Source organism: Capra hircus, chromosome 5 (genome assembly GCF_001704415.2).
Source record: "Capra hircus breed San Clemente chromosome 5, ASM170441v1, whole genome shotgun sequence".
Lineage (NCBI taxonomy): Eukaryota > Metazoa > Chordata > Mammalia > Artiodactyla > Bovidae > Capra > Capra hircus.
Genome location: NC_030812.1, coordinates 81,374,808 through 82,448,681, shown reverse-complemented (window position 1 = coordinate 82,448,681; position 1,073,874 = coordinate 81,374,808). Strand labels below are relative to the sequence as shown.

At 40.1% G+C, this 1,073,874-nt stretch overlaps 6 protein-coding genes, 1 long non-coding RNA gene and 3 pseudogenes across 10 annotated transcripts; 3 read left to right on the top strand and 7 right to left on the bottom strand.

Moving 5' to 3' along the window:
* On the bottom strand, window positions 9,825-23,148 carry LOC102171494. Its single transcript, XR_310031.3, has 6 exons — window positions 22,917-23,148; window positions 21,397-21,493; window positions 20,032-20,126; window positions 17,562-17,683; window positions 16,457-16,534; window positions 9,825-9,896 (listed from the first exon to the last, which is right to left on the bottom strand). It is a non-coding gene; the product is annotated as an uncharacterized LOC102171494 (long non-coding RNA).
* Window positions 33,744-38,538, bottom strand: BHLHE41 (basic helix-loop-helix family member e41). The gene is made up of 5 exons (XM_018048383.1): window positions 38,082-38,538; window positions 37,879-37,942; window positions 37,453-37,560; window positions 37,014-37,125; window positions 33,744-36,543 (listed from the first exon to the last, which is right to left on the bottom strand). Exons 1-5 carry the CDS (start codon window positions 38,468-38,470, stop codon window positions 35,426-35,428), a joined length of 1,791 nt encoding a protein of 596 aa, XP_017903872.1. The 5' UTR covers window positions 38,471-38,538; the 3' UTR covers window positions 33,744-35,425.
* Window positions 126,027-170,384, top strand: SSPN (sarcospan). The gene is made up of 3 exons (XM_018048382.1): window positions 126,027-126,359; window positions 159,707-159,793; window positions 166,081-170,384. Exons 1-3 carry the CDS (start codon window positions 126,084-126,086, stop codon window positions 166,444-166,446), a joined length of 729 nt encoding a protein of 242 aa, XP_017903871.1. The 5' UTR covers window positions 126,027-126,083; the 3' UTR covers window positions 166,447-170,384.
* ITPR2 (inositol 1,4,5-trisphosphate receptor type 2) lies at window positions 273,060-869,621 on the bottom strand. 2 transcript variants are annotated; one of them, XR_001918100.1, is made up of 58 exons: window positions 869,503-869,621; window positions 810,973-811,043; window positions 746,224-746,339; window positions 745,354-745,440; window positions 743,116-743,274; window positions 736,942-737,040; window positions 736,576-736,659; window positions 735,961-736,107; window positions 730,333-730,428; window positions 714,904-714,948; window positions 695,559-695,710; window positions 691,124-691,223; window positions 690,458-690,618; window positions 682,486-682,627; window positions 679,997-680,158; window positions 675,804-675,976; window positions 674,780-674,899; window positions 674,477-674,662; window positions 672,985-673,236; window positions 672,122-672,266; window positions 670,186-670,336; window positions 638,143-638,336; window positions 633,951-634,080; window positions 631,921-631,978; window positions 630,052-630,217; window positions 628,622-628,795; window positions 601,158-601,247; window positions 600,919-601,044; window positions 595,540-595,662; window positions 594,453-594,653; window positions 591,644-591,895; window positions 588,949-589,074; window positions 575,567-575,695; window positions 573,747-573,867; window positions 550,406-550,596; window positions 544,748-544,890; window positions 538,929-539,037; window positions 470,974-471,082; window positions 469,798-469,985; window positions 463,926-464,109; window positions 462,972-463,228; window positions 454,997-455,197; window positions 452,522-452,632; window positions 448,788-448,883; window positions 447,207-447,329; window positions 403,745-403,852; window positions 398,777-398,969; window positions 396,100-396,225; window positions 386,258-386,433; window positions 377,193-377,357; window positions 373,765-373,960; window positions 369,223-369,315; window positions 353,457-353,587; window positions 352,164-352,329; window positions 338,936-339,096; window positions 276,449-276,610; window positions 274,597-275,753; window positions 273,060-273,538 (listed from the first exon to the last, which is right to left on the bottom strand). XR_001918100.1 is itself a non-coding variant. In XM_005680737.3 (57 exons), the coding sequence occupies exons 1-57, from the start codon at window positions 869,592-869,594 to the stop codon at window positions 275,667-275,669; spliced, it is 8,106 nt and encodes a 2,701-aa protein (XP_005680794.2). In that variant the 5' UTR covers window positions 869,595-869,621; the 3' UTR covers window positions 273,060-275,666. The 2 variants fall into 2 exon arrangements, 1 of the variants encoding a protein (XP_005680794.2); XM_005680737.3 differs by having other exon boundaries at window positions 273,060-275,753.
* On the top strand, window positions 903,440-904,720 carry LOC102184127 (annotated as a pseudogene).
* Window positions 910,300-910,819, bottom strand: LOC102183855 (annotated as a pseudogene).
* ASUN (asunder, spermatogenesis regulator) lies at window positions 952,719-985,584 on the bottom strand. Its single transcript, XM_005680736.3, has 17 exons — window positions 985,033-985,584; window positions 983,807-984,042; window positions 981,691-981,765; window positions 975,413-975,615; window positions 974,951-975,031; window positions 971,014-971,104; window positions 969,321-969,449; window positions 967,517-967,601; window positions 963,020-963,109; window positions 962,722-962,811; window positions 961,234-961,412; window positions 960,104-960,274; window positions 959,705-959,859; window positions 959,160-959,390; window positions 957,450-957,589; window positions 953,795-953,930; window positions 952,719-953,070 (listed from the first exon to the last, which is right to left on the bottom strand). Exons 2-17 carry the CDS (start codon window positions 984,029-984,031, stop codon window positions 953,031-953,033), a joined length of 2,121 nt encoding a protein of 706 aa, XP_005680793.1. The 5' UTR covers window positions 984,032-984,042; window positions 985,033-985,584; the 3' UTR covers window positions 952,719-953,030.
* FGFR1OP2 (FGFR1 oncogene partner 2) lies at window positions 985,733-1,008,452 on the top strand. 2 transcript variants are annotated; one of them, XM_005680734.3, is made up of 7 exons: window positions 985,733-985,997; window positions 995,457-995,593; window positions 998,166-998,283; window positions 999,353-999,495; window positions 1,001,791-1,001,904; window positions 1,003,844-1,003,957; window positions 1,006,316-1,008,452. In XM_005680734.3, the coding sequence occupies exons 2-7, from the start codon at window positions 995,459-995,461 to the stop codon at window positions 1,006,451-1,006,453; spliced, it is 762 nt and encodes a 253-aa protein (XP_005680791.1). In that variant the 5' UTR covers window positions 985,733-985,997; window positions 995,457-995,458; the 3' UTR covers window positions 1,006,454-1,008,452. The 2 variants fall into 2 exon arrangements, with proteins under 2 accessions (XP_005680791.1, XP_005680792.1); XM_005680735.3 differs by lacking the exon at window positions 1,001,791-1,001,904 and having other exon boundaries at window positions 985,735-985,997.
* Window positions 1,018,273-1,019,503, bottom strand: LOC106502130 (annotated as a pseudogene). The gene has a single exon (XR_001918099.1). The product of XR_001918099.1 is annotated as a phosphatidylethanolamine-binding protein 1 pseudogene (transcript).
* Window positions 1,022,988-1,068,154, bottom strand: TM7SF3 (transmembrane 7 superfamily member 3). Its single transcript, XM_018048381.1, has 12 exons — window positions 1,067,864-1,068,154; window positions 1,056,166-1,056,320; window positions 1,052,043-1,052,193; window positions 1,048,288-1,048,408; window positions 1,047,182-1,047,353; window positions 1,037,498-1,037,675; window positions 1,032,997-1,033,083; window positions 1,031,061-1,031,141; window positions 1,030,288-1,030,440; window positions 1,027,098-1,027,195; window positions 1,025,981-1,026,143; window positions 1,022,988-1,024,727 (listed from the first exon to the last, which is right to left on the bottom strand). The coding sequence occupies exons 1-12, from the start codon at window positions 1,067,952-1,067,954 to the stop codon at window positions 1,024,465-1,024,467; spliced, it is 1,713 nt and encodes a 570-aa protein (XP_017903870.1). The 5' UTR covers window positions 1,067,955-1,068,154; the 3' UTR covers window positions 1,022,988-1,024,464.

Sequence of the window (1,073,874 nt, the reverse complement as noted above, 5' to 3'; positions counted from 1 at the left end):
GGTGGCTCAGCAGTAAAGAATCTGCCTGCAAGGCAGGAGACGCAAAAGACTAGGGTTTGATCCCTGGGTCAGGAAGATCCCCTGGAAAAGGAAATGGCAACCCTCTCCATTATTCTTGCTTGGGACATCCCATGGACAGAGGAACCTGATGGGCTAGAGTCCATGGGGTCATAAAGAATCTGACACAACTAAGCACACAGACATAGATCATTTAATGTCTATCTTACTATCCTGTAAGCACCAAAAGGTCAGGGACCATGTCCAGCACCAATCCCAGTCACTGCCATTTGATATGCAGTCAATATTAAAGAAATAGAGGAAAACAATAGAATGGGGAAGACCAGAGATGTCTTCAAGAAAATTAGAGATATCAAGGGAACATTTCATGCAAAGATGGGCATGATAAAGGACAGAAAGGTGTGGACCTAACAGAAGCAGAAGCTATTAAGAAGAGGTGGCAACAATACACAGAAGAACTATATAAAAAAGATCTTAATGACCCAGATAACCATGATGTGTGATCACTTACCTAGAGCCAGACATCCTGGAGTGCAAAATTAAGTGGGCCTTAGGAAGCATCACTATGAACAAAGCTAGTGGAGGTGATGGAATTCCAGTTGAGCTATTTCAAATCCTAAAAGATGATGCTGTTAAAGTGCTGCACTCAATATGCCAGCAACTTTGGAAAACTCAGCAGTGGCCACAGGACTGGAAAAGGTGTTTTCATTCCAATCCTAAAGAAAGGCAATGCCAAATAATGTTCAAATTACCGCACCATTGCACTCATTTCACAAGCTAGCAAAATAATGCTGAAAATTCTCCAAGCTAGGTTTCAATAGTATGTGAACTGTAAACTTCCAGATGTTCAAGCTGGATTTAGAAAAGGCAGAGGAACAAGAAGTCAAATTGCCAACATCCTTTGGATCATAGAAAAAGTGAGAGAAATCCAGAAGAACATCTACTTCTGCTTCATTGACTGCGCTAAAGCCTTTTACTGTGTTGATCACAACAAACTGTGGAAAACTATTAAAGAGATGGGACTACTAGATCACCTTTTCTTATCTCCTGAGAAATCTGTATGCAGGTCAAGAAGCAGCAGTTAGAACTGAACGTAGAACAACAGACTGGTTCCAAATTGGGAAAGGAGTACGTCAAGGCTGTATATTGTCACCCTGCTTATTTAACTTATATGCAGAATACATCATGAGAAATGATGGCTGGATGAAGTACAAGCTGGAATCAAGATTGCCGGGAGAAATATCAAGAACCTCAGATATGCAGATGACACCACTCACGGCAGAAAGTAAAGAGGAACTAAAGAGCCTCATGATGAAAGTGAAAGAGAAGAGTGAAAAGCTGACTTAAAACTCAACATTCAAAAAATTAAGATCGCAGCATCTGGTCCCATCACTCCAAGGCAAATAGATGGGGAAACAATGGAAACAGTGACAGACTTTATTTATTGGACTCCAAAATCACTGCAGATGGTGACTGCAGCCATGAAATTAAAAGATGCTTGCTCCTTGGAAAAAAGTTATGACCAACTTAGACAGCATATTAAAAAGCAGAGACATTACTTTGCCAACAAAGGTCCATCTAGCCAAATGATTTTTTCAGTAGTCATATATGGATGTGAGAGTTGGACCATAAAGAAGGCTGAGAGCCAAAGAGCTGATGCTTTTGAAGTGTGGTGTTGGAGAAGACTCTTGAGAGTCCCTTGGACTGCAAGGAGATCCAACGAGTCAGTCCTAAAGGAAATTAAGTACTGAATATCCATTTGAAGAACTGATGCTGAAGCTGCAGCTCCAATACTCTGGTCACCTGATACGAAGAGCCAACTCATTATAAAAGACCCTGATGCTGGGAAAGATTGAAGGCAGGAGAAGGAGACAACAGAGGACAAGATGGTTGGATGGCATCACCGACTCAACAGACGGGAGTTTGAGCGACCTCCGGGAGATGGTGAAGGACAGGGAAGCCTGGCGTGCTGCAGTCCCTGGGGTTGCAAGGGATGGACATGACTGAGTGACTGAGCAACAACAACAATTTAATGGAATGAAAAGAATGAATTTCACCTTGCATATGAGAAGATGAAGACTGATTAGCCATGTCATATCACTAACGAGTGAGATACAGAAATATGGATCTGTTCTCACTGTCTCCACCACCCACCTGCCCTCCATACCAGGAGCCTCCTCACCTTCCTGTAGATTTCAGTCTCCTGGTGGTTGCGCTGGTGCTGGACCAAGTAGTGAGGGGGATGCAGGTACAGAGGTGGCTCCGGACTGGTCTTTTCTCAGTTGCCCTTCTCTGCTTGTTCACTCATGGTCCGTATATACTTTATGAATACTAACTTGGCATCTACCCTAAGAAGTCTGTCCATTTGCAGAAGGTCTTAGCATCTGGCCCAGCAGCCTTAACCCTCATGTAGAAGATCGTATTGAGGAATCTAAAACCGTGACCTCTCACCTCTCCTGCACCTTCATCCATATCATGAACTTGTCGACTCGGGGGGCAGAAGGAGCACAAGGTGAAAGTTGAAAATTGTGTTTTATTCAGTGGACTTTCTGAGGACTAAACCCGGAGAGGCGGCCTCAGATAGTTCTGAGGGATGGCTCCGAAGAGGTAAGGGAGGAGCCAGGATATATAGTTTTTGCAACAAAAGCTCAGGCAGTTAGAACATCAAAAGATTACTGTTAATTAAAGAAAACCAGATACCTCAAGTTAATGAATTTAGTACTTTTCTCTGTATGGGAAGCTGCAAGAGTTTGAGCTCACTGAAACCACTTCTTCGATACGCACCTTAACTACCTGGGGCCAAACTCCTGGTTTTTTCCATTCTGAATCCCCTGGGGTACACAAGTGTGGATGGCTGCAGTGGCTGATGACTTGACTTTCTGATATGGCAGGCAACATTATTCAACCACAGACTCCAGTACACAAACACTCGGGTTAACATATGGTACTTGTATTTTTTCCAATGGGCAGGATCACGTCTCATTCCTAATGCAGCAATTCTGTCTGTGTCCCAGATACCTGGGTTATGTAACCTGAGGCTAGTCCTTGATGCATGAAGCCAAGCTCGAGGTCCATTCCCAAAGCCCAGGTGTCCTTTGCCGCAATTTTCTTTCTCTTGCCCAGAGCTACATTCCTCAAAATGTCCACTCTATCTGCTACATCTGCTTACCTCCCTCTTTCTGTCTTCCATGCCCACAGCTCCCTCTTATTAAAATATTTCTTGGGAGTTTGAGATTAGCAGATACAAATTATTACATATAGAATGGATAAACAACAAAGTCCTACTGCAGAGCACAGAGAAAAACCATAGCAGAAAAAAATATAGAAAAAAATGTATATAGCTATATAACTTGATCACTTTGTTGTACAGCAGAAATGAACATTGTAAATCCTCTGTATTTCAATAAATAAAATATTTCTTCAAAACTCCATTAGGCTTAATATCCCTAAGAAAATAGGATAAACACATTCTTGCCTAAATGGAAATTAGTTTAACTACCTTTTCTCATTGTATAATGTCATTGAAGCAAATTCTCAAAGTTTCAATGACTCGAAGTACTTTTCAATGATCCTTTTACTTGTTTGTTCTATTTATCACAACTCAGAGAAAAAGCATTCTCTACAGACTTTCCTCTACCTCTGTTGACCATTTATTGGATTTTTTAAAAAGCCTGTCTTTCTCCAAACCAGCCTGTAGCACCGAGAACATGTGAAGAAAGAGCGAGGACGTTTGCACGCATGGAGTACAAGGTCAAGCCGAAAGTGATTCGATTGCCCCTGGAGCGTGATTATGAATCAAAGCCTGATTTAAGGCTCCCACCTTCCCAGGGGATGCAGTGAGCTACAGCCACGCTCTCCCTGCCTGGTCGCCGGCGCCCTCTGCCGGAGGACTCTGTCTTGGCTTCATCCCTCTTAAGTTCCTGCAGTCTTTACAAAGCCGGAAGCCTGACCCTGTGACACTGTTACCTGCTAATTGCCAGCCCACCCCTCCGCCCCCCTCCCCCCGCCAATTCCCATCTGTTTAAAACTGGGGATTTGTTTCCACGCTACTAAATTTCACTAAAAAATTTCTGTCTACACAGAAATTCTGGTGTGTGGCCGACTTTCAAATCTGGGTGGAAATTCTGACATGGATATCCATGTTCTGCTTTTATTTTTTAAATCCCTTGGCATATAAAAATAATTACCCTCTTGTTTTCCCTTTGTTCTAGATCTTTAACCTAAGTCTATATTTCATTTGATCTTCCATATTGAAGAGAAAGTATTTGGAGCAGCCTGAGCTGAAGAGTAGAAAGGGTTATGGTGAGAGAGAAATTAGGCTCTAAGCCTCATCTTCTGCAATTTACTGCCATGCCTTGAAAAGCCATCTCACTCCTGTGGGCTTTGGTGTTATCTTCTGTAAAATTAAAGGACATACCAGCATGATTCCCCAAGATTTCTTCCAGCTCTGAGAATTAGTCACCCAATGCCAAAGAATGCTCAAACTACCGCACAATTGCACTCATCTCACGTGCTAGTAAAGTAATGCTCAAAATTCTCCAAGCCAGGCTTCAGCAATATGTGAAGCGTGAACTTCCTGATGTTCAAGCTGGTTTTAGAAAAGGCAGAGGAACCTGAGATCAAATTGCCAACATCTGCTGGATCATGGAAAAACCAAGAGAGTTCCGGAAAAACCAAGAGAGTTCCAGAAAAAACATCTATTTCTGCTTTATTGACTATGCCAAAACCTTTGACTGTGTGGATCACAATAAACTGTGGAAAATTCTGAGAGAGATGGGAATATCAGACCACCTGACCTGCCTCTTGAGAAATCTGTATGCAGGTCAGGAAGCAACAGTTAGAACTGGACATGGAACAACAGACTGGTTCCAAATTGGGAAAGGAGTACATCAAAGCTGTATATTGTCACCCTGCTTATTTAACTTCTATGCAGAGCACATCATGAGAAACACTGGACTGGAAGAAGCACAAGCTGGAATCAAGATTGCCAGGAGAAATATCAATAACCTCAGATATGCAGATGACACCACCCTTATGGCAGAAAGTGAAGAGGAACTAAAAAGCCTCTTGATGAAAGTGAAAGAGGAGAGTGAAAAAGTTAGCTTAAAGCTCAACATTCAGAAAACAAAGATCATGGCATCTGGTCCCATCACTTCATGGGAAATAGATGGGGAAACAGTAGAAGCAGTGTCAGACTTTATTTTTTTGGGCTCCAAAATCACCGCAGATGGTGACTGCAGCCATGAAATTAAAAGACGCTTACTCCTTGGAAGAAAATTTATGACCAACCTAGATAGCATATTCAAAAGCAGAGACAGTACTTAGCCAACAAAGGTCCGTCTAGTCAAGACTATGGTTTTTCCAGTGGTCGTGTATGGATGTGAGAGTTGTACTGTGAAGAAAGCTGAGTGCCAAAGAATTGATGCTTTTGAACTGTGGTGTTGGAGAAGACTCTTGAGAGTCCCTTGGACTGCAAGGAGATCCAACCAGTCCATTCTGAAGGAGATCAGCCCTGGGATTTCTTTGGAAGGAATGATGCTGAAGCTGAAACTCCAGTACTTTGGCCACCTCGTGCGAAGAGTTGACTCACTGGAAAAGACTTTGATGTTGGGAGGGATTGGGGGCAGAAGGAGAAGGGGACAACAGAGGATGAGATGGCTGCATGGCATCACTGACTCGATGGACGTGAGTCTGAGTGAACTCCGGGAGTTGGTGATGGACAGGGAGGCCTGGCGTGCTGCAATTCATGGGGTCGCAAAGAGTTGGACACGACTGAGCGACTGAACTGAATTGATGCTTACTCCTGGGTCATCCTTCTCTGTCAGTGTTTATCACTTTTTAAGAGATCCTGTAAAACCATTTTTACCCCCTACCCTGTGTTTCGTGCCATTTAATGGTCATATGTATGAGTCTGCTGCATTCGCTGTACTCTCTAGAACAGAGGTCAATGATCAAACGTGAATTTCTCAAGAAAAAGCGATGACATAGTCATTTTGATCATGTTTTTAAATTTTTAAAACCTTTTTCTTTCTTTCTCCATCCTCTTTCCAATTATGTATTACATAGATATTTCTTTACTCTGTAGGTTCTTTAGTATCCAGCATCAGACTCTGAAGGGATAATAGTTAATGATCTTTTATCAACCAACAATAAAAACACTTACTGAGCACCTACTATGAGTCAGATATTCTGCCAGGTCCTATGAATACAAAGACAGACCTGGACCCGGTAAACTAAAGCTAAGAAGAAATGTTCTGTACTGTTTAGAAGTTAATGTGTTGCTGCCTGCTCCTCATTATTCTTGCTTTATCCCCAAACTGATTTCAAAGATATGACACTGGATCTCCAGTCCCTAATGTGGACAGATAATCTGAGGCAGAGGAATATGATCTTCATACATAAAATATGGCTTCTCTTATATACATGTGGCAAATGAAAATTCTTACATGATTATCTCAGCTTCTTGATCTGTAAAATGTAGTTTTGTGTGTGGACTTTTGGCAGGCGGTAAGACTGCACGATTCTAAGGTTCATTCTCATTCTTAGAGATCTGTGGTTTGGACATATAGGTCAGTATGCTGCTGCTGCTGCTTCTGCTGCTAAGTCGCTTCAGTCGTGTCCGACTCTGTGTGACCCCATAGATGGCAGCCCACCAGGCTCCCCCATCCCCGGGATTCTCCAGGCAAGAACACTGGAGTGGGTTGCATTTCCTTCTCCAATGCCTGAAAGTGAAAAATGAAAGGGAAGTCACTCAGTCGTGTCCGACTCTTCGCAACCCCATGGACTGCAGCCTACCAGGCTCCTCCGTCCATGGGATTTTCCAGGCAAGTGTACTGGAGTGGGGTGCCATTGCCTTCTCCAGAGGTCAGTATACAATGCTTTTAATAATTGATAAGAGACAAGACTTTAGTTCTTCATAAAGTAGCAGAATGCTTTATAAACTAGAAGAAATGAAGCCCAATCCATAGACTCTTTTCTTGTAGAAAAATCAAATACATATCTACAGCGGTGGACTAAGTGGTCAAGATCACAATATCAGTGGAATAAAAACTTCATTAAAACAGAGGCACGTGCATTCAAAAACAAATCTCATATCTGGCTGATTGTGAAGATCATTATCATCTTTTTTTTAAAAAAAGTAGAGATGAACAAAGTTGAAAAACTCCATGGCCAAAATACCTGAAGTACAAGCGATGTTCAAGCAAGTCCTTCAGGCAGAAGGAAAACGATACCAGTTGGAAATATGGATCTACCCAAAGACGTAAAGAGACCTGCATTGAACAGATTTCATTTGCTCATATTCCAGCCTCTACCAGATGAAAGGCAGCAAATGAAGAAATGGTAGAAACAGATCAAAGGTCTGGTAAACACATAAGCTGATCATTTGCAGAAGGAACAGCTGATGACTCTACATCCAGGGAAGAAGAGAGGAATAAAATTTCTTGGAGGAGGAAAAGACAGAAGAGAAGAAATAGTTTTAAAATCCTAATGGGCTAATGCCAATTAGGATTGGCCATCAAGAAAAAAATCAAACTGCATTCAAGATATGCTTGAAGAGGGTAGGAAACCAAGCTATGCCTTTAAGAGATTTTTTGTTTAAACTGAGTAAGCTAAAATTTCATTACGAGACTAGCAAAAAATTTAAAACTGGCCTTACACTGTTTCTTTATAATTTTGTGGCTGCTGTTCTGATTTCCAAACCAGATGGGTATTGGAAGGCAAGAATTCTGCCTTCTCCCTCCAGACTCCCTCACTCTCAGCACAGGCTCTAAGCCTGGGACTCACAGAACAAGTGCACTGTGACTGAATCCTTGATAAATTAACTGCATAAATTTTCAACTAAAATTTGGTCCGGATACCAGGCCTATTTAGTCAAACCTTGAAAGTTTAAGCTGAAGGAACACTACTACTAGTCTCTTCTTAAATATTACGAATTTGAAAACTTTAACTTAAGTTTGCCTCTTGTCACATAATTATGTTGAAGAGTCAGAAAATCTTTTCTGGTTTCTTTACAGCAAATATCTTTCTAGTCTTTTAAACAGAGATTCCCCAGCCTCCAGGATCTAATGCCTGATGGTCTGAAGTGGAGCTGGTGTAATAGTGATACAAATAAAGTGCACAATAAATGCAATGCTCTTGAATCATCCTGAAACCATCCCCCACCCCCATTTCGAGGAAAAATTATCTTCCATGAAACCAGTCCCTGGTGTAAAAATGTTGTGTGTGTGTTAGGCAGTCGTGTCCAACTCTTTGCGACCCCATAGACTATAGCCTGCCAGGCTCCTCTGTCCATGGGATTCTCCAGGCAAGAATACTGGAGTGGGTTGCGTTTCCTTCTCCAGGGGATCTTCCTGACCCAGGTCTCCTGCATTTCAGGCAGACTGTTTACTGTCTAAAGGTTGGGAACTGCTGTTTTAGAATATGCCCCATTAGATGTAGTAAACATGCCCTCACAATTCCTACAATAATGATCTTTATTCTCACCTCAAAATGATGGCGCTGAATGAAACCCTCCCTCCCCCTGGTAGGACCCAAGCGTGAGGCTTCAGTCACAGAACGTCACTTCAGCTGCCCCTGCCTGCAAGTAACTGTTGACTGGTGATTTTACACGAAGAAAAGTGCCTCCATATTCTCCCAAAGACCCTGAATTACACATTCCCATTCAGGACTGATGAAGTACGAACATGCAAAATAGATTTGGAATCTACATCTGCGGAACTGATGAAATTGACAGAAAGCCAGATCCATGGGCCTTCAGTCTGTACAGGGCCCTGAAACTGAGGGCCCTCCCTGTGCTTGGATTAATGCTCTGCTGTAACTGTCATGAAATTCTTGATAATTTTATTTTTGACTTTGTGATTTGTAAGCGAAGTCAAATGGGAGAGTGGAGTGAGCACGTGAGCAGAAGAGATACACAAGACATGCGTGTCCATTGTTCCTTCGCCCCTCATCTGCAAACGGCATTCTCCATGTCCCATGAGCACAGAAACCCAGTGGGCCCACAATGCCAAGGAGTTCAGCCACATGCAAGGCTAGTGCAACCTAAGTGTCCACACTGATGACTGAGCCAGTGGGAGCACGGAGAAACATTTTTTTCTTTGGAACCATAACTCGCTTTCAATGCAAATAGAAGACCGTGGTGTTTTAAGAAACACAAAATGACTAAGAAACCCTATCATATTCTTTCCCCTTCCTGTTATCTATCCAAGCATTTATGCTGTATGCTTTGACATAGAAGAAAAGGGGGAAACATTGGGCAACTCACAGTCCCTTTTCCTTTCCATCCTTGCTTACTCATCAGTGAGCCAAAGGTAGAGAATGTTGGTTGGATGTTCGTGAAGCAGGAAGTGAAATTAAAAAAAAAAATAGTTGAAGTACTTTTGTTTAGCATTTCCATTGTTCTGGGAAGAACAAAATACATAAGTGTGTATGAGCTACAAAATACGAATTGTGTAGTTTCAATAATTTCACATTGTGAGTTACATTTGTGCTTAATAGAATTATATTTATTCTTATATTTGCACTCTGTTCTTAAGGATTTGCACAGAGCGAAGTAGGCAAAACTTGTCCAGGGCTTGTAACACTTTAAATGTTGTCAGAGCTCATGTGGGGCACAAGATAAGGGGCATAATATATTGCACAATATAAGAATGAAAGACAAAATTCTTTCAAGTAATAAAATTTTGTTTTTAATTTTTACATTATTTACATAAAATAGCAAATAAAACCACCATAACAAGTTTAGGGAGAGGGTGAAGTAGAAAAGAAAAAAGATTTTAATATATATTTTAGTACTTTTAATGGTACTCTTGTCCTGTTTTTTAAACAAATGATCCCACATTTTCATTTAGCGGTGGGCTTTCATTAGGTGTGCAGCCCTGAAATGGAAAAAGCAGAAAATGATGATAAGAACATCAAATTTGAAGCAATGACAGGAAAACATTTATAGGACTTTTTCTTCAAACAATTACAAATAAATGTTATAGCTACTCATTCTAAGAGAATGATATACGCTTTTAAAAGTTCTCATTTATCTGCATCAGTTAAACACAGCACCTTTGTTTATTTCCCACGCATCTGGCAGTGGGCTACTGGAGATGCCTGCAGTAACAAGACGTTCTACACTAGGGGGCAGCAACTACCCTTCATCAATCTTCTGGGGCCCCAAAGCGGCAGGATTAGGAGGAGTCCTTGAAGAGACCGGCAGAAAGTCTACCTAAGAAGTTTGCTGTTTATTTTAATTTGCCTTGCTGTATCGTTTTTGAAAGTATATGGACCTCTTACCCCAAGGACTTAAAGTGTTTCTTTGCCAGAAAAGAAATAAGTAGTAAACATATTTTATTTGCTCACACTCTATGACTCATTTCTAAAGTGACAAAGTAATATAGTCTGAAAGATGGATTTAAACTGTTTCTCTGTAAAACATGGTAGCCATTGGTCATTTTTATCTCTCATGCATTTGATCAAAGGGAACAAATCATTTCACTGAGGCCACTTAGCAGCTGTCAGGTGATAATTTTGTAACTCACGAAGGGTGTGCAGATTTCAGAGAGTACTGCCAAGACTGCCAAGGATTAGTAACCATTACAAAGTCCACACTCAGTCACTCAATGTGGCTTGAATCACTGAAGAATCAGAGTGTCCTAAACAGAAACAAGAATCTACAAGTCCATATTTTTAAAGGAAATAATTTACAAAACTATTTGTCCAGCTATGGAAAGCTATCCAGTTACCATAAAGTGGGCATAGCATTGCCCTACAGATGAGTTGGCTCAAACATAGCAATATCATATTCAATTACTCCAATAAGATTTCCCAAATAAAAATTTTGTAAAAACTAGATTGAAAGTTCAGTGAAACAATATAATAAGAATCATTGCTGGTTATTCCGGACTCTGAAAGATTTTGTAAAAAAAAAAAAAAAAGTATATGTATATGTATATATGTAGATATCTCAGGTTATCACCAACATTCAGGGAGGTGCTTCTCAACAAAGGCAGTTCTACCCACGAGGGGCATTTGGAGATCTGCAGGGTATTCCTGGTGGCATCAGTGATTAGAGGCACTACCGCCACATTACACAGTGAAAAGCAGGGATGGTAAACCTAGTTCAATGTACAGGGGAACCGCAAACACTGAAAAAGTATCCTCATGTGTGCCTCACAGCTTTTAATGCCCTGCCTTAAATTACCAGGCCATCCCTGGTGGCTCAGATGGTAAAGACTCTACCTGCAAGGAGACCCAACTTCAACCCCTGGGTTGGGAAGATCCCTGGAGAAGGAAATGGCAACCCACTCCAGTCCTCTTGCCCAGAGAATTCCAAGGACAGAGGAACTTGGTGGGCTATGGTCCATGGGATCGCAAAGAGCTGGACATGACTGAAGTGACTAACACTTAAACTGACCAGTGGAAAACTTGTGAATAATCTTTTGATCCCGGAAATGAAGTCTATTACATGTATAAGCACGAACCATTTCTAGTGTTTTTTTAATAAAAATTGAGCGTTCCAAGAATATAACTACCAGGTTCATCAAAGGAAACTTGTGCTTAATTTTTTTCAAACTTTACCAGCTGTGAACTAGCTCTGAAGATCAAGTCACCAGCAGCATCTCTGCCTGTGGTACTGAGTTATCAGTAGAACATACTGGCAACAGTTTGTGTCAGTAACTTTTGCTTTATGGTAATTCTGTGCGTACATTTAAATACAGTGAGTTCCCTATGTATGAACCTTCAAGTTGTAAACTTTCAAAGATGTGAACATATTATAAACCTATTTTCCTAGGCTATATTTGTTGGACTTATGAACAAATTGGACCTATGAATATGTTCTTGGCGTGGAACCTGTTAGTATATAGGAGACTTACTGCCTCTCGGTCGTCATTCATGATGTCAAACACAAGAGAATCAACTTGAAGATTTTTCTGCATCCTTAAATTCCACATATTATCAGTGTAAGCATCTGACTACATTGTGTTTTATAGTAGAGTTATATCTATGCATTTCATATATATTAATATATTTTTTCCAGTTATTTCTTCTTTATATTATAAGGAAAATAATACATATTTTTAGATTTTGTGTATTATAAATTATATTTTCTATGGATTTTGTTTCAGGGTGGTAAGGGAAGATACCAAAATATTTGTTATATAAAGGGGGCTTTGAGTCTTATAGGTTTGAGATCCAAGGTTCTAAGTGTGTAGCTACCTTACCATCCCTCCCCCCTGCCCCACCATACTCTTGTTGTTTGCACAGAAGGGAATAGTAAGTAATAAGAAATAAGTAAGTAATAAGAAATGGTTAGTAGCTAGTCCATGAACAAATTTTTCTTCTGACTAATAGTTTTTTTAAACAGTTATAAATTGAGCATTCTCATACTATATGGGTATAAATACAGAATTGTGAAAAGTACATATTAATTAATGTAATTCATTAAGTACTATTAAGTGCCTATAGGTGTAAGACATTTTGCAGTTAAACAGATAAGTGTCTAAATAGCAACAAAATCGTTGTTACCATAAAGAAAATCTCATTCTGGAAAAATGAAACAAAAAATATGGATTTAATATAAAGCTATTTACTATACATGACAAAATAATTGACTGGGTGAAATTTTCATCTGGATATTTTGGAAGCATTTAATTTGTGGAAAAAGTGAAAGCATTAGTTGCTCAGTTGTGTCTGATTCTTTGCGATGCTGTGGACTGTAGCCTGCTAGGCTCCTCTGTCCATGGAATTCTCCAGGCAAGAATACTGGAGTGGTTTGCCATCCCCTTCTCCAGAGGATCTTCCTGACCCAGGGACTGAACCCAGGTCTCCTGCACTGCTGGCAGACGCTTTCCATCTGAGCCACCAGGGAAGCCCCATTGACCACATGAAATTCTCGTCTAGATGTTTTGGAAGCATTTAATTAGAATCCTATTCATATCAGGCAGGTTAGGTCACAATAAACCAAAAGCAGAGTAGATATGCAAGAAAAATAAGATGAAAGTAAGATTTCACATTAGGGGAATAAAGCAATTTTTAAGAAAACAACTCAGTAATAAAATGATACAGTAGTTTTGACACAAATACAAATTTCTTAGAGTCAGAATTACATGACTGTAAAATTAGTCTAGTTTTTGAAGTTTTTTTATATGACTATTTGGAATCAAATTCTTTATAGTAAATTTAGTGATAGAAAGAAGTAGTCTTCAGCAATTATTAGGGACAAATAATGTTACTATAGAAATGTTACTATGTTAAATGTTACTATAGAAATTTGTTTTTCTTTCCTCTGACTGGTTGCTAAAATCAGGTATGGACTAGCAAAGGGCAAAACAAGCCTGGCGAGGGTGGCTGTGTGACTAGAGCAAGTTGCTTAATCTCTCAGTGCCTGGGTTTCCTTATCTCTTAGCACCTACCTCATAAATTTCATAAATCAGTACATGCTATGTGCTTAGCACAGTACCCAGCAGTATATATAGTAAGAGGCACACAGCAAATAGCCACTGTCATATCCCTTTTCCACACCAGAAATACGAAGACTGTTCATGGGAACAATCACCTAACTCAGGAAGGGCCATCTTTTTTTTTCTTTTTTTTTTAAAGCATTAACTATCCTACAGGGATTCAGGGCATTACACATTCTATTTTTTAATTTTTTTAAGCTTTTTACTTTATATTAGAAAAGAGCAGATTAACAACATTGTGATAGTTTCACCTGGACAGCAAAGGGACTTAACCATACATAAACATGCATCCATTCTCCCCCAAACTCTCCTCCATCCAGACTGAGAAAAGACCATCTTGACCTGACTAGACTCACGTGACTTCCTTAGCAGTTCAGGGTTCCAGACATGAGATCTGTCTGGATGCAATTAAGGGTAGTTGACAGCCTGGGACTCCTGGGATGTTCTGACTAAGCATATATTCAGTTTTGTGCTGGTTAGAAACATGGAAGGTCTGTGTGGATTTTAGATACAGGAGTTTGTTACCCAGCAACAGACAGAAGTTCTTGAAGAAATTCTGAGTTATCTTGTATCTCATTTGTGAAGCAGCTTCCTGTTCAGTGGCTATTGTCTCTGACCACAGTGAACCCAAGAGCTCATGGTCCTCTGACCCAGAAAAACCCTCACATGAGAACTGATTAGATGGTGAGACACAAAGAAAACTAGTTTTACCACCTACGGAGTGGCTGAAGGTCGGTCTCATTGTCTGGGGAGCAGGAAGGGCAGGGCCCCTGCCCCTCACTGCCCCCAACAGGGGCAAGCGTGGGAATGAGCTACAGAGCCTCTGCTGCTCTGTGGCCCCAGAAACGGCCGACCTAGCTGGGGCAGGCTGATCCCTCATCCCAAGCAGAGACCACACCTGTCTCCCTTCCTTCCCAGCTTTCCAGAAAGCAATGAAAATACAGCAAGTCTAAGATGATGTCATTTAACCCTTCTAGCTATTTTTAGCTCATTAAAATTATCCTTTTTACAGGCAAGGAAACATAGATTTAAAGAAGTAACAGCTAAGGTCATAAAGCAGATAAGTGAGACTGAAACTAGGCTGTCTCACTTCAGAGTCCATGCTCTTGACCTCTGTGCTAGACTGCCTCCTAAGAACCAACTACAGCTAACATTTGTTTGGCATCTGAACATTCATGAAGCTCCAAACCCTCAAGGATCTTATACCATCACCGTTTCTTTACATCAGTAAGGAAATGGACAGAAGGATGTGTAAGTGATTCTCCCAAGTTTATGCAATTAGATAGTGGAGCCAGGATCTGCACCCCAGGCGTTTTGAACCTCAGCAGAATTTACAATTGGAATGCTCAAATGGAACAGGGTGAGCTATGCTGAGAGCCCAGCTTAAGGTGAGAGAGTGCTGAGGCCAAGACCTTCGCCTATTTTTGCCTTTGCTTTGCCTGTCCAGACAACACTTTTACACAGATAGAATTACCCGATGATAACCTGTATCCTGGTTACTGCATTTGTAGTCTAGATATATTACAGTGATATATAGGATTTGTATAATCTGGGAATGTCTTGTCCATTGAAGATGAGTATTGCAGAGCACACCTTGAGATTTAAGCAATATCCTTAAAGTAATAGGTCAGGAGTATTCCACTCCACGTGGAAATCCTTCTGGCTTTAGTTAACAAGTACTGTCTGTCTATGCCAAAGCCTTTGACTGTGTGGCTCACAATAAACTGTGGAAAATTCTGAAAGAGAGGGGAATACCAGACCACCTGACCTGCCTCTTGAGAAACCTGTATGTAGCTCAGGAAGTAACAGTTAGAACTGGACATGGAACAACAGACTGGTTCCAAATAGGAAAAGGAATACATCAAGGCTATATATTGTCACCCTGCTTATTTAACTTCTATGCAGAGTACATCATGAGAAATGCTGGGCTGGATGAAGCACAAGCTGGAATCAAGATTACCAGGAGAAATATCAATAACCTCAGATATGCAGATGACACCACTCTTATGGCAGAAAGTGAAGAAGAACTAAAGAGCCTCTTGATGAAAGTGAAAGAGGAGAGTGAAAAAGTTGGCTTAAAGCTCAACATTCAGAAAACTAAGATCACAGCATCTGGTCCCATCACTTCATGGTAAATAGATGGGAAAACAGTGGAAATAGTGGCTGACTTTATTTTGGGGGGCTCCAAAATCACTGCAGATGGTGACTGCAGCAATAATATTAAAAGATGCTTACTCCTTGGAAAGTTATGACCAACCTAGACAGCATATTCAAAAGCAAAGACATTACTTTGCCAACAAAGGTCCATCTAGTCAAGGCTATGGTTTTTCCAGTAGTCATGTGTGGATAGGAGAGTTGGACTATAAAGACAGCTGAGTGCCAAAGAATTGATGCTTTTAAACTGTGGTGTTGGAGAAGACTCTTGAGAGTCCCTTGGACAGCAAGGAGATCCAACCAGTCCATCCTAAAGAAATCAGTCCTGAATATTCTTTGGAAGGACTGATGTTGAAGCTGAAACTCCAATCCTTTGGCCACCTGATGCTGGGAAAGATTGAAGGTGGGAGGAGACGGGGACGACAAAGGATGAGATGGCTGGATGGCATCACTGACTCAATGGACATGAGTTTGAGTAAAGTCTGGGAGTTGGTGATGGACAGGGAGGCTTGGTATGCTGCAGTCCACGGGGTCACAAAGAGTTGGACACTACTGAGCAACTGAACTGAACTGAACTGAACTCTCTAAGATGCTAAGACTCAGAAAGAGATCACAAAATGAGAATCTTCCATCACCCTTGAGGACAAAAGCTCTCTAAATTTTCAAGCTCATTCCACTACAGTGATCTAATAACCTACTGCTTATTGTGGATTTCAGAAAATCTGACAGGGAAGAGTAGTTAAATCTATAGGGGATTGCTGAGCATGAGAAAGGAAATAGAAATAACAATCTTGGTTACAGCTGAAGCCCCCAAGCTTGAGCCTCTGTGGTACCTGTCTCATAACACTGCCAGGCATCACCAAGAGGTTTTGTGAGCTCAGCGATGTCTGCAATCACAAGGACCTTAGCATCTAAATGTAAAAGAGAGTTATGGAGATCAGTAACCTCATACCCGTTTCACCATATTTCCCCTCCCTCCCCAGGAAAACTTCGTTTTTCAGCTATGAAACATATCAAGTGTTTCACCAGTTTATCTCTTTAGGCTCAGTTGTAAAGTTTATTTCATGTTATCTCAAGTAACATGGGTGCTCAGGTGTGTCTGTCTCTTTTACAACCCCATGGACTGCAGCCCACCAGGCTCCTCTGTCCATGGGGTTTTCCAGGCAAGCATACTGGTGTGGGTTACCATGTCCTCCTTCAGGGGATCTTCCCGACCCAGGGATCAAACTCATGTCTCCTGTGGCTCCTGCATTGTCAGGCAGATTCTTTACCACTGAGTCACCTAGGAAACCCTAGTTAATTTACCAATTATCAATTTATAATAAATGTAGAATATACTATTCTCACAAGATAAAACTTTCTCAAAAATATTTTCAGCCCATGAAGTAAAAAGTAATGCAATGCTTTTCTCAACTACATAATAAATTATCAATACTGCCAAATTTTACCTATTTTCCACTATTAGAGATATTAAAAGAGATTTTAGAAGGTCCATTCATTTTATGGGTGAATGGATTAACTAATTAACTAATTTTTAAAATATTTACTTAATGCCAGGCATGGTGTTAGGTACTGGGGCTATCCAGATTAATAATTAACCAAAACCCAATAGCCTACCTGGTCAATACAATCAGTATAACTTCATGAGCAGCAACAAGAAAAGTAAGTCCATTGAAAGTATTCTAAGTGAGGACATTTGAGGAAAATTCCAAAATAGAATTTAGGAGACATTGTTTTTGTCCTATTCTGGCTCAATTACTTTGTTGTCTGTGTGAGCCAGAGAGCACACATTCTCCCACTGTGACAGGAAAGGGGTGACAAGCACTTCAAACCCACTACGTGTTTTTTGGGCAGAACCCATCAATGGCAAGACAAAACATTTACAGTTTATTGTGAACCTAGATCCAAACTGAAGGAAAAAGTTTCCTGAAATATAACCTTGAATTCTTGATAGCAGTGCTTTGGAGCTTGACAGATGTAAAGATGAGCAATTCAGGAGTTTCTTGGCAGTCCATTGGTTAGGATTCCACACTTTCATTGCCAAGGGAAGGGTTCAATCTCTGATTGAGGAAGTAAGATCCCACAAGCCACGTGACACCATCAAAAAAAAAAAAATAGTTCCCAGGATTAAGAATTACTCACTACTATATATAAAATAAATAACCAACAAAGACCTACTGTAAAACACAGAGAACTACGCTCAACATTCTGTAATGACCTATATGGGAAAAGAATCTGAAAAATAATGAATTTATGTATAACTGAATCATTTTGTTGTATACCTAAAACTAACACATATTGTAAATTAACTACGCCTGCGTGCTAAGTCACTTCAATTGTGTCTGACTCTTCACGATCCTATGGACTGTAGCCCACCAGGCTCCCCTTTCCACGGGATTCTCCAGGCAAGAATACTGGAGCGGTTTGCCATGCCTTCCTCCAGGGGATCTTCCCAACCCAGAGACTGAACCCGTGTCTATGGCACTGCAGTCAGATTCTTTACCACTGAGCCACCAGAGAAGCCCAAGTGTATGTGTGTGTGTGTGTGTGTGTGTGTGCATGCGTGCACATGTGTCGGTTGCTCAGTTGTGTCCAGCTCTTTCCAACCCATGGACTGTAGCCCGCCAGGCTCTTCTGTCCATGGGATTTCCCAGGCAAGAATACTGGAGTGGGTTGCCATTTCCTTCTCCAGGAGATCTTCCTGACCCAGGGATTGAACCTGGGTTTCCTGCATTGCAGACAGACGCTTTACTATAAATCAACTGTTTTCCAATAAAATTGAAAAAATAATAAAGATGGGCAGTTCACCTTTACCTCTGCCAAAACATCTATTCCCAACAACCAGAAAGAAAAATGACTAAAACCACAAATGTGGGGAGGGGAGCTGGGTATTAAACTTCCAGATGTCTTGCAGGCTGATGCTTAATCCTGTGAGGAGAGCCAGCGCATTTCGGCCCTTACCACAGCCAACTGTCCAGGAAAGGAGTCCTAGTCCCCACAGGCAGGTGGAGAGTTTACTGACATGACAAACCAACTCAACAGCTTGACATCCAGTCCTTTGAAACTGGACAATCTGGGTTCAAGCCAGGTCAGCTGTAGGAAGGTAGGCCTTCATCTGCAGGTAACACAGAGGCCACACAGTGAAGGAGATCCAATCACCATTCGATGAGTCGGGCTGGATAGGAGGACAGTGGCCAGAGCACCTAATTTCTCACTGTCATGAATTTCCCAAGACTAGAACTAGAATGGAGTTGATAAATACAGATATATCATCCTTATTTCTCTAGAGACAGATGCTATTTAAGTTAGGTAGACATAAATGAAATGGCTAATATTTATCTATTTGAAAATGTATATAAGGGAACATGTATTTAAGGATCCCCTTTAGTTCTTAATTTGGGTTGTGAATTTCGAGTTAAGAAAATCTGCTCATCACATAGTGTCAGTGGGTACTTGATGTCCACATGACTTATAAGTGGTGATGTCGACCTTGATCTCCAAGTGAAGGTGGTACTTTCCAGGGTTCTTCACTATAAATTACTACTTTTTCTTTCCATACTAACTTTGGATGTAATCCCAGTCTACACTCAAGTGGGATGTTTTGTTTACTATTTATTTTGAAAACACTTCAAACTTCCAGAAAAGTTAACAAAAACAGCGTGATGATTTCCCATATGTGCTTCATCTAGTTTCTCCCCAAGAAACATGCTTTATCAGTCTCTCTCACTCCCTTTACACATCTACATATTAATACTATTTGTATTGTTATTGTTTTGACTAAACCATTTCAGAGTAAGTTGTAGACAGCTTTGTCCCAAATACTTCCACATGTATATTCCAAGAATAAGGAGTTCTTTCATAGCCACACTACAGTGATCAATTCCTGGAAATTTTACATAAATACAATACTATCATCAAATACTATATAGTTCAGCATTTCTGCTTTTGTCTGTGATGGAGGATCTGGTACTAACCTTCTCACCTTAACTATAAAATTAGACAAAATGTCTAAGGCAAGTGTTTTCAGACATTGGAGAAGCAACAACACAGGGTAGAGCAGGCAGAGAATCAATCCCTGGAGGCAGGGAAACCTAAGAGGGGAGCCTTATGACTCCCGGCTGTCTGCCTGGGGAAATTCGCCTGCTTGCAGTGTAGCGATCTGGAATCCAAGCCGAGAGCAGCGGTCCCTCTGAGCTGAGGAGGAGGAGATGGGGCCTTGGGCAGCTGAAGCACTGGAATCTGCAAGGCAGGGCCTCAGGCAGGAGCTGTGCAGTTTATATAAATACCATCATGAGTTCACACTGATCCTTCTAACTCTAATCTAGTATCACAAGGCTTTCCCTAGTCTTCTAGTCCATACTTCTGGCACTCTTTTAGAAACCCAGAGCAGACTGATAAGGTAAGTCACCATTCTCATTGCCAAGTCTCTCAGCTGAAGAAGAGCTTGCCAGGGGTGACGTGACAAAAGGAGGGACCAGGAGCAGCCATCACTTGTGTGAACCCCTGAGGACAAATGATAGAAAACACAAAAAGTAATGGATCTGGGGACAGAGGGGGCCCCAAACACAAGTAGAAATTTAGAGGGTACACAGTAGCATGTCTACCTTCTAGAGTGTCAGTTAGATGTTACTTAACTGAAATTTCGAGTTATTTAGGGGTAATGTATTTTTTATTTACCTCAATAATTATTTCACTGCAGCATCTTCATTTCTGAACTCTTTCTTTTGATTCATTTCTCTGTTCTCTAAGTGTCAATCTTTCAGTAATTTTTTTTGCTGAAAAAAGGGTTCATGGATTTGGTTTCCCTTGATTCAGTGATTTGTCTGAGTTGCGTTTTGTAATGACCTTGGCTGCTGCTGCTGTCACGTCAGTTGTGTCCGACTCTGTGCGACCCCATAGACGGCAGGCCACCAGGCTCCACCGTCCCTGGGATTCTCCAGGCAAGAACACTGGAGTGGGTTGCCATTTCCTTCTCCAATGCATGAAAGTGAAAAGTGAAAGTGAAGTCACTCAGTCATTTCCGACTCTGTGCGACCCCATGGACTGCAGCCCACCAGGCTCCTCCATCCATGGGATTTTCCAGGCAAGAGTATTGGAGTGGGTTGCCATTTCCTTCTCCAGTGACCTTGGCAGCTTCTGAAAAACTGTCATCCTCTGGTCATCCTCTCGGACCAATTCAATCAAATTCTCTGAGCATATGATCCATGCAACAGAGGTTTTTAAGAAATTCCTCAAGTGGTTCTAATTTGCAAACAAATACTTCCAATTTCAAAAAAATTACATAAATAGGCTTTCTTAGGAAAAAGAAAAACAAAGGACCAAAGAAAATTGCAAGCAAAGTTCAAAGCAGCAGCCTAGGAGTCACCCGAAGATCTGGTCAAGCACAGATTCTGATTCAACAGATATGAAATGGCAACTGAAATCCTGCATCTCTAATAAGCTTCCCCCAGATGCCAAGGCTGCTGGTTCATGGACCACACTTCTGGGTAACAACGCTACTCCTCTGTCCTCTGCAGTGAATATTGCTGTGGAGGAATCTGGAGCTACCTGCACTTTTCCTCATTTTCCCCTTTTGGGTAGCTTGATTCTTATTCCTGGATATTGATAAGATTCTCTTCTTTGAAATTCAGATTTAGGTTATGGGTATTAACAAAGAACAGAATGAAGATTCTCACTTTGATATGACATTTGCTTCTAAATTTTTTTTTCTGGTGCCCAAATGCGTAACAGTTTCAGCTTTTGCTGAAGACGATCCATAGAATAGGCATGATACCTGGCCTGCAGAGTGGCTGAGACTCCTGTCTCCTCTTTTGCACATTCATTCTTAAAACAAAATGCCATCACTTGAGGGAACTGGAGTGAGTCTGTTCCTTGCAACCAAAAGAAATCAATTAAAACATTAGAAACCACAGATTAAAAAATACACAATATGAAAATCAAGATTGCACAGAAAGCTGTGTCAAAAAAACATGAATGTAAAAAAAGAAAATGTACTTACAGTGATGGCTGGCAGTGGGGGACAGATATTTTCTTAATTTCAATGTGCTTCTTACAAATAATTATTTGAACTAGACTGATTGACAGATAATAAATAAGAGAAAATGTAGAAAATTACAGAGCCAAAAAGGAAGGGAAGAGAAAATACAGATTAAAATGTGATCCTAAAAGATTCTGGAAGACTTAAAACAAATTAAAAGCTGAAAACTGAGAAATAAGAAACTCTTCAAGGAATAACAAGGTGAAATCTTACACCAGGAGAATTATAAAAACTTACAAAACAGAAGTACAACATGGACTATAAAATAAGCTGAATAAAGATAAAAACAAGAAAGTAAAATTTGTAAGGATACCAGAAGGTTAAACTAACTATTCAAATTAAAATAAGAATGAAAGTTAGTTATGAAATAATTTTAAACAGATGAAAGTCAAAATTAAAAAAGGTTGAAGGTGAACAGGGGAATAAGGAAGTTATAAAATAGAATATGAGAGGATTAAAGAGAAATATAATTAATTTATACAGACTTTAAAATACCATCAAAATATATTTTTTAAAAGTTTAAAAGTTGGAGGAAAAGAGAATAGAAAAATGTCTCAAAACATACAAGAAGAAAGCAAGCTTAATGCTTTTATAGTCTTTCTCCAGGGGACAATCTGGTAACTCAGCAGTGGTGTCCTTAGGTGGAACCCAAGGGGACAGAGAGCAATGTGACACCTTGGACATGGAGGCTTCCCCATTGCTCTCCTCAGCAAGTGCCAGAAGCCAGCCTCACCAGCAGTAATCAGAGAAGACAAATAGGAGGTATTAATACAGCAGACTCACCGCTGGACGGCACCGCCCTGACCCAGGAGGAACTCCCTAGCCTGCCAGCCACATTCGCGCCTGGATTATCTCCTCCAAATTTAGCCCACACTCAAGAGTCAGGGGAAACTACTGTCTCTACATCAATACCCACGAAGCATCAAGTGTCAACAGTTGTCTTTCATATCTAGACAATTTTTTAGGAACTGGGCTATAGCCCCCAGATTTTAAAAAGAAAGTGGGGGGAGGGGGGCGCGTTCTACTCTCCGTTATTCTTGCCTGGAGAATTCCATGGACAGAGGAGCCTGGCGGGCTGTGGTCCATGGGGTTGTAAAGAGGCGGACTCGACCGAGACTAACACTTTCACACTTCTGATATACATTTATTTGATAAATGTTTATTAGGCATCTTGCCTGTCCCTGACAGTGTACTAGACTCCAGGAATACAATGATGAATGAATAACAGAACTCCTTTAACAGAAATCTGGACTCACCTTGTGGAAAGGAGAGTGGTGGTTTAACAGTCATCAGTGACACAGATCGAAGGGCTGGCTCTGAACAGAAGGGTGACTTTTTCCTCTGTAGTGGCAGGAAGGAAAACGAGGGTGTGGGAGGAGGTAGGTAGGAAGGGTGAGAGCTAGGGAGATGATGCCTTATGATTTGAAGTAGGAGTTTCCCGAGACTGGGAAGATTCACAGAGGACTTGAGGTAAGTGGGACAAAGGTCCGAGACAGAGGGTCATTAAGGAAATATGAGAAGGAGCTAAGGACAAGTCAACAGTCACAGCATCGAGGGCCAAGAGAGGCTGGAGATGGCGCCAATCTGAGCAGGAGCAATGTTTGGTGCCAGGGTGTGGAAGACACACCCAGTTAATTACAACACAATGTGAACAATCCCAGGGTGAGAGGGTAATTTACTGAGACATTATCAATGTCTGTTCTCATTGCATTTTTCCCTTCACCCATTTTCAAGAATAACTTCAGGGCTACTTGTATCAGGGAAGTTTGGGGTTAAATGCTTGAAGAAAACCTTTCATCATGCCTTCCTTCCATCCCACTCCCACCCTCCTTTAAAGCAGAGGTCTCAGAGTGACTTCCCCAGGCTAATACTTTTGACAGACATGCTTCATTTATAAGGAATAGTGTTTTGAGGTTTTTAAAAATAGTCGCCAACATTCTGGGTGTAGATTTCACATTAAGATCTAGACTTCAGATTCTCCTGGAAAAGTCCAGTGACCTGGAAGTTCTGGGCAACCTTTTCACCTGGCTACAATTAGCTGGAGTAATGTCTGCCTCTCTTACGGGGGTACAACCTCCAGTTCACTGTGACCCCTGTTATTCTCTATGGTCTTATTCTCAGCCAACATCACTCATTTAAGTTAACTGCCTGGCTCCTATAACCCTCTCCAAAGTTGGAGATTACCTTAGGAGTAGAGGCAGAAGCAATAAGGCATTGCCGTCACAGGTCTACAGTTCTTTTGATGTGGCAAAGGCCCAAGTGGGAATGGGGACTCAGTGCTCCTAAGGTCTGGATCCCCAGCCTCAGCAAAGACTGTACCTAGACAGTGGCAGTCTTAGACACTGACAAGCATCTCAGACAGTACGAGTATGAAGAGAACCTTTCTTTTTTATCCTGGAGTCCCAAGTCCTTGTGAAATCCTAAGGAGGGTGGAAGTAGGACGGCCCACAGTGACTGAGATTTCTTCCCACCAGCCCTTGGGGAGGCGGCTTGAAATTAGACTTAACGAGAGAAATAAGGACATCATTTCTTGCACACGCATGCAAGAGTTTAAAAAACCAAGTGGAGATTTAAAGAAAGGGCTAAGAGAACACAAAGCAAAGGAATGGGTGAGGTTCCCTTTTGATTCAGACAGTTCTGGAAGTTTTGACAGAGGAGATGTAATTTGGGCTGAGTTTTGACGCATAGGTAGGAGACTTCCAAATAAGGTTATTTCACCCAAAGACAAACATTTGAGAGTACAAAGCATATTAAGGAGCTTGTGGTAGTTCAGTGCAACTAGGGCAATTGACGCCCATCGTCTGGTTGGGGGCAATAGGAGAAGGGGCAGAGTCAAGGGAAGTGAAACTAGAAGGGAAATTGAAGTTTTCATGACTTCTTCATGTAATGGGTTGTCTCTAACTATTCTTTAGTGTGCTGTTGATATTGAAAGAGTTAACTGAACTGGCAGCGTGGTCAATGCATGGGAAATAAAGACTGGAAAAAGGCCACTGAGCAGGTTCTTGCAATAATCCAGGTGTGAGATGATAATACCTGGAACTAGGACAATGATTGTGGAAATGGAGAGGAGAGTTTGGATTTCATCAGCCATTTATTGAGTGCTTACTGTTTGCCAGGCATTGTGCTAGATGCTGAGCACACACTGACACATGCTGACTGGCTCTCCCCATGAAGAAGCTCATTGCCTAAGGGACAGAGGTTATCACACCTGGCAAAGCCAATGAGGAATAGAAGCATTGGGGACCTTCAAGCCCTATGTACTGTAAATTCCATCATGCGTTGAAGTCAGGATCCCACTCACTTCCACGCAGGCTCAGTAGCCATCTGACAGCTGAGATAGAATCTTTGATAGGTAATTCTTCTACAGGTTGCCTCGGGATGGGGAAATGCTCAGTCTAATTTTTAATTTCAAAGCAGGTATTTCAGTTTAGTGAACAATTTCTTTTAACCATAACTTGTAATCATTTGGACTAAGATGGAAATGATATTAATTCTATTGTTAGGGGAAATCTATTAATGCTTAAATACCGTATCTATAATGTTATTGCGACAATAAAATTCAATCAGCCTCCAAATCGTTCCCAAGTTGTTTCCCATTTGCAGGTATCGGGCGTTAACTGCCTTTGACTCCTTATCACTTGCTGGTGGCTCTGCGTCACCCAGGTGCCCAATAAGTGTTGAGGAAATGAACTTTAACAGGCAAGGGTTGCTTTGAAAGGCCGTGTTCTGTTGTCTTTAGTGAGGTAATCAAGCTGAAATGCTTGCCAGAGATGTTCATTCATTCATCCAGCAAATGTCTAGCTAAGACCAATACATGTTTAGTAAAAAAATAAATAAAAAAAAAAAGGCAAATAGGACTTTCCTGGCGGCACAGTGGACAAGATCCCTGGTCTGGGCGGATTCCACGCTGCGGAAGGACAAAGCCCCTGTTCTCTTCACTACTGAAGCCTGCGTGTCCTGGGGCGAGCAATCCGCAACTACTGAGCCTATGTGCTGCAACACTGAAGCCTGTGCACCGAGAGCCCAGTGATCTAGGAGAAGCCGTCGCAATAAGGAGGCCATGCAGCACAGTGACGAGTAGCACTGATCACTGCAACTAAAGAAAGCCTGCTCACAGCATCAACCAACCAGCGCAGATTAAAGAAAAATGAGCAAATAAATATTTATTTATTGCCAGGTACCATTCTTGGCATTAAACAAAGGGCTGCGAACAAAATAAAGTCCGTGTTCATCCCAATGAGACAAGCAATAAACAAATTATATGTCTGTGTATTCATACAAATCTGTACATACATGATGTCTGGGTGATTCCTGCTATGAAGAAAAAAGAGCAAAAATAAAATGATAAGTGGCATTTTATATATTGTCTACAGGCTGCTCAGGGGGAACCTCTCTGAAGAAGCTAGCATTTGAGCAGACCTAAAAAAAAGGTGGGGGTGCGGTTGGAGTCAACTATAACCCTTCTGGGGATTGAGTGTTGCAGGCAGATGGATGAGCAAGTGCACACATTCTGGGAAAAGATCAAGCTTGTCCTGTTGGAACAGCAGCAGGGAGGCTAGTAGGCTCCAAGAGGTAAGGGAAGGGAGAGGGGAGGGGAATTGATGCCTTTTGCCTGGTATCTTCCTAAGTACCAACTGAAAAAAAAATCCAGTGCACTGAGAGATATGATCTCTAGAGGCCATAAATAATAATTGGTTGGCAAACGCCTGGGAACTTGCAAGGCTTCATTGCAAGTTTTGAGCACCACGATGGGTGATGAATACGTCTATATGAGTCACTGCTATATAGCCAATGCTTGGCATATAGTAAGAGCTTGATAGATATTTGTTGACTGAATAAACCTACCTTTGCTTTTTCAACTTTCAGAGTATTACTGATAACTAGGCTGTCTCCTACAAACACTTTGGGTGGTACAGAAGTGTTATTCAAACTCAATCTGCAAGACATTGCGCGTACATATCAGTAGGAGGCAAACGACCATGAATTCGTTTTGTGTTTTGTGAATGTCTGTTTGCTCACAGCAGTCTGCCTCCAGGGTGGCACTCAGTGTGCCCTTTACTCTGGAGAGTTTACAACCACTCTAGCACGTCTTAGCAAATACTGGCACCTGACTTGTCCAAATATTATTGGCAACCCCAGAGCTCACTTTCCATCACATGACCCGAAACAAATCTGCAAAGGGGTAGTGAGGCTTCTCTATCTTTGTAACACTGCCGTGTGCACTCGCTTGGCCAAAGGGCCTCACGAACTCCACATTCCTTCAGAGGAATTACTCAGTTTAGATCCTTTATAAACATGCACGTTTCCAGACGTGTTACAAAATCAAGTTACTGAGATCACTTCAAAAAGCCGAAGTATGAGACTTGCTCATTTTTCCTAACAGCGTTTCTAAGTAATTTTTGAAAATATAAAACCCATCCCCCAGCCCCTGAATAATTTCCTCCACTTTAGTGCACCCTGCAGAATCCTTTAGGGCCATAGAATCACTCCTTTTACTTTATACCTTGCCTGGAAAGTTCCAATATATTAATCACAAATAAATCTCCTACTGATTAATCAATGAGAATTCAATTTGCAAAACTGAGACCAATGAAAGATGCTCCCCCCAAACCCCACCCCCTCAACCTTGCCCCTGCTACTGCCAGAGGTTTCTCCAACAAGACATGCCCAGGTCAGGCCAGGGTCTGGCCCGCGTCCCGGCGCCGCCGGGTGTGTCACAGGGTGTTACCCCCACCCCTTAGCTTGTCACTTCCCCTGGCTGCGGCCAGCCCAGGCATGAAGTTCCCGCCCCCAGGCCCTCCGGGGCGGCTGTCGACCTTCCTCTAACCCGCGCCCGGCAGGGCTGCTCGGAAACTGCTGTGTCAGAATGGTTCGAGGAGCGCGGAGTCACAGCCAGCTTTAATTCGGGAGGAATGACTACCGCGGGCCGGCCCGCTAGGACTCGGAGAAGCAGGGTGCGGCGCAGCTGTCGGGAGGGCGCGTCCGCGTCCCCGCCCGAGCGCCTCGCCCAACCCTCTGCTCGGCCCTCCGCCGGACCGCCCTCCAGTCCACCCCAGCCACCCGCCGGCTCCCTCGAGTCCGTTTCTTGTGGGGGAGCTGGGGAGCGGGAACCGGGCCCAGCGCGCACGCGCAGAAGGCAGCGCGCCGGAGTCTCCAGGTCCCCGCCCCGCCCCCTCTCACGTGCCGCGCAGCGTGCGCCGCGGCATGTGCGGCTGCACGTGACAGCGCCGCGTCCGGCCCAGGCTCCCTCACCCGGCTCGGCTGTACTTTGAACCCGGGCGTGGGAGGGGGGAGTGGGGGAAGGGGAGGGGGCCCGGAGGAAGGAAAGCCGGGCGGGGACGGGAGGGGGAGGCCGGCCTCCGGGAGAATGATATCATCGGCCGATTTATCGCTAGGCAACCTAAGAATGCGTCTCTCTTTCCAATCCTAGAGCTCCTTGAAGATCTGCCGGTTGATGACATTATTCCCCTCTTGCTTTAACTCCCCCACCACGCCGCGCTCTAACGGCGATTTCAGAACTAGAGTTGGTTTTCCAGTTTTTAAACGAGTACTTTTCAAACACAGAGCTCAGAAATAGGTCCTTTATCGCGCCCACTTGTGTCTGCAGAGCTCGCCAGGGTTGCGGGTGTTTCTTCACCAGTTTGGTCTCGTGCGGACCACACAGCTACGTTATAGCTGTGCAGATAAGCCCCGTTAACACACGTATATACTCGAAAACAAAACTCCGCGTAAACCACCGAAAGAGAAGCCAGTGTCTTTAAAATCCCCTGTCAGAGGGAATTTTATAATTACTCGAAGTAACTCAGGTCCTCAGAAATTTAATCCAAACTGCAGTCCCCCTGTCAAAACTAGCTTTTGAAACACTGCTTGAACCTGTAAAGCCGCATGTGAAAGGGAAGTTTTACAGAGTTACGTGGTGGATACTCAGCATTTGATAGTGTATATACACGTGCATACCCATATGTAAGAGACTTCAAATTGTAACCGTAAAGTTGTGAAGTGAAGTGAAAGTCGCTCAGTCGTGTCTGACTCTTTGTGACCCCATGGAATTCTCCAGGCCAGAATAGTGGAGTGGGTAGCCTTTTCCTTCTCCAGGGGATTTTCCCAACGCAGGGATCGATCCGAGGTCTCCCGGCATTGCAGGCGGATTCTTTACCAGCTGAGCCACAAGGGAAGCCTTGTAAAGTTGACAACACCCCCAAAATGCCCCATATAAAAACTGTAGCCGAGCACCCCCTTTTCTACTTCCTCAATTCTAACGATTCTCTCTGTCCAGATGCTTGGCTTAACTTGATCCCTCCTTTCATGGAGAAACTTTAGAATCACTAGGTACAGAAGGGTAAAGACAGAAGTGGTAAACTCACTAGATTATGTGGGGACTTCCAAACCAAGGAGGAAACCTTTCTGGAGGTCTCCAAAGTGAGTAGACAGCAAAATTGTATGGTTCTTTGTAGAGTATGTTGAAAATTGTTTTTCTAGAATTTCGCCATCATAATTATCACATGCGTTTATGACATAATTTGAAAAGGTTATCACCGTGCTAATCTTCCCTTGTTCACCAAAAACATACAGTCTGCTTCTTATGACCGCAAATGGACTGGCTTACCTCATTTAAAGAGAAAACCACAGCCTATCGCCTCCTAATTACTATACTATAGGATAATGGTATAAAGAACAGTGGACTTAAAACCAAAAAATCTGGTTCTAGTCTTGGTTCTGCTACTTACTGAGCTACCTGACCTCGGATTAGTTGGCTGCTTCAGCTTTGTCCCAGAGGTTTGGAAAAACAGGCTTTAGGATTCTTGTTTCCCTCTAGGGCTCCTTTCTCTCATTTCCCCTTTGGGTACTGAGTGGAGAACATGGATCGTCATGCCCCTACCTGTAGGGGAAGAAGTCACCCTTAGTTTCTTTTTAAGATGGATGGGTGAGGTGAGACAGAGCTGCTTGCCGGGTACTATTTTTTCCCCCTCTACTTCATTAGATATTATCAAGTTATGAATACTATTCTTTGCAGTAGGAAATATCATGACCCTGCCTCAATCCCACCGAATGGCCCAGATCCTCAGGAGGAGATGATGGTGAGTCAGTATGGCAGTCAAGTTAGAAAGGGACTTGAGAAGTTAGGAAGTCCTTACTCAGACCTCAAGTCAAATATAACCAATTAAACGGTCCTGGCCCTTAGCACAGGACCAGACTGTGCCAGAGCCTTCTCTTTGGAGGTGGACTTACTCTCCTGTTCCTTCTGTAAAACCCAGCTACTTCTTAAGGTCTTTTCTGGTCCACCCAGGTGAAGTTAGCAACCTTCACCCCAAGTACTATAATCACGGCTCCATAGCACTTACTATGTTGCACTGTAATTTATTTTAGTGTAGATCTGTCACCCCAGTAGACTTTGAGATCCTGAGATCATTAATCTTTAATTTTCCAGCTCTTACCACAGCATCTCACACACAGTAGGAGAAAAACAAATACCTGGAACATCATGTCCACTATTTCTTGAATATGTAGGCTCAAGGAAAAAAAGAGTCTGTTGCAGTCCACACACAAGGAGTCTAGAACCTCTCAAGGCTCTCCAATGGGCATGTCTAAATTCACAGACAGCATCAGGGCCTACATGTCTTCCCTGTCAGTTCCCAGAATGCATTAGCTGGACCTGCCAACCAAGATATCCAAAACCCAGAGGCAGAGGAGATGGTACACCAGAATCAAGGTCCAGAGTCATCCATGAATCAAAATGCAGGATCAGTTTTCACTGAAGGCCATTGGCCCTCTATTCCTATCAACCTGAGAGAAAGAGTATTTATCAAATCAAATAATTGGCTTCTGGCATTGGAATTTATTTTGTAGTAACTGTAAAATAAAACCATTTTTATGTAATAAAATGATTAAATATATGAAGTGCTTGAAGGCTTTTGCATAAGTGTTTCTGATATAGAATATTGCTGAGAATGTGAAAGTTAAAGGAAGAAAATAGAATTGGCAAGATCACCATGTCATTGATTCTACAAGTTCACAGAATTTAGAGAAGTGCCCCTCAGGTACTCTGTTAGAACGTATTTATTCTTATTTTATATGCGTTTCAAAGGGTGTGGTTTTGGTTAAATGGTTTCCCAGGCTATAGTAATTCAGAAGTAGCAAATTAGTTAAGACTTGGAGGCAGAGGCTCTGACACATCAAGTGAAGCTGGTAGCCTGACCCTGAGTAAAGAGACTGAAAAACCTATAAAAAAGCAGATATCAGGACTCAAAAAGGAATTTAGTGCAGGTACCAGTCTTCCCAGATGATATTCAAAGTGCAAAAGTTATATTTATAATGAATGATGACCCTGAATTATTGAGAAAGGTTAACTACAGATAAGGTATTTCTTTCTAAGATACGTGTAACATATTTTACTAAGCTTTTCACTGAAATACTAAAGAAAAAATAAAGAAAAGATAGACAATGTTGGCACCTGAACCTATATAGAAGCTTCTGTTTTCTCAATCATTGTTTCATGGGGCACATATCATTCCCTGAAGTAACATAAATTGGACATTATTTGGTTCAAGATTTAAAAACATCAACTTTTATAAAGGTTTAGTTTTACATTTGTTCAGAGTTTTCAATATGGAATCACTGAACAAGTGCAAGAAACCTAATTTTAAGACAAATGTCCAATTCCTTTCCTGGAGCATTTTTTTTTTAAGTACATGCTGCATGTTTTTTTAGTATGAATCCCATCCTAATCATAGAAAATATGTGATAATTTTCCATGTCAATCCCCTGTTAGATTCTATGAAAAACTGGAACTTACACTGGGCTTAAGCATGCACTGTATGGGGAGTTACGCATCCTCATGGGGGTTTCCCAGGTGACCCTAGTGGTAAAGAATCCACCTCCCAATACAGGCAATGCAAGCGATGTGGGTTCAATCCCTGGGTCAAGAAGATCCTCTGGAAAAGGAAATGGCAACCCACTACAGTATTCTTGCCGGGAGAATCCCATGGACAGAGGAGCCTGGTGGGCTACAGTCCATGGGGTCACAAAGAATCAGACATGACTGAAGTGACTTCACACACATATACACTGTATACCCATTTGGACTTATTTAAAACAGCACAGTTAGTACAATGGGTGGGCCTAAATACTGATCTGAGGGTCTAATAGATTAAGAATTTTTCTTGAATGAAAAACATCAGATTGCTCTCTGAAGTAAAACACTATTATCACAATAATATAGCCAACTTTTGGCATTATAATGGGCTTAATTTGCTCATGAGGGCTCTGTTCATTTCTGTCTAAAGTAAAAAGTCCTGCCTAGTCTGTACAGCCTTGTCTTCTCAGAACCTCTACTGGAGTTCATCTCCCATGAAGAGGTTCAGAATTGACCTGTGACATGGGCAGGAACAGCCTGAGGCTTGACATGCTTTTGAACAAACCTCAGGTAATGGGCAATAACAAAAGTTGTGGACTGTATGGTTAGTAACAGAGAAGAAAATGAGAAATAGTTTTCACAATGATAGAAACTAAAATTCCAGCCATACTTTCAAGAGCTATTAAAATATAGTTCCTAGTGCCTTATAAACATGCTTAGTCCTTTGGGGTAGGAAAGGATTTTTATCAGTTCAGTATGAACTTTGCTAAGAGCTCTGTGTATGCAAAATTAATTGATATAATACTATACGTGTAAAAACATTATTGACCCAAGATTCATATTTGTCAAATATTGAAAAATCACATATACTACAAAGGATCTAGGCTAAACTTCACAGCAATAGGTATAGAATCCTCTTCAGCAAATTATGACGACTTGTCTTTTGGTTCATTAAAATAAATCAATGACTAACATTTTTCAGATGCAGTATAGATATTATTTTGCAACTCTATCCTCAGCAGCTTTATCTTATTACCATGCTAGTATAAAGGCATTTGAACTAAAAATCTAATCTTTAAAATCTAATCCAACCCTAAGGTTTTTTCTTTTATTATACCAAAACTATACAAATGGTAAAACATTTTATTATCCTGACTTACTTTGCATCTCTTTTGGCTATGAAACAGATTATTACACCATGTCATTAACATGTAGCTCAAAGTATTCAAAATGCTATTTTTTCCTTTATTTTGGTTTAGACAGAATATTTTTTTAAAGTTCAATAAGTTAAAATGCTCAAAAATCCTACATAGTTTTGTAATGTTAATATTTGTTTCCTTTGTTCCTGTGGCTTATTTGAATGCTGCCCAATCAAATTTGATTTGGTTCAAAATGCTGCAGTGGGAAGTACTTCACTGACTGGGGAATACAACAGATCTGGCCTCTAGTGCTCGCTCTAGGTAGCTGTGTGACCTTGGGCAGATATCTGATCTCTCTGGGCTTCATTTCTATTTAAAATGCAGGGGGCTGGACAGCTGTTCTCTGAGCTTCCTTCCGGCTCCACTTTCTATGACTTGCAGTTTGGTTGCCATAAAGTCAGCAGAGGGAGCACTTTTTCTACATCTCATAAATTTTGACTATTATTTCAATACCTCTAAGAAATCAAGGGGTTTGTGAACATTATTGAAACTAAATATTGACAATCCTTCGCACAGTTGGTATCAAATCCAAATCTGATTATAAACTTGAGAAAAGTCTAGAAATAATTATTTCTCTTACTTGAATTCCATAATAAAGTCCCACAAGGGACTTACTTTATAAAGCTTAAGAAGCTAAAATATACCGAGAAATTAGCCACTCCTAAGTGGTACAGTATTTATATGGGACCCAGTGAAAGAGAAACACCAGGCCATATATCAGAGGCTATCTGGTGTCAAAGATGAAAAGGGAAACACACCTCAATCATGAAAGTATTAGAAAACTGGGTGTGACATAAACTAGGTGAGTGATTGATAGGTTTTTCTTTTGCAATTTTCATGCAGATACATTGGGAACAAGCAAGTAGATACAGCTAGAACCTGGAGGCTTGCAAGACATTTGAAATGTGTAATATCAAGCCACAGACAAAGTTGGGTATCTGAGAACCTAAATGACCTTCATCCCTGTATTCTTAGATATCTTACAACTAATCGAGCATCCCTTATGCCTTTTTAATTATTAGACCATCTCATAGCATACATATATTAAAGTTTTTATTCCTTAGTAAGAATTTTAAAATCACAAAATAGCATGGCAATATTTATTTTCGGTAATAGAACTTATGGAGTGCTGAAAATACTAGAATATAAAGATGATTTCTAGTTTATCTTCACATACTCAACTTTTCTAAACCAGCTGGTTTCTTGCAGACAGTATTTATTTTTTTTAATAATTTAAGACAGCATAAGCTTGTACCAAGCATAAGCATTGTAACAAAAGTGCAACTTTTCAGCAAGTCCTCCCCCAAAGATATTTTAACTCAAAATATCATTAGCACTTATTTTCTCCCTACAAAAATAGCATGTCAGACATCATTAATTGGATGTATTAACAACTATGTACATAAGAGCCACCTTATAGGCTAAGAGTTTAACGTTGTTTAAACACAGCGTTTGAGGCAAACAGTAGCAACAGCAGCAGCAAATGCACCAAACGGACTGAACGACCCAGATATTTTCTTCACTCATAGTCAGACTGTTGTGTCTCACCCCTTACATAACATTCAAGTGAGATTTCTCACAGTGCTACCTTGGCAACACACTAAAAATATCTAGACAAGGTCTTGGTTTAAGCCTTATTAAAAAAGCTTTCTTTGTGATTATCTAGTATCTGGTTTGGTCTCCAGAAAATACATAGACTTGGAGATAGGAAGGCCTCACAGGGCTCCATTCCACATGTTTACAGCATTTCCAAAGGAAACTGTCCATGCCTTCCTCCTCCACTTTTGTGAATTAACAGAATATAGGATAAATCAGTTTGGACTTTTTAAAGTTCAGTGCACATTCTGTATTTTAACAGGAAGATGATACAAACTTAGAAACATGATGGATTAAATAATGACAGGGTAAGAACAGAGGCACTCAATTTCACATATATATGTATATATATGAAATTAAGGTGAGTTAATTGATTCACGGTCAGTTTCTCAATAAAGTGCTAGCAAATGCACTGAGAATGACTCTGGCCTTCTTCATCCCTTTCCCTGACTTAGTTCAGACCATGGCCCAACTCCGCTCTTTTAAACGAGTGCAAGTACTAAGTAAGAGATACCACTCAAACCACTTCAGAATGGATTGCAACGCGAGCGCCTGCACTCTCACCTCTTCCTCTTTGACAAATGCACGCCTTTAAAAAAGCTAAACATTATAAAATACTGGGGTAAGTCGAACTCGAAAAGGTCCTCCTTGTGCCTGTGGAAAGCCTCCTAAAGCAGGGAGGACAGCTCTGAGACGCAGGCAGACACCAGCTATCTGGGGTTCCACGTTACCTTCTCTTACCCTGGTTCAGAGAGCAGACCGTTCTCACTTCCTCGAGAATTCGGTTCTGTATTTTAAAAGAGAATGGAACGTGGCCTAAAAGAAGGCCAAACTTATTATGGGGAGTTCTTCAAAGAAAGAAAAGAATATCTAGGAGGTTCTTTGACAGCTGGTGGGGGGCAAAAGGGATGTAGGTGTGTGAAGGATAGTGGGCGGTGAGGGGTGAGCAAAACAGGAACTCCACATGTACACAAGACACCTGTGTTGTGTTTTTTTTTTTTTTAAAGCCTGTCGTGCGTCTCTTACACTTCCTCCCTTAAAAACGTTAAGGGTGTTTTAACTTATTAATATTATTATTCCGCGTGAACCCTGGTCCCCTCTCAAGTGGAGCACGGATTCAGAGGGTTTCCTTTGCTGGCTGCGAGGGATCTTCCTGAGCAGAGCTCTCCGGGTTCCCGGGCTCGCGAGCGCCGGCGAAGGGCAGGTGGGTGCGGCCGTGCGGGTGCGCGGGGTGCAGAGCCCCAGGGGGCGCCACCTCGTGCGGCAGGAGGGTCGCGGCTGCAGCGGCGGCCGCCGCCTTCTCGGGAGGGGGCGACAACACGGAGGACAGGCAGGGGAAGGCGGCGGCCGCAGCGGCGGCCGCGGCGGCGGCGGCGGCGGCCGCCGGAGCGGGGATGCCAGGGTACAGCAACGGGAACGGGGCGGCGGCCGCCGCCGGGTACAGATACTTCTCCAGGCCGCTCTTGTCCAGGAAGGGCTGCACGTAGGCGGCGGCCGCCGAAGGCGAGAGGAAGTAGAAGGGCAGGCAGAAGGGGGCCGCGGCGGCCGCGGGCTGCGCGAAGGGCGCGCCCCCGCCTCCGCCGAACGCCACCAGCGAGCTGAGCAGGGCGGCGTCGGGTCTCAGCAGCGCGGCCGCGGCGGCCGGGTCGGGCCCCAGGAGCGCGGCCGCCGCAGCCGCCGCGCCGCCCCCCGGGCCGCCGCCGCCGCCGCCACCGCGGGTATCCAGCCTCATCCTCTTGGGCGCCGGCAAGTCCTCCCCGGGGGGCTCCTGCTTGATGGTGACGCGGCTCGTCCCCGCGCCTTTGCCCTTTTCGCGGTCCGGCCGGGCCTCGGCCTCGCCACCGTAGCCGCTATCGGTGTCCGTGTCGTTCTCGGCGGCGGCGAGCTCGGCGCTGGGCTGAGTCCGCTGGATGACCGGCACGCAGTGGGCGAGGGGTTCCAGCTTCTGCCCCGCGCGCTCCAGGCAGGGGGCGGCCCCGGAGCCGGCGGGGGCGGCGGCCGTGGGCGCGCCGGTGCCTTTGCTCAGAGGAACCTGTTGAGTCAACAGCTGCGGGGTGGGCAAGAACTGGGTGGCCACGGCGTGCAAGTGGTTGATCAGCTGGACACACCGCGGCTCCCTGGGCGTCCAGCTCTCAAACCGGGCGAGGTATTGCAAGACTTCTTTGGCGCATGTTTGAAATCCCGAGTGGAACGCATCCAAGTCGGACTGAATGGGCGATTTCAGAGATCGCTCCCCTAGGATGAGGAAGGGGTGGGGGGCGGGGGAAGGGAACAGAGGAATGAAGGCAAGAAGAAAAATATCTACGTTGAAACATCTGCTTATCACGTGGGCCCTGCACTGACTAAAGTGATCTCGGTTTTTCCTCTGTATTCGCATGATATTATCCACCGGTTGCCGAGGGGTGGGAGGAGTAGGGGGTGGCGGGGGTGGGGAAGTAGGGGGGCGCTCTAGTCCCAGCTGAGAAACTAAAGTGGAGAGGGCGCAACCACCACTTTAAATAAAAATTTGATTCCTCCGAATTCTGTTGGAAGCCTCTAGGATGCGTCGGAAGTGGGCACTTTCCAATGAAGGGAAAGTGTAAGCAATTTAACAAATGAAAGTGAGCCCTGGGAAGGAGGTGGAGGTGGGGTAAGAATCCTAACACTGCTCCTCTGTGGGTTGCCCTCCTTCATCGGGGTGGGTTGGCCTCCCTGAATTGACTTACCATTCTGTAAAGCAATTATCTTCTGATGTTGCTGCTCCGTTAAGGCTGTCAAAGCTTTTAAGTGTTTCAAAGTTAATTCCAGGACTACCGCTTTCTCCAGATGCCCCAGAGTCTGCAATGATGCAAAAAAGAAGGGAGCACTTGGTTACTTAAAAACATACATTTGGCTTGACTGGCTCTCCATTTGGCACAGCAACTTAAGCAAATACTTGAAAGAAGTACTATTCCTATACTTCTCTGAGTTTTCCACCATACAGGTTATAAATGATTTCTTGTCTTCAGTTGTGAACACCTACTCTTGAGTTTGCAGGAAACTCTACACTATAGCACAAGTTGTAAGGCATGTGATATTTACATTTATTCTTATTTCTCTTGGGAGTGGTACCAGGCTATTAACACAACCCCGGAGAACAGCAAAGAATAAAAATGTGCATCTTACTGTCAACTTTAGATGTTCAGGCAGTAAGTCTTTCAGCTGAGCAATGCATTCATTAATTCGGTCTCTTCTTTTCTTTTCTATTAATCTGTGTGGTAATTTGTAGGTATCCTACAAATATAAGAGTCATGGAAGAGAAAAAACGATAAGCTAAATATTCACTTACTGCATATAACAATACTGCCCCCTCCCCAATACTACGTGAGAAACTATGCCCAAGACACCTCTTTCCTCTGGGCTGTTCTGAAATACAATTTAAATTCAGGTATGATGTTTAATCCCCCGAGAGTATCCAGCAAACCACTTAAAATTCACAGTTGGGGAAGCTCAAAGGCTGGAATATATTTGCGGGCAGAGCTTCCCTGTGAAATCAATGGCCCTAATTAACTACCCAGGCAGGTTATGGGGAACATAGGAAACTACACTTACCTTGCTATCGTCTCGCTTCATGCTCCTTTTGGGCTTACACATATACAAAGAGGGATAATCCAGTCTGCAAAACAGAAATCAGCATCAGGCACCCATTCGGGGAGGGGCTCTGCCCTCGCCCGCTCCATACCACTTTCTGGAGAAAAAAAAAAAAATTCAAACTGAAGCCTAGACAGATTTTCGCAAGGGTGCGTGCACCTTACCCTATAAAATCTCTATGTTCCAGTAACTGTCTCTCTTGCAAATGAGGAATTCCTTCGTCCATGTTCAACCGCTGTCCGTTTCCTCTGTTTCGATTTTTGGGGTTTATAATCTGTGGGACGGTAGCTTTGGGAGATCTTGGGGGATCTGTAGGTCTCCAGTCTCTCTCTTTCTCTCTCTCCCTCTTCAGTGCAGTGTTGAAAGTGTGAAGCAGTTGGTCCCCCCCCTCCCGCTGCGCTTGCTCTCTCGCACACACACGCACACACACGCACGCACACTCGCGCCGGCCCCACTGCGCTGGTAGTTTGCTCTCACTCCGGGCAGTGTTTGGCCACAGGGCACGCGCGTCGCCGGCCAGACCAGCACCCAGCTCACGTGCGGAACGTACCATCCGCGGTCCAGCCCGGAGGGGGGCGGGGGAGGAGGGGCCGGGCCGGGAGGGGGCGCAGGGAGCAGGCTGCGAGGGGAGGCGAAAGGCGGGAGGGGGCGGGGACACCTGATCAGGGCCACCGGAAAGGAAAAACAACTTCAGCCAAGCTATTCATCTTCCCGAGGGCGGTGCAGTCAGCTGGGGAGTGGGAGGGGGGCGCCGGGGGTGCGGGGCCGCCGGGGCTTCCTCGCCTCGGAAGTGCGACTCCCTCCAGCCGTCCGTCATGACGGTTCAGGAACGTGAACGTGGCTTTTTGCCTTTCCACCGACTGTGCTGTTGGTTTGGACCAGAGAAAGGAAAGAGAAAGAGAATTCGCGGTGGGTCAACTTCAGTCCCAGAGGACAATTTGGAAACTTGTTTGCTCACCGCTGGGCGGCCTGGGTAGGGGGGAACCCCTTATAGCCCTGATTGGAGGTTGTCCCGAAAAGGGACAATTTGAAATCCGCTCCTTGAAGGATTTAAGATAAATGCAACTGTAGCCACTAGGACAGAATGTCGCAACCCGAGTGTCTTTCGGCCACACGGTGTCCCTGGGCCACCCAAACTTCCCGCAGCCGCCGGAATTGCGGTGCCACTAGTCACAGCCGCAGATGACGTTCGGGGCCTCAGGCGCTCCCGGAGGGACGCAGCGAGGAGGGAGGGGAGAGGATGGGGTGGCAAGAGAGGGGCGACGGCGGAGAAGCAATGCAGCAGTATCGTTCGCGGGCTCAACTCTGCCGCCCCTCCGCGTCTCGGGTGGTGCTGCGTGCTTTCCCCGACCCCTCCCCCCGCGTGTGATAAGCGTCGCCGGGAGTGTGCAGAGCCCACGTTTACTACCGCTGGCACCTCCAAAGCCTCCCTCCTTAATCCTGTCTCCAACGGGTACCAGCACAGGGCCAGCAACGTGATCCGACCTGCCGCGGCTGCCACATCACTGCGCGGGGAACCCGTGCGCGCGCGCGCTCGCCCTGCAGCCGCGGCGCTCGGCGCGGGGAAAGCACAGGCCGGCGGAGCAGGGCTACCTTTCCCCAGAGCCATCCCGGGAGCATGACTCACTGCTAGTGAGAGTTACCCGGAGGTGCCCGCATTTGCGCAGCGGAGGGCCAGGGACCTTGGAGACCAAGCGTGGTGAAGCGCCTTCTGCGGGACCCCCAGGTCTCTGGCCCCGCTGCCGCCACTTGCGTCTGCCAGGGCAAGGATGGAGAGACTATATGTTAATCTGTCTGTACACAAGTAAATCGATTTCAAACCCAACGTCTTTCCTTCCTGCATTCTCCCGGGTGATCCCCGAAACATTCGTTATTGCCAGTGGCACGTGAACCAAGGGGCGATGTACGCTGAAATGCACGCGCACCCGGTCGCAGTAGGGACCGGGGCCGTCGCTACGTGTCCCCCGGCCCGCCCCGCCGAGCGCGGGTTCCGGGGACGGGTTTGGGTCGCGGGAAGCGGCGGCCGGGAGGAGGTCACGTGTCTGCGGGAGTCGCGTCTCCTCCCCGCCTCCGGGAACCGCCGGGGCTGCGGCCGCGTTGCTGCAGTCTCCCGGGTCCTGGGCGGAGACGCGCCGCGTCTGGCTTCGTGACTCCGGCGGCGGCGGCGGCGGCCCAGGCTCACCCCGGCGTGAGCAGACTCTCGCGGCCCGTCCGCTCCGTTTGCCCAGAGGGCCCTCTAAGGTCTCTCGACTTCCTCCAAGAGGGAGGCTATTTTGCACCAAACAGGCAATTTAATCATGATAATACTTTAAAAGTATTTGCTATAAGAAATACTGATCGTATTTTTAAGATCTAGAGCCAGTCTCTCGTTTCCAAGTGATTGGGTGATTAATTTCCTTTGGTGGGAAGGACAAATGGTACGTCTAAAAGCGGCATACCCCTGCGGCACTGTATCGTTTTGTCCTCTTGTTCTAAATAACAACCCCCCCCCCCACACACACACCAAAAAATGGGAGGGGCGGGGAATGTTTCAAAGTGAATAATTTTAAAAAATGAAATACCAGCACCCCTTATAGGTTTCTAACGGTTTGGAGAAGAAAGAGGGTGTAAATATTTGATCTAGAGCTAATTTTTCACTTGAAAAGGATGGTTGGAATATTTAGGGAAAACGTAGTGAAGATTGCGTCTTGGCCTTGAGGGTAGAGCGGACCAGACCCAAGGCAGACAGCTTACCAGGACACACCTTAGGGAGCTAGTCCCGGGCAGACTCTAAGGCAATAGGAAGAATTGGGAAGGAAGTCTGGCAGATCAGAAGTGTGTCAATTTTGGATGTAAACTTCCCCTGATTCAAAGACAGAGAGGCCTTGCTGCAAATGAAGCCTTCCTGTCGCCACTTTCATCTCTCTCTTCCCTGTCTCTTCTGTTCCAACGCTTCTGTTTTCTCTTTCACTCCTTTCTTTTTCTGATAGCTCAGGCTCTAAGTGGAGTGTTTGCTCGTGTTTGGTCTCTTTTGTTGCTCTCATTCCTCCATTTCTTCCTTTTTCATGCCCACCTTTTTACTCTTTTTTTTTTCCCCCCTCGCCTTTTATTTTTCGCTTCCTACCTTTACCCTCATTAAATGTCTGCTTTACTCTTTCCCTGTAGCTTTTGCTGTCTTATTTCCTTTTTGTCTTCGTAAATTTCTCACCTGACTCTTCTTGCTTTTTCACTCCCCTTAAACTTAAATCCTACTCCTTTTCTTTCACAGACTTTTGCCTACTGGAACATCAGGCATCATTTAATGCCTCTGAATGTCACTTTGCTGCAAGGACGGTGTAACAATAGCTACAAATATATAGCACTTACAATTAGAGTATTGGGCACCATTCTAAAGGGCTTTTAATGTAGTAACTCATGTAAGGTAGATACTATTATTGTCTCCACTTCTCAGATGAGAAAATAGACACATAGGGAGATAAAATATGTTCATGCCGCGGAGCTAGGATTTAAGGACAGACGTTGGACAGTGTCTGCGTTCTTCACTGTTACCCCTGGATGTGAACAGTGAGGACAAGATCTAAATGTTAACTAGCTGTTTCAGGGATATTTCTTAATTTAAATTAAGAGGGAGTGTGCACATTTGTTATTGTTGTGTGTGTGTGTAGAAGAGAGATGGGAAAGGGAGAGACGTTAGTATTGGAGCCCATGGTAGAGAAAGTAAAAGGTATGGGAAAAAAAAGGAAGGGTGGCAATCTTTAATCAGTAAGCGATTTCATTGGCATCTAGCCCCAAATGTATTGATTTAAACTGAAATATCTTAATTAATTGTCATAATTTGTTATAATTTCATACAGATGGACAGAGGAAAGTACAGTTGAGAAAAAGGCTAATTATGACCAGCTGTTTACATCCGCTGAGCAAACTAAGCTGAAATCTAATGTGATGTCTCAGGTTAGTGATAGGGAAGTTCACCTGTGGTAAGTTAAGAAAAGGAAAAAAACTCACCTAACAAAGGAACAGAAGACCAGAATGCCCTCTTTGGGTATGTTTAAAAATAGGTTGAGTCTTATCTTTTTAGGAAGGTTTAATACTGTCCTGCTGAAAGCCAAGAAGCTACAAGATGAGCTCAAAGCCCCTTTGAGCCTATAATTAAAGAGTTTTGTGCTGCTTTGCTTTCAATTAAAGATACCCATCTTTCTCCTTTTAATGGTGGAGGGAGGGGGTGCTGCTGCTATTGCTTTTCTTGGGTAAGTAGGGAAATCACTTAAAATCATTTGGGACTCTAATTAAAGAGAACACTTATTGCAGGTCCCACCCCTCTCCCATCACCCTGGCCTAATTATTCTAAGCCCAACACTCATTATAGTCACCTTGTGACTTTAGAAGTTCTTATGATGTTTGCAAAGTCTTGAATTTCCAACAGAAAATGAACTCTCCAGAGAGGATTAGAGTTTCCATGGAGAAGAGGTGTCCTATCTTTTTAGGATTCTACAAGGTTTGCCAGTCTCCTGGAGTGGTGACTACGGTGTTTGGGACAAACTACCCCTGCATCTCTAATGGCCTTTAGGCCCCAGATCTGCCCAGGGGTGTGGAGCCTCCTGCCTGCCAGAGAGGTGCACCATCAGGTGTGCACAGGCCTTTCTTAATCACCTCTGTTTAGGGTAGTGGACAAGAATTTGGTCATTCTATATCATTTTACATCAAAAAAACCTTCATGAATCAGTTTAAGAAAATAGAAAATGCTTAGGGCTGATGCTAAAATCAAAGTGGAGGCCACGGGCCGTGAACTAGAGGGAGATGATAGATCAGGGATGTGTGAAGCCCCTGGGAACTCCTCTGGGCATGCACACTGCTCTCAGGGGAGAAAGGTTAGTGTTGTCAGGTACATCACAGGAAGAAGACATACCACCTCCTAGGAGCGTCTAAGGAGGGAAAACCCCACTGCTATTCACCAGAAGCCAGATAGGAATTGATAATGCTCTTTGCTGAAGGCACCAGGTTTAAGATCCCAGAATAGGAGGCTGGGGTTTCTAGTTGCATCTTCAGCAAATTAGCACAAGTGTCTCTATTTAATTTGTAAAAGAACTTCAGTCTTTCTGTAGGCTACCAATTAATGTGTCTTTATGTTGTAAACATACACATGAATCACATTTTATATATGCAGCACCACTCAAGAAGTTTATATACTTACTAGACTTTGCTTAGCACCATGGAGCAGGTAATATTAAATATAGGAAATGAATTTTATTGTACTGATATTATCTGTAGAATTATTGAAATTGTTGAAATAATTATAGGAAATTATTTTGTGCTTATCACAAACACATGCATGTGGGCCTGAATTTAGTATATGCTCAATGTTCCTGGAGTTCTTACATACAAAAGACAACTAGAGGAGAGCCAAGCCTAAGACCACTGCGGGCGGGGATCCCCCTGGCTCTTCTCTCCTTAAGTATCTGCCTGGTTCCTCCCACACCCAGGGGCTTCGCATACTAATAGAGACCAGAAAAGTAGAGTGAGAAGCAGATGACACATCCATAAGAATTTTCACAAAGTGATCACTGCCTGTCTCTGGGTTCTCAGACCAGCTGGATGGTGCAAATAAGAGAAGCTTAAGAGAAGCTGCATGAAGAGGGGACTTTTTAACTCCTGTGTTTCTTTTGTCACTGTTGGTGAAAATCCTTAGAAATTCTTCAAGAGATATATGTTTGTGCTATTGTGTAAAACACAATAGGAATAAGATATACAAATAGCCACTTATTTCACCTGCCCATTAAGGGCGTGGTTCTTGACTCGGTCTTCAGAGGGTGTCCACCCAATGCGGAGAGCTATCTATAATAGAATCTGGCACTTTTATAAAGGCAACAAAAGACTAGATTTAACCTACACTTTGAATTATTGGTATAAATTTTATTCAATAGTTAAAGCAAGAATTCATATATAATTATGAAAAAAATCATATGTTTCTGATATTATAGTTCTCATGCACAAGGAAACTAATGGCAACCTAAGCTAGGTGTGAGTATCAGTTAAGAACTGCATTTAAGCCAAAATAATAGCAGTTTAAACAAATGAACTTCTTTCCTAATCCCTTAAAAGAAGTGTGGGGGAAAGGAGTCCAGGGGTAATGTGAAGTAGTAATAGTGTCATCACTGTCCCAGACTTATGTTCCATTCTACACCATCTTCAGGATTGCCTCATTGTCATAAGATGGATGCTGGAGCTCCTGCAGGGAAGGATAAAAGGGTGTTTACCAGCTGAGTCTCCTTTAAAGAGGTTTTCTTATAAACTCCACCCATTGATTTCTGCTTTGTGCAATCCTATCCCTAGGGACTAGAAATACAGTTTTCTATTTAAGGCTCCCTCCAAAATGTAGGGAGTTCTTTAGTAAAGAGGGAGTAGAGAAGATATTCAGTTGGCACTAGCTATCTCTGTGGTGGTAACAACGAAAGGAAATGGCTTGTTTGGGTCCTTTTCATTTTTTCATCAGTGGGCCTTTTTTTCTCCTCCACCATGCCATCTGTGTTGGCAATGTCCCTTTATTGTATAAGGTATTTTAAACCAATTTCAGAAAAATTTCAGTCTTTCCATAAGCAATTGCACATACTTAACTAATTCCTTAAGCACATGGTCTTTAACATCTGTATTTGTAAGTTCTATTAATTGCAGAACTCTGCTTTTCTAGGGAGTGAATTTAAAGTGTTTGCTTTACTTCCTTTAGAATGCAAATTGCAGCTGCAGTGTTTTCTGGAAAACAATTGGCTTCTTCTTAAAGTAGTTGCATCTGTCCTCTTGCTCTGCCTTCTGCCCCAGGCATTTGAACTGAAGAGACTGAGAGGGACTGAACAAAAACTTCCAGCAGAAATTTACCTTCTGATAGTTCCCACCTGAAGGGAGCTAGGACTTTGCTCTTCCATCTACTTGGAGCCAAGTTGATATAGGATACTTTATATCAGGAGATTAGGAGAAGAGCTTTGTGACTGCAGTTTTGGAGCAGATGAGGGAGGAGAGAAGAAAGAGGTGGGAGAATGTAATAAGATGCGAGCAAGCAGGGCTAGTCTCTGAGACTGGAATCGGGAGGTGAATTCTGGAAGAGAATGCAGCTTTGGAACATTTTGCTGCTGCTACGTCGCTTCAGTCGTGTCCGACTCTGTGCGACCCCATAGGTGGCAGCCCACCAGGCTGCCTCATCCCTGAGATTCTCCAGGCAAGAACACTGGAGTGGGTTGCCATTTCCTTCTCCAGTGCATGAAAGTGAAAGGTGAGAGTGAAGTCGCTCAGTCGTGTCTGACTCTTAGCGACCCCATGTACTGCAGCCTACCAGGCTCCTACATCCATGAGATTTTTCAGGCAAGAGTACTGGAGTGGATTGCCATTTCCTTCTCCATTGGAACATTTTAGTGGACAGGTATTAAGACAGGTGTCTTAGAAACATTATTTAGATCTCTCCATTTTTGAATGAGGCACCACTAACTCTACTGTATAGCTGAACAAACTCAGATTTAGAGACTTTAGGTAACTTGCAAAGCCAGACAGCAGGGAACCTGGGTCCTGAGGTGCTCCTGGTGTAGTCACCAGCAGGAGTCTAGTGCTGTTACGGAAACCTCTCTTCAGCCCTCAGGGGAATCCCCAGTCAAGATTTTCACCTCCCTTGGTAAAGCCGATACTCCAGGCTTTGGGAGCCATCCCCAGAGGCTGTTTCGAGGAGTTATTGAGAAATGAAGAAGGTGGTGAGAGGGGCCATTCTTGACCCCATTCTAATTGTGGAGTGGTATTCCTGATATGGGTGTTCCTACGTGGGAATTTTGAGTGTTTCCTCACAGATGGACACATGGATAAACATTGTGGTTAGCCCACTGGATGAAGCTGCCCAGCATCTTGAAATCTGCCAGTCTGTCTTCATCTGCTAAACTGATATTTATTGTGCATTGTGAGGAGCATTAGGGATTCAGTAAGGAACCTTGTCTCAACAGCCTTGCAATTTAATGGATCATAGTTTCTCAAAGAGGAGCTGTCACTAAGGAAGCTGAGTAGTTATCCTAAAGCCTTTTCATGTTCCAAGGTCTATATATACTCAGACACCTCCTTTTCAGGTATTTGAGATACCCTTACAGCTATGCTTCTCTAGAAAGCACTTTAGAAGTCATTCCAGAAGGTGTAGTCAGTGACCTTTGTCTATGCTTAAGCATTGTCCTCCTGTAAACGGAATATCCCTCAATGGGAAGATGGACAAGGAAAATAATATCTGCCCTGCTCCCACAAGCTGCCGAGACCATCATTACCCTCCCCTGATGTACCCTGCCTTCTTGATATTGGTGGGAATGCCCCCTTCAACACCCACCTTCTCCAAGCATCTACAACTTTACTTTATATGCTCTTCATCTGCTCTGTCTCTGATTCCGCCATCCCCTGTGACCTGATCTTCCCGTAGCTTAGTGTTTGAGCTTTCTCTCTTTGATATTTGAATCTAAACTTTGCCCTCTGGCTTATGAATCGGTCTGCCTCGTCGGTGTTCCGTATTCTTTGTAGTCTCCAGAACGAAGCTCCTGCTCATCCTTGCCACTCAGCCCTCACCCTGGCCCCAGCTGCTTGGTTGTTGCCCCTTTTTTAGGGGGAGATTGGGACAGATCTTGGCTTAACTGACTTTTTCTGCTCCGCAACAAGTTGGAGCAGTTTTGAAAAAGGTGATAAGCCATTACAATGGCCCTTAGTATCCAGGGTGTAGATTTTCCCATCCTGTAAAATGGCACGTCTTCCTCACCACTAGTCTGTTGACTTCCTCTTCTTTGGCTTCAGTCTGGAAAGGAACCTGGGTAGGGCTGCCACTTGGGGCAGCCTGGTGTCCATACCCCTGTGGCTACATGGACTGGCTGGCAAATTTAACAAGATTGCTTGAACATAAAGCCAAAAACTTGGTGGTGATTTTTGACCCCTTCTCCTCCCCTATTCCCCTTATCCAATTATAACAGTGTCCTACAAATGCCACTTGTTAAATCCACATTAAATCCATCCTAATTTTTTTTTCTATCCTCACTGCCTATACCCGAGATCAAGCCCTCATAATTTTTTACTCCCAATCCTGCAAAAACTTCTTAACTGACTTTAACAGTTGAGGTTGAGTGAGGAAAACGGAAACTCTACATATCTCAAGTAGGAAGGATTTAACCTAGGAGACTGGAAGCATACATAATTTTGGATATATAAGCTGGGGCAATCGAGGTTAGGAATAATAGCTACCAACCTTAGGGGAATCTCGACCATTTGAAATTTCAGGAAAGCCTGAATGCCTTTGGGCTCAGCAGTCTGCCTTGCTGAAGAGGCTAACTTGCAGGGGCTTGCCTGGAAGTGAATATGAACCTCCTCTCTGCTGACGTGGCTGCAGAAACATAGTGTATCTCTTCCACTTTCCTCCTCTTGCACAAGGACCTCTCATCAGTATCATCTAAGCTGAAACCCTGTGGGCCCGGGAGAGTGTAAAACATCATTCCCAAACCACCTGTCATGAGAGCCTGGGGAGAAGGCAGTGGATCTGGGGTAGAGTTGACGGCAGACAGCTCACGCCCATATCCACCATGTAGGACTGCCTTCTGCCTCCACCACACCTAATTCAGTTCTACACGATGACCAGAGCAAGCTTTCTGTTCATGTCAGTTCCTTGATCAAAACCTTTTGCTTCCCATTTCCATCAGGTTAAAATAAAAATAAATTCTTCAGTGGCCTGAGAAACACTGTCTATGACTTGGCCTCTGCCAGCGTCCTCCTTGCATCTCTCATTTCTCTGTCTCTCTTTCCAGCATGCTGGCTTCCCTGTAATCTTTCTTTTTTAAATGTACCCTGACCTTTCAGGTCCTTCACTGATATTGTCCCAACTTCCCTACAGATTCAAATGCCTTTTCCCCACATCCCGAACTCCCTTCAACTCTTGGCCTCCTAGTCATCTTTCAGGGGTCATGTGAACTGAAGCCTTGTTCCAGGAAAAGTCATAACCCAGCCACCTAGCATTTGAAGGAGCCTCATAGGTGCAGGAGGTAGGAAATGTAGCATTGGCTCCTACCCTTCCGTCCTCCACCTGGCACCTCACCATATGATCTGGCTCTCATGAGCAGAAGCACTGGGCACTTCTACATGTTTCTTTCTTGGCCTCGCCTGGTATATGAAGATCAGAATCGTAAATGCTTCTAAGATGGCAGGAATCCCAGGAGGCTGGCAGGGTCTCTACTGGAGGTGTAGGCAGTTCTGTTGGGAGCTGGGGTCTGGGCCTCTGGAATGGCCATTGGTCACCGTACCAGGGTGGACGTGTTCTGTGCCCAGAAGGCAGTCAACTCTGCCAGCATGCTTCCTACCACTCTTGGTGAGTTGGTGTTCTCACTCACAGAATTGTACTTCCTTTTGCAGTGTGCATAGGCAAGGCAGAGCCTTCAGGGGCTGAAACTAGCCCAGCTGAATTCCACAGGTCCTCTAGAGACTGCGGGCTGGAGATGTGACATCCAGGGCCTGGCTCTCTGAGGCCAGCAGTGGGGTGGGGGAGCAGTGTTTGGCATGGCAGTCTATGTTTACAGGTCTGCTGGGCAGAGTGGATCACAGGAGGGGGTCATGGGGCAGTGCCAGCGAGCTCGGTTACCAGGAGTGCAGCGAGAAACAAGCACTGTGCCAGGATGTAGGAGTCAATCCTCAGACTGTGGAACAAAGTGGGAGGGTTGGGAGCCAGTGAAGCCAGCCCATCAGAATGCCAAACTGGTAAGCACAGAGGAGACAAGGAGTGAGGCAACAGCACACACAAAAGAGAACTGGAGTGAGATGCAGGAGGCAGGAACCAGGGTGGCATGAGATGCTGCTAATGTGGGGCGTTTTGCAGCGGGGAGAACCACTTCCACCCTCACCCCCAAACCAACTTTGCATTTACTCCTGGCACTCACATTTGCAGAAACACAGAGGTACTATTTCCTAATATATTCAGACAGACAGCATTGATTTTCCTGATCATGAGGTTGCAAAATAAAGGCTACCCATATCAAACCTAGGTCCTTGGAGATCCGGTCCATACAATTCTGAGCCTATTGTGATTTTAGATAGTAATGCTAATGATTTTTCTAGAACCTATGGGTTTTTTTTTTTTTTTAATGTTTTAGAAATTCTGCCTCAGACATAGGTAATGAAATTGACACATCGTATATTTCTCTCCTGTTTCATATTATTTCACATTCCTGTTTATGGTGACAGAACGTTGTGGGCTCTGGCTTTAAGACCAAGAGACTTGCATTCAAGTGTTGTTTTCCCCTGTCCAGCTGACCTTGGGAAAGTTATTCATGTGTCAGTTTTCTCAAATGAAACCCAGAGGTATTGGTGCCTACCTCTACCTGGTTTTTGTGCAGGTTGGTGACAATGCACGGAGAACCCCTGCCGCCTACTGGGAGAGCAGCTGTGCAGTTGCTCAGTCGTGTCCGATTCTTTGAGACCCCATGGACTGCAGCACACCAGGCTTCCCTGTCCTTCACTATCTCCCAGAGTTTGCTGAAACTCATGCCCATTGAGTCAGTGATGCCACCCAACCATCTCATCCTCCATCGTTTCCTTCTCATCCTGCCTTCAATCTTTCCCAGCATCAGGGTCTTTTCCAGTGAGTTGGCTGTTCGAATCAGGTGACCAAAGAGGTGAGCAGTAATGACAGCTATTATTGTCCTCCTTTAGCTTCCAGGTTAAAATTATGGGTATCATAGAGTATGGTTTGAAAATAATTGATAGATTAAGTAACACATTTTAAGTTCAAGAGGTAAACCTATTGCTTTCAGTTATTCTTTCCTTTAGTAATAGGTGAATAACAAGTAAAATAGAAGGCCAGACCTGTCTCTGTGATTTTCCACTAATGAGGTGTAATTCTATTTCATGTCCTGGTTGAAAATGAGCACCAGTCACCACAACCATATGATTTTGAATCATACTCTTCATCAGAAAGCTCTTCTGAGAGGTCACACAGTTCCACAGTTTTGCATGAGTGTGGGGAGACACTGTCAGCCCATGCTTTGTCTTAATTAAAGTCTTCTTCAGGTCTTCAACGAATGACATGACTGAATTCAGTTTCAAGGTTTTTTTTTTTAATTATTATTTATTTTGGCTGCACCCAGGCTTTCTCTAGTTGTGGCGAGCTGGGGCTACTCTCTAGTTGGTGCTCAGGCTTCTTGTTATGGTGGCTTGCTTGTGGCGGAGCACTGCCTCTAGGCACACAGGCTCAGTAGTTGTGGTGCAAGGGCTTGGTTACCCCGGGGCATGTGCGATTTTCCTGGATCAGGGACCAAACTGCAAAGTAGATTCTTAACCACTGGACCACCAGGGAAGCCCCTCAGTTTCAAGGTCTGTTACCTGGCTGTAGAATATACATGGACTTATTTCTGCTTTATACCATCTACCCTAATAATAACCGCAAGCACTTTTGTAGCAGTTATTTGGTGTCATGCTCTCTTTCAGTGTTTTAATTTATTTAACTGCTAAGTGGTCCTTTGAGATGGAAACTGTGAGGAAGCCATTCAGAAAAGAGGAAAACTGAGGCACAGGAAGCACTGATTTACCCACGTCACACATCTCGTAAGTGGCAGAGCCAGGGTTCCATGGTCAGTGCCCACAATCCCCTGTTTTATTTCCTCTCGCATAATGGCCTCTCCAATATCCAGAGGAAAATGAAACATTTCTATTCACTATCCGTGACTTTTTGTTTAGAGAAGAGAGGTTCATGGTGCCAGAAGGAACTTGGGCTTTGGAACCTGAAACAGCACAAAGTTAAACTTTGCCCTGTTTGTCTGAAGGCAAGGTATTGAGCTTCTGCAAACCCCAGCATCCTCACTATTTATATAGTGAAGATATTCTATACCTGTTGTGAGGGTGACAAATACTTTGTGTGATACATAGAAGGATGCATGCCCAAGAAAGATGTCCCGACGTTGTTTACTAAATATCTAAATATATCCAAATGCCCAATTACTGGTGGTTTCTTTCCTCCTGAATATTAAATTCTTGACTTCTTTTTAACTTTTCAGCTTAGAAAAATAGGGGAAAACTTGATCACTCAGTTAATAATGAAGCACGTCTCTGTGGAAAGCATTTTCTTCATCGGTGCTGTTCCGCAGAACTTTCTGTGATGATGGAAAGGTTCTGTAATCTGTGCTGCCCAGAACGGTGGCCACTAGCCTTGTGTGGTTATTGAGCTTTTGAAATGTGATTAGTTTAACTAAGACACTGATTTTCAAATTTTATTTAATTTTAATGAATTAAAATTTGAGTTTAAATAGCCACGTGCGCTTAGTGGATAATTGTATTGCTCAATGAAAGCGTAGATGGTTTAATCAGGTCCAGATGGCTCACAAGCAGATAATTCTTTCAAAAAAAGTCAAGTCAGTTTCTCAGTCTGTTCTTTTTCTAAGATATCTAAGACTTCTGTGTGGGAAAGAAAAAGTATCAGTTATCAAGCACAAATTCAGGCAAATAAAGAGAAGCTATAGCCCTCAACCTCTGGGTTTTATGATATTTGACAGATCCATTTTAATTTTACTGGAATCCAGATGACATAGCTCATCAATATTTTGATCATGAATTTGCTGTGAATATTTTATTTGCTTCTCATAAATAGATAGTAATGTAATAATTTTAATACTGCATGTAATACCATATGCCTATTGGATTTGTATGTAAGAATTAGGATGCTGGTAAACCATTAACTAGTTCTCTGGGGAAAATATGTGCATGTATGTTTGGGTGTATGTATATAGTTCAGTATGCTTTTTACTGTTTTAAAGGATATGTAGCAAAGCACACATTTACACACAACAATAAAATTACAGTATTTTCTAAACTCCATGTAGTCAATTGATTCTCACTGAATGCTTTTATTGGTTTTTTGCCAAACTCTTTATCCCTTGCCAACCTATGGTTGCAATTAATTTACAAGTGTAATTACTACATGAATGTTAGTTTATTTTTTTATTTGCTGTGTTATGAGTTGCTCTGTTAATGTTCTGTATATTACGTTCATAACTAAAAGTGAAGCAATGAAGACCTCAGTTGGAACCTTACTCACTCATCAACGATATGAGCAACTTCTTTATTAAACCAGATAATTTCCACATTCTAGAAAAATATTTCCTGAATTTTTTGTGCTATACACAATACGATGACTATAGACATGACACGTTTAATCTGCATGATTAACGTTTTCCCTATTACTTTCTTGAGTCTAAGCGTTGACGAAATAGTAAACCAAGCCCTAATCTGTAATGCGTGCCAGTTTCCGCAGCATACACACTCCCACCACCACCAATTTTAAGCTACTGATGCAACATCACTGAACATGGAGTTGGGAAGCTACAACAGACATAATTAATCTCAAGAGCACAGAGAATAGAAAAATATAGTAAAACAATTAGGAACTGTTGGGTTTTGAGTATTTATTACTCTTGTTGTTAATATGATTTATTTAGTTTCTGTTTATATAATTTAATTTCTAATAATGTCTAGCTCAGAATTAGTCTTGTATTCATCAGCATTTTATTGAGGGGCTGCTCTTTGCCAAGACTAAGTGCTAGGGCTATAAATATGAACAGAGCCTGCCCAAAACACGTGCTTGCCCTCTCTCTACCTACTTTTTCCTCCCTTGATGATCTCATCTAGGCTTATGGCTTTAATATCGTCTTTATGTTGATGACTTTCAAATTTATGTTTCCACCTTCGTTCTCATGGCAAGCTCCAGACTCATAAATCCAGCTACCTAATTGATGACTCCCCTTGGATATCTTAAACTAGTTGTCTTAAACTTGATTGTTTCAGTCTGATACATCTTAATGTCCACCTTCTGCCCCAAAGCTGCTCTTGTCAATGACACTACAGTACACCAGTTGATTGAAACCCAAATTTAAGACATATCCTTGGTCCTCCACTCTCATTGCTCTCTGCATCCAGTCCAATAGCAAGTTCTGTTCTAAAATATTTCCTGAATGTGGACAATCATCACCATCTGCAGTGCTATCAGCCTGGTCTCATCCCTCGGGACTAGGAGGAGACTCATTTGAACCTCCCTCTTGAACCTCCCTCCAACTCCCACCTCATCCCACCCCTCTAGGTTGTCACAGAGTACCAGCTTGAGCTCCCTGTGTTAAATAACAACTTCCGATTAGCTGTTTGTTATACATATGGTAATGTATATGTTTCGGGGCTACTCTCTCAATTTGTCCCACCCTCTCCTTTCTCAAGTGCATCCACGTTTGTTCTCTGTGTCTGCATCTGCATTTTATTTTCTTCATAGCCTTAATCAGGGTTCAAAATTGTCTTAATAATATGTTTATTGTCTTCGTAACCCCTTACCAGACACATCATTAAAATAGAAACTTCATGAAATCAGAAATCTAATGTACCACGTTCACCCAGTAAGCACTCAGTGAGTATTTGTTGAGAAAAATGAATGAAAACAGGCATTTTGCCCCGGGATGCAAATAGTAGATGGACAAGAAGATAAATGAAGCTGCATAATAAGTGCTATGAAAGGGGTTCATGGAACAGTGTAATGATTGCTATGAAAGGGGTTCATATGGGGTATTCTAGTCATCTATAGGAAAAGTACCTTGGCAGTCTTTCCAGAGGAATGACTACTGGGAAGAATCTTGACATAAAAATAGGAAAGTAAAGCCAGGTTAAAGAGAAAAAGAGCAGGTGGATTTTCAGGCAGAGGAGGTTGGTGGGGCAAGGGCACAGTGGTGTGAATTAGAAAGGTATTAAGGGCATTGCAGGTGGTTTGGCTACCTGGGAGCCTAAAGTGAAAAGAAAATGCCTCATCACGGATGACTTTGCATGACCTACGAGAGATTTTTAATTAGTCCAGGTGGCAGTTAGGGGTCCTTGAAGTGTTATAATCTGTGTCACTTTTGCATTGTAAAAAATTCATTTTGATGATATTCTGGAGAACAGATTGAAAGGGAGGGATGCTGAAGTAGAATATTAGTTGGGCGGATATGGCCATTGTCGAGATAAAAGACCCTAGGGAAGTAGCAATGAAGATAGAGAATGACAGGGAGAAGCAGTTTAGAAGTGTATTTTATGGGATTGAAGACCAATTCATTGCATTAAATACGGGAGAAGAAGGACTAGGAATGACTCTCAGGTCTTTGGCTTGGGTGACTGGGCAGAGAGTGATACCACCAACAAGAACAGAGAATACAGGAGGAGAACGTGAGACAGATTTCACTATGACATGTTTGAGGTGCCAGGAGGGTGGAGGAGACACCCAAGACACTCTTGGATAACTGGATCTGAAGCTTGGGGGAAGGATAGGATGTGAGGTTTACATTTGAGAGTCAATGGCATACATGATGTGAGTGTCTGAGAGAATTCCACAGACATAGAGACTAGAAGAGAAGTGGGTCAAGAGTGGAATGCTGTCAAATAGCAATTTTTATGCATTGGAAGGAAGAAGATTAATCCAAGAATGGGGCCAAGGTGGAATAGTCAGAGAGGAAGGAAAAGAATCAGGAATAAACTCTCTTGCCCAGAGGTGCCTGGCTTCTTCATCTGCACCTGTGATTTAGCACCTGTTTCAAATGTTGCCTCCTTCAGGTCATCTCAGATGAATGCCATCACTTTTCTTGAATTACTACCACTCCTTACCTGTGCCAATTTTATGGTGATTGTTATATTGTATTTTTTTTTTTTTGTACTTTGGTCTAATTATCTCCCTCCTAGCTTGTAAATTTCTTGAAAGCAGAGACAATAATTTACTTAGTTTTCATGGCTTGCAGTTTTCAGTAGAATATCTCACACGTGTCATGCTTATGACGAATATGACCACTGAATGTACCAAATGTTTTGGAGACCAACATTTACTCACATTTTAAAGAAAACAGTAATCATTTGAATAAATATAGGTGATACCAAAGAGCTAAGCCAAGTATCTCTTCAAGATGACTGGAGTGTATCATGTTGAGACACTTGATCATTATGAGTTCCCATGTAGTCATAATAGAGAATTATTTACTGAATGCTTACTGTCACAGACATTCTACAAGAACTTTATGCATATGGTTTCTTTTAATCTTCATGATAACCTATTGGGTTGGTGTTATTATTATTCCAATTTCACAGGTGGAGGATAGGAATCTCAGAGACGTTGAGTAACTTGCTCAGGACCACACAGTCAATGAAAGGCTAAGATTTAAAGCTGGCACCCTGTCTCCAGAGCTCCTATTTCTCTAGTGCCTTTCAGGTGACTTTGTAGGCAATCTTGAGCCAAGGCAAGTAGAATACAAGAGGGGGTATTCAGAGACCTACAAAAGGATTTTGTAATTAATTGCCCATAAGCAGGTATGCATTTTGAATAGTTAGAAATAAAAATAAGATATATTTGCGTGTGAAACAAATAGTTGCATTTCTTTGGGGAAACAAAAGACTTGCTGATTGAAACAAATACTAGAATAAGATCAGTTCGTTTAGTTAGAGACGTAGGATGCAGAATTTTGCCATAGTATACAAAGCACGAAAATCAAATCTTGGCCAAATACTCTAACGTAGGAACAAGTGAATCTAATGGAGTGAAAAACCTAAAGAGAGTTTAGTACCCGAAGTAGATGAGCGTTAAGAGAGATTGTTACTTCAGCCTCAGTAGTAGTAGCCAGTCCTCCTGGTTCTTTACTGTTTTACAGTAAGTTGGAGAATGGTCTTTGTTTCCACTGGCCTGTTGAAATTGTAACCTATAATATATAAATTGTGCTTTCTCAGACTTTGAGCCTCTCAAGCAGAGCTCAGTTTCCCCTAATTCTGTAACAAATACAAAACAAGATCTGTCAATGGGTAGAATACAACCTGTAGCAATTTTGCAATATGAGGCAGGTACAAACTATGGGAGGTAGGGGCTCTGCCATTTTTGTTTGCCACTGACCTTCAAGACAGATCCTGAAGGAAGCTAAAATTTGTTGAAAGAATGGGTTTATAGAATGGGACAACTGTCTGACAGGTGAAATCGATTATATACGAAATCTTTCCATTTCAAAGTCTGTGATTATATTATTCACAGTCTAAAATCCTATTGAAAAATTAGGAGTCGGTCACCTTTTTTCTCTGCCAAAGCCATACAAACTATTATTTTCAGTTTACTTTTCCAGATTCTTCAACATAATGATAAATTTGCTAGTATGCAAGTACTTCTATAGCCCCATATAGTATGTTTTCAACTACTATTTCAATTAATTCAATAACAGCAAATTTAAATGATTGACTCTTTTATTATATGTTGGAGCAAGAAAGAATTTTAATACTGTCAAACCCACCCACTCAAATCCATGGTCTATGAATTGTATACAGTCTGTGTTTTTGCCAGTTATTAAAAACTAGAATTGACGTGTCTGTCAAACTCCTGTCACATCTCTATTTGTGGAATCAGAATATCTCAGACTTCACTGGTCAGATAACACCATTGTGCTCTTTAGGATTCACCCCGTGCAAGTGGCTGAAACCAGATTCAAATTAGCCGAAGCTGCAAAGGAGATAAGTGGTGACTGGAACCAGCTGAGCAGAGGGCAAAGCGACGGAAGTACAGATGAGAACGTGGCTAGGTGTCCTTCTCGCCAGCTCTCATCTGAGTTCTCTCGGCAAATTAGCTTTATCTTCTCAAGCCAGTTTCTTCCCCAGGCTAAACCAGAGGTGAGGGACGGGAGTTGAGGGTGGGGGTAGGGGGGACGGGGCTGCGGCTTAAAGATACGTCTTCACAGATTTGTAATCAGAAGGATTTTCCAGTTTTAGCTCGAGGATTCTGACTGGCTCCTCTTGGGAGTTGATCATCTGTATGTCCTAGAAGGGCTGGGAAGGGGCTCTGATCGATTAGCCTCAGTGACAGGTTTGCCCTTATGGTTGGGAGTGAGGTGGGATCTATATCAAAGGGGTGGGGGCACAGGGCAGGAAAAACAGTGGTGTCCCCCTCCACCTGGGACATCAGCATTGATTCCCTGATGGCTGTGGGCTCCCACACTGGGGACAGCAGGGACTTCTGATGTGTACAGAGCCTCTGTCCACTAATACTTCAGGCACTCCTCGGAATGCTTCTAAGTATCCAAGACTCAATCTCAGCTTTCACTCCCTATTGCTCCCACGGTCCTAGACATGCTCCTGATACTCTTCATACAGAAATGGGGTCGCAGCCTTGGGTTGGATACCAGTGGAGATGACTACTTGCTCCACGAGGACAGAATTGGAATGCTGCCCAGTGGCCTTCCACCAAGAGTCTGCAATTCTTGTGCTTGCCTTGAGATAATTGCCTCTAAATAACATTCCTCTTCCAGAGACATAATCTACTTTGGTGTATGTGCTGGGATGGACAGAGGTATGACTGCATTAGTTACCTCATTGTTAGGGTGAGTTTTGGAGCACCCTCTGTCTCATCCTCATTCTGACCTCTGTTGGGACCATTTCAGGTTAAGAGGTGTAAGGAACCTTTATGCGATTGAATTGTATCCCCCAGGAGTGATTCTCTGATATCAATTGATTTAATTATCTGCATAATTTCTTAAAATGCAAATTCATCTTAACTTTATTTTTTTTTTAATTTTTTATTTTTTTTAAATTTTAAAATCTTTAATTCTTACATGCGTTCCCGAGATGTTGTGGGGAGGGAGGTGGGAGGGGGGTTCATCTTAACTTTAGTAGTAATAGGAACCCGACCCCCCCCCCCCCGACACACACAACTATGAACCTTTTAAACCAGGCAGAGAGCAAGTTAAGGAAAACCTACCCTTTGTAAATTTTTTAAATAACAGTTTTATTGAGGTATAATTCACATACTACAAAATCCACCTATTTAAAGTGTATAATGGGGCTCCCCAGTTAGCGCCAGTGGTAAAGAACCTGCCTGCCAATGCAGGAGACATAAAAGATGCGGGTTTGATCCCTTGATAGGGAAGATCCCCTGGAGGAGGGCATGGCAACCCACTCCAGTGTTCTTGCCTGGAGAATCCAATGGACATAGGAACCTGGCAAGCTCCAGCCCATGGGGTTGCAAAGATATACCACACTTTATCAGTTGATGGACATTTAGGCTATTTCCACTTTTACCTATTATGATGTACAAGTAGACACATGCTTTCGGTTCTCTTGGGTATAGGACTAGGAGTTGAATTGCTCGATCATATGGTAACTGAACTGCCAGACGGGTTTCCAAAGTGGCTGCATCATTCACGCCCACCAGAAGTATAAGAGGATATGAATTTCTCCACATTGTAAGTAATAGATGGCATGACAAATGCGAAAGTGAGGCATGTGAAGTCATGATCTCCCTTATTTACTGGCAATAAGCGCAAATAGCTTAAAATGTTTAAGATTTGTTTTATTCAACCTAAGAAGTAGTGTTTAAAATACATATCTACATTGTATCTAAGAGAACTTTTCGGAGTTTAGAATACATCTTAATATTTATATAATGAAGTAAAAGCTTCATAAATAGAAATGGCCATGAGATTATAAAATAATTAGTACATTTATTTTGTGATTTGTAATTATGTGAATTTCTGTTAAGGGAGGGACTTAGAGATCTTGCCTGGGGATGAAGACCTGTACATTAACACAGTGCACTTTTCAAGGACCTGTGTGATCCAGCCCTGGCTCCTTTTCCATCCTTCTACCACGCTTCCTTTTACGCACCGAGAGTCAGGTTATCTCCATGGCTTTGTGTAACTCAACCTTACTTTGAGGAGTTACCTAGCTTCTTCCTCAGATTCTAATAGGTGGCATGGCCCAAGTTAATGCTATTGTGGAGGAAATAAAGTAGGATACTGCCCAGTTTGTATTTTTATTTTGGGTGCTGCTGGTAGGAAACCCTAACTGATCTAAATAAAACCCAGGCAGTTGAATGCTCTAGTTTTGATTTTGTAAGATAAATAAGTGAATACTGTAGGCTTGTGTGATGATAAAATATAGACCAACTTGATGTGCAGCTTTATAGAGTGGATGTAAGTAAAAATTTGAGGGGTTGGAACAAGTCAGAATTCCTCTGCTTCAGGTTTTATGATTTTTGCATCTTGTATTCTATAATATTTTCATTCAATTCCATCTTGTTTCATCATGGCTTTCTAAAACTATGTCTACATAAAGTGAACACCATGAGCTCAAAGGATTGTAACATGGTGATTTTTCCTTCTTAAAAAAGCTTTTTTTATCTTATGAGATTCTCTCAGTGGTGCTCTTAGGCGACATTTTCCATTCAGAAATGTCTTAAAAATAAATGAAGACTTTCCAGAATCACAGTGGACAAAATGCTCTGTCTGCCCTATCATTACTGGCTAATCTTAGTGCAGTTACCATTCTCATCTGTATTGTTACATACTCAGACCTACTGGGTGACCCATGCAAATTCCTGGATTTTTTTTTAAATCAGAAATTCTCTTTGTCCCCCATCAAGCATTATTCCTGTTTAAGGTTTGCAATTAGAAAAGCATCAAACGATCTTGTATTTTAAAGTAACAGTAGATTTTCCTTCTGAAACATTTCTCTATTGTGAAGAAGCACTTAGTATAAATGGATGAATGTGGGGCTTACTCCCTTTACTTGGTGTATAAAAACTATTTTAAAATTGGCTTAGATGTGATGCAGTTTATAAATTCCACCTCAAAAGTACTGTGTCTATTTGCTTGTGTTGCTGCATTTGTAAGCATCCATGAAAGTTTACTCATTTGTAACTCTCAGGATTGGAAATATTAACACTTTCTACTTTTTATACATTTACCATATGTGGTAATTAATGACCAAATTGGTGATTGAGAGGCAGTGGGACAATGGGGATTTTTAAAAAATTATCAAAGAACAAATTTTGTCTCTAATGATTTCAGTATTTAATTCACTTTATTTTAGCATAAAAAATTGGCCTCAGAGAAGCCAAACATCAGACTTGAAGCCCAGCTTCATCTTTGCCTAGCTCTGATCATGGGCAAGTTATCTCACCTCTCTTAGCCCCCTTTTCCTCATCTCTCTCTCATTGATAATCACATATAGCTCATAAGTTTCTTGTGAGAATTAAGCAAGCCAATGCATATACTTATCTGGCACATAATTTGTCTTCAGTACGTGTTGCCTCTTGCTATTGTCAACAACAGCAATGGCAACAATACTACTACTTTGGAAATATGTGTTATTCTATGTGGGACCTGTGTTGTAATCTTTATTAATCAAATAATGTGATACCCTATGACTCAATTACTACACCTCTTATTATGTAGGTAATATATGTAGCTATGCACACATGTATAAACACGTATGCTCACACACACACAAGTCCATACACACTGCACTTGAAGTTTTTTTTAATTTATTTTTAATTGGGGGAAATTGCTTCATGATGTTGTGTTGTTTTCTGCCATACGACAATACAAATCAACCATAACTATACATATGTGACCTCCCTCTTGAGCTTCCCTCTCCTCCCCTCATCCCACCCCTCTGTGTCATCACAGAGCACCAGGCTCGGCTCCCTGTGTTACACAGCAACTTCTCACCAGCCATCTATTTGACGTCTATTTGACACGATCGTGTATATATATTGACGCTACTTTCTCTACTCGTCTCACTCTCTCTTCCTCCATTGTGTCCACAAGTCTGCACCTGAAGTTTTGAAGGAGAGGTCCTAGAATTTAAACCCTCCTATGTTGGGATACATATATTCTCAAGGTCAATACTATCTCAAGTCTTCTCAAATGCAGGAAGAAACATGGGCACATAACTATGCTATACGGTGCACTGTCTCAAATTTGAAGATAATTCCGGCTGACTGAACACCATCTTAACCTAGGGCACCCATGGTTTATAGCTCCCTCTTGATTGTGTCAGGAGGGCTCAAGGCCAAGCTTGCATTAGCCCGAAGAAAGAAAGCACTCTGCAGAGATCAAAAAGTGGATTTGACTCTGGGGCAGCACCAGGGTGCTGTGATTGTCCTACCCGTAGTCTCACACTTTCCACTTCATACAAAGCTCTGTGGCAACATCTCACAGATAAATATTCTAACCTTGAACAGTGCATTTTAGCGAAAGGTTTTTTTTTATGTCTGTGTGACAGTCACCCCCAAAAGGCACCCTCACAGTTGAGTCTATTAACCAGTTATAGTTTCACATATTGATGCTATAAAACTGATTTTAAGCTAATGATTTTATCTTCCCAGTAATGACTAAGTTGTTTCTTTGTCCTATGCATAGAGTTTAAATATGCTTCATAAAGAATTGTTTATAAATGTCCTAGTTAAAAAAAAGTCAAGAGAAAAGCTACATATTTTCTTTTTGTGCAAATCCCTGTACATTTTTAATTTGGGGAGTCATCACAATTACTATAACCTACTTACCTCTGGAAAAAAAGTCTTAAGGGAGATTCTTGAGACCCTGAGCCGAGGACATTTTATAATGAATGAGCCTAAGGCCCAGAGCTGTGAATGCAAGTGGATTTTGGAAGGAAGCATGCGCTTTGTTTCCTCAGACCCTTCTTAAAACCTGGAAAGAGAGGCATCACTGGGATATGTGCTGTGCTCTGCATGAGGATAGTTTTGCCTCTGGGAAAGTCAGAGCCAGGCCAAAATCACCCCTGGGATTTGAAGTCTGAAGTCACTTGTTTGGCTCTGTTACTAGCAGGACTCAAGAATGCTATCATTGGCCATTGTGAACAGTGGTTAAGAAATGATTTGCTGTAGCAATCATTTCCACAATTTGTGAAGATACAGAAATTCATCTTCATTGCGTTTCAGGCTCCAGAAAGACAAATCTTGGTGGGGTTTTCAGGTGGGACTTAGAAATAAAGGGGCTGTTATGTATTTAAAAATCTCCAGGACTGTTCTCTCAGAGAACTTTTAAGTGCCTGTTTGCTTTTGAACAGGTCTGTTGAATAAAACAATTGTACTGTAATGCCAGCATGAGATCAGCTTTTGTTAGAATACCCAAGTAAAACTGTGAAACATTACCAAATCCTTTTGGAGGTGTTAGAAGAGAGCCCAGAGAGAAAGTGAAGGGAAAAAAGTTCAATCTGGGATATTTAGATTTGTATTTACATTATTTTCCTATTTAGATCTTTTCTCGACCATGAAAAATAGTCACGTACATTATGTTAATTTTTCCCTTGCTGTTACCCAGCACAACTGTTTCCTAAAATATATATGTGTATATATATATATATATATATAGTATAAAATATAAACTTCTCCAAACAGAAGTTTAGAGACTCAATTGAGGATTTTAATCTCCTGGAGAAGGAAATGGCAACCCACTCCGGTATTCTTGCCTGGAGAATCCCATGGACAGAGGAGCCTGCGGGGCTACAGTCCATGGGGTCGCAAAGAGTCGGACACGACTGAGTGACTTCACTATCACTATCTATATATATAATAAAGTTTATACTTTTCATATAAACTTTCACTGTCACATTTAGAAACTTCAACACATATTTATTTAATGCCTAGTGTGTATTGGGAGTTGTTCAAAGTTCTCAGACTACATTGGTGAACAGACAAATCTCCCTGCTCTCATGGACCTTGCAATTTAGCTCACACAGAACATATAACATATCTATGAATGACAAGATCCAGACTTTAGCTTGCTTAAAGGGTCCACGTGGCCTAAAGGGGTCTATTACAAATTGCTTATAGTGTGACTGCAAATTCACTAACATATTATACTCAGACATGAAGAAAATACATATTTTTAAAAATTTTGTCCATATCTGACTTAATCTTCCTTATGTACCCCGCCTGGAAGAAAATAAAAACAAAACAGCTAGATGTTTTCTCTTCCAGTGCAACAATGTATTGCTTTTGGGTAACACTTAGTCTCTGAATTGAAAAAAGCAGTGCGGCATCAGGTACTTCTGTATGCTGCAAGACCATTTTCTCAATATTTTGTGTTATTCATAATTCAGTGACTATAGACACAACACACTTGTCTAATTGGCATGGTTTACATTTCCCCCATCATTTTTGTAAGTCTAGACAATCAACAGAACAATAAGTCAAGCCCTAGTTATAGCATTTACAGTTTCCATGGTATAAATACTTTGATCTTGATATGCAGATGACACCACCCTTTATGGCAGAAAGTGAAGAGGAACTAAAAAGCCTCTTGATGAAGGTGAAAGAGGAGAGTGGAAAAGTTAGCTTAAAGCTCAACATTCAGAAAATGAAGATCATGGCATCTTGTCCCATCACTTCATGGGAAATAGATGGGGAAACAGTAGAAATAGTGTCAGACTTTATTTTTGGGGGCTCCAAAATCACTGCAGATGGTGACTGCCGCCATGAAATTAAAAGACGCTTATTCCTTGGAAGAAAAGTTATGACCAACCTAGATAGCATATTCAAAAGCAGAGACATTACTTTGCCAACAAACGTCCATCTAGTCAAGGCTATGGTTTTTCCAGTAGTCATGTATGGATGTGAGAGTTGGACTGTGAAGAAGGCTGAGCACTGAAGAATTGGTGCTTTTGAAGTGTGGTGTTGGAGAAGACTCTTGAGAGTCCCTTGGACTGCAAGGAGATCCAACCAGTCCATTCTGAAGGAGATCAACCCTGGGATTTCTTTGGAAGGAATGATGCTAAAGCTGAAGCTCCAGTACTTTGGTCACCTCATGTGAAGAGTTGACTCATTGGAAAAGACTCTGATGCTGGGAGGGATTGGGGGCAGGAGGAGAAGGGGACGACCGAGGATGAGATGGCTGGATGGCATCACGGACTCAATGGACATGAGTCTGAGTTAACTCCGGGAGTTGGTGATGGACAGTGAGGCCTGGTGTGCTGCAATTCATGGGGTCACAAAGAGTCGGACATGACTGAGCAACTGAACTGAACTGAACTGATTTCAAGCTACCGATGTGACGTCAGTGAATGTAGACAAGAACTGCCACAGCTCATCATTGTGTACTGTTTCCACCAAACAGATATGTAGCCACAGAGGACTTCAAGATCCCAGGTATAGTAAACACGTAGTGCAAGTAAGATATTTAGGAAGTGGTGAATTTTTGAGAGTTCAAAACATTAAAATTTTAATACAATTATAAATTTATACAATAAAATTTTTAGTAGTGACTATGTTTAACAGCTGGCTTATAGAATTCCTAAAAATTTAAGAATTGACTCTCACAAGTCACTGTGTCAGGTCAAAATCAGAGTAAATCATAAATGATTCCTCTAATTCTTTCATCATTCTCTTTTAGTCCAATAGCAAATCATATTGACTCTCCTTCTGAAACACACCTTGAATCACTTCCTTCCCTTTTCCCGTCATACTTCTCATCACCAGCATGTCCTGCCTGTGTTCCTGCAATGTCCTCCTCTCTGCTCTCTCGGCCTCCACTTTTATCTGCAGTTCATTCTTCCTACAGTAGCCAGAGGCATACTATTAAAATGTATCGCATCATAGCAGTATCACTTCCCATCTTCAACACTGTCATTGTCCTTAGAAGAAAACCCAAGCTGTTATTATGCCGAATAACACCCTACGTCATCTGGCTACAGCCTCCCTTACAACTTCATCTTGCCCATTGGCCTACTCAAGCACTACATGCCAGCCACACTGGCCTTTCTTTTTCTAAAACATAGTTGATCTTGGGGCCTTGGCATTTGTTCCCTCTGCTGGAAATGCTATTTCTTCCTTCACAGAATTCCAGGCCTGATTCCTTCTCATTAGGTTTCTGTGAAATCACTCAGTTCACTTCTGTTCAGTCACTCAGTCGTGTCCGACTCTTTGAGACCTCATGAACCACAGCATGCTAGGCCTTCCTGTCCATCACCAACTCCCAGAGTCCACCCAAACCTATGTCCATTGAGTCAGTGATACTATCCAACCATCTCATCCTCTGTCGTCCCCACGTCCTCCTGCCCTCAATCTTTCCTAGCATCAGGGTCTTTTTAAATGAGTCAGCTCTTCACATCAGGTGGCCAAAGTATTGGAGTTTCAGCTTCAACATCAGTCCTTCCAATGAACACCCAGGACTGATCTCCTTTAGGATGGACTGGTTGGATCTCCTTGCAGTCCAAGGGACTCTCAAGAGTCTTCTCCAACATCACAGTTCAAAAGCATCAAATCTTCAGTGCTCAGCTTTCCTTATAGTCCAACTCTCACATCCATACATGACTACTGGAAAAACCATAGCCTTGACTAGATGGACGTTTGTTGGCAAAGTAATGTCTCTGCTTTTGAATATGCTATCTAGGTTGGTCATAACTTTTCTTCCAAGGAGTAAGCGTCTTTTAATTTCATGGCTTCAGTCACCATCTGCAGTGATTTTGGAACCCCAAAAAATAAAGTCAGCTACTGTTTCCACTGTTTCCCCATCTATTTGCCATGAAGTGATGGGACCGGATGCCATGATCTTAGTTTTCTGAATTTTGAGCTTTAAGCCAACTTTTTCACCCTCCTCTTTCACTTTCATCAAGAGGCTCTTTAGTTCTTCTTCATTTTCTGCCATAAGGGTGGTGTCATCTTTGTACCTGAGGTTATTGATATTTCTCCCAGCAATCTTGATTCCAGCTTGTGCTTCATCCAGCCCAGAGTTTCTCATGATGTACTCTGCATAGAAGTTAAGTAACTAGGGTGACAGCCTTGATTTACTCCTTTTCCTATTTGGAACCGGTTTGTTATTCCATGTCCAGTTCTAACTGTTGCTTCCTGACGTACATACAGGTTTCTCAAGAGGCAGGTCAGGTGGTCTGGTGTTCCCATCTCTTTCAGAATTTTCCACAGTTTATTGTGATCCACATAGTCAAAGACTTTGACATAGTCAATAAACAGAAATAGGTGTTTTTCTGGAACTCTCTTGCTTTTTCCATGATCCAGCGGATGTTGGCAATTTGATATCTGGTTCCTCTGCCTTTTCTAAAACCAGCTTGAGTATTTGGAAGTTCACGGTTCACGTATGTTGGAGCCTAATTTCTATTGTAATGGTATTTTGAAATGGGGCCTTTGGGAAATAATTAGCCCCCATGAATGGGGATTAGTGTCCTTATAAGATGAGATACAAGACAGTTTATGTGGATCTGCGTCTTCTTTTTCTCCCGCAAGTTATCACATTGATCCATTAAATTGAGGACTTTATGTTAGTTGAACCTAGTGAGAAAGAAGTAGCAACTACTCTAGACTTATCAGTAATGATGTTTGCATGCCAGAGCATGGGAAATCTGACAACATTTCAGACAAAAATAAATCTGACAAAAATTCAGACATCTTCTACCTCGGTGAGATTTCCAGGGGTCTGGTGGGGTGGGCATGTAGGGAGATTTTTTTCTAAGGTGAAGGATAAATTGTTACACCCAGGCCCTCCTACCACCAAGAAAGAGGCATGGCACCTACTGAGTCTCTTTGGATTTGGGGGGCAACATAGTCCTCATTTGGGGTGTGTTGCTATGGCCCATTTACTGAGTGATCTGAAAGAAAGTGAAAGCCACTCAGTCGTATCCAACTCTTGGCAATCCCATGGATTGTTCAGTCCCTGGAACTCTCCAGGTCAGAATACTGGAGTGGGTAGCGTTTCCCTTCTCCAGGGGATCCTCCCAATTCAGGGATTGAATAGCTGCGAGTTTTGATGGGACCCAGAACAAGAGAAGACTCTGCCACAGGTCCAGGCTGTTGTGCAAGCTGCTCTGCCACTTGGGCCATGTGACCCAGGAGATCTAGTTGGTCCTTCAGGTGTCAGAGGCAGAGAGGGTTGCTGTTGGAGCATTTGGCAGCCGCTGTTGGAGTGGCTCAGATGGTAAAGAATCTGCCCGCAATGTGGGAGACCCAGGTTCAATCCCTGGGTTGGGAAGATCCCCTGGAGAAGGGCATGGCAGCCCACTCCAGTATTCTTGCCTGGAGAATTCCGTGGATAGGAAAGCCTGGCAGCTATAGTCCATGGGATCACAAAGAGTCATATGTAACTTTCGCTTTTGCATAGGAGAATCATAGTGTGGGCCCTTGCGACTTTAGAACAAAGCCTTTCCACTCTCTGTAGATAATTACTCTCCTTCTGAGAAACAGTTTTTGACCTGCTACTGGATCTTAGTAGAGAATGAACAGTTAACCATGGGCCACCAAGTTACCACATGCTAGTAAAGTAATGCTCAAAATTCTCCAAGCCAGGCTTCAGCAATACGTGAACCATGAACTCCCTGATGTTCAAGCTGTTTTTAGAAAAGGCAGAGGAACCAGAGATCAAATTGCCAACATGTGCTGGATCATGGAAAAACCGAGAGAGTTCCAGAAAAACATCTGTTTCTGCTTTATTGACTATGCCAAAGCCTTTGACTGTGTGGATCACAATAAACTGTGGAAAATTCTGAAAGAGAGGGGAATACCAGACCACCTAACCTGCCTCTTGAGAAATCTGTATGCAGGTCAGGAAGCAACAGTTAGAACTGGAGATGGAACAACAGACTGATTCCAAATAGGTAAAGGAGTACGTCAAGGCTGTATATTGTCACCCTGCTTATTTAACTTCTATGCAGAGTACATCATGAGAAACGCTGGACTGGAAGAAGCACAAGCTGGAATCAAGATTGCCAGGAGAAATATCAATAACCTCAGATATGCAGATGACACCACTCTTATGGCAGAAAGTGAAGAGGAACTAAAAAGCCTCTTGATGAAAGTGAAAGAGGAGAGTGAAAAAGTTAGCTTAAAGCTCAACATTCAGAAAACGAAGATCATGGCATCCGGTCCCATCACTTCATGGGAAATAGATGGGGAAACAGTAGAAACAGTGTCAGACTTTATTTTTTTGGGCTCCAAAATCACTGCAGATGGTGACTGCAGCCATGAAATAAAAAGACGCTTATTCCTTGGAAGAAAAGTTATGACCAACCTAGACAGCATATTCAAAAGCAGAGACATTATTTTGCCAACAAAGGTCCATTTAGTCAAGGCTATGGTTTTTCCAGTAGTCATGTATGGATGTGAGAGTTGGACTGTGAAGAAGGCTGAGCACCGAAGAATTGGTTCTTTTGAACTGTGGTGTTGGAGAAGACTCTTGAGAGTCCCTTGGACTGCAAGGAGATCCAATCAGTCCATTCTGAAGGAGATCAACCCTGGGATTTCTTTGGAAGGAATGATGCTAAAGCTGAAGCTCCAGTACTTTGGCCACCTCATGGGAAGAGTTGACTCATTGGAAAAGACTCTGATGCTGGGCGTGATTGGGGGCAGGAGGAGAAAGGGATGACTGAGGATGGGATGGCTGGATGGCATCAGGGACTTGATGGACATGAGTCTGAGTGAACCCCAGGAGATGGCGATGGACGGGGAGGCCTGGCGAACTGCGATTCATGGGGTCGCAAAGAGTTGGACACGACTGAGCGACTGAACTGAACTGAACTGAACCAAGTTACCAGGGAAACTGCGTTGCCCATTGTGAACAGGGTGTTGTCTGATCCACCAAGTCATAAAATCAGACATGCACAGCAACACTGCCTCCTCAGTTGGAAGATTAGTATCTTATCAAAGTCTTAAGCAGGCTCTAGAGACATCAGTAAGTTGCATGAAGAAGCGGCCCCGCTGCCCACGCTCCCCACTCCTGCTGCACTGGCTTCTCTTTCCTAGACTGTACGTGAGACCTGATGGGGCCTTCCTGAAAGTCAATTCATAGAGGAGGAGAGAAGACTCAGGCCTGGTGCATAGACGGTTTTGCATGTTATGCAGCCAGAACCCAAAGGTGGGTAGCTGGGGCTCTACAGTTCCTTTCTGGGCCATCCCTGAAGGGGAATCGTGATGGGAAATCTTCTCAAGGAGCAGAACTTTGAGCAGTGCTCCTAGCTGTTCACTTTGCTTGGTGCTTACTGAAGGCAAGGGGACTACGGAGTGGGTAATGGAAGAAGGCAGTAGTTACGAATACCCTGTGACCAGTCACAGAAATGAGGACTATTTCCTCCTTAATTAGTTATGAATAGGTGTGTGCATCAAATATCTTTGTTTCCCTCTCATTTCCTTATCATGTAACATAAGATATATTGGTTTTATATCATAGTCTTTTTAAGTGTTGTTAATTTATATCTCAGTATTTCAGTTATGAGAAATCAAAGAGAAGAGTCAACGAGACTCAGAACTTTACCTCTTCTTCGGAGGAAGAGATTAGGATGTTATAGGTTGCATGCAGGATAGGTAGATCATGTTAGGTGGAGTTATGACTTCATTGTCTATATTTGGAGATTGCTGCTGCTAAGTCGCTTCAGTTGTGTCCAACTCTGGGCGAACCCATAGACGGCAGCCCACCAGGCTCGCCCATCCCTGGGATTCTCCAGGCAAGAACACTGGAGTGGGTTGCCATTTCCTTCTCCAATGCATGAAAGTGAAAAGTGAAAATGAAGTCACTCAGTCGTGTCTGACTCTTAGTGACCCCATGGACTGCAGCCTACCAGGTTCCTCCATCCATGGGATTTTCCAGGCAAGAGTACTGGAGTGGGGTGCCATTGCCTTCTCCATGGAAGAGATTAAGTATGGCTTAATGTGTATGTGTGTCCTTAGTCACACAGTTGTGTCCAACTCTTTGTGATCCCATGGACTCTAGCCTGCCTGGTTCCTCTGTCCATGGGCATTCTCCAGGCAAGAATACTGGAGTGGATTGCCATGCCCTCCTCCAGGGGATCTACCCAACCCAGGGATCGAACCCAGATTTCCCTCATTACAGGTGGATTCTTTACCATCTGAGCCACCAGGGAAGCCCATACATGAGTCAGTACCTTATAATAAATCTCTTTTCATCTATTTGTCCATCTATCTATCTCCTGTATTGTTTTTGTTTCTTTGGAGAACTCTAACTAATATAATGTCCTAGGAGAGTCTTCCCTGATAATTTTATCTAAAGTAGCCCCCACTCTCCACGTTACCACTGTCTGTCTTGTTACCTTATTCCCATGAACTCATGCAAATTACTTAGCCTTTTTTATGTCTCAACTTTGCAATATGTTAAATGGGAGGAACTGTAATGTTTTCCTCAGTGGGTGTTAAACTCTGAGTTTTCTAATCTGTAAAATAAGAATAAAAATGGTACCTATGAGAATTAATTGAGATAGAGTAAGGAAACATTTTAGCTCAGAATGTGGTACCTAGTATGAGTTCAATGACTAGAAGCTATAGAGAGCTGTTTGTTTGCATATTATCAGCAAGCAGATTAAAGAGCAGGAGAGTGTCTAGAGCACAGTAGAACTGGAACCAGTAACACAGAATCATAGCAGATCCTGGGCCTTAGGAAGAAGTGGAGTTTGGGCCTGGAGGTTGGGCACCATGGTGGCAAGTGTGTAATGAGATGGTTGCTCATGACAGTAGAATGACAGAGGAATAAATCAGTTTTCATAGATGGAAAATTTTATTAGGAATGATATCTGGATATTTATCAAAATGTTGGAGAATCTCTATTCTTCACTTCTGAATATCTATTTTTTAGAGAAAAAAAGAAAAACCATGTTCTAAGACCACTGAAGCAGAACAACTTGGCTGTGGGCTCATTTTAAATGAATGAAAGTTCATCATATGAGGCCAGGTCACTGGGTAACCTCTGTTCATTCTTATATTGGGTAGGTCAAATAATAGAGAGAGAATCGTGAATTAAAGTTACTAGTTCAGATTGACCAGGGAGAGGTGAATCACCAGATAAGTGGAGAAAAAGAAGAAGTAATTGTGAACAGGGAAGAGAGGGCCACAGATGTAGGGAATAGGAGCAGGTGTCTGAAATAGAAGGGGATGGTTTGAGGTAGAGAAAAAAGTGAGAGATAAACAAGCCTTAACAATGTAAAAATGACCCAGACTTTATCCCTAAATGGCTATAGCATACAGCTTGAAGACCTCAAAGGAAAAATACCTTAACATTTAAGAAAGTATCTCCTGGCCCACCAGTAATAGACTGATGCCCCTTAAATGGCTTTGAAATAGGTGTGTAGGCGAGGGAGTGATTTGGCAGAAAGGGGAAGAGTTAATCTATAAGGGGAAATCTGAGGTTAGGAGAACATGAAAGCAGATCATTCATGATGAATGTAAAGGAAAGAGTAAGATTTAATAATGAATCAGGGGGACAAAGTTCTTCCCAAGCTAGGGATCGAACCCAGGTCTCCCTCATTGCAGGCAGATTCTCTACCAGCAGAGCCACCAGGGAAGTTGGACAAAGATTAGCGCTAACAATAGGAACCGTGTACTTATGACTCATGAAGCCCACCATGGCGAGCTTTTTACATGTACCACCACATTGAATGACAGCCACCCATAAGATGAGTCCGTGGTTAACCCCTCTGAATGGGGTAACTTCATAACTTTGTGGAGATGGGTCTTAGAGGCAGGAGATCTGAGTTTCACATCTAGGCTCTCTGAGACAATGACTCGGGTGCTTAACTGTTCTGCCCAGCTGAGAGAAGATGATGAAGCTCCGGAAAGGACTGGGAAGGGGGAATACAAAGAACTTTGATGTTAAAGAATTTTAAAATGAAAGTAAGACACAGCAAAGAGGAAAATGTTTCTAAAGGAGTAAAGGAATTCATATTTATTGATCATCTTGCAAACTCAGGAGCACATATATAATGTCTCTTCATCACCCAAGAACTCTTGAAATAGACGTGATTTCCGTTCACACAGATGAGGAGATCGAAGTGCAGAAGTCACCGTTAATCACCAAGTTCGTAAATACCAGAGCCAGGATTAGAACCACTGTCGACTGCGTTCGAAAGCCCACAGTATTTCCATTTGAACAGCTGCCTTGGGAAAGGAAGTACTGAGGCTGGGTGTGAGAGAGCAGAAATGGCATCTCCTTCGAATGGTGGGGCAAACATGCAAATAAAGCATGACTAGAAAGACAAAAAAAGGAAATGAGAAAGGGAGGACCACAAGGTGATAATTAGGCTCACACCACCTGTTTTTTCCTTTGGCCAAAAAGGTCTCTCTTCAAGGCTTTGAGTGACAAACAAAGCAACGGAGTGGCTCAGAAAGGCCAACATGGGTCATCACATGAGATGTTCAGAGATGCTAAACATGTGATTTCAAGAAACCCCAAACTGTGACAAGAAAGAGATCCCAGACAATTGACATACTGCTGCTGACTGCAACAGATATGTCACAGAAAACAATCATTTAAACAAGGGATAAACAGAGAGGAGCTCAGGAAGATGCATTCTCTAGAGGTGCTTGACAGGAAGTGTGGTTACTGTATAGATAGGATCAGGAGCCACATAGCTGTGGAGGAAAAACAACCCTGCAAAGCTGGTGGGTTAGGTTTAATTATCACCACTTTGCATAGAAGGAAACTGTGGCCCATAGAGTTTGAGGACTTGCTCGTGGTGCCTAAGTTTTAGACTCTAGGTGTCAGACCCTAAGTCAAGTGTGATTAGTACATGAACCAGTTGTCATGTAAAGCAACATGTTTCTAATGGTGAATTTAGAGATTGAGATTATGCGGGAAATATTTTTGAGCTGAGCTCTTTACTTTGTGCCATACAGGTAGCACTTTTAAAACATTTATCTAGTTTTTAATAAAAGCAACCTTGGTTTCTAGATGAAAATGACATTCAGTTCAGTCTTGTTTGTGCTGTGTTTGGTTGCGGTAGTATTTTCCAGGTGCGGATGCATGTAGAACCTTAACCCTGTATGGGCTAATAATTAACAAAGGTGGACGCTGACTTCACAAAGTGATTGGGGATCTGACAGCAGATCCTTTTGTTTGCAGCCATCCAGGATACAGTTATCCTCTGGAAAGCAATTCTTTGATGGCCAGCTAAAGGTCATTCACAGATGTAAACTGACAGCTGGGAAATGCACACCACAGCCACCCCCAAACCCCACCCCTCACCCTGACCCTGAAGTCTTTGTTTCACTCTTAAACTTGTCTGAGTAAATGGACTGAATTAACTCTGAACCATTCAGAATAAAAGCAACTCATTTCAACCCACAAAACTTTATGTTAGATATATTCACAATTACCAATTCATGCTGACACTCTTGGACTGTTCAGATAACCAATTTTGTTCTTCTTTAAGGAAGTCAAAATGCCCAGCTCTCTTTTCCCAATTTCTGACCTAGGATGAGTAGAAGACACTAAAAATTATGGTCTAAGTGATTTTAAAGTTTCCCGTTGAATGTCTGTAGACACTCTGTGGTTATATTCTGCATCCCTGTTTCATTCCATTTGGATAAAATAAATATTCCCTGGTATCAGTAAGACTAAGTGGCTCATTAACAGCATGGCAGCCCCAAAGTAGAGGACAAAAATCAATGCCTTGACCACTATCCAGGCTCTTCATGAAGAATCAGCTATTTCCTGAGTCCAGATGGGTGATGTGCTTGATCATTTCTCCTTTTGACATGGCTTGTTCAGGATTCAAAATATTTTTACAAGAAAAAGCACACAAATCTCATTATCCACCTTCTGAGCTGTGATAAAGGGGTACTTAATCTTTTTTCTTTGCTCAAAATCTCAAATCCAAGGCAATTAGAATTAGAGAAGAAGTTTTGTTTTAGATGGTAGAAAACTTGTTTGTTTTAACATAACAGAAGACAGAAGTGGGATATTAATCAGTGTAGCTTGATGAGAGAGAAGATCTCCAGAATCTTAACAGCTAACCCCTGTTCACCATCCAGTCTCTTCCCCACCTTGCTGTATTTCCTCCTTCGCTCCCTCACTTTTGTCATTTCTTTTCTTCTTTCTTTTTGCTCTTTCTCTCCTTTCCTTCCTGTCTCTCTCCTCCCCACCTCTTCTCTTCCTTTCCTTCCTCTCACTCTGTCTGTCTTCCTTCCTTTTGTTTTTAATTTATTATTTGTGGGGCTTCCCAGCTGGTGCTAGTAGTAAAGAATCTGTCTGCCAGGGCAGGAGATGCAGGAGATGTGAGTTTGATCCCTGGGTCAGGAAGATCCCCTGGAGGAAGAAACGACAACCCACTCCAGTATTCTTGCCTGGAGAATCCCATGGACAGAGAAGCCTGGTGGGCTATGGTCTATGGGGTCTCAGAGTTGGACACAACTGAGTGACTGAGCTTCTGTATTTGAACATCCTTACCTACTTCCTGTTCTAGACCTCCTCTTCCCCATATAGGAGCCTACCCTGCCTGGGTTGTCTAAACAGACACATAACCTTTCTGGCCACGTCTAACATCCCTGGGCAACAAACTGGCCAGGATGGAGACCGCTTAATGGCTTAGTTGTAGCACCTTTAAGCTCTGAATGACAGCTTCTTACACCTGCACCACAGACTGGCAGGAAGTTCCTCTGACGATGCTCACTGACTCTAACAGGCGCTAGCAATTCTTTCTGTAACCAGAAGAGGCAGATAAGGTCCTCGCTGAGAGAAGTTGGACGGGAGGTTGCTAAACACATAGAGCTGAGGAGCCCAGAAGGAAGGGCTGCTCCCAAAGAAGACCACTAGGATCTCATTTAGTTTTTATGTCCAGGACACTCTGATTTGCCCACTGTCACAAAGTGGCCCTTGAAAGCCAGGTGCTGTGAGTCCTAGTTGAATGCTGTTGAAAGATTGTTCTCATACCACGGACATGACATTGATTGCCCTGTCCTCCCCATATAGTGTAAACATGGACACTCATTTTATATTTCTAATTCCCCCCTGCCCCTTCATGTTTTTTTTTTTAATATTTTCAAGTTTATTCTTTATTTTCATTTCCAATTTGAAGTCAATTTACTTTGTCTGCAGATCCAACTACTCACTGCCATCTAAACACGGATGACATCATTGTGTTAGGTGGTATGAGAAATTACTCTGCTATTTTACAGTTACTGTCAGAGCAAGCCCATCTTTACATCAAATGCTGTCAGTCATTTTGAGGATTTATGCAAGCAGCAACATTCAATATAAACATACCGTGGTTTGTCTCCTTGATAAGAGAAAGGGATATGTGATTTTTTCTGCATAAGTCGAGCTTGTCAATGGCACCCCACTCCAGTACTCTTGCCTGGAGAATCCCATGGATGGAGGAGCCTGGAAGGCTGCAGTCCATGGGGTCGCTGAGAGTTGGACACGACTCAGTGACTTCACTTTCACTTTACACTTTCATGCATTGGAGAAGGAAATGGCAACCCACTCCAGTGTCCTTGCCTGGAGAATCCCAGGGATGATGGAGCCTGGCGGGCTGCCGTCTTTGGGATCGCAGAGTCAGACACGACTGAAGCGACTTAGCAGCAGCAGCAGCAGCAGAGCTTGTCAATGGCAGCTCTTTGACCATTCTTCTTCCTTCTTTATAACCTGCTTGGTCCTTCCTCACTTATTGCCTCTGCTGTTGCCACCCTGGTCGGAGCCACTGCCATCTCTAGTCTTTATTCATTTACTGATTATTTTGGGGTGTGCTGGGTCTTCATTGCGTGAAGGCTGTTTAGCTGTGGAGCCGGGGGACTACTCTCTAGTTGTGGTGCATGGGCTTCTCAATCAGTGGCTTCTCTTGTGAGCACAGGCTCTAGGGTGCACAGGCTTCTATAGTTGCCTCACACGGGCTCAGGAGTGGCGGCTCCCAGGCGCAAGAGCACAGGCTCGGTAGTTGTGGCACACAGGCTTAGGTGCTCCGCGGCATGCGGGATCCTCCTGGATCGGGGATTGAACCCCGTGTCTCCTGCACTGGCAGGTGGACTCTCCACCACTGAGCCACCAGGGACGCCCCCTCATCTATTGTCTTATGGCAAGTGCCTCGGGAAGATAGCTCTGCTTCTGCTCTTCCCGTCTTCAGCCTATTCCCAACACAGCAGTCTGAGAGAGCATTTTAAGGAAAGTCATATTCCATCACTCTTCTGCTTAAACCCTTGCTATGGCTCTTGTTTCACTCGCAGGAAAATGCAGACTATTTTAGCAAGGTCTACAGAGCCCTTCATGATCTATTTTCACCCTTCTTAACTTCAATCTCCTCCTTTTTCGCTTCCCTCACTCCCAGCCATGTGGCTTCCATGCTGTTCCTGGAACCTATCAAGTGCTCTGGGCCTTAGAATCCTTGCATTAGCTCTTCCCGGAACAGTCTTCTCCAATGACAGCCATCAGGCTCACTCCTTGCCTTCTGTAAGTCTTTCATCAAATCTTTGTTCTCAGTGAGGCCTGCCCTGACCACTCTCAATTTGCAGCTCACTGTGCATCCCTGTGCTCCTAATCCTGTACCCAAGTGGATATGGGGCCTTCCTGGGACAGACTGCTCCCCCAAATCCTCTGCTTTAGCTCTTCTCTGAAGTACCTAGATAACAGTATCTGATGCACATTTCCTGTGTTTTTCTACAAATGCTAAAACCACCACCAAATGGAAGAAATTAACTACTTGATGCCAATGTGTACATAGCCCCCAGACTGACCGGCACCTAGGGATTAATAATGTTAACCCCTGTGACACTACCTTGTTACCTCACTGTCAGCCAATTAGAGAACTGCGCATGAGCTGATCACATGCCCTGGGACTCCCTCTCCCTCACCTAGCTTTTAAAAATACTTTGATGAAATCCATCAGGGAGTTTGAGAGTTTTGAGCACTAGCTATCTGGACTCCGGGCTTACCTGATGGCTCAGTGGTAAAGAATCTGCCTGCAATGCAGGACACCCGAGTTTGACCCCTGGATTGGGAAGATGCCCTGGAGAAGGGAATGGCTACCCACTCCAGTATTCTTGCCTGGAGAATCCCATGGACAGAGAAGCCTGGTGGGCTACAGTCCATAGAGTCACAAAGAGGCAGACATGACTGAGTAGCTGTCACCTTCACCTTTGTCTGGACTTCTTGCTTGGTGCCCTATAATAAATGCTGCACTTTTTCTTACCACAGCCTGGTGTTCGTACACTGGCTTTATTGTGCACGGGCAAGTGAACCAAAGTTTGGTTCTGCAACAGCTGCCCTTAATCTGCTCTATTTTTTCTTTTCTTTCTTGCCTTAAAATACTTTATGACTTACTTACATTTTATGTTCATTTATGGGATTTCCCAGGTAGCTCAGACAGTAAAGAATCTGCCTACAATGCAGGAGACCCAGGTTCGATCTCTGGGTCAGGAAGATCCCCTGGAGAAGGTAATGGCAACCCACTCCACTATTCTTGCTTGGAGAATTCCATGGACAGAGGAGTCTAGTGGGCTACAGTCCCATGGGGTTGCAAAGAGTCAGACATGACTGAGTGACTAACACTTTCACTTATATTTATTACTTGTTTTTACTGTCCCTCTAATAGCATGTAAACTCCACAAAGACAAGGATTTGTATTTTGTTCAAGTACCTAGAACAATATTTGACATGTAGTGGGCAAATCCCCGGAGAAGGCAATGGCACCCCACTCCAGTACTCTTGCCTGCAAAATCCCATGGACAGAGGAGCCTGGTGGGCTGCAGTCCATGGGGTCACAAAGAGTCCGGACACGACTTCACTTTCACTTTCACTTTTCACTTTCATGCACTGGGGAAGGAAATGGCAATCCATTCCAGTGTTCTTGCCTGGAGAATCACAGGGATGGTGGAGCTTGGTGGGCTGCCGTCTATTGGGTCATACAGAGTCGGACACGACTGAAGTGACTTAGCAGCAGCAGCAGCAGCAGCCCAGTACATACTGTTGAATGAGTGAGTGAATAAGCAAATATTTGTGGTACATGCCAGTTTGTTTGAACTTTTGTCCTTCTTTTGTGTGACGTATCACTGGCCAGTCCTTTTAGTCATCACCTCATTTGCCTTTTGGGTACCTGTTGCTATCTCATTTCATCATCTTGCATGCAATGGTATCAAATCACTTCCACATTTACCCATGTAATTGTGCTTTCTGTCATTCATCTAGGTCTGTAAGACTGCAAGAGAGCCTCTCAGCCAGTCCTACTTTTAGGCAAATGAAAATCCAATGAATCAGTTGGCTGTTGCAGCTGAGTTCCTCCTGCTGTTAAACTTATGGCTCTCTTGCTTTAGCTGAAGCCTTGAATTTCTCCTTTATTCTCTTTAAACCTGGATAACTAATCACCAGACATATCTTCCCATGAAGCCCTCCATGTAGCTGAAGAAAATAAATCTAACCCTCAGCATGCTAGTCTATAGACCAATATCATTAATCTTTTTCCAGGAGATGTATTTTTTTCTGAAAAGATGCCACTTTAAAAAATATATTTCACAGCAATTTACTGACTGCATCAGTTGACTAAAGTTCAGACTTTAGTGGGGAGCAAGAATGGCCTTTATGAGGAAACCACATAAACTTGCCTTAAAAGAGTTTTGCTTGGTTTAAACACTAAAATGTTCATGGTAGGAAAAATCCCATTAAGGTACAACTTCAAAATGACCTGTATGTTTCACTGTATGTGTGTGTGTGTGTGTGGGGGGGGGTGGGTGGGCAGGATAGAGTGACAGAGAGAGTGCCAACCAACAGAACAAAAAGCATGAGGCCTGGGACTTCAGAACGTAGAATACAAATATGGCCATAGCATCACAGCATGAAGAAATTGAAAGCAGTGTTTTCTTTTTCTCTTTCTCTTTCCTTCTTTTTTTTAAAATTGAGGTATAATATTATAAATACAACATTATATTAGTTTCAGGTGTACAACATAACAATTTGTATACATTGTGAAGTGATCATAAGTCTAGTTTCCTCCTGTCACCATCAAAGTTACAAAATATATAATGCAATATTATTGACTATAGTCAGCATACTGTACATCATATCCTGTCTTACTTTTTCTTAATGACTGAAAGTTTATATCTCTTAACACCCTCCCCCAATTTTGCCCACCATCCAAACTTCCTTCTGACAACTACCAGTCTTTTCTCCATGTCTGTGAGTTTTATTTTGATTGTTTTGTGTTTTTAAATTTCATATATAAGTGAAGTCATACAGTATTTGTCTTTCATTGTCTGACAGTATAATGCCCTCAAGGTCCATTCATGTTGTTGGAAATGGCAAGATTTCATTCTTTTTTAGGACTGAGTAATATTTAATTGTATATTTTGTTACTGAGTTGTATGAATTCTTTACATATTTTGGATATTCATCCCTTATCACATATATGATTTGTAATATTCTCTATGTGTGTGTTTATATAAAGTCCATTTGGTCTAATGTATTATTTAAGGCCAATTTTTCCTTATTGATTTTCTGTTTGGATTGGCTATCTATTGATATAAGTGGAGTATTAAAGTCCCCTGCTTTGTCTGGGAAATCCCATAGACAGAGGGGCCTGACAGGCTACAGGCCATGGGGTCACAAAAGAGTCAGATATGGCTTAGTGACTAAACAACAACAACATATACTACTATTATATTTTTGTAAATCTTTTTTTTTTAAGGTCTGTTAATATTTCCTTTACATGTTTAGGTGATTTTATGTTGGGTGCATGAATATTTACAAATGTTATATCCATCTTGTTGGAATGACCTTTTATCATTTATATAGTATTCATCATTGTCTTTTATTACAATTTTTGTTTTAAAGTCTATTTTGTCAGATGTAAGTATACCTACTCCAGCTTTTTTTGGTTTCCTTTTGCATGAAACATGTCTTTCCATCTCTTCACTTTCCACATGTGTGTTTTCTTACATTTGAAGCGAGTCTCTTTAGACAGCATATTTTTCTCCATTTAGCTATCCTATGTCTTTTGAGATGATCCTAAATGATGCCGTGAGAATGCTGCACTCAATATGCCAGCAAATTTGGAAAACTCAGCAGTGGCCACAGGGCTGGAAAAGGTCAGTTTGCATTCCAGTCCCAAAGAAAGGCAATGCCAAAGAATGCTCAAACTACCACACAATTGCACTTATCTCACACACTAACAAAGTAATGCTCAGAATTCTCCAAGCCAGGCTTCAACAGTATGTGAACCGTGAACTTCCAGATGTTCAAGCTGAATTTAGAAAAGGCAGAGAAACCAGAGATCAAATTGCCAACATTCGCTGGATCATCAAAACAGCAAGAGAATTCCAGAAAAACATCTACTTTTGTTTTATTGACTATGCCAGAGCCTTTCAGTGTGTGGATCACAACAAACTGTGGAAAATTCTGAAAGAGGTGGGAATACCAGACCACCTGACTTGCCTCCTGGGAAATCTGTATGCAGGTCAAGAAGCAACAGTGAGAACTGGACATGGAACAACAGACTGGTTCCAAATAGGAAAAGGAGTATGTCAAAGCTGTATATTGTCACCTTGCTTACTTAACTTATGTGCAGAGTACATCATGTGAAATGCTGGTCTGGGTGAAGCACAAGATGGAATCAAGATTTCCAGGAGAAATATCAATAACCTCAGATATGCAGATGACACCACCCTTGTGGCAGAAAGTGAAGAAGAACTAATGAGCCTCTTGATGAGAGTCAAAGAGGAGAGTGAAAAAGTTGGCTTAAAACTCAACATTCAGAAGACTAAGATCATGGCATCTGGTCCCATCACTTCATGGCAAATAGTTGGGGAAACAATGGAAACAGTGAGAGATTTTATTTTGGGGGCTCCAAAATCACTGCAGATGGTGACTGCAGCCATGAGATTAAAAGTGCTTGCTCCTTGGAAGAAAAGCTATGATCAACCTAGACAGCATATTAAAAAGCAGAGATGTTACTTTACCAACAAAGGTCCTTCCAATCAAAGCTATGGTTGTTCCAGTAGTCATGAGTATGGATCCAGTATATCCAGTATGGAAATAAGAGTTGGACCATAAAGAAAGCTGAGTGCTGCAAATCAATCAATGTGATACACCACATTAACAAATTGAAAGATAAAAACCATATGATTATCTCAATAAATGCAAAGAAAGCCTTTGACAAAATTCAACATCCATTTATGATTTAAAAAATCCAGAAATCAGGCATAGAAGGAACATACTTCAACATAATAAAAGCCATATATGATAAACCCACAGCAAAACATTATCCTCAATGGTGAAGAATTGAAAGCATTTCCCCTAAAGTCAGGAACAAGACAAGGATGCCCACTCTCACCACTGCTATTCAACATTGTTTGGAAGTTTTAGCCACAGCAATCAGAGAAGAAAAAGGAATAAAAGGAATCCAGATTGGAAAGAAGTAAAACTCTCACTGTTTGCAGCTGACATGATCCTCTAGAAAACCTTTAGAAAACCCTAAAGACTCCACCAGAAAATTACTAGAGCTAATCAATAATATAGTAAAGTTGCAGGATATAAAATTAACACACAGAAATCCCTTTCATTCCTATACACTAACAATGAGAAAACAGAAAGAGAAATTAAGGAAACAATTCCATTCACCATTACAACGAAAATAATAAAATACTTAGGAATGAAGCTACTTGAAGAAACAAAAGACCTATATATAGAAAACTATAAAACACTGATGAAAGAAATCAAAGATGACACAAAGAGATGGAGAAATATACCATGTTCATAGATCAGAAGAATCAATATAGTGAAAATGAGTATACTACCCAAAGCAATCTATAGAGTCAATGTAATCCCTATCAAGCTACCAACGGTATTTTTCAGAGAACTAGAACAAATAATTTCACAATTTGTATGGAAATACAAGAAACCTTGAATAGCCAAAGCAATCTTGAGAAAGAAGAATGGAACTGGAGGAATCAACCTGCTTGACTTCAGACTATACTACAAAGCAACAGTCATCAAGACAGTATGGTACTGGCACAAAGACAGAAATATAGATCAATGGAACAAAATAGAAAGTCCAGAGATAAATCCACGAACCTATGGACACCTTATCTTTGACAAGGAGGCAAGAATATACAATGGGGAAAAGACCAATCTGTTAATAAGTGGTGGTGGGAAAACTGGCCAACCATTTGTAAAGGAAAGAAACTAGAACACTTTCTAACACCATATGCAAAAATAAACTCAAAATGGATTAAAGATCTAAATGTAAGACCAGAAACTATAAAACTCCTAGAGGAAAACATAGGCAAAACACTCTCTGACGTGACTCATAGCAGGATCCTCTTTGACCCACGTCCCAGAGTAATGGAAATAAAAGCAAAAACAAACAAATGGGACCTAATTAAACTTAAAAGCTTTTGCACAACGAAGGAAACTATAAGCAAGGTGAAAAGACAGCCTTCAGAATGGGAGAAAATAATAGCAAATGAAGCAACTGACAAATAATTAATCTAAAAAATATACAAGCAACTCCTTCAGCTCAACTCCAGAAAAATAAGCAATCCAATAAAAAAAAATGGGCCAAAGAACTAAACAGACATTTCTCCAAAGAAGACATACAGATGGCTAACAAACACATGAAAAGATGCTCAACATCACTCATTATCAGAGAAATGCAAATCAAAACCACAGTGAGGTACCATCTCACACTGGTCAGAATGGCTGCTATCAAAAAGTCTACAAACAATAAATGCTGGAGAGGGTGTGGAGAAAAATGAACACTCTTACACTGTTGGTGGGAATGCAAACTAGTACAGCCACTATGGAGAACAGTGTGGAGATTCCTTAAAAAACTGGAAATAGAACTGTCATATGAGCAGCAATCCCTCTGCTGAGCATACACACCAAGGAAATCAGAATTGAAAGAGACACATGTACCCCAGTGTTCATTGCAGCACTGTTTACAACAGCCAGGGCATGGAAGCAACCTAGATGTCCATCAGCAGATGAATGGATAAGAAAGCTGTGGTACATATACACAATGGAATATTACTCAGCTATTAAAAGAATGCATTTGAATCAGTTCTAATGAGGTGGATGAAACTGAAACCTATTATACAGAGCAAAGTAAGTCAGAAAGAAAAACACTAATACAGTATATTAACACATATATATGGAATTTAGAAAGATGGTAACAATGACTGTATATGTGAGACAGCAAAAGAGACAGAGATGTAAAGAACAGACTTTTGGACTCTGTGGGAGAAGGCAAGGGTGGGATGATTTGAGAGAATAGCATTGAAACATGTATATTATCATATGTGAAATAGATCGCCAGTCCAGGTTCAATGCATGAGACCAGGTGCTCAGGGATGGTGCCCTGGGATGACCCTGAGGGATGGGATGGGGAGGGAGGTGGGAGGGGGTTTGGGAACACATGTACACCCATGGCTGATTCATGTGAATGTATGGCAAAAACCACCACAATATTGTAAAGTAATTAACCTCCAATTAAAATAAATACAGAAAGAAAGAAAAAAAGGAAAGCTGAGCGCTGAAGAATTGATGCTTTTGAACTGTGGTGTTGGAGAAGACTCTTGAGAATCCCTTGGACTGCAAGAAGATCCAACCAGTCCATCCTAAACGAAATCAGTCCAGAATATTCATTGGAAGGACTGATGCTGAAGCTGAAACTCCAATCCTTTGGCCACCTAATGAGAAGAACCAACTCATTGGAAAAGACTCTAATGCTGGGACAGATTGAAGGCAGGAGGAGAAGGGGAGGACAGAAGATATCATTGGATGGCATCACCGATGTGATGGATGTGAGTTTGAGTAGGTTCTGAGAGTTGGTGATGGAGAGGGAAGCCTGGTGTGCTGCAGTACATGGGGTCGCAAAGAGTCGGACATGACTGAGCCACTGAACTGACTGATTCTATGTCTTTTGAGAATTTAGTCTGTTTACATTTAAAATAATTATAGATAGGTGTATACTTATTACTATTTACATAGAGTAACTATAGATAGTTATATATTTGTTACCATTTTGTTAATTGTTTTGGGGTTGTTTTATAGTTCCACTATGTGCCTTTCTTCTTCTCTTATTCTCTTTCCTTGTGATTTGATGATTTTCTTAAGTGTTATGTTTAGATTCCATTATCATTATCTTTTTTTGTATCTTCTATAGGTTTTTGCTCTATGATTACCAAAAGATATATATATATGTATATATATGTATATATAACTTTAATTTTAGTTGAAATTGTTACATGTGAATGCATTCTAAAACTACATTTTTACTCCCTCCGCCATCTATTACGAGTTTTTCATGTCACATTTTGCATCTTTTTTATTTTGTGGATCCTTTAACAATTGTAATTATGGTTGTTATTATTATTATTTTTTGCTACTTTTCTCTTTTCAGTTCAGTTCAGTCACTCAGTCATGTTTGACGCTTTGCAACCCCATGAACTGCAGCACGTCAACCTTCCCTGTCCATCACCAACTCCCAGAGCTTGCTCAGACTCATATACATTGAGTCAGGAATGCCATTCAACTGCCTCATCCTCTGTCATCGCCTTCTCCTCCTGCCCTCAATCTTTCCCAGCATCAGGGTCTTTTCAAATGAGTCAGTTCTTTGCATCAGGTGGCCAAAGGATTGGAGTTTCAGCTTCAGCATCAGTCCTTCCAATGAATATTCTGGACTGATTTCCTTTAGGATGGACTGATTGGATCTCCTTGCTGTCCAAGGGACTCTCAAGAGTCTTCTCCAACACCACAGTTTGAAAGCATCAGTTCTTTGGCGCTCAGCTTTCTTTATGGTCCAACTCTCATATCCATACATGACTACTGGAAAAGCCATAGCTTTTACTAGACAGACCTTTGTCAGCAAAGTAATGTCTCTGCTTTTTAATATTCTGTGTAGGTTGGTCATAGCTTTTCTTCCAAGGAGCAAGCATGTTTTAACTTCATGGCTGCAGTCACCATCTACAGTGATTTTGGAGCCCAAGAAAATAAAGTCTTTCACTGTTTTCATTGTTTCCCCATCTATTTGCCATGTGGTGATGGGACCACATACTACAATCTTAGTTTTTTGAATGTTGAGTTTTAAGCCAGCTTTTTCACTCTCTTCTTTCAGTTTCATCAAGAAGCTCTTTAGTTCCTTTTCACTTTCTGTCCTAAGGTGGTGTCATCTGCATATCTGAGGTTATTGCTATTTCTCCCAACAATCTTGATTCCAGCTTGTGCTTCACCCAACCCTGCATTTCACATGATGTACTCAGCTTTATGAGTCTGATCTGAATATCTGTTTCCTTCTCCAGGTTAAGGAAGTTTATAGCCATTATTTCTTTATATAGATTTTCTGTCCCTTTTCTCTCTCTTCTCTTTCTGAGATCCTGTAATACAAATATTATTCTACTTAATGTTTCATATAAGTTAAATAAGCAAGGTGAAATATACTTTTGTCTTTTAACCTTCATATTCTACAAATGATTAGTTCACTACCTTTACTCTACACTTACTTTCACTAGTGAGGTTTTTTTTCCTTTCATGTGTTTTCTTGCTACTAACTCGTGCCCTTTCTTTTCAGCTTAAGGAAGTTCCCTCATATTTCTTGTAAGACCAGTTTAGTGCTGGTGACTTCCTGTAGTTTTTGCTTAACTGGAGGACTCTTTTATTTCTCCTTCAGTTCTCAGTGATAACCTTGCTAGGTAGAGTATTCTTGGTTGGAAGTTTTCTGCTTTCAGCACCTTGAATATATCATGTCCCTCCCTTCTGGTATGTAAAGTCTCTGCTGAAAAATCTGCCACTGGTCTTATAGGGGTTCCCTTGTATATAACAAGTTGTTTTTTCTTGCTGGTTTTAGTATACTCTTTTTTAACTTTTGGCATTTTAACTGTAATATGTCTTGGTGAGGATCTCTTTGTGTTCAACTTATTTGGTACTCTGTGAGCTTTCTGAATCTGATCTGAATATCTGTTTCCTTCTCCACGTTAAGGAAGTTTATAGCCATTATTTCCTCAAATAGGTTTTCTGTCGCTTTTCTCTCTCTTCTCTTTCTGAGATCCTGTAATGCAAATATGATTGTGCTTGGTGTATATACCTTGAGATCCTTAAGCTATCTTCATTTTAATAAATCCTTTTTCTTCTTGGTGCTCTGTTTGGATGAGTTCCACTGCCCTGTCTTTCAGATCTCTATCCTTTCTCCAATTTCATTGCGTCTTCTGTTGAGCCCTCTCGTGTACTTTTCAGTTCAGTTATTATATTCTTCAACTCTATGACTTCTGTTTGGTACTTTCTTGTATTTTCTGTCTTTTTATTGAAGTTCTGTGATCACCCATTCTTCTTCTGAGATTGGGAAGTTATCTTAGTGACCATTACTTTGAACCCTTCATGAGGTAAATTAGTTATCCCTGTTTCGCTAAGCTTTTGTTTTTTTTTTTCCCCCTGGGATTTTTGTCTTATTCATTCCTTTGGAACACAGTCCCCTGCTACTTCATTTTTTTTTGACTTTCTGTGTTTGTTTCTGTGTATAACATGAAATAACTACCTCTTCCAGTCTTGAAGGAGTAGTCATAGGAACACTGGGGTTGCATTTTAGTCTACTATCTGTGAAGTGCCCTGGGTGAGTCAGCCTGCCAAGACTTGTCTCTCTGTTTCGGTCCCTTGGGGCCCTGAAATGCAAATTCCCTGACCACCAATGCCAAAATGTGTCCCCTATATGCACTGCACTCCTGCTGGGTTTGGCAGGGTGGGGTTGTGAGGGAGTATCAGCCTGGGCCAAGCCTACCTGCTAAGTTTGGTAGGACAAGAAAAGCAGTTTTTCTTGAGTGAGGGCAGATTTAGACTTGAATGTACTGACAGTAAAATGCAGGGAGTCTAGTGAGATACACTAGACTTAAAAAGGCAATCAATACCTTTTCTATGACAAGTTGTAATCAGTTGTTAAGATAATACAAAACAACTCTGAAGTCCTCAGCCAGAGCAAGAGAAATAGGTGAATGTGGAACATAAGAATAAGTGAGAAAATTTTTCTATTCATAGTTCTAAAGCTTGAATATAAGTGGAATGGCTTCCCTGGTGGCTCAGACAATAAAGAATCTGCCTGCAATTCAGGAGACCTGGGTTTGATTCCTGGGTGGGGAAGATCCCCTGGAGAAAGCAACTCAATCCAGTATCCTCCTTGCCTGGAGAATTCTGTGGACAGAGGAGCCTGGAGGGCTACAGTCCATGGGGTCAGAAAGAGTAAAACACAACTGAGTGACTAACACTTACTTACTTATAAGTGGGAACCTCTGTTACTCCAATAAAAATTTATATTTCTTTAGGCACAGATATGTTATATATCATATGGCATATCTTAAAACATTAAATAAACATCAATAGCATTGTGCCTAACATAGAGCAAAAAATATAATGAACTCCAGTGTGCTAAGTACTAAGGTCACCAGGGTGAACAAAAACAGTTCCTGCTTTCAAGCAGCTTAGTTGACAGAGGAAATTCTGTCCATACTGTGTATCTTTTGAGCAATTGTTTTAATGAAGAGTTGTTTTAAAAGAAATAAAAAGCAGCAGTATATTGCCTGCATGAATGTATTATAGCTACTCTTAATTGTCGGGTCTGTATAAAACCCAGTAAGCAGATCACTCAACTGTAAGTTACAGCATCACCACGTACCAAGGGTAAATACCTGAACTACAAACAGTGACTAAAAAAGAATTGATCACCCTCTAGAATAATGTTTCTCAAAGCCTTGTCCAGAGACAAACCTGCATATAAATTATGTTTCAAACTTGTTTAAAATACAGATTCTTGAGATTCCTTCTCAAGAATTTACTATATCATATATGCAGTGTTGGCTGCTGGAGTCTTTGTTTTAAAGAATCTCCAGGTAGTTCTCCAGCACTGTTTCAGAGTCATGCTGTTTGGGTTTAACACAGAATGATTTTTACACATCTGAACCTATGACAGGATGACAAGCATCAAAATATCCTAAATTTATATTAGCTTATCTCCTAATGACACTATATTATTGATTGGTCAATATGAGCTTCATTGTCAAATATGAGCCCAAGTTTTTTTCTATCATATGGAGACCTAACCAGTTCTTTCCCTATATTGCATTTGTATTCTTGGTTCACTTTTATTTCCTAGATGGTATATCTTTTTATATTTGTTCTTATTAGATTTCACACTATTAAATGTCCCTATTAAGTTTCATCATTTTGATCTTTAAAAATCTAATCAAGGCTACCTTTGAATTTGTCTCGTTCTCTATAGTATTTTTTAACAGTTCAATATAAGTTAGAACTAGTGACATATTTACAAGCCCACATTTGATTTCTTCTTTTATTTGTAAAGATGCAGATAGGCAAACCCCCTCCTAACTCTTCTCTTCAAACTGATTTTTGTGGAATATCACTTTACCCATTAGTGGTCCTCAACCATGAGTAACTTTGGCCGTAACTTTCACGTCATTCCCGTAAAGATAAATGACTCTTTTCTTTGTACATAGTTTATTGCCTGGTTTATACAAACATCCCATACAAAAATACTTAGAGGATGGTGGGGGTGGGGTGAGGGTAGCAGTGGTTATAGGAAGAAGAGTTCTTGAATGAGTATATTTATTTGAAAGGTTATTAACTTCTAGTTGGAATAAGAATAAGGGTTTATACCATCTTCATATTTTAAAATTAAGAAATAACTGAGAAAAGCTCTAGATGATAAGTCACCACAAATCTTGAGCCCCAAATAGCATCTATAGAAAGCTGGGAAAAGAAAGGATTTCCTCTTTGTAAAGAGTTCACTGTCTTTCTTGGTCTGACCCAGTCCTTTGGCCTTCAGGACATCTTATAAATCTGCCCCTTCTAGATTTTGAGAATAGTGGCTGTCAAGCTGATATTTTAATGCACCATGTTTTAACTACTGCTGCTTTGTTATATGCATCCTAATTGAATATTTTCAATTTTGTACTTATGGCCTGAAGCAATCTAATCAACCGGGATACAATTTTAATAAATTGAAAAAAATTTTTTTAAGGTGCAGTAATGAATGGGACTAATAGTCATTTTGCCTCACACAGTGTAAAGTAAGCAGGAGATGGTTAATAAATATTAATTTATGACCATGACAGTTAGCGCTAGAGGCAGGGTACATGGTTTTCCTTTTCTCTGAGTCACCATGAAATCAGAGAAAAGGTACTTTTATACTTCAGTTTCACAACCCACAAAAGAAAATAGTTCTTATTCATCATTATCAATCCGGGATAGAAAAAGAAATGCAAAGGGATTAGGTTAATAATTGCCTTTGTGTTTTAAGGTGGCACCTGGCCAGGTGTTCTCAGACTCAACTGAAGAATTAGAAAGAAATGTGTTGGAACTGGGAAGATTAAGGTTAAATGATGAAATTCTGGAATGCTCCTGCTGAACACCTTTTAACTGGGCTTTCTTGCTTCAGATGGCCACTGCAGAAGGTTGGATTGGATGATCTCATACAATCTCATCACTCAAGTCAGTTTCAGGAAACTGTTATGTTTTAGAGGTAACACACTGCAATGGGAGCTCTTACACAGTCTCTTAATAATTATGTACTCTAGGATAAAAACATTGATTATTTAAATACCTAAACCTAGAAAATTAATGACCGAGAAATATGGTTGAAGGAAGCTGTCAAAATTACCAGCAAGGCCCTGGTTGATTGTGTATTCTTTGATTCAGGAATCCTTAGAATCTAGAGCAAACTATAAGCCATCTAGTCATAGGCCTGCCGCCTATTTTTGTACAGCTTGTAAACTAAGAATGGTTTTTACCTGATTGGAGCAAAATTTTAAAAGACTAATATTTAATGACCCGTTAAAAGCTAAATAAATTTAAATTTCATTGCACATGTATAAAATTTTCTCTGAACACAGATATGCTTATTCATTTACATATTATTTGTGACTGCTTTTGCATTACATGAGCAGAGCTGAGTGGCTGAGACAGAGACCATATGGCCTGCAAAGCCAAACAGATTTATATCTGGCCCTTTACAAGAACAGTTTGCCTATTCCTGATCTAGAGAATCTATCCAGAAGAATAGGATACACTTGTCGTCATAGTGTTACATAGAAAAATTGGGAAAAATTGTAAAGGTTCCCCAAGTATATAAAAACTATTGAATAAACTGTGTCATATCCACTCAATGGACTATTTCAAAACCATGAAAAAAAGAAAACAGTGACACTTTAACAATCAATTCAGTTCAGTTCAGTCACTCAGTCATGTCCGACTCTTTGAGACCCCATGGACTGCAGCACACCAGGCCTCCCTGTCCATCACCAACTCCTGGAGTTTACTCAAACTCATGTCCATTGTCAGTGATGCCATCCAGCCATCTCATCCTCTGTTGTCCCCTTCTCCTCCCGCCTTCAATCTTTCCCAGCATCAGGGGTTTTCCAATAAGTCAATTCTTCTCATCAGGTGGCCAAAGTATTGGAGTTTCAGCTTCAACATCATTAACAATATTGAAATATAAAATGGTTATGTTAAGTAAAGTGGAAAAAAATCAGAGCACCAAGTTGTGTAACTATATAATTATAGCCTTTCATTATTCAATTAATTTAGTTATCCAACACCCCAAACTGGTACTCTGTGACAACCTAGAGAGGTGGGATGGGGAGGGAGATAGGAGAGAGGTGGGATGGGGAGGGAGATAGGAGAGAGGTGGGATGGGGAGGGAGATAGGAGAGAGGTGGGATGGGGAGGGAGATAGGAGAAGGGGTTCAAGAGGAACAGGATATAAGTATACCTATGCCGGTTCATGTTGATATATGGCAGAAACTATCACAATATTGTGAAGTAATTATCCTCTAATTAAAAAATTAATTTAGTTACCCAACAAACATTTACTGGAGTCTAGAATATTATTGATATACACATGAGAGGAAAAAAAAACCCTGGAAACATTTATACATAGTAACTGGGAAAAAGTTTTGGATTTTGTTGATTTTTTTTCTCATCTCTTTTTACTTTTTTTGTATGATGTTTATGTTACTTACGTATTAAAAACCTTGTGGAAAAACATTGGAAAAAGCATCAGAATGCATAAAAGGATAATGAACAGCTCTCTATCAGACTGAAACTGCCTGGTGGGGTTTACAGAGGACCCTTGACTTTGGTGTCTGTGGCTTGTTCTGCTCCAGCAACTTCTCAGTCTTTATCTCCTCAGTTAGTGTATTCCTCTCTATAAAAGGAAAAAACAGGTTTTCTTTTTAAAAATCTTCTCTGCTTTCTACCCACATCAACCCAAGGAGCCGATAGGCGTGAAAGACTTTCCCCCCATTCAGAAAAGATTATTTACCAATAGGTGTACCGTGTGAGGAAACTTCGAGTTTTTCTCTGAAGAGATTTAATGGTATTCTGTGTTCCCAGGTGGTGGTAGGTGTAAAGAACCTGCATGCCAGTTTTTGCAAAAGGTGTAAGAGAAGCAGGTTTGATCCCTGGGTCAGCAAGATCCCCTGGAGGAGGGCATGGGTACCCATTCCAGTATTCTCTCTTGAAGAATCCCATGGACAGAGGAGCCTGGTGGGGTACAGTTCATAGGGTCTCAAAAAGTCGGCTGAAGCCATTTAGCCTGCACGTTCTTCACAATGATCTAAGGACTCACACAGGAGCAAGGCGAAGTGGGATTTTTTCTGAAATAGAAGTGGTTCTGGAGCTTAGATACCAAACACTCAGCTCCTTCCTCTCCTTCCCCAGTGAGGAAATGGCCATTAATTGCAGTCCTTAAGGTAATAGTATCATCATTCCTTAATATTGCTGGTTCAATATTTTGAGACAGTAAGAAAGAAAATAAATAGCAAAGAAAACATTCATAGGATTAAATTTGTGACTGACACAAAACACTGAAAGAAGGGGCACTAAGAAATTACTCTGCACATAAGACATCCACAGAAAGATGAAGAAAAGAAGTTCAAAAAATGCCAGAATGATGTAGAGAAGGAAGGATCTATCTGACCCAGTATTCTGAGGCAGTTGTGGACCACTCAGTGGGAGTAGGCGGCAAGCATGGATGGTTCCTCCCCATGAATGAAATCGTACTGACCTTGCAGTCGACCCTCTCTCTTTACCTTTGGATACAGTTCTTACGCTGGTCAGAGTCATCTATGGGGGCTTTGGAAAGTGGAATTAAATCTAATCTAACCTCAGCAACATTGAAGTTAAAAAGTATCAGAAGATGGTGTACTCTGGTTGACAGGAGGAAGGTGGTATGGAGAGGGTGGGCATCAAACTGCCATGGCTGTGATTCAGACATGAGGACATGGTGACAGTAGCAAAGAAGAACACAAGGAAACATGAGACACATTTCAAAGGCAAGATCTGTATGGCTTAGTGATTGATGAGATATAGAGCTCTATATAGAAGTTTCCTTGAGGACAGTGTTTGTGCCCTAGACAAGCCGCAGTGGCTAACATGGTACCTGCCATTCAAATGTGGTTTGAATGAAACGGGCTGAAGATGATTGTCAGGCTGGGAGAAATGTGGTACCATTAACAAGATTAAAAGATAAAGAAAGCTAGATTTACTTAAGGGTTTTTTTAAAATTTATTTTTAAAATTATTTTTAGCTGTACTGGGTCTTTGTTGCTGCTTGGGCTTTTTGGTGCACAGGCTTCTCATTGCGGTGGCTTGTCTTGCACAGCATGGGCTTTAGTAGGTTGTGAGGGCTTCAGTAGTTGTGGCTCCCAGGCTCTAGAGCACAGGCTCAATAGTTGTGGTGAATGGGCTTAGTTGCTTCTCTACGTGTGGGATCTTCCCGGACCAGGGATTGAACCCACGTCTCTTGCATTGGCAGGTGGATTCTTTACAACTGAGCCTCAAAGGAAGCCCTAAATTTTTTTAAAAGAAAGATTCTGAGCATAGTTTTGGAAAAATAATTCAATATAATGGTGGATTATCCAACATCAAATATCTTGCTAGCTGATTGGAATTATGGAATTCTAGGGGAACTTTTGAAAACTATTTCTATAGTCAGCAAGCATTTCTTTAGTTTTGAAACTCCTAAAGAATTGATTCTGCTTTCTAATAACAACTTTGGCTCTTTTTTTTTTCAGCCTTTCGAAAGTAGTTGGGAGGGTTTTAGTTAATGTGCAAATTAATGTTGTCCAGTAATATTGCCTGAGGATGAGATGGTTAGATGGCATCACTGACTCGATGGACATGAGTTTGAGCAAGCTTGGGGAGTTGGTGATGGACAGGGAAGCCTGGTGTGCTGCGGTCCATGGAGTTGCAATGAGTCGGACATGACTGAGCGACTGAATTGAACTGAACTGAATAATATTGCTTGGATTCTGAGTAATGACAATCACTCGTGATGGGGGATGTTTTTGAAATATATTTATAAGGTTTTCCCATACATTTTTCTCTTTTTTTCAGAGCACCCATTTGCCTTGAGAAAATTTAGGAATATTTTAGAAAGAATGAATACAAAGGGCTTTTGTGGGGTTAGTATTTATCCTCAGACTTTAAAATATGATAGTCATTTAGCTAGATTTCTCCCAGAAAGAAAGATTTTTCTAAATTTCTTTAACTATAAAGACTGAGCCATGATAATTTAAATCAGAGATTTTCTTCCATAATTCAGAGAGGAGAGCTCTTACCCCTTAAGAGAGTTAAGCTATGAAGGTGGCTGACTGAGGAGAAAAAAGGCTATGACATAGAGGAAGCAGAAAAATTGAATCCTGTGCCTTCTGGTCCAAGGGAAGGAAGACAAGAATTTTGAGGAGATCAGATAATCAACCCCTCACTCCTACCTCCCATGTGAAACTGAAAGCTCAGTTAGTAAGGCTTTAGAAACACCCAGATAGGTATGTGGAAGCTGAGGACATTTGGACTGATGTCTTACTTTTCTGAGGCTAGTGTTGTAGGAGAAGTTATGGTTCCTAGAAAAAGCTCCAGCCCTTGACTTTATACACATCCAAGATGGCATGAAGAAGATGGCATCAAGAAGATGGCATCAGGGTAGAGGACAACACGGTTCAAGTGGTGAGCAAGTGTTCCTCCTGCTCACATATGTGCCCTTAAAGGGAACCCTCCCGGAAAGGTGCCAGGGGTGCAGAAAGAGGCTGTAGACCAGCAGAGGCTTAGGTATGGAGAGAGGAGACTGAAGACTTGAAGACTTAGAGGCAAGTGACCTGAACCACAGATTCTAGTGATGGAGACGAGGCTTTCAGTTTCAAAAACTAGACAGTAAACAACAAGGTTCTACCATATTGCACAGAGAACTATATTCAACATCCTATAATGGAGAAGAGTGTGTGTATAATAATCATTTTGCTGTACATAAGAAATTAACACATCGTTGAAAGTCAACTATTTGTTGTTGTTGTTCAGTCACCAGGTTGTGTCTGAGTCTTTGCAACTCCATGGACTGCAGCATGCCAGGCTCCTCTATCCTCCACTACCTCCCAGAGTTTGCTCAAATTCATCAGAGTAGGTGACGCTATATAATCATCTCATTCTCTGCCATCCCCTCTCCTCCTGCCCTCAATCTTTCCCAGCACCAGTTCAGTTTAGTTCAGTCGCTCAGTCATGTCCAACTCTTTGTGATCCCATGGACTGCAGCATGCCAGGCCTCCCTGTCCATCACTAACTCCCAGAGTTTACTCAAACTCATGTCCATTGAGTTGGAGATGCCATCCAACGATCTCATCCTCTGTCATTCCCTTCTCCTCCTGCCTTCAATCTTTCCCAGCATCAGGGTCTTTTCCAATGAGTTGGTTCTTCGCATCAGGTAACCAAAGTATTGGTGTTTCAGCTTCAGCATCAGTCCTTCCAATGAATATTCAGGACTGATTTCCTTTAGGATGGACTGGTTGAATCTCCTTGCAGTCCAAGGGATTTTCAAGTCTTCTCCAGCACCGCAGTTCAAAGCATCAGTTCTTCTGTACTCAGCCTTGTTTATGGCCCAACTCTTCTCATCAGTACAGGACTACTGAAAAAATCATAACTTTGACTATACGGACCTTTCTCAGCAAAGTGATGTCTCTGTTTTTAATATGCTGTCTAGGTTTGTAATGGCAATCCACTCCAGCACTCTTGCCTGGAAAATCCCATGGATGGAGCAACCTGATAGGCTACAGTCCATGGGGTCGCAAAGAGTCGGACACGACTGAGCGACTTCACTTTCACTTTCACTGGGTTTGTCATAGCTTTTCCTCCACTTAAATAAGGAAAAAAAAAAAAAGACTGAGTTTTAAAATCTAATCAGAAAAAAGCTAGACAGATTTTTGTTACATCTCAGAGGTCACCAGTCCAAGGAGTGGCACACCCCACATCTCCCCAAGTTTCTCCTATGAGGACGCAGAGCCTGGGCCCCTGTCCTACACCCAGAAGCTTTCAAAGAGAGGAGCAGAGGAGGGAGGCAGCTTCTAAATGGCTAAGCATTTATCTGAAGTCATCTAAACAGAAGCTGTTATCTGAAGAGATCGTGCAAATGACTGGATAGGATTAACATGTGTAAAGTAAAGAAACTATGTACCCTCTGACCACCCTCCCACTTTCCAATCCTCCAACAATGTGCAGACTTAAATCTGAAAAGTTGTAATGTAATAAAGAAATTGTATTTTGGGGTACATCTGAATGCATATCATGTAAGTGAATATTCAGTACTACTCTGTATTGTTAAAATTAGGAATTAAATGAGGACTGACAGCAATAACTGATTTTCATTGTAACTCAGTAAGTATAGGATAAAGCTGAACTAAGAAACTTGTCTTCAAAATGTGCAGAATTATTTCCAATTGCTCTGAGTAAGAACTGTTCTAAGCCATTATCAGACCGTCTTCCTCCAATGACATTAAAGCCAACTTCGAATATAGAGCTAATTTAAGAGTCTTTATGTATTTACTGAGATCCAAACAAGTGGATTGATTATCACTTTTGAAATCCTTTCAAAGTAACAAAGCACTGTGAAAAATCTGTATACCCATTTCTGAATTGTATGCTTCACCTCTTCTTCTCTAATCATCTATTGTCATTACTCTAATTTTTCTCTGTAATCCGTGATTTGCTAATTCCAAGTATGTTAGAGGACAGTTGCTTCGGTTCAGAATCTTATATTTTATATTTTGAAATTCATTGAATAAATAGTTATTGAGCAAGTCCCTCTTCCGAGTGAGATATTACCTCCCGTTTTGGTCTCACTTATTAGTCTAAGGGTGGAGATGGCGAGACACAGCTTTGTCTATTCGGTTACAAAAGTAATAGTAAATGTAACAGTGCTCATCATTTGTCAAGCATTGTCAAAACTACAATGAGGTATCACCTCACATGGGTCCGAATGGCCATAATCACAAAATCTACAAACAATAACTGCTGGAGTAAGTGTGGAGAAAAGGGAACCCTCTTGCACTGTTGAAGGGAATGTAAATTGATACAGCCACTGTGGAGAACAGTATGGAGATTCCTTAAAAAACTAAAAATTGAACCACCACATGACCAGGCAATCCCACTACTGGGCATATATCATGAGAAAAACATAATTCAAAAGATACATGCACCTTAATGTTCATTGCAGCACTGTTCACAATAGCCAGGACAAGGAAACAACATAAATGTCCATCAACAGAGGAATGGATAAAGAAGACATGGAACGTATATGCAGGGGAATATTAACTCAGACATAAAAGAAATGAAATTGGTTCATCTGTAGAGACATGAATGGACCTAGGGATTGTCATGCAGAGTGAAATAAGTCAGAAAGAGAAAAACAAATATTGTATATTAAACATATATGTGGAATCTGAAAAAATTGGTACAAATAATCTTATTTACAAAGCAGAAATAGGGATACAGACATAGAGAACAAGTATATGGATACCAAGGGGGGAAAGCCAGTGGTATGAATTAAGAGATTGGGATTGATATATATACACTATTGATAATATGTCTAAAACAGATAACTAATGAGGTCCTACCATACAGCACAGGGAACTCTATTCAATGCTCTATGAACTAAATGGAAAGGAAATCCAAAAAAGTAGGGATATATGCATAACTGTATAATACATATACATATAACTGATTCACTTTGCTGTACAGTAGAAATTAGCATTGTGAAGCAACTATATTCTAATAGTAATAAAAAATAATTACTTTATATAAATTATCACATTTCACCATCACAGTAACTTTACGAGTCTGGACTACTTTTATCCTTATTTTATAGATGAGGAAACTGAGATGTAGTATCTTGCTCTAGGCCTTTGACTGTGGCAACCACAACAAACTGTGGAAAATACTTAAAGAGATAGGAATACCAGACCACCTTACCTCCCTCTTAAGAAATCTGTATGCAGGTCAAGAAGCAACCATTAGAACTGGACATGGAACAACAGACTGGTTCCAAATTGGGAAAGGAGTATGTCAAGGCTGTATATTGTCACCCCGCTTATTTAACTTGTATGCAGAGTAGTATATCATGTGAAATGCTGGACTGGATGAAGCACAAGCTGGAATCAAGATTGCTGGGAGAAATATCAGTAACCTCAGATACGCAGATGATACCACCCTTATGGCAGAAAGTGAAGAGGAACTAAAGAGCCTCTTGATGAAAGTAAAAGAGGAGAGTGAAAAAGCTGGCTTAAAACTCAACATTCAAAAAGTTAAGATCATGGCATCTGGTCCCATCACTTCATGGCAAATAGTTGGGGAAACAATAGAAACAGTGACAGACTATTTTCTGGGCTCCCAAATCACTGCAGATGGTGATTGCAGCCATGAAATCAAAAGACGCTTGCTCCTTGGAAGAAAAGCTATGATCAACCTGGACAGCTTATTAAAAAGTAGAGACATTACTTTGCTGACAAAGGTCTGTCTAGTCAAAGCTATGGTTTTTCCAGGAGTCATGTATGGATGTGAGAGTTGGATCATAAAGAAAACTGAGCAACAAAGAATTGATGCTTTTGAACTATGGTGTTGTAGAAGACTCCTGAGAGTCCCTTGGACTGCAAGGAGATCCAACCAGCCCATCATAAAGGAAATCAGTCCTGAATATTCATTGGAAGGACTGATGCTGAAGCTGAAGCTCCAATCCTTCGGCCATCTGGTGCAAAGAGCTGACTCATTTGAAAAGACCCTGATGCTGGGAAAGATTGAGGGCAGGAGGAGAAGGGGATGACAGAGGATGAGATGGTTGGATGGCATCCTGGACTCTATGGATGTGAGTTTGAGCAAGCTCTGGGGGTTGGTGATGGACAGGGAGGCCTTAAGTGCTGCAGTTTATGGGGTCAGAAAGAGTCAGACACGACTGAGCAACTGAGCGGAACTGATCTTGCTCAAAAGTCAGACTGCTAGTAAGTGGCAGAGGTGCAAACAAAACCCATTCATTTTTAACTTGCTAGCTTTTCTTAACAATGCCTCTGTACTCTAGCTTGGTTGCTCCATTTCTATACTGGAGCGCTGTGTGTGTGTGTGTGTGTGTGTGTGTGTGTGTGTGTGTGTGTGTGTGTACTCAGTAGTGTCCAACTCTGTGGCCCCCTGGGTTGTAGCCCACCAGGCTTCTCTGCCCATGGAACCTTCTAGGCAAGCATACATAGTGGGTTGCCATTTCCTATTCCAGGAGGTCTTCCTGACCCAGGGATTCAACCCATGACTCTTTCATTGGCAGGTGGATTCTTTACCACTAGCGCCACCTGGGTAGCCCACTGGAGCACTGGAGCTCATTCTGTGGTGGTGTTGTGGTACTCTGTGTTGAGCTTTGTTTATTTTATGTAGCCCACAGTGATTATTTCCTAGTATATATCCCTCTATTAGGCACTAGGTTGGGGCTGAACCATAGATGAGTTCACAGCTTAGTAGAGCACATGGATTTGTCAACAGCTGTTATGGAATGAACTGTGTGGATGACATTGAAGGTTACTGAATTCTTCCTGGGGAGAAAAAGTGGAATCTAAAGTAGAGTCTGGAGTCCCCTGGAGGTCCCTGAAGCCCTTTCAGGGGAGTTATAAGGTCAAAACTATTTTCTTAATTATACTAAGATATTATTTGCCCTTCTTATGTGTACAGTGAAGTCTTCCTAGAGCTTACTTGATGTGTGCTCTCACAATACAACAAGTGCAGAGCAGTTATGAGAATCCAGCTGTCTTCCATCAACCCAGAGATTTACAAATATTTAAAACAATGTCCCTGTTTTCACTCTTTTCTTGCTTTGGGAATTATACTTATTAAAATATTTATGTTAGTACATGAATTTTTATTTTATTTTTAAATGTATTTATGAATAAATATTTTTAAAGATCTCAGTTTGAACTGTTGATATGTAAACATTCATAGGTGTGATCCACTTAAATAAAATGTCTTTGGGCTTCTTAATAATTTTTAAGAGTATAAAAGAATCGGAAGTCAAACTTTTGAGGACCGCTGGTATGGAAGAAAGAATACCGATGTTGGCATCAGAGGGCTCCAGCTCAGGCTTTACCTGTGCCAGCTCTCACCTCTGTGCATAGGGGAACCATCTAAAGGCACCAAATCTTGGTTCTCCCCAATACAAGAAAGCAGCACCTCCTTACCCCCTAGGTGTAGATCACATAAGATACTGCCCCAAGGTGTTGATCAAGTGAAACTGCCCCAAGTCACAAGAGTCATTCATAGTATTCGATGGGCAATAGATCCTGCTTCGGAGAAGGCAATGGCAGCCCACTCCAGTACTCTTGCCTGGAAAATCCCATGGGCAGAGGAGCCTGGAAGGCTGCAGTCCATGGGGTTGCGAAGAGTTGGACATGACTGAGCGACTTCACTTTCACTTTTCACTTTCATGCACTGGAGAAGGAAATGGCAACCCACTCCAGTGCTCTTGCCTGGAGAATCCCAGGAACGGGGGAGCCTGGTGGTCTGCTGTCTATGGGGTCACACAGAGTCGGACATGACTGAAGCGACTTAGCAGCAGCAGTAGCAGATCCTGCTTATTTCAGTGCTTAATTCATAGACACTCACTTTAGAATTTTAAAAATTCTAAAATAATTCAAGAACATGGTAAGAAAATCCAAATATTCCAGAAGGCTTTTGGGTGGGAAAAATATCTCCTGGTCTTTAGTTCATCACTTCCACTCTCCAGAGGTAAATATCTTCTCTTATCCATGGCTATTTTCAGTTCCAGGTGTAATTCCCATCACAGCTCTAAATAACAGGCTTACTCCTTTACTTTGACTGGAAATTTTCACAGTATCTAAAAGGTCCCTGCTGTGAAAGATGGGGATACAGCTCAGTGTATTTATACCTGAATAGATGCTAATATATCTTTTAAAATAAGATAATTAGAACTCTACTTGCTGCCCCACCACCTCTTTTTCCTTTTTTATTTCATTACAGTTTTAGACAATCTCTTTTCTCTACCCAGAAGATTCAAAGCTGATAGCATTTTTATCCTGTATCAAGTTATTTTTCCTATATTGTATCTATGGGTTGATTGAAATATCACTGAACAGCTGAAGATCTGGAGATTTCCAGCCTGAAAGTCAAATGTGTTTTCAGCATATACTCAAAAATATCCTGATTTTTGATTGTTTATTACCTTAATATAATCACTAAATACAAGGAATCTACTTCCTCTACAGAGATCTTTCTCATTTTCTCTCTGAATCATCTGACCTCTTGTTTCCATCCACTGTTTTGATGACTTCAAATTCTTATTTTATGGATGCAATATCTTCACTGATAGCCCAAGAAGACTCATTAAAAATGTTAGCTAGTCCTCTTCTGTATGCCCAGTTCTCCATGTTCCTTTTGAGGGTCATTCATTTTGATCGTTCTGTTTTGGGGAGGCAGGATAGAATGACTGGCAGGCTCCTAGTCTTTCCCAACTTCCAGAATTTGGGAGGTTTAGTCTGGGGCATGACCTGCTAGTTAGAAATCTCAACACTTTCATTTAGAAAGAGTGTGGAGGTAAATGTCAGGGTGGTCTGGAAGGGTGCTGTTCCATTGAGAAGTGAAGGTGGAGATGGGGATGACAGGTGCCACTGTTCTCTAAAGAGCTTTTTAATTAAATCCTAAGTTTTCAGGCCCACCTCTGACCTTTGCCTTCTATTCCTGCAGATCTGGAACCCAGAGCCTCCCTAGGGCTCTCCTCAGGACCCTGTCTCTGCACCCCTTTTTTTAGGGGATAATCAGGGGTGCTTCTCCTGTCGAGGTGCTCCCTTCCTCTTCCCAATGTCCAGATGGTTTTTGATTTCCTGTAAATGCTGATGACTCGTTCCCTTTCCTTTCTCTGTACTCTTGCAAGCTTATGCCTTTCTTCTCCCCTCCCCTCTCCCTTCCTCTTCTGCCTCATCTTTCTCCTCCTCTTCCTCCTTCTTTTCCTTCTTTATGGCCATTTAAATAGGGTCTTGGGAAAGAGGATAAGCAGATGCATATGCTCAATCATTATATCAGAAGCCCATGGTATTTTTCTTAAAAAGCTATTTTAAGGATTGATGGACCAGCCATTATATCTTCAAATTTTATGTTTCAAGAAATTTGAGGGCTAAATCCCAGTACATTAAAATATGTTGCCCTGATCATTTTTCTTATTTCTTTTTGTTATTCTGTTGACTGTGGCCCATGCATGTGGATGATTAAGCTTAAATAATGTCTTTGAGGATGAATGAAGAAATGGAGATTTATTTAATATCATAAAGCTGATAGACAAGGAAAAATACATTTGCAACCATTTCAAAAACTCAGATGAAATATGTGGTACATGTGATTTCCGTATTAAATTCATAAATTTCTTTTAGTGGAATATCCTAAGACATGGAAAGCAGAGCTCTCATGGTTAAAAGTATCCTAGGGAGGAAGTGGCCAGTATTTCATTGGTCACCAACAAAACAAATACATCTTGTTTACAACCTAGTAAAGATGCAGGAGGAGAAGGGGACGAGAGAGGATGAGACGGCTGGATGGCATCACTGACTCGGTGGACGTGAGTTTGAGTGGACTCCTGGAGTTGGTGATGGACAGGGAGGCCTGGCGTGCTGCGATTCATGGGGTCGCAAAGAGCTGGACACGACTGAGCGACTGAACTGAACTGACTGAAAGATGAAGTAAAAATAAATCAGGAAACTTCCTCATCGTGGCCACAAAAAATGTTAGACATTTGAAGGTCAAATACACTTGCAGGGCATCATCACTAACTTATTTACATACTTGATCTTTAAATACTATCTTGGTTAAATATTGATTTTTCTTCAGGCTCAACTTAGACCACTAATACTGATCACATCTGAGTTTTTTTCACTTTTAACAGCTTTATTGAAGTTTAATTGACGTGTAATAAATTGCACATATTTTAAAAGTACAATTTAATAAATTTTGACACATGCACCCGTAAAATCATGACCACAATCAAGATAATGAACAAATCCATCACCCTCCAAAAGTTTTGTAATCTATCCCCTCTTGTCTTCCCCGTCTCCCTTACCATCTCCAGGAAACCACTGATTAGCTTTCTGTCACTGTAGATATGTTTGGATTTTCTAAGCTTTCATAGCACTATATGTACTTTCTCTGTCTTGCTTTCTTCTCTTGGAATAATTATTTTTAATTCTTCAATGTGGTTGTTTCCACTTTAGGGCTACTGCAAATACGGTTGGAATGAACATTTGTGTACACATCTTTGTGTGGACATAAGCTTTCATTTTTCTTAGGCTGGTTCACATGTATACTTAACTTTTAAAGAAACTATCAAACTCTTTTCCATAGTGCTTGTACTATTTTGCATGCCTACCAGTAGTGAATGAAAGTTCCAGTTTCCCCACATTCCTGTCAACACTTGGAACGTGCAGTCTTTTAAATTTAGCCATTCTAATGAGTGTGTAGTGATATCTGCATTTCCATAATTATTAATGATATTATACATCATTTCAGGTACTTATTAGCCATCCATATACTTCTTTTGTGAAGTGTCTATCCAAATCGTTTGCCCATTTTTTAATTGAATTATTTGTTTTTTTTCTTACTGAATTTGAGAGTTCTTTATTTATTCTGGGTATGTCTTTTGTCTGTGTGGTGTGCAAATATTTTCTCCCAGTCTATGGTTTGTCTTTTCTTTCTCTTACCACCTAGAAGTTTTTTTTGTGGTCTTTAAGGAAATTTTCATTTTTTTAAACAATGATGATAATCATACCTAGCAATCACACCCAGTTCAGTTTCTTAGCTATACAGAAAATCCAAGGTGATACTTCATCCTTTCAAACCTACATTTCAGAGACAGTTTACTAAAGCTGATAGTTACTATGGGTAGTATAATTTTATGGAATAAACAGATGTTGTTTCTTAAAATTAAAAAAATCACAAAGCCATATTTTCGTGGTTTTAAAAGGGAATATATTCTGAGTATAGAATTTTGAATTTCTTAAACTACAAAAAATTTCAGATGTAGGAATTCTTTTTGCTTTGTTGGTCTCTTTCTTTCTGTTTTCATTTAGATGTTTTAACCTGAATTGTTCCAATTAAATAATTTAGTCTCTCTGTCTTTCATCCTTTTTATAGATAGAAGACTGATAATCATTAAATTGGCCATAGACTATTGGGCTATGTGAATCACATTCAGTAACAAATGAAAGGGAGACTATGGATGATGACCCTACTCCTTAATAATACAAGGCTTTCTGTATTCTTAAAGTGGTGTAAAGATTTTGATATATTTAATCCTGGAATTCAGACAAATTTTAGATAAGGATGTTAAAGCAGTATATTTTAAATTCAGCCTCCTTAGACTTGGATCTTTCTGTAGGCAATGGGAAGCTGAACATTACTGAACAACTCTCAGAAACTTCTATATTAAAAATCATCTTTATCACTCCTATTGTTATATTCTTGGTGCTTGTTCAGAGTGAAACTACATATTCCTTCAAAAGTAACTGAAGCTGTTGGGCCTTCCCTGGTGGTCCACTGGTTAAAAGTCCAGACATCCTATGTGATGTGGTTAAAAAAAAAAAAAAAAACCAGAGTAATTAAAGTTGCATTATCTGCATATTCTTTGGAAGTAACTTAATCCTCTACTGTAGAAACACCATCCCCACCTTTCTTAAGTCAGATACTTGGGCACCATTTTCTTTCCACCCTTATCCCCAGTTCTCTACCATGTCCAAACCCCCATTGTTTCTCTTCTGGGTCCTTACAGCAGCCTCCCTTTTGATGTCCCTGCCTCTGTTCTTTTCCTCCCTTAGTCCATTATCCACACTGCAGCCCAGTGATGCTTTCAAAATATAAATCTAAACACATTACTACTCTCCTGCTCAAATCTTGGCCAAAGTTTTCTATTATCTTAAGCATAAAGTCCAATTTTCTTACTGTTACTTTGCCAAGCTGTTCATGTTGAACTTTATTCTTAAGGAAATAAGAATAGAAGAACAGAGGGAGATAGAATCAAAAGAAGTTCAAAATATAAAATTAGCAAATTTCAGTGACCGAATAGAGGGTCATTGCAAGAATCCAATGAGGTGATTTAAGTAAATGGGCTTTGTGAAACACCAAACATTATTTTATTGCCGTTATCATATTAGTATTATTCCTTTCTGTCTCTCAGTACATCACTGGCATTACTGAATACAAGAATTTCACTGCTGAGTGGCTTGCTATTCCAGCCTAGACTTGTGAAACCATGGCATAGGGGGTTTGTTGCTATGGCTCTGAACTCAGATAAAAACTGTACCGCTGGGGACCTTTCTTTGCATGCACAGTCCTTAGAGGTGCTCAGCTTTGAGCAGTCAAGCTGCCCCATGGCTACTCAGTCAGGATCATCCCAGGGGAGGGACTGTGGAGGTAACGGAAGCCCCCCAGGGATCAGCACCACCTGTTGCTTCACCTCCCATGAAGAACACCTTTTTACTTCTTAGGCTCACCTGGAAGGACCAACTGGGTTCCTTGGGGACCAGAAATCTTGAAGTAATTGAGTTCTAATCATAAATCCTTTGGTTACTAGCAACAGAAATCCTAGAAACTGGAAACCAGAAAAATCAGGAACTGGAGTTAGTATCTCTCAGTCTTAAGTAATACATGGTCTCTCTCTCATCTGTTTCTGACTATATGTTCACTCTTCTGCGGCAACCAGCTCCTTACTTCAGTAAGCACACAAGACCCAGCATGGCCTCATCTAGTTCCTATCTACCATGTATCAGGACTGGCTGTCTCTGACATCCACTAACAACAGGTCTAGCTGCTCAGTTCCCAATTTAAGACTATCCAGAGAGGATTCTGATTAGTCCATATTGTCATTTGAATAAGGCCCCAAGTCTCAGTTCACCGTTGGCCTATGGATCAAATCTCCTATGTCAGCTATTTAACAGTTACCTAACTACTTGAGGCCATGAAGTGCAAGGCCACATTCTTTAATGTGTGTGGCTCAGACATACAAGACCTTCTAGAACTAACACCCAAGAATGATGTCCCTTTCATTACAGGGGACTGGAATGCAAAAGTAGGAAGTCAAGAAATACCTGGAGTAACAGGCAAATTTGGCCTTGGAGTACAGAATGAAGCGGGGCAAAGTCTAATAGAATTTTGCCAAGAGAGCAAACACAAGAGAAGACACTACACATGGACATCACCAGATGGTCAATACCAAAATTAGATTGATTATATTCTTTGCAGCCAAAGATGGAGAAGTTGTATACAATCAGCAATAACAAGACTGGGAACTGACTATGGTTCCGATTATGAACTCCTCATTGCAAAATTCAGACTTAAATAGAAGAAAGTAGGGAAAACCACTAGACCATTCAGGTATGACCTAACAAAATCCCTTACGATTATACAGTAGAAGTGAGAAATAGATTCAAGGGATTAGCTCTACTAGACAGAATGCCTGAAGAACTATGGACAGAGGTTCATGACACTGTACAGGAGGCAGGGATCAAGATCATCCCTAAGAAAAAGAAAGGCAAAATGGTTGATAAGGCCTTACAAATAGCTGTGAATAGAAGAGAAGCAAAAGGCAAAGGAGAAAAGGAAAGATATACCCATTTGAATGCAGAATTCCAAAGAATAGCAAGGAGAGATTAACAAAAAAAAAACCTTCCTCAGAGATCAATGTGAAGAAATAGAGGAAAATGATAGAATGGGAAAGTCTAGAGATCTCTTTAAGAAAATTAGAGATATCAAGGGAACATTTCATGCAAAGATGGGCACAATAAAGTACAGAAATGGTATGGACTTAAGAGAAGCAGAAGATATTAAGAAGAGGTGGCAAGAATACACAGAAGAACTACACAAAAAAGATCTTTACGACCCAGATAATCACGATGGTCTGATCACCAACCTAGAGTCAGAATCCTGGAATGTGAAGTCAAGTGGGCCTTAGGAAGTATCACTACGAACAAAGCTAGTGGAGGTGATGGAATTCCAGTTGAGCTATTTCAAATCCTGAAAGATGATGCTGTGAAAGTGCTGCACTTCATATGCCAGCAAATTTGGAAAACTCAGCAGTGGCCACAGGACTGGAAAAGGTCAGTTTTCATTCCAATCCCAAAGAAAGGCAATGCCAAAGAATGCTCAAAGCACCACACAGTTGCACTCATCTCACATGCTAGTAGAGTAATGCTTAAAATTCTCCAAGCCAGGCTTCAAAAATACGTGAACTGTGAACTTCCAGATGTTCAAGCTGGTTTTAGAAAAGGCAGAGGAACCAGAGATCAAATTGCCAACATCTGTTGAATCATCGAAAAAGCAAGAGAGTTCCGGAAAACCGTCTACCTCTGCTCTCCTAACTGTGCCAAAGCCTTTGACTGTGTGGACCCAACAAACTCTGGAAAATTCTGAAACAGATGGGAATATCAGACCACCGAACCTGCCTCTTGAGGACCTGCCTCTGTATGCAGGTCAAGAAGCAACAGTTAGAACTGGACATGGAACAACAGATTGGTTCCAAATAGGAGAAGGAGTGCATCAAGGCTGTATATTGTCACTCTGCTTATTTAACTTATATGCAGAGTATATCATGACAAACACTGGGTTGGATGAAGCACCAGATGGAATCAAGATTGCTGGGGGAAATATCAATGACCTCCGATATGCAGATGACATCACCCTTACGGCAGAAAGCGAAGAAGAACTAAAGAGCCTGTTGATGAAAGTGAAAGAGTAGAGTGAAAAAGTTGGCTTAAAACTCAATATTCAGAAAACTAAGATCGTGGCATCTGGCCCCATCACTTCATGGCAAATAGATGGGGAAACAGTGGCTGACTTTATTTTTTTAGGCTCCAAAATCACTGTAGATTGTGACTACAGCCATGAAATTAAAAGACGCTTACTCCTTGGAAGAAAAGTTATGGCCAACCTAGACAACATATTAAAAAGCAGAGACTACTTTGCCAACAAAGGTCCATCTAGTCAAAGCTATGGTTTTTCCAGTAGTCATGTATGAATGTGAGAGTTGGACTATAAAGAAAGCTGATCACAGAAAAATTGATGCTTTTGAACTATGGTGTTGGAGAAGAGTCTGGAAAGTCCCTTGGACTGCAAGGAGATCAACCAGTCCAACCTAAACTAAATCAGTCCTGAATATTCACTGGAAGGACTGATGCTGAAGCTGAAACTCCAATACTTTGGTCACCTGATGGGAAGAACTGACTCATTTGAAAAGACTTTGATGCTGGGAAAGATTGAAGGTGGGAGGAGAAGGGGCTGACAGAGGATAAGATGATTACATGGCATCACCGATGCAATGGACATGAGTTTGAGTAAACTCTGGGAGTTGGTGATGGACAAGGAGGCCTGGTGTACTGCAGTCCATGGGGTCGCAAAGATTTGGACAGAACTGAGTGACTAAACTGAAATGAACTGAACCATTTTCTTCTCCAGGGGATCTTCCCAACCCAGGGATTGAACTGAAGTCCCCTTCATTGTAGGCAGATTCTTGACCATCTGAGCCATTAGGGAAGCCCCCCAATTAAGAGCATGGTAAATATTTATTCGGTACTTGCTATAGGCCAGGCTCTGTGCTGGGACTGCAGCAATAAACATGTAAGTGCTCAGACACTCATAGGCTGACAGCAGAGGAGTAATCACGACAAGACACAAAGGGCTAACCATGACAGGGCGACTTTCACAGGAGAAGCACGGGTGCTCTGCAAAAGGGCTTGAAGGGCAAAGCTGACCAAGGCTGTGAGGTCCAGGCAGGCTTCCTGGGAGATGGCTAGCAGGGGAGGGCAGAGAAGAGTGTTCTGGGCACGGAGAACAGAGTGTTCAAAGGCCCAGCAACAAGAAGGCAGCAGATCTTGGGAGGGAAGGATTCTCATGTGCCTGGAGAAGAGACAGAGAGGAGAAGGTGAGGGCAGAGTGAACAGCAAGGGAGTCTGGCTAAGAGGTTTGCACTTTTCTGCAGAGGGTAATGGGAAAGGGTGGAAGAGATTAAACTCGTCACTTATGGACTGGCTTTAATGCATACTGATGGATTACCTTCTCTTTTGATGGGTGTAGAAGCCAGGCACTAGGACACGGGGTGGGGAAGGGAGGTGGGAACACGGTACCATCAGGACACAGGAGGGTTCAAAAGCAATGCAGGCCCATGTCAAGAGAAATTCCTTCTACCTCACAGTTTCACTTGGGGACTCTGTATTCCTCAATCCATCACTGATAAACCAAAGCTCTACATGGGCGTTGTGTTCAGTTTCTTGTGACCGTACCCATAAAGGCATCAGAAACACTGGCTGTCCTGCTCATGATTTTAGTTCCAAATGCCTTCTAAGAGGTCTTGCAAAATGGCGTTAGCAAACTGTGAAAGTCATCAAGAACAAACAAACTCAAGTTCATGCCCCAGTTTAAGGCTACCTGTTGAAAGCGGCAACAGAACCGATCCGTTTTCAGCTGTGTGCACTCTGTGTGTGTCTCTCTCTATCTCGCGCGCGCACACACACACACACACACACACGAGTGCTGCAGTCTCTTTGCTCAGGGCAGCACTTGGGTAATTGGAACCTTCAGAGAGTTGGATCCTGGGTTCAGCCAGGCTCTTTTATTTTCTGTCTTTCAGGGCCATAGTCAAATATTTACTTCAGACGCTGTCTTTTTGTATGAAGAGACTCAGCTGGTCCTGATGTGCAGAAGTGTGCCCCGTGTGGCATTTTTGTTGGCACAGCAAAGGCTAGCGCCCCCTGACTATTCTGTGCTCTCCCACAAGCCTTCTCGGAACTACAGTACTTTGGCAAGTAGTTGAAGAACTTTGGATGTAGTTGAAAAAACTTAGTGAATTTATATTTCATCTTTTTTCTCTACTTCTTCTCCTGGAGGTGTGAACAAATAATGAAACTGCTAAAAAGGAAAGGCACCTTGCAAGCAGGAGGCTACACAATTGGCCCTTGAAAATTCAGCATCTTGACCGTTAGCCGAGAATCTGAGTTGGAGGTGCTGAATATTCATTCACACGATCAAGCACCGAGCAGTGAACTTTCTTTTCTTGACACAATGAACAGAGTGTCCCGACACCTTCAGACGCAGGATGCTGGTGGAACCTTGTCAGAGGTAACAGGAAGGGAAGGGACTTTTTACTTTGCCTCCCACACCAGCTCAGAAAGCCCCACCATCACACGACCTACCTGACATACATAAGCTCAGGCTACAAAATATAAACTGCACCGCTGAGTTTACAAAATTTGATTTCTCCCATTTAACTGTCCCCTGGGTGTTCTGAGCACAAAAGCATATTTTTCCCAAATCTGAAATTTAACTTTCGAGTACATGGTTTAATAACAAAACAATTTGAGTCCAGAGAGATATTCCAGGGTGAAAGAGCATTACTTTAAGATACAAGAAAACTTGAAAAGTGCTTGAGATCTTTTCAGAGGAATGGGGAGGAAATTATATATATATTTTTTTGTCTTTTCATTTTCTCCTAATCATACAGCATCTCACACAAGTAAGGGACTCAAATGCTGAGTTCAACTCCAAGCTAAACATCTATCAAGGATTGTTTGCACGAATAGAGCATCCGGAGGGCAAGAATAAAAGTGGAAAGATACGCAGCAGAATTTATAGGTCTGGATAGAAGAATTAAAATTATCTAAGGGGGGAAATAGGTTTTCCCCAGTGGCTCAGCGGTAAAGAATCTGCCTGCAATGCAGGGGACCCAGGTTCTATCCCTGGGTCATGAAGATCCCTGGAGAAGGAAATCACAACCCACTCCAGTATTCTTGCCTGGGAAATCCCATGTCAATTCCATGACAAGGGGGCTGGTGAGCTATAGTCCATGTGATCCCAAAAGAGTCAGACATGGCTTAGTGACTAAACAACAACAAGGGAGAAATAAGCCCTATTTTCTGCCAGTTCATTCAGATGTTCACACTGATACACCCTCCATAATCCTTGCTGGTTTGGCTATGCTCCAGAGAAGATACTGTTTGAGAATGAGAAGCAGGCTTAACAAAACCAGAATGATTCTCTTAACTGCACAGAATCTCATACAAGTTTTACTTTTGCTTGAAAGCAATCTATTTTCTTTCTGGGGCTTCCCAGGTGGTGCAGTAATAAAGAATCTACCTACCAGTGCAGGAGATGCAAGAGATGTGGGTTCAATCCCTGGCTTGAGAAGATCCCCTGGAGTAGGAAATGGCAGCCCACTCCAGTACTCTTGCCTGGAAAATCCCATGGACAGAGGAGCCGGGAAGGCTACAGTCCATGGGGTCACAAAAAGTTGGCCATTACTGCGCATATACACTCTTTTTTTTTTTCCTCTCATTTTGGCCATATCAGTACTATCACAGATACTCAAATGCTGTGTATCTGTGAAAATCTTTTTCTTTTCCTAGAGTTTAATACTCATTTCTCCCTTTATATCTCAAGAAGCTGTTCTTGGTATAGTTGAGGCATTTTATCCATTTCTTTGTTTATCCAAATTCTGTGTTATCTTCTATTTGAAGAAATGATCACAGCAAAAATTATGTTGTTAAACAAAAGTTATTATTTAAGACCAAAGTCCTACTCCAACTTTCTTATTGATGGAGATTGGTCAACAATGGTAGCCTTCATGTGATACCTTTTTCTTATAATTTTCTCCCCAAAGGTGGCTTATAAAAGGGGTGTGGTTAGAATGCATTAAAAAAAAAAACAAACTAGTTTCTCTGGATTCAACAGAACAGTTTATACAAGGCAATTAGGTAGGCAATCTGGCAATCATATCTAAAACTGTATAGTTGTGAAAACAGAGATGCCTATTAATCACAGATCAAAGTTTAGCTATCTTTTTTTTGTTATTATTTGTAGGGTGATCTGAGCCAAATTTGTCCAGTGAGATACTGGCCTGATGAAAATTAGTAACTAAACCTTGCACATTGGTGCCCCTCATTGGAACACTTATAAATGAAAGGTACACTGTGCAACTTAGAAATCAAAGACTGAGTTTTAAGAAACCAGAATTTATAGGTAGAGATCAATTTGTTTCCTTCGAAGTAGTCACTTTGGAAGGCGTTCCACTCACATGGTGTTACTGTTGCTATAAGTAGTTTTGTTAATTAAGGTTATAGAATTTCTTTTAAGCTCTGTGTGGCACATTATTTTAAATACTCTCTATGGATGTAACAGTATTTTGGAAGGATGGATTAATCTTTTGGGACAATCAACACTTGTTGGAGATGAGTAAAGCAGGTGGCTGGTTGAGGGGAATGGAGCACTGAGAATGTGCCCTTCTGATTTTGAGACACAACACTGCCATCGACTAGTAGTGAGTCCGTGGGCAAATGGCACAGCTAACCTGAGGCCCTCAGTGAAAATGAGGAAGCAGAATCATTCATCCATTCACTCACTCACTCACTCACTCACTCACTTGTTCATTCAATAGAAGCTAAGCCAGCATTCACTATGTGGAGCAGAAAACATAATAAGGTGATTACCTGACTTTACATTTCTGTCCCAAGTTAGCAATCAATCTTTAATAGAATAAAGTTAGCAGGCTAGGTTAATACAAGCCTTAAGTAATAAGGATGATTATCGGTTGGCTCTTCAATCATCTTTTTACTAAATTTCCCAAAGAAAAGTTCCAAATGTTTGAGCAATTAGAGCTTTACTAAGTAAAAGTTTACCTTCTTTCCATTGACAAAGTTGGAGGACCTGGGTCATTTCAGATGCATTAGTTGGTGCCTGGATTGATTGATGAATTTCATTTGGGATAATGGCCTACAAGCCCAGCTATCCATCAAGATTATCTATGGAATCTCTGAAAAGTGCAGATGCTGTATGTCAACCCACTTCCTGAATTAGAATCTCTAGAGGAAGGTCTTGGTCACAAACATTTAAAAAGAATATTATGAGTGATTCTGATACACAGTCAAGGATAAGACCCACTGGCTTACTATAATCTCTTATACTTTCAGAAATTTTTGCTTTTATCTTAGTATATTATACCTATCTTTTCTTTTAAAAATATAACCTCAGCAGAATCTCATTATTGAAACTAAATTCAATTAATATATGAAGATTCAATCCAGAGAGAATTTCTTTATCTACCAAGTGTAATATCTTTTTAACTGAGCATCTGTTATGTACCTAATTCTCCCTTATTTAGGTGACTCTAAAATAAATCTAAGATCTCAGTCTCTACTGAAGTGAGTTTCTTTTGAAAACTAAGGGTAAAGGGGGGTGTTTGGTTTGGTTTGTGTTTTGTTTTGGTCACGTGATAATATAATGTGCCCATTCATGAACAATAGAAAAATAGGAAGAAGTGGAAAACATCATGCATGTCCCACTGCCCCCAAGCAATCGCTTTGAGCATCTTGATGAATTTTTTTCTAGGTTTAGGTGCTGGTTTCAGTATTAAACCTCAAGCAGCTTCCTTCAATAAGCATGTCACATGCTTTCTCAGCTCTCTCTAAACAAGATGCACAAGAAGATTATTTTGATTTAAAATATGGATTGTTTAGGCTTTTAGGAACAGAAAAAAAAATAATGCATGATATTGGAAACCATGCCCCTTCCCCAAACCTGCATGGTGTATTACCTGTTTAGTATAGATGGCTTAGGGATGAAAAATATGACTAAGTGAAAAACAGATGCTGAAGAAAGTTGCAAATGATTGACAGGCATGGGGTTCATGAACTCCAGCAAGATCTTGGTTCTTCAGTACGCAGGAGAGCTGAGAGAGGGCTGTCCTCCGAGGGCCCAGCCATATGGTTGAGGGGCTTTCCAGGTGGCACTAGTGGTAAATAACCTGTTTGCCAAAGCAGGAGACATAAGAGACCTGGGTTCAATCCCTGGGTCAGGAGGATCCCCGGAGAAGGGAATGGCCACCCACTCCAGTATTCTTGCTTGGAGAATCTCATGGACAGAGGAGCCTGGCACAAAGAGTCAGACACAACTGAAATGACTTAGCATGCATGCACACATTGAATCAATCAGCTCCACCCACTGTGTCCTGGTCTGATTGTATCTTCACTATCCTGAAGTAGAGGACCACCAAACTGAAACTTGGAAGGTTTGTCTTCAAGGACCAGGAATAGGAAGGAGCTATTCACTGGGTGCCATGATGCGGTAAGTTTGAACCAGCAGGTCCAACATCTGACATCCAAGCATCAACCCATGGATACAAATCCACAAGGTTGAATGATCCCGCTGCTCTGCCACACATTTCCCAGATACACAGGCTGTGTGCCTTAGATTGTGATGTGCCCTTATGGCTTGCTATGCCTTACACACACGTCTGTCCATGCACATGTAACACTTTATTGCACTTCTCTGTTGTGTTTGTCTCCCTCCAGTTGAATGTGAGCCCCCTGAGAGCAGGAACCTGCTGCCTTTTTACCTGCTGCCTGATGGCTTACTTGGCCATATTAAGCAGTCAATAAATGTTTACTGAATGAACTCAAGAAAGAACATTGTACATTGCTCACTCTTGAGAAAGAAGTACCAAGAAGAAATAAAATTATAAACTTACAGTTGATCTTTGAAAAAGGAATGTTTCTTATTGCCGTAGGTGATGGCTAGAGTGTTGAGTTAGCTTGGAGTGTGTTCTGGGCAGGTTTTCAGAGTGATACTCAATCACAAGCATGCATACTCAATTGTGTCTGACTCTTTGCGACCCAATGGACTGTTTCTCACCAGGCTCCTCTGTCCATGGGATTTTCCACGCAAGAATATTGGAGTGGTTTGCCATTTCCTTCTCCAGGGGAATCTTCCTGGCCCAGGGATCAGGTGCAACCCAAATGGACTAACTACCTAGACTCCACCTAAAATATAACTAAATCAGACATTCAAATCAAAAACAGGTCTTTAGTATTCTATAGGTGATTCCCACCAACATCTCTGGCTTAAAAGCAGTGCATACAAGTATCTGTTAACCTAGTACTTAATTTTATGATTTAGGCTAATGAAAGAGCAACAAAAATTCCAAGTATAATTAGCTAGTTGAGCATAATACTCATACAAATACACCTAAGATGAAAGTGGTATCGATTATAAAATAGCATTTGGCATTTCCTCATCTGCCCCATTGCAAACATATTGTAAATAGACACTTAATAAAATATCTACCCTGCCCTACAAAGGCTTCATATCTTCTGATATAATTTGTATCTTCTGATATAATTTGACAGAGAAAACCCCACCCCGATATTTTAACATTCCTGTCTTTGGAAATATACTTACTGCTCACTTGTTATTCCTGTATGTTTTTATTAGGTAACTGCAGGTCTGGTGTTGCTGAGGCGAGGATGCTCACAGCAGAACAGATTCACCTGGGTGGGTGCATTATTCATGGTACCTTCAGTTTCGAGGGATAAAAATAATTAAGCAAAAGGAATATTTGTTGTCTTGTTTACTTATTTAACCATTCAGCAAATACTGATTGAGTCCCTTGTGCAGGTCAAGAGTGATGGTGCAGTGTAAGCAAGACCACCTCCTGCCTTGGGATGTCAGAACATCAATGAGCTGTTTTAGGTACAGTTGTTTTTTGAGGCTCAAATGTCAACAAACCTCTCTACTCTTCACCTTCTCCATAAACCCCCCAATCTTTTTGGCTCTTCTAGCCTTTGTTCCTCTTTGCTCATTGGCCTTATTCTCACCTATCATAGGAATAACCCCTCCAGGTTGTGGGAAAGAAACCCTACAATTGGCAGCCTTCCTTCTGAAAGAAGAGAGGACCACACCTCATCCCAGCATCCTTATCTCATGCCAGTGGGAGAATTCTGGTTCATCCTGCACTGAATTAGTCCTTCATGTGCCTAGCCTTTAGATACAGGGCAGGGGGCAGGGGTACTACAATTGGCCAGACCATGTCCAAAGGCCTACTCTTGTGATCATGGGGTGGGCAGCAGTTTGCATGTGTAAGGAGTCATTCCCCAACATAAAGACAGATATTAGGCCAAAATCATTGACAAATACTATACCATGTATGCTCTTTTAGGGAATATAACACTTGAGAAATGTGAACTTTCTTTCTGTCAAGATTTCACTAATCTAGCTTAATGTGAGATGATCAAAACTTTGTTTCTGAAGTATCAGCAATATCAGTAATTCTGTGAAATAATCTGAATTCATTTGGAGAAATCAAGTGAGAATTTCCTATTTATTTTGATGTTACCTTCACAAGGGGCATAGCAAAAGATTATAAATAAAATGGCAATCCTTTTCTGATTGGCTGGGGTGGATGAGACAGTATTTCAGTTTGGTCACTTCCCTGAAAGGCTTCCCAGGTAGCTCAGTGGTAAAGAATCCACCTGCCAATACAGGAGATGAGGGTTCCATCTCTGAGTTGGGAAGATCCGACTGGAGGATGAAATGGCAACCCGCTGCAGTATTCTTGCCTGGAGAATCCCATGGACAGAGGAGCCTGGCGGGCTACAGTCCATGGGGTCACAAAAGAGTTGGATGGGACTTAGCAACCGAGCACGTACACTTCCCTGAAGCAGGGGGTGGGCTCAAAGCTCAGATGAGGGGCACTCTAAAGAAACACAACACTAGAAGAAAGGGGGAGGTCTCATCTTTCTCTAGAGGTCATTCTGGAAAAGGGACTGAGTAGAGAGTGTGGTGGTGAGGAAAAATAAAATTACATTGTGAAGCCAATCTCTAATTCAGAAGTTGAAATTTCAGAGTTATCAGATACTGAGTATAAGAGAACAATGGGGAGAGTTAAACATTCTGTGGGGAGTGTAGCAGGAGAAACAAGGACAGACTTACCAAGGAGCAAAGGAAGGGAATGCAGAGGAAGGAAAAGTGAATTAGAAGAGAGAGCGGGGCTAGGATAATAGCTAACACCTGCTGATTAGTCATCCGTGTCAGGAAACGTCCTCTGTGTTTGCGTGAACTGTTGTATTTACACTACATAGTATAAATGAGGTAAGTACTTTTAATATTCACATTTCATGGACAGGGAATCGAGGCCTAGAGAGGTGAAGGAACGCAGCTGGTAAGAATTAGAGCCTCAGTTGGAACTCAGGCTGTCTGAGTCCAGTGTTTGCACTCATTGCCACATAAATATGAGAGAGAATTCATAGAGGAATGGTAGGGGGAAAAGAACAGACTACAAAGATTTGTCTTAGGGCCAAAAATGTCTTTAGAGAGAGTGATGACTGGATATAGAACCAAACGCAGGGAGTTGTAAAGTCTATGGAACTCTGCATATTATAAAAATGAAAAAGGATGTCAGTCTGGCTTAAAGTCAGACAGTGACTCAGTTACTCTAAAGAGGAAGATTAGCAGTCAAAGTGAAAATCATACAGTTTGTTTATAACACACAGGATATTTAAAATACACTTCACGGTGTTTTTAATGTTATTATTTAGAAAACCTGATTAGAATTCATCCAAACTCTTGGTTGAGTTATTCCTAAAGACAACTCTTAAAAAGAAAAATGGACAAATTTGCAGTTCAAGGATTTTAAAGATATATTTTATATATATAAAATATCTGAATCCAGATGAATCTTGTGTGTAAACTGTATGACTATTTAGGATCTATAAATATTTATTAAAACCATACAGTGTTCTTGGCACCGAGCTGGGTACTATGGAAACAGTAGAGACTAAAACCCAAGATATCTGCCCTCACCGTGTTTATGGTACAGACTCTACACTGCTTCTGTTCTTACTACCCTGGGACTTGGTAGGAATATCTATGCACAAAGCACTTATGCTCTTGTGATTTATAACAAAAGATAGATATTTGGTCTTCATCACTGTTTCTGGTACAGAGCTCCTAAAATCCCTGGAATTTCCCAAGGGAGAAAGCTACAAAGTTGTGTTCTGTTATGTTAATGAGATGACTTTTGGAACACACCTAAAGGTGTAGGCTGGTCACCAGGAGAACCAGTCACGTGATTCAGTTCAGTTCAGTTCAGTCGCTAAGTCCTTGCCCACTCCGCGATCCCATGGACTGCAGCACGCCTGCAGGCTTCCCTGTCCATCACCAACTCCTGGAGCTTACTCAAACTCATGTCCATTGAGTTGGTGATGCCATCTAATCATCTCATTCTCTGTCGTCCCCTTCTCCTCCCACCTTCAATCTTTCCCAGCATCAGGGTCTTTTCAAATGAGTCAGTTCTTTGCATCAGGTGGCCAAAGGATTGGAGTTTCAGTTTCAGCATCAGTCCTTCCAATGAGTATTCAGGACTGATTTCCTTTAGGATGGATTTGTTGGATCTCCTTGCAGTCCAAGGGACTCTCAGGAGTCTTCTCCAACACCACAGTTCAAAAGCATCAATTCTTTGGAGCTCAGCTTTCTTTATAGTCCAACTCTCACATCCATACATGACTATTGGTAAACCCATAGCTTTGACTAGATGGACCTTTGTTGGCAAAGTAATGTCTCTGCTTTTTAATATTCTGTCTAGGTTGGTCATAACTTTCCTTCCAAGGAGCAAACATCTTTTAATTTCATGGCTGCAATCACCATCTGCAGTGATTTTGGAGCCCCCCAAAATAAAGTCTGACACTGTTTCCACTGTTTCCCAATCTATTTGCATGAAGTGATGGGAACAGATGACATGATCTTAGTTTTCTGAATGTAGTTTCAAGAGTTTTTCACTCTCATCTTTCACTTTCATCAAGAGGCTTTTTAGTTCCTCTTCGCTTTCTGCCATGAGTGGTGTCATCTTCATATCTGAGGTTATTGATATTTCTCCCAGCAATCGTGATTCCTGCTTGTGTTTCATCCAACCCAGCATTTCACATGGTGTACTCTGCATATAAGTTAAATAAGCAGAGTGACAATATACAGCTTTGACGTACTCCTTTTCCTATTTGGAACCAGTCTGTTGTTCCATGTCCAGTTCTAACTGTTGCTTCTTGACCTGCCTACAGATTTCTCAAGTGGCAGGTCAGGTGGTCTGGTATTCCCATCTGTTTCAGAATTTTCCACAGTTTGTTGTGATCCTCACAGTCAAAGGCTTTGGCATAGTCAGTAAAACAGAAGTAGATGTTTTTCTGGAACTCTTTTGCTTTTTTGATGATCCAACAGATGTTAGCAATTTGATCTCTGGTTCCTCTGCCTTTTCTAAAACCAGCTTGAACATCTGGAAGTTCACTGTTCACATACGGTTGAAGCCTGGCTTGGAGAATTTTGAGCATTACTTTGCTATCATGTGAGATGAGTGCAGTTTTGCAGTAGTTTGAACATATTTGGCACTGCATTTCTTTGGGATTGGAATGAAAACTGACCTTTTCCAGTCCTGTGGCCACTGCTGAGTTTTCCAAATTTGCTGGCATATTGAGTGCAGCACTTTCACAGCATCATCTTTCATAGCCATGTGATTAGAGGGTTGGAATTCTCAGTCCCAACTCCAAGATCCCCAGGGAAGACAGCCCCGTCCCCTCCACTGCCCCCTCCCACCATGGAGGTTGAACCAATCACCAGTGTGCTTAGTCACTCAGTCTTGTCCGACTCTTTGCATCCCCATGGACTGTAGCCCACCAGGCTCCTCTGTCCATGGGTATTCTTCAGGCAAGAATACTGGAGTGGGTTGCCATGCTCTCCTCCAGGGACTCCCCAACCCAGGGATCAAACCCAGGTCTCCCACATCGCAGGCAGATTCTATGCTGTCTGAGCCACCAGCCACTGATTTAATCAATCAGGCCTATGTCACTGGGGCTTTCCTGGTGGAAGACTCCATAAAAAATCAAACAAAAAAGAAAAGAATTGGGAGAGCTTCCAGGTTAGTGAACCAGAACAGTTCCATGTGCCACACTGAATGGCCCCAAACTCCAGGAGGACAGAAGCTCCTTTGTTAGGAACCTGACTCTGTATCTCTTCATCTGGTTATTGATATATGTCTGTTAATATCCTTTGTAATAAATAGGCAATTTAGTGAGTAAACTCGTTTCCTGAGTTCTAAATTCATGGACCCCAAGGAAGGAGTTGTGGAAACCTCTGATTTATCATCAGTGGGTCAGGAATACAGATTACCATCTGTACTTTCAATTTGCATATGAAGTGGGGGCAGTCTTGTGGGACTGCCCTAACCTGTAGACTCTGATGGTGTACTTGGGTAGACAGTGTCAGAATTGAGTTGAATTGTGGGACAGCCAGCTGGTATTGGAGAATTGCTTGGTGGGAAAACTCACACAGTAGAATTGAGAGCATAGCCCTAAATATGTATGTTTAACATATATGTGAGCATATTTAATACATATGTTAGCACACATTTGCCTTTACCATGCATGACTGCCTGGGTGTGCAATGTATTAATGCCATTTCTCAATATAAACAATAAAAATCCATCAAAATAAATATAGTAATTTTGTTCAATTTTCTTATGTACCAATCAAATCTCAATAAAGCTGAAAAAAATTCCACGTCATTCAGCTAAAATATAAGTGGCAAGAGCAATGGAGTTGGAGCTTAGGACTTGTAGCCTTCAAAGGGGATAGTAAGAGTGGGGGGAGATAAATTAGGAGTTTGGGATTAACATTACACACTGTGCTGTGCTTAGTTGCTCAGTCATGTCCAACTCTTTGTGATCCCATGGACTGCATCCTGCCAGACTCCCCTGTCCATGGGGATTCTCCAGGCAAGAATACTGGAGTGGGTTGCCATGCCCTCCTCCAGGGGATCTTCCTGACCTAGGGATCAAACTCAGGTCACCCTCATTGCAGGCAGATTAGTCTGAGCCACCAGGGACACCCGAGAATACTGGAGTGGGTAGCCTATCCCTTCTCCAGGGGAACTTCCTGTCCCAGGGATCGAACTGAGCTCTCACAAATTGCAGGAGGATTCTTTACCAGCTGGGCTCTCTGGGAAGTGTATATCTATATATACACTACTATATATAAAACAGACAAACAGCAAGGACCTACTCTATAGCACAGGGAACTATATTCAATATCTTGTAATAATCTTTAATGGAAAAGAATCTGCAAAAATATTGTATATGTATGTTATATATATATATATACACGAATCACTTTGATGCACACCTGAAACTAACACAATTTTTAAGAATGGTTTAAAAAATGTAGTCACTTAACTTGAACAAGTCACTTAACCGCTGAAGAAATTTCAACTTCATAGGGTTTGGTTAGATTTAGAGTAATCATTTGAGTACTTCGCAACCTATAAAATATATGTAAGTATGTCTGTGTATATATCTATATATGTATATACGTCCCAGACATCATTATTATTGTACTTTATGTACATGATGGGTTTTGTTCTTTCAAACGAGTATTTCAGAAAATAATGTAGCTTCATTAGAACTTATCCATGAGATACAGCAGTGAAATGTGCTATGGGATAGCTTTGGAAGTAGAATGGCTCCGTATCATTTAGAGGAATATTGAGACTATATTCATTGTCTGAATATTCTAGACAAGGCCAGAAGAGAGAGATTCCAACCGCCTTCCTCCCACACCTGCTCACTAACCTGTGTTTTATCTAATCTTACATTCTTTCCTTCCATCTCAGCCTGTGAAGGGACTTTCCTTTTGACTAATTCTCCCACCTCAAGAAACTTATCTGATCAATTGTCGATAAAAAGAGAGGCAGACTTTTCCTCAACTTTAAGTTATCCCCTTTGCTGCAGCTTTTCCTCTTTCTTCCCCTTCATGTGTATGTGTTAAGTCGCTTCAGTCGTATCTGACACTTTGCGACCCTATGGACCGTACTGTCCATCGGATTCTCCAGGCAAGAATATGGGTTGCCATGCCCTCCTCCAGGAGATCTTTCTGACCCGGGGATTGAACTCACCTCTCTTATGTCCCCTGCATTGGCAGACTGGTTCTTTACCACCGGCACCATCTGGGAAGCCCATATACATATATCCCCTCTTGGATTTCCTTCCCATTTACGTCACCACAGAGCACTGAGCAGAGTTCACTGTGCTAGACAGTAGCTTCTCATTGTGAATATTCTTTGATTCTTTACTGCTCCTTCTTTGAATAGACAGATCTTAATTCTTTTCCCCTCAAATGTGATCTGGATTGAATGAATCCCTTTTAAAGAAAAGAAAGTGGCTCAGTTGTTGCTAAGTGACTTCTGAGGCTGCGTCATAAAAAGGATAGTTTTTGTCTTGTTCTTTCAATCTCCGACTCTCTTGTTCTTGTTGAAGTCAGCCACCATGTTTTGAGGACACTCAACCAACCCTGTGGAATGGCCAATGCAGGGAGAGGCCTCATGGAAGGGAGCCAACCTGCAGCCAGATGAAGGAGCCACCTTGAAGATAAATCTTTCTGCCTCAGTCAATACCTCCAGTGGTTCCAGGCTCCAGTCTTTAAGTCTTTCAGCTGAGACCCCAGAAAATGTGAAAAACAAACGATCCCTGCTATACCCTATTTGAATATTTAGCCCACAAGAACTGTTATTCCAAACTAGTAAGTTTTTAAATTTGGGGTAATTTATTATACAGCAAAAGAAGAATCAGAATGGCATGGGAAAAATGAATTTAGTAAGATAATTCAGATAAAAAACACTTTACGTTTTCTATTGTTAATAACCAATGGATATACAATCACTTCCCATATTTCTCCTTTTATTACATTTCAAAAATTGAGATGTCATTACATATAATAATATGCATAGATCTTAAGTGTTGTTCCATGAGTTTTTCACAGTTGTTAACACCCATGTAACTACTACCCAAACCAGGATATAAAGGACTTCCAGCACCCTAGAGCATCCCCTCCTGTTCCCTTCTGGTCAATTCTCTCATCCCAACTCCACAAACACTTTTTAAAATGCAATTATCATAGATTTTGCCTTTTTAATTTTTATATAAATGGAATTATGCTGTGTATATTCTTCTGTCTAGTTTCTTTCATTCAGCAAACTCTTAGTGAGATTCATTCAAGTCATTGCCTGTATCTGTGGTTCATTCCTCCTTATTAGCACGTAGTATTCATGGTATGATTGCACCACAATTTGTCCATTCTTCTCCATGTATTTCTTAATTATAATAAATAGTTATTTCTGCCTTATATGCAGTGGACACATCAAAATTGTATAGACAAAGATATTTACAAAATTACATGTAGAATAATTTGGTATTTATTATAAATAACATCATATAAAGAGGTGGAATACATCAGAAAAGAATTGATAGTTATCACTATCAATTCTCTACAGAATGAGAAAGTTATAAGACTCCTGTGTACCACAGAGGGTACACTGCATATATGATGTTTAACTTGAGAACACAAATTGCCGTGCAAAGATCATAAATGGGCCGATTCTTTAGAGAAAAATTGAGCCAGAAGACATCATTAGAATTAATGACATATAAATAAAGAAAACACACACAAAAACGATTTTTTCTTTGTTGTGTACACATACATCGACAATATCTCATGTCATTTTAGATGAGACAGAGAAGTCAACGGTGCTTCGAATCATAAATGGGCTCTCAATTGTTCTCTGTAGAATATCTGATACTTCTTTAAATCAAATCAAATTGAATATTTAAAATAGAATTCATTACATACTAAAGAAACTTGACACAGACCTTGAAACTGTAATAATTTCTCCTATGAAACCTTTTTGTTCTCGGTGAATCTAAGATCATGTTGATTTGGATTATTTCTAGTTGTATTAATATTTCCTAAGGACTTCCTGTAATGACATTAATTTTTTCCCCAGTTCTGAAATCCTGAAGCATAAATATGTCTAAATAATATTGAAATACAGAAAACAGAAATACTAAGCTTATTTTTGTTGTTTTCTCCAGAGGATCAAAATAATCTCAAGCCTTATATTACCTACCCTCCTGCAATTTCTAATTTACAATCTCTGTCAATTTTGAATAATAAAAGCACGAATAGAGTATCTGAAGACAATTTCTTTCTACTTGGCCTTTTTTTTCCCCAGTAATATAAATATCTGAAGAGATTATTGCTTAGCCTATAAAACAGAGACATTATAATTTATGAATACTAAAAAAATCCTGTTCATTTCTGTGAAACTATATGATGAACTGGAAATGGTGATTTTTCTCATGGGAAGGACATATTAAAGGAAGAGCTTTCTTGTTGTTGTCTTTAAAGACCCTTTGATCCCATTTTAGCCTTGATTGCTCTCTATAACTTTGTTGTTGTTGTTTAGTCACTGAGTCATGACTAAAGTTGTTTAGTCACTTAGTCACTTTAGCCACCAAGTACCCTGCCAGGCTCCTCTATCCATGGGATTTCCCAGGCAAGAATACTGGAGTGGGTTGCCATTGCCTTCTTCAGGGGATCCTCCTGACCCAGGGATCAAATCTGTGTCTCCTGCACTGGAAGTATTCTTTACTACTGAGCCACCAGGGAAGCTACTAACCTTCTGACAACCTTTCTCACCCTCTTCTTTGTTTCTACTACGTAACATCAATGAAATGAAAATATCATCCTCATCACTACTCCCTTGTGGTATTGCCAAAGCCCAGGCCCCCATTGGACACAGATTCAAGAATTCGGTTGAGAATCTGAGCAAGTGTAAGGCTCCCCACGCTACTGCCACCTTCCTCCACTGGAAGCTGAAAACTGAACTTGGCAGTTGTAATCAGACTAGAAGGATTGCAATTTATCTGGGCTGTTGTTCACTGCTACTTGTAACTTGTCTCAGCTAGGCAATTAAAAGTAAGCCTTCATTATAATAATTTATGTGCCACCAGAAGCCACACTAATTCTGAAACTCAGAAGACCAACCTACAGGAATATCCTATTATTTTGTTTACCTATTCCAATTTAAGATATTGAGGAAAAGGTTAGGAATATTCTTAGCTAACTGATAACCCAGCAGAATGGTCAGCAAATAAAGCTTGTATCTAGCTATAAGTCAGTAATAAAAATAAGGGTCTCAATCAACTCTCATATATATTATGGTGGCAGATCAACATATTTTTTGTAATGTACTGAAATACTCTTAGGTTCAAGGCTAATAGTGAATTCTGTGATAGACAAAATACTACCTGTGATCATTAAGGGACTCGTGAGAGTCCCTTGGACAGCAAGGAGATCAAACAAGTCAATCTTAAGGGAAGTCAACCATGAATACTCAGTGGAAGGACTGATGCTGAAGCTGAAACTCCAGTATTTGGGTTATCTGATACGAACAGCTGACTCATTGGGAAAGTCCCTGATCCTGGGAAAGATTGAGGGCAGAAGGAGAAGAGGGCATCAGAGGACAAGATGGCTGGATGGCATCACCGAAGCAACAGACATGAACTTGGGCAAACTTGGGGAGATGGTGAGGGAAAGACAGGCCTAGTGTGCTGCAGTCCATGGGGTCGAAAAGAGTCAGACACAACTGGGAGACAAACAACAATGATCATTAAATTGTTTCACATCACAAATGATTTAAACAGTTCTCCCACTTGCTTGTTTACAGGGAATAATGAATAAAACAGATAATCCCCTCACTCATCCCTAACTAGATGTGATACTCAATAATCTGGTTAGTGAATAACTCCCATACTCAGTTTTTTCATTGTTAAAAGAAGAAACTATAATTACACGGTGTTTGTAAGGAGTAATAGTCAGGAAATAAAGTAGTTAGCATGTGCTTGTTACAGAATAGATACTCAGTAACTGGTAGCTGGATCATCCCTAAGAACAAATAATTAATTCCAGGTAGTCAGTTAGTTTCCTAAAAAAGTTTTCTAGGTTTATGTAGAAAAACTTGGTCATTTGGGTTGTTCTCAATCAGGCACAAGTCACGTGGGTACCTTGGTGTAGCAAGAGCTTTCATTTGTTCTCACTAAAAATCCTAATGGCATAAGGGCCCCAAAGCTGACAGCGACCTTTCCTCCGTCCCACTGCTGCTCTTGTGAGAGTGAGTGCTGCTTCTTCTGCTTCTAGGTAGACCACTGGGATGTGCAATTTGGTTTCTGCTTTTTAAGTTACTGCGTTTGTTCCATGGACCATATTTTTCTCACTGATCCAGAAGGACTCTCGTGTCCCTAAGTCGAGTCCAACTCTTCACGACTCCAGGGACTGAAGCCCCTCAGGCTCCTCTGTCCATGGGATTTTCCAGGCAAGAATACTGGAGTGGGTTGCCATCTCCTCCTCCAGGGGATCTTCTAGACCTAGGGATTGAACCCACGTCTCCTGCATTGCAGGTGAGTTCTCTTACCACTGAGCCATCTGGGAAGCCTGATCCAGAAAGAAGGTATAAGGAAAACACTGCAGTTCATAAAGTAAGAATATATTTAATACCTTCAAAGGTGCCCAAGGAAAAGCTGATGACAATTAGTTTCTTATTTGGAGACAAAGCAAGGAGTTAGATTTTTCTTTAAATTAGCTGATAGCAAACAATCTAGGAGTAGCCTTTATCCTAGCATCCTGGCAACATCACTTAGTTTTTAATAAAGCTTTCTGAACGCTAAAATGACCATACCAAAGTAGATATAAATACTCCAAAGTGATGGGATCATTTCTTAGTGGTTTTACTGAAGTTTGCTCTAAGTGCTACTGAGGAGAGCTATGTGGGAATAACAATAATTGGTTTTATTGATTTGTTTGGTGACTTAAGGCAGGGACCAAATCTACCTTGAGCATCCTTCTTTTCTAGCACACTGTAGGTGAGTTAAACATATCTCAAATGTGGACAGAGTTATTAAATCCTCTAGCTTTCAAGGTGTATAATAATCCCCCTAGGCACCGTTGTGGAGATTGGCAAAGACTGGCTGGGGACTTTGCATAAACGATTAAAGGGCCTTTTTAAAGCAAATACACGTGAGAGAGTTCCCAATTAGCCGAGAATCTCTATAAACAGTCATTTCAAAAGCAAATACCATTTTCAATGGGAAAAATGCCTTGATTTGTCAGCTGGATCGCAGAACTTTAAAAAATAAGAGCCCAGGCCTTGGATGGAAAATAGGGAACAATTTAACTTCTGGAAACGACTTCACAGCTTGGAGCCTAGTAACGCCTCTTTTGGATTAAATTGTCTACTAATTAAACTCAAGTGATTTAAACACTCATCACCTCGCATTGCACCTCTCAGAAAACAAAAAGAAAAGCGAAAAAATCCTGGGGTTCGAAGTGGGGAAAACAGACACCACACAGAGACGCGCAGATGCACGCACACCCCCCACGTGCGCACACATACAGACGCACGCGCGCGCACACGCAGCCTGTCCAAAGACAGGCCACCCTGCCGGAGTCTGCGGGCGCTGCGTCCTGCCCGGCGCGTTGGCAGTTGGCGACCCCCCTCGACTCCCCCTCCGCCGCGGGCTCCCCGTGGCCTCCGGAGGCTCGGCCAGTCGCTCCAAATGTTTTCCATATTTGTTCAGCCTCCGTAACTCGCCGAGCCGGGCCGGCGCGACCCGCCCCGCGCCGCCCCCGCCGCTGCCGCCCCCGCAGCCGCCATGGGCAGGGAGCGGCCCGGCCGCGGCGCGCGGAGCCAAGGGGGACCGCCAGCCGCCGACGCCGCGGGGCCCGACGACATGGGGCCGAAGAGGGGCGCGGGGGCCCCCAAGGAGAGCGGGGAGGAGGCCCGGACGTGCTGCGGCTGCCGGTTCCCGCTGCTGCTCGCGCTGCTGCAGCTGGCGCTGGGCATCGCCGTGACCGTGGTGGGCTTCCTCATGGCCGGCATCAGCTCCTCCCTGCTAGTCAGAGACACTCCATTTTGGGCTGGGATCATTGTAAGCATCGAGTCTGTTTTGCCTGAGCGCGTTGCCAGACAGGAATGCCACGCCGCATGGTCGAGTTACCACTAACCCACCTGCATGCGCCCTTCCCCGGCAACAAGCCTCTAACTCGCGGCGGCTCAGTGACCGAGTCCCGCCGGACCAGGTCTGCCCTGGCCCGGCGCGGCGGGGCTCGTGCTCTTGTCCTGCTTGCGGCTCCGAACGCCTCCGACACTCCTGAGCCTCGGGCGCTGGAGCTGGGGAGGCGAGGCCCAGGCTGCTTATTCTGGTCACTTTGAACATTCTCAGTAACAACAGCAGATCAGCCCCACGGACCCCACCCTCCTCCCTCCAGGACTAGCAAAAAAGTGAAAAGTTCAGCTTGTGAAAGCAAGTTAGGAAAATTCCTGTGCGTGGAGTGGCCCCATTGGGTAGAATTGATTTTGGTTTTTAAATCGGAGGTTCCATTAGGAAGTTTTAGAAAACCGTGGTGGAAGGCAGGAAATGCGAATACAGCAAGCACAGCCTTAATCCGCTGGAGTCTAAAGTGGGATAAACCCAGGGCGCTGGCCGAGGCGGGAGACTATTTGGGACCCAGCTAATGGATGTACTGTTCCAAGCAGAACCCCGTTCAGCTGTTGTGTTTGCACACAGCATACTTTTAGCTTAATTAAACGTTTTCTCTGATAAGAAACGGGTGCCATTTATTGAGCACCTACTTGGGCCTGTCCTGCTAGAGGCCCTACATATTATTTCTAACCCTCACATCAGTCTTATGGGATAGTTCTTATCCTTCCATTTCTCAACCGAGAGAACCAAGGTCAAGAGTTGGCAAATCAGCCAAGCTGATACCTTTCTGCTCCAGAATACATCTGCGCTTGCCTCACGAAGTCCCGTCACTCCTACCTTTAGTTTGTAATTTTAATATTATATGACATTTCCTTGGAGTCACTAAAATCTCTTCCATCTGCATCGTTTCATTTGGTCTATGGAACAACACTTTGAGGTGGGAACTGTTATTCATCTGTGGACATGAGGAAGCAGGCTAAGAGAAGTTAAATGACGTTCTCAAAGTCCAGAGGTGAGGCATGGGAGAGCCAGGAGGGACAAGGATCCATATTTCCGGCTCCCAGTCTCACGTGGCATCCTCAGCGTAATTACTGACCAGAAGAACCGTAACTCACAAAACAACCCTCAAAATAATTTTGTATCAGGGACAGATGTTAAAAACACCTGATTAAATATGCATTGATGCAGGTATTTTCTAATTAAGAGTATTTGAACTCTCAAATTCTTGCAGAGTAATTTAAAACTTTTAATTTGTGTACTAAGAAGTCCCATGAAATTATCATGATTGGAGTTTTCTAAATCAAGTGATTTTAAAAATAGCTTTTCACGAAGATATACTGGATATTTTAGTCACTTCAGTGACTGTCAACAGACTCAGAGGGAAAATATGTCTGTTCTTTAAGGCTAGGCGAATTCATAGAAGAAAGGAATGAAGCTTCTCATATGGTGGTGGTTTTGAATATTATTTGCAAATGTGTTTTCTATCCATTCTTTACTCCAACTTTAAAAAAGTCCAGTACCAAAAAAGCAGACTAGCTGGGAAAAAATTGTCTTAATGTTCAAGACAGGAGTGTACAAACCTTGCAACTCTGAAATTTCTTGAGCAGCTTGTAGGAGCATCCCATGTTCCTAGTTGCCCAGGAAGCTCCTTGGGTATGTTGCAAAGAGTGTTATCTATAGCCAGTTCTGTTTTTTTTTCTTTCCAAGTTTCTAGGTTATGATCTGGGATCCACGTGGAGTTTTCTGGTAGTGATATTTGTGCTGGTGGTATCTGTAGTCTTCTCTTTCAACGGAGAGCATATGTAGAGCAGAGCAGTTAGTGGAGATGGCCTGAGACAAGTGAGGAGGGACCCTGAGGAGCCTGGTGAGGAAAAATTCAACCCAGCTGGGCCAAGGCTGCAGGCAACTTGTCCCTGTTTCCCACAGACACCATGCTTGTTGTCCTTGTCACGCTGTCTGTGGTTGGTCCCGGGGCGCTCTTCCAAGTTTTCAGGGAAGAGAAAAGGCAGGGAGGCAGGATGGTAAAGTACAGAAGCAGGACTCTGCCTGGAGACGAACCTGCCCCCCACCTCCCACCCCTCACTGTTATTCGCTGAATAGGTCTAAGTGAATAACTCAGTCAAGGCAAGTTCCTTTCACTTCTCCAGGCTTCTGTGTGTTCATTGATGAAATCCAAATGTTAATGATAATTCCTACCTCTTAGGGTTGTCCTGAGGAATAGATAAGTGAATACATGTTCTTGCACTTAGAGTCCTGACTTGGGGTACACGTTCAGTGAGTTTGTGCCTTTTATTAGCAAAGAGTGGAGCAGTCACTGGTAGCAGCACTCTTGGAAGTAGCCATGGCTCTGTTTTATCTCTAATCATGAAGAACAGTCACTTTGGACCTGCTCCATTTCCAAGACCAGTTTGAACCCTAAAGGAGGTATCAGCTCGGCCATCTCACCTTTCTCTGATCTCAGCCAAATTACTGTTAGCAGTCTTAGCGGTATTTGTTGAATCTGGTACTTTCTGAATGACACGACTGAGCGACTGAACTGAAAAACTGAAAAAACTTTCTTAATCTCTCTGGAGGTTTCTAAAAACTAACTTGGGGGGTGCAGTGGGGGGAAAGGGCCTCCTCAGGGTCATTTTTCCCTAGGAACAGGGAATGATTCTGGCCTGGTATATCCGCCAAGAAATACTGAAAGTTTGCCCTGTTTAGCAGACATGCTAGACCAAAGTACAGGTCAACACTCCCTGCGAATAGGGCAGAGTCAAACCTGCTTCTGGAATGTATGCTGAATTCAAGCACGGCACCTAGACTGAGGCCCCGTCCTCATCCACAGCTTGACCTGCTTCACTCTTCTATTTCTGTTTGTATTGGTTGCCTCTGACCATGATACGTCCTTCATTTTAACAAGGCTTGCTATGGATTTGGGTATCACCATTCCCATGATACAATCTAAGTATACGGATAAACTCACTTAAGCAACTTCTTCGTGATCTGGGTGACTTGAGGAATATGCAGTGAAATTCTAGTTATAAAAAAGAGACATTGGTGTTCTCTGATCTGAGATTTATGTCAAGGTTTTAGAAAAACAACTTGTTTCTTACTTACCTCTCACTCTCCATCAGAGAGATGACTGAAGTCTTTTTACTTCAATTACAAAAGATTCTCATAAAGAAAAGAAAAAAAAAAAGAATGGAGCCACTATGGAGGCTATGTAACCTGTAAGAGTGCCATTCTTCTCTTAAATTTTTTTCTGTGTAGCTTGAGGGTTGCAAGTCACTTCACAGGGACAATGCAAAGTCAACCAGGGTCTTTGAGGATGCACTTGGCTAGGGGAAAGGGCTCCTAGGAAACCCAAGTTTGCGCAGCATTTTATTCTATTAATGGTTTGAGTAGCTGGGTTGAATAGGCATTCGTTTGTCGTCATTCCAGAATTATTCTTGATGAAAAGCTGTGTGTGGATTGAAGAAATCTGAGAACTTTGGGGCCTTTACTTCCATTTTACTTAATACAATTTTGGTTTCAGTTCAGTTCAGTCGCTCAGTCGTGTCTGACTCTTTGTGACCTCATGAATCGCAGCACGCCAGGCCTCCCTGTCCATCACCAACTCCTGGAGTTCACTCAGACTCGCGTCCATCGAGTCAGTGATGCCATCCAGCCATCTCATCCTCTGTCATCCCCTTCTCCTCCTGCCCCCAATCCGTCCCAACATCAGAGTCTTTTCCAATCAGTCAACTCTTCACATGAGGTGGCTAAAGTACTGGAGTTTCAGCTTCAGCATCATTCCCTCCAAAGAAATCCCAGGGCTGATCGCCTTCAGAATGGACTGGTTGGATCTCCTTGCAGTCCAAGGGACTCTCAAGAGTCTTCTCCAACACCACAGTTCAAAAGCATCAATTCTTCGGCGCTCAGCCTTCTTCACAGTCCAACTCTCACATCCATACATGACCACTGGAAAAACCATAGCCTTGACTAGATGGACCTTTGTTGGCAAAGTAATGTCTCTGCTTTTCAGTATGCTATCTAGGTTGGTCACAAGCGTAACATGTTTGAATCTTTGCTTATTTTTCTTCACTCAACATTTGTTGGGGATGTCTGCCCAGCTAGGTATTGGTTTAAAAATAATGAATCATATACTAGGAGGAGATCTCCAGATATCCTGATGGACATGTGGCCTTATCATATCTGACAGTAATGAGTACTTCCGATTAAAAAATTTAACCTAGGCAAATATTTTTAAAGTCCATTTACCTTTCAAAGTATTTCACTTACAGTGATTTATTAGCTTTGGCATCTTTACTCTGAAGTCAATTTAGAGCAAACTCTTGCTTCTCATCCCAATGGGGATGTTTAGTATTTGTTAGTCTCTTGGCCCTTGTAGGGAATATTGCCATGAAAAGTGGGAACTTATTTGCCTTATTGTGGTTTTAGTTTTCCTCACTCTTACTCCATTGCTCACATACCCCATCTCCTACCCCTGTCTACCTGGAATAAAATCCCTGAGATATATACTACATGAATCACTTTAGAAAGTTTAAGAAAAGGGCTTTTAGGGAAGTATGTTGTTTTTCTTTAATATCATTCATACAACTTATCTTATGAATTGTAATAAGAGTCTTGCTGCTGCTGCTGCTAAGTTGCTTCAGTCGTGTCTGACTCTGTGCGACCCCATAGGCGGCAGCCCACCAGGCTCCCTCGTCCCTGGGATTCTTTAGGCAAGAACACTGGAATGGGTTGCCATTTCCTACTCCAGGGGATCTTCCTGACCCAGGGATCGAACCCATGTCTCTTGTGTCTCCTACATTGGCAGGTGGATTCTTTACCACTGTGCCACCTGGAAAGCCCTGCATAAACTTTGGGGATGATCAAATAAAAAGTAAAGCAGGTAATTCTCTTTAAGTCTATTAGGTGTCCATCGGGCCATTATGTATTCTGACACATGATGGTATCCAATGTGTGTTGAATTGAACTGTATTTCATACTTACTATTAGAGTTTCTGTTTTAACTTGTATATATCCACTTTAAACTATGGTTTGAAAAAATGACTTACAAATGTATTTTGCAAAATAGAGAATTTTAAGTTTATTGATAATGCTGAAAAACACTGAGAGGTAATAATAAAGAGTGTGTTATTACTCCATTTTGGGCTCCTGAGTTTCAAAAATATTCAGAATATGTTAACTTAGAATTATTGAGATATTTTATTTCAGATTATAAGATGACTGCAGGATTTAAAAAAGAAACAAGAAGTCACATGATTTATTTTGCATTCCCCTAACTTGAATAAATTAGGACAAATTGGGATTTGATGTGGCTGAATGGTAGATGTCAACATTTGCAACCTTACCTTTTTACGAAGAGAGCAGTGGTATAGGTTTTCCTAATATTTGGTCTAATAGTTTCCTAGATTGCCATTATGATGTCTACTTTCAGTTTGGTCTGAGGAAATGGATGTTTTCTAGACTTTTTCTTGCAATCCGCCTTGCCCATGACATTTCTATTAAGGGCGTTCTTTACCTGGGTCCGCTTGCCTGTGCTGCACCCTGAAGGACTGCCCTCGACATTGAAGGATACACACAAAGGCATGTGAAGAGTTCAGGGTGCATGTTTCTGTGTTACTGTAGAATACGGGTGGAATCCACTCATTAAACTTTAATTGGACACCATTTTGCTGCAAAGCATAGTTCACTTTTAGGACTTAGGTCCTGGCAAACCAGAGACACGTTGCTCAAAAGAGCCCATCAAAATCCAGAGTCAGATGAGGCCTTGTGATGACGTAGGTAACCCTCTAGTTACTACTGGCTGTAAACATTCAAGTCTAGGTTTAATACAATGAGTTTATAAGCTGAAGGGGAACTTCTTATGGATGTAGGGAAGAGTATTTGCAACTGTATAAAAGTGTGTCTTAGAGGCATGTCCTCTTTCAAGTGGTTTGGATGCTGCCTCGGTCTCAGTGTATGAGATAAAACTTGGCAGGAGTAACTTAGAAGCCTGAGCAAGGCAACTCACTTGATCACCCTGATAGATTTTAAAATTGCTACATGTGAACTTACATGTACAGCAATGACTAAAATACATTTTCCTTTCTGTCTTAGTCTGCCCCAGCATGGTGGGGTTCTGGTGAGGAGCTGTCTTCCTAGCTTGCAGATGGCCTCTTTCTTGCTATGTGCTCATGTGGTCCTTCCTTGATGCATGTATGAGGAGAGAACAGGGGATCTTTCTCTTCCTTTTCTTCTAAGATCCCCAGTCTTGTAGGATTAGGACCTCACCTTTTAACTTCTTTTACCCTAATTACCTCCTAAAAGCCCTGTCTCCAAATGCAGTCACATTGAGGATGAAGGCTTAAACACAGGAATTGGGTGGAGGGGGGCATAATTCAATCCATAGCCCTTTCAGTGAGGAATATCCACTTGTACAGCCACCTCAGTGATTCATAAATGTGTTTTCTCATCTTTTCAATGAAGATCCCATGGCTTTCATGGAACATCTAGAAGTCTGAATATTGTGAGCCAGTAAGCTGACACTTGGCAGTGCTGTGAGATGGCATGACTGAATTGTTCATGCCAGTAGTGAAACATATGGAGGAAGGTATTTTCAAGGCATTTTACTAATTGTTTTTTGTGTGTGTGTGTGTCAATTTTCACTAAAAATAAAATCAAGTAGATTAAGGTGGTACATACAACTCTAAGGGTAACTTAGGCATTTCATTTGTCCCCTCAGTTTTTTAAAGCTTAGTACTCACGTTTAGTAAATCTCTAACTTTTCATATGGCTCCAGGAGTGAGTCACTGTCAGGATCTAGCTACATGACACCCTGGCTTCTGAGGCAAGGCAATGAGGATGGTAGACTGAGCCCAGCCTTGGGGGTATGCTCAGATTTTCAGCAATTGGATGAGCCCTCTGGCCTCTGGGAGCAGTGATCTCAGGCTTGGTCTTTCTAGAATTCAGGGAAGCCAGCTCTCTTCCCCGAATAATATACAGCTGATGCTTTTTAATATGTAGCTGATGATTTCTTTATAATAATGCAGCTGATGCTTTCATTTTATGATGATGATTTTGAAAATTAGGCAAACAGTCTTTGTTCTGTGGAATGGGTCAAAATAAAGCCTGAGGGGGTGCTCCCACCTGGGGGCTCATGCTGTCACAGCCTCCAGCCCGAAGCCCCTGGTGGACCCCGCTTCGGTCTGCCATCAGGGCTTCTCCCCGGTTCCCCGGTGGCTCAGTGGTGAAGAATCCACCTGTGATCCAGGAAACACAAGAAATGTGAGTTCAATCCCTGGGTAGGGAAGATCCCCCCGGAGGAGGGCATGGCAACTCTCTCCAGTATTCTTACCTGGAGAATCCCATGGACAGAGGAGCCTGGCGGGCTGCAGTCCATAGGGTCTCAAAGAATTGTACAAGACTGGAGCAACTGAGCGCTCACACACAGGGCTTCTCATCTGATCCTGTTTGTCCAGCTTAGAAATCCTGAACTGTGCTGCACAAACCCCAACCATCCCAGAGAGAAAGACTAGAGGAGTGACTAACCATCTGATTCGCCGCCTTTTGGTCCAATCCTAGTCCAAAACGAGTAGTAAACAAAGGCAGGGCCATGGTTCCAGAGACATCCTGGAATGTCGCTGGTTTGATTTTTGAGCTTATTTAAAGTCAATGCTCTCTGATCTAAGGTTGCTAGAGCCGCATCCACAGCCTAACACAGTCATGAATCTGAGTGTTTCAGTGCTGTCTTTCCTGCGCTCTGACATGAGGCCAGTAAGTGGCTGTTAGAAAGCAAATGGTCTGTTCACAGATCGCATTCCCACATTCTGCTGAAGAAGCTCGCTGGGCCTGCTTCTGTTGTTGCAGAAATGAGCAACTTCTCCCCGGCTGGGAGAGGCTGTGGAAACCTCAAGGAGGCTCTTTTAGCGGCATCCCACTCAACTGTTGTTTTGAAAGTGTCTGATTCGGCATTCGCTGTAATGAGCCATTAAAATCCCTTTAAGATAGATTGTTACCAAGGCCTCTCTCTTGTGTAGAAGATAGTGACAGGTGACAAGAAAAAAAAAAGAAGGAATTGCTAATGTGTTAACTAGACCCTGACTAAGGAATGGATTTTTGCTTTATTACTAAGGGAAAAAAAAATAACACCCGCTTCCTTCTAAAGTATCAGGTGTGGCACACATATCAGGCTTTTAGCCGTGCCATTTAGCTGTGCCAGGAAAAGTAAGGAGGCATTTTCTAAGATAAGGGAAATAGCATTTCAGCCTTCATCCTTTCTGGTGGAGGGTGGAGGATGCAGGGAGAACACAGGAAGAACATCCCTCCTGTCTCAGTGGAGGGGTGCAGCTTCGGAGGCAGTGAAAGGGCAAGCTAGGTCTCTGGAAGGTGGACACTTCATAATTGAAGCAAAATAACTTCTCCATGACCACCTACAAATGAAAGGCAGAATTCGACCATTTCAATATACATGTTCCACATTCAGGAAGTTTATGCATATCTGTCATGCGCCTGGCTACTTAGGTGCTGAAATAGACGGATCAAACCACTCGGGCTGGCTTTGTCATGTAACCTTTCATGAATAAGTTGTCTGGGATGCCTACGATGAGAGGGTTTCAGAGTTAAGGGCCCTGAGACCAAGCAAAAAATTTTAAAATGAACATAAGGTAACCGTAACTATTGTGTTGGAGAACTCTCGGTAAACAATTCTCATTCAGTCACTGAATCTAGTGCGTCACGAATTTTTCCACCTGGAGACCTCCCTGAAGGCTCGCTCCCCCTTCTCCCTGTCCTCACACACACATCACAAAAAGCTCAGTGTCTTGCTAACCCATGTTGCCATGGAAGGGAAGAGAGGAAATGCGGGAGAGGCTACAGGCTGCCTGGGGACACTGACCTCTTCATGATGAAGAGGACAAAACACATTTTAAAGAAGTAATGTTACTATATATTACTTGGCATTCCATTATATCCTGTTTTGTTGTTGTTGTTGTTTTGGTAAAAATTACTCTTCATTGGAAAAGCCACCTGATAATGTTTTTTAAAGGCTGTATAGGATGGTTCTCTCATTTACGCTTCAGTTTTGATTGACTTTGTATTGATTTACTGTAAAATTCCTATATCCTGGACCATTTCATCAAATTTCATTTACTGTGCTGTTTCAGAGGGATGGGCCCAGGAGTATTAATGTAGAATTATCTGTGCAATCATTTCTAAAGTGGGACCTAATTTGAGAACCAACTTAATTATTCTTGTATCATAAAATACAGCTGAACTCTATACCTCTGCATGTGTGTGCAAGTCACTTCAGTCATGTCCCATTCTTTGCAACCCTACGGACCATAGCCTGCCAGGCTCCTCTGTCCATGGGATTCTCCAAGCAAGAATACTGCAGTAGATTGCCATGCCCTCCTCCAGGGCATCTTCCCAACCCAGGGATTGAACCCATGTCTCTGATGTCTCCTGCATTGGCAGATGGGTTCTTTACCACTAGTACCACTTGGGAAGCCTCTCTCTACCTCTGGAATAGGCTAAATCCACATTTATAAGATTCCTTTCGCTTCCGAGGACTTGAAAAATCCTGAAATGGAACAAATGAGTGGTACTTTATTTTTTTCCACAAATATGTAACACTTCTAACCCTTGTGTTGATTCATGAGAAATGCTGAAACATTTTAGTTTCAGATTTTAGTTTCTCTTATATTCTTTGAAAATAGATTACTTTGCAAAAGTATGTATTTGTAGAATTTATTGATGATTAGCTTCTGGTAAGTCACCATAAGCGTGAGGTAGGTGGTTGAAAAGCAACAGAACAGAAGCCTATAAAAGGAAGATTGTTGTTTAGTCACTAAGTCATGTCCAACTCCATGGACTATCCTGTCAGGCTCCTCTGTCCATGGGATTCTTCAGGCAAGAATACTGGAATGAGTTTCCATGCCCTCCTCCAGGGGATCTTTCCCACCTAGGAACTGAACCTGCATCTCGTGCATTGCAGTTGGGTTCTTTACCACTGAGGCACCTGGCAAGCCCTAAAGAAAGATTACTGACGTGTAAAACAGAAACCTTTCACATTTAGCCATTCTCCTGGTGTCTTTCCATATGCCATACAGGTTGCCACCAGGTGCTGTGTATGGGGGAATACACACACACACACACACACACACACACACACACACACACAATCAACTGCAATAAGTTTAAAAACCAAGTGTTTGAAGAAAGTGGCACAGAAGAAGGTGTGATTAATCCTGTCTGAGAAGAATCAGAAAAGACAAGGAGAGGGGCCTGAGACTGCAGGAGGTCCTCTAGTTTTGGAGCAAAACAAATGTGGGTACAATCCAAGCTCTACCATTTTCAAATAAATTTAGGTTATTTTTATTTTCGTGCAGGTTGAACAAGTATGGCCAGTTCTATACAATCCTATGATTTTAACTATAAAAAGGTGTAACTGTATAATAGCATGCATGTATGTATGGTAAGCCGCTGCAGTCATGTCAGACTCTTTGCAACCCTATGGTCTGTAGCCCACTAGGCTCCTCTGTCCATGGGATCCTCCAGGCAAGAATACTGGAATGGGTTACCATGCCCTCCTCCAGGGAATATTTCCAACCCAGGGATCAAACCCTCACCACTTTACGTCTCCTGCATTGGCAGGAGGGTTCTTTACCATTAGTGCTATGGGAATCCCATATAATAGCATAGACAGAATAATAAAGCAACTTCCTATCCAGATTCCTCAAGTTTTAATATTTTGTCATAATTGTGTTGTTTCAATACATTGAAATTGCATCTTTTCTTTCTTAATCATACTCTCCTGCTTTACTCTTCTTCTCCAGAGGTATCTGTTGATTATATCTTGAATTTGCTATTTACCATGCCTATGCATGTTTTCATACTTTTTTTGTATAGATCCATAACCAACAATTATTTTCTGTTTTAAATTTTATATAAATGATAGCAAAATATCATTTTTAAATATTGTTTTTGAGTCATTTATAATAATTCATGGATATCATTTATTCATTTTTGCTCTACTATATTTCATTATACAAGTATGCAGCAATTAACTTATTCATTCTCCTGTTAATGAAAATTTAAGTTGCTTTCAAAAGAGAATTTTTTCCTCGCAATTACATATAGTGACATAGTGGATATTCCGTTCCACGGCTCTTTACACATACATTTCAAAGTTTTTAAAGAATATTCCTAGGAATTGAATTACTGGCTCTTCAGATACAGACATTTTCAACTTTCTAGATATTGCCAAATCAGTACTGCAAACCTAAAGTTGTATAGATTTACACTCCCAGTAAGTAAGAAGTCCCACCCACTGTTCTATATACATGCCAACATTTGTTACTTCCAGACAATTTTGACTGAAAAAATACTTATATTTTTTTAATTAACAAATGTTAGTGCAGTTTTAAAAAGTTTCTTTCCATTTGCAGTTATTACAAAATATTGGCTATATTGCCCGGGTTGTGCAACATCCTTGAGCCTATCGTACGTCCAATATTTTGTGCTTCTCATCCCCTCTTTATTTGTTTTTCTCTTTCTGACTTACTTCACTGTGTATAATAGGCTCTAGGTTCATCCAGCTGATTAGAAATGACTCAAATATGTTCCTTTTTATGGCTGAGTAATATTCCATTGTCTGTGTGTACCACAGCTTCTTTCTTTATTCATCTGTCAAGGGATGTTTAAGTTGCTTCCATGTCCTAGCTTTTGTAAATAGTGCTCCAGTGAACATTGCCCCTCATCTCATACTGCTCCTCCCTGAACACTGGTAAACACTAGTTTGTTCTATGAGTCTGCTTCTTTTTTGTTATATTCATTAGTTTGTTGCATTTGTTAGATTCCACATATAAGCAATGCTGCTGCTAAGTCACTTCAGTTGTGTCTGACTCTGTGCGACCCCATAGACGGCAGCCCACCAGGCTCCCCTGTCCCTGGGATTCTCCAGGCAAGAACACTGGAGTGGGTTGCCGTTTCCTTCTCCAATGCATGAAAGTGAAACATGAAAGTGAAGCCACTCAATCGTGTCCGACCCTCAGCGACCCCATGGACTGCAGCATTCCAGGCTCCTCTGTCCATAGGATTTTCCAGGCAAGAGTACTGGAATATCATACAGTATTTTTCCTTTGTCTTTTTCTGTTTGACTTATTTCACTTTGCATAATGCTGTTCAAGTTCATTTATTTGGTTGCAAGTGGCAAAATTTCATTATTTTTTATGGCCAAATAGCAGATAATTATAGTTTTTGCCTATCTTACTTGTGTGCGATGATATCTTATTTTAATTTATATTTTTCTGATTACTGCTGGAGTTGAACATATATGTTTATTGACTGCTCAATTGTGTTTCCTATCCTTTATTTATTCAATGAATATTTTCTGTGAGTTGTTTTTCTCTAATTGTTTTATAACATTTATTATCATTGTGACTTAGTGTTTGTGGTTTTAAGTGCTGCAAATATCTTCTCCTAGTTGGTATCATCTCTTTTACTTTTGTTTATAATGGTTTTGTTGTGGAAAATACTTAATTTTAATGCATTTACATATATTAAGCTTTTTATGGTATATGCTTTGATATATTTAAGGAAATCTCCCCCTACTTCAAGGTCAAAAAGGTATTTTTCTCTAGCGTTTTCTGAAAATATTGAAAATGTGCTTTTGTATTTATATCTTTAAGTGGTCTAACTTTTTGCATAGGGATGTGAGGTAGTGTTCATATTTTATTTTTGGAGTGTTAATTATCTTAGTGCCATCAATAATCAGTCCTTTCACACCGATCTGCAGTTTCCATTTATCATCTACCAAGTTTCCATATTAGATTTGAGGAGTGTATCTATGATTCTCTTCAATCTTGTTGTTTTCTTTGTCTGTCACTGTGTTGATATCACACTATCTAAGTTAAAGTAGCGCTATGATGCATCTTGTTATAAAGATGATGGCAGAAGCAAATCCACCCCTACTCCTCCCTGCGTATTTGCTCAGTCACTCAGACGTGTTCAACTCTGTGTGACTCCATAAACAATAGCCCACCAGGCTCCTCTGTCCATGGGATTTCCCAGGCAGGAATACTGCGGTGGGTTGCCATTTCCTACTCTAGGGGACCTTGTTGACACAGGGATCGAACGTGCATCTCCTGTGCTTCCTGCATTGGCAGGCAAATTCTTTACCACTGCACCACCTGGGAATCCCTACCCCTATCTTATTCTCCTTCAAAATTGTCCTGAGTCTTAGCTACATTTTCTTCTGTATATATTTTAGATTTGGCTTCTCATGTTCCAAGAAAAATACTTTTGTATTTTCATTCAGTTTGTACTTTCTGTGTTGAGCAAAGAATATCTCACCATTTATTTGAATTTTCTCTAATATCCTTTTTGGTTGTCTTTTGATTATTAATTTCAAATTAATTGCTTTGTGCTCAGTTCATGTGTTTTCGTACTATCAATCCTTTGACATATGAGACTTACTTTGTGATCTAGTATGTGACTAATTTTTTTTTTATAAATGTTGCATTTAGCTTGGAAAAAATGTGAATTCTCTCATTTGAAATTAGGGTTCTGTATTTCATTTAACAATCAAGCTTTTTAACCACGTTGTTTAATTGTCTACATCTTTACTAATATTTTTCAGCTTGATATGAATATCATACTGAGAGATGTGTATTCAAATTTCTCAACGTTAGATGAATATGTTTCTCCTCGTTTTCCCATTTTCATTAAACATTTTTAGTCTACTTAATAACCACATACAAGATAGTGATTATAAAATAGTTCACTAGTCTGCGGTTAACAGCTATTTTTTCCCATTAAAAAATATACCATTTCATTGTCTTCTGACTGCAGTTATTGCTGCTAAGCAGTTTGGTATAGAATTGTTTTTCCTTTATAGATAACCTGCCCCATCCCTCTGGTTGCTTTTCTGATTTTCTCTCTTTGGGGTTTTGTAGTTTAACTACAGTATGCCTATCTGTGGGTTCTATTGTATGTTTCCTGAATCTAAGATTTTTGTGTCTTTCATCAGTTAAAAAAATTGAGCCATTATTTATTTCTTCCAAAGATTATCTCCCTCTTCTCTTCAGTTGCTTTGCTGGAAATGCTATTTTAGATGTATTTGGACATTCTTGTTTTCTTTCCCATATTTTTCAACCTCTCTGTTAAGTTTCATCTCCCTGTATCCTCTGTGCCATATTTTGGGTTATTTCTTCATATCTAATCTCTAGCTAAATATTCCCCTTTTCAGTTGAATTTAATCTGCCTCTTACTTTTCCAAGAGCTTTTAATTCCAATGATTTTATTTTTCATTTCTAGAGCTCCTATTTTGCTTTTATTGATTTTTTAATATGTTCCTGGAATTTTCAGAAGTGCCCTGTTGTTTATTTGTATTTTCAGTTCCTTCTTTTACATCTGTTTACTTTGAATGTACTTTGAAAAATGTTTATTTATTCAAATATGTTCACGGTAGATGGTTATGTAAAAAATAGTTACAAATCACATATATAATATAAAATTATCTTGTAAGCCAGTAGTATAGTTCTATATTGAATGTACTTTTTATAAGCTCTATTTGTCAGTTCTGCTGTTTGAAATTCATGTGGCTTTAATTCTGAGAAAGAGGAAAAGAGAGAGGAGAGAAAGAGAATGTGTGTGTGTGCATACATACACATTTATATGCATGTGGTTTCTGGCCTTTACTAATGAATTGGTTCTTCATATGTTTGGTGTAAGTGGTCTATGAGTTCATTTTCTAAGAGGCTTTATATGTGATAATTTGGTGTGGTGTAACCTTTCCAAACAGTTTGCCTTGCCAAGTGTCCCAATGGTATCATGATCCAAGAATTGCCTTTTTAAAAAAATTTACCTATTTATGGTGGAAAATTTTCAAACATACTCAAAAGTAGATAAAATAGTATAATGAATTCCTATGATTCCATTATCTAGTTTCAATAATTATTACAAGATGATCAGTATTGCCTCATTTGACTATTCTGGCACTTTCTCCACAGCGACACATCACACACTGGATAATTTTGAAGTAAATCTTGGATATTATGTAATTTCATCCATAAATATTCCACTAAGTCAAAAGATGAAGACTAAAAAATAATCAAAATAGCAGTCACACCTAACAAGTTAACAAGATGAAATCGGAGTTTGAACATTCATGATTAACTCATGAATATTTCTTCACAGTTTGTTGAAATCAGGATCCCAACAAAATTCATGAACAGCAATTGGTTCATATATTTTTTACATCCACTTTACTCAGAGATTTACCTTTTCCCTCTCCTTTCTCTTCTTTCTTTGCCTTTTTCCTTTCTTTCTTCTCTCCCTCTCTCTCCCTCTTACAATTTATTTGTTGAAAAAAAACCCTCAGGATCACTTTCATGTTGCTGTCTATTTTCTTACCTTCATGGGTTCCAAGACTCTGCAAGTATTAAAATCCCTCAGAATCTCTACCCCACACCATCGACTCAGACAAAACAATTTTCTTGATGAATTTCAGTGCTACTGGGTTAATTATTTTGTAGTCCTATAAGGGTGTAGCCATTTAGGGGCCTACCTTCATGCCATGGTCTTAGATCCATCTCTTAGCCTATATAAGCTCAATGCATTTGAAAGTGTTTTATAGAGAGAAGTTTCTTATCATTTTGTCCTTAATACTGTAAAAGTGAAACCTCTTAATGCTTAAAAAAAAAATGTTCTTTGGATTTTTTTTGCAAGTTTCTTAACCTAAGTTACAATATTCTATAAAATGGGGTATATTTTTTTCTTATTACTTTGTTTGGGGGAATAAATGAGCTAAAAGTGTACAAAGTGGGCAATGAGTATAGAGGATCTTTGAACAGACTTTGAAGAATGAATATACTAGATTCAAAATGATTGAAGGAGGAGTACCAGGATGATAAAGAAGTAACTTTATTGCTCAACAATTTTGTTGTTCATGCTTACTCAATCTTTTTTTTAAAAGGTTTTAATGTCGTTTACAGACTTTTGTTTGTTTATCTTTGGCTGTGTTGGGTCTTGTTGCAGCATGTAGGAGCTTCTCTGTAATTGTGGCATGCGGGCTCTAGAGCACGTGGGCTCAGTAGTTGCAGTGCGTGGGCCTCTCTAGTTGCAGCTTATGGGCTTTGTTGCCCCGCAACATGTGGGATCTAGTTCCTCAACCAAGGATCAAACTCAAATCCTCTGCATGGGAGTGCAGAGTCTTAGACACTAGACCACCAGGGAAGTCCCCTGTGCTTATTCAGTTTTTTGAGGGTGTAATTGCAAAGCTCTCAGCAGTTCCTATAAAATATGTATCTTGGCATAGATGTGCAAATCTGCATTTCAGTATTAAAATAGGACCCAAATGAAATGGACTCTACTTGAATGTCTGTTTGACAAGTCATGCACAGGATAGTTTTCGGATTTTTCTCAGTTTTCTGTAAGTAATTTGATGAAACAGTAGTGAGATTCATTGGTTTTAAAATTATGAGCTAATTTGCAGTCATTTGCAAGCAAGGTTTTTGAAACTTAGAAATTGTAGCAGCTTTGTTCTGACACATCTCTTGCAGATCTCCCTAGCTTTCCAACCTTATTTTGGCAGGAACATCAAGGAAAGCACACTATATCCATAGGATTTGGAGGATTCAGGCTCCCTTCATCCAGCTGCTGGTCACAGGTTCCAACTCATCTTTATCAGTCCCATCAGGATAGCTTTCTAACATCTTCTAAAGCAACATAGCAGATATAACCATCTGCAAAGCACAATGTGTGCTAAGAAACAGGGTAGTCACCCAACAGCACATTGTCCTCCCCACTCTTTCTGTGTTGATTCAACAGATCTGGCTAACCTCCACAGCAGTGCAAAGTATAATGTAACACTGGTTAAAAATTTTTTCTAAACACATGTATAAAATCTACCTATCATGAATTATACATATATATAATCTTTCTGTATATAAGAGATTTATAAAGATATATATCTATATTAATATAAAAATAAACACAGATATAGATATAAAATTCTGGTTATTGGATAGCTTCAAATCATGATAAAACTCATTACTTGGAATTAGAAAGGATATATTTTACCAAACAAAGGACTTCAGTCTGGTATGTGCTTCTTAACACTTCATATTTCTTGGCCAGGCAATCAGATCTTTTATCACAACAAATCAGTTGAATCCACTCTCATTGCTGGCAATGGCAAGAGCAATAATTTCCTGAACAATTGTCTCATAAATTCTTAGAAATTTTACTTCTACAATTTATTTTCCAAAGCGATCTAGATTAAAGAAAGTTCTAGGTGATGATAGACCTGCTTTTTTCAATTTATTAGCACATAAATCATTCATTTTGCTTCGATTGGAATGTCTTTGCAAACTCATAGATGAAAAGTCCTTAGAATTACAGCAATTCAGACATAGATCTGTCAGGTAACAACTCCTCAGGCAAGAAGACAATGATAGTAACAAAGGGAAAGAAAAAGACTGAGATGTTACAGGTGAGCTCAGCTTAGGTATGGTTCAGCAAGTATCTTCTCTCTTTAAACTCTGCAAAAAAAAAATTTTCTATGAGAGAATTCATCATCTAGAATTACCTCTTTGCTGAGAAATTTTGACCTGGATCTTTATCAGCTTCTTGTAAAAATAATCTGACTTGCAAACTAAAGATTACAAATTGTTCCCTCCAAGAAATACATAGAAATGCACTGATGGGGATGTGTTTCATAACCCAAACTCTTCCTGGGGTAGGTGGAACTTAATCCTTAGATGAAGAGAGTATTTCTGTACTACATCTCTTCATTGACAACTTTTTCTGTAATGGAAAAATGAAAATAACAAGAGTAGAGCAACGAAGTTCTGGGGTTGTAGATTCCTAAGGCAAGTGGAAAGGCATTGAGTATCTTCCTAATAATATGTCAGCCAAATAAAACACTCCTTAAAAAAACTTACTAGCTATAAAAAGTTGTTGCTAGCTATAGCTTTATTTGTGGTAGAAAAGAAGCTGCTATTTTGCGTGCTAAGTTGCTTCAATCATGTCTGACTCTGCAACTCTATGGACCACAGCCTGCCAGGCTCCTCTGTCCATGGGATTCCAAGGCAAGAATACTGGTGTGGGCTGCCGTACCCTCCTCCAGGGATCTTCCCGACCCAGAGATTGAACACAGATCTCTTATGTCTCCTGCATTGGTAGGCAGGTTCTTTACCTCTAGAGCCACCAGCTTAGTTTAATAAAAACCAAGACAAATTTTTTCAAAGTTGTAGTGTGCTATGTTTTAATGCTTATACAGTTATATTTGTAGTGTTTAGAGACAGATAGTTACAGTTTGCCCCCTCATCTTTTTTTTTCTTGTTGGAATTTTTAAACTGAAGTATAGGTGATTATATGTTATAGGTGTAAAATATAGTGATTCACAATTTTTAAAGGTTATACTCCGTTTATGGTTATTATAAAGTATTGGCTGTATTTCCTGTGTTGTACAATATATCCTTGTATGTTATTTCATACAAAATAGTGTGTACATTTTAATCTCCTACCCCTATATTGCCCTCTCCCCATCTCATCACTGGTAACCAGTAGTTTGCTCTCTGTATCTGTAGGTTTGCTTCCTTTTTGTTGTATTCACTCGTTTATTGTATTTAGATTCCACATATAAGTGCTTATAGTATTTGTCTTTCTCTGTCTGACTTAATTCACTTAGTATAATACCCTCCAAGTCCATCCATATTACTGCACATGGCAAATTTTTATTCTTTTTTATGGCTGAGTAGTATTCCGTTATATATGTATATATGATATATATATCACATCTTCATATATAGATCATATATTATCACTATCATATGAGTCACGTATATCATATACATATCACATCTGCTTTATCCATTTATCTGTTGATGGACACTTAGGTTGCTTCCACGTCTTACCTGTTTTGAAAATATTGCTGCTATGAACATTAGGGTTCATGTATCTTTTCAAATTATGTTTTTCTTTTTATTATTATTATTTTTTAATTTTACTTTATTTTACTTTACAATACGGTATTGGTTTTGCCATACATCAACATGAATCTGCCATGGGTGTACATGAGTTCCCAATCCTGACCCCCCCCCACCCCCCACCGCCACTGCCTCCCCGTACCATCTCTCTGGGTCTTCCCAGTGCACCAGCCCCAAGCATCCTGTATCCTGCATGTTTTTCTTTTTTTTTTTTTTCATGTGTATATACCTAGGAGTAAAATTGCTTTATCATATGGTAGTTCTATGTTTAGGAACCTACAATCTGTTTTCCATAATGACTGTGTCAATTTACATCCCCACCAACAGTATAGGAGAGTTCCCTTTTCTTCATATCCTTGCTAACATTTGTATCTGTGTTCTCTTTGACGACAACCATTCTGACAGGTGTGAGGTGATACATCACTGTGGTTTTGATTTATATTCCCCTGATGACTAGCCACATTGAGCATCTTTTAATGTGCCTCTTGGCCATCTGCATTTCCTCTTTGGAAAAATGTCTATTTAGGTCTTCTGCCCATTAAAAAAATTTTTTTTTAATGTTAAGTTTTATGAGCTGTTTATACATTTTGGATATTAACCCCTTATTAGTCATATCATTTGCAAGTATTTTCTCCCATTAAGCAGGTTGTCTTTTCATTTTGTCAGTGGTTTCCTTGCTGTGCAAAAGCTTTTAAGTTTAATTAGGCGCCATTTGTTTATTTTTGCTTTTTTTTTTTTTTTGCTTTAGGAGACAGATCCAAAAAAATATTGCTATGATTTATGTCAAAGAGTGTTCTGCCTATGTTTTCCTCTAGGAGTTTTATGGTTTCTGGTCTTACATTTAGGTCTTTAATATTTTCAGTTTATTTATTTTTTCTTTGTCATCTATTCTTTATTGTTTTATTTTATTTTATTTTTTTTTAAATTTTAAAATCTTTAATTCTTACATGCGTTCCCAAACATGAACCCCCCTCCCACCTCCCTCCCCATAACATCTCTCTGGGTCATCCCCGTGTACCAGCTCCAAGCATGCTGTATCCTGCATCAGACATAGACTGGCGATTCAATTCTTACATGATAGTATACATGTTAGAATGTCATTCTCCCAAATCATCCCACCCTCTCCCTCCCTCTGAGTCCAAAAGTCCATTATACACATCTGTGTCTCTTTCCCTGTCTTGCATACAGGGTCGTCATTGCCATCTTCCTAAATTCCATATATATGTGTTAGTATACTGTATTGGTGTTTTTCTTTCTGGCTTACTTCACTCTGTATAATCAGCTCCAGTTTCATCCATCTCATCAGAACTGATTCAGAATTGAAAGAGACACATGTACCCCAATGTTCATCGCAGCACTGTTTATAATAGCTAGGACATGGAAACAACCTAGATGTCCATCAGCAGATGAATGGATAAGAAAGCTGTGGTACATATACACAATGGAGTATTACTCAGCCGTAAAAAAAGAATTCATTTGAATCAGTTTATTTTTGTATGCAGTGTTAGAGGGTATTCTAATTTGATTCTTTATGTGGAACTGTCCAGTTTTCCTGGCACCACTTATTGAAGAGACTGTCTTTTCTCCACTGTATATTCTTGCCTCTGTTGTACATTAATTGACCATAAGTATGTTCTCCTCCCATCCTGATGTTCAGTTCTGCCATAAATTCTGGTTAATTTGGAACCTTTACTTTTACATGCCTATCACTTTTGGAACTTCCTATTAATATCTGCACACTAAGTTTGGCTGAAACAATTTTGCTTTTTTAAAAAAGTAACATTAATTTTGGATCTATTATGGATAGAAAATATTTTTAACGGCATGGCTTTTTTTTTCAGAAATTAAATGCTTATCTTTGTAAAACCATAATAGTGTAATCAGAGAAACATATACAGCTCCACATGGTTACCAGGACTGGCACTTCCTGAGTTGTACATAATAAATATTTAGATTGTAGCACAAAAGAAAAGAAATAGAGAAAGAGGTTTTATAATTCTTAGGTCTTTGCAAGCTATTTAGGTCACATTATTAGAAATCTTTTTGAAAAGTAGATCTTTGCTATGAAAGCAAAAGTAGCCCAAATCTCTCAATGAATGGATTCATTTATTCATTTATGTATTTGACAAACAAGTATTGACTGCTTCATGTGTGCTGGTACTATAATAAACCTTTTACACATGCTGTCTTATATAATCTTCACAGCAATTTATGAAGTAGGTACTGTGGTTATCATCCCAAGATGATGCAGCTGAGGCTCAAAGAGGTTACCTGTCTGAGACTGAAAGCTAAAAAGTGATGGAGGTGGCTTTTGAATCCCGCTCTGTCAGATCCAGAGCTAAGATATACTGACCCAGTTTCTGCCATTTAGATGCAGCTGATTTTGCTCTAAACCTTTATGTAGTTATCCTCTGTTGTCCATTCTCTGGGAGCCTGTGAGGTCTTAGCTAACTTAGAGTGGATACATGTTGTTGAAATAATAATCAATGAGATTCTCATAAGAAACAACCTAGAGTCTACCATCTTGTCTTAAGGAATTGCTGGGTATTACCAATTCATTTTTAGGGAGAACATATCACTTTAAGGATTTATTTATTTTTGCTGATTACTATATGTCATGTTTGTGTGAAAAAGAAGCCATGATGTTAAGTGCTATGCTCTCCATAGCTCTTCTCAATGACTGACACATTACATTTCTTTAAAATATATATATTTATTTATTTGGCTGCACCAGATCTTATTTGCGGCATGTAGGATCCTTAGTTGTGGCATGTGGGATATAATTCCCTGATCAGGGATCGAACCCAGGCCCCCTGCATTGGGAGCCAGAGTCTCAGCCACTGGTCCATCAGGGAAGCCTCAACACGTTATATTTCTGCTTAATTCACTTATTAAGGTCTGCCTCTCCACTTTAAAACACTGGCTCTATCAAAGCAGCAATTTTTGCCTCTTCTCTTAACTCTCCAGAGCCTCTGGAGCCTCTAGTATCTCCAGAGCCTCAAAGACTTTCTAGCACATGGTAGATACACAGTGAACACTTATTAAATGAAGAGAATTAGATTATTTCTAAGATGTGATAGAGGGCTACATCTATTTATATCATTCATTTCAGCTCAAATTTCAGAGTAAGTTGCACTGGCACAGTTTGAGGTCATATGAGATGGAAAAAATAATACCTACTACCCTTCTGGGCACATTATTTATGATCCTTAAATTATAAAGGAAGTTTTATTTTCTGTTTTATACATGATGAGATTGAGTCTCAACAACTGTGTCCTCATCCCCCAGCTTAGACAGAGTCTGGATTTCAAAGACTGATCTTTACACAATGCCTCAGGAGCAGGGCTTCCTGCCCTCCCACAAGGAGAAGAGCAGATGATGGAATGTTTTCTAAATCTCTGCAGCTCTCCTTCTCTTATAGGGCTGTCTAGAGTCCTCCAAAGAGAGGCAGCCAGGATGTATAATGGTTAAGAGTCAGGCTCTGTACTCCTGACCACATACAGCCTTGAGTTCTGTATTTGCTATATGACCTTGAGCATAAAACCATTCTGAACTTTAGTTTCCTCATCTATAAAAATGGGGTAATAACAGCAACTATCTCAAGGATATTTTACGATACCAAAGAAGATAATTTACAAAGAGTTCTTAGTTTAATGCCTGGCACATAAAACTGCTCAATATTAGCATTAAAATGTCAAACAATCTAGACTTGTTAATTAGTTTTTCTTACATAAGGATTGCACCGAGTATCCACTGGCACTAATAAAAAATATTTTCATGTTTGTAACCAAGACAGTACATGTGTTTTCAGTTCTCAACCTGCTTAAGTTGGTAATACATTTCTGATCCCTGAAATATACTCTAAATTTGGCTTACTGTAATAAATGTACGAGTGACTCTGCTTGCAATAATAATTATGGTAGTAACCTCTAGAAGTTATTATCCATTTGTTAAGATATTATCCTAGGCCCCTTACTTACATTATCATTAATTCTTTAATTGACCATCAAAAGAAGGCAGTATTATTTGCATCTCACAGATAACAAATCCAAGGCTAAGAAGCTATAATTTTGTTCAAGATCTTTTAGGTGCAAAGTGGCAAGGTCAAGATTCAGACTCTAGAGTCCACATTTGTTCCACTATGCAGCACTGTCTCCTTGATTATAGTTCTAGACTTGATTTTAACAAAACTAAAGAAGCAGTAATCACTTGTTGAATGAACTGTAACTTGATGTTCATGCTTTTGAGTTATTTTTACCTTTCTCATCTCATCTGATTGGAGTAGTTTTTAGTCCTTTTACCTGGCTTTTACCTTAAAATGCAATTTAAAGTAATAACAAATGTGGAGAGTGGATAACTTCATCATTCTACCATATTTACAGCCTATCTGATTAACAGAAAACACTTTGTTGCCTTCAAAAACTAAGGCACAGCAGGAAAAAAAAAATCACAGTTGATTCAATGTCCCTTATATTATGGAATGCATGAGCGTTTTTAAATCAGTTAGTTAATTGATTAATTTTTGGCTACACTGGGTCTTTGTTGCTGTGCATGGGCTTTAGTTGCAAGAAGCGGGGGCTTACTCTGTAGCTACGGTGCATGGGCTTCTCATTTTGGTGGCTTCTTTTATTGTGGGGCACAGCTGTAGGTACATAGGCTTCAGGAGTTATGGCACATGGGCTCAGTAGTGTGGTTCATGGGGTCTAGAGCTTGCGTTCAGTAGTTGTGGCACACGGGCTTATTTGTCCCGCGGCATGTGGGATCTTCCCAGATCTGGGATGGAACTTGGGTCCTGTGCATTGTCAGGCAGATTCTTAACCACTGGACCACCAGGGAAGTCCCAGCATGAGAGGTTTTGATGAGCAGTCAGGAAACAACAGTTTAAATGAGTTGCTATGGGCTGCTCATTCTTACACTGGGTCTATTCTGGTCAAATGACATTCTCCATGGCAATTAATTTTCCCATGCCTCAATTTCTCCGCAAAGTAGAGATTAAACTGTAAATTTCTAAAAAACAAAGGCCCTATCTTACTCTTCTTCCTAGTGCCTACCGCAGTAAAGCTGCTGCACTCAACTCAGTTGGGGATTGATGCCTACATTGGCATGGTCATGAATAACAAGAGCTCAGAGATTGTGCTGCCACAATTCTTACTCCATTTTCACAAATTAGGAAATGAGTACTGGGATTTCTCCCTGGCTTATTCCCCTGCGCCTTTATACTATTGCACCTTGATACTGATTCTGTAGGCTAGTTTCAGTGATTCCAAACAACTAATAAAATGTAATGTGTCAAACTTTACTCTTTGTTGTTGCTGTTTAGTTGCTCAGTCATGTCTGACTCTGTGACCCCATGGACTGCAGCACGCCAGGCTTCCCTGTCCTTCACCATCTTCTACAGCTTACTCAAACTCATGTCCATTGAGTCGGTGATGCTATCCAAACATCTCATCCTCTGTCGTCCCCTTCTCCTGCTGCCCTCAATCTTTCCCAGCATCAGCGTCTTTTCCAGTGAGTCGGCTTTTTGCATCAGGTGCCAAACTTTGCTCTTTAGTTACAAACTAATCCCACTTGGTAACCAGATGCTTCCAAAGAGGAGGCATACAATGTGGTAGGAAGCGCAGGATGCTCTAGGGCACTTCTGATGGACAGACAGTGCAGTAGGGGTGTGGGGTGTGCTAGGGTACAGCTAATAGGCTAGTGAAAACTGATTGTGTACATCTCTTCCCAACTCTGTGCTCAGTGACTTCACGTTGGTAGCTTTAAATCAGCACTGGTAGCAGTATTTCCACCATGGAAATTAGCAAATGCTGCAAATAGCAGCTTCCACCCCTGCAGCTGGTAATCATTTACCAGCACCCTGCTAAAGAGACGGTCCAGTATTGGATGTTTGCCTTACTCTGGCTTGGAGTGCCATAGGCAGTGCCTGTCAACAGTAGCGGAGTGCCACATCGCACTGTGATGACTTAGAGATGCTCCCCAATCATCGACTACACACACTAAGGCTACAGAGTCTAGAATGAGGTCATATTCAAGTAGTAATGAAGACAAAGCATATTTCCCTCCAATTGTAAGGAATTTTGCTACAATAGCCATGACTAAATTTATTTATGGGGAAACTACCGATACAGCTCATTACTACTGGTAATAAACAACTCTTCTGTAGGAAACTCCACAAGTCAATGTATCACTTCTAACCCCTAATCATCCAGATAAACCCCATAGCATCAGCATTTAGAAGAGTACATTTTTAGCTTAGACTAGCGGTTCTCAGGGCTTCCCTGGTGGTGCAGCAGTAAAGAATCCTCCTGCAACGCAGGAGACGGGGTTTCGATTCCTGGGTTGGAAAGACCCCCTGGAGGAGGGAGTGGCAACCCACTCCAGTATTCTTGCCTGGAGAATCCCATGGACAGAGGAGCCTGGTGGGCTCCAGTCCATAGGATTGCAAAGAGTCAGACACGACTTAAGCGACTTAGCAGGCAGGCAGTGGTTCTCAAAGTGTTGTCTTCTTTGTTAGAAATGCAAATTCTTGGTCTCTGCCCCAGACCTATTGGATCAGAAATCCTGGAAATAAAGGAGTTTTCACCAAGTCCTCCAAGTAACTCTGAACCACTAGCTTAGACTTGTGGTTACCTCTTACCAGAGGCAGTTGCAATGAGAATCTAGTAAAAATGCTTAAGCTGTGCTAAAATATTCTATCCCATTCTTCTGAAATCTTGATCCAATAGATATCTTTTAATAGATTCTCTGAAATGTCCTCTTGAATATTATTTAAGTCTCTGATAAGCTATGTATTCATAAGCAATTCTTTTGAGACTGCTTCATTTGACAGATTACAATATATCTATCATTTGTTGCAAATTATTTCTGATACACTACCTTAAATTCTACTAAATAGGTGAAAATCCATAGAAATTCTCTTAAGAAATATCCAGAGAAACATTTATAGTTCTGCTCCATCTCTTGTTGATCATCTTGGCTGTGCAAACATGAGAAGAGAGTTCATTTTGTTACTCTATTGACTGAATTAAAGTACTTTAAATACAAGGGTGAACGCTGATTAACTTACAGAAATAGAATCACATTTCAGGTACACAAATGAAAGGGAGGATGAAAGGAGGAGAGAAACCTTGAAAGGCATTTGACAGGGGAGGTTATATTCCCCAGATAGCCCTGTCAGGCAGCTCTGTCGACAACAAAAAAGAAGAAAACAAATAAATTGGAGGTTGTGTGAATGTCACAAGACCAGAATATAAATATGACACAGAGCAAAGTAAATACCAATAATTCTCACAAAATGTTTTAGGGTGATACCTTCTTGCTATGTCAGAATGAAAAGGGGAAAAAATGATATGTAGGTAAATCTGCAAGACCCTGGGTGCAACATTCACTCTTTATTCATAATAAACCCACCCTCAAAATGAACCACTGCAGGTACAATAGGCCAAATAACACAAATAAAGACAAGAGTGACGAGACTCAGGACATGGATTTAAGATTCAGATGATGCAGTCTTCACTCTGAGCAGACAAAGAAGCTCTTTAGAATGTGAAATTCAGGACTTAGGTTTTCTCTTCTTGCTAAACAGACTGCAGAAATACGCATCCAAGAATAGGTTTTAAATGATGGCTTTTTTCTTTATTCATTAAAAGCTTCTTTCAAGCTTTTGCTATCAACGTAATTATCCATCTGTATATGAACTAGACCTTGACAAGCTCTTCGAGGCTGACCCCTCAGCACTAGTTTCCTCATTGCCACCCAGGTCCTGTCTGATTTTGTCCAGTGATTCCACCTGTCTGCCCCTGGTCCAATGGACGCCTTCTTGAAAATCTTACATAACTGCCTTTTTCCTGTTCCATGGCTTCACCTCCCCGTATCTAATGGAAGCCCTTGCTCAGAATCCAAGACTGTTGTTCCAGAGAGGCCTGGCGAGTGTCACTGCTCATGATCAAGAACTTTCTCTTTCCCGCCTGGGGAAGCCAGAACACCCTGTCTTCCTGGCATGCCCAGGTCCTGCTGGCTCAGGAAACAAGACTCTTGGTCTGGTATGAGAAATCTGCTTTGCTCCCTGTGGTCATAAAGCCTTCAGCTTTAACTATTCAATAAATCCTAAAGGAAATCAACCCTGAATATTCACTGGAAGGACTGATGCTGAAGCTCCAATACGTTGGCTACCTTGGGAAGAGCCAACTCATTAGGAAAGACCCTGATGCTGGGAAAGATTGAAGCTAAAAGGAGAAGAGGGCGGTGGGGGATAAGATGGTTAGATAGTATCCAACGCAGAGGGGGGTGAAACCGGGCTCCTCTTGAGTTTGGCGGGACACTCGGTGTTCCACTCGAGTGGAGACGGGTATGTCAGGGAACTTCTTGTGTTGCAGCAAGGGTGTGAAGGACCCTTTTGAAGTTCAAGAGGGAAGGTGTGATTTCCCTCGAGACGCCGCAGTGGAAAAGGGCCTCATCTCGCCTGGAGGGGAGAACCTCCTGGTTTTTCTCCAGTTGCGGCAGGTTCCTCTCGAGTTACGATGGGGACCTCAGGGACCCGCTCATGTGGCCTCAGGAAAGGCAAGTCGCCATGCGAGTTGCAAGGGGCCTCTCGGGATTCCTCTCCAGTCGGTGCCAGGTCCTAACTCCAGGAGATAGTGAAGGACAGGGAAGCCTGGAGTACTGCAGTCTACGGGGTCACAAAGAGTCGGACACAACTTGGCGACTGAACAATTCAATAAATACTACTTATCTATAAGGTGCTTGCATTCTAAATTCCAATAAACTCTCTGATAAAGAAGTATTGTTCTCTATGACTGATTCATACTGATGTTTGGTAGAAACCAACATAATACTGTGAAGCAATTATCCTTAAATTAAAAATAAATAAATTTAAAAGCAAGTTACAAAAGCATACTGTAGTATGGTGAGACTTACACAAATTTAAGAAACAATATGATACTATGTTTAGTTATGGAGATGTATGTAATTGAGGGTAATGGGAAAAATTATTAGGGAAGTTGCAGATCAACCTCAGGAGAGTGTTCATCTTTGGGACTGGGAGTGTAATAATGGTTTCAATTGTATCTATAACATTTTGTGTTTTAACATTTATCTAAAACAATTTGGACAAACATTAAAAAAAAGTATTGTTCTAATATGCAGAGCTGTAGGTGAGAAAATGAACTCCCTCACTCTCCTTCCAGAACCAATCAAGCCAAGAAGTTAAAATATGTTGGATCGATCCAGGCTTTATAGTAAATAACCTATACTAGGATATAGAAGCCAGAGAAGGCAATGGCACCCCACTCCAGTACACTTGCCTGGAAAATCCCATGGATGGAGGAGCCTGGTGGGCTGCAGTCCATGGGATCACCAAGAGTCGGACACGACTGAGTGACTTCACTTTCACTTTTCACTTGCATGCATTGGGAAAGGAAATGGCAACCCACTCCAGTGATCTTGCCTGGAGAATCCCAGGGACGGGGGAGCCTGGTGGGCTGCTGTCTATGGGGTTGCACAGAGTCAGACACGACTGAAGCGACTTAGCAGCAGCAGCAGTAGCAGCAGCAAGATATAGGAGCTGAAACTTTTAAAAATCCAAAAGGATGATCATTTTCATAGTATTTAGACATGTCATGGGGTACAACCAAAGTTAAGAAGTGTATTTAGGCGCTTTCTGTTCAAACTATCCAAAGGTTCTTCATAACTGGGTAACTTCTTTGGCTCTTTTTGTTTTCCTTAGACTGTCTCTGGGTGAAACAGCATTTCTGATGGTTTCCATTGCCTCAAGGGCTTATCTTCAGCTCAGACCTCTTTCTGAGTTCTAGGGCCATGTGACTGACCTCTGAGTTCATGTGGGCTTCACTGATTTCAGTTCCCATTCTGCTTTTCCTCTTATTAAATGTGACTTATTAAATGCGAACTCCATCCACCTGGCACCTCATGGCAGTAACTGAGCATCTCACGGATCCCTCCCTCTCCTTCAGCCCTCACATATAATTAGTTCTCAGAGCCCTAAATCCGCTTCCTTCACATCACTCAGACACACCTATTTCTCTCAGTTACCTGCTCAGGCACACTCCATTTCTCTGTAGATAAGAACAACTTTCTAGCTGGTCTTCCTCCCCTAATCCATGCTTCACAGCCAGAAAGACCATTCTAAAAGGCAAAGTCAATCACATAACTCCTTTGCTTCAAATGTCCTAGACTGAAATGAGTCCTTTGTGACCTATTTCCTGTCCATCTCTGCAGGCTCATCTTTTGCTTTTTTTTCTTCCATCCTCTGCGCCGGAACTACGGGAGAGGATGTTTACTGTGCGTTTCTCCATGCTTTTATACCTGCTAGTACTCTCTCTACTCTTCCTCACATCCTTCTGCTTGATTTCTGCTTACCTTTTAAAATCCATCTAAGTTTCTTCAAGTTACCTTCAGATTAATCACCCCTTCCATGTATTACAGCAGACACAGTCTAGTACTTACATGGTATTGTAACTGCACTCTCTTTCCCCACTGGACTGAGAGCTCCTTGAAGGCTGAAACTTTTTCTTATCACTCCGTTCCTGGAGATGTTGAAAAAAGTCTGGCCTCAAAAAAAAATAAAAAACTTCTATCTAATGACTAAATGAAATACTCTAAGAGTATATGTTCCTGTGGTACTTCTTGCTGGAAACAAGCTAAATTAAGGCTTCACAGAAGTAGATATTACTGAAGTCAAAAAAATTGTGCAAGGAAGGCAGAGTTAGATTTTTAAGATACTGGTCAGTTAGGCTTGATTGTTGGAACGTGTCTCTCCTAAAGACAAAGGGGAGAGTCTTGGCAGTTGCCAACTTCCCAGCAGCCCCTAGGGACAAAAGCAGTTACGTGGGAGAGAGCCTGACTCTGTGCACCTGTGGACAGATGTTAACAAAGGACCCCAGACATGTGCTTAGGGTCTGACAGTCCCCACGGAAGCAAGTTTAAAAGTCTCCACTGGGCTTGTGGCCAATAAACAAAAAAAGGTCTTTCTTCCATTGTTTCAGTTCTGTAGATTCTTAATTTGAAAAATACATAGTAAGCCCCTATAAGCCTTATCAAATTTACACTTCAATTAGATATATTTATACATTTAAAAAATATTTATTTTTAATGGAAGGATAATTGCTTTATAATATTGGTTTGATTTCTGCCACACATCAACATGAATTAGCCGTAGATGTACGTATGTTCCCTCTCTCTTGAATCTCCCTCCCTAGATATATTTTTAAAACAAACTTTGAAAAATAATTTCATGCCTCACTTGAAAATACAGCCACATTGTGGACTACACGAATAATTTCTGTATCATTACCTCCACATTTGTCAATGCTCTGCTGAAAAGCTGCCTTTCTGGGTTCTATCTGCTATATTTTCTACCCAAACCTCTCCAACCCACATTCTTGTCTCTCCACCAGACATGTCATCTATGTTCTTTAACCATCAGCCTGTCCTGGTGGCAGAAAACCCTGAAAACAGCTTGCACTCAAAGAAGACTTGGCTTTGGCTTCACAGCCCAGTGGAAACCTGACCAACTCTCAACTTGGGAAGCTGTGAGGGCACAAGATACTTACTGATTTTGTCATCAAAGGGAGAATGGAATAGAGGTTCTACCTTAACATGCTATGTGGGCTTTGTAAATAAATAGATCTACTGCTCTAGCAGAGATGGTCTGAGGTTCAAAGCTGGCCCTGGGGGGTAGGAGTTATGATATCGCCAAACCAGCCATTCGATGACTTGCTGGGCGACTCTCAGCCACACTTCCAACTTTGTCTCTAGGAAAACTGTGCTTATCAGAAAACGCAGTTTGGTTGCTTATGTTTTCCATCCTAAAGTAGAACTTAGCAACATTTTAAGGTTTCCAAAGTTGAGTGTAAATAGGTATGCTCTGATTAGAAACTGTCAATCAGAGTTTAAGAAACTCTAATGCACTAAAAAGGAAATCAGATCAAGCATGTTTCCTGTCGGGAAGCCCAGGTGGCACAGTGGTAAAGAATCTGCTGCCAGTGCAGGAGACACAAGAGATGTGGTTTGGATCCTTGGATCGGGAAGAGCCCCTGGAGTAGGAAATGGCAATCCACTCCAGTCTTCTTGCCTGGAAAATTACATGGACAGTGGAGCCTGGCTGGTCCGCGGAGTCGCAGAGAGTCGGACACAACTGAGCACTGTCCACACGCGTTTAATGTGCCATGTCTTCATCCACTCACCTGCTGATGGACACAAGGTTGCTTCTGTGTCTTGGCCACTGTAAATAATGCTGCAGTGAACTCTGAAGTTCATACCTTTTCAAACTAGTCTCTTCTCCAGAACATTATTCAGCTATAGAAACAAAGAAAATAATGCCATTTGCAACAAATGGATGGACCTAGAGATAAGTGAAGTCAGAAAAAGCAAAATATCGTGTGATATCACTTATATATGGGCTCTTAAGAAATGATATAAATGACCTTATTTACAAATCAGAAATAAATTCACAGATACAGAAAACAAATTTACAGTTACCAGAGGGGATAGTGGGGGTGGAGGGGGAGATAAACTCGGAGTTTGGGATTAGCAGATACAAACTGCTATATATAAAACAGATAAACAATAAAGACCTACTGTATAGCACAGGGAACTATATACAGTATCTTGTAATAACCTATAATGGAAAAGAACCTTAAAAAGGTATATATATGTGTGTGTGTGTATATATATATATATATATATATATATATATATAGTGAAAGTGTTACTTGCTCAGTCATGTCCGACTCTTTGTGACCCCATGAACGGTAGCCTGCCAAGTTTCTTTGCCCATGGGATTTTCCAGGCAAGAATACTGGAGTGGGTTGCCATTTCCTTCTCCAGGGGATCTTCCTGACTCAGGGATTGCACCTGGGTCTCCCGCATTGCAGGCAGATTCTTTACTGTCTGAGGAGGGAGATAAATTAGGAGTTTGGGGTTAGCAGATAAATACTATATATAAAATCGATAAACAACAAGGACCAACTGTATAGCACAAAGAACTATATTCAATGTCTTATAATAACCTATAGTAGAAAAGAACCTAAAAAAGAAATATATATATATATGCGTGTGTGTGTGTATCTGAATCACCTTGCTGTACACCTGAAGCTAACACAACATTATAAATTAACTGTGCTTTGATTTTAAAAATTGTTTTAAACATTGATTATGTTTTATAAGCTGCCATTCCTCTTGAAGCCTTCTTTCTGTCAGGCGCAGCTCCGCTTTTTCGGTCACTAACACTCAAGAGCTTGAAGATAGCTTTCTATTTCTCCCATTCCATTGTCCACCCATCAGTCACACAATAGTCAAGATGTACAGATTTTACTTTTACTTCACCTTTCCTCTCACCTCTTTCTCTGACTTTGTCCACCACCCTCTGAGCTCTGGCCCACTGGATGGATTAATCCTGCTTTTAGATTAGTAAAACAAGATTCTGATGTTTTCACCGCCAAGCCACCCAACACCCACTGCTCATTTTCCTGAACCATGTCTTGAAAAACGTCATTCCCCTGATCAAAAGTGCTCAAGGGAGCCCCACTCTTTGCTAAATCAGGTCTACCTCACCACCTAACTTTCCTGCTCTATACTGTGTTATTTCCACTGTGGATACATGTTCACCCTTCTTTCCACACACACTCCTATATCTGTGCTGTTGCCCATACTGATTCACCCAAGCTACCTGATTTAAGGTCTGGTTCCAGCACTTACTAGCTTTGTGCTTCTGTTCCCTCATTTATAATACAGGGATCATAATAGCACCTACTTCATAGAGTTTTGTCCTGATTACATGAAGAAATCCACACAAAACTCTTAGAAGAGCCCCAGCCACAAAGTAAGTATCCAGTGACAGTTAGTGATCATTCCTATTATCGTCATCCCTTTCAAGAACCATTTCAAATCCACCTCTTTAGCAAAGGCTTTTTTAATTGCCCAACTCAATGTTTTTTTTTTTTTCCTCTTTTTGTACTCCTCTGAATAGCATTTGACACAGAATGCCCTGCCTTAGAATAGTGTGTGCACTTATTGTCGCCTGGCCTGGACTATACAGTTACTGAGGTTGAGGAAGTTTTGTTCATCATCGCATGCACTGAAGGACCTTGCATAGCACCTGGCACATCAAAAGGACTTCATAAATACTGGCTAAATTGAAATAAATGGACTTTCCTACTTTTAAAACTCCGTTCCAAGCTGAGGAAAAATATCCCATAAAGATAAGCAAATGAAATGAACACCTTGATAACAAGGATGTTACTGGTGAAAGACACAGAGATTGATGTCATTAGGAAGCTTGCCCTGATAACATCCTTTCATCCTTGTTCTTGGTTGCAGGTCTGCTTAGTGGCCTATCTCGGTTTGTTTATGCTTTGTGTCTCCTATCAAGTTGACGAACGGACATGTATCCAGTTTGCCATGAAAGTAAGTTGTCATTTTTCTTTCTCTTTTATCGTCACAGAGAAAGAAACATGAGTACAAAATTGGAGGACTTTTTAAGGGGTTGCATATCTGACTATTCTAGAAATTGGATTTTTAGACAGGCCAAAAAATGTTTTAGGAGGGCATTCATCCAGCCCCCAGAGGTAACGCAGATTTTTTTTTTTTTTTGGTAAGTCTTAATTTCCTTGAACTGGATTTGCATGGAGCATATGAAGTCTGTCCTCCAATGCCCTTAAAAGGAATATCGAAAATTTGTCAGTTCAACAAAACACTTGGCTAAGGAAAAGGTGTCTTAGGTCAGTGCCCACTTTCCTATGTTGGGCCTTTTTTTTTAGAATGCTTTAATAACAAAGCAGTCTAAGGGCATTTCCCCTTGTAGGTGGGATCACTGAGACAGAGAAAAATATATTGTGTGCACCCAAATGATCTGTGCCAAGAGTCTGGAGCAAAGGTGGGAGATTGGGATATGCTTGGTGTAGCAAGTGTGTGTGTCTCTCCTGTGTGTGTCTTTTTCCTGTTAGAGACGGTGCATTTGGTTGGAGCCAATTCAAGTACACAGCATTTTCACGGCACAGTAGAATCTGCTCCAAAGGGAAACACAGACACACCCTTTCAGAGTTTAGGGAGATAAACACCCCACTCAGCCATCAGAGTTAGTAGAAATTCAATTCCTACATTCTCTTTCGACTCCTGCAGCAGAGAACAAAAAGCTTTCTGTAATGTTAGTGGTGGTTTTTTTTTTGGGGGGGGGGGATCCACTCACATTGTTTACTTTTCTTCTACAAGAAAACACACAAAAACTGGATACTCTTTAGTTCACTAAAATAAGAAAGCATAAGGCATAAGAGTAAGTTAACTATATCATTTGGAAATTACAAAAATGAAGAAAATAAGATGTCAGTGTATTCTAGTATCTTGACATAAAAAGCAGTGTGCTGATACATACATATATGTATATATTTAAGTCACTGTAAAAGATCAACTAGTGAAGAAATACTCAAATTATTTTGACTAGCAAAAAAACTGGCTACACAAAATATATGGTATGATCATACAAAAATAAAATAGTTCTTATGTACAGAGAAAAAAATAGTTTCTCTGAGTGGTGGGATTATAGATACATTCTGGTAGGTTTTTCTATTCAATTTTGAGGTGTTCTCCAATAGTTAGATGTAACTTATCTAATTTAAAAATTGAATGGATGCTATTTTAAAAATTGATAGAGTTAGAATTTTGGTGGATATGCCTCACTTGGAAATTTTACTTTTTCTGTCTGAGGGTGTTCCTTAAAAAGTCCAGACTAAGCAGACATCATCCCTGTTTACTTTTTGAGTAGAAGTCTGAATAAACTGCAAGGCTTAGTAATGTTTTTTTTCAAAGCCAGAGAGCCTAGTAAGAAATGATATGTTAAACCATGTGAACTTCGTTCATGAGGTTAAAAGGGCTCTAAGCTAGGTTCATCAATTTCTGTGAACCGCCCTCATCTCCCTCTCCCTCTCCCCCAAGATCCCAGGAGGCAGTAGAGGCAACAGCATCATCTTCAAAGAGGCCCCTAAAGCCTAACGTCTTCACTTAAGGTGTAAGGACAAATAAATAAAAAAGGCATTGCTAATGTCAGCCAGGTTGAGAGGTCCCCACTAGGAAGATCTCATTAGCTATCTTTTTTTTTCCCCCACCTGTGATAGACATTGAGAAATACAGAAACACTTTCTCTTCTCCTGAATGTGACCTTTCGTGATGCTAGTTTCCAGCTCTCTAAGGTGCCCGCTATATTATCTTCAGGTCGAAAATGAGCTTCAGTCAATCTCCCGGTTTTCCAAAGTCAAGACAGGTTACAGCCACTCTACCCTTGTGCTTCTTTCTCATCGTTTAAAGGAGAGGGGATGAAACGCACCTTCCTGTGGTGTTTCTTACTAGCAAAACCATTTTATTACTTTGGAGAGAATTTGTTTCCTTGTGTTGAACGCCCAGATGGCCAACACACACACACACACACACACACACACACACACACACATTTATTACTTTGGAGAGAATTTGTTTCCTTGTGTTGAAGGCCCAGATGGCCAAAACACCCACCCACACACACACCCTACCCCCCAACTCCCCGCCGTAAGCATCCTTGCATTCTTCTCCCTGGATTCTGCTCCTGGGCTTGAGGGGCCATCTGGCCGCGGATTGGGCCTCCTGCCTATTCTCGTGGCTCTATCTTCTCGGGGCTCACCTTTATGGTTTTCAGAATCGTGTCTGGTTCATGTGCTTGTGGAAACACTCGGGAGGCACATTCTCCTACGGGGATATTGGAGGCGCAATGGCCCAGTACCCACCGCCCTCCGGGAGGCCCCCTGGCTGCCGCCGCTTCCCCCTGCCCATCGAGGAGCAGAGGGGCCTTACCCTGCCTGCCATCGAGAAGATAATTAAATTGAAGCCGAACCGCCCTCCTCCCGAAGTAACTGAACGCTGAAGCGGCGGCCGGGTACCAATTAGAGGCGGCGAGCGCGGGGCCGTGGTTACGTAAGTGCAGGGGGCGCCCGCCTCCGCCCGCTGTCCTGCGCCGGCCGCCGGCGTGTTACCGGCAAGACAGATGAGGCTGGAGCCGCGTTGCTAGCAAGATATATTCGCTGGCATTCCCAAGGTCATCGTAAACACTTTCATTGATAGTTTATTTGTGCCTTGTAGGTAAAACCAGCCACTTGATTTTAAATTACAGATTCTGACTCAGAAGCTTGTTGCTGTCGGCTGAGTTGAAAGCCGCGAAGGAAAAATGCTATAACGCTGCAGAAGTGGCCCATAGGCTTTGGCCGATCAAGTCTATATTTATGTCTTGAAATGGAGAAGAAACTTGATACTGTGGCTCACTCTTGTTTACTTGGCCCGATGCTTTTCTGCAGTGGGAGAAGCAGACTCACCATGTGTGAGCTAGTGCACCAATGAAAATGTATTCGTATTTAAAGGAGCGGAGCGGCATGGCTTTCATTGGTGCTCTTGAGGCTTTTAGCATATTTAAGATACTCGGTTAAAACTGAGTAATCTCTCTGTATTTGTGTAAATATTTACATCTTTTATACAAGCCAAGTATGTGTTGTTACTCTCACATGACACAGAAGACAAAGTCAGTAGGATTGATATCCTAAAAGTCCTGAGAACAGGCAGCTCTTTCCATGTCTACTAATGTGTTTATTTCACACATACTTGAATAGTGCTACTGCGTACCAGTCACTGTTCTAAGCCCTGTACATATATCAACTCTTTGGATCCTGGGAGTAATGCTGTGAAGCCAGTGTTAGATGAAGAAACTGAGGGACACATGGGATTGATTAATTTGCCCAAGGTTCATAGTTAAGGGGATTCTAACCCAGGCTGTCTGGCTCCCCAGCACATGCCTGTAATCCTCATCCAGCCCTGCTGTGCACTTGGTAAATGTCTTGGCAAATCTTTTGATCTTTAGGCCAAAAAGTTCTCTTTTAAAAAGAGACAAAACTCTCATTTCAGCAAATGGATTTTCATTATGGTTATGAGAAAAAAATGTTTTTGCAACAATTTGACTAATTTACAGATCAAGAATAAGGGATTATTGTCATTGTTTTAAGATAATGCATCAGTGGCTGTTCTAGAAATTCTCTAAGGATATATATGTGAGTGTGTGTGTGGGTGTGTTATGACAAAACGTCCTTAGTACCATCCATTGATGACAATAAAAGGTGTAAAGAATACTCTAGCTGGGGCTTTCTAAAGAAGCGGATGACTCTCGGGTGGGAAATTATCCCTTTAATTTAAGCCTTCTCTGCTGGTAGAGTCTCTGCTGTATCCATGTTCCCAGAGCAATTTGTTCCCAGTCCCCTGTGTCTGCGCTGGAGACGCAGCTTCCAGCGGCAGGCACAGGCCACGTGGCCAGCACAATTTAGTCTGGTCCTTGGCATCAAGGGCTTGAAGTCAGTTGTCAAGCCTGAATATTTCAAAACAACCCAAAATGTTTCATACAGTCTGCCTCAATGACCCCACAAAATAAATCTATACATTTTAGCCTATTTTTCTAGAAAATATGCCCAGTGAAAATTTGGGGGATAGGCAGAACCAAGGCCATCCATTCAATATTACAAATCAAATAGTTCCTCTTAATTTTTATTAAAATAGTGCCACTGTGTGTGTTTGTGGTTCCCTTCCTCCAAGAGAGAATAGACATGTTGTGCATAGGTTATCCTGGTTAGGTCCCTGAGATAGAGGTTTCCATAAACTGTGTCACATGTGAAGAAACGTGGGTTATACGTGACAGTCCTCATATGATTTGAAAATGAAAAAGGGAATGTGTGTTTAAGATGATTTTGTTGAGAAGATCCAAAGAACCCCTGCATTCTTTGCTCCTGCAGCCACGTGACGTCCAAGTGGCTTTAGCCAGGGTCTATTCTCTTCTTGTGTCTGCAGCGAAGCTTCCAAGCAAACCAGATCCATGCACAGAGCCCCAGTACACACACCCACACCCACACCCACACCCACACACACCATACCACATACCTCATTCAAGAAGGAAAAAATAAATTTGGAAGTATTCTATATTTAAGACTTGAAATTGTCCCTGTGTGGAAAATCACTTATCTGTAGGATTTATGTGCATGTATTTTATAATCTTACATGTATGTTTTTATTTTGAGTTGCATTTACTTGGAGGTAGGGGGAGGGCATAATCTTTTCAGAGCAATTTTTTAATTGGAGGATAATTGCTTTACAATGTTGTGTTGGTTTCTGCCATACAATGGAAATCAGTTATAATATATACTATATAATATTATATATATATACACACACACTCTTGCCTGGACAATTCCACGGACAGAGGAACCTGGAGAGCTACAAAGAGTCCAAAGAGTCAGACATGACTGAGAAACTAACACTTTTAAAGATATATATATATATATGTATATAAATCCCCCTCCCTCATGAGATTCCCTCCCCCTCCCTCAGATCAACTTTAATCTGAACCTGGACTGGATGTGCCTGATCTTCCTTTGAGGAGTTCACATTCACCAGAACTGCTCTATGAGCACCTTTTGATTACAGGTGTGCAACTCTTACACTAAGAACTTAGTTCAGAACACCAGTGCCAACAGCTGGGGACTCTGTTCCTTATCTAGATCCTCAGTAGGCTGGACCATTAAGAGGAAGGATTCCAGTAGGGAAGTCCAGTCACAAGATTTCTTGTTCTATAAAATGATTTATATAGCAGTCACATCAACAAGTATTCACAATTTCATGATCAAAATATTTCAGGTTTAGGGTAAATGTCTGAGTTGTTCAGGGATTCCATGGTTCTTTAATAGCAGAGTTAGAACTTTCACCAGACTTTTCCATTCCAAGGCTAACACGCAGGCTAATGGTGTTTAGAACCTTGGTGACCAAGGGGCCAGAGGGACCACAGGTGACCAGATAATGAAGCTAACGTTGAGTAACCTACTTTCTGGAGATATATATATATATATATATTTTTTTTTTTTTTTTTTTTCCCCAGCTACCTCTGACTGGGGATATTGGCATTCCTGGACATAGTTTGGCAACCACTCCATTGAGCATCTTCCCATGTGATGCTAGTGGTAAAGAACCTGCTTGCCAGTGCAGGAGATGTAAAAGACCCAGGTTCGATCCCTGGGTCAGGCAGATCTCCTGGAGAAGGAAATGGCAACCCACTCCAGTATTCTTGCCTGGAGAATCCCATGGACAGAAGAGTCTGGCAGGCTACAGTCCATGGGGTTGCAAAGAGTCAGACATGACTGAAGTAACAGCACATACAAAAGCCACTGAACATAGTTTCTTGTTTTTTTATTAACACATGTTGCTAGTTGACCAATCATTGCCAGTTTTGGCCAACACAGTGTTTACATTGCAGAAACTTGTTCTCCGCTCCTAGGGTTGTTGCAGTCTTTATGTCAGCAATCGTTAAGGTCAAAACAAGCACAGTCTGTCCTTCAGGGATGGCTCTTGTGTTTGGGATTCATCTAAGCTGCCTTGCTACACCCACACACAAACAGCCCCAGATTAAGCTCAAATTGTTGGCTTGATTCATGAAAACACCCTCCATCTGTACTGCAAATGAAAAGACCATCAGAGTTCCAGGAAGGCTCACTAACAGTCCATAAGGAGCCATTGTCACGTCTTGGGCACCACGTTTCTGAGGATAGCAGGGGAGCTTCCTAGGAGAGAAGTCTTCTGTATTAGCTTTGGCGGTAGTCATCCAGCATTCTCTGTAACTGGAAAGCCTTTCTTCTGCTTTCTTGCAGCTCTTGTACTTTGTGCTGAGTGCCCTTGGCCTGACAGTCTGTGTGTTGGCCGTGGCGTTCGCCGCTCACCACTATGCCCAGCTCGCACAGTTTACCTGCGGAACCGCGTTCGACTCCTGCCAGTGCAAACTGCCCTCCTCCGAGCCCCTCAGCAGGACCTTTGTGTACCGGGATGTGACTGACTGTACCAGCATCACTGGCACTTTCAAACTGTTCCTACTCATCCAGATGATTCTGAACTTGGTCTGTGGCTTGGTGTGCTTGTTGGCCTGCTTTGTGATGTGGAAACACAGGTACCAGGTCTTTTATGTGGGTGTCAGGATGTGCTCCGGGACAGCTTCCGAAGGTCAGCAGCAAAAGGTCTAACATTCTTGCTCAAAGGTAGAAGAGCAAACAGCAGCCTGACTAACTGAGATTTTTTTTTTTTTTTTAAAGAAGAGAAAGAGAAGGAAGGAAGAAAAACTTTTGACAATAATCAGTATTCACCATTCTAAATGAATATTTTTCTATTTTTCAGGAAATGAAAGAGCATTTTTTCAGGTTTCCTTAGTATTTTTTTTTTAAAATAAATTCTTAAGATCTAAATTGACTTTGAGATGTTAAAAAAAAAAAAAACCCACAGAACACAGAGAAAGGTATAGATCTACCTTAGAGTCTGGAGTCTATTCTTAATACTCATGTATCTATTGCTTATATAATCTTCTTTCCTGTTAGTCCAGCTTGATTAGGACAGTTTCAGGCCCACTTGCTAAATTTTCTAGACTCTTCCTCCAGCCCCTCACTCTTCCTGCCATGATTGTCACTGCACTTCAGAGGAAGGCAGGAGGCAGAACTGACCAGCCAGGGTGACTCTCTCTGTTCTATTTTCCCTGGTAGAGACGTCTCCAAGGTATACAAACAGCCTAAAAGAGCAGAGTAGAAAAGGAAGAGACTTTGTGAAAACGCTAAATAATTACAAACACCTGGGCTGGGGTGGCCTTTCTCCTCTGCTCCCTCAGTTTGGGTCTGTAAGCCGATCACTTAGTGAATGCTTTGGATGACTGTCTGCTTCTCAATAATTGAAAGCTGGTGGTAGCTATGTTCTTAATGGGACTTCCCTGATGTAGAAGGCTTAAAAATAATTACATTATGCTTCTATTCTGTCATCTAAAACAAATCATTAAAACTAATTTCTAGCTAATTGTTAATTATAATGATGCTCAGAAGTCTATTTAATGAGCTCTGGCTGTACTTACGTAGCACCATCGGTATTAGGAGAAATTACTCACAAGAGAGGAGGCTCAATGATTCTTCCTTGTGAAAGCCAAGCTTTACAAGGGAGAAAAAATTTTTTTATTAATAGCTCAGGTTAAAAATACTCATTTAAATAAAAACAAGAGCATTTGTAATGGGAAATGTTTATACAAATAGCACATTTGTGATGTTTTATAAAGTTTCTCTCTTGGCAGCTAAGCACTTTTGAGGAAGATTGGGTAATGCTGATGTGTTCCATTCACGGAACTCTATTTGATATGTAATCCTAGTGTTGATTTGTATGCACAGTCAACTAGAGCCTTAAACTAATATTTTGAGGTCCTTGTTTGAACACTGGGCCATTGACTTGGAGGGTAGTTTTCGGTTTTGTTTTGTTTTGAAGTGATTGACTTTAAAAGAGTACAAGTACGCTATGGTGGGAGACTTTCCTCCCTAATTATTGTTATCATTAAATTTGGAACAATATCAGTGTTTTAAGGAAGGAGCTCAGATGCAAGTTCATGTAGCATAAATCTTCCCAAGAACTTTCTCTATTAGGCTGCTCTGTTGAAAGCAGAAACTCAAGATAATAATTGAGCTTAAATTTGCTTCCTTCTCCACATTGCCTATAGATATATTTTACTAATAATTAAATCCTACCCTTAAAAATTAATTCCTGTGTTTGCCTTATAAGGCATTTGAATAATTCCATTGATTGTGACAGAAGTGTCAATTATTACATACAATAAATATTTAAAAACAGGAAATATTAAGTTAGTTGGAGGATTATAATAGAGTTTATGCCCTCCAGATAAAACACTTGATTAACAGATGTTAAAACCTTTTTATGTATTGACTTGCTTTAAAAATGACCTTCCTACATACTAGCTAGGCCAAAAATGCACACTTAGGGGCTTAGTGGATGACTCAAGAGCAGAGATTTGATCATGCACAAAAATTACATCAACACAACACCAAGCGTCTTGGTGACAACCTGAAAAATACTTTGTGCCCTGTTTTTAAAAGTTCCAATAACTGTGTCCATTTTTTATTTTGATAGTTTCCTACAAAAGAAAATGATTGATACTCTGTGGGCTCTTTTTCAAAGAATAAGAAACCAGTGCTTTAATGCTAATTACTATGAATAAAGCATCTTTGGAAGCACACTCTGAATACCTTAAAAAACTTTTATGGCAAACACTACAAATTTTTCTATCAGAAAATTAAATCCTACACAACACTAAGGTGCTCCATGCTTTACAAGCAACTCACAGGGTATTTCAAATGGTAGAATAACTCTAGGTTATGTGCTTCCTTTTTTTTTTTTTTAATAATGCAACCAGTAAGAACTGACATAATGATAAATTGATACTAATCAGGAGACATGTATATATATGTATATATGATGTAGGGCTTCCCAGGGGGCTCAGTGGTAAAGAATCTGCATGCCAATTCAGGAGACACAGGAGACATAGGTTCAGTCCCAGGGTTGGGAAGATTCTTTGGAGAAGGAAATGGTAACCCAGTCCAGTATTCTTGCCTGGAGAATTCCATGGATAGAGGAGCCTGGTGGGCTACAGTCCATGGGGTCACAAAGAGTCAGACACGACTGAGTGACTAAGCACACACCACATATATGTTGTATATATAATGAGGATTTTGCTATTGTGTGACTGAATCATTCTGAAATCCCTAAAGAAAGAAAAAAAATTACTTCAGTTCAAGAATTAAAAATAAAATGAAAAAAATTTTAAAGGAAAGAAAGGGAAGATTTCTGTGCTGCAAACTCACTCTGTATTGATACATGTGAGAATTGTGTTGCATGAATAACAAACTGCTTTGGGCTGAACTTGAAGTATTTTGAGGTTGTGTTTTGCAAATATTGAAGTTACAGTAATGGCAACAGAAAAGGAACAGATACAGAGCTTTACACTTAGCAAAATGTTACATTTAAAATCTGACAAGGAGCCAAGATGGTGACTGTCTCTTCTAAACCATGCAACAGTAAAATTTGCGCAATCCTCCTCCTCTCCCACCTCCTTCAGGGGAATTAAATGAATCAAGACTTTGAAAAGAGGGGGAACAGCCAGGACTTGGCAGCACTTGAAATAGGAGGAATACAGCAGCCTAAATGTGCAGACTTTGTAACCAAGCCCACCCGAGATCGGTCTGTGCTTTCACGTGACCACCATCTGTGCCTCCCTTGCTTCATCCAAATTTGTGTAGGCAGCTCCTTGGAGCCATTCCTAAAAATATAGCTACACCAGGCCCTGGAAACTGTAGTCAAGTAACAGGCCTAAGTTTTTTCCCTCCTTGAGTTAAACCTCCATTAGATCTCTTTTGAGGGACCTTTCAGCTGCAGGCATCAGTGTGTTCTGACAGCGAGACACATTATGTGTGTGTTTTCTATTTGGATCCGGGGCATCAGGATACAGTTCATCTTCTTGTACTTCCTCTCTGGCATGCAATATATCTGGACTATGTTTATAAGTCTGTCTTCTAAAGGGTGGGATAGAGGATATCCAAGGGAGTTTCCGAGGGACAGAGATGGATCAGTTAACCATAATCAGAAATGAACTTAAGAGTTGCCTTGAAAAACCAATCACATCCTATCATGACGCATACCTTTACATTTCCTAGCTCCTGTCGCTGAACTGTTGCTGTGTAGCCGTACATTTCTATAAATCTTGCTGACTCAGTTATCACTGTACTCAAAAGAACTCGATCGTGTGTTTAGATGTACGTGTATTGAGGGTAGTGTTACAAAGTGCGGATGGCCACATATATTGACTCACAGTGGAAACATTCATTTGGAGAAAGCGTCAGTGGCTCAGCCCTTGAAATGAGCCTGTGATGGGTTCTTCTAATTGTCTAGTATTTTATTATCTCAAAGAATTAGTCCCTTTGAAAATATTGGTCTGTACTTTGGTGCCGTGGTTTTGTTCTTCTGGCGTTGAGGGTATAGTGAGTAGAAACCAAAGTGTATCTTACATGTTTGAGGTGGTTGTTTTTGAGAGGGTGTGTATAATGTAGATTTTCTTTGTTAATAAAATTTTCATTATCTCTGAAAATGCTGTGTTTGAATGTGTTTTAAAGTGATGGTACGTTGCACATGAACTAGTCTACATAAAATCTTAGTGTTTACATCAAAAATCTGGGTTTAGAGCAGATAAGCATCAATATGAATTTTGACTCCTTTGTTCCAATGTTCTTTCGGTACGCTACAGCCACTGTTGAAGTCGAGGTTGTAAATTCTCTCCAGGCAAAGGGAGTTGAAAAAAAATTATTTTGCAAAAGATACTTGGAATGCTGATCTTCATTTATACATATAAATGTTAAGTAACATGCATGCTCAGTTGTGTCCAACTCTTTCCAACCCCATGAAGTGTAGCCCGCCAGGCTCCTCTGACTATGAGATTCCAGCAAGAATACTGCAATGGGTTACCTTTTCTTCCTCCAGAGGATCTTCCTGACCCAGGGATCGAACCCACATCTCCTGCTGCTTCTGCATTGGCAGGCAGATTCTTTACCACTGAGTCATCTAGGAAGCCCCAAGTTTGGCCTAAAAGAATGGGGTACATATCGAGTATTCTATGCTCAATCATATTCAACACTGAATTATACATAAAAACAGACAGCCTATTCCATTTCAAACCTGAAGACAAGGGCTCCTTCTTACCAACTCAGAGGCAATTTAAATAGTTGATTAAACTGTAAAATGCTAGTTCAGCTTGTAGAATGCCAAAGGAAAGGGGTAATAATTAGGACACACGCTCTGAGCTGGATTTACTATCCTTAGTCCTAAGACTGCAAGTCCTAGGCTTAGAAATCTGTTTGTCACTTTCTGGCTGTGTGACTTTGGACAAAGCATTTAGTTTTGTTTCTTCATCTATAAAGTGGAGAAAAACATAACTGCCTCACAGAGTCATGGGAAAGGTTAAATGAAACAGCACTTTGCAAAGTGGCTCATAGAAGGGGCTTGATGAATATTTGGTTTCCTCCTTCCTCGCATGCATGCATGCTAAGTCATTTCAGTCATATCCAACTCTTTGCAACCCCATCGATTGCATCATCCCAGGTGGCACTAGTGGTAAAGAACCTGCCTGATAATGAGGAGATGTAAGAGACATGGGTTTGATCCCTGGGTTGGGAAGATTGCCTGGAAGAGGAAATAGCAACACACTCCAGTGCTCTTGCCTGGAGAATCCCATGGACAGAGGAGCCTGATGGGCTGCAGTCCATGGGGTATCAAAGAGTCAGACATGACTGAAGCAACTTAGCATGCACGACTGTAGCCTGCCAGGCTTCTTTGTTCATGGAATTTTCCAGGTGTGAATACTGGAGTGGGTTGCCATTTCCTCCGTCAGGGTATCTTCCTAATTCAGGGATCAAGCCTGTATCTCTTACATCTCCTGCATTGGCAGGTGGGTTCTTTTTAATACTTCCTTTTAATAAGCCAGGAATAATATCAAATGGGCACAAACAGAAATTTTGCTGTTAAAATAAGATAGTACCAGTTCTTTCTCATGATGTGCATGGAATCATTTGCTGGTGGGATCCCTATTTGTTGGTTTATACACCTGAATGTGTCATCTTCTCTCAACGCTTCTCTCTGGCAGAAGTAGAAACTGAGACATTTCTCCTGATGTTTATAGCCCTTGGAATTTTATGTAACAGAAGCATGTTTAACCCCAACTCTTAAAGTGTAACTTTATCAAGCATTAGTATTATACATTATCACTCTACTGCTTATTAGGTTGTAACATACAATCCCTCATTTATTTAAAAACCAGCCGTTGAACACCTTTAATATGCTTGATTCTGTGGATCACTGATTCTCATTCAAGGATCATAAAAGGTTTTATTTTTGTGTACGGTCAGAAAATATCAGCGAATCTCCAGGCTGGATAGGAAAACATTTGTATAAATCTTCATACCTGTGGTGAATTTAATTATTAAAACCCTACGGCCAAAAATCTACTTTTCCCTTGATACAGTCTATCTATCTTTGTACTTCAGGGCAAATTATTATAAATTGTTTTTTTACTTGACAAATTCATCTTTTATAAGTTAGCGTTTATGAAGTACAGGACTAATGTCAGCTACTGCACATTGAAAATTCAGATTGTAAGCAAATGAAAATAAAACTAATGTGTGGGGATGCCAGCTTGGAGACAATATTTCATTCTTCTATTTCTTTCCAACAAATATATATATATATATATATATATATATACACACACACACACACATATATGTTTATTCAGGTTTCCCTGGTAGCTCAGCTGGTAAAGAACTTGCCTGCAATGCAGGAAACCCCAGTTCAGTTCCTGGGTAGGGAAGATCCCCTGGAGAAGGGATAGGCTGCCCACTCTAGTATTCTTGGGCTTCCCTGGTGGCTCAGACAGTAAAGAATCTGCCTGCAATGAGAGAGACCTGGGTTCAGAAGATCCCCTGGTAGAGGGCATGGCAACCCACTGCAATATTCTTGCCTGGAGAGTTCCATGGACAAAGGAGCCTGGCAGGCTATAGTCCATGGGGTTGCAAAGAGTCAGGCATGACTGAGCAACTAAGCACACCGCTGAGCATGTTTATTGATTCCTCCCAAAGCCTGGGTTCTTAGAGGAAGTCTTTTCCTGTTTGAAAAGGTCATCAGAAAGATCCTTTAATCAAAGAGATGAGGGATATACCTTCAGCTCTATTTTGGGGGAAAAGCAGATATTAGGGCAATAATTCAAATTATCGAATTATTTCAATTCAATTGAATTGATTTCAACTGATAATGAAGCCTTTTGTTTAACAAAACCTTTTGACTGGGGCAAGGGAGGAAGATGGGATGATTTGTGGGACGTGTGCTGGTCCTTCCTCTTCCACATGAGTCCTGCTGGAGAGGGAGGCAGGGGTCCCTGAAATGCTGCTGCCAGGAATTACAGAGGAGTGAGAGGCCAGGGGCACTTTGGGGTCTCTGAACCAGGACACATTGAAGACACCTCTCTCCGGGTGGGGTGCTCTGTCTACTCTGACTTTCTACTCAGACCCTTCTCCCCAGAAACTTAGTGCATTATCTTCCCAACCGGGTGTGCAGGGAGAGAGCAAAAGGATTACTCTCAAGGACCAAAGAAGCAATGGCTCTTGTGACCAGAGAAGATGACTGTAATCTTACGATTCGTCTCCCAATATCTTCCTAGCTGCTGCTGCTGCTGCTAAGTTGTTTCAGTCATGTCTAACTCTTTGTGACCTTGTGGACCATAGCCTGCCAGGCTCCTCAGTCCATGGGATTCTCCAGGCAAGAATACTGGAGCGGGTTACTATGCTCTCCTCCGAAGGATCTTCCTGACCCAGAGATTGAACCCGCATATCTTATGTCTCTTCCATTGGCAAACGGGTTCTTAACCATTAACGTCACCTGGGAAGCCCACATCTTCCAAGGCCCGTGTTTAATAGACTGTTAGTACCTGTGAAAGTGGTGTGCCAGCAGAGTGAACCGTCGGAAGTAGAGGAACATTATGGAATTAAAGTTCTCACCAGCTTCACTGGATTATTTTTACTTCTCTTTCCCTCAGGATAGAGTTCACATATTCTTACAAAGTAGGCAATGTTCCCTCAGATACTTTTATGGGCAAGAGTGGATTTCCAAATTTTTATTAAATTTTTTTCTTAGGTTGCAACAAAAGTGACCAAAGGATGGTTATACAACTGAAAAGAGAGAGCGCGCTTATGTATTTTACTATAGAGAAGTTTACACTGTGGACACTGAGCTTGGCTATGTATCCAGCAGCTGGGGGAGCATGTCCTTGGACAGATGTAGAGAGGAGAGACATCTTGAGTGTATCTGGGCCCTGGATGAGGGGGCTGTGAGAGAGAAACTGGGTCCCACTTGGCCCCGCTTGGCTTAGAGTAAGAGCAGCCATCCTGGTACAACCCTCACATTGCCAGATTTTGAAGATTTTGAAGTTGACCTGACAACTCTAGGTCAAATGTCCAAGAAGACTGCCTCTACTTCTGAGATGTATATCTCTCTCCTGGGCTCTCTACTCTTCCAGAGAAGAGACAGCTCCCCACCCGCACCCTATCCCATAGCAAAACCTGCCCTCCTTCATGTCCTGGCCCATGCCCATGAAACTCAACTAAGGTGTTATTCACTCTGGTGCAGGGTGCAGGGTTGCAGGGTTGGGTAAAGACCTTGAATACAGTTGTTCAGTGACCTCATGGACTGCAGCTCACCTGGCTTCCCTATCCTTCACCATCTCCCAGAGTTTGCTCAAACTCATGTCCACTGAGTCAGTGATGCCATCCAACCATCTCATCCTCTGTCATCCCCTTCTCTTCCTGCCCTACATCTTTCCTAGCATCAGGGTCTTTCCCAATGAGTCGACTCTTGACATCAGGTGGCCAGAGTATTGGAGCTTCAGCTTCAGCAACAAGCCGTCCAATGAGTATTAAGGGTTGATATTCAGGTTTGATTTCCTTTAAACACAGAGATGCCTGAAAATAAGGTTTTCATTTTCATAGACTATTTCTAAAGATCAGAAAATGTCTCAGATCCAGAGAAAGGAGGCATGATGCCAAAGAGGGGAGACCTGCCCGGTTGTCCTTCCAACCCAACCCTGTGGGCAGCCACCTACTCTGTCTGGGCAGAGGAAGCAGAGCTTCAGAGCTTGCGAGACGTGGAGAACATTTGCCCTGGGCCCTGACTCCAGCTGTGGCTTGGGAACCCGTGTAGGTTTGTGGAGGCTGCGGCTGCCGGTTACAGCTGAGCAAACGCCAGCTCAGACTCATGGAAGGGAAGCATGCAGAGTCTGTGGGAAGGACTCTCTCCTCCCACCATCTCAGAGGGCTCTTTATTGTGGAAGACAGAATGGGGAGGCAAAGGGAAGAATCCATGTGGAACCTCACTGCCCCTAGTGCCAGGCTTCCTGAGCATTGCCTGTGACAGCTCACCAAGGTTGACTGCCTTCTCTCAGACCCCGGGCTCCTCTATTCATCCCACATAGAACACCCTCGGAGCCTGGCTTGGCTTCACCCTGATGCCCAGGGGAGAACGTGTCAGGCAATAAGCAGGAAAAAAATGCTCATGTCTTATTGAAAAAAGCCCAAATTGTAACTTAACAGGATGATCTTCTTTCTAAATTTTTATTTCCAAAATGTGCTTTCCCCCCAGAGTCCTTGAGCACAGACCTGTGGTTTTCTCTCTTGGGTTTTACAGTCTTTCTGCCTCAAGCCAAGAGCCTTGGCTCCACTCCCCCTGAGTCAGAGTCTCGGCTGGTAGCTGAACCCAGGAAGCTCTGGCCCCACGTCTCTCCCTGGAACCACCAGACCACACAGCCTCCTGGGCTCAATCCTTTGGCTGGGTGTCTTGCCTCCTCTTTGTTTGGAAAGAGATGTCTTACGTAACCACACAACCTACTAAATGCTCCATTGTCTTCCACTTGGGAGAGCTCAAAATAACCCATTCGTGACTTATGACTTATCACAAAGATGGAATCTATTACCCACCTAGCCACAGTCCCCAAGCAGTGAGCCTCACCTATCTTACTCAGATCAACTATCCCAATACCAGTGAGACTTAACAACTGTGGTCTTTGGGGAATTATAAGTTCAGGACAAGGTGCAGGAAATACAAAGCCTGGTTCATCTATAGGTCATGGTGTTTTGCTCAAACAGCACAAGAAAGTCATTTGTAATTCAAGATTGAGACAGGCATAAACAACTCTGTCGGATGCTTCTCTTACTAATCTGATTTTGATAAACAACTGATGAAAATGGAAGGTGTATGTGTGTCTGGTCACCGGAGGAGAGATACCTAGGCAGTGAAATCAGTTGCTCTTATCTCACTGAGCCGGATTTATTTCAAGGCTCCTGTTAATAGCCTACAATACCAAGAACTGTGATCACTGCCCCAGACTGGAGAACCCTCTGAGCAGAATGACAGAAACCGATTGGTAAGGTCTTCTGCATCTTTATTGTCTGTGAATCCCTGATTAGCCCTATTGGGAATTAGTTTAAGCTGGTATCTCTAGGAAAAAAACCTCCTTGGATTCAATTAAAAATGAGAAGAACTGCTGCAGGGTGTTGCCAAGGAGTTTTTGCTATGTAAGGCAGGGGTATAGACCAGGATGAATAAAACACTCGGCATTAGGTGACATCTGGTTCTGCTGCCAGAGCCGCCCGGGGAAGGGGTGCTGGAGAGAGAGAGAGAAGGGACAGCCTGCTTCAGCCTGCTTGTTCTTCCCCATGGACCTCTTCTTCTTTCAAGGATCCCTCAAGGCTCTTACTCATTTCTGCAGAAGATGTTTTCTCACCTGAGATGAATATGTGATTAGTTTCAGTTGGAGGTACATTTCTGTCCCTGCTTGGTGACATGGGAGCCCTCAGCAAAGCATTCAGAAGGGACCCCTCCCTAAACTTGGTGACGTGCAGCCAACTCCAACAGCCTCATGAAGTGTCCCCCGGCAGTCTGGAGAGAAGAGGTGAGGGGCTGCCTCCCCCTGTGCCTGCTACCCTCTGCCATTTACTCGAGGTCTTTGTACCAGATACCAGTCCAGCAAGTGCAGTGTGTGTGTGTCTCTGGACAGGAACAACCAAACTAAATGTGTAAGAAACTGTGCTGTGCCGAGTCTTGTGTGCAAATGTGCCTCCATGTGCGTGCTAAGTCATTTCAGTCGTGTCCAACTCTTTGCGACCCTCTGGACTGTGGCTTACTAGGTTTCTCTGTCCATGGGATTCTCCAAGCAAGAACAGTGGAGTGGGTTGCCATGCCCTCCTCCAGGGGATCTTCCCGACACAAGGATCAAACCCACATCTCTTATGTTTCCTGCATTGCCATGCAGGTTCTATACCACCAGTGCCACCTGGGAAGCCCAAATAAGCCTCCATGTCTCATCATATCAGCTCATAGAGTTAGAAAAAGCTGAGAGCAGAACAGGGTTTCCATTCTGGCTTCACAAGAGTGATTTTACAAGGATCGCTGAAAACCTAACCCCCTACAAGAATGAGGAGCTACATGCCTGCATTACAGTGAAAATTTTTAGGGCACATAATTTGAAAATCACAATCAACCTTGAAATAATAAGAAAAAAAGTTTAGCTTCTTATGGTTTCCAATTTCCAGTGGAGTTCATGTCTACCTTAACTGAGAACGTCAGATTGTTTCTGTTTTATTTGAATACAACCTGCAGCCAGAAGTGGCTGAGGGCCACTTGTACTGCAAGAACAAGTCACAAGGCAACTCATCTTAGCTAATGCAAGTGTCATTATAAATCCGTTTTCTTTTCTAATGCTAACTTGCTGCCTGGGAAGGAATGGAAATGCGTATTCGAATGGCATTCCTAACTATCAATGTGCAAGATATGGAAGAGATTACCAAGGGCAATTGTAGAATCCCAATCTTTCCAGAATACTAAATAATCTTATCTGAACTATAAGAAAAAAATTCTTTCAACTGTAAATCATGGGAATTTACCAAACCAACAGACTTCTAATGTTGTCACTGTCCCTTTTTATTTGACTCTTGGTCTCTTCTATCGCTAAAAATACTTCCAGCTTGGGGTATTTTGGAGACACTCAACAGTAGGGAAGTTAAGGAACAGTATATAGGAGTGGATTTGAAATATAAAATTGTTGTTTTAAGGTAACAATAAAAATAAAACTTAATGAAAAAATTCTTAAGCTTGGACTACATATTTTAAGTATATGCATTAAAGTAATATGCAAAAATACAGTCCTGTTTGAGTAGATCTGAGAAATCCCAGAAAGCTATTTTAAGGACCCTTTGAATTCAGTGTTTATATGCATTTGAGATGCCATATGTGTGTGTCAGTTCAGTTCAGTCGCTCAGTCGTGTCCGACCCTCTGCGACCCCATGAATCGCAGCACGCCAGGCCTCCCTGTCCATCACCAACTCCTGGAGTTCACCCAAACTCATGTGCATCAAGTCGGTGATGCCATCCAGCCATCTCATCCTCGGTCATCCCCTTCTCCTCCTGCCCCCAATCCCTCCCAGCATCAGAGTCTTTTCCAATCAGTCAGCTCTTCTCATGAGATGGCCAAAGTACTGGAGTTTCAGCTTTAGCATCAGTCCTTCCAATGAACACCCAGGACTGATCTCCTTTAGGATGGACTGGTTGGCTCTCCTTGCAATCCAAGGGACTCTCAAGAGTCTTCTCCAACACCAAAGTTCCAAAGCATCAATTCTTCGGCGCTCAGCTTTCTTCACAGTCCAACTTTCACATCCATACATGACTACTGGAAAAACCATAGCGTTGACTAAATGGACCTTTGTTGGCAAAGTAATGTCTCTGCTTTTCAATATGCTGTCTAAGTTGGGCATAACTTCTCTTCCAAGGAGTAAGTGTCTTTTAATTTCATGGCTGCAGTCACCATCTGCAGTGATTTTGGAGCCCAGAAAAATAAAGTCTGACACTGCTTCCATTGTTTCCCCATCTACTTCCCATGAAGAGACGGGACCAGGTGCATGATCTTAGTTTTCTGAATGTTGAGCTTTAAGCCAACCTTTTCACTCTCCTCTTTCACTTCCATCAAGAGGCTCTTTAGCTCCTCTTCACTTTCTGCCAAAAGGGTGGTGTCATCTGCATATCAGAGGTTATTGATATTTCTCCCAGCAATCTTGGTTCCAGCTTGTGCCTCTTCCAACCCAGCATTTCTCATGATGTACTTTGCATAGAAGTTAAATAAGCAGGGTGACAATATACAATTTGACGTACTCCTTTCCCTATTTGGAACCAGTCTGTTGTTCCATGTCCAGTTCTAACTGCTGCTTCCTGACCTGCATACAGGTTTCTCAAGAGGCAGGTCAGGTGGTCTGGTATTCCCATCTCTTTCAGAATTTTCCACAGTTTATTGTGATCCACACAGTCAAAGGCTTTGGCATAGTCAATAAAGCAGAAATAGATGTTTTTCTGGAACTTTCTTGCTTTTTCCATGATCCAGCAGATGTTGGCAATTTGATCTCTGGTTCCTCTGCCTTTTCTGAAACCAGCTTGAACATCTGGAAGTTCACAGTTCACATATTGCTGAAGCCTGGCTTGGAGAATTTTGAGCATTACTTTACTAGGGTGTGAGAGTGCAATTGTGTGGTAGTTTGAGCATTCTCTGGCATTGCCTTTCTTTGGAATTGGAATGAAAACTGACCTTTTCCAGTCCTGTGGCCACTGCTGAGTTTTCCAAACTTGCTGGCATATTGAGTGCAGCACTTTCACAGCGCCATCCTTCAAGATTTGAAACAGCTCAACTGGAATTCCATCACCTCCACTAGCTTTGTTAGTAGTGATGCTTTCTAAAGCCCACTTGACTTCACATTCCAGGATGTCTGGCTCTAGGTGAGTGATCACACCATCATGATTATCTGGGTCATGAAGATCTTTTTTGTACAATTTTCCTGTGTATTCTTGCCACCTCTTCTTAATATCTTCTGCTTCTGTTAGGTCCATACCATTTCTGTCCTTTATCAAGCCCATCTTTGCATGAAATGTTCCCTTGGTATCTCTAATTTTCTTGAAGAGATCTCTAGTCTTTCCCGTCCTGTTGTTTTCCTCTATTTCTTTGCTTTGATCTCTGAAGAAGGCTTTCTTATCTCCCCTTACTATTCTTTAGAACTATACATTCAGATGCTTATATCTTTCCTTTTCTCCTTTCCTTTTCACTTCTCTTCTTTTCACAGCTATTTGTAAGGCCTCCTCAGACAGCCATTTTGCTTTTTTGCATTTCTTTTCCATGGGGATGGTCTTGATCCCTGTCTCCTGTACAATGTCATGAACGTCCATCCATAGTTTATCCGGCACTCCATCTATCATATCTTGTCCCTTAAATCTATCTCTCACTTCCACTGTATAATCATAAGGGATTTGATTTAGGTCATACCAGAATGGTCTAGTAGTTTTCCCTACTTTCTTCAATTTAAGTCTGAATTTGGCAATAAGGAGTTCATGATCTGAGCCACAGTCAGCTCCTGGTCTTGTTTTTGCTGACTACACAGAGCTTCTCCATCTTTATATATATATATATAGTCATTTATATATATATATAGTCATTTATATATATATAGTCATTTATATATATATATAGTCATTTATATATATATATATATATATATATATATATATATATATATATATATATATAGTCATTAAGCGCATGGTTCTAAAATTAGGCTGCCTGGGTTTGAATTCCATTGTGTGGCCTTGGGCAAGCCAAATACCCTTGCTGTGCCTCTCTGACTCTGTTTCCTCATCTGAAGGGTAATTATAAGGTTTTTGTGAAGACTAAACCAATGAGTGAATGAACAATTGATTGTCTGTGATAGATTTAGAATGGAGCCTATGGTCAATGCTATGTAACTGATGATGATAAAGTTGGTGAGTGTGTGCATGTGTGCTAAGCTGCTTCAGTCATGTCTGACTCTTTGCAATCCTATGGACTGTAGCCCACCAGGCTCCCCTGTCCATGGTATTCTCTAAGCAAGAATACTGGAGTGGGTTACTATGCCCTCTTCCAGGGGATCTTCCCAGTGCAGGGATCAAAACTGTGTCTCTTATGTCTCCTGCATTGGCAGGAGGGATCTTTATGACTAGTGCCACCTGGGAAACCCGTTGATGAGTATAAACTACAAGAAACTGAAATTTAGGAAAATATCAGGAAACAGGAAAACAGTGGTAGCATGTGTAATTCCTATAACAAATCATGGTGCAGCAACACACGAACTAAGTTTCTGTCCTCTGGAGCCTAAGCACAAAACAGCGATCCCCCTGCCCCTTGCAAACATTGGAAATGCAATTTAGATGATGAGAGTCAGATCATAAAACAGGCTGAGCACCGAAGAATTGATACTTTTGAACTGTGGTGCTGAAGAAGACTCTTGAGAGTCCCTGGTGTTCACCAAGGAGATCAAACCAGTCAATCCTAAAGGAAATCAATGCTGAATATTCATTGGAAGGATGGATGCTAAAGCTGAAGTGCCAATACTCTGGCCACCTGGTACAAAGAGCCTACTCATTGGAAAAGACCCTGATGCTAGGAAAGATGGAGAGCAGGAGGAGAAGGGGACAACAGAGGATGAGATGGTTGGATGACATCATGGACTCAATGGACATGAGTTTGAGCAAACGCTGGGAGATGGTGAAGGACAGGGAAGCCTGGCATGTGGCAGTTCATAGGGTCACAAAGAGTCAGACATGACTTAGCGACTGAACAACAACAATAATGCTCAGTGATCCCTCTGCCCCTTACAAACACTGAAGTGCAATTCAGATGATATTGTTGTGTTTATTTCCCAGCCACGAGCTCTACTCAGGGCTTTGCAGTCCTGGCATCTGGGAAGCCTGAGACTCACTGATCTGGGAAATGATGTACCAGGGCCAGAGGAAGATTTTTAGAGCCCAGAGTGACCCCGTGGGCCACTCTTCTAGTCCCATAGATATAGAGGACTCCAGGTTATTAAAAAAAAAAAAAGCCTCATGTAGGCTTTGAGGGAGTAAAAATGTCACAAATAACTTCCAATCATGGGCAGTACACACTGGGAAGGGAAACCACCATTTCTGCTTTGGAGATGCTGGATGGTTTATGAATTAAGTGTTTGCACAGTTATATGTGACTTCTTTCTTCTTTCAAGCCCAGCTGGAAGAACTGCTTTCTTCCTCCCCATCCATCAGCTCTGAGTCCGTGCCCAGTACCAGGCTCCACAAAGGGACAGGACCTTGGCAAAGCCCTAGGAGGGACCTCTGTATAACAGGAAGATGGCTCAAAGCAAACTGGGATCTTTGAACTTTTTGGATCCATGTCTTGATAGACAAGGTCAGCCCTAGAAGCCAAGAGATAAAATCTGCAGAGGACTTTTTCAAAGCTGTTCTTACCAGGCCATGTTGCTGGCCCCAGAGGCGCCATGGGCAGGTGCCAGAGTGGGCTTAAGATGCAAGCCTCCTCACAGGCTTATAAATGGGTTTATAAATGCAGAGTTCTATAAATTGACATCTTGGGCTCTCTGAAGAGCTGAGATAGATGAGATTTAGATTCACAGCATGCCTGTGCATTAAAAATAGAAATTAAATACAGACAAGAAGAGAACTATTTGATTAGGGGGTGGTTCCTTCTTTTTATTTAAGACAGATGTACTGAGATCTAATCTGACCACCAGCAGACACTCCAAGCCACACCCATGCCTCCAATAATTGTAGAAATAGGGAGTAGCCAGGACTACCCCTTGGAGAAGGAATGGCAACCCACTCCAGTATTCTTGCCTGGAGAATCCCATGGACAGAGGGGCCTGGCAGGCTACAGTCCGTGGGGTCGCAAGAGGCCCATACGACTTAGTGACTAAACCACCACCACCCAGGACTAACCCTGACTCTAAAGTGCTTCCCCTTCTACCCCAAGTTCACTCTTTCCCAGCTTCATTTTCACGTAGAGAAAGACGTACAATGGGGCGGGGCTAAGAGTGGGGACAGGATATGTGCCCGCAGAGTTTTGTACTGTGTATTTTGTATTCTTTCCTCAAAAAGCAGTTCTGGACGAAGAAGACTTGGAAGGTCAGACTGAATACACATGTGAGGGGCTAAAGGGCAGCACCAGGGATTTTTCACACTATGTTCTATGGAAACCTAGGATTTACTGAAGGATCGTGTACCCTTTTGCGAGAGTAGATTTCAGGTGGGTTTTTTGTTGTTGTTGTTGCTGTTGTTTTAATGAAATTATCAGAGTTTAAAATGTTTTTCTTAGAAATAGTATTTCTGTTCTCTGACCCCCGGATTATACTCCCTTCCACACTCTACAACCTTGCATTTTTTTCCAAGTACAGTCAGGACCCTTGACATAAATCCAAAAGGAGAAATGTTTGCTCTCAGGTTTTAACTAATGAATCTTGTTATTTACAGGATCAGTTATTCAGCACACTTGTTTTACTGTAATAAGGAAAAAATATGAAAAGGGAAGAGAAAATGTTTTACAATTTCTGTAGTTCACTCCCAAACCTTTCTCCTTAGCATTTGCTTCTTTATCTTAACATCATTGCCTTTTAGCTGGAAGGAAGCCTCTTGTCCGACTTGTTTCCTTTCACAGAAAAGCAAGCTGAGGCCACATGAGGGTAAGTACCTTGCTCAAGGTTACTAAACTTCTCTGTCACTTCTCTATTTAACTTGTCTTTGGCATAAGTTCTTTCTGTTTTATTTTGTTTCTTTACTCTTTGCCATATTTCTCTGTTTGATTGGAATCTGCAATGACACACTTTCTGACTTCAACAAATTGGAAATCCCCACTCCATATTCTCAAGGAGAGTAAGCGTGGTTTTTTATTTTTCCGGAACAAAGTGAAAACCCCATGTTCATTTTGCTAATACATTCCAGGACATTTCTTCTACACTTTTTTTTTTTTAATAAAATAAAGTAATAAAATAAAAGTTACTCATGTGCTCCCAACCTCAATGACCCTGAGTAAGCAGAGGAAAGGAAAGTGATTCAGGGGAACCCAAGAACCTGCTTGAAGAGGAGCAACTCTAAGTGGCTGGGGAGCACTGAGGGGCAGAATAAACAGCCCCTGGACAATGTGCATTTGGTGCTGATGAAATGATGCTGGAGACTGGAATCCTCCAAGGAGCTGCCGTTGGCCTCACTTAAAGACACAGACTCCAGAACGAGTTGGATTGCTAAGGTTCCAAGTCTAGGTTTTGCTACCATTTATCAGGACATATGGTTTAGCCGCTAAGTCATGTCTGACTCTTTTGCCACCCCTGGACTGTAGTCCACCAGGCTCCTCTATCCATGGAAATTCCTAGGCAAGAATACTGAAGTGGGTTGCCATTTCCTTCTCCAGGGGATCTTCCTTAGTGGCTAAACAACAACAACCAACTACAGACTCTTAGGAAAAAGTCCTTAACTACTCTATACCTACATCCCTTCATCCATAAAATTAATAAAAGCACCTACTGCATAGAGTTGTTGTGAAGATTCTGAGAGTTTGTATCTGTAATGTGCTGGAAACGGTGCCTAGAACATTCGAAAGGATCAATCTGTGTTAATTATTATCATTACCTGTAATTACCCTTTCTCCTAACCCTACACCCAACTTTAACCATCAAGGCATACTTGTTCACAATTAACATTCAAAATAGAGAACAGTTTCCAAAGCATGCTTTCTTAGAGAATTTTCTGGTAGACTTCAAAACTTTTAGATGAAAGTCTGGCCGCTGGTTAATATAACAAGCCTCTGTGTATCTAATATACACCGGGTTTTCTCAGTGTGACATGAGAACTGCAACAGGAATGACAGTCCCACCAACCTCAAGTCTTCCTATTTGGGGTTACTGCTGCAAGTGCTGGGCTTCCTTTGTGGCTCAGATGGTAAAGAATCTGCCTGCAGAGTGGGAGACCTGGGTTTGATCCCTGGGTGGGGAGGATCCCCTGGAGAAGGGAATAGCAACCCACTGTGCCTTTCTTGCATGGGGAATTCCATGGACAGAATTATCCTGGTGGGCTACAGTCCATGGGGTAACAATGAGATGGGCACGACTGAATGACGAACAGCAAGCTCCAAATGCTCCTTGTCAATAAGCAGTAGTTATTTCTTCCCAGTCATCTTCCTGTCCCTTTGGTGATTCCCTTTTCAAACCTGGGCTTATCCTCTGCAGAGCTACGTCCTGATACTTCTAAAGAGAACCAGGATTTCAGAGCCAGCCCTTTTAGATGCATGAAGAGGTTTGGTATGCAAATAATGAGATATTTCCCCCCTTCATCAAGTCATCGCTCTTTCTAGTATTGTGTCAGTTTTTTGCCTTTAGAAGGGTTGTTGTAGATCTCTCAGGAAGTATCACATAGCACAAAAAAGTCAGGAGAGGAGCTAAAGAAAATTTCCAGTGGCAGTTAATGGGCCTGACATCAGCAGATTCTGAAGGCCATGTTATGCTAGGAAGAAAAACAGTGATCTAGGAATCTCTGTGATGCTAATGGAACCATGCTGCTGGAGAAACTTTCACTGCTTCTGCTTTTTCGTCTTTGTCTTGTGTACAACCACCAGTGCAAACAGGCGACACCCACAATGACTGGGTAAGCTGGTGAATTGCATAAACTCTTTCCAAAGCGGTCAGGATTGTCTTTCCCCACTGCATTTGACAGATAAATCAAACATGCAACTTAAAGCTAAAACACATCAGACTTTGGAGTTAGTAGGTAAAACAGAAACAAGCACCGTCATCGGTCAATGCCACCAAAACAGAAACATTCTTCACCTGTTCAACATGAAAAAAGGACCGGGTTCCTCCTTATCTCCTGCTGAGCAAGTGAATAATGTGAAATCAGCCATGGGGAAGCCTGCCACGGTCTCAGAACAGGCTCCTCTGCTGTGTGTGGTGCCCTTGGCAATACAACAGAAGGCTGGGGGGAGCTGGGAGAGGCCTGACCGAGGACAAGGAAAGAATGGCATGAAATACGATGCAGTTGCTGAACTTTCTTTTCATTAACTTTAAATTATATCAATTTCTAGACTTTTGGATACTGAAAGGAGAAAAAAAAAACACTGAAGAGACAAGCTGTCTGCTTTTAACCTAACTCAAATTGAGCGATAATGAAAGTGATTCAGCCTGGTGCAGAAAGACAGGACCACCACTATCCTGGCTACCCACCTTTCAATTTTATTTAGCTAGAAGTTTCCATTTCAGCTCTCCTCCTCCAAGACAAGAAAAACACATCTCCAGAAGGAGGCAGTCCCCACAGCTGGCTCTTCTGCCCAGCCTTGCCCCTACATGGAGTAACTCAGCCAGGCAACCCCTTCACAGTGTGGCATCAGGACAGGGAGCTTGTAATGTGGCTGTGTGAGTGCGCACCAACATTTCAGCTTGCCTATTCACGCTGTCCCAAAGCTCATCTCCCAGACGTGGCCAATAGTGCCTGGATCATTATTTTTGTACTCCATTGTCCAAGCATCTTCTAGGGAAGAGGTGACTAGGAAGCTGTTTCTTGGCTATACTAAGCCAGCCAAGATTGAGGTGGATGGATGGGAATGTGGTAGGTGGAAGGGTGGGTATTATCTCTCCTTGTCAGATCCCCAGGTGTTTAAGGTATTAGCCCTCCAAGCCCTTAACTGATCTTAGCCCCGAGGTGCCTTTATTATAACTGGATCCACAGATCTTTGAATGCTCTGAGCTTTTCCAGAATAATTGTGCCTCTTGTTTGTTGTTTAGTGGCTCCGTCGTGTCCAAGTCTTTGCAACCTCATGAGCTGTTTCCCACCAGGCTCCTCTGTCCATGGGATTTTCCAGGCAAGAATACTGGAGTGGGTTGCCATTTCCTCCTTTAGGGGATCTTCTGGACCTAGGGGTCAAATCTGAATCTCCTGCCACGTCTCCTGCATTACAGGCAGATTCTTTACTGCTGAGCCACTGGGGTGGGGGGTGGGGGAAACAAGAGCAAGAGCAAGAGGAAAAGGAAATGTAGAAGATTTAACACTCTAATACGTGTTTATTGAATACTTACTTTGTGTTAGTCATTATTCTAGGAGCTGATTGTATAAAGAGAAACAAGACTTACATTCATGCAGGAGAAACAGACAATGAAATATAAGCAAATAAAAACATTTTAGATAGCAGTAAGTATTATGAAGAGCAGAGTCTTGGGAGAGAGTGAAGGGGCAAGGCCACATTGAGATAATGAGGGAAGACCTCTTTTGGGACATACCATTTGATCTGAGACCTTAGAAATGAGAAGAAATGAGCCATGCAATGATTTTTTGAGGGAAAGCATTCCAGGCAGGAGGAACAGCAAGAGTTCATACCCAACAGTGAGGTTAGGCAATCAGAGAAAGAAGATGAAGAAATCTTGATCAGAGTGCCGTAGGGGCAGGCTGCTACCAGATAGGAGTGAGGAGGTAAGTTGAGGTCAGCTCCCAAAGGGATCTGACCAGGGAAAAGAGTTTGGGAGATACTGGAGTGCTTGTAAGCAGTGCAGTCATAGGAAGCCTGCCTCTCTGTTTCTCATTCCCACGTATGACATACGTACATACACACACACATAAGGAAGATACATAGAGTAGAAGCTGAGCTTGAGTTAGGACAATACTTTTTATAATTGCATGTTACTTTAGATTTGATATTTAGAAGGTTGAACTCTTTCTCAGAAAAGCAAGAAGGGCTATGTTGCAAAATAAGGCACATGTTTCCTTGAAGCCCTTTTGTAAAATTAATACATGAAATGGAATAGCGCCATCCATACACAAGTCATGGGGGACATTAATCTTTCAAAGCCAACTGTTAAGATATTTTGTTATGGCTAGAGCAGAGACACAACAGGGAAGAGAAAGCTAGATGGCTTTCTCATAAGTCCCCAGGGCTTAGATATCCATTAAGAGAAGGCACGACTTGGTTTAAAAAACCAGTAACCAGTAATTTACAAGTGGCGTGGTTTCTCTATATTTGCAGAGAGTACCAGGTCTCCCTCTGAGATCCAGACGAGAACCTCCAGTTTTACTCACTTGTTTAACCACAATGGTTTCTCTTTGTTCCAGGACATTGGCACCAAGCTGGAAGATCCAGTCAATGAAAGGACTTGAACAAGTAAATGTTTTGGGGTTGTTGACCTATGAAACTCCTTTAAATGCTCCTTTTTCTATGTCACTTTCTTTCTTTTCTTTATTTCCTTCCTCCTTTCTTTCTTTCAAAACTTTTAATGAAAGGAAAATCTGACAGAAAATGATTTTTATTATGAACTGTGATTGTGTCTAATAAAGCTAAAATTGCATAATGCTATTCTTGTAAAAGGATGAAGTTTTAAACACCTAGTGGTTAGAGGCATTTTTCAGACTACAGGTAAACAGAGACTCCATATCCACAGAATTTCTTGTTGTTTAAAGCAAATATGTACAAAAGTCAAACACATACCTTTTTATAAAACAAAGTTAACATTTGAAGAAAGACCGTGATAGACTTGAGCAATGTACTTATTAACAAAGAATAAATGAAAACATGAATTTCTTATAGATATATTTTATTCAGTTTATTATATTAATCCTTTGCCAACTTAAAGACATTAATGAAATACAAAATATTTTAAATGAGTAAAAAGAAGTTGAACATTATATAAGATAGGGAGAGTATAAACAGTAGGAGAAGCTACTCTAATTAAGCAAAATACTTAGCTCTGAAAAATGTGGACACTTTCCGCCATCATACTTCAATTTCACAGTGGTGCGCTGAGTAGCTCAGGCATGTCCAACTCTTCGTAACTTCATGGGCTGTAGCCTGCCAGACTCCTCTGTCCATGGTATTTTCCCAGCAAGAATAGTGAAGTGGGTTGCCATTTCTTCCTCCATTTCACAGTGATTCTGAGCCCTAAATAACTTAGATTTTTAAGTTTCATTTTCACCTCAAAGATAGTTCCTTCATTTAAACAGACATTGGAAGTTAACTCAATGACTAAAAATCTAAAGAACTGAAGTTTGGGAGATGGATCACTGATCCCCAGTAGATATCCATTTTCTAATCCCCAGATCCCATGAATGTTATTTTATATGGCAAAAAAGGATTCTGCAAATGTGATTAAGTGAAGAGCCTTGAGTGATCATCCTGGATTATCTGGATAGGCCCTAAACATAATCACATGCATTCCTATAAGAGACAGAAGGAGGCCACTTGACACAGAAGGGGAGAAGACAGTGTGAGCACTGAGTCAGCAGTTGGTGTGGTGTGGCCAGAAGCTAAGGGGTGCTGGCACGCATTGGAGCTGAAAGAGGCAAGGAGTGGGCTCTTCCTGACAGCCTCTGGAGAGGGGCAGCTCTGTTAATACCTTGGTTTTGGTTTGGTGAAACTGACTCAGCAATCACAGGAAGCCAATGCAAAAAAAGGCATTCTGAATTAATACTCACTGGCGTCTTAAAAGGAGTGAAAATAGCCATGGGGTGCAAGAGAATGCTTTTTAATGAGGCAGCACTGAAAATTATTTGATTTCTATATCAGAGAAGTAAAGTACAGTACCTATTTCATTGTTTAGTACACATGACTTCTTCAAAGAAAAATGGATAAATATCTAGGTTATATTGACTGGTACAATTTTAGTACTAGGCATGTAGAAAGCACTGATTCTTCACTTGTTGAAAAAACTATAAACTCTTAAATATTTTTATATCAACATAATGCATGCACATAATAAAAAATGGTGCAGAGTTTAGGCTGAAAGCTAATTTTCTTCCTTGAGAAATTGAAAGGATTAAAAGGGAATTTTATGAATAACTGTATGCCCATTACTTCAACAACTTAGGGTGAGATGGACAAATTTTGAGAAAGTTTCAAATTACCAAAACTGACTCAGGAAGAGATAGAAAATTGAATTAGATCTATAATAAATAAAGAAACTAAATTAGTAATTAAAAATCTTCCCACAAAGACAAACTCAGGTCCAGAGAGTTTCACTGGTGAATTCTATCTAATATTCTATCTAATATTTACAGAAGTAATACAATCCTTCACAAAATCTTCCAGAAAGTAGAAGTAGGAACACTACCCAACTCATTTTATGAGGCCAGTATTACTCTGATACCAAAGTCAAACAAATACCTCACAAGAAAAGAAAACTACAGACCAATGACCTTTATAATTGTGGACAAAATAATAATTAAGACAATTTTAGTGTAACTGAATCCAGCGACATAAAAAATGAAGACAAGGTAAGATTTTTCACAAGAATGCAAAGTTGGTTCAAGATCTGAAAATCAACTTAAAATATGAAACAAGCACCACATGATCATCTCAATAGAAGCAGTAAAAGCATTTGACAAAACATCACAGCCATTCATAATTAAAAATTTAGCACAAATAATAGAAGGGAATTTCTCTAAACTATGAATGTCGTGATACTTTCTCGATACTCTAAATTTGCTGCAAGTCATTTAATTGTGTAATTACAATAAATAAATTTTATTACACAAAAATTATATCTAATGCTTTTAGAATTTAATTCTCATCAGTAGAAGATGCTATAAGCAAGAAGTGTATCTTTATTATGTTCTCTTTGGAGCACAGCTCATTAAGATTGCTCAATCCTTAGTGGTTTACTCAATTGAGATTTTAAAAACTAACCATATTCCATGGACTATACAACCTAAAGCCTAGCATTTAAGTTATTACATGTCTTCACTATAATTCATTCTATCTTCTCAAAGCAGCTTCTTGTACCCATTTCTCATTTCTGACCCTTATCTGATTCTGAACCCTTCATCCACTAGGTGGTACTTTTGGTACTTGTTGCTTCATTACTAATCAAAAGACTCAGGGTAGTTTGAGAGAGGCAAATGCATTATGTAAACAGGCCATGTGTTAGTGGGATATTCACAAGCTGAAGAGAGCCTTTATCAGATGTACTTAGACAACTTTAACACACACTCATGGAATACATCTTTTTCTTTTCTTTAGCACAAGTGGAATATGAAGGATTTCATGTTTCAGAATGTCTCCAAAATATGGGTTCCTTGGGCTATATGCACATGAAAGCCAATCTTATGAGGGAGCAAGTGAGCAGCTGCCCTAGTAATAAGGCTTCACTTGTTAATTCTTCAGCCAATATGTATTGAACAACTGCTCTGTGCCAAGCACTGTTCTAGGTATTGGAGTCACAGCTGTATTCAAAAGTTCTTGCCCTCATGGGGTCTGCAGTTGCGGGAGAGATAATCACAAAACAAATAATTGTTGACGTTTGGTCTGTTAGGACTTTGGGAAAACTTGCAAAGCAGAAAAAGGAGAAATTGGAATAATAGAAGTGGAATGATAGCAGTCACCATTGTATGTGGAGTGGAGGCCCAGAGCTTTTCTAACAAGATGAGGTTTAGTACAAATGCTATATTAAAATGCAGGCATCATGTCAGGTGGACTTCCCAGGTGGCTCATTGGTAAAGAATCCACCTACCAATGCAGGAGATTCAGGTTCAGTCCCTAGCTCAGAAAGATCCTCTGGAGAAAGAAATTCCAGTTTTCTTGCCTGGAAAATCCCATAAACAGAGGAGCCTGGCGGGCTATAGTCTATGGGGTCGCAAAGAGTCGGACACGACTGAGCGACTAAACAACAGCAACATCTGTAGGAAGCAAGGGAGGGGATCATGCAGCTCCTTTGGGAAAAATCAACCCAGGCAGAAAGAAAACACAATATACAAAGGATTGTAGGCAGGAGCACTCTCAGTATATTCATTTAAGAGGAGAAAGGGCATGTGAGTGGGTGTGGCATGGAGTGGAGAGGGTACATGGTAGAGATTAGTTCAGAGGCGTAGACTTGGTGTGGCTTGTAGAGCATGAAAGGCCTTGCAGGGCATTTTAAGACCTGTGATTTCACTCTGAGTGAAGGGTTTTGAGCAAAGAAGTGATACAACCTGACTTCTGTTTTAACACGATTACTCTGGTTGCTGTGTTGAGGCTGACTGCAGTAGGACAGAGGTGGAAGCTGGGGAACAGAAGCTGGGATTATTGCAATAATCCAGGCAAGAGGTGATGGTGGCTTAGATCAGGGTGTAAGCAATGGGAGAGACAAGAAGAGAACATGCTTTATACATTTTATTTCTAAAGAAGAGCCAACATGATTAGCTAATGATTAGATAATGGGTGTGAGAGAAGGAGAAGAGCCAAAGATGATAATTTATTTAAATTATTTAGCAGAAATTTGAAAGTGTGAAACTTAGTCGCTCAGTCATGTCTGATTCTTTGTGACCCCATGGACTGTAGTCTGCCAGGCTCCTCTGCCCATAGAATTCTCCAGGCAAGAATACTGGAGTGGGTTGCAGTTTCCTTCTCCAGGGGATCTTCCCTACCCAGGGATCGATCCCCAGTCTCCTCTATTGCACATGGAGTCTTTACCATCTGAGCCACTAGGGATAAATAGTGTGAGAAAAAGAGAAGAGCCAAAGATGATGATTTATTTTAATTATTTAAGCAAAGTTTATATAGTGCTAATTATATACAAGGCACTGTTCCAAGTTCTTGACAAATATTGACTCATTTAATCTACGCAATAGGCCCATGAGATAGGTACTATTTTTGTCCTCTTTTTCCTGCCTTCAAGGTTTTGGCTCTGAGAAGCTGGAAGGATAAATCTGACATCTACTGAGAGAGGGAAAGCTATATGAAGAGCAGGTTCAAGGTGATATGTTAAGGTCGAGAAGACTGAAATAACTGTGTGAAGATGCCAAGCAGGTGGTTGGTTATGCAAGACTGGAGTTCAGGAGAGTGATCCGGTTTGGAGATACACATGCAGTGAAAAGATGTGATTTAAAAACAGGAAACTAGATGACATCTCTAGGAGAGCAGAGATTCAGCAGAGGATGAAGCACCAATATTAATGAGGACATGAAGATGAAGATTCGAAGAAGACAGGCAATGGCCAAAGAGCTTGGCATCCTGGCAGCCAGGAGAAGAAAGTGAAGGAGAAGAGGGTGGGCAACTATGTGCAATGCCTCAGCTTCATCCAGGAAGAGAGAGCTCAGAATTTACTGGTTACTTTGAAAAGAGCTATTTCATTGAGTGGTAGGGATGAAACTTGGTGTGCAAATGAGGTCAAGAGAAAAGAAGAGGAGGAAATGATGAATAAAGAGAACTCTTTTGAGGCATTCTCTATAAAGAGGAATATGGCAATAATCAGAGAATAGTATAGGTAAGGTCAACAGAGGGTGTCTTGTTTTTTGTGGTGGTTGTTTTCTTTTGTTTTAAAAATGGGTGAAATTGTAGCAGAGTTGTATGCAGCTGGGAATGGTCCAAACTGATACAGGAGAGAGGAGGTTAAATGATGTTAGTGAGCTGATGAAAGAGGATGATAAAGTCTGGGGCTTGGACTTAGATGGAAGCAGAGACCATTCGTCTCTGATAAATGGAGGGAAGACAGGATATACAGTGATAGACGCAGTCATGTGGGGAGTTGGGGGTTGACATTTGTGGCTGTTCTCATCTGGTTGCTTCTCTTTTTCTCAGTGAAACAGGGAAAAAGTCATAAGCCAAAAGAGATCAGAAGAAGTATTGGAGTTTTGAGGAGACCACAGCTGTGACAAGATCATCTAGGAAAATGAGGACTATTATCCAAAACATTAGCTCAACCACAGGTCAGCCCATGATTACAGTCCCATTATTGGGGTCTAGAAAAGTCTGATTTTCAAGTGGACTCTATTAAAATGCAGATACTTAGAAGCCCAAGCGCTGTTCAGCAGGCTTTCTCTTGTAACACATTCACATCAGAAAATGTCTGAGTTGTCAGACTGCTGGAAGTAAGACCCTCAGGGCATGATGCTTTTGCTCTCTTTTTCCTGGGCAATCTACATTTTAGTTCATTTTTTTTTTTTTTAAGAGAAGTAAGTTGTTAACGTAGAACTGAGTGTAATTCATTTGAAAAGCTTTGCAAGATTTGATTTAATTAAATCCACATATAAGAAAAAAAATTCCTCAACCCATTTGTCCCATTTTCTCTCCTATAGAAATGTAACATAAGTCCAGGCTCTTGGTAGGAATCAGAGTAGAGTAAGGAAAGACTTGATTTGTTTTTCAAATGGAGGAAAGCGGCTTCCTACAGGAATTAAGTATTATTATTCCAGACCAATAATAATTCTTAACAACTGTGGGGACCTTCTCTGTGTCTGTCAAACCTAAGTATATATCATTTAGGTAATGTGTGTGTGTGCGTGCGTGCGTGCTAAACCACTTCAGTTCAGTTCAGTTCTGTCGCTCAGCTAAGCCACATCAATCGTATCCAACTCTGTGACTCTATGCACTGTAGCCTGCCAGGCTCCTCTGTCCATGAGATTCTTCAGGTAAGACTACTGGAGTGGGTTGCCATGCCCCGCTCCAAGGGATCCTCCTAACCCAGGGATAAAACCTGCATCTCGTATCATCCCCTGCACTGCAGGCAGGTTCTTAACCACTAGCTTTACCGCCCGGGAAGCCCCATTTAGTTAATATCCCCTCCCACATTAATAAATACTGAGCAGGAACATACTGAGTTGTCCTTTTCTGTACAACTATGGTCTAATAAATTTCTATAGAATTGTCTTTTTTAAAAATGCACAGATTGGTCCACAGATAAGATGGCAAGAGAATGTTGTTAGTTAAGACACAGAGGCTCTGGCATATCCTTTAAGCTTGAGTTAGCATTCCAGTCCTACTATACCCTGACTTTGTGATGTTGAGGAAGCCTCTGATCCTCACTGAGCCAACCTGTCTTTCCTAAATCATGGGCTACTGATAAAAGTTGCTACAAAATTAAAAGAAGCAACCTGTCCAAGTAAATGTGCAACACAGAGTCTGGCACACAAATGGCTGCTACTATTGTCTGTGTTCCAGAAAAACATTGATTTCTGCTTTATTGACTATGCCAAAGCCTTTGACTGTGCGGATCACAGTAAACTGTGGAAAATTCTGAAAGAGATGGGAATACCAGACCACCTGACCTGCCTCTTGAGAAACCTATATGCAGGTCAGGAAGCAACAGTTAGACCTGGACATGGAACAATAGACTGGTTCCAAACAGGAAAAGGAGTACGTCAAGGCTGTATATTGTCATCTTGCTTATTTAACTGATATGCAGAGTACATCATGAGAAACGCTGGGCTGGAAGAAGCACAAACTGGAATCAAGATTGCTGGGAGAAATATTAATAAACTCAGATATGCAGATGACACCACTGTTATGGCAGAAGATGAAGAGGAACTAAAGAGCCTCTTGATGAAAGTGAAAGAGGAGAGTGAAAAGGTTGGCTTAAAGCTCAACAGTCAGAAAATGAAGATCATGGCATCCAGTCCTATCACTTCATGGCACATAGATGAGGAAGCAGTGGAAACAGTGGCTGACTTTATTTTGGGGGGCCCCAAAATCACTGCAGATGGTGATTGCAGTCATGGAATTAAAAGACACTTACTCCTTGGAAGGAATGTTATGACTAACCTACACAGCATATTGAAAAGCAGAAACATTACTTTGTCAACAAACGTCCATCTGGTCAAGGCTATGAGTTTTCTAATAGTCATGTATGTGTGTGAGAGTTGGACCATAAAGAAAGTTGAGCACTGAAGAATTGATGCTTTTGAACTGTGGTGTTGGAGAGGACTCTTGAGAGTCCCTTGGACTGTAAGGAGATCCAACCAGTCCATCCTAAAGGAGATCAGTCCTGGGTGTTCATTGGAAGGACTGATGTTGAGGCTGAAACTCCAATACTTTGGCCACCTGATGTGAAGAGCTGACCCCTTTGAAAAGACCCTGATGCTGGGAAAAATTGAGAGCAGGAGGAGAAGGGGACAACAGAAGATGATATAGTTGGATGGTATCACCGACTCAATGGACATGGGTTTGGGTGAACTCTGGGAGTTGGTGATGGACAGGGAGGCCTGGCATGCTGCAGTCCATGGGGTCGCAAAGAGTCAGACACGACTGAGCGACTGAACTGACTGACTGATTGTTTGTGTGTTGCTAGACACTTACGGCAGTATTTTCCCTTGTACCTGAAGGAACATCTAGAGCAGCAGTCCCCAACCTTTTCTGCACCAGAGACTGATTTTGTGGAAGACAATTTTTCCACAGACCAGAGAGTAGGAAGTGGTTTGGGGATGATTCAAATGTAATACAATTATTGTATACTTTATTTCTAATTTAATGATGAGGTACCTTCACCACAGTCCAAAGTTTGGGGAGTCTTTTCTAGAGGATTTCTGTTTACACTCAATCCAAAGATGCAGCTATCCCTAAACAGAGGTAAGTAAATGGAGAAGAGTTGGGAAAGTAGGGAATGTACTGGCTGTTTCTTTTTTTCTTTTTCTTTTTCTTAGAAACATCTTCATTATGAGCATTCTTCTTTTAAGGGATAGATCTGGGACTAGACCTTGCTTTTCAAAAAATTGAGATATAATTGACACATTGTATTAGTTTTATATGCATAATGTTTATGTACGTATTGCAAAATGATGATCACTGTAAGTCTAGTTAACATCCATCACCACACAAAGTTAAAAAAAACTTGTTTCTGGTGATGAGAATTTTCAGAATCTACTCTCTTAAGAACTTCCAAACATACCACACAGTATTATTGACCATAGTTACCACACTGTGCATCACATCCCGGAGCTTATTTACTTATTTATCTTATAACTGGAAGTTTGTAGCTTTTAACCACATTCATTTTACCCATTCTCCACCTCTGGCAACCACCAATCTGTTCTTTGAATCCATAAATTTATTATTTGTACTATTTTTTCTAAGATTCCACATAGAAGTGAGATCATTCAGTATTTGTCTTTGTCTGACTTACTTCGCTTAGCGTAATGCCCTCAAGGTCCATCCATGTCATTGCAAATGGCAGGATTTCCTTCTTTCCGTTATGGCTGAATGATGCTCCATTGTGTGTGTGCGCGCGCGTGCGCGCGCGCGCGCGCGGGCACATGTGGGTATCTCACATTACTTTTTCCATTCATCCATCGATGAACACTTAATTCATTTTCCATATCTTGGCCATTGTAAATAAGGCTGCAGTGAACATGGGGGTGCACATATCTTTTTGTGCTGGATTTTTCATTTCCTTTGGATAAGTCGAATTGTTAGATCATATGATAGCTCTTGCCTGGAGAGTCCCCATGGACAGAGGTGCCGGGAGGGCTATAGTCCAGGGGTTGTGAAGAGCCAGACATGATTGAGCAACCAAGCACAGCACACAGTAGTTCTGTGATTCCCAGATGGCTCAGTGGTAAAGAACCCACCGGCCAATGTAGGAGATGCCGGAGACCAGGGTTCAATCCCTGGGTTGAGAAGAGCCCCAAGGGGAAGAAATGACAACCCACTCCAGAATTCTTGCCTGGAGAATCCCATGGCCAGAGGAGCCTGGCAGACTATTGTCCGTGGGGTTGCAAAGAGTTGGACATGACTGAGCAACTGAGGATATACGCATGGTAGCTCTATTTTTAATTTTTTGAGGAAATAGCCTATTCAGGCTATGTTTTTAATTGTCTCCTTGGTAATATAAACATGTCATGGACTGCTGTATATATTTCATCTCTAGCTTGCTTGAGATTCTGAGAATTTTTAGCCAAACTGAAGAGGACATCTTCATTTTACCAGAATATTTGAGAAATTCCAGAGGGTGGTGACCATATGTCTAACTGAACGCAGTGGGGCTACTTAATAACTCGTTAAATAGAGAATAACAATCTAACAAAAATGTGTGAATTTCCTGAGCAGTTGAGTTTCAAAGGACTGTGGCCACAGTCTCCATCTCACACTGGCCTGGCCCTGGGAAGTGAGTGGGTGTGCTGGCTGCTGGCCGTTAACCTGGATTTAATGATATCCTCCAACACTGCATCCTTTGCTGATATAGCTGTTTGAATCTTGCAGCTGTTGTGTGTATTTTCTTGTATATTACAGTTTAAAATGAAGAGAGCAGGATAAAGTCTTTGGGGCCACACATGGAGCCCCGTGGTGCTCAAGCTGGGATGCTTAGGGAATAACAAAGCCAAGGTCCTGTGTTCCGCAAGAGCCTGTCCTTCTGCGACCTCTGTGCATCCATCAGCCCAGATTACAGACAGTCTGGCCTGTGGAAAAGGCTAGGGCCCCAGGACAGTCCTACTAGACAAAATCCTGGTTGAGAGCTCAAACTGTTACCCATTAACCTGCCCAGGTGGGAAAGAGTCAGTCTGTGCCTGACACACTAGTCTACAGGTCACAGCCACATCTTTTACAACCAGCTGGAGTGTGGGGCCACTCCCATGCTTGTCACCTGCCCCCCCCCGCTTTTTTTTTTTTTTTGCTGGAAGATATCTATTTACTCCTTTTCCATTCCATTCCTACAACTAGGCTGTAGTACTCGGTGAAATTTACAAGATTATGCTGTTCAAAGGTTTTTAAAGCATCTTTATTTAGCTGTAGAATGTCATCTCCCAACAAAACATCACACAAAAGTCCAATATTTGAAAGAGTTAATGCAGGAAGTATCTGGCTTGAAGTGGAAGGAGATGGTCTCTACTTATCCCATCACACACACACACACACACACACACACACACACTCTCTCTCTCTCTCTCTCTCTCTCTCTCTCTCTCTCTCTCCCTCTCTCTCTCTCTCCCTCTCTCTCCTTGAGGCACCTCTGAAGAATTCCTAGGACTTGAAGCAGATAAGTTTGAAAATCCCTGATGGTCTTAATTTCTCATTTTTGCAGATGAGATGAGACATCTAGATCTGCCCTGTCCAGTGTGTGCTAGGGTCCACAATGTTCCAGGGTGGTCCACCAGGAATGTGTAGCCTAGTGAAATGGCTAGTCTGAACCGAAGATACTATAAGTGCAACACACACACTCAATGTCAAACATTCGGTACCAAAATCAAAGAATATAAAATATCTCATTAATACAGTTTAAAAACTGACGGTCCATTGGTATTATATTTTAGATAGATTAGGTCCAGTAAAATATATTAAAATCCATCTCACTTGTTTCATTTTACTTTTCTTTTTAACATGACTACTAGAAAATTCAAAATTACATGAGTGGCTCTCCCTCATGGCTTACATTATAACTGTTGGAGAGTGCTGATTCAGATTGTTCTGCCCAGATCACTGGAGGCAGGTCGGGACTTGCTGTCCTAACCACTCTCACCTTACTCATTTGCCTGGAGACACAGTCAATAGACAAGCCCTTAACGTGACATCCCTGGGCAGTTTCATTTAATATGATGGGATAAGAGAGAACTTGCAGTGGTGGGATAGGATTAGGCCTACAGATTGCCTTCCCAGGCACATATATTTATCTGGCATCTAATATACCCAGGGAAGGAGCATTGATTTAGAAACAAGAAGGCCTGAGTCTTAGACCCTTTGATGATGATGCTCCCTTTTTGTGTAGGTCATCAGACTTCTGGATCTCATTTTTCTTATCTATAAAGTGAGAGAGTAAGTTTCCAAGGCTCAAAGTCTTCTTCGTTCCCTGGAATTCTGTGATTTACTGTTTATCTATTTGTTTATATTCTTCACTGCCAGAAAAAGCTTTTTGATGAGGTGTTCCTGCATCTATTTCTCTTCCCTTTCTCTTTTACTCCTCCTAAAAGTGAACTTCAGCCAAGAGAAGTGGGTTGAGAAGGGAAGTGAGCTCTAAATCACTTACTTTTACCCTTAACCCTGAGAGCAATGAAAGAGCTGTCATGCCCTTAACCTCTGTCACAGAAAGGAGGACCTGAAGGAGGAAAGGGCAAGGAATGGATGAAGGGGAAGGGGAGGTGAAAGGATAGGGGAAATAAGAATAGGAAGAAGCAGGTGAAGCAGAAAAAGAAATCTTCACACACCTGTATGTTCATAGCAGCACTATCCACAACAGCCAAAATATGGGAACAACCTAAATGTCCATCAACAGTCGAGTGGATAAGAAGATGCGACGCCTAGATTTAAATAAAAACTACTCAGCCATAGAAAAGAATGAACTAATGCCTCTTGCAGCAACATGGATGGACCTAGAGGTTACCATACTAAGCAAAGCAAGTCAGAAAGAGAAAGACGAATACTATATGATATTACTTATATATAGAATCTAAAATATGACAGAAATGAACTTAACTACAAAACAGACACAAACTCACAGACGTAGAGAATAGATTTGTGTTTGCCAAGGTGAGGGAGAAGGAAGGGGCAGATTGGGAATTTGGGACCAGCAGATGCAAGCTATTATATAGAGAATGGATAAACAAGGTCCTAGGACAGGAACTATATTCAATATCCTGTAATAAACCGTGTGTGTACGTGTGTGTGTGCTGTGCGCATGGGTGCACACTCTCAGTTGTGTCTAGCTCTTTGCGACCCCATGGACTGTAACCCACAAGTCTCCTCTGTCCATGAGGTTTCCCAGGCAAGAATACTGCACTGGGTTGCCATTTCTTCTTCCAAGGGATCTTCCCGATCCAGAGATCAAACCTGGGTCTTCGCAGGACCTGCATTGGCAGGCGGATTCTTAACCACTGTGCCACCTGGGAAGTGTAATAAATCATAATGGAAAAAAAATTTGTTTAAAGAAATACATATCTGAAGTATTAATTAGCCTTCTATCTGGACTCCTTGGTTTATTGACTCCAAGGAAGCAGGGACTGTGTCCAATTTTTTTTTTGACAGGGGAAGTGTTTGTCTTATACAATACCTGAGCACACTGCTCTTTGCTGGACGAGAACCATGAAGTAATCTCCTCATGTGGCTCACTGAGTGTTTTATAGCCGCTTTTTATGGCTGGCACATCTGATGAAGGCAGATGAAGCACATAGGTAGGCAGGGCAGGAGAAGTCAAATTAAGCAACACTTTTATTAAACTTTTTCCCCTCCTTCAAAGCTCCTAGGAAGCAGAAAACACCCAGACATTGTTTTAAGTCAGGGAATTTCCAGCTTTGCAACTGAACTCCCTGGCGGAGGGCCAGGCCTGCCATCAGCGCGTGGGAGAGCACGCGGCATTCTCAGGGCTGGGTTGGAAGTTCCAAGTTTATGGGACATTTATTTCAGGATTTAGCTCTTACCTATGGGTTCAGGACGAAGAAGGCAACGGCACCCCACTCCACTACGACTGCCTGGAAAATCCCATGGACGGCGGAGCCTGGTGGGCTGCACTCCATGGGGTCGCTAGGACTGGGACATGACTGACGTGACTTCACTTTCCCTTTTCACTTTCCTGCATTGGAGAAGGAAATGGCAACCCACTCCAGTGTTCTTGCCTGGAGAATCCCATGGACGGGGCAGCCTGGTGGACTGCCGTCTATGGGGTCGCACAGAGTCGGACACGACTAAAGCGACTTAGCAGCAGCAGCAGCATGGGTCCAGGAAAAAGGATTTTTCCTCAAAAATGTACTTTGTCTCTGAATCACAGCACATGTTATGACACTGGTTTATGCCCTGTTTTCTTCTTAACACTTCTCTAAATTCTGTCTCAAAGAAAATGATGAGGCTGGAAGCTTCTCTCAGGTCCCACCCACACTTGCACGCCCTGAGGGGAGAGCGGTGTTAGGGGAAGTGGCTCTGAGGAGCTGTCCTGGACGCTGGCCTGTGGCGCCCCATTGTCCTTGTTCTCACATAGGCGTGGGCAGTGCGGATGGGGAGGGATAGGGGCAGCCTTGAAAGGCAGCTAGAACTCAACCTTTCCTGCACACTCCAGGGGCACTCACAGTGGAGCTTAGCTTTGCCAGGAGCCAGACAGCATTTAATTCAAACAGACTTTTAAAAAAAGAAATAAAGGAAAAAAGGCAAAACCAGAATATTTCATTAAAATATCAGATTTAGGGAAAGGTTAGAAAAGATTAAAACTGAAGTAATTGAGATGGTGCTGGTGGGAGGGACCCAATCATTAATCCCTCAGCGCTTTTATACTGTTCATGTTGATGTCCAAACCCTGCCTCATAGGAGAGAGAAAACAAAACTAAGCCCTAGCAAAACTAATAGCCTTCCATCTAATGCTGTGCATCATGTAGGCCTCCTTCCTAAAGTTCCCCTAGCCAAAACCTCGGACTAGTTTCCCTTGATATACGTGAGGCACATGTATAATCCATTCCTTTGGCAGGTTCTTAACTGAGAAGGGACTGCTGGAGGGCCTGACTGGGCTCCAGGAAAAGGGATTGTCAAGAGGGGCTGGAGGAGAATGTCCCTGGGTTGAGCACACTGTTGAGAAAGTGCTGGTTAGAACATCCTGGAGAAGAAGGCCCATAGAACTGCATTTCCTTACTGGGTCTCTGCATCCTTCTCTGCACCAGGGCATAGGAGCCTTCAGAATTTTTCTTAAAACACTCAGGAACCCAGTCTCCAAGATCCATTTGTACTCAGGACTGTGATAGGGGGAGGAAGGCCTCTCTTTCTGTGTGCCTTAGCTTTTCTTTCGAGAACCATCCATGGAAGGGACAGGTTTTGAGTTCTAAAGAAAAGCCAAAGTCTGCCTGCAATGCTGGAAACCGGAGTTTGATCCCTGGACTGGGAAGATCCCCTAGAGAAGGGAGTACCCACTCCAGTATTCTTGCCTGGAGAATCCCATGGACAGAGGAGCCTGGTGGGCTACAGCCCATGGACAAAGAGTTGGACACAACTGACCCTTTCACCAGATTTAGGGCAGTTTCAGGGTCACCATGTATATTAGTCTGCTAGGGCTGCCACAAGAAAGTTTTACAGGCTGGGTGGCTTAAACAGTAGAAATGGATGTATCATCTTGCAGTTCTAGAAGCCAAAAGTCTAAGATGAAGGTGCTGGCAGGGTAGATGTCTCTCCTTGGTTTGTGGATGGTTATCTCTTCCTGTGTCTTCACATGGCCTCCCTGCTGCCTGTCTGTGCTCTGATCATCTCTTCTTTCAAGGAGACTGGTGGTATTAGAGGGGCGCCCACCCATGACCTCAATTTAACTGAATTATCTCTTTCAAGCCCCCGTCTCAAGTACAGTCACATCCTGTGATACTGGGTTGGGGTGAGGGTGTAGGTTAGAACTTCAACAGATCAGTTTGGTGCTGGGAAGGAAGACACATAATTCAGCTATGATATCATGTCTATGACTTTCAGAAAGGCTGGGAACTCCAGACAGCCCCCCTACTCATGGCCATACACACATTTAGATAAACCAACAGTGCCTTTCCATTCCTTACAAAGTATTCCAGTTTTACCAGTCTTTCTGAGCTCATCAGGCCAATCTTCTCCAGGATCTCATTTCTTCTAGTGTCGGGGATGTTTCTTGGAACATTCCTCTTGAGGATGGCTGCCTTGCTGAGATGGAGGCCACTGTGTTCCCTCACCTACCACTCCTCCCCTGCAGACCCTTCCCAGTTCTGCTCAAGTAGACCACCAGGCCCAGTTAAGGAGAGCTGTGGTCTTGCCCCCAAAGCCAGGTATATACACCCACTCCCCCAAGCCCCTTGGGGTGGCATTTGAAAAGACAGTGTTCCCTTCATCAGCTGGTACTTCCTGTGGTGTCCATAAGCAGGCCTTCAGTGCATGAAGCAGGTTCCAGAAATGGATGTTCAGGATCTGGTTTGCTTCCCACCACTCCTCAAAAAGTGACGCCCTAGTCATGTATGCTAGTCATGCTGGGAAGGAAGACAGGATTACTGAGCCCAGCAAAGATGCATCTAATGCCTCAGTTTCTTTCCTAGAGCAATTTAAAACCACTTCTCCTCTCCCTGAACCAGAAAAAACAACTGTTTCCTATACTCTGGGCTCTGCAATTCAACTCTATTTTCTATGATCACAGTGCTGAGTTTATTACACAGAAACAGCCCTTACGAATCCTCTCCCTCAGATGGATCATTCCTGGGTGGTCTTTCTTGGGTGGGTTCCCCAAGCGCAGGAATCCCATACCACGCCTCCTCCTCTGCTCAGCGTACTGGGCAGATTGTACCTCAGGAAGCTCAGCTCCAGCTTGTCAAGAGATAAGATCAGAGACGTTGCAGAAGGGCCCTGTTTTAACAAGGCCAAAAATACCGGGTTATTCCAACCCTCAAGCCTACTGTGCAAAAACTACCCCCTCCCCGCCCCCCCCCACCCGCAACACACTCTGGCTTTGGGGACCCTCTCCCGGACAGTTTCCTCCTCTCGTAAAGATGGATATCACCAGGTGAGGAAAGAGTCACGTTGCTCCCAGCCAAGCTTCCAGTCAGAAGGGCTTCACTTTCAATTACCCAAGAGCAGCTGTAGACGGCTGCTTATGTAACCACCCCGTGCCTCCTTCTCAGGAGGAGGACGTGGAACCATTTGGTGTTTGCTGAATAATGAGTCATGGTCAGATTTAGGGAGTAGAAACAGTGGATTTCCCCCCTGCATGCTTCATCCGGAACTTCTAGTAAAGGATGTGAAGCTGTGAGTCAGTGGCTGGTGGGGTCAGCCCTGGGAAGGGAAAGTACCACAGAGGGCCCTGAAATGAGGCCCCCCTGCCCGACCCAGACTTTCATGCCGAGCTGCTGAAGGAACTCCAGGAGCTGGGCACTCTGTGAGGAGAGTCACCGTTTATTTAGACCTGTGGCTGACCCAACAGGGGCTTTCCTATCTTGGAAAGGCTGCAGTTGCATCTTTCTTCCAGGCCCTAGACACGAGGCTCCAAAATGAACAGAGTTTTCTCCAAACCTCTTCTGAACCCCAAGAAATGAAACAAATATGAGAGGTGCGAATCGAGGAACTAAAAGGTTTGTTTTCATCCAGAAAGAAGAAAGAAATTAAGATATGCTATTGTTTATCACATTCTGAGGTAAAACAAACAAACCCCCAAGGAAAAGAAATTAAGCTCTGTAAGAAAATGGACCAAACATTATTTGTCCCTTTGCATATTTCTAAGAAATTCAGTCACGCTTGTAGATTTTCACATTATGAAATTATTTCTCGTGACCCCCACCTCCCATTCCTTGCCCCCAGAGATGCTTTTTCAGCATGCCCAGGAAGAGTTTATTGTGCTTTGTCACAGGCTTTATTGTGCTTTGTTAGCAAGTCATAGGGCTTCCCTGCTGGCTCAGAAGGTAAAGAATATGTCTGCAATGCAGGAGACCAGGGTTCGATCCCTGGGTCGGGAAGATCCCATGGAGAAGGAAATGGCAACCCACTCCAGTATTCTTGACTGGAGAATCCCATGGACAGAGGAGCCTGAAGGGTCTACATTCCATGGGTTCACAAAGAGTCAGACACTACTGAGTGACTAACACTTTCACTTCAGCCAGTCACACCCTAAATCTGTGTCCTTGTACAGGGCTCTCTCTCTTAGAGTCAGTGTGTCTACCTTACTTTGCAGAGGTGTGGCAGAAGTTTCACGGAGTCTGTCTTGATGAATGATGTAGGGAAATTTGCCTCAATGCACAAAGCTTCGAGCTCTGCCCTTGAGAAGTCACACAGGCACAGAGGTTAAGGTCAAAGTGCCTCAGCTTGAATCCCAGCACTGCTACCCACCACCAGCTAAGTGACTTTGATGTGCCATTAGCTTCTCTGCTTGGTTCCCTCATCTGTAAAATGGAGTCAGTGAGAGTCTGCACCTTATAGGTTTATGAGGTCTGAGGCAATACTTCGAAGGCACTGTAAATGGTTTCTGAACATTCAGTAATGATAATGACAGTGATATTAACATTACCATTATTATCATTGTTATTTTGTTCCTCTCTAGTGACTTCTACCCTGAAACATAAATAGAACAGCAGGAGTAGGCCTTATGGTGAAGCAGATCCAGCCTTTGTACAATGAGTACAATCTTTCTCTAGTATTTTTGTCTGTAAAATGGGGGAAATGTTGCAAATTTATAGCAGAGATTCAATAGAATAAAGGATAGAAAGTTTTTTAGTTTGGAAAGTACTCAGTCCATGGTAGCTATTTTGGTTATTATTATCGAGTTCATGAACCTGAATTTCTGCTCAAATAAGTTCCAGATTGCTTTATCCCCTGTAACAAAATGAAGTTCCAAGACCAGATCACAGGCCTCCCTTTAGAGTATTTCTATGTATATTTATGATAAAAATTTTCCAAGGGGAGGCAAACTCGTAGAATTCTAATGTAACACAGAGGTCATAAGGGACCAATCTGATGTCTGGTTGAGGGAAAAAAAGGGATAAGGGACAAGGCAATTTTTTAGATTCTTTAAGAAGGGCTCTTTCAGCTGAGTTATATTGATTGCTTTCTTGGTCTGATTTACTTCATGGTATTTTGACCACAGGAAGCAGATGACACACCTCCTCTGTGGGTATGTCATCCTGTAGCCTCTCTGAGTGCTGTAGCGGGGAGGAGGGAGAGGGCAGCCACATAACCAGCACCGCCACCACCACCATCATCACCCCCCTGCCACACAGCTCCCACATTTGGGGAGCTCTTACTATATGTCAGGCACAGCACAAAGGACTTTTATCTCAACTTTATTCTTAACATGACCCTGCTGTTTTAATATTATTATCTCTATCTAAAGGACAAGAAAACAGTGTTCCTTAGAGACTTGCAACCTGCCCATGACCCCACAGCTGTAGGTGGTGCAGCTGGGGGTGGAATCTAGGATTCTGATTCTGGAGGCATCATCTATTAATACCAGGCTGTATTGCCATTACTACTGGGTGTGTGGTGTGGGGCCAGGGTAGGGTGGGGGGTGGAGTGTGGGTTGCTACCTGAAACACCCTCTGCAGCCGTGGCATATAAATCATCTGTCCTCACATCTCTGTTGAGCAGGAAAGGTGACCTGCTGTCCAGGAAAGCTCATGGCCGGTCTGTGTTTGAGGGGGCACGGCAGCCATTGCCGACAGGCTGCAAGAGGCCATTGCCATCCTTGGTGTAACTGAGACGAACCTGACCAAAAATGATCCAGTTTCACGGGAGAATGAAATTCCCTACAGCACTTCCAAGTCATTCTGCAGAGCCAGCGGTAGAGGGAGGGAGACCAACCCCTGTCGTTTGGGGTGGTGGCCTCACACGAGAATGACTCCCACCCCCCAGTGTCTTCATGCAGCTATCAGAGCCCTTTGAGAAGGGCAGAGCTGATGGCTTGGACATGTTTCTTTTCTTGAAACAAAGCTAATTTGTCCAGTTTTTTGTGGCTTTCTTATGTGGAACAACATTAGCTCATCCAAGCTTGTGGTTTATTTGAAAACGAAATTCCGGTAAATCTTTCGCACCATCTGGCAGTGTGGTGATTGGCCACGAGTTAGGAACAAGCCACGGAGCACACAAGAAAACAAAGCGAAGAAAACCCACCCCAAACAGAGAGGCTTTCTATAATCTCTGCACCAAAACAACCCCACCGGGCTCTCAGGACGGGGCTGCCCTATGAGCAGAGCTGTAACCTGTCACTCTCCGGGTAGGAACGGCTTCCTCTTGATCGCTGAGGCTCAGTGGAATTTCTCAGTCTCAGCTTTAGCCAAGGCCTTGCATTCTTTCTATATAGATTAGAATGGGCCCTCTGAGATCACATACAGAGGATCTAGAAACCAACATGAGTGATAAGGAGAAAAGGGAAATTCAGCCATCAGTGGTTGACCTTTGGAGTACAGAAAAATGGGTAGGCCTAGGTCCCTGAGGGATGTAAAAGATTCTATTCTTATTTATGTGTCTGCCACACCCACTAGTCCCTGTCCCCACCTTCATTATACATACAACAGACATTTCCCCAGCACTGACTATGTGCCTCAAACTGCCTATGTCACAGGGACCACATTGTGAGCTAGACAGACATGATCCTGCCTTTAAAGAGCTTAGCGTCTAGTAGGATAGACGGATTAGAAAACACATCATTTAAAGTAATACTTTCAAATATACTAATTGCTGTGCCAGAGACAAAACAGGGGCTGAGAAGGAGAATCAGTGTGGGAGGCTGAGGGATCAGGACCATTTTTAGCTGGGTCGCTCAGGGAGGGCTCTCAGAAGAGGTGACATTTAAGCTGAGACTCTCATGATGAGATGATGCTGGTCAGGCAAGGTGTGGGAAAGCCGAGAGTGCTAGAGGAACTGAGAGACCTGAGAAGACAGGCAAGAAGAAGGGATTCATAAAACAGAAAAAGAAGCCATTTCCCCCTTTTGCACAAGTGCCAGGCAGGAAGACATGATCTAGCTTACATGGAAGAAGAGCATTTTTGTCATTCAGGAGAATGAATCATGGGAGGACAGGAATGGAAGTAGAAAAACAAGAAGTTATTTCAGTTGTCCAGGTGAGAGGTGATGGTGGCTTGGGCCAAATAGAAGGCAATGGAAAGAGAGACAAGAAAAAGATCAGAGGTAGAATCAATACAATTTTCCAATGGATTTGACACTGGAGGGGAAAGGGGGAGATTCAGTAAGCATGCTCCCAGGTCTTTAGCTTGAACAACTGGGTAGGTAGTGACACCAGTTAGTGAAATGTAAAAGCACAGTGGGAGCACCATTATTGGTGGGAGGGATCAAGAAATCTGTCTTAACTTTGCTAAGTTTGAGACATCTGATATATTTAACTTGGAATACCAAATAGAGATTCTAGAGTTCAGCAAAGCAAAAGTATAAATTAAGATGTCATTAGCACGAAGCTGGTATAACTCATGGGGAATGATGAACTGACTAAGTAGATGCAGAGTAGAAAATTACCCCAGAAAAGAATATTTAGGGATTTCTTCTGTCCTGGCCTGCACAGGCCCCAACACAGACAGAGGCTCTACAACCACATCAGAAGAGGCCTTGTGTACATATGTGTGGAGACCTCAGCGGCTTGTGTACAACTCACAATCCCCACCACTAGTCCACTTACTATCCACAAATCAGGGATGAACTTGGGGAAAAGGCTCTAGGCGGGCCCTGAAAATGGGCCTTGAGTTGTTTGGAAGGAATTCCAGGGTCCTGGAGAAGTGGTCAGAAGGGAAGCATGTGTGGTGGGTGGGACCTGTGGACCCTCATTCATCTGGATAAGGGTCAGAGCAGGGACCACTAAAGCACAGGATACAGGGCAAGGGCCCAGATGCCAGATCTAAGGCTGGTTCTGTGTATGTCATACTCCCAGGGTCATCAGGGCCATTTCTCCAGGCAGCTGATGTAAGAGCCCTGGGAAGGGAAATTGCATAACTCACTCTGCCAACCCCTGGACTACTTCTGTGGCTTTTGCTACACAGTCCCCCACCTTGATCCATACTGACCTTGTCACAGTAGCGGTGAGCAGCCTTCTAAACTTGTCATGACTTCTATTGGTGGGAAGGAGGGAAATGATGAAGATGAAGATTCTAAGATGAAGGCGTGGGTGAAAGGGAAGCAAGGCAGCTACAGAGCCTGACCTCAGCCAGGTGCATCACCGGCCCAATGCACAGGGTCCAGGACATTCAGTGGACACTGGAGCATCAAGCATGGTCCAATGAGATAGCAGGGAGAGACCATCCTTCAGGTTGTGCCCAGTATGGGAGTTCTAAGCCCTGAGTGACATTCAGGAGGTAAAGAGCAGCATGGTTTCTGCTGGACTGGCCACTCCAGTGCCAGATCCAGCAAAGTGTTGACTGGCCAAAGAACAGAATTCATTCAACGCCCTTGGACCCCAAGGGCTGGGAGTTAGCAAGATCCAGCTTTCTAACTGTGAGCCTTGGGACTGTATTCCCTTTTTAGTGGGTTATGAAGGTGCTGGGCAAGATAATTCGTTCTACTCTGTGAACTGGGTCAACGTTTTGGGAGAGGCGGGGTGCCAAGGATGAGACGCATTAGCTCATTTACAGTGTGTTATCCACTCACACCTCCAATATTGGGACCACTGATATCATGAGTTAATTCCCTGCTTCATAATAGAGGGCTAAGCCACCTACCTCTGACCTAGTTGGCTCAAGTCAAGACAGGGTTGCAGGCTCAGCCCATCAGCTTTCAGTTTTCAAACACTCAAGGACTGGCAGCCCTCCCATCAACTTGAGGACTGGTGACCAGGTCTTATTTGATGTCTAAATAATGAAATCCTTAGCGTTCCTCATCTAACTGAGCAAATTCCCAAGGGGCAGATGTCACATACAATAGGGCTATAAAAATAATACAGCAGCCTGACTCTCTGTAACTCTTTTTTTTTTTTTTTTTTGGTCTTCATAGCAACCCTAGTCTCCCTGTAAGGCTGTCAGGGAAAGGCCCTGAGAACCAGTAACGATATGTCTCATTCCAAAGCCCAACAGTGGCACATTTTCTGGCCTTGGGCAAATCATTCAATCTATCTGCTCCTTTCCAAAATGTGAAACAACCCAAAAGGGAGCAGGGAGAATTCAATAGTTGAGTAGAGAGGTTTGAGCAACTTGGTTTCATCGGTGCGATAATGACCTCTTTCTCTTTACAAGACTTTGGCTCCTCTTCTCACTTCACTTTTGATAGTCAAGTGTATTTGCAAGTAAATGCAAGCTCTTATTAGCAATCTGCAGAGATTTCTAAAAGCCTCTGGTTTCCAGCTTCCAGAGAAAATGTCAGGGACCCTTTAGAGTGTTACTTAGAATGGCTTTCAATAAGACTCAAGTCAAGACCATTTTGGAGCAAGATTTATGTGAAAATGAGTTTGTTATATTCCTCCTTTAAATTAAGGCAACTCAAAATTTGTTTCTTTGCATTGTGGCCTTGAACTTGATATGCTCAGTTACCTCCAAAGACTGTCTCATAGTCTAGTGCATGGCTTTGTGTGTGTCACATTTAAATGCTTAACTAATGCTTCTGGCCAGAGAGATGAAGCATGGATGACTAAATCTTGATTAGTCAAAAGTCACCTACCATTAAGTTTCACCCTCACTCTGGAATTCTCGAGATTCGGTGTTTAGGATCCTCAACATCAGGATCCTGATGTTAACTTCCAGCCTCTTATTTCAGCAGAGTTCAAGTTTCACTTGGATTGAGGTGAAACCAAAAACAGATTCACTACGCTTCTTTGCAGCTGTGGGAAAACACTAAAAAGTACAGTTTGTATAGGGAAAAAAAGTGCAGTTTGTGTATGGGCTTGACTTACAGAAATAGAAACTAAGTCTCGGAGACATTGAGCATGTAGTATGGTCTTATTCCTAAGTAACCACTTGTGGTTTAAACGCATTGAAAATCCCCCACCCCAAACTCTTGTCGGCTATCTTGCTCACACTTCTCTAAATGCTCCTAGATTCTCTATACCAGGACAGGAATTATATGCCATTCCCAGTATCTTCACAAGATAAATTTATCAGATTTGCTTCTGAGAGTCTGAACACAATCAGGCCCAGAGAAGAGACTAGTTCAGCCTTAGTGGTCACCAGTCTGTAGAGCAGCCCAGACCACTCACTTCCTAATAGAAGCTAGGGATGATCCAGAAGATTCCATGTGGTTCATGGGCACCATTTTCCCATTCCACCATGAGGTCTAATGAACCTCTGATGGACTAAGTACTTAATGTAAGACAGACTGAAGAGCTTCCTAAAGAGACTGTTGAAATTTAATACCAGACTAAGTTTATTGTGTTCATTGCTTGGTCGTTTCCAACTCTTTGCAACCCCAAGGACTGTAGCCCACCAGGTTCCTCAGTCCAGTGGAATTTTCCAGGCAAGAATACTGGAATGGGTAGCTATGCCCTTCTCCAAGGGATCTTCCTGACCCAGGGATCAGACCTGGGTCTTCTACATTGCAAGCAGATTCTTTACCATCTGAGCCACTAGGGAAGGCCATAAAAACAGGCAGCACATGCTGGGAGCCAGCGTGAGGAACTCTGCCCATGGCAAAGGTCACGAGGAAGGAGGCTTCGGCATAAGCAAAGGCGGGATCGAGCCTCAGGAAACCCCCTGTTCCCGAACATCTACCCCCAAAACCAGAGTCTGCCTACTTTACTGTTTTATGCTCTCACCTACACCTCTGACTTTATGGGGGACTCTCCCCCATCACCTCTCTTGGAGAAGGAGTTAACCTATAGCTCCAGTTAATAAAAATTCCTGGGCGTAACAAGAGTGTGTCAACTTATGAACTCCTCTGAAGGTTATCTAGCCTGCCTATACAGGTTCGTCCAGGCACATGTGATTGTTTACAGCCTCCCAACCGTGAGAGCCATGAGATGTTCTAGACTTACTAAAGGCAGATTCTTTTAGGAATTTAGAAATGATTAGTATAGTGGGTTGATTAGGAATTATATTGGTGAAGGTTTTTTCATTTGTTGAGCCAATATTTGCTGCTAAATCTCCATATTCCCTGCCCTTATAATGAATATGACTAGCACATTGAAGAAATAAGTATTAACCTTTAAGATTAATCATGTTAAACCTTAGGCTAAGTAAATTCCTTTCTTAATTGTAACCCACTACACCCTCACCCTATAAGAATGCAACTTTATCTGGTACCTTCAGAGGGTGGTGCCTGGTTTAAGAAAAATCACCCCTGGAAAATAAGTTTTTTGGTTGACTGACCATTATCAGAAAGAAAGGATCATAAAATGTTAGCGGGCCTCATGGCCAGAAGATGATGTAAAACCCCTAAGACCTTTTTGTATATATTTATATGAAGCACCTGATTTTGATAAAGGTCAGGACTGCTGACCCCCACGTGACTTTAAAATTTCCATTTGTCTCTGCTGCTGCTGATGCTAAGTCACTTCAGTCGTGTCTGACACTGTGCGACCCCATAGACGGCAGCCCACCAGGCTCCCCCATCCCTGGGATTCTCCAGGCAAGAACACTGGAGTGGGTTGCCATCTCCTTCTCCAATGCATGAAAGTGAAAAGTGAAAGGGAAGTCGCTCAGTTGTGTCTGACTCTTCGTGACCCCATGGACCGCAGCCCACCAGGCTCCTCTGTCCATGGGATTTTCCAGGCAAGAGTACTGGAGTGGGGTGCCGTCACCTTCTCCGCCATTTGTCTCTATGTGTAACAAAAGGTATATAAGCAAACCTGAAAATAAAGAAAACGGATCAGTTTCTGGAAAGACTGATTCCCCCGTGTCATTCTTTCTTGTTCTCCGTTTTCCTGGCTGAATTCCCATCTGGAGCGTGGGTGCTCGCCAAGCCTGCTAATTTTGCCCTGGCTTTTAAGTTCCATGTGAGAGGGAGCCCAAGGCGGGGCACCCTCCAACATTCAAGTGGGCGCTGGTGGCCTACGTAGGTGGTGCAAGCTTCTTGTCTTGAAGCTTTATTGGTATCCCATGTAAACCAAGTTATTCAGCCTCTTTTTCTCCACTAATTTTCCTACTACACTATTTCTTTCTAATCTCCCTCCATATCTTTAATTAAGCAATTAATTCCTAGGACGCTGACTCTGTCCCTGCTTCGAATTACCCTGGATCCACTGGGGCTGGACCCTGCCAAGCACGTGTGCTCAGTCACATCCGACTCTTTGCGACCCCATGGACAGAAGAGTCCACAAGCATTTGCAGGCTGATTCAGAGCCATTGGAGAAGTTTACTGTAGTGTCTAAAAGCCTCACTACTTAAAGTGCGGACCCCAAATCAACTATATCTGGCAACCCATTAGAAGTGTAGAACCCAGGACCCTCTCCAGACCTAATGAATTCTGAATTCTTCAGCAGATCCCTAGATGATTCATTTGGATGCACGTAAAAGTTTGAGATGCACTGGTCTAAAGTACAGAATCTTTCTCTGTCCCTTCCTCATTGTCCAGTAAGTTCAACTTAAGCAGCTATAGCACAATATGAAAACACTTTTTTCCCTACACATCTCAGTGCACCCTAAGTAAATTTGTGGCCCTACTGCAATTGAATAGAGGTAAAGAGTAAACTGCAGAGAAAAGTGGGAGCTTCTGCCAATTCCCTGAGTAAAAAGAAGCAGGTAAAGCCAAGCTAGCAATTGTGTGTCAGCTCACAGGTCACTTCTGTCTGTTGACAGCTGCTGTCTTGAGTGCTGTGTTGAAAAGGATTCTGAGTCACCCCAAAGGTCAGTGGGAAGGAGAGCCATGCCAGATTAGCTATGACTGTCCTGGCTGAGGGATGGGAGAGTACCAGACCACCTTCCCAAGTTTGTCACCTCTGAGGTAGGAGATGTGCTGAGAAGGACCAACTGGGACACAGCCTTCGATCTCATCTCGCAACAAAAGCTGCAGGGAAAATTATACGTTCTTTCTGATTTTTTTCTTTCCATGCTTGCGTGGCTTGTGGGATCTTAGCTTCTGACCTGGCCCTTGGAAGTGAAAGCTCAGAGTCCTAACCACTGGACCACCAGGGAACTCACACTTTATGCTTAAAGAAAATGATTCAGTGAATGACATGGGCATAGCAAGTCTACCTCACCATAGAAGAGGCCCTGAGCATTTAGGGATCCCAGTCATTTTGACTTCATTCTCTTTAAGATGCAAGTGGCCAAGAAAAAAGTGTTTTGCTAAGCATAGCATCAGAAGAACAAGTCATCAGGACCAGACTTGGTCCTTGTTTGTGGAAATGTTGCTTTCTTAAGTTTTAGAAGCACTGGTTATATATGATTTAGGTTTCATGAATTTTACCAGAAAAAAATGTTTCTGCAAACATTTTTGTGTGTATGAACTGTATTATTTAAAAGAAATTCCATATTTAAGATGTTAAAGATCAGACATCTTATTTCCTCCCCTTCTTTATGACATTATGGTAAGAGCACTGGACTGGGAGTTGAGAAGATGTGGGTTCCAACTCTGATCCTCTTTCATACTAGTTATGTCTGCTGCTGCTGCTGCTAAGTTGCTTCAGTTGTGTCCACCTCTGTGTGACCCCATGGACAGCAGCCCACCAGGCTCCTCTGACCACGGGATTCTCCAGGCAAGAATACTGGAGTGGATTGCCATTTCCTTCTCCAGCTATGTCTACACTTAATTTAATAAATCTCTCTAAGCCTAGTTTCACTGGTGACTGGTACATACTAAGCAATCAATAACTTTCTTTAAAGAAATCAATCCAAGCTTCCACGATAAATTTTATTTCATTCGAGTACATATTTTTGTTAATACAGAGACTCTTTGATCTCTGAAATTTTCAGGGCATCAGACAGATGCTGAGGGTGGAGGAGTATAAATCTTTGCAGCTAAAACTCATTCCTCTTTTGATTTAATGGCACAGACCTCCCTGGAAGCAAAAGATCAGGACAGAAGACCACCCTTCCTAGAGGTCCCTGATTCCCTAAATAAATGTGGTCAGGTTGAATAATATTAATAGAAGCAAAAGCACAACAAGAATTTGCCATAGCCTGTCCCTCCCAAAGGGCTAAAAATAGACAAAAACAGACTACTTCAGGTGGCCATGGGCTGTGCTACATCCTCCTGGGGCACAGCGCCCATGGCTCTGGGGCTAGTCCCAGAAGTCCCCAGACAGACCATTTACTTCATATTTCCAGGGACCCATTTTAAAGTCATTCACAAGCAGTTGCATTTGCTGGGGATCTTCAGCAGCAACAACGATCCCGCCCAGAACAGCCAGAGAACCGTAAGCTCCTTGTCCAAGCCCACCAATTCCAGTGGGCGGGTGGAGAGCAGGAGCAGGCTGAGGTCCATGACCCTTTCCCAGCTGCCCGCTGGACTTGGAGGCTGAAAGCGGGGATGGCAAATGGGAGAGCCATGATCTCCTGCTGCTGGTGATTCATAGGGAATCCAGGTGCGGGGTCCACCTCTGACACCAGTTGGAGCGTATTTCGTATGGATCCTAGAGCCTCTGCTGGCATGTGAGAACCACATGAGGCTGGGAAGTCACAGAGGTAGCTGGGGGGTGGTGGGGGCGTGTGTGGTGGTGGTGATGTGAGTTCTCACAATCCAGACCATCCTGGTGCCAAACTCACTGTGTCTTCTTGCTTTTCTTGCCATCAGAGGCCTTTGTCCATTTCTCCATTAGTCTGCTTAGGATACCTGGGCTTCCCAGATGGCTCAAGTGGCAAAGAATCCATGTGGGTTCAATCCCTGGGTCAGGAAGATCTCCTGGAGAAGGAAATGGCAACCCACTCCAGTATTGTTGCCTGGAAAATCTCATGGACAGAGGAGCCTGGCAGGCTGTAGTCCATGAAGTCTCAAAGAGTCAGACACAACTGAGCATGCGTGCACAGCTTGCCTGCAACTTGCTCCAGCTGCATTCCCCATTTTCCTTTCACAGGCATCCTGAATCGCTAAGTCTTTGGGGCTTCCCCAGTGGCTCAGCAGTAAATAATCCATCTGTAACGCAGGAGATGCAGGAGATGGGGGATCGATCCCTGGGTGGAGAAGATCCCCTGGAGGAGGCTATGGCAACCCATTCCAGTGTTCTTGCTAGGAGAATCCCATGAACAGTGGAGCCTGGCAGGCTGTGGTTCATGGGGTGGCAAAGAGTGAGACATGACTGAAGTGACTAAGCACTTTTGTACCTTCTCCACAGACATACCAAAAGAATCCCATACCTTCTAGAAGGATGTAGCTGCTTTTACCCCCCACAGAAAATCAACTCAGGCCAGGTCTCCTGGCATCTTATTGCCTATGAAGTTGTGTGAGGCTTGGGCCCCCTGCCTTAAGTATGAGACTCTTATTAGACTACAGGAAAATCGAGCAGCAGCTATTTGGCTTTTCCCCCTGAGACAGTCTCCAGTGGGATTTGATCTGTTTCCTCCTCTCCTTTCTCCTTGCCACAAAATGCTTTGCTCAGGATACTTGGCACCAGAAACTCATCATGTGCCAACCAGAAACTTATGTGTCCCTGTTCCTCGGGGATCAGGATGCTTTCACATCATCTGAGGCAGAGTGGCCTCCGTCTCCACATTGTCCGAGGGGTTTCCTCCCTTTAACACTTGAAAGTGTTAAATCACTGTTGTGCCCTTTCCTCTCCTGCTCCATCCTTCTCCCAGGGAAGGAAACTGCAAGTTCTCTCCTCATGTGATTTCTAGTCGCAGGCAAAATCCTGAAGTCCACACGGGTTTACTAGAGCCCATGTCTGTGCTGCCTGGTGTCTTTTTTTCCCTATCTGCCTGGCTGGACATCACCACAGCAGGAGTCTGGAGGTGCCTCTCAGTTCCCAGCATGGGTGCCACACATGCCCGGAAGCACGAGACACAACATTAACCTTTTAGGGGATTTTCCAGAGCAAATGAGACCGAACATGGCATGCTATTTACGCCTCTTCTTCTTCACCCCTCCTTTTTAAAGCAGCTATTTAGAATGGACAGAAGAGAACAGAAGTCAGAGAACAGTCTATGCATCCTTTCCTGAGCTATGATTAAGGTGGAAGCTCATTTGTCATCCCGACCATTGGTGCAATCAAGCATAGGATAGAGCGAGATTTTGGACGATTTTTATCGGTTCTGGAACTGCAGCTCTTCCGTGGCCAAATTTCCCTTCATGTCTCAGATTTCCCAGCGTAGAATAACATTTCCCGCACAGACAGGCCAGGCCTCTGCTCTTCTGCCTCGGCTGACCACTATTCACTGTAGCTGCATGCAAGGGGGAGGAGTGGATGCCTTCCAGCTTGCTGGGGTTTGGAAAGGCACCTCTCATCCCCAGAAAAGGGATTCTCTGTGGGGGCTGAGTTGGCAGCGCTCAAGCTTGCCTTGTGGTCGGCACGTAGGCCGTCAGAAATCATCGGGGTGTCAACCTGCCAAGCTGAGGCCATCCTGGGGCAGAAGGATTTATTGCTAACAGAAGAAAGAAGAGAAGGTATCTCTCTAACACTGCTCTCCAGACCACTATCATAGCAAGGGACTCCACTGTTCCCCTGTCAGTTCAATATCTAATTCATCATGCCTATGTTTCTCCCCAGCAGTTCAGGCCTGCCTGCCGTCAGGAACAGGTGCCAAATCAGAGTGTGGAATTTTCCCAGCAGGCCCCAGGGTGTGTTGCTGCCAAGGCAACTGTGGTAGGCTTGAGGAATAGCAAGTGAACCACAAATCCAGAAAAGGAAGAGGAGGCCGCCTTTTTGGCGTGGGCTGACTCAGGCACAGGCCGTCCCTTGAGGAAAGATGTGGGCTGTGAAGACCCCTCTAGTGCCAAGGCCGGACAAGGCCAGGGCAGGCCAGGCTGGACCCCACAGAGCAGCTTCCCAGAACTGGGTTAATCGGACCAGGTGAGGACAACAGAGAGCGGCTGCCCTTGAAAGTCACAGCAGGCTCTGCCCAGGAGGAGTAGCAGGAAGCAGTGGGTTGTTGGGAAGTCCTGAGACCTGTGTTCAGTGAGCAAAAGCAGCACTGAGTGAGCATCTGGAGTAAGGTCTGGAGCTAAGCGGATGCCAGGGAAGAAGCAGAGCTGTGTGCCACATAGGGGCAGGCCTGGCCTCCAGACAGGATTGGGCATGTTCAGAGTGGCATGGCCATAGACGTAGGTTTGGCCTTCAGAAGAGAGGAACAAGGGCAGTGATATCCAAGGAAGGGAGGTCAAAAGTCCAAGCCAAGTGGGTAGAAACTGAGTAGCAAGCTCTTTGGGGCCAATCAGGTGCAAATATGGATTGGCATTCTCTGATAGAGCCTGGTTCTCCTCATCCTCGTGATGGCAAATCCACCTGTGACCAACATGGTATGCAGCCTACATAGACAGACAGGAGACTTGTACCCAGTACTGCTCACCAACCTTCATTGTTCTGGCTCTGCAGCCTTGGCTGCAATTCTGAGACCATATCCAAGGTGAGTGGGAGTGACTGATGCGGTGTGATGCCTGCTGCGGAAACAGGAAGAGAGACTGAAGGTGCAGTGGTCATGGACATGGTTTTCCTTCCTGAGTTTTTGCTTCATTAACTTCATGAATGGAAATAATGACAGATTTTATTTTCTTGGGCTCCAAAATCACTGCAGAAGATGACTGCACCCATGAAATTAAAAAGCATTTGCTCCTTGGAAGAAAAGCTATGACAAAGATAAGCTAGACAGCGTATTAAAAAGCAGAGACATCCCTTTACCGACAAAGCCCGCTTACTCCTTGGAAGAAAAGTTATGACCAACCTAGACAGCATATTAAAAAGCAGAGACATTACTTTGCTGGCAAAGGTCCATATGGTCAAAGGTATGGCTTTTCCAGTAGTCATGTATGGATGTGAGAGTTGGACCATAAAGAAGGCTGAGCAACAAAGAACTGATGCTTTCAACCTGTGGTGCTAGAGAAGACTCTTGAGAATCCCTTGGGCAGCAAGGAGATCAAACCAGTCAATCTTAAAGGAAATCAACCCGAATATTCATTGGAAGGACTGATGCTGAAGTTGAAGCTCCAATACTTTGGCCACCTGATGCTTCCCTGGAGTTGGTGAAGGACTGGGAAACCTGGCATGCTGCGGTCCATGGGGTTGCAAAGAGTCAGACACGACAGAGTGACTGACTGGACTGAACTGTGAAGAGCCGACTTCATCGGAAAAGACCCTGATGCTGGGAAGGATTGAGGGCAGGAAGAGAAGGGGGGCAAGAGAGGACGTGATAGTTGGATGGCATCATCGACTCAATGGACGTGAGTTTGAGCAAACACTCCAGGAGACAGTGGAGTCTGATGTGCTGCAGTTCATGGGGTCGCAAAGAGTTGGACACGACTGAGCAACTGAACAACAACTTTATGAAGACAAACAAACGTTTTGTTGAGAATGACTGAGCCTACAATTTGAAATGAGAGCCATAGTTTTACATTATGCTTAACATTAATTTAAACAAAATTGTACATAGCAAATTAAGGATGTGGAATGAGATTTGACATGAAACTCCAGGCCTTCATCACTAAACAAGTAAACAATATCAGTGTATTTGATTATTTGGTTCTTGTCAAGTTTTGATTCATCTAGTTCATTGTTCCTCTTCTATGTACACATTTATTGGATAGGATTAAGATTTTTCTTGTTTGAAGTCTGAATTGAAATTCCCACTGGACTGAATCATTGATTCCCTGACACTCCCTATATTCCAACATTGAATATTACTGGCAGACAAACTTGACATTCTCTTTTCTAAACACTATTGAGTGGGCATAGAAGGATTGTTCTACCCAATGACCTCTTAGGGAGGTAGAACAAAGCTATTTCCTCCTCCTTTTTAGACGAACAGAGCTATGAATGTCTAATATTTCTATAGGGTTTAAAATCTTAAAGTTTGTGCTGGCAGTCTGATAAGGAGAAAAGTAGACAAACATTGAGTAACAAGGTATCAAGCACTATGCTGGAGCTTTTTCCTATAGACTGTGTCATTAAATCTTTAGAATAACCCAGAAAGGAGTCTTTGCTTCCATTGCTATATATAAGTATAGGACAGTTCAGATAGATTGAATGCTACAGAATAATAACTGGTAGACCTGACATTTGAATCTGATTGTAAACCCCATGATGCTGCTGGATTCTATTCTTTTGATGGTGATTATTTTGAACTACTTGTTTCTTCAAACACTTTATGCTATAGCTTTATAGCTTGACACATTAGCTGCATTCACAATTAGATAAATAAACTGACTAGTCAATTTGGAAAAGAGCTTGATGTTCTGTCTTCCCAGTACTGTAGTTATTATATTTTTAATATTGTATCAATAACTTAAATGGTGCAGATATTTCAATGATATTTTGATTCAGAGGCAGATTATTCGGTAAAGTTTATGGTATGTGATAAAAGGCAAAACAGTACAACCTGAGCTGACCTCATTGATTCTTCCATTTTCACTTGTATGTTTTTAAAGTTTTCAGATAATCCAAGGGCATCATAATTCTTGACTAGAAACGGGGCTCATTTTCCTCTATCATTTCTTTTTTGTGTTCACCTGCTCATTCTTTCTCACCTCTCCTACAGATCTCCTGATTCTAGGATTTCAGCTCTATAAGAAACTACATTTTAAAGCATGAATCGTTCTGATACGACTGATGGAAAGATGTCTGAGGTATATAAAAGTATGGGGACAAAGAAATTGTTGGCCTGTGTCAAAACTGATTGTAAAGAGATGCTCAAAGCCCAGACCTGCCCACAGGAAATCTGGCTGCTGCAGCAGAGAAAAACCAGAGAGGCAGCATTTGAGTCTGAAAACAGAGAAAATCAGAGGCTCTCAGGACAGAACCTTTAGAGAGTATAAACTCTTGAATAACAACAAAGAACTACTTGGGATACAGGTGCTGTTTTTATCACTTAATTCTACTGAAAGTATGGATTTGAGATGAAAGAGACAGAGCTAAGAGATCAATGATTCCCTGTCCAGAGAGTGTTGATAACCTGGATTTAGATTTGGGGCCCACTGGCTTAAGATACTGGAATACTGGGTTCTTGGCCACAAGTGGTTCACTTTTCACAGGCACAGAAATAATGTGTCTGCCCAGAGGCTAGACTGACAGACCCAAAAGGCTTTTAACTCAATATAGTGGATGAAGGAGGAAAGCAATCAGATAAACCTGGGAAAACAGTTACCTTGGAGAGGGGCAGGTAGAAACATGGAAAGAAGAAATCGAGAAGGAAAAGGCGTAGTGAGTCATACCTGTGATGGAGAGCAGCCTTCAATATCAGGGCATCAGAGTGGGGAATTCACAAGGGTAGGGACAGGTGATGATGAAGGGATCTGGTCCTCTGTAACAAAGTTCTGAGGAAACTTCAAGGGCACAGCTTACGTGGGGAATAAGGCAAGATGCCAGGAGGCAGAGCGGCAGAAACCGTTTGAGAATTTGATCCCAGAATGGGTCGCAGTGATTAGGTGCAGGAAGTAGGCTGGATCCATGCTTTAGATAAACATGTTTATTAAGGTGTACCTTACCCTTAAATTTTAAGAGATTTAATGTCTTGCTTAGGGAGCTCAACCTAGTGCTCTGCGACAATATAGAAGGGTGAAATGTGGTGGGAGGTGGGAGGGATGTTCAAGAGGGAGGGGACGTATGTATACCTATGGCTGATTCATGTTGATGTATGGCAGAAACCAACACAACATTGTAAAGCAATTATTCTTCAATTAGAAATTTTAAAAAATACCTTGTTCAAAAAAATCAAGAAGAAGAAGGCTGGATCTTTTCCAAGTTGCCAAGGGTTATTCAGACTAATATATGTACTTAGGAGGTGACAAGTGGAAGTTGGGCTTGTTAAGAGGCCTATGGCTAGGCCAAAAGTACATCTTTGGGCTGAATTTCATCCATATTAATAAAACTGGATAGAATTTCTTACTGACATATTTATTTATTCAACAAGTATGGACTGGATGCCTATTTTATTGGGATGCTGAGGATAGAGCACTGTATGAAAGAGGTGAGAGCCATCCAATGATGGAGCCTAACTAAAAAATGAGAGGGAGCAGGACAAAAGATAAACGGGATAGCAATTCAGTGAATGAGTATTGTACACAGTGATTTCTCCTATGAGAAAAAAAGTGATAAGATTGAGAGACTGCCAGTAGAGATGTAGAGAGATGAGCAGTCAACATGAAAAGGGAGATGGTCAGGGTAGCATTTCTGAAGATATACTATTTGAATGAAGTCCTAAATTATGAGTTGGATTCACAATGTGAGGGAATAGAGACTGAATAATCTAAGCCAAGGGAACCGCATTCACAGTTGCCCTGAGGGAGAATCCCACCTGGAAAGTTTCAAAAAATAAGCCAGAGTAGCTGGAGGATTGTAAATGAGGGGAAAATAGGAAGAAATGAGGTTGGAAAAGTAGACAGGGCCTCAGCATGCAGATATTTGAGAGTAATGGTGAGGAATTTGGATTTTTTTTTTAAGTATAATAGGAAGCCGTTGGATCTCTACAAGACTATTAGTGGATTTCTCAGCAGAAATTTTGCAGGTCAGAAGACAATTGGGTGACATACTCAAAATATTGAAAGAAAAAAAATTGTGAACCAAGAATACTATACTTGGTTGGATGGCATCACTGACTCAATGGACGTGAGTTTGAGTAAGCTCTGGGAGTTGGTGATGGACAAGGAAGCCTGGTGGGCTTCAGTCCATGGAGTCTCAAAGAGTCAGACATGCCTGAGCAACTGAACTGAACTGAGCAAATACTATACTTGGCAAAGTTGTCCTACAGAAGTGAAGAAAACACAACAATTTTCCCAAACACACAAAAAGTGAGGGAGTTCATCATCATCAGACCTGCCTTACAAAAAAATGCTAAGGGCATTTTTCAAGCTGAAATTAAAGGATGCTATTTAACATCATAAAAACATATGTGTTCACAACTCACCAGTGAAAGGAAATAGATTTTCAGAAAATTTCTAGTATTGTAATGGTGATAAGCAAATCGCTTCAATTTTAATTTAAAAATTAAAAAGAGACATATTGAAATAAATATAACTATAATAATTTGTTAGTAGATACACAATGTAGAAATGATTTCAACTGTAACATCAGCAACCTAAAATGCGAGGGGAAAAAAAGTAGAAGTATATGGTTTCAATATGCTATCAAAGTCAGGTTGTTTTCAGCTTAAAATAGGATGTTGTAACTCCAAGATATTTTACATAAGTTTCACCATACCAAAAAAGGTAAAGCCTGTAGTACATACACAAAGGATTAAGATAAGGACATCCAAACATGTTGCCACAAACAGTCACCAAATCATAAAGAAAGAGAGCAAAAAAGAAGAAAGTAACAAAGGAACTACGAAACAGTCAGAGAACAACGAACAAAATGGCAATAGCACATGAGTTCCCAACCCTGAACAATGTACGGCAAAACCAATGCAGTATTGTAGAGTAGAAAAATAAAATTTACATTAAAAAAATTTTTAAAAATGGCAGTAGTAAGTCCTTAACTGTAAATAATTACTTTAAATGTAAATCAGTTAAATTACCTGATCATACAGTGGCTGAATGAATAAGAAGGAAGCAGAAAACTCCAAGATACAACAATATGCTGCCTACTCTTTAGCCTTAAAGACACATATGGACTGAAATTTAAGGAATGAGAAAGATATTCCAAGCAAATGATAACCAAAGGAAAACAGAGGTAGCTATACTTGTATCAGTCAAAATAGATTTGAAGCTAAAAATTGTCGTGAAAGACAAAGGTCATTATATTATGATTTAGAGGTCAATTCATCAATAAGATACAACAATTGCAAATCTATATTGAGCACCTTTATATATAAAGCAAATACTAACAGAACTGAAAGGATAAGTAAATGACAATGTAATAATAGTTGGTGATTTTACTACCCTATTCTCAACAATGGACAGCTCATCCTTACTGAGAATAAATAAGGAAGCAGTGGATTTGAATCACACTAGAGACCAAAGGTACCTAATAGGCATAAACAGAATATTCCACAAAATAGCAGTAGAACACACATTCTTCTCAAGCACACATAGAACATTTTGTAGGATAGATCATATTTTGAGCCACGAAACAAGTCTCAAAACTTCAAGATAACGTGGATGGATCTATGGGAGACAGATTTTCACAGGTATAAAAATCTTTGTATCATATATTACGTACATACCAGATAGCATCAGCCACAAACAAAGCATAAAATATCAAACAGAGAGAATAACTTAGCTAGCTGACATTAGCAAACCTCTGTCATCTGTCAGTCCAGTGCTGGCACAATGCACCTATGAACGGGGTACCATCATAGCATAGTTGGAGGTTATTCATGGGCTCAGTAACATGGACTTCCAATCACCAAGGCTGATATAGCTATTCCTACCACCAAATGTCCAGTCTGCTACCAACAGAAACCAATTATAAGGCCCTGATATGATCTCATTCCTCAAGGAATCGACCAGACACTTGATGGCAAGCTGATGATATTGGATCCTTTCCACCTGAAAAGAACAGTGGCATATATTCTGGGTGTGGTTTTATTTTTCCCAGGACTTCAGCCTGCACTGCTATCAAAAAGCTTATAGAGTGTTTGATCCATTGAATTGGGATCTTGTATAACACACACTTGATCTACAAACTCACTTTACATCAGTGGTTCTCAAAGTGTGGTTCCTGGACCAATAGCATCATTGGAAAAGATATTAGAAATGTAAATTTCTGGATCCCACCCAAGAATTTTCATAAGACTGTGGTAGGGCCCAGAAGTCGGTGTTTTAACAAGCCCTTCATATGATTCTAATGCACACTAATGTTTGAGAACTACATTTTTTTATAGCAAAGGATATGTGACATTGGACATTTGACTATAATATCTACTGGTTGTATCACATACTGTGCCACCAAGAAGAAATGGCCTTTTGAATGTGCTTGCTTGCAGAAACCACAGTGTAGATATGTCATCCTCTGGGGTAGAGGATATACCCTCAGTCTTTCTCAATCAAAATTCCGTGAGAGATTTAAGCCACACCCCAAATTATTAGAGGGACTATTTTCTCAATTTTCACAAGGCTGATCCACAGCTAATAAATACTATTCTAGACTCTAAAGAGTAAAGTTAATTCATTGTATATAATGGATATATTATGGCATTAAGGCTTGATTGTCATGGAGAATCCTTGTTAAGAATAGCTGCCATAAATCAATGACCACTATATTGTGCTGTGCCTCCAACAGATAAAATAAATGGGTCTAGAAAATAAGAGGAGAAGTGGTCTAGAAAATAAGATGGTCACTTACCATCATCCGTGACCCATTTGGGAAATGTGTGCTCCTTGTCCCTACAGCTCTGGGTTCTGTGAGTCTAGAGGCCCTAGTTCCCAGAAGATGTGCTTCAATACAAAGAAAGAGTAACCTGTGAAAGGGAAAAAAAATGTTGTCTGGAAAAGAGTGGATTCAGCTTAGGAGAGGGTGAAGATTTAGAATAGTAACTATACAACCTACACTGAAAACAACTTGTAAAGTTTGAAACAGCAGGATTGGGTGCCTAGGAGACAGGTATCCAAATTCAATAATGTAGATACTATAGATGGTAATGTGATGGAGCACCCAAAAGAATTGAGAATATGCAGATGCAAGTCACGAAAGCAAAAATTTTAAAAATTTCAGGTAATAGTAGGAAAAAATATATATATACAGAACAACTCAGGTAGAAATAAGTACCTGAGAAATAAGTATGAAGGGAAAAGAGAGTTGCTGATAGCATGTCCTCCCTAGCTGAGTTATCTAGGGAAGACGCAAATAAAGACATGAATAAAATGAAGGAATAAGTCATGAAGTTAAGAGAGTCAGGGAGAGAAGCATTCAAGGTAACAACAAATACAAGTGAACAGAAAGGGCATTAGTATGGAAAGGAGGAAAGGAGGAGGATTGGATGTCGGAGGTGGAAAGGAGGAGGAGTGGATGTTGAGTATTTGGGGAGTAAAGAGATGTGTGGAAAAAAAGTCAATTAGGAGAGTGTCAAATCTACTGCTATAAAAATGATGTGGTGTGCTAGGTAGTGTGGTGTGCCCATCTGAGGTCTGTGGTCACGAATTTAAGCAAGATTACTGGCAACCCACTCCAGTATTCCTGCCAGGAAAATCCCATGGATGGAGGAGGCTGGTAGGCTACAGTCCATGGGGTCACAAAGAGTCAGACACGACTGAAAGACTTCGCTTCACTCAGTTCAGCATGATCCTGTGATTTTTTTCCAGCAATGTTAAGATGTAGGCACAATACAGGATGTAATCAGAATCAGAGTTTAATTAGGTGAGTATGATACACAAAAAAGAGGAAGATATCTGAGATGTTTGTTCAGTTATTTTAATGATGGAATTTAAGCTCACTAAGGAGTGCAATGGCCCTTTCCTGGCAGCTCAGTGGTAAAGAACCCACCTCCTAAAGCAGGAGATGCAGGTTTAATCCCTGGGTCGGGAAGATCCCCTGGAGAAGGAAATGGCAACCTACTCCAGTATTCTTGCCTGGGAAATCCCATGGACAGAGGAACCTGGTGGGCTACAGTCCATGAGGTTGCAAAGAGTTAGACATGATTTGATGACTAAAAATCAACAATAACAAAGGAGGGATATGGGGACATGAAGGGGAGATGATGGATAGTGAAACTTTTCCAAGTTCAATAGACTTAAAAAAAAAAGGTGTAACCCAGTAGGAGGGGATGCAGTTTAGCTGCCTGTCAAGAAGTGTACATCTCCATAAAAGTGTAGAAACATATAAATTTGAGGGTGAGAACATTAGACAGGAATATGGGTGGTTTCAGGAAGGAGAACACACATGGGGCCAGCTGGCAGAGGGGATAAATTCCTGACCCAGATCTCAACATGGCTTAGAAGCCTACTCTAACCAAGAGGGCACCCGCAGGGAGTCTCACTTAGCTAAAAGTAGAGCATCTGACAAATTCCCTTTTTACTCTACTGACAGAGGCATCAATCAGTAAGTGGAGGGAGAGACAGGAAAAGCTCCTACTTTAACAAGGAAGAATGTCTTGGCAAAAGTGCAAGTGATGGGAATATAGAGAGAAAGTGGTCTGATTCCCTTAACTGCTCTAGATGAGCCCAGTTCTCCTGGTTCATGAGATCACTGAATTCAATATTGGTGACTTTTTGTGGAATTGTGAAAAAATAAAATAATGTTGGCAATAGGTAAACGGTTCTGCTTAGTTTCTCTGCAAAATAGCTGAAGGATTATTGGAGAAAAGGATAATTAGATGTAAAAATAAGCAGTTTCTGACCTTATCCAAAGGATGAAGATTAATCAGAAGATATTTTTGACGACACCTGACAGAAAGCAGGGGGAAAGAGTTAATATAAAGAAGCTTCCCAGGTGGCGCTAGTGGTAAAGAACCTGCCTGCCAGTGCAAGAGACACAAGAGATGTGGGTTCGATCCCTGGGTCTGGGAGATCCTCTGGAGTAGAAAATGGTAACCCACTCCAGTATTCTTGCCTGGGAAAGTCCATGGACAGAAAAGCCTGGCGGGCTATAGTTCGTGGGGTCGCACAGGATCGGACATGACTTAAGCGATGCAAGCAAGCAAAAGCCCAACCGTAAATGGCCCCCAAATGTTGTTATAGTGAGCTAAATCTACTAATGCTAATAAATTGGTTTTTAAAAAACTGTCTTTTAATTCTGTACTTTTATGGACTAGCTTCACTACGGTGGAGGTGGTGGTTTAGTAGTGTGTCCCACTCTGTCTATGGAATTCTCCAGGCAAGAATACTGGAGTGGGTTGCCATTCTCTTCTCCAGGGGATCTTCCCCATCCAGGGATCAAACCCGAGTCTACTGCATTGCAAGCAGGTTCTTTACCACTGAGCCACCAGGGAAGCGCCAGCTTCAAGCTATTTCTAATCCTAAAGCAACTTTGTAGTGGAATTCTTACTGTTGTGGTAACTGAAATTGAATAAAATAATTGACTTTCCTGAAGTCTCTTAGGATATGATAGAGCCAAGATTCAAATCAGGTCAGTCTCTCTACAAAGATCCTCCCTTGATGTCACTTGCATCTGAAAGACAACTCCATATGAAGTGTATGCGAGAGAGCTTTGTAATGATGAAGACAGTGCTTTTAGTTGACAATGGCCCATTTAGAGTGATTCCTGGTGGCTAAGCTGTAAAGAATCCACCTGCAATGCAGGAGTCTTGGGTTTGATTCCTGAGTTGAGAAGATCCCTGGGAGGAGGAAATAGCAACACACTCCAGTATTCTTGCCTGGGAAATCCCATGGACAGAGGAGCCTGGTGGGCTACAGTCCATGGGGTCACAAAGACTGGGATACGACTCAAGGACTAAACAGCAACAGCCCACTTAGAACCAACAGCGTGGTTCAGTGATCACAAAAACTAAAATGGTTTTAGTTCACAACAACAGAGTGTGAGACTATAGACTAGTAACTATGTGTCTCAGCTATAACCATACTGTTGTGTCCAACTGTGAGTATCATCCTTGAAAAAGAGATATAGACAAATGAGATTATATTTGTAAAGGAATGATCAATTTAATGGAAACTCAAAACCATGTTGACGGCTCAGTGAAGAAACTCAGCCTTTGGGAAAGAGAATACCTAGAGGCGATACGATGTTTCCTGAAACACTTGTCGTGCTCCTTTGCGGAAGAGAAAACAGGCTTATTCTATATGACATCCAAGTGATAGAACAAGAGCTAATTGATACTAAGACTCAGAGATTCAAATAGAATAAGGGAGGGCTTCCCTGTTGGTCCAGTGGTTACCTTGCAATGCAGGGAACATGGGCTCATCCCTGATCTGGAAAGATCCCACATGCCACGGAGCAACTAAGCTCATGCAACCACAACTACTGAGCCTGCACTTTAGAGCCCGTGCTCTGCAACAAGAGAAGCCGCTGCAGTGAGAAGACTCTGCAGGACAACTAGAGAGTGGCCCCCCCACCTCACTCACTGCAACTAGAGAAAGCCAGCATGCAGCAATGAAGACCCAGTGCAGACAAAAATAATTAAGAATAAATAAAAATATACTTAAAAATAGGGACTATCTGAAAAATACATTAAGTTTCTCATCCTGGTACGTTTGTCAACTACTAAGCACAGATATTGGAGAAGGCGATGGCACCCTACTCCAGTACTCTTGCCTGGAAAATCCCATGGACAGAGAATCCTGGTAGGCTGCAGTCCATGGGGTCACTAAGAGTTGGATAAGACTGAGCGACTTCACTTTCACTTTTCACTTTCATGCATTGGAGAAGGAAATGGCAACCCACTCCAGTGTTCTTGCCTGGAAAATCCCAGGGATGGGGGAGCCTGGTAGTTTTCCGTCTGTGGGGTCACACAGAGTCGGACACAACAGAAGTGACTTAGCAGCAGCAGCAGCAGCAGCAGCAAGCACAGATATTATGGAAGTACTTCAAGCTTCGAATGGGTGATTGGGTTACATGATTTCTATATTCCTCTCAAACTGTAAGGTTTTATGATTCCATGAATTCTCTTTTTTTAAGTCAATTTTCTTTATACACACAACTATATGGTACTATAATACATAAATGCTATTATGTCATACCTGCTGTTTTTTATCAAAGTAAAGTCCAACATGCTTCTTTTTCCTTTTTCAAACTTAGATTTTCCCCTCTTATTCTCCCTATTCCACTCAGTTCAGCAGCTTTGCACCCCTGAGGGTTCAAACCTCAGCTCTGCCATGTACTGTGCATCCTTGGACAAGTTACTCAATTTCTCTGTAGTAATACCTGGCTCATAGCTTTATTATGAGGATTGATAAGTCAATACATGTGAAGCAGTGGAACAATGCCTAGCATTTAGGAAGCACCAGATAAACCAGGGCCACCAGATAAAGCACCAGATAAACCAGAGCCATTGTTATTCCTCATGTCATTCCATCCAGGTCAACTGGCAGAGCACTATTTGACTGTAATGGTTGCATAATAGTCTACAATTTACTCAGTTCCTCTTCTTTTGGTGAGTATTCTCTTTTTTTCCAGTTTTCCCTCATACAAATAGCATTGCAATATGTATGTATGTGTACTTAAGTCTTTTGCATTGCTGCTTTTACTTCTATGAGTTTAAAACAGGAACAGATGGCTGGATTGAAGGATATGTGCATTTTTAATTGCAAGAGATGCTGCCATTTTTCCCTCATGAATAAAACTTTAAGTCATATTTCTTCCAGTAATGTATGAGTGCATTTGCCCCTACAATCCCAATGACAATAGGTAGTAGAGTTCTTTTTTGCTTTTGCCAAATTAATAGGTATTAGTAAAGTGATATTTCACAGTTTTGTTTAATTTGAACTCCCATGATCTTAAGGAATTCAAACACCCTTTCATGTTGGTTAGCCATCTACTCATTTTTCTATTGAGTTTCTTGTATCTTTTGTGTCAATTTCTAAGAGCTCTTTGTATAGCAAAGATATTAACTCCTGTGTGATTTCCCTTAAAACAACCTTGGTTCTAACCGTGGACACAACCCTATTTGCCTCACTTATGCACTGTCCTTTCTACCTGAATCTTCTTCATTTCCTTCTCTCTTGAGTACCTGGGATGGAGATTGGTCTGTGAGGAAGTAAAGCATCCCAGAAGAACACAGTGGGGCTCCATGGGAAAAGACACACTACCCCAGAGCTCATGAGAGAAGAAACAAGGATTAAGTGATGGGACAAGCAGAATGAGAGATTAATCTGAAGAAGCTGAAGACACAGGATCAAAGCCAGAATCTCAGAGCCAAGAGTGTGAAGCCAAAGAGATGAGACCAAAGTGTGGGAAGGTCAGGGTGAGGGGGCAGTGGGGTGGGGTGAGCCATTTGCTTAAAACACCCATTAAAGTTTGAAACTGTCTTTATGGACCAGCAGGACTATAATGTGGTGGTGGGTGGACCCAGCTTCAAATGCTCAGGCAGGCACAGACAATTTGCTTGTTCAGAAATCTTTATTGTAGCCTCGGTGCCTAAATATCAGAGTCCCTGGTACTTTAATTTGATCTTCAAGGTCTTCTAAAGTCTGATCTGACCTTTCTCTTCTCACTTTGCACCCTCTGTTCCTTTATTGCTCCTCAAATTCCTTTCATCTGCTGGTTTTTGCCTGGAATGTCATTCTCTGGCCTCTCCTGTACAAATTCTATTCATTTTTAAAGGCTCTGTTTCTCTGAATGCTGTCCTGACCACTCTGGCCTGATGTGAACTCTCCCCATGCTGAACTCTCACAGTAATTATTATCTGCCCACGCATCTGGCAATTGATCATTGTCTCCTTGAGATCCTTTTGGAAGCAAATTCCCCACCAAGCCAGCTTAAGCAATAAGGAAATTTATTATCTCACGTAGCAGGAAGCCTTGAGTTAGGAGAGGCTCCAAGGTTGATTCAGGGACTCAGATGCATCATTGGAGATGCAAATTTTCTCCGCAGTGCCATCCCATGTCTGGTTTCTTCTTCGTGGTCACAAGAGGGCTGTTAAATGCGACTAGGGCTATGCTCTATTTTGTTCACTTCTAGTGACAGAGAGTAGGAACCCTCTCCTCAAGTGGTAACTGTTTTCCTCCAATCAGCTTGAGCCAGCCTTAGTCACATGTCCACTGCTGGACCAATAACAGTAGCACAGGGAATGTCATGTGTTAATTGTCTTTGCTAATCAGAATCTAAGGGCTTCCCCGCGTGGCTCAGCTGTAAGGAAGCCACCTGCAATGGAGGATGTAGGTTTGATCTCTAAGTCAGGAAGATCCCCTGGAGAAGGAAATGGCAACCCACTCCAGTATTCTTGCCTGGAAAATCCCATGGACAGAGGAGCCTGGAGGGCTACAGTCCATGGGGGTCACAAAGAGTCAGACACAAGTTAGCAACTAAGCAACAACAACAACAATTAGGATCTAAACCTGCTCTGGGAGAGAGTCATCTTCCCCTCTGGCACCAGGAGGGGTGAATACTTGAATACAGTTGAGCTGCAGATAGAAATCCAGAAATGGGGAGATGAATGCTACATAGTTATAGGCTGTCCTGTGACCATGCTCAAGATCTTAAATTGACTATTTATCCTTTTTATTGTCACTTTTTCATAGTTTTGATGTCTTCTCTCCCCAAGTAGATGGCAAACACTTTGAGAGAAAGCCTCTATCTTTCACCCTGTAACCCTCAAATGATATTTTTGTAGATGTCAGTAAGTATTGTTCAGATCTGGCTTCTCAGAATCACCCACGTTCTCTAACCCATGAGCACAGAAGCTTCTAAGGTTCAAATGACAAACATAAAAATAAAAAGCTTTGGCAACTCCAAACTCAGAAAGCTGGAGATCTGTTTGGGCTCCTTCTCCACCTCTGCCTCAGGACTATATGTGTATTAGCATCAAAGTCTGATCCAAAAAGTAAACCAAGGAGAGAGAAAATTCTGTAATGCAATAGATCTTTTTATCTTTGATACTTGCATCTGAGTACAATCCACTGCTGAGAATTATGGAGTTTCTCTAAGTGACAAAACATTCATTTTATGGTATTCCTTTTTTAAATATAATTTTTTTATCTATTTTTGACTGTGCTGGGTCTTTGTTGCTGCTTGGGCTTTTCTCTAGCTGCGGAGAGCAGGGGCTACTCTCTAGCTGTGATGCCAAGGCTTCCCATCGCAGTTGTTTCTCTTGTTGTGGAGCATGGGCTGTAGGGTGAGTGGGCTTCAGTAGTTACGGTGCGTGGGCTCCCAGGCTCTAGAGCACAGGCTCAGTAGTTGTGGCGCATGGGCTTGGTTGTGCTGAGGCAAGTGGGATCCTCCTGGATCCGGGATAGAAACCATGTCTCCTGCATTGGCACGTGGATTCTTTACCACTGAACCATCAGGGAAGATCCGATTGTATTTCTTTTAGGAAAGACAGTTATCACAAGATTGATACTTAAGATATTTCATTCATTCATTTAACTTATTTTTTGAATATTTATTACCAAGCTTTGGGCTAGGCCCAGGAAATAGAAAGTTAGATAAGAAATCATTGCTGCCTTTGACTTGCTTATTCATAGATATGCTATCACTTCTTCAAATGTGGTATTCTGTGCAGACACTGGGTTTAGACTTCACACCAACACCTGGAGCATCTACTCTAGAAGTCAGTGTTTCACTGTGGACATTTTGCTAATTTTGGTGGTAAGAAGAAGTACATTTTCAGCCTCTGTTCAATGTCTAAGGTAATTCACTTAGCTCAGCATCTGTATCACTAAAACAGGAATTAATACTACTAGCTTACTTCTGGTACAAGCTATAAAACCCATTACCGATGTGTGAGGCATAAATCTGACAGCCTGAGCTGGAGAATATCATTAGCTAAAGTGTAATGAGATGGGGTGAGGTGGTTGTTACGAGATTTCTGAATGAGTCAGGCCTCTGGTGCTAAACATATTAATGAGTCACTTTCTTGCCTAGCAGACACTGTGGCAGAAAGTGAAAGAAGAAGCCATTCAATGTCTCTTTTTTTAAAAAAGTATGTTCTGATCCTCTCTCCACCAAAGGAGTTTTTGACATATTTTCACATTTTAGACCTAATACTTGTCACCAAAACATCCTCCGGTTTCCTCTCAGTTTGGAAACAGCAACTGAGTACTTGCCTCCAGGAATGGGGAAACTGGCTTTCATCTCCTTTCAAGGGTTTTGGATGATAAATCTTAGTGGCCAGACATATCATCCATTATTGTGCCTTGTGCAGCACCTAAGATTCAAATCTCATCAGATTCCAGCCCTTACTGAAACCTTCTTCGTGACAAGGATGATGACAACTTGTTGACTACACATTCACCTACCTTCTAGGACTTTATGGGCATTCATTTCCAGCGCATGCCCGTTTCTACCTGTAGCTATATCCTGAGTCTCTTCATGAGAAATTTCCCAACCAAGATCTCAAATTAGTCCTTGATTGCCCTCCTCATCTAGTCTCTCTTCCACTCACTAACAAGAAATGAAAGTCCTCTTTTACCGTCACGCTGCCTTCAAGTACTTATTATTCTTTCTACAACACCAGCACCTTCCAACTCCTCCTGATACTTCATTCAGCTTGGGCTCATAGTCAACTATTATACTATTATACCATACTAGACTCCTTGCCAAGTCTATCATGAGAACCCCAAACTCTGGTCTGCACTCACTATGTACTCAGGAGCTGCCCTTGTCCACCAGAGACTGTGGAATAAAGATTCAACATCTTATGGGATTTGTCTTCAAATTTACACTAGAAATTTCACCTGACCTGCAGAGCAAAACTAATACAATATTGTAAAGTAATTAACCTCCAATTAAAATAAATAAATTTATATTTAAAAATAAATAAATAAAAATAATTCTATCAGAAGACTTCAAACATTCCTCCCAGTCAGTATTTCCAAATGCCCCATCTTCTTTAATCTTCAGCCATGCTGTCCTTGACCTTCACAAATTAATTTGCCTTCTTAATTTATAGAAAATACTGATGCCGTTTCATAATTTTTCACCTTCTTCCTTCTTCTCTCTCTCTCCATCTGTGTGTATATCTGAATAAACATATCTATCTACCTCTCATTCTCTCTCTCCATCTATCTAAAACTCCTTACAGTATCCATCTTGGCTCAAGCTTTGTGGTAGCCTTGGAGATACATTGTCCAGATTCCCCTTGAAGGAATGACTTGCTGCCCAGCTGTGGGAAATGTGATCTGTAACAATTCTGTGTCAGCATCTTAAGGGTCTACTTCAGCTGCCAGAGTTGCCTTGCCTGATCTCACATTCTTATAAGAGTGGTCCACATCTATGATTGAGGAAGGCAAAAACAAAGTCCAAGCTATTTCACTCCCCCGCCCCCACCCCGCTCCATTGCAGGATGCTGCTGCTGCTGCTGGTGCTGCTAAATCACTTCAGTCATGTCCGACTCTGTGCAACCCTACAGACAGCAGCCCACCAGGCTCCCTGTCCCTGGGATTCTCCAGGAAAGAACACTGGAGTGGGTTGCCATTTCTTTCTCTGATGCATGAAAGTGAAAAATGAAAAGTGAAGTCACCCAGTCGTGTCTGACTATTAGCGACCCCATGGACCGCAGCCTACCAGGCTCCTCCGTCCATGGGATTTTCCAGGCAAGAGTACTGGAGTGGGTTGCCATTGCCCTCTCCACACTGTAGGATGACTGATGAGCAATCTTAGCTCTTGGGCTTTCCATCACATTCAAATTTCTCTACCTAATCTTGCTTCTTCATCCATCCTTTATAGGTCTTCATCTCTAGTAAATACATTGGCTCCAAACTCTGTCTCAGTGTCTCCTTCTGGAGAAGCCCATCTAGGAGTGGTTCTATAAAGTAGGCAGAAATTAGATTTTGACTCCTGGCTGATAGCGAGGAGACCATTGCTGGTGGAAGGTGAATCATAGAGAGCCCCTGGCACAAAGTGGTGATGATACAAGCCTATGTTCTAATCCCTCTGATGACTCCACTACAACATCTACCTTGATATCACTAGATGGATATTTAAGGAGTTGATGACTGTGGGTTCCTTGCTACTAACCAGCTATCCCTGCAAGATGGCAGGGGTTGGGGGTCCAGGTTCTTTGTCTAAGTCATGTTAAACTTAATAATTTTTAATGCATTTAGTAGACTGGTGGTCAAGAAGCTATCAACAATTGGTTGGTTTGAAAGATGGATGAGTCTCTTAAAAAATAAATCAGTCTTGGCAAGACAAGCTTATGAAATGTTGTCTAGAGGACTGGGTCAACATTATAGGAGAGAGGCAATTTTGAATTCACCAAGTCTCTGCTACAGAAATCATGTCATACCTATTTGTCCCTCCTCTGTCTTATCTTCAGCCCTCCCCAAACCATTTGTGATTATATCATGGCCATGGGGAAAGGCCATGGTATAAATAAATAATATTTATCTTGTAATGGTGTAATATTATACTATATTTTTAGTTTAAGAATCTACATGATGTCTAGAGAGATTAGAGTGGAAGACAACAACAGATACCAAGTTTATTCATTTCCTTTTAGAGAAAGTAACTCATTAGAGCAGAGAAGGTCTTTTTGTCTGCCGTGGGGTACTAGTCGAGGGGTAACACTAGAACTGAGACTTATTCAAGGCCTAAAGACCCAAGGAAACACTGTGCCCTTTGTATTCTTCAGATGTAACTCCTTCTGCTTTATCAGCCCACACTTCTGAGACTTGAGAGGTGTTCTGTGTGGACTACCCTATCTCACTATCATATTTTAACACCTGTTTCTTAGGCCTTCATTGGCAACTCTACCCTGAAATCTCATCTCCTCTTTTAGAACTCCAAACATATTCAGTCTGTCTTTGGTTCAGGTTCTCCAAAGAAACAGAACTATTAGGATGAATATATAATAGATTATATAGATTATAAGAAACTGGCTCAGACAGTTATGGAGGCTGGCAAGTTCAAAGACACGTAGTTAGCAAGCTGAAGATCCAGGAGAGTATTTGGTTTCGTTCCAGTCTGGAAGCCAGTAGATTACAGACCCAGCAAGAACCCATGTTTCAGTCAGAGTCAGAAAAAAGTTGATGTTATGGTTTGAAGGCCCATAGATAGGAAGAATTCTTTCTTGTTCAGGGGAAGGTCAATCTTTTTGTTCTATTCAGGCTTTCAATGAATTGAACAAGGCCTATCTACATCAGAAAGGGCAATCTACTTTATACAAACTAAAGTAGATTTTTGATTGTTAAATGTTAATGACAACCAAAACACCCCCATGAATATATCCAGAATAATGTTTGATGAAATATATTATCATTCCATGGACTAGTGAAGTTGATACATTAAAATTTACCATCACTGGCTGTGCCAATAATTTTGGCCCTGAATCACCATTTTATATATATATATATATATGGCTTAGTTACTGGAGAATATGGGCACTAGGTTTGAACCATCTATATAGTATTCAGCAGAATGCTAGGTCCATTGTGATCTGAAAAAAAAAAATCTGTTGAAACAATAAATGATTTAAGACAAGGGTTAAATGTAAAATGAGAAAACACTGACTTGGTGATCTTACATTCTGCTTCTTTCTACTTTCTTGCTTTTCTCCCTCCCAGGGCAACCAATCAACATAACATAACCCACTCTGGTTGCCCTAGTGTGAAACCTCAGTCAAAAGGTGAAACCCCACCCGAGAGATGAAAACCACTTTGGGAAATACCTTACCTCTTTGATATTTTTTTCTTTATTCTTTGATATGACTTTCTTCCCCTGTTCAAAAGTGACTGACTGTCTAGTGATGCATTCCTATAAGGTCCTTGCTAGGAAACAGGAAAATCTGAAAAGCTACCTTGCAATAAGTTGCTAATGGCCCTTGGTAGCTTAATAGAACCCTTTGGTTTCAATAGCAACCTTGAACATGCAACTCATTTAGATAAAATTTACTCTATTGAGTATTTTTCCTGTTAGATAATACAGGGCCTTGTCTTAGATGTTCCCATTAAACTATATCATTTAACAGTTATAACAGCTATGAAAGTTAGCATCCCTACTTTAAAAAGGAAAGAAGCAGAGCCTCAGAAAAAGTAATTTATTTGCTGAAACTCGAAGAAAGCTGAATTGAAACCCTAGGGAAGTGTCCTGTCCACTCACTCACTGAGGGCTTTCAGCATCTGGGTAAGCGCGACTTTTCTAAGCAGTGGAACTTGTGGCAATCCTTACACTGTTTGTCCTTAGGCTGTCTGTGTAATAGCAACACCTAGGTGAACACCATGTTTTTGTCTAACACAAAAGAGGTAGAAAATCGCTTTTCTATGTGTTTCTATGTTATTTGTGAAATTGCCATTCACATGTATTTTCAAATAAATGCAAACAAAACCTGTAGTTACTTTATTTTTCTATAGCTTCAGTCACAAGGGAATAGACGCTGGAAGCAGCATGGGTTCCAAATTCCCTCCTTTGAGGGAATCAGTGGGCATAAGAAAAAGAAAACTAAACAAAGCGAGTCTTTTTCACAACTGTACATGAATCACAACATGTATCCATCAGGTGGATACTATTGTGCTATCTTCTGCTTTGAAAAATGATTAATCAGCAATTGCACTCGTCTTACACACTAGAAAAGTCATGCTCAAAATTCTCCAAGCCAGGCTTCAGCAGTATGTGAACCGTGAACTTCCAGATGTTCAAGCTGGTTTTAGAACAGGCAGAGGAACCAGAGATTGCCAACATCCGCTGGATCATCGAAACAGCAAGAGAGTTCCAGAAAAACATCTATTTCTGCTTTATTGACTATGCCAAAGCCTTCGACTGTGTGGATCACAATAAACTGTGGAAAATTCTGAAAGAGATGGGAATACCAGACCACCTGACCTGCCTCTTGAGAAACCTGTGTGCAGGTCAGGAAGCAACAGTTAGAACTGGACATGGAACAAAAGACTGGTTCCAAACTGGGAAAGGAGTACATCAAGGCTGTATATTGTCACCCTGCTTATTTAACTTATATGCAAAGGACATCATGAGAAACACTGGGCTGGAAGAAACACAAGCTGGAATCAAGATTGCCAGAAGAAATATCAATAACCTCAGGTATGCAGATGATACCACCCTTATGGCAGAAAGTGAAGAGGAACTAAAAAGCCTCTTGATGAAAGTGAAAGAGGAGAGTGAAAAAGTTGGATTAAAGGTCAACATTCAGAAAACGAAGATCATGGCATCTGGTCCCATCACTTCATGGGAAATAGATGGGGAAACAGTGGAAACAGTGTCAGACTTTCTTTTCTTGGGCTCCAAAATCACTGCAGATGGTGACTGCAGCCATGAAATTAAAAGATGCTTACTCCTTGGAAGGAAACTTATGACCAACCTAGACAGCATATTCAAAAGTAGAGACATTACTTTGCCAACAAATGTCTGTATAGTTTATAGGCTATAGTTTTTCCATTGGTCATGTATGGATGTGAGAATTGGGCTGTGAAGAAGGCTGAGTGCCGAAGAATTGATGATTTTGAACTGTGGTGTTGGAGAAGACTCTTGAGAGTCCCTTGGACTGCAAGGAGATCCAACAAGTCCATTCTGAAGGAGATCAGCTCTGGGACTTCTTTGGAAGGAATGATGCTAAAGCTGAAACTCCAGTACTTTGGCCACCTCATGCGAAGAGTTGACTCATTGGAAAAGACTCTGATGCTGGGAGGGATTGGGGGCAGGGGGAGAAGGGGACGACAGAGGATGAGATGGCTGGATGGCATCACGGACTCGATGGACGTGAGTCTGAGTGAACTCTGGAAGTTGGTGATGGAAGGGAGGACTGGCGTGCTGCAATTCATGGGGTCACAAAGAGTCGGACACAACTGAACGACTGAACTGAATTGAACTGATTCTTTTACTAAAACTCAGACTTCTTGGATTAAGATAAGTTGCTTTGTAGTTAAGTTTTTGAAAGACAGTTTGTTTGCTGGTTTAGTTGCTTTGTCTATTCCTCATTAGCATATAGAACCTGATCAACTGTAAACCTTAGCCTATTTACAGTGTTAAAAATAAGTGGATACTTTTCCCCAATTTCATACAAAATATCACTTTTATTAGCCATTAAAAATTGATAAAGTTAAAAGGTGCTTTCCAGAGAAAGAAAATAAAAAGTAATCTGGGAAAAATATTATCAATACATGTATCTGGAAAATAACTTGAATCCAGAATAGCAAAATTTATAACTCAAGAGTAAGAAGTGACACAAATAAATATGGGTAAGATGGGAGCAGAAAGTTCACAGAAACACAATCTATAAGAGAGAGTTACAGATAGTGGCGTAAGAAGTTCCTGAAGTCCCTCCTCCCATGGACACAACAAATCTACATATGGAATGACATATAGAATAATTCCCTCTGAAAACTGAAAAATCGTCACAACAAAGGGTAAAGGGACAGTGCTGAGACAGAGAGGAGAAACAGAGATACAGAGATGTGGTCATGCCAAGGAAAAAGACCACACCGCAGCTGCAGTGATCCACAGTCAGAAGGATTATAAAGGTATAGATCTTTCCTCGAAGAATGAGGGATGAGATTTCCACATCCGGTGCCCCAACCCTTAAATCCTGCACAGGGATGATGAGACCCCAAGACACCTGGTTTTGAGAACCAGTGAGGAATACATCTAAGAAACACTGTAGACCTAGAGAGTACAGAAAAATCCACTGGCAAAGTGTGCAGGCTCAGCTGACCTGAAAACAAGCACAAAAATGCCAGATTGAAAATCTCATGGACAATAGGTGAAGGAGATGCATGTGCTTATCCTGAAGCATCTGCTTTAGAGGCAGGGACCAGTTTGGATGCTCTTTGAGGACTGAGACACTAGACAGAGTCATTTTTGTGTCCTTGCTAATACTGGTGCTGGTGGGCACCATTTTGAAATTTTCCATCTAATCTGTTAGTTTCAGTGGGCATACACTAATCCTGCACGTGAGCTGGGTCTCACAGCAGGCTGGGCAATAACCCAGCCCTCCAGCACCTAGCAACCACTATGGCCAGGTCCTATAGCCATCTGAAGGTCAGCCTGACACACCAGCCTAGAGCTGCTGCCACATCTAGTCTCTGTCGGCATTCTGAGGGCCAGCTCTGCCCACCAGCATGCTTTAGTAGTGGCCATGCCCCTGCCACAACTAGACAATGCATGCAGTATACACAGGGGAGATCTTGTGAGCACCTGGCTCTGGTAGTCAGAGGGGATTGTGCTTCTGAGCACCCCAAGACATCTCCTAAATAAGATCACACCATCCAGAGTGGGAGAGGTAGATGATTTACCTAATACATAGAAACAGATATAGAGAATTAGGCAAAATGAAGAGTCAGAGGAAAATATTCTAATTAAAAGAAATAGTCCAAACCTCAGAAAAAGAACTAAAGAAAATGAGATACATGGTCTACTTGATAGAGTTAAAAATAACGGTCATAAAGATGTTCATTGAACTTGGGAGAAAAGTGTATGAAAACAGTGAGAACTTCCAAAAAATGATAGAAAATATAAGAAAATACCAAACAGAAGTTAGAACTGAAAAGTACACTAGAGGGGTTCAAGAGCTGATTAGATGACACAGAAGAAAGAATGAGTGAGCTGAAAGAAAAAGCAATGAAACTTAGAATGGCAAAATAAAAAAGAAAAAGTGAAGATACCTTAAGAGACATTTGGGGCAACATTAAATGAAATAACACTCATAGTAAAAGAGTCCCAGAAGAAGATGAGGGTGAGAAAGGTCCAGAAAACTTTTTGAATACTGGCCAAATACTAGAGATGAGAGTAGAAAGGACCAGAAATTTTTGAATACTAGCTGAAAATTCCTCTTAATCTGGGGAGGCAGAAATCCAGGTCCAGGAAGTTCAAAGATTTATAAAAAGATGAAGTCAAAGAGACACATGTCAAGACATGGTGTAATTAAAATGGCAAAAGTTAAGGATAAAGAAAGAATCGTAAAAGTAGCAAGAAAAATAACAGCAACTCATTATATACAAGAGAAACTGCAAAAGTCTATCAGATTTTCCAGCAGGAACCTCATAGGCCAGAATGGAGTAGAAAAACGTATTCAAAGCAATGAAAGAAATAAAACTTCCAAAGAATTCTCTACCCAACAAAGTTATCATTTAGAATGGAAGGAAAGAATGAGAGTTTCCCAGATAAGCAAAAGTTAAAGGAGTTCACCAACACTAAACCAGTCCTGTAAAAATGTTAAAAGGACTTCTTTAAAATATAAAGAAATGACATTAATTAATATTAAGAAAATGTGCAAAAGTAAAAATCTCACAGCAAATGGTAAACGTATTTTAAAAGGTAGTGAAACAATTACTCATAAAGGAAACATGAAGGTTAAAAGACGAAACTAGTAAAAGTAACTAATCTTGCAGTAATTAGTTAAGGGATTGAAAATAAAAAGATGGAGCATTTCATCAGAAGTTAAATCGTGGGGTGGGGTGTAAAAAGGTAAGAATTGTGGATGTATTCAATTTAAGTTGCTACCAACTTAAAACTAACTTATTTACATAGAATGTTGCACGTGAACCTAACAGTTCAGTTCAGTCGCTCAGTTGTGTCCAACTCTTTGCAACCCCATGGACTGCAGCACGCCAGGCTTCCCTGTCCATACCAACTCCCGGAGCTTGCTCAAACTCATGTCCATTGAGTCCATGATGCCATCCAACTACCTCATCTTCTGTTGTCCCCTTCTTCTCCTGCCTTCAATCTTTCTCAGCATCAGGGTCTTTTCCAATGAGTCAGTTCTTCACATCAGGTGGCCAAAGGAGTGGAGTTTCAGCTTCATCATCAGTCCTTCCAATTAATATCCAGAACTGATTTCCTTTAGGATGCACTGGTTGGATCTCCTTGCAGTCCAAGGGACTCTCAAGAGTCTTCTCCAACACCACAGTTCAAAAGCATCAATTCTTCAGTGCTCAACTTTCTTTATGATCCAATTCTCACACCCATACATGACAACTGGAAAAATCATAGCTTTTGACTAGATGGACCTTTGTCGGCAAAGTAATGTCTCTGCTTTTTAATGTGCTGTCTAGGTTAGTCATAGCTTTTCTTCCAAGGAGAATGTGTCTTTTAACTTCATGGCTGCAATCACCATCTGCAGTGATTTTGGAGCCCAAGAAAAGAAAGTCTGTCACTGTTCCATTGTTTCTCCATCTATTTGCCGTGAAGTGATGGGACCGGATGCCATGATCTTCGTTTTCTGAATTTTGAGTTTTAAGCCAGCTTTTCACTCCCCTCTTTCACTTTCATCAAAAGACTCTTTTAGTTCCTCTTCACTTTCTGCCATAATAGTGGTGTCATCTGCTTATCTGAGGTTATTGATATTTCTCCTGGAAATTTTGATTCCAGCTTGTGCTTCATTCAGCCCAGCATTTCGCATGAAATCTCTGCACATAAGTTAAATAAACAGGGTAAACAGGGTTTCAATATACAGCCTTGGCGTACTCCTTTCCCAGTTTGGAACCAGTCTGTTGTTCCATGTCCAGTTCTAAATGTTGCTTCTTGACCTCCATACGGTTTCTTAGTACGCAGGTAAGGTGGTCTGGTATTCCCATCTCTTGAAGAATTTTCCAGTTTGTTGTGATCTACACAGTCAAAGGCTTTGGTGTAATCAACAAAGCAGAAGTAGATGTTTTTCTGGAACTCTTGTTTTTTTGATGATCCTACGGATGTTGCCAATTCAACCAGCTTGACTGTCTGGAAGCTCATGGTTCATGTACTGTTGGAGCCTGGCTTGGAGAATTTTGAGATTACTTTGCTAATGTGTGAGATGAGTGCAATTATGCAGTCGTTTGAGCATTCTTAGGCATTGCCTTTCTTTGGGACTGGAATGAAAATTGACCTTTTCCGGGCCTGTGACCACTGATGAGTTTTCCAAATTTGCTGGCATATTGAGTGCAGCACTTTCACAGCATCATCTTTTAGGATTTGAAATAGCTCAACTGGAATTCTATCACCTCCACTAACTTTGTAGTGATGCTTCCCAAGGCCCACTTGACTTTGTATTCCAGGATGTCTGGCTCTAGGTGAGTGATCGCACCATCATGGTTATCTGGGTCATGATCTTTTTTGTATAGTTCTTCTGTGTATTCTTGCCACTTCTTCTTAATATCTTCTGCTTCTGTTAGGTTCATACTGTTTCTGTCCTGTATTGAGCCCATCTTTGCATGAAATATTCCTTTGGTATCTCTAATTTCCTTGAAGAGATCTCTAGACTTTCCCATCGTACTGTTTTCCTCTATTTCTTTGCACTGATCACTGAGGAAGTCTTTCTTATCTCTCCTTGCTATTCTTTGGAACTCTGCATTCAAATGGGTATATCTTTCCTTTTCTCCTTTGCCTTTCACTTCTCTTCTTTCTCAGCTATTTGTAAGGCCTCCTCAGACAACCATTTTGCCATTTTGCATTTCTTTTTCTTGGGGATGGTCTTGATCCCTGCCTCCTGTACAATGTCATGAACCACCATCCATAGTTCTTAAGGCACTCTGTCTATCAGATTTAATCCCTTGAATCTATTTGTCACTTCCACTGTATAATTGTAAGGGATTTGTTTTAGGCCTACCTGAATGATCTACCGGTTTTCCTTACTTTCTTCATTTCTTCAATTTTCCTGTGGCTACTTCAACCTAACAATAGCCACAGGAAAAAATTTAATAAATACACAAAAGGAATGAGAAAAAAATCTAAGCATAACACTGCCAAACATCACCAAAACACGAGGTAAAAGGTAAGAAAATAAAGGAGCAGAGGGGAACCACAAAAGCTGCCAGAAAATAATTAATATAATGGCAACTGGTGATGGAACTGATTGGTTCAAGATGGAGAAAGAAGGACAGGGCTGTCTGCTGTAACCCTGTTTGTTTAACCTATACACAGAGCACATCATGAGAAATGCTGGACTGGATGAGTTATAAGCCAGAATCAAGATAGGTGGGAGAAACATCAAAAACCTCAGATATGTGCATGATACCACTCTAAGGGCAGAAAGCAAAGAGGACCTAAAGAATCTCTTGATGAAGGTGAAAAAGGAGAGTGAAAGAACCAGCTTAAGACTAAATATTAAAAAAAGCTAAGATCATGGCATTTGGCTCCATTCAGTTCAGTTCAATTCAGTTCAGTCGCTCAGTCGTGTCTGACTTTTTGTGACCCCATGAATCGCAGCATGCCAGGCCTCCCTGTCCATTACCAACTCCCGGAATTTACCCAAACTCATATCAGTAGAGTCAGTGATGCCATCCAGCCATCTCATCCTCTGTCGTCCCCTCCTCCTCCTGCCCCCAATCCCTCCCAGCATCAGGGTCTTTTCCAATTACTGCATGGCAAATAGAAGGGGGAAACGTGGAAGTGGTGACTGATTTCCTCTTCTTGGGCTCCAAAATTACTGCAGGTGGTGAGTGCAGCCATTAAATCAGAAGACATTTGCTTCTTGGCAGGAAAGCGATGACAAACCCAGACTTTATTGAAAAGCAGACACATTACTCTGGTGACAAAGGTTCATATAGTCAAGGCTATGGTCTTTCCAGTGGTCACGTACGGTTGTGAGAGCTGGACCAATAAGAAGGCAGAATGCCAAAGAATTGATGCCTTCAAACTGTGGTGCTGGAAAAGACTCCTGAAAGTCCCTTGAACAACAAGGAGATCAAACGAGTCAATCTTAAGGGAGATAAACCCTGAATACTCACTGGAAGGACTGATGCTGAAGCCGAAACTTCAGTATTTTGGTCATCTGAGGCAAGCAGACGACTCATTGAAATAGTCCCTGATACTGAGAAAGACTGAGGGCAGAAGGAGAAGAGGGTGTCAGAGGATGAGATGGCTAGATGGAATCACTGATGCAATGAACATGAACTTGGGCAAACTCTGGGAGATGGTGAGGGACAGGGAGGCCTGGCGTGCTACAGTTCATGGGGTTGCAAAGTGTCGGACATGACAGGTGACTCAACACCATGGTGGTGCTAGAGGTAAAGAATTCACCCGTCAATGCAGGAGATGCAAGAGACATAGTTTTGATCCCTGAATTGGGAAGATCTCCTGGAGGAGGAAATGGCAACCCTCTCCAACATTCTTACCTAGAAAATCCCACGGACAGAGGAACCTGGCAAGCTATAGTCCATAGGGTCACAGAGTCAGACACAGTTGAAATGATTTAGCATGCACGCACGCACATGTACTTTTATGTCCATTGCAGCATTATTTACAATAGCTAAAATTTGTAGACACCCTCAGTGACAGATGAAAGGATATATAAGATGTAATATATCTATACATGGTGAAATGTGAGCAGCCATAAAAATAGAATGAAATTCTGTCATTTGGGACAACACGAAAGGACCTTGAGTGTAGCGCACTAAATGAAATAAATCAGATGGAGAAAGACAAATACTGTATGATTTCGCTTGTATGTGGAATTAAAAAAAATAAACAAAACCAATCAACACATGAAAGCAAATTCATAGATACAGAGAACAAATTAGTGGTTACCAAAAGGGAAGAGGCTTGAGGTACAGACAAAATGGGTGATGGATGGTAACTAGACTTGCATGCTGATCACACTGCAGTGTATACAGATGTTGAACTATAATGTCATACATCTGAAAGTTATAAAAAAATTTTAAAGCTCTATAAATGGCCAAAAAGCACATGAAAAAGTACTTACCAGTAGTTATTGGGATATGAAAATTAACACTGCAATAACATCTCAAGCCATTAGAATGGCTAAAATTTAAAGAACTAAAAATTCTAAATGTTAGTGAAAATGTAGAACAACAGGAACTCTTGGTAGCTGGAGTGAAAGAAATGGTACGGCAACTTGGAAAAAAGCTTGACAGTTTCTTATTTAAACATAAAATTAGGAAACCATCCAGAAATTTCACTCCTAGGTATCTATTCAAAACAAAGTGCATGTCTATAAAAAGATTTGTGTGGAAATAATCACAGCAGCTTCATTTGTAAAAGCTTGGAGAACCACCCAAATTTTCATCTACAATTTAATGAGTAAATCTATTTGAGCATATTCACAAAGTAGAATCTTAGCAATAGAAAGGAACAGACTGATACAGACAAGCTGAGTAAATCTCAAATACGTTAAGTGACATCATCCAGGTACAAAAGATTACATACTGTCTGATTCCTTTTCTATGAAGTTGTAGGACTGGCAAGATTGATATATGGTGGTGGAAATCACATCAGTGATTGTCAGAGAGTCATGAGGAGGGGAGAGGAGATTGTAAAGTAGCACAAGTGAATTTTCGGACTGGGCAGGTTGTTACACGTATATATTTATGAGAAGTGATCAAAGTGTATACTTATATATGACTGCTAATATACAACTTATGATACATTTGTTTTTAAGTGGATAGGCACAATAGTAAGTATTGAGCAAGCCCTGGAAGTTGGTGATTGACAGGGAAGCCTGTCATGCTTCAGTCCAAGGGGTCACAGAGAGTCAGGCACGACTGAGCTACTGAGCTGAGCTGAACTGTAGACTACTTCATCCAGTGACAGCAGAATACACCTTCTTCTCAAGTTCACATGCAACACTGACTAAGACGACATTCTGGGCCATTAACCACACCTTAGTTTTATAGGATTAGAAATCATACAAGTCTGTTCTCAGACCGCAACAGAATTAAAACTAGAAATCAGTAACTGAAAAATAACTGAAAACCCCAAAATACTCCCAAATGATTAAACAACGCATTTCTAAATAACACATGGGTCAAAGAAGAATTCTCAAGGGGATTTTTAAAATATGTTTAACTAAATGAAAGTGAAACGTCAATTTATCAAAATTGGTGGGAGGTAGTGAAAGTGGTACTTAGAGTGAAATTTATAGCATTGAATGAAAAATATAGCAAAAAGAAATATTTAATTATATAATATGTAAAATAATAATATAATATAAATATTTCTTTATGGTAAAGAAGAAATATCTAAAATCAACCATCGAGGATTCTGTCTTAAGAAGCTATGAAAAGAGCAAATTAAATCCAAAGAAATAGAAGAAAAGAAATGGTCAAGAGTGAAGCAAAAACCAATGAAATTGAAAAAAGGGAATCAATAAAGAAAAACAATGAAATCAAAAGCTGGTTCTTTGGAAAGATCACTAAAATCAATAATCTTGTAGCTAGACTAACTGAGAAAAAAGAGAGAAGACACAAATTACTCATAACAGAAATGAAAAAAAGGATGTCATCATGATCTCATGGACCTTAAAGGGATTCATTAAGCAATACCATGGGGGGAAAAACAAAGAATACCATGAACAATTCTATGACCACAAGTTTGATAACCTAGGTGAAATGGAACAATTCCTTGAACTTTACAATATGTCAAACACACAAGAAGAAACACACAATCTGAATAGGCTTATATCTACCATAAATACTAAATCGGAATTTTTTCACTTTCTCTTGCCCCGTGTGCAGTTGGTGTCCACAACTATGGGAGCGTCTGGGCTTTGACACCCCCTGTCTATGGCTAAGTGTCAGAACAAAGTACAATGACCATGGAGAACCCTGAATTCATAGGCATCATTTCAGGGAGTAATCCGGGGATGGCAAACCAATGAAAGCAAAGAACCGTCTTGCGTCAGATGCAGTCATTTCCCATACTGGTCTAATCACCTGTGAATTCTTAGTCTTACTGGGTTTGCTGACGACGGGTCACCTGAATTGAATTCACCTTGATGGGTGAAGGATCATGTAGACAATTGGCCTTCATCTTAGGGCCAATCTGTGTCACCAGAGTTTTTCTTTTCTTTTTAATTCTATAATGAATAAATTTATTGTCTTACAAAAATCATTGTCTAGAAATATGGGAATACAAGAAAAGATATTTGCAGTCAGGTGTCTGGTGGTCAACAGCCTGTTCTGGTGCCTCACCAGGCAGCTTGGGTTTTATGTATGAGTCATAATGAATCAGAATTTTTGTTTTGATCCAGTTCAGCAGTTACGTCTCTGAGAGGCTCAGGTGGACACTTGGAGCCACCCAGACACCGTTAGATTGCAAATTTTGTCACAGAGGGAGAACTCTACAAATCATCCTCTGACTGGTTCCCAAAAGGACGAGGAAAACAGGATGGTGCAGCGATTAGTGTCACCAATTAGCAAAGTCATGGGGCTGAACCAGTCATTCCAAAACTGAATATCCACCAACTCAAAGGCAAGCGGCCTTTTAATTATTTGGGAATAATGGGCCTCAGGGAAGCGAGTGCTCTCAACCTTGTGATCTGAGCAAGGTTCAGGAGCTGGAACGGTTTTGGCTGAGTCACCGCTGGCTGCATGACCCCACACGCATCACCTGACCTCCACATGCTTCGGCTGGCCCTGCTGCAGAGATGAGTCAATGCAGCCCAGAAGGCCCTGACGCGAGAGACGGCCTTTCGCACACAGCTGCCCTGGGGCAGCTTCTAGGGGTGCAGGCTATATCTGTTAGGAGGATCCTAAGAGGGACTCCCAGAGGAGCCTCATTCTAAAAGCCATCTCTGGAACGGCGACCCTTGCCTACTCTGGGGGAGGGAGTATATGCTGGCCAAAACCACATATTTTGAACATATGATTTTCCTCCAATGATATTTATTCTTAGAAAATCATCAGTATTGTATAAAAACATTAATGTTCAACAGTGTTCATCACAGCATTGTCTTTAATGATGGAGAACTGGAAATTATCTAAATGTTAAACTGCAAAGCATTAATAAATAAAATATAGGACCCCTGTATTTTGGAGTAGTGGATAACTATTCAAAAAATCACTATAGCAGAACAATTAATAATTTCCTAGCAGATGTGGGAAAATGTCCACAATAGTAGAAAAGGATTATAAAACAAGGTGAGAATAATCCAACTTATTTATAACTATATATACTCCCATGCATATAATAAACAGCTGGAAGGATATACACTAAACTGTTAAGTGTTTAGTTTCCGGGCCTTAGAATTGTGAACCCTTTTTTTATTCATGATGTTTCCTGAAGCTCCAAATTTTCACAATGAACATGTGTTCTTTTTGCCATAAACATCAAGTTTCTGTTAACTGGGACTCTCGCGTATGAGGCCAACCTGCACACATACCTATGGAGCAAATGAATACAGTGACATGTCTGTGAACTAAGGCTTGAGCAATACCAGCCCTGGAGGCTCTCTGGCCGGGGAACAGAGTGGGATTTTTATTTGAGAAGCCTGAGCCTGGAAGAATGATGACTGTGTGGGTGGTTTCATAGATCCTCCATGCACGTGGCTTCCAGACCTGACTCTGCCCTAAAATTCTGGTTTGCTGACCAAAACTGAACAGTGAGTTTGCCTAGGCTGTTAATTACCCTGCATAAGCCTGGGGTTTACTCTGTATATATTTAATATCTATTAAGCAACACTTGATCCTGCTCACTAGGAAGTATGTTCCAAAGGAAAGCTTTCTTTTAAAGTTAAGCAAACATCCTTGGTCAGGGGCCCTAAGAGCTGGGAATCATGCAGTTAACTTCTTAAGCATGAAGTCTACATGACCATCCTGAGTCACAATTCCATAGTTGACTGGATGGTAATCTCACTGTGATGCACCCTGTGTGGGAACAAAACTTTTCAAACGGCACATCTTCCTTTGAGGAGAAAGCTGTATCCATCATAATTCATACTGGGAAGAAAATAGGCAATTTATGGGAAAATAAAATTCCATCATGCATAGAGCTTTCAAGATAATATTCTGAAGCAACACAGTCATTCTTAAATCCCTTTATCAAAGCTGAGAGGCTGGGGCAGTGGATCTCAGAATTCCTGATATCTAGCTTGGGATGGCTTGCTTAGGGCCACAGCGAACATGTATCTTTCCTAAGCAAATTTTTTTTAATTTATATTTTATTTTTAATTGTAGAATAATTCAATAACCTCAGATATGCAGATGACACCACCCTTATGGCAGAAAGTGAAGAGGAACTAAAAAGCCTCTTGATGAAAGTGAAAGAGGAGAGTGAAAAAGTTGGCTTAAAGCTCAACATTCAGAAAACAAAGATCATGGCATCCGGTCCCATCACTTCATGGGAAATAGATGAGGAAACAGTGGAAACAGTGTCAGACTTTATTTTTGGGGGCTCCAAAATCACTGCAGATGGTGATTGCAGCCATGAAATTAAAAGACGCTTACTCCTTGGAAGAAAAGTTATGACCAACCTAGATAGTATATTCAAAACCAGAGACATTACTTTGCTGACTAAGGTCCATCTAGTCAAGGCTATGGTTTTTCCTGTGGTCATGTATGGATGTGAGAGTTGGACTGCGAAGAAGGCTGAGCGCCAAAGAATTGATGCGTTTGGACTGTGGCGTTAGAGAAGACTCTTGAGAGTTCCTTGGACTGCAAGGAGATCCAACCAGTCCATTCTGAAGGAGATCAGCCCTGGAATTTCTTCGGAAGGAATGATGCTAAAGCTGAAACTCCAATACTTTGGCCACCTCATGCGAAGAGTTGACTCATTGGAAAAGACTCTGATGCTGGAAGGATTGGGGGCAGGAGGAGAAGGGGACGTCCCAGAATGAGATGGCTGGATGGCATCACGGACTCGAAGGACGTGAGTCTGAGTGAACTCCGGGAGATGGTGATGGACAGGGAGGCCTGGGGTGCTGCGATTCAGGGGTTGCAAAGAGTCGGACACGACTGAGCGACTGAACTGAACTGAACTGAATTGCTTTATACTATTGTGATGATTTTTGCCATACATTGACATGAATCGGCCATAGGTATACATATGTCCTCTTCCTCTTGTAGGCCCCTTCCACTTGTCCTTCCCACTCATCTAGGTTGTCCGCAGAGCACTGGCTTTGGGTTTCCTGTGTCACACAGTAAACTCCCACTGGCTAGCTATTTTACGTCTGGTGATGTGTGTGTTTCAATGCTATTCTCTCAAATCACCGCACTCTCTCCTTCCCCCATTGTGTCTAAAAGTCTGTTCTTTATGTCTGTGTTTGCTTTACTGCCTTGCACATAGGATCATTTGTATTACTTTCTAGATTCCATATATATGCATTAACATATGATATTTGTCTTTATCTTTCTGACTTACTTTGCTCTGTATATTAGGCTCTAGGTTCATCTACCTCATTAGAATTGACTCAAACACGTTCCCTTTTTTAGCTGAGCAATATTCCATTGTATATGTGTACCACAGCTTCTCTATCCATTCATCTGCTGATGGACATCTAGGTTGCTTCAGTGTCCTAGCTATCATAAATAGTGTTGCAAGGAATATTGGGGTACATGTGTCTTTTTCAATTATGGTTTCCTCAGTAGTGGGATTGCTGGGTCATATGGCAGTTTTATTCCTAGTTTTTTAGGAATCTCCATACTGTTCTCTGTAGTGGCTGTATAAATTTTCATTCCTACCAGCAATGTAAGAGGGTTCTCTTTTCTCCACACCCTCTCTAGCATTTATTGTTTGTAGACTTTTTGATGATGGCCCTTCTGACCTGTGTGAAATGATATCTCATTGCAGTTTTGATTTGCATATCTCTAATAATGAGTGATGTTGAGCATATTTTTATGTTTTTATTAGCCAGCTGCAAGTCTTCCTTGGCAAAATGTCTGTTTAGGTTTTCTGCCCAAGTTTTGATTGGGTTGCTTGTTTTTCTGGTGTTGAGCTGCTTGTATATTTTGGAGATTTATCCTTTGTCAGTTGCTTCATTTGCTATTGTTTTCTCCCATCCTAAGGATTGTCTTTTCACCTTGCATATAGTTTCCTTTGTTGTGAAAAAGCTTTTAAGTTCAATTAGATTCCACAAACCAAGCCTTGGTAAATTTTAAAAACTTGAAATCATTTCAAACATCTTTTCTGATCACAATGCTGTAAGATATCAACAGCAGGAAAAAAATTATGAAAAACATCAACACATGGAGGCTAAATACTACACTTCTGAATAACCAGTAGATCACTGAAGAAATCAAAAAGAAAATAAAAATATGCATAGAAACAATTGACAATGAAAATACAACTCAAAGCCTAAAGGGATGCAGTAAAAACAGTGCTTAGGAGGGAAGTTTGTAGCAATACAGTCTACCTTAAGAAACAAGGGAAACATCAAATAAACAACCTAACCTTACATCTAAAGCAACTAGAAAGAGAACAACACAACAACAACAAAACACACCAAAGTTAGTAGAAGGAAAGAAATCATAAAGATCAGAGCAGAAATAAATGAAAAATGAATGAAAGCAACTATAGCAAAGATCAATAAAACTAAAAGCTGGTTCTTTGAGAAGATAAAATTGACAAACCATTAGCCAGACTCATCAAGGAAAAAAGAGAGAAGATGAAAATCAGTAAAATTAGAAATTAAAAAGGAGAAATTACAATAGATAATACAGAAATACCAAGGATCATAAGACACTACTATGAGCAACTATATGCCAATAAAATGAACAACTTGGAAGAAATGGACAAATTCTTAGAAAATATAACCTTTCTAAATGGGCTATGGTTTTTTCATTGGTCATTTATGGATGTGAGAGTTGGACTGTGAAGAAAGCTGAGCGCCGAAGAATTGATGATTTTGAACTGTGGTGATGGAGAAGACTTTTGAGAGCCCTTTGGAGTGCAAGGAGATCCAACCAGTCCATTCTAAAGGAGATCAGTCCTGGGTGTTCATTGGAAGGACTGATGCTGAGGCTGAAACTCCAATACTTTGGCCACCTCATGAGAAGAGTCAACTCATTGGAAAAGACCCTGATGCTAGGAGGGATTGGGGGCAGAAGGAAAAGGGGACGACAGAGGATGAGATGGCTGGATGACATCACCGACTTGATGCACATGAGTTTGGGTGAACTCCGGGAGTTGGTAGTGGACAGGGAGGCCTGGCGTGCTGTGATTCATGGGGTTGCAAAGAGTCAGACATGACTGAGCGACTGAACTGAACTGAACTGAAACTGAATTAGGAAGAAATAGAAAATAAGAACAGACCAATCACAAGCATGGAGATTGAAACTGTAATAAAAAATCTTCCAACAAAAGCCCAGGGCCAGATAGCTACATAGATGAATTCTGCTTGTTTTTTTTTTTTTTTTTTTTTCAGATTTTTTTGATGTGGGCTACTTTAGAAGGCTTCATTGAGTTTGTTAGGGCTTCCCCAGTGGCTCAGCAGCTAAAGAATCTGCCTGCAATGCACGAGACACAGGAGATGTGGGTTCAATCCCTGGGTTGGGAAGATTCCCTGGAGAAGGAAATGGCAACCTACTCCAGTGTTCTTGCCTGGGAAATCCCCTGGAGCCGGGCAGCCTACAGTCTATGGCGTCACAAAGAGTCAGACAAGACTGAAATGACTGAACACATTGAATTTATGACCGTATTGTTTCTATCTTATGTTTTGGCTTTTTCGCCTTGAGGCATGTGGTGTCTTAGCCACATGCACCCCTGCATTGGAAGCACACAGTCTTAACCCCTGGTCTGCCAGGGAAGTCCCTGCTCAACAAACTTGTTGAAGATGGCCCAGGGGCATGCCCAGCAGAAAGGGGAGCAGTCAGAAGTATATTTTAATATCGTTCTGGATAAATCGGGTCTTCCCTGGTGGCTCAGTCAGTAGAGAATCAGCCTGCAATGCAGACTTGGGTTCGATTCTCGGGTCTGAAAGATCCCCTGGAGGAGGACATGGTAACCCAGTTCCGTATTCTTGCCTGGAAAATCTCTTGGACAGAGGAGCCTGGTGAGCTACAGTCCATGGGGGTCACAAAGAGTTGGACATGACTGAAGCAACTGAGCATGCAAGCACACAAGGATAAATCACAGTATGAAATAAGAATAACATTATCTCCGTTTCACATAAAAGAAATCAAAGAATCACCCAGAATCCTAATTTATTTAGTATCTACTTTGTGTCAGGTACTGTTTTAGGCACTGGGGAAACAGCAGTGAACATACAAGGTAAAGTTCTTGCCCTCAAAACACTTACATTCTATTGAGAGGAAACATTAAACAGATGGATAATATATTGAATGAAAACTGATATGAAGAAAAATAAAGCAGGGGACTTCCCTGGTGTTCCAATGGTTAAGACGGTGTCTGCCGACGCAGGGGACACAGATTCCATCCCCCGTCTGGGAAGATTCCACATGTCGCAGGGGGACTAAGCCAGTGCACCATAACTACTAAGCCTGTGCTCTAAAGCCCAACAGCCAAAACTACTGAAGTCTGTGCACCCTAGAGCCTGTGCCCCTCAACAAGGGAAGCCACTGCGATGAGAAGCCTGCGCACCACAACTGGAGAAAGTCCGTGCCCAGCAACAAAGCCCTAGTGCAGCCATAAATAAATAAAGAAAATTAAAAAAAAAAAAAAGGCCAGGGAAAGGGAGAGAGGTTGGGGGAGCTGCAATTCTACATAGAGTACTACCAAGGGGGGCTTTCTCTGATAAGCTGACATTTGAGGAGAGACACAAAGGCGAGAGACACATGAACCCTTGCAGGATGAATGTTTGAAGAAAAGAAAGTGAAAAGTCAAGGGGTGAGCAGTTCATGATGTTTTAGAAGATCAGCAGGGAGGACAGCGTAGCTGAAAGCCATGGTAAGACTCTGGCCTTTGCTCTGAATACTATGAGAAGTCACTGGAGAAGGTTCCCAGGGGAGGAGTGTCACACTGTCACTTACCTGAATGCGAAGGGTGGGCACGGTCATGGATAAGAGCAGGGTAACCAATTAGGATGTTATTACCATCATCATGGTGATCACGATTTGGACCAGGCTTGAAAGAATGAAGGTGTAAAAAGTGGAGCAATTTCAAAGGAATCTATAAAAGGACCGGTTGATTGCAGGTGGGAGGTGAGAGGAAAAGATGAACAAAGATTGGGCTGAGCAACTAGAGCAATAAAGTTATTTTCTGAGATTAAGAATGAGGTGGAAGGAATTCACAGTTAAGGTTTGGATATACAGTCAATTCTGCTTATTCACAATAGTTATATTCTACAAAGTCACCATGAACCCTGAATTAATGAATACTGAACCTTTGCACCTAGGGGAAATATAGGGATAACTTCCAGGGGTCCCCTGATACCAATGCTTTTGTCAGCTGCAATATAGGACTTTCTTTTATGTATGCTTCTGTTTAAAGACATATTACTTAGTATGTGTTGTTTACTCACTGTCATTGAACTCATTGCATGAACCAACAGCATGATAACTTATTCCTGAGTGAAGCTTATGTAACACATGTATTTTCTCCATAAGGCACATCACAGCCTTTTTGCACTGAGGAATGCTAGACAGAGCTTCAGCACAATGCTTAGGAATCATTTTAAACAGGGAAATCACAAGGAAAGGACACAAATTTTTTTAGTGTTGTATTACAGAGATTACTAGAGGATGCTTATTTACATTATGGGAGTTGATGCAAGAAGGCAAAGTGTTGCCATGTTTGAACTTAGTTGGAACGTGCATGTTGAATGACTCAAATTTTTGCAGCTTTGCACATGTGTGCAAATGATTGAGAAGGCACCACGGGTATTGATTTGGGGGGTCGCAGATAAATGTTAGCAAATAGACAAATTCTCAAATAATGAAGACTTGACTGCATTCAGATTAAGAGGCCAAGTGAAGATATGAAAAAAGAGTCAGATTCTGGGGGATTCCAGGGGAAACATTGGGGCAGGAGGTACTGACTTGAGAGCCATTGTCATGTATTTATATCTGTAGCTTTCATGAGACTGAATGAAATCATCAAGGGAGCACAGAAAAAAAGGACAGAAAAGTTCCAGAGACTAACCCCTGGGACAGTCCAGTGAGGAAGTGTCTGTAAAGGGGACGAAGGAAGAGTGGCCAGTGGAGAAAGAAAAGAAACAAGAAAGAATTGTGTTTCAGAACAAGGGAATCCAGGATGAGTCAAATGCTGCTGAAATGTTGTGTCCCACACGAGGACCTTCAAAACTGACCTTCAGACTAGGCAAGATGGAGTTCACTCATGATTCTGATGAAAAATTTCATTGGAATAGTAGAGAAAAGAAATAAGGTTTAAACTGGAGCAGGAGGTAAGATCAAGGATTCTTTTTCAAGGGAGATATTACAATAGAATGTGTACACTGAGGGGAATCAACCAATGGAGAGGGAATGGTCGATCAGAAAATAAGAGAAGGGACAATCCCATGTGGTCCTCTCTGTAACTGTAGTAACTCATTTCAGTTCAGTTCAGTTCAGTCGCTCAGTCGTGTCCGACTCTTTGCGACCCCGTGAATCGCAGCACACGAGGCCTCCCTGTCCATCACCAACTCCCGGAGTTCACTCAAACCCACGTCCATCGAGTTAGTGATGCCGTCCAGCCATCTCATCCTCTGTCGTCCCCTTCTCCCCCTGCCCCCAATCCCTCCCAGCATCAGAGTCTTTTCCAATGAGTCAACTCTTCGCATGAGGTGGCCAAAGTATTGGAGTTTCAGCTTTAGCATCATTCCTTCCAAAGAACACCCAGGACTAATCTCCTTTAGAATGGACTGGTTGGATCTTCTTGCAGTCCAAGGGACTCTCAAGAGTCTTCTCCAACACCGCAGTTCAAAAGCATCAATTCTTCAGCGCTCAGCTTTCTTCATAGTCCAACTCTCACATCCATACATGACTACTGGAAAAACCATAGCCTTGACTAGACGGACCTTAGTCGGCAAAGTAATATCTCTGCTTTTGAATATGCTATCTAGGTTGCTCATAACTTTCCTTCCAAGGAGTAAGCGTCTTTTAATTTCCTGGCTGCCATCACCATCTGCAGTGATTTTGAAGCCCCCCAAAAGAAAGTCTGACACTGTTTCCCCTGTTTCCCCATCTATTTTCCATGAAGTGATGGGGCCAGATGCCATGATCTTCGTTTTCTGAATGTTGAGCTTTAAGCCAACCTTTTCACTCTCCTCTTTCACTTTCATCAAGAGGCTTTTTGGTTCCTCTTCACTTTCTGCCATAAGGGTGGTGTCATCTGCATATCTAAGGTTATTGATATTTCTCCCGGCAATCTTGATTCCAGCTTGTGCTTCTTCCAGCCCGGCATTTCTCATGATGTACTCTGCATATAAGTTAAATAAGCAGGGTGATAATATACAGCCTTGACGTACTCCTTTTCCTATTTGGAACCAGTCTGTAACTCATTTAACGTCACATTAATTGTATGCAGTCCATACTATTACTATCTTCAGCTACAGATGAGAAAAATGAGGTACAGGAAGGCCAGTTACTTGTGCATGGTCACACAGTGAGTAAGAGGCAGAAGGAGGATGCTAACCAGGGCCTTCTAGAATGGTGCATGTGTATCATCAGTCATGCCCAACTCTTGGTGATGCCTGCCAGGATCCTCTGTCCATGGGGTTTCCCAGGCAAGAACATTGGAGTGCGTTGCCATGCCCTCCTCTAGGGGATCTTCCCAACTCAGGGACTGAAACTGCGTCTCCTATGGTTCTTGCATTGGCAGGTGGACCCTTCTAGAATGGGGGCCCATGCTTTTAGCCTCTGTGCAACTTTAGACTTCCATCAGTTCACATACACTGATTACGCATTTCAAGCAGCCACCAAACAAAGCTTAGTGCAGAGAGGAACAAGGAGTGAAATCCAAGACATGAGCTTCTCTGCTCAGCACTCTTTTGGAAACATCACACTTTGTCCTCACAGGTGAGCAAGGAAAATGCTGCTGTGGCAGTTTGGGGGAAACCCATGAAGTCTGGGTCACTGCTCATAGTTGATGCTTCTGGAATGTGTCTCACCTTGCAGCACATGGGAAATAAAATTCATTCCTTGGGGTCATTCCCAAGTCAAGAATTTAATTAATCTTCTCATAAACTCCTCCAACTCTTACCTTGGTCCCATATGAGAGATTTCTGAGAAAATTGTTCAGCTTTCCCCAAATGTATGCAGCTTGGCATCCCTTGGACCCTGTCTACTGCCGTTAAATAAATCACTTGTTGCTAAACAGAGCAATTTATTCCCCTGACAGCTACATGGCCCTCCTGGTTTATTTTAAAATATATCAACTAACTTGCCACAACTGCCATTGCTTTTAATGTGTCTGACACATCCAATTTCGATAGCTCAATGAAAATGTTCTATAATAAAACAGAGAGAGAAGGCAAGGAGTTGGTGTATAGACACAACCTTGAAAAGTGAGCAATGAAAAGGCTTGTTCAGGTGGGATTCAGGAAAGGGTCTTCCTGCCAACAGCATGAGAAATTAATCTGATTACACAGAAATACCTCTTTTTATAGGCTTCCTTGATGTCTCAGATGGTAAAGAATCTGCCTGTAATTTGGGAGACCCGGGTTCAATCCCTGGGTTGCAAAAATCCTCTGGAGATGGGAACAGCAACCTACTCTGGTATTCTTGCCTGGAGAATTCCATGGACTGAGGAGCCAGGCAGGCTACAGTTCATGGGGTAGCCAAGGGTCAAGCCTGACTGAGCCAGGAACGCACATACACACTTCTTATTATATATTCTCTTTACAACATGAATTCCCCCACATGTGTTTTTTCGGCTAATGGAATCTACCCTCTCTCCCAAGCTTTTTCACAAGAAGTAACACCTTTCTGACTAATATAATTTTTCTTTTAAAATAAATTTATTTACTGGCTGCACTGGGTCTTCATTGTTCTGCTCAGACATTCTCTAGCTGCGGCGAGCGGGGCCTACTCTCTAGCTGGGATGCGAGGGCTTCTCATTGGGATGGCTTCTTTTGTTCCTGAGCACAGGCTTAAGGGCACACTGGCTCAGTAGTTGTGGTGCACAAGCTTAATTGATCCTGGGCATGTGGAATCTTCCCAGACCAGGAATGGAACCCGTGTCTCCTGAATTGGCAGGTGGATTTTCAACCACTGGATCACCAGGGATGTCCCTTTAGTTTTTCATTTCCATGAAAATAGTTACTCAGAAATGTAATCATGTTATTTAACAAAGTAAAGACTTTAAAAATGTTATCCATACAAATGAATAAACCCAGTGATTTGATGCTGCCATACACCAGGCATTGTGATGAACATCAGAATCACAAGAATTAATAAGATTGGGTATGATCTCCATGGCTTTGCAGTCTTGTGAGGATTGTCTCTCTCTAGGCAAAGGTAAAAGGATGTGGTTCAGTTGTAGCTCCACTAATAACTGTGTGATAACTAACACAACAGACTTTGAGTCCTCAAAATTGGAAGGATATTAAATATTATCTTGGAAGAATATGAAGTACCTACCCTTAGGATTATTGGGGGGATTAAAAGTAATGCCATATGTTAAAGTATTATAAAATGATGTAACTTGATTTTTCTTAACTGAATGCAAAATACACTCAATTAATTCCTCTCTATCTATTTATTGTTTGGTCTCTCAGTCGTATCCAACTCTTTATGACCCTATGGACTGCAGCACTCCAAGCTTCCCTGTCCTTCACTGTCTCCTGGAGTTTGCTCAGACTCATGTCCATTGAGTCAATGATGCCATCCACACACCTCATCCTCTGTTGCCCTCAATCTTTCTCAGCATCAGGGTCTTTTCCAATGAGTCATCTCTTTGAATCAGGTGGCCAAAGTATTGGGGCTTCAGCATCAGTCCTTCCAATGAATATTCAGGGTTGATTTCCCTTAGGATTGATTGGTTTGATTTCCTTGCTGTCCAAGGGACTCTCAAGAGTCTTCTCTACCACCATAGTTTGAAAGCATCAATTCTTCAGTGCTCAGCCTTCTTTATGGTCCAGCTCTCATATCTGTACATGACTACTGGCAAAACCATAGCTTTGACTATCTGGACCTTTGTCATCAAAGTGATGTCTCTGCTTTTAAATATGCTATCTAGGTTTATCTATAGCATTAAGGACAGTGATTCAGTTTCCATCTATAACCTGTTACTAATGTTTTTATAGGGAAACTATCTGGCATTGAAAATAAGGTGTTAGGTCACAATGATGGTATTACTTTGCCTCAACAATGATAGAGTCTACTATAATATTTATCTGGATGTCTGGTAGATTCCTCAAATTCCATAGATCACAAACATGCCCACTGTGAAGAATTTTCTCTCTCTACTGATGGATGTCTACCCTCGCTCCCAAACTAGAATCTTAAGATAATCCTCAACAACTAGCCTGCTATTGATCTAAGATCCTCCACCTCTACCTTGCTGGTGTCTCTGGGATCTGTCCATGCTTCTTTGTAGAACACCAGTGCCCTGGCACAGGCCTTTCCTTGGGTGATCTTCACAACAATCCAGCTGAACTGGCCTTCCTGTTGATATCTTCTTCCTCTCCAATCCAGCCCTCACTCTAATTACTTTTCTAAAACTAAGCACAATCACATTCTGCTTCCTATTTAAAAGCTTCCACCAGCCCTTCTCCCCTTGCTCCTTAGGATAATAACATGGACAATTTCATGGCCTGGCTCTTAGTACTCCTCCACGACACAAAAGCCATTGTGACTTTGGCCATTCTGTAAATATGGCTCCTTTTTCTTGTCTCTCTTTGTTTGCCTTCATTCTTCTTGACACTTCAAATGCCTCTTCTTCCCAAGCCTTTCTTTGGCCACTTTTAACTTCCCATTCAATTCTTCAATGTCATTTCCTCTGGGCAACCTCTCTCCCCACATTGGATGTGGCACCTTCCATACGTCAATGACAGTATTTACTACTGTGTGTTGAAGTATACATTGGCCCTTCTCACTCTGGAAATGCAAGCTCCTGAAGTGTAGTGGTTATATTTTATTTGTCTCTGTATTTTCAGTGCCCAGATCAGTGCCTGGAACAGTGTGTGACTTTGACAGATGTTTGATGGATAGATAAATGTAGGAGAAGGCAGAGCTTGTCTTCATTTTCTCCCATCCCTCAGGCATTTGTCCTGCATCTCCATCTTTTGAGAGCTGCCAGGCTTTCCTCCCACCTCTGTCTCTTCTACTTTTCTTTAATTATTTAACAACACTGCCATATTCCCATCTCTTCTCCAGCATGACTTGTCCTACACCTTTTGTTCTTCAGTGCGTGGGATAGCACATGGGTTGAGAGGATGGATTTTAGAGTCAGACTGTGTTGGTTCAGGCTGTACAAGTTGTAAGACTTTGGGCAAATTGCTTAATTTCCCCATGCTTCGGTTTTCTCATTTTTAAGCTAGAGGTAATTGTAATACATCACAGGGTTACAGAAGAATTAAATGAATCAAAACATACGTGCAGCATGTATTGTTTCTTGGTGCACAGTCAGGGAATGCTGGTTGGTACTAGTGGTAGTCAGGTGTGAGTGCTCCAAACACGGACTCCTCTTTTTTCTCCTCCAAGCTCCTTCTTCTGGGCTCCACAGTCTACCCCTCTCCACCACTCCTTTTCCTCCCATGAGTTCTTTTTTACAGAGCATGTTCCACTTTATCCCTCATCTTCTATACATAGAACAATTGTTTTTTTAAATTAAAATTATTTTTACAATTTTCATTTTGCTTTTATTTTTATTTTTTAACAATTATTTTTAAAGATGTGAGTATTGAGTAATAGTCCATATCAGATAGACAGTGACTCTGGACAAGTAGGGATGGGCCTGCATTTCACAAAATTAGCTACTGCTCTGTGCTGCATTGGCTGCCCTTATAGCTCATTCACTGAGCCAGCTCAGGGTCTTTAAAGGTGACCCTAAAGGGCTTCCCAGGTGGCTGAGATGGTAAAGAATCTGCCTGTGATGTGGGAGACCCAGGTTTGATCCCTGGGTCAGGAATATCCCCTGGAGAAGGGAATGGCAACTCACTCTAGCATTCTTGCCTGGAGAATTCCATGGCCAGAGGAGGCTGGTGGATTACATACGGTCCCTGGGATGGCAAAGTCTATGGGACATGACTGAGCGACTAACACTAGGGGAAGAAGATTGTGGGGGCACAGACAAAGTCAGTCTCAACCTTGTTGTATAGTACATCCAATATTTGTACGCTTGTCTATACACATGTCCATGCACAGTCCTGCTAAATTATTTTAAATGAAGAGAAGGCATATACTACAAGGTACAGGTCAAACCAATAAAACAATGTTGAAACTACTGAAAAGCAGGTAAATTGTCATGTGCTGTGATTCTTCAAGCCAGAAAATTGGGCTCTGCAATTATGAAGTGAGTTTGAACTGGTGATAGTAATATGCTTATCATTTAAAATTTCCTGAGTTTATACTTGTCTGTAATGCTTTACATAACCAAACAAAGGAAGGATTTTGGCGAATGATGGGAGTGGGAGGTTGGGGTTGGCAGAGGTAAGCTTTTATATACAGGATGGAAAAACAACAAGGTCCTACTGTACAGCACAGAGAAGCGTATTAAATGTCCTATGATAAATCATAATGAAAAAGAATATTACGAAAAGGGTATATATATATATATATACATACATACATATATATATAACTGAATCACCCTGCTGTACAGCAGAAATTAACACATTATAAATCAGCTACCATTCAATTAAAAAATTCAGTTGTAGAGAAGGCTCTTCTGCCACTTCCTTTTTAGTTCAGCATTGTTACATCTCCACCATGTGAAGTGAAGTGAAGTCGCTCAGTCGTGTCTGACTCTTTGTGACCCCATGGACTGTAGCCTACCAGGCTCCTCCATCCATGGGATTTTCCAGGCAAGAGTATTGGAGTGGGTTGCCATTTCCTTCTCCAGGGGTCTTCCCGACCCAGGGATCGAACCCAGGTCTCCTGCATTGTAGACAGGCGCTTTCTTGTCTGAGCCACCAGGGAAGTCCCTACCATGTGAAAGGTGACTTGAAGTGAAGGCTAGGAGTTGGTTCCTCAGGATGTCCTGTGCTATACTGAGCCTACTTTATGCTGCCTTCCTTGCTGCTCAGCCGCTCAGTCATGCTTGACTCTTTGAGACCCCATGGACTGCAGCACACCAGGCTCCCCCATCCTTCACCATTTCCTGGAGCTTGCTCAAACTCATGTCCATTGAGTCAGTGAGTCATTCAACCATCTTGTCTTCTGTGACAAGAGGAGAACCCGCTTCTCCTCCTGCCTTCAGTCTTTTCCAGCTTCAAGGTCTTTTCCAATGAAGGCTCATCACATCAGATGGCCAAAGTATTGCTACCTTCCTAGGATCCTTCAATCAGCAATGCTGGAGGAAGGAGAGCATGGACTTCCCTGTGGTAGAAGACCATTTTCTTCATTCCCACTTTACTTCTCTTGCTTGAGCAGGTTGCTATGCATGCTGGCAGCCCAAACTGTGGTACCTAGCTAGCACTTCTCACAGAAAACATGCTTCCCTTCTACACTGATTCTTGATTCTGGATTCTCTAGATGCGGCACATTTATTATTCATTCAATATATGTAAGCACTATTCCCAGCAACCTTCCTGTCCCAGGGTCACAAAAGTTTTCCTCCACTGTGCTGTTTTTCAGTAGCTCAGTTGTGTCCAACTCTTTGCAACTCCTTGGACTCCATCGTGTAGGTATGCCAAGATGAACCTTGCTTCTCATCTGCCTCATTCTACTTTCTGTAGAGGTATACACAGGAAATTTATCTCTAGAGGTTGAATGAGATTTAGTGGGAACAGAAGGGAGAAGGGGCAGTGCGACGTGGGGACTGATGGACTCAGAGCATAGTTCCCATGTAAAAGGAGATGGCCACCTTTTTTTTTTTTTTTTTTTTTGAAGAGAGGAGCCCATATCTTGGGTAAGGGATAAATTGTGAGAGTGATTCAAAGTTTTCTCCTAGTTTCTTTTTTTTTTTTAATTGGTTCTTTAAGGCTATGCTGGGTCTTCATTGCTGCATTCAGGCTTTCTGTGGCTGTGGTGATTAGGGGCTGTTCTTCCTTGTGGTGTGCAGCCTTCTCATTGTGGTAGCTTCTCTTTTTGTGGAGCACTGGCTCTAGGCCTGGGGCTCAGTAGTTGTGGTGCTTGGGCTTAGTTGCTCCATGCATGTAGGATCTTCCCAGACTAGGGATCAAATCCATGTCCCCTGCATTGGCAGATTGATTCTTAATCACTGGACCACGAAGGAAATCCTCCCTTAGCTTCCTACCTTAGACTGTCCACAAATTAATTCTGAGAATGGAATGTCAAGGGAATGGCCCCAGTGTAGTTAGAAAAATTCCTTTAACTCTTAAATAGACTTTGCTTTAATAATTATGTTACCTAGTTTGTGTGTGATGATGGAATTTTGCTTCTATAACATATTATTAGGTATGGTATTACCTAATATGCTTAGAATAGAAACTTAGGAGAAAGTTGAGTCTCTGACACTCTACTTGTATATTTGATAGGAAATCTCATGTCTTTTTGAAACTCCTCCCTTGACTTCTGAAACATTATTCTTTTTTGTTCTCACATTAGCTCTGTGACTTTTCTTTTTCTTTTTTTTTAACTTCTCTTGCTAGTTGTTCTTTGGGGCTCTGTCCTTGATCTTCTCTTCTCAAGGTAATCTCTGTCTTTCAGCATTTATTTACTTCTTTAGTCTCACTGTCATGTATGTCTCAATGACTCTTACAACTTTTATCTCTAGACCTGACTTCTTTCATAGACTTCAGACCCTTATAACCTCTATCAAACAGATATTCCTTCCCGGATATGTCTTGAAGAACTAAAACTGAGTATGTCCAAGAATAAATTCATCTTTTATTTCCCCCTTGAGCCCACTTCTCCAGTATGCCCTAGCTCAATAAACAGCATCACTCTTTGCCTATTCAGCAAACTCAAAGCCCAAGAATCATCCTGGAATCCTTCTTGAGCACCCAATTGAGCACCAAGTTCTGTAGATTCTCCCTTCAGAATATTTCTTGTAACCAACCCTTCTTTCTATCCCCAGTGCTTACTCTTTAAGATAAAACCCTTATCATATCTTGCCTGAACTTCTTTAATATTTCTTAAATAAAATAAACACTAAATATACACATGTTGAGGGGCTCCCCCAATTGCTCAAGCGGTAAAAGATCCTCCTGCAATGCAAGAGACACGAGAGACTCAGGTTCGATCCTTGGGTCAGGAAGATCTCCTGGAGGAGGAAATGGCAACTCACTCTGGTATTCTTGTCTGGAAAATTCCATGGACAGAGGAGCCTGGTGGGCTACAGTCCATGGGGTTGCAAAGAGTCAGATGCGACTGAGCATGCATAAGATGAGAAACATGTTGAAGTAAATGAATATATCAATATAGAGCTAGAGGTTACTGAAAATCTCAAGGTTTGTTTGCTTTTTACATGAGTCATTGTCTTCTATATCCTATATTTATGCAACTGAGCTCTTTGGAGCTAAGCTTTACATTTGTCCCAGTTAAAGTCCATCACGATAGCTTTGTTCATCATTCTAGTTTTCTGACCATATTGTTAATTTTGTCATTCATCTTGTTAACTTCCCAACTTTATATCACCTCCACATTAAAAAAAATTGCTATTTCTTTATTTCAGACATTGAAATAAATGTTGATCAGGAAAAGGCAAAGGACAGAGATTTAACAATAAAGTGAAAGTGAAAGTGAAGTCGCTCAGTCATGTCCAACTCTTTGCAACCCCGCGGACTGTAGCCCACCAGGCTCCTCCGCCCATGGGATTGTCCAGGCAAGAATACTGGAGTGGGTTGCCATTTCCTTCTCCAGGGGACCTTCCCGACCCAGGGATTGAACCCAGGTCTCCCACATTGCAGGCAGACGCTTTAACCTCTGAGCCACAGGGAAGCCCTAATTAATTAACAATAGGCCAAGGATATTTGGGGCCTCCCACATGGTGCCCGTGGTAAAGAATCTGCCTGCCAGTGCAAGAAATTCAAGACCAGCTTTGGTCACTGGGTTGGGAAGATCCCCTGGAGGAGGAAATGGAAACCCTCTCCAGTACTCTTGTCTGGAAAATTTCATGGACAGAGGAGCTTGGCAGGCTATAGTCTATATGAGTTCACAAAGAGCTGGACATGACTGAGTGACTGAGCACACACACATACACAAGGATATTTTACTCAAATCTCATGTCAAGTAATATTCCCTCATGTTAAGTTTACTTGCATACCTATTTGTAGAACTCTATTCTCATCAAGGACACATTTTGTATCATCTGTAAAAAATCATTCAACTTTTCTTTAACATCTTGTTGAAACCAATATAAATTGTGGCTACAGTATTTACTTAATCCACAATTTCAATGATCGTATAAAATGTAAATGAATTTGGGAAAACTTATTCTTAGAAAACACTTGTTGGATTTAATACAACTTTTATTTCCTTTTAAAGATGCTTAAACCATAAAAAACTTAGAAAATGAAAAAGGAAACTAATATATAATCCCATAGTTATTTTAAAATAAATACCATTATAGTGGATTTTGTTCAAGTCCTTTTGAGAAACATGCTCTTCTATAGTTAATAGTGTACATAAAATCTGTAGGCATTTTCAAAGTTTATTCTGCTTGTTTTCCAATGTAGCCTGTTTACATCCTTTTGGTGGCTCAGATGGTAAAGAATCTGCCTGCCATGCAGGAGACCCTGGTTCGATCACTGGGTTGGGAAGATTACCTGGAGAAGGCCATGACAACTCACTCCAGTTTTCCTGCCTGGGGAGTCTCATAGATAGAGGATCCTGGCCATCTACAAGTCCATGGGGTTGCAAAGAGTTGGACATGACTGAGTGACTAACACATGCACACCCACACACACACACATACAACAGTCCATTCCATGATTGAATCATAAATTTTAAAACACACCCAAATTACTGGGTCTTTGTACTGCATTCAATTTTTAAAATTATAAATAGAGTTTGTAAACATAGATTTTTCTTCATCTTTTTCTTGGATACATCTCAGAAGCTGTACATTTGGGTCAGTTTTCTGGTCCCTAATACAAATGTCTGTATTAGTTAGGTAGACTTGTGTTATGCTATAGTAACCATTGCATATACCTTAATCTCATTTATTTAACAGGAAACAAAACTTTTAAATGTCAATGACTTATCACAGTTAAGTTTTTTACTCATATCAATTCTGCTGTGTGTATCAAGGATCTCCAGGGTATTTCTCTTCAAAGAGCCAACTCAGGGTTTCAAGATGGTTCCATCTTGGCCTCCATGATTAAAGTGGTGGGAAAAGAACTTGAGGTTGTGTAGGGACTTTTTCATTGCCTCCACTTGTCAGTTGCACTCACAATTCACTGTTCATAACTAGTTATATCAGCCACATGCACAAAAAATAAATAAATAAAACAGAACCACTGTCTCACATCATACAGAGAAATCAACTCAAAACAGATTAAAGACTTGAATGTAAGGCCTGAAACTATAAAAATCCTAGAAGAAAACATAGGCAGTATGCACTCTGACATTGGTGTTAGCAATGTCTTTCTAGATATGTCTCCTTAGGCAAGAAAAGCAAAAGCAAAAACAAACAAATGTGATTATATCAATCCTGAAATTTTCTGCACAGCAAAGGAAACCATCATCAAAATGAAAAGACAATTTACAGAATGGGAGAAAACATTATATATCCTATGTCTATATCTAGATTCTATATCTGATAAGGGAGTAAGATCCAAAATATATAAAGAACACATATAACTCAACAACAAAACACAAATAACCCAATTAAAAATGTTTCCAAAGAAATACAAAGGGCCAATGGACACATAAAGTTCAGTTCAGTTGCTTAGTCATGTCTGACTCTTTGCAACTTCATGAACCACAGCACGCCAGGCCTCCCTGTCCATCACCAACTCCCAGAGTTCACCCAAACCCATGTCCATTGAGTCGGTGATGCCATCCAGCCATCTCATCCTCTGTTGTCCCCTTCTCCTCCTGCCCTCAATCTTTCCCCAGCATCAGGGTCTTTTCAAATGAGTCAGCTAAAAAGATGTTCAATATCGCTAGTTAGGAAATGCAAATCAAAACCACAATGAGATATCACCTCACACCTGTTCGAATGGCTATTATAAAAACGCAAGAAATAACAAATGTTGCAAACAATGTGGTATACTGTTGGTGGGACTGTAGTCAGTGTAGCTACCATGGAAAACAGTACGGAGATTCCTCAAAAAGTCAAGACTAAAATTACCAAATGATCCAGCCATGATACTTCTGGGCATTTATCCAAAGAGTGTGAATCCACTAATTTGAAAAGATACAGGCACTTTTATGTTCATCATGGCATTATTTATGATAGCCAAGATATGGAAACCACCTACGAACCCATCAGTGGATGAATGGATAAAGAAGATGTGGTATATATAGACGCACAATGGAATATTGATGAATCATAAAAAAGACAAAATCTTGCCATGTGTGACAACATGGATGCACCTTGACAGTTAGTACTAAGTGAAATAAGTCAGATGCAAAAAGACAAATATCATAAGATTTCACTCAGATGTGGAATATAAAAATCGAATAGATAAATGAACAAACTAAACCAAATAAAAACAAACATGTAGATACAGAGAACAGAATAGTGGTTACCAGAGGGGAGACATGGGTAAAAGGGATCAACTATATAGTGATGATGGAACTAAATTTTCGGTGGTGGGCATCGGTGGTGGACAAGCTGTAGGGCCTACAGAAATGGAAATATAATGTTCTACACATGAAACATGTATAACGCTATAAAACAAAGTTACCCCAATGAAAAATAAATCTTGGGACAACCCTCACAGTCCAGGAGTCAAGATTCTGTGTTTCCACTGCAGGGGGCATAGGTTTGATCCCTGGTTGGATCAAGAAAACTGAGATCCCATATGCTGTGCAATGTGGCCAACAAAACAAAACAAAAACTACCCTTAAAAAACTCTGAAAAAAACCCCCCAAAAAACCTAGTAGTGTGTCTCCTCCCAGCTGCAGTGGGTGCTGGGAAATGTGTCCTTTGTGTGTCCAGGACAAGGAGAGCATCACTATTGGGGAGCATCAAGTTCTACTCCAGTGGAGTGGCTTTGCACTACCTCAATTTAGCTTAGCTAGAACTACATTTCCCAGAATCCCCTCTCTCAGAGGATTAGAGGTTACTTTTGACCACAGGAAGTATTTTCCTGAGATATGGAGGGTGGGAATGAAACAAGAGTTATTAAGTTCAGAAGGAGTAGACAACAGCTGCCACTGAAACCTGATCTCCTGCTCATGATACTGGTGTGAACAGTGGCGAGAATGACAGTCTTCCATTTTCCAGCTCCCATCGGACCTCCTTCAGCTTCTCTGAGTCCTGGGTCAGATACATTCCGTTCCATGGTGAAGGCCACCAGCTTTTTATGCCATTGAGTTCGGAGGTTGTGAGAGCCAGATGCAAATCTTAAGTTTGTCCTCCTGGGTTGTAATTTGTTCTTGCCCTTCCATGCCTCACACCCAGGTTTTTTTTCTGACCACCAGTCCTACTGACTTAGTGATTTCAGACTCAACCGCTGATGCTGTTGCAGCAGGCTTCCGCAGAATTCTTCACCAGCTCTTCACTACAACTGTGTGTGCATGCTTGAGTGTGTGGTAAGTCACTTCAGTTGTGTCCGACTCTTTGGAACCCCACGGACTGTAGCCCTCCAGGATCCTGTTTCCATGGGATTGTCCAGGCAGGATTACTGGAGTGCGTTGCCATGCCCTCCTCCAGGGGATCTTCCTGACCAAGGATTGAACCAGTGTTTCTTTAGTCTCTTGCATGGGAGGCAGGTTCTTTACCACTAGCGCCACCTAGGAAGTCCCCTTTCCTATAACTGCATGAGGTCAAATCCTTAAAATAGATCTCTCAGTCCATGTCACCCAACCTGATTTTTCTTTTCCCATAAAACCCTAAAAGATCTAAAATACATTATTATATTTAATACAACCAGGTCTAATTTTAAGGTATTGTGTTCACAAATTTTTCTATTAGAAGATAACTGCTGAAAAGATCAGGATCACACCAAAAAATCTGATCTATGTCAAAAGAGAAGGAACAGGTTATGGCAGACAAAAAGGCAGATAAAACTGTCCACAGTGAAGACAATTATAAAAACAGAACGAAAAAGCACAGTTGTTAGAACAGGCAGCAGCCTTAGTGGCAACTTTTCCCTGTGCAGATTTGAGTGGAGAAGACTTGGGGAGGAAGCACTGCGGTGGATTATAGAGGAAATTCACACCTGTATCCACATTTCTACAGCTGTGAGGACAGTTCTACCCGGAGCTGATTTTACTCCAAGGACCAGAGGGAAAAGGAAACAGGCTAATCAAGTCAGAAATCCACACTGAAGTGCAAAGACCAGGTTCTTCTGTTAGATTGAGCCAAACTATGTTCAACAATTCATTTCTGTTATCAGTCTTCTACCTTCCTCAAGTTTGGTCTCTGTGTTTCTGTGTTCCACGTGGCAGTTTCCCTGAGATATGCCAGTGCTTCTGCTTTCAGGGAGGGACATAGGAGTGGTTCGAGTACACAGATTTCTGGCCTGCAGATTTTTGTGCTCTGAAGACTTGGCTTCCTAAGACTTCCTCAAAGCACCGCGGTTGACAGTCAAATGCAGGGTCACTTTCCAGCGTCCATGACGCTCCCCACCACGTGTATCCTCCGTTTGTGCCAATTTCTCTCACTGGAAGAGGAACTCATTGTTCAGTTTCCCTCCCAAAGCCTTTCCTCCGATCTCAAACAAAACAAAACAATTCTTGTCACCCAGCTTCAAGGACACTGCAAAATGTCCATGTGAGCAGAGAATTCTCTTTGTGGTTTGCACGTGATTCATGCAAGTCATTTTGATTTCAGCTGTGCCATGCTCTGGGGGTTAAGAACTAGGAAATTCTGGATGACCATATGATCTGTGCCCGTGGAGCCCCTGCTGGGTGTCAGCACCATGTTGATATACTAGGAGGTGCTGGCCAATTGGGAGTCGGACCAATTCCCAGTAAGCACTGGGCACAATGGCCCACCTGAACTATCTTACCAGTGCGGTTCAAGCTGCCAAAGTTTTGTCCCCCAAGTCACCATGTAAAATAGCAATAGTAATGATTTTCATACCAATATATTATTTAGAAACATTAAAAAATGACAAAGCACTTGAAGCATCACACACAAAAAGTTTTACAAATTCAACTTTATTAATAATAATTTATAAGTTATCTGGTCTTGACATATATTAGAATCATACTTTTTGAGGCAAATATAGCAATCTTCTACTGCAGGGGGAAAAAAGGCTTCTGGTGAAATGAGAAAAACTGGTATGATACTTTCATCCATTACTCAAGTCTGTGGAAACACTCAGTTCAGAGATGAAATCTGGCTTTGTTTTCAGATTTCTTGAGTTTCACATGCATTTTAGCTCCCCTGCTCCATTTTGGTGTAGCGTACTTTCTTCTACTAAATGGTGTAGATTTACCAACAGTTCTTTCAGAGATAACAAATGAGTGACTGTGCTTAGTTGCTCAGTCGTGTCCAACTCTTTACAACCCCATGGACTACAGCCTGCCAGGCTCCTCTGTCTATGGGGATTCTCTAGGCAAGAATACTGAAGTGGGTTGCCATGCCCTCCTCCAGGGGATCTTCTGGACCCAGGAATTGAACCAGGTCTCCTGCATTGGGATTCTTTACCAGCTGAGCCAGCAATGACTAGAGAGCCTCAACTGGCCTCAGGCATTTTCTTCAGAGTGGAATTAGGTGTCAAATTTGTAAACAGAAAGCTCCCCACATTAGCAGATGCAAATTAGTATATACAGAATGGATAAACAAGGCCTTACTGTATAGCACAGGGACCTATATTTACTATCCTGGGATAAACCATGATGAAAAGAATATGAAAAAATGTACGTACATATATAACTGAAGCACTTTGCTGGACAGCAGAAATTGACATAACACTGTAAATCAACTATACTTCAATAAAATAAACTGAAAAAAAGAAAGCTCCCCATGGGTTTCCCCTTCCTTACGTACAATGCGCCCCTCACAGCTGCACTCATACTAGTCACTTTTCTGGTTCCTATGGGCACCTGTGCTTGTGTTTAAGATGCCTGCTGCACCCCCTTTTTGCATTGCATTGAGTGTCAGGGCTTCCTGGAACAGGTCTGTGGGTCAGAATATGCTGATATGCGATTCTGTAAAGATTTAAGGACTGCTGGAGGGAACACATCTCTTACGGATGCTCTCCACAAAGCCCTGTTCTTTGCATGTTTAAGGGTTATCTCTTGAGATTGTAATCTGTTAAATCATTATACCTGCGCAATATTTACTTACTTATGTCCCAGTCTACTGGGTCCCTGGAGGGTAAGCCCTGTTCATCCTACTATCTACCCTTTACTCTGTCTTTCCCCTAATCATACTACGTTATTACTAGCTCAGTGGTGTCTGACTCTTGGCGATCCCTGGGCTGTAGCCTGCCAGGCTCCTTTGTTCATGGAATTTCCCAGGCAAGAATACTGGAGTGGGTTGCCATTTCCTCCTCCTGGAGATCTTCTATCCCCAGGGATTAAATCCGAGTCTCCTGCTTTGTGAAGGCGGGATTTTCACCACTGAGGCACCATGGAAGTCCTTCCCCTAATCACAGTGAAGTCCCAACGTGCACTTTCCCTCCCCAAGTCTCTAGATCCCCAATTTCTCTACTTTTTCTCAGGCTTGGGGCATGGGGACAGAGGGTGGACCCTTTGGCATTACTGCTTCTAATAAAACAACTATAAACTAAAAAGAACAACCAAAACAATGAGTTGTGAGCTGAGAATATGGAAAAAAGCAAACAGTTCTGACTTGAGCAGAATATCTTCCTGATTTATCAATAATCCACTAGAAAATGCATCCTCATCACCAACAGAAAAGTTTCAGTATGCAAGAAAATAAGCCCTTGTCTAAACAAACTTTTAAAAGGTAAAATATGTTAATTTTACATGTATAAAATTTATTTTTTAGTATTATAGTCTTAAAACATACCTGCATGAAACTCTTGGGCTTCAGAGTGGACTATGTAGGGGAATCAAATCCTTTTGAAATTAAAAATTATGTTCCGCAGAAACTGATACTTTTAAGCCAATATGGGTTTTAATAACTAAACAGTAAAACATTTCTCTCAACATCAAAATCAAAGATGATTGTACTTATTTTAATATCACTATATAAATATGAGAATGTTAATTGACACTTGTTTAGGTCAAATATTCCAGTTGCATTAACACACATATATAAAACAAATATAAATTTATAGTGAATGTCATGATTATCTGTTTCATCATGAATTTAATAGCCTGAAAGCTGCCTCTTTTGTTTGCTTTCGTTTATTTTACTTTAATAACCTCAAAGTATTGAGGAAGGAAAGAAGAGAAACACAACTGAGCAATATTTCAATTTTGATTAAATAAGAGTCTGGTTAGTTGCAATCCCTTCTGAATACTTCTCAGAGGAGAGAACACACTGTGATACGGTGACTTGCCACTCCACAGTGGCTGGAGAGGTTAGGCCATTTCTTGATAGCAGGTACATATCCAATGACTCATTTTCCCTAAAAAAAAAAACGTGTAAGAAAAAAGTAGGTAGTTCATCTGACAGGTTGCTCTCATCTGTACAAACTAATTTTTTTTTCTTGATGCTGGGACATCCATCAGAATCATGTTAGCTTGTGCTAAACAGAGATAGGTTCTGACACTGCAATATAGCCAGTATTTACTACTTTACCCTGCCTGTGAAACTCTCTGCCTGCCTAATTAAAATACTTTAAAAGGGTACTTTTCATCTAATACTGTTAATAACAAGAAGGGCCTTATTTTGTGGTTTTTTTAAAAATGGCTGCTTTGGTCTACTTCAGTTTTGGTGAAGTCATTTAAAAATCAAAATGTGATATGGTTTAAAGTTTTAGTGAAGCATTAGGACTGAATGATGTAGAATTTCTCATATATTCACTGAATGCCCACTGGGTCCTAGGCTGTGTTGCATATAGCTCAGTTTCTGAGTATCACTTGATCGTGATCCTTCAGGGACCAGTCCAGAAAAATACTATCACATCAGAGTGAGGAATTTTTAACTTGGGGAGTTATTTGGAGAGGGGCATGTTATCAGCAGATTCAGTTCAAAAATTCACTGCTCTGGGTTTCCACAGCTTTCCTGCAAGTCTACATTTTAATGGGGTGTGGAAGAAGGATGGTTTTGGGCATCCTTTATCATCTTCCTAGACCGTGATTAGAGAATTTTAGAAGCCAATAGCTTAAAACTACATTCCAATAATCCAAAAGCTTTAAAAAGGGGCATAGCGAATCCTGTCCAGACCTTAAACCTTGGTGGTAATAACACGAGAGTTTAAAAGGCAATATTTCGTTCTTTTGGGGGCAGCAACCAGAAAAGGTCAGCTTGCTGAGCACCTCCCAGAGTCTGGTGTCAGTGCCTTGCTCTCTCACCATATGGCGGTTCTCCTAACACTTTCATGATGTGAATTTTGCTTTAGCATTCTAAAGACATAGTCTCTGAGACTAACACAGGCATGGCAGGTTATTTTCTCCCTCTACAAATTCTGGTTGCATAATTTAACATAAAAACAATTTGAGAAAGAGATTATTATCTTTTTACCTTTTGCAGAGCTCTTACTTATAGAGTTTAAAATATACAATTGAAACGTTGTATTTTCTGGAGTATTCAATACATTTCTTGGATTGTTTTCCTAACTGCAGGAATAGAATAAATAAAACCACTCAGTTCTTAAGCACAGCAAACATGAATCAAATAGCTTTTACTCCATATTTATAAAAGGCAATGCCACCATCATAAGTTTCTCTGTATTTCCTGTCACCTTTAAGCATTTTACATTAATCTCAATGTATTTCAATAGCACACATACGTTCTCAAAAAATTCTTCTCTGGGGCTTACTGTCAGCTTTTTTGTTCCCAAATCTTTGATAGTCTTAGTCTCTACATGATTTGAAACATGATGTTAACAAATTATATGAAAGCCTCCTTTTGTGCTCTGTATTGACGAGAGTCCCTCTGAATCTGGGAGAAAGCAATCATATTCCAGTCGTGTTGTCAGCTGAGGGACATAAGCTCCAAAGCACTAGTTCCTAGGGCCATAAATCCATTGTGTTCCATGTTATAAATAAGGAAATTGCCTGTGATAGCTACGATTTGGAAGCATTAACATTTTTTATTTGCAGCTCTCATTTTTAATCTTTTTAGTTATTTCCCTTAGTAAAACTTAGCCACCAAAATATGACTTCCTGTATCACTGACCCAGATGCCATAATTAAAAGAAAGACATTCCAACCAATCATGACAAAGGTTGCAGTGAGCATTAAAGACAAAACAGACCCTTATCGATTCAGCCAAAGGTAGTTCTCTCTGCCCTGCATCTCCTTCCCCCCTGCCTCCCCCCTCCTCTCACTGTCCACTGGAGCAAGCGGCTTCACTTTGCATTAAGAATGCGTGATGTGTGCTTTCTAGCGGCTGCATTTTAAGTTTGGTCTTCTCAACCATGAAAAACACAGTTAAAAATTGTTCTCCGAGCTAAACCACTCAACATCTTGGCACTTGGTTGTTTTTAACTTTTCAACAATAGGCACTGTTCACTCCCCTCCGTCTCAGTTCTTTATTCAGTGATCAGGCAGCACACTGATGAAAGGCTAGTCACGGCTGCCCCCATGGTATCAGTGTGGTGGCATGTGATGGTTCACATGGGGTGTGTTTGATCCGAGAAAGCCCAGTCTCTGCTTATTCTTCCTTTGTTCTGTCATCTGGGGGCAAAAGAGAGAGTGTATTAAGCTGATTTTTCTCACTCCTTCCCAGCGCTGGTGGAACACACAGTGTTGGGTGAATATTTCCCAGTGAATATTTATTGAAAAAGGGAAAATACTTTTAAAAATGAATTTCCATAGGCAGAGAAACACAGCAAACCCCTCTCTGTGGTTAAGAAAGAGGAACCATGGTTCTTTTAAAGCAGCCCCTGCTTGTCACATATCATCACTGCCATCACCTTAGTCATTTTAAAAGTGACCACAGTTAACTTTTGATACTATTTTTACTAAGGCTAACAATCTTACGTGAGGAAGGGATTGACTGTAGCACTGAAATGATAGATACTAATGACGATCTGCTTTTCTGACGAACTTAATAATTGCTGTGATGGCAGAATATACGATTTTTTATCAGAAAGTCCAAAGTGGTCCCTGTCTTTCAGTATTTGTTCCTTTTTCCCTGTTCCACAGAAGTGTCACACAGATGCGTGTGATAAGCAGAAGCAGCCTCTGCTTGCCGAGAGGTGGTTCTTACAACATAGCATGGGGTTTCTTTACTGTGATTTACAAGCCCGTGGATAACAATCTCACTGCCAGGATTCTCCAGTCTCTCCCACTCACAGTGGTGAAAGATTTCCCATCACCACCCCCACCCCCACCACCACCACCCAGCTCCATCTCCGAAGGGCACCCACCTGCTCCTTGAGCTCCGCCAGCTGGCCGGACAGCTGTTTGACCAGACTCATGGTTGACTCCAGCTTCTCCTGCAGGTTCCGAATCTCGTTTTGCTCACTGTCACCTTCATTGCTAACAAGGGACATGGCTCGCATCCGAGGAAACCAGTCCAAATTCTTCTCCTGAAAGCAAATAAATGTGCAGGAACAAGGGAATAAATATGGAAGGGAGCCTGAAGTTATGTAAAGAATGTTTAGAAGGGTTCATTATTATTAACATTTTGGAGAAGAAAATGGCAAGCATGAACAGAGGAGCCTGGTGGGCTACAGTTCATGGGGTCGCACAAAGTCGGATACAACGGAGCAACTGAACACATTATTAACATTCTAGGCACTTTCAAAGCAAAAGGTACTCTTTCTGGCCAGGGGTGGGGAGAGGTTGAGGGTGGGAATGAAGTGAAGGTTCCACATTAGTCTTCACGAGCTGAGGGAAGATTTTAAATATTGGAATGAATTTCTTATGGTTTACCGCGGAGGTCCCAGGTAAAGCATTTAGGACAGCATCCTGCACCCTGTAGGCAACTAGTGAATCTTGATGAATGATGAGCTATGTATTGGAGGTTGAGAAGAGCAGATCCAAATGTGTGTGGGGACAGTAAAGGCCTGAGCTGTTTATCCTCCCTACCCGATCCATGCCCTGGCGCGGAGGAGAAAGAGGTGGTAGAATAGGAGATGATAAAAGGCACGTTTCAGTTCCAGGTGTCTGCGCCCATTTACCTCCCACTTCCCCAAGACAGGCTGTGGGGAAGAGGGAAGTGGGAGGGCATGGCCCTGGGTTAGCCTGTCTGCTCCTTTTGGAAACATTTTATTACAGTGGGGATGGGGTTTTAGAGTTAGACTTCCCCAGAGGGCAACAGCGGGTGCCACTTCTGTTTTTCCAGGCTGAGAGTATAGGGGTGTGTGTGTGTAAGTGCACGTGTGTGTGTGTTCCCTCCATTGTGGTAAAAACAGATGGTTACCAAGATACTCACATCTCTTGAAAATTCTTCCTGATTGCCCAACATCATAGAATCCCTGTGAATTACTTGTATCCCATCTTTCAATCCTCAAGAAAGTTTCCCATTTTACAGATGAGGAATCGAGCAGTTCCAAGAGTTTAATTACCCTCACCACAAGCTAGGAATTGGCAGAGCTAGGGTTTGAAGGCAGGTTAGCCTTTTGGCTGGGTTTCCCTGGTGGCTCAGCAGTAAAGAATCCACCTGCAATACAAAGGACCCAGGTTTGATCCCTGGGTAGGGATCCAACACAGGAGGGGATGGCAACCCACTCCCATATTTTTTCCTGGAGAATCCCAAGGACAGAGGAGCCTGACAGGCTACAGCCTGTGGGGTTGCAGAGTCAGACGTGACTGAGCATACACACAAGCCTTTTAGCCACTGATCAGGAATCCCAGTCTATATTTACCTATTTCCTTAAATCACCTTCTCCCAGTATCCCTAGCAGTGACCTTCCTGCTTAAGATTCTTTCCACTCCAGAAAAGACCACTGCAGTGGCTACAAAGGCACCTGCCCAGCTGATGCCTAGAACAAGAGCAGGAAGAGTTCTTTCTTCCCCTAAGGGGAAAGGGGAAACGTCCAAACTCCGTACCTTGGCACTTCTGTCTAAATCTCATCTGGCCCTTTGGTTGGTTTCTTTGGTAGTTGTTAGTCAGAGAACAACACATTCTTTATAGTTCCTGATCCCCAATGGCAGTGGAAAGGGCTGATAAAGGATAGGATAAAATATTCAAGAGAGTTAAGCTGCATTTAAACAGCTGTAGCTAATTAGCATTTCAAAGGAGAATGGTAACTTATTCTGAAGTGCAGAGTGACGGCCAGATTTACTTGATTAGTGCTTCAACATCTATTGCCAGGTATTTAAAGATGAAAATCAGGTAAGACAAAATGTCTGCTCTCAAGGAGCTTGTGGCTCAGGACAGCCCTCCATGAAAAGTGGACTGGGTAGTCTGCCTGTCAAAATTCCCTGGGGTTGCTTGTAAAAAGAGCAGATTTCAACCCCACCACCTCTTATGAAATCAGAACCTCCTAGGGAGCCTGCATGATTTGTAGGTGCACTAAAGTTTTAAGAAGTCCGATCTATGGAGACATAGATTAACAAGAACCACTAGGGTAGTGGCAGATTAGGGAGATGGAGTGAAAAGGAAAGATCTGAAGTGGCTGGCATAAGGAACAGGAAAAGTGAGAAATGAAAGTGTTAGTCGCTCAGTTGTGTCCGACTCTTTGCAACCCCATGAACAGGCTCCTCTGTCCATGGGATTCTCCAGGCAAGAATACTGGAGTGGGTTGCCATTTCCTTCAACAGGAGATCTTCCTGACCCAGGGATCGAACCCAGGTATCCTGTCTTGCAGGCTGATTCTTTACTGTCTGAGCCACCGGGGAAGAGAAGCCAAATAGAGACCACTGAATGCTTGCAGGGCGGAGTGGGAAACCCTACTTGGAATGACTCCATCAGAGATCAGAGCTCACCAACAGCCCAGGTGGGTGTGCAGCTGAGGCCAAGAGCTGAACTGATACAAGATGGTGTGTCCCCCAGAAAGGGCATCAGAATGACAAAGGTTATCGGGAAGCTAGGTATGCCAGCAGAGCAGTGGCTGGTGAGAGGAACACTAGTGTGTGGACTGGTAGGAGGGATGGATAATAGACAATCCAGTGAACTCCAGTTCTCTTATCTATTTAGAATCTGTATTATCTACTGTACTATCTCTTATCTGAATTTTACAAATGCAGAAACTGAGGCTAGCAAGCACAAGCTGGAATCAAGATTGCCCGGAGAAATATCAATACTCTCAGATATGCAAATGACACCACCCTTACGGCAGAAAGCAAAGAAGAACTAAAGAGCCTCTAGATGAAAGTGAAAGAGGAGAGTGAAAAAGCTGGCTTAAAACTCAACTTGCAGAAAATAAGATCATGGCACCTGGTCCCATCACTTCATGGGAAATAGATGGGGAAACAGTGGAAGCAGTGAGAGACTTTATTTTTGGGGCTCCAAAATCACTGTAGATGGTGACTGCAGCCATGAAATTAAAAGATGCTTGCTCCTTGGAAGAAGAGTTATAACCAACCTAGACAGCATATTAAAAAGCAGAGACATTACTTTGCCAACAAAGGTCCATATAGTCAAAGCTATGGCTTTTCCAGGAGTTATGTATGGATGGGAGAGTTGGACTATAAAGAAAGCTGAGCGCCGAAGAATTGATGTTTTTGAACTGTGGTGTTGGAGAAGATTCTTATCCAACCAGTCTATCCGAAAGCAAATCAGTCCTGAATATTCACTGGAAGGACTGAAGCTGAAGGTGAAACTCCATTCCTTTGGCCACCTGATACAAAGAACTGACTCACTGGAAAAGACTCTGACGCTGGGAAAGACTGAAGGCGGGAGGAGAAGGGGACGAGAGAGGATGAGATGGTTGGATGGCATCCATGATTCAATGGACATGTGTTTGAGCAGACTCCAGGAGTCGCTGATGGACAGGGAGGCCTGGTGTGCTGCAGTCCATGGGGTTGCAAAGAGTCGGACACAACTGAGCGACTGAACTTAACTGAACTGAGGCTAGCAAATTATTTTGCTGGAAGCCCAACCCAGACCTGTCTGTATCTAGGCCTTCTGGCCAGAAAGGAGACTGTGGACAGAAAGTTGAATGATAATAAGGTAGGATAACTTCAGGAAATAAAAATACTAGAGTAAGAAAGTCTGAAATCTGATAAAGTATCAGTGAATTTGAGGAGTTAGTATATCATGCGTATAGTTGGAGAACTTCAGTTGGAGAAGATGAAAAGTTTCTGGAGATGGACAGTGGGGATGTGTGCATAACAATGTGAATGTACTGAATAGCACAGAACTTTACACATAAAATGGATTAAATGGGGCTTCCCTGGTGGTTAGTGGCTAAGACTCCATGTTTACAACGCAGAGGGCCCGGGTTCGATCCCACATACTGCAGATAAAAGCTCCCAAATGCCTTAACTAAAAAAAGAGTCTGTATGCCACAACGAACACTAAAGATCCTGCATGCCACAAGTAAGACCCAGTGCAGCCAAAAAAAAAAAAAAAAGATATGCATATGTATACTCAGTCACTCAGCCATGTCCTACTCTTTGTGACACCGGGAACTGTAGCCCACCAGACTCCTCTGCCCATGGGATTTCCCAGGCAAGAATACTGGAGTGAGTTGCCATTTCCTTCTCCAGGGGATCTTCCGGACCCAGGGATCAAACCCGAGTCTCTTGTGCCTCCTGCATTGGCAGGTGGATTCTTTACCACTAGTGCCACTTAGGAAGCCCAGGATGGAACAGAACGGTGTGACAGCCTCAGATGGCTGGCTGGATCTGGGCTGAGGAGGTACCAGGAGACATGATGGAGGTGGCAAAAACCTCAGCTTTTAGAACGTTTCCTAGAGAAACAGAGACAAACACTGTTCTAATACTTAGCTCATTGGAAAAGACCCCACTGATGGGAAAGATTGAGTGCAGGAGAAGTCGGCAATGGAGGATGAAATGGATAGATGTCATCAGCAACTCAATGGACATGAGTTTGAGCAAACTCCAGGACATAGTAGAAGACAGGGAAGCCTGGCATGTTGCAGTCCATGGGACTGCAAAGAGCTGGACACGACTGAGCGACTGAACAATGACAACAATGCTTAGCAAAGATAACATGGGTGAGCTGGAAACTGCCTCCAAAGAAACTGCTATCATAGGTATCTCAGGGGCCAGGTCAGCTCAGTCCACAGTCTCTTGCTTTTGAGGAAACAAAAGCAGTTCTCAGGGGACCGCTGCCCCGGCCGGTTGGGCCACGGGACTCTTTTCCTTACACATTCTTTCTTCACTTGTTCCTTTGTTCATGTATTCATGGACTAATTCTTCCTTGTTGACCCTGTCTGTGCTAGGCACCGGGAGAACAATAGGGAGCCAAACCCAGCGCGATTCTTGTGCTGGTGGAATTGATAGCGATAGCCTAGGTGGAGGATAAGACTTCAGTCAAAGACGGTGAAAATAACGACAAATCCGACTTAAGTGCTGGGGAGGAGTCACCTGGCTCCACTGTCCTTTCTTCTAAGCTCCCCAAAATCATTCTCTCTTCTAACCGTCTGGTTTCTCTCATCTGTCTTCCTTTCACTGCCTGTATCTGTCTCTGTGTATGTTTGCTTGGTTCTCAGCCTTTTCTCCACTCATTTTATACTGTTTCAGTCCTCTTTTTCTCTGTATACCAACTGACTATAACCTGAAACTAAAATATAATGTGTCATTAAGATTTTTTTCATAATTGAATGTTTTCCGGTTCCTTTTCTTAATTTTTAGGAACCTGACTTGAATGCCTTGCATCTCACTAAAATAACAAAAAATAAGCACCCTAAATTGATTATCTTTTGTCCTCTTTCTACAAAAAAGCCAGCCTTTTAAAAAGAAATGTTCACAACTGATTTCTCCTAGTACAGAAAGTGTATTCTTTTCACCAAAAAGTAACTAAAATCCAAACAAGTTCTTAGAATAAATGCTGCACGTGGCTTTTCACAGAAAGTGGTTTCCAATGAAATACCCCAAACTTCCTCTCTCTACTCCAATGTCACAAGGAGCAGCTTCCACAGGAGGCTCAGCCTGAGCAGGGTGAGAAAGGAAACCCTGGACTTTATTCTGAGCCAGAACCACAGGACAGACACCCAGAACACTGACTGGTTAACAAGACACCACTCACTCACCGTGTTGACTTGTAACATGGCTGCCATCTAACAAAGCAGTTTGATTTGATTTGTTATTTCTTGGTTACTCACATAGGTTATGTCCAGCCTGTGATCATGCTCATGATTAGTAAATTCCCACGGTGACTTTGGTTAGTCAATATGACATCATTTCTTTGATTCACCAGGAATGAATATGTTTGACCACAGGGTAGTATAAAGTTGGGAAGTTACAGATTAAGTGTTAGTTTCTGAGGTTACAACTTACGATCCTAGAAACTTGGTGAGTGGAAAGCGAAGCTTTGCAAAGGTACCAAAATGCAACTCCGAGAGATGAAGGGACAGAGAGCATGGCAGCCGTGATCCTCTTGCTATCCCTAAATTTTAATAATAATGCATCTTCTTAGAAGACAAGAAGATGGATAGATAGGAGCGTAAAAACCTTTCAAATAGTCCTTTTAACAGTCAGATCAATTTGCTTTATTTAATTTTGTAGTTATTCAGTAAATGATTGGGTTGTCAGAGTCAGTCAGAGCTTATCTGTGCTGTCTTTATAATTTGTCCTTAAATGTGATACCCCATCTTCAGGAAAGAGGCCACACAATATCAAGGAAAAGGCACTGATCTAGGAGTCAGGACACCTGGGTTCTGATTTTAGTTCAACCAAAAATGAACTATGTGACAGAAGGAGGGTGGGGAGCCTTATTCTCCAAATCCAAGTTTCCTCATCTGTAAAACCAGAATGTTAACCCTGGGTGGTCTCTATGTCTCCTCCAACTCATCATTCCATGAGTTATGAATTCAAAACTTTAAAAATCAGATTGCTGAGACAAGCCCTAAGCTTGCCAACTGAGCAAACAGAAACATAGCATTTAGGCTAGAAGCAACCTTGAAACCACATAACCCAAGCTCAGCACATTACAGATGCCCAGTCTGGATCCTAGAAAGTTTAGGTTTCCTTGAGGTCTCACAGCTGTTCCTCTGTACTTGATTTCCACTTCTGGACAAGTCCTTCAATTTAATGTAGTGGAACAGCTCTTACATAATGTAACCTAGCCCTGCTGATGTTTAATCAACGACAGGCTCAAAAAAACATAGAGTGTAATGATTTCTCTCCGTATCACAATGAGATTGAAAAGTAGAATAAGATTGAGTTCAGTGAGCCAAACATTGGAGAAATTGTCTTATGTCTCTTTAATGTGTACTAGGTGCACATTAAACGATGCCTGGGACAAATTGGGAGTTTTGAATTAACAAATATATGCTGCTCTATATAAGACAGATAAACAACAAGGACCTACTATATAGCACAGGGAACTGAAAACAATACATCTATCTCTCTCTATATATATATAACTGAATCACTTTGCTGTATACCTGAAACACTGTAAATCAGTTCAGTTCAGTCTCTCAGTCGTTTCCGACTCTTTGCGACCCCATGAATCGTAGCACGCCAGGCCTCCCTGTCTATCACCAACTCCCGGAGTTCACTCAGACTCATGTCCATTGAGTTGGTGATGCCATCCAGCCATCTCATCAATTATACTTTAATTTCAAAAACGTGGAAAAAAAGTTGCCTGCATGTAAGTTAAAGAGAATGCAAGCACTGTAGTTCTGTATCATAGTAATCTCATTTTTAGCTGCTTGGCAAGTGTCAGCCACTTAAGTCATGCTACAGCCAATACCCACAAAAATTCCATAAGGTTGAGACTGTTGCCAGCCCCATTTTACAGGAGACAACACTGAGACAGGAAGAGGATTAGTTACTGGCCAAGGCCACAGAGTGGTGGTAAATGGCTGGGCCAAGCTTTGGCCTCCACCCTAGGTGACTGGAAATCTTGTACTCTTTTCACTACCCTGGACTATTTCTCCACGTCCAATAGAGATGCCAAATGCTTAGCTTCTCACCTTGCCAGAGAAACTAGAGACTACCCAAGCGCTCAGTGGGTAAAGAATCCACCTACAGTGCAGGTGGCACAGGAAACACGGGTTTGATCCCTGGATTGGGACTATCTCCTGGAGGGAGAAAATGGCAGCCCACTCCAGTATTCTTCCCTGGAGAATCCGATGGACAGAGGAGCCTGGCAGGCTACAGTCCAGAGGGTCACAAAGAGTCGGACACGACTGACCGACTAAGCGTGCAGCACAGTGAGAATATATTTTATAACTTGAATTCCCCTGATATTTCTTCTGGGTAGGCTAAAGATTTATTTATTGAAAATCAGAAATAAATGCTTTAGGCATGGTATCAGAAATGTAGATGCAGATACTGTGGAAATACATTGATTGACCCTTGACATTAGCTGCAATTTTGCAGACTGCTCTGAAATATTGCTAATGAGAGGTACCACACTGAACGTACCATTGTACTGTGCTGTACTGGAATATTGATAAACCACTGTACATGTATCTTCACCTCCACTTCCAGACTCTCTATGCTTAATACATGCTGTCACAAGGCCATTTGCAAAGGTTTTTCTTGGTTACCATCCTCTTCTAAGCCTTAAATTTACACTGCAATTTCTACTCTAAAACTGTATGTGAAGCCTCCTAGGCTGAGGAGCATAACCATCTGCCCAAAGCCTCACTGTGACCCACTACATTCCTCTCTTGGCACTTCTGGTTTCAAGATGTCAGCAGAAATGGCTCTCAAAAGGAACACCAGCAACGCTAATACTATCTACTCACTGGAAGGTCCCTGAGGGAAAGACACTATTCCTGCTTTCCTGGAACTTCACAGGCCAAGGCCAATAATCTGGAAGAAGGATTCTTTCTGATTACTTCTGTAATCATATGATTACTTCTGAAGTCAAAGTAATCATGTGAGTTAATGGGAAATGAGTCATATAGCCCATCCCAGCCTCTGCTCCATTGAAGGAGGGGCATGGTGGGCCTCCCACCCTCCAACCAATATGGCGGCCTTGCTGGCAGGTGAGACGTTGTCTCAAACCCTTAAGGAACACCCACAACACTGGCATTTGGACTTCTAGCTTTGTTCCTAGTGAACACTCCACCTGTATGTGACCAGAGTTGCTTAATCTGGACAACAAAAAGGCTGATTCTCACAGGGCTTTGCACACAGACCCTGGGTTAAAGGGAAGGAAGGATGAGCTGGGAAACACACTCTTGTCTGACAAACACCGGGGACTGTCAGTGAAAGAAAGGGTCCAGCTGTGTCCTTTGAAGCTAAAATGCTATTCTTGGATTGATAAATAAATGAGAAACTTGTCAACTAATTCTAAAAAAAGGGAGGGAATAAGAGTAAAAATTTTGCTGTGTTAGAAAAATAGCACATTCCAGGACTGGAAGATTCATTTGCCACCCTTTATTAACTGCATCTTCCTTCTGTCTCTGTTTATTCTGTTCTGTATCTTCCCTTCTGCAACTGAGTTCCTGAAACTCTGGCAGAGTACCCGACATGGGTGGCTTGAGAAATTTAAAATATGTTAGTTATTCAAGACAAATCTGTATGAAAGTTTTTGTAAAGCAACAAACTCCTTTACGGTGTCATGTTCAAGCTTTGAAATATTTTACAAATCTAAAGGTGTGGACGTCATGTTTGCATTGTGTATGTGAAAGTGGTTTGAATCTTACAAGGTGGAGATATGGATGTGTGTTGTATCAGTCATGTCTGACTCTGCGACCCCATGCACTGTAGCCCGCCAGGCTCCTCTGTCCATGGGATTTTCCCAGCAAGAATACTGGAGTGGGTTGCCACTTCCTTCTCCAGAGGATCTTCCCAACTCAGGGATCGAACTCTTATCTCTTGCATCTCCTGGCATTGGCAGGAGGATTCTTTACCGCTAGCACCACCTGGGAAGCCCTGAACCTTACAAAGCAAGGTACAAACGTCAAAGATCCTTGGACTGCTGAACAGATTGCACAGAGGCAGGAATCTGTCCCTTAGAGGCATTTGACAAAGGCTGAAAAGCAAGAGACCTTGACATCCCTGCAGGGCTCCTGCCTGACCCCTTTTCATGGACCTGCCTCCAGGGGGCTGCTGGCGTGGGAGCCCTCCAGGGACAAGGCCTACTTTACCCAGTCCCTGCTCCCAAGGTCCAGCAGAAGTACCACTGAAAGAGGGATGGTGGAATGAAAATGACTTAACAGGCTACTGATCTCGGCAGGGCCCAAGGCTGGTAGTCCAAGTCTCAGCTGGGAGGGACTGGACAACAGTCCAGTTTCCGAGTCCCCTTGTTTTATATGCAGCATCACCGCGGTGGGAGCGGCTGGCCCGGGCCCAGCACAGGGGGTGCAGGAAGGCACTGCTTATGGCCTGGCAGGCTCAGTTTCTGCGGCAATGAAAGCCTGAATGCCCGCCTTCTGTGGCTTCCTCATCTTCGGAGCCAGAGCAAAGCAAGTGAGTGTGGACCTCATCGGCTGCAAAGAGGGTTAAAACAGTTCAACCAACGTTTACAGAAGAGTGTCAGAAAAAGTGCTGGACTCAAGTTTCAGACTCATGGGTTGAGATTTCTGTTCTTAAACATTTCCAGACTTTTTTTTTTTTTAAAGGTATCTAGGTACTGGTAAAAAAAGAAGAAAATGAAATCAGTTGCTTAGTCATATCCACCAGGCTCCTCTGTCCATGGAATTCTCCAGACAAGAATACTGGAGTGGGCTGCCATTTCCTCCTCCAGGGGATCTTCCGGACCCAAGGACAGAACATGGGTCTCCTGCTTTACAGGCAGATTCTTTACTGTCTGAGCCACCAGGGAAGCCCCAGGTGCTGGTAAAGTCAGCCACTCATGGGGACTTTGGCCTCCTGCAACGGGCAAGAGGCACTGCATGTACTAGGTCAACCCACAGGTCACTGCCTAAGGGTGGTCTACATGCTGGATGGTGGGCTCCAGCTGCTTGGAGGTTGAGAGAACTGTGATTGCCAAGGCCCATCTAACCCAGCAACCTGAAAATGCACTGATTTTGAAAAGCAGGGCTCTCAGTGGTGACCTGGAATAGGTTACCATCTGATGATATCACAAGGCTTGTGCCCCTGGGAGTGAGCAGTAAATGTCATCACTGACAGCAGGAAGGACCATGAGCAGAGCCCACAGCCCCGGGGCACCCACCTTGCTTCCTAGCCCGATCCTACTCCCTCTCTGCTTCCCAGGGCTCCCTCTTAGCCGCATCATGTCTGTCCACAACTGTAGGGCAGTGGCTGCGCTCAAACTGAAAGTGCCTGTGGATTCTCTTTTGGTCTCAGACTTCCCACCTCTGACGCAGCTAACCATGGCCCTTGGGTGTCTACACAACACAACAGCTACATCCACAAATGGAGGAGTTCTGATCTGCTCCCAGACATCAGGGAACCCAAGGAAGCAGCTGCACTGAGAAGAGTCAGTGGTCCATGGCTGGGAGGGCTGAGAGGGCCCCGGACCCAACACAGCTTAGGGCAGCTGGGAGCTACAGTTCTCTTGTCAGTATCTAGCCCTATTGCTAGGTCAGGAACATCGAGGGGCAGAAGGGCTCTGGTTGCGGGAGCAGCTGGGATGTAGGGCTTCTGGAGGTGATGGACCTTACCTTGAGCAGCAACCAGGTGGGCAATCACTCAGAGAGAGAGGAGGGGAGTCCAGCACCCAGAGCTGCTTTAAGCACTGGCCAGCTGATCCCGAGATACACAGCAGCCCCAGAGGCAGGGACTGAAACAGTCAAAGGTCTGAGGATGCAGTGATGGGAGGCTTGTCTGCCAACTGGCTGTGAGTGATCAAGGAATCAAAGGGCCTGCCTTTCTCCTAGATTCCTTTTGCTGGTTTTCCTAGAGAAGTGTTAAGTGGGAAGCATTCTGACCACAAAGGAAAAGTAAACAAATAAGAAAAGCTTGTGTAACAGAGGAAACCGTCCTCGTCAGGGACACTGGGCAGCTCCAAAGTCCTACCTGTGGGCTTCCTCAGAGCAGGTCATTTCCCTTCTTGTTTGTGGTTTTCTTTTCCTGTCAGTTCATAACTCCACTTACTCAATATTTTTGCTCTTGGAACTTTAACCCTTTCTTTGTCTTATTATTTGTTAATTTCCATATTGATTCTCATAAGTTACTCTCTCAGCCTTTTTATCAAAGAATATATTTACTTTCTTCCGCAAATAACCTCAAGTATGAGCATTTGCAAATCTCACTAGGACAGAAGAAAACTGGAGATTTCTTCATGGTGAGATTGTACTCTGAAAGAATTCTGAGAGAAAGTATTCTGAACAGAGTATTGAATACTCCAGTGGTCATCTGTCCACCTTCTGGCTGCCTAACACCTGCTGCCTCCTGTGCCTGAGGAAACCGCTACTGGGGGTCATGATGGGAGGCTGGGTGCAGCGTCCTGCTCTGGAAGCTGAAAAGGCTGACGCCCGTCTGTCCTCTCTGAGGCAGTCAGAGAGCAGTCATATGACTTATGAGTGCCCACTAGTTGCTCCTGCTTGAGATTTGGATGTGAAACAAGTGCTAGCAAGAAGAATTCTTTTTGTTCACAATGGGTGAAAGAGTGACTTCTGGTTGTGAGGACACCATTTGTGCCAAGGCTGACTTCCAGGACACTGCAACATGGCAGGGGCATCTTCCCTCCAGCCAGCCTGGCCCAACCTGGGACTTTCTGGCCAGTTCACTTGGTCTGGATTGTGCCCAGGTGGGCCTGGTTGCCACTTTCCTCTTAATTCTGTGCATCCCTTCCACAAATCAGTTGTTACTGTTTAAAGACTCTTGATGGGTGCAAGTGTCAAGGGACCTACAGGACCAGGTGCTAATTTAACACTGGCAAATTCTGTCCAGAATAAAGATGATAAAATTTTACAGTGACTAAGGTCCTTATCTAAGTCACAGGTGTGTCCTTAGTCGCTCAGTCTTATCTGACTCTTTGCGACCCATGGACCGTAGCCCACCAGGCTCCTCTGTCCATTGGGATTCTCCAGGCAAGAATACTGGGAGCAGGGGAGTGGGGAGTTGCCATGCCCTCCTCCAAGCGGTCTTCCCAACTCAGAATTGAACCCAGGTCTCCTGCATTGCAGGAGGATTATTTACCATTTGAGCTACCAGGGAAGCCCAAGAATACCGGAGTGGGTAGCCTATCCCTTCTCTAGGGGATCTTCTCAACCCAGGAATTGAACTGAGGTCTCCTGCATTAGAGGTGAGTTCTTTACCAGCTGAGCTACCAGGGAAACCCTATCTAAGTCATACAGCTAACTAGTTATTATATAATAATTGTATTTAATAATATCGTAGCTACGGGAGAATTATCATCATCCCATAAATAAAATATCATGATCATATCATAATATCATGTCATACATAATTAATATTACTGATTAATTATGGGATCATCAAACAGAGAAGAAATTCATAAAGTGTTTAGCTCATAAGCCCTTTAGAGGGCAGTATTTCTTTCTGGTGTCTTCTTGCATCCTCCATTTCTATGTCCTTGGCACTAGGTATCTACTGTTGGTAAAACAGATGCATGATAAGGAGTTGCTGTATACAGTGCAAATGAACATACGTAAACACAGTAACCTGAATTTTTTAATAAGACATATTTTATTATGAATGGTTCCCTTTCTTTTTTGTTCTTTATTCATCCAAAGCAAAAAGACCTCCTTCCTCTTTCTTCAAATGTATTTAATGAGCACCTGCCATGTAGTCAATACCGTTCTAAGCTCTGGGTAAAGCAAATAAGCAGCTCAGAAAGGACCCATTTCCATTCTAATGAAAGGTGAATAAGGGGATGAAGACAATAACAAATGAAAATAATTTCAGATAAGGGTAAGTACTATGAATAAAATCGTGGTTTGAAGCGTTATCTTTAGAGAAGAGGAGGCTACTGTGGATTGAACTGGCTGTAAAGGGTGCTCTGAACTAATGGGTCAGAGTTTCAGGCAGAAGGAACACTCATGCAAACGCCCCAAGTTTCGAAATGAGGCTGGCATATCTGGGGAACAAAAAACAAACAAAACTAGAGTGTGCTACCAAGGGAGAGATAGAGAGAAGTAAGAGAGAAGGTGCCAGAGGGGGACAGGGGAGGCCTGGAGATGGTGGGAGCCGAGGAGAATTTTGACTCCCAACAGTGGAATGGCATTTCCTGGTTTGCAGCAAACACATACACACGCATTCAACACACACATACACATTCAACACACACACACACACACACACACACACACACAAGTTAAACAAAACATTCTGGCTGCTGCATGAAGAACAGACATGGGAGACTTACATTTGGAGAGCACCATCTCCAGGTGGGCATTCTTGGGGGCTTCGGCAAGGGGGTGGGCAGGAGTAGGGCACAGGGAAGTGCTTCCACAATACTGTCAGCCCCCGGGGGGCTTTGAAGGCAGCCACTGAGTGTTTGGAAATGCATGCTTGACAGGCAACACCTTTCCTGGAGGATAAGACTGCATTCAAAGAGCTCAAAATATTTGGTTTGCATGATTAATGTGATAGGTAGACTGGACAATTCAGCCCCTAAATGGATTACTGGGTCAGAACTTCACAGCTGCTCTCCCACAGGAGAGAGCTGGGTTGTGCCATTGTGCCCATCTCTGAGTTCAGTGACACCACATTGGCAGCCTGAAATCAGCCATGGCGGGAAATGGGCAGTGCTACCACCACGGCATTCCTGGTACCCCCAAACTGGTCGTTAAACATTAGTGCAGTACTAGAACATCTCTTATTAACAGAGATGGAGGGAGCCTTAAAGACAGTTTAAATTAAACCACTAATTCCAAAGTCACAAACCAGAAGATCATGGCAGAACCAAGGTGACAACTCCTGATACCGAGCTGGCCAAAAATTTTGTTTGGATTTTTCTGTAACATCATACAAAAATCCCCAAAAAACTTTTTGGCCAACCCAATATATCAACTTCAGGAGATGTCACCAACTGAATTCTTAGTTTACAGAGTTCATATAAGTGCCTTTTTTTTTCATTACTGACTTTTCTTTTTTGATTTTAAAGAACCGGATGATCTTAATCTAAACATACTTCTCATTGTCCTAATTGAGGAGAGTAATATTCAAAGTACATATATAAATACAGAACAACAAAGATTCAGGAAGAAAGCTTAATCTATGAATGTTGTAGACTAAAAATTCAGTTGGTGACGTCTCCTTAAGTCGAGACTTTTAAGGTCAGGGATTTCTTTGATGTGTTGGGTTGGTTAAAAAGTCTGGGGTTTTGTACAATGTTACAGAAAAATGCTGAATAACAAGTAGCAACATAAGCAGTAAAATGTAGATCAAAGCACCTTTTTCTGATATTTTGACAGGACTCTCCGGAAACTTTGCTCAAATATCATCATTCATTTCCACTGTACATGATTTCATATGAAGTAAATTAAGAATAATACATTTATTTTAAAAAATAATAGTGAATTTATAAGTAGAGCTCAGGGGAAGTTTTATGGAGACACACATATAAAATGTCTATACAGAAAACCTAGAGAAAAAACATTCCCAGAAATTCTTTTACACCAGTCAAAGGCAACACAATAAAAAAAAAATGGAATTAAAATCTGTTTCAGTAACTCTATGCGTTACTGTTTGAACTTCACTGTCTTTCATACCTCATATACATGTATCACATACATGTATGTGTCTATGTATATATACATATGGGCTTCCCCGGCGGCTCAGCGGTAAAGAATCCGCCTGCAATGTAGAAGATGTGGGTTCGATCCCTGGGTCAGGAAGATCCCCTGAAGGAGGGTACAGCAACCCACTCTAGTATTTCTCCCTGGAGAACCCCTTGGACAGAGGAGCCTGGTGGGCTACAGTCCATAGGGTCAAAAAGAGTCAGACACGACTGAAGTGACTGAGCACCACATGTGTATATACACAGCACATACAGGTTTGTCTGAAACAAACAAAAAAATGACTAAATCTTTGAAAAGACCATTTAAATTCCTCCTCTGGAATTAAAAAAAAAAAAAAGAATGTCCTTTTTTCCCCCCACGAAAGTAAGCTATATAATGAATTGTCACCAAATCTCAAAATCACACAAGCAGTGAAGGGTCCAGCACATGGTTATCACTGCAGGGCTTCACCCGTCATAATCTGATCAGACTGAGTTTGCAGCTGGCCAGCTCACCAGCTGACGTTCTTATACGAGCCTGTAATATGAAGACGTTTTATCAAATTGTGCTTTTAACTTGCTTGGTTTATTGTAAAGTCTTTTTCCTTGTCTTCAAAATACTACCAAAGCAAAGGAAAAGAGTTAGTGGTCCTTAAGTGTGTCTATCTTGGGCTAGCAGCCTTAACATCAAATGGGAAGCAGAGGTGCAGATTCTCAGGCCACAACCCAGACTTGCAGAATCAGGTGCTTTAAGGTTGGGGCCCCGTAATCTATGCTTTAACAAGCCCTCTGGGTGATGCTGATGTGTACTACAGTCTGAGAATAACCACTTTAAATAATTCAAGACCTAACCAGTAATATCATCACTAAGCACTGGATGAACCTTAATGAAAATCCTTAACTGTATTCCCGTACATATTGAGTAATCAAACAATTTGTAGGCTAAATAGGGACACATTTGGGCTTGAAAGGAGCGTTATTAAAAATTCTGCAGAGACAATGGCATAACCAGAATCGTTCCCATCAAAACTATGGTCCCTCATGTTTCCATGAAAACCGAGACTATCATTTATAGTATCTGGACCAATCTGTTAGGAGAATGAAAGAGTTCCATATCTGGGCAGCCTGGAGATAAGAAAACCGCATTTATGAGGCTTCCCTGGCGGCTCAATGGTGAAGGATCTGCCTGCCAACAGGAGACCTGGGTTTGACCCCTGGTCGGGGAAGATTCCACATGCCCCAGAGCAACTAAGCCTGTGCACCACAACTACTGAAGCCCACGCACCTAGAGCCTGTGCTCGGCAACAAGACCACACGAGGAGCCCACACACTGCAACGAAGAGTAGCCCCTGCACGCGGTAACTAGAGAAAGCCTGCGTGTAGCAACGAAGACCCAGCTCAGCTTAAACAAACAGAATTACATAAAAAAAGACAACTGCATCTATGGACATAAATTGCTGAAAGGATATTTGTGAGATATTATCTACTATGAAGTCATATTTAGGTCACTTGTAAATTGCCTATAAAAATGGGTTTCGATACATTCTCATGGGAGTTGTCCATGCCTGCCTTGCTCATTTCATTATTTCTCATTCTTTTTCTTTTTTAAAGTGGATGGATATTAATAAGCCCCTGAAATCTCTCTTTGATGCCAATGAACTTCTGCTAAAAAAATCCAAATTTGTTCCTTTAGTTTTTATCATCACTGGTCTCTCTATCAGTCCCTGAATTGTTTAAAAAATCTATCATGAAGAGCTTCAGCATGGTCCCAATCAAGATCTGGAGTGGCTTTTCATAGGTCAGTCTCTAAGCACAATAGAATTAAAAACACTTTCTAACACCGCACACAAAAATAAACTCAAAATGGATTAAAGATCTAAGTGTAAGACCAGAAACTATAAAACTCCTAGAGGAGAACATAGGCAAAACACTCTCCGACATAAATCACAGCAGGATCCTCTATGACCCACCTCCCAGAATACTGGAAATAAAAGCAAAAATAAACAAATGGGATCTAATTAAAATTAAAAGCTTCTGCACAACAAAGGAAACTGTAAGCAAGGTGAAAAGACAGCCTTTGGAATGGGAGAAAATAATAGCAAATGAAGCAACTGACAAACAACTAATCTCAAAAATATACAAGCAACTCCTGCAGCTCAATTCCAGAAAAATAAACGACCCAATCAAAAAATGGGCCAAAGAACTAAATAGACATTTCTCCAAAGAAGACATACAGATGGCTAACAAACACATGAAAAGATGCTCAACATCATTCATTATCAGAGAAACGCAAATCAAGACCACAATGAGGTACCATTTCACACCAGTCAGAATGGCTGCAATCCAAAAGTCTGCAAGCAATAAATGCTGGAGAGGGTGTGGAGAAAAGGGAACCCTCCTACACTGTTGGTGGGAATGCAAACTAGTACTGCCACTATGGAGAACAGTGTGGAGATTCCTTAAAAACCTGGAAATAGAACTACCTTATGACCCAGCAATCCCACTGCTGGGCATACACACCAAGGAAACCAGAATTGAAAGAGACACGTGTACCCCAATGTTCATCACAGCACTGTTTATAATAGCCAGGACGTGGAAGCAACCTAGATGTCCATCAGCAGATGAATGGATAAGAAAGCTGTGGTACATATACACAATGGAGTATTACTCAGCCATTAAAAAGAATACATTTGAATCAGTTCTAATAAGGTGGATGAAACTGGAGCCGATTATACAGAGTGAAATAAGCCAGAAAGAAAAACACCAATACAGTATACTAACACATATATATGGAATTTAGAAAGATGGTAACGATAACCCTGTATATGAGACAGCAGAAGAGACACAGATGTATAGAACAGACTTTTGGACTCAGAGGGAGAGGGAGAGGGTGGGATGATTTGGGAGAATGGCATTGAAACATGTATAATTACATGTAAGAAATGAATCACCAGTCTAGGTTCGATGCAGGATACAGGATGCTTGGGGCTGGTGCACTGGGATGACCCAGAGAGATGGTATGGGGAGGGAGGTGGGAGGGGGGTTCAGGATTGGGAACTTATGTACACCTGTGGCGGATTCATGTTTATGTATGGCAAAACCAATACAGTATAGTAAAGTAAAATAAAATAAATAAATAATAAAATAAAAAATAAAAACAAACAAATGGGACCTACTCAAACGTACAAGATTTTGCACAGCAAAGGAAACCATAGCAAAATGAAAAGACAACCTATGGAATGGGAGTAAATATTTACCAATGATGCAACAGACAAGGGCTTAGTCTCCAAAATACATAAACAGCTCATACAACTCAACAACAAAAAAGCAAACAACCCAACTGAAAGATGGGCAGAAGACCTTAATAGACATCTTTCCAAGGAAGACATACAGACGTCCAATAGGCACATCACAAGATGGTCAACATCACTAATTATTGGAGAGATTACAGATTAAAACTATAATGAGGTACCACTTTACACCAATCAGAATGACCATCATTAAGAAATCTACAAATAACAAACGTTGAGAAAAGGGAACCCTTCTACACTGTGGTGGGAATGTAAGTTGGTACAGCTACTATGATAAACAGTGTGAAGGTTCCTCAGAAAACTAAAAATAGAAGTAGCAAATGATCCAGCAACTCCACTTATGGGCATGAAGAAAAACCTATAATTCAAAAAGATACATGTACCCCTAATGTTCATAGCAGCACCATTTACAACAGCCAAGATATGGAAACAACTTCAACGTCCATCAACAAATAAATGGATAAAGAAGATGTGGTACCTATATAAAATGGAATCTTGCTCAACCATAAAAATAATATTAATATCATTTACAGCTAGATCCAACTAGAGATTATCATACTGAGTGAAGAAAGTCAAAAAGAGAAAGACAAATTATCATATGATACCACTTTTATATGGAATCTAAAGTATGGCACAAATGAAACTATCTACAAAACAGAAACAGACTCACAGACACAGATCAGACTGTGGTTGCCAAGGAGGAGGGAGAGGGATGGACTGGGAGTTTGGGGTTGGTAGATGCAAACTGGAGAAGGCAATGGCACCCCACTCCAGTACTCTTGCCTGGAAAATCCCACGGATGGAGGAGTGTGGTAGGCTGCAGTCCACGCGGTCTTGAAGAGTCAGACATGACTGAGCAACTTCACTTTCACTTTTCACTTTCATGCATTGGAGAAGGAAATGGCAACCCACTCCTGTGTTCTTGCCTGGAGAATCCCAGGGCCGGGGGAGCCTGGTGGGCTGCCGTCTCTGGGGTCGCACAGAGTCGGACACGACTGAAGTGACTTAGCAGCAGATGCAAACTATTACATTTAGAATGGATAAACAAGGTCCTATTGTAACAGCACAGGGAACTATATTCAATCTCCTGGGACAAACCATAATGGAAAAGAACATGAAAAAGAATGTAGATATGTGTACAGTTGAGTCACTCTGTTGTAATTCAGAAATTAGCACACAATTGTAAATCAACTATACTTCAATAAAAAAACAGAAAATAAAAAAGATCTGGAGTGTCTATTTGGGGATAGTATGATACTGAGACCTAAAAACAAATTCGGAGTTGGGCCAACGTGATGTGCCCGGTTGTACCAAAGAAATCTTACACTCGGATCATTTTCATTAGCATCAACGAGCTAATATATTTTCACTAAAGTTTTTGCAAAGGGCATTATATGGATTGAAGGAGGCTGAATAAAAAACTCTTGAGTCAAAACCAACACGTTTTTCTGGGATAGGGGCAAGCAGGATGTGATGTCAACATGAGACTGAACTCTAAGTCTGATGATAGCTTGCAGGGTATAGCACTGACCACTGTCGAGCTGGCTCAGGGACTTAGGAGAGCTGTAGGATGGTGCATAGGCTTCCAGGTGGCACTAGTGGTCAAGAACCCACCTGCTGAATGCAAGGGATACAAGAGACCTGGGTTGGGAAGATCCCCTGCAGGAGGGCATGGCAACTCACTCTAGCATTCTTGACTGGAGAATCCCATGGACAGAGGAGCCTGGCAGGCTACGGTCCACAGGGTCACAAAGAGTCGGACACGACTGGAGTGACTTAACACACATGCATGTATGCTGGATGGCGCACAGTTTGACTTCAACTGTGAAAGCATCAACAGCTGGCCACTGGGTCCAAGGACCAAGTAGCCCTGAATGTAGGAAGCCTAACGGCTACAGGTGATGACACGTAAGTCTCCCAGACAGCTGCTGTTAAGTGTGAGAAGAAACAAGATAATCTCAAGTGCAATGAACAAGGGAAACTTCAAATGACATAGCCGAGCTATGGGCTGCCCAGGACACAAGTGAGGCTGGCAGAAGAGTAGGGTGTACTGGAATCCCAGGGGATGGCAGCTCTTTTTGAATAATGACTCCCGGCTGACTGTAATGATAAGATGCCCAGCCACAAAAGGCACAGGGTCTTGGTGAACAGGAATTGCAGCCATAAGGCCATGTGGAAAAAATCACTGATCATACAGTAGGTATTGTATTTCTGATTTCTGTACACTTTCACAAATACACTCCCCATTTTTCCAGCTGAGGCTATTCAGGTTTTATTCATCTTCATGCATTTCCCCTGCCTTTCTTTTTTTAAACTCTTGGCTGTACAATGCAGTATGCAGGATCCTAGTTCCCCAACCAGTGATCACACTTGTGACCCCTGCAGTGGAAGTGTGGAGTCTTAACCACTGAGCTGCCAGGAAAGTCCCCATGTTTCCATTTTTGAAACATTTCCCTAAATATTTGTTTTTATGGAACATCAATCTGACATAAGACTTAAACTGAAACAGATGCTGAAGCAATGCCTACATGTAAAAATCATTTCTGTCACACGATGGAGCCTGTCAATGAAGCACTGTGATGCCTGGTGGTGACCGGCTGCTGCACACAGGTGCTCTGTGTTGATGAGAACTCAGATGCTGTCCTGCTTTATACCGAATACTGGCTGACTTTTAGACTGTCGGGCTTCTCTTGTGGCTCAGCTGGTAAAGAATCCACCCGCAATGCGGGAGACCTGGGTTCAATCCCTGGGTTGGGAAGATCCCCTGGAGAAGGGAAAAGCAACCCACTCCAGTATTCTGGCCTGGAGAAGTCCATGGACTGTATAGGCCATGGGGTCTCAAAGAGTTGGACATGACTGAGCAACTTTCACTTTCTTTCACTTTAAACTGTCCCCTCTTTCAGGTGGTGCACATCTTAAGAGTTGAAATCTTGAATATGGCTATATGTATGTGCCTCCCACCCCTGTCCCCAGCAGTACAGGCAATTTCTGATCTCACATTCTCCTCTGACTTGCTTCTACCCCTATTGCCTTCCTCCTCACTGACCACTCTCAGGCCTGTCCCTTTCCTTGGCTAGGGCCAAGTTATACAACAAAGAATAAGACTGTTTCTAGTTGATTCCTAAGGGGAGATTCTATTCTCTTGCATAATCTGTGTGCGTGCTCAGTTGCTCAGTCGTGTTTGACTCTTTGCTTCCCAGGTGGCACAGTGGTGAAGAACCTGCCTGCCAATGCAGGAGTGTAAGAGATGTGGGTTCGATTCCTGGGTTGGGAAGATTCCCTGGAGGAGGAAATGGCAACCTACTCCAGTATTCTTGCCTGGAGAATTCCATGGGCAGAGGAGCCTGGTTGAGCTATAGTCCACAGAGTCGCCAAAGAGTTGGACACGACCGAGCGACTTAGCATGCGCATACTTAGGGTATAACCACACAAGGTAGAAAGATTTATCCAGGGTGTGTTTATGGATAAAGAATAAAACGAAAAGGATGCTTTCGGATTACGACCTTAAGTTCTCTCTTCACTCCCTACGTTCTGCCTGAGTGGTTAGGAGCGGTTTGAATCTACCAGCCTGTGAATGTTCTGTGAATTGAACTCTTAACTCTAGGATGTGCTCCCCATTTCCTTGTCAGCAGTGAATTTGGTGCATGAGATAATTGACAATGTTGAAGCAGAAAGCGAAATCACTGATAATTTTTTTAGAATAAAATTTCCTAGTAAAAATATAAACTCCTTTCCCAGCATGATCCAATCTCTGCCTTCTCCTCTCCTATATCCTTGACAGTCATCTGCTTTCCTCACTAGCTCTGGTCAAGTGGGCCACCCTGCTGTTCCTCCCTCATGCCCAGTCCATAGCTGTCAGGGACTTGCTCTTGCTGATTTCCAGATCTCTCCATGGCTTGCTCACTCACTCTAGTAGAATATACCTCCATCCCTCTACTCCTTCAGCTTTCTTTGCTTTTCCCCATTGGTATAATTAAGTCTCATTTGTTTATTTTTGTATTTATTTCTTTTGCCTTAGGAGACTGGTCCAAGAAAATATTGCTACAAGTTATGTCCAAGAGTGTTCCGCCTATGTTCTCTTCTAGGACGCTTGTGATTTCAGATCCTACATTTAGGTAAACCATTTTGAGTCATTTTTGTATATGGTGTAAGGGAATGTTCTAATCTCATTGTTTTACATGCAGTGGTCCAGTTTTCATGGCACCACGTGTTGAAGAGATTGATTTTTCTCCATTATATACTCTTATCTCCTTTGTCACAGATCAGTTGACCATAGGTACATGATTTTATTTCTGGGCACTTTGTTACATTGGTCTATATGTCTGGTTTTGTACTAATACCATGCTGTTTTAATTACTCTACTTTAATTTTTAATTTTGTAGTATAGTCTGAGGACTGGGAGGGTCATACCTCCAGTTTTGGAGGTATGTGGGTTTTGTGGTCCCATATAAATTTTAGGATTATTTGTTCTAGTTCTGTGAAAAATATCCTGGGTATTTATTTGGATATGGAATGCACTAAATCTGTAGACTGCTTTGGGTAGTATGGCCATTTTAATAATATTAATTCTTCCAATCCAAGAGCACAGGATATCTTTCCATGACTGTGGAATCATCTTCAGTTTCCTTCGTTGGGGTTTTATAGTTTTCAGAGTGTAGGTCTTTCACCTCTTTGGTTAGTTTATTCCTAGGTATGGCAAAATTTTTTTTTTTGGACGCAGTTGTAAACATGTTTTTTAAAACTTTCTTGTTCTGATATATAATTTTTAGTGATAGAAATGTAACATATTTCTGTATACTAATCTTGTACCTTGCAACCTTGCTGAATTCATTTATTAGTTCTAATAGTTTGGGGATGGAGACTTTAGGGTTGTTTACATAGAGGACCATGTCACCTGCAAATAATGACAGTTTTACCTTTCCTTTCCAATCTGGATAGCTTTTATTTCTTTTTCTTGCCTGACCGCTGTGGCTAGGACTTCCATTACTATGTTAAATAGAAGCAGTGAGAGTGGGCATTCTTGTCATGTTCCTGAATTTAGCAGGAAAGCTTTCAGCTTTTCATTATTGGGTATATTGTTGGCTGTGGGTTGCTGTAAGTGGCCTTTATTATGCTGAGATATGTTCCCTCTATACCCACTTTGATGTCAGTTTTTATTATGAATGTTGAATTCTGTCGAATGCTTTTTTCGCCTCTACTAAGACGATCACGTGGTTTTCCTCATCATTCCCTAACATGGCTTTCCCTACATAGTTATTTGTCAGTTTTCAGTGATAAAATGCAAATTCTAGGAGGGCAAGGATTGTCTGACTTGTTCTTAGAGCCTAGAACAGTGTCTGGAACACAGCAGGCTTTCAATAGATGCTAGCTGAATAAATGTAGAGGCTACAATGGAGGATACAGAGGAAGAAAAGGTTTCTGCCATTGCTCCAATTTTTGCAAGGTCAGAGCTAAGGAATATTCAGGTAAAAGGTGAAGTGGCTTCTGCCATCCTAGACTTCATGTTAACACTTAACAAGGTGAAACCACTCAAGACATTTCCCAAGTGAGAGAACACTTAGATGAGCAGCGACCCAGTAAAGCAGGCTGTGACTGAAAAGGCAGGGGTTTTGGAGGCAATCCATTTTCTTTCTGAATTCCAGCTTTTTCTCTCATTAGGTGTGTGATCAGAGAAGATTACTGCTTAAGTTTCATTCTCTGAAAATGGGGATAATAACACCTATCTTTTAGGACTTGTGTCAGGATTTGAAGAAATGATGCAGAAGAACTATTGCAATGGTTTTGTCTTGTGGGGAACAAGACCTAATATGTACAACACGTTTCTGGTGGGAGGAGAGTGGAATGGGAGCCAGGCAGGGCGGTGTAGGTGTAGGATGGGGCAACACATGGTTGGGGCAAAGAGGATGGAGAGAGTGGGAAGACTGGCCTGTGACCAGCCTCATGAGATTATGACATCACTGAAATCAACAGATTTTAAGGGACAAGAACAAGGAGTCCCCCTGACATTGAGTTTTAACATTTCCCCATGTCGAATGCTACTTGGGAGTTTCAGAAGGTTTTCCCTCCATTCTGCCCCACCCCACCATGAGTAACCTTGTGGGAATGAAGAATCTATTCATTTGTTTCCAAATTCCCACTTACAACTTTGCCTATATCTGCCCACTTTTTAAAATGTAAATTCTTCCAGTCACCATGGATTTCAAAATCTACTGCTTGAGACTCACTGACACACAAAGAGAGGAGGAAGGCCAGCTCAGAGTGGAAGAATTCTACTTTTCGCTTCTGTTTCTTTGCAGGGGCAACCTGTGGTCAGGCTTCCAGGGGTGGTGCACACACAGTCAGAGCCCGTAACACTGGTGTATCCAGACTGTTACTCGGAAAGAAAATGCTAAGACTCTGTTCCAGGGTATTTTAGCCCTTCCACATTTTACTAAACACACTATTAATTCTCTTTCACTTTCTCCTTTATTTGTTGCACCCAAGGTACAGAGAAACCCTCCTGATCAAGTTTATCTCTTCCCTTTCCCATTCTGACCTCCTTGTCACCTCTCTTCAAGGCTCACTGTTTTGGAGAAAGAAGTGATGTTGACCTGTGGCTTTGCGTGGTCACAAAGCCCAGGGTCATGCTATGAATTGTGTTGAAGAAGCCTTGCCCTTGGAGCCATATTTGGCTTTGCCTTAACTTTGTGCTTGAAAATAAGATTACGTGAGATGTTGGCACTTTGGCCTGGTTTATGGCATCAATATGCTGCCAGTCAATGCATGCCTTCTTAACTTCTGAGCTGACAAGGCTTTTTAGTGCCCTAACAAACAGGATTTATTTGGATTAAAATTTATCACTAGGAATGGAAAACTGATAGTTTTGCCAGTGTTAATAGGCAAGACTTCCAAGGTCCTGCTGAACTTAAATTTATCCCTAGTTCTCCAACAGATGGTCTGCTATATCCTATACATCCCACCAGGCAGATATAAATATATATATTTTCTTTCTATGACAACTTTAATGTAATTTGATTATACATCTTTGTGTGACAATTAACAAATACTTTTATAAGACATTGTAGTTGTCCAAATAATACATTTTTTGGAACTTAGAGTACTTACTTAGAATATAAAAGAATGTTACCAAATAGCCTCACATTTAATTATGTTGTGTTAGGTTGAAAATTACATTTTCTATTGGAATTATAGCAACACCTATTCAACATTATTTAAGATATTTGGTTATCATTTATATCCTTGGTCATGGTTTATGTATCTTATAAATTTGAGCATAATTCCCCCACATTTCTGTCCCTTAGGGTAATCTTTGTACCCCAAGCCCATTGTCTCTTAACTCTTCTTTTTTAATTTGCTGAAAAAATGTGGGGCATGATTTGGTAATACAACTATATAATGCAGATAGTATTGGTTTAGATTGTATACAATGACCAACTCCTGGAAAGAAGATAATCTGTTCTGACCCATGACAGGTAGGTGTCATTAGATAATATATATAAGACCAGATTTATAAAACCAAACAAAATAGATTATTTGCTATTCGTTTCATAAGTCTTCTTTCCTAAAAGAATAATCCCAGGATTTCTTTAGGTAACAACTTCCCCAGGTACACCGGAAGTATGTTTCCGTTTTCAACACAAAACATTTCACTTGTATGTGACATTCCAATGAAGTGTCTAGGGTCAAAAACAAAGGAGAGATCTTTTTGATGTGCGCCATCAGGTTAAGCAGCTAATTTAGCAAATGATTATTTATATTGACAGCCATTGTCCTGCAAAATGGAATTTTACAGGATGAAAGCAGTCAGCGCAATGTGCAGTAGAAACTTTCTACCAGCCAAATCCCACTTTCTCCTTTTTTTGAAACAAAATGTGTTTTTTCACTAATCCTACTTTTGTCATACACTGGCCACCTCTTTAATATCTAGAGACTAGATACTATAAAATTGGGACCCATTTGTAAAGTACATACATACACCTCTACAGTGAAGTTGAATGAAGCACATTTAACACATGGTAAGCCAGAATGTCCTAGCACGCTAGCAAAACCTCTTTTGCGATCTTCCCTCCCACTTCCCTCAACCCAGTGAAAAAGCACAGAGTACACTGTTCAGAGAGGTTTACCAATTTCATTTCCAACAACAGTATTTCCCATCAGTTTTTGAAGGATATTTACAAGAAACGTTATTCTACCCCTTCTACTTTTACATGCATCAAGCACTTCTAAATACCTAGAAAGACTAGATATTTCATATAAGTTTACTTGTCCACTATGTACATAGGAAACTAAAGAGCCTCTTGATGAAAGTGAAAGAGGAGAGTGAGAAGCTGGCTTAAAATTCAACATTCAAAAAACAAAGATCATGGTATCTGGTCCCATCACTTCATGGCAAATAGATGGAAACAATGGAAACAGTGACAGACTTTATTTTTGGGGGGCTCCAAAATCACCGCAGATGGTGACTGCAGCCATGAAATTAAAAGACACTTGCTCCTTGGAAGAAAAGCTATGACCAACCTAGACAGCCTATTAAAAATCAGAGATATTACTTTGCCAACAAAGGTCCATATAGTCAAGGGTATGGTTTTTCCAGTAGTCATGTATGGATGTGAGAAAGTGAGAGTCGCTCAGGAGTGTCCAACTCTTTGTGACCCCACGGACTTCTCCAGGCCAGAATACTGGAGTGGGTAGCCAGTCCCTTCTCCAGAGCATCTTCTCAACCCAGGGATCAAACCCGGGTCTCCCACATTGTGGGTGGATTCTTTACCAGTTGAGCCACCAGGGAAGTGATGTGAGATCTGAGATGTGAGATGTGAGGATGGATGTGAGGACTGGACCATAAAGAAAGCTGAGCACCAAAATTGATGCTTTTGAATTGTGGTGTTGAGAAGACTCTTGAGAGTCCCTTGGATTGCAAGGAGTTCAAATCAATCAATTCTAAAGGAAATCAATACTGAATATGCATTAGAAGGACTGATGCTGAAGCTGAAACTCCAATACTTTGGCCACCTGATGCGAACAGCGGACTCATTAGAAAAGACCCTGATGCTGGGAAGGATGGAAGGCAGGAGGAGAAGGGGACGGCAGAGGATGAGATGGTTGGATGGCATCACTGACTCGATGGACATGAGTTTGAGCAAACTCTGGGAGATGGTGAGGGACAGGGAAGCTTGGCATGCTGCAGTCCATGAGGTTACAAAGACTTGAACATGACTGAGCGAATGAACAATCACACTGTACACAGCACTGTTAAATAAAATTGTACAGTGTAACAATGGCTATAATCTGAGGCATCTTCTAAATACGACCATTTTGGCCTGAACCATTTCCTCCCTTGCTTCCTTGTAGCCACCACCACTCCACTTTGCTGTGTATAAAGTGTATATAATGGACAAATGAGTCCTAATTTACAACAGCTAGTCTCTCTATATGTTAAAGAGGTTGCCAGAGTATGACAAAAACAGAGTTAGTAAATAATACATCTTGTACATTTTGTGTTAAAAGTTTCTAGGAAAGATTGTCTTCTGAAAATTTGAGCATTATAGCCCTCTGGGTTGGTGGAGAGAGGGACAGAAGAGAGGAGTCTTAGGCTATGAAGATACTTTCAGATTATAATTGGTACATGTGTGCAGTTTATTCAAGATTGCTCTGTATATAGTGGACAAATTAAGTCCTTATTTGAAACATCTAGTCCATCTAGATGTTTAGAAATGTCCGAAGTATGTCAAATGTAGAAGTAGTGAAATATCACTTTGTAAATATCTTTTTGCTCAGTTTTATAGGAAGTACTGTCTTTGGGAATGTTAAACGTTAATAAACTATCTCTGTGAGCAGCACACTGTTGTCTATACTGGTTAGTGGTTTGGAGGAGGTGGGGGGCAGGGGAAGAATTGCAAAAGGTAATATGCTAGTACATTTGCACCTGGACATTTTCAGATGAAACCATTTTTGTATGTTATGTGCATTTTGTTTTGTTGTGTATATAGTGTATATAATGGACAAATGAGTCCTAATTTTGTGACATGTAGCCTCCAGATGTTAAAGAGACTGCCAGTGCATGACAAAGTAGTTAGTAAAATTAGCACATTTTTGCACACTTTGTGTTGAAATTCATAGGAATGCTTGTCTTCTGGAAATGATTTTTGGATATGAATTTGTTCAACCACCTCTAAGTGTTACAAATCCCTTTTTTAATATAGCATCTCCTGTGCTATTTGCTGCCTGAGTCATAGCATCTCCTTATCACACAGAATCCCATTATAATAAATAAGCTTGTGACGGGTGGAACAAGGCAGTGAGATGTTTCTAATATGCTCCACTTCCAAGTGGCCCAGGATCCTGCAGATGAAGGCAGTGCATTTCCAGCAAGGCTCTCGGCTGCGGTGAGAGCGCTGAAGCACCATCACACAGGCTGAGTCCCATGCAGCTGTGCGGGACAGTACACGGAGCGGGGTGCCTGTCACCTGCTCCAGTTCAACAGCGCTGGACAGGCTCTCTCTCAGAGCTGGTCACTGGCTATATATCTCCAGCCTGAGCTGGAGATCAAACCCAGAGCTCACAAGGATGTGGTTTCTCTCAAAAACAAAACAACTTATATAGTGCTTTTGTAGTCTAAACATCAACACAACATTTTAGAGAAGAAGTTTTCTCATTCTTTCCTGATGTCACATGTACCTAATGACCCCTCAGGCATTTCTCTGGTTTGTGTCTGGCACACAAGCCCAACAAGCAGTCAGATATTTGGGGCTAGATACACACACGGAAGAATGTGGGAAGATGTTTCACTATCATCACTCCCTCATCTTCACAGATCACAGTCTTGTTGTGGTGAAGGGGCTTATGTAACTCAATGAAGCTGTGAGCCAGGCTGTGCAGGGCAACCCAAGATAGACGGGTCATGGTGGAGAGTTCTGACAAAACGTGGTCCACAGGAGGAGGAACTGCAAATTACTCCAGTATTCTTGCCACGAGAACCCCATGAACAGTATGAAAATGCAAAAAGATATGACACCAGAAGATGAGCCCCGCAGGTCAGAAGGTGTCCAATATGCTACTGGGGAAGAGCAGAGGGCAATTACTAATAGCTCCAGAAAGAATGAAGCGGTTAGGCCAAAGCGGAAATGATGCTCAATCATGGATGGATGCCTCTGGTGGTGAAAGTAAAACCCGATGCTGTAAGAACAATATGGCATACATGAACCTGAGCAAACTTCGGGAGACAGCGAATGACAGAGGAGCCTGGTGTGCTGCAGTCCATGGGGTTGCAAAGTGTTGTCAGACACGACTTGGCAACTGAACAACAACAACTCTACCTGCTATTTTTACTTAGTCGTTGATTACTTATATTTTTATTTGGTGTCTCATCAGACCCTTTTTCTCTAATACAGTACTGCCAGGACTCCTTTAAACCATCATAATAAATTCTTCTCCTGTTTAAACACCATCATTTTCTAACCTATTGCGAGTGAAACTTTTTGGTTTCTTGATGTAACATTAAAGCTCAACTACTAGAGATGTCCCTGGTGGTCCAGTGGTTAAGAATCTGTCTTCCAATGCAGAGGACATGGCTGATTGGGAACTAAGATCCCACATGCCTCGGAGTAGCTAAGCCCATGTACCAAAACTAGAGCGCTTGTACTCTAGAGCCTATAGAGAAAGCCCTGCCCTGTGATGCAAGTGAAGACCCAGTGCAGCAAAAAATAAAAGAGGCTCAACTACTAGGCAGCTATTCGTCCTAGTCCTAGTCAGTACCATACTATAGTTGAAAGAATGCATAAGTGGGAAACAAAAGGTAGGGAACATACTGGCAGTCAATCTTGGGTAAATACTTTTGTTCTCTGATCCTCTCTTGGAGGAGGAACTCCTGAGTTGGCGTGCAAAGTTGGACTAGTTAATGCAGCGCTTAGATTCTCTAAGCTTATGCTTTATCATCTCAACTCCTACTTAGGATTGTGGGCAAAATATTGGTACAGATCTGAAAGGAAAAGTGAAGGAGAAACTACTAAAAACATCATTAAAATTGGTACTACTTCAATCACATAATACTTTACATAGTTCACTGCTCTAAACAGTTGTTTTAAATGGTTCACATGAACTCTGTGAGGGGCACCCCAAGACAAAACTAAAAGGAAACTAAGGTCCATCGTTGTCATTGCTTAACCAGTGTCACACGAATGATGAAAAAGTCAGAACTAGAATACAGACTTTTGATTCTCAGGGCCCCCAAGACCCTTTCGCTGGGGATCATGAGATATTAGAATCCTTTTCATGATCTTATCCTACAAATTGCTCTACGTATGCAGGTACCTCTCAAATGCTTGAAGTTAAGACTTAAAAACTAACTTGTGATAAATGAAATTTGTACTCTGACAACTTAAGGATAACATGTCCTCCAGAACAAAGCAAGACCCACGGTTAATGAATCAATGAAATTAACTCATCTAAAGGCAACTTTGTCTACTGCCAGGAAGAAAGTTAGCTTGGGACAAAGTGGGCAGAAAGCATCACAATTGGCTTGTGTGCCACTCACTCACCTAGGCTCCATGTGGTCCCTGGAAGTGGACACGAGAGCAGCAGGAATAATAATAACTTAGAATGAAAAATGTAATGGTCTGGGTCCTGTCATATTTACATTCATTATTTCACTGCAGTTAAAAGCAACTCCAGCACTTCCCTGGTGGTCCACTGGTTGAGAAACCCAATGCAGGAGACATGGGTTCGATCCCTGGTCTGGGAAGATTTCACGTGCCTTGGAGCAAGTGAGCCCATGTGGTGTAACTAACTGAAGCCCGGGCACCCTAGAGCCTGAGACGCGAAACAAAAGAAGCCACCTCAGTGAGAAGCCGGTGCCCCACAACTAAGAGGAGCTCTCACTCACTGCAGCTAGAGAAAGTCCACGTGCAGCACGAAGACCCAGAGCAGACATGGACAAACAAATAGATAGAAGGAACGCCACTGCCCTCGTTCTTTCCCCTTCTCTGCTTAATTTTTCCCTGTAGCATCCATCACCACCTAGCATACTGTGATATTTATTGATGTTGTTGATGGCCTGCTGTTAGAGCATACATTTCATGAACATAGGGATTTTCCTCTGTTTTGTTTACTGCTCCTTCCCCAGCACCTAAAATAATGCTCAGTTCATTATAAGTACTAATAAATACTTGGTAATGAATAAACAAATGAATGAGTTTTGATAACCCTAAGGGAGGCACTGGTTCTCTCTCATTTCACAGAGAAGCAGACTCTTATACAGAGTGATTACTTCCCAAGGTCACAGAGCGAGTAGGTGGTAGAGCCAGGACTCACCCACGGGACTCAAGCTCTCATTTACAATCCAGTCTACAGCTGCATGCAGTGATGAGGCAGGATCAGTTTATCTCACTCTGACCCACTAAACATTCAAATCATGCATCCAACTAGCTCCCTTTGCTCGGAACCTCTGCTCATGAAGCAACCTTCAGATTACAATCTGACTTCTCAGGAAAAAAAAAAAAAAACACTGATAGGCTAGTATGTGTACCTGTTCTGTTTGGAAATTATAATTTATCTTGTTAAATCAATGCCTAGGTGTTCTGATTTCTCTACAGCTCTGTCTTTGGACTCTGACTAGTACATTCCCACCCCAATTCATTCCGTGTGTCCTGATGGCATTGAGGATCTGAGGCTGGGAAGTTGAGCACAGGATCTAGAACTTTCATCACATGGGAAAGGACCTGTGTGGAGCTCTGTCCCTGAGACACCATCTGGTGACCTGCTGTAGGTCAGCCTCTCCAGGTGGTGGCCCCACATCACTGCATTCACATTTGATCTGGGATAAAGCATTTTCAGCAAAGCAGTAGTCTAACTACAGTTAACTGATATAATTTGGGAATGACAGTGACGAACAGGAATCATGAAAGAACGCTTACTGATCTCAAGCTAAGAGTACAAAAGCAAGCCATAACTTTATTGCAGTTTCCAAGCAAGGTTAAGGCAATGGCGACCCACTCCAGTACTCTTGCCTGGAAAATCCCATGGACGGAGGAGCCTGGTAGGCTGCAGTCCATGGGGTCGCGAAGAGTCGGACATGACTGAGCGACTTCACTTTCACTTTTCACTTTCATGCACTGCAGAAGGAAATGGCAACTCACTCCAGTGTTCTTGCCTGGAGAATCCCAGGGATGGGGAAGCCTGGTGGGCTGCTGTCTATGGGGTTGCACAGAGTCAGACACGACTGAAGCGACTTAACACTAGTAACAGTTAACAGCAAGGTTAAACTGGAAACTCTAAGGAAGTCTGACAATTTTCATGCTTAAAAACAAAGGACTTCAGGAAAGGAAAATGAACAATGTCACTATATATAGAATGTAAATTAAATTTAAAGCTCAGTAATTCCCGTAGCCTGAGTACCTAACAATATTTTTAATATAAGAGTAAGACATTGTGCATTCCCCAATCATGCAAGGATTCCAGAAACGGCTCCTACAACTTTAATTATAGGAACCATTTTTAAAAATGAAACTGTTTCATTTTTCTTGACACACTGTATCCCCAGACTTAAGATATAGGAATTCAGAGGTAATAGATCAGAATTTTCATTAAGCACATATGACATTCTTGAAACATAAGATTGTTCATGCCCGTTTACCATTATATACATATATGAGCTGTAGCTTTAAATCCTAAAATAAATGAGTTCATCTGTGCATTTATTCTAGAAAGCGAGAAGCAGAAAAGAAGTTCTCTAAGGAAAATTGTGAAAAATATTTATCTACTACTTAAAGGAAAAAAATGTTTTAATTAAAAGGGAAATCTATCACCTAAAGAGTTTAAATAAACTTAAAAAACACTTCGTCTGATTAAGATGATGTTAAGTGATGAGGGCAGATAAAGAAAGCAGAGCACCGACAGATTGATGCTTTTGAATTGTGCTGGAGAAGGCACAAGAGCTCATTGGACAGCAAGATCTGAAACCAGTCAATCTTAAAGAAAATCAACCCTGAATACTCATTGGAAGGATTGATGCTGAAGCTGAACCTTCAATACTTTGGTTACCTGATGCAAATGGCCAACTCACTGGAAAAGACCCTGATGCTGGGAAAGATTGAAGGCAAAAGGAGACGAGGGTGACAGAGTATGAGATGGTTGCATGGCATCACCAATCAACGGACATGAATTTGGGCCAACTCTGCGAGATGGTGAGGGACGGGGAGGCCTGGAGGGATACAGTCCATGGGGTAGCAAATAGTTGGACACGACTTGGCAACTGAACAACAACAAGGAGTACAGGTACAGGAATGAGTGGGCAAGAAGAAATCTTCCACAGACGCTGGCCCCATGCTGTTGCCTGCATAGAAACCATTTCGGAGTATTTTTAGGTAACATTGCATTATTCTTGCACGTTATCCAATGTACCATGGAAACTATACATTATATTAAACTAGAAAATAAAAATAATAGAGGATTTCTTTAAAAAGACATCAGAAGAGAAATCTATTTTAAATTAATTGCCAGTTAAATATCTTCTTTCTGCCCGCTGACAAGTTTTCAGTATTTATGCAACAGTTATTCTTATTTTCCTACATTAGGTGGACTTTTATGAAATGGTTTAGTCTGCTTTCCTTGTTCTCTTTGCAAACTTTAAAGACATTGTCTGTGTGATGCAGAAAATGTAGTTTCTGCTGGTTTAATGGCTAATTACAGCAACAAGCAAGGAAACAGGAAAATCCAACTAAATTGCAAATAAGTCATGAAAGGCTTTGTGAGCTCTAACTACAATTTCACACCCGGTTGCAAATGTTTTACACTCTGTTTTTAAATAAAGCCTTTGTCAACAATTCTTTTTGTTAATTTTAGTTTGATATTTCTATGTTTATTAGGTACCAGGGTTTCACAGAAAGCGGCTTTGGATTGTGCTTATGCTTTTCGTTAGCAAGGATGTCTTTATCAGGATCCACTCAACTACAGTCCTGTCTCTGCTCTACCTCCAAAATAAGATGCATTCTTCTTCTGGTGTTGGACTAACTCAAATACCATCTACCGTGTTCTTCTCCACTATTGTTTCAGAATTTCTTTGGCTAAGAATACTAAAGAAAAATGCAAGCTTCTACAAGACTGTCCCTCCTCCTTTGCACACCCCTATTTACATCCATGGCAGGAGGGAAGCATGCATTTATCTGGGAGGGTGTATTTTACTTGAATGTTTCCTTTTGAGAAACAGCAAAAAAACCAATCTATTGAACAGTCACTGCTGGAAAGGATACCCATATTGACAGTTGTCATAACCATAAGGAAAGAAAAGTCATTTTGTAAGAATGCATTTTCTAGCTCTATAAAGTCAACACTCTATTTTCTCACAGTGAATACAAAAGAGCAATGGAAACTCATCCATATATCATTTTAAACTAGGACTGATTAAAACATTAAAAAATGGATAGTTAACTGTGGGCACTAAAGATTATTAAAAATATAACTTGAAAGACAAGCAGACTGTGTCATGTAGCCAAATTCATCCTCCCCCTCCCCCAAAATAAAAATATCAACTTTAAAATCTCCTCCAAATCCCCAAATTATAATGCAATTCTTGATCTATTCAACTTTGTGGAGTGGCTGTACAGGCATCTATTATACATAGACATGATGGACCTAATTTACAACACTAGATATATACTTTTATATCTGAAGGCCTTTTGAGGCAATTGTGTAAAATACTATAACAAGGATTGTTGGAAATATTGAATAATTTCATACTGTAAAAATGACATTAATGTCACTTTAAATTTAACAAAATGGTTCCTTATTTTTCCATATACATTTTAACCATCTTCTTCACAAACTTCTTCAATAAATACTGCACAAAAACAGCATTTCACACTTTATGCCATAGATGCAATCTGCCAACAGATTGATTTCCTTCTGCGTAGCTCACCTGGCTTCTATATATTATATATTTTCTCCTTTATTAAAGATGATGTAATCTTAGCTTCTATGACATTTACATCCACAAAGCCTACTGAGAGAGATGCAAAGATGAAGATGGGAAAGGAGAGGATTTCACAAAGCAGGTTTGCAACCAAATATAAAAATCTGATAAAAACTCATAAGGAAGATGCAGAAGAGTGATAAAACAATATTATATAAAAAGAAGAAATCTGAACCAAACTAAGACACATACCTGGAAAAAACTACGAATGAGCAGTAGGAAACCAATTATTTATTCTGAAAAGATAATGTACTATGATTTTATCAGATCAAATACTTTATGTATTGCCTGATGGAGAAATTGCATTCACATGTGTTAGCCCATGTTTCTATCACTGTTTATATCTAGACAGTGCCTTGTCTTTCTCTGATGATAGAAATTAATTTCTCTTCCTTCTTAGGCAGTGCTTTATCTGAGAAAGAGTAAGACAGAAAAGAGATGCTGACATGGGCACTGAGCTAAATCTGACTCCACCTTCAGCTACATTTTTGCTGCCATTTCTCTGCACAGACCAGAATTAGCCATGATAATCATAACGATGATTAGAAATAAAGCTTTTCAGTGACTGCTTACATCCTACAAAGAAAATTTAGTTGGGGCTACAGGACCACCTGGTGACTATTTGAATGAGCAGACTCTTATGAGAAAGAGAGCACCACTGCTTTTCTTCCATTTTTGGTGTATGATTCTCTGATGCACCCCTGGATTCCATGTCTCTCAAGACCTGTGGCTTCATTTATAAAACCAAAGCATATCAGGGCTTGAAGCTTTTCTGATAGTCTTAATTCAGTTCAGTTCAGCTCAGTTCAGTTCAGTCGCTCAATCGTGTCCAACTCTTTGCGACCCCACAGACTGCAGCATGCCAGGCCTCCTTGTCCATCACCAACTCCCAGATCCACCCAACTACAAACCCATGTTCATTGTGCCAGTGATGCCATCCAACCATCTCATCCTGTGTAGTCCCCTTCTCCTCCCGCCCTCAAACTTTCCCAGCATCAGGGTCTTTTCCAAGGAGTCAGCTCTTCGCATCAGGTGGCCAAAGTATTGGAGTTTCAGCTTCAACATCAGTCCTGCCAATGAAAACCTAGGACTGATCTCCTTTAGGATGGACTGGTTGGATCTGCTTGGAGTCTAAGGGATGCTCAAGAGTCTTCTCCAACACCACAGTCCAAAAGCATCAATTCTTCAGTGCTCAGCTTTCTTCACAGTCCAACTCTTACATCCATACATGACTACTGGAAAAACCATAGCCTTAACTAGATGGACCTTTGTTGGCAAAGTAATGTCTCTGCTTTTGAATATGCTGGCTAGGTTGGTCATAACCTTCCAAGGAGTAAGCGTCTTTTAATTTCATGGCTGCAATCACCATCTACAGTGATTTTGGAGCCCAGAAAAATAAAGTAAGCCACTATTTCTACTGATTCCCCATCTATTTGCCATGAAGTGATGGGAGCGGATGCCATAATCTTAGTTTTCTGAATGTTGATCTGTAAGCCAACTTTTTCACTCTCCTCTTTCACTTTCATCAACAGGCTCTTTAGTTCTTCTTCACTTTCTGCCATAAGGGTGATGTCATCTGCATATCTGAGGTTATTGATATTTCTCCCAGCAATCTTGATTCCAGCTTGTGTTTCTTCCAGTCCAGTGTTTCTCATGATGTACTCTGCATATCAGTTAAATAAGCAAGGTGACAATATACAGCCTTGACGTACTCCTTTTCCTATTTGGAATCAGTCTGTTTTTCCATGTCCAGTTCTAACTGTTGCTTCCTGACTTGCATATAGGTTTCTTAAGAGGCAGGTCAGGTGGTCTGGTATTCCCATCTCTTTCAGAATTTTCCACAGTTTATTTTGATCTACACAGTCAAAGGCTTTGGCATAGTCAATAAAGCAGAAATAGATGTTTTTCTGGAACTCTCTTGTTTTTTTGATGATCCAGCAGCTGTTGGCAATTTGATCTCTGGTTCCTCTGCCTTTTCTAAATCCAGCTTGAACATCTGGAAGTTCATGTTTCACATATTCCTGAAGCCTGGTTTGGAGAATTTTGAGCATTACTTTACTAGTGTGTGAGATGAGTGCAATTGTGCAGTAGTTTGAGCATTCTTTTGCATTGCCTTTCTTTGGGATTGGAATGAAAACTGACCTTTTCCAGTCCTGTGGCCACTGCTGAGTTTTCCAAATTTGCTGACATATTGAGTGCAGCACTTTCCCAGCATCATCTTTTAGGATCTGAAATAGCTCAACTGGAATTCTATCACTATCACCTCCACTAGCTTTGTTCGTAGTGATGCTTTCTAAGGCCCACTTGACTTCATATTCCAGGATGTCTGGCTCTAGGTGAGTGTGAGTGGTCACACCTTTGTGATTGTCTGGGTCATGAAGATCTTTTTTGTACAGTTCTTCTGTGTATTCTTGCTACCTCTTAATATCTTCTGCTTCTGTTAGGTCCATACCATTTCTGTCCTTTATTGAGCCCATCTTTGCATGAAATGTTCCCTTGGTATCTCTAATTTTCTTTAAGAGATCTCTGCTGCTGCTGAAGCTAAGTTGCTTCAGTCGTGTCCGACGCTGTACGATCCCATAGAGGGCAGCCCATCAGGCTCCCCCGGCCCTGGGATTCTCCAGGCAAGAACACTGGAGTGGGTTGCCATTTCCTTCTCCAATGTATGAAAGTGAAAAGTAAAAGTGATGTTGCTCAGTCGTGTCCGACTCTTAGTGATCCTATGGACTGCAGCCTACCAGGCTCCTCCGTCCACAGGATTTTCCAGGCAAGAATACTGGAGTGGCTTGCCATTGCCTTCTCCATGAGGAGATCTCTAGTCTTTCCCATTCTATTGTTTTCCTCTATTTCTTTGCATTGATTGCTGAGGAAGGCTTTCTTATCTCTCCTTGCTATTCTTTGGAACTCTGCATTCAAATGGGTATATCTTTCCATTTCTCCTTTGCCTTTTGCCTCTCTTCTTTTCACAGCTATTTGTAAGGCCTCCTCAGACAACCATTTTGCTCTTTTGCATTTCTTTTTCTTGGGGATGGTCTTGCTCCCCATCTCCTGTACAATGTCACGAACCTCTGTCTATAGCTCATCAGACACTCTGCCTGTCATCCCCTTGTTTTTCATACAAGGAAGCAAGAGGAGGCCAAGCAACATGGCCAAGCTCTCTCATGTCTCTTAGTCTCTAATTCCGTCTTCTGTGTCTACTCGGTCTATTTTAGACTTGTTGAACCCTCTGATCCAAGGTTCCACTTGAATGTGTGTATACTGGAATGTACTAGGAGAGAGTAGTTTCCTAATTATGAAAGTGAAAGTGCCTAGATGTCCATCAGCAGATGAATGGATAAGAAAGCTGTGGTACATATACACAATGGAGTATTACTCAGCTATTAAAAAGAATACATTTGAATCAGTTCTAATGAGATGGATGAAACTGGAGTCGATTATACAGAGTGAAGTAAGCCAGAAAGAAAAACACCAATACAGTATACTAACACATATATATGGAATTTAGAAAGATGGTAATGATGACCCTGTATGCAAGACAGCAAAAGAGACACAGATGTGTAGAGCGGACTTTTGGACTCTGAGGGAGAGGGAGAGGGTGGGATGATTTGGGAGAATGGCATTGAAACATGTATACTATCATGTAAGAAACGAATCGCCAGTCTATGTTCGATGCAGGATGCAGGATGCTTGGGGCTGGTGCATGGGGATGATCCAGAGGGATGATGTGGGATGGGAGGTTGGAGGGGGGTTCATGTTTGGGAGCTCATGTACACCCATGGTGGATTCATGTCAATGTATGCCAAAACCAATACAGGATTGTAAAGTAAAATAAAGTAAAAATAAAAATTAAAAAAAAAAGAAAGTGAAAGTGAAGTCGCTCAGTCGTGTCTGACTCTTTGCAACCTGTAGACTGTAGCCCACCAAGCTCCTCCATCCATGGGATTCTCCAGGCAAGAATACTGGAGTGGGTTGCCATTTCCTTCTCCTGGGGATCTTCCTGACCCAGGGATCGAACCTAGGTCTCCCACACTGCAGGCAGACGCTTTAACTTCTGCACCACCAAGTCTTCAAACACAGTTTTAAGTGTTAAGGTAGATAATAGTTTTTTTTTTTTTCCCTTTTCTTTTTTAACAGATGAGGACACTGAGGCAGAGGGGCTAAGCAAACTGCCCAAAGTCACACAGCTAGGAAGCAGCCAGACTGGGATATGAACTCAATCTAATCCCTGTACACGTCTTACTAGCCCATTTTGCTCACCAACCATCATCTGCCCTATTAGGACGCTAAGCTAAGCCACTAGAGACATATCATTATTTATTTCTTATTCATTTGTTTGTTCATTCAGTCATCCATTCATTCAGCAAGTACTCACTGAGCAACTACTATGTGCTAGCCATGGCTTTGAGTCCTGTTAATATAGCAATGACCAAAAACATTGTTGCCTTACTGCAGATTATGTTATTTATGTATGTACGAGGAAGACATGCAGTTAAAAAATAAACATACGATATAATGTCAGGTTGCAATAGTGTTTGAGAGGAGTCAGTAAGAAGGGTAGAGGATTAAGAATGATATAGTCAGGAGAAGTGCCTCTTTTTGAAAAGGTGACCAGAGACAGACTCTCTGAGATGCTGACATTTAAGCAGAAACATGCAGGATATGAAAAACAAGTGGCATGCTGTAGGCCAAGGGAAAAAAACGAATACAAAAGTCCTCAGGTAGAAACAGGCTTGGCGTATTGTGGGAAGAGCAAGGTCAGACAGGCTGGAGCCAAGGAATGAGAGAGAGGCAGTGGATGGCAGGTGTCAGGGAGTATGGGCCTGAAAACAAGTTTGCATTGTATTTGTGTACTTTAGAAAGCCAGTGGATGGTTCTGAGCAGGTGAGAGACATACTCTGATTTACAGTTTAAAAATCATCACCTTGTTCTCCAAGGAATAATCAATAAAAGGGCAAATGTGGAAGCAGAAGTTTAGAGGCACCTGCAATAGTCTAAGTGGCAGCTGAGGGTAAGAGTTTTGGCAACAGTAGATTTGTTATCTATTTCACCAGAGAGAGTAGATGAAATATTTTGATGGAGTGTGGAGAAAGGAATGGCAACCCACTCCAGAATTCTTTTTTTTTAGGTGGGAGGAGGTTAACAGGTATATTTTATTTTATTTTTAATTAATTTATTTATTCTAATTGGAGGCTAATTACTTTATAATATTGTGGTGGTATTTGCCATACATTCACATCAATCAGCCACGGGTGTACTTGTGTTCCCAATCCTGAATGCCCCTCCCACCTCCCTCCCCATCCCATCCCTCAGGGTCATCCCAGTGCACCAGCCCGGAGCACCGTCTTATGCATCAATCCTGGACTGGCGATCTATTTCACATATGATAAAATACATGTTTCAGTACTATTTTCTCAAATCATCCCACCCTCGCCTTCTCCCACAGAGTCCAAAAGTCTGTTCTTTACATCTCTGTCTCTTTTGCTGTCTCACATATAGGGTCATCGTTACCATCTTTCTAAATTCCATATATATGCGTTAATATACTGAATTAGTGTTTTTCTTTCTGACTTACTTTGCTCTGTATAACAGGCTCCAGTTTCATCCACCTCATTAGAACTGATTCAAATGCATTCTTTTTAATAGCTGAGTAATATTCCACCATGTATATGTACCACAGCTTTCTTATCTATTCATCTGCCGATGGACATCTAGGTTGCTTCCATGTCCTGGTTATTGTAAACAGTGCTGCGATGAATATTGGGGTACACGTGTCTCTTTCAATTCTGGTTTCCTCGGTGAGTATGCCCAGCAGTGGGATTTCTGGGTCATATGGCAGTTCTATTTCCAGTTTTTTAAGGAATCTCCACACTGTTCTCCATAGTGGGTGTACTAGTTTGCATTCCCACCAACAGTGTAAGAGGGTTCCTTTTTCTCCGCATCCTCTCCAGCATCAATTCTTTGGCGCTCAGCCTTCTTCACAGTCCAACTCTCACATCCATACATGACTACTGGAAAAACCATAGCCTTGACTAGATGGATCTTTGTTGACAAAGTAATGTCTGCTTTTTAATATGCTATCTAGGTTGGTCATAACTTTTCTTCCAAGGAGTAAGCGTCTTTTAATTTCATGGCTGCAGTCACCATCTACAGTGATTTTGGAGCCCCCAAAAATAAAGTCTGACACTGTTTCCACTGTTTCCCCATCTATTTCCCATGCCTATGTAATGAAGTTCTGATAAAAACTCTGGACACCAAAGCTCAGTGAAGCTTTCTGGGCGGTGAACACATCTCTGGGCCAGGAGGAAGGAGAACCCTGGCACACCCACAGAGGGAGGCCAGTGGAGTGCTGTGTTTGAAACCCACTCAGATCTCATTTGGGCTTCCCTGGTGGCTCAGAGGTTAAAGCGTCTGCCTCCAATGCGGGAGACCTGGGTTTGATCCCTGGGTTAGGAAGATCCCCTGAAGAAGGAAATGGCAACCCACTCCAGTATTCTTGTCTGGAGAGTCCCATGGACAGAGGAGCCTGGCGGGCTATAGTCCACCGGGTTGCAAAGAGTCAGACACGACTGAGCGACTTCACTTTCACTTTCAGATCTCATTTGGCTATTCTCAATCTCTATACTTTAAATAAAACTGTAAGGGTAAGTATGGTGTGTCTCTGAGTTTTGTGTGTTACTCTAGCGAACGATCAAACCAAGGGGCTCATGGGAAACTCTGAATTTATAGTCAGTTGGTCAGAAGTGCAGGTGTCCTAAGAACAACCGAAGTGCAGATGACATCTGAAGTCAGGGAGGTCTTGCTGCGGACCATGACCTGTAACCTTTGGGGTCTGGGCTAGCTCTGGTGGATACCATCAAAGATATAGTGCAGTATAACCACTGGTTTGAGAATAGTATCCCAGATCACCACGGCTGTACAGGACAGAATGGACCTGGGGAGAATGACTTATCCACAGCCAGGTCCTAATGACAAGGGAGTCCTTTAGTTCCATCACCACTTTGCCCTAAATAGTGAACAAATTCATTTAACTATTACATGTTAACATTGATTTACCGTGATAAAAGTTCTTAACATTTTCCTTTCAGTTATTTGAATGAAAATATAGGATTTTCACTCAAATATCAATAGCAACACTAATAGTTTTAAATAAATCAACCTTTATTACTACCACCAGTTAGCAAGCATGAATTTCATCTATGAGTTTCATAACATCTTCAGTTTCGTCAATCTACTCTCCTGGACTCCAGTTTTGTTATTGCCTGGAACCATGCAATCATTAGCCTCTGGATTGATGTCCCACTGTCATCATATGTGGAGTGAGCTGGCAACCAAAATTACTGTTTCCCTGCATGTTTTGGGGAGGGGTTAATTGTTAACATTTCAGGCAAAAAGGTATTCTCTAGTCACCCAAACTGAAAACCTTAATCTTCTTTTCTCTAAACCCATGCTCAGCTAAGAGTTTGATTCTCAGGTGGAATTAGGGAGTCAAAAATCAGGTCTGGAAGGACCTCAGAGATGAGTTATTTATACACTTCTTTAATAGATACTTGTTTGAGAGGCTTTTTATTCCAGATGCTATTCTAGGGACTGGGGAAACAGTGAACAGGACATTCAAGAGTTCAGTTTCCAGGGAAACAAAGACTCAAAAGTAAGTTAGCACACTCATTCGCATATCATTTCAGACAGTGCTGAGGATTTTGTAAAATATGACCAGATGCTCTTATCAAGGGCCTGGGGGCTTGGCCAGGAGTGGGATTTTAGTTCTTGAACACTGGCATTCCCAGGGGAGGGGAAGCAGGAGATAAAGTTGGAAGAACATTCCTTTTCTGAGGAAAGAAAAGCCAGGAAAGTCGGGCACAGGGACAAAACTGCCTGGTTCCTAGGTGGGGGAAAAGGACAACAGCCTGTCCTTGCTCTTGGTCCAGTCTTCGTCTCACCACACCCTTCCTTTCCATTCTAGGTTCCTTCCATCACATTTTCCATCAGAGTGATGCTCACCGGATTCCCTTCCTCCAGCCTTCTGCCCTTTCACTACTGCTACCGTTTAGGCCCCGTCTAATCGAGGGGTGGGTCCCCTTATGCTTTGGTATCACTCCTCAGATCTGCTTCTTTCCTTTACACACAGCCAGCTCTCCCCAACCTGTAGGACAGTTCCTTATCTGCACCTCAGCATATGTTGCTACTTGGTGTTATTAACCAATCTTCGTGCCCATGTATTATGCTCTCTGTATTAGGCACAGGCTTCTTGATAGCTGGGAATTCATCTGTCCTTTATCTGCGCTCTCCTACATGATCTAACCCATTGTTACAGTCATGGCAGGCATTCAATATAAAAGTTGTTGAATAAATAATTTCTTGAGCCTTGAAATGCTATTTTGATATATTTGAATTTGTTTTTCATCATATAAAAGTTTATTTTCCTGAGTGTGGTTTGTATAATTTTTTTAATTGGAGGATAATTGCTTTACAGTGTTTGTGTTAGTTTCTGCTGTACAATGTGGATCAGCTCTAAGTATGTGTCTGTGTTTATATATATATATATATATATATATATATCTCCTCTCTTGAGCTTCTCTCCCAGCCCACATCCAACTAGTCTAGGTGATCAGAGAGCACCAAGCTGAGCTCCCTGTGTTATACAGCAGCTTCTGATACATATTTTAAATTTTAATGTAACATTTACTGTGTGTCAGATACTGTAAAAATATTAATTTAATTATCATAAAAATCATAGAGGTAGAGATGGTTACCTACTTCTCAGATGAAGAAACTGAGACACAGGAAGATAAAAGCATCTGCATGAGCCCCCAGTCCGTGTCAACACACCATGCGAGGCTGTGTCATTCTCACATACGGTATCCCTCAGTAGCTCCCTTGCAACACTCCCCGCTCTTACTTCATCCTCAGATACTTGTGCACAAGTGAGTTATCTACTAGGGGACCAAGTGAGAAAAACATGATCCTTTCAAGTAACCATACATTTTATCATTCCCAGTAAAATGAGTTATCTTTGTACATATCTGTTGGCACTAGGTCCTTGTCTCCCGGGTTGAATGCTCCCAAACTATACTAGAACATGAGCTCAGGAAACAGGAAGTCTCTGAGGCCCCGCAGTACAGGGACCCCCACCAAAACCACAGAGGTTTCTCAGAGGTGAGGCTCCAGGTCTTAGAGGGTAATTCATGGTCTGGCACTAACCAATGTGGTCCTCCAGGGGACTTGAGCAGCATGGATGTGTAATCCTGTGGATAGCAGACCATCTACCATCTAAGACCCAGGCTCCAGGAAGGGTTGGGGGAGAGGTCAGTCCTAGAAACAAATCTGGACCACTCCAAACTACTTTCTATCCCAACTGCTTTCAGTTTGTAACAGAAAACAAACATTAACATACTCAAAATCTGATGTAAAGAAAAATTTTAAATATTAGAGTTGTCAGAATTTTAGAACTAGAAACCACTCTAGAAGAGACTTTAGAAACCACTTCCATTCTCACTCTGAGTGAGAAATTGATGTGCGTGGCAGTTGAGTCTCCACGTTACAGGTAGAACCAGGGCCAAGGGCCTTTATACCACAGCATGGTACCCAGCTGGCTAGAGAGAATTCCTGGGTAATTGTCTCTTTGTCAAGTTACAAGTACCTCTGCAAATAAATGAGGCTTCCCTGGTGGCTCAGACGGTAAAGAATCTGATTGCAACGCATGAGACTCGGCTTCAATCCCTGTTTCAGGAAGATTCCCTGGAGAAGGAAATGGAAACCCACTCCAGCATTCTTGCCTGGAGAATTCCATGGCCAGAGGAGCCTGGCGGGCTATCGTCCTTAGGGTTGCAAAGAGTTGGACATGACTGAGTGACTAACACATGAATTTGGCTATTTTTGAATTTCAGATGAACTGGTGAACTGGTGTTTCCTTTTCAAGTCAGTTGTGTTTGAAATTCTAATCAGTAATCTCACAGAATGGCATAACACTAGGAATCCTTTCTTAAGAGTTAATAATGACAGTAGAGCTCCAATGCAGAAGGGAAGTTAAATTCAGGATATTCTTTCTAAAGGGAAATGTGTGCTTTATATTAGAACTTTTATCAAATGCTGGGGAAAATTTTAAAAAGTGATTACATGACTGAAAAATGCTGTAAATTCTTCACTTGAAGAAGCCTAAAAGGTACTCTTTGGAAATGAAACAGACTTTCCTATGCCTCCCACCACAGAGCCAAGATAAAGGGAAAGTTTTCACCCTCCCCACCCTTTCCCCCAGGGGGAACTTGAAGTAAGCCAGACAAAATCTGTTTTCCCAGTGCTTTTGTTCTGACTCAGTGGCAGCTCCCAGTTCTCTTTCCAAACAGCCCAGCCCCCGGGTCCTGCTAGTGGGACCTTTCCTACTAGCATCACACCATCGCTCTTTGGGGAAAGATCTGGCTTCCCCAGTGGCTCAGATAGTAAAGAAACTGCAATGAAGAAGACTCAGGATTGATCCCTGGGTCGGGAAGATCCCCTGGAGTGGGAAATGGCAACCCACTCCAGTATTCTTGCCTGGAGATTTCCATGGACAGAGGAGCCTGGAGAGGAGCCATGGGATCACAAAGAGTTGGACACGGTTGAGCAACTAACACTAAAGTCACTTATTGGACTCAAATGAATTCAATGGTTCAAGCAATATTGAGTGAGTTCCTGACTTTCAGCTTCATAAAAAGGAACAAATGCCAGAAGGACTTGAGTTTGGGTCAGGTCACAAGATAGGAAAGTCCCTCTGCCCGGCCTGTTCTAAAGATAACATTCACTATGTAAAAACCATCCTGATTTGTTTAGGGTCTGCCTTCTGCTTTAAACAGAAAATTCCATGACAGGACACACTTGTCCTGCTCTCCTCTGTCCACCTTTCCAGGAGACATCGTAGTACCTAGGACACGGTTCAGTTCAGTTCAGTCACTCAGTTGTGTCCGACTCTTTGTGACCCCATGGATTGCAGCATGCCAGGCTTCCCTGTCAATCACCAACTCCAGAGCTTGCTTAAACTCATGTCTGTCGAGTCAGTGATGCCATCCAACCATCTCATCCTCTATCGTCTCCTTCTCCTCTTGCCTTCAATCTTCCCCAGTATCTTTTCCAATGAATCAGTTTTTCACATCAGGTAGGCAAAGCATTGGAGTTCAGCTTTCCAAAGAATATTGCAAATTGGAATACTGGAAAATGGAAAATTGGAATACTCAGTCTTTCCAATGAATAGTCAGGACTGATTTCCTTTAGGATTGACTGGTTTGGTCTCCTTGCTGTCCAAAGGACTCTCAAGAGTCGTCTTTAATACCACAGTTCAAAAGCATCAATCAGTGCTCAGCTTTCTTTATGGTCTAACTCTCACATCCATACATGACTACTAGAAAAACCATAGCTTTGACTAGATGGACCTTTGTTGGCAAAGTAATGTCTCTGCTTTTTAATATTCTGTCTAGCTTGGTCATAGCTTTTCTTCCAAGGAGCAAGTGTCTTTTAATTTCATGGTTGCAGTCACCATCTACAGTGATTTTAGAGCCCAAGAAAATAAAGTCTGTTACTATTTCCACTGTTACCCCATTTTTTTGCCATAAAGTGATGGGACTGGAAGTCATGATCTTCATTTTTTGAATGTTGAGTTTTAAGCCAGCTTTTCCACTCTCTTCTTTTACTTTCATCAAGAGGACATGGTAGGTAGTAGTTACTGAACAAATAAATTGACTATTCCCTGATCTCTAAGAGGAACGTGGTGCTGAATGTGAAAAGAGTTTGAACGTTAAAACTCTTAAGAATGCTATGAATCTGTGAAACAGTATTTAAATAGCCACATTATTTGAAAAACATCTATTTCTGCTTCATTGACTACACTAAAGCCTTTGACTGTATGGTCACAATAAATTGTGGAAAATTTTTAAAAGAGATGCGATTACCAGACCATCTTACCTGTTTCCTGAGAAACCTGTATGCAGATTTAGAAGCAACAGTTAGAATTGGACATGGAACAATGAACTGGTTCCAAATTGGGAAAGGAATATGAAAAGGCTGTATATTGTCACCCTACTTATTTAACTTACATGTAGAGTACATCATGTGAAATGCCAGGCTGGCTGAATCATAAGCTAGAATCAAGACTGCTGAGAGAAGTATCAACAACCTCATATATGCAGATATACCACTCTAATAGCAGAGAGCGAAAAGGAACTAAAGAGCCTCTTGATGAGGGTGAAAGAGAAGAATAAAAAAGCTGGTTTAAAACTCAGCATTCAAAAAATTAAGATCATAGCATCTGGTTCCATCACATCATGGCAAATAGAGGGGAACAAGTAGAAACAGTGATAGATTTTCTTTTCTTAGGCTCCAAAATCACTGCAGACAGTGACTGCAGCCATGAAATGAAATGACACTTTCTGCTTAGAAGAAAAGCTATGACAAAGCTAGACAGCATATTAAAAAGCAGAGACATCACTATGCTGACAAAGGTCCCTATAATCAAAGCTATAGTTTTTCTAGTAGTCATGTATGGATGTGAGAGTTGGACCATAAAGAAGGCTGAGTGCCAAAGAATTGATGCTTTCGAATTGTGGTGTTGGAGAAGACTCTTGACCTTGGACTGCAAGGAGGTCAAACCAGTCAATCCTAAAGGAAGTCAACCCTGAATATTCACTGGAAGAACTTATGTTGAAGCTGAAGCTCCAATACTTTGGCCACTTGATGTGAAGAACAGACTCATTGGAAAAGACCCTGATGCTGGGAAAGATTTGAGGGCAAAAGGAGAAAGGGGCAGGAGATGATGAGATGGTTAGAAAGCATCACCGACTCAACGGACATGAATTTGAGCAAACTCCAGGAGAGAGTGAAGGACAGGAAGCCTGGAGTATTGCAGTTCACAGGGTTGCAAAGAGTCAGACATGACTTAGTAACTGAACAACAGTATTATTTTAAGAGGCCAATGTTTTAAGTAGAAGTGGAATGATGAAATATTTGTTGACCAGTGACTAGGAGTCAGACATCATGTTAGGTACAAGGATGGATGTGATTTTGTTGAATACATACAGGAATCATGGTAAAGAGGAGTAGGATCGCCATTTATAGGTGAGGAAACAAGATTCAGAGCTGGGGCAAATTATCTCAGATGCTATTGTTTCAGAACACCTTGATCTCTAAATCCTCATAAAAGTAACTGATTGCATAGACATGACATTAAGTGACTCATCTTTGAAATCAAAGTGCTGAATCATTTTTGTAAAATTCAGCCATTATTTTTCAGGAATTCCCTTAGATAAAACTAGTCCAAAATCCTATGGAAACTAGCTTGCCTGATAACCTTACCTAACATAAATGTAGTGTTTCAGCTTAATTGCTGTCTTGACTAATTACTCATATGGGGCATAGGCTATGCTGGTCTATTAAAAACCATTAGATAGAAGCTGTGTGGCTTTACGGTATATAGTTCTCATTCCCACAACTTACATTTTGATGGCATCTGTTACTCTCTGGAAGAAAGCCAGAATTTCTGAGTAAAATGTATCAGTCCTAACAATGTGGACATTATTATTCCAGAAAGCCAACTGAGAATTGAACAAGATCTTACGGTAATGACCAGAACTGGGAAACAAGAATTTTCTTCAGCACAGCGGGAAGAAGTCTTTTTATTAAGGTTAAGAGAATCAGAGATATGAACATCCCTTTATAAGTTTCAAATAAATACCTGAGGATGGGTCATAATTCAAGTAGGTTTCAAAGAGTCTTAGACTGAATGAAACCCAAATAGCTTTGCTCTAAACATTTGGGTTTGCAGCATAATTCTATCCTGAAACTTACTGATCAATGTTGGGTTATAAGACAGGCACAAACTGACCAAAACTGCTCAGTTTGCTGGCCAATGAAAAATTAAATTTGTTTTTTGGTGCCCTCCTACCAAAATTGTTTTTCTCTTTTCTGGGTTCACTTTTTGATGAGTAGAATCTGGGTGGCAGGTTCTAGACATTATTATTACTGTTAGTTGTTATTATCAGTATTGTGTAGGTTACAGTTCTGTGTCTGTCTAAGAGCACGTTCCTGTCAATTATGCACTCTGTGTAGTCTCCGTTGGAAAACTTTATCCTAATTCAGCTATCGAGTATATTCCATGAGGCATAAGCTTTATGGTCATTTAACAAATCTTTATGGAATACCTACCCTATACCAGGCATTGTTCTGTGCTCTGGAGATCTCCCTTCTGTGGTAGTTGATCTTCCCTAACTCTTTGTGGGAACTGGAGACCTCTCTATTCTGTTTCTTACTGGACAGACACATGCACTTAGAAACCCAAACTGTTCCTGTGCCCTTGGATACCATGAGGCAAACTGAGATGATCACACTTCCTCAGCTGGCTCCTGATGAACCGGTGGGAGTTGGGTTGGGCCCCACTGCTCAACCCACTGCCCACAACTACCCAAGACTGAAAGCTCCTTCCTCTTGCCTTCAGAAAGTCTTCTGCCTGAATCTTTTCATCCTCATCATTTCTTCTCAATCCCCAGTGGCATTTCATACCAACTCCCATCACTGCTGCTAGGTAATTTTTTTCTTGCTCCATGACGGTCCCCTTGAATACATTTCCCACGCTGTCATGGAACATACTTTCTAAAATGCACACCTGACATTGTCTCTTTGGTTTAATAACTCTGAAGGGCTTCCCTTAGCTTTTAGGGTGAGGTAAAGACTTCCCTGGTGGTTCAGAAGGTAAAGCGTCTGCCTACAATGCGGGAGACCCGGGTTCAATCCCTGGGTCGGGTAGATCTTGGAGAAAGGAATGGCAACCCACTCCAGTATTCTTGGAGAAGGAAATGGCAACCCACTCCAGTGTTCTTGCCTGGAGAATCCCAGGGATGGGGAAGCCTGGTGGGCTGTTGTCTCTGGGATCGCAGAGTTGGACACGACTGAAGCGACTTAGCAGTAGTAGCAGCAGCAAAGACTTCCAAGCACACAAGGACCTTGTGATCTGGCTCCTAGTTACGTTTCCTCCTGGACAGCTTCATTCTTTCCCTAGACAGGCTGACTTGCTCCCTCCACCTGCTCTCTCCTAATTTCCTGACTCACTCGAGCATCCAGGCATGACCTCATGAAGCCTCCTTGCCCAGGCCGTCTGCTCCACAGCAGGCTCCGCTGCTGTCTTGCGCCATTATCACTCTTTTATTAGATTCTTCTGTCTGCTGTATTTCACCAGTGCTTCTGGAAGGAAGTTATGGTCTCTGCCTCAACCCTGAATCCCCAGGCAGCCCACTAAGCATTCAGCCTGTGAGCCTGTTTTCATCAGATGAACAAATCTTGAAATGATGAAAAAAGATTTATTGGTTTGCATTTTCAAGACATTTGGGATTATGCCTCAACTATTACAGCTTAAAAACTAAGGATTCTAATTCCTTAAAACAGCGGTCCCCAGCCTTTTTGGCACCAGGGATCAGTTTTGCAGAAGACAATTTTTCCACGGACTGGGGTTGGGGTGGGGGGTGGTTTCAGGATGATTCAAGAGCATTACATTTATTGTGCACTTTATTTCTACTACATCAGCTCCACCTAAGATGATCAAGCATTAGGTTCTGGAGGTTGAGGATCCCTGACTTGACATACATATTGGAGAAGCAGGAAGTGCTTTCTTCCTTCCAAAGGATGCCTTTGGTTGGTGTTTGGGTTTGTTCCCCTACCTTTTCTCCAACACTGAACTTAATATATATTTGATCTTGGTTGTTCTACCTGATTCTTCACTAAGAGATAGCAAAGTTAAAGTAAAATCATATACACAAGTCCCAGAAAAATGAATGTTTGGATTCTGGTTCAAGTCTTACTGACTGAGTACCTTGGGTAATAAGTAATGAGCTTCTCTGAGTCTCAATGTACAGAAAATGAGTATAATTAAATAGCATGCAAAGCTGCTGGCACACAGCATATGTAGAATTCATCTTCTTTTTCTCTGCTTATCCTTTCCCTTTAAAGATACACACTTCACCTGGAATACATCTTCCTCCATCCCTCCTGACCACATCCTCCTCATTTTTAAGGTCCAACTCTCCTCCAAATCTTCTCTGTGCAGTTGTCCCTGAAGCCTTCAGCCAGAAAGGCCTGTCCTGTCACTGGGGCTCCAGTGCCTCGATATCTTATTCCCTTTGTTCAACAGATCTATGCCGAATGCCCACTATGTACTGGGCATTAATTTCGGGGCTGGGAATCAGCAGTGAACAAAACAGATGCGCAAAAGGCTGAGTCGTAGTGGAGAGGAATAAACTTGCTAACAAGTATAAAAACAATATTCGGTCAGATGACTATAAGTGCTCTCACGGGTAACAGGAAAGGAAGTAACTGGAACAGGGATGTCAGAGAGGGTGCCAGGCATGGAAAGAGCTAGGGGACAACAACTGCAAGTGGAAGGCACCCACATGCCAAGGCTCTGACCCAGCAAAAGTGCGGCATTCTCAAGGAAAAGTACAGGGTCAGTGTAATTGAACTGGCCTGGGCTAAGGAAAGTGGGATGGAATAGGACTGGTGAAGTAGGTATAAGGGGGGCCAGGAAGATAGCCTGCATTTTATTCTCAGTACCACTGAACAGCTTTAATAAATCAGGGGTCAGGGACTTCCCTGGTGGTCCAATGGTTAAGACTTTGTGCTTCCAATGCAGGGGACGTGGCTTTGATCCCTAGTCAGGGAACTAAGATCCTATATCCTGTGCATTGTGGCAAAAAGATAAATAAATATGTAAATAAATCAGGGGGGCACTGGTATACTTTGTTCTAAGATTTCCCCAGCTACAGTGTGGCTGAACATCTACTATCTCTCTCACAGGAGTTCTGGTTTGCACTATTGTTTTCTGGTGCTTGGCTTCCCTGGTGGCTCAGATGATAAAATATCTGCCTTCAATGTGGGAGACCTGGGTTCAATCCCTGGGTCGGGAAGATGCCCCGGAGTAGGAAATGGCAACCCACTCTGGTATGCTTGCCTGGAGAATTCTGTGGACAGAGGAGCCTGGCAGGCTACAATCCACGGGATCAAAAAGAGTCAGACACTCCTGAGCAACTAACACTACACTTCCCGGTGAATACAGCTGTTCTATTACCCGGGGGGTCTGTAAAGGCAGTAATGATGTTTCATTCTTGTTCCCATCAGTGCCTCGTGCACAGTCTTCCCAGTAAAACGCCTGTCAAATTAAATGAAAATGTCCCGTAGCTTTTCTTACCTACCACTGAAATAATTGTAGTTGCAGCCGCCCTTCTAATCTTTGCAGGAAGCATGCCATTGCCAGCCAGCTCTGAACAAGGACAGTCCTATTTGTATTTCTCTCAGGCCTTCCTGCCATTGTAGGCTTGTCTGCTGACTTCCTGTCTTCTGGCTCCGTTACTCCTGGGCCCGGCCTACAGGGTACATTTGTGGTCCCTCTTAGGTAGAGCATGAGGTTTGTGCTGGAACCCCGCCCTCAGAGGAAGCACTGCTGGTAGCTTACATAACGAACAGCATCACAGCACAATAGCACGCATGCTGGCCACTGCATGTCACGGACACAGCATCCCTTCCCGCTGGCCGTGCCGTTTGGGAGCTAGTTACCAGTCCTCTCTAAGCCTCAGTTTAATCCTGTGGAGAGTTGGGATAATCATAACAGACTGTCACCTAGGGCTGATCCAAGGCCTTTAAGAGATCATGTGTGTCACTCACTTAGTACAGCACTGAGCACACAGCACTCATCAAATGTCAGTTTCTATGAGTCACAGTAATGCTAGTATGCAGGATTTCATTTAATCCTCATAGCATATTACTTACTATAGACAGGGTTAATATTTAGCTGGTTGGCATAGATGCGGCCTTGCTAGTTGCTAAAACTATTGCAGTATTTCCTAGTTTCCAGATTACCCACTCTCTCAAGCCCTCCAAGTCCTGCTCCCCTCCCCACGACCCTGCAGCCTTCTCTGCCCAGCTTCTTTCCTTGGGGTCTCTGTCCGCTTCTTCGCTTCATGATCCAGCAGCTAATGGAACAGGATCCCACAGAGCAGGAGGCCTCTGGGATCCAGGCACAATTCAGCTCGTTCAACTCTGAGTGTTGACTGGCTGACTATACTTTCTTCACGGATAGGTAACGTGAAGTGCAGAAGCAATCAGGAAAAATCATGGGTCTTGCATAAAGGAATCCTAGCAAATCAGACTTCAGAATCTGAGGCCCAGGTTCCTTCTGTGACATTGAGCTTCTCCTTAGAAACTGATTAGAAAAACTAACAAGAGCCATTTTCGTTTCTTGAACTTTGAGGACTATTACCTGGATGCCAGGGGCTTTCCCGGTGGCTCAGTGGTAAAGAATCTGCCTGTGATGCAAGAGGTGTGGTTTCGATCCCTGGGTCTGGAAGACACCCCTGGAGGAGGGTATGACAACCCACTCCAGTATTCTTGCCTGGAGACTCCCATCAACAGAGAAGCCTGGGGGGCTTACAGTCCATGAGGTTGCAGAAAGTCAGGCATGACTGAAGTGACTAAGCACCTGAATTCTGGCAGGTTCAATTTCTGATTAATTCAGGAAACCAGTCAATGACAACTGAGAGCCCACACCTCATGTGCCTGCCCTGGTCCTTCTTACTCATTCCGCTTCCATCCCTGAATCTCATTTAAAACAATTTGGCCCAATCCTTTCACCCTCACTTCTGGTCTTTAAGATGAAGACTCTATGTACATCCACACTGTGAAATATTTACCTTTTCTATCTCTGTATTTCAAAATAAGATGAGGATTAGAAAGATGTTAAGATGTACACAAAAATGTGGTAACTCATGGATCATATGTATGAATACTAAAGAGGAAATTTTAGAGGATAGATCCCACCACAAGAATGAAATCCAGAGTTGGGAACTGAAAAAAAGATGCCTCTTAAATTGAAGACACATGTCTGGATTTAAAATGTGGACAGTAGAGGTGGCATTCCCTTCTTAATTGTGCATTCTGAAGCTATAACCTCTAGCCTCCTGCATCCCTGGAAATGTAAACATTTTAAAACTGTCTTATTATGTTCCAACGACTTTAAAATAGGTTTTGAAGATTGAGCAGTTTCATAATTGGCTTAATTAGATCCAATTACACAATTAGCATAAATTGGAAATAATAGAATCAGAATGTGTAATTTCATAATTATAACACATGACAATAAAGCAGCAATTAAGTCAGCAAATGCTGCTGATGCAGAAGGGGTGCATATAAATCTTAGAAGACCTGATGTCTTTCATGAGCCCACCTCCCTCCTGAAATAGTTACTGCTCAAAAATACCGTTGAACTAAACGAGATTGATTTTGAGTTCCAGACACAGAAAAACAACATCTGGTAAATTCTGAGTTCTTTTCCTTCCTTCTGGGTGACTAGATTGCTTTTCTATCTCATTAAAGGATAGCCTCTCTCTTTCTGAAGTCTTCATAGATCATGGAAGAATTCATTCTAATGGGTGAATCATGCAGAACAACCCACCATTGTGCATGCCTGCCCTCTGCCAGACCAGCAGCTTCAGGTGCACTCCTGAGTGCTTTGCACGTATGTGAGGAGCTGGTCTTGAGAAATACTTAGACGACAGAGGGATTAAATCACCAGTCTCTCAAATCAGCCATCTGATTTTTAATACTGCATCCATTTACTTGGTTCAGGTGGCATACCCTTCCTGCTTTGTCTTTACCTTTTGACTTTAAAAGAGGGGAAAAGATGATATTTGCCTAATGAGAAATTCATAGTCTAAACCCGTGCAGCTATTTTGGTGTATCTTTCTGTAAATTATGTCCAACTACCAGAGAGCTAAGAAACTGTTCATTTGTTAATTCACTCATTGTTTTTTGTACTCATTCAGTAAACATTTTAAGCTTCTTGAAGGTAGAGATTGTGTGTGCTAAGTTGCTTCAGTTGTGTCCAACTCTTTTGTGACCCCATGGACTGTAGCCCACCAGCTTATTCTGCCCACGGGATTTTCCAGGCAAGAATATTGGAGTGGGTTGCCATGCTCTCCTCCAGAGGATCTTCACGACCCAGGGATCAAACACACGTCTCTTATATCTCCTGCATTGATAGGCGGGTTCTTTACCACTAGTGCCACGTGGGAAGCCCAAGCGAAGAGATTACTTCTTGTTTAGTCTTATGTATCAAAACCACAGAATAGCTGCTAGCATAGAAGAAACACTAAATGTCTACTGAGTTACTTTTAATGTACATTACAGATATCACCTGCTCTGGTCTTACACAGAACAAAAGCTACTCTATTCCTAGTTGTGGCCTTCAAGAAACTTAAAATTGTTTTTGTGTCAAGACAACTATTATATTAACAAAAACATGAGTCAATTGGTACAATTATTATGGAAAACAACATGAAGGTTCCTTAAAAAACTAAAAATACTACCATATGATCAAGCAATCCCACTGCTGGGCATATATCCAGAGAAAACTAATCTGAAAAGATACATGTGCCCCAATGTTCATAGCAGCACTATTCAATAGCTAAGACATGGAAGTGACCTAAATGTCCATTGGCAGATGAATGGATAAAGAAGGTGTGTTATATATACACAGTGGAATATTATTCAGCCATAAAAAATGAAATAAAACCATTTGCAACAAAACGGATGCAACTAGAGATTATCATACTGAGTAAAGTAAGTCAGACAGAGAAAGACAAATACTGTATGATATCACTTAATACATGGAATCTAAAAATAAATGATACAAATGAACTTACCAAACAGAAATAGAGTCACATATGTAGAAAACAAATTTATGGTTACCAGAAGGGGAAAGGGGGACAGGATAAATTGGGAGACTGGGATTAGCAGATACAAACGATATAAAATGGATAACCAACAAGAACCTATGGTATAGCACAGAGAATTCTACTCAATACTCTGCAATGACTTATATAGAAAAAAAAATTTTTAAAGAGTGTATGTGTGTGTGTGTGTGTGTATGTATATAAAACTGATTCACTTTGCTGTACAGCAGAAACTAACATAATATTGTAAATCAACTGTATTCCAATAAAAATTAAGAAAACAAAAAAACCCCATACAACTCCAGCCCCCCGCAAAAGAACAAGTGAAACTGTCCCAGCTGACATCACCACGATGTCCACAAATAATCATTAGTCAAGAGTCAAATAAACATAAGAGCTTAAAAGTGCCATACACTCAAATGAGGAACTGGTCCCCCCCAAAGCCAAGGTCATGGGGCATGGCCAGCCAGGGTCTGGGTTGCCACACAGTACATCAGAACACGTGGGCAGTTCTCTGAACAAGCAGGGCACCTGCCTTTCCGGTACCTCTGATTTCAATCTCACTGTTTGTCAAACTAAGTACTAAATATTCCCAAAGGTCCCTAACATACCTTGGCAAATGAGCAACTGAAAATCTGAAAATGTCTCCAAAATGTTACAGAAACCTCTAAAAGCCTTGGGCATTTTTTCTAATGATCTCTGTTTTGTTTGTTCCCCTTCAATATCGTCCTTCGGGTAATGGCAGAAGCAAAGGGGCGTAGTGATGCTCACAGGCCATTACTAGCACAGGCTACAGGACTTACCCTCCTAGGCCCTTTCCTCCTAGTTTATTGGGTTCTTTTTCATTATTTTTACTTTCCTGCACGGCCCTTCCTTTTCTGTCTCCCAGTTAGTGTCCCCCAATAAACACTAGCTCAAAATGTCAATCCTCTTATAAAAAATGAGAACTTGTTTGCCAGAAGAAAATATATTCCCCAAATACCTTGATCTACTCACATCTCCCATAACAATATCCCAAAAGAGTTTTGTGTTAATTCAAAGACTCAAGACAGTGGATAGTTAAACAGCTTGACGCAGGGTCTGACGGCAGGAGTGAGGAAGGTTTAAGTTCCTATGAATATTTTAGAGGTTTGACCCTGTCACTGGGTGGACGTAGAGGCACAAATGTATTTTCTAAGAATCTAACCCCCAGAAACAATATATCAATTTATTTATAATATATGCTTTAATGCATATAAGTATAAATATTCTTTATGCGTGTTGTGTGTGTACCAAGTTGCCTCAGTCCTATCTGACTCTTTGTGACCTTTTAGACTGAAGGCTTCTCTGTCCATGGGGTTTTCTAGGCATGAATACTGGAGTGGGTTGCCATGCACTCCTCTGGGGGATCTTCCCAATCCAGGGATCGAACCTGTGTCTTTTATGTCTCCTGCATTTGTAGGTGGGTTCTTTACCACTAGTGCCACCTGGGAATGAGTGCCATTCATTTTTACTTGAGCATAAAATGGATGGATTGGAGGTGAAAAAATACACAGAGGGGAGAAACAGCCCCAAACTTGGTATATTCTTATTTTTCTCATTTCACCAGAAGACAGGAAGCATTTGCTAAGGCCCCCTAGGTCCAAATTGGGCTTACTTATAGTGTAGTAGAACTCAGATGAGTTGTTTCATGAGCAAATATGAGGAACTTCCTTATTTTATTTTGCATAAATCCTTGAGGGTAAAACCTATGTCCATCATGAAGAAATGAAAACTTCTTCTAAAGTTCTATTGATAAACAGGCATTTAAATCAAACTGGTAAATGTATCTAATTTCAAAGACCAAAAATGTAGGAAAATGGAAGATTTCCTACCAAGCTGTTAAGAGTGATTACCTTTGACCTGGAGGAAGAGAAAAATACAGTCTTTGAAATGAGCTACAGACACGTGTTGACTTGCCATGAGCTCCAAAATCTCTCTCTTGGTGGATCAAGATTAGGAGGCCATAATCTCCATGGAGCTTGAAGTAACAATTTTCCAAACTGGGTTTGTCAGCTACAGATTTTCAGGTTTTCCAAAAGGGCTATTTCAGTAAATGAACACTCTTAAGAGTCAAATGACTTTTTGTTTCCATCCTTCCTAAGCTTAATATCAGTCTTCCTTCTCCCGACCATTAAAATTCAGGACCAGTGCCTGTTCTCTTGGATGTGGTCTGCTTGGATGAGAATGAGACATTTCATGCTTGAATAAGCTTGTGGTTCTCCTCCCTCTTGTCCTGCTTCTTGAGAGAGGAGAGGATGGACAGACACATGGAAATGTAAGTCTTAAACATTCAAGAACAAGAGCCTGGAAAAATGGTGATTTTAATATGAAGGCTAAAGATGGGTCAACAGTTTCTTGGCAGTTACCGGGGATTTCCTTACGCAAGATCCAAAGGCTTGGACCTGTCTCTTCTTTGCAACAACTGATGCTGTGAACTCTGACACTGAAAATGCTCATCTCTAGGCTTCTGACACACTCCACTTCCTGGTGCTTCTTCTACCCTTTTTATTGTCTCCTTTTCCTCCTTATTTTATTTGTCTTCTTCCTTCTTCCTCAAGATGAGATCCCCCAGGTTTTGCCTCTGGCTTTCTCTTCTTCTCTGTTTATATTTCTCCTTTCTCCTGCCACTCCCTAACCTGATGGTGCCAGCTATCTTTCCATGTGGATGACCCCAGGGAAAACTGTCAATTACTGAGTACCCAACCATAAGCAGGACACTTTTTACACATCATCTCACTGATCTCACACCCATTTTCTACCTCTCAGGTGAGGAGGCAGAGTCTCAGGGAGGTTCAAAGACTCACCCAAGATACCAAGACCACACAGCAGATCCGTGCTAGAGTCAGGGGGTGAGTCCAGATCCTTCTGGCTGTAAGACGCCTACTGTTGTCACTATACCATCTCTCTCAATGACTCAGGCTCCTGTCTTGTTTCAAAATCAACAAGTCTTCTTCTCTGACTCGTTTCTCCGCCTCATAGAGACTTTCTGAAACCCATTCGCTACGTTTCTCCCAATGACCAGGCTCACAGCGTTCAGGTGTCCCTGGCTCAGCTCTCAGCCTTTCACCTGCTCCTCCACGGCCCCCTCCTAATCCTGTCAACTGCCAAGTACCACCTCTCACTTCGTCTTTCCCTTCCCCAAACCAGCCCACGCACCTCTGCCTGAACACTCTACTGGGCCATATTATTCCCTTAGGTAAAAACCTCTGTGGCTTCCCTTTGCTGAAAGAAAATAATGACCAAAACCTACACCTCTTACTCAAAAGTCCAGCTGACTTTTTGGGTCATAACTTGCAGGTCATAACTTGCAGAGCTTCCTTAGAAGTAAACCATGTGCTGGTGAAACCAGGCAAGTAACTATCCCCCGAGTGTTTGAATGTCCCATTTTGAGGCTTTTCTTTAGGCTGCTCCCTCTTATAAGAACTCACTCTTAATCCAGCAGACACTCCTCATCTGCACAAACTCTACCCTGTCTCATGTATTACACATACACATAGACACACACACATGCACACCCCTCAAATGCCTTCCACCACCTTCGAGTTAGTTATCACTCTACATCATTAAGCCTTCAGACTTTTCTCTTTTCTTAGGGAACTTGGTTTGTTGTACTTTAGGTTTATTATTCACTTCGTCTTCTTCAGTTCAGTCAGTTCAGCCGCTCATTTGTGTCTGACTCTTTGTGACCCCATGAATCGCAGCACGCCAGGCCTCCCTATCCATCACCAACTCCCGGAGTTCACTCAGACTCATGTGCATGGAGTCAGTGATGCCATCCAGCCATCTCATCCTCTGTCATCCCCTTCTCCTCCTGCCCCCAATCCCTCCCAGCATCAGAGTCTTTTCCAATGAGTCAACTCTTTGTATGAGGTGGCCAAAGTACTGGAGTTTCAGCTTTAGCATCATTCCTTCCAAAGAACACCCAGGGAAGCTCTAAATTCTTTGGCTTTAAGAAAAGGAATGTTTCAGACTTCAGTGTATTCTCCAAAATCTTTAGTCCAAAGGACATAATAGATGACTGATAAATATATATTAATTAAATGTACCTCAAACTTTTAAAAAATATAGCAGTGTGAGGTCACATTGTATTTACTTACTTTTCTAAATTAAAAAAAAAAAAAACTGGCCACACCTCAAGGCATATGGGATCATAGTTCTCCAACCAGGGATGGAACCCATAAGCCCGGCATTAGGAGCATGCAGTTTTAACCGCTGGAGCAATAGGCAAGTCCCAAAGTCACATGTTAAATGAATGCTTACACGATTTTCCCCTGGTAAGCAGAAACAAAATGTTTCACACAAATAGTCTCTGAGCATCTTGAGATCAAGAATAAATGATGACTGTGAGTGTCTATTCTCAAAATGATAACCTGTTTCCTAATTTAGAAGGAAGAGAGGGCAGATAAGGCTACACAGAAAAAAAAGAAACAATATTAGGTTCTGCCCACTGTCATATAAAAATGGAGAGAAAATAACTTACAGTAGGATGCATGTCCATAATAAAATAGGATGAAAAATGCTGAATTAAAAAAACTCAGTTTACACGGAGCTCTCCTGTGACACATAAATATTGTCAGGTAAGGTAAAACAGTGCAATGTTAAGATGTTGGTAACTTAGTAAGATGTTAGCCTCTGAACATGTTCTTTGGTTGTTCATTATATTGTAGCTTATGCCTTCCTAAGTGGATATAAGCTCCCAGAGGGGAAGATCCAGACCCGTTGTTACCTGGCTCTCCTGACACTCTGGTGTTTAAAATATTATCCTTGGGATGGGGCTTCCCAGGTGGTGCTAGTGGTAAGGAATCCACCTGCCAATGCAGCAGATCCAAGAGATGAGGATTCGATACTTGGCTCAGGAAGATCCTCTGGAAGAGGGCATGGCAGCCCACTCCAGTATTCCTCCCTAGAGAATCCCATGGACAGAGGGGCCTGGCGGGCTACAGTCTATAGGGTCACAAGGAGTCGAACACGATTGAAGTGATTGAGCATACACACACTCTTGGGACTCAGCATTAAAGAGGGTCTTGGCTCTTTGAAGGCCTCATTCTCAAATAATTAACACAACTTTGGAGGATGGTTTTTGAGGCAAAATCCAATACATGGCCACATTTATTATAAGAATACAAGAATTTATATCAGATGCAAAGATTTGTCATTATTCAGTTACTAAGTCATGTCTGACTCTTTGTGACCTCATGGACTTGCAGAAGACCAGGCTTCCCTGTCCTTCACTATCTCCCAGAGTTTGCTCAAATTCATGTCCATCGAGTTGGTGATGCCATCCAACCATCTCATCCTCTGTCATCCCCTTCTCTTCCTGCCTTCAATCTTTCCCAGCATCAGGGGCTTTTCCAATGAGTCAGCTCTTTGCCTTAGGTGGCCAAAGTACTGGAGCTTCAGCTTCAGTATCAGATGCAATGATACTCACTAACTCAATGGACAGTGGGTTTGAGCAAACTCTGGGAGATAGTGAAGGACAGTGAAGCCTGGTGTGCTGCAGTCTATGGTCGCAAAGAGTTGGACATGACAGTGACTGAACAACAAAATGCATATCATGGATACAGGAAAGTTGCAACTCTGACTTCTCTTTAAGCCAGTTCATGTTAATTTTCTATGAAACAGAAGAAACTTTGAATTGTGGACAACCATACTCTCTATGCAATGCTACTGATCGTGAGGAGGAGTCACAAGCAACTGGACACAGCAGGGTCAGGGCAAATCCATCACCAACACTGGTCAATCGATCCAAAATGTACACTGACAAAAAGTCAATGCTGTCCCACTGAGGCTGAACATTTACCTTCCCCAAACAGTCTGTAATTGCTTAAATGCTTAATTTCTGAAATTCAAGGCATTTCTTTAAGTATGAATCATGTGCCAATGTGAAAGTTCCAGATTTGGGGAACTGAGACATTAGTGATGACAGGAAGCATGAGGTCAGACGATGACAGAAAGGACTGAATTCACTGCACAGAGAATTCTCCAGGAAATACCATCTGTACATCTGAAGCTTAGATATGGTTTGTATAACCAAGACGGCCACTAAGATTCAGCCAGGACAGGGGTTCTTCAGTGATTGACAGTCCTATTTAAAAGTTAACAAAATGACTCCTAGAACCTTTGCATTCTGGAAGAAAGGTAGGGTAGGGAATTGGAAGCATACAGAATGCAGTATAGTCATAGATCCAAACCCTCCCCTCACTCACCACAATCATCTGAGCCACGTAACTTTCAGGTCCGGTATATTCAGTTGGGTCTTTCACCTTCACCAGGACTAGGAAGTACAAATAATGCCACATATTGTGTTCTGACTTGATGTGTTCCTCAAAAGAAACCGTTTTATTATCAAACTTGTCCCTCTCGAGTCCTGCAAAAAAACCATGAGACACAATGTGTGTAACGTGTCATTTAATCAGCACTCACTTTTGGCATAAAAACATAATCATTATTGTGAAGAAACATTTTCTGAAAGAGTGTGACAATTTAAAATGTTACGATTAAAAACAACGCAGTACAAGACCTCCAGAAAAAATGCCAGAGTTTTTCATTTCTTCCCAACTAACATTATCCCCTGTGGATCCTGGGAAAAGTGGAGTCCTACTATAGACGCAAAATTTGCAGACAATTTAAAATGTAACCAAATAAAAATTGTCAAATTATAATAAATTGGACCTCAAGTCTAAGAAAAAGAAGTCAAAATGATTGTGCAAGAAAAAGCATGCTTGCTAATAATTGGGGCAGGAAAAAAAATGCCATTTTATCCAGGAACTTGGGTAGAAAGAGAAAAAAGGCAGCTAACAGTCATCTCTCTTCAAAACCACTTGTAATCAGTGAAGGGCAAAAGAATGTCCACAGAGATCTGTGCTCCGAATGCAATAAGGATTCACAGGCTTGTCCCACCCTTAGACTACTGTGTTCCAGGCATTCTGGGGAGGGGAAGGTCTGATCAATTTCCAGGGAATATTTTTTTAGCTTCTGGAAGAACACTGAGGAGAGGATCTGGGTAGCAAGATGCTTTTCTCTCAAAGGCTGAAGGGGAGATGAAACGAAATGAATGGAGATGAAGAAAAACGTCTATGGAAAAATGAATCAGGCTGCCAGGTAAAATGGGATGTTGGGATTCAGTCTGGTTTTGCAGTTCGGATACTGGAGAAGAAATCTGGAAATTGAATTCCAAAACTGGCTACTTTCTTCCTAAACATATTTTTTTTTTAAAAAGTCATCTGGCCCTTTAGGCATGAAGAAGACCCTTTAAACAATAAGATACAAAGTACATAAATCAAAAAAAGTCTGTCCCCAATGAAGGTGTGACCTTTTAAATTATATTATTGGATATTTTTACGGGAAATACCATAAAATTTAGCTGGCTGATGGTCATGCCTCATCTTACTTGACCTATCGTCAGCTTAGCATGCTTCAAATAAAAATCCAATCCTCTCCCCAAAACGAGCTCCACCCACGTCCTCTTTTCATTCCAGTCTTTCAGTTTTCAAGCCAAAAGTCTGGAGTCATCCTTGAATCCTCTGTCTCACATGCCACATCCAATTCATGTTGAAATTCATTTGGTACTTTTACAATTTGCCCCACCTTCACCTTCCTCTGCTGGGTCCACAAATCTGTTCTCTACTAGGCTCATGAATACCATTTTTTCTAGACTCCATATATATGCTGTAACTATACAATACTTGTTTTTCTTTTTCTGGCTTACTTCACCCTATAAGAGGTTCTAGGTTCATCCACCTCACTACAACTGACTCAAATTCATTCCTTTTTATGGCTGAATAATATTCCATTGTATACATGTACCACAACTTCTTTATCCTTTCATCTGTTGATGGACATCTAGGTTGCTCCATGTCCTGGTTACTGTAAATATTGCTGCAATGAACACTGGGGTACAAGCATATTTTAGAATTGTGGTTTTCTCACGGTATATGCCCAGGAGTGGGATTTTTGGGTCATATGTCAGATTTCTTCCTAGCTTTTTAAGGAATCCCCATACTGTTTTCCATAATGGCTGTATCAGTTTACATTCCCACCAAGAGTACAGGAGGGTTCCCTTTTCTCCACATCCTCTCCAACAATTATATATGTTTGTAGATTTTCTGGTGATGGCCATTCTGACTGGTATGAAGTGATACCTCATTGTAGTTCTGATTTGCATTTCTCTAATAATTGAGAAAGTAGCTCTGACATATATACACTGTGCGTGTGTGGGGGGCGGGGCAGGGGGGTGGTTAGTGGCTCAGTCTTGTCTGATTCTTTGCGGCCCCATGGACTGTAGCTCACCATGGAATTTTTAAAGCAAGAATGCTGGAGTGGGCTGCCATTCCGGACCCAGGGATTGAACCCAGGTCTTCTGAATTGTGGGCAGATTCTTCACCATCTGAGCCACCAGGGAAGCCCATATATACACTATCGTATATAAAATAGATAGTGGGAAATTACTAAATAACATAGAGAGCCCAACCTGGAGCCCTGTGATGACCTAGAGGGGTGGGGTGAAGGGAGTGAAAGGTATATATATAATTTATGACTGATTCACATTGCTGAATGGCAGAAACCAACACAAAATTGTAAAGCAATTTTCTACCAATTAAAATACTTTTTAAAAATTAAAAAAAAAGAAATTATTTTGGCTGTATCTTCAACATATACCCAGGATCTGATCACCTCTCACCACCTCCAAGGCTACCACTCTGGTTCGAGCCATTATTGTCACTCATCTGGTTTACCCAAATAACCCCCAGGCCTCCTTGCTTCCATGTTTCCTCTCTAAGGCCTGTTCTCAGCACAGCAGCCAGAGTGGCCCTTTAAAAATCTGAGTAGGATAGTGTCTCTCCTCTGTTTTAAACCCTGCAGTGGTTCCTCATCTCCTCAGGAAAAAGGTCAACTTTCTTACAATGGCCCATGAGTAGGGTTGCCAGGGAAAATATAGGATCCACAGTTAAGCTCAAAAATTAAAAAAATAATGAATAATTGTTGAGTTTAAATATATCCCATGCAATAGCAATTTGCTAAACCCTATGTGATGTGGCCCTCCAGCCTTTCTAATCTTATCTCCCATCTCCTATCCCTGGCTAACTCTCCCCAGCCACCAAGGGCTTCTCTGCTCTTCCTGGGACCCAGATCCCTGCCTCAGGGCCTTTGAACTGTTTCCTCTCCCTACAGCTCTCTTCTCTCTGATATCTCTTGGACTAACTCACTTGCCTGCTAGTTTTTCTCAAACCTCACTTTCTCAATGTGGCTTAATTTGATTGTTTTATGCAGTCTGTCCCTCCCTTTCTACTGATACTTTTGATCATGCTTTCCTTTGTCTTACAGTGTTTTTCATCTCCAAACAGACTGAAAATAGCTGTATCAAAGGTGTTCAATTAAACTGGACCACAAGTCTCAGGTATATAGGTAAAAATTATTGTGCAAGAAAAATCCAGCCTGCTAATTAGCACAAAAGAAAGGCATAATGTTTTATCTGGGAACTTAGATATGAGCTCATTATGTTGGTTATTTACTGCATGTCCACGGGTAGATATATGTGTCTCTTTTCTTCAACAGTGGTCCCTGTAGTTTAGAACATTGCCTGGCACGTAGTCAGCACTGAATAAAATATTAATTGAGTGAATTAAGAGTATATCACTAAGAACAAAACAGAATTGAAGAGATGCAGGAAAGAGTGGAATATAAGCAGAAAGCAATGAAGCAGCAGAAGCTGTAAACTGGCAGAAATCAGGAGGCAGAGCCGCAGGTAGAGAGAGGGAATGAGAATGGCCCTAGAAAAGAGAGAAAGGGGGAAGCCGAGAAAAAAGTCGGGTAGTAGCGTATGGTGGCGCTGCGGGTCTTGCTGAATTAAAGCACCTGGCTCTCCATGATGGCTCTTTTGCTTACTGCATTTGTTATCTTAAATTGCTCATGTAGTCTTTCAATAAATGCTCATTATTTTAAGAAAAAAAAAAGGAATATGTCACTAGGATTCATATAATCCTAGGATGTTCCACTAGGATGCATATAATCAAAAACAAATAATAGCAGTATTGATGACATGGATAAATTGGAACCCTCCTATACTTCAAAAATCGTTTAGCAGTTTCTCAAAACTTGAACACAGAGTTACCATGTTACCAGCAATTCCACTCTTAGAAAAAAATGTATGTCCACACAAAAGCATATACATGAGTGTCTGTAGCAGCATTATTCATAATAGCTAAAAAGTAGAAACCCAAATGTTCATCAACCAATAAAAAGATAAACAAAGTATGGTGTATCCGTACAACGGATATTTTTCTGCAATAAGAAAGTACTGATGCATGCTAATATGAACCTTGAAAACATACTGAGTGAAAGAAGCAAGTCACAGATGACCACATATGATACGATTCCATTTATACGAAATGCTTAGGACAGGCAAATCTAGAGTGACAGAAAGTAGATCAGTGGTGGCCTAGGGCTGAGGAGGATGGTCAGTTTGATGGGAAGGAAGGGAACAGTGATGGCCAAAGGGTAGGAGGTTTCTTTAGAGCGCAATGAAGATGTTCTAAAATTATGATGATACATGTACACCCGTGGCTGATTCATGTCAACGTATGGCAAAAACTACCACAATACTGTGAAGTAATAAATAAATTAAAAATAAAATTATGATGCTAGATACACAACTCTGAACATGAGTCTATCATAAGATTATGTAAATTATATCTCAACAGAGCCATTACAGAAAAATGGAGAAAATTTTAAAGTAGCTTTCTCCTAGAAGCCAATTCAAACAATTACCTACCTACGTACCTGTTGCAAGGTACATAGATCTATAAAGATAAAAAGATAATGTCTACCATCAATCAATCCATAATAGGGTAAAGGAAACAGACAAATTGTATTATATTCTAAGTGGTATAAACTATCAAAGAAATATGAAGGAGGGCAAAACGAGTTCTGACCAGATACATTTTAAAAGGTTTCAACAAGGCATAAAGTTGTAAACGTCTGACCTATGAAACATGACCTTGGCAAGCAGAGAAGAGATGATCAGTAAGAAAGGGTACTTAATTTTTACTGAGCACCTATTTATGCCGAGAACTATAAAGATGTTTAAATATGCTATAATAACAACAATAATCAATCTGACCTTTCAGCATGTGAAAAAAGAGATTCAGAGGGATTTCATTGATTGCCCATGTTAATACCTCTACTTAGTGGAAAAGTCAGCCAATATTTAAATAAAAATATTCCTGACTCCAAATCTATGTTATTTTGCCTCTGGGCAGGGGAAATAGCACAGCAAAAATTGAGATGAAAGCAAATGCCCTGTTTGGGGAACTGTCAATTCTTCTGGTATGGTCAGGAGGGAACGCTCGGACATGAAGATGAAACGGTACATTTGGCACAAACCCTGAAAAGTTTTACACACAAAGCTAAGGAGTCTGCACTTTATTCTGAAGGCTTCTGAGTGGAGCCTAGCATACTGGGTGCTGCGCTTTAAGTAATTTCTGCTGACAGGATTTAGAGGAAGACTGTGAAAAAAAAGGAGAGGGTGGGAGTCCAGGGGGCTAGGGCACGGGAGGAGGCTTGTAACGGAGGGAAACTGGTTGTCTTTCATCATCATTAGATCTTACTCTCTACGCATCACAGTCCACTCGTGTGGTTTCAACCAGCATCACGCTGATGATTTCTCAATCTTTCTTCCCAGTACCGACCTTTCTTCTCAACTTTAGATTTTATTTCCCGCTGCCTCCTGAATAACTTTACAGGCATGTCAAACTCAACTAATCAAAGATTTATGTTTCTAGCCCTTCTTCTCTTCTGCTAATGAAGTCCCTGTCCACCAAGGAACCTGATGCTGCCCTCACACTCATGGACTAACTATCCACTCTGCACACGTCCTGTGGCCGCCCTGACTTTCTCACTATTCTCCAAACACACCAAATCCTTTGAAAACCCTATGCCTCTATCTAGTCTCTTTCCCACTTTATAGGAATTCCTTCTCCAAGAGCCAGCTCAACTCCTGGCACCACTCTGACTCCCTTGGTTGATCCTTTCAGTGTCTTTCTGCAAAAACTTGTCTGTTTCTATTGATTCCTTAGGCTCTACTACTTTATTGTCTGATTTATTTTTTGTATTACTGGCAGCTGGCATAGCAACTGGAAAACAGCTGACATTCAACTAAAGTTGACAGAATAATTGAATATATGAATAAGAGATTGAAGAGGACTCACAAATGAAAACTGAAGAGGGCTTGATGTCCAATTAGAGGTATAGATTTAGTAGGAATGAAGGATGACTGACTTTTCTGACTTGGTGAGCGAGTTTAAGGTAATATCAACAAATCAAGAGGAAAAAAAAAGAAGAAGAAGATTTTAAAGGGAGGATATGTTTGATATGGGATGGGTTCCGCTTAAGATGCCTATAGAAAAATTAATGCTGGGATGCTAGGTAGGAAGCTGGGAACTCCAAAAAAGCATTCAAGATGTAACTCTACTACTTCAAGGATAAATGACATAAAACAACAATGAAAGCCAGAGCACTGGATGAGATGACTAAAAAAGAAAGAAAGGATGGGTAAGCAGAGTTCTGTGTGCCCAATACAAACTTTTCCAGAACAATGAGAAGACTACACTTATGCTGTGTTTCACACCCAGGACGACTAAGGTAAGGGCACATATCCACTCAGCAGCCAGGCATTCCTATTCCTCTCCTCTGCTCTATTTTTTCTCCTAGTCCTTGTCATCATTTGACACTGTATGTGTGTTAGAAAATAAGCTCCATGATGACAGTGCTTTTTGTCTGGTTTTGTTCACTGCAAGATCCTACTACACTGTGGATATAAGTATTGAACAAATAGGTGAATGAATGACTTTCATGCATAAGTTTAGAGAATAAGAGAATAAAACATTGCATACCATATAAGAGAATAAAATCACGCATAAGGTATAGAGGAGGGATTAACATACCAAGAGAAGAACACAGATGCTTTCCTCACCAAATAACCTTTATTTCCTATTCAAGCATCTAGAAAGATCTTTAATTCCAGGAGTCTAACTCTCCTTATGATAGGAATTCTGACCTTTCTCCGTTTTGTTATTCTGTTGCACTTCAGCCTCTAGTAATTCAAAATTAATAGTTAATGTGGACAACAGAGCCAAACTGTTTCCATGCTTACTGCTTCAGCTCTGTCACGTGTTCATCACCACCCTATCATGACTGCCTTCTGGATCCCTAGCAATTGTTTTCTGAATCATAACTGATACACCTGGTCATGTCTTTAAGGCTTAGAAGTCCCATCTGCTCTCATTGCCTGTCACAGTACCTACCTCTTCTGCAAACGCTACTATGAGTATCCTTGGAATACTCCTAGAGCCAATTCCTACTGGGGAGAATCCCTTATTTGATACCATATTCCCCTCTGGATCACAATTTAATACCAGACTGTTCGAAGAACCATTTCTAGATTAAACACAACTATTTTATAGTCTTCTAATACACCTCCCAAGTATCCCACATTTAAATCACTCTTGAAGATATATTATTATAATATATATGGTATATATTTGGGCTTCCCTGATAGCTCAGTTGGTAAAGAATCTGCCTGCAATGCAGGAGACCTCGGTTTGATTCCTGGGTTGGGAAGATCCCCTGGAGAAGGGAACGGCTGTCCACCCCAGTATTCTGGCCTGGAGAATGCCATGGATTGTACAGTTCATGGGGTCACAAAGAGTCAGACATGACTGAGCCACTTTCACTTTCAGTGGTATATATTAGATCTTATATGTAATAAGCGATTCCAGGAATGAATGCATATCTACATATACATGATCATAACACTTTATACATATTTCTGCCTTTTGAGGGCAGAGGATAAAGAACCCTTAAGTTACTGAGGTCACAGGGATTAGCAGCTATAGGAACTTGGAAACACTTTTCAATATTTACGTTTCCAATTTATTTTAAACGTTCATACTAAATTTGTTCTACTTTACAAAACAGTTGTTCCAGTATAAAAAAAAACTATTTAAATTTGCTGTTTGGTTAACTTACCTAAATGGCCTCTCAAATATTTGAATAAATATGAAGTTTCTGAAAAATACACTACATTGATCTAATACTTCTTGATCTGTGTGTGTGTTAGTTGCTCAGTTGTGTTCGACTCTTTGCAACCCCATGGACAGTAGCCGGCCAGGCTCCTCTGTCCATGGAATTCTCTAGGCAAGAATACTGGAGTGGTTGCCAGTTCCTTTCTCCAGGGGATCTTCCCAATCCAAGGACTGAACCTGGGTCTCCCACACTGCAGGCGGATTCTTTACCATTTGAGCCAGGGAAGCCAATACTTTTTGATATCTCACACTATATATCACTGTGGATATGTGTATGCCACAGAAACTATACCCTACATGTAACAAAATTTGGAATAACTTGGAATTAGTGAAATTAAGGTTTTTGTCTACAATATATAGTAATTTAGGATTTACTTGCTTTATTTTCCTTTATAAATAATAAGCCACATAAGTATAGAGACAATGTTAATTTGGAGGTGACTAATTAGATAGTCATTCATTAAGCAAATATTTATGAATAATCTCCAATACATACTGAATTGGCCAAAAAGTTCATTTGGAGTTTTCCATTACATCTTATAGAAAAACTCGAAAGACCTTTTTAGCCAACCCAATAACTGGAAGCATAAAAATGGGTAAGATGTAGATGTTGATCTCCTAAAGAAGAGAAGTTACCATGTATTGAAAGCTTACTTTCAGCTAAGCACTGAGTTAGGGATTTTTATACACAAGATTTCATTTATAGCCACCACAACCCCAAAACATGGCAGCATATTCTTCACTTTCAAGGTGAAAGAAGGCTTGGCTAATATCACAAAGCCAGGATGGGGAACCAGTGTAGACCCACATATATCTGACTGCAAAGTTCATTTACTTTCTATAACATGGCAATGCATAGTATCCAACAGAGGAGATAAGACTACGGAAAATGTGTACAGTACCCTAGAGCTAATCATGATTGACAAATTTAGGAGTGAATGTGTCTGCTTCAGATTAGTAAGACCAGAGAATGGTGAACTCATGCAAAAACGATTTTAGATCTGGGTCTCAGAGAGAGGGTGGTCGTTCAACAGCCTAGGAGTCTGGGCATTCTAAACAGAAACACCATAACTGAGAACAGAAGAAAGAGTTAAAGATGAGTAACACAATTGAACCAGACCTTGAGCTATAAATGGGAGAACAGTGGAAGGAAAGACAGGCAAAAAAAGGAAGAGGCCCAATTGCAGGGCATCCTACATGCCAGGAAAATCAGCGTTTTTGAGTTATAGTCTGTACAATGCTATTGATGGTCTTTTGAATAAGGAAATGATGAGCTCAATGTGGAAAATTTTGTCTGGCAGCACTGAATAGGTCATTTGGGGGTATGAGCCAGGGTAAGCCTGAAAAACCAAGGTGTGGCTGTGGGAATATGTGGAAGGAAGTGAGTGAGATTGTGAAAACAGATTCATTAGCATGTGGTAAGTAGTGCATCTGGAAGAGGAAAAAGGAGATGCTTAGAATGATGGAGAAGCTGCCAGCCCAGTAGGTTGTCATCAATTGCAATATGGAAGTCAGGATAAGCTGCTGGGTTAGAGGAGGGAGATAGAGAGGCATGATGTACGGGTTCGCAGACATGGTAAAATTGGCTGCCAAGAAGTCATACCTTTTAAAATGTCAATCAACTGTGGAAAACAAAGGATGAAAGTTTGGAGAGAGTCTGGAGCCTTGGCTACATATTTGGCAATAAACTGCATAGAGCTGTGTTAAAGAGGTCAGCAGAGGGAAGACACAAGGAGTCAATGATAAAATCATGGGTTCTGAGAAAGTCTGAGCCCTTGTGATGGACCCAGAGAATGTGCAACCTGAGCTAGAAGAAAAGGTCAGCAGGAAATTCATGTTGAGGTTTGAGACAAACACTTCCATTTGGGGAAGAAGCTTAATGTGATATTTTAAGGAATTTATAGGTTACAAGCTTTTTGATAACTTTGAAAAGCCAGAGAAGATTTTGATATTGAAGGGAAAGCTCAGAGGAGCAGGAATGGGGGTGAAGTGATGCACTTATTTGCTGTTCATGCTTCTTCTTGTTAGAATAGGGGAGACAGGATCATGCCTTAGGATGAGGTTCACATTGTACTGACAGGTTTTTCCAAAGAGCCCATGTTTCAGAGGCAGGGTTCTGACACAACAGTCATTGTGATTGTGAAGAAAAAGGCTTTGAGGAAGCAGGGTAAAGGCAAGACCACAAGACACAGGAAACTCTTCAAAGGCAGTTGTCTTTCTTCCTCTGTGAGGCTCACCCTTCTGTTAATATATAATAACTCTCTTCTCAAATCCCCCAATTATTGTACGACATCTTCCTGACGCCATGTCAGTCTTGCGTTCCTCCACCTAATCTAGACATATAAAGAGAAGACTTTTCTGTGTCATGGCCTAGCAAGGCCTTCCCCAGCACTGTGCAATCTGGTCCCTGCCCTTATCCACATGGCAACTCCTAAGACTCCCAAACCTCCTCAACAAGAAATGCAAAGGCTGTGTTTCAATTCATGCTACTGGCCTTCTCTGCTTGGGCACAGTTGATAATCTATTATATTCTTCCCAAGGCTATTTTCTCCTTTTACTTTCACATGCCACCTGTGCCTGGCTGTCCTCACACCATTCATACTGGATAGTTCTTGTGTGTGCGTGATCCCCTTTCTCTTTCAGCTTTTCCATGCTGATGTTTTCCACTGGAATCCCATTGTCTCCTCTTCTTACTTGGAAGCCTTCCTCCACACTCTAGCTTTTGCTATCCCATTCAGGCTGAGGACTCCCCAGTACTGTCTCCTTCTCTGAGCCTCAGACATATATGTTCACCTCTGTGCTGGGTGTATCCCACTGGGGTGTTCAGTTGTTGCTCAGTCGTTCAGTCATGTCCAACTTTTTGCGACCCCATGGACTGCAGCATGCCAGGCTTCCTTGTCCTTCACCATTTCCTGGGGCTTGCTCAAACTCATGTCCCTTGAGTTGGTGACATCATCCAACCATCTCATCCTCTGTCATCCCCTTCTCCTCCTGCCTTCAATCTTTCCCAGCATCAGGGTCTTTCCCAATGAGTCGGCTCTTCCCATCAGGTGGCCAAAGTATTAGAGCTTTAGCATCAGTCCTTCCAATGGATATTCAGGGTTGATTTCCTTTAGGATTGACTGGTTGAATCTCCTTGCAGTCCAAGGGACTCTCAAGAGTCTTCTCCAACACCACAGTTTGAAAGCGTCAATTCTTCAGCGCTTAGCCTTTTTTATGGTCCAACTTAGTACACACCTCATTTTCAGTACTTTCAAAGCCAAATTCAGCCTATGCCTACCTAAAATTGTTTTTTTTCTTCCATTCTCAGACTCAACTTTTGTTACTATCATCCACCTAGGCACTCACATTCTTTCATATCCATTACAAACCACTGAGATTTAAGGATTCTGTGTGTGCTTATGCAAGCTCAATCATGTTCTACTCTTTGCGACCCCATGGACTGTAGCCCAGGCTCCTCTGTCCATGGGATTTTCCAGGCAAGAATACTGGAGTGGGTTGTCATTTCCTCCTCCAGGGCATATTCCGACCCAAGGGCTGAACTTGTATCTCTTGCATCTCCTGCACTGGCAGACAGATTCTACCTCTCCAATATTTAACTCTATCCATTACCCTGAATATTGCCATCACTACCTGTCCTGGATCAAGGTTTCTTTACCTCTTCCGGACAATGGCAATAAACCTCTACCTGGTTGCTCTGCCTCCAGTATTGTTCCCCGATGAACAACTTCCCATAGCTGCCACAGTGATTGAAAATAATAATTACACCCTGTATCTTCTATTTAAATTTCTATAATGATTCACCATCTTCACCATCTATAATAAAACCATAAGGATAAAGTCCAAACTTTTTAACATAAGAGGTCACGCATAGCCTGGCCAGTCTCTTTTGCTGGCATACCCTGCTCTGAAACTTTCACTTTAGCAACATCAAACTGTGAAATGAAGATTCTTTTCATCTGTTTATAGGAAATGAACATTCTTTTCATCTGTTCTCCTCTGCATGCCTTTCCTTATGCTAGCCACTCTGCTTCTGCCCACTTTCATATGGCTCTCTCCTTTGTATCTTTTACCATCAGCTCCATCACCATCTATTCCAGGAAACTTTTCCTAACTTTCTATGCCCTCTACTACAGACCCATGAAATGTTAACAACCTTTAAACTTCTCTATCATTCCCCTAATGCATTAGACAGCAATGGTATTTTTTTTTCTATATTTCACATTAGACTGTGGATACCCTGGAGACGGGCATGTTGAATCTGTGCTTGTTTCCTTGGAAAACAGCTCAATTATTACAGGTTAACATCTGGCACACTTCCACCTGTTGGAGTGACACTGGGAAGGCTTGGATGAGCCATTCAGGGAAAAGAGACAGGTGACAAAAGGTGAACTGAGGAAGGAAGGGGATTATTGAGGGTGCAGTTTAAATTACATAGAATAAGTGTTATCTACTATATAATGAATGTTGAAGCCCTTATGCTTATTTTGTGACTTCAGCTCAATACGGAAAAATAGATGTTGAGTATCACCAGGAGTTGGTGATTATTCAAGGAGGGGAAAGGGGGACTTCTCTGGCAGTCCAGTGGTTAAGACTGTGTTTCCACGGCAGGGGGCCTGGATTCAACCCTTGGTTGGGGAATAATATTCCACATGTCACATGGCGCAGCAGGCAAAAAAAGAAAGAAAGAAAGCAAAACTACACCCATGTTATAGCTTCTATAAAAGAAAAGGAGGGGAAAGGATCCTAGGGTGACTAAGCCAGCTAAAGAGACAACTAAAGCCAGAAAGGGCTAAGGTCTATGAAGCAGAGGGTGGAGCCAAAGGACATAATGAGGACGAAAGGAAAGTTGGGTGGGTCTGAGAGAGGAAGAGGAAAAGGACAGGGTGTGAGAGACGGGGAGAGAAAGACAGAAACTGGGAGAAAGCAGAACTCAGAATGGAAGACAAAGTGCTGCCAGGGAGTAAGGAGGTCAAGCTGCTGGAACACTCGTCTGTGGATTCATAGTCCAACCAAATAAAATAAAAATCACTCTATTGTTTAATCAATATGTTATTGTGATGAAAAATCTGTTTGCCAGTTGGTGGAACCTTCTGGCATTTTGCAACACATGCTATAGTTAGAGAATCATACAAATGGCAGAAATAATGACAAGAGAGCTTTGGGATGTGATTCTTCTATTTCTGGAAGCAGAGTATCCCGGTCCAATGCTCAGTTACATAATCTGAATTTTGTCCAGCTTTCATTTTGAAATAATTTTTCCCAAGGCATGACAAACAAAAAATCCTTCCATCCCCTCCTTTCTAGTGGGTAGTTTCTTTCTCTCTTATTTTAGTATCTTGAGAACACTTACCACAGATGAAGCACGTGGTCTTTAGAATTTCTTCTTTTTTCTGTTTTTCACTTCTGAGATCAGCAAAAGTATCAATGATAACCCCAAAAATCAAGTTCAGAACAATAATGATGACAATGAAATAAAAAAGAAGGTCATATATCACACGGGCAGCAAACAAGGGCTCCTGAAATAAAACATTTTAAAAACATTAAAAAAAAAACCCCTCTATCATGTATGTATACAAACCCACATTTTCAAGGCATGTTGATTTAGCATACTGTCTAGCAGAAAGTACATATTCAATAACTGTTTGCTCAATGACTATAAGCAGTATTCCAAGTTGGAAAAAATAAGACCCATTTTCTATCTTCGTTTACTTTATAAGTTTTGTGAGGAAAACTTTCCAGTCTGTCCCCAGACTCCTTCCATGCACTTGTACTCTTCTTCTCCAAAGGAGGGATTTATCATGTGTTAAAAATCACTTTACATGTAATTATGCTAAATGCATTTTGGTGCAGTGGGCGCCTATCCCAGGAGCTACCCAGAAGGTAAACAAATGCCATTTCCAAAGGTCAGAGAGACTGGAAATTTGAGTATCATCTAACGGTCTGTCCATTTCTGAAGGAGATTTTGCTCTTGGCCTTATAGGGTCAAGTACATTCAACTCGAGCATATTTCTACTTGATAAATGTTATTAAAATACACACTAGAGATCAGATAATCTAGGTGTTTCATAGATGAAGAAACGTGAGATGGATGGACAATGTGATATGGCTGGCCAGTTAGAGGACTGAACTTGTTCAAGCTCCCAGTGGGGGACTTGAGATGCTGCCACCAATGAGAAGTTTTTCAGCCTTGCCACTTTGATATATGAAATCCTGTTAGAATCCGTTCAGATCAGATATGCCTTGTGGACAAATAATGGAGGTTGTCCCTATTCAGAGGCAAAGAGTAAATCTCCACGCCTGCAAAAACCAAGAGACAAGAGACAGCCTGGTTTCTGTTATTTATGTAACAATCAAACTCCTCCATAAAGTCAGAGAAGTCATGATTTTGTTGCTGTCATACAATATACAGTTCAAAGTTGCTAAGATGTCATGACCTACTAACATATATAGATTTTTAGGACATTTGCTATTTCTATGGAATTCTATTATACAATGGGTTGCTTTCAATAGCTACCATTATATTTTTATAGCAAACAACATAAAATGGAGTACCCTATAAACAAAAACTGGGTTGTAAATGCTGTTAAGAAAGGTTAAAAAAAAGACTGTGTGCTCCGTGAAAAACTATTTTTCTGCAGCTTACATCTTTCGATGGTCTTCTCAGCACGTCGCCCACGCCTCCACCATTCCTGAGGCCCTGGTTCAGGACAGTCACAATGCACATTAGAAGAGTGTCACACGTCCTTTCAATCCCATCTTCATATTCCTCATCAGCTATAAAAACACAAAGTCACACTGTATAGCAAACTCACGTTTTTAGAACACTCTTTTCTACATCTAAAGATCTGTTTCTTTATAACTGTGCCAGGACACACTTTTTTGAAGTCATATATTAATAACACATTTTCTGTGTGGCATCCCAAAACTGACACAGACTGATAAAGCCACATGTATAATATCCCCAAATCACTTTTTCTCCCATCAGTGGAAAATGACAGAATGAAAAGGATGAAATATAAGAAAGTTACTATTCATTGTGCGTTGTCGTGGTATGGGGGGAGTTCCATAAAACCTTCTGAAAACAATCAACTCACCCAGGGGAAAGAATGTGTACAAGAAAGCTAGGCGAGCCCAGCTTCAAATTCTACTCTGCTCCAGAACTGGGACTTGGGCAAGTTATTAACCTCAATGTACTCATCTGTAAAATGGGGAAATCTGTTTAAGGATTAAACCTTTTGGAGGGTTGTTTAAGGATTTTATTTAAGGTATGTAAAAGACTTTGCACAGAGATTGGCATACCCATAGTAAATGCTTACAAGTTGAGGGCAGATATTATTTCATTTCTTTGGTAAGTGACTACACTTTCTGAATGACTAGCACAGTGCTACAATGCATTTATGTGAACAATCTGTTTCATGTGAATAATGTATTTTATGTGAATGTGTTTATGCGAACATGTGCATGCTAAGTCACTTCAGACGTGTCTGACTCTTTGTGACTCTATGGAGACCAAAGCCTGCCAGACTCCTCTGTCCATGGTATTCTTCAGGTATGAATATGGGAGTGGGTTGCCAAGTCCACCTCCATATGTGAACATATTTAGGGACAAATAGAGAGAGGAAAAAAATTACTACGCGACAGAAAAATTTCTAGTTTTTTTTTTAAGATAAAATTACTAAAATTGGTAGTAATCTCTCAGTCACTTAAAATAATAAAAAGTTCACACCAAGCTGGAAATTAGAATCAAGATATCCTAAATTGAGAAGTGAGAAGAAATGTATTTTTCTTGTTAGATTAAAAAACCATATGGTGCTGAATTTTGGAATTGTGTAGCCAGTCTGCATGTCATGGTGTGAGTATAAAAATCACCACTACCAAAGGGAAAAGAAGGACTTTCTTATGAAAAGGCTGGTTTTCTTCTTGTAAGCTGACTTTAATATCACATGGATGGGGGGTCTGGTATTTTCCCTTTACTCAGAGTTGTTTCTTTCTAAAACATACACCTCAGGGTATATGCCCAGTAGCAGGATTGCTGGGTCATATGATAGTTTTATTCCTAGTTCTTTAAGGAACCTCCATACTGTTCTCCATAGTGGAATACCAGTTCACTGGCTTTTTAAAATCAGTTACCCAGTGAAATTCAAAATCAGAGAGATGAGGGGAAAAATACACAGTAAAATATTGTGAAGTGGAACTGATGGAAAAATATGACTCCCTTGAAAATCAAATGTTTTCATACCCCACTGCTCACCATTTATTCTAATTCTGACCTATCTAGTGGTTAAGAAAAATCCATAACATACAGAATCCCAGATTTATTAATAGTGTTGATTAGGAACAATAAATTTGCTTTGAACAGCAAAAAAAATAAATAAAAATTTAAAAAGCAGAACATACAACCTTGAGAGAAGGGCGGAAGTCAGAGATGGGCAAGCACCAAATGCGGCTTGAAGATACTGGCAGAGCCTGCACTGGACCGTGGACCTCAGAGGTGAGCATCAAGGCACATTCTGACTTAGAAAGTAGAAGAAATGAAACTGCTTTTGGAGATGTGGAGGAGGGGAAGCTTGTGGTGACAGCCATCAGGGCAGCAGAAGAGACAAGCAAGGCAGAGAAGACAGAGAGCAAGCTCAGTGTGCGAAGTGCTGGGTTAGGTCCCAGTACCTGCTGGTGGTGATGGCAAGAAGCATGTGAAGAAAACAGAAACATGTAAAAGAGGTAAAGGAAATTTTGAAGAGTAATATAGCTTTCCAGCAATGCCATCATGGGCAGTATGTCTTATGCTACTTTGCCATGGTTAGACTTTCAAATAATCTTCTATCTCGTGGCATTTATTTATCTAATCAGTGACTAACTGATCATATGACACCAGTGTTTACTAAAGACTTATTACATGTGGGTTAATCAGTTCAAAGAAGCTACAGGAAAGCGCGCCCATTTCTCCCCAATAATTGAGAAGTGAGGTTGTTTGTTCTTTAGGAGGCGAGCCAGTACAATCCACATGAAACTCACGTGGTTAGCCATTGTGAAGTAAAAGAGATTGGCCGCCAACACATGAGGAGAACTGGCTTCCTGTGTGACATGCAAACAAAGGCAGAGTGCCCAGGTCAGGGTCAATGCCAGCAAAAGCCCAGTCCACTCACTCCATAACTAGTGCTTAAGCATGCTGGAATCACATAGCAGCCTCTGTGAGTGTGGATAATAAGCTTCTACCTTTACGAGATGGATCTAGTCATGATTTGTTAAGCCACGATCCCAGGCATTCAGACTGAGAGCCAGGCCCTCAGTCATGGTGAATCAGTTCAGTTCAGTTCAGTTCAGTCGCTCAGTCGTGTCCGACTCTTTGCGACCCCATGAATTGCAGCACGCCAGGCCTCCCTGTCCATCACCAACTCCCAGCGTCCACTCAGACTCACATCCATTGATTCCGTGATGCCATCCAGCCATCTCATCCTCTGTCGCCCCTTTCTCTCTGGCCCCCAATCTCTCCCAGCATCAGAGTCTTTTCCAATGAGTCAACTCTTCGCATGAGGTGGCCAAAGTACTGGAGCTTCAGCTTTAGCATCATTCCTTCCAAAGAAATCCCAGGGTTGATCTCCTTCAGAATGGACTGGTTGGATCTCCTTGCAGTCCAAGGGACCCTCAAGAGTCTTCTCCAACACTACAGTTCAAAAGCATCAATTCTTTGGCACTCAGCCTTCTTCACAGCCCAACTCTCACATCCATACATGACTACAGGAAAAACCATAGCCTTGACTAGATGGACCTTAGTAGGCAAAGTAATGTCTCTGCTTTTGAATATGCTATCTAGGTTGGTCATAACTTTTCTTCCAAGGAGTAAGCATCTTTTAATTTCATGGCTGCAATCACCATCTGCAGTGATTTTGGAGGCCCAAAAAATAAAGTCTGACACTGTTTCTACTGTTTCCCCATCTATTTGCCATGAAGTGATGGGACCAGATGCCATGATCTTCGTTTTCTGAATGTTGAGCTTTAAGCCAACTTTTTCACTCTCCTCTTTCACTTTCATCAAGAGGCTTTTTAGCTCCTCTTCACTTTTTGCCATAAGGGTGGTGTTATCTGCATATCTGAGGTTATTGATATTTCTCCCAACAATCTTGATTCCAGCTTGTGCTTCTTCCAGTCCAGCATTTCTCATGATGTACTCTGCATAGAAGTTAAATAAGCAGGGTGACAATATACAGCCTTGACGTACTCCTTTTCCTATTTGGAACCACTCTGTTCCATATCCAGTTCTAACTGTTGCTTCCTGACTTGCATACAGATTTCTCAAGAGGCAGGTAAGGTGGTCTGGTATTCCCATCTCTTGAAGAATTTTCCACAGTTTATTGTGATCCACACAGTCAAAGGCTTTGGCGTAGTCAATAAAGCAGAAATAGATGTTTTTCTGGAACTTTCTTGCTTTTTCCATGATCCAGCGGATATTGGCATTTTGATCTCTGGTTCCTCTGCCTTTTCTAAAACCAGCTTGAACATCAGGGAGTTCATGGTTCACATATTGCTGAAGTCTGGCTTGGAGAATTTTGAGCATTACTTTACTAGCCCGTGAGATGAGTGCAATTGTGCGGTAGTTTGAGCATTCTTTTGCATTGCCTTTCTTTGGAATTGGAATGAAAACTGACCTTTTCCAGTCCTGTGGCCACTGCTGAGTTTTCCAAACTTGCTGGCATATTGAGTGTAGCACTTTCACAGCATTATCTTTCAGTATTTGAAACAGCTCAACTGGAATTCCATCACCTCCACTAGCTTTGTTCGTAGTAATGCTTTCTAAGGCCCACTTGACTTCACATTCCAAGATGTCTGGCTCTAGATTAGTGATCACATCATCATGATTATCTGGGTCATGAACATCTTTTTTGTAGTTCTTCCGTGTATTCTTGCCTCGTCTAACTCAATGAAACCAAGCCATGCCTGTGGGGCAACCCAAGACGGGCGGGTCATGGTGGAGAGGCCTGACAGAATGTGGTCCACTGGAGAAGGGAATGGCAAGCCACTTCAGTATTCTTGCCTTGAGAACCCCATGAACAGTAGGAAAAGGCAAAATGATAAGATACCGAAAGAGGAACTCCCCAGGTCAGTAGGCGCTCAATATGCTACTGGAGACCAGTGGAGAAATAACTCCAGAAAGAATTAAGGGATGGAGCCAAAGCAAACACAATACCCAGCTGTGCATATGATTGGTGATGGAAGCAAGATCTGATGCTATAAAGAGCAATATTGCATAGGAACCTGGAATGTCAGGTCCATGAATCAAGGCAAATTGGAAGTAGTCAAACAAGAGATGGCAAGGGTGAACATTGACATTCTAGGAATCAGTGAACTAAAATGGACTGGAATGGGTGAATTTAACTCAGATGACCATTACATCTACTACTGTGGGCAGGAATCCCTCAGAAGAAATGGAGTAGCCATCATGGTCAACAAGAGTCCGAAATGCAGTACTTGGATGCAACCTTAAAAACGACAGAGTGATCTCTGTTCGTCTCCAAGGCAAACCATTCAATATCACAGTTATCCAAGTCTATGCCCCAACCAGTAATGCTGAAGAAGCTGAAGTTGAATGGTTTTATGAAGACCTACAAGATCTTTTAGAACTAACACCCAAAAAGATGTCCTTTTCATTATAGGGGACTGGAATGCAAAAGTAGAAAGTCAAGAAACACCTGGAGTAACAGGCAAATTTGGCCTTGGAATGCGGAATGAAGCAGGGCAAAGACTAATAGAGTTTTGCCAAGAAAATGCACTGGTCATAGCAAACACCCTCTTCCAACAACACAAGAGAAGACTCTACACATGGACATCACCAGATGGTCAACACCGAAGTCAGATTGATTATATTCTTTGCAGCCAAAGATGGAGAAGCTCTATACAGTCAACAAAAACAAGACCGGGAGCTGACTGTGGCTCAGATCATGAACTCCTTATTGCCAAATTCAGACTTAAATGGAAGAAAGTAGGGAAAACTGCTAGACCATTCAGGTATGACCTAAATCAAATTCCTTATGATTATACAGCGGAAGTGAGAAATAGATTTAAGGGTCTAGATCTGATAGATAGAGTGCCTGATGAACTATGGAATGAGGTTCGTGGCATTGTACAGGAGACAGGGATCAAGACCATCCCCACGGAAAAGAAATGCAAAAAAGCAAAATGGGTGTCTGGGGAGGCCTTACAAATAGCTGTGAAAAGAAGAGAGGGGAAAAGCAAAGGAGAAAAGGAAAGATATAAGCATCTGAATGCAGAGTTCCAAAGAACAGCAAGAAGAGACAAGAAAGCCTTCTTCAGCGATCAATGCAAAGAAATAGAGGAAAACAATAGAATGGGAAAGACTAGAGATCTCTTCAAGAAAATTAGAGATACCAAGGGAACATTTCATGCAAAGATGGGCTCGATAAAGGACAGAAGTGGTCTGGACCTAACAGAAGCAGAAGATATTAAGAAGAGGTGGCAAGAGTCATGGTGAATTCACCTAAGTAAATGCCACCTGGTGGAGACTTACCTACATAACCAGCTGGCTTCCCCCATGCCAAGCCTGCCTCATTTCACTTCATCAAGAGCCCCTGGGCTAGGTACTGGAAATATAGGTGAAAAGATGAAAGTGCTGCAACCCCCAGGAAACTCATTGTCCTCTAGGAAACACAGGTCAGCATATGAACAAAGGCAAGGCATGAGTACCAAGGAAGCAGGATAGATATGCATCTCATGGGCTGCGGCGTCAGGGACAGCATCCTAAAGAAGGTGGCACCTGGGTTGACTACTGAAAGAGGGGCATCCTTTGCCAATAAGATGAGTAAAGACATACGAGGCACATAAAATGGGATGAGCAAAGGCAAACAGGCATAAAAGTATCTGGAGTGTTTGCAGAATGACACATGGATGGCTAGGCTTTGGGACTTCCCTAGTGGTTCAGTGGTTAAGACTCCGTACGGTCAATGCAAGGGTGGTGGTTTCTATTCCTGATTGAACATGCTGCTAGTGCAGCCCACCCCCCAAAAAACACAGTAGACCAGGAATGGCTGGGCCTTTGGGATATACAGATGAACATGGGAGCTGTAAGAAGAGAAGGAGATAGGGGCCAGATTATTGCAAGAATCATACACCCAGGTGAAGAGTCTAAACTTTATCCAGGAAGCTATGAGGAGGCACTGGAGAATTTCATACAGAAGGAAGGTGATTTACCATCTAGTTGGCAAAATAGTATGAGATAAAACATGAACTTACTTAACCACACACATTAACACATGATAAAAGCCATAAGAGTGGCTCAAAGAGATCAAAACAGAAAGAGAACTTTTAATAATAAGGATAATGAGAGGGGAGCCCTTCTAATCAAGGCAGATACTGAGTTTGCCTTGACTATTCAACAGAGTCAGACCGCAGGAGATTGGCATTTCACAAGGCATGGACAGAGTTAAAAAAATTGCTTAAAGATGAACAGCAGTATGTAGAGGAGTGTAAGATATGGCTGGTGATAAACTGGGAGCTCTCCAAAAAGCTCTAAGGAGTTTGGATTTTAGCTGGCAGGCAATGGAGGATTGTGGAGATCTTAAGCTGGGGTAGGGGAGAAAATATTCAATGCAGTGATTTCTGACAAGTGGTCTTAGCAGTGATACAGTGGGTGAACTGAAGAGGAGAGAATGACTAGATGTAGGAAGACCACTTAGGAGGCAGCTGCAATAATTCAGGCATGAAGTGCTATGAGTCTGAATTAAGAGTAACGGTTGTGAGAATAAAAAGGATGAAAGAATAGGAACTAGAGGGACTTGATAGGAAGGAGATGGCAACGTTAAGTATCAGACTGAAGCCTCCAGCCAGCGGTCACTTGGGAAAGGTTGGTCTCATTAAACACAGAAACAGAAGCTTTAGAAGGAGGAATTGGATGCTTGTGTTTTAATGAAGACAAGGGAAGAATCTAAGATGCTCTTTGTTTATGGGATACGAAAATTAGAAAACATTTTAAAAGGCTAGAGAGGACAAGAGAGCTAGGAGTGCACTGTGATTCAAAATTAAGGAAGACAATAATTTAAAGATGAAGAGAGTAACAAAAAACGTCAAAATTACACAAGGATCAAAGGCAATGAGAAAGAAGAAAAGGTCACTGGGTTTAAAATTAGGTCATCAGGAAATGATAGGAAGATGGCAAATAGTGGAAGAGAAGACAGCTGATTCAGAAATTGAAGGAGAGAGTATACATCAATTGTTTTTAGAGAAAAAGTTGGTACTGAAAGGAAAGAGTTAATAGGATATTAGTTCTGGGGGGGATAAGCGAATGCTAAAAAAGGTTCAGTTAAGACCCAAAAGTGTTTATAAGAAAAAAGAGAATAGATGGTAACAAGGAAAAGATTTCAGTTATAAGAACAATGATTGAACTAATGATGGCAAAGGGGGAATGATGAAAAACAGAGATGGTTCTAAAAGAAGTGAGAGGACACAGTTGTTTACATGCAAAAAGGAAAACTTAATGGAAATAGACTCTCATGTAGATACGTTTTAAGAACTAAGTATATTCATGTAAGTAACTTAGAATACTGCTTGGCATGTATTTAGGGTGTAATAAATTCTAGGTATCATAATAGCATTCATATTGATAGATGGCTGTCAAATCTCATACAAAGCTATAGTTTTAATATAATCAACAAATTCTGTACTTGAACAATATGAGGTTAAATTATACTCATTTTCAGTTTAGTAGTATTAGGAAGGATTTTTTAAAATTCCTAATAGGAATGTTTCATATGAGAAAAGAAATAAAAACATATCCTATTGACTCTGAAATAATTCCCCTAATCTGAGGTGTTAGTCTGTAAATTTTTTAAATATTGGACATGCATGAATAAGAGTGTTTACTAATATCATTTCTCTGCTGTAACAATTAAGTTATTTCTTTTTTATGGTTTCTTAGAAAGTAACAGATTGTCATTGCGATACATTTGAAACAATGGGTACAATTGAGAACTTCTTGTGTGTTGGCCTTGAACTTTAATCACAATCAACTCAATATGGAATTGCTGATTTAAAAAAACTATTAGGGAAAAAAAATTGAAAACGTTGGACACCCAGTGAAGTGGCTCAGTCGTGTCCGACTCTTTGCGACCCCATGGATTGTAGCCTACCAGGCTTCTCCATCCATGGGATTCTCCAGGCAAGAGTACTGGAGTGGGTTACCATTTCCTTCTCCAGGGGATCTTCCTGACCCAAGAATCAAACCTGGGTCTCCCACATTGGAGGCAGATGCTTTAACCTCTGAGCCACCAGGGACACACAGTAGGAAGACAAAATGTAGAGCAATATAAAGACTGACTGGTTTCTGCTATTCATCAATCTTTTTTATTACAGTAAAATACCAGAATATATTCAATGTGAATAACTCATAGATGTTGGACATCTGTTAACTTCCTCTTTTTCCTGTCTATTCAAGTGATTTGAACTGAGAAAATAATTGCAATATGTATCATATTATAGGGCTTCCTCGGTGGCTCAGGAGTAAGGAATCTGCTTGCAATGTGGGAGCTGCAGGAGACGTGAGTTCGTTTCCTAGGTCATCCTCTCCTCTCCCTGGAGGAGAGGATGGCAGCCCACTACAGTATTCTTGCCTGGAAAATTTCATGGACAGAGTGGACTGGTAGGCTACAGTCCATAGGTTGCACAGAGTTGGACATTACTGAAGAGGCTTTAACACCCACACATGCATATTATATATATAATATGCATATGTACATGTCCAGTCATATCCAGCTCTTGCCTCAAAAAAGTCCTACTTTTTTTTGAAAATCAGTTTGTTTTAAAGAGAATATTTTCTGTCCAGGAAGTCAGGGAGGTCTGCAGCAAATAAAAGGTTTTTTGTTTCTTTATTCAACCACAGTTGGTTGCCAGCTGCCATGAGAATTTGCTGCCTCTGGGACAATGACCCTACCCACATTCGCGGAGCTTCCTCAGGAGTTGGCAGCTCAGCTTCCCACTCCCTGCAATGCTTGTTATCATGCTACTGTGTGTGTCTGGGTCTTTTGTAATGTGGACCTGCTGTCCACTAGGTGACAAACCAAAACCTTCACAAATGCACACTAGGGCTTGCAAATTAAAACTTATCCTGGTCTTACACATAGCAAAGTTATTTTTAAATCTAAGTGATACATGCTGCACAACAAACCCCAGGTTCTAGCTTTCATTCTACTTTCGCAGTTAAACACATGTGGCCAAAATTTCAAGGTGGCCAGGGCTCCAAGATCAAATCCATTTTCAATCAAACGTAAAAAGGGCACAGAACGAAAAGGAGATTAATACAGGCTTTCCGGTAGCTTTTCATACTCATTTAGGAATGATCCCTAATGATGAACAGCTATGGCCACCAACTCTATCTCCCACCAGCCTCTCTATCACACCTCCAGTGCTGAAATCCCTGCAGGATTCTTTCCTCCTTACTCTGGGAGCTTCCCTTGCAAAATCATACCCAGCTTTCCCCACAACTTCTAGCTCAGGTCCAGCCTAAAAAAAATGGAGACTGCCCCTGGGGTGCTATGCCTGGAAGAACTGTCCCCATTTGTCCATAGGGAAAAAGGAAGTTCTGTTCTCTGTATAATGTAGTAGGTAAAAGTGATGGGTTATAGAGGTATTGTGGGAAATCTTTTATTCATGTGCATTCAGGGCTATAATATAAACCAGTATCCAAACAGGCTTTACGACAGAACAGGGTTTCTCAGTCTTAATACTATTGACATTTGTGCTGTGTTCAGGTTGTGCCCAACTCTTTGCAACCCCATGGATTGGAGCCATCAGGCTCCTCTGTCCATGGAATTTTCCAGGCGAGAAAGAATACTGGATTGGGTTGCCATTTCCTCTTCTAGAGGATCTTCCTGACCCAGGGATCGAACCCACTTCTCCTGCATCTTCTGCATTGGCAGATGGCTTGTTTACCACTGTGCATGGGCGTGTGGGGCTGGAAAAGTCTCTGCTGTGGGGACTGTCTTGCGTATTGCAGGATATTTAGTAGCATCCCTGGCCCCTACCCTCTAAATGCCAGTAGGACTCTTCCCAGAGTCACGGCCACCAGAAAAGTCTCCAGACATTGCCAAGCATCCTCAGGCCAGGGGGACAGGCGAGAGCATTAACTCCAGTTGATAAACACATAAGAGAGAAGATTTATTTTTTAAGAAATTGCCTCAGAAGACTATATGCATAAAGAAAATCTATCTAAGCACTCTTGGGGGAAAGGCAATCTGGTAGGCAGAATTATAACAATCTCTAAATTTTGGCTAGGAAATAAACCATTTGTAGAGATTAGTCTGTTACTTAGGAGGCGATAAAATTTAGAAGGTTGGAACATAGGCCTTGAATCAGAGATCTAAATTGATTTACTAGCTGTGATCTTACTGAACGGCTCTGTCCTTCAGCATTTCTACCTATAATATGAGGCTAGTTAGTAGCATTTTTCTATCCCTGAACATGCCTCAAGGCCTTCTTTTATGCAGTTCCCTGCGTCTAGATGGCTTTTTCTTCCTCTTGGCCTGACTGGCCCCCTTTTATTCTCCAAATCTCAGTGTAAATAATCCCTCCTCAGAAGGGCTTCTCTAATTGCCGCAGCCAGGCTCGCTTGTGATTACCTATCACAGCACCATATCATAGTTCCATACTTTGCAACTTTGCTTCCCTCACTATTTTGTAACTTCCATAATGTCCAGGATTATCTTTTATTCAACACTGTCCTGAATAACCAACATGATGGCTGGCCCATAACAGAGGCTCAACAAATATTGTTGTATGAAGAAATGAATGAATATATAAGGTTTTCATAATTATTAATATATCACTGTCATCCCTGAGGATCTGTACTGATTTGGCTTAATTTCTAATTTACAAAAACACTTCATTGTGTTAAATGTTAAGGTCAAAATATCACAACTCGTGAGAATATGTGAAACAATGCCACCGGAATACCTGGCTGAGCATCTACAACAAGGCCTGGGGAACTGTACAAAGCCTAAAATCCGCAGACTTGCATACAGCCAGACAGCCACATCCTGGGATGTGTGCACGCATGTGTGACCTGGAGGACCTCATTCTTGGAAAGTGGGTTCCCACGGCTCTCACACTGCACCTTAGAGCTTCTGGACGCTGAGTGGTGGACAAGCACCACTGACGCTCAGCTGCTGCGCTTGGTCAGCCCCCTTTGCAAACTCTGGCAGGAGGAACACCAGTTTCTTTGTTGGTTTACTGACAAACCAATATTTTCCTCTTAAAATCAAACCACTGTTTCAGTATATTTGTTTTTTAAAAAAGGAAATAATTTTTTTTTCCTTTTCATAAAGGGAATTAACCTTGAATACTCACTGGAGGGACTGATACTGAAGCTGAAGCTCTAATAATTAGGCTATCTGATGCAAACAGCCCAATCGTTGGAAAAGACCCTGATGCTGGGAAAGATTGAAGGCAGAAGGAGAAGAGGGCAACAGAGGATGAGATGGTTGGATGGCATCACTGAGTCTATGGACATGAACTTGGGCAAACTCTGAGAAATGGTGAGGGATGGAGAGACGTGGCGTGCTGCAGTCCATGAGGTCACAAAGAGCTGGACACGACTTGGCAACTGAACAACAACAGTAACGAGGCAGGAATAGGGTTACTCTACTTGAGATCATGTTGTTAATATATTTTTGCTAACAAGAAAGTAAATTTTTTAACATACTTGTTTTCATATTTGGTCTAGGAGAAAGAATGATAAATTGAAGAAGTAACAAGTATTTAAGACAATAAATTGATGTTCAAGGTGGCTGAAAGATCCCAAGAGCGATTTAAATTTAGCCAGCTACTTAAACTGGGTCTGCATCTTTGAAATAGCTGTCTGTGATTTTTTGAATCGTGGATAATGGCAAGAGAAGAGAAACATCTATAGACCTGAACTTGATATTATGATAAACTCTGCAAACTATGACAAATAAGATTAATGCTGATTTCCCCAGATAAGAGAGGTCATTTAAAGGATAGTGTGGGAAGGAGTCAGGATCAAGAGAAGACAGTATGGGTTCTGACTAACCTCAAATTGAGAATACTGGCAGATTTTATGTATCCTGGCTTTGGCAAGGAGGCATTAAGTAGTAGCCTCATGTCATACATTTTTTAAAAAAGATAGAGGAACATGGGCTAAATGGTAGTTTATTTAAGACAGATTTCTTGGTGGGTAAATAATGCACAAAACACGCCTACAGCAATCTGAGAGTATGTTTTCAGTGGCTGCATGCCAAGGACTCTGTTCTTAGCCTTGTCTCCATGTAACATTTCTAGCACCTTTTGTGAAAATCTTCTAGAGGTTGGCAAAATTTACTCTGTTAAGGGCCACAAGACAAATATTTTAGGCCTTGTGGGTTACATATAGTCTCTAATGCATCTTTTTCTTTAAAGGAAGAAAAAAAACTTTAATGTAAATAAGTTTAACAAAAGCTACACATTTAATATATGAAGATCATGGCATCTGGTCCCATCACTCCATGGGAAATAGATGGAGAAACAGTGGAAACAATGTCAGACTTTATTTTTTTGGGCTCCAAAATCACTGCAGATGGTGATTGCAGCCATGAAATTAAAAGACGCTTACTCCTTGGAAGAAAAGTTATGACCAACCTAGATAGTATATTCAAAAGCAGAGACATTACTTTGCTGACTAAGGTTCGTCTAGGCAAGGCTACGGTTTTTCCAGTAGTCATGTATGGATGAGAGTTGGACTGTGAAGAAGGCTGAGCGCTGAAGAATTGATGCTTTTGAATTGTGGTGTTGGAGAAGACTCTTGAGAGTCCGTTGGACTGCAAGAAGATCCAACCAGTCCATTCTGAAGGAGATTAGTCCTGGGATGTCTCTGGAAGGAATGATGCTAAAGCTGAAACTCCAGTACTTTGGCCACCTCATGCGAAGAGTTGACTCATTGGAAAAGACTCTGATGCTGGGAGGCATCAGGGGCAGGAGGAGAAGGGGACAACTGAGGATGAGATGGCTAGATGGCATCACTGACTCGATGAATGCGAGTCTGAGTGAACTCCGGGAGTTGGTGATAGACAGGGAGGCCTGGCGTGCTGCGATTCATGGGGTCACAAAGAGTAGGACACGACTGAGCAACTGAACTGAACTGAACACATTAAATATGAAACTTTAAGACTGTCCTTAAAAAAGCTCATTCTCTTTTTGCTGAGTTGACTTTCCCTCTTATTTTATTTATATGCCATTCTAAAGACACAAAACAATATTTGGGACTATAAATAAAGTCAATGAATTCAGTTGCAAACATTCTTAGCCCGAGAGCTGTACAGAAACAAGTGACATTTGACATGTTTTCTTCTCAGATTTCCCCATGGGCCAAGTTTGCTAACCCCTGTTCTAGAGCTTATCAGACTTCATGATGACACGAGAAAGAAAGAATATACTGCTTAACAGAATCAGGATTCATTAGGACACCATGAGCTCATGGCACATGAGCACTGGAAGCGACCTGAAACCTAGAGACCATCTGGTCAAGACGCCCCTCCTCTATTCACAGGAAAAACTGGGACAGCCTGGGGCTATGGGTTGGCAGAAATATATAAATATAAATGCTTGGTTTTATACTTGAAATCCCAAACTTCCAATTACGTGACTACAGAATAGGCATTTATGGCTTGATAGCTGAACCACTGAAGAATGGCATTTTAACTGAGAGTCAGTCAAATATGGGTCAAGAGTGCGGTGTGACTGCAAATTTCACTATTCTGAAAATGATCACCCCATTCAACCTCATGCCTTGGAGTGTTACATGAAGAGTCATGGCCATAACACATAGGCAAGAATGAAGAAACTGGAGGTGTACAGGCTTGAGGAGGCATGTAATGGGATTTCAGAAACTTCAGAGCACAGTAAAGCTACACAAAGAGAGAACAAACTGGTTTGTGGTTTATAGGCCTGAACTGGGTACCCAGGAGGTCAGGGAGAAAAGAAGTCTGAGTGGTCACTGCTCACAGTGCCTAGAGCTGCTGGCACATGGGAATGGAACATATGCGTGCGTGCTTGCTCAGCCGTGTCTGACTTTATGACACCGTGGACTGTAGCCCACCAGGCTTCTGTGTTCATGGGAGTTTCTAGGCACGAATACTAGAGTGAGTCGCCATGCTTTCCTCCAGGGGATCTTCCCATCCCAGGGATCAAACCTGCATCTCCTGTATCTCCTGCACTGGCAGGCGGATTCTTTACGACTGAGCCACCTTCAAGGCACAGTGGAACATATGAATGTGTTTAACTCGCTCTTTAGGTCATAGAGAATGAAACATTTAGTCGGTAGAAGGGATTGTTCCTTTTTGCTGGGCTTCAAGCAATAGTCTGACATCATATGGCAAGAAGCAACTTGGGGAAAAATCCTCTGTTGTTATGACTAAACAGTGTCCTTCTGGATGGAAGTGAGGAAATCCATCCTTATGCTGTGCTTAACTCTTGCTTCCCTCACTTTCTCTGAGTCCAGTTTTGCCTTTTGTAGATATCACAGATTAAATCCATTCCTTTTTTATATATAGAACTCTTGAAATAGCTAAACACTTCCTAAATCTCTGCTGCTTCTGGAAATAGATCACTAATTCCTTCTACAATTCATTAAATTTCACATATGCCCTAGTTTCCAAATTCCTGCCACATCCTAAGAGGACAATGTAGAGTTTTAAACATTTTTTGTATGTATGGTTACATTTGTTCCTTTGCAGGCAAGAAAATATCATAAGCCCTACCTACCTACGTATCTATCTATCTATCTATCTCCTCCTTATCTCCCTGCCTGCCTCCCTTTCTTCCTTCCTCTCTTTTCGGACAAGCCATCTGAACAAAGTCTAGGAAATTTACATAACATATCCAAGATCTAAATCTAGAAAGCAACAGGTCAAGAATTATAACCAAGCCTTTTGAGTTCTAAACCCATGCTTTTCCATTCTTTGTTAATGGATGGATTCTTTTGTTAAAGGTAAGACACTCAGTGAAAGGCTATACAGTGGAAAGGGTCTTACTTAGTGCAGTATGGTTTTGCAATCTAGTAACAGCATTTTTAGCAGTATGTACCACCGAGTAAATCTGAAAAATTCTCATCATTAGAAATGATATAAAGAACAGGGTGAGAATACAAAATGTTGGATATGAGAATCCTTTCTCTAGTTTGAAACTTTTAGGTTCTTCCACCCTCCATTTTATTTCAACTCACCATGAGATTTTCAGAGCAACTTTCTAACTCCAGGAGATCTTCCCACCCCTGGGATTGAACCCTGGTCTCCTGCATTACAGGTGGATTCTTTACCAACTGAGCCATCAGGGAAGCCTCAAGGTGTAATAACTTTAATCAACTAAACATAACTTCAGAATCATTGAGTTCATGCTGTCCTGGAGCCCCTTTTACAAACCTGTATTTGAAGCTGGTATTGTAGGTGAGCAATTGTCCTTTTCGCACGTGCTCAGGATTGAAGTTAAAGTCATCGTAGGAACTGCATTACTACCTGAGAACACACAACAGAGACACGGTAAAGAGATGAATATACAAGTGATAGGAAGTGAGCAGATAATTACAAAGGCACACACATAAAAGGCACTATTACTCCAATTAGCTGCCTTCCTAAAGTTTTTGGTTAAGTTAGTGTGGAACTCTGAATACAGTTTTGCCTACTGAAGCAATTTTATAAATAGAGAATAGGTTCATGGGCCAATCCACTAAAAGCCTTTTCTATCTTTTTAAAGTGGCTGAGATAAAGTATTAATAATTCTGCAGGTGCTAACCACCCTGTATGACAAGTTTCCCATGGCCAAATGCATTCAGGGCTGTGCCTTGGAAATGCCAGCAACACAGTCCCCCAGGGTTGTTGGCACCCCATGAGCCCTCAGCCACTGATGCCCATGGCTGGAGGTGGCGGCTCTAACAGTAACATGTGGGCTCCTGGGCACAGGGCATAAAGCATCTCAAGGAAGCGAGAATCATCTGCCAGATCCCTTTCAGGATCTTGCTTTTCTTCCTTAGTCCCCAAGGATCCATCTGCTTGCTGGCTTACCACCTAGGTCGCTGGCCCAGATGTAACAGAAAATAGCAACCTTCTTCTCCACATAAAAAAGTTTCACATAGTTTGTTGTTAGTAACAAAGTGAATAGGTTCATTTCTCTCAAACCCATTTATTACATGAAGCCATCAAGGAAAGCCCAGAAGATACAGGGAGAGGATTTGGTTCGCTTCTTCCCCCCCGCCCCCCTTAAGCACATTCCGTTTATCGTCTTCTTGGTTGTTTAACCACTGAGTTGTGTCTGACTCTTTGTGACCCCATGGACTGTAGCCTGCCAGGCTCCTCTGTCCAGGGGATTTCCCAGGCGAGAATACTGGAGTGGGCTGCCATTTCCTCTTCCATCTGTTCATTTTTATACACTGAAAAAACATTCAAGTGCATGTCAGGGCAGCAACCCCCTCAAGGTTAGCCTGGTTGTTTAATGAGGAGAGGGTGCAAAAGGAGAACGGTAGCTGGAGTTCGGACATGTGATGAGGAGAGGGACTAGGCCTGGGTTTGCCGCTGACACAGCCCTGGAGACGAGAGAGTTGGGGTCCATGAGGAAGGAGGTCACCGATTTCACCTCCGTCTCTCCCCGCACCCTGACTGGGGCAGCTTGGCGGGTATATCACGGGTGTAGCGTGAGTCAGGTGGTCAGAGAAAGAGAGGTGAGGTTCCTGAGTGTCCCCTATAGCCATTCCCTTAAATTAGTAAATATTTACTCACTTTGTGCTAGGCTCTGAGGGCTCGGAGTTGGGGCCTTGAAGAACCCACAGTCCATTAGGGACACAGAGGCGTACAGACATAGTTATAGCTGAATAAAGGAAGTGCAGTACAGGTGAAGTGAGGGAGTACCTCAGGAGAGGGAGAAGGGAATTCTAGGAAGGAAAATACAAAGCTTTTCAGAAAAAGATCCATCTCGAGAAGACAGGATTTACCCAGGTAGAGAGAAAAGGCTGCAGTTCCGGGAACAAGCAGTATAAAAAAGGGCACAGCAAAGGCACAGACGAGGCAGAGCTTCCAGGCTAAGGATTTTAAACAAAGCATTCCACAGCCAGCCCAGGATCCAGCAAGGTTCTGAACCATGAGACACAGAACCAGAGCCATGGGTGGAATTAATGACATGGACTGGCAGAAGAGAGGATGCCACCTGAAGCCATCTGGGAAGTTTCTACAGTTTCCTGGGAAGAGGAAAAGAGGGTGAGAAATAGGAGGCCAGCGCTGAGGAGGGGCAAGAGGGACAGCAGGGGAGACTCTGGACCCTCCACTTGGCAACACCACCTTCTCTCCAACTCCTTGGGCTCATCTAACACACGGATTCCCCTGACCACTGTCAGATGGAGCTTCCTGCATCTACTCAGATTCTCCTGGTGCCAAAGGTAGGATCTGCACTGTGCTGAATTCCCAAGGCCACTGGCAAATTATCAGCCCCCTGTTCTCCCACGTGCCTGTGACGCTCCTGTCATTCACTCTAGAATCTCAACCTCCTCTTTGCTCCCTGACTCTTCACATTCGCTGAAGGGTTGGATATTTATACACTCCCAATTTCACTTGCTCTCCAGGTGTGTATCTTTGATAATTTCACTCAACTCTGGGAAGAAATAGTGTTCAATAACTGAAAGGATAAACTTTATGCTATGTATCAATAGCCATAATATATAAAACTAGAAATTAAGCCAAAGCTCCAATACTTTGGCCACCTGATGTGAAGAACTGACTCACTGGAAAAGACCCTGGTGCTGGGAAAGATTGCGGGCAGGAGGAGAAGGGGGAGACAGAGGAGAAGATGGTTGGATGACATCATCAACTCAATGGACATGATTTTGAGCAAACTTTGGGAGTTAGTGAAGGACAGGGAAGCCTGGCGTGCTGCAGTCTATGGGGTCACAGAGTTGGACACGACAGAGCGACTGAACAATGAACAACAACAACGTAAATACGAGTGATTTTCCAAGGAAATGGTATCACATACGTACACTCTCTATGAAGTAAAAAGCTCTCAGTCTTTGAGGAATCAAAAGTTTAACTTTGTTAGCTGGTTTTGAGTGCTAGATTTACAGAGCATTTATTAATGCTTTATTTAACAGTTTTCATATAAACACATAAATATTTTTAGTGATGATCTTGACATTTTAGTTTCAGTGCTACTTATTTTGTAAAAAAAAACTTTTAAAATGAAATATTTCTAAGGAAAATATATCCATAATATAATGACACTAACCTACTTTTAAAACAACACAATTAAAATTATTTACTACAAGATTCATAAGACAATAATGACCACATACATCTGAACTCAGAAATTATGATGCCCAAGGGTCAGGCTTCCTGGACTTCCCTGGTAGCTCAGAGGTTAAAGCATCTGCCTGCAATGCAGAAGACCTGGGTTCGATCCCTGGGTTGGGCAGATCCCTTGGAAAAGGAAATGGCAACCCACTCCAGTATTCTTGCCTGGAAAATCCCATGGACAGAGGAGCCTGGTGGGCTACAGTCCACGGGGTCACAAAGAGTTGGACACGACTGAACGACTTCACTCAAGGGTCAGACTTACTCTGTATTGAATAAATCAATATGATTAAGCCTAGTAAATACTTAGACAAAGATTTTTGAGAATAGGAATTCACAGTTTAGTATAAGCGGAGTTTTGGGTGTATTTGTATAGATGAGCTTTTCCTATAAATATTTATACCTGTAAATCTATGGATAAAGAAACATTTAAGGAAGAACAAGAAAGGTCATAACAGAAAATGTACGATGTGGCTGTGAACAAAGACTACTACCTAGGTCTGAAATTCAGTCTCAAGTTTAATAACTTTCAGCTTATGTATATGATGTTTCTATTCTATGCTTTGATCACTTAGACTCTAATAGATTTAAATGCCATTTAATTATGCTATATTTTAAAAGCACCACTAGTTAAATCCTGCTTTTAAATTTGATGGTTTGAAGAAAGAAAGTGTCATTTTGTGGCTTCCTTTCCCTGAAATCCACAGGCAGTGGAATCACCCAGAGAAACTGTTAGCAAAGTGCAGGAACTATGACATCCATCTAGCAAAACAGGAGAGTGAAATGAGAGTAAGAATAAAATTTAACCAAAACAACAAATGTAGGCAAAAGGGAAAAAAGAAATCATTAGGGAACATAATAAATAAAAAATCCAAAGTAAGATGGAAAGAATCAACCCTCATATCTCAAGAATCACAGTGAGTATAAATGGGGCATGGCTAACCAGTCAGACAACAAAAATAAATATCACACAGAAATTCTGACAGCCACAGACTCATGGACAATCTTAATTCTGACAGTATTAATGACAATACCTTGAGCATTTATACTTTCCAGTTATTCAAGTATAATATAATGTACTGTGAGAAAAATGTATGAAGTAATGGTTGTAAATGATGCTGGATATTCTTGGGAGAGATAGCCCATAATGGGAAAAAGAGGAGGAAAGAAGGAAAAGAATCTCAAAGCAGTTACCCTGAATTGAAATTGTCAACTGTCTCTTGGAGTACGGTCAACAACTGTTGAAACTTCTGTACTGAGACTGAGCTTATGTGATGCTTCTTGTACAAAGATTTTCCTAAATAGTACACACTGTCAGCTAACATACAGCCTATGGGTATTTCACACTCATGAGCTCTTAGTGAATAAGAAAATGTTTTCAAAGCAATGAAAGAAAACATTGCCTCCATTAGTGTTTATCTGTGATCCTCTTAACAAGCTATGTACAAGCTGTGCGTGATCAGTCACTATGTCCAACTCTTTGCCATCCCATGGATTGCAGCCCACCAGGATCCTCTGTCCATGGGGTTTCCTAGGCAAGAAGGCTGGAGTTGGTTGCCATTTCCTTCTCCAGGGATCATCACAACCCAGGGATCAAACCTGCGAGTTTTGTAAGGATATTAACTGCATTACCTGTGATGGGAGTTCTGTTTTTCAGCCTATCCACCTCCATAGTGAAGTCATCCTTCAGAAAAAGGAACCCAATAATGGAAAACAGGTAGACAAGGATGAGGGCAAGAACCGCAGTTAGAATAATGGATCGGCCGTTCCGTGTGACACTTTTTATGACATTGAGCAGAGTCTCTTCTCTATAAACCAAATCAAAAAGCTACAGGAAAAAAGAAAAGAAAAGAAAACAAAGGCAGGGGAAAAAATGCAATGAAGCAACAAGTGAATAAATGCAAGGGTAATCACAAATACAAATGCAGCCATTTAGTGTATCCGTGAGAGAATAACAATATAAATCAGGCCTTAAAAATGAGCCAAGATAGGTATTTCTTCCCTAGTTGGAATGTATTAATAAACTGCTTTTCACTAAAGATAACTCTAATACAATATATAATGTGCATCTATTGATTTCCCAACCAACAAAATATCAACTTTTTTAAGACATGGAAATAGCACAGAAAACTCAAATTTGAATTTAGAATTATAATATTATATGTAATCAACTTAGCTGCTTATTCCCTATTTTTAATCTTTCTAATATTCTGCAGTTGCCTCTGGAATAAGTAAAATAGCTAATGTGAAAATGCTGAATTATGTTCACCTAAGTGATGAATAATTGACAGATTCATTCAATGTATTGTTTAATTAAGGGATTAGAGGTGAGATGATAAGAATTCAGTTTTACGAGCCCACTATAATATTAATAGAAAAAGTATGCAATTTAAAAATATTTGAGAAATGTAAACATCTTTCTTAGTTAAACAGGTAGAATGAGGGCAAAATCTATTACTTTAGTATGTACTTGTGGAAACAAAAGTATAATACACAGTGCTAATTCATTTCTTCTCATAGGTTACTATCAATTTTGTATTTAGTAGTAGAAAATCTATGCTCTAATTAAGAACCTAGGTATGTGTTTGCTATCTGTTGTCAACATTAAGGAAAATTTTATTTATTGTTATATTATAATGTTGAAATTAAACATTAGAAAGTACCTGTTTTATTATCACAAGCTGGTTAAAAGCAATAAAGTAACAGTTACTTTAAAGAAGGCATTAATAGCAGTATGGAAATGAATAGCATTTTTAACACTGGAATAATTGGGTTTGTCTTCTACTATCTGTGGGCAGTGATTAGAATTTCTGAACTGGTTTAAATTATCAGTGTCACTCATCCTTTCAGAAACACGAGGGCTTTGTACACTGTTTTTCTAAGTACTGAGGCTTATATGGTTACTTACCAATTTAATTGCAGCTGTGCAAATAATTGCCCTAAAGATATTAACTTGTTTGCTCACCTTAAGACACGGATATTTTATGATGGTCAAATATAAAAACATATGTTTAACTATTTTGCTATCTGTTTATCTCAGGAGGGAGCTACAACATTTAGAAATAAAGTCCATATTCTTCCATAAAGACAAATATAGCAATGCTGATTCAGCTTCCAAATTATTGACCCGGCTTATTTAACTTATTTAAACATTTAGTTGACAGAAAGGAGATTTTTCCTCGGTTGAACAGTGGCTGGAAGAAAAGGTCTGGCAAAATATCTAGTTCATTTCTGGACAGTTTCTGAAAGTTTTTAGTTTTCAGAAGCCGATGGGATGCTTGCTAAAAAATACATATTTTGGGGCCCCATTCCATATGTATGGAATCAGAAGTTTGAGAAGGCAAAGGTATTGACATTAGACAGATGAATGGTTCCTTCTGTTTATTTCTGTAAGAAAAATCTACAGTGTGGTTTTTATTACTGGTTAAAGGATGCCCGGGCATTTGTGGACATAACTGAGAGTGCATATTCATATATTTTTTAAATATAAAAATATTTTAAAATACATTGAAATACTATTTTAGCACTATATTCAATAAAATGTCCTCCTAGTACTCTAAACATGAAAATGAAATATATCCTTTTATAATCAACCCAATGAGGACAAATTAGCATCAGTGTTGTACAATCTGAAAGATTAAAGATGAGGAAAATGCAAATAGAAAATAAGACTAACACAAATTAACAGTAACATTACTATTAATAACTCATAATAATTCAAATATACCTTTATTTTGTCAAAAACCTTTCCTTCAATTATGCAGAGTTACATACATCATTTCACATGGTTTTCATATTATTTCTTTAATGGGTCTTGATATTATTAGTCTCTCATACTAAACCTATCCATTTTATAAATAGGGAGGTGTTTTTTAATAAAAACACTGTCATAAATTTTATATATTACAGTCAGGGAAAGGGTCTGGGTATAACCTATTATATCATATATAATACATGATATAACTTGTCTATTAAATATCATAGGCAGATTTTTTTTAATGGAAGTTTTATGGTGAATCAGAGCAAAGAAGATATTCATTTGCATCCCTGGATCAGAAAAAAAAAAATCTACTTTTGATTGCTGAATACTAATCTAACTAAACTGCCTAGAATATAATTTTGTATCCTTATGTTGATAAGCGACAAATCCATTCTTCACTGCGGCTCTTTCCATTGCTTTAGGGTAAATGAAAATGCAGCCTCTTATCCAGAATGTGGCTGTTCTGGATAACAGGGCAGCAGAAGACTATGAATTTGCCTCTCATGATCTAAGCAAACCAGTCAAGATAATGTTTTTAGATCTTCAGCTTGTTCTTTAGGAATTATTTTACTGGGTAGTGCTCTCCTCTGCACATCAGTTGTGAGGTAAAGATATAAAGAAATTGTGCTTACGGCATCATGATGCTAACCTGGTAATGCTCTATGGTTCAAAACATTATATACTTGTATCAACTCTTCTCCTGGCTTATGGCTAGAGAGCATACACATAGGAAGGAAAACTGATAATCAACCAAAACCAAAATACAACTTTAGAAGAAATCTGCAAGTCTATCCAATGAATAGATATATGTAAATAAGTTTAACAACAACGCCATGTTAAATCTGAAACTATAAGACTGTCCTTAAAACAACTCATTGTCTTTTTGCTGACTGTTGGCTTTCCCTCTCAGTTTATTTATATGCCATTCTAAAGATATACAAGATACCTGGGATTATAAATAAATACAACGAATTCAGTATCAAGAAAATAAATCCCTTTTCTTGCTCAAGAATCTCTAAGCTAATATGATGTGGCTAAAACCCAAAGCAGCCCACTACACAAAGCCTGGGTCAAGAGCTGGCTCTCAGAGAGTACATAAAGAATTGCACCACCTATGTAGTATCTCAGAGAAAAAGACTAAAAATAATAATAATGCATGATTTTCCCAGGCAAGTCTAAAAATAACATAATTTGTCCTCAATGCCAGACTCTGCTTAAAAAAATCAAAGAGAGAAGCATAAGAAGCAGCAGCATTGTGTATGTTTTTCAGCAGTGACTGTCCACATAGAGATGTACTCACCAGGAAGCTATAGAAGAATTCATGGACAAAGAGGCCCAGCATGCAAACCAGGACATACGCCACATGGTAGAGAAAGGCCATATCCAGGATGACCGCTCGGTAGCCTCGGGTGAACGTACCACGATTTCCAACAAAGCTCACCAGAAACACTATTTTATTACAAAGCTAAAGGGAGGAAAAGATTCAATTTTATTGTCTTATTCACACTGGTGAAGCTCACAAAAACAGCAGGTCATTGACAAAACCTATTATTTGCAAAGTCTGTGGTTTTCTTTGATGATTTCTCATTTTGCAATTTTTCAACACTGCTTACAAATCTACATGTAAACATAAGACAAACCCTGTATTCTCTGAAATTCTAGGAAAAGCGAGCAAGAGGGACTAAGAGACCCAGCTCTGCAATCAAGACAGACCTGAATTTAAATCCTAGCTATCCCACTACTTTTATATGATCCAGGCCATGCAACCGTGGGCCTTGGTTGTTTCTTCTCAAAAATTAGAATAAAGGAGTTCCCACCTCAGAGAACTCTTCAAAGAATTAAGTAATTCATAACGCATATGAAGTCCTTAGTAAAATGACTCTTGAAATATTACTTATTATATCTTCCATATTAAAAGTAATACATGCAATGTTTTAATCACACCGTAAATGAAACAGAAAAATACATTTTCAGAAAGCAACCAGAGATTTGTCCTGGATTTTTTTTATCCTGGATTTTCTCCACTGAATATTATTTTAAACAAGCAAGCAATGAAAAATTATTTTTTAAAATTTACTCTGCATTCATAAAAAAATAGATTTATCTACTTATATTAAAATAAATATAATACTTGCATGTATCTTCTAAGCTGTATGTATGGTAATTATTCAGTAAGCATTTTGGAGTATTTATTATGCTTTGTATCATGTAGAATATTTAATATTTAAGTTAAAACTACATTTAAAATTGCCTTCTGTGGCATAATTTTAGAATACAGAAATTTATACTGAGGTTTGGGGCAATAACAATGACCCATGCAATGATTTCCAAAGAACACGGCTATCATAAACTTAGTGCCATCTCTTTGGTTCTAGAATCACTGCATTATTTATCAATGGAAAGACTTATTTTTCCATTTAGTTATCAAGGAAAGAATTACAGGTTTCAAAATTTCAGTTAGTTCTTTCAGATCATTTCCTGAGTCCTTAAAAATTTTCTAACGGCACCATATTTGTCTTTATGTGTCCAGACCTAACTTTAGGGAAGACAGCTTGCTCTCGGCAACATCATACATTTCTCAATGTATATGAAAGAAATTGTCTTATGGAATGACTTTTTAATAACATAAGAAGGAGAATAAATAACATTTTGGACAGAAGTAAAATTTGAGAAGTTGAGAAACCTTCCCTTCAACTTTCTGAAGTCCAAATCAATACAGATAAAATGAGAAAAGGCTTATCATTGCACCTTGTGAAGTTAACCAAACCAAATCAACAGCATGGCAAGTAAAAGTTTCAAACCTTTTCTAAGTTTGCTCCATGTTAATTAAATATCCTCTCAACAATCACCTTTATAAATTTCATCATCTTGGTAACAGCCTGAATAGTGTCAAATGAAGTTTTACTTTACTGGTGTTACATCATCATATCTTGACATTACTATTAAATATAGCTACAGTATTAATGGATGTCTTTATGCTTACTATCCAAGAGCAAGTTTAATTCATTCACCCAAATCGTTAATATGAAACAGAAATAAGAAGTTCAATAAAAATGAAATTAAAGATTTAAATTATGACTTTTCAGAAGGATAAATGATATGCTGCAGACAAATTATTTATATATTGTGTCTTTAAACTGAGTCATAAAAAGTCAGGCATGAAAACTATGTACACATCCTTTATACTAAGTAAAAGGGATATACTGATTTCAAGTTCTCAAAAAGAGCAATATATTTCACTTCTCAAATGATGCAAAAGCAAGGACACACTTCTGCCTGAAAGGGCCTCTGCCATTATTGCATGAAAAATAAAGATTAGCCTTATTGGTTTCAAGTTAATTCTTCTGAACTTTGACCTAAAGTTTGATGTTGATGGACATGCTCCTGTTCTCTTGATGGAATTGATACTGGTAGTGACAGCCACCTATTTCTGCACAGAATAGAAACAAGGAATTTGAGGTCTTTTTAAGAGTTCATACCATGAAGAAATAAGTGCAAGTATAAATGATTTGGGTAGGAAAGAACTTGAACACTGGTTTTTCTTGCCCATGACCTTGAAATTTGTGAACTGATCTTATTAAGCATTATTCATGAAAGCTGGGAATATTCACAAAAATAAAGAAGTTACGGAAACATTCTCCTTCTTCATGTCATGACTTATTGGACACTGTCTAACCAGTCCTTCATTTGTGAATACCATTATGTAGGCAATCATTGCTTCTATGGCAGGGGTCCATGTGGGCAACAATAAATGGGGAGTGTGGGAACTGGGCAAGGTGGTTAAAAGGCCATCCTCAGAAAAACAAACATGGTATATTCACATATATACGTGGAATCTAGAAGAATGGTATAGATGAGCTTATCTGCAAAACAGAAACACAGATATAGTGAACAAACATATGAACACCAAGGAGGGAAAGGGGGAGTGGGATGAATTGGGAGACTGGGACTGACACGTATACACTATTGACACTATGCATAAAACAGATAACTAATGAGGACCTACTGTAGAGCTCAATCTTCAGTGACCTAAATGGGAAGGAAATACAAAAAAGAGGGGATGTATGTGAACACATAGCTGATTCACTCTGCGTACAGCAGAAACTAATACAACTCTGCAAAGCAACTATACGCCAATAAAAACTAATTTTAAAAAGGTCATCCTCTTCTGAACTTCTGTTGAAAGGACCTTTCAGTCAGCACACAAATACCAATATAAATGATCATAACTATCCCATGTATTTTTTTGTTCTCTATTCTCCAAAGCTGCCCTTGATATATCGGGCTGACTAAAAAGTTTTGTTTGGGTTTTTCTGTAAGGTCTTATGGAAAAACCCAAACAAACTTTTTAGCTAACCCAACATTTTTCATTGGAAGGACTGATGCTGAAGCTGAAGCTCCAGTAATTTGGCCACCTGATGTGAAGAGCTGATTCACTGGAAAAGACCCTGATGCTGGGAAAGATTGAGGGCAGGAGAAGGGGGTGACAGAGGATGAGATGGTTGGATGTCATCATCAACTCAATGGACATGAGTTTGAACAAACTCCAGGAGATAGTGAATGACAGGGAAGCCTAGCGTGCTGCAGTCTATGGGGTCACAAAGAGTCAGACACAACTTAGTGACTGAATAACAACAACAATATTTTTAATTAAGAATATGGTAAATTATGTGAAGATTGGGAGGAAAAAGTGGTGGGTGAGGGAAAGAAAGAGTAGAAAGATAAGTTCTCTGTACAGCCTTTTTAAAAGTGGCACACCATCCAAATGATTTATGAATGTCTTCTACAATAGCAAAATTAATGCTCATTTGTTAATTAATGTACACTAAAATAAGTTCATTAATTTTAACTAAGTAAATTAATTATACAGTATAGCAATAGCTTCACAGATACATTACATTTAATTGATATGTCTTTGCAAAACTTTTAACAGCACAGTATAGTGGAAAGACCCTGGCTTAGAAACTGGGCCATCTGGGTTCTAGCCTCTGTCATTAATTACTTTGGTAAATCCTCCTGGTCTCTATAGGATGTGTATATACTCATTTCTAAAATGAAATGACTAGAAGGGAATAAGCCTGAAGGTGCCTCATAGCTCTAGAATTCAAAGTGGTGTTCTTTAAATTTTGCTATTTCATGTGATCCCAGAAATTTCCAGCTGCCTTTATATTACCCTATTTGTTATTTGACTGTGTATTCCTGATCGGTAATTCCACCCCCATCTTACATTGTTCCTATTTATATCCCAGGAATAAATTATAGCAAAAGAAGATTGGTTTATTGAAAAGCAAAACTAAACTTATTGTCTTGAACTATAGTTTAACTATCTTACCATATATTCATCAACCATCAACTTTCTAACTAAAAATGAGATTATTTGATTCAAAAATTTCCATTTCAGTGATGTTACATGGGCAGGATAAGGTTCCCCAGTTGTCAAAGCCTAAGGCAAAATTGTTATGTAGTCAAAATCACCCAAGAAAACTTTTAAATTGTCAACAAAACAGAACAGTAAAGAAGGGTATAAACAGCAGTGTCTCTCACTAAATTCAACACATGCTATTTTTCAAAGCACTGGAGCAGTTTTCTGTCTCTGCAACTGAATATCAGAAGTAGGTGCTGCAGTGAGTATATTACAAGAAAAACACACAGAGAGTGTGAGTGTGTGTGTGTGTGTGTGAGACAGAGAGAGAAACGAAGAGAATAGGAAAGTTTTGACTCAGAAAACATCTTTCACAGATATATACTGTATCATTATTTATGATAAAATAATCTAAAAAATATGAATAGTAAGAATTAATGGGATGGTTAAATAAATTATATGATATCCATACAACTGGAAATATTATCATTACTAAAATGAGATTTACAAATAGGTTTAATGGTATGAAAAAATATGAAGTGATTCCAGATTGTTAAAAAGTGTTTATATTTGCCAAACTAATGTTAATTTCCAGTACCCATAGCTAAAATTGTAATGCAGAGGGTGGGAAGGAAACTGTATTGGGTTATAAGATAGGCTTTTATAACAGAGAAAAACATTTGAATTTTTTAAGCATCTCAACGATTGAGATAACTAACCCCTGTGACAAGACAAGAGAAGCTATCTGCAAACTAAATAAAACTTCAATTTTTAGAACCTAGTAAAGATGAAGCATCATAATAAGCAGAAACTGATAATATGAAGTACTCAGAACACAGATTGAGGTTTTTCCTCCCACTTGATTCCTTTTCCAAAAAAGGAACTTTCTGTATTTGCTTCAAACTGTGAAAGACACTGAGTCAGAAACAAACAAGTTCCTGCGAACCAAAACACAAACACTTTAAGGATGATGACAGCAACGTTCTACAATTAAATCCTACTTCACATATTAGGTACCTAGTAAACACGAGCCTTCATTGCTGTTTTATCATTATTACTGCTGCTGTTCTTTTTTATTTTATTTTATTTTTTTTTTAGTTTTTTATTTTTTTAATTTTAAAATCTTTAATTCTTACATGCGTTCCCAAACATGAACCCCCCTCCCACCTCCCTCCCCATAACATCTCTCTGGGTCATCCCCATGCACCAGCCCCAAGCATGCTGTATCCTGCGTCAGACATAGACTGGCAATTCAATTCTTACATGATAGTATACATGTTAGAATGCCATTCTCCCAAATCATCCCACCCTCTCCCTCTCCCTCTGAGTCCAAAAGTCCGTTATACACATCTGTGTCTTTTTTCCTGTCTTGCATACAGGGTCGTCATTGCCATCTTTCTAAATTCCATATATATGTGTTGGTATACTGTATTGGTCTTTTTCTTTCTGGCTTACTTCACTCTGTATAATCGGCTCCAGTTTCATCCATCTCATCAGAACTGATTCAAATGAATTCTTTTTAATGGCTGAGTAATACTCCATTGTGTATATGTACCACAGCTTTCTTATCCATTCATCTGCTGATGGACATCTAGGTTGTTTCCATGTCCTGGCTATTATAAACAGTGCTTCGATGAACATTGGGGTACATGTGTCTCTTTCAGTTCTGGTTTCCTTGGTGTGTATGCCCAGCAGTGGGATTGCTGGGTCATAGGGTAGTTCTATTTGCAATTTTTTAAGGAATCTCCACACTGTTCTCCATAGTGGCTGTACTAGTTTGCATTCCCACCAACAGTGTAGGAGGGTTCCCTTTTCTCCACACCCTCTCCAGCATTTATTGCTTGCAGATTTTTGGATCGCAGCCATTCTGATTGGTGTGAAGTGGTACCTCATTGTGGTTTTGATTTGCATTTCTCTAATAATGAGTGATGTTGAGCATCTTTTCATGTGTTTGTTAGCCATCCGTATGTCTTCTTTGGAGAAATGTCTATTTAGTTCTTTGGCCCATTTTTTGATTGGGTCGTTTATTTTTCTGGAATTGAGCTGCAGAAGTTGCTTGTATATTTTTGAGATTAGTTGTTTGTCAGTTGCTTCATTTGCTATTATTTTCTCCCATTCAGAAGGCTGTCTTTTCACCTTGCTTCTATTTTCCTTTGTTGTGCAGAAGCTTTTAATTTTAATTAGATCCCATTTGTTTATTTTTGCTTTTATTTCCAGAATTCTGGGAGGTGGGTCATAGAGGATCCTGCTGTGATTTATGTCTGAGAGTGTTTTGCCTATGTTCTCCTCTAGGAGTTTTATAGTTTCTGGTCTTACATTTAGATCTTTAATCCATTTTGAGTTTATTTTTGTGTGGGGTGTTAGAAAGTGATCTAGTTTCATTCTTTTACAAGTGGTTGACCAGTTTTCCCAGCACCACTTGTTAAAGAGATTGTCTTTACTCCATTGTATATTCTTGCCTCCTTTGTCAAAGATAAGGTGTCCATATGTGTGTGGATTAAATTAAGTTACTAAATATGTTAAAATCTAAGGTACAAACACAACTGATTTGTTTTCTTTTTCCCCCTACCTCCTAGGAAATGGTAAACCATAGACAGTTCTATAACAATCCTGTACATTAAATGTTTAGATAAATGACACTCACTAAAACCTTTCTATTTAACTGTATAATATTAAAACTATAGATAAAAACTCTATCAATATTTATCATATCAGAATTACAATTATTCCATTTCATTTGTCCCAAATGAAAGCTGATTACTTCTTTTTCAGTCAACATGCTCTAGATAGGCAGATAATAATGCATTATTCAGGGGTTGTGCAAATAAGTGTTTTATGCTCTGAACATTTTAGAGTACCAACAGATTGACAAAGTTAATAAGAAAGTTTTATCTCCAGGTAGATTTCTTCTCATGAAGAAATTAAAGCATAAAACTTGTCAGTCAAACAAATACTCATTTCTTATGGTGGAACTATTTTCACCAAACTAGGCGGAAGTTATCTTTTTATCCTGTCTCCCGAGGGGGAAAATACTCAATGTTTTCGGTTTTCCCAATAGACTTTAAAATGTTATTCCTTATTTCTTTATATATTCTTGAAGCTTCTGGATGACAAGAACATAACTCCTCTATTGGAGACCCAATATATGCTGTTATTTTGGGTCTAACTCTGTCTAGCTATTATTTCACTGATCAAATTTGAATTTTCTCACTTGGATTAATGTCTTATTGAGAATCAGCTATTAGCTTATGTATATTATTTGCTCCTTCAAATAATAGGGTTCAATAGTCACTGTATTTTTTAAAGAAAAAATAATAAGCTGGAAGTAGTAATAGGCTTAGAAAAATCAGACAAAGCCATGAAGATTCCTTAACTCACCTGCTGGAAATATTGCAAACTTAGCTTATTTCCAAAGCACAAAAAGTACAAGTTCAGTTCATGTAAACCATTTTTGAATATTTAAGTGCTAGGTATTAAAGTAAAATGGGGCAAGGATTGAGGTGGACAGGATTATATCTATGAATGTGACAAACTCTGCCCTCAAGAAACTTATAGAAAAATATATTTGGTACTTTATAGAATTTTTACTGATAAACTATTTGTATGTATAGTATACTTCACTTTATTCACAATAATTGTGGAATAATTGGTAACATGGTGACCTGAATGTTCTAGTTTAACATATATAAACATATAAAGGTATCTGTCATATCAGTTCAGTTCAGTTCAGTCACTCTGTCCTGTCTGACTCTTTGAGACCCCATGGAATGTAGCATGCCAGGTCAGACAGATAAGTACATCTGTCATATATGTGTATATATATATATGTATCCACCACATACATATGTACATATCTGTCATATATATCATGTTCAATTTTTGAATAAATTATAATAAAGATTGGAAACATCGATTTGGCCATACTAGCTCAGCTTTATAATTCTCAAAACTTCAGTTGATTATTTCATTTATTCATTTTCAATATATATTTGCCACATTTTTATGGTGAGGCACTGTAAATGTGTAAGAATACAAAGATAACCTTTCACTCATTCATCTACTCGCTCATTACTTAAATTACCTAAGAAACATTAGTTGAGTATGAATCATGTTCCAGACTTTGAATGATTACTCATTCTTCTTAAGAACTTATGTAGAAAGGGAGATACCAGATACAGATACACAGATACCAGAATATAGGACATTATGTTAGAAACCCAGTGAAAAGAAAAGAAAGTACTTAGGTATTCAGTGGACATATTAGCAAGATTTATTTGCCTACATGCAACTTGTTCTTTCATCAACTTGGCGATTTATTGTTTCTTAATATCCCTTTTCATCTGTACCATACAGAAAGTTGTTTAGTCCCTTTAAAATTTTATCACTTGGGCAAAATTACTGCTATCTGCAATAGTAGTCTGGCTTACTTATCTTAAACTTACCTAGTTAAGGTTGTGAAATGTGCTCCCTTGTTCTAATATTTTAAAATTCAGTGAAAAAAACCCTTAATCTCATCTATGCCTTTCACAAGTTAATAGGTGTTGTTCACATTTTAAAAAGCCCAATTTCATATTTTCTGTTATAGCAATCCTTTTCCTTTGGTCATTTTATAAAAGATACTCACTTCTAAAATTCTATTGAATATAATTTAATCTTTCTTGGATGATTTAGAAGTTACTTTAGAATGTTAACAGTGGCTCAGAGTCATTTTTGTCTATAGCTGCCCATATAGGATGCCAAAGGCATTAAAGTTGGATTGGGTTAAATTGAGTGCAGAACTGGGTCATGCCCCAGATGCTACCATCCTAAATATATAAAATTTTCACTTGTCATTTTTTCTTTCTCTAAAAAAGTCAATGAAGAAGGTACACATTAAACTCAATTTAATTTGGATTTACAATAAATTAGAATTTATTTACAGAGTTAAAGCATAAAGCTACATTTTTATATTTAGTACACTTTTAATTAATCTAAAACAGTACAAAACTAAATAAAGTACTTACATTTGCTGCACCAAGAAGTATTAACGTAGGCCCAAGACCTATTGTATATATTGATCTCAGCATTATTGACACAAGAAATGGCCGAATACCCACAGGCTTGGAGAAGAAAAACAGCATAGATGTGCAGATTGCCACTGCTATCCAAAGTAGAATTGAGAACAACGGTGAAAGAGTACCTGTAAAATGTGGAAGGAGTTTATTTTTACTAAGAACAAAACTGGAAAATGTTAAATCATTTGCCACTCTATTTTATATATATGAAACTCCAATACTTCGGCCACCTGATGTGAAGAACTGACTCATTGGAAAAGACCCTGATGCTGGGAAAGATTGAAGGCAGGAGGAGAAGGGGACAACAGAGGATAAGATGATTGGATGGCATCACCAACTCAATGGACACGAGTTTGAGCAAGCTCCAAGAGTTGGTGATGGACAGGGAAGCTTGGTGTGCTTCAGTCCACAGGGTCACAAAGAGTCAGACATGACTGAGAGACAGAACTGAACTGATTTCATATAATAGAGCAAGACAAGTTGTAAGATACTGAATTTCAAAGTAACCCACTCTACATTCAGAAAAGTAAGATCATGGCATCCGGTCCCATCACTTCATGGCAAATAGATGGGGAAACAGTGGAAACAGTGACAGACTATATTTTTGGGCTCCAAAATCACTGTAGCTGGTGACTGCAGCCATGAAATTAAAAGACGCTTGTTCCTTGGAAGAAAAGCTATGACCAACCTAGAAAGCATATTAAAGAGAAGAGACATTACTTCACCAACAAACGTCCGTCTAGTCAAAGCTATGGTTTTTCCAGTAGTCATGTATGGGTGTGAGAGTTGGACTATAAAGAAAGCTGAGCACTGAAGAATTGATGCTTTTAAACTGTGGTTTTGAAGAACACTCTTCAGAGTCCCTTGGACTACAAGGAGATTCAACCAGTCCATCCTAAAGGAAATCAGTCCTGAATATTCACTGGAAGGACTGATGCTGAAGCTGAAACTCCAATACTTTGGCTACCTGATGAGAAGAACTGACTCACTGGAAAAGATCCTGATGCTGGGAAGGATTGAAGGAGGGAAGAGAAGGGGACAACAGAGGATGAGATGGTTGGATAGCATCACCAACGTGATAGGCATGAGTTTGAGTAGGCTCCGGGAGTTGGTGATGGACAGGGAAGCCTGGCATGCTGCAGTCCGTGGGTTGCAAAGAGTTGGACACAACTGAGTGACTGAACTGAACACACTGTATATTTAGAGATGTCTTTGTATACATTATTCGTTATTTCTTGTACTCAGACACTCAGTGGTGTCCGACTCTTCATGATCTTATGGAATGTAGCCCCCTCATCCCCAGCTCCTCTGTTCATGGGATTTTCCAGGCAAGAATACTGGAGCAGATTGCCATTTCCTCCTCCAGGGGATCTTCTGGACCTAGGGATCAAACCACCGTCTCTTAAGTTTCCTGAGTTGGCAGCTGGATTCTTTACCACTAGCACCACCTACATTTCCAGAAAGCTTGTGATGAATCCCAGGCTGCTTAAATACTCGCTCGTCTATGCTCCTTACATTAGTTCTGGAACTTGTGTGTCTTTCTTTCCAATGGGAGTCATGCTAGATGCTTTGGATAGGGGTTTCTCATTTAATGACTCTTAATTCAAAATGAATGACTAATGGCCATCAACTATTCAGCTAAACCAAATGGAACCCGGCACTGAACGCATACCTTGCCCTGTTTTATTATAATCATGGTTTTATATTATATTAAAGAATTCAGAATGCACACTCTACTTTTTAATGAGACAGACCTAAGCTTTAACTGTTAAAACACACAAGTGCGTTTATGTGTATGAATACATAGGTATATGTGTGTGTTTCTCAACTTCTAAAAATAATGTTCAGCTATTTACTTCATCAGAAAACAAAAGCTCCAAATGTTGCAAAACTAAACTCCATTGCAACAACAGTTTCTTTAGAAATGGTGCCAGAAGGGGTTTATAAATACATTTCTTTTTTTATAAAGGGCAGTTTATTGATATTTGCACTGACATGTGTATTCAAGGAATCCCCCTCTGAAGGTCAAGTGATGCTATATTTGCAGAAGTAAATTAAGGGGGAACACTCTTGGGCTGATTAGACCTCAAACGTGTATCAGGCTGTTGAAGTCAGAGGGGAGACAACAAAACATGGATTTTCCACTAGTTTTCCACTAGTAAGATTTTCTTACTAGTTCAGGTAAGTCAGGAATCAGGCACTGAACTCATATCTTGTCCTGTTAAATTATTATCAAGTTCTTATGGTGGCTTAGGGGTAAAGAATCTGCCTGCCAATGCAGGAGACATGGGTTCAAGTCCTGATCCAGGAAGATCCCACGTGTCTCTGAGCTACTAAGCCCTTGTGCCACAACTGTTGGGTCTGTGCTCTAGAGTCTGGGGGTCCAAGTGCTGCAACTACTGCAGGCCTCTTTGCAACCTGTGTGCTCTGCAACAACAGGAGCTACCACAACGAGAAGCTCTCTCACTGCAATGAAGAGCAGCCCCTGCTCGCCACAACTGGAGAAAGCCTGCGAGCAGCAATGGAGGCCCAGCACAGCCAAAACTAAAGCTTAAAAATGTTTTTAAGTTATAGATTCAGAATGTAAAATATCCATTCTTTAAGGAAACACACCTAAACTTTCACTGTTAAAACACACAAGTGTATTTATATATATGTGTGTGTGAAAGTAAAAGTGTTAGTTGCTTAGTGGTGTCCGACTCTTTGCAACCCCATGGACCCGCCAGGCTCCTCTGTCCATGCAATTCTCCAGACAAGAATACTGAAGTGGGTAGCCATTCTTTCCTCTGGGGGATCTTCCTGACCCAGGGATCGAACCCAAGTCTCTTACATCTCCTGTGTTGGCAGGCAGGTTCTTTACCACTAGTGCCACCTGGGAAGCACCAATTATTTGTTGACTTTAAGTAGAAACATAACCTGTGAGCTCGCTTTGAGTAAGTCCATCTCTAGTTATAAATTTCCCAAGTTGTGGAGCTTCACTCTTAGGTTTAGTAAAACTGCCAACATCTTTGCACACTTAACTCTCATCCAATCACTAGATTCTCCAGTATAATTCATAAGCAATGTCTTGGTGTGACATTCTTATTTTAAAAGTCTCAACTTTGGCACTGCTAGTCACACTGTACATTGTCACTAATGCCTGATAAGCTAACCACAACTTGACCACCCTTTCTCAGACAGTATCTGGCTTACTGAGATTTCCTCCTGATCCAATGAGAAATTATAACCATGAACTTAAAACTGGACATTTGATCCCTTTGTAGAGAGAACTCAAACAGTGTCTAGCTTAGTACCTTGCACATAGTTTAATGTTAAATATGTATTTGTGAAGAGTAAATAAATTTAAAAGTTACTTAAATGGCTATTTATACTATTGTCAATTGACAACAATTTGTAATTATATTTTGTAAGAATGATCATATTGGTTTTTAGCTGAAGATTTGATCTTCAACTAGAAAAATAAACTGAAATCCTCTGACAAACTTTAGAAGACAGTAGACTGTCAAAGCCATTTTTTAGCCATTAACGGCGGAAAGAGGGGACTGTCTTCTTGATATTTGTATTAATTTTCTATAATGATCATGTATTCTTATATAACGGAAAAAAATTTAGGAATTCACTCTATATATTTTAAAATTTAGAGTATAACACTTGTCCATAATAAAAGAAAATTCAAATAGAAACACTGGAGACTTCAATTCTACTCTCCTATGTACTTCACACTGACTTGTTTTCTTTATTTATTTTATTTTTTTAAGTTTACTTATAGCAGGGGTTCCCAACCCCTGGGCCACAAACCAGTACTGAGCGAGTGAAGCTTCATCTGTATTTACAGCCACTCTCCATAGCTCACATGCCATGGTCTATGGAAAAATTGTCTTCTATGAAACTTGTCCCTGGTGCCAAAAAGGTTGTGTGTGCATGCTAAGTTGCTTCAGTCATGTCCAACTCTTTGCAACCCCAAGGTCTGTAGTCCACTAGGTTCCTCTGTCCATGGGATTCTCCAGGCAGGAATACTGGAGTAGGTTGCCATGCCTTCCTCCAGGGAATCTTCCCAACTTAGGAATCAAGCTATTTCTCCTGAATTACAGGAAGATTCCTTACCCATGAGGCACCAGGGAAGCCAAATGGTCGGGTACCGCTAACTTATAAAACATGCTGCATCTTACTCCCCTCTCTCCACCCCTCTGCCTCCAGCAGACTTGTAAGGACTTCCTGTTTCCCCCTTCTCAATCTGGCTAACGCAAATTAGATAAATCTATGGGTGTTCTTTACTACTGTGTCTCACTCCTTTCTTCATCCTTTAACTAGACTATAAGCTCCTTGAGGACAAGGTCAGTTTTCCCAGTGTTTGTATCTCTAGGGTCGAGCACAGTGTCTGGCATCCAGCCACACTCTATCAGTGGTTGCTATTAAGGTGATTGAATTAAAATCACCTTGAAGATTTATTTCCTTTAACACAAAGCACTTGAGGGAAAAAGAATGACATCCCAAATTTGAACACAGTATTTTAAAAAAATCACATGCTAAATGGATATGCTGCTGCTAAGTCTCTTCAGTCGTTTCCGACTCTGTGTAACCCCATAGACGGCAGCCCACAAGGCTCCCCGTCCCTGGCATTCTCCAGGCAAGAACACAGGAGTGGGTTGCCATTTCCTTCTCCAAGGCATGAAAATGAAAAGTGAAAGTGAAGTCGCTAAGTCATGTCCGACTCCTAGAGCCCCCATGGACTGCAGCCTACCAGGCTCCTCCGTCCATGGGATTTGCCAGGCAAGAGCACTGGAGTGAGTTGCCATTGCCTTCTCCAGCTAAATGGATATAAGAAGGCACAATTCTCTGCTAACCCATCTGCCTTTGCCAAACTGGGCAGGGATCGTTGGCATGGCAATGCTCACCTTCTGAGTGGACATCTCGGAGATTCCCTAGCATCAGTAGCTGTGGCTTCATCCACAACCAGCATGACCTCATTACCTAACTTTGGCACAAGTTTCATTTTTAGAGAATCATATGTTAAGCATATACATTAATCAACCAAACAAGGAAACCCACACCAAAATCTATAGCCACACCAACAGGCCCTGGATTCTTGAAGAAATTCAAAGAAAGCTCTGCAAAGCCTGACTATGGAAAGAGATTATTTGCAGTAGGCATTGGGAGGGTGGACGTCTGACAAGCTGGTACTCTGAGAATCACCTTCCATTAAGTATCTCCCTTTTATTATCGTATGCTACTACCCTGGTTGAAGGCAGACATTGTTCTCTCAGTTAATATTATAACGTAAGCATGAACCAGATATCTGGACACAAGTGATTTCCACAAGCTCACTGTGTGTTCAGGCTAGAAAATACCCTTGGAGACAGCATACACAGCCCATTCCCCCCGCTGCCAGCCTCTCTGTCCTCACCTGACACATTAGCCAAAGTGACTCTGGAGCAGCTTGTATTAGGATCTGGGGTTGGAAAAGGTGGCCCGTTTGGACCACAGGTCTTTTTTTCTGGCTCAAGATTCACCAGGTGACTTTGTGATCAACTTCTGCCCAGAATCTAGGAACCTCAGAGCTGGATGGAATCCTCATATTTACTTATTTTTTCTTTTTTAACTTTTAATTGTAGAACTCTTTCTGACTAATGTTACAGTTGCAAATATAATACAAAATTCTCATTGACTCTTTACTTGGCTTCCCCAAATATTGACACTTTACATAATCACACAACAATGATCAGTGTCCAGAAGCTAATACATTAATAGAGTTGGACCATAAAGAAGGCTGAGCACCACAAAACTGATGCTTTCAAATTGTGGTGCTGGAGAAGACTGTTGAGAGTTCCTGGACTGCAAGGAGAATCAAATCTGTCAATCCGAAGGAAATCAACCCTGAATATTCACTGGAAGGACTGATACTGAAGCTGAAGCTCCAATACTTTGGCTACTTGATGTGAAGAGATGACTCATGGAAAAGACTCTGATGTTGGAAAAGATTGAAAACAACAGGAGAAGGGGACAGCAGAGGATGGGATGGTTAGATACCATCACTGACTCTATAGACATGAATTTGAATAAACTCCAGGAGATAGTGGAGGACAGAGGAGCCTGGCGTGCTGCAGTCCATGGAGTCGCAAAGAGCTGGACACTTAGTGACTGAACAACAATCACTTTAATCTACAGACCTTTATTCAAAGTTCATGAACTGCACACATAACATCTTTTCTGAACCAGGATCACACACCACATTTAGCTGTCTTGTCTCTTAGTCTCTTTTAATTCCTCAGCACTCCTCGGACTTCACAAACTTCAAGAGTACTGGCCAATTATTTTGTAGAGTATTTCTCATTCTGCATTTGTCTGAAATTTCCTCCCTTTATGCATTTTTGTCAAAAGATGCCATATCCTTGTCAGCACATCATGTCAAGAGGCACCTGATGTTGCTGTGTCTCTTCACTGGTGACATTAACATTGATCACATAATTAAAGTGATTTCTGCACTGTAAAGTCACTCTCTTTCATAATAAAGTATATTATGGGGAAATACTTTGACTACATCAATATCCTGTTTCTCATTATACTTTCTCATCTAACAGTTCTCTGTTAATTTTAGCATCCACTGATGATTATTACTATTATATGGTATTTGCCAAACAGCAACATTCTATTTCTATTACTCTTTCTACACTGATTAACAGGAATACTATTGTAAGGAAGAGCTTTCTCCTCTACCAGTATGGATTCCCGGATTCTTATTTTATTCTGTGGGTTATTATGTATTACTGTAACTATTTTTATCTCAAAATTTCCACAGGCTTGGCCACTGGGAGACCTTTCAAGTTGAATCCTGTGCTCTCTGACACATTCCCATCATTTTTTGTAGCACTTTTTGGAAGGAATCTTAATGATCAACTAATTCATCTTTAAATCATCTCAAAGCGTCCCAGTCAAGGAGTCATCCAGTCTACGCTTGACAAAATCCAGCATTAGAAACTTGCATGCCCACCACAGAATTTACCTTCCTCCAGCCAGTTCTGATGGCCAAGTATAGTAATCAGTCTTAACTTTGCTTTTTCAGCCTTCTCAGCTATGCATAGCATGTAACTGAAGGTTAGAGGCTCAGCTAATCCTGATCAAAACTGCAACCTTATTCATGGAGCTATAATAAAATAACTCATCTAGAACTGTAATCAGATTACCCAAATATAACCTTGGGGTTCCATACTGCCAAAATGGCAGCTCATGCTTTCCCTTCCCCCTTAGTGCCATACCCACACCCAGATACTTAAGAGTGAGCCTCCACCTTGATCATTGCTGTTCACCTCTACTCAGCCCTATTCGAAGAGTAAAGCGCACACCTGCACCTGATGAGGATACACCTTGTCTTCCTGCCTGGTCTTTTTTCTTTCTGAGGCTGGGGCCTCATTCCCAGTTTTACCATATATGTGGTTTCAAGTTCTTGTTCAAGGACCAGTTGTATTAGTAACACCTCGGGAAACTCGTTAAAAAGTATGTATTTTCAGACTCCTGAATTACTGGTCAAATCTTCCAAAAACTCAAGTTCTTCATCCAGAAGGATGAAGTACTTACTTTATAGAATTGTCAGGAAGATTACATGGAATTATGTACACGACGTGCTTAGCCCTTTGCCTGATCCAATCTAAACAGTAAACAATAACAGTTGCTATTATCATCATTAGCCATACTACTACAACTGTTATTAGTCAGGCAAATATGAAAAAAATGTATCAGACGCTTTACTTTCTCCTCAATGAATGGGCAAAGAGTAGATGTTCAGAGGGGTACCCGTGCCCGTCACCATCATATTTAATGTATAATAGGTGGCAGCACAGGCTATATACTTTGGCTCTGGTGGTCTTGTAAGGTATATCATGGCATAGAACTTAGGGACGATGATGCCCCTGTATAAAGGGGCACCTGTTATTGACACCCTTCTAACCTAATCATCCTGCAGGAAAGTCTGAGAGCACAAACAAATGCTTTAACCGTCTAGTCTTAGATCTGCCATTCTCTGGGCTTCCATCTCTTTATGTGTCAATGATGATTTGATATTAGATGATTTCCAGAACTGCTTCTATATCTAAGACTTTATGCTCTACTTACCAGGATGCTACAATCTAGTTAGCATTCCGTGTGCAGATGATACTAATTTATCATTTCAGGCTGGACTGCTCTCCTTACGAAAGTTATGTTATTTTGTGCCAAGAGGGCTATCATCATTAAATGAGACTAAACACAGTGAAGAGAGCTGTTTCCACTTCCTGCTGTATTTGTAACTTCCCCACAATGGACGGCCAAATATTTGCTATGTTTTCACTGCTATTTAACTCACACATCTACTCCCTTGTCAAATATCCTTTTATTAGCTCTGGCGTACCTTCTAAAAAAAATAAACCTTTCTATAACTACTCAGATTATACCCAAAGGCTAGAACTTTGCTATCTGCCATCTGCAACAGACCTTAGAAATAGCAAATTACTTCTGCACTCCCATTTCCCTTCTTGCTCACGCCCCTTCCTACTCAGATCTGAAATAGGTTTAAACAGCTCTTGCTCGTCTCGTACCCTCATTTCCACTGAGCTTCCCTTTGTAGTACTAATATTCACCTTGTAACAACAACAGCTAAGCTTTATCAAATGATTAGTAGTAGTAGTGTTAATCGCTCAGTCGTGTCTGACTCTTTGTGACCCCATGGACTACAGGCCACCAGGATCCTCTGTCCGTGAAATTCTCCAGGCAAGAATACCGGAGTAGGGTTGCCATTTCCTTCTCCAGGGGATCTCCCAAACCCAACTGAACCTGTGTTTCCTGCATTACAGGCAGATTCTTTACTGTCTGAGCCACCAGGGAAGCCCAGATAATATATAAGTGCTATGTAAATAGCTGAAGATGAGTGGCAAATTCAAGTTTTTTTTTTTGGTATTATATGATTACTAGTTGCTATTTTTAATTCTTTACCTACAACATCTCATTAAATTCTCACATAATGCTATAAACTGATGAGATACAAAAGCATCTTGTGGTTATTATTTGCTGGTATCTCTCATCCTGTTCTCTGAGCCATTCTTTCAATACCCATTCCAAAGTTATCTACCTGATTGTATCCCAATCAGGATACAGATTGTGACATATTCTCCCACGTTCTTTTTCCAGATTTAAAGAAAACTTAATTTCCACAGGCTTTAGTGTATCTCTCCTACTATTTCCCGTTTCACTTAACATGGGATCATTTTTCTTGTCTTTGCTTTTGCAAAACCTCATGTATCAGCAGTTTGATAATATTAACTTCATGGTCAATATCCTTTGTGCTCTATTATTATAATCTGCCTTATGCTGTACATTTAAAATTATTTTTCAAATTATCTGCATGCTCACTGTAGAATCCTTAGACAATACCGAAAGCAAAGCAAAGAGAGTAAAATAGAGATTCTACTGCTTAAGATAATCACAATCAACATTTTGGCATACATCTCTCACTTTCCCATGTATTTATAAGATTGAGATGAGACATAAAATGCTTTTGCTCACAAAGTAAGATAGAAATATTTTTCTTGCCTTATTTATCAATATAGCTCTTCTGTATATGAATTTCCTGAAAAATATTTATATTGACCATCATTTTCTGCCTATTCTACTTACGATCATTCTGTTTCCAGTGAATAAAGAAAAGCTATTTAACAAGAATGAAATTGTTGTAACTGGGGAGATCTCAATAGTTAAGGCGTGCATCAAAAGTATTGTTTTTAGACTCTAATATACTTATCATTTAAAGACAGACAAGCACTTACCTTCATCTCCATCGTCCCCAAATGGGTAGAAGAGAGCCACAGCTAAGTTGATGAACACAGCCAGGTTGAAGGAGATGCTCCCCCAAAGAGAAATATGCCTTGAGAACCAGAACAGGGCAGGATTACCTGGTGAGAAAGAGGCATGGTGGGACAGAAAAGAAAATGAATTTTGATTTCAATACCAGAGCCCTACTGAAATAACATCTTCCTAAATGCATTTTTGCAAACTACTATAAAAGCATATATAAACAAACATTTAATGCAACTTATTTTAGAATATTTATCATCAATACCATAAAGGAGTTTTCCATTTGATTCCTTCTTTTTTTTAGCCAGTTTACACCTAAGCTATTGTAGAAGGGTGAGTAATTCTGCAACTGCTAATTCTGGTCAGAAAAGATGACTCTGGGTTAATTCTCTTTAATATATCCCTAGAGCAGGTTGGGGGAAGGCAGTTTAGCAGTCACCTGGGGCCCCTTTTAATGGAATGGTATACACTGCTGTGTAATTTAGTAATATCAATTAATTGGTCTCACTCCCCTGTCTTAAAGTAAAATAAAACCCTCACCCTTTGCACAGATGTATCTCTGGTGAGAGTTTCAAATCACAGTCCCAGTTACCTGAAATTCTGAAACTTAATAGCATGGCACAGCACTGCTTACTGGGAACTAATGATTTATAATAAAGTTTTAAACCTTTATGCTTCCCAAGAAGTTGTTGGGTTTGCAACAGCAAAAGTGAAAGATACAACAAAAACTACCAATAAGTGGGAGAGGTTTTGCTGAATATTTTCAGAAGTGGGATTCTGTGTCTGTCACCAGAAATGAACTGATAGATGCATCTACTGAATAAAATTTACATAGGCCAAAACTCAGTTTCTTTCACCTCTCCTAAAAAACCGAACAGACACGTCATGCATACAAGTTTGTCACACAACATATTCAGGTCTTGTCCACTGTCTAACTCTTAATAGTTTAACATTAGATTTAAAACATTAAGAGTCAATTGAGGGGAAAAGCCATCTAAATTTTCAAATAGAAATTTTAAGCTTTTCAAAGTATGTTCTGAGAATTCCAATCTCAAATCTGCTGCTTACTTATAAACTACGCTTCCCTTCAGTACATCTTGTTTTCTTTCTCTTGGAATAGAGCATTCCAGCACTGGAGTAGGCTATGATTAGCTACGGCATTTAGTTGACTAATGTGTCATAAATTGTAAGCATTTGCATTTTCATCATTCCTGAATTAGGAGTCCTCATTTTAAAAAGCAGAGTATTAAGACAAAATTAGAAGATGTTGATACATACATTTGTAACAACAAATCCATCAAATGAATTAGATTCTGTCTAAAACCTCATCATAAACTACTTCCAAATTTTAAAAGTAAACTGTACACTGGAAATTATTTTAAGGTTTTTTTTTGACAAATGACAAAATATTTATCTCAAAAACACAGACCCCACAAGCACTAGCTCATTATCCAATTTACTTTTTGTCAGGAATAAAATGAATGATTTTCAAATTGAGTTTCTGTTATGTACTCTGAATACCTAAGTTTCTCTGAATTCCATAAAGTTCTTCATGGGAAAGTCTATGGGAGAGTAATTTCTTTATTTTTTTCAAATATCCTGCTAAGAAAGTCTGACAATGCATGCTACAATCTTTATTCAAGGATGTTATGTCTCAAGCTCAACCAAATTTATAAACCATAATCACTGATGTTCCCAGGAAACTAAAATGATGCAACACTGTTGAACAGAAGTATTGAGAACATATGCCTGTTGTCTGGAAAATCTCTCCAATAGTCAGAAAAGCCCTAATCAAAAGTTTTATCCCAACGATTTTTATTAAAAACTCATGATATTTCTCATCTGGGAAAGTAAAGTTTATTTTAGAATTGAAAAATTTTCAATCCTTTTGCGGTCTTATTTAAAAACTTTTTAAAACGTATTGGAGTGTAGTTAATTAACAAAGTTGTGTTGATTTCAGGTGTACAGCAAAGTGATTCAGTTATCCATATACACGTATCTATTGTTTTTCAGATTGTTTTCCCATTTTGGTTGTTACATATTTCCAAATAGACTTAAACCTGAGAAATAAGTAAGGGGAACTATAAGATGGTAACTTTTAAGAGTTACATTATAAGCTTGCCTGGTTTGAATACAAGTGTCACACAATTTTTACTTCGACTTGGCAAGATTCAGATATGTTGAAAAAAGGAATGAGTTCCAGAGAAAACACTCAACAGTCTACCTGATCATAAGATCACAGACACAAGAGGACAGGCATGCCTATGCCAGGATCTCTCCACTCCATTCACGGATTGCTAAGGCCGATCAAGGCCTATTCATGGACTTCAAACCTGCAGCTGCTCCACAGCTGAAACCCACAGCTGCAATCTTGGATGTCATAATATTTGTAAAACTATAGGATCAGCACTAAAAGATGATCTAATTAGTCAGAACCTTCTATGTTTCTTAAGCCACAGGTGTCTTGGCTCCAACTGCAGACAGAGCTTACATGCTTAAGCTTATAAGTGATTTCAGTAACATCAGACAGCAAGAATTTAAGAGCCAATTGAAACGAACCCTGTCATGTATCCCAAAGTACTGGTGTATCTATCGTTATGCTCAAAACATTTTCATTATGCTCAGATCATTTTGGTTCAATGAACTTACTCCTGATTTTCTTCTGCCACTTCATCTCATTGTAGAGATCTTCAGTTTGCTGGAAAAAGTCATTCACTTTACTTCCCTGCTCATCCCTCTCTGTGGTGTTGAATACGCGACACTTGGATTCTCGTGTGAGGTATTCACATATATTGGGGACAGGAAACACTATTTGCTCCATTGTCCTGTCATGCCGAACGATCTGAAAAACATTAATTTGCATTTGTTTTAAGCTTTGGAGAATCTTAGACGACTTTCTGCTTTTAGCACGGCTTCAATAACGATACTTTATGAATTCAGCTATGAAAACATATGCCAACTTGAAATATCTGAAATAGTCCTGCATATTATTCTCTTTAAATGAGAGAAATTAATCAGACTAATCTATCATCAGTATTATACTATACTGTAAATAACAAAAACCAAAATCTTTCTCAATTAACATTAAACTCTTGCCACCCATTTTTATCTTCATGAAGTACATCAGACAGCTAAGAGGGTCTTCACTGGGAAGTGTCTGGCTATGTAACCTTAAGCACAGCACTTGTTATATTTTTATCCTGCTCTTAGCCTATTCTTCCTAAAAATGGCTACTGGGGAACAAATGACATATACAACATAATGTGCCCCGCATTCTACAGAGAAAAATGTTTTATGTCATTAAAATGTTTTCCTGATAATGGCAAACATATTTTTATGTGTAACTCATTCAAGCATACACTCAGATGTGAATATTTGTTGTTTTGAACTTCTCTAATTTAGTATTGGTAACAGTTGTTTAGTTGCTGAGTCATATCTGACTCTTTGTGACCCCCTGGACTCTGTCCACGGCGTTCTCAAGCAAGAATTCAGGAGTGGGTTGCCATTTCCTTCTCTAGGGGATCTTCCTAGACCAGGGAGCAGACCTGCATCTCCTGCACCGGCAGGTGCACTAGGCCACCTGGGAAGCGCTGATCACAGCTTAGCTTTAGACAGAAAGACAAGTTAAACGATTTCATACAGAGTCCCTATGTCACAAGGGTTCGTGAAGACTGCCTGTCAAGGTTCACACTGATGTGCTCTGCCTAGCCCTCAAGAATTAATCAGAAATTAGTCTAAGCTAAAAGAGTCATTCTCTCTCCCTGTGCTACTGACTGGCATGGTCATGAGCACTTGGCCTATTTCTGGAAAATGAGGCAGAAGGAGAAATATCCTGGGGCTAGAGGTGCTCTCAAGGGAGATTTTCCTTCTAGAAGACAGAAGCCACATGAGACAAACAAAAGATCAAATATACAACACACCAGCTCTTTTTCATCAGTACCCTCTTTCTCCCTGCTTAGAAAAAAAGGGTGATAATGCTACTTGAAATTCTGGCAGCCATTTTGCAACCATGAGGTGAGACAGCACCCACACAATAAGAAAGACTTAGCTGAAAATATGGAAAAGGTCTGAGTGTTTGAAGACATCACTGCGTCATTGAATCAATTATAGAACTACTGGTACCTCCAGACTTCCCATTATGAGGGAAAATCAAATATTTTTATTGTTTAAAATCTATTAGCCTGGTATTTTGTTACTTGTAATTGAAACTATCCTAAATGATATGTTATATATACAAACCACATACTAGAATACTATCATAAAACAAAGAAGAAATCTGTAGTGGTAGATAAAAATTCTTGGAACATAGGTTAAAAAAATCAGTCATACAAAATAAAAATTGGAAGTATTTGGTATGGTAAGCAACTACATGGGAAAAAATGGTTTACTGGTTCAAATAGTGCCAAACATTAAAAAAAAAATTCTCCAGATGCATTTAAGAAATAATGTCCTGATGACTATAAGCCAAGCTTTTCAGCCCCTTTGTGACATGTTATGTTTGATCCTGGTTGTTACATTTCACAAGGGACACTGACAGACTGGAGGGAGTACTGAAAGAGATGGGGATGTGTTAACAGCAAAAAGCCAAAAAAGGGATGCTTTTTTCAATACACTTATACCACACATGCTTATTCAGGCCTTAGGTGAGGAGTCCTGGGAAATTCAAAGTGAAAAAGCATGAACCCCAATCTATAAAGGCTTGCAATTTTGTAATCACGATGGCACCTCAAATGTCTGAACCAAGCTATCATGGTGACAGGGGAGCAAACAGTCTGAACGGCAGGCAAACATGAAAGTGGGCTGGATTGTGTGTGTTATCAAAAAATAATTTCCTAATTATTAGCTATTCCAAATCAGATGTTTCCTCCTGAAGTAGTGAGATGGCTATCACAGGAAGAATTTAAAGCCGAAACAGGATCTTTGCAAAGCAATTCCTCCTTGGACTGGTGAACAGACTAGGTAACCCGTAAGGTCCTTGCTATTTCCCAGGGTCTTTAAGCCTATAATATACAGACAAACTATTATTTGCAACAATATTTATTATTCTGAGGCTATGCTTCAAGATTTGGACTGTGAAGAAGGCTGAGCGCCAAAGAATTGATGCTTTTGAACTGTGGTGTTGGAGAAGACTCTTGAGAGTCCCTTGGACTGCAAGGAGATCCAACCAGTCCATTCTGAAGGAGATCAGCCCCGGGATTTCTTTGGAGGGAATGATGCTAAAGCTGAAACTCCAGTACTTTGGCCACCTCATGCGAAGAGTTGACTCATTGGAAAAGACTCTGATGCTGGGAGGGATTGGGGGCAGGAGGAGAAGGGGACGACCCAGAATGAGATGGCTGGATGGCATCACGGACTCAATGGACGTGAGTCTGAGTGAACTCCGGGAGATGGTGATGGACAGGGAGGCCTGGTGTGCTGCGATTCATAGGGTCGCAAAGAGTTGGACATGACTGAGTGACTGAACTGAACTGAACTGATGCTTCAAGAACAGTGTTCAGTATTGGAAATAAAAGGGTGATTAAGAGCAGTCCCTGCCTCAAGTAGGGGGCCAGTGACCCAGAAGAACCTAACAGTATTCCAACATGATACCTTAAAAAAACAGAATGATCAAAATGCCTGTGGGAGTATAGTGAGATAAAATAAATGAGTGCAGAGGTGATATAAGCTGGTCTTTGAATAAGCATGAGGTTGGTCAACATGAAGAGTTTAGATCATCAGTCCAGATTATCCCTTTGAACCCCTAACTTCTATATCCAGCTTCATGCATTCCTCAAGTCCCCTCAAATTCAATTTATCCAAGAATCAACAAATGACCTTCCAGAACATTTTAACTGCCAAAGTTAGGATCCTTGTGCATAACACCAATTTCTGTCCATTTATTCAAACCAGAAGCCCAGGGGGCATCCTTTCCCCAGTGTTTCCCTCACCTTACATGCAGAATCCAACACCAAGCATCAAGCCCTGTGTATATGCATATGTGTGTGATGTAACATACAGTGTCTCTATTTCCTCCTATCTGTCATCTTCAATACCACCATCTCTCTCTTTTCTATCTTCCTATCTCATCTACTTGCTTCCCTTGCCTCATTCCCTTTTCCAGTCCTTTCTCCAAACAGCAATTTGAATAATCTTTGAAAAGAATCTTTTCCTTTCCTATGTTCTTTCTCTTTCCCTTCATTCAACTCTACCTGGAATTCCATGCCCAAATTTTAGTAGAAAGAAACCTCTACTCGATCCTTTAATATATATTTTGTGACAACCTTCTTTGTGAAATCTACCCTGAAATACCCCAGGCACAGTTAAATACTATTTTCTCTAAATATCCTTTGTTTATACAATTACTATACAGAATGATATTCTCTATGTATATGTAACTGGTAGAGAGTAAAGGCTCAGTAAACATTTATAAAATGTATGTATTCACAGCTAAATCTCTCCTCACCGCTGAGACCCCACAGAAGTCTAACTCCAACTGCAGTCCCCAGTTCTTACAGAGAGGTATTAATTCAACCCCTACCTCTGGCCCACCTGCTATTCCATCTATTCCTCATATTCTCTTCTAATTACTAACCTTGTTCTTTGGCCTCTGGGACCTTAAATAGAAACTTGGTGGTTTGATGATCTATTTGTATCAATTTATCTGGCTTCTCAGCCCCTAAGCACTTGAGATAGTGAGCAGTGTTTTTGCTGTGGGTGCAAAAACCCCAGCTCGTGGGTTGCACTAGGTCAAGTCTCCCACCAAAGCTATTAATGTTCATAAATGTGAGCAAGGGATCCACTTTGCAACACAAGGTAACAATGATCATTATTGCAAAGGTTTGGCAACAGTCAACAAGAAGGTACAGTGATTATGTACCCTGAGAGTTAACAGCAGTAATGCCATTGTGCACTCTTCTAAAAACTAAAAAATATCTGCCGAAGTGGATGAATGCATGAATGTAAATTACCTTGACAGGCGTCAACTATTCTATTCACTTCTGCCTGATCATCTCTGCCAACCAGTGTCAAAATGATACCATAGCTAGTAAATGACAGCCAGATGGTTCTCACAACACATAATGATTAAGGCCATGTTGATCCACACCTCCAAAACTGCCACCAGCCCTTAAGTAAGGGCTCACTTATGGGGGCGGGGTCAACTGCTGCAGACTGAAATGGAAACTGTTAAGCCATTTCAAGTCCATGTTATCAGTATGAAAACTTTACTAGTGCCTTCCATTTTTCCCCACCCTTCTGTACACTTTCTTACACAGAGAGCTCTTCTTTAATAAGCCTTCCACAGTTTTTTAAAAGAAACAATTTCTTGAATGATAGAATCTATTATAGTAATCCTGTCTCTAAAATATCTTCCAGGACCAAAAGAAAATAAGAACAACTTTATTATTTACAAAAGAGAATTTACATAGAGTTCAGGTCAGAAGAGAAAGCCAATTTTGAAAGATGTGCACATTGATTTCTTATAGACCACCCCTCACATCTCCTCTTTTGGTATATATGTTGATACTTTGACAGTTTACATCACTCAATTCTACGTCATTGTTCTAGGAAACAATTATAAAAATGGTCTGAAAGAGAAAGCAAACATATCTTTTCACAGTTGGACCCGTTGCTGGTTACCTCAATCTGTGCGGTATGGTTGGCATAATACTTCAAGGCTTCGTCGCCATCATCTGGATCGGATCCTGGTTTGAGCATCTGCTGTAAAAGTTTGTTGTGGCGGGCCAACTAAGGGAAAAAGTGAGAAAAATGTTTTAGTTCTTTTTTCCCCTCTTTACTGAGAACAGATTTTGAAAACACTTTATCTACTTTAATACAGAACTTCACAGTTCTGGGACTAATGGCAATTAATTCCATTTCAGGAGAGGATGTCTATCTGAAAGGCATAAACAATGACATCACTATAGCAATCTTGCATTTTTATTTGGTGATATAGGTTCTTAGCAAGGGCTTCCCATGTGGCACAGTGGTAAAGAATCCACCTACGAATGCAGGAGACACAGGTTTCATCCCTGGGTGGGAAAATCTCCTGGAGTAGGAATGGCAACCCACTCCAGTGTTCTTGCCTGGAAAATTCCATGGACAGAGGAGCCTGGTGGGCTACAATCCATGGCGTTGCAAGGAGTCAGACATGACTGACAGTGCATGAATTCATGCATGTTTTTAGCAGATGACCATGTCTTGCTCAGAGTAGGTATTCAGTTACTATTGTTGATTAACTATACATCTTCAATAAATGTATAATCGTGCCAAGAAGAAGAAAAGCCCACAATGATATATAATTGACATTCCTTATAATAAATTTCGGAGAAGGCAATGGCACCCCACTCCAGTACTCTTGCTGGGAAAATCCCGTGGAAGGAGGAGCCTGGTAGGCTGCAGTCCATGGGGTTGCAAAGAGTCAGACACGACTGAGCGACTTCACTTTCACTTTTCACTTTCATGCATTGGAGAAGGAAATGGCAACCCACTCCAGTGTTCTTGCCTGGAGAATCCCAGGGACGGGGGAGCCTGGTGGGCTGCCGTCTATGGGGTCGCACAGAGTTGGACACGACTGAAGTGACTTAGGAGCATAATAAATTTAGACTACGTGTACACATAAAATAACTTGATGAATACTGTGATAGTTCAATGGGTAGTGGTACCAATATAAATGGCAGCTTCTTAATGCACATAAATAGGTATCTATATTTCCTATAGCATCTAATCAAAGCTCTATAATTAGCAGTTTGTACTAAAATCCTATGCTTCTGCATAGTCAGATGTCAAAATTGCAGTTTTATGAGTACAGAGCTCAGTTTTATTAAAACTGAAACCAAAGATTTAAAACACAAAAACTTCATTATAAATTATCTTAAATGCTTGTCAATAGAACTAATGTTTTTCTCTCGTTTGAATGTCAGTGGCATTTGTTAGCCAGTTTTCTCACTTTGTAGATAACTAATACATATTGCCTTCAAATAGCTCTTTTATGGTTGTCTTGAACAATCTCTAAAAACCTCACAATATCTTTAACCTTTCAGATTTTCTATTAAGCCCTGAGTTCCCTGAGGGCTTCTGGTAACAAAAACTCTGACATATAATTATTTTATTCCTAGCACCATTCCTATCTCTTACTCTGTGCCAGACACTATCCTAAACATTTAGGTACATGAATGCATGTGAACCTAGTAAGAAATCCTGGGGTAAGCACTATTACCCCATTTTACAGACAGGAAAACCGAGGCACAGAATATTTAAGGAACTTGTCTATGAGAACATAGCTCTCGAGCTAATGATAGCTCCAGTATTGAACTCAGGCAGCGTGGTTCCAGAATCAATACTCTCATTAACATGAAAAAGCAATAGATAAGTGTTTGTATTATTCATTAAATGTTATTATAAATTATGGGTGTGAAGAATAGTAATAAATTTTAAACAACAATCCTGAATCTATGAAACTAAATAAATATCATCCTTGTTAGTGATAATTTGGTAAGTTATATATTTATTACATTGATGCTCCTCATTTTATTAAACTATTATTTTAGAATTGGCTTTCAGGGATATTTATAAATCACTCAAGAAAGCCATTCCTATTTTATATTTATATTTAATTTTTGACTGAAATGTGAATTATACAGATTTTATTACAAACCATAGTCATAAAACTTGTTGTGACTTGCAGGTGTTTCTAAACTCTAAATGAATTTCAAAGGATAAAATTATGGTAATCATTTAGGCACATTAGCATATGTTCTAGGAAATGGCCAGTTCTTGAAGGCATGAACTGGCATGATTTGTTTATCGATTGGATCTGAGGCATGCGAGAAAGACAGGAGTTAAGGATGGACTCCAAAATTATTGACCTGAGCAAGTGAAAGTCTAGAAATGCCCTTTACTAAGGAAAAATGCAGGAGGAGCATAATTCAGGGGGTCAGTATCTGGACTTTGGTTTTGGACACAGAAAGCTTCAGATATCATTCAAAAGGAAAGAGTGAGCAGGCTCTTTGCTGTTTGTCAGGAATTCTAGGCAGGGGTTGGGGATGGAGCTATATGGTAGGCATCATCAATATATGGCTGATATTTAAAACCATGACCCTTGAAGAGATCAGCTGCCGTAAGCTTAGCCAGAGAAAGGAGACCTAAGGAACTCTGATAGAGGTTAGAAAGATGAGAGGCACCAGCAAAGGAGGCTGGGAAAGTTGGGCCAGTGAAGTAGGAACAAAGCCAGTGAAATCAGGTGTCCTGGCAGCCAAAGGAAGAAAGAACTTCAAAACCAGAGGGCATGATCATCTGTATCACATCAGATGAGGACGGGGAAGGGGTCACTGGGGTTACCAACTTGGAAGTCGTGGTAACCTTCACAGTGGCAGTTCAGGCAGTAGTGGACACCAATGTCTAGTCGTAGTGAGTTTAAATAAGAATGAGAGGAGAGGAAGTACAAACGACAAGTGTAGGCAGATCTTGAAGACTGCAGCTGTTAGGGGAGCCAAGAAATAGGGTGGTAGCTAGAGAAAGGGAATTACATTGAGAGTTGCCATTAATGAGACTGTGGTTTTGCTGGGTTAACAACATGCAAAAAAAAAAGAGAGAGAGAGAGAGAGGTGGAATTTAAGAGTCTGTGCAAGGAATGTATATGGGACCATGGAATCTCAGCTGAATAAGGAAGGAAATGAAGCCAGGAGGAATGATGAAAAAGTGACAGGATCAACAAATTGTAGCTTCTAATGCAGTTTTTAAAATGTGTTGGGAGTTTGGTGCGAGGTAGGAAGCGCTAGTCAGAGTGAGATACTTGAAATGGAGCTGACTGACAGAGAGCAGGGAGCAGTGATCAGTCAGGACCAGGTCTCAGGCGTGTCTATCGTCTAATCTCTATCTCCTACCTCCCACACCTCCACATCACCCTGGTCCCAGTCTCCATCTCCTCTCGCCTGGAATTCTGCAATAGCCTCATAACTGTCTCCTGGCTCCACCTCTGTCTTCTAGATATTACCTTACTCCAAGGCCAGAGTCCTTTCGATCAGATCATGCCTCTTTTCTGTCCCAAATCCTCTGATGGCTGTCGTCTCACCTGGAGTCAGAGCCCAGTCCTCACTGTGGCTGTGAAGGATGACAGAACGTGGCCCTGCTCCCTCTATGGACTCCTCTCTGCCACCCTCCCCAAGTCCCAGCCACACTGGGCTCCTGGCTGTTCCTTCAGCCTGAGAAGCGTGTTCCCGTCTCAGGGTTTTGGCAGATGTGGCTCCCTTCGCCTAGATTCTCCTCCTCTGGATTCCTACATGGCTTGCTCCCTCAGCTACTTCGGGACTCCTTTCAAATACTATCTTATCAATGACTGCTTTCAGAGGCCACCTTATTCACCTCTCCCAACACATCTAACCCCACTTTCTGCTTTGTTTTTCTCCATAGCACGCACTATGACATACCATATTTTATCACTGATCTATTAGCTATCTCCCTCCAGAGAATGTAAGCACATGCTCTCAGAGGAAATGGGTTTACCTCTGTTTTGTTCATCGCTGTATTTTCAAGGCTTAGAACAGTATCTGGTACATAGCAGATGCTCAGTACATACCTTTTAAAAATCAACTGAATGTCAGTCTTTAAATCTTAAATTATGGATAGCTTCCCAAGGTGAGACACTAACGTGAATGATTTCTTTTCAATTTATTTATTAAAACGCTTCATTTTTTTTCTTCTCTAGTCTTTCTATTTTTAAATTGCCATAGAGTTAATTTACAATGTTGTGTTACTTTCAAGTGTACAGGAAAGTGATTCAATTATGTGTATACATATAAATCTATATTCTTTTAAGAGTTTTTTCCATTATAGGTTATTACAAGATACTGAGTTATTTTGACCTGTGCTTTTTTAAAAAAAAAAATCTATCTTTTAAAAAAAAATCTATTTTATATATAGTACTGTGCAGCTCTTAATCCCCAATTCCTCATTTGTCTTTCCCCCCAACCCTTGCTATCCTCTTTGATAACCATAAATTTATTTTCTCTGTCTGAAAGTCTAATTCTTTTTTGTAAATAAGCTCATTTGTAAAAGAAACAAAAAGCTTTTATGTCTTTTTAGGCACTCTATAGTGTCAAAACTGCTATAATTATTTTAAGAAACCACTAATGCTATTTTATATGATATAATCAATAGTACAAATCTATACAAATAATTTTTATTTCATCCAGAGTAACAGAAATATGGTAGGGCCTCTCTCTCCTTCAGTCTTAATGAAATGCTTTGTTTCATTTGTCTTGTTTGATTGCAGATAAGAGGCACCCTAAAAGGCAGGTCAGAGGCTTCCCTGATGGTCTAGTGGTTAAGACGCCAGTGCTTCCAATGCAGGGAGCCTAAGTTTGATCCCTGGTCAGGGAACCAGATCTTGCATGTCGCAACTAAGAGTTTGCATGCTGCAGCTAAAGATCCTCCATACGTCAATGCTGACTGAAAATCCCACGTGCTGCAACTAGGACCCAGCACAGTCAAATAAGTAAAAACATTAAAAAGACACTTTAAGAAAATGCCTAGGCCTCCTTTCACATGTTCAAACATTTATTTTATCTTCATTCACAATATGTAAGTAATCTATATAACTCCTGGAAAATTTGAAATATATATATATATATATGCTGCTAAATCACTTCAGTCATGTCCGACTCTACATATATATATTCAAAGACTGATTTATTTATATCTATGGCTGAGCTGGGTCTTTGTTGCCGCACGTGCTTTTCTCTAGCTGTAGCAAGCGGGTGCTACTCTAGCTGCAGTGCACGGCTTCTCACTGCAGTGGCTTCTCTGCGGAGCGCGGGCTCTGGGGTGCTTGGGCTGCAGCATTCAGGGTTGTAGCACGTGGGCTCAGGAGCTGTGGCCCGACGGCTTAGCTGCTCCACGGGCTTATGCTCCATGGCACGTGGGGTCCTCTCTGACTAGGGACTGAACCTGTGTCTCTAGCATTGGCAGGCAGATTCTTTACCACTGAGCCTACCAGGGAAGCCATGAAATATATAATTCTTTAAAATAAAAACAAATTAGAAGTAATTGCCATTTTTGAAACCTGGACATCTTTTACATTCTTCATAACTGATGGCCTTTCCTGACTAAAGTCACCTAGTTTCTTCCTCGTTGTTCTGTGTTCACATATTGCCCTTTACATTTCTAGAGAGTATAATTTTCCATATTGCCTCTTAGTAACCATCATTTTTCTTCAATGGGCTGCAAACAACCTTGAGAAAAATTGCTTGGGCTTATTCACTCCTACATTCTCAGAGCCAGAAGCAGAACTTGGTACACCAAATAGACGAAAACAAATATTTGTTGGATAAACAAAGAAATGGGTTAATTAGTGACAGTCATTATGCATTTAAATGAGCAAGGACACGTATAAGTTTCAGTAACTTATCTGTTTTCTCCTCAATAAATGAGAAAGGCCAAAGACAAAGAAATATGATTAGATATCAGATGATGACAGAATTCCCAGCGTTGGTAAAAATAAAATATTTTAATATTTTTTCTTATCTCATAGCTGTTCACGTACTTCTATTTCTTCCGCTAGATTGTAAACTATTTGGAGAGGAAGGAACTGGGTACTCAAAAACTGTTGAACTGAATCCTTTACGAAGCAAGGATAGCATTCCTATCACATAGGCAAAATACAAAAAAGTAGACTCTCTCAATGATTCTGAAATGTGTGAAAATGTGTCAGTTTAGAGCTCTCTCTTGGTCCAAATTTATAGTTTACTAAGAGCACAGTACAAATTCTCAGAGACCAATGAACACACATCTAATTTTTAAAAATAAAGATTTAGTCCCCTATTTATGCAATTCTATCAAAAATATGAAATGTTCCCTTGGTATCTCTAATTTTCTTGAAGAGATCTCTAGTCTTTCCCATTCTGTTCTTTTCCTCTATTTCTTTGCACTGATCGCTGAAGAAGGCTTTCTTATCTCTTCTTACTATTCTCCGGAACTCTGCATTCAGATGTTTATATCCTTCCTTTTCTCCTTTGCTTTTCGCCTCTCTTCTTTTCACAGCTATTTGTAAGGCCTCCCCAGACACCCATTTTGCTTTTTTGCATTTCTTCTCCGTGGGGATGGTCTTGATCCCTGTCTCCTGTACAATGTCATGAACCTCATTCCATAGTTCATCAGGCACTCTATCTATCAGATCTAGGCCCTTAAATCTATTTCTCACTTTCACTGTATAATCATAAGGGATTTGATTTAGGTCATACCTGAATGGTCTAGTGGTTTTCCCTACTTTCTTCCATTTAAGTCTGAATTTGGCAATAAGTAATTCAGGATCTGAGCCACAGTCAGCTCCTGGTCTTGTTTTTGTTGACTGTATAGAGCTTCTCCATCTTTGGGTGCAAAGAATATAATCAATCTGATTTTGGTGTTGACCATCTGGTGATGTCCATGTGTAGAGTCTTCTCTTGTGTTGTTGGAAGATGGTGTTTGCTATGACCAGTGTATTATCTTGGCAAAACTCTATTAGTCTTTGCCCCGCTTCATTCTGTATTCCAAGGCCAAATTTGCCTGTTACTCCAGGTGTTTCTTGACTTCCTACTTTTGCATTCCAGTCCCCTATAATGAAAAGGACATCTTTTTTGGGTGTTAGTTCTAAAAGGTCTTGTAGGTCTTCATAAAATGTTCAACTTCAGCTTCTTCAGCGTTACTGGTTGGGGCATAGACTTGGATTACTGTGATACTGAATGGTTTGCCTTGGAGACAAACAGAGATCACTCTGTCGTTTTTGAGTTTGCATCCAAGTACTGCATTTCGGACTCTTCTGTTGACCATGATGGCTACTCCATTTCTTCTGAGGGATTCCTGCCCGCAGTAGTAGATGTAATGGACATCTGAGTTAAATTCACCCATTCCAGTCCATTTTAGTTCGCTGATTCCTAGAATGTCGACTTTCACTCTTGCCGTCTCTTGTTTGACTATTTCCAATTTGCCTTGATTCGTGGACCTGACATTCCAGGTTCCTATGCAATACTGCTCTATACGGCATTGGACCTTGCTTCTATCACCAGCCACATGCACAGCTGGGTATTGTTTTTGCTTTGGCTCCATCCCTTCATTCTTTCTGGAGTTATTTCTCCACTGATCTCCAGTAGCATATTGGGCACCTACTGATCTGGGGAGTTCCTCTTTCAGTATCCTATCATTTTGCCTTTTCATACTGTTCATGGGGTTCTCAAGGCAAGAATACTGAAGTAGTTTGCCGTTCCCTTCTCCAGTGGACCACATTCATTTCATGCAAAGATGGGCTTGATAAAGGACAGAAGTGGTCTGGACCTAACAGAAGCAGAAGATATTAAGAAGAGGTGGCAAGAATACACAGAAGAACTGTACAAAAAAAGATTTTCATGATCCAGATAATCATGATGGTGTGATCATTAATCTACAGCCAGACATCCTGGAATGTGAAGTCAAGTGGGTCTTGGAAAACATCATTATGAACAAAGCTAGTGGAGGTGATGGAATTCCAGTTGAGCTGTTTCAAATCCTGAAAGATAATGCTGTGAAAGTGCTGCACTCAATATGCCAGCAAATTTGGAAAACTCAGCAGTGGCCACAGGACTGGAAAAGGTCAGTTTTCATTCCAATCCCAAAGAAAGGCAATGCCTAAGAATGCTCAAACTACCACACAATTGCACTCATCTCACATGCTAGCAAAGTAATGCTCAAAATTCTCCAAGCCAGGCTTCATCAATACGTGAACTGTGAACTCCCTGATGTTCAAGCTTGTTTTAGAAAAGGCAGAGGAACCAGAGATCAAATTGCCAACATCCGCTGGATCATGGAAAAAGCAAGAGAGTTCCAGAAAGACATCTGTTTCTGCTTTATTGACTATGACAAAGCCTTCGACTGTGTGGATCACAGTAAACTGTGGAAAATTCTGAGAGATGGGAATACAAGACCACCTGACCTGCCTCTCGAGAAATCTGTATGCAGGTCAGGAAGCAACAGTTAGAACTGGACATGGAACAACAGACTGGTTCCAAATAGGAAAAGGAGTACGTCAAGGCTGTATATTGTCACCCTGCTTATTTAATTTCTATGCAGAGTACATCACGAGAAACGCTGGGCTGGAAGAAGCACAAGCTGGAAACAAGATTGCCGAGAGAAATATCAATAACGTCAGTTATGCAGATGACACCACCCTTATGGCAGAAAGTGAAGAGGAACTAAAGAACCTCTTGATGAAAGTCAAAGTGGAGAGTGAAAAAGTTGGCCTAAAGCTCAACATTCAGAAAATGAAGATCATGGCATCCGGTCCCATCACTTCATGGGAAATAGATGGCGAAACAGTGTCAGACTTTATTTTTTTGGGCTCCAAAATCACTGCAGATGGTGACTGCAGCCATGAAATTAAAAGACGCTTACTCCTTGGAAGAAAAGTTATGTCCAACCTAGATAGCATATTGAAAAGCAGAGACATTACTTTGCCGACAAAAGTCCGTCTAGTCAAGGCTATGGTTTTTCCTGTGGTCATGTATGGATGTGAGAGTTGGACTGTGAAGAAGGCTGAGCACTGAAGAATTGATGCTTTTGAACTGTGGTGTTGGAGAAGACTCTTGAGAGTCCCTTGGACTGCAAGGAGATCCAATCCATCCATTCTGAAGGAGATCAGCCCTGGGATTTCTTTGGAAGGAGTGATGCTAAAGCTGAAGCTCCAGTACTTTGGCCACCTCATGCGAAGAGTTGACTCATTGGAAAAGACTCTGATGCTGGGAGGGATTGGGCGCAGAAGGAGAAGGGGACGACAGAGGATGAGATGGCTGGATGGCATCACGGACTCGATGAACCTGAGTCTGAGTGAACTCCGGGAGTTGGTGATGGACAGGGAGGCCTGGTGTGCTGTGATTCATGGGTTCGGAAAGAGTCGGACATAACTGAGCGACTGAACTGAACTGAATTGATCAAAAATATTCTGCAGAATGGCCACATTGACGACCAGAGACATCAGGGTTTCCTCAGAGATGGGCTCTTACTCTGGCCACATCTTGTCCATTCTGCCAGCCATGTACCTTTTCCTATGATACAAATAAAGAAAAACAACCCCAGCATCCAAAGATGCAGTGGCATCATTTAGTATTATGTGCTTTGGAAACCAAAGGTGCAAACACTCGCTAAATTTCTGGACAAGTATGGTATGTCTGTCAAGAGCCATCACAGTAAGAAACATAATTTAAATTCTAATGAAAAACTGGAAAACAGCTAATTTAAATAATCAAGGACAGCCATCTTACAATATCCAACTTGACTTGACGAGACCCTCACCACAGCACTCAAAATCATATGATGTCACGACACCCCACAGTCTGGAAAACCAGCCAACAATCAATAGTTCAGCACTATTGAACATGGGCAACAACATTGAATGCTAAAAGGGATAACGTCATAGGTGGGAAACCTCAGAGAACAGAAACACTTGTAATCCACAGCAATACTTGTAAGGCAAAATAGTAGCAATTGTTTTACATATGATATGGACACGGGATTTACACTTGTCGTATCTGCTTAGTATGTGATGGCCAAATAATTTTTACCAATAAACAACTCCTATTAGCTCATTAATACAAACAGAAAAATTATTCCTGAGATAATCTGTTGTCTATAAAAATAATAAAGCTTTAAAACAAACTGCAATGCAATCATGGGGAGATATATTAGTGAGGAAAGGATCAAAAGCTTTGGTGGATAGTTAGCCTTATAAAAGGACTTCCCAGTGGCTCACAGTAAAGAATTTGCCTGCATGCAGGAGACCTGGGTTTGATCCCTGGGTTGGGAAGATACCCGGAGGAGGGCATGGCAACCCACTCCTGTACTGTTGCCTAGAGAATCCCATTGACAGACAGAGAAGCCTGGCAGGCAGTGGTCCATAGGGTTGCACAGAGTTGGATATGACTGCAGCGACTGAGCCACAGCAGCAGCCTTATAAAAAAATGAAGACATCCCTAATAGCAAAAGACTGCCAAGAAGGGCTAGGGTTCTTTCACTATATATTGAAAAGAAAAAATGAAAGTCATGTACCTTATTATTAATTATGGCATTTTTAATTTAGTTAAATACATATGCAACACTGAATGGAATTTAAAATATGTATATGTATGTACACACACTTTAAATAGAAACCTTATACATCAACCTATAGTAGGGTCTTTGACTAACACTGGGCAGTTTTAAAGTCCAAGATTGGGAAATAAAGATGATGGACCTGGGCTTTTCACTTTTAGCAGCAACTCTCGGGGAAACAGTGGAAACAGTGTCAGACTTTATTTTTGGGGGCTCCAAAATCACTGCAGATGGTGATTGCAGCCATAAAATTAAAAGATGCTTACTCCTTGGAAGAAAAGTTATGACCAGCCCAGACAGGATATTGAAAACCAGAGACATTACTTTGTCAACAAAGGTCCATCTAGTCAAGGCTATGGTTTTTCCAGTGGTCATATATGGATGTGAGAGTTGGACTGTGAAGAAGGCTGAGCACCGAAGAATTGATGCTTTTGAACTGTGGTGTTGGAGAAGACTCTTGAGAGTCCCTTGGACTGCAAGGAGATCCAATCAGTCCATCCTAAATGCCATCAGTCCTGGGTGTTCATTGGAAGGACTGATGCTGAAGCTGAAACTTCAATACTTTGGCCACTTCATGCGAAGAGTTGACTCACTGAAAAAGATTCTGATGCTGGGAGGGATTGGGGGCAGGAGGAGAAGGGGACGACAGAGTGTGAGATGGTTGGATGGCATCACCGACTCAATGAACATGACTTGAGTGAACTCCGGGAGCTGGTGACGGACAGGGAGGCCTGGCGTGCTGTGATACATGGGGCTGCAAAGAGTCGGACACGACTGAGCGACTGAACTGAACTGAACTGCACTTGTTAAACCATTTCACATTTGCATTATTATCATTAAGATTTTAGTGTTTATTTTAGTTTGGAGCCAAGTAAGGATGAGGTAAAAAAAAAAAATCAAGCAATTGCATTTGAATGTTATTCAACAATAATTATTCTTTGGCACCTCTCATCTGTGAACTTTTTCATGTAGTCTCCATTCTTATTAATTGGTAAAACTGACACAGCTATCCAAAGATCACAAAGTGAGCTGGAGCCTGAAGTCAGAATAATTGCCTTATCTGCTCAGGTTTGGTACCCTGCTTTTATAACAAACATTCTTCTTTGAGCTAAAAATCAGCAGAAGAGGGTATAAACTAAAGTTTTACCTATTCTAACATGCTTAAAATATACAAGGCCTATATTTTCAAATTATCTGTTTTCCTCTGATTTTGTGATTATACTATATGTAAAGCACAGAACTAGTGTGGGATTACAGAGATAAGTGAGATAACTTTATTCTTTTAAACAACTTACTTTTTAGTTGGAGGAATTAAAATGATTACAGGAATGTAATTCAACGAGGGAACACAAGGGCAGAAATACAAGGAGTCACATTTGGGTGGTGATCCTAGGAAAGGAATCACACATGAAATGCATCTGATAAAGGTTTTTAAAGAACAGAGAAAATGAAGAAGCGGCTGGAGAGGATAGCACAAAGAAGTTATCCTGTGTAGAGACGGATCCCCATGAACAAAGTCACAAAGAATGGGTAGCAGGAGACAAGACTAGAATTTGGAGCCAGATTAAATGCACACATGAGGAGTGTGACTAGAGAATATGGCTGTGCTGCTGCTGCTGCTAAGTCACTTCAGTCGTGTCCGACCCTGTACGACCCCATAGACGGCAGCCCACCAGGCTCCCCCGTCCCTGGGATTCTCCAGGCAAGAACACTGGAGTGGGTTGCCATTTCCCTCTCCAATGCATGAAAGTGAAAAGTGAAAGTGAAGTCACTCAGTTGTGTCCAACTCTTAGCGCCCCATGGACTATAGCCTACCAGGCTCCGCCGTCCATGGGATTTTTCAGGCAAGAGTACTGGAGCGGGGTGCCATTGCCTTCTCCAGAATATGGCTGTAGATTGAATTATATCCACCAGAATGATACATTCAAGTTCTAACTCCCAGGACCTGTGAAATTGACCTATTTGGAAATACAGCAAGTTCTGTTCAATTTCCAGAGCATGTCCAATTGTTCATAAGCCCAACAAAGTTAGCCTAGGCACCCAACTAACACAATCAGCTATATAGTACCATAGTACAGTAGGTTTATAATATTTTTCACACAAATAATACATAAAAAACAAATACACAAAAATAAAGAAAACATTTTAAATTTTACAGTACAGTACAGTAGTATCAGCTACATCACTGATGCTTTTATGCTTGCTCCTGGACATCTCAGGCTTGAAATAAAGACACTGTACTACCGTACTATAGCACCACACAGTAAAGTACACAAATCCCCTACACACACTTGTAGGGGATACACGCATGTGACAATGTACACCAGACACATGAATTATTAAGAATTTAAGTGACTGGACATGCGAACGCATATTGGCATCTTTGAAAGTTCACAACTTGAAGGTCTGTATGTAGTGGACTTACTATAAGGTCTTTGCAGACATAAAGATATTAAGATAAGTCATACCGGATATTGGTGGGCCCTAATCCACTGAGTAGTGTCCTTATAAGAAGAAGGAAATTTGGACACACACACACACACACACACACACACACACACACACACAGAATGCCATCTGATGACACGAGAGATGGGAGTGAGACAAGCCAAGGAACACCAAGGACTGCCAACAACCACCAGAAACTAATAACAGCAGGAGGGCAGGGTCTTCCGCTAGAGCCTAGAGAAAGAGCCAGGCCTGCCAGCACTTTGATTTAGGACCTCCAGCTTCCAGAACTGTGAGATAGTAAAAACCTGCTGTTTTAAGCCATCAAGTTTGCGGTAACTTCTTACCACAGCCCGAGGAAGCTGTCTTAGTCTGTTCAGGCTGCTATAAAAACAAAAATATCATAGACTGGTGGCTTATGAACAGAAACTGATTTCTTACATTCCTGGCTGCTGGGAAGTCTAAGAACAAGGACCAGCAGGTTCAGTTAAAGTTTCTTATGATCCCGTGCCCAGTCCCCAGATGCACCCTTTGTCTTGCTTTCTAAAGTCTAGTTTGTTTCTGTTCTTTTCGTGTGTATTTATGTACCTTCCCCCCAAATTCTATCTTTATCAATCAAAATAGGAACCATTACAATCAACACATTTTTTCCAATGAGAAATAAGTTTCACACTCATTCAATCTATAGCAGAAGCTAATACAAATACAAACCATAAAGGAATTTTTCTCTTAATGTGGCAAGATAAATTGAGATCCTTATCTATTCTTTTTGCTTCTGTTAGAAAAGGAGTCAGGGATTAGAGAGAAGCCATTTGGGATTGGTGTCATCTGCCCAGAGCCACTCCCAGGACTGTGAGGTCCTTTATAAAGAAAGTAGACCAAAGAAGAAATAACTCTTCTCCCAAGATATGGATGCCAGAATTATTATTCTGTTAGAACAGGGTCAAAGCCATGACAAGAAGAAGAAAAGGTTTTCTCACATGAGGCAGTTCAGCTGTGTGGTCTTGGCAAGAGAACAATCACGTCACCATGGCAGGAGCTGTTTGTACTACGATACGTCAAAGGAGAACTGGCTTTAGGCCCTCCAGGTAGACAGGAGAACACCCCTCCCACCTCAGGCAGTACAGCCCAGGCCACAGGAAATCCCCAGTAATATTCGGCTCATGTCTGAGGTTAAGGAGTGAAGGGCTCCTTTCACGAGGGGAACATGATGGCTTTTTCCCAAAGGAAGGAGTTGACAACATTAGAGACTGGGGAGAAGTCAGGTAAGAATGAGGCAAGGCGGGAAGAGTACTATAGATGGGTCATGGGAAGCAGAGGCAAGTAGGGATTCACCACCAAATAGTATAATGGAATCGATTAGCTGGGAAAAGTAACAAGTCTCAGTCTTAAAAAGTTAATTCACAAGTCCCTTTTTCTCCTTCTCAGGTTTCCCTGTTACTCAAACACAGTTGTCCATATTACCTTGAGCAGTATTTGGACTGTAATCAGAATGAAAGAGGAAAAGGCAATATTTGCTTTTCTGGATTTCCAAATAGGCTCCTGAGAATCCAAAGAGAAAGCCCTTAAGACAGTGTAACCAAGAGGAAAGCTGGCAATGAACAGGAGAAAGAATAGACTGGGCGTTCATTCTGAGAAATACAGTTTGGCACCCCGGGAAAGAGATGGGGCAAATTCCTTAATACCTTGCCAGGCAGCTGTGAAGGATTCACGGACCACCAGCCCAAAGAATCCCAGACCCAGGAAGCATGAGGTCTCACGACTGCTTTCTCTCTTCATTGCCACATATACACAACCACTGGTCCTTTCCCACCAGTGCAAGACTGAAGGAAGGACCCTGCAAAGCCAGTATTACTCTGTTACAGCATTGTTATCTAAGGTGTTAAAGAAACATAGCTGCTACTTATCTAATATCTAAAATAAATCCTTTATATTTCTTAGAGATCAGTTTATTATTTCCATTTTACAATGGTAGCCAATCTAAAGATAATGGGAAATAACAAGAAACTTGCCAAAATTTTTAAAACTCCTAATTTCTAAATGATCTAGACTCCTATTCATGAGGGTCTGTCTAAAATTATAGTAAAACCAATAAAGACCTTTAGTGATCATAGTAAATAAATATTTGACAGCTAAACCCTTGAAGCAAGGCAAAAAAGGAGGGGGGCGAGGAAAAGGGCAAGAAACAATGCATTTTAAAATGACTGAAGGTAGTAAGTTGTCTTTGAACTAAAGTTTTGCCATAAAGCATTACAAATTGTTGTGATGAAGAATCTAGCTCTCCTGCTGATTGCTAATACTTAATGGCAACCCACTCCAGTATCCTTGCCTGGAAAATCTCATGGACAGAGGAGCCTGGAGGGCTGCAGTTCATGGGGTCGCAAAGAGTTGGGCATGACTGAGCGATTAACACTTACTATGCTAATATAAAGGTTCTCAGAATATGGTCCACTACTGGTGACATCAGCATCACCCGAGAACTTCTTAGAAAGGCAAATTCTAGGGGCCCACTTCACCTTCAGAATCAGAAACCCTGCAGTTTGCAGTTGGGGTCCAGCAACCTGGTTTAACCAGCCCTCCAGGTGATTTCAATGCTGTTAAGAGTTGAGAATTCTTGTCCTTTATAAATTTTTATCACCAGTACCAACTTATATTCTTAACAGGAAATCCCCTTTTGTAATCTAAAATTAAACTTAAAATTTGGAAGCAATTCTGTTTTTAAAGGAGGTGACTCAGTGGGTAAATAATTCACCTGCAATGCAGAGATGCAGGTTTGATCCCTGGGTCGGGAAGATCCCATGGAAGAGGGCATGACAACCCACTCCAGTATTCTTGCCAGGAGAATCCCACAGGCAGAGGAGCCTGGAGGGATACAGTCCATAGGGTCACAAAGAGTCAGACAAGACTGAAGTGATTGAGCACGCAACATTCAAAAACTCTTAAAAACAGTAGTTACTGAATCCATTTTTCAAAAAAAAAAAAAAAACAAAAAACTGAAATTGGGATCAGACATATAAAAAGTTTTCCATTTAATTAAAAAAAATTGGTCACTTATCATTCACACATTCCAATTTCTGAGTTCACTTTGCTCTTTTAAAAAGATTTCTGTACTCACTATTTACAATAGCCAGGGCATGGAAGCAACCTCAATGTCTATTGACAGAGGAATGGATTAAGAAGATGTGGTACCTATATACAATAGAATATTACTCAGCCATAAAAAGAACGACATAACGCCATTCGTAGCAACACGGACCTAGAGACTGTCATACTGAGTGAAGCAAGTCAGACACACAAACACAAGTATCAGATGATATCACTTATATGGGCAATCTAAAAAATGGTATCAATGAACTTATTTACAAAATAGAAAGAATTACAGGTGTAGAAAACAGAATGGAGTTACCAGGGATGAAAGAAGGCAGGAATAAATAGGGAGAATGGGATTGACACATATCCACTACTGTATATAAAACAGATAACTGATAAGAACCTACTGTACAGCATGGTGAGCTCTACTCACTACTCTGTAATGACCTATAAGGGACAAGAATCTAAAAAAGAGTGGCTATATGTATATATAAAACTGATTCACTTCTCTGTACACCAGAAAGTAACACAACATTGTAAATCAACCATACTCCAATAAAAATAAAATAAATAAATAGAAGATTTCTGTACCAAAATCCCATTCAAGTAAAAAATGTTTATTAGAAGGTTTACATAATTATATAAGCATATTAGTTTATCAAATTAGTTTACAGATGTATTTTCATGAATAGATGAACAAAATTACCTTCTAAAAGCTAGCTTTTCCCCTAGAATTGCTTGTCATATTTATTCTTTAGTTTCATTTCTTCAATTAAAACAGGTCACACTTTCTCATATTTAATACTGTAGAAGTTATATATGTTAGTATTTTATTAAAATTTTATAATTTTGAAGGAAAATATCTGTCATTTTGTATTTTTCATGGAAAAATTTAAAAAGTACAATATAATGCTGAACTGCTTCTGATATTAATATAAGAATATTTTCTGAGTGACTAAAACTACTGTCCATGAAAATAAATTGTATGTAAGTAGATTCTATTCTCTGAAATCAGCATTTCACAAAAATATTCTATATTAATCATTGTTGGCAGCATTCTACTCAAAACAAATAAAATATTTTCATGGCTAGAAGTACACAAAAAATTAATCTACTTGTTTAGTGGAGTTATTCAAAATACAGATTAACATTAGCAAGTGATCTCCAGGAAACACCCAAATGATATACCCTAGGAGTTTTTTTTTTGCTTTGTAGAATTGATGAAAGACAGACATTTCTTCAGACTCTATTTCTTTCTGATGTAAATAAAGACAAGTCTTGGAAATTTCCAGGTTTTACTAATCCCATAGGGCTTCTCTGGCAGCTCAGTTGGTGAGGAACCTGCCTGCAGTACAAGAGACCCGGGTTCGACCCTCGGGTCAGGAAGATCCCCTGAAGGAGGTAATACCAATCCACTCCAGTATTCTTGCTTGGAGAATCCCATGGACAGAGGAGTCTGGCGAGTTATAGTCCATGGGATCTCAAGAGTTGGACATGACTTAGCGGCTTAACCACCACCACCACGACTATTCCCATAAAGGAAGTAATGCATTTCTTCAGACCCAGAGATAAGAGGATAATAATACTTTAGCTTCTTCAATCATCTAGAAATAAATTAGCTGGAAATTTACAATCATGTCCCCTCCCTAATGATCTTTCAAATGTAGTTTGGGAAACACTAGCAGAACAGAAGGATCTTTCTCAACAGAAAGATTAATTAAAATAATGAAACATGGCTGTGAATTATCATTTATCTGATGTTAGAGTATCTCCCTCACCTAGAGTAAAGTCCTGGGAGGACAGGAATTTTATTTTGTTCATGATTGTGTCCCATGTATCAACAGAGTCCAGCATACAAAGACTCCTTAATAAATATTAATTGGATGGATGGATGGATGGGTGGGTGGATGGCAGGCATAAAGAGTTTTTGTTTGTTCGATTTTTAATGGTAAATGCGTTTAATTTTCCAAAAGAGATTGATTTTTAGAAAATATTGAATCATAATTTGTAAATGTGAAAGATGGTTTAATTCATTTTTATGGAGGAAAGCAATTATTTACTTACAAAATAAAGAATTGATGAATTACAGTATTGCTTATCTGTGCAAAAGTAATCTGATTCTTTCACAGTTTCTAGTGATTCTTTTTTTCCCCCCTAAATGAGAGCATTAAGAGATGAAGACAGTCATCTTTCTGAAGTCTTTGAACATATTAAAATGGGTCTTACGGTTGTCTGAGAAAACTTAGAGAACACTTGCTCTCAAAATAATTGTTGGAGTGAGGGGGTGGTTATTATCCACATTGAGGGATTATCTCTGGTTCTGCCCCTGACCTTTCACAGGAACATATACAATTACTTGACCTTTTTATGTCTAATTTACCTGGCTGTGAAATAATACCTACAATACCCTATCTAAGAGAATTACTGGAGAACCTATGCTTCTAATACTCCTGACATTCCTCAACCAATCAGGCTTAGCGAAGAGCACAGTATTACTGTTCTACTCTCCATTATGATAAACCTCTTCTAGGAATGAGTCAATTGCTTTTCTCTTGCTCATAGCCTTGACAAAGCCACTTCAAAGTGGCCTAATTAAAGGCTTGGAATCTTAATGATGAGTTCCACAACAGTCCTGCCACTGCCAGTGTGCTCAGGAATCTAATCTGAAGTGCACAAATGAGTCAGACGTAAAACTGGGGGAGGAATGTGGGGAATTGAGCAGAAGCACCATGAGATAATTTTCAGGAACTTTAAGATCAATTGCTTGAAAGCATTTCAACCTCAGGTTTCTGCAGCTTTCTATTTCTGAGTTACATCAGACTGAGAAATTTACCGTGGTAGTGCCTCTCTATGTTTAACTGTCTAATCAACAGCTGCTTTAAACAAAAAAAAAGGTCAGCCTTTGTTAGACAGACTGGTTCTCAAAAGTGAGAGAATTATTGCTCAAGTGAACTTCTGCATTCAAAGGCAAACCTAATAAAGGAGGAAATGAGGTGGCAAGGTGAATTTCAACTCTAAGTTAGGATTCAGATAAGTTGAATCAAACTGAAAAGAAACAAAGAGTTTCAAACAGACAGATTTTGTTGCTTGTTCATTCTGTGACACCCAACACCTTTTAAAAGTTATACAGTAATTCAGAAGTTAAATTACCCAGGTTGCAACTGAAGAGACAAAGAGAAGGCGTGCCGTGAAAAGAGAAAAGGAGGAAAGAAAATTCAGAGACATACTCAATTAGAAAGACTTGTTCTCCTTTCTTAAAAAATACATTGCTAACTGGTCGATATCTAAGGATATAGGCATCAAACACAAACATATAGATACTACAGGGAATGCTATATTCTGCAACTTATGCTTCTTTGGTATTACATGATAAGGTCATGAGTTATCCATAAAAGAAACAATACTGTTAGATCCATAAAGCACTGCTGCTGCTGCTGCTAAGTGGCGTCAGTCGTGTCTGACTCTATGCGACCCCACAGATGGCAGCCCACCAGGCTCCTCTGTCCCTGGGATTCTCCAGGCAAGAACACTGGAGTGGGTTGCCATTTCCTTCTCCAATGCATGAAAGTGAAAAGTGAAAGTGAAGTCGCTCAGTAGTAGTAGCAGCAGCAGCAGCATACGCAATTTTAACATAACAAAAATGCCACTTATCCCAATCCAGGACAACAACAACAAAATTCTCTTCATAGTGTAAGCAATCATGAGCTAAATACTATGACTGGTGAATACCTTCTGTGTTCATTCTAAAATGCTTCATGAAATTGTGATGTGTGTCCAGTAATTCTCTAAACATAGGGAACATGCATAATAGTGAATGTAACAAACAAAATTCCTGCCCTTATGGACTTTCTAGTCATGGGAGAAACATACACAAACAAATCTATGGCCAATCAAAAGGGGAAAGTGCTAAGACAAGAAGCAGAGGATCGGAGTAATGAACACTGGGAGGGGCTAGAGGTTGCTATCTCAAATGAAATAGAACATTGTAACAGAAACTTAATAACAAAAGAAACAGTAAATTCAATGATAGAAAGCAGGAGTATGTTTGCTGGTTTCAAAACACAGCCTTAAGACCAGGGTCACTTAAGTAGGGGAGGAAGAGGGTGGCCACAGAGGCAGGTAGAGGGGGTGCAGGGGTCAGGTCATATTGGGGAGCTTTTGAAGCCAATGATTTGATGCTGTTTACAAACTAGAATTATCAGAAGGTTGTGAGCAGAAAGATGACATAATCTGCATTGCATTCTTAAGGGTTCAGGGCAGTGCTGTTAGAGAAGCTGCTAGGCTTCCCAGGTGGCCCTAGCAGGTAAAGAACCCACCTGCCAATGCAGGAGATGAAGAGACGTGAGTTTGATCCCTGGGTTGGGAAGATCCCCTGGAGGAGGAAATGGCAACCCACTCCAGTATTCTTGTTTGGAGAATTCCATGGACAGAGGAGCCTTGGCAGGCTACAGAACATGGGGTTACAAGGAGCTGGACATGACTGACACAACACACCAGCTTCCCTGCTTCCATTCACCCCAGTGTCTTCTCTAACAGTGCGCCGTGTATGTTAAGTCGCTTCAGTCATGTTCAACTCTGTGCAAATCATGGACTGTAGCCTGCCAGGCTCCTCTGTTCATGGGATTCCCCAGGCAAGAATACTGGAGTAAGTTGCCATTTCCTTCTCTAGGGGAATCTTCCTGACCCAGGGACTGAACCCACATCTCCTGTGTCTCTTGCAGGCAGATTCTTTACCACTGAGCCACCAGGGAAGCCCTCCAGTAACAGTACTTTATTCCTATTTATCTCAGAGTGGTAATGATTTCATGAGATACAGCACTCAGTGCTTGATAACTATGAGTCTTTTTTTTTTTTTTTAAAGTAATCAGGCACATGAGCATCAAAGGTCTCCCAAGCCTGTTTGTGACTGCCTGCTCTGTTCTATTGAAAATGACTGAAAAGTTTGGTGAGGAGACAGACACAAGTAGTGGGTATTTTAGAACAATCCCTCTGACCTTCCGGTGGAAAGTGGATTAAAAAGGGACTTCACTGGAGGCAAAGGAAGGAGGCTGTTACAGCTGCCCGGGCAGAAGGAGGAAACAGGCAAGAAGAGGAAGAAGCCTGGGCAGGTCTGAGAGATGTCAGAGGGAGGAAATGGTGAGCTATGCTGTCTGGGTTGGGGGGTGGGGAGGGTGGAGATGAATGCCAGCTTTCCAGCTGGGGAACTGGTTAGAGAACCGTACCATCACTGAGAAAGGGGGCTCAGTGTAGTTCTGGGTAGAGGCTGGTAATGACTTTAAGGTGGCTGCTTCTCTGTGCCACCAACTGCAATGCAGACTGACGCACAAGAAAAGAAAACGTCTGAGCCCCCAGGAGAAGCGGGATAGAGCCTGGCTGACTGTCACCACCTGCGGCCTCAGCACTCATCTTTCCTGGATACGCAGAGTGTTTACTCCTTCGGAAGACTTCTCCCTTCCTCTGCATCAATGCTGAACATGTGGAAGTGGTCAACTTTCCATTCATCTCCCAGAATAATGGAAATAAAAGCAAAAATATACAAATTGGATCAACTTAAAAGTTTTTGCATAGGAAAGGAAACAATAAACAAAATGAAAAGACAACCCACAGACCAGAAAAAATATTTGCAAATGATGTGACCCATAAGGGATTACTCTCCAAAATTTACAAACAGTTCATGACACTTAACAGCATCAAAACAAACAAATCACTCAAAATGGGCAGAAGATCTGAACAGACATTTCTCCAAAGAGGACACAGAGATGGGCAATGGGCACATGAAAAGATGTTTAACATCGCAAGTTAGTACATAAATGCAAATCAAAACTACAATGAGACATCATCTCACCCTGGTCAGAATGGCTATCATTAAAACATGCACAACAATAAATGATGGAGAGGGTGTGAAAAGAAGGGGTCCCTCCTGCACTGTTGGCGAGAATGAACACTGGTACCATCGCTACAGAGAATAGTATGGAGGTTCCTTAAAAACTGAAAGTAGAGCTACCATGTTGTTGTTCAGTCGCTCAGGTGTGTCCAACTTTTTGCGACCCCATGGACTGCAGCACGCCAGGTTTCCATGTCCTTCCCTATCTCCTGGAGTTTGCTCAAACTCATGCCCATTGAGTTGATGATGCTATCCAACCATCTCATCCTCTGTTGCCCTCTTCTCCTGCCCTCAATATAACCCTGCAATCTCACTCCTGGGCATATATCCAGAGAAAAACATGATCCAGAAGGATGCATGCACCCCAGTGTTCATTGCAGCACTGTTTACAATAGCCAAGACATGGGAGCACCTAGATGTCCACTGAGAGAGGACTAGATAAAGAAGATATAGCACATACATACAGTGGAATCTGACTCAGCCATTCACAAGAATGAAGGGCCATTCGCAGCAACATGGACGGACCTTCACTCAGTGTCATACTGAGTGAAGTAACTCAGACAGAAGGAGAAACACATGACATCCCTTTTATATGGAATCTAAAAAGAAATGATATAAATGAACTTACTTACAAAATAGGGACTCACAGAAAACGAACTTATGGTTGTTAGGGGGCTGGGATAGTTAGGGACTTTAGGAAGATCATGTACACTCTGCTATATTTAAAATGGATAACCTAAAAACAAAAATAAAATAAAATGGACAACCAATAACGACCTATCAAATGAAGCATAGCCTTTCACAATAAAAAAATTTTTTTTTTTTAAAGAACAAGCTAAATTCAATTCACAGTCAATCAAATGGGGGTGATGGATGATGTCAAGGAAAACCTGCCAAAGAATGTGTTTTCTGTTAAAACGATGTAGACTAATGTTTGTTTATTCCTTTTGGAGTTCATTTGTGGGCCCTCTTGCAGCGTCCATTTAGGATCTGAATCCAGCTGTCTGAATTCGAGCCCTCCCCAGCTCTAATGAGCCTCAGGAAGGCTGATGCACTTCTCCTTCCTACTTCTGTCTCAGCAATCTGCGCATGAAGGCCTTGCTGCAGCTCCCGAGCTCACTGACATTTAATCAGCACTGTCGCTGCTATCTCATCACGTGAGTTACCATCTGGGAAGCGCAGCGCACCACGCAGGGTGGGTACCAGTTGAAATAAACGCCTTGTCTGGCAGCTAAAGATCTGCTTTTGCAAACAGGAATGCGTATTTCCTCTGAGCCCTTTCCCGGCAGTGCTTCTGGATAATGCCACTGTGCTAAGAGCAGAGACAAACCTATATGAGGAGGCTTCGGAAATCTGGGATGGGCATGTTAAACAAAACACACACACACACACACACACCCATTTCATCTGAAGAGCAACTGCCGTGTGTTGAGGGTATAAAAGCTGCTCAGTGACAAAGAGAAAATTTGATCTGTAATGCCACCAGTGTTTATCTCATCTCCCTCCCCTCAAAGATTTGGAACTGATATTTCACTGTAATTATGCTCAAGACAGGGATCAGAAGAGGATACACTGGCTAAGCAGCTCGGAACCACTGCTTCTCTAATATGCACCCAGAGTGAATCCACTTTTTTAGTATTAACCTTACAGCCCTCTCTGCTCACTGATGTCTGTTGGGGGCCCCCACCACTCAGTATGGATTGCCCCTAGTGATGTTGTTGGTGCTCTAAGTGCCAAACCCTGTTGGGATTTAGGGCTGCACTTTAGGTATTGCCTGATGGTTCAGATGGAAAAGACTCTGCCTGCAATTCGGGAGACCTGGATTTGATCTCTTAGTTGGAAAGATCCCCTGGAGAAGGGAATGCCTACCCAATCCAGTATTCTTGCCTGGAGAATTTCATGGACAGAGAAGCCTGGCGGGCAACAGTCCATGGGGTTGAAGAGTCAGACACGATTAACACTTATATATTAAGTTCGTTGGAGTCCCTGGTCCCCTGCTCCTTTGTGAGTCTGTCTATTTTGCTTTCATGCCCCATTTGCTCAGACCTCTCATTCTTAACCTACATGTTTCTCTTTCTCCTCCTTTCCTGTAAAGTGTTCCATTCTTGGGGCTTCCCTCGTGATCCGGTGGTTAAGAATTCGCCTTCCAGTGCAGAGATGCAGGTTTGATCCCTGGTCCAGGAACTAAGAGCCCACATGCCTTGAGGCAACTAGCCTGCGTGCTGTAACTACTGAGCCTGCACACATCATAGAGAGCTTGCACCCTGCAAAAGAAGATCCATTGTGCCACAACTAAGAGCTGCCACAGCCAAATTAATTCGTAATTTTTTTTTAAATAAAGCATTTCATTCCTGATCTTTTCCTCCTCTCATTCCAACTGTTTGTCCTGAGAAATCTCATCTATGCCCACCAATTCAAATAGCATCTATATACTACTATCTCTGTCCATCCATGTTCCAAGCCCAGGTCTCTTTCCTGAGAATCAGGTACATATAATAAACTGCAGGTTATATACCTGTGACCCAATGTCTCACAAATTCCTCAAATACCAGAGGTCCAGAACCAAGCTTCTTTCCCCCGCATCCTACCCCCTATGAAACGTAAGTTGCTCAGTCGTGTCCGACTCTCTGCGACTCCATGGACTGCAGCCTGCCAGGCTCCTCTGTCCTTGGGATTTTCCAGGCAAGAATATTGGAGTGGGCTGCCATTTCCTTCTCCAGAGGATCTTCCCAACCCAGGGATCGAACCTGGGTCTCCCTCGTTGTAGGCAGATGCTTTTACCGTCTGAGCCACCAGGGAAGTCCTACCCCCTAGTCATCTCTATATCCCATCTTACCCAGCCACCAACTCTACACCTGGCAGTTATCTCCCATCATCCCGTTCTTCTCATGCCATTCCCAGAAACAGAGTGGAGTCTGCATTTAGACGATGCTAAAGGTCAACCCCCTGAGAAAGCTCTCCAAGTGTCCTGGACTGACCCTGCCAATGTCCCCTGCCTCATCCCTGGCCCTCTCCCATGCTGTGCCCCAGCTGTCTGGCCTTCTCTTCTTGTTTGGTCCTTAGGAATTTTACAAGCAAAGCATGGTGAGGCTTAGGATTCTCACACAGCTATGGGGGATCTAAGAATCCATGCCCAGGAGGAGAAAGTTATGGTTTTTGTTTTGATGTAAAGATTTTTAAAAAGATTCTTTCTGTGGATAAATCACCCAGGTTAATTCTTTTAATTTCATGTAAAAGAAAATTAGGTGATAATCAGATTAGTTTGATAGCACAAAGGTAGAAATTTCAAAAGGAGAGGAACAGGAAACAGATTAGAAGAGGCTGGATCTGGGTCAGGTGACCAGGCTCTGGGACAATTAGGGAAGGAAGCCGGCGAGGGCAAACGTCTAGCCTGCGGACAACTTGAATAAAAATACCCAGGATGGATGGTAAGAGGCAGTTGTGGGCTCCACCCCAGACTTAGTCAATCAGAGTTTCTGGGGACAGGGTCCAAGAGCTGATGCACACTACAGAGGGATAACTGCTGCTCTGACCTCAACTTTTTAAATTTAATTAGAATATAATGGCTTCACAGTGTTGTGTGAAGTTTCTGCTGTACAACAAAATGAAGCTGCTATCTGTATGTGTATTGCCCCTCCCTCTTAGACCTCCCTCCAGCCCAGTCCCATCGCACACCTCTAGATCATCACAGAGCACTGAGCTTTACCTCCCTATGCTACACAGCAACTTCCCACTAGCTATCTGTTTTAGACATGTCAATGCTACTCTCTCAATTTGTCCCACCCTGCCCTTCCCCTCCGTGTGTCCACGAGATCATTTTCTCTGTCTGTCTCTATTCCTGCCCTGCAGATAGGTTCATCATAGTGTTTCCCCAGTTTGGAGATGGAAATATTACCTTTCCTCTAGCTAGCAGTTTCTTTAGTTTGCCCTCTCACCTCTACCCCTAGGTCTGTGTCATTCCAAGTATTGTGCCCCCATGCTCCCCCTTCTGCTTCTGTCCTACTTGATTCATCCACACCCCTGTTTCACACTTGATTCATTCCTACTCTCAATCTAATGATTCAGCATACACTGCCCAGTCAATGGGTTAGTTAGCATCAGGCTTCCACTCTTCATAGAAGGCTGAAATCAGGATCTCAGCAATGCAGAGTGACTTCACTTTTATCCAGGCAGATTCTAAGTGTATGTCTCTCTGTGGTATGTGTGTGTCTGTGTGTTATAATCATAAACAAAGTGAATTAAATGTTATAAATATAGAGATGAAAGATAAATGACCTATCACTTCTGACTCACAGAGATTTTTCAAACGTGAGAAACTTCAGACTGTGAAGATTCTACAGATTCTCTAAAGCAGAGTTTGGCAAACTCTGGTTTGTGGGTCAAATCTGGCCCAACATCTGTTTTCATCAGTGAAGTTTCATTTTAACACAGGCTGGTTTGGCACTAGACTGGTAAGTTAATGTTTCCAGCAGAAACTGTATAACTGAAAACTAGCCTAAACTATTTACTAGGTGGCCCTTTGCCAAAAGTTACCTGTAAAAGTAAAAAAACAAAACCAAAAAACTTGCAAATACTTTGCAGGTCTCATAGAGCAGACAGAATCAAAGAGAGAGAGAGATACATAGTGAAGTCAGAGTCGCTCAGTCGTGTCTGACTCTTTGGGACCCCATGGACTATACAGTCCATGGAATTCTCCAGGCCAGAATACTGGAGTGGGTAGCCGTCCCCTCCTTCAGGGGATCTTCCCAACCCGGGGATCGAACCCAGGTCTCCCGCATTGCAGGAGGATTCTTTACCAGCTGAAAAGGTATCTTTTGAACTAAAGAGCTTTATACCTCTAGACTTGATATTACTTCACTGATTACATAAATCCCAACATGGGACTTTCCAGAACTTTCCCCTTATAATTTCAAACAACTACTTGATTGTGATGTAGAACAGGGACTTTTTCAGTCTGGCTGAGGGTATCTACTTTCCTTTCTGAAACTTGACCTTTTAGTTCAACAGTTTATCGTCTAGCATTATTTTGTCACTGTGGTCTTTCACTTTTCTGTGCCTCTGTAAGTAATTCTAAAACTCCAAATGCACCAACAGCCACAAAATACGAAGGCTGGGCCAGCTCATCACGTTACTAGTAAGATTCAACATGCCTACAGAAGACTCTTGGCTACTAAATCAGAAAAGAACTATTCTCATATTCCACCTTAATACTCTACCACTGGATCTATTGATTAAAAGCGTAAAGTAGATCCTTCTGTCCTGACAGCCCATCCCATCTCATACTTCTACAATGTGTCCTTGGAATAAAGTGTCAGCTATCTGTTAAGCTCTCTTCATTTATGTTGGAGCTGGAAAAACAAGTTAACCCATAAACATAGGCAGATACATGAAAGCACATACACACCAACACATACATCCAGGATACTCCTTGTGCCAGGACATTAGTGTTTTTATATTGGCGTATGTGTTTACGAATTACATTTTCTCATGGGTTTGTGTCTAATTGATCTGTCTTTAAATACTTGCTTAATACTGTCAGGGTATAACTTGGCACATGGAATAAAAGTACAGTCATTAAAATATCTTTTGGAGACTTGTAATAATGCTTTTGAGTTGGTGGATATATTTAAAGCCAAGTTCTGTGCCATGTGTCTCTGCGTTAGTATGTTTAGCATTCAACAAAATCCTTAATGTCTCATTAATTTTATGGCAACATAAATAAGAACTAAGTATCCTAAGGAAGAATTTAGTAGAAACTTACACTATATTTTAATAAATATATCAACTGAATTATTTTTTGGCACTTAAAACCCTCCAGAATTTCATAAGGTATGTCCCTTCACTGCTACCTCCACATCTGAACAATGCTGCTCTATCTCCTGATGTCCCAGAGCTCCTCACTTCCATACACATATCATGATGACTACTTCTGGTTCCTCTGCTCATTTTTTCCCTGTGATGAAAATGCCTTCCTCTCTTTTCTCTGCTTATCTAAATCTTATCAGAGCCTCTTGATGACGGTTAAAGATGAGAGTGAAAAGCTGGCTTAAAACTCAACGTTCAAAAACTAAGATCATGGCATCCTGTCCCATCACTTGGCAAACAGATGGGGAAGAAATGGAAACAGTGACAGACTTTATTTTCTTGGGCTCCAAAATCACTGGGGACAGTGACTGAAGCCACGAAATTAAAAGACACTTGCTCCTTGTAAGAAAAGCTATGACAAATCTAGACAGTATTAAAACACAGAGATATCACTTTGCCTATAAAGGTCCGTACAGTCAAAGCTATGGTTTTTCCAGCAGTCATGTATGGATATGAGAGTTGGACCATAAGGGAGGCTGAGCACTGAAGAATTGATGCTTTTGAACTGTGGTTCTGGAGAACACTCTTGAAAGTCCCTTGGAAAACAAGATCAAACCAGACAATCCTAAAGGAAATTAACCCTGAATATTCATTGCAAGGACTGAGGCTGAAGTTGAAGTTCCAATACTTTGGCCATCTGATGTGAAGAGCCAATTCAATAGAAAAGATCCTGATTCTGGGAGAGATTGAAGGCAGGAGGAGAAGGGGGAAACAGAGGAAGAGATGGTTGGATGGCATCATCAACTCAATGGACATGAGTCTGACCAATTCTGGGAAATGGTGAAGGACAGGGAAGACTGGCGTGCTGCAGTCTATGGAGTCTCAAAGAGTCAGACATAACTTAGCAACTGAAGAAAACAAACCTTATCAATATACAAGGTTTATCTAATATGTTATCCTTGGTAATTCCTGATGGTCCATTGGCTAAGACTCTGAGCTCCCAATGGAGGGGCCTTAGGTTCAACCCCTGGTCAGGGAACTAGATTCCACATGCCACATCTAAGAGTTTCCATGACACAATTGAAGATCCCACATGCAGCAAATAAGACCTGATACAGCTAAATAAATAATTATTTTAAAAAGTACAATAAAATGTTAGCCCCTCCACAAAGCCCTCTACAGTAACACCAATGCTAAGCTCTTCCCTTTCTAGTCATCTGTGGCACTTATTAACTGTAATAGTCACTCATTTAATCACTCAATCAAAGTATTTACTGTATCAAACACAGTCCTGTGCACTGGGCAACACATTCATGAATAAAATAAAACTAACGTTTTTACGGTCTGGGTCTGTATCTAAGTTAAAAAGACTATGGCAGAATCAAGAATTTCATTACAAATATGTTAAGTGTGAGATGCCTAAAAAGGCATTCAAATGCAGACTTCCTGGGTGGCACAGTGGTAAAGAACCCACCTGTCAATGCAGGACATGTAAAAGGCAAGGTTTTGATATCTGGGTCAGGAAGATCCCCTGGAGAAGGAAATCGCAACCCACTCCAGTATTCTTAGTGGAAAACTACATGGACAGAGGAGCCTGGTGGGCTACAGTCCATGGGGTGGCTAACAGCTGGAGACAGTTGAGTGACTCAGTACACACGAACAAGATGCCTAAAAAGGCATTCAAGTGAAGATCTTAAGCAGTTGGATGTACATATCTGGTGTTCAGAGGAGAGACTCAGGTTCAAGATATAAACTGGGAGTTGATTATGGTACATCTGCTGTTTAAAGTCACGTGACAGAATGAGACCATCTGAGCATCTGCTGAGAAAATCAGAGCTGTGGAATGGGTCCTGGAACTCTCCTTCTGATAGACATGGGGGAGGAATAGGAACCAGTGCTGGGAAGAAGGCAGAAAGGGTAGAAAACTGTGCAGCAAGAAAGCTAAGTATTTCAAGAAGATAGCATCCCAGTGTGTGAAATGTTAGTGACAGAGAAATATGATGGAGACTGAGGACAAGCCATGCAATTATTCAGGTGGCAGTCACTGGTGACCTCATTAGGAGCTGTCCTGGTGGCATGGTCAGGAGGAAAGCCTGGCAGGGAGGGATTTCAGAGAGAATAGAAAGAGGAAACGGAGGTAGCAATTGTATACAACTTTTGATCGTTTTGCTAAAAAAGGGAGCAGAGCTACGGGTCAGTGGGCTAGGGGTTTTTTTTAGAGAAGCTGATTTGCCTGCTTGAGTGCTGAGCAAATGATCGAGTAGGGGGAAAGCGATGTCTCTGTTCCTCTGACTCTCTCTCTCTCTCTGTCTCAGCCACACACTCACTTTCCTGCGCACACTCCTAACCTGAGATCCCAGAGCATCCCAGGGACACACTGTCCACAGGGTTGCTATGCTGTGATTGTCTTTATGTGGCTGTCGTTTAGTCACTCAGTCACGTCTGACTCTTTTGTGACACCATGGACTATAGCCCGCCAGGATCCTCTGTCTGTGGGATCTCCCAGGCAGGAATATTGTTGTGGATTGCCATTTCCTTCTCTGGAGGATCTTCCCAACCCAGGGATTGAACCAGCATCTCCTACATAGGCAGATGTATTCTTTGCTGCCACCAGGGAAGCCCTTGATTGTCTTTATGTCTCCCAGTAATAAAGGGTAAATTCCATGAGAGAGACTGTATCTCACTGTCATGCCCTCAGATTTCTCCATCTGTGGCACAGTTGGTGTCTCTAGAATGGCTTCCCCAAAAGGAACTGGTGATGTGATCTCAGGGATCAGGCTCATTGAGCATGGAATCTGCATGTTTGCTGAGAATATAACCAGGTGATAATACGTGATCAATAAATTCACATTGACTTAAGAATGAACTGAGAATGAATTTAAAGTCATGAAAATAAATCTGATAAGCCTTAAAGTTGATGGAGCACTTCTGAAGCATCAGAATCTGTCCAGGTGCTGGATGTGTATGTAGGAATAATTGTGGAGACAATTGTCAGTCTTTACATCATGTTAAAGTTGTTACTGAAAATACAATTGCCTTCTATCACTTTGCTGTATTGCAACAGGATACAGCTAAGTACTTTTTAAAATGTAGAATCTGACAGGCCTTTTAAAATTGCAAAGTTGTATTAATCTAAACTTCTATCATATGACCAGTAATTAACACTACTAGTGAAGGTTCCCCCAATCAATTCCTATATTCCTCAGGTACAATGAAGTGTTGTACTTCACTAATCATCAATATGGGTTTGTTTTTTTTGGGGGGGGCTGGGTCTGGGCGGGGTGTTATTTTGCATTATATATTATCATGCAACTTAAATATTTCTTTCTATGCCTTGGTTGCCAAGAAACATAGAAAAATTAATGCTCAAAATAATATTAGTTAGTAATATTTTTTCCTGATACTAGGAAAGATTGAAGGCAAAAGGAAAGGTGGGTAGCAGAGGATGAGATGGTTAGATAGCTTCACCAACTCAACAGGCGTGAATCTGAGCAAACGCAGGGATAAAGTGGAGGACAGAGGAGCCTCAAGGACTATGGTCCATGACGTTGCAAAGAGTCAGACACGACAGCAACTGAACAACAACACACAATGTATTTTCTTATGTCAAACTGCCATATGATAGCAACATAGAAAAATATCTTTCTTGTAGTGAGAAAATAGCTGATCCTGGTTTTCCTATTCCTTTGAGACAAGAAAACTTGCAATTATGTTCAGTTTTCAGGCAAAGTTCTTTTAATTGCTTACATTTCTACATATCTATCTGCCAAGTCTAACAGCAGGTTTTTTACCTAGCTGGGCAATTAGGATACGCGTATTTTCTGTTATTAGACAAAATAATCTCTTGATATTTAAATTATTAGAATTCACATATTAGAAAGTTTCTACAATATGAAAGTCTCTCTATGAAGTGACCTTACATACCTATTTTCAGAATGACTGTTGTACACACTTCACATTTATTTATATTCAACTCTTGATTATAACTCAAAAATACAGATCATTATTTATCCCTGAAGACTAAAAACAGTTATGTTCATTTTTTTTTTTCTGGTGTGTTCTGCAGAACAGTTTAGAAAACGTTGTTTACCATGCTGTCTTCTGCCCTTGTATATGTTTCTTTTAGAATTAAATAACAGTAATAAGTTGGTCATAAATGAATAGTATAGATATGACTTGTATTGCCCATTATTTTTCACTCTTGCTTATTACCAAGAAGCTCAGCACTACCACTGATAAACAAGAAGGATATTGGGTAAGATACTTAGCATACTTCGATTCTTTTCCTTCTCAAGCCTTTTGATCTTGTATTCTAACAGTCTAATTATACAAGTGCATTTCTTATTCAACCTCAAATTCCTTTTAAAAGTAGGTAAGGTAAAAATAAATACATAAATATCTAGTAGCTGGTTAGTTTTGTTGTTCTTGTTCAGACGCTAAGTCACGTCCAACTCTGTGACCCCATGGACTGCAGCACGACTGGTTTCCCTGTCCTTCACCGTCTCCCAGAGTTTCCTCAAACTCATGTCCATTGAGTTGATGATGCCAGGCAATCATCTCATCCTCTGTCATCCCCTTCTCCTGCCCTCAATCTTTCACAGCATTAGGGTCTTTTCTAATGAGTAGGCCCTTTGTATCAGGTGGCCAAAGCACTGGAGCTTCAGCTTCAGCATCAGTCCTTCCAAGGAATGTTAGGGGTTGATTTCCTTTAGGATTGACTGGTTTGATCTCCTTGCTGTCCAGTTAGTTACTTTGTTACATTACTTAAAACATAATCTAACTCAGTAAAAGAATCTTTACCGTCCAACTACTTCTAGTTCAGTTCAGGTCAGTTCAGTCACTCAGTCGTGTCTGACTCTTTGTGACCCCCAAAGATAAAGTCTGACACTATTTCCATTGTTTCCCCATCTATTTTCCATGATGTGATGGGACCAGATGCCAGGATCTTAGTTTTCTGAATGTTGAGCTTTAAGCCAACTTTTTCACTCTCCACTTTCACTTTCACTAAGAGGTTTTTTAGTTCCTCTTCACTTTCTGCCATAAGGGTGGTGTCATCTGCATATCTGACGTTATTGATATTTCTCCCAGCAATCTTGATTCCAGCTTGTGCTTCTTCCAGCCCAGCGCTTCTCATGATGTACTCTGCATAGAAGTTAAATAAGCAGGGTGCCAATATACAGCCTTGACGTACTCCTTTTCCTATTTGTAACCAGTCTATTGTTCCATGTCCAGTTCTAACTGTTGCTTCCTGGCCTGCATACAGGTTTCTCAAGAGGCAGGTCAGGTGGTCTGGTATTCCCATCTCTTTCAGAATTTTCCAGTTTATTGTGATCCACACAGTCAAAGGCTTTGGCACAGTCAATAAAGCAGAAATAGATGTTTTTCTGGAACTCTCTTGCTTTTTCTACTCTCTGCACTACAGGCAATAATAAAGATGAAGTAATTGTTAAGCTAGTTAAAATCCTTCAAAGATATTGAGGATGGAAGTCATGTATCCAATTACAGGCCCATCCTTCTATTTCTAGGAATAAAATGAAACAAGGTTGATGACTACGTATTAGCATAAGAAAATAGAAGTGGCAGAGAGGTGAAGCAGCCTAGGTCTCTAGGGAAAACATTTTAAGTAATCTGAGCAATATATACATTTTATATGATTTTCATATAAAGTAAAAATGAGCTACTTAAGAGTTATGTATATGCATATCCCTTAAAATGAATATAGCTCTAGCTGTGAGGTTAGGATTTTAAGGGGAAAAAACAGATTAATGAGCAATAACAACTCATTAATAACAAATTCCATCAGCATGACAGAAAGTACCCTAGTCCTTGAAATAGGATGGCAGTTCCTACCATCCTCTAACCCCTAAAGGGGAAAAAAAAGAGATACTGGCTTTGGTTTGGGACAAGGTAACAACTCAAAGGTTAAAATATGCTAGTCATGCATTGGAGAAGGAAATGGCAACCCACTCCAGTGTTCTTGCCTGGAGAATCCCAGGGACGGGGGAGCCTGGTGGGCTGCCGTCTCTGGGGTCGCACAGAGTCGGACATGACTGAAGTGACTTGGCAGCAGCAGCAGGGGATGTATGTATTCCGCCTGGTATCTCTAGCTCTACTAATAGACTTTGCATTCAAGAATATAGTTGAAATCAGAGCAGACCTAAAGAGGAGCCAAAGAGGGCCTCCCTGGTGGCTCAAGAGGAAAAGAATCTGCCTACCAGTGCAGGAGATGCAGGTTTGATGCCTGATCCAGGAGGATCCCATGCGCTGCAGAGCAGCTATGCCCGTGTGCCACAGCATTTGAACCTGTGCTCGAGAGCCCGGGAGCCACAAATACTGAGCCCATGTGCCACAACTACTGAAGTCCATGTGCCCGAGAGCCCGTGCTCCAAAATAAGAGAAGCCACTGCAGGGAGAAGGCCACACAGCACAATTAGAGTGGCCCCTGCTGCTACAACTAGAGAAACGCTTGCCACCCCATGCACTGTAGCCCACCGGACTCCTCTGTCCACCTAATTCTCTAGGCAAGGATACTGAAGTGGGTTGCCATTCCCTTCTCCAGGAGATCTTCCTGTCCCGGGGTTGAACCCAGGTCTCCTGCCTTGCAGGCAGACACTTTACTGTCTGAGCCACCAAGGAAGCCCAATGAAAACAGCACAGCCAAAAAACAGGTATATCATAATAATAAAAAAAATTTTAAGAGGGGCCAAAGACACAACAAAGGGCTTCTATATTCCTAGAATTCAGATTGATGCTCAAATAATGTCACTCAGAAATAAATATAAGTCTACCAACCATGAAATGTTAAGCAGAGAAATAATTGCTTCAGCTGAACTTGACCTGATGATCCTCACACCAAACTAACAATTAAAAGTCCAATTACAATCCACTTCCTGGACTACACTTTTTTTTTTACTGTTCCCACTAACCATGACTTGGAGAGGTCATAAGAAAGGCAGTAATCCAAAGATTCTTTGGTGCTTGTTGAAAGATATGCAGGAGCCTATTTGAGGGATTAAATACCTAAGCATTTTTCCCTGAGATAGTTTTCTTCATGAAAAAAAATTTTTTTAAATGAGGCTTCATGGGTGCCCAGATTTTGTGAATCTACTACTAATAATGTAGCCAAGACCTACATACATGAAATAAGGAACAATTCTAGAATTATACACAGCATAAGCTAGTGAGAAAGAATGTAAGCAGTTTGGGGGGGGTATGGACATAACAGAATTCAAAACAAAGACCACTGTTCACTGGAAATGGGGAACTAGGTTTCAATTTGAGCTTTAGAGGAACTAAGGTAATAATAAATGAATTTTAAAAACAAGGAGAGATATTTTGCTAGTTCAAAGGAAAGATGGTATCCTGAATGAAAGTAAGAAAAGTTCCTGATATGAGGGAAGATATTATAGGGTCCTATCTATGTAGAGTTTGCTGATAGGACTGGTAAAGAATAAACTACAAAATTAAAAAGAAAGTCCACAGCAGCTGAGTAATATCCGTGACTGTGAGAATGCTAATGTCAATTTTGCAGGATTCTATAAATCTTAGAGTAACTATTTTATATAAAAACACTATCAGCATGCATGAATTTTTGCAAAACATTATTCTCCCAAACCCTTGTTGAGTATCTACTATAGCTAGGTACGATACTTAGCATAGGAACAGAAACAATAATTGTTTGTGCACAGGATTTATTCTCCAGTGGAGGGAAATGCCATTAATTTTGATTGTGGTAATGAGAACAGGAAAATATCTTTGTTTTTTAATTATAATACTTACATTAAAAATATTAAAGTTTTAGAGTATATCATGTCCTATTCATTCATTCACTCAATCATGCAACATTTGTTAAATGCTTACAATCAGGGTCATTACAGTTATGAAAGATGTTGACTCAATTCAAATTATTTTATTTCATTTCAAATAAAGACATAAGTAGATACCATACCAAATCCTTACCAATATTCCCCAAAGGAGTTCCTTTCTCTAAAATGTCTGTGGTGTATTTTTGCAGAAGTTGTTGCCTCTGCCTGGAATGTTCTCCCCAATTTCCCTATTTGTCAAGATTCAGTTCAAGTGTCACTTCCACGAATTCTCTCCTGACTTAAGAGAAGTGTGTCTTGCACACAACCTCCATTCTAACAAACGTATGTTAGATTATCATAATTTATCTGTCTCCCTCTCTCCACTCCAGGGTTTCCCGGGTGGCGCTAGTGGTAAAGAACCTGCCTGCCAATGTAGACAGACGTAAGAGACACAGGTTTGACCCCTGGGTTGGGAAGATCCCCTGGAGGAGGGCATGGCAACCCACTGCAGTATTCTTGCCTGCAGAATCCCATGGTCAGAGGAGCTTGGCAGTCTGCAATTCATAGGGTCACACAGAGTCGGAGACGACTGAAGCAACTTAGCTCTCCCCGCTCCAACACACACTTAACTGTGAGCTTTTCAATGGCAACTTTATTCATGTTCTACCTTAGCAACTAAAACGATGCCTGATATAAGAGATGTTCAGAAGGAGGGGAAGCAAGGCCAAGGGATGCCCGTGGCGGTCCAGTAGTTAAGAGCCTGCCTGCCAGTGCAGGGGACACAGGTTTGATCTCTGGTCCATGAAGATCCCACATGCCGCAGGGCATCGAAGCCCATGTGCCGCAACTACCGCAGCCCGTGCGACCTAGAGCCTGTGCTCTGCAACGAGAGAAGCCACCGCCATGAGAAGTCCATGCACCACAACCAAGAGTAGCCCCTGCTCACTGCCAATAAAGCAAAGTCCACACAGCGACGAAGATCCAGCAAAGCCAAAAAAAAAAAAGAGGTGCTTAATCAGTAAATGTTCCTGAATGATAATCTTATAATAAATGAGCCTCGGGTGCAGTGTTTGTAATCAGTATAGCGTTTAAGTGCTGGGAGCTGGGTGAGGGTCCAGCTACACAGGTCTTCTTCTCCTGGAAACATGCCAAGCTTACTGTCACTTTCCAGATATCTCTGGGATGCACCCCAACACTGCTCCACTACATACTGCTGACTTCTGCTTTTTTCACCTAGATCTAGCTTCAATTTCACCTCCCTAGAGAGAACTCTCCTCACCAGTCATTCTGCAATAGGCCTCCTGAGTGCCTGTCATCCCACCCTCTTCTCATTCACTGCATAGCTTGTATGACTACCTGCTCTCTCTGGTTTGTCTACTCATCACTGCTACCAGTCAGAATCTAAGTCCCCTGAGAGCTGATTTCTTCCTGCTTTTCCTCACTGCTGTATTCCTAGTATCTAGTTCAGTGCCTGACATGTGGTATAGCACTCAAAAAGCCCATATAATTGAATTAAAAACTGAATGAGAAATTCAGATCCCTTAGTCCACAAGTGGGCTTCTTTGGTGGCTCAGTGGTAAAGAATCCACCTGCTAATGCAGGAGATGTGGCTTTGATCCTTGGGCCAGGAAGATCCCCTGGAGCAGGAAGTGGCAACCCATTCCAGTATTCTCACATGGAAAATCCCATGGACAGAGGAGCCTGGCAGGCTACAGTCCATGGGGTCGAAGAGTTGGACACGACGTAGCGACTAAACAAATCCACAAGTGGCAAACTATGGTTCGTAAGTTGCATTCTGCCTGCTGGTAAATTTTGGTTGGCATGTTTGATGTTTTAAAAATTTTTGAATGAGTTGTCAATTTTTTTAAATTAGATTTCACAATGTTTTAAATTTAAAAATTCAGACATTTTGAAGTAGTGGAGGAATAGGAAATTTAGTGCCTGCAATCCCAATTGGAAAGTCAACAGAAGTAAGTAAGAGCTTACCAGATCACCAGATAGTCCCAGCCTCATCTGCCCCCACATCACCCGTTTTTGCTTGATCCTGAAGGTGGTTTGGGTTTTGGCCCTGGTATCTAATGTCCTACATACATCACGGTCATGTAATTACTAGAAACCCTGCCCTCCTGGACTGCTATTACTACTAAATCTTGGACTATGTCTTTACAGATAAATTAGAACAAGAACATACCTTTATATTATTCTTCCATTATGACATGGAAAAATTAAACAATTAAGAGCAAAAACTGAATTTCCTAGATACCAGAAAAAAATCTAGGTGAATATTTAAAGATATCAAGGTAATGGAAAAAATTATCATTAAAACATTAGAAAGCAAATGAACCAGGATGAAATAGATATAACTACTATGACTAAGAATTGTTGACCTTAATTAAAATTCACAAAGAAAAAAATGAAACCCAACTGAAGAATGGACAGACACATTTTCAAGCAATTCAGAGAATAAGTAGAAATGACCAAATAACATATTAAAAGACAATTCATCTTATTAGGAATCCAAAAGATTTGGATTAAAATGAAATTCCTTTTCATCTACCTCATTAATTTATTCAACAAACATGTGTTGAGTGGTCACTGTGTTCCTGACACTATTCAACTTGGTGAATCTTTATTTAAATGGTAATAATTTTAGGATTCAGTAAGATGATTACCATCACATGGTAAAAAACAATTTTATAATGTGCATCAAGAACCATAAAATAGTTACTACCATGAAACCTAGTAATTAAACTTCTTGGAATTTATCCTAGGGAAATCGTGCAGCAGACAAACATTAATGTATGAGGATGTTAATCATAGCATAATTTATAATATCAAAACCATGAGAAGCCTACATGTCTAAAAAATAAAAAGTGATTAAATAAATTATGGTGCAATAAAATCGTGAACAATTATGCAGACATTAAAACTGAGTTTTCAAAGACTATTTAACGACATGGGGAAATGATGATGAAAAAATTTAAAGCCCATATTTAAAAATAATTTCATGTATACAATTAAAGTGATCCATTCTTTCTTGCCTTAAGAGCCAGGAGTTATTTTTGCTTTCCACAGGCAAGCTATCTAATACTTCTCCGAATACTGCAAGGCACATAATATTTCCCATTTCTCCATATGCTTCTCAACTCTAGTAGGTACTGAAATAAACGGTCTCACATGTTCACTGCAGCGTTATTCACAATAGCCAAGACATGAAAGCAGTGTAGTTGTCTTTCAATCAATGAATGGATAAAGAAGATCCAATATAGCTATACAATGGAATCTTATTCAACCATGAGGAAGAAGGAGATATTCGCAACAACCTGGATGAACCCTGAGAGCACTGTGTTCAATGAAATAAGTAAGACAGAAAAGGACAAATGCTGCATGAGATCACTTATATGTGGAATCTAACATGACAAACTCAGAGAAGCAGAGATAGAGTGGTGTTTACCAAGGAGGTGAGGGAAAAGGGAAGTATGGGAGTCAAACTCCCAGTTGAAAGATTAACAAATTCTGAGGATCTAATGCATAGCCCAGTCATTAGAGTTAGTGATATTGTATCATAAACCTGAAAGTTGCAAAAAGAGTTCATTTTAAATGTTTTCAACACAAAAGAAAAATCACAATCATGTGACTAAACTGGGTATTAACTAATGTATCAAATCAACATACTTAGACCTTAAACTTACACAATATTATGTGTCAATTATATCTTAATAAAACTGGGTAAGAAAATAAAATTAACACAAAATAAAGTCCCATAAAAACAGAACTGCCACATGGAATCAAAGAAATAATGTGTGTGTGTGTTAGTCGCTCAGTCGTGTCTGACTCTGTGTGACCCCATGGACTGTAGCCCTCCAGGCTCCTCTGTCCATGGGATTTTTTTTTAGGCAAGAATACTGGGGTGGGTAGCCATTCCCTTCTCCAGGGGATCTTCCCAACCCAGGAATCGAACCCAGATCTCCTGCACTGCAGGCGGACTCTTTACCATCTGAGCCACCAGGGAAGCCCTAGAAAAACAATAGGGCTGCATATATGTTAAACTTATCTAAAGTACTGAACATTGTTCTAGATTTCATGCAATGCCTGCTTTATAGAAAGACAGGAAGAAAGAGAAGGAATAGGAAGAAAGTAGAATATAAAAGACCAAAGCTAGAGCAGAGAGAGGAGGCAGAGATGCATGAGAAGAGCATGTGAAGGACAGAAAATGTAAAAGGACACATAGCTGAATTTTAAGGAAATTACTCTGCATGACACTATGGCATTAGAACTTAAGAAATTCCCCTTTTCAGGTATTGATAGTTCTATGTAGATCAGACAAGACGCTTACAAGAAGCATTATTTGTTTCTGGTAACACCAACCACAGGAAGGGCCGAAAAGGATGTCATGGTAGAAAAAGCAGAACTACCCAACTACCATGAAAAGAACAACAACAAAAATTGAAAGTCTGAGGGCACCAAAATAGACTGTCTGTGCAAAAGATGATTATAGTAAAACAAGGAGGAAGCTGAACCTCAGTTTTGGAATTACTGAACTGTGCAAAGGCAGAAACCAATCTGCACGGTCATCAGCACGGCAGAGCCAAACAACTCCACATTCACAATGGATACAGCCAAACCTAGACCCCAGAAAACTCTTGGAGCACAGCTACATGGCTACTTCTGAAGCAAGGCTTACAACCACTGTCTTAGGCATTTGTGCCTCAGTGTGGAGGCTATCTGGACAACAGATTCATAAGGAAGGAATTCAGCAACCATCTCTGCTTCCTAAGAAACCAGTACAATATCCTGGCCTAGAGAAAGCCAAGGAATTCACTTCAGGAAAGATCAAAAGAGCATGGGTTGGCTCTCTTCTGAGTGAAAACTGAATTTTTTATTAAAGCTGGTGGGAGGAGCCACTCCATAGAGGATGCATGCATAAAGCGGCGAGGGAGCAACTTCCTGGGTCATTGTAAGAAAGTGAGCAGGCCGTTCATTGCTTAACCACCCTGTAGGTTATATACACTGTTCCACACATCTTGCATTCCTGTCCTAGACTCCTGTGGACTCCCGTTTCACGTTTACACTCTTACAATTTAATCACAAGGCCTTAAGGATTCCAGATCTCCTTCCCTCACTCAGTCTGACATTCTCCTTCTTCCTAAAGTCCAATTTTATTTATGTGCCTATATATTGTACCATCGCGGCTCTGCATACTACTGCTTTTCTAACATTTTGGTTTGGGGGAGATTCAGAAACCTTCATTCAGGCCATTTTCACATCCATTATCTCTTTGTTTCAGTAAGTAGTTTTTAGCTCTTCGTTACTTTTTTTTAACAGGTAGTTCTGAATTCCCACTCGTTGGACAACTCCACCATCATCGTTGAATCTGTTTCTCTCTAAGCACTTTCATAAACTCAAATCCATCAAAATCATTGACATTATGCTGTCTTCATTTTTAACCTCTTTCATAATTTAAATCATTATCTTTCAATCTAAGAGTAGCTTTTGTATGCTTTATTCTTATTCTCCACTCTTTTCAACATTCACCTTAACTTGTCTTAAAAATCTGTATTCTTGGGACTGCCCTGGCTGTCCAGTGGTTAAAACTCTGAGCTCCAACGCAGGGGACACAGGTTTGATTCCTGGGTTAGGGAACTGAGATCCCACACCCCATATATCATGTGGCATGGCCAAAAAAAAAAAAACACACAAAACCCTAATCTCTACTCTTGTATTTAATCTACTTAAAACTGAACTGACCGAATATGGGTCTTTCCTGACTATTTTTATTGTTATTCATAACTGGTAACATGAGATTACATTTTTAAACGTCTTCTCCACGGGTTCGAGGTAATTTGTCTCAAACATCTACTCTTCTATTTGTCTCAGGGGTGACTTGGCTGGTCGGGTTGTTCACTTCCAACTTGCAAGACACATGGTTAGATCTTGTTCATGTAGCTGCTTGCTCAGGCAGTGGAATAACCTTTCCAGGCAGAGCGAGACTAGCTTTCAGCCAAAAGAACACAATGGGTGGCTGTACTCCCTGACTTCCTTCTAAAACTTATTACTGCTCACTCTGCTCTTCTCTTTTTCAGTCGAGTTCCTTCCACAATGCTGCCGCTTCTGAAATAACTTCTTGCTCATGTACACGTGCTGTGTCACTCTATTTCGATCCTTGTTGTAGAAGCCAATATGATTTTAATTCTCAGTTTGTGATTTTTTTCCCTCTCTACTCTCGTTCACTCTCTGGACAGTCCTTTTCTGGCTTGACTCAATTGCTGTAACCCAATTTCTTTCTCCCTAAAAGCATACCTCTTCTGCATCTTAAATCTCTGTGTTATACTTTCTTCAGTGTATCTCTTCATCATAGCTTTCAGTTCCTCAATACTTAAAATTCTCTCGTCTTCCTAGCTATAACCCATTTGCCCTGACCTTTTCTGTTCTATATATGGATTTTTCTATACTGTGAGAAGGTTCCCTGATGGCTCAGCAGGTAAAGAATCCACAAACCATGCAGGAGATGTGCAGGAGATGTGATGCGAGTTTGATTCCTGGGTTGGAAAGATCCCCTGGAGAAGGGAAGCAACCCACTACAGTATTCTTGCTTGAAAAATCCCACCAACAGAGAAGCCTGATGGACTACAGTCCACAGGGTTCCAAGAGCTGGACATGGCTGAGAACATACTGTGACAGACCTAAAAATCTTCTCAATGGTGCAAACTTACTATAAAATTATTGCAGCTTCTTGATTAATATCTTTTAGAATTTGACTCCTTTTTGAATTTTTTATAAAAATTATACTCAAGGTTACATACCTTAGACAGTTATGTATGAGGACAGAGATGGGTAAGAATCGTCTAAAGAGGAAATTTTTAATACCTTAAACTTACACAGTGCTATATGTCTATTACATCTCAATAAAACTGGAAAAATTTTAAAAATAGACAGTTAATCTATTCAGAGTCTTATTTATATCTACCAATGTTTGTTCAACTACCTGATAAGATATACAGGGAAGCAGGAAAAGGTAGAGATTGTCAATGGGGGAAAATGACTAGCAAGACAGTCTAGAAATTTAGACTTTCTTCTATAAAAAAGTGAGAGCTATATAGATAATCACTATATGATGTGAAGAACTGACTCCTTGGAAAAGACCCTGATGCTGGGAAAGATTGAAGGCAGGAGAAGGGGATGACAGAGGATGAGATGGTTGGATGGCATCACCAACTCGATGGACATGAGTTTGAGCAAGCTCCGGCAGCTGGTGATGGACAGGAAAGCCTGGCAAGCTGCAGTCCATGGAGTTGCAAACAGTTGAACATGACTGAACAACTGAACCGAATTGATACAGATAGTCAAATGGACATACGTACATCTCAATTTTTTAACTTCTAAAACAACTCTGCATTAGAAGATGCAAGTTTAAAGTGGATCTTCAGGTTAAAAGAAATAAATGTGTCAAATAACACTAACCAAGCACCTGTTTTCATACAAAATAGAAATGGTTTTCCTTTGAAAGAATGTGAATTTAGCTTCATAGTTTTTAGAAGTCCGGTAAAAACTGTTAGAGGCTGTCACTTTACAGGTTCTGCAGGAAATACGCTAGCCTATAATTCAAAGAGGTCAGAAGTCTGTTTAGACCTGAATGCATCCCTTCCTTTACACTCTCTGTCTTCTCAGGAGCCTCTGTCCTCTCTGCTTCCAGACTTCCATCTGTTGCCATGGATACCTATTCCTCAGGTTCTGACATGGGATTCTCTCCTCCTTGCTGGCCCAGTTTTTGGTACCAAGTACTGTTTTCTTGCGGAACAGCTCTGACCACAGCCCTAGGGGCACTCTGGGAGCTTTTTCTTCTCTTGACTCAGAGCAAGGGACACAAGCACTGAATAAATGGAAGGACCAGATCTTGAAAGTATTGACAGCAAGCCATGATATAAGATGAGACTGATAAGATTAGCAAAACAATACAAAGATTAAAAAAATGTGATACCTGATGGGCCAGGATATAGATATTGTGTCCAACATCCTTTGGGGAAACATCATCATCTCCGCCCTCATCATCCCCATGATCGCATTCCAATCCTTGGTTATAGGCATTCTTCATCACATCCACCTATCAAAAAGCCAATAGGAACATCAAGACTTGAAATGCCACAAACAATGTGCATTTGCCTCATTTATGGGGTATAATAAAAAACTGGAATGCCTCCTAAGACTTGAAAAATATACAAGAATTCTAAATGAAAATGGCGTTGGAAACCTTCTTCATTTAAATGATTATGGAATTATTTTCCTACAAAATTCTTTGTCTTCCTTGGAAATTTTGGCTTTGATTTTTGAAAGTTGACAGTGCTAAAGTTCCCATGAATTAGGAGACTTTGGAACCCTGATAAGCATCCATTATTTATCAAGGGTCCACTAATAACAAGAACACATGGTGCTGGACAGACACCATCCTCTGCCTGAGGACCCAATGGTGGACATGACAGAGTTTCTGCCCACAGGGAGCTTACCATCCAGTGGAAGGGTCAGCAAGAGGCCAGCATATATGAGGATGAGGAAGTGTCTTGCTCTTCCTAGCCCACTGCCTTGCAGATACTATGCTGTCATTAAATATATGTTAAATCAAATTGCACCTTATCTTCCTCTTTATCTACATTCTTCCACTCTGTTCCTTACTATTAAAGAGAGCAAAAGAGGTCCTTCATACGTCATATTTCTCTACCCTCCCTGCCTCTCTGCTCTTCTCCCAACCTTCCATGTTTCCTGTTAACATTACACATTGCTTCCATATCCCTTCCCTGTACCTCCTGGGCCCACAGTTTGTTCTAATATTTAGCAAATGCTCTTTCACATCAATGAACTTATCCTGCTTACACATTAAAAGTGTCTTCATAGAGTTGCCCATAGCACCAACAGGGGTACTCAAACAACCAGGACTTAATTATTAGGGGAATGGCTATACAGTTTGAGAATGTTCTCAATGCTTTTGAAACTCAGTGCTGTTAAAGCATGCTGATATTTCTTCATAATTCCCATGTCACAGTGAGGAGGAAAATATAACCTCTCCAATAGGAAGACAACACTAATGATCTCTGGGGATTTCCCATCAGGTCTCCATGCAATTTTGTCCAGGCTGAACACTGTCCTCAGTTGAACACGAGGACAACTGCAAAAGATATTTATTCTGCTTTTATTTTCAGAAAGAGGTATAAATATAATTTTTGAGGGGTGCAAACATTTTTATTTATCTTCCTCACATGTATCCTAATACACAAACTAAAGCAAATTTTTTTTTGGGCAAAAATCATTTGCAGATAGTTCAGTCAAGTGTAACAAGCCGGTTAAGAAAAGTATTTAGAGTGGACAAACCAATGAAGTCATAAGGACCCAAATCACACAGGCCTTTGCGTTCATAAGCCTTCTGAGGTATCAGTAATGGCAAGTCGTGATGTGCCATCAATGTCTTGGCAGAGCAGGGAAAGCCTTAGACTTTTCCCCTGACATGTATACTACACACTGTCCCTTTTAGGTTACACATTATTGACATGACTTTCAAAAGTGCTCTTACCAGTTCTCTGGGTCTCATGTTGAAAAGAATCCTTTCTGCATTCTCGCTGTCATGCCTGCTTTCCATGATGGCCAGCAAAAGCTTGGAGGCATTGTTCTAAAGATACACATTGAGTTGATGCACATGAAAAGTCTATTTCATGGATTAAGGATCCCCTGCATGTGTTTCAGTTGAGATTATCAGGACTATTTTTAAAATCAAGCACAATTGTAAACTCCTACTTTTCAGTTGGCTTATTAATGTTTTAAAAGAGAATGTTTTATTTTATTGTCAACACAAAGATAAAAGCAATGAATCATTCGAGATATGTTACAAAGGAAATTTTAAATATTGCTATAAAGGCATTTTAAACACAAAATTGACTTTATATATGATACATTAAAATATAATCATATCTTCCTTCACTATTTCCTAAGTAGGCCTTTATATGAAGACAATCTAACAAGACAGTAAGGTGAACCAGTATCAATGACATATTTTACAAAAATGGCATATAGTTCATTAGAATTTAGCATAATTGTTTTTAACATGAAACATCAACTCATAGCAAATCAAAATCTTAAATAAATTTGATCAATAATTAGTGAGAATTAATTTACAAAATTCTAAATTCATGAGTTAGAAACAAAATATAAATTTATTGATAACAGTTTAGACTCCCTACATGGTAATATATGTATGCAACATTTTAACAAGTTGGGTTGTAGAATATTTTCTATTTTTTGTTTAATAGAAAATAAAAACAGTTCATGTTGTCTTTGGTGCTTCCTAATTTGGTTTTAAAAATATATTCTCTCAAACATGTTTACCTATAGAAGAAATCTTAAATGTTTCTGATTTAGCCAATTTATTATACAAAATGGGTACCACACACTTACAGAAAGTCTTATAGCACAAAGCACAATATCCTCAACGTTTGGGATGATGCTCCATTTTTAATTTCTACAGATTTGCACAAATCCTAAAATTCCCTTTTTATAATCCAGCATCCCACACAAACAACATATCTTTTAAAAAGTAAGGTTCTAGAGTTAGTGAAGACCTTACATCTTTAGAGCAACCTGAACTGACCCAATATAATCAAAAGCTAAAACCCGGGCAACACTAACAGTACTCTCTCTAATGAACTTCATTCAGCAGCCCCAATACAAATTAGCTTAAAAATACATCCAATTTCAGAATATTGGCAATATGGTGTTCTTCCTAACCAATCTTTTTCATACTATCTTGGGGGAATAGAAATCTTGTAAATGACCTACTGAACTCTAAATCACTTTGAAAGTTCAAGAGATTATATATGCTAAGAAATCCAATTTTTATGTGTTAATAAAGGATTCTCTTCCAAAAGAAGTTAGAGTCCTTAGACCAAAAAAAAAAAAGCCAACAAAACCCAACAACAACAGTAACAATAACAACAAAAAAACCTACTTATTTTACAAATTCAGCAATTTATAGTCCAGGTCAGTTATGAAATGTAAATTAAAAGGGACAAGATATATATATATATATATATGAAAAAATTCATGAAATTGTATAGTAAATGAGTACAGTTAAATATACTTAAAATTATACTTGTTTAAGTAATTAATTTTAAGAGTAAATGATATATAATAAAACCTTAACATTTTTTTCATATGACATCTCTATAATGTTCCAGGGAATTTAAAATTAAAAGTATCCTACATACACCTTCTAAAATTTGCCAGTATACTATATCATTCTGTCTTACAAACATTGTTCTCATACTGGCCATTATGTACAAAGCCTCATGGATTATTTAGAAACATACACTCATTTCTCTTAGTAAAATATTATAAATATTTCAATTCAAATTCATTCATTTTCTATATTACATATACCTTGACCTAGCCAACTGTCATATTTTGAAAAGGTAACATAAGTGAAATTTTAAATGACCCTTTTTTCAAAACAGATTTTCATTTGAATAGCTAAGAATATCTTCATACAAATAAGTCATACCTTATGATTTAGGGTTCCTCCCCATAGGTTTGAATTTGTAAATAATCTATATGTCTATACTTTGTTTTAGTTTATTTTTTAGATTTTTTTTTGATGTGGGCCATTTTTAAATTCCTTACTGCATTTGTCACAATATGGCTTCTGTTTTATGTTTTATTTTTTTGGCCATGACATGTGCGATCTTAGCTCCCCCAACTAGGGATTCAGCCCACAACCCCTGCATTGGAAGGTGAAGTCTTAACCACTAGAGTGCCAGGGAAGTCCCCTATACTTTGTTTTAAGTTGATGAATCCTTCAGTATTTCTCCCAGTTAAGTTATATCTATTAAACATGAGATTTAAAGGTGTAAGTCTTTAGATAAATGAAAGGTTAAAAAAACCCCAAAATCTAAGGCTTCAAAATGCTGTTTCTTTCTGAAATATGGTTAAAGATGAATTCAAGATGAAATAAGTTTTTCTCTAGTAACTCCAATTAAGCTATCATATAGGCCAGGCTGACTTTGCTAACTGAAGAATGAAGTTAATGAGGAAAAGGACACAAGTGCAGTCTACCTGAGAATCACCTTCTTTCTCATTTATGAAGAGAAAGATCCAAAGCTGATACCTATTGCAAATAAAAATAGTGAAAACATACAAACATAACTCTGTTTGCTTATTAAGAGCCATCAGCATAATCTCCACATAGGTAGGACATATATGCATTCCATTATGAAATCTAAATCTATATTTAGAAACAACTATAAAAATACCATTTCTATCCTTCTCGGCCATCAACTTACCTATAAAAGGTAAACTTTATCCTCTGTGATATTGGATCAACCCTATGTTTACGGAAAAATTTTAAATAAGCAATGTTTTTAGTTCCAACACCTAACACATCCAGTCTTTAATAATTCATCTCAACTGAATATAATGTCTTTTTATTTGGAACTATATAGTTTCTTGTGTATATTCACTTATTTATTTCCATTTGAACAAAAAGTTGAAGAAATTTTTTTCAAAATGCCATTGTGCTCCTGACTTCTGATAAATGCAACTGCTATAAAGTACACACATGATTTAAGCTAAAGCAACTTCTCAAAGGGGGCTTCCCTGGCGGCTCAGTAGTAAAGAATCTGCCTGCAATGCAGGAGATACTGGTTCGGACCCTGGGTCAGGAAGACCCCAGGGAGAAAGAAATGGCAACCCATTCCAGTATTCTTGTCTGGAAAATCCCATGGACAGAGAACATGGGGCTGCAAAAGAGCAGGACACGACTTAGCAACTAAACAAAAACTTCTCAAAGGGAGCTTGAAAATGGCTTACTGTATTAGGGAAAAAATTAAAATTCTAATATAAAAGAAAACAACTTTTAGAAAATAGACATAAAACGAAAACAGAGCCCTCTTCTACCACAGTTTCATTAATTGTGACTTGTGAGATAGAATTCTATAGTCAAGATGAATTAAAAACACATGGCAAGTGAATGTTCAGCATCTTATGTTCCTCTATATAATGAAAAATAGAAAAGAAAAGCAGTGAAACAAAGTGGCTGCTTAAAAACACTTACAGTAAGGTATTCTCAAGTCTTATTAGACACTTTCTCAGGAATTCAGTGCTCATGCTTTTACTTTCCCTTTCTGTCAATTCATTACTTGAAAATATGATAAGACCTTGCTTTTCAGAAGACCTACTTGAACATTTAGAGTCAACTCTGAAAGTGAGTTTTATATAGAGAATGTCACTTTCCCCTTCTCCCCAGTGGGTTTATTTTACCTTTAGCTGGAGCACCAGGTCCATTCGATATTTACCAAGAGGGTTTATGTCATTTAGAATCAAAGCAATGATGATATCAATTCCATTAGATTCATGAGTAGCTATACACGTCTAGAAAACAAAATATTTTAAAAATAAGTCTATTTACAACATAAGAGCACTAGAGGCCATGACATAAAATAACAGAATCACCTTAGCTTTTTAACCTTTAAAATACAATTAAGATTTAACTTTGAGAATAAGTCTAATATAAGTCAAAGATTTAACTTTACATATTCTTTTACATAGAGTCTATTATTTGATTAGTGTTAATTAAATGACTTGTATGAAGAACACGGAGAAAGATATTGTATGAAACAGGTATCTTTTCAGGTGAACCATTTTTGTAGAATTTCAAAAAACAATGGTTAAGTAAAACACTCGGTCTATAAATTTTTATATGTCCTTCGTTAGAGAAATTCTTTAAATGTAGAATTTTAAGATCTGATCAATTTTAAGAGAATATTCCTATTTATAAAAACCTTATGCCCAAGGTTTGTAAGTCAACTTTATCTGTAATGATGTGGCATCTTCATTTCTCTGCTATTTAATGCTAAATGAGTAACAATCTGTGCTGTTGACTGTGCTGGGAATACAGTCACTCCTGATATTTCAGACATCGTGTCAATTATGCTGGTTGAGGGAAAAGGTTAGCAGATTCCTTAAACTTAAGCAATTTATAGAGGAATCTGATTTGGGAAAAGTTTATAAAGTACCCTGAGAGATAAATGTCAGTATTTTGAAGGTTAGGGCCTACCATGCTAGGACTCTGAATTTAATTCATTTTATACAACTTGAAAATTGGAAACTCATGGGTTGGAATTTGTGGAACTACATCTTACCATGCAGCACCCAGAATCAAAGGGATTTGAAAAATTGAAACCCAGGTAAAATAAACGAGAAAGAGTAAAATCAAGGTAATTCTGAAAGGATTGTTATTTTTCAGGATGGGCTTCATTTCTCTCTTCACAAGGAAATTTTTACTACCCTGACACCAAGGAGAGGTATCTTCCATTCATCTACATTTCCTGAGGTTCTTCTGATCATGACAGTGGTTGCTAAACTTAGAGGAAATCAATTTGCAGATCATTTCTGAAATTTGCTAGCAATTTTCCTTCCTTCCACATATTTCCAGAGCACGGGGTTCATAGTAAGCTTATTTTTAGGGTATATGGGATTTATGCTATATTATTATTAATTTCTGTTTTTAGCTAACTTGATTTAGTAACTTTCAAAACTCAGTTTCATTTTCTTAAAAAACCCAGAGTGGAGAATACATGCTTTCTATTATAGATTTACTTGATTTTAACCAACGACAAAATGAAATCTTTGAATCTGCATATATTTCCTTAACTTAAAATCAATAGATTTTCTTATATTATTTCCCTGGAAGAGTGAAATATAATACAGAGCAAAATCCACAAACTCTTTCACCATGTCACATGCACATTACAGGGGATAAAGATCCTCATAACAAATTATTTATGCCAATAACTGTCATGTTTTTGTTCTACATACCTATGTATGTACATGTATGTGTGTGTACTTTGTACATATATGTCATATAATTTGCAATAGAAAAGCAATTACTTTTCAACATTTCTTTCCTGTATCAAGCACTGACATTTGGTCTCAGTGGTTTCTTTAAAATTTATATCCAGAATGTGTGTGATTTGAAAATTCTTCCTTCCACGGTGGATCCATGCTTGTGATGGTAGCTCTATAACATCTGTGCGGATGTGGAGTCAATAAACTCCAGGCTGCCCCCCGCCCTTTACCAACCCAAGTATTTCATCTTCTACTTCCTCTCTGTGTCTGTGATATCCAAGAAAATGGAATCAGAGACAAACACTCTGAAAGAGGGAGTCGAAACTTTGCCCTGGAAAATGTTATACAGTCGAAAGCACACTCTGTTTAGACTCAACCACAAGTCCTGAGTTTTAAGAATGACCCTACAACTTAAAGAGATTCCATTACTCTGGGACCCTGGACATCACTTAATTTCTGAGTCACAATCTAGCTATCAGCAAAATGGGAACAATATAACCTATTTGCTACATTTACTGTCAATATAAAGATGGTAATATACACAACCCACTGCATGGAGCTGAAGAAGCCAAAGGGAGCCGATGCCACAAATCCTGGAGAGAATGACTAAAGGTGAAAACTGATCAATGACGAAAAAATATATTGTACTCTGATTTTTATCTCGGATGTTTTCATGGGAATTTCCTTTTACAGTGAAATTAAATTAAAATATGGCATAGTATTTGCTAGTCTATAATTCAGTCTTTGTATGCATTGTTAGGAAAGTAAAAATATCTGGCAAAGTAAAAGAAAAATCTTTCAAATGCACACAAAGCTTGGCTCTTTCACCAAGTTGATCCTTTGGCTAACTGGTCGGAATAATTTTCGTGAAGGACTGCTTTTAGTTACCTGATTTTCATGGCATGGACCTTGGCAATACTCAGTCAAGCTCTCCAGAGTCTGGTTGACCAGCACTACATTCTTCTCGTTGATGTAGAGACCCAAGAGTCCCAGGCCCCCTGTTGTACTTCCACAAATGCAATCCAAAAACTGAAGGGTCTCACAGACAAGGTTGTAATTTGTTTTGTTGTTTTGATTCCTCAGGAAGTGCTAAACAACAACAAAAAAATATACCCAAGGCATTAAAAAATAATCACTATGCTAAAGGTTTTCAATTTTCTTTCTAAGGGTGTTTTATCAACTCAAGAGGATCCCCATGGCAATGTGGAACAGACCTGCTCTTTTTTTTTTTTTCCAGATTTTATTTTATTTATTTATTTATTTTTTACTTTACAATATTGTATTGGTTTTGCCATACATCAACATGAATCTGCCACGGGTGTACATGTGTTCCCAATCCTGAACCTCCCTCCCACCTCCCTCCCCATACCATCTTTCTGGGTCATCCCACTGCATCAGCCCCAAGCATCCTGTTTCCTGCATCAAACCTAGACTGGAGATTCATTTCTTATATGATATTAGTCCATGGGGTGGCTAAGAGTTGGACACAACTGAGTGACTTCACTTTCACTTTGCACTTTCATGCATTGGAGAAGGAAATGGCAACCCACTCCAGTGCTCTTGCCTGGAGAATCCCAGGGACGAGGGAGCCTGGTGAGCTGCCGTCTATGGGGTCGCACAGAGTCGGACACGACTGACGCGACTTAGTGGTAGCTGCAGCAGCTACGTGTTTCAATGCCATTCTCCCAAATCATCCCTGCTCTTTATAAGGAAGTATTCACATTTATTACATTTCTCTTGGGATTAAGAAAAGAGAGAGATATTTTCCAAGCATCTATATTTATCAATACAGTTCATAAAAAACATTCCTCAATGTCATTATCTTAAAACTATATACAAAGGGCAAAAATAATTAAGTAGCAGGTAAGGAGAAAAGAAAAAGGAAACCAGAAGAAGTTAATCAGGGAAAGAAGCAATTGAACACTCAACTAAGCAATCCCTTATACATAGTGCAGCTTCAAATGATTCAACCAATATGAAGGGCAACTTGGAGGACCTGTCAATATTTGGAGTAACAGACAACTACAAAGAGATCCAGAGCACACTGCTTGTAACAGCCACAACTGAAAATCACACCATACCAATCACAATGTGACTGATTTAATAAACAATTGTATACCCAAACACTGGAATACTCAGAAGCTATAAGCTATAAGAATGAGGTACTTCAGGGGGCTTTCCTGGTGGGTGATTCAATCATTGGGAATCTTCCCTGCAGTGCAAGAGATGCAGGTTTGATCCCCGGTCAGGGAAGTTAGATCCCACATGCAGTGGAGTAATGAAGCCCGCATAGCCTGTATGCTCCAGAGCCTGCCCATCACAACTAAAAGATCTCATATGATAGAGTGAAGATCCTGAGTGTGCAACTAAGACTCAATGCAGCCAAATAAATACATAGCTACTTAAAGAAAAAGAAGGACGTACTTCAATATGTACTGACATAAACACAATTTAGTAATAACTTAGACCTTTTAGAACTAACACCCCCAAAAAGATGTCCTTTTCATTATAGGGGACTGGAATGCAAAAGTAGGAAGTCAAGAAACACCTGGAGTAACAGGCAAATTTGGCCTTGGAATGCACAATGAAGCAGGGCAAAGACTAATAGAGTTTTGCCAAGAAAATGTACTGGTCATAGCAAACACCCTCTTCCAACAACATAAGAGAAGACTCTACACATGGACATCACCAGATGGTCAATACCAAAATCAGACTGATTATATTCCTTGCAGCCAAAGATGGAGAAGCTCTATACAGACAACCAAAACAAGACCAGGAGCTGACTGTGGCTCAGATCATGAACTCCTTATTACCAAATTCAGACTCAAATTGAAGAAAGTAGGGAAAACCGCTAGACCATTCACGTATGACCTAAATCAAATCCCTTATGATTATACAGTGGAAGTGAGAAATAGATTTAAGGGCCTAGATCTGATAGATAGAGTGCCTGATGAACTATGGAATGAGGTTCGTGACATTGTACAGGAGACAGGGATCAAGACCATCCCCATGGAAAAGAAATGTAAAAAAGCAAAATGGCTGTCTGGGGAGGCCTTACAAATAGCTGTGAAAAGAAGAGAGGCAAAAACCAAAGAAGCAAAGGAAAGATATAAGCATCTGAATGCAGAGTTCCAAAGAATAGTAAGAAGAGATAAAAAAGCCTTCTTCAGCGATCAATGCAAAGAAATAGAGGAAAACAACAGAATGGGAAAGACTAGAGATCTCGTCAAGAAAATTAGAGATACCAAGGGAACATTTCATGCAAAGATGGGCTCAATAAAGGACAGAAGTGGTCTGGACCTAACAGAAGCAGAAGATATTAAGGAGAGGTGGCAAGAATACACAGAAGAACTGTACAAAAAAGATCTTCACGACCCAGATAATCACGATGGTGTGATCACTCACCTAGAGCCAGACATCCTGGAATGTGAAGTCAAGTGGGCCTTAGAAAGCATCACTACGAACAAAGCTAGTGGAGGTGATGGAATTCCAGTTGAGCTATTTCAAATCCTGAAAGATGATGCTGTGAAAGTGCTATACTCAATATGCCAGCAAATTTGGAAAACTCAGCAGTGGCCACAGGACTGGAAAAGGTCAGTTTTCATTCCAATTCCAAAGAAAGGCAATGCCAAAGAATGCTCAAACTACCACACAATTGCACTCATCTCACACGCTAGTAAAGTAATACTCAAAATTCTCCAAGCCAGGCTTCAGCAATTCGTGAACCGTGAACTTCCTGATGTTCAAGCTAGTTTGAAAAAAGGCAGAGGAACCAGAGATCAAAATGCCAACATCCGGTGGATCATGGAAAAAGCAAGAGAGTTCCAGAAAAACATCTGTTTCTGCTTTATTGACTATGCCAAAGCCTTTGACTGTGTGGATCACAATCAACTGTGGAAAATTCTGAAAGAGATGGGAATACCAGACCACCTGACCTGCCTCTTGAGAAATCTGTATGCAAGTCAGGAAGCAACAGTTAGAACTGGACATGGAACAACAGACTGGTTCCAAATAGGAAAAGGAGTCCGTCAAGGCTGTATATTGTCATCCTGCTTATTTAACTTCTATGCAGAGTACATCATGAGAAACGCTGGGCTGGAAGAAACACAAGCTGGAATCAAGATTGTTGGGAGAAATATTAATAACCTCAGATATGCAGATGACACCACCCTTATGGCAGAAAGTGAAGAGGAGCTAAAAAGCCTCTTGATGAAAGTGAAAGAGGAGAGCGAAAAGTTGGCTTAAAGCTCAACATTCAGAAAACTAAGATACTGGCATCCGGTCCCATCACTTCATGGAAAATAGATGGGGAAACAGTGGAAACAGTGTCAGACTTTATATTTTTGGGCTCCAAAATCACTGCAGATGGTGATTGCAGCCATGCAACTAAAAGACACTTACTCCTTGGAAGAAAAGTTATGTCCAACCTAGATAGCATATTGAAAAGCAGAGACATTACTTTGCCGACTAAGGTCCATCTAGTCAAGGCTATGGTTTTTCCTGTGGTCACGTATGAATGTGATAATTGGACTGTGAAGAAGGCTGAGCGCCGAAGAATTGATGCTTTTGAACTGTGGTGTTGGAGAAGATTCTTGAGAGTCCCTTGGACTGCAAGGAGATCCACCCAGTCCATTCTGAAGGAGATCAGCCCTGGGATTTCTTTGGAGGGAATGATGCTAAAGCTGAAACTCCAGTACTTTGGCCACCTCATGCAAAGAGTTGACTCACTGGAAAAGACTCTGATGCTGGGAGGGATTGGGGGCAGGAGAGAAGGGGACGGCAGAAGAGGAAATATCTGGATGGCATCACGGACTCGATGGACGTGAGCCTGAGTGAACTCCGGGAGTTGGTGATGGACAGGGAGGCCTGGTGTGCTGTGATTCATGGGGTTGCAAAGAGTCGGACCCGGCTGAGTGACTGAACTAAACAACTTAGTAATTAACTTAGTAATAATTAATCTAGTAACTGTTGTTATTCAGTCACTAGGTCATGTCCAACTTTTTGAGACACCATGGACTACAGCGCAACAGGCTTCACTGCCTTCACCATCTTCCAGAGCTTGCTGAAACTCATGTTTGTTGAGTTGGTGATGCCATCCAACCATCTCATCCTCTGTCATCCCCTTCTCCGGCCTTCAATCTTTACCAGCATTGGGGTCTTTTCCAACGAGTTGGCTCTTCCCATCAGGTGGCCAAAGAACTAGCATTTCAGCACCAGTTCTTCCCATGAATATTCAGGGTTGATTTTCTTTAGGATTGATTGTTTTGATTTCCTTGCTGCCCAAGGGTTCTCAAGAGTGTTCTCCAACACCACAGAGCAAAAGCATTAATTCTTTGGCACTCAGCCTTCTTTATGGTCCGACTCTCACATCCATACATGACTACTGGAAAAACCATAGCTTTGACTAGATCGACTTTTGTTGGCAAAGGGATGTCTCTGCTTTTTAAGATACTTTGTAGGTTTGTCATAGCTTTTCTTCCAAGGAGAAAGCATCTTTTAATTTCATGGCTGCAGTCACTGTTCAGTGATTTTGGAGTCCAAGAAAATAAAGTATGTCACTGTTTCTTTTTTGCCCTCATCTATTTGCCACGAAATGATGAGACCAGATGCCATGATCTTAATTTTTGAATGTTGAGTTTTAAGCCAGCTTTTTCACTCTCTTCTATCACTCTCATCAAGACGCTCTTTAGTTCCTCTTTGCTTTCTGCCATTAGTGTGCATATCATTTGCGTATCTGAGGTAGCTGATATTTCTCTTGGCAATCTTGATTTCAGCTTGTGAGTCATCCAGCCCAGCATATCCCATGATGTTCTCTCATGTAAGTTAAATAACGAGGGTGACAATATACAGCCTTGACATATTCCTTTCCCAATTCTGAACCAATCTGTTGTTCCATGTAAGGTTCTAACTGTTGCTTCTTGATGTGCATGAAGGTTTCTCAGGAGGCAGGTAAAATGGTCTCATATTCCCACCTTTTAAACAATGTTCCACAGTTTGCTGTGATCCATAGAGTCAAAGGCTTTAGTGCAGTCAAGAAGCAGAAGTAGATGTTGTTTTTTTGGGAATTCCCTTGCCTTTTCTATGATCTAATAGATGTTTGCAATTTGATAAGATAAATACTACAGGGCTTCCCAGGTAACGCTAGCAGTAAAGAATCCACCTGCCAATGCAGGAGACGCAAGAGACATGGGTTTAGTCCTTGGGTCAGGAAGATTCCCTGGAGGAGGAAATGTCACCCCACTCCAGTATTCTTGTTTGGAAAATTGTATGGGCAGAGGATACTGCGCTACAGTCCATCAGGCCACAAAGAGTCAGATAGAAGTTGGCAACTGAGCACATACACACACGGGATTAACAAACACACACTACCACATATAAAATAGGTCTTCCCTGGTGGTTCAGATGGTAAAGAATCTGCCTGCAGTGTGGAAGACCCAGGTATGATCCTTGGGTCAGGAAGATGGTCTGGAGAAGGGAGTGGGTACCCTCTCCAGTATTCTTGCCTGGAGAATTTCATGGAAGACGAGCCTGCTGGGCAACAGTCCAAGGAGTCACAAAGTGCCAGGAGCCAGCGTGAGGAATCCCACCCATGGCAAAGGTCATGAGGAAGGAGGCCTGACATACGCAAAGGCGGGATCAGGCCTTAGGGGACCCCTGGACATTCTCGAGCATCTACCCCCAAAACCAGAGTCTGCCTACCTTACTGCATTATGCTTTCACCTACACTTCTGACATTATGGGGGGCTATCCCCCACCACCTCTCTCTGAAAAGGAGTTAACTTAGAACTCCAGTTAATAAATCTCCTGGGTGTAACAAGAGTGTTTCAGTCCAAAAATTCCTCTGATGGCTCTCTAACCTGCCTGACAGGTTTGTCCGGCCACATGTGATTGTTCACAGCCTCCCAACCGTGAGAGGCACGAGATACCATAACCTTTCTAAATACAGATTCTTTTGAGAAGTTAGAAAATTATTAGTATAGTATTAGTGACTGAGTTAGAATTTATACCGGTGGAGGGTTTCATTGTTGAGCCAATATATGCTGCTAAGCCTCCATATCCCTTGCCCCTTATACACACTAATTGATATAACTAGCATATAGGAGAAATAAGTATTAACCTTGATATTAATCACATTAGACTTTAGGCTAAGTAAATTCTTTTCTTGATTATAGCCCACTGCACCTTTGCCCCGCAGGAATGCAACTTTATTTGGTGCCTTCAGAGGGTGGTGCCTGACTTAAGAAATATAAGAGAAAATATATTGGAGAAAATAAGTTTTCTGGTCGACTAATCATCATCAGAAAGGGTCATAAAATGTTAGCAGGCCTCTTGGTCAGAAGATGATGTAAATCACCTGAGAACTTTGTATATCAGAAAGAATGCAGAAAGAAAGCGTGGTTTCAATAAGGGTCAGGACTGCTCACCCCACGTGACTGTATTTTCCATTTATCTCTATGTATGGCTTAAAGTATAAAAGCGGCCCTGGAAAATAAAGAAACAGACCAGTTCCTGGAAAGACTGGTTTCCCTCGTGTCGTCCTTTCTCGTTCTCTTCTTTTCTGGCTGAATTCCCATCTGGAGCGCGGAGGCTTGCTGGGCCTACTACTTTTGCCTGGGCTTCTAATATCTGAACGGGGAGGCACTTTGTGTCTCTGCTCCTCTGGGAGACCGGGAAGACACCTGTGGCCTATGTAGGTGGTGCAAACCCCTTGTCTTGGGGTTTTATTTGTTTTCCACGTAAACCAAGTTATTCAGCCTCTTTTCTCCACTAATTTTCCTACTACACTATTCTTCCCTAATCTCTCTTTATATCTCTAACTAAATAATTCTTTCCTAATTGCCGACTCCGTCCTGGCTTTGAATTACCCTGGACCCACCGGGGTTGGACCCCGGCAAGAAAGAGTTGGACATCACTGGGCAACTAACACTTTCACTTTCACATATAAAATAGATAAACGTTAAGCATTTACTGTATAGCACTGGAAACTATTCAATATCTTGTAATAATCTTTAATAGAAAATAATTTAAAAAGATATGTGTGTGTGTGTATATATATATATAAAACGGAATCATTTTGCTGTAGTCCTGACACTAACACAATACTGTAAATCAACTAAACTTCAAAAGCAAGAAAACCCTCTTCTATATTAATCTGTCTATAATAAAAACATATATTAACTCTGTTTATAATGCTGCTGCTAAGTCGCTTCAATCGTGTCCAACTCTGTGTGACCCCATAGACGGCAGCCCCCTGTCCCTGGGATTCTCCAGGCAAGAACACTGGAGTGGGTTACCACCTCCTTCAATGCATGAAAGTGAAAAGTGAAAGTGAAGTCGCCCAGTCATATCCAACTCTTAGCAACCCCACGGACTGCAGCCCACCAGGCTCCTCCATCCATGGGGTTTTCCAGGCAAGAGTACTGGAGTGGTGTGCCATTGCCTTCTCCACTGTTTCTAATAGACATACATTAACTCTGTTTATAATAAAATATAAAGATACTCTGTATCCTCAGTCAAGAAATATGAACTGAGTTGGCAATGATGAAGGCCCTCCAAGTCTTACAAAACCCAGAAAGGTACAGATGAGGCAAAACTGACCTTATTCAACAAATCTCAGAGTCCTAAGGTTAGAGGATACCCACTGAGACTGGAGAGATGTGAGTTGAGGATGCAAAGAATGATACTGTAGGAATGCATAAAGGAATTTTCTTCTCCTTTTTCTTCACCCAGATACCAAAATTTCTTCCCATTTCAGAAAAGCACTATTGTTCTTATTATCTCTCCAAAACGTTAGTTTTATCTGAATTTAATCACTATCATCATAGGCTGGATGCTCAGCTCTCACACAAAACAGAACAAGTACCTGCAGCTCCCGGTTGTGATTCTCACAGAGTAACTGCAGAAACCTCAAAATTGGCTGCATGATGGCAATGGCAGGGCTCATTGTTACTTCCTCGGTGGACTTGTCCTCGGCATTTCCTGCTTCAGGTCCTGCACACATGATGTCTATTTCTGGATCCATTTCTCTTCTGTATACACAGTATGCTTTGGATGTGGCTGAAGAAGCTTCCGTTAACTGCCCTTTCATTCCCTCTTTTAAATGTAATGATGAATCTCTTACTGAAAATAAAGCAGTATTCATATTTATGAATTAATTTTCATTTGCTAATTTAAAAAAGACAGTTACCCAAATTCTCTAACAGTTGGATTTCAAATCACCTGACAAGAGGAGCAACAACTTTTCCCAAAAGAATCTGAAGGAGCAACCAAAAAATTAAATATGCACTGGGATATTTTTTTTTAAAAGATCTTAACGCTTAGCCCATTTTAGAAGGGCTCCTGTCTTTCTGATAAATATAAAATTAAGAGCTCCTAAACACAAGAAAGTGAGAAAATAGTACAAAGTTCAAAATATTTATACAATTTGTTTTTACTATCCTGATGACTTTGTTATTCCAAATTCCAAGAATCTTTCATAGAGTTTAGTGCTATAATTCTGGTTCTTACAGTTTACATTTCATGAGCATTCAGAAGGGATGGGTAGTTGTTCTTTACCATGAATTTCACGACGAAATAAAATATTTTCATGTCACTAGCTGCTTTGCACTGATAATTCCGTGTTTGAGGCTGACCCCACAAAGCTGTCTGAAGGTCAATACCATGACCACAATAATTCAATGACAGTGTTCCATATACAGAGGCACAAGTGGCATAATTAGACTAAGGTAAGTGAGATGACAAAGAGAAACGAGCTCTAAAAATTGCGTTATCCACTTTTCTCCTACTCATTCTCCCAAATACTCAGCTAGTCCTTCACCTCTCATCCGTGGGCCAGATGTCATCAGCTCTGTGTCTTCATCCCTTTTTTTGTTACCTAAGTCGATGGTGTTAACTGTCACTGTTGATCTTATCTCTTTCTGAGCAGCCTTCATTCGGTCGTAGAGAACTTTGAAGAATTTTTCCGATTTTTTTTGTTCATGTAACTGCTGGTAGAAGGAATACTGCAAGAAAACGTATTTTCAGACATCGACCCTCAAGGATGTTTGAAATAAACACAAGCATTATGGATAAAAGCCCATATTTAATGTGCTGCTCATGATTATTTCATAAACTGACAGCTTTACCAGTCTCCTATACTACTTACTGTGTCCTAATAATAGCTTATATTTGCTTAGTACTTTCCACTAAAATTCAACATAATTTTATGTTATTGAAGTCACCTTTGGTGATTATTTGTTTTAAAATTTCATAAGAACACTGTAAGAGTGGTATGCAAAGAGCTCTTTGATTTTTATATTATTATGAAGTCATGTTTTGTGCAGTACTGTGTATTGAGGTCCTACTGTGTTCCAGGCCCTATGCTGTGAAGTGACAGAACACTCAGGAAAAATAGCTACAATTCCTGCCTTCATGACTCTGTAATCTAGACTGGAAAACAACCATTAATTCTGTGATCATCCTGGTAAATGTGAGCCTACAAAGTTATTTTTCTCTTTCCCTAAATTATTGTATATTTAATTTAGACTGTGTTACCATGGCAGCCTCACTCATAGGAACCCACTGATAAGTAGGCACTAAGTCCCTGGGGTATTTTATTAGCTACATTGTTTGCATAGGATCTAGGAGAAGCCCACCATAAAACGCAAGACGTGAACTCTGCTTCACAATCAATAACGATATGGAAAGGATTCAACAGTCAAAGTATGATAAAAACACATCTCTGGAAATAACGGACCTTGAGATCATCTGCCCTAATCACTGTCTGCTTGGAGAAGTATCCAGAAGAGGTATGAGTTAGGGAATGTGATGTGCTCTGAACAAGAAATTTTAAGTTATTAAGACTAAAACCACGGGACAGATACAACACAAGAGAAATACAGTAAAAATAATTAATAAAGATAGTAATTCCAGTCACTGTACTGATATGAGAAGAGTTATATAAACTTGATGAGAGACAATGGGAAGAAAACATCTGAAGAAATAATGACTTCCAGATCAAGTAGAATTGACTGTAATCCAATAGAGTAGACAATTTTGGGGAGTTTGGTTCCTGCAGATACCCTTTCTGAAAGAGTGCCTGAAACCATGACTCACAGGTCCTGGGACTTGCAGGTGAGAGTCTGTCTAATGACATCAGGCCTGGAAATGGATACCTGTCTTGAAATTTCTGCTGTGGGTGATGCACTTTCTCAAAGCGTTTTGATAAAGTCTTACAAGTCGGTTTCATACCTACAAGCGGGAAGCACTAGGCAGAGGGCTAGCAACAATTCAAGAAAGCAGGCCAAAAAGCCACAGTAACCATAGCAACCACAGTGAAACCATCAAGCTGATTATTAATTCAGAGGATAAAGGCAGATTTCAGAGACCTTTGTGGTCCCATAAATTACACTTATGCTTGAACCCTAATATTTTCAATATAATGGCATTAGAAGGCAGAAAGGGATTCCTATATATTAATGAGGAAGATATAGAACTTTGTGGTTCTATTAACACAAAGTTTTATAATTTTTGTTGTTCCTTGACATGTATTATCTCATTGATTTTTTCAGGACAACTGTATGATGAACACAGCATGCTTATTTCATTTTATATATCAACAAAATAAAGTTTGGTGAATGTAAATGACTTTCCCAATATTATATAATAGTAATAGAGATGGGATTTAAATCTAGATTCTCTGACTCTAAATCACTATATAAAATGACCCTTTAAGCTCAAAATAACAAATGATTTACATGGACTTTTAAAAACTAGAAAGGAAATCAATCCTGAATATTCACTGGAGGGACTGATGGTGAGGCTGAGGCTGCAATACTTTGGCCACCTTATGCAAAGAACTGACTCATTAGAAAAGACCCTGATGCTGGGAAAGATTGAGGGCAGGACGAGAAGCGGGTAACAGAGGATGAGATAGTTGAATGATACCAACTATAGTTACCAATGATAGTTGAAACTTCCCAGGAGTGAGTAGACAGAAGGATATTTTAGAAGGACATTTTAAATATTTATTATTTATTAGCTGCATCATATGGGGTCTTCTGTTGTGGCATCTTTGCAGCATGTAGGATCTTAGTTCAACCACCAGAAATTGAACCCATGACCTCTGCATTGCAAGTTGGATTCTTAACCAGAGGACCACCAAGATAGTCCTGAAAGGAGATGTTTATAGCAGTTAAGAGCACAGACTCACTGACTCATGAGTTTGAGCAAGCTTTGTGAGATGGTGAAGGACAGGGAAGCCTGGCATGCTGCAGTCCCTGGGGTCACAAAGAATTAGACACAACTGAGTAACTGAACAAAAACAACAACAAACCTGAACAGTATGATTTTAATAAAGATAAATAGTATGCTTTTATAATATATATATAATCTCAAGAGGTAGCATAACAATTTAATCCCTCACAAAGGGAAACCACCTCCATAAGCTTCAGAGTATAAGGGAAAACTCCTCATTTTTTTTCAGGAGCCAAGGTGACAGATAAACAGTTCCATGTAATAGAGGAAGGACTTTCCCCCAAGAAGGATGGAGAGCAACTAGAAATGGGAGGGCAGAGAAGAGAAATGAAGTGAGGACTCAGAGAGATGAAGTAATACTAGGGTGTAATGCAGGGTGATCAGTCAGTGAAACGTCCCAGGAGTGAGTAGACAGAAAGATATTTTAGAAGGACATTTTAAATATTTATTATTTATTAGCTGCATCATATGGGGTCTTCTGTTGTGGCATGCAGGCTTAGTTGCTTTGCAGCATATAGGATCTTAGTTCAACCACCAGAAATTGAACCCATGACCTCTGCATTGTAAGTTGGATTCTTAGCCAGAGGACCACCAAGACAGTCCTGAAAGGAGATGTTTATAGCAGTTAAGAGCACAGACACTGGAGCCTGTCTACATGGGCTCCAATCCTAGCCTGATTTCTAACCAGCGAGCTTACGTGTATCTCAGATTCTTCTTTGGTAAGATGAGATAGGATTCAAGTTCCTGCACAGGTTGTTGTGAGGATTAATCAAGCTAATACACAGAAAGCACTAAGAAGAGGGCCTAATATTTAGAAGGCATTATTCACATTGTTGGAGAAGGCAATGGCACCCCACTCCAGTACTCTTGCCTGGAAAATCCCATAGATGGAGGAGCCTGGTAGGCTGCAGTCCATGGGGTCGCTAAGAGTCGGACATGACTGAGCGACTTCACTTTCACTTTTCACTTTCATGCACTGGAGAAGGAAATGGAACCCACTCCAGTGTTCTTGCCTGGAGAATCCCAGGGATGGTGGAGCCTGGTGGGCTGCCATCTATGGGGTCGCACAGAGTCAGACAGGACTGAAGTGACTTAGCAGTAGCATTCTCATTGTTGCTATTATTAGTGTACAATTTGAAATTGTAATTTAACCATCTTCTTCATCCTCCCCTCAACCAATTTTTAATTAAGTACATTTAAACATATAAATTGATTTATGTAGCTAGGAGGGTAAAACTTAAGAAAGGGCATCAGATCCCTAATTCAGGACTACAGAAGCTGGGTGTCAAGACAATCCCTGAACTAAGTAAGCAAGACAACAGTGGTCAATGAGACAATTAGAATATAAATCCCCCTGGATTTTGACAGAAGTCTTGGGGAGGGTAAGCATTCCAGCTGACCTCAATTAGACATCTTAGGGCCAGGAGCACACAGTTGACATCTGGGTTACACAATGATGTAGATAAGTGAGAAATCTGGATAGTGTAAGACTGGTAAACAAGACTGTCATAACCCTTTTAAAAGATTTTCATAAACAAAAATCACTGAATTCTATTTCATCAAGTATTTGTCAAATGGCTATAAAGCTGTAGATATGAAGAACAAGACATGATCCCCCTACTTTAAAGAAGATGACATTTAACTGGAGAAGCAGAATATTATATAGATAACAACGAAGCAAAGCAGCACAGGAAAAATGCCAAGTGAGCATCCAAGAAGCAAATGTTATGGGAGCTCAGATAGAGGAGTGGTCCCAAAGGCCACAGCAAAATAGTGAAGACTTTGTAAATAGAAATGGACCATTCATTCATAGGGATGTTCACTTCCAATTATTTACTGAATCCCTAGGCTGGGCCAGACATGGTGCCAGAAACAAGGGATGTGAAGATGGAAAACATGTGGTCTCAACCTCTAAGGATTCATAATTCACTAGACAGAGCCTGCTGTACTCATGAAGAGGTGCACACACACACATGCAGAAATGCTACTGCAGATATCTGCAGGATATGGCAGAAGCATAGAGTCACTAGTGGACAATTCTGCCCAGTGGGACGTGGGGTAAGAAAAGGCTTCCAAGAGAAGTTCATGAGTTGAGTCCTCAGAGAGGAGAAAGTGACATGAGAAATGGCACAGCACATCTGAGGAGCTATAAAGAGCTTAGTACATCTGGTGCACAAGAGAAAGGATGGAGGCGGGGAGAGATGGAGTAAGGATGGAAAGTTAGAAAACTTGAAGAGACTAGATCATGAAGGAGCATTTGCCTTTATAGGGGAAAGTGACTGACTTTAAGCAGGAGAATAACACGTGTTTTGGAAAAGTGTCTTTAGAGGCAACATGATTTTTTTTTTTCGTGCTTAATAAGATGTGATGTCTACTTGCCATGAATAGGGAAAATAGATTCTGGAATTTCCAATTAGTTGTTTGAAACCTGGAAATACCTTGTTAGTGAGTGGCAGGGCTGGGAGGAGGAAGGCTGTTCCCTGGGAACATGTCCCAGCTCTCAGGATCACACAGTGAGCTCTGCCTTTAGGTATGGGGAAGTTCAGGGGCAACTTGGCAGGAGTTTCTAAGTCACGTGTGTGCCTTCGGGAAATGGTATGATCCTACGTGCAGGTGAGCGCACTGCTCACTGGATTGGAGCACTGAGTAGATGAACGATGACTCTCAAGTCACCCCTCCTGAGCTGAATGAGTAAACAACAAAAAAGAAGGAATGGTTCTTCTCTGCCCACAACAGGGAAAGCTTCAGCTACTCAGAGGCAGCAGGGTAACAAGCACCAGCAGATTTGGGGAACAGGGAACAGAAGAGTTCTCAGTTTCTAAAAAAGTAACTGAGATGCATGGTGAATGTTATCAGAACTTGTTTCAATGTCAAGTACTGTATGAGGAATTTATATATATATATATTACCTCATTTAATAAATGCACTTAATTCCTCTTTTTACATATAATTCTTGGATAAGTCAAAATGTCCTAATCTGCTTAGTCAGCCTAAAATTTCCCTAAGCAAATGAGAATTTCTGGAATGTTCTGCTTCACTGAGTAATTTGCAAAGTTCTGCTTCCCAGGTGGTTCAGTGGTAAAGAACCTGTCTGCCAATGCAAGAGACTTGGGTTCAATCTCTCGATCAGGAAGATCCCCTGGAGAAGAAAAAGGCAACTCATGCCAGTATTCTTGCCTGACAAATCCCATGGACAGAGGAGGCTGGCAGACTACAGTCCACGGTTGCAGAAGAGTCTAACATGACTTTGTGACTAAACAACAACAATGTAGTTACTACAGCAAATCAAAAAATTTATAAGGATAATGTGATACAAAGTTGTTGTGGGTTTTTTTTTCTTTTTGAGATAGTCATGAGAAACTTAAAGAAAAATCATTACTTGGGTTTCCAAGACAAAGAAGTAAGAAATACAAAATAACCAAATGTAACCAACGACAATGATGGTAAGCAGGTACCTGAGTTTGTGTGTTTCCTCCTTCCAGCAAGGCAATGCCAAGTAAGATGCCTTCTGAAAAAATTCTGTCATTTTTGGTATTCACTATGACATCGATGACAAGTTCAGATGCACCTTCTTTATCCAGGAGACACTGAATATCTGACATGGATATCCCCATCTTATCTGAATCTTGCCCAGAAAAGCTTCCTGTGATTAGGAAAAATAAACAAGTAAACCTTTGTTAAAAGGCAAAATTAATTCTAAAGCTCAAATTTGTTTCATGAACCCAAAATCATACAAAGGTTTTTAATGTGCTTTATACTTATTTTTCCAGTTTTATTGAGATATAATTGATATATAACATTGTATAAGTTTAAGGTGTACAACATTAATAATTTGATATATGTATATACTGCAAAATGATGACTACAATAAGATTAAATTCATCATCTCATAAAGTTAATTTATATTCCTTGTGATGAGAACTTTTAGGACCTATTTTCTTAGCAACTTTCAAATATGCAATACAGTATTGTTACCAACGGTCATCATGTTGTATATCCAGTTCAGTTCAGTTCAGTCACTCAGTCATGTCTGACTCTTTGCGACCCCATGAATTGCAGCACACCAGGCCTCCCTGTCCATCACCATCTCCCGGAGTTCACTCATACTCACGTCCATCGAGTCGGTGATGCCATCCAGCCATCTCATCCTTGGTCGTCCCCTTCTCCTCCTGCCCCCAATCCCTCCCAGCATGAGAGTCTTTTAATGAGTCAACTCTTCGCATGAGGTGGCCAAAGTACTGGAGCTTCAGCTTCAGCATCATTCCTTCATGCTGTATATTACAGTCCCCAAATTTCTTTATTTAACTGAAAGTTTGTTCCTTTTGACCACTTTCACTTAATTTCTCTACTCCCCACTCTCTGCATGTGGCAACCACAAATCTGATCTCTGTTTCTCTGAGTTTGGAATTTTTAGATTACATATATAACTGATTATTTCACTTAGCATAATGCCCTTGAGATCCATCCTAGATGACACAAATGGCAGGATTTTCTTTTTGCTATGGCTGATGATGGTGCTTTTTAAATGAATCTTTTCATATTTGTGCTATTTTTAAGTAAAACACTAGAATAACACTGGCACACAGAGATGTCATTAGAATTTGAAAATAAAGGGAAAAATGATATCTTGCCTCCTCCTTGTGCAGTTTTGCAGTAGGTTCCAGAGAGGTGTCCATTTATAGAGACTCCATAATCACCTTTAAAGTATCGATTCAGGAGGATTTTTCTTAATGTATTACCCTAATAATAAAAAGGATAAGAAAAATTTTATTGTTCCTTTTTCTAGTAAAAGAGAAAGTTATTAATACATTAAAATGCCACTTAAATGCATTTTATCAATGATGTTGAACATGGAAAAACTAACATTGTATAATATTTTCTAAAGCAAAAATCTGCCAATATTTCCCATGAAAATAACAAAAATGTTGCCTCTTCCAGAGATAAAGAATAAATATACAGTATTTTCAATAGAACAATACAGTCACAAACTCTATAAATTTAAAATTGCTTCAAAAGCTGAGGGTCCCAGTGTCGGTAAGAATATTCATGGCATCTAAAGAAAACACGGATTAATAAATAACCTAAGAATTGGAAAGGAAAAGCCTTCACTTAGATAGGTCCAGTAAAAAGAGCCAGAAAGAGCTAGGTATACAGAAGGTGCTCAAAAAATTAAGCTTGATAAGACAGAATGAATTATATTTAAATTCCAAGAGCTTTATTCAGAAGACAGTGGGCAAAAGATAGTCTATCAAACACACAGTTCAAAAATTCCTGTTTTCTACTGTTGATTGCTAATAAAGGTTGACAGAGAGTCATATACTAGTTGGTTGTTTGGACTTCCTCTTTTAGAAAGACTTTGTTTACCTGATTTTTTTCAATTAGATTATTTCTTTCGCTATTGACAAAAAGGAGTTCCTCATATAAACTAATTTCTAGTCCTTTGTCAGTTATATATGTTGTAAAGTCTCCTTGTTTATTACTCCTCTTCCACCACTTTTCTTTAATGAAAAGAGCTGTTTAATTTTAATGTAGCCACGTTTATCAGTGTTTTCCACTAGTCTTGTGTTTTTGCATTTTTGTTAGAAATTCTTTCCAACTTTGGTTCAGAAAGACATCTTCAAATATACTCTTTCTAAAGTTGAACATTTTGCCTTTCACATTTAGATCTATACTCCAATTTGAATTGAATTTTGTGCCAGGTGAAAGGTTAAGATCTTAATTTTTTCCATATTGACATCAATTGTTCCCACATAATTTATTGCAAAAATCATTTTCATCACTTACCATCAATAAACTTCTATCATATACCAAAATTTTTTTCTGTCTTCAATTTCATATAGATTACAAGAGATTTTTAAAATAGTATATTTTGCAATATAGTTGCTTGCATGAACAGAAGAAATATAGATAACTCCAAATCTTTTATCTTAGTGGCTATGATTTGAATAGACAAGAGTACTTTTTAAAGTATTATGTAAGGACTGTAGATTTAAACTATTTACATTAACACCACAACTGCAATGGTAAGGACACTGTGGTCCAAAAGCTTATGCACTGGCTGCAGATCATGCAGCTAACAGGTGACAGACAACGACCTGAACTCAGCTCCTGATGGCAAAATACGGCCATCGCCCCAGGCCATGCCGCACACCCCCTTTGCATGCCCCCTTTCCTGCTGTGACACGTGACTCCATTGCACCTTCTCTCTCCCATGCTTTAGGTGTCCCTGTTTCTCCAGCCCTTCAGACTTTGTCCTCAGTTCTCCAACTCTTGGCTCCCCACTCCCATCAGCAACTTCTTCCAGCCCTTGCTTGTACAATCCCTTGGGCAGGTCTCACGGTCAAATGTGTCTCCTCCATCCTTGACCTGGTTCTCCGGAACCTCTCCTTCTCTTTCCATTCACATCTCCTTATCTACATCTGGAGGTTCTACTGGCAACTAAACTCAGCTTTTCACAATGGATTAATTCTTCTCTCTTCAACGTGTTTCTCTCTTAAGCGGAAGAAATTCAACTGGTTTCAAGGCGATCACATCATTCTGGTCTTTTAGGTTCCAATATCCCCCCAACTTGAAAATAATTTGTGAAAACCTACCCATTCTACTTTTTCAACTGTTGGTTCCAATAGTGTCTTCACACATTATACTGTAAAACCCAACTGAACGATGTGATGACTCCTCAACCACAGTTTTCTAGTCTTTCTCTTTGTTCATATCATATTCTCAGTTTGAAAGCTCCTCTTTTGTCTTACTTATGGACATATCCTTGGAGGAGGATATGGCAACCCACTCCAGTATCCTTGCCTGGAGAACCTCGCGGACAGAGGAGCCTGGCGGGCTACAGTCCATGGAATCGCAAAGAGTCGGACACAACTGAAGTGACTTATCACACAGGCACGGACATATCCTATCTTCCCTCTTCACTCTACAAATATTCATTAAGAATCAACTGTATTTTAGGCACTATCTTAACTTTATAAGAGATAACTCTTCTCTCAGACACAGGTGTAAAGAACAGACTTTTAGACTCAGTGGGAGAAGGAGAGTGTGGGATGATTTGAGAGAATAAGATTGAAACATATGTATTACCATATGTAAAACAGATAACTAGTGACAGTTTGATGTATGATGCAGGGCACCCAAAGTTGGTGCTCTCTCTGTGACAACCCTGAGAGATAGAGTGGGGAGGACGGTGGGAGGGGGATTCAGGATGGAGGGACACATGTATACCTACAGCCAATTCATATTGATGTATGGCAAAAACCATCAAAATACTGTAAAGTAATAATCCTCCAATTGAAATAAATGAAAGAATACAAATAATTTAAAAAAATATATAACCGTCCTCTCAAAGAATTTACAATAAGATCAGTTCCATAAGAGAGGTCCATACTAAGACCTACGGAAGTGAGTAAGAGGGAATGGCTGACTCAGAAGTGGTTTCACATGGCAAACCTCCCCTGCTAACCCAGAGGATCATCCCAGCAAAGCTGTCTCATGCAGCCAGTGTGGAGCAAATGACCTAAACGTCACACTGCCAAGAATTCCAACAGACACTCAGAGCCTTACATGGACTTCTATTTACTGACACTTAAAATTTCTAGAACACATCTATTATTCCTCCCTATTTCATGCTTTCTTCGTCTAAGATTTTTTCATATGGGGTGCTATGAGTAAAGGTGATGACTAGTCTTAGAAGAGAAAGTGACTAAGGAAGAGTTTATTCTACCCGTGAAGAGAACTCGACTCTCCCCTGTCAAACCAAAGCGGGGCACTTATAAAAGACACAAGAAACTAAAAGTTCTCTTTTTACTTTGAAAAGAAAGCCTTTTGAGTTGAAATAACTTCATGTGGCCAAAGAATGATGCTTCCAAAAGGGTAGGAAAAACAAAATAGAACATTTCTTTGGAGTCAAATGGACTTTTTATCATGTATCTCATTACAGCAGAAGGAGATGCTGCAAAAGACCTTTTTAGACCCATAAATTATAAGGTTCAAGTTGTGACCTGGGGAGAAAGATGTGAGGACACATTAACTGAAGTAATTTCTTTAAAGGGCAGCTCAGTCTGTCTTACTAATCATCGTTCTCACCTCTACACATGAATGGATTGCTTCTTACTCAAACCCTGTAACATATAGTTGGCCTAGCTGAAATAAATAAAATTGACAAATGTGAAAACACAGGACTGTTTTTCTTTTTTTAAGGTATGCTGCTGCTGCTAAGTCGCTTCAGTCGTGTCCGACTCTGTGCGATCTCATAGATGGCAGCCCACCAGGCTCCCCTGTCCCTGGGATTCTCCAGGCAAGAACACTGGAGTGGGTTGCCATTTCCTTCTCCAATGAAGGTATGGGTATTAATTAATTAATTAATTATTTTGGCCGTGGAAGGCAGGATCTTAGTTCCCCAACCAGGGATCAAAGGTGCTCCCTGGCAGATGAAGTGCAGAGTCTTAACCACTGATTGCCAGGGAAGCCCTAGGACTGTTATTCATGATATGGCACAAGTCACAGTCACCTCCTGGAAGAGAACTTGTTGTGAATGAAGCCCCAGGTCTATGTGAACGAGCTCCCATTTTATTCTCTGTAAGAGCCTTTTAACCCCCTTACTCTAAGAACTCAACCAAGAGATAGAGAAACAGTAGTTTCTTAAAGGGTAACTAGAGTGATCATGATGGTCTGATTACTCACCTAGAGCCAGACATCCTGGAAGTGAAGTCAAGTGGGCCTTAGGAAGCATCACTATGAACAAAGCTAGCGGAGGTGATGGAATTCCAGTTGAGCTATTTCAAATTGTAAAAGATGATGCTGTGAAAGTGCTGCACTCAATATGTCAGCAAATTTGGAAAACTCAGCAGTGGCCATAGGACTAGAAAAGGTCAGGTTTCATTCCAATCCCAAAGATAGGCAATGCCAAAGAATGCTCAAACTAACACACAATTGCACTCATCTCACATGCTAGTAAAGTAATGCTCAAAATACTCCAAGCCAGGCTTCAGCAATAAGTGAACTGTGAAATTCCAGATGTTCAAGCTGGTTTTAGAAAAGGCAGAGGAACCAGAGATCAAATTGCCAACATCTGCTGGATCATGGAAAAAGCAAGAGAGTTCCAGAAAAACATCTATTTCTGCTTTATTGACTACGCCAAAGCCTTTGACTATGTGGATCACAGAAAATTCTGAAAGAGATGGGAATACCAGACCACCTGACCTGCCTCTTAGGAAACCTGTATGCAGGTCAGGAAGCAACAGTTAGAACTGGACATGGAACAACAGACTGGTTCCAAATAGGGAAAGGAATACAGCAAGGCTGTATATTGTCACCCTGCTTATTTAACGCATATGCAGAGTACATCATGAGAAGTGCTGGGCTGGAGAAATCACAAGCTGGAATCAAGATGGCCAGGAGAAATACCAATAACCTCAGATATGTAGATGACACCACCCTTATAGCAGAAAGTGAAGAGGAACTAAAAAGCCTCTGATGAAAGTGAAAGAGGAGAGTGAAAAAGTTGGCTTACAGCTCAACATTCAGAAAACGAAGATCATGGCATCCGGTCTCATCACTTCATGGGAAATAGATGGGGAAACAGTGGAAACAGTGGCTGACTATTTTGGGGGGCTCCAAAATCACTGCAGATGGTGATTGCAGCCATGAAATTAAAAGATGCTTACTCCTTGGAAGGAAAGTTATGACCAACCTAGACAGCATATTAAAAAGCAGAGATATTACTTTGTTAACAAAGGTCCATCTAGTCAAGGCTATGGTTTTTCCAGTGGTCATGTATAATGTGAGAGTTGGACTGTGAAGAAAGCTGAACGCCAAAGAACTGATGCTTTTGAACTGTGGTGTTGGAGAAGACTCTTGAGAGTTCCTTGGACTGCAAGGAGATCCAACCAGTCCATCTTAAGGAAAATGGGTCCTAGGTATTCATTGGAAGGACTGATGTTGAAGCTGAAACTCCATTATTTTGGCCAACTGATGAGAATAGCTGACTCATTTGAAAAGACCCTTATGCTGGGAAAGAGTGAAGGGAGGAGGAGAAGGGGATGACAGAGGATGAGATGGTTAGAGACCATCACCGACTCAATGGACCTGAGTTTGGGTAAACTCCAGGAGTTGGTGAAGGACAGGGAGGCCTGGCGTGCTGCGGTTCATGTGGTTGCAAGAGTCAGACACAACTGAGTGACTTAACTGAACTGAACTGAGAAAGCTACATTTTACCCTCTGTTTTAAAAAATGCCTTTTATGTTGCTAAAGAAGAAAGCTATTCAAAACCAATCAGAGAGCGGAAGTGTTTCATGGCAGATTAAAATATGCACCATATCTGTCATTATTTCTAAATTATTTTCAGGCAGATAAAATGAAATTGCAGGTGCTTACCAGATTCATAAACATCAAAATCAAATGAGCCACATTTTTGTTATCTAATTCCAGCCAAGTTAGAAGCATCTGTTTTCTAACTATATGAATTCAAAATGCCACAGAAAGGGGACAAGGGCTCCCTATATTCTGCTTTCAACTCGAGCCACACTGTCCATGCTTCAGTCCCCTCTATGCCACATACTAACGGTATGTTTTAAGCAAGTTACTTCACTATACTATCCAGCACTCAGTCCTACAACTGTCAAATGAAATGATCATAACACCCTTCAGGGGGCTTCTGTGATGTGGAAAATATGTAAAGTACTTAGAACAATTTCTAGAACATAGTAAGTACTCTGTAAGTTGTGTATAATTGATGCTGTTGCTAGTATTAATACCAGATCACAGAACAGTTTACAACTGACATGGTGATTTTGTACATAGTTTCTCACTGTATACCAAACCGTCCCATATACTAAGAAAATGGAAAAAATAATAAATGGTAAACTAAGTGAAAATTCTCATTCATCCACTATTAGTCAGTCCTTGAAATTACATATGTGTGAGCTAATCTGCACAGACTTTGCCATTTAAAATGGACGTTCCAACTTCAACTAAGTGGAAAAAATTCTATTCTGGTTCCAATTCCACAGTTTTCAAAAAAAAAAAAAAAGCAAACCTTGGAGCTAAACAGGGCTTTCCCGGTGATGCTTGTGGTAAAGAACCCGCCTGCCAATGCAGGTAGATGTAACAGACATGGATTCGACCCCTGAGTGGGGATGATCCCCTGAAAGAGGGAACAGCAACCCACTCCATTATTCTGCCTGGAGAATCACATGGACAGAGGAACCTCACAAGCTAAAGTCTGTAAGGTCGCAGAGAGTCAGACATGACTGAAGTGATTTAGCACCCACGCGTGGGGCTAAACAGGAATGAAGAATAGGCAGAGATGGAATAGGATTCTGTTGTCTTAACTACCCTCATTTAAGACTGGAAAACTTCAGATATTGCTACATCACAAGTTTAGCAGACAAAAGACATTTCTGTTGTCCAGTACTGAGTTCTGACTTAAAGGATGGGAGGCAAGTATTTTGCCTCAACTTGTCTTGGGGCATTCTTGGTGGCCTTACAGTGTTGACAGCTTGGAGGCAAGTCATTTCCACAAATTCCTTTAACTCAAAGTAACTGTAGAACCAAGGTCAGAAATTATGGTGCCAGGATTATAAATAATAGTCTCAGAGCTATAATTGCCACAGCAGAAATTTGGGAAAGAACTAAAAACATATTTTGAAAAGCATCCTAAAACTGAGAAGCTCAACTTCTGTACTTGCTCTTCAGCTTCCAAAATGAATTCCTGACTGGGCTCGCCATGGAAGGTGTCTTTATTGGGTTAGGCCAAGTAGCAAGGAATGTCCTTCCCTGTCTTTTCAATATCAGAGTCAATTCCAGGCCACAAGACACAGTTTTTAGCCAATGCCTTCATGTGAACACATCCCAGATGTGCTAAAGATAATGTAGCCAACATAACTAACAACCACCTTCTGAAATTGCAACAAAACATCTCCATAAAAAGAGAAGCCACAAGTTTGTGAAAATCTGAGAAGATGGGTTTTGCCCGGCCACTTCCTGTTGCATCAACTCTAATGGATCAAAAATTAAGAAGCTTAGAAATGACTGCCTTTCACAGATAGAAATGATACCAAGTATGTATTAGTCTTAAAAAAGGAATAAAGATTTTCTTTGATTTTCAAGGAAGCCCAGGACTGTCTCATTAGAAGTTAGCAACATTCGGAGTGAAGGGTTCAAGGATGTGATATTTGAGGGACCAAATCCACATTTGTTCCCATTTCCTTGGAAAAATAAGACACTAAAGTAACATTTTTCTACTGTGTGCAGTATCCTTAACACACCATCAAAATACGTCCCACAACCAGAATCCTAGAAAACTAAGTCCTCAAGTAGAAATTTAAAATGCAATGAAAATTGCCAACTAAAGATGCTTAATTTATGGTTTCTCCTCCAGGACTAACAATTAGCTGCTAATCAGCTCGGCTAAGATCTACAAGAAAGTGATTGTATGTTTCTGTACCCTCTGCGTAGTTTTATTTTAACATTAAACTTGGTATTAGTCTAACCGGTGCTCTCCTAACCTTTCTGTTTAATGATAGTCTCTCTGATTAGATAGTTTTCCTCATTTGAATTCCAAGAGGTTAAAAGGCATATTTCTAATTTCAAATAAATTATTGCAACAGCTGTATCCTAATAGAATTACATTAAATGTGGCATTATAATCAACTACATCTTCAAGGAACTCCTTTGGGAAAATGTGGCCAAACTCCTATAATCTAGTTGTCTGATGGTTTAAATTTCTGGGTCACTGACTCCAAGGAATGTAAGCCAGTTCTTTCCCCTGATAATCCCCCCCCCCCACTTCTTAAGATAAGAAATACAAACTTCAACAGGAATAGTTATTATATACATTCACAGATACTCTTTATCAACACGATGACACCATCATGATAACCTTGAAAACATACTGATATTTCAATAAATCTAGTAAAGGAGGTTATGAAAAATAAAAGAATGTAGACAATTTTTTTAAAATTTTAAAACCAATTCATACACTAGAATGACTGTCTACTTCCATCTCCTTTCTTCCCTTTTTTTTTTTACTCCTTGTTAAGACATATTATATTTCTACCATGCGTCAGACACTAGGAAAGGGGCAGTGAAGAGCAATTCGGCAGCATATGCTAAAATAATTTTCAAATATGTACAGCTGAAACATATGGCACTGTTTTTCAAAATAAATAATTGTCACCAGACCATTTGATTCCATTTGTGAAATCTGAACATTTACACAGTAAAGGATGATATTTAAACGTTTAATGATGATACTGGAGGTAAGAGTGACAAGTCATCATTCTGGGTTTATCAACTATCAACTACCTGTAGAAAAAGCAAGGTTGCGAACACTGTTTTAGAGGATGAGTTTGTGCCCCATAACTAGTGAGAAGTAAAGGAAACTATTTATCTTCTTTGGGGTTTAATAAAAGCCTCTCAGTATTTGGTTTCCAGGAAGTACACAGACTGACATGAAATTCAACAGCATCGTACACCTCCTCACCCATTTTAATACAGGGTCTGCTTAAATTCTAAGGGTTGAGAACTTATTCAACCCTTCACCCACAGTACTGAAAATGGATCTTTCTGCTTATAATTGCTCACTTTTCTGGGTAAACAGTCTTCCTCTCATCTCTAGAACATAAAGAGCTAAGAGAATAAATAAGCAAGTGATAAGCAGAGGAGCCTTATATACCATTTCCCTATTGAAGCAAAACTCCTAGACCCACACATCATAAATCACTACCTCATAAAATTACACTCAAATGGCAGTGCATACAACCACTGAAGTGAAGCCCACCATCCCCTGGTAAAGAATGCAGAAACTACCTGTTACTGAGAAAATGGAATCAATATGCTGCCGATGCAAGCATGAACACTCACACTGAAGACCAGGAAAAATGGAATTTCTTATGGTTAATTTCAAAGCTCCTGTAAAAGCTTTGTATACCTGAAGGATGACATGCCCGAGTACAGATCAATAAAGATCCAGCCTATGGAGGTCTCAGAGAACACAAGAGAACAAAGCAAGATGGGAGAGGAGATGGAAATAATTGAGAGACCTGAACTTGATCTGAACGTGAAGTACAGGTGAACAGCTTCCCTCTTGGACAATGGGAAGAAGGATATCCGTTTTAGATCCTCCAGTGCTGTGCTTCCTCTCATATTTCCACAATCACTTGGTAAGATTGTTACATAGGTACAACTTTGCAAGACGGAGTACCAAGTGGTAAGGAACAATATATAAGTTATTGAAAATCAACCTCTATCTCACACAATCCACAAAAAATCAATTTCAGGTGGATACGAGATTTAAATGTGAATGAAAAAACTATAACACCTAACACTTTCGGAGGTCTATGTAGGAGAAAGTATATTTACGACAAAGGGGTAGGAGAGGACTTCTTAGACAAGAAACAAAATGTGCCAACTATAAAAGACTACAGTAAACTGAAGAGCTTCCATTTATTAAAAGACATCAATAAAAGCACTCAGAAAAGATAATTTCTATATATCCATATATATAATATTTAAAGAATTCCTGCACACTAGGAAAAAAGCATAAACCATCCAAAAGAAAATAAAAAAACTCAAACAGGCAAGTTATGTAAGAGAGAAGCCAAAGAGCACCCCCCAAAACATACGAAAATAAACAACCAACCTCACAAGGAATTAGAGAAGTAAAAATTTAAACTGCAATAAGAGACTTCTCATTCACAAGGCTGGCAAAATTTTAAAATTCTTTCAACATCAACTTTCTACAAGGATGTGAGCAAAAAGAACATCGGGAGTTGAGCAATTGGTGTAGCTACTTTGAAAAATAATTTGATATTCTCAGTGAAGCTAATGGTGTACAGATGAAAAACAACAACAAAAAACAAAGCAAAACAAAAAGAGAAGAGAGAGAGAGGAAAGACCAGCATGTTCCAGCCCTATACTCACCTTCCTATTTCTATGCATATTATGTTGTCAATGCAGTTGATGAGTTGCAAGCTGTGTTCTACCTGTCTACAACCAAGTGGGTTTGGCTCACTGGGCAGTGAGAGGGATACAGAACTTGGCAGACTTGTTGAGGGAACAAGATGGTAGAAGAACCAACCCCTTCAGAGAAAAAGAGAGAGAGAAATCTCACCCCCTTTCCCCAAAAATATTGGAATGGAATTAGCCTTAAAAGAGAAGGAGAAAACTACCATTTGTATTACTTATCAATCAGTGCAAATATTTTGACAAAAGAAATATGAAGGCAACTTTTAATAAGTTCAGAATATATTTAGAAGTTCTTATATTTAAGGAGCCAATGGAATGAAGAGGAGCTCTACAAAGCCACAACATCAAGGTAAGCTCTTGAAAATTAAATGAGATATCTATCAACACACAGTCTAACACATAATAATGAAATTTAGAAAGCACTCAGCATTGGAAAGCTGTATACTTGGTGAAAATGATAATGTTCTCAAAACCAACCTAATTAGTTAGGATCTGGGTTCTGCCACTGGCTTCGTGATCTCAAGAATTTTATTTACCTGCCCCTGGATTCAGTTTCTCCATCTTTGAATAATAATATCTATGCTGCAGGGCTATTTTAAGAATTAGAGATTGTATATGGAAAGCTTATGTTCTTAGCCCATAATAAGTGCTAAACAGACAGTTGCTATAATACTGTGTTTAACATTAAAAAATAAGCTTCAATTGAGAAAGATTTACACAAATAGCATATACAGGATATGACAATGCCTAGCTCCACAAAGATACCCACAGTTTTAACTGCTGACCTAAGTATCCAGCTCCAACTTGCTATAAATGTTTAAGAGAAGGCAAATGAAAAACAGCATTCATTTTGTAGAAGATCACTTTGAAGCCAACTTGATCAGTGTGTTATGGTTTCATAAAAATAATACATTAATATGCATAAGTTTCAAGTGTCCCTAGTGCCTGTACAAAGCAGAACTCTTCCAAAAGCCAATGGTCTAATTTTCCATTAGGGAAAGAAAAAGAACAGTATTTCATCCTAGTATTTGTTTTTAACATAAGAAATGTAAGAAAAATATTTTAAACATTTATAAAATTATCACACAGTGTCCACTAGGAAAGACTGCTTGCTAACTAGTGTCCCCACACGTACTTGGTGCCCCTGTAATTCATTCTCTGATATTCAGAGGGCTGTGAAACAACAGAGGACTATAATGAATATACAAGAACACATAAAAATGCCTACAAATTGATGAGAAAAGATCTCGTGAAAAGTGGACAAAGAAATGAACTGGCATTTCATATAAGGAAATACATATGGCCAATAAGCATGAAAAAATGCTCACCTTTATTAGTAATTAGGGAATATAAATTAAGTCTGTGTTGAAAAAGAATACATATATAAATATATATGTGTGTATATATATCTGAATCACTGTTGGGTACACCTGAAACTAACACAGCATTTTAAATCAGTTATACTTTATTTAAAAAGAGAAACACCAAAAAGACTATCCTAAGCCACCATTTTACAAGCACTAGATTGGCAAAAATTAGGAAGTCTGACAAAATGAGTGCTGAAGGGGACATGAATCAGTTATGGAAATGAAAACTGGTACAACCAGTTTAGAAAATGTGTTCTCACCTGGCAGTTACATTCCCAAGGAAATGTGCTCCAGAAGATACATAGTACCACATCCTAGCCATTTATATTAGCACTGATAGCAAAACAAAGAGGCAAAAATTAAACAAAAAAGCTGCAATCAATCCAAATATCCACTGACAAGAAAATGGATCAGTAAATCGTGGTACATTCCCAGAATGGAATAAACAGTGGTAAATATGAAAGAACTAGAGCCTCACAGCAACACCCAACAGCCTTGAAGAATTTCAGAAACATGATGTTGAGAGGGAAAAAAATGTCCTGGAAGACATGAAATGCAGTATTAAAAATGAGAGGTACCAGTTTACCAGTTGCCTCTGAAAGATGAAGCCAGAACACATATGTAGATGCATGCTCTTATTCAGTTTGCTGGGGGATTCACACATCTTCATTACATTATTGTGTTTTATAATTTAAAGTGATGGTATACATATTATCTCATACAAAGTCAATATTATATTTAAAGAAGATATTCAATAAATATTAAACATCATGATAGTTTGCATGTCATGTATATTCTGTGGCTTTTGAATACCAACCAAAACCCACAGCATAGCTTACATAAGGACGCATGACCCAACATCTACAAATCTTGTCATTATTTTTCTGTGAATCAGTCTATATCTTCCTCCTACCACACAAGCCTTTCAGTGTCTCATTGTGTCTCTTCTTCCTCAAGGCTTTAGAAAAGATGGTTCCTTTTGCCATCCATGCTGTCTTTGTCCCTCTCCCTCTCCATCCCCCAGCTTTGCTTAATTAACTCTGACTTGAGAGATTAAAAGTGTCTGCTTGCAATGTGGGTAGACCTGGGTTCAATCCCTGGGTCAGGAAGATCCCCTGGAGGAGGAAATGGCAACCCACTCCAATATTCTTGCCTGGAGAATCCCATGGATGGAGGAGCTTGGTGGGCTATAGTCCATGGGTCGCAAAGAGTCGGACACGACTGAGCGACTTCACTTTCACTTTCACTTGACCTTTAGGTCTGAGCTCAACCATAACTCAAAGTCATCCTGTGGAATCTTACCAAACTAGTTTTCTTTCAGTCCCTTCATAATACCATGTGCTTCATTCACCACAGCCTTAGTTTTATAGTTATTTATATTAATCTATGAATGATTTCGATCTCTTTCTACTAGATTATAAAAACCACAAGGACAAGGACTTGCTTTTTTTTTCCCCTTTTGCCATTTTTTTTTTCCTTTTGGCTGATCATCAACTCCAACATCTAGTGCAAAAGCTGGCACATTAAATACTCAATAAAAACTTTTGAATGCATGTATAAACCAATGATTCTGAATGAGAGGGCACTATTTACCAAAAAATAGTCACATTGAGTGGAGTCTTTTTAAGGACTGCAATATTTGACATCTGTCATGCCTTACAACTTTGGAAGATATTTGAATTATACTTAAAGTTACTTACATATTCAACTTAAAGTTGAATACTTACAATATTTTCAATACCCAAACTCATTAACTGTGCTTCCAGGTCAGAAAGAAGTTAGTTATGTTGGAATTCAAGAAGCAAAATATTAGACTACCAAAAAGAAAAGGTAAACAATTCTAACAGTCAGTCTGAAAAATTTGAAGGTAAAATGTTGATCAATGATTGTGATATGGTCTAATGCAAGAAAATACACCAATATGCTAAAAGTCTAGTCCAAGTTATTCCCTTGTCACCATACGTCTAATGAAATAGGATTTTTGTATTTTACTGAAAAACATTCGTATTTACTGAAAAGCCTTGATGCTATATCTAGTCAAGGCTATGGTTTTTCCAGTAGTCATGTATGGATGTAAGAGTTGGACTATAAAGAAAGCTGAGGGCCGAAGAATTGATGCTTTTGAAACACGGTGTTTGAGAAGACTCTTGAGAGCCCCTTGGACTGCCAAGGAGATCCAACCAGTCTAACTTAAAAGGGATCAGTCCTGACTATTCACTGGAAGGACTGATGTTGAAGCTGAAACTCCAATACTTTGGCCACCTGATGCGAAGAGCCGACTCATTTGAAAAGACCCTGATGCTGGGAAAGATTGAGAGCAGGAGGATAAGGGGACGACAGAGGATGAGATGGTTGGATGGCATCACCAACTCAATCAACATGAGTTTGGGTAAACTCCGGGAGCTGGTAATGGACAGGGAGGCCTAAAGTGCTGTGGTCCATGGAGTCACAAAGAGTCAGACATTACTGAGTGACTGAACTGAACTGAATACATCATTGCAAGGATCTGATTGAGTAACATAATTCTTAATATTATGTAAGCATGTCTCTTAAAAAGGTATTATTTTCTCTTAAAAATATTATGTTTGGTGTGCCATAATTTATGAAAGATACAATCAAAAATAATTTTTTTCTAACTCATTTTCCCCTTATCAAATTAAAATAATTTTTTCTTAGTGTTTGCTGTTATGACAATAAAAATTATGTAGGTCTAACTTTGATGGTTTCCTGTATCTAAGTGTCCATGAGACCATATATCTTGCCTATTTTAATATAAGTAAGCATCTGCTTATATGTCCCAACTATGTTCTAGAAGTTAACCATAATTTTCAAAGAATTCCACAATGAAACACTATGAGACAATGATTTAGAACGGGTAGAAACTAGGAATTCCATAAATATTCAACAACATTTTAAAGTACCAATACAATTATTACCAAAAGAAAACAGATTTTAATTCAAACAAACCTAAAGATGCCTGAGCTGATTAAAAGACAAAGTGTCAAATGCCTACTTTAGGAAGATACTTTTTCAGTCTTTGACTCAGCTTATTACAGTCTTTTGAACACTATTTTGAAAGTCATTTATTCCCTCTGGCATATACTATGGCAGAAAATTCACTATCTTATACGTCCTGAACTGTAACTGAAATTCAAGCCACTAAGAAAGTAACACTTAATGTCTGAAGTGAAGTATTAGTCACTCAGTTGTGTCCCCACTCTTTGCAACCCCACGGTCTGTAGGCCACCAGGCTCCTCTGTCCATCCCATGGACTTCAGCCTGCCAGGCTCCTCTGTCCATGGAATTTTCCAGGCAAGAATACTAGAGTATATAGCCATTCTCTTTTCCAGGGGATCTTTCCAACCCAGGGATTGAACCCCGATCTCCTGAATTGAAGGCAGATTATTTACCAGCTGAGCCCCCAGGGTGTCTAGTAACATGCAAAGTACTTCTGCTGCTATGGAAGCTGAGCCGCTTGGCAGGGCTGGGGTGTAAGGGATCTGCATTATAAACACTCACACAGCCTCGTGAATCACCTGTCCAGTTAGCTTTGGAAAGGAACAAAGCAAAATATTTTCATGGTGAAAACACAATCTTCAAAATTTTGACTTGAGGTACATCAGCTACTTTCAATTAGTAACTTAAATAGGACATGGAAAAGAAAAATTTCAGTAAACTATAGGTTGCTAGACAGTATATTGAAAAGCAGAGACATCACTTTGCCAACAAAGGTCCATATAGTCAAAGCTATGGTTTCGCCAGTAGTCATGTATGGATGTGAGAGTTGGACCATAAAGAAGGCTGAGCACCGAAGAATTGATGCTCTCGAGCTGTGGTGTTGGAGAAGACTCTTGAGAGTCCCCTGGACTGCAAGGAGATCAAACCAGTCAATTCTAAAGGAAATCAATCCTGAATATTCACTGGAAGAACTGATGCTAAAGTTGAAGCTCCAGTATTTTGGCAACCTGATGCAAAGATCCAACTCACTGGAAAAGACCCTGATGCTGGGAAAGACTGAAGGTAAGAGGAGAAGGGGATGACAGAAGGAGATGGTTGAATGGCATCACCAACTAATGGATTTGAGTTTGAGAAAGCTCTGGGAGTTGGTGAAGGACAGGGAAGCCTGGCGTGCTGCAGTCCATGGGGTTGCAAAGAGTTGCACATGACTGAGTGACTGATCAACAACAATAGGCTGCTAATCTCATACTCCCAAATTCGGAAACAGTAAGTTGATGACTCACTCTCTCTTCTTAATCTGTGTGTGTGTGCATGAGTGTGTGTAAAATATAATTTTTATACTCATGGATATTAACATGATATTAGCATGATCAGTCACTTCAGTCATGTCCAACTCTTTGAGACTCTATGGACTACAGCCCACCAGGCACTTCTGTCCATGGGATTTTCCAGGCAAGAATACTGGAGTGAGTTGCCATGCCATCCTCCAGAGGATCTTCCCAACCCAAGGACTGAACCCACATCTCCTGCATCACCTACACTGCAGGAGGATTTTTTACCTCTGAGACTGGAGAAGCCCATTATATTATAAAAGGTATTGATCAAGTCTTTGAGGTATTAAAAGTCTTGTTTCTCCTGTGGGTATTGGCAGCATAGATGATTGAGTTGTCTTCAAAAAATAAAAAGGGCACAAACACATCTCCTACTACATTTCTTATACACACACACACACACACACACACACACACACACACACACACATATATATACACGTATATTTACTTGGCTGCACCAGGTCTTAGTTGCAGCATGCGGAATCTAGCTCCCCACCCAGGGATCAAACCCAGGCCCCCTGCATTGGGAGCTCAGTCTTAGCCACTGCATCACCAATGAAGTCCCTCATATTACACTGGAATGATTTTTTTTTCCACAAGGATATATTTATTGGAAAGATATATTTATTTTAATAGGAAGAAATGAAAAACACTTCAATGATTCTAACACACACATTTTCACCCAAACTTTAGGATTCCTGAATTACAGGTCAATCTAAAATTAATGGTATACCATACCTCAATTGGCAACATTTCTTTTCTCCCCAAGAGATACAACTCATAGCACATTAAAATTGACAAGAAAGAAAAAATATCTTTTAATTTAGTTTTGGAATTCAACAAAGCCTCGTGGTATCTGGTATCACTCACTATTACACCTACTTTCCAGTTCATATAAAGCAAGATAAAAATATACCAGAGATTTAGTAAATGGATTTAATCTTATAATCAAGCTAGTTGTCTTTAGCGTTTTCCCTTTTTAACTGCTACCTGTTCCATGCAATACTTCAGTTCACCATCATCTTATGTTTTCATGTCATATGCTCTGAATTGGGCCTACATTAAGATCAGTATACAAAATGAAAATATTGACAGAGATGAGGTATGCTTTACTTACAAACTAAGAGCAACAGAAAAATAAGGGAGATGCATTTAAAATAATATTAAATAATTTATTTAATATATTTATATATAAATATATAATATTTAATATAATATAAAATTAAATTAAATTAAAATAAAGCATGGACAATATTAAATTGCTCTCCTTTAAAATATTCACCCTTAGACACCACTTTACCTCCACTAGGATGGCTAAAATAAAAAAATAGAGGCAATAACAAGTCTGTGAATGCAGAAAAATTGGGACTCTTAACTGAACTGAATACATTGTTGACCATAATAAAATGGTATAACCACTCTGGAAAACTGTTTTTCAGTTCCTAGAAATTAAACATATAGTTTCATATGACCCCAAATTCCACTCCTAGTTATGTGTGAAAGAAAAATAAACACATATGTCCACACAAACAGCTGTACCTGAATGTTGACAGCAGCAGTACGCAGGTCAGGAAGCAACAGTTAGAACTGGACATGGAACAACAGACTGGTTCCAAATAGGAAAAGGAGTATGGCAAGGCTGTATATTGTCACCCTGCTTATTTAACTTCTATGCAGAGTACATCATGAGAAACGCTGGACTGGAAGAAACGCAAGCTGGAATCAAGATTGCCGGGAGAAATATCAAGATTGCCGGGAGAAATATCAATAACCTCAGATATGCAGATGACACGACCCTTATGGCAGAAAGTGAAGAGGAGCTAAAAAGCCTCTTGATGAAAGTGAAAGAGGAGAGCGAAAAAGTTGGCTTAAAGCTCAACATTCAGAAAACTAAGATACTGGCATCCGGTCCCATCACTTCATGGAAAATAGATGGGGAAACAGTGGAGACAGTGTCAGACTTTATTTTTGGGGGCTCCAAAATCACTGCAGATGGTGATTGCAGCCAGGAAATTAAAAGATGCTTACTCCTTGGAAGAAAAATTATGACCAACCTAGATAGTATATTCAAAAGCAGAGACATTACTTTGCCGACTAAGGTCTGTCTAGTCAAGGCTATGGTTTTTCCTGTGGTCATGTATGGATGTGAGAGTTGGACTGTGAAGCAAGCTGAGCGCCAAAGAATTGATGCTTTTGAACTGTGTTGTTGGAGAAGACTCTTGAGAGTCCCTTGGACTGCAAGGAGATCCAACCAGTCCATTCTAAAGGAGATCAACCCTGGTATTTCTTTGGAAGGAATGATGCTAAAGCTGAAACTCCAGCACTTTGGCCACCTCATGCGAAGAGTTGACTCATTGGAAAAGACTCTGATGCTGGGAGGGATTGGGGGCAGGAGGAGAAGGGGACGACAGAGGATGAGATGGCTGGATGGCATCATGGACTCGATGGACATGAGTCTGAGTGAACTCTGGGAGATGGTGATGGACAGGGAGGCCTGGTGTGCTGCGATTCATGGGGTCGCAAAGAGTCGGACACGACTGAGCGACTGAGCTGAACTGAACTGAACTGAAGAAGAAAAACCCAAATGTCCCTCCATGATAAGTGGATAGACAAAATACATGCAATAGAGTATTATTTGGCCATAAAAAGGGAATGAAGTACTGATACAGGTAAACATGGATTAGCCTTGACAACATTATGCTAAGTGAAAGAAAGCATAAGACCACATAGTTTAAGATGCATTGATATGAAAGTCTAGAAGACGCAAATCCACTGAGAGAGAAAGCAGATTAGGGGTTGACAGGGGGTGGGGTGGGGCATGGAGAGAAACTGCTAAGGGTATGCGGTTTCTTTTGGGGGTAATGAAAATGTTCTAAAAGTAGACAGTGAGTGTTATTTGCAAATCTGTGAATATGCTAAAAACCACTGAATTGTATACTTCAGCAGGGTGAATTTTACAATGTATGAAAATTTTAGTAAGGCCGTTAAAACTATAAAATATATACATTATATTAAAGAACTTCACTCTATCAATTATTTTTAAATGCTTATCTTAAAGAAAATAATGTCAATTCTGTCCAAATTTTTGCTAATAAGCAGCTGAGCCATCACTGCTATTTGCCACAAAGTTCTTGCATTTAAGTACATTTGTACAACAGATGTATCAAAAACAGCACATGTTTTGAATGTTACATCTGTTAGTAAAATACAGAGCAGCTCAAACTGCTAATTAAATATAAAATTGCATGTGTCAATTAGGAGCCAATTTCTTGTTAAAACTATCTAATGTTTAAGGCACAGTAAATTGAACTATCATCTAAGACTGCTTGTCTTGACCTGTGTGGGAAGGCGCCCAGCGCACTGAATATAGGCTGGACAGTTTCCATGGATACCTCACACCATTTGAGGTGTAAGAAACCAAAATTTATAAACAACCTCAGGAAAAGCATGCTTCACAAAATATATTAGTTTAAAAATAATGATCTTCTTAAAGATGCTAGAATTAATTTTGTTGATAAGTGGATAAGGTTTTGGGGAGGGCATGAGGGAGGGTTTTAAAAGGACAGCTTTTGAGTTAAAATTCACAGTAGAGGGAAGACATATTCAAAAAGCTTTACATCATAAGGTTTACAGCAAACCTCAAGAGTTTTAAAGATATTTAGCTTTTATAGAAACCAACTCTATTGAATTATTCCAGCTGACTTTAATTAATCTGGCCACTGCATACTAATATGCTGATCTTTCCCAATAACTGTAATTACAACCAGGGTACTCCACCCACCATCCTTTTGCTCCTTCCCATGGAGTAAGACTACACATTTTCCAGATGTAACATGAAAGCCACATGTTATTCAACAATCATTTCAGAATTAAACAAAATAAAGCATGAGAAGAACACATGTGTCTGCGTATGTATGGCTGAGTCCCTTTGGTGTCCACCTGAAACTATCACAACATTGTTAATGGGCTCTACTCCAATACAAAAGAAAAAGCTCAAAAGAGAGAAAAATTAAAAATTAATAATGCTTTTATTTTATTATAATTTATTATTTTAAAATATGTATTATTGGTTATTATCTTAATATGTATCATTATTTTAAAATTATTTTTTTATAATTATTTTTTTAAAAATAATGTATTTTTTAAAAAGAAGAAAAAAACAACACATGCAGCTTTCAAAAGAGCTATTTCCCAGTCCACTTTGCTGAGAAGACCTGACTCTACACCTGTTTGTTCACACCTTTAAAGTTTAGAGAAGAAGAATGATGAAGTCATTGAATCAGTTTTTTCCATGTCCCCAAATCACTTCCTTTATTAAGCAATCAAATCAGGATTCAGTCCCAGAACTCAAGAGAGAACCAGCATGAAAACATGAATGTTTTCTTTGGACCATTTAGTCCTGTTATTACACGAGATACAGCATGAGTGTTTTAATAAAGGAGACAAGTGAATCAGTACATTTTAATCAAAGTACTACAAATATTTAATTTCTATAAAGGACAGTTTCACAAATACCTCATTCAATGCTGATAACAAACTGACACAGCACCTCATTTAGCAGCAAGAATCAACTCAGATGCATAAGCTCTTCCCCAATATTTCTGGAAAGCATGGATCTCACTTATTTTAAAATAAAGACAATGTTGTGAAAAATTAGAAAATATTCAATAAAAGTGTTGGGGCAGAAGCTGATGGTCAAAGAAAACAAAAAAGAACTCTACCCAGAAAAACACTCATATTAAATAGAATTCAGCTCGAATCAAGTTTTCTTGATTGTTGCCAACTCTGTTCCCCTATTTCTTGTTTACTATGGGTCTTCCCTGGTGACTCAGTGGTGAAGAACCCACTTGCCAATGCAGAAGACGTGGGGTTGATCCTTGGGACAGAAAGATCCCCTGGAGAAGGGACTGGCAACCCACTCCAGTATCCTTGCTAGGAAATCTTATGGACAGAGGAGACTGGCCAGGCTACAGTCCATGGGGTCGTAAAGGACTCCCACGCAACTTAGCAAGCAAACAGCAGCAACAATCATCTTGATTCCCCTCAATTCTTCCTGCTTTCTCACTTTGCTTTCACCTCAGCTGTAACCAGTTCCTTCCTTGCAGTCCCCTTTGCTTCTGGATATCTAAGCTTTCATCAGGAGACAAGATCTGTATAGTATTATCACCCCATCTGTGGTGCAGGAGCAGGAGCAGGAGCCTTTGAACCTACTGCTCCTCCCAGCCTGCAGCAATCCACTGCTCTCTGCCTTCACCAGCACCTGTCACCCTTCAAATTTCAGCTTAAATGTCACTTTCTTGGAAAAACCATCTTCTGCATGCTCCTCTCCTCACCTAACCTGCATCCTCCAGTTACACACTCTTAAACAGCATTCAGATCTTCCTCAGAGTCATTAAGTAAAGAAAGTAATTAATCCCCACCCAACCTGATGGTTGGTGTCTGTCTTTCACTAAACTTTAAATTCTATGAGAGTGTAACAGATCGTTCAAGGCACTCTCAGGGCTTAGCAGACATTCAGTAAATTTTTGTAAATATATACTGTGTCATCCATTGTTTTCTATTTCCAAATACCTCTGCATTCTGACATTTTCCTGATTTCCTAATAAAAAATTGTCCTTAGAATCAGATTGTTTTTCAAAATCACCTAAACGGTCATACTGTGAAATAAATATTCTTCATCCTAGGGTGAACAGAAAACAATCACTCTCAAGCACATGGGACCAATGCATAAACACCTGTGTGACCATATCTGGGACATGTGCAGGACTACTGCACACAGCTGGAGAATGGTAAGGCAGCAGGGAATTTCCATACACCCACTTTAGCTGAAAATTAAGACTTGAAACTGAAGCCATTTCTGTCTTCCACTTTCACCCTTCGGCCCGCATTAGTTTCTTTAGCTCTGACCCCTCGACACCTTGCCACACGATCTTACCATTCATGGCACTAAAATCTTGTGCTCTGCAGCTTCTGTCACCTGGAACGACCTCCTGGTGCTTCTCTACCTCATTTACTCTTCACCTCATTTCAAAGTTCAGCTGCAGACGTCCCTCTGCCCATATTTCACCTCTCAATGAACATAGAAGGGCACCAGTTTTTAACTCTAAAGCACTCGAGCACACACTTTACAGGAAGACACTCTGCAGTATCACCATGAAGCAGAGTATACTGCATTTTCACCCAGGGGATCTCTCAGGTCTGTGAAAGGCATTTTCACCCCGCATTTTAAAAGCCCAAGCTTAGGTCAGAATTAAGAGTCACTATGGTATTGTCATGATGTTAATATTTTTGTCCTTTGAAAATAAATTAATATTGTTCCTTCTGGAAAACATAAAACATTTTATAAAAATCCATTGGTAAAGACAGCAGCACCAGAGGGTGGGGCAAATTGAGAGAGTAGCATTGAAATATATACATTATCAAGTGTAAAATAGAGTGGGAAGTTGCTGTATAACACAGGGAGCTCAGTCTGGTGCTCTGTGATGACCTGGGAGGGGCGGATATGTGGAAAGGAGGGTCAAGAGGGAGAGGACATATGTATACCTATGGCTGGTTCATGTTGTTATATGGTGGAAATCACCACAACATTGTTAAGCAATTATCTTCCAATGAAAAATAAAGTAAAGGCCTTCCCTGGTGGCTCAGTGGTAAAGAATCTGCCTGCCAATGCAGGAGACACGGCTTCAATCCCTGATCTGGGAAGATCTCACATGCTCTGGAGCAACTAAGTCCATGTGCCAGAACTACTGAGCCTGTGCTCCAGAGCCCAGAAGCCACAGCTACTGAAGCCAGCATGTCCTAGAGCCCAGGCTCCACAAGAGAAGTCACTGCAATGAGAAGCCTGCGCACAGCAAATGGAAAGCAGCCCCCATTTGCCACAACTAGAGAATAGCTGGCACAGCACAACAAAGACCCAGGACAGGCAAAACAAAAAAAATAATAAAAATAAATAAATAAAAGTTTTTAAAAGATAGCAGCAGCCATCCCTGCCCTGATCAGAAAACTAAGATCATGTCATCCGGTCCCATCACTTCATGGCAAATAGATGGGGAAACAAAAGAAACAGTGAGAAACTTTATTTTGGGGGGCTCCAAAATCACTGCAGATGGAGACTGCAGCCATGAAATTAAAAGATGCTTGCTCCTTGGAAGAAAAACTATGACCAACCTAGATAGCGTATTAAAAAGCAGAGAGAGACATTACTTTGCCAACAAAGGTCCGTCTAGTCAAAGCTATGGTTTTTCCAGTAGTCATGTATGGATATGACAGTTGGACTATAAAGCAAGCTGAGTGCCGAAGAATTGATGCTTTTGAACTGTGGTGTTGGAGAAGACTCTTGAGGGTCCCTTGGACTGCAAGGAGATCCAACAAGTCCATCTTAAAGGAAATCACTCCTGAATATTCACTGGAAGGACTGATGCTGAAGCTGAAACTTCAATCCTTTGGCCACCTGATGCAGAGAACTGACTCACTGGAAAAGTCCTTGATGGTGGGAATGGTTGAAGACAGGAGAAGGGGACAACAGTGGATGAGACGGTTGGATGAAATCATCGACTCAAAGGACATGAGTTTGAGCCAGCTCCAGGAGTTGGTGAAGGACAGGGAAGCCTGGTGTGCTGCAGTCCATGGGGTTGCAAAGAGTTGGAAACAATTGTGCGACTGAACTGAACTGATCCCTGCCCTGTAAGTGTGACCTTACGAGCTCAAGAGGAAAAGAGAGACACTCTGGTTTACTGGTAGGAGAGGCAGAGATTGGCCGGCTTTCACCAATCCTCTTCCTCTTCTTCTCGACTATGTCGCCCAGCCTTCTGTGCAGTCATGTGGGGCCACGTGACTGAGCCTGAGCCGAATGAAAGGGAACAGAAGGAACAGGTGCTGGGCCCACGTTGGAATCTTGCATCTTTCCTCTACAGTGCGCTCAGTTTCTTCAGTCGTGTTGGACTCTTTGCAACACTATGGACTGTAGCCCGCCAGTGTTGTCTGTCCACGGCATTCTCCAGGCAGGAATACTGGACTGGGTTGCCATACCCTCTTCCAGGGAATCTTCCCACCCCAGGGATCGAACCCATATCTGTAGCCTGAAGCAAAAAGTTACAGCAGCCAACGAAGATGCAGAGTCAGGAGAAGGATGGAATCTGAGGCTCCATATTGCTCAGGAGCCGCCCAGCCAGAACATCACACTGGGATTTTACCTTTCATTATGCAAAAGCACAAGCAGTTATGATACTAAGCCAGGGAAGCTTTGGGGCTTATCTGTTTCAACAGCTAGGGCTACCTTAACCAATACAGGCCAGCCTGGAGAATGGGTTATCCTGCATGGAGAATAACTGGTCTTGTCCCCGGCAGCTCCAGTTGTGACTCTTCCTAAGGTACTCTGTCCAGACTCACCTCTGTCTGGAGACACTGACTCCGGGCACAAGCTAGCCGTAAAGCTGCCATGAAAAGTCATCTGGGAATAAAATTTCACCCTCATCAGATGATTCCCGGTTTCCCTTAACTTGTCGCAGCTTCCCCTCTTCCCACCATCTCTGCCTTCTCTCTCTCATCCAACTTTTCCATTGTCTCCAATAACCATTACTACAATTCTCTCCCTCTAACACACACACCCTTTTTTCCCATGTGGTTGATCCTAAAAAAAAGGGAAATACGAAAGGAAAGTCAACTAACTTCAGGCCGCACACACATCAACTATTTCAAACTCTCTAGTATTCAGCTATGTCTCCACCAACTTTGTTACCTGTCTGCTTCCATTTGTCCTGTCTTTGAACCTCTGAAAACATTTCCCCTTTCACAGTGATAACTGAAGGCTTAATAAGACTCGGAAAGTATTAGAAATTCCTCAATTAAATATGTATTCCAAGAACAATATGATACTTCCAAACAACATAAACCAAGATTTGTCTTCATTTTTTCATTATTTTACCAACTATGGGAAAAGTATGAGCTAAATTTCTGAGAACAATCAGTTTTCACGTGAAAAGCTTCCAATTAACTTCACTTTTAAAAAGAGTTAGGAAAAAAGCAAGAGTGAGGGAATGGAAATAGGGACAAATGAATTGAGGAATTGTACCGGCTGGAATTTGTATCAATTTAATTCAATAGCAAAGAATGAAGTGATTATTGCTATGTCTTCTAATGAAGTCCCAAAAAATGATTTACAAGAATATTTACTACAGTTACGATGTTTCTGGTCTTGAAATAAATCCACACAAAAGATATTCTTTCGTACTAGATCAATCAAGTTCCAGCCTGGCTAGAGTTGATGATAATTATTGGAAAGTAAATTGTTATGTTTTCGTCTGACTGCCTGTTACCTTGGCACATGGTATTTCTAATTTCGTCTGGAAATAACAGTACATCAAGCCATCTTGGGTGACTTACATAACCAGCTACTATCATTTGAAAATTGTCAGCTCTAGTATCTTGCTACTGCATGCACAGTTACAGTGTTGGAACACTGATTCAGTTCATTTATTTTCTGTCATGGAGAACTGTTACTTTACAAGGCAAATTAATTCTAAAGCTTAACCTTTCATCTTTTTTTTTTTTTAACTTTAAGCTTTTTTTCACTGGGGTATAGTTGATTAACAATGTTGTGGTAGTTTCAGGTGAACAGCGAAGGGACTCAGCCATATATACATATGTATGTATTCTCCCCCTTACCACCCCCCCCCGCCCCCGATCCAGGCTGACACATAACACTGATTCACCTTTAATCTTAATTCAAGCCATTTAAGTTTGGTAACCAATGATAATCAAAAAGGAATAAGATTCAATGAACAGCTGATCTCAACTCTTCTTATTTTATCAGTTAAAATTTGCACTTAATTTATGACTAACTCTTCACACAAAACATAATTATCTACTGCTGTCTGTATTTATAATCACTGACTAAAACTGTATCCTTAAGTTAGACAATTATCCTTAAGTTAGAAAATTATTCTCCTAAACTCTGGACAGTTTAACAAATACAAAAGGTAATTTCTACCTCAGTACTCACTAACATATTTTGCACTATCAAAAAAAAAAACAAACCAAAAAAAAAGAACAAGAGACCCCAAAAACAGTGGAAAAACAAGGTCCATAAAATCTTACTCAGATTAAGCCAATTTGGTCTGATACCAGCAAGACAAGAAGAGAAATAGAAAAAAGAACCTACAAGTGAAAAAAAGGGAACACTCTAGAGGAAAAAACACACACAAAAAAACAGAAGCTTCATATCATTTATTAAAGAATATAATTTTCCTGGACTATAAAAATACTAGCACCCACCAAGTTCCAATACTAAAACTGATTTTTTAAAGAAGTGAAAGTCAAGAAACTGAAAAGCAACATCTCTCTCATTGTTTACAGTGACTTTTGGGGGGCAATCTGAACATTATTTTACTTTCAAATATGAACAGCACCTGCTATAACTACTATATTACCTGGGTAAACCATCAAAGCCCAATATTAAAATGCCAGTCTTTAAAAGCACATACTGACTTCCAGTATGATGTGAAAGTGTTAGTTGCTCAGTTGTGTCTGACTCTTTGAGACCCTATGGACTGTAGCCCTCCAGGTTCCTCTGTCTATGGGATTTCCCAAGCAAGAATACTTGAGTAGGTAGCCATTCCCTTCTCCAGGGGATCTTCCTGACCCATGGATCAAATCTGGGTCTCCTACATTGCAGGCAGATTCTTTACCATTTGAGCCATCAGAGAAGCCTGTCTTTCAGTATATGTCTGACTAATTAATCTAACATCATTATACTTCTGTGGAAATCAACGAACACAACAATGAAAGAAACAAAACCCTGAAAACTCCATTTTCAGCAGAAGGAGGAGACAGATAACAATCTGAAGGCTACAAAGGACTGCTGTCTGGCATAAGCCGTGCAGGATAAAGTGTCACGAAGAAGCATTAAAAGTGCTAAGGCCAAAAAGGAAAGGCAAAAATATACCCCCTAAAGTGATGGACCAAACCCTCCCTCCAATCTACAAAAGCTACATTCTACATTATATCATAGGATTTCAGGATGAGAGTGAGGAAAAGCAACGTGAGCTGTGCCGAGGAACTAGAGTTGCCATATTTATAAGATGGTTCTGTCTTTGTGATGGCAGGAACGTGCTTTTGGACCTCTAAGACCTCCTGTAAAGTATTTGGTTGTATCAACAGAAAGAACATATAAAAACGGACATGAAAGGATGGAAAAGGTGAAATGAAACAGCAAAACAAATCAATATATGTCACCCATATGAATTATACATACGGAATAAAACTGCTAACAAAATATTTCAACACACATTCTTTTAAGTTATAATGACATCACATCTATAAATGAACACAGCAGAGCAAAAAGAAATAATTCACAACGAGACTGTGGACAATACAATAAGAGATGAAACTAAGAAAATATTTCTTCAGAAATGAGTAAATAATTTGAAGGGACACTACAGAAATCAGACACAGAAGACAGACAAGAAAAAGAAAACAAAATGGACATTAAGGAATTTCTTCAAAATTAAAAGCAAAAGTGAAAAAAACAGAAGATAGGGAATGAAGACAACACACACATAATCTAGAAATATAAGGAAGCAAACCATAGAAACAAAAGAGTAAATACTTAAAGACATAACAGAATTTTCCTAAATGTAAAGAAAACTTTAAGACTATAACAAAAGCAAAAAAGAAACTAGAGATTAGTTTTTAAAACCTGAAAACAAAAGAGCTCCTGCATCTGGTAAATAATATGCTCTCCTTAAACATTTGGGCCAGAGAGAGAATTCAAACAAAACTGAAGAATTTCTAGAAAACAACAAGTAAATTCCTATACTGAGAGAGATGCTATAGGATACAAGTAAAGCAGTGCTAGGAGAAAACTTCATAGTCCTAAACCAGTCAGTCCTAAAGGACTGATGCTGAAGCTGAAACTCCAATACTTTGGCCACCTGATGCAAAGAACCAACTCATTGGACAAGACCCTATTGCTGGGAAAGATTGAAGGCGGGAGGAGAAGGGGACAACAGAAGTAAGATGGTTGGATGGCATCACCAACTCAATGGACATGAGTTTGAGTAAGCTCTGGGAGTTGGTTGGTGGACAGGGAAGCCTGGCGGGCTGCGGTCCATGGGGTCACAAAGAGTCGGACACAACTAAGTGACTGAACTGAACTGAAACCTTTGTACCAATAAAAGTAACTTAAATGTCATATCCCAAAATAAAAACTAACAAAAATTTAAGCCAGATAAAAATTTAAATACAGAAGTATAATGTAATGCATTAGAAATACAAACAGCACTGATAAACTTTTAAAAATTGCTTTGGGAAAAATGAAAAGATAATCATCTGACATAGTAAAGAAATAATATAAAACACTAAGTAATAAATTGCAAAGGGGAAATAATCAAAGAAACAAAAAATTAAATAATCATAAGATTTTCTATGATCAACATAATTTTCCATCTCCAACATTTTTCTTCAAAACCTGAATAAGATAATATTCTAGTAAAATATAATTCAACAGAGTTGAGCCAAAATGAAAGAAAAAAAAATCTTAAAGGTCCATTTCCATAAAAGAAATAGAGAAAAGCATCAAAGGAGCTAAATACCCAAAAAGTACCAACTCAAGAGAGTTTCACAGGAAAATTCTACCAAACTTTTTTTTTGAACTTTTTATTTTGTATACTGAGGTATAGCTGATTAACAATGTTGTGATACTTTCAGGTAAAGAGTGAAGGGACTCTTTAGCCATATGTATACCTGTACCCATTCTCCCCCAAGCCTCTCCCCCGTCCAGGCTGGCACATAATATTGAGCAGAAAACTCTACCAAACTTTAAAGAAGAGATTATTCCAATGCTATCTGTTTCAGGAGAGGAAAACAAGAACAACTTCTAAATTCTTCTTATGAAACAGTAAAACTGATACAAAAACCTGAAGAATAGTGATCAACAATAATAAATGCCTACAATTTTTTAGAAGTATCAATTTTTGTGTGTGTGTATGTGGGTGTGTTATCAATTCTATAACTCAGAGGACTCTGTTCCAGGAATACCAAGATGGCTCAATATTAAGAATACTAAGAAAACTATTAACAACATAGGAAAAAAAGGAAATATATTTACTATATTAAGTTTAAAAAGAAAAGTCGTATGGTTGGTAATGCTCTATAGATGGTAAAAACCCACTTAGTAAAATTTAACCTCGTTTCTGATCTTAAAAAAATAAGCTTAATAAATGGTTAATTCCTTTAACAAAGTAATATACTTATCCCCAAATTCGACATCATGCTAAACAGGAAATATTAGAAACACTGCCGTTAAAGCCAGAAGCAGACGAAGATGCTCACTGCTACCATTAATATTTAACGCTGTGCTGAATGTACAGGCCAAAACAATTATCAGAGAGAAATGATTTTAGAGATAGAGAATCTGGAAACTAGCAGTATTTGCAGATGATGTCATTCTATCCTGAGAACGCCAAAGAGAATAACATTTAAAACTACTGAAAACAGTAAGAGAAGCCATTAAGGTAATGAGGTTCTAAAACATGATGAAGCTTTTTATGTATGAATACAGCAAGATCAACAAGATATACCGTTAAGTAAAAATACCAAGGTGCCAAAAAGCGGTATGAGAAGTAATATGATAACAAAGATAAGCCTAAGTATTTGCACATCATATGATATAACTTATATGGAGAGTGTAAAACATGACAAAATGAACCTATCTCTGGAACAGAATCAGGGACATAGAGATCAGACAGGTGGTTGCCAAGGGGGAGGGGTTGGGGGAGGGATGAAGTGGGAGGGCGGGGTTGGCTGATGTAAGCTTCTACATGTAGGATGGATAAACAACAAGGTTCTACTATACACTGAAGTCGCTCAGTAGTGTCCGACTCTTTGCGACCCCGTGGACTGTAGCCCACCAGGCTCCCCCATCCATGGGATTCTCCAGGCAAAATACTGGAATGGGTTGCTATTTCCTTCTCCAGGGCAGCTTCCTGACCCAGGGATCGAATCCGGGTCTCCCGCACTGCAGACAGACGCTTTAACCTCCAAGCCACCAGGGAAGCCCCACTATATAGCAGAGAGAACTATATGCAATACCCTTCGATTAGCCATAATGGAAAAGAATATTTAAAAAACAATATGTATAGATATACACACACATGTATGCATAACTGAATCACTTTTCTGTACAGCAGTAATTAACACAACAATGTAAATCAATTACACTTCAATAAAAAAGCATGAATATGTATTTGCATTTGCTTGTGAATGAATAAAGACTGACTGTGTATATGCCTGCTCAACTGCTTAGTTGTGTCCCACTCTTTGTGACCCCAATGGACTGCAGTCCACCAGGTTCCTCTGTCCATGGGATTTCCCAGGCACGAATACTGGAGTGGGTTGCCATTTCCTTCTCCAGGGGATCTTCCCGACCCAGGGATCAAACCTGGGTCTCCTGCATTATGGGCAGATTCTTTATCTCTGAGCCACCAAGGAAGCCCTGAATAAGAAACAAATAACAGTGATTATCTGGTTGGAAGTAGATGGGAGGGTTTGAAGGCGAGAGGAATATCATTCTGTTTATATTTTTGTACTACATGGTATATTAACTGTTCAGAAAACTAAACTTCAAATAATTTTTAATTGAGAGAATTTTCTTAAGTTACTTAAAAGTCAAGCATGCCAGTTATTGAGCTTCCCTGGTGGCTCAGTGGTAAAGAACCCACTTGCCAATGAAGGCGACACAAGGGACACAGGTTTCCTCCCTGGGTCGGGAAGATCCCCTGGAGAAGGAAATAGCAACCCACTCCAGTATTCTTGCCTGGAGGATCTCATGGACAGAGAAGCCTGGCGGGCTACAGTCCATGGGGTTGCAAATAGTCAGACACAACTGAGCGACTAAACAACAATAACAATGCCAGTTATTAAGCTACTGATTCTCAGCTCCAGATCAGCTCTTGTGATGCAGGGGCTGGGACTTAATAGACCTCATTTCTACTTTGCTGGCTGAATTCAAAAAAGGCTCTGCCAATAAGAGGCAAGAGAGACTGTACAGGGCTGGAAGAAGAGGCTCCTTCTTTCCTGTCGGCTTCCGGCAGGCTTCCTGCTTTTGCTTCCTGTTCTTGTATGTGGCTTTCCAGTCACACATTAATCTGACAGGGGTGATTCCTGCCCACAGCTATACCTAATCTGGGCTTCCCAGCTAGCACTAGTGGTAAAGAACCCACCTGCCAATGCAAGTAGATGTAAGAGACCTGGGTTTGACCCCTGGGTCAAGAAGATCCCCTGGAGTGGGTATGGCAATCCACAGTATTTTTGCCTGGAGAATCCCATGGATAGAGGAGCCTGGCAGGCGTCAGTCCATAGGGTTGCTAAGAATTGGACATGACTGAAATGACTTAGCACTCACACACACCTAACCCAGTCTGTAGTTTTTTCATCATGCCTTCCCCCCAAAAATCTGCTCCTAGTCTTTTCTACAGGACTCACAAATCTGATTCAGCCACATCAGTCCCCTCTGCTAAGTTTTTAAGTTTTAGTGATTCCCAATTACTTCCTCTTGCTCCTGCCCTACGGGTGATAGCTGCTTCTAGAAGTTACTTTCCATACCATACTTCAAGTCTGTTTTTATTTTAGCCTTTTACTTCTTCAATTCCTAATTAACAATTCTTCATATTAATCTATTAAAAGAACCTGTGCCTTTTTCCTGACTCAAACCCAATTAACACACCAAGCAAATTTTTAAAACAAATTTTAAAGCACATACTACTTATGAACTTGATTAGATATTTGTGGAAATGGATCTTCTATAGGTTGATACAACTTTGGAAAACTATACAAGACAAGTCAGGCACTGGGGAGAATTCATTTAGGTAAGAAGTACAATTTCCTTTTAGAAAACCTGAATAAATTATTTCCTGGACCAAACACCATCACATTAATATAACAATATGAGTCACTGTGAAAGAATGGACATTAGAGACCCAGATTCTGCCCTTAAGTAGTTTCTTGCTGCTGCTGCTGCTGCTGCTAAGTCACTTCTTTCCATGGTATAAATCCTCAAAAAGAAACTCCAGCTAACCAGCTTTCATAATGCTGATTTCATTTCTTACCTGAAGACATTTTTGTGAGATGGTGCATTTTCAACGGCGAAAAACTGACAATATGCGGTTCATTTGCCAAAAAAAGTTTATTTACACACGACTGAAGTTCAGAAAACCACATCATACTTTATTATTATTTACTTCTTAAGTATAACACATGGAAAATTATTTCTATTAATTATGTAATACTAGTATTCTGTAAAATTTAATTAAAAATGCCTAATATATCTGCCAATCATATACTTGGTAAACCCATTGTGACAGCTGAATCATTAAAAATATGTTTCTAGAAAGTACATATTCTGCAAAGTTGTCTGTATGCTGGCTATTAACTTAGAACTGTCAAAATTTTTCAGATTCATTGCAGGCATTCAGAGTCCCATCCTGCATCTATCCAAAGCCCAAACCATGATGTTTGGTTATGAAGCAAGTTAGGTTCACATACTTAATTTGACTTTTGCAAACATCTGCCTTTAAGACAAATATTTGTGGTATAAAACCAGATGATCTTTGCAAAAAGACAAGGTGGGGGATGGAGGTGGGGAATGAGATGAAGAAAGGAAAGATGTTCATGGAGCCCCAGCCCCTGCAATGATGCACATCATCTTTTAAAGATGTCAACAGGGAAAGGAAAAAAAGGACAATTATGGTAGGGCCAGGGGATGTGTTAGCCCCTTTTTATTATTTTGCAAAGATGCAGCAGTAAGTTGTATCCACTGGTGAAAATGAGCCATCCTTCCAACAGCAACTCATTAAACCAACTCTGAATTCACTCATTAACAAAGTTACACCCTAGCATCAATTTAAGACCTGGAGGCTAGCTAGCCTTTTAATAACAGATGCCATTTATTGAATTATATTTCCTACTATTTTCTTTTGATTATTATAAAATACTACTCTGTTACCCACAAAATATTTTGTGTCCATTTTGAAAAGATATATTTTCTATTAAAATTTTACCAACAAACAACAACAACAAAAAAGGACTATGTTTTTACAATTTGGTTTGAATACACACACACACACACACACACACACACACATATATATATATAATGGCAACCCACTCCAGTGTTCTTGCCTGGAGAATCCCAGGGACAGAGGAGCCTGGTAGGCTGCCGTCTATGGGGTCGCACAGAGTTGGACACGACTGAAGAGACATAGCAGCAGCAGCATATTCATATATGTGGGCTTCCCTGGTGGCTCAGTGGTAAGAATCCACCTGCAACTCAGGAGCCTTGGGTTAGGTCCCTGGGTCGGGAAGATCCTCTGGAGTAGGCAATGGCAACCCACTCCAGTATTCCTGCCTGGGAAATCACATGGACAGAGGAGCCTGGTGGACTACAGTCCATTGGGTAGAAAAAGAGTTGGACATGACTTATTGACTAATAAGTACATATATACACAAGTACATATATACACATACACACAAGTACATATATACACATACACACACATATCAGAAAGATAAACAGAGAAAAAAATATATTTGAAGTAGAGCATAGAGACGTTCTAATGCTATCTCTGTAGTTCAGAATATTAAATAAGAAGCAGCTACCAACTCTTATCTTACATCAGAAGCACCTGGGAAGCTATTTTAAAATGAAAAAATCTGAGACCTTAACTCTAGGCATAATAAAATAGGATTTCTTTGAAATATGGCCCAGTCTAGCCCTAGTCCATGGCACGGCATTTGAGGACCATTAATACATAGTGGGATGAGAAGACTTATGATCTGTTTTGGAACCTCTATCCAGTCACCTCCTTGTAGTGTCACCCTGGGCAGCTCATTGTACTCCTCTACTCATCAATTTTCCCTTTGCTTAATAAAAATAACAGTAATAATATCTACTGCCAATGGTTAGAAAAATTAAACCAGTAAAAATACCTATGCTTGTTAAATCTCACAAAATTTAGATAATCTATCAAAAAGAAAAATTGTTAAAATCTGGGTTTTACTATGATATGTTAGAAAACAACTCACTTACAAATATCAACTCACACTAAAAGGCAGGATATTAAGTTGCAGTGAGCAAATTCATGTCCTAAGGATTTCAAAGGTTAGGAGAGAAATAAAAGCTTTTTCCAACAGGGAAAAATCTACAACAATGGTGGTTTTGCTGCCATCAGTTCAAGACCACCTTGCCTAAACCCACAAAGGAATTGTACTCTTTAATCCCTATTGATAGAACAAAATGGAAGCTCTCTGCATAGAATTTTGGCACCTTTTGTTTCAATTCAGTTCCCAAACAATTCTAAAGAACTTTAAGTTCTTACCAAAGCTTTTGGTTGAAACCTTAAATTAAATCTCATTTGGAGGAAAATACGGGTAAAAGAAAGCAAGAAAGTCAAGTTCACATCACTGATTTTGGTGGTTTCCCAGTGGCCCTTTAAGCCTTTAGTATGATGATAATCCTGACCTTCCAAGTTTTAATTTCTCAATATCTACTCCGAACTTCCCTCCTCCATCCCAGACCTTCTTTCGTGAAAAGATATCAAAAGTTTCCAGCCAAACAATATGGGGTTAATTTCAGATAGATCCCAACTCCTTAAATTGATCATCTACAATTCACAAAGAAAGTAAACTCACTCAGTATAAAAAGGCCATTGAACTTATAATTCAAAATTCTTCCTAATCAAAGTTCTTTTGCCCACCCCCACCAAATTATCACTCTATCCATATTTTTATCCTCACTCACAGATCATAGTGTAAGCAAACAAACAAAACATAAAGAAAAAAAAGTAAACACCACACAGGCAGGCTTTAAACTGATTCCTCAAAATAATAGCAAAATATATTTTAAAGAAAATCTATTCCTAAGTGTCTGTAAGAAAATCTGTTTTTTTCAGTCGTGAGGGTTGGGTGTTTTCTCCCCATTATTTATCCAGGTTACATAATGCTTATACTCTGCTCTTCTGTGGCACAATGATATATATATATATAATGCAAATATCCTTGCTGGAATTATGATGGCAATTTCTCAATTTATGTGGGGCTAATCAACCCATTTGCTTTCTAGTGGACAGCAGTAAAAGCTTATCTCATGCAGACTCACGGATCATTCAAAGCAATTTAATTGAATTTCAGGGCCAAGAGCATTGTACAACACGTGATGTGTCTCCAGTGGAGCACGGTGCCAGACACTGCAGGCGTTACATAATCCCATGCCGTCGTTGGCAGAGGACGCCTCCTTAGCTGCCTCGTGGCTTGGCAGTCCATGCGTCCTCCAATCATGCCCTGCAGCTTTAATCTGCACAGGCTGTTCACATGGACGCTCACATGTTTTGAAACTTTCATAGCAGTGAATAATAACACAGGGACTATTTCCCTACTGGTAAGTAAGAATAGTTCATTAAAATCAGTAGCACAGCACACACGATTGTATCAGGACAGAAGATACAACACTGCAGTTTCTCAGCAAGCAACAGAGAAAGCAAATGTGAAATATTCTACTTTTTGTATAATTAAGTGTGAATAGCAAGTGTGAAATGATAATAGTCTCCACCCATGGTTTCTGCTATGTTTGTTCTTTGACCCTGGTTTCCAACCAAAAGCCCCTAAAACCTTTGTAATTTTCCAAGTAATAGGTGGATCTAACACAGAGCATCTAAATCTCTTAGGACTGCCTGGGGAATAGGAGCATCTTTTGTTCCAATGAGGTAACTCCCAGCGGACTCCTGCTTGGGGCCTGGTCACCAGAAAGACCAAGTCATGATTAGAAGTCTGCAATTTTCAGTCCCCACCTCCACTCCCTGGAGAGGGAGAGGGGCTGGAAATGGCACTAGCTATCTATCATGCCTGCACGATGAAGGGTCCATAGAAAACCCTGAAGGGCAGTGCTGGGGCTTCCGGGTTGCTGAATGCATGGAGGCGCTGGGAGAGGGCAAGGAAGCACCATTCCCCCTTCTCACATACTTGCCCTTCACACGCTTCCATCCCACTGCTCCCGAGTTCTATCCTTTTACAACAAATTAATAATTTAGTAAGCAAATTGTCTTTCCTAAATTATGTAAGCCACTCTAGCAAATTATCACACCTGAGGAGGGAATCCTGGGAATCTCAAATTTATAGCTGGTCAGGGCTTCCCAGGTGGCTCAAGTGGTAAAGAATTCACCTGCCAATGCAGGAGAGGCAAGAGACATGGGTTCAATCCCTAGGGTGGTAAGATCCCCTAGAGGAGGAAATGGCAACCCACTCCAGTATTCTTGCCAGGAAAATCCCCTGGACAGAGGAGCCCAGTGGGCTACAGTCCATGGGATCACAAAGAGTCAGACATGACTGAGCACACACATGTACACACGCACACTCAGAAAGTGAAAGTCGCTCAGTCGTGTCTGACTCTTTGCAATCCCATGGACTGTAGCCGGCCACGCTCCTCTGTCCATGGGATTCTCCAGGCAAGAATACTGGAGTTGGTTGCCATTTCCTTCTCCAGGGGATCTTCCCGAGCCAGGGAGCAAAACCAGAACTTCCGCACTGTAGGCAGAGCCACCAGGGAAGTCGTGCACACTCAGAAGCACAGGTCAAAACCTGGACTTGCTTTGGCATGTGAAGGACGGAGCAAGCTTGTGGGACTGAGCCCTGAACCTTCAGAATCTGATGCTGTCTCTAGGCAGACAGTGCCAGGATTGGGTTAAATCATGCCCAGCTGGTGATGGAAAATGAGTCAAGGGCAGGGGGCAGGGAGACTTCTACATTTGGTGGTGGAAATGAAGAATGAGAGTAATAGACAGCCCTTATCTGCAGGTTCTGCATCTGCCAATTCAACCAACCAAAGATTAAAAATATCTGGAAAAAGCTTGAGAAAGTCCCAAAAAGCAAAGCTTAAATCTCCCGCAGGCTGGCAACTGATTACATGGCATTTACATTATATTTACAACTAGCTACATGGAGTACAACCAAGTGTCAGACATGAGACGGTTATTCCTGCAAATGAGCTACAGGGGCTCCAATAAATCCCCACCCTCATATACTCTATACTCATTAGTTGATTTCCAAGGATTGATTAGAATATGCACAAATTAAACATATTAAATATATCTAGTTTTAAAGTAATGTTGTTAGATTTGAAAATACTGAACTATCATATAAGCCTAGACATTTAACCTTTGCCTTCTTTCCATTTTACTAGTATTATGTCCTAATGTTAAAAAATTCTAAAACTGAGAGTGAAATATAATACACACTAAACAAACAAAACCTTCAAACAAAGAATAAAATTCCATACCTAAAACATATCTACATTCAAGATCCTGAAACCAGGCTCCTGGTGATATCTTCAGACTTTTTTCTTTAACAAAAGAAAGCAGTTTAGTTTGTACCAGGGATGTCTAATTGAACTTTCTGTGATGGTGGAAATATTAGATGGAAAAGGTAAAAAAAAGGAAATAGGAAAATGAAAACCAAGTACACAAACCATATTTTTTTCTTGCTCCAAGATGTCTATAGGTCCATCAAACATTAAAATATTATCAAAATAAGTAACATAATACTACAGTAGCTAAAACTAAACGGACTATCAGTTGTTAAAAAGAATCACAAAACAGCAAAACTGTCAACAAAATGTGATCATGGTATTAAATATGTAACTAAATTTAGACAAAATGTGTTGATTTCATGTGATCTGAATAAATATTTATAATTATGAACTGATAACTCAAAAGATATGAGATTAAAAAAACAGTAACTTATTTTATATACAATACACTAGCTTTAAGTTGGGAGAAGGTAATGGCAACCCACTCCAGTACTCTTGCCTGGAGAAACCCATGGACGGAGGAGCCTGGTGGGCTACCGTCCATGGGATGCGAAGAGTCGGACACGATTGAGTGACTTCACTTTCTCTTTTCACTTTCATGCACTGGAGAAGGACACAGCAACCCACTCCAGTGTTCTCGCCTGGAGAATCCCAGGGACAGAGGAGCCTGGTGGGCTGCCGTCTATTGGATCGCACAGAGTCAGACATGACTGACAGGACTTAGCCGCAGCAGCAGCAGCAGCTTTAAGTTAGACTTGACAAATGCTCAAAGTGGAATAAATCACTTGTGAGATGGTGACACCTACTGATGAGTTGTGACACTGCAGCCCAGCTCTATAGGTCCGTTTATCACGGTGAAGAGACAGAAAGGAAATTTCAAAAGATCTCAATGCAAAACGTGAGTATCACTACCATGCGGACAAGGGAGTCAAGGAATGGAAAAGAAGTGATACACATGTCCCTGTCAACCTTTCCAGTTTTAAAGCTTCCCAGGGTCCAAGTTTTGAAGCCCTTGATTGCATGATAACTCCCTTTTAATAGCTTTTAGTTTGGGATTTCTGACAGACATATAAAGTCTACCCTTTTCAACTGAAAGAGCCACAGAAACATATTTCATAAAATCTCAGATGGACAATTACAGTACTCTCCTACATGACTTCTCTGCCTACAGCATTTCTCACCAACAGTACCACAAGATTAATCTTACAGTCATTCCTTGATCAAAAACCTTCATTCAGTAGCTTCAAGTTGATGCACTGCAATGTGAATTCTATTCCTACAGCTTTAAGACCTTCTATAAATTAGTTTTACTTTCCAATTTATATCCAAGTACAATTAAAAGAAAACTTAGCACCCTGCAGCCTGCCAGGGTCCTCCGTCCATGGAATTCTCCAGGCCAGAATACTGGAGTGGGTAGCCATTTCCTTCTCCAGGGGAATCTTGTCAACCCAGGAATTGAACTGGAGTCTCCTGCATTGCAGCTGGATTCTTTACCAGCTTTGATTCCTCGGTCGGGAAGATCCCCTGGAGAAGGAATAGGGTATTCACTCCAGTATTCTCAGCTGGTGGCTCATCTGGTAAAGAATCCACCTGCAATGCGGGAGACCTGGATTCGATCCCTGAATTAGGAAGATCCTCTGGAGAAGGGAAAAGATACCCACTCCAGTATTGCAGCCTGGAGAATTCCACAGACTGTATGGGGTCGCAAAGGTTCGAACATGGCAGAGCGACTTTCACTTTCACTTTTCTTTACCAGCTGAGCTATATAGAAGCTCTAACAGGAACAATGCTCTGGATGATCTGTTCACAAACCACATTCTGAACCATCTGGCACTTTGCTCGCACTCTCACCCAGACTGCAAGACCACTGTCTTTCTGCTCTGCTTGTATAAGCTACATTCTCTATTCATTTTACAAATGTTTACTGGATAATCCAAAATACAGTGATGTGTACTGCAGATACAGTAATAAACACAAAAGACAAGAGTTTTATTCTCATGGAGTTATAGGACTATAGAGGGAGACACAATTAATAGGATAATATAATAGGAGACAATTGAGGGGAATTATTTTAGATGGGGGTCATCAAAAACAAACAAACAAACAAAAAAAAACCAAAGGCATTTGAGCTAAGAATGTGACATCTGAGCTGAGACCTAAAGGATGAAAGGAAACAAGTGTGGTAAGAGCCAGAGGATCAGCATTCCGGGCAGAAGGAATAGCAAATGCAAAACCTCTAAATAGAAAGAGATCCTTTTGTTTGAGGAACATAAAGGACAGTATGTGGCTATCTTTAGGGTAAAGTAAAAGAAAGATGAAAAAGATGGCACAAGCTAGGTCATGTAGAGTCTTATTTATTCTGGTTTTCTTTTAAAGAGCAACAGAAAAACATCAAAGGATTTTAACAGAAGAATGGCATCATCTGATTACAACTATTATTCTATAGAAAAAAAATGCACTGGGGGTTACAAACAAGGGAAGCACAGAGATGAATTAGGTGGTCACCAGGTAGTCCAGGCAGGAGATGATAATGTCGTCAGGAAATGGGTCCAAACCAGGGAACTGCAGGGCAAATAGAGAGCTGGGTGTGTTGAACATTACAGGTAGAATCAACTTGTTGATGCAGGGCTGTGTGGATGAGAGGAAAGAGGATCAAGAATGACACTTAAGGTTTTGGTTGAAGAGCTTGGTAGATGGTGGTACTGCCTACTAATAAGTGGAATGCGGTGGAACGCAGTGTGAGAATGGGGCTTCCCTGGTGGCTCAGATGGTAAAGAGTCCGCCTGCAATGCTGGAGACCTGGGTTCGATCCCTGGGTTTCGAAGATCCCCTGAAGAAGGAAATGGCAACCTACTCCAGTCTTCTTGCCTAGAGAATCCCCACCGACAGAAGAGCCTAGTGGTCTACATTCCACAGGGTTGCAGAGTCAGACACGACTGAGAGACTATGCACAGCACAGTGTGAGAATGACTTGGTCCTTGGGATATCGAAGGACCAGCTAAAATTCTACCTCCCTCCTGAAATTTCCTAAGACCAAAAAAATCACATTATAATCTATTCCTGCAAAGTTTGCAGTAACACTCATTTTTAGTGTCTCGAACTTTATGAATAATTCCTAGGAAATGGCTTGTAGCCATCCCAAACCTGTCAAAAATGACTTTGGTTCATGACTTCACATTCTGCCTCTAACGTCTATATAATTCACTTGGCAGGTAGCACAGACTTAATTCACGTTATTTACTTTTCACGTGGACTTGCCTGGCATGCATTCTACCCTAGGGCACAAACTTCCTGTGAGCAGATAATTGATATTTCCTGGTGCCTCAGAACTTGGTAGTGTTGTACTTTGTAGGGAGCAGGCTTTTGATAAGTGTGTGTCATCAATGATCAGTGGCTAACAGTGGCGTCACATCCTGAAAATTCTATTAAACAGTGTCCAACCAATCAGAATGGTTCTGATATGGCAGAATGCTCAGCATTTTAAGCAATGGTAATGAAACCAGTATCTTTCAATTCAGGTTTATGGGTAAACTTCCATAGAAAATCAGTTCCAAATATTCATTTTAGAGAAATTTTCTTTAGTCAGTCTAGACTAACACAGACCTATACTAGGGGTTCTCAAGCTCACAAAGAAAGGATTTAACATCAAAATTGGCAATTATGTACAGCTTAGCAGTAGCACAGATCAAGGTACCCGTATTGATGGCATGTTATTAATCAATATGTTTCTATGAAAAAGGTTAAAACCTAGTATTCCCAATCTATAAAGCAAGGATACATATACTCTTGGAAAAGGAAATGGCAACCCACTCCAGTATTCTTTTCTGGAGAATCCCATGGACAGAGGAGCCTGGCAGGCTACAGTCCATTGGGTCACAAAGAGCAGGACATGACTGGGTGACTGACCACAGAAGTATACAGTATTTCTTATGAGAACATGAGCTTAGCATGGATAAAGGCAATTAAAATTCACTATGTAATGAAATAAGACTCCCAATGGAGAAACAACAACAAATGGAGAAAGGTCAGTGGAGAAGCTCCTTTTTCCTCACCTCGTGTGCCCGGGGTGGAAGAATTCCTATTAGTGCCACTTTTGACCCATCTTTGCCAGCTCACTTCCCCTGTAAAAATGGGAGCGCCTTATCTGACTGGTGAGTTGTAAAGAAGGACTAGGAAGATGCTTAGCAGAGCTTATCCTGAGTTCTTCTTGACCTCGAGAGCAGGTGAATTCTGGGCTGCTCTCTGCCACATTCTAAGAGGCCTGCCCTTTGGGGGAATCTGGGGTTGTTATTAGGTTGGGGCAAAATATTAGCAAACATATCCACAAATTGGAAGCACATTTTTTAGTTGGATATTCCGGTCAGTGAGCTGGCATTTTGACCTCAATCTGAGTGACTTCTATGTCTCTCAACACTTCCAAATCCTGGGAGAAGGATGCTGTCTAAGTGGTTTATCACAAACCCTTACAGTAACAGACAGTTTGAATTAGAACCTAATTCTAAGATCACTGAAATTTAGAAATACATGGTGCTGAATTTTCCTGTGGGGCTACAGAGCTGAACATGAAATCCAACACACTTATATCATCTGGGAACACTGCATCTATCCCCCAGGAAAATATCATCTATCTTACTATCCTCTCTCATATTCTTCCTTAGTCACTTATAGCAATACCCATCCTTGTGAAAACCTGCAGGGATAAGCCAACTGGAATAGCACTTCTTCTTGGGTCACTGAACTCTATCTAGTCTATCTAGTATCTTTGGTGCTGTGCTGTGCAGTGCTTAGTTGCTCAGTCGTGTCCAACTCTTGGTGACCCCGTGGATTATAGCCTGCCATGCTCCTCTGTCCTTGGGATTCTCCAGGCAGGAATACTAGAGTGGGTTGCCCTTTCCTTCTCCAGGGGACCTTCCCAACCCAGGGATCGAACCCGGGTCTCCTGCATTCCAGGCAGATTCTCTACCAACTGAGCCACCAGGGGAGAAAATCAATCAATTACAGCAAAATTTTTTTTTTTTAATCACAAATATCCTTAAAAGTAAGTGAGAAGATAAATGGCTGGGAGCTGAGCAAGTTCATTTCTGTATGTGGTTCCCTCGGAGCACTAACAATATTCACTGCACTTTCCTGAAGCAGCTGATTGTATTCTGCCAACTGAAATATCTCAGGCAAATGTCAAGTACAGACCAGCATAACACACTTCAGCATTACGTGTGGAAGACACGTCAATAAATGCACTGAAAATATCAGCAGTGAACAACAAATCAGACAAAAAAAAAAAAAAAAGATTTTCACATTAAAGTCTATAACCTACTTCTAATTGTTCATTTACTATACAATGGTCATGTATATTAAATTGGAGTAAAAAGACTAAGCTTAGAGAAATTCTGCAGTGGACAGGTATAAATAGCGGTTTTTAAAAATGCTTCCGGGGTTTGTGTTGCTTTTTTTTTTTTTCCATAAAAAGGATACATCCATTAAAAAATACTCTGATGATGCCTGTTCTTATATAGCTTAGACTGGCTCTCCACTTCCAGGATCCTGTACTTTAGTCTAGTTTTTATTTATAGGTGATATTTTCTCACATACACCTATGATTTTCAAATACCATATTCTATATCTCATGTTTACTGCTTTACATATGTATATAAATGTTTACCTGAATGATCCACAAAAATTCTTTTCTTGTGCAGTTATTGAAGTGACCATTTAGAATTCCACGGGAAAGATTATACCAAAATCAAAACAAAAACTGTATAGCTAATCTTAATTTAGTTATATAGCTACCTTTGTAAGAGCAGAAGGAATTACTGTGTGAATGGATCTTAAAATATTTTTCTGGTACTACTCATTTACATTTGTTAGTAGGAGAGACTTGATTTTAAATACTCAAAAAGTAGAACTTCACTCCTAAGAAAATAAAGTAACATTGCTTTAAAATATCAGAAAAATGTTCTATAAGCCAGGATATTTACAAAAGCAATACAATGACATGAGTCATTTTCTTCCTTAAAATAAGGAAAATTTGCCACTTCATCCCACAGACAGGCACAAGGAACAAGGTACAAAGGCTAGGATAAAAGTAGTATTCCTGGCTGTGTTTTGTTTTTTAAATTTTACGTTATGTGAGTATTAGAAATAACCTTTTTTTTTTTTTAAAGGTACCTAACAAAATTAAAATGTGTATGTGAATTTTACAAATAATAGGAAGCCCTCCTCTAGAAAAAGCATACTTTTCTTAAGACAAACAAACAAACAATTATTTATTTATTTTTGGCTGTACTGTCTTCATTGCTGCCTGGGCTCTTCCCTAGCTGTGGTTTGCCACCCTTCCATCACGGTGGCCTCTTGTGTGATGGAGACTGGCTCTAAGGCGCGAGGGCTTCATCAGTTGTGACATTTGGGCTCAGTAGTTTCAACTCTCAAGCTCTACAGCTCAGGTTCAATAGTGTGGCACACGGCTTAGCTGCCCTCCAGCATGTGAGATCTTCCTGGACCAGGGATTGAACTCGTGTCCCTGCACTGGCAGGCGAGTTCTTAACCACTGTAGGACTAGGGAAGCCCCAAAAGAATACTTTCCAATGAAGGATTTTAAGTGTTTAATTTTTATGAGAAGACTAGACTGATAAACTGCTAAAATGATATTCCAGAATAATTCTTTAATTTGGAATAAATAAACTCCAAAGATCATATCTGAAACTTCCAACTCTTTGAGATTCTGCTGAAACACTGTCAAAGTACCCAAGAAAAAAACTGGACTATGTCAGGCTAAGGCTAAATAATAATATCACAAATATTAAATTCTATCAAATTTTCGAATTTTCCCATTTTCTGTTTTCAGAACCAGTCAGATCTATACAGTGTTCCAATTTTATGCTCAAACATTTATCCATATAATTCCCAGCATCACTGGAATTTTTATGCCAATCAACACTTTTCTTTCAACATTAATCCAAGATACGAAGCAAAAGGAAAGTAAACCCTGTTTTCTGTTTCTTTGTTGGTGTAGATCGACTTTAATAATGATGTTTAGAAATAACTTCCTAAATCTCTCCTTGTAGATAGGAGCAATCTGCTCAGTGCATTTTGGCTGCCCTCAACCAAATGGGCAAATGAGAATCAAACAGAGAAATCATGTGAAAACATCTTATCTATGTGTAGATTAAAGAACTACGTGGTGGTTGTTGTTCATTCGCTAAGTTGAGTCAGACTCTTTGCCACCCCATGAACTACAGCATGCCAGGCTTCCTTGTCCATCACGAACTCCCTGAATTTGCTCAAATTCATGTCCATTGAGTCAGTGATGCCATTCAACAATCTCATCCTCAGGGTCTTTTCCAAGGAGTCGGTTCTTCGCATCAGGTATTGGAGCTCCAGCTTCAGCACCAGTCCTTCCAGTGAATATTGAGTTGACTTCCTTTAGGATTGACTGGTTTGATCTCTTTGCTATCCAAGGGACTCTCAACAGTCTCCTCCAGCACCACAGTTTGAAAACATCGATTCTTTGAAACTCAGCCTTCTTTATGGTCCAACTCTCACATCCATACATGATAACTGGAAAAAACATACTTTAACTATATGGACCTTTGTTGGCAAAATGATGTCTCTGCTTTTTAATACACTGTCTAGGTTTGTCACGGCTTTTCTTCTAAGGAGCTTCTTTTAATTTCATGGCTACAGTCACCATCCACAGTGATTTCTGAGCCCAAGAAAATGAAATGTGACATTCTTTCTACTTTCTCCCCAGCTACTTGCCATGAAGTGATGGAATCCAGTGCCATGTTCTTTGTTTTTTGTATGTTGAGTTTTAAGCTGGCTTTATCACTCTCCTCTTTCATCTTCATTAAGACGCTCTTTAGTTCTTCTTCACTCTCTGCCATTAAAGTGGTATCATCTGCATATCTGAGGTTGTTGATATTTCTCCCAGCAATATTGATTCCAGCTTGTGAGTCATCCAGCCCAGAATTTCAAATTATGTATGAAATACATACATACATACAAAGCATGATGTACTCTGCATATAAGTTAAATAAGCAAAGTGACAATATACAGCCTTGACATACTCCTTTCCCAATTTGGGACCAGTCCATTGTTCCATGTCCAGTTCTAACTGTTGCTTCCTGCCCTGCATACAAGTTTCTCAGGAGTCAGGTAAGTTGGTCTGGTACTCCCATTTCTTCAAGAATATTCCACAATTTGTTGTGATCCACACAGTCAAAGGTTTTAGAATAGTCAATGAAGCAGAGGTAGATTTTTTTTTGGAATTTCCTTGCTTTTTCTGTGATCCAACAGATGCTGGCAATTTGATCTCTGGTGCCTCTGCCTTTTCTAAATCCAGCTTGAACATCTGGAAGTTTTCTGCTTACATACTGCTGAAGCCTAGCCTGAAGGATCTTGAGCATAAGCTTGCTAGCATGTGAAACGAGTGCAATTGTATGGTAATTTGAACATTCTCTGGCATTGTCTTTCTTTGGGATTAGAATGAAAACTGACATTTTCTAGTCCTGTGGCCACTGCTGAGTTTTCCAAATTTGCTGGCATATTGAGTAAAGCCACTTCCATAGCATCATCTTTTAGGATTTGAAATAGCTCAACTGGAATTCCATCACCTCTACTAGCTTTGTTCATAGTGATGTTTCCTAAGGCCCACTTGACTTCACACTCCAGGATATCTGGCTCTAGGTGAGTGATCACATCATCATGGTTATCTGGGTCATTAAGAGCTTCTTAGTACAGTTCTTCTGTGTATTCATGCCACCTCATCTTAATCTCTTCCACTTCTGTTAGGCCTTTGCTATTTTCGTCCTTTATTGCGCCTATCTTTGCAGGATATGTTCCCATGATATCTCAATTTTCTTAAAGAGATCTCTAGTCTTTCTTGTTTCACTGTTTTACTGTTTTCCTCTATTTCTTTGCATTGCTCACTTCACCTTATAACCCCCAAAATTTACAATTAAAGTCCTATTACCTTAGAACAGGGCCATACTTGGATGTATGGGTTTAAAAAAAGTAAGTGAATTGAAACAAGGTCATGGACTTCCCTATTGGTCCAGTGATTGAGAATCTGCTTACTAATGCAGGGGACACAGGTTTGATCCCTGGTCCATAAAGACTCCATATGCCACAGAGCATCTAAATCCATGTGCCAAAACTACTGAGCCCAAGATCTAGAGCCCCTGCTCCACAAGAGAAGCCACTGCAATGAGAAGCCTGCACACACACATTGCAACTAGAGAGTGGGGCCCACTTGCCACAACTAGAGAAACCCTGTGTACAGCAACGAAGACCAAGTGCAGCTGAAAATAAATAAACAGATAGGCGCGGTCCTAAGATGGCGGAGGAATAGGACAGGGAGACCACTTTCTCCCGTACAAATTCATCAAAAGAACATATAAATGCTGAGTAAATTCCACAAAACAACCTCTGAATGCCGGCAGAGGACATCAGGCACCCAGAAAAGCAGCCCATTGTCTTCAAAAGGAGGTAGGAAAAAATATAAAAGACAAAAAAAGAGACAAAAAGTAGGGATGGAGCTCCGTCCGGGGAAGGAGTCTTGAAAACAGAGAAGTTTCCAAAACACCATGAAACACTCTCACTGCCGAGTCTGTGGCGAGCCTTGGAAGCACAGAGGGCAACATGACAGGGAGGAAAAATAAATAAATAATTAAAACCTTCAGATCACGAGCCCAACAGTAACTCCCCGAACAGAGAAGCAGCGCAGACGCCTGCAACCACCACTAGCAAGCGGGGGCTGGGCAGGGAGGCGTGGGCTGCATTGCTTAGAGTGAGGACCTGGCCTGAATTCCCCGAGGGCAATCTGAGAGAACTAACTTGGGCTAGCAGACCAGACTGTGGGATAGCTACCATGTGAAAAGTCCTAACCTAAGACAGCGCCAGGCCCGCGCACAGAACAAAGGACTGAACAGAACTAGCAGGCTGCAGACCACCCCCCCCACCCCCCCCCCCCCGGGTGACAGGCAGCCAGAGCCAGAAGGGGGCAATCACAGCCCCAGATAGACATTATCTACCACTGCAAGCAGGCTTCTTTGCTAACTAAGCCTTCTTGGGGTTCTGGGTGGTCAACATCTGCCTGAGAAGGTGCGCCGGTTGTACATCCAGAAAACCTAGCAGCAGGGACGGTGGAGGCGATAAGTTGCAGCGACTGTGCTCGCCAAACACCTCATCACCTGAGCTGCTCCGACCTGGGAAAGGCATAAAACACAGGCCCAACTGAGTCTGCGCCTCTGAGGACTACCAGAGTGCCTGGACCTGAGCGGCTTAGACCTGGGAGGTACATGCAGCCCCGGGCTGGCCTCGGAGGGTTCCCGGCAGGTTCCCAGCAGAGCAACTTAGAGCCTGAGCAGTGTGGGCAGGAAGGGCACATGCGCCATAAGCAGGGGCAGACCCACTGTGGCTGAGACACTGCGAGCACATGCAAATGTTATTTGTTTGCAGGGTCCCTCCCTCCCCATAGCACAACTGAACAAGTGAGCCTTAAAAAAGTGTCCACCACCGCCCCCGTTGTGTTAGGGCGGAAATCAGACATTGAAGAGACCAGCAAACAGAAGAAGCTAAAACAGAGGGAACCACCTTGGAAGTGACAGATGCAATAGATTAAAACCCTGTAGTTAGTACTGACTATATAGGAAGGGGCATATATATCTTGAGAAATGTAAGCCGGACCAAGGAACTATCCAAAAATGAACTGACCCCACACTGCCCACAACACCACCAAAGAAAGTCCTAGATATATTTTTACTATTTTTATGATCATTCTTTTTTTTTAAATGTTTTTAAATCCTCTATTACTCCTTTAATTTTCATTTTTATAACCCATTACTTTGCAAAAAAAAGACCCTATTTTTTTTAAGCAAACTTCATAAATATATATATTTTAGTAATTTTTGTGACTTTGTCTTTTTTTTCTTTTCTTTAATATTGTATTTTTGAAAACCCAACCTCTACTCTAGATTTTTAATCTTTGCTTTTTGGTATTTGTTATCAATTTTGTACCTTTAAGAACTCAATCTTCAGTACCCATTTTTACTTGGGAGCGAGATTACTGGCTTGACTGCTCTCTCCCCCTTTGGACTCTCCTTTTTGTCCACCAGGTCACCTCTGTCTTCTCCCTCCCCCTTCTCTTCCCTACCCAACTGAGTGAATCACCAGTGTGTTCGAGATGGTGGAGAACACTTAGGGAACTGATTACTGGCTGGATCTCTCTCTCTCCTTTTGATTCCCCCCTTTTTATCCTCCTGGCAACCTCTGTCTCCTTCCTCTCTTCTCTTCTCTGTATAACTCCATGAACATCTCTGAGCGGTCCAGACTGTGGAGCACACATAAGGAAGTGATTACTGGCTAACTTGCTCTCTCCTCTTTTGATTCCACCTTATCTCATTCGGGTCACCCCTAACTCCCTCCTCCCTCTTCTCCATGTAACTCTGTGAACCTCTCTGGGTGTCTCTCACTGTGGAGAAACTTTTCATCTTTAACCTAGATGTTTTATCAATGGTGCTGTATAGAAGGAGAAGTCTTGAGACTACTGTAAAAATAAGACTGAAAACCAGAAGCAGGAGGCTTAAGTCCAAATCCTGAGAACACCAGAGAACTCCTAACTCCAGGGAACATTAATCGACAGGAGCTCATCAAACGCCTCCATACCTACACTGAAACCAAGCCCCACCCAAGGGCCAACAAGTTCCAGAGCAAGACATACCACGCAAATTCTCCAGCAACACAGGAACACAGCCCTCAGCTTCAATATACAGGCTGCCCAAAGTTACTCCAAAACCACTGACATCTCATAACTCATTACTGGACACTTCATTGCACTCCAGAGAGAAGAAATCCAGCTCCACCCACCAGAACACCGACACAAGCTTCCCTGACCAAGAAACCTTGACAAGCCACCCGTACAACCCCACCCACAGTGAGGTAACTCCACAATAAAGAGAACTCCACAAACTGCCAGAATACAGAAAGGCCACCCCAAACTCAGCAATATAACCAAGATGAAGAGACAGAGGAATACCCAGCAGGTAAAGGAACAGGATAAATGCCCACCAAACCAAACAAAAGAGGAAGAGATAGGGAATCTACCTGATAAAGAATTCTGAATAATGATAGTGAAAATGATCCAAAATCTAGAAATCAAAATGGAATCAAAGATAAATAACCTGGAGACAAGGAATGAGAAGATGCAAGAAAGGTTTAACAAGGACCTAGAAAAAATAAGAGTCAATATATAATGAATAATGCAATAAATGAGATCAAAAACACTCTGGAGGCAACAAATAGTAGAATAATGGAGGCAGAAGATGGGATTAGTGAAGTAGAAATAAACAAATAATATTCATTTAAAAAAACAAGGTCACAAGGGCGGGCCTTAATACAACATGACTGGTATCTTTATACAAAGAGGAAATCTGGAGACAGACATGTATACAGAGGGAAGACCATATAAAGACAGGGGAAGACAGCAATCTAAAGCAAAGACACAGACCTGGATAGCTCTTCCCTCATGGTCTCAGAGAGAAACAAATTCCCCAACACCCTGATGTCAGACATTTCATCTCCAAAACTCTGAAAAAATAAATTCCTGCTATTCACCAGTCTGTGGTACTTTGTCCCACGATGGCAGCCCACAGAAACCAATGCTGGTAGTATCACATCAATTCTTAGTTTCTTAAAACCACAGAGAATAATAACTCATGACAAGTTCTCAGGAGGTGTGGTGCTCTGACTCAAACAGTGTAAGTAAGGATAGGCTTTTCTCCAAACTATCTTCTCTCTGGTGCCTAATCCATGACCCAGGGGAATAACGATAAACACAGCCATTCCTCGATAGCATGGAATCACTGGCAGCCACGGCAGAGGCCTCCCTGGGGCAGATCCTTCATCTACTCTTAATTTCTGGCCCAACCCTAGAATGGTTCCCAAGTTTTGTGAGATTCTCTTTTCTCCCTAAAATACAGCAGAGATATTTACTATGCTCTTTCCAGAGATTATCCCTGGCAAGAATCAGCAGGATGGTAGGTGAACATGTGAATCTCTTTTTACTTTCAGGAAATGGGTGATGTTGAGGAGAGCTGACTTGTTTTATTTCTGTTTTTCCTTAGCCCCACCATGAAGCCTTTGAGATCCTAGCCGCTTGACCAGGGATCAAACTCATGCCCTGAACAGTGAAAGCACAGGGTCCTAACCACTGGACCACCAGGGAATTCCCCAGCTGTATGTCTTTAAACACAGCTGAGGACAGTTGACTCTTGCCAACAGACTTTAGAGGGAACCATGCTTGATCTCAACTGTGAAATATATTCCCAGACCCTGACACACCCTTTAGAACAGCAACATCTAAAAATCTCTTCTACTCTAATTTTTACATGACTGTAGATAGAGCTGAAGAAATAACAATTCCATCACACATCAGTAAGTTATGGTATATTCCAATTTATTAACTCTGCTCTAATAATAGAGCATTCTGGCTTAAACAATAAGAAAAAGCAAATCTCGCATGGAAATCTGAGAAAGCAGTATCCCTCTCAAGATCTTGTAATGAGATCTTTGCAAGCCACTTTATAAAACAAATTAAATTCAATGTTACACAGGCAGTTTGCTAAGGAAGAGATGATCCCATGGCATTGCAAACAAATAAGTTCCCTTCCAAATGAGGCTCACGCTGTGTTTGGCATACTGGCTTAACACACAGCTAACTCTTTGCTAACAGACCTTAAGATCAGGTTATCTATATGAAGCAATTTCTATTCTTATGATTAAAAAACATTTTATTCAGTATGGAAGTTCCTCAAAGAACTAAAATAGAGTTGCCATATGATCTAGCAACCCCACTCCTGGGCATATATCTGGAGAAAACTATAATTTGAAAAGATATATGCAGCCCAGTGTGCATAGCAGCACTATTCACAATAGCCAAGACATGGAAACAACCTAAATATCCATTGACAGATAAACAAATAAAGATGCGGTATATATCTACAATGGAATACTACTCAGCCATTAAAAAGGATGAAATAATGCCACTTGCAGCAATGTGGATGGACTCAGAGAAAGTGAAGTAAGTCAGAAAGAGAAAGACAAATACCATATGATATCACTTATATGTGGAATCTAAAATATGACACAAATGAACTTATCTACTAAACAGAAACAAACTCATAGAGAATAGGCTTATGGTTGCCAAGGGGGAGGGGCAGTGGGGAGGGATGAATTGGAGTTTGAGATTAGCAGATACAAACTATTAAATATAGAACAGATAAACAACAAGGTCCTACTGTATAACACAGGGAACTATATTGAGTATCCTGTGATAGGCCATAATGGAAAAGTGTATATATATATATATATATATATATATATATATATATGAAAAAAATATATATATATGTATGAATCATATATACATATGATACATATATGTATTCAAAAGAGAATACATATATATGAGTCACTTTGTATATAGCAGAACATAACATTGTAAATAACTATACTTTAATCCAACTTTTAAAAATGTTTTATTGATTGACTAACAGAATCAACTTAAAGTGGACTAAATTAATGATCTCCAGAGATGTCATGAATATCATGCATAATAAAAATGAGCCAAAAAGCTATGTGGAACCTGTACACTGCTTTCCATATACTAACAGAGCACAGAAGAGACCACCCAAGTCCAGGAAAATTGTACCGACAATCAATAGATAAGACTCTGGGCTGAAACGTGTGCTCATTGTATCCTCCATCACAGCCTTGTCAGTGATCTTCTCATGCAAAGGTGTGAACAGAAATTAAAACTATTAGTGAACATCTTGAATAGGCTATTCAAAGTCCAGTTCAAGAATGTGATCTGGTTCTCAAGTTCATAGTTTCAGACAAAGAGAGTGTAGTTATCAACCTTGGGACTCAGCCAAACACAGTGGGGCGGGAAGGTGGGTGGATCTGAGCTTCAGAGTCTCCCTGAGGGGTGTTCAAGGGCTGACACGAAAGATGGCTTTTCACGAAACTAGAGCAGAAGCATTATTTCAATGGTCATACATTTAGTTAAGTACAGGAAAAGGAGGGAGAGTTCAAATGGAAGAAAAAGCATGTATGTTACTAAATTAGAAATTTTAGCCCTTGATTCGAACATAGGAATTTTTCTTATTCCTGTTCCTGAGAAAAATCCTTATTCCTTATTCCTGAGAAAAATCTTGTTTTTATTATAATGTAACAATTATTTAAAGATGGTGCATATAAAGAAGGAAAGAATCCAAAAAGAACAACTCAGATGTCAGTCAAGATTTCAAAGATTAATATTTACAAAAACAATTGGCAAACAACAGTGTGTGATCCAAGAAAAAAAATGTTGCAGCAGATGTCTTGTCAAAAGGCTACAGATGACGAGACGTAGCATACTCTCGTCCATATGTTTTCTCAGTCTGAGAAAAGAGATCCTCAGCCATTTTTCAATTCTGGAGAACACACAGTGCCTGTGTACACAGTGAAGTAGATGTTTTTCTGTCAGGGAACTTAGAGCCAAGAATTCCCGTTTCATTTGGAAAAACATAGCATACACAGTTCAGTGGAACGTGAATAGAAAATCAGGCAAATAACTTAAATAATCTAAACTACTCAATCTGTCAAGAAACAAATTGCAGAAGAAACTGGAATGCGCTTTGGTTGTTTTGGTTTTCCTGGATATTCTTCTCCCTAACCTTTTAGCAACAATATTTCAATTCTCTAGTGGGGAACCACCCTCTCATCTTCCATGTTAGTGGCCGGTCTTCAACAGCTGCTCAGCAGTTGGGCTTATGACCGTGAAATAATAAGCAGACAAAGAGACCAAGCTGGGCAACTGGGAAATTGGAGGGGTCAGTGGTTTTGATTAGGTCAAAGAACAGTCATAACGGTTGTAGTTAAATAAACAAGCTGAATGGGAAAGAGGACAGGGCAGCCAGCGAGACATCTGAATTTGCTATCATGGGGAAGAAGCAGCTCCTGGTGATGAAAATGTCCAAAATATTGCTAAAGAAGTGGGTGATGGACGTGGACAGGAGAAGGTCAGTGCGGATGCAGGGCTCAAAGGCCTCAGAGGCCGAAGTGCTGAATGTGCTGCCATGTGGACTGGTCACCCCAATTGTTAGGGGAAACACACTGTCTGAAGCTGCCCACCCTTTCAGGCACTAGAGTAACCATGTGTGTGAGTTATTTTATGACAGGAGGTCCTAGTAAGAAACACAGAGCTAACAAACCACCACTAATCAGAAGAGTTCTAGAAAAGTCAAAAGGAGACGTCATGCATCCTATCAAGCTCCCAGAATCCTCGCTGGAATCCATCTTGGCTGAGCAATGTCAATGGACCCTGATTCAGGGTCCTCCACCAGGAAGGACCTTGAATCAGAATGACTGGCCAGAGATAACTGGGAAACCAATCCCATCACCATAAAACCTGAGACTGCAAGTCACATGGCAGAGCAGTACACATGGGTTCCCTTTACCCTCTTGCTCTCTTCTGGGGCACCAATAAAGTCTCTTCCTTTGTTAGCACATGTGTCTTCTCGGACAATTCATTTTCTAGTGTTAGATAAGAGGCCACTTTTGGGCCCAAGAAGGGGTCTCCCTTCCTGCAACACAATGACAGCAGGTCTGGAGCTAGAGACATGGAATGAGAGCTAGGTTCCAAAATATTGGAGAGATGAAAGGCAGGGAAGGTGGGGGGGTTGGGGACTGGAAAGCTGGCAAAGACAGGGTGACTAAGTCAGAGGGTCTGAATCTCAAAGAGCTATAGATTTTAAAAGATGGCAGAAGAATCAGTCTAGAAATAACCAACCACAGAGCCTCTTCACATACTGGGTATGAGAGAAAAGCTCTAATCCACAGAGCTACTGAGAAAGAGAGGTGGCCTCAGGGAAAGAGACTTGATTAAAGCAAGAAGGCAGGGGGCTCCTCTGGTGGTCCAGTGGTTAGGATTCTGGGCTGTCAATGCAGGGTGCCTGGAGTCAATCCTTGGTCAAGAAACAAGATACTGTGTGCTGCCGCAAAGACCCAGTGCAGTCAAGTAAATAAAATGAAAAATGAACAAAGCAAGAAGGTGGGAGATGGATTGGGAATTTGGGGTTATCAGATGAAAACTATTCTATATAGGATGGATAAACAACAAGAGCCTACTGTATTGCACAGGGAACTACATTCAATATCCTGGGATAAACCATGATGGAAAAGAATATGAAAAAAATGTATGTATATGTATAACTTTATCACTGTGCCATATAGAGGAAATTAACATGACATTGTCAATCAACTAAACTTCCATAATAAAGAAATAAGTGAACAAATAAATCAATAAAAATTTTTTTTAAAGGAGGTGGAGGGAACATTTATATGAGAAGATGAGGACACAGGAGCTTGCTGAGGAAGACAAAAGAGAGGAAGAGCCTGGGAGCCCAAGGAGGAGAGGAATAGCAGGTTCGGGGCGAGGAGACAGGCAATACCGCACAGACAGCAGTGGGAACAGGACTGGGAGAAGGGCTTAGTGTTTACACTTTGTGCCCTGAATGGCAAAAGCATGTGGAATTGATATCAAAGATCTCTTTCAAGAGAGTGGGCAATCGGCCAATAGCCAGAAGTCATATCTAACTCTGCCAAGGGGATGGGGAATCTCAGCTGACTCTACATACGGTAAATGAATAAATAAGTGCGCGCTCCGTGGTGGAAGATGGTGAGAAGTCTAAAGAAAGCATGCTTCTCAAAGGTATGCCCAAGTATGAGATTACTTCTGGTTACCACATACCTGCTGGTATGTACATCTCTGGTTACTATATGAATGTACTCTGGCATTTTGAGAGAACGGGAAACAGACTAAATTCCTGGGATGGGAATTTACAAGTACATCAATATTATTCCTTGTATCTGATATTAACTGTAAGCACTCGATTTGACTTTAACTGTCACGTGCCCTCATTCAGATTATTTTTTTTGTGTGTGCCACCAACTCATTAAACCAAGCTGCCAGGTTGAGTTCATTAACACATCACGTCTGTTTTCCCTATTCCATGACTATAGAACTAGTATAGTCTGTAATTTGAGTTTTAATTAAAAACTCAGCCAAAGGCTACGAGCAACTGAGAAAAGATAAACCTGACATCACACTGAGCAATCTGCAAATATTCTAAATGTTGTATGCTGCTCTGTTTTAAGTAACCAAGACGTATCCAAAAATACTTAAGATTTTCAAGCACCAGATGGAATGTGCAGAAATGGAGCCTACCCTGAAGAAATCAGCAAATGGTAGCTGTTCAGAATCATTAAACTTGAGAGGAAATATCTTACGGTAGTTTGTGTTACTTGAAATAAGAAAACAGTTTTCCTCTGACAGCCATGAGTGACATTCTTAGGGCTTTGTAAGTTGATGCCAGACTAGAATGAAAGGGAGCTTCCCACAACGATTGCAAACCTGGGCTCTGGAGCCAGAAGACCTGAGTTTTCATCCTGGCTCCACCATTTTTTCACTTGTGACCTTGGGCAAGCTCTGTAACCTTTCTGGGCTATAGTTTCCTCAATGTGTTGTTATGAGGGTTAAACGAATTAACACTGTGGGGCATTTATACAAGCACCTGACTTTTATTTTACAGTAAACACCAGAGAGGGCTTCCCTGGCAACTGAGTGATAAAAATTCCACCTGCCAATGCAGGAGATGGGGGTTTGATCCCTGGATTGGGAAGATGCCCTAGAGAAGGAAATCGCAATCTGTTTCAGTACTCTTGCCTGGGAAATTCCATGGACAGAGGACCCTGGAAGGCTACTTCTGTCCATGGGGTCACAAAAGAGTAGAACATGACTTAGTGACTAAACAACAATAAAAACAACAGACATCACAGAAGTTATTTATATTGCTATCATTTAGAGCATGTACCTAAAAAAGAATGAAAATACATTTTCCCTTTTTTTTTAAGATTGCTTGAACTCCCCAGGTTTCTAGAGGCAATAAAAGAAGTGAAAGCCTGAAAGAGGATGTCAAAAAGTAAAATCACATTTAAATGGTCATTTATTTTCTCCATCATTTTCTGATTTCTTACCATGCGGAGAAGCATCACATACAGACTAGAATCAGAACTCCTTGATTCATATCCCTAGTTCTGTCACTGACAAAACTATGATTATGACCAGGTCATTTCCCCACCGGGGCCTCAGTCTTATCTATAACAATGGAAATTAAAAAATATTTGCCTACCTCAGAGAGTTACTGTAAGGCTCCAAATGCCCACAGACACATTGTTATTTTGCAAATAGTTTCTCTAGAGATGTACAATCAATGATAGTTAAATAACAGCAACAGCAATAATGTGGTTTTAGTGTCTCATATACTAAGTCAGATATTTCCTCTGTGAATACCTGTCCACAGATGAACGCATCAGACAGAAAAAGTAAAATATCCCAGGCCCAATCTGCTTCAAGCCTTTATATCCCGCTTTTTCGTTACTGTGGTAACAGCAGAACAGCTTCAAACACCAATTTTGTCCCATGGCAGGAGATCCTGATGCTACTTGAGAGCAATTGGTTAGTGGGTTGTAAAGCTAGTGACAAGCTTCCCAGGTGGCTCAGTGGTAAAGAATCCACCTTCCAATGCAGGAGACACAGGTTTGATCCCTAGGTTGGGAAGATGCCCTGGAGAAGGAAGCAGCAACCCACTCCAGTATTCTTGCCTGGGAAATCCCACGGACAGAGGTCCCTGATGGGCTACAGTTCAGGGGGTCACAAAACAGTCAGACACAACTTAGCAACTAAACAACAGCAGCTAGTAACACTAGTTAACTGGACAAGTGAAGTGATCAGTTCAGCTGACTGAGTCTCAGCCTCTCTCCAGAGCCCAAATTGTTCTCAGGTTCTTGGTTCTGCAGTGGGCTCTTCCCACTTCTTGTGTGGCCTGAGTTCCCTACTTGTTCTTGAATTCCTTCTCAGGGGAAGGGGGCCTATCCTGAGAGCAAAGCCCAGGGGCTGGATCCTTCCTCCCACCTGCCTGCCTTCAGATCCCGTCATCCTTCTGCAGCAGCTTCCCTGAGCTGAGCACCCATGTTACCATGTCGGCGGATCCCCCACTTCTTCCCCTTCCAAGGCAGACCACAAGCAAACACCACAGGGCACATCAGACAAAGCCTTTGCTACAAGTTAATCTGCTTCACCAGCCCTCAAGAATGTATGGAGATCTCCTTGCAGCTGGCCCAACTCTGCAGGTGTGTCAAGTACCAAGAAACCTTCCTGGGTGACAGAGATGCAAATTAGAGTGTGAAGTGATACTTCTAGAACCCACTTCTTGGATATGACTAGTGAAGGGCAATGTGTTGTACAAGCAGACAGTCACTAATATTTATTTCTACGGTGTATAAATGTCAGTTCACAAACACTGAGCAATGATTGTGCACCACAGGGAACACTGCAGGGAATAAGATCACCCATCTCTGTACTCAATAGCACAATGCTTAGGACATGTGGAGTGGGACTGGGGATAAATACAGAACTAGACCCTTAGAGAACCTCTGAAAGGTCTTCAGGGCATTTCTTCACATCTATCAGACCTGCCCTCAAGGAGTTCCTAATTTATTTAAAAGTAACAACACACATCCTTCAAATGGCAAGATAATAAAAGGTCTACACTGAAGAACCTGCCTACCAGTGCAGGAGACATAGCAGATGCAGATTCAATCCCTGCGTCGGGAAGATCCCCTGGAGGAGGGCATGGCAACCCGCTCCAGCGTTCTTGCCTGGAGAATCCCAAGGACAGAGGAGCCTGGAGGGCTACAGTCCATAGGGTCACAAAGAGGCAGACACAACTGAAACGATTTAGGAAGGATGTAACAAGACCAAGATGATTTTATAAGTAATTAAATGATTATAAACTAGAATAATATGGAGTTAAAATAAACTAATCATGGAATATATCCTGAAAAAGGGTTTAGGTTAGATGTAATTGGAAATAACACAATAATTTAGTAATACATTAATTTTAGCTTTTTCTTTTGTTCTTTTTGTTTTTTAAAAAACTTTTTATGTAACCCATGTTTATTTCTAATCACAATATCATTTTTCACATACATCCATTAACTACAAATAACTGGAGTACTGATAATATTTTCAACATGATCTTACAGTCATTGATCTCTACAGAATCAAAGCTTAACTCAAAAATCATTGAGGCAGTGACGTTACTATCAGATTTTTAGGTGGGAGAGTAAAGTCAAGATGTATTTCAGAACTTTCTAATTTTTGTAATAAGGGTACGGTGATGAATAAATCTGATAAACATGTCACTTTGATGGCCTGAAACAAGTGGTCAAGCCAGCCCAGTAACTGACGAGTAAATTTCTAAAAGTAACTGCTTCCTTTGTGCCCACCTTAATGCTGAAAGTCTTTCTGCCCCTATAAAAATATAAAACAAAAACTCCAAAGGGTAAGAGTATACTAATTATATTTCTAAAACAGATCTCTTACTGTAAGGAGACATCAACATAGTTTCATATTCCAACCATTTAGTTACCTAGTTAAAACACAATACACACACCTTCACAAAACAGGAATGGTGGTACAAAAGGTTTATAACACCATTTACTGCTTTAAAAAATATTAGAATATAGGGGGGAAACTTCACTCATCTCTAAAATGTATGTTTTTAAAGTTCTACAAAATGCATCTGATGCTAAAACTGAAACTTATTTTTCTTTAGCAAAGCAATTATTAAGCTACGCTGCACTTTATGTAACAATTCTACATAATTTGTTTATCTGCCTCCTAAAAAAAGTGAAATAAGCATATGCATAGAAGGTGAATAATTCTGCAGACTCTTACAATAAGAGGAGTTTGATACAATTTATAAGTTTGCAACAATGTAATTACTGCTGGGACTGACAAGTCTGCATATTTGATGTAGGAGTGAAGTTCCTTGGTATTTTTCTGACATTCTTTTTGCTGCTTTTCAAAATCAGAAACAAAAGATTAATTACAATGAATTTTTTTTCCTGCTGAAGAAAAAAATAAAACCTAGTTAACTCAGTAAATTGTTGAGTTAAAGGTATCTTTAGAAGGTATCTTAAAAATAACTCAAAGCATCCTTTCTTAAAGATCTTTATTCCATATCAAGCCAGATACCAACTTTCAAACCAAGAAGCTCTGTCTGTCATCATTGTACAGTGTGTAAATATCACCTATCCCACCTGGGCATTCATAAAGATCACAGCTCTCAATTAGATGCTATGTTGTTTGTTGAATGCCACATTTCCACAAGAGGCTATCTACCATGTCATCTTAAAAGCATTGCTTGGGACTTTTATATATAATATTCAGGCTACTAGCAACTCACACATGATCACAGGGTGGGACTTGGGAAGCTCTGATATTGATCTGTAGGTCTGTAAAAAATAATCTTAAAAATCTGCACAGCTCTTGCATCACATTGTTCCCAAACAGCTCAATCTAAAATCTTCAAGCCTTTCCTCAGCAGCTCACTGAATCAAGGCTTTATGCTTTCCAGCACACACGCATACAAATTTTTATCGAAAACAAAACTAAAAAGCTTTTCATTTTATTTAGGTGAATATCTGAGAAAACAGAAGAGCTGTGATTGTAAATTGTATCATCTGTTTGGTTCTAACATCTTGTTAAGACCTCAGAAGCCAAAATGTTTGGGCGGAATACAAGCTCTCTTCACCTACTCACACTACATACTTTGGTTTACGCATCAGTAAGAGAGGTGTAATACTACCGATGACAAGGTAAGTGAAAGTATTAGTTGCTCAGTCGTGTCCAGCTCTTTGTGACCCCATCGACTGTAGCTCACCAGGCTCCTCTCTCCACAGAGTTCTCCAGGCAAGAATACTGGAATGAGTTGCCATGCCCTTCTCCAGGGGACCTTCCTGACCCAGGGATCAAACCTGGGTCTCCCACATTACAGGCAGATCTTTAACCAACTGAGCCACCAGGGAAGTCCGATGACAAAGAGTTCAAGATTAAATAAGATAATACATACGAAGGGTCAGGAATAATATCTGATTTTTTAATAAGGTTTCCCTAGTGGCTCAGATGATAAGGAGTCTGCCTGCAAGGCAGGAGACCTGGGTTCGATCCCTGGGTTGGGAAGATCCCCTGGAGAAGGGAATGGCTACCACTCCAGTATTCTTGCCTGGAGAATTCTATGGACAGAGGAACCTGGGGGGTTATAGTCCATGGGTTCACTATTTTTTATTTATTAAAGAGAGATAAAATACTTAATACTATGGATGACAAAGAGTTAAAGATTAAATGAGATGATACACACAAAGGATCAGGAACAGTATCTGATTTTTAGTGAGCTCCCAAATAAATGCTAGCAATCATCACTTTATAAAAACAAGCATATAAAACCACACCAGAGTAGAAGTGGTTTCTAGATCCCTTTGCAAAAATATTCCAAGAATATATAGCATTTCAAACCTAAAAATTTGAAGAATATTGAACTTGACTAAACATCTTTGTTGTCCTGTAGATTTTTTGTACTGTCAGTATAACTTACAAGTGGATATGAATATACTCACAGAGGAAATTATGATTGGCATTCTAAATAGGTCAATTTCTTTGACTACAAGGAAAGAGACTGTAAATCACCAGATCCACAGGCTATCAGGGCTCTTTATCTTTTCCGGTTCTACAGGACAGAAGCTACGAATTTTAGACATTCAGGATCAGATCTTATAAACATCTTTACTATTTTTTATTTATATATTTCTCCCTTTTATGAGAGAAATAATTTCTAATGCTCTATAAATCTTAATGAAAATATATACTGAAGAGCATAAGATGAAGAAAACTGACCAAAAAAAAAAAGTCCTTCAAGCCAAACCAATCCTCTGAACGTAGTTTTTACTATTTCCTGCTCAGCATCCCGACCATCCACCTCCATCCAACCCGTACAGCTCTATCTCCTGACCACCTCAGGTAAACCTTACTCAGACCTGGACCTAAAACACCTTGAAATACACAAAACTCAGGTGCGGTGCTTAAGCTTTGCTGTTCAAAAGCACACACATCCTAACAGGTATTTCTATTTTGTGGTGGAGTCACAGAAATAAAAGGGCTTCTCTGGTGGCTCAGATGGTAAAAAATCTGCCTGCAATGAAAGAGACCCAGGTTTGATCCCTGGGTTGGGAAGATCCCCTAGAGAAGAAAATGGCTACCCACTCCAGTATTCCTGCCTGGACAATTCCACAGACAGAGGAGCCTGGTGGGACACAGTCTACGGGGTCGCAAAGAGCTAAACATGACTCAGTGACTAACACTTCCACTTCCACAGAAATAAGAGTAGAAAAACATGGCACTGAGGATGGAGAATATTAGAAATCACACTGCCTTCAAGACATTTTAAAAAACATTTCTTCTCTTCTCTTTCCCTGCACACATTTTCCAACACACATATTTTTTAAAGTGCAAAGAAACATGCCTGCTGTTGTTACCTAAAAGGATCCTTTCAAATGGAACCCATCACAAAGGAACCCTGAGCTTTCAGGGTACTTATATATATCCTTTGTAACTTTTTGCTTTTCTACCAGAATCGCCTAAACAAATAAAACTTTATAAAATTTTCATAAAACTCAGCTAACTCCCTACTTCAGGGATTTTAATATACAATTTTCATGTTTTAACCTTCAATAAAAATAAGCATTGTCACTTGTAACAAATGGTACACAGATGATCAGTGGGTTTCACAGAGGCTTGCCTAATCGAAAATTAAATTTTCATTTACTTGTATTATTCTATTTGAAATCTTCAGGATATTACCACCCACATCTTCTCTCTCAGCCTTTGGCACAAAGGAACATAAAGCAAGGAAAAATATTAAGTAAAATTAATTTAGGAGCTATGATCAAAGGGATTATAAATTGAATACATTTTAAAAATCAACTAAATACCAGAAAAATGTAGCTACATGAATTTTTCCTTAATATTTCATACAGAGAGGACTAATAAAATCAGAAAACTATGGTCTCAAAGTCCAAAATTGCTTTAAGGACATCTGTTTCAACCATGAAGCAAATTTACTTCACTGCTCTATTTTTAAATTTTCACCCCTATGCACACACACAGACACACACACTTCTAGTACCAGAGACAAAAGAAGCAAAAATGCAAATGGAGATTTCCTTTTACGGTATTAAATTTAAATTAATGAAGTCTCAAATGTAACATTATGATGTTACTGTTGTTTAGTTGTAAAATTGTTTCTGACTCTTTTGCAACCCCACAGACCAGAGCCCACCAGGCTCCTCTGTCCATGGGATTTCCCAGGTAAGCATACTGGAGGGGGTTGCCATTTCCTTCTCCAGGGCATCTTCCCAACCCAGGGATCGAACTCCAGTCTCCTGCATTGGCAGACGGGTTCTTTACTACTGAGCGACCAGGGATGTGGAGCAACATTAGGATGGCTAGTGTGAAAAACCCTGGTGTGAGTTTTCTGTTTTGATTTAATTCTGGGAGATCTCTCGGGAGGGCTTCGATATACAGACAGTAGACACCCAGCTGCCGTCAGGAAGCCGGGTACTAGGTAAACTATGCGACAATGCAAGTCAGTTCTCTGAGTCTCTCCACATTACAAACCTGGACGTACTGCTTCCTGTGCTATACACTACCTAGAACTGCTGCAAGGTAGCAAAATATTTTACAGTACTTTGAAACCAGCAAAATGCTAGAAATTCAAAGCAATTTTTGTCATATTCATCCACACTTAAACTGTCCTACATTTTAATCAGCCATTGGTAAGCTCTCCAGTAAAAAGATCATTGTGATAGATTGGGTAATGGCCCTCCCAAAGATGTTTATGCCCTAGCAACAAAAACCTGGGACTGTCACCTTACTTGGTAAAGGAATTTTGCAGGTGTGATTAAGTTAAGGATCTTGCGATGGGAAGATTATACAAGATTATCTAGCTGGTTCCAATGTAATCACAATGTCCTTATAAGAGGAAGGCAGGAGGGCAAGAATAAGAGTGGGGGGTATAACAATGGAGTCTTTCTCTGTGTGTATGTCTGTGTGTGTGTGTGTGTGTGTGTGTGTGTGTGTGTGTGTGTGACAGAGAGAGAGAGAGAAAGAAAGAGAGAGAGAGAGAAAAATAAGGCCGGGGGTGGGGAGGGAGGGTGTTGAAGACGCTACAGCTGCTGGCTTTGAAGACAGAAGGAGAAGCCATGAGACAAGGAGTGCAGGAGGCCCCTAGAAGCTAAAGAAGGCAAATAAAATGAATTGTCTCCTGGAGCCTCCAAAAAGAATTCAATTGACATTTTGATTTTAAACTTCAACCTCCAAAACTGTAAGATAATAAACATGTGGGTTGTAAACTAATGAGCCACTTGATGAGGATGAAAGAGGAGAGTGAAAAGCTGGCTTAAAACTCAACATTCAAAAAACAAAGATCACGGCATCTGGTCCTATCACTTCATGTCAAATAGAAGGGGAAAAAGTGGAAACAGTGACAGATTTTATTTTCTTGGGCCACAAGCCACTGCGGACAGCAACTGCAGCCATGAAATTAAAAGATGTTTGCTCCTTGGAAAAAAGCTATGACAAACCTAGACAGTATATTAAAAAGCAGAGACATCACCTTGCCAACAAAAGTCCGTATAGTCAAAACTATGGCTTTTGTGGTAGTCATATATGGATGTGAGAGTTGGACCATAAGCAAGATTGAGCACCGAATTGATGCTTTCGAACTGTGGTGATTGAGAAGATTCTCGAGAGTCCCTTGGACAGCAAAAAGATCAAACCAGCCAATGCTAAAGGAAATCAGCTCTGAATATTCATCACAAGGACTGATGCTGAAGCTCCAAAACTTCAGCCATCCAATGTGAAGAGCTGACTCACTGGAAAAGACCCTGATACTGGGAAAGACTGAGGGAAAGAGGAGAAGGGGACAACAGAGGATAAGATGGTTGATGGAATCACTGACTCAGTGAACATGAATTTGAGAAAACTCCAGGAGATAGTGATGGACAGGGAAGCCTGGCATGTTGCAGTTCATGGGGTTGCAGAGTCAGACATAACTTTGACTGAACAGCAATAACAAGTAGGAAACTAACATAGTAACAAAAACACAACCACCTGTTATCCAGGACAGATAATCAGGATTTTTCCTGAAAATACATAGTAAGTTGTAAAATAATGGATTTGACCAACTTCTGAATCTGTTACCCAAGGCCATTTCACCCAGACTGGTGGGTCCTTTAGGTCCCCTCCACTGGCACAGAAAAGGGAGCACCAGCCATGTAACACAGGCCAACTGACAACATGCAGAGATCGTCCACTGCTGTCTCTTTCCCAGCAGAGGTATCTGAATCATTCGAGATCTAATATGCTTTCTAAAAATTTCATATAGGGAGAAAGCATTCTCCTTCCACTAGCAGAAGTGCTTCTCACTCTACAACATTTAGAATTAAAATGTTGACTAAGATCTAGAATTCTTTCAGCTACAGTTTCCTTATTCCGTCTTTAATAGACACAGAAATTAAGAAATGATATTTATGTAAGTCTCTTTTAGGTTTTTCTAAGTTAATGACTACATTTCCATATTCCTTAATGTTTAATTCTAGGTTGCTAAACTTTTATGTATTTTGGATATTACATTCTACTATATTCTGTCTGCTTATGACTTAAAATCCAGCCCCCCCCCCCCCAAACATGTTGGACAAAATATACTAATCTTTCTTACTAGTGATATACATCATTTGTAAAAGTTGTCTGTGATCTGATAAATAAGATTAAGCAGAGAGGAAGGAGCCCTGGTTTTGGCTGTTTCTGGTTCTGGCCCTGCTGTGTGACCTTGGGTAAATTACACTACCCCTCTGGGTCTCAGTGACATCATCTATAAACCAGCTTGGACTACATACCCAGATACAATGTCTTAAAAAGAGAGGCACCATGGAAGCAACCTGGATGTCCATCGACAGATGAATGGATAAAGAAGTTGCGGTACATATACATAACGGAATATTACTCAGCCATAAAAAGGAAAGCATCTGAGTCAGTTCTAATGAGGTGGATGAACCTAGAACCTATTATACAGAGTGAAGTAAGTCAGAAAGAGAAAGACAAATATCATATTCTAACGCATATATACAGAATCTAGAAAATGGCACCGAAGACTTTGTAATTTACAGAGCAACAATGGAGAAACAGACATAGAGAACAGACTTATGGACATGGGGAGAGGGTGAGATGTATGGGAAGAGTAACATGGAAACCTACATTACCATATGTCAAATAGATAGCCAACGGGAATTTGCTATCTGGCTCAGGAAACTCAAACAGGGGCTCTGTATCAACCTGGAGGGGTGAGGTGGGGAGGGAGATTGGAGGGAGTTTCAAAAAGGAGGGGATACATGTGTATCTATGGCTGTTTCATGTTGAGGTTTGACAGAAAACAACAAAGTTCTGTAAAGCAATTATCCTTCAATAAAAAATAAATTAATTAAAAAAACAGAGAGAGGCACATAGTATTTTATTAATTCTATTGAGAAAGTATCACTTTTGGCAAAAACAGTTGATAAGTATTCCTCATTAGCTCCTTCACAAAGATAACACTGGGGGTATTGAGGCTTATTTGTATTTTAACAATCCCAATTCCAGATTGGGAAGGCTCGGTGCTGAAAAAGCCTGAGGGACACTGAAGGCACCTTAAGGACAGGTTTCTAGAGGCTAACGGATTAGGAAGGGTGAGGCGGGGAGGTGAGAGGGGGTCCTGTAATACCCAGGCAGTGCAGAGCCCCTGAAGGTTCCTGAAAGGCTCTCGTGATCTCTGCAGACACTGACAGGACCCCAGAAGCATGTGAAATGCACTCCGTGGTGGACCTGAGTAAGCTGTGCCGTTGGTCTCCATCTCCCCAGTGCCCAGACACTAGGGCCACCATTTAACAGTTGCTCAGGCAGTGTGAGCTGCCCGAGTGAATGAGCCTAAAGAGCCTCAGCTGACCCCTTCCCTGAGGATCGTGTCCTGGGGGTGCCGTTCACATCATACTTGATGGGAATAGCGTCTTTGGAGCTCTGCAAACAGCAGCCCTGCCTCCCTTCAAGGAGGTCTCAGGGAACTGGGCACTGGTGTTTTCTAGACAAGAGAAGAGGAAAGCCTGAACTAGTTAGTGATGACCCTAGGAGTGTAAAGGAGACCCAGATAGCAGCATGAATTATTTTACAGTGGTTTGGGAGATGTGCTGAAATTCTCCTGACTAGTCACAGTAAAATTTTGCCGGATTTCTTTCCTAGTTTCCTTTATAGTAATTCAATAATCATATATTATATAAAATTGAAAGGCTTATCACATATCTTCTGTTAAGCACAAATAACTGTTATCATAAACTTCACTCATCTGTAAAAAATTCATATGACCTCATTTTTTCTACTTTAGGATCTGATATTTCAGCCAATATCAAACAATCTACAGCAATAGTTTGAAGAACCAAAGGAGAAAGAAACAAAAAGTCCCAAGGAACTCTATGTACTGTTTTTAAGAACATACCATATAGACAAACTTATAAGCATATTTCTTGAGTTCTGTGGTACAGCAATATTTATTAAAACTGTATTAACCACCTGTATTTATTAATGTTTCCCAAATATAGTTTTAAGGATGATGAGAACTAATGCAATGCAGAAGTCATTTTGATAACTGAAGCAAACAACTGATTCAAATGCTGTATTTTGAAGCTATCCCCCCTTCTATTAATATCCAAGATTCCACTGCAATTCTTTTCTACCAAAATATGTTAAGAAAAAAAAATCTACCACTACAATCTTTTTGGAATTAGATAGCATATACATAAATAAAAATAAAATCTTTCAAATTTTAAAGATACCAGATAATTAATATTTACAGAAACAGAACAAAAATTATTAAGGAGCATGTTATAAATTATGTTTGATACCTAACATAAAAGTAAACAGTAAAGGTAGCTAGCTAAAAAAAAACCTACATTAGATTTATATTTTATATTTAAGTGTATCACCTTGGGTATTAAACATGCTGCCAGCTATCTCTTAATGAGCATCTGAGCTGTCATTTTTAATAATAGGCTGACAATTATTATCTATAAGTTGATATTCCCTGAAAATCATCTGTGCAATATTTAGTATAGTTAAGAATAGAAACTTACAGTTCCATTTATTTTAAAAAGTACTATTTTATAATACTGGGTATAATATTCTAGAAAATGACATGAACATATATGTACAATGAAAAATCAACATATTCCAAAATGCACAGACCATTTAAATTCACAGCAGAACTTTGTACAAAATCTTAATAATGCTTAAGAAAGATCATTTGGTCCATTGATACTATATGAGAAAAATACATATATTCATGACAAAAGATAATAATAACAAATAAACCAAATACTTGGGCCGTTCTAATCTTAGTTACTTCTCAAATCAAAAGTAAACATTAAGAGATGAATAACATAAAAACTCACATTATCTAATTCACCTAAGTACACACACTATTAATATATAATACAAATAATCATATAATAGCCTATTGTAACTTATTCATTATAGTATTCTAGAAATTCTATTTTAATTTCAAACAGCAAGAAAAAATTTTAAATACCTCTTCCACAAAGCTGTCTTTCTTCTCTAGCATTTCTCGTAAAGTCTGAAGAATTTTAATGCACAATTTTTCTTCTTTTTCCATCAGTTTCTTTGTATGATTAATCAACCTTAAAACAAAACATTAAGCCTTAATAGGATAGTAATTTCTCTTTAAGTCAATATAATAGCATCATATACCAGAGGGAAAGAAATAATCACACCATTATTTTAGAGTATAAAGCAAACTAGATACATATCATCAAAATTTTAAAATTATACTCCAGCTTATAAACTTTGTATTATAAAACTTTTGCTTTATAGTCAGTATACCCCAGGGCTTCTCAAGTTTATTCAGTTAACATACTTCTAGTGGGACACAATACTCTAAAAAGACCAATGAAATGCTGATTATCTTTAAGTCTATCATGTGAACTAAAACAAGTTTATTAGGAAAGAAATATGAATATCTGCAGTATAGTACACTTTATTATATTATGCCATTCTATATTATTTTCCCTGTAGTATATCACATTAACTATATAATAGCAGCATACAACACTGGAGCCTTAGCATTAATGGGATGCTTTCCAGTTTCCACTAATAATAACTGCTATTTTTCACTGCTAGGGCTTGGTAGAAATTGGCAGTTTTCGTGATTAGAAGCAAAAAAAAAAAAAAAAAGTAAATTCAAGGTAGTCTATCCATTTACTATTCTTGCTATAATTTTGGCAAAGATTCTAATTAATTTTACAGTGGTGACCTCTGCAGTGGAGTTCTGTCAAGAGAAATATTTGAGGTCACAGTTATATAACATCTCCAAGAACTCAGAATCAAATAAGATGCTGAGAATCAGAATTTATAGCTTAGCACATACAACTCATGTTGTTAAAAAGCTGGTTCTCAAAACAACCCCGTGAGATATGTCCTCCTAGAAAAAAACAAAACCATGTAAAATATAATGGAATGATTTGATTTCAGTGACATAACGGGAATCCTATGGGACAGTGCCCCGAGGAAAAGTGAGCTTTCACTAGATAGTGGCTAGTCAGTGCTTATCAAGTGTCAGAGTGAAATATGAGCACTTTCCATGCATTTTCTCCACTTATCCTCACAGCAAGCCAAAGTCATATGTTAGGTTCTATTAACAGGCTAATTTTGCTAATGAGAAAACAGAGACCCAAAGAGGTAAAGCAACTTTCCTCTGGTTACACAATTGTTTAGTTGTGGGATCTGGAAATAGACCAGGTCCATCTGACTTCCAGTAGTCATGGATGGATGTGAGACCTGGACTATAAAGAAAGCTGAGCACCAAAGAATTGATGCTTTTGAACTGTGGTATTGGAGAAGACTTTTGAGAGTCCCTTGGATGGCAAGGAGATCAAACCAGTCCATCCTATAGGAAATCAGTCCTGAATACTCACTGGAAGGACTGATGCTGAAGGTGAAACACCAATACTTTGGCCACCATGCAAAGAACTGACTCATTGGATAAGACCCTGATGCTGGGAAAGATCGAAGACAGGAGGAGAAGGGGACAACAGAGGATGAGATGGTTGGATGGCATCACTGACTCGATGGACATGAGTTTGTGCAAGCTCTGGAGCTGGTGATGGACAGGGAAGTCTGACGTGCTGCAGTCCATGGGTTTGCAAAGAGTTGGACATGACTGAGTGACTGAACTGAACTGAACTGAACCTGACTTCAGAGTCAAAATTCTGAAGCACCACTCTGTGGAGACAGGACATCCCTCCACTGATGAAGGGAGCTCCTAGGTTACACACAGCTGTGTCTTATAAGAAATTAGAGCAGAGAGAAAGGCAAAAGTCATAAACTGGACAAAGCCATTACATTTTGTTGGGGAGCTGCCTAGGGCTGACCAGAGAAGGTTTCAGAAACAATGTAACATTTAGCTATGAAGATTTCACCTGGCAGGAAACAGTGGAGAGAAATGATTTCAAAGGGAATGGAAAAAAGAGCAGAGGCAGAAAAGCTGATGTCATGTCCAGGAAATAAGTATACTCTAACTGCCAGCTGACAGCTAAAGACATGGAAAAGAAGAGTGTAAAAAGTGCAGTCTGAAAAGAAAGAACTGGGAATATTATGCTAAAGAGTCTGGAATTTATAGAAAATAGAGCACCACTGTGTTAAAGGAGCTGAATGATCCTGCCTACCTGTTAAAATGACGGCAGTGGGGACAAGGGCATGGAAGCGTGAGAACAAGTAAGAGATGAACAGGGCACACAATGGGGAAAGGGCATAAGAAGCAATACAGAAATAAAATAGCCATGACCTGGCAAACAATGGCATACAGGAAGCAGAAAAACAGAAGGAAGGGAGATCACAGATCCCTAAAATGCATGAGCTGGGTTAGTAGGTGGGCAATGGTGATGGACAGGGAGGCCTGGCGTGCTGCGATTCATGGGGTCGCAAAGAGTCGGACATGACTGAGCGACTGAACTGAACTGAACTAATGACAGTTTTAAATGACACCTATTTCATGTTGGGAAGGAATAGTGATTTCCTCTTAGACTTGTTACATCTGGGCAGGGCGCTATATGTCCATGTGGTCAGGCACATTTATTGGTAGAAAGTTCTCCTGGCAAGAAACAAAAAGCCTCTCTGAAAGAGAGTTATTCAGTTTTTTTCCTACAGACTGTGCTGTCCTTAGCTGCTCAATCTTGTCTGACTCTTTACGACCCCATGGACTGTAGCCCGCCAGGATCCTCTGTCCACGAGAATTCTCCAGGCTAGAATACTGGAGTGGGTTGCCATGTCCTTCTATAGGGGATCTTCCTGACCCAGGGATTGAACCCAGGTATCCTGCATTGTGGGCAAATTCTTTACCATCTGAGCCACCAGGGAAGCCCAAGAATATTGGAGTGGGTAGCCTATCTGTTTTCCAGGGGATCTTCCTGACCCAGGAATCAAACCAGGGTCTCCTGCATTGTAGGCAGATTCTTTACCAGCTGAGCTACCAAGGAAGCTCATGAAAATCATTTGGTAGACACTAAATTTCTTTTGACATTTTTCTCTCTTAGGCTATTTCCATTTTCTTCTTTAGAGAAAATATTTAATTCACTAACCATTTGAAAATATTGGTAGGAATAAATGAATACTTTCTTGGGATTTATACAAAGTATTCATCTATCAAATAATGTTTGGTTGAATTAGATCATTTGGCTTTCAAATTTTCTGTATCTAAGTAAAGAGTAAGCTTCACAAAACAATTCGCCATACAAATACATGAATGTGAATGTATTTATACAATGATCACAAAAAGTTACCTTTACTATATGAGATACATGCTGATATTTTATATTCTTTCCCAATTCTTTTTTACAAATCAGTGGTTTCCTCTTCATAAGTCACATCCCGTAATTTGGGAAACATTAAGCTTCTCCTTCATAAGAGAGGAGTAAGTGTGGATATTAATGAACTACATGCAGCCACCATAAAAGCCAATTCTTACAATGACCTATTCTCTTCTCTCTCACTACATGTGACTAATGTGTAATCTGGTCCTTTCCTGGGGGTTAGCCCTGACATTCTCCAGCAGACTCATCTGACTCAAAAAGTTCCAATAATTAAATTCATCTGAGGAAGTCAGAGGGCCCCTTAAGACCTACAGCAATTAACGATGTTGAATTCTAATTTTATTATAATAGATATCCTTGCAAATAAAACTCTTGGCTCTTCCCAGAATTATGCAAAAGTAAACAGATATCCCTGAGCCTCAAGCCATGCTACAATCACTCACATACAACGGCATAAAAATCCTTTCTCTAACCACTAAACTATGTGTGAGTTTCTCTTCCTCCATCCGAATGAAGGACCTGTGATACATTCTCAGTATCATGTCATTCTGCTTCTCTCCTTTGAATTTACCTAATATTGCAACAGACTTGCTTCATCTTCAGCACAGGTCAATATTTTCTTGACATTTTGAGTTACTTTACATCACCTTCTCACACACCTATATCCTTAAGTTCTAGACCAGAATTTTATTTGAGATCGTTGAAATGTTCTATAACTGTGCTGTCTTAGTTGTTGGCCAGTAGCTACCTAGGGCTACTGAGTATTTAACATGTGGCAAATGTCGACTGAGGGACTAAATATTTTATCTGTGTTGTAATGAATTTAAACTTTCATATTAATAGCCATGTATAGTTATCGTATTGACACTAATTCTTGACACTGCATCAGCAAACTCTTTCTCTCAAAGGCAAAACAGTAAATAGCTTAGGCTCTGGAGGCCATGCAGACTAGGCCACTAGTCAGTTCTGCTGTAATAGTATGAAAGTAGCCACTGATGACAATACGTAAATGAATATGTGTGGCTGTGTTTCAATAAAACTTTGGTTGCAAAAATTATCAATGGCTTGTGGGCCAGAATTGGGCAGACAATCACTTGTCTAGACCATCAAGCCTCTGGGATATAGCTATAGCATCATATGAATATCCTGGAGTTAAAAATCTCACATTTATTGCCTACTTTTTAACCTGTTATATATACGTTGATATATATTCATGGGAGAATAAGTATATTTGTCAAAGACCCTTTTTATACTAGACAACACCTCTACTTTTTTTTTTTTCCAGTGGTTTCCACAGTCAGCAGTTTGCAGACACTCTAGACCTCTTCATTTAAAAATGCTTATTAGAAGGCTGGTTAGTACCCAGACAAGCCCACTCTTCCCAGGCTTCTTAAGATACAGTGATCAAGAGTAAAGAATTCCTGATTTTGGCCATAATGGAGAAATTCCACCTGCTCTTCAACATGATCCCTACAGTCAGTTCTTCTCACCCCATACCTCTTTTTCTCTCCCCAAATCCCAACTTTAACTGGTAAAAGAAAGAAACACACTTCCTGTGTCCACTCATCCTTCAATTTCTGCCTCACTATGTCACAGTCAATAGAGGAGGCTTTGAGACCGTTTTAGCCATATTCTCAACCATACAGAAGAGGCTGTGACAAATAACGGTCAAGGGGGTTGCAGCTTCTTCTGACCCTTCATCCAGATTCTCTCCCCAAGGAGCCCACGTACCTCTGCCTGGCCATCTTGAGTCAACATGCGATTACTTGCACAAATCATTCAGTGAAGGGTCCTCCGCATTAGGATGCATCTTTCTGGAGCTGCCTAAAACTTTCTCTCACAACTGCTTACATTTCCTTGAGAACTGCTCCTTTATCATTAAAATGAAAATATTCTAGGATAACACACCCACTGCAACAGACCTGACAATACCACAAAAATGCTAAGAGAAATACATAAATGAAAGAGCTTTAGATGAGCATCATCAAAGCAGCGTGGCTGAGTGCCGGGTCGAGACTTAACAGCTGGTTACCGAAGCACACCTGGGCCTCAGTTTTCTCATCTCTAAAATGAGGCCCAATCTCTCAGCACATTTGTACCGATTAGATACCATGGGTAAGCATACACAGGACAATAGCCCACATAGTAAGACCTCAATAAATGCTAGTTCCCTTTCCCTCCTCTTTCTCTTAAGGAAAATCAGTGACCTTAAACTAGAATCTTTTAAAAGTTCACACCATATAGCTACAGAAAGGACTCAGAACAAAGATATTCTTTTATGATATTTTGTGCCCAATGATACATTTCATTTTCAGTAAATGTTAATAAATATGATAACCTGAAAATCACCAAAACAAAATTTCCACTGAATCACACGAATGATTTTGGAAATACATTTGCAGGGATTTTAGACGCTTCACATGCTCTGTGGACTGTCATGAGGCACCAGCAGTGTCAGAAAACAGGGATGTCAGAGGCAGGCTCGGTGCGGCAGCACCTGCAGTATCTCGCTGAACCCACTTACTTCGACATGAAAGCGCCACATCTTATTCTCGCGTCGCTTCCCTCAGGAAACAGCAGTTCTGGGCTGTACAAGACATCAACCAACACTGAGAATTCAGCCTGCATCATCGGGCTGAACTGTTGCTCCAAGGAGGCCACTACATCCTAAGGAGTAAAGCACAAGAGAAGACATGTGAAGACCTGACTCAGATTTCATCCTTTAAAAATAGGACAAGCTTATGAATACTAACCAAAAATGAGATGTGGGACTTTCAGAGAAGAGGTACCCTACTTCCCAAAGCACTGGATACGTGTGCTTTAAGCAGAGGCTGGCCTTCTGTCTAAATACTTCCTGGATCTCCTTTTTCATTTATATGATAAAGGAGGAGTGGGTAGCTATAGATTTCTAAGAATATACAGGAAAGATAAAAAGTCAGTAAAGCCACTGCTACAAGTACGGCAGTGTCTGGGACTGTAATACAGATAGTGCAAAAGTGAAAGTGAAAGTCTCTGTCATGTCCAGCTCTTTGCGACCCCATGGAATAAACAGTCCACGGAATTCTCCAGGCCAGAATACTGGAATAGGTAGCTGTTCCCTTCTCCAGCGGATCTTCCAGACCCAGGAATCAAACCTGGGTCCCGTGCATTGCAGGCGGGTTCTTTACCAACTGAGCAACCACAGACAGTACAGGTATTCATCAAACTGGAGTTAGAGTATGCTCAGGGAACAGCTAAGAAAGACTTCATGTGTGTCACTGGTCACCTGAAACTGACCAGTTTTTTCCAGTGGGGGAAATTCCCTGATATATTACCTGAAGCAGTATTAGTACTATACAAGGGTTTGATGACATTTAATAGCATTTTTAAATTATACTTTTTGACAGACACTATTGATCATCTACCAGTAGCCTTTCCTCATCCCTTTCCTTGCTAACAGAATCTCCATGTTTGTTCTCAGTCAGGCAACAACACTGTCAGGGAGAGGAGCCCCTGCCCACCTCCCCTAGAGTCAAGGTTGATTAAGCCAGTCATGGTCATTCCATATCCCCTGCCAACAACTGGTTAGGCGTGATTCTGTGACACAGTCTTGACCAATGAGATATCAAGTGAAGTCTGCTGAGTGTGAGGGTGTGTATGGAGCTGGGGAGTGGGCAGGGCAGATTCTTTAGAAACTATCTATGGCTTCTAAAATAGCCTCAGAGTGTGAAAATTCAAAGTACAAGGCAGCCCTCAAAGGACCTTTGAAGACCAGCCTTACGCTGAAAGTCCACAGACTAATGGTGGTTGAGACCCCAACCAATAAAGCTACTGAATTAAACACCTCAGGAAGAGCCCTAGTTTCAGACTTCTTGCGTGTGAAAATATATATTTTTTATTATTTAAGCCACTTTTCTCTGTTAATTATAGCTGAAAGCAGTCAACTGACATGTTGCTTAAATTAACTATAAGCAATGATAATTTATTGAACATTATTTAATGATGAAAGCCTCCCCTTTTTGTTTTAAAATTAACTAAGAAAACAAACTGAAAAAAAAACCCAACACTCACATAAAGCAATACTTTATTTGCTCATAACTGTGGCTTTATTCTCTTAAGCAGAAAACTGACTGCCAATTGCTTATTGTTACTCTCAACATATATTTCTAAGTTATTTTCTTCCTGGTAGTCTCTTGATTCCTTATGACTAGATTTCAGGAGTTAACTTTTGTTTAACTCTTTCCTTCCCTTTTAGAAAAAGTGATAATTTCTCCTTCAATTACTAAATAAGTTTTCTGAGAAATTCCTCATAATAGTTGAGAGAGACTACCAGGGAGGAAAAAAAAAATCACATACACAGAAACTAGATATTATACAAAGGCGAGAAGAGAATATGGTTATCAAATGTGACCACAGTTATCGTAGTTAAGAAAACATCACTATAACATACCTCTCTTTCAGATTACCTCTCAACTTCATTTCATTCTCTAAATAAACTGTGTCCAGGCATCTATGATGTCAGACTTTATCTCCTATTTCAATCATGGGTCAACTACGTAATCTCTTTAATTCATTTTTTTCCCCAATGTGAAAACCCAGGATAATGATACTAGCAATTACATAGGCTGTACAATAGCCTCTACAATGTTTTGTAATAATCTATAATGGAAAATAATCTGAAAAATGATCACTGATATACACCTGAAGCTAATACAACACTGCAAATTAACTATGTGAAATAGTTGCTTAATCATGTCCAGCTAGCTCTTTGGGACCCCATGGACTGCAGCCCAACAGACCCCTCTGTCCATGGAACTCTCCAGGCAAGAATACCCAGGTGGGTTGCCATTCCCTTCTCCAGGGGATCTTCCGGACCCAGGGATGGAAACCGGTTCTCCTGCATTGCAGGCAGATTCTTTACTGTCTGAGCCACCAGGGAATCTCTCATTACCCCCCAAATTAAGTATGCTTCATTTTAAAAATGGCTTAAAAAGCTAAAAAAGAAAAAACAGCCTCTAACATGTACTGGCCACTCCTTAATGTAGTAATCATTGAATACCAGTTAGCTGCAATCATCACCTGGAGAATCCCAGGGACGGGGGAGCCTGGTGGGCTGTTGTCTCTGGGGTCTCACAGAGTCGGACATGACTGAAGTGACTTAGCAGCAGCAGCAATCATCACCATGTTGCTAAATTCAGTGGTTACTTTTCTGTCCTCATCTTACCTAAGCATTTACACACTGTTTCTGATTCGTCAAACACTTTCTACTCTTGGTTCTGTAACATCACTTTTTTCCTTGTTTTCCATCTATGTCCTGACTAGTCCTTTACCAAATTCCTGGTCCTTTCTCTTCTATATCTACAGTTTCTGTGAGGAACCTCATGAAATTGCATGGTTTTGACATCATATGTATGCTGAAAATTCCCACAATTATATTTCCTGCATTGATATCTTTCCAAACCACCCCAGACCCATACATCCATCTGTCTGTTTGACACATCCATATAGATACTGACATAGGCATCTCACACTTAAGATCTGCCATACAGAATCTTTGGATTCCAACTCTCCCATCCTTCCTTACCTTAGCAAATGATCTAATCATGTTATACCAAGGCTCATCCTTGATTTCTCTTTCCAACAATCCACAACTCTCCCATCCATCCACCAAGCCCCAGTGGCTCTAGGACCAACTATATCCAAAATTTATTATCTTCATCACTATCACTACCCCCTTAAGCCAAGCAACCATTACCTTTTACGTGAATTAATGCAATAACTGGTGAACTAGACTCACTGCTTCTGTCTGGACCCGATAGTCAATTCACCACTCGAAATCCACAGTGTTTTTTTAAAGGTAAACCGAGTCATCCCTATTTTCTGCTAAAAATCCCCAATGATTTTCCATCACATTTAGAATAAAGCCAAACACTTTATCATGCATGGCAGTCTCTACGTGATTTGGCTCCTTATTTCATAATACTCTCTTCCTTTGCTCACATCTGCCCCAATGGGATTCTCTTGGTTTCTCAAATCCCCAACTTCATTCCTGCCAAAGCATCACTGCATTTACTTTTCCTTTCCCATAAAGCTCTCTTTGAATAGACTCTTCCTCCTCATTTGGGTGTCAACGTCTTCTCGATGGAGAAGCACTCCCTCACTACAGGATCACTCTCCCAGTGACGCTCCATCAAACTGTTATCATGATTTACTCACAGAAGTTTTAATTATCTAACATTATATCATTTACTTAATGGGTTACAATGCATTTTCCATGAGGATACAGACCTCATGGTTCTATCTCCAGTACTTAACACAGTGGCTGGTACAGAGTATTCATCAAATATATATTTATTAAATGATTGCCACTGACTATGCTAAAATAAGTTGAAAGCATGCCCTCTCTATGCTGGTTGACATGACAATCTCTCCCCTGAAATGTCTGCTCCCCTGTCTCTCATAAACCTGCTTACCTCCTTTCTGACTGTGCCTTTTTTCCCTCATTTTATTTGGCCATTCTGCAACTTTTAGGCTAATTTATTTAGCCTAAAAAAATGTTCTTTGTTTTTCCTATCACTATACTCTTTCTTTTAGCAACACCAACCAACTATTACCTCCAAATATTGACCTACCTTCCAATACATTCAGTAGCCAATAAATCTATTCACTGTGTGTTCAATGAGCACAGCCAAGATCCTTTTACTGTATTCTCTCCTTCCTTCTGACAGTCTAGGGACTACAATGTCACCTAGTCTCCAATCATCATGCCTCTTCAATGTCCCTCATGCTCCCTATCTCCATCTAAGAACCACCAGGTCTGTCGACCCTGCCTTCAATTTTTTTATAATTTTATTTAGTTAGTTATTTTTGGCTGTGCTGGGTCTTCATTGCTGTGCACGGGCTTTCTCTAGTTGTGTCAAATGGGGGCGACTATATTCATCTATTAAAACTTAATCTTCACCAAGTAATCTACTCATTACCTCTTATAATATTTATTCCAGTTCATGTTGTGACCATTCTCCATGCCAAAAACCTTCCTCAAGCCATACTCCAGTTTATGCCATGAAATCTTTCACTGGTTATGTGAGTGGGAAGGTATCTCCTATGGGCCGAATTGCGTCCCTCTCAAAATTCATACGATAAAGCCCTAATCCTGGTGCTTTGAGGCTTCCCAGATGGTGTTAGCAGTAAAAAAAAAAAAAAAAAAAAAATCCACCTGACAATGCAGGAGATGCAAGAGATGTGGGTTCAATCCCTGCGCCAGGAAGATCCCCTGAAGAAGGGAATGGCAACCCACTCCAGTATTCTTGCCTGGGGAATTCCCGGCAGAGGAGCCTGGCAGGGCTACAGCCCACGGGGCCGCAAAGACGGACACAACTGAGTGGCTGAGCACAGCACATACACAGCGATGCTTCAGGATGTGACTATATTTGGAGTCAGGGCCTTTAAAGAGGTAATTCAAGAAAAATGAATTCATATGGATGGGCTCTACTTCGAAATGACCAGGGGCCTTACAAGAAGCAATTAGGACAAAGAAGTGTATGTGCACAGAGGGAAGACCACATGAGGACACGGAGACAAGCATGCCACCTGTGAGCCAAGGAGAAAGACCTCAGAAGAAAACAAACCTGCCAGCGCCTCGATCTTGAATTTCTAGCTCCAGAGCTGTGAGAAAGACATTTCTGTCGGTTAAACCACCCAGGCTGTGGTATTTCATGATGGCAGTCCGGGTAGATTAATATAATGCCTCTCTTTACTCAGTGTCCCAGAATGTCCAGGCCAAACACAGAAGTGGGATACTATGCAAATAATTTGGGAGTAAAGGTGCTCACACCATTCTCATCAAAGAAATATAAAAGGATATTGAGACATGAACTGAAGCAAGGTTGTAAAATATTTATTACATGGGTCTTTACAGTAAATTATTCTACTAAATGTGTTACAGTTATTATTTTGATATTAAGACCCATTACCTCACTGCCAGAACACATTAAATAATACCTACTCAAAAAGAAAAAAAGAAAGACTCCCAACAACTTCTATCTGGAAGCAATGTTTTAAAAAGGATAGTGTCAGTTGGACACTGGAAAGCAAAGCCTGGTACCCAACTAGAATTTGATAGTTTTAACCATAATTTATGTGGCCACATATATTAAAATACTAATTTACAAAATATTAATGTCATTTCATGCTCTTATTGTACCTGTAACTTTTCAATAATATTTCTGTAATCCCAAGAAGGCCCTCCAAGAGCTTCCTTAAAGCGTGGTCCAGAGCGAGCTGATAGTCTCCAGCCCATGGCTGCTCTCTGCACCATGTTTGAATGACTCTTCATGAAAAGAGTATTTACTTGGCTGTCCAAATCCACTGGAATGGCAATTCCACGATTCTTTGCTGAAAAAGAAAGATTTAAACAGTTTCCTCTTAATTTGACTAAAGTTACTTGCCTGGTATCAAAACAATTCAGATAGAACAAATACAAAAGAAAAAAAATGAGACAAATTCTGATATGTAATGTAAAGCATGGTGATTATAGTTAGCCATACTATAGCGTATATTTGAAAGTTCCTAAGAGAGTAGATCTTAAATGTTCCCATTATAAGAAAAAAAATTATGACTGTGAGATTAACTAAATTCATTGTAGTAATCATTTCACAGTATATACATATATCAATGACAATATTATATGCCAATTATATCTCAATGAAATGGGGAAAAAAAGAAAACTATCAAACCTTCAAGTTCTGCCATTAAATTATTTTACACAACTACAAAAGTGTTTAACTTGAAAGTGTCTCAGTTCTTAAGACCAATGATTAAAATACACTCATTAAACATTCAAGAACTTATTTGATTTCTTGATGGTTAATGTTTAAAATATACTTTATACAGCATCAATATGGGAAAACACTGTGTAACAGTCATATATATTTGTACCTTCCTAGATGCAGAAGACAATTAAAAAGCAGATAGAAAATATATGACGAAATCCTGCCAGTCCATTTTATAAATATAATTCTTGTGTATATGTGTATGCACACACATGTAAAATGCACAAAACTGCATAGGGTGCAGCTTGCTTGGGGCTGGTGCATGGGGATGACCCAGAGAGATGTTGTGGGGAGGGAGGTGGGAGGGGGGTTCATGTTTGGGAACGCATGTAAGAATTAAAGATTTTAAAATTTAAAAAAAATAAAAAATTAAAAAAAAAAATTAAAAAAAAATTGAGAAGTATGAGAAAATATGCATTGGAAAATAGTACACAGTACATATTCTTCTTTCGAAGATCCACTGAAATTTGTATTTTAATAGACATAGTTTTTCCTGGGTGGCTCAGATGGTAAAGAATCTCCCTGCAATGGAGGACACCCAGGTTGAATCCCTGGGTTGGGAAGATCCCCTGGAGAAGGTAATGGCTACCCACTCCAGTATTCTTGCTTGGAGAATTCCATGGACAGAGGAATCTGGTGGGCTACAGTCCATGGGGTCGCAAAGAGTCAGACGTGACTGACACTTTCACTTTCATTTCATATGACAATACTGAAAAACAAGATTGCTTGCCAAAAAAAAAATACAGAAACGTTGAGGTATTTTTGCAAGCAGAATGAAGATGAGATTGGTCCATCAGAGAAAGAAGAGAAGAAATTGCTCTGCAAGAGATTAGAGTTAGAACAGGCCTTCCTAGGTTCCCAGCCAAACAATACATAGAGTGGACATGGGAGGTGGGATAGTCAGCTGGCAACTCCAGAAAGAACAACATCTGAATAGCTGAAGTTCAAGCCCTCCTCTCTCTGACGAGCATAAACAGAGTGACAGGCAGCAGAGGATTTTACCCAGAGGATAAAGTTAGAGAAATGCAGAAATGTTCTCTCAAGAAACAAGAATACGTGCCTGAAAGGATGCCAAATGAAGGCGTTAGGGATTGACAGAGAAGCTGAATAGGGCTGGAAGTAACTCCAAACATCCTGATCAAATAAGAAGAAGAATGCAGGGGAGAGGGAGGTTTTTAACACCAGTAAAAAGAGAAAATATATCAAAGATTTCAACCCATGGGGAAAAACCTTCTGATTTTAACACTTGTTAGTACTTCCAGGTTGTTTTCTTTCTCTCTCTCTCTCTCTCTCTCTCTCTCTCTCTCTCTCTCACACACACACACACACACACACACACACACACACACACACACGTACACTACAAGAAAGCCTGTGTATCATTTTGGGAGGGCTTCCCTGGTGGGTTAGATGGTAAAGAATCTGCCTATAATGCAGGATACCCAGGTTCATTTCCTGAGTGAGGAAGATACCTTGGAGAAGGGAATGGCTACCCACTTCTGTATTCTTCCCTCATCCAGAGTTCAGGGTAAGCCTTGTCATTTACATGAGAAAGCTAGTAGAGAAACAGACTCTCAAAACTGCAGTGGAAGCCCGTGCAGGTCATTTATAGATCTTTGTAAATATGACATACCACCACGAATCACAGGGAAAAGCAAGAACATCAGAATAGCCCTGGGACTTCCCTGACTGTCCACTGGTTAAGGGTCTGCCTTGCAGTGTGGGGGACACCAGTTTGATCCCTGGTCCAGGAAGATTCCACATGGCTTGGAGCAATTAAGCCCATGGCCACAACTACTGAGCCTGCTCGCCTAGAGCCTGTGCACTAGAGAAAACTGGTGAGAAGAGAAAAACAAATATCACATATTAATGTATATATGTGGAATCTAGAAAATGGTACAGATGATCTTGTTTGTAAAGCAGAAATAGAGGCACAGATGTAGAGAACAAACGTACAGACACCAAATGGGAAAGGCAGTAAGATGAATTGGGAGACTGGGATTGACACGTATGCGCTTCTAGGAATAAAACAGACTATCTAATGAGAACCGACTGTACAGCTCAGGGAACTCTACTCAGGGCTCTCTGGTGACCTAAATGGAAAGGAAATTCAAAAAAGAGAGGGCATTTATATACGCACAGCTGATTCACTCTGCTGTACAGTAGAAACTTACACGACACTGTAAAGCAAGAATACTCCAATAAAAACTAATTAAAACAAACACAGGGAAGCACACAGAAAAAATTCAAATAATTCTAATTATTGTCCTCAGAAACTGTGAGCACACATCACCTTCAAAAAAATGGAAAATAAAAATAAGAAAGCAGTCTTGGAACTTAAAATGATTGCACAGATTGTACAAAAGAAATTTCAAAATTGGCTGAAAAAGATAGGAATAAGGACCCCCTGGTGGCTCAGGTGGTAAAGAATCTGCCTGCAGTGCAGGAGACCCAGGTTTGATCCCTGAGTTGGAAAGATCCCCTAGAGAATGAAATGGCTATCCACTGCAATATTCTTGCCTGGAAAATTCCATGGACACAGTAGCCTGGCATGCTACAGTCCACGGGGTTGCAAAAAGTCAGACATGACGGAGCAACTAACTAATACTTTAATAACTGGGAAAGTCAAGGAAACTTCCACAACACAAAGCATAAAAGAGTCAAAGGGACAATATAAAGAAGATGAAAAAGATGGAAACACTTTGTTAAAAAAAAAATAGTACATCTAGAATTACTGTGGTGCTAAATGGAATAAGCATTTGTTACCTAGAAAATTCACTCATGTGAAAAGACTTGAAGACTCATAATAATAGATGAAGTATTATAATAGACCATATTTTAAATAAAATGTGTGAGTGTTAGTCATTCAGTCATGTCCAACTCCCCTGGACTGTGGCCCACCATGCTCCTCGGTCCATGGGATTCTCCAGACAAGAATACTGGAGGGGGTTGCCATTTCCTTCTCCATTAAATAAAATAACTATGCATAAAAATGAGTCCAGGGGAAACCAAAACAGAGAGAAAATGAAATAGGGAGGGTCACCCAGGAAGTCAAATATCTAATAAATGTAAGCTCCGGAAAGAAACATCCGAGACAATGGAAGAGAAGAAATGATTAAGAAAATATAGAAGACAATTAATTACTTTGAGTTGAAAAAAAAATGCAAGTCTTAACTGAAACAGTCTACTGTGTGTGTTAAATAGGATTAAATAACCATATTGTTCATATTCTAACTGGACTTCCTTGGTGGCTCAGACAGTAAAGTGCCAGCTATGTGGGAGACCTGGGTTTGATCCCTGGGTCAGGAAGATCCCGTGGAGAAGGAAATGGCAACCCACTCCAGTACTCTTGCCTGGAAAATTCCATGAACTGAGGAGCATGATAGGCTACAGTCCATGGGGTCCCAAAGAGTCGGACACAACTAAGCGACTTCACTTTCACTTTCACAGTGTCAGACTTCATTTTTGGGGGTTCCAAAATCACTGCAGATGGTGATTGCAGCCATGAAATTAAAGGACACTTACTTCTTGGAAGGGAAGTTATGACCAACCTAGATAGCATATTCAACAGCAGAGACATTACTTTGCCGACTAAGGTCTGTCTAGTCAAGGCTATGGTTTTTCCATTGGTCATGTATGGATGTGAGAGTTGGACTGGGAAGAAGGCTAAGCACCAAAGTTAATGCTTTTGAACTGTGGTGCTGGAGAAGACTCTTGAGAGTCCCTTGGACTACAAGGAGATCCAACCAGTCCATTCCAAAGGAGATCAGTCCTGGGTGTTCTTTGGAAGGAATGAAGCTAAAGCTGAAGCTCCAGTACTTTGGCTACCTCATGCGAAGAGTTGACTCACTGGAAAAGACTCTGATGCTGGGAGGGACTGGGGGCAAGAGGAGAAGGGGACGACAGAGGATGAGATGGCTGGATGGCATCACCAAGTCGATGGACGTGAGTTTGAGTGAACTCCGGGAGTTGGTGATGGACAGGGAGGCCTGGTGTGCTGTAATTCATGGGGTAGGAAAGAGTTGGACACGACTGAGCGACTGAACTGAACTGAACTGAAGATATTTCATTGTATTTCAGAACAGAATACAAACGTCACAAGTCATAATAATGCAGACCAGTAATCTATAAAGCAATCACTGGAACACGAAGTGGGAAAAAAAAAGGTGAAAAATGAAGTGTTAATTTCCTGATTTTCCACATTGTGAAGATAAAACATTATTTAGACCTGTTATTCAAGGGATAGGGATAAAAAGATATTCTTTAAAGTTAAAATAATAATCACTAGAAGATTTCTTTAATGGAAATAGGAGGGAAGGAATAAAAAGAAATGAGAGTGAGTGAGAATGACAGGATCTGGCTTGCTTCATATAATAGAAGGAAAGTAACAGCAGTGGCAATACTATTTCTCTTGGTGAAAATTTTGTGATGCTCAGAGATACTTAAAAACTTCTTTGAACATATATAATTTTAGCTGCCAAGACAAAAAATTCCCAATTTAGACAGGAGCTCGAGCTAAAGTTTTAAGGAAACAATAACAGCTCTAACCCAACCCTAAATGATCAACTGTACTACTGTCCAAATTTCCCAAGTGAATACTTTCCTAATATTCCTTATAAATTTCCCTTTTCCACAGCATACAATGTCTCTGCTTCTGTCCATCACATACAGCAAAGCAAATGCACTCCAGTCCCATCTGAAGGACCAACAGCCTCAAAATGGCCAAGCTGCACATCTGTTTTAAATACTTAATTCTTACTTGACTGATTCACCCATAATGACTGCTTCACACATATGCTGGGTTTGCTCTAAACATTCAAAAGTCTAACAGAAGACAATATTCCTTATATGTTATTTTCTAAGCAACAGAAAATAAGAAAAATTATAGAACTTAAAGTGTTAGTTACTCAGTCGTGTCTTGACTCTTTGCAAGCCCATGGACTGCAGCCTGCCAGGCTCCTCTGTCCATGGTTAATACATGCTTCTGAACTGCTGTGCTGGAGAAGACTCTTGAGAGCCCCTCAGGCAGCAAGGAGATCAAACCAGTTAATCCTAAAGGAAATCAACCCTGAATGAATATTCATTGGAAGGACTGATGCTGAAGCTTTAACACTTTTGCCACCTGATGTGAAGAGTCAACTCATTGGAAAAAGACTCTGATGCTGGAAAAAATTGAGGGCAGGAGGAAAAGCAGGCGACAGAGGATGAGATGGTTGGATGGCATCACTGACTCAATGGGCATTAGTCTGAGCAAACTCTGGGAGATAGTGAAGGACAGGGAAGCCTGGCATGCTACAGTTGGGGACACAAAGAGTCAGACACAACTTAGCAGCTGAACAAAAACAACATAAAACTTAAAACTGCTGAAAACATATTGCAACCCAGTTTTCACAAATATTTAAACAAAGGGGATAGATTTACCTCCCCTTTAGTAACCAGATATGTTAGATACAACTAACCATCAAATGAGTGTGTGCTGCTATGAATACAACTTACACAAAGATGTACCTAAAAAGTATTTTTCTAATGACACCAGCGAAGATGTAATCCAATGGTGTGTGAGTGCATGCTACACTGCTCCAGTCATGTCTGACTCTTTGCAACCTTATGGACTGCAGCCCGCCAGGCTCCTCTGTCCATGGGATTCTCCAGGTAAGAATACTGGAGTGGGTTGCTGTGCCCTCCTTCAGGATATCTTCCTAATCCAGGGATCGAACCCACATCTCTTACATCTCCTGCACTGGCAGGCAGGTTATTTACCACTAGTGCCACCTCAGGATGTGAAGCCCCCCTATCAGTGTGGTCAAGAAAATCTCATCCCCTACCCCCTCCTCATACATCCCATGAGCTGCTACCACTATTACACTATAGCCAGCAGCAAGGAGACACCACTATCCCAAACTTTGTTGAAAGGGTGTTTCTGTCCCCCAAACTGAACCACTCTAGCTGGTTTTTTCTAGCCTTCTGTCTTGGCACAAATTGCAAGATATACATTAACTGGCTAAAATAAACCCTACTTTCTCATGCCCAAAGGTAAACTCTAGTCAAATGATAAATCACAATTTCTAGGCAATAAAAGAAAATCAATTAACCAACTGGAGAAAGGAGAATTTGAGTTAAAATAAGTCAGCTGTGTAGATAATTATAAAACTTTTTCAAGCAACTGTAAAAAGATCATTACCTTTAAGACATGGCCTGAAATAGATTCTCAGCACTGTCAAAATATTATAAAGATAAAGTTGAAAGCAAAGCTGACAATGCTAATTTAGTTTTCTATATATAGTTTAACAATTAAAGCAGAAATTAAAGCAGGAAAAGAAAGGAATTAATTCATGATCTCGCTTTACAAGAACATTAATAACTAGAATAATATTTTTCTAATGTAACCAAAAATATGATCCACATTTAGCTTCCATTTATTGAGGTAGAAAACATTCTGATATAAATATTAGAATGTGAATTGAAATGTGAACTAGGATGTATTTTGGGGGTTAATGGTTTCCACATCTCCTATCTCCAATCAAAAAAAAACTAATGAATTACCAACAGTCAATCATTCTTCCAGCATGTGGCATTAACTCCAACTGTGCTTTAGTGGTCATACAAAAGTTTAAAATATTTTAAAAATAAATATTCCTATTACACCCCTAAGCTAGAATGTAACTAAGATACTATCTCATTAAGGGTATTTTGTCAGAGAATAAGTATATGGATTTCTTTAAAATCAAATAAGAGAGAAGATGGGTTATTATTAACAATTTATCTTTTATAGTGTTCTGCCCAGAGATGGCTAGTTCTCTACAATGCATTATCTTTATTCATAGGTATTGTGATTACTGGGCTAACTGACCAATTAGGCTTACAAATCCTGAAAATTCTCTAGGTATGACAAAATTACTTTAAGATATAATTAAAATCTATTTTTAATTATTATTCATTAAATATTGCATATTCTGTGATATTTTTAAATTAGACCAAATCAGTGGTGGCAAATGGCAAATGAAAATCTCTGAGAACACACAAATTACAGTGGTAAGTGCAACAGGAAAAAAATGTTTAGACAGATAAATTGACAGGTTGGGGAAAAACACAACAGAAAGTGTAAGCATTTATTAATAACACTTGGTTTGTTGTCAAGCACCCCTGTACAGGCTCAGAAGAATAAGAATGGCTAGTGCCCAAGAATAATAAGTGAGCAGAGTGGTACCTTTTCTGAATCAGATAAATATATCCAGGATAAATCACAACTGAAACACTAGCATTCTTAAATATGAAGAACACTAAGTACACAGATTGTATCTTTCCTGTTTGGTACTCAATCTACACTTAAATGACCCCTCAATTAAATAAAGAAAATTTTATTACAAGTATTGGAGAGGATGTGGAGAAAAAGGAACCCTTGCGCACTGTTGCTGCTGCTGCTGCTGCTGCTGCTGCTGCTAAGCTGCTTCAGTCGTGTCCGACTCTGCGACCCCATAGACGGCAGCCCATCAGGCTCCCCTGTCCCTGGGATTCTCCAGGCAAGAACACTGGAGTGAGTTGCCATTTCCTTCTCCAATGCAGGAAAGTGAAAAGGGAAAGTGAAGTTGCTCGGTCATGTCCGACTCTGTGCAACCCCATGGACTGCAGCCCACCAGGCTCCTCCGCCCATGGGATATTCCAGGCAAGAGCACTGGAGTGGGCTGCTGTTGCTGTTGGTGGGCATACAAATTTGATGAAGGGGTAAACAGTGTGGAGGTTCCTCCAAAAATTAAAAAGAGAACTGCCATGATCCACATATTCTACTTCCAGGTATTTATCCACAGAAAATGAAAACACTAACCCCAAAGGTATATACACCCCTATGTTCACCACAGCATTACTTACAACAGCCAAGAAATGGGAGTAACCAAAGTGTCTGTCAATGTATGATGCACGGATAAAGAAGATAGCACACACACACACACACACACTGGAAACTATTCAACCATAAAAAAAGAAGGAACTCTTGCCATTTGGGGCAGCATGGACGCATCTCGAGGTTACTGTGCTAAGTGAAATAAATCAGAGAGAAACACAAATACCACACGATTTCACTTACATGTGGAAGCTAAAATACAAAGCAAATGAACACACAAATCAAAACAAAACTCAAAGATCTAGAGAACAGCTCAGAGGAGAAGGGGTTTAGGAAGTGCACGTAAAGAGTCAAGGCAGTCCAAACACATGGTGAAGGATGGAAACTATACTTATTGTGGTGATCACTTCATAGTGTGTAAAAATATCAAATTATTGTGTTCTAAGCCTGAAACTCGTGGAGTTGTGAAGTTGCTCAGTCATGTCCAACTTTGTGACCCCATGGACCGTGGCCCACCAGGCTCCTCCATCCATGGAATTTTCTAGGCAAGAGTACTGGAGTGGGTTGCCATTTAGTGTACTGTTATATACCAATTTTACCTAAATTAAAAAAGAATATATAATTTTATGGGTTATGTAAGAACTAGTATTGGCACACCTGACTATTCATCTGGAAAAAATTAAGTTGATTTCACATCCTCTATCTTACAACTAAATATATTCCAGATAACTCAAAATTGTAAACAGCTACACCAAAAAACAAACAGACCAGGCAAACTAAAACCATGAAAATTCTCAATGGGAATTTAAAAAACAACATCTTAGGCTTATCAAGGCTATTCTGGAAGATGAAACAAAACCTAAAAAGCCTACAAGTTCAGGATGGGGAAAACGTGTACACCCGTGGCAGATTCATGTTGATATATGTCAAAATCAATACAATATTGTAATTAGCCTCCAATTAAAATAAATAAATTTAAATTAAAAAAAGAAAAATGAATGGAAAAAACATTAATGAAAGAAATCAAAGATAACACAAATAGATGGAGAAATATACCATGTTCATGGCTCAGAAGAATCAATATAGTGAAAATGAGTATACTACCCAAAGCAATCTATAGATTCAGTGCAATCCCTATCAAGCTACCAGCGGTATTTTACACAGAACTAGAATAAATAATTTCACAATTTGCATGGAAATACAAAAAACCTTGAATAGCCAAAGCAATCTTGAGAAAGAAGAATGGAACTGGAGGAATCAACCTGCCTGACTTCAGACTATACTACAAAGATACAGTCAATCAAGACAGTATGGTACTGGCACAAAGACAGAAATATAGATCAGTGGAACAAAACAGAAAGCCCAGAGTTAAATCCATGTACCTATGGACACCTTATCTTTGACAAAGGAGGCAAGAATATACAATGGAGAAAAGACAATCTCCTTAACAAGTGGTGCTGGGAAAACTGGTCAACCACTTGTAAAAGAATGAAACTAGAACACTTTCTAACACCATACACAAAAATAAACTCAAAATGGATTAAAGATCTAAACATAAGACCAGAAACTATGAAAGTCCTAGAGGAACACATAGATAAAACACTCTCATCCTGCACAGCAGGATCCTCTATGACCCATGTCCCAGAGTAACGGAAATAAAAGCAAAAATAAACAAATGGGACCTAATTCAACTTAAAAGCTTTTGCACAACAAAGGAAACTCTAAGCAAGGTGAAAAGACAGCCTTCTGAATGGGAGAAAATAATAGCAAATGAAGCAACTGATAAAGAATTAATCTCAAAAATATACAAGCAGCTCATGAAACTCAATTCCAGAAAAATAAATGACCCAATCAAAAAATGGCCCAAACAACTAAACAGAGATTTCTTCAAAGAAGACATACAGATGGCTAACAAACACATGAAAATATGTTAAACATCACTCATTATCAGAGAAATGCAAATCAAAACCAAAATGAGGTGCCATCTCACGCTGGTCAGGAAGGCTGCTATCAAAAAGTCTATAAACAATAAATGCTGGAGAGGGTATGGAGAAAAGGGAACCCTCTTACACTGTTGGAGAAGGAAAAGGCAACCCACTCCAGTATTCTTGCCTGGAGAATCCCACGGATGGAGGAACTTGGTGGGCTACAGTCCATGGGTCGCAAAGAGTCAGACACGACTGAGCGACTTCACTTTCACTTTCACTTACACTGCTGGTGGGAATGCAAACTAGTACAGCCACTATGGAGAACAGTGTGGAGATTCCTTAAAAAACTGGAAATAGAACTGCCATATGACCCAGCAATCCTACTGCTGGGCATACACACTGAGGAAACTGGAATTGAAAGAGACACGTGTACCCTAACATTCATCGCAGCACTGTTTACAATAGCCGGGACATGGAAGCAGCCTAGATGTACATGAGCAAACAAATGGATAAGAAAGCTGTGGTACCTATATATAATGGAATATTACTCAGCTATTAGAAAGAATGTTTTAGAATCAGTTCTAATGAGGTGGATGAAACTGGAGCCTATTATACAGAGTGAAGTAAGTCAGAAAAAAAACACCAGTACAGTATAGTACCACATATATATGGAATTTAGAAACATGGTAATGATGACCCTATATGCAAGACTGCAAAAGAGACATGGATATAAAGAACAGACTTTTGGACTCTGTGGGAGAAGGCGAGAGGGGGATAATTTGAGAGAATAGCACTGAAACATGTATATTACCATATGTGAAATAGATCACCAGTCCCGATTCGATGCATGAGACAGGGTGCTCAGCGCTGGAGCACTGGGATGACCCTGAGGGATGGGATGGTGAGTGAGGTGGTAGGGGGGTTCAGGATGGGGAACACATGTACACCCATGGCTGATTCATGTGAATGTATGGCAAAAACCACCACAATATTATAAAGTAATTAGCCTCCAATTAAAATTTTTTAAAAAAAGAAAATAATTTATACATGCCAAAAAAAAATTCAAATGACAAATGAAAAACTGAGAAAAAAATATTGGCTACTTACAGGCAAAGAGCTCATTTTATTAATAGATAAAGGGCTATGCAGACTATCAGGGAAAAAAAAAACTTTACAAAAGGTAAATAAAAAAGTGACAGTTCACAGAAAAGGAAATACCAATGACTCAATCATATGGAAAGGTTTTTTTTTTTCCCCCTTATTTGTAAGAAGAGAGACACAAATTAAATCTATATGGATACTTTTACTTAAAAGATTTGCAAAGATCTAAGAATCCAATAACATACCATATTATCAAGGAGATAAATTATCTCCTGCATTGTTTGTGGCATATAAATTGAGTAATCTCGACAGACTACTGTATCTGTCAAAAGTATAATATCCAGAAATTCTACCCCTAGGTATTTCTTTTATTCTTCCTCATGAGCAAAATGATTAGAAACAATATAAATAATAATGGGGTTAAATAAATTAGAATGTAAGCACACAATAGGATATTATGCAGTCAATGACAAGAGTAGAATATTCATTCATTTGTATTCACTCAGGTATTTTATTCATATAATAAATATTCATCGATCTACCATGCTCTAGCCACAGTGTCAGATTCTTGAACGTTGTAACAGATAAAGCACTTAGCTTTGTTTTTTACTGAAGTATGATTGCTTTACAATGTTGCATTAGTTTCTGCTGTACAAGGAAATAAATCAGCTATAGACAGGTGAAAGTGAAAGTGAAAGTGAAGTCACTCAATCGTGTCCAACTCTTTGCGACCCCATGGACTGTAGCCCACCAGGCTCCTCTGTCCATGGGATTCTCCAGGCAAGAATACTGGAGTGGGTTGCCATTTCCTTCTCCAGGGGATCTTCCTGACCCAGGGATCGAACCCAGGTCTCCCACATTGCAGGCAGATGCTTTAACCTCTGAGCCACCAGGGAAGCCCTATGTAGACAGGTATCATCTCCCTTTTGTGCCTCCCTCCTACTCTACCCCATCCCACTTATCTAGTTTTATTCTGCTTTGTGATTTCTGTACATGTTACATTTACCCTCAATGTACTAGATATTCACTGAGGGCAAGAAATATGGTTTCCCAGACTGTATATCCCTAAAACTAGAGTAATGTTTTTCAGATAATGAGGGCTCATTATCAATAGCTGAATTAATAAATACATGAAAAAGTTTATAAAATTTGTCCTAGCTTCTCCTTCAGATTTAATTTTTTAAGTAATAATGGAGTTTTAAAATTTCCATTATTACTTTAAAACCATAATTATAGAGATACAATATGTAAAATGCTTTATACAATCAGTCATAACATCTAGAGAGATGAAAATAGACACACTGATTTAAGAGAGATTGAATTTCTCTTCTCAAAGGGTTAATGTTTTACACACATTCAAATTTGGGGGCACAACTGGCTTGAAGATTGATGTTCATTATTCAAACCATTTGTAACAGATATTTTGCAAAATTTCCATTTGGAAAAATGATTATGTTTTTAACAAAGTACCCAATATTAATCCCCTCAAATCATTTGAAGGTTATGGAACAAAATTCTTTTTTTACATGAAATAAAATGGGAGTAATCCTTGGATGCTTTTTCTCAAAGTACTTCTAACATGTGCTATTGTATTTTATACAAATGAATAAATTGAAGAACAGTAACTGACTAATGAACTTAACATCCTGATCAATATTTTGTACTTTGAAGGTATACTACAATGTTATTTAAACTGATTTCTGATAGCAGAGCATCACAAATGCCTGCTAGTATGTCAGTTTAGAAGGGGTTCACACCTGCCTGTGTGACCAAACTAGCTACCTAACCTTGCAAACCTCATGACCCCATCTTTAAAATGGGCCTACGGATTATGTCCACATCACAGGGTTTACCACACTGTCTAACACTAATAACAAGGCTTCCCAGGTGGCTCAGTGGTAAAGAATCTGCCTGCCAATGCAGGAGCCGCAGGAGACGCAGGTTTGATCCCTGGATCAGGAAGATCCCCTGGGGAAAGAAATGGCAACCCACTCCAGTATTCTTGCTTGGGAAATCTCATAGACAGAGGAACCTGGTGGGTTACAGTTCATGGGGTCACAAAGAGTCAGACACAACTGAGTTACTGATCATATGGTGGCTCAGAGGTTAAAGCGTCTGCCTCCAATGCGAGAGACCCGGGTTCGATCCCTGGGTCAGGAAGTTCCCCTGGAGAAGGAAATGGCAACCTAGTCCAGTATTCTTGCCTGGAGAATCCCATGGACAGAGGAGCCCGGTATGCTACAGTCCATGGGGTCGCAAAGAGTAGGACACGACTGAGCGACTTCACTTCACTTCATACATGCAATAACACTAATCAATGCTCCCCACTCCCAGTAAGGTAAGTTCTGACCTAGTAAATGCTTTTGCTGGTTTTACTACCTTTTGTATCTAATGTATAAATGTGAAAGAGAATGAAATATTTTTGATGATAGATGAGTTCAGCCAATATACTTGAGAGCACTTTACAAATGACAAAATGTTATGTAAATATAACTAGAATAGACAATATAAAAATTATCTGCCTTTATAAGAATGTGTTTACCAGTTTGTAAATGCACTGAAATTTTGCTTTATAAAAATTAAGTATTCTCTTTGACTTTGTAACATTTTTCTTAAATACATATATTCACTGTTTTCTTTAATATAAATTCATACATATTTCAATTGTAATAAATGCCTCTTTGTATTCTTAAAAAGGAGTTGAAACACAAAAATGACTTTGCACCTGAGTTGTAACACGTCAGACAGATCCCTACCTGGTGAGCCAAACTGCCATAGTCCTAGTTTATATGCTGGGGCTTTCTAAGAAAGGGCTCTGGAGCAACCTGGTACAGCATCAACTTCATACTCAGAGAAACCTGGATTTCAAATCCAGCTCGACTTATTAATCGGGTAAGTTATTTAACCTTTCTATGCCTAAAGTTCACCCTCTGCAAAAATACCTAGCTCAGGGATTATTGTCAGTCAACAACATGCAAAAACCAGCTATGTCAGAAAAAGACACTTTAAAGCAGAAGTAATCAGTGAATAAAGCAAAATCTCTGATTTTGTAGTTTATATTCTAAAGGGAGAAGCAGACAACAAAGAGGTAAACAAACAAGGTGCTTTCAAACAGTGGTAAGGGCTAAGACGAAAATAAAACAGACAGGACAACGGGTAGGAAGAAGCTGGAAAACTACATATGGAAAACTATATCTGGGACACTTCACTGAGCATTTAACATTTGAACATGTCATCATATGGGAGAGAAGGATTCAAATAACAGGAATAGTACATGCAAAAGCCCTGGGATGAGAAAAAGGTTTACAGATGAGAAACGGAATGTAGGCCAAGGTGGGTGGATCAGAGATGGGGATAGGGAAATGAGAGAAAGTAGTAGCAGATGAAACTCAGATGATGAAGGTCTTTCTAGGTCATGACAAGGAATAGGAATTTTTAGTGCAATGGAAAGTTTTACATAAATGACTGATATGATTTGATTTACATTTTAAGATCACTATAACTACTATATAGAAAATGGATTGTAGCAAGATTGGGGTAGAGGTAGGGTATTCAGTAATGAGATTCTTCTATAATCCATGTCATATCATAGTGCATTTGAAAAGACTGTCTGACAAGAGAACAAAAAAAATGATGGATTTTGGAAGTGGAACCAGTAGAACTTGCTATTGTATTTAACAGAAGTGAACAAAAGGGAAGAGTCACATGTGACGCCTAAGGTTTTAAAAATGCACTAACTGTAAATAGTTACTCTTTGAAGTGGGACAAAAATCTGCCTCCTAGGGAGTTTCCTGGCAGTCTAATGGTTAGGACTCGATGCTTCCACTGCCAAGGTTCAATCCCTGGTCAGGGAACTGAGATCCCGTAAGTTGTGTGGCATGGTCAAAATAAAAATTTTTTTTTTAATCTGCCTCTTTCAGTTGCCATATATTAATTACAATCCTATTCCTGGGAACCTGTAAAGGAAATCCATTCACACCTTCAAATGTTGGAAGATAAGACTTCTTTTTTATTTGTCTAAATTTTTTCAAATGTTTTCAAACACTGTTAGAGGAAGCACACTGACTGAAACCACCCATCCTGGCCAGGCACCATAGTAACCATTTGCATGAGTTGTTTTATAACAGGAGGTCCTGGTAAGAAACATGGAACTAATAAGCCACTACCAACCGGAAGAGTTTGGGAAAGGTCAAAAAGAGACGCTGCATGTCCAACCACCTTCCAGCATCCTTTTCACTGGCATCCATCTTGGCTGAACAAGGCGTGCACCACCAGCAAGGATTCTGAGTCAGAATAATTGGCTAAAGACAACGTGGAAACTAATCCCATCACCATAAAACTGCAAGCCAGGAGCCACATGGCAGAGCAGGTCTTCTGGTTTCCCTTGCCCTACTGCTCTCCACCTGGGCGCCCTTTCCCAATAAAATCTCTTGCTTTGTCAGCACATGTGTCTCCTTGGACAATTCATTTCCAAGTGTTAGACAAGAGCCCAGTTTCAGGCCCTGGAAGTGGTCCCCCTTCATGCAACATCACTACATAAGTAAGGGAGGTTTAGATCCCTTTACAACCACAGATGCTCACTTCTGAATGCTTTCATTTTGATGATGTGTTTTTCCATGAAGCATATCCACCAATAAACAAACAAAAAAAAGATGTGGTCGATCCATTACTCATTGGAAAAGACCCTGATGCTGGGAAAGAGCATCAGGAAGGCAGGAGGAGAAGAGGATGAAAGAGGATGAGATGGTTGGATGGCATCACCAACTCAATGGATGTGAGTTTGTGGAAACTCCAGGAAACAATGAAGGACAGGGAAGCCTGGCATGCTTCCCTGTAGTCCATGGGGTTGCACTGAGTTGGACATGACTTGGTAACTGAACAACAAAAACCCATCACAAAGCAGAATTTGCTTTTCACTTTTTCATCTTAGACAATACCTTTTATTAACATATTTTTCACAGACATTTCATAGTCGTTGTCCCTCAAAATCTAGTAGATTAATACTTAGCGATGGTGTAAGATAGGATAAAGTTAAGATGTAAGAAAAGTATAAATGGTCAAATGGGGATGAGTTCAGATCTGGACCTGTAAGTCAGAAATGGCTTTAATGGAGAAATTTGAACAATAAAAGTTTTCTAGTAATGGAAAAGATACTGACAAATGGCAATGGTGGAAACTGGAGAGAAAAAGAGACTTATTATGTGAGCAATATCTGGGGCAGAATATCCAGTTCTCTGTGAGGGGGTGAGAAGCAGTGAGCAACTAGTCAAAAGAGGAGGCAGGGCTGTGCTGGCAAGGCCACAAATGTGCAATGAGGAATCCATCCTAGCTTATTGGACAAAGGGATGCTGCTGAAGGCTGAGGACTTTGTTGTTGATGTTTTTAAAACAACAGAATTTCACATCAAGATTATTCTGGTAGCTTTTTTTTTTTTAAGTGAGGAAAGAACACAGCATGCCTATGTGGTCCAGAAAGGAAGTAAAGAGGGGTCAAACTAGGCCATTATGTAGTAGGAGAGGGGGACAAATGCAGACTGTTCAGTTGGAAACAACAAATGAGGAACTGGAAGGAAATATGCTTGCCATTTGCAGCACCATGGATGTATGGACCTAGAGATTATCATACTAAGTGAAGTGAGTCAGACAGGGAAAAACAAATATCATATGATATCACTTATAAGTGAAATTCTAGAAAATGATGTAAATGAACTTCTTAACAAAACAGAAACAGACTCACAGACACAGAAAAAAAATTAATGGTTCTCTCAACAGATCACAGAAGAAATCAAAAAGGAAATCAAAGTATGCATAGAAACAAATGAAAATGAAAACACAACCCAAAACCTATGGGATTCAATTCAGCAAGAGCAGTGGTAAGAGGAAGGATCACAGCAATACAAGCTTACCTCAAGAAACGAGAAAAACATCAAATAAATAACCTAACCTTACACCTAAAGCAATTAGAAAAAGAAGAAATTAAGAATCCCAAAGTTAGTAGAAGGAAAGAAATCATAAAAATCAGAGCATAAATAAATGAAAAAGAAACAAAGGAGACTATAGCAAAATAAACAAAACTAAAAGCTGGTTCTTTGAGATTATAAAATAGGCAAACCATTAGCCAGATTCATCAAGAAAAAAGGGAGAAGAATCAAATCAATAAAATTAGAAATGAAAATGGAGAAATAACGACACAGAAATACAAAGGATTATAAGACACTACTATCAGCAACTATATGCCAATAAAATGGACAACTTGGAAGAAATGGATGAATTCTTAGGAAAGTATAACCTTCCAAAACTGAACCAGGAAGAAATAGAAAATCTTAACAGACCCATCACAAGCATGGAAATCGAAACTGTAATCAAAAATCTTCCAACAAACAAAAATCTAGGACCAGATGGCTTCACAAGTGAATTCTACCAAAAATTTAGAGAAGAGCTAACACCTATCCTGGAGAAGGCAATGGCACCCCACTCCAGTACCCTTGCCTGGAAAATCCCGTGGATGGAGGAGCCTGGTGGGCTGCAGTCCATGGGGTTGCTATGAGTCGGACATGACTAAATGACTTCACTTTCACTTTTCACTTTCATGCATTGGAGAAGGAAATGACAACCCACTCCAATGTTCTTGCCTGGAGAATCCCAGGAACAGAGGAGCCTGGTGGGCTGCCATCTATGGGGTTGCACAGAGTTAGACACGACTGAAACGACGCAGCAGCAGCAGCAACACCTATCCTATTCAAACTCTTCCAAAAAACTGCAAAGGAAAGTAAACTCCCAAACTCATTCTATGAGGCCACCATCACCCTAATACCAAAACCAGACAAACGTGCAACAAAAAAGAAAACTGCAGGCCAATTATCACTGATGAACATAGATGTATGTTCATCCTCAACAAAATTCTAGCAAACAGAATCCAACAACATGTTAAAAAGATTATACATCATGACCAAGTGGGCTTTATCCCAGGGATGCAAGAAGAACAGACTTCTGGACTCTGTGGGAGAAGCTGAGGGTCGGATGATTTGAGAGAATAACCCTGAAACATGTATATTACTATATATGAAACAGATGACCAGTCTAACTTCAAAGCATGAAACAGGGCACTCAAAGCTGGTACACTGGGACAATCCAGAGGATGTGGGGTGGTTGGGGGGAAGGTTTGGGACAAGGGGACACATGTACACTCATGGCTGATTCATGTCAATGTATGGCAAAAGCCACTACAATACTGTAAAGTAATCAGCCTCCAATTAAAACAAATAAATTTTAAAAAATAAATAAAGATAATATATTTAAATATATTTAAAATATATTTCTTTAAAAAAGAAAACAAATTAATGGTTATAAAGGGAAAAAGTGGCAGGGGGCAAGGGGAGTGATAAACTAGGAGTCTGGGATTAACATATACACACTACTGCACATAAAACCTTAATAGATAGCCAACAAGATTCTACTATATAGCACAAGGAACTATATTCAATAAATTGCAATAACCTATAATGGAAAAGAACCTGGAAAAATGTGTCTGTGTGTGCACACGCACGCACAAATGCATGCACAACTGAACCACTTGGCTGGGCACCTGAAACAATGCAAATCACGTATATTTCAATTTAAAAAACATGCTTTCACACAAAGATAAAACTGAGACTTTATACCAAAGCATTCTTCCAAACCTACTTTGATTATTGACTTAAGATATTTTTTGCACTTCCTTTCACATGTGTCTCTATAGCATACAAAAAGAGACTAAAATTTCCTGTTAAATCATAAAGAGTAAAGGAAACGGTAGAAAATGAAGTCCTGTAACATAGAAATAAATTCTATTGTTAGACTGATAGAGTTTCAGTGACTGTTTTAAACTTCCAAAGTTGTGCCACCCTGCTCTGCAAGAACTGGCCTGACTACACGGGGAACAACACTGGAATTGCAGCTCAGATGGAAAATACAGCATGGCATCTCACTTGTGGCTCAGAGCTCTTCATCTCTCAATTTGTAAGTGGTATGAACAGCATACCCTCCATGCCCCATGTTTCCCCCAATTGTATTTGCTGAATACAAACGCTTAGGGAAGAAGAGGAGGAGACAAAAAGGAAGTGAAAAAAAAAGGTGGGGAGGAGAAAGAGGAAAGGGGAGAGAAGAAGCAGCAAGATGAGGAGGAAGAAGGGAGACTGCCTTAAAATGTAAAATACAGAAACATACTTGACAGCAAAGACAATGCAAAAAAAAATTCCTTTGTAAAAGCAAATCATCATATTTTTTTGCTTTTCCTTTAGATTATCTTTTTTTTTTTTTAATTTTAAAATCTTTAATTCTTACATGCGTTCCCAAACATGAACCCCCCTCCCACCTCCCTCCCCACAACATCTCTCTGGGTCATCCCCATGCACCAGCCCCAAGCAAGCTGCACCCTACGTCAGACATGGACTGGCGATTCAATTCCTACATGACAGTATACATGTTAGAATTCCCATTCTCCCAAATCATCCCACCCTCTCCCTCTCCCTCTGAGTCCAAAAGTCTGGTATACACATCTGTGTCTTTTTTCCTGACTTGCATACAGGGTCGTCATTGCCATCTTCCTAAATTCCATATATATGTGTTAGTATACTGTATTGGTGTTTTTCTTTCTGGCTTACTTCACTCTGTATAATTGGCTCCAGTTTCACCCATCTCATCAGAACTGATTATCTTTTGATGGTTAGTATATTTCCCAGCTGACTGGGTCAAAATGAAAATGCTTTTAATATTGCTGTATTACAACTTGAGATCTAGTATTAAAAACTCATAAGTTACAGGAAAGCATGGACAATAGAACCATTCTACCCCCAAGCAATAACCTGTGTTAATACTTTATTTATATCTTTTTTAAAAAATTTATTAATAATTTATTGTCAGTAAGAAAGACTGGTTAATGGTGTCTGTATATTTGTGATGCAAGGTCTTGTAAAGGTTTTTACTTTATTTATATCTTGTTGGACACTTTGCTATATGCATCTTTTCAAAATGAAATTTAAGTTCTCTTTTGTGTTCTTTATTTTTGACAGTAGGTGGGATAGCCTGGGCTTCACTGTGGCTCAGATGGTAAAGGATCACCTACAATGCAAGAGGACTTGGGTTTGATCCCTGAATCAAGAAGATCCCCTGGAGAAGGGAATGACAACCCACTCCAGTATTCTTGCCTGGAGAATTCCAGGGACAGAGAAGCCTGGCAAGTTACAGTCCATGGGGTCACAAAGAGTCGGACATGACTGATAAGACTAACCCTTTCACTTTCATGATGGCCTCTTCCTTCTCTTCTTGAACAATTCTCTCCTAGGGGTTCCCTTGTGGCTCAGCTGGTAAAGAATCTGCCTGCAGTGTGGGAGACCTGGGTTCGATCCCTGGGTTTGGAAGATCCCCTAGAGAGGGGAAAGGCTATCCACTCCAGTATTCAGGCCTGGAAAATTCTTTGGACTGTATAGTCCATGGGGCTGCAAAGAGTCAGACACAACTGAGCTACTTTCACACACATTCTACCTTAAAACCCGGAGGCAGAGCAGAGCAAAGTTAAGTGCCAACACTGGGTAAGGATGCATTAGCGGCTGAGGTGGTCCAGAGTGTTCACACCCAGAAAGGAGTGGAAGGCATGTGCCTAGCAGGCGCCCTGGAATGGAGAATCAGACTTTGGTAAGGAAGCTGTCCACACTGGTGGGCAGCCTGGCATGGTGACAAAGATAATAAGGGTATCCATGCTAACGAGAGACCCAGCACAGAGTCAGAGGCCACCGGGCAAGAGAGCAATAGCCTGATGGGGGCTGTGTGCAACCAGTGGGATGTGAGGAGGAAGCTTCCACAAGAAGGAGGCAGAGGCCAGGCTGTCAGAGGACACAGCCTTGTGGCTGTGGCCCTGCATGGGGTGTCTAGGCCCAAGTGGAGGGGGTAGAGAGTGTATGCAAAGAAGGAGTCCTGTTTGAAGGCAGTAAAATTACTAACTGTGGAGAACTGACATCCTTACAAGTTGAATTTTATAATCCCAAAACAGTATTTATTTATTGGAAAAAAAAAAAAAATGAAGTCGCTCAGTCATGTCCGACTCTTTGTGACCCCATGGACTGTAGCCTACCAGGCTCCTTCATACATGGGATTTTCCAGGCAATAGTACTGGAGTGGGTTGCCATTTCCTTCTCCAATTTATTTATTAAATCTTATAAATTTAACATAATTTAAATAAATCCATTGATTAAATTTAAATAAAATCCATTTGCTAAATTATAAATTAAGTTAAAATCATTTATTAAAAATTCAAACAAATCATTTATTAAAATCTTTTATATCCTTCAAAACAGCAATATAATTTTACTCTTACGTTTCTTATTTTGCCTAAAATATTTTTATTGTTGTGACATAGTTTTTCAAATGTATTCTCTCTTTGGGATATATAGAAGATCTGCCAAGTTTAATACTTATTTACAATTTACAATCACCTAGTTCTCTGCTGCTGCTGCTACTAAGTCGCTTCAGTCGTGTCCAACTCCGTGAGACCCCATAGACGGCAGCCTACCAGGCTCCGCCGTCCCTGGGATTCTCCAGGCAAGAATACTGGAGTGGGTTGCCATTTCCTTCTCCATGCATGAAAGTGAGAAGTGAAAGTGAAGTCGCTCAGTCGTGTCCAACTCTTCACTCACGACCCCATGGACTGCAACCCACCAGGCTCCTCCGCCCATGGGATTTTCCAGGCAAGAGTACTGGAGTAGGATGCCATTGCCTTCTCCATTCATCTCTTATTTCTAATAATTTTCAATTGATCCTTTTAGCTTATAACTCCTTTTGAATGTATTCAAATTAAAATTGGGTGGGCCATCATTATATTTTGTCAATATTAAATTACTTAAACCAAATTGCACAAGAGGAGAAGAGACTAAAATATTTCAAGTGGTCATTAATTAGTTAAACCATTTATTCATTTATCAAATATTTACTAAGCACATACTGAAACCCTGGCCAAGTTAACTGATCTAGATAATTCTGTTTCCCCAGCTGTAAAATGTAAATAAGCGATGAGCCTATCTAAGGATTAAATGAGATACTACATGTAAATTGCTTAGCATGGCAAACGGTATATGCTGACAAATGTCAGCAGTGATGATGATCACAATAATGAAACACACGATAAGCTGCCCTTTCCAATGCCTGCAATGCCTGCAGAACCACCATCAGCTGAGACGAATGATTCAGCTCCTGTTTGTTTTCTGAAGTCCAGTCCAGTCTATATTTCTTTTCCCTCCTCCTTTCTGCCAACTAGAACAGTCCAAATTTACTTCAAAAAAAAAAAAAACAGGAGAGAACTCTGAAAAATACTTTCTAGAATACACTAACCTTCCCTTAAGTGTTATTCTCTGTCATTCCATTTTATCTGTAATTTCTAAAGCCTCCTATGGATAATAGAGGCTCAAATAAATATGAATAGATTTCACACAAAATTAGAAAACTAGAAAACCCTCAAGAAGTCCTCCTGCAGATATTAATATAATAGGCTACTTAACAGGCAATTCCATAATAAAATCTCAGATAACAAAACAGACTCATTTGTGTAATATTCTACTGAGCTATATTAAAGCACAAAATATTAATTGAAGGTTAGAAATATAATAATTTAAAAATAAGTATTTTAAAAATATTTAAAATGAAGAAATTTAATAATTATACTCTCCTCCCTAAAAGGATGCGATGTTCAGAATCGTTTGCTCATCTCTGCTCTTCACCTTTATAGAAGTCACACAAGCTGCTTTATACTGCCTATTAGATAAAAGCCTGATTTCTTTTACATAATGTGAAGTAAGTAAAATCTGACACTCAAACTTACCTACTTCAGCCAAAGTTCTGATACAGGACTCCACTGAGGCTTTCTGGGAGGGATTTGGCCAGGTGCAATTATAAATTCTGAAGGCAGACTGGAGCAACTGAATAAAAACTGGCTGATGTGTCTGAAAACAGAATGAGGCAAACAGGTCATCAAACCATTAACCCTTCTGATGTGATAGCTATCCATTATCAAAACAGGCCCATCAAAATAAAATACAATCTTGTCTTTTAAGTTTCAGTGCTATTTAATGAACATCTCATTCAACAGATATTTATTATATACTCATTTCATGACAAGAACCACATTAGACACTATAGAAAATTCATTATTTTACCTATATTCTTAATCTGGCAAATATGACATTTCTTGAAGCCAATGATATAAATTTAAGTATGCTTTTATAATTCCTGGTTTATTTCTAAGTATAAACAGAACATGGATTAGAAAACGGCACTCCGGGAGTTGGTGATGGATAGAGAGGCCTGGCGTGCTGCAATTCATGGGGTCACAAAGAGTCAGACGTGACTGAGGGACTGAACTGAATTGAAGCCAGTATTCTTGCCTGGAAAATTATATCGACAGAGTAGCCTATTGGGCACAGTTCATGGGGTCACAGAGAGTCAGATGCAACTGAACAATCAAGCACGCATAAATAGAACAGGTGCTTTGGGTTTGTTTGTTTCATTGATTGTATGTTTAGGTTTCATTGATGAGCAAGTAGAGGAGACAGCAATTTTGACCTACAAAAACAATTTTACATGATTTTAACAGTCCAAAAGTTTTCTCTAAAAAGGTAAAACTGAAATACCATTTTTATAAGAGCAATATATAATCACTGTAGAATATTTGGCAACCAAACAAATGAAAATCACCAATAATCCTAACAAATAAAGATAATTAGTATCAACATTTTTTAGGTAATTACTGAGTTTTTCTATGTATATATGCACATATATTCTTTATACACACAAACTTGGAGGACACTATAATGTAATTTTGTGGCCTATTTCACTTTATATTGCTTTGTGATTATTTTCCTTAGTCATCAATTTTTCTTTTAAACCATGACTTTTAATTGAGATATAATAAGCCACCTATAGATAAACCACAATATATTTAGCTAATCTCCTGCCTGAGGACATTTGAGGTTGACATCAAATTTTAAGTATTTATAAATGAAAGTGAAAGTGTTAGTCACTCAGTCGTGTCTGACTCTCTGCGACCCCATGGACTGTACACCACCAGGCTCCTCTGTCTATGAAATTCTCCAGACAAGAATAATGGAGTGGGTTGCTATTTCCTTTTCCAGGGAATTTTCCCAAACCATAGATGGCATCTAGGTCTCCCACACTGCAGGCATTTTCTTTTCCATCTGCGCCACCAAAGTAGTTAATTTCCTGCTTGTGAACATTTAAAGTTGACATCAATTTTTAAGTATTATAAATACTTCACTGAAAATCTTAGTATATAAATCCATGCTAATTCTTTCAGGATTTACTAAATTGGAATTATTGAGTTAAAATGTCTATCCATTTAAGGAATCATACCAGTTTATTTTGACACATGGGAAACAGTCAATCTACAGTTGTGAAAGTTCCTATTTTGCTTAGAGAGAGCAAAAAGAATTCAGCTTGAAGTTTCATTTATTGAAAATAAAGACTGGGAAACTCAGAAAGGGGTATAACAGTGAATACTATGAAAGAAGACTGATCTTTAGAAGGGCGAAAAAGGACTTTCTGGCCATATTACATTTTTTTCCACTCAAATAAGGTGCAGAAATTCTGTGTGACAGGATGCTTTTTACTTTTTGGTAATGTTACCTGGAGGCTGGTACTGTTGTCTGAAAAGGGTGAATTAAAGAAGCCGCTCACAATGTTCATTATTGACTCAGTAACACACTTCTCCAAAAAGGTGTCTGCATGCTTCCTGTCTGTGGTTGTGTTGCAAACCTGGAAAGAGACACCAAACAACTCAGTGTGTTCTTTGTAACTCAGTATCGGAACCTTCAAAAAATTGTCCTGAAATGGTTATTGATAACATTTCTTCTGCTTTTGAAGGTTGCTTTGAATAAAAATATTCCTGCCTAAAATCCACTCCAAGTTTATCATTCAGCAGTAGCTTCGCCTTTAAGTTTGGTTGTCATTTCATCTTTGAGCCAGAATTCTTTCACAGACCACCGCCCCTTCTCCCTGATCTGCTTCTCTTTCCTCCTGCACACAGCCTTCTCCCTCCATCCTCAAGCCTGACTTTGCTGGAAAATACTTTTCCACTTGATGTGAGGAAAATAAAGAGGAAACAGCCATTATAAGTACAAAAAGAGGTGAAGGGGATTACTGATGGCTCACATCTCTATACACTTTCACCTCAAATAACTGGCTCATATGGGAGGATGCGAACATAGAAAATACCTGGAGAGGAAAACAGAAACATAAGAAAAAGCCAAACCCTTGCCAGCAATTTTGACTTGTTCATCCAAAGACTATCTGGTAGGCTCAGAGGATCTATGCTCGTGCCTTCTTCTCCAAGTCGGCTAAGCGAGAAGAGACGACTCTGGAGCAAAGGGAACATCAACAAAGACCGCGGGCTCTGACCTTCATGTGGGGTAAATGAGGCCAAAGTTGGTTATCCTGCTAAACAAACTGCAAATTTCCAAGCATGTTAGAGTAGACAAATTGCAAAAGCTAAGATACACAATTGAAACTAAATGAAAGAGTTGGGTGGTAGGAAAAAAACAAATGGAGTTAAAAAAATAAAAAGAAGTGAGCAAGGGAACATAGGATGTGAGAAAAGACTCAAGGACTGGGCAGAGAGAACATTTAAATAGTCACAAGATTACAATGGGTCAGTATGGTGGCCAGATGTTCCATATGTTCTTGGACAGTTCCCAATTTTTACATAATTTATTCTTTTTAATAAGGTGATTAATCAAAAGAGTAAGGAAATATAATTTAATCAGATATTCCTTTAATACCCTGCACACAAGTAAAATCACCAAAGAGAAAAACTCCCTTCTCAAACTGTGTGTCCCAGTGCTTTGGTTTGGAAAATAAGTCTTCACTAAAAGGAAGAAAGGGTAGAGGGTTTGTTTTGCTAAGTCACTTTCCCTCCAAGCGGGGGATCTCACTTTTTTCCCATCTATTAAATGACACCTGCCTGACAGGGGTGTTATCAGAACTAAAAGGTTTTCAGTGTGTTCCCAGGCAGCTTAGTGGTAAAGAAATCGCTTGCCAATGCAGGAGACACAAGAGACACGGGTTTGATTCCTAGGTTGGGAAGATCCCCTGGAGGAGGAAATGGCAACCTACTCCAGTATTCTTGCCTGAAGAATCCCATAGACAGAGAAGCCTGGTTGGCCACAGTCCATGGGGTCACAGAGTTGAACACAATTGAGCTCACACACACAATCTCATAGCTATGTAGGGATGACGCAATTAATGGCAATAAATTATGCTGTTATATCATCTTTTAGTTATTGTTTTAGCAGATAGTGCAATGCCTGATAAATACAAAATGATCAATAAATGTTTATGAAATGAATGGCCAATTAATTTTTAAATGAAAGAATAATAGAGAATAAGAAAGGATTCATTTATCTTAGGTTAACTAAGGGTTAGATTTTATTTGTGGAACACCTAACCTTGGATTAAAATTTAATGTGATCACTGAACTAATATAAAATTGATTTTCCCATGATGGATATAAAGTAGGATTTATTTCATTTAATATCTTTACAGCACTGGCTCTTCTGGTGATTTTTTCTGATACACAGGATAAAAATACATTAAATTTGGGTAGGTGGTTAAAAATTCCACCATAACCAACCCACAGATGCTTCTTCCTCGTCAAGGAAGAACAGCTGACATTTCACCAATTGAATGGGGGTATTTGGAGCTACCATAGAATCCCATTTGCATTATCTGCAGCTGAACATTTGCTAAAGAACCCCCCAGATTTGCTTTAGTCTGTGGACAAATTAAAGGAATCTACTTCTAGATGAAGGCTTTCCTCAAAATCCTGGTTGTGGAAATTCTAGGTTCACAACTGTGTGAAACCTATTTCTCAATTTATTTGGACAAGAAATTCACATAAATCATTCAAGATATTTTTTCTGCCACAGATGAATGACAACTTTTTCACCTCTAGAGCCTGCATCTTACATTGTGACATTAAGGGCAGGCAGTCTCTTTCCCACAAAGATTAGAAATAGCTAAAAAAATTTAAAAAAACCACATGACATTAAATTAATTTTATATATAATACATGTGTTTTTAAAGTTTCTGTTTGCAGACACTATGATTTCCTATCAAATATTCCTATGTACCATCAATATCTAAACACTTATTTCAAAAGGTTATTCCATAGATTCCACTCTAATGAACCATTATGCTTTAATCTGTCTTTGGAGGGAGCTGAAGTGTGTTAATCGCTCAGTCGTGTCTGACTCTTTGCGACCCCATGTACTACTGCCTGCTAGGTTCCTGTGTCCATAGAATTCTCCAGGCAAGAATACTAGAGTGGGTAGACATTCCCTTCTCCAGGAGATCTTCCCAACCCAAGGATCAAACCCAGGCATCTTGCATTACAGGCATATTCTTTACTGTCTGAGCCACCAGGGAAGCCCAATTGCAGTTTAAATCTCTCCCCAAATCTCTGGTATATATCATTATTTTTTTAATATTTTAATTTAATTCTATAAGATTGATTCTCGATTTGTAATGTGCTTTACACTGGGGAAAAAAAAAATCCACCTTTGTTATCCTTTCCAAGAAAAAAAATCCATCTTTTGAAATATCTGTCCTCATCTACTTTCGGATGAATTTTACCTCATATCAGTCAAATTTCATGGACATGAACTTCAAATTTCACTTAGGGACATGAACTATTAAATTAAAACTAAGTATTAGACTAGGAATTAGAACAGTGAACCAAAAAATAAAAGAAAAGTCTATACTCTATTAGAACTCTAATTCTAATCAAGAGATACACCATAAATAAATTAACAAACATATAAGTGATAAAAATAGAGAAAACAAATAGGCTCCTGAGAAAAACAAAGAGCAAGCAGCACAGGCAATGCAGCAGGAGGAGGAGGTATAGGGAAGGATTACTACTTTATCTATTAATAAATTGCTTGGAGAACTTCTCTGTATAAGGCCACATTTTAACAAAGAACTGAGGAAACAGCCATGGAAGTTTCTGGAGGAAGAGCAAGTAAAAATCTGTCTCCACAGACAGACACACAGTAGGTATTTAAAACTGTTGGCTAAACAAATTAAGTGTAATTTCTAGATATAATTATTTCTGAAACTTCTCCTCTTTTATATATATTGTCCCTTCTCTCTTGTGCTCTAAAAGAGATTGCTATCTTTCAAAGATGACAGACTGAGCTAAATAAGTTATCATATATATGCTGGAGCAGCCCTGTCCATAGGATTGTCTGCAAAGATAGAAAACTATATCTGGCATGTTCAAGACAGTAACTAGGCATGTGCTTGCTGAGCACTTGAAATGGATTTTTCATTCTATTTTTTTAAGTTTTTATTGAATTTGTTACAATATTGCTTCTGTTTTATGTTTTTTGGCTTTTGGGCCACAAGGCATGTGGGATCTTAACTCCCTAACCAGGAATCAAACCTGCACCCCCTGTTCTGGAAGGCTCAGTCCTGACCACTAGACTGCCAGAAAAATTTCTTTTACTCTACTTTATCTAGCTAAAATTAAAATTTAAATGTGGCAAATTATTAACCTATCAGATAGGGCAGCTCACACCAGTAACATACCTTTGATCATACAGACCAAGGAATACAAATCTTAAAGTCATTTTTTATTCCTCATAGGCAGTAAAAATGTTTTTATAAATATCTAAGGTAATTATCTCATATTTATTTTAACTTGCATTCTTTTATTTATGAGGCCAAAATTTTTTCAAACATTTGCTTTTTATACTTCCTTTTTATGTGAGTCATCTGTGCCTACACTCAGTTGGCTTTCTTAGAATTTTTAAGTTCATTTATAAAAAAGACAATATATATTGATGTTAAGATAGCAAATGTGGGAGCCTTGTAACAAAATAGAAAAATACAAAATGGAAAACAAAAACTATCCACAATCCTAAAATCCAGACAAAACCATGGTTAACATCTTGGAATCTTTTCTTCTAATCTTCTTGCTCTGCCTGATATATTTTACATAATTGAAATAATCCTGGATAATCAGCTTTTTATTCTCCTTCTTATACTCATTACTCAATCATTAGCACTCTCATATCATTAAAAATCTTCAAAAAATAGTCAGAGTGACACTATATCTTCAGTCTTGCAGATATATCATAATTTGTTGAACCATTTCTCTATTAATTAAATATGTAAACTATTTCCTACTGTATTTTATTATGAAAGTACGTTGAACTTTCTCGACCATAAATCCTTGATATCATTGTTAATTATTTCCTGAGGACAGATTCTTGGAAGGTAAATTACTTCACACATTAAAAAGATATGAAGGGTTTTTTTAAATGTACTACAAAAATGTGTTTCTAAAAGATGGCATAAATTTACTTTCATCAGCAAGGTATGTGAACCAATATTTAGTATTATCCTTTTATCTTTTTATTTTTATACGTTGATAGTTATAAATTAGATCTTATTTTCCTTTGTATTTTTTTAAAGTTATTAACAGTTGACTATTTTTTCAGGGATTTACTTGTATATAACCCAGGAAATGCCTGGATTTGGCCCATTTTATCATTAGATTATTCATATTTTTCTTATCTATATATATATGTTTTCTGCATAAAGGTTATGAGCCTTTTTTAATGTATGGTAACTTTTTCTATTTTTTATGTTCTTTTATTTTTATTATATATATATATATATATATATATATATATAAGGAAGTGGCAACCCACTCCAGTATTCTTGCCTAGAAAATCCCATGGACAGAGGAGCCTGGTGCAGGCTACTGTCCATGGGGTCGCAGTGTTTTACATTTTCAAATAGGGAAATGCTTTTTTCACAGCTAATTTCGTCTACTGCATTTATGCTTAGAAATAACACTCTCATCCAAAGACAGATAAATATATACCTACACATCCAACCATTTTCATCATTTCACATTTATCTATTGCAATTTATACAATTATATGATGTAAGGACAGAAACTAAGTTCATTTCATCCCAAAGAGCCAGGTCTTCAAATGTCATTTTGATTTAGTTCAAATCAACAATTTTTATTGAATGCCCTTATTCTATGCCAAGGATGTTCTATGTACCTGGGATCTATCAGTGAACAACAAAATATACAAAAATCACTAACCTGATGAAGTTTATTATTACTAATTTAATAATCCAGGGGTAGGCAAACTACCATGGGTCAAATCTAGCCATCTCTATTCATTTATATTTGTCTACAGCTCCTTTCTCTTCCGTAATTGTTGTAAGAGTTGTGATAGGAGCCTGAAAAGCTAAAATATTAACTATCCCTCTCTTGACCTTAAAAAGTTTGCTAATCACTGAAAATTACCCATCACTTCTGAACTAATAGGTGATTAGTTATTATATCATAATATCTTACATAAATACAAATCATTTTCTGGCTATTTATTTCATTCCATTGATATGCCCATTTAATTCTGTGCTAAAACCACATTTTTCAGTTTCACTTTTTAAATATTTTCAACTTCATATGAGATTTATTTATTCATCCCACAAATATTTGGAGGTCCTTGGCAGTCTAGTGGCCAGCACTTGATGCTTTCATTGCCCTGGTCCGGGTTCAGTCCCTGGTTGAGGAACTGGGATTTCAGGAGATATGCAGTGCAGTCTAAATAAATAATAACACAAATACTGAATATCTATTATGTGTAAGACACTGTTCCATGTCAGATATGCAGCAGTGAACCAAACAAAATCTCTATCCTTCTTTTATTGCAGCAGAAAGAAATACAAATACATTAAAAAAAATCAGGTAAGGATAAGTTGTATAAAGAAAAATGAAGCAGTATTTCCCTGGTGGACCAGTGGTTGAGACTGTGCCTGCCAATACAGAGGACATGGCTCTAACCCTGGTCCAGAAAGATCCCACGTGCCACGGAGCAACTAAGCCCGAGAGCGGCAACTACTAAAGCCCCAGCACATAGAGCAAATGCTCGGCAACAAAAGAAGCCACCACAATGAGAAGTCTGTGCACCAAAAGTAAGAGTAACCTGCACTCGCTGCAACTAGAGAAAGGCCACTTGCAGCAACAAAGATCCAGTGTACCCAAAAATGCATAGATAAAATTTTTAAAAAGAAAATTTAAGCTCAAGAAGAGGGTACAGAAGGAAGAGATTGTTCCTTAACATCGGGAAATCAACCAAAGCTTCTCTGAAGACTTTAAGGGGACTTTAAGTAGGGGAGGGACCTCAAAGAAGTCATGAGGATGGAGGGTACCTGGAGATGAGTACATCCCAGGCAGATGCAGAGATGCTGAGAAGGGAGTGAGTTTGCCATATGTGAGGGGCAGCAAGGAGGCCACCAGAAGCAAAAGAGAGCTAGGCAAGGAGACAACAAGAGGACAGTGGGAAGCCAGGGTGGGGTTGGGGTGGTCATTGAACAGAGGAGAGTCCAATCATATACTGATTTGACTCTGTGAGGAGTTTGAGCAGAGGAGGAACCTGAACCAATGTTCTTCCTCTTTTTTAATTATTATGGCTGCTGTATAGAGAAAAGATGAAGGGAGGGGTCAAGAGAAGAAGCCGGAAAAACAGCTAAAGCAATTATCCAGATGAAACTTTATGGTACTTTGGTGCAGGGTGGCAATGATCAAAGTATTCAGAGGTAGTCAGATTTTGAATATTTTAAGGTTAGAGCTTGCAAAGTTTGTTAAAGGATTAAATTTAAGAGCAAGAAAGTAAGATTTACAGATGACATCACGATGTTTATGCCTGAATGTCTAGAATGACTGACGGCATTGCCATTTACTGAGATGCAAAAGACTTGAAAAGGAATTAATTCTTAGTGGGACATGAAAGTGAGTGAAGAATTTGAGGTTCAGTTGCCAACTGGAGATGTCACGTGGGCAGTGAGACATGTGAGACTATAAGAGGAACGACCCAAGCTTCGACCAGCCTGGGATTAACGTTAGGAGAGCAGATGAAAACCGCAAGTGACTGTGGAGAGAGGAGGCAGCTAGTTTAAGGTTTGCGCCTGGCACACTTCAATATTTAGAAGCTAGGAAGATCCAGAGGAAATAGCAAAGGAGACTGAGAAGGAGTGGCCTGGTGAAGTGGAAGGCTGAGAGTAGGACTGATATCCTGCGAGCCAAGTGAGGTCATGTTTCAAGGAGATTATCAACTATGATAAATGCTAATGATGACTTGAAGAGCAGAAAGTGCTATGCAGGACTGGGGCCAACCAGTCATCAGTGAAGAAGAGTCAAACAAGTGTTTGCTCCACACAGGCACCACCATTATAAATTCATCATGAAAGCTGAAAAGAAAAGCAGAATTACAACTGAGGGACTGGTGCTACACACAAAATAACACTTACAGAATACTGACATTCTTCACTTGCCTGCTGAGCTAGCTACTGTTGTTCAGTCACTAATTCATGTTTGACACCCTGTAACCCTATGAACTGTAGCATGCCAGGCTTCCCTGTCCTCACTATCTCTTAGATTTTGCTCAGACTCATATCGGGGATGCTACCCAACAGGCTTTTTAGAAGGGACTTCCCTGGTGGTCCAGTGGTTAAGAATCTGCCTGCTAATAGAGGGCACTTGCATTTGATCCCTGATCCGGGAAGATCCTACATGCCACAGGGTAACTAAGCCCATGTGTCACAACTACTGAGCCCACACACCTAGAGCGTGAGAGTCACAGCTCCTGAAGTCCTCGTGACCTGTGTGCCCACGCCCTGCAACCAGAGAAGCCACAGCGATGAGAGAAGCCCCCACACCACAACTAGAGAGTAGCCCACAGCCAAAACCAAAAATAAATGCATTTTAAAAAGAAGGCCTTAGAATGAGACTTCTCAGTGGCTCGTTCAACTTAAAAACCAATGAAGAAAATTATGGAATCAATTCATCAAGCAAAGAAAACCTATTCAATTCTATCAAATTAGAGAACCTGGAAAGTGTGTTTAAAAGTACATATACATTGCATCTTTTCTGTTATTTCCTACCTGTTTGGTAAGCCAAAGGCGCTCAAGTGATCTACTTGGAAATGAAATACTCTGATTTGTCTTGTTAAGCAGTGTTTGATGAGACAGTGGCACGACACTGCGGCAGGTGTGTCTCTAAGTTATTCCTCAGCCTAATTTCATCGGCCAGTACATCACTTACAGTGTTGTTGACCATTAGAGAACCTTGGAATTGGTAGCAAAATTAGGAACATCTTCAAAAGGAAAAAAAGTCTGAGGCTAACACTGACCACAGCTCACCCCTCTCCATGTGCCTTCTAATAGGACTCAAATCTCCTGACTCTGCAACAACAATCAGTTATGGAACAAAGAAAAGCATTTCTGTCTTACAAACACCGATTTTAGCTGCACTGACACAGAGATCAAAGTGGGCTGTTGCTAAATGCTCTCTCTAAAAGACAGTTAAAACAACTTTTCATAGGCCTAACAGCTTTGCTGTCTGTCTAAATCTGGTGTATTTACAGGACGTGGATGCTGGTTCTGTCAGAAAATCAGAATAGAATAAGTATATGAAACAAGCCAGTGCAAATAAACAAATATTTCAGAATAATAAAAATTAAAACTAAACAAATTTGGTTTAGTAAAAACTGTCTTTAGGAAAACTTTTCTTACATGGGTCTTAACAAGATAAAAGACAAGGGAGTACAAACAGGAACATGAAAGATACTAATTACGGGACCCTTTGGAGGACTTTACCAAGAGCAAACAAAAGGAACTTGGTGGTGCTGACTCCGGAGAAACATGAAGGCAGAGGTGGAAGGTGGTCGAGGGCCACCACACATCAATATTTCATTTGCCTTTCAAACAGGATTGCTCTCCAAAGTTTTAATCATCAGCCTTGTGCTGGCTTGCACTTCCCAGGTGGCACTAATTATAAAGAATCTGCCTGCTAATGCAAGAGACACAGAGACACAGACAGGTTTGATCCCTGGGTTAGGAAGATCCCCTAGAGGAGGAAATGGCAACCCACTCCAATATTGCTGCCTGAAGAAATTTCATGGAGAGAGGAGTCTGGCAGGCTATACAGTCTATGGGGTTGCAAACAGTCAGACACAGCTGAGCAACTGAACCTATGCACACGTGCACACACATACATACTTGCACTAGCTGAACCTTGCCTGAAGCACTGGGTTGCATCCTGAATGCCATGTTTAAAACACTAACAAATTAGAGAGAATTCAAAAGCATACTGAAAACAAGCCAAGAAATCTTAACGGAATAGGAACCACCGAAAGTCATGGAGAAAACAATAGGAGACGTGAGGGCTATCACAACATACTTGAGAAGTTACTGCGTGAAGAACCCTGGATTCAGCACCCGCGGGCCTTCCAGTTCTGTTACCAGCCAGGCAAAATATCCTATGCTAGCAAATTAATCTCTCTGGAACTTGGGAGCAAAATTATCAGGTCAACCTAGATGATCTTAAGTTCCTTTAAGTTGTATACCTTTATCATTTCAAACTAGATCACTAACAAGGAGACTAGCAAACACCCACATCTTTTCTGAAATGAATCATTCTATGTTGCTACAAAAGGAAAAATTGGTAAAAAATTATAACATAAAAATCTGGATCAATATAATACCTTTTAACAAGTTTTCTAGTAATGGAACCAGTTGTCTCCCCAAAAAATGAAGACTGAAGTCACTGTTAATGGAAATATACAGGCAGGTACTGAACACTGAAGGAGATCAGCCCTGGGATTTCTTTGGAAGGAATGATGCTAAAGCTGAAACTCCAGTACTTTGGCCACCTCATGCGAAGAGCTGACTCATTGGAAAAGACTCTGATGCTGGGAGGGATTGGGGGCAGGAGGAGAAGGGGACGACAGAGGATGAGATGGCTGGATGGCATCACTGACTCGATGGACATGAATCTGAGTGAACTCTGGGAGTTGGTGATGGGCTGGGAGGCCTGGCATGCTGCGATTCATGGGGTTGCAAAGAGTTGAACACGACTGAGCGACTGAACTGAACTGAACTGAACACTGAACTGCAGGATTGCCAGTTTCTTTTAACCCTGAGATCCTATGGTTCTTCAGGTCCAATTTACCAAATGCCTTTCCTCCAGATTACCTTCACCTGTCTCAGTGATGGAAATCAGTTGCCCCAGGATTTCATAACTTTGTTATAACATCTGAATTTAGTCCATCTCTATGTCAGGTTGCTGTTGCCTGCGTCCAGCTTCACCAACATGGCTTCTGGGTCTCGCCTGTGTCGGATGGTCCTCATTCAGGTCATCCTCCATATTATTATTGGGTCTTGGGGAAACTACTTGAAATTGCTTTAAAGGCTACATATAACCTTTTAATAATACCAGTGAAGTTACCATGATATGGATAAAATGGATGATAGTACCAACTCTCTTACTAAGTGCCATGCCTGTGTTAAGACCTATATACCCATTATCTCATTGAATCCTCCCAGTAACACTATAAAGAATGCATTGTTATTGTACTGATTTTACAAAAAAGGAAATTCAGCATCAGAGGGGTAGGTGTCTTGCCCAACAAGATAACTGAGCTATTAAGAGGCAGAATCTAAATTAATTAGCCTCCAATTAAAATAAATAAATCAATAAGAAGAAGAAAAAAAAAAGAGGCAGAATCTAAATTTTAACGCTGGTCTGGCTAATGCCTCTAAAATGCCTAGTCTTAACAATCCTGCCCTACTTCAGTGATTATCAAAGTGTGGTCCCTAAACCAGCATCTTCAGGACCATGTGAAAACTTCTTAAAAATGCAAAGACTTTCTTTTACTGAGTCAGAAACTATGGGGGTGGGGTCCAGCAATCTGTGTTCTATCAAACCCTGCACGTAATTCTACTGCTTACTAAAAGTTTGAGAATGACTGCTCTACTGAACTGAAAATTTACCTAAAAGGCCACATTATACTTACTTACCTATATATATACATATATATATATTTTTGTGTGTGTGTGTGTGTATTTGAATTTGAAAGTGTGTGGTAGCTCCTTAAACTTTCTTCAAGGCAGAAAGACAAATCCTAGATATGCAAAGTCAGGTTTCCTGTCCCTTCCCTGACATAAGAAGGGTGATTCCTTCTCTTTCTCAATGAGGGGATAAAAGAGTTCCTGCTTGACATAAACAAGAGGGAGGGAAACAAGAAGGAAAGAAAAAATGCTTTCTGCAGTATAGTTAAGCTATTGTGGTTAGACATAGGACTGAATAGACCAAGAAGACCATGAAATTCCCTTAGAGCCTTTAATACTAATAACACTAAGTCTACTTAATCAAAATAAAATAAAAATCCTGCCTACACACACACTTTAAAACAAAAATGTACCCCTTAGCCTTATGAATAAACACATCAATGGAAAGACCGTTTCCAAGGTAGCATGATCAATGAGTCAATGACAGTTATCATTAGCTTTCTTTCGTTTAAAAATAAAAATCCTGCTAGCTTTGCAGCACATGCTGTCTAGAGTGTGACTCTGATCTTTTCAACCTTATCTTTAGTCCAGAGCACCGTGCAAATCTGCAAATCAGTCTGCAATATTTTTACTATCTTCCCGCACATGCAATTTTAAACCTCAGCCATCAGCATGTAAACCGCTGTTCACTCCAAGGCCTCCAGAGATACTTGTGGCCAGTCATTTAGAAGCGCTTTCACAAGGTCACAAGGGTAAATACAAGTGGTATGTAGTGCTGTATAAGACAGGATGACTCCTCTACAGGTGCAGGTCCACCTGAGGAAGGTAACGAGTGGCTTTGAAGGTCTACAGAAATACAGTAAAACAGGAACTGCTTTACTTCACACACGTGTGAACACAGCGGAGCTCAAGCATACTCCCCCACACCAAAGACGAAATAAATACATTCCACCTGCTAACCCTGACTAAATATAAGTGCCTGGACTAGAATATGTGATTTATTCTCTTATCTAACATTGGTCCTGGATGTCTGGGTCTGCAGTTGTTTCCTTACATCCCCTTTGTCCTTCCTCCTTCCAGAAAGAACTGTAAGGAGGCAGTGAGATAATGGATAAAATCAGCATCCATTCATGTGGACTTCATTAACCCCCTCCTTCATTACATCTTCAGTACATCTTAGTAAGACCCATGTAAACCACGGCACTCAGGAATGCAGGAAGCCAAAGGACTGGGACAGGCCACCATAGTCATAACACGTCCAAGGAGTTAGCTATACATTATCTTCTATTAGTGAAACCCTTAATTGAACAGTATGTCCCATAATTTTAAAGAAGAAGATTCCCAGGCCCCTGTTAAAAAAAAAAAAACACCTAAAATAATAGAGTTTGGACATTTTGATAATTCAGTATGCTTAGAAGGGGCATAAAATATACTAACTAAAATTAAGTGCTATCAAAGGGTCCTTTCTTCCTTCCTTCCTTCATTCATTCAGTCAATATTAACAGACAAAAACATATGCTAGACAATATCCAGAAAATGCCAACCAGTCTACATGTGTCCTTCCCAACCCTCAAATAAAGCCGAACATGAGAAAATGGACTCAAAGTAAAAAGCAGACTGCATTTTGGCTGACATGAGTAAAAACAGCAGATGATTCAATTACTGGAACACACTCTCATAGGCAACAGTGGGCAGTGTTAGGTCCCAACCAGTATGGTCAAGTACCTACCTGACTGAAAGCCATAGTCAAGATATCGTGAGACTTCTTCCACCTACAGTTTGTAACTGACATGAGGCTGAATAAATTGATCTCTGCCAAATAGCTTCTCTAACCAATGTAAGATGGCTACTAAAATTCTGTTTACTAATAGACCAATATAATCAGTGGTAAAAATGAAAATGAATACCTTGTTGCCATATACACTGTACTGGCATTTTGTGTACCTTAACTCATTAAATCTCACTCACAGTCCTGTGAAACACAGTCACAACTTTCTGAATGTAACAGATGACATCCAAACATAGCGGGTTTAAGTTTTCATCTATCAATAGCTGCTTGATGCTATTTAGTCAAAAGCTACATCAACAACCTTAGTAAACATGAAGCAGCATTTGATGGTCAAAGCATAACTTACCCTTGCCATATCCACCAAGAAGTTCTCAAATAATTTCCAAATGTGGTTACTTGTGTAGATTTCTTTCATTTCCACTTCAGTGTCAACGTAACAGTGATTAACAAAATTCACATAAGCAATTTTAACCTGTGCCAAGTTTCAAATATAAAAGAAAGTAAGTTTTTTCTTTTACTTTTTCCTACATTCTTCATTTTCAAATATCTATTAGGAACGGTTAAATAAAACTCTTATTTCCTATAGTAATTTATAGTATGGTTTGTGTCTACCCAGAGAGCATGCCTATCTCCTTTCTTTTACTAAGATATTTCATCCCCTGACCCAGGGTAAACACATGGCCTAGTATTCTGTTCCCCTGGGCCCAGTGATTGGCGTGAGAATGTGAACTCCATGTAGGCCAAGTCCGACATATCTGAGACAAGTGTCCCTTTCTCTCTCTCCCTCCCTCTACTCTCTCGCATCTCCCCACCTCCTTTCCCCTTGTGTCTGTCATTCATTCATTCATATTCATCCTCTGTCTCTCTCTCTCTTTCTCTCTCTCATTGTCAGATGGAACAAGGTAAACCTGAACTCCAAGAAGCCTCTTCTCCGGGTGTTTAGAGGAAAATCATGCTCAGAAAAAAGGGCATGAGGCAAAACCACAAAGGAAAAGGGAACAAGAGAAAGATGGAACTCTGACACTGCTTGAACCTCTTGACTCATCTGAACAACCATCCTTCAAATTTCCAAACCCTGGAGCCAATATATAAAATTCCCTTTTAAAATTTAAATGAGTCTAAATTAGGTTTCTGTCCATTGCAACCAAGAGAGATCTAACACAACGCTTAAATATGTTGAGTAAATAATACTGTATTGCCATTCAAAAACAATTAAATTGCTATTTCTGAGAAGAATCAGGCTCACAGTTTCCAAAAAAAAAATGGTATTATTTTAAGATGTATTAAAGTATTTTTCCAGATTTAGGAAAACTTCTCATAAGAGACTGGGATGAGTCTCACCAGCATATACCATTACTAAAGTGCAGAGGACAATAGTTTTTGTTTTTCTTTTCTTTCCTCTTTTTTTCCTCTCTCCTTGTCTTTCCTCTTTCTCTTTATGAAAATGTGATGAAGGCTATAAATTTCCCCAGTAAAAATCACATATATAAAAAAATCAGGTAAACAGTTTCAAAAGATTCATAGAATCCAAGTTAGAATCAACAGGAATACAAGGCCAGCTTTTATGGCCTTAGACGTTATCACTACTTGACTGAGGTCTAAAACCTTCAACCACAGGGTGCCTGTGTCAAGGCTGCATTACAGGGTTAGGAGGCGTCAGACTCTCCAGCATTCTGGAGATTCTGCAATATCTTAATTTAATTCCCCAGCAATTCTACCAGATATGGACTATAGTTATTATACTCAAAATTGTGTAAACTGACAATGAGAAAGGTTAAGTCACCTGCTGGAGTCAGTCACACAGGTAGGAAGTAACCGATCCAAGATTCTGACTCATTCTTCAACCCATTCACTCATTCACTCAAAACATATTTATTAAATGTAGGTCCAGGCTTAGAGAATATAATGGTAACTATAAATAGACCCAGCTGTTACTCTCACTGAGCTCATAATCTTGGTAAAGAATGAAAAGACTACAGACATTTGTTAATCAATAAAATTCAAATGTCAAATTTCAAACTGTAGACTTTTATAGGCTCTAAAACTAGAAGCCAGGAGGGTCTTCTTTGAAGAAGTAATACTTGAATCAGGGTCTAAAGGATGAAGAGGGGTGAAGCAGGTGAATATAAGAGGTTAGAGTGCTATGTCAGGGAGAACTGACTGGCTAGAATCAGGACTTCAAATAAAGACAGAACCCACAATTTAATCACAACACTATGCTTCCTTTCTTTGCTACCTTACTTCAAAACAATCAAGGCATGAAGTACTCTTGGTTTGAGGTGTGAGCAATCCTAAAAAATTTCATAAAAAATACACTTTCAAGTCCATCACTATGCAGGACTATTTGGAAACAGGAAAATTAACCTAACCTGGTGTCTTTTAAAGTTACTGTGATTTAAAATGTCTGGATTTAGCATATCACATATTTATAAACTTTGCAACAATACACTAGAACAGTATAAAAAAAGAAATTATTGTCATATACATTCCTGGAAGCTTCATTAATGCACCTGGCAGACAACCAGTCTCTAATGAGTTTTTTCCCTGCCTGTCATGCCAAACTAGGATGGAGGGTAGGTGATGTATGAATAAAGGAAAACATGTGTCCATGTTTCCAAGAAAGCTGCTATTCCATAAAGCAAAGATAAACCTAGAGAATCTAATAGTGGTCCTGCAGCACCAATCTAGCCTCTACTGATGACTGCGAATTATTCATGAAGCACCTGTTTTATGCTCAAAACATACTAGAAGTTACAAGTAAATGTTTAAGTCTGATCACAATACCATACCTAGAAATTTCTATAGTGGAATTTCTAGAAAACTAACAGTGGCTATACTCTTAAAAAGGCTTATCAACTTTCACAGTCCCTTGTAGAACAAAAAAGTAAGTTTTAATGATTTTTAAATTTGCCTAATTATATACCTAGGTACTATTCCGTGACTAAGTGTGTTATCTCATTATAAATAACCATAGGAGGACTTCTGGCACTTACTAGAAATTGAAAACAATTCTATAGCTGCTAAGCTTTTGCCAGGCTTACCTCAGGGATGCAGTCATCATGGGTCACCACCCTCACTATGTCGTCCAGGGGCAGAAGGGAATTGCACTTGATTTCAGTGTAGACATTTTTCCCCTCTGTGCATGCTGCCAGCAACTCCACAAGGGTGATGTGGTAGGCTAAGGGGCCACTCTCATCCCCTCGGTCTCTCTCTGAACACATCATATGAAGAAGGATGGGAAATGATGCTCTATCATTGTAAAATATCAGCACATCTTCACCCCCATTTATCAACTGAAATGATAATAAGAGAGTCTATATAGCAGTCCAAATGTTCATCCTTGCAGTTATTTCCAAAGGCTTGGTCTATGTGGAAACACGTGTAAATCTTCGTAAAAACATAGATAACATTGCAAAAGCAGAACTATACCAAAGCAGGATGGCAAAAAGATTGTATTCATGTGTGAAGTGATTAATTATGAAAGTCATCAAAACCAGTTGAGGAGATATGGGAGAGGTACATGGCATTGAGAATAAATGACACAGATGACTAGAAGCTGTTCAATGAGTTAGCCACTGAAATTTAACCTCCAAAATATTCCAATAAAGTTACTTTCTTGAATTTCAAATGGTAGATGCCATCGCCAAGTATGAGAAATCTCATAAGTCTCATTTTACTATGAATTAAAATATCCCCATCCCCTTCAATAGTGATGGAATAAGTAAGCAAGTGCACATAACCAAATGTAACTCTACAAGAATTTGCAGATACCATTTGTTGTAGATATCAGTAGAGGATGGAGGTAAAAGCAGAAAAATAAAAAGAGAAATACAAGCTTAAAAAAAGAGAGAGACAAAGAATGAATAAGTAGGGGCTTCTAGGAAATAAATTTTCCTTCCTGTTTTGTTTGTGTAACTAACTAAAGTGGAGTTTCCAGCAGGATTTAATTTTATTGCTAAATCACCACAATGTCTTATTGTCTATTTGAGGAGAAAACAGTATTATTTTATTAAGGAATCTACTTTGCTGTGAAGCCCTGGCTGAGTTAACAGTGATGAGTTCTGGAGGTAATAACACTCCACTCCAGACTATCACTGCTATCTTCTCTCTCTCCCTCAACTGAAAACCCAGCTTCATGAAGTCTCAATTCTCGCCCTCCTATTCCTGGAAGATGCCCAGGCTAGTTATGTAAGAGGCTTCTGCAGAGAAGACAACTTTTGTCTTCCCAGGAGACAAACCCTCTACTTTGCTTTATGAGGCAGATAGCAACCCCAAACCACAGACAGGTCAGGACCTGCGCTGGCCTCAATTCTTTTTGTCTATTCTAGTACCAATTTTCTACCCTCAGTGGGAAATATTTTGGTAGGTAACACAGATTACATAATTTTTTCTCTATTTTATTTGAATTGATAACATACTTAAATTGATAAGATAATTAACTGGCTTACACAGAAAGTTATGTTGAAAGAGAATGTATTTGTGTCAAAAATGTATATATTAACATAAAATTATAAATATTTCTTTACATATAGAAACACGTCACCTAATAAATGCCCTTGGACTTGCTTAACTATTTGCTGCTTTCCCATTTTAATTCTTTCCATGATGATTTTCCAAAATCGAATTAATTGCCACATTTCTAGGCAAAGGAGAACTATTATGAATGCAAATACAGACAGGTAAATTTCACAAATTTAAAATGCTCCTTAAATGTTTAATAACAATAATTTACATTAAAAATTCAGGACTTTACACTGAATTAACTTTGAAATTTTTATGGGGCAAGAGGGACTCACATTGTAACAATACAGAAATTTCTCCCATCCCAAATTTAAAGTGTATAATTATGAAAATTCCCCCAAATCAATATAATCCACTAAGTAACTGTTTGTAGATGGTTGAAAGCTGCTTTAATCCATCCAGGCCTTTAGAGAACATTAGGTCACAGGGCAATGATCTACCCACCACATAGGCTCAAAGTGTTCTCCAAAGTAGGCTTCCGAGGTGGTGCTAGTGGTAAAGAACCCGCCTGCCAATGCAGGAGACATAAGAGATATGGGTTCAATCCCTGAGTCAGGAAGATGCCCTGAAGGAGGGCATGGCAAGCCACTCCAGCATTCTTGCCTTGAGAATAGCATGGATAGAGGAACCTGGCAGGCTATAGTCCATAGGGTTGCAAAGAGTCGGACACAACTGAAGTGACTTAGAGCACACACACATCCATTCTCCAAAGTATCACGTGGTTCCTAGTAAGTAACTCATTCACTGTATAAATCTGGCTCAGTGAGAAATATCATAATGAAGAGGGCAAAATAAATGGAATACATCATCCATTTGCTTTTCTTAAATTTTTAACTGACTCTGAAGAGCTAAGCTTCCAAATGTAAAAAATGACTGACAGATAATTTCTATTAATTTCATTTCCTTCAAAGCCCTCTGTAAATAGTAGCAAAGAACATCCATTTTAGGATTACAGGAACACAGTAATAAAGGCACTTGAAAAGCAGAGTTTAATCCATTTTTGTTATATTTTGAAACTTAAAAATATAAATTTTAATCACTTTCATTTTAAATCATCTATAACATTTCGTAGGATTTTACCCATTATTTAAAATACACAAATTCATTAAGGCTCAAAAAGAAAAATACACTCCTAGAAAATTATAACATCACGTTATGATATGTCACTTCCCTAGACCTAAGCAAAATACATTTATGCTTAACAGTTGTCCTCAAATTATTTCCCAAACCTATGTTGTTGGGGGATTTTTTTCACTCAAAATTAACAGAAAACACGTGTTTGAGCATATCGTTTATGCGAAGCTGGTAAAATGCAAACTGAGAACATACCTCGGTCATTACCATATCCTGGCATTTCTTCACGTATTTCCCATCTGCTTTGACAATCGTCTGCAGAAACCTTAGGTACTCCACGTGGCGGCCGTGTGTCTCGATGCAGTGCACAAAGTGCTGGACAACCCTCTCGCTAATTTCATTGCACAGATGGTAATTGTTCATGAAGATGTGCCGCACGGTTTCTGCTTCAAGGAGCTACACACAAAAGAATGTGCCCTTGTAATTCTGACAAGATCAGTTTTCTATTTTACAGTAACACTTAGACCATATTACCCGGCTTGTGATCAGTTTTCTATTTTATGCAAAATTGCAGTGTTTTCTCTTCCACAAAATGCAATGAGATTATTCAGCATTTAAAAAATAAAAATAAAAAAACTGAGCTCACAAAGGAATTTAGTTGGAAAAGGGAGCTTATTATAAAGGTCAACAGGTTGGCAACAGTATTCTTGAGATTAATGTAATCATGTACTATTCAAACATGGCTCTTCCTTAGTATTCGCTGACACATGTTTTACAGAGCAGAGGAAACTCCACCTTCGAGTTTTTCATATTTACTTACTCGTGGCATCACACTTAGTCTTTGCTGTACCTTATCTTTTTCCTAACTGTGTACATAAAAATGAAGTTGCCATCTGCAGGTAAGATTTGTGCAATTTTTCAAGTTTCTTTAAATGTTCCCTTAAAGGAAAGATACTCACTTTCAGGGGAAGAAGCCCCTACAAGGAATAAAACGAGGTGATGAAGATGAATATGGGGCCTCCCAGGTGGCACTAGTGGCAACAAACCTGTCCGCCAATGCAGGAAACTTAAGAGATTCGGGTTGAAGCCCTGGATAGGGAAAATCCCCTAGAGGAGGGCATCGCAACCCGCTATAGCATTCTTATCTCAAGAATTCCATGGACAGAGGAGCCTGGTGGACTACAGCCCATGGGGTCACAAAGAGTTGGACACAACTGAAGTGACTTAGCACGCACACATGCACCAAGATGAATAAAATTCTATCCATTAATGTTGCTAAAAGAAATGACATGGACACTTTACTATAAATACTATAAATATTAGAAGTCACTCAAATACTTACACCAGGGGTTAAGAACAAATTCAGATGTTTATGGAGGAGAACTTGATTCTGTGGATTTCCCCGACAGAAATTCTGCAGGAATGTGTGAGCCAGATTCATTACTTCATTCATCTTCTCATCGTTCTGGAAGTTAAAAAGTAGAACATGATACAGAGAAACACACAGAGCAAAAATACTATCAAAGAATATTTTTTTTACACAAACATTTTTTCCTGTTTTCTTCACTGTTTTATGGTCTCCTTTCTGCGTCAACACCTCTTCCCATTTTGCAGATGTCTCTCCCCTCGTCTTCATTCTATTAGCTGTTCTGCTCCCCTTTTTGTTTCACAGTCCATTTCTCGTTCTCCTCAATCTTCCCACTTGTCCACTACAATTTCCCATCGCTGTACAAAGCTGCCCCTTCTCCCCTGCACCTGTCCCCGCACCTCCTCTGTCCCCGGTTCCTCTCTCTCTGGCCTCCTCACTCTCCCCAGTTCTGTTCCCTTCTGCCCTGCATCCTCCAGTCGCTCTCTTTCCTTCCCTCTCTTTGATTTACCTTCTTCCAGTGTTTCAGTGTACCTGGAGCTTCCTGATCCTTCTGCTTTCTGTTTTTCCTCATTCTTGTATCATCTCTATCCCCCGTTTCTCCAGCTCCTCCCTTTCTTCTCCAGGCATTTATCCCTCCTCCTCTGGCTCCTTCTGCTCCTTCTCTCCTGCTCTCATTCCCTCTTCTCTCCACTCACCTGCCCTCTCTTCCCCACTCTGTAAATTATACATATCGAAGTTGGTCAAAAAGTTCATTCAGGTTGTTGCATAGTGGCTTATAATAATCTTGAACAAACTCTAGCCAACCCAGTATTTCTGACCTTCCCTCTATTCTCTGCTCTCCTTTCTCTGTGCCTGCTTCTTTTGCTACTTACTTTGCCTCTTTTTTCCATCTCATTCTTTTCCTTTATCTCTTCACTTTCCGCCTTCCTCTTCCCCTTTGTCCCCTCTTTCTTAGCACACATACTCTTAAGTCGTTTCCTTATTCACTGTCCTTTCCCAAAGTCCTATGATGAAGTACTTTGTTGCTAATAAAAATTTCAATAAGAAACTTGAGTTTCAAAACTCACAAAGAATGCAAAGTTTCCTTCTTAAAAGTTAGCTTTTCAAATATCACTGAAACCAACTAAAATTTTTTTAGGCTAGGTCATGTGGCAGTGTCAGATACACAAAATGGATTTATGTTTTGAGTCACAGTTTATATTAAAATAATTCAACATTTTATTGTTTTCTTTTTTCCTAATCTGAGAGTCTAAATTTTATGCCATATATAACTAAACCAACAGCCTAAGATCATTAATAGACTCATTTCCTCATATTTAAAATAGGGATGAACTAACTAGACTAATAATTATGTCCAAAAACTCCATTCCCATCTTGAAAATAGGAAGTTTTTATTTCAAAATACACTAGTATTTTCTTTTACGTTTGTAGTCCAGGCATAGCGAAAAAACATCAAAGCAACTTCAGCTACAGGAACACTCAATTCACACAGAAAAGCCAGCCAGTACAGAAGAATGGCAGGGGCAATTCTACTAGAATTGGTATTTCTTTGAAGCTGTCATCTCATACTGTTTTTTTTTGCTTGTTTATGAACAATCTAGTTATTAAAGCTGAGAAAACCCCAGTGGCATTTTTCACAGAAATAATTCTAAGATTTATACGGAACCACAAAAGACCCTTAATATCCAAAACAATCTTGAGAAAAAAGAGCAAAGCTGGACATCCATGCTTCCTGATTTTAAACTATATTACAATGCTACAGTGATTCAAACAGTATGATGGTGGCACAAAAACAGACACATAAATCAATGGAACGAAACAGAGAGCCCAGAGATAAACCCAAAAACGTGGTCAATTAACCTAGGAATGAGCTCTGAGACAGATGATACCACATTGTATGTGCTTTTCAGTGATGTGTAGGAAAATTCTTCAACCTTTTATTCAAAATTTAGGTGATGCAAGTTAAAAATCACTTGGTTTAGATATTCTAGGCTGATGAAGAGACTGGAGAAAATGTATCAGGAAAGAATGAAAAAGAAGGCAAGCATACACCTTGGGGAAAACAGAACTTCTTAGTGTTGGTGAAATTGGACAGCTACATGCGAAAGAATCTACTATCTTATACCGTATACAAAACCAGACTCAAAATGGATTCAAGACTTAAATCTAAGACCTGAAATCATAAAAATCCTAGAAGAAAATACAGGCTGTATACTTTTGACATTGGTCTCAGCAACACTTTTTGGATGTCTCCTCAGGCAAGGGAAACAAAAGCAAAAGTAAACAAATGGGACCTGATTTGATTAAATTAAAATTTGATTAAATTTAAAAGTTTTGGCACAGCAAAGGAAACTATCAACAAAACAAAAAAGCAAAATACTGAATGGGACAAGATATTTGCAAATGATGTATCTAATAAGGGGTTAATACACAAAAACTGATACATCTCAACATCAAAAAAAAAAAAAAAAGAAAGAAAGAAATGGGCAAAGGCACTGAACAGACATTTTTTTCCGAAGAAGACACACAGATGGCAATTAAACACATGAAAAGATGCTCAACATCACTATCAAGGAAGTGAAAGTGAAAGTCGCTCAGTTGTGTCTGACTCTCTGCAACTCTGCAAGTCCATGAAATTCTCTAGGCCAGAATACTGGAGTGGGTAGTCATTCCCTTCTCCAGGGAATCTTCCCAACCCAGAGATCAAACCCAGGTCTCCTGCACTGAAGGGGGATTCTTTACCAGCTGAACCACCAGGGAAGCCCAATTATTAAGGAAATGCAAATCAAAACCACAGTGAGATATCAACTCACGCCTGTTAGAAAGACTATTGTCAAAAACAGTAACAAGTGTTGGTGAAAATTTAGAGAAAGGAGAACCCTTGTGCACTGTTGATGGAGACATAAATTGGTATAGCCACTATAGAAACAGTATAAAGTTTCCTCAAAAATTAAAAACAGAACGATCATATGATCCAGGGGTTCCACATTGAGTATTTTTCTGAAGAAAACAAAAACACTAATTCAAAAAGATATATGCACCCACATGTTCACTGGAGCATTGTTTAGTCAAGATACAAAAGCAAACCAAGTCTCCATGAATGGGTCAAGAAGATGTGAGAGAGATATACATGTACACACACACACACACATAGATAGATATACACACAATGGAATAAAACTTAGCCAAAAAGAACAGAATCTTGTCATGTGTGACAACACTGATGAACCTTGAGAGTATTATGTAACTGAAATAAATCAGAAAGAGACAAACACTACATGAGTTCACCTATATGTAGAGTCTAAAAGAAAAAACAAGCAAGCAAACGAAACAGAAACAGATTTATAGATACAGAGAACAAACTGATGGTTACCAGAGTGGAGTGGGATGAGGGGATGAACAGGTGGGGAAGATTAACAGTTACAGACTTTCACTTATAAAGTAAACTAGTTGTAAAATAAACAAAGGATGTAATGTACAGCATAGGGAATATAGCCAGTAATATTGTAATAACTTTGTATGCTGACATCATTTTGTGATTATAAAAATATTTCAAATCACTCTGCTGGACACCTGAAACTAATATCATAAATGAGTAATATTTCAATAAAAATATAATAATAAAATAGAAAACCCACAAACATCAAGTAGTAGTAAAACACTCAACACTATAGTTATATTTTTAGAAAAAGGGACTTCATTACATGTCATATGCCTGTGTTACAATATCAAAGACATAATAATTTGAATTATAAATACTAAGGAGTTAATACGTGTGGCTGCTTTTCAATAATTCTTTTACTGTATTCTCTAACATAGTTTGAATTATACCACCTTATAAATATACATATTAAAATGCAACTAAGTCAGACAGGGGGCAATTCAATAAGAGAAGTGAAAAGTCCAAGTGGGAATGGTATATGGCCTGGCATGGTTGGATTCTAAGAGATAAACAGGGCATCTATTCCCAGATGGAGGTCAGAGCCTAAAGGAGGAAGGGGGAGCAGTGATGGTGGAAGATGAGTTATAAACAGTATATTAATAAGTGAGTAATTATACTCACACACACATATATTCTCTAGATCTTTCTACTTAGAGGACCTAAAGAAACAGAACCCCTACAGAAATAAGTACATTAAGTTCTCAGAATTTTTTTCCCAAATACCATTCCCCCCCAAACAGATCTGGAACTTCCTGAAGAAACAGCTAATTCCAGGTGAAACAAGAAAAATGCAAGGTGAGCTTGGAACATTTTAATGTGCAATTAAGTGATGAATCACTCGAAGACTGATGAGGCCATGTTAGAGGACAGGCAACTAACCCAAAGAGGCTCCACTGGCCCAATTTGGGACAGTCAAAATAAATAATGATAGAAACCTAATGTAACCTATTATGTGAAATGAGCATCCATGAGTCCATACTAAAATAAATAAATAAATAAATGAATGAATAAATCAAAGGTTTAATAAAAATAGCCAGCTAATGGAAGCTGCAATATATGGCACAGAGAGTTCAGTTCAGTGTTCTGTGATGACTTACGGGGTGGGATACATGGGGAAGGAAGCTCAAACAGGAGGGGATATGTGTATACTTATAGCTGATTCACGTTGTTGTACAGCAGAAATCAACACAACATTGTAAAGCCACTGTTTTCCAGTTTAAAAAAATTACTTAAAAGGTTAAAAAAAAGAAATTTTAATCAAAAATGGAATATTTACTTAGTTTCAAAGAATTGTGCCACAAAATATTTATAACAGAGGAAAACTGAGTGGCTCACAGTGAGAATTCTGGCAGACACCATCTTTATCAAGAGACCCAAGTAAATATCACCGGTCATGAGGCAAATCAAAATTGCACGCTGTCTGATAGGAAGCGGTGGGAAAAACTTAAGTGTTACTCCTGTAACGTTCCTGCCAAAGATGCATAACTGAATTCAATCATGAGGCAAAGTCAGATGATCCAAATGAAGAGCCAGTCTTCAGAATAGCTGGTCTGTCTTCAAAAGTGTCCAGGTCATGAGAGGTCCAGCATGAAGAGGTTTAAATGGACATGACACCAAACAGCACCTGTTTCTGAAGTGGATCTTTTTGTCAAACAGTACGTGATCAGTACGTGATGGGAGCACGTGAATGGCTTGTGAGGATGAGATGGCAGCAGAGTGCCATGTTCTTTCTCAATCTGGAAGAGTGTTATGGTGATGTTCACAGGGAAAACACACTAAAGGACCCAGGGGAGGTAGGGCATCAGGTTGGCAACTTACTTGCAAAGGGTTTGGGGAAAATATTAATTGCAACTTTGCTATACTGAAATTGCCTCAAAATTAAAAAAGGAAAACAGAACCTAAAAACTCACCTTTTCATACGGTATCTGCAGCAGATCCAACACCACTGAATGGGCTCCCATATTTTTCAGTAATCGTTGATGTTGATTGCGACACTTTTTGTTCTGGACGCAGAGTTTACTGAGCCTAATCAAAATCTTTCCAAACAAGAAGAAAATCATTAACCATAGAAAGTACAATATTAAATATAATCAACAGGCAAAACTCTTTTGCCATGCAAATATAAACCCACATAAAACTAGCTGCTGACCTCCTTTACAATCCGATAGTTGTTGCTCTTATTGCTGTCAATCTGAGGTTTCTTTGTTCCATCTTGCACTGGACTTAAAATGTTTGAGTCCTAAAATAAACACAAAGATGCATTTTATGTTCTGTATAGCTTCATAATACATTTGGTTCTTCTGCAAAAATAAGAAATACATTTTGAAATTATTTTGTGATAAATTTATTAGTCAACTTAAATGTTTCTTTGGTACCTTTTTACCTCATAAAAAGCTCCTTGGCTTCAAGCAGTCATGCAAATGACCACTTCCCAACAACAACCAAATTACAAGATCTGGGACTTCCCTGGTTGTCCAGTGGAATCTGCCTTCCAATGCAGGGGATGTGGGTTCAATCCCTGGTTGGGGAACTAAGATTTCATATGCCATGGGGCAAGTAAGTCCATGTGCCTCAACTAGCAAAGCCCCCACATGCCTCAGGGGAGTCCCATTGCAGCCAAAAGAGAGAAAAAAAATTACAAGATCTATGGCATTACTCAGTGCATTTCCTTATGCTAAATGTATCAGACCTTATCTGGCCCATAGAAAAAGGAATGGTAAAATTTCAGAGCACAGCAGGCAAAGTTTTATTATCAGGGATAAACTGCTGGAAAAAAAAAAGACTGAAGGAGCATACCATAATGAAGCATAATTTCAGAAATGAGAGGTAAAAACACCTTAACCCAAAAATTCTCTGACAGGTTATCATGACATTCTTAGGAGTCATGACTAGTGGCCGAACAATCACATATAGACCATGAAAATGAAAAAAAAAAAAAGAAAATGTAAATTAAAAATAATATTTTAAATTAACAAAGTATATTAATAGGACCTAGAACAGCAGAAACATTTTATTATAACAACCATTATCTGCAGTAGCACAATAAAAGACAAATATTAAGCAGTGTACATATTTTAAATACCAATTATTGGAGTCATCATATGAAAATAAAACACCAGTTATAATACAATCGCCAAACATTTACTAATCCTTAACACATGCCTGGTACTAGACAATGGTGAGTGGATATAAGAAATAGAAGATATGGTTCTTCCCACAAGAAATTGCAGTCTACCTAAGAAAGCAGGGAAAAATATGAAAATAAAGATCTGAACTGAGCAGAATTTACTATTCACAGAGACAGAGAGAAGGAGACTAGATATAATTTTAGACAGCTTTATGAAGCAGGCAAGTTTAAGCCAAGGTCTTACAGATGAAAACAATTCAGTTAAGTATGAGAGACACGCGAAAGGGCAGGAGACATTGGTTAGGTGAAGGCACCTTACTCAAAGGTGCTGTAGAAAGGAAGGCACAATGGTGAACAGAAAATGACGAGAACTGATAAAGCACGCTGCAAAAGTAGGCAGTTAGGTGGAGTGGGGCCTGACCACCTCCCTGATTTACAACTAGTACAAAATTGAACTTGGGATGAATATCAAGGGTGGTTTAAAAAACACCCTGTATTCCTGACTACATTGAAGGTGCTGAGCTCTCACAGTTAAATGGGACGCCAATCTAAGCTTGCTGCTGCTGCTGCTGCTGCTTCAGTCGTGTCTGACCCTGTGCGACCCCACAGACAGCAGCCCACCAGGCCCTTCTGTCCCTGAGATTCTCCAGGCAAGAACACTGGAATGGGTTGCCATTCCCTTCTCCAGGTAATCTAAGCTTAGGAGAAAGTAAAAAATATATATATATATATGAAGTTAATTGATATAATTTTATTTGTCCCTATTTTTCCTATTGCATTCCATGATAAATCACAAAATAAACTCAAACCAAGAAAGAAAAATCATTGTGTTTTCCTAGCTAGTCAAAGATTTCTGATCCAAGGTTTCAAGCAAGAAAGTGACTTGGTCAGGTTTAGAGTTACCACCACTGCTCAGGAAGCTCCATGTTTCTCTTTGACTTTTCTCCAGGCAAACATCATCCAAGATGGAGGCTCTCAATCTGAACTCCATTTTAGCAAGTACCTCTTCTCTCATTTTACTGAGCGTAAGAAAATTCCCCTACATGATGCTGTCTCTTCTGCATTTGAAAACATCCAGCATCATCCGCAAAACTGTCTGCATCCCCTGCTGTGTCTCAGAGAAAAAGAACTTTTGAAACTCAGATTTTTAAATTCCATCTCCCCCACCTTTTCTCTCTGATTCATCCCTGTTTCTGCAGGTGAAAAGTTTCTATCCTCTACGGATTCTTTCTGAACTCCGAAGCCACAGCCCAAGTTGAGGCTGACTGAGCACTTTCCATGAAGGAAAGGAAGTCATCTTGCACCTTGGATTATTACCCCCACTAAGTTTCTCGAAAGAATAATCTACTGTACTAAAACTGTTTTATGTGTCAATGACTGAATGACTAAAATTGTCTTTAGCATCTGATTCTCTGGTTCACTACCATTGTCTTTAAATTCCACTTTGTTTTATTATGACAGGATATTCTCCAAGACTTTCTGACCACTTTGTCTCTTTCACTGAATGGACCTGGAACCACAAAAAGTCACGAAAAAAAAAAAACACTGAAAGCATTAACACTGTTCCTGTTACCTTCCAGGGTTGTGTCATCTATGCTAATAAATCCTAGGAAGGAAATGAAAGCAATCCAATTTCCACCCTAGGTAAACAAAAAAGAAAAAAAAATGGGAGATAGTATCTACAAGACAATAAACACTAAGTAAATCCAAAAAAGTTACAGAAGAAAATGTAAAAATATATACGTAAGTGAGGCCAATGTATTAATAGAAGAGGGAAAGGGCCCCAGTGCCTCATATGAATGGAAGCTATTTGGATGGAAGAGGTTGGAGGTCACAGCATATGAGAAACAGGGTTTCTACTTGACAGAAAAATAATTTATTGATGAGAAGTAGACATTGCAAAGGCAGAAATATAATTAAATTTCCTTTTTCTGATCACAAAGGTGAAGGCTGAATTAAAAAAGGCCATATTCATTTTTTTCTGGAAAAGAAAAAATATTAAAGAAACCTAAGTTTGTATTCCAATCCAAGATTAAGATGTCACCAAGTCTAAAGACTGACAAAGCTCCTAAGGTGGAAAGGAGATCCTTCTGATATGTTTCAACTTTTTAAAAAATCAGTCAAATATAGAGGCAAAGCTTTGGCAGATATATTTAAGTCTATTTTTCAAGCAACGGCCTGCAGAAAAAGCAACTGTCTTGTTTTAAGAAAAGTAATCTCAGGGAAGATGTACTACATTACAAAAGTTATGCTCTTTAGTTCTGCCCAAGGGAGGATGTAGACAATGCTAAACTTCCTAACTATGGAAATTATAAAGAAAAATTATTTTAATTTAAAATTGCCAGCAGTCAACAAAGGAGGCAATGCTGGAGAATTCAGTGAACGGCCCCTTTTAATTTCAGAAAATAATTCAATGGAATTAAACTGAACAAAAATATTAACTCATAGAACATGTGGATGATCCCAAAGCAGTGATCAGGGGAATTTAAGAAATATGTAAACTATAGAACTACAGTTAGGTTTTATTTTCTTATTTAATGCCAAGCTGCTCCAAGTAAAGTTGCCCTGTCTTCCTCCAGAAAGGAAAGAAATTGATTATATATTTTTTATATCCTATACCTCTTTGTCCCTAGGTTAGTGGCCAAATCTACAAAGTCCTGGCTTTATTCTAATGATAATATATTAGTAAAGTGTAAAATGTAGAAGTGTAATTTATGCAGAATCCCAGAGTTGAGGAGGCTCAGGAAAAAAATGTGTAACACGGAGAGCAGTGCCATGCTTATAGTAAATACCTAAATTATGCTTTTGACAACAGTGATGAAGAAAGGCAATGCAAAAATACTTGTACTTTACTGTAATTGTTTCCTATCATCTGGAAGAATTTGAATTTATTTCCTCTAATGGAATATGGGAACCACTTAGTCAAGTGATTTTACTGAGGCAGCTAGATTTTTAATGGCATAGTATATACTGTAACATACTTTGGCCACCTGATGTGAAGAGTCAACTCATTGGGAAAGACCGTGATGCTAGGAAAGATCAAAGGCAGGAAGAGAAGGGTACGACAGAGGATGAGCTGGTTGGATAGTGTCACCAACTCAATGGACATGAGTTTGAGCAAACTCAGGGAGATAGCGAAGGGCAGGGAAGCCTCGTGTGTGGCAGTCCATGGGACTGCAAAGAATCAGACATGACTTAGTGACTGAACAACAGTAACATAAAGCAGTATATTCTGAAACATCATAGCAAGGATAGTTTAGAAGGGTCTAGAAATTTCTGGAAGAGTCTAGAAATTAGATGGTCAGCATGGATCTAGACATGCTCAGGGTAAATAACTAAGTAAATACTGGCTCTGAACATCACGTTGACCCCACACTTATTTTGCATCAGGCAAGGAAACTCTTTTTAGATAAATAGCAAAAATGATATAAGAAAATAATACTGTATGAATCATATGGTGAACTAAACATGGGCACAAGTTAATGAGGATCTGGCTCCTTAATTTAAACAAGGTCGATCATGCTTTTAAAAAAGAACTTTCCAAATCCTACAATGTAGAAACGCCTACATCTACCACAGCTGTGATTAAAATAGCTCAGTGCATTTCTTTGCTTTGTCCCAACCTCAGTGAAGTGAAAGGATGTCCTTCTTCAGCAATGCTATCAAGTCAGCAAGACTGGAAAGCATTCTACTCACCATCTGGACCCCTAGCCTTCTCTTGTATCTACCTGTCAACCGAATCAGTGGCATCATTTACCAGTCACCCTCCTCTCAAGCTCAGATGTCAAATGCCACCCTTTCTCCTTCTTACCTCCCTCCAAAACACGCTAAAAAAATCTAATAATCAGACTTTGATGCTTGACTGACCAACCAGATTATAATTTAATTGAAGCTCTTCATATTAAATATCACCTCCTTCAGACAACTGAATGATAGCCCTGCCGTGGGAGGATGAGGTATGTTTTTCTCCTATACATCTAAAAGTTACATCACATACCAGACATTTATGATGATATTCAAGGGGTTACAGAAACTCTTACATCATCCTGAATCTAATTATCTGACCTTGGCAGTAAAGCTAACACAGACCATCATGGGGTCATGATTGACAGTTTCGGCTTCCCTGGTTGACGCCTAAGGCTGCTCTAAGACTTGGTGAAGACATTAATACTGACAGGTTACCTTCCTCCAGATTTCCCTCAAGCTGGGCACAAATTTCTACTCTTCTAGAGGGTAAACCATACTCTCAGTCTTACTCCAAACCTGTTTGCTCTCCCTTTGTCCCAAGACAATACAAATATTGAATTTTTTTATTCACTTGATGTCACTGTAATTAGTATTTGATGATGTTTGATCAGATGTCCTAGAAAATACCGCAAATCTCTTTGACTATCAGTATCTCTGATAAAGTAACAAAAAAGTGTGTGCTACTGGAGTGCTTTCTCGTTGCTTAAACTGATACTCCAGAAAAATAGGGAATGTACTGATGATAGGTATGCTCAAAGTATACTAAGAGCTGTTTCCATAGGCGCGCAATAAGAACCCACTATAGCACAGTCATGTACAATACTTTTTACGTAATACCTTCTATGATACTTTGGTGGTTTAGTCGCTCAGTCGTGGCTCCTCTGTCCATGGAATTTTCCAGGCAAGAATACTGGAGTGGGTTGGCATTTCCTTCTCCAGGAGATCTTCCTGACCCAGGGACTGAACCCAGGTCTCCTGCATTGCAGGCAGATTCTTTACCAAATGAGCCAGCAGGGAAGCTATAATACTTTTTACTGTGATCCTCAGCAGTATTATATAAAATGTAGAAAGGAAAGGCAACCCTTTAGTTAGCACGGTGACCAAGAATAACATAGCCCTGTTCAGGAAGTGAAAACAGCAACGCAACAGAACCTGACATATGTGAGGGAAGCAACCCTAGTCGCAGTCATCTCAGAGCAAACCCCACTGCGGCTGGGAGAAGAGGGCTGCAGGGACAGAAGCGGGGGAAGAAAGCAGCACCTTCTCTTCAACTCCCTCTTCAGCAAGCAGTCATTACAGAAACGTTGTTTTCTGGCCCAGTGCCATAGGTGTGCTCTGATCTGAATGAATCAACTTCTATGATTTCCTTGTAAGCCACTTGCTAAGGGAAAAAAACACAAAGGAAGTTAGACTCCTCACTACCAATGAGGCAGGAGCTAGATGGGCCTCAGGGTGAACAGCTGGTTTCTCCCCTATGGACAGATACTCTAAAATAGCAGGAGCAAGAGAGGAGATGAGCCCTGTCCAGGTAAGAGATAGGGACCACATATTACTAATTCTCGAAGTCAAGATCTCCCTGACTACATATGCACAGAAAGGCTCCTTGGAGATCAAAAGAGAGGGGACATCACATTTTAGTAAGTGATATCAACCTACCCACAGGCCCCTTTACTAGAATCCTTCTTGGCTGAGAGCTGTGTGCACACATATGGGAGGACCCTGAGACACATCAAATATGGACTCAGAACCAGGCAAAGCAAGATGACTGGCCAAAGGAAACCCAGAATAAATGCACCATAAAAGGGATTCAAACCTCCACGAGGGCACGACTTTCTCTCTGAGACCACCCGTGTGTCTATCCACACGTATTCTTTCTCTTCCATTAGGAGGGTTGTTTATTAAAACACTTTACTTCTTTCACTACTTTCCATCTCTATGTGGAAATTCATTTCTACACAGCTGACAGGCCAGGGCCTTGTCACCAGCCACTGGTCCCTTGAGGTCTAGTCGCGCGGCTTCAGCGCTCTCGCTGCCGAGGACTGACCTCAATCTCTAGGCAGCAACCGAAACCCTGCTTCGAGCTGTTGCAGGCCAAAGCCACCCAAGATCACCAAATTCAAATGAGATTGAGAACAAATGGCAAAGTGGAAAAAACGAATAAAATAGTAACTTTCGCTACAACATGAAGGGAAATAATAAAACAGCATTAATTTTAAATGCAGGCCAGAAGACAAGACAGAGAAAAAGATTCTTATCCTGGAAATAATTCAAAGAAACCAATTCAGGAGATAAAAGCACACATTTAAGAATCTGCATTACAACCAAATAGAATGAGGATGTGTATAAGTAGCATTTGGCTCAAGCCTAAAAATCAGTTTTCAGCTGAAAGTCTTGTGAAAGGACTTATTAAAGTGATACTCACGTACAGACATCACCTTCAGTAACATCAGCTCAGACATAAAGGACAGAAACATGTAATCTGATATAAACAAGTAAAATAAACATACGAAGAGGTCAAAGGCAAAAACAGAAAATGAAGAAAACAAATTCCATAAAAAGAAAATTCACACAAGCACTCTCCCAAATAAATGGATAAAAGGTCTCTATCCAATTACCGTAGAGTCCCGCATAAGTCAGATCATCTAGGAAGATTCTGCCTGAAACTCATGGACACCTTCTGTACCCAGCCATGAAGGTTAGACATTCAATCAGTTACTTTTGCCAAGAGTCAGTTGGTCAATCGCAAGTTTTGCCAGAGAAACCAAGTTTATATAAAACTATTTCCCTGCTGTGCAGAATCAAAGTCCTAACACTTGGGAAAGCATAGCTTTTCTTTCAAGATATCTTTCTAGAGGGAACAGCCTCCTTGCCTGTTTGCCTCATCAAAGAAAAAAGATCAGAAGTGGTTGGCAAAGAATGTAAACCGGGCTTCACTTTTAAAGAGTACCGAGATGTGGGGGTAAGACAGAAACCGTCAGACAAGGAAGGGCTGTCGACAGAAAAGCAGAGGGAAAGCAAAGGAGGGAAGGAAAGGGGGCGGGAGGGAGGAAAGGAAGGAAAGGGGGCGGGAGGGAGGGAAGGAAGGAACTCAGTTCATTCTCTCAGAAAGGTAAACCTGCAAACTAAAATTTAAATACCTGTGAGGAAAGCGAATGCTAAGGTAGATAACAAAAAAACTCAGTAATGAGACTCTGTCATTCCCATGCAAATGAAACAATTAAGAAACCTTCTGAAAGGACTTTTATGTATGTTTAAAATGGGCTTCCCAGGTGAAGCCAGTGGTAAAGAACCTGCCTTCCAATGCAGGAGACCTAAGAGACTGGGGTTTGATCCCTGGGTCAGGGAGATCCCCTGGAGGAGAAAATGGCAACCCACTCCACTGTTCTTGCCTGGGGAATCCTATGGACAGAGAACCCTGGTGGCTACAGTCCATGGGGTCACAAAGAGTCAGAAACAACTGTAGCAACTTAGCATACACAAGCACATGTTTAAAATAATCATAGAAATAAAGTGAGGAATAACCTCTCTCACCCTAGGTGGACCCCTATGTGGCTGCCGCATGGTCAGGAGGACCCACAGCATTACTTGGGAGGGATTAGGGAGAGTCTTACTGGGAAAGGGAGATGGGGCGGAGGGGAGGGGGGGAGATGCAAGCCAAGGGTCAGCAGAGAAGGGAAGACATGTGTCCCCCAGCCTTCAATCACCCTAGAGAGGTGTGACTGTCCTGCTGGACGCCATCCCGGGTCTACATTTCTGACAAACAACCTCCGCCCCTTCTCAGCACAACTTCTCACAGGGCAAGTTGGAGAGTAAGGGGTCTCTGAAGGTGTACAAAACATCCTCGGCACCAAGCAGTCTGGATTTAGGTGCCTGCTGTTTGCAGAAACTGATCAGGACTACCAGCTATGAGGCCCATACAAATAAGACTACTCCTGCTGAGAGGCAAGAGCCAAGGGTCCACATGAGAAGTCAGATCAGTGCAGGGCCTCTTGGGAGAGAAGCTCCTGCCCCATCCCCCCACCCCTACTCCAGCAAACAGCCAGCCAGCTTGCTGCCTAGGCAACCCAGAGTAAGCCCCCAGGGACACTTTCTAGTTAATTCTGCCCCTTACATCATACACCTATTAAAAGGACAAAAAAATTATGAAGTGAAAACACACAGATAGGAATCTTGAATGCAGAGATATGAAAAAAATCAATTAGAAACTCCCAAAGAAAAAATCGTCCTTGATGGAAAAACTAGACAGTTTAAACATCAGACTTTAGATTGTGAAGACTGTAAGTTTTTTGTTTTTTTAATGTTAGTCACTCAGTTGTATCCAACTCTTTGAGACCCCATGGACTACAGCCCACTAGGATCCTCTATCCATGGAATTTTCCAGGTAAGAATACCGGAGCAGGTTGCCATTTCCTTCTCCAGGTAATCTTCTGGACCCAGGGGTCTCCTGCACTGCAGGCAGATTCTTTACCATCTGAGCCAGGAGAGAAGCTCCCCCCAACACCCTTTTTTTTTTTTTTAAAGGAGCAGGCAACCATTTGTAGAGATACATCTATATACATACACAGACACAGAAGCACAATCATTGTGAAGGAAAATTAACCACCAAAATATTTAACACAAGTGGGAACTTCTGTTAGAAGTCTTGTGATGCCTCCTTGGCTTGCTTTTCAACTCTTTATAAAGAGATCGGTGAGCATAAAGGGCAATCCTGATTTAACCCACTCAGATCTGACTTCCTGAGTTAATCCCTCCTTCTTATATTTAGAAGTCAACATGCATTTGAATGTGATGAACTAGTAATGCTACAGAGACTGTCAACTTGTTATACCCTAGCTTTTAAGTTTTCAGCAACAATGCCCTTTTTAATGCCCTTGAAAGTAAGTTAACAGGGAAACCCTGTAAGATATAATAGGCAATAAAGCTCATATGTACTAGGGATGCAGTGAGCTTAGAAGACCCAATCTACCCCATCCTCCAACATGTTTACACGAGATCAACTACAATACTAGGATAATTTTGGCTACACTGAGATTTGGTAGTGTTAGTAGGTGGATTATCAGAGCGTCCCAGGTGGCTCAATGGTAAAGAATTCACCTACCAGTGCAAGAGATGTGGGTTCCATCCCTGGATCAGGAAGATCCCCTGGAGGAGGAAATGGCAACCCACTCCCGTATTCTTGCCTGGAGAATTCCATGGACAGAGGAGCCTGGCAGGCTGCAGTCCATGGGGTCACAAAGAGTCGGACATGACTGAAGCGACTAAGAAAGGCACAGCAGTTCAGTTCAGTTATTGACCCAAATAAACAAAATTTACCACTGAGGGAAAAAAATATTTTTATGCTATTGGAAATATTTCTTATTACCAAAATGAAGACTCACTGTACTGTTATCTGGCTTTCTGATGTCTAAGCAGGCACAAAGTTAGAACATTATGAGCTGTTTTAAAACAATGGCAATCATCCTGTGTTTAGAGCCTTTGTAAAGATTTACTACACAACAAAGGATTATTATCTGTACTGGCTTGCCAGAGTGCGTGCCGCCTGCTACTGGCTGTTTCCATTGATATTGTGATGTATTTCATCCTGTTTACAATAAATTGTCACTATCTCTGGCAGTTGGTTCATTGCATAACATAGATTATTTGGCTGTGTACAAGTTAGTAACTCTGTAGTCTCTCACTTTTTCTCTGTATATTAATCCATTAGAAATGTAACTTTCTCCTGGCTTCTCAACTCTTCTTATGTCCATTTCTACTTTTGCCTCCCGAGCTCATGCTCCCCTAACCTCACACGTGCGTTTGAACAGGAGGCTCCTAACTGGTCCCCACCTTTAGGCTCTTTTTGCTGAGTCATCCTTCCCCCAAATCTTCAAGGGTTCCCAATCTCCAGCCACTTCAAATACAAACCACTTATTCCTGTTGAATTCTGCTTCTCTTGTGATTATTCCTGAATTACTAGCTAACAAAATCCTCCCAACCTTTTAAAACAGTGAAGCCAGGCTTCCCTGGCACCTCACTGGTAAAGAATTCACCTGCCAATGCAGCAGAGGCGGGTTTGATCCCTGCGTGCGCCATAGCTATCTGAGCCCGTGCTTTAGAGCCTGGGAGCTGCAACTACTGAGCCCTCGAGCCACAACTATGGAATCCCATCTGCCCTAGAGCCCATGCTCAGCAACAGCAGAGGCCATGCAATGAGAAGCCGCTGCACCACACTGGAGAGTGGCCCCTGCTTGCCACAACTATAGAAAAGTCCCCGCAGCAGCAAAGACCCAGCTCAGCCATAAATAAATGAAACAGTGAAGTCTTCTCCACACAGTCACGCCCACACTGATCTCTCCCTTTCCTGTGATGCAACAGTTCAACATTTAATCATACATTCGTCATACTGTTTTCTGGGTGTTATTCTGTGTGTGTTATCTTTGAGAGCAAGCATCATATCTCAAATATTTGTTTTGATTCTATATATCAAATGTTAAGAAAGGAAACAAGAAATTCAGGTGTGTACAAAGGTATGGAAGCATGATGGTGAAGCTATAAAGTTGTACCTTTAGGAGAATGTTCAAAAGAAGAGTGGTGCTCTGGAGAAATATGAAAGCAATCAAGGAGAGCAGGTTCAGATATGGTCTGATCATGCCTCTGTGTTCGGTCACTTAAGTCGTGTCCAGCTTGCTGTGACCCAATGGACTGCAGCCCACCGGGCTCCTCTGTCCATGGGATGCTCCAGGCAAGAATACTGGAGTGGGTTGCCATGCGCTCCTCCAGGGGATCTTCCCAACCCAGGGATTGGATGGAACCTGAGTCTTCTATGTCACCTGCACTGCAGGCAGGTTCTTTACCACCTAGCCACAGGGAAAGCCCCAGATATGGTTCACACTGACTCAAATCTAGCATCAGCAAAAAGATCTTACAAGGATAAATATATGGGTTCAAAATACAGACGAGTTTTCTACTTTTAAGAACTGTCTAAAGTAGAAGCAAAGAGAAATCCCTCTGATTGCACAACATCCAGAAGTGATAGATAAAAACATTTAAACTCTCTCTCTCTGTCTCTTTGTTTGTTTTTGACTGCACTGTGTCCTCACTGCTGTGAGCAATGCAGCGAGTGGTGGCCACTCTTCCTCGCAGTGCGGGGGCGTCTCACTACGGCGGCTTCTCCTGTTGCAGAGCTCGGGCTCTAGAGCACCTGTGCTTTGGTACTTGCAGTGTGTGCGCTCAGTAGCTGTGGCACACAGGCTTAGTTGCCCCACAGCATGTGAAAGCTTTCAAGGCCAAGGATCGAATCCATGTCCCCTGTACTGGCTGGCGAATTCCTAACTACCGGACCACCAGGGAAGTCCTAAACTATCTCCTACTAGTAAAGAGAAAGAAACAAATGGAGGCCAGAAACCAGAAAAAGACAGGACATTTCCAGGTAATAATCAAGCACTGACCCATTTGTTGGCCTCTAAGGGCATCAGCCAGAGTTGATAACCAACAACTGAGTTTTAACTTGTCACACACACACACAGCTCAAAGAGCTGGGCACGACTGAGTGACTTTCAGTTTCACTTTGTGTGTTGTTAGACTCTATGGGTTTTGACAAATGTGTAATGCTATGTATAGTATCATACAGAAGAGTTTCATCACGCTAAAATTCCTCTCTGCTCTACCTGTTTGTTCCTCTCTTTCTAATCTCTACACCCCAGAACCTCTGAGGAACCCATGATCATTTTACTGGGTCATGTATAGTTTTTCCTTCTCCAGAATACAGCTGGAGTCACACAGTATGTAGCTTTTTCAGACTTCGTTGTTGTTCAGTTGTTCACTCGTGTCTGACTCTTTGCAACCCCATGAACTGCAGCACGCCAGCCTTCCCTGTCTTTCACCATCTCCTGGAGCTTGCTCAAACTCAAGTCCATTGAGTCAGTGATGACATCCAACCATCTCATCCTCTGGTGACCCCTTTTCCTTCTGCCTTCAGTCTTTCCTAGCATCAGTATCTTTTCCAATGAGTCAGCTCTTTGCAGCAGGTGGCCAAAGTATTGGAGCTTCAGCATCAGTCCTTATAAATATTCAGGGTTGATTTCTTTCAGGATTGACTGATTTGATCTCCTTGCTGTCCAAAGGACTCTCAAGAGTCTTCTCCAGCACCACAATTCTAAACCATCAGTTCTGTGGCACTCAGCCTTCTTTTTCAGACTGGCTTCTTTCATTTAGCCATATACATTTGAGGCTCCTTCATGTCCTTTTTGTAACCTGTAAGCACTTTCTATCGCTGAATACTACTCCGTTATCTGGATATACTAAAGTTTATTTATCCTAATTCATCTATTAAAAGACCTCTGATTGCTTCCAATTTGGGGCCATTTTGTGTAAAGCTGCTGTAAACATTTGGGTGTATGTTTTGAGTTGGTATCTTGGGGGCTGAAAGATGGCATGTTTTGCTCCTTACAGTATGTGGGATTACCTCAACCTGTGGTCAAAGGGCGCTGTGAGCCTGAGACGTCTGAAGGCAGGCATCTGATTTAGCGCCCCAATCTTGGTATTTGCTTAGCGTTAACTTGTCTTTCTCAGTTGCATAGTTACTGGCATTTGTCTTCAGGGAAACTTACCATGTCACCCAGAAGCTTAGAACTCTCTGATCAGGTTTGAGGTTACTTCTCTTAGTTGGTAGATGGAGGGTGACACAGAGGGAGACCTAGTTGGACGGCATCACTGACTCAATGGACATGAGTTTGAGCAAGCTCTGGGAGATAGTGAAGGACAGGGAAAACTGGCCTGCTGTGGTTCACGGGGTCACAAAGAATCAGACCTGACTGAGCGACGAAACAACAACAGCAATAACAGATGGAGGGTGGGGTCTTTTAGAGTTGTCCTCCGTTTCCAGTGAGCCCAGAAATATACTTAAAATAGGCTTTGTATCTAGGATCTAGTGGTTTTGTAATGGGAGGGCCATTTGAGTTTTAACTTGGCTACTTTTGAAGAAGCCCTTGGGAATGTGTTTATTTAGATATTTCGTAATTTTAAAAGTGTATTATGAACTTAGATTCCTTGGAATATGTGAATTCCTCTGGGGTTTGTTTAACCCAGAGAAGATTTCATTTGCCTTACAGAGCCACTTTGGTATATGACATTTTGTGAATATGTTAATCAGAGTTTTTGACTTGGAAATTTAGGGGCCTTTTACTAGTGGGAATTCTAGTCCCAGATCTTGAGTGCAAGGGTACTTGTCTTCAGCTCAAGAGAGTTTTTCTCCCCATTTGGCTTTGACCAAGCCAAAACAGGTACCCCTTTGTTCTTCTATAGGCCATGCATTTCCCTGGTTTATACCTGTGGGTGTTTCCTTTAGGTACTCCTGGTTCTAACACAGGTTTCTGGTCAGACCTTCCATCTTCCCTGGGATCCAGGCTTTGTTTCCTTTCTGTTCTGTGTGTGTGAAGTGAAAGTGAAAGTTGTTCAGTCATGTCCAGCTCTTTGTGACGCCATGGACTGTATAGTCCATGGAATTCTCCAGGCCAGAATACTGGAGTGGGTGGGTAGCCTTTCCAACAAAAAGCAAAACCTGAAATAAACTATGAACTTCAGTTAATAATAATATATCAGTATTGGCTTATCAATTGCACCAAACGCACCATATTAATTAATTTACTACTGGTGGCACCAGTGGTAAAGAACCTGCCTGCCAACGAAAGAGACATAGGAGACTCAGTGTTGATCCCTGGGTCAGGAAGATCCCCTGGAGGAGGGCATGGCAATACACTCCAGTATTCTTGCCTAGAGAATCCCAAGGACAGAGGAGCCTGGCAGGTTACAGTTCATAGGGTCTCAAAGAGTGGGACACGACTGAAGCAACTGTTCTTGCACGCACGCTAATAATAGAAAAATGAAAGGAAGGAAGGAGGGGATGTATAGGCATTCACTATACTTTCTGTGCAATGTTTCTGTAAACCTAAAACTGCTCTAAAAACAAAGTCTATTAAATGAAGATATGAGCTCATAATCAAAGATGACCAAATAGATAATGAAACAAGTGTAAAAAGCATAAGAAACTCACAAGTACTTCAGATCCTGGAATTAGTACTACATACAAGGCCATAAAGTAGCCACATGGAATCACAAAAATTAGCGACAACAGATAATAAAAATGACCAAAAAGATTTTTTAATTAAATCACAGGTGTGATAAAGTATAATGGCTAAAATTTTTAAAAGTTAAGAAGTGAACTACAAATAAGACATACCTGAAAAGCGACTCAGACAAGTCTAAAGAAATTATTCAAATTCAGCACGAAGTCTCAGGTATGGGAAATATAAAAAAGAAACTAATTGATACGAAAAAAAATAATAAGGTTTAAGTAACATGCAAAGAGTCAGATACGAACGAAAAGACTGAGCAGTTGCAAGATCAGAATCAAAGCACCACTATTCAATACGAGGTTTCCCTCATGTCTAAGTTGGAAAAGAATCTGCCTGCAATGCAGAAGACCTGGGTTCTGTCTCTGGGTTGGGAAGATCCTCTAAAGAACGAAATGGCAACCCATTCCAGTATTCTTGCCTGGAGAATCCCATGGAGCCTGCCTGGCAGGCTATAGTCCATGGGGTCACAAGAGTCAGACACGACTTAGTGACTAAACCACCACGTTCAATACACAATAAACTTCTCAACAGCAGTAATGCTGCCAGAAGACATGGAACAATATCAACACAAGTGGAAGAAAATAACTCGCGAATGATAAAACGTTTTTGTTTCTAGTTAAAAACCGTTTAAAACTTATATGTCTCTAATAAAATAGACTTAAAACATATAAATGTTAATAGAACTACAGGGAAAACTGATGTTTACCACTATAGTGAGAAATGTAAGCAAATCTCTCTCGATTATGGCTACATCAAGAAAACAAAGATATTGTGAACAAATGTACGGATACCTAGTTGGCGGGAATATGGGAGGAACTGGGAGACTGGGATTGACACATATACACCATTGATACTATGCATAAAATAGATAACTAATGTTGTGCAGTTGCCCAGTCTTGTCCGACTCTGTGACCCCGTGGACTGCAGCAGGTCAGGCCTCTCTGTCCTTCATCATCTCCTGAAGTCTGCCCAAGTTCATGTCTATTGCATCGGTGATGCCATCCAGCCATCTCACCCTCTGATGCCCTCTTCTCCTTCTGCCCTCAACCTTCCCCAGCAACAGGGACTTTTCCAATGAGTCAGCCATTCTTATCAGATGACCAAACTACTGGAGTTTCAACTTCAGCATCAGTCCCTCCAATGAGTATTCAGGGTTGATTTCCCTTCAGATTGACTGGTCTTATCTCCTTGCTGTTCAAGGGACCCTCAGGAGTCCCCTCCAGCACCACAGTTCAAAGGCATCAATTCTTCAGTGTGCCATCTTCTCTACGGTACAACTCTCACAACTGCATATGACCACTGGGAAGACCATAGCCTTGACCATACAGACCTTTGTCAGCAGAGCATAATTAATGAGAACAAACTATATAGCAGGGAACTCTACTTAATGTACTCTGGTGACCTGAACGGGAAAGAAGTCCAAAAGGAGGGGATATATGTATATGTAAGGCTGATTCATTTTGTTGCACAGTAGAAACTAACTGAACATTGTAAAGCAACTATACTCCAATAAAAATTAATTTTTTTTTAAATTTTAAAATCTTTAATTCTTACATGTGTTCCCAAACATGAACCCCCCTCCCACCTCCCTCCCCATATCATCTCTCTGGGTCATCCCCATGCACCAGCCCCAAGCATGCTGTATCCTGCGTCAGACATAGACTGGCGATTCAATTCTTACATGATAGTATACATGATAGAATGCCATTCTCCCAAATCATCCCACCCTCTCCCTCTCCCTCTGAGTCCAAAAGTCCGTTATACACATCTGTGTCTTTTTTCCTGTCTTGCATACAGGGTCGTCATTGCGATCTTCCTAAATTCCATATGTATGTGTTAGTATACTGTATTGGTGTTTTTCTTTCTGGCTTACTTCACTCTGTATAATCGGCTCCAGTTTCATCCATCTCATCAGAACTGATTCAAATGAATTCTTTTTAACGGCTGAGTAATACTCCATTGTGTATATGTACCACAGCTTTCTTATCCATTCATCTGCTGATGGACATCTAGGTTGTTTCCATGTCCTGGCTATTATAAACAGTGCTGCGATGAACATTGGGGTACATGTGTCTCTTTCAATTCTGGTTTCCTCGGTGTGTATGCCCAGCAGTGGGATTGCTGGGTCATAAGGTAGTTCTATTTGCAATTTTTTAAGGAATCTCCACACTGTTCTCCATAGTGGCTGTACTAGTTTGCATTCCCACCAACAGTGTAGGAGGGTTCCCTTTTCTCCACACCCTCTCCAGCATTTATTGCTTGCAGATTTTTGGATCGCAGCCATTCTGACTGGTGTGAAGTGGTACCTCATTGTGGTTTTGATTTGCATTTCTCTAATAATGAGTGATGTTGAGCATCTTTTCATGTGTTTGTTAGCCATCCGTATGTCTTCTTTGGAGAAATGTCTATTTAGTTCTTTGGCCCATTTTTTGATTGGGTCGTTTATTTTTCTGGAATTGAGCTGCATAAGTTGCTTGTATATTTTTGAGATTAGTTGTTTGTCAGTTGCTTCATTTGCTATTATTTTCTCCCATTCAGAAGGCTGTCTTTTCACCTTGCTTATATTTTCCTTTGTTGTGCAGAAGCTTTTAATTTTAATTAGATCCCATTTGTTTATTTTTGCTTTTATTTCCAGAATTCTGGGAGGTGGATCATAGAGGATCCTGCTGTGATTTATGTCTGAGAGTGTTTTGCCTATGTTCTCCTCTAGGAGTTTTATAGTTTCTGATCTTACATTTAGATCTTTAATCCATTTTGAGTTTATTTTTGTGTGCGGTGTTAGAAAGTGATCTAGTTTCATTCTTTTACAAGTGGTTGACCAGTTTTCCCAGCACCACTTGTTATAGAGATTGTCTTTACTCCATTGTATATTCTTGCCTCCTTTGTCAAAGATAAGGTGTCCATATGTGTGTGGATTTATCTCTGGGCTTTCTATTTTGTTCCATTGGTCTATATGTCTGTCTTTGTGCCAGTACCATACTGTCTTGATGACTGTGGCTTTGTAGTAGAGCCTGAAGTCAGGCAAGTTGATTCCTCCAGTTCCATTCTTCTTTCTCAAGATTGCTTTGGCTATTCGAGGTTTTTTGTATTTCCATACAAATCTTGAAATTATTAAAACTCTGAAGAGCATGAAGTTCGGAAGCATCAAATCCGATTGGCTGGGCTGCTGAGCTGGCTCTGCCTCCCCCAGGGGCCTGCCCCTCCATCACCTGCTGCACTCCTGGCCCTGAGCACCAGGGAAGGACCTAGCTGGGCGTGGCAGCCCTCAGTTCTGTAATTAATCAGCATTCTCACGCCCACCTGGTAATTTAAGAAACCCTATGGCACCCCACTCCAGTACTCTTGCCTGCAAAATCCCATGGACAGAGGAGCCTGGTCGGCTGCAGTCCATGGGGTCGCGAAGAGTTGGACACAACTGAGCGACTTCCCTTTCACTTTTCACTTTCATGCATTGGAGAAGGAAATGGCAACCCACTCCAGTGTTCTTGCCTGAAGAATCCCAGGGACGGGGGAGCCTGGTGGGCTGCCATCTGTGGGGTCACACAGAGTCGGACACGACTGAAGTGACTTAGCAGCAGCAGCAGCAGCAGAGTGGCTCTGCCCTGTGCTCAAGTAAAGATGCTGATTGTATCCCTCCTGGGTGTCCCTCCCCATCCATATCTCACCGGCCCTCCAGAGCCATCCCCAAGAGATTCCTTGAGATTCTCAATGCAGCCATGCCTTGGCTGCCTTGGTTCTGCCACACTTTAGGCTCTCCTCCTTCCACAACCTTCTGTGGCTTTACAGCACGCTTGGAGCCAACAGAGATTATGTCGAGAGGGCACTGGTGGCCCGACAGCCTGGCCTGGCATGGGGCAGTGGGAGTGGGGCACGGTCGGGTGACCACCCCAGATATTTGGCCTTCTCCCTGCTGGCTGCCTTAGAACCGTCTCTACATTAGCAGTTTGCTTCGTATGCACTTTGTTCTTTGCTTTGGATCTTTTTTTTTTTTTTTTTCCTACTTTTACACTTTGACATTGCATTTCCCAATGGAAGGACTCAGGTTGTCTGAAGTCACTGCACAATGCATCTCAGTCCACGTAGTGATGGTCCCCTTGGTCACTCTCTTTAGTTATGTCCCTTCTCTGTCACTTCCTTCACTGGATGGAGGAAAACCAAGCCATGGTTCCCCCTGCCCAGCCCTCCCCTCCTGTCCCTTCAACAGTTTCCCCGTGGAAAAAATTAGTGAGTATGAATAAAGACACTAATTGAAAAAAATAAAATAAAAAATAAAAAGTTGAACAAATGAACTTCATAAATAAAATTGTGACCATGAAAAAAGAGAGAAAACGAAATTATTAGTGAGTAGATGGATGATTTAAATACAATAAGCTCGATTTGCTAGTCACATATAAGGAATCCTATACCCATCCACATTCTACCTGAGCATGAGAAGATAGTTCTAAAACCTGAAGATATAATAGACCATAAAGCAGTCCCAGCAGATCTTGGGAGAACTGGTATCATCATAACCACATTCTCTTGTTGTGTGTTAATTAAAGGTTCAATAGCCAAAGAAGTGTAAATTTTGCAAGTATATTTGGAAATTTAAAAATTCATTTCCAAGTAACTTTTCTGGGCCAAAGAAGAAATCATAATGAAAAATTTTAATATCTAATATTGAACAATAATAAAAATTGTTGCTGTTCAGTCACTAAGTCGTGTTCACTCTGTGACCCCATGAACTAGAGCAGACCAGGCTCTTCTGTCCTCCACTAACTCCCAGAATTTGCTCAAATTCATGTGCATACTATCTAACCATCTCATCCTCTGTTGTTTCCTTCTCCTGTTGCCTTCAATCTTTCCCAGCATCAGGGTCATTTCCAGTGAGTCAGCTCTTTGCATCAGGCTGCCAAAGTATTAGAACTTCAGCTTCAGCAACAGTCCTTCAAAAGAATATTCAAGGTTGATTTCCTTTAGGACTGACTGGTTTGATCTGCTTGCAGTCCAAGGGACTTTCAAGCGTCTTCTCCAACACCACAGTTCAAAAGCATCAATTTCTTGGAGCTCAGCCTTCTTTATTCGCCAACTCTCACATCTGTACATGACTACTGGAAAAAAACATAGATTTGACTACATAGACCTCTGTTAGCAAAGTGATGTCTCTGCTTTGGAATACACTGTCTAGGTTTCTCACAGCTTTTCTTCCATGAAGCAAGCATCTTTTAATTTCATGGCTGCAGTCACTGTCCATAGGGATTTTGGAGCCCAAGAAAATAAAATCTATCATTGCTTCCACTTTTCCCCCTTCTATTTGCCATGAAGTGATGGGACCAGATGCCATGATCTGAAGTTGTTTTTTTTTTAATGTTGAGCATCAATCCAGTTATTTCACTCTCTTCCTTCACTCTCACCAAGAGGCTCTTTAGTTCCTCTTCACCTTCTGCCATTAGAGTGGTATCATCTGTATATCTGAGGTTGTTGACATTGCTCGCAGTAATCTTGATTTCAGCTTGCGATTCATCCAACACAGCCATTTCTCATGATGTACTCTGCATGTAAGTTAAATAAGCAGGGTGACAATATACAGCCTTGTAGCACTCCTTTCCCTATTTTGAACCAGTCCATTGTTTCACATCCAGTTGTGAACCACAGACAGGTTTCTCAGGAGACAGGTGAAGTGGTTGGGTACTCTCGTCTCTTCAAGAATTTTCTGCAGTTTATTGTGATCCACATAGTCAAAGGCTTGAAAGTACTCAATGAAGCAGAAGTAGATGTTTTTCTGGCACTCCCTTTCTTTCTCCATGATCCAGCAAAATATTGGCAATTTGATCTCTGGTTCCTCTGCCTTTTCTAAACTCAGCTTCTATATCTGGAAGTTCTTGGTTCAGGTACTGCTGAAGCCTAGCTTGAGGAATTTCGAGCATAGTCTTGCCAGCATATGAAATAAGTGCAGTTGTATGGTAATTTGAACATTCTTTAGCATTGGCTCTTCTTTGAGATCAGAATGAAAACTGACCTTTTCCCATCCTGTGGAATAACGTTTGTCAAAATCTGTGGGATGCAGCTCCTTAGGAATTATACCATTTATTTTTTTTTTAAGTCTGCAAAATATGTCGACATAAAAGGCTAGAGTATAATAGGATAAATATAATGAAACAGCAAACAAGCCCAGGAGCTTAACAAGCCAAAAAGAAATTCATTTAAAAAGATGAGTAAAATACGTACGGCTCTGGTGAGATTGTACCTGATATCATACATTTGTCAAAACTCATAGAATTGTACAACCCAAAGAGTGAAATCTAAAGGGAAAAAGAAGAGAATGAAAAAGGGGTATGAAGCTACAGATATAACAGAAATTTTGAAAGATAATGAAAGATGAATAAATTTGAACACTAACGTATACAGCTAGAATAATATACAAGTTGACCCACAAGAGAAAAGTTTAATGAATTTATAATCTCTACGATATTAATTACTAGTTAAAATTTACCCAAACTAAATCCAAGGCCAATGCAGATTTAGACAAGTTCTACCAAACACTGACAGAAGAGACAATTCCAATCTTACCCAAAGAAAGGGTAAGAGTCTGTAACTCACCTTGTGATGGAATTAGTCTAACCTTGATACCAACAACTGACAGGAGCAGTACAAGAAAGGAAGACTGGAGACCAACCTCACTGATAACACAGATGTAAAATGGTAAGCAAAATCCTCAGAAGCTAGATGTAGTATCGTATAAAATATCACCAAGACATATTTACTCTAGACTACAAGGTTACTATAGAAGTTTACTGATGATTCATGTTATTAAAATTAGCAGATGAAAATTAAAGAAAACATCATCTTGATAGATGCATATACTGCATTTAATTAAAATCATAACCATTCATGGCAAAAAGTATCAAATGAAAAACAGGAGAGAATTTCCTCAATTGATAAAAGGTATCTACAAAAAAGTATAATAAACATCATGTTCAACAGTAAAATATTAAAATTATTCCCTTTAAAATCAGAAGCAAAACAAAAATGCCATTATCACCACATCTGCTCAACACTATACCAGAAAATCTTACCAACACACTAAAATAAGTAAAGAAATAACAGATGAAAAGACAGTACTCAATTTTAAACTTAAGAGCATCACTATAACTTGATATAAAAAATATTTTTAAACTCAGTAGTAGGTACATATGAATTGGTAGGCTCTAACTACCTGCCCACACAGAATTGAGCTTAATCTAAGCTGGAAGAGGAAGTGAAATGTCCAATAAAAATATAAAAACATGCTCAACTTCATAAAAATCCAGAAAAATGAAAATCACACAGGGATAATATACCAAACACATCCAATTATCAAAAATGGAAAAGCGAGAAAACCAGTAGTCTTCATGATGGGGAATTACAGAAACTGTTACAAACCCTGGGAATATCATTTGGTGTTTGGAAAGCAACCGACATTATTTGGTAATCATACTAGATGTTTACACCTAAATATATATCCTGAAGGGTCTCAAACATGTGCATCAGGTGACATTTCAAAGTTTTTAAAGCTCCTTCTGGTAGTAAATTTCCTTTCAAGACACTACAACTGTAAAGAATGAAAATGTCTATCAAGAGTTTACTAGATAAACAGCTGCATAAAATGTAATCATGTATATTAGAGAAAATAAAACAAGTCACTGCTACATAACAACGAAGACAGAGAACAAAAACATACCTAAAACAGACTAAATAATTATTTAGGTCTTCTGCTCATTTTTCAATTGGGTTGTTTGTTTTTTTGATATTGAGCTTCATGAACTGTTTCTATACTTTAGAGATTATTCCTGTCAGTTGCTTCATTTGCAAACATTTTCTCCAATTCTGATGACTATCTTTTTATTTTGTTTATGGTCTCCTTTGTTGTACAAAAGCTTTTAAGTTTAACTAGGTCCCATTTGTTTATTTTGGTTTTTATTTTCATTAATCGAGGAGGTTGGTCAAAAAAGATCTTGCTGAGAACTCTAAGAGTTTAATACAATGAAACATTACTCAGTCATAAAAATGAATGAATTGGGTCATCTGTTGAGACCTGAAATAAGTCAAAAAGAGAAAAACAAATATTGTATATTTATATATATATATGTGGAATCTAAAAAAAATGGTATGTTTGTGTGTGTGTGTGTGTTAGTCGTTCAGCTGTGTCTGACTCTGTGATCCCATGGACTATAGCTCACCAAGCTCCTCTGTCCATGGATTGTCCAGTCAAGAATACTAGAGTGGGTTGCCATTTTCTTCTCTAGGGGATCTTCCCAACCCAGGGATCGAACTCTGGTCTCCTATACTGCAAACAGTTTCTTTACCATCTGAGCTATCAGAGGAAAAAATGGTGTAGATGATCCTATCTGCAAAGCAGAAACAGAGACGCAGATGTAGAGAACTCCAAGGCGGAAAGCAAGAAGATGGGAGGAATTGGGAGACTGCGATTGACACACATACACTATTGACACTTTGTATAAAACAGATAACTAATATGAACATACTGTCTAGCACAAAGAACTCTACTTAAGGCACTGTGGTAACTTGAATAGGAAGGAAGCCCCAAAAGGAAGGAATGTATGTACATGTACAGCTGGTTTATCTTGCTGTACAGTAGAAACTAACACATTATAAAGCAGCTGGACTCCAATAAAAAAGGCTAAATGAAATTCTTTTCAGTTGTTAAATGTTTTAGAAATACAGATACACCTAGTAAAACCACTATGATAAGTAAGGACATTATGAACATAAACTCATGAAAATGACTGGAATAGAGGGATGGACCATGGGGACATCTTATTGGTAATATTCTATTTCTCAAGCTATACACTAATTTCAACAGACTGTTCTACCTCAGGAGGTATTGAATTTCCCATCACAGAAGTTTGCTTCAAGAAATATCTCACTTAGGCGAGCTATTTAGAGACAGAACAAATACCACATAGGAAATGGACTTGATAACCCTACAAGTATCTTTTAAGATTTCATAATTCCATATGCATCATAACAAACAGCACAATACGTTGTGCATAAAAACCAACAATAATTATAACAAGCATTGACTGACTACAGATTTTTGGCAGACACTGTTGGTTGCTAACGTACATCCTTACTTCCTTTTCCCTTGCCAGCAGATTGTTTAAAATATCTATTTATTTATTTGGTTGTACCGGGTATTAGTTGCAGCATGCAGAATCTTTAGTTGAGGCATTCAGGCTTTAGCTGTAGCATGTAAACTCTTAGTTGCAACATGTGGGACCTAGTTCCCCGATCAGGGATTGAACTCAGGCCCCCCACATTGATAGCATGGAGTCTTAGCCACTGAACATCAGGGAAGCCCCACAAGCAGATTCTGATTTTGTTTATCCTTCCCCCACATAACTCCGGGGAGAGTATTCTAGTAGCCTGTGGAGCATCTTTTATTTAGTCTAAACTCACAGCCCCTTGGTTTAGAGGTAAACCTGTGGTCCTTCTTCAGCCAAGGAGACATGAGATAGAATCTACTGAGGGGCACCTGGGAAAGGTTTACTTGCTGTTGAGCAGGAGACCCAGAAAAGCACAGACATTTTTTTCTTGGGGTGTTGTGATGCTAGGAGGAGGATATCCTGATGCAACCATGAGGAAGATCAGTCTCAGTGTAAGGCCACTGGTCCGTAATGACTGCACTGAGACAATAAATTAACTAAAGCTGGAGTCTTACTTCTTGACTTGTTGGTAACTAATATGTCACCGTATTGTCTGTATTTTCCCACTGAAGTCACATCAACTGACACACCATATGCACAGAGTTCACTCATTTAATCTTCATGGTAACACTATGGGCCAAGTATCGTTAATAAGTTCACTGAATGGACAATGAAAACAAAACTGAAAGAATTCAAATCAGTTGCCCAAAGTCATACATATAGTGAGTGGCAAATTCTAGGGTGTCAAATTTTGGTGTCTAGGACACCAAAACCTATCCTCCGAATGCCCTATCCATTCAAGGCCCATCCATCTTCCTGAGGGTGTGCGGGGTGAAAAGAAAATCCCAACAGATCGGAGGGGTCCATACATGTCTAAGGTACAAGTCAGTGCTGGTGGCTGTAGTTATTTATACAGTAGCCGATGCAGATTCTTGGCCTCTGAATCATGGCTATGATTGTTTGACCCTGAACTCTATAGTCCAGAGGCAGCCTCTAAAACTGTATTCCTCTAGACATTTCTAAAATTGAATTCCTTGTATTAAATCACTTCCTGCTTTAAGTACCTAAACTTATTAACATGTGCTGAACTGATAAATCCTGACCTCAACAAATAAATAAATATATTTCAACTTTATTGATTTATATTCATCTGAAGTCCCTAGAAAAATAGTTTTATAGCCCATGTGTAATGCAGTTTTATTTTTAATAAAATGACTATCATCAGATGACTTATTCATCTTCTTTCTCACATCAATACAAACTTTTATTAAATTGCTATGAGGATGTTGTGGATATACACTTAAGAGACAGGTTCTTTCTCCACTTTCCCTCATGACTAGGAACTTAAACTAGACTAGCGACTGACATCCCTCACAGAACATCTCACTTCTACTCTTAAGTGATTTTCTGGGCAAACTTTTACAAAAAGCATAATGCATTTTTCCTAAGGGTTAGAGTTGTTCTCTATTAAAATAAAATGATGAAAAGTTCTGAAAAGGGAAGAAACATTACATTTATCCTCTAGAATATTTACAAAATATGTATTTGTAAAAGGAAGAGGTATTCTAACTCATGAAAGCATAATACATCTCTTAATAACCTTAAATACTGTATCAGAAAGTGCAATTTTACATTAAAGAGCCTGGAGCTTATCATTATAAAGACCTGAGTTAAAATCTCATAAAGCTGCTTGATAGTGAGAAAATCTTTGGGTTTTCTGAATTTCAGTTAATTCAGCTGATTCGGAAATGTGATCTTTATAACTATCTCCAAAGTTTACTGTAACATTTTAAAAAAATATACCATGCATGACAGTTTCTGCTGTAAGAGTTGGTAATATAGCAAATACTACATAAATGTTGAATTTTCTCTTATATCTTAAAAACGCTATGGAAGAACTCCATTTCAACCACTGCAACAAAAACGCTGTAGAAATTCTACATGCCACTAGCATATCATGTGCGTGTGCGTACTTAGTTGCTAAGTTGTGTCTGACTCTTTGCAATGCCATAGACTATTGCCCACTGGGCTCGTTTGTCCATGGGGATTCTCCAGGTAACAATACTGGAGTGGGCTGCCATTTCCACTTCCAAGGGATCTTCCTGACCCACAAACTGAACCCATGTCTCCTGCGTCTCCTGCACTGGCAGGCAGATTCTTTACCATTGAGCCAACTTATATCATAAAATCGCAGAAAAGTTTCTAAAGAATTAAGTCAAAAATATGGTGCAGATCAGTGGCAGTTAGTCCTGAGACAAGTAGACAGTAGTTACCCACCATTGAACTTCCCTTTGGAATTTTTCAGCATCTTATTATTTCCCATTCCCACTAATTACCTCCTACTCAACACCCGACACTACAAAATACTTTGGGTATTCCAACAAACAGAAAAGTCAGGGCAGGTAAACCCCTCTAAACAGTTTACATTGCTGTAGATTAAAAGGTTCGATGCAGGATACAGGATGCTTGGGGCTGGTGCACTGGGATGACCCAGAGGGAGGGAGGTGGGGGGCGGGGTTCAGGATTGGGAACACATGTACACCCGTGGCGGATTCATGTTGATGTATGGCAAAACCAATACAATATTGTAAAGTTAAAAAAAAATAAATAAAATAACAACTAAATACGGACTTCCCTGTGGTCCAGTGGCTAAAATCTGGTACTCTCTAAGCAGGAGACCCAGGTTTGGATCATGGTCAGGGAACTAGATTCCACATGCTGCAACTGAGAGTCCACACGCCACAACTAAAGATTCTGCATGACAAAACTATGGTCGGACATCTCACATGTTGAAACTAAGACTGAATACAGCCAAATAAACTTTTTAAAAATAACTAAATAAAACACTGGACAGGTATTTAAGAAACTCAATATATTATCAATTATGGTGTTGGCACTGATCTTCTAAAAAATGCTTAAAATTTTTTAATAGTTTATTTAGTATTTAGAAAAATGCAGAAACAGCAATGAAATTAGCCCAGTGAAAACTAAAACCAATATAACAAGACTTATGAACACCATTTTACCATTTTTCAGATCAAACAAATTTGGGGGATTTTCATGTTGGCAATGTCCTTTCATTTGGGTATTTTTACTTATTTATAAGGATATTCAATAATGAAAAAAATGATTTATAGGTTGGCAATAAAAAAGCCACCATGAACGTTAAAAATGAAAATTCCCCTCTCTTTATAGGTTTAGGCTTACGACCTACTCTTTTTCTCTCCACCTCACTCCATCTTGTTGTCTTAATTCTTGGATTATAAGATTGAGAGTGGGAAGGAGAAAGAGTGAAAAAGGAGGCAGATGATATAATAAGAACAATTAACAAGAATTAACCAAAGTACAAGTTTATGTGGATTATCGACTTGGCAAATAGAAATTTTATGCTGGTTTAAAAGATATTGTTTGGATGATTTCAATTTAGAGCTTGAAAACAAACCTCAATTGGCTCTTCACCACCTTTTACTTGATTTTCACCCATTTCTCCATTCTCATAGCTGCTGCTCTTCTCAACCCATAACTCCGATTTCTCTACAGTAAGTCGAAGCTGGTCTAGATCTGCTTTGATCTGCTTGTAGTTATCTACATCCTGATTAGACACCAGCAACTGCACCTGGAAACAGAATTTCAAACTTTGATTTACTTATGGAATTTCATTTATGTCAAAAACCCTGTCTTTTAACATATGTGTCCTTCAGTTGAAGTTTAGTATTTCTAGGCTATTTATGGATATTTTACAGGTATATTGATCATGAAAATTTACCTGAAAGTATCTGTAAATTCCACTTAATATATTCACGTTATAAGAAATTATACATATAAAAAAGTGAGCCCTAACAATGCTTTTCAAAATGTTAAAGAGTAATTTAAAGTAAAAGATACCCCAACTCTAATTTTACTGATCAAGTTAATTTTTCTGAGACTCCCTGTTTGAAACAGGTAGAAACATAAAAATAAGTGGAAGAAAATACACATGCAGTCTGAAGCTTAATTTGTATATATTATGTGAGTATATGAATGCTGCTGCTGCTGCTAAGTCGCTTCAGTCATGCCTGACTCTGTGCAACTCCATAGACAGCAGCCCACTAGGCTCCTCTGTCCCTGGGATTCTCCAGGCAAGAATACTGGAGTGGGTTGCCATTTCCTTCTCCAATGCATGAAAGTGAAAAGTGAAAGTAAAGTCACTCAGTTGTGCCCGACTCTTAGTGACCCCATGGAGGCAACCCACCAGGCTCCTCCGTCCATGGGATTTTCCAGGCAAGAGTACTGGAGTGGGTTGCCACTGCCTTCTCTGGAATATATGAATAGTTTTATCCATTTATATAATTCTTTTAATTATTTCATATTTTAACATATTCCTGTAAAATTTCCTAATGAAGATTAATGCTCTATTAAGGAACTATTAGTGAAATACATGTAAGCCCGGAGATAGTCCTCATTCATGGTCTCAAAATTGGTATCATTCAAAGATGACAAAGAAAAAGATTACCTCCATCACAATTCTCTTTTGGATTCATATATTTTTCAATCACAAAACATTTATTTCAGTGCAGTACCCAAACTGATCAGTAAAATTTAGGGTCAGAATAACAGCATGGGCAACAAAATTCCTAATATGGTATTATCCCCCAGTGCCTTCCTAAATCTTAGTGCCTATCATCTACATTAAAGATATTAACTGAAAAATCACCTTCTAAAATAGATCATGTCTTAGCTGCAGACAAGGCCGTATCTATCTTTAAAAATAGAAAGTGTCCCCAGGAAAAGCTGCAGTCTCATTAACTCTGCAACCATTAAGTCAGGTTGGATGCTATAAACAACATTTCAGAGCCTCTGAGGGTGGAAGCACTGAAGGCTACTCAATCTCACCTGTTTAAATGCCTGTAAAACTTCCGCTCTCTGGCTGAAGTGCTTGAACAGCAGCTGCAGGGCTCCTGATAGCAGAGGCGGGTAGTCATGCATGATCAGATGAATGAGGACCCGTAAAAACGTCCTGCCTCCTTCGTCATCCAGTTGAACTGGATTTTTCTCCTTTCTGTAAAACCAAAAGATCATTGTAAAAGACTTGTATTTACATAAAATCTAATCATAAGTAGCTAATATTGTGTATACATTCTCAGACTTACACCATTTCCACCATCACCCCTCCACGAAAAATTGGAAATTGCAAAGGAAGACATTTTTACTTTCTTTGGCCTCATGTTACTAATAAGGGGGCTTCCCAGGGCGGCGCTAGTAGTGAAGAATGCCGGCCAATGCAGGAGACATAAGAGACGTGGGTTTGATTCCTGGGTTGGGAAGATCCCCTGGAGAAGGGCATGGCAACCCACTCCATTATTCTTATCTGGAGAATCCCCAGAAACAGAGGAGCCTGGAGGGCTACAATCCATAGGGTCACAAAGATTCGGACACGACTGAAGCGATTTAGCTCGCAGGCACAACGAATGAGGAAAGGGAACATAAAGAAAAGCTTGTGACTGTCCATGAAAGGAGGGGTGACCAAAGTCCCAGTCTGTCCAAGACTGAGAAGGTTCCCAAGATGGGGGACTCTCAGTGATTGCAATAGGAAAGCAGCAGGCAAACTGGGATGATCTGGTAATCTAGGCACAGACAAAAGACAGAATCTGAATCAATCCAGAAGCGTTTATTGAGAAGGCATATCAGCTGGATGCACGTCAAGAGCCAATGTGCCAACAACCCCCGCCACTTTCCCGCCAGGCCCAAAACCTCAGGACAGGTGGTGAGGCCGTGCGGCACAGCGGCACAGCATGCGCACGCGCACGCGCACAGGCACGGCCATAGCCAGAGCAACGCCGCGAGTTTGCTGTATTCGGACTGTGGGCTAGATTACCCGGATGAAAAGTTCGTTTATTTTTCGGTGAAAATCATACACTGCTTTATCCTCTTCTCGGGAATAATGAAATACTTGAATAGGAAAACACAGTAACAATAACAACAGCAGAAACTGGCAAAACAATATAAAAACAAACCTAAACCAAAAGTTCACTAGAGATAAAAATCCTTTTTGGGCTTCCCTGAGTCTGTCTTCTCTTTCTTGCTAATCAAAGAAAATGCTGCAAAAGGGTTAGTACAGAAATCTGTTAGGTATATATGGCACATCTGCGATAAAAATGGGTGCTACAAACTCAATATATGTAGCTCAGACATCGTACAGTTTTTACTTTTCTTTTTGACTATTAGTTTCATTTCTGGGGAAACCAAAGAAGCAACCTAAAAACAATGAATAGTAGGGCTCCTGACAGCAAAGGAGGGTAGCCATGGCAGAGATATTTCATTTTCTTCAATCATACGGATATTTTCAATTGGCAGATAATAAGCATTAGTTCTCACATATAGTTAATGACATTGAAAGAAGTTACTTTCTTGCCTCAAATTTCTCAGATTTTGGGAAGCAGTGTTTTGCAAGATCCAGCGATATTTTTGCCAGGGGACTTAAAGGGCATTCGTGTGCTGTCATTATTTGAGGAAAGAAAAGCAAAGAATTCAGGGGAAAGTTCAATACAGTGATCTCATCTCTCCCATCCTTTTTTTTAAACCTGACCTAAAGAAAAGCTATGCTTTCTCTTCTATAGTAAATTCGCAGCTTCATTTCTGGCAGGAATTATGTTGGCAACCGTAAGGGATATAAAATTAAATAGATATAGGGAATGACAAACTATTGTAAAATTCTAAGTAAAATCTTATTCATAAAATAATGATATATAAATGCTACTATACCTTCCAGCAAACATAGTTTCTGCCTGAGCTGCAATTTCATCTATATCAGGAACAATAGCTGCAGAGATAAATGGTAAAAAATCCATTCTTTATATTTTTATAATTAGGAGTCCCAATATTTATATTAATGTAGCATACCTAAAAATATTTTTGTCTTAATTTCTTTATGCCACCAAAAGTCAATTAACACTTTAAAAACTCACAATACAGTTTCCCTTATTCATCAATATTTTAAATTGAAGCTTACATTTTAAAATGATTATACTCAGATATATTGAAAAGATCACAAAGAACTATTTACAGTTTCTTCATCTATATAAGCACATATATATATAACTATATACACACATATCTATATACATACATATAATTTAAATGGATAATGATATGGGAAGATAATATTTTTTTAAAGAATCACTATATATCTATAAGGAACCTTGTTATTACATGGTACTTCCAAACAATGTGATCTTTTTATCTAAGCTTACTTTTGCAATTCCATACCTTCTTCTTGTGGGATAGAGTGCATTTTTTTTTTTAATGTGAACCAGTCTTGATTCCTCACCCATTCCCACCACTAACATTTTGAAGATGTCTATGATAGGTACACAATTTATTTCTCATCTCCAAAGCATGAAAAGAAAAAGGAGCAAGATATAAAAAGGGAAAAAATTATTCCCAGAAAGCTACCTCATACAAATACAACCGATTTAAAAGGTCAGATAAATCAAAGAAGACTGGTTTTCTGGGGATGCCCCTAGACTTCCTCTCCCACACTTTTACTGACAGAGCTCCTTTTTCCAGAAGTCTGGCTTCTGAGAGCCAATAATTGTTATGCTAGTGTCAATGCAGACGCCAGCAAGACTTTCTGGTTCTGCCTCCTCATTCCTGGAAATAGCCCCTTGGGGTTCTACACTTCTGGGAAGCATAAAAACAACACAGCTGCAAATGTGCCAAGGAGACTTCTAGCTCAGGAGAGCTGAACTCCATCTGTAGAGCATGCTGCCTTTGGATGGTACCGATGAGTCAGGGAGCAGGACGTTTGGCTTAGCATCCATGTTAACTCTGACTTTCCTATCAAACTGACTGATGCACAAAGAAGAGGCTCCCTGATGTTATCACAGTGGTTGTAGTTCCCAAGAAGTTTCATATAACTCCTACCCCAGCAAAAGAGTTCAGTGAACTGGCTAAATCGTCAATGATAAAGATTCCATCTTCAATATGATATAGTTTCCAGCTTGTCATGGCTGGCCTGATCTAGCCAGAAAAAAAAATGGTGATTTAATATTTCTTAGGTTTCATAAGGTACCTTCTAGAGTCATAACATTTTTACAATAATTTTTATGCTCTTTTCATTATGCTCCTATACTCACAGAGAGAGTAGCTTCATTCTTACACACTTTAAATGTGAAAAACTGAAAAACAGTACCAGTTTACAACTGTACAAGATAATAAAGAACCAACACACATACATACACAGTAAAACTAACACCCACATCTAGACCTCTATGGGAATGCCATGTCTTTATTCTTGAGTTGGGTAATTCCTACAAAATACCTTTCTTCCTGATAGATGCATTTCACATGCTCTGTGATCCAGCCAAAAAAATAATCCCCTTGGATTTTCACCCAAACAGCATAACTCTCAAAAGATTCAGACCTGGAGTTGGAGAGAACTCAGAGAGAATCCCTTTTCCACTACTTCATAACTTTAAGCAAGTACCTGAATCGCTCTAACCTTGGTCTTCTTATCAGTAAACTGGCACAATAAAGAGTACTCAAACTTGTGGAGTTGTGAAGATAACAAGAGAAACTGCATTCAAAGGACTGAGCACCAGAGCAGCAAGCATCCTCCCTGCCATTCTTGACAAGTTATTTACTTTCTGTCTCAGCTCCTTCATTTCATTGGTGGAGATTATTTGGACATTTTTGTCTCATACAGATGCTTCTTGTCTTAAAACATCAAAAGGAACTTTCAAGTTCTCATGGACACATCATCCAGAGAGTAAATATTGTCACAAAGGTAATACCTGATGGCAGCAGAGTATCAGGAGAGCCATTGGTGGACGTTTCGGCATTTCCATTGTTCTCCCCGAATTCCTTCTTATATATTGACAGCATATAGGAGATCCTATAATCTAGTCTGACACTCAAGATAAACTATAAGAAACATTAAAAACAACATAAGTTCCTTTCATCAGCATGGTGTTTAAAAATTCATATCATTCCAGGACAGCAAGAACAATGTAACTATCAACATGTCACATGAACTACTTCGAAACTTTACTGGAAAACTCCACACTTCCATCACACACATGATAAACAATCATAACACTAAGCACAGTGAGGCATTTGCAGGAGCCAATGTCAGTAAAATCCCTCAACAGTTTTTGAAAGGAAGACAACTTGACTTCCCACAATCACTCTTGGAATATTCCAGGTGGGGCTATCCAGTAGATACGGATGAAGACATTATGGTGACATAATTTTCCGAGCCCTGAGCAGAGTTTCCACTGGCTCCACAAGAAAAGTGCTGGAGCTGAGACCCTCATTCACAACAGAAAGGCCAGGATTTTAGCTACAATAGTGTGGATTCTGACTATAACAAAAGGAGTCCTTGACCTAGGCTTCAGAGGGGCAGCTTAAGTAACAGCATCCGGTATACCAGGGATATGCCTCACTGCTGCCTGGCTCTCCTTGGCTCTGTGTTGCTCTCCTTGTTCTCTTTAATGGACGTATTGACAGAGACTAGGTACCAATAAGGTTCCCATCTGTGCTCAGCCCTGAGACGGGTGCAAGTGCGTAGGGCCCAGGGTCCTCGAGAAGAGTGATTGAGTTGGAAAAACTAAACATATTTTGCTATAGCGCTGTTTGTTCTTGTTACTTGTTTTTTGCTTCACTGCACAGCATGTGGAATCTTAGTTCCCCAAGCAGGAATCAAACCCTCACCCCTGCAGGGGAAGCTCGGAGTCTCAACTACAGGGCTCTCAGTCCCTGCTACAGCACTGTTAACATACTTAGGAAATGACCGAGGGCTACCCATGTGGTATAAATATAATGGAGATCAAGAAGGAAAAGGTATATGTTGCTACCTGAGTGGAGATGGCAAACAACAGAGAGGCAGACCTGCACAGGGCAACCTGCCATCCCAGGCTGCCTGGGAGAGTCCTGGGACAGCCTTTGCTCCCAGTATAATTATTATCTGTGTCCCCTGCACTCTCTTAAGAGATGCTCATTGGGACAGCAAACAGTAATGGTCATGCAAGTTTCAGAAAACTTGGGGTTTGGTGGTACCCTCCAAACCCAGTTCTCACTATCTATGCCACAGTCAGTAGTGTCAGACCCCCATCTCCCTCCTGCCAGCCTCCCACCCCCTTCCTCTCTCTCCTCTGGTTCTTCTCCATCCCAGCAGCACAGGCTGGAATGCCTGCAGTGTCTCTCTTGCCTCCTCACATTTATTTCCATTGTTCACTTTACCTTGAATATTCTCCTCTACCCCATAATTACTAGCTTTTGAGATATCCTCCAAGGTTTGAATCCCTTTTGAAATGAAGCTTTCCCTGGTTCCCCAGTCCAAATCAATTTTTCTCCTTTTTGCTCACCCAACACATTATTTACAGCTACAGGTCCAAAGTTGAATGCCTCTCTCTCCCTTCTCCCTATTCCTCTTCTGCTAGACCTTTATGTTCCTCCTGGGTCACAGCCATGCCCCATGTCTGCTATGTTCAGTCAAGTTCCACAAACTTGTTGAGCCAGGTACTGAGGCAGGTACCAAGAGTGCGGAAAAGGTGCCAAGGATATAAAACCTGCCTCTGAACAGCATATAATCCAGAGAGAAAAGCAAACACCAAAAAAACTCTTATTAGCATGCACTGAGCACCACTACAGCTATTAGTTGAACTGATTCCAGTTACTTCGGGGATTTTCAAAGATGGAGACAGATCGTGGGAGTTGAGGGCTGAGAAAGGACCAGTGGGCTTGGTGAGCAGAATGACAGGAGCAGAAGCTAGACCGCAGATGCATAAAATGAGTTGTTTTTTTAAGTGAATTTATTTCTCTGGTGGCTCAGACGGTTAAGAATCTGCCTGCCAGAGTCTGATCCCTGGGTCGGGAATATCCCCTGAAGAAGGAAATAGAAAGCTAACCCAGGATTCTCGCCTGGAATATCCCGTGGACAGAGGAGCCTGGCAGGCACAGTCCATGGGGTCACAAAGAGTTAAACACAACTAAGTGACTAACACTTCACTTTCATGTAAAGAACAAAGAGTGAAAACACAAATTAATGAAACACTCATTGGTTTTTAGTTGATGATTAATATTCAAAGGATTATATTTTATAAATAGAGCCAAAATTCAAACTTTCATGTCTAATACAGTTAATTGTGAAAAATAATCGAAGGTAGAAGGGGAGGGGGAAAGGGAAGAACAAAAAGAAAGGCAGAGAAAGAGAGTTAACAAAGGGCTGAAGACAGACAGAGGGAGAGAATGGGTGAGAAACAAAAAGCCTTAAAGAAAACACACAAAACAATGGGAAAAGAAAGGAAGGGCAGGAGAGGAAGAGGAGCTGGCAAGAAAGCAGGCGACTTGCTTGAGGAACATGGCTGCAAAGAAATTCTTCAAGAGACATTCGAAAAAAGAAACATTCAAGAGGAGCACAGGGGAACACAGACACAGGGAGTCAGAGTCAGACACAGACACACAAAAGCTGGAGCAAGAACAGAGTTTCAACAAGAAATACATAAAGAACCCAAAGGCAGCAGCAAAAGGAAGCCAGTCCTGCTCTGCCCTGCCATGGTTTCACCATGCCATCATTTTTTAGCTATAATGGACTGTTTGGTAAATTCAGAATATCTGTAACTGTTATTGGTCTAAAATGAGGACATGTATTTCAGAGTCTGTCCCATGAGGAGGATGACACTAGGCTGGGAGCCCTTTAGGCCCACAGGTCAGGTGATCAACACCTTCCTTGGGTTAAGAACAGGACAACTGAGTGATTTCTCAGGGTAGTGAACACAGGGTTGGGATGCCTGCCAATAATTTCTTGGGACTTAGCCTTTGGAATTCGTGGAGGAACTGTGAAACTTTTTATGGTTATAAATCTAATTACTTTAAATAAAAATGTACAGATCCTTCCAGGACAACTAACCCACTTCTGGTAGCTAGTCTACATTAAATTAGGGTGAAGACTTAGTAAACTGTAGCCAGAACTTTAACAGATCCTCAAAAACTCCAGGCTGCAATTTTCAAATATGGAATAAATGCTATAATTAAAGTATCATAAAACTACTTTCCAAACTTAAAAAAATGCTAAGAATCCATAGCTATAGTAATGAGATTTTATCTACTATCCCATACTAAACGACTGGTCACAAAATAGCAGTTTACTCCTTTAACCTCATGGACATAGGTATTAGACTAGGTTAGTTTTTAAATGTATGTATTATTGATCTTCCCTGGTGGTATAGTGGTTAAGGATTCTTCTGCCAATGCAGGGGACATGGCGGGTTCAATCCCTGGTCTGGGAAGATTCCACATGCCGTGGGGCAACTAAACCCATGCACCACAATCACCAAAGCCCAAGAACGGCAATGAAGAGCAACCCCTACTCACTGCAACTAGAGAAAGCCCACACACGGCAACTAAGAGCCCACACAGCCAAAATTAAAAATAAGTACATACATATATAAACATATTTACATATATTATTCCTAGCCTTTTGGAAACAAAAACATCAAGATAGTCACTTACATAAAATGCTAAAAATAGTAATTAACTTTTAAGTTAATAAAAATAAAAAGTCTCTTACTATGATAAATCTGTATACATAGAATCAAATGTCCAATTCAATTAAAAGTTAAAAAAGAGTTGGAATTCAATCTTAACTTTGCCTACTCTGAAGCCCTTCTTAAATTAAGGTAAAATTAAATCAAGGTCAATGTTAAATGAGAAAATATATATTAAAGAAGTTATGCCAACCTCAAAGCACTCCACATTTGTTAGGTATTATCATTAAACTATTTAATGGGCATGCACACGTGTAATGAATATGTTAAATAGTGTCAGTGTGAGATTTCTTACCAGGCTTATCATTATCTTAAATGAAATAAAATTAGATCAACAGCATTTCAGAATATTCACACCATGATCTGGAACAAAAAGTTAAGACATCAAGCCAATAAGCACAGGTAGGTGCTTGTTGCTTGCCTCCCACTAGGCCCTCACCTGTAAAATCTCAATGATCTTCAGCTTGGTGTCCATGACGGTGACGTCCTCGTGATCAGTGGGGCTCCCCTGCTTGCTGGGGTGCAGGCTGGGCTGAATGTCAGGCACACTCATGGGGAAGATAGAGCCTCTGCTGAGCACCATCTGGGTCATCATCTCTCCCACCCCATGGATGGTTCTCATGACATTGTTCCCTGGCACAAGAAAAGCCCACAAGTCAACACACACGCGACCTCAGGAGACAGCTGTTACATCCACTGGCCGCAACCAGACTGAAAATGTGGCAGGAAGAGCACTAAGGATGAGAAAGAAGAGCATCAGCCCTGCTCCGGATCCTTTCTTGCAGATCAAGTTAAAATAGTGCAGACACATTTCAGAATAGCAGATTTTAGAAATACAAGTTTACTTTTCTCAGAAAATGTTTTCAAATGACACATGGCAGGTGAGTTGTTGCTGGCTCTAACAATATCCAAACCAGGTCCTTCTGGAACATAGGAAGTCCTACCATCCATCACACCAAGAGGCACTAACTCTTACAGTCACGAGGAAGAAAGGTGTTCAATCTCTACCATAAAGAACATTGCAAGTAAGGATACAAAGACTACAGGAAAACACTTATATGGTGACTACTGTCCTAATCCTACCTTCAAGCCTAGGACTTTTTAGCTTGGCTTTCATAATGCTTGTGAAAAAAGCTTGGGAGGAGGATTTTTACAGCTTCATTTTAAGGAAACTCTTTTCTAGAGAAGAAGCACGTTTTACCCATTTCTTCATCAATTTGAATTTAAAATCATAATTCAAAATCCACAGAAAGCAATTGTGTTTGAGATAATTACATAGACAAATTACTAATCATCATTTTCAGTGAGGCATCCTGCCTCTCCTGCATCTTGAGTTTGGCTCCTCATTTAATTTGTCCTCCAATAAAACTGTCCATAGGCTTCACTTGTGGCTCAGCGGGAAAGAATCTGCCTGTTAACGCAGGAGATGTAGGCTCAGTCCCTCGGTTGGGAAGATCCCCTGGAGAAGGGAATGGCAACTCAATCCAGTCTTCTTGCCTGGAGAATCCCATGGACAAGAGGAGCCTGGCAGGCTGCAGTCCATGGAGTCACAGAAGAGTCAGACACGACTGAATGACTGAGCGCGAAGCATGCACGGAACTGCCCACACACTCATTCCTCACGCTGACCACAAGCAGCTGTACCAAAGGGTCCTCCTGTCACTGCTATGATTTACCCTCTCCTCTGCTATTTCTCACTTCTAAATCCCTACAACAAGAAATGAGAATTTGAAAGAACTCTCTGCTTTCTTTTCTGAACAGTGGTCTTTGCTTCGTGGGTGTTCATGGAGCTTTGCCTCAAGCAAAGACCTAAGAAACTGGCAAAGAATTTTCCTTTCCCCAAGTGTCTCAGGGTATAAACCAAGAGAAAGGGAAATGGAAATAAGATGGGAAGAGATTAAACCCTCAGCTCCAAGCAAAGACCATAAACTGTGGGAATACCTACAGGATTGAAAGCCAAACAAATAAAGAAAAGGAAAATATTTAAAGGATGACTCAAGAGTATCTTCATGGTCCTGTGCACAGACCACAATTACCATCAAGCCAGTGGTAACTGATATTATTTGTACACTGTGAAAGGTTAAATGCCTTTTAAAATTCATTATCTTATCCACAGATTAAATCAGTATACATAAAAGAGGGTGGTACTGAAGTAATACACTTTTGAGAATGCAATGAAGGAATATTGTTTTCTAGAGTGGCATCTTCCAGGCAGAAATTAATTAGGATTTTCATTCTGAGAGTCTAGGACCTTTTATTACACTGCAGCTAGCGTCAACCCAAAAACGGGGATAAGAAAAAATATATGAAAGATAATTTTCAAGTTTGGACAAGCTTGAGACAAAGGATTTGAGACAGTCTCATTTTCTATCAGAAAAACCTCAAGGCAGAACGCTTCATTGTCTGTGGTTCCCAAATAATCCTAACAACTAAGCATTCCTATATCTCCCCACCAACTGCAGGCATGCGATCTGGTTGCTGGCAACAGTTTTGGATCATCAATGTTCAACCAGTACATTTATCCGAGGCTCGATTCCAGTATGTATATGCAGTAGCCTCCAAATGATGCTTGCTTACCACCAACACAGAACAGGCTCTGCTGTTATTCTTACCCTTGATTCACACAAAAATCCCAGGCACCCACATTGTCTGCACCTTATTTAGAATTTCAAGGAAAATAACCATTTAATCCAAATGACTGTTACACACAAAACATTCACCCAGACAATTCTTACCGTCCCCCCCAAATATAGATCTTGTCATCAAGCAATTAAAATCTAGTAGCCAGTTCTGTCATAATAGATAACACATGTTGTCAATGAAATGGGAGGGCTCATCCCAGGGGCAATACATCATTAGATGCCTGTGGCACTTGGTGGCCACAAAACTCTCCTAACCTCTCTGTGTATGGCCAATGCTGAGTTTGCAAATTAAAAGATGCTATGTCTTCCAGAGTTTTTGGGTGGTGATGAGAAGTGCTTCAATTATGAACTACTACAGCTTGAAAAACGTAAATCAAACACCACAAAAATCACAGACAAGCAAGGCATCATTTCTTCCGCAGAAAATTTTTTTAATTCTAGGACTGTTGAGATAACTCAGAAGTGACTGAAAGTGAAAATCACCCAGTCATGTCCAACTCTCTGATTCTGGTATTTACAGATCTCCTTTCCAGGAGATCTTCCCAACCCAGGGATCGAACCCAGGTCTCCAACATTGCCAGTGGATTCTTTCCCATCTGAGCCACCAGAGATACCCAAGAATACTGGAGTGGGTAGCCTATCCCTTGTCCAGGGGATCCTCCCAACCCAGGAATCGAACTGGGGTCTCCTGCATTAAAGGTGGATTCTTTACCAGCTGAGCTACCAGAGAAGCCAGTGGTGATTAGTCTTCAACAATGCAAAAGAAGAAATCTTAGGATGTCTCTTCTCAACCATGATTAGTTAATACTACTGAAAAGTTTTCAGTGAAAAGGCTACTATACTATAATATAAATCTTCTGAATAAATTCAAGTTTTCGATGTCCTTTATATTAACCCAGAAGCTAGAATTTGGATTTATGTACACAGTGTATTGAGATGGTTTGAAAAAGGGAGTCACATTTGTTACGTAAAACTACAAAGGAAGGAATTTCTTAGAAACAAAAGCAGACAGACTTTACAGGTTCTTTCATTATGATTGTATAGGTATTTTAGGGCTTCCCAGGCGGTGCTAGTGGTAAAGAACTTGCCTGCCAGAGAATGCAGGAGACATAGAGATGCAGGTCTGATCCCTGGCTGGGGAAGAGCTCCTGGAGGAGGGCATGCCAATCCTCTCCAGCATTTTTGCCTGGAGAATCCTATGGACAGAGGAGCCTGGCAGGCTACAATGCATAGGGTTGCACAGAGTCGGACACGACTGAAGCAACTTAGCATGCATGCTAATCCTAATCCCCTCAAGAGAAAACCCCCCAAGGCGAGACAAGTACAGTAAATGCATACTAGAAATGGCGACTGGAAATGGGTTAAGAGTTCTTTGCTTTGCTTCTTTGATGGTTTTCATGAGTCAAGTTTCCATTACCAATTCCAACATAATTGAATTTTTCCTTATTCCAAAGTCATTTTATTACTGGCCACACTATGGGATTCAACAATCTTTAACACTTTTGTGGATTTACAGAGAGTGCAAGGGATTTAGTAGAATCTTACTTGATTGACTGAAATTTACTGTAGTCCTCTGGTGTTTTATTTAAAGTCATTCTTTACCTGCTATCTCTTTCTGTTAGAAATACTTTTCTCTGGGGACTTCCCTGGTGGTCCAGTGGTTAAGAATCCACCTTGCAATACAGGCGATGCAGGTTCAGTCCCTACTTGGGGAACTAAGATCTCACATGCTGTGGAACAACTAAGCTCCAGTGTCACAACTACTGAGCCCACAGGCTATAACTAGAGTCCACGCACCTCAACAAAAGATCCCATGTGACGCAAGGAAGATTCCACACGCCACAACTAAGACTTGCCATAGTCAAATGAACAAATAAATATTTTTTTAAAAGAAATACTTCTCACCTATGAACACATAAGAATAAAATTGATCATCTGGGTTTTCTAGAAATCTTCTAAGCATTTAAAAGAGAAATAGATATATCTGATAAGAGTTTTGTGAATAACTGCTCACAGCAATTTTCTTGTTTTGTGCCTACCAAAGGCAACTCTCAATGCTTTAGAGTAATGGAAGCCAAAAAATGGATAACACCAAAACCATTCTTATTTCCCTGAAACATATTTTTATAGTTGGACTTGGAAAAATATATCTGCTATTTTCATAATTCATTTGAAACAGAATGATGTTAAACCATAAAGACATGTTTCAGGACATCTTCCTACTTCCCCTCCCTGCTTAGCAGCTCCTTATAAACCTCCTCTTGCTGGAAACGCCTACACTCTCTAGAACTAGAGCAGTTTTCTATTTTGACCATTCCCTGGAGCAGTGCTTCCTCCCAGTGGTTAGGGTCTGGGTTCTAAAAGGACTTTTCTGTACGCACACACACACAAAGAAAGCATTAACACAAGATCAAAACCTTAGTTAAGATAATGGTATAATCAGAGTAACAGGGAACATAGTATCAATCTAAATCAAAAAAAGATTAAGATTTAGCATCCCAACAGACAAGTAAGTAACCACTCCCAGTTAAGCACTCCCAGTTACTGGCACTTCCAGTTCAAAGTCAGATAAGAATAAGAGCTACATATACAGTCCACATAGGTTTTTTTTTTTAATTGCTCATGATAGTTTTAAAATTTATTTTATTGAAGTATCCCTTCCTTATCCCCTCTTCTCCTTGGCAATCACAAGTCTGTTCTCTATGTGAGTCTATTTTCTTGTAGATGATTGTAGATATTGTGTCACATTGTAGACTCCATATATAAGTGATATCATGTGGTGTTTGCCTTTCTCTTTCTGACTTCCTTCACTTAGTATGATAATCTCTAGGTCCATCCGTGTTGATGCAAATGGCACTGTTGTTGTTGTTCAGTCACTCAGCCATGTCTGACTCTGCAATCCCATGGACTTCCTGACGCAAATGGCATTCTTTCACTATTTTTATGGCTGAGTAGTATTCCTTTGTGTATACGCATCCTATATACCACATCTGCTTTACCCATTCCTCTGTCAATCACATGGGGTTTTAATCCATGTGCTGGAACAGGAGAGAACTTGGTATTCCTCCGCCTGGAGGTCCCCAGATGGTCACTTGGCTCTCTCCCTCAAAATCCTTTCTGATTTCTGGTGCAATGTCACCTCTTCAGACCTCTTCTGATCACCCTCTTAAAGAAGAATTGCCATCACTCTGGATCCAGCTTTATGTTTCAGTCAAGGCATTATCACTGTCTCACATCATATTTTATATTTGTGTATGTGGTTATTTCCCATCCCTCCCCCCAAAAAAGAACATAAGCTCCATGAAGACAGAGGTTCTGCCTGGTTTACTACTCTATCTCCGGCACCAGGTACAGTGTCTGACATGCTACAGTCATTCAATCAATGCTTAGTAGATTACTGCACAAATAAAAGAAGTTGGATGAACAAATGAACTATTAAAAATGCTATGAACTGCAGCCCACCAGACTCCTGAGTCCATGGGATTTCCAAGGCAAGAATATGGAGTGGATTGCCATTCCCTGCTCCAGGGGTTCTTCTCAAACCAGGGACTGAACCCCACATCTCCCTTGCCTCCTGCATTGCAAGTGGATTCTTTACCAATGAGCGGCCAGGGAAGCCCAATTGTTATAAGGCTTATATTAAAAAATAGGTATTATTAAACTAAAGGGTAAGTTTCATCAAGGTGAGTGGGGTTTTTTTTTTTTGCCTTCTTTTACACTTTCTTAATTTTCTAAATTTTTTCAAAAAGCATATATAATTTCACATTACTTAAAAACATATTTGTTAAAAAGTATAATAGATAAGAATGAAATAAGGCAAAATCATGGAAACTGACTTTATCAAGGGCATATCACATTGCATGTATTAATACTGTGCTAGGCCACACACACCATTCACAGCAGGGTAGGGAGGTGGGGAACCCATCCCATTTTATACAGCAGCAAGTGGCAAGGTCACAGATTCAGGCTACTTAACATCAATGTGCATCTTTTCTCCGTACCATGTTGCTACACTAAAGGCTATCACCTTCCAAGTGTACAAAGATTTTATACTAGGACTCAGAAAACCTACCAAATGTAGAAAGAAAATATCTTAATTAAAACTGTGTAGTGAAAATGTGGGATGACTATTAATCATATTATGAATCTGCTCACATTATTCTCAAGTGATCTTATCCAACTGCTGCTGCTGCTGCTGCTGCTGAGTCGCTTCAGTCGTGTCCGACTCTGTGTGACCCCATAGACGGCAGCCCACCAGGCTCCCCCGTCCCTGGGATTCTCCAGGCAAGAACACTGGAGTGGGTTGCCATTTCCTTCTCCGATGCATGAAAGGGAAAAGTGAAAGTGAAGTCGCTCAGTTGTGTTTGACCCTCAGTGACCCCATGGACTGCAGCCCACCAGGCTCCTCAGTCCAACTAGGTAATATTAAATAATTGTCCACACACTACTTGTGGCATTTTGCTTACATTACACAATTTAATTCTAAGGGCAGTCTCTGCTCAGAAAGTATTTATTAAGCAGTCAGTGTTCACCTGGCTTTACATTAGGGACATGAGATGTAGAAGGACATAAAGTGAAGTGAAAGTGAAGTCGCTCAGTCGTGTCCGACTCTTTGCGACCCATGGACTGTAGCCCACCAGGCTCCTCCGTCCATGGGATTCTCCAGGCAAGAGTACTGGAGTGGGTTGCCAAGGACATAAGAGAAATAGAAACCTTGTTGCTGTTGTTTAGTGGCTAAGTCATGTCTGACTCTGAGACCCTATGTACTGTAGTCTGCCAGGCTCTTCTCTCTGTCCATGGGATTCCCCAGGCAAGAATACTGGAGTGGGTTGCCATTTCCTTCTCCAGGAGATCTTTCCAGCTCAGGGATCAAATCTACATCTCTTGCATTGGCAGGTAAGTTCTTTACCACTTGGCCACCAGAGATGCCCAGAAAATTTTAGTACAGCTAAGAAAACAGAAAACATGCCCCTCATCCCAAATTTAAGAACAGATAGTAATAACAGCATGGACAGTATACAAAATTGCTTAGGACATTTTTTTTTTCCATTGGGAAAATTATCTTAGGGTAAGGAGACTAAAAGGCAGCTTCACTAAAGAAATACAATTTTGAACTAGGCTTTGAATGGGGTGAAGGATTTAAATTAGTGTAAATCTTTCACAAACCATTTCACCACCTAATGTTCAGCATCTTAATCCTAATTTAAAAGTTTCTAATTCCTTGTGAGAATAAAATTATATAATATGTGCCCCAAAAGTCATGAAAAATATCACATAATTATGAGGTATTATTTCAAAATGAAAAGCGGAGGATTCGTGCATGCTTTCACTAAACTTCTGAAAAACAGCTCTTCTCTGTTGCGTTATGTTCTACGACAGCAGTCACCACCTTACTAATGAGTGTGTGATCCACCACATAATCATAGCTCATAATCACTAACACACCCGTGGGGTTGACACAAAGTATCACCTCTAAAAGAAGGAGTCTTGCAGAGGAGTGGCTTGTAAAGAATACTCAATGGACAGAGGATATGATATGACACCTAATCTTTTTCATTCTGAATAAACACCCAGTGAACACAGTATGTTGATAAGCCATTGACAGATTCCAACTTTCCAGTTAGAAATAGAGCAAAGCAAAACCTACTGAAAACATGTTACTAAGGTATAGTAATGTTATTATCCATCTTTTTTTTTAATATAAAGTAGACTGCTTAGAAGAAAATTATTTCCCATCCCACACCCTAAAGAAGACTTACACAAAGGATGAACTGAAAAAGCAATTCATACAAAACAGTGGTTGAGTTCTACGTCTTATTTTGAATTTCATCACTGTCAAATACTGACAAAGCCATTTCAGTATTCCAAACCTCAAGGTTTCATTTTAACTTGCCAAACTGATCTTTAATTCTTAACAGCTAGTAATGCAAGCAATAAGTGGATTTACTATTTTTGTAATTGAGATGTAAATTAAATACAGTCTGTATTAAATACAGGCTGTAGCAGTTTGGACAAGGGAGGACCCATATAAACCACAAAGCATCCAGATAGTCAGACATTTCTATTATCCAGAAAGCTCTTTTGTGCCCTTTCCCAGTTAATCCCTTCCACATTTCCCCTCACTACCACCACAAAAAAAACAACCACTCCTCTGATTTATCACACTCTAGAGCTATACACTGAATAATGTACAGTTTCATAGGTATGATTTTAGAAGCTGATTTTAGCCAGAATACTATTAAATCCATCACTGTTAAAGTACCAAAGGGCCTCTAGTTCCTTGCTGCTCTGTTGTTGCCTCCACCAGATAAGTATTTTTGTCAGTGACAGGTGAAGTCAGAAAGAGCACGCTTTTTTAAAAGTATTTATTTATTTACGGCTGTTTTAGGGCTCCGTTGCTGGGCACAGGCTTTCCCTAGCTGCAGCGAATGGGGGCTCCTCTCGAATTGTGCTGCGGAGCTTCGCACTGCGCTGGCTTCTCTTGTTGCGGAGCGCAGGCTCAGTAACTGTGGTGCACCAGCTTAGCTGCTCCACAGCATGTGGGGTATTCAGAGACCAGGGATCGGACTCGTGTCCTCTGCATTGGCAGGTGGATTCTCCACTACTGAGCCACCAGGGAATCCCAGAAAGAGCAAATGCAAAGATAATATGAAACAAGGAAAGATAACTAATATAGTAAATGACTGCATCAAATCCCAAAACTCCATGAACAGGTTGAAAACTAAGCGGTTAAAAGCAATAAAACCAAGAACTGCTTCTTTGAAAGGCTAAACAAAATAGCCAAAACCTCTAGCCAGGCTCACCAAGAAGAAAGGAGAGACAATTCAAATAAACAAAATAAGAAATGAAAAAGGAGAAATTTCAACTGATATCCCAGAAACACACAGAACCATAGAAGAATATTATGAACTGTTTATTATGTGCCAACAAATCTGACAACTTAGAAGAAATGGACAACTTTCTAGAAACATACAGCACACCAAAACTGAATCAAGAAGAAATAGATGATTTGAATAGACCAATCACTAGAAGTGAAATAGAATCTGTAATAAATTGAAGGAAAAAAAAAAAAAAACTTCCTACAAACAAAAGTCCAGGACCAGATGGCTTCACAAATGAATTCTACCAAACATAAAAAGAAGAACTTATACTGATCCTTCTCAAACTCTTCCAGAAGACTGAAGAGGCAGGAATACTCCCAAAGACATTCTGTGAAGGCACCATTACCCTGATACCAAAATGAGACAGGGACAACACCAAAAAAGAAAATTACAGGCCAATATCTTTGATAAGTATAGATGCAACAATTCTCGACAAAATAGTTGCAAACTGAATGCAAAGCACATAGAAAAGATCATACATCATGACCAAGTGGTTCTGTTAGTCACTCAGTCATGTCTAACTCTTTGGGACCCCATAGACAATAGCTCACCAGGCTGCTGTGTCCATGGAATTCTTCAGGCAAGAATACTAGAGTGGGCTGCCATTCCCTTCTCCAGAGGATCTTCCTGACCCAGAGATCAAACCCAGGTCTCCTGCACTGCAGGAAGATCCTTTACTAACTAAGCCACCACAGAAGCCCCTTGACCAAGTGGACTTCATCCCAAATTCACAAGAATGGTTCAACATTCACAAATCCATCAATATAATATACCACATTGAGAGAAAAGAAAACTACTGGGTTAAATCCAACAAGATAAACTGAAAATATAAAATTCCCTGCCATTTAGATACAAATAAAACCAACTCAAGTATATGATGGGGAAAATGTGGTGTAAGCAGAGTACAAACTAGAACTCGAGTTTCATTCAAGTAGAAATCAATAGTAGGGTTTCCCCAGCGGCTCAGCAGGTACAGAATCTGCCTGCAAGGCAGGAGACACCAGAGATGCAGATTCAGTCCGTGGATGGGGAAAATCCCCTGCAGACGGAAATAGTCACCCATTCCAGTATTCTTGCCTGAAAAATCCCATGGATGGAGGAAAAGGTCGCAAAGAGTTGGACAAAACTAAACAACAGAGCACGCAGCAAAGCACACGCAGAAATCAGTGCTAGGTCATCATTACCCGAAACACTCATTTTCACCTAGACGGTATTACAGAAGTCAAGTGTTCAGAATAAATGAGAAAATAACTGTTCTTGCCAAGCAGTGATCAAAAATATCTGAATCATAAAGGAACTGTTAAAGGAACTGCAGGTGATGACACAGTGAGGCGGAGACACACGGGGGACAGGCTGGCCATTTTCAAACAGAAAAAACTGATGTGTGGGAGTGAAGCTAGATTTCAGCGTGGCTCCAGGGAGCAAAAGTAGAGCTGCGTTTTGGAAGTGGGAGGGAGGTATCTTTAGGAGAACCTAACAAAGGAGACCTGATATTTAGAGCTGCCTTTTGCAGCAGTAAAATCTTGGTCATTCAAGTGTCCCAAGAGATCCTAGAGGACCATTTCCAATGGGTATTACAAAGATCTACAGGCCATACAATGTGTAGGTGATTTCTTCAGTCCCTTTCTGCACTAACGTTCTATCATCTCTATGTTCCAATAAGGTCCTTCATTGTAAGTCATTGGTGGATGCTCTTGACCAAAGATTGAGGCTCAAAGAGAACTTAAGATGGAGGAAATAACTGAGTAGAGAGGAGGTGAGGACAACCTGGTCCTCTTTAGTCATTCTCATCACTTGGGAGGTCATGTAAGTATTGATTTTGCCTGATTAACTGAATTTGGTCATGTCAGTAGCTCTTTCTGGCTTCCAGGAATCATTCATATTGCTCCTAGGAAACTTCAGAGACTTCAGTCACTTTAGAGCTTAAAGAATGAGAATAAACTCCACACTAAACTGAAAGGTGCTTCATCCATTGTGGGGCAGATACCTTTGCAAAACCAAAACCTCAAAAACTACAGACAGTTCTTTTGTTTCCAACACACCCCAGAGAAACACAGATAAACTTAGAATCAGTCTTCTGTTTCTACTGAGTTAAATAACTTACAAAGTATAACAAAAAATATTTTTATATATCATGACTTTATGTGAGCAACCCCTGACTCAGAGAACTATAAGGAAGTTATACAGTTGCTTCATGACTTAGTATAGTATGGAAATTAGGCATGCATCATACCCATTAAATCCTTCTGAAATTTATTAACCCACACAGTTAATAAGGGAATATTTCAACCATATTATTCTGTTAAGAAGGTGTACTAAACCTAAATGTCCATTGACAGAGGAATGGATAGAGAAGATGTGTACACATATACAACAGAATGGTACTCAGCCGTAAAAATAGAATGAAACAACGCCATTTGCAGCAATGTGGACAGGCATAGAGATTATCACACTAAGTGGCTATGTCAGAAAGAGAGCAACGAATACCATATGGCATCGCTTATATGTGGAATCTAAAATATGACACAAATGAACTGATTTACAAAACAGGAACAGACTGGCAGACAGGAAAACAAACTTAGTTATCAAAGAGGAAACGGGGAAGGAGGGATAAATGAGAAGCTGGGATTAGCAGATACAAATACTATATATAAAGTAGAAAAGCAACAAGGACCAACTATATAACACAGGGAACCATACTCAATATTTGGTAATAAGCCATAATAGAAAAGAATACAAAAAAGAATGTGTGTGTGTATATATGTATGTTCAGTTCAGTTCAATTCAGTCGCTCAGTTGTGTCCGACTCTTTGCAACCCCATGAATCACAGCACACCAGGCCTCCCTGTCCATCACCATCTCCTGGAGTTCACTCAAACTCATGTCCATTGAGTCGGTGATGCCATCCAGCCATCTCATCCTCTGTCGTCCCCTTCTCATCCTGCCCACAATCCCTCCCAGCATCAGGGACTTTTCCAATGCGTCAACTCTTCGCATGAGGTGGCCAAAACATTGGAGTTTCAGCTTCAGCATCAGTCCTTCCAATGAACACCCAGGACTGGTCTCCTTTAGGATGGACTGGTTGGATCTCCTTGCAGTCCATGGGACTCTCAAGAATCTTCTGTAACACCACAGTTCAAAAGCATCAATTCTTTAGCACTCAGCTTTCTTCACATTCCAACTCTCACATCCATATGTGACCACTGGAAAAACCATTGCCTTGACTAGACGGACATTTGCTGGCAAAGTAATATTTCTGCTTTTCAATATGCTATCTAGGTTGGTCATAACTTTCCTTCCAAGGAGTAAGCGTCTTTTAATTTCATGGCTGCAATCACCATCTGCAGTGATTTTGGAGCCCCCCAAAATAATATCTGACACTGTTTCCACTGTTTCTCCATCTATTTCCCATGAAGTGATGGGATCACATGCCATGATCTTCGTTTTCTGAATGTTGAGCTTTAAGCCAACTTTTTCACTCTCCTCTTTCACTTTCCTCAAGAGGCTTTTTAGCTCCTCTTCACTTTCTGCCATAAGGGTGGAAGTGAAGTGAAGTCACTCAGTCATGTCCGACTCTTTGCGACCCCATGGACTGTAGCCTACCAGGCTCCTCTGTCCATGGGATTTTCCAAGCAAGAGTACTGGAATGGATTGCCATTTCCTTCTCCAAGGGATCTTCCCAACCCAGGGATTGAACCCAGGTCTCCCGCATTGTAGACAGACGCTTTACCGTCTGAGCCACCAGGGAAGTCTACCATAAGGGTAGTGTCATCTGCATATCTGAGGTTATTGATATTTCTCCCGGCAATCTTGATTCCAGCTTGTGCTTAACCAGCCCAGCGTTTCTCATGATGTACTCTGCATAGAAGTTAAATAAGCAGGGTGACAATATACAGCCTTGACATACTCCTTTTCCTATTTGGAACCAGTCTGTTGTTCCATGTCCAGTTCTAACTGTTGCTTCCTGGCCTGCATACAGATTTCTCAAGAGGCAGGTCAGGTGCTCTGGTATTCCCATCTCTTTCAGAATTTTCCATGGTTTATTGTGATCCACACAGTCAAAGGCTTTGGCATAGTCAATAAAGCAGAAATAGATGTTTTTCTGGAACTCTCTTGCTTTTTCCATGATCCAGCAGATGTTGGCAATTTGATCTCTGTTTCCTCTGCCTTTTCTAAAACCAGCTTGAACATCTGAAAGTTCACGGTTCACATACTGCTGAAGCCTGGCTTGGAGAATTTTGAGCATTACTTTACTAGCATGTGAGATGAGTGCAATTGTGCAGTAGTTTGAGCATCCTTTGGCATTGCCTTTCTTCGGGAATGGAATGAAAACTGATCTTTTCCAGTCCTGTGGCCACTGCTGAGTTTTCCAAATTTGCTGGCATATTGAGTGCAGCACTTTCACAGCATCATCTTTCAGGATTTGAAACAGCTCATATATATATAACTTAATTGTTTTGCTGTGCACCAGAAACTAACAAAACAGTATGAATCAACTATACTCTCAATTTAAAAAAGAGATGAGGGGCGTCCCTGGTGGCTCAGTCGTAAAGAATCCACCTGCCAGTGCAGGAGACATGGATTCCATCCTTGATCCAGGAAGATCCCACACTGCAGAGCAACTAAGCCTGTGCACCACAACTACTGAGCCTGTGCTTTAGAGCCCAGAAGTCAAAACTACTCAGCCCACGTGCCCCAACTACTGAAGCCCACTCACCCTAGAGCCAGTGCTGTGCAACAAGAGAAGCTCCCACAATAAGAAGACGATGCATCGCAACTAGAGAGTAGCCCCCACTGCCTATAGCTAGAAAAAAGCCCACACAACAACAAAGACCCAACACAACAAAAATTAAATAAATAAACAAAATTGTAAAAAAAAAAAAAAAAAAGGTCAGCAACATTAAAATAAAGAAAAAAAGAGATGGTGCATGAGAGATCCCTGAAAAGGCATAACATAAGTAATCGCTAAAATTGTAAGAAACAAAATATCAGGAAGCATTTTAACATCAACTGGCATTTGTCTTGGTATCTCCCATTCATTGGCAATTTGGACAGCCAAATTAAAAGTTCATGAGTAATAAAAGAAAAAATTATACATCTGAAATGTTATGGTCTCAAAAATATTTTTATCATTCAAATATACAAAACATATAATTTACATACATTCCTCAAATGCATGTCACTCAATGGATAATCTGAAAGCCAAGCATGCATAAAAAAGCATGTTAGGCATGGTCCAAGTCAACTCTAGAACCAGAAACAGAATCTATTTTCAAAATTTTTCTCCCCACTTTAGTTCCCTCAGCCAATAAATTTCAATCTTTATTATTGAATTATCTAGGTAGTGATTGTAAAAGTCATGGAGTCTTTTGTAAGTCTACTAGAAAAAACAGACATTAAAAAAAAATTTTGACATTAACAAAAAGGCAAAAGCATACATTTGGAACATTAGGGTCTCAATATTTTTGTCCTTCAAATGCATGCATATCTATATAAAGCATGTCACATACATTCATCCTAGAGATAAGTGAGTTATAAAAGTATACATGAAATACAGTAATATTTGATCCTGGAGGATAAAGTTGTTTCATATTCCTGGGAATCAGCAAGAGACAGACCTAGAGACATCTAACTCAGATAAAGACCTGCGGGCATCAACTTAAGGTACTGTGTTGTTACTCTCTAGAGATTGAGAACGAGTAACTCAGAAGGATCCTTATGCAGGAATGTGGAGAAACAGCCAAAACCAGAGACAAAGAGACCAGCAGGGAGTGAAGAGAAACATCCAACTTCAAGATATTTAAGCTGGCAAAAGTTTTAAGACTTGTGACTGAAACTTTGTTTCTGAGACAAGTCCCGCAATGGTTCATGAAGGCGAGATATTTGGCTTAAAAATTTTTTTGGATCTGACCTGTGAAATCACCTTAAGTTACATCAAAACTCCTTAATAAACACCTACTGTTCCATACTAAACTTTCTCAGGAAACCGGGAAAAGGTAGAAAGCAGGATCCCTGCAGATGAAGAAGTCATCAGCACAGAAAGTAGTGGAGCAGCAGAAAGCACATTGGTGGCAAGGCTGTCAGGTTTGTGAAGAACTAAAGAAAAAGAGACAGAAACCTGAATTCAAAATTTGGCTCAGCAAGCTACAAGCCGTATGGTCTCAGGGTAAGTACTTAACCTCTGAAAGAGCCTATTTCCTGGGCAAAATGTGACCATAACATCTAACAAGCTGGATTATGACAAGGACTGCAGATAAAAATATGCAAGACCTATATGAGTGCTAGGTGTTAAATATAAATAGATACCCTGCTAAATGTGTGGCCTGGCCAATGGTGGAAACTCAGTGTGAAGGAGACATATTACATAATTATTCTTTGCCTATTGTGTGTGTGATTTTTTAAATTTCATTTTAAATTGGAGGATAATTACCATATTGTGTTGATTTCTGCCATAAATCAACATGAATCAGCCATAGATATACATATGCCCCCTCCCTCCTGAAACTCTCTCCCACCTTCCAACCCATCCCACTTTTTAAAGGGACATGATCTAGTGTAGATCATGTTTCTGAGAACCTCTATATATAGAGAACACTTACACCTTAAAACTTAAGGGGAGGAAACAAGTCCTCCCAGCCACCATTGGTAACTAAGAGAAAGCCTGACAGTTACAGGCATTTTTTCTAAAACTTATAAACGCTAAAGGAGGAAAAAAAAAAAAAAAAACATGTATAATAGTGTAAAAGACATTATACATTAAGTCAGAAAGGACTTAGCGGTGCAGTCAGCATAGCACAAAGCTGGTGGAAGAACCAGACTCATGAGATCAGAATGTCACAGAAAACTTCATATCTGAAGAAAAGGATTTCATACCAGACTTGCTGCCTAGAGTAGGTTTCTCTTGCCTGTGATTCTGGGGCATTTGAAAGCAGGTAGCATCTAGAAATTTCTTTCATGTCTAGAACTTTGCTGTGCATTTAAATGTTTTAATGTTGTTTTGGAGTCCCTACATCTCTATCTCCTGTAAGATATGAATCACTTTTATGGTTCCTCCTATTCTGCATTTCCTGTGAGAGCTTAATCTTGACCTAAAATTTTTCTAATCATGGTACTTTTCTAGAAAATATCTATGGTGGATGCTGTGATGGTCCTGCCCAGATTCACCTTCAGGAATGAAGGACTACTATCTCAGCTGCTGGCAGTGCCACCCGGGGGACAGCCCTCAAGGTCAGCCCTATGGGGACTGACTGATCTGAAGAGAGCTGCCTTCAAGCAAGCACCCATGCCATTTCAGAGTCCCCCACAGGGGCCTAAAAACTCAGCCCCCTCATCCAGTGAGAGACAACTCTGAAAGGACATCCAATTTCAGACAACCCTCAGGCTCCCCCTAAGACTGCATCATAATCCAGTTTCTTCCTCGGCCCAGTCCTGCTTCCATTCTACCATGCCCTTCCATTCTACTGGTGCTGTCCTAAGAGCTCCCCCTAATATACCTCTTGAGGGCTAATCTCTGCTCCCTGGGGAACATAACCTGTTCTGTCTCGAGGGAAGTTGCTGTCAGTAGAAGAATCTCAAGGCATGATGAGAACACACTCATCTGACACAGTGTGCACACACAAAGGACGAGATAGACATCACTACGGACAAAATAGCACGTGTGTCCTTGCTTCCTCTTCAAGGCTCCAGCTCCCTTTACCGGAAGCCTACAATGTGGATGGAGAGAAGGTTGTAGATAGAAGGGAGAAGCAGATGGGGAGCAGCCAGGTGTGAGGAAGGAGACCTGGAGAGGATGAGACAGATCTAAGGGCGAGGGACAGGCTTGAAGCTGAGATGAGGCAGGAGCAACTGAAAGAAGCATCTTAAGAGGAAGAATGGTGGTTGGATAAATTAAGTCCAGAAGTCCATGAAACAGATGCTCAAGTGATGTTGGGTAATCCGGCAAGTCAATCTGCCTGACACTTCTGAGCACTGTGAGCTCCACTGTGAACATCCGTCCTTTATACCGAACTGGAAGGAGCTCAGTCCGATGAAACATTAACAGAAGCTGAAGGGACACTGGAACGAGACCTAAAAAGAACCTTCACTACCTGCTCTTTGGTTATGGTCATGGAACTAAGCCTCATTTCTGTTCTGTCTCATCCTGCATCTCCACACAGACACCTCCTCGGAGTCCCACTTTGCACGCAGTCATACCTTCTTGCTAACTTACTTGCCTGCTTGTTCTGTTTTTTTGGCTGCACTACGCAGCATGTGAGATGGTAGTTCCCTGACCAAGGATCAACCCAGATCAAACCCAAGCTTCTGCAGAGGAAGTTCAGAATCTTAACCACTGGACCACTGGGGAAGTCCCCTTGTTTGCTTTTTTGGTGACACACTCCATACTTTAGGAGAACTAAAGCCCCCGGTTTCAAGGCACTGTAGCTGATGTCTTTACAAAGAGCAATCACAGCTCTTAACCAGGAGACATGCTTCACGGATATTTGCTAAAAGGAGTGTTTTGCAACACACATGAAGAAGAACAGCATTCAGTGAGGGAATGAGAATTACACACTAATCTTCGAAGAGCCCCGGTTTTGAACTGAAACAGACCGCAAAAATCACATTTGGACTAACCTCCTGATTTTATAAAGGAAGAAACTATTTTCTGGAAGATTTTTTTTGCTGCAAATATTTTCTTCCTTTCCCACCCATAGAACACTATTAAAAAATGTTTCTGCTCCACCTCCCATCTCAATTTCCCTTCTCCTTTTAAAAAGCAACGAGGCTGCCAGGAAAAGCATTTCAAGGTGGATCACGTGAAGTCCCAGCCAAGCCAAGGGGAAAAAAAAAAGGTTAAATTGAAGAAGCAGCTGGTCCTTTGCCACCAGATGGGAAGGTAGCATACTCTTACTCTCCGCCCCCAATCTCCTGGAGCAAGGAAACTGCTACTAGACACTTGTGTCTCCAAGGTCGCTCTCCCGCCCTCCCTCTTCCCTGCCCTGGGCTGGGCCCGCAGGGCTACACTGAGTCGCCCAGTGCGGCTGGGATCCTTTTAGAGAAAAAGGATCATTCCAGGCTGCTGTGGTTACCTGTATCCTATTTCCCTAAGACCAAAGGCACTTCTGCTCCAACCCTAAAAACCTCAAAGGAAAGGAAATCCTCAAAGAAAATGGAATTCTTCATTGATTTGGGGGGAGGGGGTGATTTACTCTTTTCAATATTATAACATATATGCCCCCTAAAAGAGATTATCTGCTTACTGACTGGGAACAGGCCCACATGTCAGGGTTTGATTATGGGAACTCCCAAGAATGTGGAGTTGTGAAAAAGCAAAATGATAGGAGATTAAAAAAAAGAAGAAGAAGAAACTGTTCAGCTCTCATTTGGTCTTTTGGTAGTTCTCTATCTGTTGTCTTTTCACACTATGGTGAGTTCAAGGACAGGAAGACAACTGTGAAAAGAAATGACAGCGGTGGCCTGGATACCCAAATGGGCCCAACGTTTACTCAGTGGTTAGACTTTATTGCTTCATTTTGGAGGTTTAAATTTGAATCCTAGTTCCATTCAAACAGCACACAGACAAATTAAAGGATACTAACAGGATAACCAAATAATAAATTAACCAAATAATAAATTAGACCTAAACCATTTCCAGACTGTGTGAAGTTCTATTTGAACAGATTATAGAATTTTCCGAGTTAACATGCTATGTCACTCTTAGAAGAATGTTGTAAGTAGGATTCACATTTGTCCCAACTACTTAAATGACTCTCGAGTAGAACAGTATATACCCAACCACCTGTAATAAGTGATCTTAATTAATCACATCAGTACCGGCAGAGCTCAGAGATGCTGCAGGTTCCATTCCAGACCTCCACCATAAATCATACAGTGCAATAAAAGTGAGTCACAGGAAATCTCTTTGGTTTCCTACTGCATGTAAAAGTTATGTTTCCACCATGGTTTAGTCCATTCAGTGAACAGCAGCACTATGTCTAAAAACACAACATACATAGCTTCATTTAAAAACACTTTATTGCTAAAAACTGCTGTCACCTGAGCCTTCAACAAGTTGTAATGTTTGCACTGGTGGAGAGTCTTGTCACAATGAGATGTTGATGGCTGCTGAGTGATCAGAATTGCTAAAAGTTGGGGTGGCTGTGGCAATTTCTTAAAATAAGACAACAAAGTTTGCTGCATCAATTGACTTCTTTTCATGAACAATTTCTCTGTAGTTGTTTGACAGCATTTTAACCACAGGAGAACTTCTTTCAAAGTTGGGTTCAGTCCTCTCACACCCTGCCACTACTTTACCAACTCAGTTCATGTAATATTCTAAATCTTCTGTTGTCATGTCAAAAATCTTCACAGCATCTTCACCAGAGGTGGATTCCATCTCAGGAAACCACTTTCTTTGCTCATAACAAACACCTCCTCGATTGTTCAAATTTTAACGTGAGATTATAGCAATTTGGTGACATCATCAGATGCCATTTCCATTTCCAGTTCTCTTGTTACTTATACCACATCTGCAGGGACTTTCTCCACTGAAGTTATGAACCCCTAAAAGTCATTTCTGAGGGCTGGAATCAACTTCTTCCAAACTCCTGTTTTTTGACCTCTTCTCATGAATCACAAATGTTCTTAATGAAATCTAGAATGAGAAGTTTTTCCAGAAGATTTTCATTTTACTTTGCCCAGATTCATCAGGACAATCACTATCTAAGGCAGCTATAGTCTTACAAAATTTATTTCTTAAATAATAAGACTTGAAAGTCAAAATTATTCCCTGATCCATGGGCTGCAGAATGGATGTTGTGTTAGCAGCATGAAAACAACATTAATCTGGTTGTACATCCTAATCACAGCTCTTGTGTGACCAGGTGCACTGTCAATGAGCAGTAATATTCTGGAAGAAATCTTTTTTTTATTCTGAACAGCAATGGGCTTAAAATATTCAGTAAACCACGGTGTAAACAGATGTGCTATCATGCAGGCCTTTTTACTGCATTTATAGAGTACAAGCAAAGTAGACACCGTAAAATTCGGAAGGATTCTAGGATTTTCAGAATGGTAAGAAAGCACTGGTTTCAACTTAAAGTCACTAGCTGCATTAGCCCCCAACAAGAGAGTTAGTCTGTCCTTTGAAGCTCTGAAGACAGGCAATGACTTCTCCTCCTAGCTATGAAAGTCAAAGATAACATCTCCCAACAGATGGCTGTTTTACCTACATTGAAAATCTGTTGTTCAGTGTAGCCACTTTGATGAGTTATCTGAGCTAGATCTTCTGGATAACTTGCTGCAGCTTCTACAATAGCATTTGCTGCTTCATCTTGTACTCTATGTTATACAGACAGCCTCTTCCCTTAAACCTCATTATGAACCAGAGTTGTCTAGCTTTAAACTTTTCTTCTGCACCTTCCTCATCTCTCTCAGCCTCCATAGAACTGGAGAGAGTTAGGGCTTTGCTCTGGATTAGGATTTGGCTTAAAGGAATATTATGGCTGGTCGGATCTTCTAACCAGACCATTATACAACTTTCTCCATATCAGCAATAAGGCTTACCATTCAGGTGTTCACTGAAGTTAACACTTTTAATTTCCTTCAAGAACCTTCCCTTTACATTCACAACTTGAATAACTGGTGCAAGAGGTCTAGTTTTCAGTCTGTCTTGGCTTTTCAACATGACTTCCTCGCTGAGTGCAATCATTTCTAGCTTTTGATTTAAAGTGAGAGATGCGCAATTCTTACATTCACTTGAACACATAAAGGCCACTTAATGGTTAATTTGGCCTAATTTCAATATATATGTGTCTCAAGGGAAAAGGAGGGCCCAAGGAGGGGAAGAGAGATGGGGAATGGCAAGTTGGTGGAGCAGTCAGAACACACAACATTTATTGATTAAGTTGGCCAGCTTACATGGGTACAGCTAGTAGTGGCTCAAAACAACTACAAGAGAGCATCAAAGATCACAGATCATCACAACAAAAATACTAATAATTTTAAAAGTTTGAAGTATTGGGAGAACTATCAAAATGTGGCACAGAGACTCAGTGACCACTGCTGTGGGGCAAATGGCTCCAGCAGACTTGCTGGACCGGGTTTCCACAAACCTTCGCTTTATAAAGAAATGCACTACCTGTAAAGCTCAGAAAAGCTAAGTGCACTAAAAGCAGGCATGCCTGTGGCAGTACCAATCTTCGGATTGTATATCCTTCAGCAAGCAGAAAGAGAGATGAATAACTTTTTAAACGAACTGTACTTTCACCAGCATATTGAAAATACCCAGTTTATCAGCCTGTCTAAGGGTTTGCTTTCAACTTATGGACATGGCAAAGAAGAGCACTGTTTGACATAATCCTTCGACCCAAAAGATCAATTACACCGAATGGTGCCTGTGCATTTTAAATCACTGAGAGTAAATGATAGGTATTAGGCAAAGCAAATTGAATGAACAACATAGCCTGCTGGGAGGGAATACATTTGTTTGAAAACAATACTTCTTTTCCTAAGTGAGTACATAACGGCTAAAAGGTTGCTAGTTGATGGTTCTGAAGATGAGAGTCTTCTCCCTCACCACAGGAAAGGGCAGGGAAGTGCCAGCCCCCTCTGTCTCCCTGTGAGTATGCCTCCAATTTTCTGAATGGACCACCTCTAGGGCACCAAAATGCGGAGCAGCTGCGCATGCCAACCAAAAGCCACTGTGATGATGCGTTGTCACAGCCTGGGGGCTAGATTCAGACCCCCGACCAGCTCAAGGGCGAAGGCAACTCCCAGCGATAAGAAGGGCTGAACTGTAACCAGGAACCCAGAAGAGGAAAACGTGTGTAACTGCCACTTTACAAGGCAGCCAACCCCATCACCTCAAACACTAATCACTGGCATCAAAGCCTACAGGATTTCCCAGAAAAACACAAGAGTGCGGTGTGCACACCCTATTTAAGACAGGCGCCACTGAGGCCAGCAAGGACTGGAACTCCGGAACCGGAACCGGAAACCTTCACCTTCTCGACACGCCTCTTCTTCCGCTCCCCTGGGTCTGACCTGCCAAACAATGACGAGACACGTGTCTCTGAATGTATAACCCTAACTGCGGCGGAGCAGAATTCCTAAGTGGTAAGTAGATCAAAAGGATTAAAAAAAAAAAAAGACATATTTCTATTGCACAGAATTTTCCAGACACATTATGAGAAAAGAAATCTGTTATCTCTTACTTGAAAGAGCTGGTTTGTCTAGCCACCGTGCTTATAAAATTGTCTCCTACTTTTAAAAAACTGTGCTTTGCAAATGATTTCCAATTAAAAATAAGAAAATAGAATCCAAACCATTTTAATATAAAAGACAAGAGGATGCTACACCAGGTACTGTAATGTGGTAACACTGCTATGGCTCCCTGACTTTTCCTTTAGAATAACAACTCTTTTTTTTTCCCAGGTACTTCCCGTAATCTGGGATTTCCTTTCTGGCATCAACCTCAGTCTCACTCTGTACCACAGGAATTTTTCCCAGGCCTGACAATCCTGTCTCCACCTTTGGAAATTCCAGAAATGTGTTCTCTCTTGCTTCTTTTGCTAAGAATTTATAGAGTCTAAGAAGACTTTTTAAGGAATTTATAGCCTAATAGAATTCAGCTATAATAACACAGCTCCCAGAAAAGTTGCAGGATAATGCTGTTAAGTTTGAAGTGTCATCTTACATACAATAAATCATTTTCCTACTTGGCTAATTATCTAAGTCATTAACTTTTCTGTTTTGAAATACTCTCAAATTTATGGAAACAGTTGCAAGAATAGTACAAAGAACTCCCATAACACCCTCTGATCAAAATTATCAGATTCACAAATTCTGCCACATTTGCATCCTCTCTTTCTTTCTCTCTTCTCTCTCTCTCACACACAAACACACACACACACAATCTTTCCTGCACTATTTGAGAGTTAGTTCCAGACATCATAGCCTTTTTAACTCTCAATTCTTCAGCTATTTGCTAAAAACTAGATTCTCTTACATATCCACAGTACAATTAGAAAAATGAGAAAATCTGATACAACACTACAACCTAATATACAATCCATATTCAAATTTTACCAACTGTGTCAATAATGTCTTCTGTAGATAATAACTTTCTTGATACAACACCACATATTCTATTTAGTTGTCATACTTCTTTGATCTCTTTTATTCTGAAACAGTTTTTCAACCTTCATCTTTTGTAACATTGCCATTTTTGAAACATTCAAGCCAATTATTCTATAAAATACCCCATCATTTGTATCTGCCTCATATTTCTTCATGATCAGATGGAGATGATGAATGTTTAGCAGAAATTTGAAATAGACAATGCTGTGCCCTTCTTAGGACATCACATCTAGAAGCACACGATGTTGCTTTGTCCTGATTTTATTATTTTTATTTTAAAAATTACCTTTAACCTCTATTTTGTTTACTTAACTTAAAGAATATCTATAAGACTGAGCCCCTACAGAAATGCTAACTTTAAAAAAATTATGGAACACAATTCTAACCTCAATAAGAATTTTTCTAAAGTATTAGCTCATTGGACAATAAATAATGTAGCAGTGCAAAGGATAGGAAGACTAATTTCTTGCACTTTAATTCTTAGCAATGCTACTAACTTACTAATGAATCTTAGGCAAGTTAATTAATCTCCCTGAATATGCTTTCCTATATTGGTACTTTAAAAATTTTTTCTTTTACAAAACTGGGGACTCCAGGCACAATTTCATTATATTTGCATATTGGCAACATTTATGAACAAACAATGTATCCCTGTGAGGTACCTTCTTTCTTATTTTATGTACTGTAAGTGAAAGCCACATATGCACTTTTTCAAATGTATCTCAAGGCAATACTGACAAAAGTATACTATCTTTTCTTGTCTTACAAATATAGATAAGCTCCAAAGAGATCTAAATAAGGTGGCGTTAGTCTGAGCGACTTCACTTTCACTTTTCACTGTCATGCGCTGGAGAAGGAAATGGCAACCCACTCTAGTGTTCTTGCCTGGAGAATCCCAGGGACGGGGGACCTGGTGGGCTGCCGTCTCTGGGGTCGCACAGAGTCAGACACGACTGAAATGACTTAGCAGCAGCAGCAGTTGTAAAGAACTCATCTGCCAATGCAGGGGAACTAGGAGATGTGGGTTCAATCCCTGAGTCAGGAAGATCCCCTAGAGGAGGAAATGACAACACACTCCAGTATTCTCCCTCATTAAATTCCATGAACAGAGGAAACTGATGGGCTACCGTCCATGAGGTCGCCAAGAGTCAGACACAAGTGAAGTGACCAAGCACAGCACACTATGAAAGCACTGTCCTTCCATACGTGTCAAGATAATGCTATTAAATAAACAGTTAATGCTACTAAAAGCAGAAATAATTCCCTGAGAAGGACTTTTTGAGTTGAGAGAAATGAAGAAAGCTAATCATAATAAATTCTCTGAGAGGTATTGTGTGTAGTAAGTAAAATTGTCATTATTATCAAAAGATGCTTAACAACAAATTATATTTTCCTACAGCTTAAATTATGTATCCGATAATAAGAATGCATAAAAGAAATAATTTACCTTCTGATTTGCAAATATCAAAAGAAGAAATCAAACTATCATCCTTAAATTCAAACTGATTTTAATACACCAAGAACTAGAATAACAGATTTCTAGAACACTTACTACTAAATAGGGGGATAAACATATTGGTTCAGATTCCAAAAATCTAGGCAAAATGCACAAACCCTTACCACAAATTAAGAAAATGTGTTTCCCTAATGAAGAGACACCATTCTACACACCACACCAGTCTCAAAAGGAAGACCTCTGAATCTCAGTTCATGTAGAACACGTATAAGTATTTCTTACCAACACAACAAAAAGTTTCTTAGAAAAACTATAATTGGCTGATAAAAACTATCATGAATCACTTTTTTATACTACAATAGAATTATGGTGTTTCATATTTCATTAATGGAATAACACAAGGTTAAGCCCAAGTCACATGACATGAAAGGTAATCCCATAAAACCACTCAGCACATAAACTACTCAATGAACAGGTTATCTAGGAAGTATATTATATAAGCCAACAAACAATTAAAATAACTTTTTGTTTGGCTTCTAAGACACTGCATTCTCCTGGTCTTCCTCTTTACTTGCTGGCACTCTGTCCCAGTCTCTTTTGCTGGCTCCTCCACTATCTCATTGTTCAATGTTGGCACATCCATGATTCAATCTTTGGACATCATCTTCCCAATCAACAGTCACTCTTTAGCTGATTATATTCAGTCTGATATTCTGAATGTCTCCTGTGTGCTGATTCTCACATTCCTATTTCCTACCATGACTACACCCTAAGTTAATTCACATATCCAACTATAACATCACCAGGAGATTCACAATAGTCATTTCAGACCTGAGGTACCCAACCAGGAATTCCTGATTGTCCCTACAGTCTCACTGACCTGCTATTCTTCCTTATCTCAATAAATAGTACCCATTTACCCAGCTGCTTTCAAACCGCTGGAATAATCTTTGATTCTCTTCCTTCTTCCTCATTCTCCTCAAGTCCTATCAGTCAGGACTGCCCCACTCTAATATCAACCACTTCTCTACCTTCTATCCTAGTCCATCACCATCACCCAATCCTGAAATAGCCTCCTTTCTATAATCTTTCCAACATTTATGTCCACACAGATGTTCACCACTGTCCACTCAGCAGCCAAAGTTATCAAATCATATTGTTCCCTTCTTAAAATCCTCTGAAGCTGCTCATCAAACTCAGAACACAATTCCAATTTGAGGGTGTAATACTCTCTACAATCTGAGCTTCTCCAACCTCTTATCCTATGTTGGCCCTTACCTCACTTTACTTTAGCCAAAATGGCCTTCCTGCTTGATATGCACATATATCAAGCTCATTCTGCCTCAGGGCTCTCTCTCCTGATGCATGTGGGTCTCTGCTCAAACGTCTGAGAGCTAGTTCCATTCACTAGCTAGAAGTGCAGATCCAAACTACAATGAGGTATCACCTCACACAGGTCAGAATGACCATCATCAAGAAGTTTACAAATAATAAATACTGGAGAGGATGTTGAGAAAGGGGAACCCGCGACAGTGTTGATAGGAATGGAAATTGTACAGCCACTATGGAAAATAGTATGGAAGTTCCTTTAAAAACTGAAAACAGAGCTATCATATGATCCTGCAATCCCACTCCTGGGCGTATATCTGAAGAAAACTATAATTTTAACAGATAAATGCACCCTAATTTCATAGCAGCACTATTTACAATAGCCAAGACATGGAAACAATCTAAATGTCCATCAACAGATGGATGGCTAAAGATGTGGTCCATGTGTACAATGAATTATTACACAGCCAGAAAAGAGAATGGAATAATGCCACATGCAACAACATGGATGGACCCAGATTACCATACCAAGTGAAATAAGTGAGGCAGAGAAAGACATACCATGTGATCTCACTTATGTGTGGAATCTAAAAAAGGATACCAATAAACTCATATACAGAACATAAATAGACCCACAAACGTAAAAAACAAACATGTCTACCAAAGGTGAATAGGGTGAGGGATAAATCAGGAGTTTGGAATTAACATATACATACTACCATAATAAAGCAGATAAACAACAAGGACCTACTGTAGGGCACAGGAAACTATACTCAGTATTTTGTAATAATCTGTGAGAGAGAAGAATCTGAAACAAAACAATATATCTGTATGTTAACTAAATAACTTTGCTGTATACATAAAACTAACACAACATTGTTAGTCAACTCTACTTCAATTTTTTAAAAATCCATTTTAGCTAAAAGTAACTGCCTGTCCCCTCTCCGTCATACTCCATATTGTCCTGGCTGATTTTTGTCATAGTATTATTCAGTACAGCAGTGTACATTCACTTAGGATCTGACTATCTCCCCCTGGAGGGAGAGGGGTGGGATTATGCCTATTTGGTGTCTGTTCTGTCTAGGCTAGGGACTGCATCCTGTTCCTCATTTTTCCCAGTGACTAGAATAGTGTCTGATAGACAACAGTTGCTCAGTAATAATTATTCAGTGAGAATTTACTGAGCAATTTAATTAGTGGTTCTCATATAGTTGATAAAATGAGTAAGGTATCCAGAGGTGAATGGAGCCCGTGAGAAAATATGAGAATTATAAAATATTGGAAAGAGTAAAAAAAAATGTCTCTCAGACATGCATAAAACAGTGGAGAGTACATACAAGATACTAGCAATTTTCCAGGGGATTCAAACACTTTTCTTTAGGATTAAACTCTGAAAACAGATTATCAGCACTGAGAACAAAAGTCAAAGTCAATTTTTAAGTTTTTAAAGGATGGTCTGGTGTAAAGTAAACTGGATATTGTAAAAACATCACACCAGGAAGCATCTCTACTTTCCTTTATTTCTCCATTTGCTTTCATACTGCTTCCTTGCCCCCACCATCACTCTCTCTGAATGTATACTATACGTAATAGTTTCTGCAATAGTTTATTCCGTCATGAGTCTTGGAGATCACCATTCTGTACAGCCCCACATGCATAGTTCAGCTTTCTTTTAGCTACAGGATGGTTCTTGGATTGAATTTAACTCTCAGGTCTGTTCACTGGTTCATGTTTCTTTTACAAGGACTCCAATTATTCATAACGATGGCTCCTCTTTGCTTTCTTCCATTTCAACAATTTTCTCACTGACTTTTCCACTTGTTCTTTTTTACCTACTTAGCATTCTCATTCAGAGAAGGCAATGGCACCCCACTCCAGTACTCTTGCCTGGAAAATCCCACGGACAGAGGAGCCTGGCGGGCTGCAGTCCATGGGGTTACTGGGAGTCGGACACGACTGAGCGACTTCACTTTCACTTTTCACTTTCATGCATTGGAGAAGGAAATGGCAACCCACTCCAGTGTTCTTGCCTGGAGAATCCCAGGGACGGGGGAGCCTGGTGGGCTGCCGTCTCTAGGGTCGCACAGAGTCGGGCACGACTGAAGCGACTTAGCAGCAGCAGCAGCAGCAACATTCTCATTACTGTTCTGCCTGTTTTCAATGGTGCTTCCTACACTTCCAATCAAATCTATTCTCCCTTTGATATTGTATAATTCAGTCTGTTATTTCTAATAATAATAAAAAAAAGTATTTCTCCTTTATAAGTCCAATCAACTTTCATTTCATTTCTTACTGGGCTTTTTTTTTTTTTTTTGTCCATTTCTAACCTTAGTTCTTGGATTTATGATTCAAGGTGTTTATCATATGTTTATGTTTTCATATTTGAAGGTATTTAATTCAGTTGAGAGTATCGTGTTGGAATTCTCTTCTCTTTCACGGTTGATGTTGAGAGACATTTCCATCAACTGAAATGTTTTGATTCTCCATTCTGTTTTGATCTTATAGTCCTTTCATACAGATGACAATTGATTACATCTGCATTTCCTGGACAAGGTGACGTGGGCTGATTTACATGATCTTTAGCTCAAGGGCACCCTCTCCTGTCGGAGTCATGCAATGCAGTTTCTTTAAAGGTTGGCCTTTGTTGGGAGGCTGTAGAGATTATTTTCTTCAATTTTATTTTATCTTGTGGTATTCCAGATTTCCCCACCTTGTTTCTTTTCCATTTCACCAACAAGAGTCCAAAGGGTGCCTCTGTCTTACTTTTAACCTGTTCACCTCTAGTTTTCCACAACTGCTCCCTGTGTCCATTCAAGTTCATTCCTATTCAGAGTTCTTATCTATCTGGATTCTGGATTCTCTTTCAGTATTTTTCATCCTTAGGATAGACCTTCTCTTTCTAACAGTGACTTCCTTGTTTTTGGTGGGGGGAGAAGGGTGTGGTGCACCGCACATGGCTTTCAGGATCTTAGTTCCCTGACCAGGGATCGACACCCTCCTTCTCCACCACAGTGGAAGGTGTCGAGTTGTAACCACCAGAACCGCCAGGGAATTCCTTCTATAGATGATTTTCACACAGTCTCTTTCACCTGATTTTTCCAGAACCCCTTAACTATCCACATAAGCTCTCAGTGGGAATAGTGAGGCAGCGCCACTAAAAACTGATGTCATTTTTCTACTTAAAATAATTTCATGCTCTCTTCTAGTTCGGCTGAGGGTGAGGGATATATAAAGTTTCATTTGCTTCTTATTGACACGTACAAATTTTTGGCAGATGTAGAAGGAACTGAGATTTAAGCAGCGGCAATTAATTACTTCGGCTACTTTATCATTCTTTGTCAGATATTTCTTCTCTATATTTGAAGTTAGATTTCTGGCTTCACTGTTTAATCCTGCAGTGGGTTCTGTAGTGGATACATTGTGCTCCACGCTCATCACCTATTTAGAGCTGAAGTATCTATTTCCTCAGTTGCTGGCCAGTCATGGCTGCTGCCTTCTAGTACCCATGCTTCTCACTAAGAGAGACCACCGTCCAAAAGGAACTGCCTTACTGAAGGCTGCACATCTCTATGATGAAGCCAGCAATCAATGCTGGCTAATATGAGGATACAAAGCCCAGGCTCTCTGCCTTAATTTGTAACCAATGTGAGGGACCATCCCAGCTCCAGAGATCCCTGTAGGATCAGCAAAGACCACAACTGTAACCACACTGTGGCTCAGCTTCTCCACTTCCTTACAGGTGTATATCCTAAATGCCAATCCTACCTTCCTCACTTCCTTATAGGTAATATCCCAAATGCACTCTTCAATATACATTCTGCAAACAATTTTATACCACAGGGTATTTTCAGGGCATCCAATCACCATCTGAAACAAACTGTATCGAATTATGAGCCAGGCACTGTTATAAGTGCTTTCAATATGTTGTATACGTTCACTTAATTCTCACAAGGAAACCATGAGGCAGATACTATCATTCAGTGCAGTTCAGTCACTCAGTCATGTCCAACTCTTTGCAACCCCATGAACCGCAGCACTCCAGGCCTCCCTGTCCATCACCAACTCCCAGAGTGCACCCAAACCCATGTCCATGGAGCCGGTGATGCCATCCAACCGTCTCATCCTCTGTCGTCCCCTTCTCCTCCTGCCCTCAATCTTTCCCAGCATCAGGGTCCTTTCAAATGAGTCAGCTCTTTGCATTAGATGGCCAAAGTACTGGAGTTTTAGCTTCAGCATCAGTCCTTCCAATGAACATTCAGGACTGATTTCCTTTAGGATGGACTGGCTGGATCTCCTTGCAGTCCAAGGGATTCACAAGAGTCTTCTCTAACACCACAGTTCAAAAGCATCAATTCTTCTGAGCTCAGCTTTCTTTATAATTCAACTCTCACATCCATACATGACCACTGGAAAAACCATAGCCTTGACTAGATGGACCTTTGTTGACAAAGTAACGTCTCTGCTTTTCAATATGCTGTCTAGGTTGGTCATAACTTTCCTTCCAAGGAGTAAGCATCTTTTAATTTCATGGCTGCAATCACCATCTGCAGTGGTTTTGGAGCCCCCAAAAATAAAGTCAGCCACTGTTTTCACTGTTTCCCCATCTATTTGCCATGAAGTGATGGGACCAGATGCCATGATCTTCGTTTTCTGAATGTTGAGCTTTAGGCCAACTTTTTCACTCTCCTTTTTCACCTTCATCAAGAGGCTCTTTAGTTCCTCTTCACTTTCTGCCATAAGGGTCGTGTCATCTGCATATCTGAGGTTATTGATATTTCTCCTGGCAATCTTGATTCCAGCTTGTGCTTCTTCCAGCCCAGCGTTTCTCATGATGTACTCTGCATAGAAGTTAAATAAGCAGGGTGACAATATACAGCCTTGACGTACTCCTTTTCCTATTTGGAATCAGTCTGTTGTTCCATGTCCAGTTCTAACTGTTGCTTCCTGACCTGCATATAGGTTTCTCAAGAGGCAGGTCAGGTGCTCTGGTATTCCCATCTCTTTCAGAATTTTCCACAGTTTATTGTGATCCACAGAGGCAAAGGCTTTGGCATAGTCAATAAAGCAAAAATAGATGTTTTTCTGGCACTCTCTTGCCTTTTCGATGATCCAGCGGATGTTGGCAATTTGATCTCTGGTTCCTCTGCCTTTTCTAAAATCATCTTGAACATCTGGAAGTTCACAGTTCACATATTTCTGAAGCCTGGCTTGGAGAATTTTAAGCATTACTTTACTAGTGTGTGAGATGAGTGCAAGTGTGCGATCGTTTGAGCATTCTTTGGCACTGCCTTTCTTTGGGATTGGAATGAAAACTGACCTTATCACCATATCTCAAAGAGAAAAGAAACTCTTAGAGAGGAGAAGTACCTTGCCTAAGTTAATAAAAAGTGGTCAGTCCAGAATTGGAACACAGGCACTCTGACTCAAAAGCACATGCCCACTGTACTGTACTGCCTCTGTAATGAATGGCTTTGCACCCACTGCCTCTTTACTGTGACCCTGCCTGTACCCATTCTCTACATTTTTCTATTGCCCTGCTATGAAGGGTAACCAGCACGTGACACACACCAGGATGATCTCAAATTTTTTTTTTTTTTTCAATCTGGATGCACCAGCTCTTAGTTGCAGCTCACAAGATCTTCGGTCTTCGTTGCAGTATGGGGTTCCTCCAGCTGTGGCATGCAAACTCTTTATTGCAGCATACAGGATCTAGTCCCCTGACAGGGATCAAATCTGGGCCCCTTGCAGGGAACATGGAGTCTTAGCCTCTGGACCCCCAGTGAAGCCTCAAGTGTTTGTCTTTTAACACGTAATATTTTCACTAGTGAACTGACCATAGCATGATGGAATTCCTTGAGCTTATGAAGTTGTCTTTTAAAGCTTTTCATTAAAAAGAGAAGCATGTTAGCACATCTAGCCTCCTGGCATTCACAGGATGAAGGTCCACGTGCACATATATATTACCAGGTACATGTTCACAACCACTCGACAGATTTGTTCTTTATCTCACCTCAAAGTGATGCCAAAAAGATTATAACTTTTCTCCAAAGTTCTTACCTCCATCTTGATATTTGCTTAATCTTTCAAAATATGATGACATGGGGGCCTGGACAATATCCAAGATAGCCAGAAGAGTCCTTGTTAGCCTTAACAATTCACTGAAACTGTAAAATCCAAAGTATATAAGATTCCGAGCCAAGTGAACCACCTAATTTAGAAAAAGAAGAAAAAGGGTAGAAAAGAAAAGAAAAATATTAGGAACAAAAATAAGCACTGAATTTTTATTATCTAAGTTTGTGCAGACATGTCTAATTATGTCTAATTCTTTTTATTTTTCACATGGTCTCATTTAATAGAAAGGTAGATTTTAAAGAACCCCGCCTAAATATGGAGAACAAACTAGTGATTACCAGTGGGCAGAGGGAAGTGGGGAGGAGCAATACGGGTATAGGAAACTGAGAGGTACAAGCCATTATGTATAAAATACATAAGCAAAAGTGATATACTTTACAGCACAGGGAAATATGGCCATTATTTTGTAATAACTTTCAGTGGAGTATAATCTACAAAAATATTGACTCATTCTGTTATATACCTGAAATTCATAAAATATTGTAAATCAACTATACTTCAAAAATTTTTTAAAGAATTCTATCTAATCAACAGGAAATATATCCTTCAGCAGTCCTCTTCTAATTCATTAATACCTAGGAATTTAATACCTGCAAAAGTAACCTCTGATTTAATCAAGTTTAGAATTAAATCCAAATAAGACCAGTTCATCAACCCCATCACAGGCCCATGTGACAGGAATATGAGGTATCTGGTGAACAGTCCGCAGGGGAAGCAAGAAGACAGATTTTAGATGTATCAGGGTGGTTAAATGAGGTTTACATTAGAATGATTGACTTCTTGCTTAAATATTAAGTTATTTAGTCAGTAGGATATCACTTAATAAGCAGTCACATTAATGAATTACTTTAACAACTGAATATTATCCATGAAATTTGTCTAGAAATACACGTTCCTTATGCCACTTGGCGGTCTTCTGGATGCTACAGGACATACTACGCATGACAGCCAGCTTCCAAGATGGTCCCCAATGTAGGGTCTCCTTCCACATTGCCCCAGGCTTAGTCGGTGTCACCAACAAAATACAGCAGAATGATGACAAGACACTTCTAAGCTCAGGTTATAGAAGACTGCAACTTCCATGTTGGGCCCTTTCTCTCTTTCAAATAGTTACCCCAGGGGAAGCTAGGCACCAGGCTGTGAGGACACTGAGGCAGCCTATGGAAAGGCCCACGTGGCAAGAAGAATGAGGTGTCTAGACAATAGCCAGCAAGGAAGTACAACCACACAAGTGAACTCAGAAGCAGATCATCTGACCCCGGATGACGGTAACCCCAATCAGCAGCTTGATTTACAACCTCATGAGGGACCCTGATCCAGAACCACCAGATTTCTGACCCACAGAAACATGAGATAATCATGCTGGTGCTTTGGGCTGCTAGGTTAGGGGGTAATCTGTTACACATCAGAAGTAGGTACCTAATACCCCAGGTATCAGGTAACAGCATCTTCTCTCTAGTTTTGTCACTATCTACTCAAAGTGATATTATAATTTCAATTTAGTTTAATGAGGCTAAGAACATCACTTTAATGGAGATTTTTTTAATATATGCAAAATATATTATAAATATGCAAAACTCCCTGTCCATTAAATGCAATAAAGTTTGCACAAATAAATCAAAAAATCAAAGAGTATATAACATAATTACAAATAAAATATTTTGTATATCAGGTATAATTAAAGTATCAAATCTATCTTTTAATCAATGGAAGAGGGAATCATACCTTCAGGAATTTAACTACCAAATTATCAAAACATCCTAAATATTAGAGGGAAAAAAAGTCTTTGATGTTCAATGTCCCTAATTTTAGACAGTGTAAAGTGAATAACTTCACAGATTAATTGTTTAAAAGAAATTACCTCAAATGTCAGTTTGTTTTTTTCTTTATCTCCAAAAGGAAAAGGCTGATTTACAACTTCTTTCAAGTATTCTTCAACAAATTCCATTGTCAGTGCAAATTTCCTCTTCATGTCATTTCTGGAAGAGTCTGTTATAGAATCATATCTGGGAACACAGAAAGAATTTAAGGGAAGGTAAATTGATTGTAGTCGTTTAAATTGGAAAATACATATACTTTAACCTCCTGACTTCTAAGTTTGGGTAAATTAATCAACCTTTCTAGACACTGTGTCCTCATCTGTAAAATGGGCCTGTTTTGAAATGAGTTACTACATGTAAAGCACTTAAACCAAAGTCTACCATAATATTAAAGACTTAATAAATTTTTGCTCCTATTATTAATACATTTCCTGATTACTGGTTTCCAGAATAACATTTCTATTATCAAAAGTTATCATTTTACTTTCCAAAAAGAGTCTCTCATTTGCATTTGGAAGGTTAAAGAAGCCAAATTTGAACACAGAAATGCCTTTCCTTACATTCCATTTCAAAATTGAAGACATTTGGGGGAAGAATGGACTAGGAGTTTAGGATTAACAGATGCAAACTATTATATATAGAATGGATAAAAACCTAGATCTTACTGTACGGTACAGGGAATGATATCCAATATCCTGTGACAAACCATATGGAAAAGAATATGAAAAAGAATGTATATATATATGTGTAGAACTGAATCACTTTTCTGTATAGTAGAAATTAATACAACATTGTAAATCAACCATCATACTTCAATAAAATAAATTTTTTAAGAAATTGAAGACATTTGATTTTGAGTTCATCAGCTGAATTTAAAGTCATCGAGAAATGTTCCCAAACATACTCATGAATTGTGATCTTCGTGGGGATTTCTGTCCAGAGCCGGGCATAGCGGACAGGCACCACGGACTCCTGGGGATCCCGGTCAACGTGCATGTGGAGCATGAGGCGACAGAAAGATGCTCGGAGGTCAAAAGGCAGGCTCTCATCTGACATACATCGCAGGATCAAATCAACAGAGAGCTGTGTAGAAATCTGGTTTATGGCCAGATACTGGCGATCCAAGCACATCCTTGCAAAGAGATTTAGCTGGTACCTTAAAAATAGTAAATGTATTACATTATTTGTCTTATCTGGATAAAGTCTAAGTATTAGTATCAATCGCATCTACTTTTATGTTTCTAATATTTCCAAGTGTATGTGATACTGGACATTGTGGTAGTGGGTTACGTGATTGAATGGCACGTAGATGAGGCCATTTCTGTGCCCATTCAGTTGCAATTTCTCTCATTTGTTCCAGCAACAAATTTCTGGTGGAGATGGCCATCAGGCTCTAGGTTCTTGGTTTCCTAGGACTACAAATACACTAAGCCCAAAGGCTATGGATAACAGCTCTCGTGAAACCATCTCTCTCTGCCTTGCTCAGACTCACTCAGTTCCAGGCTCTCATGTCTACATTCCAAGTGTAGACTTAGTTCCCAAATGATCAATAATTATTCAAGTGACCAGTCCAAATGGCATCAGTACACTTTGATTCATCAACCTCCAAGATACAGAAAGTAGCCTTTGATTTTGTAGCTGTAGAAATCAGGGAACACAAGGAATTCTCTGTCTTTCTCAGATTTTTGTGATTTGGGCCCAGTCTTGGTTTCTGCTTTGGGTTTCCATGCCTTAGACTCTGGAGAAGGAAATGGCAACCCACTCCAGTGTTCTTGCCTGGAGAATCCCAGGGACGGGAGCCTGGTGGACTGCCGTCTGCGGGATCGCACAGAGTCAGACACGACTGATGTGACTTAGCAGCAGCAGCTTTAGACCCAAAAAACACCAACTCGGTTCTTGCTCCCGCTATACTGACTACGTCAACCACCACTGAAACTTCAACTACTACATGCCACCACTGAACTTTCACAACTATAGACACCAGTTTGTCCAAAGTCCTAGGTCTCTACATGACCATGAGCAATATGTACATAACTACTGGCTAACCATCGCTGAGGCCACCTCTACAACCAAATCACCTTCCCTGGCCCCAGTGCTATCTCCTTCTCAACTCGATTATCTGCACCCACACCAATCAACAAGAGGAAAAACTCCTTTGCTGCACAACAGTTTCAAACTAGCAGAAAATGAGAAAACAGCAAGTGATATATGTGGCAAACACAGATGTTTGCATTTATTTTGAATATGTTAAATAATACTAAGTATTTCAGCTACCCTAGTTCTGATATAACTTCTTAAACTTCTTCACAGACATCTGACTTCACAGATTTACAGATTTCTGAGAATCACCTCTCAATATGTGAGACTGAGAATTATGGTTCTCTATGATACTTAACCTGTAATAGGTAAGGACTTCCAAATCAGCCTTGGTGCCCTCCTTTGCCTCCTGGGCAAGGTGCCTAATAGCTTTGCCATGAGGTTCCTTGTTGCTGTCAATCCAGTAGAGCCAAACTTCTTCCTCATCAATGTCATCTGAAAGGATGGCACTCTCCATGGGGTTGTCTCCTTGCATTGAGACCAGTCTTGAAATAAATAACACACACAAAAGTCTATGAAAAAGTTCATCCAGAAACAAGACAAGGAACTGTCTTGCTTACAAATAATGAACATAAAAGGATGCCTCCATCATTTGGGCTTACTTGGTTTGAATGAGAATGTCTGCATTGCCTGGGCTCAACATAAATTTGCAGATGAGTTCTTGAGTCACGGGTATCGCGGTGGTATTAGACACACACAGATCTGATAAATAATCCAAAAACCTGACAAGAGAAAAAAAATTAAACTGAACATTAGCAAAAAGCATCTTATAAAATCATCACCCAAAATACACTTTGGGATATAATGAAGCTGTCTAGATATATTTTTAATATTATTTCCACGCAACAGTATTCTAATGTGTTGCTCATCTACTGCAGCATTAGAGACAAATTAAATGTCCAATTATTTGTATTTAGTACAAACCTTGTTTCCAAAAATGATATAAGCTTGCTTCTACTTATTTGCTGATGTTCATCCCACAGCACTGTGCCTTGTTATATTTACAGTATCAAAACAAAGCCAGATCAAAGTTAACGCTGTTCTCAGTAAAACAGCCAGAGAGCACGTGAATTCGGTCTGGCCAAGTCAGAGGCCTAATTCTATCTTCTAACACGTATTTGCCATGGTAATTAAGAAGAGTTGGTCAATCTGCTTGACTTCTCTGCAATCATTTCTCCTGGATAAGGCAGCATGGTATAAGAGAAAGGCGACTTGCCATGGAGTCAGAAACCCTAACTTCTCTTTCTAGTTGGTTTGTAGGCTTCTATTTTCGCATCTCTAATACGTAGATAATGTTTTATGACCAGTGTACTTCAGGAGAATGTGCAAGGATTTAAATGAAACAATGTATTAATATATATATGGACATATTCTGAAAAACCATGGAGAACTATAAAAATACAAGTTATCAGAGTAAAATCAACCACATTTAAATACATTATCTATACAGGGTTTTGATCCCCTATGAGATAATAACTCACGATGATACATAATTATCATAGCAATAAGTCCAACATTGTTTAGTCCATGAAAGAATTTTAACTTTACAAAAGTTCTGAAAAGTTCTGAAAATAAAGCAATAAGCCATAATCCCCACAAGAAAACACTGCATGAGCTACTTCCAACCTTGGCTCTCGATTTCTCCTGAGTAAACTAACAAATGTTTCTATTTCTTTTGCTGTAATGTGTTTCTCTAGTAGTTTTCTGTTGTTGTGCAACAAAGCTGTGATGGTATCTTCTGCCAAAATATCATAGCCGATCTGGGACTGCATGACACAGAAATTCTTAGCAATGTATTCCTGCAAAGAAGAAGGACTGTCAGAATGCGCTGCCAAACAGCTTAGAAATAACAGGTTCTATTAGGGTCAGCAACAATGATTAATTTATTCATAAAAGAAAACGCACTAAAAATTACTGTCCAAAGAAAAGCAAATAAGTAATTCTTCAATAAATAGGAATTTTGAGGAAGGAATTACAAATATATTAATAGACCTCATTTTAATTATAACAGAAAATTACATGTCTAGAAGTAATTTTTAATATGGTGCTTACACTTACAAATTAGAAAAACAAAAATAAACCTAGCTAAAATCATAATTTTTTATGACATGATAACTAAGTATCTCACCAGTATAACAGATGGCCCTCTTCAAACACGCACTAAAAGTCATAACCCAGGATTTTGGCATAATTACAGAAATGAAAATGACCCTCTGACATTTTGTTCATGAAGCATGAGCTTCATATTGTTATATGAAGATCCCAGGTGAACCTAGGCAATTTCTTTTTTTTTATATACATACTACAATGATTAAATCTTCTCTTTAAAATAATGATAAAATTACATAGCATTTTTCATCTTTAAAAAAATATCAGTGAAAAAACTCACAAACAAAAAGGTAAACAGGAAAAAAAGTCCAGTAACGTAATATGATTAATCACTTTATGGCTCAGACCGATTCATCCAATAGATATTTCTGCAAGGGCATTCCAGCTCTATAGTATGGTTATGTAAGAGGATGTACTTGTTTTTGGCAAACACATGTTATAGAATTGAGAGGTAGGGGTATGGCAGTAAACAAGACAAACAAGCTCCCATGGAGCTCATGTCCTAGTGATAAAGGGCAGTCATTGAGCTAACAAACAGGATCATTTTAGGTATTGATAAGCAAATGAAACAAGCAGGGGATGGGAAAAGCTGACTAATTTAGATGGGGTAGGTGCTGAAGAAGTGACATTTGACCTGGGATAGAAATGATGAAAATGATGAAATGATTTTCTTTTAATGAGGCAATCATGGGGAGAGAAGTCATCGAAGTATGGGAGTAGCAAGTGGAAGGCTCCGTGGTGGTGGAACCCAGTCTCCCGAGTTCTGTAAACACAGAGTGCCCGTTGCAGCAGGAAAGTCGTCAGTGAGGAGAAAACGAGCTGACATGGGAGGTGAGGTCCTGGACAGCCATGTGAAAACAGAAAGGTCCATTCTTAGAGCAAGAGAGAGCCACTGGGGAGTTTCCCCCATGTATGATTCCATCTGCCTCTTCTTCCCACCAGCCTGCCTTTCTATTCCAAGCCACATCTCAGAACTGGTAAGCTTAACCTTCTCCACAGTCCAAAGTGTTCACTTCAATTTCTTGGGGATTCTCCTTGGGGATGTTTCCTATGCTGGGAAAATTTACTGACCAGAATATGTTCTGGCTTTAAGTAAAACTTACTGATACCAAGGGAACATTTCATACAAAGATGGGCACAATAAAGGACAGAAATGGTATGGACCTAACAGAAGCAGAAGATATCAAGAAGAGGTGGCAAAAATACACAGAAGAACTATACAAAAAAAGATCTTCATGATCCAGATAAACACGATAGTGTGATAACTCACCTAGAATCAGACAAGTGGGTCTTAGGAAGCATCACTATGAACAAAGCTAGTGGAGGTGATGGAATTTCAGTTGAGCTATTTCAAATCCTAAAAGATGATGCACTCAATATGCCAGCAAATTTGGAAAACTCAGCAGTGGCCACAGGACTGGAAAAGATCAGTTTTCATTCCAATCCCAAACAAAGGCAATGCCAAAGAATGCTCAAACTACTGCACAATTGTACTCATCTCACACACTGGCAAAGTAATGCTCAAAATTCTCCAAGCCAGGCTTCAAACAGTACATGAACTGTGAACTTCCAGATGTTCAAGCTGGATTTAGAAAAGGCAGAGCTCAAATTGCCAACATCCACTGGATCACAGAAAAAGCAAGAGACCAGAAAGAAAACATCTACTTCTGCTTTATTGACTATGGCAAAGCCTTTGACTGTATGGATCACAACAAACTGTGGAAAATTCTTCAAGAGATGGAAATACCGGACCACCTGACCTACTCCCTGAGAAATCTGTATGCAGGTCAAGAAACAAGAGTTAGAACTGGACATGGAACAACAGACTGGTTCCAAATCAGGAAAGGAATACGTCAAGGCTATATATTGTCACCCTGCTTACTTAACTTACATGCAGAGTACATCATGAGAAATGCTGGGCTGTAAGAAGCACAAGCTGGAATCAAGATTACCGGGAGAAATATCAATAACCTCAGACATGCAGATGACACCACCCTTATGGCAGAAAGTGAAAAAAAACTAAAGAAACTCTCGATAAAAGTGAAAGAGGAGAGTGAAAAAGTTGGCTTAAAGTTCAACATTCAGAGAATGAAGATCATGGCATCTGGTCCCATCACTTCATGGCAAATAGATGGGAAACAGTGGAAACGGTGATAGACTTTATTTGGGGGGGCTCCAAAATCACTGCAGATGGTGACTGCAGCCATGAAATTAAAAGATGCTTACTCCTTGGAAGAAAAGTTATGAACAACCTAAACAGCATATTAAAAAGCAGAGATTACTTTGCTGAGCACCAAAGAATTGATGCTTTTGAACTGTAGTATTGGAGAAGATTCTTGAGAGTCCCTTGGACTTCAAGGAGATCCAACCAGTCCATCCTAAAGGAAATCAATCTTGAATATTCATGGAAGGACTGATGTTGAAGCTGAAACTCCAATACTTTGGCCACCTGATGTGAAGAACTGATTCATGTGAAAAGACCCTAATGCTGGGAAAGATTGAAGGTGGAAGGAGAAGGGGACGACAGAGGATGAGACAGTTGGATGGCATCACCGACTCGATGAACATGAGTTTGAGTAAACTCCGGGAGTTGGTGATGGACAGGAAGGCCTGGTGTGCTGCAGCCTGTGGGGTGGCAAAGACTCAGCCACAACTGAGTGACTGAACTGAACTGAACTGATTCCCAAATAGCACCCAGCCTCCAGGTCAGCATCCTCAGCCCTCCACAGCTCAGCCCACATGCCTTTCCAGTCCACTCACACACCATCCTTCTGCATGGACTAAACTCATCACTGAAGTTTCCTGACTATGCACTCATCTCTCCAACTGTCTAAGAGAAACATAGGACACCAATTTACCAAATGATAATTAATTGAAAACAATTTTGTATTAAGCAGATGTATATTACTGAGCCCACTACATGTTATATTTTCAGACAAAAATGAAATGAAATTCTACATGAGTTGGCAACTTTAAGCTATATCCCTGGATACACCTGGGTTCCCTGTCCTCCATGGTTAGGTGTATCTTGATGAAACTGCCCTTCTAGGATCCATTATTCTCTTTTCAGAAATCTCTGTTCACTAAACTGCCAGTTCCCATACAATTTCTGAAAATGATTCTTTTTTTTTTTTTTTAATGATTCTTATTGTATTCAAATGCTTCCTTCTCCAAGCACCCTTCCTGGGTTACCTGAGCTGAGCTCCTCTCTCTCCTGAATTCCCATAATACTGTCTTATCTCCCCTACCCACTCCATGACTCTGCCTTACATTTCAGATGCACATCATATTTTTTCCACCAGACAACGAACTCTTTAGCCTACACGTGATGGGGTATGTCATGTGTTTCTATAAATGCCAAGAAATGTCTCATTCCTCTTTACATAATATATCCAGCATGCCTCCTGCCCATCAGGAGCTAATGCCATTAACACATGAGGACTCAGACATCTTCCCCCAACAATTCTAATTTTACAAGGAATAATAAACACATATGTCATTTCAAATACATTTACAGGCCATTTTTGTATGTTATAAAATATTTCAATTATAAAAGAAACATTTTGGAACACACACAAATGACCAAGAGAAAGCATTTCATTGCAAAACAGAATTTCCCATTCCTAATTTATATGTCTTGGAACTGTAACCAAACAACTTCACCCATACTTTAGATGTTAAAAAGATAAAAAGAAGGGCCATCCTTGAACCTGATTTTTCCGGTAGTCCTGCTGTGAATGTCTCAGCACACGGTAGCACAGCCTCAGCATGTACTTATAGGGGGCGTATCTTTGATCCCCCAGATCTTCAAGTCTCAACATTGAGCCTTCTCCTGCTTTCTCCTTAAAGGGTGCTTTAAGAATCCCAAATACCTATTAAGAAAACAACAACAGTTATGACTTATTCTGATAAATGGAGATGCATGTTTAGAATTTTTAAAAATTTTTATAACAAAAAACGTTGACTCAAAAAGGCTTTTGTAATATTTGAGAAGAATTAGTGTAAAGTAAAAACATAAAAGAAAGATTTTGGGGGGATATAAGACCAACACATATACTGCTAAAAGTATTCCATAAATTAAATGACAAAACAATATTTAAATAAAATGCTTCATTTTGTTTAGAAATTCTATTTTATTAAAATAAAAAAAATATTCAAGAGGTGTTGAAGTTCCCAAATAAGTCAGACAGAAAAAGAAAAAAATCATATGATATCACTTATATGCAGAACTTAAAAAAAATCATACAAGTGAATTTATTTTCAAAACAGAAACAAACTCACAAACTAGAAAACAAACTATGGTTACCAGGTGGAAGGTGGGAGGGAGGGCTAAATTGGGAGTTTGGGACTTACACATACATACTGCTATATTTAAAGTAATCAATAAGGACTTAACGTAAATAAATAAATATTTGGTTAAAAATAATAAAAAATTTAAAGATTTTAAGTTTTACTAAGTTACATGAACATATTCAGATGAACTAAAATATAGTTTGACTTCAGTGGGCTTTAAAACTACTTCTATTATTCTCCATAACTTTCTAAAGTCAAAACACTATAAGGAAAATATTCACTTTTCATCTAAAACTGACATCAAAAACTACCTCCAAATATTGCTTTTAAACCTCCTGGTAAAAGAATTAACTTATTATTTGTATACATTAAAGATGTGACCAAATCAATGAATGTATCAGCATTCAAAACAAATAAGGAGCCATATGGGCACCTGGTGATACCCAGTGACTCAGATTCTTCTTGTAAGAAAATTAGCAGTTGGGAAGTATTTAAAAAGCATTGAGGAGCATGACTCTTTTAGGCAACAAGACAGCAGGTAGGATCACCTGGAGATGAACTGGCAGGATGAGTATTTATAAGAGAGTACCTAGGCAAAGACATGAGGAGTCATACAAGAAAGCAGAATTATCCTACGTAGTCCATGAAATAAAATATGAATTAAAGTTTCTTCAATAATTCTATATTCACTAAACTGTGAATTTTCTATTTATAATACTGAAGTAAAATGGTTGACATATATTTGTTAAAATAATATTAATAAATCATTCAAGGTTCTAAAAGTCCTTGAAATCAAATGTTTTATACAAAAGAAATGCTAATGTTAGAAAAGACTTTGTCTCTTTAGATTTGCAACCTTTATTTTATTTGAGAAAAATGTTGATTTTATATATTCTGACAATCAGCTACAGAATATTAATTGATAATGTCTACTGTTTTCCTTTCCCAACTCTACAATAGCATGTATATTAATAACATAAATTTTCTTTCTTAAGTATCTTCCTACAGTCTACAATTAAGGCAGAAGCCCATTACTTATATAGCAATTAACAGAATAAAAAGAATGCACGAAGGTAGGCATGTCCAAACGTGCACAGTATTAGGGAGTAAATTAATTTGCTGGCACGTGATGAACAACTTCAGGAAGACATAGCATAGGAGCATTTCTAGACTTTCAGGGAAAAAACTAGAATACTGTAAAGAGCACTTGTGACTAATGAATAGACTGCCCTACTTTTTGAGGGGAAAATGGGGAAAAGGTAGGAAGCAGATGGAGATGGCAGCTCCTAAGCTCCCCTGGAACTTCTACTTAGAACATTATTACAGCATGTTTTCTGCAGACAGTTTGACCATGTAGGTTTTTCATAGGTCTGTGGCAGGCCGTATCCAAGATAGCCCCCAGTGAACCCTGCCTCCTGGAATTACACTCTAATGGAATCCTGTCTTCTTGACTGTGAGCTGGAATTACTGGCTCACTTCTAACTAAGCGAACAAGGTAGAAAGGATGAGATGTTACAGTTTCTAAGATTTTTGTTACAAAAAGACTATGACCTCCACCTGGAGCCCTCTCTTCTTCTGTCTTGGATCCCTCATTCTAAGGAACACAACCTTCCTGGGCTTGAGGCAGCCCTGTGGAGAGGCCCAGGCAAGTGAGGTGGGTAATAAATCCTCCCCTATTTGAGCCTCCAGATGACCACAACCCAGCCAAGACCTTGACTGCAGCCTGTGAAACACCGTGAGCAAGAACTGCCCACCTAAACCACCCCTAGATTCCTAATCCACAGAAAACCTAAGTATCTGCTGGCTTCAGACACTAAATTTTGGGCTAATTTGCTGTACATCAATAGGTAACTAATACAAGAACTTTCCTGATACTATAATTCAAAAGACAAAACATGAAAATCACCTGCGCCAATATGTTTTGTTCCCTCATTAACTTCTGACGTTCTCGGTTTGGCTTGGTGATAAGCACGTCTAGAACGTCTTGTCCATTGTTAGGTACATCAGCAACGAAGAAGATAAGGTCTTCCAGTAACTTGGTTACAAACCTATCATGAAAAGGAAATATTATGATGTGCTTAATCTTGGGAATATTTTTAAATAAACATTTAAAAAGTAAAAGTATTTTATAATAAAATCATTTAATAACTAATACAGTAAATATTTACTTAAATCTTTGCAAAGAGCATCCCTTATTCAGTTTAACCAAGCCCTACTCCCACCTCCAACTCTAACCAAGTATTTGCAAAGACAATTATGAAATAAAACCCCATGAGTCCCAAAACCAGAGGTGTTGAGAGGATAACATCCACCAGCAGATGCTTTTTCATGACTGACTCACAAAGAAGGGTATTTTGGCTTTATGAGAGAACAGCTAAACTAAATTCTTAAACTCAAATTTGCTCTTTTTTATTATCAACTCAACTACATTTTCTAACCTTTAGTACATTACAATTTCTCCCTGTACAGAATAGGAAAAACTTAAATGACCTGCAAAGAAAGACAAGAGCAAGCCATCCTATCTCTAAATTGTTCTGAAAGTATTAACTGATCTATAAAAATCATAACACCCTAAAATCATACACTAGTGTTTACCTTTAATTCTACACTTTGGCTATTTTTTTTTAACTATTACTTGAACATTAATGGTGTCTAGCACCTAACGTGTCTGGAGAGCTCTTCCTCCCTTAGCTTTCTTCTTCCTCCTTCCTGCGTTTTATCATTTTCTGTGTGACTGTTTTTTGTAAAATTCATACAGGCACTACACCACCAGGGAACTGCATCCTATATGAATTTTTTAATACAAAAAAAAACTATCCAACAAATATTTAAGTAAACTTTATCCACGAAGATGTCATATATATGCATGATGGAATACTACTCAAACAGAAGAGAATGAAATAGTATCTGTAGCAACATGGATGGACCTAGAGATTATCATTACTAAGCGAAGTTCAAGTCAGACAAAAACAGACAAATACCATATGGTATCATTTGTATGTGGAATCTAAAATATGACACAAATGAATTTATTTACAATGTTTTAACATGTAGCAGAAACACAGACATGGAAAACAAACTTATGGTTACAAAAGCAGGCACAGGGTAGGGAAAGAATAAATTAGGAGTTTGAGATTAGCAGATAAAAACTACCATATATAAAACAGATAACAACGTCCTACTGTATAGCACAGGGAACTATATTCAACATTCTATAATAAACCATAATTTAAAAGAATATGTATATTTATATATAACTGAATCACTTTACACTAGAATCTAATACAACATTGTAAATCAACTATACTTCAATAAATAAGCTTTATCCATATATATCAGCATAATTATTCACTGTTATTAGTACAATCAGTCAAGATTACATCAACTAAAAAACTACAATTTAAGAGATTCAGTGACTCTAGAAAAGTGTGGAATGTAATCAGTTATGAAGCACCTTGATCTTACCTCCAGATTCAACTCCTGCAAGAGAGTGGAGCCAAGTGGTTACACCTATAATCCAGAATTTAGCCACCACATCCAAATTCAACACACCTCCAAGGTTCATAAACTTACTCCAAATTCCAGAGATACTATGTTTTCTTGTGTGCCTATTTTAAATTTTAACCCAATCTGTTTCGACAAAATGTCTTAGGAATAGGATTCACTGACAACTTCTAGGGGCAACCACAGAAATGTAAAACATGATTTCTACACATCAAAATGTGGTGTGAATTTCTTTCGAAATTGTGACTCAACATCTTCTAAATTATTCTGTTGTCCTTAACAGAAATAATAAAATATTTATTTTGAGCTCAGACTTCTTCAGCAAACTAAAATTGAGTTGAGCCTCAAGGGCTTAATCTACAAGTCCAGTCCAAGCATAAATATATCTGCATTTTCTTTTTAGAAATATTGGGGGTTTTTTTCCCTCTTGCTGTTTAGAGGCTATTGTATTCAGGTGTTTAGTTATCTAAGGAAGTACAACTCTGGGAGCAACTACAAACGCCTCTGCTTCAAACTCTTCCAGATGGCTTACAAATTAATGATGGTGGAGATGCAGATGCAGAGAATGATCTTGTGCACATAGCAAGGGAAGGAGAGGGTAGGACAAATTGAGAAAGCAGCTTTGACATATATACACTACCATATGTAAAACAGATAGAGTGGGAAGTTGCTGTATAACTCAGGGAGCCTTGCCTGGTGCTCTGTGATGACCTAGAGGGGTAGGATGGGGGGCTGGGAGGGAAGCTCATGAGGAAGGGGGATATATACATACATAGTTATGACCGATTCTCAATGTTGTACAGCAGAGACCAACACAATATTGTAAAGCAATTATCTTCCAATTAAAAATAAATTAAAAACTGTGATAGCTAATGGAATGATGATGAAGAAAATTAACAGTCTTGACTGAGAATGACTATACATTAACCTTATTTGCAGAGCCTACCTCCCCTAATGATGAGGCAATGATAGTCAAGAAAATGAGTCTTCTCTTTTGACCTCCAAAACCGTTGAAACCTTATTTTTGTCTTTTCACCTCAAGCATCCCATCTGGGGCAAATAAAACTGTTTTTTCCAGTTTAGACCAAATTACAATTCTATACTGGGAGATGGAAAGTGAAGTCGCTCAGTTGTGTTCGACAATTTGTGACCCCATGGACTGTAGCCTACCAGGCTCCTCCGTCCATGGGATTTTCCAGGCAAGAGTATGGAGTGGGTTGCCATTTCCTTCTCCAGGAGATCTTCTCAAGCCAGGGATTGAAACTGGGTCTCCCACATTGTAGGCAGAAGCTTTACCATCTGAGCCACCAGGGAGATGGGTAGGTCCTTTCATCATTCAAACTTATTAACTTTCTTTTACTAAAAACTTTTAGTGTGAATTTTTTTTATCACATGCAGCCATGATAAACAAAATTTATATTTTAAAAAGACATACCTAAAACATAACAAAAAACACAGTCAACCAGGAATAAAATAAGAAAGACAGTGATGAGCAAGGATAATATTCAGCACTAGCAAGACAATGGGGACTGAAAGCATATGGCAGGGAACTAAACTCAAGATACAAAAGCAGAGACTAAAGCAGCGTGTCTCTATCTCTTAAAGGAAGCCTAAAAGTACTGTGACCCCTGTTCCAGTCCTGGCTGTGCAGTGAGTGATAGGAGGAAAGAGAGGAAGCACAGAGACAGGACTGTACTCAACCACCTGCAGTCTCCATGGCTAAAGCCTCAAATTACCAGAGGACATGAATTCTCAGCCCTCAGTATCAGACCTGGCTCTGGACTTGTTGAGATGAGCCAGGTGGAAGCAACCATAAAACTAATAAAGAAGATGAGAGAATGCAGAGAAAGAATAAGAAAAAAAATTCCACTCAAGAAGAACCTGCATATTTAAATTTCAAAGCACAAGAGAAAAACTGAGATTAAGAAAGCCATCCATCATACTAAAAAACCAGAAGGCCACTTTATTACCAAAAAAATGCAAGTAACAGGACAATTTCAAAATAACTTTTAAATCAGTGTGTCTCCAATCCTCAAAGAGTTAAGAAAACAATTATATGCTAAAGAAGACAATATACATAAAAGAAGGTAGATACAAATGAAGAAAATGTGGCTGTGCAAAAGAACCAACAGAAATCTGAGAAACAAAATTATAATCATTTAAATAAAAATATAATTCATGAAGGTAAAATACTACACACACATTCTAGAAAATGTGGTGACTTATAGACAGTATCAAAAAAATCAATCTAGGAAGCAGGACAGATTTCAAAAGGCAAGTTATAAGAGGAAAGTTAAGAGATAAGGGAGATGAATTAAGAGGATTCAACACACATCTAATAGGAGTTCCAGAAAAGAGGGAAGAGAAAAAGATAAATATCTGAAGGAAAATGGCTGAAAATTTTCCAGAATTGAAGAAAACTGTAAGTAGTCTGATTAAAAGTATACCCTAAGTGTCAAGTGGGTAAAATAAAAATAAAAATTACTTGTAAACACATTGTAGTGAAACTTTAAGGACATTAAAGACAAAAGAAAAAATCTACAAAATTATCAGAAAGTAAAGAAAAATGCCAATAAAGAATTCTTAATGGCAACAAGATACAACAGAAAATAATTGTTATTACTTTAAAATACTAAAGAAAAAGAACTGTCAAGCTGGCATTTCATACATAAAGCATCAGTTAAAAAAGGTGGTAAAATAAAGACATCCCCATAAAAAGATTAATAAGATTTATAACCTCATTGAATAAACTAAAGAAAAAATTTCAGCAAAAAGAAAAGTGAACCCAGAGAAGAGTGAAATGCAAGAAATAAAAGCAAGTAGAACAGAAGGTAAAATACATTAAGAAATATAATTAATATCTGAAAAATAATTTTAGGAATTAAATTTTCAGAAAAAAAATGATACATCATAATTTAGATGACATAAGTAATTTAAATAAACTCAGAACTATGCATCTAGATAACTAGTCCCCCCCCTCAAAATAAAAGATGGGAAGTAGAATAGCAGAGAATAATCAAAGCATTCTGAAGTATTTTTCTCCCATGAGAGAAAGAAATATTTTCAAGTTATGTAAAAAAGAATATATAGCTGAAATGTATGACAAGACCATATGGGCACTTGCAAAAGAATACGAAAGGATCTATAGCTTCTAAACCAGAAGAAAAGTAAAAATGGGGAGAAAATACAAACTTAACCACTCTAACAAAAAGGAAGACAGAAGAAGAGGGAAAAGAAAAAAAGCTATACAGGAGAAAGAAAATAACAAAATACGATACCCATTGGTATTCAAATAAGTCCAAACACATTATTTAACAAATCAAGGTAATTAAACTTTAGCGAATTCAAATAGACTATCAGATTATATTTTTAAAATCCAGCTCTTGCCTGCTCACAAGACATTAACAAAGCAAAATGACTGGCAAATCTGAAACAGATGGATATTGAAAAAAGGCATCGACCCGAACACTAAACAAAGGACAGCTGGTGTCAAGACAGGAATATCAAGCAAGTAAATTTCAAAGGGAAATGACACTGCTATAGGAAAATATTAACTCTGTATCAGAAGGACATCTGATCCGGTGATCACATGTTGGATGGCCCCTGCTCTAGATTCTGAGCTCCTATCTCAGGGACCTGGAACCAATACTCAAGCCCGCAAATTGCATGAAGATGTGAATGGAGTCTATGCTGTTCATGGCTGCATTGCCACCGTGTGTAAATTGTCCTAAGAATAGTGCACAAGTTTAACAAACAAGGAAATCCTGTCACATATTGAGAATATGAGTGAACCTGTTTTGTGCAATAAACCAGTCACAGAAGGACAAACACTGCATGATTCCACTTACATGAGGAGTGACTGCTTCCTTAAACTTTGCTCCTTACTGTCAAACTATGTTTCAAAATGCTTATATCAATTATCTCCTGGAAAGCAAGGAGATCAAACCAGTCAATCCTAAAGGAAATCAGTTGTAAATATTCATCAGAAGGACTGATGCTGAAAGCTTCCAATACTTTGGCACCTGATGTGAAGAACTGACTCATTGGAAAAGACCCTGAGGCTGGGAAAGATTGAAGGCATAAGGAGAAGGGGATGACAGAGGATGAGATGGCTGGATGGCATCACCGACATGATGGACATGAGTTTGAGCAAGCTCTGGGAGTTAGTGATGGACAAGGATGCCTGGCGTGCCGCAGTCCAAGGGTTCGCAGAGTTGGACACGACTGAGCGGCTGAACTGAACTGCTATCAATTATCATTTCACCAGCTGCGCATGAGAATTTCAGTGTGTGAACGCCTGGGAAGTTGGTACTTTCTTATTTTTCTTATTCAAATTGAAAGGTATGTAGCAGACCGTGAAGTGGAGAAATACAGAGAATGCTTGCGCTCTGGTGTGTTGGAAACCTATGGCCTTTAAAAACACACATGATTAAATCCCCTACTTACAGTGTGACCTTACCTGACTGGCTTAAACTTTCAATTATCCTTTATGTAGAATGGGAATAATGCCCATATCAAGGCTGTTTGAAGGACTAGAGAAATATATTTACAGTGCTTAACATAGTACCAGTATAAAGTAGGGATGAAATGACTGGTGGCTATCAGTATCACTCTTTCTTACTCATTTCCAAAATGGAATGAGGGGAGGAATCAAGATCCAGTTTCTTCAAGTGTCTCTGAGCGAGTTACAAGGGCAGAAAGCTACACTATTGCAGATTGTTTGCTGGTATTATATAACATGTTTGCTTTGGGGACTTGAGCAGAGAAATGTATCTTGAATAAATAAGAACAAAAAGGCGTAAAACTTTTATAGGGCCTTTAAAACTCCAAACCCAAATACCAAATCAAGTGCATCAAAAGGCATCTCTTATGAAACATTTAAAAGGAAAGGTCAGAAAGTAACTCAAAACAACTGTGTTCAAGCCAAACTAAAATAGAAAAATGTAAACATTCCCCAGATTTTAATGTTACTATTTTCATTTAGGCACCAGGATCTGCTCATTGAGAAGCAGGTGTGCTGCCATGGAGACCATTCTACGTATTTCCTTAGAGTCATTCATTCACTGAAAGCTACTGCATGAGTTGACAACTGACTCTTGACGATTTAAAAGTTATTCTAGCTCATGCAGCTCAATACCAGAAAAAGCTTCCCTGGTAGCTCAGACGGTAAAAGCGTCTGCCTACAATGCGGGAGACCTGGGTTCAATCCCTGGGTTGGGAAGATCCCCTGGAGAAAGAAATGGCAACCCACTCCAGTATTCATGCCTGGAAAATCCCATGGACCAAGGAGCCTGGTGGGCTACAGTCCATCGGGTCACAAAGAGTCGGACATGACTGAGTGACTTCACTTCACTTCACTTCAATCAAAAGCCAGGCCAAAGAACTAAACAGACATTTCTCCACAGAAGACATACAGATGGTTAACAAACACATGAAAAGAAGCTCAACATCACTCATTATCAGAGAAATGCAAATCAAAACCACAATGAGGTACCATTTCACACAAGTCAGAATGGCTGCGATCAAAAAGTCTACAAGCAATAAATGCTGGAGAGGGTATGGAAAAAAGGGAACCCTCTTACACTGTTGGTGGGAATGCAAAATAGTGCAACCACTATGGAGAAGAGTGTAGAGATTCCTTAAAAAAGTGGAAACAGAACTGCCATATGACCCAGCTATCCTACTGCTGGGCATACACACTGAGGAAACCAGAACTGAAAGAGAACAAGGTACCCCAGTGTTCATCCCAGCACTGCTCACAATAGCCAGGACATGGAAGCAACCTAGATGTCCATTGGCTGATGAATGGATAAGAAAGTGGTGGTACATATACATGATGGAATATTACTCAGCTTTAAAAAGAACACATTTGAATCTGTTCTAATGAGGTGGATGAAACTGGAGCCTATTATACAGAGTGAAGTAAGCCAGAAAGAAAAACACCAATACAGTATATTAACACATATATATGGAATTTTAAAAGATGGTAACAATGAGCCTATATGTGAGACAGCAAAAGAGACACAAATATAAAGAACAGATTTTTGGACTCAGTGGAGAAGGCCAGGGTGGGATGATTTGAGAGAATAGCATTGAAACATATATATTACCATATGTGAAAGAGATGACAGTCCAAGTTCAGTGCATGAAATAGGGCACTCAAAGCGCTGGAACAGCCCAGAGGGATGGGATGGGAAGGGAAGGGAGGTGGGAGGGGGGTTCAGGATGGGGAACACATGTACACCGTGACTGATTCATGTCAATGTATGGCCAAAACCACCACAATATTGTAAAGTAATTAGCCTCTAATTAAATAAATTAATTTAAAAATATGAATGATAAATAAGCAAAAGTCACTCTAGAAAGTTACCAACCTCCTTTCATTCTGGGTTATTGTGCCATTTTCCAGCTTTTTAACTGTAGTTGCCAGCACTTTATTTGCATCGTTGGCAAAGTCTAAGTCTCGGACCTCGGACAGTGGGACAGACACAATGGCAAATGCTTCTTTATCTTCTTTCGTTTGGCAAGTTCCAATCTGCAATGTGTTTTTCCATTAAGATTAGTTGCTTTATTAAAAAATGATGCAATACTCTTCCAGTACTAACACATCTTAGTACTGCAGAAGAGGTACAAAACAGAAGCAGATGATCCAAACACAATTCCTACAAGCATCGCCCACTATGAAAAGCTGTAGAGACACAGACCTCTCCTGCCCGTTTCCTGCCTTGTTCTCAAAGCCCGACTGGCAGTGTTTCCCTTTCACCCTTGCCCTTTGCTTCAGTTTCAACAGAGGAAAGGAAATGCCCTTCTGGAATCTTCTTCCCTTCCGACATGCTGCTCCCATTCTCTTGGTATCTCTGCTGCATCTTCTTGAATCACAGCCCTGCAGTGACCTGACTGGGGGGCCTGAGTCCTTGAGGAAATTCATTGCAATAATTTCTAATACTGACGAAGTGCAGTTGTAAGAACATGTCAGTCTTCCTGTAATCCTATTCACTCAACATCTGGATGTAAAGTAAACCATTCTCAGAAACATTTACCTTCAACATAACAGGCCTCTCTTCATCCGTGTCTATGGGGATGCTAGTACTGGTTACCCACGTGTTTGTACATAAATGTCTTAACCGAACATATGAGTTCCTAAAAGAAAAATAATATTTTTTAAATTGTTTATAAAAAATTAACACACTTAATATTAACATATTTAAGTTTCATACATGACATGAATATAAATATATTTCACACAGTTAACTGAGTGTAGATCAGTCACGTTTAAAGGGAAAATCTGACTACAGACTATTTCAAAGCATGCAGTATTATCACCTAGACTGGTAGTTCTCAAAATCTGGACCTTGGACCAGCACCATCAGCATCGCCTGGACACTAGTTAGACATACAAAGTCCAAGGTTTTACCCCAGTCCACTGAATCAGAGAATCTGAGCGTGAGGTCCAACAGTGAGTATTTTACCAGCCTTTCCAGGAAATTCTGATGTATACGAAGGTAAGAAGCACTAACTGTGTAACCATCTCAGTTATAATGGCTGTCTCACAGTAGTCCCTTTTGTGGTTTAACCATTTACACATGAAAGTATATAGTGTAGTCAATCCTCAATAATTGCAGATTATGTACCTATGACAAATTATCTGTAACCCCAAAATCAATTCTCGGGGGCACTTTGGCAGTCTTTCTCAGACATGCACAGAGTGGCAAAAATTTTGATTCCCTGCCATTCACATCCCCAATGAGGCTAAACAAGGCAATGCTCTGCCTTCTCGTTTCTGCTCTTGAACCATCAACAAGTGTCTTTTCATGGTCTGTATATTACCATGTTTTTCACTGTCATTGGGGAATTCACTGTTGAAAACAGTCCCAAGCATAGTGCTGAAGTGCTATCTTGTGTTCCTATAGAGCAAAGCTGTGATGTGCATTACAGAGAAAATACTGACAGAGAAGCTTCATCCAGGCATGAGTTATAGTGTTGATGGTCATGAATTCAGTGTTCATGAACCAAAAGTATACATTAAGTGAGGTGTCTTTAACCAAAAACACATAGAAAACAAGGTTGAGTATTAACTGATTGACAAAAATACTGTGTCCAGAGGCTTGCAGGAACCTAACTCTGTATTTCCCTTAGGAGCAAGGGTCCCATATTTGCTAATTCATGTTCCAGCAATAATAAGAACCAATGATAGGTGAATTGTGAGAGAGTGTATGAGAAAGAACAGTTAGAGCTTCCGCCGGCTCAAATATTATCATGTTCAGTGAAACTTTTATTATCATTTCTTAAACAAAATGAATAAAGTGTCCATTAAAAGAAAACCATTCTGGTAAGTTCTCTGCCTTCAAGTTGCAAGAAGTTCAGCAGGAAAGATAAGATAAATCCCTATAACACAAGGCAGAAAGCATTAAGGCCATTAAGAGAAACTCAAATTGAAAAAAAAAACAAAGGCTTCAAGGAAAGAGATTTAGTCTCAAACACTATGGTTCTGCTCATTCATAAAAGTAGATCGAGACTGAGTTTCAAAAATCTAGACCAGCAAGGGCCAATCATTGTCCAAATAATCAGCAAAGGTCCAGTACTGAAATACCTCTGTGATACCACTTATCTTCTGCATGGAGATGTCATTTGGATTCAACTATCCTCGCCATTGTACTTTGAGCATCTGGAAAGTGGGGCCATAGCTTATTCGGCGCCATGGTCGTTCCCCCTAGTCTTACCCCTGCACTTTTTCTATAGATGTTTATGGAGTCAACCTAGACAGCTGAGTTCCAAACTAATGAGACCACACTTGAGCATAATAACTTGCAATTTCTAAGAATTCTAGAAATGAATAACTCCTTAGGACCTACACCACAAAAATCCTTTCTTAGAATCTTGATGTAATTTGAATGTCTAAATATGAAGACATTGGGAGGACTTCCTGGCAGTCCAGGGCTTAAGACTTTGCCTTTCAATGCAGGGGTATGGGTCTGATCCCTCGTTGGGGAGCTAACGTGTGGGGATCCCACATGTCTCAAGGCCAAGAAAACAAAACATAAAACAGAAGCAATATTGTAACAAATTCAATAACTATTTTAAAAATTATCTACATCAGAAAAAATTTTAAATAAATAAAAATAAAAGATGGAGATATGCATCATAGTGGTTAAGAGTATAGACTTCAGATTCACACACATCAGGATCAAATTCCACCTCAAGAGCCAGACATTGATTGATCAGCCTAGTCACACTAAGCCAGCAGTTTCCCAACCTGGCTGCACATTAGAGTCACCAGAAAAGCTTCTACAGCCTGTTGCCCAGGCTGCACTGCACATTATTTAAATCAGAATGTCTGCGACTCAGAGAAGGCATCAGTACTGTTTAAAGATCTCCAGGTGATTTCACTGGTCTTCGTGTGGCCAGAGCATACAGGGCAAAGTGCTGCACAGGTGATTCCAATTTAAAGCTGACATGAAAAGCATGGCATTAACTAGTTCATCCCAGGTGGCTCAGAATTCGCCTGCAATGTGGGAGACCTGGGTTTGATCCCTAGGTTGGGAAGATCTCCTGGAGAAGGAAATGGCAACCCACTACAGTATCCCTGCCTGGGAAATCCCACGGACAGAGGAGCCTGGTGGGCTATGGAGTCGCAAAGAGTCAGACTCTACTGAGCGATTAAGCACACACAGCACAGCTAGTCTTCAGTTCTGATCTGTTAGAATTGCTGCCAGAATATTTATAAAGAACTTGACAAGAGTGCTCAGCACACAGCAAGAGCTCCAGAGTTATATTACAAGAGTAGTTATTACTAAGTGTTCATTAGCAGAAACTTTAAAACAACTAATGACAAAGAATATGTTAATACAAAAATCTGTTCTATAATGAGAAGGGCTTCAGAGGCTCTGAATAGTAATAGATGAACCCTTCCATATAGAGCAAGGCTTTGGGGATTGTCTATATAGTGAGATCTTTCTACCTTTTCCTTAAGCAAGTTTTCTTGGTTAGAGTTCAAGAAGGACTCTGTGTTTGCTGAGTTAAAATCTAGACTCGTCAGAGCAAGGATTTATTAAGATGCCATACTCAGAAAAGGTCAGAGACTTGCATCAAGTCAAACCTTCCGTGTGGATCTCTTTACAGATCTCTGTTGGTAGCCCAAAGAGAAATGGCTCATGCAAGGCCAAGACTCAGCTACCTTTCGCCCATCCAAGTACCAAACAGGTCTGACCCTGCTTAGCTTCCAAGATCAGGCATGTTCTGGGTGGTGTGACCATAGACTCAGCTACATATCTCATGAGTGAGAACAGCTGTGAAACAGCCCAGGAAGCCCAAGGAGCAGTGATTTCCAGCAGTGTTAGTAGAGCAACTTTTTACCTTCTCTGAAAGTAACCTGCACAGTAATGTCTGCATTTTGAGCATGTACATTCAATCTAACCACTGCGATCTGCCCAAGGCCAAGGACAATCATGCTGGATCAAGGACAATTTAGAACAATCCCACCAAACTTAATAACAAAGGCAAAACTCTATGCATCTAGAGATTGCATCCTAATGCTATTGTTGGAAGGTAGACAGCTGTAGGTTAAAAAAAAAAATAAACACTTCACCAAATCCAAACAAAAGAAAGTAAAATATTGTAAGTTAACAATTACCTCATTAACAATCTTCCTTCCCCCTCTTCATTTAGGTCTACTTGTCTCCTAGGTGGGCCTTCAACACAGCTAGCAAATTTAAATATTTTTCCATTTTGTGTTCCTGCTGCTTGAAACACTTCTCCCAGATGGAGAGGGCTTGATCTTTCAGATCATTCAGATCTTTTCTCAAATGTCCTAAATCAGAGAGGTCTCATACCTAATAATAGAACTCTCCATATGCTTCAATTTTTCTTCAAAACATTTTTATTACCTGACCTTATAGTTTGTGCTTATTTGTTTATTACCTCTCTCTCCCATTTGAATTTAAGTTCATCACCAGTTTGCTCACAGTTGTCCTCCCAATGCCAAGGGCAATGCCTGGGAGGTAATCAATGTTCAGTAAGATTTGTTGACTCGATGACTAAATAAATGAACAAATGGATGAATAAATAAATAAATGAATGAAATATGGAATTTGACATGATAAAAATGTCATAAGTATTTTTATTTTAATTAACTTTTACTGGAGTATAAAAATGCTATAAGTATCAACGGAAATGCTTCTAGATTGTTTTTCATTTTAGTAACCACGGGACATCCAAGTAGTAGAAATAAATAATTCTCATGAATTTTTCAGAATTTCTCTTATCCTGAACATTTTACTTATTTTTAAGAATAGAACAACTATGTTAATCTACTCATAAGAGAGGTATGATTTTTTACACTTGTTTTTCACTTATACTTGCTCTCTTGCTGTCACAAAAATTATATTAAAATTATGGTTTTAATTCCTTACCAACCAGTAAAATTATTCAAAGGGACATTATTGTTTAACCTGTCTTTTTGTGGGTTTGTCTTTTTACCTTGGAACCAGGCAGTCCGCTCTCTGAAGAGTCGTGGCATCCAGTTCGAAAAGCGACGCAATGTCATTTCCATGCGGGACTGAAACCAAAGTGTACATGATCTTCTCCCCTGCCTGGCGTTTCTTCTTTGAAGCTGGAAGATCTCCATCTCTCTGTTGAGGTGATAGAATGTTTTTTACTTTTATTAGGTTTCTTACTAAATTGGGAGAGAAGTTTAAATTTGCACGTATTTCTTCACTGGATTATAGTGATGCCTAGTTCACACACTCCAGAGGACTTCATCTGGGTAAATTATCAAAGCAGCAACAGTCAAAATAGTTATGGCCCTTCCCTGATAGTAAACCTATTTTCACAGTAGTAATTTTGAGCATTCCACATGTGGAATTTAGAAAGATGGTAATGATAACCCTGTATGCAAGACAGCAAAAGAGACACAGATGTATAGAACAGTCTTTTGGACTCTGTGGGAGAGGGAGAGGGTGGGATGATTTGGGGGAATGGCATGGAAACATGTACAATATCATATAAGAAATGAATTGCCAGTCCAGGTTTGATACAGGATTCTTGGGGCTGGTGCACTGGGATAACCTGGAGGGATGGTATGGGGAGGGATGCGGGAGTGGGGTTCAGGATGGGGAACACGTGTACGTCCGTGGCGGACTCATGTTGATATGTGCAAGAACCAATACAATATTGTAAAGTAATTAGCCTCGAATTAAAATAAATATTCATTTTTTTGAAAAGCTACAAAAAATAAATAAATAAAACACAGAGGGACTTCCCTAGTGGTCCAGAGGTTAAGAATCCGCCTTCCAGTGTAGATGATGCGGATTTCAATCCCTGGTCTAGAAACTAAGATTCCACGTGCCTGAGGGCAACTAAGCCCACGCACTGCACTGACTGAGCGTGAAAACTCTAGAGCCCCTGCTCCACAACTAGAGAAAACCTACACACCACAACGAAGACGAGGCTCAGCCAAACGAAACAAACAAAAACACAGAGAAACAGTGGGCGGACCCATCCAGATTTCATAAACTGGAAGCTGGAAGCATCTCAGAGTTCCTGCCTAAGCCCTGAAACACCACTGGGATATTAACTTGGAGTGTAGGGGAATCAACAGCAGGATTGCCATTCAGTTCACTGGCTATTCTATAAGATCCCAGAAGTTACTATAACCTCAAATAAAGTGAAGTCAAATGGAATAGAAGCCTTTATGATGAAACTCAGCCAATATTTCCACTACATCCCTACCATTTGAAGCAGAGAACACAAGACGGACGATTATGCATTTTCTCTTGAACTTCCCCAAGTTCCTATGTCCCATGGAAGGATATGATGTCTAAGAAAACCAAAAGAGGATATGGCAATTATAATATAAGCTTGGCAATACTTCTACATATTTATTAAATCAATGAAATTTGAATATAAGAGAGGACGGCTGTCATTGTACCATCAAAGGAAGTTGAAAGAAAGTAGAGGAGGGAAGGGATGCTCAAAGGTAAATGAAAGCAGTTCACACCCAAAGACAAGCTTTGCTTTCAAGGTCACCATAGCAATGTGGCACTACAGCCGACCATTCCAAAATGTTCACTTAAAGCGCCGTCCCAAGGCTGCGAGCACCATTTTCCTTCATCAGAAAACCCTTGCCATTTCTCGCTGGTGTCTTCTGTAAATGGTGCACAAATTGGCAGCACCACTGACCTACAAACGGGCAGAGGAACTGCCAGGGTCCGAAGTAGAAGCAGGACTGCTATCTGCTAAATCTCGCATAGCCTAGCAGTCCCTGGTAGCTCTTGGCATCTTTCACTTATAGGCCCTCCACAAAGACCCAAGTTCAAACTTAAATGAAGATAGGAGTCTGGCAAACTCTCCCCAGGTAGTTTAATCCCCGTAACAGTTGTTTCTTATCAGTAAGTATGAACTATGTTTATTCATCAGGAAAAAAGGTAACTTACTACACATAAGAAGAAGTATAGGGAAAGAGGAAAGAAGGAAATGCAAAACAGTAAGCAAATTACACTTGTGAATTTACACAAAGCTTCTCAAGGTACCCAAACCATTCCTTGGTTGTTCTTGCTAATCTTACAACAAAAATTTGAAAAAGAGGAAGAACATTATTTCATTTAAACAAAGAGATGAGTGCAGTTACCTGCAGGAGATGAAAGACGAGGGAAGGAGAGAAAGAAAGAGGATGGAGAGGGGGAGGACCAGAGGAGAAAGAGGGGGAGGAAAGAGAGAGGAGAGGAGGAAGAAGGGAAGGCGATGGGGAGGAGGGAATAAAAAGGGGGAAAGGAGAGGGGAGCGGTGAGAGCAGCAGGAATGCTCAACTCCAAATTTAACTAGCCATCTCCATCCATGTCACCCAAAGCCAGAGGCCTGGTCTGCAGCCCTCAGGCACTGAGTGAGTCACTCCTCAAAGAACAGGCATAAACGTAATGCTTAACAACCTTCTTTAAGGTTTCTGAAAAAACTCTCATGGGTCAGAAGACCCAATTCACAGTCATCTGCATTGAGGCATGGAAATCTATGAACTGAAAACAAAAGTCTCTGAAGGGCAAAACACGATCCCATCTTGAGAGAAAACCTAAATGTCTTTAAATAACCCAATAAAAATGGCCTTGCCAGGTAAGTAAGTTAGGAAAGAAGGCAGCCTGGGTAACATTATAGCTCAGGCTCACGGAATCTCCAGCTTGGAAAAGATCTTCACAGATCATCTGTGAGCTAAAAAGACTTCTTCCCAAATAAATCTCTGGCAGCAGCTAGTCACGTGAAATTCTATTACTTGAAAGGTGTTCCCTTGCATCATGAAAACACTGGTCTTTAATTATTCCCTACTAAAATTTAGGCAGCCTTTGTGCCTTTGTGCAGTTTCGTTTATTTCCTGTATTTCAACTCTCACAGACAGTTGAGGGAGTCTAAAGAAAGAAAAATAGTTGGAATGAGAAGGTGAAAATAAGGGAAGGAATGGGAAGTGCGGACACTAGAAGGAAAATAGGAATGTGCGAGAAAAATATGACACCAAAAGCACTTTCAATGAAAAACAATGATCGATAATCAAGCTTCCATGGAAACAAATTTCTCCTGCTCTGTGAAAGACACAGTCAAAAGAATGAGAAGATAAACCACAGACTGGGAGGAAATACTTGCAAAAGACATATTTAATAAAGGACTGGTATCCAAAATATACAAAGAACTCTTAAAATTCAATAATATGAAAATAATTAACTGAATTTTTAAAAGGGCAAAAGACCTGAACAGATACCTCACCAAAGATGACATATAGGTGGTAAATACATATATGAAAAGGTGATCAATATCAAATGTCATTAGGGAATAGCAGATTCTCTAATTAGATCTCACTTGCAGCAATGATATACCATATACACCTACTGAATGGCCAAAATCCGAAACACTGACAACACCAAAGGCTGACAAGGGTGTGGAACATGAACTCTCATTCATCGCTGATGGGAATGCAAAATGGTACAGTCACTTTGGAAGACATTTCAATGGTTTTACACAAAATGAAACACACACTATACCATATGATTCAGCAATCATGCTCCTTGTTATTTACCCATAGGAGCTGAAAAGCTATGTCCACACAAAAACTTGCATCACAGCTTTATTCACACCTACCAAAACATAAAAGCAAACAAAATACCTTTCAGTAGGTGAGTGAATAATAAACTGTGGGACATTCAAACAATCGAATGTTATTCAGCACTAAAACGAAATGAACTATCAAGCCATGAAAAGACATGAAGAAACCTTAAAGGCATAGTTAAAATGAAAAAAGCCAATGTGAAAAAGCTACATACTGTGTGACTTCAAATATACAGCAGTATGATATTCTGGCAAAAGCAAAATTATGGCACAGTAAAAAGATCAGTGGCTGCCGGGGATGGGAGGGGAATGAGTAGGAAAAACACAGGGGATTTTTAAAGCAATGTAACTATTCTGTATGATACTTTTATGGTGGATACATGTCATTAGACTTTAATCAAAGAGATGGAAAGTTCTACACCAAGAGTGAACCCTAACGTAAACTGGACTTCAGGTGATAATGATGTGCCAAGGTAGGTTAACCAGTGTAATAAATGTACCACTCTGGTAAAGGATGCTCATAGTAGGGGGCCCTGTACTTTTGTGCAGGCAGCGGTGTATTGGAACCGTCTGTATCTTCCACTGAATTTTGCTATGCATCTAAAATGCTCTTTACAAATGCCTGTTTAAAAAAAAAAAAAAAAAAAAAACCCAATCTGTGTGTGCCACAACTATAGAGAAGATCCTCTCGAGCCCGGGAGCTGCAACTACTAGAGCCCACGCACCCTAGAGCCCATGCTCCGCAACAAGAGAAGCCACAGCAGGAAGAAGCCTGCAGCCGCAACAGGAGCAGCCGCAGCAGGGAGAAGCCTGCAGCCGCAACGAGAGAAGCCACAGCAGGGAGAAGCCTGCAGCCGCAACAAGAGCAGCCGCAGCAGGGAGAAGCCTGCAGCCGCAACGAGAGAAGCCGCATCTCACCGAAACCAGAGAAAGGCCCTCACAGCAATGAAGACCCAGGACAACCAAAACTAAATAGATAAATAAAGTTATTAAAAGTACACAGTCTGAGAGGGAATATTAGTAAGTTATATATCTGGTAAGGGACTTCTATCCAGAATATAAAAAGAACGTTTACAACTCAACAGTTGCAAAGACAAATAACCCAATTAAAAACTGAACAAAGGATGAGACCAAACATTTCTCCACAGAAGACAGAAAAATGGCCAAGAAATACTTACAGAAGTGCTCAATCTCATTACTAAACAGGAAAATGCTTTAGGATGGTTATAATCAAAGTACAGACAATAACAAGTGTTAGGATGTGGAGAGGCTATAACACTCAGTCTCTCCCCATATTGCTGAGGAACACACAATGGTGCAGCCACTTAGGAAGAGTTTGGTAGTTCTTCAAAATATTAAACATATAACCAGCAATTCTAGGCTTCCCAGGTGGCGCTAGTGGTAAAGAACCTGCCTGCCAATGCAGGAGATATAAGAGACACGGACTCAATCCCTGGGTCGGAAAGATCCCCTGGAGGAGGGCATGGCAACCCACTCCGGTATTCTTGCCTGGAGCAGCCCATGGACAGAGGAGCCTGGCAGGCTACAGTCCAAGGGGCGCACAGAGTTGGACATGACTGAAGAGGCTTAGCACAGACACAACCAGGTATACCTAACTCTAGGTATCTACCCAAAAGAAATGAAAATATATGACCATGCAAAAACTTGCACATGAATGGTCATAACAGCTTCATCTATAATAGCTGAAAAGCAGAAATAAGCCAAAAGTCCATCAAATGATAAACAAAATATGGTACATGCACCAAATGGAGTATTATTTGCCATGAAAAGGAATGACATACAGATACATGCTACATGTATGCACTTTAAAAACATTATGTTAAGTGACAGAAGCCAGACACTTAAAAGGCCATATATTGTATAATTCCATATACGAAATATTCAGAAAAGGCAAATTCATAGAGACAGTAGATTTGGGTTGATAGGGGTTGCTAGTGGATATAGACTTTCTTTGGGGGGAGGGTGATAAAAAAATGCTCTAAAATTAGATAGTGGTTACAGATTCACAACACTGTACCTTCTAAACAGGAGAATTCTTATGGTATGTGAATAATAACTTAGTAAAATCTGCCTGCAATACAGGAGACCTGGGTTAGATTCCTGGGTTCGAATCCTGGGTCGGGAAGATCCCCTGGAGAAGGAAATGGCAATCCACTCCAGTATCCTTGCCTGGAAAATCCTATGGACAGAGGAGCCTGGCGGGCTACAGTCCACGGGGTCGCAAAAGTTGGACACAACTTAGCGACTAAACCACCACCAAAGCTGTTGAAGGAAGAAAGGAAAGGAAAGAGCAGGGAGGGAGGGAAGACGGAAGAGACAGGGAGGTAGAGGAGGAGGAAGGGAGAGAGGGAGGAAAGAATAAAAGAACCAACTAACCAACTCAAAAGTACACTGTTTCATTATCTCTGCCATCCAACTCAATATGAAAACCCAGATATAATAGTACGATATGGATGAAGGAAGTAGCTTTCCCTGGCGGCTCTGAAATGTACTGGTGACACAGGAATCACACTTCTGTCCACCTTCAAGTAATTGAGTCAAGGCCTCAAGAAGATCTACACAATCCTCTTATACAGGGCCCAGCAGAATGTACCATGTGTAACCAGGAACTCCTTCTCAATAGTAAAAATGGTGGTGACATCTGATATCGAAGATAAAAATCACTCTGATGAAGAAGGTAGAGAAAGAGGAATGGGGAGATTTAAGAAGAGAAAATGCTAATTCTAAAAGGAAAAAAGGAAATTATTTTCTTATTATAACATGAAAACTTGGGGAGAAATAGAGCAGGAGATTTACAATCACAAAGAAATATTATAGAAGAGCTGTTTTTGGATTTGGCAATGCTATCGCAGCCAAAATAAAGAACCACCAACATAATGAGTGTTATTAATACACACGAGGGAAGACTGCCTCAGATTGGAAGAATGCAAAAATAATGGATGAGATCAGGCAGTTGTAGGAAAAAAACTCGAAGGATTTTTGAGACAAGTGGCTTAAATGTAGTATCAAAAAGGCACAATTAAAACACAATTTTAGCTAAGGAAAATAAAATCTAATCAATTATATTGAACCATATTTGAAGAAGGGCTTCCCTGGTAGCTCAGATGGTAAAGAATCCACCCACGATGCAGAAGACCCAGTTTGATCCCTGTGCTGGGAAGATCCCCTGGAGGAGGAAATGGCAACCCACTCCGGAATTCTTGCCTGGAGAATTCCACGGACAGGGGAGCCTGGTGGGCTAGAGTCCACAGCATTGCAAAAAGTCAGACATATCTGAGCAATGAACTTTCACACACTTCACTTTTATATTTGAAGAAATGTTTTATTAACAGAAGATAAGCATGTACCCTAAATACTGGAGAGTCAATGAACAAGTATTTGACAGTTTCTCTCACTGTAGGCCAGTGTAGATGCAACAAGTTAGTATTCCAGTCTTCCTGGGAGCATTCCATATCCCTGAAAGGTATCTGTGCCATCTGCACACCAATCTTCTCATCATAATTTAGCTTTCCTTCAGGGAAAATGCACTAACTGCCCCAAGGCTTCATGTCTACTTAGCAACTGAGAGGGCTTCCCCAGTAGCTCAGTGGTAAAGAATCTGCCTGCAGTGCAGGGGACTCAGGTTCAATCCCTGCGTTGGGAAGATCCCCCGGAGCAGGAAATTGCAACCCACTCCAGTACTCTTGCCAGAAAAATCCCACAGACAGAGGAGCCTGGTGGGCTACAGTCTACAGGGTCGCAAAGAGTCGGATATGAATAAGCGACTGAGAGAGGCCATTGTGATTATACATCAGTCATTTGTCATCAGTCATTATACATCAATTCATTTAGTGGAGTCAATCCTCCTGTCTACACTCTCTTTTTTCCTCTTTTGAAAAGCTAATAAAATGAATTTTATGGACACATAAAGGGAGAGCAGGTCCAGGTTCCTAGAGACTGCCCTCCTACTGAAATGGAGCAGGACACTATGGTCTGTGTCCCCCATGTCCTCAGCCTGCCTTTTGTCCATGGAAAAACTTCAGCCAAAGAATAGGTTTAATCACCAAAGTGAGAACATGCAGAAACAAAGGAAACCAGTCAAAGGAGACCAAATAATAATAGTTTAGCCATTAAGCAGAGTCAAGGACCTTCAGTTCCTCCTCAAGGGCTATAGGTAATATTCTGAGCCATAGTCTGTGAGCTGTTTTGCAGATACTGAAACTCACACAGAGTGGACGAAGTCAACTACAGGATGACCACACTGTAGCCGTGACATAAGCTGCCACAATTCAGAGAACTGGCCTCAAAGAAATGGAAACAGAGCAACCTTGGAAATGAAGATTAACTGTGCTTAAAACAATTAAGATGACATTGATCAGACCACCAGTGACCGATTTCAAGATGACTGTCGGGACTGACTGCTGTTTCTGCACATAGCCCCCTCCCTCTGTCTATAAAAGCTCTTGCCTCCAGACTGCTGAGGCGGGGAGGGGAGGGGGACAGGGTGAGGGGGAGGGAGGAGTCGGCTTTGGACAGGCATCTATCCTCTCCCTCTATCCCTCACCAGCTGCCAACCTTCAAAATAAAGCAGTTTCTACCAAACTGGCCTCTTTAATGGCTTCTGAGCAATGAGCAGCGGAACCCCACTTTCTATTATATCCTACTTGGTAATATTTCCCTGTGGAATCCTGATAAGAGTGATCAGAGACCTCTCTAGTTTGACACTCTTACAGTGAACAATAAAAATCCTTGCCTTACAGAAACCTCACTTATTAGGGCTAACTAAAAGCTCACTTTAAATTACTCATACTATTTAAGACCTGTGGTTTAACTTTAATTACACAGGATAAATGGAATGTATATTGTACCCCCAAATTATCTGCTTAGGTCCTCGGGGATAAAAAGCTTTACTGAACAGACAAGTTCCATTTATAAAAGCATAACAATTGTTTATTAGGGAATAGGAGCTTCTAACACATTTAGAAGTTTTTTAAAACAGTGCTGCAGTCTAAACCTTTTTGCTATTAATCTCTCGTACTCTGTTAATTTGCTTAACAGCTGTCATAAGCAGTTTGACAGCAAACTTCAAGCTAGCCTTTTGGAATTTTTTAAACAATGAAATGTGAATAATGAGTTATAAGTATATAATTTCTAAATGAATGGATTGAGTTTCAATATACAAGAAAATTAATGCTTTATTTCCATAATATAAAAACAGTTTTGTTCAAAATCATGTGCTTGTGGCTTTTGTTTATAAACCCACATCTCTTTTGAAGGAAAAAAAAAAGACCCCAAAACACTAGTTCCCTGCTGAGAATTACAGAAGCACACTTCTCTCCCTCTTTGCATCATGAAAATACATTACGGTACAACAGAGCTTAAACAGGTGTTAAATTTCACATCAGCTCGTTCTCCCAAACTCTCTCAGTTTAGGGCATGCAGGGCCTCAGAATGTTAACCTAGTCTGCTGGGTTTTTAGAAAACTAGCATTTGCAGTTGGAAGGAAAGGCACACCGTCTCTCAGACTATATAAGTCGAAAATCCCATATGGGAAGCCAGAGAGGATACTAATGGCTCGTTGGTTTCTCCAGGGCCCTGCTGTAGCTTAACAGCAGGCAGCCTCCTGTAACACCTTCTCTGTTGACTCATTTGTGAGTCATCGAATTTTCAGCAGAGACATCACGTAGGGATTCTGCTGTGAGGAGCCAGAGACATTCGGTAAGAAATAATGTATGTGTTTTCAGGGCTGATTCAGACCTGTGCGCAGCCACTGTAGCCTAAGATGTGCAGGCATCTGTGTCTTGGTCCAGACCCTCTGGGGCTCTCATTGCAGACTTTATGTAACAGACACAAGCCTGCCAGTTAAAGCTGCAAACACTGCTTCTCTTGCCAGGGTTCCTTCACAATCAAGTGCTCTCAAACGAATTCCTAATATGACCCCTTTTTTCTTTCTTTTCCTTATCATCTTACCACTGATGAATATATAGTAAAACTCAAAGAACTGGGGGAGTCTTCTTTCAGAATCTGTCCCCCAAAGAAAAAAATCTATAGAATAGAAGTTTCAAGTCTATTTCAGCAAAGTTTCATGCTTCCTAAAACATTTCTGTTTCATGTATGTTTTTGATGGTTCTCAAAGGAAGATAATCTGGCTCCTAGGAGATATTTGGTCATTTACAGAAATACTTTAAGTTGCCACACTTGGGTGAGGGGAGAACAGGGAGACCACTCCTGGAATCTAGTGAGAAGAGTCCATGGATGCTGCTAAAAATCCTGCAATGCAAAGGACAGCCCCTATACCAAAGAATGATCTGGCCCAAATATCAATATATCAGGATTTCTGGGGTTGAGAATCCCAAGCACAGACAAAAGACATTCCCTCAAAAAATCAGATCACATTCCACAGAAATAAAGTAAGTGAAAATGAGTGGTGTTATCCTCCAAAAAGTCCCCTTCAAAGAGCCATCTGAAAAGATGCAGGCTTTCACGGAGAAAAAAAACTAATGACTGTCAGGTTCCCAGCTGGGCTTGATACAGTTCCAATATTTACAGGGTCCCTGTGGATGCTGTACATTTGTAAGATTGGAAATAATAGGCTTCTTTGTAGAATAAATACAGCAATTTGGGTCTTAATGGGAGCTCTGACACACTCCGCCTCATTTCAGCAGCACCATCCATTAACCTTTGAAACTTCAAAAATGGAAGGCAACACTTGATAAAGGTTTCTGAATTACAGGAAAAATATTAACTGGATATTAAATAGATAACATAAGGAACATTAGAAAAGAAAATAATTAGCATGGTCACAGTGAATTCAGTGTTACTGGAACCTAGATCTAAGGTGAGATAGCATTGTTTTGGGAAACAGATTTCATTTTTCACAGGCTACACTCCAAATGTTCCTCTGTTTCCTTTCTTAGACAGAAACGTCATTATTGCTAGGTGGTAAATGGTGTATAAAATGAGCAGCCATATTGTTAGCTTTACTGCTCCATATTCTCAGTTTTATTTACTCTCAAGCTAGTGGTTTCAGAGAGAAAAGAAAATGAAATCAAGTGTCCCAGTTGGACGTGCTTCTGAGATGACAGATGAGAGCCAATCATAAAATTCTACAGCAAAAGCAAATCCACCTGTGTGGTATGCAATTAAAGTATCACTAGTAACACTGCTTAAACAGAAGGGTGCTTAAGAGGTGGAAAAGAAACTGTACTTCAGAATACAAAGAAACAAAATCTAGCAAGTCTAACTCAGGCTTGATTAACACAAAGAGTGAACTTCACTATGGATTGATTACTTATTTATATGCTCTGTGCGGCTCCATAAGCCTTCACACACTATATTCTTCCACTCACCTCCACCCAGAAGCATCAATAGCATCTCTAAATGGTATGGAGTGTAAAAAAGATGAGCACAGAAGATTTAATTCAACTACACAATTTGAAGCTTTGATATGAGGCCCCCTTAAGAGAAACAACTTACACTTTTTTAACCTACTGACATCTTTTAGATAATGAGTTTTCCATCCATCTGCTTTGATTTTATCCGCCTGACATGCAAGTGAGGGATGTAGGGCAAACATCCTCATTCTATCAGACCAGTGAAGAAACTGAGTCTCAGGAAAGTTACCTGACTTGTCTGAGGCTATGCAAGTTTACGGTGGTGCTAAAGCAGAGCTCTCTTGTCTCTACACCATGCTCAAGAAGCCATACAGAATATCACAGAAATAAACCTTGACAAAGAGAAAAACAGTCCTTGACATCCAACAGCTGGCCTGGTATATGAGCCAGGCCTTGGGGTTGCTAGGAGCTGGCCTGACCCTAGAGCTGGGCCTGGTGAATATGGACAGTTTCACAAAACAGCAACACCAGATAAGGCCACTTCCTGACTGGAATGCATCAAGGCAAAACAACACCACTTTATAACCATGTCTGAACACCAACAGACTGTGAATATTGTACAAGCCACAAAAAAATGAGGATCCTGTTCTCCTCTACCAAGTATGAGCAGCTACTGCCTCTTTAGCAAGGACATGGATCTCACCTACCCTGCCCATAGATAAAATGTATTAAGACACCTCTTCATCTTTAGCAAGGACATGGATCTCACCTACCCTGCCCATAGATAAAATGTATTAAGACACCTCTTCATCCTGACAGCATTCCTATACACAGCAAAGCTTCACCTGTTTAAGTCGTCCCCAAAATCAACTGCATAAGCCCAAGCCCTAAAATAGGTTCTTCCTAACATGTGCTCACTGAGGTACCCCACAGTTCCCCACAGTGAGAGTCCAAAGAGTAATGAACCCCATGTGTTCAAGTACATGTATTTTCCTGGTGGTCTCTGATTAGAAACCATTGAGAGCACAAACAAGCTCACAAGAAGAACACACTGTGCTTTTCAAACATGGCTACTGATGGCGTTTTCCTAAGTCATCAGAAGGTAAGAGCCCAACAATCCTGGTACAGCTACTTGAAAATCAAGGCAAGAAAAGCCCATACTGGGGGATAAAATTGAATTACAAAAAAAAAGATCCAATTTATCTTAAAAAAAAAAAAAACTACTTCTCTATATAAAGATACTTGGACACAAATTAAAGTTTTTACTGGATCAGTACCTGATACTTCAGCTTATTTCTATTGTAAACATGATAATTATTTTGCAGAGAGGAGTCAAACAGGACTGACTCAGGTCCAGAAATTCTGATTTGATTCATCACTTCCATAATCATTATCCTCATAAAACATAAATCTGCATACCAATATAAAACAGTGACCACTTTAAATATTCGAACTGTTTCTATCGAACAGCAGAAATTGGGGTGATGCAGTAATAACACCTGCTCATTCCAAAAGGGATGGCTAAATCCCTACCAAATTGTATTATAGACTTTGTCTATTTTATATCAAAATATCTGGCTAAATTGCTTTTAGGGCTTCCCAGGTGGCATGAGTGGTAAAGAATCTGCCTGCAATACAGGAGACGTAAGAGACACTGGCTCAATCCCTAGATGGGGAAGACTCCCTAAAGAAGGAAATGGCAGCCCATTCCAGTATTCTTGCCCAGAGAATCCCATAGACAGAGGAGCCCTGCAGGTAGGCTACAGTCCATAGGGTCGCAAAGAGTAGGATACAACTGAAGTGACTTACCGCCCATACAAATTGCTTTTAAAGAAATCCAGCCCTACTGAGAGTCACATTTCAGTTCAGTTCAGTTGCTCAGTTGTGTCCAACTCTTTGCGACCCCATGAATTGCAGCACGCCAGGCCTCCCTGTCCATCACCAACTCCCGGAGTTCACTCAAACTCACGTTCATCGAGTCGGTGATGCCATCCAGCCATCTCATCCTCTGTTGTCCCCTTCTCCTCCTGCTCCCAATCCCTCCAGCATCAGAGTCTTTTCCAATGAGTCAACTCTTCGCATGAGGTGGCCAAAGTACTGGAGCTTCAGCTTTAGCATCATTCCTTCCAAAGAACACCCAGGAGTGATCTCCTTTAGAATGGACTAGTTGAATCTCCCTGCAGTCCAAGGGACTCTCAAGAGTCTTCTCCAACACCATAGTTCAAAAGCATCAATTCTTCGGCACTCAGCCTTCTTCACAGTCCAACTCTCACATCTATACATGACCACAGGAAAAACCATAGCCTTGACTAGATGGACCTTTGTTGGCAATGTAATGTCTCTGCTTTTCAATATGCTATCTAGGTTGGTCATAACTTTCCTTACAAGGAGTAAGCGTCTTTTAATTTCATGGCTGCAATCACCATCTGCAGTGATTTTGGAGCCCCCAAAAATAAAGTCTGACACTGTTTCCACTGTTTCCCCATCTATTTCCCATGAAGTGATGGGACCAGATGCCATGATCTTCGTTTTCTGAATGTTGAGCTTTAAGTCAAATTTTTCACTCTCCTCTTTCACTTTCATCAAGAGGCTTTTTAGTTCCTCTTCACTTTCTGCCATAAGGGTCGTGTCATCTGCATATCTGAGGTTATTGATTTTCTCCCGGCAATCTTGATTCCAGCTTGTGCTTCTTCCAGCCCAGCATTTCTCATGATGTATTCTGCATAGAAGTTAAATAAGCAGGGTGACAATATACAGCCTTGACGTACTCCTTTTCCTATTTGGAACCAGTCTGTTGTTCCATGTCCAGTTCTAACTGTTGCTTCCTGACCTGCATATAGGTTTCTCAAGAGGCAGATCAGGTGGTCTGGTATTCCCACTTCTTTCAGAATTTTCCACAGTTGATTGTGATCCACACAGTCAAAGGCTTTGGCATAGTCAATAAAGCAGAAATAGATGTTTTTCTGCAACTCTCTTGCTTTTTTCCATGATCCAGCAGATGTTGGCAATTTGATCTCTGGTTCCTCTGCCTTTTCTAAAACCAGCTTGAACATCTGAAAGTTCATGGTTCACGTATTGCGGAAGACTAGCTTGGAGAATTTTGAGCATTACTTTACTAGCATGTGAGATGAGTGCAATTGTGTGGTACTTTGAGCATTCCTTGGTATTGACTTTCTTTGGGATTGGAATGAAAACTGACCTTTTCCAGTCCTGTGGCCACTGCTGAGTTTTCCAAATTTGTTGGCATGTTGAGTGCAGCACTTTCACAGCATCACCTTTCAGGATTTGAAACAGCTCAACTGGAATTCCATCATCTCCACTAGCTTTGTTTGTAGTGATGCTTTCTAAGCCCCACTTGACTTTGCATTCCAAGATGTCTGACTCTAGGTGAGTGATCACACCATTGTGATTATCTTGGTCGTGAAGCGCTTTTTTGTACAGTTCTTCTGTGTATTCCCGCCACCTCTTCTTAATATCTCCTGCTTCTGTTAGGTCTACACCATTTCTGTCCTTTATCGAGCCCACATACAGAAAAGGAGGTAATCAGATACATGAAGCAGTAGACACCATGGGGCAACAGCAGTTGTACTCAGTTTAAACAGTTCAGTATAATTCACTTCATTTGCTCAGTCATGCCCAGCTCTTTGAAACCCATAGGATGCGGCACGCCAGGCTTCCCTGTCCATCACCAACTCCCGGAGCTTGCTCAAACTCACGTTCATCAAGCCGGTGATGTGATCCAACCATCTCATCCTCTGTCGTCCCCTTCTCCTTCTGCCTTCAATTTTTCCCAGCATCAGGGTCGTTTCCAATGAGTTGGTTCTTCATATCAGGTGGCCAAAGGATTGGAGCTTCAGCTTCAGCATCAGCATCAGTCCTTCCAATGAATATTTAGGACTGATTTCTTTAGGATGGACTGGTTGGATCTCCTTGCAGTCCAAGGGACTCTCAAGAGTCCTCTCCAACACCACAGTTCAAAAGCATCAATCCTTTGGCACTCATCTTTCTTTATAGTCCAAATTTCACACCCATACATGACCACTGGAAAAACCATAGCCTTGACTAGACGGACTTTTGTTGGCAAAGTAATGTCTCTGCTTTCTAATATGCAGTGTAACGGAGCCTGGTGGGCTGCCGTCTATGGAGTTGCATAGAGTCGGACAAAACTGAGGCGACTTAGCAGCAGCAGCAGCAGCAGGGTAGTCACAGCTTTCCTTCCAAGAAGCAAGTGTCTTAATTTCATGGCTGTAGTCACCATCTGCAGTGATTTTGGAGCCCCCAAAAATAAAGTCTCTCACTGTTTCGTTTCCCCATCTATTTGCCGTGAAGTAATGGGACCTGATGCCATGATCTTAGTTTTCTGAAAGTTGAGTTCTAAACAAACTTTTTCACTCTCCTCCTTCACTTTCATCAAGAGGCTCTTTAGTTCTTCTTCGCTTTCTGCCATAGGGCAGTGTCATCTGCGTATCTGAGGTTATTGATATTTCTCCTGGTAATCTTGATTCCAGCTTGTGCTTCATCCAGCCCACATGATGTACACTGCATATAAGTTAAATAAGCAGGGTGACAATATATCGCCTTGACATACTCCTTTCCCAATTTGCAACCAGTCCATTGTTCCATGTCCAGTTCTAACTGGCGCTTCTTGACCTGCATACAGGTTTCTCAAGAGGCAGGTCAGATGGTCTCGTATTCCCATCTCTTTAAGAACTTTCCCCAGTTTGTTGTGATCCACACAGTCAAAGGCTTTGGCATAGTCAATAAAGCAGAAGTAGATATTTTTCTTGAACTCTTTTGCTTTTTTTCTGTGAACAAGTGGATGTTGGCAATCTGATCTCTGGTTCCTCTGCTTTTTCTGAATCCAGCTTGAACATCTAAAAGTTCACAGTTCATGTACTCTTGAAGCCTGGCTTGGAGAATTTTGAGCTTTACATTCCTAACATGTGAGATGAGTGCAATTGTGCAGTAGTTTGAACATTCTTTATCATTGCCCTCTTCGGGATTGGAATGAAAACTGACCTTTTCCAGTCCTGTGGCCACTGCTGAATTTTCCAAATTTGCTGACATATTGAGTGCAGCACTTTCACAGCATCTTCTTTTAGGATTCAAAATAGCTCAACTGGAATTCAATCGCTTCCACTAGATTTGTTCGTAGTGATGCTTTCTGCGGCCCACTTGACTTTGCATTCCAGGTTGTCTGGCTCTAGGTGAGTGATCACACCATCATGGTTATCTGGGTCATGAAGATCTTTTTTGTATAGTTCTTCTGTGTACTCTTTCCACTTCTTCTTAATATCTTCTGCTTCTGTTAAGTCCATACCACTTCTGTCCTTTATTGATGTCCATCGTTGCATGAAATGTTCCCTTGGTATCTCTAATTTTCTTGAAGAGATCTTTAGTCTTTCCCATTCTATTGTTTTCCTCAATTTCTTGGCATTAATCACTGAGGAAGGCTTTCTTATCTCTCCTTGCTATTCTTTGGAACTCTGCATTCAACAGGGTATATCTTTCCTTTTCTGCTTTGTTTTTTGCTTCTCTTCTTTTCTCAGCTATTTGTAAATCCTCTTCAGACAACCATTTTGCCTTTTTGCATTTCTTTTTCTTGTGGATGATCTTGATCCCTGACTCCTATACAATGCCACCTCCATCCATAGTTCTTCAGACACTCTATCAGATCTAATTCCTTGAATCTATTTGTCACTTCTACTGTATAATCATAAGGGGTTTGATTTAGGTCATACCTGAATGGTCGAGTGGTTTTCCCTACTTTCTGCAATTTAAGTCTGAATTTTACATAAGTTCATGATATGAGCCACAGTCAGCTCCTGGTATTGTTTTTGCTGACTGTGTATAGCTTCTCCATCTTCAGCTGCAAAGAATATTATCAATCTGAATCTGGCATTGACCATCCAGTGATGTCCATGTGTAGACTCTTCTCTTGTGTTGTTGGATGACCAGTGCATTCTCTTGGCAAAACTCTTTTAGCCTTTGTCCTGCTTCATTCTGTACTAAATGGACAAATTTGCCTGTTACTGTAGTTATCTCTTGATTTCCTACTTTTGCATTCCAGTCTTGGGTGTTAATTCTAGAAGATCTGGTAGGTCTTCATAGAACTATTCAACTTCAGCTTCTTCCGCATTACTGGTTGGAGTATAGACTTGGATTACTGTGATATTGAATGGTTTGCCTTGGAAACAAACAGAGATCATGCTGTCACTTTTGAGACTGCACCCAAGAACTGCATTTCAGACTCTTTTGTTGACAATGAAGGCTACTCCATTTCTTCTAAGGGATTCTTACCCACAGTAGTAGATATAATGGTTATCTGAGTTAAATTCATCCATTCCAGTCCATTTTAGTTTGCTGATCCCTAAAATGTCGATGTTCACTCTTGCCATCTCCTACTTGACCATTTCCATTTTACCTTGATTCATGGACCTAACATTCCAGGTTCCTATGCAATATTGCTCTTTACAGCATCGGATTTTACTTCCATCACCAGTCACATCCACAACTGGGCGTTGTTTTTGCTTTGGCTCCATCTCTTCATTCTTTCTGGGGTTATTTCTCCACTCCTCTCCAGTAGCATACTGGATACTACCAACCTGAGGAGTTCATCTTTCAGTGTCCTATCTTTTTGTCTTTTCATACTGTTCATGGGGTTCTCAAGGTAACAATACTGAAGTAGTTTGCCATTCCCTTCTCCAGTAGACTACATTTTGTCAGAACTCTCCACCTTGACCCATCTGTCTTGGGTGGCCCTACACAGTATGGCTCATAGTTTCACTGAGCTAGACAAGGCTGTTCTGTGTGATCAGTTTGATTAGTTAAAATATTTAGTTATATCTTTTTTGTGCAATAATTTCAGACAATCGAAATTATTTGTTAGAATGTTTAAGAGTCAATTCAGTCAGTTCAGTCGCTCAGTCGTGTCTGACTCTTTGCAAACCCATGAATTGCAGCACACCAGGCCTCCAGTCCATCACCAACTCCTGGAGTTCACTCAGATTCACGCCCATCGAGTCAGTGCTACCATCCAGCCATCTCATCCTGGGTCGTCCCCTTCTCCTCCTGCCCCCAATCCCTCCCAGCATCAGAGTCTTTTCCAATGAGCCAACTCTTCACGTGAGGTGGCCAAAGTACTGGAGTTTCAGCTTTAGCATCATTCCTTCCAAAGAAATCCCAGGGCTGATCTCTTTCAGAATGGACTGGTTGGATCTCCTTGTAGTCCAAGGGACTCTCAAGATTAGGTATGAAAGTATTGAGAAGTTTTGTTCTCTTAAGTGTGTTTTTAGATCATAAAAATTATTTAAACTTTCTACTTGGTCATATAAAATTAGTTTACTTATAAATTTTGAACCACTTCTAGATGTTTACTAGCTTTTGTGTGTCATGGAAAACAGGAGTCTCAGGGTTGCCAATTTTCTACTAAAAGAAGGGAAACTGAATCAGTTTAAAAAATAGTTCACAGTCTTTTCCTGTAGGAAACTGAGAAACAGGAGTTTGATTTTTAGGTCTTGTCCTTAGCTGTTTCTAAGGACAGCAGTTGCAGAAGTAACTTAAAAATATAACAACAATAATATAAATGATAATTAGACATACCAAAAGAAAAAAAAAAAAAGAAATCTAGCCCATCATCTGGGCTTCATTTATATCACATCAAAGTGTCCTGAATTTCTGAATTTTTAATAAGTTTCAGGTATATAGCATCATAATTCAACATCCTATAGTACACAGTGATGACTACCAGAAGTCTAGTTACCATCTATCACCACACAGTTTCACTTGTACCCCAAACCCATTCCCTCTGGCACATCCCTTCCTCTCTAAAATTTTATTAAATTAAATCATGTTGTCATCATTAAGTCATTTTCTTTACAAGTGGGGATGAGATGAGCAGAATGAATAATAATAAGAATTTTTAATGAAAAATGATTGAGATCTTTTTGAGTAGCACATGGTAAAATATTAGAAACTAAAATTATCTACTTGCTGAATAGTTCAATTTCTTGCATAAATAAAACCCAAGTTATTTTGAATCAAAAATGATTTTTCTGTTGTCCTATTTTAATATTAAGTCACAATTCCACTCCTCTTTCCTAATTTCTATGCACTTCTGAAACTAAACCTAGATTAAGCATACCTCTGAGACCCAGCTGCCTTCAGCACTCTATCATAAATAGCCTCCAAATTGCTAGAAATCTCCTTAAACACCCACTACTGATCATCTTCTTATACTCTAAGCCACCTCATCATTTACTTTTATCTTTGATCCACAAACTCTACTCAGAGTCTCTCTCTCAGAGTCCCTAGTCTTCAAATTGTCTACTAACTTTTCAGTTTGTTCATATAAAATATAAATAATATGCTTGTATTTTATGGAGAAAAAAAATAGTTCTACTCACCACATTTTTCCCTTCATTTTGGGCATCTCGATAATCAGGGTTAAGCTAAAAAAACAAACAAACAAAAACTAGTTTTGAATTGCTATTAAAAGTATATTAACAAGAACATTGATCTTTAATTCCAGTTCACTATATTCTCAGAGAAGCCTGGTGTGCTGCAGTCCATGCGGTCACAGAGTCAGACATGCCTGAATAACTGAACTGAACTGACCTGATACTCACAGGTGGCGAAGTGATCAAGAATCTGCCTGCCAATGCAGGAGACATGGGTTCGATCCCTGGGTTGGGAAGATTTGGAGGAGGAAATGGCAGCCCACTACAGTATTCTTGCTTGGGAAATTCCATGGACAGAGGAGCCTGGTGGACAGGCTACAGTCCGTGGGGTCACAAAGAGCTGGACACAACTGAGCACACGCATGCACACAGACAACATATACTTGACTAAATTTCACACAGAAAGAGGCTAAGAAAAAAGGTATTACCAAATACCTTCAAATCCAAGTGGCAGGAAACTAGAGGTAAAATACCAAAGCTATGGCCTTTGTTTATATCAAACAGTTGACATTTTTGAACAAGCGAGAGCTGACAATCTTACCTCCTAGGAAGCATTAGAGAAACTTCATTTTTCCCACCACAAAACCTGCCATTGACCAATAATGCAGACACCAAGTTTTACAAGTAGACCAAAGGCAAGTTTTAACTGTGATTCAAGATCCTGCTGCATGTGCTATACACACAAGAAAAGAAAGTCAAGCAAAAGAGGAACTATATATATACATATACACACACGCACACACACACATATATATACATATACACACATATACATATCACCTATGTCAACTAATGCATGTGGCGTATTTAACAAAAAAGAACTCATGTCTCTGGGCTGGGCTGTGGAGTAGTTTGGGGGTCGTTCCAAAGAGAAGCATGAGATCTGGATATGCTGTGTGTTGGCCCACACATTTCCAGCTGGCTAGAATTCATAACTCCTGACTCCCACTGGACTTCAGTTTAGTTGCCCAGTCATGTCCAGCTCTTTGCAAACCCATGGACTGCAGCATGCCAGGCTTCCCTCTCCATCACCAACTCCCGGAGCTTGCTCAACTCATGTCCATCGAGTCAGTGATGCCATCCAACCATCTCATCCTCTTTTGTCCCCTTCTCCTCCTGCCTTCAATCTTTCCACCAGGCTGCTGCTGCTGCTGCTAAGTCGCTTCAGTCATGTCCGACTCTGTGCTACCCCAGAGATGGCAGCCCACCAGGCTCCCCCATCCCTGGGATTCTCCAGGCAAGAACACTGGAGTGGGTTGCCATTTCCTTCTCCAACGCATAAAAGGGAAAAGTGAAAGTAAAGTCGCTCAGTCATGCCCGACTCTTAGTGACCCCATGGACTGCAGCCCACCAGGCTCCTCCATCCATGGGATTTTCCAGGCAAGAGTATTGGAGTGGGGTGCAGTTTCAAAGAGGCGTCCTTGTTGATCATTTGGTTTATAAGCTGTTTTCTCAAAATAACGAGCTGTCCAGTTGAATGTAATCCTATTAATGTGAGTCAGTTTGTGTATATAATATGCAACACCAGGTAATTAAGGTCACCACTTAAGACATAAGGCTAGACGTCTTTTTCAGTATGACATTTGGTTAGTAGCTCTGACAAATGCCCCTGCCACTTAATTGCTAAATATTAATGAAGGTGCTGGAAAAAGATAAAAAAGCAAAATACTCTCAATAACATTGAAGACCTAAACTGAAAACAACCTAAACCTTAAATATTCAGTGAATCGACAGTAATTATAAAGCTGGAGGAGAGGCAATACCTCCCCAGTTGTCATCTCATGGCAAATCTCAACCTCACTTCAGGCTAGTGGCCAAGTTAACACAGTTCAGAAGATACTGGCTGTGGTTCCACGATTTGCCTGCTGACCCACAGAACCTAAGTATTCATCAACCAACAACCCATACAGAAGTGATTCTCCATCCCTGAAAAGCTGCTAGGGAATGGAGCAGAAAATTTCCCCCCCATCCTTCATCTGGGCTTCTCAGGTGGCACTATTGGTAAAGAATCTGCCTGCCAACTCAGGAGACACAAGAGAATCAAGTTTGATCCCTCCGTTAGGAAGATCCCTTGGAAGAGGAAATGGCACCCAACTCCAGGATTCTTGCCAGAAGAATCCCATGGACAGAGGAGTCTGGCAGGCTACACACAGTCCATGGTGTCACAAAGAGTCAGACATAACTGAATATCTGATCACATCCTTCCATCCTCTCCATTATCTCTTTCTGCTTCTCATAATCAAAGAGATATAACAAAGCTCAGAAAGCAAATGGGCAGAAAGCGCAGGGAGCAAACAATGGTAGAGGGTTTTCTAAGAAGCTCTGCCTGAAGAATCAGTGAGAAGAGAAAAAACTGTAGCTGCTGCAGTCTAGAATCACACTGCATGATGATGGAGTTAAAGGGGAAATAGCAAAGGAGCCCGGAGAAGGCAATGGCACCCCACTCCGGTACTCTTGCCTGGAAAATCCCAGGGATGGAGGAACCTAGTGGGCTGCAGTCCATGGGATCGCTAAGAGTCAGACACGACTGAGCGACTTCACTTTCACTTCTCACTTTCATGCATTGGAGAAGGAAATGGCAACCCACTCCAGTGTTCTTGCCTGGAGAATCCCAGGGACGGGGGAGCCTGGTGGGCTGCTGTCTATGGGGTCGCACAGAGTCGGACACGACTGAAGCGACTTAGCAGCAGTAGCAGCAGCAGAGGAGCCAGGAAGAGACACAACTGCAAGAGATCCCAGGGATGCAGAGTCAATACCTGCTGGAACTGGGAGGTAGGCAGGGACCCTACAGGCTGCCCTGCAGCTAAAGATTCAGCAAGAGGACTGAGAAAAAGCAAGAGGAACAAAAAGACCATCCACTCAAACCATCTGCTTCGGAGGACAATAAGGGAGGAAAGCATGAAAAAAACAATATGGGACAGATTACAAAGTATGTTAAAACAGGGGGAATATGTTCTCAGAGTCTTTCTGAGTATTATCTATGGTATGCCTGCAAGAGTGCTCAGTCATGTCCGACTCTTTGCAACCCCATGGACTGCCCACCAGTCTCCTCGGTCCACGGGATTCTCCAGGCAAGAATACTGGAGTGGGTTGCCATTTCCTTCTCCAGGGGGTTTTCCCCACCCAGGGATCAAACCTGTATCTCCTGCATTTCCTGCACAGCCAGGTGGATTCTTTACCCACTGAGCCACCTGGGAAGCCCAATATGATTCAAAATAAGTTTTCAGGAGATGGCTTGGCACATTCAAGAAAGTACAAGTAAACACTGCCTCTATATGAAGATAGCAAAATATGAATGGCTAAAAATATAATATGAAATAATAAGATAAATAATAAAATAATTAAAAAGTAAAGAATCACAATATAAAAAGAAGCTAAATTAAGGGGAATTTCAATAATAATGAAAACATACATAAATACAAAATTAAAGTCCATGTCAGCAGCAGGAATAAACATAGCTGATGTTATAGGAAATGACTGATGGCAAAGAACAAAAATTGAACAGCTATCTTTCAACACAGAGGAAACGTGTAAATAAATGACAATTAGGAAAAAGGAAATAGTCATAGAGGACCAGAGAATGGGGTATCAACTAATGGACCTCCAGAGTACTAAAAGGAAGAAAAAATAAGCGAAACATAGGCAATGATCAAAGATAGTGGAAAATAAAGCTTTCCTCAGCAGAAGAAAGAACAGTGTATGCTGAGTTCATATTCCAGGAGTTTCCTGCAGACCATATTCGAGGAAAATCAACTAAAAAGACACACTCATTTGAAGATGATGGGGAAGGTGGGGAGGAACAATGGTAGGGATATAAAACTGAGCTAGAAATTAGGCTTAGACAAAAATGTATATCATGTAACAGGAGACTGGATTAGCAAAACATGGCATATTCAAGCAATGGGCATACTAGTCAGCAAAAAAACATAGAGCTGCTGATGTACATAACAAGGAAAGATCTCAAAAGTATATACCATGGAATATTACTCAATCGTTAAAAAAAAAAAAAGAAGGAAATCCTGCCACCTGCAACATCAGGGATGGACCTTGAGGGCATTATGCTAGGTGAAATAAGTTGGACAGAGATTGGCAGATACTGTAGGGTGCAGTCAACAGGGTCGCAAAGAGACAGACATGACTGAGTGACTAAGCACAGAACAGGCAAATACTGTATGATCTCACCTATATGTGAGATTGTGGCATCCAAAACAAAGAAACAAAAAAACAGAAAATGAACTTAGATAACAGATTTGTGGTTACCAGAGGCAGGGATGGTTGTGGGAGAAATGGATGAAGGCAGAGTCAAAAGTTACTGTCTTCCAATGATAAGACAGTAAGTCCTGGGGATGTAATGTACAGCATGGTGACTACATTTAATAATACTGAATTTTATATTTGGAAGTTGCTAAGAGAGTGGATCTTCAAAGCTCTCAACACAAGAAAAAAATTTTATAACTGCGGTGATGGATGTTATCAAGATTTACTGTGGTGATCATTTCTATATGTGTGTGTGTGTGTGTGTGTGTGTGTGTGTGTGTATGAAGTCACTTCAGTCATGTCCAGCTCTCTGTGACTGCATGGATTGTTGCCCGCCAGGCTTCTCTGTCCATGAGATTTCCCAGGCAACAATACTAGAGTGGATTGTCATGTCCTTCTCCAGAGGATCTTCCCAACCCAGGGATCAAACCTGTGTCTCTTGCATCTCCTCCACTGGCAGGCAGGGTTTTTACCACTAGTGCCTATATACATATATATATATCTTTACCACTACCACTATATATATATATATATATATATATATATATATATATATACACACACACACACACCAAGTCATTATATTGTACACCTACAACTATGTCAACTATCTTTCAGTTTCAAAGTGGGAGAAGACACACATGGTATGACTCCATTCATATGAAATCTAAGAACAGACAAAATGCTAAACTATGCTTAAACAAACCAGAAAGTGAGTGGGGGCATAAGGGAGAGGAGTTGCCAGTCCAAGAGCCTCTGGACAGCAGTCTTCCAATTTTCAGAGCAGACAGACAATGGGGTGGAGGAGGGGTTATAAAATAGGAATCCAGTTACAAGTTGCCTCTTGGTGCCAGGCTAGTAACTGGGGAGATCTGAGGGTGAACTTTATTTTTCTATGGAGATGTGTACCTCAAGCTCCTTAAATTCCCTTGAATTATGATTAAATGAGTCAGTTCCAGAACAGTACTATTCTTGCTTTTGGAATCCAACAGTGAAAGGTAGAAAGTGAAAAGACAGTGTACTGATTAATCAAACTCAAAAAGACACACTTTTACTCAGTAGTAATGAAAGTTCCAACAAAGGGCACAGAAGGGGTTTATTCAGCTTTCTTAGTCAAGGAACACTGTTTTAGGGAATTTTGTGGAGGTTCAATGGTAGGACTTGGCTGTTTTCACTGCTAAGAACCAGGTTCAATCCCTGGTCAGGGAACTAGATCCTGCATGCTGTGTGATGTAGCCAAATTAAAAATAAAATAAAATGCCTTTAACAAAGAGAGGATCATTGTTTTATTTTTTTCAGTTTGAAGAATTCAGAATTTTCTTTAAAATTAAAAAATATATATATACACTAAAATTATAGTTAAACTATATTAAAAAGGTATGCAGCAAGTTTAACCAGGATATATCGTATGGTCAAAGTTTTCATCCAATAAGCATTTGGACTAGTTGGTTACAGAAACTGTAAAGTAAATCAAATTCATGCTAGAAGCCATGACATATGCATCGCTAAAATGTGTACAAAAACAGGAATTAACGTACCAAAGTCAAACACAGAATCACAGATACCCTTTAAGACACAGGTCACATTTTACCTTAAAGTCAGTGTTACTTTCTAAAACTGTCTTCACACATTTCACCCTTTTAGCATCCCCCAGTCCAGTCTGTGACAGATGTGTGGGGAACTGGATTCCAGACTCTGGTCTGGAAGGAAATACCATGGGTCTTAGGAGAGGTCACCTAACCCTGAAAGAACTGAGGATCCTCATCTGTAAAAGAAAGAAGTCTATGACTAAAGCCTAATCATACTAATTCCATGTCATTAAATTAAAGAGGAGAGTGAAAAAATTGGCTTAAAGCTCAACATTCAGAAAACGAAGATCATGGCATCCGGTCCCATCACTTCATGGGAAATAGATGGGGAAACAGTGGAAACAGTGTCAGACTTTGTTTTTTGGGGCTCCAAAAAATAGATGGTGACTGCAGCCATGAAATTAAAAGACACTTACTCCTTGGAAGGAAAGCTATGATCAACCTAGATAGCATATTCAAAAGCAGAGACATTACTTTGCCGACTAAGGTCCATCTAGTCAAGGCTATGGTTTTTCCAGTAGTCATGTATGGATGTGAGAGTTGGACTGTGAAGAAGGCTGAGCACTAAAGAATTGATGCTTTTGAATTGTGGTGTTGGAGAAGACTCTTGAGAGCCTCTTGGACTGCAAGGAGATCCAACCAGGCCATTCTAAAGGAGATCAGCCCTGGGATTTCTTTGGAAGGAATGAAGCTAAAGCTGAAACTCCAGTACTTGGGCCACCTCATGCGAAGAGTTGACTCATTGGAAAAGACTCTGATGCTGGGAGGGATTGGGGGCAGGAGGAGAAGGGGACGACAGAGGATGAGATGGCTGGATGGCATCACGGACTCGATGGATGTGCGTCTGAGTCAACTTCGGGAGTTGGTGATGGACAGGGAGGCCTGGTGTGCTGCGATTCATGGGGTCGCAAAGAGTCAGACATGACTGAGCGACTGAACTGAACTGAACTGAAGGAGGAGGAAGAGAAGGAACGAGTACCCAAATAAATCTATGGCTACATAAATTCACCAACATTAACCAAAGATCAAATAAATATATGCTTTAATATATGTTTTAATCATGCTGCTGATCTCCTTCTATAACTATAACCATAACAGCAATTCAGCAATTAGACTAAGGATGAATAAAAAAATATATTTCTAAAGAAGGGGAAAAAAGGCACGGTGATATGAAGCTTCCTGAATCTTTTAGGACTTTAAAGGAAGTATTTTCTTATGTTAAAAGATGAATTATAAATCTGGCATTGGAGAGAGAGATCTAATATGTTATTCAATCATTTACTCAATAAATATTAATAGAGCCTCTAAAATGGACAAAGAATGGTGGCATTAGGTATTTTCACAAAAACAAAAAGAATATGGTCCCTGACCACAAGACTTTACAATCTAGGAGGGAAAATAGACATAAATACAGTTAGCAGTAAGACAAAATAGAATATGACAAGAGATACAAGACATGAATGAATAATTTATAAATAATAATAGGTCAGAAGAAGGAGGGATCTGTGGTGGGCAAATTTATTCAGGAATTATTCATGAAGGGACTTCACTGGTGGTACAGTAATAAGAACTCGCCTGCCAATGCAGGACACAAGGGTTCAATCCCTGGTCCAGGAAGATTTCACACACAAGAGAGCAAATAAGCCTGTGCTCCACAACTCCTGAAGCCCACGCACCTAGAGCCTCGGCTCTGCAACAAGAGAAGTCACCAGAATGAGAAGATCACACAATGCAAGGAAGAGTAGCCCCAGCTCACCGCAACTAGAGAAAGCCCAAGTGCACCACAAAGACCCAGTACAGCCAGAAAATAAGCAAACAACTAATTAAAAAAAAAAAAAAGAATTATTCTTGGAGAAGGTAGCACATGAGTGAAGCCTTGAAGATAAGTAGAATTACAACTGGGAGAGAAGGAAATATTTTCTATATAAAATAGGTTCTCAGAAAGGAAATGCTGTACAGCAGTGACCTTGACTCAATACTCTTGTAATAACCTATGGGCAAAGAATCTGAAAAAGAACAGATAACAGGTATATTTATAACTGAATTCCTTTGCTTTACACTTGACACTAACACAGCATTGTAAATCAACTATACTCCAACATAAAATTAAAAGTTAACAAATAAAATTTAAAATGAAAACTGAAAAAAAAAAAAAGAAAGACAGAAGGCTGGAATGAAGAAGACAAGCAGTACAAAGGGAGCTACTGCCAAATATCTGAGAAAATGAGCCTTGATCAGAGAAGGCCCGTAAATGTCACTTATAGAATATTTTTATATGCTTTTCAAGGTTAATTCTCCCCATACAATTATCCTATTAGAAGCAACCCTTAATCCCATTTTCCAGGTGAGACACCTGGGGCACATCAAGTGAAGTACTCCATACAAAATCAAACCACTGAAGAGCAGCAGGTTATTCAGAAGCACCGGTCTGACGGTTCCAAAGCTCCATCTTTTAGTTCTGATAGCCAATGACTTCCCTCCCACCCTCATAATGAGGACTGGTATGATCCAAGGTAAGAAGGAAGGCCTAACCAATGGGGCTTTTTTTGCCACATGCTAAAGGGTTTGCATCTTCAGGAAGATTTTGCATATATCACTGGGAAAATGTTTGCAGAAACAGTGCACTAAAAACCCTCCCTTGGCCATAGTTAGCAGGAGATAGAGACAGATGATAAAAGGGACAATGTAACCAAGTGCAGGCCTGGAGTAAGTGGTGGTAGAGCCCCAGCATCAATAAAGATGCTGAAATAGAAAGGAGAAAGTGGATGGGAAAGATTCTACAGAGACAGAGTCAAGAGAACCCGAAGGTTGAGGGAGAAAACTGAGGGAGAAAAAGTGTTTATCATGACTCCCAAGGTTTTCACCCACAGCTAAGAAAACTTAGTCTCTCTGGGGAAACAACTTCATCTTAGATATGATTGTTGAGTTTCAATTGGCAGTGAAATATCTAAGATCAAAGTCATGGCCCACTGCAGCCAGGAGAGTAAGTAACAGAAAGAGAAGAGAAAGAGCAAATAGGCACTAAACTTTCTTTTTTTTAATTTTTAAAAATTATGTATTTATTTATTTGGCTGTATTGGGTCTTAGATGAGGTATGTGAGCTCTCTTAGGTGTGGCATGTGGAGTCTAGTTCCCTGACCAGGGATAGAACTCAGGCCCCCTGAACTGGAAGTGCAGAGTTTTAGTCACTGGACCACCAGGGAAGTCCTGAAATTAAGCTTTGAAGGGAATCTTCATTCAAGTGGCCAAAGAGGACTAGAATGAAGGCAGGCAGAGCATATGACAAGTTAGAATAGAAAAGTGGCAGAGAGACAGATTAATATCATAAGCACCGAGACAGTGAAAGTCATGGCTATACCACTTATCAAATTAAAGACAGCTGCAACTGTCTCTCGAAAGAATAGCAAGCAGCAGATGGCAAGCTGTAAGTCCAAAATTCATGTTCATTTTTGTAAAAAAAAAATATTATTTTTATAATGAAATGTCTTTTGATCAATTTTTATTATATATAACACCGAAGTCATAAAGTCAACACATGTATAATTTTAAATAATTATATGTTCCTCTTTCCAATGACAAGGCATTTCAGAGCCAGGCTATTACTGTTAGGGCCAGGAAAGAAGGGGAAAATAACATTTACAGGATGCTGACATGTACCAAGCATCATGTATATTTTGATATATATTTATTGTATATAAAGAGTCTGGTATGCATGTTCCTCTATTGTATATAAATTTTGCATACATATATATATATATATACACACACATATATATAAAGACCCTTTTCATATACTATGGCTGATAACATTTGAAAGAGAACCAAACATTGAGGTCTTTAAAACTACAGCCCTAATATACATAAGATCCTATGCTAATGTACAAGTTCTTGAGTACTAAGTTTTTAATTAACTAAAATCCAAAGACTACGCTGGAGTTAGGAAATAAGTGTTTACTGCCATCTGGTGGAAGTCTGGCCTATCTACAGATAAATAAGCTAGTTGTCTTAAAATGGGCAATTACAAAATCTTTAATAAAATTATTTTTCACTGTCACTCTTGGAAAATGATTATCAAAAGTTAGTCCTTTAATAACATCCAAAGAAAGAAAATGCAGCAGATTAGAAATTGTGATATTTGAGTTATAATTCTTCTTACAGCTGTAGAAGAGCTATTTACTAAGGCTTTCATATTGTCCCTATTCAGATTATGATAAAATTACTTTCTCAGCCACAGACAGGATTGTGAACACTTCTGCACCAATAGGTGATACAAGAAAAAGATCTATGGCAAAATGGCAAGGAGTGTGCTGACAACCGTGCTGTATATTAAAAGCAAGGTTCAAAAGGGAGGGGATATATGTATACCAATGGCTGATTCATGGTGAGGTTTGACAGAAAACAACAAAATTCTGTAAAAATTATCATTCAATTAAAAAATAAATAAATTTTTAAAAAGAAAAAAAAGCAAAAATATATGAGCGTTTACTTCCGTTCATGTCACCTTATTTCTTGCATGGCCCACAGAAACTGACATTATAGAAGAAAGCCTAACAATACAGTCACAAATGCCCTGCTACCTAATTCACAAATATTTTGTTCCACATTTTGTCATGAATTAGTAGCACTGCATAGTATTCAAAAATAAACCCTTAATTCGCTAAGACAACACTGTTGGAGATATTCAAACTGAGTAAGGGTTCATTTCTAAACCTTAGTTGACTTCAGTAATTTACAGAATAAAGTCTAAACAGTGTTATATCATATCACCATCCTAATTCCTAGATGTTTTCTACAATTCACACATACACACACACACACAACATGGTGCCATTCTTGAATAGCTTGTAATTTACCTGTTTTGTCTCCACAGTTAAGACTACACAATACTCAGCACATGAAACAGTCTAATTTTCTTTAGTTTACCCTTCATTTCTAAACAAATAAGCTTATTACATTTTTCTGAATAACTTAGCCACCCAGTAAGCACTGGTTAAATAGAATACCAGATTACGAAAGTATAAGTTAAAAATTAAGGTGTTTTTTCTCATATGTCCTTAGATTTAAGGCGGCAGCCCTTTAAACTTACTGAGAGATTTATCATGAGTGTCTTTAAATGTTAATAATTTAAACCTTACACATAACCTGTTATCTCAGATATTTATGTATGCTGGAAACAACTGACAAATAGATGTCCCAATGATGAGTTAATATAATTCCCCTCCAGATTGCACATTCTTGAAGGACAAGGACAAAATGTTAGTCATCTTTGATTTCTTCACAATAACAGAACAGTGCTTTCATCTAGGAGGCAGTCAATACAATGATTATGTAATTTCAGTATAACATACATCAGTTTCTCAACATTGGCACTAGTGGCATTTGAGCCCAGCTCATTCTTTGTTGTGGGATCTGTCCTTCACTTTTTAGGATGTTTAGCTGCATCCCTAGCCTCTACCCACTAGATGCCAGTAGCTCCCTCTCCCCAACTGCGACAATAAAAATGTCTCCAGACTTTGTCAAACACCCCCTGGGAAGAAGACCATCCTCCATTGAGACTCACTGACAGGGATGAAGCAACGCAAGTGTAGCATCCAGCCTGAATACTATCATTAACCTTGTTTCTTAACTTTGGACAAAATAAATCCCTTCTCTGACTCTGGGTTTCCTGTTTTGCCAAGCGAAATGCCTGGACTTAAAACTTCATTCTCTCTATGATTTATTCATCAGACTATTCAGTACTTACTGAATATAAATTATCAGAGACTGTTCTAGATACAAGGTACCCAGTGGTGATTCCCAAAACATTTTACCCCTTAAGTTATCTGATTGACAAAGAAATGTCAGTTATGAATAACAAAAGTAATAAGGATAAATTTTAAAATAATAATAAACACAACTACACATTTCCTTTCCCCTTCCTCCCAAAGGAAACAAAGGGATTTAATACTTACTAAATATCCTTTATGTACAAGATGCTTAAAATTCACAAGATATTCTTTAATTCCAAAAAATCCCATATGATATATATTATCACCTTTTTCACACACAAGGGAACTGAGGTTCAGAGGGGTCAAGTATTTGCTTAAAGGCAGAGAGATTGTGAGCAGTCTACCTGGGACTTTTCTTCCCACTACTCCAGGCTCTCTTTGCTGCACTGGCCAATATAAATACCATGAACTCAAAGGCAATTTAAGAATTGTATCATCCAATTAACCAGGGGTGCCTAAGCATACTAAATTAATGTTTCAAACTATAAATAGGTGTATTGAAAGTGGAAAAGTTTGAGGAAAAGAGTAACATGCCTCCAAATCCTGCCCTCTGATAGATCGTCCCCTAGAACAGCTCATCCATCTTACTGTATGGTAATGATAACCCTGTATGCAAGACAGCAAAAGAGACACAGATGTATAGAACAGTCTTTTGGACTCTGTGGGAGAGGGAGAGGGTGGGATGATTTGGGAGAATGGCAGTGAAACATGTATAATATCATATATGAAACGAGTCACCAGTCCAGGTTCAATGCATGATACTGGATGTTTGGGGCTGGTGCACTGAGATGACCCAGAGGGATGGTACAGGGAGGGAGGAGGGAGGCGGGTTCAGGACGGGGAACACATGTATACCTGTGGTGGATACATGCTGATCTATGGCAAAACCAATTATAAAAATTAAAAAAAAAAATTTTAATCTAATAGAACTCTTCCCTTCCTTTTATGACTCTGATTCTCCCCCTTCACAACCATTATACAAATCTCAGTCCACACCTCCTTCTGATTGCTGGCTTCCTCATCTCTTCCTCTGCTCCCTGCATTCTGGTCTTACTAAAAATGCTCTTCGTGAAGTCACAGATGACCATATTCTTGCCAAGTGCTGCGAAGACATTTTGTTCCTGACCTTTTCTGTAGCACTCCCTCCTTGTTGAAACCCTACCTTCTCTTGCTTGGCGCCTGTGACTCAGCCCATTTGATTTTCCTGTTGCTTGTGTGACTTCCCAGGCTGCCAGTCTTTCTAATTTTACTTAATTAAAAAAATATAAAGTTTAAATAGCTGACACGCGGCTGGTGACTACCATATTGGACAGTGCCACTCTGGAGTGGTCTGTTTTGAACACAGATTATTTAGAACGCTGCTCTTTAAGCAAAAGATTAAACACATTCTGCATGGATTAATATATATGGCCTGAAAATACCAGCTACCCTACATTTCTGGCCCCATCACTCCCCTCCCACCTTCTAGCATCACTTCTTTTTTTTTTTCCTAGCATCACTTCTTAACTCACATATCTTATGTGTGATATACACATGAATTACCCATGTGAAACTAGTTTGTAAAATAAACATTATCTCCTCTGCCTCACTGCCTGAACATGCTTCTCTCTGTTCCCCATCTGCCTTATTCATCCACCAGGCAGCTGCCCTTCCTTGTGCCCCCTACCACCCTCTACCAAGGGGTGTTGTACTTGAGTGTTTCCCCATTTCTAAGAGAATTTTAATCCTAATTTCTAATCTTTGATAGGACACCCACTAGGCTTTTCTAATTCTTATTTTAGACAAGATTCTCTTACCTTACTGCTTAACTTTTCCAAAAAAAAGTTACTTCAAAACATTTATGGTATCAGCAGCCCATAAATTGTGAAGCTCTATTTCATTTAAGTGAGCTGATTCATTAAAATTGAGTCAGATATTCATAAAGGTAAGAATGCTTTCTACTTGCCATATAATAAAATTAATCTTGCCAGCATTCCTTCCTGGTCACACATTACACCAAGCACTTTATATCATTTCATTCTCTTGATAAACTTATATAAATATTGTGATTATACCCATTTTCCAGCAGAGGAAACAGGAGTTTAGAGAGATTAATTTGCCCAAATATGGTCTCAAATGTGTCTCAGATACAAATTCTGTGATTTTCTTTTTTCCCATTCTCTAAGCTTAGGGAACCCTGAATAGCTTCTTCATATTCATTCATTCATTCAAAACGTATTCACCAAATGCTTTCAAAGTACCAGGCACTTTCCCAGGTACTGGGCATCCAGTGGTGATGTGAGCAAAAAAAAAAAAAATTCCTGCCTTCAGAGAGTATATTCATTCTGACAGAGAAAGTTAATAAGACATACAAAAAGTGAGAACATGGGAAATACTATAAGGAAAACCATCACAGATCAACATGACGGAGAGGGTAATGGGTTTGAGCTCTGCTTTAGACTGGGGTCAGCATATTTATAGAAACTTCCTGTTTGCACCACCTTTATCTCATCAGCTTTCCAGCCCCACCTACTTACCCTCTGAAACATCCAAAAGCAAAAGTTAGATAAGTAATACTAGACATTCCAAGACAAAATTCTGGTTTAGAATCCCAGAAGAAACTCTAAGTTGAAAAACAGAGTTAAGAGTAAAATGAATGGATATTTCATATATTTGAAAACAAAGATTTTCTATATAATACCATATATAAAATAAACAACAAAGATTTACTGTATAGTACCGGCAACTATGGGTTTCCCTTGTGGCTTAGCTGGTAAAGAATTCTCCTGCAGTGAGGGAGACCTGGGGCCTGGAGAAGGAAAAGGCTACCCACTCCTGTATTCTGGCGTAGAGAATTCCACGGACTAGTATAGTCCATGGGGTCACAAAGAGTAGGACACAATTGAGTGACTTTCACTTTCACAGGGATCTATATTCAATATCTTATAATAACCTATAATAGAAAAGAATTTTTAAAAGAATATAAATACATATATATAGATACACAACATGTATATTATGTATGTATAACTGAATCACTTTGCTGTAAATGTGAAACTAACACAGTATTATAAATCAACCATGCTTCAATTTTAAAGATTTAAGAAAAAAAGAATTTAAAATTATAACAAATATTTTTAAACTAGTTTTAAACCAGATAACTAACCTTTAATTAAATCATTCCTACAGCTTCAGTGCTGTTATTTCCACCACTTTTCACTCTGTCAACATGCATTTAGTGGAGAAAGAAAAGACCTTTCTACATTTTTACCATTTTTATTGACAGTTTTAAGACAGTGCAATATCTCGGCGGTGGGGCGGGGGGGACCCTTTCCTTTCTAATGGTTTGAACAATGAAAGCCACCCACCAGTGAAAGAATAGCCACAGAACATCAATCTGAAGCTATCTAGACTACACCACACCAACTATGAGCTGATCAGGATTCCAAATCAGACATTCTGAAAGAGTGAAGTCAAACAGGAAGTCTCAGGATGAATCCCACACTGGTGCAAATCAGATACCCTCTTCTGAATACCCTTACAGCAAACCAACCACATGGTTCTGTTGTGGTGGTTGCTGCTGTTTTTATTTTCAAAACAAAGATTATTTTAAGATTTCAATTAATATTTACATTTTGAGAATAGCGGACATGCCAATCCAGTACTTGATTAGCAATAACTGAATGTGCACAATAACTGTTCCTACAAATACATCTTCTCTATTGCCTGTTTTACTATTTCTGAATCTAGAGATTTTACAACACTATATCCATTAATCTTACCTCCGCAGCTAAATAGTTCCCGGTTGCAAGATGTTTAAATCTGAACAAGCTGTTCCACTGTCCTGCACCCCCACGGCATGGATCATGATGAACTACCTACAGACAAAAAGAGAAACAAAAATAATGGCTAAAAGACATGCATGTTCCTGGCAAGCAAATCTCAACAGGTTACATGGGGTACCCGCATGCTCACATTAAACTTGCCAAACCTAATATACCTTTTCAGGAGTCCAATGTAGCAGAAAACAAGATTTCCCATAAATAAGTAAGAGAACAGTTACCTTACTGGGCTTGGATGATTCTCATGTCTCATATCTGCAAATACATCTTTACTCCAAAAGACATGTTTCCAGGCCCAAACTGGAAATACTGCGGGGCTTCCTCACATTTGTTATTCATTCACTCAACAGATTATGTTAAGAGTCTACCAGGTGCCAGGTACTCTTCTGGGCAATAGGGACCAGAGCAATGAATAAGACTAAGCTTTCAATGAATAAGATTTGGCAACACCAGCAGGAAATAGAGTGCGTGATTGAGCACCTAGAGAAGGCTTGTGCTTGTGCCCAGTCGCTCAGTCGTGTCCTCCTCTTTGTGACCACATGGACTGTAGCCTGCCAGGCTTTCCCATCCATGGAATTCTCTAGACAAGTACACTGCAGTGGGTAGCCACTGCCTCCTCCAGGGTTATCTTCCCAAACCAGGGGTCAGACCCACGTCTCCTGCATTGGCAGGTGGATTCTTTACCACTAAGTCACCAGGGAAGCTCCCTACAGAAGGCTACTTTGGATCAACATGGCAGTCAGCATGGGCACTCTGATGGAAAAGAATGAGACGGTGATGCAGCAAGACTGGAAAAGATCATTCCAGGCAGAGAGACCACAAAGCCAAGGCCTGGAAGTCTGGACTAATTTAATTCCTGGCTCTTTCCGTGTGTGGCTTGTTTAACACCATGTCCTTTGATACCTGCCCCAGATGCTGAGCCATTAGGTGCGCTGAAAGTAAAAGTGGTGGAAGGTCTGAAACTGTGGCTTATGACAAGCGGCTCAGTGCTGGAGCAAAGTTCAAGTTCTCCAGTTCGGAGACAACAGGTTTTGGGTCCCACCAATGATCCATTCCAGTATTCCTGCCTGGATAATTCCATGGACAGAGAAGCCTGATGGGCTACAGTCCATGGGGTCACAATGAGTCAGCTACAACTGAGCATATACGTTCTTGACATTAATGACTATGGTCTGATCACAGCAAGGAAGGTAACATCTCAGAAGCCTGTTTCCTCATGTACTACTGCTGCTGCTGCTGCTAAGTCGCCTCAGTCGTGTCCGACTCTGCGCAACCCCATACAGGGCAGCCTATCAGGCTTCCCTGTCCCTGGGATTCTCCAGGCAAGAACACTGGAGTGGGGTGCCACTGCCTTCTCCGTCTTCATGTACTAAGTAGGTTTAATTCATAGGATTGCTGTGAAGAGTAAATATCACAAAGGCATATTAGAGTGTTCAGATAACTTTCCACTGTTCTTCAGCAGATCACCTTCTTCTTTTTGATATCCTTTGCCTCCTGCCCCAGCCTCAATTCTGTGTGCTAATGTATGAAGTGAAAGTGAAAGTGTTAGTCATTTAGTGATGTCTGACTCTTTGCGATCCCATGGATTATTGCCCTCCAGCTTCCTCTGTCCATGGAATTCTCCAGGAAAGAATACTGGAGTGGGCTGCCATTCCCTTCTCCAGGGAATCTTGCTGATGAGGGATCAAACCCGGACCTCCAGCACTGCAGGCAGATTCTTTACCATCTGAGTCACCAGGCAAACAAATGTATAGAACTTTCCAATGCCTTTTGCTAGACTCCAGCCCCCATTTCTTCCCATACTCCAAAAGCTCAAATGAGATAACTATGAAAATACTTCAAAGTGGATAAAGTCTTACAAAAATACTCCCTTTATGGCCAAACACCTGCTTATCCTTCAAAGTTCAGTTCTCAAATCAACCTTTTCCCACTAATCCTTTGCTAATCCCACCCCATCATGATCTTGTCAATATTTGAACTCTTACTCCTTTGGGAGAGACATCTCTGAGAATCCGATAAAATCCATGAGTTGTCTCACATACACATATACTCTCACACAACTTTTGTATACAACTGCTGGAGGTTAATAAATAACTTGACACTCACCAGGGATCACAGACTAAGAACTCCTGCCCTCTATATTAGCGGGTCTAGCAATAGTAGTACATACAGCTCCCTAAAGAACAATCTGGAGTCAGGGAAGGGAGCACGTTTTCATTTATCACAGTGATTTTTGAGGGATGCTACTGGAATGAATGAACAGTGGCCAAGATATTAAATATCCTGCAATTCACAGAAGCGTATAAGCATAGGCTAGATACTGTGTGTGACACTCAGGACCATCCCCGTCCTTCTAAGGGCCCTGCTGTATCACCAGGATAGGAAGCAAAGGATAGTGAAAGAGAGAATCCTCTAAGGGCTCCAATAAAGGTGGCAGCAGCTGCCTTGCAGGGCCTCCCACAGGGAGGCGTAGGGGAGCACTCCTGGACCACAGGAAGAGGCAGCCCTGGCTTCCAGCCCTACCAGATCTTTACATAAAACCATATTCTTCATCCCACTTTTTCCCATCCAGTCCTTCCAACAACATTGAAACCAATTTCCAATTTTAAATATCTGTCTGCCTGAAACACCTGATGCTCAGACTTCCTGAACTGAAGCCTGGTTGATGTAGCACACCATACAGAAACGTCCCCTAGTATCACTTTCAAATCTCCAACAGAAATAAAACCTACCACAAATATAAACTGCTAGTGCTGTAACATGCAATCATATGGAAAAGCTTTTACATCAAGTTATATGAAAAGGCCAATCATTTTAGAGACATTCACTGTGGGTAAGGAAGCATACCTGAATCCAAGACATTATGTCAAAATTACTGAATAATGTATTCACTCTCTCCATTCTGACTGCTCAATGGATCATAACATTTCCAACCAAACATTTTGTTGGGAAGGACATTGGTGCAGTGGCAAAATTACATCAAGAGCTATAAAACTAACAGCAAATATATAAGAGGGAAGATACAAAACTTCTTTTAACCGAGTTGAAACCAAACTCACTGTGTAAGGAATTTGCTATATAACTTTTCCATCACTGTATTTTGCTAATAAAATTTTAAAATAGCATTTAACAGTACTGCTGAAAGAAAGTGAAAGGTGAAAGTGTTTGTCAGTCGCTCAGTCGTGTCTGACTCTATGCGACCCCATGGACTGTAGCCTACTAGGCTACTCTCTCCTTGGAATTCTCCAGGCAAGAATACTAGAGTGGGTAGCCATTCCCTTCTCCAGGGGATCTTCCCAATCCAGGGATCAAACCTGGGTCTCCTGCATTGCAGGCAAGATTCGTTACCAACTGAGCCACCAGGGAAGCCCTATCCCCTATATTTTGAAAATTCTTAGAGCACAATGGTAAGAAATCTATGGTATGAAAAAAATGTTTAACTATGTATTTATTTCCTGGTTGCCTGTTATCTTTCTCTTACCCTAATGAGAGAATTTGTGAGATTGGCTTCTGGGAAGAGGATTATGTAGTTTTGCCGGTAGTTGTTTTCCTCCGACTTACTCAGAGGTTAAAGCATCTGCCTGGAATGCAGGCGACCCGGGTTCAGTCCCTGGGTCGGAAAGATCCCCTGGAGAAGGCAATGGCAACCCACTCCAGTACTCTTGCCTGGAGAATCCCATGGAGGGAGGAGCCTGGTAGGCCACAGTCCATGGGGTCGTGAAGAGTCGGACACGACTGAGCAACTTTACTTACTTTACTTACTTTCACCTACTAAAGACCAGTGTATCCAAATACACTGAAGGATATGGTCCCTTCTGAATGCAGGAGACTGAAAATATGCCTCAACATGCTTTTGTGCTATTTCATCTCTATTCTAAACCATGTCATAACTTAGAGAATTGTCTTTATGTAACATTTATAATTAAGCCTCGGCTCATTTACATAAATATTATACTTCCTCATTTTCTCTGTTTCAACAGCTTATAATTTGCCTCATTATCCTTATTCCAATTATGGTGATTTCTTTTTTAAATCATGTACAAATGAGTCTGTTCTGTTATTACCTCTCCTAATATTAGATATTACCCAAGGGCCCACATTTAGCTCTGTTATTTCATTTTCCTGTACTTGTATAGAATGGCTTCTTATCTTTTTCTTTTATCACTTCTCCCAAATCTAAATGAATCCATCAAAGTGAAATGAAAGTGAAAGTCGCTCAATCGCGTCCAGCTCTTTGCGACCCCAAGGACTTTACAGTCCATGGAATTTTCCAGGCCAGAATACTGAAGGGGTAGCCTTTCCCATCTCCAGGGATCTTCCCAACCCAGGGATCGAACTGGGGTCTCCTGCATTGCAGGTGGATTCTTTATCAACTGAGCTATTAGGGAAGCCCCAAGATGGGTATAAATGTTATAGTTTCTAGAGTATGTATTTATATGTTGAAATGAATATTATTTTATTATAAATTATTTTCCTTTTGTATCTTCTTTATATTAGAATTTGCACATTTTATTGATTTTTTAATCATCAGAATATATAACATTAACCATGAATTTCATTTTCATACATAAAAGAAGTATAAAAAAATAAATTGCTGTAAAAGGTGGGATGATGGGTTTGAAATGGTTGAGAACCACTGCTATAGCGGCTGGAGATATATTAAATCCAGATGGAACTTATCGGGTTGTTTACAGCCACTCAGGTATATCTTTCTTGCCTGGAGAATCTCCATGGATAGAGGAGCCTGGTGGGCTACAGTCCATGGGGTTGCAGAGTCAGACACAACCAAGTGACTAAGCACAGCACAGGTATATCTTATCTCTTCCGGTATATATAAAGTTCCTTAAAATAAAAACCCATACCTTATATTTTCTTAATTACTCTATCATATTGGCACATTTAAGAAAATCTCTCTTAAAGGTGAATGAATTCTTAACTATGGTTCTCCTCACCCCAAAAGAAAGAGCATCCCCAGAAGACACAAATGCTCTTTTCAGTGACTGTGTATTTCTGATGCTCACTTACAGTGAGTCCTCCTGCTCCATCTCAACACCAGTGCCATTCAAGGCACAAGGCCCGCAGTCTGATGTTGGCCTGAAGTCAACACTTTACAATGGCATTTTTAAAAGCAGAATTATATATATGTGAAGAGAAATAAAGGAAGTAGCAACATTTCAGACTGGTCACAGCAGTAAAGAGGTACAAGAGGCTTCACAAAAATTATTGTTTTATGGATCTATCACAAGTGATGCTTGGGCTTTCCAGGTAGCGCTAGTGGTAAAGAATCTGCCTACCAACGCAGGAGACGTAAGAGAAGCAGGTTCAGTCCCTGGGTTGGGAAGATGCCCTGGAGGCAGGCATGGCAACCCACTTCAGTATTCCTGCCTGGAGAATCCCATGGACAGAGGAGCCTGGTGGGCTAGAGTGATGAGGTCGAAAAGAGTCGGACACAACTGAAGCAACTGAGCGTGCACACACGCACAAGTGATGCTTATGACGATAAACCATACAAGTGACCTTGTCTTTTAGATATAAGCATTTATTAAAAGCCAAAAATGATTTACGCACCTCTATTTCCCAGAGTGCTTTAGAGCTGGTTGCAGAAGTGGCTGACTGACGCAAGGTTGTACGAAGGAAAATATGCTGTTTTTTCTCATATTCATCACAAGTCAGAAACTTCTCTTGTTCCGCATGGAACAATCGAACAACATCACCCTAGAAAAAGAGGCAAAATAACCCTGTATTTCCTTTGCTGTATGGGCTCTGTGACCACCTAGAGGAGTGGGAAAGGGTAGGAGATGGGAGGGAGCTATGTATGGGGACCTATGTATGCCTACGGCTAATTCATGTTGATGCGTGGCAGAAATGAAACCATTATTGTAAAGCAATTATCCTTCAATTAAAAATAAATGAAAAACTGTATTTTCAACAAAAGTTTGATCAAACAGATGTAAGAAGTAGGTGACTCTGTAGGTTTTTGATACTCTGGGCCCCTCTGTAAACATTTGGCTTTTAATGATTATGTATACATTTCCAAATATAGGAAGGAAAACTCAACATGAGTTTTAAGGTTTACAGTCACATTCTAAACTTCAAACACAGTGAATACATAGGTTTTGCATCTAGAAGTTCAGTAAGACAGCCTTCAATTCTTCCAGCAAATGTTCTACCTAACATACTTACTCCTTTTAGTACATCTTCTCGATAGGAACTGTATTTCATGAATAAAGTGATTTTCCAGCTAGTGTTGCAATTAACAGCATTCACCTATTAATGAAGAGATGTTAAGTTATAAGACTGCAGGTTCCATTTTATACCATGAATTATTACTTCAACTAGAGGAAGGAGAAAAAAGAATAACTTTGGGCAATGGGGTATGTATGTCAAAAAATATCTTCAAAGGACCATTCAAAATCCATAGGTATCTTAGCAATAATAACTAGCATAAACTGGGCTTATGCTTATGAAAACAATGAAAGAAACTACAAGATTTATTTTTCTTCTCATGATAAAAATCAACAAATTCACTTCCTTTCCTCCCAAACTTACCTCTTTACACCCTGGATTATCGAGTAGTTCTATGTTGCTGGCATGCAGTGGCTGTCCTGCATTCACGGGCATCAATACAACTTTATCTCCAACAACAATCTGGAAATCAGAATTAAGTTGCAACTGAGACACTGCATGGATCTGTGGTGATATATTTGATGCTAAAAATAAGAGTCTTCATTATTGACCTAATATTTGACCTGTTTATCAAATTTTAGGTCAATTCTTTTCTCTTTAAAGTGAAATATCTTCTGATAAATGACTATATAATCATGTCCCACAGGACCTATATGTGTGGATTCATAAAGCTGGTGTAGATTTTTTTTCTTTTGCTTGGCATGTGGGATCTTAGCTCCCTGACCCAGGATCAAACCCATGCCCCTTGTGGTAGAAGCATGGAATCTTAACCACTGGACTGCCAAGGAAGTCCCTAGATTCTTTTCTTATTGGTCTGCCATTTCAGTTAGAGCTTTCTTAATGTCAGTAATTAGATCAGCATCCCTCCACAGAGGTCTAATGCCACGTACACAGGAGCTATCAAGAATAAACGCATCTGCCACAAAACAAGAATCTGCCTAAACATTAAAACCACTTCACGTGCAAGCAGGGAATCTTATACATTTGTATTTGCTCTAAATTAAAAACAAATCTACTATATTTGATCTTCCCCATAGTCTCAGAAATTTAATAAACGTTCTAATATCATCTGGATTCAGAAAATGAAGAATCTGGTATGACCCTGTAGGAACACATTTATAGTTTGGGCCTTGGGCAACTGGTTCACTTTTATCTTAAACATCTAATACTAACAGTGTTCCTTAAACCTGGTGCTCATTTGTAAATAAAAATTAAAATTAATTATGGGAAAAGTGCTCTAAAGAAATAGGTCAAAGTTGATCTTTTTATTAACAATGTCTGCTTGATCTTTAAGTGTCTTTATTCATCACTCAGATTTTGGGGAAATGAAGCTGTGCTTTTCTTAATGATAATAGTGAACAGTTATAGTTATTAAAGTTACTTTTGTTAAGTTCCACTAGAAGATTTACTACTGTAGTACCTTCACTCTTCTTCACAGAATTGCTCACTTCAGAAATGAAAATCAATACCTCCCCTCTGCACACTTCATATCAACTAAATATTAGAATAGCCTAGTAGATAACTGACAAACAAATTAGGACTGAGACAATAAAAACAGATAAAATGTCTTCTCCCTGGATCTGAATCTAGACTAAGACTTTAAGGAGCATAATTTCACATTTGCAATGTCAATAAATTATATACAAGAGTCAACATTCACCTATAGTACTGGTGTCACAAACTATACCTGGAGATTCAAATATGATAGAGAAGCCATAAGCTCATTAATCGAGCAAAAGAAGATTATTCTTTGGTTTGCAGGAATAGCTTCTGTTATTTACAGACTAGTCTCTATTCACCATCCTGCCTTTCAAGTCCATAATCAGGTGGAGGCTGTGATTCAGAAAGAACCATTACAGAAGCTCTTTATTATGTCCAGATAAGGAAGAAATCATTTAGAAACTGTGTTAAGTGAGAGGATGAAAGGGCAGAACTGGGCTATGTTTGTGTAAAACAGGGAGAGTAGGAGTATATGCATAAGAAATCATCCCAGTGGTTAACTGTGAAAAAGAGAAGTGGGAACTGGGAACATGGGAAAAAGGATTAAAAAGAGACTTCTCCCTATTTATCTTTATATTGTTTTCTATCTAATAGTTGGTATCTATTTTAAGCAATTAAATTATAAACAAAATAAACAAAAATCAACATCACAGACATATTTTCAATACCTCCCTCAAAAAACAAAAACATATGTTATTGCACATGACACCAAGCCAACTCCAAGTCTCAAAACCATGTAGAAGCCTGAGTAGCCTTCCATTCTACAGACAGCAGAACTGGACACTACACTCTGCCAATACTACATCTGGTCTTCCAATTTCTTAAGGAACAGTTAGATTTGGTTCACTATCATTCCTGTCTGTATTAGCCAATTAGTTGCTAAATATAGTGACATATTTTAGCTATATCTTTCCAATTAAAAGAATACTTTTGGTTGCACCTATAGTCAGTGCTCTAAGTCTCACTATTTTACCATAGCTTTCTGTAAGCTTTGGATCAATCCCTATATTAGTTTTACTTCAAAACAATAGCTGTAAAGTCTTCTATAACTTTAAGAGACTAGTCATATAGCCAAAATGTCACCAACTTCAAGGATTCATAAGTGTGGTATTCATAAGGGGAATCTAACATTATCTCACTAATTTCTAGGTCCTAGGTCTTGTTGTTGACAATGGTTACTTTGATCACACATGATGAATAAAACTGACAAATGAAATGGAAAAGATGCTAATCATAAGATATAAAAAGAACAGTAAGAAGTGCTAAGAATAACACAAACGTGTGTAAAAAGTAGTCTCTATTCTTGAGGAATTCTTATCTATTTAGATAACTTGGTAAATTTGGTAGTATTTTCAGAAGTGTACAGGCATGGAACCTGATCCACTGACGGGGGAGAGGTCCTCTGAGAGGCCATATATTTAATACAGAACTTGAGGATGACATCATTTTCTGCCATATCACATTCACCCTAGTGCACACACATTTTAAAAAACTGCAATTGCAAAAGCATTTCTGCCGATTTTATGTAACAGCCATGGAAGATTCATGCTGGGATTTTACTGAAAATAAAGAGGAACACAATACCACCAGCAGCCACCCTTCTTTTGAAGTGGCACCTGGTGTGAAAAGAACACTGCAGTAGAAATCAAAACAACAGGGATCGAGTCCCACCTTCTCTGAAATTCCAAGGAGTCTAGGTTTTCAAAAGAGTGAAATCTACTTGCTCTTTAAAGAGGCTCTTTCCCTAAGGGTTGTTTTTCTTTTTCTTGATTGAAAGAAATATCTGACCTTTTCTCCCTTTTAAAATCTACTATCAAGGTAAAGAACCAATGTCTTCTTAGAACAAGTTGAAGATGAAAAATTAACTACTCCATCAAGGGAAGATAAACGAAAATAAAATATTTATGTACTCTGTTCAAAGCTGTCCCCAGTGACTTTCTGAGCAACAACAAGCATGGATATCTACACAGCTAAAAGTTGAGAGATACATGAAACTATTTTTCCCCAAAAATTATCTACCCTGAAATTCTATAAGATATATGACAGAGACGGCCTTAAACAGTAGAAACTACTGATTTTTGAGATGAGCACTTTTCCCTCCAGTCTATCATCAGCTCAGTCTTACATTGGCTTTCAGTCACTGAACATCTTTTGGGTAGTTATAACCTAAATTGCAACTTAACTAATTAGTAAATAATAAAATAGAAATTTTGAAACATGTATACTATCATGTAAGAAACGAAGTGCCAGTCTATGTTTGATACAGGATGCTTGGGGCTGGTGCATGGGGATGATCCAGAGGGATGATATGGGGTGGGTGGTGGGAGGGGGATTCAGGATTGAGAGTTCATATACACCCGTGGCGGTTTCATGTCAATGTATGGCAAAACCAATACAGTATTGTAAAGTAAAATAAAGTAAAAATAAAAATTTAAAAAAATAAGAATAAAAAAAATAAAAGCCCTTTAAATCTTGCAATTTCTTCCTTTTAGTTTAATGTTTTTTTTGAAAAATCTACAGTCTTATACAGTCACAGAAACAAACAGAATTTGTATCCTGTTATTGTGTGAAAATTGTATAAATCTTAATTATGTTGAATTGGTTCATAGTGCTCTTCAGGTCTACTATATCCCTTCTACTTTTCTGTCTATTCATTCTACTAATTTCTGAGAGTGTGATACTGAAACTCCAACCAAAAAAATCTTAATTTATCTACTTAAAAAATAATTGTAACATACAGTGGAAATAAAGGTAACTTGGTTCTGTATTTTCCAAGTCTCCAGTAAATGTTATCATACTTTCATAATTTAAAAATTTTTATTAAAAATTGCTTCAAAAAATCAATAGTAATTAAACCACTTGTTATGAAATGACAGGGTTTCCAACTGCCTTCAATAAAATACAGTACACTTGTATTTTAGAAAAATGCTACCTATTCCTAAGGAGGAAAATGAGTATTATGATACAATTATTTTCATGGAAATAAAGGTGTATGGATGTGCTTATGCTTTCACAGCAACCTTAATCACATACAAAAGCTACAGTGGTGAGCAAAAACAGTGAGCTATTTCAGCAAAAAGCAATGTGTAAGGTTGCTTTAGCCATGCTTTATGGAGCACATCTATATAAGGAGGATCTCTATTTTGCACATAACAATTGTACTATCCACTTTAACCAAGATGGAGTGCTTGGGTGGTAGGTTGTTCCCCGTCCTGCAATCCAGTCCAGCTAATTATTTGAAATAGTTCATTACAGTCAACTCTCTTTGATCCTCTAAAGACATTTGAGAGTAGGGAAAGGAATATAAGATGAAAAATTAGATAGGGTAAATTAACAAAATCATCCTTATTATAGCTTATTGACAAGGAGCATTTGGAGCTTACTGTTCGTCATTCAGTCATGCCCAACTCTTTGTGACCCCATGAACTGTAGCCCACCAGGCTCCTCTGTCTATGGGGATTCTCCAGGCAAGAATACTGGAGTGGTTGCCATTCCCTTCTCCAGGGGATCTTCCCGACCCAGGGATCGAACCTGGGTGTCCCACATGGAAGGTAGATTCTTTACCATCTGAACCATGAGGGAAGTCCATAAAGGCATTTGGGAGTAGGGAAAGGAATAGATAAGATGAAAAATTAGATAGCATCAATTAATAAAATCCACACTAATTTCAAGGCCCCAATTTATCCAATGATTTCATTCCATTCCTTTAGAGCTTGAGCTCAGCTTTTGTTTGTTGTCATGCTTAATTTTCACTGACTACCTGCAAACAGGGACCCTACTCAGTGAGGGGGGCTGGAGAAGTATTTTAAAACAGGGCATCCAAAGATACAGGTTGTTCTTAAGCTGTATGACCAGTCCCTGAATAATTGAGAGTTGACTGTAATTAACTACCTACTGAAATTAAAATATGTCATGCTCACAGCAAACATCACTTGATGCCAAAAGGAAAAAGAAAATAACTTATTTTCAAGGAATCCAAAACAAGTTTAAAGTGCATTACATTCCTGCATGCCATGCTTCTCCCAAACCTTACCGAAGGAGGATATCATCAGCTAATCTATTAACCAAATTAAACCATGAAGCTTGTAACCTGTGGAGTTGAATTTGGACTTCAAAATTCACTGGAAAAATAGATTTATTACAATATAAGACATTTCTAAGACAAGAAACAGACAATACATTTAAAAATATTATTACAGTATTGATTACTGTCAGAATAATAAGACTTTAACATTGCTTTCAATTTTTGTTAATTTTTTTAATTTCAACTATTTTTATTGATCACCTGACCCAATATTTGTATTCTATTTACAAAATTTATTGAGTACTTGGTGTCAACCAGAATTTATTAAGCATCTCCCACATGCCAGGACTGTCACCTGCTACTTCATCTATTGTACACAAAAATATCTAACTTTTGATCCTATTGAATCATCACACGTAATTTTTATTTTCTCTACTCCATAAAGCAGCATAAAAATACTTTACAACTACTAAAATTCATAGGATATAACATATTTAAGTACTGTCATCAATGAGTCACTGCCAATCATTACATTACACATCTCCTCATATATTACACATCTATTAAGTTGTACAGATTGTAAACAAATGGCCACTGAGCCAATAAATGACATATTGTCATGATTTGCTGTGTTACTCTGTAAATTCAAAGGTATAAACTCCATCTCCTAACACAGCTTCTTCTATACAGCCACACTCCCCCCTGAATAAGGCCGAGAAGCAAACTCTGCTTCTCTCTCCCTTAAAAGTCTCAGTCAATATTTTAATGTTAAATTCTTTCACAAAATTCTGGCTGGAAGATGATTTTAAATCAATCTGATCTTAGTCTTTTTATGATTCCCGAGCACAATCTGTACTATAAATAAAAGCTTTTAACCTATTAAAGAAATTAACATGAAATAATACATTGAAACTTGAAAACTATCTTTCCTTTCTTCGCATTTTTTGGATTCGCCATTATTAAGAACTAACATCTTCATGAACGCACGTTTTTCTCATCTTAGAGCTACATACATTGTCGCCCTCGCTTCTCAGCTTCCAGAAGGGATGAATATAAAACCAAGACCCTTCATTTCCCGCAGCATCCAAGGACACGCGCATGGCATTCTTCTCCAGTAAAGCAGGTAACCTCTTGTTGACAGTCAGATACTTGTTGCTTTTTATATGCAGTAGCTGTAGGAAAAAGTTAGGGATTACTGCCTTCATTCTTTGATCTCCTCTGTTCATTACACATATGTGTTTATATTTATATCACATACCCACATAACACGGCTCAGGGGAAAGAGTAAACAAAGAAGCTCTTTGCAGACTCACCATCTTTCCGAGTTGACTTTCTCTGGGTTCCTCCTCACCTCCACCCCCAGTGCTGTTTCATACGAAGTGAGCACATAAGGGAAAAAAACTAAGGACACGTCCCTGAATGATTTTCATCTACTGATAAAAAATAGGATAGACCCAGGCTTTCCAAAAGAGACCAGGATGTTACTCCCAACTGCGGGGTTGGCCAAAATGTTTATTCAGGTTTTCATAAGACATTACAGAAAAGCCTGAATGAACTTTTTGACCAACCCAACATATTCTTTCTCAATTCCTGTCTGGCCACAAAATCAAACTATATTAAAGGATAAGAAAGGAACTGGAATAAGGCATCAACCCACTTCATATTATTAACCACCCCTGCCTAAAACCGGCCCTCATCCCCCTGTGTGAGGAGACCAGCTGCTCGTCCTGAACAACCTCTGCCACTCCCACAAGAGGACATGATCCCGCTCCTTCTCAGATGAAGGCGGGAGCGCCACTGCTGGGCTTATTTGGATCCCATGGGCAAAACCTTTCCAAGACATTATTCTGAGTAGGAAAACTGAAACAATTAACCTTCCTGTCTACTATCCCAATCATTAAGAAAAAAAAAAAAATGGTCGCTTTAACATCCACAAAATAAGAAGGAAATTATCTCAGAAATTTCCAGTGAAAACCCTCAGGTGCCAACTCCAGTCCTTTTGGAATCCACCCTGTTAAGAGGGTGTGGCTCAGCCCTTAACACTTCGGGAAACATGTGCATGTCAGATTGTGGACAAGAAACATAAACTCTGCTTGCTGACACTTAATATGAAGCAAAACTTGGTTAAGAGAAACTCTAGTTATGGAGGACCACCCAAGGGACATTCAGCCACAGGTAACACACAGTCTATTATGGGATTAACTTGTAAGAACCAGGGAGTCGCAGACCCAGGGCTCTCCTCTTGCCCCATCAGAGAATTGCTCTGTTGGTCCCGTGCTCTGGCACTTGGCCACTGGCCAATAACAAAACATCAGGGGATGTTATTTTTTGAAACAGCTCTAAGAAACACCTCATTGTAGCGTTTATGGTAAGGAAGTTGTTAGGGCCATTGTTTACTATATTAAACAGTGTCCTCTTTATGAGAGCTCTTTGGAGAAACAGTTCTCTGGTCCTCTTCCTGAGAATGTTTGTGCTTCCAAACTTCTGACTTAGTTCTCTGTACTAGCCTTCTACTAATGTGTAAATATCACAATATTTCACACGGCCTTATACCTAGACAAGCAACAAAAAGGCTTCAACTCAAAGTTTACCAGTCTTTACAACATGGATATGATAAACATGCCTCACCTTTGACTTCACTTTATTCATGCCATCAGTATTTTCCCTTTGATCCAGTTACCTTATTTATTTCTATTTTATCTTGTTATGCGAAAGGTATTTTTGAAAATGCCTTGCATTCTTTTTGGAACAAGGTTGGGGCATATGTTAACAACTATCCAAGTAAAAAATTATAAGATCTAGTGAAGCACAAGGAAGAAATGCTGCTGAAATAAATCAGTGTGCATACTAATTGAAATAGAAGATATAATAACTCAAGGACAGTTCTCATCTAAAAGTACAATTTGAAAACTTTCCTCCCTACAAAATGAAAAGATAAAGCTTCATATGTTACATGTTTAGTCTCATTAATTCTAAAAGACTATTTTATTACAAGCTTTCCCCATCTTCTTCCTTTTGATTTAATAATTTGTGTAATTCATCTAGATAAGCTCATTTCTTTACGTGTACACACTGGATTTATTCATATAGAATGATGCGCTAAATATCAACTGAAAATATCACACTGTATAATTTTGACCAAAGAACAAACTATTGTAGCCCCCAATTTTAACGCAGGTTGGCATTCCTACCAAATGCAAATTATCAATAAAATATTCATCTCCTTTATACAAAAATAAATAGATACTTACTTGTATAACATTACTGTATTTCACAATTTCTCCCAATAGCTTCTTATTCTCTGATTCATTTTGTTTTTGTTCCAGTTCTGCAGCATGCTATAAAGTGATTATCAAATATTTACTGTGAAACCATAACAAATAGAGCACAATAGCTGACACAGAAAAAAAGGTTGATTTTAGGAACAAAGAATACAATCAAGACTAAAATAGGCAGATTGCTTTAAACTTGGTGCTTAGGGAGAAGTGGGGCAGTAACTAAATCTATGATTATAATGTGTGACAATTCTCTCAGTTTAATGCTGAAATGGAGCCTAAAATATATTGATATGCTTTTATGTTAGAAATTTCAGAAAAAGGACTAAGCAGTTTAGTCTTAAAAAATTATTTTCAGAAGGAATATTGCTAGAGAAGCCAAACACAGACAAATTTCAAAAGCTTCAAAATACAGCTTCAATTCTAAAAGTAACAGGAATTTTAATAACAAAGTCTTATTAAATTTACACAGAGTCCAAATCAGAAATAATAGACTTTCAATTTTTTTCTGATAGTCTTTCAAAAGAAAATGGGCACTATGTCAAGTAAAATATAACTGGATTTGATATTCCTGCAGAGATTCTGAATTGGTTTTCAGTGTGATGTGAATATCTGAATTGGTCCGGCACACCCTAACAAACAGCAAGAAATACAATACCTACACACCAGGAAATCAGAAGTCATACACGGATTAGAAAGACTTAAACGTCCTTTCCACTTTCAGCGTGTTGCCACATCTGTTCTGGATCTGAATGTATTGCGGGAAATCACCAAGCTATGGAATAGATCTTTTGTTATTGCTGTACTTGTTCTGTCTTAAGCCAGAGATGGAAGGCTAGTCCTTACCTGTAACTTCTTCAGCAAGGCCGCCTCTGTGTGGTTGCCTTGTTTAGCTTGCTTGGCTTTCCAATATTGCTTCTGAGCAGAATATCGGTTCATAGGGCACACCTTAAAGAGGCAGTCTATGACAAATCAACAAACGAAAACACTGTAACTAAGGAGACCAGCATTTTTTAGGTTTCCCTTATAGCTGAGTATCAGAATCTCGAATGTCTGCATATAAATAACATTTAAACATCATTTAGCCCATACTCAGGTGAATTCTTAAATTCTACCCATAACATTGCTTTTCAAATAATTATTTAGTCTGTTAAAATACCACCTTTTTCATTTGGTTAGGGTTTTTAAAAGAAACCATAGCTAATGTGATTCATAAAGAAACCAAACCAATGTGAACATTATTAAGCACTTCTTAATTATAATGCGGTACCTGGTCTTAGAAAGTCAGGAGAACCAGATTAGTGTCTTTCCTTGCCTTATCTGACTTTGTACAATCAATTACTTATTCATGGTATGTATCTTTGACAGTCAAAAGTGATGGAAGAAGTAGAAACAATCACAGCAATCAAGCAATTGCATCTCAGTCATCTATTCCCCAAGGTTACACATATCTAGGGTGAACATGGTGTGGAAATCTGAGATGCAGTATGTTATAATGATTGTACTGCATTGTTATAAGGGAAAAACAAAGCAAAACAAAAAACTAAGATTATACTCTACTACTAAATATTAAGTTAGAAAATCATTGTGTAATAATATAGTGATATCTCTAAGTGGAAAAACAAATTTTTTCTGTTTAAAGAGGAAAATGGAAGTTTGCCTGAACCCTGCTTTTATTTGTTAGTGATTCTGTATGTTTGTGGAATGGATTACAATCTAGAATATAGGTCAATGCCCAATATTCTACAGTAAAGGAGTATTGTCACAAAAGATCCAAACATTATTTTCATTTATCTCACAAAAACTTGTAAAACTTCTATATAATAAATTAACCTTGCTTTGACTGATGTGTTAATGTTCACATTCATTTTCATTTTTCAAATACATTTCCAAAGATACACTTCAGTCAACTCAAATGTCAACTTTAGGCACATTATTGACTATATTTTATATATATATATATATATATATATATATATATATACACACATTCTATCATTCTCTTTAAAATTAAGTGTAGAATTAAATGAGGCGATCGCTTTTCTTTTTCATATACTTTTGTTTATTTATTTTTGGCTGCACTGGGTTTTTGTTGCTGGGCTCGGGTTTTCTCTGTTGCGGTGAGCAGGGACTGCTCTTCATTGTTGCACACAGGCTTCTCATCGCAGTGGCTTCTCTTGTTGTGGAGCACAGCCTTCAGTGGTTGCAACACATGGGTTCACTAGTTGCAGATCAGGGTTCCAGAGCACAGGCTCCGTAGTTGTGGTACACGGGTTTAGTTGTTCCGTGGCATGTGGGGTCTTCCCGGACCAGGGGTCGAACCCCTGTCCCCTGCATTGGCAGGTGGATACCTATCCACTGCACCACCAGGGAAGTCCGAGACAATCTCTTTTCAAATCTCTCTTTTGGTTCTAACGGCACACATGATCAAGAAATATTACTGTAAGTTACTTAAGGAAGTTTTAAAACTCAGAAGAAAAAATGACTTTTTTCTATAGCTTGTAATTAGAAATAATAACAAATTCTATTGATTGCTTCCCCTCTACACATATACACCTACAGAAAACATGATTAACTTCTGGTCTAAAAGTTATTGATGTGGATGAGTATATTTTATAAGTAGCAGAAAACAGATACCTTCTAACTGCTCAAAGTAGGTGGGAAGACTGTCATAATTAGAGCAGGAGACAGGAATCCTCACCAGGCACAAGCGTGTGAAACCCAAATAACTAGATTTAAAACCTGTTTTCCTTGGCAGCATAGGTTGATAACCCCTAGGAACTATTCTTATATATTAGTATCTACAAAGAGAATATACAAGTTTTACAAGCACGCATACCAAGGTTGTTTAATGATATCTCCAAAAGAGTACTCCCAAAGTAACACAGCAGACTGCTTTAACTGTCCTATATTAGGCAAAAATACAAGTCTATATTTAAGTAGAACTTAACTCCATAATCTACAATCTCTACTTCTGACAACCTTCATCTATGAAGAAAGAAAAAAAAAAAAAAAAAAAAAGGGTTCTCCATTACTTCAAATCCCTAGTTAAGTCCATTAGGAAATAGTCTTCTGACAAAAAAAAATTTTTTTCCTAAATTCTAGACCACCCCAGGAGCACTCCTAATGAATGGTATCCTTGGGTAGCTAGCAAAGAAACTGTCACAGTCCTCATCGTCATAGCCAAAGCGATTGTGATGCATCCAGTCAAACATCCAGCCAACTAGGGTTGACTAGTAGGCTGTGCCTCTGGGTGTGAGGACTCAGACCCTGTCCTCAGAAAGCTCTCCGTCTAGTGGGTGAAACAGGCATCGACTGTGTGATGAATTTTCACAATGAGGCCCTGGAGAAGGTGCTATGGGCCTCAAAGACCCAAGAGCCCATTCACATTGTTTAGGGGGATCCAGAAAAGTCTTCCAGAGAAGAAGACACAAGTTAAGTGTTAAAGAATATATACTAATTCAGCATGTTGGCAAGAAGGTTCAAATGCTCAGGGTTTGCAGGGTCGGGGGAGGGGGTGGGGGGGGTATCTCAAACAGAGTCCATGCCAGTCCCAGGGCAGAGAAGCAGAATGTCCAGGGACCTACCAACTGGTCAAGAAAATGACGTTCCAGGCTGTGAAATGAAATCGGCAACACTGGCTGAAATCTGGGTCTGCAGGGTGCCATGTTTTAGGTTAGGAGTATGCTCTCTACCCCAGGGAAAACACCCTATTCTTAGGGTTTTCAGCTCTTACAGCATGTGGGGGTTGACATAAACAGCAAGATGAGAAGCCCAGCATGAAAGTCCACTGCCAGTTTGATCAGAGATAGGGAGGATCTAGGCCTATGGGAGTTTTAGGGTAGCTGCAGATTTAAAAAGAAAGCAGCAGAACCAACAGGCGTAGTCTTACCTATTAGTGTGGGGTGGGGAAGGGTGAGGGAGAGGGAAAGTGAGGTTAGTCTAGCTGACATCCTCCCACTCTGGTTGAGACACTAAGGTTTAGATTTTCAAAGCCCTTTCCATTTTCAGAGCCTCAGCTGTTTAGTTCTCCCCAGGAGGCATCTCATTTTGTAAATAATTGAAGTGTTTCTGTGGGTACCATCATCACAGGACTATTCTGGTTGACAGGAAGAAACCTAGGGCATTCAGACCTCTGTAAAAATGATGTTGGTGGTAACAGTGATGGGTGTGTGTGTGTGTGTGTGTGTGTGTGTGTGTGTGTGTGTGTAACTCTCCCTCTACCTCCTTTAGAAAACATTTTAAAAAATCTGTTCTTGGGCTAGTCACGTATTCTGTCTGATTTTAAATTTACTGCACAATAAAGGTGGTAATAATACTTGCCACACCTAATTCACAGAGCTGCTGAGATGAGAAAAAAAAAAAAACAGAAAATCTGTGAAATTACTCTGTGAACTTTAAAGCCCTATAATAAGCATTAAATGTAAGGTATTATTATTAACATTGCTCCATTCATTCAGCAGTAGCTTTACTAAGATTAAGAAGTGACTAAACACTTCCAGAGCTCTCAGCAAAGAGCTTCCAAAAGTAAAGCTCTCAGATTAAACCCAAACATAACCCCAAAATGTCAAATTCATGACAAGGTGTTCACCCCTTCATTGATGCCACAGTCTCAGACGCCACAATGTGTCTTTGTATACAGTTCTTGAATTCCCAGAAAAAGCACGGCAAGAAGTAAAGGGTAAAGTCTCCACTACCATGTTCAGTTCAGTTCAGTTGCTCAGTCGTGTCCGACTCTTTGCAACCCCATGAATCGCAGCACGCCAGGCCTCCCTGTCCATCACCAGCTTCCTGAGTTTATCCAAACTCATGTCCATCTAGTCAATAATGCCATCCAGCCATCTCATCCTTCTCCTGCCCCCAATCCCTCCCAGCATCAGAGTCTTTTCCAATGAGTCAGCTCTTCTCATGAGGTGGCCAAAGTACTGGAGTTTCAGCTTTAGCGTCAGTCCTTCCAATGAACACCCAGGATTGATCTCCTTTAGGATGGACTGGTTGGATCTCCTTGCAGTCCAAAGGACTCTCAAGAGTCTTCTCCAACACCACAGTTCAAAAGCATCAATTCTTCGGTGCTCAGCTTTCTTCACAGTCCAACTCTCACATCCATACATGACCACAGGAAAAACCATAGCCTTAGTATCTTTTAAAATATGCAGAAGCAATAACTAGCACCAGCATGGGTACAGCCTTGACAAAAAGCCTTCCTTTCTCTTCGCTGGTGGCTCAGCTGGTAAAGAATCCACCTGCAATGCAGGAAACCCAGGTTTCAATTCCTGGGTTGGGAAGATCCCTTGGAGAAGGGAATGGCCACCCACTCCAATATTCTTGCCTGGAGAATTCCATGGACAAAGGAGCCTGGTGGGCTACATGGGCTCACAAAGAGTCAGACATGACTGAGCAACTAACACTTTCTTTGGCGTGCAGGAATCCAGACCTATCTATCCACTCTCATTACCCTCCTCAACCTGCTTCCAGAACTCTGGAACCCCTTCGTCTGCTCATTCTCTAAATTTAAAGATGTATATACTGGTAGGAAAAAAGACCTCAGGGAGTTTTCTAATTACAAAGCTACTTAGTGTCATTTATTAACTAGGTAGCAACAATCTCTAGCATTTCAAGACTCAAAGCATACTTTAAAAAAAGAAAAAGGCAAGGTTTGCTTCATAAAGCAAACATCAAAAGCATAAATAAGTAATTACAAGCAAGTAATTCAAGTTAAATTAAAAAAAGAAAAAAAACTTAACCTAAAGATCTAAGGCCAGCAATTTTTGCAGAATTATAGAAGGTCAGGAAATGCTAGAAATCTGACTAACAGGCTATGTTCAGTCAAGCAATATTGTGTAAAAAAAAAAAAAAAAAAGTCTTAAAATTGGAACATTTATTTTAAAACCATGGAAGGGAATCAAACCTCCCGGAAGTGTTCACGTTAAACTGAAAGATCTGCTGGTATCTTAAACCTTCTAATAAATGTTCATGGAGGGAAGAAATATGAAAGCCACTCAAATGGTGTGGAGCATGTATTCCTCAGTATGGAACACTGTAAATCAAAGAACTAACCTTCCCAAGCGACGCCATGTGCGTCTGGAAGGAAACCAGTCTAAATTTCTACTCGCGATACCTCACTAAATAGTTCTCAAATGTTTTGCTTTGTACGGATACAAGTGCTTCCTAAAATACAAGGCAGGTTTTGCACCCCAGAAACGGTCTGTAGGACTCTATTCTAGGTTATTATACATGAAGTTCAAGTTATGTAGTAGCCAACAATTTCCCTTGGTAATGGTGGAAAGAAAACTTTGTTTCATTTCTTCTCCCTCCATGAGATGTCGTAAGATTTAAATGAGGCAAAACATTAAACCATCAGCAAATGGGTGTCACAAAGCAGGCATTCAACAAATGGCTCTTTCATGGAAGCCTATAAAATTACCTCATGCTGATTACAGAGAATGTGGCTGCCAAGGGCTTTATTATCTCCACATGGAGAAAGGTGGGGAGGGAGAGCCTCTGAGCTTCTCCTGTTTTTAATATAAACCGGATGGAGCAGAGTTCCATGAAGACAACAGGCCCTTCCCAATGATAAAACGGAAAGTGGTAACAAAACTCTCCCCAGGGCTAGGGACAGGCAGATGAGGTGTGACTGGATGCCAGCAATTAGAATTAACAGTTGGTCAGAGAGAGGTACACATTCACTGGCCAAAAATATAATTGTAGCTCTCTTCTTATTTTTCAGTTTCTCTAAGAAACGTATCCTGAAATACAGTGTGTTTAAAGAACTCTTAAAGTTTAGAGTATGTTTTTTTTAAAGGAGTCTGTTTTGTTTTGTTTATGCGTGGAAATTTCAAACCAAACATCTACTCCCTGATCATGATCAAAGGCAAGGATAGAAGATAGAGGGGAAGCGTCCTCTAGAATGTTACAAAAGCCAAAGAAAATTTACTGCAGGTGTTAGCAAGTGTTAAAATTTATCAGAATACGTGGCTTCCAGCATGAAGGTTGCAGGATAGCTTCTTCTAAGCAAAAGTCAGCTATTTTACTACTGAAGAAGGAGAGAAATGGCCTGTAGATTATAAAAATGTTACAACTCGAAGGGGCTCCAGATAAAATCTAACCTTTCCCTTCTCTGACATAGGAAGTAAAAGCTCAGAGTAAGTTGCCTTAGTCATTCAAGATAGAATCTATAGACTGAAATAACTTACAGATATACACAAGTTCAATCACACACAGGATGCTTGAAAGCCCTGTGAAGTGACTGGCCCCGCAGTGACAGATGTTGATACCATACTTGGTTTGCTCGATACAGTGAACTGCCTTGGAGCACCTCGTAAACCATAGAGAGTAATGCATATTGATAATAAAGAACATCTGATCTTCACAACAACGCTGAGAGTTAGCGGGGATAATTTTCTCTATATTCCAGAGAAAGAAATTGATACTTCTCTTAAATCCAAAAAGTTGGTAAGGAATTAAGTCAGAATGTGAACTGTAATCCTCTGATATACATCTATCTGAGTGAGTGAGTGAAAGTCGCTGAATCGAGTCCGACTCTTTGCAACCCCATAGATATCTATCTACATCTAAAAATATATAGATTTCTGATATCTAGATAGATAGATATAAAACAATTATAATACTTCAAAGGTACATTTATGTTTTATCATGGGAAGTACACCACATAGAAGTGAAAGTGAAAGTCACTCAGTCCTATCTGACTCTTGGTGACTCCATGGACTATACTTAGTCCATGGAATTCTCCAGCCCAGAATACTGGAGTGAGTAGCCTTTCCCTTCTCCAGGGGATCTTCCCAACTCAGGAGTTGAACCCAGGTCTCTTGCATTGCAGGCGGATACTTTACCAGCTGAGCCACAAAGGAAGCCCAGTGTGCCACGTATGCATATATAATTAAATAAATGTTAAGACATTAATAGGAATTCCTACATTAATGGCTAAATTCTCAAAAACAAGGGAAATTTTATATTCTGCTTCCTCTGGAGTGAGACAGAAAAATAAAATTCAAATGTACCAATGCTTATTTTCATTCCTGTCAAGGTTTTAATTTTAGCAATAAGCAAACTCTAGGCCTAAGCAGAATTCACTACCAAAACATCATAATTTATAATTTTCAATTAATTTCCCATTCTTAAAATTTCATATTAACAAGCACAATCAAAAAAAATATGTAATCAGCAGGCTGATTCCAAAATCAAAAGGCAAGTCTTCAAGTCACAATACACAAATATCAAGTCTGAAAGAAACTGAAGCAAATGTATACATACATAAATGAGTGTGTACATATACACATGTGTGTGTATATATATGTGTCTGTGTGGATCCCAATAAACTGTGAAACATTCTGAGAGAGATGGGAATACCAGACCACCTGACCTGCCTCTTGAGAAATCTGTATGCAGGTCAGGAAACAACAGTTAGAACTGGACATGGAACCACAGACGGGTTCCAAATAGGAAAAGGAGTATGTCAAGGCTGTATATTGTCACCCTGCTTATTTAACTTATATGCAGAGTACATCATGAGAAACGCTGGACTGGAAGAAACACAAGCCGGAATCAAGATTGCTGGGTGAAATATCAATCACCTCAGACATGCAGATGATACCACTCTTATGGCAGAAAGTGAAGAGGAACTAAAAAGCCTCTTGATGAAAGTGAAAAAGGAGAGTGAAAAAGTTGGCTTAAAGCTCAACATTCAGAAAATGAAGATCATGGCATCCAGTCCCATCACTTCATGGGAAATAGATGGGAAACAGTGGAAACAGTGTCAGACTTTATATTTTGGGCTTCAAAATCACTGCAGATGGTGACTGCAGCCATGAAATTAAAAGACACTTACTCCTTGGAAGAAAAGTTATGACCAACCTAGATAGCATACTCAAAAGCAGAGACATCATTTTGCCGACTAAGGTCCATCTAGTCAAGGCTATGGTTTTTCCAGTAGTCATGTATGGATGTGAGAGTTGGACTGTGAAGAAGGCTGAGCACCGAAGAATTGATGCTTTTGAACTGTGGTGTTGGAGAAGACTCTTGAGAGTCCCTTGGACTGCAAGGAGATTCAACCAGTCCATTCTGAAGGAGATCAGCCCTGGGATTTCTTTGGAAGGAATGATGCTAAAGCTGAAACTCCAATACTTTGGCCACCTCATGTGAAGAGTTGACTCACTGGAAAAGACTCTGATGCTGGGAGGGATTGGGGACAGGAGGAGAAGGGGACGACCAAGGATGAGATGGCTGGATGGCATCACCAACTCGATGGACGTGAGTCTGAGTGAACTCTGGGAGATGGTGATGGACAGGGAGGCCTGGCGTGCTGCGATTCATGGGGTCGCAAAGAGTCGGACATGACTGAGCAACTGAACTGAACTGATACATATAGACATAGGGCTTCCCCAGGTGGCTCACTGATAAACAATCTGCCTGCCAAGCAGGAGATATGGGCTTGATTTCTGGGTTAGGAAGATCCCCTGGAAAAGGAAATGGCAACCCACTCCACTATTCTTGCCTGGAGAATTCCATGGAGAGAGGAACGTGGTGGGCTACAGTCCGTGGGATCACAAATGAGATGGACACCACTGAGCAACTAAACCACTACTAACACCACACATATAGACATAGACATACATATACACAATATTTATTTATATATATTTTATATGTGTTTACTTGTATTTTTTTATTTATAGCTATATAATACACTTTTATAGTGTCTCCTATGTATCAGAGCTTGTCACGTTCCCTAACTTAATTCTTCTCAAAACGCTTTGAGGTTAGCATTAGTTTGATAAATGAAGAAACTGAAACTGAAGATCTATCCTGAATTTTCAAAAATAGTTTTTAGATTTACTCCAGATTAATCTCTGTTTTCACAAGAAGTAAGAGAAATCCAAACATCCATCAAGAGATGAATAGATAAACAAAATGTGCACTTACGATGGACTATGAAGTGAAATGAAGTCGCTCAGTCGTGTCTGACTCTTTGCGACCCCATGGACTGTAGCCTACCAGGCTCCTCTGTCCTTGGGATTTTCCAGGCAATAGTCCTGGAGTGGATTGCCATTTCCTTCTCCAGGGGATTTTCCCAACCCAGGGATCAAACCCGGGTCTCCCGCATTGTAGACAGATGCTTTACCATCTGAGCCACCATAGGCTATAGCTCCACCATAAAAAGAATAAAATTCTGATACATGCTAAAAGATACACTTAGGTACATTTACTGAAATTAAAACACAACATAATAGCCTAGCTTTTCCTGGTTTCATACTCCTAGAAATGCTTAACTTCTCCTGTGCATATGTGCCAAGTTGCTTCAGTCATGTCTGGCTCTTTGGGCTCCTTTGTCCATGGGATTCTCCAGGCAAGAATACTAGAGTGGATTGTCATTCCCTCCTCCAGGGGATCTTCCCAAACCAGGGAATGAACCCACATCTCTTATGTCTCCTGCTTTGGCAGGTGGGTTCTTTACCACTAATGCCACCTGGGAAGCTCAAACCTCTCCTGCTGCTGCTGCTGCTGCTGCTAAGTCGCATCAGTCGTGTCCAACTCCGTGCAACCCCATAGACGGCCTCCTCGGTCCCTGGGATTCTCCACGCAAGAACACTGGAGGGGGTTGCCATTTCCTTCTCCAACGCATGAAAGTGAAAAGTGAAAGTGAAAGTGAAGTCGTGTCCAACTCTTCTCGACCTCATTTACTGCAGCTTACCAGGCTCCTCCATCCATGGAATTTTCCAGGCAATAGTACTGGAGTGGGGTGCCATTGCCTTCTCCGCAAACCTCTCCTGCTGCTAAGTCACTTCAGTCGTGTACGACTCTGTGTGACCCCATAGATGGCAGCCCACCAGGCTCCCCCATCCCTGGGATTCTCCAGGCAAGAACACTGGAGTGGGTTGCCATTTCCTTCTCCAATGCATGAAAGTGAAAAGTGAAAGTGAATTCGCTCAGTCGTGTCAAACTCTTAGCGACCCCATGGACTGCAGCCTACCAGGCTCCTCCATCCATGGGATTTGCCAGGCAAGAGTACTGGAGTGGGGTGCCATAGGACCCAAAAATGTATTTTAAAAAGGGCTGAGTATCTGCGACTCCGACTTAATAGAAGTAACAAAGTAGCAACATTGAAACAATTAGGCAGGATATTTCATGGTCTCAAGGCCTCCACTTTAAAAGTAGTAATTTTCAAATAGCTGAATAACTAAACTTTTAAGACAGGTAAAATAACTTTATAGTGATGGACTTTTTAAACGAATTGCAAATTGCAGCATGGCAATAATAACTCCTGGCTTAAACTTTTTTAAAGTTGAATACAAAATATTTTATGCCAAGTTATAATTATGTAATGGAGAGTTATATAATATTTAGATTGAAGAATTTCTCGCTGTTCATTATCTAGCTGTTGAATTCACTGTTACACCCATACAGGAGAAAAAAACAAAATCAGTGTCTCATGCTAGGTCCTCTGTGAGCAGATATACCCATAAGGAAAAAAAAAGATGACAAAGTCCTAATCATCACTATTATTGCAGAGTTGTGCCCAAGTAAAACTACTTTTTGTTGATTATTATGACCATAAAGCATCTATTTCTATAAATAATTTATAAGTAAACGGACAATAATTCAATGGACATAAGTTTGAGCAAGCTCTGGGAAATAGTGAAGGACAGGGAAGCCTGGTATGCTGCAATCCCTGGGGTCACAAACAGACATGGCTTAGCAACTGAACAACAATAGTTGTTTGAAAAACTGTAATTGTGCAAACCAAGTTTGAAGTCAATTTATTTGGCTTCAGTCAGCCCTTTTTGAATGGACTGAAATGAAATGGGATGGAATGAAATGGCATTTGACTTTTTAATTTTATTTTATTTTTAATTGGAGGATAATTATTTTATAATATTGTGATGGTTTCTACCATACATCACCATGGAGCTTCAAGAGGGATGGAATGAGACGGAGTGGGAAGAGAAGAGAACGTAAACAGAAGTCATTGCACTAGCAAGTATTCTATTCAAGAAACTTGTTTCATGTGTCTGTGTGTGTGTGTGTGCACATGCACACGTGTACGTGTGTGTTACATGCTGGATTATGATGTGAAACATACAGTATTCAGTATCCCACACTGAGAGTTGAAATACAAAGTGTTTGAAAGTGACTATTTTACAGGATTCCCTGGTGGCTCAGAGGTTAAAGCGTCTGCCTCCAATGCGGGAGACCCGGGTTCGATCCCTGGGTCAGGAAGACCCCGTGGGGAAGGAAATGGCAACCCACTCCCATATTCTTGCCTGCAGAATCCCATGGACTGAGGAGCCTGGTGGGCTGCAGTCCACGGGGTCACAAAGAGTTGGACATGACTGAGTGACTTTACTACTTTACACATGAATACAGGTTAGGGTTAAAGGAAACGAAATTTTTTAAAAAATCTACATAAAGAGAGGAGAAAAGGAGGGGAAGGAAAGGAAACAAAGGAAGGAAGGAATTCTGTTGTCAAGAGGAGTGAAAACTGACATGATCAAAGGAACTTTTTCTTGATTTATAGACTTCTGAAATCCAGTTTTTACTTTGAAATAAAAATTATCCTTCTATTAATTGCCCCATGAAGTTTCTATACAGGCAATTACAATAGAACAGGAAGATATCCTTTGAAATAAGTCTTCCTCTTTTTCACCCCACTCTATTTGACCTGTACCTTTAGTACCTTACCTATCCATCAGACGGCACCCTTTGCTAAGTAACATTCTGCATGTAACTCTACATTCACCAGCTATTATCTGCCACATGGAAGACGCTCAGAATCTGTAGAGGAAACACCTCCTCTACCTTTACAACCTTACCTATCCATCAGATGGCATTTTTGATAACTAACATGTTTGCATGTAACTCTACATTCATCTTCCTTGGTAGCTCAGCTGATAAAGAATCTACCTGTAATGCAAGAGACCCTGGTTCAATTCCTGGGTCAAAAAGTACCCCTGGAGAAGGAATTAGGCTACCCACTCCAGTATTCTTGGGCTTCCCTGGTGGCTCAGATGGTAAAGAATCCCCTTGGGTTTGATCCCTGAGTTGGGAATATCCCCTGGAAGAGGGCATGGCAATCCACACCAGTATTCTTGCCTGGAGAATCTCCATGGACAGAGGAGCCTGGCAGGCTACAGTTCACGGGGTCAAAAAAAGTCGGACACCACTGAGCAACTAAGCACAGTGCCCAGCACTACACTCAGCACCTAATATCTAGTATATGGAAGATGCTCAAATTTTGCAGAGGAAACACCTGCCAAATTGCCTGAGAAACAATTGTTAGATTTCTGTTCTTTCTGCTCCAAAAGGTTTTACTCATTTTTGTCTCCTGCAAAAATGCAAATATTTGAGACGGGAACACTCTAAGATCCTGTGCCTCAGTTTAACAGTGGAGATGAGCTGGTGCTGTGGATCTGGGGAGGTAACTTTTATATTACCAAAAAAAAGATGTGCATGAAAGGTGTGTATCAGATTTTCAGATGGCACAGAATGGGGATGAATGATTAATTTGACAGACAAAAATCTAGATTTGAAATAATCTCTACAGGACAAACATCAACGCAATGAAACTTTAACAAATGTACAGTTCTGAATTTAAATTCAGAAAAATGCAGCTGCTTGAGTATCTAACAGATTTGAGTTCAACTTCATATAATTTTATGTGTCCAAGCCAATTCTGGTTTTATGCCTGGTGCCTGAGCTTAATTACCATGTCCTTTTTTACTCTCAAAAGAATCCTAATTTAGACGATAAAGTATATGTTCACCCCAAATATAATAAATGAATACCATGATATTGTGACTGGAAAGGTGATAGAGACATTTCAGGCTGATTCACGGAAGAATGGAGCTTCAACCAGAGAACTGGGGACACATTCAGAATATTAGACTCAATGATGCACACTCAGAATGCTGGGCTCAATTATAGCTGCAACATTTTAAGCGGCATCCTGACAAAATAGCCTATCTCCAAAGTTGGGCACACAGGGAAGCCAGTATAATACAACAGCAAATTAATCACAGGCAAGTTAGCTTTCACAATAGGGTTCAGGCAGAGGCAGATGAGAAATGCTGTCAAGGGGATCTTGTGTTAGGAAGAAGGCCCTTTCTATATACTACCTACTGCCTTCTGTGTTATGACGGGACCAATGGCAGAGATGACTGGCATGAAAGGTTATAGAGTTCATGTTTAGAATTTCCTGATAAAAAGCTTAGACAGCTCACCTGCCCCATCTGTGTTTATCACATCATGGACTGGTCTGGCATCTCACTATTACAAAGACCAAGAAATTGCAGCCCTAGACCTTCTAAGTCTTTCACTATGAAATATCTGTCAGCAAAGGGTAAAATACTCAAAGTTAAAGCATTACATAAATATCCATTATTATTACTTCCAACTTTACATTCCAAATGAGCAAATACAGTTGTGTTGATTATACCTCAGAGTTTCAGAATATGCTTGCTGTGATATTTTGTCACTTAAGTTGCTTAACTTCATAAGATCCTTTCAGATGAAAAAAAGGTGAATAGAGAACTGAAGTTTAAAGAATGAAAACTAAGAAACACCCTCTCTGCACAAAACACACACATACTCACACACACTCTAATAACAGCTAACAATGAATGGTCAGACACTATGCACCAAGCACTATGATAAGAGCTTCACATCAATTATATCATACTCCAATAAAAATTTTAAAAAATAAATTACAAGGACATACTGTATAGCACATGGACCAGTCAATATTTTATAACTTTGTATGCCATATAATCTATAAAAATATCAATTACTATATTGTACATCAGAAACTAATATTTTAAGTCAACTAAATTCCACTTAAATTTTTAAAAAATTAAAATAAATGTAAAATCAAAAAAAGAAAAATGAGAGAAAGGTCCCACTCTCATTCCCATTTCACGGATGGTGAAAGTGGAGGTAGAAGGTTAGGTTTTGCCCAAGGTCACAGAATTAAACAAGTAGTGGAACTAGGAGTCAGACCCTCATAACTCCCATCAGAATCTGTGCTTTTATACACTAATGGTGGAAAGGACACACAGAAACCAGCTATTTTGCATGTTGGGAAGTCAGGGCAGTAAGATACTGAAGAATTAGGAAATGGCAGGAAAGGGAAGACTTCCAGAAAGCAGGCTGGACATGAGAAGTTGGAAAATTAGAAGATGGGGTGACAGAGTAGCTTCTGCAGGAGACAGGGCATTTTGGCAATTTCTTGAAAAATTAAATATACACTGAATATATAATTCAGGAATCCTTGTTCCAAGGTATCTACTCAAGAAAATTAAAACACATGGTCCACACAAAGCCTCATACACAGATATTTGTTGTTCAGTTGCTGAGTCTTGTCCTACTCTTTGCAACCTCCGTGAAATGCAGCACGTCAGACTTCCCTGTCCACAAGTGTTTATATCAGCATTATTCATAATAGCCATAAACAAGAAAGGGAAACAACCCAACTTCAAATGAATTAGTATATCCACAGAATGGAATATTACCGAGTCAAAAAAAAAAAAAAAGGACTGAACTACTCATACACAAAACAGCATGGATAAATCTCAAAAATATACACAAAGTGGAAGAAAGTGTGTAAGTGTTAGTTGCTCAATCATGTCTGATTCTTTGCCACCCTCTGGACTATAGCCTGCCAGGCTCCTCTGTTCATGGGATTTCCTAGACAAGAACACTATAGTGGATTGCCATTCCCTTCCCCAGGAGATCTTCCTGACTCAGGGATCGAACCCAGATCTTTCACATTGCAGGCCGATTCTTTGCCATCTGAGCTACCAGGGAAGCCCGTGGAAGCCAGACACAAAAAAACTATACACCATAATAATGCCATTTATATGAAATTCTAGAAAAGGCCAAACCAGAGCATCCAAAACAGTCAGTGGTTTACCTAGCACTGGGCTGGGGACAAGAGTTGACTGCAAGGGGGCAAAAGAGTTTTTGAGTTGGGGTTAATGGATATATGATCCTGTGTTGGCTGCAAAACTGCATTTTCCAAAATGTATTGAACTAGGCACTTAAAATGGGTGAGTGTTATTATATGTAAATTACTGTAAAATAAAACTGAAAAAAAAAATCACTAGATTTGTATATAGCCCTAAACTGGTTTCTTTTCGATGGCGTTTCTTTTCTTATCAATGGTGTCCCATAAATAGTCAGGATAAAAGATAAAACTCTGAGGACATAATAAGGTTTTTGTTGTTGTTGTTGTTGTTGTTTTTGCTGTTTGGGTTGAGATTTGCTTGGTTTGGGAGGAAGAGGTGACTTGCTGGCTACAGATCAGGCTTCACTGCCCTTCTCTGCACCTGGAGGCTCTCACACATACCTGGCGATGGACTGATAAGGCACACCCAGGGGTGCAGCAGGGAGATCTGATTAAACCTAGTGAGACACATTTTCCTAAACACAGCACACAATAAAACTGAGGCTTAACCCAAATTTTAATTCCAATTTGGAGGAAAGAACAGCCTGGAATACCTTGTCCTACCTGAAAGTGAGTGACACCGGCTGAGTCACATCAAAAGAGACTCCTACTCAACAAGGATGAGGCTGTCTGTGCCTAAAGGTTCATGACTAAAGCGGACTAAAGCACAGCAAATATGTTAAAATCCATGAGTTCACAGTTATAAGAAAAAACACTTATTAGTCTTCTTTGGAGGTCAAGGTATCAACTCATTACTCTAAACACGAGTAAAGAAAACTAAGCATTAAAAGAGACAAGATTAAAGGAAGGTACATCAGCACTCTGAAGCACATCCACAGAAGCACATCTGTGCTGCCCTGCCAAGTGGAAGAAGTAAGCTACACCACGTGCATAATGCGATCTTGGTGTTATAAAAACAAACAAAGCTACACCACGCTATCATATGCTTGATAAAAACACAAGGAAGATAAACTATTCGCCTTGAGGAATGGAAGTAAGCATTGCAGAGGAAGGAAAAGTGATTTTTCACTCTGTGCTTTATCAAACTCTCTACAAAAAAAAAATTTTAACAAATTTTTTAACAAAAACTTTTTAAACAAGAATTTTTCATTTTCCCAAGAAAAAGATCTAACTTACTATGAACTACTTAACTGTCTACTTTGTTTAGTCCACTCATATTCTTTTCCATGGAACTCTGTGATTAAGAAGCACCCAATTATTCCCCATAAAGAAAGTCTGAGGCAGCAAACCTGCCCAGGCTGAGGAGGGGAAAGCTCCCGGTGAGGGAAGAAGCTCAAGGCAGCATATACCACTTGGAGGCTGGCTGTGTCCGAGGCCAGGGCGACGCCTTCTCAGCCGGGGAGGGTCCAGTTTAATTGCAGTGTATCCCTTTTAGTCTCCAGTTAAGGAGTTTATTTAACAGAAGTGGTGAAGGATACAATTAGAAAATTTCTCAAAGGTTAGCAGAATTGAAACAATGAGAGTTTCCCAACAAGACAGTGACTTTTCTAAGTGCTAATAATTCTAACCTCTTTTCCCACCAAGGTCAGGGTCTCTGTATTAGCCAGTTTTATATACGTGAATATATTGTCCTTCAGGGCTTTCCTGGTAGCTCAGACAGTAAGGAATCTGCCTGCAATGCAGGAGATGTGCATTTGATCCTTGTGTTGGGAAGATTTCTGGAAGAGGGCATGGTAACCGCTCCAGTATTCTTGCCTGGAGAATCCCCGTGGACAGAGGAGGCACCTGGCAGGAGTTCATGAGGTAGCAAAGAGTCACACATATGGTCCTTCCTACTTGTACAGTGACATCTTGGAACAGAAGATCTTAAAGAATAGGGGGAAGGTTGAAGAGGACTGATATGTTTAAGGCATCACAAAATTGAGAAGATTCTTGACCTGGGAACCGTGAACAAACAGCTGGATGGGATTCACGGAGGTCCACAAATCCACAAATGTATTAAACTTGGCTTTGTTAATCAACAGGGGGAAAAAAGTATATTAAGGAAGGACAGGATTGTTACAAGATGCTTCAGAGAGACCAGATAAAAGTCAGTCCTAAACGTGTGCCCAGGCAGGGATGGACTCTTGCGGCAGGTCGGCAAGAAGCCAAGGGCGTGCCCAGCACCAGCGTGAATAAGCACGCCAGAACAATGTGGAAAGACAGATGAAGAGGGATGACCTAGCAACATCACTTTTGTGTGTTTATCCAGGAGAAATGAGTGCTTGTTCACAGCAGTATTATTCACCATAGCCCCAAACTGGAAATAGTCCAAATGTCTGTCAACCATATTTGGATAAATAAATTGTGGTACGTTCATAGAACAGAATCCTAAAGAGTAGTGGAAAAGAATGAACTGCTGAAACACACATCACCACAAATGGATTAACTACACAGACATAATGCTGATGAGAAGAAACCAGCCACTCAGGGCATGTGCTTTTCAAGGCTAGGTCTATACCCAAGATAACTGAAATGTGCATCCACACAAAACTTGTATGAGTGTTTATAGCAACAGTAAGCATAATAGCCTAAAATGGGAAACAACCCAAATTTCCATCAACTGAGGATAGATAAAATATGGCATATTCCCACATGGGATATTATTCAGCAATAAACAGGAATGATTTGTTGATTCACGATACAACATGAATAAACCTTGAAAATATTATACTAAGTGAAAGAAGCCAGCCACAAAAAGTCATATATTATATGTTTCCATTTATATGAAATGTCCAGAATATACAAGTCCAAAGGGACAGGAAATAGATTCGTGGTTGCCAGGGTAGAAGTTGGGGAGATTGGAGAGGGACTGTTAATGGCCAACGTTTGGGGAATGTTGAAAAAGTTCTGGAGTTACAGAGTGGAAGAGTTGCATAGATTTGCAAGTGTACTCAACAACACTGAATTGTGCACTTTAAAATGTGAATTTTATGGTATGTACATTATATCTTCATTTTAAAGCTTATATATGGCTCTATTTACATAAAGGTCAAAAACAGAGGAAACTAGTTTATGGTAAAGTGAAGTCGCTCAGTCGTGTCCGACTCTTTGCCACCCCATGGACTGTAGCCTACCAAGCTCCTCTGTTCATCGGCTTTTCCAGGCAATAGTACTGGAGTGGATTGCCATTTCTTTCTCCAGGGGATCTTCCTGACCCAGGGATCAAACCCGGGTCTCTCTCATTGTAGACGGACGCTTTACCATCTGAGCCACCAGGGAAGTCCAGTTTATGGTAATGAGGGTAAAAATAGTGGTTACTTTAACCAGAAGAACTGACAAGGAGTGGGAAAGGGCATAAGGAAACTGATCGATAATTACATGAATATATACGTAAAAATATGTTAAACTTACACTTGATACACTTAACCTTATGGAATGTTTATGTGTTTTATGGAATGTGAGTTAAATTTCAGCAGAGAACTTTGTGAAGAAAAAATCCTTTTACAGTCCTTAACACTGTAGCTTGTAAGCTCCACAGCACATAGTATATGCTTAGGGAAGCAATTTCACCTTTTCAGTTGCCTAGACTAAAAAGCCTAGAGCCATTCTTGATTCCCATCTCTTGTATCTCATATCCAAAATAATAAAACACCTATAGGTTCTTTTTTTACCCACTGGAACAGATAAATTTTATTTTTTAATTTACTTTTGTTGTTGTTAAAGTACAGTTGATTTACCATGTTGTATCATTTTCAGGTATACAGCAAAGTGATTCAGTTATACATATATATAATCTATTCTTTTCCAGATTCTTTCTTCTTATAGGTGATTACAAAATATTGAGTAGAGTTCCCTGTGTTATCTAATAATATTTTATATACAGTAGTGTGCATGTTAATCCCAGACTCTAATTTACCCCTCCCCCTCTTTCTCTTTGATAACCATAAATTTGTTTTCTATGTCTGTGGGTCTATCTGTTTTGTATATAAGTTCACTTGTTCATATTTTAGATTCCACATATATGCAACATTATTTGATACTTGTCTTTATCCTACATGGACTTCCCTGGTGGCTTCTGTGGGTCTATTTGTTTTGTATATAAGTTCACTTGTATCATATTTTAGATTTCACATATATGCAATATTATATGATACTTGTCTTTATCCTACTTACTTCAGTTAGTATGATAATGTCTAGGTCTATCCATGTTGCTGCAAATGGTATTATTTCATTTTTTAAATACCATGAAAGTGAAAGTGTCAGTTGCTCAGTCATGTCTGAACTGAACTGGGTCTCAGTCAACTCTTTGCAAACACATGGACTGTAGCCTGCCAGGCTCCTCTGTCCATGGAATCCTCCAGACAAGAATACTGGAGTGGGTAGCCATTCCCTTCTCTAGGAGATCTTCCCAAGCCAGGGATCGAACCCAGGTCTCCTGCATTGGCAGGTGGATTCTTAACCACTGAGCCACCAGAGAAGCCAAAAGGAAACCATAAACAAAAACAAAAGACAACCTACACTATAGGTTCTACCTTTAAAATACTCCTAGAATCCACTTTCTTACCAACTCACCGCTCTGACCCAAATCACCACTTCTCTCCTGGATACAGCAACAGTCTCCTGACAAAGCTCCCTCTTTCTGCCCTTCTGACTGTCGAGTCTCCACCAGATGGGGCAACTGGACCCACTGAAAGACAGTCAGGTCCCATCAGCCTCTGCTCAAAACCCTGCAGCAGCTTCAACTCTTCCAGGTCCAGCACCCCCAGGGGCTGTCTTGACTTCCCCACTCAGGCCTCAGGCCATTCTCGAGGCCCTCCCCATTCACTATTGCTGACACGTACCCAGGACCCCCCACTTCAGGGCCTTTGGCCTTGCTGCTCTCTCTGCCTTAGCCTTTTCCCCACCATTTCTGCATGGCCAACTCTTGACTCCTTCTTCAGGCCTCTGCTCAAATATCAGTGACACCCCAGCCCCAGCACAGTGAAAACACCAAGCACCCCCTTTCCAGCCTGTACTCTCAGCTACCCTGCTTTATTTTTCTACCTCATGTAGAAAAATATCACCACCTGTCTGGCACCTACTACACACTCAGTGAATGTTTCCTGAATGAATGAACACACACATATGGATAAGGGAGTGAAAGAAATGAATCAATATTAGTGACATTACTTCCCAGATGTTGAATAAAATCCCACAACCTTTGGTACCATCTGAATTTTTCAGCACAAGTATGGATCACTTTGACCATAAACAAAAGACATCAGGAAGAACTACAGGAGCCTGCAACTTAACTGGATTCCCCCCATGATTCACCAAAAAAAAAAATAATAATAAATAACAAAATAAATCACCAGGAAATGTGCTATCTTTTCTTGAAAGTGGTTCCTGGGATCTTTTAAAAGGAAAAGGTGAGACAGAGGAAAATAAATTGGCAATCAAGATGTGATTATTCATTTTAGACTGTCTGGAGAAGTTCTTTGTGAAACAAAGTTCGACAAACGATGACAGGTGCCACTTTTCTGAGCTAAAATGTTTTTGTGAAAGCGATAGAATCCTCCCGAAGTAGCAGCACTCTTAATGTTCTCACGAGTCACAGGGGCCTGTCCTGCCCACAGATTAGCTGTGGTTCTGCTCGAACAGGCAGGCTTTGATGTGCTCCAGGAATGGTGAACAACAGACCTCCCGTGTTCCTTGCCTGCCAGATGAAAACATGGAAACAGAAAGGAGCCCAGGTGTTTTTGCCTTTCATCCTTGAACACACACAGACATAAAGCAGCTGTGACTTGGCCAAATGTGAGCTGGTCCAGGAGAGGCACAGTTTTGATTGCACTTCTAATGATGGCACGTCGTGAGGCTCCCGGCTCTGTGTGCCTGAACCCTGGCAGAGGACGGCAGCCACCCTCTGTGCCACCAACATAAAAGTTTATTTGAGGCATAAACTCTGGATGCTCTAACAATCTGGTAAATGGTACAGGATTATGTTTCAATAGTCCAAACAGCAGAGTTGAACTGTCAGCTTGTTAGAACAATTGCTACAGAGAAAGCGGACTCACGTTTGAAGAAGCACCCTGAATGCCTTCCCAGAACCACTGTTGTAAGAAAGAAAAAATGCCTGAAAGTTCTCCATTACAGAAGTCTGTATGGGGGGGTGGCGCTGCTCAGTTGCTCAGACGTTTCTGACCCTTTGCGACCCCACGGACAAGCCCACCAGGCTCCTCTGTCCATAGGATTTTCCAGAAAAGAATAGTGGAGTGGGTTGCCATTTCCTTCTCCAGGGGAACTTCCTGACACAGTGATGGAACTCGCGTCTCTTACGTCTCCTGCATTGGCAGGCAGATTTTTTACCACTGCACCACCTAGGAAGCCCACAGAAGTCTGTAGGGTAACCAAATTTCATGAAGCAAAAATCAGGAAACATTTGGTTTAAACATTTGGCTTAAAAAAATGTCATGGTCACAAAGTTATTTTGTGGAACCCAATTATCAAAAAGTGGCTCTACTTAATGGGTAAAAAATAGAATTATTTGTAATTCAAATGTTAGTCCTTGCTGCAAACAGAGGCTGACCTAGTATACGTTCAGTACATGCCAATTTAATTTTAAAACATACACCTCAGTCTTCCAAAAAGCCATCCCTGACTGCAACAGCTCATAAGAGACCCCCTTCTCAGATCCCTCCAATATTTACTATCCAACAATGATTATAAACAGTATTTTGTTGTTCTTTGGTTATTTTATACAAAGAGGCTTATCTCCCCAACTTATTTCCCAACTCCCTCAAATTCAGAGCCTAAACATTAAATTTCTTTTGAATAACCCAGCAGTACCTAACCTAGGGGACACAGAGTGGGATTAAATATAAAACATCTCACCCCATTCACCCTAAGGGAGCACAAACAACTTGAAATATAATATTCCTACAACACACACACACACACACAAGTCCTTGCATGGCTGTTCATGAGCTGCTTCCTTGAAGACCCAGTAAAATCTGCATGCAAATGGGGGCCACCTGGAGAATGAGCCCATTCTATTTTGCCCATGTCCCCCATCTACTGAGCCAGAGAAGACAGGGCTAGTGTTCTCTGTGGTGTTCAGGAAGTACTGGACGTGAGTTTGAATAGGAAATGAGCGGAAACAGCCTAACAATCTGCCACTCTAAACCATGAACACGTCTTTCCTCAGCTGCTGCTCAGTCCTACTTGGTGCGGCCTGCCTCCTGGGAGATGCAGTCTGGTGATTCATGTCTTTTTCAAAGAAGTCTTGGGAGGTTTTATCTGGAAACTCAGAACACCCCTGGTCTGGTGCAAGGGTCACAAATTTAATCTGGCGACACTGTTTTCTTCATTACTGAAGCACACGTGGGCCACTTATGATTAATTAATTTATACTCACTAATAAGATGCACATAAAGAAAAAGAGATGATTACCAAAGTAATCCAGTCAAAGTGGGTATTCCAAAACCGCTGTGTATACACACCTGTTCCTTCAAAGGTCTCAAGTGCTCTCTTATTAGCTGTGTATGTGTGTTGTATTTTGTTTAGTTTCTTAATTAACTTGAGCCTAATTCTCTTATAAGCTACATCAGAGTGACTGTAAAAGTGAGGCAAACATGCTTCGACTCTCTTCCAGGTTCACAAAACTCCTTCTGCTTGCTAAAAATATCCAAGTAAATTAGAAGCGAGCAACTGCCCAGGTCAGAGCAAAGCTGTCTGGACAGGTAATCAATCTTTCAGAGTTTCTCTACATTAGTTAAAGACTACTTAATCCAGTTTCAAAGGCCATATTGTTTTATCTGCACTTTGAGTTAGCATAAATATGTACATGTTTAAAACTTCAAAGATTATTTGTGAAATCTGTCTTTGTTCATTTTGTTCTCAATTCTGTAATTAACTCAGCTCCAAGCTCAGAGCTCTGAAAAAAATCCACCATCACTTAAAAACACTGTCTTCAGTTAGCTGGTAGCATTCCTACCCTTGCAATTCTTGGTTCTTTATTAGTGCTGCTACTCATTTCTGAGAGTGGTTATCACCCAACCAGGTGTGTATAACCAGGAATCATATAAAGCTACCACTTTGGAAGATTTTAAAAGTCAAATATTGGTAATTTCAAATAATGCAAACAAAACATATGATTAAAAACATCTTCAACTCCTCTTGTCTTAATATTTACTCACTCAAATATAAATTTTTGTCTAATCCAATATGGTTTTTCTGATATGCCTCTTGCTTTAACAACTACCATTCTCTATTTGCACAGCTTCACCTAAGTGCACAGCTCATCACCTTACATCAAGACAACTATATGTCCTTGCTTGAGTCTCCATCATGAATATCTCCCCTTTCAATTCAGTCTTGAGTCTACTGGATCAATTTCTTCCAACATCGCTTTTTTTTTTTTTTTTTTTTTTCTGGGCTGCACTGACTATTAGCTGCAGCATGCAGGGCCTAATTCCCTGACCAAGGATTGAACCCAGGCCCCCTGCATTGGGAAAACGACGTCTTAACCACTGGTCCACGAGGAAGTCCCTCCAACACTGCTTTTAGCATAGTTTCTTGTTTGAGAATTCTTCTGCATCAAGTGCACATTCATTTACCCCATCTTGAGTGTGCTCCACCAAGTCTCCTATCTCATATCACTACTTCATTGACCTTTTCTCATTATTCCTCAACAGATTCTGTGTTTCAAACACACACAAAAAGTCCCTGCCCCAAATCCATAGCTTGTTTTTCCTTCCAAAGACACCTATGTGTGTTGTTCTATCATCTAAATAATTTGGTCTGTCAACTTCCCACCAAATCAAATCCCTTCTAACTTCAAAACCCTGAAGAATCACTTTCTCCAGGAAGGCTTCCCTAATTAATTTTGTAACACTCAACTAATTCTATAATATTACAAAAAAAAAATCATTCTATCTGTTTTTTTTTTCTTTTTAAAAAAATTTATTTATTTTTTAATTGAAGGATAATTGCTTTACAGAATTTTGTTGTTTTCTGTCAAACCACAACATGAATCAGCCATAGGTACACATATATCCCCTCCCTCTTGAACCTCCCTCCCATTTCCCTCCCCATCCCACCCTTCTAGGTTGATACAGAGCCCCTGTTTGAGTTTCCTGAGACATACAGCAAATTCCCCTTCGGCAGCTGCTCCTCTCTGAATTTCAAACATGTATCTCTAAAACCATCCTTTCATCATCGGAGTCATGATTTCCCAGTTGCCTGAGGACAAGTCCACTGGGTGTCTCATTTTCCACATGAAATAAGACCTTCCTTTTAGTCTTAATAAGAATTACAATGATTACTTCTTGACATTTAAATAAACTCATTTTTAAATTGTGAAATAGTAGATGGGATTCCAAAATACCACTTCCTCCAGGAAACCCATGGGTGATGAGTCACTAGAAAAGAAAATGATAAGGAACTTGAAATACAAATTTGAGAGTCCATCAGCACAAAGATGGCAGTTTAAACTGTAAGAATCAATGAAACTTTTACATGGAAGTATAAGAATTGAGAAGGGAAAAGGGTAAAATCTGAGGAAATCTGTACCTTTAGGTATAGGAAATCTGTACCTTTAAGTATGTGCTGAATGACTAAAAGAAGTGAGATTCATTACTGTATGAATTTGATTTGACAGGGATTTGACTCTCTGGTACCATATGGTACCCAAATACCTGCACCCTGTCTGCAAAAGTATTATCTGGATTCCTTACTAAGTTCTCATGGGTTATCATTCCTACAGTTCAGTGAGTCCAATACGGAAACTAAAATACAAACAGAACTCAAGAAGGTTAGCACTGACTTATAAAACGTCCAGGTCGGAAAATGAAAAACAGACTGTGATCCAGAGCAGCTTTCAGACATATTACTCATATAAATTTCTAAGGGGAAAGTCACTGCTTATTCTAATATAATATAAAATGTCAAGCTTTTGCAGAAAAATCTGAATTGTATTTACATTTAAGTCATAACTGATTTTCTAAATGTACACATCAAATAGTTTCAATCCCTACTTTTTTTCTCCTGGAGAAACAATGCAAAGCTCATATGTTCCACTACATTCATCACCTGCTCCTGATTCTACTAGAGGAAATAAAGACCTTTGTTTTCAAGTCTTGTGTCAGGGTTGTTAACATTTCAGCGCTAAGGATCACAACCAAATATGAATGTTCTTTTTAGGAAACAAAGCCTATAGATCTCGAGGAATGCAAAAGTTAACTTGTCCAATAGCTTCTTATGTGATCAATCCCCATAAGTGTCAAGAAAGTAAAAATAAATACCAAAAAACTCATTTTCTTTACTATAACATAAGCTGTCTACCTATAATTCCCTAGCAAGTCTAGTAATTTTAAATAGTATGTCTTAGGACACAGTTACAGGATCTTTGAAAGGGAAAAAGATATACATGATTTATTAATCATGTATGGTTTCTTCCTCCCCCAGCACTGTTAGAATAAGCTTCACCATTGCTAATTAATATTTGCTGAGTGTCCAACAGTGGTGAAGCATGGAGCCAGAAATGGGGCAAAAGAAAAAACACAGGACAAGGAGCCACAGTCTTGAGTAAGCCATTAGGAGAACAAGAAATGATTCCTCTGCTTCTTGAGAGCCTGGGCAAGAACAAGAAGACCTATTTCTAAACTCCTGTTATGAACATGAATGTAACCTTACATGATAGCATAACACTTCATTCCACACTGAAAGAACTTTTTCTCAGTTTGGAAAACGTTCACTATGATGTCAAGTTTCAGGTCACAGATATAGATTTCTAACTTCAATATCCAAAAAAATGTAGATTTTCATTCTGCAATCTGCGTAGGCAGATACACTCAACATCTCTCTACGGGCATGCCATACTTACCACTCCCTTGGTCATTTCCTTATAGACAGTAAGTTATAAGACCCCTCCCTCTCTTCTGATAACAGCTGGGATAAACTAGAGACTAACAGCTCATCTGAAAATAACCATCTCTCATCTGTGTAGTGCCAAGGTGCTGACCTTCATTCAAGAGGTCTGCTCCCATCAAGGTCCTCTATACTTGCTGGTGACTGATTAACGGGAGGGTGGGCGGGGCATGTCCTTTACTCTAAACCAGGACACCTTTTAAAGTTAAAAGAACTGTAATGACGCTAGACAACAGATGAAAACCAGGACTGAGTCAGTAAAACTGGACATAGGATTATGACAAATTAGCCTAAACCAATACTCTCTCAGTACACAAGACTAGGAGCATGGGGGAAGTCAGGAGAAACACACAAAGTGAAATTAGTAAACTAAAATCCCAAGGCAGAAGAGAAGGAAGTACGTATCATGAATAAACAGAAGAGATGAGACAGAAATGGCATGCGGAAAAGCGCTGACATTTCAGACTGCTACAACTTGCGACGTCTTAGTGCGATTCCATGAGATAGCTGTAATTACTCCCAAATTTACACATGAGTTAAGTGAGATTATCTGCCCAAGATCGGGTAGCTAGTTAACACCAGTCAGGCCATGAAAACAGCTGAGTCATCAAAAAGGCAAACTACCAGGGCAGAAGGTTTCCACAAAGGTGTGCACATTCTCCGGGAGTGCCCAGTCTACTAGGGTGTGGAAGAAATGTCTAAAAACTGAATATATATTCAGATTTATCCCCTATTTTTTAACTTATTTCTGTGTATGTTCAATAATGCATACTACTCAGTATTACAGTAATATATATATAAAATATATATATTCTATAAGTAAACATCTATTATTCCCACTTTGCTTCTGTTGGAACATATGATCAAAAAGGTTGAAAGACCACTGCCTTCAGGTTCAAAGCAACAGATGGCCACTTCTGAGGAGACAGTTCTATAGTTACGTGACGTCGTAAGTGCTCATCTCACACTGCCAGAGCCCTTGTTGGGAGCATGAGTTATGGTGACAGAGGTTCGCTTCTCTACTACTTCCAACAATACCCTACCCTCAGCTCAAACCATCATTTTGTACTAGAAGTTTTAAAGGTCCTAAACAAATAACACTAATCACGAGTTTAAACCCACCCACAAAATTATTTTTACCACACGACTGACCAAAGCGACAGAGTTATACAACTATGTGTGTATACTCTTGTTAAAGTATTTAAACAGGAGGCCATCACGTGGGGGAGGACTGGGTGGAGGGGCCGGTGCTGGCAGCATCTAATGCCATGGTAGCCTAAGTAAGCAAACCAACACCGAAGCCAGAATCAAATCTGAGAAAGTGAAACTTAAGAACAACCGATCACAACCAACCCACGAGGCTTTCCCAAAGCAACCGATAAGCTATAACCAATCAACTAATTGCTTTGCTTTGTTTCTGCATCCTGTCTGTAAAAACCTTGCCCTTAGCTCCTGTCCTTAAAAAGCTCCTAACCACTTCTGATTTGGCATGGTCCCATTAGAATTGTGTTTGTTTACAAACGCTTCCAAAAAAAAAAAATGTTAATGTGCCTCAGTTTACCTTTCAACAATTATGAAAGGGCAAATGCATATGCAGGATTAATAATAAGTTTTCAAGAGTAAGGAAATCCTTTAAAAATTTCACTTCAGACATCTAAAAACTCATCTTAATTTCAACAGCCCTCTTGGTGAGTGATACAGCTCTCCTTGTTTATGCTACTTTCCTCAGACTGCTTAAGCCACTTTCTCCTATTACATCCTCAGGTGAGATAATGACTAGTTTTCATAAAGGCATAAATTTTCAAATAAGTGAAAACCCATTTATTTAATTCAACTCTTCTTCTTTCTCTATCTGATATACATTCATATCTGTTTGACTGTATTGGACTCTCAGGAAGTGTACCCTATGTTGTGAGGATTCTTGAGCCAGAATCCCTAGAAAAATACCCTGTCAGGGGGTAGACAATGAGGAAGTGAGGATAGGAGGTGACTGCTATGACTCTCCTAGCTTGAGAACTTGTAGACAGTCAAAGCCAGTTCTTGAAGCATTAAGAGTAATTGTTTACTCAGCCATTAAAAAGAATACCTTTGAATCAGTTCTAATGAGGTGGATGAAACTGGAGCCTATTATCAACAGTGAAGTAAGCCAGAAAGAAAAACACCAATACAGTATACTAACGCATATATATGGAATTTAGAAAGATGGTAACGATAACCCTGTATGCGAGACAGCAAAAGAGACACAGATGTATAGAACAGTCTTTTGGACTCTGGGAGAGGGCGACGGCAGGATGATATGGGAGAATGGCATTGAAACATGTAAACTATCACATGTGAAAGGAACCGACAGTCCAGGTTCGATGCATGATACAGGGTGCTCAGGGCTGGTGCACTGGGATGACCCAGAGGGATGGGATGGGGAGGGAGGTGGGAGGGGGGTTCAGGATGGGGAACACATGTACACCCATGGTAGATTCATGTGAATGTATGGCAAAACCAATACAATATTGTAAAGCAAAATAAATAAATAAAACTGAGATTTTTTTAAAAAAAGAATAATTGTTTATGCACTAATTAGAATTCCAAAGAATGGTGAGAGTCAATAATGCTTGATTCTTAAAAAAAAGAAAACTACCCAAATTAAGAGTCCAGGGTGAGGAACTCTCCTCCTGCCTCCTCCTCCCTCCTCATGGCTAGCTCCTCAGTCTCCATCTCTTCAATCACCTGGAGCCTTCTCGTCTACATCCTCTCTCCACTCCCACCCTTCTCACTCTCTATCTCCCCCTTCTAATCTTCTCTATTCATTAACTAGACAGATTATAAAAGTATATTTTAAGTATTTAATATACACTAATGTCTCCTTTTCTCAGTTTTAAAAGATTTGTTAAACAAGAAAACTGAGAAGTAACCAATGACTACCTACTATAATATGTAACATGATCATTGATGTCAGTCTTCTCCTCTTTGTTTACTGTATGTTTTTGCTTGGCAACTGACCTTTACTTGATTAATTTTGTGAGGATTAAGGTTCCCTAAGGAAGAAAAAAGGGTTTCCCACCTTAAAACTAGCCTTTTCCTATAATACTGCCATAACAGTTCCCAAAAAAGCCCAGTTTTCCAATGCCACTGTTAAAAGACACAAGTCCAATAATACAAAGCCTCTTATTAGGAAAGAGAATGTCTATGTCTTTATAGATTAGACACAGAAAGAGAAGCCCCAAGTAGAATGTGGCACCTGCTTCAGGAGCCAGACTATCTGACTGAGTTTCAGTGGCCACCAAAGTATTAACATTTCACCTGCTGCCCATCTGTCAAAGGTCTATGGCTTCTCCTTTTGAACTGGGCACATGGGTGGACACGGATTTTCTTTATTCTCCTTAATCCAAAGGAAATAAGCCAGCATTTTCTTTTAAATTTTCTTATTAAATGCCAAGATAGATATAAAATGAAATATTTATAAAACATATGGCTTTTCAAACAAGTTATTGATCCTCTACAGACCACCTTTACCCACTATGACCAAAGTCAAGAAGTCAAACTTGAATGTTCTGGGCATAAGGACTTCTGTGGTGGTACAGTGTTTAAGAGTCTGCACTTCAATGCAGGGAGCACAAGTTCGATCTCTGGTAGGAAGTTCCATTGCCCCACGATGCAGACAAAAAAAAGATAAAAATGTTCTGCACATCAGTGGCCAGTCACACCATGAGAGCAGAAACAGTGTATGTATTAATCACCTTCATATTTCCAACATCTATCAAAGTATCTAACATACACATATATCACATCATCACCTTGTATGCTTTAAATGTACATAATTTTAGTTGTCAATCAACCTTCATAAAGCTGGGAAATTTTATTTTTTTTTTTTTTTTTTACTTTATTTTGCTTTACAATACTGTATTGGTTTTGCCATACATTGACATGAATCCGCCATGGGTGTACATGAAACTTTTTAAAGTATAAAGCACATAAAAAGTCTTCATTAAATACTTTAGAAATAAATGAATGATACAGACATAAATTCTCACCTTTCAAGTAAAACACCCCTTCCCGGAAGTAGGTGATGGGTCATATCCACTGTAAGAACTAACAGGTAAGAATTTCCTTCTCTTAGGAACAAGACTCTTTCAAAATTCTTTCAAAATTCTCTCACAGGAATAGACTTGTGCTGCACTTGGAAACAAATTCAAATAAGTAGAGTTTTTCCTTTGTTTATGTAAATCAAACTATAGTAGCAAATCCAGGTATGCCCTAAAACATATTATTCATTTCATCAGGGCACAGCTGTTTTGCAAACAGCAGAGAGTAGTTTGTAACTGTCTGACTTCCCTCAACAGCTGCTATTTAAACTGCAGGGTATCATTCTGTTATGAACTATATCTTACCTAAGGAAATTACACAAGCTTTGCGAACACTATACAAATCTAGACAAACTAAACACAAAATTACTAATTCTATGAGCTGACACACACAAACCACCTAATGAAAGGTGAGAACGATGCCGTCAAAGAGTGAAGAGTAATTAGAGGTGGTGGAACCGGACTAACAGAGTGCAAGACACTGAAGGAGCAGCTGTGGGCAAAGCCAGGAACAAGGCATGTGATGTCCACATAAGCTTTTCTAGAGCTTCAGTGACTTGTGCTGACTCCTCCACTGAGCCCAAACAAAGTCTGAACTAAAATCACAGCAATGTGGAGGTCACCAGAATCAAACATGAGTGTACTGGAATAACAGAGGTGAAAATTAAAACAATTCTCAAAGGACTTGGGCTTGTGAAGGGAAAAAGGAGGGGAGGGAAGGAATGGGAGTTTGGGGTTAGTGGATCCAAACAGAATATACAGAATGGATAAACAACAAGGTCCTACTGTAAAGAACGGGAATTATATTCAGTATCACAATAGAAAAGAACACGAAAAAAAATCTATGTATATGTATGGCTGAATCACTTTGCTATAGAGCAGAAACTAACACAACCCTGTAAATCAATTGTATTTTAAGTTTAAAATGTATATATATATATAAAACAGAAGCAGAAGATATTAAGAAAAGGTGGCAAGAATACATAGAAGAACTATATAAAAAAGGTCCTCATGATCCAGATAACCATGATGGTGTGATCACTCACCTGGAGCTAGATATCCTGGAGTGCAAAGTCAAGTGGGCCTCATGAAGCATCACTATGAACAAAGCTAGTGGAGGTGATAGAATTCCAGCTGAGCTATTTCAAGTCCTAAAAGATGATGCTGTGAAAGTGCTGCACTCAATATGCCAGCAAATTTGGAAAACTCAGCAGTGGCGGCAGGACTGGAAAAGGTCAGTTTTCATTCCAATTCCAAAGAAAGGCAATGCTAAAGGATGTTCAAAATACCACACAACTGCATTCATCTCACACACTAACAAAGCAATCCTCAAAATTCTCTAAGCCAGGCTTCAACAGTACATGAACCATGAACTTCCAGATGTTCAAGCTGGATTTAGAAAAGGCAGAGGAAACAGAGATCAAATTGCCAACATCTGCTAGATCATAGAAAAAGCAAGAGAGTTCCAGAAAAGCATCTATTTCTGCTTTATTGACTACACCAAAGCCTTTGATTGTGCCGATCACGACAAACTGGAAAATTCTCCAAGAGATGCGAATACCAGACCACCTTACCTGCCTCATGAGAACTCTTTATGCAGGTCAAGAAGCAACAGTTAGAACTGGACATGGAACAACAGACTGGTTCCAAATTGGGAAAGGAGTACATCAAGGCTGTATATGGTCACCCTGCTTATTTAACTTATATGCAGAGTACATCAATGCAAAATGCTGGGCTGGAGGAAGCACAAGCTGAAATCAAGATTGCCAGGAGAAATATCAATAACCTCAGATAAGCAATGATACCACTCTTATGGCAGAAAGCAAAGAGGAACTGAAAAAACTATTAAGAAAGCAAAAGAGGAAAGTGAAAAAGCTGGCTTAAAATTCAACATTCAGAAAACGAAGATCATGGCATCTGGTCCAATCACTTCATGGCAAATAGATGGGGAAACAGTGGAAACAGTGGCTGACTTTATTTTGGGGGGCTCCAAAATCACTGCAGGTGGTGATGGCAGCCATGAAATTAAAAGATGCTTGCTGTTTGGAAGAAAAGCTATGACCAACCTAGACAGCATATTAAAAAGCAGAGACATTACTTTACTGACAAAGATCCATCTAGTCAAAACTATGGTTTTTCCAGTAGGCATGTATGGATGTGAGAGTTGGACCATAAAGAAGGCTGAGTGCTGAAGAATTGATGCTTTTGAACTGTGGTGTTGGAGAAGACTCTTGAGAGTCCTTTGGACTGCAAGGAGATTCAAACCAGCTGATTCTAAAGGAAATCAGTCTTGAATATTCATTGGAAGGACTGATGCTGAAGCTGAAGCTCCCATACTTTGGCCACCTGATGTGAAGAACTGACTTCTTAGAAAAGACCCTGCTGCTGGGAAAGATTGAAGGTGGGAGAAGAAGGGGAGGGCAGAGAATGAGATGGTTGGATGGCATCACCGATTCAGTGGAGCAAGCTCCAGGAGTTGGTGATGGACAGGGAAGCCTGGCATGCTGCAGTCCACAGGGTCACAAAGAGTTGGACACGACTGAGCGACTGAAGTGAGTATACATATATATATATAAATCAATTTCCAGCATTTCAAAGAAAAGGGGAAAGAAAGAAGAAATTTTATATAAGATATAGAAATTTAACTCTATCTTCCATCTATATCTCTAATTCCTTGTATTAATAATAAAGGGAATGGGTGGGGATTAGGAAGAAAACAACCCTTAGTGATCCACCTTGAGCTAGTAACTGTGCTTGTAAATTTACACAAATTGTGTAATTTTCATAGAACCCCAGGACATCAATATCACCATCAATTTACAGTGTGTACACTGAGACAGAGTGGGATGAAGTAACCCCTCAAAGTCACACTCCTAGTAAGTGGCCAGGACAGGGTCTAAACCTCTATCAGTCTGACTCCATTACACCCAGCGCAGGACAAAGAAGCTCCCAGTAAGACAACCAAGAATTGCATGCCAGCTCTGTGGTTCCAGGAGAGAAATAAGCCCTAATGCCTAAGAAATTTACTAACAAATCAACACCTCTTCTATCACATAGAATGGACTGGTTATGTGTCATTCTTTGGAGAACTGAGAAAGCGGTCCCTCACATTATTGGCCATGCTCTGTGGTTAAAGGACTAATTCTGACAAGAAGGGCTGGAATGGAGCATCTGCTGGTTCCTGGTAAGAGTGGGAAAACATGTTCTCAGACCTAGCAATGCCACTCCCAGGAAATACCCTAGCAAGAACATGTCGTGGGCCTTCAGTGAGCCAGTGGAGCCAACAGACGCCTTCTCAGAATAATGTTTTATTAGCTGCTTTTGTAATTAAAAGCACAACTAATAAGAAATAGTGAAACATAAAAGAAGCGAATGAAAACAAGGATGCAATTTTTTCCATCCAATTTCATGGACCCAGAAAACAATGAGATTTGTATATTTAATTTAGAAACACACACATATAGTGTAAATGATAAAACTAAAGAAAGAGGTTGGTTAACACAAAAGTCAGGACAGTAGTTATCTCTGTGGGGGAAGAAATGGCAGGATATGAGTAAGTGGCACACAGGGGGCTTTCGAGGTGCTTGCACGTTCTATTTTTATGCTGGCTGATCAGCATTCATGTTGCTGTTGTTTTCACAGTACTATTAGTGGTGGGGGAAGGTTCTTTTCCACTTCCATTGTTTCTTTCTAGTGATGGGACTTGAAGAGGGAAACTGTGATGTGTCCCACCCTTTGGCTTCCTCCCACTAAGGAAATAAAGGGGCTTACCTGAATACCTGAAAGCTGCTTGTAACTGGGTAAAGACTTGTACTTGACTCTATTAATAGATTAACAATCAGCATACACACTTGGTCAGAATGCCTCAAGTCAAATCTTCAAACCTAACCTTTAGCTTATAAAAGGTGAAATTTTGGTATCCATCTTCCCCACCAACTTCCTAATTTGTCCTTAGTGAAAAAGAAAAGGGCTACTTCAAGATTTGCTATGAAGCTACAGTAATCAAGACAACATGCCAAGAACGAAAGAACAGAAAAACAGATCAATGGAATAGAATAGAGTCCAGAAGTAGACTCCCATAATTATAGCCAACAGATCTTTGACAAAGGAGCAAAAGCAACAAAATGGAGAAAGATGAGCTTTTCAACAAATGCTGCTGGAACAACTGGATAGCAACCTGCAAAAAAAAAAAAGTTGAAGACCTTACATTCTTCACAAAAACTAACTCAAAATGGATCACAGACCTAGATGTAAAATGTGAAACTATAAAACTCCTAGAAGATAACATAGGTGAAAACCGAGATGACCTTGGGTATGGTGATGACTTTTTAAATACAGCAGCAAAGACTCAATCCATGAAAGAAATAGTTGGTAAGCTAGACTTTGGCAAAACTAAAAACTTCTACTCTGCAAAAGACACTGTCTAGAGAATAAGATAAGCTACAGATGGAGAGAAAATATTTGTAAAAAACTTACCTGACAAAGCATTGCTACCAAAAATATACAATAAACTCTTAAAATTCAATGATAAGAAAACCAATGATCCAATTAAAAACTGAGCAAAAATATCTAAGCAGATACTTCACCAAAGAAGATACAGAGATGGCATTGAAACAATTGAAAAGATGCTCAACATCATTTGTCATTAAGGAACTGCACATTAAAATAATGAGCTACAACTACACACCAGTGAGAATGCCCCAAACCCGAAAGACTAAGACCATCAAATATTGGCAAGAATTCTCAATCATTACTGGTGAGAATGCAGAATAGTACATCAACTTTGAAAAACTATTTAGGGGTTTCTTATAAAACTAAATATAATCTTAACATCCGATCCAGCAAGCTTGTTGGTATTTATCGAAATGAGCTTATGTCTACCAAAGCTGCACTCAGATGTTTATAGCAGCTTTATTCCTAATATGCAAAATTTGGAAGCAACCAAGATGTCCTTCAGTAGGTCAATGGATAAATTCACTGTGGGAATCCAGATGACAGAACATACTAATACTCTAAAAAGAAATGAGCTATCAAAGTCATGAAAAGACAAGGAGGAACCTTAAATGTATAGACTTAAGTAAAAGAAGCCAGTTTGAAAAGGCTACGTCCTAGAAAAAGCAAAACCAAGGCAAAAAGTGAAAGGATCAGAGATTAGAATGGGAGAAGATATTTGTGAAACAAATATCTGATAAGGGATTAATATCCAAAATATATAAAGAATTCATAAAACTCAACAGCAAAATAACAAACAACCCAATTTTAAAACGGACAGGATTTTGCACCAATAACAAAGGGAAGAAAAACAAAATTTAAAAAAAGTGGGACTACGTCAAACGAAAAAGTTTCTACACAACAAAGGAAACTGTCAAAAAATGAAAATGCAACCTATTAAATGGGAGAAAATATTTGCAAATCATATATCTGATAAGGAGCTAATATTCAAAACCTATAAAGAAGTCATACACTTCAGCAGCAAAAACCCAAACAATCTGATTAAAAACTGGACAGACATGAGTAGACATTTTTCCAAAGAAGATATACAGATGGCCAACAGGTACATGAGAAAGTACTCAACATCATTAATCATCAGGGAAATGCAAATATAAAACACAATGAGGCATCACCTCACAGCTGTTAGAACGGCTATCATAAAAAAGATAAGAGATAACAGAGTTGGTGAGGATGTAGAGAAAAGGGAATCTTTATGCACTATTGGTGGAATGTAAATTGGTGTGGCAACTATGAAAAACTGGAGATGAAACTACTATATACATAGTCCAGCAATCCCATGTTTGGATCTTAAGGAAATGAAATCACTATCTCGAAGAAATATACGCACTCTCAAGTTCACTGCGTTATTATTTATAATAGCTAAAACATGGAAACAATCTAAGTGCCCATCAACAGATGGATGGAAGAAGGAAATAAAGTACATACCATATATAATAGAATATTATTGGAATGAAATATTAATGGAATATATTCAATGGGAGGTTGAATATTATTCAGCCATAAATGAATAATATTCAATAAGGAATATTATTCAGCCATAAAGAAGGAAAAAATTTTGCCATTTGTGACAGCATGGATGGAACTTGAGGGCATTATGCTAAGTGAAATGAGTCAGGCAAAGAAAGACAAATACTGTATGATAGCATTTATAAGAGAAATCAAAAAAAAAAAAAGAAAGAAAGAAACTCACAGAAACAGAACAGATTAACAGTTGCCAGAGGTTGGGGGTGGAGGGAGGGTGTGGGGTGATGAGGCAGGGTAGCGGATGGGGATGTGAAGGTGGTCCAAAGGCACAAACTTCTAGTTAAAAGATAAATAAGTTCAGGGGAGTTCAGCGGAGTGACTAAACACTAATACAATATTAACAATATAGTCAACAATACTGTATTGTGTATTTGAAAGTTGCTAAAAGAGTAATGGCACCCCACTCCAGCACTCTTGCCTGGAGAATCCCATGGACAGAGGAGCCTGGTGGACTGCAGTCGATGGGGTCGCTAAGAGTCGGACACGACTGAGCAACTTCACTTTCACTTTTCACTTTCATGCACTGGAGAAGGAAATGGCAACCCACTCCAGTGTTCTTGCCTGGAGAATCCCAGGGACAGGGGAGCCTGGTGGGCTGCCGTCTATGGGGTCGCACAGAGTCGGACACGACTGAAGCGACTCAGCAGCAAAAGAGTAAATCTTTAAGTTCTCATCACAAGAAAAAACTAAGTGAAGTGATGGATGTTAACTAAATTTATTGTAGCAGTTGTTTCACAATGTATACATATATCAAATCATGTTGTACATCTTAAACTAATACAATATTTTATGTCAATTAAACAAAAAAACTGGCAAAAAAGGGCTCAGGCGTTGACAAGGTTTAGTGGAGCGGGTGGAATGAATAGGGGGAACACACATATGCACTCCACGTGATACTGTAATGGAAGATATATATCTTTATGAATTTGTCAACCTCCACTGAATGTACACCACCAAGAGTCAACCTTAGTAACAACAGACTGTCAGTGAAATGATATGTCATTGTAAGTTATCGATTATAACAAATGTCCTACTCTGGTGGGGGATGTTGACCTGGGAAATCTCTGAACTTTGCCATCAATTTTGCTGTGAAGCTAAGACTTCTCTTAAAAATAATGTCTAATTAAAAAAAAGAGCAATGTTAGTTTGAGGCTCTACCCAGTTGGAGAAGGAAATGGCAACCCACTCTGGTACTGCTGCCTGGAGAATCCCATGAACACAGGAGCCAGGCAGGCTACAGTCTATGGGGTCGCAAGAATCGGACACGACTGAGCGACTACGCGCACGCATAGTTTCAGCAGACCTAATACTGGCAGTTTTCATCTTTCCTCTTCCCTTTCTCCTCTTCATCAAGTGGTATTTAACATGTAACAGTGACCTTCCCCTCTCCCCTCTCTTTCTTATTCCTCAGGCTTTTTGTTTCTTTTGCAATGATCCTGACACCTATAGGCCCTTCCACTAGAAAGCAGAAGGGTTGAAAATGGACTCTGAATCATGGATTGTGACACTTTGAACAAAGTACAGTCTGCACCAAATAGTAACTCCCAGTGTTCTAGAATGACAAGAAGTTATGTGTTGCTCTTATTTGTTCATAATACTTACATTTTTAAAGGAAAATATTTCAAGACATAAAGGAACATATTCTCTTTGAATCCTTATTAATAAATAAAATGTTGTTGCTGCTGCTGCTGCTAAGTCACTTCAGTCGTATCCGACTCTGTGTGACCCCATAGACGGCAGCCAACCAGGCTCCCCTGTCCCTGGGATTCTCCAGGCAAGAACACTGGAGTGGGTTGCCATTTCCTTCTCCAATGCATGAAAGTGAAAAGTGAAAGTGAAGTCGCTCAGTTATGCCCAACCCTCAGCGACCCCATAGACTGCAGCCTTCCAAGCTCCTCCATCCATGGGATTTTCCAGGCAAGAACACTGGAGTGGGTTGCCATTTCCTTCTCCAATGCATGAAAGTGAAAAGTGAAAGTGAAGTCTCTCAGTCCTGTCCGACCCTCAGCGACCCCATGGACTGCAGCCTTCCAGGCTCCTCCGTCCATGGGATTTTCCAGGCAAGAATACTGGAGTGGGGTGCCATTGCCTTCTCCAAAATAAAATGTTACATAGCAACAATAGAGGTAGGCACATGGTTTTGTTCTGTTTTAATGTTTCTTAATTATGAACTACTTCCAATATGTAGAAAAGCAGAGTCTAACAAAAAATAAAATTTTCCAGGCTCATTTATTAGATATTTAGTGAGTACATAGTATGTGCCAAGCACTATGCTATTTGCTGGGAATGAAAAAATAAACAAGAGGGTTATACTTTGTAGAGTTTTTACTTCCATAGCGGAAATGTATACCTAAGAACATGTAGCAACGGTGCACCTATTCTTAATGGCATTGATATTTCATGGTTTACTTACTCTTAAATTGTTGGATATTTTGTTTCTTTTTTTAGCTATTTTGAGGAACACAGCTTTAAAATAAGCAAAACAAAAGTTCTGCAAGTTCTAGCTACGCTAAGACTCAACTAGAACAAAGGCTTTGACAAGATTATCAAGCTCTTCCATCTAGATCTGTTATCAGATAGAATGGTAAGGAAAAGTCTACCTACTCCAGGGGATCTTCCCGACCCAGGGACTGAACCTGAGTTTCTAGCCTCTCCTGCATTGGCAGGCAGATTCTTTATCAATGAGTCACCTCGGAAGCCCCATTCTGATGTGTGTCACATGGAAAATACTATTTTGTTGGATTTTCACACGAAATTCTAGGGTGTTACTTATGTTTCATGGACAAAGAAATGTTCCAGTTTATATCAGTTAGACTTTTTGATTCATCAGCCTATGTTAATTATATACTTTATGAGCTAATAATAGGTTTTATGAGCCACTGATCACTGAACTTGCATGCTCGTAAGTAGACAGAGACAGAACCTTATTATTTAACATTTAAGATCAGAATTTTTTGCTTGCTGGATATTTTATATTTCCCTCTCTCAGCCAAGGCCTTGTAAAGTAGCCTTGGTTCATCAGACAGCTCTCCAGTCTGTGCTAATTTATAATTTCTCCTTGAGTGTAAGAGTGCCTATTTCCACATAGCCTCTCTTTTTTAAGAGGAGGAAGTTCATAACCTTTCTAAAGCTTACAATTTTCACCTATTTTGGCTGACTGGACAACAATAATAGTTCCCCAAGTAGGTACAACTTATAAGTTTTAACATTTTATCACATGTTGACTACATGACCTCTTGCTTTTCATAAGCTTGATTAATATATAATTTATATTCCATTAAGTTCATACTTTAAGGTACAATTCAATTGTTTTAAAAATATTCAGAGAAATGTACAAATATCATTATATATAATATTTTAACTTTAGAAAAATTCATCACCTCAAAAAGAAATCTTGTACTCAGCACCCATTCCCCTACATTCCCTTCCTTCACGTGTGTGTGTGTGTGTGTGTGTGTGTGTGTGTGTGTGTGTGAGTGTGTTATTCACTCAGTCACGTCTGACTCTTTGCAACCCCATGGTCTATAGCCTGCCAGGGTCCTCTGTCCATGAGATTCTCCAGGCAAGCATAATGAAGAGGGTTGCCATTCCCTTCTTCATCTCTATGTATCACTAATCTACTTTGTGTTACTCTGGACATTTCACATAAATAGTATCATATGATACGGAGTCTTTTGTAACTTAGCATAATGGTTTCAAGGTTCATCCATGCCATGTATCAGTACATCCTTACTTTTTATGGGTAAATAATGTTCCCTTGTGGGGACATACCATGTTTTGTTTATCCATGTATCAGCTGATGAACATATGGGACTTTTCTCACTTTGGGCTATTATAAATAATCCTGCTATGAACACCTGTATGCAAGTTTTAGTGTGGATTATGTTTCGTCTCATTTAGCTATATATCTAGAGATGATTTCCCAGGTCAAATGATAACTTTATCTTTTTGAGGAACTCCTGGATTGTTCTCCAAAACTATGCATCATTTTACATTCCCATCAACAGTGTATAAAGTTCTAATATTTCACATCCTCACCAACACTTGCTATTATCAATCTTTTTTAGTACAACCATAATACATGTGTGAAGTAATAGTCACTGTGGATTTTATTTATATTTCCCCAATGACTACTGATATTTAACATATTTTAATGTGCTTAATTGACCATTTTTATCTTTTTTTGAGAAATACATGTTCAGATCTTTTGCCCATTTTTCAATTACATCATTTGTCTTTTTATTATTGAGTTATAGGAGCTCTTCATACATTTGAGATATGAGCCCTTTATCAAATATATGTTTTGCAAATATTTTCTCTCAGATCATGGGTTATCTTTACACTTTCTTGATGCCGTACTTTGAAGCATAAAAGCTTTAATTTTGATGAAGTCCAATCTATCTATTTTTTCATCACTTGTGCCTTTGATGCCATACCTAAGAAATCACTGCATAACCTAACATCACAAAGAGTTATTTCTATGTTTGTTTTTAATAATCTCAATAGTTTTCACTTTTACATTTATGTCTATAATCTTCTTTGAGCTCATTTTTGTATATGGTCTTTTCACTTTTAAATGTCCAAAAATTCCCCTACTAAAGAGAGGAGAAAAGAAAAACAGCGAAGCACTAAAGGACCATCTATGTTCCAGAAAAACCACTAAAAACTTGAGCAAGTAGAATATATGTGTGCATTATATATACATTTAATTATTATTATTTTTCCTCCAATATAGGCCTAGTTTTTATATCTTCTAAATGGCAAAGGGCAAGCAAAGCTGCAGATAAACTAGTATTTCTTTATTTTCTTCTACTCACTGCTGCAAGCTTTCTTGTTCTTTTCTTGACACCCCTGCAGCAGCCAGGCCTCCTTCTCGGCCCAGATTCTGGTAAAGATCGTCACAAGGAGCAGTCGGTGTTACAGGACAAATTACAATGACTTCTTGAGTTTGTGTCTTCCTTCTGATAAGGGCAGTATTAGCTGCCATTTCCCCCTCCTCGGCCTGGGATTCCCTCCCTCTCTGCCTCCTCCAGACATTCAAGTCAGCTTCACACAAGCAGTGAAGAAATTAAAAGATTCTGAGCCTAGGACAGAAGAATATCTCAATCTGAAACAACTCAAAATTTTTTCTAGTGGCTTAAAATAAGTGTGTGTGTATGTAAAAAAATACTTGACTTTTCTCTTAATATAAAACTGATATATGATCAAAATACTTTGGAAAATCTAAAGAATACAAAGAAAAAATAAAGTCCTAACTTTTTTCATGCCCCAAGGTTAACCATATTTATTATTTTGATGTATGCTCTTAGAAAGGCAAACAGATATAGTTACCAAAATATACAACTATACATGCCTATGTATTTTATAACTGAAAATATATTTACAATTTTAACTAGAGCTCTTTTCCCATTTCACATTATCTCTTCTTTCCAGTTTTATGAGACAAAATTAGCATATAGCACTGTATAAGTTTACAGTGTACGTCATAAAGATTTGACTACATAATTAAATGATTGTCACAATAGGGTTGGTGAACATCCATCACCTCATGTAAATACAACATTAAAGAACGGGAAAAAACTATTTTTTTCTTCATGATGAGAACTCTTAGAACTCTTAAATCCTAAGTGTTAATCATAATTAACAGCAGTGTTAATTATATTTGTCATGTTGTATAGTACACCCCTAGTGCTTATTTATCTTAACTGGAAGTTTGTACCTTTTGATTGCCTTCCTCCAATTCACCATCTCCTCCCCACCCCACACTTCTTCTAACTATAAATTTGTTATCTTTTTCTATGAGTCTGAGTGTTTGCTTTTGAGGTATATAATTAACCTACAACAATCTGTTAGTACTTACTGTACAACACAGTGATTCGATGTTTCTGTACATTTCAAAATGTAAGTCTAGTTACAGTCTGTCACCATACAAAGATAAATGCATTACTGACTCTATTTCCCACCCTGTACATTTCATACCCACGACTCAGTTATTTTGCAAGTGGAAGTCTGTACTGCTTCATCTCCTTCATCCGTTTCTTTCTTCCCCAGGCCCCCCTCCCTCTCTGACAACCACGTTTGATCTCTGTATCTGTGACTCAGTTTCCATTTCGCTATGTTTGTTCATTTGTTTTGTTTTTTAGATTCCACATATAAGTGAAATACTACAGTATTTGTCTTTGTCTGACTTACTTCACCTAGCAAAGTACCCTCTAGGTCTATCTCTGTTATTGCAAATGGTAAGATTTCATTTATTTATTATGGCTGAGTAATATTCCATTGTATATATAAATACTAATTTGTAAAGCTATAGGGCTTCCCTGGTGGCTCAGAGGTTAAAGCATCTGCCTGCAATGCAGGAGACCTGGGTTCAATCCCTGGGTCATGAAGATCCCCTGGAGAAGGAAATCGCAACCCACTCCAGTATTCTTGCCTGGAGAATCCCATGGACGGAGGAGCCTGGTGGGCTACAGTCCACAGGGTCACAAAGAGTCGGACACGACTGAGCGACTTCACTCCCTTACTCACTCATGCACCCCTACGTTCTTCACAGCATTATTTACAATAGCCAAGATATGGAAGCAACCTGAGTGCTCCCCAACAGATGAATGGATAGAGAAGATGCAGTGTGTGTGTACATATACGGACGTGCACTGTGTGTGCTGCCACTTCAGTCATGTCTGACTCTGCAACCCCATGGACTGTAGCCCTCCAGGTTCCTCCATCCCTGGGATTTCCCGGGCAAGAATACTGGAGTGGATTGCCATGTCCTCCTCCAGGGATCAGACTCATGTCTCTTACATCTCCTGCATGGACAGGCAGGTTCTTTACCACTACCGCCACCTGGGAAGCCCATGTATATGGATATATATATCCATTCATATTCTGTAGTTATTAAACTTTACTTGAAAATATTAAATACTCACTAAGGACAAATCACAATGTCTATATCTTTTTTTCCCTTGTGTATATTTAAGTTTCCTTCATTATAAAAATACTATGATAAACACTGCACCTCATGTTTTTCAAACTTTTATGTGATTCCACAATCTTTATATTTTCCAATTCAGTCATTCATAAATATTTGTCAAAGGTCCATCCTGCTGTAGGCACAGTGCTGAACTCAAAAAATTCACGGAAAATAACTATGTACTTTGTCCCTTCATTTTGTCCTGCCTCCTTAGGTATACCTGCTGGTCTGACTTCTAATTACTCTCCCTGACCAGAGTTCTCACCTGTTTCCTGCCTATCCACTGCTTTTAACACATGCTTTTTCCTACAGCTCAGTTAAGCTGATTCCTAACTCTTGCTACTTGACTGTTTCTCTAGTAAATTGTTCTCAATTTTTTTGGTATCAAGACCTCTTCACAAGCTTATAAATTACTGAAAACCCCTAAGAGACTTTCTTTTGTGGGACATTTCTATCAATGTTTACTATACAACGGATTAAAATTAGAAATCTGCAACACAAAATAAAACACAAGCTTACGTTCCATTAGCAAACAGAGAGATAACAGCATCACACTTCACAGGGCCTCTGGAAAACCCCACTGTACAGTCAACAAAGAACGAGAGTGGAAAAGACGACACCTGAGTATCATTATGAAAATACTTTGATCTTGAAGACCCTCTCAAAAGGGTGTGGATGACCCCCAAGCTAGAGAACTACACCTAGGTCTTTGTCCTACAAGTAATTCATACTTTGCATTTACCATCTCTTATGGCCTGTGGTGGGCTTTCCTCAGCTGATAAAGGATCTGCCTGCAATGCAGGAGACCCTGTTCAATTCCTGGGTTGCAAAGATCCCCTGGAGAAGGGATAGGCTACCCACTCCAGTATTCTTGCCTGGAGAATCTCATGCACAGAGGAGCCTGGCGAGCTACAGTCCATGGGGTAGCAAAGAGTCAGACGTGACTGAGCAACTAGGCATAGCACAGCATGGCCTCTGGCAACCAAGGCTGGGCTGTCTTCAGCTTGCTTGGTTGCTATACATCCATCATAGAGTGGCTCAGAGAACACATGCAACAAAGGCTCCTGACTGCCTTGTTTTCTCTGAAGAAAAGTGACTACAGTTTCCAAGTCCAAAAGGTTTTATGCAACTAAGTTGCCGTTTCAAGGCTACTTCTGTTCTACGCTATTTAAGTGATGAAACCTTGAATTTCAGGCTGTTTGATATTTTACTTGCAGGGCAAGGAAGATACAGAAAGAATATCCCAAAAAGCCACAGAACATGCTACCCATCTTTGTGTTAGGTGAAAGTAGGGAACTTGCTTGCTCTCTGGGCTTGCCTATATGGAAGTCAACCAGTGAAGGTACCTGCCCTTTGTTTTATTAACAATGCTGGCCAAATATATATTTTTTAAAAAACAAGCGTTGACAAAGAAATAGGAATCAAAGAACATCCAATTATTGCTTTAAGTCAAAATATCAGTTACACTCAACAGCTGCTCTTTCCTTTTTTATACATTTGCCCACTGGAGGGTCACACTGGTTTTTTTAACATGACATTTCAACTATTTGATTTTTTTTTCTTTTATGTGGTAACATCACAAAACCTAATGCAGGAGAGACCTGGGTTTGATCCCTGAGTCAGGGAAGATCCCTTGGAGACAGAAATGGCAACCAACTCCAGTATTCTTGCCTGGAGAATTCCATGGACAGAGGACCCTGGCAGGTTACAGTTCCATGGGGTCACAAACAGTCAGATATAACTGAGTGAGTTTTACTTTTCACAAAACCTAACTCCCAAGCTAACCACATAATTAACTTTGTTTTAACTCTTTTTACCTTCCATTATTTATCCACATGAAGGTTTTCATTATGCAGGTACAATCAGAGTACAAGTTGAATAACCATGAAGCTTTCTAGAATAATCATACCTGGACTTGTGCTTTATGCAGTACATCTAAATGGAACCAAAAGGACAAAGCCCAAGGCCTTACTTCTCACCAGAGCTGAAGCTTCTGTCGTTTAGAAAGTACTAGCTTAAAAATCATTTTTAGCCTACCTATATCTATGACTTCAAGATAGAACACTTTATGGATGTGCTTATTATCTTCTGGTTTTTCATGGATCTTGAGAGACTCTAGGATTTTAATTTTAACCAGTTCTAAGTCATCCAGTGAAACAGTCACACACACAAACATCCACACGTGCAAACACACACACACATACACACCACCACCACCATCACCAAAAATCACAGTCATATAGCAAAACATTAGAGAAGAAGCAAGACTCTGAGAACTCCTACGGACCTATCACTTTCACTTTCACAGGGCATAAATCTCTTTTTGCAGGGGTCCTCAGTTAATGAACTGGGAAAGAATCCACCAGCAAAGCAGGACACCCCTGTTCAATCCCTGGGTCGGGAAGATCCCCTGGAGAAGGGATAGGCTACCCACTCCAGTATTCTTGGGCTTCCCTAGTGGTTCAGTCAGTAAAGAATCGGCCTGCAATGAGAAAGACCTGGGTTTGATTGCTGGGTTGGGAAGATCCCCTGGAGGAGGGCATGGCAACCCTCTCCAGTATTCTTGCCTGAAAAATCCCCATGGACAGAAGAGCCTGATGAGCTACAGTCCATGGGGTTGCAAAGAGTCGCACATGACTGAACGACTAAGCCCAGCACACACCCGCTAACAAAAGACAACAAGGCTTGAGAAGAACAAGGTGAGAGGGTGGTGAACCACCAGTTGAGGCTGGATCTCTACTCAGAGGGCTGCTTTGTTCAGTCTTTACCTCTTATTCTTCAAAGGCAACGTTTCCAAACTACTTCCAAGCATTTGTAAAACAAACACTGCCACCCGCCAGCAGTTTGCTTTATTCTGAAATTGCTGTATTTACCTTGAAAACCACAAAATGTAAACAAAGGCACCTGATCAGAGAAGATCTTTAAATTGCTTATTCACTAAATCAACACCTGGGAAGAAAGGCGGTTGACTTGGACTTGAGCATACAATGTACAAATCTACCTTTTATCTGTGGTTGCTTAAGTTAATGATTAATAAGTTTTATAAGATGTACGGAGACTTTCATAAACAAAACATATATTAATTTATTTAATACTCAAAAGAGTGAAGTAAGTAAAGCCAATCTACCATAAACTATAGAAGTATAATCCTAATTCACACATACTCTCACTTAAAATATCAAATGTGGATAAGATATTTTCCCTCCCACTAGAGATATTTTATGCTATACAGCTTGTGAAAACTGGAGTGACTGACTTTTTAATATGTTTTCAATACGTCTAATACATGACAAAACAAGAGAGGATAGGGAAATAGTTTATTTTAAAATAACACAAGGAACCCATCCTGGTGCTCTGTGATGACCTAGAGGGGTAAGATGGGGGAGGGGAGTGACGGTCAAGAGGGAGGGGATTATATGCATAATTATAGCTGCTTTGCACTGTTGTACAGCAGAAATCAACACAACATTGTAAAGCAACTTTCCTCCAATTAAATAAATTTTTAAAAATAGCTACAGTTTAATTCACTGAAGAGTTTCTGAGTGAGCCATAGCTTTAGTTTTACCAACAGTCCATGCTTCTCACCACAATGTGTTTCTGAAAACTATATTATAAAAGCAATGCATTTCTCATAGGAAATTCCACTGGAATAATATACTTGAAATTACCTAAGAAGTACAAAAATAATAATGGATATAGCACAGCTAGAAATACTCTAACCTTCCATATATTGAGAAGAACAAACATCCTATAAAAGTGATTAAAATGTGCTTTGTTGTACTTTCATAAGGATTGTTCTTTTCCCCAAAATTAATACTGTATTATGTAAATATCTGAAAACCTCATCAAGGACCTCCAGAGAGGGCCCAGAGAAGCAAAGAGTCCTGAAGGCTTAAGGGTTTTCTCCATGTTTCAACACAGCTAGACTAAGAGGTGAAAAAAATTCACAGAAGTGTAGAGGGAGGAGATTTCATTATTTTTCAGTGAAGTCATGAGATTATTTCTGGATCACATGAACTTCTAAGCATTTCAGGGCTAGTTTTCCCCTCTGGACTATTCTATCTTGAACTGACTAAATTTACCCCTCCTGCCTCAGCCTCTTCCAGAATAGTATATAAATGGAACCGTACGTTAGGCAGATTTTTGAGACTGACTTTTTTCACCAAGTGTCGTGCACTTGAGAGTCACCATATTGCTGGAGGTATCCCTGGTTCACTCCTTTTTACTGTTGAATAGTAATGTACTTCATGTATTATTTATCCATTCATTAAAAGAGAGTTTTTAATTTTTTCCAGTTTTTAATATAAGCATTGAAGAACAGTTATCTTTGTATGAAAGTAAGTTTTAATTGCTCTTGGTAAATATTTAAGAGTGAGATTTGGGCTTTTATAGGTATGTGTGTTTATAAGAAACTGCTAAACTCTTTTCCAAAACGGCTGGAGCATTTTTCACACCACTGACAAATGCATGGAGCCCTAGTTGATCTGCATCCTTGTAAACACTTGATATTGTCAGTAGTTTTATTTCACTCATTTTTGTAGTAGTGCTTCATTGTGGTTCTTGATATTGTTGTTTTGGGAGAAGTGCCTTAAATGTTGGTATTCTCTGGGATTCCATTTAGGAAACTCTTCTCACTCTCAGCTTTAAATTCTATCTACATGCTATCAAATTTCAAATCTGTATTTGGCATCTGGATTTTTTTCCTGCACCTCGAGATTAACATCTCCAGCAATCTTCTAGATCTACCCCTCTGGCAAAAAGGATGCCAGAACCAAGTTCATAACTGTGGTAAATGGCAAGCAGTCATAAATTCTTCTCATCCCTGTATGCACGTCTCTTTACAAGTGGCTTTGCAGGTACTTCTGTCGAAAGACACAGTCAATTTCTCCACTCTCTGCCTCTGAACTTACCCATATAACATTAGAGGTCTGAATAATACTTGAGCACTAGGGGAGAAGGATTGCCCTTTCTGGCTGTTCTCACACTCTCCTTATGGGAGGAATCTGAGCTAGCCTGACAGAGAATGAGATGAATGGCCCAGCCACACCTGTTAACAACCTATCCACACACAGATAAGTGGGTGAAGCCAGCCCATACCATCCAGCCATCAGCTGACCACAGATACACGAACAAGTCCATCAGAGATCAGCCAAGTCAGCTCAGAACAGAAGAAGACACAAGCAAACCCCGAGATTCAGGAGTTAAGCAAATGAATGCTCAGAAAGCCACGCAGTTTTGCTTGGGGGTATTTTTTTTGGTGGGGGAGGAGGGTGGGTGTTAAAAATTAAAACACCTAGACCCTCCTCCTGGAGAAGGCAATGGCACCCCACTCCAGTACTCTTGCCTGGAATATCCCATGGACGGAGGAGCCTGGTAGGCTGCAGTCCATGGGGTCGCTAGGAGTCAGACACGACTGAGTGACTTCCCTTTCACTTTTCACTTTCATGCACTGGAGAAGGAAATGGCAACCCACTTCAGTGTTCTTGCCTGGAGAATCTCAGGGACGGGGGGGCCTGGTGGGCTGCCATCTATGGGGTCACACAGAGTCGGACACGACTGAAGTGACTTAGCAGCAGCAGCAGCAGACCCTCCTCCAAGCTCATTTCTGTCACTATTCCACATTCTCCTCAGCTTTTAACTTTCCTAAAACCACAACCACAAATGAGTCATGCTACTACACATCCCTGTGCCTATTTCTCCCCAGCCCTCTCCTTTCCACCTAGTTAACAACTGCCCATCCTTCCACAGCTCCAGCTTACCTCCATCCTTCCTCTGAATTCCCAAGGCAACTGTAATCTTCTCTTACTTCAATAGCCCTTTAGGACTAAAAGCAGTATCAGTTCAGTTCAGTTCAGTCGCTCAGCCGTGTCCGACTCTTTGCGACCCCATGAATCGCAGCACGCCAGGCCTCCCTGTCCATCACCAACTCCCGGAGTTCACTCAGACTCACGTCCATCGAGTCCGTTATGCCATCCAGCCATCTCATCCTCGGTCGTCCCCTAAGAGTCTGGATCTCAGTCAGTCTTTTGCTTCTTACTAGTTACATGACCTTGGACAAGTTACTTAACTTCTCTGTACCTCTACGCATCCACAAAATGGGATGTGTTGGGACTTCTCTGGTGGTCCAGCGGTTGGGGAGTCTACCTGCCAATGCAGGGAACATGGGTCTGATCCCTGGTCTGGGAACTAGGATCTCATTCAGCCCAATATACTATATGACTATTACACATAAGTAGGAGTAATACATGCAAATCCAGAAGTTCTCCTTAAAGAAGAATCTGCTTGCCCTTTGCCCTCTTTGTAGCGACTACAGAATAGTAACCACTGAAGCAATTTTGGAAGCCATGTGTTAAAGACAATACAGTTACAAGACAGTTCTGTATCACTCACCTAGGAACTATTAGGTGAAAGAGAAATAAACTTCTATCTTCTGTAAGCCTTTGGTCTTTGTTGTTGTTTTATTTGTTTTAGCACCTTATATTTTTTTCTGTTTCAAGGTCTGCAGTATTCTGCACTTAGTCACTCAGTCATGTCTGACTCTTTGCAATCCCATGGACTGTGTAGCCCACCAAGCTCCTCTGTCCATGGCATTTTTCAGGCAGGAATACTGGAGTGGATTGCCAGTTCCTTCTCCAGGGGATCTTTCTGACCCAGGAATCGAACCCAAGTGTCCTGTGTCTCCTGCACTGCAGGCAGACTGTTTACCTGCTGAGCCTCCCAGGAAATTCATCACCTTATACAGTACACGCAGATAATAATATCTTAATAACAATGCATACTTCTTAGGGTTTCAGAAAGATGGAATGGATAAGATAATATAAACCATTGCAGACTAAGTGAAATTGCTTGGTAGTGTCCGACTCTTTGCGACCCCATGGACTGTAGCCCACCAGGCTCCTTCATCCATGGAATTCTGCAGGCAAGAGTACTGGGTTGGGTTGCCATTTCCTTCTCCAGGGGATCTTCCTGACCCAGGGACTGAACCCAGGTGTCCCGCATTGCAGGCAGACACTTTACCATCTGAGCCACCAGAAAGCATTGCAGACATCACCTGACATATAGTAAGGACTAAATAAATGCCAGTGATTAGCAGCAGTGGTAGTAGAGTAGCCCTGATCACATTTAGTCATCATTGGTTTACTTGTCTATGTCATGGAGAAGGCCAAATTTATTTGGGTAATGGCTTGGCACTTTCATCTCAGTATTATACTTACTATTTAAAAGGGAAATGCAGTTTAGCTTTGCATACCAAGTATTCCCCTGGGAACTACTTTCATGAAAAGGTGAATACTAGGCCTGAAAAGCCAAAATGTCTCTTCCCCATAGGCACAAATCTTTCTACTAACAGGGAAAATGCTATCTTAATTAAGGAGCTATTCTCATCTCTCAAAACAGGAAACTGAAATCTCCAGTTTTGAAATATGGACATTTGGTTTCTAGAAAAGACATCAGAGGAAAATTGCTCTTTAGCATCAATAGAAAGGGTCTTATCACCCACTCTTAACAATGAACATACTATAACAAGACTTCCCTGATGGTCCAATAGTTAAAAGTCTGCCTGTCAATACAAGAGACACAGGTTCAATCCCTGGTCCAGGAAGATCCCACATGCCAGGGAGCAACTAAGCCCGTGCGCCGCAACTACTGAGCCTGCACTCCCCAACAATAGAAGCAACCTCACCACAACTAGAGAAAGCCTGCAAGTGGCAACGAAGACCCAGCACAGTCAAAAATAAATAATAATTAAAAACAATTAGCACAGCATGAAACTATGGATACGTTTGTCAACTGAAAATACATACATCATTTTTATCCAGACTACAAACCAATAAACCTCAGACTGAGAACTCTGAAGAATTGGCTAAAATTTGCAGACTTTGGAAGTGGCTAGCTTCTATCCAACATGACAGAACAAGATTAGCTTTCTGGTTCTACAGAATCCTTTTCTTTATCACTCATCTTGCCTGTTACTGTATACTGACACCCTCTGTTTTCTCAATGTGATTCCTATTACCTTCATTCTATTACTTTTGACCCCTTGTGGTTATGAGAATTACCTGATTCACAGGCATGGAGTCCACCAAGCACAGCACATGACCAGCAAACGAGGTATGGGAATAACCCATGGTTGTGGGATAGCTTATCGCATAATGCACCTAGAATGACCAGTCTCACAGAATGCTGAAATGCTTTTCTAAAGACATAATCGATGTACCAGGCAACTCTCTGGAAGAATAAAGTGCCATTCTTCAGCACACAGTGCATTTACTAAATCAAAGACCTCTACAGGTCCATGTGCCCAAGAGGGAGGGTAGATGGCTTGGGAACAAAGGGGTGGAGGCAGTAGTGGCCCCATGAACCATCGGCACCTATGTTCTACCATATATCTTTATGCATTCCATCCCCACACCTCTGGGCTCCACAGGACCACACCTGCTCCAACTCATGAGTCTACTAGCATTGCTGTGGTTCAGTCACTCAGTCGTGTCTGACTCTTTGCAACCCCATGGACTGCAGCACGCCAGACTTCCTGCTCTTTCACCATCTCCCAGAGTTTGCTCAAACTCATGTCCATCGAGTTGATGGTGCCATCCAACCATCTCATGCTCTGTCAGCCCCTTCTCCTCCTGCCCTCAATCTTTCCCAGCATCAGGGTCTTTTCCAATCTACCAGCATGGAATATATACTGTGGTTTATCAGCTGACTCCTTGACTAGAACTTACTTATTTTACTATTAATAGAAAAGTAGTTTATTTTCTCCTTATTGTGGTGGTGGTTTCACTGGTATATGTATATGCCAAAACTCATCAAATTGTACATTTTAAACAACTGTACCTCAATAAAGTTGTAAAAAATTTAAAAAACTCCATCATTCCACAATACCATTACTATAACTTTTTATGTAGCCCTTTGTACTTTCTTAACCAGATGGTCAATACCAAAACCAGATTGATTATATTCTTTGAAACCAAAGATGGAGACGCTCTACACAGTCAACAAAAGCAAGACCAGGAGCTATGACTCAGATCACAAACTCCTTCTTGCCAGATTCAGACTAAAATTGAAGAAAGTAAGGAAAACCACTAGACCATTCAGGTATGACCTAAATCCAATCTCTTACAATTATACAGTGGAACTGACAAATAGATTCAAGGGATTAGATCTGATAGACAGAGTGCATGAAGAACTATGTACCGAGGTTTGTGATACTGTACAGGAGGCAAGAGGGATCAAGACCACGCCCAAGAAAAAGAAATGCAAAAAGGCAAGACGGTTGTCTGAGGAGGCCTTACAAATAGCAGAAAAAAGAAGAGAAGTAAAAAGCAAAGGAGAAAAGGAAAGATATACCCATGTGAATGTAGCGTTCCAAAAAAATGCAAGGAGAGATAAGAAAGCCTTCCTCAATGATCAGTGCAAGAAACAGAGGAAAACAATAGAATGGGAAAGACTAGAGATCTCTCCAAGAAAGTTAGAGATACCAAGGGAACATTTCATGCAAAGATGGGCACAATAAAGGACAGAAATGGTATGGGCCTAACAGAAACAGAAGATATTAAGAAGAGGTGGCAAGAATATACGGAAGAACTATACCAAAAAAGATCTTCATGACCCAGATAACCAAGATGGTACGATCACTCACCTAGAGCCAGACATCCTAGAGTGCAAAGTCAAGTGGGCCTTAGGAAGCATCACTTCGAACAAAGCTAGTGGAGGTGACAGAATTCCAGCTGAGCTATCTCAAATTCTAAAAGATGATGCTGTGAAAGTGCTGTACTCAATATGCCAGCAAATTTGGAAAACTCAGCAGTGGCCACGGGACTGGAAAAGATCAATTTTCATTCCAGTCCCAAAGAAGGACAATGTCAAAGAATGTTCACACTACTGCACAACTGCACTCATCTCACATGCTAGCACCCCACTCCAGTACTCTTGCCTGGAAAATCCCATGGACAGAGGAGCCTGGTAGGCTGTGGTCCATGAGGTTGCAAAGAGTTGGACACAACTGAGCGACTTCACTTTCACTTTTCACTTTCATGCATTGGAGAAGGAAATGGCAACCCACTCCAGTGTTCTTGCCTGGAGAATCCCAGGGACGGCAGAGCCTGGTGGGCGCCCGTCTATGGGGTCGCACAGAGTCAGACACGACTGAAGTGACTTAGCAGCAGCAGCAACATGTGCTAGCAAAGTAATGCTCAAAATTCTCCAAGCCAGGCTTCAACAGTACGTGAACCGTGAACTTCCAGATGTTCAAGCTGGATTTAGAAAAGGCAGAGGAACCAGAGATCAAATTGCCAACATCCCTTGGATCATAGAAAAAAACATCTACTTCTGCTTCATTGATTACACCAAAGCCTTTGACTGTGTAGATCACAACAAACTGGAAAATTCTTCAAGAGATGGGAATATCAGACCACCTTACCTGCCTCCTGAGAAATCTGTATACAGGTCAAGAAGCAACAGTTAGAACTGGACATGAAACAACAGATTGGTTACAAACTGGGAAAGGAGTACATCAAGGCTGTGTATTGTCACCCTGCTTATTTAACTTATAGGCAGAGTACATCATGCAAAATGCTGTGCTGGATGAAGCACAAGCTGGAATCAAGATTGCTGGGAAAACTATCAATAACCTCAGATACGCAGACGACACCACCTTTATGGCAGAAAGTGAAGGGGAATTGAAGAGCCTCTTGATGAAAGTGAAAGAGGAGAGTGAAAAAGCTAGCTTAAAACTCAACATTCAGAAAACTAAGATCATGGCATCTGGTCCCATCACTTCATGGCAAATATACAGGGAAAGAGTGGAAACAGTGACAGACTTCATTCTCTTGGGCTTCAAAGTCTCTGCAGATGGTGACTGCAGCCATGAAATTAAAAGATGCTTGCTGCTTAGAAGAAAAGTTATGACCAACCTAGACAGCATATTAAAGAGCAGAGATATTACTTTTCCAATAAAGATCCATCTAGTCAAAGCTATGGTTTTTCTAGTAGTCATGTATGGTTGTGAGCTGCTGCTGCTGCTAAGTTGCTTCAGTTGTATTCGACTTTGTGTGACTCCATCGAGGGGAGCCCACCAGGTTCTGCTGTCCCTGGGATTCTCCAGGCAAGAACACTGGAGTGGGTTGCCATTTCCTTCTCCAATGCATGAAAGTGAAAAGTGAAAGTGAAGTTGCTCAGTTGTGTCCGACTCTTCGTGACTCCATGGACTGCAGCCTACCAGGCTCCTCCGTCCATGGGATTTTCCAGGCAAGAGTACTGGAGTGGGTTGCCATTGCCTTCTCCAATGGATGTGAGAGTTGGACTATAAAGAAAGCTGAGCACCAAAGCATTGATGCTTTTGAACTGTGGTGTTGGAAAAGACTCTTGAGAGTCCCTTGGACTGGAAGGGGATCAAACCAGCCAATCCTAAAGGAAATCAGTCCTGAATATTCATTGGAAGGACTGATGCTGAAGCTGAAACTCCAATAATTTGGCCATGTGATGCGAAGAACTGACTCATTGGAAAAGACCCTGATGCTGGGAAAGATTGAAGGCAGGAGGAGAAGGGGACGACAGAGTAATGAGATGGTTGGATGGCATCACTGACTTGATGGACATATGTGTGAGCATGCTCTGGGGGTTGATAATGGACAGGGAGGCCTGGAGTGCTGCATTCTATGGGGTTGCAAAAAGTCGGACATGACTGAGTGATTGAACTGAACTGAACCTGTACTTTCTATGTTCGGTTGCAATTATTTACACACACATCTTATCTCCCTCATTAGATTATAAATTCCTTGAGAGTAGCATTACTTTCTGACTCATTTGAACCCTAGTAACTAGCTCACACACTACACTGCACACAGTGAATAATCAATAAATCTCTACTACATATATCGAGATTTTATAGAGTTCAAAACATAAGCTTCAGACAAGGCAGTCTCTCACCTAACAGCTGTGTGACCTTGAGCATATTATTTGACTTCCTCACAGTGTGATTTCTATATCTATAAAATGAGGCTACCACGAATTAAGTAAGGGAACATGGACAAAGGCCATCCAAAGCACTCAAAGTTAAGAATTTCAATATGTAGGGCTTTCTATTCTTAGAAAGAGCAGTCTTAGTTATTAAGTTAAAATGTTCACAGACAAAAGGCATTTATTTCCTACTTACCAAAAATTTAGACACACATTTAACATCATGCATAACACTTGAAGGGAGATTTTTACAACAAGCTCCCAACTCGGAAAATTGGCCCATGGATACAGAACAGTAAATAAGGGAGTTGTTCTAACAGTACTAAACCGTGGACATCACAAGCGCTCATTTTCTGCCCATTACTTTTACTCTCCATGGAGCAAATTAAACTTCACAAGTCAGAGCCACAAATCAATCAAAGTCCATTTGTATGTATGAATCAAAGTTCATACAGCATATACAGAGAGACAAATACACGATTAACTGTGTTGTTCTTGTTGTTGCAGTCCAAAACAGAAAACCACTCAGGACAGCAACTTCCTTCCAACAGAGACTAAAATATTTTAAAAGTACAAGCCCTTTTATAATCCTGACTAGATTCAACAAGAGAAGCAAACAGACAAAGCAATGTGTTTTCATTCCATCTTCTGGCCCTTCTCTGAAATCTCACTGAAAAGAATAAACTTACTATCCAATTTCCACTGCCACTTAAGCATTTAATAATAGGGGATTAGCTATAGAAGGTTCTTAATATGATGACTTACCACAAATACACAGAATCAACACAGCAGAAACATTTAACTGGAGAATCTTAAAGATGTTTTTCAATAAACCATGGGGTTTCTGGCTTGGAAATTCACTGCAGTTTTCTAAATTAAGTAGCAGCAAACTATAAAATGCTACAACCTAAAAGAACTTCACTTAATTCATGTAAAAGTTTTCATCTTCTGCTATTCACACTACAGATTTATATATTAGAATACATAGTTTTAACACCAATGAACTGAAATTCAGAGGTTGAGAATATAAGGCTGTAATAATATAATAGGTCTACACTTTGCTTTCTCATGAGTGAAATAATCACCTAACATCTATGTTACATGCTGGGTAATAGTAAGACTTCAAAAAAAGCATGTGATGACAGAACTGAAATTATATTGCCTTTCAGAATTACAATTTTCTAGGACTTTATTCATTAATTCAACAAAAATTAATTCAGCCCCAACGATACATAAAACACTGTTCTTGATCTAGGTAACTCGACAGAGCAGTTTTTACCCTCAAACAGTTTGTAGTCTAATCACAGACCTTTCAAATAAAGAAACGGGTGCAAATTCTAAGCACATACAAGTACCGCAACTATGTGTCCTCAGGCCCAAGTTCACTGACAACCACAGTGGAGAGTTCCCAGCATGTGGGCAGCTTCCAAGCTCAAGCGCCCACATCGCTCCTCCTGTCCTCGTGATCGCTTCCCCAACACTTGGAAAACTTGCTCAGCTAGCAAGCAGGAGCAACCCAGAAGTTTGTGTGGAAGGAATGACAACACAATCCACAAACCCACCGAGGATAAAACTTGGCTGCAGCCTTGGATAGGAGATTCGGAGGCATGTTCCTTGTGGTTTCTCCAAGAGGGCCCCAAACGACTGAGCTCCAGCTGGCACACTGGTGAGTTTACGCACACTTTGCGTGCATGCTTGCTAAGTCACTTCAGTCCTGTCCAACTGTGCGCAACTCTATGGGGTGCAGCCTGCCAGGCTCGTCTGTCCATGGGATTTTCCAGGCAGGAATACTGAAGTGGGATACCATGCCCTCCTCCAGGGGCTCTTCCGGACCCAGCGATCAAACTTGCGTCTCTGACATCTTCTGCATTGGCAGGCAGGTTCTTTCCCACTAGCGCCACCAGGAAGCCCTATGCACACTTCACCACCTTTCACTGCATTAGGCTCACTCTCCTTCACTCCCTCACACTTCCCAGGACCACTTCCCAAACTGATTCTCTCCACCCACGTCTTCCAGGGTCTGACATGACAACAGCTCCAACCAACACAGTCCCAGTCTAGTTCTCTTCAGGTGTGTTCAGTCACACTGGAGTAACACATGAAGCGAGACTATCACATATATCCCTGTGATCCACTTCAGCTTCAAGATGTCAGGAGGCTGAGATTTTGAATAAATAAGGTGGATGAGAGTTAAGATCGAAAAAGAGAGAACGAGAGAGAAAGAGGAAGTTTGGCAGGCTAGATCAATGACCAATGCTCAAAAGATGAAACATAACAGATTCCCCCATCTGGCTCCAAAATACCATGGATTGAGCACGGAGGAGGAAAACAAGGGTCCAGAGATGCAAATGAAAACGTTTCAGGAGTCTGGCTTGACTAACACCTATAGGGGAGTTGGGGAGTCCTGCTCAGGACTCTTGGGCTGCAAGTGTGGCATCCAAATACAAGGTAGGGTCTCATCACAACACACCCAAATGTACTATATTCAGATCTCCCTACGCCACTAAGAATGACACTGACATATAGGAGCCTAACCAGAATCCAAACATAGCAGCGAGATGAAGACTAGAGAAATCACTGAAGATAATGTAGCTGGCAACAGGTGAAAGAATTTTTTAAATTAAGACTGTAGAAGAAAAGACATGCAAGAATAAAATCATTCTAAACAAATACAGAATGGCAGGAAAAGTAGGGGGCGACAGAGGATGACATGGTTGGATGGCATCATCGACTCAATGGACATGAATTTGAGCAAGCTCCAGGAGATGGTGAAGGACAGGGAAGCCTGGCATGCCACAGTCCATGCGGTCACAAAGAGTCAGACACAACTGAGCAACCAAACAATAACAAACAAATACTTAAAGCTTCATTGTGCGGAAGAGGGATTAGATAGAATCTATGTGGCTTTTCAGGGCCAACAGGCAGAATTTACAGGAGGGTATTATACAACAGACAGTAGGGAACAGTTGTTAAAAGCAAACAGCTCTAGAGCTAGATAAATTCATTTTGAATCCTAACTCCACCACTAATAAGCTTGGGGACCTTAAAATCGTTGTATAATTTCATTATACTTAACTCTCTCAACTGCAAAATTGAGACAGCACCAATTTCTACTTTACAGGGTTATTGAGATGACTATAAATATTGATGCACAGGAAGTCCTGAGCCCAGTGTTGCATGTATTAAGCGCTCGGTCAATACATGTTAGTGATTTCAAATCTGAAATAGTTTCAGTCTTCATCCCCAAAATTACATGATCATCAAATCTGAAGGAATTCAATAAAGGAACTGTGAAACTGGTAGAGGAAGTAGGTATTTATAAATTGGCTCATACCAGAGAATTACTATGTTAGACAAGATTGACACATTCAACTATATAAAATGTCAAAGCTCTTACTTAGCCAGATAGCTTTTTCACCAGTGCTCTTAAGTGTATAACCTCCAGGAAAGTGTTAGTCTCTCGGTCATGTCTTTGTGACCCCATGGACAGCAGCCCACCAGGATCCTCTGTCCATGGAATTCCCAGGAAAGAATACTGGAGTGGGTTCAGTTCAGTTGCGTCTGACTCTTTGCGACCCCATGGACCGCAGCACGCCAGAACTCCCTGTCCATCACCAACTCCCGGAGTTTACTCAAACTCATGTTCATTGAGTCAGTGACGCCATCCAACTGTCTCATCCTCTGTCATCTCCCTTCTCCTCCTGCCTTCAATCTTTCCCAGCATCAGGGTCTTTTCCAATGAGTCAGTTCTTCGCATCAGGTGGCCAAAGTATTGGAGTTTCAGCTTCAGCATCAGTCCTTCCAATGAACATTGAATTCAGGACTGATCTCCTTTAGGACGGACTGGTTGGATCTCCTTGCAGTCCAAAGGACTCTCAAGAGTCTTCTCCAACACCACAGTTCAAAAGCATCAGTTCTTCAGTGCTCAGCTTTCTTTATAGTCCAACTCTCACATCCATACACGACCACTGGAAAAACCATAGCTTTGACTAGATGGACCTTTGTTGGCAAAGTAATGTCTCTGCTTTTTAATATGAGGTCCAGGTTGGCCATAACTTTTCTTCCAAGGAGTAAACATCTTTTAATTTCATGGCTGCAGTCACCATCTGCAGTGACTTTGGAGCCCAAAAAAAATAAAGTCTGTCATTATTTCCACTGTTTCCCCATCTATTTGCCATGAAGTGATGGGACCAGATGTCATGATCTTAGTTTTCTGAATGTTAAGTTTTAAGCCAATTTTTTCACTCTCCTCTTTCACTTTCATCAAGAGGCTCTTTAGTTCTTCTTCAGTTTCTGTCATAAGGTTGGTGTCACCTGCATATCTGAGGTTACTGATATTTCTCCTGGCAATCTTATTTCCACTGAAGTGGGTAGCTATTCCCTTCTCCAGGGGATCTTCCCAACCCAGGGATTAAACCTGGGTCTCTTGCATTGCAGGCAGACTCTTAACCATCTGGGCCACCAGGGAAGCCCATAACCTCCATGAGCAGAGCCAAAAGGTGAGAGTATTGTTGTTGCTGCCATTTTTGTTTGGTCACTAAGTCACGTCCAACCCTTTTGCGACCCCATGGAGTGCAGACCACCAGGCTCCTCTGTCCATGGGATCCTCCAGGCAAGAATACTGGAGTGGGTTGCCACGCCCTCCTCTAGGGAATCTTCCCGACCCAGGGAATTGAATCCATGTCTCCTGCTTGGCAGGCAGGTTCTTTATGACTGAGCCACCAGGGAAGCCCGGAGGTGAAAGTGCCAGCCTGAAGATGGCTCTCTGAGTTACACGCCCAGAAGAAACTGAGTTAAAGAGAGGTCTTGTCAGTGTTCCCCCAAGTCCTTGATACTCACGACCTGCTCTCAAGCGGCATCGCACAGCAGAGACAGTCTCTGTTTTAGTTCCTGAAGCATTCAAAGTTCTGCCTCAGAATGACTTTTTGCTTGCCGGAAGCAGCCTTTTGATAGGGCTGGTGGATTATGAAATAGTCACATGTCAAATGACCACAGAGTCACAGAGATGGAAATTTCTAGAGCAAACAGCCAAAAAGCCTGTGGTCTAGGAGACAGGCCTGTCTTCTCTTCCCTCGGCCCTCCTGGGGAGTGGCCCCCTGAGTTCTGGGTTACTTCTGTGTTTTATCACCTTTATGGTTAAGAAAAGGGCACACAAACCTCTCTTGTTTTGATTTAGGTCTGTTTCTCCACCTAATAGAAAATGCATACATATTAATAGGTCTAAATGTTTTGAAAAATCTATACCCAACTTCTCTTGAGAATAGGGGTAGACATGCATAAAGGAACGAGGACAGGGAAAAGAAAAACGGAAAGAATGTAAAGTCAATAGAAATAACCGCTATCATTTAGTGTGCAGGAGGAGGGCTAAAGTGTACATCAGGATCTTCACACTAAGACTCTGCATTCCCAGTGCAGGAGGCCTGGGCTCAATCCCTGGTAAGGGAACTAGATCCCACGTGCTGCAACTAAGAATTCACATGCCATAGCTGAAAGATCCCACATGCTGCAACTAACACCTGGCACAGCCAAACAAATAAGCAAATATTTCTTTAAAACTATGTATCAAAAAATAGTATTAGTGATAAATCATGTTGACAATATGTGCCCCTGATATGATGTAGGGAAAAAGGCAGTTAATATCCCTTCCCAAAACCTTAGCCCGTGTCTAAGTATGATGAAAACATCAGCCAGACCAAAATCAAGGAACATTCTACAAAATATCCGGCCAGTACTCTTCAAAAGTATCAAGGTCATTAAAAAGGAAAAAAAAAAAAAACAAGGAAAGACTGAGAAAGTGGAAGAAACCAGAGGAGACTAAACAGCCATGATGACTAATGGCACGTGGGATCCTGAACGGGATCGGGATTGCGGAAAGGATAATGGAAAACTGGTGACATTCAAAGGAAGCCTGGAATTTAGTCAACAGTAATGCACAAATGGTAATTTCTTAACTGTGACAAATGAACCACAGTTATATAAGATGCTAGCACAGGGGAAAGTGGGTGGAAGGGAACTCTCTATACTCCCTTTACGACTCCTCATAACCTAAATGTATTCCAAAGTTTATAGCTGATCTTTAAAAACGAAAGAATATTTGATCATGAAAAGACTTCTGCACTTACTTAAGAGAAAGCCAATGTGCTTCTGTTAGTGCTATTCTGATGGTGTGGTTACTGAAAATAGCTGTCCATCCGCCAGGTTTTAAAAAACCCTTGGGAAGCTGTTTGTTTGTTAAAGCTTCATTTCCTCTGTTCATGTGAAAAGCAGAGGGAACCCGTCAAAGGAATATTGCTTGTACAATTGTGTGTATTGGGGATAATTGTATTAACCTCTTTAAAATTTTGGTTCCTCATTTAAAAAACTGGGAGACCCATATTCAATTTACTTTTTATTTATTTATTTTGGTTGCGTTGGGTGTTCATCACTGTGCATGAGCATTCTCTAGTTTCAACGAGTTGGGGCTAGTCTTCATTGAGGTACACAGGCCTCCACAGGCCTCTTTCACTGTGAAGTACAGGCTCTAAGCACAAACTTAAGTAGGTGCAGCATGTGGCCTCAGCAGTTGCTGCTCATGGGCTCTAGAGCATGGGCTCAGTAGTTCTGCCACAACAGCTTAGTTGCTCCAGGCCATGTGGAGTCTTCCTGGGCCATGTGGAGTCTTCCCGGGCCAGGAATCGAACCCCTGCATTCCAGGCAGATGCTTATCTACTGTACCACCAGGAAGTCCTTAACTGACTGCTAATTGCCTTCTAGAAGCTCTAAAATTTTATGATTCGCTTGAACAAACCATACAGTAAGTATGAAAAATAAAAACTGTTTCAAATTAATTTGCAGACACCATTTGTCTGGCTGAGGCAAAAGGAAGTGAGGTGCAGCTGAACTGGGGATACACTGTTGTTTCTTCATATTATCTAAAAAGTAACAATAAGGGAGGGTGCTCTGGAAACTTGGTAGAGGGGTCTGGAACGGCAGGAGAGGTTATCTTGGGAGGTCAATCTATGCAGAAGTGATGGCTTTTATAGCCAAAGGGAAGAGTAGGAACACATTCAGGAAGAGAAGGATGAAGCTGCAAAAGAATAAGGTATGAGAAAGGATACAGGATTGGGAAAACAAGGTCTGCCAAGCAATGTGAAGGCAGGGAAAGCAACACAAGCCCATCTCATGGAATTCTCTGGGGCCCCGTCAGGAGGGGCCTCCAAGAATCCAAGGAGAAGAGTCAGAGCTTTCAGACAAAAACAAGTCTTGAATCTTCAATGGCAAGATACCCTCCTTCTCCAATGATGAGTGGAGACAAATGACTTAGTCTTACACAAGAGGTAGAAAATGAGAGCAAACCAGCAACGACAATGACCTAACGTATTAGATTACAGGAAAAGCCAGCCTTCCAGGGGCGGATGGAGCACCTGAATGATTCATACTTTGAACCAATGCCCGCTGAATCATATAACACCAAGTATTTGTATATAATTACCTCCTGGGTACAGAGCTGTTACTGCAGAGTTCCCTCAGACACACTAAAATATTTAAAGGAAAAAGACAGCCACAAACCCTGAAGATTTATCTTTGACAGACTAACTTCCCCTGACTGACAGAGGAATAAGGCTACACAAGCTCATGATCATGAAGTATGAAGCACCCTTGGGAACCAAGTTGTATCACATGATCCCAGGGAAAGTGTGGGTCTCTCACCCATAAACAGCTAATGGCTATTTTTTTCTTATGTCTACTATGGGCAAAGTTCTGTGCCTGGGAAACACAAACAGAAAAAAAGAAAAGCCTACCCTTGAAGAGGTTATAATGTAAGAGAAGAGCCAATTATGTTTAAAGGAAATATATTATGTCTTTCTATCATAAGTTAGCTACCATTTGTATAATGACTTAAAACACTTTTACATTTATTCTCTGGAAATAATCCAAGCCACACAAAGCCTTGTGTGGCAAGATTATTCTTGTTTTTATCCACCCCTGGTCCCACCAGGCAATGACAGATGTCCTCGGAGACACTAAGTGGTTGGGTGACCTACTTAAGTCGGCGAGAAATGCGGTCAAACCCAGACTCCACGCTTTTTTCTCCTACCAATACAGATCTGTTGTCCCAGTTTGCTTTTAAAACTTTTTATCTTCCACATCTTACAGTTCACAAAAGAGAGTCTGTGGATCTGAATTTGTTTATCATCCCTTCTCTGAATTCAATATATCTCCTCCACCTGAGAAACAGTGGCTTTCTACAACTTAGGCAAGTTCTCACCCGTATCTCTTTACACGTTGCCTCATTCTCACGCGCTCCGGCCTCTCCTTCTAGAATCTGATTAGATGCTGCTAGACCCTCTTGGCCCCTCCCCAGCACTGGTTTTTCATGACATGCTCACACGTTCCTCTGCCCTGCATTCTGGGTAATCTCCTCAGCTCTCTCTTCCATACCACAGTCTCCTCGTCTCCTCATATAATACACTCGCTCACGCTTTCTAGAACCTGTATGTTCTTTTTCATAGTGTCCGTTCTTCCGTCAGCCTCCTCTAGCCTCTTCTGCCTCTGAAATCATTTCCACACACTTACTGCACAGGCTCTGGAAAGCTCTCCTGGAGCACTCTGTGTCTGCTTTGTCACAACTGCTGACTCTCCTTCAAGCAGGTCAACAGTGAGTCCCTCCTCCATGGGGACTGTGTTGTGAGAAGATTTCACGTGCCCAGGGCTGGGGGAGTGTCCCCACTGAGCACAGGTCCAGGCGCACTGATGGGTGGTATCACTCCCTCAATCTGCTCTCACACTAATTTCCCCACATGGAAAGACAAGTAGATCGCGTATTCAAAGTGACTGATGTCACTCAAACCACATTCACGGTGCCTGTCACTCTCTGAGACAAAAATGCAATATTCCTGAAAATCCTTATAATAAAAATGGTGTAAGAAAGTTACAGAACATGACGCATGGGAAACACTGACCAGACGTGAAGGCTCCCTCCTCCCCCATGCACACGGACAGCATCGTGACCTGGGTCTGGGGCTCCAGCAAACCCCTCTGGCTCTCTGTCCAGATCAGGCTCCCTTATTAAAGCTGTCTTTCACCAATGTGAGGAGGAATGCTGACACAGTGTATTCAAAATGAATGCTGCTTTCAAGTTGTTATCATTATATTATATACTATAAAGTATTAATTTGACTTGCACAAGCTCTTAATGACTGGTCTTAGTTGTCTATGATTCTCTACAAGTCCCATTAATCCTTCTCTTTGTAACAGTCATAATCAACTTGCTACTGTGAACAACTTCTCAGTTGATAGTACGACACTGCCTCTAAAATTATACCTAGAAAGGAGTTCTAAGACAATTGTTAGTTATTACATACCATCCAAAGTGACATTTTAAAAGTGAAACTAACACATCAGTGTCACCATGCTGGAGATTTTACAAAAATAAATTAAAGAGCTGATAAGGAAACACTAACATTTATGGGGTAACTGTCACGGAAATATATAAATACATATCATTCAGCTATATTTACCAGTTTGAAAAGTGGCCTCTTAACATACAGACTACCCTCCAGCAAAACAAAACTTGAAGCTAGTCTTTCAGTATCAGTCCTTCAGTGTGTCAAGGAAGAGAAACAATGGGGAACTTTTGAAAGAGTTTTCAGCAGATATATTTCTATTTGAAAGTTTTATATTGAAAAAAGTTCTAATATTACTTCTTTTAAGACACAAAAATACCCCCACTTAGGTCATATAGTATAAAGTAAGTATTTCTTTCCTACCTCGGAACTTCTTGGGAGGGTTGGCAAGGTCCCCTGCTTCTGGGTGCACCACACATCGGTCATCCACCAGTCTGGAAGGAAAAGAACATTCACACTGTTGACATCGTCATGTTCATAGAGCACAAAATGCACACGGAGACTGCATCAATATTTACAAAAAGTTTTTAATACCACTCTTCATTCAGAAATGTTTGAATAGTCATAGATTTGGAAAAAGATCTGGTTATACAGGCGTGAATCAAAGCAGGGTTTAGAAAACTCAAAACTGAAAAACTGTTAGGTGGTGGGCTTCCCAGGTGGCAGTAGTGGTAAAGAATCCGTCTGCCAATGCAGGAGACCCAAGAGACAAGGGTTCGATTGCCAGGTAGAGAAGATCCCCTGGAGCAGGAAACAGCAACCCACTCCAGTATTCTTGTCTGGAAAAATTCCATGGACAGAGGAGCCTGGTGGGTTACAGTCCATGGGGTTGCCAAGAGTCGGACATGGCTAAGCACCAAGCAGCAGCAGCAGGAAACATTAGAGAAATCACGATATTGACAAACCATGAAACACTGCAGAGCCATTTACAATTCTAGTTTTTAAAGGCAGTAGTGTGGAAAACATTTATAATATGTGGTGAAAATAAGTGGGAACAAATCAATAAGATATTGTATGTATTTAAACACACACACACAACACCCCCCTCTACAGAGACACATATGAGGACTGGAACACAGACATCAAAACATTAACAGGGATTAGACTGCCCAAGTTTTCATGTTCCAGCATGAATGCGAGAGTGTTCTCTTATTTTTATAAGGAATGTGTAAGCTTATGAGATCAGGCTCACAGAGTGATGACACAATAGGATAAAAAGTGCTCATCCTGTGTTCAACTATGGCCCAGCCAGGTGGGGGTTTGGACCTCCTTCGCTACACCAGCAAACACAGATAAAAGTACCCACCTCATGGTATTGTCAGGAGGACTGACTAACTTCATTGCTGTAACGTACCTAGCACAGTTTCTAGCATAGAGTAGGCCCTTAAATATTAAGCGTTTAAGATAATAACATTTGGGACTTCACCTGCCCTATTCCTATCTTCCTCGAGAAGAATGCCTGACACTTAGTGATGAGTACTCAATAAATTTACTCAAATGAATAGAGTACTTTTCTAGTTACAAAAACTTGCCCCTATTAAAATATCCATGAAAAGCCAATTTTGAGGACAATTCCCAGAAAAGCTGAATCTCTGGTCTAAGAGCCAGGAGACATGAATCTCTGTGTCAGGGTAATATTTAACTACCAAAAGACTCACTGATAGTCATTTTCTCCATTGACTAAATAATGAGAGCCATTAGGGTTTTCTCCAGGATATTGTGAGAATGTACATGAGTTAGTCCAAATTTATGAGCTCATTTAAAGAACAATGCCCCAGTTGGAACTTTGTTAAAAAGCACACATTAATCCCAACACAAAAGTAAACCCCATTCACTAATATGCATTAACCCCAGCATAAAGTAACCCCAATTCATGATCAACAGTCCCCTTGACCTAGAATAATTAACCAAATCAAGATGAAACTTTTGGTTCCTGGTTTATCTGTTTACAAAAGCAGATAATTCCTAAATCACTGGATTTCTCTATAAGATCCAATTTCCACCAAACAAAATAATAATTTGATCAAGCATATAGTTCTTTGTTTGATTTTTTTTTTTTTAGTATACTTCATTCATACTGGTTTGCTACAATGTGGTTTTACAAGAGCTGCCAAGCACGCAAGAAATTCCTTTTAAGAGGCTTCAAAATTGTTTTCTTAGAAACAGGAAGTCACAATGGGTCGAGAGAAAGCAAACCCAAACCTCCACAAAATCCAACTTCAGGCTGTAACACTGAATGTGCAAGGCTCAGAGTCCTAAGGATGTCACAATATAATATTTAAATCTAAAAAAATGCTGTGAGGGAAACTCCAGCTTTTCTAACTAGTTAAGTTGTGGGGGAAGGGGAGGGTAGGATGAATTGGGAGAGGAACACTGACATGTATACACCACCGTGTGTAAATAGAGAGCCAGTGGGAAGCAGCTATCTAGCACAGGGAGCTCAGCTCAGTGCTCTGTGACAACGGGGGCAGAAAGGGGGGTGGATGTGTGATGGGGGGAGGCGTGGGAGGGAAGCTGAAGAGAGAGGGGTTATCTGTATACTGATTCATGCTGATATAGAGTAGAAATCAACATAACATCATAACAACATAACAATTATCCTCCAATTTAAAAAAAATGAGTTAAGAATTCAAAGCATAATAATAATAATAATAAAAAGCACATAGTCTAATTTAGAGACTTCATGGCGAACAGAAGGGAAAAAGTGGACACATTTTATTTTCTTGGGCTCCAAAATCACTGCAGATGGTGACTGCAGTCATGAAATTAAAAGATGCTTGCTCCTTGGAAGGAACGCTATGACAATCAAGACAGCACATTAAAAAACAGAGACATCACTTTGCTGTCAAAGGTCTGTATAGTCAAAGCTTATGGTGTTTCCAGTAGTTATGTACAGATGTGAGAGTTAGACCATAAAGAAGACTGAGGGCCAAAGAATTGATGCTTTCAAATTTGGAGAAGACTCTTGAGAATCCCTTGGACCAGTCAATCCTAAAGGAAGTCAACCCTGAATATTCACTGGGAGGCCTGAAGCTGAAGCTCTACTCTGGCCACCTGATGAGAACATCCAACTCACTGGAAAAGACCCTGATGCTGAGAAAGACTGAAGGCAAAAGAAGGGGACAGCAGAGGATGGTGGCATTGGAGAGGAGACAGTTGGATGACATCACTGACTCAATGGACACGAACGTGAACAAGTCCAGGAGATGGTGGAGGACAGGGGAAGCCTGGCATGCTGTGGCCCATGGGTTCTCAAAGACTCGGATGTGACTTAGCAACTGAACAATAACAACTCATCTAGAGCACAAAAAATTTGTATTAAAAGTGGCATTGATATTTTACTTAGTCTTTGTGTCTGCCATTCCCACAGAAATACAGGCTCCCCTAGAATCACCCAAGGAGTCTCCACCTGTATGACGGCTTGCCATCGAGAGGAATGGGAAAAAACTAAAGCCATCAGTCAGGCCACAGTGCATTTACATAAATATTTATGCCTATCCTCAATAGCCCAGATAAAAACATTAGTAATTAAGAGTGACTTCAGTTCGAAGAATCTGTCCTATTCCTTACAAACCAAAGTCTGTGAAAATTACAAAGACAGTCATCTCATCATACAGACTGAATGAGCTGGAACTGAGTTTGGAGAGAATGGAAGAAAGGGAAGGTTACGATGAAATGGGTGGATAAAGAAGCAAGTGTGAATTTTATAATAGTGTGAAACAAGTGTGAACTTTACAACAGTGTGAATGTTATAAAAACATATATGATCACAGATGTTAAATGTTAAAGATGACTTTACTGAACAACTTCTATAATATCTCCAAGAGCCTCTTCTTGAATACCCTCAGGGCCAGAGTATTCACCACTTATCATCTTCCTGCTCTGTTTTATAGGTCTTTTTCCATCACAGAACTTACATTTTCTAACTACTTGCTCATTAGTCTGAACTTTCAATAAACTGTAACTCCATGAAGTCAGAAACTGAATCCATCTAGTTTACCATTATATCCTTGGCACCCATTAGAATGAGTTATAGTGGCCACTAAGTAAATATTTGTTAAATGAATAAATGAAAAACAATGAGACTGGCTTTCCCAAATAACTTTCCCTTTTTGGTCTCAGTTCTTTCTTTTGAACTAAGTTTTCTTTTTCTAGGATGAACAAGTCTATTTCTCTCTAGTTCTCCCTCATATAGATATTTACCAAGGAGCTCAACATCCTTTCACGCATCCAAGTGTTCAGTTCAGTTCAGTTCAGTCGCTCAGTCGTGTCCGACTCTTTGCGATCCCATGAATCGCAGCACGCCAGGCCTCCCTGTCCATCACCAACTCCTGGAGTTCACTCAGACTCACGTTCATCGAGTCCGTGATGCCATCCAGCCATCTCATCCTCGGTCATCCCCTTCTCCTCCTGCCCCCAATCCTGCCCAGCATCAGAGTCTTTTCCAATGAGTCAACTCTTCGCATGAGGTGGCCAAAGTACTGGAGTTTCAGCTTTAGCATCAGTCCTTCCAAAGAAATCCCAGGGCTGATCTCCTTCTGAATGGACTGGTTGGATCTCCTTGCAGTCCAAGGGTTAACACACCCATAAATGTGATCCCAGAGACTATTCACATGAATCCAGGTGCATCTCCAACAAGTGCAGGGGTCACAGGTCTCTCACCACCTTCTTTCTGACACTAAGCTTACAGTTATGCTACCTAAGATTACATCGGTTTCCATGGAAGTCAAGCCCACTCCTGACACTCATTATAGCTGAACAATTTCAGGTGTTTTCACGTGTACTACTGATAAACCAGGCTTTCCCATCCACCACTGGAGCAGTTAACTTTTATAACTTACAAACAAGGATTTACAATTGAATAGGTACAAATATAAAGATCAACCTTTGGCCAATGAGCAGAAAATCATCTGAAAGCCATCTATACCCTCTTGAAGTCATTTAAATACCTTCTCATGATTACTTCCCATTTTTCTCACTCATAAACAGTGTTTCCCAAATCTGGCTCATTGGCTGAATCATATATACATGAGGTAATAATAATAATACCTTCCTTTGGTTCCTATCTACCAAACAAAAATTTCTGAGGATACAGTCTAAGAATCTGTATTTTTTAAACACTTTCCAATCTTTCTTGAATGGATTAGTAGCACCTATACTCCCACAGTACCTGAGGCTGTCCTCTATAAGAGAACTTCTCACACTCCATCCAGTTTTCTTTTACGTGCGTATTTTACTAGCACTACAAATTGTAAGTTGCAGGAGAGTCAGCACATTTCTGTTCTGCATGCACGCATGCATGCTAAGTCACTTCAGTCATGTCCAACTCTTTGCAACCCTATGGACTGTAGTCTGCCAGGCTCCTCTGTCCATGGGATTCTCCAGGCAAGAATACTGGTGCGGTTGCCATGCCCTCTTCCAGAGGATCTTCCCGACCCAAGGATCGAACCCACGTCTCTTATGTCTCCTTCATTGGCAGGTGGGTTCTTTACCACTAGTGTCACCTGGGAAGCTCTCACCATAATATGTGAGAGCATATTGTGCCCAAATCTAAATGTTAGGCCTCAAACATGCAAGATGTTAAGTATTAACTGAGTGAATGACTGAGTCACTTTTTGAACTGCTGCTGCTGCTGCTGCTGCTAAGTCGCTTCAGTCGTGTACGACTCTGTGTGACCCCATAGACGGCAGCCCACCAGGCTCCCCTGTCCCTGGGATTTTCCAGGCAAGAACACTGGAGTGGGTTGCCATTTCCTTCTCCAATGCATGAAAGTGAAAAGTGAAAAGGAAGACGCTCAGTCCTATCCGACTCTTAGTGAACAACTGAGTAAATCAATAATGTTATTTTTGGTATTAATAGATCACAAAATCAATAAAAATAACTGGCACTAACAAATGGTTAACTAATAGTAGATGGAAGAAAGGGTGACCTATCTCAGAAAGTTATCAAAAATGTCAAATCCTGATAAGGACCTAGACAGCCTGCTCTAAATAAAAGTATCTTATATAGAACCTTTCAACTTCAATCTGTCAGTACAGTTTTTAAAGGGATGTATTAATCTCCCCCTGTTTGAATCAGCAAGTAGGCCAAATGGGCAATTATAGCCACAGCCAAAAATTCTCAATCTGTCACTGAAACTCACCTAACATAAAACCTGTTATCCTCCATACCTATCTTCTCTTCATAAGGTCATAACTGTAAATTATTTGTTTACTGTAATTAACAATTAGACCTTCCAAGGTATCTATAAGGAGATTTCATTAGCTACTTTGAATGATTTTATACATAAATATGAATCAAAAATATACATGAATCAAATTTTAACTGGACAGATATGCCCCCTAGAGAAATCTTGCAAATTTTGTGCATCTGAAGACATGTGTTAATACAAGAGTTTTTGAGGCAACACTTCATGATAGCAAACACTGGAAAAACTCAAATGTCCATCAGTAATAGTAACGTGAATAAATATACCATTACAAGTGTGTAATTTCAAGCAAAAGAGAACTAATTTAAAAGGTGAATAAACTGCAATTACATGCAACAACACTCAAATACATGAAATTGAGCTAAAAGCAAGTAAGTCTCAATGTTATATAAGTCCATTTATACAGAAGGCATAGGTAGGCAAAATTAAATAGCATATATTTTAGGAGTACACATGGAGTGCAAATAAATTATTGTATAAAAATACATGGCTTTCCAATTTTTAAGTAGACTTCCAAAAAAGAGCAAATTACTCTGTTGGTCTTCAGTCCCTTATTATTCCACCAATTGTAAAGAAACTGCCACAAAATAGGTAAAATATAATATGTTAGTCATATGTTTTTCCTCATGAAGCCATAACTGATATTTCTACCTTTGAAATATCATAATTTTTAAAATAAGTGTTTTATCTTCCTGATATTTGCCTACACACATATGCAATCCTTGTGCAATTAGGTGATATAGTTTATTCCTAATACAATGGTTTTGAGGCACATTTAAAGAAAATGAATTTGAGGGGAGAGAGAAGAAGGGGAATCCACAGTAGGTGTCATTAAAAACTATTAGTAAGAAAAAGCTAATATTGTGACCAGGTTCATAAGTATGATGGAATTACCTTTACAGAACTCTCAGGACTCTGTCACAACCATTTTACCCTTCAGTTCAGTTCAGTTCAGTCTCTCAGTCATGTCGGACTCTCTGCGACCCCATGAATCGCAGCACGCCAGGCCTCCCTGTCCATCACCATCTCCCGGAGTTCACTCAAACTCACGACCATCGAGTCAGTGATGCTTAACTGGGAGTTAAGAGTTTTACCCTGATGGCCATATGAATCTCTCCTCTAGCTGCAATTTTCTGACTTTTAGCAAAACTGCCCCTCTACCCCACACAGCCCCACCACCTGCCATCAGTCAACCCTGGCACATCACCCTCCCTTACTGTCACTCAGAAGTAGTAGTAGGGGAGAAGAAACATATGTTGAGCTCAAATCCCTGGTCTGCCACTTTACAGCCAGCTGTGTTTATGCTAGCCACTTAACCTCTCTCTGCCTCATTTTCTAAATAGGGCAGCTGTGATCTCACAAATTCCTCCTATTTCTGTGGTTTCTCATTTCTCTGATTCTATTTTGTAATCAAAGTTGGCTTTGGTATCACCTTTCAGTAGCAAATTCTGATTTTATTTTTTTTAATATAAACTTATTTTAATTGGAGGCTAATTACAATATTGTATTGGTTAAAATATTGTATATATTGTAGTTTGAAAGTTTAACTGTTCAGAATAAATTGCTTGAAGTTTATTTATTATTTTATCATACCAAGCAAAGTACTAGTGTGTGATCTTTGTTCCATTCATTCACCACAGTCTTAGAATACAGTGTTTTAGCATCTTAAAGTCTTGCCATTTAGTATCGGGGACATTTTTTTACTGACCAATACTCAAGTTGCCTAAGGAAAAAGCCAAACTCCAGGCCTGTAGAGCCAACTTGATTCACTGGAAAAGATCCTAAAGCTGGGAAAGATTGAGACAGGAGGAGAAGGGGGTAACAAAGGAGGAGATGGTTGGATGGCATCACCGACTCAATGGACATGAGTTTGAACAAACTCTGGGAGATGGAGAAGGACAGGGAAGCCTGGCATGCTGCAGTCTGTGGCGTCACAAAGAATCGGACATGACTTAGCAACTCAGCAACAACAAGGCCTGTATATTCTTGTTTGTAAGCCAACTAATGTGTCTCATGATTCAGAGTAACTTAACATGAAATACTAGGTTCTACAAATGTCCAGTTCCATACCTTAGATCTGAGAAGTCCTGTGGATACACCTCTGCATTTACACCATAAACAATTCTAATCACACAAAAAGGGAAGTAATTTCATTGTTAAACTTTCTGCCAAAGAGTGTTCTAACTTGTAAATGTAAAACAGATGCAGCATAGAAAATTCACTCATGGCCTGGACTCATATTTTGCCTATGTTGACAAGTAGAATTAAATTCCCTTTTGCCATTGGAAATGTGAGATTTTTAAAAGTTAAATCAATAAAGTTGAACATTATTTTCTCTTATTAGGTTTCCTATTTCAATAACATATTTTTACTAACACAAATACTTTAAGGTTAAACATTAAAAGTATATTTAATTCCACATGTAAGTTTTTCAACCATGCACAGGTTTGTTGCTGCTAATATTTCTAAAACTGGTTCCTTCCAAAGTTGAAATTGTGCTTACTCTTACATATTTCAAATGTTTCCAGTTGTTCTTCCATGAAAGATAAAATTAATCTAAACCACATATAAATTATAGCATAAACACTAAATTATCAAACAATACTACACAGAAATCCCGAAAAATACTGAGTGAATCCTTACGTTTAAATTTTTTGATCAGCACTATCATCTGTGCCAAATGACCTAAAGACCTTTAAACAAAATGCATATCCTGAGGACTACAAAGGCAATGCTGTTGCTCACACATTAACATTTTTAGAAATCACTGCAAGAAGCCATCATTTAGTGAAACATTTATATTCACAGTATGGATGCTGGTAGAACTGGTGGTAAAAAACTAAAAGAATTACACATTACCTCTCAAAGAGAAACATGTATTACCTAACCATGACTTCAGAAAGGATTTGCCTGTATATTCTGAAAGCTTAAAGTCTTAATCTAGCCAAAGAAAGCAATCATTTTCTTCTCAGATTTTCCTTCTACATCTAATAATTTTCTTTCCTTGATCCTCTCTAGGCTGTCTGCTCAACCTCTTTGAACCCAATACTATTGCAAGCCAGTGTAAGCAGCATTTTATTCTAGCTTGCCCATTACTGTTCTCATGAAAGTCAAAGCGTTTACAAAGTGTCTTTCTCAGGATATAAATGGTCATCGATATCAGTAGAGATCAACTGTTTAATGATGGCTAGAAAGTGAAAGTGAAGTCGCTCAGTTGTGTCCGACTCTTGGCGACCTGTAGACTGTAGCCCACCAAGCTCCTCCGTCCATGGGATTCTCCAGGCAAGAATACTAGAATGGGTTGCCATTTCCTTCTCCAGGAATGATGGCTAAGGTTACGCTAACTAATTCCAGTTCTCAGTCACTATCTGCAGAGAGCTAGAAAATCTTTGGCACTGGTAAAAGTGACAGACTGGGCAAAGCTCAGGTCGAGAACTTTGTTAATACTAATACTACCATACTGTCCTGGCTATCTGAGTTTTTGCCGCATGTTTGGTACCACCTTAAAGGTGCTACCAGTAAAAAGGCTATAAAATGGGAAACTCATCTAATGGCACTCTCTTATTCCAAGAATAGACACCTCCCCTGCCCCAGGTTTCTGCCTGGTTTTGGTCACTCACTCACACTTTCCAATAGTTGTTTACTATTTTCTGTCCAACTCAGCAATTATACTGTAGATTATACTCAAGAAATATGAGTTCGAATATTTCCAAAGTTTCTACTGCAGCAAGCTGCTATTCCATCAGCAAAAACAACAACAAACATACACTTTACTTACCAACTTAAACTATAACTAATGTTTGCTTTCATTTCAGTTCAGTCGCTCATTCATGTCCAACTCTTTGCGACCCCGTGAACCGCAGCACACCAGGCCTCCCTGTCCATCACCAGCTCCCAGAGTCCACCCAAACCCATGTCCATTGAGTCGGTGATGCCATCCAACCATCTTATCCTCTGTTGTCCCCTTCTCCTCCTGCCCTCAATCTTTCCCAGCATCAGGGTCTTTTCCAAGGAGTGAGTTCTTCACATCAAGTGGCCAAAGTATTGGAGTTTCAGCTTCAACATCGGTCCTTCCAATGAACACCCAGGACTGATCTCCTTTAGGATGGACTGGTTGGATCTCCTTGCAATCCAAGGGACTCTCAAGAGTCTTCTCCAACACCACAGTTTAAAAGCATCAACTCTTCAGTGCTCAGCCTTTATAGTTCAACTCTCACATCCATACATGACTACTGGAAAAACCATAGCCTTGACTAGACAGACCTTTGTTAACAAAGTAATGTGTCTGCTTTTTAATATGCTGTTTAGATTGGTCATAACTTTCCTTCCAAGGAGTAAGCGTCTTTTAATTTCATGGCTGAAATCACCATCTGCAGTGGTTTTGGAGCCCCAAAAAATAAAGTCAGCCACTGTTTCCACTGTTTCCCCATCTATTTGCCATGAAGTGATGGAATCAGATGCCATGACCTTAGTTTTCTGAATGTTGAGCTTTAAGCCAACTTTTTCACTATCCTCTTTCACTTTTATCAAGAGGCTCTTTAGTTCTTCTTCACTTTCTGCCATAAGGGTGGTACCATCTGCATATCTGAGGTTATGATATTTCTCCCAGCAATCTTGATTCCAGCTTGTGCTTCCTCCAGCCCAGCGTTTCTCATGATGTACTCTGCAGAGAAGTTAAATAAGCAGGGTGACAATATACAGCCTTGACATACTCCTTTTCCTATTTGGAACCAGTCTATTGTTCCATGTCCAGTTCTAACTATTGCTTCCTGAGCTGCATACAGATTTCTCAAGAGGCAGGTCAGGTGGTCTGGTATTCTCATCTCTTTCAGAACTTTCCACAGTTTATTGAGATCCACACAGTCAAAGGCTTTGGCATAGTCAATAAAGCAGAAATAGATGTTTTTCTGGAACTCTTGCTTTTTCAATGATCCAGCAGATGTTGGCAATTTAATTACCAACTTAAACTATAACTATTATAAATATTTACAGACATTAAAGATACTTTTCTTAAATGAAAAAAAAAACAGAAAGAGCCCATCAAAAATGGCCAGACAGACTTGATAAAAATTTCCAGAAACAAAAAATAATTGTTAAACTAAGTAGGTAGGTTTAATATAGAAAATCAAACACAACTAATTAATAACCTAGAAGATAGATCTTAAGAAATCACTCAAAATGAAACAGAGGACAGGAAAGAGAAAAAATATGAAAGAGAGGTTAAGAAACACCAGGGCTTCCCTGGTGACTTACACGTTAAAGAATCTGCCTGAAATGCAGGAGACCTGGGTCCAACCCCTGGCTCAGGAAGATCCTCTGAAGAAGGGAATGGCAACTCATTCCAGTATTCTTACCTGGAAAATCCCATTGACAGAGGAGCCTGGGGGCTACAGTCCATGAGGTCACAAAGAGTCAGACACAACTGAATGACTAACACCCAAGAAACACAAGGGACAGAATGAGAAAGTATCAATGTATTATATTTAGCATCCGTGGAATAATAGACAAATGGAAGAGAGGCAATATTTGAAGAGATAATGGTTGGAAATTTCCTAAACTAATGAAAGGTATGAATCCACAAATACAGAAAACACAACACATTGGGCTGCTAGTGTCTCAGATTCGATACAAGCCAGAGGATTTTGGAATCACTTCTTTGAATGTAATCATTTAGTTGAAACTGTGTGCCCAGCAAAATTAACTTTTAAGAACAGGGTGATATCAAGTATTTTTAGATAAATAAAAGCTAAACTTTACCACTAACAGGTTTTCACTAAAAAACTTTACAGGATACACTTCAGGTAGAAGGAAAATTATCTTAGTATAAAAATATCAGTTCTAAGAAGACATTGGAAGGAAAAAACTAACATGTGAATAAATGTAAATAAACATTTTTAGTATAAAAGAATAATACTGACTAACATATGACTTTTTAAAAAATACAACATTACATACCAGATATCTGCATATAAGTAGAAAGACAGTGATCAGAGTTAAATAGTTCCATGGTTCTGAACTGCACAGGAATTAGCTAAATATCAATTAACTTTTTACTTTACTGAGCGTGCATAGCATAATTTTTAAAATACTAAAACGTATTAATATGTGACACAGTGACTTCCCTGGTGCCTCAGACGGTAAAGTGTCTGCCTACAATGTGGGAGACCTGGGTTCGTTCCCTGGGTTGGGAAGATCCCCTGGAGAAGGAAATGGCAACACACTCCAGTATTCTTGCCTGGAAAATCCCATGGATGGAGGAGCCTAGTTGGCTACTGGCCATGGGGTCGCAAAGAGTCAGACACGACTGAATGACTTCGCTATCACAGAGCCAACAGAGAAGGATGAACAGAACAAAAAGAAAAATAAGCAAAAATTCAATTGATTCAAAAAAGAATTAAGAGAGAAGAAAAATTGGGGAAAACCATGATTAACATAAGGCACAAAGTAAGAAGGTAGAAATGAGTCAATATTAATCATATTAATTTAATTTTAACATACCACTTCAAAGACAGACTAAAAAAAAAAAGATGTCCAGACTGAATGAAAAAATCCAACCATATGTTATGTACTAGAATTATACCCAAAACATAAGGACAGAGAAAAGCACATTAAAGAAATACTGATCAAAAGAAAGCTATAGTAGAAAAATAGACTTCAGAATTTTTTTTAAAAAAAGCATTATTCAAAACAAATAAGGTGATTAAATAACAAGAAGTGTTTCAGTTCTCTAAGAACACATAACAATTCTAAATTTTAATGTAACAGCCTCAAATTATGCAAAAAAATTTTAGAATTACAAGGAGAAATTAACAAAGATATTATCACAGTGGCAGATTTCAACATATTTCTCAATTACTGATAGGGCAAGCAGACAAAATGTAGCAAGGATACATGCTTTAAAACCCATAATTGGCAAGCCTGATCTAACGGACATATGTAAAACACGCAACTTCTCATAGAAATATATAAAACAACAAGTGGAGAAAATATTTTCTTTTTGAGAATATATAGAACATTAATATTCCGGCTCTCTCAAATTTACTGATTTACTTCATATGCTGTCTTCTCCCTTCCATCCTCCTAGTATTCCCACCAATAAAAAAAAAAATCCACACAGGGGACAGTCGGGAATAAGAAATATAACAGGAATTATGAGCACAGGGCAAAAATGACTGTTAACCAATTAGCATTAATAATGTTACACATAGTGTAATGATTAAGATTTGCAACTCTGGTGTCATCAGACTGCTTGGATACAAATTCTGACCTTGACATTTACTGGCTGTGTGACACTAGGAAAGTTATTTAACTTCTTTGAGTCTCAGTTTCCTCATCTGTAAAATGAAGGATTAATAACAAGAACCTAAAGAACCTGTATATTGTCAGGCTGTGTATTGTCACCCTGTTTATTTAACTTATATGCAGAGTACATCATGAGAAATATCGGGGTGTATAAAGCACAAGCTGGAATCAAGATTGTCAGGAGAAATATCAATAACCTCAGATATGCAGATGACACTACCCTTATGGCAGAAAGTGAAGAGGAACTGAAGAGCCTCTTGATGAAAGTAAAAGGGGAGAATGAAAAAGTTGGCTTAAAGCTCAACATTCAAAAACACCAACATCATGGCACCCAGTCCTATCACTTCATGGCAAATAGATGCGGAAACAGTGGAAACAGTGACAGACTTTATTTTCTTGGGCTCCAAAATAACTGCAGATGGTGACTACAGCCATGAAATTAAAAGACACTTGCTCCTTGGAAGAAAAGCTATGACCAACTTAGACAGCATATTAAAAAGCAGAGACATTATTCTGTCGACAAGGTCCATCCAGTCAAAGCTATGGTTTTTCCAGTAGTCATGTATGGATGTGAGAGTTGAACCATAAGAAGGCTGAGTGTCGAAAAATTGATGCTTTGGACTGTGGTGTTGGAGAAGACTCTTGAGAGTCCCCTGGACTGCAAGGAGATCCAACCGGTCCATCCTAAAGGAAATTGGTACTGAATATTCATTGGAAGGACTGATGCTGAAGCTGAAACTCCAATACTTTGGTCATGCAAAGAGCTGACTCATTGGAAAAGACCCTGATGCTGGGAAAGATTGAAGGCAGGAGGAGAAGGGGACAAAAGAGGATGAAATGGTTGGATGGCATCACCAACTCGATGGACATGAGTTTAAGTAAGCTCCAGAAGTTGGTGTTAGACAGCAAAGCCTGGCGTGCTGCAGTCCATGGGGTCGCAGAGTTGGACATGACTGAGCGACTGAACTGAACTGACTGAAAGAATCTACCACACTTGTATTATGACATTTATGCAAGCTATTTGCCATATAGAGTTTGCACCTCTAGGAAATGAAAGATCTAGTTAAGAATGCATACTCAGGTAATTATTGTGGAGACACACCCTTCATTTGAGAAGAAAGCAAACAAGATGTTCCTTGAGTCTTCTTAGATTAGGCCTTGCTGAAAAAATGTTTCAACAAAGCAAGACCATCCATGAATAAAGCAGAACCGATGGCTTTACAGTGTTGGGCTGCAACTCATAAAGGCCTCTTCTTGTCTCTGAAATTTCAGAAATCTGTATCTTGCAGAGAATGGAAAAAACAGGTAAGAGATATAAAACGCAGCAGAAGTACACGCATACCTGCGTCACTGTGCTTTGCTTTATTGCGTTTTACAGATACTGCTTTCTTTTTTTAAATTGAAAGTGTGTGGCAGCGGTGCATCCAGCAATCTATTGGCATTGTTTTCTTAAGTTTTTTTTTTTACTGGAGTTTGCTTGCTTTACAATGTTTTTGTTGGTTTCTGCTATACCACAAAGTTAATCAGCTATACACATACAGATACCCTCTCTCTGAACCCAAAGAGCATTGAATAGAGCTCCCTGTGCTAAATAGTAGGTTCTCGCTAGTCATCTATTTTATGCATAACAGTGTATAAATGTAAATAAACATTTACGTCAGTCCCAATCTCCCAATACATCACACTCTCTTTTTACCCCCCTAGTGTCCAGTTGTTTGTTCTCTGTATCTGCTTTGCAAATAGATTCATCTAAGTATATACCAGGAAAAAAGTATATACCAGGGCCCTCAACTCTTTTCAGGTTATATGGTTTTCATATCCCTAATATATTGTAACAATATAGCCTAAATTTACAAGGTTTTGACAAATTCTCTTGGTGCATAGTATTTAGCTTAAAACTCCATACTCATCAATCCTCTAGAAGCTTAGGGTCTCCTTCTATGATCCCACCATATTTGATATGCACCCTTTCAAGCTGCTATATATTGTATAATACTTTTAGTTCCATGCCTCTAATAAACACTGAGATCCTTGGGGACTGCAGCAGTATACATTTAATTTTCATATTCTCAATACCTAGCATAGTGACTGGCATATAGTCAGTACATAGAAATAACTGCTGAATGAATGAACTTACATACTTCAGTGGACCACAGGATAAGGAAAACAAATCTCAAAAGACAAAACACGGTCGATAAAGAGGTAGCAGGAAGAAAAGATGAATTAAGTATGTAACAGTGATCGAACTGCTCCTCCCGGGCTCATGCCCTCAGCAAAACATAAAGTAACAATCATATATTACAGAAGTAAGTGGCTAAAACAGGCCTCAAAAAATAGCCCAGTCAGTAGGAGCTCCTAGGCAGAACAAACATAATTTATCCAAAAACATTTCTCTCCTTTGAAATCTCCAGAGTACAATGCAACTAGCAATTAGTTTTATAGCTACTAGGACCTGTGTCTTCCCTGTTCTTTTAACTATGCTACCTTCTTCAAAACAAGATGAATATAAGAACCAAATATCATGCTAATCAGGCATAAAAGAGAAATATACCTAGGAGGAAATAGTTGGCAAGAGAAGTTCCCTCACCAGAAAAACCTCTGGGAACCATAAACCATTTTCTCACAATGATTAGCATAAGAAACTAGACTTCTTTTTTCCAGTAAGTTGGAGGGTATAAAAGCTACCATGTTAAAGCTACAAGCAGATAACTCTGAGTCAACAAGAACTGGGACATTTCTAAGAATTGCCAGAAAAGGGGGAGCTTTAAAAATCCTTCTTAAGAAAAAAAAAAAAATCACACTCTCACATAGATCCTTCAGAGACATAGCTTCCAACATTTAATTAACAGTGGCTAAATGTGAGTAAATATAGGTTTAAAAAAACAGACATCATTCTAAAGTTACACATATAATTTGTATGGATAGAATCAGTGGACATACCTTCTTTTAAGTCATTCTGTGCACAAAGAAAATAATTCCAAACTTATTTGTGTTACTGTCAAGGGTCTAGTTGTAGCTGAAATGACAGATACATCCTTTTCTGCAGTGTTTTAACTAAAGAGCAGAGACCTGTCTTTCTGGGATAGAGTGAAAGTATTCTTACCTGAAAATAGTAAAAGAAACCATACAATCTCTAAACAGAGAGCCAATTGACAGTAAAATCAAAGGTAAACAAAAACAGCAGAGAAATCTGATGGCTGAAAAGAGCCACACATGTATGTACTAAATTAAATTTTTTCTCTTGCTTCCAAGTTGGACAAAAAGTTTTTTCCCAATGCCTAGAAGATGTAGTGTTGGAGAATACTCTTGAGAGTCCCTTGGACTGCAGGGAGATCCAACCAGTCCATCCTAAAGGAAATCAGTCCTGAATACTCATTGGAAGGACTGATGCTGAAGCTGAAATTCCAATACTTTGGCCACCTGATGTGAAGAACTGACTCACTGGAAAAGACCATGATGCTGGGAAAGATGGAAGGCAGGAGGAGAAGGGGATGCAGAGGATGAGACAATTGGATGGCATCACCGACTCAATGGACATGAGTTGGAGTAAACTCCAGGAGTTGGTGATGGACAGGGAGGCCTGGCATGCTGCAGTCCATGGGGGTCACAAAAGTCGGACATGACTGAGCAACTGAAATGAACTGAGAAGCAGAAATACTAGTACTCTTAAAGTAGAATTTATAATGAATCCTAGGTAAAGAACTTACCTATAAATGGAAGGATGTGTGTGCTCAGTAGCTTTAGTTGTGTCTGACTCTTAGAGATCCCATGGACTAAAGCTCACCAGGCTCCTCTGTCCATGGGATTATCCAGGCAAGAATACTGGAGTGAATTGCCATGCCCTCTTCCAGGGGATCTTCTCCACCCGGGATCTAACCTGGGTCTCCTGCATTGCAGGCAGCTTCTTTACCACTGACCACCAGGGAAGACCAAACGGAGGATACTCCTAATTCTAAACCCTAATCCTTCAGACAGTGATCATCAAAAATAAGGGACATTTCTGGTGGTCTACGGGTTAAGAATCTGCCTGCGCATGCGGGAGACAAGGGTTCGATCCCCAGTCTGGGAAGATCCCACATGCTGCAAGGCAACTAAACATGTGCCACAACTATTGAGCCTGCACTCTAGAGCCTGTGCTCCACAACAAGAAAAGCCACCACGATGAGAAGCCCAAGCACCACAAACAGAGAGTAGGCCCCACTCGCTGCAACTAGAGAAAGGCCATTGTGCAGCAACAAACACTCAGCACTGTCAAAAATAAATAAATACTCATTTAAATTTTTTAATTTAAAAAAACACAAATAAATGTTCCCAAACAGATATATTGGCTCTACTAGATTAGGACAAAAATAGGATAATATAAATTTAACAACACATGTTTCTGGAACTTCTCTGGTGACACAGTGGATAAGAATCCACCTGCCAATGCAGGGGATATGGGTTCAATCCCTGGTCCGGGAAGATCCCACTTGCCAAGGAGCAATTAAGCCCACGAGCCACAACTACTGAGCCTGTGCTTTAGAGCCCAGGAACTGCAAGTACTGAAGCCCTAATTCCTAGAGCCTGTGCTCCACAACAAGAGAAGCCGCCACAGTGAGTAGCTCAAGAACCGCAACAAAGAGTAGCCCCTCTTGGCACAACTAGAGAAAGCCCACATGCAGCAACAAAGACCCAGCACAGCCAAAAAAAAAAAAAGAAGGTGTTTTTTTTTTTTTTAAGCCCTTAACAATACATGTTTCTTTAAAGATTCTAATATCACAACTGTACTGATTCCATATAAACATGTAATGTTGGGAAGTTATTTCTCTGGCCTACCTATAAAACTAAGATAACTCAGTACTAACATCATAGAGTTGATCTGAAAAAACAACTGATTTAACACTGCGAAACACCCAGTACAAAGTTAACATTCAATAAAGGATAGCCACCACCATCATCAATGTTATTTATTATATAAATACCCAGCACAAAGTACATTCTCAATAATTATGAGGATTCATCTTTTCATTCCTCTTATTTATTATTAACACATGGTTGTTGAAAAAAGTTCAGCAGTAAGGCAATCACTATAGAAAAAATGAATTGAAATCTCTTCATCAGGAAATTCATTCATTCCACAAATATTGACTGAGGAGTACGATGTGCCAGGCATTGTTCTAAGAGCAAACAAAACCAACACTCTAGTAGGGAGTAGTAGGAAAGAGACAAATAAGAAACAATAAACACAATAAATCCAGTAATTACATAGTGTGTTAGTCGCTCTATCGTGTCTGACTCTTTGCCACCCCATGGACTGTAGCCCACCAGGCTCCTCCACCCATGGGATGTGCTAAGGCATAAATACTGCTTTAAAAAGGAAACATAAAACGTGATAGAAGATATAACGGAGGTAAGGGAGTTAGCTAAGAGAACTGCATTCCAGGCAGAGGAAACAGCACAGAGGGGGCATGTTTGCTGTGTTTGAGGACTGACAAGAGGGAAGTAAGTCAGAAAGAAAAAGACAAACAACTGTATATTAACACATATATATGGAATTTAGAAAGATAGTACTGACAATCCTACATGCAGGGTAGCAAAAGAGACACAGACATAAAGAACAGACTTGGACACAGTGGGAGAAGCCAAGGGTGGGATGATTTGAGAGAACAGCAATGCAACAGGTATATCACCATATAAAATAGATGACCAGTGCAAGTTTGATGCCTGAAGCAGGGCATCCAGAGCAGGCGCTCTGGGACAACCCAGAGGGATAGGTTGGGGAGGGAGGTGAGAGGGGGGTTCAGGATAGGAGGGGACACATGTATATGGTGGTTTAGTTGCTAAGTCATGTCCGACTCTTACAGCCTCAGACTGCAGCCCACCAGGCTCCTCTATCCATGAGATTTTCCAGGCAATACTGAAGTGGGTTCCCATTTCCTTCTCTGGGGGATCTTCCCAACCCAGGGATTGAACCCTGGTCTCCTGCACTGCAAGCAGATTCTTTATCAACTGAGCTACCAGGGAAGTTGATTCATGTTGATGTATGGCAAAAAGCATCACAATATCGTAAAGTCATTATTCTCCAATTAAAATAAATAATTTTTTTTAATCTAAGTTTCAAAAGTCAGCACTGCATCAAGGATTTAATAGTCTCCTGCTCAGCACGGGTCCACAATGAACCAAACAGAAAATTCAGAACATTATGCACTTCAAAATTAAACTGTCTTAACTTATCAAAATATATCTCAAGATTTTCAGTGCATTTGAACCCTCCTCAGTGGGTTATTCTCAAACTTGCATGGTAAGTATAGAAAGAAAACATTCCTCTTGTCTTTAAACATATATATATATATACATATACGCATCATTAGAAAATCATTGTTGAATGAAATATACATCAAAGAAAGAACAGTGAAATTATAATTGAAATACATAGCAGAGTGTTTCAAACAACACCCACATATTCTAAAGTATTTCCTTTCCCACCAGAGCCAACCTGCACTGGTTCCGTGTACGAGCCCTGCTAAGCACAGGGTGTTCAGCCCATGCTGATGCCCTACAAGAGTCATTACAAGGCCAATAAGTCAAAGCTCGAACATGTACAGAAAATCCAAATCACTGTGCCTGCAATCTGAAGACAGAAGCTCTCTCTGATTTATAACAGGTTTCACAAGATTACTGTGCTCACTTAGTTAACGCTGGCATTTATTCTCTTAATTCTCAAAAATTCTGCAAGAAAGACAGAAGTCATTCCATTGAGGACATTAAATGTGTTTGGTGATATCATCCAGAAAACCAGTTGTTCAGAACAAGAACAGCTTCCTAGGAAGAGGAGACTACGTAACTTGAGGAGAGGATCTAAATATTTTATTCTCTGTTCCTTACAGCCCTTGATTGAGGTGCTATTATTTGAGGTACATTCTAGGCTTTTAGGGTTTAAGGCAACCACTTTTGGGCTTCTCTAGTGGCTCAGCAGTAAAGAATCCTGTCAATGCAGGAGACGCGGGTTTGATCCCGGACCCAGTGACATCCCAAGACCATATCAACCTGAAATGAACTATACAGGGAAGGTGCCTCAGACATATGTTACTTCTTATTCTGCTCCTTAACCTTTTAGAAGCTTCCATTTTCCACTTAAAACTCTTAACAGAGCATAGTTAAGAACCATGAAGACCTCTCAGCCACCCAAGGAAGGATAAGAGGCCTAGGCTGACCCCTCTTGTCACATCCTCCCAGACACAGTGCTTCATCCAGAGGACAGTATACAACCCCAGCAGGGCCAAAGCACCTTTACAGAAGCAGATATGAACAATGAATGGGAAAGGAAGCAGTCCTAATCTCCTTCTAGGATCAAGAATTGTGAGGGAAAGTGTAGGTCTAACACTATCAGGAATCATTTTTCCCCACCATGGGTGGAAAAAGTGCCAGAGCAGAAAGCCCAAAAGGAGGGAAAAAATGAAGCAAAAGACAAAATCCCAGTCTCATCAACTGAACCCCTGGTTCCAACTGTACCTGAAGCGAGACCTCCTCATGCACTTCTCAGGAATGCAAGCCAAAAAGTCTTTGTTTTATTTAACCGGATTGGGTCTTTGGTCCTTGCAAAAGAAGTTAACGTACCCATGAAGGGCCCAGAGCTAGTAAAGAACTGGTAAAGTATTGAATATAAGCAACCAGAAAATCCAGAGTAGCCATGTAATCACAAACAACATACATTGATTTTGTCCCTGACTCATTCATTCAACAAACATTCATTGAGGGCTGACTGTGGAGGCATGGTACAGGCACAAGGTAAACAGCAGAGTATAAAACAGACCAAACCCAGAGCTTACATCTTAATATAAGCACCATAATTACATACTAACACAACTGTTCCCAAGCTTAGGTCCACAGAGTGGGTTTTAGGGAGCACTGAACACCCTCAATATATGTAAAATTTTATGTCTGTGTATATTCATGGCAAGTTGAACCATAGTTCTCTTAGTCTCAAAAGGGAACATAGCCTCCCCCAGGCCCCAGCCAAAAGATTTAGAAAAACACTTGGAACAAAAGCATACCTTAGGATCAAGAAGTCTTAAGTTCTCATGGAAATTCTCCTATCATAATGTTAGCATAGTTTTGTTCAAAGAAGACACACTCTATTCAACAGAGATTTTACATAAATATCGTTCTCCTTGAACATCTATTAGGAAGCTAACACCTTTCATACTTTATTTTTCAACAGAAATAAAACTAACAGCTAATAGGTGGTTGTTGTTTAGTCACAAGTCGTGTCCAACTCTTCTGATAACCCATGAACTGTAGGCCACCAGGCTCCTCTGGTCACAGGATTTCCCAGGCAACAATACCGGAGTGGGTTACCATTTCCTTCTCCAGCGGATCTTCTAGACTCCGGGATCAAACCCGCGTCTCCTGCATTGACAGGCAAATTCTTTACTGCTGAGCCACTAGAGAAGCCCAAAAAGTGGTTGCCTTAAACCCTAAAAGCCTAGAAAGTACCTCAAATAATAGCACCTCAATCAAGGGCTGTAAGGAACAGAGAATAAAATATTTAGATCCTCTCCTCAAGTCACGTAGTCTCCTCTTCCTAGGAAGCTGTTCTTGGCCAACAAATAGCTCAATAACTTTTTGAAAACTGATGGGATGCAAAGGAATTACACATTATCTTTTTAAAAGGAAAATTCCATCCCCACACCCACACCCATCCACATTAAGTTTTGAAGGGCCCAGTTTACAAATACTGCTATTATTAACAACCAATTTTTTTCTTCTCCCTTAGCAACTTAATTTGTATTTGGAAGTTTCCATGCTGTAATTCAATACAACTAAAGAGCAATCAAGTTGCAACAAGCAAAAGTCAAAGGGGAAATTACCATTATAGAAGTTTCTCTTGAAGTTATATGCCTCATCTTTAGAATTTTAAGCGAGAGGAAAATTAATTGTACAAAGACAAACTCAAGAAAGGTACCATCTTCTGCATTCTCCCCTTCATGAGAATGGATGTGGATATTCTGCCCTACTTTCTAACTCCCTTTTATATACAGGTTGTTTATGCTTCACACTTGCATTTCCTGGACCCAAAAGAAAAGCAACTTCCTTTCACCTGCAAAACGGTTTCCTTCTAAATTGATACTGATCAGATTCGTATCTGGTTAAAAAACAAAACAAAACAAAACAGGAACCAGGGTCACTGCTTACCCTTATTCCAAAAATAAAAAGATCTTTGGAGATGTTTAAATACCAGCTGATGCATCATAATTATTTTCTCATCAAAACTGTCTCTAAGAATGTGTTCTGGTGGTTTTTGCTTTGGCTATTCCTACTTCTAAGTAACCAAAAGCAGATTCTTTTTCAAGACAAAATAACTCATTTCTCAACTTTCTGCCATCCTATGGAGGGAAACTGAAGACCAGGTAATCAAAGGTAAACAATGAATTGTTTTATTCTGCCCAAATAATTCACTGATTCATATTCATGAGGCATCCACTACCTTCACCCTTCTCTAAAAATGTCTGGACAGAAGTTAAGTTTCACCCACCTTTTTCACTGAATTCACAGGAAGTAGCACCTGGCCTACCAACACTCACACGCTCTTTCTCATCCTAGGTTTTCCACATAATTGTTACGACTTTGGAATCTCACAAACTGATATTCTGAATAACTTAAAGGAGTAATTATGCCTCCTAATTCTAGATTTGCAGTCTCTAAATAAAAATTACATTTCCTCATTCAGCACAGTAGACATATAAATAACAACCATCTATGAAAAGATATAATTTCTCTAAGATGTAATTTTTAACACCATACATTTAGGGAGTAGACTTAATAAGACCAGCCAAGTTTACTTATGGGTGGTATAAAAGACATCTCCCTAGGGACAGCAACATTTGACATTTTGGTTAAGATTTTCTCAGTTTCCTCAAGACGCTATGACTGTCTTGCCCCCGTGGAGAGCTAAGAGAAAACAATGTCACCAGCAGTCATTTTGCCCCATGAAAAAAGCCAGCTACAGTCTTTAGGTAACTCATGCTCTCCTTAGTCTTCTCTATCTGTCTTTCTCATTTTTTCTCTTTTATAATGTCAAGCTTTAAACAGATTTTTTTTAATTTTGTTGAATTACAGTTGATTCACAATGTTGTGTTAGTTTCTTCTATATAGCAAGGTGACACTTTTATGTATATATATATATGCACAAAAATATTCTTTATCATAATTTTTTCCATTATGGTTTGTCACAAGATACTGAATATAGTTCCCTGTGCTATGATGTGAAGTGAAAATCGCTGTCATGTCCAACTCTTTGTGACCCCATAGACTATACAGTCCATGGAATTCCCAGGCCAGAATATTGGAGTGGGTAGCTGTTCCCTTCTCCAAGGGATCTTCCCAACCCAGGGATCAAATCCAAGGATCGAAACCAGGTCTCCCACATTGCAGGTGGATTCTTTACCAGCTGAGCCACAACGGAAGCCCAAGAATACTGGAGTGGGTAGCCTATCCCTTCTCCAGGGGATCTTCCTGACCCAGGAATCGAAATGGGGTCTCCAGCACTGCAGGCAGATTGTTTACCAACTGAGCTACCACGGAAGGCCCTTCCCTGTACTATATAGTAGGACAACTATTTTATAGAAGATGGATAAACAACAAGCTTTAAAAAGATATTAAGTAACATTTATTCAAAATATTTTAAAATTTCCTTTTAGAGCAACTGTTTTTAGGGCCCAGTCATCTTGCCAAACTGATGATTTCAAACCAAACTTCTAATCAAGAAGAAAAAGATAAACATCCATGATTACCCCATCTTATTGGACATCCTCTAAGAAACAAATGTAGGCTTCATAACATACTCAATTTCTCCCACAAACCAATACAACTTTCAGCTTTTTATTAAAGTTTTTCACTTCACACATTAAGCCACAATACTGTTCACAACAACAAATTAGATGGGAAAAATACATCCGTCAAGAGACAAAATTCTGCAACTGTGCGTTGGTTCTAGCTTAGACACCAAGAGCTTCGTCACTGGAGGGTCTCATCCATGCAGATGCTGACAACTGCTGCCAGGAGAAGAAATGGCTTCCTAGGTGGTGCAGTGGTAAAGAATATGCCTGCCAATGCAGGAGACCCAGGAGATGGAGGTGCAATCCCTTGGTTGGGAAGATCCCCTGGAGGAGGAAATGGCAACCCACTCCAGTATCCTGGTGGAAAATTCACAGACAGAGGAGTCTGGCGGGCTACAGCCCATGGAGTCACAAAGAGTTGGACATGACTGAGCACACACATGCATACACACACACACACATATAAAGAGTAAAAATCCTTCACCATGGCATTTGGCCCTTGCTATTGTCCTGTCTGAAGAAAGTCTATGAAAAAGGCACGTAATTCACTGTGGGCAAGATTTACTATTACCAACAGAATCACCACATGCCTTTTCTACTTTCCTCTCTCAAAGTAATTCTATGCATAGTCCCTAGAGTAAAGAATTGCCCAAAATCCTTATAGCTTTTCCCCTGGAGAGTCCTATTTTTCAGTGCTAAATTAGCGAAATGACGTATCTTCAGCTACCTGCTGAATTCAACATTCTAAACTACTGAATTCTCTCTGAATGTAAAAAAGTTATACAGTAGGAACTCACTGCCTCCCCACTGTCCACCCTTTCTAATTCATCCCTATCCTCAGCACAGCACCACAGGGATGTTCCATCCTCCCTTGTGTTCACAAACTAATCAAAAGCCTCTTCCCAGACTGTCGAAAATCTAAATTCCAAGAACTTGGCAGTACAGGGGCTGTTACTGGGCCAGACTCATAAGTATTCCATCCATGGCCTAAAGAATTGTTAAGTAGCTAAAGTTTTCTCTAAAGAGCCTGGAATTTAAAAACAGGAAAAGAAAGGATGTGATAGGAAATGCTTTATTTTCCTTCATTTAACGTTACATTTCCTTTAATTTATGAATATCTTGATTTAAACACGTAACTGTGTTTACTATTTTGTCCTTTAAGCTTCCCTAAACACTGCAATTTTAAGAAACAGCTTCACTAGATTTCTTTCTAACAACAAATCTTAAACTTATGTCTCATCTCTTATGTTTCAAGGTTTAAAAAAAAAGTAATCTGGTAGGTTACCTTAATGACACACCAAATGTCATGACTGATCTGTTGAATTGTAATCAGATGATATTTGGAGTATAGTTTTAAAACCACTGCCTAAAACAAGGTATTTAATGATGTATACAACTAAACATAAATTATTTCTATTTTCCAAATATATTTATCAATAAATACAAAGTATAATCAAGAAAATACTGAGTTATGTAACCAATTCAATAGTTACTTGTATCCCTGCTAAAGGGGAAACATTCCTGGCTTTAAAATTATAGCAGATCTGGAAAAGTAAGTCACTGATATTAAATGTGTAATATGATTCAATTGTTGAAAATAAATAGGTTTCAGTGACTTCTCTATGACTTAATCAGTTTTTAAACCCTAGGAATAAATTTAAGCAAGGCAGTGAAAGAGTTGTATGGTGAACATTATAACACATTAATGAAAGAAACTGAAAACACGAATAAATGGTAAGATATTCTATATTCATTGATAGAAAAAAATAATAATGTTAAAATGTTCATACTACTCAAAGCAATATACAGATTCAATGCAATCCTTATCAAAACTCCAATGGTATTTTTCACAGAATTAGAACAAACAATCCTAAAATTTATATGGAATTACAAAAAAAAACCCTGAATATCGAAGGCAACTTTAAGAAAGAACAAGGCTGGAGGCATTATGCTCCTTCATTTCAAATGCTATTACAAAGCATCTTCCCTGGTGGCTCAGACAGTAAAGTGTCTGCCTACAGTGCAAGAGACCTAGGTTCAATCCCTGGGATGGGAAGATTCCCCAGAGAAGGAAATGGCAAACCGTTCCAGAACTCTTGCCTGGAAAACCCCATAGGCAGAGGAACTTGGTAGGCTACAGTCCATGAGGTCGCAAAGAGTCAGATATGACTGAGCAACTTCACTTTCACTTTCACAAAGCTATAGTAACTAAAACAGTATGGTATGGCAGCGGCGGGTAGAGACAGACACATAGATAAACAGAACAGTATAGAGAACCCAAAAATAAACCCACACATATATGTTCAATTAACTCTGGCAAAGGAGCCAAGAATATACAATGAAGAAAGGACAGTATCTGAAGTAAATGGTGTTGGGAAAATTGGACAGCCACATGCAAACAAATAAAACTGGACCACTATCTTACACAATACACAGACATTAACTCAGAATGGATTAAAGACCTGACTGTAACACCTGAAACCTTAAAACTCCTAGAAGAAAACAAAGACAGTAAGCTGCTCTTTGAGATCACTCTTGACGATGATTTTTTGAATCTGACACCAAAAGTAAAAGCAACAAAAGCAAAAATAAACAGTGGAACTACATCAAACTAAAAAGCTTCTGCACAGCAAAGGAAGGTATCAAACAATGAAAGGCAATCCACTGAACAGGAAAAAATATTTGCAAATCAGATATTTATGAGTTAATATTCAAAATATATAAAGAACTTATACAACTCAACAGCAAAAGAAAAATCCAATGTTTAAGTGGGTAACAGACCTGAATAGACAGTTTTTCCAAATAAGACATTCAGATGGACAACAGGTACATGCAAAGGTGCTCAACATCACTAATTATCTGGGAAATACAGATCAAAACCAAAAGAAGATATCACCTCTCACCTGTTAGAATGGCTATTAACAAAAGACAAAGAATTAACAAGTGTTAGCAAGGATGTAGAGAAAAGAGAATCCTTGTGCAGTGTTGGCTGGAATGTAAACTGGTGTGTGTGTGTGTGTGTGTGTGTGTGTGCATGCCTATGCGTGCTCAGTTGTGTCTGACTCTTTATGATCCCGTGGACTGTAGCACAGCAGGCTCCTCTGTCCATGAATTTTCCAAGCAAGAATACTACAATGGGTTGCCATTTCCTATTCCAGGGGATCTTCCCAACCCAGGGATTGACTTGCACCTCTTGTCTCCCATACTGGCAGGGAGACTCTTAACCACTGGTGCCATTATGGAAAACAATATAGCGGTTCCTCAAAAATTAAAAATATAACTACCATATATGATCCAGAAATTCCACTTCTGGGTATGTATCTGAAGAAAATGAAAACACTACCTTGAAAAGCTACATACATCCCATTTCACTGCAGCATATTTACAATAGCCAAGATATGGAATCAGCTTAAGTGTTCACTGGGCTTCCCTGGTGGCTCAGAGGTTAACGCGTCTGCCTCCAATGCAGGAGACCCGGGTTTGATCCCTGAGTCGGGAAGATCCCCTGGAGAAGGAAATGGCAACCCACTCCAGTATTCTTGCCTGGAGAATCCCATGGATGGAGAAGCCTAATAGGTTACAGTCCACGGGGTGGCAAAGAGTCGGACATGACTGAGTGACTTCACCTTACCTTACCTCACCTTAAGTGTTCACTGATGGATAAACCTTAGGAAGCATCATTAGGAACAAAGCAAGTGGAGGTGATGGAATTCTAGTTGAGCTATTTCAAATCCTAAAAGATGATGCTGCTAAAGGTGTTGCACTCAATATGCCAGCAAATTTGGAAAACTCAGCAGTGGTCATGGGACTGGAAAAGGTCAGTTTTCATTCCAATCCCAAAGAAAGGCAATGCCAAGGAATGTTCAAACTACTGCACAATTGCTCGTCTTACACACTAGCAAAGTAATGATCAAAATTCTCCAAGCCAGGCTTCAACAGTATGTGAACCATCAACTTCCAGATGTTCAAGCTGGATTTAGAAAAAGCAGAGGAACCAGAGATCAAATTGCTAATACCCGCTGGATCACAGAAAAAGCAAGAGAGTTCCAGAAAAACATCTACTTATACTTCATTGACTACGCTAAAGCTTTTGACTGTGTGGATCACAACAAACTGTGGAAAATTCTTCAAGAGATGGGAATACCAGACCACCTTACCTGCCTCCTGAGAAATCTGTATGCAGGTCAAGAAGCAACAGTTAGAACTGGACATGGAACAATGGACTGCTTCCAAAATGGGAAAGGGGTACATCAAGGGTGTATATTGTTACCATGCTTACTTAACTTATATGCAGAATACATCATGGAAAATGCTGGGCTAAATGAAGCACAGGCTCGAATCAAGATTGTCAGGAGAAAAATCAATAACCTCAGATATGCAGATGACACCACTCTTATGGCAGAAAGTGAAGAGGAACTAAAGGGCCTCTTGATGAAAGTAAAAGAGAAGAGTGAAAAAGCTGGCTCAAAACTCAACATTCAAAAAATTAAGCTCATGGTATCTAGTCCCACCACTTCATGGGAAATAGACAGGGAAACAATGGAAACAGTGACAGGCTTTATTTTCTTGGGCTCCAAAATCACTGCAGAAGGTTACTGTAGCCATGAAATTAAAAGAAGCTTGCTGCTTGGAAGAAAAGCTATAACCAAACTAGGCAGTATATTAAAAAGCAGAGACATTACTTTGTCAGCAAATGTCCACCTAGTCAAAGCTATGGTTTTTCCAGTAGTCATGTATGGATGTGAGAGTTAGACCATAAAGAAGGCTCAGTGCTGAAGAACTGATGCTTTCAAACTGTGGTGTTGGAGAAGACTCTTGACAGTCCCTTGGACTGCAAGGAGTTCAAACCAGTCATCCTAAAGGAAATCAGTCCTGAATATTCATTGGAAAGACTGATGCTGAAGCTAAAACTCCAATACTCTGGCCACCTGATGTGAAGAACTGACTCACTGAAAAAGACCCTGATGCTGGAAAAGACTGAACGCAGGAGGAGAAGGGGACAATAGAGGATGAGATTGACTGGATGGCATCACCAACTCAATGGACATGAGTGAGCAAGCTCTGGAATTGGTGACAGAGAGAGAAGCCCAGCATGCTTCAGTTCACAGGGTTGCAAAGAGTTGAACACGACTGAGCAACTGAACTGAACTGAACTGATGGATAAACTGAGAAAATATGGTATATACCACATACAACTGTATATTATTTAAACAAAATATTAATGAATGTATATAATAGGATATTATTCAGCCATAAAATAGAAAGGAAATCTTTCTATTGTAACAACATAAATGGACCTTGAAGTGAAATATGCTAAGTGAAATAAGTCAAACAAAAAAAGATAAATGCCATACAATGTCTCTTTTTAAAATTTATTTATTTTTAATTGGAGGATAATTGCTTTACAATATTGTGTTGGTTTCTGCCACGTATCAACATGAATCAGTCATAGGTACATACAAAGTCTCTTATATGTGGTCTCTTAAAAAAAAAAAAATACAAGCTCCCAGATGGAACAGACTGGTGGTTACAAGAGATAGGGGGTAGTGGGTAGGAGAAATGTGTTAACTTTTTTTTTCTGTTTAAATAAACTGAATTTTTTTTTTTTAATTTAAGCTCATATAGTAACTCCAGTGTTCTCGCCTGGAGAATCCCAGGGACGGGGGAGCCTGGTGGTCTGCTGTCTCTGGGGTTGCACAGAGTCGGACGCGACTGAAGTGACTTAGCAACAGCAGCAGCAGTAACTTTTTAAATATTCAGCATATACCAATATAGTTTTCCAAACACTCACACAAGTATAACATCATTTCATACCCTCAAAGGACCACTGAGGAACAGAATAGAAGTGTTAGTAGTACTCCCAAATTAAAGATGAGGAACTGACTTCAAAGATTAAATGATGTGTCCAAGTTCTCAACTACTTCAGGATAGACTAGAATTCAAAACTAAGCACTTAGACAGCTCTTTACAAGATTCATATTTTTTAAAGTTCATAATCAAGTATCTATTTATTCAATGGTTTGACTTCAACCTTGAAATTAAATATGATTTCTAGATAGTCATTTCATAACCAACCAATCTGCTCAATAGTTCAAGACGGACCTCAGTTTTAATTATTTAAGGTAAGACTAAAAGCTCCTCCATCCATGGGATTCTCCAGGCAAGAATACTGGAGTGGGTTGTCATTTCCTTCTCCAGGGGATCTTCCCGACCCAGGGATTGAACCCAGATCTCCCACATTGCAGGCAGACGCTTTAACCTCTGTGCCACCAGGGAGAAAGAGGTAAAACAAAAATTGAAGACACTGACTATTAAGAGAAAAATTTACTATGTATTTTTTAAATGTTACATAAAGATCACATTTCAAATATTACATATTAATTAGGTATTATAATTCATTTCTAGCTGTGACATAAAAAAATTTGTCTTACAGAGGGAATTTTTAATGAAAAGTATTTTAGCAACATTTGCTAATTTTGATATCTAAATTAACAATTTTCAGTTTTAAAATTCCTATTTTTAATCCTGCTTATGTTACACCTTGCTTAACACCTATCTCCATCATAATAACCAATTCTTATACACTGTGTACATATAAGGTGACACAATTATTCTATAAAGTCAATAAGCTGCTTATATCTAAACAAAAGCTATGAATATTAAAAGCAAATACATTCATAATCAAATTTACTGTGAGCAAGAGGTTCAAATGCATATATCTTCAGGATGAGATTCATTTATCAAAGCAGGTTTATTCATATACTTATGAAAAATGTACACATTTTGAAATAGCTTGTTTCCTCAACTCCTCTTTCCTTTTTCACTTTGCATCAACAAATGCTGCCTTCCTTTTTTGACCCTCACTACAACCCCCACCCTTGATAGTCTCGGATTCTTTTCTTCAGGAGACGATGCCAAAGAAAAGTTTAGACCAGACCAGACTAATCAGGCTTTACCACGCCATGCATAGTACTCAGATAATTTTCCTTTTCATCATGAAGTAGACTCCACCTGAAATTGTGTTACTTTAATACCCAAAACTAGTAAACTGGAAAGACAATAGTCTTCTATAACATCAAAAATAACTAATGGTGGCTAGAGAGAACAAGATGGCAGAGGAGTAGGTGGATGTGGAGCACGTCTCTCCCCACGGATACATTAGGAACACACCTTCAGACACAGAAGTGCATGCAGAACCCCAGCTGAAAGAGGACAGGAGTACCTGAGCAGAGGAAAGGAATACACGAGCAGAGGAAAGGAATACACAGAACCACGCAAACTCAAGAGGAGGAAGGAACTAGGGCGAAAAACAGGAGTGTTATTAGGACTGGACCTATCCTCTGCGGGTGGGGGAACTGAAGCAGGGGTCCGATCCCCACATCAGGACAACTGTCTGAGTTAGAGGAGAAACATTTAAGAATGAGAATGAGAGAGCTGATCTGTGGCAGCCTAAATGGAATGAGAATCACAGTCCTTGCCGCAGCCATACATACCTTGGACAGGGACATGGGTCCTCTGGAAAGCACGGCGGCTTGGAGCTGGAGTTTGGGGACTGTGGAGCAATAGCAGGAGGAGGGCTGCTGTTGACTGTGAGAGACAGATGGAGGGGAGGTGAAGGAGGAAATTGTGGTGGGAAATGCCTGTGGAGGAAAGCTGGCAGCCATGGAAGCAAGGTGATACTGCTGAGTCACGCGTAAGGGGTGGGGCCATCACCAGAGCCTCTCTCTCCCCACATGCCAGCATCAGCAGCTGAACAACAGAAAGGCTGGCCCATCAAACGCCTAACACACAGACCTACAGAGCAGGACCCCACCCAGGGTGCCCCTTTAAGTGACTGATGCCCCGAACTACAGAATAAGACCCCACCCAGGGTGCCCCTATAAGTGACTGATGCCCCGAACTACAGAGTAAGACCCCACCCAGGGTGCCCCTTTAAGTGCCTGATGCACCGACCTACAGAGTAGGAACCAAGCCAGGTGCCCCTCTATGTGCCTGAACCGGTGGAGCTACGGAGAAAGACTGGTCAAAGAGACCTTATGTTCATCAGCTACAAGAAGCTCGAAAAAAGACTCTGATAGGGCCATAGCTCCTGCAGAGGAGGCAGTCCATGTCCCTGCACACTTGGCACCTCCAGGGTCCCCGCAAGCCAAGCAGCTGCGCCACCTTCACACTCAACTCTCACTGGGGCAGAGCTGCCACAGGCAAAAAGGCTCTTACGTCTATGCACGCAGTAGCTTCAGTAGTGTCCTACTCTTTGTGACCCTGTAGACTGTGGCCTCCTCTGTCAAGGAGGGGGGTTCTCCAGGCAAGAATACTGGAGCATATTGGCCAATACTGGTTGCCATATCCTTCTAGAGCATTATAGTTCCTGCTGTCCTATCCACCAACTCCCCTGAGTACCTGGTGCTGCCAGAACCCCTGCAACCCAAGCAGCTGCACCACCTCCACACCAGGCCCTCACAGGGGCAGACCCAAGTCTTCCAGGGCAGCCTCAGGAGCAAACCCCAGTGGATGACCCACATGCAGAGGTGTAAATAAAACCACAATTGAAACCCAGGGGCAGTGTGGTTAAGGAAGACCCAAAACCCTCCCAACAGCTGTACAAGCTGCAGATTAGATCCACACGATCAACTAGGCAGACTCTGTGTCTATGGAATATATAAAAGGTCACTGAGATCTCCCACAAAAGAACACTGTGGACATTGGAGGCAAGAACACATAGGAATAGGACCAGGTTAGAATCTGAGCTGCCCTCACAAGCAGGTCCAGAGATCAGCACAGTGCTGGAGATTATCTTCGGGAGGTGAGGTAGACTGTGACTCCCAGTGAGGAAAAGGACTCTGACAGCAGTGACTCAAGAAAAACATTTATTATTCTTATGTTTTGACTTGTTCTGTAGATTGTTTTGGATTCCTCCCCCCGCCTTTTTCTTCCCTGTCTGTTGTAGTTGTCGATTTTATTGGCACTATGAAATCTTATTAAGCTTTTGAGCTTTTTTTTTTTTTCTCAGTCACATTTTTCACTGTTGTTAAAAACCTCTCCCTCTATGGGGGTTTCTTTTTTTTTTTTCCTTTTTTCTTTTCTCTTTTTTTAATTTTAATTTTAAATTTTTTAAACCAGTTATTAATTTTTCTACATTTTTGCCTTTGTTTGCTTTGTTTCCTACTGTTCTCTTTCCCTTGCAGTTAATCTTTAATATATATAAATCTTCTTTATCTACCTCTATTTAACTTTGCATATCTGGTCTCCCTTTCTTTTCCTTCTTTCCTTTCCTCTCAATGTATATGTCAGTTTTCTCTTCATTCCTTTGTTTCCCAATTGGCACCTTGCTTTAGCTGTGTTTTCCAGTTTGAGCTTTGGTTAGCTCTGTTCTGGTAGATATAATTTCTGGTTTCCTTTGTTTGCCAGGTCAATCTATTGTACTTTATTTTTGTTGGACTCTTTTGATTTTGCTTATGGGTGTATATGTACATGTGCATATTCAGTCACATTTTTTATTGTTGTTATAAACCCCTGCCTCTACGTTGAGCTTTTGCAGTTCTATGGAGTTTCCCTTTTTCTTTTTCCTTTCTCTTTCTTCTGTTTTTTTTCTCTTTTTTATAATTTTAATTTTTAATTGCTTTTAAATATTATACTTTTCTACATTTATTCCTTTGGTCACCTTCCGTACTGTTCTTTTCCCCTTGCAATTAATCTATAATGTATATAAATCTTCTGCATCTGCCTCTATTTAACTTTGCAAATCTATTCTTTCTTTCTCTTCTTTCTCTCCTTTCCTCTCAACATATTTTTTACTTTTATTTTCATTGCTTTCTTCCCCATTTGGCACCTTGCTTTAGTTTTGTTTTTCAGTTTGTGCTTTAATTAGTTTTGTTCTTAACTGGTAAATATAATTTTTTATTTTCTTCCTTCACCAGGTCCATCTACTATACTTTTTTGTTGGACTGTTCTCACTTTGCTCATGGGTGTATATGTATATTTGTATATTCCATTATTTTAATTATTATTTGCCTGATTTTATAACCGCCATTTGTCTGGGGTTCATCTTTGGTTTCTCATTTTTGGATATTAGTCTCACTTAATGCCATAAGAATCCACTTGTGGAATCTTTGTTCTTGACCAGAGATCAAGCCCTGAGCCTTTGGAGTGGGAGCACTGACTCCAAGATCCTAGACTCCCAGAGAACTAACCGTAGGGAATATCAAATAGTGAGAACTCACACAAGGGAAACCACTTGAATACAAGACCCAGCATCACCCAACCAACAGTAGCACCCTGTGCTAAACAACAAACAAAACAAAAATACAAACTGAATCATCAGCAGACAGGATTACCACCTCACTCAGCCTTGCCATCAGAGGAAAAACAAACAAACAACAAACAAAAACTCAGCACAAATCTCACCCTATATGAAGCTTACACAAGCCACTGGACCAACCTCAGGAGGGCAGAAACCAAAAGGAAGAAAGAATTCAACCTTGAAGCCTGGGAATAGGAGACCTCAAACACAATAAGATAAAAAAGAAAAAAAAGAAAAGGCAGATAAATACTACACAAATGAAGGGAACAACTAGAAGCACAGAAGTCCAAATAATGAAGAGGAAATAGGCAAACTACCTGAAAAAGAATTCAGAATAATGATAGTAAAGATGATCAAAAACCTTGAAAACAAAATGCAGAAAATGCAAGACTCAATTAACAAAGACCCAGAAGAATTAAAGAATAAACATACCGAGACAAACAACACAATTACTGAAATTAAAAATACTCTAGAAAGAATCAATAGCAGAATATCTAAAGCATAAGAGCAAATTAGTGAGCTGGAAGATAAAATGGTGGAAATAACTTCTGAAGAGCAGAATAAAGTAAAAAGAATGAAAAGAACTGAGGACAGTCTCAGAGACCTCTGGGACAAGATCAAACACACCAACATTCGAATTATAGGGGTCCCAGAAGAAGAAGAGCAAAAGAAAGGGTATGAGAACATTTTTGACAAGATTATAGTTGAAAATTCCTACAACATGGAAAAGGAAATAGTCAGTCAAGTCCAAGAGGCACAAAGAGTCCCATACAGGATAGACCCAAGGAGAAACACGCCAAGACACATACGAATCAAACTAACAAAGACTAAACACAAAGAAAGAATATGAAAAGCAACAAGGGAGAAGCAACAAGTAACCTACAAGGGAAACCCCATACACTTAACAGCTGATCTTTCAGCAGAAACTCTGCAGGCCAAAAGGGAATGGCAGGATATATTTAAAGTATTGAAAGGGAAAAATCTACAACCAAGATTACGATACCCAGCAAGGATCTCATTCAAAATCAATGGAGAAACAAAAAGCTTTTCAGACAAACAGAAGTTAAGAGAATTCAGTACCATCAAACCAGCTTTACCACAAATGTTAAATGGACTTATATAGTCAAGAAATACAAGAGAAGAAAAAAGATCTACAAAATCAACCTCAACAATTAAAAAAATGGCGATAGGAACATATATATCAATAATTACTTTAAATGTAAGTGGATTAAATGCTCCGACCAAAAGACACACACTGGCTGAATGGATACAAAAACAAGACGCATATATATGCTATCTACAAGAAACGCACTTCAGACCTAAAGACACATATAGACTGAAAATGAGAGGATGAAAAAATATATTCCATGCAGATGGGAAGCAAAAGAAAGCTGGAATACCAATCCTCATATCAGACAAAATAGACCTGAAAATAAGAAGATTACAAGAGAAAAGGAAGGACACTACATAATGATCCAGGGATCAATCCAAAAGAAGACGTAACAATTGTAAATATCTATGCACCCAACATAGGAGCACCTCAATACATAAGATAAACACTAACAGACATAAAAGGAGAAATTGACAGTAACACAATGATAGTAGGAGACTTTAACACCACACTCACACCAAGGGACAGATCATCAAAACAGAAAATTTTAAAGGAAACACAAGTCTTAAATGATACATTAGATGAGATGGATCTCACTGATATCTTCAGAACATTCCATCCAAATGCAGAAGAATACACCTTCTTCTTACATGCACATGGAACATTCTCCAGGATAGACCACATCTTGGGTCACAAATCAAACCTCAGTAAATTTAACAAAATTGAAATTGTATCAAGCATTTTCTCTGACCACACTATGAGACCAGATATCAGTTATAAGAAAAAAACTGTAAGAAACACAAACACACAGAGATTAAGCAACATGTTTCTAAATAACCAACAGGTTATTGAAGAAATCAAAAGGGAAATCAAAAAAATTCTAGAAACAAATGACAATGAAAACATGACAACGCAAAACCGATAGGATGCGGAGATAGCAGTTCTAAGAGGGAAGTTTATAGCAATACAACTCTAACTCAGGAAATAAGAAAAACATCGAATAGACAGCCTAACTTAACACCTAAAAAAACTGGGGGAAGGAAAAGAACAACAACAAAAAAAATTAGTGGAAGGAAAGAAATCATAAAGATCTGAGCAGAAATAAATGAAAAAGAAATGAAAGAAACAATAGTAAAGATTAATAAAACTAAAAGCTGGTTCTTTGGGAAGACAGACAAAATTGAGAAGCCTTTACCCAGACTCATCAAGAAAAAAAGAGAGAAGAATCAACAAAATTATAAATGAAAAAGGAGAAGTTAACAGACAATGCAGAAATCAAAAGATTACAAGAGACTATTATGAACAACTATATGGCAATAAAATGGATAACCTGGAAGAAATGGACAGATTCTTAGAAAAGTTCAATCTTCCAAGACTGAACCAGGAAGAAATAGAAATTATGAACAACCCAATTACAAGCACTGAAATTGAAGCTGTGATAAAAAAAAAATTCCCAAAAAACAAAAGCCCAAGACCAGATGGCTTCACAGGAGAATTCCATCAAACATTTAGAGAAGAGCTAATGCCTATCCTTATAAAATTCTTTCAAAAAATTGCAGAGGAAGGAACACTTCCAAACTCAGTCTACAAGGCCACCATCACCCTAATACCGAAACCAGACAAAGACAAAGCAAAAAAAGAAAACTACAGGCCAATATCACTGATAAACATAGATGCAAAAATCCTCAACAAAATTTTAGCAAACAGAATTCAACAACACATCAAAAAGCTCATACACCATGATCAAGTTGGGTTTATTCCAGGAATGCAAGGATTCTTCAATATACACAAACCAATCAATGTTATACACTATATTTAAAAATCGAAAGATAAAAACCATATGATCATCTCAACAGATGCAGAAAAAAGCCTCTGACAAAATTCAGCACCCATTTATGATTAAAACTCTTCAAAAAATGGGCATAGAAGGAAGCTACCTCAACATAGTAAAGGCCATATATGATAAGCCTCCAGCAAACATTATTCTCAAGGGTGAAAAACTGAAAGCATTCCCCCTAAGATCAGGAACAAGACAAGGGTGTCTACTTTCACCACTCTTATTCAACATAGTTCTGGAAGTCCTAGCTACAGCTATCAGAGAAGAAAAATAAATAAGAGGAATCCAGATCAGAAAAGAAGTAAAGCTCTCACTGTTTGCAGATGACATGATACTGTACATAAAAAACCCTAAAGATGTATCAGAAAACTCCTAGAGCTAATTAGTGAATTTAGCAAAGTTGCAGGATACAAAATCAATACACAGAAATCACTTGCATTTCTATATACTAACAATGAAAAATCAGCAAAAGAAATTAAGGAATCAATCCCATTCACCATTGCAACAAAAAGAATTAAATATCTAGGAATAAACTTACCTAAGGAGACAAAAGAACTGTACACATTAAATTATAAGACACTGATGAAAGAAATCAAAGACAACATAAACAGATGGAGAGATATTCTATGTTCCTGGGTAGGAAGAATCAATATTGTGAAAATGACTACACTACCAAATGCAATCTACAGATTCAGTGCAATCCCTATCAAATTACCAATGGCATTTTTCACAGAACTAGAACAAAAAATTTCACAATTCATATGGAAACACAAAAGACCCCGAACAGCCAAAGCAGTCTTGAGAAAGAAGAATGGAGCTGGAGGAATCAACCTTCCTGATTTCAGATTATACTACAAAGCTATAGTCATGAAGTCAGTATGGTACTGGCACAAAAACAGAAATATACACCAATAGAACAAGACAGAAAGCCCAGAAATAAACTCATGTACCTATCGGTACCTTATTTTTTACAAAAGAGGCAAGAATATACAATGGGGCAAAGACAGCCTCTTCAATAAATGGTGCTGGGAAAACTGAACAGCTACACGTAAAAGAACAAAATTAGAACATTTCCTAACACCATACACAAAGATAAAATGGATTAAAGACCTAAATGTAAAACCAGACACTATAAAACTCTTAGAAGAAAACATAGGCAGAACACTCAATGACATAAATCAAACCAAGATCTCCTAGAGTAACAGAAATAAAAACAAAAGTAAACAAGGGGAACCTGATTAAATTCAAAAGCTTTCGCACAGCAAAGGAAACAATAAGCAAGGTGAAAAGACAACCCTCAGAATGGGAGAAAATAATATTAAATGAAACAACTGACAAAGGATTGATTTCCAGAATATATAAAGCAGCTCATACAACTCAATGCCAGAAAAACAAATAACCCAATCAAAAAGTGGGAAAAAGACTTAAACAGGCACTTCTCAGAAGAAGACATACAGACGGCTAACAAACACATGAAAAGATGCTCAACATCGCTCATATTTAAAGAAATGCAAATCAGAATTACAATGAGATATCACCTCACACCAGTCAGAACAGTCCTCATCAAAAAGTCTATAAACAATAATTACTGGAGAGAGTGTGGAGAAAAGGGAATGTTCTTGCACTTGGTGGGAATGTAAATTGATACAGCCACTATGGAAGACAGTATGGAGATTCCTTAAAAAACTAGGAATAAAACCACCATATAACCCAGCAATCCCATTCCTAGGCATATACCCTGAGGAAACCAGGGTTGAAATAGATACATGTATCCCATTGTTCACTGCAGCACTATTTACAGTAGCTAGAACATGGAAGCAACCTAGATGTCCATCAACAGATGATTGGGTAAAGCTATGGTACATATACATGAAGAAAAATTACTCAGCCATAAAAAGGAACACCTTTGAGTCAGCTCTGATGAGGTGGACAAACCTAGAAACTATTATACAGAGTAAAGTGAGTCAGAAAGAGAATGATAAATACCATATTCTAATGCATATATATGGAATCTTGAAAAATGGTATTGAAGAATTTATTTTCAGGGCAGCAGTGGAGAAACATAGAGAACAGATTTATGGACATGGGGAGATGGGAGGAGAGAGTGGGATGTATGGAAAGAGTAATATGGAAACTTACATTACCATATGTAAACTATATAGGCAACAGGAATTTGCTGTATGGCTCAGGAAACTCAAACGGGGCTCTGTATCAATCTAGAGGGGTGGGATGGGGAGGGAGATAGGAGGGAGGTTCAAAAGGGAGGGGATATATGTATACCTATGGCTGATTCATGTTGAGGGTTGACAGAAAACAACAAAATTCTGTAAAGCAATTATCCTTCAAAAAAAAAAAAAAACTAATGGCTTCACATTTTAAAACCTGCTGGTAAGGACACAGGAAATATGGCTTTGTTATGTCCACAGAGCAATTCCATCTGGCTGCAGTAGACACGTGTTGTCATTGCCTTTCCAGCATCCACTGTCTTCCTTCTGGCCATTGAGCCCTGAAAGGAGAATGGAGAAGGGCTCTTCTTCCACGTAGTGCATGATGGCGTCATCAGAGCCTCTCATCCCCTGGCCACAGTGTTCAGCTGAAGATGGGACTGTTATCCCAGCCATTGCAACAGTGAAGACTGCAGCACTTCCAGAGTTTAAGCTCTGGATGTAAGATGGTAGGACGCACTAATGATGAAGCTGCCAGCAGACACACTGCCATTAGAGGCAGAAGGCCTGTCTGAGGATGGACTAATACTGATGACAAAACCGAACCAAGGATAAAGCCGGAGAGCCTATAACAAAGTTATGCATAGACTTTTTAGCTACTCTGATCATAAATAATACATTCTTGTTTGTTGCCAGAGGCGGGGTGGGGGGTGGGGGGAGGAAGGGATAGTTAGGGAGTTTGGGATGGACATGTACCCACTGCTGTATTTTAAATGGGTAACCAACAAGGACCCGCTTTATAGCACAGAGAACTCTGCTCCATGTTATGTGCCAGCCTGCATGGGAGGGGAGTTTAGGGGAGAATCGATACATGTACATGTATGGCCAAGTCCCTCTGCTATCTACCTAAAACTACCACAACATTGTTAATGGCTATACTCCAATAAAAAATAAAAGGTTTTTTTTTTAAGTTCTCTTCTTTGCTAACAATTGTTCCAATTGAGTTTTCTGTTTCTTGCAACTAAAAAACATCCTGGCTAACAAACGGTCTTCAGATTGACTAATTCACTGTCAGAACAAGGAACGGAGCACTTTTATTCATTAGTAGTTAGTCCAGTAAGACTAGAGATAACAAACTGGCATAAACTGCACCATCAGGAATTGCTCTTAACTAAAAGGAAATACCTTCTCACAGAGAAATTTTCTAACAAGAGTTTGCAAAGCAGGTTCAAGTGTTTTAATGCTTTAATTTTTAAGAGCGCTTCAACAGTCTGAGTGTATACACATAGTAAGTTTCTGGCAAATAGCAAAATCTCCTTCCATATCTTAATCAAAAGAAGGCTACAACCTGGATCATTTTTGTTCACTAGGTACATCTAAGTGGCAGGAGTAAGATATCCTCTCTATGCCTTTCAGATCCCTATGATTTTGTCTAAAAATCATTATTATTCTAAAGAGAAGTAACCATTATAATTTGATTAGTCACTGTTTAAAATCTGACATGATTGTCCTAGGCAAATTTGTTTATTTCTAAACTAATTAATTATCCAAATTAGATAAATGTTTTTGCTAATCCCTCTAACATCACAGAAGCTCAGAAGGAATTCTTGGCAATAGGAAATTTCAGAGAAGGGATGGTGACACCAGCTGCTTGGTGGAAACTTATGCAAAACCTCCATTCTAATGGCTTCAAAGCAAACATTTGTTTTGTCTCAATAAATAAAACTGTTTCCTTTCACCACTGCGTTCCAGTAGGGAAGAAATGTTAGCCACTGAAGTAGCGTGATGGCTTTAAAATTTAACAAGACTTGAAAATTCTAGTCAAGGAAGATATAGAAAATGTATGCCAAGCAATTCAAAGGTTGTGACTAATGTTGATATACTTTAGGTGTTTGCATTACATCAAAAAGATAGCATGCATCAAACCACTAATACAAGATAAACAGAAGTGCCTGCAGTTTAGTAGTACACATTATCAAAGTAAGGAAAGGAGAAAAAAAGGGTCAAAACCAAAGCAAACAATAGATAAGGCGGAGTGCCTTTGAACAGCCTACTAAACAAATACCCACTGAAAAACTGGTTTACTGCAAAGTTTTATAAACACAATATGGCAGAACTTTCAAATCAATGCAGTAAGAACTTAGCCAAGCTTCCAGAGAGACTCTTGCTGATTTTTTCAGATAGAATAATAGTAATAATAATGGTTTCTACCTATTTAACACTTAGGTGCCTAATTCTGAGAGGCTGAAGCTAAGGGTTTTACATACGTTAATTTCCATTAGTCATCATGGCAATACTATAGGTAACAATCCCTCTTTACAGATAAGAAAGTTGAGGTTTTCGGTATTAAGTAACTTCCAAACATCATACCATGAGAAGGAGTAAAGACATAATTTGAAACCAAGTTTATCTGATCAAAAACTCATCCTCTTAGCCATTATGCTAAAACATTACTCATTTGCTCAATATGTTTCTTGAAAACCTATTATATGACAGATAGTGTGCAAGGCAGTGGGGATGTAACTGTAAACAACACAGTTGCTGCCCTTACACAGTTTAAAGCCTAGTGGGAGAAACATTTGTTATTTAGTCACTCAGTCATGTCCAACTCTTACAACACCATGGACTGCAGCCCGCTAGGCTCTTCTGTCCATGGGATTTTCTTTCTTTCAGAAAGTTTACCCAGTTGTAGTTTTAATTGTACTTCTTTTATAACAATTGGATTATCTCTGTTTCTCCCAAGCTTCCCAGGTGACTTAGTGATAAAGAATCCACCTGCCAATGCAGGAGGACACTGGATTGAATACTGGAGTGGGTTGCCATTTCCTTCTCCAGGGGATCTTCCCGACCCAGGGATCAAACCCACATCTCCAAATGATTCATAAATCATTTGGGTCTAAAGTCAGACACTAAACAAAGATACTGTCCCTTCAACGATTCTGATGAGAAGCTACTCTACATCCCCACTCCAGCTGCTAGGTTCAGGCTGCTTTCATGAGTCACCTGGTTCCTCCCATGCCTGCCATTTGCAGCTTGCTTCTACTTCTCTTTACCACTGTCTGATCCTCCTAGAGCAAAACCTGATCATTTCATTCTTCCTCTTAACAGTTCATCAAGGGCTTCACATTGCCTAACAGGGAATACATGATCTGACCCCTGTCAGCCCATCTTGTTTCATCTTCTGTTCAAATACAGACAGTACAGCCAGGATTTGCAGATGTCCAGAGAACAGCTTCATTTCTTGCTATCCTGTTACTCCTAAAGCATTGGCCTCATCCACATGGTTCAAGACGGCTTCTTCCCTTGCACATTACAAACAGGTGAATGGGAGTGGGCTGGGGGGGTCAGTAGAGGGGAGTAAACATCTCCTGTAAGGGTCTGACCACAAATTCTAGTCTGAAGCCATACCTGGCTACAGAAGAGGCTAGGAAATGTGGTCCTTATTCTCAGCACCCACACACTCAAATCCTTCTATTATCATGAAAGAGTGAAAAACTAATGCTGGGGACCAACTAGCACACTCTGATACAAAAATTAAAATCATTGTGCATTTTGCTAAATTAAATATGGTTCAAACTAAATAATGCAGTTAATATTGATTCTTTGAGCATGTATTACAACTTCAATTTTGAAAAAAGTACAATATGAATGTTGATCTATTCTTTCAAAAATGTTTATAGTGTAAAATTATGGCTATCTTGTTGCCAAATTATGGACTCTCCAGAGCCTGTACCTGTCAATTTACTTTAACAATTATTTTTTCAGATTCTCCAATAATTGACAAAATGTTTTTCTACTTGCAGTTTGATAGTTTTTAAAAGCCAGTTCTGAGAGATTCTATAGCAGCTAAGACTTCAGAAATAAGTACTTTGTTTCACCATGACAGATAACAATGGCTTCATTTGTGCTGACCAGGAAAGGAGGCTCAGTCTGGACATGGATTTAGAATTGGAACTCAATTACTAAATCGTGTCCTGCCAGGTAAATAGGGAAGAAAGATAAATAAAGGCCTTTTATCATTTGTTATTAATCCTGGCGATGGATTTATTCAGTAAAGTTTTAAATAACTTACACTTTCATTGACAAGTAATCTTGATTTGACTTAAAATGTCATACTATTAACCATTCCTAGCCACAAGTAGAGTCCTCAACACAACAAGGAGTGTTGTAAATTCTTCCCTGTGAATTTTAACAAACCCAAACTAAAATTACCCTCTTTGCAAACATGGCTGAAACCAAAAGTCTACTTGAAACGCAAATGTCCAAGTAATTATATCCCTGATACTAGCAATGACCTTGAACACTTTAGCCAAACACAAATAACTAGTCCTTGAATCATTAACTTACTTTGGATTCCTAATTCATCTTTTATCTCAATATTACTTTTCTAAAGATATCATATTTTTAAACATCTATCACAGTGGATCACAGCATGTTAGGACTAGAGGGAACAGAATGACCCTGTTCTATGTTTCTACGTTATTTTATCATTTGTACACATCTACATTTTTCCCTTTATTTCTCTGTCCTATATGCAAATATGCTCGCAAAGAAGTTCTCATTTGTACATCACTACCAGTAAGGATTCCAAGAATAAGAGTGAATAACAACACTGGAGAATTTTGAATTCTTAAAGAGAATGACCAGACATGTCTTTTGGAATAAGACTGAGGCAGAGCACATTATAACAGAGGCAACAGAAAGAATATTAAGTAACGAAGAACAAAAATACCATTCACTTGTTCTCCTCAACCTACATTTAAGTGCCCATCCCTTTCCAGACACTTTTTCCTAAATTTCAGAAATAAATATTACAACTTGTTATACGCCCTCTTCTATTTAGTAAACTAAAATTATAAATTCCCCAAATACTTTCTGGTTTCATACTAGCAAATCATTTTCAACTAAACTTTTTTGCTTAAAGCTGTTAGGGTACAAAATATTTCCCTGGATGTATTATATATTATCCACTAAGAAAAAGGGCTGATTGAAATTAAGAAATGGTCTCACAAAATGCTTACAAATTCACTTTTTGCATGTGCAAAAATAAAACTGAACTTTCAGAAATAACAACTTTAATGTGTCTATAACACTCGAACCATTAAATAAGGCTATAAGTAAGTTTTATCACATGTTAGGCTAGGGAGGTGCAGAGATATGACCCAAGAGATTTATTAAAGTTCCTAGTACAGCAAGAGTTAATGGCACTATAAATCTAGTGACAACTTTCATTCATTTTAAAAGAATTACCCTTATGGCTTCTCAAAGTATTTAATAAGAACAATTACACTGACTTTACAATTAAATTGACTTTTTTCCCAGAACAGGGCTGATGTTAACATCTACTTAGAGATTTGGGAATGTTCATATCCTAATTCAACATGAATTCATTCAACACATATTTATGGAGTCAAGAACTTAAGATACTCAGTGACAAAACAAAAGATCTCGGCCTTCAAAGAGCTTGCATTCTACCAGGGGCAGACAGGTGATAAACACTAAACACAAGAAATAGTAAATTATATTGTGTATAATAAGAAGATATGAAAGAAAAAGGTAAAGCAAGATAAAGAGAACAGGAAAGGTTGAGGCAAAATGTTAAATATGGTACCATGTCCAGGCAATTCCCCTCCTTAGGTGTATACCCAAAGGAATTAAGAATATGTCCACAGAGAACCTTACATACAAATATTCACGGCAGTATTACTCGTAATAGTCAAAAGGGAGGAGCCACACAAATGATAATCAGCTGATGAATGAGTAAACACAATGGGCTGTATCCTTATCATAACATACTATTCAGCAATAAAAAGGAATAGAGTCCTGACACATGCTACAATATGGATGATCCTTGAGAGCTTATGCTGAGTAAAATAAGCCAAAAGCTAAAGGACCACACCAAAGGCGGGGGCGGGGGGTGCCCTGGTGAGGAAGATGGGGAGTTATTTTCAAAAGGGTGAAGAGTTTCTCTTTGAGATGATGAAAAAGTACTGAAAATGGATAATGGTGATGGCTGCCCAATACTGTGAATGCATTTAACGCCACTGAACTTTACACCTAAAGATGAGTAAGATGAGGGACTTCCTGGTGGTCCAGAAGCTAAGAGTCTACACTCCCAATGCAGATGGCCCAGATTCAATACCACAGGCCACAACAAAGAGAGATTGCGAGTGCCACAACAAGGACATAGCACAAAGAAATAAATTTTTTTTTAATAAAAGACAGTACATTTTATGTTATGAATAGGACCATAATTTTAAAAGGTGCTGAGAAGTTACTATTCAATTACCTACTAAGTGATGAGATCTCAGTTCACTCAGGTCCTCCACACTCTCTTCCTGCCATACCACACCGCCCTGGAAGCAGGCAGAAATCAGAGCCCCACTAAAAGTGATTTCCCTGATAATCAGATCTGGCCTTGTGACTTTTCTTCATGGACATAAGTGATTAATCCAAGTGGAGCCAAATTCTATCATTCTGCATTTTGAATGGTAAGAAGACAAAGGGTATAGAAATTGCTGTATCCTAGTCCTATAAATGGCAGGACCAGACAGAAGGTTCTGCTACCAATATACCCACAGCAGCTCTGAGTTTCTGCCTTTCTTGATGTTCACTTGTTGAGCTCATCATTCAATTTCCTGGAGCTCCTCCAGGATCCTTGTACTTATAAATTCCCTTCTTTGCTTATGCTAGCCAAAGATGGTTTCTGTTCCTTACTAACAATGGAACTTTATTTCTAATATTCAGTTCTTAAGCTTTACCCATATGGGCAAAGAGATATTCAAGTATCTTTTGCTTTCCAAATCTTTTGAGCTTTTGTGATCAGATAGTAAGAACAGCAAGAGAGGGGCTTCCTTGACGGCTCAGTGATAAAGAATCCACCTGCCAGTGCAGGAGACTAGGGTTCAATCCCTGGTCAGAGAAGATCCCACAAGCTGCAGAGCAACAAAGCCCATGCAATGCAACTATTAAGTCGGTGCTCTAGAATCCAAGAGCCACAAATACTGAAGCCTGCACCAGAAGCCGGTGCACCACAACTAGAGAATAAATAGCCCCCAACTCGCTGCAACTAGAGAAAGCCTACACACAGCAATGAAGACCCAATGCAGCAATAAATAAACGTTTTATTTAAAAGAAAGACTAACAAGAGATACCTACAGGCAGCTTTTCAAGAGTTCCAAGACAATGCAATATAAGGCTTGCAAATAATTTAACTAAATGCAAGTTGGAGGGGACTTAACATTCTCTAGTTTTTATAAATAATACACTTTGATTTGCCACTGGAAAAGTTAATCAACAACTTTTTTAATCCAGTTTCATTTTTGGTTGGGTTTTTGTTTGTTTGATATGTTGTATTTAGCTCTGATAATCCATAAGTTCTTTATACAATTTGAAGAATCCTCTTTTCAATAGGAGATAATATGTGGAGAGTAGTAGTGTCTGCTCCTAGTGGCTATTTCATAATCTGTCATTACCACAGATCTTAGAGAGCTAGACATCTAGGAACTGTCTAATTAAAAACATAAAAGTTTGTTCTAAGATTCCACTGTAGAGTTTTTTTGTATAACAAATGCATAATAGAAGTCCGGCAATTTGCAATTTTCACAAAGAGATTTTTCTGATGATATTTTAACAATGACTCAAATGACTCAAACACTTTAGATAGAATCTTAATAACACATGCTTGAATTCTAAGAATTTAGATATGAATTTAGATTATGCTTTGTTCACTTCCTAAGTCTTTCCTGCCCATCATGGGAATCTATCTATGGCCTCTATTGCTTGTTAAACACCCACAGGAAATGAGGGCAGAGTGGGCTCCACAGATACCAGCACTCTACGCGAAACGGAGTGTGTGTGTGCGTGTGTGTGTGCGCGCATGCATGTGCACCTGTACATGCGTGCATGTGTTGAACAGTCTCAGGCACTATGAAACAAACAAAAAAAATTATAACTATTTTAGATGGAAAGTTTTCTTTATTAGCAAAGCTTCCAGGGATCTAGAAGACAACTGAAGTCCATGATTAAGGAAGAAAAATGATGAAACACTGGGATAAGGAGAAATAAGGGGGAAAGGAATGAAATCAGAATATTCAAAGAAGCTGGAAATACTATAAAAATTCTCCCAAATAACTGCCAAATTTCTGGGCTTTATATCCTGCCCTCTTTATCTCTTGTCTCAGCAAACTGACTAAACTCAATTAACATGTCTCAGCACATGACAAATTCAGAGGGCCTGAATCAAACAAAGCTCTTACATTCGATAAATAAGCATAAAATATGTTCTCAGGATATTTCTTCAATCTTTGCACATCTCAATAATATCAAATTTTTGCTTCCTTTTTTGGAGCTACTAATATAAACAGTAAAATTTCACTAATTTTTTGAATAAAAGAAAAAAGTACCAAGAATATATTGTCGAGTCTAGTGGTTAGGATTCAGCACTCCCACCACTGCGGCCCAGGTTCGATTACCAGGCAAGGAACTGGCTAATTTAGATCCAGAGGCTCACGGCAACAGTTGCTATGGGCCTTGGTCAGCTCCAGAGATTTTTCTTCTGTGACCTTGGTACAGGGCTCCACACTGTGCCCTTGGTATAGGGCTCCACACTGTGACCTTGCTATAGGGCTCCACATACATGATCAAATTATGGACACAGGTTTGAGACAAATATTCACCTTAATGATCCCACAAAGTTCAGCTAAATATCACCTCCTCTTTGAAGCCCTCTTTGGGTCATACCACTCAAAGAATTCGCTTTGGTTTCCCTGTGATCTCTGTTTTTAATCATCTTTATTTGAAAACGGCTGCTTTATGTTGTAGTTATTCAATACCAATCTTATCTCCATGACTAAATAATGACTACATTGATTTCACAAATATTTATTAAATGCCTACTATGTAGCAGGAATTATGTGAGGTGCTGAGCATACAAGGATTAAAAGTCAGAGTCAGTTCCTGATCTTGTGGCATTTACAACTTTGAGGGCAGAGGTGTCAAATACCCTTAGACTCCCATAGATCCTAGTCCAATGTCATACTACAAATTATCAAAGGAAGTCTGAATTTCTGAGATAACAATTAAAATAGCACAATATCTGGCATCTCTTCATGCTGGATCCCTAACACATAGTCAGGGTTTGTTAACTATGTGTCAAATGAACCAGTGATTCATCTGCAGCATCCTCCAGCATAAACCACATCACCAAGAATGGTCCACAAACTTGATCATGCTGGGGACACATTTTCAATTTCATGATTAAATTTTTCTGAATAAACTGATAATTTATTTTTAATTCAGGGTTGGAGTTCTGTAGGTTTGTGTCAGAATAAACTATAAAATCACTATTATTAACCAATCATTGATTTGAATTTTGAAAGGGCTAATCCATCCATTTCAAAGATATTCAATAAAAACAATTACTCAAATGATTTCAATCACATACACACACAGAGCCCTCACTAAGTAATACCCATAGAAACTGATAGACAATAAAATTCCATAGTGGGTACTAAGATTATTAAAATGAACTAGTCAGTCATGCTGAAGGGCATACTTCTTGCATGTGTAAACAGACTTCTAAAATAGACTGTATATTTACTGCACAAGTTAGTGTTAGTCACTCAGTCGTGTCCAACTCTGTGATCCCATGGACTGTTGCCTGCCAGCATTCATGGAATTCTCCAGGCAAGAATACAGGAGTGGGTAGCCATTCCCTTCTCCAGGGAATCTTCCCAACCCAGGGATCGAACCCAGGTCTCCCACACTGCAGGCAGATTCTTTACCATCTGAGCCACAAGGGAAGCAAAAGTTAAATCAACCATTTATAAAGGATCCGCATTACTGGCCAAACATTTTTCCATAATACATTTTAAAATACCAACAATAAATAACTAGGAACAAAAAAATTTATGGTAAACATATGACCTATATATTTTAGCAACATGTAGTTCCTGGTTTGTGGGTTTTGTCTACTGACAATGACCAGGAAAATGCTTTCTTTATGCTTTTTAAAATAAACATTGTTGATGAACAGTAATAAGAAACTGAAGATCCTCAAAAACATTATTTTCATTTTAGTTAACTGTGCTGTTAACAGTAATAAATGTCTAATTAAAGAAATATATGTATAATCTGGGAAACACAGGAGACCTAAGAATGAAAATAAAAATGAAAATCATGCACCCATCCATGAAACGGTGTCACCAATGTTAAAAAACATGCTGAAAGGTCTTCGATTTCACTATTTTCCGTGGATATTTTTTTCTATATTTTTACATCAGAATTATGGTTTTCTAAAGCATATATTAAAAACATTCCCACCTAAATCTGCATGAGAGTAGAAAACCCCTGTGCATTTGAAAGGCACAATCAATTTTACTCATTAAATAAATGAATGGATGAATGACCATTAAAATTTCACTTCTCTGATTACTATCCGGTGATTTATTACCAAGTTCTGACGTAAACAAAAGGAGGAAAATTCAATCACTTGTTATGCTAGAAAGTTGTCACAGAAGTCCACTGTAACTTTATATTTATATGAAGATACACCTTGTGTCCGGAATTTGTTTTAAAAGTTTGAATTTAACTTTTAAAGTATTCTGTCTATATGCTGAGTTCCAAAGGGAATACATGATTATGAAAAGCGCTACCTATGCAAAAAAAAAAAAAAAACCGTTTTAAGCAAAAAAGCTCTGTTAAATAAAGAACCAGGGCAATCATTTGCCTTTGAATTCTCTTCTCCCAAAGTCAAGGCACTTAAGGAAGCATGGTTGTTTACCTGACTGAGCTCTCCACCGGAGAGGGTCTAAAAGCTACCCTGTTGTTTATGGAATGACTTCAAAGTTTAAGAAATGGTCGACCTTTCAGCTTAAAATAGACTTTATGTTCACCACTTCAGAAGCTGTCTTTGTATTCTAGCTGATTTCAAGTTCCATAACATGACACTACTAACCCTCACACTTTCCAAAACAACTCAGTATTCAAGATTATACAGTCTTCTTCCTCCTCTTTAAAGACACATGCAAACATCCAATGGATTTTTAGATACTTTTATCATAGTAACAAATGCTGTAGCCAAAACAGAGCTAAATTTATACACCTAGTTATAGCAGAAAATAATGCCTGCTACTTGGAAGAGTTTTATCTAGAAGAGATTAAAGATAAATTACAAATTAATGCAAACATAAGTCAGCTGTAACCATTCCTTGTTTCATCCGAGTCTCTACTGATTAAACAGTCCTATTAAGGGGAAGATTTTCTAAACTATGAAAAGAACAGAAAAATTAAATAAGTAAATGAAGAAAAAATTAACAGTCAAATCTGCAAACATTTAAATATTAAAAACTTTAAGCAGAAAAAAAGATCAGAAATGAAAATTCAAGGGACTACAATTGGAAAAAATAAACATAGGACTTTACACAGTCTTGTTCATTTATCTGAGGGATTAAGTCAGAATTATAAATGACCCACCATTCCCCTACCTGATATCCATCATTGAACATGGAAACAAAACTCATTGAACTGAGAAAAATCAAACATGAACTAAAAATAAGAGTCCTGATCTTTAGCCACTCTGGCTAAGCAACTATTATGATACTTGGCAGTCACTGCTTCAATGGGTGGTCACCTGAGCATTTTCTCAAACCTTAACAAGCTGGTGTTGATTCTTGGTAGGTCCTGAGAAGAACCCTCAAACCAAAGGCAGTAATCACTTAAATATATGTACACAGACGTACATGATCACATACGCTTGTCATTCACCGAACCCTGAACTACGAGCAGAACAGACAATGAAACAACGGTGTACTTTTCACTGACTCTACTGTCCCGTGGAATTCTGTCCCGCTCACTCCCAGTGTGGTATGAGATTCTTGATCAAGGCGATGTACCCAAAATACCTAATGTCAGAAGTGTCAAGGCGAGGACTTCCAAAACTAGGCTGAATTAACACCATACACAAAAATAAACTCAAAACTGATTAAAGACCTAAATGTAAGACCAGATACCATAAAACTTTAGTGGAAAACAGAGAAAACTCTTTGACATAAATAGCAGCAATATCTTTTTTGAGCCATTTCTTAGAGTAATGGAAATAAAAGCAAAAATAAACAAATGGGACTTTATTAACTCAAAAGCTTTTGCACAGCAAAAGAAACCATAGGCAAAACAAAATGACAGCCCACAGAATGGGAGAAAATATTTGCAGATGATGTGACTGACAAGAATCAGGCTCCAAAATTTACAAAGAGTTCAAGCGGCTCAATATCCAAAAAACAAACAATCCAATCAAAAAAATGGGCAGAAGACCTAAGCAGATATTTCCCCAAAGAAGACCTACAGATGGCCAGGAGGCACATGAAAAGATACTCAAATCACTAATTATTAGAGAAATGCAAATCAAAACTACAATGAGATATCATTTCATATCACTCAGATTGGCAAACATCAGAAAAAACCTACAAACAGTAAATGCTGGAGAGGATGTGCAGAGATGGGAACTCTCCTGCACTGTAGGTGGGAATATAAATTGGTGTATCCACTATGGAGAACCATATGGAGTTTCCTTAAAAAAACAAAAATAGAGCTACCATATGATCCAGCAATCCTACTGCTGAGCATATACCTGGAGAAAAACATGGTTTGAAATGGTACATTCACACCAATGTTCAATGCAGCATTATTTACAATAGTCAAGATGTGGAAGCAACCTAAATGTCCAGTGAAAGAAGAATGGATAAAGAAAATGTGGTACATATAAACGATGGTATATTATTCAGCCTTAAAAAGAATGAAATAATGCCATTTGCAGCAACATGGATGGACCTGGAGATTATCATACTAAGTAAAGTAACTCAGAAATAAAAAACCAAGTATCACAATATCATTTACATGTGAGGTCTAAAAAAAAATGATACCAATATACTTATTTACAAAACAGAAACAGAAGCACCTCTTAGAGAATGAATTTATGGTTACCAGGTGGAAAGGGAGGGAGGGACAGATTGGGAGTTTGGGATTGACATACACACACTACTATATATAAAATGGATAACCAACAAGGATATACAGTTCCCTGTACAGCACAGGCAACACTGCTCAATATTCTGTAATAACCTAAATGGGAAAAGAATTTGGGAAAAAAAATGATAAATGTACAACTAAATCACTTTGCTGTACATCTGAAACACAACATTATTAATCAACTATGCTCCAATATAAAACAAAAATTAAAAAAAAACACAAGTATCAATGACTAGCGAAGTAAATCTCAATATAAAAAAAATAGAGGAAGGGGAAAGAGACAATTAACGCTGCATTTGGTGCAAATAAAATCACCATCCTCAAAAACTCTACAAATCACAAATGCTGGAGAAGATGTAGAGGAAAGGGAACCCTCCTACACTGTTGGGAATATAAGTTGGTACAGCCACTATGGAAAACAGTATGGAGGTTCCTCAGAAAACTAAAAATTACCATGTGATCCAGCAATCCCACCCTTGAGCATATATCCAGATCGAACTATATTTCAAAAAGATATATGAGCTATGTTCATAGTAGCACTATTCACAATAGCCAAGACATGGAAACAACCTAAATGTCCATCAATAGATGGACTGATAAAGACGTGGTACATAGATACAATGGAATATTCAGTTCAGTTCAGTCGCTCAGTCGTGTCCGACTCTGTGCGACCCCATGAATCGCAGCACGCCAGGCCTCCCTGTCCATCACCAACTCCCAGAGTTTACTCAAACTCATGTTCGTCAAGTTGGTGATGCCATCAGCCATCTCATTCTCTGTTGTCCCCTTACCCTCCTGCCCTCAATCCCTCCCAGCATCAGAGTCTTTTCCAATGAGTCAACTCTTCGCATGAGGCGGCCAAAGTACTGGAGGTTTCACCTTTAGCATCAGTCCTTCCAATGAACACCCAGGACTGATCTCCTTTAGAATGGACTGGTTGGATCTCCTTGCAGTCCAAGGGACTCTCAAGAATCTTCTCCAACACCACAGTTCAAAAGCATCAATTCTTCGGCGCTCAGCCTTCTTCACAGTCCAACTTTCACATCCATACATGACCACTGGAAAAACCATAGCCCTGACTAGACGGACCTTTGTTGGCAAAGTAATGTCTCTGCTTTTTAATATGCTATCTAGGTTGGTCATAACTTTCCTTCCAAGGAGTAAGCATCGTTTAATTTCATGGCTGCAATCACCATCTGCAGTGATTTTGGAGCCAAAAAAATAGTGTGACACTGTTTCCCCATCTATTTCCCATGAAGTGATGGGACCAGATGCTATGATCTGTTTTCTGAATGTTGAGCTTTAAGCCAACTTTTTCACTCTCCTCTTTCACTTTCATCAAGAGGCTTTTTAGTTCCTCGTCAATGGAATATTACTCAGCCATAAAAAAGAATTATATACTGCCATTTGCAGCAACACAGATGGACCTACAGATTATCATACTAAGAGAAATGAGAAAGAGAAAGATACAGAAAGATACAGACTTCCCTGGTGATTCAGCAGTTAAGACTCTGCCTTCCAATGCAGGGGGTGCCAGTTCAATCCCTGGTCAGGGAGTTAAGATCTAACATGCCTCAGAGCCAAAAAACCAAAACATAAAACAAAAGCAACACTGTAACAAATTCAACAAAGACTTTTAAAATGGTGGTCCACATCAAAAAATATATTTAAAAAAGAGAAAGGTAAATACCATATATGATATCACTTATATGTGCAACCTAAAATCTAAAATGTGACAGAAATGAACAGAAACAGTCTTCTAGACATAGAGAACTGACTTGTGGTTGCCAAGGGAGAGGGGTTGGGGGAGGGATAATGCAGGAGGCTGGGGTTAGCAGATGTAAGCTATTATATAGAGAATGAATAAACAACAAGGTTCTACTATATAGCACAGAGAACTATCCTATGATAGACCATAATGGGAAAGATATTAAAAACTATACACATATATATATGCATAACTGAATCACTTAGCTGTAAAGCAGAAATTAACACATTGTAAATCAACTATATCTCAATTTTTTAAATTAAAAAAAAAACAGCAACACCACATTTGAAACTGTACAGCATGTCCCCAAACTCCTTCACTTTTAAAAGAAAAATAAAAACCATAACCTTAAAGTGTACAGTAGCAAAAAAAAATTGTTTATTTAAAATATATTCACCATCTTCATCCAACAGGATTTAACAGTTTTTCCTTAATGTGTTTCCTAAATAAATATGTAGATGAAAATTTAAGTTAGAAAATATAAACCAGGCCCCTTTGTTACCTATACAAGCTGGAAGAACAATACTCTACCTTATTTAGCAACAACTCAGGCTTCAGAAACATCAGGTAAATACTAGTTAAAGGATAATTGTGGGGAGGTGGGTGGGTGGGAGGGAAATGCAAACCTTTGCAACAGGAGCAGTCTAATTTCTCAGACTAAGAAACTGAGCTTAAAAGCTAGGTCACAGAGCCTACAAAAATCTTACCACATTTCCAGTTGGAAAGGCCTCTAAAAGGGCCTACTGAACTCTAACAGAATGAAAAGCTGTAATTTTTTTTCCAGCTGAAAAATTCATGACTTTATTGCAAGAAATTCCCCAAAACCAAATAATAACAATGTGTATTCTCTCAAATTTCCACACTAGATACTAAAATCAGATACAATTTATCTGCAGACAAATAAATATCTAACAATTATCTCGTGATAATTAAGCTGAATTTGAAAAACCATCACACGACCAAAAGTGTCAAATAGATAAAGAGTGAAAACAGAAGTCAGAAACCTTCAGCCTCATTTTTAGCTCTTCCGCTGAGTTTTTAATATTACAGTGGAACAAACTATGCTGGCTAACTACAATGCCAATGTCTCCAATCAAGCTCTCTGATTCACTTTAACAATTCACACACCTTTGAAGAAACTTAAGGGCCACAAGGGAGAAGGCAATGGCACCCCACTCCAGTACTCTAGCCTGGGAAATCCCATGGACGGAGGAGCCTGGGAAGCTACAGTCTATGGGGTCGCGAAGAGTCAAACACGACTGAGCGACTTCACTTTCACTTTTCACTTTCATGCATTGGAGAAGGAAATGGCAACCCACTCCAATGTTCTTGCCTGGAGAATCCCAGAGACAGAGGAGCCTGGTGGGCTGCCGTCTATGGGGTCGCACAGAGTCGGACACAACTAAAGCAACTTAGCAGCAGCAGCAAAGGCCACAAGAATATAAGCATAATGTGGATTTTCCTACAAACTGTCTAAAAAAAAAGTGGGGGGCTCTTTCCTTTCTGTCTCTTCCATTCACTTTTATAATACTCTAGGGGTGGGACAAGCATATACTTTTACTCTCTACAAAGACATGCTGACATGAAAAGGGAATAAATGATATGAACAAGGTTATAATTAACAACAGACCTCAAACAACAGATCTCCCTCCAACTATAGAAGAGCAGAGAGATTCAATTTGAAGTATGCTCTCTCTCTTTGATAGAAAAAGTGTATTACTACGATCCTACAACAATATAATGAAAAACTATAATGCTGCTTCCATATTTATGGCCCTAAAAAAGATGCAAGGTAACATATCTACCAGTTGTCTTCTACACTAGCAAAGTAGATGATGCTACTTTGCCTAGAGAACATTTCACATCGCATGCACATAGGCTCCTGCCAGTTTTGTAACTCCTAAAACTCTCAGGCCAATGTAGTTCCATGAACTATATTGTGCTCCAACTATTCCATGGACTCCATAAAGAAAAAGAACACTCAATCAAAGCACCAAGCTTCACCAGCGGCAGCATACCCAAAGATCCATCCTCACCTTAGAATTGAGCTACACAGAGGTCTTGTCAGAGTAACCTCAAAAAGAATCCGTTTGTCAACAGAAAAATAATACTGCACAAACACACTCTAAAGCAACTCGACTTCCACAACACCAGCAAGAAATGTTGAATACAAATCTACATGCTACATTAAAGGTCAAGCTTCTTTCTTTCAAGGCTTAAAGACAACAATATGTAACCAAAGAAATACACACTTGGCTGAGAATCTGGGGATAGGGCTACAGTTCCAGCTTTTGACATTAATGCCCTCTGCTTCGTAGGTAAGTCACTTCATTTCTCTTCCCCTCCGTTTCTCCACCTCCAAATTGAGCTGGAGAGACACTACAAGTGCTTAAGTAGGTAGTTACCAAACACATTCCTCTGCTGAAAGTGTGTATGAGTCGCTCAGCAGTGTCTGACTCTGAAACGCCATGGACTGTAGCTGGCCAGACTCCTCTGTCCATGGAATTCTCCAGACAAGAAAACTGGAGTGGGTTGCCATTCCCTTCTCCAGAGGATCTTCCCAACCCAGGGATTGAACCTGAGTCTCCCGTATGGCAGGTAGATTCATTACCATCTAAGCCACCAGGGAAGCCCTCTTTTGCTGAATAACACACTACAAAAACATGGCTTTTTAATTTGACTAGGTTTTATACTTTGTTCCTAATCCTTTTTATTATTTTGTCCAAGAGTGTCACTATTGCTCACAGTTACCAAGGGAGTGATAATTACAATAGCAAACATTTTATACAACTGCTCCCGTGCCTGGTGCTATACTAAACACTTTATGTTAACTCACTTCTTAGCACAGTCCTATGAGGTAGTAACCACAATCTTCCCATTTTCAGAGGTGAGGAAACTGGAATGCAATTATACAACTTGCCCAGGGTCATCAGGTTCATAATAGGAAAAGCAGAGATTTGACCCCAGGCCCCTCCAGCTTAACCACCATGTTACCTCCACAAAGAGTCCACAGTGGAGAAGGGGGAGGTGCAGCAGAGTCCATCCGCAAAATGTTACTGGGGGCCCAAACACTGACCTTGTACTGTGAACTCTCCCAGAAACAAATGTCAGCTTACGATTTACAAACTCAGCACCAAGCACGTGTTACAGCTGGTTTTTTTTTTTTCCTTCCATGCTTTGGTTTCACAATAAATTAACACTGATCTTATAGGAATTACATTAAATCGACCTCCCTTCTTTCACTCACTAGAGGAGACGCACAAGTAACAGAAACTGTGGAAGTTGGGACTCCCACGTCCCCTGTCAGGTAGACACCACCCCGTGAATAGCATGGCTCAAAGTCACCATCCAATGACGCTGCATGTTAAGTCGTGTGCCCTAAAATCTAACAGCAGGAAAAAAAAAAAAAAGTGACCAGTCATAAGTGGAAACACCAGTTCCTCAGCCTAAAATCTCTAAGACTGGGGAGTCCAGCTACTGAAACTAGACGGCAACAGCCAAAACCGTGCCTATGCAAAGACAATGCAATGCGCATTAAAACTACAGGCTGGTATTCACCATCCGGACAGAGAGAAAATACTAGTAATCAAGGAAGTCCTCTTTACCCAGCTAGCACAGGTTATGTTTATATACCTACTTCCCCCATTCAAAAATCAACTTCAATCTCAAGAGCCAAGCATTTGGCTGCATCCCAGGAGAGGCTGAGCATTTCAGTGGCCCCAGGCCCGGAGAGGGGAGAAAGCAGGTGTGAGTTCTAGAACCCAGAAGCCCCCAGGACGCCCCCGAGGAAGGGCGAGTTCCCGTTTGGCACGGCCAAAAGGAAATTACTTCAGCGTAGCGGGGACAGTGAGCTCCTCCCGCAGGGCAAAGCCATACTCCTCCCGCTCGCCTCATCGTCCGTCTCACGTCCAAGGCCACAGACTTTTATCGACTGCTCTTACAAACCCGGCCGTGAGGGACAGGGGCTTGAGAGTCGTAGTGAGCAAAGGTGGGGAGAGGAGCCCTGTTGTTTGTGTAGTTTTCTTTTTTCCCCACCTGTAAGCGTAAAAAAAAAAAAAAAATTTTTTTTTTTTTCCAATCAAAACAACCCACGGAGAGGCCAACAAGGACTTCGTCGGGCCTGTGTTCGGGCTTCTGAATCACTTCCTCCTTTTCAGATGCGTCTGAGCTCGAGATTACGAAGTTGCTGAGAAAGTCCTGCCTCCACCGGCAGCTTCCTGCGAGCGCGCGAGCCGAGCGCACCGCGCTGTCCGCGGGCACAGAGCCTGCCCAGCAACCCCAGGCGAAGGGGATGAGCTCCGAGGAGACCGAGCGTCAGGGCTCCCCAGCCCGCGCTCCCCACCCGGAGCCCTGGCTTACCCCAGCGTGTTGATGAAACCGTTGACCGAACCCTCCGCGTACAGGGACACGATGTCCCCTATATAGAGGAAGCTGGACATTTTATCGGACATGCTGCTTCATGCTCCGAAGAAGACGTCCCCTTCTCTTCTCAGCACCCGCGCCGCCCTCTCTGGGGAGCCGCAGCGGCAGAGGCGGAACGGAGCGCCCGCCTGCAGCCCAGAACAGCGGCGGCGGCGGCGGCAGGCACGACCAGAGGGATAGAGCTGCGCCGGGAGGGCTGCCAGGACCGGAGCCGCAGCTCCGGAGACCCCGCGACGCGCGCCGCCCGGACGCCGGGAGAGCTGCAGCCGCCGCCTCCCGGCAGGTTTCCTGTTCCTTTCAGAACTTTTCTCTCCGACACCTTTGCTCCTCCTCCTTGCTCCTCCGCTCCCGCCTCCGCGAACCCTCCGCTCTCCGCGCGCCTCCGCGGCGGTCCCAGCCGCCTTGCCGGATCTGCTGCTTGCAGAGCCTTTGGGTCCCCTCGGGGAAATTTTTGGACCAGGTGGTGGTGCCCATTGGGCGAAGGGGAGCCGAGGAGCGTGGGGACAAGGAGGCGGAGGCCAATCAGGCAGCGGCGGCAGGGGGCGGAGCCCGGCCAGGGAGGGACGACTTTAGGGGGCGGGGGACCCGGCCACCCGGGAAGCCGCGGCGCGAGCGCGCCGAACGCGGGGAGGCGCTGGAGGGGCGACAGTGGGGCCCCCGAGCCGGGAAACTGTCGCCCGAGAGCCGCCCTGGAGTGGCTAGACTTGGGATGCGACAGTTCCCGCCTGGAAAGGCGAAGGGCAGCGGGGTCCAGACCGGTTCCCGGGTCTTAAAGGGGGCGGGGAGCATGAGAATTGGCGATGAGGCGGACGCGCTGGACCCGAGCAGAGGGAGCCAGCCTCACGCCTGCAGATGAAAAGGAGGAGTCAGGGTGGGCTGGGTGCGTGGAATGGGTAATATGCTGACTGAGGGAGAGAAAGGTATGTTGAAGTAAAGGAAAAAATAGAACATTTTCAAAATACACAATAAGGAAAGAAAATACGAGGGGAAAGGAGGGAGACAGTGGGGAGGGAGAGGGAAGGGTTTGTCTCCATGTGGAGTTAGTAGTTTAGGTTTTTGTCTCTAGTATTAATGTAAGGCGTTAGTGAAACTTGACCCGTCAGCAGATGTCCAGGTAAACGCGAGGGAAAAGTTACTTGGCCGAGCCAGCAATTTTTTAGCCAACCGTAGGCAGCGAACCTTCTCTTAAACCTCGGAGGCCGCGCCTCCTGCTCTTAATCCCAAACCCAGGTTTAATCTTCCACCTCCAGAGCCTGCTGTCACCCTCTCACCAACAGCCTCGGTTTGTTTCCTTTTTAAAGCTACTGACTCTTAAAGTTCCAACGGTCATGAATGAAACTGGCAGCGGGACACGTTTCCACACCTTCTTTGTTGTTTTTGTAACTCTTGTCTTATCATTTTAAAAGACTTTGATCCTATCCTTCCGGAAGACCTGGAAAAGGCAAACTTGGGCAGCAGTTAGGACTCTAGACACCCAGTCAAAGAATTTCGACCCAAGTAATCCCCCCAGAGCAAGGTTTGCTGAAAGGTGAAGGGACCAGGGGCGGACAAAGAGGTGTGTGCCAAACTGTGCAACTGATGGAAATTTAAATTTACAATTCAAGGCTGGCTAACATTTTGAAGGTGGTTGACACTTATATAATGGAATGTAAAGCTAGTTCTGCAAAGTTGCTTTAGTCGTGTCGGATTGTTTATGACCCCATAGTCTCTAGCCCACCAGGCTCCTGTGTCCATGGGATTCTACAGGCAAGAATGCTAGAGTGGGCTGCCATTTCCTTCTCCAGGGGATCTTCCCAACCCAGGAATGGAACCTCTGTCTCTTTTATGTCTCCTGCATTGGCAGGTGAGTTCTATACTGAAGGAATAAGCTTAATATTCAGACGTTTAGAAGGCATGCAAGATAGAGGAGAATAAAATGTTCACAGAATCCAGGAAATGTCAGCGCAAAGCCTGTATGTGTTGAGATAAACTGGACCCAGTCGTTGTCCTACCATGTAACTGACGGATGTCCCTTTACTTCCGTGTTCTCCTTTGGAAATCGTTACTTAGCAACTTAGAAATGCCTGTTATGTGGCAGAAGCTCTCTTCTGTCTACATGATACACCATATTAATGTTGGGAGCCTCCCAGGCATTGAACTATTTAAAAGCTTGTGATGGAACTTGATGAAGACCCTGAAAATGGAGGTTTCTATTTATCCAAGAAGCCCATGGATTACATTCTATGGTTTCTCATGTTGCGCAATCCTGTGCCAAATATCCAAATGGATGCTCCACTATTATTGGCCGAAGTCATGAATGTTTTTCTTTGTTTCCCCTAGGTACAAACTTATTGGTGAACAAGACATTATAAACACGTGCATCATACTAATGAACAGGTACAAACTTCAAGTCATATAACCAAGATCAATGTCTTTTTTCCTCCTCACCCCATCCCCACCACCACCATCCACTGAGGTGTCCTGTATAGTTTGAGACCTGAATCCAGTCACACTTCTGCATTAACATGAAATAGATGGTCAGTCAACCACCGAAGGGTCTTCTGTGCCTTAGCTATTCTGGCAATTCTTTCCTTCGTCTGCTCAGCTTGGAAATCTTAGAATCATTTTTGACTCCTCTCTCTCATGTCCCACATTCAGTTTACCAGCAAATCCTGTCAACTCAGCTTTCAAACTATAAACAAAATCCTACAGCACTGGTCCATGCCTCCATCATCTCTCTCCTGGATCACAGCGGACTACTCACTGATTTCCCCTCTTCCACCATTGCACCTTTATGATCTGTTCTCTACCAAGAAGCCAGACATTTGCTGTTAAAATAGAAATTAGGTCAAGCCTCTGCTCAAAACACTGCAGTGGCTTCCCACCTCCGAGTGAGTTCTAAAGTCACTTCCATGGTCTTTAAGGCCCTATGTTGATCTTCCCCCTGGGCTGATGTGGTGCAGCTGTGCAGGTACACATACGTGACCAGCACCTTACGTATGAGTGAGTGGCGAGCAGTCCGCACCTGCACAGCCATTCTGAGAGCCCGCCACCACATCTCTGACTTCATCTCCCACCACTGACTTGAACCCTTCCGCTCCAGCCATCTTGGCCTCCTCGCTCACCTTCACATATGCCACAGGAGGGCACTGCACTTGCTGTCCCCTCCACCTTGTGTGTTTTTCCCATGTGTATCTGCAGGGTTCGGTCCTTCTCCTGCTTCAGGACTCTGCTCTGATGTCACCATATCACAGGAGACTTTCCCTGACCACCCTGTAAAAAATACTGTCCTCAGCTTCATTTGTTCTGTCTCCCCAATTCTGTTTTTCTTAGATTTTTTTTTAGCACAACATGTTATGTGCTTATTTATTGTCCTGTCTCCTCCCACTAGAATATGAGTTCCAGGATGGCAGAGAATTTGTCCGTTTTCATTCCTGCTTTATTCCACTATTATGAGAGTTCTTGGCACATGATAGGCAATTAATAAATATATGTTAAATGTGTGGGAGAAAAATCCCCTAGTACAGCTATTGTTATAGAGTCTCAGGGACCTCTGTAAAACTTGCTATCTCCGAGAGTAACCATACTTCAGTTGGGATGCATGTTCACCCTAATCCCAGATTCCCAAACTTTCTTCAGAATCCATCATTGTCTTCTCTTTGAAGCTAACCCTAGGATAGAGAACCACATTTGAACCTAATCCTAATTCTAACCCACTCTATACATACTACTTGTCAACAGGTACCATTAACCATTAATGACTTGGCTAAATCCCACATAAGAAGAGGATGAAGGAAAACGCTGAGTCCTAGATTTACTGAGACTAAAACTGCGGTGATTGAGAAAACCTAAACTTAATGTATCCAGAGTTGACTAGATTTTTAGCAGCAGTGAAGTGGAAGTGAAGTCACTCAGTTGTGTCCGACTCTTTGCCACCCCATGGACTGTAGCCTACCAAGCTCCTCTGTCCATGGGATTCTCCAGGCAAGAATACTGGAGTGGGTTGCCTTTTCCTTCTCCACGGGATCTTCCCAACCCAGGGATCGAACCCGGGTTTCCTGGCATTGGAGGCAGACACTTTAACCTCTGAGCCACCAGGAAAGCCCCAGTAGAGATGGACAATTGAAACAGATTAAATTATTAAAGACCAGGTTGGCCTCACATCATACACAAAAATTAACTCAAAACAGACCTAAATATATGAGCTAATACTATAAAACTCCTATAAGAAAACATAGAGGTGTTGATGTATTCAGAAACCAATACAATATTGTAATTATCCTTCAATTAAATAAGAAAAAATATAGGGGTAAGTGTTCATAATATTGAATTTATCAATGGTCTGGTAAATATGGCACCAAAGCCATAAGCAACAAAAGAAAAGATAGATAAATTTGACTTTACCAAAGTTAAAAATTTTGTGTCTCAAAGGATGCTATCAAGAGAGTTAAAATAATCATATGGGAGAAAGTATTTGCAAATCATATATCTGATAAGGGACTGATAAGATAATAACGAGTGTTGACAAAGATATGGAAAAATTGGAATGTTCTGTTGCTATTAGAAATTTTGGAAAAAGAGTTTGATAGTCCTTAAAAAAAGTTAAACAAACTTAACATTTGACCCAGCAATTCCCTGGTGGCTCAGAGGGTAGAGTCTGCCTGCAATGTGGGAGACCCAGGTTCGATCCCTGAGTCAGGAAGATCCCCTGGAGAAGGAAATGGCAACCCACTCCAGTATTCTTGCCTGAAGAGTCCCCATGGACAGAGGAGCCTGGTGGGCTACAGTCCGTAGGGTCGCAAAGAGTTGGACACGACTGAGAGACGTCACTTTCACTTTCAGCAATTCCATCTCTACAAATGTATTCAAGAGAAATGAAAGCATATATGTGCACAAAAAAAATTGTACAAAAATATTCGTAGTAGCTTTATTCATAATAGCCAATGTCCATCATCCATGATGAATGGATAAATACACAGTGGAATGGTACGTGGCCATAAAAACTACTGGTTCATATTACAACATAGGTGAACCTTGAAAACATTATGCTGAGTGAAAGAAACCAGGCACAAAAGATCACATGTTATGTGAGTCTAATTATATGAAATGTGCGAAATAGGCAAATTCATGTAGATGAAAGTCAATTCATGGGGACATCCCTGGTGATTCAGTAGCTAAGACTGCACTCCCAATGCAGGGGCCCTGGGTTCAATTCCTGGTCAGGGAACTAGATCCCACATACTGCAACTAAAGACCGACATGCAGCAACAAAGACCCAGTGCAGGCAAATAATTAATAAATATTTTTTAAGCCAATTGTGGTTACCTATGACCTGGAGTGGATAGGAAAGGACACAGGGTTCCTTTTGGGAGTGATGAGAAAGTTTTCTTCAAACTTACACTTTTGCTCACTATATTTTTCCCTTGACCTCTGTGTTCTTGGTTTCACCTCACACCTACTTTGAGCAACAGTAGCCTCATACTTAGCTGCCGAGACTGGGGAAAAGGTGGTAGGTTATAACTAAAAAGAATTCAATGAAGCTGTAGGTGGGGTAAAACACATTACTTAATTCCTCATTAATTGGTCTGAATGTACAAACTCAAAATGTTCCATCTTCCAGTCAAATCACTTTTGTCATCAATGACATCAGCAACCTCTTAAGTAATCAGGCACAAAGTCTTGGAGTCACTCTTTTTTCTTTTCTCTTCCTACTTTCTTTCCTTTATCTCAAAAAATGTCTCTTTACCTTCCCCACTTGCTCCATCCTTTACCTGTTGCCTGCTCCCAAGTCTCTGCTCTTCCATTCTCCCCCACTCACTGTCCTCACAGCAAGCCAAAGCACTCTCCTTACAAGGCTGATCTGATCAAAACTGCTCAGACTTACAGTGACACCCCCTTGTCTACAGAAGAAAGTTTAAAGTCTTTAACTGCTGGTATGAATATTAGATACTGTGGGCATCAGTCCATCTAAACGGATTTCCTCTACTGAGAATGTGACACCACCATGTCATAACATTCCACAGTGGTCATTATCTGGTCTCCTCCTTTGATAACTTAAGTTTCTACTCTTCCACTCCTGATAGCCTTGTGGGAAGCCAGACTTCCCACATATAATCTAGTACTTTTAGTCTCATGATTTTTCTTTTTATTGACTGCACTGGGTCTTAGTTGTGTCGTGTGAAATCTTCAATTTTCATTGTGCCATGTGGGACCTTTTAGTTGTTGCATGCAAATTCTTAGTTGCAGCATGTAGAATCTAGTTCCCTCACCAAGGATCAAACACAAGCCCCTTGCATTGGGAGCTCAGGGTCTTAGGCGCTGGGCCACAGGGAAGTCCCAGTCTTCATGCTTTTGAATGCAATGGTCGCTCTGCCAGAAAATCCCCTTCCTCCTTCCCTCCTCCCACCTCTACACCCTAAAGCTCCATTTCCCCAGGGAAGTGTCCCAGGTACAGCCAGGGCAAAGTGCCCCTTCCTCCTGAATCCCATCTCTGTATTCACTAGGGAGAGTTCTGTGGATTTGTCCTCTAACAAATATGCCTTAGTCATGTAAACAGCCTGCTGTGAAATTTTGTACTAAAAAAAATGCTGTGAGAAGTTGATAAGATTCTCATAGGGTTTGTCATAGATCCCAGAGAACTGTCCACCTTTCCTCCATGTCTACCAGCCTGAGTGGGGTCAACACCACCCCCCTCCTCCAACTCCAAGCATGGGTTCTGACTAGTCTAAACCAGTGCTTCTCAAACTTTAGTGTAAGAACCATTTTAAAACAGCTCCCTAGGCCCCATCCCATGAAATTTTTGACTTACCAGGTCTAGAGTGGGGTTTACTAGCATTTCTGGAGGAGGTGGTCATGTGTGGAAGGGGTGGAGAGAGGTAGGGTGAAACAGACTTTGGTGAGTGGGAAGGCATTGCTGAAAAAATAATGTTTTTCCTTTTTATCCTGAAATAATCTCAAAGTTACAGAAAAGTTATAGAAGAGTAACTTTTTATGAAGAGCACATCACTTTGACCCAAATTCACCGATTGTTATAATTTGCCACCTTTGTTTCATCATTGTCTTTCTCTACAAACACACACATACACACATACAATTTATTTTAAGAACCATCCGTCTACAGCTTGCATATATCATGCCCCTTTACCTAGGACTTCATGTGTTCCTAAGAGCAAAGATATTCTCTTCTGTATCCATAATACAGCTATCCAGCTCAGAAAAGTTAACATTGATCTAAAACTTTAATCTACTGTCCATAATCCAGTGTGGTCAACTGTCCTTCATAGCAGGGGATCCCCAGCCTTCAGGATCTAATGCCTGATCATCTGAGGAGGAGCTGATGTAAAAATAATAGAAATAAAGTGCACAGTAAATGTAATGTGCTTGAATCATCTCAAAACCATCCCCACCACCCCCAGTCCATGGAAAAATTGTCTTCCACAGAACCAGTCCCTGATGCCAGAAAGGTTGAGGACCACTGCTTGATGGCATTGTTTTTCCTCCAGGACGGAATCCCATGCAGGATCACATACAGCATTTAGCTGTCATATCTCTTCAGTGTCTTTTGATCTGTACCAATTCTTCAGACATCCTTTGTCTTTAATAACATTGACAGTTTTGAAGAATCAGGCCATTTATTTATACGATAGTCCTCTGTTTGGTTTTGTCTTGCCTTTCTTCCTAACTAGATTAGGTTAAGCGTTTCCAGCTAGAATAGTATTAATACGTTAAGTGACAACGTGTATTTCCTCAGGCGACTTGACCTCAGGAAAGTGGTGTACATCTGTCCCCTTGTTTATGACTTTAGTTTTGATCACTGTCAAAGTGTTGTCTAGTGGAGAAGAGTTTAGCAATAATCCCAAAGCAGGTCTCATTTTAAAGATTGATCCACAAGAAACACCCTTTTAGCTTGGGAAAATTCCACAAATGTAGGCCAATCCCAAAGCAGCAGCAAGTTTGATTTTCCTGCCAAGAATGGTGTCCAACCCATCTCCTGACCTTCAACCTATTTCCAAAGCTAGGGTTTTGACATCTACTCTGTTTCCCTACCTGCAGGGGACAAATTCCAGTCTCCCCCAGTGGTGCCTTTGAAGTTCTTCCCAGATGCGAGAGCCAGTTATCTCTTCCACACCCTCCTCCCAATACACACACACACACACACACACACACACACACACGCTTGGATCTTGCCCATGCACTGAGGGTAGGGCAGGACTCATAACACAGCAGCAGTGCACACCAAAGTACTTCAAAATCATTTATCATCTCCAACAGCCTAGCTCATGTTTCCCTTCACAATTTGTATCTTGGTCTTAATTATTGTATTTCAATGTCTCCACTGAAAGTTCTGTTTAACATGCTATAAAAATATTCTTCCAACCTCTTAGAGATATTTACACTACCAGCTGTTAAACTGCTCAAATATTTCAATTCTTGCTTACTTTGCAACTATTCTTCCTCTAATATAATTTCATGTTCTCAGCTAGATATCAGGACAACAGTCATCAATCATAACTGTATACCAGAATAATTAAAAATAAAGCATCACATAGACCTGGTTTGTGTGTGTGTTAGCCTCTCAGTCGTGTCCTACTCTTTGCAAGCCCATGGACTGTAGCCATCAGGCTCCTCTGTCCATGGACTTCTCCAGGCAAGAATACTGGATTGGGTTGCCATTTCCTTCTCCAGGGTATCATCCCAAACCAGTGATCAAACCTAGGTCTCTTGCATTACAGGTGGATTCTTTATGGTCTGAGCCACTTAAACCTGGTTTAAGTCACTAATTGACTCTCTGCTGACTTTATGCAAATATTCAGCCTCTGATGCCTAATTTTCTTTATCTGTAAAATGAGAACAATAGTACCTGCCTCCTAAAGTCCTTGTGAGATTTAAATTAGAAAATACACTAAACAAGTTTGACATGGGGTTAGTTATTTTTGTCATTACCATTGTCTGAGAGAAAAGCAATAGTAAAAGTCATAAGAAAATCAAGCATCAGAGATACTGTGACCTGTGCAAGAAGACAGATCAATGACAAAGTCAACACCAGACCTGTCTCCAGAGAGTCTGAGTCAATAGCTGCTTTATTTACACATCAGCCCCTTCAGTAAACAGTAGTGAATGCCTGATAATCTCTCTCAGGGATATTTGATTCCTTAAAATTTCTTTAAAAGAAAGAAATCTGATTTTTAATGGGAAAATTTCAAACATACTAGAGAAAACAAATTTTGAAACCAAAGTGGCTAAATTCCCACCCTGGTGCTGCACAACCACCCCACAATGTCCCGTGGGAACTGTGCCTTCCGCAAGTTTTTCTCTCTTCACAGAAGGGGGGCAGATAAAACCCTGAAAGCAAACTGCCATTTAACACAAGAAAAAGCTGTTGGGCTTATGGTCCCCAGCCTGATAACAGGAAGACATAAAGCAGACCTCTGACTATCCCTCACCTCTTACAGACTTCCCATACTATAAGAAGTGCAGTTGGGGCAATTAAGGTCCTAAAATGCAAACTAGGAGCAATTTCTCCATGTGTAATCCCATTTCCCAGATCCCTCAGGATTTCTGACTTGCTCTTAAAGGTTTACTTCAGGAACTTTAACCTTGTCTTAATGAGTGGAAACAGACTACTAAGGCCAAACCCATCAAACTGGTAACTGTCAATGAGAATGAAAGACGTAAGAGCAAATGTGAGTAGAAAGGAAAGAGATGGGGAAAAGTAATTATATTAATGACTTATATATTTGAGTCTACGAACAGAGCACTTCTCGTATATTATCTAAGAACTTCCAGGAGATAAATACTACTTACTATCAGCCCTATTTTACAGCTGAAGAAACTGAGTCTAAGAGCAGTTAAAGAACCAACCCAAGGGCACCCAACTAGTGGGAGAAAAGAGAAAACAGCACCATAACTCAGAAAAGGGCAAAAACAGGGAGAGTAAACTCAAGGAGAACGTCCTGAAGTCTTTTTTTTGACCTGACCTTTCCCAAATTTGCCTTGGTTTCCTCTCATTTGTGTACGTACTATAAACTGTCATATCATCATTTCTCATTATCTGGGGGGGATTCGTTCCAAGAGGGCCCACGGATACCAAAATCCTCAGATGCTCAAGTTCCCATGAGAGGGTTGGTCCAGCTGGTCCTCCCTATTAGTGGGTTTTGCATCTGCAGTTTTAACCAACATCCAGGCATATACACACACCCGTGTAAAGTTGTACCATATTCGCAAATCGTGGTTGGCTGAAAATTCTAGTTTAATGCTTTTAGAACATCACATGACATCTTAAGATAAATTCAGGAGAATGTAGTTATTCAATAAAAAACTCAAAAATGAAATTTAATATTTATAAGTATGTATAAGGGATTTCTGAATTTAAAATACATATGCATTGATATAAAACATAAAATGTCAAGTAGATTTAACTCATACAACTGTAAAATATGTCAAAATTCTAATAAAATTTAAAAGAAAACAAGATGGGCAAACTATATGCAACAGATGTTATAGGCAAAATGTTGGATGTAGGCAAGAAATGAAAGTAATATAATAGTGAGATGTAATTTCTCATAATAGCAAAAAATATTTTTTACTTATAATAACCAATGCTGATGGTGAAAGAGCCAGTCTCATATCTTTACAGCCTTTTTCAGTGACAATATAGATCCAAGGAGTATATCCTGAGGAAATAATTCTACATATGAAAAATACTTTACTCACAGTTTTTGTCATAGTATTAATAATAATAAACATTGGAAGCAAAGCAAATATTGAACAATAGCAAATCAATGATGTAGAAGTAGTAGCTAACATGATATATGCCAATGATTCTTATTAAGAATATGTAAAATATATAAAAAGATTTATGTCAAGATTTACAAGTAGGATCAAAGTTCTATATTGAGTTTGGTCACTAAAATGTCAGGGGAAAACAACATACTAGAACACAAGACTTGTATGGTAAAACTAGGACTAATTTTCTCTACTTCCTTAATGTTTTAGAAAGTTCATATTTTTTAAAATGAAAAATAAAAATCACAGCAATAAATGACACTTCTTTTTAAATGGAAAAATTTCTAAAGAAACTCTGAGAAAGATTTTTTCGAAGTTTCAGTTGACACAATAGAGTGAAGGCAGAACAGGAGAGAATGGAAATACCAGATTCAGTCATGCAGAAGACATGCCTAGGACGTCAGCTTTTGATTTTGGTTTTTTACTTAACCTTTTCTTGTTAAGGCATATTTTTAAGGAAGTGTTTATCAGAGTCTTTGTAGTGAAATTACAAGCAGAGGATATATAGCTGCATGGCAATTCAGTAATTCAGTTTGGGCTGGCCCAGTGTCTCCTAGAGGGCCTCCTAGGTGAGGCACGAGTGGTAAAGAACCTGCCTGCCAATGCAGGAAAGAAGAGAGACGTGGATTCAGTCCCTGGGTCAGAAAGATCCCCTGGAGGAGGGCATGGCAACCCACTCCAGTATTCTTGCCTAGAGAATCCCATGGACAGAGGAGCCTGGTGGGCTACAGTTTATGGGATCCCAAAGAGTTGGACACGACTGAGTGACTAGGCACACACACACGTGTCTCCTGGCATCTTTCAGAACATCTCAGTAGACAAAATGCCAAGTGGAAATTCAAGAAGCCTGTAGAATTCAAATCCACCCTTCTTGGCAAAAACAGATTTAAGATTGGAATGTAGTTCTCCATGACAACCTTATCAGTGTTTGGAGTCTGGTTATTTCTGGGTACCAGGTAACAGGAAAGTGTTGCAACTAAACCTGTTACCATTTTTGCCTTAGTTCTGGGCCTTGGGCTAAGTCAGGATTTGGCTAGGCTCACCCTTACAATCAATCTCTGCTTATCAAACCGGAGCAGGCTTGATATTGAATAAAACTTGCCATAAATGACATCAAAATATTCATTTTTTTTGTAATTATATAAAACTCTAAACTGAATAAGAGATTTTAAGAGATACTCAAATAAACAGGCCTAACCTCAGCTTCCCCAAACTCTCCCAAATTATATTGCATCTTCTCCTAAGAATGCCTGAGGGCTATTGTATAAAGCGAATCTAGTATTTTTCATGCGGAAGTAGGTTTACACTAGACAAAAACATTCCTTCAAATATTGCAACCATCACGGCCACTTCACACTTTCATTTCCCTGAAGAGGTGAACACCTGGCTCAAATGTCATTTCCTGTCCATGTTTGTGTGTGGATGAAGATAACATAACACCAGGTTTTGAATACATGCTCACTTCCTTCTAGTCAGTCAATTTCTGAGAGAAGGTGTAAGCAGCAGTGGGTAGAACCAGAGGATGAGAAGGGAACATGCTAGAACTTTTAAGACAACTTGTCAGCAACATCTGTTCTATTTGCTTCTAATGGACATGCAATTCCTTCATTCTCACAGCATTTGAAATACCCTCCCCTAGAGTCATTGCATAATGGTTCATGTCTCTAATGATAATATGTCTCTATGTATGCCATCTCCCTCAACGCAGCCATACACAATGCCATATAAAGTTGTACCATACTGGTTTTCTTAGCAGCTATGTTACAAGTCTACATTAACTATACTTTGTATTCTTAGAGTTTAAAAATCATTTGTCTTTAAAACAGAAATAGATTCACATATGTAGAAAACAAACTTATTGTTACAGGGTGGGGGAAGGGGTAGGGAGGGATAAACTGGGAGATTGGAATTGATGTATACACACTATTATATAAAAAATAAATAATAAGGACTTACTGTATAGCACAGGAAACTATTCAAAACTCTGCAATGACCTATATGGGAAAAGAATCTAAAAAAGAGTGGATGTATGTATAACTGAATCATTTTGCTGTACAGCAGAAATTAACACAACTTTATAAATCAACTATACTCTAGTAAATTTTTAAAAATATCATCTGGTCCCATCACTTCATGGGAAATAAATGGGGAAGCAGTGGAAACAGTATCAGACTTTATTTTGGGGGGCTCCAAAATCACTGAAGATGGTGATTGCAGCCATGAAATTAAAAGACAGTTACTCCTTGGAAGAAAAGTTATGACCAACCTAGATAGCATATTCAAAAGCAGAGACATTACTTTGCCGACTAGGGTCCATCTAGTCAAGGCTATGGTTTTTCCTGTGGTCATGTACGGATGTGAAAGTTGGACTGTGAAGAAGGCTGAGCGCCGAAGAATTGATGCTTTTGAACTGTGGTGTTGGAGAAGACTCTTGAGAGTCCCTTGGACTGCAAGGAGATCCAACCAGTCCATTCTGAAGGAGATCAGCCCTGGGATTTCTTTGGAAGGAATGATGCTAAAGCTGAAACTCCAGTACTTCGGCCACCTCATGCGAAGACCTGACTCATTGGAAAAGACTCTGATGCTGGGAGAGATTGGGGGCAGGAGGAGAAGGGGATGACCGAGGATGAGATGGCTGGATGGCATCACTGACTCGATGGACATGAGTCTGAGTGAACTCTGGGAGCTGGTGATGGACAGGGAGGCCTGGCGTGCTGCGATTCATGGGGTCGCAAAGAGTCGGACACAACTGAGCGACTGAACTGAACTGAATGCTATATATAAAAGTTGTTAAGAGTAAATTCTGAGTTCGCAATACAACAAACACCAATCTTTTTCTAGTTCTTCAATTTTGTACTTATATGAGATGATAGATGTTCACTAAACTTACTGTGATAATCACTTCATGATGAAGGTAAATCAAATCATTATGCTATACATCTTAAATGCGTACAGTGCTGCATGTCAATTATATCTCAATAAAAGGGAAGAAAAAAGATTAAGCGCCTTATATTTTTGGACTGACACTTTCCTCCGATAGGGATGTATCACTGTGTCTATTATTTTCTACAGCCTATCGTGGCTGTGCTGGGTCTTCGTGGCTATGAGCGGGCTTTCTCTAGTGCGGCCAGTGGAGACTACTCTCTGGTTGCGGTGTGGGGACTTGTTGTGGTGGCTTCTCTTGTTGCAGAGCACAGGCTATAGGGTGTGTCATCTTCAGTAATTGTGGTGCACAGGTTTAGTTGCCCCGAGGCGCGTGGAATCTTCCCAACAGTGATCAAACCCGTGTCCCCTGCATTGACAAGCAGATTCTTAACCATTGGATCACCAAGAAAGTCTTTTCGTGTATATTACTAAGAAAGAGTTTGGTGAGGGAAGAGAATTTAGAAAACTGACTCTCTGAAGAAAAAGAAAAAAAACCATACACTGTCACCCATGACCAGTAAGTCCAGTGACACATGTCTTTCAAAGCATACATGCAAAAAGAATTCCAAACATTTCTATTTATAAGATGGTTATTATATAGAGACTCTCAAGGGTAGAAAAAAAAAAAACGGACTTGAGTGGTTTGTATTACAAGGAACGTCAAATATTTTCACATTCAAAATATATTAAAATACTGGCTCAACGAAATAGCTGATCAATAAACTTTGGCACCTGTGTGCAAAGCATTTTCAACTTATATAAGTCAAACACAATTTTATTGTTTGTTTCCATAATTTATCCAGAATTGAAATAGACTCTTAATGTCTGTCTGTATGTGTGAATTTACTATAATCAAATAGTATTTTGGCAATGTATCTTTAATAGTATAATGACACAAATGTGTTTTATCATTTGGAAAGAAGACAAAAATTGGAATTTTTTCAAGTTATGAAAAACATATAGAAAGAAAAAGGAAAGGAAAGCAAAAAGAATGGAGAAGGTAGAAGGGGAGAGGAGGCAGATGGTAAGTAAGGATCAATAAAGAGAACTATTGGAATTCCCAGGTGCCTCAGTGGTAAAGAATCCACCTGCCAATGCAGGGGACACAGGTTCGATCCCTGGTCCAGGAAGATTTCACCTGCTATGGGGCAACTAAGCCCAGGCACCACAACTGTTGAAACTCACCCACCCTAGAGCCTGTGGTCTGCAAAAAGAGAAGCCACTGCAATGAGAACCTTGTGTACCGCAACTAAGAAAGCCCAAGTACAGCAACAAAGACCCAGCATAGCCAAAAAGAAATAAATAAATTTTAAAAATTAAGAAAAAAGAAAACTATCCCCCAACCCCCCACACAATGTGATGCAGAGCAAGGTAGCCAGGCCGGGGTAGCAAGACCCAGCCTTTCTAGGGTCAGCTTACTTGTTAGGATGCATTTATTCTTTGTTTGGATTTTAGAATGTCAGTGCCACAGATGCTTTCTTTGAATGAATGTTCTCAAAGAATAAAAAGATACATTTTGATTAAAAATAATTGCCTCCCATGTGTAATAATTAAATAGATAAACCCTTACTTATCCAGAGAATTTCTGATTTTACTCTCTCAAGCTTTGTATTTCTTCCAGGATATAGCTTGTTCCCAAATAACTTATTTTTAAAAGCTTCCAACCACTTGTAAAAGAATGAAACTAGATCACTTTCTAACACCACACACAAAAATAAACTCAAAATGGATTAAAGATCTAAACGTAAGACCAGAAACTATAAAACTCCTAGAGGAGAACATAGGCAAAACACTCTCCGACATAAATCACAGCAGGATCCTCTATGATCCACCTCCCAGAATACTGGAAATAAAAGCAAAAATAAACAAATGGGATCTAATTAAAATTAAAAGCTTCTGCACAACAAAGGAAACTATAAGTAAGGTGAAAAGACAGCCTTCTGAATGGGAGAAAACAATAGCAAATGAAGCAACTGACAAACAACTAATCTCAAAAATATACAAGCAACTTATGCAGCTCAACTCCAGAAAAATAAACGACCCAATCAAAAAATGGGCCAAAGAACTAAATAGGCATTTCTCCAAAGAAGACATACGGATGGCTAACAAACACATGAAAAGATGCTTAACATCACTCATTATCAGAGAAATGCAAATCAAAACCTCAATGAGATACCATTTCACACCAGTCAGAATGGCTGCGATCCAAAAGTTTACAAGTAATAAATGCTGGAGAGGATGCGGAGAAAAGGGAACCCTCTTACACTGTTGGTGGGAATGCAAACTAGTAGAGTCTCTATGGAGAACAGTGTGGAGATTCCTTAAAAAATTGCAAATAGAGCTGCCTTATGACCCAGCAATCCCACTGCTGGGCATACACACTGAGGAAACCAGAATTGAAAGAGTCACATGAACCCCAATATTCACTGCAGCAGTTTATAATAGCCAGGACATGGAAGCAACCTAGATGTCCATCAGCAGATGAATGGATAAGAAAGCTGTGGTACATATACACAATGGAGTATTACTCAGCCATTAAAAAGAATTCATTTGAATCAGTTCTGATGAGATGGATGAAACTGGAGCCGATTATACAGAGTGAAGTAAGCCAGAAAGAAAATCATCAATACAGTATACTAACACACATATACGGAATTTAGAAAGATGGTAATGATGACCCTGTGTGCAAGACAGCAAAAGAGACACAGATGTATAGAACGGATTTTTGGACTCTGAGGGAGAGGGAGAGGGTGGGATGATTTGGGAGAATGGCATTGAAACATGTATACTATCATGTAAGAAACGAAGTGCCAGTCTATGTTCGATACAGGATACAGGATGCTTGGGGCTGGTGCATGGGGATGATCCAGACAGATAATATGGGGTGGGAGGTGGGAGGGGGATTCAGGATTGGGAGCTCGTATACACCCGTGGTGGATTCATGTTGATGTATGGCAAAACCAATACAGCATTGTAAAGTAAAATAAAGTAAAAATAAAATTTTAAAAAATAAATAAATAAAAGCTTCCATATTAATTTTGATCTATAATACATTCTGAACTCATCTCACTTTTACAAAAATTGTTGTCACATAGATGAAGGCACATAGCTGACTATTCTTAAGCTTTGTTTAAGTTGATGTGTGTTAATGTGAATAATTAAGACATTTGCAGTGCCAAAACAAAGCAGTAAATTGTAATTACAAGTCAACAAACACTACATATCATAAGCTACCCATTATTCACTAGCAATTTTCATTGAATCAGGACCAGCACCTTTCTGAAGGCCAGGAAAGAAAACTCTCCCTATCACAGCTCCTCTTTGATAACATGGTGGTGGTGCTTTAGTCACCAAGTCACTTGCAGCCGCAGAGACTACAGCCCTCCAGGTTCCTCTGTCCATGGGGTGGACAGAGTACTTTCCTGGGACTGGGTTGCCATTTACTTCTCCCCTCAATAACATGATCTGCTTATAAAATAGAGATTTAACCATCTAAACATTAATATTTAATATGAATTCTCATAACGAAATTCTCTTGGCCTAACTACTTGTACAATGACTGCTTAGAACAACTTTATCATTTAACACGTATTTTAACACTTTTTACAATTTTCAAAATCATTTCTCTATCTAGTTGAGCTAGATACAGTGAATAAAAGGAGACAATGTAAAAAATTATGTCTGAAAATAGGGAGGGTATTAGTAAATGTGAAAAAACTGTGGTGTATATTAATAGACTACAAGAACTTGTTTCTTTGGTAACATTTTCAGGAAAATAAGTTGCATTTTTTTCATTTTTTTATCAGTCCCTCAATTTGTAATGAGAATTATCAAATAGCACACTTTTAGATTTTTCATCTTCATTCTGAGTTAGAGAAATTCTCAAATTGGATTTACAAGCAAAAAAGCATCTATCTATTCTCAATTTAGTACAATCCCAAAGACTGTAGTATTAAACTTTATATAATCTGAAGAAAAATGCTGTATAAATTTGTGACAACTGTGTAAGGATTAAATCTATATTCCCGGCAGATATGTAACATGTCATCACTAACCTTAAAATGAAAATTATTTTATTTTGCTGTAATACTTGCATATTTCAAAGAACAGAAAATTCCATATTTGTCAGTTTGTTCAACATAATTCATACTCCAAAATGTATCATAGAATCAGAAGGTGTGCCTGAGAGAAAAGAATCCATGATCCATGACGGCAAACTTTATATCATTCAATCTGATTATAAGAAATGACTGAATCATCAGTATTAATAAATCTTAATAAACCTAAGATAACAATCAGAAGGTGACTATTCACATATGTATATTTTTCAGTTAATATTTTTTAATTTCTTAAGCTTTTATAGGTGAAGAAGTTAAAACATTTTTAGGTGTTTCTGATGATGTTTACTGACAATGCAAAATGAGGCAGAGAACTAATGCAGTCCTCCGGATAATTCACACTATAATGAAATAGTCCAATACTTGAGTTTAAGCTTAGGTTTCTGTTTTCGCTTTCTCTTTTGAGCTCAGTTTTCCTATTGACTTTGCAGACAGAACACTCCCAGACTTGATAGCCCTCCACACCTAGATGAATATCATCTTTTTCTCATTTTACAAGTGACAAAAGCTAAGGACCAGATATATCAGGTGATTTGTTCATAAATCAGGAATTAAATCATAACCTTCTCACTCTGATCTCATTATCATATTAGAATCTTTTTTTGTAGTAACAGAAACTATGCTTGATTTTTAGAAGAATATACAAATAAATCATGCTTATAGTATAAAACAGAAAATAAGATTAACGATAGAAAAGATCATGCTATTCAAACCATTTGGAAATTACATTTTCTTACTAAACAGTAGATCATTATCATATTTACATCATAAGTAAATTTTTATTTGCCCTGTTTCTCAAATGCTATATCTAGAGATTATCATACTAAGTAAAGTAAGTCAGAAATGGAAACACAAATACCATACGCTATCACTTACACGTGGAATCTAAACTATGACACAAATGAACTCATCCACAAAACAGAAGGACTAACAGACATACAAAACAAACTTATGGTTATCAAAAGGGAGAGGGGGTGGGGGAGGGATAAATTCGGAGTTTGGGATTAGCGTATACAAACCACTATGTATAAAATAGATAAGCAACACGGTCCTATGTATAGCACAGGGCTATTACATAATATCCTGTAATAAACCATAATGATAAAGAAATTAAAAGAATATATATATGTATAACTTTTTGATTATACATATATATAAATCACTTTACTATGTAGCAGAAACTAACACAATATTTTAAATCAATTATACTCCAATAAAAAATTGAATTTAAAGAGGGCCCAACCTAAACAAATACTTTCCAATAATAGAAAATTAGTTATCACTATTAGCAATTAAGGTTGCTTCCCTGGTGGCTCAGACGGTAAAGCGTCTGTCTACAATGTGGGAGACCCAGGTTGGAACCCTGGGTTGGGAAAATTCCCTGGAGAAGGAAATGGCAATCCACTCCAGGACTATTGCCTGGAAAATCCCATGGACAGAGGAGCCTGGTAGACTACAGTCCATGGGATCACAAAAAGTCGGACATGACTGAGTGACTTCACTATTAGCAATTAAACTATTGAAAAACTACTATAAGCATCAAATTGTTACCATCATTATCAACAATACCTTTATAAAAGTAACTTTTGCTCTGATATTCAAATGTGTAACAGGTATCACATTTATTTTGCAACTGTTAAACAGATACATTTTATTCCCCACTCCATAATCAGATTTCAATGCTGTCTTCATCTCAGAGACCAAGCCCTGGATTTTAATCATACTAGAGGTACTTCCCTGGTGGCTCAGACGGTAAAGTGTCTTGCTTACAATGCTGGAGACCTGGGTTCGATCCCTGGGTCAGGAAGATCCTCTGGAGAAGGAAATGGCAACCCACTCCAGTACTCTTGCCTAGAAAATCCCATGGACAGAGGAGCATGGTAGGCTACAGTCCACGGGGTCACAAAGAGTCGGACACGACTGAGCGACTTCACGTCACTTCACTTCAGAGGTAGAAGGGCATGTTTTGGGTTTCTTGATCAAGACAATAGGTAAAAATCCAGAATGGTGGAGAAGGAATTTATTAAATTCGTTATTTCCCTTTCAACAAATGATACCTGCCACAGAGTAGGGACGATACCTTTAGTGACACCAGGGTGCTCAGCTGTGACAATAAAGTGGAAATAGGAGAATGTGACACAGGAGAAGCAAAGAGATGCAGTATTTTAGAATCTAAGACAACGTTGATGGTAAGGAGCACCGTTACACCACCAAGAAAGAAAAAATTCTGCCAATTAAACTAAGGACAGGATATGAATTCTAAGACCCAATTTCAAGGATATTCAAATATGAGGAGGCATGGAGAGCACTTCTCTGATGCCTAAGTACAGCAAAGGAATAGACAAGAAAGGGGGCGAGGGAGGTGGGTGAGATGCTCTGATCTCCTCAGTCTGGGGCGTTAGAGACAGGAAGATGGAGGGAGGCTAGTTGGAGGGCAATGCTGAGGGCAGTCGGGGTCAGGCTCTGCTTCCAGTTAGAATTCCAGAAGGAGGCTGCCTCTCAGGCAATTCCCATGCCAAATGAGGGCGGCAGAGTGCCATGTTAGAGAAAAAGTGGTGAGTCCATGTCATTGGGCAGAGAGGGGAGACAGACAGCAGATCCCCCAAATCTGCTTTTACTCCCATGTGGTAGAAAGTGTGAAAGTGTTAGTCACTCAGTCCTGTCCAACTCTTTGTGACCCCGTGGACTGTAGCCTACGAGGCTCCTCTGTCCATGGGATTCTCTAGGCAAGAATATTGAAGTGGATTGCCATTCCCTTCTCTAGTGGATCTTCCTGACCCAGGGATCTAACCCAGGTCTCCTGCACTGCAGGCAGATTCTTTCCCTCCTGATCCACCGGCGAAGCCCAGTGTAGAGATGGGACCCAAAGTGAGGATCCCAAGGGTTAGACTGTGAAGTCACATGAACGGAGACCCAGTGAGGTTGCCACAGGGCCTCTGTCACACATCCCACCCCATTTTGGTGAAGGGTGAGATGATCCATAATCCACCAGGCCAGTGGCCAGATAGGAAACAGGGCAGAAACTCAGATGGGACCATGGCAAGCAAGCAAATGCCAACTTGGTGAAAGAGAATTACTGGGCTCAGTTCAAGCTCAGTGAGCAGACCATGGGTTACACCAGCACAGACCTCAGCCAAGAATGTCAGCAGAGCGACCAGCAGCCCGGCAGACAAGAGGTTTCACTGCAGAGAAGAGAGAAGCCAGAATAGGGGGGGCCCCATACCCCCACAGCCACGAGGTCACAAAACCACATTCCACCGGGTGAAATCCGAAAGGCCAAACATTTCACCCCAAAGATATTGAATACTGACTTAAAGGGATTGCTTGAATTTATGTAACTAGATCAAAGTTGGGGCTTCCCTGGTGGTTCAGTGGTAAAGAATCTGCCTGCCACAGCCCAGAGGGATGGGATGGGGGGAGGCGGGAGAGTTGTTCGGGATGGGGGACACACATACACCCATGGCTGATTCATGTTGCTGTATGGTAAAAACCACCATAATATTGTAAAGTAATTAGCCTCCAATTAAAAAAAAAAAAAAACGAAGAAGACTCTGCCTGCCAATTCAGAAGACATGGATCAGGAAGATTCCCTGGGGAAGGGAATAGCAATCCACTTCAGTATTCTCACCTGGGAAATCCCATAAACAGAGGAGACTGGCGGGCTATAGTCCATGGGGTCGCAAAAGAATCAGACACGGCTTAGCAAATAATCAACAACATATCAAAGTTTAAACAGAATGGATTGAAGTCAGTTTTTTTTCTGGTCGTCCATCAGATAGAGTCTTGATGAGAATCAAATTCACTGTGGACAATGCAGTTTAATTTTTCTCTCTAGTTTACTGAGATATAATTGGCATACAACATTGCATACATTTGGGAGGCTTCCCTAGTGGCTCTAGTGGTAAAGAACCTGCCTGCCAATATAGGAGACATAAAGAGACACTGGTTTGATCCCTGGATTGGAAAGATTCCCTGGAGGAGAACATAGCAACCCACTCCAGTATTCTTGCCTGGAGAATCCCTTGGACAGAGGAGCCTGGTGAGCTACAGTTCATAGGGTGGCAAAGAGTCAGACACAACTGAAGAGACTTAGCATGTGGTGTGCAAAATGTTGATAAAGTGTACACAAATGAAGGAACCATGTTTCCTAGTTCCTCTGACATGCAGAGCAGGTAAATGTGTGACTGAAAATTATGACTTCTCTTCTTTATACCAAACATATGGTATTTGATGATGTCAAACTGTTGTTTCCAAAATTATGTAAAGAAATACAGAATATTCTTCACGAATCATCCTTGATCTTTCCAGCCAGAAGAAATCCCTCCTTATTCTAAATTTCCATACCAAGTTCATTTTTGAAATGTGCTGGGAACTTGTTAGAAATGCAAATCACTGGACACCCCCCCAGACTTACTATATGAGAAACTCTGAGGGGTGGGGCCCAGCAATCTGTATTTTAACAAATCATGTAAGTATTCTGATGCTTGCTAAAATATGAGCACTGTGGTCACAACATTTTGTGCTTCTTTTATGAGCTCTATTACATTCCAGCATTATAGTTTTGGTTTTACTGTTCTTTGGTACTCAGGTTTGAATATTCTATGTGGCAGACTTTATTTTTCTGGGCTCCAAAATCACTACAGATGGTAACTGCAGTCATGAAATTAAAAGATGCTTACTCCTTGGAAGGAGAGTTATGACCAACCTAGACAGCATATTAAAAAGCAGAGACATTATTTGCCAACAAAGGTCAAGGCTATGGTTTTTCCTGTAGTCATGTATGGATGTGAGAGTTGGACTATAAAGAAAGCTGAGCGCAGAAGAATTGATGCTTTTGAACTGTGGTGTTGGAGGAAACTCTTGAGAGTCCCTTGGACTGCAAGGAGATCCAACCAGTCCATTCTGAAGGAGATCAGTCCTGAGTGTCCATTGGAAGGACTGATGTTGAAGCTGAAACTCCAATACTTTGGCCACCTGATGCGAAGAGCTGACTCATTTGAAAAGACTCTGATGCTGGGAAAGAGTGAAGGTGGGAGGAGAAGGAGATGACAGAGGATGGGATGGTTGGATGGCATCAAGGACTCAATGGGCATGAGTTTGACTAAACTCTGAGAGTTGATGATGGACAGGGAGGCCTGGCATGCTGCAGTCCATGGGATCGCAAAGAGTCGGACATGACTGAGCAACTGAACTGAACTGAATCTTTATTACAGTCATCTATAGACTACTGAGTCATCCTTTTCAATTTTCTGCAGATTTACCTTCTGGCTCACTATTACTCTTGCCAACACTTCAGGCATAACTCATAATACTTTCAGTATTTATATGAAAGATCTTTCTCACATCCTGGTCTCTAACTTAATCAACCCCAATTTTTCCTCTCTGCTTCATCTGCTCACTCTGTGAGCATTTTGTGGATCCTTATCATTACCAATAGTAATTACAAACATAAACTTTAATCTCAAGCAGCTACTCTCACTACCATCTGCTTCCTGTTTTTGTAACGACCCTAATTCCACCATCTTTCAGCCTGCTAAGATCCCACTGATCCATCACTTTTACATGGGAACCCGCCTCTCACAGGCCCTATTTTCCTTCATTACTCAGCTGGCTTAGGGTCCATTGTCATCATCACACATGACTATTTCAATTTTCTTTGTCTTCTCTCTCTGTATTATTCACCTAGACAACTGCGACTCTGGCTATATCCAATATCCCAGCTTGCTGCAACCTGCACTGTTAACTAATATCACTAGAAAAAAATGCAAACCCTCACCGACCAGTCCCATTCTAGAATCACAACTACTGGATATATATGGCTGAGTCCCTTCACTGTTCATCTGAAACTATCACAACATTGTTAATCGGCTATACCCCAAATACAAAATATTTTAACTACTGGACTTCCAGGGAGTGAGGCCATCAGAACACATTTTCTTAATTCCATCCCTCTTCCACTCCTCTGTATGACTGCTCACACCTTCTCATCCCTCCTCAAATGCCACAGCTGCTCCCCAGCTCTGACTGTCTTCCTGATGGTAGCCTTGTCTCCCAGCTCGTGAGGAAATGGAAACAATTGAGACAGAAGCTCCACAAGCACCTGCTGGCACACCTCTGCCATTTCCTGTGTCCCCTGCTCCGTTGTTATGAGCTCACCCTGATGGTAGATAATCCCCTTACAGAAAACCTCCTGAACAGAGTTGTACATGGTCTCGTTCTCCAATTTGTCTCCTCCCATTCTCTCTCTCCTTTTAAATTTTATTCCTGTGTGGCTGCACTGGGTCTTCGTTGCTGCGCAGTCTTTCTCTGCCTGCCGTGAGAGGGGGCTACTGTTTGTCGTGGAGCTCAGACTTCTCCCTGCAGCGGCCCCTCTTGTTGGCATGTTCATGGGCTCTAGGTGCAGCAGTTGCAGCATGTGGCCTCTAGAGTGTGGGCTCAGCAGCTGTGGTGCACAGGCTTGGTTGCTCCGAGGCATGTGCGATCTTCTCAGACCAGGGAAAGAACCCATGTCCTCTGCAGTGGCAGGTGGACTCTCAACCCCTGGACCACCAGGGAAGTCCTCCTCCCATTCTCTTTTGAGTGCTTTGGTTTGCCCCCACGAATCCACTGAAACTACTCTCATCAACATCGCCTGTGACCTCCATGATGCTAAATCAGTGGTTCTCCGTCCTCATCTTACTTCTCCTATCGTCAACATTTTGCACAGTGGTCGACTCCCTCCTCTTTGATCTCTTTGCTTCCGTTGCCTTCAGGGATACCACCTTCTCTTGGTTTTCCTTGTACTGACACGTCACTGATTGCAGGTGTCTCAGTATATCTAACGCAGCGAAACAATATTGTGTCCCAGGGCTTAACCACTGGGCCTCTTCTCTTTTGAGTCTACCTTCACTTACAGGCTTTCCACTCCAAGTTTAATTCCAAATTCTATATCTACCTGCCTAGACATTTATACCTCTTTGTCCAATAAACAGGTTTTAGTCCTACTGATCAGCAGCATTTGAGATAAGACAGCTCTGGCTGCTGCACGAAGAAAAGACTCAAGGGGAGCAAGAAATAAAGTAGGGCCACTAGTGAGAAAGCTCCGTGTAGTAGCCCAGGCAAAAAATAATATTGATGTGAACTCTAGTGGGGGTGGTAGAGATGAAGAGATAGGGCCTCATTTAAAATTGTCTGAAAGTTTGAATCAAAGGACATGATAAGGGATTGGATGGAGGTGTGGAGAAATGAAAAGATATTTTATAAAAGACATTATCTCTTCATGTTTAGAGTCATCACAGACTGCCGCAAAAATGAATGAAATGTCCTGTGGGTAGCAGACATAAGGGTAGTAGAATGATATTAACTTCATAAGACCAATCATTTCTTAACAGTTTCTTTTCTTGTTGTTGTTGTTGTTGTTGTTTTTTGCCAGTTTTATAGAGGTATAATTGGCATGCAGCATTGTATAAGTTTGAAGTGTACACCATAATGATTTGACTTACATATATCATGAAATGATTACAGTAAGTTTAGTGAACATCTATTATTTCATATAAATAAAAAATTAGAGAAAAGAAAAATATTTTTGCTTGTGATGAGAAATCTTAAGATTTATTCTCTTTAAGAACTTTCATTTATAATGTAGAGAAGTGTTGATTATCTTGTCATGTTGTATATCACATTGGTAGTACTTATTTATCCTGTAACTAGAAGTCTGTCCTTGTTGACTGCCTTCATCCAATTTGCCCTCCCCCCCAACATCTGCTTCTGGTAACCACAGACCTGATCTCTTTTTCTATGAGTTTGTCTGCTTCTCTTCTTTTGAAGTATAATTGACCAACAATAAATACTATGTTAGTTCCTGGCACATAATATATTTCTATACATTTCAAAATGATCATATGAAGTCTAGTTACAATATGTCACCATAAAAAGATATTACATAGTCCTTGACTATATTCCCACACTGTATGTTTCATACCTGTGACTCAATTATTTTTCCAACTGCAAGTTCGTACCTCTTGGTCTCACTCACCTCTTTCTTTCCTCTCCCAACTGCCTGTCCTCTCTGGCAACCACCCTGTTTGTTCTCACTTCTATAGGCTATAGGCTATAGTTATAGGCTCTGTTTTTGTTTTGTTGTTTGGTTATTTGATTTGTTTTTAGATTTTACATACAAGTGAAATCATATAACATTTATCTTTCTCTAACTTATTTCACTGAGTATTAATACCCTCTAGCTCCATCCATGTTGTCACAAATGGAAATATTTCATTGATTTTTTATGGATGACTAATATTCCATTGTCTATATATACCACTTCTTTATTCATTCATCTCTTTTTTCCTTTTTTAATATTTTTTTAAAAATTATGAAAGTATGATAACTCATTTATAGGACACTATAACTGGAAAATACAGAACAAGTTTACATATAGTTCCACTATATATCACAATTATTTTTTAAGTAGATAAATTTAGATTTTTAATTGGAGTTTCAATATCAAACTCTCAAAAATGAATAGAATGAATATACAGAGAAGTAAAAGGATATAGTAGACCTGACAAGCACTGTGAACCAATTCAACGTAATTAAAATCTGTCTAGTTTTCACACCATAGTAGGATACAAATTCTATTCAAGTTCCTATGGAATGTAAAGTGGAGATGCTGGAACAGATCCAAGGACATAAAACAAGGTGCAAAAGTATCATGGGCTTCAGTTACTGAAATCATACAGAATCTGTTCCTTTATCACTGTGGAATTATGTTAGAAATCAGTATCAAAAGATATTTTAAAATAGGCCCATATATTCTCAAGTGCAACGTGACATTTACCAAGAGAGGTCTTTGACTTAGCCATTAAAAACCTCAGTAAAGTTGGAAGACTGAAAAAAGCACAGAGGGTGATTGCAAAGAAGAAAACATTTAAATGAAATGAAAAGTGAGAAATTAATGTCAAAGATACTTTAAACAAAATCTCATGTATTTGGAAATTAAATGTCCACTTTTAAATGATGGATGTATCTAAGAAGCCATAACAAGGAAATTTAGCAAATGTTTGTAATAGAATAAAAATGAAAAGAGAATTTACCAAAAGTTTCTGCACACAGCTGAAGCTGCTCAATGTAATTAAATACGATGTGGAGTCTTGACTAAGGTATGAAAACATATAGTGGACACTGGCATAAAATTTTGTGAAATTTGAACAAAATCTGTAGTTTGGTTAATAATATTGTATAACTTGCTAATTTCCTGTTTTCTTTTTTACAACATAGTTTGTATTCATACTTTATATTCATTCAATGTCTCTTAATGGTCCCTTAGGTTGGTTCTGTATCTTGGCTATTGAAAACAATGCTGCAATGAACATAAAGGTCCATATATCTTTTCTGATTAGTGTCTTGTTTTCTTCTGATATATACCCAGAAGTGGAATTGCTGGATGATTTGGTAGTTCTGTTCTGAGTTTTTTGAGTAATCTCCATGCTGTTTTTTCTATAGCGGCTACACCAATTTACATTCCCCCCAAACAGTGTTAAAGATTTCCTTTTTTCCACATTCTTGCTATCACTTGTTATTTGCATTCTTTTTGGTAACAGCCATTCTGACAGGTGCGAAGTGATATCTCATTGTGGTTTTGATTTGCATTTCCTTGATGATTAATGATGTAGAACATCCTTTCATGTGCCCGTTGGCCATCTGCATGTCTTCTATGGAAAAATGTTTATTCAGGTCCTCTGCGCATTCTTGAGTACATCTGCCTCCAAACATAAAATTGTTTACTGTGTACAATAAGGAAAAGGGCAATAAATGTTTGTGGACTGATTGTCTCAATGTCATAAGCTAAATGCAACCAAATTTTAGATAGCTCACTAGGAATTCTGAAATCATTTAATTTTCCTCTTTTTATAGAAAAAAAAAAATAAGCCTCACTCTCATTAATTGCCTGTAAATGATCAGGTTTTCTTCACCATGACATGTGATTCTTCACAAATATAGAATCAAGCCCTTCTTTTAGCTTCATTGAACATTGCCTTTAATTTTTTTTAAAAGGAGGAACATTTTTTCACTGAAAGGGAAGGAAAGAGGAAGAAGATGGGTGCAGAAATAGATGTGTTCATAGGATTTTCCAGGGGATGACCAGAGAGCAATGCTTTTTTTTTCTCAATGAACTGGAATGAAAAAGAGATAAGAAGTGGGAGAGAATGAAAGGTTAAAATAGAGAGGAAAACATGTTAACTAATCAAAGAAAGAGAGGGGAAACTGTTTAGAAAAATTCCCATTTATAAGATGGAAAATGAATAAATTAATACAAAAATACTTTTCTGTGAGGGGATGTAAGGATGCTGCTAGGTAGAAATAAATTTCATATTTCTGTGTTCAGAAGAAAAGGATCCATAAAAAGTTTAAGCATTCAGAAAACCATATGCTGTGTAAATAAATTGGATGTAAACTCTTATCTTGAACTTACAAGATTTTAGGATTATAACTGAAACAAATAGCTCCCTATTTGCCTGTGATAAAAATAATACAGAAAAAAATTAATGAGAAGGAATTCTGTTAATTGTCACTTAAGCCAAACCATTTCCTTTCTTTGAAATCCAGCTGGAAAAGTTCACAGGGCGAGAATTTTGTTGTAAACCCAAGGTACAAATGCTCATTACAGGACAAACAGCGGAAATTATTCCACCATTAATCTGTCAGTCATCAACACAGCCCATTCAGACCATTACAAAGGCTTTATTTGCTCATGGACTTTTATGCTCTGGCTCTATTTCTCTTTTCTTTCCTCAAGAAGGGATAGACATTTAGTCATCGGAATACGGGAGGGGCACTGAAATTTATCTGGCTCAATACTCTGCATATGCTTGCCTTGACTTTACATAAATCACAGACTCCATGCATGAGAGTCTCTAGCTAAATGACTCTCAAGGGAACCCGTTTCAGGTTGAACGGATCTTCCTTCCATTGAACTGAAATGTTTCCCTGATGTGTCCAGGTCTTTCAGTTCAATTAAAAATTTTCAAAACAACTCTAATGTTTATTCCATATGCTATGGTCACCAAGAGGGAAGACAGCTGTGGTATATACCCCAAGCTTCTTTCTCCAGTTGTTGTTCAGTTGCTCAGTCGTGTCTGACTCTTTGCGACCCCATGAACTGCAGTACGCCAGGCTTCCCTGTCCATCACCATTTCTCAGAATTTGCTCAAACTCAAGTCCATTGAGTCGGTGATGTCACCCAACCATCTCACACTCTGTCACCCTCTTCTCCTGCCCTCAATCTTTCCCAGTATCAGAATCATTTCCAATGAGTCTGCTCTTCACATTAGGTGACCAAAGGATTAGAGCTTCAACTTCACCATCAGTCCTTCCAATGAATATTCAGAGTTGATTTCCTTAAGGATTGACTGGTTTGATCTTCTTGCAGTCCAAGGGACTCTCAAGAGTCTTCTCCAGCAACACAGTTCAAAAGCATCAATTCTTCAGTGCTCAGCATTCTTTATGGTCCAACTCTTACATCCATACATGACTACTGGAAAAACCATAGCTTTGACTATATAGACCTTTGTCAGCAAAGTGATGTCTCTGCTCTTTTGATACACTGTCTATGTTTCTCATAGCTTTCCTTCCAAGAAGCAAGTGTCTTTAAATTTCATGGCTGTAGTCACAGGCCACAGTGATTTTGGAGCCCAAGGAAATAAAATCTGTCACTGTTTCCACTTTTTCCCCTTCTACTTGCCATGAAGTGATGGGATCAGATGCCAGAAATAGCCAAATTCTGGAAAGAATAAAAATTAAGGCAATTATATTTCATCTTTATGATAAATAAAGATTGCTTACCTAAAGCCAATTTCACATTTCAAATAGCTTAATAGAATAGAATTTTACCAGAACAACTTGTGAACAAATAGTAGGAGAGAAAAATGTCTAGTGGAAAAGAGTGTTCTCTGGGTCTATAACATTTGATTTGATTATAAGCTGAGTACATTTGATTTACTTTTCACAGAGTTCTATCAGAAAACTGCTCCTTCTGCTTAAGACTGCTTTTCTTTCTTAAATTACAGAGGTAACGCCAAGCCATAGTGACCCATTACACCTATACAATTCTGTTGCTAAATTACATAAGGAAAGCTGATATTTTTCTTACACTCTGTGCCTCTTAATGCATCACCCTGGGCCTCTTCCCTCTTTCCCAGCTTCATTCTTTTTCTTCATAGAAGCCATTGTCTGGCTTACATTAAGTATACTTTAGAGGCTCTCCAAGGGGCTCAGTGGTAAAGAATCTACCTGCAATGCAGGAGACATGGATTCGATCCCTGATCTGGGAAGATTCCACATGGCACTAGAGCCCAGTAGTCACAAAAATACTGAGCGCATGCGCTGTAGCTACTGAAGTCCCCTTCACCAGAGCTGATGCTCTGCAATGAGAAGCCACCTCAGTGTAAAGCCTGAGCACTAGAGAGTAGACCCTGCTCACTGCAACTAGAGAAAAGCCTTGCAGCAATGAAGACCCAGCACAAGCAAAAAAAAAAAAAGGAGGGAGGGAGTGTACTTAGCTTGTTGCCCAGTTTTTCCAAGAAGAAAACAAAAAGTTAATTAGAAATAAATAAATACAAAAAGGCTATCATTAGAGCGTCACCTCTTTAATGTAAAACAGGCTTATTCTAATCATTTCATTTCTCTTGAATTTTCTGTTTCATAAGAGTGCTTTTATGTACCACTTTTCACAGGAAATGTCTCCATGCAATGCAGTTGTTCTGCCATGAGCAGGTTCAACCCAGGTGGGTAGGTTTTTCTTTTTTTCTTCAGAAATTGTTCACACTGAAGACATACTGACTTCTCTCACCCAGAAACCACAGGTCTCAGTTTCTCTGCTGAGGCAAAATGGTTCTCCCCAACTTCTCAGCAGTTTTCCGGCAAACTTACTAGTTCATGATCTTTCCATTTCATAAGCTTAACTGTATTAGTTGTCACTAACCCACCCAATTGGCCAAGACCTACCAGTATCACCCAAACCCATCACGAAGTAATTTCTGCCCAGGGTCTACTGCAGACAGGGACATTTTATTCATTCATTTTTAATATAAATTTGTTTATTTTAATTGGAGGTTAATTACTTTACAATATTGTATTGGTTTTGCCATACATCAACATGAAAGGACATTTTAAACAGATGACTGGAGCCTGAGGGCATTTTTGGAAGCTGTCAGACTCGATGGAAATGTGGGAGGACTCCTCAATGCTAGCGGGAGTGTATCAACCTCCATACCAATCCTAGTGCTTCCACTTCCTAATTCTGGGACTTTGGGTCCATTGTTCAACCTCTCTGTGCTTTGTGGTTTTTTTCTGTCCTTAAGCCATGTACTGAGCCCCATGGTGATGGGTACCTCCAGCCTATACCACCCAGACTGACCTCAGACTGCTAGTTGTTTCAGTTCAGTTCAGTTCAGTTCAGTTGCTCAGTCGAGTCTGACTTTTTGTGATCCCATGGACTGCAGCATGCCAAGCCTCCCTGTCCAACACCAGTTCCTGGAGTTTACTCAAACTCATGTCCATTGAGTCAGTGATGCCATCCAACCATCTCATCTGCTGTAGTCCCCTTCTCCTCCTGCCCTCAATCTTTCCCAGCATCAGGGTCTTTTCAAATGAGTCAGCTCTTTGAATCAGGTAGCCAAAGTATTGGAGTTTCAGATTCAACATCAGTCCTTCCAATGAACACTCAGGACTGATCTCCTTTAGAATGGACTGGTTGGATCTCCTTGCAGTCCAAGGCATTCTCAAGAGTCTTCTCCAACACCAGAGTTCAAAAGCATCAATTCTTCAGTGCTCAGCTTTCTTTATGGTCCAACTCTCACGTCCATACATGACTACTGATGATACGAAATCGGAAGGGGGAAGAGCACTTGTTTCCCCAACACCTCACTAACCCGTGCGATGGTCACGTCCCCTGCTCCCCCAGTTCTCAGATCACTGGAGTTCTGACTCATCCCATGACCAAGAGGAGCTCTTTCTGGAGAAGCTCTTCATCAGCTCTAACACCATTCTGTTGACTGCCGTTTCAGCCTAGAGGTAGGAATGACTTCCTACTGTGGCTAGTTTCCTGGATGCCTCAGCATTCCTGATTGATTCCCTCAGATCTGCCTACGCATCTGCAAATAGTCCCTTCTTTGAATTCGTTTCAGAATTTCAGCTCTGTGTATCTCTTATTTCTTGCTTGAGCCTTGACTGAAATACCTCATAGGACTGTTGGAAGGGTTAAATAAATTAATATGTATAAAGTGCTTCCCAGGTGGCTTCCCAGGCGGTGCTAGTGGTAAAGAACCTATCCGCCAATGCAGGTAAATATAAGAGACACGGGTTCGATCCCTGGGTTGGGAAGATCCCCTGGAGGAGGGCATGGCAACCCACTCCAGTATTCTTGCCTGGAGAATCCCCATGGACAGAGGAGCCTGGTGGGCTACAGTCCATGGGGTCACAAAGAGTCGGACATGACTGAAGCAACTTAGCACACATGCACATATAAAGTACTTAGAACAGTTTAGGGCACAGATTAAATACTCTGTGATTAGCTGTTGTTATCACTAAGGCTGCCATCTCTTCCTTTCCTATCAGTCCTGGAACACAGAGCACTCCAGTTGCCAAAATATTGAGTTGGCCAAAAAATTTGTTTGAGTTTTCCTATAAGATGTTATGGAAAAACCCAAATGAACTTTTTGGCCAACCCAATAGATAGGGGTCCTATCTCTAGAAAGCCTTGAGTGTCTGGAGGGCCTCCACCAACCTCCCTCCATGAGGACATTAGCACGGGCTTGGGTGGGAAATTAGAGTGAAACTGACTCAGATATAGATGGAAAATCAATAAGCTGGGGCTTGAGGAGCTTGGAGTCTCAAGAAGTAAACAGGCAGAGACTGAAGAATTCAGTCCTTTTGGTAAGATTTGGGCTCCAGGAACTGAAAATTAGAGGAGTCTTTGACTGATTGGATATTTAAAGGGTATGGCAGCAGAGTGCAGGGACGTATGAAATGCCAAAGACCAACTTCCTCTACTTCATAACTTGGCCAAAGGCCAGTCTGGCTGTTATCCAAGTTTCTGAAGACCAGGTGGACTTGAGTGTTTGGGACTAAAAGGATCTTATCTAAAAGTGTGCCAGCTGGCAGAGTTCATGTTCACATATTTATACTGGTGGAATCTAGTTCAGGCAGGAACCAAGACCGTTCTTTATTAACAGGACTGAGGGCATAAATAGAGGATTAAGAGGCTGTATAGGGTGGTGGTTGAAACACAGGCTCTTGGGACAGCCTGACAAGATTCAAAATCAGTTGTACTACCTTCTTAACTGGACAGCACTGGGCAAGTCACTCAGGTTGTCTAAAGTCTCAATATTTTAGTCTGTAAAAATGTTAATGACAGATTCTACCCTGAAAGTGGTTATGAGAACTAAATAAGGAAATTAAGATACAGGGCCTCATATGGCACCTTAAATATAGTAAGTGCTCAGAAATGTTTGTTTTCATAATTCTCATCATTATCATGATCACCATCATGGTTCTTAACCATCAACTGATAGAAATCTTGCAGGCATAAGCTAATGAAAGTGTAACAAGGCTTGTGAAGATACTATTAAGGACATGGAAGTTACACTGTATGATAGTATTAAGTCAACCAACTTATTCTTTCTCCTTTTGTCATCATAAGGATGTGTAGCTCAGATGTAACTCAGATGGTAAATCATCTGCCTGCAATGCAGGAGACCCAGGTTTGATCCTTGAGTCGGGAAGATCCCCTTGAGAAGGGAATGGCAACCCACTCCAGTATTCTTACCTGAAGAATTTAATGGATGGAGGAGCCTGGCAGTCTATAGTCCATGGAGTCACAGAGTCAGACACAACTGAGTGACTAATGCTATCTATAGCAGATGTCATAATGCCCCAAATTCAGACCCAGGACAATTGCAGTCATGAGCCAAACCTCAAGATATACCTGCTCTTTAGCATAGTGATTTAAAAGTCAAGTTCCAGCCTTTCTGCCCATGAACACTGCCCAGTAAGCATCATTAAAGTCTCCACCCACCCTCGCTGTTGCATGATTGTCTAACTCAGAGTCTCCCAAAGAACCCAAACAGCTGTGGAAGCTCTCCGTCAGACTTTTGAGCTTTGAAACAACTGAGGAGAGTCCGAGGAGCCATTCTGAGCAATGGGGAACACTCACAGACTGTATGGTAATGAGGGCTCCAAACACCAAGCACTCCAGAGGCTTCGGCTTTGTCACATGTGCCTTGTGGAGGAGGTGGATGCAGCCAGGAAGGCCAGGCCACGCAAGGCGATGGAGGAGTTGTGGAGCCCAAGAGAGCCGTCTCAGGAGAAGATTCTCAAAGATCTGGTGCCCACTTAACTGTGAAAAACAGATTTTTATGGGTGGCACTAAAGAAGACACTGAAGAATATCACCTGAGAGGTTATTTTGAACAGTATAGGGAAATTGAAGTGTTTGAAATCATGACTGACCGAAGCAGTGGCAAAGAGAGACTTCGCTTTCATAACCTTTGGTACCATGACTCTGTAGACAAGACTATCAACTACCCTGTGAATGACCACAACTGTGAAGTAAGGAAAGCCTAAGCTAAGCAAGAGATGGTTAGGGCTTCACTAGCTGGTGAATGAATGATGGCTAGTGGTTTCGGTGGGAATGACAACTTTGGTCGAGGAGGAAACTTCAGTGGTCAAGGTGCCTTTGGTGGCAGCTGTGCTGGTGGCGGATGCGGAGGCAGTGGGGACAGCTACAGTGGATTTGTGCTATGCTTAGTTGCTCAGTTATGTGCGACTCTTCAAGCCCGCAGGCTTCTCTGTCCATGGGGTTTCTCCAGGCAAGAATACTAGAGTGGGTTGCTGTGCCCTCCTCCAGGGGATCTTCCCAACCCAGGGATCAAACTCAGGTCTCTCACACTGCAGGCAGATTCTTTACCGTCTGAGCCACCAGGGAAGCCCAAGAATATTGGAGTGGGTAGCCTATCCCCTCTCCAGGGGATCTTCCCAACCCAGGGATTGTACCCAGGTCTCCTGCATAGCAAGCAGATTCTTTACCAGCTGAGCTACCAGGGAAGCCCCATAATGGATTTGGTGATGACGGAAACAATTTTGGAGGTGGCAAAAGCTACAATGGTTTTGGCAGTTACAACAGCCAAGCTTCACATTTTGGACCCATGACAGGAGGAAACTTTGGAGGCAGAAGTTCAGGCCCTTGTGGTGGTGGAGGCCAGTACTTTGCCAAGCCATGAAACCAAGGTGGCTATGGCAGTTCCAGCAGTATCTATGGCAGCGACAGAAGGTTTTCATTACTGCCAGGAAACAAAGCTTAGGAAGAAAGGATAGTCAGACAAGTGACAGGGAAGCCACAGGTTACAACAGACTTGAGAACTCAGCCAGGCACAGTGGTGGCGGGGCCTAGCTGCAACAAAGAAGACATGTTTTAGACAATACTCACATGTATGGATGAGAAACCTCCAGGACTCTGTTTGCGACTAATTGTATAACAGGTTATTTTAGTTTCTCTCCTGTGGAAAGTGTAAATCATTCCAACGAAGTGTTTTACTTGGTTTTTTTTGTACCCATGCTACTGATGCTAAATGTAATAGTCTGATCATGATGCTAAATAAATGTGTCTTTAAAAAAAATAAAAGTTCTATAATCAGACCCATCTGAGTTCAAATTCCAGCTCTGCCACTTCAGAGTGTTTTGACCTTTGGGTAACTGACTTTATCTCATTAAGCTTCAGTTTTCTCATCTGTAAAATGAAAGGAGGAATAGTTCCAACCTCCCAGGATAGTTATGGATTTTGAGATGATGCAGCAAGCATTGTCCCTCATTAGTTTATTTCCAACAGATGAAAGTTGTGAGAATTCAAATGATAACTAAAATAGAAGGCATCCCTAAGAACATGTGGGGACTCTCACAATTAAAAAAATTCAGCCATATTGGGAGAAGAATTGACTAGAAAGGGGCATGAAAGTAAACTCCTAGCTTTTGCTCATTCGTGTCTGGCTCTTTGCAACCCCAGGGACTGTAGCCCACCAGCTTCCTCTGTCCATGGAATTCTCCAGGCAAGAATACTGAAGTGGGTTGCCGTTTCCTTCTCCAGGGGATATTCCTGACCCAGGGATTAAACCCGTGTCTCCTGCATTGCAGGCAGATTCCTTACCATCTGAGCCACCGGGGAAGCCCATGAGGGTAAATTGTGGGGATGGTGATAAAAATGTTTAATTCTTGTTCAGGGTGGTGTATAGAGTTGTCAAAAATTCATTGACTTGAACATGTAAGATCAGTTCACGTTATTGTATAAAAATTATACTGCAATGAAAAGAGAAAGAATAGTTATGAACTCCGCTCTAGATCTAAGAGTTTATCTCATCCAAGTCTCTATGTGAAGCCTGTAAAGTATCATTGATAATATTTATATACACAAAAGGTGAGGGAGATGTTGTTGTCCATAAGTTACTATTTCTGTTCTAAACTACTCATCTGCTGAAAACCAGTAAGGGCAATGCGGAGGCCCTAGTCATGAGTGTTGTTCATAGGATCCTTGGGAATAGTGAATCCAGGGCTTATCTTCACTGATCTTACTTAGGGCTTCTATCTATAATTGACTTGATAAATGGCTAGGGCAGGCACACGCACCCAAAGACCTGTTTGTATATATATGGCAAAAGCTTCATTAACAGCAGCTGGGGACTTTCCTGGTGGTCCAGTGGTTATGAATCTGCCTTCCAATGCAGGGGACATCCCTGGTCGGGGAATTAAGAACCCATGTGTGCCAGGGCAACTAAGCCCATACACTCCAACTACTGAGCCCATGTGCCCCAACTAGAGAGAAGCCCATGCACCCTAATGAAGGATCTATATGCTGCAACAAAGATCCCACATGCTGGAACTGCAGCTAAGATCTGAGGCAGCCAGAAAGAAAGAAAGAGCCATCCACCTTAATTTAAAAAACAACAACAACAACAACAACAAACAAATAACAGTGGCTGTAGTCTTGCTGTACAGGAGTAAGGCATGTGTACCTGATGACAGAAAGGGTGAAGCCATGAGTTGATAAATGGACGAATGAACAAATGAGAGCTTACTTAATGGTAGTGATGCATCACCTTGATTATTTAACATGATTTAATTTCCAAAAAATTGTGTGAAGTAGAGGTTATTATCCCCACTTTACAAATAGGAAAATCTATGCTTAGAAAGTTAAGCAATTGATTAGCCTAGCGTTCTATGGCCTGATCACAGCAGAAATGGACCATGTATAATCTAATGACATTCTAAGTTATTGCAAATAATATTTTTAAGAGCTCCCATGTATCATATTAGAGCATGTAATCATCATTTAGTATGCATCAAGAGATTTAGTCTGTTTCAGATGCCACTCCAGTCTATGCTTCATACCTCTGTTACAGAATTAATCAATAGAAAGTTATGAGGTAGGATACATTTTTAAAGTACTAGCCAATGCGTTCCTCTGTTATTTTCTCTACTTCTTCATTCTTAATGACTTCCAAACAGCAGACAGGTTATCTGAATTCTATTATCCTCAGGCCAGGTGCTTCCCAGGTGATGCTAGTGGCAAAGAACCTGCCTGCCAATGCAGAAGGTGTAGAAGACTTGGGTTTGATCCCTGAGTCAGGAAGATCCTCCTGGAGGAGGGTATGGCAACTCACCCCGGTATTCTTGCCTAGAGAATCCCACAGAGGATCCTGAAGGGCTACAGTCCATAGGGTCGCAAAGAGACGGACGTGACTGAGTGACCGAGCATGCACACCCTCGGGCAGAATACATTAACAGAAAGTAGAAAATAATGAGCTGCTTTTGGCTTTCAACACCCCAAAGAGAATGGCAAGTATGCAGGGCATAAATAAGATGTAGAAATCTACTCAGTAATGTAGAGGATGGGATCCCTGACAAAGATTTCCTGGTGTAGGAAGAAGTTGGAACATAAATGCTAATGTGGCCTTGAGATGGCCCCACCCCCGGCCCTTCTCCCTCACTCATTCAAGAGTCAGGTGGGAAGGAGGCATTACCAAAGCTCCAGATAGGTTTTGGGGTTCCTGGGAACAGCCTAGAAAAATGACTGTGAGGTGTGCCCAGCAGATAGATACTGAAGGTGCGGTCCTTGTGGGAGCTGGGGTGGCAGGTCTTTCCCATTCCCAGTGTCGGCCATCCCTGTGATGCCCGCCAGCGTGGGCAGATGGTGACCAGAGGTCAGATTCAAACCTGTACTTCCACTCCCAACCTCTCGTCCGTTGAACATTCTCCAAAAATTGGATGCAACTCTGGGAAATGTGGGAGGAAATCCCTGAACTGACAGAGATTAATTCCTGCTGCATTGGAATAAGGGGGGTCCAAACAGAAATTAGGTTATAGAAGAACAGACTCCTATACTCCCTGCCATAGCTAAGCAGGTAGAGTGTAGGACTGTAGAAAAGCAGGCTTCTTGTACAGTTTAGTTTGCCGAGTGGCATTCACTTTACTATAATTGTGTCCACATTAGATAGTCATTCTTCAAATAGTGTGGTTCAGTTCAGTTCAGTTGCTCAGTTGTGTCTGATTCTTTGCAACCCCATTAACCAGAGAGCACCAGGCCTCCCTGTCCATCACCAGCTCCTGGAGTCCACCCAAAACCACTGAGTTGGTGATGCCATCCAACCATCTCATCCTCTATTGTCCCCTTCTCCTCCTGCCCTCAATCTTTCCCAGCATCAGGGTCTTTTCAAATGAGTCAGCCTTCGCATAAGGTGGCCAAAGTATTGGAGTTTCAGCTTTAGCATCAGGTGTTCGGCTTTGAACACCCAGGACTGATCTCCTTTAGGATGGACTGGTTGGATCTCCTTGCAGCCCAAGGGACTCTCAAGAGTCTTCTCTAACACCACAGTTCAAAAGCATCCATTCTTCAGCGCTCAGTTTTCTTTATAGTCCAACTCTCACATCCATACATGACCACTGGAAAAAGCATAGCCTTGACTAGACGGGCCTTTGGTGACCCTATTTTGTTGTGTATGCCGCTGCTGCTCTTTAGTCACTAGTCGTGTCTGACTCTTCGAGACCCCATGAACTGCAGCCTTCCAGGCTAGTCTATCCATGCGATTTCCCAGGCAAGAATACTGGAGTGTGTTGCCATTTTCTTCTCCAGGGGATCTTCCCGACCCAGGGACTGAACCCACATCTCCTGCTTTGGGAGGCAGAGTCTTGACCACTGAGCCACCTGCAGAAGCCCAACTTTACGTATATAGCCTCATGTTTATCTTTGCTTGAAAACTCCTGGACTTTATTCTTCATGAGTTATGTGACCTTCAGCTTACACCCCTTTAGAGCATATTAAACTTTTGTCCTGGAACTTGTTTATTTTGAAGCAGAAACTGTTAAGATGAGAGTCTTTTATTGGTGCAAAAAATCCTCCTGTCCAACACAAACTTTTCATGATTCTTCTCTGTGTGCTCCACGCTCCATAGAAGATCCCTACTCATTTTTAAAAAAATCTTTTGGCCTCACCCCAGAGCACGTGCATGCATGCTCAGTTGCTCCAGTCATGTCCAACTCTTTGCGACCCTATGGACTATAGCCCGCCAGGCTCCTCTGTCCATGGCATTCTCCAGTCAAGAATACTACAGTGGGTTGCCATGCCTCCTGCAGGGGATCTTCCTGACCCAGGGATCGAACCCGCACATCCTGTGTCTCCAGCATTGCAGGCAGATTCTTTACCCCTAAGCCACCTGGGAAGCCCCACCACAGGGCATATGGGATCTTAATTCACCAACCAGGAATGGAACCCACTGTGGCCCCTGCATTGGAAGCACAGAGTCTTAACCACTGGACCATGAGCAAAGTCCCAGCAGCTCCATATTCTTACTTATGTAGTCATCTCTAGTATCCCATACATCACCTGGATCCCATTCATCAAGGATGACTGAGGGATAACTGTGCAGATAAGGCAAAAACAACTCAGGGGACGGACGAGCCAGCAAGCCAATTTCCTTGAAAAAGATTTGTCATTTGAACCTTAGGAGACTCAGTGGCCCAACCCAACAGCTGGGTGGATGGGAAAGTGGTCAAAGGTACTGGAAGTAAAATCTATTTCAGTGGCCCGGGAAATAGATAATGATGTTTTGGACTAAGATGTAATGTTGAGACATGATTGATTTAGGAACACACTATATTTTGAAAGTAGAATCAACAGGATTTGAGTGTAGAGTATGAGGTAAAGAAAAAGGTCAGGTCTGGTCCCTGTGGAACTGTGTACAAGCCCCTCTGTCCTTGACTTTTGAAGTAAAATGCTGACTCAAGAGTTAATGATTGGGAAATGTGAAGATGTAGAAACAAAGAAGAGCTGTTGGGCTAGGGAACTGGTAATAATTTAGACGATAATTCTGCCATATCACAGAATCATCATATTCCCAGTTCCCTGAAAGACATAGATAAAGGCCTGACACACATTCCTAAGTTGATTTTATGGGAGGCAGACCACCCTCTCTACCCTCCACTCAGATGAAAACTGCTGACCACAAGAATACAGACCCTACACTGGTTGAAACCAGAAGATGGATGATGCTTGAAACTCCACCTTGATGTCAATCAGTCCAAGAGCTGATCATGCTCTGCTCCTTGAACACTATAAAACTCCTCACTGCTCCCTCCAGGGCACTGTCTTCAGTGCACTCGCCCACTGCGGGCCCCTTTGTCTAGCAAAGAAATAGCAGCTACTCTTCTTTCTACGTCACCCAAAACTCAGTCTCACATTTCTATTCGGCACCACTGAACAGAGGCTGAGTTTTGGCAACACCTGTGCAGGCCACACTTACCTGGAATTTCACACCAATGAATAAAATGTGACTATCAAGACTATGACTAGCATCCATGACTCCCCACAGCACCCCATGTATAGCTTATATCTTTTTTTTTTTTTTTCCACATAGTGAAAACTTTTATATTTGGAATTAGCCAGCTGGACTCAGTTTAGATGATCCCAATTTTGTTGGCAACATCCAAAGCATCATAGTCAGGAGCCAGCTGAACATATGCCTTCTTCTCTCCATCAGGCCTGATCAGAGTTTTGACCGTAGCCACGTCAATGTCACAGAGCTTCTTCACAGCCTGTGTAATCTGGTGCTTGTTGGCCTTGACATCCACAGTGGATACCAGTATGTTGCTGTCTTCTGTTTTCTTCATGGCTGACTTGGTGGTGAGGGGGAATTTTATGATGGCGTAGTGGCCAAGTTTGTTTCTCCTAGGGGCGCTCTTCCAGGGATATTGGGCTGCCTCCTGAGCCAGTGTTTTGGGCCGCCAGAGGGTAGTTTATGTCCAGATCTTCTTTTTCTTGTGGCTGTGGACACCTTTCAACACTGCTTTCTTGGCCTTCAAAGCCTTTGCTTTGGCTTCAGCTTTAGGAGGAGCAGGGGCTTCCTTCTTCACCTTCGGCGCCATCTTCATGAAAAGGTATACTCTATATCTTAAGAAATAGCATTGTCCTAGGACTCTTGAAAACATTCTTCTATGTCTCATTTGTTAAGACAGCCCTGTAACAATGTTCAGAAACAGGTCAAGTACTTTAAACTTTGCCCTCTTGATGATGTAATGGTTTTAAACGAAATATAGATATTTGTTTCCATATGAACAGAGAATAGTGTTAAAATCTCAGAAAGGACTAGTGATGAGAAAGGCAGGCTGATCAGAATAGTGTTGAAAATATGAAAAAAAATTCTCATTAATCTAGGCTATTCTGGTTGGCATGGTGCCCACAATATTCTCTCTTTAAAACTAGGCTTTTTCACTCCCACACACATCCCCTTCATCTGCTACCCCTCAGGGTGAATGGTGATTGCCCCAATCTCCTGATGTAGAGAAAACAATGCTTGGGGAATGGGTCAGATGGCCAGGGCCCAGGGAGAAATTATGTCTCTCTTGTCTTCTCTAGGCAAGATGCAGTGGAAAGCTTATAGAACTGGAGACAGGCTTTCACTACAAACAATGAAGGAAGGATCAATTATTTCCTACCAGTCATCATGGAGACAGTTGGCAAAAAACTAACAACTTCAGAGCCCAAGCAGAGAGAACAAAGAGTAGCCAGGTGGGACAAGCAGCAACAACCAAATGATAAGGAGCATTTGGAAGAGGGGGCTGGTGATTAAGCCAGCTCTTGTGTCTGACAACTGAAAAAGGAGAAAAAATGTTCTTAATGTTCCAATGGGAGTGTTAAGTTTTATTTAACCATTATTCCTGGGCTTCCCTTGTGGCTCAGCTGGTAAAGAATCCACCTGCAATGCAGGAGACCTGGGTTCAATCCCTGTGTTGGGAAGATGCCCTGGAGAAGGGAACAGCTACCCACTCCCTGTTATTCTGGCCTGGAGAATCCCATGGACTGTGTAGTCCATGGGGTCACAAAGAGTTGGACCCAACTGAGCAATTTTTACAACCATTATTCCCAAGAAAATGCTAACACATACTAGTGCTAGAGCCACTCTTATTCATTTAAGACACTGTGTGTTGATGGGCTTTTTATTCTGTAATATCTGATTCACTTATATGGCTGCTTTATAAGGGGGTGTGGTCAGAGCACACAACCAAGGGGCAAATTTTCTTGTTTGAAACAAAACCTTTTTTTTAAGAGAAATTTTAGGTTCACAGCAAAATTGATTGGAAGATACTGAGATTTCCCGTTATTTCCTCCCCCCAGCAGAGGCATGGCCTCCCCCATTATCAACAAAAGGGGTACATTTGCTACACTGATGAACCAGCACTGACACTTCATGATTATCCAAGGCCCCTGGTTTACGTTAGGGTTCACTCTTAGTGTTTTACGTTCTGTGGGTTTTTCTCTCTGAGTCACTTCAGTCGTGTCCAATTCTTTGTGACCCTATGGACTGTAGCCCACCAACCTCTGTCCATGGGAATTCTCCAGGCAAGAATATTGTAGTGGGTTGCCATGCCCTCCTCCAGGGGATCTTCCCAACCCAGGGATCAAACCCAGGTCTCTTATACCTACCTGCACTGGCAGATGGGTTCTTTACCACTTGTGCCACCTGGGAAGTCCATATGGGTTTGGACAAATGTAAATGACATGTGTCCATCATTATGATGGTATTTTCATGGCCCTAAAAAATTCTTTACATGAGGATTTAATTTTTAAAACGAACTATTTTTTGTGAACATAGAAAAATATTAAAATTTGGCTTTTCAATTCCAAACTAAAAATTTTACTTCCTTTTTCCCAGTTTTGTCTACAAATGCCATGTGCCAGAACACTGTACCAATGTTTTGCTTATTAAACAAACTTTCTTAATATGTTTGAAACTTCTCCTGAAAGGTCAAATAATTACAATATTTTCATCATCGTTTCTTGCTCCTTTTCCCACCCCACCCTCTGCATTGCTTCATTTTGGGGAGATAGTTCCTGGAAGGCTGTTTTCTATGCTGTGTTGTGACGTAGTACAGTTTTGGCTGAAAAACTCCATGTGGGACCAGCAGAGTGCACACCAAGATGATTGGGTAGCAGCCTCTACCTCCCCTGTTAAAGCCTTCATTAAGCTCTAGTAATGGGGCACTTTCCTGGTGGTCCAGTAATTGAGACTGTGCTTCCAGTGCAGAAGGTGTGGGTTTGATCCCTGCTCGGGGAACTAGGATCCTGTTGAGTATAGGCAAAAAAAACCTCTAGTAATGGACTCATCTGTTTTTTCTCATCTGTCCTCTACTCCAGCACTGTGAGCTGTAAGAATGGGGTTGTTTTCCTCACTACTATATTTCTAGCACTTAGAACAATGCCAGAGACCACAGAAGATACACAGTAAATATTTTTTTAATTATTGAATAAACCATTATTGGTGAGATCATTTCCTCTGTGATTCTGAACTGCTTATCTGTCTTCTTTTGACCAACATTCTAGATGGCCTATTTGAACAGGACTTGGGGAATAAGAGTGGTCTCATCACTGACCACTCACTCTCCCTACAGCGAGAGCTGCATTCAGTTAAATGATTCCCAGAGATAGTGGAAGCTTCTATTAATAGTCTGCAGTGACTCAAAGAAATGATAGCATTTTTAAGCTTGAGGAAATCTTGGGTCTATGCAGGCTACAGCAAGCAGTAGCTGAATATGTGGTGTCCTTCATTTTGTTATTGTGTTGAGGATCTTTTGAGATGATAGCAGGTTTCATCAAGCCCCATAGAGGCTGAAACAGGTATACAGCCATTTGCATTATTCCTAGGAATATGGTATTTACCAACTTTCTATTGGCATTGAATAGCTTGTTCACTTAAATTTCTGAGGTGAACTATTTTTCAGAACTGTTCTCAGAAAGTAACACCTGTTTCTGACCATGGGCAACTGAGCATCAAAAGAAAAAAGGGAAGGCAAGGAGGAATGTTTTCCTGGGTGTCAGCACAACACACCTGGCTGTATCCATCACTGGGAATTTACACCTTCAGATCCAGTATCAAGTATAAACCACTCCCAGAATGGATCTTGCACTTAAATCAGTATAATTTGTTTATTAACATTAAGCTACCAGGAGGGATCCAAGTCTCTTTCAAAACTCACACATCAGGAACATCCCTGGTGGTCCAGTGGTTAAGAATCTGCCTTGCAATGCAGGGGACATGGGTCCAATCACCAGTTCGGAAACTAAGATCCCACGTGCAGCAGAGCAACAAAGCCAGCATGCCACAACTACTTAAGCCCACGTGGCGTAACTAGAGAGTCCAAGCATCTCAACAAAAGATCCTGCATGACCCAATGAAAACCAGATACAGTCAAATACATAAATATTTTTTTAAACCCTCACATTTCACTTTTTAAAGTCAATGACACAGATCTTGAGTACAGTAAATTCTGAAATTTGGCAAGTGTCAGGTTCTATGTCCATGGATGTTACAAAAAATAGAACTACACTCTCATTTATGTTGTAACAATTCTCATTTACTCTTTCTGCTAAACTTGGTCCGAATTGTGTGACTTTTTAGTCACTGGTGCCTCGTGTCAAGAAAGAAATTCTAGTGACAAAAATAAGTTGCATTCAACTTGGAATTTCATAAGATTATTCCATTTCCAGCAGGATGGCAGACTAGATGCCCTAAATGATTCTCTTACTAGAAACAAATAAAATGATGGATAAAATAACAGGAAAGAAAGAAATATTCAGGTCTCCTAACTAAGTAAAAACCCTCTCTGACAGAAAATAACAGCTTAATTCTCACAAAGATTTATAGCCTGAATTGTGATTTACAGTTTGCCACTGAATCAAACAAATAAATAAATAAAACTTCTTAAGATAACAATTTTATTTAAAATGGTGATATGTCTCCTAAATGGTTGGCAGAAGAGAGTAAAATCTAGGACACAAAAATTCCCATAGATAAAGATCCAAGAAACTTTACATTTAGAATGGATAAACAGCAAGGTGTATGGCACAGGAGACTATATTCAATATAATGTGATAAACCATAATGGAAAAGAATACAAAAAAAGAATGTATATATGTGTATAACTGAGTCACTTGGTTGTACAGCAGAGACTGACATAACATTGTAAAGCAACTACACTTCAATTAAAAAAAAAAAAAGACCCAGGGAAAAGGAGTAATTCACAAATGAATTTGCACAATTCCTTGCACAAGGAAGCAAGGCACAATGAATAGGAGATAGCAGAAACAACAGGGGAAAAAGACCCCCAAAGACTTCTGATGTTGGAATTATTAGACACAGATATAAAATAAATATATTTAATATGATTAAATAAATAAATGTGAAAGCTCAAAATATGAGTAAAGAACAACAAACTCCACAGATGAACAAACAGATTTTAAAGGGAACCAAACAATTGACATGTACACACTACTAAATTTAAAATAGATTACCAACAAGGACCTACTGTGTAGCATAAGAAATCCTGTTCAATACTCTGTAATAACCTAATTGGGAAAAGAATAGGAAAAGAAGAGATTCATGTACATTATAACTGAATCACTTTGCTGTAAGCCTGAAGTTAACACAACCTTGTTAATCAACTATATTCCAATATAAAATTTAAATAAAATAAAATGCAGGAGTGAAAATAAATACATAAATAAATAAAGAGAACCAAACAGAATTTCTAGAGATCAACAATTGAATTGTAAAATATCAATGGACAGGAATAATCGGTTAGCTATACCCGAGGAGAGAATTTGAGAATGGAAAGAAACATACAAAAAAAATTCAGGAAATATCCCAGACAGAGGTGAAAAATATGAAATAGAAGTTAAAAGGCATGGAGTATAGAGTGAGGTCTAACTATCATTCCAGAGTGATGTACTAGAATACGTAAGAAAAACTTGGTCAGGATAATGGCTGGGAATTTCCCAGAATGCTTAAAAGGCACAAATCCAGAAAAACCGAATGAAAACAAAACGAAAAGCAGGATGGAAAAAAAGCATTCTATGCCTAATCGTAGCCACAAAACACCAAAAGACAAAATGCCTCCAGCAGCGCACAGACGAAAGGTGCGCCACCCATAATGGACTAGCAGCTAGGCTGACAGCTGACTTCTCAACAGCAGTGACAGGAGCCAGAGCCAGCGGGGTATCTTCAACAGGCTGAGATAAAACAATTGACAACCTATTATTAACGCCCTTGAGAAAATAATTTTCAGACAAATAAAAACAGAGAATCTACTACCAAAGAGCTCACCAAGGATTAAAGGAAGGACTCTATTTCAAAGAAATGGTAACAAAGACATTGGTGATAGAAGGATAAAATTAACAACATTGATTGTTTATAACTGATTACATTGATTGTAATGTTATAAAAATCAGTGGGAGTAATTAGCCTAAAACACCATTTTAGTACCTTACAAATAGTGAGAGGGTGGAGGGTGACCAGAATTAAAACATTCTAAGGTTGACACTTCCCTGACAGTCCACTAGTTCAATCCCTGGTCAGGAAACTTAAGATTCCGCATGCTGTATGGCTAAAAACAACAATAACAAAACTCTGAACTCTTCGTAATTTTTGGAAGGTAAAATTATTGAACAACTATACACTCTGACACGTGTTCACATTAAAATAATCGGAATAACCACCAAAATAAGAGACACAGAGCTTATCATTTCTAAGTTCAGGTCAGTTCAGTCGCTCAGTCATTTCCGACTCTTCCCTGTCCATCACCAACTCCCGGAGTTCACTCAAACTCATGTCCATTGAGTTGGTGATGCCATCCAGCCATCTTATCCTCTGTTATCCCCGTCTCCTCCTGCCCCCAATCCCTCCCAGCATTAGAGTCTTCTCCAATGAGTCAACTCTTCACATGAGGTGGCCAAAGTATTGGAGTTTCAGCTTTAGCATCAGTCCTTCCAAAGAAATCCCAGGACTGATCTCCTTTAGAATGGACTGGTTGGATCTCCTTGCAGTCCAAGGGACTCTCAAGAGTCTTCTCCAACACCACAGTTCAAAAGCATCAATTCTTCGGCACTCAGCTTTCTTCACAGTCCAGCTCTCACATCCATACATGATCACTGAAAAAACCATAGCCTGGACTAGATGGACCTTTGTTGGCAAAATAATATCTCTGCTTTTCAATATACTAATTAGTACATGTGAAAGACTCAAATAAGGGAAAACGTGATGAATTTGAAAGACAGCAATATTAAAGAAGGGAGGCAGAAAAGGCAGCACAAAGAGAAAGGACGTAATAAGATTTATTTATACAATCCTAATATTTCAATAACCAAAATAAATGAAAATGCATTATTTTCCCACTAAAACAAAGCAAATATCACACTGTATTTTTTTAATCCACTGTTTAAAGCTGGTACTTTTAAAACATAAGAATTACAGAATGTCTGAAAATCAAACTGATGATCAATGAAATAAATCATTTAGTGTTTGTGTTTTCCCTGAACTTTCTAGTTTTAGAGTCAGGCTACAGGGAAGTGGTCCCCATAGTCACTGTAAATAAGCAGTTACTAGGCAACCACTTGCAAACAGTGTGTCTATCTATGTGTTGCTGAAGTTCTGAGGGAAGAAAAAAAAAAACACCTCAAATCTTTTTAAGCTCAAAACTTTATGAATTTTCTATCCAAAGACTTTTTAATTGTTATGGTTTTTAGATCTCACACATGAAATATACTTTTCTTTTGGAAAAGTACCTAAAAATCAAGATTTTAAGAATGAGCTCATTCTCTGTTGTTTACTTCTTGGATCATCCTGTTCATCAACCAAAGGAACCCAGAATCTAACACTCTGGCAAAGTTACTCTATTATTTATTTTCTGTTATCACATGTCGCAGAGACTAGAAAGAGCCCATTAAGTTCCTACCTATTTAAATGAACAGTAACTCTCTAAAATACTCAAGCACATATTCTCAAGCTATCCATAAATCTGTCTTCAGTTTTCTCTGACAGTGTACATGATGAAATGGAATTTGAAGTGCTCAATCTCTTCGCCCTCAGGGGTCACTGAAGTGCTTCCAAGTAAGACAGCCAAGCAAGCCAGTGCAGTTACTCCTGCTAACTCTCCTATGGTTGCCACGGGGAGAAGGGTTCACTTCAAAGTTCTTGTCACCTATCACTACAGAATCATAAAATCTAAGAACCGAAAGAGACCACACGGAACTTTTGGTCCGATCGTCTCTAACTCAACAACTGCAAAATCTGAGACGCCAAGAAAGGAAGTGTACTAGCTAGTTAATTGGGAAAGAAAGAAGAACCCAAGTTTCTTAACTCCCTCCAATTCAGAGCTTTCCATTCCTCCCCCACTTTCCATTTATCATGCTGTTGATAAAGCCTTAAATGCTTAATAAGAAGGATACAAACTGTTGGCTGGAGGGAGCTTTCTATTTTCAGGACTCATCAGAATGACGGAGTCTAACTTTTTTGGGTCATTAAGCTCAGTGAAACAGATGGCAGTTTGTCTGGGTCCACATTCCCTTTCTGAGACACATGAGCACGCCCCCCTGACAACCCCATCCTCTCCACAGGGAGTTCGAAGGCAGATCCCAGCAGACGTGGGAAACCTGCAGGGCTGGCAGTCGTGCTCAGGCTGTCAGCTCATTTCCCAAAGGCAGCATCAAATGCTGCTAGTTCTTGGCCACATTTTCTCCCAGTCATCATTTAAGTGAAGCAGTCTTTTATATTTAGACAAGATGAAACTCTTCCTTGATGTTTCCTTTCATTCTGCTCATGTGAAAGACTGTTGGAGAACTTAAAGAGGCTCGAAGATAAGCAACTGAAAAGCCCAAAGGGTGGGAAGTGGTTTCTCTGTGGCAGTTAAGTGAGGTGGGACTGTTTATCTAAAGAAGAGACAGCTAAGTGCAGGAAAAAATACATTAAGGAGAAATTGCCTCATTAAAAAGCAAAATGCTAATCTTTAAAGTAATTTCAAATTTGGGTTTCTGAAATGTTATATTGCCACCAGCAATAATAATAAACTGTATGTTTGATAAATTCTGTATTTTTGTGATTAGCTCTGTAAGAAATGGTCAGTGTGTTTTTCAGAGTAGCTGTGCCATTTTGAAACTATTAACAATGTTTCCCCACATTATTGCCAGCATTTGATATTGTCAACATTAAAAGAAATAAACAATTTTGGTAATTATGTGGTTCTTATAGCCTAAGAATTTTTTGTGTAATCCAAGGTCGTAAAGTTTTTTCCCAAGTTTTCTTCAGGAAGTTTTATAGTTTTACCTCTTATATTTAGATATAACCTTGATTTTTTAGTCTAAAATTAAGTGTGAGGCACAAGCCAGGGAATGGACTTAGAATCCCTTGACAAAAACAAAAAAAACGTGGGAGGGGGGAAGCTTGGTCAATAGTTGTTAAGGGAAATAGTATTTTATTTTGTTTTGCTTTGGTTTTGCAATTTACAAGTAAAACCAATAATCATTTCAATATTTCTCGACATTCTGTGTATATTACATACAAGTAGGAATTGTGGGCAGGGAAGAATCTCAAGAAGTAGCAGACCCACTGAACTTTTTCCTAATGTGTTTCCATTCAATTAAGAAGATGAAACATGAGAATTTGAATAATAGAAACTGTTTTAAAAGCTGCACATATTTCACTGAGAAACATAATGTACAGAACCCGTGATTCTCAACAAGGAAGAAGCCAGGTCCTTCTATGGAGATATATTGAAATCACCCAGAAGACTTTCAAATTATACATGCTTCCCACCCCCGGCCCCTGCACATATACTTACACACAGACAGACACACAGACACACACACACACACACAGACACACACACACACACACACACACACACACACACCCCTACATACTGAAATTCTGGCAAAAACCCTCCCCTTTCCAACTGAGGGTAATATTGGCTGCTGTTACAAAAAGGGCATATTTTAACTCTCAGAGAAGCCTTGGGAAAGTTGTGAATCACTGCTCTAAGTGCTTTGGGAGTTGTCTACCGAAGATTCATGATGGTTTTTAATTGGGTCTTGAAACATAGGGTGCAGATAGACAGAGAGGATGGAGATCATTTCAGGTTTGTTTTTTTTTTTAATAATTGAGACAGGCAGGAAAATGACCAGGAGATGTTTACTTCCCTTGGAGCACACGTTAAACCAGGGAGATGAGTCTGGAAGGCAAGATTAGGGTTAAATTGTGGATTGTAAACTCCATAAACATAGGGGCTTTGCCTATCTTGTTCACTTCTAGATGCCCAGCACCCACAACAGTGTCTTGCACATCACAGGCCCTCATGAATGTTGAATAAATGAAGTCTTGATTGTCAAATTAAAAATTAAGGACATTATTTTCCATAATCTAGACAGTGTAGAATAACTGCAGACAGTCATGGAGACACTAAGCCTAGAGTTCCAGCAAGAGATCAAGGTGAACCCATAAGTATGAAAAGCTAAGGTAAGGTATAGAGAGAAGGCAAAAGTCAGGAACCAATGACCTGGAAGCAGAGAAGGGGTGACGGTAAATAAAATAAGGTAGAAGGGCTGTTAGATAATAAAAATAACAAACATAAAATATCACTTTATAATTTACAAACTCTTCCATATACATAATAACAGGTAAAAAAGGCATTGCTTCTCCCATTTTACATAGACTTCAGTGGTGGGATAGTAATAATAAAACATGACCAACCTGAAGATAAGGAAAGAACCAAGCTAATTAAAGAAATTAAAAGTAATATTAAGAATAAGGGGTGAGTCAGTCTGGACAATCAGGAAACAGGACACACAGGAATTTGAAAAGGGAAGGTTTTATGTAAAGAATTATTAACTTAGGAGAATAGCTTTAAAAAGATGTAAGAAAGATTCTAAAGTATACCTAGGGCTGCTGGGCAGTGCGTAAGAGAGAGAAAACCTGGAGAAGGTCCACTCTCCAAGAGCAGAGTTTAGATCTCTTTAGAGAAAAGGATGCTTGCCACCCCCGAGATGACAGGGATGTTTACTGGGTTGTCACCCGGCAGCCAGAAACAATCTTCCGGGGTACAGATGCTCCAAGGCCGACAGGCGGATGCATAGCGAGGGTCTGGGTACCACTGCTGACGAACGTCTGGAACGTGCCAGCGTCCAGGCGGGTGAGTCACGGTTAGTGGCCAGCTGGGCCTGGGCCGGGCTGCCAGGTCACCAAGGGACACCGTGTGGCGAGTAAGGAGCGCACTGGATATCCTCTTTCACACACTATCTCGCTGAGTCCTTCAGCAGGAACCGGCAAAAGCGTTAACAGCTCCCGGAAACCAGACGCCTCCTTCTTCCTGCAGCGTCTCTCCAGCGCTCTCTACCGGTTAAGCGTAACATTGCGCTCAACCTGAAGAAGATGCTGGAGACAGCACCAGTCCATTGGGAGTCGAAAAGGAGCAAAGCGTAGCTCGCACTGTGGGTTATTCGACTGTTTTCAGAGTGCCTGTGCGTGACTGAGCTGTTCTATAATTTCCAGAAACCAGAGGCGATGAGAGAAGCGGAGTGGGGAGAGGAAGGAGCAGTGATAAGAAGCCGCAGGTTAACATTCAACCAACCTGAGAGGGAAGGGAGAGATTTTATGTCCCAGCATGTCCATATAAAACCCCAGAACGCAGTAGAAGTCGAGCCTCGGTCTCCTCCCTAAACCTGGTCTTTCCCAACAGCAAGAGGCACTGAGGATTTTGACTGAGCAACCCATAGTTATTTGCTCACCTGCCTGGCCAGAGAGGTGGGTGACTGTGATGGGTCACTACATCATTTGGTCACGAAATAGGTGGAGGAAATTTTCCCAAAGGGAGGTCGTTATGATGAAAATGAGGGACAGGGATGCCTAAAACCCTCTGACCTCTATTATGGGGGCACAGATGAAAATGGGATAAGTCTGTTTCTTTGCAGAAGGCTTTTTGTTGCTGTTTTGTATTTGTTTTTTATTGGATTATTACATCAACATCCTTTTGTGAGCCCCACATTAACTCTAGGTAGAGCTAGATGGAAATCACTGAAGGAAGCCACACAAGCCTGACTGTCAAAATGCATCAGTGGCCTCCCTCTCTCTCACTGTACTGTCACCATGGAGCAGTGATGTTTTGAAACAGTGGGAATCTTCCATTCTCTGCTAGTTGATACAAATGATATGTGAAAGCAAAAGGCTTCTAACCCTTAAATATTGCTCTGAACATAAGTTAGAAATGCTAATGGGCTGAGCTTAAATGTTGTTGCTTTTATCTTTAGGCAGTTTGAGGTTCAGTAATGTGATATCCAGTTACCCAAGTGAGCCATGGATACCAGTAAGAAACACAGAGGAGCCTACCTCGCCGCACCCCTTTGTTGTCCCTGAATTGGATCAGAAGAGTTTCAACCATATCACCTCTGGGGCTGGTGCTAACATCTGTCTCTGAGAATGTGCTGGCTGTGACAACTCACTGTTCATGCAACGAGATCCAAACTCTTCATAGCAAGCCAGACACAGGTGCTATCATTGGAAAATTATTCTATTATCCAATTCTTCCATATGCTTTCCAAGGGAAAATAAACTAGTTTCAGGTAAGCATTTAAGTATCTTTAACCATCTGTTCAGCACTGTGTTCTTGCAGTTATTAAAAATAAACAGGGATCATTAAAAAGAATGAAATTGTGCCATTTACAGCAACACGGAGAGACCTAGATTGTCATACTGAGTGAAGTAAGTCAGACAGAGAAGCAGAAACATTGTATGATGTCCTTTATATGCAGAATCTAAAAAGAAATGGTACAAAACAGAAATAGACTCACAGACTTAGAGAATGAACTTATGGTTCCCAAGGGGGAAAATAGCGGGGAAGGGAAAGCTAGGGAGTTTGGGATATATAGATGTGCACACTGCTATATTTAAAATGGATAACCAACAAGGACCTACTGTATAACACAAGGGACAAAAATTTTAAAAATTAAAAAAAAAATGGTTCAAGCTTTCCAAGCTGTCCATGTAATAATTTATATGTAGGTGTCTCAGAGCACTAACCAAGAAATGAAATTATTTTAAAAGGCTCATAAATAAATTTTCCTGTAAGGAACTTAGTTCAAGAAGAAAAACAACTCAGTATTTGAATTTAATAGAATATAACATTTTTAGACACAAGTCTTAATTGTCAATCATTAAATAGCTGCTAGGTTTTGGTAAATTTTTTTTTACTATAATATTTGTCCAAGTAGTTTAATAAAGTTTAGTGTTTGTTCAATGATTTCTACTCAAAGTTTGTTTTTCATAAGGACTTTACGAGCCTGAGATGAAAGAATGTCTATTTTCAGGGTTTAAAAATACTGGTTTATGATTAAACTGACGTTTCTATCTCAACAGAGATCTTTAACTCCTGTTTCAGTACTCTGTCACAGGAACAGAGCAAGCAAACAAACGTAAAACGTCTTCCTAAAGGCAAGTTCTTTATTTCACATGTAACTTAACAGGTCACACTGGTTCATAATGTTAGACTGCCAAGATAGCTAGAATATAACCCTTCTATCAAGACCTTGCAAGGACTGCCTTTAGAAGATGAAGGAAGAGATTTCCAAATCACAGCGCTGGTGTCTGGGAATTTCTGTTTCCAGCAAACACGAACAGCCTCCATCACCTCTACCCTTCATGTGCTGGACAGCGATGACGTAAAGGAAACAAGCTTGATTCCGTCTCCAAGGGGGTGAGTGTTCTCATTTTAAAAAGTACCAGGACAGCTGTGTGAGATGCTCAGCCTATGAGTTTAGTCAAGAGCAAAGACAGGATATGACGAAGTAAAACCTTGCCCTAGAGAAAGAGAAAGGAATAGAAGACCACCACAGAAGGAAGTAGACACATTTCGCAATGTTGCTAGTAAACAGGCTCTTAGAGCAAAGCTTATTATGATAATTCCTTGAATTGGAAGACAAACTCTCCAAATAAGTGAACTCTTGGGAACTAAGTTTTTATTTCTCACACCATTTTATTTTACACTCATGGACCACACACTAACTGAGAACAATCCTCCTTTTCTCTTTCAAAAGGCAGCAACCTGAATACACGTATGCCTTGTAGGCATAGAATACATCAGAATATTATAGTAACAGTAAGGGAGGAAAACTGGGAGACTGGGCAACAAGAATGAAGGGGTAAAAAGGAACATTGTATATTTTATATGATTTTCATTTTTGTGCCTTCTGACTCTTTTATTGTGTTCGTGTATTACTCACAGTTTATAAGGTGTCTTTGCATGTTCAGATCAGTTCAGTTGCTCAGTCGTGTCCGACTCTTTGCGACCCCATGAATCGCAGCACGCCAGGCCTCCCTGTCCATCACCATCTCCCGGAGTTCACTCAGACTCACGTTCATCGAGTCCGTGATGCCATCCAGTCATCTCATCCTCGGTCGTCCCCTTCTCCTCCTGCCCCCAATCTCTCCCAGCATCAGAGTCTTTTCCAATGAGTCAACTCTTCGCATGAGGTGGCCAAAGTACTGGAGCTTCAGCTTTAGCATCATTCCTTCCAAAGAAATCCCAGGTTTGATCTCCTTTAGAATGGACTGGTTGGATCTCCTTGAAGCCCAAGGGACTCTCAAGAGTCTTCTCCAACACCACAGTTCAAAAGCATTGATTCTTCGGCGCTCAGCCTTTTTCACAGTCCAAATCTCACATCCATACATGACCACAGGAAAAACCATAGCCTTGACTAGACGGACCTTAGTTGGCAAAGTAATGTCTCTGCTTTTGAATATACTATCTAGGTTGGTCATAACTTTTCTTCCAAGGAGTAAGCATCTTTTAGTTTCATGGCTGCAGTCACCATCTGCAGTGATTTGGGAGCCCAAAAAAATAAAGTCTGACACTGTTTCTACTGTTTCCGCATCTATTTCCCATGAAGTGATGGAACCAGATGCCATGATCTTCATTTTCTGAATGTTGAGCTTTACGCCAACTTTTTCACTCTCCTCTTTCACTCTCATCAAGAGGCTTTTTAGCTCCTCTTCACTTTCTGCCATAAGGGTGGTGTCATCTGCATATCTGAGGTTATTGATATTTCTCCCAGCAATCTTGATTCCAGCTTGTGTTTCTTCCAGTCCAGCGTTTCTCATGATGTACTCTGCATATAAGTTAAATAAGTAGGGTGACAATATACAGCCTTGACATACTCCTTTTTCTATTTGGAACCAGTCTGTTGTTCCATGTCCAGTTCTAACTGTTGCTTCCTGGCCTGCATACAGATTTCTCAAGAGGCAGGTCAGGTGGTCTGATATTCCCATCTCTTTCAGAATTTTCCACAGTTTATTGTGATCCACACAGTCAAAGGCTTTGGCATAGTCAATAAAGCAGAAATAGATGTTTTTCTAGAACTCTCTTGCTTTTTCCATGATCCAGTGGATGTTGGCAATTTGATCTCTGGTTCCTCTGCCTTTTCTAAAACCAGCTTGAACATCAGGGAGTTTACAGTTCATGTATTGCTGAAGCCTGGCTTGGAGAATTTTTAGCATCACTTTACTAGCATGTCAGATAAGTGCAATTGTGTGGTAGTTTGAGCCTTCTTTGGCATTGTCTTTCTTTGGGATTGGAATGAAAACTGACCTTTTCCAGTCCTGTGGCCACTGCTGAGTTTTCCAAATTTGCTGGCATATTGAGTGCAGCACTTTCACAGCATCATCTTTCAGGATTTGAAATAGCTCAACTGGAATTCCATCACCTCCAATAGCTTTGTTTGTAGTGATGCTTTCTAAGGCCCACTTGACTTCACATTCCAGGATGTCTGGCTCTAGATTAATGATCACATCATCATGATTATCTGGGTCGTGAAGATCTCTTTTGTACAGTTCTTCCGTGTATTCTTGCCACCTCTTCTTAATATCTTCTGCTTCTGTTAGGTCCATACCATTTCTGTCCTTTATCGAGCCCATCTTTGCATGAAATCTTCCCTTGGTATCTCTAATTTTCCTGAAGAGATCTCTAGTCTTTCCCATTCTGTTGTTTTCCTCTATTTCTTTGCACTGATCACTGAAGAAGGCTTTCTTATCTCTTCTTGCTATTCTTTGGAACTCTGCATTCAGATGCTTATATCTTTCCTTTTCTCCTTTGCTTTTCACCTCTCTTCTTTTCACAGCTATTTGTAAGGCCTCCCCAGACAGCCATTTTGCTTTTTTGCATTTCTTTTCCATGGGGATGGTCTTGATCCCTGTCTCCTGTACAATGTCACGAACCTCATTCCATTGTTCATCAGGCACTCTATCTATCAGATCTAGTCCCTTAAATCTATTTCTCACTTCCACTGTATAATCATAAGGGATTTGATTTAGGTCATATGTGAATGGTCTAGTGGTTTTGCCTACTTTCTTCAATTTCAGTCTGAATTTGGCAAGAAGGAGTTCATGATCTGAGCCACAGTCAGCTCCCGGTCTTGTTTTTGTTGACTGTATAGAGCGTCTTCATTTTTGGCTGCAAAGAATATAATCAGTCTGATTTTGGTATTGACCATCTGGTGATGTCCATGTGTAGAGTCTTCTCTTGTGTTGTTGGAAGAGGGTGTTTGCTATGACCAGTGCATTTTCTTGGCAAAACTCTATTAGTCTTTGCTCTGCTTCATTCCGCATTCCAATGCCAAATTTGCCTGTTACCCCAGGTGTTTCTTGACTTCCTACTTTTGCATTCCAGTCATATTTTTTTGCTCATTTATCTACTCATTCATTCATTACGAATTTAGTGAGTGCTTACTATTTGCCACATCCCGAAGAGGCCTGGAGCAGGAAATAATAGGAATAAATTGTTGCCAAAGAACTCAGTCTAATAGTGCAGTAAGGTATGTAGGAATGTAATAAAGAAACTGTAATACAGTGTAACGAATGCAATAACAGAACCATATGAAATATGCAAAGGCTAATCTGCAGCGACACTGATGGACCTAGAGAAGATCATACTAAGTGAAATGTCAGACAGAGAAAGACAAATATCACACGATACCATTTGTATGTGGAATCAAAAAAATAATACAAATGAACTTATTTACACAACAAAAACATAGAAGACAAAGTTACGGTTAATGAAGGGGAGAGGGAGGGATAAATTAGGAGTTTGGGATGAGCAAATACACACCATATATATAAAGTAGATAATAAACAGGGTTCTACTGTAGAGCACAGGGGATTATATTCACTATCTTTCAATAACCTGTAATGGACAAGAGTATGAAAAAGAACGTATATGTATTTGTATATATAACATGTAAACACTCACATTACTGTACATCTGAAACTAACACAACATTGTAAATCAACTGTACTTCAGTAAAAGAGAAAAAGTTATAGAGGCTAAATTAGTAGCTTAACCCAGCTGAGGGTAGGATGTTGGCAAAACTTTTTGGATGAGATCATGTCTATGATGGATTTTAAAGTTGAAGTTAGCTAGTTAGAAAAGGAGGCACTATAGTCTCAAAGAAGGACCTCTTTGATGGTTACAAAAGCATTACGCAGAATGATATGTGTGGGAAACCACACAAAATTTGGCATCGCTGGAACACAGGGTGAGTTGGCCAGTGGCAGGAGATGAGGCTGGAGAAGTTAGCAGACCCTGGATCTTGAAAAGTCTTGTGGGCTCCCTGGCACATTTGAAGGTCTTAGATATGAAGGGAAGAAACAGAAGCCTTCAGAACAGAATCTAGTCACTTCACCCTGGAAATAAAATCTATTTTCCTTGTCTTAAAAGACCTAAAAAATTTTTTTTTATAATTTTGGGTTTAGCATGCCTATTCATTTCAACAGTAAACCAGGGCTGTATGATGCTCAGATCCTCTCTGGATCTGTGAGGATTATTACTTGACATTTCATTCAGTAAAGCCAGGACCTCCTAGAGACACTAGCCTCACGACCCCAGCTCTGGACTGAGGTCAAATCAGGGTCTATTACTTAAAAGAGTGTATTTAGTAATTGTGGGAACTACAAGTCAATACTTCCATTTAAGAGGAGATCTCCCATTCATTTAGATGAAAAAGAGGTGAGATGAAGAAGTATAAGAGAGCAAAGCAAAAGGAAGGTGCATGGAGAAGAGGGATACAGGAGGGTGAAAGGAGAGGATGGATGCAAGGAAGGGAAGGACACGAGGTAGATGAAAGGAAGGACACAGGGCAGAGCTCAGGGATGGGAAGGATAGGAGAGGTCACCGGAAAAGAGAAGGGACAGAAAGGAACAGGACAGGTGCAGTAGAGTGAAAGGCTTTTTTTGTGCCAGGCGACTCGCAAAGTGTCCTATGTCAGTTCATATTCAAAATATCTGGGACTTTCCTGGTGGTCAGTGGTAAAGACTTTGCCTTCCCCTGCAGTGGGTGCGGGTTCGATCCTTGGTCAGGGACTAAGATCCCACATGCCTTGAGGATGAAAATGCAAAACATAAAACAGAGACAGTATTGTAACAAATCCAGTGAAGGCTTTAAAAATGGTCCACATTCCAAAAAAAAAAAAAAATCTCTGAAAGAGAAATTACTATACCCATTTTCTGTTTGAAGAAACTGAAACTCAGATCAGTTAAATAACTCAAAACTTTCAAACTCCAAAATGACTTTCCCACTGAAATTCTTATCTTCTGACTTGAAGTCATCAAACACCTGGGTTTGGATCGGGTACTTACTCTGTTCCTTTGGACATTTCACTTAGCTCTTTGAATCTCAGTTTCTTCAACTATATATTGGTTGTTTAGTCACTAAGTCGTGTCCAATTCTTATGACCCCATGGACTGTAGCCTGCCAGGCTCCTCTATCCATGGGATTTTCCAGACAAGAATACTGGAGTGGGTTGCCATTTCCTTTTCCAGGGCATCTTCCCAACCCAGGAATCGAACCCAGGTCTTCTGCACTGCAGGCAGATTCTTTACCAACTGAGCTATGAGGGAAGCCTCAACTATATATTAGGGATTATAATAATTGTCCTCCATCCTCTCCTAGTTATTGGACGTAGCAATAAACCATGTGAGACTATTATATACACTCTTCCAGGGAATCGTCCAGACCCAGGGATCAAACCCAGGTCTCCTGCCTTGGCAGGCAGGTTCTTTACCATTAGCACCACCTGGGAAGCCTATATCATTCTAAATACACTCTGAAGGCCCACATAAAAGTAACGGTTTGTTAATAAGGCAACAATCCACTCTGTGTGTTCTTTTAAATTTTCAGTGTTAGGGTCCAAGGAGGCTCAAAGTTTTCTACCAACGTAGCTGAAATCACTGTTAAAGCAGCTGCCGAAATTCTTGGTGTTGGAAACCGTCTCTTTTTGGTGCACACACTGGCAGACTATTTCCACTTGGATCCATCGTGAGTGACTATGAACTCCTTCAGAAGCAAGATAAACAAGCACCTTTGGAACCTTCCAGTGTTGGCTGTAGATCCCAGGTACGTCATTCCTTTAGAAGGTCCCTTTGTACAATTCCACTGGCCTATGGACCATGAGGTTTCTACAACACTGCCAGAACTAATGCAGGTTTTTCAACAGCATGCTTCCTCTAAGTGTCCTGCCCAGATTTTAGGATATAAGATTACAGGTTGGAGATTACCTCAGAAACCTCAGAGAAGACCCAGACAGTTAAGGGCTGTCCCAGTGACAACGATGGGGCCAAATGAGATAACAAGAAAACCAAACAAACCCTTCTCTGTTTCATAATCTACCTTAGTGACGTCTTGGATCCCTAAAGATGTGTCTGTGCCTGCTCAGTCGCATATTCATGCCCGACTCTTTGCGACCCTGTGGACTCTAGCCCGCCAGTCTCCTCTCTTCATGGGATTTTCCAGGCAAGAATACTGGAGCAGGTTGCTATTTCCTCCTCCAGGGGATCTTCATGACCCAGGGATCCAACCCGCATCTCTCGCATCTCCTGCATTGGCAGGCGGATTCTTTACCACTTCGCCACCTGGGAAGGCCCCTAAAGATGAGGCCTCATCAATTTCTGGCTTATTTGATCACTTAAGACAGATCACTCCTATCCTTGACCCTGACTTTATCCAGGTACCCCAAGGTATGCAAAGACAACAAGGCTGCTGCATACAGTAGCAACACAGAATTCATTAAAGAGAATTCTCCTTGACAATAAACCTTGAATATTCTTTTGCTTTGCCTGAGGTCATTCCTTCTATGGTATCAACAGCTACTTCATTCACAGATTTTGACTTCCTTCAGAGTAGAACTACCATATCAATGTTATTAGGAAAACTAGACTCAACAGAGTAGGGAATAAAGGGGCACAGCTTGATCCACAGGGCAAAAAGACGAAGGCATCCTGTTTTATTTGACATTGTCTAAGAGTCAGTTAAATAAGCAGGGTGACCAATATACAGCCTTGACATGCTCCTTTTTCTATTTGGAACCAGTCTGTTGTTCCATGTCCAGTTCTAACTGCTGCTTCCTGACCTGCATACAGATTTCTCAAGAGGCAGGTCAGGTTGTCTGGTATTCCCATCTCTTTCAGAATTTTCCACAGTTTATTGTGACCCAAAGAGGCAAAGGTTTTGGCATAGTCAATAAAGCAGAAATAGATGTTTTTCTGGAACTCTCTTGCTTTTTCCATGATCCAGCGGATGTTGGCAATTTGATCTCTGGTTCCTCTGCCTTTTCTAAAACCAGCTTGAACATCAGGAAGTTCACGGTTCACGGATTGCTGAAGCCTGGCTTGGAGAATTTTGAGCATTACTTTACTAGCATGTGAGATGAGTGCAATTGTGTGGTAGTTTGAGCATTGTTTGGTGTTGCCTTTCTTTGGAATTGGAATGAAAGCTGACCTTTTCCAGTCCTGTGGCCACTGCTGAGTTTTCCAAATTTGCTGGCATATGATGCTGGGGGGGATTGTGGGCAGGAGGAGAAGGGGATGATAGAGGATAAGATGGCTGGATGGCATCACTGACTCGATGGACCTGAGTCTGAGTGAACTCCAGGAGTTGGTGATGGACAGGGAGGCCTGGCGTGCTGCGATTCATGGGGTCGCAAAGAGTCGGACATGACTGAACGACTGAAGTGAACTGAACTGAAGAGTCAGTTAGTCAAGCCTGGTATTTAAGAGCCCCGCTTGCTTCATCCCAGTAGTCTCATTCTCCTGGGTCCTCTGTCTCAGAGGAAGTAATGTCGGATAAAGCCTCACCTTCTGAGGGACTATCTTCAATGACAACATTGCTCTGCAAATGGAGTGGCTTTGACCCAGTCTACCCGAAAAGCTTTGTCCAGTCACCTAATCCTCCTGATAGCTTCAGCATCAGCAAGGGCAGCCTCCCATCTTCCCCTTGAGTTTAGGAAGTTGCTCTGGTCAAGCCAGCTGGGACAGAAGCATCTTCATGACCATAGACATGTGTCTGAGACTCCTGAAGTTTCTCAGAAGAATCATTCATTCTCCACTCCTGCAGAGACATTTTTGCCTCTTAGCATGAATGTAAATACAAAATTTGCATGGGACAGTATATTTGACTCAGCTCTTTGGCAGTGGCAAACAGCTTGTTTCACCAACAACCAATTAGAAGAAGACTCATCATCTGATGTGATTATGAGAACTCCATCTTATTCTAAGGATATCTCATCATTGATGCATTTATCAGATTTATCCCTTTCTGAGCTGCCCAAATTGGTAAATACATTTGAGTTACCTGAAAGTTTGGGCTCAAAGATTGTACTGCATTTTCCTAGCGACTGATATTCAGGCATAGAACATTTAGTTTTTGGCAAATTCTCCAGAACTAGCCAGACTTCAACAGGCAACATAATGTTTAACCTGGATTCTACTGAAATGGTGATAAGTCACTCATAAACCTCCCAAAACTCACTTGTCAACCTCCATTATTGACAAGATATGGGACTGTTTCTGATGTTAACAACATGCAAGGTAAGATTGTGGTAATTGCTTAGTTTTCTATTTGCTATATTTTTTCAGTGAATCTTTATACGGACAGGTAGTAACCAGCTAATGTTGGTTAAAATATTCAGATTAAAGGAGAGTGTTAAGATTAAAATATAGTGCCTGATGTCAACTGTGGTGACATTATACGTTTTTTGTTTTCTTCTCTTTATAGTTTCTGTATTTTCCAATATTTCTACAAGGAGTGTAGTGATTTTCAGGAGGAAAAACTTGTAATAAAATATTATGTAAGAAAATTCAACAAAATACAGTATCCACTATGGCTGATTCATGTTGAGGTTTGACAGAAACCAACAAAATTCTGTAAAGCAATTATCCTTCAATTAAAAAATAAATAAATTTTTTAAAAAATTAAAAAAGACATGATATCCATTTTCTCCCCTCTACACATTAAATACAATTCACATTTACCAAAGATTAACAAAACTGGAAGGAATGTTAAACCATCACTTAGGCCGTGCTGTCTAGTTATTATTCTTCTTAAATTATCTCAGAAGGATGCTATTCATCTGTTGCAACCTTGTGGTTTCTCATCATTAGAAAAAGTCTTGCTAACAAATTTAATCTCAACTGGTAAAGTTAAGACCATGTTCTCTCCCATCATATACTCTAAACACAGGCAACATTGATTAAAAATCCAGTATCTACAGTCAGACAAGGGTTTGAAATCTAGTTCTATAATATACTATTGTGTGACCTTGAGGAGCTACTTAATTTTATTATTTCATTTTCATCATTTATAAATTGAGGATAATTATTATCCCCATATATTTGTTGTGAAGTTAAAATGAAATATACACTTAGCACAGTGCCTGGTATTGGATGAATGTTTTTTTAAATGTAACCTGTTATCATCTCTGCCCATCTTCTCTTTTCTGAACTAGGTAACTCATATTTGCTAAACCCTGTTTCATATTGAAGCATATTTTAATGATAACTTCATGGAAAATTTCACATATGATTTTTAATTCTGAGAGAATTCCTATGTTTGAATTAAACATTTAATTTAAATTGATGCTCACCCTTTTATTTGGATTCACTCCAGAGTTTTCAGTTCAGTTCAGTCGCTCAGTCATGCCCAACTCTCTGTGACCCCATGAACCACAGCACACCAGGCCTCCCTGTCCATCACCAACTCCTGGAGTTTACCCAAACCCATGTCCATTGAGTAGGTGATGCCATCCAACCATCTCATCCTCTGTCGTCCCCTTCTCCTCCTGCCCTCAATCTTTCCCAGCATCAGGGTCTTTTCAAATGAGTCAGCTCTTCGAATCAGGTGGCCAAAGTATTGGAGTTTCAGCTTCAACATCAGTCCTTCAGAAGAACATCCAGAACTGCTCTCCTTTAGGATGGACTGGTTGGATCTCCTTGCAGTCCAAGGGACTCTCAAGAGTCCTCTCCAACACCACAGTTCAAAAGCATCAATTCTTCAGTGCTCAGCTTTCTTCACAGTCCAACTCTCACATCCATACATGACCACAGGAAAAACCATAGCCTTGACTAGACAGAGCTTTGTTGGCAAAGTAATGTCTTTGCTTTTTAATATGCTGTCTGTGTTGATCATAACTTTTCTTCCAAGGAGTAAGCGTCTTTTAATTTCATGGCTGCAGTCACCATCTGCAGTGATTTTGGAGCCCCCAAAAATAAAGTCTGACACTGTTTCTACCGTTTCCCCATCTATTTCCCATGAAGTGATGGAACCAGATGCCATGATCTTCATTTTCTGAATGTTGAGCTTAAGCCAACTTTTTCACTCTCCTCTTTCACTCTCATCAAGAGGCTTTTTAGTTCCTCTTCACTTTCTGCCATAAGGGTGGCATCATCTGCATATCTGAGGTTATTGATATTTCTCCTGAGAATCTTGATTCCAGCCTGTGCTTCTTCCAGCCCAGAGTTTCTCATGACATACTCTGCATATAAGTTAAATAAGCAGGGTGACAATATACAGCCTTGACGTACTCCTTTTCCTATTTGGAACCAGTCTGTTGTTCCATGTCCAGTTCTAACTGTTGCTTCCTGACCTGCATATAGGTTTCTCAAAAGGCAGGTCAGGTGGTCTGGTATTCTCATCTCTTTCAGAATTTTCCACAGTTTATTGTGATCCACACAGTCAAAGGCTTTGGCATAGTCAATAAAACAGAAGTAGATTTTTTTCTGGAACTCTCTTGCTTTTTCCAGTGGAAAATAGCCCCTAGATTAAAAATCTGCCTTTGGCTTTGTTAGTAAGTCTGTGTATACTGACTGTGGCAGTAGCGGCCGGTGTTACACACTATTTCTGTAGAAACTGTAAGACACTTCTTTTTCCTCAGTCCCTGATGTTTCAAAGTGAAAGTGAAAGTGAAGTTGCTCAGTCGTGCCTGACTCTTTGCGACCCCCTGGACTGTAGCCTACCAGGCTCCTCCGTCCATGGGATTCTCCAGGCAAGAGTATTGGAGTGGGTTGCCATTTCCTTCTCCAGGGGATCTTCCTGATCCAGGGATCGAACTCTGGTCTCCTGCATTCCGGACAGACATTTTAACCTCTGAGATGTTTCAAAGGAGAAACTTAATAAGTAATTCAGACCAAGAAATGTATGTTCTAAGGCTGAGAAAGCCCCCTATCCTGGAGTGTGAAGTTCCACCTTCACCTGGATTATAGAGAAGGGCACTGTTACCTCTCAACAAGAGCAGACAGTCTTCCAGCCTCCAAAACACCAGCTTTCATAATGAAGTGGATCTCATTAGCCAGCAGAGAAGGGAGTGATACTGTCAGAAAGCCAGATGTGTTAACAACTGTGTGACAAACAGGGATGACTGATCTAGAAAGCAGGTAAAATGAAAAATAAAAAGCAATAAATACTTCACCCTCTGCATTAATTGTATTAACATACTACCAATTATTTCTAATTACTTACCTGTCCTTAGAAGCCTGATGATCAATTATAAATTTATGTCATCCAGGCCACCACTATCTAAACAAATCATCTAGACTCATCCATTATGGAAAGTAATTGCATCACTGGGAACAGCATTTCCCAGTGTACAAAATGCTATAAATTGCCAATGCATGACATTCTTTACAACATCAGCATGGTGGCATAGTTTAACTGTAAATAATAAATTCTGCAATGGGTTAAGATTTGACTACGAATAGGAAAAAATTAGTAAATGCTTACCTCTCCATTGTATTTTTTAATTTTTTTCAAGTTTTATTGAGATAGAAATAAAAGTGCTGAGTTGACATATAGCACTGTTTAAGCAATGATTTCATTTACATGTATCATTAAATGATTTACCATGATAGATTTAGAGAACATTCATCATCTCCTATAGATACATCGCAATAAAGAGAAAAAATATTTGTTGTTATGAGAACTCAAGATTAATTCTAATAACGTTCCCCATGAATAGTATGAAAAGGAAAAATGACAGGATACTGAAAGAGGAACTCCCCAGGTCAGTAGGTGCCCAATATGCTACTGGAGATCAGTGGATAAATAACTGCAGAAAGAATGAAGGGATGGAACCAAAGCAAAAACAATACTCAGCTGTGGATGTGACTGGTGATAGAAGCAAGATCCAATGCTGTAAACAGGAATATGGCATAGGAACCTGGAATGTCAGGTCCATGAATCAAGGCAAATTGGAAGTGATCAAACAGGAGATGGCAAGAGTGAACATCAACATTCTAGGAATCAGTGAACTAAAATGGACTAGAATGGGTGAATTTAACTCAGATGACCATTATATCTACTACTGCAGGCAGGAATTCCTTAGAAGAAATGGAGTAGCCATCATGGTCAATGAAAGAGTCTGAAATGCAGTACTTGGATGCAGTCTCAAAAATGATAGAATGATCTCTGTTCGTTTCCAAGGCAAACCATTCAATATCACAGTAATCCAAGCCTATGCCCCAACCAGTAACGCTGAAGAAGCTGAAGTTGAACAGTTCTATGAAGACCTATAAGACCTTTTAGAACTAACACCCAAAAAAGATGTCCTTTTCATTACAGGGAACTGGACTGCAAAAGTAGGAAGTCAAGAAACACCTTGGTAACAGGCAAATTTGGCCTTGGAGTACAGAATGAAGCAGGGCAAAGGCTAATAGAGTTTTGTCAAGAGAATACACTGGTCATAGCAAACACCCTCTTCCAACAACACAAGAGAAGACTCTACACATGGACATCACCAGATGGTCAACACCGAAATCAGATTGATTATATTCTTTGCAGCCGAAGATGGAGAAGCGCTATACAGTCAGCAAAAACAAGACTGGGAGCTGACTGTGGCTCAGATCATGAACTCCTTCTTGCCAAATTCAGACTGAAATTGAAGAAAGTAGGGAAAACCACTAGACCATTCACATATGACCTAAATCAAATCCCTTATGATTATACAGTGGAAGTGAGAAATAGATTTAAGGGACTAGATCTGATAGATAGAGTGCCTGATGAACTATGGACTGAGGTTCATGACATTGTACAGGAGACAGGGATCAAGACCATCCTCATGGAAAAGAAATGCAAAAAAGCAAAATGGCTGTCTGGGGAGGCCTTACAAATAGCTGTGAAAAGAAGAGAGGTGAAAAGCAAAGGAGAAAAGGAAAGATATAAGCATCTGAATGCAGAGTTCCAAAGAATAGCAAGGAGAGATAAGAAAGCCTTCCTCAGCAATCAATGCAAAGAAATAGAGGTAAACAACAGACTGGGAAAGACTAGAGATCTCTTCAAGAAAATTAGAGATACCAAGGGAACATTTCATGCAAAGATGGGCTCGATAAAGGACAGAAATGGTATGGACCGAAGAGAAGCAGGAGATATTAAGAAGAGGTGGCAAGACTACACAGAAGAACTGTACAAAAAAGATCTTCATGACCAAGATAATCACGATGGTGTGATCACTCACCTGGAGCCAGACATCCTGGAATGTGAAGTGAAGTTTGCCTTAGAAAGTATCACTATGAACAAAGCTAGTGGAGGTGATGGAATTCCAGTTCAGCTGTTTCAAATCCTGAAAGATGATGCTGTGAAAGTGCTGCACTCAATATGCCAGCAAATTTGGAAAACTCAGCAGTGGCCACAGGACTGGAAAAGGTCAGTTTTCATTCCAATCCCAAAGAAAGGCAATGCCAAAGAATGCTCAAACTACTGCACAATTGCCCTCATCTTACACACTAGTAAAGTAATGCTCAAAATTCTCCAAGCCAGGCTTCAGCAATACGTGAACCGTGAACTTCTGGATGTTCAAGCTGGTTTTAGAAAAGGCAGAGGAACCAGAGATCAAATTGCCAACATTTGCTGGATCATAGAGAAAGGAAGAGAGTTCCAGAAAAACATCTACTTCTGACTTCTGCTTTATTGACTATGCCAAAGCCTTTGACTGTGTGGATCACAATAAACTGTGGAAAATTCTGAAAGAGATGGGAATACCAGACCACCTGACCTGCCTCTTGAGAAACCTATATGCAGGTCAGGAAGCAGCAGTTAGAACCGGACATGGAACAACAGACTGGTTCCAAATAGGACAAGGAGTCCGTCAAGGCTGTATATTGTCACCCTACTTATTTAACTTATATGCAGAGTATGTCACGAGAAACTCTGGGCTGGAAGAAGCACAGGCTGGAATCAAGATTCCCAGGAGAAATATCAATAACCTCAGACATGCAGATGATGCCACCCTTATGGCAGAAAGTGAAGAGGAACTAAAAAGCCTCTTGATGAGAGTGAAAGAGGAGAGTGAAAAAGTTGGCTTAAGCTCAACATTCAGAAAATGAAGATCATGGCATCTGGTCCCATCACTTCATGGCAATTAGATGGGGAAACAGTGTCAGACTTTATTTTTGGGGGCTCCAAAATCACTGTAGATGGTGATTGCAGCCATGAAATTAAAGGATGCTTACTCCCTGGAAGGAAAGTTATGACCAACCTAGATAGCATATTCAAAAGCAGAGACATTACTTTACCAACAGAGGTCCGTCTAGTCAAGGCTATGGTTTTTCCAGTGGTCATGTATGGATGTGAGAGTTGGACTGTGAGGAAAGCTGAGCACCGAAGAATTGATGCTTTTGAACTGTGGTGTTGGAGAAGACTCTTGAGAGTCCCTTGGACTGCAAGGAGATCCAACCAGTCCATTCTGAAGGAGATCAACCCTGGGATTTCTTTGGAAGGAATGATGCTAAAGCTGAAACTACCATACTTTGGCCACCTCATGCGAAGAGTTGACTCATCGGAAAAGACTTTGATGCTGGGAGGGATTGGGGGCAGGAGGAGAAAGGGACGACAGAGGATGAGATGGCTGGATGGCATCACGCACTCAATGGACGTGAGTCTGAGTGAACTCTGGGTGTTGGTGATGGATAGGGAGGCCTGGCGTGCTGTGATTCATGGGGTCACAAAGATTCGGACACAACTGAGTGACAGAACTGAACTAAACTGACTGTTTATGTATGGCAGTGTTAATTATATTTATCATATTGTATCTTAAATCCCTGGTAATTGTTACTTATCTTACAACTGGAAGTTGGTACCTTTTGACTGCCTTCGTTTATTTCCCCCTCTGGTAGCTACAAATCTAATCTCTTTTCCTATTTGTTTATTAAAATTTTTTGAAGTGTAATTGACCTACAGTTCTATATGAACTCTTTGTGCACAACATAGTGATTCAGTATTTCTGTACATTTCAAAAGGTCACCGTAATAAGTGTACTTGTCATCTGTCACCATACAAAGATATCACATAGTTATTGACTACATTTCTGACACTGCATTTCATACCCTTCACTCATTATATTGGAACTGAAAGTCTGTACCTCTTAATCTCTGTTACCTATCTCTATCCTCCCCAGACCCACCTCCTTCCAGCAGCCACCTGCTTATTCTCTGAACCTATAACTCTTTCTTTTCGATTATGGTTGTTTATCTGTTTTGTTTTTAGATTCTACATATAAGCGAGACTGTGCAGTATTTCTCTCTGTCAGACTTAATTTCACTTAGCGTAATACCCTCAAGGTCCATCCATGTTGTCACAAATGGCAAAATTTCATTATGACAGCTGAGTAATTCTTTACCATCTGAGCCACCAGGGAAGCGCAATTTTCGAAGCCTGGCATGGTGAAATCCATGGGGTCACAAAGAGTTGGAACGTGGCTTAGCAACTGAACAACCACCACCACATGTTCTTTCTCCATTCATCAGCGATGGTTACTTAGGCGGCTTCCATATCTTGGCTATTGAAAAGAATTCTGCAATGAATATGGGGTGCATGTATTTTTTCTAATTAGTGTTTTCAATTTCTTTGGGTAAATGCAAAGAAGTGAAAGTGCTGGATCATATTTCTCGCTTTTTGAGGAGTCTCCAGACTGTTTTCCACAGTGTCTGCACCAATCTACAGTCTCACCACAGTGCACAACGGTTGCTTTTCTCCACATCCTTGCCAACACTGGTTATTTGTTGATGTTTTGATAATACTCTTCTGACAGGTCTGAGATGATATCTTGTGGTTTTGATTTGCATTTACCTGATGATTAGTGGTATTGAATATCTTTTCATGTATCTGTTAACCATCTATAGGTCTGCTTTGGAAAATTGCCTATTCAGGCCCTCTGCTCATTTTTAAAATTGGATTGTTTGGTTTTTGAATGTTGAGTTGTATAATTTGTTGGTATGTTTTAAATATTAAGTCTTTGTCAGATTTAGCATTTGGAATTATCTTCTCTCATTCAGTAGGTGGCCTTTTCACTTTGTTGTTGGTTTCTTTTGCTGCGCTAAAGCCTTTTAGTTTGTTATAGTTTAATTTGTCTATTTTTACTTTTGTTGCTCTGTGTAAGGAAACATATCCAAAAAAAATTTGCTAAGTCTGATGTCAAAGAACATACTGCCAGCATTTACTTCTAGAATTTTTATGGCTTCAAGTCTTAGAGTCTTTAATGCATTTTAGGTTGATTTTTGTATATGGTGTGAGAAAGTAGTCTAGTTTGATTCTTTTGCATGTAGCGGTTCAGTTTTCCCAAAACTATTTATTGAAGAGGCTATATTTTCCCTGTTGTATATTCTCACCTCCTTTGTTGTAGATCAATGGCCCATATAAGTGTGATTTTATTTCTGGGCTCTCTATTCTGTTCCATTGATCTGAGTGTTTGTTTTTGTGCCAGTACCATGCTGTTTGATGATTGTAGCTTTGTAGTATAGTTTTAAATCAGGGAGGTGATACATCTGTTTCATTCTTCTTTTTAAGATTGTTCTGGCTATTCAAGATCTGTTGTGCTTCCATACAAATTTTAGAATTATTTGTTCTAGTTCTGTGAGAAATGCTATTGATATTTTAATAGGGATTGCACTGAATCTGTAGACCTGAGTAGTATGGTTATTTTTATTTTTAATAATACTAATTCTATCCCCAAGACTGAATCATGAGGAAATAGAAAATATGAATGAAACACTTTTCAGTAATGAAGTTGAGTCAGTAATTTAAAAACTAACAAATAAAAGTCCTAGACCAGATGGCTTCATAGGTGAATTCTACCATACATTTAGAGAAGAGTTAACACCTATCCTTTTCAAAGTATAAGTGTGAGTGTTAGTTAGTCATGCCCAACTCTTTGCACCCCATGGACTGCAGTCCACCAGGCTCCTCTGTCCATGGGATTTTCCAGGCAAGGATACTGGAGTGGGTTGCCATTTCCTTCTCCAGGGGATCTTCCTGATCCAGGGATCAAACCTAGGTCTCCTGCACTGTAGGCACATTCTTTACCAACTGAGCTACAAGGGAAGCCCCCAAACTATTCAAAAAATTTCAGAGAAAGGAATGCTTCCAGGCTCATTCTACCAGGCCAGCATCACCCTGATACCCAAACCAGACAAAGATATAACACACACTAAAAGAAAGTTATAAGTCTTAATCACTGATGAACATAGATGCAAAAACCCTTAACAAGATATTAGCAAACTGAATTCAACAATACATTAAAAAGGATCATATATCTTGATCAATTGGGATTTATCCCAGAGATGCAGGGATTGTTCAATATCTGCAAATCAATTAATGTGATATGCCACATTAATAAACTGATGAATTAAAAATCATATGATCATCTTAATAGATGAATGAAAAGCTTTTTGACAAAATTAAATAACCATTATGATTAAAAACTCTCCAGGATGTGGGCACAAAGGGAACCTGAAAGTGAAAGTGAAGTCGCTCAGTCATGTCTGACTCTTTGCACCCCATGGACTGTAGCCCACCAGGCTGCTCTGTCCATGGGATTCTCCAGGCAAGAATACAGGAGTGGGTAGTCATTCTCTTCTCCAGGGGATCTTTCCAACCCAGGGATTGGGTCTCTTGCATTGCAGGCAGATTCCTTACCATCTGAGCCATGAGGGCCCAATAGAGTGAGCCTCCCCCAACATAATAAGAACCATCAATGACAAACCCACGCTTAACATCATACTTAGTGATGAATAGCTTAAAGCATTTCTTCTCAGATCAGGAACAAGATAAGGATGCCCACTCTCGCCATTTTAGTTCAATATAGTATTGAAAGCTCTAGCCATAGCAATCAGACAATTAAAAGAAATACAGGATCCAAATTGGAAAGGAAGACATAAAACTGTTACTGTCTGCCATTGACATGATTCTTTACATAGAAGATTTTTAAGATGTCAACATAATAGCTACTAGAACTCATCAATGAATGCAGGATACAAAATTGATATACAGAAATACGATGCATTTTTTAATTCTAACAAAAAGCTATCAGAAAGAGAAATTAAGAAAACAATCCCATTTACAATAACAACCAAAAGAATTAAATACCTGAGAATTGGGAGTTCCGGGGATCGAGTGATTAAGATACACCAGTTTCAGTGCCATGGCCTGGCTTCAATCCCTGGTCAGGAAATTGAGATCCTGCAAGCTAACAGGACAAAAAATTTAAAAAGCAAAAAACCCCAAATCCAAAACCTGTCAATAAATCTAACTAAGGAGGTATAACACCTGTACTCAGAAGACTATGACACTGATGAGAGAAATTGAAGGTGACACAGATAGACATCCCATGCTCATGGACTGGAAGACGATTGTTGAAATGACTCCTTTGTACTCTTACCCTTAGTTCACAAACAAGCATATGATATTGATTTTTTTTAAGGACTACCAAAAAATAACAACAAACCTTCCCTCAATTCTCTTACTGAGCTGCCATACCTGGCAAGAGCACTTTGGCCACCACACTTCTGAAAGAGCTGATTCATATCCTCCCCTTCTAACTGCATTCAAGCAACATTTTAATCACTACAGTTCAGTTTCTACTCCCACCACTCCATAGAAATGGCTTTGTGGAAGTAATTGCCAACATCTTGGTTGGCATATTTTTGGTTGGCCTTGTCTAAATCTTCAGTCTTCTGAACATCTATGCAATTCTGGTGGCACTTTTGTATTCTAACCTCTTTGACCTTTATTTTTCCCTTCTCTTATACCACTTAAAACATATTCTGAAGGACTGTTCTTGAACCTGGTAAGTACATAAATTTAATGCGATGTCTGCTTTTAAATAGGATAATATTTCTCTCTTCTTTTAATATTCAAATCTAAATAGTTGAGTATTACTCCATTTCTTACTAAGAAAGAAATTACAGGGGCATGTAAATTCAAAATGCTCTTCTCTTTTGAAGCTTTTTGAAATTTTTATTTATTCTTAATTGAAGGATAATTACTTTACAGTATTACTTTGGTTTCTCCCAAACATCATCGTGAATAAGCCATAGGTCCTTTGAAGCTTTTAATTTTAAATTGATTCAGGACAGTGGTGGAATTAATTTAAAATGTTACAAATAAGAAAATAAATTAAGTTTGCACCTTTCACTAGGAGGAACTTGTTTCAATATGCACAAGCTACTAAATTTAGTTTCTACCAAATATTTGGTCAGAATATAAAAGCAAATCCATGAATCAGTTCAGTTCAGTTCAGTCAAACCACATGAAATGGCCAATATTAAATTTTGTTTTTACTGTAAATATGACAGTTTTATATGGTTCAATCTAATATGTTCACTTTAATAACACAACTATATTTCAATGAAATGAAACCTAATAAGAATAAGTTCAGCGTTCTCAGAATTAAGTCTAGTGCTTCAAATCTCTACAATAATATGGACATTTCTAGATTTGCTCACATTAGCAACACCTCCATAACAAAGTTAACATCTGGACACTTGTTCTCCTGCTGCTGCTGCTGCTGCTAAGTCGCTTCAGTCGTGTCTGACTCTGTGCAACCCCATAGATGGCGGCCCACCAGGCTCCCCTGTCCCTGGGATTCTCCAGGCAAGAACACTGGAGTGGGTTGCCATTTCCTTCTCCAGTGCATGAAAGTGAAAAGTGAAAGTGTTCTCCACACATGTACAATTGTGCTGGTGACTTTAATTGAAGTGTTACAGAAATAACAAAGCAAATAACACAGTGCCTCATAAAACAATGAGAACAAACTACTGTAGATTGTTTTGCCCTCAACTAAGGGCACTTAGTGCTGTAAAGTCAGGAATACAAGAGCAGTATTCAAGAATTCAAACACTGGTAACTTTCCTCTAAAACTACACTGTGTGTTTCAGTCTTATTCCATGATATACAAGTGTCAATCCATATATTAACAGATATATGCATTAATGAGGTTTGCACATGTCCACACAGTGATTTTGAAAAATATTCATATAAACATGAAAATTTTGGAGTAAAATATCACACTATTTATGACTGTAATAGTTCATCAAACAAACCATGCAATTATCACAGGATTGTGAAGATTTTACCATACACTATGGTTTGTATACTGTCGACCCATGCATCCACTGTAGACTCATGGACACTCACAGTGATTTGCAATTTTGCAGTTCTTGCAGGAGAAGGTGAGTGCACGTCTTTTTACTCTGCCGTCTTGTTGAACAATCAGAGAAAACTAACCAAACTGATCATGTTGACCATTGCCTTGTCTAACTCAGTGAAGCTATAAGCCATGCCATTTAGAGCCACCCAAGACAGACGGGTCATGGGGGAGAGTTCTGACAAAATGTGGTCCACTGGAGAAGGGAATAACAAACCACTTTAGTACTCTTCCCTTGAGAACCTCATGAACAGTATGAAAAGGCAAAAAAAATAGGACACTGAAGGATGAACTCCCCAGGTCAGTGGTACCCAATATGCTACTGGAAAAGAGTGGAGTAATAACTTCAGAAAGAATGAAGAGACAGAGCCAAAGCAAAAGCAGTGCCCAGTTGTGGATGTGACTGGTGATGAAAGCAAAGTCTGATGTTATAAAGAAAAATATTGCATAGAAACCTGGAATGTTAGATCCATGAATCAAGGTAAATTGAAAGTGGTCAAAGATAGCAAGAATTGACATTTTAAGAATCAATGAAATAAAATGGACTGCTGCTGCTGCTAAGTCGCTTTAGGTGTGTCCAACTCTGTGCAACCCCATAGATGGCAGCCCGCCAGGCTCCCCCACCCATGGGATTTTCCAGAGTACTGGAGAGGGGTGCCATTGACTTTTCCAAAAATGGACTGGAATCGGTGAATTTAATTCAGATGACCATTGTATCTATTACAGTGGGCAAGAATCCCTTAGAAGAAATGGAGTAGCCCTCATAGTCAAAGAAAGAGTACAAAATGCAGTACTTGGGTGCAATCTCAAAAATGACAGAATGATCTCCATTCATTTCCAAGGTAAACCGTTCAATATCATAGTAATGCAAGTCTATGCCCCAACCACTAATGCTGAAGAGGCTGAATTTGAACAGTTCTATGAAGATCTGCAAGACCTTCTAGAACCAACATCAAAAAAAGATGTTCTTTTCATCATAGGGGGTTGAAATGCAAAAGTAGGAAGTCAAGAGATACCTGGAGTAAAAGGCAAGTTTGGCCTTGGAGTACAAAATGAAGCAGAAAAAAGGCTAACAGAGTTTGGCCAAGAGAACGCACTGGTCACAGCAAACACCCTCTTCCAACAACACAAGAAATAACTCTACACATGGACATCACCATATGGTCAATACCGAAATCAGATTGATTATATTCTTTGCAGCTGAAGATGGAGAAGCTCTACACAGTCAGCAAAAAGAAGACCAGGACCTTGCTATGGTTCAGATCATGAACTCCTTATTGCCAAATTCAGACTTAAATTGAATAAAGTAGGGAAAACCACTAGACCATTCAGGTATGACCCAAATCATATCCCTTATGATTATACAGTAAAAGTGACAAATAGATTCAAGAGATTAAATCTGATAGACAGAGTGCCTGAAGAACTATGGATGGAGGTTCATAACATTGTACAGGATGCACTGATCAAGACCAGCCCCAAGAAAAACTAATGCAAAAAGGCAAAATGGTTGTCTGAGGAGGCCTTACAAAGAGCTGAGAACAGAAGAGAAGCTAAAGGCAAAGGAGAAAAGGAAAGATATACTGGTCTGAATGCAGAGTTCCAAAGAATAGCATGGAGAGATAAGAAAGCCTTCCTCAGGGATCAATGCAAAGATGGGCACAATAAAGGACAGAAACAGTATGGACCTAACAGAAGCAGAACATATTAAGAAAAGGTGGCAAGAATACACAGAAGAACTATACAAAAAATATCTTCATGACCCAGATAACCAGGACGGTGTGATCACTCACCTAGAGCCAGACATCCTAGAATGCAAAGTCAAGTGGGCCTTAGGAAGCATCACTACAAACAAAGCTAGTGGAGATGATGGAATTCCTGTTGAGCTATTTCAAATTCTAAAAGATGATGCTATGAAAGTGCTGCACTCAATATGCCAGCAAATTTGGAAAACTCAGCGGTGGCCACAGGACTGGAAAAGGTGAGTTTTCATCCCAATCCCAAAGAAAGACAATGCCAAAGAATGCTCAAACTACTGCACAATTGCCCTCATCTCACACGCTAGCAAAGTAATGCTCAAAATTCTCCAAGAGAGGCTTCAACAGGACGTGAACTATGAACTTCCAGATGTTCAATCTGGATTTAGAAAAGGCAGAGGAAGCAGAAATCAAATTGCCAACCTCTGTTGAATCATCAAAAAAGAGAGTTCCAGAAAAACATCTACTTCTGCTTTATTGACTATGCCAAAGCCTTTGACTGTGTGGATCACAACAAACTGTGGAAAATTCTTCAAGAGATGGGAATACCAGACCATCTGACCTGCCTTCTGAGAAATCTGTATTCAGGTCAAAAAGCATTAGAACCAGACATGGAACAATGGACTGGTTCCAAATTCTACATCAAGTCTGTATATCGTCACCCTGTTTATTTAACTTGTATGCAGAGTACATCATGTGAAATGCCAGACTAGATGAAGCACAAGCAGGAATCAAGGTTGCCAGGAGAAATACCAATAACCTCAGATATGCAGATGACACCGCCCTTGTGGCAGAAAGCAAAGAGGAACCGAAGAGCCTCTTGATCAAAGTGAAAGAGGAGAATGAAAAAGCTGGCTTAAAACTCAAAATTTAAAATTAAGATCATGGCATCCAGTCCCATCTCTTCATGGCAAATAGATGGGGAAACAAGGAAACAGTGACAGTCCTTATTTTTTTGGGCTACAAATCACTGCAGATGGTGACTGCAGCCATGAAATTAAAAGACACTTGCTCTTTGCAAGAGAAGCAATGACAAATCCAGACAGCATGTTAAAAAGCAGAGATATAACTTTACTAACAAAGGTCCATCTAGTCAAAGCTATGGTTTTTCCAGTAGTCATGCATGGATGTGAGAGTTGGACCATAAAGAAACCTGAGCACTGAAGAATTGATGCTTTTGAACTGTGGTGTTGGAGAAGACTCTTCAGAGTCCTTTGGTCTGCAAGGAGATCCAACCAGTCTATCCTAAAGGACATCAGCCCTGAATATTCATTGGAAGCACTGATGCTGAAGCTGAAACTCCAATCCTTTGACCACCTGATGGGAAGAACTGACTCATTTGAAAAAATCCTGATGCTGGGAAAGATTACAGGCAGGAGGAGAAGGGGATGACAGAGGATGAGATGGTTGGACGGCATCACTGACTGGATGGACATGAGTTTGAGCAAACTCTGGGAGTTGGTGATGGACAGGGAAGCCTGGCATGCTGCAGTGCATGGGGTCGCAGTGTTGGACACGACTGAGCAAATGAACTGTCCTGATGATTTGTATATCTTCTTTGGAAAAATGTTGACTCAATCCCTCTTCTGCCGTTGAGCGGTATGCGTTCTTTATATATTAACCCCTTATCAAATACGTAATTAGCAAAATTTTCTCCCATATCAAAGATTGCTTTTGAATTTTATTGATTGTTTCTTTTGCTGTGCTCTTTAGCTTGAGGTGCTATGCTCAGTCGCTCAGTTGTGTCCAACTGTTTTAGACCCCTGGACTGTAGCCACCAGGCTCCTCTGTCCATGGGATTTTTCAGGCAAGGATCCTGGAGTGGGTTGCCATTTCCTTCTCCAAAGGATTTTCTCGACCATGGGCTTGAGGTAGTCTCACTTATCAATTTTTGCCCTTTTTTTGTGCTTTTGGTGTCATATCCAAAAAATCATTGTCAGTAAGTTTCCCTCCTATATCTTTATCTAGGAGTTTTATGGCTTCAAGTCTTGTTTTTAAGTTTTAAATCCATTTCAAATTAATTTTTGTGAGATAAGGATATAGTTTCACATGTTGTTATCCAGTTTTCCCAACACCATTTATTGAGTATTCTTGGCTCCCTTTTCAAATATCAGTTGACCATACATATGAGAATTTATTTATGGGCTCTCAACTCTGTTCCATTGGTCTATGTGTGTATTTTTATGCCAGTACCATACTGCTTTGATTACTATAGCTTTGTAGTATAGTTTAAAATCAGCAACAGTGATGCCTCCACCTTTGTTCTTTCTCAGGATTTCTTTATGACTCCATACAAATTTTAGAACCCTTATTCTAAAAAAAAAAAAAAAGCCTTTTTTTTAAAAGTGAAAATGCCACTAGAATTTTGATAGGGATTGTACTGAATCTATAGATAGCTTTTGGTAGTATGGCTATTTTAACCATATTAATTTTTCTGATCCATAAACATGGAATATCTTTCCATTTGCTTGTGTCTTCTTCAGTTTCTTTCACCAGAGTCATAATTTTCAATATATATAGACCTCTCACCTCTTGGTCAAATTACTTCTTTAGTATTTTACACTTTTTGATACTATGGTAAATGAAATTTTATTTCCTTTTCAGATACTTCATTATTAGTGTACATAAATGCAATTTAATTCTCTGTGTTGATGTTTTATGCTGCAATTTTACGGAACTTTTTGATTAGGTCTATCAGGTTTTTTTTTTTTGGTAGAGTTTTTGGATTTTCTATTTAAGACTATATCATCTGCAAACAAAGTCAGTTATACCTCATTTTCCAATTTGAATGCTTTTTATTTTTCTTGCCTGATTACTCTGATTTCCAGTACTATGCTGAATAAGAGTAGTCTTGTTCCTTATCTTAGAGAAAAAGTTTTCAACCATTCATCAATGAGTATGTTGTGAACTGTGAACTTGTTATATAAAGCCTTTATTATGTTGAGATATGTTACTTCTATATCCAATTAGTTGAGTACTTTTATCATAAAAGAATGCTGTATTTTATCAAATGCTATTTTGCTTCCATTGAGGTGATCTTATGATTTTTATTTTTTATTTGATTAATGTGATGCATCACATTTACTGATTTTTATATGTTGAGCCATCTTTGCTGCTGCTGCTGCTGCTAAGTCACTTCAGTCGTGTCCGACTCTGTGCAATCCGATAGATGGCAGCCCACCAGGCTCCCCCAGCCCTGGGATTCTCCAGGCAAGAACACTGAAGTGGGTTGCCATTTCCTTCTCCAATGCATGAAAGTGAAAAGTGAAAGTGAAGTCGCTCAGTTGTGTCCAACCCCTAGAGACCTCATGGACTGCAGCCCACCAGGCCCCTCCATCTATGGGATTTTCCAGGCAAGAGTACTGGAGTGGGTTGCCATTGCCTTCTCCAGCCATCTTTGCTAAATCCCCCTTAATCATGGTGTATGTACACTTTTTAATTTGTCATTGAATTTGGTTTGGCTAACATTTTGTTGAAAATTTTTGCATCTATATCCATTTCTCTTCTTGTAGTGTTCTTGTCTGGATTTGGTATCAGGGTAACACTAGCCTCACAGAATGCATTTGAGAGCGTTTCCTCTTCTTCCATTTTGTGGGAAAGTTTGAGAAGTGTTGGCATTACTTCTTTAACAATTTTGTAGAATTTACCAGTGAAATCATTTGGTCCTGGGCTTACCCTTTGGAGAATGTTGTTTTTTTTTTTTTTATTACTGATTCAATCTCTTTACTTATAATTGGTCCGCTCAGATATTCTATTTCTTCATGATTCAGTCTGGTTGTATATTTTTAGGAATTCACGTGTTTTTCTGTTATAGTTTGTTGGCATATAATTATTCCTAGCATTCTCAACCTTTTGTATTTCTGTATTATCAGTTAAAATGTCTCCACTTTATCATTTTGAGTCTTTTTTCTTTAGTCTAGTTAGATATTTGTCAATTTTATCTTTTCAATAAATCCAGCTCTTAGTTTTATTTCTTCTGCTGTTTTTCTGACCTCTATTTCATTTATTTTTGCTCTGATCTTTGTTATTTCTTTCCTTCTTCTTACTTTGGACTTCTTTTTCTGGTTTCATGAGGTGTAAAGTTAGGTTGTTTACTTCAGATCTTTATTCTCTGATATAGGTGTTTATTGCTACAAACTCCTCTCTTTTGCATCATACTGTATGTTTTGATATGCTAATTTTCCATTTTTAAGATATTTTAAAATCTCTCTTTTGATTTCTTCCTTGACCTATTGATTGTTCAAGACAGTGTTATTTAATTTTCACATTTTTGTAAATTTTTAAGTTTTCCTCCTGTTAGCAACTTTCAGTTTCATACCACTGTGGGCATAAAAGATACTTGGTATTATTTCACTCTTCGTAAATTTGCTAAGATTTGCTTTGTGACCTATCATGTTAACTATCCTGGAGAATATCGTGTGTGTGCTTGAGGACAATGTGTGTTCTGTTGCAATTGGATGAAATGTTTTGTGTGACTGCTCGGTTCATTTAACCATTAGTTTTCTATCTGAATTACTTATTCACTGTTGAAATTAGGGTGCTGAAGTCCCCTGCTATTATTGTATTGTTATACTACAATAATATTTATCCTTTCAGAGCAGTTAACATTTGCTTAAGGTGCTCAATTATGGATGAATATGATTGATATTTTCGTGGTGAATTGACCCCCTTATCATTTTATGACTGTCTCTTGTCATCATTTATGGCTTTAAGTCTATTTTGTCTGATATAAAGTATATCTACCCTGCTTTCTTGGTTTTCGCTTGCATGGAATGTTGCTTTCCTTGCGTTTTGAGCCCATGTGTCCTTAAATCTGAAGGAGTCTCTTGCAGGCAGTATACAGTTGTGTCTCAAATTTTTAAAAAATCCACCCAGTCACTGTATGTCATTAATTAGAGAATTCAATCTATTTACTTTTTGAGTACTTATTGATAGGTAAAGACTTGGTAATGTCATCTTTATTCCTGGCTGTTTTGTATTTCTCTTGTTCTTTTCTTCCTGCTACCTTATTTTGTGAACTGACGATTTTCTGGAGCGGTATGCTTTGATTCCCTGTTCCTTATGTCTTCTGAGTCTACTGTAGATATTGCTCTGTAGTTACCATGAGTTTTACATAAAATATACACGTATCAGTCTACATTACACTGATAACAACTTTAATCACATACAAGAACTCTGCACTTATTCCCCTCTTCATGCTTTTGATGTCACAATCATCTTTTATATTGTATATTTATTAACAAACTATTGTAGTTATATTTTTAATACTTTTGTCCTTTAACTTTTGTAAGAGTTAACACCACTGGGGAAGTTGGGTGCTTATACACTCTCCCTTTCTCCACGCTAAGATCTCTTTTGGCCCTAAGCTGTGTCACGTTGGAGGAAGGGTGATGCAGGTAAGGTCAAGCTGTTTCTCTTATCTACTCCAATACCTCCAGATGTACTTTTTTACTCAGTGGTGTGCTGAAACTTCTCACCTAGAAACTTGGAATTCCACAAAGGCTCTGCGTCCATGGGTGACGGCCTACGGTAGTGTTTCCCAGGGGCTCCCAGAGTGTAGCTGAGGGTTTGGAGCCTCTTCATGAGCCACTGCATGGCCCACAGCTGAGTCTGCCTTGACACACAGGTGGCTGGGACTCTTCTCAGGCTGTGATAGGATGCAGAATTCCACAGCTCCCTCAAAGGGACTTTTGTCCATGGATGGATGTCAAACTTTCATTGGTGGTGTTGGGGAGTCAGGGGACAAAAATAAGGGACATCTTTTGCTCCCATGATACTGGTATCAGAATCTTTAGAACTGAAAGTGTACTTGTTCCCTCTAGGGTAACTTTGATTCCCATGATCATTAAGCCTGGACTTAAGCTTAGATTCCAGTATTGGAAGGGTAATAATTTTCTTAATTTATGTTTTGTCCACTTCTCTTGACTAGTAAATCCTCAATATGGATCCTGTTTTAGAAGAACCAAAAACTCACCAACCATTCTTCTATTTTTGTTCTAAAACAGTCACGTCTACCAAAAGGCTGTAATAGATATTGCAGGATAAGACCAATAATACATAGCCTGATGTTCTGTGGGAGATGGAGGAGGAGCTCAATTTTAGGTGCTCAAAAGGCATCTAGACAGGTAAGAATGTGTCTACTAGAGATTATTAACCACCAACAATATATAGAATAATACTAGTTCAAAATGCAGCCACAGAAACATCCTCCCAGTTGGTAGAACACAGTAACAGCAGTATATATGCAAAAATAATACTTACAAATGAAGACTGAAATGTAGATAAGTCTGTCAACAAAGGAGCATTGCCTTAGCACATGGCAAAGGAAGAAGCACAAATTGAGAGTAAAAAAGAATCTCTTTCAAATGGGTTATAAAGAAAGTATTTTTGAATTAAGAACTAAACTAGGGACTTCAACTTGGTCAAGTTAAATGGGTATCAAGGATAAGGCAGAAACAGTCAGAATTCATATTTACCACAAGTAAATATGATCCAATAATTTAGTACTGGGTTACAACTCCTTAAATCTTGCAAGTCTAGGTGCTAATTAGGTCTGGTCATGCATTTGAGTGGTGTGTATCTAAGCACAGTGGTAGAAATTAAGATGGCACTAGCTTAGGGTAGAGGGCAGGTGCAATGGCTTAGAATCACACAGGAGTGGATAAAGGAGAACCTTGTAAATTTCACTGGATTGACAAGATAACCTGCTGAATCCTTGTTTAAGCACAAGGGATTTTTTTTTTTAAAATAGAAAATACTGAATTTCTATATTTAAACAAAGAGCTTTTCCTGTTCTCTAATAGAAACTCAAAGAAAAATGGCAAGCCTAGAATTAGCATTTAACAATGAAATAACATGTTTCTTGCAACATGTTATGAACTTCCAAAAGCAGCCAGGAAGAAGACTCACCAAACATATACCATATAACTGTGACACTTCTGAGAGATGAGGAGACCAAGATTCTATTTAGGGATTAAAATAAGCGACATAGTAACTTTTCTTTAAGTCCGCAGAAGCAATCTCCTTCATCCTCTTTCAATATGAAAAGTTAATGAGTAAGTTTTTAGCAGAAAAAGAATTGTAACATCATCCAATATGGGTAAATAAGTCTGCAAAGCAATCTCCTTCATGCTTCTTTTTCAATATGAAAAGTTAATGGATAGTAAGTTTTTGGCAGAAAAAGAATAAATAACATCATCCAACATGTTAACATCTCCAAACTGAAAACTACCTGAAAACGCTGCTTTTAAAAGGGCAACACACACACACAAAATAATCTAAAATAAAATACAAAATAAGCAAACAAAAGCATTAGTTTTTGGAAAAGCACTGCATATGTTGTAGATTCATAGGCAATATTTTATATTAAATACTGTAAATATCACCCAAATTGTTAAAATTTCTTAAAAATTTCTCAAAATTGTCAGCCATTATATGAATATAATCTTTTATTTAAAAGAACACTCTGATATTTTGCATTTTAGATATTTTAATAGTTTTATTTGGCAAAGAGAAGCCTAAGAATTTTTTAAAAAACATTTCCAGAGGGAACACCCTCTACCATAAAATAAATTTGTTTAATTTGGGAGGACAAATGTATATTTTTGACATATGTGCCAATTTTACAATTAATACAAAAAAGATAAAGTTAGTTGAAATATTTTAAAAATGTAAAAACCAGTCCAGGCATCATAACTATATAATCTTGCTGTAAAAGTTCTTATATCAAATTCCATCCAAAATATCTATGCAGTATACTAAATTCAGTTGCTCAAGTCACTCTTTACTGCCGGCTGGCTTTTCCGTTTTCTGTTGTCTCCATTCTGGAAAATAGGAGGGGAAAAAAGTGCTGGTAAAATAAAATATTCATTAACTACCCATATTTTTTCTCTTTATCAAACTTTCAAATGAAATTAAAATCTAATATAGTCACAGAACAGAAGAATGTAAACACTTTAGAAAACAACTAACTTGAGGGTTCCTGATGGTTAGTTTAACGTCCTTGTTTTGCAAATGAGTGAAAACTGAGGGAGGCCCAGAGAGATTGCGTAAAACTAAAGGAAAAAATCTTTACCATTTAGACAAGAATTTATTTCCTTTTCTACTAAAAAATTTCTTTATCAATACATTTTAAAGAGAATTTCTTCTAAAAAAGCAATTAAAATAACCATTTAAATTATTTTATATTTATCCTAATAAATCTTCAATTATTTGTAGATTTTAGATTTATTCAATTAAACTCAATATTCCTAATACTGTACTACTTACTAGGAAAATATTTTCTCCCTGTCATTTTATACAAGGGTCAGTGCTACATACTAAGTTTTCTTTATGATTTTTCCCTCTATGATGTTTACTGAACATTCATGGTTACAATGAACAATATCAGATCTTTTACAAGCACCAAAAATTTAAGAAAGTGATTTTTTTTCTCCTTTTAAGTAACATTATCAAAACTAATGAACACAAAAAACAGGCAGTGTTTTTTTTAAACTTATTAAAGTAAGGCAATTAACAAAACTAATTTCTACAATAAATAATACAAACCCATTTTCCTCTTTAAGATGTTGATATAACTCAGCTCTGTTATTAACAGAGTTCAAACGTCCAGCAAACTCCTGATGCTTTCTGGAATTGGCAGTGTTGATTCTATTACTCCATAAAGATAATAAGGACACTGGCCCTGGTGTAATATTTGAAAGAAGAGAAAAAAAGTAGAACAATTCATTACTTCAAAGTTTACAAATTTACCTCTAATTCTTGTTCACTTTATATGAATTTAAGCAATATCATCTTCTCTTTATTCTAAAATTTTTATGTGTTTAGGGATCTCCAAGACCACCTGCTAGAGTTCAGTGATTTTCTAGAAGGATTCAAGTAACTAAAATAAGCTACAGTCATAGCTAAGAATCATTACAGCAGCACAGTAAGAATACATAGCCAGCCCAGTGTGGCAGAAAGACACAATAGGCAAAGACCAGAGAAATCCATCTACAGGCTTTCTATGTTCTCTCCTTCCCATGAGGGTTCATACAGAGTGCATACTTCTTCCAGCAGCAAAAATGCGGCCATGTGTGTACAATATTTCTGTCAGAAAAGCACAAAAAAGTAAGACTCAAGAGTTCAATAGAGGCTGGGCACATATGCATTCTCTTCCTAACTACAACTACCAAAATTCCAGACTCCTAGAAGCAAAGCAGGTGTTTAATTCAGACATAACTTCATCATTTGGGGAATGTTTCAAAAGCCATATTCCCAGATGTCAGCCAAGGGCCAAACATGCAAGCAGGCTTTTCTAATGATGATATAGCCTCAGGCCTGCTATAGTTAACTCTTTTCTACACAATATGAACAGGCAACAAACATTCCCTAACACCATATACAAAAATAAACTCAAAATGGGTTAAAGACCTAAATGTAAGACCATTAACCATAAAACTCCTAGAGGAAAACACAGACAGAATACTCTGAAATAAATCATAGCAATGATTTTTTTCTGATCTGTCCCCTAAAGCAAAAGGAAAGATAAACAAATGGAACCTAATTAAACTTAAAAGATTGCACAGCAAAGGAAACCATCAACAAAATAAAACCAAAACCTACTGAATGCGATATAATATTTGCAACTGATATGACCAATAAGGGGTTAGTATCCAAAATATATAAACAGCTCTTACAACTCAACATTAAAAAAACAAACAACCCAATTTAAAAATGGGCAGAAGACCTGAATATGCATTTTTCCAAAGAGGAAATGCAGATGGCCAACAGGCACATGAAAAGATGTTCAATATCCTAAATCAAAACCACGATAAGATATCTCCTCACAGCTGTCAGAATGGCTATCATCAAAAAGAACACAGATAAGTGTGAAAGGAGGTGAGGGAAGTCTTTCCTGAAAAAGTAGTTATTATCTAAGCTAAAATCTGAAATGATATTCCTTTGCGAGAGGGGAGAGGAGACATTTGTGACAACAGCAATTCTGGGGCTTTATACATTCCACCCTATGGACCCATGGTCATTTAAGTCGTTCTCTTACTAATGCATGTTTCAGGTGCCTGAGACATTTTGTTACTACTAATAATTTTTAGAGTTGTATTTTCCAAATAATGTTGAAACATTGTTTAGAATTAACCTAAATTAACTGCATCCTAATCAGCAGTGGAAAATTCATCAAGAGATGGGAATACTAGAACATCTGACCTGCCTCTTGAGAAACCTGTATGCAGGCCAGGAAGCAACAGTTAGAACTGGACATGGAACAACACACTGGTTCCAAATAGGAAAAGGAGTACGTCAAGGCTGTATATTGTCACCCTGCTTATTTCACTTATATGCAGAGTACATCATGAGAAACGCTGGGCTGGAAGAAGCACAAGCTGGAATCAAGATTGCCGGGAGAAATATCAATAACCTCAGATATGCAGATGACACCACCCTTATGGAAGAAAGCGAAGAGGAACTAAAAAGCCTCTTGATGAAAGTGAAAGTGGAGAATGAAAAAGTTCGCTTAAGCTCAACATTCAGAAAACGAAGATCATGGCATCTGGTCCCATCACTTCCTGGCAATTAGATGGGGAAACAATGAAAACAGTGTCAGACTTTATTTTTTTGGGTTCCAAAATCACTGCAGATGGTGACCGCAGCCATGAAATTAAAAGACGCTTACTCCTTGGAAGGAAAGTTATGACCAACCTAGATAACATATTCGAAAGGAGAGACATTACTTTGCCAACAAAGGTCCGTCTAGTCAAAGATATGATTTTTCCAGTGGTCATGTATGGATGTGAGAATTGGACTGTGAAGAAAGCTGAGCGCTGAAGAAATGATGCTTTTGAACTGTGGTGTTGGAGAAGACTCTTCAGAGTCCCTTGGACTGCAAGGAGATCCAACCAGTCCATCCTAGAGGTGATCAGTCCTGGGTGTTCTTTGGAAGGACTGATGCTAAAACTGAAACTCCAATACTTTGGCCACCTCAGGCGAAGAGTTGACTCACTGGAAAGGAGACTGATGCTGGGAGGGACTGTGGGCAGGAGGAGAAGGGGACGACAGAGGGTGAGATGGCTGGATGGCATCACCAACTTGATGGACATGAGTTTGGGTAAACTCCCGGAGTTGGTAATGGACAGGGAAGCCTGGCGTGCTGCAATTCATGGGGTTGCAAAGAGTCGGACACGACTAAGCAACTGAACTGAATCAGCAGTGGCATATGAGTAACAAGATAATTTACCGGGAGACGTTTATTTAAAGCCTATTATTTTGCAGGTACCCTGGCAAATGCCTGACAGACAAATTTGATAAGACTGCCTCTATCTCTAATTTCAAAGAAACTAATAAACTGGAGATTATTAAGATGTATTACAATACAGATTACAATAGCAGTACATAAAAAAATAAACAAACCTCCCTAGGATGAGCTACCAGTAACTAACCTGGCCAGCCTTGAGGTCTTTCTGTATTACTAAGGGTGCAGTGGTTAAAAACCCAGTCCTTTGTCATACCATTTCCCATTCACCCTGAAATAACTGAATTTAGTTTACCTTCAAGATAACTAAGGCCTACAATAAAAAGCTATGACCAACCTAGACAGCATATTTAAAAGCAGAGACAATACTTTTTTGACTAAGGTCTGTCTAGTCAAAGCCACGGTTTTTCCAGTAGTCATGTAAGGATGTGAGAGTTGGACCATAAAGAAAGCTGAGCATCAAAGGACTGATGCTTTTGAACTGTGGTGTTGGAGAAGACTCTTGAGAGTCCCTTGGACTGCAAGAAGATCCAACCAGTCAGTCCCAAAGAAAATCAGTCCTGAATATTCATTGAAAGGACTGATGCTGAAGTTGAAGCTTCAATCCTTGGGCCATCTGATGCGAAGAACTGACTCCTTAGAAAAGACCCTAATGCTGGGAAAGTTTGAAGGCAGGAGGAGAAGGGGATGACAGAGAACAAGATGGTTGGATGGCATCACCAACTTGATGGACATGAGTTTAAGAAAGCTCTGGGAGTTGGTGATGGACAGGGAGGCCTGGTGTGCTGCAGTCCATGGGGTCGCAAAGAGTGAGACACCACTGAGCAACTGAACTGAACTGAATTGAAGTGACATGAGGAGCCATGAGTAGCTCTTCCTCACACAAAACATAGAGGACTCTGTACAACAGAACTAAATTGGAAAACTTTTTACATAGTTACCACAGTTCTGCCTTACCTTTTGATTTTTCTACTGGTGGAGTTTCATCCATCTCAACAAGAGGCTTTTTATTTGGAGGTTCTGGGGAATCAGGTGAATCTTTTATAATCTCAGCTTCAGCCAGCTCTTCTTTCCCACGTTCTAAGATCCCTTTTAATCTTCCAGAGGGACAAATAATAAAAACTTACACATTAAAAAAAAAACTTAACAAGTTTACATTCTTAGAAATCTAAAAGGCTCAGTAATTAAACTAGACTTTGCAAATCAGCCTTACTAAGATATCTGCTCTCACAACATAAGCCTAGGAACAAATCAGGAACAAATCAGAAGCGAACCCTCAATTTACAATCAGGTAAGAGAACTTAATGAATATAAATACAACTTTTCCTTTTTCTTCATCATAGTGTCATTATTCAGTAATGTTGTTAGCTGTAAAATGGTGCTAAAATTGTAAAAAAAAGGCGGCAGGGGGGAATTTAGAAGGGTAAAATGCAAAAGATCAGAAATAATATAATCTTTGAAAAATAATCCACAATTTTAATTTTTCTAAAGATACAGACAAAACACTATTTCAAATTAGAACTAAGATTAAGAAATCTACTAGAATTTGTTCCCACTAGTTTACGTACTCTGAAAATGTATTTATGTTCCATAAGTTAGGAACTTAACTCCAAGCTTATCTTGAATTTCATGTACTTGAAGATCAATGGGATCAGAATGAGAATACTCTTCCCTCCTCTTCTTAAAGCAAGACAATTTTGTGTCAGAAACTCAGCAGCCCTAAGGAAGAACTGAATTTCTAAGGCCAAAGAGAATAAAAGTATTCTGCCTACTTACAAATGAAATAATATACTTTTCAGCATTAGCTTCAAAATATTCACATGGGGAAAGTGAAGGGTGGTGATGGTGAGGGGAATGGATGTGGATATATATTAAATGAGGTTTGCTACAAATTGATTAACCATCAAAAGCAGGTAATAGGTGACTGACTGTTCTACTGCTGCATATGTCTGAAATTTTCCATGTAACTTCTGCTTTTAACTATTGCCATTACGATAGTTACCTGGCTCTTTGCCTGATTTCTGGCAAGAAGGCAGAAGATGAATCCAACTAATACGTCATGATATTTTTTATTTATAGATGTTTACTATTTTTTTTTTTTTTTCAAATTTAACCTGACACCTTTCTGAGGAAAGAATGTACTAATGAGGAAGGTTTCCAGAATAGGACTATGATCTTCTGTGCTTTCAAGTGTTTTTCCTATGCCTATTTTTATAGCAGCGTCTTTCACACTTTGCTATAAATCGCTTACTTACTTGGTCAACCTCTACACAACACTGTTCATCCTTCCAGGGTAGGGATCTTATGCCAAATGTCTGGCATGTGATAGGCATTTAAAAAATATTCACTAAATAAAGAAATAAAACTATGCCTTTGATGTGCATAACACATAAAAGCAATTACTGATAACAAAAATCATGTATTATGATATCAGAAGTTAATTAGGAAAAACTGAACACTACCTTTGCTGTTAAATAGTGGGGGGGGGGGGAACCTCTTTTAAGCTCAAGAAAGACCTTCCAGATTTAAAGAATAATAACAGCTATAAAGTAAAATAAACACATTAAATGCATTACTAATAAATAAGGTCTGAATGTTCAAATGTGTTACATGTATAATGTCTTATGACAGAAGGCACCACGGACTATGTTAATATCAACAAATCACCTCTCAGAATCTTGCCAGGATTTCTCCTGTTCATAATCTTTCACTGCTTTCTCTGACTTGTCCTCTTTGTCCTCTCTCTTTCTTCCTCGTTTCTTTCGTTCTTCTTCTTCTGGGGGTTTGCTTCTACATGCCATTAGACATTCCAAGACTCTTTGATGTTTCTCCGAATTGTTGATATGGGCTCTGACAAGGGTTTCTAATTCATTCCACATGATTCGGTACTGCTCATCTCTAAAGTAAAGATGTAAAAATAATGTCCTTACAAAATATTCTTTAAATAATATCCAAGTGTCACTTGTTAATGATGAAGTTAAAGGAGATAATTAAACATGGGCTTCCTTTCTCTTCCAGTGGTGCAATTCTAACTGATAATGTGTCCAATTCATCTATTTTATGTTTTTTACCATTTCATCTTAATCCTATGTATGTGTAGATATACACACTAAAACACATAATTTACATGTGGAATAAGTTAGCTCAAAAAAAAAAAACCCCAATAAGCATCAAATAAATGTGACATATGAGAAAGAAAGAAAAAAACTTACCTTTTAGGACCTTTTCCTCTTGTACCAACTGTGGAAATAGGCAGAGGATCGTTTTTTCTTTCCATATCAACTAAGTTGTATATTGTTTTTTGACAGTTTAATACATCTTCTTCTGTCAAAGACTCTTTCACAATAACACTGGCTAATGGAACTACCTGTCAGATTCCAAAAAAAAGGAGAGAAAAAGAAAATTTGTCATGAAAAATAAGTATCAAAGCATCTAGACAGAACTTGAATTGATTTTAAACATCACCATGGAGAGCTAATCTATTACTATCATTTCCATTTTCTATTGTTTAACTGTAACAAACACATATAATTTTATTCTTTGCTTGATAAATGTTATCTATAAATGATATATCATTGATCCAAAAGAAAAACAAACTATTTCACACTTACCGCTTGCATATTAAAAATGGTGGTTTGTGAAATAATCATAGGCCAGTAACGGGTGTGCTTTTCTAACTGATCTTTTGCTCGTTCCAAAGGAATCTCAAGACTTCCATCGATTTTATATCTGGGGTCTAGAAAAGGAGTTAATCTGTTTTCCCTCATAAATTCACCAAAATCCTAATGATAACCAAATAAAATAAAATTAGAAACTATTTTCTAGTGTTTCAGTGTGGATTACATGTAACAGTCTGTTCCCCTGATGTCTTCTGTCCTGTGATATACAACAAAGCATTTTCTCTAGCAGACCACCCTCCACACACTAATTTTTTCCTTTCTTTTTGAGCATGAAACCCAGCCTTTACTCAATGGAGATTAAGAAAGGCTCAAACATAAATACATTCATGGTTCCTTCCACTTTTTAAAACCACTCATTTTTCTTCACCTCTATAATTTATCTCTTTTCTATTATATGCAGATAAAAGACTAAGTTCGTCACATTAAAATACCATTCTACTTAAAAATTATCTTAACACAACATCAAAATGTTAACAGTGTTTATCTTTAATGATGGAATTATAGGTAATTTACATTTAATTGTTCACATTTAATTGTTACCATTCACATTTAATTGTTATAACCACCTTAAAAAGTAGACAGTCATGAAATAGCCAATACAATAGATGGGTAGGGAGTGAAAAATTCAAATAAGAACAATGTAGTTTCTATCAAAAATAGACCCAATTGCCCTGTATGTACCTATCAATAACACAAACATTGACAGTGTTATTTCAAAGTAGCAGAATCCAAACATTCAAAGGTTTATGCTTGGCACTTATGTTACTAGAAATTAAAATTCAGCCTAAGGTATTAGTTCAAATCAATTCCCACTCTTTCCTATTAATTCCATCATGTCAATGCTATCCACATACATCTCAGCATACACTGAATACATAGGGAAGATGACATAGTGATAAATAGCTCTTTTGAGCACATACTGCAGGAAATTCACCTAATTAAAATAATAATAAAAAATCAACTTCTCTAAACTTCTTTCTGCTACAGGTCTTAGCATGCAATAGGCCTTCTACATGTTTGCTAAATGATCAACTCAAAATTTATAGATATTAGTGTCTTACTGTAATCCGGTAGTCGGTAACTCTTCCTCCACATCCTTCACTAATTGAAGGTGGATCTTCTAGAATGGATCGAGAACTGCTAAGGACGTGCAAAAAAATCTCTCCTCCATGGCTACTAAGCATATGACTAATGACTTTGGAACCTGACTTTCGTGGTTGTTCCAATAAAACAGAACGGCCTGTCAAACACAAAATTACTCTTATCAGTGATGGAATCCAAGTGGCTCTCAATTTTTCCCATAAGATTGACATCTAGATTTTTCATTTTACTTATTTATATTTTAACTAGCATTGCTAATTCAATCTATCTGCATATCAAGTTCTAAAAATGTGAATGCTAGCCTTAGCCTTCTCTTGGTTACTCCAAGCTTACATAGGTATGTAAGATAGTTTTCCAGAATAAGTATAGTGGTCTCTGGTATGTTTGGTTTCATTCAGTTTCAAGTTCATATAAAAATTTTCTTCCTGAATGTCAAGAAAAAAGTGGGACAACTCTTTATATAAGAGTTGTTAACCCTCAGATTATCAAAGCTACAAACCATTTTAGGGAGAAAGCAAGTCTTAATTCACTTCTACAATACCTCCCTATCAGCACAGTTACTGTTACTACTTTCTATTTTACATGACCAAATGTTTTTTAATCTGGACTTTACCCAATCTGATAATCAAACTGTTTAATAGAACAATTGAATTAACTTTATGATAAAGGCAGAGTAACTCTTTACTACAGTGGTTCCAAAACCTAGTTATTGTAAGAATCACCAAGGAGTCACTGGAATTTAGATTTGGCAAATGGAATTCAATAATTTGGCCTAAAAAAAAATTTTTTTTACTCAAAGAAACCACAGATTTAAAGTTATATCTCTAAGAACCACATCATATATTACTGAAAATAGAATGTTTATTTATGATATAGTAAAGAGAAATAAGTTCATTTACATTTTATAATTTAAAATTCAATAGGCCATGATAATCTACATTCTATCTTCCAAAAAAATCAACTTAAGACTCTAAATGTCAATTTTTAAAAATAAAAATACCAAAAAATATACTAAATAAATTTACTTAGATACAACAGTCTGAAAGACATAAAGTCAACTTATTTTTAAACATTAGTAAAACTGTTAAAGGATATTTATACAATTTTAAAACAGCTTTGGGCTTCCTTCGTAGCTCAGTTGGTAAAGAATCTGCCTGCAATGCAGGAGACCTGGGTTCAATTACTGGGTTGGGAAGATCCCCTGGAGAAGGAAATGGCAACCCACTCCAGTATTCTTGCCTGGAGAATCCCATGGGCAGAGGAGCCTGGTGGGCTACAGTACATGGATGGGGTCGTAAGAGTAGGACACGATTTAGCTACCGAAACCAAACAGCTTTGGAAAATAAAATGGTTATAGACTCTATTTAAGCTTTTCCAGAATTCACATTTTCACATATTCTAATGATTCACTTGTAATGATCTCAGTAAAAACAAATAAAGAAAGTTACCATTTAGAAGAAAATTAGTAAGGCAGGAGGAAGGTCTACTATTTACATCTACAGGTGAAATTCGGTAAGCGCCAGTGCAATAGTGTAATTCTGAAATAGAAGAAAATACTGATTTGAAAGAATATAAAGAAATATTTCTACAATTAAAAGAAAAATAAGCAAAAACAAAAACTTGTTCTTTGAGCCCCTAAAATAATGAAAAACAAAAACTCAAAAAGAAACAAGTGAACCCTACCTAACACTTAAAAAGAACCTTTTGATTTTTTCTTTTCACTTTCAATTATTTTCAAGTACCTACCAATGTTATTTGTCCTTGGTGTGCACCACTTTAATGTTATTGTTTCTTTAAATGAGCCTTCTCTACTGCTGCCACTTAAATGGTTATCACCTTTAAAAATAATTTAGAGAAATATTAAGATTATTAAATAGATCACAAACTTCAAATGTGTGCCAAGATTTCTGAAAGAGTTTAAGCTTTATAAGAGAACATAAGTCGGAGAGAACATCTTTTTTATTAAGCCTCTTAGAAAAACACCAGAGTTTGGATATTAGTTATTATTAAAATAGGTACTTTATTTTCCTTCAAATTTGTTATTAATAACTTAAATCATTTTATTCACTACACTAAAAATCAACAGCAAAATTTTTTACATTTCAAGACTCTACATCTGTTTCCCTCTGACACCATTAAATGATAAAATAATGTGGTTATGTAACTAAACCTCAAGGAATCTAAAGTACATAACTCATTGTTCTGAATCCCAATAAATTTATTAGAAAAAACATAAAATGAGTCTATAAGTTAAATATATGAGATATAAGTGAACACTTTTTGTCTTAATGGAGTAAACAGATGTCAAATAATGACAACACTGAAGTCTTAGACTCCTCAAAGTCATCCAAGAGGGTTGAAATCAACTTCTCCCAAACTCCTGTTAAGCTGAGACCTCTTCCCACAAACAATAAATGTTAACAACATCTAGAATGGTAAATCTTTTCCAGAAGGTTTTCAACATTTTTCAGTTCAGTTGCTCAGTCATGTCTGACTCTTTGCAACCCCATGAACTACAGCATGCCAGGCCTCCCTGTCCATCACCAACTCCTGGAGTTTACCCAAACTCATGTCCATTGAGTCGGTGACGCCATCCAGCCATCTCCTCTTCCTCTGTCATCCCCTTCTCCTCCTGCCCCCAATCCCTCCCAGCATCAGGGTCTTTTCCAATGAGTCAACTTTTCGCATGAGGTGGCCAAAGTATTGGAGTTTCAAATTCAGCATCAGTCCTTCCAATGAACACCCAGGACTGATCGCCTCTAGGATGGACTGGTTGGATCTCCTTGCAGTCCAAGGGACTCTCAAGAGTCTTCTCCAACACCACAGTTCAAAAGCATCAATTCTTCAGCGCTCAGCCTTCTTCACAGTCCAACTCTCACATCCATGCATGACCACTGGAAAAACCATAGCCTTGACTAGACGGACCTTTGTTGGCAAAGTAATGTCTCTCCTTTTGAATATGTCATCTAGGTTGGTCATAACTTTCCTTCCAAGGAGTAAGCGTCTTTTAATTTCATGGCTGCGGTCACCATCTGCGGTGATTTTGGAGCCCCAAAAAATAAAGTTTGACACTGTTTACACTGTTTCCCCATCTATTTCCCATGAAGTGATGGGACCAGATGCCATGATCTTCGTTTTCTGAATGTTGCACTTTAGGCCAACTTTTTCACTCTCCTGTTTCACGTTCATCAAGAGGCTTTTTAGTTCCTCTTCACTTTCTGCCATAAGGGTGGTGTCATCTGCATATCTGAGGTTATTGAGATTTCTCCTGGCAATCTTGATTCCAGCTTGTGCTTCTTCCAGCCCAGCATTTCTCACGATGTACTCTGCATAGAAGTTAAATAAGCAGGGTGACAATATACAGCCTTGACGTACTCCTTTTCCTATTTGAAACCAGTCTGTTGTTCCATGTCCAGTTCTAACTGTTGCTTCCTGACCAGCATATAGGTTTCTCAAGAGGCAGGTCAGGTGGTCTGGTATTCCCATCTCTTTCAGAATTTTCCACAGTTTATTGTGATCCACACAGTCAAAGGCTTTAGCATAGTCAATAAAGCAGAAATAGATGTTTTTCTGGAATTCTCTTGCTTTTTCAATGATCCAGCATTTTTAGTTGAGCTCAATCAGAGGAATCACTATCAAAGGCAATTATAGTTCTACAAAATATATTTCTTAAATAGTAAGACTTCTGAAGGGCTTCCCATATGGCTCAAGTGGTAAAGAATTCACCTGCCAGTGTAGGAGAGGCAGGAAGGAGATGTGGGTTTGATCCCTGTGTTGGGAAGATCCCCTGGAGGAGGAAATGGCAACCCACTCCGTATTCTTGCCTAGAAAAATCCCATGGACAGATGAGTCTCGTGGGCTACAGTCCATAGGGTTGAAAAGAGTCAGACACAACTGAGTGACTAAACACAATGGTTGAAAGTCAAAATTACTCCTTCATCTATGTGCTGCAGAATGGATGTTGTGTTAGCAGGCATGAAAACATTAATCTCACTGTATGTCTCCATCAGAGCTCTTGAGATATCAGATGTACTGTGCAACGAGCAGTAACGTTTTGAAACAAACCCTTTTCTCTGAGCAGTAGGTTTCAACAGTGGGGTTAAAATCAGTAGACCCTGTTGTTACTTAGAATCAGTAAACCATGGTGTCAACTGATGTGCTATTATCCAGGTTTTGTTGTTACGCTGATACAGCACAGGTGGAATAGATTTAGCATAATTCCTAAGGGCCCTAGGATTTTCACAATGGTTAATAAGCATTGCCTTAAACTTAAAGTCACAAGCTGCATTAGCCCCTAATAAAAATGTCTGCCTTTCCTATGAAGCTTCGAAGTCAGACACTGACTTCTCTCTAGCCATAAGAGTCCTAGATGGCATTTTCTTCCAATAGAAGGCTGTCTAATCTACACTGAAAATCTGTTGTTTAGTGTAGCCAACTTCAGTGATTACTGAGCTCGATCTTCTGAATAACTTGCTGCAGCTTCTACATCAGTAGTTGCTGCTTCACCTTGCATTTGTATGTTATAGAGTTTCTTTGCTTAAATCTCATGAACCAGCCTCTGCTAGCTTCAAACTTTTCTTCTGTATCTTCCTCATCACTTTCAGCCTTCACATAATTGAAGAGTGAAGGCCTTGCTCTGGATCAGGTTTTGGCTTTTGGCAATACTGTGGCTAGTCTAATCTTCTATCTAGACCACTGTAACCTTCTCCATGCCACCAATAACGCTGTTTCACTTTCTTATCATTTCTCTGTTCACTGAAGTAGCACTTTTAATTTCCTTCAAGAACTTTTCCTTTGCATTCACAACTTGGCTAACGGTTTGGCACAAGAGGCCTCACTTTCAGCCTATTTTGGCTTTCAACACACCTTCCTCACTAAGCTTAATCATTTTGAGCCTTTGATTTAAAGTGAGAGATGTCCAGATAACAAAAATTAAAACAAAAATAAACAAATGGGACATAATTAAACTCACAGCAAAGGAAATCATAAACAAAATGAAATGATGACCCACAGAATGGGAGAAAATATTTGCAAATGATGTGATGGACAAGGGATTAGTCTCCAAAATTTACAAACAGCTCATGCAGCTCAACATCAAAAAAACAATCCAATCAATAAATGGGCAAAAGACCTCCGGAGACATTTCTCCAAAGACAATATACACATGGCCAAGAGGCACATGAAAAGATGCTCAATATTGTTAATTATTAGAGAAATGCAAATCAAAACTATAATGAGGTATCAGAATGGCCATAATCAAAAAAATCTGCAAACAATAAATGTTGGTGAGGTTGACAAGAAAAAGGAACCCTCTTACACTGTTGATGAGAATGTAAATTAACACAGCCATTGTGGAGAATAGTACTGAGGTTCTTTAAAAAACTAAAAATAGAGCTACCATATGATCCAGCAAGCCTACTCTTGGGCATATAACTAGAGAAAACTAATTCGGAAAGATACATGCAGCCCAATTTTCACTGCAGCACTATTTACAACAGTCAAGACACAGAAGAACCTAAATGTCCAGTGAAGATGAATGGATAAAGAAGGTATGGTACATGCATACCAAGGAGTATTACTTGGCTATTAAAAAGAATGAAATAACACCATTTGCAGCAACATGGATGGATTTGGAGATTATCTAACCTAATAATATCAATATTTTTGTGTCTCAGGGAATAGGGTGGCCCAAGAAGAGGGAAAGAGACAGGGAACAGCCAGTTTGTAGAGCAGTCAGAACACACACAACATTTATGGATAGGTTCTCCGTCTTATATGGGTACAGTTTGTGGTACCCCAAAACAATCACAATAGCAATATCAAAGATCATCAATCACAGGTGACCATAACAAATATAATGATGATGAAAAAGTTTGAAATATTCTGAGAATCACCAAAATGTGACAGAGACATGAAATGGGCAAATGCTTTAAAAAATGACACCAATAGATGTCATAAACATTCAATTTGTCAAAAAAAAAAAAAAAAAAAAGCTACATCTGCTAAAGCAAAGCATGATAAAACAAGGTATACCTATATTTGTTCCATTAGCCTCATCTTTCCCAAAGTATACTCAAAAGAACACTAGGTTCCATGACCATTAATGGGTGACACTGTGAGATAAGTTTGCAAAGGGATGAACTAAAGTCATCAGGTTAGTTATTCAAGAACTTCTCAAAGCTGTTAGTATGTTTTCCTATGTTAGATCTTATAAAATACTACTTTCCAATGTCTCTTACTTACCACTTTTCAGGAAATCTACATGTGCATCTTTGTGATGAAGCAGCTCCACATCATAATTGGCAGATGTGTTAGCATGTTGTTCTTCCTTAAAGCAAAATTAAAAATAACTTGGCTTTGATTTTTTTAAATGAATTATTTATTTTGCTTAAAGTGAGATCAAATATACTCAACAGCAATTAGCAATAATAATGGGACAATGTGCTCAGTAATTAATCTATTTAAAGATGCAATGATTTTCCAATTAAATACAAACTATATGAAAAAAACTACTGGCTACATTTCAGTAATAAAGTAATGGTTTTTATGTCAGAATTAACGTAGATGACTAATCTAGAAATTTAGAATTTTTTTTACTCTGAATGCATTGTCCTGCCAATACATTTTTATACACAAATATGACATAACTCAAATAGTTTGCTAATTGTACAATAGTTGTTTAAAGGAGGAAATAGCATCTTTAAATTCCTATAGTAAGTTAAACAAGCACCAATTATATAAAATAGCAAATATAGACTAATAAACAAGTTGAGCAACTTGTTTTCACTGAACAGTAAATAGAAACTTTAGTATTATCTATTTACAAGAAAGAGACAGAGATTGAGGAATCACACCAATAACACACAAATATGGTCAAATTTAAAAAGTAATGTATCTATCATCCTCAAAGGATTTTGCTTGCAACTCATGAAATTACATAAAGTGTATCTATTATGCTATTTTAATCTTAATTGCTTCCTCACCCAAACTGATTAAGGCTATAATTTCTACTGAAGAGCCTGCCACTGGTATAAGGAGGAATAATGAAAAGATTACATTTCTCATGCAAATTAGTTTTTAGAATATGCAAAAAAATACAACTGGACTTATAAGAAATGAATTTAAATGTTTAGATATAGTGGCTACTTTATGTTTGTTGACATAAATAATACAATTAAACTTAACTCCACTCAGTAAAAATTCATCTGAAGCTTTCTATAGGCCAGGGATCATACTGGTCTTAAGACAACTAAGTAATATAATGAAAATGCTGTTTTTGTTGTTGTTTAGTCACTAAGTTGTGTCTGACTCTTTTGTGACCCCATGAACTGTAGTGCTCCAGGCTCCTCTGTCCATGGGATTTCCCAGGCAAGAATACTGGAGTGGGTTGCCATTTCCTTCTCCAGGGGATCCTCCCGACCCAGGGACTGAACCCACATCTCCTGAATTGGCAGGCAGAATCTTGACCCCTGAGTCATCAGGGAAGCCCATAATGAAAATGACAAGTTAGTAATAGATTCCTAAGAAAGTCCTTCAGTAAAATCATAAGACTCATATGGTAGTTTTTCAACTAGAATAATAAACTTGTTTAAAATTATAAACTTTTTCCCCCTAGTTAGACCTATCAGTGATAAACACCTTGATAGTGGGTAGGGAAGAACAAAAACAAAGGAAACAGAAGATATACTAGAACACACGAAGTAAGTTAAATCTAATAACAACTGTCAGGAAAAGAATCACAGAAAAAGTAATCATTTCAGATGAAAATTATATTTTGATGAAAATAATGAGAACAAAATTAAAAACAAAAAAGCTGATATAGAAGGTTCAAATTAGGAAAAAAATACTGCATTTTGTTCTGTGATCCTTTCATGTTGCTTTTCATTATTTACTAACCTGGTCAAACACACTGAATGTGGGCTAGCAAAACAGAAAATATGATATGGGAAGAAAGAATTAAGGTTCATTAAAACAAATAATACATATCAAGCAAATACTTAAAAAGAAAAGCAGAGTTTTCAAAGTAGCAAGAAAAAGAACTGCATACCTTCATTGGAATATTAGTAATAGTAGTTGAAGCCAAGTCGAAATGCTGCTGTACTAAAATATTTAATTTGGTAGCAAGATGCCGTCCTGCACGAACACTATGAACTTCACTGGTTAAAACCGGGGACAACTATAGAGAAGTATGAAAAAAACCCCCACAAAACATTAATACATTGTAATTTAGGGCTACATACTTTACTTCAACCCATAAAAATTAAGTACTTTTTAACTTTTGAGATAGGAAGCAAAAGATCCATAAGTTAATCATAATCATTATCTCAGTAATACATTTTTATTCATTCATTCAGTCAACAGATAGGTAAGGAGAACTTACTATATTGATTGCCAGAAATTGTGAGTTATTGGAGGATACAGCAGTGAACAGGTAAAATCTCTGTCCTCTTGAAACTCAGAGTAGAATAATCTTTGATTTAAATATATATTTTAATTTATAAGTTTAACTTCTATTTATCTATATGCAAAATTGATTTGAGGTGATCCACAGAAATACTGTAGAATAATTAATTTTGTGAAGAAGACAAACCTCTGCAGATAACACTACTCATTACAAAGAATGAAAATCACTACAAATGTCATATTTTGTCACCAATAAATGTAATAAGGCAGCCAAAAGTCACTTATAACAAGGTAACCTTTTATTTGTTCCAGGGTAATATTTATCATAAGTAAACTGTTTACTTATCATAAAGTAAAATCAAAGTACTGTCATGATATCAAGAGTCACAAAAAAGCTAGCAAAAAAATGGGTTTACACTGGAAATTACCTAAAATACAATGACAGAGATAACCTAAGAAAACCAATCAAAAAAAAAAACCCACCAGTTATTTAAAAAAATCATTAATACTTTAGATGTTTATAATAAATAATGCTAGATAAAAAACAGAGATAAGAACATATACATTTAATATCATTATATAAACACATACGTCGGTATTGCTAAACACAGACCACTGATATGGTCTATGCTATGTGAATCCATTTAATAATCAACAAACTCATCTTTTCCTTTAAAATTGTGCCAATTTATTTGAAAAGTAAAACTAAGGTTGGAAATTAGTCTTTTCCCTTCTGGATAGGAAAAATTAATTTCTTTCCTATAGGAGTATATTTTGACTAAAGACTGTATTTTTCTTCTAATGAGGAAAAAAGAAAAATTTTCCAGAATAAGAAGTCATTAAAGCAATTTGGCTCAGATGATAGAGTCTGACTGCAATGTGGGAGACCTGGGTTCAATCCCTGGGTCAGGAAGATCCCCTAGAGAAGGAAATGACAACCCACTCCAGTATTCTTGCCTAGAAAAATCCCATGGATGGAGGAGTCTGGCAGGCTACAGTCCACGGAGTTACAAAGAGTCAGACACAACTGAGTGACTCACACACACACACACACACACACACACAAAGTAATTGAAATTTGAGGAACAATACAAATTGTGTGTGGTTTGACAATAAAGTTATTTGAAATAAACATCAAGAGGCAAGCAAAACAGAAAATACTTTCAAAATCTACAATTATAACATGAAGAGCCAATCCAGGTATTTTGCCATACAGGTAGATTTCAAAACCAAATTTTCTTAGCAGAAAATGTTGGCAATCAGATCATTCTTATGCTAAACCTTGTATTTATCATTAATAACTAACAATGACCTCTTCTTCCATGACCTCTACTTACCTCTTTCTTAGTACGATCAGATACAAGGCTGTCTTCACCAACAGGGTAGGTGTGGATCAAGACTAGCTCACATTTCTGAATCTGCATGAGACTTAAAGAAAAACTTTTCACTTAAAAGATAAGAACACATACTATGGAATGAATTCAGGCAGGTAAACCATAAAACATTTAATATACTAAAACAGTGTATAAATCAGATTAGTATAGTTAACATAAAAGCTAAATATTCAGAAAGACTGTATAATTGCTATCCTTCTATGAACATTTAATGAATAATTTTTATGTATTTAATTCAAATGCAAAAATGATCATTTTCTGTGTTTTTGAAGGATAGAATAAAGGAAAAATTCTTACATTCTGGTATAATTTTCAAAAGATAACTGCCATAGAGAGAAATGAATATACTGTGTATTAATTTCCCTTTTACTAGTATTTAAATGGCCACCCTCGCCACTATTCTTGCCTTGAAAATTCCACGTTCCAAGGAGCTTGACAGGCTACAGTACATAGAGTTGGCCACAACTGAGAGCATACACATACATACTAGTGTTTTTAAGGACAACATGAGGCAACTATATTACCTATAATTGGCTATTTCCAAGAATATAGGATCTGTAATACTAAAAAGTTACCCCAACATTTTATCTGTTTTTTGCCCCTCCATTTTATTTTATATTTTAAATTGAGGTGCAGCTGATGTACAATAATAAAAGTTGCAGGTTTACAACATAGTGTGATTCACAATTTTTAAAAATTATACTCTATTTATAGTTACTACAAAATATTGGCTATATTCCCCCTGTTGTACACTATATCCTTATAGCTTATTTATATACAGTACTTTGTACCTTTTAATCCTTACCCTTAACTTGCCCCTCCACCCTTCCCTCTTTCCACTGGTAACTACTAGTTTGTTCTCTGTATCTGTGAGCCAACCTTTTATTTTAAAATTTCCAAACCTACAGAAAAATTAAAAGAAAGGAATTATATAATGAACACCCACATATCCTTAACCTATATTCACTGTTAGTTACATTCATTTTCACTATAAATGACTAAATAGATGTACACTGTTTCTTTTTTTACTAAGTCATTTAAGAGTAACTTGCAGAGGCAATGATACTTCACTCCTACATACCTCAGCATGCTTCCTTCTCCTAGTGAGAATAATCCTACTTGTTAACAATAATACCAGTACTCCACCTAGAAATTTAATGGACTTTTGGACTCAGAGGGAGGGAGAGGGTGGGATGATTTGGGAGAATGACATTCTAACATGTATACTATCATGTAAGAATTGAATCGCCAGTCTATGTCTGATGCAGAATACAGCATGCTTGGAGCTGGTGCATGGGGATGACCCAGAGGGATGTTGTGGGGAGGGAGGTGGGAGAGGGGTTCATGTTTGGGAACACATGTAAGAATTAAAGATTTTAAAATTTAAAAAATAAAAAAATAAATAAAAATTAAAAAAAAAAAAAAAAGAAATTTAATAGCAGCTCAATCTAACATATACTCCACACTACAATTGTCTCAAACATGTCCTTAGTAGCTTTTTTCTTTTTAAAAAATTCATACAATGTAATTAGTTGTAATGTTTTGATTTGGCATTTTATAGATTTGTAACAGAGTATGAGATCTAGCCATTAAAAATATGCATTATAAATTTATCTAAAGACTCAACCAGAAAATTACTAGAGCTAATCAATGAATATAGTAAAGTTGCAGGATATAAAATCAACATACAGAAATCCCTCGCATTCCTATACACTAATAATGAAAAAATAGAGAAATTAAGGAAACAATTCCATTCACCATTGCAACGAAAAGAATAAAATACTTAGGAATGTATCTACTTAAAGAAACTAAAGACCTGTATATAGAAAACTATAAAACACTGGTGAAAAAAATCAAAGAGGACACTAATAGATGGAGAAATATACCATATTCATGGATTGGAAGAATCAATATAGTGAAAATGAGTATACAACCCAAAACAATCTATAGATTCAATGCAATCTCTATCAAGCTACCAACGGTATCTTTCACAATTTGTATGTAAATACAAAAAAACCTAGAATAGCCAAAGCAATCTTGAGAAAGAAGAATGGAACTGGAGGAATCAACCTGCTTGACTTCGGGCGCTACTACAAAGCCACAGGCATCAAGACAGCATGGTACTGGCACAAAGATAGAAATATAGATCAATGGAACAAAACCGAAAGCCCAGAGATAAATTCACGCACCTATGGACACCTTATCTTTGACAAAGGAGGCAAGAATATACAATGGAGAAAAGACAATCTCTTTAACAAGTGGTGCTGGGAAAACCGGTCAACCACTTGTAACAGAATGAAACTAGAACACTTTCTAACACCATACACAAAAATAAACTCAAAATGTATTAAAGATCTAAATGTAAGATCAGAAACTATAAAACTCCTAGAAGAGAATGTAGGCGAAACACTCTCCGACATAAATCACAGGAGGATCCTCTATGACCCACGTCCCAGAGTAATGGAAATAAAAGCAAAAATAAACAAATGGGATCTAATTAAAATTAAAAGCTTCTGCACAACAAAGGAAAATATAAGCAAGGTGAAAAGACAGCCTTCAGAATGGGAGAAAATAACAGCAAATGAAGCAACTGACAAAGAATTAACCTCAAAAATATACAAGCAACTCCTGCAGCTCAGTTCCAGAAAAATAAACGACCCAATCAAAAAATGGGCCAAAGAACTAAATAGACATTTCTCCAAAGAAGACATACAGATGGCTAACAAACACATGAAAAGATGCTCAACATCACTCATTACCAGAGAAATGCTAATCAAAACCACAATGAGATACCATTTCAGGCCAGTCAGAATGGCTACTATCCAAAAGTCTACAAGCAATAAATGCTGGAGAGGGTGTGGAGAAAAGGGAACCCTCTTACACTGTTGGTGGGAATGCAAACTAGTAGAGCCACTATGGAGAACAGTGTGGAGATTCCTTAAAAAATTGCAAATAGAACTGCCTTATGACCCAGCAATCCCACTGCTGGGCATATACACCAAGGAAACCAGAACTGAAAGAGACACATGTACCCCAATGTTCATCGCAGCACTGTTTATAATAGCCAGGACATGGAAGCAACCTAGATGTCCATCAGCAGACGAACGGATAAGAAAGCTGTGGTACATATACACAATGGAGTATTACTCAGCCATTAAAAAGAATACATTTGAATCAGTTCTAATGAGGTGGATGAAACTGGAGCCTATTATACAGAGTGAAGTAAGCCAGGAAAAAAAAAAAAAAAACAAACACCAATACAGTATACTAATGGATATATATGGAATTTAGAAAGATGGTAACGACAACCCTGTATGTGGGACAGCAAAAGAGACACAGACGTATAGAACAGTCTTTTGGAATCCGTGGGAGAGGGTGGGATGATTTGGGAGAATGGCATTGAAACATGTATAATATCATATAAGAAACGAATCTCCAGTCCAGGTTTGATGCAGGATACAGGATGCTTGGGGCTGGTGCACTGGGATGACCCAGAGGGATGGTACAGGGAGGGAGGTGGGAGCAGGGTTCAGGATGGGGAACACATGTACATCCGTGGTGGATTCATGTTGATATATGGCAAAACCAATACAATACTATAAAGTAATTAACCTCCAATTAAAATAAATAAATTTATATTGAAAAAATTATTTGTTATCCTTCTGCTCACCTTTCCTATGAGCAAAAAGTAAAATTTTAAAGTGAAAGGGAAAATGGGACAAGAAGCTGCTGATCAAACACACGTTTTGACTAATTTGTAGAGCCAGTAGAGAATTCAAGGGAATGCTACCAATTACAATTTAAATTACTGGAATAATTATAATGAAATAAACAGGACTATAAAAATGGAATATTTATTCCATTTATGGATTTTACTCACTGATCTGAATTTGCAGCAAGTTTGTTATGCTCATGAATTGTTTCTTGGACACAGTCCTCAAGCATTCGCACATGACTATCACTATGGGGTAAAAAAAAATAACCCAGTTAAATAAACAATAAGAGAAAAAAGTTAAACACACTATTCAGCTGTGTATCATGTTACAGGCACTTTAATTACTGCAATAAGGATTGTCTGTAGCATGCTCATTCACAGTACCAACCAACCAACTGAATGAAAACCTAGTGAGGGAAAAAAGTCAAACTGACCTACATGGTAACAATTCAAACAGTTTCACTGAAGTGAACTGGATATTTTAGAACTGGGAACACAGCTTTGATATTGGAAAGGCCACACGTGATATGCTTAAGTACTAACATGTTGCCTCTATTTTTTTAAAATAAAAACTACAATAAGACATGAAAAATTCCTCAGTAAGAATTCCTGTGATTAATGTCTTACCTTTTTGCATTAGTAATGCAAATTATTCGTCCTCTATTTCCAACACGTTCTGCATTCTCCATCAGCAGAGTACGAGCCTCATGTTGGTATTCAGTAATTTTACAGAGGGTTTCCACTGCTGCAACGAGACCATGCAGAATACTGCAGCATTCTGGATCTGCCCGTGGATTAGGAGGCCCAACTGCAGCTAATGCTGCCATCAGCTAAGTAAAAGGGGAAACAATTGTGTTGACAAGAATAAGCACAAGTCAGACAAAGGCATTGCAAGAAATAGAAACTATAGACCAATGTATGTTATAAATATGGAGACAAGTGTCTTCAACAACATACTGGCAAACTGAATCCAGCAACATTTCAAAAGAATTATATACCATAACCAAGTGGGACTTATCCCAGGAATGCAAAGTTGATTTAACATCCAAAAATTAATTGACGCAAATGCTATCAATACAATTTTTTAAAAATCACATGATCAGCTCCAGGAAAAGCATTTGACAAAAGTCTAAAATCCTTTCATGGGTTGAGAGAGGATTAAATGAGCCAAGGTAAAAAAATAAAATCTTTTCATGATAAAAACAGTTAACAAACTAGAAACAGAAGGGAACTTTCTCAAGCAGATAAAAGACATCTATGAAAAACCTACACATAGGTGCATTCCCTCTAAGATTAGAAACAGAAGGATATCCACTCTCACCATTTCTATTCAACACTGTACTAGAGGTTCTCTCCCGGGCAATTAGGAAAGAAAAAGATGTAAAAGGAATTCAGATCGGAAAGGAAGAAGTAAAACTATCTCTATGTTGCAGATGAAATAATCATGCATGTAGAAAATTCTAAGGAACCCATTAGAAATTTTCTAAAAATAGTAAAACTCAGCAAGGTTGCAAGTACATGATCAAAAGAAAAAACCAACTACACTGCTATGTACTTGCAAACAAAAATTCAAAAGTGAAATTGAGAAAATAATTCCATCTACAATAGCATCAAAAAGAATAAAATGCTTAGGAATAAATTTAACAAAGGAAATGCAAATTTTATACTCTGAGAAATATGAAATATTGTTAAAATAAATTAAAGATCTAAATGAATAGAAAACACCCTATGTTCGTGGACTGGAAGATTTACTACTGTTAAGATGACAATACTACCCAAATTGAACTAGGATTAAACATATGCCCTGTCAGAATTCCAGGTGACTTTTCTGATAAGCAGATTTGAAAGTTCATATGGAACTGCAAGGATCCAGAATAAGTAAAACAATCTTTAAAAGAAAGAGTGAGGACTTTGTTCTATGTATGCATAAAGATATATTCGAAGGTCCAGTTAAAAACTAACAGTGATGGAGATAAACAATGATGTGCCGGTAAACCAGTTCTCTTAACAAAAAAAAATTCCTAATTTGTAGTGTTTGCCAGTATCGGTGGTTAAAAACTCCCATGATAGCTTATTTCAATCTTTCACTGAGTGCAAAGGTGAGATGGGATTCACATACTCAGCTCTCTCAAGCTGGTATAAGCAGGCTCTAGTAGTCGGACACGACTCAGTGACTTCCCTTTCACTTTTCACTTGCATGCATTGGAGAAGGAAATGGCAACCCACTCCAGTGTTCTTGCCTGAAGAATCCCAGGGACAGTGGAGCCTGGTGGGCTGCCGTCTATGGGGTCGCACAGAGTTGGACACAACTGAAGTGACTTAGCAGCAGCAGCAGCAGTATGCCACTAACTGGAGCAGGGGACAAGTGGGAAATTCTTCAAGGCCTAGCTTTTATTTACACACACATGTATGTACCTATGTACACGGGCCAATATATATGCAAATTTTATTTTTAAACTACGTAGGTATTACCTATTCATAAACAATAATAAAAAAAAAAATACTGTGTACACAGCACTATAAAAATTCCCGGTTCATAGGAGAAACTGCTTTATAGGAGAGGGGTGCTGTGGTCATGGGAAAGCAGCAGAAAGTTTAACTTCTCGTGTCAGATAAATATGGGCTTAAATTCTCGCTCTGCCTTTTAATACTGTGTGATCCTGGTCAATCTCTCCTAGTCCTTTAACCTAATCTGAAAGTGAAACCAATAGAACCTGCCCCACATTAGTATGATACTTGTAGACTTTACTTAAATTTAGCTAACAAAAACAAGACTCTTGAGATTTGACACATTTTTTTAGTAAGATCTACCATGTAGAGAGAGGATAGCATTATGAGATGTAAGAGAAGTCCTGAATCTAAGCATGTAAGTCAAACTACCTCTGGCCCCCTGGGCTTCAGTACCTTCACCAGCAAGAAGAGCCAAAGTAAAAAATGTCTACGATCCTTCCAGCCTAAACATTCTTCAATCAACCTACTTTAATTTTTTCTCATGATTATTCAAAATAACTAGAGAAAGGTGTGACATAGATAACTAAAGCTAAACATAAAATGTGTCAACATGGAGATGATGATACATAATTTATACAAAATGTCAATTACTTTGCATCATCCTAAACACCAATGCTTTGCTATATGGTTCCATTCACAACTACTTTCCCTTCAGTCCATAATCTAAAAGCAACTCTTGTGACATAGTATGATATAATATTTCTTCACCTTCAGAAAGCAGAAGGAAGTAGTACAATAATTCTCATATCAGTATATCTACCATTATCAAATGCGTACCTTTTACTGCACTGCAGAGGTGCAGTAAGGAAAATCTATACAAATTTGTACTTATTTTTATTCATATACAACTAGAGAACCCTCAGCCTTCTTTCACAGTACCTCTTGAAAGAACAAAATAGAATACATGCTATTTCTAAGAGATTGTACAGGGGGAATGAATGCAATCTTTAATATTTTTTTCAAGCAATCAAAGAATAAAGATCATTCTGGAGTGATATAAATGCAAAGACAAGCCAAAAAACAGCCCTCCTACCCACCTGCCACCTTCAGTGAGTTACCTCAAAAGAAAAGAAAATTAGAAATGTTTATATATTATGTTAATCACAACATTTTAAGACCAAACACTGTGATAAATACATTTTCTTATACGTATTCAATTTAAAACCCCCATTTGGATGGGATTATTTCCATTAAGGGCTTCCCTGGTGGCTCAGCTGATAAAGAATCTGCCTGCAATGTGGGAAATCTAGGTTTGATCCTTGTGTTGGGAAGATCCCTTGGAGAAGGGAATAGCCACCCACTCCAGTATTCTGGCCTAGAGAATTCCATGGACTGTATAGTCCATGGGGTCGCAAAGAGTCGGACATGACTGAGCGATTTTCATTAAAGGATATCCATTAACAGAGAATTTTTAACATGAAATAGTTCAAAATAATGTATTGAAATATTTCACTAATGCTTGCCTCTCTTGCTCATATTCATCAGTGAAGAACTTTGTAGACTGAAGTCTGCTATCCAACTAAACAACAGCAAAGAATGAAATCTACCACAAACTCAGTATCCTTAGACACATGTTTAAAAAGCATAAACTTGATGTATTGAGCATGGGTTTATTTCTGCTTCCTCCTAAAACCCCACTAAAACTGTAGTAAAGGAATTTAATTTTAAAAAGCAAACACCAAAGGCAGGGGGGCAGAGGGGGGAACCCCAATAAACTCACAAATATGAAGAGAATGGAGGAGCAGAGAAGAGAGTAAACAAGAGATGTCAGCAAGAATGTATGGAGAACCGGTAATCACCTTAGTAACACTGAATTAGCTGAATCTAAGCACCTACAGGGGAAAAAGCAAGATGATATGCTTTTCAGAATCTAGGAGAAGTTCAGGAACTGAGGTATCAAGTACCACACAAAGCAAGAGTGAGCAAGATACTGAAAACTGAATGAGTTGACGTCAGTATAAAGTACAACTTGACTCCCAAACTTACACCCTACCCATGCAAGTGACCACCTCTCCCCAGACACAGAATCACATCCCTTGGAGGAACTGAACCAGGAAGTTACCAAACAAGGATTTCACCAAGTGCAGCAGAATATAAGGGTAAGACACTAGACAAGTGCTGCCCAAAAGGATTTTCTGTGATGATGGAAATATTCTATATCTGTGCTGTACAGTAGCCACTATCCACATGTGTTTTATTTGAGCATCTGAAACATGGCCAGTACTACAGAGAAACTGAACTTTTTAACTGCATTTAATTTTGTTCAGTCACTAAGTCATGTCCCATTCTTTGCGACTCCATGACCTGCAGCCCACCAGGCTCCTCTGTCCTTCACTATCTCCCTAAGTTTGCTCAAATCCATGTCCACTGAGTCAGTGATGTCATCCAACCATCTCATCCTCTGTCACCCTCTTCTCCTTTTGCCCTCAGTTTTTCTCAGGATCAAGGTCTTTTCCAGTAAATTTAATTTTAAATAGCAGCTATTTAATAGCTAATAGTAGCTACACATGGCTAGTACACTGGACAGCACAATACTAGACCAAAACCAGAAAGACTGAGTGGAAGTTCGATATTTCACCTACCCTCTCCCCTGGTTCCCAGAAGGCTGATAACCAGGTTTACAGCATAGAGGTAGAAGGGTGGAAGGTCTTCCCTGGAGACCCCGAGTGGTCCCAGAGAGGTGATCTGTCCATTGTGACATCCAGAGGTCTCCCAGAGAGAGTAATTAGATAACTATGACAAAGACCAGTTGGCAATACCTACTTCTCACCTGCTGTTGAGTGCCTTTCTTTTAAACAAGACTGCATACCCAAGTATCAGCAGGCATTTAAGAAAAGCCTCAGCATGAAAAAGAACACGGAAAACACAAAGAGATCAAAAGAAAACATCAAATAAATTACTAGTACCTTCAGATTAAAAAATTACACCCATAAAGCAAGAAAACAAAAATGACAAACATGTACATAATTAAAGCATAAGTAAAAGTTCTTGGAAATGAAAGATATGATCAAATAAAAAGTTCCATATAAGGGTTAAAAGGAGATAGGTAAAAGGTTCAGAAAGAACAATGAGGACCAATGAGAAAAACAGTAAGGGAATTAATTCAGGAAGTCCAATTTCCCACTCATAGGGATTCCAGAAAGATGCAGAACACGAAGACAAGAACATTATCAAAGAAACAGTACAGGGAAATCTCCCTGGAAGAATATAAACCCTAGCTCAATGAATGACAAAAGACCAACACTGGGGCAAATAATTGAGAAATTTCAGAACATAAAGGAGGAAAGAAAATATTCTAAAACGTTACAAACAAATATTTCCATTTTACAAAGGATAAAATATTTGGCTTCTTGACAAGACTGGAAGCTATATAACAGTACAGTAAGGCCCTCAGTACTTTGAAGAAAAAATTATTTCCAAGCTTAAATTTTTATACCTCTAGTACGAATAAACTGTAAAGTAAATTACAGAAATTCTGGAGGGTATATCCTCCCAAAACAAGAGATTACACACACACCAAAAAAAAAAGAAGAAAAAAATTGGGAACTGAAAGGCAGGGAGCAAGGAGGATGACAGCAGGGCAACAGGCCTAGAATGCAACCAGTTCAAACTGCAGCCCAAGACTGAGCTCCAGGAAGTTTTTCATGGGGAAAAAAAAAAAAAATCAAACCGCCTAATTTCTAATTTCTAATTGAGTTTTTTTGTAGAGACATGAGGAAAACAGCAATATATTCTCAGAAAACTAAGTATATTAAAAGTGAAAAAAGTAAATACAAATTCCAGAAATACACAAAAAAACTGTACAAGAAAGGAAATAACACAGAAGTCAAATCATTGTGCTGTACAGCTTAAACTAATACCGAGCTGTAAATCAACTATATTTTAATAAAACCTTAAAACACAAAAGAAATAAAACAATCACATATGCTACTTGGCTTAGCAGTGGATAACCCCTTATGCAGACATAATGTAAACATGGAATTTTGAATTAACCAAAACTTCTGATGTAACAGTACCGAGAAAACCGGGGAGTGGAAGTGGGCGGTCATAGTGGCATATGCAAGAGAAACTACAAAAGGTAAATCTGCATTGACAATAATGATAAATAAGATTTAAATTAGGAACTCTATAAATAGCAGTAAAAATGTTATTTAGAAATATGGAAGTAAATACTAGATGAGCTAGAGAGTTGAAAGCTTGCTTCTACGAAGTGGGGAAAGACTGGAAGGTGGATAGCTGTTTTTCTTTTAGTGTTAGTTGGTGTTTTAAAACTACACGCAAATACTATACCAGTAAAAAATTATTTTTTAAGGAAGTATTACTGTATTCACATATTTTCAAAAATGGCCACAACCCAAAACCTAAGCAAAAAAACAAAAGAAACTTAAGCTTACCTCCTGCAAATTTTGGTCTTCTTGAGTCCAAGAATTTAAAACATGTGCTCCAGAGTCACTTACAATGAAATTCACCTAATAGAGTTCAAAGAAATAATTAGTATTCAACTCCAATTCCACTCAATTACATATTTAAGATATTTATTTTATTATAAATATCTTTTAATATATGTAATACAAACACACCTTGAAGTGCAGTCTCTAGCACTAGTTTGCTGACTGATTCATTCATACATACACAGAACACCCAGCACCAGGGAAACAGTTCTGCCCCTCACACCATGGGGAACATCAGGGGTTTTCAGATGTAGAAAGACAGAGGGCAGTGCGGGAAGAATACAAACAAAAATAAATGAACAACATGATTTCAGAGAGTGATAAATGCTATGAAAAAGAAATTGTTTAGCTTCTTTAGATCAGTTGATCAGAAAAGGGCTCTCTATAAAAGTGGCAATTGAGAGGAATCCAAAATGACCAAAAGAAGCCAGCCAGGGAAAGAGATGGAGGTAGAGAATACTAGGTACAGCAAACTGCAAATGCAAAAGCCTCTGTATACTCTCATAAGGTCAAAAAAATATGCCGGAGTCATATCACATAAGGCAGTGGAGGTCAGAAGAATGAATTTGGACTTCATTCTAAATTTTAAAATAAAATGCAAACCAAACAATACTATCAGGTAAGATGATGACAGTAAAGACATATTAGAAAATACATCAGAATATGGCTGTGTTCTCTTTTGGGAGGAGGATGAGATTATTTATTCTTCACTGAACTATACGGTATAATTCTTTTTTCTTATTATCTGTGAAATACTAGTTTTGATTTCCCAGTAAGTTTGGTAAGTAGCCTTTTCTCCTGAGGCTTATCTGATAGGAACATGTCTTGCTGGCCCCCTTTACTCACATTACTGCAATGAAATCTTACAACAATCATAGGAAGGAGGTGTTATGCTGACTAGGGAAGAAACTGAGGCTTGAAGAGATGAAGCAAAAAGATCAAGGTCACACTGCTGGTTGCTTAATGATGTCAGAATTTGAACCAAAACCTATGCCCTCAACCACTACATTATGCTTCCTCTCATATATACTTTTTTTTATCCTATATGATACACAATTTACAGAGGGACTAAAAGCAAGTTATATTTAATTTAGAATACATCTGAATGTGTAATATATATTAGACTTTCCATGTTCAGCCTTACTGTTACTCCTCCTGGCTAGGTCCCAGTCTACTCACTCAGTATTCTTGCCTGGGAAATCCCATAGACAGAGGAGTGTGGCAGGCTACAGTCCATGGCGTCGCAAAGAGTTGGCCATGACTGAAGTGACTAAACAACAGGTCCCAGCCTATGTTGCTCCAAATGAGACAGAAAGCACATCATCCACTTGTGGCTAACCAAATGACTTCCCTTAAATAGAACAGTTGAGATTCTGAAACCTGAAGATAATTTTCCTACTCGAAATTTTTATCAATCTTACATTTCCCTTCTTACTGATAAAAACAATTTCCACTTAGCATTCTTAAGAGTATTTCTTTACAACATGGCCAAACCCTGTGGCGGTTTAGGACACTTTCACTAAAACTGTAAGCAGCCTGGTTCTTAGAATTCTGGTTCTGCCTCTAACTAGCTATATGACTCAGAGCAGTTGCTTCTTTTGACCTCAGTTTCTGCATCTCCAACAAGGCAGTAATAAACAGGTATTCACACGGAACACACCAACACACTCTGACAAAGTGCTTTCAGCCAACATCCCTTCTGGTTATCCTGGCAACAGTTCTCAGTGGTCAGTGTCTGTTCCATTCTGGTTATTACATACTTTGAATATTGTCCCATTAATTACAGTAATTACCGCATAGGACTGTTGTGAGAGTCATAGGAGTTAATAAATATGAAGCACATGTAAGAAGAGCTCCGTAACTGTAAGCTGTTATTATTATTGTTGGCTTCGATTAAATACACGTAACATATTAATCCCAAAGGGGAGTTCTATATACCACATTTTTAAAGTAGCAAATAAGCAGTAACTCAAATTGATAGCAAATTCATATATAAAAAATGTAACAAGCAGTTAAGTACACCCCCCAAATCTTGATTTTCCTTGTACTTCACACTCACCAGCTTTTTGAAAGGAAATATGTCATACATTATTCTACAGTATTCCATGGAAGATTCTACTGAGCAAGTCCACAACGATTTAGATATGGGGGCCAATGGGATGATTCCTTGGGTCCTATTCTTCACCAGCATATCAAACTCGACATGCTGTCTGCACGATTCTGCCATGTAAGGGCAGTGATCCACGACAAACACTGTTTTATGAGATTCAGAAAAAATCTTCATCTTGTTTTAACCTGTAAAGGATAAATTATATTAGCCAAACATCTTATATATAACATTTAATCTCTTAAATTATTTCTAATGACTCTCTCTTTTCCTCAAGAAGATCTGGTAGGGAACATTATTAAAATAATCAGTATTCAATGAAATTTATCCAACAAAGGACAAGATTTAATGAGGTCATGACAAGAAAGTAACTATCAATTCAAGGCATGAGCTAGTCCATATTAACCTGTCATTCTACCGGAGGCAGGCAACATTGCAATCTATGCACACATTTTTCGCTTTTGGAATGCACTTAAACTTGTCAGCAGAAAATATTTTTATAAATAATCGAATTGTTTCTCTTACACAATATCAAACATAATAAATGACAAGTACTCTTCAAATACACTTTTGATGATCCTTGTGAATTGACATCAATTACATATAAATCCCTAAACTTAATTAAGTCAGTATTTTGGGGCTTCTCTCCAAAAAAAAAATCTCAAGACTTCTGAAGAAGGGTAGAGGGGGAGAAAGAATGAACTGGAAAGAGGAGTGACAACAAAGGGAAGTCCAAAACATAACAAACATCTCCTAAGATAACTGCATATCAGGTCTTCGCATTAGGATAAGGACCTCAAATTCACGTTCTCCCCCTTAGCTTATGAAACACCACGGTTAATTTATCATGTAGAACAGAAAAACTTAGGTGCTACCATCACGCTGATGGAGAGTAGGAACTTCAAGAACTTTTATAGGAACTCCCATGCTTCGCTAAGAAAATCTTACACTGAATAGACAATCCACATTCGAAAAGCACATGGTAAACAGAGCAAAAGTGCTCATCAAAACGAACTGACTTTTTACAATCTACCTATTTTCTTCTACTGCTTTCAAACGCATTTCCCCTTCATGCAAAACTCTTCTTTGAGAAACCTAGACACACTCTGCTGGAAGGTGGGGGGTAGAAAGTACAAGGTGAGTGGATAGGGAAGACCTCAGGATCGAGGTTCGCTTACTTTCGTGCCTGGTCCTGCAGTGAAAACGAACAGAGGCTATGGACCACAGCCTCTCTGGAAAAGGCTGCTGGCTGGGTGGGGAGGGTCAGCGCACAGTCAGGAGTGACTGGTACCAAAGACAGGGGACTATGCTTTCCCCGTTCATCTCTTAGCACACCGGTCCTTCCCAGGCTTCCTAAATGCAGGAGCGCGCGCGCGCCTGCGCGTGAACACAAACACTCACACACTCGGACTGGCGCGTGCGCAAAGCCCTCTTCGACAGCCCCGCCAAGCTGCCCTTCCCCCTCGGCGGGCCAGTCACCCAGGTCTCTAACAGGAAGAGGGCGGAGCCAAGAAAAAAAATTGCCTCCGACCCTCGAGATTTTCTACCCGCTAATTTTCCCAATCACCCATTGGGAAGACTGATCCCGGCGACCTGAGAGCCTCCCCAAGAGGGCAGTACCAACCACAGCACCGGCTAAACCCGTCACGGGCCCCTAAGCGCAAAGGGCTCCCACTAGATCTCCCTGCTCCGTCTCTCCACCCAGCCCGTTTCCCCTAACAAAACTCGCGAGATTTGCGAGGCCGAGCAAAAGCCCGAGTGTGGACTAGCGGGGAGGGACGTAAAGTGGCCCGCCCCTACGACTTGCGCATGCTCAGCTTGAGGCCTCAAACAAATCGCTGAGGTCTGTCCGCCCCCCCCCCAACCCCCCACCGCTACGCGAGGAAGGAAGTCTCGCGAGGTTAAAGCGCTTTGAGAGCGCTGGTAGGAGGCGGTTGCCGGAGGTTTTCTCCTTGCCAGTGATGGGGCTGAGCCCCTGGATCCCCGCAGTCAGCCCTGCTTTGCCTATTCTGGGTTCTGCGTCTGCTCTCTGAGGAAGCTGAACAGGCGGGAGGAGTCTCTTCCCTTGGGTGCATAGGTCCCGTTGGCAGAGGCTTTGAGTCCAAACCACCACAGCTGACGGCTGCGAGGGATTGAGACCAGAGTAAGTGAAATCAATCCAGGGAGACGAGCGGGCGTAGCGAGTCGTACGCTTTCCTTCCCCTTTCGCACCACCTCTTGAACCACCGGCTGCCGTTTCCTGGGCGCGGTACTTCCTGTTCTCAGCTCTGAGCACCTCTTTCCGGAACTCAGGTGCAGAAAGTTCGATGAGAAGCCTTGGCCCTAACCCGTGTGGACACACCTCTGTTCTCTGTTTTCTTCCTGCCTAACCCACCTGGCAGCTCACCGTTGGCGGGGCGGGGTGGGGGTGGTCTGCAGGGATGGAAGAGTGTTCCCTTTCAGGTTTCAATTTACCTCTTTGCATAGGAACCATTCCCTTTCTTGAAACCACCCTTCAAGGAATATTACTCTTCCTAGTTCTCTTCGCGGATAACCAACTGTCTTTAAACTGTCCTCTGAAGAATCCTCCCTTTTTCTTGGTTTTCATCTCACCTTTATCCGATCTCAGATAATAGTACTGGTATCCATCCAGTTGTCCGCACTAGAAACCCAAGGCTCATCCTTGACTGTATTTCCGCTTGTACTGCACTGTGCTGTTTCTTCTTTCAAAACCAGATTTCCCCACCATCCTCCTCCCCTGGTTACCATTCTGAAATACAAATCTGTTTATGTCAATCCTTTCTTGAAACTTTTTCAGTAACCTTAACCGCTGACAGAATTAAGTCCTGTTTGTTAAGAATATCACATAGCGCCTTTTACTGTCTGTCCCAATCCATTTTTACCTTTTCTGTTTTATATTGCCAATAGCTCAATATTCGTTCACGCCAGACTGCTGTTTGTCCAAACACGCCAAGCACTTTTACAGCTCTCTGCCTTTGTATGTGCTGTACCATCTGTTTTGAATGCTTCCTCTTCCTTTTTATAAAACCTCCTATCAAAGTTTAATTCATAGACCATTGTCTTCTCCGGCTCCCCCAGATGATACTGATAGCACCACTGCTCTCCCAAAGCACTTGAAACAGTATTTCTACAGAACTTTTTAGATTGTATAACATTATTTATTCAAGTATCTTGTGCCAATTTGAGCTTGAGTCTGGAATCACATCTTATTCATCTTTGTAGCAAAAGTTAATTCATTGCTTGGCACATAGCAAGCATTATGTGTATTAATATATACATGTGTATATTTATAATGTGTGTGTGCGTGCTTAGTTGTTCAGTGTCCAACTCTTAGTAACCCTGTGGTTTATAGTCCCCCAGTTCTCCTCTGTTTCTGAAATTTTCCAGGCAAGAATACTGGAGCAGATTGCCATTTCCTACTCCAGGGGAATCTTCCTGACCCAGGGTTTTAACCCAAGTCTCCTGCATTGGCAAGTGTATTCTTTACCACTGAGCCACCTGGGAAGCCCCATTTATAATATCAAGTAGGAGTCCTTAGCATCCTCAAAAAATGTAGAATTTTAGAGCCAGAGAAACCTTATATATTAGTTTAAAAAATGCTGACCAGTTTTGAGTATGAGGAAATTCTGTACCACTAACACACAAGTAATTGTATTTTTAGTATCTGTTAGTTGAGATTGTGCATCGTGGCACGAAACTATTATGCTTTTACATGATTTTGTATTTTATTAGCTGTCTCTGTCTAATAAAAATGATGGGATATATAGGTATGAGAGAAATATTTAGACTACAGACCATGCTTAGTGCATGTACATCTGTGCCACCCTTCCAGTGATTCCTTGCCCATAGGTTAGAAATAACTGGTTTAGGTTAGATTAGCTTCTTCTTAAATTGTCATACTTGTTTGAACATATATGTATATGAACTTATATTTAGTCACAATTCCAAGGAAACATGTAATTGAAAAAAATAAAACTTCACCTGTCCTTGTTTTCAAATTCTGTTTCTTCTAACTTTAAAAATTCATTTTCTTCAAAAAGCTGCTTCATAAAACTCTAAATGTGTTCATTCCGTTATTTTCAAGGACAGTGAAAAATTTTTGTGCTTTCAAATACAGTGATGTGTGTGTGTAAAGTGCTTTTTAAAAGTACATAATTTATAATTTACATGTTTCCTTCTTGATCTCCGTAAATTTCTAAGGAAACCATAACTATGCCTTTCATTTTTGTACCTCCATGGGTGTCAGTTAATATTTTCTACAAAGTAACTTTAGAGGCCTCTGCCGAACAATAAAAATTTTTAACCAAACTAGATTGTTGACATTTATAGACACATCTGTGGTATGTCAGTGGTCACAGTATTTCTCTGTGGTTCCAGCTGTAGGATAATGGATTTGTGGATAAAAGAGAAAGAAGAATGATTTTAATTTCTTTAAATTTTTCTTAACCAAAGTCTAAAAGTAAACAGCTGGCAGTTTCTTTCTTGGGTGGGTGGTGGTTTTTATCAGCAGCAGAATGTTCTGAACACTCTGCCAGGAGTCTGACTGCAAATGTCTTTGGTTGGTAGAGTGGGCGAGAATGTGCTTAACATGAAGGGGCGGGGGGCGGAGGGGAGTAGGACCAGGAACTGCTTTAAAAAATTTTTACCTGCAGTCTGAACCTACCTGTAGAAGATAATGTAAGTAAGTACACTAGTTAAGTATGACTAGTTAAGACGCACACTTAAAAATAGATAAATTAAGAATATCTTTTTAATTTAAAACTTGTCAGAGAATGGGAAAACAAATCTTCCTCCCACTGCAGTTACCAACAAAAAGGGAGGACTCGGGGAGGGAGAGAAGCACAGCGGTTTCCAAAAATGTTGCAAAGTAAATGCACATTATAAAATATTTAAACTTTTCTGTGGTTTCACATATAGGAAATAAACATGCAGATTCTTAGAAATTTTGTCACTGTTTATCTAAAGTGCTAATAAAAGTATGCTTTTAATTACCTGCTTTTTATAATCCCTTACCCTGAATAGAATTGGGCTTACCTGGTGACTCAGATGGTAAAAAATCTGCCTGCAATGCAGGAGACCCAGGTTCGATCCCTAGGTTCGGAAGATCCCCTGGAGAAGGGGGATTCCCCTGGAATGGCCACCAACTCCAGTATTCTTGCCTGGAGAATCCCATGGACAGATGAGCCTGGCAGGCTGCAGTCCATGGGGTTGCAAAGAGTCAGACGCGACTGAGCAGCTAACACTTTCCCTGAATAAATAAGTTTTTATCGTTACAAAACAGATTTTAAATGTAGTTCGTTTTGATAGGAGTATTTCATTATGCAATCTAGAGAATTTTTTTTTCAAGTGGATGTTAATTATAGTTTCAAAAAACCTAGTTGGTCTTGTTAAAAAACAAAATTCAACTGAGTAAACTTTGAAAATCTTTTTGGCTTTGTTCAACAATTCATGAACCAGGCAGCACCCCACCTAGCAGAAAGGAGTTCTAAGGAGCTGTACAAAATGAGACACTTTTATAGGAAAAGGAACAAGGAAGTTATACTAGCAAAAAGCAGGTTGGCTGTGACAAGGTCATTTCCTTTAGGGGATGGCAGGGATCTGTCAGGCAAATGACCTCATAATGATTCCTGATTGAGTGATTTAAGGTTCCATTTCTGGAAGAGGCCAGAACTATAAGTTAAGTCTTGGTTTGGTGATGTGGGGCTTAGCTTCAGTTCAGTTCAGTTCAGTCTCTCAGCCGTGTCCAACTCTTTGCGACCCCATGAATCGCAGCACGCCAGGCCTCCCTGTCCATCACCAACTCCCGGAGTTCACTCAGACTCGCATCCATTGAGTCAGTGATGCCACCCAGCAATCTCATCCTCTGTCGTCCCCTTCTTTTCCTGCCCCCAATCCCTCCCAGCATCAAAGTCTTTTCCAGTGAGTCAACTCTTTGCATGAGGTGGCCAAAGTACTGGAGTTTCAGCTTTAGCATCAGTCCTTCCAAAGAAATCCCAGGGCTGATCTCCTTTAGAATGGACTGGTTGGATCTCCTTGCAGTCCACGGGACTCTCAAGAGTCTTCTCCAACACCACAGTTCAAAAGCATCAATTCTTCGGCGCCCAGCCTTCTTCACAGTCCAACTCTCACATCCATACATGACTACTGGAAAAACCGTAGCCTTGACTAGACGGACCTTAGTCGGCAAAGTAATGTCTCTGCTTTTGAATATGCTATCTAGGTTGGTCATAACTTTTCTTCCAAGGAGTAAGTGTCTTTTAATTTCATGGCTGCAGTCACCATCTGCAGTGGTTTTGGAGCCCCCCAAAATAAAGTCTGACACTGTTTCCTCTGTTTCTCCATCTATTTCCCATGGAGTGATAGGACCAGATGCCATTATCTTCGTTTTCTGAATGTTGAGCTTTACGCCAACTTTTTCACTCTCCTCTTTTACTCTCATCAAGAGGCTTTTTAGTTCCTCTTCACTTTCTGCCATAAGGGTGATGTCATCTGCATATCTGAGGTTATTGATATTTCTCCCTGCAATCTTGATTCCAGCTTGTGCTTCTTGCAGCCCAGCGTTTCTCATGATGTACTCTGCATATAAGTGAAATAAGCAGGGTGACAATATACAGCCTTGACGTACTCCTTTTCCTATTTGGAACCAGTCTGTGGTTCCATGTCCAGTTCTAACTGTTGCTTCCTGGCCTGCATACAGATTTCTCAAGAGGCAGGTTAGGTGGTCTGGTATTCCCATCTCTTTCAGAATTTTCCACAGTTTATTGTGATCCACACAGTCAAAGGCTGTAGCATAGTCAATAAAGCAGAAATAGATGTTTTTCTGGAACTCTCTTGCTTTTTCCATGATCCAGCGGTCATGGTGGAGAGGTTTGACAGATTGTGGTCCACTGGAGAAGGGAATGGCAAACCACTTCAGTATTCTTGCCTTGAGAACCCTATGAACAGTATGAAAAGGCAAAATGATAGGATACTGAAAGAGATACTCCCCAGGTCAGTAGGTGCCCAATATGCTACTGGAGGTCAGTGGAGAAATAACTCCAGAAAGAATGAAGGGTTGGGGCTTAGCATAAGTGACTCCATTTGGTGATCCATTTGATGATCATTTTCATCATCTCATTTTTTTGTTTTTAACGGTCTTTCAGATTAACTCTGATGACTGGTTAAAATAAGTGCTAGGCTTCTTATGGTTATGAGGTAGGATATTAGAAATTTGTTATTTTTTCATCTTCATTTACACTTCCACTTATTTTCTACTGCTGGTTTGCAGTGCAGTTTATGTAATATTTTGGCAGACTCATTGGTGGAGTAGCATCAAGGAATTTTTGTTTTTCCACCCAGGACACCACGGTAGTTTTTTTTTTTTTTTCACGGTAGTTTTTATATAGGTAGAAGCAGGCAGAGCCCTGGAGAGCCATCTTGGCTGATGAACATCCCCTAGACTGGGATCAGAAGTTCTCTTTCTGGTACTCGCTTGGCTCCTTCCTTGCTGCATGGTACTGTCAGTCAGCTCTTTTCTGTTCAAGTCCTGAGTCTATTTCTTAATTGATAAAATGGGGATAACAGTTATCCCAATGAGCAAGATTCAGTATAAGGTTGTATCCCTTCGGTTCAGAAAGCTACCAACAGTTGGAATCTAACAGCTGAGGCAGCTTACTGATAGATAAATAGATCCAGAAATAGCTCAGAAACATACCCATACATTTATTGAGAAAACATACAACTGGTGTGGCATTAAAATTTCGATGGGGAGAAACGTACTGTCCAAAAAATGGGAAATGGGACAATTTGTTGTCTCCATGAGAAAAGGAAAATATAATTAGATATCTTCCACACATACAAATAAACAGCAAATGAACTAAAGATAAAGGCAAAACGTTGGGGATAGGTAAGATTCTTTACTGTCTTAGCCACCAGGGAAGCCCTTATATCTCCCTGTCTAACCTGTTGTCAGGTTGGTAACCCCAGACACTGCTTAACTTTTTCATATTTCAGAAAGAAGGATTTATCATTATCTGAAAAGATTGCATCTAGATTCAGGGCTCTGTTTCAGTTCATCTACAGATTCCTTTGCCCAGAGAATTCTGAGAGTATAACTTTTGGGGAGAGGGCAGCTTACTGAATTACACACAGTATAGGTAATCGGTCACCTGTCACCTCATGCTGTGTGGGAACTTTAGTGCATTTTATTTGGAAACACAGCCTAGCTATTGTTTGTAGATGTCATGTTATTGCAAAGCATAAGGAGGTTTCTTCTGATATTAGTCCCAATAATGTCATTTACATGTTGGGACCTCGGACTGTCAAGGTCCTCATACCTGAGTTGTTCTGTTAAATCAAGATAAACATCTCAAATCTTTTACAGCTTTCTCTAGACTTTGCTTTTTTATTTTCTTTCAACACCTGTTGCAACCAGTTATTTTTACTGTAAGACATTTTTTTCTGTTTTTAAATGTAATTTTACTCTAAAAAATCTGATGTTCTATAGTTAGTGGAATTGATGGGAGATATGGAGATATAGGGGCTTCCCTGGTGGCTCAGATGGTAAAGAATCTGCAATGTAGGAGACTCAGGTTCAGTCCCTGGGTCAGAAAGTGGCTAACCACTCCAGTATTCTTGCCTGGAGAATCCCATGGACAGAGGAGCCCGGAGGGCTACAGTCTGTGGGGTCACAAAGAGTCAGACACAACTGAGCAACTAACACTCACTCATAGAGAGATGAAAGTAAAGTGAAAGTGAAGTCGCTCAGTCGTGTCTGACTGTTTGTGACCCCGTGGACTGTAGCCCGCCAGGCTTCTCTGTCCATGGGATTCTCCTGACAAGAATACTGGAGTGGGTTGCCATTTCCTTCTCCAGGGGATCTTCCCAACCCAGGGATCGAACCCGGGTCTCCTACATTGCAGGCAGACGCTTTATCCTCTGAGCCACCAGGGACGCCCCCCATAGAGATATAGTGACCCCCATATAAATAAGAAAGCTGTACTGTTGCCTAGCTCTGCTGCTGCTGCTGCTGCTAAGTCGCTTCAGTCGTGTCCCACTCTGTGTGACCCCATCCCTGGGATTCTCTAGGCAAGAATACTGGAGAAAGCTGTACTGTTGCCTAGCTCTAATTTTAGGTAATTCCAGAAGGGCAAGGCCTTGTTGGAGGACATCTTAGGTAGATTTTAATGACTGTCCTTTCGTGTTTTAACCTACAGTAAGAATTGGTTCCTTTAGTGGCCCTTTTGCTGTTGTATTTTGAAGTGCCCTTATCTAAATCTCCTAAATCTTTGAAGACAAATCTTTTGCTTGTTTTATCTAGAGAGACAGAAGTTGTATTACTTTCCAACTTAATTCTTAAAGATCTCTGGAAATGTCTGGTCATATAGGGAACATTTTATAAATTGGCAGTTTTATTTTATTTTGATTAAATCTTTTTATTCAGCTTTGAACCTGTTTATAAAAACAGGACAATATACTCTCTGCTTCAGCTGTTGGGTACAGCCAAGAATACTGTTTGAATTTTTTTTCATCTTTATTTAATTTGCAATTTTGAATCTTTGCTAGGTATAATCTTAATGAAAGCCTGCTAAAATGGTGGGATGTGTTGTATTTTCTTTCTTTTAAAATGTTACACAGTTGGTTTATTTAAATCTCTTGCTGCATTTTTCTGTATCTGAGGGGCTAACAATTAACCTAACGAGTCCCATGTAGTAGTATCTTAAAAAGACCTATATTCTGTCTTACTAAACTTGGTGAAAATCCTTAATTATAGCCCTTAACTTTGTTCTACACATGAGTTTTAATTTAATTGCTATAGATTTGGCTTATGACATAGAAACATTACAAAGTAATTTTATTTTTTGAGAAAATCGTAAAGAGTGGCTCATGTATTAACAGAAAATAAGGCAAAACAGTAGAAAGAGAAAAATTCAAGAGTGATAAGTCAGAATGTTAAAGTTTTTGAGAGATTTTAAAATAAAAATTTTGTTTTGAGGTCTCGGCATATCAGTTGAAGAAGCTAACTATTGGCTGTGTTATGTTTTGTCTCCTAGTTTTTCAGCTCCTTTTATACATTTTAGTTACTGATTTTAACATATCAGAAGTTTCCCATAATGGCCAGTGTTGTTCTAAGTTAACACTTCCTTTGCCATTTACTAAGGAAAGTACAAGAGTTAGAATTATTAAGAATTTTTCTATGAGAAGCTGAAGTTCCTCCAGAAGGAGGTTGATCCTTTAGTGTAGCATGACACGTAGAGGCCGCTTTGGCTGGTTAGTAGTGTACGTTTGTGGATGGTGTCTGAGGTCACCTGACCAAGCAGAGGCTAGGAGGGGTCATATGCTCGGAGACCTGACAGTCACTGACTGCAGAATGCAAAATAATAAAATGACCTTTTTTCACAAATGGCAAGATAGGGATTGCCCTCACGAAGAGTGCAATTTCTATATAACATTCAGTTCAGTTGCTCAGTCTTGTCCGACTCTTTGCAACTCCGTGGACTGCAGCTGCCAGGCTTCCCTGTCCATCACCAACTCCCAGAGCTTGCTCAAACTCACGTCCATCGAGTCGGTGATGCCATCCAACCATCTCATCCTCTGTTGTCCCCTTCTCCTCCTGCCTTCAATGTTTCCCAGCATCAAGGTCTTTTCCAGTGAGTCACTTCTTCCCATCAGGTGGCCAAAGTATTGGAGTTTCAACTTCAGCATCAGTCCTTCCAGTGAATATTCAGGATTGACTGATTTGATCACCTTGCAGTCCAAGTCAAGAGTCTTCTCTAACACCACAGTTCAAAAGCATCAGTTCTTCAGTGCGCTAAAGAATCCGCCTACAATATGGGAGCCGCAGGAGACATGGGTTCGATCCCTAGGTTGAGAGGATCCCCTGCAGAAGAGAATGGCAACCCACTCCACTATTCTTGCCTGAAGAATCCTATGAATAGAGGAGTCTATATAACATAAAATGTATTTAGTGAATGTACACTTTTGTCCCCACTGTATATTCAGGGTGTTTTAAATACATTCTGATTTTGTTCTCAAACATATATATATATATATATATATGTAAAGTAAGTAAAGTCACTCAGTCATGTCCGACTCTTTGTGACCCCGGGGACTGCAGCCCGCCAGGCTCCTCAGTCCATGGGATTCTCCAGGCAAGAATACTGGAGTGGGTTGCCATTTCTTTCTCCAGGGGATCTTCCCAACCCAGGGATCGAACCCAGGTCTCCCACACTGGAGGCAGACGCTTTAACCTCTGAGCCACCAGGGAAGCCCTATGTGTGTATATATATATATACATACATATATATGTATACACACATACATACATATATATATAATGTGTATATATAAACACATATATGTATATATGTAATATATAATTATATATATTTATATATGTTGTGTATAATTTTTTGAATATTATAAAGTCACTTTCAAGTTTGTTCCATCTTAACAGGATCAAAACCACATGTGTTCTTAGATGGTTTTCATCCTGAGACAGTGAACGATTCAGTAACAAATATAGCTTAAGCATAATGTGTGTTAAAGTGGAACTAGAATAAGATTGATATGCCAGCTTTCTTTTGAATCTGTTTTTCATTTTTAACCCTGTGTATTCCTTTAGAAATGAGTTGCACCATTGAGAAGGCGCTTGCTGATGCTAAAGCCCTTGTTGAAAGGTTGAGAGACCATGACGATGCAGCAGAATCTTTGATTGAGCAAACCACGGCTCTCAACAAGCGAGTAGAGGCTATGAAGCAGGTTTGATTTTTTTTCCCCCTGTTGATTCTATTTTTAAAAGACCGTCACTGACATTTATGTGTTGCTTTTATTACAAACTTCTGCTTAACTAGTATTTTATTTTTAATGTTTTCTGAAGTTTAAAAGTAGCTTGACTTGTATGTTTTAGTTTACTTTAGATTGAAATATAATTTTGTCAAGGTCAACTGACATGTATGTATGTATATATATATCTTCTAAAACCATAGATTTGATCTCTTAATTTCCTACAGTGATGCAGATTTGAGTTTGGAAAGTACATGAATTTTTTTAGGTCTAAATACATTTGACAAAGGTGAGATAATATCTTTTACTAATAGTGACACATTCTTTGTTCTGTCTCCTATTTTTATAATGTATAAATATTTTTATGAGAATATTTTGGTGGTGCTGTTTAATAATAAAATAGTTTTTGAAGATGATGCAAAGCAATATCTTGTTTTCGCCTTTTGCGGTTACTGCATTTGTGTGTGTGTGTGTGTGTGTGTGTGTGTGTGCTCAGTCGTGTCCAACTCTTTGCGACACCATGGACTATAACCCACCAGGCTCCTCTGTCCTTGGGATTTTGTAGGCAAGAATACTGGAGTGGGTTGCCATTTCCTACTCCAGGGGATCTTCCCAACCCAGGAATTGAACTTGCATTTCCTGCATTGGCAGGTGGATTCTTTACCACTGAGCCACCTGAGAAGCCCTATTCGTTTATACTTGCTACCTTAAGGAATGAAAAGGGCTTCACTTCTTGTTATCCTTACCATTGTGTATAAGAGCTTTCCAGTGGGCTGTGAAGTTGAACTACTATTTTAAGCCCTCTTCTGATTTTAACTTTAAGTTAAGATTTTAACTTTAAGAGAACTATAGAATCTCTGAAACTATGATGGAAATCACTGTAGGAAAATATATATTTATAGCTTAGTCTCATGAAGCACCTCTCTTTTGTAAAAGGAGACAGCAACCTGGGGGTACTGATTTTAACAAAGTTGCTGAAAAAGTGAAGCAAGTTTACCTGTTGGATTAGCTGAAAAGTTCATGTGGACTTTTCCATGACATCTTATGGGAAAGCCTAAACTTTTTGGCCAGCCCCATATTTTGTTTTGCAGCAAAGTTCTGCTGCCCTAAACACGTTACATACCTCCCTGTCTAGCTTGACTCATGCATTCCAGTGAATATACATGTCTTGTATTGAGTTGTAAAAAAGGCGGGGGGGTTGACAACCAGAGTTAAGAACCATACCATAAAATGTACCCTATTTAAAAATTTTTTTGGCTGCACCACATGGCATGCTGGATCTTAGTTCCCCAACCACAAAACGAACCCACATCTGCTGGAAGCATGGAGTTTTAACCACTGGGCCACCAAGGAAGTCCCCTACAGTTCACCCTTTTGAAGGGTGCAGTTGATTGAATTTTAGTATATTCACATGCTCTGCAACCATAATCACTGTTAATTTTAGAACACTTCATTACCCATAAAGCTGCTCCCTCAGTCTCCCTTTCCCTGATTCCTGGCAACCATGAATCTGTCAGTCTATAGGTTTGCCTGTTTTAACCATATCGTATGAATGGAATAGTACCATATGTGACTTACTGTGACTGTTTTTTTAAGTTTTCATTTTCATCTGTGTCCTATTATGTATCAGTACTTCATTCCTTTTTATTGCTAAATGTTAATAATATTCATTGTAAGGATATAACACCTTGTGTTTCTCTATTCATTGGTTGATGAACATTTGGATTGTTTTTCTTCTGGGGCAGTTATGTATAATACTGCTGTGAGTACTTGTATATACATTTCTATGTGGACATCTGTTTTCAGTTTTCTTGGGTATATACCTAGCTGTAGAATAGAAGGGTCTTATACCTCTGTGTTTAACTTTTTGGGGATCTGCCTGTCTGTTTTCCAAAACAGCTATGTCATTTTACATTCCCATCAACAATATATAGGTGATAGCAATTTCTGCACATCCTCTGTTAAACTCATTATTATTACTTGTTTTTTGATGAAGGTCATCCTAGTGGCTGTCATGTGCTATCCCCTTGTTACATTGAGCTGTGTTTCCTTAATGACTAATGATGTTAAGTATCTTTCATGTGTTTATTGACCATTTGTGTATCATCTTTAGAGAAATGTCTCTTCAAATCCTTTGCCCATTTTCTTCAGCTTTATTGAGATATACTTGATGTACAACATTGTGTAAGTTTAAGATATACAATACACATGTATATATTGTGGAATCATTACCTACTAATCATGAGGTTAGTTAATACTTCTGTCACCTCACATAATTATGTAATTACTGTATATGGTGAGAATATTTAAGATGTATTCTCTTGTCAAATTCCAAATATATAATATAGTATTGTTAACTTTAAACACCATGATGCCCATTGCATCCTCAGAACTTAGTCATTTGCCCATTTTTTAATCGGGTTCTTTTTCTTTTTATTGTTGAGCTGTAAGAATTCCTTATGAAATATACACATATATATACACATATATAAGATAACGTATTTTCAAATATACTCTCTTATGTCTTGAAAAAAAATCTTTTCATTAGTATCAAGAAGAAATTCAAGAACTTAATGAAGTTGCAAGACATCGGCCACGGTCCACATTAGTTATGGGAATCCAGCAAGAAAACAGACAAATCAGAGAATTGCAACAGGAGAACAAAGGTAAGCTATATTATCACTGATTATAGCATATCAAAAGTGAGCTTTAATCTCCAATTGCACTATTGAATTTGGATCAGTTAATATTTTTTCAATGGGAAAATAGCCAGTTAAAGTTACTTTCGCTAGTCCATTATGCTTCAATTACATATATTTCTCTTTATCCTATCCTACATATGAATGCTTGTCTACCTTACTTGGAATCATCTTAGGCTCTCACCTTCAATATCCATTTGTACCACTTAAATTATTACATGTGAAATAACTCAGTTTCATTCTCTGCAGTCCCTTGCTTAGGTGTTTATAGTCTCCGGCCTGAAGTATTCTCATTGGTCTCCTTGATTTCAGTCTCTTTCCGCTCCAGTCCATCTTCAGCACAGTCATCAGACTGATTTTACAAAAACATATCTGGTCATGTTGTTCTTTTGCTTAAGAACCATCACTGTACTGTTTCCTTATCCAGAGGCCTTCAAAGTTGACTCTAAGCCTTCTTTTTCGTATTCTTCCCATACCTCCCTTCTCCATGAGACCTTTGCTCTTGCCACCCTGAACAGGTTCCCGAACATACCATCCACTTTCGTGCCTCCCTGCTTAGACTGCCCTGTCCTTTATTTTTCAACTGAAGGAATGTACATTCATCTCACTACTATACTTCTGTGAAGCCTCCACCAATTTTCCCTCACAGACTTTTTATATGTTTGTATGTTTTAGGGTAGAGTTCCACTCTGCACTTACCACACTGTTTTATAATTATGTTTTGTTTTCTCCACTAAACTCTGAAATTTATGGCCTTTTGGTATTCCTAATATAGAGCATGATCTGACCCTCAGTTGTTGTTCAGTAGTTGTTAAAATGATTCTAAAAAAAAATGAGCTTAAAATGGTTATTTTGAAAACTAATAAAGGACTCCATTTGGTGTCCTTTATTTCCATATGGCTAGATTTTTGTACCTCATATTTTCTTTATGAAATACCCCCTTTATAAGTTGCTTTTTAAAAAATATGATGTGGAAGAGAATACATTATGCATTTTAAACTCAAGTTTAAATAAAATATACTGTTACTCTTGATAGAATTACGTACATCCCTGGAAGAACATCAATCTGCCTTGGAACTTATAATGAGCAAGTATCGAGAGCAAATGTTTAGATTGCTAATGGCTAGCAAAAAAGATGATCCAGGAATAATAATGAAGTTAAAAGAGCAACACACTAAGGTAATCCCATTCTGTAAATATAATTTGAAAAAAGAACAATCAATTAACTTGTGTTCAGATTTTTAAAAAATCACAGGTGTCTTACATGATATTGAATATTTCTCTTTTTGACATTTTCTTCTTTTCCTTATTTTTTTCATGTTATGTGTCATTTTCTGTTTGATTTAGTCTTCAAACTTACATTCTTCCCTAGTAGCTTAAAATATGTATTAAAAAGTAAACATTATTTGGGAAATAAAGGTAAGTCTATTCAATTCAAATTATTCAAAATTATAATGTTACCTGCTTCAAAGAAATATTTCTTCTAACTTGTATATTGGTATATGTTGCAAAAGTGAAAATTAAATGCCCCAAAATCTTTTTAAAAACCCGAAAACAGCTAAAGTTAGATTTGTTTTTAAGACTGTCTTCTGAATGAGGCTAATTCATCCAGACTATAGATACTCCTGATTATTAATGGAAGCACGAAGGGGTGGGGGGAGGAAAAGAAACAATATACTATATATATTGCCTTCCCACCCATCCCATCCTCCATCACATACCACTCAACAACATTTTTAGAGACAGAGCTGAACTGGCTAGAAATCAACGTTGTTTCTGCTGTTCATCTTACTAGTTGTGATCCCCGTGTTTGCTAGCAGCTGCTGTGAAAAGATAGCATAGTCCTTTACCATTTACATTTTATTTTAAACTGATTTTTAGAATAGATTGTGATTACAAGGCCATTATCTCTATTGGATAATGATGAGCTATTTTTTATTAGTTATAATGAGTGTTATTTAAGAAGGATTGACTGTTATAATGTATTTTTATCTTTCTTAATTATTAAAACACTTTTTAGATTCTTTAAAATATTCCATCTTGGTGCTTTTAGGTATTTTTTATTATTAATTCTACTAAAAATAAATATCTAGTAAATTGCTTTAACATGTAAATTCAACTTTCCATATTAAGGAAGTTAGTAATAGCTCTTGTGTCAAACAGTATAATAATAAGTTAACAAATGTAGTTTTAATATTATCTAATTATGCTATTTATCTCCTAACCAAAAGGAACCTTGGATAGTCAAGTGGCAATCTTTTGAGTATAAAATGTATCTATTGTTAATATCATTATAAAAACATTTTATTTTGAATATGTAATTTAAGAGGTTTTTTTAAGGTACAAATATGAACTGACTTAAAATTATTGGTAAAATAAGTATGTTCTTGAGACATTCCAAAAGGCCCTTGTGTTTAACAACCTAACAAATTTTTTAAGATCTGCAGAGAATACTCTGGCAAGCAAGTGCTTAAGAATAAGATACTGAAGGTAACTAGTCCCTTGTGGTAGCAGCTATGTCAGAAGCAAATGTTTTCTAAGACACATGAGATTTTACCATTCATTACAGCTGTTTTATTAATTAGCAAGTCAAACATGTCTTAAGATAGCTGTAAGCCATTCTTTTTCATTATGCAGATGAAATTCTTCTTCTAAGTGCTGATTCTTGCCTTCCATGAAATAACAGTTTGGTTACTTGTTATTAATTCTAACTAATACATATTAATGTTTGTGATTTTGATTTTTCCCAAAAAGGAGATGCTTTGATTCAAACAAATATTTATTAACACTTGCACTGGCTTAGTTATCATAATGAGATGAATGACTAAGTTTTATTATTCTACCATAGGACCTTTCAATGCATTGGGAGATACAGATACAAACATGATTATCTAACATAAGGTAGGATGTGATGAATCCTAAATAGAGACCTGGATTATTACTGGAGTGCTAGAGGAAGCAAGTTTAGTTCTCACGAGGAGAATCTGGGAAAGTGGCAAGGAAAGCTAGCAAATCCATCTAAATCTAGCCTCGAATTAATTTGGGGGCTTAACAAGCAGAAATGGGTGAGCAGAGAAACTTGCACGAGAAGTATGAGCTTCCAGAATATGTTAAAGTACTAGTGCTCTGATACACCTAAACGCAAAAATAATTTTATAACACATTTTTGGGTAAAACACAGAGTTACACTTAACAGCATTTTGGAGTAAGAGGCTCTGTTGAGACTACTGTAACAGAATTCTGCCCTCACCTAGAAGTTTTTGAGCACACATTTAAAAGCCAATAAAAAGTTTGAGGAGAACTCATTTTCATTCAAACACTCATTTTTACATTATTTTTGAACTACTACCTTTTTGGAAATCTTAAAAAAACAAACATTTCCAACAGTTGGCTAACTCGCATGAACTAACACTCATTCAGTTTTGAAATTACGGATATTGTCCGTATTAACATTATAATGACTCTGTACTACAGATTGACATGGTGCATCGTAACAGCTCCGAAGGATTCTTCCTTGGTGCATCTCGACACATCCTTGAAGCACCTCAACATGGACTGGAGAGGAGGCACTTGGAAGCAAATCAGAATGTACACTAAATAAAACAGTCAACTTTGGGGGTGTGGATCGGGGGGGCATTTAAAAAGTTCTTTTACATTGAATTCTCCCAAATTAAATCAGCAAATAAATGAAATTGCTTTTAAAAAACACTATGCTTTTGATAGCCTTGCAAAAATACTTAGTGTAGAAACTTTAAATCTGTCATGAATTCGCTGTATATTGCATTATACATAGCCTGTTAGGTAATTATAGGCTTTAAAGGTTCTTTAGGCCAGCCTTTCATTTTGTTGTTCTAGTTAACTGTAGCTGCAAAATTTTAGGATGCTTCAAATGGTTGTCCTTTTTCTGGACATCAAAGACATTTTCTTGACAGTAATTTTAATCTGACTTTGTAAAAATTTTGTTCAGTCAAACAGTTAAATGAACTGTTTTAATTCAGATTTTCCATAGTTTATAGTCCTTTAATTTGCATTCACAATAAAATAAAATTACCTTTTTTAGGTGTTACAATTAAGTATAGTAGCAACCTCTCCATTGTGTCTGTTGTGTTTTGTCTTTTTTTCCTCGAATGCTATTTCACGAGAGTGCAAAGATTTTGTTGCTAGCACTTCTTGCTTTTAAAACATTTTGAAAGCACAGATCTTGCCCTATTGTGCCTTTTAAGAGATTGTATATTTCCCTAAAGATCTTATTGTAATAAGTGGATCATCCAGGAACCAGGCCTGTAAAAATACCCTCCTGTTTGTATTGAGGTTTTTTTTTCTTATGCTGGTTTTGTTAGAACAGACTGTACTGAAAAATGTAGTTTCTTGTTTTCTTCCATTGTAGAGGCAAATGATTATTCGTTTCCTTGTAGTTGCCATAAGACATCAAATCATAAACTGAGAAAGCTGTTGGTATTCAAAATTTTTACTCATTATCCTTATCTGACTTGCTGCTGCAGTTACCTGTACTTGACTTGCTTTTAAACGTTAGGCTCCCTTTATAGTAGGAGGGATTGTAATTTTTTTTTTAATTGTTATAGGACATGACAGTTGTTTGTCTTGATAGCATTCTTACCATCATAGTCTGATCCAGAGCTGTCTAATAGAACTTTCTGCAGTGATGGAAATGTTCTTTATCTGTGCTATTCAAATTGGAAGCCACCAGCCACATGTGGCTATTAAATGTCAGCAGTGCAACTGAGGGGCTGAATTGTTAATATCTTAAAATGTATTTGACTTCCAGTAATTTCAATTTAAATAGCACTGTACTGAACAGTGTAACTTATTTTGGCTTCTTTCTGTGTACTAGGTTTGTATAGATTATGTTAAAATAATAGAAGGATCTGTATTTTTGTTACTTAAGATATTAAACTTGTGGTTTGCTAAAGATATTCCTATTTGTTGTCTGTTTGAATATTTATAGTCCTTCCACAGTTTACTAGTGTTGTAGGTTTTGAGGGGTCTTGTTCAAATCCTTTTTCCAAATAGAGTATATACAACTATTTAAGAGACTGAATGTTTATGTGGGAAACTGTCAACTTCTATATTTAAGTTTTGGCCTTAGTGTAACAAAGTAACCCTCAGTTGCCGGTGAGCAACATAGGATATATTTATAAATCATGAAGACTTCAGGAAGGAATAGATACTGCATATATATCTTTCCCATTAGTTTGGTCATGGGGCATGTAGGTACGAAAAAGAAAATGTTGCTTATCATTTATGGTGAGAGGAATGTGAAATGAGTATTCTTCCTGTTTGTGGGTTTAGATATCTTGTGCTGCTTATCCTTAATCCTAGTCCTAACAGAAATCTGACTTCACAAGGACATTTATCTTCAGTCAACAGTCTTGTAAATATCTGTTTGATATATTACATTTATGTAAAGGTATTAACATTCATATCAAGTAGTAATGTAGATTTCATAAAAAGAGGCTTTTTTAAAAATGTTTCATTGATTTACAGCTTCCATCTCCTTTTTTTGTAGGAATTACAAGCACATGTTGACCAGATAACTGAAATGGCAGCAGTAATGAGGAAAGCCATTGAAATTGATGAGCAACAGGGTTGCAAGGAACAGGAACGAATATTTCAACTTGAAGTAAGTTTTAAATTGCACATGTCGGTGAAAACTATTTGTACAAAGATTTATGCCAGAAAATATCTCTCATTTTTAAATATTTACTTTCTGGGATGCTAGTAATGTTCTTTTTCCTAATCTGGGTACTAGTTATTTGGGTGAATAATGCAAGACCATTTATATAGTAATGTAGGAATCTAAGATCAGTAGAAAACTTATACCAGTCATTGAGAAAATTGACTTTTTTTTGATCCTGTGTTGCTTCTGTTACCAGGTGAACAGCACTCTTGCCTGGAAAATCCCATGGGCGGAGGAGCCTGGAAGGCTGCAGTCCATGGGGTCGCTGAGGGTCGGACACGACTGAGCGACTTCACTTTCACTTTTCACTTTTCACTTCCATGCATTGGAGAAGGAAATGGCAACCCACTCCAGTGTTCTTGCCTGGAGAATCCCAGGGATGGGGGAGCCTGGTGGGCTGCCGTCTATGGGGTCACACAGAGTCGGACACGACTGAAGTGACTTAGCAGTAGCAGTAATTTGTTAAACTATCTCTATTTTATCAGAGATCACAATGATGCAGGGGGAAGTTTTTTTTAATCCACAAATAATATTCTTTGGCCACTTGTATTTTTCTAGGGGATATAAAAACTTTCTTACCATCTGATGGCTCAGATGGTAAAAAATCCACCTGCAATGCAGGAGACTTGGATTCAATCCCTGGGTCGGAAGATCCACTGGAAAAGGGAATGACAACCCACTCCAGTATTCTTGCCTGGAAAATCCCATGGACAGAGAGCCTGGAGGGCTACAGTCCATGGGGTCGCAAAGAATCAGACACAACTGAGCAACTAACACTTCACATAAAAGCTTTTATCGCATCTGTCCTTTATTTTGTAGTCGCTAAAGCACAAGTCATTGTTTAATAGCTTAAATTGGTAGAAGAGGTGACCTTTATAATTTTAAAACCTTCATTTTGAAATCATGGTGGAGAAATTAGTTATAGGGGACCAAAAATGATTTTTCTAACTGTACAAAGTTCTCTCATTCTTTGTAACTAAGGTAAGCAAACTTGCTCAGTAAAAGGCCAGATAATAAATCTTTTCAGTTTTGAAAACCAGGCAGTCTCTGTTATAGGTACTCAGCTCTGCCACTGAAACGAAAAACCAGCCATACACACACAATATAAGATTGGACTCAACTGTGTTCCAGTACAGTGTAATTTACAATAATAGGCCTCAATTCCGGCCATAGTTTGCTGATGCCTGCTTTATACCATTGAAACTTAGAAAGTAAGACCAAAGACAAGGCTGTAGAAAATAAATTATGATAGTTATTCTTAAATGTCTAAAATTTCTCACAGTAGTTCAGTCGCTCAGTCATGTCCAACTCTTTGCAACCCCATGGGCTTACAGTAACTCATCTAGAAGATAAGGGCAAAGTCGTTTACTAGTGCTCAATTTGGTCGCTTACTTTCCTTCTTAAACAGCACAATATATTCAGCCAGCCTGCTGCTGTTAAATCCTCACAAGTAAAGCAAACCAGGCTTGCCCTGCATTCCACGCTATCATGGAAAATAATAAAAGTAGTAAAGTACTAAGAGGTGTTAGCCCCAGGGTATTATTCACAGACTTTCTGAGTTTACACAAATAAAAATCTAGATGTTATTTTCTTCATCTATGTTGTTGTTTAGTCACTCGGTTGTGTCTGACACTTATGAGACCCCATGAACTGTGGCCCACCAGGCTCATTTATCCATGGAATTCCCTAGGCAAGAATACTGGAGTGGGTTGCCATTTACCACTCCAGAGGATCTTCCCGACCCAGGGTTCAAAACCCACGTTTCCTGCATTGCAGGCAGATTCTTTACCACTGAGCCCCCAGGAGAGCTCCTCTTCATCTATATATACTGTGTTATAAAATAAGGCAGTTTCTGAAGTTCTGTAATTGAAGCTGCATAAATAAAAAGCCTTCACAGTGGTGGAAGACACTGAACACGTGTTCTCTGGATTCAAGTTGGTAAAGGCATATATCATTTAATACAGGGTTCCCTGACCTCCAAGATCCACTGCCTGATTAACTGAGGTGGAGCTGATGTAATAATAATAGAAATAAAGGGCCCAATAAATGTAATGCACTTGAATCATCCTGAAACCAACTCCTTCCCTCCCACCCACCGCCTCCAGCCTATGGAAAAATTGTCTTCCATGAGACTGGTCCCTGTTGGCAAGAAGGTTGGGGACCCACTGATTTAATACATTTCTGCCAATTACAGTACTTGCTTTTATTTATCATATCTTCATATGTTTGGTTTTTCTTAAGGTACATTTTTAATATTATAGCCACTGTGCTGACTGCTTCTTTTTGTTTGCTTTCTTATAGCAAGAAAATAAAGGCTTGAGAGAAATTCTTCAAATAACTCGAGAATCATTTTTGAACCTTAGGAAAGAGGATGTGTCAGAAAGTACATCTTTGTCAGCGTTAGTAACCAGTAGTGACCTCAGTCTGAGGAAGAGCTGAAGAGCTTTTTAAGTCTGTGAACTTCTTACAAGGTTCCAACACACTCACTGGGACTGGCTTGTTAAGTGAATGAATTAACAGCAAAATCCATCTCAAGTTACCCTTTGTTTTGTTTTGTTTTTTCTATAATATGTACCGTGCACTGGCAAGGACATTTAAAAGATAGCAATGAAAAAATACATAGTTAATGGTCATAGACTTTATTCCAAAATATAATTGAAAAGCAGAAATTAAACCTTTGTTAATTGGTGAACAAGATTTTTGTAATTTTTATAATTACAAAATTTGAATTATAAGAATTTTGTAATTCTGCCAATTAAATGTAATTGGCAAAATTAAAGATTTTCACAGCAACTGCTGAACGTAACAAGAGCTTTCAGCGGTGCTGTTGGCTTTCGGTTGACATTAAGATACACATGAATATTCCCGACAAATGTCTTGGAATTCATAAAAAATATCCCAGTTTTAATATACAGATTTTGCCACAGTATTGTGAGTGGAAAAATCGTCATACTAAATTATTTTCTTCCTATTTGGTGAAAGTTAACAAATAGCTTATGTACCATGAGACTTCAGCTTTAATGATTGCCTGTCTACCTTCTCATTAATTTAAATTTTTGTCAAACAAAGTTCAGTTTAAAAGGCTGTTAGGAATGTTTTATATGCACCATAAATAAAACAGGTAATTTAATTTGAGCTCATTTATCATAATAATGAGCTGACAGTTGTCCATGACTTGCTTAAGTACATGAGATATCATTTCAGGAATGAAAGAGAAGGAATACTACTTTCTAAGAAAGAAGAGCTTATAAGAGACATATTTAGTAGGTTAAACTACTTCTTTGAAAAAGTTTTGGCTCCAAATCAGTAATGAAGATGAGATTTTTCTCTTCTCTGGTTGGTCTTTAAGGATATTATGCAGCTCATTTAGCAAACAGTTGGAATGTTTGATACAGCCAGCTAGGTGTGGTAATTTCACAGTAAATTGGGAATTGCTCTGCCTCAGAACCGTTTTTTTAAATTACTCTTAAGAGATACAGAAACAGTAAATTAAAATTAAAAATTTTTTTTGCTAGGTCCAAAGCTCCATCTGGTTTTCATAAACGTAAGCAAAAGGTATTTCTTGTAATCTTTCAGTCAAAGGGTTGGGGAGTGCCAGGGGAGGAGGGGAAATCTGGATTTATCAGTATTTGTTTTGCTTTTTACAAAATGTATGTCTAATATATAAGTTTTTAAAAGCCACTAGAAATAGAAATGTGCTGACATCAATCAAAATCTAAATTTTTCATATTTTGTGGTGATTATAGAAGAAAAAGTAGGAATGTCATACTATCAAATATACTGTACTCATTTATATTGAATATATATTAAAATATGCATGATAGAACATTCTACTTTGGAGTATATAATTTGTTAAATTAATAATCACATGGTGACTTTTATGTATAATTTCATATATGGTAAAATTAAAAACTGCTTTTCACTTCAGAATTTTTTTATCTTAAGTTTGGAATAGTTGAGGGGACTGATTGAATAGAAAATGGGCCCAAACATTAAACAGATTTATTTTCTCATTCAGAGGCCTTGATTGGTATTTTGTAAACAAGTAATAAATTTTATTTTTAAACTTTTCTATTGGTTTTTGGGAAAGTATCCTTTAATTTGATGGCACATTCATAGAGTTTTTATCCCAAGTCAGAATTAAAATTAGCTACACAATTGAAATTAAGTCTGAGGCAATTTGTTGGGGCAGCTCTATTATAAAAATTACTTGACAAATAATTATTTTTATAAACAAATAGGTTGAATTAATTTATTCTTGGTCTTCTTACTTGGATATTATTTTAAGAACTTGGTGTTTAAAAACATGTGCTTTATTATATAGCAACAGTGTTCTATCCCATACTTTTTTTTTTAAAGTAAAACCCTTAAATTTATGTCTGAGACTATGTACTGCTAGGAACCTATTTTATCAATAAAGATGAGTAATTAAAATTGGTATGGTCTCCAAGTTAATTTGGAAACAATACTTACATTTATTCTTACTTGTAGGTATTTTTTTTAAGGCTGTTTGTTTATCCTTCAGTTCAGTTCAGTCGCTCAGTCGAGTCCAATTCTTTGCGACCCCATGAATCGCAGCACGCCAGGCCTCCCTGTCCATCACCAGCTCCCAGAGTTCACTCAGACTCACGTCCATCGAGTCAGTGATGCCATCCAGCCATCTCATCCTCTGCTGTCCCCTTCTCCTGCTGCCCCCAATCCCTCCCAGCATCAGAGTCTTTCCCAATGAGTCAGGTCTTCGCATGAGGTGGCCAAAGTACTGGAGTTTCAGCTTTAGCATCATTCCTTCCAAAGAAATCCCAGGGCTGATCTCCTTCAGAATGGACTGGTTGGATCTCCTTGCAGTCCAAGGGATTCTCAAGAGTCTTCTCCAACACCACAGTTCAGAAGTATCAATTCTTCGGCGCTCAGCCTTCTTCACAGTCCAACTCTCACATCCATACATGACCACTGGAAAAACCATAGCCTTGACTAGATGGACCTTAGTCGGCAAAGTAATGTCTCTGCTTTTGAATATACTATCTAGGTTGGTCATAACTTTTCTTCCAAGGAGTAAGCATCTTTTAATTTCATGGCTGCAGTCACCATCTGCAGTGATTTTGGAGCCCCCCAAAATAAAGTCTGACACTCTTTCCACTGTTGCCCCATCTATTTCCCATGAAGTGATGAGACCAGATGCCATTATCTCCGTTTTCTGAATGTTGAGCTTTAAGCCAACTTTTTCGCTCTCCACTTTCACTTTCATCAAGAGGCTTTTTAGTTCCTCTTCACTTTCTGCCATAAGGGTGGTGTCATCTGCATATCTGAGGTTATTGATACTTCTCCCAGCAATCTTGATTCCAGCTTGTGTTTCTTCCAGTCCAGCGTTTCTCATGATGTACTCTGCATATAAGTTAAATAAGCAGGGTGACAATATACAGCCTTGACATACTCCTTTTCCTATTTGGAACTAGTCTGTTATTCCATGTCCAGTTCTAACTGCTGCTTCCTGACCTGAATACAGATTTCTCAAGAGGCAGATCAGGTGGTCTGGTATTCCCACAAAATTAGTACTTGGCAACAGCTTCTAGCTGTATTCCTTAGGAACTGGCCAGCAACTTGTTGCTGATTCTGCAGACCTTTGGATCTGTAGTGGGTTTAAAAGTGTCTTCCAGTGATATGTCCGGGTACTAACTGCTCTACCTATGGATGTGAGCATATTTGCAGATACAGTCTTTACAGGTTTAAGGATCTCAGGATAAGATCCTCCTGGATATTGTATGGATCCTAGATCCAATGACTAGTGTCCTTGTAGGAAAAGAAGAGATTTGAAACTCACAAGGAGAAAGTCACATGAAGACAGAGGCAGAGGGTTATGCACATCAAGGAAACTTAAGTTTTATGAGGTGCTGCCAGAAGCTTGGAAAGAGGCATGGAATGACCTCATCTCCCTCAGGCCCTCCAAAAGGGATCAGCCCTGCTTGATCCCAGGCTTCTGGCCTTGATTTTCAGAACTCTGAGAGAATGCATTTCTGTTAAGCTTCCCACCCAGCCTGTACCAGCCTGTAGTAAGTTGTCACTGCAGACTCAGGAAATGAATATATCATCTATTATTTATCATCTATCCACCATGTTATTTTGTAAAAGGGATACAATTCTGAAAAACTACTTATGTACAGGCTCACAGATAAAATGTTTTCTGCTCAAATTGATATTCTTTAACATCAAGATATCTTCCAAAATGTTGTGTTCCTAAACTGACTATAATGAATGGAAGATCACAGATCCTTAATTTGTGGTGACTACTACCTTTTTTGACTTTCAGAGTAAAACAAGCATACAATTTTTAGTGAACTGTTGATGAAGAAGAATTTCTAATTGGTGTTTGAGGGGACGTTTCCTTTAACTCACTGGCTGCAGCTCACTCTCCTTTGTTTTCTTCTTTGTGATTTCTTAAAATTAGAGAACCACAGGGCTCGGTTCTTATTCCTGTTCTGAATCTAACTCACTTCCTTGCTGATCTCATCCAGTCTTGTGACTTTAAGTACCACCTATATGCTAGATGACTCCCAAATTTACAGCTCTCATTAGACCTCATTAATTCTAGACTCCTCCAACTGTGACTAAGAGAAATATCAAACTTAAGATGTCCAAAGCTGAATTCCCCTGCTGACTCTCAGATCTCTCAGTTGATGACAACTCCATCTTTCCAACTCGTAGAGCCCAAATCCTTGGTGGCATCTTTGACTCCACGTCTTAAATCTTGCACCAAGTTCATCAACAAATCCTGTCGAATCTCCCTTCTAAATACGATTGACCCTTGAACCACAATGGGGTTTAGTAGTGCTGATTCTACACAGTTGAACATCTGAGTATAACAGAGTCAGCCCTCTATATCCAGTGTTCCTCCGTATTGTGAGGGTCTGAATCTGTGGGTCAACCAACCATGGATGATGTATTGCTGTAGTATTTACTATTGGAAAAAAAAATCCATTCAAACCTGTTATTCAAGGGTCAACTGTGTATCAGAAGCTTACCATTTCTCAACATCACCACTGCTTCCACTGGCTAAAGCCACATTACGATAATGATTGAGTTAAACTGCATTCAACCAAAATACAACAGGAAAAGAGTTAAATTTAGTTTTTTAATAATATAAATTATTGATACCTATTCAATGAGGTTTATTACATACTGTGGCTTGATTCTAACAACAGGAAGAAAAAAATATGTGCCTAAATTTGCATAAGAAGCTGAATACTAAATTGCACATAAAACAACTAAGTCCATGGGGTTGCAAAGAGGCAGACACAACTGAGCAACTGAACTAAACTGACTGAAAAATCAAATGCATGGGAGAAATGTCCAGAAGCAAATAACATCAATATTCTAACAAATTATTCTATTGTTAACATACTCTAGCCAACTAAATTCTTTAACCTACAAACCAGTATTTTGTAACCATCATTGGGTAAATGCATTATAATTTTTTCAACTATTTCCCTTATTGGTGTTTATTCAGATTGTTTGCAGTTTTTGTTAAAACAAATGCTGCATTAAACATTTATATAAAAAAAAACATATATATATATAGGCTTTTGCACTGTAATGTCTGGTATATAAATTCCCAGAGGTTTGTTAGCTTATGTTCACTTTTGTTATTTATTTTTCAGATAAAGGGAAAAGAACTGTACATGGTAAAAAATCCAACACATGGAAAATAAAAATTTAGAGTAGTCAACCTCATCCTAAAACCCATGTCTAGTAAGTTGCCTTGATTTTTCGCCTTGGTTTTTCTTTTCAGTTAATGATATCCCTTGTAAGTCTTTTTCCACATGAGTAAAAGGGAAAGAGTAAGGCCACTGTAGAGTAACCAAAAACCTTCAGAAAATTCGCTATATTGAAATCAATATCAATGGATAGGATTGTGCCTAAAATAAAAATGCACTGATCTTGAAACACAGGGCCTACTTCTTGAGTATCAGTAGGCTACATTTGAGTTTTCTAACAAAGAAATCCTTAGTGATCAATGCAAAGAAATAGAGGAAAACAATAGAATGGGAAAGACTAGAGATTTCTTCAAGAAAATTAGAGATACCAAGGGAACATTTCAGGCAAAGATGAGCACAATAAAGGACAAAAATGATATGGAACTAACAGAAGCAGAAGATAAGAGGTGGCAAGAATACACAGAAGAACACAAAAAAATATCCTCATGACCCAGATAACCACGATGGTGTGATCATTCACCTAGACCCAGACATCCTAGAATGTAATGTCAAATGGGCCTTAGGAAGCATCACTACAAACAAAGCTAGTGGAGGTGATGGAATTCCAGTTGAGCTATTTCAAATCCTGAAAGATGATGCTGTGAAAGTGCTGCACTCAATATGTCAGCAAATTTGGAAAACAGCAGTGGCCATAGGACTGGAAAAAGTCAATATTTCTTTCCAATTGCAAAGAAGGGCAATGCCAAAGAATGCTCAAACTACTGCACAATTGCATTCATCTCACTTGCCAGTAGGAGAAGGAAATGGCAACCCACTCCAGTACTCTTCCATGGAAAATCCCATGGATGGAGGAGCCTGGTAGGCTGCAGTCCGTGGGGTCGCAAAGAGTGGGACACAACTGAGCAACTTCACTTTAACCTTGCACTCCTGCATTGGAAAAGGAAATGGCAACCCACTCCAATATTCTTGCCTGGAGAATCCCAGGGACAGAGGAGCCTAGTGGGCTGCTGTCTATGGAGTCGTCGCACAGGGCCAGACATGACTGAAGCGACTTAGCAGCAGTAGCAGCACATGCTAGCAAGGTAATGCTCAAAATTCTCCAAGAGGCTTCAGCAGTATGTGAACTGTGGATTTAGAAATGGCAGAGCAGCCAGAGATCAAATTGCCAACATCTGCTGGATCATTGAAAAAGCAAAAGAGTTCCAGAAAAACATCTACTTCTGCTTTATTGACAATGCCAGAGCCTTTGACTGTGGATCACAAGAAACTGGACAATTCTTCAATAGATAGGAATACCAGACCGCCTTACCTGCCTCCTGAGAAATCTGTATGCAGATATCCAAATCAGGAAAGGAGTACATCAAGGCTGTATATTTTCACCCTGCTTATTTAACTTATATGCAGAGTACATCATGCAAAATGCCGTGCTGGATGAAGCACATGCTAGAATCAAGATTGCCAGGAGAAATAAAAATAACCTCAGATATGCAGATGACACCACCCTTATGGGAGAAAGCAAAGAAGAACTAAAGAGCCTCTTGATAAAAGTGAAAGAGAAGAATGAAAAAATAGGCTTAAAACTCAACATTCGGAAAACTAAGATCATGACTTCTGATCCCATCACTTCATGGCAAATAGAGAGGGAAACAATGGAAACAGTGGCTGACTTTATTTTCTTGGGCTCCAAAATCACTGCAGATGGTGACTGCAGCCATGATGTTAGAAGCTCCTTGGAAGCTTTTTGCTCCTTGGAAGAAAAGTTATGACCAACCTAGACAGCATATTAAAAAGCAGAAACATTACTTTGTCAGCAAAGGTCCGTCTAGTCAAGGCTATGGTTTTTCCAGTAGTCATGTATGGGAGAGTTGGACCATAAATAAAGCTAAGTGCTGAAGAATTGATGCTTTTGAACTGTGGTGTTGGAGAAGACTCTTGAGAGTCCCTTGGACAGCAAGGAGACCCAACTAGTCCATCCTAAAGGAAATCAATCCTGAATATTCATTGGAAGGACTGATGCTGAAGCTGAAGCTCCAATACTTTGGCCACCTGATGTGAAGAGCTAACTCATTGGAAAAGACCCTGATGCTGGGAAAGATCCAAGGTGGGAGGAGAAGGGGACGACAGAGAAAGAGATGGTTAGATAGCATCACGGACTCAATGGACATGAGGTTAAGCAAGCTCCAGGAGTTGGTGATAGACAAGGAAACGTGGTGTGCTGCATTCCATGGAATTGCAAAGGATTGGACATGACTAAACGACTGAACTGAACTGAACTGAAATGAAGAAAGCTCATTAGAATCAGCATTCCCTAAGCGCTTGTCCTTATCATGTTTGTATGTAACCCTGAACCTCAGTACATTGCTTTGATTTGTATAAATAGGTGATGAACAGGTCTAGTCATCCTTGGTTGCCTTCAATGCCAGAGGATTTTTATCTCGGATTTTGGTACCACTCAGGGATGAAGTGCTCAGTCCTGTCAAACCAAAAGCTGATATGAGAGAAAATGAATGAATTTCTCAAATATTTAACTTCCCCTAGAATCCAAGGAGAGAAGGAAATGGCAACCCACTCCAGTGTTCTTGCCTGGAGAATCCCAGGGACGGGAGCCCGGTGGGCTGCCGTCTATGGGGTCGCACAGAGTCGGACACGGCTGAAGCGACTTAGCACCAGCAGCAGCAGCAGAATCCAAGGAGTAAGCATCTTTTAATTTCATTGCTGCAATCACCATCTGCAGTGATTTTGGAGCCCAAAAAACTAAAGTCTGACACTGTTTCCACTGTTTCCCTATTTCCCATGAAGTGATGGGACCAGATGCCATGATCTTTGTTTTCTGAATGTTGAGCTTTAAGCCAACTTTTTCACTATCCTCTTTCACTCTCATCAAGAGGCTTTTTAGTTCTTCTTCACTTTCTGCCATAAGGGTGGTGTCATCTGCATATCTGAGGTTATTGATATTTCTCCCGGCAATCTTGATTCCAGCTTGTGCTTCCTCCAGCCCAGCATTTCTCATGATGTACTCTGCATATAAGTTAAATAAGCAGGGTGACAATATACAGCCTTGACGTACTCCTTGTCCTATTTGGAACCAGTCTGTTGTTCCATGTCCAGTTCTAACTGTTGCTTCCTGACCTGCATATAGGTTTCTCAAGAGGCAGGTCAGGTGGTCTGGTATTCCTATCTCTTTCAGAATTTTCCACAGTTTATTGTGATCCACACAGTCAAAGGCTTTGGCATAGCCAATAAAGCAGAATTATATGTTTTTCTGGAACTCTTGCTTTTTCAATGATCCAGCAGATGTGAGAAATATCAATAACCTCAGATATGCAGATGACACCACCCTTATGGCAGAAAGTGAAGAGGAACTAAAAAGCCTCTTGATGAAAGTGAAAGTGGAGAGTGAAAAAGTTGGCTTAAAGCTCAACATTCAGAAAACGAAGATGATGGCATCTGGTCCCATCACTTCATGGGAAATAGTTGGGGCAACAGTGGAAAGAGTGTCAGACTTCATTTTTGGGGGCTCCAAAATCACTGCAGATGGAGACTGCAGCCATGAAATTAAAAGATGCTTACTCCTTGGAAGGAAAGTTATGAGCAACCTAGACAGCATATTGCAAAGCAGAGACATTACTTTGCCAACAAATGTCTGTCTAATCAAGGCTAGTGGTTTTTCCAGTGGTCATTTATGGATGTGAGAGTTGGACTGTGAAGAAAGCTGAGCGCCAAAGAATTGATGCTTTTGAACTGTGGTGTTGGAGAAGACTCTTGAGAGTCCCTTGGACTGCAAGAAGATCCAACCAGTCTGTTCTGAAGGAGATCAGCCCTGGGATTTCTTTGGAAGGAATGATGCTGAAGCTGAAACTCCAATACTTTGGCCACCTCATGCGAAGACCTGACTCATTGGAAAAGACTCTGAAACTGGGAGGGATTGAGGACAGGAGAGAAGGGGACGAGAGGATGAGATGGCCGGATGGCATCACTGACTCGATGGATGTGAGTCTGAGTGAACTCCGGGAGTTGGTGATGGACAGGGAGGCCTGGCGTGCTGCGATTCATGGGGTCGCAAAAAGTCAGACACAACTGAGCGACTGAACTGAAAATACGTTCATTTTAAGACCTGTCTCAATAATTGTAAGGTTTTTGTTCCCAGCTCATGCAGACTCTAGACATACATATTATGCAAGAGGTGAAAAACATCTCTATTCAGTAGAAAGAAAATCACTGGTGTGTTTTACGTGATATACACCACCCATGGAGAAGCAGGGAGCTTAATATATTTTCTTCCTTGCTGTTTGCAGCTGCTTCTGATCCTCTGCCCCTCTCCTCAAAGTTCCCAGATCCTGCACCATGACTACAGGCAGGCTGAGCACATTGAAGCTAATCTGGGCAAAAGATAATCCATTAGAGGAGAAGCCATGAAACCTCACGTGAAATAGGGTTTTTCCTCCTTAAGGACTTCAAAGGGAAAAGACTTCAAAAAAAAATGTGGACATTTATTAACTTCCTTCCAGGGGAAGTAGCGTCATATATTATTATACTTGTGTGTACAAGACTCTGGAATAGAAGGAGTGATTCCAAGGGTCATGGCTTATGAGTCACTGGGATTCTGACCTACCTGCCAGGGAATGATCACTAAATTCTAGGGTCTTGGGAGGAATGGAAAAAGGTAAATAAAAAAGGCAAGGTGTGCTCCATGCAGTTTTGTAAAACAATGAAAATGTAATGAGGAAGAGAAGACTGACAATCAAGACAGAACTATCACATAATCCAGCAATCCTACTTCTAGATACACACACACAAACACACACACACAAAGGAAAACAGGATATTGAAAAATTATCTTTATGCCTGTGTTTATTGCATCATTCACAATAGCCAAGGTAGGGAAACTACCTAAGTGTCCTCCATTGGATGAATGGACAAAGATGTTGCATATGTATGTAATCAAATATTATTTAACTATAGGGAAGAAGGAAATTCTGCCATTTGTGACAACACAGATGACCCCTGACAGCATTATGCTCAGTGAAACAAGTCAGCAGAGAAAGACAAACAACTATGGTACTAATCTGTAGAATCTAATGAAGCCAAACTCCTAATAACAGAAGCAGAATGGTGGTTACCAGGGGTAGGGGGAAGGGGAGCTGGGGAGAATGTTTAAAGGTATAAACGTCAAATGAGAAGGTAAATAGATACATTCTGGACATCTAATTCACAGCATAATGATTACAGTCAGCAATACTCTAAGTTGCCGATAAATGAAATCTTAACTGTTCTCACCACAAAAAGGAAATATGTGACATGATAGAGATGTTAGTTAATGCTCTAATGATAAGTATATAGTAATATATAAATGTATTAAATCAGCATATGGTACACCTTCAACTTACACAATGTTATATATCATTTGTAACTCGATTTAAAAAAAAATGACAACATCCTGTCTGGATCAGCTGCTCAAAATGACAAGAGCTGAGAATGGGAGAGCTGATTCTGCCAAGCACCAAAATGAAGGGCTATAATGACTGGTGGGCGTACAAGTGAGATTCCACTGGGGCATCTCCAAAATGAGAAGGGAAGGCCTCCAGGATTTGTTCATGCTTTTCCTCTACTACATGGAATGCACTGTGCCTCCCTGTGGTCCTAACTCATCTTCCAGTGAAAGTGAAACTGTTGGTTGCTCAGCCATGTCCGACTCTTCATGACCCCATGGACTGGAGCCTGCCAGGCTTCCCTGTCCATGGGATTCTCCAGACAAGAATACTGGAGTGGGTTGCCATTCCCTTCTCCAGGGGATCTTCCCAACCCAGCGATCAAACCTGAGTCTCCCACATTGCAGGCAGATTGTTTACCATCTGAGCCACCAGGGAAGCCCTCATCCTCTAGCTGTTGTTTAGCCACTAAGTTGTGTCCAACTCTTTACGATCCCGTGGACTGCAGACAGAGAAGCCAGGCTTCCCTGTCCTTCACTATCTCCCAGAGTTTGCTCAAACTCATGTCCATCGAGTCAGTGATGCCATCCAGCTATCTCATCCTCTGTTGTCCCCTTCTCCTGCCTTCAATCTTTCCCAGCATCACGGTCTTTTCTAATGAGTCAGCTCTTCACATCAGGTGGCCAAAGTATTGGAGCTTCAGCTTCAGCATCAGTCCTTCCAATGAGTATTCAGGACTGATTTCCTTTAGGATTGACTGATTTGATCTCCTTGCTGTCCAAGGGACTCTCAAGAGTCTTCTCCAACACCACAGTTTGAAAGCATCAATTCTTCGGTGCTCAGCCTTCTTTATAGTGGTGTAACTCTCTCAACCGTACATGACTACTGGAAAAACTATAGCTTTGACTATATGGACCTTTGTCAGCAAAGTGATGTCTTTGTGTTTTTTTTTTTTTTTTTCTTTTTTCTTTTCTTTTCTTTTTTTTTTTTTTCGGCTTTCTTTTTTAAACCAAAGAGTGATCAATTTAACAAGCACAGACTTTCAGATTCTGATAACCTCTTACCCAGCCGTGCTGCTCACCTAGATGGCCAGGCTTTAACAGCAAAGCAACTTCTTCTATGGAGCTTTTTCCAGTATTGCTCTTTAAAGGAGCCATAGCGGGACACCGACACGCAGTAACCAGCCTGAGATGGTGGGGGTTAGTGGACATGCAGGCCCCTGGTTGTCTTGGTGAGACAGAGCCGTGAAAATACATGCCAGTAGGTGCCTTCACACACAGTTCTGTGCTCAGGCTCACAAAGGCAGAGGCAATCAATCTCTTTTTTGTTTTCAACCTCCCTTAAAGATTCTTTGAAGTTCTGTTTTAATACTGCAGACCTGGTCTTTTACCAGAATTTTTTTTCTTCTTTAACATCTGGGTTGTTGTTCTTGTATTAACATTTTGATAAACTGCATCATAGTACCAAAGAATCCCCCACCAAAACGGAGTTCAAATTTGATCAAAACATAACCCCCCTAAAATTATACAATACAGGCAGAAGGAAAGAAAAGTCACCCTAAATCTAAATCTGACCGCTCAGGGCTTAGGCAGAGAGATGGAGGAAAATCTACATGCATCACTAAACTGAAACACTGTTTGGGAACTCTGGGACAGTGTCCATCTCCTCTACTTCCCAGACAGCTGCTCATAGAGCTTGGGCACATAATCATCCCATTCGGCCTGGTAACACGTGCCGGCCACTGGGGTCCCAAGCTCATACTTTTTGCGGAAAGAGGCCACCTTGAATTTGCCACAGTGGTCTCCAGATCGGTTGCTGAGAATGGGCTCGTCACACTTCAGTGGTCCTTCCTGCTCGTAAACCAGCCAGACTTGGCGGTGCAGGCCTGTGCCCTTGGGAGGCCCAGAGCCCACATAATCGGAGAGAACCGTGCCACTGCTGATGTTGTTGCCCTTCATGTTGACCACCAGGAAATGGTGCCATTCCCTGTATTTGGGGTCCTTCCTGCTGGGAGCACCCAGATCTGTCAAGACCAAGGTGTACAATTTACCTGGATCAAGGCCATCCCATGTAATGCTGGTGGGCCGGTTCTTAACCTGGGTGGGTGTCAGCACTTTGCCCAGTTCGTCGACCTCCGCCCCGCCGTATTTGACCTGCAGCGGGTGCTGCGGCCGCTCATCCACTTCCTGCAGGCTCAGAGGCCCGGACCACTTGCTGAGGTCCACCGGCATCGCGGAGCCGAGCAGGTCAGACAGCAGAGAAAGCGGCTTGCGGACTCACAGCAGTCTGCACACTGTACCGAGGTAGCTCAAGTCACACGGCCGAGAAGTGCATGCGCCTGAGCCACCGCCCCGCCTCATCCCCGCTCCTCCAGTCACCGGCGGGGAGGCCCACTCTCGTCTTTGTGTTTTAATACACTGTTTATGTTCAGCCATAGCTTTCCTTCTAAGGAACAAGCGTCTTTTAATTTCATGGCTGCAGTCACCATCCACAGTGATTTTGGAGCCTGACAGTCTGTCACTGTTTCCATTTTTTACCCTCTATTTGCCATGAAGTGATAGGACTACCTTACCTACCTCCTGAGAAACCTGTATGCAAGAAGCAATAGTTAAAACCATTGTTCTAACTATCCATTGTTCCATGGACTGGTTCAAAATTGGAAAAGGTGTACTTCAAGGCTATATGTTGTCACCCTGCTTATTTAACTTATACGCATCATGTGAAATACCGGCTGGATGAAGCACAAGCTTGAATCAAGATTGCCGGGAGAAATATCAATAACCTCAGATACGCAGATGACACCACCCTTATGGCAGAGAGTGAAGAGGAACTAAAGAGCCTCTTGATGAGAGTGAAAGAGCTAGCGTAAAATTCAACATTCAAAAAACAAAGATCATCCTCCAGGTCTCCACTTAAATGTCATTTCCTCAAGGAATTCTTCCCTGGCATCCCAGATTTTACCTCCAATTCCATGGTAAATTTCCATTGTGTATTGTATTTCTTTTGTGTAACTATTTTAGTGTCTGCCTCATCACATGCTAAGCCCTGAAGCAGGGACTGGGCCTGATTTTTGCCAACGCCTGGCACTTAGGAACTTAACAAAATATTGCATGGATGAGTGAAGGTGAGGTCCAAATCAGAGTATTGTGGTATTACAATTTTTAAAATTTTGTCCCTGATGCTGATGTAGCTTGATCCAGAACTGCCAGCCTCCCCAGTGCTGTGATTATAGGGTCCCTGGTGAGTCCAAGTATCCACTAAATTGAGCCCCTCTCTACCTCAGTTTCATAAAGAGTAGTCCTTGCAAAAGCAGTAGCCAGACCACACAAGTGTCTCCCAATCAACAAGCAGGATTAAATGGACTTGTAAAGTGTAGTCATTTGCCAGGGTTGCCATAACAAAAATACCACAGGCCGGGCGGCATCACATCAGAAATTTTCTCAGTTCTGAGGCTGCAAGTCCAAGATCAGGTATGTTTTGTCTGAGGCCGCTCTCCTCTGCTGGCTGGTGGCCACCATCTCACTGTGTGCTCACACCCACTTTGTCCCAGAGTCCTTGTATGTTCTAATCTTTTTCAGATTGGATTAAGGGCTCTCCCTGATGGCCTCATTTTCACCTAAGTGAAAGTGTTAACACTTTAGCCCACAAGGCTCCTCTGTCCACAGAATTCTCCAGACAAGCATACTGGAGTGGGTTGCCATTTCCTGCTCCAGGGGATCTTCCTGACCCAGGGATCAAACCAGGGCCTCCCACATTGTGGGCAGATTCTTTACCTTCTGAGCCACCTGGGAAGCTCGGTTACCTAATTAATTAACTCCTTAATAAAGCCCTTTCTCCAAATGGGCTTCCCCCATGGCTCAGACGGTAAAGATCTGCTTGCAATGTGGAAGAACCCTACAATGCAGGAGACCTGGGTTCGATCCCTGGAGGAGGGCATAGAAACCCACTCCAGGATCCTTGCCTGGAGAATCCCATGGATAGAGGAGCCTCGTGGGTTACAGTCTGTGGAGTTCCAAAGAGTCAGACACGACTAAGCAACTAACACTTTCACTTTTCACTTCTCTCCAAATAGTCACACTCTGAAATACTGGCAGGTAAGGGCTTCAACATGTAATTTTTGGGTGCGTGGCACGAAATTCAGTGCATGTCAAAAAGGAAAACACAGGCAGCCTTGCTCCTAAGGACTGAACATCACAGTGGGAAAGCCTACAGTTTTCAGGAAATGAGAGCAAAGAATTCTAGGGTTTTCATGAAGGTTAACAACAGGTATCAAGTACATCATCAAGGAGTGAACTTGACACCAAAAAATTCACTACAAATGCTGCTGTGGTGAAATACTTATGGAATTGGAAACTAAATATCTATTATATACTTTATAATGAGTATAAAATGGTCCATGACCATAACTTGGAAAAACATGTTTTCACTGTGCAAAATTAACACCTTCCTAGAAGAAGAGATCATGGCAATATTAGGAGCATAGGAGCTTCCTAAGAATTCACTAACAACAGAAGAAAATTGAAAAAAAATCAATGATTCACATTTTCATCACAATAAGAGTGTAAAGCACATTTGGATAGTGAGTTCTCAAGTTTTGGTCTGGGCACTATTATTTGATAACTGTGACTTTATATAATTTACTCCTTAAGAATTTCCTCAAGTACAAAATAACATGATTACATGTTAAGATCAGATATTATTGTATCTAAAGTCCATTCCTGCTCTAACATTGTAGCAATTTCTTTGTTAGAATCAGTTTTCTATCCCACTCTATATAGAACTCAACAGGTTTATAGCACTGGTTAGCTGCTGTGGTTTGGCAACCTAATAGCTAATCCATAATAAGTTAATCAGAACTAAAACAATTAAATGGTAGAAACAAGTTTCTGACAACATTATTATTTTTCTGTTTGACCCAACTAAAGTGCTAATGACACCAACACAAACTAATGCATTAAAGACAACAGCTTTCCTTCTAATAAAGGATATAAGCTTTAACACAATACCCCAGATTTCCTTCATTTCCTATCATTCCATTTATGCTTAAACTGATTTTTTTTTAACATATACATGTCTCCTTTTTTAAATTCTTATCCCAATTAGGTTGTTATGTAACGTTGAGCAGAGTTGCCTGTGCTATAAAGTAGGTCCTTGCTGGTTATCCATTTTAAATATAGCACTGTGTACATGTATATCTCAAACTCCCTAACTATACCTCCCCTTCAACCTTCCTACCCCCTACCCCCAACACTGTCCTACAACCATAAATTTGTTTTCTAAGTCTGTGATTCTGTTGCTGTTAAACTGATTTTTTGAAATGAAGAATTATTTGCCCAAGTTAAATACTTTTGTGTTTATAGCTATGAAACTGTCCTCATGTCTTATTACTTTTGCACAAATACAGATGATAAAAATTTTATAAGAATTTTATAATAATGAGACTTTTTTGCATTTGTTTCAAAATAGGTACTTATTATTAAAAAATTAAACAAACTGGCTTATTTCTCACAAATTACCATGAAAAATTTTAAACAATTTGTCTCCCCCCTCCAAGAAAGTATGTTTTGTCTTTATAATCTTTACTGGCAGACATTTTGATGTATAGAAAAAAACCACAAATATTCTATGTCACTTTGTTAGAATTTATGAAATAGCAAAATACAGAATCTCTATGGTGAATCATAAAAAAGCCCACATTTTTTTCCTTCACGTTCAAGTGTTTTTTGAAGTTATATAAACAGTGAAGATTACAAAATACATAGCAAACAAACACTGTGTAATTTCAACTTTTCAATTCAAGAAATTATTATACATTTTTTTTCATTTTGTCTCAGCCTTTCCATAACACTTTTAAGAGCAAAGCTGAAAAGTCTCCAGTTACCGGAAGCATCAAAAACCTATTGTATATTGAAAAACCGGTAAAAGCAGCATCGTTTAAATAGTGGTTAACTCACAAATAGGAGTAGGGCAACCATAACCAACCTCACAGCTACTCAGGCATCTCAGTCACCAGCTTCAGATACAAGGTAGAACCCTGGCAGAGACTCTGACAGTTGTTAGAAGGCCACAAGGAGCAAGGATGCGGCCCAGGGCATCTGGGCGCTTTCCTGCGGTGCAACAAAGTCAGAACTGAAGGGACTCTTCTTACAGAATCCAGGGCCCTCATTGAAAGCAGCTTTATTCAACACCTAAATCCTTTCTCTCTCCTCACCAGTTCACAACACAGATAGGACAAAGCCTTCATACTGATATTTTTGAAGTTGTACCAATGCTCTAATAACTAATTTAGCAGAAAGAACTACAAAACGCAAATATTTTAAAGGTTTCTTTATTAATGGGACTATAGATGAAGCTAGGGGCCAATTTATCTCCCCAAAATAAAACAATTTATATGTCATTGAATGCAGTTTAAATTAGAAATCGGCTGTCAAAACTATTTTAAAAGGTTTTGAAAGGAAAAAAAGTAATTTTTTATCTGGAATATAAATAAGTCATCCATATAAGAACTTTATTATCTACATAAATTGACCTCTTTTCAAATGATTGAAATATTTCAGCTATTTAAATTACTATTTTAAGCAATAAAGGGCAAAGATGAGGAGTACCAACTGAACTATATATACACTTAAAAATGATCGATAGGGTAAATATGTATTTTATCACAAAGATAAACAAAAGGGTAATTTTTGATAATATATGATATTTATGTGCAACTAAGTAATCAGATTGCTTGTAGTCAGAAAATAAGTTAGTTCTCCCCACTTTGTACTCTGAAGTTCAAAGGTGCGATACCAAATCCCCAAAACTACAAACACAGTGGCAAATAAAAATTTATTTAAATAAAACTGCCCTCCGTGCCCTGGTCCCCAAGTTTAGACAGACTTAGGTGAGAGAATTGTTCAAGAAGTTACAAAAAAAAAAAAAAGCAGAAGACAAAAAACCCACCATGGCTTTACAGAACAAAAATTAATTTTTAATTTTTTAAAAAGTGTATCTACTTAATGGAGTAAGTTGACACATAGCTTATAAATCAAAAATGTAATTTCTTAAGCATTTGGTAATAAAGAAAAACCTCCTTACCACCAACATTATGACCACCTTTCTCACTCTCACTTAGAATTATTGTCATCTCCCAGGCATGCCCTTACCCTCTTTCAATAAAGAGACCACAGTACTGTACAAAGCACAGATGCAGAGCCGGTTTCTTAGCAGATTTGCCCCAGAGACTGCTGAAGCAGCCAGGCAGCATCACTGAACCTGAGATGGTACCTGGGTTGTACTTCTATATTGCCCTGACCAAGCATTCTGGCATCTACAGAAGCAGGGGCGTTCTCTCTCCCGCTGGCTGTTCCCTCTGGAAGAGCCCTTTGATCTGGGCTAATTGGCTGAAGAGTCGCTCTCTTAGTGGAGGGATGTGGTGGCTGGGGTCCAGAATGTTCGTCACTCTCCGCTCACGCTCTCGCTTCCACAATTTGTATGGGTGGGGAGGGAAAAACGGCTGCCCTCTTTCTCTTCGAATCTGTAGCGTAATTCCACTTACAGCCAGCATCCCCCATACTGCCAGGACAATAAAGTCTACAGAACAGTAGAAAGCACAGTCTGAACTCTTGTATTTTAAAACTGATCACTAGATGTTAAGACATTTTATAGCCTCAATCTGTATCGTCTTTTCTCAGTTAAATACTACACTTTATGGTGACTATGTCCAAATATATGTGTACTTCCTCACTTACAAGCCAGGGAATAAGCAAGGAAACTATGGTTTTACATTTCAAGATAGGAATTTCCTACTACAGGCATTTGAAAGTCCAGACAGAGTTATAAAGGAATCAGTTGTTTGGAGCCTTGGCATTCCAGTATCTTATGACTACAGGGATAGTGCTCAAAGGCAGAGTTTGTTGTGTTTTTCCAGAGTGGAGAGGAAAGGCAGTGATCTCACAGACATACAATGTGGAACATCAGAGACCACCATGCTCTTCTTTCCCCATTCCATCCTGTATGGGACCCCACCCCACTCATATAGAGTAGATATAGAAATGCATGAAGAGATTCAACAAATTGTACTGAGCTTTCAGTAAAATCCACTTCTACGACACGTGGATTTCAAGGTCTCTACCATCAACCTCTTAAACAATGAGGGCAGGTTCAGGAGAGTAGAGGGAAAAAGCTGACCTTAAATATTCATAACAATTTCAATCATGCTTCTATAACTTCAGTTCTAGGTCTTGCTTTACCATCCTCCCTATTTTAACATTCTGAAACCAACATATCTTGCAATCTTTGTGAACATTTGATTTAGTAATCATTTTTCTCCTTCAAAAACTTAATGGAAAATCTTTAATGGGTCGACTCTTACAATTGAGGAAAAACACAACTACTGATTGAAAACCACTTTCTCTTTTTATTAGCAAATTATGTGCTTCTTCATAGGAAGGAAACAAGGGAATAACTTAAAAAATCAGGTTGTCCTTCTCACCCCTCACCCTACCCTCAGCTCATAAGGTGCCAAACAGCTTTATTCTCAGCCTTTTTCTGATAACCGGGAATGACTAGATAAACCTTAGTAATCCTGGTTTCGAAATTTCTTAATAAGTTCATTTATTAGATTTTTAGAAGTATGAATTTCAGCCACCTTACAAATTTAAATTCTTTGCTCCTGTGATCATAAGTAATCATTAACACAGGGCTCTAATACCATCTGCATGGTGTGAATTTCCTCCTTATGGCCCGTTAACCTTCTTTCAATCTGGTTAGAAGAGCTCTTGTTAGCACAGGTAAGCCAATATTCCTACCTGACCATGACTTGGTTCTTGGATTTCGAGTCTTACCGTTCGTTTGAAAAGGCACATTCATGAAAGCTCTGCGGAAATCCACATGGAGTGCTCTCCTGAGTATGTTCAAAGTGATGTAAGAAAGGCTTGTGTACAGGTAACTGTCCACGGCCAAGACCACCAAATAGGAGCCAATGAATCCACAGCTCAGTATGTTCAGCTGTGGAAAAGCAGAAGTGTTTAGGCATCACCTCTGGTAGAACAATAATAGTTTTTATAGCTTTCATCACTGGCCTCAACCCTGAGGAGCCGGGAATCACTCCTGCTCCTTCAGGGCATATGAAAAGGGACCAAATCTTAGAACTGAATAAAGATTACCTGAAAAGATAAACTAGGGGCTTTCTTGGTGGCTCAGTGGTAAAGAATCCACTTGCCAAGGCAGGAGACACAGGTTCAATCCCAGATTTGAGATGATCCCATATACCTTGGAGCAACCAAGCCCGTGCATAACTACGGAGCCTGTGCTCTAGAGCCTGGGAACCTCAACTCCTGAGCCCACATGCCACAGCTACCGAAGCCCGAGCGTCTGAGAGCCTGTGCTCAGCAACAAGAGCAGCCACTGCAATGAGAAGCCTGCATGCTGCAACAAGAAGTCCCTGCTCACCACAACTAGAGAAAGCTCACTTGCAGCAATGAAGACCCAGTGCTTTTTAAAATTTATTTTGGCTGGAAAATAAATTTAAAAAATTATGGAAAAAAGAAGATAAACTGAAAAAAACTTTTCAACACCTATGGTTCATAAAACACAGTGTCCCTCGTCATAGAAAAGGTCTTCCTGCTGAAATAACTTCAATAATAAATTCTAAGCAGATGAAGAATCTCCTGGAGAGACAGCAGAAATGAACAATCCATCAAGTGGCTGCATCACCATAAGCCCTACCTTCTCTGCTCCTGCTGTTAGAAGTGTGATGACCTGCACCACTTACTGGAAAAAATAATGTGATCATTGTAACAAGAACTTTTCTTGCTTTCACAGTAACAAGGCTATTCAAAATCAATCATCTGATACAGACAGACAGCTGTCTCTACGGAAAAGAAATGCAAAATGATGCAATAAGTGAACAAGGGAAGGCCCAGGAAAACAGGGTGAATCCTGACCTGATGAAACACTTACTATTCTTAAGCAGCCCATGAAAACCACTGGAATGAAAATGGCTATACAAGAGAAGGTCACCCAGAATACTGCGTCGACACGGAAAATCTTTAGGTTTCCTGGAAAAGCAGAAAGAAATCAGGAGTAAACAACAGGTTCGCCAACTGGAATTTCATTTTCTCAACATGTGAACATAGACATACTCCGAAGGTTTAAACGAACAAACAGGCACTATGAAATGAATTGATTTCTTTTCACTTAACTATCAATACAATCCTCTTTGAAGGATGTGTCCTAAGAAAGTAGAGGGGTAGGAGGAAAAATCAAGCTGGTAATGCTCTGCATTTACTACAGGATAACTTAGAATAGGCTGGACTAGCCCAAGCTCTATCATTCACCAGCTGTGATGCTGGGCCTGTTTCCTGACCCTTAAAATGAAAAGGTTGAACCACTTTATCTCCAAGCTTCAAATCATCCCTTCTAGCTATAAATTTCTATAATTCCCTGATTTTGTACTGTGAAGTAAAAAATATAAATGGCATTCAGAGTGATCACATGATATATGAAATCCCGTATAAGAAGCAAATTCTGTTCAGTCGATTTTGACCATCAATGCATTCCCTGTTTACCCACTGTACACTGGAAGATGTAACTTTTTCTCAGGCATCAGGAAAGATGTGAGCTGATCATTTAGCTAAGATGTGAGCTAATCCATCCTACTACACCCTTCTCTAAAGTGCAGTGCACCTTGGGGTGACCCAGGATGGATATATTAGCACTTCTATTATAAATTATGTTTAAATAACAAAAATGTAAATCTGACAGTTATTTAATACTGACACTGGCACCATCCCTCAGTCCAAATGGAGATGTCCCTGTATCTTGAGACCCACGTATCCCGAAAGAGTTGGAGGTCCCTAGTGAGGGGCTCTGACCTGGAGACCCCATATTCTCAGAAAGCAAACTGCACCATGCTTCAGTGAGGTGAATGGATGGATCATATCTCCAGTTCACCAATGCTATCCTTCACAACATGCACATGTGACTTTAAAAAAAGGAATACAAGAGATTAACAATAGTAGTTATGATGCCAGGCATGAGAAGGCTGACCCACTCAGAAGACACATAATAAAGTGAAAAACAGTAATTTCACTAAATCTAGAAGTCAACCAAATCTTTCCCAAATTTTAGTGCTAGAAATATGAGTATGTACCCACTCTAATTAAGGTCACACTTACCCTAAATGTCCTTGAGGGATGAGATAGTTCATACATTAACTACTAAAAATAAGATAGTTCAACATATTAACTACAAAAGATTCTAATCCACCATCCCGCCATCTTCTAAAGACTAACAAAAAGGAAGCTCATTAAATAGTATTTGGTTTAGCACTTCTAGAGTAGAGTTCTGAATCTGCATTTTCAATAAACATCCCTGAGAGTCTATGATTTAGCCGAACCTAAACAATGCTACTTTGCAGGTAGATAAAGAGCTACCTGTAAGGGGGCCTGGAATGAACTTGGCTATAGGTTTGCTAAAATCAGAGCAAAGGGCCTTGGAATCGTCAGTAAATACACAGGTCACCAATTCTTTCTGATCTAAAAAATTTTAATAAAAGAACTAAACATTATTAGAAGTAAAAAATAACCTAGTAGAGTACTTCTGGCCATAGACACCCTTTTTAAAAATTTTATTTTTTCTTGAAATATAATTAATTAATAATGTCGTGTTAGTTTCTGGGGTACAGCAAACTGATTCGGCTATACACCTACCCACCCACTCACACACACACACATACCCTTCTTTTTTGAAGTATCTTCCATTATAGCTTATTACAAAATACTGAATATAGTTCCCTGTGCTATACAGTAAGTCCTTGTTATTTATCTATTTTATGTATAGTGTGTGTGCGCTCAGCTGTGCCTGGCTTTTGTGACCCCATCAACTGTAGCCCACCAGGCTCCTCTGTCCATGGGATTCTCCAGGCAGGAATACTGGAGTGGGTTGCCATTTCCTTCTCCCGGGGATCTTCCTGACCCGGGCACTGAATCGACTTCTCTTGTCTCTCCTGCACTGGCAGGAGGATTTTCACCACTGAAGAAACGTAAGTTATCATATAACTACAGAGTGAAGGGCAGCAGAACAGGCACCCCAGAATGGGCCCCTTTGGCATGTGGATTATTTTGAGCTGAAGGCAATCAAGACCCAGCAGATTTGGGGGAAACTTTTCTCTCCCTTTACTGCCTAAAAGAATGTAGATCACAGGTCTGGCCCAGAATGAAAGCAATTACCAGAGACAGCTTTCTATCTGCAATGGCAGACATCTGGTTACCAAACACCTACCCTTCTTATGTTCCTGTGAAGTGCCCTCCACCTCTCTGAAGCCTCAGACTCCATCTGAATTCTTAGCTCAGGATGGCAGAGAAGCCTCAACTGCCTGACTGCCTTTGAGTCTTCTATTTTTATGGGACTCCAGTGCTACAGAATTAAATTTGGTTTTCTCCTAGTAATCTGTCCTATGTCAACTGAATTATTAGAGCAACCAAAGAACCTAGAAGGTTAAAAGGAAAATCTTTCCTCCCTTTTGAGTTAACTTACACATTACCTAGATTTTTTAAATGGATAGAAACTGAATAATTTAAAACCCCCAAACCATCCCTGTGTTACTGGCTAGGATGACTATAAGTAGGTACCTCAGGAACACTCAGGGCTTGCAGGGAGTGGGAGCAGGGGTTAGGGGTACAAGAGAAGACTGGCAACAGAGCACCAGGCTCCCTGGCTCAGCTGCCATCAGAGTAGTGCCAATTTATCTGTGGGTTGTACCAGGCTTCTGCTTAAAACTCACTTGAAGAAACAGTTGCAGGGTTTTAAAAACTGAAAACCACTGTTCTGCCATATATAAAGAATTCCCTTTACCTCCATTAATTTCAACCAACAGAAATACACACAGACCCCTATGACACGCAGGTCCAAGGCAACCTCTGAAGATGTTCCAGAATTCATCTACATAGGGCGCCTTTGAGGAAAGGGGGATTCTTATTGGGACTGGTTTTCCCTAAAGTGGTGCATTATCAGTGCAAGTTTCCAGAACTCTCAGGAGAGGCCCCAAATCCCTGACAAGGGGTGGGGTGGGGGGGGACGTGTCCTGGAAAGGTGAAATAAAGTCTGACAATGAACTGCACACACATAACATGAGTAATGGATCTCCTACCCAGGGGAGTGAAGAAAACCACTGACGCGACGAGGAAGCCCAGCAGCAGTCCAACACACAGCATGCAGAGCGTAAGGACTCCAAATCGCCACCAAGCAGCTACCAAGAAAATTCCACCGATGCTTCCAGCGACGGCTGTCACAATCAGGCGGACTGCACAAGGGGAGCGGATGGACAGTTAAATCAGAGCTTCTCAGATGCATGCTCAGACACACTAACGTTACCAAAGCCAGACTAGACTACCCTTTCTCTGGGTCGGGCACCAAGGGTGCATCAGCAGTGCCATGAAAACAGCGTGGAAAGGCCCTCTCTAGGGAGGGTCTGAGACTGGAAACCAGCCGGGAAGCTAAGCCTCTGAGGATGAGTGACAGGCATGGTTGGGTACAACCTCTATCTGGGACTGTGGAAGAAGGGGTGACAAGGATTCTGTTCAACATGACAAGGAAGGAGGCTTGTGTTTATTTTGAGGTAAAGAAAATCCTAACACTCTGTTGTAAATGTCATATTGTCAATATACCACATAGCTGGAACACAGGCTTATAATCCACATGGCCCTTCATTTCTCTGAGTACCAAGGAATTCTCCATGCAGATTAAAAACCTTGGAGAGAAGGTTTGAAGGAGTAGTTCAGAAAAGATGTGTAGAGCATAGGTGGCCAGTTATTTTACACACATAAGAGGATAGCACGCTCAGTACTGGTCAACCTATACAAGGGATGCAAACACAGCACCTTGCTTTTTGAACCTCCATCAAACTATATTATGTTCACTTACCATCATACTTAATAGGTGTCAGTCTTGTAATCAGTATATAAAAGAAGAATCCCACGAAGATAAAGCCTATAAAGAATAGTTCTAGTAGCAGACCATCAAGAAAGCAAAAAAAAAAAAAAAAAAAAAGCTATGGTTAGTAAATGCAATTTAAATGTCTAATCTACAAACACATTCTTCAGTTCCCAGAATGTATACATGAGGGCATTCAAAGAAAAGAAATAAGTATCTAAAAGGAAGGAAAAATTCAGACGTCATTGGGAGTAAATGTTCTTATTAAATGGGTACAAATTAAAGTATTAACTATTGGATACATTTTTTGTATATAGGTCAGTTTCAATTGATCAGTTAATTGCTAATTTCATAGCTTGGTTTGGTATATTTATAGTTCCAATTTAAAACAGAAATAGTACTTTTATTATTGTATCTGATCTGAAATTACACACTAGATTTCAGTTCATTGTGCTCAGTCACTCAACCATGTCCTACTCTTTGTGGCTCCATGGACTGCAGCCTGCCAGACTCCTCTGCCCATGAAATTTTCCAAGCAAGAATACTGGAGTGGGGTGCCATTTCCTACCACAGGGGATCTTCCCAACCCAGGCATCAAACCCACATCTCTTGTGTCTCCTGCATCGGCAGGTGGAAGCGCCACCTGGGAGCCCTTCATTACATGAGCAAAAATAGGATTTGAAAGATTAAAAAAATATATTCCAAAGCAAAATGTGACTTTTATGTCTTCTTTTAATTCATCCTCTCTTGTTTAATATGAACATTGACTACTGTCTTTAACCATAAAAACCTAGTGAGTGAGTGAGTGAAGTCGCTCAGTCGTGTCCAACTCTTCCTGACCCCATGGACTGCAGCCTACCAGGCTTCTCTGTCCATGGGATTTTCCAGGCATTAGTACTGGAGTGGATTGTCATTTCCTTATCTTTTAAACTCTACATACAGCTTAACAATTAAATTCTGTACTATAGGATCATTCTACATTTTGAGCAATTAAATATTCTTCACAATATTCTCTTCTTAATCAAGATAGAAAAGGTAGCAATGGAAGGAAAGGAGTTGCTGTTTCAAACAATTTATCAGTTGAAACAGTTTCCTAAGATCAGGATTACATTCACTCTCCCCTTGTAATACCATTATATCCCCTGTTAATGAATTACATGAAGGATTCATTTTTTTTTTTTTCCCCAGTAACTACAAACATTAGGCTCCATGGGTAAAGAATCCATCTGCAATGCAGGAAACACAGGAGAGTTAAGACCCCCTGGAGGAGGAAATGGCAACGTGATCCAGTGCTCTTGCCTGGAAATCCCATGGACAGAGAAGCCTGGTGGGCTACAGTCCATGGGGTTGCAAAGAGTTGGACACGACTGAGTGACTAAGCACTCACGCAAATGTTAGTTATATAAAAGGTAATCCAAAGAATTCAAGTCAATTTAACAAGCACATTTCATATTCTCCTCCCTTCACTGGGTTTCACTGAGCAGATCGTGGCGTTCCCATTTGCTGTTTAAACCTCCCAGGGTTGTGCAGACATTTCAACCTCACTGATTTGCAGCCTGATTTGTGCAAAACCACGTCCATCACCGTCACCAAAATCCACATATATTTTGTACACAGACATTCTGATTTCTAATTAGTAATCTTTGGTCAACTAGTCATTCTAGCAATTGATAAAGGTGGATGCACAAATCAAACTTTATACCCTGCTTAATAAGAGGAGTTTGCACTCCCTAGTGGAGAAAAGAGAAAAAATGTACTGTAATTCAGTAAAATGTTTACTAAAATACCCCAGCTACAAATCAATGAAACAGTGGAGATAATAAGTTGCTTACTCTCCTTACAGGTCATAAACTCCCCAGCAGCATTTCAGGAAAAAAAAAAAAAAAACCACGAGGCATGTAAGTAGCAACTATTTTAGACAAAATACCTGTTTTCCAGAATCTGTGTCCAAAGAAACAGATGAAGAGGCCAAGCAGGGCAAAAAGAGTGAAGAAGACTTTGGTAGATACTCTTCCTAAAAAGAGTAAAAATTAAGTGGATAACACATCCAATTTGATACGTTACATCTATTTAATATAGAACAAAAGCTTCATGAAAAACAAGTAGAATGAAGTAATAACTTATTCCACAGGTATATAAGTTATTTTAGAAACATTCTTGCCACCCCTAGTGACTTTATGTGGGTGATGAATATCAACGGCTGCAGGTCCCACAGAAAGAGAAATCAGACAACGTTGCTTCCTGATAAGGGTCTGCAATTCTACCTGCGACACCTTTGGGGGAGGGAATGGTGGAAAAGAGAAGAAAAGAGAGTGTGCCTAAAACAAATAATTCTGTTTCTTCAAAAGGAAACTAGAAGAAAAAAAAGGAGAGAGTAGGGAGGGAGAACTATGGTGTCAAGGGAATTTAAGACATACCAATTGCATGCAATGTACAGACCTCATGTGAAACCTGACTCACACACATGAACTGTGAAAAACAAGACTGGGAAAATGTAAACACTGGCTGTTAATTTGATGCCATTAAGGAATTATCTTCAATATTTTTCATTGAAACTTGTATTAATGCTACTGTGGCTATTTATTTTTAATAGCCCTTTTCTTTAAGATATACATACCAAAATTCCATAAGCAAAATGACCATCAGGTACCTGCTCTAAATAAATCCAGTGATAAAGGAGGGTGGAGGGGCAGAGACATGGTGGGTGTACAACTGAAACAAGATAACAGCCATGAGTCAAAATTGTTAAGGCTGGATAATGGTATATGGAAGTTCACTGAAGTTTTCCCTAACAAACGAAGTTAGGTTAGTTAACCGAAAACCACATTGAAATAAAAGAACATGTATTCTACAAGCCACCCGTGAACAAGTCACTACCAATCTTATCAATTATGCATGTTGCTCTGCATAAAAATATAGCTTAATAACTAATGATAAAGCACAATCTGCTCCCTGAAGCAGAAGAATCTAATCCTGTGATCCTCAAGCAGTGCAAACTTAAATTCAGAAACTAGAATTCAAAAGATAAATCCTACTGAAGGGGAAAATAGGCCCACTAAATTCCCCATCATCATGAATCCTCTGAGATAAACACAAGAAAATAATTCCTGAACTAAAAATAAAAACACAGCACCTACACAAACTTATGTGAGGTATTACAAACCAACTACAAGTCAAAACACAAAATACTCAAGCATTCCAGTGGATACCATGAAGACCTACATTTGGATAAAGAACTCAAGATAGAAGGCCAGAACTTGCAGGGCATAAAATATACCTAAATATCAATTTCTCTGTGAATAAAGAGATGAAAGGAAAGATGAAATGAGAGTTACTGCCACATTCTGCTTATTTCAGACCTATTTGTTGTTGTTCAGTTGCTAAGTCATGCCCGACTCCCTGCAACCCCACTGATTACGGCACACCAAGCTTCCCTGTCCTTCACCACCTCCCGAAGCTTGCTCAAACTTATGTCCATCGATTTGGTGATGCCATCCAACCATCTAATCCTCTGTCACCCCCTTCTCCTCCTGCCCTGTGATTGCTGCTCTACGATTCAATCATTATAACAAAAACATGCATTCTTTAGTGGGATAATTTTTTTCAAGTGAAAATGTAGTGGAAGTTTCCAACAAGTACAATCACCAGAGACAGCAAGCGGCCCAATAAAAACTGACCCAGTTTAGATATGTTCCTCCAGGACATTAGACAGCAGAGGGGAACTAAGAATCTCCGATCACAATACCAAGAAGGAAAGAGAGAGAAAGTCAAACATATAAGCAAACCAGAGAGGAGACAAGGTTTCATAAGTAGAACTGAGAGGTATAATAGCGAGTGGGATGGGAGGATGGAGGAGAGCCAACATTTACAGTGTTTTCAGTCATCACAGCATCGCTATAGGTAATGACATAGGCAAAGGTTTTAATGAAATGGCAGAAAAGAAGAGATCCATGTATATATGTATGGTTGATTCACTTTGCTCTACAGCAGAAAATAACACAACACTGTAAAGCAACTATATGCCAATAAATTTTTTTTTTTAAATGAGGTAACGTGGATACATCCTCCTTACTTCAAGCTCAGGAAGGTCATCTTAGTGTGCATCGAGCTTGAAAAGGAAAGTGATAGAACCCACATGACCGAGAGGGTTCCACCCTGAGTTGAAGGAACAATCAGATGGGACCCTTCCCTCTCTTCCACCTAACGTGGAAAGACAGGGCCCAGAGTGCTCTGATCAGGAGGGCCCTGGTACAAAGAGCTCAGGGGAAAAGGAACAGAAAAACCCATCAAGATCTAGCCTAGCTGTCAAATCACAGAACTTATATCTGCCTGGTTTCTTGCACTGTACCTCTCAAGGCTCTCGCATGTGGCACTGGATGACTGGGTGGGACACAGCTCTAGCAGAGAAGAGCAAAAATTAATCCCTGCTTGAACACAACCAACAGGCTTTATTTACTTATTTATTTTTTGGCCACACTGTGCAGCTTGTGGGATCTTAGTTCCCCAACCAGGGATTGAACTCAGGCCATGGCAGTGAAAGTGCCGAGTCCTAGCCACTGGGCCACCAGGGAATTCCCACAACCAACAGACTTTATTCATTATAGAAAACTCCTTGAAAGAGCTCTTCAAACTCTTTTTCCAGTTTCTTTCCTCCTATTTGTTCTTGAACATACTCCAATCAGGCTCCTCTGAAACGCTCCCAAGGACACCAGTAGCTTCTAGTTGTTGCTAAATCCAATGGTCCTTTTCCAGTCTCTTTCTTAGCTGGCCCATCAGCTCAGTCCCGAGACCCCCTCCTTTCCTACAGCTATAAACATGAAAGAAATGATAAATAGAGCAAAATGCCATTTGGCAAACCTGCTGGAAGGATTTCAGGCAAGTTCACTGGATCTTCCAGCCAGCAAGTGAAGAGTTAGAGAAGTGGATATTTGCCTGTATTCAAAGTATCTCTCCAAAAGATATTTAAAGGGAAAAATAGTTACTTCTCAGTGGAGAAACCTGGCAGACACCCCTAACCAAGTACTCAGGATTATGACCACCAGGAATGGAACAAACAGACATCAGGTGTCTGCAGAGAATGACACTCCATCACTTCTTTTGTATTCCTGCCAAAAATGCATCATCTGAAGTTAGGAGGAAACATCAGATAAACCCAAACTGAGGACTTTCTACAAAAATAAATACTAACCTGTATGCTTCAAAAAGGTAAAGTTTTTTGAAAGACAAAGACAGACTAAGAAATTATTCCAGATTAAAGAAGATAAAGCACCACGTGATACCGAAGTGGACCCCAGACCAGAAAAAAATTTTTTCCTTTGGGTATGAAGGACATTAGTGGAACAAACAATGAAATTTGATAACATCTATAGGTTAAGTAACAGCAGTATGTCAGTGTTCATTTTGTGATTTGACAGTGTCACTATGGCTATATAAGGAAATGAACAGAAATATTTTAGGGCAAAAGGGTCTTTATGTCTGCAACTTACTCTCAAATGCTTCAGGGGGAAGAAATGTAGATATGTGTGTATGTCTAGATAAAGAATGAAAAGCAAACAGCAAACATGTTAACTAACATTTGAGGAATGTTGGTGAAGGTTATACAGAATTCTTTGAATTATTTTTACATCTTTTCTGTGGAACTGTTTCAGAATAAAATGCTAAATACACACACACACGAGGATGTTACAACACCCCGAGTGCCACTGTCCTCTCTCTCCTGGACACTATGACTGCCTCCTCATCAGTCCCTCTATTTCTGCTCTTGCCCCTGATTTTTCTCAAGAAAAGCACCAGAGTGATCCCATTAAAATATGAGACCAATCATAGTATTATTTGCTCAGGCCCTCCAATGCCTTTTCATTGCACTCGGAATAAAAGCTGTAGCTCAAAGGAGGACCTCCAAGGCTGCCTGCTCCTGCAGCCACACCAGCAGGCTCCCAGTTGAGGGCTCTGCGCTGGCTGTCTCCTCGGCCTGGCAACCCACTCCCCACCGCAGACACGGGCATGGCTCCTTGCCTTGCCATGGGTCTCCACCCTAATGCTACCAGTTCAGCAAGGACTTCCCTAGCTAGTTTCTCAAATTCTCTCGCCCTCACTGGTTATCTCCTCACTGGTTAATTCTTGCTCCTTAGCCCTCATCACTTATCTTAGGTACTGTGTATTTTACAAATGTCTTTTGTCTGCCTCGTTCCCCCCACCACTAAAATGCAGGCTCCAGGAAGGCAAGTATTATGCCCATTTTATTCACTCCTCTATGCCAGTGCCTAGAACAGAGAGCAGAGTAACACAGGTGCTCAGGAGGCATGTGCTTAACGCGTGAATGAATGAAAGAGACAAAAGCACTTGTAAATATCCTGAAGTTCTTTACTAGTTGATAAAGCTCTTCAAGGCCAAAGAAGAAAGTTCACAGATGAAATCTACATACTCACCAAGGGAGGAACAATTACCCTCCTCTGCCTCAAAGCTGCAAGCGTACGTGTGAGTGGGCACGTAAGCCGTGGATGTGTTTAGAAATGGATCCCGAACGATGACATTGTAAATGACACCCTGTCCCCGGAGAGAGGAGAAGGAAACACTTGTCTTATCGTCAGCTGTTAGGGTGACCACCTGAAGCCAAAAATAATGCATGATTAGTGTTTAAGTTAAAAAAATCAAACCCCACAAGTTTTTCTACTATAACCCCAGCTACATGTGCTATTAAATTGTAATACGAAAGCATCATTCTTGTTTAAAACCTACACCAGGCCATTTGACTTTTTTTAATGTACTGAAGTACAGATGATTTACCATGTTGTGTTAATTTCTGCTATAAAGCAAAGTCACTCAGTTATACACATATATATTTTTTTCATATTCTTTTCTATTCTGGTTTATCACAGGATACTGAATATAGTTCCCTGTGCTATACCTTGGGTGGCGCTAGTGGTAAAGAACTCGCCTGACAATGCAGGAGACTTAAGAGATACTGGTTCGATCCCTGGGTCAGGAAGATCCCCTGAAGGAGGCCATGGCAACCCACTCCAGTATTCTTGCCTGGAGAATCCCCAGGGACAGAGAAGCCTGGCGAGCTGCAGTCCACAGGGTTGCAGAGCTGGACTAGACTGAAGGAGAGACTTAGCAGGCATGCACTTGCTATACAGAGCAATTTGTTATCTATCCATCCTATATATAATAGTTTGCCAACTCATTTGGGTTTGTCGAAAGATTACCCTATACAGTCTGTTTGTGCTGACATGATCAAGCTCTTACACAAAACATCGAAAGACTTTACATATGTTAATAATTTAAGTAAAACGTGATATAATGATTAAGTAAAATGTGCTAGTTAGGACGAAGCAAAAGAAATTTTCCCATCTGCTAGACTATAAAAGACATAAGGGTAGAAACCTTACACATCCTGTTCACAAGTCTCCTGTCAACACTCCACACAGAGTAAGGGTCCAAAAAACACTAGTGATCACTGACAGCCAGCACCAACAAAGGTCGTGGGGGTTAACAGCTCACAGCGAGCACCCACTTACTTTGTCTAACAGGCTCTGAAATAAGAAAAATTACATATAGCCGTGTTATCTTCTAGTCCTTCACTTCAACAATTCCCTTTTAAAGGTTGCTTTTTAAAAATTGTATTTATTTTTAATTGGAGGATAATTGTTTTACAATACCGTGACGGTTCCTAATTCATTAACATGAATCAGCCATAGTTATACACAGGTCCCCCGCTCCTGAAACTCCTTCCCACCTCCCAGCCCTTTAGGTTGTCACAGAGTTCAGGGTTGAGCTCCCTGCATCACACAGCCAAGTCTCACTAGCTATCATTTTTTACACATGGTAATGTATATGTCTGAATGCTACTCTGTCAATTCGTCGTCCCACCTTCTCCTTTCTCCACTGTGTCTACAAGTCTGTTTTCTATATCTGCATCTCCACTGCTGCCCTGCAGACCGGTCCATCAGTACCATCTCTCTAGATTCCATATCTATGCATTAATATACAATATTTGTTTTTCTCTTTCTGACTTACACTCTGTAATAGGTGTTCATCCACCTCATTAGCACTGACTCATGCCCTAGCTATTGTAAATAGGGCTGCAATGAACCCTGGGGTACATGTGTCTTTTTTTAAACTCTGGTTTTCTCAGAGTATATGCTCAGTAGTGGGATTGTTGGGTTATATGGTGAGCTATATCAATTTACATTCCCACGAACAATGCAAAAGGGTTCCCTCTTCTCCACACGCTCTCCAGCATTTATTATTTGTTAATTTTTGGATGATGGCCATTCAGGCCAGTGTAAGCTAATATCTCATGAGATCTCATGAGTAGTTTTGATCTGTATTTCTCTAATAGTGAGAGATGTTGAGCATGTTTGCCTGTGTTTATTAGCCATCTGCAAGTCCTCTTTGGAGAAATGTCTGTTTAGCTCTTCTGCTCTCTTTTTGATCGGGTTGTCTATTTTTCTGGTATTGAGCTGCATGAGCTGCTTATTTTAAAGATTAATTCTTCGTCAGTTATTTAATTTGCTATTATTTTCTCCCATTCTGAGGGTTGTCTTTTCACCTTGTTTATAGTTTCCTTTGCTCTGCAAAAGCTTTTAGGTTTAATGAGGTCCCATTTGTTTATTTTTTTTAAATTTCCGTTACTTTAGGAGATCAGTCACAGAGGATCTTGCTTTGATTTATGTCAAGGAGTGTACTGCCTATGTTTTCCTCTAAGAGCTTTATAGTTTCTGGCCTTACCTTTAAGTCTTTAATCCATTTTTAGTTTATTTTTGTGTATGGTGTTAGGAGGTGTCCTAGTTTCATTCTTTTAGATAGGGGATACATGTAATAAAAACAAAAGCTCCACTTAGCCCTCATACACAGACAGGTTCCTACTAATAGAAGAGAGAAAACTAAATATTAAGATCCTGGGCCATAAATCTAAACTTGATAAATTCAAAAAAATTGAAATCATTCCAAGCATCTTTTCTGACCATAATGCATTAAGATTAGATCTCAATTACAGGAGAAAAATATTAAAAATTCCAACATATGGAGGTTGAACAACACACTTCTGAATAACCAACAAATCACAGAAGAAATCAAAAAAGAAATCAAAATATGCTTAGAAACGAAGGAAAATGAAAACACAACAACCCCAAACCTGTGGGACACTATAAAAGCAGTGCTAAGAGGAAAGTTCATAGCAATACAGGCATACCTCAAGAAACAAGAAAAAAGTCAAATAAATAACCTAACTCTACAACTAAAGCAACTAGAAAAGGAAGAATTGGAGAACCCCAGAGTTAGTAGAAGGAAAGAAATCTTAAAAATTAGGGCAGAAATAAATGCAAAAGAAACAAAAGAGACCATAGCAAAAATCAACAAAGGCAAAAGCTGGTTCTTTGAAAGGATAAATAAAATTGACAAACCATTAGCCAGACTCATTAAGAAGCAAAGAGAGAAAAATCAAATCAATAAAATTAGAAATGAAAATGGAGAGATCACAACAGACAACACAGAAATACAAAGGATCATAAGAGACTACTATCAGCAGTTGTATGCCAATAAAATGGACAACGTGGAAGAAATGGACAAATTCTTAGAAAAGTACAATTTTCCAAAACTGAACCAGGAAGAAATAGAAAATCTTAACAGACCCATCACAAGCACGGAAATTCAAACTGTAATCAGAAATCTTCCAGCAAACAAAAGCCCAGGTCCAGACGGCTTCACAGCTGAATTCTACCAAAAATTTCGAGAAGAGCTAACACCTATCCTACTCAAACTCTTCCAGAAAATAGCAGAGGAAGGTAAACTTCCAAACACATTCTATGAGGCCACCATCACCCTAATACCAAAACCTGACAAAGATGTCACACAAAAAAAGAAAACTACAGGCCAATATCACTGATGAACATAGATGCAAAAATCCTCAACAAAATTCTAGTAATCAGAATCCAACAACACATTAAAAAGATCATATACCATGACCAAGTGGGCTTTATCCCAGGGATGCAAGGATTCTTCAATATCCGCAAATCAATCAATGTAATTCACCACATTAACAAACTGAAAAATAAAAACCATATGATTATCTCAATAGATGCAGAGAAGGCCTTTGACAAAATTCAACATCCATTTATGATAAAAACTCTCCAGAAAGCAGGAATAGAAGGAACATACCTCAACATAATAAAAGCTATATATGACAAACCCACAGCAAACATTATCCTCAACGGTGAAAAATTGAAAGCATTTCCCCTAAAGTCAGGAACAAGACAAGGGTGTCCACTTTCACCGCTACTATTCAACATAGTTCTGGAAGTTTTGGCCACAGCAATCAGAGCAGAAAAAGAAATAAAAGGAATCCAAATTGGAAAAGAAGAAGTAAAACTCTCACTGTTTGCAGATGACATGATCCTCTACATGGAAAACCCTAAAGACTCCAAGCCACAGGCATCAAAACAGTATGGTACTGGCACAAAAACAGACATATAGATCAATGGAACAAAATAGAAAGCCCAGAGATAAATACACACACATATGGACACCTTATCTTTGACAAAGGAGGCAAGAATATACAATGGAGTAAAGACAATCTCTTTAACAAGTGGTGCTGGGAAAACTGGTCAACCACTTGTAAAAGAATGAAACTAGATCACTTTCTAACACCGCACACAAAAATAAACTCAAAATGGATTAAAGATCTAAATGTAAGACCAGAAACTATAAAAATCCTAGAGGAGAACATAGGCAAAACACTCTCAGACATAAATCACAGCAGGATCCTCTATGATCCACCTCCCAGAATTCTGGAAATAAAAGCAAAAATAAACAAATGGGATCTAATTAAAATTAAAAGCTTCTGCACAACAAAGGAAAATAGAAGCAAGGTGAAAAGACAGCCTTCTGAATGGGAGAAAATAGTAGCAAATGAAGCAACTGACAAACAACTAATCTCAAAAATATACAAGCAACTTATGCAGCTCAATTCCAGAAAAATAAACGACCCAATCAAAAAATGGGCCAAAGAACTAAATAGACGTTTCTCCAAAGAAGACATACGGATGGCTAACAAACACATGAAAAGATGCTCAACATCACTCATTATTAGAGAAATGCAAATCAAAACCACAATGAGGTACCACTTCACACCAGTCAGAATGTCTGCGATCCAAAAATCTGCAAGCAATAAATGCTGGAGAGGGTGTGGAGAAAAGGGAACCCTCCTACATTGTTGGTGGGAATGCAAACTAGTACAGCCACTATGGAGAACAGTGTGGAGATTCCTTAAAAAATTGCAAATAGAACTACCTTATGACCCAGCAATCCCACTGCTGGGCATACACACCGAGGAAACCAGAATTGAAAGAGACACATGTACCCCAATGTTCATCGCAGCACTGTTTATAATAGCCAGGACATGGAAACAACTTAGATGTCCATCAGCAGATGAATGGATAAGAAAGCTGTGGTACATATACACAATGGAGTATTACTCAGCCGTTAAAAAGAATTCATTTGAATCGGTTCTGATGAGATGGATGAAACTGGAGCCGATTATACAGAGTGAAGTAAGCCAGAAAGAAAAACACCAATACAGTATACCAACACATATATATGGAATTTAGAAAGATGGCAATGACGACCCTGTATGCAAGACAGGAAAAAAGACACAGATGTATATAACGGACTTTTGGACTCAGAGGGAGAGGGAGAGGGTGGGATGATTTGGGAGAATGGCATTCTAACATGTATACTATCATGTAAGAATTGAATAGCCAGTCTATGTCTGACGCAGGATACAGCATGCTTGGGGCTGGTGCATGGGGATGACCCACAGAGATGTTATGGGGAGGGAGGTGGGAGGGGGGTTCATGTTTGGCAACGCATGTAAGAATTAAAGATTTAAAAAAATAATAATGATAAAAAAATAGGAAAATTCATTTAGTCACTAAGCTATGTCCAACTCTTTGCAACCCATAGAACAAAGCCCATAAAAAAAAAAAAAAGAGTTTTAGGAGTGAATAATTACAAGCTTCTTAGAAAACTTCTACTGTTTAAATATAGTGCTTAGCCTTCAAAAATAACGTTTTCTGGGGAAAGGACTAGTCAAGTCCAATAGAATGCTGTTAACATTAGCTTCTACTCTTCCAAGTTGTTATTATGAGACATTCAACCTGAGAGAACTGTTAAAAGAATAACAATGAATAAGTTATATATCACCACTTAGATTCAACAGTTGTTATTATTTTAACACATTTGCTTTTCTGTCCTTCCCTCTTTCTCCCTCCTCTCCCATATATATATATTTTAAGTAAGTGACAGGTATCATGACATTTCACTTCTAAATACTTCAGCGTGCATGTCCTAACACAGTGCTTCTCAAATTTAATGGCCTATGAATCACGGCAGATTCTGACTCTGCTGGTCAGAGGAAGTACCCAAGGTTCTGCTTTTCTAAGAAATTCTCAGGTGTTGCAATGCTATGCATTCACCCACCACACTTTGAATAGCAAGTACAAGTATAAGGATATCCTCTGACGTGCCCACAATACCTTAGCTCACCTAAGAAAATTAACAATTTCTTATTATCCAATACACAGTCCATATTCGAATTTCCCCAAATGTCTTTTATGGCTTTTCTCCCCCTTAACCAAGATCCAACCAAGTTCCATATATGTTTATCTCCAATCTCTAATCTGGAATCACCTTTCTCCCACCTTTCAAAGATGAAGGAAGTTATTTTACAGATTATTCTCCAATCTGAATTTATCAGATTGTACTCAGGGTATTTAATTTGTACTTTCATCCCATGGATTTCTTGTAAACAGAAACTCCTATAAACAGGAAATCAAGTTGAACCTGTTTCACCAGAATATTCCATAAGTGATAGTGATAAAGTCAGCCTACACTGCTTTAAGCACATAATGCAGGTTCATCAGCAAAATTAACTTTGATCACACAGATAAGGTAGAGACCGTTGAATCACTCCATTCTAAAAGTAGTTTTCCCTCTGCAATTAGAATGAATTTCAGGGTACTATTTAGGCATCTTGGGATTATCCTGCCCCCTAACACTCTTTTACCTGGAGATCCTTGTCTAAATTATTTCACTGAGGGTCATAAAATGGTGATTTTCTAATTCTATTATTCTTATGCAGTCACTAGCTGGCATTCTTCTTAAAGAAGAGCTTTCTGAGGCTTCCCAGGTGGTCTGGTGGTTAAGAATTCACCTTGCAATGCAAAGAACAGTGATTTGACACCTGGTCCATGAAGATCCCACATGTCACGGGGCAACTGAACCTGTGAATTGCAACTCCTGAGCCCACGCATCCTAGAGCCTGTGGTCCACAACAAGAGAGACCACCGCGACGAGAGGCCCACACACCACGACGAGAGGCCCACACACCGCAACTAGAGAGTGACCTCCGCTCACCACAACTAGAGAACGCCTGTGTGCAGCAACAGAGGCCCAGCACAGCCAAAATAAATGAATGAATACTAAAAAAATGAAGAGGAGCCTTCGCTTATCAACTGGGGGTGAATTCACATCCTTCTTTTGTTAAAAGTAAATTACTTCCCTTTTATCAATTTTCAGAGTAATTTTATGTAAGTTGCTCCAACGGTAGGTAGCAACTGAGGAATTTTCCTTTTTCTTTTTTTTTTAGTATTAGGATGGACTAAAGATGTTCTTCTTTTTTGAAGGCTTAATCGATCATGTTCTTTTTGATGACTGAATTGCCCCAGAGTTGGTCAGTGTGAGCCTCTTCAAACAGGCTCCATAGTCTTTTTGTCATGTCCTCAATTTGTGTTTCTTTGAATTCTGGCATACAATGTTCTAACTCTTAACCAAAAGTTAAAAAGTAACCTAGGGAATTCCCTGGCAGCCCAGTGGTTAGGACTCTGGGTTCTCACTGCCAAGGGTCTCGGTTTGATCCCAGTTGGGGAACTAAGAACTTAGTACTGCACTAAGCTGTGCAATACAGCCCACCCCCCACCCCCCAAAAAAAGTCACATCCATACATGACTACTGGAAAAACCATAGCCTTGACTAGACGGACCTTAGTCGGCAAAGTAACGTCTCTGCTTTTGAATATGCTATCTAGGTTGGCCATAACTTTTCTTCCAAGGAGTAAGCGTCTTTTAATTTCATGGCTGCAGTCACCATCTGCAGTGATTTTGGAGCCCCCCAAAATAAAGTCTGACACTCTTTCCACTGTTTCCCCATCTATTTCCCATGAAGTGATGGGACCAGATGCCATGATCTTCATTTTCTGAATGTTGAGCTTTAAGCCAACTTTTTCACTCTCCTCTTTCACTTTCATCAAGAGGCTTTTTAGTTCCTCTTCACTTTCTGCCATAAGGGTGATGTCATCTGCATATCTGAGGTTATTGATATTTCTCCTGGGAATCTTGATTCCAGCCTGTGTTTCTTCCAGTCCAGCGTTTCTCATGATGCACTCTGCATAGAAGTTAAATAAGCAGGGTGACAATATACAGCCTTGACGTACTCCTTTTCCTATTTGGAACCAGTCTGTTGTTCCATGTCCAGTTCTAACTGTTGCTTCCTGACCTGCATACAGATTTCTCAAGAGGCGGGTCTGTGAAGAAGGCTGAGCCCCGAAGAATTGATGCTTTTGAACTGTGGTGTTGGAGAAGACTCTTGAGAGTCCCTTGGACTGCAAGGAGATCCAACCAGTCCATTCTGAAGGAGATCAGCCCTCGGATTTCTTTGGAAGGAATGATGCTAAAGCTGAAACTCCAGTACTTTGGTCACCTCATGTGAAGAGTTGACTCATTGGAAAAGACCCTGATGCTGGGAGGGATTGGGGGCAGGAGGAGAAGGGGACGACAGAGGATGAGATGGCTGGATGGCATCACTGACTCGATGGACGTGAATCTGAGTGAACTCTGGGAGTTGGTGATGGACAGGGAAGCCTGGCGTGCAGCGATTCATGGGGTCGCAAAGAGTCGGACACAACTGAGTGACTGAACTGAACTGAACCTAAAAAGACTCTGTTATGTGACATTTTATATTCTTCAGAGAATAAAAGTGGTCTTTGAAATTTCCTGTGTACAAAGGCACACTTTTCAAATTGAGCTCCTAATTTGCGAATAATCACAATATTTTTTAATTTAATTAATTATTGTTGGCTGTGCCGGGTGTTAGTTGCGACATCCAGGATCTTCATTCTTTGTTGCGGCACGTGGAATCTTTAGTTGCAGCACATGGGATCTAGTTCCCTGACCAGGGATCAAACCCAGATCCCCTGCATCAGAAGCCACTGGATCACCAGGGAAAGCCCACAGCTGCCCTATTTCAATTGCTTCCTTCTATATAATCTGGTAGTCTGCAACTTTCTGGGAAGATCATAAGTCTGGAAAAATGCTCCTCACCAACTACCAGACTGACAGATGTCCTTGTTTATCAGACTGATAATCAGCTACCTTTTAAGACATAAAGGCAAAATCCTGCCCTCCACAAAAATGATCGAGAGTATATGAGTCTCAAACTTTAATGTGCAGAGGAATCACCTGGGGATCGTAAAATACAGATGCTGATTCTGTAGGTCTGGGGTGGAACCTAAGAGTCTGTGACTCTAACAAATTCCCACGTGATGCCAGTGCTGCCAGCTGTACCCCCACACATGAGGAATAGCAAGAGTATTCAGGGGTTCAAAAGCTCAGAGAAAATTTTTGCTGCAAGTTACAAATTTGTGCTTGCATTTAAATAGTAAGGATAATGCATATATCTTTAAATAGTTTCACATTACTTTTTCTCAAAACACTATACATTTCATATTTCCCAACTTTTTATATCTAATAGTTATGGGAGTACATAGAAAATGACCACCCACTTCCACCCATAGCTCAAGATAATCAGCCACAGTCAGGGCTACAACAAAACATAACAAAATTTACATGCACCTCCTCAAAAGCCAATGTTACTCTGGGATGTCACTGGCATTGACTCCCAAGATGACAATGAAATCAAAGAGGATAAAATGAGAATCCTAGAAAGACCAAGAAAACAGTAAAAATAGTAATAACAAGCTCCTGGTAGCTTCTCCCCTTCTCAGCTCTACAAAGGTGTCACAATCTGGCTACAGGAATTACAGGCATCAGACTTACCTTGACAGCATTGGCCTGCACCTGAGGCACCTCGGCCATCCTCTGCAGATGTCTCAGCAACACCTCTTCTGTGAGGTCGTTCTCGGGCAGAAAATACTGATAGACATCATACTGCAACCTCCACCTGGAGTCCGGGCCCGTCTTGACGTCACATGATGGAGGATCTGCACCTCTAAAATCAACCAACAAAGCTGAACATTAATCTCTCATGCTACAAATCTCATCTACTAATGTAAAAAGGAATCAAAACTTCAAACTCTGCAACAGCGATTCCCAGTTTGGCATCACTAAGGAAAGAGAAGCAGTAAGTATGGTTAATTAATCAGATGTGAATATCAGTCAGGCTGAGTCAACTGCCAGCTTAGCTACTTGTTGGCCGTGTGTATGTGGGCAAGTCACTGGATCTCAACAACCCTTAGGGCACTGCTCTGTAAAATAAGAACAACAGCCCCTTCTTCATAAAATTCTAAGGATTAAATGACAAAGAACATATTCAGTAGCACTGTGAATGATACACAGAGAGTGTTTAAATGTTACCTATCATTACTCTTAAAGTAGAAATTAGGGCAGAGTTTTAATTAAAACAATAAAACCCTTACAAACATAGGAATGTTTCACAGCTACAGAATGCTTTCTTTTTTAAAATATTTATTTATTTGGCTACATCGGGTTTTTGTTGCCACACATGGGATATTTGGTTGTAGCATGTGAACTCGTAGTTGAGGCATGTGGGTCTAGTTCCCTGAACAGGGATCGAACCCCGGCCTCCTGCATTGGGAGCACGGAGTCTTGGCCACTGGACCATCAGGGGAGTCCCAAAATGCTTTCCATATTTAAAAGTCTTTACAAAAACTAAGATGCACTTCTAAGCTCCTAATAAGGACAACATCTGGCTCTTCATAAGAAAGGAGGGAAACAATACTAACTGTAAATTACACTTTACATATTAATAACAAAGCTTGAATTACTTCTATTTGGAAAAAAAAATATAAGCAGTTCAACTCTGCTAAGGAGAACTATGGATTTTGAGAGAATTTACTCAGTCTACACAACAGTGGGTCATGCTTATCCTAAAAAGAGTTTTGGGAGTTGGGAGACAGACATACCTCGCATAGCCTAGGTTTGCTGGCGCAAATTTGATAGTTGTTTCAAAGAAATTATACTCCAAGTAAATGTTTGGATCGATATCTACATCAAACTCCAAATTACAGCCACCAGGGATAGGATCTGGATGGGAAACCAGGAAGTTACTTAGAATTCTTATATAGTCAAAGCACACTCAGAAAAACAACCCCACTCTTATAAGAACACCCAACATAGAAGTTCAGTGGAGAGCTTCAAGCTTTGTATTACCTCATGGACTGAAGGTAAAGTTATATGAGGTGATGGACTGTGGAAGACCTTTTCTGTACAGGGCCAGATAGTAAATGTCTTAGAAGCTGTTCAGACTCTCTGGTCTCTGTGGCAGCTACTCAACCCTGCCCCGTGGCAGGAAAGCAACCACAGATGATATGTAAGTGAACGTCTGTGTTCTAATAAGATCTTATGCACAAAACAGGCCATGAGCTGGCTTTGCCTTGTGCTCTGCAGTTTGCCAACCTCTGCTCTAGAGGTTGAAAACATCAGAAGAGACAGCTCTTCTGAAGCTGGGGTCCAAAAATGGGTTTCAGGAGCCCTGTGAACACCTGGAAATTGTATGTCAACTGTTGAATACGTGCATTTCCTAAACACATTTTCTTTAGATTCTGAGAAGTTTTCGTTAGATCCTGGTAAATAGAAAAAGGGTGTCCACTTTTCACTTAACTCTTTCAACAGGGAGAAAGATGGTGTCAACCTCTCATCCTCCTCGCTGGAAGAGTCTTTGTGTATACATAAAAGAGGAAAAAATAAAAGATCTCAAGAACCCCAGGATCATGTATTAGACACAGCATGTGCACAATTAAACACAAAATAAATCTGGGGTATTTGCATGCCTGCGTGCTAAGCCGCTTCAGCTGTGACTGACTCTTTGTGACCCTGTGGACCATAGCCCGCCTGGCTCCTCTGTTCACGGCATTCTCCAGGCAAGAATACTGGAGTGGGTTGCCATGCCCTCTTTCAAGGGATCTTCCCAGCCCAGGGATCTCCTGCATTAGTAAACAGGTTCTTTACCACTAACAACACCTGGGAATCCCCTTGGGGTATTTAATTTACATTCATAATATGGTTAAAACAGCTCTTATTAGGAATCCTATTCATAACCTTTAACCAAGACAAAATATAAAGAAGTCACTTGACAATTTAATTCCATGCAAAGAACTGTGTTTGGTGGGCTCAAGAGGAGAAGTTAAGACACAAGCAGGTAAACCAGTTTAAAGTACTTTAAGATCTCAGCTTCATAAACTCATTCAAGCGTTCCCACAGCTGGTTCTTAATTTCTATAAACTGCTGGAATTCTGCAGCTCTGGAATGGAGACACCCCGTCTGCACTGCTTCCCAGTGGACTCCTCCTCAGAATCCTATGCTCTTCTTTTACACTCTTCTTTTCCTGTATTTACAAACATTTACCACACCCAAGAAAAGCATGTGTACTGTAACTGACACTCCACTGCTCATTAATTTTCTTTGTACACTGACCTTGATGAAAACTTGACATCTATCATTTTTTTAATCAAGTAATTACCCTTTGGCTACATATGTTTTTCTTCAACTCCCATCACTTTTGGGAATTCTACCTCCTTTTCTAGTTATTGCAACCTCGCCTTCCCTTTACCACCAAACTTCAAGAGAATGTAAATCTCCTCCCCGCACCTTCACTCCTCAATCACTACGATCTGGTTTTCATCCTCATGGTGTCACTAAAATGACTCTCATTAAAGGCCGCCACTGACTCTGGATTGTGCCAACACAGGGACATTTTCAGTCACTCTCTTGACCTCTCTGCAAAGTCCTATTTACTACTTCTTACAACGCTGGGCGTCCAGTCTCTCTTCTCACTGTCCTGTCTACTCCTTAGCCTCCTAATTATTCTTCAGCAGTTAGCATCCCCCAGAAACTGTGGCAGGCACTAGTGTCAGGAAGCAATTCAATAGGAGGCTTCCTGTGCGCTGTTTGGGGTCTGTCATGAATCCGCTGTCCCTTATTAATTCCTGAATATTCAGGAATTAAGAGGAGTTGGCAAACCGCTCCGGGGGCTGAGGAATGCACGCATTTCCTTTGTTAGCTCCATATGGTGATAAGTAACTATTTACAACCCTCTTCCTTTTTATGAACCACACGGTAAAAGTGATTATTTACAATCATCTCTCTTTGATATGGATTACCTTACGTTTCCTTGATAATTTGTAAGTCTGGACTTTTGATTTTTATCTTTGCTGAAAATAGCTACCTTGTAAGACAGTATATATACCCACACTATGTTGAACAAAACACCCTTGTTCCATCAGAGCTTGGGTCCCTGTGTCTTTCTTTCTTTCTCTCCCTCCCTCTCTCTCTCTCTCTCTCTCTTCTCTGGAGTGTAGAAACCCATCATGCTCACTCTCCTGCCTGGGCTTCTAAGACCCTTTTGAGAAGGCGCACTGTGCCTTCACCCCCTCGAGAGGGCGCCCAGTACCTTCATGAGTGATGCAAGCTCTATGCCAAGAGCTTTATTGGTTTTCTGCGTAAACCCAGGAATATGAGCCTCTTTCTCTCTTTTACTTTCTTATCGTCTACTTCAGACCACCAGGTTCTGGATCATTAAAGGACCTCAACACACTAGGAAATTATTTGCTATAATTTTCCTCCCTAAATCTCTAAGTTCATGCCTGGATGACCTCACTCACTTCCATGACTTTACTAACAGCTATTCAGCTGTCCAGTTGGATGTCTAACCCCACTCCTCCAGCCTAGGTCCTTATTTTCAGCTGCCTACTATGCAAGTCCATCCAGATGTCCTACAAGTGTCTCAGAGTTGATGTGCCAAACTGAAGTCACCATCTAACCCCATCCCAACCACCTAGAACATCCAGCACCACAAACACCCCATCTGATCACTATTCTGATCATCTCCCAGCTGGCCAAATGGGAAATCTGTGCTCCCCACTTTTAACAATCCATAACCACTGGTCATTGTATCTTGTAATTCCATATTCCAAATTTCTCAAATCCAGCCTGTCCTCTCCACCGCCTTCTCAGGGCCTCTGTTCAGATCTTCATTTCTCATTTTGAGTCCTGAAAGTTGTGTTGTCTTGACTCTGCTATGCCCCCTCCAACCCACTCCCCACATTGCTTCTAGGGTTAACCTTCTAAGAGAGGAAAGGCATCAGGTCATTCCTCTGCTTCAAAAGTCTCTATGCTGCCTCAGCAAAGAATGCAGACCTCACATTATATACCAGGACCTTCCCACTCTGGCTCCAGCCACACCCACTGTCCACCATCCTCCAAATACCCTATTCTTCTCCCACACCTTCCTTGACCTAGAACCATCAACTAATGTGTGAGAACCATGTCTTGTCTTTTTTTAAAAAATTTATTTATTTTCAATCGAAGGATAATTGCTTTTTTAAAATTTATTTATTTTCAATTGAAGGATAATTGCGCTGGTCTCGGCCATACATCAACATGAATCAACCTCTCCTCTTGACATGTCTTTCTGTTACAGTTCCTCCAAGGGCTCCTTCAGTGTTTTCCAAATGAATATATGTGTTCTTCTAATCCTAGTCCCTTTCGGGGCTTTCACTCATCATGCTAATTCTCTGACTCCCCCGCTGTTAAAACCTTTCTAATTTGAAGAACTATACTTATAATAAACACTTTTAATAGGACTATAGTTATCTCTAAATTCTCACCCACAAGTCCTGCATTCTGGACAGTAATAAGGAGTTGATGATAGAAAGGTTACCGCTTTCCGAGTAGGACAGTGGAATGGCCACATTTTGGACAGGCTCAGGGTCTAATGTCTCCAAGTGCCAAGTGCACATACTCTGCTCTGGTCTAAGAATGGAAACCAGTCCTTTGTCAGTGCCCGTCACCGAGGCATTAGGAAGGAGAGTCTGCAACGAGGAAAGAAGAGTCATTGCAGTTGAACAAAGTGCTTCAATGCCAGAGTGAATGTAGCGTGCATGCCCTATTCCAAAGCTTCTCAAAACCAAAAAGGAGTAAAAACGACTTTCCTTAGATGATTAAAGAATTATTTTCACCTCTATGTGCATGTGCCCACAAATATACATGGAGGAATTATTTAAAATATACACTCTTTGACCAGGAATAGCAGATACACAATAACATTCCCAAGCTTTTCAGTCTCTTCAGTTAGAATTTACTATGTCAAGTACTTGGCTTTGTGGGTGTTGCTAGTGGTAAAAACTTGCCTGCCAATGTAGGAGACATAAGAGATGGGGGTTCGATCCCTGGTCGGGAGGATCCCCTGGAGGAAGGGATGGCAACCCACTCTAGTATTCTTGCCTGGAGAATTCCATAGACAGAAGAGCCTAGCGGGGTACAGTCCATGGGGTCACAAAGAGTCAGACAAGACTGAATTGACTTAGCACACATTTCAAGTACTAAGACTACTGGGTTAAGGACTTTCATGGAAATGACAAAAACAAAACAATTTAGTAACAAGTCTGATGTCCTTTATTCAACGGAACACCACTGATGGACTGGGGGAGGACAGTGCCTCACTAGATGTGGTGCATGCTTCCCAAGGGATGTAGGGCATGAACTAGCTTTTTAGAGCATTAGAAGAGCATGCTCGGTTAGGAGGTTGGGATTTAGTCAGAAGACGAGCAAGTCCTATTTTCTAGGGTAAAGTGAGCTGGCTAAGCTGAGCTGGAGGATTGTGATCGGTATAAGTTAGGTTTCCTTGACAGGCATTCCCTGTAAGTGCAGTCTTAGGCTTAGATTTGTGACATGGACCAAGTCACTAGAGTGGCCTCCATTTGTGGTCCTGATATACAAATTAACTTGACCACTACCAAGATAAAAAATAGAAGCTCTGCCCCCAAAGAGTTTGGTCCTTGAAAAGTTTTCTAAAAAACAGAGTTATAATTTACAGATTATAAATTACACATAGAGTATACCAATATATGTTTTGATAAATGCAGGCACCTGGGAAACCATCACCAAGACCAAGATAGTGAACACAGAGATCATCTTCTTTGTGCCCTGTTCTTACTCTTCCTTACACCCCCATACTCTCTCATCCCCTCCCTCCATCGGCTGGGAAAGCTTTTTGAATAACAAAGTACTAAAGTTGAGAGGTAGTAGATTCAGAGTGTTTCCTTAAAGTTAAGGAAAAGACCCTGATGCTGGGAAAGATTGAGGGCAAGAGGAGAAGGGGGCAACAGAGGATGAGACGGTTAGATGACATCACCTACTCGATGGACATGAGTTTGAGCAAACTTTGGCAGATAGTGAAGGACAGGGAAGCCTGGAGGGCTACAAAGAGTCAAACACGACTGAGCAACTGAACAAGAAGGAAATGGAAGAAAAAAGTGCCACGTGGGTTTCAATTTGACAAGCGTAAGAGAGAATGACCAAGGAACTAAAGGGTCAAAAGTTTCAAAGAACTAACTCACTGCCAAGATGACCCCAAAACTCCAAGATGCCACAAGTCGTCAGGAAGTTACAACAGAAACAGCTCTCTTCATGCAGACCGCTCCCTCCTAGAATTATGCACCGTTCTGGTTGTCATCTTCTCAGCAGTATAAATATAGCGAGAACTAAAGGCAGCCCAGGAAAGGAACACGGTTATCTTTAAGGATAACCAAGATCCTTTCTGCATGAAAACTGAGACCCAAGATGCTGCTCATCCAGGCCACTCTTGTCACATCAGTCACGCAGGTACCCCTTCACCTAACCTCCGTTTCCTCAAAAGTAGAGACAAACATTAGGACTACTTGGACAAACTGTTCTAAGAATTAAATTACCTACATGGAAAATCAAATGCGAGGGGTCCTCACTAGGAGGCTCAATGCATTTCCAGAGACCCCCATGAAATTATACAGATGTAGTCATACATTCTGCCAGGTAGAGAGTCCACAATTTCAGCAGACACCAAGTCTTTGGCCCCAGGAGCTCAAGGATCACTGGCCTAGCACACACTGGGCATGCAATAAATATAACTGCATGTTTTTTCTCCATCCCATCTCTTCCTTCAAACGTTGTCTTTTGCTGTGATGTTATTAAGAAGGAAATCATCTATGTGCCATTTTACGGTGTCTCCTAGGTAAGTGCCTGAATAGAAAGTTTCCCTTTGAATTTAGTCCCATTAAAAAAACGTGGCTTCCCCCTGAAGAATGCGAATGTTTTTTCCTTCAAGAAAGTTATGAAATTCAACATGCTTTGATTTCTGCTCTGGCTGCAAAGAACTCCCGCAAAATCAATGAATGGGTCATATACACTATTATATCTTCAACTAGTAGAACTTATTCTTTCCTCTTTTCCTCGATTAAGCCCTTCCACTTCTAGTCTATTACTTTTTGGCTGTGCTGGGTCTTCACTGCTGCACGGGCTTTTCTCTACTTGTGGCGAGCAGGGACTACTCTCTAGCTGCAGTGCACAGGCGTCTCGTGCTGGTGGCTTCTCTTGCGGCAGAGCACCAGCTCCAGGGTGCTCGGGCTGCAGCAGCGGCAGCACATGGGCTCACTAGCTGCGGCTCCCGAGCTCTAGAGCACAGGCTCAACAGTTGTGGCGCACGGGCTTAGTTGTGCTCCATGGCGTGCGGGATCTTCCTGAATCAGGGACTGAACTCACGTCTCTTGCGTTAGCAGGATTCTTTACCACAGAGCCAGCAGGAAAGCCCCCATGTCTAGTCTATCAAACCACTACACACACACACATAAACACACACATCTTCAAAACTTTTGTGGTAGGGGCAGGAAGGCAGGAACAAAAATTATAAAACACTTAGTGTGAAAGATACAATGACCAATGTCCAGAAAATATATAGAGACTGGACGAAGACAGCTTCGTTTAGCAAATTCCAGAATATTAGAAGGTAGGCTTGTGCTGTGCTGAGTTTCTCAGTCGTGTCAGACTCTTTGCGACCCCATGGGCTGTAGCCTGCCAGGCTCCTCTGTCCATGGGGATTCTGAGCTACAAGGGAAGCCAGGAGGTAGGCTGAGGACAGATAAAAATGCAGCACAACTTCATACAGAGTGAAATTCATGTATTAGTCTAAGGGGTCACATGGACCAAAAATAAGTGGATCTATAAAGGGTAGCAGAAATGGCAAAGCCTTAATGGCTTCAGCTGATTCAGGATATTTGAAAACTTCCCAGAGATGTGGTTGAGGCTCGGGGGTTTAGTGAGGACCTCTGTAAGAGGGTCCCAAATGCTGCTGGGAGCACAGCACTGCTCTGGTTAAACTAAGAGTTAAGATTCTTTTCTTTCAATGAAACTCTAAAGAATAAAGCTGATCCTATTAGGTGTCTTAGTAAACTTTAAGGCTAAATGGCTAAAAGACCACAGAAATCCATTAAAATGTATTCTCAGGTAAAAAATCACTAAGGACCCAGTAGGGTTAAGAAAAAGAAAAGGTGGGAAATATGGGGAAAGCTTAACTGTAGGCAGGAGACATTTGGTACAAGCCACCCCCGCCAAACTCAGCAGCATCACCCCTCTTTTAGGTCAAAGGTCACCATTCAAGAAAGGCCTGAAATATTCACTTCCTAGCCAGCCTAAATTACTAACTTGACAGGACTCAATCTTGATCTTTTAAAAGTTTAACACATAAAGAGGCATTAATTTATTTTTTTTTTTATGTACCACAACTTTTTTATTCACTTATCTGTAGATGGACATTTTGGTTGCTCCCATATTGTGGCCATTGTAAATAGTGCTACAATGAAGACTGGGGTTCGTGTATTTTTCTTTTTTTTTTAATTTTAAAATCTTTAATTCTTACATGCGTTCCCAAACATGAACCCCCCTCCCACCTCCAAGAGGCATTAATTTCTAATGCTCACACTAAATACCAAACTGTGGAAATGGCTTTTATGGAAGTAATTCTTTGTACTTACCTCAGAAAAAGAAATTGTTGTATTCTGATACTGTGAGTGTATTTGGAAAATAACAAAAGTGACATTGCTGGAAATATGACGCAAAATAGCTTCCTCTGGAAAGGGCTTCTTGAGCTCCAGGTATCTAAATTTCCCCACAGAAAATTCCAGAAGACCTACAAGGGGAGAAATGTTTCATTTTAACATTCATACCTCTCTGTAACCAATTTGCAGGAATTGTATACTTAAACACACATGCAAGATTAATTTAGTCCTCAGAAAAAACTGTTGCGCTCTATTCACTAATGAGGACAATGAAGCTCAAAAGGTAGAAGCAGCAACCCCCCACGCCCTCATAAACCTCCCCCCACCCCCACCCAAGGTGACTACTCATCTGGAAAGGGTGGAATTGAGAACTGGAGGGGAAGAAAGGTATTTCCAAAGATGCAAACACAGGATGTTCAAGGTGCTTGGCTTCCAGAGCCCAGAGCAGCAATAAGAACTCTATTCAGAACAGAATCCCTGAATTTAAGGATTAACAACCCTCATGAGTTAGTACCAGTTGTAAATGCACTGGTACTAAACAATATATTCTGAAATCAGTCCAGAAATTAAAAGACGCTTACTCCTTGGAAGGAAAGTTATGACCAACCTAGATAGCATATTGAAAAGCAGAGACATTACTTTGCTAACAAAGGTCCATCTAGTCAGGGCTATGGTTTTTCCAGTGGTCATGTATGGATGTGAGAGTTGGACTGTGAAGAAAGCTGAGCGCTGAAGAACTGATGCTTTTGAACTGTGGTGCTGGAGAAGACTCTTGAAAGTCCCTTGGACTGCAAGGAGATCCAACCAGTCCATCCTAGAGGTGATCAGTCCTGGGATTTCTTTGGAAGGAATGATAGTAAAGCTGAAACTCCAGTACTTTGGCCACCTCATGCGAAGAGTGACTCATTGGAAAAGACTCTGATGCTGGGAGGGATTGGGGGCAGGAGAAGGGGAAGACAGAAGATGAGATGGCTGGATGGCATTACCGACTTGATGGAGTGAGTCTGAGTGAACTCTGGGAGTTGGTGATGGACAGGGAGGCCTGGCGTGCTGCGATTCATGGGGTCACAAAGAGTCGGACACGACTGAGTGACTGAACTGAACTGAGAGACACGCATCTGGCTTTCGTTTTATCCCACCCTTTACTAGCTACGTGATCTCAGAAAAGTTACTTACTTCCCTTAAACCTCAATTTCTTCATCTGTCTAATAGGACTATATTACCCAGCTTGTAAATTTTTGCCCATCAACGTGGGCAAAAATGTGTATTGAGTGTCCACACCAGGTACTTCATGAAAAACAGGACTTCAACGAGTTTTTTGTTTGTTTGCAGAAGGATCAAGTTCAGAGTCCACATAAAAGGTAGGTTATAACAAGTTTTCCAACACCTCCTCTAGGCTTTCCCACCTGCCGACCTGCCTCCACTGTCTGGCTGTATTTCATTCACTCTGTGTGGCTTTCTTGTAGCTGCTCACCACTTCATTCCTTTTCCAACCTAATTCTCAAGGAATCCACTAAATAGGCTGCTTTGATTTCTGTGTGGTTCTGGGTTCCCATCTTACCCTCTGCCCTAGAGTCAGTGTATCTCTGCATAAACAGCAGAGTTCGCAAGCATTACATAAGCAGGCTTGGGTGTCCGAGTCTAAAAATAAACAAAAAGATTTCAATTTAATATAAATGAAAAGGAGTCGATGAGGTAAAGATTATATTCACCAGAATCTTAGAGTGGAACAATCTTTTTTTTTTTTAAGAAAGAAATTTGAGTCAGTTGGAGCTGAAAGAAACACTTCAGACACTAAATAACTTTCTAACTCATTCTTACGTACCATTTCCAAGTAAAACGAACTTTTTCAATACTTCCTGCTGTTTTTGTTGTTAACACAAGTACTCCATCTGGATGATTATAAAAAAGAAAGACTATTAAGAAAAGCTAACCAAGAAAGCCAAACAGAACATATAAATAGTGGGTGAGAATAAAGGTTTTTGTTGCTATTGTTCAGTCCCTAAGTTGAGTCCAACTCTTTGCAAACCCCTGGACTGTAGCCCATCAGATTCCTCTGTCCATGGGATTTCCCAGGCAAAAATACGGGAGTGGGTTGCCATTTCCTTCCTCAGAAGATCTTCCCAACCCAGGAATCGAACCCATGTCTCCTGCTTAGCAGACACTGAGCCACCTGGGAAGCCTAGAATAAAAGTTATTCTCGATAGTACCATTGTAACTTTATTTTTTAACTGAAGACAAAAGGTTATTTGTGGTTACAATTTAATTTCTAAAAATCCAGAGAAAATTTTAATGAATGTGGTGTATTTCTTATTTATGTGACAAGAAAGACATTTCATCTTTTATGTGGAACAGAACTCCAGCCCAAATAGAGGTAAAAATATTAAGAAGTGACTACTAGAATCAACGGAAGTCTGGAAAAAGTGGCGAGTTTCCTGTTTTGTTTTTTAAAGGGAGTAAGGCAAGCACTTTAATATATCCCAGGCCTTCCCATCGCCATGGTTACTCTATTGTGCTCAGTCTCTAAGTCACGTCCAACCCTTTGTGACCCCATGGATGGTAGCCCACTGTCCATGGGATTTCCCAGGCAATAACACTGGAGCGGGTTGCCATTTCCGTCTCCAGATTACTTTACAAGGAAACCAAAATTATGTATACAATTAACTGGATCTCAGTAAATGGCCCTAAAAACCTTTCATGTTTTGCACTTTAATTTTGGTTTCATCTATCTGCCATCTTCCAAGTCTTAAAACTATCCATAAATTCTAGTCTGCAAAACTAAAGAGCAGGATCAGTTTGTTTTCCTAGGAATTACTTAGATTTCCATCCTTGAACTGTCAAGAGCACTCAGTTCATTTACCGGCCTGCATTTTCGAGTTACATTTTCAGTTCTTGTGTTTTCAGAGCCTCGCCACCCTTTTCTCTATTTGACAGATATTTATTTAAGTATTCTGCTGAGCTAGTCACTCTGCCTCTTGGGTATTGTGACCAAAACTGATGTAAGCAAATTCATGAAGGTTATTATCACTTAACACTTAAATTTGCCCCTAAGCCTGTCTTGGAAATTCTTTTGATAATCTTTATGTCTGTCTCCCATTACATGAGCCTTGAATCAAAATACTCTGTAGAACCTTTCAGTTAGTTCAGTTGCTCAGTCATGTCCAACTCTTTGTGGCCCCATGGACTGCAGCACGCCAGGCTTCCCTGTCCATCACCAACTCTCAGAGCTTGCACAAACTCATGTCCATCGAGTTGGTGATGCCATCCAACTATCCCATCCTCTGTTGTCCCTTTCTCCTCCTGTCTTCAATCTTTCCCAGCATCAGGGTCTTTTCCAGTGAGTCAGCTCTTCGCATCAGGTGGCCAAAGGATTGGAGTTTCAGCTTCAGCATCTGTCCTTCCAATGAATATTCAGGACTGGTCTCCTTTAGAATGGACTGGTTGGATCTCCTTGCAGTCCAAGGGACTCTCAAGAGTCTTTTCCAACACCACAGTTCAAAAGCATCAATTCTTCTGTGCTCAGCTTTCTTTAGAGTCCAACTCTCACATCCATACATGACTACTGGAAAAACCATTTATAACCTTTACAAACCCTAAAAGAGATTGATGCTATCAACTAGTGAAATCTTGGTTTTCTTAACCTTTCCTTAATCTATCACAACTCAGAAATACTTGGAGAAGCAAAAACTTCCAGTGATTTAAAAGACAGTAGGGAAAGACACAACCATAGAAATGAAAATATATTACTAAACAACTGGTAACTTAACAAAATAACTAGAGGTAATAAAAGTAGGTATTTCTGGGAATGTATGCTAACTGATTTTTCTTTTCTTTTTTGACTATGTGATCTTAGTTCCACAACAGGGACTGAACATGGGCCCTCCCCATTGAAAGTGCAGAGTTCTAACCACTAGACCATCAGAGAATTCCCTCAGTTTTTCTTTACACATTTCATTGTTTATAAAACTTCTATAGTGATCATGAGGTGTTCTTACCAGAAAGAAAATGCACAATTTGGAGAAAATGTCCTTCTTTGATGGCACTCGAAACACAAGTTCTACCTTAACTCTTCATCTGAAACTTATAAAATAGGGACACAGCCAACCTACATAAAAAGGTGACACTCTCAATACTTCCGTCACTTGTTATGTTTTTCCCTCAGAATGGTAATATTTTCTCAGATCATATATAACCATATTTAAAAAGGCTGATCATATTTAAAAATAAGGTCATGCCATCACTTCATGGCAAATAGATGGGGAAAGAATGGAAATAGTGAGAGACTTTATTTTCTTGGGCTCCAAAATCACTGCAGATGGTGACTGCAGCCATGAAATTAAAAGATGCTTGCTCTTTGGAAGAAAAGCTATGACAAACCTAGACAGCGTATTAAAAAGCACAGACATTACTTTGCCAACAAAGGTGTGTATAGTCAAAACTATGATTTTTTTTCAGTAGTAATGTATGGATGTGAGAGTTGGATAATAAAAATCGCTGAGTGCCAAAGAATTGATGCCTTCGAACTGTGGTGCTGGAGAAGACTCTTGAAAGTCCCTTGGAATGTAAGGACATCAAACCAGTCAATTCTAAAGGAAATCAACCCTGAATATTCATTGGAAGGATGGATGCTGAAGCTGAAGCCCCAATACTTTGGAGACATGATGCGAAGAACTGACTCACTAGAAAAGACCCTGATGCTGAGAAAGACTGAAGGCAAAAGGAGAAGGGGATGACAGAGGATGAGACAATTGGATGGCATCACCGACTCAGTGGGCATGAGTTTGAGCAAGCTCCAGGAGTTGGTGATGGACAGGGAAGCCTGGTGTGCTGCAGTCCATGGAGTCGCAAAGAGTCGGACACAACAACAAAAATGCAAGAAATGTAGAGAAAGTTAATTTCTCCAGCAAGTACACTGTGCAGGAAAAACTTACTATTAACAGATTGGTATAATCTTTCAGGACTTAGGAGATACCAGCATAAGCATCTCCATGTAAATGGGAAAAAGAAAAACACAAATATGTCTTGGCATAGCCCATCTTCTAGATCTTAGATATCTTTCCACATCAACAGACAATCCTAGTTTTACTAGTTTAAAGGTTATAAAATATTACATTCTATGTCACCATGATTATTCAACCAGTCTTTTATTATTTTTTGATGCGAACCATTTTAAAAGTCTTTATTGAATTTGTAACAATACTGCTTCTGTTTCATGTTTTGGTTTTTATGGTCAAGAGGCATGTGAGATCTTAGCTGCCCAACCAAGGATCAAACCCATACTGCTGCACTGGAAGGCAAAGTCTTAACCACTGGAATGCCAAGAAGTCCCCAACCAATCCCTTATTAATAAATATCTATGCTGTTACCATTCCAGCATGAATAAGAAATAAGAAACAAAATTTTGCTGTTGTATAGTCACTAAGTCTTTTGTAACAGCATAGATCCACAAAGCTCCTCTGTCCATAGGATTTTCCAGCCAAGAAAACTGGAGTGGGTTGCCATTTCCCGCTCCAGGGAATCTTGCCAACCCAGGAATCAGACTCAGGTATCGAACCCAGGTTTTCTGCATCTCCTGCATTGCAAATAGATACTTTACCGCTGAGCCACCTGGGAAGCGCAAGAAATAAAATCACTGTATATATATTTTACCTATATATATATATATATATATATATATACACTACATATATGTGTGTATATCAGCAATAAACCTACTTGAGAAGGTTTTTGCTGTGACAGTGTAGCAGATCACCTTCAATCCTAAATGGTTAAAATACCTAAGAAGTCTTGTTCTCCTTAAGAAAATGAGAAATGAAAACAAACAGCTTCTGTGAGGAAATATAATGACCAGGACCAAAACAGTAAGTGACAGCCCTTGCTTCTGACTTCTTCAAGAAAAACACGTAGCATTTCAGAAACAATTACAACTTTCATCTATTACTTTCCAGATTTCCAAAAGCTTCCAAAAGGAAGATGATGCCTCACCAATCCTCTTCCCCCAGTCAAATGCCTCTGGCAAGAACCAAGCAGAAGCCGGAGAACAAAGGGGAGAGACACTACATTTAACAAACTGGTTAAATATTTAACAAACCAGGCACTTGACAAGTAAGTAGGGGTATTAAAAGCATGTCTCTCTGGTGTATAATTTAAATAATATTTTCTTTACACGTTTCCTGTTTTTCATATTTTCTATAGTACTCATGAGGTGTCCTTATTAGAAAGCAATTTTAAGCTGTACATTACAATTATCTGAAGGTGCTTTTTTAAAGATATTGTTGCCTGGGTCCCTCTCCAGATCAGTTAAATCAAAATCCTTGGGGTTAGGGCCCAAGTATTAATTACAAAGCAAATATTTATTATAATAAATGCATGCAGATAAGGGCACAAAGTTTACACAACCAGGTCAAGAAACAGCATTCTAACCTCTCCTTCCAGTCACTGTCTCGTCCCTCCTTCCCAGAGGTAACCGTGATCCTCACTTCTAAAACCACAGATGGGCTCTTTTGGAAATTTAATTTAACAGACTCGTATGGCATGAATTCTTTTATGTCTAGCTTTTTAAAAATCAACATTTTATTTGTGAGATTCATCCCAGTTGCTGTAGTAACCACTATTCACTCACTTCCATTGTTGTATACTTCACGAAATAAATGTACCACAATGTATTTATCTATTCAGTTAATGAACATTTCGATTATTTCTAGTTTGGAGTAATTATAAATAACTCCATTTAGGCATTCTGGTAAGTATCTTTTGGTGTACATGTACACATTTCTATAAGGAGAACCTATGAGTAGAATTATCAGGTTACAGGGTTTACTTATGTTCAATTTTAGTAGGTACTCTCCGAGTTATCCAACATCTTTTTGCCAATTTTGACCCCTATCAATCCGTGAGAGAGCATTTCAGTAATCCAAGATGCTCACCAACACTTGGTAAGAATAGTTTGTTTTACTTATTGGCTATTTAAATATCCTCTCTGTGAAAGGGTCTTGTTGTTTGGTCCCTCAGTTGTGTCCAACTCTTTGTGACCTCATCACTGTAGCCCACCAGGCTCCTGTGTCCATGGGATTTCCCAGACAAGAATACTGGAGTAGGTTGCCATTTTCTTCTCCAATGAAAGAGTCTATTCAAGCCTTTTGCCCATGTGAAAAACTGGATCGTCTGTCCTTACTGAATTTTAGGAACTCTGTAGACATCACTGATATGAGTATTCTTTCAAACATGTTGCAAATATCTTCTCCACTCTTATAGCTTGTCTTTTCACTCTCCTGTTACCTTGAGATGAACAGAAGTTTTTGTTTTAATGTAGTCCCGTTTCTCAAGTTTTTCCTTTATTATTTTAAAGAATTATCTGCCAACATAATACAAGATCATAAAGATACATTCCCCATGTTAACCTCTGGAACTTTGTTCTACCTTTCACATTGAAGTCTAAAATCAACCTGAAGCTGATTTTTACATAGGGTGTGAGGCTAGAGCCAAGGTTCATTTCCCACAGGAATATCCTGCTGACACAGATTTTGTTGAAAGTAGTTTTCCTACTGCTCAGAAATTCCACCTCTGACATAGGTCAAGTGACAAGGTGAGGGTTTCTGAACTCCTAACTTTGTACCATTGGTCCATTTGCCTATCCTAACATCAATATCACAGTCTTAATTTCTGCCCCAAATTTGTTCTTCCTCTTTAAGACTGTCTTGACTATTTTTGGCCCTTTTTCATTTCCACATAAATGTTAGAAAGCAACTTGTCAATTTTCACATAACAAAACTAAAACCTGTAGAAATTTGATTGGGATGGCACTGAAAGTATTAATTTAGGAAGAAATGATATCTTTATAATGCAGGATTCTTCTGTGATTTTGAGATATCCCTCTATTAAGTTTCTTAATTTATCTCAAGAACATTGTATAGTTTTCTGTGTAGAGACTGTTCCATATTCCATTATAATCATCTAAATATTTAATATTTCTTGATGGTATTATAAACTTGCTTTTTATTTTATATTTCAATTTCTAGTTGTCTCTTCATCAACATGCCTTTTTTTCAAGGCACTCTAGGTGATTCTAATGTTCTGCCAGGTGTGAGAACTCCTAACACAATGCTTGATGAATTAGGGAAGGATAATTATATTTTTTCCTATCCTTAGTTACCTTGAACTTCTCTGTGAAAATTCTTTGGCGGCATTACACAGGCAATCCAACAGCCATTTCACAATTTTTATAGAAGGTTGCATGTTAAATAAACCAATTATGGTTTGAGCCCTGACTTGCAGGGCTTTGTCATATTTGATATTCCAGGGCCTCAAACAGTCCCAGGCAACTGACTGGCACATAAGTGTTTGGTAAATGATGACTGAATTTTGTGACCTTGGGCAAGTAATTATTTCCTCTGGACCTCAGTTCCTTCATGGTAAAATGCAGGCAACTGTACTGTATACATCAAATGGCTGCTAAAAGTATCAAATGGGAAAAATATTTGTAAACTATCCAATACTGCACAACAAAACATCATTATTAACTTCCATTAGCTTTCCAATGTTTCAGAGGTTCATGTAGTCACCAAGAAAAAAAAATATGCAGGCAGTCAGTATGGTTCTGTTACAAATACACTAGTGAAAAGAAGAGGTCTAACACAGATAAATGCCCAGCACATCCATTATAAACAGCATTGAGAAAGTGACTTCCATAGCGTGGCAGGGAAACACACTGAAAGTCAAGACAACTTTAACAACCCTGCTTGGCAGAAACTGCATTCAATCACTACTCATAAAAACATATATGGCAAAAGAAGACACGCATACAAAACACACCCTGGAGAGGTTAACAGGAACTCACTGCACCTCAAAGTCGTCTGGAAAAGGATGCATCAGAAACATTTTATGAGGGATATTTAGGTCTTATGACTTGGGGGTGGGTGGGAAAGACGGCACATCAAAGGATGTTACAGGCAAATGGCTACCAGGAGACAGAGCACTCGGGTTGTAGCTCTTTAAAAAGCAGTACCTCTGCCTTTTCTGCCAAAAATGTTTTTTGCCATCTAACCCACAGCAGGAGATCCTTTTCTGTTTTCATAGTCTTCCTCCATTCCTACCCAGAGTCATTTTTTCTTTTCAATATGTGTGTGTGAAAAAAAAAAAAAATGTGTGTGTGTACTCAGTGGCTCAATCATGTCTGACTTTGCAACGCTATTGGCTGCAGCCCACCAGGCTCCTCTGTCCATGGGATTTCCCAGACAAGAATACTGGAGTGGCTTGCCATTTCCTCTTCCAGGGGATCTCCCTGACCCAGGGATTGAACTCACGTCCCCTGCATTGCAGGTGGATTCTTTACCACTGAGCCACCTGGGAATGCCTTCTTTCCAATAATACCATTCTAAAAGGAGCTGCCTAGTCCCAATATTTTCCTTTTCTTTCTCAATCAGAACCTAAATGCGCAAGCTTAACATTTTCCAACTTTTCCTTTTTACTATTTTACTAAAACACATCTCTTTACGTTTGTGCTTTAACACAACAAATTGTAGGAGAGATCTGTCAACACTTCATAATTCTCTTCAGATGGAGTATTAAAAATAGTTCAGCCACTTGAGCTGGCTGGCATTCAACTGCCCTCCCAATTTCTCACTGATACCTTCTTATGAATTTTCATTAGCCCTAAAAGATGAAAAGAAACACAAACATATACACACTTTTGAGAGAAAGAGAACACTTGCAACCAACTACACAAGTGGCCTGAGAGGCACTTGAGAAGGTTCAAAGGGCACGATGCTAAACTCCAATTACTGGGTAAGTTCCATGTGAGTTACTGGATATGAACCTGAAATAATACTGAATTAAAAGTGTTAAGGGGAGCAGGGAACCGGGACTCCAAAAGAAGGGAAAACTGTTTAGATGTATGATTCATCTCCTGTGCCCCACTGGTCACCATCCTCAGACATTCTACAAACTCAATCTGCCACCTTTAAAATTTCCCTTAGCTTCTAAACCACCACACAAGGTGTCAGGTTAGCTTATCCTGCTATAAAATGGGTAAATTCTTCTAACTTATGGCACTTGCTCCCTGGTGGCTCAGCTGTAAAGAATCCGCCTGCAACTCGGGAGACCTGGGCTAGATCCCTGGGTTGGGAAGATCCCCTGGAGAAGGGAAAGGCTACCCACTCCAGTATTCTGACTTGGAGAATTCCATGGACTATACGACTGAGCGACTTCCACTCACTCACTTCACTCAAGTTATCAGAATCTCTCAATAGCAATCCAGCCATTTTCCAGGAGGATCAGGCAAGTGCTGAAGTGTCTCTGTTAATTCCTACTCCGATCTCTACCCGACAGATGTGGAGAATATCAGGTTTCATTACTGTTTAGCAGTCAAGTTCCCACATGTTGCCCTTCTACCCAGAAAAACAATACTGATGCAAGGGCAGAAGAATAACGTGGCTGAGGAAATGCTAGTGCTGTAATCACAGAAAGGAGGTGAGAAACAGCATCTGAAAAACATTAATTTCTCAAATTACTTCACGAGTCTGATCATTTGCACACTCTAATCTCTCAGACTCTTCTCCTTGGAAGAATGGAGCTGGCCTGATGAGGAAGGGAGAAGAGATTCTATCTCAAGGAATAAGAATGCAGAGAAGAATTAAGGGTAAAGCACCATACTAAATACAGCACTCTCATTGGAGGGCAGCTTTGTAGAAGGGGAGGACCATGAAATTTACATGACACAGGGGTTCATAGCTACCTGTGCCCCACTGAGCTGTTTACTCCAGTAGTGAGCATCATCCCGGGTCTGTTTCATCCTCCACCAGTGAAGGACAGTTATTATCTCATAGGGTTGTGAGGTGTAAACAACACTGCCATGAAAAGCACCTGGCACACACTGCACGCAGTGAATGCGAGTGCCCTGTTAGAAACAAGGCTTTTTTTTTTTTCTTTTTCAAAAGTATAATTGCCCTTTTCAGCTTTGGTCTTAAGTCCTAGGCAAAAATTCTAGGATTCAGTTTGCACAGAGCGTTTCACAGATGAGAAGCACAATCACATTATTCAGAAAATGTTATGTTTCAGAACTACTAGTCTCTTAAGCTCAATACATAACCAAAATACGCTTGACCTCACGACACCGAAAAGCACATGATTATCAGCTTGGTACAATTAGTGCTTTTTACAGTTTACATTAACAAAACACCAACTAGTGCTAAGATCTATTCACCAAGCACATGACCTATGAGCTGAAGTCCCATTCTGTTCACTTTTCCTCTGAAACTCCGCCGAGGATAAGGAATTTGAAAAGCATCTAGATTGGGGGAGTTACAAGAACCGCTGCAGCTTGGCTTTATCAAGCTTCGCAGTCCAGAGGTTCAAATGAGCCACTTGCGAGCAAGCGGGTGTTTTACGGTGTTAAATTAAACCTGCAAACATGGCTACGCCCTAAGGGAGAGAATAATGTGTCTGAACAAGCGGGTTTCCTATCTCTTCCCATTTCCCCAGTATAGATTAGGAGGTTGACAGTAGGGCCTTCTTAGCCAATAGGACTTGCCTCCTGCAGGAAAGTACCTCGATCCATTCCTGCCAGTTCTGAACGCACGGCCTCCCCCGCGGAGTGGACTGACCCCAGGGCGGATTTGACCCTGCAATAAATGCAAGACCAAGTTTGGGTTGCAAAGTCAGGCGCCCCCGACCTTACCCTCGCTGGAGTTTCCGACGATCTCAGCTCCGCCGGCCGCCGGGGTTACCGAAGCCAGCACCACAATAAGCAGCAGGCGAAGGAGCCCCATCGCTGCCCGGGCCGGGCCCCGCCGTCTCGCCAGCGCTACCCCGGGTCGCCCGCGCCTGGCGCCATCACTTCCCAGATGCACTCGCTGCACACCTGCCAGCCCCGAAGAGCCCGCGCGCCGGGGGCCCAGCAGACCGTTCCAGTTCCGGCAATAAGCTCCGCTGCGCGGCCTCGCACCTCCTCCCGACCTTCACGTCACGGCAGCTGGGCCTTGGGGGCGGGGCCTGGGCCGGGGCCTGGGTCGGGGCTGCCGGGGCCAAGGGCGGGCCGGGGCCAAGGGCGGGCCGGGGCCAAGGGCGGGCCGGGGCCAAGGGCGGGCCGTGGCGGGGCCGGGAGCCGCGCGGGATCAAGGGGCTTGTCCCGGCAGCGCGAGCCTCGGTTCGGCTGGCTGAGTTTCTCAGACTCCCACCCCGGGGGCATCGGCGACCCCAGGAAGTTCTCTGGTGTAACCTGTGTCTCTCAACTTTGGTATCTTTGCACTTACGAAAGCCACCGTTCGAGGAAAAAAAATAAACCTTTCTTTTGCGGCCTAACGTCTCCCGGTACCACGTTTAACGGTCCTTTGCAAAAGGGAAAAAAAGAGGAATCTGGTGCTCAAAACGCTAGAGATGATCGTTTCTCCCTGTCGCAATTGCCTTAGCCGCCAGGGAGAGGTTAGTATGAAAATGTGGGGGCGATGCAGTGTCTGTAGTACTTATTGCGATAATGATGAGCGCCACGTTTAAAACTGAGGTTTCGTTTTCTCCAAGCGAAATATCCTCGAAGACTCGAGACCTACATCTGAACTTCCTCTCAAATTTTATACCCGAGGGCTGTTTAAAGAACAATGGTCCATGTGATTAAATGGCTCGCGAGACAATGGTGGAATTAGGTTTATAGATTCAAAGTTATTTGGGGAAGAAGGCCCTGCTTTACTGAGAAGGCAATGGCACCCCACTCCAGTACTCTTGCCTGGAAAATCCCATGGACGGAGGAGCCTGATAGGCTGCAGTCCATGGGGTCGCTAAGAGTAGGGCACGACTGAGCGACTTCACTTTCGCTTTTCACTTTCATGCATTGGAGAAGGAAATGGCAACCCACTCCAGTGTTCTTGCCTAGAGAATCCCAGAGACAGTGGGCCCCCGCCTATGGAGTTGCACAGAGTCGTACACAACTGAAGCGACTTAGCAGCAAAAGCCCTCCTTTATTTTTCCTGCTCTTTCACTTTTTTGAGGATTTCCATGGTGGCTAAGACAGTAAAGCCTAGAATGCAGGAAACCCGGGTTCGATTCTGGGGTCAAGAGGATCCCCTGGAGAAGGAAATGGCAACCCACTCCTAAGCGACTTCACTTAGTTTTTCAGTTATGTATTTCAATGAACAATCATGTTGAAAATTACATATTTGGTTAATCCACTGCTAAAGTAAAAACCGGGAGAAGGCAATGGCACCCCACTCCAGTACTCTTGCCTGGAAAATCCCAAGGACGGAGGAGCGTGGTGGGCTGCAGTCCATGGGGTCACGAAGAGTTGGACACGACTGAGTGACTTCACTTTCACTTTTCGCTTTCCACTTTCATGCATTGGAGAAGGAAATGGCAACCCACTCCAGTGTCCTTGCCTGGAAAATCCCAGGGATGGCGGAGCCTGGTGGGCTGCCCTCTATGGGGTCGCACAGAGTTGGACACGACTGAAGTGACTTAGCAGCAGCAGCAGCAGCAGCAAACTAAAAACCTATAGCAATTACCATAATATTAACAGGCACAAGTCTTTTTCTGTCCTGCCTCTGCCTGGTCTAAATGTTCACAGCTGCGGTACTACTGTTTATTCCTATGGTTTTTATTACTGTCCTCATTCCAGTAACTCTCAATAGATGAAATACCAAGAGGATGATAGGAGCGATTATAAGAGTAGCTTTGAATCCACCGATGGAGCATGCAATAAACTGTCTGATAACTGATTAACTGCTTCAGGGAGGGAGGATTACAACTCTCACATTGTCACAAGATCTTAAAAGAGCTAGAGGAAATAAATGTGTTTTAAAAAACTGGGACTTCTCTGATGGCACAGTGGATGAGAGTCTGCCTGCCAATGCAGGAGACATGGGTTCCATCCCTGGTCCAGGAGGATTCTAAAGCTGTGACTAAGCCCATGTACCACAACTGCAGAGTCCACGCTCTAGAGCGGGAGAGCCAGAACTTCTGAGCTCACGGTGCTGCAACTACTGAAACCTGTGCTCAACCAGGGGAGAGCCACCACAATGAAAAGCCTGCACACCACGATTAGAGTGTAGCTCCCACTCTTCAAAACTAGGAAGAGATGGCTAGAAGTAATGAAGACCCAGCATAACCAAAAACTAAATTATATATCTCAGATCTCCCACTCTTTTAAGAATTTATTTAAGCCAAAATCTCTTGGAATCTGGCAGCATGAAAGTGGAGGAACTTACTAAGCAAAAAAGCAAAGGAGGAAGCCATAAAGAAAAAGATTGGTAGATTTGGCTACTTAACATTTTTAATTAAAGTCAAAAACACCATAAACAATATGATCAAGTTGATGGCCAAAATTAAAGTTAGCAAACAATCTGAATAGGGAATCTTAAAAAAATAAAAGAAACACAAATGCCCAAAAAATACATGAAAAATAAGTTCAAATTTACTAGTAACAAACATACATACAAAATCAAGTCAAGAAACTAAGCTGCAAATATTTCAAAAGAACAAGAACTTTGAGTGTGGATGAAAGATTTGAGAAGACATTCTATGATGGAACTAGTGACAGTGTAATTTTATACACCTTTTTATAGCATAAGCTGCATCAAAAATCTTAAAAATACTCATAGCTTTAGTGTGATAATTACACTTTTAGATTTAAGTATGTAAATATGTATAAAAATTTTATATATATAGTGTACAAAACTGTTTAAGGTGCTATTTACTATAGCAAAAAGAATGAAAACAGCCTAAATCCCCAACAATAAGGAAGTAATTAAATAACCTGTAATGCATCCATGTGATAGAATACTGTGTAGCCCATCAAAAATCATGCTTTAAAAGGCAACTGATTGATCAGGAAATGTTTATGCAAAGACAAGTTAAAAAGCAATAAAATATATATATATATATATAGTATAAGCTTTATTTGTTTTCTTTTTGATATGCATTCATGTTTATATGTCAGAAAGTTTGAAAGAACATTATCACAATGTTTAAAATAGATTATCTCCAGGTGATTGAATTAAAAATAATTTTCTCAGACTTCCCTGGTGGTCCAGTGGTAAAGAATCTACCTGCCAATGCAGGGGACACTGGTTCGATCTCTGGTCTGGGAAAATTCCACATGCCTCAGGGCAACTATGCCTGTGTGTCACAATGACTAATCTCATGTGCCACAACTACTGAAATCCACAAGCCCTAGAGCAGAGACTGTGCTGCAAAGAGAAGCCACTGCAATGAGAAGCCCATGTACCACAACTAGAGAGTTGCCTCCACTAGTCACAACTAGAAAAAGCCTGTGCACAGCAACAAAGACCCAGCACAACCAAAATTAGTTAACTAATTTTTTTTAAAAGAATGATTTTCTCTGTCCTTTGTAAAATGTTCTATGAATGTATATAGCTTTTGATTAAGAAAATAATTTTTTTTAAAGATACTGTTCTGAAGGTTTTCTGGTAAAATCATTCAGGGTAACAGTCCATATTCCTGAGAATGACATATTTTTCATGATGTAGTGCCCATCCAGCTTTCCAGGTTCTTGGTGCAACTCAATTCCTGTGTGCTGGCCATGCTGAATTAGTTTCACTTCCCTGAACTAACCCTATTCTCCCTTCTCCACATTTTTGCATTGCAGTTCCCCGTATCTGCAGAAGACAGATGATGACAAATGTGTCAGTAAGCAGAAGAGGATCTCATTACCTTGGCTCTGGAATACTGTAACAGCTTGGGAAGACTATTGGCTGAGGTTCCTTGCTCATGTCAGAGTTCCACTGGCAACCTGTGAAGCAAATGGGCCCAGCAGCTTTGCAGATGAGATTTTATTCCTAAGAACTGAAACCAAACACAAATCCAAGAAATAGATAACTAGAGCCTTAAGGACTGCTTAAAGTTTAGAAAAGGAAGGAAGGTGGGCAATTTATCCTAGATTTTTGACAAAATGCAAGATGCGGGGGAAGATTGAAGACAGGAGGAGAAGGGGACAACAGAGGATGAGATGGTTGGATGGCATCACTGACTCGATGGGCATGAGTTTGAGCAAGCTCCGGGAGTTGGTGATGGACAGGGAAGCCTGGCTTGCTGCAGTCCATGGGATCGAAAAGAGCTGGACGCGACTGAGTGACTGAACTGAACTGAACTGAACTGAAGACATTTGGATGGAGATGGGAATTGAATTTCAGGGGAAAGGCAGAAAAGGTTCTATGTGAAGCTCTCCCATTTATCCTATCTCATTCTTTAAAAAAGAAATTTTTTTTTAATTTGAATGCTCCAGGTCTTAGTTGCCACATGCAGAATCTCCACTGTGGCTGTGGGATCTAGTTTACTGACCGGGGATCAAACCCAGGCTCCCTGCATTGGAAGCATGGAGTCTTGGCCACTGGACCACCAGGGAAGTTCCTATACTATCTCACTCTAAACTTACCTTAGCTCTGTATTTTTTAATACTTTTGTTTTTCCTGCTGGTTACATTCTTTGGACTGTGTTTATTAAATTAAATTCAATAAATGTTTATTTACTAATTTATATGGAAATCATTATGCTAGGAAATTCATTCACTTAGTCTATAAATACGCATTCAGTGGCTTCTATGTGTCAGGCTAAATGCTAGGTGCTAGGTATTAGAAATATGGAAACAATTAAAATATGTTTCCTGCTCACAAGTAGCTAATGGTGGTGGGTGAATGAGAGTCATGTATGAATAATTAAACCTCAATTTGCTAAGTGTAATAACAGAAGTACAAGGAACAATTGTGGTAAAGATTGGGAGCAATTAACTTACTTTAGGGTTTCAGGAAATGTATTATCAAAAAATAAACTGTTTAAAGTGAGGTTTAAGGCTAAATGGATGATCAACAAGGGAACAAAATCAAGGTAGGAATGAAGTGTGGGCTTTTCATACTGGAAAAGAGAATTAATGTGTCTTATATGATGTTCACAGGCGTGTGAAACAGCAGAGCATCTATAGGGAATTGCAAGTAATCTACTATAGCAAATGCTTACAGTATTTCAGCACAGTCCTTGGAACAGTTTAGAAGTTAAATAAATTCTGACTGAATAGTTAATAAAGGTAGTTAAGGGTCTAGAATGTCAAGTTAAAGAACTGTTAAAGTTTTCTTTTTCTGAAAAAATGTTATTACAGATTAAACAAATTAAAATACTACAAGATAGGCTATGCTGCTGCTAAGTCACTTGAGTAGTGTCTGACTCTGTGCGACCCCATAGACGGCAGCCAACCAGGCTCCCCTGTCCCTGGGATTCTCCAGGCAAGGACACTGGAGTGGATTGCCATTTCCTTCTCCAATGCATGAAAGTGAAAAGTGAAAGTGAAAAGTAAAATGAAGTCGCTCAGTCGTGTCCGACCCTCAGTGACCCCATGGACTACAGCCTTCCAGGCTCCACCATCCATGAGATTTTCCAGGCAAGAGTACTGGAGTGGGGTGCCATTGCCTTCTCTGAAGTTGATTAAAAAAAAGTGAAGCTGGATGATGGGTACATGAGTGTTATCTATACTATTCTCTTTACTTTTGTGTATATTTGAAACTTTTAATAATATAAAGCTTAACAGAACGTACTTACCAAAATTGTGTTTAAAAGACAACGTTAGTCACTTAGTTGTGTCGGACTCTTTGTGATCTCATGGACTGTAGCCCACCAGGCTCCTCTGTCCATGGGATTCTTCAGGCAGGAATTCTTGAGTGGGTTGCCATTTCTTTCTCCAGGGGCTCTTCCCAA

Coding starts and splice junctions, on each gene's coding strand:
- SSPN (XM_018048382.1), top strand. CDS start 126,084: ATGGGCAGGGAGCGGCCCGGCCGCGGCGCGCGGAGCCAAGGGGGACCG. Junction 126,360..159,706: donor CATTTTGGGCTGGGATCATT/GTAAGCATCGAG, acceptor TCTTGGTTGCAG/GTCTGCTTAGTGGCCTATCT. Junction 159,794..166,080: donor GTATCCAGTTTGCCATGAAA/GTAAGTTGTCAT, acceptor GCTTTCTTGCAG/CTCTTGTACTTTGTGCTGAG.
- FGFR1OP2 (XM_005680734.3), top strand. CDS start 995,459: ATGAGTTGCACCATTGAGAAGGCGCTTGCTGATGCTAAAGCCCTTGTT. Junction 998,284..999,352: donor ATTGCAACAGGAGAACAAAG/GTAAGCTATATT, acceptor TACTCTTGATAG/AATTACGTACATCCCTGGAA. Junction 999,496..1,001,790: donor TAAAAGAGCAACACACTAAG/GTAATCCCATTC, acceptor TCTGTACTACAG/ATTGACATGGTGCATCGTAA.
- ASUN (XM_005680736.3), bottom strand. CDS start 984,031: ATGAAGATTTTTTCTGAATCTCATAAAACAGTGTTTGTCGTGGATCAC. Junction 981,766..983,806: donor TATTTCCTTTCAAAAAGCTG/GTGAGTGTGAAG, acceptor GAACTCTATTAG/GTGAATTTCATTGTAAGTGA. Junction 975,032..975,412: donor TGCATTACTAATGCAAAAAG/GTAAGACATTAA, acceptor TTTACCCCATAG/TGATAGTCATGTGCGAATGC.
- TM7SF3 (XM_018048381.1), bottom strand. CDS start 1,067,954: ATGGGGCTCCTTCGCCTGCTGCTTATTGTGGTGCTGGCTTCGGTAACC. Junction 1,056,321..1,067,863: donor CGTCGGAAACTCCAGCGAGG/GTAAGGTCGGGG, acceptor CTCCCCTTGTAG/GTCTTCTGGAATTTTCTGTG. Junction 1,033,084..1,037,497: donor GGGTAATTGTTCCTCCCTTG/GTGAGTATGTAG, acceptor TACTCTTTTTAG/GAAGAGTATCTACCAAAGTC.
- BHLHE41 (XM_018048383.1), bottom strand. CDS start 38,470: ATGGTACGTTCCGCACGTGAGCTGGGTGCTGGTCTGGCCGGCGACGCG. Junction 37,943..38,081: donor GAACATAGAGATTTTATAGG/GTAAGGTGCACG, acceptor TCTGTTTTGCAG/ACTGGATTATCCCTCTTTGT. Junction 37,126..37,452: donor CTGAACATCTAAAGTTGACA/GTAAGATGCACA, acceptor GCATCATTGCAG/ACTCTGGGGCATCTGGAGAA.
- ITPR2 (XM_005680737.3), bottom strand. CDS start 869,594: ATGTCCGATAAAATGTCCAGCTTCCTCTATATAGGGGACATCGTGTCC. Junction 353,588..369,222: donor AATACCAGCTTCAAATACAG/GTTTGTAAAAGG, acceptor GTGTTTTTATAG/CTGATGAGGAATATGAAGAT. Junction 339,097..352,163: donor GACCACGTGCTTCATCTGTG/GTAAGTGTTCTC, acceptor GTTTTTTTGCAG/GACTCGAGAGGGACAAGTTT.